This window comes from Cupressus sempervirens, chromosome 3, assembly GCF_028749045.1.
Source record: "Cupressus sempervirens isolate cs-2001-9-10 chromosome 3, ASM2874904v1, whole genome shotgun sequence".
Classification (NCBI taxonomy): Eukaryota; Viridiplantae; Streptophyta; class Pinopsida; order Cupressales; family Cupressaceae; genus Cupressus; species Cupressus sempervirens.
Genome location: NC_143120.1, coordinates 423,669,296 through 424,822,728, shown reverse-complemented (window position 1 = coordinate 424,822,728; position 1,153,433 = coordinate 423,669,296). Strand labels below are relative to the sequence as shown.

Here is a 1,153,433-nt window from a genome sequence, read left to right as displayed (position 1 = left end):
ATACAAATTAGCCAATGTTTTCTCTAAGTACATCAACAAGTGTTTTCTCTTTGGGTACTAGTAAGGTTTTTGTAAGAATTTGGCTTAGGCCAAAATTCACCCAAGACCAAGGAACTCAAACACAAGCACAATAGTAGACCAAAGAGAGAGTATGATTAGAATGATGATATATTCATTAAATATGCCATATCCCATATGCAAGTACACTAGGAGTGCCTATATATAAAGGCCTTTGGAGAGCTTCTAGAATGCATAGAAGTCAACATCATGATAAGTCATACAACCAGGCACATGTCCACCAGATATGGGTTATCCTCCATTAAGCATGAAAATAAGTGCGATGATGTGAGGATAAGCCTACAATGGTGTATCATGCAAATCAATGGTGTAGACAACATGTGCTAAATTAGCAGTGTGAATAACTGTGTTGTCCACATAACAACTCAGTGAATGATGCAAACTCTAGTGTTGTAGACACCATGTGCTGAAATAGAGTTGTGTACTTCTATATTGTCAACATGACAAGTCATGAGAGTACACAAACTCCTAAGTGTCTCACCTAAAAAAATAATAAAATAATGCATTAACCTAAGTAAACTTAAGTAAGTGTAAATAGTAAATATTTATTTACACCAACACTCCCACTTAAGTGCAACTTAGGGGAATGCCCTTAAGCGTACCAAATCTAGGATGCAATGCATGATGGGTCCTAGCTACTAGGCCATGTTAGGTACCCATGTACATAATGAAATACAATCTCTTATAAAGTGGAGAAATAGGGAAAACCTCATGGGAAAAACCCTCTACAAAAAAGAGAGATGAAACACATATGATGTATGGATGGATGGAGTAATCAAGACCCCCCCATTATGACATACATCCAATATATACATAAGAGAATGATAAGAAGAGGAAGAGAGACAGAATAGGCTCCCCCCCCCCACCCCCCAAAGAAGAATGCCTACCTATGATTGCTCTGATGAAGAAGCTGATCGAAGACTATAGAATGGTGTTCCTCCCCTTAGGAAGAAATAATACCACAATTACAAATGGGGCACTTTTTCCATGTGTGGAAAGAATCCCATTGGTAAGTGAAGTCTCTAAAACTTTTTCAACTGGCTAAAGAACCTATCTCAAAGAACTATCTATCTCCTTAGCTGATGAAGAACCCTTCTGCAACTGCTGATCATAAGTATCCACAATCACTTCAACCTGTAATGATTGATCATGTAGAGAATGAACAAGAGGGTCAGATGGATCCCTCATGACAAATGAAGAAGAAGCTCTAGCATCAAGAAGAAGAGGTAGATCATCAATACTATCCCCCAAATCTATCACTAAAGCTAGACTTGGAAGACTGGATGTACCCTACTATGCTAGATCTATCAGTCTGGCTATGTATGCATGTGAAATAAATTGATGTAGTGACCTCTTGCTACAATTATCGATAGAACCCCATGTGTTTAAATCTGTTGAAGCACTATCATTGGTCTCACTATCAATTTCAACATGATATGATGTGTGGAGAGGATTAAAGGACAAACATGGTGAACTTTCTCAAAGTGTACATCCTACTCCACAAAAATTTGATGTGTCTTAGGATCCAAGAGTCTGTATGCCTTCACATTGTCTTCATAACCAATGAAGGTACAAGGTTGAGTTGACTATGCCTTGCAACCCTTGGAAGATACCTTTGCTCATGCAGGACAACCAAAGACTCTGAAGTGTGTCACAATAGGTTTTTTGCCACACCATGCCTCAAAAGGAGTCTTTCCACCTAAGGATGGATGAGGAGACCTATTAAGAATGTGTGTGGCACTACTAATTGCTTCGACTTCATGTGATGGATCTAGAGTGTTGGCTTGTATCATGCAACTTGCCATAGACTTAAGAGTGCAGATCCTTAAAGTTACAACATCTGTCTTATGTGAGTTGAATGCTGGTGTATTATGAAGATCAATCCACTCAAGTCTACAAAATTATTTTAGTCTTCTATTCACATGCATGCTTCCATTTTCCATCCTTAGAACTTTGATGAATTTTTTGGATTTCTGTTCTACATGAGTCTTGAAGGCTAGAAACTTGTCCAACATTTCATTCTTACTATGAAGAAAGTAGACCCAAGTGTATCTTGAAAAGTCATCAATGAAGGTAAGTATGTAGCAACCATGGCTAATTGCAAAAGGACCTACTAATACCATGTGAACCATTTGTAGAACACCTGGTGCTCTTGAAGACTTCCCTTTTTGTAACTTCCCCTTTGGATGCATATCCACTAAATCTATTGAACATTCACCATGGAAAATGTTGATTTGAGGTAGACCTTTGACCATTCTATTTGTGCAAAGTAGCTAAAGATAGTGGAAGTCAAGATAACCAAACCATTGATGCCATAATTGCATTGTTGAATTTGGTTGTTATAACAAGGCCTTTGAAGGAGACTTGGGCACAAAATGGCAGAAAAAGCATAAGCTTTTGTTATGATTCACTTTCTCCACTACAACCAATGAGTCATCTTTTAGACTATGCACCTTTACTTAGTTTGGAAGGAGCTCAACTTTATGACCATCTCCATGGTGAGTGATTTGGTAGATTCAGAGGAGATTTGAACTTAGGTTTGGAACATAGAGAACATCTTGAAACTCTCCAATTTCCATCTCCACGTGTCCTTTTCCTTCAACTTCAATTTTGGTATCACCTCCCATGAAGATGTGTGGCATCTTGGACTTCTTCAATGAAGAAAAATCCTCCTTTGAAGAACCCATGTGATATGAGGCATTGGAATCAAGTATCCATTCCTTTGAAGAATGTGAATTTTCCATGAGTGCTTGCCCTTTTCCCTTTGAATTTGAAGAAGACTTTTTAGCCTTATAAGCATTAGGAAATGGAACATTATTCTTCTTCATGATTTTGGTCAACTCATCAATCTTATTAAGATAACACTCATGTTTTTCATGACCCATTTTCTTGCAATAAGCACACTTTTTCTTCTTGTTTTTTCCCCCTTCTTATTCAAATTCAAGGACTTGCCTTGTTGATTGGATTGTGGTGTTGTCTTTTTTGCATCCTCTAATTTGTCCTTTTTCCATTTCTTATTCTTACTCTTTCCTTTATTTGAAGACTATCCAACTGAATTTTGAGAACCCTCATTGTTAGCCACCAATGCTTTAGACTTAGGTGATTTGAGAATCCCCATTGATTAGCATATTCATCAAAAGTGACTTTCTTATAGGCAGACCCTAAGGTAGTATTTGAGGTGTTAAAAGAAGATACAAATGTGGAATACTCTCATGGCATCTTGTTATGGATGAGATAGATCAATCTGTCATCTTTGATAGAACTCCCACAATTGGTAAGTTTTTTCCTTAGTTCATTCACCTTGATGATGAAATCTTGTATTGAATCATATGACTTAGGATCTAAGGAGACAAGCTTATCTTCAATTTTGAAAACATCCTCTTCAGATAATTTACCATATAGGCTTTTGAGGGTATCCCAAGCTTCCCTTGCTGTAGAACACTTCTTAATTTGATACATGATCTTATCATCAAACCCCAAATATATATCACGTAGGGATTTTGTATCCATTGCCACCCAATCTGAAATATCACTTGTTGATACTTTATCACCTACTAGTTTAGGAAGAGTACCATCTACATATTGTGAAACTCCATTATGCATTAAGTGATACTACATTTTGATGGACCATGTAGCATAGTTATGAGGAGTTAATTTAGGAGACTTAAAATTTACCATAATATAGAAAAAGAAAGAAAAGTGCAGAAAAGAGAGAACACAACACCAAGAACACCCCCCCTCCTTTCACTAAATAAAAAATCCCCACCAAAATATATGCTTTTGGCACTTTATTAGTAGTGCAATTACAATGGACCACTTGCCAATTTTGGCCTTTGTGGACTTTTGATTTTTCTTGTTACAACTTCTTAATGAATTACAAATCTAGAACTTTAAATGTGCTACAATGCTAAAGCATTACAAAAAAAAGAAAGGCCCTATTGCTGAAAGTGACACTTTTGTCCACACAACCCTACAATGTGACTATAGATCTAGAAAGTAGACAAAAAATAATACACTTTAAAAAAAATGGAACTTATTTTTGAGTCCAGATGTGCTCATACAGAGCATTTGAAGTTGCAAAATGTAGGATTATGCAAGTATAGTCACCAAAAAATGCAAAATTCTAACAAATTCATGCACCAAAACTAGAAAAGAGCTACACCAATAAGAATTTTATGAAATTCTATCCAATTTCAAAAAATAGTGCACTTGATTTGGAGTCTAGATGAGTGAGATATGGCCTTCCAAAGTCAGACTACAAAATCAAAAATGAATCTGGAGAGGGGTTGCATTAGCAAAAGAAGGGGTTAAATTTGATGATCATATAGCCATTGTAGTAGTTCAAATTTGACCTAGAATGATGTTTAGTTGATAATCAAATTTAAGCCAGTAAACGGATGACATCAACAACTCCTACCCCTATGATGACATCAGTATGATGGATGGTACACATGGCAGTCTATACTATACAGACTGTACAAAATTTGAAGACATGTCTGACTGACAGTATAATGACTAGGCTTGTATGTTGGCTGACTATGCTGACATGTGAAATTAATATGATCACATGTGTTTGGGCTTTCTAGAGGACATGGACTATCTATGTTGTGTCACCATGTGGTGGGACTAGAGCGGCCCTGCATGTCATTATTAGAGAGGCTAACGTGGCTTGTGTAGATTGCATATGCACATTATTGGGAGAAAGATTTCCCATCTTAAGTCATGATGATGGCTTTCCTCATGCTTGAAATTAAGCTGCACCTTTTAATTATTACCTCTTGATGTGTTAATTGATGCCTTGGGAATTGGGAGTTTTTAGCCAACCATAATCACTTTCTATCAAAAAGCCTTAGTTATAGAACCACTTCAAATTGCTTCAAACTGTAATTCAAAGGGATTCAAAGTAGTTCAAAGGAACATTTTGTAGTCCTTGGCGTGCATTACCTATAGGAAAACGGTCAATATAAATCTGTTCAATTGAACTTCTTTGAACTACTTTGAACTAAAGTTCAAAGGGGTTCAAAGAGGTTTAGGATACACAAGATGTGATAGATAGCACAGGTAATTTTACACAATGTTTTTCAGTGACCATGGAAACATTAAATAAAGGCAAGAAACTTCAATAAATGAACTGAGCATGTTTCTAGAAAGCTTAGAAAAATCAAGAATAATGGTGACTCAAAATAGGGCTAACATGCTCTATATCAAAATGAGAAGGAGAGGGCTCCTTATAAAGGAAAATGTGGAGGTGAGAGGCTTCTCACAACCAATATGGCACAAAAGAGTTTGATCCATGTGAGACAAAATTCTACCAATTAGAAAAGAGGAGTGTTTGAGAAGAAAATGGAAAAAGGAAAAAGAGGAATCCCACTTAGAGATATGTGCATTTAAGTGTAGAGAAATTTTGTAAAGATTTATTTAATTTTTATTTATTTTATTTCTTTTTTTAAGTGGGGATTTATTTAATTAAAAGGGAGTAAGTTCTTCCAATTAAATAGAAATTATTTAATTAAATTAAAAGAGGGGTTTTTCCCTTAATTAATTAAATGTTGATGAGTTATTTAATTAAAAGAGAGGTTTTGTTTTAATTAAATGGGGACTTGTTCTATTTAATTAAAAGGAAGATTTTTTTTTAATTAAATAAGACTTAGGATAAAATGATGAATCTTAGAAAAATAAATAATCGAATTTGATCAAAGAAATTGATTTGAATTGATTTAATAAAATATTGCAAACTATTTGATTCAAGAAATTGATAAATTGAATAATGGGTACCAATAGTCTAGGTGATCATTTTAGGGTGCATAGATTTGCTCCTCTTTGACTAATGTGTGATTGATTTGGAAACACATGTAGTCAAAGAAATAAATTGAAGTTTGAGATTGATTTGGGATCACAAAACAACCCAAATGTGTGGTTGATTCAAGGACACATTAGGACAAAGAATACAAATAAATTTTAACATTAAAAAGTCAAGGATAAAATTGATAAAATGGAATCAAGGATTGAAGTTGATAGATAATGCGCCCTTGCAATTGAAATTGAAATGAGATAAAGGAGAAACAACAAATTGATAAATTTGATCAAATCAAACAAAAGATAAAGTTCTTGATGTAAGATGAAAGAGATAAGAATCATAGAACCAAGGTAGATCATCAAGTATGAAATATTATTCCCCAAAGGTGATTTAGAAAAAAAGAAGAGGGGTAAAAGCAAATGGAAGATAGAAGTTTGGAAGATATGGAAAGAAACAAAAAGAAGAAAAGAAAATTTTCCTAAAAGAAAGAGAATGCTCCAAAATCAATCAATTGTTTAAGATAGAAAATTTTGACTGAGATCACAAAAGAAGATAAGTAAATGAAGATCAAAACATGACCACAATTTATTAAAAGTCCACAATAAAGATGAAGGGAAAACCCTCTCAAACTCATAATGCAGCTTAAAAATGCAAAGTAACATGAAGTCTAATAATGCAAGCTAATGAAAATGAAATGGTGTACTTGCAATAGAAGAACTGTAAGATAGGATTTTGTGTTCATCATTCATTAGAGAATATAAAGGAACTTATTTTCATCATTGGGCCATTATTAATAGACATCAAAAAATCACACAATCATCACTAGTCACAAGTGCAACTATGAAGATATGAATGTGATTTATATTGGATTGGAATGTCGAAAGATTCTAACATAAGAACCAAAGACATAATGGTCAAGATGACTTTAATGTTAGCTTGCCTAATTCAATGTAACAAATAAAACATATGCCTCATGCCCCAAGTCCTTTAGCTATGCATCCTGAAGAGACTTAGGAATAATGACACTAAAAAAAAAAAATAACAGTCAGCACACAAAGAATAGATCATGACATAGGTCAAGCATTAAGTGTTTGTGTTTAAAAATTTAAGTGTGTTAATTGATGTCAAGTTCTGAAGATAAGGATCGAATGCTTGCAAATAGGTAAGATTACATGACAAAACTGGGTAAGACCAAACCAATAAGTGTTGAAAAACATTCAATGCCAAGGGTTGTATTGAAAAATATAGTTGAGGTGGTATTGAAAAATGCCATTTGCAAGGTGTCATAAAGACTAACAAATCCAAGAGACTGAAGCTAACACACTTATGCCCCCTAGACAAAGGCAAATTCCAAACCAAGGCAATAAGGACAAGGCATGGTGGAGAAAGGCTAAGAGTCAAGGATGTGCACTAAGAAACAGGGGTGCAAAGGGCTCAAGTAGCACCCATTTCTACAATTTGACCACTTGGATTTTTTCTTTTTTCTTTTTTTTTTTTCAAGACTTTTTATGATTTCTTTTGTATTTTTGCTACTAGGGGGCCTATTTCCAGGCTTTCACCAAGGCACTTTTTCATTTTTTTTTTTTGACTTTTTTTTTTTTGGAATATATATTTTTTTGAAGATACATCAAAGTGTCTATTGCTAGGTTTTCACTAAGATGATCATTTTTTCAGGATACTTTCCAAATTTTAGAATTTTCACAATATATCATTTTATTTTTATTTTTGAAATATATCAGTTTTTGTATTTTTTTAGGATCAATAAATATGTACAAAGATGCCCCTAGATAGAATGAGCATCACTTCCAAGCAAGAGAACATCATTTAGTCCTAATGCCTAACAAGGTAGAGGACATGATGGAGCAATAAGCTGGTGGATATGATGGATAAGCAAGGTGTGTATGAAGCAAGTAAAAGTGATCTTCAAGGACTGACTCCTCAAGAGTACCCAAGTGAGGGAAAGATAACCATATAAAGCATGTGTTGGACAAGAAAAGAAAGGCATGTGGGATAACTAGTGGAAACTAATAACTGAGATGGCATGAAAATGTGTAGTCTAACAAAAGTAGGCATGTCAAGAGGCCTAAGAACCATGTTTCTCATTGTGTGATCAAGACCAAGGGGTCAAATAAATAGAATAGTGGTAGGATAAAGTAATAAGAATAAAGGTAAATATGTAGGCTATGAGTGAATGAAAAAGCATAATAGGCAAGCTAACAAATAATATAGCCAATACACAAGGATAGCTCAACATTGTCAAGATCAAAGAGGGAATATGGATAGGTGGATTAGGGAATGCCTACACATGATGCATGTTTGCTAGGTTTTCATTGTGGTACTTATCCAAGGTGCCACAAGAAGTGGTTTTAACCATAGGATGAATTTATTTCTCTTTACTCTTGCTACCAAGCTGCCTGATTACCAAGTTTTCACCAAGGCACATTTTCAAATTTTTCATTTTTTTCCCTATTTTTTGTTTCAATTTTTAAAAAAATTTCTTTTTTAAATTTATAGAAAGAGCTCAAGTTGTTTCAATTTAAATAGTAAACCTATAGGAAAATTGAATCATGATAAGCCAAGACCATAGAAATGTATGCTCAAAGATGCTAATAGGGTGATAGAAAGTGTTGGTGTTTGAAAATGTTACTAGTTTGTAATTACCCCGATAAGAATATGGTACATCTAGGGGCAGCTAACTCCCATCTTCAACATACTATTTTAGACATCGAGCCAACTATAAGGCTAGACCCTTATTCACTTCAAGCTTTGCAAAACCTAGGCGAGTGAACTTTAGATCCAATTAATATGGTACCAATGCAAAAAAAACATATTCTTGAATCTAACAAAGCAGATAAAAGCCCTTATATATCCTAATAACTCATGTAATGACATAGATCTACAGTAGAAAATTACAACTCTAGGAGATTCATAAGCTAAGTAAGGGCATCACATTTAGGTTCTTCAACATGAAAGGGAAAGAACGTTTGATTAATAATATTGAATTCAACAAGCCCTTAGATATGCAGTAGTAAGGTTTAATGATCCTGTAGCTGATAAGTGTCTTATCGATTGGGAAAACCCATGAATCAATCACACACATATGGGTATCTGATACCTATTTATATATTCAGATATAAGATCTATCTATTCACTTTGTAAATATACATCTGTGTTCAATCTAAATCTCATTCTTACCTGATATCCCCCTCAATAAACTTCCAACCCTGTTGATTTCTCTAAAGCATTTACATAATTCTTTGAATTACAAGCAACAATGAAACAACATACAATCTTAAGGGACTGCAACTATGACCTATGCTCTTTTTTGAAAGACCATAAAACATTGAAGATTATTGAGACAGGAGACAAGAATTAGAATGAAACTAATGAAGTTCTTGCTCATTTGTATTAATTTCCTTGAAATAATACAACCAAATGCATGAAATTAACTCATAAAGAACCTAATAGATCTGAACTATCTGTATTTATCTTCCTACTGCTATTCATACAAGAAGAATTTGCTGAAGAATGAAGGTGGAATCATAGATCTAGATCCAACAAAGTGGTCTCACAGAAGGATTGAAGATTTCCAACCAACAATAGTCTCACAGTGAAAAACTAGAACCCTTACAATGAATGAAAGATAGAAAGATATAGAAGAAGATGAATTCTAAGATCTGATCTATGCTTGACATGTGTCCACTTAGAATTCAATCCCCTGCAACTGAATAACCTCTTTCTTGCTTTTCCCATTTTGATCTGACTTTGTTTCATTACAAATTTGTAACAAACTTGAAAATATCTTTTGTTCAATGATGAGAACCCTTTTGTTTCACAAAAATATCTAATCTACCTCATGAAATGCTAGCAAAATCTTAGTTTTTATTGAATATGGGTGACCAAATTTGATCTTAACTGCATTTCCACTACCTTTTAACCACATTCTGGTCATTACCATGTTAGAAATTAGTTTTGAACTTTGATACCTGAATACAGTTGCAAATTGGAAACTTGATAGAAAACCTCCTATATTTCAATAGACTTCTTTTTGTGCAAAAACTAACTACATAATCAGAAAATTCAGATTCTCCCTATTTTGGAAATATATAATATCACATATTTAGCCTACCAAAAATGCTCGGGAAGTCAGTTTGAAAATGTTCCCCTCTGCTAGAAATGTGTGATCTCCAACTCATTATTTTTAAATTTTTGAAAAATTAAAAATAACCTAAAGTTAAAACTTTAGATTATTACTCTTTTGAATTTAAAAGGTCTGAATGTCACACAATTTGAAAGACATTTCAAATTTGGCATTTAAAATATTTTATTCTCTTTTTCTCTGCCTTCAAATTTGAGGTCAACCCTCTGTTGACCAACTGCCACATGGTAGTGTTTGATTGGACAAGCCTTCCATCAAGTACCATGGCACCATCTGAGCAAGGCTCACTGACACATGTCAATAGCTCGCTTACCTACTTTCCTTAACTAGTGTGCATCTCTAGTTTAGTGCCACCTCACCATGCACGAGACCCACTGCCATGTGGGGGAATCTCACATTCCCACATTTTTATCCTTTGCGCAACTTATTATTATGGGGAAGCATCCACCACACATTCCCACATTTTTATCCTTTGCGCAACTTATGATTATGGGGAAGCATCCACCACACGATTAGGACACGTGGTATGATCCGAGCACTTCACGCCACATCAGCATAATTTTTTGTTTGTTTAAAATTTGCTTCTACCAACCTCCAACTAAAGTCATCGAGTCCCACTACTCCAAAAGCCTCTTTCTTTAGGTCACAATGTATAGTTTGCACTTGAGGATTTAAACATTTAAAATTCTTTCCATAGCACCCATGTGGGATAAACCCCATTTCATTGTTTTCCTAGTTTGTCACTATGTGTGAGCTTTCCCTAAACTAGCTGCATCCCCCAATGGATTTCAATGGTGAAGGATTCAAAACTACATCAATGTTCTGCATAATCTTGGTTATAAATTTCTACACTACTTGAGTCAAATTTACGTCAGTATCGAACTTCTCAATAGGCTCCATGAGATTGGCAACCACAATGGGCTAAATGGGCACTGTCAACAAACTAGTCTCTATTCTGCAGAAAACTATTACAAGAATTTTCATAAGCGAAGCCTTGGCCATGGTCTAATTGACCAAATTCTTGCTACCCAAATAAAGATTATAACAAATCCTCACAACTTGCAAAAGGCAGTCGCCATGAACCCTGCAATCGCAGTCCAATCTAGCCCAAATGATCTGACCCCCATCCCCTGTTGTTGCTGTGGACGTTTCCCTATTGGTAGCTATTCCTTCAAAAAAGTTGCGGCTTTAATTCCATCTGCTGCTACGAAATGATCTCTGTGCGGGTTGCTCTTCACGTGCCATGCATTATCTTCTCCAATATGGTGAGTCAAATCTCACCTTCCATGGACAGCTACTTCTAAAACATATTCATGTTTGAAATTGCTGAGTTTTAATGGTACCATTCGTGCTTCCTCCTATCACAACGTTGACTGCCTTCTATTGGCACCCCTACCTCCAAATGGCTCCTTGCAATGGCGCTACTCTATTACCTTTGGCGTGGGTTTGCTCTTGCTTCTTGTATGATTTACCCAGATTCTCTTCTAAAACTAGCTTCCTGCTGCTTTAACCACCCCTTTCATGTATTCCTCTGCTCCTTTGCTTTCAATGCATGGAATTCCTTTTATGCCTTTGGGCGGCTTCCCTGTGTACTATGGCAACACTTAGAAAATTTTCAATACCGCAAAAGCAAATCAACACATAGTGAAGTGGGAAGAATGTTGCGCCAATTAAAATATCTTCAGAGGGAAGACATGCACAATTTCATACTAAACTAACACCAAATAATGAAATGCTAGTTGAAATAAGATGTACACTATCTTTGCTCTTTTGAATGGTGTAGATCTCCTTCTTGGACTGGCTTGGAACTATCCACGCTTTTCTTTATTTTGGCATAGCTTCATTCAATCAGCTTTGACTGCGTTTCTTCATAGTGGACAGCTTCCTTATTTTTCATACTGCCCCATTCCTTAATGCATTGACTTTCTACTACACCTACTATAGCAACATAAAAAAAACTTTTACTCCCTTTGCAGATGCCATGGACTGCAGCTCCATAGTTACCATCTGCTTAGCTGCTTCTCTTCATTCAACATTCCATGGGGTCTTTTTCTTAATTTAGAATGCACGGACTCTCTTTGTTTTTTTCATGAATGGCCCTTTTCTTCATTTCTTATGGCTTGGGCATCTTCTTCATTGATTCTGCATTTAAAAACTCATAAATCTCAGTCTCTTTGACTGTGTGTGGGCCATTACCTGCAATTTTAGCAGCTTTGATTGAGCCAAACTCCCTCTTGTCAAGTCGCCTTGTGCCTCTGTGACTTCCATCTGCTCTATTTGCTTCAAGAACTGCAACCTTTTATTTCTAATTTGTATTTACTTTGTATGCTTCATACCTAAATAATTGGTTACACTTTAGTAAGCATACAGAGTAAATAAGCCTACACGATTTTGAGCACCAACAAGTAGTTAATCTAATTAGTTTGCACTTATGTTTCCAATAATCAAAATATCACTATTTGATGGTAACATGTAGTTATCTTGATTTCTTGCATTCCATATCTCCCATCACTTATTATGCTTGCTTCCAGTTATTAATTGAACCTCTAGCTTTGCCTATTTTATAGCTCAACATGTAGATCCTCCCAACATCCATTTGATTTTGCATGACAATATGCATACATCAAAAAATTTATAAAGTCAACGTCGGTATAATCAATCCTTTTAAAACAACACTAATCCTTTCAAGTGTCATGAATTTGGTGAAATTAGTCAGGCCCCAAAGTGGGTTCAACTAAAAAAAAAATTGTTTTCAAACAACTAAATTCTCAAGTTGATCCAATGGTCATCTCAAAATGATTATAATCAAGTTTGATCACTGAAACAACATTTAAAGCTCATTTTATCACTTATCTGCAAACTATCAAATTAATGCCGGAGGGTCCTTTGACTAGCCTTACAAACTAATCTGAACCTATGACTGGGCTCTAAAAAATGGAACACTGAATCCTTGTTCCACATTCTTGCACCTTGTCGAATCTCATCTCATGACTAATTCGGGGTCAAAAGATATTCCCTGTCAAAGTTGATCTCTCAAAACTGCCAGCAAGAAAACATGTTAGAAAACCATAAATTGCATTTGGAGTTGGCTTTGAAAACTAGGTAAACTGACACTTGGGAGAACAAAAATTGGGGCATTGGTTCTCTATCATGAGAAGACTATGGATCTGCGGTTTGGGCTCATGAAAAATAACTAGGGGCAAATGGCGAGCAGTCAAAGTGGGCTACTTGAATTTCGCAAACTAGAAACACTAGTAGAAAAGCAATTTTTGCAAATGGAATTGACCTAGAAAAGTGTGCAAATGGATTGGTCATGACTTGCAAACCAACACACTTAAAATATTTTTGAAGGACAACATAGTAGTACAATCCATTCAATCTCACCAATCCTAGATTTTAAATTATAACATCACGAACAAGGGTACTGACAAATTTGCAAGTGCTAACACCAATAAAAAGATAGAAATCCCATTTGGAATCACATTTGTAAACTAATCAAATAGATTTGTCAAGACTTAAAAATTTAAACATAAGAAGCCTCTAACATCTATAATGCAATGCAAAAGGAATTTCAACTTTTTGGTTAACTGGGTCAAAGTTACAACTCATCAAATATGGTCTTCTAGAATTATGTGCAATGTGAATCAACATGAAAATAGTAAATGACCAACTTTGAGAGATTCAAAACCTAGTTAAATGGACTCGAAATGACTCAAAATTAGAAATATAGATTCTCAGTTATGGACACTAACCACTCCCAAAGTGATGTGTCATGAAACATTTGTAGGCATGAGATATTCAATGAAAAACATGGCCTCCTGTCACTACTTGATACTTAGGTGAAAATGCAAAATTGACACTTGCTCAACATAAGACTTCATGAAATGACTCGGAATGTCAATTTAGCTTCATGGAACATGTGGACATGCTGAATAAAAGGTGCTAGAAGCATTGAACACCTTTTGGGCCTCAAAGTTATAGCTGGGTACATATGCATTTATGGGTGCCCACAGGGGTTGATTTACTCAAAATTCTTAAAATGAGGGCTACAAATTTGACTCAATTCTGATTTTTCATATTGTAGAAAATCAGAACAATAGAAAGGAGATGATAAAAAATATAGATGGAGGACAAGGTTTTATGCTTTGATAAGATAGACCGAATATGGACAGCAAGTGTAAGCTTGAAAATATTGCATTAGGGTAGGTGAGAAAGTAGGAAAGATCAACATCGACACACAACTTGAAGGGTTGTGAAATGATGGAGTAATCATAGAGGATATAGTTTTAGGTTTAGATGTATGTGGAAGTAAGAGAATTTTGGAAGGAGATGAAGTGGAAGCCTTTGGAAGCTTGTTAGGAAGATTTTTGCTAGAAGATGGAGTGGAAGCCTTTGGAAGCTTGAAAGAAAACTTTGAATATTTTCAAAATTCAAGTCTTTCAAAAGAGACTTGGGAATCCATATAGCTTTAGATTTTTCTTTTCCTTTGTATGCTTTAGAATGCATTTCTTCAATGATGTATTTAGGAACCCATATTTGCTTTGATTTAGCTCTTTGGGTAGTAGGCCTTTGTGGTCTCTTGAATAGTTTTTCTTTCTTTTTATTCACATGTCAATTAGATGGGATATAGTGATATTCATTTTTCAATAGATTCTTATGTTTGTTTTTAAATTGATCATCCAAATTGCTTCCAAAAGACTTGGAATTTTTGTATGAATAAGGATTATTTGACTGGTCATATGGATAGATGAATGAGAATTCATCAAGGATGAGTCTCTTTGTTGATCTTGAGGTATGATAGGAGAGCTAGGAGATGAGATAGGAGTGAAAGTAGGATATGGAGGAACATAATGTCCCAATATAGATGGAAGGTTTGAAGGCTTTATCTTTGACAGATAAGGACCAAGGAGAGATTTAGGATATGTGAAGGGATAGTGAATATGGATATTAGTATCTTTAGAGTGAGAAATGTGACCAAGGCCATTAATAGACTCTTGAGTATCTTTAATAGGAGAAATACCTTTAATAGGAGTATTTGAAGCTTGAGGATAGTTTTGAAGTGAATATGGAGAAGAAGAACAAGAAGATGGAAGACTTTGATCTTGACAAGTTTCTTTGGATAAAATAGGCATAGAACTTTGTTCACAATTTTCAATAAGCTCAAGGGAAATAGTGGAAGTAGTTTCTTCATTATACTTATGAGGTGGATAAGACATAGGATATGGAGGGATGACATCTTGAAGGAGATGAAGGGTTGCTTGATCTTGATCTTTCTTAACATTTTTATTTTTATCTTTTTGAGATTCCTTTTGACATGGATCCACTTCTAAGGACAAGGGAGTTTATGAAATTTGCATGATATGATCTTGAAGGGGTAATGAAGGACTAGCTAGAGTGGGCATAGTAGACATAGCATCACATGAAGGTTGAGGATGTTTACTCTTAGAAGAATGAAAAGGGTTTTCAACCAAGTGTAGATTAGCTTGAGTTTCTTTAAGAGGAAACCCTTGAGGATAACTATAGGAAACTACATGAAAAGTATTAGGACCTTTGTTTGATGGAATAATGTTGGATAGCTTTGAAGTTTTTGGAAATGCATAAGTATTGGAACAAATGGAGGTATCAAGGAAACCATCACTAGACACAGGTTCATCAACATGATCTTGCTCAAGATAAGAATCTTTATTACATAAGTCTTTAGGAATTTCAACATCAATAATTTTGTCATCAATAAGATCTTGAATTATATGATATTAAATACAGTACAATCTTTAGTTTTATGACCTTTGCATGTATGGTAGCCACAATAATCATCATCTCTTCACCAATAAGGTTTTATCTCAGGTTCATAAGGTGTAGAAAATTTGTATGGTAAAGTAATGATCTTTTTTGCAACTAAGGTCTCAAGCACCATGTCATATGAAAATCCCAAAGGAGCAAAAGTTCTCTCAAAAGTATGTTTAGGACCACTTTTTTCATTCTCATCTTGATCAAAGATAGGCCCATCATGAAATATTGTCATATTCCCAAAGGATTTATTACTCACTTTCTCTCTCAATTGGATATATAAAATGAAGACAATTGATGTCTTGGAGTAGAAGATGTAGACATTGAAAAAAAAAAACTAGTAGGTAAGTCTAGATATTTTTTAATGGTAGGGGAGAATTCATAATCATCCAGACTTGATTCAGGTTTGGTAGCATAGGGTTTGAAGTCCATAGTGGGTTTGAAGTCAATACTTGTGATTTATAATATGGATATAGTTTTCTATGCATGCATGTGAGTTGAAGAATGGATAAATTCTTACACATTTGCATACAACAGATTTAATTTGAAATATGCATCCAAGAATGGTACCTTGAGGAATATATAAAATCATTATCAGCTCCATAGATAATACAATTCAAGTCAACTTTACATGGCATATAGTCAATATGAGCTTACAAATTCAAACAATCAATATGAACATAACAATGCACACAATCAATGTCAGTTGAACAATGACAATCTAACAATGCATCTAGTTACTTGAATGAGGCAACCTAGTTGAATAGATGTATAGAAATGAGTATATTCAACATGTCCAAAAAATGAATGACAAAATAAGAAAGGCCCTAGGCAAGGTAATTATTCCAAATGAGGTTGGCAGGAAGCATGAGTGGGTGATGAAGTTTATAGTATAATAGTATGAGGAAGACAAGGATGAATGTAGAAAAATCCCCATACTTAATACAAAGAGTGGGAGAAATTATGGAGATACACATATATTACAATAGCAAGTGATCAATGGATTGATAATACACAATAAAACTTTACTATTTCTTCTAATTATTCCTTGTTGTCAAATGACATGTAATTAATTACATTGCATATGTCAGTGCATAAATAGTTACCTTGCATAAGTAGTTATATATGTTCAAGACTCCAATTTAATGGGAGACATGATAATATGAATTAGTTTACTTTTATTGGAATGCATTACCTACATGCATTATTATGTTTTCATTGATGATAATAATAAATTTGATTGTAAAGTGAACTATTGGTTGTATTCATTGACTCAAACTAGACATTGATAGTATTCTAATAACAATAAACCATGACTAGCAATCAAACCATTAACATAGTGGTAGTAAATTTAAATAGTAATGTCAAAATGGTGTTGTTCACATTAAAAAAAAGATCATCTTCCAATAAATGTATGAAAATAGTATATTTAGGGTTCACAACAAATGAATGACAAGATATGAAACCGTGGAGATATACAAATAGTACAACAACACATAATAATTTTATCAATAATTTACACTATTATTATCTACTACAAAACCATAGTTAATTATTTAAAACAATGAGAGAAATTATTTTAATAAACTTTCCATTTTAACAGCAATAAACAATAACATTTTAACCCTTAAAATTTTTGACATTTTAATAACGATAAATAATGATATCAATAAATCCTTTGAAGAACCCTTGAAAAGCTTGAAAATTCATAAATTACACAACATAAATCAGTGATTGAAAACCCTTTAAGAAATCAATGAATAAAAAACACTAAATATTTATATATGTTTTTGTATACCTATATGTACATGTGTGTGTGCGCACGTGCACACTCGTGTGTGTGCACATCCACACAAACACATATAAATCATTAGAAACCCTTTAATAATAAGAAACCATTAACCAAAAAACATATCATATATCAAAGATTCTCTTTTATATTTCATGTATATCATTCAAAACCAATTTGAAAACCCTATTTATCATTCCCATATACCTCTAAAAATTATAAAGACATAGAAAACCCCAATATTCTGTAGAAACCTACAATCAACATCAAATATTCCACAATAACATAACAAGAAGCAATTATTTTATCAAGAATCATGTTCTCTACTTAATTCTTGATTACAAACCCATCAATACAATAACATAATTTAAAATCTTTAATCAAAAATCATATCACATTTCAAAGATTCCCTTCTAAATATCATCAATATAATTTTAAACTATTTCAACTGCAATTTATCATTCTCCTTTTTCACTAAAATTTTACTGCATTACCATTAAAGGTGGAATGGAACCCTTAAATTAATTAACATTTTAAAAATGATAAATAATGATTTCAATAAATGCTTTGAAGAACCCTTGTATAGTTGGAAAAAATTGTAAATTACACAATAGAAAAATGGTTATAATCCTCCTAGAAATTAGTAAATATAAATACTTCAATCATTATAAACCCTTCAATCATTATAAACATGTATATAAGAACCCATCTTTGAACCAAAATCTTCAAGATACTTCTAATTATTAATTGACATTATTCACTTTTTATTTGCCATTTTCTTGAATTAATACTTCCTTTCATATTACCTCGAATGTACTTCAAACATTTGAAAGGAACATAATAGAAAAGAATGATTTTGTCAATAGTGTAAAATACTTGTTTCTTGGTAAAAAATCCTTCAATAGAATAAGGAATTCAAAAACCTAAAATAATTAGAAACCCTTAGCTGAAAATTATATCATGCATTTCCAAGATTTAATTTTCCATTTCATCTATATAATTTGAAACTATTTGAAACTATTAGTTATCATTCCCTTTTTCATCTTTAAAATATAAACATAGAGGAAACCATAATAGTATGTCGAAACATTCAATCTACTTCAAACCTTTGAAAGAAACACAACAACAAGAAATAATTTTGTTGACATTATATAGTACTTATTTCTTAACCATAGAAACCCTTCAATAGAATAATAAAATTTAAAACCCTTAAATAATTAGAAACCCTTAACTATAATCATATCAAATATCAAAGATTCATGTTTATATTTCATCTATATAATTTGAAACAATTTGAAACCCCCTATTTATCATTCCCAATTTCCTCTAAACATTTCATGCATTATAATTAAAGGTGGAAGAAAACCCTTTAAAAAATTGACATTTTAACAACAATAAATAACGTTATCAATAAACCCTTGAAAAGTTTGAAAAAATCACAAATTAGACAATAGAAATCAATAATTTCATGATGAAGCCTCAAAGACATAAAATGGAAAATAAGATAATCATGGAAACACTATGGAATGATAAATAACAACAAGAGGCAACTCATATAACACCTCATATTTCTCCTAAAATATACAAGATACTATAATTATTCATAACAAAGAGAATAAAAAAAGTATGATTGTATCAAAATTCTACACTATATCTTACCATATTCTCAAATAATTGCTCTCTCATAATACATATGCCATTCCATGATAAAACCCCAAAGGCATACAACAAAGATAGCAAGGTAATCATGGAAACACTAAGAGAATGGTAAATAATAGAGAGATATCATTACTGCATGAGTCCTCACCTAAAATACTAAACAAGAACAAGGTTTTATGAAATGGTAGAGACAAACACTGTAAGACGTGTTGGAGGGAGCTCTACAATAGGCTCTTAGATGATAAAAAAGAAACCACTGTAGGGTTATTTCCCCTCATTAAATGGGCTAACCATAGGAGGTAACATGTTTTTTGGTGAATGGTAATATATTTCATTGTACATGGTAATAGGGTTGGCCATTGTTAAGTTAGTGTCACAATGGGGTGTAATTACATGGGGTTCTGATTCTGCCTAGGGACAATATGTTTAAATTAAAACGACCCTATCACCACCTTTCCTATCAAGTGGGTGGGTTCATGTTATAAATTAAACATTAATTGATACAAAAGAAATTACTTATTGGACCAATTAGTGATTTTTTTTAGCATATAAGGCTATGGTTATTGGGGGGTTTTGTGGCAGGTTCTAAAAGAATTCCTTTTTTTACCACTTTAGACCACCTCTTACTCTACAAATTCTAGAGAGAGTTTCCTAAATGAAACATAGTTGAAAGGTTAGATTTAAGCTTTTCACTTACCTATAGATATTCACCAAAAAAATCAGCAAATTTTGACATACAATTTAGGAATTGTAGGTGCATGAAGCTAGCAAGGACAACTACTAGGTCATTTCCCCTATGCTTGTGCTCTATTTTCCCAAGTCTTGTGATGCTAAAACTTTTCAATTTTTCCTTTTGATTTTTTTTTTAAGCATATATAAAGCAAAGACCCCTCCTTTTATATTAATATGGTTTGCCTTTATTAACTGCGATAAATCATGAGTGTTAATAACCTTTTTTATATGTATAATATACTCATAGATTTAAGTTATAGAATTTGGCACCAAGTTGCAAATTTTTCTATATTTTTTTGTCTATGTAAATTTGGAAAAATTCAATTCCTTGATTATCATATTAGTATTTTCAACTAGACTAGTTAAGGTACAATGAATAATTATCTAGCTTTGAAAGTTTGAGTGCTTGAAAGGATTGAGCTGCATATAGGTTATGTAGCTTAGGCCAAAATGTGTGATTTGTTGAATCTTACAAAGAAAAAAGCACGTGAAAATGTTTTTAATTTTATTTTAGATAGTGCAAAATCTGATCTCACTATTTTGGTATTACACTTAAAAGAAACTTATGCTAAGAAAACTGTCACTATGTCCTTATTTCTCATGTTAGAATTTTATCATATTTCTAATATGAATGTTGAATTACATTTACTTTAGTTTTGTCCTTATAGTTAGCATTGTTTTTATATTGTTGATGTGTGTGTACAAGAGAAAAAGTATTTTTGCAAATCTTTTAAACAATTATTTATGCTAACTTAGTTGCTGGAAATAATAATGGATGTGCGTGGGCAATTCCCCTACAAGCTAAAAATAATGGTATTAAGGGGAAATCTTGGCATGATGCATCTAATGTTCAGCCTTCCTTAAATCCTTTTCCACGAAAGAAATACATGGCCTGTAATAAAGAAAATCATAAATTCTATTAGTCAAAGTGTAAATTTGAGAGTTAGAAACATATAGATCCATTTTGGGGGAAAATATATGAAAATTAATTTATTACTTTTCATTTACCTTAAATCATTGTTTGTGATTATTTTATTAATATTTCTGTCTTATTATACTAAATGATGTAAAATGATTTCGACATGGACTTTATCTTTCAGCCAATAAGGCAAAGACTTCAAATCATTTAATTGTAAATAGAATTCTAGAATGACCGTGTATTATCAAAACCTCTTCTAAGCTTTCTTTTAGGGCCAGTTTGGTTGATGGAATAGGAATAGAAAAATTGGAATACAATTTTTATTTTCTATTTGGTTTGTCACTTGGAATAGGGAATAGGAATACTTATTCCCATTTTACCTCTAAAATGAGCTTATGCCCATTCCAAAAAATAGTTGTTATTGGAATAGACATTCATATTCCTAATATTACATGCCTATTCTCCATTCCTATGCTCACAGCCAAATGGGCCCTTAAGTTCTTTCCACATAAAATTTATTAGCTATTTTATATGCTTTTGTACATCACTCTAAGCTATACATTTTGAACTGAGAATTGGTATAACTTAGACATTACTTTTATATTATTTCATGTTAGTTAAATGAATCATTTTAGATAGTAGCTATTTAATGTATTTATTATGTAATGATTACTTTGAATTTATTTCCAAGTAAGTTTTGGAAATTAGAAGATTTTTTAATGTTTTTATTTGTTTTTTAAATTTTAATAAGATGAATTCTTTAACCAAATAATATTTTAAAAATGGTTGTGTAATGTAGAAGATAGAAAAGGATAAATAGAATGTGTATTTATCCACCAATTATCTAGTTTTAAAAGTTTCTTTGGCAAAAGCTTGGATCACATATGTTGGTTACATGTGCTTGGTTTTTTGTTTTTGTTTACTCTCTTTTATCCCAAATATATGATTTATTCTTAAACTAAAGAATGTTTAGTAGATAGGTGTAAGACCCTTCCTCCTATGTACTCAATTAAATATGAATTTCTTGTTATGGTTATCTCTTGAAACCACGTAGAGGACATTATGATAATTCTGACTATCTTACATATAATTATTTGATGATTTATACCATAACACAATGTAACACATACCTTCTTATGAATCATTAGAAACTCGAAGACAGAGATTATCAACTCTATCAAAGTTCCCTTAAGTAGCTTAAATTTTTAATATTATAAGTAAAAAGCGATGTGTTAAGGTTTTTAGGGTATCATGTACAAGAGGTTATACTTTTGTATTCGGATGAGTTATTCAGTTATCAAAAATTATGGTTTAGATCATAAACATTGTGCTTGTTCTCTAGGATACATCTGCATAACTAGGTGATAGACAGTTGTGGACTTATATGATTATGATGATGAATTTGAATTAAGGTTTTATGGTTTAGGTGTCCTAATGAAAATTGAGATCAATTGAACATTTATGTTTTGATACCCCATGATTTGAGACTGACTACATTGTTTGATTGTTTAAACATTGATTTGTACTAATGATGTTATGAGGTGTTTCACCTTATGATAATTATGTTTATTTATGGTATCTTGATGATTAGGTTATATGCATTCAAATAGTTTTGTATGCTCTATTGATGATGTCTATGATGTTTAGGTATATGTATACATTACGATGATTATTTCAGAATTTTAATTCAAACTGATGAATACGTTATGATGATTCAATTATGAGATTAGTGATGTTAACCTATGTACATAAATGGAAAATTTATTTAAATGAAATGTTTAATGTTTTGATCAAACATGATTATATAAATTTGTTTTAAATATATGAATGTGATATTATCAAACTACTTAAATATTCAAATTGAGTGTGCTAGATAATTAATGATGGAAATAATCAAAGAATTGGTAATTGACCCTATGTGCAAACTATAATACTAAGGTTGTATCCAATAAAGTGATTCAAGCCTTGTTTCTTAGTGTTTAATTTACATCATAATCTAAATGTATGTGTACCATTCTATATTTTCTAAAGTGTCAAATTTTATGAGAAAGTAAATCTTATGGTGTCACTTGACACTTGTTATATGCATATGTGTCCTGACATGTCAATTTAGGGTTAGCAGAGTAACCTATTAATCTAAGATTGATTAGTTAGTAACATAAATTAGTTCCCTTTAATTAGGGTTTAGTGGAAAGGTATTGGTTAACAATTTGTCTTCCTTGATAATTTGGTTTATACCTCGACTCTTTGACTGCTCAATGGCTTATGGAAAACAAAGAAGTTAACTTGGGTCAAAGTAGTAATCTATCAAAACCCCCTAAATTGAAAGGTATAACCCCCTTATGAGTGCAAGATATGCAATGAATTTTTCTTTTAGGTTTTGGGGGTATGCTCTTAACTAGAGAGCAAAAGAGGAAAAAACCAAGTTGTTGAACAATTTAAACAACCTAGGAAAAGAAGCAAGAACAAATCTCAAAATGAAATCTACTAGAACCTAGATGCAAGAAATGGAAACATCAATTACTAGCTATGACAATATGAAGAAAGGAAAAGATGGTGAAATAGTTAAATCCTAGATTACAGAGTTAGCTAATGCTTTCACAATACTGATATTGCCTATCTCTCAATTGATCTACACATAATCTGTTAGCTCCCTATTGCAACAAACTATCCTAACACACAAATTAGAGCACAAAACACACAGAACAAATGAGATGCTTATGTTGAAGAAAGTAAGACATACATTCCATTGAACAAAGGAAACAAAACCAAGTTCATTCACATTCATTCAATTTTCAACGTTAGTGCATTTACTCCAAATACTATACTTTGAACTAAAATGAATAGTAAAACATAAAATGAACTTAGAGTCTCACACGGTAATCCCAAATATAAGAGTTTTCTCAAAGTAAATGTTGTCAATCTTATTAACTTCATCAAATATTACATTTATAGGGCTTCTCAAAATGGCCTATTACATTGGATGATTGCTTCATAGAGAATCTCTGAATGGAATAATCTAAAATTAGGACAAGCATGAATAATTGTTCATTACAAAGACTAGCAAAATGCCATGAATGGTGACAAAAGAAAGAGGAGGGGAAGAATAATAGGTGTCTATAAAAGCATTAGAATGTCATTTATTCTTAGAAGTAACTAATTTAGCTCTATAAGTTGTCATGGCTTCAGTTACTCTATCCAGCTCTTTGACATCTGGAATGATGATATTGTTAGCATGAACTATCTAGTAGTCATGCATTTATGTCAGTTCATCAATTATGACCACCCTTGACTGGAATTTCTCCACTTCCATCTTTATGATTGCATTTTCTATTGACATTTCCTAGATCTTGGACACTTGTAATTTGAGTGGGTCAATAGATTTATCAAAAAATGCCAAGAACTGTAAAAACTTTTCAATGATCTTTTGCACAAGGTTGTGCACATCCTTGAGTTCATTTGTAGATCTCATGGAGCATTCTATGACAAACTCCAAGGATTTCTTCTAGTGACATAGTGAGTCCTTGCTAGTTTTAAAAATCCTATGAGCAATGACCATATTTGTCTTCATGTCTATCACCTTTTGTAGAATGGACAATTGCTATGTCAGCTTCTTTTTTGCCTCTTATATGGTTTTTTGATTGTTTGAACTCACTTTCCTAAGCTTTTGAGTATCCAATACTAGGTTTCCCATGTTTTCAACTAGTGGGGGATCTTGAGCCTTCATTTAATATACCCATGCTCATCCTATGTACTCGAGTTGTCTTTCTTGTTGCAACTTTAGGAGTAAGTTATTGTTCTCCTCTGCATTTGACTCAAATTGACTTGAAGACATGCTTTTGAGTGATGAACTTATATATTTCACTAACTCCTTATTCAAGTATTTTAGTATTTCCTTCTCTACTCTAAGCTCTTCTATCTTTTCCTTAATTTTCTCATTCATTGACTTCCACATGTTTACCATGGATTCATGAACTAGGATACTAAGATCAACTATCTCAATCTAGAAATCATCATTTGAGAGCTCATGAAAACTTCCCTCTTTTTGTGGCTCAACAATTTCAATTAAAATGTGGCCAATTGTGGAATCTATTGCTAGTGCAACAATTTTGAATCAAAGGATGCCAATTGTGGAATCTTCTTATGTGATCAAGTCCTTTGATGGGGTTGCATCCTTGTATCTCCTCTTCTTCCTATCAATAGTATCTTCAAGCCAAGACTCTGTATAGAGCACATAATAGTGTATTGTAATGCATTGGGGTCAAAAAATTTCATCATGATTAATGAATTTGGCTTGCTTTGGGAAGCAACAAGGAAGGAAATTACCTTGGAAATGCCTGAAAAGTGACCTAGAATCTCTAGTTTTGCTTAGCCAAAATGGAAAACTACCACAAGTAAGTAAACTAAGCATGCAAACAAAAAGAAAATCTAAACTAGGAGAGTAGGAAAACAAAGCAAGGAAAGACACAAAGAAAACCTACCTAGACTAACATTAACTACAAGGGTTACCTAATTTCAATTTTGAATTTGATACAACTTTAGATCTTGACCATTATAGAAGAATGCAAACATCTCTCTAGAAGGATACACTAGAAGGAAATAATTGTTCTATTTTTCTTGCATATTCTCGAGAGGGACCTTCTAGAGGGAGTCAAACTTGTGATGCATACCTTTGGGCTCATGCCTCCTATCCCAAAGTAGGACCAAGTAACCCTCCATGAAATTCCTTAGTCATTCCTTCTTATCAAAAAATATCTTCATGCACTTTCAATTTTTTGTAATATGATCAACCATCCTTTCACATTCTTCTTCTAGCTTCCTTAGATACATAATTCTCATCTCTAATCGATCTTGGAATTTTGGTTCCTTGATCACTTGTTGTAGTCTACAAATGGATAGCTCTAGTGGAAGAGGAACACTAGCTTCAACTCTGTATAGCAGTTCAAATGGGGAGATTTTGATTGCCTTCTTAGGTGTAACTCTATCTTCCTAGAGCGCATCATACAATTTCTTGTGCCAGTTCTTCTGGTTTTCAAAGACCAATTTCTTCATGATATTGATCAAGTTCTTATTTCTTGATTCTTCTTGAACATTTCCCTAAGGAAAGTAATCTAATGAATGACTTAGGTGTATATTGTTGTTGTAGCATAATTTTGTAATTTACGTAGAAGAAAAATAAGAAGTGTTATCCATGACAAGCTTTTTTGGCACTCCAAAACTTATCATGATGTTCTCTTTGATGAATTCATAGACAACCTCAAAAGTAGTCTTCTTAGTTTGATTGGAATCCACTCATTTGGTGAAGTAATCTGTAGCAGTAATGACATATAAATGACTTGCAGAAGAGGGTAGATTGATTGGTCCAATGAAATCAATTCCCTATAGCTGAAAGGAGCCTTCAATTACAATTAGCTTTAAGGGCAGAGCATCTAATTAAGGCTTTCTAGAGAACATCCTACACTTTTTGTGCTTGGCCACCCACTTACAAGAATCTTTCACATGCTAGGTGAGTAATAACATTGCCTCAAAATCTTATATTTTGTAACTGTTGATGAAAAATGACCATGACATGCCTCATTATGGAAGCTATGAAGTAACCTTTCTTTTTGAGGTTTATCCGTATATCTCACGAAGGTTCCATCTATTGCCCTCTTGTACAATTGCTCATTTTATATGACATACTTATTTGATTTTATTTTGAGGTCTCTTTTATTCTTGTATGTCAGTCCACCAAGGCAGTCTCCATAAGTTAGGAAATAGGCAATGTTAGAGAAGTGGTGATCTTGAAGACTAAACATTAGTTCCCTTGAAGATTCATCCTCTTGGCTCAAGTTCTAATTTTATGCAATTATCTTGCACAAGCCATTCCCTCACACAAATCTAGTTAGCTTCAAATCGATGTCATAATCGTGAACTTTTTCTATCTATGCACCTCTAGTGTTGCAAACTATATCTTGTTGTGTCAATATGATTTTGATAGCCAAATTAGTTACAAACTCAATAGAATGAGATTACGGTACATAGAATCTAAAAAATTTGAGAGCTCTTAACACTACATAAGCATGCTTTTCCATTTGAGAATATCTTAGCTTATGCTCCTTTACGGGGGTACCCATGAAAGAAATTGGTGCTTGCATACCTTCCTTGTTCTCTTGCATGAGTATTGCAAACAGTGTATGGGTTGAGGCATAGCAGTATAGTATGAACTCCTTGGTGTAATCTATATGTACTAGCATGGGTACTTTGGCTATGGTATCCTTAATTTGATCAAAATCCACTCTTCTAGAGTTGTTCCATTTGAAACTCTAACTCCCTTTCATCATATGAACAATGCACTTGGTGATTTATAAAAAATTAGGGATTAAACATCTCAAAAAGTTCACCTATCCAAAGAATGACTTGACTCCATATTTTCTTCCTAGAAAATTCAACTATTGGATGGCTCTAATGCATTTTGGGTCAATCCTAATGCCTTCCTAGGAGACTATGTAACCCAATAGTTTACCTTCTGTACCAAAAAATACTAATTTCTTGGGATTTAGTGAAATCCCACACTCACTACATCTTTACAACACCTTCTCCAAGTCTCTAAGATTATTCCCTTTTTTTCTTAGAGAAGACTACTAGATCATCCAAGTAGATTATGATGATCTTATCTTTTACATCAACAAAGATGAGTTCATAGCCCTTTGAATGTGGCATCAATATTAATGAGCCCACATGGAATTTTTTTATATGAAAACATTCTCCAAGGAGTGATGAATGTAGTCTTCAACTAATCTCCTAGGTTTATCTCAATTTGATTGAAACCCAAGAATCCATCTAGCATGGACATCATTTTAGAGCCAACAATTGTTTGTAGTAGATGATCTATATTAGGCAAGGAATATTTTTCCTTTAGATATTCCTAATTCAAATTCCTAAAATCTATGCAAATTCTAATCTCCCCACTATTTTTCCAAACTAGGACAATATTAGCTATCTACATCAAATGATGTATGGGGTAGATAATTTTAGCTTCTAACATCTTCTCAACCTCCCTAAAGATGGAATCTAGGGAATTTTATGCTTGAATTCACAATTCCTAAAGGTCTTTAGGTCCTCATATCCCCAAGAAAATACACATTGGTATTCTATCAAAATTCCTTTTGCTTTTTCTCTTTCTTCCTTTGAGCAACAACTATTGATATTAATCATCTTGGGTTTATATTTGGTGCCAATATTCATCCCTTCATACTCTCCAAAAGTTCCATTTTTCCTTACTCTTTCCCTTCGAATAAATGCATCATGCCAATCAAAAAGTTTCTTAGGGAAATAAGGTGTAAAGGAATCTTATTACCTTTGAGTTTTTCAGCTCTAAGCTCCAACTCTTTCTTGGTGTCAGGGCAGAAATCCTTGCAGGAATTTTCAGTCTGTTCAAAGTACTGGTCATTGAAATGTTCATATCCTTCCAAGAAGGACTAGATTTTCTTATCATCATTAAACACTTTCCATGTCTCAACATTGTCAAGAATGTTTGGCCTAAACAAGACTTAGACCTTGTACTAATTATCTATAAAATTTTTGTGTGGGAATAGCAGCAAGGATGACATGGCTAACAACTATGCCCTTGCATTCTACTCCCTTAGAACAACTTGTATGGAGAAGGCATCCAAATGATTAATCTCATCCTAGGCTCTATTTATGTAGTTCTTGAGCCTTGCATTCTTTATAATTTATTGAACTCAAACTTTTTTCACTATAATATTTGTGTCTCCTTGAGATCTTAAGGCTTTCACTCCTCTCTACTTTGTAGTAATTATACCTAATAGCAAGGCTTCATACTCTATAGTGTTGTTGGTTTTTTTGAATTAAAACTTGTAAGAAAGTTGAGTCACATCTCTATTTGGGGATAAAAGCACTACACCAACTCTAAAATTGGTAGTAGCATAACTACCATCAAACCCTAAGGATCAAATCCCTAGATCACTAGGAAGATCTAGTTGTTCTTCTAAATAATCAGAGTCAAAGAACAACATGTAATTTCTAAACTCCATTTCTTGATATAGGATCTTTAAGTTAGGGTCATCCAACTTTAAAACTATGAATTTTTCCTTTCCTTAGGTTCCAGCTTGATTTTCTTATTCCCTATAGAAATAATGGCATGAGACCAATCCATCTTTATTTCCCCTCCCATGTCTCTACAAAAGCTTCTACTCAAAAGAATCCCATAGCTGGCCTAAATATTTGCTACCAAGATGGTTAGCTTCATTCTCTTTGTAAGGTGAGTAGTTAATGTTACTTGTGCATCTTTCACTTGACCTATTAGAGTGACTTGCTTTGTATACATGGAATAGAAACATCCAAAGGTTTTGGTAAGGGTCAAGTGAAGAGCACGAGTAGCTGAAGAAGGAATGGCATTATCAGAGGCTCCAAAATCAATAATGCAGTAACTAATCTTATGGACATTTACATATAAGGACACATAGAATGGGTTTGGCTTCTAACTAGGGGAGGTAGCTAAAACTAATGCTTCTTCTTCTTTAAAGAGCATAGGAAAAATAGGATATTCATTAGCTAGTGAGACATTATCCAATTGAGGTCAGTCATTGCTAATGGAAAAGTTGACATTAGGCTAGGTTCTAGTATTAGCATCACTTTTACAATAATCTACTAGCTTTTGTAATTTAGTAGGATGGGTCTTGAGATAATCAAAGGGAGACTCCTAGATAGGAGCATCCTTACAATATTTTATAATATAAAATGAGGAATGAAGCTTACCACTTGGTTCAAACATTGATTCCTCTTTCCTCTAGGATGAGGAAGTGGATGCTCCAGCAACGTTTGGCAAAGGGCTAGTGGCATTGTTCGAGGAAGGAACAGAGTTCAGTAGGTTCTTCTCTCTCTTACTTTTTGTAGCCAAAGTCATTTGAATTTTCTCTACGATGGAAAAGCAATCACCTCCAACATTTGAATCTAATTCATACTCCAAAAAGAATGTACCCAAGTTACCATGGGAAGCAAAATCATCTTCACTTTTAGGATACTCAATGGTTAGCTCATTAGTAGTAGTTAGCTTCTCATATCTGTTCATTTTCAAGAAAGAATCACTATCATGATCAGGTCATAGATGAAAAAGGCACATATTTTTCTCCTTGGGAGATGCCTCAATAGGAAGCTTTTGTTGAGTAGATGATAATTACAATGGTCTTCCTTTGTGTTTCCTTCAAGGGATATCTTGATATGGTTTTTGGAGCAAAGAGTCAAGTTTTCCCATTTTTCTATTCATGGAAATAATTTCATTTGATAGCTTTTGAAGCATAGCTTTGGTATCATTAGTTACACTAGGGGAAGAGCTTATAGAAGCTCCACTATAAATCTCTCTTTTCCACTTCCTCGATGCTATCAGATCATCCTCCAATTCAATTGCCAAGGTCTGAGCAACCAAAAAATTAGCCACATGCACTTGTCTAATTTGAAAACTTATGTTAGGGGGCATGAAGCTAATGAAAAACATCTTCTAGTTATCAATAGTAGGTCTTCTTGTAGCAGGGATTCTATTGATCGACTTATTGAATTTAGCAATGAAGTCTCTCATAGGAACATTGGGTTCCTTCTTTATCTAGGTAAGTTGAGTCAAAAGAGTATGGTCATCCTCTATAATCTTATAGCTCACTTGAAATCAGTTATTCATATCATCCCAAGTTGTGATACATCCTACTAGAAAGTGCTAAAACTAATCAGCTACATTGTCAACCAAGGTTTCCACAAACATCCTCACTGCTACATCTTCATGTTGAGGACAAAATAAACTACATGTGTCAAAGAAAGTCATGATGTGTACATCACCAGTGACCTTCCCATCACCATTGAATTATGGGAAATTCTTTCTAGAAGCTCTATAGAGGTCATTTTTGGCAGCATATGGCAAAGGGCCAATATCATTACCTCAAGGAACAATCATTGAGGCAAGGAGGATAATTGGTATCAGCTAAAAAGTGATAGCAGTAGGGATAATGACTCTATGAAGAGTGAGTGAGGATGTTTCATGATGATGGGATTTGAGTGCAGAAAATAGGAGGTGAAGATGAATGGCTATGTATTTGGGCAAGAGGGCAAGGAGTTAGATAAAGACCATCATGGATACCTTGATATACTAGATTATGTGAGCTTGTTATCCCTCTTCCTATAGGATCATCCAATATAGGAAACTTAGCTTTATGTAATTCCTCAAACACAGGGTCAACTTTCCCTTTACCATGAGCACTATAGGTATATGTAGAATCTAGGGTGAACTATCTTAGCTCACAATGGGTGCGCTTCTCTTAATCTTCTTTCTTGTAAAACTCCTTCCCAATACTCAACATTAACTTCCTGTCTTTTGAGGGAACATCTTACTCTATTATATTGGTCAAGGGACTTTTGGCTTTTCTAGGTGAGGGTATTCAACTAATTTATGATATCCTCTTGTTTGTTTTAGAAATTGTTGCACTGTTGGGATTTTTCTCATGAGGCAACACCATTTCTCCATAAGAGTTGTTATACATTACTCAAATATTTGAGTGCCATAAAAATAATCTCTAAGTTTATTAGTATAGCCATAGATAGACTTACTTAGGATAAATTAGAGTATATGAGTAATTCCCTAGTAGAGTTGCCAAAAATTGTTGGTTAACATTTTATCTTCCTTGATAATTTTGTCTATACCTTCATTCTTTGACTACCCAATGGCCTATTTAAAAAAAAAAAAACCTAACAATAGAATGGGTCAAAATAGTAATTTTTCAAAGACCTCCGAATTGAAAGGTACAACTCCCTTTTAAGTGCAAGATATGCAATGAATTTGTCTTCCAAGTTTTGGGGGTATGCTCTTAACCAAAGACCAAAAGAGGCATAAAAAAGGTTTCTCAACACTTTAAACAACCTAGGAAAAGAAGGGGGGACAAATCAAGAAATGAAATCTATTACAACTTAAATGCGATAAATGAAAACATGCATTACAAGCTATGATAGTAGGAATAAAGAAAAAGATGGTGAAATAGATAATTCTTGGATTATAGAGTTAGCTAATTCTTTGACAATACCTGGATTGTCTATCTCTTAGTTGCTCCACACACAATATTTAGAATTCCTATTGTAAAAAACTATCCTAAACACACAAACAAGAGTGTATAACACATAGAACAAACGAGATTCTTATGTTGAAGAAAGTAAGACATACATTCCATTCAACAAAGGATACAAAATAATGTTCATTCACATTCATTCAACTTTCAACATTAGCACATTTATTACAAATGCTATATTCTAAACTAAAATGAACAACAAAACTTAAAATGATCTCAGAGTCTCACAAAGTAGTCCTAGCTCTAGGGTTTTTCCCAAAGTAAATTTTTTTGATCTTATTAACTTCATCAAAGATTATATTTATTGGCCTTCTCAAAATTGCTAGTTACATTGGATGATTGTTTCGCAAAGCATTTTTTAACAGAATAATCTAAAAATAGGACAAGCATGAATCATTGTCCATTACAAAGAGTGACAAAATGTTCAAAACATGCAAGAGGACATAAAAATTCAATTATTTTTAAAAAGTGTTCAAAGACTTATCCAACTCTTGGCAATCTCATTATTTCAATATCTCTGGCTTGTTCCCAGCTCTGCCAGCACTTTGAATTTTCAAAATCTAGCTTTTGAGTCAAAAGTTGTCACAGGTTAATGAAGGAACCAAAAATGTGTATTTTCAATTGAATCATTAACCATTAACCTCTCTTTCAAAAAAAAAAGAGGTTAAGAAAAGCTTACAAGATTAACCTTCGAAAAAGAGGTTAAGATAAGTTTGCAAAATTAACCTTTTAAAAAGGTTAATGTTTGGGGGTCAAAACACATTTTCCAAACTAAATCATTAACCTTTAACCTTTTTAAAAGAGGTTAATGTTTGAGTGTAAAATACATATTTCTGAGGCAATTATTAACCTAGTGAAGGATTTTGTATGTGAATGGCTCATGATCAGTTATCATGAAAACACATGTATATGTGAGCAAAGAGATATTTATACAGAAATAAGCATCTCATTCCTCATGCATATCAAAGTATGGGAGCATGAAATAATGAAATTTGTAGGTTGAAGGGAAAGCATGCTATGATAGGTTGATAAATGTTTGCAACTTGAGAAAAATAGATTGTATCATTTTATGCAATTCGTAGAGAGGAGTACTTGATCGATAGACTACAAAATGAGTTATTGGCTCCTTATGAGAATCAATTTCTAAAAATAAAAGGATTTAAGAATGTGGGCCTTTCTTATGGATGAAAAGATAGATGACCTTTCAAGGATGATTAACTTATTCAACAAAGTAGAAAATGTTTTGATTCCAATTGCAAATTCTTTTAAATAGTATGTGATTAATGAAGGAGCAACTATTGTTCAAGGGGTAGAAGTGACATTGACTAGTGAAAGATGAGAAAGACAAGAATAATGTGGTATACCAATGCAATGACAAGAAAATTTTGATATCAGTAGAAAAATCCATAGCACATTTAGTGAATCAACAAGTTGCACATGAGATTATTGCCTTAGAAGTTCCCACCCTCTTACTAGAGAATCCCTAATAGCATAGAGGTTGTTGTTGGGTTCATAAAAGAATGTTGGTTTTTTTTGCAAGACCTTTTCCCCAAAAGGTCTCTATGGAATTTTTGAAAGACTTAGAGGCATTCTCGATGAGGGGGAAATTGACAAATGAGTGCAATTTTTAATTGAAGGTCTTTTTGCAATTCACAATGCTAAGTTCGAGGGCCTGCAACACATAATATGAAGGAGATTTTATGTTTGGTTTGTAATAGAATACCCTAGATTCTTGAGAAAAAGAGCAACATTTCTCACTCTCAGTTGTGACACCATGAGAAAGGATGATGGGCTTTGTTTGTAACTAGTTATCTAACATCCCTTTGTATTGACTACACATGACCTATTTGTCATAATGTCTCATTGAGAAGTGACTCTGAGATTGATATAGTGATATGACATGAAATATGATAGAGATAGCTTGGTCAATGAGGTAGAAAAGCTAATGTATTTTCTTAAATTTAAAACTTTTGTGTAGCATTCAAGTGCAATGGATGCCTATGAACCCTTCGATAGAATGTGTTGTCTCTATGACAAATACAAAAACTATCAAGCAATCATGGATGGTAGACATAACATCACAAGAAAAATGCTCTTCCTATATCCTCCATGTACACATTCTATGAGAGATGAACACTCATCAAAGGCCTTAATTAAATTTTTAACAGATATTGAACTCGGAAGCATAGCAACACATCATATATGGAATGTGTATCATTCAAAGTGTTGGCTGAACACAATGATGGATTTTTCAAAATTACCAAGGTAATATGTTGTATGTTTGTCAAAATTTCCTTTGTAGTCGACTGAAAGGCAACGCATTAGAAGCTAGATTTTCTACCTTGGCACATAATGGAATTGTCATGGACTAAACTCAAACTACCAATTACGTCTAGATGTTGAGTAAAATGCCTACAAGAAATATGTGAGAAAAAGAAGTGGGTCATGGATACTATCTAATAAATGCCCATAGGCACTCATGTCAAATGTTTCATTGATTGGTATCTCCAAAGCTATCATCCCCCATATGTGATACAATTGGCAATGTTTGGACCATGATCTGGCTCCTGCAAATAGTAATGGTCAACACACAGCTTTCAAAGGCCACACCACTCTACACTAGTAATAGGAAGGGGAATTAATCTACTATATCTGGCCTTCTTTGTAGTCAATAGATCATCAAGAGGTGGACATGCTAATGGATCATCAAAATTAGTTTCAAAGGATTGAAAAATCTATAATCTAATATCAATGGGAAGCCAAGATTATGGTATGATTTTCTAGACTATAGTTAGGTGATGACCAATTGAGGTTATGAATGATTGTTTGTATATCTCTACTCAATATATTTGACTATGCCAAAGATCATGAGAAGAGTTTGCATCAAATAATTCTACAAATTAATAATTCAACCTTCTAAAGACATGTTCCAATTCATACATTTCAATTAGTGACCTTTTCCATTTAAGGTTAATATTATAGAGGTTAATTAACCTCACCCAAATTATGTATATGGGAATTAGAAGACAATATTTGGAAAGTATGTAAAAATTTTGTCTTTGTAATCAAAAATTCCTCTTAGGTTCTTGGTGCAAGAAAATAAAGGAACATGCAATTTGAGTTCTCTTCTTTCAAATCTAAATTGTTAGAAATGTTGATTCTTTTTATAGTGAGCATTCTCACAGTATGGTGTAGATGTTTATGAATCTTAGGATCAACATTGTGCTAGTAATAGTTCTTAAGCGCAGATCTTGATTGTTGTTATTAGTAGTTTTATGTTAATTCAAGAAAATTGTGAAGTCATGTGGTGTATATGTCATCATGAGCTTTCTCATCTTTTAAAGTTTTATTTCATCTTTATTTGAAAAACTACAAAACTATATCATACAAGGGAGATGTCCCTCTAAACATAAAGGAAGGTCACATACCAAGGCCCTATTCAACTGTTTTGAATGATTTGCCACATACACTCTGTTGGGCCATTTTCAAGTGACAAATCTATTTACCAATAGATTTTTGGTGACTCTATTGGGGATCAAATGAGAAAGATTATTTAGTTTCCTATAATAAAGTAAGATGGTATTGTCACAAGAGAATGTGTTTCCAGTTCTACAACCAAATCTTGGCTTTCAGGACACACGAGAGGATATTATTTTAGATTTGAACACTCTAGCCTAGAGGTGTAGATGAACTACTCAATAGTACCATCAAGGGAACCAAGTTCTAGAAGAAGAAGAATAATTCAATGAAATCTTGTGAAGAGCTCCTATTGGTCAAATTATTGTAATTGTTGAAAGAATAGTTTCTATTACAAGAAGAAACATGCAAAATCTTGATCACATCCAAGACCAATTGAATAATAATCAGTAACATGGTTGAAAAGGTACCTTCCCTAGAATGAAGGTTGGTGACTCTATTTTAAAGATTGATTATTGACGACTATGTTTGAAGGTGGCAATTTAGAATCATGGTTTGGTACAAGGGAAAAGTTTAGAGTGATAGTGATAGTGATAGTGATAGTGATGATGAATACTTTTCATATCCCAAGAAACAAATTCTTGATGAGCCTCTACAAGTTGAATTCTTGAAGAATTCCTATGGTGGCAGGAGGCTAGATCTTAAAATAGTTCATCCCCACTTACTTTAGGTTTTGAAAAAGATCAAAGAAGAGGATGGAAAGGATTTTAATTTTCTTTTTCATGATCAAGAATCCTTCTTGGAAAATGATTCAGCATATAAAGATAAAGAAGGCCTTGCTGAAAAATGTGCTTCATCTAAATAAGCAATGAGGAATACTAAAAATGTCTCTCATGCACCTATATCTCAACAAAATCAGATTTTCATTGATCCTAAGGAGGCAATCTTCTTGAAGAGTTTCTATGGTGGACAAAAACTAGATCCAGAAAAGATCCTTCAATCTTTGCTCCAAAACTTGCAAAACATAGATGAAGAAGATGGTAAAGATAATTATTTTTTCTCTCACAAACTCAAATCATTTTTAGAAAGAAGTTCCACATGTGAGTATAAGAAATAATTTGATCAAAAAAATGATTCATGTGAATCAAGGAATGGTGGTCAAAAAGGCATCCTAATGCCTACACTTATTGCTCATCAAAATTATACTTCCATTGATCCTAATCAAGTTGAATTTTTAAAAAGATTTTATGGAAATGCACACTTGGATCCTAACAAAGTACATCCTTCTTTACTTCAAACATTGCAAAAACTTGAGAAAGAAGAGCCATGCAATAATTATTTTCTTGATAAGAAAACATCACCCAATCCAAATGTTAGAAAGGATTCGTATAAATTTTCATGCATGAAGGAAGATGAGGATTATGTGTCTAATCAAGGAGACGGTCAAGAAATGGTGCCTATAGAAAAAGAAGGGTCCAGTAATGTATCAAGTTATCACTATGAAAATTTCAAAATCGAGGACAAAGTATTCAATCATCTCGATCCTAACGAGAAAGAAAAAAAAATCTCAAAATCTGAAGAAACTACACAACATATGATTGAAGATGAGGGAAATGTGGATCAAGGTGAATTTCATAATACTTTTATTCCTACTTAGTGCCTTGATGCTTCAAATGATGACTTCCTATGTGGAGAAGATCTTCCCATTCATCCTTCCATGATAATTCAAGATGATGAATCTATTAACAACATCAATATTTCAAATGTTATGGCACAATCTAAAACCACTACCATTAATAGAGATAAAAGCACCAATGAACCTCTACAAATATATGTTTTCCCTAAGGAAATTGTTGGTCTAAATAAGTATTTACTTATTACACTTACTTAAGTATACTTAAGTTTATGCATTATTTAATTATTTTGCATTATTTTATTTGTGAGACACTTAGGATTTTTTGCACTCTTGTGAGAAGTCATGCTGACATCACAAGGGGTCTGCACCTCTTTTAAGTACATGTTGTCTACAACATAGGAATATTCTACACACATATGACACTTTTTCATTCTTATACATTCATCTAGAATGTTGGATATACAGGCACTCCTAGTGCACTCTTAATGATGACATATTGAATATATCAACATTTTGATCATACTCTCTCTCTCTCTTTGGTCTATTGTGTGCTTGTGTTTGAGTTCTTAGTTTGTGCATGAATTTTTCCCTTAGGAAAATTCTTACATGGTATCAGATGAACTTGGAGACTTTCTTATCACATTCTAAATAGAGCAATGTATTTGGACATACTCTGATCAACTGATCATATCTATTTTTGGTCTACAATTGTGCTTGTATTTGAGTTCTTAGTTCTTGGGAAAATTTTTCTTAGTGCCACATAGACACATAAGACATTTCCACATGTACATTTGACATGTTAGTTTCTTTCTACCATGAAGTATGGATAAACACATCATCTGCCATGTCACCCGAGGGCACAATTTTTTTGCTAACATCTGTAGTACAGTTTCTTAAACTTAACGATCATTTGACCATCAAACACAAGAATTTTACAACTACAATGATGGTCATTTGATCATCAAATTTAGACTCACAATTTTTTATCCAGACTGCTCTCCAGATTGCATTTTAGTTTTGCAGCCTGACTTTGTGAGCTCATAACACAAACATCTAAACTCCAATTCAAGTGTAATTTTCTTAAAATTGGGTAGAATTTCCTAAAGTTTCTAGTGGTGGTGTTTTTTTCTAGTTTTGCTGCATAGATTTTGCAGAAATTGCATTTTTTCTTGGCTATACCTTCATAATCTTACATTTTGCAACTTTAGAAGCTCCGTACTGGCACATCTGATCACTTTTTTAGGTTCAATTATTTTTTTAAGTGCATTGTTTTTGTCCACTTTCCCAATTTGAAGTTATATTCTAGGGCTGTATGGATCAATTTCTCACTTTCAAAATTAGGCCTCTTTTCGGCATTGTAAGCTTTGACTCTATTTCAAAATTGTTGTAAATATGAGCTATAGTGCCTAAGTGATAGATTTCAGCCTCATAAGGTAGTTGTAAAAGAAAAATTAGAAAGTCCACTTTGTTCATTTTGATAAGTGGCCCATTGTAAATGCACTACTTATAAAGTGCCAACAACATCTTTTTGGGAGGGGGTCTTTTGATTGAGTAAAAATTGGGGGGGGTGGGGCGGGGGTGTGTACTGTGTTTTGGTGTCTCTATTTTTTGCTCTTTTCATTTCTGCATCATGGGTTTTAAATGTCCTCCACTAACTTCATGCAACTATTCTACATGGAAAGATATTGCATGGAGTAAATTAATGGAAAAAGGATTTAGTATTTATGTTGATGGTACAATTAACAAACCTACTGATGCTAAAGAACTCATTGATTGGCAAAATCAAGATTAGTAGGCTTTAGGTGTTATCAGGAGTTTTGTACATGGGGATCTTCTCTTTCACATTAAATATTGTTTAGAATCCAAAGAAGCTTGGGATAAACTTGAACAATTGTACGATAAGGTGGATGAAGAAAAAGGATTTTAGATTGAGGATGATCTACTTCTCTTGGATCCTAAGAATTTTGACACAATTTAGGATTATATCATCAAAGTCAATGAGTATAGGGCACTTCTTAAAGATTGTGGAAATCCCATGATGACATGTTGATTCATCACATCCTAAAGAGGCTACCTTCTAAGTATGCTAACTTTGTTTCGAGTTTTAATACTCATAGGTTGACCATGGGATCTACTTACTAGAACCCTTCCTTTGATGGATTTACAGACATGTTGATTGTTGAACAATCTCACTTGGTGGATTTTGGACTTCTCAAGTCATCAAAGACCAAAGCCTTGGCAGTTAGAGATGAGCACAAATCAATTCAAGGAGGGAAAAGCAACAACAACAAGAAGCAGTGGAAGCAAAAAATACAATCTGAGACACAACAATCCTCATTTGAACAAGGCAATACTTCTTCCAACAAGAAGGGAGGTAATGACAAGAAGGACAAACTCTTTTGTGCATATTGCAGAAAGCCAAATCATGATGAGCATCATTGCAAGACAAAAAGAATCAATGAGCTAGAAAATCTACTCAAGAAGAACAAGATTCAAGTACCAGGTACTTCCAAGGATTCTACTCCAACCTCTTCAAAAGGTAAAGGTCAAGCACTTATGGAAAACAAAAATTCTTCTTTAGAATGGATACTTGACTCAGGTGCCTCTTACCACATGGGTTCTTCAAAGGAAGACTTTTCTTCATTGAAGTAGTCAAATGTGCCACACATCTTTGTGGGAGATGATACTAAGATGGAAGTTGAAGGGAAAGGACATGTGGAAATGGAAAATGGGGAATTCAAAGATGTTCTCTACATTCCAAATCTTATCTCCAATCTCCTATCAGTTTACCAAATCACTCACCTTGGAAATGGCTACAAAGTTGAGTTCCTTCTAGATTTAGTGATGGTGTGAAGTCTTAGAGATGATTCATTGGTTGCAGTTGGGAAAGTCAATGATGAAAAGAGGCTTTATTCCTTCTCCCACTTTGTGCCTAAGATTCCTTCCCAAGCCTTGTTAACCCACTCTACTTCAAACATCAACCTATGGCATAAGCGGCTTGGTCACCTTGACTTTTGCTCTCTTTAGCAACTTTTCTCTAAACATATGGTCAAAGGTCTACCTAATATCAACTTTTTTGAGGGAGAATGTTCATCTTGTTTAGTGGATATAAATCTCAAGGAGAAGTATGATAAAGGGAAGTCTTCTCGAGCTCTAGTTGTTCTTCAACTAGTTCACATGGTTTTAGTAGGACCCTTTGCAGTGACTTTAATTAGCCAAGGCCACTACATACTCACATTGGTTGATGAATTTTCAAGATTCACTTGGGTCTTCTTCCTTCATCATAAGAATAAATTGGTTCATAAGCTTCAAGATTTCAAGACTCATGTTGAATACAAGTCAAGAAAATCCATCAAAGTACTAAGGGTGGACAATGAGAACAAATATGTAGACTAAAGACTTAAGAACTTTTGTAGAATTGAGGAGACAGATCTTAAAAACCCACTAGTATTCATTCTGCACAAGATAGATGTTATAGCTATGAGGATTCCCAAGACCATGGCAAGTTGCATGATAAAGGCCAAGTCTCTCAATCCTACACTTGGAGTTGAAGCCATTAGCAGTGCTACTCACATACTTAATAGGTCTCCTCATCCAGCCTTAGATAGCAAGACTCCTTTTGAGGCATGGTGCGAAAAAAAATTGGTTGTGAGTTATTTCAGAGTCTTCAGTTGTCGAGCATGGGCAAACCTATCTTTGAGGAGTTGCAAGGCACCGACACCTAGGCCTTATACTTTCATCGATTATGAAGGCAATGTGAAGGCTTACAAAGTTATGGATCCAGAGACTCGTGAGATCTTTGTGGAGTAGGATGTTCATTTTGAGGAGAGTTCACCAAGCTTATCCTCTAATCCTCTCCACACATCATACACAGTGGAAACTGATAGTGACACTAGTTATAGTGCTTCAATAGGTTCAGACACGTGGGTTTCTATCGATAGTTGCAATGAGAGATCACCTTAGTTCAGTCTGCATGGTTATATTTCCATAGTGAAAGGTGTGATAGAGGATGGTACATCTCATCTTCGAGCTCCAACTTCAGTTGACTTGGGAGACAGACTTGAGGACTTACATCTTCTCATTTATGTTGGTGATCCTTCTACAGTTGTTGTGAGGGATCACTCTGACCCTCATGCCCATTCTCTACATGATAATTCTTCATAGGTTGGCATGATTATGGATCCTTATGAACAACAATTAGTGGAGGTCTCTTTGTTAGTTGAGGAGATAGATGGTTTAGTGGAACAGGTTCAAAAGACATCCTTTACTACTTTACATTCATTCTTTTCAGCATAGTTGGAAGGGGTGAACATTAGGATCTGCACAGGGATACTTGAGTAGGTTTCAGGGCCACCACACATCTTCAGGAGTGTACCTTTGCCATTGTTTCTTCTTAAGGGGAGAAACACATTTTTGCATTCTTAGACTAGCTTCTTCATCAGAGCGGCTTTCACTTGTCATGTTTCTTCTTTTGGGGGGGAAGCCTATTCTGTCTCTCTTCCTTCTCTCATTCTCTTATGTATATACTAGATGTATGTCGTAATGGGGGGTCCTTGATTAATCCATCCATTTTTTCATCCCTTTTATCTCTCTTTTTGTGGGAGTGTTTTTCCCATGAGGTTTTCCCTCTCTCCCTGCTTTATGAGAGAATGCATTTTCATTATGTACATGGGTACCTAAAATGGGTTAGTATCTGACACCCATTATGCATCTTCATCCTAGTTTGTAAGCTTAAGGGCATTCCCCTAAGTTTCACTTAAGGGGGGGTGTTGGTGTAAATAAGTATTTACTTATTACACTTACTTAAGTTTACTTAGGTTTATGCATTATTTAATTATTTTGTATTATTTTATTTGTGAGACACTTAGGAGTTTGTGCACTCTTATGAGATGTCATGATGACATCATAGGGGGTCCACACCTCTTTTAAGCACATGTTGTCTACAACATAGGAATATTCTACACACATATGACACTTTGTCATTCTTATCCATTCATCTAGAATGTTGGATAAGGTGCTTAGTTGTCTTATCTTCCGATTGTTTCTAGAGACATTCGAGGTGCTTCTTGAGAGGCCTTTATATATAGGCACTCCTAGTGTACTCTTAATGATGGCATATTAAATATATCATCATTCTGATCATACTCTCTCTCTCTCTCTCTCTCTCTCTCTCTCTCTCTCTCTCTTTGGTCTACTGTGTTCTTGTGTTTGAGTTCTTAGTTCTTGGGTGAATTTTTCCCTTAGGAAAATTCTTACAGAAATGGTGACCTTTACATTTGATGATATTAATGAACTTGTGATTAATATATCGATTGATGAAAAAGATAAAAATCAGATTCTAGGAGAAGAAGATGAACCATATAGCCCTAATTCTTTATCATGCATACCAACTTTCACATTTCATGAAAGATTTGTTGGAGTAGAAATGATTATTCAAAAGGGGATAGATATCATTGAATGTATTGAAGATGAAATCTATATGGATATGAAGAAAAGTTCCTCTATTCCAATGGAAGTGCAATTAAAATCCCATGGATCATTCAAAGTTCAAGGAAATCGTCTTTTTGAATCTTTTCATCAAATAGGAAATCCTATGCCAAAGAACTTTTATGAGAAGAATAACCATGATGAAGAAAGTAATGAGTTAGTAGGGGATCTCATGGAGGAATCTAGTGAATCAAACTCTTATGATGTATTTACTCCAAGATCATGCTCAAAATCCTTGGATGGTAAATTTCTCTATGAAGAAAATGTTTGCATTAATCCTTTATTCTTAAAGAAAGGCATTTCATTTGATGATTCTCAAGTTGGTATTCAAAAACAAGGTTTGATGGCTATAACTCTACAAGTTGCTTCATGTCACAAATTATATGAAGAAAATCCAATATGAGGCTTGATATCTTTGAGTCTTAATCACCAAAAGGATCTTTAGAAGGAGAATATTGATATTGCTGGAAGGGAAATTGAAGTTATGACCAACCATGTTTATGATGGTATCAATGTAACTCAATAGAAACTAAGAATTTAGGATGATATTTTTGAATATAAGGAAGAAGAAATGGATCATGCCAAGATTCAACCTAACAAAAATGTGCATCTAAGTTGGAATAATTTTACAAAAGATTCAACCATGATCATGATAATGGAAAAACAAGAGTGTCTAGTATGAGAAATGAATTCAGGACTTCATGATGACCAATTATTAGAAACTCAAGAAGAGGGTTTGCCAAGCACAAGAAAAGATAAAAAATGCATTGAGAAACTCGAGAGCCTTATACTTCAACTCTTTCAAAATAATGTCATCAATGACATCCAATAGGAAGTAGAGTTGATTTTGAAGTTTGAGATTTTTTATGAAGCCTGGTTATTTGGATGTGGCCCTTTATCTAGAGAGTTGGAACTTGCTATGAATCTCAACATTGGAATTCTAGGAGCTAGCTTATATTTGAGTGCACAAGAATCTGAAAGTTTCCACATGTTATCACCCCATGGTATTTATTTTTCCTAGACAGTGAATGGATTTGCATGATTATATCTTGAGTCGCTAAAGGTAGGGAAACATGCCTTGTACATAGTCTAGTTAGGAGTTTTTTTTGTGCTATTTTTTTGCTCCTTTTCTTCCTTTTTGTTGTCCCATTTTTGGTGTTTGTTCCCTCTTTTGCAAAGTGGTTCCTCATATGACTCTTGAACCCAATGGATAAAGCACTATTCTAGTTTTTCTTGATTCAAGCTTTGTCCTTGTTAGTCCTTGTCCCCAGTTAGAGCCAGTTGTTGCCCTAGTATTTATCATACCAAAATTTCAAAATTTTCAATCAAAATGTGCAAGAGGACATAAAAATTCAAAAAAAAAAATTAAAAGTCTTCGAACACTTATCCAACTTTTGGCAGTCTCATGATTTCAATATCTCCAACTTATTCCTAGCTCTACCCAGCACTTCAAATTTTCAAAATCTAGCTTCTAAGTCAAAATTTCTTGTAGGTTAATGAAGGAACTAAAAACGTGTATTTTCAATTGTAAGCTCTCTTTCAAAAAGAAAAAAGAGGTTCAAAAAAGCTTGCAAGATTAACCTTTTAAAAAGAAGATAAGATTGCAAAATTAACCTTTTAAAAAGGTTAATGTTTGGGGGTCAAAACACATTTTTTGAACTAAATCATTAACCATTAACCTTTTTAAAAGAGCTTAGTGTTTGAGTGCAAAATATGTATTTCTGAGACAATTATTAACTTGGTGAAGGATTGTGTATGTGAATGGCTCATGATTAGTGATAATCAAAACACATGTATATGCAAGCAAAGATATATTTATATAGAATTGAGCATCTCATTCCTCATGCATATGAAATTATGGGAGTATGAAACAATGAAATTTGAAGGTCTAAGAGAAAGCATGCTATGACAAGTTGATAAATGTTTGCAACTTAAGAAAATTAGAGCATATCATTTTATGCAATCCGTAGAGAGGAGTACTTGGTAGATAGAGTATGAAATTATTTATTGGCTCCTTATGAGAACTTGTTTCTAAAATAAAAAAAGATATAGGAATTTGGGCCTTGCTTAGGGACAATAAGACAGATGACCTTTCAAGGATGATTAACTTGTTTAGAAAAGTAGAAAATGTTTTGATTCTAATTGGAACTTCTTTTAAATAGTATGTGATTAATGAAGGAGTAGCTATTGTTCAAGGGGCAAAAGAAACATCGACTAGGGAAAGATGATAAAGACAAGAGTAGTGTGGCATACCAATCCAATAACAAGAAAATGTTGATATCAGCAGCAAAATTTGTACCACATTTAGTGAATCAACAAGTTGCACATGAGATTATTGCCTTAGAAGTTCTCACCCTCTTACTAGAGAGTCCCTAATAGCATAAATGTTGGTGTTAGGTTCGTAAAAGAATGTGGGTTTTTGTTGCAAGACCATTTTCCCAGAAGGTCTCCATGGAATTTTTGAAAGACTTAGAGGCATTCTCCATGAGGGGGAAATTGACAAACAAGTGTAGTTTTTAATCAAAGGTCTTTTTGCAATTCACAATGCTAAGTTTGAGGGCCTACAATGCATAATATGAAAGAGATTTTATTTATGGTTTGTGATAGAACACCCTAGATGCTTGAGAAAAAGAGAAAAAATTCTCACTCTCATCTACAACACCACGATAAAGGATGATGGGCTTTGTTTGTAACTAGCTATCTGATGTCCCTTTGTATTGATTGCACATGAACTGCTTGTCATAATGTCTCATTGAGAAGTGACTCTGAGATCGATACAGTGGTATGAAATGAAAGATGATAGAGATAGCTTGGTCAATGAGGTAGAAATGCTAATGTACTTTCTTAAATTTAAAACTTTTGTGTAGCATTCAAGTGTAGTGGATGCCTATGTAGCCTTCGACAGAATGTGTTGTCTCTATGATAGATATAAAAACTATCAAGCAATCATGGATGGTATACATAACATCTCAAGAAACATGCTCTTCCTATATCCTCCATGTACACATGCTATGAGAGATGAACACTTATCAAAAACCTTAATTAAATTTTTAATAGATATTGAACTCAAGAGCATAGCAGCAAAATATATATGGAATATGTATCATTAAAATTGTTGCTATGGTAAATACAATGATGGATTTTTCAAAATTACCAAGCTAATATGTTGTATGTTTGTCAAAATGTCATTTACAATCGAGTGAAAGGCAAGGAATTAAAGGCCATATATTCTCCCTTGGCACATAAAGGAATGGTCATGGACTAAACTCAAATTACCAATCACATCGAGATGTTGAGTAAAATGCCTATGGGAAATATTTGAGAAAAAGAAGTGGGTCATGGATACTATCTAATAAATTCCCATAGGCACTCATGTTAAATTTTTCATTGATTTGTATCCCCAAATCTATCATCTCCCAGATGTGGATACAATTGGCAATGTGTGAACCATGATCTGGCTCCTACAAATAGTAATGGTCAACATGCAGCTTTCAAAGGGCACACTACTCTACACCAATAATAGGAAGGGGAATTGATCTACTATATCTGACCTTCTTTATAGTCAATAGATCATCAAAAAATGGGCATGCTAATGGATCATCGAAATCAGTCTCAAAGGATTGAAAAATCTATAATCTAATATCAATCAAAAGCCAAGATTATGGTATGATATCTAGACTACAGTCAGGTGATGACTAGTTGAGGTTATGAATGATTGTTTTTATATCACTAATCAATATGTTTGACTATGGTGAAGATCATGAGAAGAGTTTTCATCAAATAATTCTACAAATTAATGATTGAACCTTTTGAAGACATGTTCCAAGTCATACATTTCAATTAGTGTTCTCTGTCATTTAAGGTTAATATTGTAGAGGTTAATTAACCTCACCCAAATCACATATTTGGGAAGTAGTTATTAACCATAGAGAGGTAGTTCTTAACCTCTATAAGGAGTCTTTTTGGATTTATAAGGGACATTTTGGTGACTTTAGGAAAAGGAAGCACTATGCTAAAATTTTGATTAGAAGATGATATTTGGAAAGATTGTACAAATTTTTTCTTTGTAATAAGAAATTCCTCTTAGGTTCTTGATGCAAGAAAATAAAGGAACGTGCAATTTGAGTTCTCTTCCTTCAAATCTAAATTGTTATAAATGTTGATTCTTTTTACAATGAGCATTATCACAATATGGTGTAGATGTTTATGAATCTTTGGATCAACATTATGCTAGTAATAGTTCTTAAGCATAGATCTTGATTGCTATTGTTAGCAATTTGATGTTAATTCAAGAAAATTGTGAAGTCGTGTGGTGCATTCATCATCATGAGCTTTCTTATCTTTTAAATTTTGATTTCATTTTTATTTGAAAAACTACAAAACTATATCATATGAGAGAGCTGCCCCTCTAAACATAGAGGAAGGCCACATACCAAGGGCCTATCGAACTATTGTGAATAGTTTTGTACATACACTATGTTGGGCCATTTTCAAATGACAAATCTATTTACTAATAATATTGCAGTATGTGTGTGTTTGTATCATGTGGCATATGGGTATTGTGGTATTTTACTTGCTTTATTTCATATTTCTTCTCTTTGTTTAGTTGGTGAAATTGTGAAGGGTGTGTTGACATTTCTCACCTTCAGATAGGGCATCAGTGGTCATGTATGGGGTAAGGTTTTAATTGGACTCTAGGTCAGTGTAGAATCTCTTTTCATGTTGAGAAGAGGGAGATAGCAAGGTGTTATGGGACCTTTCTTGCCAATGAAAAACTTTTGTTATTTTGGGGAAATAAGGAGAGAAATCATTAGAAGTTTATGTGGTTTGGTAGCCTTGGAAGAGGCATATGATTTGTATTCTTGATTGACATCTCCTACTTATAAAAATCTACCTTATCCCTAGTCATAGGTTCGTTATGAAACCTATTGTGTGTACCTTGGATGGGAATTGTATGTTGATTTATGTCATTGTGTTTGGATTTTGAGTGTCATCGGTTGGTTACTAGTTCTCCTAGCTCAGTGAGTGGCTTTTCAAGGCCTAGGATGGGAGGTGAGCTCTCCATGGTTGTTCTTGTATGATTGCAGATTGCTTGGATAGTTCCTTATGATGGAGCATCCTGGAAATTGGAGCCTTAGTAGTGTTCCTTGAGTCATTTGTTGGAGACTTCTACATGTGATGACCTTTTATTATATCTTGCAATCTTGTTATAGAAAGGGAACTTGTATCTCTATTGAGACCTTCTAGATTCTATTTTGTGATTGTCATTATCAAGTGTGATGTTGGAGAGTTTTCTCCATTTCTTATCTTTATTTTCTCCATGTATTTTAATGAGGAAGTGGTGAATTTTCCACTCCATTTGTATATCTTATTGGCTTGTACAAATCTAAATGTTGAAATAAAAATGCATCTTGATATCATTGATTGGAAATTATTGAGTCAATCCTCTCCTTTTGTAGTAGTAGAAATGAAACAAAAGTTAAATGATTTCATGAAGAAAGTTCAATGACAATGTAGCAAAGTTTATGATTCCATTCTAGATTGAAAGATTTAGTGCATAAAGTGAACAATTAAGCCTTGATGTGGTTGTAAACAAGATTTATTATGAGAAAAGTGAAATTGCATTATAGACTTCAATATTATAGTTGATAATGAGAGACCATATTAATAAACCTTATAAGATTTTATTTGTTGCATGTCAAAATGTGCTTGATTTAGCTATCAAATTTAATAGAATTCATAAATTGAAGAAAATGGATATCATGTATGTGGAGTTGCTTACTTATAGTTTTAACCATTAGAATAAATTTGGATTAAGTAAAGACAATAAAGAAGGTGTATGGTAATTTCTAATAAGACATTGAGCTAACAAAATAAAATCCCACTAAATTAATATATAACATTGATACTAAAGACAATATAAAATAAGGAGAAAGAAGAACTTAGAAAAGAAAATACATGTGCCCATACATTTTTTGGGAGAGCAAATTTTCTCTTTGGAAAATATATGGGACATAAATTCAATTTCAAAAAAAATCTTGCAAAAGAGAATATTCTTTGAAAATATTGCATTTTAAAATATTAAGTTAAGTTTACACCTATACCTACACACACACACACACATAAAAGAAAAGGACTCTTACAATTCATAATTCAAAGTATATATATTTAAAAAAGCCTAACAATACCATTAAAAGTTATATCAAGTGAGGAGGGAATTAGATCCCATGTGGGGACCCCATCCCTCATTCCCCCAATGCCATTAATACTACCTTATATTCCCCATGTTTCCTTGCCAACTACTTGTCCTTAAAATAGAAATCAAGTCCATATCTTGCATAGCTTTATCTCTTGGGACACTAATTGGTTGGGTGGACTTCCCAACCACCACCCTCCTTTATTATGCACCCCAATCCCCCAACCCCCCTATTGGTCTAAATTTTTGCATAATAAGATTCCATTGTCCAAGTAAAAAAATTCAGATTGGGATCCATTAATGGTGATTAGGTTTCTAACTAAGTCATCTTTTTTGTTAGTCCCTATGTTCAATTCCATTTAAATTTTTCCCTGTCGTGAAATTTGCTTTTTAAAAAAAGGGGGCTAAGCGAATATTCCTTTCCTACCCATGTTGAAATTGTTGATTCAATCCTTGTGAAAGAAGTTTTACCCCACCATTGGATTTTCTTTGAATCTACGATCATTGTTAACTCGCTATGGAAAAATGGTAGATTGTTATGCATAGCGAGTTAGTGAGCTATTAGCACGTGTCTGTGATATTGAAAAGAGAAATCCGGCGCCAAGAATTATGTTGACATAAGGTAAATTTTGGCACATGTTGTTTCCTAGGCTTGTTAAGTTTTATGAATGAAAGCACATGAAGAAAACTGTGAAGGTTATCATCGGCGTTCAAGTTTCTCTGTCAATTTGCTAAGTCGCTATCAAAAAATCCATGTGAGTTGTCGGTGACACAATAGTGAATGCCCAAATTCTTGAAAAAGGTAGCATTCTTTTTAAAGGTTGATATTTCCATGCAAGTTCCCATGCAGTATTATAAATGTGCACGGCTACCTTCTCTGACAACAGCAGTAACTGGCAGGTCTTTCAATCAGGGTGGGTTTTGTTTTCTATCATTGGAATTGAGAATCTATCGAAGGTCGCTATATCACTAGTCGAGATAACACTATTTTCCCAGTAGCAACATAGCAAGGTCCCAATCATTGCAAAATATAGCGTTCTTTTATGGCTAGAAGTGATTTGGAGAATCTCAAAAAATCCTATGCAAATTTAGCCTTTACTTCTGTGAAAGTTGTGCTAAATTTCTTGGCATCTATTTATCGGGAGGTCATTGTACCACTAGCTCGATATTTTGTGTTTTGCCAGTAGCGATGTAGCGATCAGCCTGAAAGTCAAGAACACGGTGAGGCCCAAGACATGGGATGATTAGAAAATATATATATGTGCCAGCGTGTTGTGCTAGCTCAGCAACAGTGATACCATGGACCCACTTCCCATGTATAAATTACAAAGGTTTCTGATCGTGAGATTGAGCCAAGATCAAAGGCCATCATTAACTCACTATGAAGAAGTGCTTGAAAGTTATGTATAGCAAGTTAGCGAGTGATGGCCCACCACTATTGCAGTAAATTGCTGTCCACAAGATCAAGTCTGGATCAAGGATGCTCGTTAACTTGCTATGAAGAGATGTGCGATGAATAAGTATAGTGAGTTAGAGAGTGAGGGACCCACCATTAATTCCTTGAAAAGTCATTTCAAATATCTATCATACAATTGAAGCAAGGTCAGTGGTTATCGCTAGCTCGCTATGGAAAGATACTCAAGAGATAAGTATAGTGAGTTACAAGTTGGTGACATGTGTCTGTGGTCATCCGTGGGCCCAATTTGAAGTGCCAACCTTGAAGGAAAGGTATAGATGGAGGTACTCTATTGGCTTGACTGCCAATGTGTTAAAAAGAAAACTGAGTCAACTTAGTTGTCATTCCCAAACTGTAGGATTTTCCAAGAATCGACGGCGCAAATTTAAAAGGAAGTGTGATGCTACTCTATTTTTCTATTTCATGCATTTATGATGAATGGAGGCTTCACGTGTGAGAAAAAATAGCGTATAATTTAGAAGATTTTCATTCACTACAGTCCCACACCAAAAAATATTTCATGTTCTCTGAGCATAAGAACTCGTTGATCACATTGTGTTAAGCTTGGTGAAGATGTGAAACAATCCCATATCTATTTGAAAGGAACTATAGAAGTTCAAAGAAGGATAATTCTGGTAAATCAAGTAAGTACTCACATATAACCTCTATGACTTTCCAATTCCCATTATTACAATCAAGATGCCTCCTAAGAAAGCATTCTCTAGGCAAGTTAACTATATTGACAAGAATGTCCACGATGATTTCTTAGAAGTACTCTGAGAATCCACTATAGAGTCTGCACAGGTTAAAAGGTTAATTTCATTAAACCCTAGCCTTAAAATTGCTAATGGCTTATATGACAAGGGGAACTGGGTTAGGGATGCAGTAACTAATCAAATTGGCCTTGCTTTTTTTAAGAAGTGGTTTTCAGAAAGGAATTTGTTTGCCTCTCATGCCAATATATGGAATTTTGATTTTGGAAAGTTAGTAGTTCCAAGTGTTTCATAGATCTGGTAAGTGATGATCTCAGATCTAACTTATGTGACATAGATAAGTGTGATTGGTACACCAATGTTATATATTACCTACAACACATCGAAGCTCCTCCCCATTTGCCTGAAAATAAAAAGAGGAGTATTAAATAGCAAGCCATCAAATATATAATTGTCCAAGGCAATCTATGGTGGAGAAATTTTGAGGGAGTATTGTTGAAATGTGTTGATCAAGAAAAGGAAAAGGAGGTCTTGAAGGAAATGCATGTTGAAGTGTGTGGGGGACACTATATGGCCAAAACTACTGCAGATAAAGTAATGAGGGCTGGATTTTGGTGGCCTTCCCTTTTCAAGGATGCTCAAATTATGATTAGGAAATGTGACCCTTGTCAGAGGTTTGCTGGAAAACTAAATTTCTTAGGTAATACTCCATTGAAGCTAGTGGAGGTTCAAGCACCCTTTCAAGAGTGGGGTATTGATTTCATAGAAGAGATTTCCCCCAAGTCTAGCATTGGCTATTCTTGGATCATAGGGGCTACTAACTACTTTACAAAGTAGGTAGATGCCATTCCCACTAGAAATACAACAAGTAAAGTTGTCAATAATTTTCTACTGAATAATATTATTTCCATATTTGGTTGTCCTCAATATATTGTAAAAGACAATGCAATGTACTTCAAGTTCGAGGAATTCATTAAATTTTGTGATAAATATTGAATTACAAGGTCATCATCTTCTCCTTATCATCCACAACAGAATGGATAAGCTGAATCCACAAATAAGATCATGTTGAAGGTTATTAAGAGAACCTTGGATGATAACAAAAAGGCATGGGATTCCAAGCTAGAATTAGTAGTATGGGCTGACAGGGTAACTATGAAGAAAGCCATTAGCGTAGCTCCATTTGATATAGTGTATGGAATTTAAGCACAAATGACTCAGAACAACTTGATAGGACTCTACAATTACATTCAGTTTTATGATCAAGATACTATAGATGAAATGCAAGAAAGGATGGATCAACTAATAGGACTGATGAAAACTAGAAGAGAAGCTTCTCTTAAGAACCAAAAGTTGCGACTGAAAGTTAAGAAACTCTATGATAGAAGAATGGTAAGCAAAAAGTTTTAAGATTGAGATCTAGTCTTAATGTGGAATGCCATAATTGAAGATAAAGGGAAGCATGAAAAATTTGATCCTATCTGGTTAGGCCCATATTTGATTGAAACTACTTGGGGTGAGGATTCTTATGTACTCAAAGATTTTTTGAACAATATTCTTGAGCTACCAGTTCATGGACAGTTCTTGAAGAGGTATTTTTCTTAAAAAATACTTATTTTTTCCATGAATAGTAGTTTAGGGTTTTCTTGTATATATTTGTAAATCCTTTTGTTTGTGTATAGTTCTTGTGCATAGTTTTCCTATGTGTTGTTCCCTTGGTAAGTGGTTGATCGGTTGGAAGCCTGTATGTGGTTTGCTTCTCCCAGAAATTTTGAGCCCTAACTTGAATTCAAGCATTCAATGTCCCCAGATAGAGCCACTGTCAGTCTAAATTTTTGCATAATAAGATTCCATTGTCTAGGTTAAAAAAATTTAGATTGGGATCTATTAATGATGAGTAGGTTTCTAACTAAGTCATCTTTTTTTTTAGTTCCTATGTTCCATTCCATTTAAATTTTTCCCTAGCACGAAAGTGTTTTTAAAAAAAAGGGGGCTAAGTGAATATTCCTTTCCTGTCCATGCTAAAATCATTGATTCAATCCTTGTGAAAGAAGTTTTAACCCACTGCTGGATTTTCTTTGAATCTATGGCCATTGTTAACTCGCTATGGAAAAATGCTCGATTGTTACGCATAGTGAGTTAGTGAGCTGTTGGCACATGTCTGTGATACTGAAAAGAGAAATCCAGCACTGAGAATTATGTTGACATAAGGTAAATTTTTGCACATGTTGTTTCCTAGGCTAGTCAAGTTTTACAAATGAAAGCGCGTGAAGAAAACTATGAAGGGTGTCACTGGCATCCAAGTTTCTCAGGCAATTCAGTAAGTCGCTATCAAAAAATCCATGGGAATTCAAGGTTATGACATAGTGAATGCCTAGATTCTTGAACAAGAAAGCATTCTTTTTAAAGGTTGATATGACCACAAAAAGTCCCATGTAGTATTAAAAACCTGCACGACTACCTTCTCTGACACCAACATTAATTGGCATGTCTTTCAATCAATGTGGGTTTTGTTTTCTATCACCAGAATTGAGAATCCATCGAAGGTCGCTATATCGCTAGCCGAGATATCACTATTTTCTTGGTAGCGACATAGCTAGGGCCTAATAATTGCAAAAGATGGTGTTCTTTTATGGCTAGAAGTGATTTGGAGAATTCCAAAAAATCCTATGCAGATTTAGCCTTTACTTCTATGAAAGTTGTGCTATATTTCTCGACTTTTGTTTACCGGGAGGTCATTCTATTGCTAGCTAGATATTTTGTGTTTTATCGGTAGCGATGTAGCAACCCGTCTGAAAGTTAAGAACATGGTGAGGCCCAAGACATGGAATGATTAGAAAATATATATATATATATGTGTGTGTGTGTGTGTGTGTGTGTGTGTGTGTGTGTGTGTGTGTGTGTGTGTGTGTGTGCGTGCCAATGTGTTGTGCTAGCTTAGCGATAGTAGTACCATGGAGCCACTTCCTATGTATAAAGGATAAAGATTTCTCGTTGTGAGATTGAGCCAAGATCAAAGGCCATTGTTACTCCCTATGAAGAAGTGCTCGAAAGTTATGTATAGCGAGTTAGTGAGTGATGGCCCACCACTAATGCAGTAAATTGTTGTCCACAAGATCAAGTCTGAATCGACAATGCTCGTTAACTTGCTATGAAGAGATGTGCGATGAATAAGTATAGTGAGTTAGCAAGTGAGGGACCCACCATTGATTCCTTGAAAATTCATTTCAAATATTTTCCATACTATTGAAGCAAGATCAGTGGTTATTGCTAGCTTGCTATGGAAAGATACTTGAGAGATAAGTATAGCCAATTAGCAAGTTCATGACACATGTCCATGGTCATTAGTGGGCCTAGTTTGAAGTGCCAGCCTTGAAAGAAAAGTAAAGATGGAGGTATTCTATTGGCTTGACTACCAATGTGTTAATAAGAAAATTGAGTTAGCTTAGTTGTCATTCCTAGATTGTAGGATTTTCTAAGAATCAATGACACAAATTTAAAAGGAAGTGTGATGCTTTTCTATTTTTCTATTATGTGCATTTATGATGAATGGAGGCTTTGCGTGTGAGAAAAAATAGAGTATAATTTAGAAGATTTTCATTCATTACAGTCCCACACCAAAAAAAATTTCATGTTCTTTGAGCATAAGAACCCATTGATCACATTGTGTTAAGCTTGGTGAAGACATGAAACAATCCCATATCTATTCAAAAGCAACTGCAGAAGTTCAAAGAAGGATAATTCTGATAAATCAAGTAAGTAATCACATATAACCTTTGTGACTTTTCAATTCCCATTATTACTATCAAGATGCCTCCTAAGAAAGCATTATCTAGGTAAGTTAACTATACTTACAGGAATGTCCGCGATGATTTGTTAGAATTACTCCCAGGATCCACTATAGAGTCTACATAGGTTAAAAGGTTAATTTCATTAAACCCAAGGCTTAAAATTGCTGATGGCTTATATGACAAGGGGAACTAGGTTAGGGATGTAGTAACTAATCAAACTAGCCTTGCTTTGTTTAAGAAGTGGTTTTCAGAAAGGAATTTGTTTTCCCCTCATGCCAATATATGGAATTTTGATTTATGAAAGTTAGTAGTTCCAAGTGTTTCATGGACTATGACTTGCTAGAAGACATCGCCAAGAACTATGACCAAGCCATTAGGGTTGTGAGAAGAAATGATGGTGTGCCTCTAGTGTTAATTAACCTTGAACAAATTAGAGAGGTTTTCCACTTAGAACCATTATCAGATTAGCATGTGCCAATCAATTTGCTAGAATTAGAAAAAGAATACAAAGCAAAGAGAGATGTAATCAGGGGAGGTGCACTGAGGGCACGCATTGGTAGTATAGGAACTCTATCAGTAATTACAACAACCTCTAAAGAACCTTTTAAGAAGATCCTTTTCACTTCCTAGGCTGTAGAGATATACAGGACCCTGTGCCGTGTTTTTGGTGAAGATGAGCAGGTTTTCATGCCCATTGATCTTATGTATATGATGATTCAAATTTCTTCTTTCGGTCTAGATGTCATTTTTGATTTTGCCTCCTTTTTAGCTAAAGAAATTCACATTGGTTTGGCTGGAATTGCGAGAGGCAAAGTGGAAAAAACTTTTGGCCACTACTCCCTATTAATGCATATGTTCTTGTTCAAGGGGGTGACATATTTGTGTAATGAGATGGAATTGAACAAAGAGGAAAATGGGGAAACACTGCCAGTCTAGCTGTGGAGCATAGATATGACCTAGGATGAAAATAAAGCTAGTTTTGTCATATTTGATAAATATTTTGCTTCTAAATTGAGATGTCTCATATTGAGTGACAATCCTAGAATCCGTAAGGTACTCATCAAGCCTATGGATAGCCTCCATAATTTGAAAGTTTCACAAAATTGGGGAGATGTTATTCCTTACCTTGTTTCTATAGTTTTCAAAATTTATGGTTTTAAAGAGAGTCCTCATGTCTTGCCTTACCAAGTGCCCCTAAAGGTAGGAATGGAAGAAATCTTATGGCAACTAGGAGGAGTAGAAGAACTGTTCCTGTCAAAAAGGCAACTAGGGTCAATTTTCCCTACCTACACAATGGCCCATCAGTTTGTGATTACCAAACGAGGATGGATCTTTTTATATGAAATTTTGGATCAGTATATGATGGCTATCTCCCACCCCCATTTTTTTGATTCTACTGAATTTTTTAATCAGGCTTTAAGGCATAGGATTAAGCTGGGACAAGTCAAACATGATTCATATTACCCAGAGGACATTATAGGAAATGAATTCTCATTGTAGGAACAAGAAGCTAAGAAAAAAAATGCAGAGTTTACTCTTGGGTCCTAGAATTCATTCATTGTTTCGATTTGAACTATAGTCCTTTAGATAATGCTAATACAGAGGCTGACAGAATAAACAAGCTCATGAGTAACTTCCCTACAATAATGGAAGCCATGAATGAGAAGAAACAATTTTTTATTGATTCTTATCTTGATAAGGCCAGAGAAATCATGAAGAGGTTAGTTTTCACTCCTACTATAGGAGCTGGTCAAATAATTGTACAGAAAAAGCCTAGTTACACTGTAATTAAAAATAAAATGTCTCCTGTAGATAAGGGCAAACAAATAATGGGATCCACTAGTACAGCTCTAGAGGAGAGACCTGATGAGCCTAGCCCAAAACAAAAGAAGGTAATAAGAGAAGGGAGATCTCAAGTTGAGGAATACTCACCCACCCAATCTCCTTTGATAATTGGAGAAGAGTAGCTCATAGGTGAGCAAGTTGAAGAGATGGGATCATAGGGAGGTGTTTTTGTTACTCGAGCAGAATTGGATGAAGGTAACCCTCCAGAACCTCCTCCTCCCAAGTTTGGATCTAAAAATAGCTGATTATAGAGGTAGGGAATTGAACCCTGTATTAGAACAAGCAAGTCATCAATTTTTGACTGATGACATTTTTGTGAAATGAAGAGCTTTTTAGCAGTTTGCATGGAGGACAAACATGAACATTTTTTAGGAGAAATGTAAAAAGATGAAAATATAGCATCCAAAAATGGATGAAACTTACATGCAAAACCAAATTAAAGAAGAAATGATGAAGGAATTCTAGAACATTACCCCTAAATAAGGAAGGCAAATGGTAAAGACTTCTAACATACTATTGTTGCCAAATTGGGATATTGCAGATGCCTTAATTTTAAATTCTGTTTCAAATAAATTGGAATTGCAAGACCCAAATAAAAAGGATTTCTAAGGAACTGCATTTATTGAAGATGAAGCTGCATTTGTTAGTTGGTCATTGAAAAGAGGATCTAGAGCCACATTATTGCAACCAGATGAGTCTAGATTGATGGGCAATATACTTGTAAGAAGGGTTGCTAACACCTCCCATGTATAGGTAGCATATTGGAATGTGGATTCTTCCCAGTTTCTTCTGGCCACTGCTAAGAAGGAGGAATAGGTCATGTTTGAATTACAAAGCAAGTATGAGATAGTGGTGGATGCATACAACACAGAGGTAAAAAAGAGAATTGAGCTTGAGAATAAGCTATCGGGACAATCCACCAGGCCTAGAATAACATACCCTTGTCCCCCAGTTAAACCTTTCAAATCTACCCCCCTCATTGAAATGCCAGATACACCCCACGGGCCACACTGCTACACTACTGAGGATTTTGAAGAAGAGAAGGCTAGACTATGGGCCTTACATATAGAGCTAGAATCTAAGTATGAAGATAAATTAAGAAAAGCTCTTACATATCTGGGAGAAAAAGTTGAATGGCCACTAATCCATGATCAATTAGTGAGGGTGATTAACATCTGGGAGGAGTTAAAAGAAAATGATGAGGCTCTAAAGCCTATTGTGAACAAATGGGTAAGAAGGGAGAAAGTAGTGACCTTTTTGTGTTTATCTATTATAAATAATTCTCATGATTAGATTGAAAAAACCTTTGATATTGTTTCTAATCTTGCCAATTTTTATAACAAAAGGATACATTTATAGAAGATAATAATAGGCTACTTAGACCAATATAAGAGCCAAAAATTCAAATTATTTTGTCATGCCCTAGATAAGAAAAATAGTTTGAAAAGCAAAGAGGAATGGGCAAAGGAACTTGATGATTTATTTTGTTTAAGAATGAATCAATTCATAGATGAAATAGGGCATGCACGGTGGGCCACCATAACAGAAAAAATGGTGAAAGCCCAAATATTCTTTGATTCTTTTAAACAGGAATTCATTGATATTGATAATGAGGCTAATTATATAATAAAAAATAGAAGGATATTTTGCAATTCAATTGGCCAGATGACACATTATTTGATAGTTGGATGGCAGAAATGGCTTCTTGTGAACAGTTTGATGCAGATAAAATTTAAAATGATGAGGTGTAGGGTGAGGAAGTCCAAATCATTGATACCATCACTACTCAAACCCAATCAGAAGAAGAATACAAGAAAAACCTGTCAGTTTCAGTTGTAGGCCCAGGACCGTAGGATGCTGATATAGTTAAAGAAAAGGAAAAAGTAGAAGTTGTTCCTACCATACAAGATAAAGACGGTGAAAGCCTATAGGTGGAAATTAATGTGCCATCATCAGAAAAAGCTTCATCTTTGGCTAATTTGGTAGTTTCTTATGAAGAGGAATCAGATTAATAGCCAACTCAACAACACTAGAACATGTAACAGAAGCTGACCCACCTAAAAGAATGTTTTGATTTAGATATCTTTTGTTACCCACATTTTTGTCATTTTGTGATAGGTGTATGTAAATATTCCTCGTAAAGGACACATGTCATTTTCTCTTAGCCTAAAGCTTGTTGCATCTCACAGTATATAAGTGAGATTCTAGTGCTAGAGAAAGGGTCCGAATTCGATCTTTCTAAGTGATATGCTTAGTCTATTTTTGGTCCATTGTATTGAGTAAAAGTTGGCAGTGTTATTTCTCTATTAGATCTTGAGAATACATGAATACAAAATGATATGTGTTTCTTGCTAAAGGTCATTCTAAGTCTAATGTAAATTTTATACAGTTTTCAAGGAAAATGAATACAAATTTTGAACTATCCCCATATCATTTCTTTCTGAACTTTGTCTCCTTTTGGTTATTTGGTTATCTTGATGTTGTATAGGTAAAGGCCTATGCAATTGAATGCAATCTAGTTAGGTTGTATATATGTTTATCACTACTGTTAATTCAATGGATTAAGTAAAAGCTTTGGTGAATGTGATAAGGTTGCTATAGTAGTGGAAAGGGTTTTGTATGATAAATTCTGATAAGAATTGCAGATAAAAAATTTTGTAAGGAAAAAAGTTAGATCTAAAAATTTGTAGTAGACTCTATACCCCAATGGATTAGGCACTGATCAAATTTGATCCAGCTTAGAGAGGAATATGTCACAAATGTTTGTCAAAAATGCAAAATTAAATCAATTTTACTTTTGTTTCCTGTAGATCTTAAAATTTGGCCAGTAGTTGTCTACATGGAATATTTTAGCTTCAGTTAGCCACTTTTGTTGAGAGCACTTGCAGATCTATAGAAGATTTTTTGGCCATATCTGTTATATGGGATGTGTATATCAAGTTTTCAAGAATTGTGTATGTATTTGAGGATTTGAGATGAGAATCAGAATGAAACTAAAAATAATCCTCATACAATTTTCTCAGTCTTGAATCATCCCTGGGCATACCCACTCTGGGTTTGCAAAGCCAGAAGAGTAGAAAACAACCCTTGGTTTTGTTGAAGTTAGGCCCAAATCCTTTGCACATGCAATTGTTAGCAAGAATTGGCTAGTCTTTAGATTGTATGAGTACTGTCATCTTGGTATTAAGCATTTTGTTTCTTAGTAGTTTTAGTTCATTTTAAAACACCAAAAAAATGACAACTCTACTACGGAGTTGTCCAGTACATCTGTGAGAAAGTACTATAGTTTCTTTGGTTCTATTGTGTACGTGTGTGTCAGGTTGTCTAAGTTTTTTCCCATGGTTATAAGTTAATATTTTAGTGACAAACCTTGAGAATTTAAAAAGCTAATAGCCCAAGTACCATAGTGACACACTGACGTATCTAGCCTATCCAAGTGTCTTATCTAACAAGAAAAGAGTTGCAGTCTTATGACTTCAACAATTGGTCTATCTACATCAAATATTTCTAGTTCTATTTGTGTGTTTTTCCTTGAACTCAGGAATAAATGTTATTTTCCAGAAATAGGGTGGTGACTCAGTCAAGGTTTTGAAGCTAGTGCTTATTTTAACAAAAGGTGAATATGGTTGACAAGAGAAAGAACACAAAAGCTTACATGAGAGCCAATCCCGATGTACCAATGTATACTAATTTACCTCAGGTGGTAGGAAGAACCAAAATAAGAAAAGGACAAATCCAAATCCCACCTAGAAACCTAGAGGCAATGCATCCATCAATTCCTAGTATCAACTAGTATTAGGAAGAGAGTCTTCTTCACTTAGTTCTAAATCTGAAACTACAAGACTCTTAGGAGGCATTTTTAGTACCCCATTACTAGATGAGAGAGTTTTTCAGGACAAAGATGTGTCCATGGTAGGAATTGCTTCATCAAGGCTAGATTTTGTAGCAGATATGAACTATAGGCTAGGGTTTAGGAGTTCATTTGATAATCCTTTTAATCCCAGAGAAGCCCCATATGCAGAGCCAAATCTTATAGACCTGGATGATCCTACTGATTCAAAATCTACTTCTGTAGATCCTAAAGAAGTGCACTCTGAGATAGGAGTTTTGAAGAAATGGATTGCTGAGGAAGAAGCTAAACACATTTATCCTAAAAAGAAAAGGAGCAAGCTACCTTGGATTCCATAATAGAAAGGGATGCTCTGCTAAGAAGGAAGGCTACCTTGAAGGAGCAGAATAAAAAGTTAGAAGAAAATACCACAACTCTCCATACTAATGTATTTGGAGATGTAGACAATCTGAGAGCTAAAGTTTAGGAACAAGAAAAATGCCTGAATCAAAGGAAAGAACCAGTTATTGCTCAAGTACAAGCCTATAAACCTATTCAAGTGGACCCTATAGAGTCCACTACAAAAGCTCCAGATAAAGGGAAAGGAAAAGCTATAGGAATTCAAATAAATGAGCCTCAAGCTATGCCAAGAAAACCCATACAATCCTCCATGTCAAAATTAGATCTAGATCTGGAGAAGGCTAGAAAAGAGAGGGAAGATCTTGCAAAAGAACTTGAGAAGGTTGAGAATAAAGCTCAAGCTATAGAAACTAGGAGAAAAATCAAATTCATAAAATCTAATTCTGCATTGGCTTCAAGGCCCAATTTGTCTATCCCATGTGCAACTCCTGCACCGGCTAATGGTCCAATAATCTCAACTCATGGAATATCCCAATCGGCTCCTGCCTCATCATCCACTATTGGCACTCAAGTCCCATTTGTCCCACCTCAACAATCCCAAGCTGCTCCTCTAAGCCAAGCTAACATAGCAAGTACCTCAAATGTTCTTGGTTTCCAAAAGAAGCCTTTATACCTAGAAAAGTATAAAAAAATATCATTTGCTGGTATTCTTGGTGCCCCACATCCCATATCGTTTGATTTAAGAGACAAAGTGGTTAAGTTCTCTGGGAATAATGTTGTTACTGGTGAAGAACATTTGAGAATTTTCATTGATATGTTGAATGATTATGAAGTTGAACATGAAGGTATGGTAATGAAATTTTTTGTGCATTCACTAACTGAGGATGCAAGGGATTGGTTTAGGAGGTTGCCTGATGATAGTATCACCTGGTGGAGTGACTTGGAGAAATTATTCAAGGAGAAATATGGAGACAAAACTAATGCAAGATTCATTTTGGATGAATTCAACAACATCAAGAAGAATCCAAATGAGTCCACATTCAAATTCAATGTAAGATTTTAGAAAGGTATGTACAGACTATTTCATGTTATGAGGTTGAATGAAGATGTCTTTCTCACAACATATTTCAAGACTTTAAGGGATGCCTATAAAATTGTAGTAAATATAGAGAATAATAGGAAGGCATCTAGCAAACTGGGTAGGAGGGATGATCCAAAGCTTTTCAATCCTAAGAACAATAATAAAAGGGAGGCTGATAAAAAATCTATAGGAAAGAAGCTAGAAGAACCTACTATAGGCCAGGTTTTGAAATTGCTCAACAAGATGAATCCCACTAATTTTAATAAGCCAAATATTGCTGAGAGAACCCTTGTGAATAACAATAGTTTCAATAGGTAGCCTAGAATGCAAAATTACCCTTACACCACTCAATGGAAAGATGGTAAGCCAGTTACCAACCAAACCCAAGGGTACCCAAGATCCCCTGCAAAGGAACACTGTAAATTGAATGATAATATACCATGGTGCATTGTATGTCAATCACCTCATGCTACTAATTATTGTGCTATTGCTCAGTCATTTTCCCAAGATCAAGATGTATAGCTTGAAGAAGGAAGTGAAAAGAAAAGCCATGATGATATAAGTTGCAATATGGTAAGCATGTGTGATGATTTGATAGATTCTGATTCAGAAGAGCCTAAAAATGACATTACCAGTCAGAGAATTGCTTACCATTTACATCATCAGCAAGTGCTTTCAGATGATGAAGGTTATGATGCAGATAAGATATGTGTTACATCTTTTGATGTAGGAGACATAAGCTTAAGGATGCCCTCCAAGGAGGAGATTGACAGAATTACAATAGAAATGATTTCACAAGTTCATAGTAACTATAATTTGAGAAATAGAATGGTAAATAATGATGCAGGAAATCCATCTAGTGTATTCATCCTAGATATCACCCATAAAATGAATGATCAAAACAAGAAAGTCAATCTAGATGTGCCTAAGATCAAGGACAATAAGGGTAAGAAATGGGAACCAAAAAAGAAGGTTCAGTTTCAGACAAATAAAACAACAAAACTAGTGGTGCAACCAAAGAAATCAGAAACTAATACTATCAAGAAAATAGTGATGCCTCCTATTCCAAAGGCTTCAAGTCTAGGTACTCTTGTTAAACCCACTATTACTAAACCTATTGATATGATATCTATGTTGTCCCAAGTAACTATGACAGTACCTTTGTCTGAACTTCTTAGAATTGAAGAGCATAAGAGCAAGGCTTTATCATGGTTGGGTGGGATAGGAAACAATAATATTGTTGTAGATCAAATTGTTGCCCAGAAAACCCCATTAGTAGTAGAGGATAATGGTATCATAGCCCAAATTCCCCAAATATTTTTAGATGATTCCTCAGTGGCATTTATAGAAGATATTGACCCTTTTTTCCTCAGTCTAATCATAAAAGGGAAGACCCTAAAAAATGGTATGATAGACTCAGGAGCTTCCAACACCATAATGCCTTTCAAAGTAATGGAAGCCTTAGGATTGAAAGTGGATACCAAGCAAGGCAGATGCAGAGGAATGGATGATAGGGAAGTCCCAGTCATAGGTACCATAAATGCTTTACCATTCAAACTAGCTACATATCCTAAAGTAGAGTTAACCATGTCTATCCTTGTGGTGGATATACCTCCACACTATGGAATGCTACTCTCCAGAAAATGGAGTGCTACCATGGGGGGAAGCCTACAGTGTGACTTAACCTATGCTACTTTCCACATTGGGGATAAAGTTGTCAGGGTAAATACAGAACCAAGAGTTAATCACATTTTAGGAGAAGAAATTGACAAAGATGCCACTTGTTTCTTAGATACTAGGGTCAATGCTTTCAGAGCTGAATTGATTATTCAAGAAGTTGAAAATTTACCTACTATCATTGAACATGAAGTCAAGTGTTGCACTAACTCACCAGTGTTATGGACAATGTTTTTTGATGGGGCAAGTTCAAAAGAGGGTGCAAGGGCAGGTGTAGTTTTTGTTTCCCCTGAGAAAAATACTTTCAGATATTCATTCACTTTCAAGTTTTCTTGTACAAATAAGATTGTAGAATATGAGGCATTATTGCTAGGATTGAAAGTTTCCACACATCATGGGATTAAGAAGTTACATGTCATAGGGGATTCTGAGTTAGTTATCTCCCAGATAAAAGAAACTTATGCATCCAAGAATAGGAGATTAAAGTAGTATAGAAATGCAGTTTGGGATCAGATAGAATCTTTTGATGCATTTGGTATCTCATGGAAAGATAGGACTCGAAATAAATGGTTGATTTGTTAGAAAATGTAACAATCAAGCCTAAGGATATATCATTTGTAGGGATCTCTCAAATGGAGGTGCAAAACAGACCTTCCATACCTGATAACATTGAAATTTGGCAAGTCTTTGAAGATGATAAGGACATAATAAATTTTTTGTTAAATGAAAATAGATACCATGGTCAGGAAATGGATTGCAATGAACTGATTGAAACCATAGATGGTAAGGAAACCATTTTTAGCTGGGAGATTATGAAATTGAAAACCAATAACGTGCCTATGGGGTTAGTGGTCTTGGAAAATATTTTTCATAACTAGGATAGAGTAAAACTAGGAGTTAAGGACCCTAAGCCTCAGGAATTAGAAGAGATAAACCTAGGTACTAATGAAGCTCCCAAAAAGGTTTATATTGGCCAAAATCTACATGCTAAAATTAGAAAGATATTGATTGACTTGCTTAGAAAGTATAGACATGTTTTCACATGGTCATATGATGACCTTAAGGATTATAGGGAAGATTTGTTCTAGCATGTCATACCCTTAAAAGATAATGTAAAACCTTCTAGATAGAAACAGAGACCAGTAAACCCTGCCCTAGCTCTCACAATGCAAGAAGAGTTGATGAAACTAAGGGATGGGGGGATAATGAAACCAATTAGGCATTCCACTTGGGTATCAAATTTTGTACCTGTCAGAAAGAAGAATGGGGATATAAGATTATGCATAGATTTTAGGAATCTGAACTTTGCATCTTTGAAGGACAATTATGGATTACCCAATATGGAAGCCATGTTGTAGCAAGTGACTAGTTCTAAACTAATGTCAATGATGGATGGTTTCTCTAGATATAATCAAGTTTTGGTCAAGGAAAGTAAAAAATTCAAGATAGCCTTCACAACCCCATGGGGAACATATGTATATGTAAGGATGCCATTTGGCCTGATTAATGTAGGAGCTACTTTCCAAAGAGCCATGGATTTGGCATTTCATGATTATATTGAAAAATTTATGGTTGTATACCAAGATGATCTTACAACATATTCTAAGAAGGATGAGGATCACTGTAGACATTTGGAAAAAATCTTTATCAAAGCTTTGGAATATGGATTATCCTTGAACCCAAAGAAATGCACATTTGGGGTCATAGAAGGCAAATTACTAGGACATATAGTGTCTAAGGATGGGGTGAATATAGACCTTGAGAGAGTAGTAGCTATTGATAAAGTCTCCAAGCCAAAAAAATGTAAAAAGAATTCAATCCTTCTTTGGCCAAGTCAATTTTCTTAGAAGGTTTGTTACCAATTTTGTTGAAATCAGTAGACCTATCTCAAAGATGCTCAAGAAGGGAGCCACTATAGATTGGAATGGTGAGCCTTCACAAGCATTCCAGGATATTAAAAATGCAATTAAAAAATGCTCCAGTACTGAGAACTCCAGATTACACAAAGCCTATGCATATTTTTTCTTTTGCATCCTTTCACACTGTAGCTACAATTTTATTGCAGAAAAATCAAGAAGAATATGAGTAGCCCATTGCCTATTTCAGTAAGTCACTACAGCCTGCTGAACTGAAGTATGAAATAAATGAAAAACAAGCATATGCTTTTGTAAAGGCTGTAAAAGCTTTTAGATCTTACCTAGTAGGTTCTATTGTTATTGCTTTTGTACCTAGTGCTGCAGTCAAGGATATATTTTCTCAACAGGAAGTATTTGGCAGAAGGTGTAGATTGATCAATAGGATCCAAGAGTTTAATATTGAAATGCAAATAACTAAGTTGGTAAGAGGTCAAGGTTTGGCTAAACTCATCGCTGAATCTAATCTATAGGCTAATCAGATAAATTTGGTAAGTGATGATCTCAGATTTGACTTATGTGACATAGATTAGTGTGATTGGTACACCAATGTTATATATTACCTATGATACATGGAAGCTCCTCCCCGTTTGCCTGAAAATGAAAAGAGGAGTACTAAATAGCAAGCCATTAGGTATATAATTGTCCAAGGAAATCTATGGTGGAGAAATTTTGAGAGAGTATTGTTGAAATGTGTTGATGAAGAAAAGGCAAAAGAGGTCTTGAAGGAAATGCATGTTGGAGTGTGTGGGGGACACTATATGGCCAAAACTACTGCACATAAAGTAATGAGGGTTGGATTTTGGTGGCCTACCCTTTTCAAGGATGCTCAAATTATGATTAGGAAATGTGACCCTTGTCAAAGGTTTGCTTGAAAACTAAAGTTCTTAGGTAATACTCCATTGAAGCCAATGGAGGTTCAAGCAGCCTTTCAACAATGGGGTATGGATTTCATAGGAGAGATTTCCCCTAAGTCTAGCACTAGCTATTCTTGGATCCTAGTGGCTACTGACTACTTTACAAAGTGGGTAGAGGCCATTCCCACAAGAAATGAAACAAGTAAAGTTGTCAATAATTTCCTACTAAATAATATTATTTCCATATTTGGTTGTCCTCAAAAAATTGTAATAGACAATGCAATGTGCTTCAGGTCTGAGGAATTTGTTAAATTTTGTTATAAATATGGAATAACAAGGTCATCATCTTCTCCTTATTATCCACAAGGAAATGGAAAAGTTGAATCCATAAATAAGAGCCTATTGAAGGTTATTAAGAGAACCTTGGATGATAACAAAAAAGGCATGGGTTTCCAAGTTACAATTAGCAGTATGGGCAGATAGGGTAACTGTGAAGAAAGCTATTGGTGTAGCTCCATTTGATATAGTGTATGGAATTCAAGCACAAATGCCTCAGAACAGCTTGAGAGGACTCTACAATTACATTCAGTTGTATGATCAAGATACTATAGATGACATGCAAGAAAGAACAGATGAACTGGTCGGACTGACGAAAACCAAAAGAGAAGCTTCTCGTAAGAACCAAAACTTGCAACTACAAGTTAAGACACTCTATGATAGAAGAACAGTAAGCAGAAAGTTTGAAGATGGAGAACTAGTCTTAATGTGGAATGCCAAAATTGAAGATAAAGGGAAACATGGAAAATTTGATCCTGTCTGGTTAGGCCCTTATTTGATTGAAACTAATTTGGGTGAGGATTCTTATGTACTCAAAGACTTTTCAGACAATATTCTTGAACTGCCAGTTCATGGATAGTTCTTGAAGAGGTATTTTTGTCAAAAAATACTTATCTTTCCCATGAATAGTAGTTTAGGGTTTTCTTGCATATATTTGTAAATCCTTTTGTCTGTGTATAGTTCTTGTGCATAGTTTTTCTATGTCTTGTTCCATTGGTATGTGGTCGATCGGTCAGGAGCCTGTATGTGGTTTACTTCTCCCGAAAATTCTGAGCCCTCACTTGAATCCGAGCATTCAATGTCCCCAAATAGAGCCACTATTGGTCTAAATATTTGCATAATAAGATTCCATTTTCCAGGTAAAAAAAATTCAGATTGGGATCCATTAATGGTGAGTAGGTTTCTAACTAAGTCATCTTTTTTGTTAGTTACTATGTTCCATTCCATTTAAATTTTTCCCTGGCACGAAAGTTTTTTTTCAAAAAAAAGGGGGCTAAGCGAATATTTCTTTCCTGACCATGCTGAAATCATTGATTCAATCCTTGTGAAAGAAGTTTTACTCGACCATTGGATTTTCTTTGAATCTACGGTCATTGTTAACTCACTATGGAAAAATGCTCAATTGTTACGCATAGTGAGTTAGCGAGCTATTGGCACATGTTTGTGATACTGAAAAGAGAAATTCAGCACTGAGAATTATGTTGACATAAGGTAAATTTTTGCACATGTTGTTTCCTAGGCTATTCAAGTTTTACAAATGAAAGCACATGAAGAAAACTATGAAAGGTATCACTGGCGTCCAAGTTTCTCTAGCAATTCGCTAAGTCGCTATCAAAAAATCCATGTGAGTTGCCAGTGAGGACATAGCGAATGCTTGAATTCTTGAAAAAGGAAGCATTCTTTTTAAAGGTTGATATGACCACAAAAGTTCCCATGCAGTATTATAAATGTGCACGGCTACCTTCTTTCACACTAGCATTAATTGGCAAGTCTTTCAATCAAGGTGGGTTTGGTTTTCTATCACTAGAATTGAGAATCCATCGAAGGTTGCTATATCGCTAGCCGAGATAACACTATTTTCCTAGTAGTGACATAGCGAAGGCCTAATAATTGCAAAAGACGGCATTCTTTTATGGCTAGAAGTGATTTGGAGAATCTTGAATAATCCTATGTAGATTTAGCCTTTACTTCTATGCAAGTTGTGCTACATTTCCCAACATCTATTTATCGGAGGTCATTGTATCACTAGCTTGATATTTTGTGTTTTGTCAATAGAAATGTAGCAACTAACCTTAAAGTCAAGAACATAGTGAGGCCAAAGACATGGGATGATTAGAAAATATATATATGTGCCACTGTGTTGCGCTAGCTTAGCGACAACGGTACCATGGGGACACTTCTCATGTATAAAGTACAAAGATTTCTCATCGTGAGATTGAGCCAAGATCAAAGTCCATTGTTAACTTGCTATGAAGAAGTGCTCGAAAGTTATGTATAGTGACTTAGCGAGTGATTGCCCACCACAATTATAGTAAATTGCTTTCCACAAGATCAACTCTGGATCGACAATGCTCGTTAACTAGCTATGAAGAGATGTGTGATGAATAAGTATAGTGAGTTAGCGAGTGAGGGACCCACTATTGATTCCTTGAAAATTCATTTCAAATATCTGCCATATGATTGAAGCATGATCAGTGGTTATCGCTAACTCGCTATGGAAAGACACTCGAGAGATAAGTATAGCGAGTTAGCGAGTTTATGACACATGTCTGTGATCATCCATGGGCGCAGTTTGAAGCACTAGCCTTGAAGGAAAGGCACAAATGGAGGTATTCTATTGGCTTGACTGCTAATGTGTTAATAAGAAAATTGAGTTAGCTTAGTTTTCATTCCTAGATCGTAGGATTTTCCAAGAATCAACGGCACAAATTTAAAAGGAAGTGTGATGCTACTCTATTTTTCTATTTTGCACATTTATGATGAATGGAGGCTTTGCATGTGAGAAAAAATAGAGTATAATTTAGAAGATTTTCATTCATTACAATACCACAATAGCAAAGATTTCATGTTCTTTGAGCATAAGAACCCATTGATCACATTGTTTTAAGCTTGGTGAAGACGTGAAACAATCCCATATCTATTTGAAAGCAACTACAGAAGTTCAAAGAAGGATAATTCTAGTAAATCAAGTAAGTACTCACATATAACCTCTGTGACTTTCCAATTCCCATTATTAAAATCAAGATGCCTCCTAAGAAAGGATTCTCTAGGCAAGTTAACTATATGGATAGGTTTGTCCACAATGATTCGTTAGAATTACTCCCAGGATCCACTACAGAGTTTGCACAGGTTAAAAGGTTAATTTCATTAAACCCTAGACTTAAAATTGTTGATGGGTTATATGATAAGGGGAAATAGGTTAGGGATGCAGTAACTAATCAAACTAGCCTTGCTTTGTTTAAGAAGTGGTTTTCAGAAAGGAATTTGTTTGCCCCTCACGCCAATATATGGAATTTTAATTTATGAAATTTAGTAGTTCCATGTGTTTCATGGACTATGACTTGCTAGAAGACATCGCCAAGAACTATGACCAAGCCATTAGGGTTGTGAGAAGAAATGATGGTGTGCCTCTAGTGTCAATTAGCTCTGAACAAATTAGAGAGGTTTGTCACTTAGAACCATTATCAGATTACCATGTGCCAATCAATTTACTAGAATTAGAAAAATAATACAAAGCAAAGAGAGATGTAATTAGCAGATGTGCATAGAGGGCACACATTGGTAGTATAGGAACTCTGCTAGTAATTACAGTAGCCTCTGAAGAACCTTTTAAGAAGAGCCTTTTCACTTCCTAGGCTGTAGAGATATATAGGACCCTGTGCCATGTTTTTGGTGAAGATGAGCAAGATTTCATGCCCATTGATCTTATGTATATGATGATTCAAATTACTTCTTTCAATGTAGATGTCATTTTTGATTTTGCCTCCTTTTTAGCTAAAGAAATTCACATTAGTTTGGTTGGAATTGCGAGAGGCAAAGTGGAAAAAAAATTTGGCCACTACTCCCTATTAATGCATATGTTCTTGTTCAAGGGGGTGACATATTTTGGTAATGAGATGGAATTGAAGAGAGATGAAAATGGGGGAACACTGCCAGTCCAGTTGTGGAGTGCAAATATGACCTAGGATGCAAATAAAGCTAGTTTTGTCAGATTTGATAGATATTTTGCTTCTAAATTGAGATGTCTCATATTGAGTGACAATCCCAGAATCCCTAAGGTACTGATGAATCTCATCAAGCCTATGGATAGACCCCATAATTTGAAAGTTTCACACAATTGGGGAGATGTTATTCCTTACCTTGTTTCTACAATTTTTAGAATTTATGGTTTTAAAGGGAGTCCTCATGCCTTGCCTTACCGAGTGCCCCTAAAGGTAGGAATGGCAAAAATCTTAAGGCAGCTAGGAGGAGTAGAAGAAATGTGCTTGTCAAAAAGGCAACTAGGGTCAATTTTCCCTACCTACACAATGGCCCATCGGTTTGTGATTACCAAACAAGGATGGATCTTTTTATATGAAATTTTGGATCAGTATATGATGGCTATCTCCCACCCCCATTTTTTTGATTCTAAGTAATTTTTTAATCAAGCTTTAAGGCATAGGATTAAGCTAGGACAGGTCAAACATGATTCATATTACCCAGAGGACATTATAAGAAATGAATTCTCATTGTAGGAACAAGAAGCTAAGAAAAAAAATGGAGAGTTTACTCCTGGGTCCTAGAATTCATTCATTGTTTCGATTTGAACTATAGTCCTTTAGATAATGCTAATACAGAGGCTGATAGAATAAAAAAGCTCATGAGTAACTTCCCTGCAATAATGGAAGCCATGAATGAGAACAAAATTTTTTTTATTGATTCTTATCCTGATAAGGCCAGAGAAATCATGAAGAGGTTAGTTTTCACTCCTAATATAGGAGCTGGTCAAATAATTGTACAGAAAAAGCCTAGTTACACTGTAATTAAAAATAAAACGTCTCCTGTAGATAAGGGCAAACAAATAATGGGATCCACCAGTATAGCTCTAGAGGAGAGACCTGATGAGCCTAGCCCAAAATGGAAGAAGGTAATAAGAGAAGGGAGACCTCAAGTTGAGGAATACTCACCCACCCAATCTCCTTTGATAATTGGAGAAGAGTAGCTCATAGGTGACCAAGTAGAAGAGATGGGATCATAGGGAGGTGTTTTTATTACTCAAGCAAAATTGGATGAAGGTAACCCTCAAGAACCTCCTCCTCCCAAGTTTGGATCTAACAATAGCTGATTATAGAGGTAGGGAATTGGACCCTGTATTAGAACAAGCAAGTCATCAATTTTTGACTGATGGCATTTTTGTGAAATGAAGAGCTTTTTAGTAGTTTGCATGGAGGACAAACATTAACATTTTTTAGGAGAAATGTAAAAAGACGAAAACAGAGCATCGAAAAATGAATGAAACTTCCATGCAAAACCAAATTAAAGAAGAAATGATGAAGGAATTCTAGAACATTACCCCTAAATAAGGAAGGAAAATGGTAAAGACTTCTAACATACTATTGTTGCCAAATTGGCATATTGCAGATGCCTTAATTTTTAATTCTGTTTCAAATAAATTGGAAATGCAAGACCCAAATAAAAAGGATTTCCAAGGAACTACATTTATTGAAGATCAAGCTGCATTGGTTAGTTGGTCATTGAAAAGAGGATCTAGAGCCACATCATCGCAACCAAATGAGTCTGGATTGATGGGAATATACTTGTAAGAAGCATTGCTGACACCTCCCATGTAGAAGTAGCATATTGGAATGTGGATTCTTCCCAATTTCTTTTGGCCACTGCTAATAAGGAGGAACAGGTCATGTTTGAATTATAGAGCAAGTATGAGACACTGGTGGATGCATACAACAAAGAGGTAAAAAAGAGAATTGAGCTTGAAAATAAGCTATTGGGACAATCCACCAGGCCTAGAATAACATACCCTTGTCCACCAGTTGAACCTTTCAAATCTACCCCCTTCATTGAAATGCTAGATACACCCCAAGGGCCACACTACTACACTGCTGAGGATTTTGAAGAAGAAAAGGCTAAACTATGGGCCTTACATATAGCACTAGAATCTAAGTATGAAGATAAATTAAGAAAAGCTCTTACATATCTGGGAGACAAAGTTGAATGGCCACTAATCCATGATTAATTGGTGATGGTGATTAACATCTGGGAGGAGTTAAGAGAAAATGATGAGGCTCTAAAGCCTATTGTGAACAAATGGGTAAGAAGGGAGAAAGTAGGGACCATTTTGCATTTATTTGTTATAAATAATTCTCATGATCAGATTGAAAAAACCTTTGACATTGTTTCTGATCTTGCTGATTTTGATAACAAAAGGATACATTTACAGAAGATAATAATAGGCTACTTAGACAAATATAAGAGCCAAAAATTGAAATCATTTCCTCATGACCTAGATAGGAAAAATAGTTTGAAAAGAAAAGAGGAATGGGCAAAGGAACTTGATGATTTATTTTGTTTAAGAAAAAATCAAGTCATAAATCAAATAGGGCATGCACGGTGGGCCACAACAATAGAAGAAATGGTTAAAGTCCAAATATTTTTTGATTCTTTAAAATAGGAATTTGTTGATATTGGTAATGAGGCTGATTATATAATAAAAAAATAGAAGGGTATTTTGCAATTCAATTGGCTAGATGACACATTATTTTATGGGTGGATGGCAGAAATGGCTTCTAGTGAATAGTTTGATGCAGATGAAACTGACAGTGATGAGGTGCAGGATGAGGAATTCTAAATCATTGATACCATCACTACTCAAACCCAATCAGAAGAAGAAGACAAGAAAAACCTATCACTTTCAGTTGTAGGGCCGGGACCACAAGATGCCAATATAGCTAAATAAAAGGAAAAGGTAGAAGTTGTTCCTACCATACAAGATAAAGATGGTGAAAGCCTACAGGTGGAAATTAATGTGCCATTGTCAGAACAAACTTCATTGTTGCCTAATTTGGTAGTTTCTTATGAAGAGGAATCAGATCAATAGCCAACTCAGCAACACTAGAATGTGTAACAGAAGCTGACCCACCTAAAAGAATGTTTTGATTTAGATATCTTCTGTTACCCACATTTTTGTCATTTTGTGATAGGTGTATATAAATATTCCTTGTAAAGGACACCTGTCATTTTCTCTTAGCCTTAACCTTGTTGCATCTCATAGTATATAAGTGAGATTCTAGGGCTACAGAAAGGGTTTGAATTTTATTTTTCTAAGTGATATGCTTAGTCTATTTTTGGTCCATTATATTGAGTAAAAGTTGGTGGTGTATTTTCTCTATCAGATCTTCAAAATACATGAATACAGAATGATATGTGTTTATTTCTAAAGGTCATTTTGAGTCTATTGTAAATTATATACAATTTTAAAGGAAAATGAATACAAATTTTTGTACTACCCCCACATCAGTTCTTTTTGAACTTTGTCTCCTTTTGCTTATTTGGTTTTTTTAATGTTGTATAGGTAAAGGCCTATGCAATTGAATGCAATCCAGTTAGGTTGTATATCTATTTATCACTGATTTTAATTCAATGGATTAAGTAAAAGCTTTGGTGAATGTGATAAGGTTGCTATAGTAGTGGAAAGGGTTTTGAATGATAAATTTTGATAAGAATTGCTGATAAAATTTGTTGTAAGGCAAAAAATTAGATCTAGAAATTTGTAGTAGACTCTATGCCCCAATGGATTAGGCACTGATCAAATTTTATCTAGCTAAGAGAGGAATATGTCACAAATGGTTGTCAAAAATGAAAATTAAATCAATTTTACTTTTGTTTCATGTAGATATTAAAAGTTGGCCAGTATTTGTCTGCATAGAATATTTTAGCTTCATTTAGCCACTTTTGCTGAGAGCACTTGGAGATCTATAGAATATTTTTTGGCCATATCTGTTATATGGGATGTGTTTATCAAGTTATCAAGAATTATGTATGTATTTTAGGATTTGAGATGAGAATCAGAATGAAACTAAAAATAATCCTTATACAATTTTCCCAGTCTTGAATCATCCTTGGGTATACCCACCCTAGCTTTGTAGAGCCAGAAGAGTAGAAAACCACCCTTGGTTTTGTTGAAGTTAGGCCTGAATGCTTTGCACATGTAATTGTTAACAAGAATTGGCTAGTCTTTAGATTGTATGAGTACTGTCATCTTGGTATTGAGCATTTTTTCTCTTAGTAGTTTTAATTTAGTTTAAAACATCAACACCCCCCACCCCCAACTTGGTTTGAGCACTACATCTACTCAGGAGGCATTCTCACCTTGTAAGCCACTCCTCCCTTTTAGTTGAATCTCTCTCATGGCACATGGGTTAGGGAGTATTAAAGGGGAATAAGGGTGTAAGAAAATGGAAGTTTTTGTGGGGTAGGTTAGATAGGGTTAGCTAGAGTTTTGGGTGCTTAGGATATGATTAGGATGGTTGATCAGTTTTTGTGGTTAGTAAGTATGTTTAGTGTTAATAGTTAGACTTGCATAAAGATGATTATTTTATAACATTAAATTAGTAAGGATGATGGATGCTTTGTATTAAAAGATATTTTTTAGTACAAAATTTTAGGTAAATAGGATTTAGGATAGTATTAGTTAGTTCTTAAGTATGATTGTAATAAGTTGTTAATTCTTTTGATATGTATTTTTCTTTTTTAATACTTTTTAGAATAAATTAGTGAATGATATAGATAAATGCAATTTCATAGATAACTATAATGAAGTACTCTTCAAGGGTGTTTAGCCATAGTGTCCTTAGGAGCAATGCTAAAAAAAAGTACTAATAGGGATTGTAAATGTCTGTGTGTCCTTCAAGTTGTATAATGTTGAAGTGCTAATTAATGACTTGTTATTTTAATAGTTTTCATCTGTAAGACATTTATCAATAATAATAATAATGAATTATATAAGGTTTGAGCATGTAATTTTATCTTTAGGGGTTGGTAAGGTTTGAAGTGTTATAGGGTATATTGTCAAAATGGCTTGATAGTTGCATAGGATTATGTTAGATGATCAATTGTATGTCATAATTAGATTTGTGTGTTAAAAATTTAATTTTTTTAATTAGTTCTAAATAGCTTATGATAATATCTAGAATTTAGTATTACTATGTTGTCATAGATTAACCTTTAAATGCAATTTAGATTCTCTTAGAGATTGACCTAGTATAGTGTAATAAGCGATAGTATCATAGTCAACTTAAGAATGTGGAAAACCTAAATGCATTTTGAACTTGATGTCATATCTTTGTAATTTGAACCTAATGTTTAATAGATTGACTTATTCAACCTAAACTAAGTGTTCTTGTAGCATTAGGACTTAGGGTTTCAAACCTGTACATTGTGTTAGAAAACCAACTTTACATCCTTATGAAATGATATCAGAATTCAATTGATTACTTAAAGCTTGTGACTTGAACTTAACTTTATATTATTGATATCTTTCACAATTCATTCAATGTTACTATGTGTCAACATAGTTGTTATTATTATTACCTTTCTAAAAAAAAATTTAAAAAAATTTGGTTTTTTTGCTCTGATTTTTGGGCATGGCAATAGGTGCATGGTTTCACCATAATTTCTTATCCATCAATGTTAGTTTCTCCATCTTAGGAAGAATCCTACAAGACCTAGCCACTTCAAGGTTGGGGAATAAAAGTTCCTAGGTCACACTCCCATCTTAGGATTTATGAATGGATTAAAGATAATCTAAAGACTTAGGAGACAAAAGCATGTGAGTGCAAAAAAGATAGTCATTTTGGCCTAAATTTTCACCTTATTTGATTCCTAAAAATTTTGATGTGAAAATCCAATTTACTTTTGTGCAATTAGGGTTTGAAATTTTCACTTGCAAAGTTACCCTAGTTTCATAATTGGTATTACTATTTCTATTAGAAATGCTTCTTATTTTAAAACCTAATTTTGTACTTTTGAAAGACCTTTGAAATTTTTTAAGTGCAACTATTGACCAAGTTGATTGCATGGCCATTACACGGTTAAGCTCTTAACATTTTTATGGTGTGACTTTGCAAAATAGTTAATAGGCTCAATGTTCCCTTGGTCATAATGGTTTGTTGTAAAAGGTCATTTTAGATAGCCAATGAGTGAAATAGATAAGAAAGAAGTAGCCACATGGTCACTTAGTTAAATCTGAGTTTAGAATTTCAAGAAGCGACCACGTGAAGAGGGACTATCGCTCAGTCATAACCCTCATTGCATTTCAAAGATCTGACATATGGAGGCATCTAAGAAGATTGGCTTGTCAGAACAATAAAAAATTATGATGTGATTGTGTGAAAAAAGTTAAAGAAATGCCAATCAATGTTTCACTACTTAAAGTTCTAAAGGTCAAAATCATGGAGTGATTCATCAACTAGCCATGATCGCATTATTAGAGGATTAAAGGCTCAGTATTTTGAGATAGAAATGATTGTGCAAAACTGTCAGTGCATATAACTAAAGTGATTAATCACATGGTCACAAGGCCTAAAAGATAACGGTGAGTATGAGATGTGACTAGGTGTCATAGTTAAAAGCTTGAAAACTTTTTCTTGATTGTGCAGTTGTGTGAGTAGAAGACTTGAAGTAAATAAAAGTCATGACCTAACAAAGGTGTTGAATAGGATATGAGAAATACTTCATTGTGCAGTCACACGGTTAAGTGTTAAAAGATAAAGTGAAGTCATCACCTGGTGAACTCTTTGATCATATAGCCACATACTTAAAAGTTGTAGTTATATTAGAGACTGTGAATTGGCGAAAAGGATTAGGCACCTTTGAATAGTTCTTTGATCATGTAGTCATGTACTTGAAACTTTAAGTTGGAAAAGAAGTTGTGAAGCAGTGAAGTAGTTAAGATCTTAAAGGGAAATGAAGTTAGTGATTTGCGATCAAAAAGATGTTAAGATTTATGTGGTCTCTTAGTCATGTAATTAAAAGCATGAAGTAGAAAGAAATTATAAAGTAGTGATAAGGAATTTTAAACAATATTTATTGAGTTGCAAGGATAAGAAGTGAAACATAATAATAGACCACAAAGAGGTGACCCAGGGATTCACACCGTCACAACCAAAAAACATAAAGTGGTAAATGAGCCTTGTGAAGCCACAAACAACTAGTAGTATGTAGTGTTCACATGGTCTAAACATAAGAGTTTAATATTAATTTGACTATTGAAACCTCATGATTACAAAAAGATAGGTACTATCTAAAAAAACAAAAAAATATTTTGAAGGCTAGTAGTACAAGCATCATAAATCCTGATTATGATACTTTTTTTACTTTTTGAAATTTCTCATGCATGCTCACTTAAAGACACCATTCATGCAATTCATTTTCTCAATTTCTATTAAAAAGGCGATGAAATAGATTTCTAATTACAACATTCACATAATTTAAAGAAAATAATATTGAGTGCAAAGTTACTTTCAGAGTTTTCAATTATAGAGAAAGTGTTTTTTTTGAAGTGAAATTAGAGAAGATGACATAGGAAGATGGAAAGATCATAGCTCAAGTCAATGTGGAAGAAGCTACTCGAGGTGTTGAACAACCAAAAACTAAGTTAGCCATCTTGTATGTTGAGGAATGGGTTTTCTTTTTCCCAAGATAATCCCATCCATAGACAATGAATTCCCATATTTTTAAAGATAGATATAGCTTCTGTAGGGATGCAACAATACTAGAGACAAATAGAATGACTTGCTCTAGTATTTCTACAGCAATAGTTTTTAGAAACTACCAATCTACAACCCTTATATCATAGAATTGGTAAAAAAAATCATGCCAGAGGTAATAGTGGATGTAGACCTAGTAAAGGCTTTAATAAAGTTCTATAATCCTACCACTTATGGATTCCATAGGAGAGATATGAGTCTACTATGTGAATTGGATAAAGAAACCTTCATTGAAGTCTTTGACCTAGGAGGACCAATGACAAGGTCCATTGATAATGTGAAGATGAATGAAACATTCAAGAACCAAAAGAATTTATTCACTGGAAGGGTTATGCAAAGAAATATCCCTAAAGACAAGAAAAAGAAGGGGAAGTTCCCTAAGAAGGTAGGAGACCTCATGTGATGTAGGAGCACCCACATCAAATGAAGAATCTCACAAGTCCTAAGATCTTATAGGATAGGTTAGTTTTAACATCTAAGCATTTGGACCTACTTGTAAGGCCTAGTTCCAGGATTGACATAATTATAAGCTCTTGGTCAACTATGGTCAACTATGGTCAAATGGCTTAAAATATTAGTATATTTCATGTCTTAATGTTTTTGGATTTTTTTGGTCCTATTTGGATCATTTAGATAAGGTTTGAACATTTTTTGTTCACAATTTGCAAAAGTTGCATAAAATGCAAAAATTGCTCAAAAGTTGTCAAGCAACTTTTCAGCAAAAAATTGTAAAAACTTGTAATTTGATTCCAAATGGCCGAAAATGGTTTGAAATTATCTTATGACCATCAGAGAATCATACATAAACTCTTTTAGGTGGGTGGTAGGTACAATCATGTACTCTTTCATTCAAATCAAGAGAAATAACTTAGATTTCATGCCAAATTGATGTTGTAATAATGTGTATAGAATTGTATGGATGCACCAAAGTGTCTAACCAGCATTGTTAGAAATGTGTATGAATAATTTTTCCAATTAACCTTGTTTTATATCTTCATAAATCTCCTAACTCAAGATATCTGTAGTTTTGTAGAAGTGGTTCAGGAAAAGTTGTCATACCTAGGGTTTCACAAATAATTCACCATATCTGAGGATTTCACCATGGGAATTTGATGGCATTTGGTGAAATCCAAGTGTGGATTATGTACTTTAAGTTTTACTTGGTCTTAGACATTTTTGTGTAGGTGTCCAAGAGAAATTTGATGCCCTAGGCATGCAAGACCCATGTCCATGCTCACAACACTTATCAACATCTCTCATAACTCACTCCAAAAGTGACATTACATCTTGAAATTAGGTTTGGTATCTTTTTTATGTTTTCTCCTTCATTTTTCAATCATTGGGTTTAAGTTTGAGTCTTTGCAAAGTGTATTTCCTTTGTATTTGGGGATCTAATAGAGCTAATTGCCTAAAGAAAAAATTGGGAAACACCTTTTTTTTTGTATCTTCCTATCTTGGTGTTTGGAAATGTTTAGTAAACCAAAAAAGGGGTCTTGAATATGTGATTTATCCATAGGGTTATGTTGATATTGTTGAAGTTACATCAATCTTTTATGAAAAAGTGCTACAAGCCTAATATGGTAGATTTGAGAAGAAACCATATGTTAAATGTTGTATAGTATAGTTTTAACCATCATTCCACCTTATGTTAGACCTAAATATACTAAAATTCCATCTATGAGTCTCCCTTAGTATTATTTTTCATTTTGGGGTCTTGTGTCAAAAAGTTGTCAATATGTGCATTTTGGGCAATTTGTGATAAGTTGTCTAGATTGAAGGATTTTTCTTGTGATTAGAATTTCCTTGTATAGAGGTTTTTTTGTGATAACCTAAAATCATCTTTTAGCACTTGTGATTGGTGCTTAAGCACATTTGGGCAAGATAAAGGACACTTTTTGTTTGGCATATCTTTAGTGAAGGGGATCTAAGGACTAGTTAATCACCAAAGGACTATTCCACTAGGCTCCATTGCATCAAGTGGTATCAAAGCCATGTCTCTTACTAAATAATAATAAATTCCCACAAAGGTAACCAATGCTAAACTTGAAAAGATCATGAGAGAACAAAGGGAAACTAGTGTTGCTCTAGCAAAGAGGTTGAAGGAACTTGAAAGCAAGTTGGTCAAGAACAAAGGGGCACAATCTGAAGAAGACTAGAATACTAAGGCTAAAGACCTTGAAGAAGATGGTGAAGTTCCTATAGGATAAAGACCTCTTTTGAATTCTCTCAAGTCCATGGAGATAAGAACCATGGAGGGGAAGTTGTAACTACCAACATTCAATAGCAAGGTGAATGTTGATGTGGCCTTAGATTGGATTGAGGCTTTAACCAATTTCTTTGAATGTAACATCATTTCAGAGAAAAAAAGAGTAAAAATGGAAAAGTCCAAGTTGAAGGGGGAATCCCAAACTTGCTAGAACTTCATCCAAACTAAAAGGATGCAAAAAGGAAGAAGCATAATTTCTTCTTGGGATAGAATGGTGGCACTAGTTAGAGAAACCTATGTGCTTGAAGACTATGGGGTATAACTCCATAGGAGGAAGAAAAGGTTGAACCAAAAGGATCTAGATGCTAGTTCCTATACAAAGGAGTTCTTGAATTTGTGTATGAAGAGTGGCACATTGGAGGCTAAGGAAAAAAAAACTTGTAAGGTACATGAATGGCCTCACGGTGCCCATCCAAGAGGAACTTAGCCTTTACACTCCCAATTCTATGAATAAGTGCTATCAGTTAGCCATCAGAGTGGAAGAAAAATGGAAGAGGAGGTAGAATCAAAAGAAAGGGAAGGAGAATAGAAATAACAAGATCTTCAAGGGAAAGAACAATTCTTGGAGCAAAGGGCAAAACAATGGCAGCAAAACTTTTGATTAGAAAAATGATCGGGGAGAATCTAGTTCCAAAGAGCACTACAAAATAGGAAAGACCTTTGGCAGAGGGAAAGGAAGAGGTAATGGCACCATCAAGTGCTACAACTACAATCGGTTAGGTCACCGTGCAAGAAAGTGTCCTAAGAAAAGGAATAACAATCAAGGAGAGAGGAGAACTCAACTTGTTGAAGAATATCAACTTGACTATAGGGATCTTAAACCTAAGAAAGGATCATTTTTGATGATGAGAAAAGCCTTGTTGCAAATACCTTAGAACCAAGATCCAACCCAAAGGAAGAACCTATTCAAAACAAATATTAAATGCCAAGGAAAGGTATGTAGTTTGTTAACTAATTTTGGATCTACTAAGAATTTGGTATCCTCTAAGATGGTTGAAAAACATAAGTTACTTAAGAAGCCACATCCCTTCCCCTATCATGTCTTTTAGCTCACAAAAGTTCAACAAACCTTAGTAACTGAAAAAACTAGGGTAAAGTTCTCAATTGCATATTTTAAGGATAAAGTTCTTTATGATGTGGTTGAGATGGATGCCTCCCATATTATCCTTGGTAGACCATGGAAATATGATGTGGATTTCGTGCATCATTTTAGGGAAAACACCTATTCAATCAAAAAGAATGGGGTAACTTTTACAATGAAACCAATTTGTAATCCTAAGGTAGAGCTTACTATAGTTAACATGGGAGTGCAGGAAATGATGAAGACATCAATAGAACCTGACTCCCAAGGATTTATACTAGTTTCTAAATCTAAAGAGAACATTAGTGCTAAGGATACAAAACCTATTTCAAATTGAATCAAAGATCTACTATTCAAATATAGTGATGTCACTACCAGTGACCTTTCCTCAAGAATCCCTCTCATAAGAGATATTAGACATCAAATTAACTAGATCCTTAGCTCCTCCTTGCCAAACAAGGCACCCTAAAAGATGACACTAGTACAACATGCAGAGATTACAAAGTAAGTCAATGATCTGCTAGAGAAAGGATTGATTCAAAGAAGTCTAAGTCCTTATGTAGTCCCATCTATCCTTGCTTCCAAAAAGAATGGAAAGTGGAGGTTATGTACTAAGACCAATGCCATAAATAAAATCATAATAAGATACAAATTTCTCATTCCAAGAATTGAGGATCTACTAGATCAACTAGGAGGTTCTTTTTAGTTTACCAAATTTGACTTAAAGTCAAGCTACCATCAAATTAGGATCAAACTAGGAGATGAATGGAAGACAACATTTAAAACTACTGAAGGTATCTTTGAATGGTTGGTAATGTTTTTTGGGTTAAGTAATACTCCTAGTACATTTATGAGGCTTATGAATGAGATATTTATTGATTTCATAGGTAAATTTTTTCTCATATATCTTGATGATATACTAATATGTAGTCATAGAAGAGAAGAGAATCTTAATCATGTGGAATAGATATTGAGGAGACTTCATTAGCAAAAATTGGTTATCAACTTGGAAAAGTGCATCTTCATGAAGAAGGAACTTATGTTCCTAGGCTTTGTTATTGTATGAAGCTTCCATGGCCTTGCCACTTTCTATAGGAAATTCATCAAGAATTTCAGTCATTTGTGTGCTCCTATGCTAGACACCAGAAAAGGAGGAAGGAAGAACATATTTGTATGGACAAAGGAGGCTATTAATTCATTTCATTATTTAAAGAAAAAAATTTCTTAGTACCCTATCTTGGTGCTCCCTAACTTCAACAAAATCTTCACTATTGAGACTAATGTGAGCAATTTGCCCATAAGTGCAATCCTAAGCCAAGAGGGAAAACTAATATCATTCTTTTCAAAAAAAAAATGAATGAAGCAAATAAGAAGTACTCTATACCTAAAATAGAGTTGTAGACTATGGTACAAACCCTAAAGAAATGGAGATACTACCTAATCCCTAAGGAATTTTTCATTTATGCTAATAACCATGCATTGAGTTTTCTAAATTCTTAGAAAAAGTTATTAGTTAAGCATCTCAAATGGATGGAGCAATTATAAGCATACACTTTCAATATTAAACACAAGAAGGGTGTAGCAAACAAAGTGGTTGATGCCCTTATTAGAAGAGTCGGATTAGTTGGAAAAGTTCAACTCCAAAGTGTGGGCATAGACTCACTAAAGCATTTGTATGGAGGTGATCCAAATTTTGGAGAATGCTTTGAAGTATGCACAAAAATGGTGGACAAATACTATACTAACTTTTATAAATATCTAATTCATAATAGACTCCTATTTGAAGGGGGTCAACTATGCATTCCCAAATGTTCCATGAGGACAAACATTATAAGGGAGAAGCATTGTGGTATCTTAGGTTGTCATTTTGGAATAGAGAAAATAGTAGACATGGTAAAGAGGAGTTACTTTTGGCCAAAGTTGGGAAATGATGCCAAGAAGTTCATTGAAACATGCATCATTTGCCAACAAGCCAAAGGAGTGTCCACAAATCATCGATTATACCAACCTTTACCAATTCCCACAAGACATTGGCAATCCATTTCAATAGATTTTGTAATGGGTCTACCTAGAACCAAGCAAGGATTTGACAATGTATTTTTCATAGTGGATAGATTTAGCAAGATGTTCAAACTTGTACCTTACAAAAGCACTAATGATGCATCCCACATTGTACATCTTTTCTTTAGATAAGTAGTTAGAATCCATGGCCTACCCCAAACCTTTGTATCAAACAAAGATGTAAATTTTTAAGGGCATTTTCAGAGAGCTCTTTTCAAGAAGTTGGGAACTAATCTGACCTATAGCTCTACCTATCATCCACAAATTGATGGGCAGACTGAGGTAGTGAATAGGTCTATAGGAAATCTCCTAAGATGCCTAAACAAGTAGCATGCTCAAAGTTGGGATTTTCTCTTATCCCAAGTAGAATTTTCCTTTAATGAATCCATGAATAGGTCTATTGGAAAAACTACTTTCCAAATAATATATGGCCTTCATCCAAAAGTTCCTTTGGATTTGGTTGAGTTACCATCTAATTTCAAGGTCAGTGCTTATGGAGAAGAACATATAGAGCTCATCACCAAGGTGCACCATGAAGTGAAAGAAACAATGCATAAATCTTCCATGAAGTACAAATAACAAGTAGACAATAGAAGAAGGGAAGTCCATTTCAAAATTGAAGACAAAGTATGGACATTCATTACGAAAGAGAGACTACCCAAGGGTAGGTATACAAAACATCACATGAAGAAGGTTAGGCCATGCTCCATACTCAACAAAATTGATGAGAAGGCCTATGAGATAGCTCTTCCACCTACCTTCTAGATCTCTCCAATTTTCAATGTTGCATACCTAACTCCTTATAAAGGTTTGATAGGTTCAATAAATGAACAAGGTTAGCAAACTGAAATGGATGAAGACTACATTACTAACCTCCCTCAAAGAAAACCAATTGAGTTGGAGGCAATATTAGATACCAAGTTTCTAAAACAAACAAGGCATAACAAGTACATGCAACATATAGTAAAATGGAAAGGACTCCCTAACATTGTTGAAACTTGGATGATAGTGAATCAAATCAAGCAACATGACACCTCTATGGAATAGTTAACCTTAATTAGGAACTTCAGTTCAAATAGTCAAGGGGAGTATGGTGCAAAAGCACCTGTTGACATAATGGGTGTTGCACACATTGCGTAATATTGTTATCTTGTATTATTTTATTTTATTATGTAATGTTCCACCTAATGGGCATGCAACATGTACTTGATGAGTTGTATTGGAACAATGTGATAATATTTCATGCAATTATTTAATATTGGTGAAAAGAATTAAATTTCCAATATTAATTGTGCGGTCAATGGGTTAGTTAGCACATGGTTTATGTAATACCACTTGGTGGTTTTGTGGGAATAGCTACTATATAAGTAGCCACAAGGGTAGTTCTTGTGTGAGAAGATAGAAGGGAAAAAGGGAAAGAGTCAAGTGGGACAAATCTTGATAGGTTGGAAGTATGGCATGGGATGTGTGGGTTCATGCTTATTGACATGGATTTTTTGGGTGTGGCTATGGCTTTGAAAGCTTTCATGTTTGTATTGCAATGGTATTTTTTTCTGAATAATACATGGTGATGGATGCTTTTGGAGGATAGGTTTTTTCCTCAATGAGGGTTTCCCAGGGTATATCTTGTGTCACAATTTTTTTGGGTATTTTGTTTATTCTCTTGCATGTGGATTTTAATTTTGTTTTTATTTTAGATCTATTATAGGTTATGTGGAAATAGTTATATTCTTTGTTGCAAGTTTCCTTACAAGTGGTATCAGAGCTATGGTTTTATTATTGTAGCCCTAGATTGAATCCATAAGAATGCATGAGAGGATAAAAGAAAGGGCAAGATATATGAGTTGTTTATTGAAAATCTGAGGGTTTGGGGCTTGCTATTATGATGGGATGTTGGGAGATTTTGGACATGTGAAATTTTTGGACAAATAGATTTTTTGAATGTTCCATTTAAATGAGAGTTTTAGAAGGAGCTTATAGAAATGACCACTTGGGCAAAAAATAACCTCACCATTGGATCTGGGTTGATGTTTCCATAAATTTTGATATATAATATGCCCTAGTTTGGCCATGTCTGAAGGAAATAAAAGAGTTTTTTAGTTTCATCCCTTGATGGTTGTCAAATTTAATCACATCTAAATTTTTGTCACAAAAAAAAAAAAATTGTAGTGAATATGGTAAAAAGATTGTCCTAGTAAAATGGCCATAACTTTCTCTCATGATATTATATTTCAAACTTCTTATAGGTGTTGGCAAGATAATTTAGAACACTACAACTTGATGTTGGTTTGGTTTTATGATTTTGAAATTTTTTTAGGTTTTAAGAGCCCTAAAGTTAGATGTTGTCTATTTTGAGCACAAATTAGGGCATAACTTGGGAATACAGAGTTCGATTTTGAACTTTGAGTAGTGAACAGAAAGCTCTTAGAGAGTTGTAAAAATTGGTTTAGATTTTATGTAAGTTTGGCATGGTTTATTTGGTGATATATTGATTTGAATAGTTTATGATATATATTGACTATGGTCACATTGTGAGTTTATGACATTGTATGTTTTGGAGATTTAAGATTTGATGTTATTATATAATTAGTTCATATTTTAAATTGGTCTCATGATGATATGGTTATAAGTATTTTTTTTTTATATGTATGATGACTTGTTGTGTCTACAAGTTGTGCAGTGTTGTAAGCAGTCTATACTTGTAGGTTGCATTTATAGCTCGGTTATGGGTTGTCTTTTCCCATTGATCTTTCATTATTGATGTGTATTTAGATTGGTGGCTTTGATTAGGGTTATTTATGCCCTAAGTCATATGATTTGCTAACTTATATTCATGTAGAAGGGATGAGATGTTACTACCAGGTACAATCATGGTGGAGGATTATGGTTGACTATTTTATGCTGACAGGTTGGACACATTGAGCATTAGATGTTCAGTTCATGGATGTGATCATGGTTCCATGGATTTTGGCATGAAAATATTGGATATATGGGTGCACCCTTGATGTTCATTGGTTTGAATTCCTTATTTGGTTATGATTGTATATCTTCTTAGTTGAGGATCATGGTTATTTGGTTTCCTTTTTGCGGAGCTTGTGATGTGCACTTTGAGTTCTTTGATGCTTTAATGCCATGGTTGATTCTCATGGTTAGAGGATGGTTTTTCATCATGTTTTCATGGATATCTTGAATACACAATTTAGTGGGAGCTTGTGGTAGTGATGAGGTGATAGTGCAGTATCAGTTCTTGGTTTGATTTGTATCTTCTTGGTTTGGAGATCTATTTTTCACTTGGTACTAGCACTTTGGTTGTTTATATAGAACTAGAGGATTTTCATATAGGAGATGGATTTTATGATTCCATGGGTGACTTGGTACCATGGTTGAGTGATATTTTTTGGCATTCATATATTTATTGAGTGTTTGCAGATGTTGGAGGTTTGTCTTAGATCTTGTTGTTGCAGAAGCATCTTTGACACTTTCATGGTGCACTTGTTACCTTCATGGTGTGTTAAGATGGTTAGTTCTTGAGGACTCATTGGGTTCCTCATTATCTTCATGGTGTGTGAAGATGGTTGTATCTTGAGGACTAATAGGGTTCTTTGTAAAGGTGTGGTTTATATTTTCATTTGACATGTTATCCTTGGTTTGAGGATGGTTTCATTTTTATGTCATGGTATACTCTTGATATACATTTAGAGTTTTGGCATGTTATAGTATGTCCATATGGAGCATGTTATCTATTTTATTTTGATGGTCTAGATCATGTTGTCATGTTTATGTTCCTAAGGCCATGGTTAGAACTTTGACAATGATCTTGGTATTGAGTACATTGATCACAAGTTGAATATTTCATGATTTTGCCATGTTAGTTTTGGAGTTGGCATGGATTGATTCATTACAAGTGCTCATGGATACTTAGATATGATGGTGATGCTGATTTGTCTTAGATTAGAGAAGTATTTTTTGGGACAGTTGTTTGGTTTCAATAGGAACTCTGAGGGGTAGTCACCTGATATGAACTTGAGAGGAAATTTTTCTTAGATGACTCTTAGTTGCAGACTTGGATATCTTGATGAGAATTATCATTCCCCACTCTTGGTCTACTTGGTGGTTTTCTACTTTGTTCTCTCAAGTGCATTATGTTTATGTTTTTCCTTCATGGATATGGATCTTGAGCTATGATACATGAGTTAGTTCTAGAGGTTTCATTTGAGATTTGATTTAGCATTGGTTATCTCCATTTTCACATGTTGTTATGCCTGTTGAGTTTGGGAGATGATTTTATATTGGGCATATTCCTTGGATTAAGAATGGTTTATGAGTTTGATCTTCTTGTGAGAGGCTTACATCCATGATTAGTTATATGGTATGGTTTTGTTATTTTTGTGGCTTCTTGTTGGGGTTTTATGGCGGAGATCATAATCTCACAGTTTACATCTAGAGGTGTGTGTAGAAGTTATTTTTTGCATGGTTTCTCTTTGATCTTGGTTATCTTCTTGGATGTTTAGTTTTGCTTACATTGGATCTAAGATTGGTTACAGATTGTGATCATTGGTTTGTGCTCATGTATGTCATATAAGAGATGACATGGTTATTCCTTTATCTCTTTCCTCTATCAATTATGGAGAGCTTGGGAGAGTTTTGGAGATTTGTTATGAGAATTATAATTATTCTTGTAGCTTACTGGTTTATGTGTTGTGGATGTCCTTGAGACTACATGGATTCACTTCTTTGAAATGTTGTGAGTGGATTGGTTATAAATTTGACATTATCTTTTACAGTGGGAGCTTCTTGGGATATATATATACATATATATATATATATATATATATATATATATACATATATATATATATATATACATATACATACATATATATATATATATATACATATATATATATATACATATATATATATGTATATATATATATATATATATGTATATATATATATATATATGGAAAGTATTTCTCTTGAGGCTTGTGATTGCAGGTTATAGATTGTATATGTTGATAATGTGAGATTCACTTGGTAAATCTTTGGAAGTATTGATAGTTAGATGGGTTTGGCACTTGTTGTAGGTGTTAGTTCAGCTATGGATATTTTGACAATTATGGATACGTGCGATTACCTTTGGATCAAGTTTTTTGTGCTTGGTATTTTAGTTGGTATAGAATTTTATGATCTTCTAATGTGATAGGTTGGATGGCTTTCTCTTTGGATGGTTTCTATGTATGTTTGGTAGTAGTGGCATAATAGGAGGTGAGATTATTCATGTTTGATATGTTGGATACTTTCATTTTGTTGTGAGTACCAGGATGGAGTAGATGGTGTACTTTGATCCATGATGGTGGATGTGTTGGGAGGGATTATTCCCTTGTTCATTTGTGTGTCTAGAGATTGATCCTATGCAATGTATACAATAAGTGGGAGATTGTTGAGATAATGGGTGTTGCACACATTGCATAATATTTTTATATTGTTTTATTTTATTTTATTATGTAATGTTTCATCTAGATGGGTGTGTAACATGTAAAGATTTTCATAGGATATACTTGATGAGTTGTATTATAATAATGTGATAATATTTCATGTACTTATTTAATATTGGTGAAAGGAATTAAATTTCTAATATTAAATGTGGGGTCAATGGGTTAGGTAGCACATGGTTTATGTAATACCACTTGGTGGTTTTGTGGGACCTGCTACTATATAAGTAGCTGCAAGGGTAGTTGTTGTGTGAGAAGACGGAAGGGAAAAAGGGAAAGATTCAAGTGAGACAAGGCTTGACAGGTTAGCCAAGTGAACATTTTTGAAGGTTGAAAGTATGGCATGGGATGTGTGGTTTCATTCTTGTTCACATGGATTGCTTGGTTGTGGCTATGTATTTGAAGGCTTCCATGGTTTTATTGCAATGGTAATTTTTACTGAATAATACATGGTGATGGATTCTTTTAGTGGTTGGGCTTTTCCCTCAATGAGGATTTCCTGGGTATATCTTGTGCTACGATTTTTGTTGGTATGTTTTATATTCTCTTGCATGTGGATTTTAATTCTGTATTTATTTTAGATCTATTATGGGTTATGTGGAAACAATTATATTCTTTTTTGTAAGTTTCCTTATAGCACCCACATCAAACGAAGGATCTCACAAGTCCTAAGAACCTATAGGATAGTTTAGTTTTAACATCAAAGCATTTGGACCTACTTGTAAGGCCTAGCTCCAAGATTGGCATAATTCTAATCCCTCGGTTAACTATGGTCAACTATGGTTGAATGGCTTAAAATATTAGAATATTTTATGTTTTCATGTTTTGGGCATGTTTTGATCCTAGTTGGATCATTTGGATAACATTTGAACATATTTTGTTCACAATTTGCAAAAGTTGCGTAAAATGCAAAAATTGCTCAAAAGTTGCCAAGCAACTTTTCAGCAAAAAATTGCAAAAACTTGTAATTTGATTCCTGTCAATCAAAAATTCTTTGAAACTATACTATGACCATTGGAGAAACCTAAATATTCCCTTTTAGGTGTGTGTTAGGTACAATCATGAACTTTTGCATTCAAATCAATAGAAATAACTTAGATTTCATGCCAAATTAATGTTGTAACAATGTGTACAAAATTGTATAGATGAACTAGGATTTATAACCTAAATTTTTAGAAAAGTGGATGAATCATCTTTCCAATGCACTTGGTTTGAGGTCTTGATCAATTTTGTAACTCAAGATATCTACATTTTTATAGAAGTGGTTCAAAAAAGTTGTCATACCTAGGATTTCACAAATAATTCACCACATCTCAGGATTTCACCATGATAATTTGATGGCCTATATTGAAATCCAAGTGTGGATTATGTACTTTAATATGTACTTTTTCTCAGACTTGTTTTTTTAGGTGGCAAGAGAATTCTGATGCCCTAGGCATGCAAGACCCATCTGCATGCTCACAACATTGATCAACATCTTCCATAACTCACTCTTGAAGTGACACCAGGTCTTGATATTAGGTTGTTTATCTTTTTATATTTTCCCCTTAATGTTCCAATAATTGGGTTGAGGTTTTGGTCTTTGCAAAGTGTATCTCCTTTATATTTGGAGACCTAATAAGGTTAATTGTCTAGAGAATAAATTTGGAAAACCTTAATTTTTTTGTATCTTCCTATCCTAGTGTTTAAGTATGTTTAGTAAATCCAAAAAAAATTCTTAAAGATGTGATTTATCCATAGGGTTATGTGGAGATTGTTGAAGTTAAGTAAAATTTTCTTGAAAAGGGGCTATAAGCCTAATATGGTGGATTTGTAAAGCAACCATATGATAAATATTTCATATTCTAGTTTTAACCATAATTCCACCTTAAGTTAGACCTAAATATACTAAAATTCCATCCTTGAGTTTCCCCTAGTCTTATATTGCATTTTGGGGTCCTATGTTAAAAAGTTTTCAATATGTGCATCTTGGGCAATTTGGGTTAAATTGTCTAGATTGAAGAATCTTCCTTGTAATTATGATTTCCTTGTATAGGGAATTGGTTGTGATAACCTAAAATTCTCTTTGAGAACTTTTAATTTCTTCTTAAGCACATTTGGGTAGGATAAATGACTCTTTATTTTGGCACATCTTTAGTCAAGGGGATCTAAGGACTAGTTACTCACCAAAGGACTCTTCCACTAGGCTCCTGTGCATCATCATGCCTCTAGAGTTTTTTTAGTAGATACCTAAAATATACTACTTTTGGGATTGATAAGATGATTAGATTATATTGTATAATGAATGCTCTTGGCTAAAGATATATGATGGCCCTAGATATCCTAGACCCACACAATAAGTGAATATAATGAGATTATTGATGCTCAGAAGGGAGAGATCAGGAATTTCAAATTCCACCACTACTCATTATTGATGCACATAATCCTTTACAAGAATATAGAGTACATCAATCCTGATTTCATTGAAGGGACTAAGGAGAATGGAGAAAACTAGCCCGTACAGCTATGGACCAAACTTTAGCAAAGGATTTTTCCTTATTCCAATTATGTTACTTTTTTTAATGATTTTTTTTTCCAATTTCCAATATTCTTGTTGATATAATAGAGAGGGTTCCTAGGGGAGTTAAAATGATAATCATACCTTTTGCATGCCCAAATGGTGATAGGAGACTAGGCCATGATTGGGCTATTTTGTTTCATTTTTAAAAGAAAATATTTAATAAGGGTTTATGGATGTCTCCAACCCCCTCATGTATTGTGCAAATATATCCCAAAAAATTGGGGACTAGAGAATTTTTTCGGCAGCTTATAATGATGAATAGAGAATACCTAGGTTGCATAGTTAAAAAGGGTTCTTTTGTCCCTATGAATGTTAAGATATGATATTTTTTCATAAGGATGCCAAAAAATAAATAGATGCATATATGAGTGAATTCCTATTTCCCTTAACCCCTTCTAGGTCCTATGATCCTAGTGATTTGGTTAGGCATGCCTTGAAGAAAATTAAGAAATGCACCCTGTTAAGAAACAAGCCCTATTGGTAGGAAGATGTGATCATGAATTGCTTTGAGATAAATGACTACTAAGATAGGACTTTGAGATGGAAAGAGATCATGAGAGTAGAAGAGAAGATGAAGAGAGTAGATCCCTCTTTCACAGTTTTTTACCTTAAGGAAAGATACTTGAATAAGTATAATAAATTCCTAGGCAATTTTGATGTCATAATATTTCAAGTTCCTATAAAAATAAGAGACAATGTAGAACATGATTCCCCACAATAGGATGATGTTATAGAAATTAATGTAGAGGATGATCAACTTGATAGTTTTTCATTGGCCCAAGGAGGTAGGGAAAAACAAAAAAATGATAGAAATCCTAGAAAAGGAAAGGCAGATGAAATTGTAGATAATACCAAGGGGCAACAAGTATTTTGATGATATTAGACACAATTTTCTAATCAGGCTAGCTAACCAACATGAAATAATCCCTAATAAGACTGAGCTTCAAGCAAGGATTTTGGATGGAAGGACAGTCCAAGATTGGGAATTTATGAATGATGATGACCTCATAAATTCAAGGAATTCAAATTATTATTATTTTAAATTAAACAGAATGAGGTTACTTTACAACTGTAGCCTGGAGCTTCATGAGAAACAAATAGCTGATTTGGTGCAGAAAATGCAAGAGTATGATCCTAACAGTAAAACTCTCACTATGGATAGTGATAGGGAGCAAGTGTAGAGAATTGTAATGTTACTTTTCCCAATATGGAAGCTCAACCCATCTTTCATTCTTGACTAGATCATAAGGCAAGAAAAAATTGTCTCATTTGAGGAGACAAACATTGTAGGAGAGTTGCACAGGTTAGGATTCAATGTTGACTCCAAGACCACAGCAATACAAAGCATGGACCCTAAATTAGACAAGCCAACTCTCATGGAGGTTAGAGACTCACCCAAGGGCAATGTGATATTTTGGAATGTCACTACTATTTCAAGTAACTAGATTCATAATTTAATAAATATTGCATCATTAATGGGGAAGAGAAAATTGGATATTCTTAAAGAGGAGTTGTGTTAAACATACAACATATCTATTGATGGAAGGAAAAAATAAATGGAAAAGTTAAAGAAAATTATGTGGTAGAATGGCTACCCTTGAGGATGAGGTGAGGAATCTGAGAAGTGTAACTAGGCCTATTATTGAGGTCAAGGATGAAGAGACCCAAACTAAAGCTGATATAGTAGATGTTGGTATGGATCAATAGATATAACTAGATGTGTTAGATACTACAAAGGAGATAGAGATCATAACAATGGAGAGCATGCTCTTGATAAGATCAATGCCCTTAAACAAGTTTCTCAGGGTGTTCACAATAGTTACATTGCACTACAAGGAGCAAAATACCAGTGTATAGAAGCATTGTCCATTCTTTCCCCCTTTTTCAGTAAATGGGGTCCTTATATACCATTCTTTGGTAAATTACCCAATTTTTCCTCAAAAGAAAGAGTTTATGAAAGAAATCATTATTTCAACAAGAAAATTGGTAAATAGAGTGAAATAATTGAATGCATTCTTTTCTAGAAAAATGAAATTAATAAGAAATAAAATGAAGACCATTGAAATGGTACACCTAGTTTTATCTAGAAGATAACTGATGATGAAAATTAGATAAGGGATTGACAAAAATGGTCAGATTATTTGATAGTATATTGAAACACGAGAGGTAACTTATTTCCTACAACAATGGAGAAATAGACATTGTAATAGTCTTTTATATTTTTGATCTTTTCTACGAGTTGGAGGCTAACATGAGAAAAATAGTTCTAGAGGTTAGAATTGTAACTGATGCAAAATAGAATAAATGCCTTAATGAATTGAATGAAATTAGGGGAGCCACCTGGCCAAACGAAGAATATATTATTACCATCTGTGAGATGGTTTCTAACATAAAGGCTATGCCATCTATTAATCTCGGATTGGTTTTGACAATGCAATGAGAAATCATAGTTTAGTCATAATCTAGTAGAATTATAGTGCAAGATCAAAAAATAGCGTATGTTGAGTGATCAAAAAAAATTGAGCAATCAGTGTGAGCTGAGTGATCAAAGCATGTTGAGCATAAGTTGTTAGCCAGTAAATGCCGAGCAATATAGATAGTTAGTGTTTAGTCACTCAAGTGCTAAACAAACTATACATGCTAAGTGATTCAAATCTCAAGTAAAAAGAGAGTGCCAAGCTATTTAGAAGCTTAGTATAGACATTAGAAGCATAGCGCAGGTTGAGTATCAGAGTCTTTGGATGCTAAATGAACAATTTTTGTCATAGTTATTTGTAATGGCACAAACTTCTATAAAAACCATTTTTGGGCTGATACAATAATATTTTGTAATTATGATAAATAAGTATGTAGGTATATTATGAATCCATATGCATTACATACAACCAATTAGAAAAATGGAAGTTTAAGGTGGCAATATGTATCAACCACAATCGTTGATTCTTACCTAATCAATCTCCACCAATGCTTATTTGAAAAGGAAAACCCTAAAGAGTATGTGTGAATGCAAAGAGTGTACAAGAAGTGAATTCTAAGTCTAGAGAAAGCATTCATGGTGGCTGAGGTGGCTATAAAAGAGCTATGCATTGAAGAATAAATTTGGGAAGAAAAAAGGATAGAGAAGAGATATCTAATCAAGAGGATAAAGGTGTAATCAATAAAGAGAATATCTAAAATCAAGTAGAGAGATGTTAACCCAAGGATCATGATGTTGAATCAATTTAATAGGTGATATAAAGAAAATCTCCTAATTGAGTAGTCCTAACAGGCTTTAAGTCTTGACAAACTTTCGTAAATCTCTTAAAAGAGTGCTTGCTTTATTGTAAGTTTAAATCCTCTAACAAGGTGAGACCTAATATTCTTCACAACCTTTTAACAAGGAAGACCTTTCACATGGTAGACACATTCCGATGATCAATGATGAGTTTTGCCCATTCTATAAAGAGTTCCCTTGGAATCACAAATTGGCTTATAACACAAACCAGTGAACACCAGTGCAAAAATTGACCTCAAATTTGGAAAATTTATCTCTTCCCAGTTCTAATGGTATATTGGAATGTATATTTTAGTGAAAAACTCCCCTAGTTATACCCCTTCAAAGTTTAGACTTCCATTTACAGGTTTGCATTAAGATGCAAAATTTGAAAATTTTTAAATTTCTATACTACAGACTATAGAAAAATCATTTCAATAACTTTTATTATTTTTATGGATGGACACACATTTTAATATACATAAAATATTCAAATTTAATATTTCATTTAAAAACTTTATTCCCCACTAGGCCCACTGGGTGCCACTGGGACTGCCACATGGCAACCCCTGATAGACTAAATTATATCATATCTTCACCTGCAATATGCCACATGTCAACCTATGAGCCCACACATCACTCTACCAAATTTTTGATTTTTTCGACAAGTCTCCAAGTCCCTTGCCAGAAAACCCTTCATTTTTTCGGTGGTGACATGGAAAAATCCTTCATTTTTTCGATGGTGACATGGCAAACACCAGATTTCAGCAAGTTTTTTCTAACGAATTCATCCTTTCCTGCCATGTCATCACCAGCTCTATACCTACTCATCACCATGTGTCATTGCCACCTCACTGCACCACCTAGATAGTCGCTATGTTCAACAAGTTTTTCTAATGAATTCATCCTTTGCTACCATGTCATCACCACCTCTATACCTACTCATCACCATGTGTCATTGCCACCTCACTGCACCACCTAGATAGTTGCTATGTTGTTATAGTTATTGCTGCCATGTCATCACCACCTCTATACATACTCATCACCATGTGTCATTGCCACCTCACTGCACCACCTAGATAGTCGCTATGTTGTAATAGTTATTGCATGAGAAACTTTGCTAAGCAACATAACGATAGCTGTGAGATCCTCCACATGGCACCATCCCATTCTGTAGATTCCACATCACCTCTATCTACATGCTTATTTAAGATTTATGTTTGAAAACCTTCAGCTATCAAGGTTAGACTGACCTGTGCATGCCATAACTTCCTCTAAAAAGGCATTTCTTTTCAGACACTTGGTTAAATGTGTGAAATAGTATTTAAACTTTAAAACATCTCCATACCCACTCAATGTGGGTTAAATGTTTTAGAAGAAAGCTTTACAATATGTCCCACTACCTTCAAGTTATGCGCATTTTCCTTGTGTCTTGCAGAGTGGGAGGAGGATTTTGTCTTCTACACAACCTGTTAAGATTGTGCTACTGGGAAGTTTGAGCATCATCTATATGATTTCTACATGATCACCTCGTGAATGTGCAGAAGCTGAAACAGTCCAAGTCCAAGGCTAGTGAATGCCATTAGCCATTCATGTGGCTTTATGAACCTTTACAACTTCAAATGGATTACTGCCATTTTCCCTCACAAATTTCGTGGCCTTCATTTCTTCACGAGAATTATAAGCATTTGATTTGCATCAAATCGAATTAGGAATTCCATTTATTCTCCCCTGCAACGTGGATCAACATGATAAGAAACACAAATTGATTCTATTTGCTGGTGAATAGTCGCAACATTATTAGCAACATATATGAAGAAATCATGTAGGTTAGATATTACTGATGGAAAATACTACAAGAGTGTCAGATCAAAACTTGAGCTCCCAGTTTCATCATTTGTCAAAAGAAGCAAGCGCTCTAACTCTTCAATCCACTGTTTGCACTCTACAAGTTGTCTCTCAAACCTAGCAACTGTTTGCTAGCATCAATTTGTATTAAAAAAAGCCTCCCCTTCTTTAGTCATGTGTGGGATGCTACTTATAATTTGTTTGAATGAATCTCCCTTTTACATTGTATGCTCTGTTTTAATTGTTGTTGGTTCCCTCTTTGTCGTTGTGGCTTCTCTTGCTTTTTTATTGTGGGCCTCATGTTTCTTGATGCTACCGTGGTGCTTCCCTTTCATTGCTAGAAGCTCTATTATTTATCAATGTGCCTACCTCTCAAATGGCATCTCTCTTATCTGACATGGATCCTCTGATTTACTTTGGCTACATGGGTTGACTATGACATGGTCTGCCTCTTTCTTTAGATAGCTTGCTTCTCCTTTTGGCACATGTCTCCTATGCTTTTGATGAATTGTGCAGGCTTTTTCTTGACATACATGTTGTCTCCTTCCCGCATTTTATAATGTTTCTATTCTCATCCTTTTCATTGTAAAAAAATGCCTTTGACACTTAAGAGCTTTATAACCATTGTAGAGGGCATCCAACCAATGTTGATGTAACTCCTTTCTTAACTGTCATCATATGACTATGGCTTTCAGCTTCTACAAGCACATTCCCTAGAGCATTTTTCTTCATCATGAGCACTTTCTTTTTATTAATGTGATAATCAATAAGCATGGGGAAAAAATAGTGAAGACTGTTAAGTGATGAATTGAGCTCTTCATTTTCCTCGTGCAATGTCAAAGAAAAGAAACTTCTACCATTAACTTGTTCTATTGATATTGTAGGTATAATTGCTTTTGTTAACTCTCCAAAATATGCTAACTTCTTGGAATCTTCAGTAGTTTCTTTTGTGGAATATTTCCAATGTTGAAAAAAATGTGTGCAATCCCTGATATCTTTTAACACAATATCTTCTTCTTAAATAGATCCTATTTTCTCTTTTGCACTTCTTTATTATTCACTATGTATGATTTGTATATTCTTTAGATCTCAACTGAAGGTATAAGCATATTAACATCCTCAATGAATTCAATCCATAAAACGTTCAATATAACCTTGCCATCCATGGACTCATATTAGTCTAGTGGAAATAGTCAGGCCCCAAAGCGGGTTCGGCTAAAAAAAAAAAATTCGAACTAAACTGCAGAACTGATCCATTAACCATCTAGCACTGATTTAAAAAAAATTTCAACCACTAAAGTAAATTTGAAGCTCATTTCACATCTTTTTGCAAACTGGCAATCTTATGTCAGGAGGTCCTTTGACTAGCTTTAAAAACTGATCCGAAGAACTGATCGAGCTCTAAAACTGAACATACTGATTATCTTTTCCACAAACTTACACCCTATCAAATATTGTCTCATGAAAAATTCAGGGTCAAAATTTATTGACCGACAAAGTTTCCCTTTAAGAACTACTTGCAAGAAAATGAGTTAGAAAACAATAAATTGTGTTTGGAATCGACTTCGAAAACTAGGAACACTGACACTTAGGAAAACAAAAAATGGGGTGTCAGTTCATTGTCATGAGGAGAATATGGATCTATGATTTAGGGTCATGACAAATAACTAGGCACATGTGGTGAGTAGGCAAAGTGGGCTACTCAGATTTGTAGGCTGGAAACAATTGGAAAAGACATTTTTTGCAAATGGAATTAACCTAGGAAAGTGTGCAAACGGATTTGTGAAAATTTGAAAATTGGTACACTTGAAGTATTTTCAGAGTACAATACAATGGTATAATCCATTTCATCCCACTTATTATAGATTTCATGTTATGACATCACGAACAAGGGTACTAACAAATTTTCATATGTTGATACCAGTAAAAAGTTACAAGTTGCATTTGGAATTGCGTTTGAAAACTGATCAAATGGATTTGTCACAAGCTCAAACTTGAAACATAGAAATTATCTAACCTCTAAAATGTAATGCAAAAGGAATTTTAGCATTTTACTCAATTGGTTCAAAGTTATAACACTTCAAACAGAGCTTCCCTTAATTTAGAACAAATTGCATCAGCATCACAACATTAAAAGACCAACTTTGAGAGATTCAAAACCTAGTCAAACGGACTCAAAATGACTCAAAATATAAAACATAGGTTCTCTAGTATGAACACTAAATACTTCAAAAGTGGTGAGTCATGAAACATCACTAAGTGTGATATATTCAATTGCAAACATAGGCTCCTATTGTTGTTTGACACAAGCAAAAATGCAGATTTGACAAATGCTCAAAACAAGACTTCACGTAATGACTCAGAATAGCAGTTTAACTTTATGAAACACATAGACATACTGAATGGAAGGTGCTAGAAGCATTAAACATTTCATAAGCTTCTCAAGTACAACCAAGTATTTAAGCATCAAAAAGCATTTATAGGGCTTGATTTTCCAATGGTACTCAAAATTGGGGCTACAATTTTGATCGCTGACAGTGGCTCTGTCTGGGGATGCATGTCACTTTTAGGCATGGAAATGATTTAGATCTCTGGAAGAAGAAGACCACACACCTAATAGAAACATATATCATCTTGTATAGCTTTATTGAAAGCAAAAACAACTACTACTATGTACAAACGATGACCCTAGGCCACCAAACTTCAACAAAAACCTTTACCTTTGTCATAAATCTGATTCTCATTCCTTTCATCATGAGGTAAGCTGAAATCATCACTCATATTAGTTTCACCAATTAGATTAGCATCTCGAAACTCACCACTTAGCAAAACTAAATCTACATCTTCACTTTCATAATGCATATAACAACTAGCTTCATTTTCTACAACTTGCTCATTAAAAAAGTTCTATTCAACACATTTATAAGTATCAGACTCAAACTGAAAATTTTCTTCATTTAATGAATCGTGCATGCTATCAACTTTCAATATGAAGGCTTCATACTCAACTTGGAGAATAGAATCACACATACCTTGAAATTGTGTTTCCTTATGTATAACCAGAGGGTCTTCATATGAGCAATTAGACTTGTACTCACATATATCATCAATGTAAAAATCTAAAACTAATTCAGGATCCTCAAATGGTTCTTCATAATCAGCAAATGGATTAGTTGTCACATTAAAGTATTCATCATAAAATTCATTACAAGGTGCATGCTAATTTTTAGTAACATCATCATCAAACAATTTTTTATCAATCTCACAAGATGCAACATCATAATCATTTTCACTGTCATACTCTAAAGAAGAATAATCTGACCTCTTACAGCAATAAGATAAGGTATCATCATTAAACTCATCCTTAGCTAAATGTAAACCTTCCATGCCTTCTTCAAACAATGGGTTGATAACTCCATGTAGTGATCCTCCTTGAACATTTTGATAAAAAATGGGTTGATCATCATCAAGATTTTCATCATATAAAGCATTAGTATACATTTTAAAACCATTACCCATTTCATCTTCATAGATACTTTCAACATGTGATGAAAAATCATAACCATATGAAGACTCAACATCCATTCCATCAACGAAGCATATAGAAGTTAGATCCATGTTTTTCTTATTGTCTTCATGAATGTGGTTCAAATGTCTTGCAAACCAATCATCATTAAGTGTTGATGCATTAACCTCAGAATCAATTATGTACTATTGATTACTACTCCATGCATCTTCAAGACATTCATCTACACAATTAATCAATTCATCTTTATAAACAATCCCCTTATCTTCATATTGTGTAGACAACTTTTCTTCACTACTTTCAACCTCAAGCTGATTTGCATAATTCTAAACTAGAAATACACTTTTAGATTTAGAAATAGTACACATACCTTTACTAGCAAAAGAGTACTTACTTCCGTCATTGCTTTCTTCTTCCCAATTTGCATCTGATTCACATGAAGTGGAACATATACTAGCACTTTTCTCTTCTTGACTTGAGAAACCTCTCTCGTCATTATCTTCACATGATGCCTCTTCATAATACATTGGATCAACAACTTCACCTTCATCACTTGATGCATTTCTAGCCTCTTCATCCTCACACTGAGATGAACATCTTTCCTCTTCCTGATTCATTATGTTTTCAACATAAAGAAAATCACCAATGGGAGGATGAATGACTGAATTTAAATCTTGCATATACAATTCAGCAAGAATGGAATCATCTTTTCTTTGTAACAAAGAAACCTCATCTAAACATGTTTTAATTCTGAAAATTCAACAAGATTTTTTACAATAGTAGGGGTACTTATTTTCTTATCTAAAATAAAATACTCTTTATGATATTGATCTATCTTTTGCACTTCATCTTGGTGGAAAATATTCCTAGAAAAATGACTCCTACATAATATGTACTTTATGTTATTTTCAATATCCATTGCCATCATGAATGCCTGATGCAAAGTCTCAGGCTCTTTATCTCTCAATAGGTAACTCATCTTCTTATAAAATGCACTAAGATAAACCACTAAACACACTTGATCATCTAGCTTATAAATTTCAAGTATATCATTTAAAACCTTTACAAATCTGATATTAAATTCAAGAACTAGTTCATCATTCCTGATTTGAATTTTTAAAAACTTATCAAAATAATCAGAGATGCTTACTCTTTCCCCAAACTACTTCATGAAGGCTGAAAGTAATTCATCCTAGGATGAAATAGAATATGCTAGTAAAAATTAAAACCAATCCCTAGTATTAACTTCTAAAGTCTAAACAAACAACTTCATAGGAACATCTTCATGAGCAATTTCAAAATCACCAACCAAGTAACTAAATAACTGAACATGCTGAGTAGCTTAATCATCATGGTTCCCACTAAATTTAGGAAAATAATTTTTGAGATTAGATAGCATAGTATTTGAGAAACCATGAATGCCATTAAAACATAATGGCATATATCTCTTGGTAAAAAAAAATTTATGATTCTCACTAACCGGCTGCATATTTGATGAAAAGAAATTTGATATTATTCAAACTTAAAACTCATTCACCATACATACTTAGATTCACAATTTTTAGTAGATCTCAAAATACCTTCTACTAATTTCAACTTCAAACATACTTCAAAATATAAAAAAACTTTTTTTGAATCTACCTCTCACAAAGTATGTTGGAATGTACCAAACCAATCTCCTATTTAGTGCTGGAAAATCCACTTGATGAAGAAACCTTGTAAAGCTTACTTTCATGGAAATAAAATCATATGAAAATTTAAATACCTTTCATACTAATGCTTACAACTACTTCAATGCTACAAATAATAGTAGATTCAGATCTTATCTGGATTTAGTAATACTTGCACTACATCTCACCTAATTCTTTCACCCATTGTCAAGAACTTTAGATGAATTCTTCAAATCTACTATCTGACTGTTATTTCCATCAAAATACCTTCAAATTCAAGAAGCACTAGTGTAGAGATAAGAATTTGAGTTTCCACTCACTTAGTGAGAAAATATTTAACAAACTTGCAAAACATAACAAGCTGGTGCAAAATTTAGAACAAGTATTTGAAAACTTTATTAAACAACGTGGGAATTTCACACTCTTGACAAAGTGAAAGAACATGACATTAAGTTTGAATTCTAACAGCAGCATATCAAAACCTTTAAATGACCTCAATAAAACAATCATTGTAACCCCTTGAAAACTACTATTTTCAGGAATAAGGCATAATTGGGAGACAAAAAACTTCAAAGAAGAAATGGAAAGCATCTCATAACCCTGTTGTTCTAGCAAATTCTTCCTACAAAGATTTTTATTTTTTTTCTTATCTGCCTAGCAGAGTCACTATTTTGTTGGTGTTTTAAAAAATTATAGGTTTTAAATTACCCTAACAAGAATATGGTACATCTAGGGGTAGCTAACTCCCATCTTCAACATACTATTTCAAATATCAAGCCAACTATAAGGCTGGACCCTTCTTCTACTTTAGGCTCTACAAAACCTAGGTAGGCAAACCTCATATTCAATTAAAATGGTACCACTGCAAAAACATACTCCTAAACCCATCAAAGTAGATTTAACTCTTATATCTCCTAATACCTCATGCAATGACACAAGTCTACAGTAGCTAAATCCAAATCTATGAAATTCATAAGCTGAGTGAGGGTTTGACTTTTTAGCTCTTCAAAATGAAAGGGGAAAAAGAATTTGATTAATAATGTTGAATTCAACAAAACCCCTAATATGAAATAGTAAGAACTAGTGATCCTATAGCTGATCAATGCCTTATCTATTGCAAAATTCTATGAATCAATCACATACATATGGGTACTTGAGACATATTCATATCTTTAGATATATGATCTATCCATTCACCTCGTAAATAAATATCTATGCTCAATCTAAACCTCATTCTTACCTGATATCCTCATCAGTAAACTTGAAACCCTATTGATTTTCCTAAAGAATTTACATAACCCCTTGAGTTTTAAGAAATAATGAAACAACATACAGCCTTAAGGGACTGCAACTATGACCTAGGGTCTTTGTTCAAAGATCATAAAACATTGAAGATTATTGATAAAAGAGACAAGATTTAAAATGAAACTTAATCATCTGATGTTCTTCATATTTATTTTCTTGAAACAATACATTCATATGCATGAAATCAAAATATAAAAACACCTTATAGATCTAAACTTATTCTATAATTTGCACTACTATTGTTCATACAAGATAATTATGCTAAAAGAATGGCGTCACAGTCAAGGAAACATGTCAAAAACTGGAACCAATGGGAAAATTTTGAACCCCTAATGGCATCACAACAATGAAACATTTTCTTCCCAAAAAATTGGAACTTGTAAAATGAGAAAGAATGAGAATGATATAGAGGAAGGAATTCCTAGATCTACTCTACATCAGACATCTATCCACTTGAAATTCCCTCTCCTAGAATTGAAAAGACTCTCTCTAATCTCTCTCTACCATGGGTGAATCAAATCCTTTTCCATTTTGGCTCTCAAAAGCATAAAGTATCTCAAAACTTGATGAAAAGTAACCACTTTTGATGCCAGATCTCAAGACAAGGCAAAGCCAAAAATTAGTTAAATGGCCTTTTAGAATGCAAAATAATCTTTTCCAAATTTTTTTTTACACATTTATGCTTCAATAAGTCTTCAAATCTTCCCTTTAACTAATTTTTATGATCAATGACAAATTTTGCCCATTCTGCTAAGAACGTCCTAGGAATCACAAATTGGCTTATAATGCAAACTAGTGAACACCTGTGCAAAAACCAACCTTAGATTCAAAAAATTCATCTCTTCCTAGTTCTGATAGTATATTGGAGTGTATATTTTAGTGAAAAACTCTCCCAATTATCTCCCTTCAAAGTTCAAGCTTCCATTTGTAGGTTTGCATTAAAATGCAAAATTTGGAAAATTTAAAATTTCCATAGTAAAAACTATAGAAAAATCATTTCAATAACTTTCATTATTTTAATGGATGGGGGCACATTTTAATATACATAAAATATTCAAATTTTAATATTTAATTTAAAAACTCTATTCCTCACCAAGCCCACTGGGCACCACCTAGGCTGCCATGTGGCAGCCCCTAATAGGCCGACTTATGCCATATCTTCACCTACAATACACCACATGTCAACCTCTGATAGGCTCTCTAGAAATTGTGGGTTCCACACCTCACTCTGTTGAATTTGTAATCTTTTAGGCAAGTCACCAAGTCACTTGTCAAAAAATCCTCTATTTTTTTGGTGGTGACATAGCGACCATCGGATTTTGGCAAGTTTTTTTTGATGACTTCATCCTTTGCTACCACATCATTGCCACCTCTACACTTTCTCATCACCACATGTCATTGCCACCTCACTATTCCACCTAGAAAGTCTCTATGTTGCTATAGTTATCACATCAGCAACTCCACTAAGTGACATAGTGACAGTCGCGAGATGCTCCACATGGCACCAACTCATTCTTTAGATTTCACGTCACATCTATTTGTGTGCTTGTTTAAAATTTATGTTTGATGACCTCCAACTATCTAGGTTAGACTCACCTACACATGCCATAGCTTCCTTTGAAAAGGTGTGCCTTTTCAGACACTTGGTTATATGTGTGAAATAGTATTTAAACTTTAAAACATCTCCATACCCACTTGATGTGGGATAAATGTTTTAAAAGAAAGCTTTACAATGTGCCCCACTACCTACGAGTTATGTGCATTTTCCTTGTGTTTTTTGAAGTGGGAGGAGGATTTTATCTTCTGTGCAACTTGTTAAGATTGTGCTACTAGGAGGTTTGAGCATCACCAGTATGATTCTTGCATGATCACCTCATGAATGTTCAGAAGTTGAAACTGTCCATGTTCCAGGCCAGTGAATGCCATTAGCCCTTCATGTGGCTTTTAGAACCTTTACAACTTCAAATGGATTAGTGTCATTTTCCCTCACAAATTTCATGGCCTTCATTTCTTCTCAAGCATTATAAGCATTTTATCTATGTCGGATCGAACCAAGAAATCTATTTATTCTCCCTTGCAATGCTGATCAACAAGATAAGCAACACACATTGATTTTATTTGCTGGTGGATAGTCTCAACCTTAGCAACAACATATATGAAGAAATCATGTAGGTTAGATATTACTAATGGCAAAGACTACAAGAGTTTCTGATCAAAACTTGAGTTCCCAGTTTCATCATTTGTAGGAAGAAGAAAGTGCTCTAACTCTTCAATCCATTGTTTGCACTCTAAGAGTTGCCTCTCATACCTAGCAACTGTCTGATGGCATCATTTTTTATTAAAAAAATTCTTCCCCTACTTTAGTCATGCATGGGATGCTACTTATAATTTTTTTGCATGAATCTCTTTTTTACTTTGTATGCTCTATTTTAATTGTTGCAGGTTCCCTCTTTGTTGTTGCAACTTTTCTTGTTTTTTTATTGTGGGCCTCATGTTTCTTGATGCTACCATGGTGCTTCCTTTCATCGTTGGAAGATCTATTATTTATCAATGTGTCTATCTCTCAAATGACATCTCTCTTTTTTGAGATGGATCCTCTGATTTACTTTGGTTGTGTGGGTTGACAATGATGTAGGCCGCCTCTTTCTTCACATAGCCTACCTCTCCTTTAGTCATCCCCTTAGCTGCTCTCCTTTTGGCACACTTCTCCTATGCTTTTGATGACTTGTGTGGGGTTTTTCTTAACATACATGCTATCTCCTTTCCACATTTTATTATGTTTCTATTCTCATCCTTGTGGTTGCACAAAAATTCCTTTGACACTCGAGATCTTTGTAACCACTATAGAGGGCATCTAGCCAATGTTGATGTAACTTCTCTCTCAACTATCATCATATGACTATGGCTTTCAGCTTGTACAGGCACAATCCTTGGAGCATTTTTCTTGATCGTGAGTACTTTCTTTGGATGAATGTGATCATCAGTAAACATTGGGGAAAAATAGTGAAGACTATTAAGTGATGAATCGAGCTCTTCATTTTCCTCATGCAATGTCAAAGAAAAGCAACTTCTACCATTAACTTGTTCTATTGATATTGTAGGTATAATTGTTTTTGTTAACTATCCAAAATATGCGAACTTCCTAGAATCTTCAGTAGTCTCTTTTGTGGAATATTTCCATTGTTTATAGCAATGCTTGTAGTCCCTAATATCTTTTAAGACAATATCTTCTTCTTCAATAGATCTTATTTTCTCTTTTGCACTTCTTTATTATTCATTGTGTATGATTTTTATATTCTTCAGATATCAAATGAAGGTATAAGCATATTGACATCCTCAATGAATTCAATCCCTAAAATGTTCAACATAACCTCACCATCCATGGACTCATATTGGTTTGGTGGAAACAGTTAGGCCCCAAAGTGGGTCCGACTAAAAGAATTTTTATTTCTAAATAACTGAACTGCGAAAAATGATCCATTAACCATCTATCACTATTTTAAAAACAAATTTGACCACTGAAATAAATTTGAAGCTCATTTTACATCTTTTTCCAAACTATCAATCTTGTGTCAGAAGGTCCTTTGACTAGCTTTAAAAACTGACCCAAATAATTGATCAAGCTCTGAAATCAAACATACTAATTCTTTGTTTTGCAAACTTACACCCTGTAAAATCTTGTCTCATGAAAAATTTGGGGTTAAGAGATATTGACCAACAAAGTTGCCCTTTTAAAACTTCCTACTAGAAAACAAGTTAGAAAATAATAAATTATGTTTGGAATTGGCTTCGAAAATTGAGCAAACTGGCACTTGGGAAAATGAAAACTAGGGCATTAGTTGACTATCACGAGGAGAATATGGATTTGTTACTTGGTCTCATGAAAAATAACTGGGCACATGTGGCGAGTAGTCAAAGTGGGCTACTCAAATTTGCAGACTGGAAATAATGGCAAAAAAAAAAAATTGCAAATGGAATTGACTTGGGAAAGTGTGCAAACAAATTTATCAAAACTTCAAAATCAGAACACTTGAAGTATTGTTAGAGTAAAACATAGTGGTACAATCCATTTGATCTCACCTATCATAGATTTCAAGTTATGACATCACGAATAGGGGTACTAACATATGTGCATATGCTAACACCAGCAAAAAGTTGCAAGTTGCATTTGGAATCACATTCAAAAACCAATCAAATAGATTCATCATAAGCCCAATCTTAAACCATAGTGGGTCTCTGAGCTCTAAAATGCAACACAAAAGGAATTTTAGCATTTTGGTCAACTGGGTCAAAGTTATAACACATCAAACAGGGCTTCCTAGAATTTAGAACAAAATGCATCAGCATGACAACATTAAAAGACAAACTTTGAGTGATTCAAAACCTAGTCAACAAACTCAAAATGACTCAAAATCTAAAAAATAGGTTCTTTGGTATGGAAAATGAATACTCCCAAAGCAGTGAGTCATGAAACATCACTGGGTGTGAGATATTCAATTGCAAACAATGGCTCTTATCACTGTTTCACACTTAAGCAAAAATGCAAATTTGACAAATGCTTAAAATGAGACTTCTCGAAATAACTCAAAATGGTAGTTTAACTTCATGAAAAACATAGGCATACTGAATAGAAGGTGCTAGAAGCATTAAAAACCTCATAAGCTTCTCAAGTACAGTTAGGTACAGATTCATCAAAATGCATTTATAGGGCTTGATTTTCCAATGGTACTCAAAATCAGGGCTACAATTTTGAGTGCCAATAGGAGGTAAGAGATGAACTAAAACATTCATTGTAAAGTAGAAAGGAACTCTCTATTTAGCTAAATGACACTCAATATCAAGAAGAAGACACTACTAGATTGTTTGAGAATGAAAACTCAAATGAATTAGATGCAGCAGTTGCCAATCTAATGGAAAAGAGTAATACCCTAACTGAAGAGGTTAGAACTCTTAAGATAGAACAAGAACTCCAATTAGTATTGCTATGTGAGGTGACTAAACAAAAAAAAAAAGATAAGGATGACAAAGTCATGACTAAAGATGATGAAAGGGTAATGACTAACAAACTTGAAGAGAAGATATCATATGTGCAAAAGCCTGCTAAACTGCAATTCGATACAATGAATTAATTATTACTTGTAAACCATGAATTGAATGGAAAAGCCATTAAGAGAGAAACTCTAGAGTTACAAAATGATCAACTAAGAAATGAATTGAGAGAAGAGAAGGAATTTATTGAAAGATTCAACAAACCAAGTGAAGCCGTCAAACACTCTAAGAAATTGATGAGATCTCCAAGACCTAACAATGATACTACTTGTTTGGGATACACTATTACTAAGAAAGGAATAAAAAAGGTAAGAAATAAAAGTCTATTTTTCATAATTATGGAAAATTTGGTCATGCAGCAAATGTTTGCAAGAGAAAAACTATAAATCAGAATCCCAAGTAGAATTACAAGGGATACTGCTACAACTATAACAAGCAAGGAAATTATGAAAATGAATGCAAGACCACAACCATGAGCAATCAGTGATTTGAAGGATACTGCTACAATTTTTAGAAATATGGACACAAATCATATGAATGAAGATCTAAGGACAAGTGGCCATCAAACAAGAAAACATAGGTACACAAAAATGGAAAACCCTATGATTTTGATTACAACACAAGTTAGAGTCATCACTATTTTCAAGAATATGGACATGTTCTTGAGAATTGCATTAGAACACATTTCAAAGTCAACTATAATAGATGATTGAGTAAGACAACATGATTCAATTGTCTCAAGTCTGGTCATGTTAGTAGAAATTGTCCATCTAGGTCACCAATGCCTAGTAATGAAACTAGTAAGGGAAAAGAAAAGGTCAATGTTGAGAAGGTAAAGGTGTAGATGAACAAGACATGGAAGAAGAAGGAAGAATATAGTGCATCAGGCTCAGGTGAGGTTACTTCATCCAATGGATCAAGTGATCACATCAACCTCAACTAAGGAATAAAAGATATGTGTGGGATAATATTTGAAAAGTTATATAATACATCAGTTCAAAGAATCTAAGATCTAAAAAGATTATATATGCATGAATAAGGATGCAATATAGTGATTAGAACCTAGAGAAAATCTATAGTTTTGTTGTTTTCTATGTTGGTGCCAAGCATAGAAGATTTAACTATTGTTGTCAAGCATAGAATAATGTTTATATCTAAGTTAAGGGGACATGATAGTAAGTGTCAAGATCTCTATGTTCACTAAGCATGTTGAAAGTTCTATGATAGTTGAGCTTACAGCTGTGTAAGCACTAGGCATTTAATGTTGAATATGAAGGGTTATTTAGTCAACTTTTGACTCATTTCACTTACCAAAGTTTATAGAGCACACAAAGAGTATGAAGGAAAATTACAAAAGAAGATTCTAGTATTTGTAAATTGAATCAACCACTACTTGACATTGTTCATTAGATTTGAAAGGTATTTAGCTATTGCCAAGTTTTGTTACTTTATTTCTTGCAAACCCTACGCAATCAAAATGGTAGCTAGCTCTTCTACAACTGGTAGAAAAGAAAGGAAAGAGGTTTTCATGTTCAACTGATAAGTAATGAGTTTAGAAAACCTCTTTTTTGTGCTATTCCTAAAATTTCATACAAGGGAGATCTATCTAGTGCATTATCTATTATACCACCGAAGATTCTCATGATTCAAGATGTCATATGTTGTTATACTAGAATGATTAGAGAAGTAGGAGATATGGGGAAAAGAGATTCCTACAAAAAACTATGCGATAATGGAGTTTTGAGGGAAGAGTATAAAATTGTTGAACAGAAAGGGTTAACACATGTCCTAGATTTTCCTCAAATGTTTAAGACTAAATAGATTTGAATTGTTCTGAGTTGCATACATGAGAACTATATTTGGTTGGAAGGTGGACCATTCAAGAGCACTAAGAGGATTACAAACTAAGTATCAAGGTGCCCTACCCTAGATAGATCTAAGAGTATAAGAAGTGATGAAAAGGAAACTATTGAAAAGAATATAGGTGTAATGTGGAATAAGAGAGGGATGTCTATTGATCCTATACAAAATCCCCTAATTTCCTTTATAGTGAGAGTGGTATCTTACAAGTTATTTCAATCTAGGTAACTGAACAGTGTTTCATGTATGGTTGTTGATTTCGGTTACAAGATAGTGAAGAGAGACCATTCTTATGACGTTGCTAAGTTACAAATACAACAACTATCAGAAAACTTGTCAAGCCATCATGAAATCTAAAAGTGCATCATGAAAATTTGGTTCTTTACTTGTTTGCATAGTCTTCTATGTGTAAAGCACCTTCTCCACCTTTGGTCAAGTTTTTTGGAAGACCAATAGGTCAATTGCACAAAAAAATTCAGAATTTATTGAGCATATTAGAGATAAGTTTGAGTCAACAATGACTAGTTACTTTGAGGATTTAAGAAATTCATGAAGCAAAGATTGAAAATTCATGTATCCTTAGTGGAAAAACATTATGATGATGTTTGTTTTCTAGTGGATGTAGACCACGCATATGTGCTAGAAGAAATACCCAAGGTCAGATGGTTGAAACCCTTTCCATATAAAATCAATATGGATAAAGCCTCTATGGCAATTATAGCTCTATTAGTAGTAGATATTGACAAGTGTGCAACCTTATGTGGAAACTATGAGGAAGCCAAATCCAAGATCACAATTGATTTAAAGATAGCTACAATGATTAGAAAGAAGAATAAAATGGTTAAGAAGCTAAAAGAGAGATTTGGTGAAGATGGTGAAGAGGAAGAGGAACAAGATAATGAACAGGAATAACAAGGACAAGCCCCACTTGAATTAACACAAGGGTTAGGTTAAGATCAAGGTGAAGATGTAGAAGGTGTCAAAGGAGAAGAAGTCCAAGAAGCACCTAAGGAAAACTCCAAGAAGAGGAAAGCTAAGGAGAAAATAGTGGAGAAAACATAGAAGCTTATGAAGAAGCCAAAATAGAAGCTAGCTATACCTATAATTAGGTCAAGCACAAGGGCAACCACTGTTAAAGCTACAAAAGTGACAAAGCCAAAAGGCAAGAGAGTAGCTAATACATCATAGTTGAGTGAGCTTACTAAGAAGACCTATAAAAGAACAAGGAAGAAGTGAACACCTAAGAAGGATTTAAATGAGGAGAAGATTGAGTTAGATGACTTAAGTCAATACAAGGTGGTAAGCCACAATCCCTCTTCTGATATTGATAATTTGTGTGAAGACATTACTACAAATGCATATTTATCTGGTTTCACACCTTTAGATTTTGATAAGTTAGGAAAAATTGATAATAATAAAGTTGAGGATGCCATATATGACATTATGGCCACATTCAAATCAACTCCTCTTGAAATTTCTAACTCTTTACCCAAAAGTCTATATAATAGAGTTTAGTAGAAATGGAAATATAGCTTGCAAACTAAGAGACAAATTAGGGAATCAACACTAACCCAAGTTATGAATAAATTTGATAAAAGGAATATTGATAAAGCTATGGATAAGAAAAAATTTAAAATTTCCCCAAAATATAGAGCTTTCCATATCTTGAAGAAGAATATTGAAGATGTGTTAACCAAAAGCACATTAATTTGGAAATCAATCTATGGGTTATCCACTCTAGAAATCACAAAAAAAGGTGACCAACAAATGAAAGAACCTAAGAAGAATGTGGAAGGAGAGAAAGAAAATAATGAAAAAATAGTCAAGGAAGCTGGTGTGGTAGGTACTAAGGAAGTAGGAGAGGAGGCTACAACTGAGGATAAGTAGCAAGATGTACAAGTATCGGGTACCATTCCTCCACACATAGATAAACATAGTCAATAGGACTCAGTTGTTATTATCAAAGATGTTCTTGATAATTTAGCACAAAATGTAAATCCTTTAACTATGGATTATTTGAAGAAAATTCTAAAGGACTCTACCAATGCATGAATGTTATGCTCAAATCCTATATTGGTGAAAGTCGATGAATTTCAGAAGGCAAAACTTGTATCTGGAGGGGAGAAACCAAAAGACACATCCAATGTTCCCCCACCATCTATAGAGGTTGAATATGAGGAATTACAGGATCTTTCACAAGATTAGGGTGTAAACTAGAAACAACAAGAGGCTACACAACTGACACAATTTGAAATGCCCATAGTTGTAATTTAGATGAAAGAGGTAGAAGCACAATATGTAGATACATAAGTGCCAAGCTTACAAAGTTTAGGTTTATTAGTAGTGGTGACTATTGAAAAGGATGGAACTAAAGTTCACATAGGTCAAGAAGAAAGTTCTATATGGAATCTACCACAATAGAATGAAGTAGAAGGAAGATGATGGAACTAAAGAGTTGAATTTGACTACTAAGCCAAAGGAACAGATTTCCATACATACACTAGTCACATTGTTAGCCCCTACATTTCCTCTTAGCAATAAAACTCTTCAATGATCAAGTACATAGGAAATACCATTGCAAATATCAAGGCCAAGTACCAACACACACAAGAGTGTTGAAGTTACATCATTTGATGATGTAAATCTAGATGAAGTGATTGAGCTCCCAAAGTTTTATTTAAACACAATTACCATTGAGGAAATGAGTATACTACAAGAAGCTCTCCAAATGAAAAAGAGACAAGAAATATTGAGGGAATACAAGAAAAAGAAAGTCTTTCATTATATTAAATACATAGTCTTTGATTTTTTTTGCCTCCTATAACTAAATGAAAATAATCCTATCATAGAGAAACTTGTCACTATTATGGACAAGATAAAGGATAAAGACCTAGATTCTAATGTTAGATTATTATAATAGTCAAAAAGAAAGTTTCATACCAAGGTACTAGAAAAGATATCTAGTGCTATTGCACTTAGACAGGTTGATCTAGCAACCAATATGGAGAGTGTGAAGATAGTGTTATAAAGTATCTTCTCTCTCTATATACTAAGTTATGCAATGTTGAATTATTCACACAAGAGACCCATAGAGTTGTTGACTAGCTGCAAGGAGATCTACAACACATAGGTAGTACTATCAAGCTATATCTTGGTCAAAGTTAGATACATTTCTAGAGGTTACTTTCTACTCAGAGTAGGCTTGTCGAGTTTCAAGCAAAAGATGCTAATATTAGATCTAGTCTGATTAGCATACAATCATTGCTAACTTCTCACATAGAAGTGTTGCATAAGGAAGTAGCCTATGAAGAAACTTTGATGAAGAAAGGTTCTCATCTTTCAACACATGATGGTTTAGCTGAGCTAACTACTCAACTAGATTTTCAATTTCAATCTCTAGAGGTAGCATGCAATAACTGGGATGTAGCTTTGAAGATAATCATGGAGCTTAACAAATCATTTTTTGACAAATACACAGTAAGTGTACAACCCAAATGGCATAAGTGTCAGAAAGGGGGATTACAAAATTTTGAAGGAAAGTGTTTATCAATGTAGATATCTACTTAGTATGAGTATTAGAGCAAAATAAAAAATGAAGCATTTACTCAGGGGGAGTAATAAAGTATGGGAGACACAACAATTTTGCAAAATTTTGAATTTTTTTAAAAAGTTTTTTATATGAGCCTAATAATAAAGAATATATTGTCTGACTTATGCATAAAGTAAGGATGTATATGCCATGACAAAGTGTTTTTTCCACTCATGTCAAAGAGTGAGATTGTTAATCTTAGATTGGTTTTGACAAGGCAGTAACAAAGCACTTAGTCTTAATCTAGTAGAATTGCAGTGCAAGCTGAGCACATAGTGTATGTTGAGTGATTAGAGCAAGCTAAGAAATTATTACAAGCTAAGTGATCAAAGAATGTCAAGCATAGGTTGTCAGCAAATACATGCTAAGCAATGTGGATAATTATTGCTAAGTCACTCAAGTGTCAAGTAGACTATACATGTCGAATGATTGAAGTGCCGAGTAAAGAGAGAGTGGCAAGCTATTCAAAAGACAAGTTATAGCATTAGAAGCATAGTGAAGGCTGAGCATTACTGTCTTTGGATGTCGAGTGAACAATTTTTGGCATAGTTATTTGTAATGGAACAAACTTCTGTGTAAACCATTTTTGGGCCAACATAATCAAATTTTATGATTATGAGAGATAAGTATGGAGGTATAGTGTGAATCCATATGCATTACATGCAACCAATTAGGAAAAGGGAAGCTTAAAGTAGTAATATGGATCAACCATAGTCATTGATTCTTACGTAATCAATCCCCACCGATGCTTATTTAACAAGGCAAATCCTAAAGATTTTGTGTGAATTTGAAGAGTGTGCGAGAAGAAAATGCTAAGTGTGGAGAATGCATGCATGGTGGTTGAGATGGCTATGACAAAGCTACATTGAAGAATCAATTTGACAAGAATAAAGGATAGAAGTGAAAGGGCATAGAAGACATATCTGATCAGGAGGATCAAGCTTTAATCAGAAGAAAGTAGATCTGAAATAAAGTAGAGAGGTGGTAATCAAAGAATCATGGTGTTGAATGATTCTAATAGGTGATATAGAGAAAATATCTTAACTAAGTAGCCCTAATAGGCTTTAAGTCTTGACAAAATTTTGTAAATCTCTTAACTAAGTGTTTTCTTTATTGTAAGTTTAAATCCTCTAACAAGGTGAGACCTAAAAGTCTTTGTAAGAATTTAACAGGGAAAACCTTTCATAGGATAGATCATAGATTATGATCAAACACATTGTAGGCATAATAGGGTACACTTTACAACTGCAATAGTGAAGATTTGTGGGTGTCATCCCAACCCTAGTTTTACCTTCTAATTAGAGGGTTTCTAGGTAACCAGTTTACTATGTTATGTGTTATTAGTTTTATGTTATAAATGTGATGAATGTTATGTTATTTCAATTTACATGTTAAGTTATGAGATAGATGTTGGTGTTATTTTTTAGAGGAAGAAGTTTTAAGTGTTGATTCACCCCCCCACCCCCCCCCCCCCCACACCACAAAAAAAAAAAAAAAAAAACTTACTTTCCCATTCTTATTTCAAACACCATCTAGTGATCATGACTAAACATGCAGAAATAAACAAGTAACATCAACAGGAAGGGAATCTATCTATTAGAGATACTTTATCTTTGAAGGTTACCCATTTTGGGTGAGCTTCTATTAAAAATTATAGAATTGGTCCTGAACATCAGAATTGATAGCTATACAAATATTGGTTATCTCCAATATTCTTTTTGTAACTATTTTGTGTCATGTGAAAAAAAAAAAACTGAATGTTAAACATGTGTCCTCCCATCTAAAGCTTTTTGCAATCCTTGTTTTTATAAAGGATTTGCAAGATGTGGAGTGGGTGTCCAAGTTTCTTTTGCTAAACTAAGTGTTGTTCATGTTTTAAGTTGGTCCATGCATATTGTAATTTTGTTCCAAAATTGAATAGAAAGTTAACAATTTTTGGTCTTTTTTTTCTAATAGGGACGGTCATTGAATTGTATACAATTTTGAAGAAATTAATACAAAAATTTGAAAGCTAGTTGTTCATCCTAGATCTTGTCTCTTCTCTTATCTCCATCCTATTCTCTAAGATTTAATTGAAAAGTTTATTAAATTTCATTTGTAGTTCATTTTCAATTATATTTTAATTTGCTTTTGTTGATAATCTAATAGGTTATGTAATTTCTTAATGTAAATTGGATGAACTTTACGTTTTTCATTGAAGATATTAGTAAGTATGAGATTTGAAAATGAACATTGATAATCTTTTGACAAAGTGTCAAGATAAGATCTAGAAGTAAATGTCTAATTTCTATGAGTCTGTAGCTCAATAGATAAGGCATTGGTCATCCTTTGAAGTTGATCTAGTAGGGATATTTTATGTGATACAAAAAATTCATATAAATAAATCTTAATTTTTTGTTGAAGCTTGAAATGTCAGCATGTGCTTCACTTGTAGAGTTCTAGGGTTTGATAAAGTAGTCATTTGTCATCTCTTTTACTATATTATGGTTAGAAGAAAGAAGGCTAAATCATCTATAATTTTTGATAGTCATGTTGAGAATTCAAATTTTAAAGTGAATAAAAATCAATTTCTAGGTAAACTTGCTTGAATCTTGTAGAATTCAAAGTGGACAAGACATAATGAGTCTTGTTATTTGGTCCTTTTAGTTTGCATATCAGGATACCCATAATGGTCTTTAGTTAATTCCTAGGTCTTCTAATCATCTAAGAGGTTGTTGAAATTCAGTCAAATTAGAAGCCAACAAAATGGTGACTCTACTAGGGAAGCTTGTAAAGAAATTCATTCTTTAAAATACTTGAGTCTCTGGTATAAACGTTACATCTATAGTCATATTTTTAGTTGTGTCTTTCTTGTTCTAGAATTGGTCAACTTTTTAAGAGAAAAATATTTAGAATCTAATAAATTCAAATACCATAGGAAGTACATGACATGGGCTATGTTTAAATATTGCCTTGCTTACAAGAAAGAGTTTAAATTTTTGATGTACATCATATTAAAGTCATTCTGTGTTGGGCCTTTGTGTCAGATCTATAGTAAGAAATTCTTTTCCCATGATATTTTTTCTATCTTCTAGCCATATAAAAAAAAATTCCCTTCATTAGGTGGCAAATCGGTCAAAGGCTTTGTAGCTAGTTCTATATATTTTAAGTGATTGGTTCAAATGGAAAATAGAAGGGAAAATATAAGATCATACACAAAGGTCAATCTAGAAATTCCTTTGTACACAAAATTTATCGAAGGTGGTAGAAAAAACCAACCTAAAAGGAAGGGAGATCCTAACCACACATGGAAACCCTAAGATAATACATCAACACATTCCCAATATCATCATTTGGTAGATAGAGAATCCTCTTCCTTAAATTCTAAATCTAAGATTACCAGGCTTCTAGGTAAGATATTCAAAACACCACTACTAGAAGAAAGGATCTATCAAGATAAAACGATCCCCTCTATAGGAGATACCACTTTCAGACCCAATGTGTCTAAAGAAGTAAACCATAGGTGGGGGTATAAGAAAAAATTGAATGTTGGGCCAAACATAGGCCAAGTTCCATATATTGAAAGGAATCTTATAGATCTAGATGATCCAGCAGATTCAAAAACTACTTCTACAGACCCTAATGAATTGTTGCTAGAAATTGAAACCCTTAGAAGAAAGAATGAAAATGAAGATGCAAAACACATTCATTTGGGAAAGGAAAAAGAAGTGATTACCATGAATTCTCTCATAGAAAGAAAAATATTTCTTAGAAGAATGGTTGCTCTGAAAGAAAAGAACACAAAGCTATAAGAAAAATCTTCTACATTACATTTAGAAATCTTTAGAGATGTGGGAGAGATAAGGTCAAGAATCCAAGATGAGGAATGCATTCTAAGAGAGGAGGAAGGACCTATCATCTCCCAAGTCCAACCCTATAAACCTATAGAAGAAAATGTTATATATATGACCATTAAGAATCCCAATAAAGGAAAACAAAAGGTGGTATGGAACCATATCAATGAGCCCCAAGTTGCCTCTAAGAACCTTATTGTGTCAAAACTTGATGTAGATTTGGAGAGAGTAAATAAAGAGAGGGAAGATTTGGCTAGAGAGCTAGAGAAAGTTGAAATGAGGCTAAGGTCATAAAGACAAGAAGAAGAATACATTTCCTCAAATCCACCTTTGGTTTAGGATCTTGATCAAACCAACCTTCACAAGCCATGCCTTATGTTCTAATTTATGGATCTATAGTGAATAGCCAAAGTTTTTCCCATTCAATATCTACTTCCTCTTTCACCAATATGGCGAAATAGCTGAAACTCAACAAGTTCAAATCAATGCATAGAACCAAAGGGTTGGACCAAGTACTTCAAATATCTTCAATTTCTAGAAAATACCTATTTATATGTAGAGGTACAAACAAATGTCCTTTGTAAGCATCCTTGGTTTTCCCCATCCAATCTCCAATGGCCTGAGAGATAAGGTTATAAAATACTTAGAAAATAATGCTATAACTGGTGAAGAGCCTCTTAGAAAACTCACTGATATGTTAAATGACTATGAAGTGGAGAATGAGGATGTTCTAATGAAATTGTTTGTACACTTACTCACTAAGGATGAAAGTGACTAGTTTAGAAGACTGCCTAATGATAGTATTGGTTATTGGGATGATCTAGATAAGTTGTTTAAGGAGCAATATGGTGACAACACTAATACAAGCTTCATGTTGAATGAGTTCAATAGTATAAAGAAAAATTAGAATGAGTCAACATTTGATTTTAATGTAAGATTCTAGAAGGGAATGTATAAGTTATTTCAAGTTTCGATACTAGATGAGAATGTGTGTCTCACTACTTATTTTAATGCTTTTGATAGAAAGATGGTATATATTCTAAGAGATAAAGATCTTAAGACATTAAGGGATGCTTTCAAGATTTTTGTCAACATTGAAAATAATAGAAGAGTATTTGGTAAGCTTGGAGGAAGAGATGATTCAAAAAAATTAATAAAATTACACTAGTTCCACTCAAGATAAATTTTGTAAATTGATGGAGGACATGCCTTGGTGCATTATTTTCCACTCTCCTCATTCTCTAGACTATTGTCTTTATGCCCAGTCAGTTTCTACAAACCAACAAACATAGCCTGAGGAAGATGAGGAAGAAAAGAGCCACAAAGATGTGGCATGCAATATGATTAATATATGTGGTAATGGTGAAGATTTTGACCTAGAAGAATCTAAGATTGATGTCAATAATTAGAGTAATATGTATCAACTGCATTATCAACAAGTATTTTTAGATGGTGAGGATAAAAATGATGATAGAATGATCAACATGATATCAGATGTTTAATATATGAATTTGAGGAAGTCATCCAAAAAATAAATTGATAGAATGACTACTAAAATGGTGGGCCAAGTTCACAGCACGTATAATCTAAGAAATAGGACAATGAATAATGTTGTCAGAAAAGCATTTGGTATTTTTATCGAGGACATAACTCATAAGATGGATGATGGAAATAAACTAAAAGACAATCTAGTGATAGTCAAGATAAAGGATAGTAAGGTTAAGAAATAGGAACCTAAGAAGAAAGTGTGGTTTGGTGTAGAAGCAGCCACGATGAATACACAACAAAATAAAATGAATCTTGATGTTTCTAGATAAGTAGAGGAGCTTTTGGTTCAAATATTAAAAAAAAAAGGTATCCCTTGTAAACCCCGTGTTTATGATCATGTTGACATGATTTTCATATTATCATGAATTACTATCAAGGTCCCTTTATCTAAAATGTTTAAGATAGAGGGACATAAAAGTAAATCCCTTTCTCAGTTAGAGGGGATTGGAAACAATAATTTATTGATAGAGAGGCATCAGTAGGGTAGAAAGTGTCACTTATAGTAAAAGAGAAGGAAGACAAAGGAGTCATGTCCCAAATACCTTAGATGTATTTGGATAATATTTCTATAGTCTATATAGAAAACATTGACCTTTTCTTCCTTAGCCCAATCATAAATGGTAGGACCTTAGAAAACTACATGATTGATTTAGGTGACTCAAATACTATCATGAAATTTAAGATCATGGAAGCTCTTAGTTTAAAGGTAGATATAGAATAGGGTAGTTGTAGAGCTATGGATGCTAGAGAAGTCCATGTCATTGGTACAATTAATGCATTACCATTTAGACTATCTACCTATCCTAATGTTGACCTGACTAAGACTATCCTAATAGTTGATATTCCTCCATAATATGGAATGTTGCTCTCAAGAAAATGGAGCACTGCAATAGGAGGTAGCCTAGAGTGTGACTTGTATTTTTCCATATTTCAAATAGAGGATAAAGTCATCTAGGTTGATATATAGCCAAGGGTTATCCACATGATTGAGGATATCATTGATACAGATGATACTTGCTTTATACATACAAAAGTGAATGCTTTTAGAGCTCAAATCACCATTTAGGAAGTTGAAAAGATACATAGTCCCATTAATTTTACAAGAAGCTACAAAATGGACAGATTCTTTAAATATTTAGATTATGTATTTTGATGGGGCTAGTTATAAAGAGGGGTCAGGGGCTAAGTAGTTTCCATATCTCTAGAGAAAAATACATTTAGATACTCATTAACCTTGAACTTTTACTAATAACATAGAAAACTATGAAGCAATTTTACTTGGATTAAAAGTGGCAAAAAACCATGGTATAGAGAAATTGCATTTTATTGGTGATTTAGAATTAGTTGTGTCTTAGATTAAGGAGACATATGCATCCAAGAAAAGAGGTTGAAATAGTATAGGAATGTTGTTTGGGATCAGATTGAAGCATTTGATGCTTTTTAGAATCTATTGGATGGATAGAAGTAACAAAGAAATGGCTGATCTGCTAGCTAATGTACCCATTAATCCTAATGATATATCATTTTCTAGTGTTTCCAAGATTGAGGTGCAGGTGAGACCATCAATTCTTGACAACATAGACAACTTGCAAGTATTTGAGGATGATAAAGACACTATGAAATTTCTTCTAAATGAAGATAAATACCATGGCTAGGAACTAGATTGTAGCACTTTGGTGGAAAATATAGATGGGAAGGACATCATCTTTGGCCAAGAAATTCTACAGTTGAAAAAAAAAAGTGTTTTAGAGAGTGTTTTTTACAATCGGGACACCTTTCATGTAGAAGTCAGGGACAAGAAACCACAAAAATTGGAAGAAATCAATCCAGGGACTAGTGATTCTCCAAAAAAGGTAAGTATTAACACGACGCTCTCTCCTAAAATAAGATAGTCCCTCGTTGGTTTGTTAAGGAAATTTAGACATGTTTTTGCATGGTCATATGATGACCTTAAGGCTTATAGGAAAGAATTGTTTCAACATGTTATACCCCTAAAAGAGAATATCAAGCCTTTTAGACAAAAATTTGTTAAAAAGATATTGTTTAAAGTGTAGAAGATATCATCGAACAATCATTATTTTGTCAATAATGTCAAAGCTACTACTTGTTGGTGAGACAATTATTTTTTGGTTTGAATGCTATAATTTGTTTGATTGATGGAGAGGATTTCAAAAGATGAGATAACAAGAGAACCTAGAGAAAGGTTCAATTATTTGGTATATAAAAGGAGCACTAAGACCAAGTAACACATGGATGATATGATGTATTTTTGATCTACTTAAGGTTAAAGTGAATGGTTACTTTAGCTAAGACAAGAAGAAGTGTTTTCATAAAAAGTGCATGCCAAGCTTAGTCGACAAAATAGTGTAAGCCAAACAAACTTAGTTAAGGCCAAGCATAATTCAATAAGTGTCAAGTGTCATAAAATTTAGTAAATGTCAAGCATCAAGAAAATAATAGTGGTGACCAAGATGAGAAGACATAGTAGATGTTGAACAACCTAGTGTTGGTCAAGCATCAAAAGACTGCTATTGTTGAGTGAACAATGTATATGTCGAGTGAAAACAAAAAGAGTTTAATCAAAGATTTGATGAATTTGAGCTAACTAATTTGACTTCTTGAAATTTTTGAAGCATGTGGAAGATAAGTATGATGAGCTAGTGGCATAGAATTCAAGATAAACTATTTTGAGGTGAATTCAAAGAGGATTGTAGAAGAAGCTTCTAGAAGAGACAAATGGAAAAGGGGGTACATACATTGAATCTTACCTAACCCTAAAATGGATTATTTTGGTTTAAAAAAAAAGACCTAAATTCTCTATTTATAGAGATAGTAGGCCAGAAGCAAAGGTTGTCATGTGTGAGAACCTAAGGAAAGCAAGAAGTCTAAGGTGTTGCTTCATATGGTTATTGAATAGAAGATTCTGTAATTGGCATGCAAAGCAAGACTGCTCAAGAGGGTGAATCTTTTAAGAGAAATAAGCTATTATAGGTGAAGAGTATGAATTCCAAGAAGAGTACAAGAATGAACTAGACATTTGTAGTTTGCAAGTGAGTTGTGTTTATTATCAAATCAAGTCCGAGTGTTACTTTCTAACAATTGTATCAATATGGATAAATCCTTTGGATTAAAGTTGATCTAATAGTCATTTGTAAATCCTTTAACTCGGTGACATTCTAATGGTATGTTCAAAAATCCTCTAATAAGGCTCACTCCTAATAGGGTGATTTAAATCCTTTAACCATGTCACATTTAACAATGTGTATTGTAACTTTTAATAGAGTTGGCCTTTAACAGGGCATCACTTCAGAAGAGTGAAATTGGGTAGCATGTTACTAATGGTTTTTGCCAAATTGGGTTTCCATGTAAAATCCTTGTGTCCAATTGTGTGAATGTGTTTGTACTATTTCATGCTTACATTTTTGCAAAGTTATTTTGAGCTAGGACAGTGGCCTACTAAGTTAAGGTATTGAATGTTATAATGGATGCATACATAATATGGTTTTATGTATATGAATATGTTAAGCACTAAAAAGTTTTATTTGTGCATTCAAACCTTGGATAACTGATTCACCCCCACCCCCCCTCCCTCTCAATTATTCTAAATAAATCCAACAATTGGTATTAGAGCCCTTGGTGCTTATGATGAAATAGTTTGAAGGTACTAAAAGTTAAAGATCAAGATGTACAAAAAGGAGGTGCCCAAACTAAAAAAGGAAAAATTTTCTACATGGAAGAGTTTTATGAAGCTAAATCTAGGAGATCTTGCAGATTATGCACAATCTACCATTAACATTGAGAACGTTGGTCCTACTAGAGCTCCTACTATTGATGATCTAAAAAAGAATAAAGAACACAATAATGTAATGTTAGATCTCATGTCTTCCCTAAGCTACTTAGGGTTTGATGACATCAAAGGATGTTATTATTCTTAGAAGATGTGGGATGCTATAGAAACAATCTATGGAGGAGACAAGAATGTTTGAGAGCCAAAGTTGAAAGTCTAAGAGGAAAGTTCAATGACATGAGAATGTAAGAAGGTGAGACTATAGTTTAGTATTGTACAAGAATCAAAGATTTTTTGAATGCTATTATAGGAGGAAATGGTGTTATTGAAGATAAGACTATGATTAGAAAATAATTGAAAACCCTACTACCTATCTATGTTATTAGAGTCTCTTCCAAATAATAACTAAGGTTTGTCCTTGGTAGTAATCTAACCCTTGAAGGACTGATGGGTGGACTCACTACTTTTGAACTTTATAACTTTGATAATTTCAAAACTAAAAATGTTGAATCTACTTTCAAATCTAAATTGACACTAAAAGAACCTAAAGAGAAGAAGAAAAAGGTCAAACATCTATCTAGTGATAGTGATACAGATGAAGAAGATGTAGAAGAGCTTGAAGCATTGCTAGCTAGGAGATTTAACAGAGGCAAAGGGAAATACAAAGGTAAGTTACCTATCATGTGTTTCAATTATAATGAGGTTGGCTACATTGTTGCAAGGTGTCCAAAGATGAAGAAAAATAGGAGTGGAGATAAATACAGAGGTAAAAGAGATGAGAAGAACAAAGATTATAAAGAAAAAAGAAAGAAGACTTGCTACATTCCTGAATAGAAAAAAAGAGATGGATTCGATGACCATGATGATGAAGTTGTCAATCTTAGATTGGTTTTGACAAGTGAGTTCCAACACACTTAACTTATTTACTTAGTTCATGCCAAACAAGTAGTGCATGCTGAGAATAACATGTATATATTATAAAGCATTCCAAGTCAACAATGCGTGTCGAGCCATTCATGTGCTAAGTCACTCAATGTGTCAAGCAGATAGTGTATGCCAAGTAACATAGGAGCTGAGTAAATAGTGGATGCTGAGTGATACAAATACCAAGTAATAGCATAGAAAATAGTATATATTGAGCATCAAAGACTTTAGATGCGAAGTGACATAGTTTTTATATATTTGTGACTTAAAGATGAATTATAATATCTTTGGAGATGAGGACAAACCTTAAGTTAGATTGCTAATGCAATTACAAGTCTTTTTAAGGAGGACAAACCCTAAAATATCTATGTTGCGAAGAGAGTAGTTTGCATGTGCAAATGGACAATTCATGGTGGCTAAGGAATTATGAAGTGAGATTGCATTGTTAAATTAGCTAGAGAAGAATAGAGGAAAGGAAAATAATATAGCAAAGAGACATTTGATCAAGGAGGATCAAGAAGACAACAGTTAGAGGTGATATGTTATCAAGCAACCTAGTGCTGACTACAAGATCAATGCTAAGACATTCTAATAGGTGATTTTAGTCAAAATCTCTTTAAAAAGTAGTCCTAATAAGCTATATTGAAATCCTTTAAGAAGGTGCTTGCTTAATTGTGAGTTAAAGTGCTTTAAGCAAGTACACTTCTAATAGAGTGTTGAATTCCTTTAACTGGGTAAGACTGAACAGCCTTTATAAGCCTTTAACAGGGAAGACCTTTCACAAGGTAGATTATGTTTTATGGTCAAAACATTGTAACCTTCATTTAATACACTTTATTACTGCAATAGTGAGTATTTGTAGGTGTCATCCCCACCCTAGTTTTACCTTCTCATTGGAGGGTTTTTAGGTAATCATATCTGGTGTTAAATGTGTGAATCTTTACTTGCTTGCATGCTTTAGATATACATGCTTTACATGGTATTTTAGTTTACTTTCTAGAAGTATGAGATGGATGTGTGGTGAATTTTTTATGGGTCCTAGTGTAAACTATTGATTCACCCCCCTACAAGTTTACCTTTCCTATTGTAATTCCACCAATTGGTATCGAAGCCTTCTCCTCTGAAAGAGAAGCTTTGCATCTTTGAGGAAAGATCTTGAAATGGAAGTCTATAAGTTGGGAAAGATTATTGAGAATCAGGGAATTGAAATACAATTAATTCTACATTAATTAGATGAAGCAAGAGAAGAACTAAAGAAATATTTGAAGAGAAGGAAAGAAATTGCTATTGTAGAGAATGACACACAATACAAAGATATAGATGCTACTAAGCTATTTGCAAATGGAGAATCTAAAAAATTTGATGTGGTGGTTGTAGATCTAATAGAAAAGAATAGAGTCCAAGCTGAGGAAATTAGAAATCTCAAGTTAGAGAAAGAGTCACAAGCCATACTATTGCGTGAGGTAATTGGACAGAAGAAGAAAGCTATGGAAGACAAAGCCATGATTTAAGAAAACAAAATTTTTAGCAACAGATTGGAAGAGAAGTCAACAAAGCTAACCAAGATTTCCAACATGCAATTAGATACTCTAAGTTAAATGATGAATCCCAATTATGAATTGAATGTCAAGGACATTGAGATAACAAGATTGAAACTACAAAATGAGCAATTGCAAAATGATCTAAAAAGGGAAAAGGAGTCTACTAAAACTTTCAACAAACCAAATGAATCCATCAAATACTTTGAGCAATTATTGAGATATCCTAGATCCAATAATGATACATTTGGACTCGAATATAGAAGTACTAAAGAAGAAGAGTCATCCAAAAATGCTAAAGAAAGGAACAACAAAGGTAATAACTCTAAACCTACTTGTCATAATTATGCTAAGAAAGGAGATACTACTAATGTGTGAAGGAGAAAAACTATAAATCAAAATGTCCAATATAAGAACATGGTTTAGTGCCAAAAGTGCAACAAACAAGGTCATCATGCACATGAATGTACAACCAGGACCATGCAAACACAAAAAATTGAAGGAATTTGCTATAACTATTAGAACTATGGAAATAGAGCTATTGAATGTAGATCCAAACTCATGTATTCATCAAATAGAAAAGCAAAGGTAAGGAAAAATGACAACTCTTATAACTGGGATTATAATACAAGATATAGCTGTCATTATTGTCAAGAATATGGACATGTTCCTGAGAATTGTATTAGGGCACAGTTCAGAGGTGACTACAAAAGGTGGTTAAGTCAAACCACATGTTTTACCTACTTGAAGATTGGTTACATCAGTCAATATTGTCCAACAAGGTCAAAGGCACCAAGTTGTGAGTTTGATAAAGGCAAAGGCAAGGAAAATGTTGAACTCATTAGAGATGAGATGAATAAGACATTGAAGAAAAAGGATGGTTGCCACACATCAAATGGAGAAAATATCACTTCACCCATTGGGTTAGGTGATCACATCTCATCAAACTAAACAATCAAGAGGTATGTGGGACTAATATTTAAAGGTTATATTATACATTGGTTCCAAAGGAATTTAGTACTAAAAAGATCATATAAAAATGGACAAAGATGCAAGATGTTCGAGAAAATTCTTTAAGTTTTTCATGTCTCTGCCTAGTATGAAACACTTCCTATGTATGTTGAGTAAAGTACTAGAAGATACCAAGCTAACAAACTGGCTAGATTGAGCTCATAGTGGTTTCTAAGAAAATAAAATGTTAATGGATGTTGAGTAAGCCTGAAACTAGTTTATGTTGAGCTTATAGTTGTGTAAGCACGCAACAGTTATTGCAAGCTTTTCAAAGGGTATTTGATCAAGGCAATTTAGAAATATATTCAAAGTACTTTCAAAAGGTTTGAGCAGTGATTCTACATCATTTTGATAGATCTTATGAGGTATTTATCAAGAGACAAGCTTCACAGTTTATACTTTTGTAAACCCTAGTTTCAAAAAATGGTATCTATTTCAAAGAATGTGGAGGGAAAGGAGGTTTTAAATGTTCAACTAGTTAGTAATGAATTTAAGAAAGTAATTTTCAAGGCTATTCCTGACATTGCTTACAAGAAAGACCCCTCTGGTACATTATCCATGATACCACTAAATGTTTTGATGGTACAAGATGTTAGAAAATGCTATAACTACAAAATTGGTAGCATTAGGGATATGGAGATCAGTGAAGCATACAATAGACTCTATGATAATGGTATCTTGAAATAAGAATTCAAAATTGATGAGAACAAAGGGTCAACATGTGCCCTAGATTTTCCAAATGTGTTAAAAATTGAATGGATTAGTATAGTCCTAAGCAGAATACATGATAGTTCATTATGGTTGGATAATAGACCTATCAAAATAACCAAGAGGATAATTCATAAGGTTACTAGTTATCCAACCCTAGAACTACCCAAGACACTAAGAAGTTATTTGAAGGAAGTCATTGAGAAAAATGTTGGAGCTGTATAGAACAAGAGAGTCATGAATATTGATACAATTATTGATCCATTGATAGAGTTTTCTATCAGGGTTATTTCATAGAAGTTTCACCAATCTAGTAGATTAAACAGTGTGCCCTATATAGTAGTAGATGTGGGATATAAAATTATCAAGAAAGATCATACATATGATCTAATAGAGCTATAACTATAGTAACTAGTTAGGAACCTTGGAGAAATCAGAAAGACAAAGAGCGCACACCGTAAATTTGGTTCTATATTGATATGCATATTCTTTTATGTGCAAAACACTTTTCTTACTTTTGGAATAGTTGCATGGAAAACAAATAGATTAGTGGTAGTACAAATTGGTGAATACATTGAGTAATTAGCAGAGAATTTTGAATCTATGATGACAACCTATTTTGAGGACTTCAAAGAATCAATGAAGAAGAGAATGAGAATACTAGTATCTCTAGTAGAAAAGCATTATGATATTTATTTTTCTAGTAGATACTGACTATACTTTTGTACAAGCTGCTACACCAAGGGTGAGATGGTTAAGACCCTTAGGATATGAATTCAATGTGGATGAAGCTTCTACAACTATAACAACTTTACTAGAAGAAGAGATTGATAAAAATGCAAAGGCATTTGGAAACTATGAGATGGAAAAGTCCAAAATCTCAATGTAACTAAAAAATACTTCTATAATTAAGAAGAAAGATAAATTGGTGAATAAGTTGAAAGAAAAATTTGGAGAGAGTGAAGAACGGGAAGAAGAAGAAGAAGATGATGATGATGAAGAGGAAGAAGATACTCAAACCCAAGCACCACTTGAACTTACACAAGGTATGATAGAAGACTAGGGAGAAGAGGAGACTAAAGGTACTGAAGGTGCCAAGGAAGAAGAAGTTGAGGAAGCACCTAAACCCACTAAAAAAAAGAAGAAGAAGGCCAAGGCCCAATCTATGGCAAGGGCTAAGAAAATTGTCAAACCAAGCCAAGCCAAGCCTACGACACCTACTACAAGAGCTACTACATGTGCAATTGCACAAGAGGCTAAGGAAAAGACAAAACTAGTAGAACAAGGAGCTCAAGTGCAAAAAAGGCTAAGAAGTAAATATGTGGCACAAGAAGATTCTGATGAGGATAAAATAGAGTTAGATGACAACAACCAATTCAAAGTGATGAGTCACAATCCTCTCTTAGATCTTGAAAACTTTTGTGAAAATGTTAAGAATAGTGAAGATCTATCAAGATTTTCTCATGTAGATTTTGACAATATTGGTAAAGTGGAGGAGGCTATATATGCCATGATGGAAAAATTCAAGACTATAACACTAGAGATTGCCAACTCAATGCCTAAGAGTTTGTATGATAGAGTAGAGAAAAAATGGCACTATTGTCTAAACTTGGAGAGACAAATTAGAGAGACATCTCTTGCACAAGTGATGATTGAACTAAGTAAGGGTCAAATTAATAAGGCTATGAAGAAATATGTAGTTAGTTTTGTAACTAAATATAGAGCCTTTAGGATTTTGAAAAAGAACATTGAGGATGTAGTTAAAAAGACCACTCAGATGTGGAAGCTTACATATGGGTTAACTACAATAAAGGAAGGTGATGAAGAGCTCATAGAGGTAAAGGATGATGATGAAGAAGATTATCATGATGACACTATTGAGGGAGAAACTAAAATGCATATAGATGAAAAGACAATAGCTAAGCCAAAGGAGCAAGAAGTATAACGTGTGCATGACACACAATTCCCTAATGTTAGCCCCCAACATGAAATAAATGAGAACACTAAAATAATAATAGTAAGGATTTTTTTGATTTCGTAGCTCAGAACATCAATACGATTTTAGAGGAAGATCTCAAAAATATACTAGATTGGTCCACACTATAGGCAAAACTATGTGATAATCCTGTATTGGTGAGTGTTGAAGAATTGCAGAAGACATTGGCTAATACAATAAGGGAAAAGGTGAATACACAAGAACCACCTATGATGCCCCCTCAAGTCACTCATGTACAACCTTTGGATGAAGTACTCAAAGCTACATTAGAGAAGGTTGATAGACTTGAAAAAGATATAGTGGAAACACAAGTCACTACTAAAGAATATCAAGTAACGAGTTAGATAGACTTATCTACACCTATAACACAAAATGAAGGTGCATCACAAGTCATTGTAGAAGTCAAGGGAAAGCTTGAAGAGAAAAAGCTAACACCTAGAATGAAGGAGCAATTAGCTATACAAGCCCTGGTAACCTTACCAGCATCTAGCACTCCTTCCACTCAAACTCTTCAAAAGCCAAGCATAGATGCAACTCCATTACAGATATTAGTGTCAAACCTAAGTACATCAAAGGAAAAAGAAGTAATCCAATATGGAGATGTGAGCCTTGATGAAAAAATTATTCTACCAAAGTATGATTATGATACAATGACTATAGAACAAATGGGCATACTCCAACAATCCTTAGCAAGGAAGAAGCATCAAGAAATGCTAAGAAGGGAGCATAGGAAAAAGTAGGAACTGCAGGATATTAAAGACATCTTTTTAGATGCTTTTAGTCTACCAACTCTAGATGAGACCAAGCTTCTCATTAAAAAACTAAAAAACATATTGGAAAAGGTGAGTGATGCTGACCTAGAAACAAATGCAAAATTATTAGAATGGTCAGGAAAGAAATTTTAGAATAAATTTAATGAAAAGATACTAGTGACATAGCACTAACAAAAGTTAAATTGGCAAAAAAAGTAGAAAATGTAAAGAAGGTACTTGAGAATATCTTCTTATTATACACAAAATTGTGTAATCCAACACTCTTCACACAAGAGACTAGAAGTCGCATTTTTAGCTTGGAAAGTTAGATAAGTTCATTAGGTGCACAATTTCCAATGGAACCTTCTTAGAGTGAAAACCACTTCAAAACACTACTACACACCCAAAGTCAATTAGCTACATTGAAAATGGATGAGGCCAACATAAGGGCCAAATTGGTTAGCATTCAGACAACTTTGATCCCCTATATGGAAATTTTGCACAAGGAACTAGGTTATGTTGAAGCTTTATTGAAGAAAGACCCCAATCTTTCAACATTATATGGCCTAGTCCACCTTACTACCAAGCTTGCTATCCAAATCAAGGCTTTGGATGTCGCATGTGAAAATTGGCATACAGCTCTTAAGATAATATTAAATGTTCATAAATCTTTTCTAGACAAACACATTATAAGTGTATAGCCCATTTACATAAGTGTCAAAAAAGTTGGAGAGTATCAAGTAAGATAAAGGAGAGATAGAATAATGGGGGAGAATAATCTGAATAAGCCAAAGGGGGAGAGAAGAATGAGAAAAAATTGGAGGAAATATAAGGAGAGTAAGAAATAAAGGAGCATAAATTGGAAGAGATAAGAGTAAGAAAAGGGCCAGAGAAAAGACAGAATAAGCTAAGCAAGCATCACAAGCATCAAACTACAAGTATTAGATGTAAGAGTATCATTAAAAACACATTTACATAGCAAGAGTACAAAATTTTGGACACATAATAGACCTATAAACTCAAGGGGAGTTATCAGATTTTTGAGGAATCTAAGTTGTTACAAAATTTTGAAATTTTTTAATTTTGTACATAAGCCGAGTTAGAAATATGTTATGCTCATAAGGTTAAGGATATTAATGTAAACTCAAGTGTTTTGACACTCATGTCAAAGGAGGAGATTGTTGATCTCAGATTGGTTTTGACAAGTGAATGTCAATACACTTAAATTATTTACTTAGTTGATCTCAAACAAGTAGTACATGCCTAGAACAACATGTATATAGTATAGAGCATGTCGAGTCAATAGTGAGTGTCGAGCCATTCACATGCTAAGTCACTCAAAAGTGTCGAGTAGATAGTGTATGCTGAGTAACATAGGAGCTAAGTAAATAGTGAATACTGAGCGATACAAATGCCAAGTCATGGCATAGAAAATTGTATATGTTGAGCATTAGAGACTTCAAATTCTAAGTGACATAGTTTTGACATATTTTTTTGTTAACCCACAAACAACTATGTAAACCATTTTTGAGCTGACTTAAAGATGAATTATAATACTTTTGGAGATAAGGATGAATATTATGTTAGATTTTCAATGCAATTACATGTAGCCAATCAGAAAAAGGGAAGGCGTATGTGCAAGATCATGGTGTGCCAAAAAGTGGTGATGTGAAAAAAATAGAGTTTGAAGACGTCCAAAAGCGCTTCAAAATTTGCTCTGACTTTTTCTCACCCATCTAGGTACCAAACTTGGAAGGTAAGGCCGAGCCTTATCAGATATCCGATTCGATATCAGATATCTGATAATCAACGTAGTATAACAATGCCATAATTATAATTATTATAATATAATATAATAATATTATTATATTATAATAATATAAAAATATTATATTATAATAGTATAATATATTATTTAATATTATATTATATTATATTATTATTATTATATTATATAATATTATTATATATTATAATCATATAATAATATATTATATTATAATAATATAATATAGTATTTTATATTATAATATATAGTAATGTAATGTAATATAATATAATATAATATAATCTAATATATTATATATAAAATATCATATAATAATTAAAATGTAAGATATTATATGTTATAATTAATATATAATATATTGGATATCTGATATTAAATCAAATATCTAATATAATATTGTGTATCCGATACCTGTGCACAACATAAAATAAAAAACACGGACTTGCAGGCCCTTATTACGTTATTTGGGGCTAGTTTTTTCCAGGGTGATTGAATATACGATTGAATATTAGATATCAGATATTAAGGCATTTTTTTTTCACCAACTCATTTTTAACCTAAATTCAATAGATTTTAGCATGATTTTGTTTCTTTTAGTTGAATCTAGGGTTTTGCTTGAAAAAAAAGGTTTAAAAAAAGGTTTTTTTTAAATATATATTACGTTTTGCAATTCAATAGGAATGGCTGATCAGAATGATGAAACTAAGGCAAGGAATAATATTCCTCATAACCACCCACCAAACAATCTCGTACCTCCACAAAACCATCCACCAAATGATCCTCTTACCCCTCAAAACCCTCCTCGAATCAAGGATTTGATAAATGAAAATCTCACCAAGTTGAGAGGTTTGCATAGAACATATAATAATGTACCAGCATTGGCTCCTATGTTATCTACATTAAACACCATAGTGGATAACATTGAAACCCTTACGAACCAACAAAATGCCACTCTTCATTGGCGTGATGAAATGCATGAGATGTTTGATGATGGTTTGGACTATGATGAGGTTGTGGCCCTCAACATAACCAAAGATGATTTGGCTAGCCTTTTTGCAAACCCGAAAATGGGTTTACCAGTCGATCCAAAAAAATCCAAACTATCCATTAATGGTGCACAAATGATGCCATACATGCAAAATTTTGGAATCATTGGTGGATGGTCTTTGATATCCCTCAACATGGCAATTTAGACATACCATTTTATTTCCTTAGAAAATTATATGCAGAATTTCTGTTGAAACTTAAAGTGAACTATTGGAGCATGAAGCCCAACATGGGCTTAGGACTAGGAGCTCCTCAAGATAGATCCTCTTCCTAGTAGAAGAAAGCTGGCACTTTTGTCCCCCCCACTGATATCTCCCCTCCTCCTTAAGTGCAGCATCTAGATATTATGATAGAGGCTAGCTCTTAGACCATCAGAGCCATTCATAGGCTGAGTAGCCTAATGATATCTTAGGCTAGGTTAGTCCTGCCTCCTCATGTTGATGATTCTGGTGCCAGTTCATCATCAAGTAGCTCATCACACGTTTGTGTACCTCACACTTGCATTACATGCAAGAAAATTTTCTTGGGTCCCATAGGTGATCTTCCTAAGTATCATTTTGTATTAGACAAGGATAAACCAAACACACACACACAGGCTACAGACCCTGATGTGAGAGAGGTGGGGAATGCAGAGGCATGGACTCCTTCAGTGTTGGTACATGTATACATTTTTTTTGTTATGACATATGCGATTTAAAGTTAATTTTTATAATAGATTAATTTTAATTTAAAAGCCATATTAAAATTTATATGTATGTTATCTTTATTCATGTTTAGTTGATGACTAAGGAGGAGCTCAGACAAATTGATGATGCCATGCTCTTGACCATTTCATTTGGCCTTGAGACATCTATGGTACATTTTTTTGTGTTCGTATTTTTTTTTCTATTTGATATAGTAGCATATATGGTTGCTAAAATTTATTTTATCTTGCAGGTATCACCTAGCCTTGGGGGACAAAGTGTGGAGGGTGAGCTAGCACACATTGACAAAGGAAAGGTAATTAGGTGCTTTCTATTTGATTAAATATCGATGCATTCTTGTAACATGTTTGTGATAATCCCATTTAATTGCATTCTTTATTGTATATAGGGTGTGTCTACTAGTGATGAGCATGTACAGATTCTATGTCATAGACCATCAACGATTTCCATTCACACTGAGAGCCCCATTGTATGTATAAGTATCATTTATTTTTTATTATCCTTATCTTCATAAATAAATTCAAAACTGATTTCCATGATATTAACAACTACTATTTTGTATCTCATAGGAGACTCCTAGTGCAAATGAGGTCCAATCGGAGAGTTATGTAGATTCGATGACATGGCCACTCTTTCCTAAGGAGGAGCCTATAATAGTAAGATGTAGTTTGAATTCATGATTAAATATGTTATAAATTTAGCATGCTATGAATTATAATGTTATAGTTTAAATTGTAGATTCATCCAACAAATGTATTTGAACATATATAGCCCACAAAATGAGAGATAGAAGCATTGTCGAGGGCATATGAGAGGACTCCTAACTAGCATAGGAGGTCAATGAGAGAGGTATTTATTATGAAATTTTGATAGTATAAATCTTCATTACAAAAAAGATCATTATGCATTTACGTAATTGAGGAATGAATGAAAAATACAGAAAAGCAGACATCCATTCAAGAGGTGCAACATGTATTCATTATCCATTCAATCCAACCCCACGTTTAGCTCATGATTCAGAGAGATTTCACCAGCAAAATATGATTTCCAATGGTTGAATTTATGGATATGTGCTTCCATTTTGAGCTGAGGCGAGTTTAGTAATGTTAAAATGAATTTTGTGTTCTCTCTACCTAGTAACTAAAATTTGGAAAAGAATAATCAGTGGCCATAAAGGATTGGGTTTTCAGTTTGTGTACGGAAATATGTTTCTTTTAATTACATGTTTTCTATTATATCTTGATTATAAAATCTATTATATAATGAGGCCCCATTAGTTTAATATCATTTTCAGATAGTGAAGTCCCCTCATTTTAATATCTCTTTTAGACAGTTCAATTATAAGATGTTTCCAAGTTGAGTACGAATATCTTTATGTGTTGTACAATTTGGTATGAAATGTTGTTCAGTTTCAACCATTCCTTTGATGTAGGAAATGCAAAATTTTCTCTTTCCTCTTGGTGGCTAGACATCTATTTGTGTCACATCTAAGATGGTGAGACCCAGTCCTCAACTGACCAACTAAAATTCTAGCCTTTGACTCAATTGCAGCCTTTAAATAAGCCTTTTCATTATGTTCCCATATGCGGTTGAACTTTTTGATATAGTGTGATTTTCTGACCTATTTATTTTTCTAACATGGAAGTCCTGAATTTTTCTTGCACATTTCTTTTTAATGTCTCTTCATTGATATTAAGACATTCCTACCCATTAATCTCCCATTTTCTTGTTCACTTATTTTGCTTCATCCAATTCTTCTTTCAATAGTCCTAATTCCTCTGAACAATAGTTTTGGGTCATTGATTTTTTTTTCTTCATGTTTCAGAGTTTTTTAAATAGCTTAGAAAATAGATTATAACTGATGATGCTTCCATTGGAAACATCTTTGCTTCATTCAACAGGATCTCATAAAGAATTGTGGATTTGACTTTAAGAGTATTGATTATTAAATGTTCTTTGATTTTTTCTACCGATCTCTAGTGAAGGTTTGACATACTACTCCCCCGAATCTCACAATCATAGAGGACAACCAGCATAGCCAACAAAGCAAAGAGGGTTTTCCAATCCCACAGCTTTGGTTTCCTGCACCTATTTTGACATAGCTAAGAAGTTGTCCATCCTTTTTGAATCCTTTTTGTTCTACATGTGTCTTAAGGGAGCTTATTGTGTAACCAACTCATAGGTACTTTTATTCTGACACTCTCTTCAACAAGCTTTCCCTAAGGATAAAGCTAACATTTTGCTTCCTCATTTTAAAGAAAAACATTGTTAATTTGATCTTGGTGGTTTTTAGTTACTTCCCAACTTTGTGGAGAAAGAGCTCTAAAGCCTTCAAATGTTCTTTCAAACCATGAAAAGGTTTCATAATAAGAATAAGGTTGGCTATATACAAAAGTTTCTTTACCATGACTAGTTGAATACCTTCAACTATAATTTTATTTAGCCATTCTTCTAGTCTGTCAATAAATAACTCAAATAATGTAGAATATAGAACACACCACTATTTGACTCTAATGTCACTACTAGAACATTTAGACATATCCTCTTTAATTTTGATTTTACCACAAACTTGCTTATAAAATTTGAGTAAGATAAAAGTGTGAAGGAAGGCTCTAGTATAGAACTAAGATTTCCAAGCTATTGTAGCAAACCACCTTAAACCTTCACCATTGAATGCATTATCATTTTTTCGTTACTTAAGCTATGGCATGGTCAAGCCTTGTGTTTCCATGACTCAAAGCTATGTTGACCTAGGATGTTGTTGAATGTGATAGCAGGAAAATGTCTTATAACAATTGGAGATTTCTCCATGAACTGGTGCCTTAATTAATGCTTTAGTGCCATTTAGTATGTCAATCATCAATTTTAAATTCTTCTTTTAACATGTTCATTATTAATAAATGGTATATTACAGTTAAAAGTTTTATTATTGATTCATATTATATGAGTAGTGGTTTGTATAGATTTATGACTTATAAGAACGTATGGTCTATTTAGCACTTATTGCATTCTGGCAATGCTGATATAGATGAAAAAACTTCTTAAAAATCTCCATCCTTGCACTACTCTAACTCAAAACTTATTTAACCATAAAATTTTCAAGATCAAAATCAGTTAGTTCACTAGCCCATTTAAAAATTAAAATCATATGAATTCAATATTTATTCTCAACATCCCTGGCACTAGAAAAGTCTTATTTAGAGTGGTTGAGCTAACCAAATGATTTTAACATATATTTTGTTTTTTAAATGTAAACTATAATAACATAAAAAAGATGTGTCACTTATGCAAATAATAATAGGAATAGAAGACATATAAGTAATTTTTGTAACATTAAATACTAACACATGATGCTAGATTCTCAAAGAAGCACCTCAGCCTTCTTACTTATTACTTGTTGCCTAACCCTTTTCTAAGCATACTTACATGCTGACTTTCTATCACACCCATCTTTGATAACTAAGCATTTGTTAAATGAGGAAAAAGCAGTTGTTATCACAAACTGTAAAAAAGGTATACAATTTCTGAGGGATATCAAATTTTGCTACTCAAGCAAGGTTTTAAATTCACCTCCTATTTCACACGCAATTTTCTTTTTATTACAAATATTATGGTGCTTGTAGACTTGGAGTAGAATGCTAATAAAGTTAATATGTGATGTTATTTATTTTTGTCGCAGTGGTAGTTTGGTCCAAGAATTTTTAAGAAGGTTTCAATGCAGAGATTATGTTTGATAGTTGACCAGGATCCAAAAAATTTTTGCAAAGAGGACATTGAGATTATCTTGTGTAGGACAATAGATTTCTCAACATTATGTAGCATTGGATAGTCAAATGCATTTTTTCTAAAACTTCCTAATGGTATCAAGCTTACTAAAATCATTGAAAGCTTGCCTCTACATAGAGCAATGGCAGAACAACTTATTCTAGAAAATGGAAATTCATTTTCTCCCTTTCCATGTATGGTTCCAACTATTAATGTTCCAGAGGGTGTTAATCTACCTTATGAGATACTATTTTAAATCAACTCTCTTATTCATCATGGGATACTCAGTGGCCCAACACTGAATTGTCACTTTTTTTATTTGCTAAATAATGAGAAGAAATCAGCTTTGCACATATGTCTAGCCTTAATAGAACTACATAAACTGAAGTCAACATGTTTTGACCTAGAAACATGGCTTCAAAATCAAGTAAAGAAGTTGCAAACTAGTCAAAATCAGTTGAAGTCTCTGACAATTTTTGGACATAATGGCACATTGAAATTCCATTGGGCCCTAGTTACTCCAACTAGGGTCTACTTTTTGGGCCCCAACTTGAATATTTCAAGTTGAGTGACAAGGCATTTTTCAAAGTATGTTGATGATTTCCTATACGTCTCTTTTGTGGAGGAGGACTTTAATAAGCTTCATTCAATTGCTTTGACTACAAAAACTGAATATGGTTTTCAGGCAAGAACACAAAGATCACAAGTATATGATAGAATATTGTCAATTTTGAAGGAAGGCATTATAGTAGGCAACAAAAGATTTAAATTCCTTGGCTTCTCAACTAGTCAGTTCAGGGAAAATTTAGCCTAGATGTCTGCTTCAAATGATGAAGTTACTGTCGAGTCCATCAGAAAATGGATGGGAGATTTCCACTGTACAAATGATTCATCCATACATGCCACAAAAATGGGACAACCATCTAACTCTTTGAGGTAAACATTAAATGTTTGAGATCATGAAGTTTCCCTTATTCTTGATAGTTACGTTCATATAGATGGTATCAACTACTATTATTCAAATGGAATTGGGAAGATCTCTTTACATTTGGCAAAGAAAATAGCCCATATTTGTCGATTGAGTATGCCTCCTCCTTCAATGTTCTAGATTGCTATGCCGAATCCAAATGGAATGTGATCTCTCAAAAATGAGATTAGTTATTTTAGGCCTTAGTATCAGCATCCTGTAGCATTTGATAGTTCATTGATAGCCCTCACAAGCTCCGAGTTATGACCCTCATAAGATTGACCTCGAAATGCACTTAGAGAACCTTGGAGACTCCTCAGTACGGGGTGGATGCTGATGATGAATGGTCTCTATGGCCAAAATAAGGGTGTCACTAGGGTTCACCCACCCACCCAGAGCTAATAGCACTAATGATTCAATTCCAAGATTAGTGATTTCAAAGTTGTGCTCTAGTGCACCTATGAACTAAGGCACACTATGAGTTTTGGCATTGAGCGAGATCATTGTGCCAAATCCAAATAGAATGTGATCTCTCAAAAATGAGATAGGTTATTTTAGATCTTAGCATCACCATCCTGTAGCATTAAATAGTTCATCAATAGTCCTCACAGCCTCCAAGTTATGACCCTTAGAAGATCGACCTCGAAATGCTCTTAGAGCACCTTGGAGACTCCATGGTATAAAGTGGCCGTGAATGATGGATGGTCTCCATAGTTGGAACAAGGGTGTGACTAGGGTTCACCCACCCACCTGGAGCTAATGGCATTGATGATTCAATGCCAAGATCAGTGGTTTCAAAGTTACGTTGTGGTCCACATATGAACTGAAGCACACTGTGAGTTTTAGCAACAAGTGAGATTGTTGTGCCGAATCCAAACAGAATGTGATCTCTTGAAAATGAGATAGATTATTTTAGGCCTCAACATCACCATCTTGCAGCATTCAACAATTCATCAATAGCCCTCATGAGCTCCACGTTATGACCCTTGGAAGATCAACCTGAAAACAAACTTAGAGAACCTTGGGGACTCCTCAGTATGGGGTGGCCACGGACGATGCATGGTCTCCGTGGCTAGAACAAGGGTGTCACTAGGGTTTTCCTGCCCACCTAGAGCTATGGAACTAATGATTCAAATAGTTCTAGCCATTAGGAGTTAGATTTTGAAAAGTTGTCAAGAAAATTGCAAAAGTTGCTAAGCAACTTTTTGCAATTTTTGCACTAAGACAAGTTTTATTGCAAATTTGATTGCAAATGGACTTTACAAACTCCTAGGAACCCTAATAATGTTCTAAACATCTATACTTACCTTAAAAACATGGAATTTACCAAAAACCAACTTTATTGGACCAATTGATGGGCAAGCTTATAGTTGCACCATGGGGTCTTGTGTCCATTACAAATGTGGATGTTCATAGGGATATCATTAGATCTATCCCTAGACCTTATTACATCAAGAAAAGAAAAATGATTAGGTGCTTTGTACTAGTGTTCCTTATATTTCATTAATGTTATTGGACTAAGAACCAGTTTTCCTCTTAGTTGGAAGGGTGGGCCTAAGGGTTCAACACTGATGAGTGATGTTGAACCACCTTGGTAATGACTAGTTCATTTGGGAAGGCTTGAGACTGCATGCAAAGAAATTCTTATCAATTTTACTCTTGTTTCAAGGGGTGGGCCTAAGAACTCAACATATTAGAATGATGTTAAATCACCATATTAATGAATAGCTCATTTGGAGAAGGTAGCTAACCAAAGCTTAGAAGATTATTTTTATAGTATTGTAAAAATTTTTTGTGAGAAATTTTCTACTAAAAATTCAGAGTATATGCAATTTTCCCAATGATTCTAACAGTGGTAACCAATGGAGGAAGAGTTGGCATGGTTGTAATAATGCATGGTAACCATGATGAACCAACAAAAAGGAGAAACACTATGAACCATGATGCACTTGAACATAAAGATGATTATGGACAGGATCAAATGCAACATGTTGCTTCAGTCCCAAATGTTGAAAATATACAAGTGATGCAGAGGATAGGGTGATGGACCCAAGTAACAACCTAAAATGAGAAAATTTGTAACAATGTGCCAAGTGACCCTTCTAGGTCCTAATGGTCAAATCCCACAAATTTGTAACAATGTGCCAAGTGACATATTCACCATGTTCCAACACTTACCCTTGAGTTTCAATACTTTTCAAGACAAAATGCACATCATGCCAAAATGTTATCTATGCAACTTTACAATTCTGTGACAGCAACAAGACAAGTAGGTGGACTTTTCCCTAAAGACTACTTGAATAAATAGATTTTTTAGATACACTTTATCCTTTCACAAAACATATATAACAATTAGATACCCTTCCTTTGGAAAATATCAATGAATTTTCACACTTCTCCTATTTTTTAACAATGTAGAAAAGATGCATTTACAAAGCAACCACTAGAAGGACTTAAGATATGGACTCCAAACTTTGAAATGGCTCCTAAAATGACTACAATTAGAAAAATCTACTCTCAATTTTAGTCTATGGATTCCCTAACCCCAAAAGCCCCAATTCACCTTCTCAAAACCCTTGTTCCTGGGGCATCACCAATCTCACATGTGCCAAGCCTTCTTGGACTAATTAAAAATTTAGACATCTATGTTTTATCACCATAAACATGAATCAACTCACAAACACTTCCCTCTTTAAGGAAAATCTCTTCCTATAGGATTGCCCCCTCACTTTCAACCCTTGTTTTCACCCTTTTATGTTTGGTGGCCACCAATTATTCTGGTTAGTTGATCATTTCATGGTTAGAAGACATTATACATGTTAGAAAAATGGAATTCCATGAAGAATCAAGTAAGAATTTCATGGAATGACCAAGATTAGATGAAAAAACTATCAAAATGCTTATGAAAAGGACTGTTATAGCCAACAATCAGCAAGTTAGATGAATAACCCTTCAAAAATGAAATCAAAACTTGGTCCTAAACTTCCTTATAGATCTTAGAAGATGCCTCAATGTATTAGAATATCATAAAGAACTCAAAAACTCCAAAGAACCTTCAAATTGCTATTAAAATCAAAGCTTTTTTATTCAAAATTTTGAATCAGTCTGTACATACTACCTTTACGGTCCATACAAACACTATTTATAAGTTTCAGGGGATGGTTAATAACCCCCTCAATCACCTCCAATTGGTTTCACTTCCTATTCCTTCATAAAATTTAAACTATGGAATTTCCCTCCAAAATGCTCATGTAGTCGTTACATTCAAGATTTGAATTTTCTAAAGCAATAAGCTAAATTTTAAGTGACTTATTGAATGTTTCAACTTACGAAATGACTTGAATTTATTATGAGACCTTATTAGGACCTATCTAATGACTCACTTACCCTATGCAAACCTAGCCATTACTAAAATTCAAATCTCATGGTCCTTTACAACTTTTCAATATGAAATTCTTTCAAAACATTATACAATATTATGACTCTTTCTGCTTTCAAATGCCATGATTGGTTGCAAAATGGAAGAAATCAAGTATTCTAATTGTTCATCTATACTTTCTAGATTTTTCTTATTTTATTAGTTTGATCAAAATAGTTTTAATAATCATAATATCAGCTTTATGTCAAATAAAGAAAAAGCCAAACTTGTAATAAGATATTTGCAAGCAATTATCTTTCATATAGTTATAAATGCTCTTAAAATTGTCCTTATAGCCTTGTATCACATGCAAATATGATTTGCAAGAACTTATTCAACATCTTACCCTTCTAATTCCTTACAAAGAACCTAGAAAAATACAAATTAGAATGTGCAACTAATTTAACCTATCTTTTTCATTATTACAAAAACCATATACAAAAAAAGTTCACATTTTACATCATAATACATCATAAATCTTAGGAATTCTCCCCAACACCCACCCCCCCCCCCCCCCCCCCCCCCCCCCCCCCCTCCCCACAACTCTTCATGATGTACCTACATTCCAATATCATAGAAAAATTAGTAACTTATTGTATTAAACAAGATAATCATCAGTTCATTGAATTATTATGAAGAAAATAACATAAGAAGTAAATATACCTAGTCGAGTGTTCCAATAGGGTCCTCTTTCTATTTTAGGGTCTCCAACAGAGCTTCATGGTCAGCATTAGCAATAGTAAAAAGTTCTTTTATTTTTGGTCTTCCTTGATGCTTCAAAAACTTTACATTTGTTGCTATAATAAGATGCGAGCATATGAGAATTATTTTATGCTTCTAATAGTCTTCGAATGCAGGAATTTCATTCCTTCTAAGCATGTATGTCCGCAGCCATGTTCCAACAACAACCACTGAACTAGTAGGATATGTGAATCCATCATCATTTGCGATTGGTTGTGCAAGTTTTTTTTTACCTCTTACACAATGTGCTAACCAATAATCATATTTCTCATCGTTCCCCTGTGGTGCAACTAATGCAAAGACATGTCCTAACTGAAGTAGATCTGATAGATGGTTATGCTCAAGTGCACTTTCCATGTCATCATTTTTGATAGAGGGTATGATAGAAAATAGAGTAAGATAATGTGGAGCCCATGTGTCCACCCACTCACTTGAGTCACAGTGATCCCAATCACATTGAAAACAACTAGGACAAAAGCAAGCTAGTTGTCGTGTCCAAATGGTTCATGTACTAGAATTAGAGCTTTGGAATGAATGCATTTTTGATAAGTCTCTCACTATAGCACAATCAAATCTATCAACTATGGACCCTTCCTCAACCAACTAAAAGAACCTTCGTACCATTGAATCAAGAGTCCCCCTCTATGATAATGCTAAACTACACCAATCAACAATGCTACAAGCATCAAGAAGCTCTACTGCTGAAATCTTTAGTTGCTCCTTAACTAGAGCTCTCTTCACACATGCCCCTACTCCATCATGTTCCCCATTTCCATGGCTAAAATCAAAAAAACTCCAAATATGAGGCACCCCTCTCTCTACGTGCATCCTACATAACCAATAAAACATGCGAGCATTCTTGAATTGATCTATATAGTTATCTAACCAAATGATATGTCTATCCATAGCAATTGCATGCTCATGTAAGAAATCAAAATAATTCTCAAAATAATGTTGCACAAACTCATGAGAGTGACATCTATCATCACTCATATAAAAATGATACTCTCTAATAATATTTCAATTATCTTCCACACTATCAGGGGCATGTCTATATGTTATGTGAACAAAAATAGAAATCTAAATAGAGTTGTAATACTTAGATTGTGTCTCATTTTGAGGTTGCAATGTGTAGTTCTTAGCAAAATCAACAACTGATATAATAGTGCCAATGGGAAAAGTCTCCTTGCACATTCTAAATTTTTGATCCAACCATTGAGACCTGTGACTATGTCTTGCATACTTGTAAAAATAATTTTCCTTGAAATCTAAAATAAAACTAGCCACACTGATATCTTTTCCAACCAATTCACATCTAGAGCTCTCACCTCCACTCTTCAATGTGTATTTCACCATTTCATATACCTTTTTTTCACTATTTCCTTTCCGAGATCTTGTTTGCACCCCTCATGGAAACATGTGTCAAACTTGGATAAGCCACCACATTCTGAACATTTCTCTTTTAAGCATTCTATAAAAAAAAAACCATTAACTCTATGACACAAAAGTTGATCTAGCAAGTCTCTTGATGATATTGGAAGCCCACTAGCACCACAATCTTCCAACATTTCTTTACTATACAAAGTAGAAAAAATGGAGCGTAATAGTTCATGGTGCATAGAAAAATCAACATGATATTTGCAACAACATGTATTTCAAATTTTGAGTGGCACACAATAAAATGGCTTCACAGATTCAAAAGCCCTTTCTGATATATGAAGACTTGGATGACTCTCTCTAAATTGTTTGAACAACATAGTTTGACTTACCTCCAAATAGTGTTTAGGATGTGGCATGTGGTCTCTAATGCCAATTTTCAACTTTAACATGTCTTTAGCATTGGGTGATACTCATGAGTTAGAGTGCATGAAAAGTTGACATTGCTCTACCACTATTTTGTTGCTGAAAAACATCTTATATAGTCTTGAAGCCCATAATCGAATGGTTATTTTTTATTTTTTCCCTTCCAAACTAGTAATAATCATTTCACCAATTTCAATTATCAATTTTAGTATTTTAGAACCTTCATGTCGATTATAATTAGGAGATATGTAAGGTTCTTGTGCATTAGGTTCATGTGCATTGTCATGTTCGACATGGTCAATTATGCAATTTGGATTATAACTTGGTAGCAATTTGTCTTCAAAATTTTCATTCTATAAATTTCCAATTTTAGCATTATCATTTTCAATAGGTACATTTTCATTCCCCAACTATACATATTCATTATCTAACTCTATGATTTCAACTTCGAATAATTCATCATCAACTTGAATGATATTTAGCATACCTTATCTTTTTGTTTGGTGTTCCATTTTGTCCCTTTCCCCATATGCCGCAATGTCTTCATTAGATATCATCCTTTTGAGTTTAGCCTTTCGATGACTGCTACTCCCCATTCAGATGACAATATTAGACACCTAGGGTTATATTTTCAAACTTTTTTTGATTGGTTGGCCCCAAAAAGCAACTTTTTGTAAAATTCGTGAAAAAAAAACTCAAAAAGTGATGTTGTCGGGTCTGAAGGGCTAGGGAATATGTTGGAAATTGATGCCAGTAATATCAGATATCTAATTTGAAATTGGATATTCGATATGCCTCTTAAAGACATTTTGGAGGGAAAATTGAGTTTGTGAGTTAATAGTTTATAACTTATTAATTATTTGAGTTATATTACTATGTAAAAATATATTATAATATATTATATATATAATAACGTAACTTAAACGTATAACATATAATCTATTAATATATTAAAATATATTATGTTATTCTTATTATAATCTAAAATAATAATATATATTATTATTATTTTTTCTATATTTTTGTTAAATATAATAACGTAATATATATATATTATATATATATAGGGGTCCTAGGACCCCTAGGGACATGAGAATCATTCTTATGGGTCGAAGGGGGTCATAGGGTGACCTGTGACACCCTTCGACCCATTACATGATGACATATGTCCTTAGGGGTCCTAGGACCCCTAGAGACATATCAAAATCATTCCTATGGGTCAAAGGGGGTCATAGGTTGACCTATGACCCCATTTGACCCATTACATGACTACAGATATCCCTAAGGGTCCTACCCCAAGGGATATATTAGAATCATTCTTATGGGTCAAAGAGGGTCATAGGTTCACCTATGACCCCCTTTGACCCATTACATGATGACATATGTCCCTACAGGTCCTAGGACCTCGGGACATATTAGAATCATTCTTATGGGTCAAAGGGAACCCTTTGACCCATCACATTATGACATATGTCCCTAGCGGTCCTAGAACCCATAGGGACATATTAGAATCATTCTTATGGGTCGAAGGGGGTCATAGGGTGACCTATGACGGCCTTAAACCCATTACATGATGACATATGTCCCTAGTGGTCATAGGACCACTAAGGACATATTAGAACCGTTCTTATGAGTTTAAGGGGGTCATAGGTCACCCTATGACCCCCTTTGACCCATTTTATGACAACATATGTCCTTAGGGGTCCTAGCACCCCTAGGAACATATTAGAATCGTTCTTATGGGTCGAAGGGGGTCATAGGTTGACCTATGACCCACTTCATATAGGTTGACCTATGACCCACTTCAACCCATTACATGATGACATATGTCCCTAGGGCTCCTAGGACCCCTACGAACATATTAGAATCATTCTTATATGTCAAAGGGGGTCATAGATTGACCTATGACCCCTTTCAACCCATTACATGATGACATATGTCCCCAAGGGGGGTCCTAGGACCCCTCGGGACATATTAAAATCGTTCTTATGGATCAAAGAGGGTCATAGGTTGACTCATTACATGATGACATATGTCCCTCGGCATCCTAGGGCCCTTAGCAAAATATTAGAATCATTCTTATGGGTCGAAGGGGTTCATAGGTCAACCTATGACCCCCTTCAACCCATTTCAGGATGATATTTGTTCGAATCATTCTTATGGGTTGAAGGGGGTCATAGATTTACCTATGACCATGTTTGACTCATTACATGATGACATATATCCCTAGGGGTCCTAGGACCCCTAAGGACATATTAGAATCGTTCTTATGAGTCGGAGGGGGACATAGGTTAACCTGTGACCTTGTTCGATCCATTACATGATGACAAGGGTCCTAGGACCCCTAGGGACATATTAGAATCATTCTTATGGGTTGAATGGGGTCATAGGGTGACCTATGACCTCCTTCAACCCATTACATGATGACATATGTCCCTAGGGGTCCTAAGACCCCTAGGGACATATTAGAATCATTCTTATGGGTCAAAGTCATTTTTATGGGTCGAAGGGGGTCATAGATTGATGTATGACCCCGTTTTACCCATTACATGATGACATATGTCCCTAGGGGTTCTAGGACCCCTAGGGACATACTATAATTATTCTTATAGGTCAATGGGGGTCATAGGTTGATATATGACCCCCTTCCACCCATTACATGACAACATATGTCCCTAGGGATCCTAGGACCCCTAGGGACATATTAGAATCATTCTTATAGGTCAAAGGGGATCATAGTTCAACCTATGACCTCCTTCGACCCATTACATGACAAAATTCATCCCTAGGGGTCTTAGGGCCCCTAGAGACATATTAGAATCATTCTTATGGGTCAAAGGGGGTCATAGATTGACTTATGACCCCGTTCGAGCCATTACATGATGACATATGTCCCTAGGGGTCCTAGGACCCCTATGGACATATTAGAATCATTCTTATGGGTCGAAGGGGGTCATAGGGTGACCGATGACACCCTTCAACCCATTACATGATGACATATGTCCTTAGGGGTCCTAGGACCCCTAGAGACATATTAGAATCATTCTTATCGGTTGCTTAACCCATTACATGATGACATATGTCCCTAGGAGTCATAGACCCCTAGGGACATATTAGAATCATTCTTATGTGTTGAAGGGGGTCATAGGGTGACCTATGCCACCGTTCGACCCATTACATGATGACATTTGTCCCTAGGGGTCGTAGGACCCCTAGGGACATATTAAAATCATTCTTATGAGTTGAAGGGGGTCATAGGTTGGCTTATGGCCCCCTTTAACCCATTACATGATGACATATGTCCCTATGGATCCTAGGACCCCTAGGGACATAGTAGAATCATTCTTATGCATCCCTTCAACCCATTACATGATGATATATGTCTCTAGGGATCTTAGGACCCCTAGGGACATATTAGAATCATTCTTATGGGTTGAAGGGTGTCATAGGTCGACCCATTATAGGATGACATATGTCCCTAGGGGACCTAGGGCCCCTAGGGACATATTAGAATTGTTCTTATGGGTTTGACCTATGACCCCCTTTGATCCATTACATGACAACATTTGTCCCTAGGGATCCTAAGACCCCTAGGGACATATAAGAATCATTCTTATGGGTCAAAAAGGGTCATAGGTTGACCTATGACCCTGTTTGACCCATTACATGATGACATATGTCCCTAGGGGTCGTAGGACCCCTAGGGACATATTATAATTGTTCTTATGGATCGAGCCCCTTCAACCCATTACATGATGACATTTGTCCCTAAGGGTCCTAAGACCCCTAGGGACATATTAGAATCGTTCTTATGGGTCAAAGGGGGTCATAGGGTGACCTATGACCCCCTTCAACCAATTACATGATGACATATGTCACTAACATATTAGAATTGTTCTTATGGGTCCATGCTATGACCCCCTTCAACTCATTACATGATGACATATGTCCCTAGGGGTCATATTCGAATCATTCTTATGGGTCGAAGGGGGTCATAGGGTGACCTATGACCCCCTTCGACCCATTACATGATGACATATGTCCCTAAGGGTCCTAAGACCCCTAGAACCCCTAAGGACATATAAGAATCATTCTTATGGGTCGAAGGGGTTCGTAGGGTGACATATGACCCTTTTCAACCCATTACATGATGACATATGTCCCTAGAGGTTCTAAGACCCTCAGGGACATATTAGAATCATTCTTATGAGTCGAAGGGGGTTGTACGGTGACTTATGACCCCCTTCGACCCATTACATGTCAATTTTATATTTAATAATTATATTATATTGTAAATTTTAATCTAATAATAATATATTATTAGATTATATAACAATAATAATCATATATGTTACTAGATTATAGATTTAATAATAATAAAATATATCATATATATCACTATATTACATTTAAAACTATATTATATTTAATAATAATAATCATATATATTAGTATAATGTAATATTAATTATAATATTAATGTTCACACATTCATGAAATATATAATTTCTTTTAAAATTGTCTAAAGTTATTGTTTTATGTTTTCCCCTTTAAATTTGTCTCCCTCCAAATTTAAAATTTAAAAAAGATTTCCTTTTGAAATTTCCCTCCAAAATTGGATGGGAGCTCACTGAGCCATATTGGATATCCAATTAGACTTGGTATTTACGAAGCTTGCTCGATCAACCCAAGAAACATGTTTGAGGAGGGTTTTAGTGACACTTAGAGTTCGGGTAGCCATCTAACAATGTTATTTTGATTAAAATTGAATGAAATGAAAGGTGTTTTTTAATATCACTCTCAAGATTCCATTGATATTATTGCTGTCAAATTCTGAGTTCGATAAGTATTTATTAATTAATTATCAATTAAGATTATTGTAAAGTGCTAATTGACATACTAATTGAAAAATAGCTATAACTTTCAAATGGTATAACATTTTTTAAATCTAAAAGTTGCGTCATATTCTATGCTTCAACTAGTATAAGAAAAATTAAAAATAGAAATAAAAATTGGTAAAATTTTCTATTAGTTAACATGGTCAGACATGGGAGTTTTTTTTTTTTGAAAAAGTTTTGGTAGAAAATTCATATTTAATTATTGATTTGGAATAAAAATACCAAAAAATATGTGTCACATCCAGGAATGATTCTACTTTTTATATCTATAATTATATTAAAAAAAATATTGTCATTTCATTTTGATTAAGATGGTCAGACATACACCTACTTTTTATTTTTTCCCTAAAATTTTCATAGTACTGCATTAAAATCCAAACGTTTGACCATTCAATTATTTTTCTCTCTTGATAAGGCCTAATAGTTTAGAAACTACATTCAATTTCCTAGAGATTATTTTCTTACAAATTTTTGATATAAATTCCATAACTACTTTAAAATTATGTGTCAAGTTGACATAACCCTGATTTGCTAATTTTTCACTGGCATTTAAGGCCATAGTTTGGTACGCCATGATCCTACACATACCTGAAGGTTTAAGTGGAAAAATGGATGAATCACAGTTGTCAATTCATACCTAACCCTAAGTCACTAAAGTCTTTTTAAGGAGGAAAAACCCTAAACTATCTATGTTGTGAAGGGAGTAGTTTGCATGCACAAACATAACATTCATGGTGGCTAAGGAATTATGAAGTGAGATTAAATTACTGAATCAATTAAAGGAGAATAGAAGAAGGGAAAAGAATATAGCAAAGATACATCTAATCAAGGAATATTGAGAAGACAATAGTTTAGAGGTGATATGTTATCAAGCAACCAAGTGCTAACCTCAAGATTAATGCTAAGACATTCTAAAAGGTGATTTCTGTCAAAATCTCTTAACAAAGTAGTCCTAACAGGCTATATTGAAATCCTTTAACAAGGTGATTACTTAATTTTGAATTAAATTCTTTTAACTATACACACTTCTAAAAGGGTGTTGAAATCCTCTAACAAGGTAAGACGTAATAGCCTTTGTAAGCCTTTAACAAGGTAGACCTTTCACAGGGTAAATCATGTTTCATGGACAAAACATTGTAACCTTAATTGGGTACACTTTATTACTACAATAGTGAAGATTTGTGGATGTCATCCCCAACCCAATTTTACCTTCTCAGTGAAGGGTTTCTAGGTAATCATATCTAGTGTTGAATGTGTGAATGTTTACTTGCTTACATGCTTTACATGGTATTTCAATTTACTTGCTAAATGTATGAGATGGGTGTGTGGTAAAAGTTTTATGGGTCCTAGTGTAAACAATTGATTCAACCACCACCACCCCCCCCGCCCCTTAGAAGTTTACCCTTCCTATTGTAATTCCAGCATAAGTTGTGTATCAGTACCTCCCCACTTATGCTTTAAGCCTCTTTGGAATCCCTGCCAAACATGCAGATAGAATGGAGAAGATTCAGAAGGATTTCCTCTGGTCAGGGGCTGATGACCATAACAGATATCACCATGTTTCCTGGGATATCATCTGTCTCCCAAAATGCTATGGAGGTCTAGGCATTAGAAATATTAAACACCTCAACAACGCTCTTTTATCCAAAAAATTATGGCATATCTTTCAAAGCACAAGTGTTTGGAGGGATATCCTAACCGAATAATATCTAAGAAGACAATCCTTTAACTTCCTGATAAAAGAGATTGAGATTCCCCAGGGGTCCTATATCTAGAATGGGATCTTAAAGGCTAGACCCTTGGCCATGTAAGAGGCCAAATGGAAAATTGTCAAAGAGGATAATATCTTATTCTAGCAGGACAACTAGACTAGTTAGGGACCTCTTATCAACCACCCCATTTACGATAGATGGGAAGAACAATGCATTGAAAGTTATGGTAGCCAAGTCAGTGATTACAAAACTGGTCAAGGTTGGAAAGACCTCTCTAAGCTATCCCCGAACCTTATCCCTCTGATGATTTTTTTGAATGCCACCCCCATCAATAACAACAAGGACTCTATCATTTGGGGTGATAACCTAGATGGGCTCTTCTTTATAGCCTCTGGCTACTTCTCCTTATGGGCCAAAATGGAGAAGCCATTGTGGGCCAGTGCTTGGATTTTTGGCCTCACTCTCAAAATTAATATCTATTTTTGGCTGCTACTACAAGAAAAAATTCTTACCCTGGAAAATTTAGTGAAGAAAGGCCAATTTATCCCTAATAGGTGTAGCTTATGCAAGCTTAACCTAGAATTGATAAATCACCTATTCATCCTCTGCCCCTATTCCTCTAAGGTGTGGAATCTTCTAACTAGGGATCTTGGTTTTAGCTAGTGACCCCCTAAAAACATCTAGGACTTCTTCTACTAGTGGAGAAGCCACCACTCTATTTTGGATACTCATTTTTTCAGCCCCTGGATTCTCCCACACTTCTACTGGGGAATCTAGAAAGAATGCAACAATTGAATCTTTAGAGACAGAGAGGCTCCTGAGTTCACAATTGCAGAGAAAATTAAAGTTCTAACTATGGAGAACTTTTCCATTACAAAGGGAGGAAACATCAAAGAAGGAGGGAACAGTAAAGCCAAGAAGAAGATAGAGATAATTGAAGACAAGAAGCAAGATGATCCTTCCCCCTTGAGGACTAGCACAAAGCCAACTTTGATGGGGTGGCTAAGGGGAATCCCAAACTAGCTAGTAGTGGTGGCATCATTAGAAATTGTTTGGGAGGAGGAATTGTGGTTGTTTCTTTCTTTCTTGGTCACTAGACCAATCACTTTGCTGAAGCCAGTGCGGCCAGATAGATTGTTAAGCTAGTCCTGGCATCAGGAATCGAGACCTATGGCTTGAGGGTGACTCACTAAACATTATCAATTGTATCAAAGGACATGCCATGCCCTCTTGGATGATTGCTAACATCATTGAGGACCTTAGATCTAATTTGGGAAAGTTCAAAAGGACTTTCATTAGCCAAACTTACTAAGAAGCCAACATGGTTGTTGACTAGTTCACCGATGATATCATTACTAGAAACTCGATGATGACATGGATGAATGGAGATAAAAATCTTGACAATGGTGACTGAGTTACTCTGGCAGGATCAAATCTAGGCTACTAATATAACCCCTTTTTAATTATGGAAAGATATGCCAAATTGCACGTCGAAAGGGGAGTAAGTAGAAGTCATGTGAAGCTCTTTTCAAGTCATAATCACATGTATGGATGACATGCTTTTAGGGCTAGTGTGAATAGAACCACCAAAATTTGTAATTACATTCTTGTTTTCAGTGTCTCAAGGAAAACTGAGCTCAAAATTTCTAATAGAGGAATATTTTTTATAGAGTTGAACTCTGCCATGGTTGGGGAAAGGATCATAAGAGAGCCTTGGGGGGAAATGGAGAAGTGGAAGGGGAAGGAGAAGGTTTGGCACAAGCTTGAAAAAGGGGGTATAACCAAACTCATGGAGAAGCTTCATGGCCTCAATGCTAGGGTTAACAAGGGGATGGTGGAAACATGGAACAATGAGAAAGTTAAAATAGATGGTTTCACCCACCAAATCACCGAGGGATTGATAGCAGAGGTGATGGAAATCCCTCAGGTGGGCATAAAATTCTTCAGGGATAAAAAGATATTGGCCAATGTTGTTAGCGAATTTGTCAAGGATAATGTCGAGAGGAACAAAATTATCAATGTAGACACTTACTATGAGATGGAATCTATAAAAAAATTATGGAGGTATGTTTCAAGGATTCTCATTGACTATATCACTCTTGGCTCCAGGTTCGATAGGATAAGAATGCACTATTTTGTGTTGCTTAACCACTTTAGGCATGTTGTTAAAATTTTCTTTCCTTTCTTTCTTTTCACCTCCATCTCTAAGAGGATTGAGGGTTTCAAGAGAAAACCCATCAGTAATCCTACCCTCCATGAAGGCCTTCTCCTCTTGGTTTATGAGTTTCTATAAGCTCAAACTAGGGGAAAGACCCTCGGTGACCCTCGTAATGCTTCGGAGGACACTACCAATTTGAACTCTGAGGATGTTCAAGTTGTTAAATTGGAGGATGGGGATTATTCCACCAAATCCATCTCTGCTACCCTCAACCCTCGCTTTCCCAGTAGAAAGAGCCCTAGAGATCTTCCCCCCATTCTCCCCAAACTTGAGCCCCAGGAGGTGAAGAAGAAGAGGAGACTAAGACTGAGTCTGAGGATGAGGAAAAGGTGAAGGGGAAGGACAATGTGAAGGATGAGGAAAAGGGGTGGGAGAGAGATAGGGAGGAAACCCTCAATACCCTTGAAGCTCCCCTAGATAACCTCAAAAAAAGAAAAGCAGACCAAGCCCTGCTTCAGGAAGACCCCACTATCATGACCTCTAAGACTCCTGGTCCTGTCTTGCCCTCTTCACTACTTGAGGAGAAGACTGTGGAAAAAAGTGAGGAGGTGATAAGAAAGGACAGGAGGAGGGCTTGGAAGAATTTTAACATGGATACTGCTAGGTTGGGAATTTTTAGAGAGCCAATGAACATCCAGGTGATGGAGGACCTCGATGGTATTACCCATTATGATGAGCTCATTGACCTTGCTCTTCTGATCTTTTTTGATAACACGTGGGGATTTGGCTTCAACCTTCTGGACAATGTGAAGAATGACTTGATAGACAACTTTTGATCTATCAATTGGTTGTTTTAGGAAATTGGGGCTCTAAAGGGAAAGATTATCTAGGATAGTAGCTAGAGCCCCCATAGAGTCTAGGAGAACAGCAAAAGGATGAATGACTAGGATGACATTCGAAAGCACTGTAGTGGCCAGGACTCCAGAAATGATCAGGAGGATAGATTTTCCTAGGTTGAACAGAAAGTCTAGAGGATAGACAACATCATCTATATTCTAACTAATAAAATTGTGGACACCTTGCACATTTTGAACAAGAACATTGTCAACCTGGGGGATACTCTCATCAGAGTTGGCATTGGGGGGAACACGGGGAAGCTAACTAGCTAAAAAATTGGTAAGGAAGAGGTCGAGTTGAAAGATGGTAGGGACCAGGTCAATCATTTGGACAAGGAGGAAGCCTAGAACACTAACCAAGAAGAAGCAGACAACTAGAAGGATAATGAAGCTGCAGAAACTCTGCAAGATTTGGATAAGGAGAACCATTAGGTTTGGTTTTCCTTGTCGGTCAAGCGGTTGGCTTTTTCCTACTAGCCTCTGGCCTTTTGTTTCTTTTTGGCTATTGGTTGTTATTTCATGTTTTGCTAAACTTTAATGTCTTATCTTTTATGCTATAAAAATTTTAGGTTTTAGGTCCCTATAAAACCTATTTTCTTTAATCAAAAATAGAAGTTGTCTATGTTTCTATGAAATATGATTCGAATGAAGATGGAGCAACCATATTAGTATGTTATGTGAACAAAAGTGATAGATGGATCATTGACAATGGATGTTCACATCACATGACTGGGGATAAAAGTAAGCTCATTACCCTTGAGTATTAGAATGGAAATAGTGTTAGATTTGGTAATGACATATCCTATCTAATAAAAGGTAAAGAATTAATAAAACTAACAAAAAAGATCATGTGTGATAATGCTTACTATGTAGAAGGACTTAACTATAACTTGTTGAGCGTGTTACAATTTAATAGGTTAGGGTATAAAGTTGAATTTGATAACAAGTAGGATAAGATCTATGATGATGATGGAAAACTAAGTGGGAGTGAAAATCAAACCAGAGGTAATCTATTTTATCTTAACATTATGATTCTACTTATCTTGTTGTAGCATTTGATGATGTTTGGCCATGGCACAAGAGGTTATGTCATGTTAACTTTGATAACTTAGTCAATATCAGTAACATGAAAAGGGTTAGGGGTTTGCCAAAATTGAAGAAACCTAATAATGTGATTTACAAACAATGTTAGTTAGGCAAGATGACAAAATCTAGTTTTAGAAGTAAGAATCACTCCTCAAAAGAAATTCTAGAGTTAGTTCATACTGATTTGTGTGGACCAATTGATGTGAAAAGCTATAAAAGTGACAAGTACATTATCGTATTTTTTGATGATTATTCTAGGATGATGGCAGTTATGTTTTTGAAAAAAAAAATCTGATGCTTTTCAAATGTTTAAGTAGTACCTAGCAAGAGTTGAAAAGGAGACTAGCAAAAGTTTGAAATGTCTGATATCTAACAGACGTGGAGAATTTACATCAAGTGAATTTGATATATTCTATAATGATAGAGGAATCAAATGAAAAACTTTTGCACCTAGGACCCCTCCACAAAATAAGATTTCTAAAATGAGGAACATATCTATAATGCATTGTGCTAGAACACTCATGATGGAGAAGAATGTTGCTTTGAAATATTGGAGATAAGTAGTAAGCACATCTATCTATATCTTGAACCAAGTACAAGTCAAGAAAGGTAAAAATTCCACACCTTTCAAACTGTGGTATGGATACTCACCCAATATGAAATATTTTAAGGTATTTGGAAGTAAGCATTACATTCTTAAGGATAATCAGAATCATAAACTTGATATTAAAAGTGAAGAAGGTCTATTCCTAGGCTATTCCACAAGAAGTAAATCTTATAAGTGTTTAAATACTAACACTAACAAAGTTGTGGAAAGTGAAAATGTGAAATTTGATGAATATATAGAGGTACATGAAGTTGAACCTAAGAAGGAACCTAAAGAGTAAAAATATTCATATATTACTATGAAGACATGAATATTGATGAAGTTTTGAACCAAGTTGTAAATCAATAGCAAAAAGTACCAGTGACTGTTGAGTCACATCCAATGAATGTCGAGTTGCATTTAGGAGCCAAGTTGTAGATAGAAGTTAAGGTACACTTTGCTACTAAAATTAGTGTACATGAAAGGAATGATGACATACTTGATAGAGAAGTGTATAGTGACTCTAAAGTTGATAGACCCATTAAGGAAATAAGAGTAGAACCAAGATTGTCAAAGTATGTCAAAAGACATCACCCTACTAAAAAATTTATTGGAGATAAGGAAGATAGACCAATGAAAAGGAATCAGTTGAGAATTTATACATGTTCTTTAAGCATGCATGAGCCTAAGTTAGTGAAGGATGCATTAGAGAATGAAGACCACAATAAATCCATAAAAGAAGAGATTGATTAGATTGAGAAGAATAAAACATGGACTCTACTACCTAGACCAATGAACAAGAGTGTGATTGGAACCAAGTGGGTGTATAGAAACCAACTAGATGAGAATGGTGAAGGCACAAGGAATAAGGAAAGATTGGTTTGCAAGGGATATGCACAAGAAGAGGGAATTGACTATGGAGAGACATTTGCCCCAGTTGCAAGATTGCAAGGAGTAAGAACTTTGCATACAAAGATTTCAAAGTTTATCAAATGGATGTGAAGTCATCATTTCTAAATGGTATACTAGAAGATGAGATTTACGTAGAACAACAAGAAGGATTTTTTGATCCAAACAACAAGAATATGATATTTAGATTACACAAAGATTTAAATGGTTTAAAGAAAGCTCCAAGAGCATGGTATTAGAGGTTTCACAACTATCTTGTGAAGATTGGTTTTGAGAAGATTGATGATAACAATAATCTACACTTGAAGATAGAAGGAGGTAAAGGGATCTTTCTAGCTTAAATATTTTTTGATGATAACATATTTGGAGGAAAAAATGCATTGTTCAAGACATTTGCAAATGAAATGAAGAAAGAATTCCAGATGTCTATGTTTGGAGAGATAAAGTTCTTTGTTGGTTTGTAGGTATATCAAATGAAATACGGTATTTACATCAATTAGTCAAAGTATGTAAAGGAAATATTGAAATATTTTTGTATGGAGGATTGAAAACCTATTAGGACTCCTATGATGATAGGAAACAAAGTATCTAAAACTAATGATTCTACTAAAGTAAATCAAACATTGTACAAGTCTATGATCAGAAAATTGTAATATGTAGTTCATAGCAGACCTAACATCACATTAGTTGTTGGGATTGTTGCAAGGTTTTATGCAAATTCCAAGGAGAATCATCTCATGGATGTTAAAAGGATCATGACATACTTGAAAGGAGCATAAGACTATGGTCTATACTACAAGAAGAATGATAAGTTTGAGTTAAGAGCCTATACAGATGTTGACTGGACTAGAAACATTGATGACACAAAGAATACAAGTGGTGGAGCATTTTTCTTAGGAAAGAGATTGATCACTTGGACTAGTAAGAAATATAATTATATATCACAATCTACTATTGAAGTTGAATATGTGTTCATTGTAGTGAATTATACAAATGTGGTATGGATCGAACAACTACTCAAAGGAATAAAGGAAGAAATTATTGAACCTATGGTACTTTATTGTTACAATAAAAGTGCTATAAAAATATCAAAGAACCATGTGATGAACATAAAGAAAAAATCATAGTGCATTCAAGTATCATTACTTGAGAGAGTTGTTTCAAGACAAAGAAGTGAGAATAGAATATGTGAATACAAAAGATCAAATAGTTGATATATTCACAAAAGATTTACCTAAGGATGCACATGAATATCTTAGAGGTAAACTAGAAGTTATACCCCTATCCAAAGATAGTTAATAAGAAAGAGTAGTAGCTTACATCAACTGAGTTGAATGTCATATTTTAAAATTTGATGTGGTGGATATTACTTTAGGAGTTTCCTAAAGTAAAGAAGGAGCTAAATCAAATGATTTATAGTCACATGCAAGGTGACAAAGGGAGAAAGTGAATTGATTATATTTGCATATTTAGATGAAAAGTCCTTGGCATTATTTTCAAACATGGAGATAGTAGAGAGAGTTCAAAGAAAAATATACACTGATAAGGAAGATATTGCTAATAGAATATTGTTGATAGAAGTCAGAGGGAGAAGTTACATTGAAGGAGATTGAAAAAGTTTATATTACCCTATAGAGAGAAAGGACACATATTGATAGAGGGGGAGATTTTAATACAAGGTATTAAGTTTCTTTTTGGTATTGTTGCTAGTATTGGTTTGCCATCAATGCCAAAGAGGGAGATTGTTGAAAAAAGATTGTTTAAAGTGTAGAGCCTATCATGGAACAATCATTATTTTATCAATGACGTCAAACTTGGTACGTACTCATGAGAAAATTTCTTTTTGGTTTGAATGCTATCATTTTTTTGATTGATGAAGAGGATTTGAAAAATAAGATAACAAGAGAAAATAGAAAAAGGTTGAGTTATTTAGTGTATAAAAGGAGCACTAAGACCAACTAGACCTTAATTACGATAGTCTTCCTTCATGTTTCCTTCAAGGGACATCTTGATATGGTTTCTAGAGCAAAGAGTCGAGTTGTCCCATTTGCCTCTTCATGAAAATAATTTCATTTGATAGCTTTCGAAGCATAGCTTTAGTATTGTTAGTTACACTAGGGGCAGAGCTTCTAGAAGCTCCACTCTAAATCTCTCTTTTCCACTTCCTAGTTGTTATCAGATCATTCTCCAATTCAATTGCTAAGGTTTGAGTGGCCAAAAAATTAGCCACATGCACTTGTTTGATTTGAAAACTTATGTTAGGGAGCATGGAGCTAATGAAAAACATCTTTTGGTTATCAACAATAGGTCTTCTTGTAGAAGGGATCCTATTGACTAACTTATTGAATTTACCAATGAAGTCTCTCATAGGAACATTGGGTTCCTTCTTTATCTAGGTAAGTTGAGTCAAAAGAGTATGTTCATCCTCTATACTCTTATAGCACACTTCAAATTGGTTATGCATATCATCCCAGGTTGTGATACATCCTACTGGAAGGTGCTAAAACTAGTCAGCTGCATTATCAACCAAGGTTTTGACAAACATCCTCACTACTACATCTTCATTATGAGGATAAACAAAACTACATGCAGCAAAGAAATTCAAGATGTGTTCATTAGTAGAGACCTTCCCATCATCATTGAAATATAGGAAATTCTTTCTAGAAGCTCTACGAAGGTCATTGTTGGCAGCAAGGTGCAAAGGACCAATATCATTACCTTAGGGAACAACCATTGAGGCTGGGAGGATAATTGGTATGGGCTGAAAAGTGATAGTAGTAGGGGTAATAACTCTATGAAGAGTGAGGACATTTCACAATGACAAGATTTGAGTATAGAAAATAGGAGGTCAAGATGAATGGATATGTATTCGGTTAAGAGGGCAAGGAGGTAGATAAAGAGCACCATAGATACCTTGATATACTAGATTATGTGGGTTTCTTATCCCTCTTCATATAGGATCTTCCAATATAGGAAACTTAGCTTTATGTAATTCTTCAAACACATGGTCAACTTTCCCTTTACCATGAGCATTGTAGGTATATGTAGAATCTAGTGTGAACTATATTAGCTTACAATGAGCATGCTTCTCTTAATATTCTTTCTAATAAAACTCCTTCCCAATATTCAACATTGGCTTCCTCTCTTTGGAGGGATAATCTTACTCTTCTATATTGGTCAAGGGACTTTCAACTTTTCTAGGTGAGGGTATTCATCTTAGAAATTGAGGTTAGGTTGCACTGCTAGAATTTTTCTCATGAGTCAATACCATTTATCCTTAAGAGTTGTAATACATGACTGAACTATTTGAGTACCATAAAAATAATCTCTAAGTTTTTTAGTATAGCCATAGACAAACTTACTTAGGAGAACTTAGGGTATATGAGTAATTCCCCAGCAGAGTCACCAAAATTTGTTGGTTAATAGTTTATCTTCCTTGATAATTTTGTTTATACCTTGAGTCTTTGACTACCCAATGGCCTATTGAAAAAGAAGAAGCTAACAATAGAATGGGTCAAAGTAGTAATCTATCAAAGACCCCTAAATTGAAAGGTACAACTCCCTTCTAAGTGCAAGATATGCAATGAATTTGTCTTTCAAGTTTTGAGGGTATGGTCTTAACCAAAGACCAAAAGAGGCAAAAATCAAGTTGCTCAACACTTTAAACAACCTAGGAAAAGAAGGGGGGACAAATCACAAAATGAAATCTATTACAACCTAAATGAAAGAAATGAAAACATGCATTACTAGCTACGATAAGAGGAAGAAAGGAAAAGATGGTGAAATAGGTAATTCTCAAATTACAGAGTTAGCTAATGCCTTCACACTACCTGGATTGTCTATCTCTTAGCTACTCCACACATAATCTTTTGACTTCCTATTGCAAAAAATGATCCTAAACACACAAACAAGAGTGTACAACACATAGAACAAATGAGATGCTTATGTTGAAGAAAGTAAGAGATACATTCCATTAAACAAAAGAATCAAAATCAATTTCATCCACATTCATTCAACTTTCAACATTAGCGCATTCATTCCAATTACTATACTCTAAACTAAAATGAATAAAAAAACTTAAAATGAACTCAAAGTCTCACATAGTAGTCCTAGCTCTAGGGGTTTGCCTGAAGTAAATTTTTTTGATCTTATTAACTTCATCAAAGATTATATTTATAGGCCTTCTCAAAATGGCCAGTTACATTGGATGATTTCTTTGCAGAGCATTTTTGAATAGAATAAACTAAAAATAGGACAAGCATGAATCATTTTCCATTACAAAGACTACAAAATGCCATGAATGGTGACAAAAGAAAGAGGAGGGGAATAATGAGAGGTGTCTGGAAAAGAATTAGAACATCGTGCCATCTTAGAAGTAACTGATTTAGCTCTTTAAACTTTTATGGCTTTAGTTACTTTATCCAACTGTTTGACATTTGGAATGATGATATTGTCAGCTTAGACCATTTAGTAGTCATGCATTTCTATTAGTTCATCAATTTTGGCCACCCTTGACTATAATTTCTCCACTTCCCTCTTTATGATTACATCCACTGCTAACAGTTCCTAGATCTTGGACACTTTGAAGTAGAGCAGGTGAACAACTTCATCAATAAATGCCAAGAACTTTTATTTCATTCGTTCAATGTCCACAAGCTTGCCATTAGTAGACATGAAGGGCTTTGTGTGCAAAATCTTCAAATATTGCAACAAATTTTAAATGATCATTTCCACTAGGTTGCTCACATCCTTTAGTTCATTTCTAAATCTCATGGAGCTTTCTATGACAAACTCCAAGGATTGCTTCTAGTGAAAAAGTGAGTCCTTACCAGTTTTCAAAATCCCATGATAAATGGACACATTTTTCTTCATGTTTATCACCTCTTGTAGAAGGGCCAATTTCTCTATCAGCTTGTCTATTGCCTTTTGTATGCTTGTCTAATGGTTTGAAGTTGGTTCCTTGAGCTTGTGAGTATTGAATACTAGGCTTCCCATGTTTTCAACTAGTGGGGGACCTTGAGCCTTCATCTGATCTACCCATGCTCAACCTACATGCCCAAATTGTCTTTCTTTTTGTAGCTTTGGGAGTAAGTTCTTGTTCTCCTCTACATTCAAGTCAATTTGACTCGAAGATTTACTTCCAATTTTCAACCTTATGTATTCCACCAACTCCTTATTCAAAGCTTTTAGTATTTCTTTCTCTACTCTAAGATCTTCTAGATTTTCCTCAATTTTCTCCTTAGTTGACTTCATATGTTTACCATGGATTCATGATCTAGGATGCTAAGATCAATTGTCCTAATTTGGAAATCATTCTTGAGAGCTCATGAAATCTTCCCTCTTTCTATGGCTTAGAAATCTCAATTAGCATGAGGCCACTTGTTGAATTTGTTTACCAGCACAATAATTCTCTTCTACTTCTTTGTCCTCTTGGATGGATGAGAGGAGGTGAGTTTTGTGATCAAGTCCTTTGATGGGTATACATCCTTGTATCTCCTATTCTTCCTATCAATAGCCTCTTTGAGACATTACTCTATAGAGAGAACATTGATAGTAGATTGTAATACACTAGGGTCAAACAACTTCCTCAAGATTATTGGAGTTGGCTTGCTCTCAAAAGCAAAAGGGAAGGTAGTTACCTTGGTCACTAAAAGGGATAAAGTATCACCTTGCTAAGATGCTTACTATTCCTAGTCATCCATAGGATTAGTACTTCCATCCAAATTGATGAATTGAACAAGGAAGACGGCTTGGCCACTAATTTTTCTTATTCCCTCCGCTTATCCTTACCACCATCCTTCTCCCTAGTCTTCCCAATGTTTGGAAGAGTTCTAGCTCCATAGGTAGGTGTGAGTGACACATTCTTTTCTAGAGGCTAGTCTCCACCTTGGCCAACAGACCTTAGTGGCCCTATAGATGTTTATTTAGTGGTTGTAGTGGTTATTAATGTGGCTAATTAGGCTTCTCCAGGTGATACTCTACTAGTGGAGCTAGTACTTTTAGTCCTCTTTTTCCTTTCTCGGGTCCACTCCACCCACTTTTCTATTCTCTTGATTATCCTCTGCATGAGAACCTCCATTATATCAATAACTCAATTTGTAGGTGGGGTAGACAAGATTGGTGTGCCTGTGATCTTCTCATAAGATGTGGGGTGCATGTAGGCTCCATCATCTACAAGGTCAAAAACATAAAAAAAATCATTATATAATTTAAGTTCATCAATGGTTTGTCATGACCAAAATCTCTCTTTAGTTTGGCACTCATTGAGACATCTAGACCAAAACTCTTCAATATCTAGGACATGCCTGTAGGCATATCCCAACTTTAGATAATCCCTTAAAAAATTAACTAGATCATATTGAGGCCTAAGCACCTCATAGTCTAACAACTTAATCTTTTTCTCAAAGCTCTTCACCAAATTTTAAGCATTTGATGTAGAGGCACATGAACATGGGCCTACCACTATAGGGAATAGAATCTTGAAAATCTTCTTCACATTGGAATATAGGGTGTTCACTTCAAGTATCTATCAACACAACTTGACTAGAACCACCTTGTCCTTTCAATATCTTGGTAACCTCTTAGGAAATCCATCATAAGCTCCTCTTTGCAAATAGGAGAAATTTAAAAACTAGATTAATGAGCATCTAAATTGGCTTATGGCTGAAATTTCCTTTGGTGAGAATCTCCTTTTAGGGAATACTTACAATTCTTGGCATAGCCTCATTGTAAAGGCATTATTGATAGCTAAATTCTCCTCATAGCTTCTTTATAGCTACAAATATGGGTAGAATTCATAAACTTTGGTGCACTCATCATAATTTGGGAGGCTAGGGATGTTGGACTATAAGTAGTGGGTTGCCAATGCATATATCAAAAAGAGGACATGTAGAATTGCTTGAATCCTCTAGCCAAATTCAACCACAAGGTGAGAAAATCATAGATGATTTGTGCCCAATCAATTTGTACATCCTAAGCATAGATTTCTTGTACTATGAAGAAGTGGTACTCAATGAACTCCAAAATCTCCTCTTTTCCTTTTAGTCTAAGGAGGAGTGTGAGAATGTCCATAATTTCTTATTTTAGATTTGTGCCAAATAGAGCCTTTATCATTTTGCCCTTCTTTGAGAAAGCATTCTACAAATAGGTCCTCTACATGTCTGAGGGTCTTCTTTTCATCGAATATAGATGTGAAAGACCTGAAATTGACATCACAATACTACTCCTTGACATGGATGCCAAATGCAGATTGCATCAATGCCTTGTTGATTGATATGAGAATAAACTAGGAAACAAAATCGATTTTGTTTCTAGGTTGTAAATTTATATGAATTCTCTTATGAGCTTAGGTGCATGCACTACCATAGGAAAAAAAGTTGCTTAAACCAACCTATTCTCTTTGAGTTTCTTAGTGATTGGGTGAATAGGTTGAGAATTAAGTCTCCTATGAAGATCACCCAAATTGTAAAATTTGAAGGATGTGTCTGTAAGATCTTTTAGCTCACTTGCCAAGCCAATTAGCTTATCATAACTAGTAGTTCTAATTTCCATTTTCTATGATTACATAGGATGCCATTCTTGATAAATAGCTATTTAAATATACTTGAAGAGACCAACTGCACACAATTATGATGAAATAGATTTAAGAACTAGAATGTTGGTGCCACATGAATGAAATTAAGTTTAGCCAACATTATAACTATAGGATTTGCATTTAATTCCATGATGAATGACTATTTAAACTTTATGTTCATTTGTATATAAAATAATAAGTTTTGAAAAGTACTCTTACTTTACTTAAAGTAAAGTGATATGACCAAGAATAATTATCAATACAAATACTTTAGCTTGACAGGAAGTGTATTACCTCACTTCAAAATCCAAAATGCAGATATACTTATTGATGTTAATGTATGTGAGAGAGAGAAAGAGAGAGATAAACACTTAGCTTTTTTGCAAACCCATTTTCCTTTCATTTAGAATTGTAGCACAAGGAGTAATCCTTTCGCTATCATCGACACTCTGCTCTTTCATTTACCACCTCAGGCTTTTAATACTGCATTTCCTTTATATTGGACTCCCATTTCCATCACTAACTTCTCTAGAAGTATTTTCTCAGCATCTCTAAAGGATATTCATATTTTAAAGTGACTCAAAATTTTATTTTTCAACCATCTAGAGAAATTACCTTGGAATGGAAATTGTAAGGAAACTCAGGTGTGGAAACAGCTTCCTACACTAATCTCATAAGGAAAGTATCGTGTAAATACTTTTAAAATCTTCTACACTTATAGATTCAATATCATGTAAACAAAATTAGTGCAGCCAACCATGCATACAAAAGTTAGATAGAGAAAGAACATATAACACAAAGATTTGCCGATGGGGAAAAACCTTTCGGTAAAACAACCCCACCCCTCCAAAACCTGCACAATGTATTATCTTCAACACAAGATTACAATACACTTGCAATGCAAGTTCAACATCAACAATAGATGACTCCAGTAGCACCTCAGTACCTGCACACTTTCATCTATCACACTATTGCATTTCAACATGCAATACCCATTTTTATGAACATCTTAAGACCCAAAAAAAAGCCCATAATGGAGTTGGGCATTTTTCATGGCTCAACCACCAAGAAACATGCACAATGCCACATGTACATCCAATACCAAGAAAAGGCCATCCATCCCTTGAATAGATAATGACATCTTGTCATAGAATCTGCCAAAAATAGCAGTCACAAGAGAAGTGTAAAGAAATCCATCATACCAACCTATTTTTGGCATATTCTCTTACACACACCAACCACTCATTCTTGGGCACCCAAATAGGCCTCATGTCATAAGATTCTCTTACACCTATCATAGCTCATTCCTTAAATAGCTCTTACGCATCATAGGAATCCATCATAACCATTTCAGCCATGATCTCCTTCACACACTTCAAGACGCTAACACATGTAAGTGACCAACATGCCAACTAGACATGTACACTCACATTTACATATTATTTGCAAAAATACATTTTATAGAACAAATAATAATAAGAATAGGAATTATAAAAGGTTGAGACACCTTATTCCTAACATTCTCCCACTTGTCAAACACCTGGTAAGAGCAATCAGGAACATAACAGTAACTAACCGCTATAGGCCGAAAGGCCCATAGACTCTGAACACCATCTGAACTTCTAAGTGCCCACTAGTTTCATTAATGCATCTGCAACATTCTTCATAGTATCTACCTTCTCCAAATTTACCTTTCCATCTTCCACAATATCTCTCACAAAGTAAAACTGCACATCAATGTGCTTCATTTTGGCATGGAAAGTTGGATTCTTCACAAGGCAAATAGCACTCTAACTGTCACACCAAATAGTAATCTATTTTGCATCAACACCAAAATCAAAACACAATCTCTTAAGCCAAATGGCTTCCTTACAAGCATGAGTAGCAGCCATGTACTTAGCTTCTGTAGTGGACAAAGCAACCACAAGTTGTCGCTTACTCATCCAACTGATGGTACCACCAAACATAGTGAACACATAACCACTGGTGGATCTCCTGCGATCAATATCACTTGCCCAATTTGAATCCACAAACCCATGAATACAAACTGAATGTGGAGATCTAGAAGAGTTACCATGATAACATATAGAGTAATCTGATGTACCCCTCAAATATCTGAATACTCACTTAACTGCATCCCAATGTATTCATCCAAGATTAGCCATAAATTGAATCAGGACTCCCACTACTTGGGAAATGTTTGGTCTAGTATAGACCATAGCATAACAAAGATTTCCAACTCCACTAGCACAAGGTACTCTACTCATGTCCTCCACCTCACTAGGAGATTTTGGACAATCATCTACAATTGGTTTTGTTCCCATAGAAATAGGAACACATAATGGTCTACAATCTACCATGTTGAACCTATCCAAAAAAAACTTCACAAACTTACTCTGACTCAACCAAAGTTTTATGTTAGACCTGTCTCTACTGTTTTCCATACCCAAGATGTACCTAGCTGCCCCAAGATCTTTCATCTCAAATTGTGCTGACAACTAAGATTTAAAATCAGAAATCATACCCTTACCCTTCCCAAATAGCAACACATCATCAACATATAATGCAACAATAAGAAGGCGATCATTTTCAACTTTCAAATAAACACAATGATCTGATTTCGATCTTACAAATCCAATTGACAACACAAAGGCATCAAACTTAAGGTACCACATCCTAGAAGATTGCTTCAAACCATATAGAGATTTCTTCAATCTGCAAACAAAGGATTCTTTACCTTTAACAATGTAGTGCTCAGGCTGTGACATATAAATCTCTTCCTCCAAATCACCATGAAGGAAAGTTCTCTTCACATCCATCTGTTCTATCTCTAAATCATATGATGCAGCAAGAGATAACAGAAATCTAATGGATGTCAAATTTGCAACAAGAGAGAATATTTCACCATAATCTATTCCCTCTACCTGTGAACACCCCTTTGCAACCAATCTAGCTTTGTACCTTTCAACACTGCCATCTGCAGAGAATTTCTTCTTAAACACCCATTTATAGCCAATAGATTTTCTCCCTTTAGGCAAAGGTACAAGGTCCCAATTTTTTTTTTCTCTAATGAAGCCATCTCGTCATCCATAGCCTCAATCCAGGAACCTGCATCTTCCATGCACAAAGCCTCTTTCATAGATCTAGGCTCATCAGTGTTAGTAATCAAAGCAAAAGCACAACTGGAATCTAACATAGACCAAACAAAAATTTTTGGTTTCTTTCTTTCTCTCATGGATCTCCTCAAGGGTTAAGGTTGAGGTTGTTCTTCCTCTTCTTCTGAACTCTCAGAGCTGCTAGAGCTCTCCTCATCATTAGACCCAACATGGTCTCTCTATTCAGTCTTCTCAGGGGTAGGAGGCAACTGAACAACATCTTTTTCCTTTTCTTTTTCATCTGGTTGTAGCACAATAGAAGAAGATGTTAGCTCTCTAAAAATAACATTTCTGCTATACAACACCTTACTAGTCACAGGATCCCAAAGCTTGTATCCATTCACACCAGCACTGTACCCAATGAAAATACATTTAACAACTTTGTTTTCCAACTTAGATCTTTTCTCCTTTGGAACATATGCATAAGCTTCACAACCAAAAACACAAAGATGTCTAATTGAAGGCTTCTTACCAGACCACACCTCCATGGGTGTCCTACTAACAAGGGCTGATGTAGGAGATCTATTAACTAGATAGCAAGTAGTGGCCATAGCTTCGGCCCAAAACCTTCATTCTAAACTAGCTCCACTAAGCATACTCCTAGCCTTCTCCATCAGTGTCCTGTTCATTCTCTTTGCAACTCCATTTTTCTCTGGGGTATACGGAGTTGTCTTATGCCTCTCGATACCTTGTTCTTTACAGAACTGTTCAAACTCTACTAAGCAAAACTCAACACCATTGTCAGTTCTCACACACTTAATCTTCTTACTAGTCTGATTCTCTACAAGGGCTTTAAATTCCTTGAATTGACTAAAGACTTGTGTCTTACTTTTAAGGAAATAAATCAATGTCCTCCTACTTTAATCATCTATGGAAGATACAAAAAATATAGACTTGGAGATCGAAGGAACTTTTACAGGACCAAATACATCAGAATGAATAAGATCCAAAACATTAGAAGATTTGTGAGAACTAGAGTAAAACTGAAAACGATTTTGTTTACCATATACATAATGTTCACAAAATTCAAACTCAAGATTGCAATCATTTAACTCCTCAACGAGATTTTTTTTTTTAGGGTTCTGAGACCCTTCTCACCAATGTGGCCAAATCTCATATACCACAACATTGTCTTTTCTGCAGGAAGCTTTCCTTCCAAAGTGTTTGCATTGCCATCAGAACCAATAACCACAGAATTCTTCAATGCTCATTTAGATGGTGAGGATGAAGAACTACTACATAGAGGAATACATGCATCTAGCTGAAACAAAGTACCTCTCCTAGTACACTTAGCAAGCACCATCGATCCTCTAATCATCTTACATCCTTCTTTCGAAAAAACAACTTGCACACTGAGATCATTCAACATACTTACAAATAATAGGTTTCATGCTAGACCTGGAATGTGCATAACTCCATTGATTCCCTTTACTTGTCCACCAGGAAATTTGATAGTGACCCTTCCACGTCCAACTATCTTTAGATTAGAATCATCACCCAAGTACACATTTCCACAATCGAACTCTTCATATCATGAGAACCAATTTCGATAAGAGGTCATGTGAAAAGATGCACCTGAGTCAACCAACCACACATCATCAGATGCATGGGCTGCCAAAGCTACGATGAATGCATCACCATCTTCTTGAGATTTTTTAGAACTAGAATCTGAGGCTTTCTTCTTCTTCTTAGGCTCTTTACAGTCTTTACAGAAGTGCCCAGTCTTTTCATAGTTCCAACATTTTTCCTTGGCCCTATTGGAAGTCTTTGACTTCCCACAAGATTTGGATCTACCCTTATTGTTAGACTTATTGTCATTTTTCTTTCCTCTTTCTGTAGATTTCCCACGAATATCAAGGACTTCTTTTTCCAAAATGAAAGCATTTCTTTGCATCTCCTCTGATAGCAGTGAAGACACCACATCATCCATTTTGAAGGTGACTAATGTACTTGCGAGAGCCATCACAAGATGGTCCTATGAATCCGGTAAAGAACACAAAAGTGTGTGGCAATGATCCTCCTCCTCTAACTTGACACCAACTGATGTCAATTGTGTAGCCAGCAGATTAAATGCATTTAAATGATCCATTAAGGATCCACCTTCCTCCATTCATAGAGAATAGAACTTCTTCCTCATGAACAACTTGTTCACTAGAGATTTGGCCTGATACATGGCCCCAAGTCTTTCCCACAAACTATATGCAATTTTCTAATCTAGAACATTTAGCAGGACTACATCGGTTAAACAGAGTCTTATGAGATCCTTAGTTTTACGATCTTTGATATCCCAATCTGCTTGAGTTATAGTTGTTGGTCTTGTAGCACTTGTAGTTCCTTCCCATAGGTCACGATCTTCCAACATGTCTTCCATCTTGAGTTTCCACAACTTGAAATTAGTGCCATTAAATTTCTCCACCTCCATTCTTCCATATGATGAACTTGCCATCTCAATCTACAAATAAGATTCAAGATTCTCTACATAAGACTCCCACTCAGCTTGAGATTAGCTCAAAAAACCCTACCCAAAAACTAGGATCAAAACTTGATCAAGCTCTGATACCACTTGTAAGGAAACTCAGGTGCGGAAACAGCTTCCTACACTAATCTCATAAGGAAAGTATGGTGAAAATCCTTTTGAAATCTTCTACACTTACAGATTCAATAAACCAATATAGTAGCCAGCCATGCATACAGAAAATAGACAGAGAAAGAAACACATAACACAAAGATTTTCCGGTGGGGGAAAACCTTTCAGTAAAACAACCCCACCCCTCCAAAACCTGCACAATGTATTATCTTCAACACAAGATTACAATACACTTACAATGCAAGTTCAACATCAACAATAGAATACTCCAGTAGCACCTCTGTACCTAAAAACTTTCATCTATCACACTATTGCATTACAACATGCAATACTCATTTTATGAACATCTTAAGACCCAACAAAATTTCCACAAAGGAGTTGGGCATTTTTCATGGCTCAAGTGCCAAGAAACATGCACAATGCCACATGTACATCCAATACCAAGAAAAGGGCATCCATCCCTTAAATAGGCAATGACAGCTTGTCATAGAATCTGCCAAAAATAGCGGTCACAAGAGAAGAGTAAGGGAATCCATCGTACCAACCTATTTTTGGCATATTCTCTTACACACACCAACCACTCATTCTTGTGTGCCCAAATAGGCCTCATGTCATAAGATGCTCTTACACCTGTCATAGCTTATTCGTTAAATAGCTCTTACACGTCATAGGAATCCATCATAACCATTTCAGCCATGATCTCCTTCACACACTTCAAGATGCCGACACATGTAAGTGATCAACATGCCAACTAGACATGTACACTTACATTTACATATTATTTGCAAAAATACATTTTACAAAATAATTAATAATAAGAATAGGAATAATACAAGGTTGAGACACCTTATTCCTAACATTCTCCCACTTGTCGAATACCTTGTAAGAGCAACAGGAACATAACAGGAACTAACCGCTATAGGCTAAAAGGCCCATAGACTCCGAACACCATCTGAACTTCTCAATGCCCACTGATTTCGTTAATGCATCTGCAACATTCTGCACAGTATCTACCTTCTCCAAATTTACCTTTCCATCTTCCACCATATCTCTCACGAAGTGAAACTACACATGAATGTGCTTCATTCTGGCATGGAAAGTTGGATTCTTCGCAAGGAAAATAGCACTCTGACTGTCACACCAAATAGTAATCTGTTCGGCATCAACACCAACATCAGAACACAATCTCTTAAGCCAAATGGATTCCTTAAAAGCATGAGTGGCAGCCATGTACTCAGCTTCTATAGTGGACAAAGCAACCATAGGTTGTCGCTTACTCATCCAACTGATGGCACCACCAAACATAGTGAACACATAACCACTGGTGGATCTTCTGCGATCAATATCACCTGCCCAATTTGAATCCACAAACCCATGAATACAAACTGAATGCAGAGATCTAGAAGAGTTACCATGATAACATATAGAGTAATCTGATGTACCCCTCAAATATCTAAATACTCGCTTAACTGCATCCCAATGTATTCATCCAAGATTGCCCATAAATTGACTCATGACTCCCACTACTTGGGCAATGTTTGGTCTAGTATAGACCATAGCATACATAGGACTGCCAATTGCACTAGCATAAGGTACTCTACTCATGTCCTCCACCTCACTAGGAGATTTTGGACAATCATCTACAGATAGCTTTGTTCCCATAGAAATAGGAACACATAATGGTCTACAATCTGCCATGCTAAACCTGTCCAACACAAACTTCACATACTTACTCTAACTCAACCAAAGTTTTCTGTTAGACTTGTCTCTACTGTTTTCCATACCCAAGATGTGCCTAGCTTTCCCAAGATCTTTCATCTCAAAATGTGTTGACAACTGAGATTTAAAATCAGAAATCATACCCTTACCCTTCCCAAATAGCAACACATCATCAACATATAATGCAACAATAAGAAGGTGATCATTTTCAACTTTGAAATAAACACAATGATCTATTTTTGATCTTACAAATCCAATTGACAACACAAAGGCATCAAACTTAAGGTACCACATCTTAGAAGATTGCTTCAAACCATATAGAGATTTCTTCAATCTGCAAACAAAGGATTCTTTACCTTTAACAATGTAGTGCTCAGGCTGTGACATATAAATCTCTTCCTCCAAATCACCATGAAGAAAAGTTGTCTTCACATCCATCTGTTCTATCTCTAAATCATATGATGCAGCAAGAGATAACATAAATCTAATGGATGTCAACTTTTTAATATGAGAGAATATTTCACCATAATCTATTCCCTCTATCTGTGAACACCCCTTTGCAACCAATCTAGCTTTGTACCTTTCAACACTGCCATTTGCACAAAATTTCTTCTTGAACACCCATTTATAGCCAATAGATTTTCTCCCTTTAGGAAAAGGTACAATGTCTGAAATTTTTTTTTCTATAATGAAGCCATCTCGTCATCCATAGCCTCAATTTAGGAACCTGCATCTTCCATGCCCAAAGCCTCTTTCACAGATCTAGGCTCATCAATGTTAGTAATCAAAGAAAAAGCACAACTGGAATCTAACATAGAACAACCAAACCTTTCTAGTTGCTTTCTTTCTCTTGTGGATCTCCTCAAGGGCTGAGGTTGAGGTTGTTCTTCCTCTTCTTCTGAACTATCAGAACTGCTAGAGCTCTCCTCATCATTAGACCCAACATGGTCTCTCTGTTTAGTCTTCTCAGGGGTAGGAGGCAACTGAACAACATCTTTTTCCTTTTCTTTTTCATCTGGTTGTAGCACAATAGGAGAAGATGTTAGCTCTCTAAAAATAACATTTGTGCTATACAACACCTTACTAGTGACAGGATCCCAAAGCTTGTATCCTTTCACACCAGCACTGTACCCGATGGAAATACATTTAATAGCTTTGTTTTCCAACTTAGATCTTTTCTCCTTTGGAACATATGCATAAGCTTCAAAAAAAAAAACATGATGATGTCTAATTGAAGGCTTCTTACTAGACCACACCTCCATGGGTGTCTTACTAACAAGGACTGATGTAGGAGATCTATTAACCAGATAGCAAGTAGTGGCCATAGCTTCGGCCCAAAACCTTCATTCTAAACCAGCTCCACTAAGCATACTCCTAGCCTTCTCCATTAGTGTCCTTTTCATTCTCTCTGCAACTCCATTTTGCTCTTGGGTATGCGGAGTTGTCTTATGCCTCTTAATACCTTGTTCTTTACAGAACTATTCAAACTCTACTGAGCAAAACTCACCACCATTGTCAGTTCTCACACACTTAATCTTCTTACTAGTATGATTCTCTAGAAGGGCTTTAAATTCCTTGAATTGACTAAAGACTTGTGTCTTACTTTTAAGGAAATAAATCCATGTCCTTCTACTATAATCATCTATGAAAAATACAAAAATTACAGACTTGGAGATCGAAGGAACTTTTACAGGACCAAATACATCAGAATGAATAAGATCCAAAACATTAGAAGATTTGTGAGTACTAGAGTAAAATTGAAAATGATTTTGTTTACCATATACACAGTGTTCACAGAAGTCGAACTCGAGATTGCAATTATTTAACCCCTCAATGACATTTTTGTTTTTCAGGGTTCTGAGACCCTTCTTACCAATGTGGCCAAATCTCATATGCCACAACATTGTCTTTTCTACAGGAAGCTTTCCTTCCAAAGTGTTTGCATTGCCATTAGAACCAATAACCACAGAATACTTCACTGCTCGTTCAGATGGTGAGGATGAAGAATTGTTACATAGAGGAATACATGCATCTAGCTGAAACAAATTACCTCTCCTAGTACCCTTAGCAAGCACCATCGATCCTCTAATCATATTACATCCTTCTTTTGAAAAAACAACTTGGAGACCGAGATCATTCAACATACTTACAAATAATAGGTTTCATGCTAGACCTAGAATGTGCATAACTCCATTGATTCCCTTTACTTGTCCATCAGGAAATTTGATAGTGACCCTTCCACGTCCAACTATCTTCAGATGAGAATCATCACCCAAGTACACCTTTCCACAATCGAACTCTTCATATCTTGAGAACCAGTTTCGATAAGAGGTCATGTGAAAAGATGCACCCGAGTCAACCAACCACATATCATCAGATGCATGGGCTGCCAAAGCTACGATGAATGCATCGCCATCTTCTTGAGATTTTTCAGAACTAGAATATGAGGCTTTCTTCTTCTTCTTAGGCTCTTTACAGTCTTTACGGAAGTGCCCAGTCTTTTCATAGTTCCAACATTTTTCCTTGGCCTTATTGGAAGTCTTTGACTTTCCACAAGATTTGGATCTACCCTTATTGTTAGACTTATTGTCATTTTTCTTTCCTCTTTCCATAGATTTCCCACGAATAGCAAGGACTTCTTTTTCCAAAACAAAAGCCTTTCTTTTCATCTCCTCTGATAGCAGTGAAGATACCACATCATCCATTTTGAAGGTGACTAATGTGCTTTTGAGAGCCATCACAAGATGGTCCTCTGAATCCGGTAAAGAAGAAAAAAGTGTGTAGCAATGATCCTCCTCCTCTAACTTGACACCAGCTGAAGTCAACTGTGCAGCCAGCAGATTAAATGCATTTTAATGATCCATTAAGGATCCACCTTCCTCCATTCATATAGAATACAACTTCTTCCTCAGGAACAACTTGTTCACTAGAGATTTGGCTTGATACATGGCCCCAAGTCTTTCCCACAAACTATATGCAGTTTTCTCATCTAGAATATTTAGAAATACTTGCACACCTACATCGTTCAACATACTTACAAATAATAGGTTTTGTGCTAGAACTTGAATGTGCATAACTCCATTGATTCCCTTTACTTGTCCATCAGGAAATTTGATAGTGACCCTTCCATGTCCAACTATCTTCAGGTGAGAATCATCACCCAAGTACACCTTTCCACCATTGATCTCTTCATATCTTGAGAACTAGTTTTGATGAGAGGTCATGTGAAAAGATGCACCCAATTCAACCAACCACACATCATTAGATGCATGGGTTGCCAAAGCTACGATGAATGCATCACCATCTTCTTGAGATTTTTCAGAACCAGAATCTGAGGCTTTCTTCTTCTTCTTAGGCTCTTTACAATCTTTATGGAAGTGCCCAGTCTTTTCACAATTCCAAAATTTTTCCTTGGACTTATTGGAAGTTTTTGACTTCCCACAGAATTTGGATCTACCCTTATTGTTAGACTTATTGTCATTTTTCTTTCCTCTGTCTGTAGATCTCCCACGAGTAGCAAGGGCTTCTTTTTTCGAAATGAAAGCATTTCTCTGCATCTCCTCTGATAGCAGTGAAGACACCACATCATCCATTTTGAAGGTGACTAATGTGCTTTCAAGAGCCATCACAAGATGGTCCTCTGAATCCGGTAAAGAAGAAAAAAGTGTGTAGCAACAATCCTCCTCCTCTAACTTGACACCAGCTGAAGTCAACTATGCAGCCAACAGATTAAATGCATTTTAATGATCCATTAAGGATCCACCTTCCTCCATTCATATAGAATACAACTTCTTCCTCAGGAACAACTTGTTCACTAGAGATTTGGCTTGATACACGGCCCCAAGTCTTTCCCACAAACTATATCCAGTTTTCTCATCTAGAACATTTAGAAGGACTGCATCAGTTAAATAGAGTCTTATGAGACCCTTAGCTTTACAATCTTTGATATCCCAATCTTCTTGAGTTATAGTTGTTGGTCTTGTAGCACTTGTAGTTGCTTCCCATTGGTCACAATCTTCCAACATGTCTTCCATCTTGAGTTTCCACAACTCGAAATTATTGCCATTAAATTTCTCCACCTCCATTCTTCCATATGATGAACTTGCCATCTCAGTCTGCAAATGAGATTCAGGATGCTCTACATAAGACTCCCACTCAACTTGAGATTAGCTCAAAAATCCCTACCCAAAAACTAGGATCAAAAGTTGATCGAGCTCTGATACCACTTGTAAGCAAACTCAGGTGTGGAAACAGCTTCCTACACTAATCTCATAAGGAAAGTATGGTGGAAATCCTTTTAAAATCTTCTACACTTATAGATTCAATACACCAATATAGCAGCCAACCATGCATATAGAAAATAGACAGAGAAAGAAACACATAACACAAAGATTTGCCAGTGGGGGAAAACCTTTCGGTAAAACAACCCCACCCCTCCAAAACCTGCACAATGTATTATCTTCAACACAAGATTACAGTACACTTGCAATGCAAGTTCAAAATCAACAATAGAAGACTCCAGCAGCACCTCAGTACCTGCAACCTTTCATCTATCACACTATTGTATTACAACATGCAATACTCATTTTATGAACATCTTAAGACCCAACAAAATTTCCACAAAGGAGTTGGGCATTTTTCATGGCTCAAGCACAAAGAAACATGCACAATGCCACATACATCTAATACCAAGAAAATGGCATCCATCCCTTAAATAGGCAATGACAGCTTGTCATAGAACCTGCCAAAAATAGCGATCATAAGAGAAGAGTAAGGGAATTCGTCGTACCAACCTATTTTTGGCATATTCTCTTACACACACCAACCACTCATTCTTGTGTGCCCAAATAGGCCTCATTTCATAAGATGCTCTTACACCTATCATAGCTTATTCGTTAAATAGCTCTTACACATCATAGGAATCCATCATAACTATTTCAGCCATGATCTCCTTCACACACTTCAAGATGCCGACACATGTAAGTGATTAACATACCAACTAGACATGTACACTTACATTTACATATTATTTGAAAAAATACATTTTACAAAATAAATAATAATAATAATAGGAATTATACAAGGTTGAGACACCTTATTCCTAACATTCTCCCACTTTTCAAATACCTTGTAAGAGAAATAGGAACATAACAGGAACTAACCGCTATAGGCCGAAAGGCCCATAGACTCCGAACACCATCTGAACTTCTCAATCCCCACTGATTTCGTTAATGCATCTGCAGCATTCTCCACAGTATCTACCTTCTCCAAATTTACCTTTCCATCTTCTACCATATCTCTCACGAAGTGAAACTACACATCAATGTGCTTCGTTCTGGCATGGAAAGTTGGATTCTTCACAAGGAAAATAGCACTCTGACTGTCACACCAAATAGTAATCTGTTCGGCATCAACACCAACATCAGAACACAATCTCTTAAGCCAGATGGATTCCTTAAAAGCATGAGTAGCAGCCATGTACTTAGCTTCTATAGTGGACAAAGCAACCACAGGTTGTTGCTTACTCATCCAACTGATGGCACCACCAAACATAGTGAACACGTAACCACTGGTGGATCTTCTGTGATCAATATCACCTGCCCAATTTGAATCCACAAACCCATGAATAAAAACTAAATGCAGAGATCTAGAAGAGTTACCATGATAACATATAGAGTAATCTGATGTACCCCTCAAATATCTAAATACTCGCTTAACTGCATCCCAATGTATTCATCCAAGATTGCCCTTAAATTGACTCAGGACTCCCACTGCTTGGGCAATGTTTGGTCTAGTGTAGACCATAACATACATAGGATTGCCAATTGCACTAGCATAAGGTACTCTACTCATGTCCTCCACCTCACTAGGAGATTTTGGACAATCATCTACAGATAGCTTTGTTCCCATAGAAATAGGAACACATAATGGTCTACAATCTGCCATGCTAAACCTGTCCAACATAAACTTCACATACTTACTCTGACTCAACCAAAGTTTTATGTTAGACCTGTCTCTACTGTTTTCCATACCCAAGATGTACCTAGCTTCCCCAAGATCTTTCATCTCAAATTGTGCTGACAACTGAGATTTAAAATCAGAAATCATACCCTTATCCTTCCCAAATAACAACACATCATCAACATATAATGCAACAATAAGAAGGCGATCATTTTCAACTTTGAAATAAACACAATGATTTGATTTCGATCTTACAAATCCAATTGACAACACAAAGGCATCAAACTTAAGGTACCACATCCTAGAAGATTACTTCAAACCATATAGAAATTTCTTCAATCTGCAAACAAAGGATTCTTTACCTTTAACAATGTAGTGCTCAGGCTGTGACATATAAATCTCTTCCTCCAAATCACCATGAACAAAAGTTGTCTTCGCATCCATCTGTTCAATCTCTAAATCATATGATGTAGCAAGAGATAACAAAAATCTAATGGATGTCAACTTTGCAACAAGAGAGAATATTTCACCATAATCTATTCCCTCTACCTGTGAATACCCCTTTGCAACCAATCTAGCTTTGTACCTTTCAACACTGCCATCTGCACAGAATTTCTTCTTGAACACCCATTTATAGCCAATAGATTTTCTCCCTTTAGGCAAAGGTACAAGGTCCCAAATTTTTTTTTTCTGTAATGAAGCCATCTCATCATCCATAGCCTCAATCCAAGAACCTGCATCTTCCATGCCCAAAGCCTCTTTCACAGATCTAGGCTCATTAGTGTTAGTAATCAAAGAAAAAGCACAACTCAAATCTAACATAGAACAACCAAACTTTTTTGGTTGCTTTCTTTCTCTTGTGGATCTCCTCAAGGGCTAAGGTTTAGGTTGTTCTTCCTCTTCTTCTAAACTATGAGAGCTGCTAGAGCTCTCCTCATCATTAGACACAACATGGTCTCTCTGTTCAGTCTTAGCAGGGGTAGGAGGCAACTAAACAACATATTTTTCCTTTTCTTTTTCATCTGGTTGTAGCACAATAGGAGAAGATGTTAGCTCTCTAAAAATAACATTTCTTCTATACAAAACCTTACTAGTCACAAGATCCCAAAGCTTGTATCCTTTCACACTAGCACTGTACCCAATGAAAATACATTTAACAGCTTTGTTTTCCAACTTAGATATTTTCTCCTTTTGAACATATGCATAAACTTCACAACCAAAAACACGAAGATGTCTAATTGAAGGGTTCTTACTAGAACACACCTTCATGGGTGTCTTACCAACAAGGGCTGATGTAGGAGATCCATTAACTAGATTGCAAGCAGTGGCCACAGCTTCAACCCAAAACCTTCATTCTAAACTAGCTCTACTAAGCATACTCCTAGCCTTCTCCATCAGTGTCCTGTTCATTCTCTCTGCAACTCCATTTTGCTTTGGGGTATAACAAGTTGTCTTATGCCTCTCGATACCTTGTTCTTTATAGAACTGTTCAAACTCTACTGAGCAAAACTCACCACCATTGTTAGTTCTCACACACTTAATCTTCTTACTAGTCTGATTCTCTACAATGGCTTTAAATTCCTTGAATCAGCTATAGACTTGTGTCTTACTTTTAAGGAAATAAATCCATGTTCTCCTACTGTAATCATCTATGAAAGATACAAAAAATACAAACTTGGAGATCGAAGGAACTTTTACAGGACCAAATACATCAGAATGAATAAGATCCAAAACATAAGAAGATTTGTGAGAACTAGAGTAAAACTGAAAAGGATTTTGTTTACCAGATACACAGTGTTCGCAGAAGTCAAACTCGAGATTGTAATCATTTAACCCCTCAATGAGATTTTTGTTTTTCAGGGTTCTGAGACCCTTCTCACCAATGTGGCCAAATCTCATATGCCACAACATTGTCATTTCTACAAGAGGCTTTCCTTCCAAAGTGTTTGCATTGCCATCAGAACCAATAACCACAGAATTCTTCACTGCTCATTCAGATGGTTAGGATGAAGAACTGTTACATAGAGGAATACATGCATCTAGCTGAAACAAATTACCTCTCCTAGTACGCTTAGCAAGCACCATCGATCCTCTAATCATCTTACATCCTTCTTTCAGAAAATCAACTTGCACATCTACATCATTCAGCATACTTAAAAATAATAGGTTTCATGCTAGACCTAGAATGTGCATAACTCCATTGATTCCCTTTACTTGTCCATCAGGAAATTTGATAGTGACCCTTCCACGTCCAACTATCTTCAGGTGAGAATCATCACCCAAGTACACCTTTCCACTATCAAACTCTTCATATCTTGAGAACCAATTTCGATGAGAGGTCATGTGAAAATATGCACCCAAGTCAACCAACCACACATCATCAGATGCATGCGCTCCCAAAGCTACGATGAATGCATCGCCATCTTCTTGAGATTTTTCAGAACCAGAATCTGAGGCTTTCTTCTTCTTCTTAGGCTCTTTACAGTCTTTATGGAAGTGCCCAGTCTTTTCACAGTTCCAACATTTTGCCTTGGACTTATTGGAAGTCTTTGACTTCCCACAAGATTTGGATCTACCCTTATTGTTAGACTTATTGTCATTTTTCTTTCATCTTTCCATAGATCTCCTACGAATAGCGAGGGCCTCTTTTTTCAAAACGAAATCCTTTCTCTGCATCTCCTCTAATAGCGGTGAAGATAGCACATCATCCATTTTGAAGGTGACTAATGTGCTTCCGAGAGCCATCACAAGATGGTCCTCTGAATCCAGTAAAGAACACAAAAGTGTGTAGCAATGATCCTCCTCCTCTAACTTGACACCAGCTTATGTCAACTGTGCAGCCAGCAGATTAAATGCATTTAAATGATCCATTAAGGATCCACATTCCTCCATTCGTAGAGAATACAACTTCTTCCTCAGGAACAACTTGTTCACTAGAGATTTGGCCTGATACACGGCCCCAAGTCTTTCCGACAAACTATATGCAGTTTTCTCATCTAGAACATTTAGAAGGACTGCATCGGTTAAACAGAGTCTTATGAGACCCTTAGCTTTACAATCTTTGATATCCCAATTTGCTTGAATTATAGTTGTTGGTCTTGTAGTTGCTTCCCATAGGTCACGATTTTCTAACATGTCTTCCATCTTGAGTTTCCACAACTTGAAATTAGTGCCATTAAATTTCTCCACCTCCATTCTTCCATATGATGAACTCATCCAACTGATGGCACCACCAAATATAGTGAACACATAACCACTGATGGATCTCCTGCAATCAATATCACCTACCCAATCTGAATCCACAAACCCATGAATACAAACTGAATGTGGAGATCCAAAAGAGTTACCATGATAACATATGGAGTAATCTGATGTACCCCTCAAATATCTGAATACTCGCTTAATTGCATCCCAATGTATCCATCCATGATTAGCCATAAATTGACTCAGGACTCCCACTGCTTGGGCAATGTCTAGTCTAGTATAGACCATAGCATACATAAGACTACCAACTGCACTAGCATAAGGTACTCTACTCATGTCCTCCACCTCGCTAGGAGATTTTGGACAATCATCTACAAATAACTTTGTCCCTATAGATATAGGAATACATAGTGGTCTACAATCTGCCATGTTGAACCTGCCCAACATAGACTTCACATACTTACTCTGACTTAACCAAAGTTTTCTATTAGACTTGTCTCTACTAATTTCCATACCCAAGATGTACCTAGCTACCCCAAGATCTTTCATCTCAAATTGTACTGACAACTGAGATTTAAAATCAAAAATCATACCCTTACCCTTCCCAAACAGCAACATATCATCAACATATAATGCAATAATAAGAAGGTGATCATTTTCAACTCTAAAATAAATACAATGATCTGATTTCGATCTTACAAATCGAATTGAAAAAAAAAAGGCATCAAACTTAAGGTACCACATCCTAGGAGATTGCTTCAAACCATATAGATATTTCTTCAATCTACAAACAAAGGATTCTTTACCTTTAACAATGTAGTGCTCAGGCTGTGACATATAAATCTTTTCCTCCAAATCACCATGAAGGAAAGTTGTCTTCACATCCATATGTTCTATCTCTAAATCATATGATGCAGCAAGAGATAACAAAAATCTAATGGATGTCAACTTTGCAACAGGAGAGAATATTTCACCATAATCTATTCCCTCTACCTATGAATACCCCTTTGTAACCAATCTAGCTTTGTACCTTTCAACACTGCCATCTGCACAGAATTTCTTCTTGAACACCCATTTACAGCCAATAGGTTTTCTCCCTTTAGGCAAAGGTACAAGGTCCCATGTTTTTTTTTTCTCTAATGAAGCCATCTCATCATCCATAGCCTCAATTCAGGAACCTGCATCTTCCATGCCTAAAGCCTCTTTCACAGATCTAGGCTCATCAATGTTAGTAATCAAAGAAAAAGCACAACTGGAATCTAACATAGAATAACCAAACCTTTCTAGTTTATTTCTTTCTCTTGTGGATCTCCTCAAGGACTAAGGTTGAGGTTTTTCTTCCTCTTCTTCTAAACTATCAGAGCTCCTAGAGCTCTCCTCATCATTAGACCCAACATGGTCTCTCTGTTCAGTCTTCTTAGGGGTAGGAGGCAACTGAACAACATCTTTTTCCTTTTCTTTTTCATCTGGTTGTAGCACAATAGGAGAAGATGTTAGCTCTCTAAAAATAACATTTTTGCTATACAACACCTTACTAGTCATAGGATCCCAAAGCTTGTATCCTTTCACACCAGCACTGTACCCGATGAAATTACATTTAACAGCTTTGTTTTCCAACTTAGACCTTTTCTTCTTTGGAACATATGCATAAGCTTCACAACCAAAAACACGAAGATGTCTAATTGAAGGCTTCTTACTAGACCACACCTCCATGGGTGTCTTACCAACAGGGGCTGATGTAGGAGATCTGTTAACTAGATAGCAAGCAGTGGCCATAGCTTCAGCCCAAAACCTTTGTTCTAAACTAGCTCCACTAAGCATACTCCTAGCCTTCTCCACCAGTGTCTTGTTCATTCTCTCTGAAACTCCATTTTTCTCTAGGGTATAAGGATTTGTCTTATGCCTCTTGATACCTTGTTCTTTATAGAACTATTCAAACTCTGCTAAGCAAAACTCACCACCATTGTCAGTTCTCACACACTTAATCTTCTTACTAGTTTGATTCTCTATAAGGGCTTTAAATTCCTTGAATCAACTAAAGACTTGTGTCTTACTTTTAAGGAAATAAATCCATGTCCTTCTACTATAATCATCTATGAAATATACAAAAAATATAGACTTGGAGATCGAAGGAACTTTTATAGGACCAAATACATCAGAATGAATAAGATCCAAAACATCAAAAGATTTGTGAGAACTAGAGTAAAAATGAACATGATTTTGTTTACCATATACATAGTGTTTATAGAAGTCAAACTTGAGATTGCAATCATTTAACCCCTCAATGAGATTTTTCTTTTTCAGGGTTCTAAGACCCTTCTCACCAATGTGGCCAAGTCTCATATGCCACAACATTGTCTTTTCTGCAAGAAGCTTTCCTTCCAAAGTGTTTGCATTGCCATTGAAACCAATAACCATAGAATTCTTCACTGCTCCTTCAAATGGTGAGGATGAAGAACTGTTACATAAAGGAATACATGCATCTAGCTAAAACAAAGTACCTCTCCTAGTACCCTTAGCAAGCACCATCAATCCTCTAATCATCTTACATCCTTCTTTCAAAAAAACAACTTGCACACCTACATCATTCAGCATACTTACAGATAATAGGTTTCGTGCCAAACCTAGAATGTGCATAACTCCATTGATTCCCTTTACTTTTCCATCAAGAAATTTGATAGTGACCCTTCCTTGTCCAACTATCTTTAGGTGAGAATCATCACCCAAGTACACATTTCCACTGTCGAACTCTTCATATCTTGAGAACCAGTTTTCATGAGAGGTCATGTGAAAAGATGCATCTAAGTCAACCAACCACACATCATCAAATGCATGGGCTATAAAAGCTATGATGAATGCATCGCCATCTTCTTGAGATTTTTCAGAACCAGAATCTGAGGCTTTCTTCTTCTTCTTAGGCTCTTTACAGTCTTTACGGAAGTGCCCAATCTTTTCATAGTTCCAACATTTTCAATTGGACTTATTGGAAGTCTTTGACTTCCCACGAGATTTGGATCTACCCTTATTGTCAGACTTATTGTCATTTTTCTTTCCTCTTTTTGTGGATCTCCCACGAATAGCAAGGGCTTCTTTTTCCGAAATGGAAGCCTTTCTTCGCATCTCCTCTGATAGCAACGAAGACACCACATCATCCATTTTGAAGGTGACTAATGTGCTTCCGAGAGCCATCACAAGATGGTCCCATGAATTCGATAAAGAACACAAAAGTGTGTAGCAACGATCCTCCTCCTCTAACTTGACACCAACAGATGTCAACTATGCAACTAGCAGATTAAATGCATTTAAATGATCCGTTAAGGATCCACCTTCCTCCATTCGCAGAGAACACAACTTCTTCCTCAGGAACAACTTGTTCACCAAAGATTTGGCCTGATAGATAGCCCCAAGTCTCTCCCACAATTTATATGTAGTTTTCTCATCTACAACATTTAGAAGGACTGCATTGGTTAAATAGAGTCTTATGAGACCCTTAGCTTTACAATCTTTGATATCCCAATCCGCTTGAGTTATAGTTTCTGGTCTTGTAGCACTTGTAGTAACTTCCCATAGGTCGTGATCTTCCAACATGTTTTCCATCTTGAGTTTCCACAACTCGAAATTAGTGCCATTAAATTTCTCCACCTCCATTCTTCCATATGATGAACTCACCATCTCAATCTATAATAAGATTCAGGATGCTCTGCACAAGACTCCCACTCAACTTGAGATTAGCTCAAAAAACCCTACCCAACAACTAGGATCAAAAGTTGATCAAGCTCTGATACCACTTGTAAGGAAACTTAGGTGCAGAAAAAGCTTCCTACACTAATCTCATAAGGAAAGTATGGTGCAAATCCTTTTAAAATCTTCTACACTTATAGATTCAATATCCTGTAAACAACATTATTGCAAAAATAAACTGATATATTTTTGGATTCAATTGTGTAAAGATTTTTTACCATCAATGTTTTGAATCACACCAAGTGATCCATCATTAGGATGAAGAGAGAAGGAGAGCATTTTGTTTGACATCTCTTACTCTCTTCATCCTGATGATGGATCACTTGATATGATTCAAAACGTTGATGGTAAAAAATCTTTACACAATCGAATCCAGAAATATATCAGTTTATTTTTGCTATGGATTGTGGAAATTTGATCTCTTTAACATTATTGCAGCCAACCATGCATACAGAAATTAGATAGAGAAAGAACACATAACACAAAGATTTGCCGGTGGGGAAAAACCTTTCGGTAAAACAACCCCACCCCTCCAGAACTTGCACAATGTATTATCTTCAACACAAGATTACAATACACTTGCAATGCAAGTTCAACATTAACAATAGAAGACTCTAACAACACATTAGTACCTGTAAACTTTCATCTATCACACTATTGCATTTCAACATGCAATACCCATTTTTATGAACATCTTAAGACCCAAAAAAATGCCCATAATGGAGTTGGGCATTTTTCATGGCTCAACCACCAAGAAACATGCACAATGTCACATGTACATCCAATACCAAGAAAAGGGTGTTCATCCCTTGAATAGACAATGACAGCTTGTCATAGAATCTGCCAAAAATAGTGGTCACAAGAGAAGTGTAAGGGAATCCGTCATACCAAACTTTTTTTGGCATATTCTCTTACACACACCAACCACTCATTCTTGGGCACCCAAATAGGCCTCATGTCATAAGCTACTCTTACACCTGTCATAGCTCAATCCTTAAATAGCTCTTACACGTCATAGGAATCCGTCATAACCATTTCAGCCATGATCTCCTTCACACACTTCAAGATGCTGACACATGTAAGTGATCAACATGCCAACTAGACATGTACACTCACATTTACATATTATTTGCAAAAATACATTTTACAGTACAAATAATAATAAGAATAGGAATTATACAAGGTTGAGACACCTTATTCCTAGCAGAAACCCCTCTCTCAACAATGTTTCTAGAATGAAGCATATCAAATAGAATTCAACCTTTCACTTCAATCTAATGGCCCTGATGCTAAAAATTGACATGCCTTACTAGTTATGAGCCTCTAAATGGTTCTTTCAACATCGTGTCCACACTATTTGATTGTCAGAACTAAGATTTGGCATAGGTTCACATAGCTTCAGAAATAGAACTAATCTTTCCATGAATATGTAGCAGAAAAACCATAGACCCATGTTCCCTCGTAGTACTTGATCTTATCTCCACAAATTTTAATGAGACACACTTTAGCTTCTATCTACAACTTCATAGGCCTTTGGTCATTGAAAAAATCATATTCATAACATTTTAGTCATTTTCATAGCTTGATCTCTTAGATTCACACTTGATGTAGCTTGCTCAAGGGGAAAATCAGCTTGAAAGCTTAGAATCCATGGGACATGAAATGTTAGAGAAAGGTAATAGATAATGAGGTGTGAAAAAACTTAGTTCTCATCAAAAGGATACCAGACCATACTCCGACCATGCCTAGATCACCTAAACCCTATGTGCACTGGAAAAATAGGAAACTCGCTTAGGTGATGGGTAAAGGTAATGCAAAGGGAAATTGGGAAAAAAGGAAAGTAGAGTACTTTAGGAAATATGAGAAGCAAGTGACCTAAAATAGCCTTAGACATCATACTTGGAAACACACTTACTTTTATACCAATGGCATGAAGCTTCAAAGGGTAAGACTAAAACTTGGCAACAAAAGGTGACATCCTTAGGGTTTTTTGAACACCAAATATTTCAAGCCACTTGTATAGGTCATAAATTTATTCTAGAAGCCAAAATTAATCTAATTCAAGTGCCCAAATGGTATGTGTATGGGTTGGGAACATTTTCCACCTTTATAGAACTTCCTAGTAACATTTATGACCCTAAAATATCCCAATTTCATTTTGTTAAGAAATTGGATCATCTCCATGAGGTTACCCAAGGTTACACTCCTTCTAAGAGGTTAGCTTTATGATAGGGGAAAGAGGGAAGAACATAGAAGGATTAAAGTCAAGATTAGAGTTATTGTCATTTTGGGTAGATAAGTTTAGAGCCTATTTAGAGTCTCTTGGAAGAGTTAAGGGTTGTTCACCCATTCTCTATATTTGGAGAAGTCAAGTTTGGAATTGCAAGAAGGATAGGATTTAGCTCATCTCAAAATTAATTTTCATAACCTTTGTGAAGGTAGGTTCTCCATTGCCATGGTTATGCCCTTTCATTCATTGATTGTATGTATAAAATTCTTGCATATTGTAGTATGTGTGTGTTTGTATAATGTGAGATATGGGTATTGTGGGATTTTACTTTCTTTGTTTCATGTTTCTTCTCTTTGTTTTGTTGGTGAAATTGTGAAGGGTTTGTTGGAATTACTCACCTTCGATTAGGGAATAAGTGGCCATGTATGGGGGAAGGTTTTAGTTGGACTCTAGGTTACTGTAGAGTCTCTTCTCATGTTGAGAAGAGGGAGAAATCAAGGTGTTATGGGCCCTTGCTTGTCAATGAAAACCTATGTTTCTTTTGGGGAAATAAGGATAGAAAGAAATGGAAGTTTAAGTGATTTGGTAGCCTTGGAAGAAGCATATGATTTATGTTCTTAATTGACATCTCCTACTTAAAAAAAAAACAAGTTATCCCTAGTCATAGGTTAATTATGAAACCTATTGTGCGTACTTGGATGGGAATTATATATTGATTTATTTCATTTTGTTTGGATTTTGAGTGCAACCTAGTTGGTTACTAGTTCTCCTAGCTCACTGGTGGGTGACCTTTTAGTGCATAGGATGGGAGGTGAGCTCTCCATTGTTGTTCTTGTATGATTGTAGATTGCTTGGATAGTTCCTTGTGATTGAGAATCCTGCAAATTGGAGCCTTAGTAGTGTTCCTTAAGTCATTTGTTGGAGACTTCTCCATGTGATCACCTTTTATTGTATATTTCAATCTTGTTATAAAAAGGGAACTTGTATCTCTATTGAGACCTTCTAGATTGTATTTTTTGATTGTCATTATCAAGTGTGATGTTGCAGAGTTTTCTCCATTTCTTATCTTTATTTTGTCCATGTATTGTAATGAGGAACTGGTGAAGTTTCCACTCCATTTGTATATCTTATTGCCTTGTATAAATCTAAAAGTTGAAATAAAAATGCATCTTGATATCATTGATTGGAAATTATTGAGTCAATCCCTCTCATTTTGTAGTAGTAGAAATGAAAGAAAAGTGAAACAATTTCATAAAGAAAGTTCAGTGACAATGTAGAAAAGTTTATGATTCCATTCTAGATTGAAAGTTTTACTACATAAAGTGAACAAGTAAGTCTTGATTTGGTCGTAAACAAGATGTATTATGAGTAAATTACTATTGCATTATAGATTTCAATATTATAGTGGAAGTTTGCACATGACAAAATATGTTAATGATAGAACATATCAATAAACCTTACAAGATTTTATTCATTGCATGTCAAAATGTGCTTGATTTAGATATCAAATTTAATAGAATTCATAAATTGAAGAAATGGATATCATGTATGTGGAGTTACTTACTTATAGTTTTAACCATTAGAATAAATTTGGATTAAGTAAACACAGTATAGGTGTATGGTAATGTCAAATAAGACATTGAGCTAACAAAAAAAAATCTCACTAAATTAATATATAACATTGATACTAAAGAAAATATAAAACAAGGAGAAAGAATAGCTTAAAAAAGAAAATACATGTGCCCATACATTTTCTAGAAGAGAAAATTTTCTCTCTAGAAAATATATGGGACATACATTAAATTTATAAAAAATAATCTTGGAATAGATAATATTCTTTGAGAATATTCTATTTTAAAATATTATGTTAAGATTACACCTATATCTACACACACGCACATAAAGAAATGGACTCTTACAATTCATAATTCAAAGTGTGTGTGTGTATATATATACCATTAAAAATTATATCAAGTGGGGAGGGGATGAGACCCCATCCCTCATTCCCCCAATGCCATTAATACTACCTTATATCCCCCATGTTTCCTTACCAATGACTTGTCCTTAAAATAGAAATCAATTCCATATCTCATGTAGCTGATTGGTTGGGTGGACTTCCCAACCACCACCCTCCTTTATTATGCACCCTTCGCTGCCCCCCCCTTGATCTGAGCACTACATATACTTAGGCAACCTTCTCACCTTGTAAGTTGCCCCTTCCTTTGAGTTGACTTTCTCTCATGGGACATGGGTTAGGGAGTATTAAAGGGGAATAAGGGTGTAAGAAAATGGAATTTGGTGTGGGGTAACTTAGGTAGGGTTAGGTGGAGATTAGGGTGCTTAGGATATGATTAGGATGGTTGATGGGTTTTAGTGCTTAGTAACTATGTTTAGTGTTAATACTTAGACTTTCATAAAGGTGATTATTTTATAATATTCAATTAGTAAGGAGGATGGATGCTTTGTATTAAATAATATTTTTTAGTAAAAAAAAGTAGGTAAATAGGAATTAGGATAGTATTAGTTAGTTCTTAAGTATGACTATAATAAGTTGTTAATTCTTTTGATATTTATTTTGTGTATTTTATACTTTTTCATATACATTATTAAATGATATAGGGAGATGAAATTTCATGGATAACCATAATGAAATACTCTTCAAGGGTGTTTAACGATAGTGTCCTTAGGAGCAATTCTAAAACAAAGTACTAATAGGGATTGTAAATATTTGTGTGTCCTTCAAGTTGTATAATATTGAAGTGCTCATTAATGACTTGTTATTTGAATAGTTTCAAACTATATGACATCTATCAAAATATATATATATATAAAGTTACATGCTCAAAAACTATATATATATATAAGGTTTGAGCATGTAACTTTAGCTTTAGGGATCGGTAAGGTTCGAAGTGTTATAGGGTAGATTGTCAAAATGGCTTGATAGTTGTGTAGGATTATGTTAGATGATCAATTGTATGTCATAATTAGATTTGGGTGTTAAAAATTTAATTTTTTTAATTAGTTATAAATAGCTTATGATAATATCTAGAATTTAGTATTACTATGTTATGATAGATTAACCTTTAAATGAAATTTAGATTCTCATAAAGATTGACCTAGTATTGTTTAATAAGGGATAGTATCATAGTCAAATTAAGAATGTGGAAAACCTAAATGAATTTTGAACTTGATGTCATACCTTTGTAATTTGAACCTAATGTTTAATAGATTGACTTAGTCAACCTAAACTAAGTGATTTGATAGCATTAGGACTTAGGGTTTCAAACCTATACAGTGTTTTAGAATACCAACTTTACATCCTTATGAAATGAAATCAAAATTCAATTTATTACCTAAACCTTGTGACTTGAACTAAACTTTATATTATTGATATATTTTCCAATGCATTCAATGTTAGTATCTGTCAACATAGTTGTTATTACCTTTGTAAAAATAAAAAATAAAAAATTGGTGGTTTTTTTCCCCTAATTTTTGGGCATGGCAATAGGTGCGTGATTTCACCATAATTATTCTTATCCATCAATGCGGGGTTGCTAGGCTTCTGAAGAAGGGTTGAGGAGTTCTCCATGTTAGGATGAACCCTAGGGGACAAAACTACTTCATGTTTGGGGAGTAAAAGTTCCTAGGTCACACTCCCATCTTAGGATTTATGAATGGATGAAAGATAATCTAAAGGCTTACAAGACAAAAGCATGTGAATGCACAAAAGATAGTCATGTTGGCCTAAATTTTCACCTTATTTGAATCCTAAAAATTTTGGTGTGAATATACAATTTACTTTTGTGCAATTAGGGTTTGAAATTTTCACATGCAAAGTTATCCTAGTTTCATAATTGGTATCCCTATTTCTATTAGAAACCCTCCTTATTTTAAAATTTGATTTTTTAGTTTTAAAAGACCTTTCAAGTTTTTTAAGTGCGACCATGTGACCAAGTTGATCGCATGGTCATTACATGGTTAAGCTCGTAACATTTTTATGGTGTGACTTTGTGAAATATTTCAAAGGCTCAATGTTCCCTTGGTCATAGTGGTTTGTTGTAAAAGGTAATTTTAGATAGTGAATGATTGAAATAGATAAGAAAGAAGCAGCCACATGATCACTTAGTTAAATCTAAGGTTAGAATTTCAAGAAGTGACCATGCGAAGAGGGACTATCACTTAGTCATAACTCTCATTGCATTTCAAAGATCTAACATATGGAGGCATCTAAGAAGATTGGCTTGTCATAATAGTCAAAAATTATGATGTGATTGTGCACATAATGTTAAAGATTTAATTCCAATCATTATTTCACTACTTAAAGTTCAAAAGGTCAAAACTATGTAGTGATTCAATGATTAGTTGTCATCACATAGTCAGAGGATTAAAGGCTCACTATTTTGAGATAGAAATTATTGTGAAAAATTATCAGTGCATATAACTAAATTGATTAATCATCCGATCACAAGGCCAAAAAGATAACAAGGAGTATGAGTTGTGACTAGGTGATAGTTAAAAGCTTGCAAAATTTTGCTTGATTGTATAGTCGAGCGAGTAGAAGACTTGAATTAAATAAAATTCACAAAATGACAAAGGTGTTAAATAGGATATGAGAAATGCTTAGTTGTACAATTGCATGGTTAAGTGGTAAAAGATAAAGTGGAGTCATGACTTGGTGAACTCTTTTATTGCATGGTCACATACTTAAAAGTTGTAGTTAAATTAGAGACTATGAACTGAGGAAAAGGATTAGGCACCTTTGAATAGTTCTTTGATCACACAGTAACACACTTAAAACTTTAAGTTGAAAAAGAAGTTGTGAAGCAGCTAAGTAGTTAAGATCTTAAAGGGAAATGAAGGTAGTGATTGTGTGACATGATCAAAAAGATGTTAAGATTTATGTGTTCTCTTAGTTGCATAGTTAAAAGCATGAAGTAGAAAGGAAGTTGTAAAGAAATGAAAAGGCATTTTAAACAATATTTGTCGAGTCGACATAATAATAGACCACAAAAAAGTGACCCAAAGATTCACATTGTCGCAAGAAAAACATAAAGTGGTAAATGAGCCTTGTGAAGCCACAAATAGCTAGTAGCATGTAGTGTTCACATGGTCTAAACATAAGAGTTTAATATTGATTTGACTATTGAAACCTTATGATTAAAAAAAGATAGGTATTGTCTAAAAAAAATATATATATTTTGAATGTTGGTACTACAAGCATCATAAATCCTGATTATGTTACTTTTTTTTGAGTTCTTGAAATTTGTCATGCATTCTCACTTAAAGACACCATTCATGCAATTCTTTTGCTCAACTACTATTAAAAATTTGATGAAATAGATTTCTAATTACAACATTCACATAATTTAGAGCAAGGAATATTGAGTGCAAAGTTACTTTCAGAGTTTTCAGTTATAAAGAAAGTGTTTTTTCAAAGTGAAATCCAAGAAGATGGCATAGGAAGAGGGAAAGATCATAGCTAAGGTCAATGTGGAAGAATCCACTCAAGGTGTTGAACAACCAAAAACTAAGAAAGCCATCTTGTATGTTGAGGAATGGGTTTGCTCATTCCCAAGATAATCCCATGCATAGACAATGAATTCCCATATTTTAAAGATAGATATAGCTTCTGAAAGGATGTAACAATACTAGAGACCAATGGAAATGAGTTTCTCTAGTATTTCTACAAAAATAGGTTTGAATGACCACCAATCTACAACCCCTGGATCATAGACTTGTTTAAATTAATCATGCCAGAGGTAATAGTGGATGTAGACCTAGTAAAGGCCTTGATAGAGTTTTGTAATCCTACCACTCATGGATTCCATAGGAAAGATATGAGTCTACTATGTGAATTGGATAAAGAAACCTTCATTGAATTTTTTGACCCAGAAGGACAAATGATAAGGTTTATTGATAATGTGAATATGAATGAGACATTCAAGAACCAAAAGAATTTATTTACTAGAAGGGTTATGCAAAGAAATATCCCTAACACCAAGAAAGAGAAGGTAAAGTTCCCTAAGAAGGTAGGAGGTCTCATTTGGTGTAGGAGCACCCACATCAAATGAAGAATCTCACAAGTTCTAGGATTGACATAATTATAAGCCCTTGGTCAACTATGGTCAACTATGGTCAAATGGCTTAAAATCTTAGGATATTTCATGTCTTCATTTTTTTGGCATGTTTTGATCCTAGTTGGATCATTTAGATAAGGTTTTATTATATTTTTTTCACAATTTGCAAAAGTTGCATAAAATGCAAAAAATGCTCAAAAGTTGTCAAACAAGTTTTAAGCAAAAAATTGCAAAATCTTGTAATTTGATAATCTATTCAAGATAAGAAAGAAGAAAAGAATAAGAAGTATTCCTAGCCTAAGGAAATCTGATATGGGTCTATGTAAAAATTTTCAAATTGGTAAGATGGGAAAGACAAGTTTCAGAAGGAAGGACTATCATTCAAAAGAAGTCTTGGAGCTAGTTCATACAGACTTATGTGGACCTATTGAAATAGAGAGTTATAGTGGAGATAAGTATTTTATTATATTTTTGATGATTATTCTAGAATGATGACTGTAATATATCTAAAAGAAAAATCTCAAGCATGTAAAAAATTTAAGTGGTTTCTAGTGAGAGTAGAGAAGGAAACTAGAAAGAAACTAAATTGTCTGAGATTAGATAGAGGTGATGAATTCATTTTCAATGTATTTTACATTGAAAAATGAATTAAGAGACAAGTATCTGCCCCTAGTACACTTTAGTAGAATGGTATAGCTCAAAGAAGGAACATATCCATGATGGATTGTGCAAGAACCTTGATGATAGAAAATAATGTTGCAATCAGATACTGGAAGGAAGCAATTAGTACTACAATGCATCCTTGAATAGAGTATAGTTCAAGAAAGACTCAAATTAAACTCCTTATGAAGTATGGTATGGCTACAAACCTAATGTAAGTTATTCAAAAGTATTTGGTAGCAAATGTTATATCTTGAAGGAATCTAGGAAAGGTAAATTTGATTTCAAAGGTGATGAAGGCATATTCCTAGGATACTTCTACAGAAGTAAAGCCTACAAATGTTTGAATTTGTCAACTCATAAAAGTATACAAAGTGCACACGTAAGAATTGATGAGTTTGTAGAAAAGAGTGAAGAAAAAAGAAGCAAAGAACCTTAGGATTACAAAAGATTTGTTTATTATGAACTTGATACATTACAAAACCTATTTGGAAGCTAAGAGGCCTCACATCTTGTCCCTAGAATCTCCAAAATCTATTGATTTGCAACCAATGTAACCTAAGTCACAATCTAAAGGACCTGAGTCGCAGTCAGAAGCTATTGAGCTATTACTCTAGAGAAAATTGATTCTAATTGACTTGAGTCATAGATAGTGGAAACTAAGCTTGATGTAGAAGATCATGAAGAAGTTACTGGAAAAATTCTAAATTTGAAGTACCTATGTTAGCAAGATATGTCAAAAGGAACCATGCACGTAATCAGATCATTGCAGACAAGTCAGATGGAACAATGACAAGAAACAAATTCTAATATTGCTATCAAGATTTAACTGTGTAATTTTGAGTCAAATTGGGGTTGCAAGCTTTGGGTTTAACCATGGAGGATACTCTGTAGTTAAGCGCACTCAAGCTAGAGTAGTACTAGGATGGGTGACCTCCTAGGAAGTCCCAATGCTTCACCCCTATGAGCATCACCTAGATTCAATGAGTGCTAAGGGTTCGATTTATTCTCATGAGAGATGGATTCATGTTGAATCACTACTCATGAAACATGGGTCAATGATTTTGACTCAAAATCACACGGTTAAGTCCTAATAGAAATATCACAATTTGACTTGTTGTGGAAATTATCTCCTACTTATCAAGAAACAAATTGATAGGTACATGTTTGTTTGCTAAATTTAAAGCTAGAAATTTAAAGATACTTTGGATTATGAAAGTTGTATTAAAGATGTGAATGAAGAAATGGAATAGATAGAGAAGAATAAGACTTGGAATCCTGTTCCTAGACCTAATGATAAAAATGTAATTGGCAGAAAATGAGTTTTCAGAAATAAGCTAAATGAAGATGGAAAAGTTTCTAGGAATAAAGCAAGGTTACTTTGTAAAGGTTATTCTCAAGAAGAAGGTATTGATTATGGTGAAGCTTTTTCTCCTATTGTAAGATTAGAAGGTGTTAAAATTTTACTAGCATATGCAACACACAAAGGATTTAAAGTTTATCAAATGGATGTAAAATTTGCATTCTTGAATGGTATTCTTGATGAGGAAATCTACATAGAACAACCGGAAGGTTTTGTAGATCCTAGAAAATGAAATATGTTCTACAAATTACACAAAGCATTGTATGGTATTGAGAAAGCTCCTAGAGCTTGGTATGAAAGACTTCATAAATACTTGATAAAGATTGGTTTGAAAAGAAAAAATGATAATAATAGTATGTATATCAAAGAAGGACTAAACAAGAAGATTATATTGGAAAAAATCTTTGTGGATGACATTTTATTTACAAGAAATGATGACTTATGCAAGGCATTTTTAGAAGAGATGAGTAAATAATTTGAGATGTCCATATTTGGAGAGATAAAATTGTTTGTTGTATTGCATATCCAAATGAAGAAAGATGGTATCTACATTACTCAATCCAAATATATCAAGGGGATACTAAAGAAGTTTGGAATGGAAGATTCAAGACCAGTTGGAACACTTATGTCTATTGGACATAAGTTATCCAAAAATGATGATTATAAGGAGGTAGATCAAACCACATATAGATCAATGATTGGAAAATTGCAATGTGTAGTGCACATAAGGCTTGATATTGCATTAGCAGTTGGTGTGGTGGCAAGATTCTTAGCAAATCCCAAAGAAAATTACATGATGGGAATTAAGAGAATCATGAGGCATCTGAAAGGTATTGAAGAATATTGTTTATGGTACAAAAAAGGAGGAAATTTAGATTTTAAAACATTCATAGATGTTGATTAGGTAGGAAGTGTTGATGACAGAAAGAGCACCAGTGGTGGAGCATTCTTTCTTGGTAAAAGACTAGTGTCTTGGACAAGCAAGCAGAAGAATTGTCTTTCTCAGTCCATAGTAGAGGTAGAATATGTGGAAATAACATATAATTGTTCAAATGTTGTTTGGTTCAAGCAATTGTTGGCACATATGAAGATAGAAATCAAGGATCAAATGGTTATCTTTTGCAATAACACCAATGCAATTAATATATCAAAGAATCTTGTAATGTATACCAAAACCAAGAACATTGCTATAAAATATCATTTTTTGAGAGAATTGGTACAAGATAAAGAGGTAATATTGGGATATGTGAATACTAAAGAGAAAATTGTAGATATATTCACTAAGTCATTACCTAAGGATATATTTTTGTATCTAAGAGGTAAGTTAGGGGACATTCTTCTATTTGAAGCTCACTAAATGAAGTATAATGATGAATCAACTAGAGCATGTTGAAGATTAGTTAGTTGATGCAATATTGACAAGGACACATTGCAAATGAATTAGTACATGAGGTACATTGATATTCACTAAATATTTTCTTTGGCATGAGATGTCAAAGAAGGAGAAGTTTACTGTCATACATCACATAAATTTTATACAGAGGGAGAGTATATATTTTCAGAGATGTCATTGAGAATGAACTTGGTTTGATATCAAAGAAGGAAAGCTTGCTATCAGAAGAAGATGTTGAAGATAGAATTTTTCTGCCAGAGGGAGAAACTGAAGGTAGAGGGAGTTCACACTAATAGAAGGAGTAAGAATATATTTCTTAATTTATTCTTGCTCTAAAGCTTTATTTTATTATGATGTGTTCCCAAAGAGGGAGATTGTTGGAAACAATTAGTTAATTATGTATTATCTTTCATGTTACACAAAATGTCATAACATTTCCAATTAGTGTATTTCAAGCTGACTCAAGCATTCAAGACAATTTCTTATGTCTACTAAGCATTCTAGAGTTTGCCCAGTTTAGAAGACAATGTCTATCGAGTTCACTCGGGAGTCAAAGGAAAGTTTGTAGAAGTTGAGTGTTAACTGAGCTCACTTAGGTAATAAAGGAAACATTGGATGAAATCAATGTTAACTGATCTCACTCGATTACCAAAGGAACTTTTTAATATGTAGTGTTTATTGAGTTCACTTGGTTAACATAGGAAAATCACTTTGACTTAGTATCTATCAAACAGAGTTAGCTAATAAAGGATTTTCATGTTTTGGCATATTGAGTTCAATTGATTTATTTGTCGATTCTATCCAACCGAGGAGGTGAATATTAAGTATTCAAATTTGTATTCAAGTTGACTTGATAATGTGTAAGGTATAAATATAAGGTTAAGTTGAGGACTGAATGTGTGGAACATAATAGGAGATTTGAAGATGCTTAGAGGGAGCGAATTAGAAGGATAAGAAGAATATCCTTTTTGAGCTAAAAAGATACATTCAATCAAGAAGGATCAATTATACAAGCTAGAATTTAGATCTATAATCAAAAAATTAGTTGCATCAGAAATCAGGTCATCTCATTGTTACTTTTTAACCATTGTAGCAATGATCTAAATCTTTTAATAGAGTTGGCTTAATAGCTATTTGTAAATCCTCTAGCCAAATGGAATTTTTAGATTGAATTGTCTAAAGACTTCTAAAAATGCCACTCCTAACAAGGTGATCAAATCCTCTAATAGGGTCACACCTGATAGTGTGTTTTGTAACCTTCAACAACATTGTTTCCTAATAGGGATCACTTTAGAAGAGTGAAAATCAATAACTAATTGCAATTGGTAATTTTTTCCAAATTGGGTTTCCACATTAAATCTTGGTGTCAATTTTTTTCATGCTATTTATTTTATGTGTATGTAACTAAGATAAAGTTAAGGTTAATCATATTAAGATCAGTATATTGAGTTATTAACAAGTCAAAATTTATTCTTAGTATTTTCCAAGTTACTACAATTGCTAGTGTAAATCGAGTGCATGTGTGTTTGCCAAGTTACAATAGAATATAGTTTAATCAGAGTTTCTAATTTGTATTGACATCTAAGGGATCTAGGATTTATTTTAGTGGTAATTGTTTCATATCTCCCCTCTTAGTTACTCCTCTTAAATTTCCAACAATCATTGCTAGAGGTTTGCTGGAAAGTTGAAATTCTCTGGAATTACCCCTTTGAAGTTAGTCAAAGTACGAGCACCTTTCCAACAATGGGGAATGGACATCATAAGCGAAATATCAAATAAGTCCAACACATGGTATTAATGGATTCTAGTAGCAAAAAAATATTTTACACAATGGGTAGAGGCTATTCCTACTAGAAAAGTTACTAGCAAAGTAGTGAACAATTTTCTATTGAATAGTATAATAACCAGATTTGGGTTCCTAAAAGAATCATAACAGATAATGCCATGTGCTTTAGATCAGAATAATTCATAAATTTTTTTGACAAGTATGGAATTACAAGGTTAACATTATCTCCCTACCATCCATAAAAGAATGGGCAAGTTGAATCAAATAATAAAAGCTTGTTGAGAATTATCAAGAGGACACTTGATGATAATAAGAAGGCATAGGATCCCAAGCTTCATCTAATAGTTTGGGATGATAGAGTGATAGTTAAGAAAGCTATAGGTGCTTCACCTTTTGATTTAGTGTACGAAATCCAAGCAAGAATGCCTCAAAATAACCTGATAGGCCTATACAATTACATCCATATGTATGATGATGATATAATAGATGACATATAGGAAAGAATGGATGAATTTGTAGGATTGACTGAAATTAGGAAGGAAGCTTCTGTTAGAAATGCCAAGTTCCAACCATAGACAAAATATTTATATGATAAGAAGGTATTGGAAGGAAAATTAGAGCCTCAAAATCTAATCCTAATGTGGAATGCAAGGGTTGATGACACAGGTAAGCATGGCAAGTTTGATCTAATATGGCTTGGTTTATACTTGATAGAATCCACACGGGGTGAAGATTCATATATCTTAAAGGAACTATTAGCAAATATCTTGAATTACCAATTCATGGACAATTCTTGAAGAAGTACTTATGTTGAAGGTACTTTTATTTCCCTAAATAGTAGTTTAGGTTTATGTATATTTGTAGATCTTGTATAAATGTGTTTCTCTGTATATATTTTTTGTGTTTTCACTGTATGTGCGTAACTCTCTAAGAAAGTTGTCATTTTCCAAGTATGTGGTCTGCTAAAACTCAAAATTCTTAATCCTTATATGGATGCTAGCTATCCATTATCCCTAGATAGAGCCACTATTGGCCTAAATTTTCACATTGTTTGAACCCTAAACATTTTTGTGTGAAAATCTTGTTTACTTCTATGCAATTAGGGTTTCAAATTTTCACATGCAAAGTTAGAAAAAACCCTAGTTTCATAATCAGTATCCATGTTTCCATTAGAAATCCTCCTTATTTTAAAAAATAATTTCGCACTTTTAAAAGACCTTTGAGATGTTTTAAGTGTGGCCATGTGCCCAAGTTGATCACATGATTGTTACTATTATAAATTTTTAGAATAACTTAGAGGGGGAGTGAATCAATCACTCAAGGTCTATATGTATCACTTTAACAATTACACATTTAACACATCACTATTCTACTTATCCTATTATTGTTCAGTCTCTATTGTAAAAATGTCATAAACTTAACTTGCATTGTGTAATGAAAACATCATCACATGTAAAATGTTCATAAGACATTCATCACAATTTGACACTAGGATTTTATGTGAAAACCCAATTTGGGAAAATCCACTAACAAAATGTTACTCTTTTCCACTTTTTTGAAATGAGCTCTATTAGGAGCCAACCCTATTAAAGGTTATGATATACACTGTTAAATGTGACCTGGTTAGAGGATATAATCACCCTATTAGGAGTGACCTTGTAAGAGGACTTTGATCATTGCATTTAAAATGTCACCTAGTTAAAGGATTTACATAGAGTGTTAAGTCTTCAAATGACTATTCGGTCAACCTCTGTTAAAAGAATTTCAATATAATATCTACAATGATAAGAAAGAAAAAATTAGGTTTTGATCTGTGTGATTAAAACTCACTTTTTCTAGTTCAAATATTTGTGTGGTCCTTATGTTGGTTTAGTGATAAGCCTTTCATTGTCATCTCTAATTTTGATCTGCTTAGACACCCTTCAAGAAATTAGTCCACTCTTCTCATCAACACTTAAGCCCTATTCTCAAATTCACTTATAAACAATAATATCACATTTGCAAGCTTTTCTCTTTTAGCTTTACATCCACTCACTTGTGTGTTTCTGATCAACATTTCTTTGTATGACTTCCTTCACATACAAACTCACACACACTAGTTGAGGTTGGACTGGGCACCAAATGTTTAGTTTTGTACTATCTTAAATAGGCAATTTGTGCTTTACCATTTTCTACATCCACCTTAGATCTTAGGGTTTATGACTAGATCTAACTTGATTCAATATACCCATACATCTTCTTAATCATCCTCTAGAATCATTCTGTTAGGTCTCTACCTAATCATCACCTTAAATTTAATGATCCAACTCATCAATATTATCTTCAACATGTTATACATCTCCCAAAAATAAACTAAATTAGTTTGAAGTTGATCTTTTATTGTCACTCGATAATCACTGAATTCTAACACTTGGTCAATACTAAAATACGACGTCAATGTTTAAGCTTTTTGGTTCACCACCAATTAACTTGCTTGGTTGATGTTAATTTTTGGTCAACACTAGATTTTCTTAGCCCTAACTTTAGCTTGATTGACACTAGCATTACTTGGCACTCCTTAGTATTCTACCTTTTTTCTTGGCTTGGCTTAGCTTCTTAACATAAACAATTACTTTTCTTTATCAAAGTCTGTCTAATCAAATGTCCATTGCAACTTCATTTTCATAACTTCAAAATTTCCTCTAGGTGCTATAGTTATGAGTAACTCTTAGATCCTCTTCATCAATTAAATAGATATGAAATTTAGATTAGGTAACAATGTGTCTCATCCATAGATTTTATATCAATGACAAAATAACAATTGTTCCAATTGTAAGTTTCCAACAATCTCCCTCTTTGAAATTGATGAAAATATCTCAAATATCTAAAATACAAACAATAACTTAGTTACCATACAATCCAAAACATTTCACTTCCATGAGTGGCCACTATCCTTAGTTTCATTCTTATTCTCATCCATTCAAACTTTCAAATTCCCTTTGTAATTTTTCTCTCTTTCATGGTTCTCTCCCTCTAAGGTTTATCTTTCTTTTCTAAGTAATCTTGTGACTTCTTAGTAATCTCTCTCTCTCTCTCTCTCTCTCTCTCTCTCTCTCTCTCTCTCTCTCTCTCTCTCTCTCTCTTTCATGGTTCTCTCCCTCTGAGGTTTATCTTTCTTTTCTAAGTAATCTTGCGACTTCTTAGTAATCTCTCTCTCTCTCTCTCTCTCTCTCTCTCTCTCTCTCTCTCTCTCTCTCTCTCTCTCTCTCTCTCTTATATTTTCAGCAATTTCTACCTCTTTGACAATAATTCCAAAGACGTGTAGTTGTTATAGCTTCAAATACTTCATACATCTGAATTACGTATATTTTTGCATATCTAATTGATCCTTGTTATCTATCTATGACTTATCTTTTATGTTGTACTAAAGAGCCATGTCCCAAAGTAGAGTTGTATTGTACCACTGTCTAGAACCATGTTACAACCAGGTTCTTGTAAATGAAAAGGAACAGCTTAAGACAACCTTTACTAATCCATGGGGCACATATGTCTATGTAAGAATGGCACTTGGGTTAATTAATGTAGGTGAAACTTTTTAGAGTGTATTTTTTCATGAATATATTGATAAGTTTATGGTAGTGTATCAAGATGATCTTACAACATATTCCGAAAAAGCTGAAGACCATTGTAAAAATTTAGAGAAAATTTGCATTAAAGCCTTAGAATATGGGTTATCCCTAAACCCAAATAAATGTACATTTGGAGTAACAAAAGGGAGAATGTTAAGTCACATAGTATCAAAGGATGGTGTGAATATTGACCCTAAAAGTGTAGCTACCATTGATAAAATTTCCAAGCCAAAGAATGTAAAAGGAATATAAGCATTTTCTTGGCAAGTAAACTTTTTAAGAAGATTTGTTACAAATTTTACTGAGATTAGTAGACCAATATCTAAAATGCTCAAAAAGGGAGTTATTATTAGTTGGGATTGTGAACCTTCAAAAGCTTTTCAAGATATCAAGACTGCTATAAAAAATACACCATTGTTTAGGACTCCTGATTATACAAAACCAATACATATATTTTCCTTTGCATCTTTGCTTACTATGTCAACAGTTTGATTGTAGAAAAATGAGGAAGGGTATGAGGATCTTATTGCATTTTTTAGTAAATCCCTTCAACCAACTAAATTGAAATATGAGATAAAGGGAAAATAGGCTTATGCCTTAGTAAAGGTTGTCAAAGCTTTCATATGTTATCTTCTAGGTGCCATTGTTACAACATTTGTTCCTAGCGTATTTGTTAAGGACATTTTTTCTCAGTAGGAAGTATCTGGTAGGAGGTGCAGATGGATCAATTGAATCCAAAAGTTTAACATTGATATTCAAATTACTAAGTTGGTAAGAGGTCAAGGGTTAGCAAAACTCGTGGCTCAATCAAATCAGGATGCCAATCAAATAAACATGGTAGTAGATGACTTAAGGTCGATTTTATGTTATATGGATAATTGTGAATGGTACATCAATGTAATATACTATTTGTAGCACATGGAAACTTTACCCCATCTAATAGATAATGAAAATAGAAGCACAAAATTGCATGCAGTAAGATACAATATTGTTAGAAATAATCTATGGTGGAGGAACTTTGAAGGAGTGTTACTAAAGTACATTAATCAAGAAAAATCGAAGGGGATATCAAATGAAATGAATTCAAGAATATGTGGAGGACACTACATGGCTAAAACTACTATCCACAAGGTGATGAGAGCTAGATTTTGGTGGCCTACTCTTTTCACAGATGCACAGTTGTCAGAAAATGTGATGTATGTCAGAGATTTGTAGGTAAGTTAATTTTTTTGGAAATACTCCTCTAAAACTAGTTGAAGTTCAAGCACCTTTCCAACAATGGGGCATGGATTTTATACGTGAAATTTCCCCTAAGTCAAGTACTGGTTACTCATGGATCCTAGTGGCTAAAGATTATTTTTCAAAGTGGGTGGAAGCTATTCCAAAAAGAAAAGCTACCAGCAAAGTGGTGAATAACTTTATTTAAAAAAATATCATTTCAATTTTTGGATGCCCTCAAAGGATTGTAAGTGACAATTCAATGTGTTTTAGGTTAGAAGAATTCATAAAATTTTGTGATAAGTATGGCATAACTAGGTCAACATCTTCACCATATCATCCACAAGGAAATGGACAAGCTGAATCTACCAATAAGAGCTTATAAAAGGTCAAAAAAAGGACTCTAGATAATCACAAAATAGCATGGGATTCCAAATTACAATTGGCAATATGGGCTTATTGGGTAACAATAAAGAGAGCAATAGATGTGGCACCTTTTAATTTGATATATGGAATCCAAGAAAGAATGCCCAAAACAATCTAGTAGGTCTATACAATTACATACAGATGTATGATGAAGATTTCATTGATGATATGTAGGAAAGAATGGATGAATTGGTAGGATTAACTGAGACTAGAAAAGAGGCCTCTCTTAGAAATGAAAAATTGTTTTTGCAAGTCAAAATGTTATATTATAGAAAGACAGTGAATAAGAAATTTGAAATTGAAGACCTAGTTCTCATGTGGAATGCTAGGATTGAAGATAAAGGGAAGCATGGCAAGTTTGATCCTATATGGCTAGATCCTTATCTAGTGGAAGCTACTGCATGGGGAGAAGATTCTTATATCTTGAAAGATTTATTAGGCAATATTCTTGAACTACAAGTCCATGGATAGTTCTTAAAAAGTTATTTTCATTGAAAATACTTATTTTTTCCATGAATAGTAGTCTTAGGGTTTTTTTGTATATTCTATAAATCCTTGTAAATTCTTGTATAACCTTGTATAGTTTTTCCTTTCTATGTCATTGATCTCTCAAAGTTTTCATAAAAAATTTGGTTCATTATGTATGGTATGCTTCTTACAGGGATTCTAAGACCTCATATGTATATTCATCATCCCCAGATAGAGCCATTGTTGGTCTAGTTTTCACTTCAAGTTTATCTTAATGCATCTCTAAGTGAATGTTCCAGTTCCCTTTGTGAAAATTAGAATTTTGTGTCTTCATTTTTTGCTAACCCCAAAAGAACTTTAATTTATGTTTCACTAAGTATTTCCCTAGAAAGAATTTGGATTATGTTTACATGGCATGCCTTTTTTAAAATTTAAAAATATGTGGGAAAAAGCCTTTTGAATGCTCTTTTTATTCCTTCCCAGGTACCTTTTAAAATTCATTTGCATAGTCTAATTTCACCCTAAGTCCTCAAAATAATTTTACCCAAGCTATCATTTTAATTTTCCATGGGTATTTTTTTATTTGAAAAAATTTCTTGAATAATGATAACCCTTGGTCTTCCTTAAGATCAAGGGTTGTCACTTTGTTGCCATAAGAAATCACATGTTATTCACTCCTAGCGACATAGCAACCAAGAAATACTTGCTCATATTGCTCGTGGGACCCAGTAAATGAAAAGGAATAAAGTTTCAAGGAAAAGGGCCCACACCATCAAATCATCTCATAATCAACGGTGGTCGCTTTGTCACCAAGAGAAGTTGTAAGATTGTTATCCTTGGAAACATAGCGACCATCTACCACATGGATATATGGCAAGACCAACCGTTATGGAAAGTGTTGCAAATTTCCATGTCATCAACATGTTGTTAGGTTGTCAGGATGCTAGAGTATCAGATGCCACAAGGGATTCAATCTAAAGTAAATAAAATGTTGGTCTACATAGTCAGATCTTCTCAAGATCAATGATGGTTTCTTTGTTGCTAACTGGAGTTGCGTGAACTTTATCCTTGGTAACGTTGCAACTTGAAAGAATTTTCACAAGCCCACATTGTGTGTAATGCTATTATCATATTCTTTACCATCTGATGCAAGGTTGATCGATGGTGGTCACTTTGTCACCAAAGGGAATTGCTTGACTTTTACCCTTAGTGACATAGCGAGAATTTGACACTTGTCTAGAGCATAAGTAGGTCCAATGTAAGTTGCCAACAACAAAAGAAAAGGCTCATGTGGAAGGATTCAATTGGATTGATTTCCAAGTAGGATGTTTGAAGTTGAGTCATAAAATGTTTTATTCCACAATCATTGAATTTTTCAAAAATCGATGGCCTATTTTCAAATTTAAAGGGTAATGCCACTCTATTTCTCTATGACCCATTAGTGAGAATTAAAGCTTTTTGTGCAAGATAAAATGAGGAATTGTTGGAAATCTAATTGAAAAGCACATTATTGAAGATCAAAGAGGGAGATTGTTGCAAAGAAAGAAGATTGTTGTTTTCAATCATTTTTTTGTCATTGATGTCAAACCTGCTATTTGTAGGAATTGTAAGGAAACTCAAGTGTGGAAATAGCTTCCTACACTAATCTCTTAAGAGAAGTATGGTGCAAATCCTATTAAAATATTTTACACTTACAAATTCAATATCATGTAAACAACAATATTTCAACTAAGCAAGCATCAAGAAAATAGACAGAGAAAGAAATGCATAACACAAAGATTTTCTGGTTGGGCAAAAACTTTTGGTAAAATAACCCCACCCCTCTAGAACCTACACAATGTATTATCTTCAACACAAGGTTACAATACACTTGCAATGCAAGTTCAACAGCAACAACAGAGGACTCCAGTAGCAACTCACAGTACCAACAATACACTTTCTTGCATACCACCTCTTTGCAACCCTAAAAATGCTTATAACATGCACTTCACTTTTAGGGCTACTCAAATTTATTAGTTTCCACATGTCTTTACTTCTCATTGAATCTTCCTAACATAGCTCTTACGTGTCATAGGAATCCATCATAACCGTTTTAGTGATGATCTCCTTATACACAATTCAAGATGCCGACAGATCAACATTATTTGCAAAAAATACATTTTACAAAAAAAAAAAAAAAAAAGAATAGGAATTATCCAAGGTTGAGACACCTTATTCCTAACATGAATGGAATTTTCTTATAAGATCCAACTACTATCACTTAGTTGATTGATGAAGAGGATTTGATCAACAAGATGTAACAAGAGCACCTTAGGGTAAAGGTTGAGTTATGATGTTGTAATGAAGTACAAGGATTAGTTAAGACAATGGTCAAATGATGTATTGAAAAAATACTCAAAGTTACAGAGGTTGGTCACACATAGAAACATTAGAATAAGAAGTTGTAACAAGGTTAAATGTAAAGCTTAAACTAAGATCATTACTAGGTGTCAAGCTAGTTAGTTGAAGCTAAGAAAATTCTTAGTTTGAGTCGAGTAACAGAAATTCTAGTGTGTGTCAAGTGATCTTCAAGTGTCAAGTGAAGTTAAAGTATCAACCATCAAAAATTCTTAGTTGGTGCTGAGTGATCTTCAGGTGCCAAGCATCAAGAAAAACATAGTTGATGCTATGTAATACAATATGTGCTGAGCATGAGTATTTCAATAGAGTTGAACTACTTCATTATTTCAAATGAAAAAGATTTGTCAAATCTGAGCTGACAAAGTGATTACCTTGAATTTTGTGAATGAGTTGGAAGATAAGGATGATGAGCTAGTGGCACATAATTCTATGTAAACTATTTTTAGGCAAATTCAAGAAGTTTCTAGAGGAAACAAAATATGGGTTAGGTGCAATGAATCCTACCTAATCCATACAAATTGAAATTAAAGAATGGAAGAATTGAGTAGGAAAAGGAAATCCAAGACCTCTATTTAAGGAGTCATAGACCAAGAAGCAAATGTTGCTGATGCTATTGCTGTTGAAGTGCCAAATTATGAAGTACTTAGAAAGGTGTCAAGGAGAAGAAAGAGCACAGAAGCTCTGCTTCTATGAGTGGTCATGAAGAGATGATTGCACTGGTACATTGAGCATGGAGACTCAATGAGATTGAGCTTGAAAGGAGGGCAAGCTATCAAGAGTTGCAGAGATTCAAGGCTAGGCAATGGTATGAGCTAAGAAGTGATATGAGATCTACAAGTTAAGTTGTATATTGTAGTCAAATCAAGATTTTATAATACTCTCTAGCAATTGTATTAGATATGAAAATCCTATGGACTTAGGTTAGTTTAATAGCCATTTGTAAATCCTTTAACAGGGTGGCATTCCAAGTGAATGTTCTAAAGTCCTCTAACTAGGCCCTCTTCTAACAGGGTGGTTAAATCCTCTAACAAGGTCACATTTAACAGTGTGTTGTAAGCCTTTAATAGGGTTGTCCTTTCACAGGGCATCACTTCAGAAGAGTGAGAATTGAGTAGCATGTTACTGGTAGTTTTTTCCAAATTGGGTTTCCATGTAAATCATTGTGTTATGTGTTGATTTCTTGTGTGTTATGCTTGCATGTTGATTTACAATAACTTGCTGATTAGAATAGTTAAATCCTGGATGAATGAATGGTTGAATGGGCTCACTATACTTGGTGAAAATTTTGAATACCTTAAATAACTAATTCATCTCCCCCCCATTCTTAGTTATTATAAAGTATTTCTAACATTTGGTATCAAAGCCATTTGTTGTTTTAGTATCAAGGTACTAGAACTAGGAAGATCAAGATATCCAAAAGAGACGTTCCAAAGCTTAACAAAGACAACTTTTCTGCATGGTAGAGTCTAATAAAATTGTACCTTCGATCAATAGGTGACTATGCACAAACCTCAATTGGAAAAAAAATATGTAAATCTAGTAAGACCTCTTACTACACATAATTTGAATAAAAAGAAGGACATAATCAAGAAATGTTGGAAATTGCCTTTGCACTTAATTATGCAGAATATGATGACATCAAAGATTGTGACAATGAATTCAAGATGTGGAAAGTCTTATCATATATCTATGGAGGAGATGAAAATTTCTAGAGAGAAAAGAGAGAAAGCCTAAGAAGAAAGTTTGATGACATGAAAATGGAGGAAGGTGAAATTGCTACTCAATATACTACAAGAATGAAAGAAGTGGCAAGTGTAATAAGAAGTCTAGGTGGTCAATTGGAAGAAGAAACTATCATCTAAAAATACTTAAGAACTCTTCTCCCTATCTATGCTATTGAGTTTCAGCCATCCAAGAGCTAAGGTGTGTACAAGGAAACACACTAACCTTTGATGGAATAGTGGGAAGACTTACTGCATTTGAATTATCAAATTTTAATATCTACAGACCTAAGAACCTTCAATCTACCTTCAAGGCCAAGATGAAAATAAAAGACACTGAGGAAGAGACATCAAACAAGAAGAGAGGAAAGGGTAAACATGCATCCAATGATAGCAACATAGATGAGGAAGATGTGGAATAGTTAGAAGCACTATTGGCTAGGAGATTCTATAGAGGCAAAGGTAAATTCAAAGTTAAGCTCCCTATCATATGTTTCAATTGCAATGAAGTAGGTCATATTGCTGCAAGATGTACACAGAAGAAAAATTACAAAGAAGGAAACAAGTACAGGAACAAGAGAGAAGATGACAGCGAAGACTACAAAGAAAAAGGCAAGAGATGCTACATTGTTGAAGAAGATTCTGATGAGAATGATGATGAAGTAGTCTATGTGGTCATGAAGGATGAATCAGATAAAGATGAAGATGAAGTAACAACATTGGTTACTTGTGTGAACAAGAATGACAACTAGATCATAGACAGTGGATGCTCACATCACATGATAGGAGATAAAAGTAAGTTCATTACCTATACTCAATATGATGGAAATAGTGTTAGATTTGGTAATGATGCTCCATGTCAAATCAAAGGAAAAGGCTCTATTAAATACATAGAGAAAATTTCAAGTGATAATGCATACTATATTGAAGGATTGAATTACAACTTGTTGAGTGTATCATAGTTAGGCAATGTAGGTTGTAAAGTTGAATTTGGAAACAAAACTACTAAGATCTATGACAGTAATAGAAATCTGATAGGAAAAGGTAAAAAAATTAGGAGTAATCTATTTTACCTAGATATGGAAGATGCAACACATATTGTTGTTAGATTTGATGATGTGTTATTGTGGCATAAAATATTGTATCATGTTAACTTTGGTAATCTAATCAGCATTAGCAAGAAGAAGAAGGTTAGAGGGTTCCCAAAACTAAATAAACCTGAGAACACAATGTGAAAACAATGTCAACTAGGGAAGATGACTAAGTATAGATTCAAAAGAAAAAAATACACTTCCAAATAAGTACTAGAGTTAGTCCATTCAAACTTATGTGGTCCAATAAAAGTGCAAAGCTACCTAGGAGACAGATACATAATACTACTTGTAGATGATTATTCTAGGATGATGACTGCTATGTTTTTAAAATAAAAAATTTGATGCATTCCAAATGTTTAAGTGGTACTTGGCTAGAGTTCAGAAGGAAATAGGAAAGAACCTAAAATGCTTAAGATCAGACAGAGGAGGTGAGTTCACATCAAAAGAGTTTGAGATATTCTACAATGACAAAGGCATTAAAAGAGAAACATCAGTACCAAGAACTCCACCATAAAATGGTATTTTTGAAAGGAGGAATAGGTCAGTGATTGACTATGCTATAACCTTGATGATGGAGAAAATTTTTGCACTAAAATACTAGAGAGAAGCTATAAGCACTATAGTCTACACACTAAACAGAGTCCAAGTAAAGAAGGGTACAAATGCAACACCTTTTGAATTATGGTATGGTCACTCACCTATTGTTAAATATTCAAAAATATTTGGTTGTAAATGCTGTATTCTTAAAGATACTAGAAATGGCAAGTTTGATGGAAAACGTGATGAAGGCATATTCCTTGAATACTCCACTAGAAGCAAAGCATATAAGTGTTTGAAAATTAAAACTAACAAAATTGTGGAGAGTGCAAATGTAAATTTTGATGAGCATGCAGAAGTTCAAGCTGATGAGTCCAAGCAATTAGAGGATTATAGATCCTTTATATACTTTGATGAAGGAATGACTTTTGAAGACAATGCTACAAATCAAGTTGGGAATCGACAACAAATTTTAGTATCTGCCAAGTAACAACTAGTGAATGTCGAGATGCATTCAGAAGCTATGCTATAGAATGTAGAGAATACACATTCTAACTCTAAAAGTAGTGCACATGAAAAAAATGATGAAGTGCCAAATGAAGAAGAACAAAATGACTTTGATGCTAAAGGATCAAACATGGAAAGAAGGATAGAACCAAGATTAGCCAAGTATGTGAGAAGAAATCACCCTAAGGAATAAATCATTGGTGACAAGGATGCCAGACCAATGACAATGAATAGACTCTAGAATGAATCATGTTTGCTGAGCAAGGTTGAACCTAAAATAGTGAAAGATTCCCTACAAGATGATGACTAGTATAAAGTCATGGAAGAGGAGATAGATCAGATTGAGAAGAACAAAACATGGACCCTAGTTCCTAGACTAGCTGATAAGAATGTGACTGGTACAAAATGGGTGTTTAGAAAAAAACTTGATGAGAATGGTGAGATAACAAGAAACAAAGCTAGACTAGTTTGCAAAGGCTATGCACAAGAAGAAGGATGGGATTATGGGGTGGCATTTGCCCCTATTGTAAGAATGGAAGGAGTAAGAACATTACTTACATATGCTACATAAAAAGGTTTCAAAGTGTACCAAATGGATGTGATGTCTAGTTTTTTGAATGGTATACTAGAAGAGGAAGTCTACATAGAACAACCAAAGAGATTTGTAGATGACAAGAACAAGGACATGGTCTGCAAACTACACAAAGTACTTTATAGATTGAAGCAAGCACCTAGAGCATGGTATGAGAGATTGCACAAATATATTGTGAAGGATTTTAGAGAATAGAAGACAACAACAACTTGTACATCAAAGTAGAAAAATTTAAATACATTTTGATATAAGAAATATTTGTTGATGATATAATATTTTGAAGAAAAGATGTTCTATGCAAAGATTTTGCTGATCAAATGAAACATGAAATTGAGATGTTAATATTTGGAGAAATCAAATTCTTTGTTGGATTACAAGTACATCAATTGAAGCATGGCATATTTATGACACAATCCAAACACATAAGGGAGACAATCAAAACATTCAGATTAGAAGACTCAAAACCAGTTAGAACACTTATGGCAACTGGACATAAGCTATCCAAGAATGATGAGTCTACTAAAGTGAATCAGACATTGTATAGATCAATGATTAGAAAGCTGCAATATGTTGTACATAGTAGGTCAAACATTAAATTAGTTGTTGGAATAGTGGCAAGATTTTCTATAGATCCAAGAGAAAACCATTTAATGGCAGTAAAGAGAATACAAAGATACCTAAAAGGAACTGATGACTTTGGTCTGTACTACAAGAGAAGTGAAAATTTTGAACTAAGAGCCTACACTAGTGTAGATTGGGGAGGTAATATTGATGATAGGAAAGCCACTAGTGGAGGAGCACTTTTCATAGGAAAGAGGTTGATTACATGGAACAACAAAAAGCAAAGTTGTACCTCACAGTCCACTACTGAAGCTTAATATGTTGTAGTTGCTATCAATTGCATCAATATTGTATGTATCAAACACTTTCTGCAAGGTATGAAGGAAGAGGTAACTAAGCCTATGATACTCTATTGTGATAATACAAGTGTTATCAACATATCAAAGAATCATGTAATGCATGATAAAACCAAGCATATTGCAATCAAGTATCACTATGTAAGAGAGTTGGTGGAAGACAAACAAGTGAAGATGGAATATGTTAGCTCAAAGGAATAGACTGCTAACATCTTCACAAAAGAACTACTTAAAGATGCTTTTGAGTATCTTAGAGATAAATTATGGGTGATACCCATAGCCAAGGCTACTTGAGGCAAAAGCAAGATTGCCCTGCATCAAATGAGTTGATTATTAAAAGATTTTACACATTGATGCAGATGATGTTTATATTAGGATTCATGCCTAAAGTAGTAGATGTGTTGAAGTCCCAAATCAGTCACAAGCAAGGTGACAGAGGAAGAAGTTCAATGAACCTACAAAAGCTACACTTGCATACGAAGATGTTAATTTGTCTTTTGTATTGTTGTCAAAGAGGGAGATTGTGAGACTAATCAATGAGAGAAGTTGTGATAAATTGATCACATGATGATGATTTGGTAATCAGAAGTATGAGGGAGATACTAATAAAAAGAATATGGAGAAGTTGATAGAAATAATCAAAAGTTTATTAGAGCAGTAGAAGATGAGTAATACAGAGGGAGAAAGACAAAGAACAAGGTTACAATAGCTAAGAGGGAGAAGTAGAACTGAAGCAATTAGAATAGTTACAACAGCTAAGAGGGAGATTGTTGGAAATCTGATTGAAAATCTCATTGTTGAAAATCAAAGAGGGAGATTGTTGCAAAGAAAGAAGATTGTTGTTTTCAATCTTTTTTTTTCATTGATGTCAAACCTGCTATTTGTAGGAATGACATTTTCTTATAAGATCCAAGTACTATCACTTAGTTCATTGATGAAGATGATTTGATCAACAAGATGTAACAATAGAACCTAAGGGGAAAGGTTGAGTTATGATGTTGTAATGAAGTACAAGGATTAGTTAAGACAATGGTCAAATGATGTATTGACAACATACTCAAAGTTACAGAGGTTGGTCACACTGAGAAACATTAGAGGAAGAAGTTGTAACAAGGTTGACTGTAAAGCTTAAACTAAGATCATTAGTGGCTGCCAAGCTTGTTAGTTGGAGATGAGTAACAAAAAATTTTGTCTTCACTGAGTGATCTTTAGGTGTCGATTGAAGTTTAGGTGTTGAGCATTAGAAATTCTCAGTTAATGTTGAGTGAACTTCAGGTGCTAAGCATCAAGAAAAACATAGTTGATGCCAAGTAACACAGTATGTGTCGAGCAATAGTATTTCAATAGTGCTAAGCTACTACATTATTTCAAATGACAAAGATTCACCAAATCTAAGATGGCAAACTAGTTACCTTGAATTTTGCGAATGAGTTCGAAGATAAAAATGATGAGCTGGTGGCATTGAATTCTATGTAAACCATTTTTAGCCAAATTCAAGAGGATTATTCAAGAAGTTTCTAAAGGAAACAAAATATGCATTAGATGCAATGAATCCTACCTAATCCATATGAATTGAAATTAAAGGATAGAAGAATCAAGCAGAAAAAGAAACTCCAAGACTTCTATTTAAAGACTCATAGACCAAGAAGAAAATGATGCTGATGCTATTACTATTGAAGTGCCAAATTGTGAAGTGATTAGAAAGGTGTCAAGGAGAAGACATCTAGGAGAAGAAAGAGCATAGAGGCTCTACTTCTATGAGTGGTCATGAAGAGATGATTGCACTGGTACATTAAGCATGGAGACTCAAGGAGAGTGAGCTTGAAATGAGGGCAATCTATGAAGAGTTGTAGAGATTGAAGGCCAGGCAATGGTATGAGGTGAGAAGTGATCTAAGATCTACAAGTTAAGTTGTATGTTGTAGTTAGGTCAAAATTTTCTAATACTCTCTAGCAATTGTGTTACATATAAAAATCCTATGAACTTAGGTTGGTTTAATATCCATTTGTAAATTCTTTAATAGGGTGGCATTCCAAGTGAATAATCTAAAGTCCTCTAACTAGGCCCGCCTCTAACAGGGTGGTTAAATCCTCTAACAATGCAATATTTAATAGTGTGTTGTAAGCCTTTAATAGAGTAGGCCTTTCATAGGGCATCACTTCAGAAGAGTGAGAATTGAGTAGCATGTTACTTGTAGTTTTTCCCAAATTGGGTTTCCACATAAATCACTGTGTAATGTGTTGATTTATTGTGTGTTGATTTATAGTAACTTGATGATTAGAAAAGTTAAAGCTTGAATGAATGAATGGTTGAATGGGATCACTATACTTAGTGAAAAAATTGAATAGGACAATTGGACCTTCAATAACAGATTCACACCCCCCCCCCTCTCTTAGTTATTCTAAAGCATTTCTAATAGGAATATAGTGCAGAAAGTCAAAGATTTACTTCATGCAAATGTATTTCTAATTTTCTAGAGATAGAATCTATTGAAGAGCTTATTTTCTTACCTAGTTGAATTGTGAAAAAATTTCTATATTAGTGAGTCATTTTAGCATTCAGAGATCAAACCATAAAGCCAAGTATCTTAGTTCATATATAATTTGAAGGATTTTGATTTCTATTCATTATTGTCCGAAATGCCTCCAAAAAGGGTTTCTCTAGGAAAGTAGAATATGCTAGTAGGAATATCCATCATGATTTTCTAGAATAATTAAGTGAATCTACAAATCAATCAGCCCAAATAAAGAAAATAGTTCCTCTAAACCCTACATAGGGATCTCATAACTTCCAAAATAAAGCTCCAATTTTTTAAGAAATGATTCTCAAAAAGGAAATTGTTTTCCTCCCATTAGAATATTTAGAATTTTGATTTAGGAAAGTTAGTAGTCCCTAAGGTTTTCATGGATTCAAACATTCTTATAGCCATGGCCCTAAATTATGACCTAGTAACTAGGATGGTGAGGAGAATCAATGGGGAATGTTTAATGAAAATTACTGCAAAAGAGATCTAAGAAGATTTTAGAATGGAGGAAACCACAAACTATCATGAGGTCATTGATTTTCAAGGATCAGAGAAAAAGTATTTGTCTTGTAAAGATCAAATCAGACCAAGTGCATTAAGAGGACACTTGGCTACAATTGGTAATTTGACCTTTGTTACAACATCAACTAAAGAGCCTTTCAAAAAATAATTTTTCAATACTAGGGCCATAGACATTTACATGACTTTGTGTAGGGCTTTTGGTGAAGATGAACAAGATTTTATGCCAATAAAGTTCATGTATATGATGACACAGATCTCTTCCTTTGGTGTGGATATTATTTTTAATTTTGGATCTATTTAGCAAAAGAAATTCATACAGATCTAATTAGAATTGCAAAGGGAAAAATTGAGCAAACATTTGGCTACAATTCTTTATTGATGCATATGTTTTTATATAAGGGAGTTACATTCTTTCAAAAGGAAATGGTGTTGAACATTGAATATGAGGAGGAAGCTCTACCACTTCAATTATGGAGTGCAGATATGACATGGGATGCAAAGGAGGCCAGCTTTATGAGATTTGATAGATATTTCACATCAAGGTTGAGGAGCCTGTTGTTAAAGAATAATCCTAGGATACCTAAGGCATTGCTAGATTTCATCAGTGCTATGGATAACCCTACTAGGTTTAAGGTTTCTCATAATTAGGTAGATATAATGCCATACTTTGTGTCAATAGTATTCAAAGTATATAAATTCCAAGGAACTTCACATGTACTTTCCTAATAGGTACCATTTAAGGTAGGAATAGCTGAAATGTTGTGGCAGATAGGTGGATTAGAGGAAGCAAAATTGAATGGTTGATCTAAGGGCTCTATTTTCCCATCTTGCACAATTACTCACCAGTTCATAATCACAAAAGGTGGTTGGTTTTTTTTGTACAAATTATTAAACCAATACAAAATGGTTGTCTCTCATGATTATTTCAATGATAGTGAAGGATTTCTTGATATATTCAGATAACGGGATAAGAATGGTGCAAAGAAACATCAGCCATACTTCCTTAAAGATATAATAAGAAATAAATTCTCTCTTTAGGAATAAGAGATCAAGAAGGAGAAGTGGAGATTTTTTTCAAGGGTTTTAGAATTTATTAATTGTTTTGATAGAGATTATAAGCCTTTGAAAGATGCAAAGACATAGGTAGATAAGATAAATAAATTAATGACCACTTTTCTAGAGATTATGGAGGAAATGAATGAAAAGAAGACATTCTTTATCAATTCTTATCCTAACAAGGCCTAAGAAATAATGAAAAAATTATCTTTTACCCCTGTAGTAGGATCAGGACAATTGGTTATTCAGAGGAGGACTAGCTATAATATCATTAAGAATAAAGAGCATGTAGTTGACAAGGCAAAACAAATAATTGGATCTATTAGTATTGCTTTGGAAGAGAGTCCTGATGAGCCAAAGGCCAAGAGGCAAAAGATAGAAGAAAAATATGTATCCCAAATAGAGGAATACTCACCCACTCAATCCCACTTGCATGTAGGAGATGAACAACTCACTAAGAAGAAAATGGAGTAATTGGGATCCTAAGGGGGAGTTTGTATTACCATTTCAGAATTAGAAGAAGGAAATCATTAAGAGCCTCCCATGCCTAGCCTTGAGTTAACTATTGCTAATTACAGAGGAAGGGAATTGGACTCTATTATAGAACAAGCTAGTCATGAATTTATTTCTGATGACAATGTTGATTAATCTAGAGCCTTTTATCAGTTTGCATGGAGAACAAATATTGAACTATTTGAAGAAAGGTGTAACAAGATGAAGGAAGAGTATCCTAAAATGGAAGAGACATACATACAAGATCAAATCGAGGATGAGATGATTCAAGAATTTTTAATTTTAACCCCTGATGAAGGAAGAAAAATGATAAGATGATTTGCAGTTTTGCTCTTGCCAAATTGGGATATTGCAAATGAAATGGTTTTTTAACTCTATGACTAAGAATTTGAATGTAGATGAAAAGGTGAAAAAGGAGTTGAAAGGTGCCAAATTTACTAAAGATCATGTTGCCTTATTAATTGGGTCTATAAGAAGAGGATCCAAAGCCAGTTCCTCTTAGCCTAATGATATTGGTATGATCGAAAACTTAATTGTAAAAATGGTGGAGGATACTCCAAATGAGGATGCCACATAGCTAAATGTTGGAACAACTAACCTTACCCTAGCCATAGCATTGAGGGAGAAAAAGGATAGATCAAAATTACAAGAAAAATATGAAAAAGTTCTAGCATCTTATAACAAAGAAGTGCATAAGATAATAGAGCTTGAGAATAAGGTGATGGGGCATCAAGGATAGTCTAGTAGGCCTAGAATTACTTATCCTCATCCACCAGTTAAGCCTTTTAAATCAGCTCCTCTAATAGAAATGCCATACACACCACAGAGACCTCATTATAATAATACAGAGGATTTTGAAGAAGAAAAGAGAAAACTCTCGGCATTGCATGTGGAACTAGATATCCAATATGAGGAAAAGTTGAGGAAAGAAAGTATGTATTTGGTTGATAAAATTGGTTGGCCTATATTCTATGAAAAATTGGAAAAAGTAATAAACATATGGAATAAGATGAAAGGAAATGAGCATGCTCTAAAGCCAATTGTCAATAAATGGAACAACAGGGATAAAGATGTCACTCTTCAATATTTTTTAGTCATTAGTTTATCTTATGAACAAATAGAAAGGACTTTTGACTTGACAAATGATCTCTTCAAGTTTGAAAATAAGAGAATTTCATTATAGAGGAGAATCATAAATTATCTTGCAAAATATAAGGGTAAAAAAATTGAACTCTTCCCCTATGTCCTGGATAAAAAGGATAAATTAAAAGAAAAAGAGGAATGGACCACATAATTGGATGATCTATTATACCTTAGGTTAAATAAGGTCATAAATGAAAAGGGACATGCATGGTGGGAAAATACAATAGAATAATTTGTTAAATTAAAATTAATTTATGATTCTTTAAGAGAAGAGTTTATTGAAATTGACAAATTAGGAGAATATGTGTTGAAGAAATAACATTAGATTCTGAGTTTCAATTGGATAGATGACACACTTTTTTGCAAGTGGATGGCAAAATAGTTAGAACTTAGTGAGATTGATGATGGAACAAGATGAGTTGAAAATAACTAATGCCTTAGTAAAAGAAGAAGAAGACAAGGGTAGACAACCAATTGTAGTCACAAGCACAGAGGCCCAAACTAATGACTTGGCAATAGGACAATCAAGTGTGAATGCTAGTTTGTAAGTACAAGATGACATGGATGGAGAACCCTAAATTAAATTTAGTTTTCAAGTATCAAAATAGGGTCCATATCAAGGAAGTTCAATGGCCACATGCTCCAAAGAATGATTATTATGACAAAGTCAATCACAAACTCCTCAACAAAGGATGCAATGGAAGTGTTCCCACAATAGAATATTCATGATGTAAACCATTTTGTTGCACCAATTTTTGTCTTTTATGAGAGTAACTTTTGTAAATATCTTTCTATCTTAAGGAAATTTTTTAGTACTATTTAGGCCTAAAGGTTGTTGCATCTCACACTTTATAAGTTAGATTCCAAGGCTAGAGAAAGGATCTAAACTACTGTATAACTTTTAGTTTTGCTAGTTTTATTTGGTTTAGTTTCCTTTATACAAATTTTGTGATGTATTTTCTTTGCAAGTCTAAGAATACATTAATTTTCTAAGATCATGGTGTCTTTTCTTGAGTTGTTTTGAGTTTTATCCCAATGTTATATAATTTTCAAAGAGAATTAATAGAAAGATGAATCACCACCATATCTATTTTCTTTGAATCTTGTTTCTATTTTTATTGACTAGTTATTTTGAGGTTGTATGTGCAAAGTTGGTTTTATTTAATGTAACTAGGATAGGTTGTATATTAGTTCATTATTGCTTTTAATTCAATGAATTAAATAAATGCTTCAGTGAATATGATAATATTTCCTAGTAGTAAGAAGTGTTAGTCTCAAAATGATTTTTGACACTTGAGTGGCAACACACTTAATCACTTTCTACATTGGAACCAAGTACACCATGTATGTCAAGCCACAACATGAGCCAAGTCATGGAAGCCTTCAGATGTTGAGTGATCTTCAAGTGCCAAGTTGTCTTCAAGTGCTGAGTGAAGATCAGGTGCTAAGCATGATACAAGTGCCAATTGACATTTGAGTGTTGAGTCATAGATGATGTCAAGCAATATAGAAATACAAAAAGTGCCGAGTAAGCCAATTTAATATAAGGACTGAGCATTAGAGATCAGTAAGTCCCGAGCAACACATAATGCACATATGAGTTTGTAACATTACAGATTCAGACGTAAATGATTTTTATGGCTAACATATGATGCATCTCGAAGGATTAAAATATAAGATCAAATCTTTTTTATTTTCCATGCAATCAACATGCAGCCAATAAGAAAAATGGAGAAGGCATGCAACCAATTGTAAATGTGCAAGGAATAAGCAAGAAATAGAGATTCAATATGGATTGTAGATCCATACCTAACCCTATGTCTTTGAATGTCTTTATAAGGAAGATGAAGTCACATTGAACCCTATGATGGATGGATGAGGGTGTGCAAGGAAAACTAATTCTTAGAGTGAAGAGTATCAGATCACAGAGGATCAAGATTAGAAAAAGCAGATCAAGTGCCTGTATTCAGCAATCGAAGGATTGTAAGTTATCAGGTTTATTATACCTAATACTCTCTAGAAATTATATTAGAAAGAAAATCCTATGGTAATAGGTTAGCTTAGAAACTATTTTGTAAATCCTATAAATAAGTGATGAAATCCTTTAGTAGGGTAACACTTCTTGTAAAGTGTTTGAAATCCTTTAACTAGGTCACTATTGATACAGTGTAAAGCTTTTAACAAGGCAGGCCTTTAATAGGACAGACCATCAAAAGTGGTTAAACCTTATTGCTGCAGTAACTTTTGTGGGTATCATCCCCACCCCAGTTTTACCTTCTTATTCCTGAAGGGTTTTGGGGTTACCAAAATCTCAAGTGTTATGTGGTGATGTTTATGTGTTTTTCATAACTATTTGATCTGTTTATATGCATGCAATTTACTTTCAGTTAAAAAAAAGGTTTTAATGGTCAAAGCATAGTACTTTTGATTCACCCCCCTTCTCAGAAGTATTATTCCTATTTGAATAATCCAACAATTGGTATCAGAGCAGATAGGTTCTCACAAGAAGAAGTCTAACAACTTGGAGAAAAATATCTAAAGATGGAAGTCTTCAAACTTGGGAAGATTATTGACAATCAAGTGATCAATGTGCAATTGTCTCTACACAAAGTAGAGGAAGCAAGGGAGGAATTAAAAAAATCATTGAAGAGAAGGAAGGATATAGCTATAGCTGAAAATGATATAAACTATAAGGAGATTGATACCACAAAACTGTGTACCAATGGAGTTAGTAAAGAGTTTGATGCAGCAATAGCAAAACTAATGGAGAAAAAAAAAGTTCAGATAGATGAGATAAGATCTCTCAAGATGGAACATGAATCTCAAGCCACAATGTTATGTGAAATCACTGAACAAAAGAAAAGAGTAGTCGAGGATAAAGTCATGATGGAAGATGATGAAAGAAATCTTGCAAACAGACTTGAAGAAAAATGTACTGAATTAATAAGGATCTCAAACATGCAGATGGATACACTCGCCCAAATGATGAATCTTCATCATGAACTCAATATGAAAGATATTGAGATCTCTACTTTGAAGATGCACAATGAAAAATTGCAGAATGAATTGAACAGAGAAAAAGAGACATCAGAGAATCTCAACAAATCAAGTGAAGCCATCAAGTACTTTGAACAATTGATGAAATTTGCAAGATCAGCCCATGATACATCAAGACTTGGATATAATAGCACTGAAATTGGAGGATCATCAAAGAGCATTGAACAAAGAAGCCATAAAGGTAAGAATTCTAAACCTACTTGTCATTACTGTGATAAAATGGGGCCTACTGCTAATGTTTACAGGAGTAGAAGAATCAATCAAAAAAACACACCCAAAAACAAAAGTTAATATCACAAATGCAACATGCAAGGACATATGACACAAGATTGTAGATCCAAAGTTACAAGGACACAAAGATTTGATGGAAATTTTCATAATTGTAAGAATTTTGGACACAAAGAATTTGAATGCAGATCAAAGCCTATGTGGACATCAAATCAAAAAAAAAAAACAAAAGGAAATGAAAGTCAGTATCATTGGGATTACAACACTAGGTATAGCTATCATTATTGTCAAGAATATGGACATATACCCCATAATTGCATAAGAACACATTTTAGAGGGAATAATAGTAGCTGGCTAAGCCAAACCACATGTTTTAGTTGCCTAAAAATTGGTCACATCAACAGAAACTATCCTACAAGGTCAAAAGCACCAAAAATTGAATCAAACAAGGGCAAAGAAAAGATTGATGAGGAATACATCAAAAAAAACATGAAGAAGACATGGCAGAAAAAGAATATATCAAGTACATCCAATGAAAGGGTCACTTCACCCACAAGGTCAAGTGATCATTTCTCATCCAATTAATCTCAAGATGAGTCTATGGGGTTGATACATACAAGGAAGTATCATACATCAGCCATAAATCATGAAGAAGCAATAAAAAGTACAAATTTGCATGAAACAAGATGCCAAGACAAAATTTTAAACGATGATGCCGAGCTGTCTCTGGATGCCGAGTAAAATCCTAGTGGAAGTTGAGTTCCTAATAGTGACCAAGTTGATGACTGATGCTAAGTTAAGAGACTCCTATGGAAGCTAAGTAAAATAGAAATGTAGTGCAAGCTGAGTTTGTAGTTGAGCATTTAATGCGACGGAAATAGGGTATATTATCGCAATTTCAATCATTTTTCTTCATTGTGATGAAGAAGCAAAGGAGATAAGGAGCACAAAGTGAATTCACAATAGAGAATCTTGTATTCCAAGTAGATTGTAACCTCCTACAATGCATTTTCATCAATCTTGAGGTATTTTCATTTGTGTTGAGCTATGCAGTTTCATATTTCTATATAAAAGAAACCCTAGTTTACATAAATGGCTTTGAGTTCCAAGCAAACCCTAGAAAAAGAATCATTTGAAGTACAACTAGTGTCTAATGAAGTTAGGTAGCCCAATTTTTTTCCCTATTCCTGAAGTGGCATACAAAAATGACCTAGCCAAAGCCCTTTCTTGCATAACCCCAAATGTTATTATGGTCTAGGACATAAGAAGATGCTACAATTGCAAGATAGGAGCCCTAGGAGACATGGAAATTAGAGAAGCCTTTGCAAAGCTGTGTGTCAATGGAGTATTGAAAGAAGAATACAAACTTGTTGAAAGGAAGGGTTTGACACAAGTTTTGATCTTTCCCTCCATGTTCAAGACAGAGTGGATCAGACTTGTATTGAGCAGAATTAATGATGATAGTCTGTGGTTAAAAGATGTCCCTATCAAATTAACAAAAAGAATAATTCATAGGGTAACTCGATATCCTACCCTAGATCACCACAAGACCTTGAGAAGTGAATCCAAGGAGGTCATTGAAAAGAATATAGGTGCTCAGTGGAACAAGAGAGGAATGCCTATTCATACCATTTAGGATCCTCTAGTTGAGTTTTCTATTAGAGTTATTGCCCACAAATTCTACCAATCCAGTAGACTCAACAGTGTGCCATGTATAGCAGTAGATGTAGGTTACAAACTGGTGAAGAAGGATCATACTTATGATCTTGCTGAACTACAACTACAACAAATAAATGAAAACCTAATAGCCATAAGAAGGACAAAGGGTGCTCAATGTAAATTTGGAGCAATTTTGGTTGGTATATTCTTTTATGTTTAGAATGAATTTCCTTCTTTTGGAAAAGTTACATGGAGGAGTGATAGGACTATCATATCCCAAATAAATGATTATATAGAACAAATGGGAGAAAATTTTTATACTCTGATGACAAGCTATTTTGAGGATTTCAAGGAATCGATGAAGGAAAGGGTGAGAATACCAGTTTCCTTAGTAGAAAAACATATTAATGATATATGTTTCTTAGTTGATATTGACTTCACCTACATTAAAGCTGCAATTCGAAGGGTAAGATGGCTAAGGCCATTTGGTTATGAAATCAATGTTGATGAAGCATCTGCAACAATAACTGCATTGTTGGCAAAACAAACAGATAAGAGTGCCCCACATTTTAGCACTTATGATGTTGTAAGATCAAAAATAAATATGGAATTAAAAAATGTCTCCACATTGAAAAAGAAAGATAAATTGATGAAGAAAATTAAGAAGCAATTTGGTGAAGGGGTAGAGACTAAAGCTAAAGATGATGATGATGAGAATGATGATGAAGAGGATGAACAAGAGCAAGGCCCAATGGAACTAACTCAAGGCCTAGGTGAGGAAAATGAGGAAGGTGTTGAGGAAGAAGAAACCAAGGAAGCATAGACTCAAGCCATGCCAAAGAAAAGAAAGGCAAAAGATCAGCCTCCAACTCAACCCAAACCAAAGAAAGTTTCCATGTCATCACCCCAAAAGCCAACAACTAGACCTACAACAAAGGCCTCTACTCAAAAAGCTAAAGAGAAAGCAACAAAGAAGAAACCAATCAAGAATACATAGGATGAGCCTAGGAAAAGAAGAAGATATGTAGCTCAACATGATACTGATGAAGAAGATCAATCTAAAAAGGTAAGTCATTCTTCAGTTGATATATTGTGTAAAAAGATTGGAAATGGAGATTTAAGCAATATAAATAAAGTTGATTTCAATAAGTTCACTAAAGAAGAATATAATAGAATAGAGGAATCAATTTATGGAATGATGACACAGTTCAAGTACACCCCTCTTGAACTAGATGGACAATTGCCAGATGAACTGTCAAAAGTTGTAGAAGACAGATGACATTTTTGTTTAAAAATGGAAAAGGAGATGAGAGAAACAACCCTAGTAAAAAATAGAAAAAGTAGTCAAAAGGAACAATGCCAGGTTTACAACTAAATACAAGGCATTCTTCATTCTCCAAAACAAAATGGAAGGGATTGTACAAAGAACAACCAAATCATGGAAGAACTTGTACAAAAGGATTGAACATTTTCTTGAAGAACAATACAAGGAAGAAGCTTTTGCTCCACCAGAAGAAAGAAGAAAAAGAAAAGAAGAGAAGACAGAAGTAAAGCAAGGTAGAGAAGAAAAGAAGGAAGAAGAAAATAAAGAAGAAGATGAGAAGAAGGAAGAAGAAAAGAAAGAAACAGAGGAGGAGACACAAAAGCAAGATGAAATAGGAATAGCTAAGGAAAAATAGCAACAAGATCAGAATGTGCAAGACACACAATTTCCACCACCTAGCCCTCTGCATGTACCCATCACACCTGAAGATATAATAACTGTAGAGGATCTTCTTGACACTTCTGCTCAGAACATCAATCCATTAACTGGAGAGGATCTCAAAAGAATACTTGACCAATCTACACAACAAGCAGGATTATGTACAGATCCAATATTGGTCAGTATGGATGAATTATAGAAACTAGTAGAAAATGCCATTAGAGATAAGGTGAATCCATAAAAAACACCTTCCAACATCTCTATAGCTACTAGTGGTCAACTTCAAATGCCAACAGTTGTTTCAACAGGCATAGTTGACACCACAGTTTAGAAGCTGAGTATAGCAGTAGACAAAGAAATATAAAAAATAGGACAGACTATTGCATCTAATCCTACAACACAAACTCAAGGTGCACTTCCTACAATTACAATAACTGATCAAGGTAGACAACAGGAGGAGAAAATAGGAGAAACCCCTAAAGAGTAGGAGGCAATACAAACATTAATGAATTTGCCTACCTTAGGGACTCCTTCACAAAAGCCTTTACAAATATCAGCACCAGGATCAAGTTCTACAAATATTGCAAGGGTACTTCACTATGGAGACCCTGAACTAGATGAAGAGATAGTCATATCAAGTTATGACTCAAAAACAATTAACATTGATCAAATCAATAAGGTGCAAGAAGCACTAAATAGAAGAAAGAGGCGAGAGATACTCAGAAAGGTGTATCAACAAAAGCAAACAATGCATGAAATTAAAGATATATTTATGGAAGCTTTCAGTATTCAGTCACTAGATGAGTCAAAGAAAATCATAGAATAATTATTAGATATTGTTGAACAGGTGACAAATGCAGACCTAGAGACAAATGCAAAACTCATGGAATGGTCTGAAAGAAAATTTCAAGGAAAGGTTAATGAGAAAATATCCAGTGAAATAGCACTTTCTCATATTGAATTGGCAAATTTCATAGACAAAGTCAAAAAGGTGCTTGAGAATATATTCTCTTTATACAAAAAGTTGTGTGACTTTTCATATTTCACACAAGAGACCGGCCAAAAGATAATGAGCCTAGAGAGAAATTTGAATATTTTTACCATGTAGCTACCTAAAGATCCAGCTCAAAGTGTGAAGCATTTTACTCAGACGCTTCACACTCAGAAAGAGATAGCTATATTAATAGAAGAAGAGGCCACCATCAAGGCCAAACTATTACAACTCCAATCTTCTATAACCTCACATTTGGAAATCCTCCATAAAGAACAAGTCTATGCTGAAACTGTTCTCAAGAAAGACCCTAATCTTTCTACTTCAAAAGGACTTATTCACCTTGCTGTAGAGATTTCCCTCGAGCATAAATCATTGGAAATTTATTTGCATAATTGGGATGTAGCTCTTAGGATGATTATGGAGGTAAACAACAAATTTTTGGCGAAATATGGTCTTAACCCTTAAAACCCTCTGACATAAGTATCAAAAAGGGGGAGATAAGATAAAAAGGAGGAGCATGATATACAACATCAAAAATTTTGGTTACCAAGATAGCACTGATAATGGCACAATCAACTCAGGGGGAGTTACAATACTTTTGAGGTCTATATATATATATATATATATATATATATATATTGTACATTACAAATTTTGATTAAGTTTTTAAAAATCTCTATATATACCAAGTAGATTAGTACATGTACTCATAAGTTTAGTTAAGTGTTTTTGTCACTCATGTCAAACGGGGAGATTGTTAGTCTCAAAATGGTTTTTGACACTTGAGTGCCAACACACTTAATCACTTTCTATATTGGAGCCAAGTACACCATGTATGCTGAGCCACAACATGAGCTGAGTTAGGGAAGCCTTCAAATGTCGAGTGATCTTCAGGTGTTGAGCAGTCTTCAGGTGCCGAGTGAAGATCAGGTGTTGAGCATGATACAAGTGCCGAGTGGTGTTTGAGTGCTGAGTCATAGATGATGTCGAGCAATATAGAAATACAACAAGTGTCGAACATCAAAGATCAGTAAGTGTCGAGCAACACAGAATGCACATATGCATTTGTAACATTACAAATTCAAATGTAAATCATTTTTATGGCCGACATATGATGAATCTTGAAGGATTAAAAGATAAGATCGAATCTTTCGTATTTTCCATGCAATAAACATGCAACCAATAAGAAAAATGGAGAAGGCATGTAGCCAATTGTAAATTTGTAAGGAATAAGTGGGAAATAGAGATTCAATATGGATCGTAGATCCATACCTAACCCTAAGTCTTTGAATGTTTTTATAAGGAAGATGAAATCACATTGAACCCTATGATGGATGGATGAGGGTGTGCACGAAAAACTAATTCTTAGAGTGAAGAGTATCAGATCACAAAGGATCAAGATTAGAAAAAGTAGATCAAGTTCCTATATTCAGCAATCAAAGGATTGTAAGTTATCAGGTTTATTATACCTAATACTCTCCAGCAATTATATTAGAAAGAAAATCCTATGGTAATAGGTAAGCTAAGCAACTATTTTGTAAATCCTATAAATAGGTGACGAAATGCTTTAGCAGGGTAACACTTCTAGTAAAGTGTTTGTAATCCTTTAACCAGGTCACTACTAATACAGTGTAAAGCTTTTAATAGGGCAGGCCTTTAACAGGGCAGACCATCAGAAGTGGTTCAACCTTATTGCTGCAAAAAATTTTGTGGGTATCATCCCCACCCCAGTTTTACCTTCTTATTCCTGGAGGGTTTCTAGGTTACCAAAATCTCAAGTGTTATGTGGTGATGTTTATGTGTTTTTCATAACTATTTGATATGTTTATATGCATGCAATTTACTTTCAGTTAAGAAAAAGTTTTAATGGTCAAAGCACAGTACTTTTGATTCAACCCCCCCCAGAAGTATTATTCCTATTTGAATATTCCAACAAGAAGGATATGCATAAAAATGAGTTTTAGGGAAAATTGTTGATGATATTGATTGTAATGCAATCAATAAGGTCAAAATAGTTGTGTAGACTCTCAATCCCAATGGATGAGGCACAAATAAATTGTTTTTGTTAGCATATGAAGATATCATGGATAAGCATCAAGCAAAATTTTAAAATCAAAATCAATTTCATTTAAAATGAATTAAGAGTATCATACCTGGTCAACGCTTGTTTGCATATAATCTTTGTGTTTTAGTTAGTTGTTGTTACCTAGAATCACTTGTAAATCTAAGAAGAGTTATGGCCAAACATTTTCTATAGGGGATAAGTACTGTAATAGAATGTTATTGAATGAATGAAGTGTGAAGATAATTTTAAGTTTGAATCATTTTATCCCTCAGGTGTACCTACCTTGGTTTTGCAAAGCCAAAAGAGTAGAAAATCATTATGATTTTGTTGAAGTTGGGTCTAGATCTAAAGACCATTTAGCTAAGCATAAGAAGTAGCTAATATTTAGGTTATTTTGATCTTCACCATCATGGTATCATGTATTTTTCTATTTGGTAGTTTGAAACACCAACACTCTCCCTCTGAGGTTTATCTTTCTTTTCTATAATCTTGTGACTTTTTAGAAATCTCTCCCTCTTTCATCTTGGATTCTTAGTAATCTCTCCCTATTTGACAATAATTTCAAAGACGTTTAGTTATCACAACTTCAAATTCTTCGTACATCTAAATTATGTATATTATCCATGTCTATTTGATAGTTGTCATCTATCTATACTTGATCTTTTATGTTGTTTTGAAGTATTCTACCTTAGCCATGTCCCAAAGTAGAGTTGTATTGTACCATTATGTAGAATGTTCTATTTAGCACATGTGATGCAATGTATCTTGGCTTCTTTATTAGTCTTAGTTGGGGGAATCACCCCTAGTTTACCTCTAAGATATTCGTGAGCATCTTTGGATAATGCTTTTGTGAATATGTTAGAAATTTGTTCCTTTGTATTCACATATTCTAGCTTCACTTCTTTGTCTTGAACTAATTCTCTCAAGTAGTGATACTTGATAGCAATGTGCTTTGTCTTAGTGTTCATCACTGGATTATTTGAAATGTTAATAACACTTGTGTTATTACAATAGATAACTACTAGATCTTTAGTTTCTTCTTGCATGCATTTCAACAATTGCTTAATCCACATTATATTTTAACAATTCACTACATCTTCCAAATACTTGGCTTGGGCTCTTGATTGAAAAATAAAATTATGTTTCTTTCTTTTCCATGACACTAATATTTTTCCTAGAAAGAATGCACCTCCACTAGTGCTTTTCCTTTCATCAATATTGTTGAGTTGTTGTTATGCACGATGCTAAATAGTGGGAATTCTTTCAAACTCCTCTCTTGAAAAGTCAATCTTTATGGATCAACTCCAAGGTTCTAGGTGATCTCATGACCTACTAGAATCTACTCAGTTGAAGATAAATGTGTTTGTTCATGAGGAGGCCTTTGCTGGTTTGAATGTGTTAGATATAATTGATTAATTGTGTGTTGTCTTTGATGTTACATAAATGTCATATTAGTTGATAGTCAGTGCATGCCAAGATTACTTGGTTAGTGAAGACAATTTTCCTAGGCTACCGATCATTCTTGAGTTTGCTCTATATAGAAGGTAGTATCTTCTGAGCTCACTTAGGCATCAAAGGAAGTTATGCAGAAAAGAGTTTTAACCCAGTTCACTTGATTAACAAAGGGAAATTTGAGCAGACTCGGTATTAACCAAGTTCACCTAGTTACCAAAGGGATCTTGTAAGTTCACAATGTTAACCAAGCTTTTGCTGGTTAACATAGAAAATAGCTTCAGAATTAGTTTCAACCGAGCTGGGTTGGCTACCAAAAGATTTTCTTATTTTGGTATGTATAGCTTAATTATTTTATCTATTGATTCTAGCTGACTGAGGTGATGAATATTGGTTATTCTAATTTTTATTTGAGCTGACTTGACAATTTGGAAGGTATAAGTAAAAGTTCAAGTTGTAATTTCAAAGTGTGATATGCAAGTTGAAAAACTTGAAAGAGAGAAGAAGAAAGGAAGAAAACTTGAAGGATAAGTTGGTATCTTCGTGGAGCGAAAAAGTATTATTCGATCACGAAGGATCAAGTATGAACCATAACAAAGATATGTAATCAGAAATTCAGTTGCATCACAATCAATTCATTTCATTGTTACTCTCTAACCATTGTAGAAGTGATCTAAAATCTCCTAACAGAGTTGGTTTAACAGCCATTTGTAAATCCTCTAAGAAGGTGGCAATTCCATTGAATTGTTTCAAGACCTTTTGCAAGGCCACTCCTAATAGGGTGATTAAATCCTTTAATAGGGTCACACCTAACAATGTGTTTTGTAACCTTTAATAGGGTTGGCTCATAACAAGGCTCACTTCAGAAGAGCAAAAAATAGTAACTAGTTACATTTGGTGGTTTTTTCCCAAATTGGGTTTCCACATTAAATCCTAGTGTCTTATGTGTTCATGTTCTTTCTTTCATGCTTTCAATTAAATTATTGGCAAAATCTTAAGATCTGCTAAACACATTCTATATTTATCGAGTTAAATTTTTTTTTTATATGCTTATCGAGTATTAGCAGTAATCAATTTCACTAGTCTAAATTTTAATTGACATCTAACGGATCTGGGATATATTCTAATAGTAACTGATTCATCCCTCCCTTCTCAGTTAATCCTCTTATATTTCCAACAAGTGGTATCAGAGCATTTGGTGCTTGTAGAGAAGGTTTCAAGGACCTAAGATAAAGATCAAGATGTCTTGCAAGAGAGAGATTCCAAAGTTGAATAGAGACAACTTTGTAGCATGGCAAGGACTTATCAGGCTTTACCTAGCTACCATTAGTGATTTGGGATGCAAATATCTTGATGAAGAATATAAAACTCCCACTGGAACATTATCAATTGAAGATATTGCTAAGAAGAAGAACCATAACATTATGATGATTGACATTTCATCTACTCTTAGTTATGCTGAATTTGATGAGTTCAAAGATTGTAAAACTGCTTTTGATATGTAGAACAAACTGAAAGAAATCTATGGAGGAGATGACAATGTAAGAAGAGCCAAAGCAGAAAGTTACTCCCTCTTTTAATGCAAAAATTGTTGGATTCATTTGAGATGAATTCGCCACCTCCATCTAATCTTAAAAATTTCAATCATTTTCCAGTTTCTTTTTCTACTCTAGCTAGATACCATTAGAATTTCCCAAAAGCTTTTGATTTTTCTTTTAGATACACAACAGTCATCATTCTAAAATAAACATCAACAAAAAGAATGAAATTTTTTTCTGGACTATAGGTATATTTACCACTTGGTCCACACAAATCAATATGCACAATTTCCAAGACATCTTCTAACTGATAGTTTTTGCTCTTAAAACTAGTCTTTCCCATTTTACCAATTTGGCAATTCTTGCATAATCCAACATCACGTTTCTTCAAACTAGGGAGATCTCCTACTCTTCTAAGCTTGCTAATTTTGACCATATTATCAAAGTTTACATGGCATAGTCTTCTGTGCCATAACAAACTTTCTTCTACTTGAGAGGTGAAGCATGAACAATCACCAAGATCAAGATAAAATAGGTTACCTTTTGTTTGCCTACCTAATCCAATCAGATTTCCTTGGTTATCTAGTAGTCTTGCCTTGCCATTCATGAATTCTACCTTGAATCTAATGTTGTTCAGCTATGTCACACTTAGTAAATTATGTTTTAGTCCTCCAACCCAATAGACAGTATCACATACAAGTTCATTGGTTAATGAGATACAACCTTTTCCTTTTATGCAACAAGGTTCATTGTTTCCAAACCTTACACTACCTTCATCATAGTGTTCAAAATGTTCAAACTTAGTTTTTTTTCCAGTCATATGGTGAGAACATTTACTATCTATGATCCATGTGTCATTTTTTCTTATGTGAGAGACAAGTACCATCTTATCTTATTCATCATCAGATTCATCTTTTACAACAATATACACTATTTCATCTTCACTATTATTAGAATCTTTAGCCATAAAAAAAGTTTTCTTACCTTTGTCTTTGTATGATTTGTAACCTTTGAATTCCTTCTTGCCTTTTTACTTGTGGATTTTCTTCTCTTCATTGCCTTCTTTGTTTGGACACCTAGTAGCAATATGACCAATTTCTTCACAATAAAAATAGATTAGAGGGATTTTACCTTTGTATTTTCCTTTGCTCCTGGAATATTTCTTTGCAAGTAGAGCTTCAACAATTTCAAGATCACTACAAAAAATTTCTTTAGTTTCTTCCTCACTTTCTGATTAATTTTCTCCCCCATACTATGTGTTTCTTTATGTACATGTAACTTTTCTCTTATATACATATGACATTTCTCCAATGTAACTTTTATCCCATATCTCCCATATAATAACATATCTTCCCCTTTTTTATAGTAATGCCAAAGATTCATTCAACATATTTACATAGAGACACCAAAATGGGATAAGAATTCAGAGTGTACCTTGAGGGTGATTTCCAAGGTTTAATCCCAATTTTCTTGCAAGACCTTGCATGTATGAACTGCAATTTGTACTTTTATTGATAGTTCAATCATGTAGCCTACAACAGAGAAGTTGCTATCATGGATCAGAGTCTTTGAATATACAATATGTTTTTGCATAGCATCCATGACTAGAAGGATCATATTTTGTATATCAATCAATGTTGAATGGATCCTTGCTTCTTCTCTTAACAATTTAGTTTGCATGTCTAACAAAAATTTGATCATCTCTACAGCAATGAAAGAATAAAAATTAAGTTGAGATCTGAAAGACAAATCAATGAAAGATTGAGAAATGACCTAAACACTAAGAAGTAAATAAATGAAAGAATGATGAAATCTAAAGTAGACATGGATCAACTAAATGCAATGAGAAACTAAGATTTGAAGGCAACTGTCATAAATGTAAGAAACATGGACATAAGGCATCAGAATGACAAACAAAGACATTGGATCCTGTGGAACAAATTGTGAAAGCAATATTTGGTTGCGACTACAATACCTAGTGTAGATGTCATTACTGTGGAGAATTTGGGCACATTGGTATGAATTGTGTTAAACATCATATAAGGAAAAGAGATACCACTAAAAGATGTTTTATTTGCACAAAACTTGGTCATCTTGCCAAAAATTGTATGCATACTAGTAAAATTGAAGATGAGAAGAAAGCAAAGGCTAATAACATTTAAAAGTAGATGAGACAACAATGGATTCCTAAGTCTACCGAGGATACTAGTTCAAGCAATGATGGTCAAGTCACTCAAGAATTGGGTGACTCTACCATTTCTAATTAAGTTCTCAAAGAAGAAATGGAACCATGCTATCAAAGAAAACATATGAATCATTTCTAGTTGAAAAGTGACAAAGATCCAAATCCTTATACAAGATACAAAGGGATCATGGAGCAAGATTGGTATCAGTTATTTCTGAGTTACCTTCTAAGGTCAGGTCATAGACTCTATCGAGCAAGGCTGGGAGTAACAAAGGCACTTTTGGTTACCAAATCATGGAGATGCCACCAAGTAATCAATGGCAAGTAGTGGATGGAAAATTGTCACCATAATGTCAACTTATCTACCTCCATATAGAGCATTAATGGAAAAGTTTTGACAAAAGGCATGGAATTGAATTCATTTCTTACCATGAATTTTTGAGTGCTATTGCAAAGAGCTATTTTTAGTGTGATCAAAGTGACTTGAGAAAATTTCTTCGAAAATTTCTTCAAAGTTCTCTTGAGCTACCAAGGGAAAATGATAATCAATAGTAACAAGGCCAAGAAAGGGTTTGACATGTTGGTTTGAGGAATTGAATGGAAAGTGTCAAATTTCAATCTCATGCTTGCAGTTGTTGAAACCCTAGACCCAAGCAGAGCATAATCCCAAATCCCTCATAAGGTACTTTTTTTTAATGATATTCATATTCATTTTAAATGTATAATTCAAGAAATTGGTACTCTAGAATTTGGATGATTCCCTGGGTTAGTTATGTGTTGATAGAACCCTGAAACCCAAGAATCAACATTTGGAAGCAAAAGGATTAACACATATTCCTCATATGCCCCAAGAATTTCAAATTAAATGTATTAGGTAAATCCTTAGTCAAGTGCATAATGTATAGTTGTGGTTAGAACAACCAATTCTAAGAACAAAGAAGATGATTCATTGAATCACTAGCCTTCCAATGCTTGCCAAAGCCAAAACAATGAAAACCCTAGGTCAAGTAGAGTTAGAGAAGAAAACCCTAGCCGAGTGGGATGGTAAAGGTATGAAAATAAGTAGTGTTACAGATGCAGAGTTAAAATTTAGAATTCATTTTATTGCTCATAAGATATATAGTTCAAGTTGCCTTAACAGTGTGTCATGTAAAGCCATGGATTTGGCATATAAAGTGGTTAAAAACAACCTATCTTATGATCTTGTAAGTTCACAATGTTAACTGAGCTTCTATTGGTTAACACTACAAATTGCTTTAGAATCAATTTCTACTGAGCTGGGTTGACTACCAAAGGATTTTCTTATTTTGGCATGTATAGCTTAATTATTTTACCTATTAATTATAGTTGATTGAGGTAATGAATATTACTTATTCTAATTTTTATTTGACATGACTTGACAATCTAGAAGGTATAAGTAAAATGTCAAGTTGTGATTTCAAAGTGTGATATGCAAGTTAAAAAAGTTGAAAGAGAGAAGAAGAAAGGAGGTGAACTTGAAGGATAAGCCGGCATACTTGTGGAGCAAAAAAGTATTATTTGATCAGGAAGGATCAAGTATGAACCAGAATAGAGATCTTTAATTAGCAATTCAGTTACATCACAATCAAGTCATTTCATTGTTACTCTCTAACCATTGTAGCAGTGATCTAAAATCTCCTAACAAAGTTGGTTTAACACCCATTTGTAAATCCTCTAACAAGGTGGCAATTCCATTGAATTATTTCAAGACATTTTGCAAAGCCGCTCCTAATAGGGTGATTAAATCCTTTAATAGGGTCACACCAAACAATGTATTTTGTAACCTTTAACAGGGTTGGCTCCTAATAGGGCTCACTTTAGAAGAGTAAAAAATAGTAACTAGTTACTTTTGGTGGTTTTTCCCAAATTGGGTTTCCACGTTAAATCCTGTTGTCTTATGTATTCATGTTATTTATTTCATGCTTGCAAGTAACTTATTGAAAAAATCTTAAGATCTGCTAAACACATTCAGTATTTACCAAGTTACAACAATTTCTTCATGCTTACCGAGTATCAACAGTAATTAGTTTTTCCAGTCTGAATTTTAATTGACATCTAAGGGATCTGGGATATATTTTAATAGTAACTAATTCACCCCTCCCCTCCTAGTTACTCCTCTTATATTCTTAACAGAATGATCTTGGATAATATGTAGAATCTACTCACTGCTTCAAAATAAACACACAAAAGAATTGTGTTTTTGTATTTTTTATTTTTAATATGAATGCAATCTAACAATGCAACTAATATGAATTCCTAATTAACAAAGGGTTAGTAAGGAAAATAACAAGAACTTTAAAGAAAATAATGTGAAAGTAACATCCTAATGGACATAAGCTATGAAAATAACATAGCTACAAATTAAGCTTTAAGAAATTGGTAGGTATGCAATGAAAGTAGGAGCAGCACTTCCTTGATTCCACTAATGCAATCATCAATGGGAAATGTAGTAACTAGATGATGTTTCACTCTTCATTAAATTGCAAGGCCATGGAAAGTGCACTCATGTAAGACAAAAAACTTATGTAGGCACAATTTGGTGATTTCTTCTTGAGCTAGATATGTCAGTAGAATTCATAAAATCATAGTAAACACTAAAATTAAGAAAGATCGCACAACCAAAAATAATGCAATTCAATAAACTTTTGGCTCAATCAAAATTACATGAACATACATTCACAAAAATATGACACATTTAGGCAAGAATTACTACACTCCAAATGCGAGCACCAAAAGCATAATATTATTACAAAATAGTGACAGTCCTAATTACATATTACAATCCTATATTTATAAGAAATCATCTCCTCAATTTGTGTTGAGAGTGAGAGAGATATCTTCATGCAATAATATTTTTTTGATTTAATAAAACAAACTAATTATGTACAAACTAACAATCTAACTAGTGCTTAGTAGGACTCCATCCATTTTATATTCATTAATTGGATGCATGAGCCTTTACATGTCATAAAACAAATAAATTGAGAGAAAATAAGAAGAAGAAAGTCATTAGTCAAAGTAGAAGTGTTTGGAAGTGTCAAAAATAGATGTTCCTCCTTCACTGGGCTTCTATTAGAGCTAAACTGCCATCAGAATGTGTTTCCAATGTATGGAAAACTCTAATATTGGAACTAGCGATTAACTATCAGTGCACCTTTGGAAAAGTGCACCTCGAAAGAAAGTGTATCAACGCACCTGTGCACCTCTGACTTTTTCAAAAAAATATTACAAAACTTTGTGAAAAGTTCACTAGCACACCTCGTCCAGTAGTGCACCAGTGCACGTTAGACGTCCAAAATTACAAGATTTCACCAAGTGTCAAAATTGAAATTCTGGCTTTTGGGTTCTGTCCCTCTTCATACTAGAGCTATGTCTAGATGCTTAACCTTGAATTTCTCAATAATATCCATGATATTTGCCATATTTGGTAAATATAAGGTTTTATTCTTATCCTTAACCTTCTACCAGTAATTATCTACCTATATACGAGTCTCAAACAATCCCAGAGTTTAGTATCTAACTCTAGCAAGGCTTCTTCTATCCTAAATACCTACTAGATATCTTCATCACTAGAAGCTTCATCAAAAATCTTCCTAAATCTCTGAACTACAACCTCAACTGGTATTAGCTTCTCATGTGCATCCTCCTAAAAAATGTTGAGACATGCATCACTATAATGCTTCTCTTCTTGCAAAATCTACTCTCGGGCTTCGTCCTTGAGCTGATGGATCTCCACATGTATTGTTTCCATTACTTTATTACTATCTGTTATCTTTTCAATCCAATCATCAATTAAATCTAACTCCTTTATGCTATATGCATCCATTACTATTCTATACCTCTACCCCTTTATGGCCTATAGCACCTATAAATCCTTTCCCCATGCATGCACCTCATCCATAATAATGAAATCTTGCTTCAAAATTACTACCATTTTATCTACATTTTCCTGCATAGCATGAAGTAGCTTTAGATTTCCTTGGATGATAAGCATGTCCTTTTCCTCAAAACATTCCCACCATTGCTAACTAGCATTCAAAAATGGATCCAATTGTACTCCTCCCCTATCTTTTCTTTGAATTTTTGCGTTCAAAGTCTCCTCGAGGTGTTTAGGATCCAAGGGACCAACAAATTTTTTTAAATATCCCCTTAGGATTTCATTATACCTACGAAGTGTCATTAGTTCTGCCCCTTCTTGTTCTAAACTTCCAAACACCTCCTTCATCCCCATTGTAACCATCAATTTGGTTGTATATAATGTGGGTCTCCCAAGCATAACCTCTCTAATCTGATAATCTTGTGGACCCAAATCTTCTATTTTTGAATCAGGAGGAGGAATAGCCAAACAAATCTTGATTCTGATCACTATTGATTAATGTTAATGCTCTTTCCTCTCTTGAGGAGGACTTGGGTTTCCTCAAAACCTTAATCAACTCAATCATGTCCTCTTCATTGGTATTGAATTGTGACTTTTTATTTCGTATCACTTCTTTGTGCAACCACTTTGGAACCCATTCCACCAAAGGCCTACCTCTCGAGGATGATGGAGTTTTCTCTACTACCCCTTTTCCCTTATCACTCATTTCTAGAGTCTTCTCCCTCTATAAAAGCTCTTCATCTATAGTTTTTGTTTCAGCAGAGCCCATATTTCTTACCTTACTGTCCTATGGAGCTTATTGAGGACATTGAACCATTTTCCCTTCCCCAAACACTTCATTTGTTGATACTTGCTATGGCTCTTCCTCTTGTTCCTTTTGAACTTGTTCTTCTTTAGTACTTGGAGGTAGGAGAGTAGCAAAGCCTTTATCCATAGCTAAAACTTACAATGGGGATGAAGGATTTATTTCAGGACATTATGACTCTAGTGGCATTTGAGTCTACTCTTCCTATTAGGGCTCATTTGTCAATGTATCCCTGATCTTGTCCCCAATCAATTCTATCCCTTTGGGCATACAATCAAAATCTGACATCTTAAATATTTCAGTACCCTCCACATCCAACTCATCAATCCATTGTTACATTTGATCCTCTAATGTAGTTGTTTGTAGAGGTTCTTCTAGGATTGATGGCAGTGTAATAGTAGAAATTATCCTTCTTTCTTGCTCTGTAGCTCTTGCTAGTTGGGTTCTCTTATTTAAAGGTAGATTGTCCTCATCATCTTCCTCTTCCTCTTCTTTAGGAATAGGTTCTAGAATAGATGGTAAAAGAACTAGCCTCATGACCAACCTTTGCCTTTTCATTATTGGAATCTTGATCTTTCTTCCTTTCTTGGGTGCAGAAGGGGATGCTTGTTCTACTTTCCAAGGTGGAGATACCTCTTGAATCTCAAATTCCATATCCATTTGGCTTGGTGCAATAGTTGGTGGAAATTGTGGGTCAATCTAAACTTGTGGCAATGCCTCAATATCCTCCAACCATTGTACATTTAATCCTCATTGTCATTGAGGTGTCGAGATTTTGTCCTCTTATGGTTTAGCTCTCTTAGGGGAAGTTTTTTTCCTCTTCCCTTAGCCTCCACTCTTCTGATCTGTATAATAACCTACTGGCCTATCAAGTTGATGGATGGTTTCAGGCCTTACTGGAGATTGAGCTACAAAGGTAGGAATGGTGACTTTCTTCCCTCTACCTTTGGCTAGGCGGGCTTGTGCATGGAAGATTACTATTTCAAGAATTGGATCAAGATCAAATGGCTTCTTAATCCAATCCTACAACATTTTGATGATATGCCTAGCCTAATGGTTGATATCTGAGTTTTCTTCTTTATCACAAATTCTATCCCTATTAAATAGGGGATCCAACAACTTCTTAGAATCTTGCTACCATATCTTCAAGGGAATTATGATTTTTAGGGCCTTTTTTGCCAAGTACAAAATCATCCTACAACATTCCCTTATTTGGACATCGTAGTCATTTGTAGCATTCATCTGATGGTCTTCAATGGCCTCCTCATGCTAGAATTCCTTGCCTTCAAGATATTGTACTCTCCTGATATTATCAAAACATGGCCTCAAAGAATTGTACTCTTCTCAAGGATATTGATCCCATTTGCATTCAAAAGATGAAATATATTGTTTTTGGAGCACCCAAAAATTTCCTATGGTCAAAGGCCACATCCAACAATGTTTGTGTTATTTTCTAACCCTGTCATATGTAGACTCAATTTGTTGAGCAATCTCCAAGAGGACGAGTCTATCACAAGGGTACCTTGGAAGCTTCTTTGGCTTGATAGTGGTACCAACTACCTTTAGATATGTAAATGGTTTGAATTGAATGTAATATGCTTCAAGTACTGTTATCTATGCCACTACATCTTTTGATAACCTCTTTGCATAATCTCCTTCTATGAATTGGATGATGGCAAATATGAATGCATCATTCACAATTTTGTACTCTTTACTTTTCTCTAAGAGCTTCTTCTTCACCAACTAAGGGTAGACGATGTATGGCCATGTGTTTGGATCCTGTATGCTACCTCTTTTATACAACCTTGGATAATTTTTTGCCTTGGTGGCTAGCAAGTATACTAAATATGAGGTTATATAAAACTTCCTTTTATTCTTGGCCGCCACCAATTGCTCACATAAGTTCTTGCTCAGAGTGGAAGCCCAATATAGTAACATTGTTTCCTTCTTGATTATTTCAATGAAATGCACCATAAAAATGTTTAAATGCCTACCTACAGGTAAATCCATATCTCTGCTCAATAGGATAATGGAATATTCAATGTCTTCAACCATATATCCCCTAGTCATGTCAACCTTACCAGTCTTCTTACCCAAAGGAGTCTTCTTGACAAGGTATGAGGGCTAAATGTTCTTTGATGCCACCTCAATATGTTATTAGTACCACCCTTCCACCTGTTCATATGTAAGCTTGATAAATTTATTTGCCCATGGGAGGTGGAATGCTTTCTTGATATTCTTTGGGCATAGATCCAGGATAATTTCTCCAATAACACTCTTCACCACCCTTTCCTCTAGGACCAAGTGTTCTACAAGTGTCATCATGAGCTCCAACAATTACACCAATACTGGGTGTGAAGCTATGTTGACCAGTCTAGATCAGATAAGTACAGAAATTGTTTGTGATCTCTCAGTGGGCTTGTTGCAAATCTTAAGAAATTCCCCCAAATCTATGTGTCCCGATTCTCCATCCTTTATTTCTGAGTAGTCATCCTAAAATCTCAATTTTGATGGAAATCCTTGGAACTTGAAGACCACTAGTTTTAGTATCATTTTCTTGCCCAAAGATAGTGATGAAGATGCCATTATATCTGCACACAAAAAAAAAGTCCATTAGTCTAGGATTGAAAAGAATATGGAAAATTCAAACCCTAGCAAATAAAATTTGCAAAGAGAAATTGTTCAAAAACATAAAAAAACTCATTCTAACCTAAAAAAATAAAAGTATAGTGCACCAGGCACAATAGGAAGTTGTGATTGATGTGCAACACTTCTCAATTGTTAAAATTTCCACTCAAAATTTAGGTGCGCACTAGCACACCAGGTTAGGTGCGCTAGTGCGCACCTAATACTTGGGCTTTTATTTTATTTTTTGTTTCATTTTAGTTTTCTATGTCTTTTTTCTTATTTTGATATCCAAGGTGCACACTAGTGCACCAAGTCAGGTGGGCTAGTGTGCATCAGCTTGTTTTTCCTTTTTTATTTTTCTTTTGAAGTTTTAAATATATTCAAGGTCCATGGTGCACACTAGCACACCAAGTTATTCTTTAGGTAAATCTTGTTTATTCATTATATTTTTAAATCTCAGGGCTAAGGAGTAGGACTTGCACCTAGTAGGTGCGACAGCTGCAATCAACCACGTTTGGCAAAGGGAACAAGGATGTTGGATGTGTAGGTGTGGATTTTAAAGTTGCTAAGGTGTGAGGATGTGAAAAAGGAGGAGACAAGGTAAGGAGTGAAAGGGAGGGGGGATTTTATAGCCCACAAAGTGAGCTTGGTGAGGGATTCACAATCTTGCAACTATGCTAAAAAGATTCTACCTTATTTTGGTGCATCAACACACCTAAATAGGTGTACTGGTGTGCCTATTTTATGCAAAAAAGGCCCTTGGCCTAAAAATGTTTGAATTTTGAACAAAAAAATTCTTGGGAAATACTCAAATGCAGACTAGGAGGACCAGGAAAGGCTTCAAAATGGCTTGGATCCTAGACTAGGAGTCTAAAAATCCAAAATAAAGTAGGGGGGGGGGGGGGGCATTTCTATTAGCAAATGGGGTGTGTGTTGTGGAATCCACAACAAATATTTCTTGCCCAATCCGAGTTAGTGAAAACCTTTAGTTCAAATTTATCACTTCTCTTGTAGTATAATCCATAGTCTTCTGTAACTTTCAAAAATCTCATTATACTTTTTAAAGCCATCATGTAATTCTCTTTAGGATTTTCTAAAAATCTGGCAACTATCCCAACTGCCAATGTAATATTTGGTTTCTTGTGAACAACATATTGCAATTTTCCTATCATGGATTTGTATAGGGTTTGGTTTACATAAGTACAATCATCATTCTTAGATAGCTTATGTCTTGTAGACATAGGTGTGCTCACTAGCCTTGAATCTTCCATACCAAAAGTCTTCACTATTTCCTTGATGTATTTGGTTTGTGAAATGAAAATACCACACTTTATCCTAATGACATTTTTGTCTTTAGGTCTTGGCACTAAGGTCCAAGTATTCTTCTTCTCGATCTGGTCAATTTCTTTCCTCATAGATTGTATCCAATCTTAATTGTTGAAAGCATCTTTTATTGGTTTACGTTCAAACTCACATAAAAAACATGTGTCACCTTTGAGTTTTCTCCTTATCATCACACTTGATTCAACATCTCCAATGATTTGATCAAGTTAATGGTATCTTCTCAAATATTTTGCTAATATAGGTAAATTTCTTCTTGGCTCTTCTCCAAGTTCATCTGAAAAAAATCTAAGGTTCATTTCCTCTTTCTTGTTCTAGTTTTGGTTTTGGTTCTAAATGCTTGACATTTACTATCTGATAGTTGACATTGCATGTCTGTGATTTGACATCTTTAGTCTATTGCTTGGCACACACTTTGTGTTGCTCGACAATTTGTATTTTCACTCCATCATTTCATGTCTACTAGGAACTTACTACTTGAATTGTTTGTTCATATTGAGTGTTGGGAGCACCGTTACCCACATAGATGAATGTACTATAGTCTTTAGGTTCTTCATTACATGAAGCATCACCTTTTTCTACAAACTGGTCGACTCTCACTTGTGTACTTTCCAAAACTTTGTTAGTGTTAGAATATAAACACTTATAAGATTTTCTTTTTATGGAATAACCTATGAATATTCCTTCATCACTTCTTGCATCAAGTTTTCCATCCCTATTATCTTCAATATATAACATCTACTTCCAAAGATTTTGAAATATTTAACATTAGGAGCATAACCATACCATAGTTCAAAACGTGTCGCATTTGTACCTTTCTTGACTTGAACTCTTTTTAGAGTATAGACAACAATACCATCACCACCATGCATCTTGGCCTTTCTGCTGTAAAATTCAACTCTATAGCTTGATTTGTTCAGTTGTGAAATACTCAACAAATTGTAGTTAAGTCCTTCAATGCAGTAAGAATTTTAGCATGTTATCTTGTCAATCAGTTGAATAATGTCATTACCTTTTATAACACATGGTATATCATTACCAAATTTAATACATCCATCATTCTATGGACTAATATCTTCAAATTTGTCTTTACCACCAGTCATGTCATTGGAACCTCTACTATCAATTATCCATCTATCACTTTTGTTCACATAAGAAATTAATGCAGTTTTCTCATCTTCATCATACTCTTCTTTTATAGAAACATAAACAACTTCATCATCATTACTCTCAAATTCATTATCAAACTTTTCTTTAGAAATATAATAAGATTTCTTACCTTTTTCATCCTTTCTTCTTCTATAGTTTTTTTCATATCTTCTTCCTTTGTACTTGCTTTCCTTCTTTTCATCCTTATCTTCTCTATTGGGACATCTAGCAGCAATATGGCCAACTTTGTTGCATGCAAAAGAAATGATAGGTAATTTAAATTTGTATTTAGCTCTTCCTCTTCCAAACCTTTTTGCAAAGAGGGCTTCAAGTTCATCAATCTCATCATCAAAACTATCACTTTCACTCTTCACATATTTTCCTTTCTTCTTACTAAGAATCAGTTGTCACTTGAAAGTAGACTCGATGGTATCAAGTGTGTAGTTATCAAAATTAGACATCTCAAAAGTAGTAAGTCTACCAAAAACACCTTCTAAGGTCAAATTTTTACCTAGTGTGCATCTCAGTTCTTGAATTGTAGAGACTCTAATGGCATAGATAGGGAGTAGAGTCCTCAATACCTTGCTTATCACTTTTCCATCTTCAATTGTTCAATTTTGTCCTCAAATACCATTACCAACATCTTTAACTCTTGTGCAATATTGTACTATGTTCTCACCTTCCATGATTCTCATATCATCAAATTTACCTCTCAAGCTTTCTGATTTGGCTCTTAGTACATTGTCATCACCTCCATAAATGGTCTTCAATTTGTCCCACATATTCTTTGTAATTATTCAACAGTCAGAGGAGTAGTGTTACCTCTACATATTCACTTCTCAAAAAATTGATAGAAACATCACTGATATTAGATATGTGTAGCTTCATCAGGGTTTGTAATGCAGGAAAGTTCTCATTATTTAGCTTGGGTATATCTAACTTGTTTGTCATGATCTTTACCTTTAAGTACCTTCAAAATTTTCTCTGTAAGAACTGAGCTCTGATACCAACTATTAGAAATGTTTAGAACAACTAAGAGTGGGGTGAATCAATTACTTGAACACATTAAACTTTTAACACATCATTATTTTTCTTATCCTATAGTTGCTCAGTCTCTATTGTTAAAAAATCATAAACTTACTTGTATTGCATAATGAAAACACTATCACATGTAAAATATCCATAAGACATTCATCACAGTTTGACATTAGGATTTTATGTGGAAACCCAATTTGGGAAAAACCACTAGCAACACATCACTCTTTTTCACTCTTTCGAAGTGACTCCTATTAGGAGCCAACCTTGTTAAAGGTTACAATAAATATTATTAAATTTGACCTAGTTAGATAATTTAATCACCTTTTTAGGAGTGGCCTTGTAAGAGGAATTTGATCATTCCATTTAGAATGTCACCTAGCTAAAGGATCTAAAAATCCTATTAAGTCTTCAAATGACTTTTAGGTCAACCTTTGTTGAAGGATTTCAATACAAACTATTTGCAATGATAAGAAAGAAAAGAGGTAGTTTTGAACTATGTGATTACAACTCACTTTTGTTGGTTTAAGTATCTATTTGGTCCTTATGTTCAAGTATCTGATCTTGATCTACTTGGACACCCTTCAACAATTAGTCCACTCTTCTAATCAACACTTAAGTCTTCTGCTCAAATTCACTTATTAACAACAACATCACATATTCAAGTTTTTCTCTTTTACTTCATATCCACACACTTGTGTGTTTCTAATCAACCTTTCTCTATATGACTTACTTGACATGCAAACATGCACACACTAGCTAGGGCTAGACTAGGCACCAAATGTTCGATTTTGTATTACCTTAATAGGCAATTTGTGCTTTACTATTTTCTACATCCACCATAGATCTTGGGGTTTATGATCAGATTCAACTCAATTCAATGTATCTACACATTTTCTTGATCATCCTCTAGAATCCTTCTATTAGGTCTTTACCTAATCATCACCTTGAATTTAATGATCGAACACATCAATCTTATCTTCAACACATTTTAGATCTCCCAAGAAATCAACTAAGTTGTCTTGACCTTATGATTTCTTGGAATTTGATCTTTTACTATCACTTGACAATCATTAAATTCTGACCCTCAGTCATTGCTTAAGCTTTCTAGTTCAACATCAACTACCTTTCTTAATTGATGCTAATGCTTGGTCAACACTAGATTTTCTTGGCACTAATAGTGGCTTGGTCAACACTAGAATTACTTAACACTCCTTAGTATTTTACTATTTTTATCATCTTGGTGTAGCTTCCTTGACATAAACAATTACTTTTCTTTCTCAAAGTCTATCTAATAAAATTTCTATTGTAACTTCCTTTTCATAACTTCAAGCTTTCATCTAGCTGCTATAGTTATAAGTAACTCTCAAATTTTCTTCATCAATCAAATAGATATGACATTTAGATTAGGTACTAATATGTCTCATCCATAGATTTGACATCAATAACAAAACAACAATTGTTCCAATTGTAAGTTTCCAATAGTTACTTGGTTAAGCTCTTGACATTTTTATTGTGTGACTCGGTGAAACAATTAAAAGGCTCAATATTTTCTGTGTCATAGTGGTTTGTTGAAAAGGTCATTTTAGATAGCAAATGAGTGAAACAATTAATAAATTAGTAGTCACATGGTCACTCAGTTAAATCTAAGGTTAGAGTTTCAAGTAGCAACCATGTGAAGAAGGACTATCTCTCAGTCATAACCCTCATTGTATTTCAAAGATCTGACACATGGAGATATCTGAGATGACTAGATTGTCATAATAGTCAAGAATTATGATGTTATTGTGCAGAAAAGGTTAAAGAAATTTCAATTGTTGTTTTGCTACTTAAAGTTCAAAAGGTCAAAATGATGGAGTAACTAGTTGTGATTGCACAGTTAGAGACTTAAAGGCTCAGTGTTTTGAGATAGCACCCACTGTGTGAAATTGTTAATGCATATAACTAAAGTGCTTAATAGTGCAGTCTCAAGGCCTAAAAGATAATAGGGAGTATGAGATGTGACTAGGCAATACAGTTAAAATCTTGCAATTTTTTATTTGATTGTGTACCATGACTTGGTGAAGCTATTAAATAGGATACAAGAAATGCATAGTTACATAGTCACATGGTTAATTGGTAAAAGATAAAATGAAGTTGAATGACCTAGAAAAATCTTTGATCATATGGTCGTATACCTAAAAGTTTTAGTTAAATTAGAGACTGTGAATTGACAAAAAGGGTTGGGCACTTTTGAATAATTCTTTGATTGCATGGTCGTGTAGTTGAAAATTTAAGGTAAAAAAGAAGTTGCAAAGTAGTTAAGATCTTACAGGGAAATGAAGATGGCAATTGTGTGACATGGTTAAAAATATGTTAAGATTTATGTGGTCACTCAGTCACACAGTTAAGAGCATGAAGTAGAAAGGAAGCTGCGAAGTAGTGACAAGATATTTTAAATACTATTTGTGTGTCACAAAGCTAAGAAGTGAAACATAAATATAGACCATGAAGAAGTAACCCAAAGATTCTCATAGTCACAAGCAAAAACATAAAGTGGTAAATGAGCATTGTGAAGCCACGAACAACTAGCAATATGTAGTGTTCACACGGTTGTAGCATAAGAGTTTAATATTAAAGTGGGTGTTGAAACCTCATCATTATTGATGAGCCTATAAATTGTCATATCTATATCCATTTATTATAATAATTTATCCCATGATTGTAATATTTTTCGAAGTCATTTCCATACATTAACTTGGTTTATGAAGCATTACCTATGATAAATGATTTATTGATTAACATTGTATGTGTAGCTAGTTAACGTTAAATTGTGATGATTTATTATGATAAATGATTATTATTATAGTAGCATTATCTTGAGGTAATCAACATGTTGATTGTGAGGTATTTGAGTTTTTCATGCAGCATAAAAGAAGGAGAAGCAAGTTGACACTTATCAATATTCAGTAGTTACAGGAATTGCAGAAAAAGTAAAAAAGACATTCTTGGTAAAATGGGCGTATCTTACTTAATTCATAATGAAATTAATATTAGCTTATGGATTGGGAAAGACTAAAGAAAGGTGCACAAACCCTTTTGAGTGTTTGAATTAGTCCAAAATAGTAAATGAGTAGTATAGATCAAAATTTGATTGAGTAAAAGGTGGCACATTTTTAGGCAATAGAAAACAACTTTCAGTTAAATGGTCATATCTTCCAGATTTCTTAATAAAATCTAGACTTTTCAAAATGATATGGAAAGATAAAAATGAGTAGCATAACCTAGCAAAAGGGTTTGATCTAATTTTTGATAATAAATGATAACCATGCGTTTAAGTGGATTGCTGAAAATGTGGAACAAAAAATCAACACACTTAGTCATTAGTTTTCAAAAAAATCCCTTTCTTGTTTAAATGAATGATAATACACTTGTTAGATGGTTGTTAGAGAATCAATAATCTTAAAATATCTGAAATTGAAATCAAGCATTTGAAATATATGGAGATATAGAGATGGATAGCTATATAGAAAGTTGTAGTTTGTAGTATATAGTTCCTGCAACCACTATTATGCAATTTTTTGTAGTTTCCTGTAGCCATTATTGTGTATTTAAATTTATTTCTAGCATTGTAATAGTATATATTTTGCAACTATAGAATAACTTAGAGATTTTTATAGTGCATACATTGTGTAGACTTGTTTCAAATATACGTCCTCGAGTTGACAATTTAAATGATTCTTCTCCATCAAAAAGATAACTACTCATTTTGGATGTCTAATCCATGAGTTGTATTTTTAGAACCAAGTTATTGATCTAATTGGGAAGCCAACATTTTTAGAACCAAGTTATTGATCTAATGAGTAAGCCAAAAAGGAGGGTTCGAAATTTGTTCTTTCATGAGGGTGTCCTATTAGACATCTTTTTCATATGGAGGAAAAGATGTAATCACAAGCCATTATTGTAGCAAACAAAGAAGTTAAAATTGAAGATGAATCTACATATGCAACTCCACCTAAAGGAGAAATATTTCATCTTATTTATGCACTTCAATATGATAATATATATTATCAGCATGAAGTAATAAGTAAGTTGGTTAACATCTTTCCAAAAGTATTATTTTTTATTAAGTATATGTTGATGGTGCAACTATTTTTAATTGCTCATAAGCATGTGAAAGATTTACCCTGTTCAATGGCTATGACCATTGGATCAAAATTTGGTGGAAGAGATCCTAGAATCTTCTCTACAAGTTTTTTCTCTATGATAGTTTCCCCTTGAGTTTTAAGATGATTGATAATAGTTTGAGCTCTCACAATAAACTCATGAGTGGACTTGGCTTCTCTCATCCTTAAATTTTTGAAATCTCTTCGAAGGATTTGAAGTCTCACCAATCTTATCTTGGTAGATCCTTGGTATGCAGTTTGAAGGGCCTCCCATGCATCCTTTGAATTTTTCATACTAGCTATATAGGGGAAAATAGACATATCCAATGTAGTTTGAATGAGGAAGAGAGCTTTATTATCCTTCTTCTTGTCATCTTTCAACTGGTTTCATTGAGCTTGTGTTATGACATTTAAAGCATTCAAGTTTGAAAGCTTGGTGTATCCTCCTTCTACTAATTCACAAATATCTTGAGATAATAGTAAGGTATTCATCTTGATACTCCAATATTCATAGTTGTCTCTAGAAAATAGCGGAAGCTAGAATGGAAAGCTGCTACTATTTTCCATTCTAAAAGATCTTGGAGAAAGCCACTTCTTTTCCTGCAAGAGAACAATATTCTACACCTTACTCTAATACAAATTGAAATTCTAAAATAAAAACTCTTATGCTATACCGATAATCAAAGAAATGAAAAATAGAGCATCAACCAACGGTTGAAATAAAACTCTATTTTACTGATTGTATCACAATTCTAAAATTAAAGAGTTCATTATAAAGAAAAACTAAAAAAGTTAACCTTGAATGTTGATCAAGGAAGATAGTGAAAACTACAATAAAAAATCCTAAACAATAACATGCAAAGAGATTGCATGATAATAATAGTTTTGCATACTATGCAAACTAATTTAAAAAATGATGCCTACAAAGCTAACTACAACATGTAGTTTTATTAAGCATGAAATAATTAAAATAATCTAAATTAAGACTGATGAACACACTTCACGTTGTGAATGCATGAGTGGTGGGTGGTGAGTGTATGCATTCCTGAGCAATGAGTGGTGCATGCCGCAATAACGCAAAACACGCACCTTAAGTTTTTACGCTAAGGCAGTAGGGAGCCTAAATCTTCCAGCATTGTGGGAAATAGTCTGCCACTTAAAAGGTTTTGAATGCTGATAGTTTTTGAAGTTGTAAGATTTGAGAATAAACCAAACAATGAATTTGAGGAATTAATGTTTATACTACCATTTACATATGTATTAGTAGTTGTCCTAACTCCTAACTAATAACTGTATCTTTGGTGCATGACAGCTAGAAACACTTATTTCCTAAGTCAAATACTTCTTGACTGCTAGAAAAGTTAAAATTGGTTATGGGGAAACATTGACAAAAATGGACAGACAATATGTTGTTCATTCCTCTTTCATGCATGTCATCGATTCCTCTTTCAATTCAATACATCACTATATTATCTATTACAATTGAGATCACATACTTACATTGTTCTTTGCAACTTATTGAATTAATTTATTTTTTAAATTGTCAAATGTTTACATTGAAAATTGATGTGTTTTATCTTCAAATTTATTCAACCATCCTAATTTTTTAATCTAATTATCCAACCATACTAATTTTTGTTCAAAATTTTGATATTTTTTGTTAGAGAAAATTAATTTTTATCTCCAAAAAATTAGGAAGGCTGAATAAAATTAAAGATAAAAGATATTTATATATTTTATAAAATTAAAAAAATAGATATAAATGTAAAGATTATAATTTAATTTGTAACTTGTGTAATATATTTGATTGATTTTAATTGAAAGTAATAATAAGACATTTCAACATAATAAATAAAAAAAGTAATTAAAATTTTTAACTAAGTTTTAGATTTAAAAAAATGTTTTAAACTGCACGGATTGTATATTTCACCCGTTTTCTCGTACATGGATACCACGTACATCTAACCATGTAGCCATTTTCGAAAAGCAGCTGTTAGGCACAGAAAACAACGCAAAACAAGAATGTAGAGTTGGGGAAAGAATGGGGTCCTAGAGAGCTCAAATCATGGTCCTTTTGGAGGTTTGGTACAACAGAGTTCGTCGGCACATTTCTGTTTCTCTACATCACAATCCTCATAGTAATGGGGTAAAGGGCATTACATGGGCTTTTGGAGGCATCATATTTGCCCTAGTTTTGGAGGGCGCAACCAGCATTTTTGGAGGGCACATAAACCCTGTAGCCATAATTGGGCTTTTCTTGGCTAGGAAAAAGTCCTTGACAATGGTACTTCGGTACATGTATGCCAGTGCCTTGGGGCCATCTCAGGTGCAGGTAAGAGGGGTTTATTGGTGGGTCACAGGTATACTAAGCGAGATAGGTTGGGGGCAGAGATTGTGATTCCTCATGCAATTAAACAACTCCCCTGCCTTCCCTTCTCTCACTCATCTTCTGCCCTTTCAATCTACTATAGAAAAAGCAAAGAGAAAGCTTCTTAATGACAATGAAGGGTATGGTTAATTTTTGTAGTGCCTGCCCTCGTTTACATCCTTTTTAGACATATTGTTGTTATCATTATCAGACTATGTTAGACTAGTGTTATGTTGATGGATTAGTGGTATTGTTTTGAGATTATCAGACATTATCTTATGGATTCAGTTGGTATATGATGAGATCATTTAAACTTTACATTTCATGTATGCATGATGATCATTAAATTGCTTTCAGTTACTGTTAATGATAATTTAGATGGTTTTCTAAGGAAGAGCGATTTAGCATCAGAATCCGAGTAGATTCTTGTGATTTTCATTTATGCTATTTTAGCATCTTGCACTTCCTATCTTCTTTGTGTCTTCCATATGTCTTCTAAGGATTTTTCCTTTTTAAAATTATATCCATTCTCAATATGGGTAGTTAAAATTGATTATATGCATAGATCTAAGAAGAACACGGGGCTAGGGTTTAAATTGTAGTCAAATCTATTAGCAACTTATTGAATAAATTTGGAGAAGAGAATATTTCATGGTTTCATTTAAATTGAAAGCCTTTAGAAAATTGCATTGTTATGACCATGTTAATTCAAATCTGCAAATATATATATATATATATAATTAAGCATAATATGCTTAATTTTAAGCATTATATATATATATATATATATATATATATATATATATATATATATATATGCTTAATTTTATATATATATATATATATATACACACACACACATATATTTTATTGGAGAATCGTATGTTATATCGCTTTGCGATTTGCATTTTTCGCAAAACGCTTTAATTAAAACCGAATGTTAATCGCATCACAATTTATGTTTTTAAAGAAAATGTTACAAATTTTTATAAAGAACGAATCGCATATTATATGTGGGCAGGGAGGGCCGAGCCCGTACCTCGACCTCTGTACCTAAGGCAGTGGCCAACGGCACTACTGTCATAGGCTCTGCGACCACTGTCGCAACGCAGGCCCACACGACACCCCATTTCCTTTGATGTGTATTGTCATATGTATATGACATTGATAGGATATCGTGGGTTAAAAAAAATGTGATGCGGTTTGTAATTCTATTTTTATATGATATCAAATTGAAATTGTTATAATTCGATTTTATAAAATGTTAGTAATTATTTATTTATATATATATATATATATATATATGTGTGTATATATATATATATATCTATATATATATATACATATATATATATGTATATATATATATTTATATATATACATATATATATATATATCTATATATATACATATATATATATATATATGTATCTATATACATATATATATATATATATATGTATCTATATATATATATGTATCTATATATATATACATATATATATAAATATATACATATATATATAAATATATACATATATATATATATATGTATATATATATATATATATATATATATATATATATGTATATATGTAATATGTAAATATTTTATTAATTAATTTGAATTAGTATAGATAAATGATTTATATCAAAGGTCCATTTTTATAATGGTGAACTCTTTAATAATTTTCAAAGATTTAATTGTTTTAAATTATTAAATAAAGTATATGAAATTTAATTGGTAGTTTGGTGGGGAACATTTTCAAAAAAATATTATAATTGGAAAATGGATTTTAGACCTATTAAGAAAAACTTGTATTCATCCAAAACAATACATGGAAAAAAGTACAAAATGTTCTTCCATTCATTCTCTAAACTTGGAAACATAAACGGAGACCTCTACATTTAAATTCAAGTTTGTAAATTTAGCAAAACCAAAACATGTGTTTACATTGTGTATTCTTTATGCTATTGTTTTGGGTTTTGGATTGACTAGTGTTGACCAGTTATAGGACGTCCACTAGAGGCTTGGGGGTTATGTGATTGTGATGTCATGATGATGTTTTTAATCTCGATCTTTATAAACCCAACCATAGTTATGTGATGGAATGCTCTATGTAATGTTTGTAAATTATTGATTGTTATAGTTGAGAGTCTTATGTATGAGACACTTGACTTAACCATTTTTGGTTCATCGATCAGTTATCCTTGGTTGTTTTCTAGTCGCCATGATGGGATTGAAATGTGGATTTATTCTTGATGATGTCATTTTGTGACATGTTTTGACTCAACCATTTTGGAGTCTTCGATCAGTATGATTGAGATATATTTTTGTTAATGAGAACCAATGGAGACTTTTGATTATCAGTGATACTCCAGTTGCCAATAGAGAGCTGTTGTGATCATGATTTTCTATGGATACTTGCTCAAGGAGATTTGATGCTTTTATGCATATTTGATGATTTTTATTTTGGATTATCTTTTGTGATTTTGAAATTTATGATTCCATGAGCTTAGGGTAGGATATTTGCATGTAGTGTTGAGAAGTGGCTTGCAATGGGGGTCAGGGCCCTAAGAGGCTACCAGGGCAACTCATTGTAAGTTGGATTAATAAGTGAAAATATTCACACCTAATACTAATTAAATGAACCTAAAAAGATAAGTTTTTGTATTCTTGCCCATGCTTCGAGTGTTTGTATAGACTAGGATGGGAGTAGAGAGAACGCATGGTTGCGACCTTGCATTCCATTGTATGCCTCGTCAGTATGAGAGGATACTAGTGACTGCATGAGATCAGTATGGACCCGTGGAGTTTAGCTAACTGCTAGGATAACTTGTACATGATATATGCGATGACACTTTCTCGTTTGCATAGTAGGTTCCTACATGTCATTGTATGCCTTTGGGATTAGATGTCGATTTTGTGATGGAACCTTTGAGTTAGTATACTTTAAGAATTCTTGGGCTTGTAAATATTTATGCTATGTGTTTTGGATAGCCTGTTTGGGACTTGAGATTATCTCCTCAGCACGGTGGGAGTGGACTACTTAGGTACTACGCAGTCAGGTGGTAGTTTTTTTCCACTCTTATCATTTGAGATTCATTGAGACATCGTGGCTGATGCGTCCTTCATGATGGTGGATATGTATCCTTTCATTGATGATTAACATATGTTAGATGGTGTTATCTTATGCTTATATTTGCATGTTAGATTACTTTTTACATATGATATAGTATATGTTAGGAGTGACATTCCTACTATGTTAATACCGATGATCTCTTCGATGCTTTGGAATGTTACGCATGGAGGGATGGCTAGGGCCCATGATGGTCTAATGATGCTATTAACGGTTGGGAGATGTTTGATCTTCTACGATGATGTATCATGTGTATCATGTGATTATCTCTACTTTGATGTATCATGGATTAGAATAAGATAATGTATCTTATTTCACATATGTATATTCTTTTAAGCTTTTCATACCTTGTGACATGTAGAGTGGATGATTGAGCATTTGAAATGTAATGTATAAACATTGGACTTATCATTATTATTTCATATGGTTGTTATATTAGATGGATTCAATAATGTTAGTTGACTTAGATGTAATTCAAAGTCAAGGGATCCTTAAAGAATGTAACTAGTTGTGTATGTTATGTTTATTTTTAGATGGGCATTGCTATTGCTTCCGTTATTGTGTATAAGTTATATGTGGTATTTACTTTCATTTTTTTTTTTTTTTTAAAATGCTACCAAACTTAGTGAAATTCTAGGTTAATTCTTTGGATCCCTTGGCAGGGCATTACATTTGGTATCAGAGCTTGAGTTTCGACATTGGGAGCTCTGGGTATTTTGGAACAACCAGAACTTTGAACTATTAAGTATATCTCTTCAACTTGAAACTAGGTGAATTAAAAAAGAACTAGAACTATTACTTGTATATTTTTTTATACTTCAACACTTAATTTTCAAAACTAAAAATTTTACTTAAACCTAAAACATAGAATTGAACTTAGTCTATTGCTAGCTCATGTCTTCTAACTCTAATAGTACTTTGTACTATTGTAGGATGGTATCTAGGACTAGGTCTTCTGTTAGAGGCCATGTAGAGGCCGTGGTAGAGGCTGTGGTCATGGCAGAGCTATTAGTGTCCATGAGTTTGCCCATGAGGTATCGGCTCATGAAGAGAGCAGAGGAGAGCACACTAGTAGGCAGCAAGAAGAGAGTCGTAAAGAGGACCAAGCTAATTTTGAAGAAGTTGATTTGAGACAGATGATGCAGACTATTCTAGAACGTCTACCTCCTATTCAAGAATAGCCCAAAGCACATCAGGCAGAACAAGAGTATAGACCCAGATCTAGGAGCCCTTGAAAGGATCGTCAAAGGTCCATTGTGTCCATTCAGATGAAAGATCTTTCAAGATCCAAGGTCATGCCTTTCAATGGGAAAGGTTCTGGTTATGTGGCCGAGCAGTGGCTTATTTCCCTCGACAGAATTTTTGCCATGCAGGTTTTCGATAGCAATGTTAAGGCAACATTTGCGATCACTAATTTAGAGAATTTTGGGGCCGCTTGGTGGACGATTGAGGAGAAGAAGTTGGGAATCAATATGAGCAGTGTCATGTGGGAACTATTCTTAGAGAGTTTTCGTGAACGATTCCTACCAGAAGAATGAAAACAACAAAGGGTAGATGAATTTCATAATCTTAGACAGTACACTATGTCAGTGACCGAGTATGAGCGTAAGTTTTATGAGTTCATGTCTTTTTCAGGGTTCAGTAAAAATTCAACTTAGTTGACACAACATTTTATTAGGTGTTTCAACAACCGTATAATTGGGGGTGTCAAGGTATTTGAGCCAAAAACCCTCAAGGATGCGGTATGTCAAGCTATCCTTCTTGAGCAAAATGTCAACCTTGGTCAAGGAGGTTTTTTAGGAGTGCCAGCAGCATTAGGATCTAAAGGTAACTACAATTCAGGTGGTAACAAGAAGTGTTCTTTCTCTAAGGGGAAATAGTATCAACAGCAGTCTCAGCAGATGCAGTAATAGAAGGGATCGAATTCTAAGGCCCAAGGTGGTGGTAAAGGTTCTAATTCCAAGAACAACTGCAATGTGCAATGCAATAAACAAAATCATCCCAATTAGCTAGCTCAAAGTAGCCAGTCTTTTGTTAGCAAGAACAGTCATCAACAATCAAATGTACTACCTATGGGTAGAGGATCTGGTAGGAATATAGAATGTTTTTCATGTGGACAGATTGGACATTATGTAGCTTAGTGTCCACAGTGAGCATATTAGTTTTTAGGGCTTAGGCCTATAGTTTCAGAGCCTACAGTTGGTGATGCAAGTAGAGCTCATAGAGTATTTGCAACAATTGATCACCGTCAGGCAGATCATCAGGGAACAGTGGTTGAGACCACAGGTGCTATTTGAGGTATATCTCTTTTACTATTGTTTGATTCAGGAGCTACAGATTCATTTATTTCACCATCTATAGTTTCTAAGTGTAAGTTGGATGCAGTGAAGAAAGATCATGGTTGGCAAGTGGAATTAGCCTCAGACATTAAGGTCTCCACAGATTCTATAGTTCTTAAGTGTGGGCTTAGCCTAGGAAGCTTGGATACTGTAGTAGATCTTCGAGTCATACCCCTTGGTTCCTATGATGTGGTTTTAGGCATAGACTGCCTTGGATCTCATAGAGCCAGTATAGATTGCAGGAAGAGGACTATTATGTGCCAAGATGACCATGGGAATGATGTGAAGATAGTAGGGATACCAAGGCCTATATCTCTACAGATGATTTCTGCTATGCAATTGAAGCGAAGTTTTCGTAAGGGATGTTAGATATTTGTTGTTATGGTAAATGATCTTGATGAGAAAGATCCTGTGAGGAAGACTTTATATCACCCGATTTTATAGGAGTACACAGATTTCTTTCCAAGTGAGGTTTCAGGCATGCCCTCGAAGAGGGACATTGATTTTAGTATTGATCTGATTCCTAGAGCGAAGCTCATTTCTAAAGCTCCTTATCGCATGACTACATAGGAATTGGGTGAGTTACGTCTTCAGCTAGAGGAACTTCTGGCCAAAGGGAGCATTTGACCTAGTGTATCACCATGGGGAGCTCTAGTGCTCTTTGTGAAGAAGAAAGATAGTTCTTTGCGCCTTTGTATTGATTACAGACAGTTGAATAAGGTGACTATTAAGAACAGGTATCCTCTGCCTAGGATTGATCACTTATTTGATCAGATCAAGGGAGCTACAGTATTCTCCAAGATTGACCTTAAGTCAGGATACCACCAGCTTCGAATTAAGGAAGCCGATATTCACAAGACCTCTTTTCGAACTTGCTATGGGCATTATGAGTTCACAGTGGTACCTTTTGGGTTGACTAATGCTCCATCAATTTTCATGATTTTGATGAATGGAGTGTTTCGATCTTATCTGGATAGGTTTGTACTTGTGTTTCTTGATGACATATTCATATATTCTAAGACTCAAAAGGAGCATGAGAACACTTGCAGTTGGTATTGCAATGTTTGAGAGACAATCAGCTTTATGCCAATGCAGCTAAGTGCGAATTCTTCAAATTGGAGATTCAGTATTTAGGGCATGTTATTTCAGGTGATGGTATTTTAGTGGATCCTATAAAGATTTAGGCGATAATAGATTGGCCTACACTGACTAATGTGTCAGAGATTCGTAGTTTCATGGGCCTAGCTGGTTATTATCACATATTTGTCCAAAACTTCTCTAGGATAGCACATCCTATCACTTCTCTTAAGAGGAAAGGAAAGAAGTTTGCATGGACAGAGAAATGTGAGGAAGCTTTTCAGAGGCTCAATGAGCTTTTAACCAATGCACCAATTTTAACCATACCTGATCTAGAATGTGATTTCATGGTGTGTACAGATGCTCCTCTTGAAGGGATTGGGGCAGTGTTGATGCAGAATGGACAAGTGATTGCATATGAATCACGCAAGCTCAAGGATCATGAGCTAAACTATCCTATGCATGATCTTGAGTTAGCCGTAGTAGTTCATGCTTTGACAAGGTGGAGACACTTCTTGTTGGGGCATAGATTTGAGCTACACAGTGATCATCATAGTCTTCATTACATTTTCACTCAGCCTAATTTGAATGCTCGCTAGAGACAATGGATGGAATTTCTATGCGAGTATGATTTTGAGTTTAAGTACATTCAGGGTAAGGAGAATGTGGTGGCGGATGCTTTGAGTCGCAGGAGACATGTGGTATCATCTATGACTCTTAGTGTGGATTTGAGGAGTCGGATTCTTTAGGCACTTCCTACAGACTTTTGGTATCAAGAAGTGTGCAGAGAGATGGATTCAGGAAAACCTTTGGAAGGTAGGTTTACAAGTTACATTCAAGAATCAAATAGTCTTTTGAGACATTTGGGAAGGATTTATGTGCCATTACTAGATGAGCTTCGCACCTTGATTCTAACAGAAGCCCATCGTACACCTTACTCAGCACATCTAGGTGTCAAGCAGATGCATGCTGATTTGAGATGTTTGTTCTTTTGGTCTGGGATGAAGCAAGATATTGCTAATTTTGTGGCTAGGTGTCTTGAGTGTTAGAGAGTTAAGGCCGAACATCAACACCTAGCTGGACTTTTGCAGCCAAATCTCATTCCTTGTTGGAAGTGGGATATCATCTCCATGGATTTCATAGTAGGATTACCTATGATTGTACGACGTCCTGATGCTATCATGGTCACTTATGACCAGTTGACTAAGGTGGCACATTTCTCACTGATCAGGTCTTCCTACACTGCAGCTTCTATAGCTAATGTCTTCATACATGACATTGTGAGATTACATGGTATTCCTAGAAAGATCATTTCTGACAGGGATCTTGTATTCACATCCACATTTTGGACATCATTGTAGCACGAGCTTGGAGCGCAGTTAAACTTTAGTTCGACATATCATCTAGAGATTGATGGTTAGACAAAGAGGGTGAATCAGGTTTTGGAGGATATTTTACAGATGTATGTGATGGATAGGCAGACACATTGGGAGGACTATCTCTACCTAGTGGAGTTTGCTTACAACAATAGGTATCATAGTTCTATTGGCATTGCACCATTTCAAGCATTATATGGATGTCCTTATCGTACACCCTTGAGTTGGAACATCCTTAAGGATCGCATCCTATTGGGTCCTAAGATGCTTCGTGATATGGAGCAACAGGTAGCGTGGATCCGTAAGCACTTGACTACAGCACAGGATAGGTAGAAGAAGTATGCTAATGCTCATAGGACTGATAAGCAGTTTACTATGGGTGATAAGGTTTTCTTGAGAGTGCATCCACGAAAGAGTCTGATCCGATACGGAAAGGGTTCTAAGCTAGCACCTCGCTTTGCGGGACCATTCAAAATTTTAGAGAGGATTGGCCCGGTTCCTTACCGCGTTGCTCTATCGCCTAGCCTAGCTTGCATTCATGATGTTTTTCACATTTCAGTGCTTCGACAATATATTCCTTATATTGTATATGTTCTTGATTGGAATGCATTGCAGGTAGAGGACGGGCAGCTGGCTTTGGAGCCAATTCGTATTCTGGAGTAGCGGGAGTTGACCCTCAGGGGTCAAACCATCGAGCAGGTAAGGGTCTAATGGAACCCTACTAATGATTTTTTAGCTACATGGGAGGATGCAGCTCGATTACAGGAGTTATATCCCTACTTGTTTGTAGGTTTCCAGGAGTAAACCTAATCCAAAGGGGGGTGGATGTAGTGCTTGCCCTTGTTGACATCTTTTCTGGACATATTGTTGTTATCATTATCAAACTATGTTAGACTAGTTTTATGTTAATGGATTAGTGGTATTGTTTTCAGATTATCAGACATTATGTTATGGATTCAATTGGTATATGGTGAGATCATTTAGACTTTACATTTCATGTATGCATGATGATCATTACATTGCTTTCAGTTACTGTTGATGATTAGTTAGATGGTTTATTATCTCATGTGTTTTATTATGGATACTTACCCCATACTTGCATGTGTATGGTGTGCGTGTTTTCTTATTGTATGGTGTTTCTGATGTGGTTAAGGAAGGGAGTCGTAGTCACCTACTTAGTCAGGATCTACACGATGCACCACTTCCTGCCATTGTCTATTTAGCTTAGCATTATATATATTGTATGTACATGCATGGTTTTTCTGCAGGTTGCAGGTATTGGGTATCGACTTTCCTAAATTGTCAGGATGAGCATACCCTATTATACTATCTCAATGATAAGAGAAGGGAGATAAATTCTCAAGTTCAAATCCCAAACCCTTAAACCATTTGTCCTAGTGAAGTAGGACAAGTATCTGGATATTTTACCCACCGAATGTGTCAGATGACATATTTCGTGATTTTTAACCCTTTAGACTGATTTAATGGAAATTTCTCTATGACGGGTTTTCATATTTTATTTTGGAGGTCTATGGTGAATTTTCTATTAATTAAGTCTTAATAAATAGATTTAATTAATAAATTAATTATTTGAGAAAAATTAATATAAAATATCATGATCTTTGATATTTTGATTATAATTAATTAAATGAGAATTAATTAAGGAAAAAGAATAAAATAAAAGAAAATTAGAAATTAAAATTAATAATAATTATTAAATAATAATAAATTAATAAATAAATAATAATAATAAAATTAATAAAAATTAAAATGAAAGTTATAAAAAATTAAATAGAAATTATATAAAAGTAAATTGGAGTTATAAGCTTGTCTGGGAGTTAACGCACCTTTTCTATTTCTCATATGTCAACAGCACGGGGGTTAATGCATCAATTAAGCACATGGTGTCTACAACCTTATGATTCATCTAGAAGGTTGGAAAAGACACATGCTTAGTTGGTGACACCTTCTAGCTATCTCTAGAAACATTCTAGGTGTTTCCCGAGAGATCTTTATATTCAGGCATTCCTAGAAGCTTAGACATAGCATTGGGAGAGCATTTGGAGTATTGGAGGACTCAAAAACTCTAAAGAAGGGAGGAGCTTGCTCTGCGAGTTTTCTGAGGAAGAGCGATTTAACATCAAAATCCAGGTAGATTCTTGTGATTTTTATTTATGCTATTTCCACATCTTGCACTTCCTGTCTTCTTCGTGTCTTCCATATGTCTTCTGAGGATTTTTCCTTTTTAAAATTATATTCATTCTCAATATGGGTAGTTAAAATTGATTATATGCATAGATCTGAGAAGAACACGGGGCTAGGGTTTAAATTGTAGTCAAATCTATTAGCAACTTATTGAGTAAATTTGGAGAAGAAAATATTTCATGATTTCATTTAAATTAAAAGCCTTTAGAAAATTTCATTGTTATGAACATGTTAATTAAAATTTGCAAATATATATATATATATATATATATATATATATATATATATATATATATATATATATATATATATATATATATATATATATATATATATATATATATATATATATATATATATATATATATATATATATATATATATTTTTTTTTTTTTTTATTGGAGAATTGTATGTCATATCGCTTTGCGATTTGCATTTTTCACAAAACGCTTTAATTAAAATCGAATGTTAATCACATCGTGATTTACGTTTTTAAAGAAAATGTTACAAAATTTTATAAAGAATGAATCACATACTATATGTAGGCCGGGAGGGCCGAGCTCGTACCCCCACCTTTGTAGCTATGGCAGTGGCTAGCAGCACTGTTGCCACAGGCTCTGCGACCATTGTCATAGGCCTGCATCAGCAGGCCCGCATGGCACCCCATTTTCTTTGATGTGTATTGTCTTATTTATATGACATTGATAGGATATCATGGGTTAAAAAAAATGTGACGCGGTTTGTAATTCTATTTTTATATGTTATCAAATCAAAATTGTTATAATTTGATTTTATAAAATGTTAATAATTATTTATATATATGTGTGTGTGTGTGTGTGTGTGTGTGTGTGTGTGTGTGTGTGTGTGTGTGTGTGTGTGTAAATATGTTATTAATTAATTTGAATTAGTATAGATAAATGATTTATATCAAAGGTCCATTTTTCTAATGGTGAACTCTTTAATAATTTTCAAAGATTTAATTGTTTTAAATTATTAAATAAAGTATATGAAATTTAATTGGTAGTTTGGTGGGGAACATTTTCAAACAAATATTATAATTGGAAAATGGATTTTAGACCTATTAAGGAAAACTTGTATTCATCCAAAACAATACATGGAAAAACATACAAAATGTTCCTCCATTCATTCTCCAAACTTGGAAACATAAACGGAGACCTCTACATTTAAATTCAAGTTTGTAAATTTAGCAAAACCAAAACATGTGTTTACATTGTGTATTCTTTATGCTATTGTTTTGGGTTTTGGGTTGACTAGTGTTGACCAGTTATAGGACGTCTACCAGAGGCTTGGGGGTTATGTGATTGTGATGTCATGATTATGTTTTTAATCTCGATCTTTATAAACCCAACCATAGTTATGTGATGGAATGCTCTATGTAATGTTTGTAAATTACTGATTGTTATAGTTGAGATTCTTATGTATGAGACACTTGATTTAACCATTTTTGGTTCATCGATCAGTTATCCTTGGTTGTTTTCTAGTTGCCGTGATGGGACTAAAATGTGGATTTATTCTTGATGATGTCATGTTGTGACTGAGATATATTTTTGTTAATGAGAACCAATAGATACTTTTGATTATCAATGATACTCTAGTTGCCAATAGAGAGCTGTTGTGATCATGATTTTCTATGGATGCTTGCTCATGGAGATTTGATGCTTTTATGCATATTTGATGATTTTTATTATGGATTATCTTTTGTGATTTTGAGATTTATGATTCCACGAGCTTAGGGTAGGATATCTGCATGTAGTATCGGGAAGTGGCTAGAAATGGGGGCTAGGGCCCTAAGAGGGTGCTAGGGTAACTCATTGTAAGTTGGATTAATAAGTGAAAACATTCACACCTAATACTAACTAAATGAACCTAAAAAGGGGTAAGTGCACCAAGTTGTGGTGCCAAAAGGGGGGTATAACTGGACACCTTTTCCCTAAAATCAGCAATTTCTAGACTTCAACAAGAATTTGAAGATGGTTACACTCAAAATTTTAAGTTATGGCAAAAATAAAAGTCATAATCCTCTGAATCTAGTTTCTAAAATACTAATTTTTTTTTCAAATGGTTTAGTTTTAGGTTCTCAAAAAAGGGGGCCACAAAAAGTAGTACTATGTATTCTAAAAAAACATAACATAGTACTAAGTGTGGCCCCCCTAAAATTTTAACATTTTTTATGAAAATCTTTAATTGCTCTAGTCAAAAGTTATCGAACACTATGTAGTTTATCCTAAATTTTTTGGGTAATTTTATAATGTTTATTTATTTTTTAATGAATTTTTTAATCAGACATATCCCAAAAACATGAAATATATGTGTGCCCCCCCTAGAAATGATTGAAAACTAATCTAAAATCAAAACTTCTTTTTTTCAAAGTGTGTAGAATGGAGTCTAGTTTCTAAAAAACTAAGTTGTTGCAAAATTCGATGAACGAGCTAAAATCTACAACCCAATTAGTACATGTTAGTTTTTGATTAAAAATGGACATACATTCAAAAGAAATTATAGATGAAAGGCTTGAAATAGTTCAAATAAAAAATAAGTTATATGGTTGTGTAGCTAACACAGAGACCTACAATGTCATGTAACCTGATTTTATCGACGCTCAACCACGAGGAAACTGGAAGGAGAGAACACAAGAAAAATCAATCATTTTTTGTATGTTTGCAGAAAAACACATCTCAGACTAGTTTATAGACTCCAAAGCTTTGGGTTGGATCCCCAAGGTGAAGCCAAACATTAGACTTGGTAGAATGTAAAGCTTTAAATAGTGCGTGCACCCTATAGTGCGTGCGCGCTATAGCGCGCACCCACTATTTAAAGCCTTTTAAATTTACTTTTAAATAGCGCGTACGAGCTTTGTAAATTTTTTTTTTTGAAAAGCGCACACATGCTTTAATGCGTACACACTATAGTGCGTACGCACTATAGTGTGTGCGCACTATAGCACGTGTGCGCTTTGCAAAACTAGAATAAGAAAAAGAGGTGTCATCTTTTTGGCACCACAACTTGGTGCACTTACCCAAAGATAAGTGTTTTGTTCTTGCCCATGCCTCGAGTGCTTGTATAGACTAGGATGGGAGTAGAGAGAATGCATGGTTGCAACTTTGTATTTCATAGTATACCTCATCAGTATGAGAGGATACTAGTGGCCGCATGAGATCAGTATGGACCAGTGGAGTTTAGCTAACTGCCAGGGTAACTTGTACATGATATATGAGATGAAACTTTTCCGCTTGCATAGTAGGTTCCTACATGTCATTGTGTGCCTCTAAGATTAGATGTCGTTTTTGTGATGGAACCTTTGAGTTAATATACTTTTAGGATTCCTGGACTTGTAAAGATTTATGCTATGTGTTTTGGATAGCCTGTTTGGGACTTGAGATTATCTCCTCAGCACAGTGGGAGTGGACCACTTAGGTACCACGTGGTCGGGTGGTAGTGTTTTTCCACTCTTATCATTTGAGATTCATTGAGACATCATGGCTGATGCATCCTTCATGATGGTGGATATGTATCCTTTCATTGATGATTAGCATATGTTAGATAATGTTATCTTATGCTTATATTTGCATGTTAGATTACTTTCTGCATATGATATAGTATATGTTAGGAGTGATATTCCTACTATGTTAATACTGATGATCGTTTTGGTGCTTTGGAATGTTATGCACGGAAGGATGGCTAGGGCCGACGATGGTCTAATGATGCTATTAACAGTTGGGAGGAACCGTGCACTTAGTTTATAATGGTTGATCTTCTATGATGATGTATCATGTGTATCATGTGATTATCTCTACTTTGATGTATCATAGATTAGAATAGGATGATGTATCTTATTTCACATATGTATATTCTTTTGAGCTTTTCATACCGTGTGACATGTACAATGGATGATTGAGCATTTGAACTGTAATGTATAAACATTGGACTTATCATTATTATTTCATATGGTTGTTATATTAGATGGATTCAATAATGTTAGTTGACTTAGATGTAATTCAACATTAAGGGATCCTTAAAGAATGTAACCAATTGTGTATGTTATGTTTACTTTTAGATGGACATTGCTATTGCTTCCGTTATTGTGTATAAGTTATATGTGGTATTTACTTTCATCATTTTTTTTTTTTTTAAAATGCTACCAAACTTAGTGAAATTCTAGGTTAATTCTTTGGATCCCTTGGTGGGGCATTACAATTTTTCCTTTGTCCTTTCAGATCTCTGTTGTCTTTTCTCTCTGTTTTAGTGCATTTACTGTTTCTAACAAGGATTCTCTTGTGTGTTGGTTTGGAACAGTTAGGAGATAATGTTGAATGCAAAAGCTCATTATTCACAAGCTAAGTGGAATGGGTCTTCTATAATATTCGCGACTCTGCTTTTGTTAAGGTCAGTGATTACTCTGTCTTACTTTTGTTTCTATAGCGTGAGCGTGGAATTTTGGGTACTCATTGTATGATAGTTGCAGCTTAGGTTTTGATAATGTCTTGATAATGTTTTGAGTTGGTGAGGTGGCTTATGAGTTGGAGCTTCCCACAGATAGTCGAATGCACAATGTGTTTCAAGTATCATGCCTAAAAAAGGCATTGGGTCAGAATGTGATGCCTTCTACAGTATTACCTCCCTTGGATGATGAAGGGAAATTGATCTTAGTGCCAGAATTCATTCTAGATAGTAGAGAGAAGCAGCTTTGTAAGAGAGTAATCAAAGAGTATCTAGTTAAGTGGAAAGATTTACCTATTGAAGATGCTACTTGGGAGGGAGAAGTGATTTTGCAGCATCCAGCATTAAGATTGCTTGAGGTCAAGCAATTTTAGGAGGGGCAGACTGTAATGTCCCATTTTTTTTTATTTTTTGGGAGGAATTGATTATAAAGTTATCAATTAAAAAATATATATTACAAGGTAACTTTATAAATTAAATTAAAAAAACCTTCTAGAGGTTGCTGGAAGAAGCGGAGAAAAAATTAAAAAGGGAGGCTGACCTATCAAGGAAAAAAGAATAAATAGGCATTGAGGGCTCATTATCTATCATCGAGACTTATTATTGATTTTTGCTTATGTGTGTTGTGGAGCCTAGGGTTTCTGCAAATAGTCACAATTGGCCATTGAGAACAAAAACTCTCAATTGGTACGCAATTTTGAGAGTGTGAGAGATCACCTGAATTATTGCAGCTGTGGGAAGGATATTTCAGTCTTTTCATTTGTGCTTAATTGTTGATTCAATTAGAGTTGCACTTTCACCATATCATCTTCAGCAGTTAGTTTCCAGTATTTGATCAATCCAAGTTCTTCTTTTCAATCTGTAGTTGCAACAAGTTCTCAATTGTATACAGCCAGTTAGGGTTTCTCTGTAATGTGCTATGTCATAATGTTTTGGTGCTGAAATTTTTCATATCATTTTGTAAAAACATTTGATTTTCATTGAATGAATACATTGGCACTATTATTTCTTTTATTTCAGCAATATATTTTAGCGGTGTGTTAAATCTAGAGTTTGTTTAGTGGCCTATTGGTACAAGTCAGTACAACTATAAGCTAGATAATTCCAAATTAATAGTGAGAAGTGAGATGGTCAGGGGAGAGATGAAGTAATGAAATGTAGGCAAAAACAATTTGAAACTCTGGTGGGGAGAAAAAAAGGGATTATGGGTATGAGCACCTAGGGTGTAGGTGTGGCGGAAATGAACCTGTAAAGTGATGATACAATGGTGGAAGCTTTCATGGAAACGAAAAACTCTATGTTCAATCACTAGACTATGCAATAGAGGCTATTGATTGAAGGTCAAGTAGTCATGTCATAATCTATGTAATAACTGTGTTTTAAAAATGTCTCAAATTTCAGTGTCAAAAATAATTTTTCTCCTTACTATTTTTCAAATTTCTGTGTCCTTACTATTTTTCAGCATGGCCAATGAAGTTTTATATAAATAGTCATTTTTAATATTAATAAATATATGTAAAATTTGAACTTTTAGAAAAGGTTTAAAACTTTAAAAGATTCTTGAATTTTATTGGTGAACAAAAGTTTTTAAATAATATTTTATTGCACTGAACTATTCCAATAATTTTCCTCCGACCGGGTAGGAACTAATAAGACTCATAGCTATCAGAGATAGTAGTGTCTTTCTTATTAGTTCTTGCCTAGGGAAGGATACTCGAATGTTGTGTAAATTTGTTAATTTGTTCAAGTTAGTGAACTAATAGAAGTTAAGAATTAAATTTGGTTCAGCTAAAATGCAATAATTGATTATTAGTATATATTTTTTATAATTAAAAAAAATGAGTTTTCTGATATCCCAATTTTCTTAAAAGAAAAATAAAGAATTTGTAATGTCATAATGTTCTAACATTTTCTGGAAGATTCTCCTCGAAGTTTCGTGCCCATGAAAATGTTGCAGCTTTCTTGATTTACTCCTTTCCCATGATGGCCTAGTTGTTGGTGTCTTTTTTACTGTCTTTTCATTCAGATTTGAAAGAAGAACAAATCTAAGAAGCCCACTATTATGCAGATAGGGTTAGGGAGTCCTTTGCCGCTGAGCGTTGATCCTTTGGCGTTGGGGAGTTAGAACTCAAAGTTTGTGACATGCAAGAATAACATGTCGCTGCTGGAAATAAATAGTGCAGGAAACTCCATAATAGATTCCCATGACTAAATTTATATATAATATAACTGAAATTTCATAAACACTAGTGTATCCTAAAATGAATGGCTTCTATCGGATGTTGTATGCTCGAATATGGTACAAGTAACAGTTGTATCAACTAACTATTTAACTCCAAAACTTTAAGCTTGAATTAATTTCACAATCATCTTTGTCCCTAATCTAGTGCCTCAATATCTTGGTTCAATAGCATTGTCGTAGATCCCATCTGAGATAGAAGGCAATTTCTTTAAAAAAATTTAGGAATAGAATATATAAACATAATTTGAACTCTAGAGAATGCAGGGGTTTCATTGTGTTCTCGTTAGCTTCTTTCTAGCGAATTTGTGTTTATAAATCATAAAATTTACTTTATAAAGAGAATGAAATGGATGGTGATGAATTTTTTGACAGAGTGCTAAATTTTCTGATAGTGTAGTGAGCAATCTTTGAGTACAAGGTATATAGGGCTCCTACAATGAAATATGCACTCTTAGAATTTGGGGGAATCGCTTACATTTAGGAACAACACTCTTAGAATTTGGGGGAATCGCTTACATTTAGGAGCAACACTGTGATTTAGAGAACTAATTGGTGGCCTACATCGGAATGGGTCTGTGATAAAGTTAAATGACAAAGATAGACATCATCCAACGGCCCATTAGAATAGTAGGGCAGGTGCATGCAGAGACCCCTATGGGGCATGCACCAGGATTGTGTTTAAGAAAGGAGGATCAATCTTTTGTTTCTATCCGCCCCTCTATTCTCTATCCTGAAGCCTTTCTTTCCTTCTTACAATTGTTCCTATCTTTCCTACTAACTCATAGAATTTGAGGGCACCCCCATCTTTCCTGCTAACCCATAGAATTTGAGGGCACCCTCGATTATATTCAATGTCAATGGTATTCCTCCATGGTTGGAAACCAAACACGGTAGACATCCCTCAAGGTTCAATACTACAAAGTCATCTTTTTTGGCTGATGTAATCAACATGCATGAGTAGTTAGAAGCCTACTAGTTTCTAGGATGCATTAATCTATTTGGTAATGTGTGAGTGAATTGGCTATCCAATCGACAAAATGGCTGTATAGTAGACTTTATTAATAGTTTAGAAATTATAAAAGTGTTATATTATAATTTTAATTTAATATTAAATAATAATAAAATGTTCATTTTGTCTATTGGATAGACGTTTCCATGTGTGAGAAAAAATGTTATACCACTTATTGCAAATTGGATAGCCATTTCCGAGCTTTTCCAAAATTAATCTTCTGAAAGAAATTATTAGGCAGTCTCACAGTAAAAATCTTATTCAACATCTCTTTTCACATTATCTACTATTAGGATTTCAATTTAATCTAGCTTGAAGTCACTTTTGAAGAAAATAAGTAGGGAATTCTGACTTTGATCTACACTAGTTTGTGCACACAAATGATAGATAATTTTGCTAACAATGAATAGATGCAACCAATCCCACAAATTCGTGTATATATCTACCCAAATGATATCTATTAATACTCGGTTATAAACAATAATAGATCTTAGATTTATCTTAGGCAAAGTAATCAAGGACTAAAACTTATAATAGAACAAGGGCTATGCATAGCTCAAGTCCCTGCCTTAACTAGGGGTGGAGGAGCAAGTGTAACAATTCGCATAAAAAATTAAACCTCTACATAAGAAAGGGGGACAAGACAAATGTAAAACTAAATTTTCTATATATGAAAAGTCAACAAATATAAATATATATCAAAATATAAATAGAGTTTATTCAATCTTCAGTAGAAGTGACAAAATCATTTGAGCTATGGATCACTTAAACATATAGTGTAAGACTGAGGATAATATCGAATGAGTTTCAGAATATGAAAAGCTAAAACAATGGAAATATTTAGCTATAACTTTTGTGTACCTCTTGAAAATGGATTCTTCTAGCATGAGGAAATCAGTTCAAATGTTTTTGATGGTTTTGATGAAGAGTAGGGAAAAAAGAAGTGGGAAAAGTAAGTGAGATTCTACATAAAGACACTAGGCCAAATAGCATTTTACATCTCAGAGAAGAAAATTCCAAAAGTTAACTACAAACAACTAAATAGATTCTAATATGGATGTGCAGCATGACGAAAGTATTATTGGTTCAAATGAAAAGAAAGATATGGAGGGAGATGCTATCATAAGAAAACTGGAACACCAAAAGGAAACACTTGATTCAATATATTGGAAAATTTCTATACAAGATGTTCAAGTATATAATGCCTATCGCTTGATGTGACATATATATCTTTAGGAAAGACTCTTCACATTATAACTGAAGGTCTCTTGAGATTCCCAAAACTCCTAAAAAAATTATAACTTCAAATATTCATGCCTCAATGCATGTCAATGACACATGTCATTTACATTTAATATTACAAACTAAACTTAAGTGACCTTTTCAGCTAAAGATGACAATAATAGTAATCATGTCCAGATTTTGAGAGATAAAGATCTTTATCGCAGCTACAATCTTTAACACTCCCTCTTAGCTAGACAGAGATATTTAGCTGAACAATCACACAAGATTGCAACTAGAATGCCAATAATTAAATCTCACTACATAGATCCTATAAAATTCATGGAATCACTCAACATAAAAAATTGTAATAATTATTCATATTCATGGAATTGCTCAACATGAAAACCTGCAACAATTACTCATATTCATGGAACCATTCAACATGAAAACTTGTAACAATTACACATATTCAAGAAAGCATGTAATAATTACTCATATTCATAGAATTGCTCAACATGAAAACCTATAATAATTACTCATTAATAATCATGGAATCACTCAACATGACAACTTGTAACAAATACTCATAGTTAATAATCCTGGAATCACTCAACATGAAAGATTTGAAAGACTCACAACTAAGCCATTAATCACGGAATCTCTTAACATGAACAGTCATGGAATCTCTCAACATGACATCAAACTCCCATCACGGACTCTCTCAAAATGATGTTCACTATCACATAGTGAAAGAGTTATCATAGTTGATCTTACAATCTCATTCACACAAGAACTTTAAAAAAAAGAAAAAAAGAAAAAAAGAAAAGGACTTAGTTCCATTTAAGTCTCAAATTTAACCATATCTAGCTTGTTTCCAAAATAAGAGAATTTCATATGCATAAACTCACAGTTCAAACTCTTTTACAACATGATTCTCAAAATTACAAGAATCAGTAGCATGTTTAATAAAGGTAGGGATTCCATAAATACTCCCTCTTAATCATGAAGCCCCGCTCTGAAGCTAAAATCTCCCTCTAAATCTCAATGTATCTTGTGACCAAGAAAGATAGATAAAATTAACTTATCATAAGTAATGCTAAATCAAACAACAACAAAAATACTTATATCGCCAATCCTTGGGATGTTCACATATTCCACCCTTAGTGCAATCCAACACAACTATAGCTCCTATCAGAGAAGCCAGAGAATGTCCTTGTGAGTGTTAGAGATAAAACATACTAACATTGTCATCAAATTCAACCTTCAGCTTGTGATCATATGACATAAATGAGTGCTTAATAGAATTACCCATAGAATATATTCCAAGAACATGATTGCTTGGTAAAACCAATAGACCATGTACTCTGATTGAACTAATGTATATGCACCTCAGATAGTCATAACTGAAAAAAAATACATCATGGCAACAACAATAATGTGTGATCTGTTGTAGAGTCTTCTGGTGGTTGGTAATTCATGAAATGATAAAACTATGTAGAAGAAGTGATTAAGAGACATTAATTGCAAGATATGCCCATGCAAACACAACCTTACAAGATTCTTTCATCTTTGAACACACAAGTGTAGAGTGTAGAGTATTAGCCATCTATATGATACAACTAGCGAGGGAAAACTATCAACGTCCCATTTTTTGGCATGGACGACACTTGTAGACACAAATATGAATAAGCATGTTCCCAATAATGCTCAGTTCTTTAATTTCAAAGACTTACTCCCTTATTATTGTTAAGTCGATCACACAGACATGTCACACAAAACTCGATCACCCTTGAATTTTATCCAACTCTCGCACTCCACAACATTACACACATAAGACATTACACACATATGCAATCGATACATCTATTAAGTAATGGGCCCAAGAACTTTAATTATGCAAAGAAAAAACTTGCATAATGCCTCAAACTTATGGGAGGAAATATATCGAAGAAACACCATACACAACACACGAATTTTTTTATACGAAAGATGCAAAGAAAAGAAAATCTCTGCAGTGATCAGGATATGCATGACTTGAAACAAAAACTCTTAGATAATCTAAAACTGAGACCCATGCAATCAAAAGATATTAAGGACAATAAGAAATGACAAAAGTTACCCCAATATAAGTAATGCTTGAAGCGGAGAGGAAAAGCAATGAATAAAACACAATCACAAAACAAATTTGAATACTAGTGATGACATCAACAAAATATAGTTATGAAAGCATTTACATATGGCTTCCTAACAATACAAATTTCAACTTATGCCAAAGAAAATGATATCCAATGCAGCAAAAGTAATAAAAAGTCTAAAGAAATACAAGATATTGTAGATTTTTGATATTGTGGATACACGAAATCGAAGAGGAAACTGCATAAGACAAAATACTTAAGAAGTCATAGTAAGGCATCACTTAGAAATGAAAGAAAACAAAAATAAAATTCCCTTAATCAAACTGGGCATCATTTACACACATCTACCAAGAGTCTTAGATGGAAGACACATAACCATCTGCCAAGCATGACACAATAGGAATAAATAAAATATAATAATATCTGTGCAAAATTTGATGGCACCAAGAACACGGATAGGCTTCCTTCATTAATAAAATCAAACTAGGCTCTAATACCATGTTAAATCTAAAGCCTAGAAATCAATGGTGATAAGCATCAGTAAGAAGGAGCCAAAATTGGACCAATAAACACCAAAATTATCTTGGAAAAACCTTTCGAGAATGAAGGGAAAAACCCAACCACACAACATGAATATATCTTTATCGATAATGAAATGTTTAAGTATACAATGCCTATCGCTTGATGCGACATATATATCTTTAGGGGAGAATCTTCACATTATAACTAAAGGTCTCTTGAGATTCCCATAACTCCTATAATTAATTATAACTTCAGATATTCATGCCTCAATGCATGTGAATGACACATGTAATTTACATTTAATATTAAAAATTAAACTTAAGTGACCTTTTCAATTGAAGATGACAAAACCAGTAATAACACCTAGATTTTGAGAGATAAAGATCTCTATTGCAGCTATAGCCTTTAACAGTATGAAAAAAAATATTGCCTTCATTTTTTTATTTTGGTGTTAGATATATTGCATTCAAGTATAAAGGTAAAGGACATGATGACACTTAGAATAGAAGAGGATGCCAGCTCATTTGTAAGCTCATTTCCCTACGAGATCTTCTTTTAAAACTAGGAAAGAACTTCAAGAATAACTATTCCTCCTATGTACAACAACAACAACAATAAATAATCCTTTAAAATGCAATCCAAGAGATAACTCCAATAGTAGGCGAGAAGGAAATGATGCAGACCTCATCCAATACCAAGTGAGAAAGAGATAATACATTAAGAACTCAAGTTTATTATTGCTTTTAGCTATCATTGAACATAAAAGTGTGAACTTAAAAACACAGCAATCATCTTTGAGATTATGGAATGAGGAATAACCCAAGAAACAGAAGACAACAGGGAATGACTTACACACCATATTACAGTGACATGCATGAATATTAATGAAGGATATATCTAAACTATTCCAAAAAGAAATAACATGGGACGAAAGAGTAAGAATGATCAATCATGTGTAAAACTTGTGAGAAAATTTTCCTTGAAATTTTGAATCTTGTTGTTTATCCAAAAAATTAAATGTAGAAAAACTATTTTAAGAAATATGGTAAAATAAATATAGAATTTTGCACACAAAAAATGAGAATATAATGGAAAGATCCTTCCAATCAAAGAACAACCCCAATGGATAAGCTAGAATAATACCAATTAAAACATAGAGTTGTTGCAAAAAAATCTATCAATTTGATAAAATAAGAAAAAGGCCTCAATTTTCCTTTAACTGTTATATTGAGTGGTTTTCTTCTTATATAATTATTTCTAATGTCAATATGACAAAGATAAATTTTACAAGTAAAAAATTTAAAACAAAAAAAAATCTCATGTTCCAACTCTTCGTACACCAACTCATAATAGTTGTACTCGACGATGACATATTTGATGATAAATGAGTGATTTTACTTGTAGCATAAAGTGACATATAAAAATGTTCTATTATATAAATAGAATGTATTATGAAAATGATATTAATTTTTTTATACAAGGATGGATAGAATTAGAACCTGAGATCAAGGGATAGTATGGGAATATATTCTAAAGGATGAAAGGAATGAAATGAAAAAGAGTCCTTGTCAAAACTCTTTATCTAATATTAACTCCTTCAACTATCTCACATGACATCAAAGATTAAATTTTATTGTTCAATATTTTTTAATTATTTATTATGAATTAAAATAGGAAGCTACATCTTGAGAATGACGATCAAGAAGCCATCATCAAAGTATGATGCCATTTCCATTACTAAAAATATTTGAACACCATAACTTAGTGTTGATATTATGACAGTGAGCGGTTCAATTGCACTAAGAATCTATTTAATAATGAAAATTGTGTCAATATGCCCTTTGCCAAGAATATTGTTTTCTCAAAAAATTATAGCTATTATGATATATAATTTATTTTTTAATAAATTTGCAAGTTTCTTGAACATAACTAGCACATGAATCAACTTGGCAATGACTTTAGGACTCAAGAAATATTAATATAGTTTAGAAATTTTGTTATTATTAACCACATATTAAACAGAGGTTTATTAAATAAACATGCATATCTATGGATTTACAATAATTTGCTAGGAAATTTGTGACTTATATTTTGATCAAATTGTGCTTTATTTTACACCAATTATATGTAACTACAATTTAACTGACTAATTCATATGAGAGAAAACATTATAGTCAACAATAAAACTAATATATGAGAATCATGTTTTTTAGGATATTTAATTACAATTCATCTTCACATTACTTTTCTTTAGGAGTTGCCAACATTAAGGATGACATAAATTTTTCAAATAACTTGTACTTAAATCTACTATTTTACTCAACTCTTACCCAAAAACTTAATCCACTAAAGGCAAGAACTTTGGTGCTTACACCCCTTGTTGCTTGTTGCCTTGTCCTTTGCATGGTCAATTTTTTTTTTTTTTTGGGCGTCAAATCTTTCAACCAAATTATATGGTTATGTTCTAATTTATAATAAATAATTACTATTATTTAGAAAATAGTTTTAGTTACTTTACTATTTCTCTTGATAAATGAGACTACTTTTGTGAAAAACCTTAAACTTAATTGTTAGAAATGGAAAATTTATGAACTTAAAAGATTATTATTGTTTAAAATATGAATAATTACAACTTAAAAGGATTAAAAGTGTTCAAATAGAAATATGTAAAAAACTGAGCCATCAAGTGTTCATAACTTGAAGGCTTGAATGCACCTAGAATGAACATTTCTAACAATCTCCTCTAAATGCTCAAGACAGTCAAAATCAAAACCTAACTAAAAATTGAGTATACTATAAACAAACATAACTAAAAAGAAGGTTTTGGGTGCTACGAAAATGAATAGAAATAACTAAAAGAAGTTGTGACTGTTTACGAAATAAACATGCATAACCAAAGATAGTTGTGAGTATGAGTGATTAAAAAAAGAGCATCAAGCATCTTAAACCCATAAGGTTGTGAATGTTGTAATAAGGAGCATTCCTAGCTAAAATAACCTTTATAAAAAAGCTAGGGAGAAAAGATTGAAATCATTGCATGAATACCATAGTAAAAACAAGATTTTTCTATGTAAGAACCATGTCCTACTTTAAATATTGCCACATTATACAAAAACAACCAATTAGAATAGAGTTGAAAAATCACAAGCCATTCATTACCATTAATCCAGGTTAACAATGAAATTTAGATATGTAGTTAAATAATCATAGGACTAAGATGGTGATCTAAAAACCCCACATCTATTGAATTCTCATAATAAGAATGATCACATTTACATCATGATTGTCAAAATTCCATTGTCCATTGACAATATTACATCAAAAGGTTCATCTCTAAGATGAATGTAAAAACCAATAGATAGGCTTCACAAATCTTTCCATGAGTCCTTCTATGTGTTCTGGTCTCCAAAACCATTGAATGTTGTCCATCTACTATCTAAGATGGGAGTGTGGCCCAGGCACTTTTACCTCACCAACCACTGAGTTTTTACTCCCCAGGGATTCTTCCTGACACGAAGAATGCCCTAACCTTGGGATGAAAGCCTAGCTTCCTTGAACAAGATGAATCAGAGGGATCCAGTATAGTCGTGAAACATACTACATACAACCATGTGCCTAGTAGCCTAATCACATAATATGGCAGGAAATAACAAAAGAAAAGAATGTAATGAGCACCCTGGAAATGCCCAAGAACTAAACCAAATTGCTGAAAGAGATCGTGATGTCTTTGCATAGATTTAAACCACATAACATGAAGATAAACAAAGGAATTCATGCAAATGGAAAATTGTACTACTTCTGAAATATTTTTAGTTCTCAAACTAATAAAATTAAATACATAGCAACTCGCTAATTACTCCAGCATCATCAAATACATAACAAACTGTTCAACTCACTAATTACATCCAATTGGCCTGTGGCTGGAAATGCATCTAAGTTGCTTGTTAATGAGTTGATAGCAACGAATTCCAATGGCCAAACCCCGAGGGAATGACATCTAGAATTTCACAAGAGAGGATGAACGTCCTCTAATGCCAAGAACAAAACTACACATCCAAGTTCCTATCAAATGGAATTCACCATCATCCGATGTTAAACAATGAGGCTCCCACCTCTATTTATACTTTCCCTACACCCTTCTAGAAAGAAATCAAATATTAATTACCCTTTCTAATAATTAATGCACTCTCTAGAAGCTCCTCCCTTGCAATACAATAATTAATTGTGCTTCTAGAAAATTAAATTACTAGAGGCTTCCCCCTTTCCAATAATTAATACATACTCTAGAAGCTTCTCCCTTGCAATACAATAATTAATTTAATTAATTAAGTATAAAGTCATCTTTTAATTTTTTATTTATTTAATGACTTTATAGGAAATTAATTTAATTTCCTCTTATACTCCACTTAGCCTTTGGAGAATGTGAAGGCTAAGAATTCCACTTAGTTGCTAAAAGATGGGGTCATTATAGTCCACCCTCCTTGAAATTGCTTGTCCTCAAGCAATCCAACAACACAATGAACTCCAACCTCCACCTGGATCCCAATTGAAGTAGTTTGTGATATCCCTGTGGACATTACACCAATTGCAAACCAACATCATCAGGACCAACCGCATGTCCTACAGCCTAGCACCCAAAACTTGTGTTGATGATGTAGAAGCCAGAATGTCACTAGAAGGCGGCTCCATAGAAGATATATGAAACTTCTTCTTCCTAATTGCTGCAACAAAAAGTTGAATCTTTGTAGATGGTGAAAATTGAGCCCAACTCCACTTAGGTGAATGATCAACATCAACCTCAAACATCAGATTGTCATAAGACAATGTTGCATCCATGTTGAACATAGTACTATCCCAGAAGTGAACATCAACACTTTGTTGATCAATAGTGTAATATGACTCTATCACTATATCACTCACCTCATTAGCAATAACAAGTGTACTATCATCAGAGCACACATCTTCAACTGCATGCATACTACTAAACTCCTCGTTGGATGCTTCAATTGACATAGAAGTGGTTGCTGATATGACAGTATCCTCGCATTCTCCTAATCCCACTATTGTTGCATCACCATCCCCTGATACAGCTTCATATGTGGACTCCTGACTTTGCACACATGACTCAACAATGGATTGTGAATCAATAATACTAGAGCGTAAACCCACATCCATTGACACCTTTGAAACACTCACCTCACCAACATCATAGCTAGGTGACTCTATACGTGTCTCGATCCCACCTAAGGAAGCAACTACCTCCTGCACTGGAGCAATGTACAAATCTTCAATATTGATGCCCATCTATCTAGCCATAAGCTACAACATCATATCCATTTGCCTATTCTACTCCTGTTGCATCATATCCATTCATCTATTATGCTCCTATTGCATCATATCTATTCACCTATTCTGCTCTTGTTGCATACGCTGCCCCTCCTCTAATGTACCCATTAACCTGAATATTACATTTTCCTGATCTGGATCAATATACATTTTGTCAAACACTTTTGCCTCTATCTGGCTATCTTGAATTCCCTATAAGACCTCCACAAGATGGTAGGACTTAAAGCTTTGATACCACTGTAATGGGCACCTTGAAAATGCCCAAAAACTAAAATAATTGCTGAAAGAGATTGTGATGTCTTTGCATAGATTTAAACCACATAACATGAAATTATATAAACAAAGGAATTCATGCAAATAGAAAATTGGACTACTGCTGAAATATTATTAGTTGTCAAACTAATAAAATTAAATACATAGAAACTCGCTAATTACTCCAACATCATCAAAGACATAACAAACTGTTCAGCTCACTAATTACATCCAATCAGCCAATGGTTGGAAATGCATCCAAGCTACCTATTAATGAGTTGATAGAAATGAATTCCAAAGGCCAAACCCCAAGGGAATGGTGTCTAGAATGTCACAAGAGAGGATGAACATCCTCTAATACCAAGAACAAAAATGCACATCCAAGTTCCTATCAAATGCAATTCACCATCATCCAATGCTAAACAATGAAGCTCCCACCTCTATTTATACTTTCCCTACACCCTTCTAGAAGAAAATCAAATATTAATTAATTGAAAGTACTAGAAGCTTCCCCTTTTCAATAACTAATGCACTCTCTAGAAATTCCTCCCTTGCAATACAATAATTAATTGTGCTTCTAGAAAATTAAATTACTAGAGGCTTCCCCCTTTCCAATAATTAATACACACTCTAGAAGCTTCTCCTTTGTAATACAATAATTAATTAAATTAATTAAGTATAAAATCACCTTTTAATTTTTAATTTATTTAATGACTATAGGAAATTAATTTAATTTCCTCTTATGCTCTACTTAGCCTTTGGAGAACGTGAAGGCTAAGAACTCCACTTAGTTGCTAAAAGATGGGGTCATTACAAATAACACTACACATCTACTCATATGCAGTGAAAGAAATATTGTAACATATCTACCCACATGTAACATTTCTTTTAAAACATATCTACTCATATGCAATACAAAGGTAAGCATAGTCACACACATATACATCATGTTTGAACAACATAATTAAATGCATAAGTATAATGGCTTGGCCAAGCACTAAATTTGTCAGCATGATTGGAAAGAGAGACAAAACATAATGAATCCTACTTTTCAGAACCTAATGGGTTGAGAGAAGCAAAACAAAATGCATCCATCCCCACCCTCCCATTTGCCACATTACACCCAACCATAAAGGAGTTCAACATCATCACTTGAGACATCACTAATAAGTGATAAAGGTTAATTTTAGCTTGTGCCTCCTTGAGATAAAATTAAAATTTCTCATGTGCATAATTTTGCCACAAATTTTGGAAAGAAATGTCAGTACAAAAATATTAAAGAGTGGGAAGGTGTGTTCTCATACTTAATACGCTACATACATTAATGAGTATACTATCTTTTTTAAGTTGAGAAATGATTATATACTATGACTGCTAAGTCATCATATACCAGTAAACAATAACTCTATCCTTTACTCTCATTGAATATAGGCAAGCCACTGAAGGGAAAATCATATCTAGTTAACAACCTCAATATTAAACACAGAGTTCATTACTCTACATTTCAATACTTCATCTTCTGCACCTCTATTCTAGTAACATTAGAAACAATCGATAAATTTTTTTTAACTACCTAATTTCTTTTGTCTTTGCTAATTACAAAACTCTATAGCATACAACAAATATACTATAATCAACATGTTACTAGATTTTAGATAAGTCACCTAGGTTAGTATAGGTTTAGTTTTGCACAACGATTTCTTATTGTTTTAGGTATGGACCATTGCGTGAAGTGTGCTACAACATTTCAAGATAGTATTCATAGATAATCCAATTAAGAAGAGAAGTTGTCTACTCGACACATATTATGACTGAAATAAAGTTACAGTGTATACTTGAGCTCAACATTTCTAGAGTACCTCAAACATAGCTTAAGAATGTCATCAGGTTCATATATTCAATGAAATCCCTTAGCCATTTTACAATCAACATTGACACAATTTATAGAATTTATATTTCTATCAACATTGTTTCTAATTAATTAACTCAATATCTAAAAATTCTAGCATGTTTTTATTGTACACATTTACCTTGTCATAATTCTTTTATGGTTCATCCTTACAACACAATAACTAAAAGAGCTGAAGTAACTATGAAAAAAACTTGCTCAGGCACATATTACTAAGGGGCTATACTAGTTTAAGGTATCTATTGCATTGTGAATTCCACAATATTTGAACTGAACAAGACTCCTATAAATACCTATTTAGATCTTGAAAGGTTAAACTACAACATACATGATGTTCAAGCAAAAGAGAGAGTTTGATACACATGTACTTGGGTTTATAGGAGATGATTTCAAAAAAGATATTAATTAAAACATTTTTGAATCATGATGACCACCCATGGTCCATTGACTCAAAACTAGAGAAAACAATCTTAAAACATGTGACAATAATATTGTTTCTATTTCAGTATGAACATAATTTCCTTATTTATTGGAAACTCACAAGAATCATAATTGAGTGAGTATGAGGAAAATCTATTAGGCAAGCCAAATATTGTACAGATTCCTTCAAAAGTGGTGAACACCCATGTTGTAATTGTTACAAACATAAATAACATAATACTTGACTTATGAATTAGAGATCAGATGATCTATATATACAAAGAGGAGAGTCGAATAGAATAGAAACATTCCATTTGAGACTAGACCTAAATATTATAAACATTCTAATATTTATAGAGATATAATAAGATACAATAGTGAGCATTAAAAAGAAACATAAAGATTATTCTAATACCCCCCCTTAATGCTCAATTTATTTACTACACCAATAGATCCCTTGAATTTAACAAACTTGTTAGGACCAAGGGGTTTTGTGAAAATATCTGTTGGTTTCTCTAAGGTAGGGACATAGAGTAACTGAATAGATCCATCTTCTACTAACTATCGGATGTAATGGCAATGAAGCTCTATGTGCTTGGTTCGTTCATGAAACACTGGGTTCTTGGCAAGTTTGAGTACTCCTTGATTGTTTGAAAAAAAAGAAGTCAGACCTACTTGAGGCATATGCATATCTGCAAGCATCTGACGGAGCCATACTGCTTCACAAGCTACCTTGACATCTCCTCTATATTCTACTTCTGTAGAGGAGAGTGCCCGTGCTTGTTGCTTCTTACTGGTCTAGGTAATTGCTGCAGATCCGACATTGAACACATAGCCAGAAATAGATTTCCTATCATCAACTGAGCCAACCCAATCGGAATCGGTGAATCCACTGAGCTGAGGAGTAGCACTCCTTGTGTAAAGAAGACTGTAATGTGAAGTACCATGTACATAACACAACATACATTTCACTACAATCCAATGATCAGTCTTGGGGTTCGTCATGAACTGTGAGATGTAGTTGATTGCAAAACTGAGATCAAGTCTAGTAGTAGTAAGGTAGATAAGACTACCTACTAGTTGCTTGAAGAGTGTTTCATCTACAGGGGGAGAATCAGTTTGTGTGAACAATTTCAAACCAATCTCCATAGGAGTGGAGGCAAGTTTGCAATCTTGCATTCGAAACCTGTCAAGAAAATTTTTGGCATACTTGGATTGAGACAAAAAATATTGTTGTTAGTCTGCCAAACCTCAATACCTAAATAATAATGAAGCAATCTGAGATCTATCATATCAAAAGTTCAGCATAGATCATGATTGATTTCTAAAATCAAATATTTTAAACTCTCAGTAATGATCAAATGATCCACATAGATAACAAGAAAAAGAATATTATTACCAGAGTGTTTAATATACAAATTACTGTTTGATGAGCTACACTGGAATCCCTGATCAACTAAGTATTGATCAATCTTTATGTACCAAGCCTGAGGGGCCTGTTTAAGACCATAGAGGGCCTTCTCGAGTCTACATACTTTTGGTTCTAAACTGGCAACCTTGAGACTTGGGGGTTGCACCCTGTAGACTTTTTCCTATAATTCACCATTGAGAAAAGCACTCTTCACATCTATTTGATGAACTTTCCAACCATACTAAGCTACAATTGCAAGAAGGTGAATAGTGCTCATCTTGACTGTTGGGACAAAGGTCTACTCATAGTTAATGCTTTCGCACTGGGTGAATCCTCGAGCAACAAGTCTAGCTTTGTATTTGTCCAAGGTACCATCTGCATGGTACTTGACCTTATAGACCCATTTATAGCTAATGGGTTTCTCCCTAGGAGGGAGATCTAAAAGAACCCAAGTGTGATTCTTTTGAAGACTCTGAAGCTCAACATCCATTTCTTGTTCCCATTCTGGAATTCCTTTGGCCTCTGCATATGTCTAGGGCTCAAGGATACTGTGGATGTTGGCCACAAGAGAAACATTAACTATGTTGTGTTGAATGCTCTTATTTCTGGAGGTTCTACCCTCAATGAGTTCATCAAGACAAAGATCATTAATCGTTTGAGCCCACCATTTTGGCTGAAGAGTAGAGGAGCCAATATTAGATGCTGTCGGAATAAATGGATGAGGAGTAGGAGTAGGAGTTGTATTATCTAGAGGTGGCTGAGGTGGTGTATTAGTAGCATCAGATGACTCATATAAAATAGGACCAAAGTTAGAGATTGTTGAAAGCTGAATCTTGGAATGTGGCAGGGAGGCAAAGAGTTGAAATGGTCTAAGTTCCTCATTAAACACAACATCACGATTGAAGATTAAATGATCAATTTTTACATCAATCAATGTATAGGCCTTATGTGTGTGACTGTATCCTATAAACATGAGTTTCTGGCTTTTGGAATCCAACTTAGTGTGTTTGGCATCAGGAATCCATACATATGCTAAAGAGGCAAAAACTTTCAAATGGTTGATCTTAGGTTTGCGACCAAACTAGGCTTCCTCATGAGTCTTATGGTTATCTGCAAGGGTGGGTGACTGGTTAAGAAGGTAGATAGTTGTGGATACAGCTTCTACCCAATATTTTATGGGAGCATTTCTATGTTTTAGCATAGCCCTAGCCATTTCTGTGATGGTATTGTTTTGACACTATACAACATCATTTTTTTGAGGGGTGCGAGGTGTGGTGAACTAACGTCTAATGCCATGAGTAGTACAAAAGGTAGAGAAAAAACATTTGGTAGTTGCTTAAGAATATATACCCATATTTTGTGACTAAAATCATCCACAAGGAGTAAGAAGTACTTGTTGCCAGTAATAGAAGGACTATTCATAGTACCACATACATTAGCATGGACCAACTAGAGTAGTTTAGATGCCTGCCATGATTCACCATCCTTAACTGGTGTCCTATGTTGCTTCCCTGCTTGGAAAGCCCCATAAATGTGATGGTTCTAGGTCTAGATATTAGGTAGGCCATAGACTAAATTATCCTGAGCAAGTTGTGCTAGATCTAGGTGATCGTATCATTGATGCTAGAGGTTGTCGAGAGTGGATGATTTGGTGATGAAAGCACATTCAAGGGAATCACCTGAATCTACAAGCCTATAAATACCATGATCCTCAAGACCAACAACAAGTGTAGTGTGAGAAACATGATCAATAATCGAACACTTATTTCTATAGAAGATTATGTTTCATGCCAGGAAACATAACATACATTGAGGAACATGAGTCTTCTTCCTCCGGACTGAATTTGAACATTGCCCTTGCTGATAATATTGTATTCTTCACTGCCTCTAAAGATTATTGAGTTAGAATAGGGAGTGAATTCAACAAACCAATCACGCCTGTGAGTGAAATGCTGGGAGGCACTGAAATCTATGTACTAGGTAGAAGATTTCACATGATCTGCAGGTATGCTAGCCATAAAGGCATGATAGATAGATTCTTTCTGCTCTTAGTGTTGGGCAGTGTTGGCTTGCTTTTTAATTGAGTCCGACTTCTGATGCTGCTGATATAGATGCTCATTATTTGTGAATATCTCAAGTGGCACAAACATTGAGGTGAGAAAATGAAAGACCTAGAAAAATCAGAGTACCCAGAAGAGAGCTCAAAAAACCCATAAATAATATGTTGTTAGAATTTAGATCCACTAGCTCGAAAATTGAGGCACAAAAATCGAGGCACCCATAAAAATCCGATGACAACCCATTTGAGATCTCAAAAAAACCTATCGAAAATATACAATCAAAATTTTTTCTGACCTCAAAATTAGGGTTTCAGGAAAAACACTAGCCGACAGTTTAGAGAGTCAATTTTTTTTTTTAAATTGTAGATTTGTTGAAAAAAATGTTGCAGAACCAATCGGATTTAGGGCTACAGTCTTCAGCTCCAAATGTTAGGTGAATACCTGACATGAGTTGGAGAAAAATGCAAGTTGCGAACCTAATTTTCTCTTCAAATCGTGTGGAAAACTTGGCTCAAATCCAATGGCTTAAAAATGTCATATGCAGTCCAGACGCCTAGTAGTCCAGATGCCTAGTAGTCGTGTGAACCGATGTGATATGCAACATGTTTTTTTTTTTAAGGAAAAAGTGGCTAGCCGCTATAATATTTATTAATCTGATTCAATGAGGTCAACTGGGAAAGAATTAGTGAAGAAAACCCAACATCATCCCTAATGTTTAGATATATTTAGATATTATGAGGAAGCAATTACAAAGGGTTATCACCCAGCAATATACCCTTGAAGATAATCAAATCTAAACTTCTATAAAATTTAGATACAATAGCTTTGGCATGAAGTACTTAGACATAAAGCTGCAACATACAAGAGATAACACCAGTTGACGATGACATAACTTGAGATAGACCTTTAGAAACATTGCCTTTCACTCCTGCCCAAACAAATACCAGACCACGACTAGAAAATCCAAGTCCATCAAAAAGAATTCCCAAGCCAAATCAAAATTTTGAACTATCTCCAAGCCAATTAGAGTTAATCACACCAATTGAATTTCAAAGACTCTGTTCAATTGGTTGTAAATTTTTTGACAGTGCATTCGACTGTATGGATTTTGAAACATTAAAATCCTTTTGCATTTCAATCATGGCCAGGCCCACTAACTTAGTTCTTTCCACCAATTGCACACCCATTAATCTTGGATCAGATGGCAGAGTATGCTTCAAATAAATAAAACTGCAAGTATCTACAGATTTCTTCATAGCCTCAAAAAAAACATAAAATTCATGTTTTTGCAAAAGTTGAAAATGTGAAAATAGACCACCAACTAAAGCCATACCACTCCACAAATCATACTTTTGCATAGCCATAGTCAATTTATTATCCACTAAGAAATGTGGCAGGATCACCTTTCGGGCCAAGGCTTGAAGCCTATCTGGAGATTGCAAAAAATCCATGGCATTGGATAGAAATATAGATATGACCTGAGAAGGATAGAAAAACACATGTGCCAATGGACAAAGAAGCTCTTCACCAATGATATGTCGGATGGCTGTTGTGATCATTTGTGAATGCATTATGAACATTTGGTTCATCTCCTCATCCGTAACATGATTGGGTGACACAGATTCCTCTAATGTTGGCGGCAACCAGATACAAATTTTTTTTGGCATGATGAGACGATGTTGTTTATGACACATTTTGCAAGCCAAAGCAATATCCCACCCACAATTCATCTTGAAGCACAATCTCAGCTCACAAAATAAATTTGCCTAATTAAGCATTTGCAGGATGTTTGTGAAAGTGTACAATTAAAGATACATATAGGCAACTTAAATAAATAATCATAGTGCAACTTGTCATTTTCCATGTAGACTATCACTAATTTTGTCCTTATCATGCCTGGAAATGGTACTAAAGACGATACTCCTTAATGACTCGGATTTATTCGCTAAAGCAATCAAAAAATAGGACTTCAAAATTTAATATCGTTAGGGAATAAAAGATTTGAAGCATAGAAAATGTACTTTAGAAGTCATGTCATCATAAATGCACTTAAGAAAAACATGCGGCATTAAATTCACTTTAAAACGATAGGGCAACTCGGCACCTGACAACCTTGTCTGCTTTACTCGGCACCAGAGAATAGCTGAATCAACTTGGCACTTGACCAACCTAACAAGCCTGAGCACACCTTTCTACTACACAACTAGGCACCTAATAGATTCGACACCTTAAATAATTCGGCTTCTGATTTAAGACTCAATTACTTGGCACTTAGTACTAAGCAGAGTAACTCATCACCAATTAACTTTATGCCTACTTGACACCTAAAAATCTCCTATTAACTTGCCAATTCTGAAACACTTGGCACCTGAAGAACTCGTTACCTGCTGCCTAAATAACTCGGCACCAAAGCAATTTTGTTCGGCATCTTAATAAACTGGCTCAACTTGGCACTTGGAAGTTACCTCAACAACAATAATAACTGATAAGTCTGGCATCTGATTAAAGGCTCAGTTCCTTGGCACCGATTACCTTAATGCCTACATGACACCTGAAATCTCCTATAAACTTGGCAATTCTGAAACACTCGGCTTTTGAAGAACTCGGTACTTGCTGCCTGAACACTCGGCACTTGAAGAACTTTGCTCAGCATCTTAATAAACTCTCCCATAAACTTGGAAATTCTGAAACACTCGGCACCTAAAGAACTCAGTACCTGCTGCCTGAACACTCGGCACTTGAAGAACTTTGCTCAACATCTTAATAAACTGGCTCAACTCGGCACTTGGAATTTATCTCAACATTCAAATTTTACCTGCTAAGCTTGGCACTTTAAACATTACTACTAGTAGAAGCTTCCATGTCATCATCAATAAGATTTTTTAAAGCCTTATGTTGCTCAATAAAAGGTAGAGAGTGAAAAGTAGAAACATTAACCCCATCACAACCCAAATTTGATAAAAAAACCTACAACTTTATTCCCTTCTCGGTAAATATATGAAATGCAAACATCTGAACATTCATCAAGGAGTCTCCAAATTTGATTCAATACATATTTGAGTTTCCAAGAAATAATGCGCTTTTGTATACAAGCTCAATAATAACTGATGAGTCCCCTTCTATATGTAGCCTATTGAAATAGCCTTGCTTAGCTAATAAAAGCCCAGCCAACAAGGCGTGAGCCTTAGCAATGTTATTTGTGTCAATAGGCAAAGGGGATACTATGATTGCGACAACATCTCCAGAATAATTTCTAATACATGTCTCTAAACCCGAAGGACCTGGATTTCCTCTAGAGGCTCCATCAAAATTCAGTTTCCAAAAACCAAATGATGGGGGTCTCCAAATGTTCTTCTGGGGTAAGATATGTGTTGCTGAAGGACTTATTTTCCACCCATTAGGAATAAATAATAATTTCCATTCTTGAACAATTTGAGAATCCCAATGTATCACAATCAGATTAAATTTAATCATTTTCAGGCTGGAATTAGTCACTTCCAAGATAGATCTTTCAATACCATTCAAAACAATTTCTAATGGAAGGAATTCCTTTCTAAAAATGCGCTTATTTCTTTCCCACCAAATAGCCCAAACTACCAAGGCTGGGATACATTTCCAAAGGTTTGCAAACAATAATTTTTGGTAGAGAACTGGCCAGGCTTGAAAGAGATCCCAGAGATTATTTGGAAAGGGAGTACAATACTTAAGCTTACTCAAAATAAAGCACCAGCATTGGTAAGAAAATGAACATGTAATGAACAAATGATCCACAGTTTCATCCTGTTCCCCACAAAGAACACATTTAAATGGTGTAGCAAGTTGTAGTCTATTCAATCTGTCACTAGTTAAAATCATGTGTTTTAGCACCAGCAATGAGAAACAACCTGCTTTAGGAAGAACTACCGGATTCCAACAAACTGAAAAAGCTCTGGAAGTAGATTTATTCAAACTTTTCTGCTGCAAAATTGTGTACCCCTCTTTCATTGAATAATTACCATCCTTAGCTGGAGCCCAAAAAAGCCGATCTTGGACTTCAGAGAAGTAGACTTGCCTTGAACTTAGAATATTTTGAAATTGATTAATTTCCTGGGATGAAAGAAGTAGAATATTTGGATCTTTCCAAACTATTTTCTTGAAAATTTAGAAACATATTCCACATATTGATTCAATTGGGTCCCCCAATGGGTTTCAACAACTTGAATAATGTTCAAAGATATCCTAGTCTTAGATAGGGGAATTTGACCATTCCAAGAATCATTCCAAAAATTAATACTTAGTCCATTATTGACTTCCCATGAAATATAATCAACTATGATTTTGCAAGAAGCTATCATGAAGTCCCAAATAACCAAGCCTTTTGGAGGATTAGAAATCATTAAGATTCTAGAAGGATCATTGTTATCTAGATATTTTTGCTACATAATTTTACACCACGTGGACTGAGACTTAGAGAACATGTGCCAAATCAATTTTCCACCAAATGCTTAATTTCTATAGAAAAGATCATGGATTCCTGCCCCTCCAACATTAGGAGAGCATGACATATCTTGCAAAGAGATTAGTGGAATCTTTCAAGACTCATCCATATTACCTGACTATAGGAAACCTTTAATCAATTTATGAATTATAGCTAGAACTTTGGGTGGGATCTTAAGGACAACAATAAAATAGTTAGGGATTGCAACTAAAACTGATTTGATTGACAAAATTTTTCCCGGCAATGACAACCATCTAACTTTCCAAGATGTAATTTGACTTTGAATACGCTGAATAATTGAAGACCAATACAAGGATTTATTTGAACCCATGAAGAAAGGAATGCCCAAATAGACTGAGGGTAAGAAGTCTTTTAAAAAACCCAGGATCTGTTTAATTTTATTAGAAACCAATTTGACAATGTTGAAAAAATAGATCTTGGATTTCTGAGCATTGATAATCTGACCAGAAACTGCTGAATAAAGATCAAGTGTATAAAGAATATGGTGGGCTTCCTGAACATTTGACAAACCAAATAAGAGAGTGTCATCCACACAAAGAGTGTGTGATAGATATTTTTGTACCTGAAATGAGAGCTCCTTCCCATTTATTTAACAAATGTTGATGTGAGATGGCCCTACTAAAAGCTTCAGCCATAATAATAAACAATACTTGAGAAAAAGGATCCCCTTGTTGGATCCCATGTGTGGAAGGAAAAAAACACTCAGGCTTCCCATTAATGACCAATGAAAACCAAGCCCCCAAAATACAAGCCTTAATCCAATTGCACCGACATTTTGAAAAACCCATTTTAGCAAGTACTTGCAACAAGAATTTCCAACAAAATCTATCATAAGCTTTCATCATATCCAGTTTGATAACAAAATTTGAAGTCTTATTTAAATTAATAGAGTGGAGAACTTCATGAACCACAAGAGCCCCTTCCATGGTTTCCCTTCCTGGGACAAATCGACCTTGCTCTAGGGAAATAATATGTGGAATAAGATGTGAATCCTAAGATATATAGCTTTAGTAATAATCTTGTAGGATAAATTGGATAAGGAGATTGGCCTAAAATTTGCAAAAGTTTGGGGATCCCTCACTTTTGGAATGATGGAAATATTGGTAGTGTTAAAATATTTCAGCATGGTTTTGGATCTTCTAGATTCTTCCACATTCGCCAATAAATCCCATCCAATTATATTCCAGCAACTTTGGTAAAACAATGTAGTAAAACCATTTGGCCCAAGAGCTTTGTCAGGCAAAAAATAAAAGACAACTTTACGTATTTCTTGAATGGTAAAGGGAGCCATCAGAATATCATTATCTTGTTCTGTTAACACTTGAGGAATGGAATCAAGGAGTTCTACAACTTGTGATGCAGTAGGAGAAGGCAAGACATTAGGTGCAAGCAGATTCTTAAAGAATTTGATGCCTTCATTTCTGATAAGATTTTCATTAGACAGAAGGTTACCAGAGGCATCTTTGATATGAAAAATTGTACTATTAGTCCTTTTTTGCTTGGCTGAATTGTGGAAAAACTTAGTATTTCTATCACCATCTTGAAGCCATAATTCTCAGGATTTTTGTCTCCAGTACATCTCTTCTCTAGAACACAGTTCCTCCCATTGTTCCTGCAGATTCTTTTGAGAAGAGTATGTTTCTTCATTCATGCCCTTTTGGATTATCTGATTATAAACTTCTTCTAGCTAATCTTTGACTAACACCTTTTGTTGGAACACATTTTTGAAAACTTTTTGATTCCAAATTCGAATATGAGACTTGATATATTTCAATTTCATTGCAAACTGATGCATTTTCCATCCTTCCATTGGAACTTCATTCCACCATTGATGAATATTGTGTAAAAATTGTGGATGCTTGAGCCACATGCTTTCAAATTTGAAAGAAGAATGAAAGTGTTGGTCAAAACAATTGTTATTACAATTGAGAAATAGCAAGATAGGAAAATGATCAGATCCTGGAAAGGTAAGGATTTCTGAAGAAATATCTGAGCAACTCAACTTCCAATCTTAAGATAAGAAAAATCTGTCAAGATGAGCAACAATATTGGCAAATCCAAACCTCTTGTTAGTCTAGGTAAATAATCCATTATTAGGGTGAACATCCATCAGATTGTTATTATCAAAAAACACATTAAAATCTTGAAGCGTTTTAGAGGGGGGCGGGGGGGATAATACCACCAATTTTTTTGAATGAGCTAATAAAGCATTAAAATCACCTCCAATAACTACTTGCTGTTGATCTTGCATTTGAAGAGAATGTGTGATAGAATCCCATAAACATGCTTTATCCAAAGTTGAAGCAGCTCCATATACATTGATCAGGATAAAAGAAATATCAAATGCAATTATATGTATCAACTGCGAATTACTTTCTTGTCGAAAGAGCTGAGAATTAACTGAAAAGGGATTCCAAAGAACTGCTAACCTCCAGAGGCACCCAAACCTTGCATATGATAGGCCTTCCATTTTTTCCATCTTGCAATGGTTTTCTCAAAAAAAATTTGGGCTAATTTGATTTTCTACAATAAAATAATATTTGTCTACAAAGAATCAATGACTTGTTTGATTCTTAGTCTCTTGTATGAGGCATTTAAACCTCTGACATTCCATGAGATGATTTTCATTGGGGACAAGGAGAACTCCTAATTCTCCTTGTCGATCTTCTGATAACAGTGAAACTATCATCCAATGTAGTTTGAATACCTGCTGCAATTTCTGATTTAATTTTGGAACCTTTTTGTCTACCTCTGGCCTTTGGTGTTTTAGCAAGAGGAACTATTGTAGATAGGGTTTGCACTATAGATAAAGGTTGAATTTTAAGGCTATATTGCATTTGAAAATCTTGAGGCTGAGTTTCTTGAGGAGACAAAACCGTAGACTTTTGCACTAGTTGATAAATATTGGTCTCTAACCCCAAGGAATCTCCTATCATTGAGCTTACAATTCCTACACCAGAATCCTAAGGAAAACTGTTAAGAACTGACTGATTGTCAAATTGGTTAAGAACTGTCTATTTTTCAAATGCCTGACTTGGGATCAATTTATTCCAAAACTAAAATTCTCGAAGCAAGTTGTCAATCACAAGTGACTTATAATCTTCAGCATGCACACCTTCCTCTTTGGCAATATAAAAAATGATAGACATAGTAATTTTAGATAAAATTTGATCACAAATAAAAGTCAATATGGCAGGAGAAGGATAAATAGAAAGGCACCAAATGGGTTGCCTTAATATTGAAAGTGAAAACTTATGTTCAGGAAAGTGATAAAACTTAATGACTTTGAAGATACACACTATGGAAGGTCTACTAGGGGAGACAAATTTGAGCTCACATCTATAGAGGAATCCATTTGAAATGGAGGGGCATACTCCAATATAAAAAGTTTACTATTTTAGCACACACTCTTGAATAAAGTGAAGAACCAAAAAAATTGTTGAAGACAAATCATGAATGAATCTGACATAAATTGAGCTGCATGTGAATTCTCTTCATATATATAGCTATCTTTTGAATAATCTTGGTCCTCTATCATGGAGACTATGTTGTTGACCTCAGAAGTATTGCAATTCATCATTTTTATTTTTCGAGAACAAACATTAGGGTCTAAAGAATGATTTGGAAAAACTTGTAAGACATCTTGTTGACCAGTTTGGCACATATAACTGAAATTACAAAGATTATCTTGGAATTTTAGAATCACAGAAGGATCCTGCACCTTAACTGACTGTATCCATTTTCCCCATTTGGATATAAGAGCTATAGATTGAGGAAATGATTTATGTATATTACTCAATAAACACACCCTAACTTCCAAATGAGGGCATTCATACGGAATAAAATCATGCTTCAAAAAAATTCCCAACTTGTTAGCTATAATTTCCAATATCTCAGGATTATGATATTCCAAAGGCAAAGAAGGAAAAGAAACTCAATATGGAAAGAATTGGATATTTATATCTTCGAGGTTAAAGTTTGGAATCCACAACATGGTAAATAACCCCACACCCTGACAAAACCAACCCTTCTACTTATTTACAACATCTCTTCCTTCTTTCGAACTGAAGATAGCAATAAAGAAATTGGATTCCGAATCATGATAAAAAAATCTATCAAGCCTGACCAGAAGTTGAAAGCCCAATTCTTGATATCTAAAAAGGATAATGAAGCACAGGAAAACTTACCTATGAGAGCTTTCTGCTAAAGAGTAGAGATCGAATTTTGTAACATTTGATTTGAAAAAGTAAAATGCAATTGTTTTTGTAAAGAGTTCAGAGGATCTTGCTCCAAATTCTGATCCACATGATTTTGATATGTCTCTTGACTATTATCCTGTAATTGTGGACCATGACCATGTGCAGAGTGTTGAGGTTGTGGATCTACCTTACCCTGATCTTTTTCTTCTTGATCTTTTTTGGTATGAAGGGGGCTCTATCAATTGTTGAGACTAGCTTTTGTCGAGCCAAACCTTTTTGGATTTGAACAGATTGCATTCGAACATAAGAGTCAAGAGGAGCACCTTCACATTTATCAAATACTGGTTGTTTTTTGAACACCTTTCTATTGTGACTCCTTTGTACAAAGGTAGATTTGTGTCACACATTCACAAAATTACTGATGATTTGCACAATAGTGGGTAAAAAAGACCAACAAGGAATGGGAAGCCCAAGAAACTCCACCCAAACGGGCACCTTAAGCTTCTGATCATCGAAAATAAGAAAATTGCGTGACTAACATTGAAAAATCAAGAGGGATGACGTGACAGTCTAGTGCCCTCACACAAAAACATGTTTAGCTTGGCTTGGATTACCAAAGCGAAAAAGAAAAGGGCCTTTGGTAAGGCTTTGAATGCCTTCAAGGCTAACACCTCTAGGTGCCCAAACCTTGGAAACCCATTCTCGTAGTGTGATTTCAGAAGGAGTATGACCCACAAAATACCCAATAAGGGTTTGTTGCTCTAACCATGCGCATGCACTATTAAATTCCTTGACATTCAAAATAATATTAGAAGAGGAATTACCTTGTGAAACACCTTGGGAAAAAACTTGTGTGGGTTCTTGGTTGGCAGAGCAATTATCTCAGTAGCAACAGCAACTCAAACACCAACATTAACTATTGGACCGGAGAAGGCCGAACTCATTATAAATGAAATCTTATTCCCACAGTAAATGCAGTATGACAAGTAGTGGAAACTGGCAAGGATTCAAATGGAGGTCGTACAAACCCTAGTAGACATTTGCAATATTTTGTAATAAAAGTCTTCTAATTTTTTTTCATTGCATTCAAAAAAATTATAAGAAAGCTTATAATGATTTAGGTTTTAGTACGTTGGTAATAACAATATTGACATATTACTAAACAAGATCAATCTATTAGAATGTTATGTTACCTGGAATAAAAAACAAAAAATGAAATGATGGAATGGGGATTTTTAAAATAGAAATAATTAAAAATATTGAAAAAAATTAGCAACAACATTATGTATTCTTCTTTTGTTCTCTTGCAGCTCCCCATTATCTGTAAGGTGGGTGACATGTGATTGCCTTAATATGATAGCACTATTGCTCCAAAATGATGCAGCCCTATAGATACTTGATTGGTTACCTACATATAGTTTGATGAAAATATTAGGATCCCAATCTCCTCATCAAAATATGCAATAGTGGAGGCCACAAGTAACAAATGCCTTACTGTACAAATTTTACATACAAAAAACTAATTAAATTCTAGAGAAACTTTTTCTTCACAATTAGATAAACCTATGTTGGTAAACAAATTTGTCACTTGAAAATGTGTGATCTAGCACAATGAACTGTGTGGCAAATCAATTTCTCCAACAGCTGGATAGGCGCTTGATATTTGACTTTCCTTTGCATTTAGAGGGCCAGCTCCCTCATAAGATAAAATTTTGATTTTTCAATAAAGATGATTACAACTTAGAATATATAAAGGAAACTATTAATGACAAATGCACCACATGACTTCAATGTTTCCATAAAATTGATGTAGACTGCTAATAAAAACAAACAAGAACTACGGTTGAGAGCTATCATCAACACAATGCTAATTTAATGATTCATGAATATTTGCACCATACTATGAAAATACTCTTATTGCTGAATCAACACTTCAACAATTTAGATTCAGTAGAAAAGAGAATGCAAAATGTATTTTTCTTTTATTTCTTAGCACCAAGAACATAAGAAATGACTGATTATAAGAACAATTGTACACACTTTCCAAAAATTTCCTTGTTATCAAAACATAAGTGTTCCCTATCTCCAAGTCCAAAAAAAGGTCCTTTATCACATTGAGTTTCATGAAGTTATAGCTATTCTAGAATAACTAACCTTTTAGGTTCATAACTACTCAAAAAGTTAGATTTTAGACTACTCCAAAGATAGTTCATAACCAACTCTAACTTTCACAACTTAACTATAGTTGTAAAAAGTTAAGACATTGACTAAAACCAAAATTGATTCTAAAGTTGACTTCTTTACAAAATATATAAACAAAAATCTGAGACAACTTTAGACATATCCACTTCTAACTTTCAATGATGATCATCGATATTTCGTGAGCTTGCTCTTTGATCTGTAGGTGTTTTGAGTAGCTAAGTTAGGTTTGCCTTGTATGATCTAAATGATTTGATGGCCTATGCCAAAGCCTTCTTTTTGATGATGATTAAACTCTGCATTTTCAGCTTGCATAGATCATGTCTCTTTCTACCTTCATCCAATTCCAGGATGTAACCTGGTAAGTTTTGAATACAAGAGTCCAGTGCCACTGAGAGACAACTCAATCTTGTCATAATGTTAGCATCTAAACTTTGTTTACTTCCAAGTTTGACACTGATCTTTACCTCTATGCATTCCAAAATGGAAGATATGTCTGGATCTTGATTGTGTTCGCTAATAGGGATACCTTCTACAATCATTGGAATATTCCCCAAGGCTTTCTTTTTTAGTAGTTTGCAAGAGTTTAAGAACTGTTCTCCTTCATCCAATTGTTGATTCAGGGTATCATTCTTTCATCTTTTGTTTTCCAGCCATATGTCAATTTTCTCTTCTTCTCCAGTAGTGACCAACTTCAATGATTTGACTATATCGCTGTCCATAACTTTAATCTCTACTAAATTAGCATCAATTTCTCTCCAAAATGGTTGTTATTCCTTGAGAGTTAACTCTTTTTTAATGTTTTGTTGTATGTGATCTGCCTTAGCATATGTAACCTTAACTTCCTAAAATAGGCTTGATGCTTTTTCTTTCATGCATTTTATCTATGCTTTCACCATCTTACCATAAGCTTGGCATTCTCCTATGTCTTGAATGGTTTCTTCATCAAATATCTTCTTGGGATCTCCTATTATTTCTGTAGATGAACTAGGGTTCGGAAAGGAATCACAGACCATTGATTAGATGCATGAAGAAAGGGCTTGAACTTGACACTTGAGTTGATTCTTAGCTTGTTTATCTCTCCTTGACTGCTCCATCAAGATAGCAACCAACACTTGAAAATTATGCTCTCTTCCCTCATAAGTGGTCCGGCCTAGATCCACTTTAGTTATGCTAAAATCAGCTTTGTTTTCCTTGTTTATGTTCTTCTCTATGATTGGTTGTGCAATTTCAACGAATAGGTTTTTGAGGTAGGATTCATTGTAAGTCTAGAATCTATTATAGTTTTCTTTACCTTCATATTTTTATGCATTAAATCAGCTACAACATCTAGATTCAGTGCTTCCAATTAGATAATCCTTTTCTTCTTTCTCTCCAAACTTTGTTGTAACCAAGATGTTGAGATATTAGTAGATGAGTCGATTACTGCAAGAACTTGTAGGATTGTAGATGATAAATCAATGTTATGCACATTCTCTACAACTAGCACCCCTTGAGTTGCTTCTGCACTTTCAAGAGACAATGAGCATGCAGGGGATGCTATGGATTGAATCATCTCATCCACGAATGATGATGGTAAAATGTTCATCTCAAGAGCTTAATCTATCATTTTTTTGAATTGGTTTTAAGGTCTTCTCCTTGGAATTTGATTTCCTCTTTTTGGTTATTGCATTGAGCTCACATGTTAAAACTAGATCAATTCCTTTATTTGGATCTTGACCATCATCTCCAACTTGTGTGCTATGTAAAGAACTAGAAGAAGTAGGGATAGAAGACGAAATGACTAAAATAGATGTACCTTCCTAGAAAATATTATTTTTCTTTGCACTGTCTTTTCCTATTGATCTAGTAGCCGTGATTTCTTTGACTTTATTCTTTAATCAGTTCTCAGCTCGTTGAATCATAAAGAAGGTTCTTTCCTTGAGGCCTTTCAAATTTAGTAGAGACCAATTAATATATGGCAATTCTAACAGTTGTATCCGCTCAAAGAACAAAGGATCAATTAAGTTTGATCCATCCTCTTTTATGCCTGTCACATCCCATTTTGTAATCAATGATTTTTTGTACCATGAATCTAATCTAGTCCCTTCTTCTCACTTCGAAGTCATTTTCACAATTGGCCCAATAGTCTTCCATTGTAGGGAAATGGAGATAGCCAGGCCTTAGTGCCAAGCAGTTTTTAACATACCTGCTGCCATCAAATGGGAAACGACTGTGGAAAGAGTATAAAGTCATGTTCACCATGGATCTCTTGATAGTTTGAGCATCTGAAGAAGAAAGACAATTGTAGTGCCCAATACCGATTGGGAAAGGAATTGATCTTTTGTTTCAACACATTTTTTTTACCTAACCAATTTTCCTACAAACTTCTGAAAGCACCAACCTGTCATCTACGAAGCAAGGCAACATAAGAGGACAATCTTAAAAACCTCCAATGTAGATGTAAGTGAATCGGGGGTACTGTATGAAAAAGCTACCATAAGTACTAATGAGACTGGTTGCTCTAAGAGAAATTTAGAGTCCTATATCTCCTTGTAGCTCTCTAGATATGAGCATAGAAAAAGCATCGTTCAGCCTGCGGAAGTGTGCATTGCATTCTTTTAATTGCAATTGGGGCTAATAATTATAAATTTACGTGGTTAAGTTACACTCCCCATAAGGATTAAGACCAGACCATGACTTCATACTAGCAATTGCGTACATTAGGTACGAGGACATGTAAAACCCCCGATTCACATTGAATTCGATTAACTGATGATGAAGCACATTACTAATCATTTCTCCACAATCTATAAATTATTTTCCAATGGTGATGGTATGAATGTACAAAAACATCCAATCTTGAGAGTCTTCAACACTCTGATTTCCCACTATCTTATTGAGGAGAATTATCATATCAGAAATGTCTTCATTAAAGATATTTCTATGTAACTGTAACTGTCCTCTTTTAGGTTGATCCAGCCAACTCTTAGCAATAATAGTCAAACATGTTTTCTCATTCTGATTAAAGTATCTTTGAGCACCTTCTTTAGAGATTTTTGTGAATTATTCTCTTAATGGAAACTGAATGTGATGGAAATAGACACTAGATCTAGCCTCACCACAATATTACCTCCTGAGGTCTTGATGTCCCTAGAATTCCAATCATACACCTTGACACATTCCAAAACTAGCTCTACACATTGAACTTCAAGTTGATGTCCTCCTACATGGGCTAGACCACTTTCCAATGTTCGTTGTGCTAAAGGTGATCTACCTTCTCTGCTCATCATCTTCCAAAAATTTGCAATCTCCATGTGTCCTGTATTTGTATTTGATATCTCAGGAAGTGTACTTGTTAATATCACATGAGGCTCCTTGCCTTGGAATTTGTACCTCACAGTATTGTGTATCAAATTCCTTGATCAATGTTCTTCTGACTTCATATTTTCAAACCGTTGACTTCAAAGCACACAAATTCACCTAGAGTATCATGTCAAAATTTTCCTTTATGCTTTTCAAAGTTTTTATCTTGATGCATGCTTTTAAGTCAACATAACTCGGATTGAGGATGTGAAAATGTGGAAGGCATTACGTCAAAGAACTCATGCACTTGTCTATGTTTGACAAAACTATTAGCACTTAGGCCTTGCACCTTCTATTTGCTTTTGTTGCTCACCATTCTTAAAAACCTGTTGCCTTTACTTGATGGTTTGGGTCTTACATCTGCCAATTGCCTTTGCCTTTGTTAAAATATCATGTCAAATAGTTTGAACAACTCTTGTACCTCATCTAGTTCGCAACTATCATTGCTCTCCATGTGCTTGGGCTAGAGATAAGACGAGAATTTGATTATATCCTTCTAAGACCTTGAACCCTTTCAATAAATGTCTTATCTTTATGAGTCTTTCAATGACTCGATGTACTATAAGTCTTGCCCCAATCACTTAAACATACGGTCTAGGAGCAATATTTGCTTATCAACATGGGTGGTAGGGGCATTGAATGCATGCAAACATGATTTATAACATGCATGCATGATCCATAAATGTTCGCGGGCTTTATTTTGATAATTGGCATTGTCAATGATTTTACATTGGTTGCAACACCTCCTTTTGATATGCTTCCCAACTCATGATGACAAATATGTAACTTAGAAGAAGATCACAAGCTGAAGCTATATTGGGTGTATATCCTTGAGTAAGCTCACACATCCTTATACCGTGCATATCATGTGCAGCTATAGGCGTCTTACTTAATAAAAACATTTTTTTTTTTAAATAGCACCTCATGCCCAATGTCTAATGATTTGAACGTGCGCAGGGTATGTCAATGGTGGTAGACTGGCATTTGGTTAAACAATTCAAGGTCTTCTTAGATACTTCCAAATTTGCTATGTTTATCAAATTAGGAATGATGACTTCGGGCGTAAATTGGAATATGAAGGTGCACATTACTCAACAACTTCCACAATCCTGGATGGAGATGCTTATTCAAACAATTCATGTTCCTAGTCTATGCCTTATGAAATTTGCAGATATCTGGGGAGGGCCTTTGATCAAATAGTTCACATGCGTTGCTTTGTACCTGTGGTTGCATTGGGTTGAGAGTGTAATAACAAACAATTCATGTGTTGGTCAAGGCGTTGGACTAAATAGTCTGCAAAGCCTTGTCATTCAAGATTCCTTCCACTGCATATCGACGAGCGAAGCAATCACTCTATTATGACTTTAGACTTTGCAAATACGAATTGTATCTTCATTGCCTAAAATCGGAAGAGGCTCTTGAAAAGTGGAATTAGGCCGCAGGCTGGGTTTTGGAATCCTCAGTCAAACACTTGTAAATCTCCCAACGCCACACTCTTCTACACCTCCAACATGATTATCATTGCATAGGCAATATGTCAAATAGTTCATGTGCTTGGTTTATGTTTTCATTAAATGTCGGGGTTGGAGAAATGAAGGACAGTTTTGCCAAACGGGTCACACACCTTGTCTAGCTGGAGTAGTTGAACATGATGCACGATGTTGTCTTCATCGTATTAGCATTAAAATACCGTTCTCACACAGATTGTCCAAGTCATTGAGAATTAATTGCTTAAGACTATCGAATGTGCTATAGGCTGAACCAAGACCTTGCAGTTTAGGTGGAATTGAATATTCAATCCATATGATTTATGGCAGACCACCATTATCTTTCTCACACCGATGTGTCTTGGCACACTTGTCTATGCATCCATGCCTGTGCAATCTCATAAGACATTTTGGCAAACATTGTAAATGCTTTTACTTTTTTATCAAACCGTTATGAAATTCCAAGCATCGGTAAAAATACACATGATATTGAATGGAAGTCATGCCACCTTTAAACTCACCATGACTGACCTGCAAGTGTCAAATAGTATCTATATACTTTGTAAGGATGGCCTCCTCTCTAGATAAAACCAATCTTTTAGATTATATCTGTGAACTTTATTTTCAGCCGGTGGTTGTTTTGAAGTTGGAGTTTGGGTTGGAAAGTTCGGATTAAGATTAGGTTGAAAAGTTTTAGTACATAGAGAGAGGATTTAAATTAGTACGTGGAGAGAGGTAGTACAGGGAGAGAAAATTTTTGGTACATGGAGAGAAGAATCCAAATCCGAACTTTGTTCTAGAAGTTTAAGTACATGGAGGAAGGTAGTACGGGGAGAGAGGGGATTTCTAGTATAAGTGGGAATTAACCTCTCTCTGGAATTAATTTAACTAACTCTCCCACTAAAATATCATGGTAACAACCTAAAAGTTTAAAATGTATCTACTAAATGTAGCACCAGTCTTTTGGTTAAGCAGTAGAGACAAATGCACCATAACATTGATAATTTGGACAATTTCCACAATGAGGTTATATGACAGTGCATTTATAATTAGTTTTGATAGTAAATAAGAATGGGGAAACAAAAAATAGAGCTATTTAGATAAAATACTTATAAAATAAATAAATGTGCATGGAGCATTTTAGGCCAAATCATGTAATCACGTAAAACTCTTTGAAATAATATATTTTGATTTTAATAGCTAATTAATAATTACAAAAAAAATCATCAGTGAAAAATATAGGTACTCTAACACAATGTAGAATTCTTTTTATTCAAATTTATTTCTAATAAATGTAGATGTAATGACTGAGGATTTACCTTGGGTAATAAACCAAAGTATTGGATGTTATTATTATATTTCAGCAAGTTAAAAATTAATCTATACAACAGTTAGAAGAAAATAAGTTTATTGGCACTTCATAAGGGAAAATATAGGTCAACAAAGGAAGACAAATTGGTTATATAAGCTCAACCTATGATCATTGTCTTTTGGTTTGTCTTTTATCTTGGGCATGACTTTGAAGGATTTTAGAAGAATGAGCTTTATTACTTCTATTCTAATATAAAGAATTTGATTCTTAAGCTAGAGATGGATTTTTTTTTTATTTTTTTTTTAAATATGTTAAAAAATAATTTAACAATTAAGCCTATCATCTAGAGGAAAACAAACATGCATCTTGATGAAAGAAAGTTGGGGAAGAATGCATCTCCGGAGGATAATGGGAAGGCATGGGAACTTTCTAGATCCTAACCTCTATTTCGATGTTTGCACTGCATAAAGAGAGGAAGACAAAATCCTGACATTGTAGATGGCAATAGAGGTATTCATCTAAAAAAAGCATTTCCAATAGCATTTTTAATTTTTTTAGAAATCAAATACGTTCTACTAATTTCTTCAATTGTTGGTTGTTTTCAAAGAAATGTCTGATTAAGGTTCTCGTAGTTGTTACCCTTTTGTAAAATAACCTATGTATATTTTGGACATTTTTAGAACAAATGGTTTTAAATTTTTTGGATAACCTCAAACTAAACACTTCAATTTTTTTTTTGAAAACCTAATAAATTGTTTCAAATGTTAAAAAAAAACTATAAGCAATTGTTTCAAACTTCCTGAACTACCTTAAACAAATTGTTTCAATTTTTTTGGATATGTCAAATAAACAACTAAATTTTTCTTTGGAAATGTAAACTAATTATCTTACAGATAACTTGATATTTTTAAAAAATTTCTAAAAATTGTAAAGATAGATCATTCAAGAGAATTCAATATAAAACCTAATAAGAAAAGGAATTCAACTTAAAACCTAATAGGAAAACATGATAGCGCAGAAAAAATCAGGCAAAACAACAATATGAACCCTATGAAACAAATCACAAAAAAAGTTCTTTAGAGAAACCCTGCCCACGGAGACATTTCAAAGGCACATAAAATTTGCAATGAAACTACTTTCGTTATTCTAAAACATGAAATTTGGTTAACCAAAAAGATACAAGCAAATGTTATAGTCGGGTACTTAATAGAAAATAGTGGTGGACACAAATGCATAACTATTTTGTCAAAATAGAAGATAATAATAAGAAGACACAATGGAAGATGCTCAGAACTAATTGTTGTTTGTGAGTGAGATGAAAACATTAGTCTCTTCGTTTAAAGGCAAAAAACATAAATTATAGAGATTATTCATGCTTTCCATAGGTTGAGAAATTAGACTTTTGAATCTTGAGCAAGAGGTCCCCAACATTCAAGGCATTTGAACTGTTTGATATTGGAATGGAATGAGTTAGATCTAACTCTAGGTGCTTCTAAAAATAGCTCTACCCATGGCTGGATAATTCCAACACCTAAATTCATGAACTACAATCATTATCCAACACCTAAATTCATGAACTACCAATCAGTTTTTTCACCTACACAAAGTATGTAAGAAGAAGAGAACAAGTATTGAAACACACAAGTTACAACTATTTTCAAAAGAGGGAAAAAATTGATTTTTCTTATGGAATCTAAGAGCCAATACCCTTCACTGTTATGGAAATGGAAGTGTGGTGCTATTTTCCCCCAAGGAGTTTTCCACTATGAAAGCACTTCATCCATCTATAACCTATTATACTATTGCTCAAACTACAAATCCCCACCAACAAAATTGAATTAGTGGAAATCTTTGTAAGATATATTTATTTTCATGCATATGATTATTTTACAATATATCAAATTTAGTGAAAATTCATATACATATAGAGAAATATATTAGCAATTGTTGATTCAAACTTACAACCTATATTCTGAGTCTATTTTTGAAGTGCGTAGACTTGGAAGCTTGTCTACACATGTTTTAGTTGGTTAAAACCAAAGCTCAATTGCCCTCTTCTAGTGACCGAGTTTATGGTAATGTTTAATTTGGTTATCTATCATTGTTGAGACTCTGCCAATCCTGAAAAAACAGATCCGTCAAGAACATTACATGACATGTATTATCATGAAATTTGTTAATGAGACCTTAAAACCCATTTCTAGTTTTTATAGAATCATAGCACAAATCAAAATGACCAGTCTTTCTCAATAGAATCTATGAACATGGTAAATGAATTATTGTGATCATGCTCCTCTTTTTAATAGAAGAGGAAACTCTATTAAATTATAAAGAAAAGAAAAGAATGAAAAATCACCATGAAACATATGAATGCAAAAAAAAAAGGATTTAAGGCATGTTTACTTTTCCTTGATTAGTTGTAAATGCTTTGTCAACAAAGAGTGATGTGCTAAAGTCGGAAGACTTTTATTTATGGGAAGACAAATTGAAGAGGAATAGAATGCATATTTTGATGAACCAAGGCAAGACATACTCATGCAAAATGCCACACCAGCATGCATGTTGAGGATAGATTGAAGGTAAGACTAACAACACGTCATCCATTGTCACCACATGTCATGATTTTGCAAGTTGTTTTTAGCTGATCTATTTTGCTAAATTTTGTGAGGGATAAAATAAAAAGATCGCCAGAAAAATCATCTCTGCCAGTGAGAAAAGAGGAATTTCTTGATGGAAATTTAATTTTAATTGACTTAAAAATGATGACCATAGTGTATAGGAAATATTTTGCATTTTTCACAATTTTCAAAGCACAAACAATTACCAAAAAGAAGTGTGAAAACTATAGTCTCCTGCCTTAAAAGGAAGAGACTAATAAATGTGGATACTATTCTTAATCAATGATTTATCTCTAATGTTAACATGTAAATGAACTCATAATCTTAAAAGTTATCTTAATCCCATACCCAACTCCAAAAACCAATAATAATACTCGCAGCAGAGCTTCTTGATGCTCGTAGCATTGGTGATTGGTGTAGTTCAGCATTATCACAAGGGGGACTCCTGATTCAACAATACGCAAGATCATTTGGTCAGTTGAGGAAGGGTACATAGGTGATAGGTCATATTGTGCTACTATTAGAGAACTCATAAAAAATGCATTCATTCCGGAGCTCTGATTCTTGTACATGGACCATTTCACACGACAGCTAGCTTGCTTTTGTCCTAGTTGTTTTCAGTGTAATTGGGATCACTATGAGTTGCATGAGTGGGTAGATACATGGGATCCATGTTATCTTACTCCATTGTCTATCGTACCCTCTATCAAGAATGATGACATGGAAAGTTCACTTGAGCATAACTATCTATCAAATGTTCTTCAGCCAAGACATGTATTTACATTGATTGCACTATAGGGGAATGACGAGAAATCAAATTATTGGTTAGCACATTGTGTAAGAGGTAAACAAAATCTTGCACAATCGATCATAGATGATGATGGATTCACATATCCTACTAGTTCAGTTAGTTGCTGGAACATGGATGATGACATATATGCTTAGAAGGAATGAAATTCTTGCATTCAAAGACTATTAGAAGCAAAAAACAATTCTCATATATTCACATCTTATTATAGCAACAAATGTGAAGTTGTTCAAGCATCAAGGAAGACCAAAAGTAAATGATTTTTTCACTATTACTAATGCTGATCATGTATCCCTATTGGAGACCCTAAAACAAAGAGATGACCCTACCAGAACATTCCACTAGGTATATTTACTTATGTTCTTTTATTCATATTGATTCGGTGAACTGATGATTAACTTTTTTAATATGATTATGTACTAATATTTTTTATGATTTTGGAATGTAGGTACATCATGAAGATAAAAACTAAATAAGGAGCAACGTGAAGAAAAATCTATTCTCTTTTTGACACTACGATTTTTGGCACTACTATTCTTGACACTACAATTTTTGACACTATGAGTTTTGATAGTTGTGTATTGATGTAATAATGACTAAAAGCTTGAGATATTGTAAATGTAAACTTGTTGATTTAATTTAAGAAATAAAGATGTTTTTACTTAATGTAATTTATGTGGAGGAACCTAAAAAATGATGATTTTAATTAATTCTAACACCAAAATTTGAAACCACTTATCTTGGCATCAAATCATCAGTGGCATTAGCTCTAGATGGGTGGTTGAACCCTACTGACACCCTTGTTCTAGCCCTAGAGTGCCTCTATCGTTCATGGCCACCCTATATTGAAGAGTCTCCAAGGTACTCTAAGTGCATTTGGAGGTTGATATTTTGAGGGTTGTAACATAGAGCTCATTGGGGACATTGGTGAAATGTTGAATGCTATAAGATGGTTATGCCGAGGCCTAAAATAATCTATCTAATTTTTGAGAGATCACATTCCATTTGGATTCAGTATAGGGATCTCCCTCGATGCCAAAATTTGCGATGTGTCTCAGTTCATAGGTGCATCACTGTATAACTTTGAAATGGATGATCTTGACATCAAATCGTCAGTGCCATTAGCTTTGGATGGGCGGGTGAACCCTAGTGACACCTTTGTTCTAGCTGTGGAGAGTGTCCATCGTTCATGGCCACCTCGTACTGAAGAGTCTCTAAGGTGCTCTAAGTGTGTTTAGAGGTCGATCTTTCGAGGGTCGTACCTCAAACATCAAGGAGGCTATTAGTGAAATACTGAATGCTACGTGATGGTCATGTTGAGGCCTACAATAACCTATCTAATTTCTTAGAGATTACATTCCTTTTGGATTCGATATAATGATCTTGCTCGATGCCAAAACTTGTAGTGTAACTCAGTTCATTGGTGCATCACTACATAACTTTGAAACTGCTAATATTGGCATATAATTATTAGTTCCATTAGCTTTAGATGCAACGATGAACTCTAGTGCCATCCTTTTTCTAGCCATAGAGAGCTTTCATCATTCAAGGCCATCCTATATTGAAGAGTCTCCAAGGTGCTCTAAGTGCATTTGGAGGTCGATCTTTGGAGGTTCGTAACTTAGAGCTCGTGGGGACTATCAATTAAATGTTGAATGCTATAGAATAATCATGTTGCAGCCTATAATAACCTATCTCATTTCCAAGAGGTCACATTCTATTTGGATTCATCACAATAATCTTGCTCGATGCAAAAATTTGCAATGTGCCTCAATTCATTAGTGCATCACTGCATAACTTTGAAACTGTTGATCCTGGCATTGAATTGTCAACATCATTGGCTCTGGATGGGTAGGTGATTCCTATTGACATCATTGTTCTAAAAGCAAATGCCACCATAATTCGTGGCCACCCTGTACGAAGAGTCTCCAAGGTGCTCTAAGTGCGTATAGAGGTTGATCTTCTGAGGGTCATAACTCGAAGTTTGTGGAGGATATTGGTGAAAATTTGAATGCTATAGAATGGTCATGTTGTGGCCTACAATAACCTATCTCATTTCCAAGAGATCACATTATATTTGGATTCGGCACAATGATCTCGATCAATGACAAAACTTGTAGTGTGTCTCAATTCATTGGTACAACACTGCGTAACTTTGAAACTACTGATCTTGGTATCGAATCATCAATGTCATTAGCTCTAGATGGGAGGGTTAACCCTAGTGACACCCTTGTTCTAGTTGTGGAGATCCTCTATCGTTCATGGCCACCCCATACCGAAGAGTCTCCGAGGTGCTCTAAGTGCATTTGGAGGTCGATCTTTTGAGGGTCATAACTCAAAGCTTGTTTAATAATACCAAATGATAATACTGAGGCCTACAATAACTTATCTCATTTCTAAGACATCACATTCTATTTGGATTTTGCATAATGATCTCGCTCAATGCCAAAACTTGTAGTGTGCCTCAGTTTATTGGTGCATCATTCTTATATCTTTGAAACCACTGATCTTGGCATTGAATCATCATCACCATTAGCTCCAGATGGGTGGGTGAAACCTAGTGACACCTGTGTTCTAGTCGTAGAGAGTCTCCATTTTTCATGACCACCCCATACCAAAGAGTCTTCAAGGTGCTCTAAGTGCATTTGGGTAGGTGAACCATAGTGACATCTTAAGGGATTGAAGAGATCATTTCAAATTAAACATATATGATATCATTTTGAACTAAACATTGCATCAAAATTTGATAATAAAGGTTGTTAAAATATTCTTCAAAAATTATTGCATTTGAATTGAATATAGCAAACATGATCAAAATGAATGATATTCCATAAACATGAATAATACACATGATCCATGATCCACAATAAATTGAACAATACTATACTAAATTAATATGTATATCATTGTGCACATAAATGAGAAAAAAAGATATCAAAATACATGTATCTATAGACAAGTTACATAAATATATCAAATTTCATGTATCCATAAAAAAATTATGCAAATATATATATCAAAATACATAAATCCATATACAAAATGTGACTGAGCATGCCGTCATAATGTGTATAATATCAATGTTTTTGTATACAATGTGGCATATTCCATCTCAAAATGTCTCATGACACATCCTATGATAGCTATACTATCCTATGATATTGGTGGATGATCAAAATGCAGCCTCTTCATTGCGGTAGGTGGATCAAATGCCTTCTACATAAGAGAAAAATGAAAACCCAAAGTTAGACTACTAAATTTATATGATTCAATGTATCTAACATTGAATTACTCAAATGAATAATGACCCTTTTTTAATGAAGATTTATAGTATTAAACTTCCATCAGAAATATTTCTCTCATCGACATCTTGCATCGGTCAGGAGTCCTCTCATATGTCCTCAACAATGCTTGAATCTCGTTGATTATTGCATGTATATTTTCAAGTATGTTTTTTTAGATGAATCTACAACTTAAAATATAACATTATAATTCACAACATACTAAATGTATACCATATAATCAAGAATTGAAACTGCAACTTACCTTTGTCGACTCCTCCTTTGGATATAATGGTTGTGTGAGCAAAGAAGCAAACCTTTGACATCCAACCTCCTGTGCACTAGGTGTTTTGTATGAGATACAAATGAATAGTAGTTAATATCATGGAAATCATTTTTTAATTTGTTTATGAAAATAAGAAAAATGAATAATAAATAATACTTATACATATGATGGGTCTCTCGTCATGAATGGAAATGCTAGGGGGTCTGCAACGTCAAATTTTCCTGAACTCATCACCAGTAGCCATGCCCTGTACAATAAAGAATGTAATTACATTTCATTACAACAAAAATTTTACAAGAATGCATTGATATTTAATCACTTTAAAAGTACCTAATTACCTTTCCCTTGTCAATGGGTAGTGCCTCACCCGCCACACTTTGCTCCCCACTAACAGATGATACTTGCAAGAGAGAAGAAATATTAGAAACCATATATGCTCCAACACCAAATAGAAAGACAATGAGAACAAAACATAATGTACCATAGATGTCTCAAAGCCAAATAAAATAGCCAAAAGCGTGACAACATCATCTTGTCGAGCTCCTCCTTAGTCATCAAGTACACATGAATGAAGATCACATACATGTATATGTTAGTATAGGTTAAAATTACTCTATTTTAAAGATTAAAATTAAATCACATATGCCATAACAAAAAATGTATACACATACTGACACAGTAGTTTGCCATGCCTCTACATGCCCCTCCTCTCTTACGTTAGGGTGTGTAGTCTTTGTACACATGTCTGGTGTATCATCCTCCTCAAATACAAACTGATACTCAGAAAGATCACCTATGGGACCTAGAAAAATATACTTGTACATTATGCAAGTATGGGGCATAGAAACATGTGATGAGCTCACTGATGATGAACTCACATCAACATCATTAACACAAGGAGGGAACACTAACCTGGCCTAGGATATCAATATGCTACTCAATCTATGGATGGATCTAATAGTCTGAGAGCTATCCTTTGCAATGATATTAGGATGTTACACCAAAGGAAGGGGGGAGATATTAGTAGGGGAGAAAAAAGTGCCAACTTTCCTTCGCTAGGCAAAAGGTCTATTTTGAGGAGCTCCTCCTCCTACACCCATGTTGGGCCTCATGCTCTAGTAGTTCACCTTGAGGTGCAACACAAATTTGACATACAATATTTTAATGAAATAGAATGACACCTCTAAATTGTTGTGTGGAGGTTTTTGAAAAATCATCCACCGATAATCCCAAAGGTTTGCACACATATCCTCATTTGTGCACCATATAATTGATAATTTAGGCTTTGTGCATTCTAATAGTTTACCAATTTTTGGATCCACAAAAAGGTTAACTATATCATCTTTAGTTGTATTTAGGGTTGTAACCTCATCGTAGTCCAACCCATCACTAAACATGGCATGCATTTGGTCATGCCAATGAAAAGAAACATTTTGATCATTGGTAAGTGTTTCAATATTATCCACTATGGTGTTTAACATGGATAACATGGGAGCCAATGTAGGTATATTATAATACGTGGTTTGCAAAACCCTCAGTTTGGTGAGATTTTCATATATCAAATCTTCAATATGAGGAGGGTTTTTAGGGGCCAGGGGATCAATTGGTGGATGCTTTTGAGGGGGTACAAGATCATTTGGTGGAGGGTTATGAGGAACATTGTTTCCTACCTCACCATCATCATTTAGGTCAGTCATACCTATTGAATTGCAAAACAACATTTCTATTAAAAAACCTTAATTTTCAACTATTTCTATTTTAAAAAACCTAATTTTCAACAATTTCAATTAAAAAAATCTAATTTATATTAAAATTTATTCAAAATCATAAATAAATACCAAAAAGATCCTTACCTATATCGACACCCATTGCTATATTGTATACCCAAAATGGAGTCATCTCAAAATAAATGCAAAAGCAAATACATTATTTCCTTTCAAGATATTTTTTAAAACAAAAGTCATAGGTTTCGAGTATCCAATCTTATATTAGATACCCGATATGATATCATATAGTCAATATTGTTAGAGTAGTAAGATATTTCCTTACTAATCATTTTGATTTAATTATTAAGTCACTTATTATCTCTAGTTTACTTAAGCTAAATTTTGGACATATAATAAATAATTATTATCATGCAACCTACCTTTTACCCTATTAGGGTTTTGATCTCCTTTTATAAGGATTGATCTCTTCGTAATTTATTAATTCACTTTTGATAATAGCAATCTCTCTTTTTGCTCATCAAGAATGTCTCATCTATGGATTTGGAAATTCTTGCCTCCATAGCTTTTTGCTTCTCTTTCTGTGATAGGTGTTTGAATGTAAGTGATTCTTAACGGCTGTGGGGTTGATCTTTCATCAACTTCTACATGGTATCAGAGCTCCAAATCTACATGCCTTTGTTCAGTTTATGAGAGTTTTTCCTTGGCTTTCAGATTTGTTCAATTTTTAATTTTAGAGGGTTTTGGTTTTTAGAGTTATTTTTTATTGGATCTGGGGGTCATTTTTTCGGTGCATTTTGAGCCCAAACGAAACTCATCATTGGATTCGTAGCACCCAAAACCCCTATTTCCATATAAAATGTGTCCAATTTGGACACATTTGAAATTTGAGGCAAAATATTACTCCCAGATTTGGGCACACTTCACAATGTGACAATTTATTCTTTTATTAAATAAATAAATAAATAAGGAAGAAAGCCTTTTTTACAAACAAAAAAAACACATTTTTTTCCCAAAAAAGAAAAAGTTTCGAAAAGCACTTGCATGCTTTCTTTAATTTTTATTTTTTTTAAAAATCATGTGATGCTTGCATCATTGAAGGACGCATATGTTAGAAAGTTACTCACACATGTCAGTCCAAGCACTAACGTAGCAAGTTTGACAATCACAAGTCTAATATTAGCAATTTTGGAGCTAAAATTTGACGGCCTTCAAACCCACTCTTCTTTGATTTGTTTTGTCCTAAAATGTTGTCTATGGTTTTTGGTCGTATCTTTGTCATACAAAGGTATTTTTCAATGAATCTTATATTGTCGAAAAGATCTTTTCGAGCCTGTCATGATGGCGTAGGTTATTTAGACTTTTAATATTGTTTGGTTTCTTTTTTAGACAACCAAAGCTAGAAGTTCTATTTTGCACTCTGGGAGACATGTCTTGAGTATCCAATCTCTAATTTGGAAATTCTTTATGTCGTTCGAAAGGCCTTTCCAATCTCTTTCCAGTGATTTTGGTTTTTCTTCCAAATTATTTTCTAGGAACATTCTATTTAGTCTTTGGCATTTTTCTATTCTAGTGGATCTGTTGGTTGTTTCAGGTCCGAGGATCAATTTCGTTGCTTTAAATGATCCGTCATGAGTTGTAATATTTTTTGTATCAGCTTTATGTCTCTTTTGATATTTGTTGACATCCTTTTTTAGTATGTTTGTAGATGCGCTAAGATAAAGTGCCACTCTATTGCATTTTGTGATCTTGCACATCTTTGTATTTTGTTGTACTTGCACTACATTATAAAGTTCCTTGGGGGGTTTCATGTTTGTCATATTCACCATCATCCTTTGTCAAGTGAGTGTTCCTTCCATTAAATTAGCCTCATGATGTGTTGATGACACATGCCATTATAGGTATTTGTAATTCTTTTGCACTCTCGATGTTCCTGGTTCTTCTTTCTACAGGAGTTGTTGCATTAAGTTTCAGTGTTTGTGTCTTACCTCTCAACATTATAGGGGGTTATGTTGGTTATATTTATTTCTTGGTGCAATGGAGTGAGCTATGTATTCAGTGAGATGGATCATTTACCATATAAACATTCTTTCATTCCTTTTTTTGGGCACCATGAAGATACCTTCCATCTTTGATTGATTAGCTCTTCAGACTTAGTCTTCTCTACTTGGTCATATTTTATATAGTGGAGGTTCTTGAGATCAACAATTTGACAATGTTCGCAGTTTTATGCTTCAGTGTTGTTCTTCATGATCATCTTTTGTTCCTATTTTCTGGAACATTCTTTCTATATCTTTTTGGATTAGGGTTTTTCCCATGTGGTTTTCTCTATTTTTTCTCTTTACAAAGATTTGGTTGTGCTTGGGTACCTCATCAGGCCTTTGTTGTTGGGACCCAAATTTGCTTTCAGTAGTAGTTTCGGGGATTTTAGTTACTCCTTAAGTTTATCTTAAGGGGGGGTGTTAGAGTAATAAGATATTGTCTAATTAATTAAATCATTTTTATTTAATTATGAAATCACTTATTATCTCTAGTTTACTTAAGCTAAACTTTAGGCATATAATAATTAATTCTTTTATTAATTATTATCATGCAACCTAGCTTTTACCCTATTAGGGTTTTGATCTCCTTTTATAAGGATTGATCTCTTTGTAATTTATTAATTCACTTTTGATAATAGCAATCTCTTTTTTTGCTCATTAAGAATGTCTCATTTATAGATTTGGAAATTCTTGCCTCCATAGCATTTTGCTTCTCTTTGTGTGATAGGTGTTTGCATGCAAGTGATTCTTGGGAGTTGTTGGGTTGATCTTTCATCAACTTCTATAGATATGATATCAGGTACTAGATAATGGATCGGATACCCCATAAGGTTTGGCCCAACTTCTTTTCCTTGGTATCAAGATGGGTGGAAAAAAGTTAGAGCGGATTTTGAAACACTTTCAGACTTTTTCAAACTCCACTTTTTTCACATCGCCACTTTTTGGCACACCATGATCCTACACATACCTCGATACTTTATTGCATACTTGTATTTAGACTCTTTACATATGTATGGACCACAAGTTGGAAGTCTGATTTGCAATAATATATGATATCAATGTGTGTTTTATAAGCAACTAAATCTTGTTTTGGTAACTATTACAAGGTTAGCACGATGACCCCTAGAGATGTTGGAATTCTTTAGAATAACTAAGAGCAGGATGAATTAGTTATCCAAGCTCCAGATGTACAAATAAAACTTTTCATAGCTTAGTGAACCCATATCCATAAAACATATTCATCATGCATGCATCCATTAGATCATACATTCACTTAAACTTGTAGGTTATTGTCAAATAAACTTTGTAGAAATGTAAACTCATGAAACATAACAAATTCAAAAACACATTTGACCAAATAATTTTATGTGGAAACAAAAAACCACCAGTAACATGCTACTCATTCTCACTCTTTTGAAGTGATGCCTTCTGAAAGGCCAACTCTGTTAAAGGTTACAATGCACACTGTTAGAAGACTTTAGATCATTCACTTGGAATATCACTTGGTTAAGGATTTACAAATTATTTTTGGACCAACTTTAATCTAGAGGATTTAGTGTAGATTGGTACAATGATTAGAAAGTAATAGTAAGGCTTGATCTAATAACAACTTGCAACTTTGTAGATTACACATCGCTGCTTCAGTCCTCCATTTTGCTTGGCTTTCAGACACTTTAGCTCTAATAGTTTGTTCACCCTTCAAGAATCCATATCCTTAAGCCTTCTTTCTTTGCTTGCCAATAGCAGTCTCTTCTCTTTGGCCACTAAATGAATCAATACCCTAGACTCCTTATCTACCTTAGGTTCTTGCACATGAAAACCTTTTCTTCTGACCAACCATCTCTACAAATAGAAAGTTAAGATCTTTTTTTATTCAACCTCTATCGTCCATTTCAAGGTAAGGTAAGATTAGGTAAGACTCAATGAATCTACCCATCTTTTCATTTTATTCCCTTCTAGAAACATTTCCTTCAATCCTCTTTCAATTCACCACAAAATGGCTTATCTTGAATTTTGTGCCATCAACTCATTAAGCTTATCTTCCACATGGTTCACATAATCTACGAAATAATTTTTTTTGGCTTAAATATTCATGATCTTTTTCATAATACTGATACATAACATTAACTTGCTTCTGATGCACGACACATACTGCATTGCTCAACATCCACTTTCAAATCACTCAGCACGAACTAAAGTTTATTGGTGCTTGACATCAACTAAACTTTAGTTGTCTTACATGGTATCACTTGGCATACACTGAAATTTGACATTTCTTAGCTCCAATTGATTTTTTGCTCGGCTTGCACTAATATTTTTTTGAACCTACTTTATAGATTGTTAAGCTTAGTAGACTTAATTTGTTTTACTTGTTCTTTTGAACTTAGTCAGTCTATCCATCCTTTGCAACCTTAAGTAGATAATCTATGCACTATAGCATCATTTTCTTAACTAATTTTTGTACTCCTTTCTCATACCATAACTCAAACTTTCCTCTAGGTTCTACTGTTACCTTATTTGATCAAAACCTCCTAATCAATCAAACAAATGATAGTACTCAAATCATTTAAGCAATTGACTTACTAGTAAGTAGCAGGTTTGACACCAGTGCCCAAACAATGATTGAAACACATTCTCATACTTGTATTAATTTGTTTTCAACAATCTCCCTTTTTGGCATTGATGGAAAACCAACAATAATACCCAAAATAAAATAATTCCTTGTATTGAAGTTTTTCCCTCTATCAGCAAATTTTTATCTTCTGTATAGGTTAGAAAAATTTGTTATGATCAACAACAATCAAATTATCATTGATCTTGACATCAAACTATCAGTTCCATTGGCTTTATATGAGCAAGTGAACAATAGTGACACCCCTATTCTGGCCACAAAGAGCCTCCAATGTTTGTGGCCACTCCATACTGAGGAGTCTCCAAGGTGCTCTAAGTGCATTTGGAGGTTATCTTCCAAGGGTTGTAACTTGGATCTTGTGAATGTCATTAGTGAAATGTCAAATGATATAAGACGGTCATGTTGAGACCTACAATAACCTATCTCATTTTGGAGAGATCACATTTCGTTTGGATTTGGCACAATTCTTTCTTTCAATGCCAAAACTTGTAGTGTGCCTTAGTTCATTGGTGCATCACTACACAACTTTGAAACTGATGACCTTGGCATCGAATCATCAAAACCAGTTGCTCTAGATGAGTGGTTGAATCCTAGTGACACCTTTTTTTAGGCTGCAAAGAGCCTCCAACATTTGCGACCATCCCTTGCTAAAGAGTCTCCAAAGTGCTCTAAGTGTGTTTGGAGGTGGATCTTCTAAGGGTCGTCACTCAAAGCTCCCTAAGGGCTATCAGTGAAACACTAAATTCTATAGAATGGTCACGCCAAGGCCTACAATATCCTATCTCATTTTGGAGATATCACATTCTATTTAGATTTGGCACAATGATCTCGCTTGATGCCAAAACTTGTAGTGTGCCTCAGTTCATTGGTGAATCACTACGTAACTTTGAAACCTCTGATCTTGGCATTGAATCGTCAGCACCAGTTGCTCTGGATGGGTGGCTGAACCCTAGTGAGACCTTTTTTCTAGCCGCAGAGAGCCTCCAAAGTTTGCAATCACCCCATACTAAAGAGTCTCCAAGGTGCTCTAAGTGCATTTAGAGGTCGATCTTGTAAGGGTCATGACTCGAAGCTTGTAAGGGCTACCAGTAAAACATCAAATTATACAAGACGATCATGCCAAGGCCTACAATATTCAATTTCATTTTGAAGTGTCACATTCCATTTGGATTCAACATAGTGATCTTGCTCAATGCCAAAACTTGTAGTGTGCCTTAGTCTATAGGTGCATCATTGTATAACTTTGAAACTGATGTTCTTAGCATCAAATCGTCAATGCCATTAGCTCTGGATGGGCAGGTGAACCCTAGTGACACCCTTTTTTTGGTTGCAGAGAGCCTCCAACATCATGACCACCCTATACCAAAGAGTCCCCAAGGTGCTTTAATTGCATTTGGAGGTTACTCTTCCAAAGGTCATAACTTGAAGCTCATGGGGTCTATCGGTGCAATGTCAAATGCTATAGGATTTTCATGCTAAGACCTACAATACACTATCTCATTTCAAATAGATCACATTCCCTTTAGATTCAACACAGTGATCTCGCTGAATGCTAGAACTTGCAATTTGTCTTAGTTCATTGGTGCATCACTATGGAACTTTGAAACTATTGATCTTGGCATCAAATGATCGACACCATTAGGTCTAGATGAGTAGGTCAACCCTAGTGACACCCTTTTTCTGGTTGCGGAGAGCCTCTAATTTTCACATCCACCTCATACTAAAGAGTCTTCAAGGTTCTCTAATTGTGTTTGGAGGTCGATCTTTCGAGGGTCGTAACTTGGAGCTCGTAAGGGCTATTGGTGATAACTTGAATGCTGCAAGATGGTCATGTCAAGGTCTACAATAACCTGTCTAATTTGAAAGAGATCACATTCCATTTGGATTCAATACAGTGATCTTTGTCAATGTCAAAATATGTAGTGTGCCTCATTTCATTTATGCATCACTATGCAACTTTGAAACCACTAATCTTGGCATCAAATAATCAATGCCATTAGCTCTGGATGGGCACATGAACCATTTCCACACCATTGTTACATTTGTGGAGAGCCTCCAACATTCATGGCTACTTGATATTGAAGTGCATTTGGATGTTGAACTTAGAGCTCATGGGGCTATCAATGAAACGTTGAATGCTATAGGACAATCATGTCAAGGTCTACAGTAACTAGTGACTCCCATATTTTGACCATAGAGCTCCAATAACATTTGTGACCAATACATACTGAAACATCTCATAACACCATAGATGGGCTCCTAAGACCAAAGAGGCATTGGATTTGGCTAATTGTAGATATATTAAGGGATTGCAAAGATAATTTCAAATTAAACATATATGACATAATTTCAAATAAAATAGTACTATACTAAACTAATATATATGACAAAAATATATATCAAAATACATGTATCTATAGAGAAATTACACAAATATATATATATCAAAGTTCACGTATCCATAGATAAATTACATGAATATATATCAAAATACATAGATCCATATTCAAAATGTGGCTGATCATGCCATCAAAATGTGTACAATATCAATATTTTTGTATATAATGTGGTATATTTCATCTTAAAATGTTTCATGACACATCCTATGAAAACTATACTATCCTATGTTGTTGGTGGATGATCAAATATAGCCTCTTCATCGAACTAGGTGTTACATCCCAAATTTTGACCTAGCTTGAAGTATAGCCATTGAGGTTTGCATGAAGTCAGTTGGCAATTTAATTTAATATAACTTGGTGAAATGTTAAGATAGTTGGTTGTTATGATTTCAAGTGAAGATGACATGTTAGTTGATTGTTAATCGCAAATTCATGGAATTAAGATGAAAGGTTAACTGTTATGATTATTTATGATTAAATAATTTATAATTTAATTATGGGGAAATTCCTTGCAGGGAGCATGTCGAAGGGGTGGAAGCATTGTCAAAAAAGAATTAGGTAGGGCATCACCATCATTGGGCAGATAGGTAGAGGACCTAGATATTTGAAATAGGATACATTTGTGGAAGTGCATGAGTTATTTAATAAATAATTTAATTAAAATAATTGGGTTAAAATATATAAACACATCTCAAAGGATATCTTTCATCATATTATTTTAATTAATATTTTTAAACATTCATATATGTATAAATGATTTAGCACCATTATAATTTAATAATTAATTAAGTGATGTTGCTTGTTCATATTAGATTTTAATAATTATAATAACTAATAAAACCTTTCATTTTCTTTCTTTCTTTCTTTTCCTCCTCCTTTCTTTTTATTCTTTAAGTCAATTGAGTGATATTTCCAATAGTTTCTTGTAACAGTTGGAAGCCGTAGAGTCAGACTTAGTTTATTTCATAGACCCCCCCGTAATTGTTTGAGGATACGATCATTCTCTTTTAGTCTTTCCAACCTTAGCTACTAATAATACCAGAACAAGAGCTCAGTAACTTGTGGTTGTATTTACCTGCAATATTCTTATCATTGGTTGTGGATCATAGTCTAAAGGCAATAATTCGTTCAAGACTCAAGCCTTCTAAACCACTTAAGGAGTCACATAAGACACATGTCATACTCTACTTCACATTCTTTATTTTACTTTCTTTGCCAAAGTCGATCCCAGATTATTTATATGCTCAAAGTCCGTTGGTTCTTAGTTAATCCTTTTCATGCTTATAACAATTGTGGCAAGAACATTGTGAAACCATTTTCATGTTACGAAATCTAACAGTTTATTTCCGATGTAAAGTATTATAGTTAGGGATAAATGTGTATACACCTTTTGTACTTTGTATATATTTGAAAACCATGCCATATACTCACATAAGGTGCATGAATCCAAACACTTTTGATTTCGATATGACATTGAAATTATAAAGTCTATTTACTTATTCTTTCTTATATATATGTTCGAATATGTAGAGATACTTTGAAATTATCTTTGGATCCATGATAAGAAAGTATATCAACCAAGTTTAGAATCAGATGCATCCTGAAATATATTTAACTGAGAATGAGATATTGAAACCAGAACACCAAGGAATTCATGAGGCGAAGATGCCAGTATATGGTGAAAAAGATGTAAAGTATCATTGTGATATTTAATCTAATAACACCTAGGAATCGCCGTCTTGAAGGCCTGAATAAGGTGAGGAGGTGAAGAGAACTGGAAAAATGAGTTTGACATTAGTATTCATAAAAATAATACATAAAACGTTTCTATAGCTTATGCATGTTTCACTTATGAAGAATGTTGACAATTTTGAGATCTTTAAAGAACATAATTATGTAATCACAAAGTGTGAGATGCTAGATTTTTGTAATCTTCTTGAATAATTGATAGAGCCGTATGCTTTGAGAATTCCAAATATATGAGACTCACCCGGTTGTGTAGCCAAGAAAAAAAGGGTGACGAGGTGAAAAAGAGGAAATCTATAATAATTGAATCTGTATCAGTTATGACATTTCAATATTTATCATTTAACATGAATTAAATTAATAGCTCATGCACATTCCTGTTATTGTGATCTCCTACTGCCAAGTTGTATGGTGAGTTAATTATCAGGAAGCCCAGTAGATGGAAAGATGACCCTTGCCTGTTCTAGTTAGGGAGGGCCTTTCTCATTAGAGATCATGTGGGGATAAGTTGTGGTTTGAGGTTGGGTGGCTAAGCCCCTGACAATGTTTTATCTCTCCCCAAGATGTCAATTGTGATTCTGACAGAGATAAGCCATGTAGTCAATTATTTAATGGGAAACAAGTAATATCACTTTTATTTATGAGGAGGTAAGATTAAATTGAGTTATTTTATTGTTGATGTTATTTTACACCTAGATATAAGAGATAGAACCATGGATTTTTAGATACTGTCACAGTTAAGTAATAAGAGGAAAAGGAATCTAAAGCCCTAATTGATTGGAAGATGCCTAGAACCCTAAATGATACAGTGGTATTGAAAACCCTAATTGAATTCATGGTATTGGAAGCTCTAATTGAGTTCGTGGTATCGGGAGCCCTAATTGAATCCATGGTATCAAAAGCCCTAATTGAATCCATGGTAGTGAAAGCCCTAAGTGAGATAGCGGTATCAGAAGCCCTAAATGAACCAAAGGTAAACAATGCCCTAATTGATACAGTGGTATGTGATGCCCTAATTTTATATAATGGTATTTAATGATAATCATCATTTAATTTTGGTTTAATAATAATATTGGATAGAAGTCATTTTGTGGTATTGTTATAGAACTATTTGTGGACTAACTCGGGTGGTTGTAGAAGCATCCCTAGTTGATTTCAATCTCTGTTTTCTGAGGTATGCAGTTTTCAATTTCTGTAATAATTTCATTTGATGATACTTCAAGTTTTTTTGAAGTTAAGAAATTTTGTCTAACTGATTTTAATATTAAATCTTATTCACATGAACATGAAATGATATAATTGTCTTTCTATGAAACGAAGTAATATCTGTATTCTTTGAGTATGTTAGATATTAATTTAGACCTGGGAAAATTGGATGTTGCACTAGGTGGATTAGATGCCTCCTACATAAAATAAAATAGAAAACCCAAAGTTAGACTACTAAATCTATATGATTCTATGTATCTAACATTGAATTACTCAAATGCATAATGATCATTTTTTTAATGAAGATTTATACTATTAAAATTTCATCATAATTACCTCTCTTATCAACCTCTTGCACCAGTCCAGAGTCCTCTCATATGTCAAGATGCCTAGAACCTGGTTGGTTGTGGAATGTATATGTTCAAGTATGTTTGTTAGATGGATCTACAACTTTAACTATAACATTATAATTCATAGCATACTAAGTTTATAAGATTTAATCAAGAATTCAAACTACAACTTACCTCCGTTGACTCCTCCTCTCGATATAATGGCTACGTAAGCAAAGATACAAAACTTTGACATCCATCCTCCTATGTACTAGGTGTTTCCTATGAGATACAAAATACTAGTTGTTAATATAATGGAAGTTAGTTTCAAATTTGTTTATGAAAATAAGAAAAATAAAAAAGAAATGATACTTATACATACAATGGGGCTCTCACTGCGAATGGAAATGTTAGAGGGTCTACGATGCCAAATCTTCCTAGGCTCATCACTAGCCACACCCTATACAATAAAGAATGCAATTAAATTTCATTAGAACAAATATTTTACAAGAATGCATCGATATTTAATCACTTTAAAATAACCTAATTGCCTTTCCCTTGTCAATGGGCTCTGCTTTGTCCACTGCACTCTGGCCCCCATTGATAGGTGATACATGCAAGAGAAAAGAAAGATTAGAAACCATATATGCTCTAATATTAAATAGAAAATCAAAGAGAACACAACATAATGTATCATAGATATCTCAAGGCCAAATGAAATAGTCAAGAGTGTGACATTATCAATCTGTCTGAGCTCCTCCTTAGTCATCAACTAAACATGAATGAAGATCACATACATGTATAAGTTAGTATAGGTTAAAATTACTCTATTATAAATATTAACTTTAAATCATATATGTCATAACAAAAAAATGTATACATATATTGACACAGAAGGATTTTATGTCTCTGCATGCCTCTCCTCTCTCATGTCAAGGTGTGTAGCCTCTGTACGTGCATCTTGTATATCATCCTCCTCAAATACAAACTAATAATCATAAATATCACATATGGGACTTGGAACAATATTATTGCATGTTATACAATTACGAGGCACACAAACATCTGATGAGCTCACTAATGATGATCTTTCACCAACATCATCAACATGGGGAGGCAACACTAACCTAGCCTAGAATATCAATAGGCTACTCAATCTATAGATGGCTCTAATAGTCTAAGAGCTAGCCTCTGCAATGATATCAGGATGTTGCACTGGAGGAGGGGGGAGACATTAGTAGGGAGGACAAAAGTGTTATCTTTCTTCCATTGGGAAAAGGGTCTATCTTGAAGAGCTCCTCTTCCTACACCCATATTGGGTCTCATGCTCCAGTAGTTGACCTTGAGGTGCAAAACAAATTTGGCATACTAATTTTAATGAAATAGAATGGAACTTGTGAATTATTGTGTGGAGGTTTGTCAAAAACCATCCACCAATGGTCCCAAAAATTTGCATGAATAGCCTCATTTATGCACCAATTAATTGATAATTTGCATTTTTTTCATTATACTATTTTACCAGTTTTTTGGTCCACCAAAAGGTTAACTATATCATCTTTAGTTATGTTTAGGGCCACAACCTCGTCATAGTCCAATCCATCATCAAATATTGAATGAATCTACTTATGCCAATGAAGAGCAAGATTTTGTTTATTGGTAAGTGTTTGAATATTATCCACTATGGTGTTTAATATGGATAACATGGGAGCCAATGCAGGTATATTGTTATATTTGGTTTACAAAATCCTTAGTTTACTAAGATTTTTTCTATCAAATCTTCAATTTGAGGAGGGTTTTAAGGGGGTAGGGGATCATTTGGTGGTCAATTTTGAGGGGGTATTGGATTGTTTGGTGGAGTGTTTCAAGGAACATTGAACATTTCTTGCCTCAGTATCATCATTTGGGTTATCTATACCTATTAAATTGCAAAGCAATATTTCTATTTTTAAAAAAACTTAATTTTGAACTATTTCTATTAAAAGAAGCCCATTTTTTTTAACAATTTCTATTTAAAATACCTAATTTATATTAAAATTAATTCAAAATAATACAAAAAAGCCCTTACCAATATTGTCACAGCACTGGGATCAACACGCCAAGATCATGCACATACCCTCTAATAGCATACTCAAAGGATCAAAACGACCACTTTATGCATCTAGCAAAGATATTGATCAAAGCTCTAAAGTATGGTATTTCTTTGAATCCTAGGAAATGTGATTTTGCTATTATTGAGGGTAAATTGTTAGGTCACTTGGTTGGAAAAGGAGTTAGGATAGACACAGAAAGGGTGGAAGCCATAGAAAAAATACAAAAGCCTAAGAACATGAAAGGCATTCAATCCTTCTTTGGGAAGATCAACTTCCTTAGGAGGTTTGTTACAAATTTTATAGAAATAAGTAGACCTATTTCTAAGATGTTAAAGAAGGCTTTAAAATTAGATGGGATGATAAACCAAGTTTGACTTTTCAAAAGATAAAGCAAGCAATAAATGATGCTCATGTCTTAACGGCTCCTAATTAATCCAAGCCAATGAACATTTTTTCCTCTACCTCATTACGTATTGTTGCAGCAGTCTTATTATAGAAGAATGGGGATAGATATGAACGACTAGTAGCATTTTTCAGTAAATCATTGCAAGCTATAGAATTGAAGTATGACATTAATGAAAAATAGGCATATGTATTGGTCAAAGATGTGAAGGCATTTAGATGCTATCTAATGGGAGCTACGGTGATTTCTTTTTTACATAGTGCTATAGTGAAGGATATCTTCTCACAAGAAGAGGTTTCAGGGGAAAGATGTAGATGAATCAATAGGATCTAGGAATTCAACATAGATATCCAGATTACCAAGTCGGTAAGAGGACAAGGACTTGCTAAGTTGGTGTCAGAGGCAAATCTTGAATCAAATCAAATAAACCAACTTGATGATGATTATAGATGTGGATTGTGTGACATAGATATGTATGACTAGTACAAAGATATAATATCTTATTTGCAATATATGAAGACTCCACCATGATTGAGTAATAATTAGAAAAGAGCCTTAAAGTTGCAATCTATCAAATATGTTATTGTGAGTGGGCGATTATGGTGGAGAAGTATGGAAGGTGTGCTACTTAATCATGGTGATTAGAGCATGATTTTGGTGGCCTACTCTTTTTAAGGATGCACATAAACTTGTAAAAAGATGTGATGCTTGTCAACGATTTAGTAGAAGGTTAAATTTTTTTGGAAATCTTCCATTGAAACCAGTAGAGATGCAAGCACCATTCTAGCAATGGGGAATTTATTTTATAGGTAAAATTTCAAATAAGTCTAGTGAAGGACATGCTTGCATTTTGGTAGCTACTAACTATTTTACAAACAGGGTAGAATCAATCCCTATTAAATTTTTTTTCTAGCAAAGTAGTGATGAGTTTTATTTTGAATAATATCATTGTTAGGTTTGGCTGCCCTAAGAAAATAGTCACAAAACTTTATATAAAAAGTATGGTACATTACCATATCTACTTCATCACCATACCATCCCCAATGAAATGAACAGGCATAATCAAGTAATAAGAGTTTACTAAGGATTATTAAAAATATCTTAGATTAAAATAAGAGGGTTTGGGATTCCAAACTACCATTAGCACTATGGGCTAACAGAGTAGAAGTGAAGAAATCCATAGGATGTGCACCTTTTTATTTGGTATATGGAGTACAAGCTAGATTACCCCAAAAAAAATTAAGGGGGATGTATGAGTTTGCCTAAAAATATGATGAGGACATCATTGATTAAATTCATATCAGAATGGATGATATTATGCAATTGGATGAGACAAGGAGAGATACTTCTGTCGAAAATGCAAAGTTGCAGGTCTAAGTTAAACACTTATATGATAAAAGGATAGTAGCAAGAAAGTTTTAGCCTAAGGATATGGTGCTACTATACAATGTTAGGATAGAAGAAAATGGAAAACATGAAAAATTTGATCCCATTTAGTTAGGTCCATAATTGATTCATGTAAATTGGGGAGAGGATTCTTAATTTATAAAAGAATTATTTGGAGGCATTTTGGAGTTGCCAGTTCATGGACAATTCCTAAAGAGTTATTTCCATTGAATTACATTTTTTTCCATGAGCATTAGGTTAGGGTTTTGTATATTATGTAAATTTATGTACAGTCTTGTAGCTCTGGTTTGTTTTGTGTGTTTCCCCTATTTTGCCAAGCGTTGCTCTCCAAATATTATCATTTTTATGTCATGTATGTGATCTACTTAACCCAAAAATTCTGAATTCTTGTCCATCATCCCCAAATAGAGCTACTTATAGCCCATATGTTTAATGTACCAAAATTCTAAAAATATGTTGTGAAAATGTCATGAAGAATCTTGTGAAGTTATGGTTTCTCATATATTGTTGTCAGGTTTCCCATAAAACCCTAACCTAACAGGTTTATTCCCTTGCCCATTTTGAAAACATTTTCATAACCTAGGATCATGCAAATATTCTAAGAATTATGCCCTTTACCTTATCATTGAAAATTTTATTATCCCAAGATCAGGTTGGTTTTTACCCTAGATTTTGTGTGTAGCGAGAGATCACATTCAATTTTCAAGCTTTATATGTCTCTTCACGATACTATGATTAAAGTCTTTAGTGTGGAGTCATAGGTCTAGGGTTTCCAATCTCCCAATCATATGAAACAAGGATTAATGCATGATCGTAAAGGTTAGGTGTTGGGTCTCTCAATGTTATGGTATCCAATGCAAGTATAAAGGCGTATAAGCATTTTAGATGGGTTATGATCTTATGCTCTTAATGGAAGTGTATCGTCGTAAGTATTATTATGATGGATAGGCAAGTTTTACAATCTTATAGTAGAAGGAAGAACATAGAAATGTAACAGCTTTTGAATGGACCCTTGACCATACACAAAGTAAGAGAAGTAGGAGATCATATGATATAAAGTTATAAGGATATATAGTGTTATGATCTTACAAAGTGGGGCCTATCGCATAAGCATAATAAAATTGAACACATGTTAATAATGCTCCCCAAAGATACAAAAGGTAGAAGACCGTAAGATCGTGAAAGAAAGGCATAAATGCTGCTATAGCTACGAGACAAAGTAGAGTGTAGGATTGGAGGATGAAATAAGAAGAGTCTTGATGCTATGATAAAGAGTTAAGCATATGGTCATAAGAACTAAAGCAAATAAAATGTTGGAATCTTCATGGCTATGGTAATGTGAAGATAATAGTCAATGTATGATTGAAGGGTTAAGACAATAGTTAGAAGAAATCTCTTGGGGTTATGATGAAGTTTAAGTAGTTGTTAGCATGAGACTATAAAGAAGCAGGAAAGAAGCCATGATGTTATGGGTGCTAATGAAGCTTAAGATTGTAAGTATTCAAATATACATTGCCAATGCTACAAAGACATTAGTAGACTTCCGGGTGTAAGTTTGTGGTCTAAAGATAATATTGCAGGTAATGCTTATGATCTTATGATAAATTGGTAGGTGTAAGGTTATAAGAAGTATAAAAGGGCTTTTTGTAGCTACTATAAAGGATTGAGTCTAAGATCCTAGAGGTCAAAACTCTTATCTACAGGGTTACAAAGGGTTTGAATTTAAAACGAAAGATGTAAGATCAAAAAACCTATGTATAACATGAAAAAGTGATTTTTGGTTTCTCTAAGTTGGAAAATGATAGAAAGATTTTGACCAATGAGATTAAAGAGGGAAAATCAAGTGCTAAGATGGAAAATCAAGTCGACACTCCATGAGGTGATGGAAAAAATGAGAAATAACACTCATACATGCAAGAAATCAATGCAACAAAGAGTAGATGAATTACGTAGGACATAAAAGACACTTATTAGGCTAGTACAGAGTATTGTTTGAAGAGCACAAAGGTTTTTGAGAAATTGCAAAGTTTTTAGTTGCTAGTTGTAGAACTTCCAGATTTTGATTACAGACAAGATTTTTGTCATCAACGTTTCAGATCATACTACATGATCCATCATCAGGATGCAAGAGAGAAATAATGGATTGTGGAAATCTGATAGCTCTTACAAACAAGATGTCAAAGAAATAAGTAGATGAGATTCAAGCTAAAGATATGGAGGCGATAGAAAAATCAACCTCTAAAGGAGGAAAAACTTAGTATAGAAAGTCAAACAAATAGTAGACAAATGGATGAAGATATTCCCTAATTCATCAAATGCCATCTCTACAAATGACCATGACTTCAGAGACCCGTATGCATTTTTTTGAAAAGTTACTATTCCCAGTTAAAGTGTATGTAGATGTTGATTTGGTAAAAGCCCTAATCAAGTCTTACAATCCAACAATCAAATCATTCCACAAGCATTATGGGAGTATTTTGTGTACATTAGATCCTTCTTTATTCATTGAAACTTTTGGTTTAGAAGGTCAAATGAGCATCCCACTGGACAAAGATGAACTTCAAGGGAAGTTTGAGAAAAATACAAGTGCTTACACTAGGAAGGCTATGCTACAACACATCCCTATGGACCTCAAGAAAGTGGAGGATTATCCTGAGAAAGTGGATAAAATGATGCATGTGGGAAAGTTAAAAACTTACATTCAGAAGACTATATATGATGTCCACAAGGTAGTGGAAAGTGATGGTTCTGATATGATGTCTGGTCAATTTATATCATAGCCTGGGATGTGCAAGATGGACACCATAGTGAGGAATATGACTATGTGGTTTATATCATTAAGAAGATGCAAGGACAAATCAAATCAGCATAGAAGGAAATTGTGGAATTTAAAATTTCACCATTATTCATTGCTTGCATCTGATCCTATATAGTAATGTGGGATATATCAACCTTGATTTTATTTATCAAACATATAATGAGGATGGAGAGTTTCCAGTACAACTATGGACACAAATATGGGATAGATACTATCATTACTCTAATTATATTTCATTTTTCAATCATTTTAGTTCAGTAATAATGAGAATGTTAGAACCTAGCTTCTTTAAAGCCCTTGAAATTTTGAAAAGTCTATTAAGAACAACCCTCTTTCTCGAATAGAAGAGATTGGATCATAATTGGGGTGACATATTCTTGTTCAAAACCTTCTCTCTTATAATATTTTTTGCATATCCCCAGCCACCTCATATATGGCCAAAATATATCCCTCCTAGACTTGCCATCATTGAATTCATTTGGCAGTTAATCATGGTTGATAGGGAATATTTAGGTCCAAAATTGCATAACGAAACCTTTTTGTGTAGATGTTTTAGGATAGGGGACTTTTCAATTAGAAAAGAAACCCCATACCAAATCCATGCTTTCCTTAGGCATTACAACTTATCTATTGCCCCTTCTAGGATGTATGATCTAGATAACTTCATGAGAAATACTCTGAAGGCAATTAGGGGTTATGTATTGCTTGCTACCAAGGAGTCCCTCATTGAAGATCTGACCACATTGTAGTTGAAGGGGAAGCTACAGATAAGTTAAGAAAAATTGATGATATCATGAGGGTTGAAAATGATCTAAAGAGGACAGACTCAAATTTTAAGGGTTTTTACTCAAATGACCCATACCCATTCAAGCTAAGAAAAATGGTAAACAATTATAGTGGCATCATGGAAAAAATACTTGAATACCAAGAAGGTGAAGAAGAAAGGGTAAACCTTGAGTCCCTCAAGTTTGATGTGGTCCTAAAAATTAAAAAGGATGAGCCAACAGAGGTGACATGGGTTGCCAAGGGCAACAAAAGGAAAAAAGTGATCCAAATACCTAAAAAGGTAAAGAAAAGGACACTACAATTTATGCATAAGACAAAACTATTTATAGAATAAAGTAATAGTAGCGTAGAATTCTCTAACTAATTTTCAGCTGGCAGCAGCTAGATTGGATGATAGGATCAATCAAGAACAACAATTCATGGAAGATGATGACTTCCTAAAATTGATGGAGTTTAAAAGCTTTTTGTATAAAGTAAATTAGATTGAATTAGTTTTGAAACTCAAATGAGGAGAATCAAAGGAAAAAATCCAAGACCTGGTATGAGAACTGCATGCTTATGACTTAGAGAGTGAGAAAATGAGTCCTATGGAGGCAAGGGACCTTGTTCAAAGAAGCGGAATGATTCTAGTGCCTAGATGGGATCTTAAGCAAGCTTTCATGCTTGATCAGATCAGGAGACATGAAAACTCAATTTCATATGAAGCATTTGGTGTTGATGGTTTTCAAAGGGGATTAGGCTTCAATATAGATTCCAAGTCCTTCACAATATGGAGCATGGCACTTGAGACAAATAAGCCAAAACTAATGGATGTTCACAATAGTGCTCAAGGCAACATGATAGTATGGACCATGCAAAGTAATTTTGGTTCATAAATTTCAAAGCCCATAAAACACTTCTCATTCATGAATGAGGCCAAAGTTGAAGAGATATAAACTAAACTAGATAGAACCTTCCATTATTATATTGATATCAAGAAGTTATATGAGGCAGAACTTGGGAAAATATATGTTTATAGGAAAACAATAAATGATTTAGAAGCAAGAGACAAAGAGCTAGAGGATGAGGTTGCATCCTTAAAGGAACAATTAATTGCAGGAAAACAAAGCAGAGAAGACATTAGGACTAAGCAACTAGAAAAGGCCACTCAAGAGATCAAAAACTAGATAATAGAGCAGGTGCATAGTAACACTAAGTGACAAAGAATGAGCATAGAAGTTGAAGCTGCACGATAGGGTGGTCAAATAAGGACTAGTGTCCTAAAAGGTATGATAGAACACATAGTAGATACACTAAAGAAGATCTCTCAATAGGCAGATTGCCTTTTTATTTCTCTATAGAGTGCTAACCATGTATACAATGAAGCACTCTTATGGATGTCACCTAATTATAATCAATGGTGGGTATATATTTAGTTTTTGGAAAGATTAATTTTGTTGGTGGAAAAAAAGCTAGATTTACTTGACAGAATATTCACAACAAAGGAAGGCCTGGAAATAGGAAGAGAACTAATTGACTTCTTTACTAGTAAGTTACAAATTATACAAATAAAATCAAGGTTTTTTCAGGAGGCATTAATTCATACATATCACCAATATTGGATGTTGATAGTAAGCTAAAGGATTCGCAAGAGTGGTCAAATTGTTTTTATTCAATACTAACTCAAGGAGGAGTAGCGGCTATTTTTGATGATGAAAGTAATGTTTCTTTCAATGATTTAATTAATTCTCCCTTTAATGTAGAAATTGATATAAATTGGCTTGTAACTGAATCAAAAGCCATAACAGCTGCTAGGTGGAATAAGGTAGTTGTTAAATTGGATGATGTTAGAGGCATTGAATGGCCAAAAAAGAGAGAAATATGTGTGGGAAGAAATTGGAGAGATCAAAGCTTTGCCCATGGGAGGTAGTTAGGAATCATAGTTGGATGGTAGAAGAAATAGAATAAAGAAAGATAATTATAGTGACAGGTTGTTAAAGTACACACATGCTCATCCTATAGATACTTGAAGAAAAGTTGCCACTTGTCAGTTTTGGAACAACTTTCACATTTTTGTCCAAATGCAAAGAATGTTTGTACAAATAAAATATCTAAAATTTCTTTGTATTTTTTTTTTTGATTAAAATTTTGATAAGTGTCCTTCCATCTGAAGCTTGTTACAATCCTTGTGTATTAAAGGATTACCAAGATGTGGAGTGAGGGTCTGAGTTTTCTTTTCTTTAGTGCGTATACTATTTATAGTCGGTCTACTTCTTACGTTAATTAGGTGTTGTTTCAATTTTATACTTTGAGAATATAGTGGATATTGAATGACAATTTTGTCACCTTCTGAGTTACATTCAGAGTCTTGTATCAGTTATATGTATTGTTATCAAGAAGATAAATACAAGAGGAATTAATGAATATCCATGTCTTTAAATTTTGTCTCCATTTTCATATGTTTATCATATTGAGATTGAGTGAGAAAAGTTCATTTTATGTTAATGCAACTAGATACATTGTATGTGAATTTGTTATTACTTTATTAAGTCTATTCTTCTATAAATTGATACGGTTTCATAATATAGGGGATGGATATCATAAGAATGGGATTTAGGATTAACAGCTGATAAATTTAATTGTAATTCAATTAAATAGATCAAGATTTATTGATATGACTCTGTGTAACAATGGGTAAGGCATTGGTCATTAATTAAGGTGCAAATTGAAATAGTCATTTAGTTTTATAATTTACACTAAATTCAAAATCAATTATCTAAAGTTTGTAACATAGAACTACATGTTGGTCATTCACTTATTGTAATAGCTATTGAGTTTATTGTTAGCTTCTATAAATCAATTGTTAATTTCAATTCCAAGAAGATAATAAACCACTTTTGGACATAAGGGATGAATTTTGAATTAATAATGTTAGTAAATAAGTAATTAAATCTCTAGGTGCACCTACCTTGGCCCTACAGGGCCTAAAGTGTAGAAAGCCCTTGTGCTTTGCTAAGTTGGTCCAGATCTAAATAGGTTCTTGTTGAATATGGGAAATAGCTAGCCCGTAGACATCTACTTTTATTTTACATCCTGGAGCTATTTTAGACTTATATTTTTAAAACACCAACAAAATGCAAGAAATGATCTAAGATAGAATGAAATGCACAATGCCACTATGCTAACAATATGATAATGTTAGCAAGCCATGCTAATTAGACTAGTTGGTTTAAGCTAATTGCCATGCTAATTAGACTAGTTGGTTTAAGCTATCGAAAAAGGAACTAAATCACTTGTGAATGAATTTAAGATAGTATGAGAATGGTGATGGGATAATTAAGCAAGAAGTAAGAAGTTCTCCACAAAGCTCTAAGAAACCTATCATGAAACTTGCAACATAACAATAATAAAACTTGAGATCCTTAGAGATGGAGAGAGCTCTCTTTTTTTAAGGTAGATGGACAGTTGAGATCAAGATCGAGGAATGGATAATCAAGGATGAGGGTTTACTTTTTGCATGATCCATGTGCAAGATCAAGTCAACCAATGAGAAAGAGTTGACTTTTCATGTGAGACAAAAGCCTTTTCTTTTAATCTGTAAATAGGAAAAAGACTTTATGTCTACACATTGAGTGGGTAAGAAGAATGGAGTCTTTTATTTAATTAAAAATGGACATTTTCTTTTAATCAAATATGGACTTAGGATAATAGAGTCAAACTATAGTTTAATATCAAATAAAATATTTTTTAGTAATTTGGTCTAGGCAAATGCTTAAATAATTTAGCCAAAATGCTGAGAATCGGGGCTAATAGTCTAGATGACCATTTTTAGGTGATTATATATACATATACATATACATATGTGTATCTACGTGTATATGTGTATGAATGTATGAATTTTTATGTACATGTATAGATTGGAGTAAGGGAAAGGGGGGGATACTATGAGTAAAAGATTGATAGAGGATAGAGATATCTATGAGGAAGTATAAGTAGAGAATGAGTGAGAGAAAAATACAAAGAAAAATAAGTGGTAGGATAAGAAAGAGTTGTGTGTGTGTGTGTGTGTGTGTGTGTGTGTGTGAATTGTTGTTGTTATGTGGAGCCTAATCAGATTTAGAGGTTAAATTTTCCCTACTTTATTTGACACAATTTTCTCTTGATTTTACTACATGGTTTTGTGGGATAGCGCCCATTGTAGGGTCTCAGAGAATAACATTAGGTGCACCTCCTATCACAATATAGGGTGGGGTCAAGGCGCAATGCCCCCATGGGATTATTATTTTAGGGCAACATCCCTCAAAGCTTAAACAAGTTTATTAGTGTAAAAGGAAACATGATCTACTTTTTCTACTACTTAGCTTATTCTTTTCCTAATTTTGTAAGTGGAAAGAAACTTGTATAAAATGGCTTGGGGTTAGGGATTTCATAATGTATGATGAGATTGTAGCTTCTTTTAGTGGTATTGAGTTATAACAGATTGCAAATTATAATTGGGTTGTAATCACTAGATAATAAGAATATTGGACTTGTTGATGGTGGATGTAGCCCACGGATTGGGTGAACCTTTAAATCTACAAGTCTTGTTTTTCCTTCTATGTAGTTTACTTAATTTTTATATTGATTATATTTGTATTTAATTATTATTGTTGTCCTTGTTAATCCTAACAAGCAGTATCAGAGTGAGGTTGTTCTAGTTATCCTCTATAAGAAGGTCTCATTGTTGATTAGGAATCCTATGGTTGAGTTGGAGCGATAGTGCATGAGGGTAAGGTGAAGGTTGAAAAGTTTAATGGACATAACTTTCAAGTATGGAAAATGAAAATGAAGGACAATCTTTATCAAAAGGATCTATGGTGGCCATTACAAGGAAAATCCAAGAAATCAACTACTATGATAGATGAGGACTAGGATATTTTGTGTAGAAAGGCACTTCAATGTATAAAATTATGCATGGAATAGCATTTAATAATACAAAAGAAAAGATGATTGAAGATTTGATGCAAACTCTAACAAAGTTGTATATAAAGCCCTCCACTTCAAATAAGGTATTTCTCATGAAGTGTGTATTTAATATGAAGATGACAGAAGGTGGATTAGTTATTGGTCATTTAAATGAGTTCAATATGGTTACTAATCAATTATCTTCTATGAATGTCAATTTTGGTAAAGAAATTAGGGCTCTCCTCAATTAGTGATTTTTTCTTGAAAGCTAGAATGGCTTGGTAATAGTTGTGAATAATTTTATTTTTGGGTCTAATACCCTAAAATTTGATGATATAATTGGTGTTATTCTAAGTGAGAAAACTCGTAGGGTCTACATTAGGAAGTATTTTGAATGCACAAAGACTTCTAGAAGAATGAATGAGAGAGGAAATAATTTTGAAAATCATGAGAAATCTAGAGGAAAATCAAATGGAAAGAGGTCTCAATCCTAAGGATCAAGAGATTCCTTGTACTGTGGGCAAACAGGGTATAAGAAGAAAGATTGTTGGACTTCAAAGAATGATTAATTGTTGGACTTCAAAGAATGATTAAGAAGACAAACAAGAAGGAAAAACTGAGGCAAATATGATGACTAATAAATCCAAAGAGGATGCTTTTCTTATTTCGTTATAAAATGTTGATGATTCATGGGTTTATACTTAAGGGCTTCATTTCATGCTACTCCCCATAGAGGTTATTTTTGTAATCATTTCTAAGGGGATTTTGGGCTAGTTTATCTAGGAGATAATGAACCTTGTCATATTCTTAGAAGGGGGAAAATTATGATTAAGTTGTACAATGAGAATCATTAGCTACTACAAAAGGCAAGACATGTTCGAAGACTTAGTAGGAATTTAATTTCTGTTAGGTAGTTGGTTGATGAGAGTTGTACAATTACTCTTAATGATAAAAATGTAAATGTTTCAAAAGGTTATATAGTAGTAGAAAGGTGTGGAAGTAGGAATCTTATATCTTTGTACATGTCATATTGTTCGTTTCACTTTAATTGTGTAAGAAAAAAATCAATGTTCAAGAACAATTAGTATAATTGAGAAGGGGGAACAAAAAATTGTTATAGATTCTGAAATAGCACTATGGCACAACATACTTGGGCATATAGGTGAAAAATGTATTAAATAACTGCATTCAAAGAAAGTTTTAATTGATCTAAAATTTGTCAATATGGACTTTGGTGAATGTTTTTTGTATGGAAAACAAAAGAGAGTGAGTTTTTTCAAGAGTGAGAATGAAAAGAAAAATGAAAAATTAGAGCTTGTGCATACACATGTATGGTGACTGGCTTAGGTATCTTCCCTTGGTGGTTCTCAATATTATGTTACATTATTGATGATGCACAACTAAAAAGTATGGGTTTATTTTCTTAGACAAAAATCTAATATATTTGTAACTATTAAGAAATAGAAAATGTTGGTTGAAAATGAGACTGGGAAAAGGATAAAATGTCTTAGATTGTATAATGGTGGTCCCTATTGCATAATTGTATTTGGAGATTATTGTTCCACTAATCTATTCGTGGATAGAAAATTGTTCCAAGTACTCCACAAGAAAATAGAGTGGTTAAAGACATGAGAAAGAGAATAATAGAGTGTACATGGAGCATGAGGTTGCATGTTAGATTGCCCTTAAACATGTGGACACAGATTGTTAATATTATTGTATAATTGATCAATAAAGGTCTTGTAGTCCTTTAGGTTGTGGTACTCTAGAGGAAGCATGAAATTGCAAGAAGATGAGTAAATTTTTTCTCAAAAACTTCAATTGTGAAGCATTTGTACATAAAGATTCTAGAAATAGAACCAATCTAGAAGCTAAATCAAAGAAATGTGTATTTGTTGGATATAAAATTGATGAATTTAGTTATGGGCTTTGAGATTTTAAAAATTATAAGGGATTTCATATTCAATGTGAAAGTTATTTACAAAGATCTATTTTAGCAGCATGAGAAGAAATAAAATGATTATGTAGTACTGTATGGTACTCCAAAAGATGATGTTTTCATAGTTCTTTGTGCTCAACAACAATAGAAACGAAAAAACTCCCAACAAAGTTTTAGTGGTTAAAAAAGGCTAAGTAGACCTCCAATAAAAAAAATTCTCTCTTTGTACTCTATTTATTAGTAGAGTGAACCTACATGTTATGACAAAATTGTGCACATGGATACAAAGTTTTAGTGGGAGTTTGTAATGATAGAATAAATGGACTCCTTGCTAAAAAATCAGACTTGAGAATTATGCAAGTTATTATTGAAAATTTAGCTAAGTATTAGAAGTTGTCATCTATGGAAACATATCGTTTGTGTGAAGAAGGTGGGTTTTGAAGATTGAGATATGACATTCATACTTAAAAAATTGCCTGAGTATCTTACATATTATCTAATCGGACAGATAGAGATTTGGTTGGAAAACTTCACAAAAGTCATATTGGAATTTGTGTACTTAAAGTGACATAGTACAAAATATTATGATGATGTGTACCAGAGCAAGAGTTAGTATGGATGGTACATACAAAGTTATGTGCACTTTAACAGTTACAGTAGTATACAGGTAGAAAAGAGCATAACAAAGAAATAGGTATTTTGAGTTAAGGAATTTTTTTTTTTATGAAATAATTACTTAACTAATTGGGTATGACATCCTAGATGTTAACCCTAAGTCAGTCAGTTATAACAATGTATTTTGTAAAGTGTGTAAAATCATAAAGGTCGACTAGCCAATAATATTATAATTGTAAAGGTATAAAGGCAAGATTGGAAATGTGAAGTTGAGTGTAAAGTGTATATTTTTTGTGATATATGGATTTTAATGTATGATTAGAGGAATGGGAACTAAGATAATATTTTATATAAAGTAACAAAGGTAAATATCAGACATTGAAGATATTAGCAGTAGTGTGAAAGAGATTTTTGTATCTATCTCTTTGTATTAAGAAACTTCATTTATATTGCATGTTTGGGCAGTAGACTTATCTGACACACATATTTTATTTGTATATATCAACTCCTAATAGGTTTGAAACAACTCCTAATAGGGTTGAAATACCTCCTAATAGAGTTGAGGCTTCTAACAAGGCCTAAGTCCTCTAACAAAGACTGAGACATTACATAGATGTAATAGACTCCTAACAAGATCAATATGTTTAATCATATACTTTTGATTAGTAGATCATTTTGTGGGTACCATCCCCACTAGGGTTTTCGCTTGGCTAGGGGTTTCCATAGTTAACAAAATATGACGTTATGAGTTCTCTTATTACAAGGTTATGTTTATCGTTCAACATAATTAGTTTACTTTCATGTGTAAGTTATAAGGTTATTAATAATATATTTTTTGGGCTAAATTTTGTGAAATACTAATTCAACCCTACCCCCATCCCCCCTCTCAGTATTTCCTTTTTCTAACCATTGGTATAAGGGTGTAGCTAGTTAGAAGAGGCTTACCAGCTTGAGTAAGATCCCTATGGATATTGAACAGATACAAAAGGACTTAAAAGAAACTATTGAGTAGATTGATATTCTTACTAAAGATAGAGATAATTTGAAAGAAAGATATGAATATGCAAAAGACAACATTGAGAAATTGAAAGACAAGATTGATCATCTCAAGTCCAAAAAGGAGTCTAAAGATAAAATCAAGGATAATGATAACATGTTGAGATTGAAGAAAAAAATGATATCTTGAAGCATAAACTGAAGTTTTTTGAACTAAAATAGAGCTTGAAGAAAGATTATAGCAAAATTGAATTAGATATGAAATCAGAGAATGGAAATTTGAGATCAAACTTTACAAAAGTTACATCTAAATTTGAATCCACAAAGTTGTAGTATGTAGAACTTGAGAATTACAATACTATTATGAAATGAGAGATAACCTAGACTAAGAAAAATAATAGAGAAGTTATATTCTAGTAGTGATAATTGTTGGTGTAAATACATATTCACTATTTACACTTAAGTTTACTTAGGTTAATGCATTATTTTATTATTTTATTTTGTGAGACACTTAGGAGTTTGCACACCTTTTTGAGTTGTCATATTGACAACATAGGAGTACGCAACTTTATTTTAGCACATGGTGTCTACAACACTAATTTGTTTGTCACACCCTTGTAGGCTTATCCTCTCATCATCACAGATACTTTCATGCTTAATGGAGGATAACCCATATCTGGTGGACATGTGTCTAGTTGTATGACATATCATGTAGCTGATTACGACGCTTTTTAGATGTATCTCAGAGGCCTTTATATATAGGCACTTCTAGTGTCCTTTTACATGACATATTGAAAGAATATATCGTCATTCTGATCACACTCTCTCTTTCTAGCCTACAGTTGTGCTTGTGTTTGAGTTCTTAGTTCTTGGGTGAATTTTTCTCTTAGGAAAATTCTTACATGGTATCAGAGCTTGGAGATTTTCTCATCACATAGCCATTCGAGACCATTGATTGCTTTAGCAGCTCAGCCTGAACCTACAATATTGCAAAAATTTGGAGCATCTAGAGCCAGATCTGACCTCACTATTGCGTTCGAAATATTGAATCGGTGAAGATTGACTATAAACTTGGCTACCTTGGCCCAAAGTCAACCATGAGGCAATTTTTTTTTACAAATCGGAACCTAGAGACCCTGATTTGCAGTTTGGATATGATCATTTTTCGTAGATTTGTAATTTAAGTTTAATTCATATTTGTCATTTCTCTCTGTAATTTTTCATTAGAATTTTCAAAAAATAAAAAAAAATTTCTACCCTTCAAGCAACTAGCAGAGAATTTTTTTTTGCAAAACTGGGCTGTCAGATCTTGACTTTGCATAGACTATATTTTGTGTTCGCAAGGAACATTATCCACTATTAAATCTACCACCTTTATACAAATTTTTGGCTGCAGACCGGCCACTGGCTCGAAAACTTCACATCCAGTGGATCTCACTTTAATACCTAATGGGCTTCCTTATCTCACCTTCCGGCGCTTATTCCTTTTAAGCCATGCATAGACCCTTCCCAAGGTTGATGTGGGATTATTCCAAAGTTCTTGGCGACATCAACTTAAACAACAACGATGTTTGTTGATTCTACGATAGACGTCATAGCATATTTCCGCATGGACGGAAGATTTTGCCCACTGCACATTGTACTCTCTGATGATCACAATTTTAAGTCCGGTGCTCATGATTTGAAACTATCTGGCAACCATTTTGTTCTACAGCTCCCGTGAACTCAAAACCCAACCATCGTTCATAGATTTCTAGCATAGAACAGAACTTCCTGCCTGCGTCCACCTCTTAACATCATGCCATGTGGACTGTTTTAGCCACGTCTGCTGAAGTCAGAGACAGACACGTCCGAGCCCAATCAGCGATGGTGACTCAGCACAACACCATGTGTTTGTAGACCTGCCCGCCCACATCAGTGTCTAATGTCAGCCTAATCGCGATGCAGATGAGTCATTTTTTTCCATGGTGGACTAATAACTCACCTCACCATACTATGCCATGTCATCACTGTCTGTACTATATGACATAACCAGTTAGCATCCGTATGGCCTACTTAGCCTAACACGTCAGTAGGGGGCTTTTTTCACTGACGTCAGCCAACCACTAGGTTAAATTTGACAGCTGTTTGACTTTCATACCTAGTCAATTTTAAATTGTAGTGATGACCATTTGAATGTCAAAGTTAAGACCGCAATTTTCCTGCCAGATCCCTCTCCAGATTGCTTTTCAATTTGGCAGCCTGTCTTTCTGAGCCCATAACTTGGACATCCAGACTCTAATTTAGGTGTATTTTTTTTTGAAATTGGGTAGAATTTTCTGAATTTTCCAGTGGTGGTGTTTTTTTCTAGTTTTGGTGCATAGATTTTGTAGAAATTGCATTTTTTGGCGAGTGTACCTGCACAATCTTGCATTTTGCAACTTCAAATGCTCTATACAGACACATTTGTCACTTTTTTAAGTTTCATTTTTTTTAAAGTGCGTTGTTTTTTGTCTACTTTCCAAATTTGAAGTCAGATTCTAGGGTTGTGTGGACAAAATTCTCACTTTCAGAACTAGGGCATTTTCTACATTGTAAAGCTTTGATTACTTTTCATAATTTTTGTACATCTGAGCTATAGTGCTTAATGACAGATTTGAGCCTCAAAAGGTAGTTGTAAAAGCAAAATTAGAAAGTCCACTTTGTTCATTTTGACAAGTGGCCCATTGTACACGCACTACTTATAAAGTGTCAAAAGCATCTTTTTTGGGGAGGTCTTTTGATTAAGTGAAAAAGGGGGGTGTGTACTATGTTCTTGTATCTCTCTTTTGTGCTCTTTTGATTTCTACATGATGGGTTTTAAATGTTCTTCTCTAACTTCACGCAACTATTCTACATGGAAAGATATTGCATGGAGTAGATTAATGGAAAAAGGATATTGTCTTTATGTTGATGGTACAATTACCAAACCTACTAATGCTAGAGAAATCATTGAGTGGCAAAGACAAGACCAACAAGCTTTAGGAGCTATCAGGAGTTGTGTTCATACAGATCTCTTCTTTCACATTGCCAGTTGTATAGAATCCAAAGCAACTTGGGATAAACTTAAATCATTATATGGTAAGGTGGATGGAGAAAAGGGATTTTAGATTGAGGATGATCTACTTCTCTTGGATCTGAAGAATTTTGACACAATTCAGGATTACATCAATAAAGCCAATGAGTATAGGGCACTTCTTAAAGATTGTGAAAATCCCATGAAGGATGAAAAGTTGATTCATCACATCCTAAAGAGGCTACCTTCAGAGTATGCTTCCTTTGTTTCGAGTTTCAATACTCACTGGTTGACCATGGGTTATGTTTACTAAAAGCCTACATTTGATGCATTCACAGAGATGTTGATTGTTGAACAATCTCACTTGATGGATTTAGGACTTCTCAAGTCATCAAAGACCAAATCCTTGGTGGCTAGTGATGAGCACCAATCAAGTCAAAGGGGGAAAAGCAACAACAACAACAAGCAATGGAAGCAAAAATCAAAATCTGAGACAAAACAATCCTCCTCTCAACAAGGTGGTTCTTCTTCCGACAAGAAGGGAAATAATGAAAAGAAGGACAAACTATTTTGTGCATATTGCAAAAAGCTAAATCATGACGAGCATCATTGCAAGACTAAAAGAATCGATGCGTTGGAAAATTTACTCAGGAAGAACAAGATTCAAGTGCCAGGTACTTCCAAGGATTCTACTCTGACCTCTTCAAAGGGTAAAGGGCAAGCACTTATGAAAAACACAAGTTCTTCTTCGAAATGATACTTGACTCAAGTGCCTCTTACCATATGGGTTCCTCAAAGGGACACTTTTCTTCATTGAAGCAGTCAAAGGTACCACACATCTTCATGTGAGATGATACTAAAATGGAAGTTGAAGGAAAAGGACTTGTGGAAATGGAAAATGGGGAATTCAAAGATGTTCTCTACATTCCAAACCTTAGCTCCAATCTCTTATTAGTTTACCAAATCACTCACCTTGGAGATGGTCATAAAGTTGAGTTCCTTCCATATTCAGTGATGGTGTAAAGTCTTAGAGATGATTCATTGGTTGTAGTGGGGAAAGTCAATGATGACAAGAGCCTTTACTCCTCCCACTTTGTGCCTAAGTCTCCTTCTCAAGCCTTTTTGACTCACTCTACTTCACACATCACCTTATGGCATGAGCGGTTTGATCACCTTGACTTCCGCTCTCTTCAACAACTTTTCTCAAAACATATGGTCAAAGGTCTACCTAATATAAACTTTTCCAAGGGTGAGTGTTCATTGTGTTCAGTGGATATGTATCTCGAGGAGAAGTATGATAAAAGGAAGTCTTCTAGAGCTCCAGTTGTTCTTCAATTAGTTCACATGGTTTTAGCAGGACCCTTTGTCGTGACTTCAGTCAGCCAAGGCCGCTACATCCTAACATTTGTTGATTACTTTTCGAGATTCACTTGGGTCTACTTCCTTCATCACAAGAGTGAAGTGGTTCATAAGCTTCAAGACTTTAAGACTCATGTTGAACACAAGTCAAGGAAAGCCATCAAGGTTCTAAGAGTGGATAATGAGAATAGATATGTAGACCGAAGACTTAAGGACTTTTACAAACTTGAGGGGATTGATTTTCAGAACCCAACAACATTCAGTTCACATAAGATAGGTGTTTCAACTATGAGGATTAGGACTCGCAAAACCATGGCAAGTTGAATGATAAAAGCCAAGTCTCTTGATCCTACACTTGCAGTTGAAGCCATTAGCAGTGCTACTTACATACTTAACAAATTTCCTCATAATGCCTTAGATGGGAACACTCCTTTTGAGGCATGATGCGGCAAAAAACTTGTTGTGAGTCACTTTAGAGTCTTTGGTTGTCCAACATGGGTAAACCTATCTTCCAAGAGTTGCAAGGTACCAGTACCTAGGCCTTGTATCTTCATTGGTTATGAAGACAATGTGAAGGCTTATAGACTTATGGATCTAGAGACACAAGATCTTTGTGGAGAAGGATGTTTACTTTGAGGAATGTTCACCAAGCTTATCCTCTACTCCTCTTTGCACACCATACATGGTGGAAACTGATAGTGACACCAATGATAGTGCTTCAATAGATTTAGACACATGGGGTTCTATCGACAGTTGCAGTGAGAGGTCACATCATCAAGTATAATCCACATGGTTACATTGCCATAGTGAAAGGTCCATCACAACATGTTACATCTGGTCTTCCAGCTCCAACTTTAGTTGACTTAGGAGATAGTCTTGAGGACTTACATCTTCTCTTTGATGAAGGTTATAATTCTATAGTTGTTGTGAGGGCTCACTTTGACCCTCATGTCATTCTCTAAATGATCAATCTTTACAGGTTGGTTTGATTGTGGATACTTATGTACAGCAATTGGTGGAGGTCTCTTTATTAGTTGAGGAGACATATGGTTCATTGGAATAGGTTCAATAGACATCCTTGCTAGATCTGCATTCCTTCTTTTCAGCGTATTTGGAAGGGGCGATCATCAGCATCAACATAGGGATACTTGAGTAGGTTTCAGGACCATCATACATCTTCTGGATTGTACCTTTTCCTTTGTTTCTTCCTAAGGGGAGGAACCTCATCCAACACTATTGGACCAGCTTCTTCATCGGAGCAGCTTTCATTGATAGGCATTCTTCATTTGGGTGGGGACTACCTTGTCTCTCTTCCTCTTCTTTCTTATGGGGGGTGCTTTTCTCTCTTATTAGGTTCTTGTTCTTCTCCATCTTGACTTTTGTATATACTGGATGTATGTCATAATGGGGGGGTCTTGATTACTCCATCCATCCATACATCCCTTTTCATCTCTCTTTTTGGGGGAGAGTTTTTCCCATGAGGTTTTCCCTTTTTCTCCACTTTATTAGAGATTTGCATATCATTATGTACATGGCTACCTAACATGGCCTAGTAGCCGGGACCCATCATGCATTTCATCCTAGTTTTCGTAAGCTTAAGGGCATTCCCCTAAGTTGCACTTAAGGGGGGGTGTTGGTGTAAATACGTATTCATTATTTACACACACTTAAGTTTATTTAAGTTAATGCATTATTTTATTATTTTATTTTGTGAGACACTTAGGAGTTTGCACACCTTTTTGAGTTGTCATATTGACAACATAGGAGTACACAACTTTATTTTAGCACATGGTATCTACAACACTAATTTGCATGTCACACCCTTGTAGGCTTATCCTCTCATCATCGCACATACTTTTGTGCTTAATAGAGGATAATCCATATTTGGTGGACATGTGCTTGGTTGTATGATATATCATGTAGCTAATTATGAGGCATTCTAGATGTATCTCAAAGGCATTTATATACAGGCACTCCTAGTGTACTTTTACATTGCATATTGAATGAATATATTGTCATTCAGATCCTACTCTCTCTTTCTAGTCTATATTTGTGCTTGTATTTGAGTTCTTAGTTCTTGGGTGAATTTTGCCCTTAGGCAAATTCTTACAATGATATTGATGAACAAATGTATTTTTAGAGACCTTCTCATGATAAAATTGGTCTTGGATACTTTATTGGGAAAAAATTAGCCAAGAAATTTGAAGCTAGAAAGGAACCTAGTCCCAAAATTCATCAACCTACATAGCAGAAAAAAGATCTAAACAAGGCTAAGTCAAACCAATCTGATAATGCACCCAAGGAGATTGAACAAGTTGATGAACTCAAACAAACTAATAAATTGAATAAATCTAAGCAAACTGAGTCACCAAAAGAAGTGAGATATGAATTCAAAGGTAGATGTTATGAATGTATTGAAATTAGTCATATGAAAGGGAATGAACATGTAATCTATTTAAAGATCCTACTTATTTTTATTGTTATAATTTTCATAATTTTGGTTATTGAGTGGTTAATTGTAAGAAACCTTTAAAGTTTTATAATAGTAATAGCAATAGTAGAATGGTTAGAGGTACTAACCTCGCTAGAAGAATATTTGAAGAAGGAAACAATGGAGCAAGGAACAATATAGTATGTTACAAGTGTAACAAATTTGAATACATAGCCAAAAATTGGAGAGCACCTGTAAAATGGTATGCACCTAGATTTGGAGACAATGTACCAATATGTGAGCTATGCACCAATTTTGGGCATATGGTGAGATTTGTAGAATACATATGAGGAATGTCAATAAGAATCCAAACTTCTCAAGAAATTTGAACACGAATGTCAGAAGAACAAATAGTAATAATGAGAATCAGAAAGAAAGCTTAAAGGAACATGTAGAATAATTCAAAGAACTATTTGTCAAAGATAAATATCTATCCAATTCACATGTACAGTATTGGAAGAATAGTCATTTGAAGCACCTGAAGGAAGACTAAAGTTAGTAATTGTATTTGATTCGTCTTACTTGAATAAACTCCTTTAGATAACAAATCGAGCATCAAGAAGGTAAAAAATGATGACAAGGAGCTAGTTGAGATTTGTACACTTAGTATGAGGTACAACATGATGTTGTGAAGTTGAATGTAGATCATTTGGAGGTCATATGTGAGTATGTGAAAGAAATCAAGTTGTTTGGTAGTCAAAAATAGTTTTTGGGTGATTATGTACTTATGCAATTAATGTAGAACTGAATTGAAATTTAAGGTTTCAAATCAATTGACTGGGTACCACTCAAGAGTGTAAGAATTAAATAAGATCTTTGGAGTGAGTTTAAGGAGAAATTGAAAGAGTTAATGCTTGCAAGAAAGAAGAACGCCTAGTTATGTAGAGATCAAGTATTTACCATTAGGGAAGTTATATTTCAAAGATTTAATCAATTCATAGGAAATCCCTAGAGTCTGTGATGTAAGTGAGAATCCTAGGTATAAGATTAAAAAGAATCCCTGTGTATCATTGGAGGATGATCCCTTAGGAGAATTCTTACAAGTTTCACAAAACATATTGCATGTAGAAGACATTAGAGCTTACATTCATTGTAAGTTTGAGGGTATAGAAGATAGTGACATCCACAAGGATTTAGATCTAGGATGTAATAGTGACCTATCTTTTATACGCAGTTTTGAGAATTTGAGTGGTTTAGACATTATTAAGAATATGTTCTACACAGACTTTGATAATCATGAATGGAATAGAATAATTCTAAGCACAATTCAGGAGGAAATATCTTGGGTAGGAGATATCTCAATAATGATAGACAATAACATGATTCACAAACTTACTAGAGTGAGCAATGAAGGATGTAATCCTCCTAATGAGAAGAATGTGCAGAAGCTAATAGAGACCAATCCGAAGACCAAATATGATGGTTGAAACATGAGGATTGATTTGATAACTGAAACTGGTATCAGAATAATTAGTAAGATTATTGAATTTAAAATGAACTACAATTTAAGGGTAAACTCTATGGCTGTTGGATTCATCCATGCAACCCATCTGATGACACTCAAGAAGGAAAAGGTAAATACATGTGAAATAGTGAAACAACAGTTATTTTACAATATTGAGAAGTTGAAAAAGACTAAGAATGTAGTATTTAGATAGTGAGACCTTATTGACACACCTATTCTTTCAAGTAGTTAGAATTTCCTAGTATGCCAAAGAAAGAATGGTATAGTGAAAAATGTGCAATGAGCATAATAACTCATTACTGTAGGAAATAGTTTGAAGAGAAAATGACAAATGACACAGCTAAAATCGATAAAAAGCTTTCATTTTGTAATGAAACAAAGATTTAGAATTCCACCTACCTTGGTTGAGAAATACAAGAATGACATTTGTTTTATGGTAGAAATTGATGCCACATGTGTGGAAGAAGTGAAACCAAGAGTGAAGTTCATTGATCCCATGAGTTATGAAATGAGTGAAGAATTAAGTGAAGGGCATGCAAAGATAATCTTGGAATCAGACAGAGAAATGAAATGTCCTAGATGGGGGACATATGAATAAAAATTCAAGTTCACAATGAACTTCATGGTAAAGATATAAAGAAGAAGATTCAAAAGAGAATTGATGTAATATTAAGAGAATTAGGTGTTGACATTAAGGTCAAAGTTTTTTTATTAGTGACTCACACTTAGTCAATTAGTTAAGTTGCTACTGAGCTTATCCTTCAATTTGCAATGTTATCTGAGTTCTCTAGTTACTACCAAGTAATATAGTTACTATTGATTTCTACAGTTGCTGCCGAGTTACAGACTCTTTATATAATTCATGATGAGCAATATCTACCGAGCTGTTCAGTGAAAGTGCTAACCAAGCTTCATAGTATTAACCAAGTTGCACAATGTCAACCATGCTCTCCACTATCTACTGAGCTTGTAGTATTAGTGATAAGAATCCAGTATTGACTGAGCCAAGGAGTGTCAACCAAGTGATTCACTTTATAGTAAACTCATAGTGTTAGTATTGACTGAGCCAAGGAGTGTCAATCAAGTGATTCAGTTTATATTGAGCTCGTAGTGTTAGTGTTGACCAAGACATAAAGTGTCAAACAAGTGATCTAGCTTCTACCAAGTTGGTTGTGGCAACCACTGTGTTAGTACATATATGTACCAAAGTTTTCAAACTTTAGCTTCAAGTTTGAGCTTATTTGAAGTACTTCAAACTTAGTTCAAAGCAGTTCAAAATGGTTCGATAGTTCGAAGTGGTTCGAAATGCAGATTGGTTTGTGCAGAAAGGTTCAAAATTCTGTCTTAGTTTATAATTCAGGCTTGGACTTTGTCAACTCAGCAACCTCAAGAAAGTGCAGAAGTCCGGGTTAAGATGAAGGTTAGGTCAAGTGGTCCGGAGTGATTCAGATTTTTTGAAACAGGTTCAACTGCCACAGTTTAAATGGACCATATTGCACGTTTGGTTCAGGCAAAGTTCTAAAAATTCAAAGGTTTAGTGATTCAAAAATCAAGTTTAGGGGTGAGCAAAGATACCCAACTCTGATGTCATTGGTTCCATCTTATTCGATTGATGCAGTTGATTCACATAAAACATGTCATTCATTTCTATTTCAAGTGCAGAACAATGGGCAAGTTGATAAAAGGTTAATACTCAAAAACAGGATATGAATTATTTACATATGATGGAGAATTGTGAGACAGAATAGATTACAATAATTGTATTGGTAGTCTGAGCCATTTCACACCTGTGCATACATAAAAACAAATATAGACAAAACTCCAAAGCCACACTCTCGAGATTCTATCCATTTCAAATAACCCATGTTTTATCACTATGCACATGATTCCAAAATTACTATAACAGTCATGATAAAGTTCGGATTGTAGAAATTATCCTAAAGTCATTTAATGGAATTCTAACAGGACAGAATTCGGTAGGGAATAGTACTGGTGTTTTGATGTATTTGGTGGTATCATCCGCATGATAACAACTGTCAACCTCTGAGCACACATTTTTCAAATGGGAAATCGGGTTCCTCGAGAGAAGTACGAGCTAGTGTTGAAGACTTTCCTTATGTTGAAACTCGACAATTATATAGAGATAGCTGGAATTCTCATGAACTCATAATAGTCAAAGCCGCGAGAGATGGAGTATCGGCTTAGGGAAACATAATGAGTGCACACGGTCAAAGCAAGTAAAGAACCAAGCCCGCGGGTCCTGTGGCAGTGTGAAGGAGTCACCAAAGTGAAAGACGACATATATGTCCAAACAAGCCTTCATGCTTTCATGATCGGTTGAACACCAGTCCATTGAGAAGAAGCCGTGGCATTCAATAGTGAACGACATTTTTTAGGCACAGGTCACAGTTGCCAAATATACGAACTCCTGTGCTGTGATGGGCAAAATTGAAACATGGCTTACCATTTAAATTACTTGGAACCTCCATTAGTGCGAGTTCTTCTTGGTGAATGATATTGCTCAACTCATGCATATAAAAAAAGGATCGCATGGCGTGCATTCAGTTTGTCGAGGAATTGAATCGATATGGGAAATGAAAGATCTTGATACAAAACGAGATGGATTTAGAAAGATAGCTGTAAGAGATGTCTCAGTCGGAGGAAAAGTGCATCACATTTCTGGGACGGATCATATTGGTTGCTTCGATCGTAGTTCAACGTCAATAAAAGATTAAAGGGAGAATCATAGAGATAAAGAAGAGCTATGCTTTGATTTAGTGACTGTTGGACGAAGTAAGCTTCCAATTGAGACTGCAAATAAGACAATTTCTAATAAACAAGCACTAATACATTTGGCATCGATTTGCGACGGACAAGTGTTGGAATTGCGACGCAAATGTGTCGCCACTGCGACGGCAGCAGACGTCGTTGTTTTTTAGTCGCAAATTACGACATCTATTCTTGGACGTTGCAATTTCGATGCCTATCCGTCGCAAGCTCAACATTCTATCCCATCATTGCTCCCGTCACAATGGATGTGGTTCCCGTCGCAATTCCAACGTCTTCACCACGCATTGCGACGGGGTGGTGTCGGCATCTGCCCACAGGTTTGCTGAGGCGGGAGCCTTTACAGTTCTTCCGTGGGCATCGCACTTGCGACGTCCATGGAAACTTGCGACGGTGCTGTCGACGCCGCTGGTCGTTGCAATGTTTGCGAATGTGTCGCAATTGCGATGCAAAATCATCAATTGTGACGGCATCGTTATGCACGCGACGCTTATTTCGTCGCAATGCGCGTGCGGATGTCGCAATTGCGACGTCCGTGGTTAGCAATATGGCGGGGCCGCGGTGGCGGCGATGCCAACTGTCGTCGCCACCACAGCGACCCCGCCACAAGCATCATCTTTAGCTGCTAGCTCTAGCAATGTGTTCACAGTTATGTCGAGCAGTTGTATTGCTCCTTCATCAAATGCGGTTGCCCATAGCTCCCCAGTGTGGTCTTGCAATTATAGGCAGACCATGTAGCTATAATTGCATTCCGTAAATTGCTTGTCGCATTTTTTACCATACCATTCTTCATTTGCATTTTCAAACAACTTTTTCTTGCATTGCTTTCCTACCACTTGGTTGGGGCAAGCCGGGTAGGATAGCTTGTCTGTGTTGACCTCTATAATGGTTGCTTTCACGATGCACTTTATAGCACAAATAGAACGCACAGTTTGATCATGTATGTCATGAATTGTCATTCTCAATACTGTAGGAGGTTGTGGGGCATAGCTAATCGATGGCTCACCGTTGTCCTTAACATTGTCATCGAACCATGACTTTAACTCCGCTGTCTCTGGAATTTGGAGATTGATCATCAGTTGTGTATTACCTGTGGTGTTGAGTACTCTTCCATTGAACTCAGTAACACGGCCTCCCTTAACCACTAGAACTGTAGTGTCTTGCAAGTAGTAGCTTTGTTGCAATTCACTGCCCACTTGCTCGGCTGCTAAGCCCCAAAGCGTCAGATCATGCCTATTCTCAATTCCTATGCCATTCCTATTCCCAATATTAAATGCCTATTCTCAATTCCTATGCCCGTGACCAAACGGGCCCTAAGTTCATTGGATTAGTATAGAATTAGTTTAAGGTTAAAATTATCTTCATAAACCCTACTCTTTTACACTTCATTTCAGAAATCTTTGTAAGCGTTAAACCCACGAAATTTCAAAAAAAGAAAAAAGAAAAGGGAAATTCAAAAGTTGAATGATCAGATCTTGAATAACCATGTAAGTATCCTTGGAGGTTTTCAACAAATCATCCTACCATGATAGTCTATCTTGGACATTAAAAACACACACATTTGGAACCTTGGAGTTGTCTTTGTGATCACAGAGTTCATCTGTTTAGAACATAAAGATTTTGATCAAGAGAGGATAAAGTACCCCTTGGTATTTTATTTTGTGTTGTCTGTCATAAAGCTCACACCAACAAGAAGCCTAGACACGTGTTAGAATGGTTATTTAATCAAATTTATTACATTTGTTTCTGAGGCCATAAAAATCTTATCAGCTTTTAATATCTAGCATTTGTATGATGAATATTCACAGTAATTATCTGGATAGATTGATCTGTGCCTACAATAAATAAATATTGACACATCTTCCCATAGTGGAGGTTTAAACACAACATGAAATAGCATAGGAAATTGATACCAACAACAGTTGGGAATACGGATGTGTGAACTGAAATATGTTGCCTAAAAAAATATTTTCTAGATGGAAAAAGGCTTCTTGGCTTTCATTACTGATTTCCTCAACTATCAAAAAAGATAATGAAAACAAGAAAAGGTTATTGTCCTGCAAAAACTGTCATGACAGCCATTTCCAACCATCCACTACAAAAAACTTCTAGCAACTACTGCTTGTTCAATTTTTTCTATAACCTCATTGACGGTCATCATTCCCAGTTCTCCACCATGCCTTGAATGAAGAGTTAAAGTTTCACTCTCCACCTCCTTTGGCCCCACAACAGCCATTAATGGTTTCTTCTGTGTTTCTGAATTTCGAATTAGTTTGCTAAGATGCTCACCATATGATATTTCTGCTCTAATATTTTTTTTCCTCATCATTTCCACCACTTTCTGACAGTACGGTACCTGTTGAATTCCAATATTAATCAGTCAACCTGAAACCCTTTGTAGGAAAAACAAAATATGAACATGCAATCAATCTACAGACCTAGGTGTCTGTTAGAGGTAAAAGACGGGCTTGTACTGGAGATAGCCACAAGGGAAAATCACCAGTGTAATTCTCTATTAATATGCCAAAGAAGCGTTCAAGAGATCCTAGGATAGCTCTGTGAATCATTATTGGCCTGTGTTTCTCTGAGTTTGAATCAACATAGAATAAATCAAATCACTTAGGCAAATTAAAATCCACCTGCATACAGATGTCCACAGTATTATTTTGATTAGAAAAATCAAAGTCAACTCCCCAAGATTATACTAATTAAAATTCATGAGTATAGGCCAAATATGTTTACCTGAATTGTTGAGCATTGCCACTTTCTTCCAAGGGTATCTTCAATCTTAAGATCAATCTTTGGACCATAAAATGCACCTCCTCCTTCTTCAACAGAATAATCCCAACCCTTGTCCTGAAGAGTGTCTTTCAAAGCAGAAGTTTCTTTCTCCCAAATATCATCACTACCCACTGCTTTCTCATCTTAAAACCAAATTGAGACAATATTACTTCTGTAAGATCTAGAACAGATCTTATTTCTTCCTTGATCTGACTAGGCAAACAGAAGATATGTGCATCATCCTGTGACAAACAATGAAACTCTTAAGCAATATAAAAGAGATAGATTGACTTGTAAATTTCAAACAAATCTTGAAACTGCAGCCCCTGACACCTACTAGATTGAAGATAGATTCATTTTATCGATTTTAAATTGGTGTTCATGTAGATGTATAACAGAACAAGTCTCGTCTCCTTGTAGAAATGATTAAAACTGATACTAAAAGAGAAAATGAACAAAGGCCAAAATAAAGTGGGGTCAAATTCAAAATAATGATTTAGTGTCTAATATTCTCTATTCTCACCTGTGAAAAATGCTCTGAATGCCTCTTAAGATATTTCTAAATGATTAGCTTAAAATCTATAGTAAACATGGTTTCTCTTGCTTGTTAAAGATTAATTTAGGGAGCAGTACCAACTCTTTTTCAACGTCTTTGAATGTTAAATACTTCATGGCTTGAAAATGGGGCAAAATAAGTTATCAAGCATGTGTTCCTCAATATAGTATTATAGACAATTATTTTTAAAACGGTCATAAAAATTGTAGATTTCTGCATATAAAGTATAACTGCCATGACAGATCTGTGTGACATAGGATTTTTTATTCTATTACTAATACTGTTCTTTGGATCTTTATTAAATATGGGTTATTTGATTAAAATTAAATCTATTGCATGAAAAATGAATTCATATACGAAGGTTTGCAGAAGAGACAATTCATCATGCCCATCAAACATAATAATTGTTGAATGAGTTGCCAGACATCACAAAAGCATTCAATTTACTGACAGTGAAATATTTGTTATTTTCTAAAACATGTGATTTGAATCTCAAACTCAATAGGAGATTCTTTATCAATTCTGTATAATCAGTGACAATGATATGTTGTTTCTGAAATAGTCAATTCTTCAAGAGCTTTACTTAATATCCATTTGCCAATTTAAGTATTATATACTTCTTGTGACCACAACACCTTTGCCCCATATTGATAGATTATTTGAAACAGATTAATCATGGGGTGGGTATGACATGAAATCCTTACATACAATCTTGTATTGATTTCTCATCTATCATGAAGTTTCTTGTATGTCAATGCCTTTTTACATATTTATGAATCTCTAGAAGTGCATCAAGAACAACAAAATTCTACCAATGGAACAATCTTCCCAACATATAACCATGACATCAAGTACCCCACAGAAGAAAGAGTTGTCATCCAAAAGACAGCCTTAATGCAGTGTTCCATGGGAATGCATATTGCATTACCTGGGGACTGGAAGATGTTCCTGATGTTCCAAACATCCTCAAGACTCAGAGATTCGGAAAGGATGCCATCTTTCTCAGAACTAGACAGCCTGCATCATTTTCTGCATAATGTTCTAAAAAAAGCTAATTTGTTAAAGAAAAACTTTTAAAAGTTAAAGCCTCTAGAAGGTAGTGGTGGGAAGATGGTCATTGCAAATTCAGTACATTGTATTTACTTTTCAAAATTTCAACTTCTCCTAGTTTCTTGAAGTTACTTTAGTAGCCATAACCTTTTGGAAAAAAATTGCCCTCCTCAAAACTATTTCCTTGCATCCCTCAGTCCTAGAAGCTCAGAGAAACACTGCCTAAGAGTTAAAAGAAGACATCAGGGAAATTGAAACTATCACCTACCATATTATCTGACATGATCGTTCTTTGCAGGAAGCAAAAATTGGGCTATGAAAACTTCGGTCTACAACTTTCACAAACTAAGCAAAACTGTCGAAAGTACACAAATCTTCTTAGACCTAGCTAAATACTTTAATATTTTAAAAATACTTTCTTTGACTTTATTCCTAAGATTATTTGTAAAAAATTGACCAACCACCTGAAGGTCTTATTTCAAGAGACCTTACAACATTAAGCCATTAAAAGAAATTTCAAAACATATAAGCTAAAAGTCTAGTTAAAATATACATTAGAATATAAAAATAATAATTTTCATACTCGAGAGTGCGGCTATAACTCGTGCAATGGCCTTCTTGCTTAGCTGTAGAAGCTCTCCAGCAATCAAATTATACAAACTACAAGGCCTAACAAAAATTTGAAAACATATAAGCTACAAGTCTAGTTAAAATATACATTAGATTAGATTCAACAATAGCAAGCAATGTTATTTAGAATTAGATTCAACAAACCTTAGCAGTGTAAATAGCCATCTCCTCTAAACTGGACTCCAGACACGAGGGGGCATTCACATACTCTTCCCCTAAAGGTATCCTGAAGAACAAAAGCCACTATTCTTGAGTTAGTGAATTGCACCTCGAGATGAATGAAGCTTAAAGGGAATGAAAATTGTTTTCATACATTTAAATCAGGATGTAATATTTATTCATAAGTATATACCTTGCAAGCACTTAAAATTGTTGTTATATGTGTTGCGGGAAAAGAAGAAGTTTATACTTATGTGTATAGACGTACTTCCTGTATGCGATCCAAAGCTCGAATGTTATCAAGTGTGTCCAATGATGGGGAGAGACCTCTATGCAAGCAGAAGATCTGCAATGAAACAAAAGAAAAGAAAATTTTCTTATAGTAAGAACAAGTTTGTTGTGGTGCACAGGGTACCAACAAAATAGTGTATAATATCTTTTTCTTTACCTGGCTTTCAATTCAGCATGAGAGCCTTTAATAGAAAAGTCAAGTTGATAACATATTTAACAAGAGCTGCAGGGAAACATAGTTCCTGCATAAGTCCAAGAAAATGTGTGAGGATTCACATAGATTTGCGTAAGTCCAAGAAGATGTGTGAGCATTGACATAGATTTTGTGAACATTTTCTATGTAATGAAGATTTTATTGCAAATGGAATGAACCTAGGGGTCGATTGGTAAACTGATTATTTGTATCAAATGGTGTGAAATTGAAACTAAAACCATTTCAACTGGCCACGCCACTCATGGACTGTTCCTCCATATGTTATCATGGACTGTTCCTCCATATGTTATAATACTTTCATCATATATCATAAATATGAAATAGAATATGTAGCACACTGAAATAAATCATTAAAAGATAGTGTCTAAATGTAATTAAATATATGGAACTGGTTATAAGAATTTGTACAAATCAATCAGAATGGGTTGAAATCAGTGCATCTTACTTCAACATTTCATGTAACACAGCCAAATCCAAAAGAAATCTCGCAGACAAACTACCTGGGATTTATAACCTTTATCTTCCAATATCGAATGGCTCCTTATAGGCATTAATACAAAGAAGCCAACTGTCAAAAACTGTGGCAGTGATAAACATTTTGAAAAATAAAATTGTATTAGGTATAAATAAAAAACAGTGAAGAATGGTGTAGACTTGTAGCCAGAAGATAACACAGTGAAAATTGATGAGCTCTTTGTTATCACCCACCTCAAAGAAACGTGCATATCAACTCCAAGTGTCAAATGTCAGCTGTAAGTGCAACAATGCAAGTTTTCATCTGTGTAACTTGTTTTTCTACTACAGTCAATGCTGATACATCCTGCTTTAACATAAATAGATTAGTCACCAAACAAATTATCAAGAGACCCTATGGTCATCGTCATGATTATTTGCTAAGCCAATTTCAACATCAAAGCCTCTAATATGAATATAGAGGATCATAACTAGATCCCATATGATTGTCATAGAGTGAGATCTGAAACATTGTGATTCAAAAAACATATACAATCTCTTCTAGAAACAACATCAAGTAAAATCTTGGATAGCAGAAAAATTGTTATGTATAACAGAAAGTTTTTTTTAATTCACCAAATAGAAGGATGTTTACCAACGAATAGTTAATATATTTTGTTGCACTGACAAGTGTGGGCGGGAAATTCTTGGGTTGCTACTCCTAAAGTCGAATATGATGATGTTGAATGCCCTGCCTCATGGAAAGTAAAATCCTATTGTGCATGTCTCCAAAGGCACCATTGGAATACATCTAATGATGTTATGAGATCTTATCTCTTTGTATTGGGTACCATCTTTGAAATACTTGATCTCTTCACATTCCTCAGCTGATCGAGACTACAGCCATAGTACAAATAAGTAACCAACTATTTCTGAGTTTGATTTTGCTCTAAAGGAAAATGCCAGAACCACTTCTTTTTCTATTACTGAGTTTTTTTGCATGTAATCACCAGTTTGCCAAGTTGTTTGAAGTTTGAACCATGCTCCATATATGCCAAAGTAAAATAATCAAGTAGGATGCATGTGAGCGAGAGATAATTATGTAGAACCTAGATGTAGAATATAATTATGTGCATTCTCTTGCATTGATGTTTTCCTCTATCGTACATATTATTATTTTGAATTGTAATACTGATAGCATGTTCACCATGTCTTTTCTCTGAATTTGAATATTTCTTTTCATGTTTCATTTTCTGCTTCTTTTCATAGTACCTCTGAGTTGTACTTGTTTACTTAGCAGGTTTTTAGGGTACTTGCTATTTTTAAAGTGATAAAACGTTAAGAGAGATTATGTTTAAGTTTTAGTTTGTTCGATAGCCATTACCATCTTAATTACCCTTTCTCACTACTCTTATTAATTGTTCTCTTCTTAGAGTGATAGAGCATGAATAATCATTTTGCAAGTGTCATACCCTCAACTATGGGACAACTTTCTACAAAATTTCCATGTACCACTACCACTTTCAAGTTATCCTATTTTTAGAAATTGTTTGCTAGAAAAAGGTGTTTAGTATACTTGAATTTAGACATACCTAGTAATGGAGACCAATGAATGACTGGAGACATACCTTAGCTTGCACACTATCTTCTTGCAATGGAGTGCCTAGTGTTTTCTTTGAAATCAACTCACTGCATTACAAATTGGAAGAGCCAGACAAGTTTGAGATTCTTCATGCAGGCTGCACAAATTCATATTCTCACTACTAAATGGGAGATCTTAGGTTCAATTCCTAACTAGTCCATAAAAATATAACATAATGACTATTGTCATGCCACACTTCTAGGTATATAAACAACTCAATGGTCCTTCTATTACACAATTTGAATGTTACTTGATGTTAATATAAGAACAGATTAGAGCACTATATGGTTTTCATAAATGCAACTTTTGGTATTAATTTTTTAGCTAAGCTATCTATTGTAAAATAAAAAATTCAAGAGGAAGCTATATCCACATCAAGAGAAAGCCATTAAAAAACTATACTAAATAGTAGAAGCATATCTTTATACAATACTTACACTAAATTTGAATAGGTTAATAGTTTTTTAGTACATATAAGAAATATAAAATGCTTAATACATGTGGCAAAATAAAAAATGCAGTTAATGCCTCTTAGCCATTTAGAATTGTGAAGTTTACAATTATTGAAAGGCATGTATTGAAGGAGGAATGCCAATTTTCTTACATAGAATAAATAATGGTAAGGTTCCAAAATGGAGAGGAAACTGAGGTTTGTGCTTCAACTCAAAGGAAGGGGGCCTAGATGATTAAGGTATAAGTCCATCATGAGTTAAATCTAGCTTTTATGGACAATATCGTACCTGGCCTAGAATATAAAAATCATACTAAAATCCATACAAAAATCTAAAAAATAGTTCTTTGTGATATATAAAATCTTGACATATTCTGCTTCAATATCACCAGTCTAATGGAGTTGTACCACTACCGATCTCCTTGTTACAATACCTGCATTCTATAAAATAAATTTGTATGGAAGAGTATGCTATTACGATGCTGTCTTTTCAATTGATTTACATTCAATTTGATGCCTATTGAAAGGATTTGTTGTGTATAATAAATATCTCTTTCTATGAATGTGAATCAGTTTTCTGTCACTTTCTTCAATTTTTGTCGAGAATGAGTCGTTCTCTTACTCTTTGTTTGGTCTATTCATTGTGTTAAATTCTTATTTTGTGGGTATCAATAAATGTTTAGAAATACTTAAGCATATATATGTAGGAGACAGTTATAGTTAGTAGTAATATTAAGGATTTCAGGAGAACTGAATAAGCCCTGATTCGAAGATAACTTAATAGAATGTCCATAGTTGTGTCGTTGAACCAGAAAAAATCTTGTTATTAGTGATTCCTGTAAGGTGTTAGCTAATATAAATATCTATTTCAAATACAAAAATCTTGTTATTAGTGTACCTTCACTTCCAATGTTATGTGAAAGGCTATCCTACAATGCGCGCGCCTTTCCTTTCAGAAGAACCCTGTGTCACGCGATTTCATTCAAATGAGGTTTTTTGGCTCTTTTTTTTTCTCTTATATCTCGCTGGCATCGCAATTGTGACGCCATCGGGCTAAAATTGAAAAAAAAAAGCCAAAACCACATTACCTTTTCTTGTCGTCGCAAATTGACCCCTAATGTATTAGTGAAGAGAAGATAAATTTTGTTAAATATAGAGGGCCTTCTCATCTTCATAATTGCGGGTGGATGAAGAAGTTACTTATTAATGAAACACCAAAGAAAGTAACCAATTGCGAAGAAACTCCAAGTCTGTGGCTTTAAAATGGTACATGGATCTCAGCGACAAAAGCTCAGATGCCTCTGGCGATTATGGTTAAAGTGGGCAATGAAGCTGAAGCATCCAAGGTAGAGTTGCATATCGTTACGCTCAAACATTCTCACATGGAGACCAAGCAAACAGCGGCATCATCACATAAGTGATTGCTACCATTATAAATATACATTCTTCATGGCCCTCGAGCTGTTTGCATGTGAATAAACGGAGTATGCTTTTGATTCGAGTGTAGGGAGGTGAATCAAAGATTCACATATCTCGGGATAAATTTCAAAAAGTTATAGATAAAGATGAACTTTCCATAACATTTATTTCATAAAGGTAAACCAATGGTGGAAAGGTAGGAATTTGCCAAGAATATAAAAAGACCATTATAGTCCAGTGATTAATGGGGGGAGACTTTAATAAAATTATAAACAATGGTATTTGATTATTATCAAGAGGATAGTCATTATGTGGCCAGGAACTGAAGATAATATGAGATGGAAAATCATAAAGTTTTCAAGATTTAGTTAGGAAACTGAAAAGCTATAGGAAAAGAACAGGTTAAATAAGCCAACGACAGAGTAAACAAGGGTTCCATTCATTAGCAACTCCCGGACTATAGATTGTGTGCTCTAGGGAGGAGTATTTCCAAAAATCATTCCATTTTCTTGAGAGATTGTGAGGGGCCAGAGCATGGGCAGATTTTTCTTTTTTTTGAACCGTGTGTCTAAGATAGAGATAAGATTTTGGTGATTGATGTAATATTGTGAAAGGAGTTTCTATTTTTCTTTAAATAATGGTTTGGTTGTAATATGTAAAAGAGTCTTTATGGTCTTTTACAGTCAGGGAGGGGAGGCTGGAGGTTAAACACATTAAACTTTGATTATAATGTATTTTTCTTTCCACTGATCATGATTTTTATGTCATTTTCAGTTTTCTCTGAAACTACATTTTGATATCATCATTTCCTTGTTACACTATCATTTCAAAACATCTTTCAAAGCTCTGATTTGAATTCTCTCAAGAGGACAGAAGACATGTTCTTTATTTTCATTATGTAATGCAACGTTTAACAAATGAACCTTGTGTCATCTGTTGTGCTTTACTTTTCTTTACCTTTTAGCTGTTAAGATTTACGCATCTAGGTTATACTTACAGATAGATGCTTGATATCCTTTTGTGCTTTCTGGTTAAAATCGTTTGCAATTAATTCATTGAATATCTCACATGGGGAGTTGTACCCAATAAAATTCAGAGGAAGGTTATCAATCTAATGATAACCTATCCAATTGTTGGTGTTGATTTGTCGTTTCACTTGGGCACTCAAGATCAGATTGACACACATTTTCTCGAAGGACAATCTGTTCACTAATAGATTTTTGGCGACTCCGCTGGGGACGAAGTGAAGATTCAATTGCCTAACATTTGTGTCCTCAGTTTTATGATTATCTCTATGTGCAAGAGATTGGCGACTCTATACGAAGACCATGCCAGATATAGGAATCATGAGACGATCAAGGCCATACCCTTCTCTCCTGGAACTTTTTCAGATTGATGATAAAGTGTTACATGACTTTGTAGATCATTTTAGAGAGAGTATGTCTAAAGGTATGTAAAAAAAATTAAGCTTTGAAGATGATGATACTTCTCTTTCGATTTGGAGAGGCCTCTACAGAAGATTTTATAAGCTAAAACACTTACAAAATCTTGAAGAAGAAGTGGCTTGGTTGAAGGAGCATTTGAGGGAAGATGATGATGGACCTCCTGTTATCTCGGTCTCACCCATGTATCTCAACCTCTTTGTCATGAGTGACCAAGAGGTACAACTAGGGTTACTCCAACCTCCTGTTGATCCAATTTCAATGGATGAGAATATATGTGCCAACAATGGAGAAAGGGTAAGAAATAATGGTGGAATCTTGTCTCAAGATCTTTCTTCATCTCTTGCAGAAATTTATACAGTAGAAGGTCATGGTGATTGTTCTTTGCCTGAAGATTTTATTGAAATGCTTTCTCGAGGTGTTTTGTCTGAAAATGAATCTTTAAATGTCACAAAAGATTGTGAGAGTATTGATTCTTCGGATGAGAATGCAGAAAAAGATCCTTTTCTTGAATCTTTTCATTCTGAAGATACTGCAGCAACAAACCTTGTAGATAATTCTGATTTTAATGGAGGTGCATTCAAATCTTTTTCCTCACGTCTTGAAAGTTTTAGTTTCAAGAATATTGATAGTCTTCTTGTTTCAGAAGTCTCTATTGGTGAGAAAGTAGGCAACTTGCCTCCGGATTTTCAATCTTTCATCTTTGATATTGATTATTTTTCTTTTAAAAATCTTCTTCATGAAAGGATTTAGAATAATGTGCAGCTTGAAAATGAACTTTCTAATTCTATGAAGAATGACAATGATTCCTTGTGCTTGAAAACTAGTGATCAGCCCATGCAAAAATTTGTTCAGTTTGATGATGAAATATGTAACTATGACAAGGTGAAAGTGCATGAAGAAAAGCTTCTTTCTCATTATGAAGATATTGAAATTAGTACTCAGTTTGTAAATTGTCCAGCTAAAGCATCACTTGATCAACAAGAAGAAATCATTGGCAAATTTTTGTTATATCTTCAGACATAAGATCTTTGTCAAACCAACCCTTTTGATAGTGATTCAATTCTTCATAGAGACAAGACAAAGATGTCTCTAGATAAAGACATCTCTGCTGAATTCCTAGTTGAAACAAAGAAATATGAAGCCGACTTTCAATGTAGTGGTGACTCAGCTAATGTGTTGGAGAATGTGATTCTCAATGAAGAAGATGAAATTATAGACACATTCTTGTTATTACACAAGCAAGATCAGTTCTTCAATAATGTCTTAGGTATTTGTTCAAATCTGATTCAGAATGAAGCATTTATTGATAGTTTTTCTCTTCATCCATCTATGCATAGTGTTGCTGATTTGGGTTGTGGGAGGAATACTAAAACATGTGATGACATCTTAGAAAGAGAAAGGGATGGAATTTATGGCATGTTTGATGACAACTGGTTCCTTGAAGGAAATGAAGAAAACATATATTCGAGGGTTGATCCTATGTTGAAGGAGGTGTCATTATGGCTGCAAGCTAATCATGATCTTACACAAGAATTGAATCCGCATGACAATATTTTTGGGTATTGCGTAACATCTTTTTTTGAGGCTTTTTCATTTCATGTTTTTCAGCTTGAAGTGGAATCCAATCCTGTCAATGAGAAGGATCAATCCTTAAGCGAAGATGAGTACTATGATGAGTTATGGCTTTTTGGAAAAGAGAGTTGGATCAACAGATGCATGTGTCTTTTCAATTTGAAGTTAGGTATTGGAAGGGTCGTCATCAAGCGATGGTTTGGAGTAGTTCCATTGAGGTACGCCTTGTTGATTCGGAAAGGCTCCTATTTCCCTCAACTGGTTAATGGATTCACTTAACTTCCTCTTTCTTCCTGTCTTTATGGTAGGTTCTCTTCCTACCTTTGTAAATATTGTAAATAAGTTTTTGTTGTGCATAGAAGTAGTTTGAAATAATGTGCAAGCCTCATGCTTGCTTATAGTTTAGGTGTTGGTTGTTGGTTTTGGTTTGCTGGTTTTGCCTTGCTCCCCTCTACCCCCTCTGCAAGCAGCTCCTGGTCTTCTTTTCTTGTTGACTCTATTTGCCCAATGGTCAAGGTATTGTTCTTTTCCCAGAGATTGCTAAAGCCCTCTGATTTTGTATCAAAATCAGTCCTGCAGTTAGAGCCCCTGTTAGTACATATATGTACCAAAGTTTTCAAACTTTAGCTTCAAGTTTGAACTTATTTAAAGTACTTCGTACTTAGTTCAAAGCAGTTCAAAATGGTCTGATAGTTTGAAGTGGTTCAAAATGGAGATTTATTTGTGTAGAAAGGTTTAGAATTATGTCTTAGTTTATAATTTAGGCTCTGACTCTGTTTGCTTAGCAATCTCAAGAAAGTACAGAAGTGTGGGTTAAGATGAAGGTTAGGTCAAGTGATCTGGAGTGTCTCAGTTTGTTTGAAACAGGTTCAACTACCACAATTTAAATGGACCATCTTGCACGTTTGGTTCAGGCAAAGTTCTGAAAATTCAAAGGTTTAGTGATTCAAAATTCAAGTTTAGGGGCGAGTGCAGATACCCCACTCCGATGTCATTAGTTCCATCTTATTCGATTGATGCAGTTGATTCATATAAAACACGTCACATTCATTTCTATTTCAAGTTCAGAACAGTGCGCAAGTTGATAAAAGGTTAATACTCAAAAAGAGGATATGAATCACTTACATATGATGGAGAATTGTGAGACAGAATAGATTACAAGAATTGTATTGGTAGTCTGAACCATTTCACACCTGTGCATACATAAAAACAAATATAGACAAAACTCCAAAGTCACACTCTCGAGATTCTATCCATTTCAAATAACCCATGTTTTATCACCATGCACATGATTCCAAAATTACTATGACAGTCATGATAAAGTTTGGGTTGTAGAAATTATCTTAAAGTCATTTAATGGAATTCTAGTAGGACAGAATTCGGCAGGGAATAATACAGGTGTTTTGATGTATTTGGTGGTATCATGCGCATGATAACAACTGTCAACCTCCGAGCACGCGTTTTTCAAATGGGAAATCGGGTTACTCAAGAGAAGTACAAGCTAGTGTTGAAGACTTTCCTTATGTTCAAAGTCGACAATTATATAGAGATAGCTAGAATTCTCATGAACTCATAATAGTCAAAGCCGCGAGAGATCGAGTATCGGCTTAGGGAAACATAATGAGTGCACACGGTCAAAGCAAGTAAAGAACCAAGCCCGCGGGTCCTGTGGCAATGTGAAGGAGTCACCAAAATGAAAGACGACATATTATGTCCAAACAAGCCTTCGTGCTTTCATGATCGGTTGAACACCAGTCCATTGAGAAGAAGTCGTGGCATTCAATAGTGAACGACAGTTTTTAGGCACAGGTCACAGTTGCCAAATATACGAACTCCTGTGCTGTGATGGGCAAAATTGTAACATGGCTTACCATTTTAATTGCCTGGAACCTCCATTAGTGCGAGTCCATCTTGGTGAATGATATTGCTCAACTCATGCATATAAAAAAAGTATTGTATGGCGTGCATTCAGTTTGTCGAGGAATTGAATCAATATGGGAAATGAAAGATCTTGATGCAAAATGAGATGGATTTAGAAAGATAGCTGTAAGAGATGTCTTAGCTGGAGGAAAAGTGCATCACATTTCTAGAAGGGATCATATTGGTTGCTTCGATCGTAGTTCAACGTCAGTAAAAGATTAAAGGGAGAATCATAGAGATAAAGAAGAGCTATGCTGTGATTTAGTGACTGCTGGATGAAGTGAGCTTCCAATTGAGACTGCAAATAAGACAATTTCTAATAAACAAGAGAAGATATATTTTGTTAAATATAAAGGCCTTTTCATCTTCATAACCGCGAGTGGATGAAAAAGTTACTTATTAATGAAACACCAAAGAAAATAATCAATTGCGAAGAAACTCTAGGTCTGCAGCTTTAAAATGGTACATGGATTTCAGTGATAAAAGCTCAGATGCCTCTGGCGAATATGGTTAAAGTGGGCAATGAAGCTGAAGCATCCAAGGTAGAGTTGCATATCGTTGTGCTCAAACATTCTCACATGGAGACTAAGCAAACAGTGGCATCATCACATAAGGGATTGCTACCATTATAAATATACATTCTTCATGGCCCTCGAGCTATTTGCATGCGAATAAACTGAGTATGCTTTTGATTCGAGTGTAGGGAGGTGAATCAAAGATTCACATATCTCGGGATAAATTTCAAAAAGTTATAGATAAAGATGAACTTTTCATAACCTTTATTTCATAAAGGTAAACCAATGGCGGAAAGGTAGGAATTTCTCAAGCATATAAAAAGACCATTATAGTCCGATGATTGATGGGGGAGACTTTAATAAAATTATAAACAATTGTATTTGATTATTATTAAGACGATAGTCATTATGTGGCCAGGAACTGAAGATAATATGAGATGGAAAATCATAAAGTTTTCAAAATTCAGTTAGGAAACTGAAAAGCCACGGGAAAAGAACAAGTTAAATAAGCCAGCGGCAAAGTAAACAAGGGTTCCATTCTTTAGCAACTTCTAGACTATAGACTATGTGCTCTAGGAAGGGAGGAGTATTTCCAAAAATCATTCCATTTTCTTCAGAGATTGTGAGTTTTTCTGAACTGTGTGTCTAAGATAGAGATAAGATTTTGGTGATTGATGTAATATTATGAAAGGAGTTTCTTTTTTTTCTTTAAATAATGGTTTAGTTGTAATATGTAAAAGAATCTTTATGGTCTTTTACAGTAAGGGAAGGGAGGCTGGAGGTTAAACCCATTAAACTTTGATTATAATGTATTCTTCCCTCCATTGATCATGATTTTTACACCATTTTCAGTTTTCTCTAAAATTACATTCTGATATCATTGTTTCCTTGTTACACTATCATTTCAAAACATCTTTCAAAGCTCTGATTTGAATTCTCTCAAGAGGAGGGAAGACATGTTCTTTAGTTTCATTATGCAATGCAGTGTTCAACAAATGAACCTTGTGTCATATGTTGTGCTTTACTTTTCTTTACCTTTTAGTTGTTAAGGTTTAGGCATCTAGGATGTATTTATGGATAGATGCTTGATATCCTTTTGTGCTTTCTAGTTAAAAGCATTTGCAATTAATTCATTGAATATCTCACACAGGGAGTTGTACCCGATAAGATTCAAAGGAAGGTTATCAATCTCATGATAACCTATTCAACTATTGGTGTTGATTTGTCCTTTCACTTGGGCACTCAAGGTTAGATTTATACGCATTTTCTCGAAGGACAATTTGTTCACTAACACACTACAACACCAAGCATCCAACCAATCTCTGTACCTGTTCAGTTGAGTACCATATTGGTTGAAGCGATCAACACTTGATCTACTGAGCAACAAATGCCACCATCATCAGATATGACAATGTAGCAACAAGGTATTTCTACTGTTAGTGCTATATCTACTTTTGTTTCTAGCCCCTCAATTTCTACAATTGTTATAGTTCCAAGTGTATATATTGAAAGTACAATGATAGTTGAGAACCAATCTCAACTGAGTACTAAAGTATTAGTCAAGGGTAAGAAAAATGTTTCTCCTACTCAGAAAGTAAAGGATGAAGAAGAGGAAATAGATTTAAATAAGGATATTGTTATTCCAAACTGGGATATCACTACCCTCACTACTGATAAGATGAACATCCTAGGTAAATTACTATAGAAAAGAGCTAAGCAAAAAATGCCTAAAGAGCACAAAAGGAAGGAAACCCAAGTGCTTGAAGATGTAAAGGATATATTTGTGAATTCACTAAGTTTAGAGGTTGATAGTACACAACTTTTTTAAATTAAATTAGTAGAAGTTGTCTAGAAATTCAATGAAGATATGAATGGATAAGTTGCTATAAAGAGTAGAAAGAAAATTTGAAAATAAAGCATTGGAACAAGTGGCAAAGAAAATTGCAATAAACCAAGTAGAATTCTCTACTATTCTCAATTTATTGGAAACATTTGCAAATAATGTAACTTCATTATTAAGTTGTGTGATGCATCTATCTTCACCGAAGGAATCAAAGAAAAATTATCTAAGATAGATGAAGACATGAAGGCAAGTGCACACCAGTTGTCACTTGACCCAAGCTATAGCTCTGCTCACTATTCAAAGATTAGATATCTAACAAACTTGCAAGAAGAATTATTAAGGAAAGAAGCCAGAATCAGGGCCACACTCATAGACATCTAAGGCATGATTCTTCCAAACATGAATGCATTGCAGAAACACATTGCACATGCCAAGATACTTATCCATGACAATAACTTTCCATAGTTGATCACATGATGGAGTTATCAGTAGAAGTGCAGATTGCATTGCATGCAAGAAAGGTGTTACAGGAAAATTAAAACACGACAATGGCATTGATTTTGAAGGTACATTCTAATTTCTTGTCACATTTTGTTATCACCATGTAGTATACACCTTTGGCATTTATGTCAAAAAGGGAGAGAAATATAATATAAGATGAGTGTATATATGAAGAATATTGGAGAGAAGTATAATATGAGGTATATATGTGATATATGTATGGGGTAGCAACATTGTATTAAACAAATACATGTACAGATAATCAGAAAACATCTTTTACAAAAGCAATTTTGAAAAATCTCAAAAATAGAGTATGTTAACAAGTTTTAGACATAGAAAGGAGATAAAAGAATGTTTTGGACTTGAAATTCTAAGCATTCAATTTTGGATTGCTAAGTGTTTTTGTCACTAATGCCAAAGGGAGAGATTATTGACATTAAGGTCAAAGTTTGTTTATTAGTGACTCACACTTAGTGAATTGGTTAAACTACTACTAAACTTATCTTTCAACTTGCAGTGTTAACTTAATTCTCTAGTTACTATCGAGTTACTACCTAGTTCTATAGTTGGTACCAAGTTTTAGAATCTTTATATAGTTCATGACGAACAATATCTACCAAGTTGTTCACTGATAGTGTTAACCAAGCTTCACAGTATTAACCGAGTTGCACAATATCAACCATCTTCTCTAGTATCTGCGGAGCTTACAGTACCAGTGATAAGAATCTAGTGTTGGTTGAGCCAAGGAGTGTCAATCAAGTGATTCAGTTTATACCGAGCTTGTAGTATTACTATTGATTGAGTCATGGAGTGTCAACCAAGTGATTTAGTTTATATGTCGAGTCTCATAGTGTTCACCAAGTCACACAGGTGTTGACCAAGTTCAACCTACTTAGAAGTGATTAGTGTGAATCAAGCTTCTATGTCTACCGAGTGCATGATGATGCTGAGTGTTTATAATGGTTGTCAATTATCGAAAAATCACCAAGTTTGTCTTCATAACCTAAGTGCTAGTAGTTGGGCCAACTTTGTGATCTTGACGAAAACCTATGTTGTAGCCAACTTTGATAAATTGTAACTTGGATTAGTATATATGTAATAAATTGTACCATATCTAAATAAGCATGTATGAAGTGAATATAAAGAGCAGAAGTGTGAACTAAGAAGGCTACAAGAAGTATAAGGGACAACAAATATTTATCTATCACAAGAAGGCGATCTTCACATTTCAAAGGAATCTCAACCAACAAATCAGAGTTGTAGATCAGAGATCAGCCACTAGTTCATCCTAACAGGTGTATCATTCTCGCCCCAATTTTACTTTCTATTTGGAAGGTTTCTAGGTCATCATATCTTTTGTCAAATTGCTATGAATGTTTATTCACTTTCATTCTTTCATGCATGTATTAGATCAAAATATTATTGAAGGACTGATTAGTGAAATAAGTAGTAGTTTTATTGATTCTTGATTCGCCCCTCCCCTCTCAGTAACCTTGCCTATCTAATATTTCCAACAATAGGAGTGACAAGAGAAGAGTACAAAGAAGTAATAAACATAGCCTTGGAAATGAAGGCTAGTGGTCAAACAGAAGTTCTAATGGATAAACCATTAGCAGTTGAAGGAGTCATAGTAGTAGATCCATTAGCTTATGCACCCTATATCACAGTATCACAAGTACAGCCTATTGTTGTACAATCAGTTCAAAAGGATAAAAGTGAAGAGGGGGTTATCATAACAAGAGTACAAACTATAACCCTTCTCAATACTAGGAGGTTAGCTAAACTAGCTAAAGTGAAGAAAGAACCAACTGATTCATCAACAAAGAAGATGAATAAGAAGATGTCCAAAGGACTTGGAAAGAGAAGAAAGACTCTATAGGTGATTGAATCATATGAATTTGACGAAGAAGAGTCAAAGGATATAAAGGATAAAACTATTGAGAAGGTTGATATAGAATAAAAGAAAACTTTGGGTAAGAAACCATGGAAACCTAAAGTTGAAAATTTGAATGTACAAATAATCGATAGCAGAAATTTTGTGCAGCTGAATAAATGCTACAATTTATAGAGTAACATGGATGGATTGTATCTATAAAATGTTGTAGTTAGGCACATGATCCTAACAAATAAGTAGTTTTCATCTAAGCTATATAGAAGGAAATGCCCCAAGATCTGTATAATAGGTTGATTAATAGAAGAAGGAGAAGAAGAGTAATAGATGAAGATATGAGAATCAGAGAAAATATTATCAAAAAATTATGTGAAGTTAATAGTGAAGATGATAGAGAAAATAATAAGGGTATTGAACCTTTCTTGAGAAGTAAAAGGAGAACAATTTTGTTGATTGGTAATTAAGAAGAGGTAAATAAAGAAACTAGATTAACAATTATAAAATTCATGACCTCTATATCTAGCATCTCACAACCAAGCAAAGTTGTAGGGGGGGCAATTCTTGTGGTAAAAGAAAAGGAAGCACTAGTAGAGTCTACAATAGAAACTACATTAGAGGTGGAGAAAGAAAAGATACCTTGATGACAAATTCAACTCCATAAGTAATCATTGGTACTAACAAAATGAAAGTGGATAATATAAGGAAGACTTTAGACACTACATAGGATCCATTTAAAGACTATGCCACTAATGCTGGCAATTTGGTGAGCTACACCATCTTTATGAGAGAAGAAGAAGAAGAAAAGAAAAGAAAAGAAAAAAAGGTGGAAGATAAGAAGAAGAAGAAGAAGAAAGAAGTAGAAGATAAGAAGAGAAAGGAAAAGGAAGAAAGTTTAGAAGTGAAAAAGAAGAAGAAAATTAAATAGGATGAGCTAAAGAAGAAGAAAGAAGAAGATGAAAGGAAGAAACTGGAAGAAGAAGACAGAAATAAAAAGGAGGAAGAACACAAGAAAATAGAGGAAGAGAAGAAGACAACAGAGGAGGAAAAAAAGAAAAAAGAATAGGAAGAGAAAAGGAAGTCCTAGAAGAAGAGAATAAGAAGAAAGAAGAAGAAGAAAAAGAGAGGAAAGGAAAGATGTCTTTGGTAACAACTCTACAAAACCTTAATAGATGATGATGATCGGGAAGGTTTGATACCATTCTTAAGTAAGTTATTTGAGAGGAATAAAAAGGTCAAGATTTTACAAAGAACCTTAGATGAGGTTTCTAACAAATTACAAGAAGTCGTATATGTTAGGATAACACATATTGATCCATGGGTGAGAGAAGTTAGGATCATAACAACATTTAACAATGTACTTAATCAATCAGTAGAAGTGGGAACTATTCAAGCACAAATCAAGCATGATGCACAATTATTTGACATTGTGTGCACTAAAGTAAGGAATAACTTGTAATCACTTGATATTTGTGTTGGTGTTTCAAAATTACCATGGTACACCATTTGACATATTGATAGAATTTCTTTGCAAAGGGCCAATGGTACCTTTATCCCTGGTATTTTGGGTCGGGTTGGGGATAGGCTTGCCATCTTTCCATTGAGTAGTGTATGGGTAATTTTGTACTCTTCATTGCCTATTGAAATGATTATTCTTCACTAGAATTTTCTTGCTAGCATTATACTTGCTTGAATTAAAGTCTGGTTGATTCATCTTTTTTAGAAGAATTAACACTTGACCCATATTGTCCTCCTCAGACTTCTTACTTGCAACTGGTTTATCACTTTCTTTTTTATTGTTGCTAGGGTTGAACAATTTGCGGTCCTCTCTTCTTCCTAGCTTACCAAATGCCTTTCTATTGTTTTCAATATTAACTTCCATCTTGTAAGAATCTCTTAAGGTTTTAGGGTCCTTGTCCCTTAAAGTGTAAGCCATCTTTCTATCAAAAGCATTAAAATAAGTAGTAAGACATACATCTTCATTGAGTCTCATCACTTCAAACAACTTATACATCCCCTTCTGAAATCTAACATTGAAATCAAAAGTGGATTCATTCTAATTCTTTTTAATATTATTGAATTTAGTTAACACAAAATTAGAATTAGTGTTATCTCCATATTATTCCTTAAAAGACTTCTCCAAGTCACTCCATGAACTAATATTGTCATCTAATAACCTCCTAAACCAGTGCCTTGCATCTTTAGTCAATGAATGCATAAACAACATCATAACCACATCTTCATGCTCTACTTCATAGTCATTGAGCATGTCTCCAAATATCCTTAAGTGTTCTTCACCAGTAACAACATTATTTCCTAAAAACTTGACAACCTTACCTCTAAGGTCAAAGGATATAGGATGTGGAAAACTAGGGATACCTAAGAATGAAATTCGTTTATATTTGTCCATGTATATAGGTTTCTTCTAAAAATTGACAGTATTTGATTTGCTTGTTATATTTGCTTAGTTTTGGAGAGTACTTTTAGGCTTTTGTATTTGTGGAATAATAGGGATCTGAGTACTGGTGGTGGAGGATGATGCAGGGGCTTACTCAGACATACTTTGGCTGGAACTATTGGTCCAAAAATAGGGATAGAGGTTATTTCTTGAGTGGATATATTAGGCCATGAAGCTAAGGTAGAATTGGACTTGATGAACTAGATATTTCTTTTGGTCTCAGCTGCTTGTGCTTCATTTTCAACTTTCTCATGCTCCTTGGCCAAATCCTCTCTCTCCTTCTTAGCCTTTTCTAATTCTAAATCAAGTTTGGACATAGGAGGAATTGAAAATTTGTTAGAGAAAACTTGAGTTTCATTTATTTGAATTCTTACAACCTTTGATTTTCCTTTATCAATGGGGTTTACAGTCAAGTCTATGAACTTTGGCTGAGCAGGCCTGTAGGGTCAGACTTGAGATATGAAAGGTCCTTCTATCTAATTTAGGAGTTTTTCTTGTTCCTAAACCTTGGACCTCAGATTGCCTATATCTCCAAAGATATCAGTATTTAGAAGAGAATTTCTTTCTTCTAGTTTCTTGTCCCGCTCTTTCAAAATAGTCATCCTTCTAAGAATGTTATCTCTCTCAATCAAAGAATTAATAGTGGATTTATTCCTTTCCTTATCTAAAAGAATATGCTTGGAATCTTCTTCTACAACCTACTTCTTAAGGACTACACAATCTCTAAATTCACTTATTTAGGGTCTGCAAAAGTTGCTTATGATTCAACTAGATCATCAAGATCTACGAGGTTTGTTTCTACATACAAAACTTTCCTAGGATTGAAAGTAGTGTCTATAGCATTCTTATATCTTAATCTATGATTCATTTCTTTTATCACATCTGATCTACTAAGCATATCCGTCACTGAGGATATATTCTTATCATGATAGACTCTTTCTTCCTATAGTGGGGTATTAAACATTTCTCCTAAAGTCTCGTGGTTTCTGATGCAGAATTTAATGAAGAAGATTCTCTTTCTACCACAGGTTGGTATTGAGAGTTCACTTATACACTACCTCTAGGTTTCCAAGTAGGATTTGAATCTATATTCCTTTTGTTTTTACTTCTCCTACCTACTTGTGGTAGGTCAGTATATAATGGTACTTCTAGATTGTCTCTTGTATAGGCTCGTGCACTTTTTCTCTTCTCTGCCATTTGTAAAATCACATGTAAATAAGCACTACCTTCAAAACCTTCACTAAGTCACCACCCTAAGTAGGGAAAATATATAATATGAAATATATTTTGACTTAAATAAAATTATCATGAGAAAAGATAAAATAAATCTGACACACAAAGGGGCCAATTAGAGATACTTTTGGAACTAAAACTCTTGCTTGATAGATAAGATACTTTGCAAGTACAATATATATTAGTACGCTCCTATGGTATTTGGAAATTTATAAATTCTCAAGGTTTGTCACTATAAAATTTCTATATAAACATGGGCCAGATGCAATAGATACTAAAAATGGACGTATAATAACAACACAAGAGATTGCAGTACACTTTACACAACAACATGTGTTGAACAAGTCCCCAATAGAGTCACCATTTTGTTGGTATTTCAAAACTACCAAGCAACAAAATACTTGATACTGGAGGTTTGAAAACAAAACATGGTCTAATGGTTAACAACCTCCTATATTCAACTACAAATACTTCAGATCTAGATCCAACATCAATAGAATCATAGGGATTCTCTACTCTTTAGATTTTATAAAACCAAGGCAGGTGCACTTGAGGGGTATATAGATTCAATGCTTATATTATCTTCACATCTTACTCACTCACTAATTTTCTTTCATCACACTTATCCCCTGTAGTGGATATTGGTCACAATTCTTCTCAGATTTACAAATAATTATGGGTTACAACAACTAACCACAATGTACAAAGATTAAATGCAAACAAGTGTTGACCAACTATTAAAGTCTTTATACATAAAAGTAAAATTGATTTGATTTTTAAAGTTTTACTTGATGTAACCCCATGATTTCTTCAACATGTAAATGCATAATGATCTATTCCTTATCCATTGGGATTTAGAGTCTACCCAACAATTGTGACCTAATTAATTACCTTACAATCAATTATCAACAATTATCCCTAAACCCCATTCTTATGAACATCCTTTTTGTGTGACTAGAAATCTTATCAATTTAATGAAGCATTTACTTAATTCCTCTAATTAAAAGCAATAGTAAATTGACATACAACCTATCCTAGTTGCATTGAATTGCATAAACCTTGCTCAAACAATCTCAATAAAACTAGCACATAACAATGGAGATAGAATTTAGAGAAAATAGATATGGTAGAACATTCCCTTTTGAATTAATTTTGCTTGAAAATTATACAGTATTGATGTAAACTCATAATAACTCAACACATGACAATTTAATCATTCAATGTCAATGTATTCTTAGATTTGTAGAGAAAAACACATCACAAAGTTAACACCAAAACTACTGGATTGAATGCAAGATTAGCATAATACCAAAAATTATATAAAAGTTCAGACCCTTTATCTAGCCTTGGGATCTCATTTATATAGTATGAGATGCAACAAGTTTCAGGCCTAGAGAAGGACAATTGTCCTTAAGACAAAAAGATTTTGCAAATAAAGTCATTGTCGTAATAAGACAAAATGTGCTCTCTTACTTTCTTGAAAAAAAATGTCTACATCATGAATCTTCTTGTTGTGGGACTAGTTGTTTTTGAGAGGCTTCATGCGATGATTGGCCTAGATGCAATTTTTGTTCTTCTGACTATGAGACCAGTTGATTTGCATTAGGTTCTACTACATGCAAACTGATTGTGACTCATGGCTCTCCCTCCAGATCATTAGGCTGGACAACCAAATTAACAATTACAAATGGTTTCCTTTTTGTTAAGTCTTCGATTTGAAATTCCATATTTATTACTATAGTTGGTTGTTCCTCTTTCTCTTCTTCTACTTTAGCTGGTGCATCAATTATTTGCAACTCATCTGGGTCCACCTCATCCTCATTAGTTTCTGTAGATGACAACTAATTTGTCTAAGCAAGATCTGCCATCCACTTGTTGAAAAGTTTATCATCTAGCTAGTTGAAGTCCAAAATTTCTTGCCACTTCTTCAAGATTTCTTCTCCCAGCTTCTCAATCTCATCAAAATCCTTTTGAAAAGAATCAAAGTATATTTGTACCTTTACAACTCCCATAGTTGTCTTGGCAAACCATATATGGTCATTTTCATTTATGATCTTATTTAGCCTAATGCATATCAAATCATCCAACTCCTTGGCCCATTCTTCTTTGTCTTTCAATTTATCCACAACCTAAAGTGCATGAGGAAAAAGCTCAAAATTTTCACCTAGATATTTTGAGAAATAATTTATGATCATCCTCTATAGCGCAATTCTCTTTTTATCAAAATCAAAGAGGTCATTAGTCATGTCAAATATTTTTTCTATTTGTTCACAAGATAGACTAATGACTTAGCAACATAAAATAGTGACATCATTTTCCCTATTGTTCCACTTTTTAACAATTTGCTTCAAAGTGGCCTTATTATTTTTCTATTCATTTCACATATCCATTAACTTTGATAGTTGTTCAAAAAATGTAGGCCCTCCTATCCTATTTATCTAATACATAATTGAGTTCCTTAATTTATTTTCATATTGCACCCCCAACTCAACATGTATTGACCATATTTTTTCCATTTCTTCTTCAAGCTCTTCAACTATGTATGCTGGGAATCCCTATGTGGTAGTTGGTATTTATATGAGGGGAGTTGTGTTTGTTAGAAACAATAGTCCACCAAGATAACTGAGAGGTTTTTTTTTTGTGGGGGGGGGGGAGGGGGGGTGAATTAGTTATCTAATAATTAAAACACTTATTTTCTTTAAACAAACTTAACCGTTCAACCAAAGTAAATGTTGTCACTTAGGTCTGCACCCTTGTCCAAGGCCTATGCGCGAGGACAACCTAGTGAAACATGGAAACAACCTCCAAGCTGTGGGACTTGAACTGCGAGGTTGAGTCTCCGGAGAAGGCCGACTTCCTCTTACTATCAGGGCGCACCTATCTATTCTCAGAAGGGAAAAGGAGAAAGAGAGCATTAAAGCAAATCTACCTAGTCTAATCTAAGGCGGTGATGCACCAAAACAGAGTGTTCAGACTCATTTCTGCCCATATATGCACTACAGAACTAGGGTAACATTCAAGGTCATACATTCATTCAGACTTATATCGACCAATAGCCACATACAGATCAGGAGACCAATTGAATAGCACCAGAAACAGAAGATTTCACTTGTATATTATTCAATAGGCCAAAGATAGATATAGTATGCAGACCACTAATCTCAACAATACATCAATGAGAGGCAAAATGCTACACATACACGTTGATGGCCGAAAGAGATGATACAGGATGTTTTATCTAGCTCAGAGACAAAGGGATTTTACACTGCAAGTCTGCAAGCAGCAGTCGAGAAAATCAGGAAGAGTCGACCCTTACAAAATGTACAAAATCTGCCTTTATAGTTCAGGCATAACTGAGATCCTTTACTGCTGAAATGACCCTGCAACTACCTGCCATTAAGTCCTGTGGAAGACAATCATGGAAAAAATCTCAAGAAAATTTGATCTCTTTCGCTAATAATGTCTTGAGAAGACTGAAAACAGTGCCATAACTGTGCTTCGAACTGGTAGATGGATCAACGGATGGATGGAGTGTCATTCTGTGTTCTACATTACTCTGGTAGGTTGAGATTGATCATGGAGATTAGATCGCACGACAAAATCGATTATTTTTGCTTCCTGGTTCATGAATCCGTCGAAGTCAAAAGGTCAACCGAGCTCCCTATGCGTCAACTAGGCCTCGCGGGCCAATTGCATTTCTTTATTTTGCCACCTGGAGGTCCTCTCGCGGTTGACCACCCTTCATTGGACTAACCGCGCCACCTTGAATACTATCATGACTGTGACGGTTACACTAACTGCCAACTGCCATCCTAGACTGCGCCGATAGGACACGTGTAGACAAGGCGTTGTGTCGCCAACATAACCCTTGCATATCTCGGCCATGGCATGATGGTGCCTACCGTCGATCAGCCTCGATCCAACGATTATGGAGACTCATCATTCTGCAACCTCTTTCCCTTGTAAATCACTGGGCCCGCGGCACATGTGGCACTTCCCTATTGGTCTGATGATCGCTTAATCCTTACTGCGCCAGCTGCATGAAACATGGTTCCACCAGGACATGTGGCGCATGGGCACTATGTCACCGACATTAACTCCCAGGTAAGTCTCGATAGCGAGACAGCACCAGTCGTAGATCCCTGCGGATCCGACGATCGTGAAGACTCGCCATTTGTGTTGAGACTACTGGGCCCGCTGTACGCCATGCGCTGACTTATACACATGGCACCTCCTTATTTGGTTCGACGAAAACTAGCTGGCAACCCAAGACCTGATCCGTAGAGCAACCATGTGTCAGCTAGGCGCCATGTCGCTATGCAAAAATTGAGGCCAAATTCCCATAGCGCCATAGCGCCCACTGACAGCGTGCCCTGAGATTTACATGTGTCCCTATCCGATTTGCCACACTGACTGCGCTTGCACAGTATCTTCTGGGACCCATCCGTTTGATCATTTCTTGCCACGGTGAACTTTCTGTTTGGGCGCTATGTCGCCATCAGAAAATGCATGGGTTTTTCGTTGGTGCCATGGCGCCTCGCCATATTTTTGAAACCTCCGGGCCGTGAAACTTGTTTGCCCGCCACCATGAAACCTCTAACCTGTCGTACTCTACAATCTGCGACTGAACCCATCCCACTCGGCGCCATATCTATAACTGCACCACACTCTGGATGACACCTGGCAATCTTTGGTGAGACCTGGTCCTGTCGATCCACGTAGCAGATGGTCGCCATGTCGCTATGATAAAATCCACACATCTCTGCCATAACGAGATGGCGCCATCCGTTGATGCGACCAAATTTGATGATTGTGAGGACTCATCGTACCTCGTGCTTCCACCCTCCATGTCGATACACCTGGCATTGCCTTGAGACACGGCCCCACCCGACACGCGTCACCAGGGCGCGATGTTGCTGTCATAACCCTCGCGCAACTCCTCCATAGCGCGATGGCACTTACCGTTGATCCGAGCTGATTCGACGGTGGTGAACGTAAGCCCTGACTGTGTTAGCCATGCCGACAGGAACTCTGACCTGGCACACGTGGTTCCTTCTGATTTGTTGCCGCAACACCTGATTCCGCTGGGCGCTATGTCGCTATGGAGATTTTTCGGTCGATATGCGTTAACGACATAGCGCCAAGGGCGTCGAGAACCTTTTTCGACCCGCGAAACGTCGGACCCACCCCTGCAATGTGTCGCCAAGGCGTCATCGCGCTATAATAAATATCGTGCATTTCCCTTATAGCGCGATGGCACCAACCGTTGGTACCGCTTAGATCTGACAGCCAGAAACTTGCAGGTTGTAACATTAAGATATTTATTCGAGACTAACCGTTGCACAAGCCACACTTTCAAAATTTAAATTCTTGGCGGTAAAACTAGAGGTAACAGTAAACAACAACCATACAAAGATGCACATAGACAATTACGCCAAATATGTTGGCTAGGAAAACCCTAGTGGGAATGATGCCCACAAGATGATGTATTAATATAAATATTCCTTGTTAGAGGATAGGTCCTGTTAGGAGTCTATTACAACATTTAGTACAATGAGTCCCTATTATGAGACATTGAATCCCTATTAGGAGATTCCAACCATGTTAGGAGTTGTGCCAACCCTAGTAAGAGTTGTGGTATAATGTATGCAAGAAGAGCTCACTACTCAAACAAGTAATTTACTGTTATCTTCTTCTTTCCTTTGTCCTTTCCTTTGTCCTCTCAATCAGACCAATCACTCTTAGACCTTTTAGACTAGGTCACGAATTGAGGATCCAAATACCAAACCTTGGATCACTCAACAAAACCTCAGCAATGAAGTTTCCTTCACTTCTACACTGCACTGGTCAACTTTGCATTCCATACTCTACTACTTTTTGAACATTCACAATTTGAATTCATCCATATCCACACCATCTCATGATAAAGGAAAATGTCCTTCCTTTATAACAAGTCCATAAAACAATTCCCTGAGTTAGTTGTTAGTCCTTCTCAATTAATCATTATAGGACCTCACTAAGAACACATTACACTTAGTGATAACCTTAATCTTCTGCTTTGAAACTTGAATAAATTTTCATACATGCAATATTATGATGAGAAAGCTTAGCCACATCATCCTCAACATGTCATTTCCATGTCCTCAACATCGATTCTCAAGATATCAACTCTGCTAAGAGATATAAAAAGTTTACTAGAACATGCCTCTGTAAACTCTATCTTAGAACAGATATCATCAAAAGTTACATAACTTCTTCTAGACTTATCGTTTATATTTCAAATGTTAACTGCATATACCAGATGCTCCAAAGTATCTCTCATAACCTCGGGTGATTATCATGCCCAACTAGTTGTCAGTACTAGCTTAATCTTTTCGTTGTTCTTATGTCAGATACCACAAAAGACATCAAACATGCTATGTTGACATCAATAAAAAACTCAGTCATGAATATAACATATCACCGAACCAATCTTCCAACATTCTTGCCAATCTTCCAACAATCTCCCCGTTTGACATTGATAGCAACATAGATGAAAAAATCTAGTTCCAAGAATACCAACAAAAGACAGGCAGTCTTCAAATCCTCTTCATCAATCATACTCCCCCATTGATATACCTCAATGTACTCAAACTGTTATTTCAAATTCATGCTAAAATCTCCCCCATACTCATGTCAAACATCTTCTCAGCATAATGCTTTTCATGCCAATCTCTTCCCCATTGACACCAATGTCAAAGGTTTCTGCAACCAACATCTTTACATCAAACTCTGCAACAACTCATACTTACTTGCTCGAGTGTCAAAAGACACCTTTTAGAACAATATCAACAAGATTCCTAGATGACTCTATCCATCTCAGATACTCCCCCATATAGGAAGCATCAGCATCTAGTATAGATAAATAATGGTTATTTGTTACCCTAGACTAATGCACTCTTGCATCTTCTACTCTGATGTAGGATGGGGCATAACCCCAAGCATACCTTGCAAATACTCAAAAGTCTCTTTGGGAATAGGTTTAGTCTATATCTGCAATCTGCTCTTTTGTGCTCACATACTCCAATCTGATTTTATTTTTCGAAACTTTTTCTCTCAATATATGATACTTAATAGAAATGTTCTTCATCCTTGAATGCAACATTGGATTCTTATACATATTTACTGTACTTGTGTTGTCACAATGAATACCAATAGGTTCACTAATTTCTATCCTTATATCCTTTAGCATCTATTTCATCCAAATAACTTGATTGCAATTATATGTTGTTGCAACAGATTCTACTTTTGTTGTACTTTGAGAAGTACAATCCTGCTTCGTGCTTAACCAAGAAATCAATCTTCCTCCAAGAAAGAAAGCTCCTTCACTGGTGCTCTTTCTGTCATCCATACTGCCTGCCCAATCTGCATCAGTATAAGCACATAGAGTAAAATTATTAGATCTGTCATACCATAATCCAAATTCAGATGTTCCCTTCAGATATCTAAATATTCTTTTCACTGCTACATAATGTTCTTTGGGATTAGAGTAGAATCTTGCAACAATTCCAACTACATTTGCTATATCTGGCCTTGTGTGAGGTAGAGATTGCAATCCTCCAATCATAGACCTATACTTTTTATGTTCAACAGTAGGTGTTTCATCCTTAGTAGACAACTTGTGACTAGTTACCATAGGTGTTCCAACATTTTTACATGTTTCCAAACTAAACCTTTTCGGTAAATCCTTTAAGTACTTAGTCTGAAAAATAAAGATTCCTTCTTTATTTTGTACTATCTAAAATCCTAGGAAATATTTCATCTCTCCTATCATACTCATTTCAAATTATTTCTTCATTTCTTCTACAAACTTCTTACTTTCTTCATCATTTCCTCCAAATATGATGTCATTAAAAAATATTACCAAAATCATCAAACCATCACCAGTTTCTTTCCAATATAGATTGCAATCTGCCATACCTTTTCTATATCCGAGCTTTGTCAAATGCTTGTCCAACCTTCCATACTAGGTTTTGGGTACTTGGTTTAATCCATACAGTGCTTTCCTTAGTTTGCATAGTATGTCTTTGTCGTCTATCAAATGACATCCTTTGGGCTACTCAATGTATACTTCTTCTTCAAGTTCTCCATTCAAGAATGTTTACTTGACATCCATTTGATATACTTTGAGTTTCTTATGTGCTACATAGGCTAAGAATAATCTTATAGCTTCTATTCTAGCCACTAGTGCATAAGTCTCCTCCTAGTCCATTCCTTCTTACTGTGAGTAACCTTTATATACCAGTTTTGCTTTGTTTCTCACAACTTCTCCTTTCTCATTCATCTTTTTCTTGAATACCCATTTAGTTCCTATCACATTCTTATCTACTGGTCTAGGAACCAATTCCCATGTCTCATTCTTTACAATCTATTCCAATTCCTCTTTCATAGATTACTTCCAATAATCATCTTTACTTCAACTTGAGATATCAAGCATAGTTCTTCATTCACTCTACTTCTTGTCATCACACCTTTGTCTTTGCTTCCGATGATCTATTCGAATGGGTGATTATTTATCATGCTCTTTCCTGAAGTAGGAGTTGCTACCTCAACTCTTGGCTCTACTGAAGGTTCTAAGCTTTGTTCCTTCCTTTTCTCTCCTTCATTCTACAAATCTTTGTTAGTCTCAAGAAATACCTCATCGTTCCTTTGTTTAGTAACAACATCATTATCTAAATTGTAATCAACTATTTTCTCTTGTACTCAAAATTTCTCATCAATTCTTATATTTGCACTTTCCATAATAGTCTTACTTCTCTGATTATAACATCTATAAGCCTTTCTTTTCAATGAATAATCAAGAAACATACCTTCATCACTTCTAGCATCAAACTTACCAATGTCATCATCTCTCTTTATGTAACACTTACTCCCAAATATTCTCAAATACTTAATTGTAGGTAAATGACCAAACCACAATTCATAACGTGTCTTGTTTGTATCCTTCTTGACTTGAACTCTATTCATGGTATAGATTGTTGTATTCACAACTTCTCTCCAAAATGTCTTGGATACATCATTCTCTACTAACATAGCTCTTGCATCTTCTATAATAGACTTGTTCCTTCTCTCTGCAATGCCATTTTGTTCAAGGGTTCTTAGAGCTAATAGTTGTCTCTTAATTCCATTTTCCTCACAAAACATGTTAAACTCATTTGTAGTAAATTCTCCTCCCCTATCTAATCTTAAACATTTATTCTTTACACCAAATTCATTCTCAACTCTATTCTTGAATATCTTAAACTTGTCAAATGCCTTAGATTTCTCTTTAAGAAATGCAACACACATCATTCTAGAAATTTCATCAACTAGAATCATAAAATACCTTTCACCAAGGAATCCTCTAGTCTTTGTAGGACCATTGAGATTTGTGTGTACAATCTCTAACTTCACTATAGTGGTGAACTTCTTGCTGGGAAAAGAAGTTTTGTTGTGCTTTTCCAAAACACACTCCTTGCAAATTGTGTTAGTAGGCTTTACAATCTTCGGCAAATCTCCAATAGAAAACATTTTACTAGTCCTCACAATACTATCAAATTTTATGTGATAGAATGTCTTATGCCATAACCAACTGTCATCTACCTTTGCAAACAAACATGTCATTTCAGTAAGATTCAATTGAAATACATTACCTCTAGATTTCATTCTTGTTCCAATTACCTTTCCATCTTTATCTCTGATAATGCATGTCTTTTCTATGAACTAAAACTGATAACCTTTGTCTACTAGCTTTCCAACACTCAAAAGATTGTGTTTTAAACCATCAACAAAGTATACATCCTTAGTATTATTTTTACCATCAAGAGTAATAGATCCAATACCTTTTACTTTCTATGTTGCATTGTTTCCAACTCTGACAATTCCTCCATCCTAACTTTTGAAGTCAACAAACTTATTCATATCACTAGTCATATGATGTGAACAACCACTGTCAATTATCCAATTATATTTCTTCTCAACCTGTGATACCAAAGCTACCTTCTCTAGAATTTCTTCTTTAATTGTCACAAATCCAATTTCATCATCACTTGCACTTAATGCTTGATCATCAAAATCATTATCCTCATTTGCATACAAACAATCTCTATCTTTTCTAGCCTTATGATTCCCTTATACTTTTTCTCCCTTTTAGGACACATAGATGCATAATGACCATATTCATCACAAGTCTAACACTTAAAGATTTTCTTACCTCCTTTTTCTCTTCTTACCAGAAGGGCTACTACTTCATCAATATTTTTGTCTTTGTCAAATTTGTTGTTGCTAGAAAAATCTCCTCTAGCACTTGTGCTCCTTGATAGATTAGGTCAAATATTCAAGGCACTAAAAGTTGTCTCTGTTTTGGTCAATTCTCTAGACTGTCTAAGTTCATTCTCAACTATTTCAAGTCTTCCGAGCAATGTCTCCTTAGTGAAATCTTTGGTACATGATATCAACAACAGTATCATTTGAACTGTTAGCTTGAATGGTGGTGTTAGAGTCTTCAATATCTTCTATATAACCTCATCATCTTCTTTGTTTCCTCCTTAAGTTTTAATACCTATAGTAATTTCTAATATCTTGCCTAAATATGTTCTTATAGATCCATCTTCCATCATCTTAGCATCTTGAAATGCACAAATCCAACTTTGTAGCCTCAACTTCTTAGAATGTGCATCACCTTCAAAACTATTTTCCAAAGTTTTCCAAATCTAATGTGAATTAGGAAGTGATTTTACCTGATTGAACTCAATTTCAGGAAGTGCAGTCAATAGTAGATCCCTAGCTCTCATGTCACACATGGAAAGATCTCTTTTAGCTTCATAACAACTTTCCAACTCATTTTCTTCAATGATTGCCTTTGCTGATTTTGTCAAGATCCAATATCTCGGACCCATATACAAAAAATGTGTCTTCATCTTTTCCTTACAGCTGTCATAGTTTGTTCCATCAAACTTCAGACTATCTTTTCTAAATATGTTCACCATGGATCTCCCAAAGCTGTTAAACTTTTTCTTCAAGGACTTGATGCTCTGATACCAATTGTAAGAAATAATAGTCCACCAAGATAACTGAGAGGGGGATGGGGAGGGAGGCATCCAAGCAGTCGAATCGGCTGCCTGGGTAGCCATTGTCATCGACATGCCCCCCATCATACCATCAACTATCCATGCTGTCGTACTTTTTTGATGACTTCTTTTCCAACGCTTGTCACAGTCTATGTGTATTTGATGTTCTTATGTTTTATTATTGTCAAAATCAAATCATTTTCAGTTATTTGCCTTTGGATTATTTTTAATATTTCATATCATGAAGGTGATCTATCCATAATGTTTTATATGAAAATTTAATAATTCTTTTTAAATGCATGAATTTTAAATTGAACTTATTTTATTCTTCCCTTCATGCGAGCAGATATTGGAGTTATGGTGCCAGAAAGACTTCTCTAGGACTTAGAGTAACACTTTGACAAGTTAGAGCATGATTTAAAATTTAAATTTTGCTATTAAAATTTCCAATCTAATCAACAATAATTATTCACTATTGTCATGCTTTGTAAGCATATTATCTCTTATTCATACACTATTCCAAATGGGAGAAGAAACATTTGCTTTAACATTATTTTGAGCACTTCAATTATAAGTATAATAATTACCTCTTTATTATAATAAATATAGAGACATATTTTTCAAATGATTAGAAAAGAAAATTGATAAAATCATATTCATGATCAATATTTGAATGGGTATATATGATTGATAAATATATAATTATTTAAATATATATCCATTATTTAGGAATATAAATATTATTATTTTATTTAATGAATGTTAAAAAATAGTCATACAAAATTATATTATTATGTGTTATGTTTTATGATATTAGATTAAAAATGACTCTAAATCAATTTTAAAAATTTAAAATTATTTTTATTATAGTAATTTGAATATAATTATATTTTAGTATCTAAAAGATTATTTGAAATAGATGGATAATAGATTAATAAATTGCTTATAAAATTTTATTTGTTTATGAATGAACAAATAGATAAAAAAATAGAAATATATAATGTTCTTAAAATAAAAAATAAAATAAAATATAAATCATGAAAATAAATACAATTATATCCTCGATATGAAATAATTTCACTATACCATCAATTAAATGAATTCTCAAAATTATATTAGAAGTCAATTAAATTATATAATTGCTTATAATATGCATTACCTTTAAATTTTTTGAACAAAATGTAAAGTCTAAATAAAATATAAACATCTAAAAATATGTAAAAAGTAGATAAATAAACTCACATATATATTAAATAAATTTATTTGATTTTAATATGTAAAAAATATAATTTTATATTTTAACTTCGATATATTATTTTATAAAAACATTTTTATGTTTTAAAATTATTTGATTTACAATTTGATAAAATAACCAAAGTTATATTACATTTGCAATTCATAGAATTTAACATAAAGAAAAAATATATAACTTAAAAAAAATATACATAGAAAAATTACAAATTTAAATAAACAAATAAAAGAAAATATTAAATTATGTGCACAAATAAATTTTTATTGCAACTCAGGCAAAAACATTATAAATTTGTCAGTTTACTGCTTTGCACTCTGCGCTGACGTACTTCCCTCTGTCGCGCTCAGGCATGAGTACGACCACAGGATGCAAAATGGCATGGGCATGAGGAGGCATGAAGATGGGGGCATACCCAGGCAGTCGAATCGGCTGCCTGGGTAGCCATTGCCCATTGCAAGTACTCTGGAAGGGTCCAATGTGTATGAAGTCTGCAAGCTCTTTGACACACAAGTACTGTTGACATTTATGTTAAGTAAAAATTTAGTATTATCTAATTCAAAATATCTTCTCCACAATCAATTCACCGAATAAGGGTATCCTTTGTACTAATGACTAGGACAGAAATATCAAGTCCACGTTAACTTCTAAAATAGAAATAATTAGACATTAGTTGTTTTCCACATTACAAGTATTGTTGACATTTATGCTAAGTAAAAATTTAGTATTATCTAATTCAAAATATCTTCTCCACAATCAATTCACCGAATAAGGGTATCTTTTGTACGAATGACTAGGACAGAAATATCAAGTCCACATTAACTTCTAACATAGAAATAATTAGACACTAGTTGTTTTCTACATTACAAGTACTGTTGACAATTATGCTAAGTAAAAATTTAGTATTATCTAATTCAAAATATCTTGTCCACAATCAATTCACCGAATAAAGGTATCCTTTGTACTAATGACTAGGACAGAAATATCAAGTCCACATTAACTTCTAACATAGAAATAATTAGACATTAGCTGTTCTCTATATTACAACTACTGTTGACAATTATGCTAAGTAAAAATTTAGTATTATCTAATTCAAAATATCTTCTCCACAATCAATTCACCGAAGAAGGGTATCCTTTGTACTAATGAGTAGGACAGAAATATTAAGTCCACATTAACTTCTAACATAGAATTAATTAGACATTAGCTGTTTTACCTACATTGCAGCAAGTACTTTGGAAGGGTCAATGGGCACGGAGTCTGCGAACTCTTTGACACGTAAAAGAAGAAGAAAATATCAACCGCAAGTCAATTTACCGTGTCTGCCAACCGATTGACAGGCAACACGTAGAAACTATCAACAGCGAAGGGGGCTTAAATACGGTCGGGGAGCCATTAGATTTCTCTTCGTCTTGAGGTTTCTCTTTCCTGTGAATTTCCATCCTAGAAATTCTTATGAGAAAATCCCAACGGGCGGAACGGTTTTGGCGATGGGAAATGTATGCTTCTGCTTGCTTTTTGGAGCTATCCTGTTTATTCAGCTCAAGGCCGTTAATTGTGGTACAGGAGATACTATTTCGTTGGGCGCCTCGCTTAGCGGAAATCAGACAATAATTTCAAAGAGCGGTACATTTGAGTTGGGATTCTTCAGCCCCAATGGAAGCAACTGGTATATTGACATCTGGTACGCCCAAATTCCAGATAAGACTTATGTTTGGGTCGCCAACAGGGAGACTCCCGCCAAAAACCGGCCTGGCATTTTCATGTTGTTAAAAAATGGTAGATTGGCACTGTTCGATGCGGAGGGCGCATCTATTTGGTCAGTCAACACTACAGGCAAGGCTGCATCCCGGGCTGTGTTGTTGGATTCTGGTAATTTCCAACTGCTCACGGGTGCAGGCAATGAGCTTAATATTGTTTGGCAGAGTTTCGACAATCCTGCAGATACCTTGTTGCCCGGAATGAGGTTCGGTGGACATCAAAAGGTAATCTCTTGGAGAAGCTCAACGGATCCTGCTCCCGGACTGTTTTCCCTACAGAGGGATCCGTCAGGGGCCAATCAATTTGTGCTCAAGAGGAAGAATTCTGAACAGTATTGGACGACCGGAACTTGGGACGGCAAAATTTTCAGTGGAATGCCAGAAATTGCAGACAAACATATGTTCAATGTCAGCGTTGAGAGCAATGGCTCTGATTTGTATTTCACTTACATGTTGGTTCCTAATTTCAATGTCCTGGCACGTTACGTCCTGACGAGGTTCGGACAAGGTCGACAGTATCCATTCGTAAGGGACAGTTGGAACATGTTCTGGTCTGTCCCTAGAGATGGATGCGACGTTTATGGTGCCTGCGGTGCCTACGCAACCTGCGACTCCAGAAATCTCCAGTCCTGCAGCTGCGCGGAAGGCTTCGAACCCAGAGACAATCGAGCCTGGGTCTTGCAAGATTGGGCGTCCACTGGCTGTGTCCGGAAGAGCCCGTTAAACTGTAGCGGTGACCGATTCATCCCGCATCCCGGCGTAACGTTGCTTGATGATTACGCTTTCTCATACCCTGCAATATCTACAAAGAAAGATTGCGAGAAAGCCTGCTTCCGCAACTGTTCGTGCACTGCTTTCTGTTTCACTCCTCCTTCAGGGCCCTGCCGAATCTGGGCCGGAGATTTGCTAGACATGCGCATGAACTCTGCTTCATGGAGAGGGAATACGAATGTCTTTATTAGAATGAGCCCCTCTCAACTTTCCGAGAAACGCAAAGCCACAAGTATTATTGGCCCAGTGCTCGGGATTGTTGGTGCACTCACCATTGCCCTCACTATTTCTTCCGTTTTCATTTTGCGGAGGAGTCAGCAGCGATCGATGGACAGCCATGAAGATTCTTTGGACTCTTTTCTGAGAATGTTTACTTATAAGGAGCTGAAAATTGCAACAAGGAATTTCAGATCTGAGCTGGGGAGAGGAGGATTTGGCTCCGTGTTCAAAGGATCTCTACCAGACGGTACGCTTGTGGCCGTGAAAAAGATGAAGTGTTCAAGACAAGATGAGAAGCAATTCCGAGCAGAAATAAGCTCTCTTGGAAGCATACAACATGTCAATTTGGTCAGGCTTCGAGGGTTCTGTGCGCAGGGATCAAAACGGTTGCTGATATATGATTACATGCCCAACGGCTCTCTGAATTCCCTGCTGTTCACAAGTAATTCAGAGAACAGAGAGGGGAAGGTACTCGACTGGAAGGCCCGATTTGAGATCGCGCTAGGCACTGCAAGAGGGTTGCTCTATCTCCACGAAGAATGCAGAGGGTGCATCATTCACAGTGATGTGAAGCCTGAAAACATTCTGCTGGACAGTAATATGTCACCCAAGTTGGCCGATTTCGGGTTGGCGAAGCTGATGGGTAGAGATCTGAGCCGTGTGCTGACGACTACAAGGGGAACGAGAGGATACTTGGCTCCCGAGTGGATCGCCGGTACTCCAATCACTTCCAAGGTCGACGTCTACAGTTTTGGTATGACTCTTTTGGAAATCATTTCGGGGCGAAGAAATCTGGACTTAACCGTGCAAGATTCGAGTAAGCTTTACTTTCCTACATGGGCTGCTAGCCAATTTCAGCAGGGAAACATAATAAATATTGTGGAGGAGGGTGTTGTACAAGAGGAAGTAGGCGTTGAAGAGGTAAGAAGAGCATGTATCGCAGCACTGTTATGCATTCAGGAGGACGAGGAAGTGAGGCCAGGTATGAGGCAAGTGGTGCAGATGCTGGAAGGGAAGATGGAGCTTCAAACGCCACGTGTTGTGAGTTCTGCCCTTATGGATAGGCCAGCAAACCGAAGCTACACAGACAGCTATAGTGATAGCAGTTGCTAGCTGCTAAGAGGTTAGGCTTGAATATTATGTAAAAGGTGAAATCAGTTCTAAGTAGTCAATAAAAATTTGCATCCGACTACTTCATATCTGTCTAGTATTCTTTCACGAGGACTTCATTTTGAGAAATTGAGTGCTCAGCAATCATGTCGTAGAAGTTGGTTTGAATTTTCGCGATAAGAATAGTAATATCACAATTTAGTTATAACATTATATTCATTTTAAAAATAATTTTATTTAATTATTATTATATATAACTTTCTTTATATTGTATATAATTAACATATTATTATCAAATCAATACAACTAATATATATGATTTCTTACGTATTAAAATTTAAACTAAAAGTAACTCTTAATTTTAAAAAAATGTGAAGGTCTATTCTTATCTCTTCCCCCTCTCTATACACTATCAAAATTAAAATATGTAAATAATACAAAAATATATTCTATATAAATATATAAGAAAATAAATTTAAATTAAACAAAATAAACCAAATCTCTCACTTGAAAATAATACTAAATAAAAATGTAAAAACTCAAATAAATAAAATAATAATATAGAAAATATGTCTATTTATGCATTGTGCTCTCTCCCTCACCATCTCTCCTTATCTATCAATAATATGGTTGTATAAGAAAGTAACATTAACATATTTATTTATCTTTTAGTAATACATGTCCAAAAATTCTCAATGATGTATGCTTGATGTATCATTTTAAATTGGATTTATGTATTAAGTAGATACCTTAAAAATGACAAAGCTCAATTACAAGATATATTTGAAGATTTGAAGAGAGATAAAAATGATACATTGCGTGGAACAAAAGATACTACCTACAAGGGATTTGTGACATTTTCTTCAATGCATAACTTTGCAATATATTTTGGCCAATGTTGTTGCTATTATGGCTTTCATACCTTTTTAGTGTCTATGTAAGTTGTAGAAGCAAATTTTGCTAATTTTTTCTTTATCTCAAGTCACAAAATAGGGATGTTGGGTGTGAGCATGATTTTTGTAATTTTTTCATAGTGATCGATCCAAAAATTATACCAAAAGATGTCTTGTATCTATAAAGGTATGCATTGACATCAAAATTTCTTTATTGTCTCCTATTTTTTTGAATCCTAAGCCAAAGGGAATAGGAAACCCAAAATCATATGTGAAAACATTTTTTATTGTGCAAATGGTTTCATGGGTTATTCATCAATAACAAAGTTGCAATTTAATTTTTAAAGTTGGGTCATGTTTTCATAGTATGAGGAAATTATAAATACCCAACCCTGACATGTAGGTTGTGATATCATGGATGAACTCCTATGTAATATCCTAGTTTTAGTTTTCCTCTTAAGATAAGAAACATGATATTTTGCAATACATAGAAAGTATTGTTGGAAAATATCTTGATCCTTATTGCCATACTTTGGCTAGAAAAAAATTAACCTTAGTTAGTCTTGCATGGAAATTAACTTGAACAATTGCTTTCTCATTTTTTTGGAAATTAAGGTGCTAAGATGAATTAGATCCAAAATTAATTTTTAGTTTGTTATCTTTTTTTCTTCAGTGCATTGTAAATATAGGAATCCACAAGGAAATTGTTCAAAGTTTGGACCTAAAACTACTCCACCATATCCTAAGATAGAGTTATCTAATTTGAAGGTGAAAAAGAAGATCATTTCCACATTAATGAGCTAGATAGAAATGAGAATTCATCCCAATGAAAAATCAATTAATTTTTATTTTTTTGAATTACTAATACAAAGATTTTCCTATAGGAATTTCTAGTTAAAATATTGACATTCCAAAAAAAAATGTGAGGATATAAATACTATGATCAACAGAACAAACTAGGCTATGCATGAACAAGATCAAATAAAACTTCAAAGAATTATGAGTTCATTCCATCTCTTCAAACAAAATCCCCATTGTTCAAAGGAAAACATTATATTTTGGTGACATTAAAAAGGATTTTGGCCATTAAGAAGATTTAGAAACACATGTAGCTAAAAATAATTCTATTTCATTGAATTTGATGCAAATGATGCAAAGTAATTCAATGTTATATTGGAGACATTGATTAGTATAGGGGAAAATATTATATGAAAAAGGAAAGCTTTCTCTTGTTAGAAAGGGGGTCTTGACAATGGTTTAAAAACTAAAAATGAAATTGATGATGAAAAAGTTATATTTTTTATTAAGAAAAGTAGCAAGAGGTTGATGACCTAAGGTACAAATAAAAAACACTAGATACTCTTAAACAACATATTAATAGCACCTAGTGCCACACATCTAGAAAGACAATCATCAATGAATTGCATCTTAGACCTGCCGCTGTCAAAGGCAAAAGTCCAAAAGTGACTAAAACCATAGTCAATATTGAAAAAGGTCAAACTAGGACAAGCCCCCTCAAAAGCTATGAACTTTAATAAAAAACAATAAGAAAGGACCCATGTGAGCCCTTTAAAGCTTCCAACATACACCTAATCACATGAACCGCAACTTGAATTTCTGTCATCTCCATCCTCTGAGCCACCCCTTCCAGGCTCCCCTCTATACTCGATGATTTTGGGGGGTGAGGGGGGCCACGATAGTATGGGAAGTTCCACTGCCATTATAACTTGCGGTAGCCACCTACCCTAGGCATTGTTGAGGATTTCAATCAAAACTATGTTTTGATTGCTGAGGGTTTCTTATGAGCCCTTGAGTATTTTTTATTGCTAGCAAAAAGAGCTTAGGTCTATGAAGTAGGAGACTCTTTCATCACCATAAGATTTGATAAAAATACTCAATCAATAAACTACCTATCCATTTTTCTATGTTAGAAACAAAGATATATAACCATCTACACCCCTATTCAAGATGTTCATTCTCAAAGATCTTCCAACCAACTAGAGTCTTCTTTCCCACCTTAATAGTGAAAGGGTCCATTTCAATAGAAATAGGGGGAAGGAAGATCATAATATTAAGGTTGATGAAGTGACACCATCATCCATTAATCCATCCACAAGTGTTAGCCTAGTAAATCTCCCCCTCAATAGGAGTCTCCCGAGCTTCTAAAGTTACGCACTTGATCTCCACTTTAATAGGAGATAGCTTCACCTCTATAGAAGCCATGCAAGAATAAAAAAACACATATATCCATGCTCAACACCTATATAACAACACTTTTCTCTCGTAACTAGACGATGTTGGAGAGCTCTCCCAACAAGCAACCAACCACCCAATCAAGGGGGAAACCAAGCTTGAGTAGCAAGCACAAAGGCACAATAATATCCAAGAAAAAATCTAATACCTAAACACAACAAAATATTCTAAAACTTAACATAATTAGAGCAAGGATATAATGAGATACACAAAAAGAAAGACTCTCGACCAAAGATCTCACCCACCAAGTGCACAAGGGTAGTGGATAATGTTGGAACCAAAAAGCAATAGAACACATGAAAATCGAGCAACATCTACCTCCACAAGTAGAGATTGTCCAAAGGGCAGTAGCCCAACACAACATCTACCATAGGGAGAGGGCGAGGAAGAACCCTAGCCAAAAAAATTCTCATAGTAAACCATGAAAAACCCAAAAAATAACTAACCTCCCAAAAAGAGTAGAGGAAAACATACGATCCATCAAATTGGATCAATATAATGCCATGGAAAGATAAGTTGAGCCACGTAGATAGAGATCCATGGATTAGAAATGTTCAATAGGAAAGAACCCCACCATTTCCCATATTACCAGCACAAACATCTCTAGATCTAGAAAAGAATCACTCTCACCACAGGAACACAAGGGAAGAGCCTACAACTAAGAAACCAAGATAGTAGCCCATAATAGATACACTCTCCCAACAAAGGGTGACATTTCTAGGAGAAACTCATCAACAATTTCATTATTTGATTCACTAATGAAAGAAATAGGACCCCATTGACTACAAATCCCTCCTCTAATATGTTGACCATAGCCAACATTACACCCACACAAATGAAGAAAAATCCATACAAAGCTACACCTCACTAGCATAGGATAATGTATCCATAAGATCCATGCCTCCAAATAAAAAAATAGAGAGAAATGGGACACCAAGACAACCTAATGGGAAAGCGATAAGGGCTACAAACTCCCCCATAAAGAGCTCAATCATCTTAGTCGGGGACAACATATCAATGACCAAGAATAACAAAGCTAAATCTAGGTAAGAAAGCACTCACACACCAAATAAATGACCTCCCCTAAAAATTTTTGCATCCTCATCCTCATCTTCTTCATTATCCTCCTCCTCACCAAGCTGAGACACCCTTGCAACATCCTTGTAGCTGCAAGAAACCCTCAATTTCAAATAAGCACCACCTCTCCCTTTCATCCTGTTTCTTTTCGATCAATATAATAAAAAATTAGTTGATTAGTTTTTCATTGAAGGAATTAGGTATCACTTAAATGAAAAACACTAACTTCTTTGATCCTATGAATTACAAATTTTATATTAGAGTGTAGGGGTTTGACTAGCTTGTTTTGACAAAGAGTTTCTCAAGGTCCTTTATAAGGATATAGATCATATGTAGGTTTCACCCTAGAAAACAATTTATCCATGGAAGATATGATTTTTATATCCTTTATAATTTATAAATGTGGTTATTGTATATGTATTGGACTCTCAGTAAGGATGCTACAAAATGACTTTATTTTAGATTCCTAATAATTTTACTACATCTTGGTTCTTATTTCACAATGTATATTCAAATTCATTGATCAAGTATCCTACTTTTATTCAAGTGAAGCTATCTTCATCACAAATATGTTTGTAATTTCAAATGTGCTAGGAAAGGTTTCACTTTGGGTGTATTCCAAATTTATTCAATCTCTAATATCTTCTCTCACTTGTATATTTGGGGGGGAGGGGGCTGGGAGAGCAGGGGTTGGGGGGTTAATGTAATATATAGTCTAAATGAGAAAAAATGAGGCATTAATCATCTGGTACCTTTAAATTTATTGAGAATGATCATATTATTTCTTAATTTAGTGGATGTGGTCTCAAGATATGGTACCTTTAGCTAGATCAATAGAATATGTAGAGCTAACTCGGTTACCAATATATTAAGAGCATTCCTACTCTTTGATCATTGAGTTAATGATAGATAGACATCCTTTTCACCATTATAAGTTTGAATATATTAAATGATTAACTAATAAAATTATCTTTTAAAATTTTCTTACTCCCAAAACATCATTTTTTCATGTCCCAATTTCCATGGCTTCTAGATTTAGATGTATTTGATCTCATGGAGAATTTGTGAGTTAATGGGAGTTCTAAATGTAAGATAATTATGCATTAATTTTATACAAGGCTTCAATTCCTTATATAGAACCTTAACAAGTAGAAAAAAGTGTTGTTTTCAATATTTCTTTTCATTCAAAATTTTACCTTTAGAAGTAACTAAAGAGAATTACTTCCAAAAAGGAAATGATATCATTCGTGACTCATGTAATGATTGAGAGAAACATTAGTTTAAATAAAATGATATTAAGCATGATGGAATTAATTATTTATCTACTATTAACCACCTCAAACATAGATTTGACTTAGCCTTAATAAAAAAAGTTTAGACATGACTAGATCACCTTATCATATAAATCTATTTTTGTTCTAATCCTAAAATCAACTATGCTAAATTATTGAAGATAAACACAATATTTTTATTAGAAGATGAATAGTTCAAACTTGTCTTTTTCTGTTGTGTGACGTATCTATATTTGTTTGATAATAAAAATACAAATAAATGTAAACTAGTGCACTAAATAAACTATACTTAAAGCTAAAGAAGCACAACAATTTACAAAAGAAGATCTAACAAGAAGCTACATACAAGCTTGAGGGAATAAGTTCCAATGCATAAATACATTAGAAAAATCTTTAATAGAAATATCAATCTATAGGATACTAGAAGTCACGCCAATTAAATAAAATTTTCAACAACATTGCAATTCAATAGGAGTCATAGCATTAGATATACTAAATTCCAACCAAAATAAATCTCTTGATATGAGGAGAATCTTAATGAAAGAAATATATGTGAAAAAGTTTATTATTGAAATTTAGCATGTGTGATATTATCAATAAAGAATATGGAAAATTCTCAAAGAAAGTGAGAATTAGAAATGGTGGTGGAAAGGCTCTCAAACTGAGAAGGAGGTCTAAAAATAGCAAAATTAGATCAAGGTGTTACATAAAAGCATAGTGTATCCTATTTAAAGAGAGATATTAATAGGATGATAATATCACTATCATTTAAATCAAGGTATCCTTGAAAATGTCAACTGCAAAATTCAAATGGGGCAAGAAGAGAGAGGGAAAGGCCTTATACAAACTAATCTCACAAAATAAATGAAATATGTTTTTTAAAGATAAAAAATTTTAAACATGGAGAACTAAAAATGAGGCAAAGGACCAAAACTTTGAACAAGTGAAACTAAAGATAAGGTGATAATCAATTCATAACTTGAGAAATTAGAGAACTAACCATTTACTAAAATTTCGAAAAGGCATGAACCAAAAGATATTTTCATTAATACTATGAGTTGATCTATACATCCTAATTTGTCTTAGTGATAGAAAATTTATAATACTCTTGAAAGAGAGGTCACAAATCCTACAGGGGGCTAGGGTACATTTGCATTATTTGTAGCATAATTAGGCGGCTCTCACAAGGATTGCAAGATAGTCTATTAGGGAATCTCAAACTGCATCCTTAATGTAATAGTGTTTTTCCTTATTTTGATAGCAATGTCTATTTGAAAATCTCAAATTTCATCCTTAATGTTAATATTAATACTTGACATAGTCAAAATTTAAATGATGAAATTCTCATAGGCATGTGACTTTTATATGAATAGGAATTGAGAAGAAGGCAGTTACCTTCTTTTATTGAAAAATATTTACTTGGGATAATAGATAATTTTGATTCAAAAGATTCATACATTCAATGGTTTCTTATAGGATTAATTAATTAGATGGATTTGCATATTGTGCATGTGTCATGTGTCACATGGACTTAACCACCATCACTTCACATAGTAAGACACACAAAAAATAACACCCAAAGACATTTCTCTTGATAATTAATTTTAGGCATGACATATGTCTAGCCCAAATATAATAACCTTCCTCATAAATGAGGAATCTACGATTTTCCACTCACCATGACCTTTTGGGTAGTTTGTCTTTAATACATGTAACATAGGACATTATATTGTCATCATGTGAGTAGATGTTCACATTCATATTGATAAATTTCCAAAACAATATTGGCTATATACTCACGAGTTAAATCCATCTACCTCTTGCCTCTATTCTAAACCATTCTTAACCTCATGGAATTTGTTGAGGAGACAACCAATTTTCTCATGATGAACAAGATGCACGCTCTCAAGATTCCTTGCCTATTTTCCACTTAATTTATTTTTTATAGGAACTTGACTAGGTTTGGTGGTTCTCCAAAGATTGACAACTTTCCTTACCTTGTTGATATATTATACATGCTCATGATATTTAGACCCTAATGAAGATTGTAAAAGATAATAATGACAATAATTATTGATACGTCCTCACAAATACTATAGACTTCATTCGCATAGAATAAACACCACCAATTCCTCCTAATACGTTAGCTCTTACTAAAAGGTAACTATTTAAAAAAAAAAAAAATTCAATTGATTTAATCTTTTTTCACTTTAGAAATGATTTTCTCTACCACCTCCTTTTATGAATATGAATGAATTATTCTACAAATATTGATCCTAAGACCTATTCATTAATTTCTTTTTCGAAAAAAAATATATTTTAATTTGTAACTTATTAATATCTTTTTTGAAAAAAATTATATTTTAATTTGTAAGTTAATAAAAATTATATAATAAACGATACGTAACCCCTAAATTGACGACTGAAACGAATTTGGCACCTCCCATATTATCTTCCACAACCACTCAACTTGGCATATACGTTAAAATTGATTGGACGTGTTGTTCCATAGACGCTTAAGTACAAATAGTTCAGTTTGCATCGAATAAATGTATCTTGGAAGTGACAGTTCTCTTTTGGAGACTTTCAACCTCGGAACATGTTTTGGAACATGCGATGGATCATCCCAGAGCAGTAGTAGCTGTCTTACCTGTACTACGTCTGTTCAAAGCCACAATGATGGTACCCGAAAAATATCTTGAAGGAGAAGACTGGGAGGAAGTAATAAAGAAAAAAATATGAGTTAATACCAAATATACAAAATTTTAACTAAGCTCCAAGGAATTATGAAGGCATGTAACTGGGAAGAGAAATTTTGTGAAGAATTGAAGAGTGGATCTGACAAAAAGGCAAATTATGTGGACAATTTTACTAAGTAGAGATCAAAAATAGGTTTTGATGTATTTTGGGAGGTAATATTAGGTCTTAGAGAAGAGGGCTCATTAATTAAGCATTATAATTTAACACTTTTAAAAAATTTATATGAAAATTTCAAATCCATTTCATTGTTTAGAGTGGTTTGTTTGACAAGTCTATTACTAATAACTTGGGTTTTAAAGTCATTTCATCTAAAATGTTGCTATATTAACATATCTTTTTATAAGGTGTACAAAAAAGTTCAAGACAAGTCAAACTAATAACTTTCCTCCAAGTCATATTTTGTTGGTGCATAGATGTGGCATCATACGATTTGATGCTCTTTACATATAAATGTATATTATATTCAATAAAGGGCAGTCATCATCAATACTAACAATTTTAATGATACAGTCCCCCCCTCCCTGCCTAACCACCTTCCATATCTTCACTTCCTTTCTTCTAAATATCAATATCACTAACATTATTACAATAGTGAAAAATCTATCATGTAAAATTTGTTCAAATTTTAGTCTCTTGAAACCTAGCACCATAAAATAGCTAAAATAGTAGATTCTCCCGCACCTTATTTTTCATAATAGAACATTTTCATTTGTCTAAATCTAGGATAATTGACATATTTTAATAGAATTCTATTTGATTGGATATGACTCTAAATGGTTTTTGATCTACTCTTCTATTAGCCAAGAATATTGTAGCCCAAATACTTCATGATTTGAAGAATATTAAATTTTGTGGATTCCTCATATATGATAGTTTTTGAGTGACTTGCATCATCTTTAAACTTGGTTTACACCTTCCCATCAATGTCATCATAACATTAATGGGGTCGAATTCCACTAAAATCTTAAAGTACATGTGCTAATTGCTAACTCCACCCCATGGTAAAAACCATACAACTCATACATGTAAGTAGTTAGGAACCCAATATTCACAACATAAGCATCAAATGTGGCACACAACATGTCTCTAGTGAGATCGCTCCCTTAAAATATGACTTAGGGGTCAAATATCAATCTAACTTTTCTTAATATTTGTGAAGAAATTTTACATGATAGATTTTTCACTATTGTAATAATGTTAGTGATATTGACATTTAGAAGAAAGGATGCAAAACTATGGATGATGGTTATATTCCTTTTCATAAGTAGAGTGAAATATAGGTTTCAAGAGAAGAAGTATTACACTAGAATTGTAGCATATTTTCATAATAAAAGGTGATTGACAATATAGAAAGTGACTCAATAGTAATAATTAGATTGAGGAAGTATAAAAGATGGAATGCATTTGAGAAAAAATCATAAAATGCCCTACTAACCAATAGAATGGACAAGTTTGTTTTTATGTGGAGCCTAATCAGTTGTCTCATCAAAACAACTTTTATGAACCTTGTTAAAACCAAAAAATGCAATCAACAAGTGCAATAGACACAAGAAGATAATCATACACAATAACACTAGATTTGTTAATTAGAGAGATCCTTGATTAGAGGGGAAATGCTAGTAGGGATGGTACCCATGAAATGATGTACTAACATATAAGTTCCTTGCAAGAGGATGAACCCTCTTAAGAGCCAATAAAATATATTTAATACATATCAATCCATCTTAGGAGACTTTAGATCCTTGTGAGGAGATTCCATCCCTATTAGGGGCTATGCCAACCCTATTAGGAGTTGTGGAAGGCAAAAGAACCCATTATCCAAACCACTTCTGGGGAAAAACCATCAAACTTACTGTCCAACTAACCTCTATATTATTCCTTTCAGAACAATACCAAAGGATCAATTGTCCACTAGTACTCTCAGCCAAATATAATCACTTTTCTCTTTCATTGTGCCCCTGCTACACTAATTACTTCTCAGATCTTGGTACTAGATCTTCCAACTCGTATCACATGAATCCTTTATATCACTTACTCACATGTAATTCACACTTAGAATTTTCTTACATTCACTTAATTCACACTCATTTTCATACTCATGCACAATTTAAAGGAAAACAACTTTCCTTTATACCAAGTCCTCGATATTGAGTCAACCTTGAGGCTTTTTTAGTTTAAAATTACAATAGGAAATTATTAATATAGACTAATATAGGCTACATTACATCTTTTCACAATTACATAATACTGCTAACTCACAGTGTTCACAATGTTTACACGTGCAACCTTAGACTTCGCGTGCTCAACCACATCATCATCATTATGTCATCTACCTCTATCTAACTATGGTCAACTAGATTCTATCCCTATTAGGAGATATAATCTAATTGGAAGAAACCATTTCTCAAGAACTCTTTCTAGTACCAAGTTCATATAATCTTTGGCATTGCATGTGTTGTGGGATAATTGTATCAATTTGTATATATGAAATCCATCATTATTAATTGAATCTTGTAATGATCCCATCTTTTGGCCTTCACGTTCTCCAAAGTCTAAGTGGAGGATAAGAAGAAATTAAATTAATTTCTTATAAAGTCATTCAATTCAAATTAAAAGGTGACTTTGTATTTAATTAATTTAATTATTAATTACAAGGGAGTAGCTTCTAGGGTATATATTAATTATTGGAAGGACGAAAGCCTCTTGTGATTTAATTAATTATTGCCATGGAGGAATTTTTGGGGTATGCATTAATTATTGGAAGGAGAAGCTTCTAGCTCTTGCAATTAATTAATGTTTTAGTTCCTTCCAGAAGGATGAAGAAAAGGATAAATAGGGCTGAAAGTTTCATTGCTGATCATCGGATTATTGTATCGGATGATGATGACTTGCATTTGATAAGAGCTTGATGTGTGAATCACACTCCTTTCTTTTGGCAATAGAGGACGTTCATTCTTTGTTGTAACATTCTAGACATCATTCCTTTAGGGTTTGGCCTTTGGAATACATCTCTTTGTAATTGATTACAACATTCTCAGCATTAATATAATTTTCGGCCCTTGTTCAGCTTTTGGGCATTCTTGGGTGTCCATTACAGTGGTATCAGAGCTTGTTTACAAAGTGTTTCACAAAGTTATAACTAGTAGGTACCCATTACAGTGGTATCAGAGCTATTTCTAGGGTATCCATTACAGTGGTTTTAGAGCTATAAGTCTTGCCATCCTGTGGAGATCATATTGATAGCCGGATAAAGATGTATATTAGTCCAGATCAAGATGTGATGTTTAGACAGTTATTGGGTACATTAGAGAAGGGGCAACGTATGCAATAGGAGCAGAATAGGATGCAACAGGAGCAAAATAGGCGAATGGATATGATGTTGCAGCTTATGGCTAGATAGATGGGCATCAACATTGATGATTTGTATGTTGCTCCAGAGCAGAAGGTAGTCGATTTTTCAGGTGGGATCGAGACACATATAGAGCCAGCCAACTATGATGTTGGTGGTGTGGGCATTTCGGCAGAGTCAATAGAGACATGCGTGCAAAGTTAGGAGACCACATATGAAGCCTTGTTAGGGGATGATGATGTAGCAATAGTGGAATTAGAAGAATGCAAGGGAACTGTCATATCAACAACCACTTCTATGTCAATTGAACCATCCAACGAGGAGTTTGGCAGTAAGCATGCAATTTTAGATGTGTGCTCTGATGATAGTACACTTGTTATTGCTAATGAGGTGAGCAATATAGTGACAGAGTCATATTATACTATCAATCAACAAAGTGTTAATGTTCACTCTTGGGATAGTACTATGTTCAACATGGATACAACATTGTCTTATGACAATTTGATGTTTGAGGCTGATCATTTGCCTGAGTGGAGTTGGGCTTAGTTTTCACCATCTACAAAGATTCAGTTTTGTGTTGTAGCAGTTGGGAGGAAGAGGTTTCGTAGATCTTCTATGCAGCCGCCTTTTGGTGACATTCATACTTATACTTCATCAACACAAGTTTTGGGAGCTAACTTGCAGGACATGTGGTTGGCCTTGATGATGTTCATTTGCAGTTTGTTTAATGTCCATATGGATATCACACATTACTTCAATTGGGATCCAGGTGGAGGTTGGAGTTCATTATGTTACTTAATTGCTTGAGGACAAGCAATTTCAAGGAGGGCAGATTTGTAATGATCCCATCTTTTGGCCTTCACATTCTCCAAAGTCTAAGTGGAGGATAAGAAGAAATTAAATTAATTTCTTATAAAGTCATTCAATTAAAATTAAAAGGTGACTTTGTATTTAATTAATTTAATTATTAATTACAAGGGAGTAGCTTCTAGGGTATATATTAATTATTGGAAGGACGGAAGCCTCTCATGATTTAATTAATTATTGCCAGGGAGGAATTTTTTTGGGTATGCATTAATTATTGGAAGGAGAAGCTTCTAGCTCTTGCAATTAATTAATTTTTTTGTTCCTTCCAGAAAGATGAAGAAAAGGATAAATAGGGCTGAAAGTTTCATTGCTGATCATCGGATTATTGTATTAGATGATGACTTTCTAGACAAAAGACAATAAGGTCTAGGATTAGTTAAGTTTCTTTTGGCAATAGAGGACATTCATTCTCTTTTGTAACATTCTAGACCTCATTCCTTTAGGGTTTGGCCTTTGGAATACATCTCTTTGTAATTGATTACAACATTCTCAGCATTAATATAATTTTCAACCTTGGTTCATCTTTTGGGCATTCTTGGGTGTCCATTACAAATCTCAATATTTATATGAGTTACCTTTGTGGTTGATACTTAATAATATATTGTAGTCTTATCCCTTACTCACTTATTGATTATTTTAAAGCAGTGCTCTATATTTTATTGATTATGTCCTTTGTTCAATGATGGATTATTTCCACTTGACTTTTTAATGATTTTGTAATGAATCTAACATTGGTTGAATTAAAAGGGAATTGAGTCTTGATAACAAGTGAAAAATTACTATTTCTAAAATCTAATATTATTGTCATGTAATTAGTAGTTGAATATTATTGTAACTAATAATAGTTCTTGTTAAGCCATGTCACATGATTTGAATAAACAACTTCTCATTCAAGTCCTTCAGGTTGATGTTGAACACCTATTTTCTTCTAAAGTATGTGTCTTTCTTAATATTGTTTTTCTTGACAAGGATATTATTTCCCACATCCAATGGTCTTGATTATAATAACATCTTTCTTATATATATATATATATATATATATATATATATATATATATATATATATATATATATATATCCCAAAAAAATTAGAAGAGGTCCTTAAATCATAGATTTGGGCTTGGGTCAAGCTATGCTATTGGTTCCCACTTTTTATCACAAAAAAAGCATATGAAAAGTGGAAATATTTTCCTTTACAAGGCTTCGCACAAAGCAAAGGCTTTTCCTGAAGTGTCCACATGGCTTTGTGTGAAGCCCAATAGGCCCAATAGCCCTTTGAGACTTCTCTCGAAGCCTAGTGCTTCATGTGAAGCCTAATAGGCTTCACTTGAATCCTCTTCAAACCCTAGTATGATACTAAAACCAACTTTATAATTATCATTTTACCATTTTTTGGTTCATTGTTACGATGAAAAATTTGTAGCATGGTTTAGAGTGAACTTCATGATGTCTTTAGTTGCATCATCATTCCAACCTACCATTTTTGACCTTCTTCAAGCATTCAATGTACCAAGTATGTTCAATTTTATATTTTAAATGTTTTTTAATGAATATTTAGTTGATTTTGATGAATCATAGTAGTTTTTTAATGAGTATTTAGTTTTTTTAATGAATATTTAGTTTTTTTTATGGATATTTTGTTATTTTTAGTATAGATTAATTAGTTTTATCTTTATATGTTCTATTTTACTTTAAATGGTAGAAAATATTGAAAAGAACATAATTCAAATTGTAGTCAATGGGAGAAACAATATGTTTAGAAATATAAAATTCTAGGTAGATAAATAATAAAAACCAAAAATAGGATTAGATGGAGAAAAAAAATGATTTAAAACTCTAGATGAATAAAAAAACTTACTTGATATCTAGAAAAATATTCTCTCTCTCTCTCTCTCTCTCTCTCTCTCTCTCTCTCTCTCTCTCTCTCTCTCTCTCTCTCTCTCTCTCTCTCTCTCTCTCTCCCTCCCTCCTCTCTTGATTATTTTCTCTCTTCACTCCCTCTCTCAACTCACTTTCTCTCCCTCTTCTATCTTCCTCTCTCATCACACTTTCTATCCCACTTAACTCCTCTCTCTCACACTTTCTCTCTCCCTCCTCACTTTTTCTCTCCTTACTTTCTCTCTCCTCACTCTCTCATCTCTCTTCTCACTTTATCTCTCCTCACTTTTCCTCTCCGCAGTCTCTCTTCACTTTCTCTCTATTCTCTCTCACTTTCTCTCTCTTCAATTTCTCTCTCCTAAATTTAATTTAATATGATTAACATCTAATATGACTTATGAACACCTTAGATTACTAATAAGACCTAATATGACCTTATACATGACCTCTTAAGACATTATAAATACTTATAAGACTTAATAGGACCCCTTATGACCTTAGATTAATGATATAAATTATCACGACCCCTTGTTTAATACATGTTCTTGTAATTATATGGCATCCTCGTATTGGCCCCTTATGTTCTTGTAAAATTTAGTTAACATTTAGTTTGCACATGTTTTACTCGTAGATGGCATCCCATGATCATGGACATCATTAGCCTTAGAATCAAGAATAGGAACATGATCAAGGGTAGGGGCATGGCTAAGGATAGGGAGAGGCACAAGGTCAGGGTTAGGGTCAGGGACTACATCTTGATGTACCACTTGTCCACCCTCACATCCTTGATATGATGACTATATTCTAGTTTGTGATCACAGAGATTGCTAGACTTAGATAAGCTATTGCTAGATCTCAATATCATTTATATAGAGGTATATGTCACCAGATTTTGACTAGTCTTGTGGAGCTTATTGACATGCTTAGATCATAGATAGCATTTGCACTGTGTTTTAGATAGGATTTTGGTAGAGCTTGGAGTAGAGATCTTAGTTGCTATATCCTTAGAGTAGGTTTAGAGCCTAGTTTCAAAGGAGAATATCAAACAAGAGGTCTTCCCATTTTATGAAGGGAAGACCAAGGTCAAGGCATATCGGATTACTAGATGTGTTGTACCATGGATTTCTTGTATGATATACCCTTGATTCCTAGTAACACATAGTTGTTATCCTAACAACAACCAAGTTCCATTATATTTTTCCCAATAGTTGTACATAGAGATCCATTTTGGGCACTATAACTATTGTCTCAATATTTGTTTAGCACATTGTATATGTTGAAATCTCTTTATTTTAAACCTTTGGCCCCAAATCTAGCTTCTCACACACAACATTTTAATATCATTTTCAAATTAATCAAATAATACAATTTAAGTAGAAATACAATAATGATGATATAATTGCTAAGAACATCAGATGGTGATGTCTATGTCGACATCAAAATGGTGCTGACAAGAGAATTTCTTGTTTTTATAAGTAAGTGTAAAATGAGTTTAGAATGCTATTATAAATTAAAATTAAGTTATTGAAAAATAAGAAACTGTGTTGTAGCACCATTTTGATGCCAAAATAATAATTATAGAATTCTACAATAACAAAATTGTTTTCCACTTAGAAATTAAATGAGTGGTTGTTCATTCTCAAAGCCTCTTTCCTCTAATTTGAGCAATAAATAATTTGATCTTTGATTTGACTGACAACATTTGAAATCAGACACAGTTAAAGATTTTAGTCTAAAGTACCAAAGGGATCAGAATTTATACTTTTTTATATTTTACACACATAGGCCTACCGTCATTGGCTATCCAGTCGCACCATTTGGGATGGATGGATGCACTTTTTATCCATGTCATGGCAACCACGAGCCTTGTTTGCACCATTTCCAAGCCAGTGGTGTTAGTGGCAATAGTCAAAGCAATGAAAGAGATGTGTGTGAAAATAATGATTAGTTATAAATTTTAAATCATGTTTTATATTTGTATGTGATTAGCTATAAATTTTAAATCTTTAGTGTTAATTTTATTTTTTAATACTTTTTATTTTATTATATTATTGTATTGATAATGTTTATTATGTATATTTTTATTATTGTATAATGTTTAATTTTAATATATATCATTTACCTAATAAATTTAAATTTTAATAAAATAAATCTACATTTTCAATATGATAAATCCATAATTTTATGTAATAAATGTATATTTTAAAAAATGTATATTTATTATGTTTAATAAATATAATTTATATATTTATTAAAAAAAAAATTAATACAACAATAAGATTACATCATTTATACTATATTCAAAATCAAGATTTATATTATATATTCAAAATCAAAATTTTTTTTAGTAAAATTAAAATTAAAATTTTAAATACTTAAAGAATAAATGTACATTCAATCAAATACTTATGTAATTTGAGAACTATAGGTTTAATTGAATGTACATTTATATATTTGAAATTTAATACATAAAATAGGTTAAATATAGATGATTCAATTTATATAATTGAAAATTTTGATTTGTAAACTATATATATATATATATATATATATATATATATATATATATATATATATATATATATATGTTTCTTTTGATTAGTAAAGAAACAAAGCCTTGTATATATTATAAAAATAAAAAGGATTATAGATTTCCACGTTCAAATGGCCACTGGCAGGAAAGAACAGAGTAAGAAAACCTCCAATCTAGCTTGGGACCTAAGTCCTATGTATTTTACAATATTAAAAGGGGCATACCCCAGTCTTAAAACCAAATATATCCACTTAACTGAGTAGAAACTTAGACAGGTGTCTAAACATCCATATTTCATGATAACAAGAAGAAGGATCTGAGCCCATCTCCTAAAAACATTATGCCTTAATCTATTATAGTGAGCAATCCATCTACACTTATTCATTACAAACTTGATTTTGGGTTAGTTAGATAACCAGATAGGAGAAGAAACTTCTAATTTGTATTTCAATGTAATAAAAGAAAATAGAAGCCTAAGACATTTCTAGAATACTAGTTAGATCTAGCTAGATGCCATAGTCTAATAATATTATAAATTATTGTTTCAACAATGCTTGTCTTTACATTTATTTAATTTCTATTTTCTTGATATATTTATTTGTATGGAGTCTATTTAATTTCAATATTGATTACTAATTACAGGGTGCTTTTTGACATCATTGATTGAATGATCTACATTAACTTTTTATCTAACCTAGGCCCTTATATGTGAAGAAGATAACATGCATGATTCTTGATCATCATCACATAAGAGCACTAGCAAAATTAATTTATAGAGCAGATTTATTATAAAGATAATAAACCATTAAATGCATACTAGACTAAAACCAAGTAATGGCTCACCATTTTCTATCCACTGCCATACTGCTAGTCATTTAAAAAGTGAAAAATTCTAAATTTCACATACATCTTAGATTAATTTGCTAAGTTAAAAGAGAGATGAATGCTTGGAACTAGCCCAACTATAAAGCCATAAACTCTAGAGATCAAACACTAACATTATAATATTATTAATATATATTTTAAAACTATACACTATAGCTATTGTGTTACATCTTGAGGCTACAACCTAATAAGGAAACAAAAAATAGCTACAAAAGGGCCACTACTAGGGCCAAAGCTATTACTATGCTACGATACAACCACCAAGCTGAAATACAATGATACTTAAACCCATGAAAAGATAGAAAAAAAAGAGCAAGCCAAAAAATCTAAACCACTAGTATTTAGAAATTAGTGCCAAGCATCCTCTTCCTTCTTCCAACAGACCACCAGTATGTCTTTAGCATTGTCCACATCATCTACTTATGAAGTAGGCGGGAACACATAGGCCAAGAGTACTCTATTGGACTTGATAAAATTGGGTAGAATGAGTTCCATCCTATCAAGATCCTCAAAATTGATATTTGGCTCAACATATGCTTCAATTGCTTGTAGAAAATTAACAAGCAACTCCTTTTTGGGGTTCTCTCGTATTCCTCGCAATTTGAGTAGGAAATTAATACATGCCTTCATTTTAGGCCATGTATTGAAGAACTATATATTATCCCTTTTCTATATATATATATATATTGACGACCTCCTCATGAAATTAACATGCAGAATCTCTTCTAGTTCATATCCCATATAAACCTCAAGAAGTGGGATGTGTAGCTTCTCATCCAAACTAAGAACTTCATTTTCTAGACTTGTTAGCCAAGTAAGATCAAAGATGTTGTAGCATAACTTGACAATTTCCCCCTTCTCAATATTTGCCTTAGCCATGCAACCTATAAAAGAGCCAATGAAAGAGCTATTAGTATGACAGGTATAGTCATAATTAAACACATTTCCCCAATAGCCCATGCAATAGAAAACCTCAACACATCATCTACTGGATTAAGGATATGATTCCACCTTTAAGATTAAGGACCCAATCTAGTAAAATTAAAATTATTTTTTAAATACTTAAGAATAAATGTACATTCAATCAAATACTTATGTAATTTTAGGACCATGGGTTTAATTGAATGTACATTTATATGATTGAAATTTAATACATAAAATAGGTTAACTATAGATAATTTGATTTATATAATTGAAATTTTATATTTGTAAAATATTATATTATTAGATTATACATACACATATACATATACATATTCATATTAAATAATGTATGTCTTATATTTAATAATCATTATTTAAAATATATGTTATTTAATTATTTTAACATGTATAAGCTAATAACATTTAAATTGATATAATGGAGAAGTTAACATAACCATATAACTAAATATGTTTTGAATTAACAATTATTTATATTGAAACTTAGATATCAATGAAAACTTTAATTATATATATATATATATATATATATATATATATATATATATATATATATATATATATATATATATATATATATATATGTATGTATGTATGTATGTATGTATGTATGTATGTATGTATGTATGTATGTATGTATGTATGTATGTATATATATATATATATATATATATATATATATATATATATATAAGAGTAAATATATTAATAAATTTGAAAGATTAATAAGATTCTTGTTAGCAAATTTTATATTGCATTTATAATAGTAATTACTTGAAAATGTTACTAAAAATTCTACTATAATTAATATATTCACATATTATATCAAATTCTTTTAAGATTTATAATATTAGAATTATTATATTATTTAACTTTTAAAATATATATTCAATATAATAATAATTTTTTTTGATAAAAAATGATTTTAAAATGATCTATATTTAATATATATTAGAAAATATTAATTAATGTCAATAGGCATTCTACAATGGTAGAATGGGTGGGTGGAGTGGGAGGGTGTGAGTGTGTTAATGTTAACATTTACTTTGTAGGTTAAATTTGACAACCATCTATATGTCAAAATCATAATATTTATTATAAATATGGTATATTTGTTTTTAAAAAAATTATAAATATTACATAAAATATTTGTTAAAATTGTAAAACTTAAGAGATATAATATTAAATAATCATTTAAGAGAAAAAAAACTGGAGTGCAAAAAGGAATCAAAATATAAAAAACTTAAGCAAGTGCCAAAAAAAGAATGAAAACAAGAGGCAAGAGCCTATAACACAATGGTAAATTGTGAGCCTCTTATCGAAGAGGTCTTGGGTTCAAATCTACTTGCGATTGTGCTTAATAATTTATAATAGATATCTATCAGCATTCCTAATTTAGTGAGAGGATGACATGGCCATCCATCCATCCATCCATGCCAAACTCTGGGGCTGGATAGCCAACACCGAAATAATGCACCTGATTTGACATAGATGAAACATAAAATAGTGAAAGCATGACATGGCCATCCATCCATCCCAAACTGTGGAGCTGGATAGCCAAACCAGAAATAATGCACCTGATTTGATTGTTTGGTTTTGGGAAATATTGATGATGGGCACATGAAGGATCTTGATGGAGACACAACCCAAGCACGGAATGGACACAACAGAAAAAGGGAAATTGTATTAACTGTGAAAATAAGCTATTACATTCAGTACAGAGAAAATAGACTTCAAAGCATGCCCTAAGGGCTTACGATAGCACAAAATTGGAGATAATTTCTCCTTTCAGTACCTCTCAAACTCCACTCCAAACTGCCTTTTACAATGCCAGAAATGTCCTTAAATAGACCTCGGAGGGTTAAGGACTAGGAATACATTCTAGAAAGTGCTAGTAGGCATCCACCGACCAAGTAGAAGGCTCCATAAGCCATGTTAGAAGTTGGTATAGACTTTGAAGCATTCTTAGGAGGTCTCCAAAAACCGAAAAATTGCGATAACTTTCAAACCGTGGGGCCTTTTGACCTGATTCTTTTTCTGGAATGCTCTAAATTACAATTACATTCATCTGGCCAATTTACACCTCCTAGTTCACCAAAATGATGGCTCAATTACATACTCCTATTTTTTTTAGCATTTACACGTATCCCAAGGTGTTCAATTACTCTATCCTAGCCCAAATGGGTATCCAAAAATGAAAACACATGAAATAGAAACTAAATCTAAGTACATTTTTTTTTAGGTGACACAAGATTGCCCTTATACCTCTGGATGCTCCTGCATCAGACACCCAAGGTAGATTGAAAAGTGACCCTGTCACTTTATGAATGGTAGAGGAAATCCCAAATGGGAAACCTTAGCTGCTAAAATCCAGGTTGAGTCCTCTATCGGCCGTCTTTTCCACTTGACCAAATACTCTTCATACTACCTATTTTTGGTGCTCCTACCCACACGATGATCTAGAATGTCTTCTATCTCCTCCTTCTTAGAAGTAGGAATTGGACATTGCTCTAACACCAGCTCCTCAGCTGCACCATCATCATGATACTCTGTTAAGTCTGCAATGTTGAAAATAGGAGAAATGTGAATACCATCTAGCAGCTCCACCTCATATGCATTTCTTGAGTCATGTTTCTTCAGAATTTTGCAGGGGCCAAATTTCTTCATTTTCAGCTTGTTGTAAGTACCGACTGGAAATCTTTCTTTTTGTAAGTGTACCATGACTAGATCCCCTACTTGGAATTCCTTATGTCTTCTCCTTTGATCAGCCCTAGCTTTATACTCTTGAATCATCTTGGTGATGTGTGCTTTAACCTCCTCATGTAGACGCTTGATATGTTCAGCAAATTCTTCAGCTTCAGCACTTGTCCTTTCCCCTTGCTCTATCTTCCTCAATTCTGGTGCAGTCCTTGGGCTACTTCTATATACAATGTGGAATGGTGATCTACCAATACTCCTATTTATAGAGTTATTGTAAGCAAACTCGGCTTGTGGTAGAATCAAATCCCACCCCTTGGGCTTATCCCCAACTCAACATCTCAGCAAATTGCCCAGACTTCTTTTTACCACTTCTATTTGGCCGTCAGTCTGTGGGTGATGTGTGGAACTGAATTTCAAGTCTGTTTTCAACTTTTTCCACAATGTTCTCCAGAAATACCCCACAAATTTAGTGTCTTTGTCAGAAACTATACTCCTTGGAAGACCATGTAGTCTTACCACTTCTCTGAAAAACAAGTCTGCAATATGGACGACATCATGAGTTTTGTGGCATGGAATGAAATGTGCCATTTTGGAGAACCTATCAACCACCACAAATACTGAGTCATTACCCCTTGGTGTCCTCGGCAATCCAAGAACAAAATCCATACTTATGTCCTCTCATGGCTTTGATGGAACGGGCAATGGTTGATATAGTCCAGTATTGTGGCTAAATCCCTTGGCAACTTGACAAACCTGGCAACTCTGTACAAACTTCTTCACATCTTGTGAAATCTAAGGCACAAAATAATGTTCTCTAAGAATGGCAATGGTCTTATCTCGACCAAAATGTCCTGCCATCCCTCCGCTGTGTTTCTCCTTAATCAGATTTTTCCTCATGGAACTCCTTGGAATGCACAATTGGCTGCCCTTGAATAACATACCATCCTGAATCAGATAGTCTAACAACCTAGTTCTATCTACAGCAACAGGCTCTTTACAAGCTTTCCTTACTTCAGAAAAATTAGGATCTTCAGGGTACAGATTCTTGAGTTCATCAAACCCAACTACTTCAACCTACATTACTATAAGCAACAACTGTCTCTTGCTTAGTGCATTTGCAACCCTGTTAGATTTTCCACTTCTATGTTTCAACACAAATGTATAACTCTGCAAGAACTCTACCCACTTCATATGCCTCTGATTCAATTTACCTTGGCTATTTAGGTATTGTAATGCCTGGTGATCAGTATACAAAACAAATTCCTTTGACAATAAATAATGCCTCCATTTCTTTAAGGCCTAAACTATTGCATAGAACTCTTGATCATAAACAAAATACTTGTTCTTTGCATCATTCAATTTTTCACTAAAATATGCAATAGGCTTACCTTCTTGGCTCAATATAGCCCCAATAGCACTGCCACTAGCATCACAATCCACTTGGAACACATTTCTAAAATCTGGAAGTGCCAACATAGGTTGTTCTGTCACCTTCTTCTTCAGTAATTCAAAACATCTTGTAGCTGCTGCAGTCCATTTGAACTCTTTTCTATCCCCTCTTATTGTGTCAGTTAGGGGTGCACATATGCCACTAAAATTCTTAATAAACTTCCTGTAAAAACTAACCAGACCATGAAATGATCTTACCTCAGTAGCAGACCTTGGAGTAGGCCATTCCAAGATGGCTTTTACCTTCTCTGGATCCATTTTGAGACCTTCAGGTGATATAAAAAACCCCAAATAGACTAACTTCCTTTTTGCAAAGATACACTTCTTCAAATTAATTACCAGTTTCTCTTCTCTTAACCTTTCAAGGACACTACGAATATGCAATAAATGTTCTTCCAAAGTCTTGCTAAAAATTAAAATATCATCCAAATAGATAATAACAAATTTTCCCAAGAACTTCTTAAGTACCTCATTCATAAGCCGCATGAAGGTGCTTGGGGTGTTCGTCAATCCAAAGGGCATGACTAACCACTCATAAAGACCCTCTTTGGTCTTGAAGGCCATTTTCCACTCATCTCCTTCTTGAATCCATATTTGGTGATAACTACTCTTGAGATCTATCTTTGTGAAGTACTGAGCTCCACTCAAGCAGTCCATAAGATCATCCATTCTTGGCAAAGGAAACCGATATTTGATAGTTTTCCTATTTATAGCTCGAGAGTTTTTACACATCCTCCACTCTCCATCCTTCTTTGGTGCCAATACTGCAGGTACTTGACATGGACTTAGGCTCTCCCGAATCAAGCCCTTCCTCAATAACTCCTGAACTTGTCTATTTAGCTCCTCTGTTTCAGTAGGAGTCATCCTGTGAGCAGCCTTGTTAGGCAAACTAGCTCCTGGAATTAGATCTATCTGATGACTGATTTGCCTTACTGGTGGCAATCCTTCTGGAACATTATCAGAGATAATATCTCCAAACTCACCTAGTAAATCTGAAACTTCAAGTGGTATTTCACTACTACCTTCTTTATCTTTCCTAGGAATCAAAGCATAGCACATAAGCTGATGTTTCATTCCATCTAAAAACTTTCTTCCATCAACAAGACAAATCCTAGCACTGCTACATACCTTTTCACCTTCCCTTTTCATGGGCTTCAGTTTGTGGCGAACTCCATCCTTTGTTAGAGAGTATGTGTTTGCATAACCATCATGTACTGCATGTCGATCAAACTTCCATGGTCTACCCAACAATAAATGGCAAACATCCATTGGAATAACATCACAGAGAACTTCATCATGGTAACTCCCAATTTTGAATTTCACGAGACATTGTTCACTTACTAGGACCTTATGATCATCTTTTACCCAAGCAATCCGATAGGGCTGGGGATGTCTCTCCCTCTTGAGCTTCAGCTTAGAGACCATCTCTTCTGATACCAAGTTATCAGTGCTACCACCATCAATGATCATGTCACAATATTTATCCTCACACTTGCATTTGGTACGAAACAAACTCCTCCTTTGTCCTGGTTCAATCTCACCACTTAGTAGGACCCTTTCATTCACCAAGGTCTCTCCTCTTTCTGCATCCTCTGAATGTGATGACTGTGCATCCTCATCCACATGAGCAACCCTAGCTTGACCCTCAGCTCTCCTATCTGTCCTTCCTTTTCATTGAGGGCATTCAAAGGCACGATGACCTTCTTTATTGCAATGGAAATAGGTACCACAGAAGCTTCCTCTTCCTTCTCCATGTCCTCTACCTCTTCCTCTCTGATTTCCAAAGTCTTGATCATGGGAGCGGTTGAAACCCTCATTCCTCTGGTTCTTGCTAGTACCCACATCTTCATTTTTCTTTTGGGTTTCATTTCGACCTCCAGATGACCTACTGCTTCCCCTTCCTCCTTGACCATGCCCTCTTTGTCTCCCTTCAAACCTCTTATTCAACTTCTAGGGAAAACTGGTATGCCTCTTCAATGTTGGTCATTCTTACCAAACTTAATTCCTCATAGATGCTAGGTCACAACCCACTGATATAACAAGCAACCTTCTCCTTATTTGCTTCTGCATGCCCTGCTCTAATCAAAAGTCGATAAAACTCCTCTGTATATTCTTGGACTGATCTTCCTGTTTGCTTTAGCCCATGCATTTTCTTAAACAAATCAAGCTCGTAGTCCACAAGAATGAACTGCTTGTTCAATTTGTCCACCATGTGATCCCACCTTGTGATCTGCTCCTTTGCTCTTCTATTTCTTTCCAATTGAACCTCTTGCCACCAGATTTTGGCATGGCCTTTCAGTTTGGCCTTTGCAAACTTAACCCTATCTGGGTCCCTGATATCCTCATACTCAAAGTATTCTTCCAGTTCATTGATCCAGTTGACCAACTCATCTGGTTTCAGATTTCCTAAAAATACTCCCACATCAATTGTAGGTCTTTTCCCAAATTTAGTAATGGCCCTAAAAAGCCTTTCCTCTGCCTGATTTAGAACTTCCCCATCAAATTCCCCTTCTAGTCCAATTTCTTCTTTTTCATTGTCATCCTCACTGTCGTCACCTATGGCAACATTTGTTCCTCTACAGAGCTCCTCCTGCAATGCTTGTACTTGCCTTTGGAGGGCTATAACCTCCTCAGGATTAACAACTCCAGCCCTTCCACCATGCTCTCTTCGTAGAGGCATCTTCTTAACTCAAACCCACAACCACACAGTCCTGGTGCAAACTGCCTCACAGTCAGCGCTCTGTCTACACACTCAGGAAAACCAGCTCTGATACCACTTGATGGGGACACAACCCAAGCATGGAATGGACACAACAGGAAAAGGAAAATTGTATTAACTGTGAAAATAAGCTAGAACATTCAGTACAGAGAAAATAGACTTCAAAACATGCCCTAAGGGCTTACAATAGCACAAAACTGGAGATAATTTCTCCTTTCAGTACCTCCTCTCAAATTCTACTCTGAACTGCCTTTTACAATGCCAGAAATGTCCTTAAATAGATCCTAGAGGGTTAAGGACTAGGAATACATTCTAGAAAGTGCTAGTAGGCATCCACCGACCAAGTAGAAAGCTCCAGAAGTCGCATTAGAAGTTGGTATAGACTTTGAAGCATTCTTAGGAGGTCTCCAAAAATCGAAAAACTGCGATAACTTTCAAACCGTGGGTCCTTTTGACCTGATTCTTTTTTTGGAATGTTCTAAATTACAATTACATTCATCTGGCCAATTTACACCTCCTAGTTCACCAAAATGATGGCTCAATTACATACTCTTATTTTTTCGGCATTTACATGTATCCCAAGGTGTTCAATTACTCTATCCTAGAACACTGATAGTGGAACTATGAGAGTTGAAACTTTTATTTGACCCAAATGGGTATCCAGAAATGAAAGCACATGAAACAAAAACTAAGTCTAAGTACATTTTTTTTTGGGTGACACAAGATTTTACTTATACCTCTGGATGCTCCTGCATCAGATCTGTAGAAGATCAGTTTCTATATATATTATTTTGGGAAAGATGGTAATGATACGTCAAGAATCTTGAGAAGATCAGTTTGAATTTGTGTAATGCTATGATGGTGTAAGTTTATACAAGGAAAAGAATGGTGATGGTACGTGAAGAATCTTTAGGAGATCAGTTTGAATTTGTGTAATGCTATGATGGTGTAAGTTGATCATGGTCGCTACAAATCACAACCTATATGGTATTAGCTTTAAAAAAAAAAATTGAACCTGTCACAACCCATGTTTCCACAACCCAAACAAAATAGAAAATTCAATTCCACGTGGAATTTCTTGGTGAATTTTTGTCAGACAAATTAATTAATGGAAACTTTATTAATATTAAATTATGATAACAAAGAAATGGGTTGCGGTTTGGAGAAGCTCAAAAAAATTGGGTGAGTTATGGGAAAGGGGTAGTTAAAAGAATGGGATTTCTTGAGAATTGGGGACGGGGGTGGAAAGACGGCAGCAAGAACTGAATGGGGAGCAAGGGAGCTGGCTGGGGGGTAATATGAGGGCAAATCACAAGAACATATAATCAGGTTTTCTTTCTTCAATTTATAACCGATGCTCCTTTCATCTGAATCAGTACATTGAATGACAAGAAAATTGATAAAGTCCATGTTAAATCTTAATTATTTCTTGGACTGCCTGTTGTCTTGTCTGCGTATTTGTTTTTGGCATGCATGTATGCATTTCTTTGTGTAAAAAAAGAACCTTATAGCTATCTGAGTATTGAATTATAATCTAGAAGATTGTGTCCAGTAGATTAGCGTGCAAGCTCAGAACTTTATTATTACCTTACATTGACTTGTGTAATCCGCATATAGAATCTCCATTCAATAACAGGATATAGAATATAATCTTTTAAACAATGGTATTGTCAGGAAGGTTTCTCCTATGGATATGTGTAGTAACTATTGCAAATCATGTAACCTTATAAAAGAATTTGTTAACTGTGTTTTGTTAAAAACAAATTAGGAAGCTACTAGATGAGCATTATGTGTCTATGGAAGTACTTAAGATTATTTCCTTCTCAAATACTCTAACTGAAATCGGATGAATACATAGGTATTCTGAGTAGGAAATAAAGGCCGAACAAACTGTCAAGTAGGATAAATTGAATCAGATGTTCAAAAAAAGATTTGGCACTTGTTTGAAAGATGGATCCAATGTTGAATCAAGAGATGTGTGTCAGATATTGGAATGAGAATCGTCCTTGACTGTTGGTTCTCACTAAAATGCAAGTCAAAGTTATGCAGCGAACAACATACTGGTTTTTGGTTCTTAAACGATCCCTCTTGCTTTAATTGAGACGTCAAACTCTTCTATGGGTTTCATATCAGTTTTGGCACTACTGTGATATGATGGAAAACAATACATTAAATCTCCATGCTGGATGATCTGGCTTACGTAACAGCTTCACCTTTGTTGCATTCCACATTGCTTCATCTGGTGGAAACCTGAATAAACTTCTACTCTCTTAAATACAGTAGAAGACATGTCTGTAAGCTAAGCGTTTGAAATGCTCCTTATCTATTATAAAGGAAAGGGTGACTTCCTAGGTTGAATGGTCTCGAAGTGATGGGCACAATATTTAACTAGTTTCTGAGAATGAATTTTTGGCTTGTATTGATCGGAATAAATAATAGGTTGTTGATTTCCAACATGGAAACTTGATAGGCAAAATGTGTAGAAACACCAAGTATATAACCTTGTTTGGTAAATAACAAGACATTCCAAACGATCCCTTACAATTGGCATTAAAAATCGAAGACTAAAATGAATCTTGAAAAGTTGGGATTTGATTCTTGTTGGCCCTCGAATGTGAAACTCTTTGTTAGTATTAATTGTGTTATTAAGATTGGTCAACCTCTACATTTCTTTTGGGAATAATATAGAGTCGCTCCATTCCATAGTTAATGTGCATTTATTACGCTGGGATTCAGCTGGCAACGGAGTTGGAAGCAGTTTCCAAAGAGCGTAAGAAATATGATTTAGACTGCCTCATACGCCCCTTGCTACCAATTCATTTGTCTCTTTTCCTTCAGTTGTAAAAGCAGATTGAACCCCTAATGTGGGCTTAGCCTTTGTCATCGGTTTTTTTGGTTCCATGGAATAAAACAATTTTCTTCGAATTCCATTCTGCGGTTATTTTATAGTAAATATGATTCATGTGGAAACGTACTCTGAACTGAGAATGAAAAACTCTGAAACAAACAAAACTCCATGTTTTAAATGTGAAAACATGACATCATACCCATGAAAACCTTTTAGATGGATACATTGAGTGATGGCATTTTACATTCCAAAGGTTATAGGTTAATTTCCTTCTAGTTATTTTGAAACTATGTTGTGTAATGTTATCAGGTTATCAAAATTGTCTCAATTCCTATCTTGTTAATGTTATGGTTATTTTTGAAATATATCTCATTTTAAGCATTGAAATGGTCATTTCTTCTCTTATTTTTTGAGAGATTTTGTCCTTCAATATCTCCAGCTCATTCTCATCTCTGTCCAGCACTTTGAATTTTCAAAATCCAGCTTCAGAGTCAAAAGTTGTCATAGGTTAATGGAGGAACCAAAAATACATATTTTCAATTCTATCATTAACCATTAACCTCTAAAATGGTTACAATATGCTTGCAAAATTAACCTTCTAACAAAATAATTAAGATATACTTGAAAAATTAATCTTTTAAAAGATCAAGGTTAATCTCCAAATTACATATTTTGAAGGAGGTTAATTAACCTTTTTGAAGAAGGTTAATTAACCTCTCCGACTAAGTTGATAAAAGGTGGATCAAAAGTTGCCAGGCATGCAAAAGGACTGGAAATACATGTTGTTGCACATGATCCATATGCTGCTGCTGACCGGGCGCATGCCATTGGTGTGGATCTAGTATCATTTGATAAGGCTATATCTGTTGCCAATTTCATTTCAATCCATATGCCGCTGACTCCAACTACGAACAAGATTTTCAATGACGAGAGTTTTGCTAGGATGAAGAAGGGAGTGCGGATTGTGAATGTTGCTAAAGGCGGTGTTATAGACAAGGATGCTCTAGTGCAGGCACTTTGACAATGGTGTTGTTGCTCAGACTACACTAGATGTATTTACAGAAGAACCTCTAGCTAAAGCAACAAGTTAGTGCAGCATTAGAAGGTCACTGTAATGCCTCATTTGGGTGCAAATACAGTCGAAGCACAAGAACAGTCGAAGCACAAGAAGGTGGAGAGCTTTTCCAAATCCACTTAACATAATATTCTCGCCTGTCACACCACAGTCTGAGCATAGACAAGGCACGTTACCAGGTTTCACCGTCTTCTCTCAATATTAATCCTGTGGGCAGATAGACAGTGCAACGAATTTGTCTGACAAAAAGTCTACACGATGACAATCCATGTAGCTGTACACTTGAAATCCCAAACCTGAGACATGGTTCCTCGGTGTGGTTAGAGAAGCAGAGCATTGAAAAATGATTAGTAAATGATTGAAGCAGCCACAACAATAGAGTTTTAACAATGGAGGAATTCAGAAAGGAGATATACAAACTAGTAGAGACCTTGCTTGAGATAATAAGCATGAATCTTGGCCTTGAAAAAGGGTATTTGAAAGAAGTGTTTGCAGGTGATGATAAGCCATTTTTCAGCACCAAGGTGAGCAATTATCCTCCATGCCCGAGGCCAGACCGTATGAAGGGCATTCGTGCTCACACAAATGCAGGTGGCATCATTCTTTTCTTCCAAGACGATGAAGTGCCTGGCTTACAGGTCCTCAGCAATGGGCAATGGATTGATGTACAACCCATTTCACATTCCATTGTGATTGACATTGGAGATCAATTACAATCTATAAGTGGAGGAAGATACAAGAGTGCATGGCATTGTATTCTTGCCACTGAGAATGGCAATCGTTTATCAGTGACATCGTTTTATAACCCATCATACTCTACAATTATTTATCCTGTAGTGAAGGCCAAGACTAATGTCAAGGAAGATGATAATGGCAATGACTATCCCAAATTTCAGTTTGGTGATTATATGCGTATTTATGTTAACGAGAAATATGAAGATAAGGAGCCATGAGGGAGATGACTGTTAAGTAGAATTTGTCTTCATTGGGTAAATGATTTAAAGATCACAAGGGGATTGATAAGGATTGATTATTCAATCTTCTTCTCAAAATATCTAAGGTCCAAGTTTTTACTCATATAGTTAATTTTGTAGAGGTTAATTAACCTAACCCAAATCACATATTTGGGAAGTAGTTATTAACCATGAAGAGGTAGTTCTTAACCTCTGTGTCTATATAAGGAGTCTTTTTGGGTTTGTAAGAGACTTTAGAATAAGGGAACAGTATGCTAAAATTTTGATCAAGAGACAAATTTTGGAAAGTATGTATATAGCTTTTGTCTTTGAAATTGAAAATCTCTATTATGTTCTTGGTGCAAGAAAATGAAATGAAACATGCATTTGTTTTCTTGTTCTAAAATTAGATTGTTGTAGCATGAGCTACTAATTCTTTTGTAGTGAGCATTTTCACGGTATTGTGCAAATGTTTATGAACCATGAATCAGCATGGTAATAATGATCATTCTCAAGCGTAGTTCTTGATTGCCTTTATTATCATCCAATGTTGACTCAAGAAAGTTGTGAAGTTATGTAGTGCCTTCGTCCTGAACGGCTTTTTATTGATCTTTAAAATTTTAGATTCTTTATTAGAAAATTTTTAAAATTATATCATACAAGGGAGTTGCCCCTCTAAACGTAGAGGAAGGCCACATATCAAGGGCCTATCCAATTGTTGTGAACAATTTGTCACATACACTCCATTGGGCCATTTTTCTAGTGACAAATTTGTTTACCAACATGTAAATAATGATAAAATCCAACTTTCCTAAAAGTTTGTTGTAAGATGTAAAGTAGTATTAATCTAATGATGGCATGGTGTATATGTGTTACAAAAGATTATAAATATGGCATAGAGGAATCATTCAGTTGTTGTAGTGGTGACTTTTTGTTGACTACATTTAGTTGCATCAAGTAGGTGTTCATTAATTCAACCAACATGTCTCAGGTTATGTCTATGAGTAGATAGTGCATTGAATTTTGCTGCCACTTTTGAGATTAATATATATTCACTGAATTCTTTTCCTTGAAATGAGTGAAATTAGATTTCCTTATGGTTGGGTGTAATGTGGAAATTTGGGAGGGACATGAATGGATACACTATGCTTTGTTTCTTTCTATTTGCCATTTCTATTAGAAATGGATACACTATGCTTTGTTTCTTTGTTTCTTTCTTGTTCCCAGTTGCTAGGTTTTTCATGCCAAAAAAATTGACATTCTAATTGCTTAATTAATAAGTAATACTATGTATTTTAATTTTGGTTAATAACATAGATAACTATTAAATGTGACTATGGTTTATTTACTCATATGGTTGAATAGTCAACTAGGGTTTTCTTATTTAAAATTTTGCATATCTCACACATTTGATGATACAACATTGCTTAGTGGGACTTGGGTTTTACAGAAATAGAAATATATGATACATAATTCTAAAATTACTTCTTTGGGTTATGTTAATTATAAAAAATATTATATTTGTCTTATCTTTATTTAAGTCAAACTTTAGTTTATCTATGTTGAAAAACATTTAATGGTTGTTTGTAATCACACAACACAAAAAAGTTTCTAAGAAGAGATTTATTATAGCTATGGTTATAGAAAATGCAAAATTAGTAATGTGAATTCCCCTAGCAAGAAGGGAAGAAATAATGTTAGAAAAGGAAATGGAAAGATAGTTTTAATATGAAAGAAAAATGATGATTTAAATAGCTTTGTACTTGGTTTATTTATTTATTTATTTATAACATAAAAATTTTGCATGTGTGTGTGTGTGTGTGTGTGGTTAATGTCTATGAATAATAATCTCATATGTAATTTAAATATTATTTAAAATTAAAATATTTATTTTATAAAATTTAAATTATAATTATTTCTATAATTAACATTTTAAAAATTAAAAAATCCCTAAAACCCTAGTTGGTAGAAAATGCAAAGGCTAGAGAATGATGGTTGGGCTAGGAGAAGTGAAAAGGAAGTCTACTTAAAGAAATAAGAAGAGTGTGTACTATAAGGAAATGGAGTCAGATTCTGAAGAAGAGATTGATGCAAATGCCAAAATTTTGGAAATGGACTAGGAAGATGAGATTGATTTCTCTATGGCTCGGTGGACAACCTTTTTAGGCCACCAAGTACCTTTCCCTCCCATGCTTCTATTCATGCCAAGGATGTGAAATTTGGTTTCTACAAGGAGGAGAGGGGAGGGAAAAATATGAAAATAGGCGAAGAAGAGGAGGAAGTTAAAAATATGGAGACTGGTGAAGAAGAGGATGAATATGTAGATTAGTGAGAGATATCCATAGAAGAAAGCATCTAAAGTCCTAGAAGAATTTAACAATCATTGTAAGACTTTAGTTGAAGTTGCTATAGTCAAGAAACAAGTTGGGCATGATGAAAATCTATTCAAAAAGGCATGTCAAAATGTTAAAGAAAAAGTGGAAATCTTGGATGTTTGCATTAAAGAGTTGTAGAGATGTGTTCATGAAGGAAAGGAACTATATGAGACATGTGCACTAGCACATGAATATATGCATAACTGCACATCACATATCAATGGAAAGGAAGATGAGTTGAAGAATATAATCAGTGGGATGAAAAGGGTAGATGCTTAAGTTATTGACCTGGAGAAGAAGATAAGCAAGATTCATGATGAGAGAAGAATGGTGGAGGTTGGCAAGGAGAAAATAATCCAAAGGTTCTCTTTGTTAAGAGAGAATATATCTTAGAAGATTGACCCAGTATAAAAACAACTAGATGATTTCTTGAAGGTGAAATATCATATGAGCAATTTGGCTATCTAGACTTTCAAGCCATAGAGTTAGCATCTTATAGATTATGCATAGCTTTTACAGTGTTTGATTTAGTCAAGGGAGCATGGAATGAAGGATTGATTAGCTTGAAGGATTGTTTTGTTGATTGTATTGCATTGCTAAAACAAGAAATGTGTTTAACAATATATGACTAACCCCTTAAGGTTATATTAGTAAAGACATAATTGAACATAAAGGAACTAGCAACCATAGATATAGGTCTACACATGATCCAAGAACCTAGATAAAAAGTCATGCAACATTGAAAGTGATCATGATCATTACATTAGAAAATTAAAATATAACTTCTTATTAGCCAATGAAGATTATGCCATCCAAGAAAATGAAATATATCTCCATGCATATAAATGTAAACACATTTAACCTTAGGAAGATGATCCATGAAAGATCATTCTTAAGAAATCATGTTTGCATAAACTAGAGCACACAATCCAATAATTTTCACCACAAACACTTAGACTAGAATTGGGAATTAGGAAATAAAGAAAACTATTTTTGGATGATACAAGATTGCTAATGACTTAATGATGCTCCTACATTAGTCTCACTCCTTGTGAGTCATTGACTCTTTGTCTATTGGACTTGGACTTGATATTATTTTTTATTTAAGGATTTAAACCATATCCCACTTTATCTATTAAAAAATAGTACAGATCAATATGAACCCAAAATTGATGTATTTTGTCAACAATTATTTTCTTCTGTTAGAAACTTACAATTGGAACAATTGTTGTGTTGTCATTGATGTCAAATCTATGGATGAGACATGTTGCTACTTAATCTAAATGTCATATCTATTTGATTAATGAAGAGGGTCGCTCATGACTATATAACCTAGAGGAAAGGTCAAAGTTATGAAAAGGAAGTTACAATGGACATTTGATTAGATAGACTTTGATAAAGAAAAGCAATTGTTTATGTCAAGAAAGCTAAGCCAAGCTAAGTAAAATTTTAATTATAAGGAATGTCGAGTAATGCTAGTGTCAACTGAGCTATAGTATGTGCCGAGAAAATCTAGCATTGACCAAGTATTAACATCGACCAAGAAAGTTAGTTGATGTTGAGCCAGAAAGAGTTATAATGACCCAGTTTTTAGTATTGACCAAGTTTCATATTTTTGAGGTTGCTGAGTGATGGTAAAAGATCAAATTCAAAGAAATTATAAGATCAAAGATAAGATTGATGAGTTGGATCACTAGATTTGAGAAGGAGATTAGGTAAAGACCTAATAGATGGATTCCAGAGTAGTTTCTAAAAGATGATCAAGATGATAGACAAATACATTGAATCAAATTGAATTTGATTGTAAACCCTAAGATCTATGGTGAATGTAGAAAATAATAAAGCACATATTTCCTATTTAAGGTGATAAAGAACTAAACAGTTGTACCTAAGCCAAGTCCAACACTAGCCAATGTTTGTGCAAGTTTTTATGTGAAGGAAGTCATACAAAGCAAGGTTGATCATAAACACATGAGTGAGTGTGAATAAGAAGCTAAAGGGCAAGCTTGGAGATTTCATGTTGTTGCTAATAAGTAAATTAGAGAAGAAGGCTAAGTGTTTATGAGAAAAGTGGACTTATTACTTGAAGGGCGTCCAAGCAGATCAAATTCAAAGTCGACAATGGAAGGCTCTTCAGTGAACCATCATAAGGACCGAACAAAGATTTGAACATGAAAGATGAGTTGTAACCACATAGATCAAACCTACTATTTTCTTTCTTATAATTGTAGACAATTTGTATTGAAATCCCTTTTATAGAGGTTGACCTAATAGTCACTTCAAGACTTAATAGTTAGTGTAAATCCATTAACTAGATGACATTCTAATGGAATGATCAAAGTCCTCTAGCTAGGCCACCTCGAATAGGGTGATAGAATCCTTTAACCAGATCACATTTAATAGTGTTTATAACTATAACCCTTAACAAAGTTGGCTCCTAATAGAGCTCACTTTGAAAGAGTGAAAAGGAGTGACATGTTGCTGGTGGTTTTTACCAAATTAGGTTTCCACGTAAAATCCTAGTGTCAAATTGTGATGAATGTCTTATGAATGCTTTTATGTGATGACATTTTATTTATGCTATATAAGTCAAATGTTATGATAGTTTTACAATAGAGACCAAGCAACAACATGACAAGCATAATAGTGAAGTGTTTAATGTTTAATTTTTCAAGTGGTACATACAGACCTTGAGTAAGGGTAAGGCTACAATAATGGTGCCCACTTTTCATTAGGAAAAAATTGGATAAAAAGTGGGAAAATCATTTTCTAGGGGCTTTGAATGAAGCCTATGCTTTGAATGAAGCCCCTTTAGGGCTTCATTTGAAGTCGTGGCCCTAGGCGCTTCATTCAAAGCCCCTTGTGCCAACTGCCACAAGGGGCTTCAAATGAAGCCTTAGGGCTTCAAGAGAAGCCCCTAGGACCAATAGGTGGCTGAAAAGTGAGCCAAGGGACTTTTCTCAAATCCCTTGGGGCCAATAGGTGGCCAAAATGTGGGCCAGGGGGCTTCATTTGAACCTCCCTAGGGCCACTAGGTGGCCAAAAAGTGGGCACCCAAATAACCCCTTAAGGGACTTCGAATAAAGTCCCTTCATTTGAAGCCTCTCCAAGGGCTTCATTCGAATGTCCCAAAATTGGATATTTTACAAACTTAAATTTCTATCATTTTTCCCCCTTCTGTGGGCTTAAACAAGGGCTAAATAGGTGCATATTCTAAAACTAAATATAGAAAATTGTTGTACTTTGAATAAGCTTTCCAATTACTATATTTTTAATATATATTGTGTTTATCATGATATTTAATTTTTAGTTTTATTAAATATAGGTTGTTTGGCCATTTCACAATTATGGATTTGAAGCTTTGAGAAAATAGATAATGATAAATTAAAAAATTTCAAAAATATGTCCATCAAATTTATGTGAGTTATCTTTCTAGAAAATCGAGAAACAATTCATTTCGATAAATACAACTCAAATTATATTGATAGAAAAAAGCTATATCTAAGTTATCATTAGTGTCACTTTGCCACTAAATAAAATCTATATTTTTTAATGAAATTGAATGAATCCAACTAAAATTGTTAGATATTGATGTTACTATTCACTCCTTGAAAGAATTTTGTCATTATCATTTGAAAAAACAAATGTTACCTTGATCAAAAGACTCATCACTCTTTGAAAATGTCAATTTTAATATAAATCGCTTCTTAAAGGAGGTGGAAAAAAGGACCTCAACTGAATTTTTTTTTTAAATTAAAAAAATATTTTTAGAAACTACATTGTATATTCTAAAAATCACTAGTTTACATCATCATCAAATTCTTTATGATTTTGTAGCAATATGCATTCTAAAATCAAGTTTCTATTAAAAATTTCTACTTTAGTGTCAAACTTGGCCAAAAAGTGTGAATCATTACCATAGCCTTACCCATAATTGATTCACTCTGCCCCCCTCCCATTCACAATCATTCTAATATTTTTCAATTGGACTTGGAATTGATATTATTTTTTATTTAAGGATTCAAACTACATCCCACCTTATCTATTCAAAACTAGCACAAATCCATATAAACCCAAACTTGATGTATTTTTATATCAACAAGTATTTTCTTCAAAGGGTCTTGTAGTTATTGGGATTAGGACAATTACATTTGTATTGTGAAATCATCTATTAGAAAATCAAACTTCTCATATAGAGAGGCTACTCCAAGTAGCAATAAATTAAATTACAAGTTAATTATTATTGTGCATATAGGTATAAATGGTATCTTATATTTAAATCAAATTGCATAAATGTCTCAAAAGGAACTATACAGTTTTAAAGAATGTGTGAGAAAATTGAATAAATTTGTTTGTTATTTATAAACACTCCTCTTGTACACGTAATGGTGTAAAATTACAAGATATTAGATTTTTTTTTTTGCACAAAGACACTATAACTAGAGTGAATAAAACTAATAATCTATCATTATATATTATGGTTTCTCAATGAGACAATGCAAGAGAATGTCTTAGTAAAAAGGTCAAAGCCTTTTTGAAACAACCCACAAAAGTAGATGACATTTTTCAATGTTTACTTATTTTATTTTATCTATTTATCTATTAAAATCTCTATCTTTTAAATGATACCCTTGTCCAAATATTTATAATATGATCCCAAGAAACTATGAACCAACAATATTTATTTCAATATATAATATTAAAATCCCACCTACAAAAGACTAGAGGTATGTAATGATAAATGAATTTTACACTATTATTAGAAAATGAATACTAATTCATTCAAAGTAGAATATTGAATATCCATCTCGAAAAAGATACAGGTATGAAGAAGAATAACCATTTCCTTTGGTATGCCATGAGTATTAAATATGCACATAACATAGTGAGTACAATAAAATCATGGTCATTGCCTTTTAATAAATATTGTTTAATATTTAGCTATATCATAGGGACTATATTACCTCTAAATTTTTTTAAAAGTTTAGTAAATATATACATCTTTAAAATGACTTCAAAATGTAGGCAGGCTCTAAATCAATTAATGAAGAGATTAATTTGAAAAAAGGAGGTTTATAAAGGTTGTCATTAGATTGCCAAGTAAGATTTGAAATTATTCTCACCCTACTCAGTTTCATACTTTTATTATATTATGGTTTCAAATAAATTTTACGTAGTGAGAGGCCACAAATGTAGAAATGACATTTAATAAAGTGGGTAAGACCTAAATATGAGAGTTGAATTGTTGTTAGGTATTAAAACTTTTATGTATGTTTAATTTAATTGAATGTATTTGTCCCTGTCTTAAGGTAGATATTTATGTAATCACATTGTTTTATCCAATTTCTTTTTGTTTCCAAAATCATGCAAGAGACTTTAACCTATAGTTTATACAAATTTGGTTATTAAAATCACATTTGTCATGTTTATTTCTATATTTAATTGCCTATTTGCAATATTTCTAATGGTGTTTTTTTTAAAATCTTTAAAAGTTGCTTATTTTATTAAATAATAGATTACTAATTTAGTATTGAATACCCTTTTTATGATATCATGGATATATAGTTGAAAGCATGCTATTTTATCAAGAAAACAAAATATCAATATAAAAAATAATTTTTATTTTAATCTTAATCAAAACAGAATTGGAGAGAAATGGAAGGAGAAGTAACTTTTAATAGGAAAATCTAAATCCATTTTTTCTGCACTAGACTAGGTAGTGGAAAGTATAGAGAAGTATTAGTAAATTATTAAAAACATTTTGGAGAAACTCTATTTTTTATTTTGAAGTTGTTTTTAGGAACCATTGGTTTCAATAGTTTCAATAGTTTCAATATTTTCAATCTACATTGTAGAAATCAATATTGTAGATGTGAGATACTAAATATTACTACATTTTTGAAAGCCAGAGTTCCTACCAATGTTTGGAAAATGCATCTATCCTATTTTATTTGTGAGTATGATGCTTATTGCTCTTTATTCAAATTATGCTTCCTGTTTAGTCCATTTTGTTTGCCCATTTACATTTTAAAAAAAAATCTTCTTTGCTGGTCCCCACACCTTTCCTCATCTTAATCATTTTTTAAATTTGATTTGGCTTGGTTTTAATATTAGTAGCATCCAAAGCAAGGGGGTTGGCCCTTAGTCCATCACCATGGATAAACCATTCATTCACAACACATTAATAGAAAGACATTACCACCACATTATCTTCCCATCCCTTAATATCAACAACATAATACACAACCAAGGAAAATCATACTTGATTCTAGCAAAAATATTATCCTATCTACTAGTAACAAACACAAAATTACTAGAAAATGGCATAAGATCCCATCTATAAGTAGTAGAGATAGAATTTCTACCCTATGACATCATTTTCTTCTAGTTTAAAAATATATTGTCTATATAATTAAAACTACTACCAATATATTCACTAAAATGCTTAAGCCAAAATAATAACAAGTCTTTGAGGCCCATCCATCATATCAATAAAGTAAAACTTGGATGATTCTAGAAATAGAGTTCCATAAGAAAACATAAAACAAAGACAAAGGCCTAAACATTGGCATTTTATTTTCCCTTCTTGGCCTGGAAGATTTTGGCCTAGTCGTCAATCATAAACCCATAAAGTTTCCCAAAAATCTCAACACCAAGACCATCCTCTTCACTCTCCTATTGAAGTAACTAGAGAGTGGTGGTAGAAGCATGAGTAATTTCAAAGAAAAGTTGGACTAGTGAGTCATAAATCTCTCATCTAGTGAATTGAACTAAGTATTAAGTGCCTCTAACTCTCGCTTCTCGCACCCAACACAATTCCCTTTTGTAGTCTACATTATCTTCACCTACATAATCATAGTGTTAGTAGAAACTCTTTTATTTTCTTTTTTCACCACCTGCACAAGGGAATTAGCCATCATTAGAAAACTATCTTTTTTAAAAAAATTGGTGAAGGGATAGCTTTAAGGGTAAAATCCATCGTATTCATTGTAAATCATGGCTTAATTTCTTCTTCCTTTTTGTATTTGTTTTAATCTCCTCTGACATCAAGATATTATCCTCATTTCCTATCCCCATGTCACCATCCTTCTTCCCCATTCTTTTCTTCTCCTTACTCCTTTTTTTCTCACTTTCTTCTGATTAGGTCTTTTTTTAAGGTCCTAATTCCTACATTATTTTTGCTTCATTCTAGCCCTACATTTGGTCTACCTCCTAGATGTACTTCTACCCCAATCATTATCATCCCCCAAAGTCAATAAGGTCAATTTTTATTCCCTTTTTACTATTTTAGATTTTTGTGTTATTTGGGTCCCATTCTTCTTAGGATTTCTCAAAGGTGTGGAAGAGGTGGAAGGCTAATGAGTGGAGGCTATAGGCTAACCCCCAACATTGCCAGCATGATTAGGTGGGACCTAGTTATTAACTAAGGAAACAAAACAAGGCAGAGCAAGGGTCAAGTGAAAATTATAAAGCTAAAGGATAACAACTTGGTGTAAAATAGTATAACTTTTCCCTTTTCGGTTTCTATCCTTAACACCCACAATAGTGGCTTCTAGATTATGTTGTAGATCACATAAAATAAAAATAGAATGGAAACTTCATCATGGTGCCTAAAATGGTTTTAAAGTGGGATTTTGTAGTAACAGAAGGCACAAAATCTATTCTCTGGGGTAAAATATTTTATGAGCACAAAACATACATCATTCCAAGGGGATGAGAAACTTTCATGGCTAAACCCACCTCTAAATATCACTAGCTTTCCATTCTTGTTAAAGAACTTATTCATGCTCATTTCATCAATGATCTTCATCACCTTTTTCCTTTTCTATCCATCCATTGACACTAATTTCCTTTATCATATGGAATGAAATGCCATTAATGGTTACTCTTCTATTAGTCTTAAAATCAATAAATTACATTGAAATATTATCATCACAGTCATCTATGGCTTCCATAAAAGGAACCATGCCTTCTTTATACAGTGTCATCTAAGTACATGACTTACTATCATACTCCTTGATCCTTGATGGCTCAATGTAGACCATATCATCCCTCATATCTGAGCCCTACTCATAATTCTTTGAAAAATCCAAATGGTTAAATTTGGAATTTTGCCCTTGCTCTTGCATTTTTCCTTAGAGATATTTTTTCTTAGTTTTCCTTGTAATGAATTTAGAAGGTATGTTACTATATTTATTATAAAGAATTTTATTTAAAAATATATCCCTTTGGCAATGAGCATACATGAGTGTATTGTCATAGATTCTTTCTCTTAAATAATCCCTAAGCCTCTAGGGGTCATAGTCTATAAACAAATTTGAATGGTTAAGAGGAACATAATAAATACTCTTATCATATCTTACACTAACATAATCCTTAAAAAAAAAAAATTTGACCCCATCTAATCATTAAAATATTATCCATTGCAACCTTTTTAGTTTAAAATAAAATTTTTACCCATATCTTTCCCAAACATAAATATTCCACATAAATCCAATAAAAACAAATAATTTTCAAAGTAATGATCATTCCCCTTGTCTAAAATTATGTTCCCTCTCAATAATGGTGTGTACCTCATTCAATATGGAATCCATCTACCTCTAGCACCTTAAACCTTAAACATATAGCCCATAGCTTGCCATAGCATCTGCTATTGCATTGCTCTCTTGATAAGTCAATTGCAAATCATAACTATCTAGTTTAGCTAGGAGGGTCGTAATATCCCCTATGACATTATTGACCATCCCAAGTCATAATTCCATTTAACCACTTCCACCACCAACATGGAATCACCTTCTACGCTAAAGTTCTTCCACCATAGGATGAAAACCAACTTTAATCCACAAAAAAGTACCATAGCCTCAACAACATTATTTAATGTGTTACCTAAGTTACTTGCGTATATCATCAATTGTCAACTAGTTGAGCCCCTAAAATTACCTCCACTAGTTGCACATCCATTTGTAGTAGCACCATCAAAGTTAAGTTTTACCTTGGGATGTATAGCTAGTTTCGACTTAGTATTTCTTCTCTATATATTTTCAGATTTATCAAATTTATAGAAAGAATTTAGAAGATTCTAGCCCATAAAAATCTTCTATTTGTTTATAGGATAGAGGACATGAGGCATCTTCCATTTACTCTTTTCAAAATTCTCCTTTAGAAATATAATAATTATGTTGCACATTGTCTCCTCTTTTTCTCCATTTTAATGAATAACCTATTATTCCTTTCTTTCTTGATTCCTTAGAAAACATGAAGAGGGATCATTTTCTACATGAGTCTAATCAAATGATGTGCAAAAGAGACAATCCCAATTTTAAAAAAGATTCATGCAAATCATTCTAAGAAATTCACTCCACATAGATTTTTTATAGAATGGATTGCTAGATAATCAAAGCAAAGGGACATTGAATGAAAAAATGAATAGTTCCTTAATTGAATTTGAAAAGATAGCATCTCAGAATTTGAAAGCCTATTTTTCTTAGTTTATCAATCGTAGGAATTTTTCCATGAAGATATGTTCACAAAAAAAAAAAAAATTAACTTAAGGGATAGGTCGATTGTTCCAAACCTTACTCCAGTGGGGAGGAGAAACATCCTTTTCAAACATCATTTGGTAAGAATACTTGAAAGAGAATGACCCATTAGAGGTTTTATCCTCAATGCACCTACCACCCTCCAAGAATAGAGTAACTCTATAAGAATCCAACATCTCCTTAAGTTCTCAAATTAATGGATTTAAGTTGTTAGGGACCACCTCAAGAATATTTCTCCATTTTCCTTGCCTTGTAAGATAGTCACTATTTTTTTTACCAAAGTTACGTTTTAACATCACTTCCATCCAAGAGATTTTACTTTGGTTAAGGGGCTTTCCTCCCAATTAGTTATCTTCCTAGAATATTATTTTATTCCCCCTCCTAACCACACTATGCATCAATTCTCTTAGAAGTTTAGAGTTTTTCATCACTTTATTCCAAATTTTGGAGCCCTGTGGCTAGTCAATTTCCATAAAATAGTAGACATAGGGGATATTGCCAATACAGTTTTCCTTTATGATGTTATGGTTAGAAAGTCTAGGGTTGTCATTGCAAAAAATCATTAACTTGTCAATGCCTAATAGAACAAAAAGTCTTATAGAACCACAAGGGGTAGTTAGGACATGTTGTGAATTCTATGATGGACATTATTCCACTGCCAACAATCTCCCTCCCACCACTACTTGTTATGACCTACAAGATTCAAACCTATGAACAAGCTTTAATACCAATTTTTAGAAAGGCCTGGATTGTCGTTGCACCAAAAGATCACCCCATCAATGTCTGATACAACCAATAGTATTATAGAACCATAGGAGGTAGTTCAACCATGTCACATATCTTGTGAGGGACATTGGCCCACTAGCAATAGTTATAATAGCTAGCATGAATTTTTAAAAGTCTCCACCTATCTTTTAGCAAGGAGATATTTATTTATTTCCATTATCCTTCTAATACCCAACCCCCCTTTTCTTTTGGTTTTCACACCATTTCCCATTTTAAAAAGTTATGTTTATTCTTTTCTTCACTTCTCATCCATAAGAAGTTTCATTGGATTTTTCTAGTTTCTCCATCATTGTTCTAGGTATCTCAAAAAGCAAAAGGAAATACATACGTACCCCTTGCAATGATGCAGTAAATAATTACAACTTCTTAGTGTTGCTCAATAGCTTTTCCTTCCATCCACAAAGTTTTTTTCTGCATTCTTTCGAAAATAGTATTACAAACTTGGTTAGAGAGTTTCTTCACCATTAGGGGAAGACCAAGATAAATATTAGGAAAACCAACAAATTGGAAACATAATATGTTATTTATTTGTTACTAGATATTTTGATCCATGTTAAAAAAAAATGTTCTTGTCTTTCTAAAATTTATATCTTGTCTTGAGCTATCAACATAATTATCTAGAAAATTATGCCATATCCTAAATCCCACCATTGAAGCACATCCATATAAAAAGGTGTCATCCACAAATTCCTATATAACCTTTGGAGATATGGAGGTGACAACGTTGACCCTAACCAAAGATCTAGAACAAGCTAGCTTTGAAAAGGAACTCACAATAACTTTATCATTCATAATAAATAGATAAGGTGATATTGGTTCTCCTTGCCTAACATCCCTCCCAACATTGAAGGATCCCCAGTGACTCCCATTGATAATAATAGAAAAATTAATAGTTTACACCATAGTTAAATTAATTAACCCCACAACTTTACTATTGAAGTCAATTCTCCAAAGAACTTCATACATAATTTCTAAGTCAACCTTATCATATACTTTTGAAATATCAAGTTTGTGTGTAATATTAGGGATTCTTCTTGTCCATTGAGTGGATCACCTTGTGTATAGTGAGAAATGCATCCAAAATTTATCTTCTTGGAACCAATCCCTTTTAGATGAACCAATAAAGTTCCCTAGACTAGGTTTTATTCTATTCACCCATAATTTAGAGAAAACTTTATAAACTATATTACACACAACTGATGGGTGTAGAGTTAGTAAGTATTTTTAGATTTTGAGTTTTGTGAACAAGGACGATAATGTGTTCTTAAGCATCCTTAATAGTTTAGCCATTCTAAAGAATTATCTACTAGCCCTAGTCATATATTTCTCAATAGTCTCCTAGAAATGTTGGAAAAAGCATGGGGGAAGTCATCTGAGCCAAGAGCCTTGTAGGCCTTCATTGTGAAAACTTCCATCCTCATTTCCTCCTACATAACCTATCTAGTAATAAGATCAATATCCTCCTCCTTGAACACACTAGGCAAGTTTTGGATAATCTTGTTACTTTTTACCACATCAACATGCATATTTTGACAAGCATAAGATTCAACAAAGTAAGTAGAAACCTTGTTAGTAATGGTTCCAATGCTCCCCTTTGGATTCATGAAAAGGGCTTAATCAAATCCTATGTACCATAAGATGAGTGGTTGTATCAGGCATTGATAGACTAGTCTTTTGGTGCAATAGAAACCCCACTTTAACAAGTGGTATCAGAGCTTGATCACAGGTTCAAATACTCTAACCCTTGGGTAATGCTGATGGGGAGATTGTTAGAAATTTTTTTAGCCCTTTTGTGACAAGCTGTTAACCACCTCATATGTATGATAAGTTGAGTTGTTGTATTAGGCATTAAAAAATTGGCTTTTATGTGCAATGAAAACCCCACTCTAACAAGCCCATCTGCCAATATCCTCTTCATCTACTAAAGTGTTATTATTTCCATCTTTCAAGGAAGCAATGGGTGACCGTAAGAAGTTGGGTCGCAATTCTGCGGAAGTCAGATCCGCGAAATTGTACTTCTCAAAAACGGGTACCCAATTTTTTAAAAATCAGGTACCCATTTCTAAAATTACACTTCAAGCACCCGACCCAAATTTTAAAAATTGGGTACCCAATATTTAAAAAGGATCGGGTGCCCGAGCCGCTTAACTATCGTGCACCTGCCTTCTTAAAAATCGAGTACCCGATTGCTTAAAAATCAGGTACTTGATTTGTAAAACTTTTATAAAGCACTTTTTTGGCATTTTAGAGGTCATTTTCATGACCTCAAAAATGGGAGCCCGATTAGAGATGCATACGGGAGCCCGTTTCTCAGCCCTACCAACTACCCCCTTGCTCCTAGTTTTTGATATATAGGTATTTTAATATGTTTTATACTATTTTACTTTATTTTTTTCAATTTTCAATTTAATATGTATGTTAATTTATTGTTTTTTCACTTTTCATATGTACGTAAAATTGTAAATTTACATTGTTAATGAACTTAAATGTTTAAATTTTTGTATTTGTTAATTAAAATATAGTTTCGTAAATGTTTATTTAAAAAATTATTATTTTAGATGTTTTGAAATGTATTTAATTTATGTATTTATTACAATGTTGAATGATTAGATTATATGTAAATTTATTGTTTAAACATGTAATTTTACAAATAAATATAACCTTGACCTAAAACCATATAACCTCGACCTTGTTTTAACTATAACCTCGACCTAAAACCATATAACCTCGACCTTGTTTTAACTATTTAACCTCAACCTAAAACCATATAACCTCGACCTTGTTTTAACTATAACCTCGACCTAAATTTATTGTTTAAACTATAATCTCGACCTAACCATATAAATAAAACCCTAAACATATTATAAAATACTTAATCACATAACAGCTGGCCAAGGGATCCAAACAAAAAACTTATAGTATTTAAAATGATTTTACTTAAATTGTATTGTACTTTGTTTCATGGATCGAAAATGGATGATGTAAACTATTTTATAAATGTATATTCTTTCAGCCTTTCATACCCTGTGGCATGTATAGTTGATGATTGTGCATTCTGAATTAATTTTCCAAGTGGCATTCGGAATAAATGTATATAAATTATTTAAATGGATTGAACAGAAGTAGTTAATATGAACTTTCATGTGGAAACGTTATTTATTTTACCTTTAGTAGTTTATAATTATTTAAAAATGAAATGTAAATGTTCTCATTAAGGAATGCAATCTCTTATGTTTTTTTATAAATGTAAATTATTGCGTGTATGTTATTGCTTGCTTGGTAAAACTTTTGATTAGTTCTTTGGATCCCTTGACTGGGCGTCATTTAGGATTAGTTCTATAATGTCAATCTATATTGAATTTAAATCTAATCATAACCCTTACTATCATCTTAACCTAAGTAATCTTAATTTGCTAAAACATACACCAGGTAATATATAAATAATTAAATAACTTTCCTATCTTACCTTGAGTACTAATTTTATAAATGTCAAACCCTAATATTGAAAGGTAACCCTGGCCATTAACTAATTAATATTATACTTATAAACCAAATTGAATTAAACCATGATCATAAACCTAATTATATATCCCAACTTAAGAGTAGAAACCTTGAATTTAACCTTAAAAATCCTTTCCCCAACCATTAACCAAATTGAACCATTACCCTAGAAGATTGAACCAAGTTAAACGTTGACCTTAAGACTAAACCAAATCACCCTAAACTAGAACCCAATAATATATTGAACACTTTAAAAAAAAATTCAAACCTAAATTTTTTGAATTAATGTTGGTTTTTAATCTAAAAGCTCTAACTATAATTATATATCTAAAACCAAATTTAGCACTTTAAAACTTAATTCAATTTATTAACTATTGTCCTAATTGAAACCTAAGCATGTAAACCTAATCAAACAGTACAAACCAAATTGAACACTAATCCTAAAACTAATTAAACATTGATATCAAGGTCTCAAAATGATACATCATAAAAAAATTAGAAGAGACTTGAATGAATCAGGCATCTAATTAAGTAACCCTCCCTGTCCATCATGAGGTGGAGGTGTCCACATCAGTGTGAGTATGAGCCTAGACTAGACCCTTAGATGGGTAGCCTAAATGTTTATTACCTTTGCAGAATGGAAGGCCACATAACAAAATATTGCCTTACTCTATAAAAAGAAATACCCACCCCCTAGTTATATATATAGTAAGATCTTTTTCCTAATTTTACTATCAATTTTTTTGGTTAGAAGACGATGATAGTTCAAAATGATTTAGAAGATAGGGATAAAATGAGAACCTTCATTCCTAGAATGAAGATGCATTATTCCAAGTGATAAACCCATTTCTATCATAAATCAACTCCTCCATCCAAAAAATTAGTAATGAGAAATCCCTACGTCAAGTAATCAATGGAGGGCTCATAAAATCGATCAAGTGATCAACAAAGGGCTCATAAAATTGATCAAGTGATCAACAGAGGGCTCATAAAATCCCTAGGTTAAGTAATCAATTGATCCCCAAGGGGAGATAAGAATCTCATTAAAAATTAGAGAAAAGACACTCCTAAATGCATATCATACAAAATAATTATTGCCAAGGTCTTAGCCTCTAGACTAGAAGATATCCTACCCAAGATCATTAACCCTACACAAAAGTGTTTTGTTAAGGATATTTATGGATATTGGAGAACTTGATAACCTATTGGAAGACTTTGGTTTGAGAAACATTTCTAGGATAGAGTGTAGGCATGCTCAAGTGATTTATTATGAAAATGTCTACAAAAAGGTGGAATGGAGTTTCATTATGATGATGTTGCAAGCCCTCCATCCAATATTAAATGTCAAATGGTGTCCTCTCTTATGATTGGTGTCAAAGTTTTAGTAAAGAAATTAATGGGGTTAGATCATAATTTTTAGGACTCTCTAGATCAATTATGAAAGGGTGTCCTCTTGCATCCTCTTTATTTTTTATTGTTGAACATTGACTCATTACACTATCTCCTTAGAGATAACCAGTTGTCTCTAAAAGTTAGAGGATCTACTCTCCAAATAATTAATAAGTATCTAATGTACATAGTTTGTTGATAATATATTTGTATTCTTTTTAAGCTAGAAGAGTGCAACACCAGTCATTTAATGATCAAATTGGACCTCTTTTCTTTGTATCTGGTAGTAAGATTTATGTCTCTACATCTATCTTATTGGGGCTAAATATTGAGTCCCCTACCTTGTGTAGTAAATATGGTATTGGATGGAGATTTCATAATTAAGTGGTTAGGTACCTAGGGATTCCATCTGTAGTAAACCCTAACATATAAATGAAATGTGTCTTTATATCAACAAAAAAATCTTTGGAAAACTCAACAACTGGAACTCTAATTATCTCACTTTGGTTGGTAAAATTAAAGTATGTTAAAAGATTCTCTCCTTGAATATTGGGTGTACGTTTGTCTTCTTCCTGCTCATTTTATTTAAATCAATTTGGTCTTCCATATAAATCTATTAGGACCATTTCGTGGATAGCCAAGGGATTACTTTGGCAATAAAATGGATAGCCAAAGCTTCATAAGGTAATGAATTATGGATTATGATTAGAATTAGGATTATTATACATGGTTAGGGATAGGGTTCTCATGTAAATTAGTTCATTATCTGACATGATCTACACTTATAGTTTACAAGAAGGTTTTCAACTTGGTGCCATACTCTATTTTTGAGATCTTCTTAAATTGCTTTTGTAAGAGATGTTTATCTCAATACCTGTATATGTACATAATATGATGGTGCTTCCCCACACATATATACTCAATATACTTTACACATTATATGAAACTTCTTATATTTTCACCTTTACATCTTTTCCCCCTTTCTAATGTAAATGCCAAAGGTGAATTTTACATGGTTATTCCAAAATGTGACAAGAAGTCAGAACATACCTTTAGAATTAGTGCCATTGTCTTGTCCCAGTTTTCTTGTAACATCTTGTTTGTGTGCAATGTAATCTAAACTTTTGCTGATAATTCTATCATCTGATCAACAATGGAGAAATTGTTAGCATGTGCTCTATGACATGAGTGTTTTTGACACCTTTATAGAGAATATTTTTTATTAGCCAACTACTTTTTGTAGAACTTCATATGACTAGGTTTACAACAATAATTCATGAGTTAAGTTTTAGATTTTGATTCTTTGAAGAATCATGAAGTTTTTCGTATCCTTTCTATATAGTAGAATTGTCCCCTCATTCCCAAAAGCCCCAAAATTCCCCTCATCCCTAGGTGACTTAGTTAATGGGGATGCCTATTTTAAGTGTTGAGATTTGTGCTTGAGCATTTTTGTCACCTTTCCAAGAACAATTTTTCATCAGCCAACTGCTTTTTGTAGAATTTCATATGACCTACTTTACAACAATAATGTCGTGTGATAGATTTTAGATTCTCTGAAGAATTGTGAAGTTTTTTCTATCCTTTCTATATATATAGCATAATTGTCTTTGCCTTTGTCCTTGGTATTTAATGTTTTTTCATGTTGGATGTGTCATAGAAAACTACTTATGTTAAAAAGCAGATAATAGTTAGGATTCAAACTACAATCATAAATATTTTTTAATCAATTCATAATTCTATCTCTAAGCTTTCATTAGATAATTGTAACCTTAACTCTCGTCTTAGGACCATAATAAATATCCAATACAGGTATATATAATTGTAACTAAAACCATAATCCTAGGTAAGTTCCCTAACATTAAAGGATCACAATCATTATAATAATCTTAAGCTTAGCCATCATGAAAACTATTAACATAACAAAATTGTAAACCATAACCTTGTCATAATCTTAACTTTGTTTCATCCTAAGACATGAACATGTATAATCCATAATGAGTTCATACTTGAAAATTTAGTATTTAATGTTTAATTTGACTTAAGTGTTTAACTTTATTTATAATTTAATTGATATAATTTTAATAAAGATATGCGGATTTATATAGATCTAGTTGATAAATTTTAGATTTAAATTTTATTAAATAGTAATTTTGTCATACATGTATTATGTTGTGATGTATTTTTGATGTGTTTTATGTTTTATGTTGTTTAAATATATATGCAGATTATATTTGATGGACCCACCACCACCCCCTCCCCCTCCCATACCCCCACCTCTGCCACCTCCATCTCCACCTCCACCTCCACCTCCACCTCCACCCCCACCCACACCTCCACCACCCACCGCAGATGAGCTCCGCGAGATCATGAGGCATAACCTCAATGACCTCATGAGTGATATAGAGGCTATCCGACGTGAGAGGCACCCACCCCCCCCCGCCTCACCTACTACATCTTGTAGATAGCATGCAAGGCGTGGTTGACTCCATTCATCATTTTGATGTAGACATCGATTCATTTAGATCATGGAGGGAAAGCATGCGTTCCTTCTACTCTGATGGCTTATCATATAGAGAGGTTTATAACCTACATATAGGTAAAGGAAATTTTCAACATTATTTTGTAAACCCTAAGACGGGTGAACCAATTAGTGAGAAGAAGTCTCACATTTCCATTAGGTGGTGTACACATTTGTGCATAGCAGCACATTTTTGGGAGCGGTGGTGGATGGTATTTGACCATCCACCACACGCTAATCATGAGGTGCCCATGTACTTCCTTAGGAATTTATGGGCTGAGTTTGAGTTGGGTTTGAAACCCAACTATTTTGATATGAAAGCATTTTAGGGGGTTGGTAGAGGGATGCCTCAGGATAGGCCTAGGGCAAAGCTGAGTGACAAAATGAGAAACCGCAGGCGAGCTGAGCCCCTTGTACCTCTTCTTGCGCCTGTTGTGCCTGCTCCTCACCATCATCATGCGATTTCATCTGCTTTTACCCATTTGAGTGCCCTTTCGGGCAATTTAGTACAGTAGTGGATGTAGGCGGTACATGCTCCTCCACTTGGACATGTTTGTACTAGCTGTGGAGGCATATGCACAGGCCCCCAGAGTGATCTTAGTGCAGCACACGATGGCCATTATGCTGAGGGTGCAGATTTTGATGATGATGTATACGCTGCCCATGGTGATGGTAGTGACGAGATAGACGTGTCATCATTTGTTGACCTCATGTAGCAGGGAGAGCCTGGAGAGAGTCAAGAATAGTAGGTAAAATTTTAATTTCAATATAAATATAAAGTGCACATAATTATTTACTTTCTACATATATGTGTAATTATATTAACTATATTAATTTGTACTTTTCAAATAACAGAGGATGGATGACATTGTTCCTCCTAGGAGGCAGTATAGTCTTCTTTCAAGACCTACAGATGTTGGCATCCCTTATACAGTATGCACTTTGAATTATACTGTAAAAATGTACATTCAAATTTGAATTTAATAACATGTGCTCATATGTTCTTTTTATTTGATTTTGTAGGGATTGTCTGCATCTACACATACTGATGTTAGTACAGGTCCTACTCCAGTTACCACTGAGGCACAACCTCAAATACATGTGGTATGAACTTTTGACTGAAGACAAATAATTTGTATTATTTTTATGTATGTACATTATTATTAACTTATAATTTGAACAATTTTGACTCACATGTATATATATTTTATGTGTTTTGATTTTACAAACAGGAGCATGGATATCATACTCATCCATACAGGCCTCGGTATAGTCTATTTTCAACTCCATCTTATGATTATCGTGCTAGCATACCTATAGTCACATCTGTGACATTGGCTACCACTCAGGTATGATATATACATTATATATACATGTTTAATTTATAGTGTATAAAAAATGTAGTGTACAAATTATGTACTTTGTAATTATATTCATGTATATTTAATTTTGACTAAACGTTTATGTATCCATAATTTTAGGAGTACGTCACCACGAGTGTTGCTGAGAGCATAGGACTTAGCCAGATAGAGGTACCTACATCGTCATTTGAGGTCAATATTGTGATTTATGTACATAATGTATAGTTCATTATGCTCTAAAATCAAATTAAAAAAATGTATGTATTGTAAATTATAGGACCTTACCACTGCTGCATTTGGTAGTTTTGACAGTGCACCTCCTCCCGTTACTGAGGGACACCCATCTCATGTGGTATAATTTATTTTATTATGTAGTGAATATTTAATTTATTTGCAAGCTAGATTTTGAGACCCATTTCAATTAAGCAAGTACATGATGAGACGTGCCTCCTATTACACAGGGTGATACATCTACCTCACAGGGTGTCCGACATGACGAGACAACTCATATTACACATGATGATCCATCTGAGTCCTCTTCGCATGGAGCAAAGAGGACATTTGATCAGATAGATTAGGTCTTGTTGGCACATATAGATTGTGTTTTTATGATGTATATATATATAAAATTTATGATGTATGTAAACTTTGTGTTAGGATAGTTAAAACTGTATGTTAGACCATGTACTATTTTTTTACGATTTCTTATCATGCTTGTGTATGTAGTACATATATTACTATGTTTCACCATGTTTTAAGTATATTCAAACCATTTTCTTTATTCTGACATATTTTATTCATGAACATATGACACATTTTGTAAGTATATATGCAAGATGAACAATAATTTTAACTATCTATAGAGCATTATTGGATAAATATCACATCAAATTTATGCATTGAGATAATTCATACAAATAAAATTGACCTACTCGATTAAAAAATGTATTGATAACGTACCTAACAATGTATCATAAGTGATCTTAATGTGTTGTTTGGTAATGTAAGACTCATTATCACCTAATAAGACCTATTATGTGGTAGTAAACATATGAATACCTATCATAACGTATAATAGACATAATGACTTATTAGGACTCCCATGTCCCCTTAACACACACATGTATGGATAACGTACCTAACAATGTACATCATGTAAGTGATCTTAATGTGTTGTTTGGTAATGAAAGATATAATCAATACAATGAATACAATGAGTAATGATCTTTAAATTATCATGTGCAAGTCACTTGTTTTTAATATTACAATCAATAGTAATTTGAAACTTCAAACAAACATTAATTTAAACATGCTTGAATGTAAAAGTAATAGAACAAAATAGGAGGTCATTACTTAAATTGACAATTAATTTATAATAATTTATCAAGTGCACATACCTTTAACTTTCAAATAGAAGTAAACTCTTATTTTTGAATTAGTTTGTACAACATATTTCACAATATATGTAAGACAATGTCAATGATATATTTATAGTTCACTGAACTCATTTGAAACATAAAATTGGTTGAATGCATCTCTTCAAATGAGGTCCTGTAAAATAAAAATGTAAAAAAAAACACACATGTTAATAAACACATAAATTAATATTCAAGGTATTTGAACTATGTAAATATATATGTGTAATATGTATGTACATAATATGTGAAATTGCACAAGATGTTGATGTTCGATCCACCTTAACACTTAAATTTGCATAAATTGTAATTGACACCTGAATAAGACATATATAAGTTCTCTAAATTGGTATTGACAACACAAACATACATGTAATTAAATTATATAAGTACATATATATAAAAATAATACAATAATGAAAAAACTTACATGTGTTTGATTTAAATGTAGTCATCCCACTGTACCATCTGCATCCTCTCTCTTTTGCAATGCATCTATGATTGTCTCGTGCTCATCCATTGAAATTGTCCATAATACCTTATTGGCGGGTCTCCCTTTGTACCTTTCTAATTTGATATTTGTTGCCACAACCAAATGAGAATAGTGTAAAATCTTCTTTTCGGTTTGGTAGTCTTCAAATGCTGGCAAACCATTTCTTCTTGTTAGGTATCTACATAGCCAGGTGCCAGCTACAACAACATACCCGATTGGATACTCAAAACCATCATCGTCTACTTAATGACATGTTATTTTTTTCTTAGGTTCCACACATCTAGCTAGCCAATACTCAGTCTGTTCATCATTATCACTAGGTGCAATAACAACATAAACATGTCCTACAAGATAAGATAAAGTATAGAAACACTTTAATCACTCATGTACATATGCAAATTATATAAATTGAAGCATGAGATCGCTAAAAAATTTAATTAAATTGTGCATACCAGGTTCTATGAGGTCTAAAATATGATCATAGTCTTCTGATGCAAAAGTAACATTCTGGCCTTCATTTACTATATCATCTTCAAAATGCGTGCCAGTAGGTGCTAATGATCTTTGTTGCCAATCTTCAACCCATTCTGTATTCTCACATTCTTCCCATTCACCTGCAAGACAAAATTGACAAAAACAAGCAAGCTCCCTAATCCATATAGTCCAAGTGTTAGAATCTGAACTCCTAAATGAATGCCATTTAGCTGAACCACTAATTGTATCACAATCATATCTTGAAGGGATATTATTTTCTTCAACTAGGTAGAAGAAAAATTTGATTGTAGAGTTTTCACTTGATCCCATGTATAAATATTTGTTACACCATTCGACAATCTCATGTACATTTTTGAATTTAGCTCTTTCCTCAAATTTTAATTGCTCTTTACTAAGGGCTCTCTTCACACATGCACCAACACCATCATGTTCTCCTTTACCATGTCCAGCCTCAAAAAAACTCCACACATGTTGGATGCTAGTTTGCTTATGTGTCCTACTCAACCAATAGAACATTCTAGCATTCTTGAATTGTACTGTACAATTATCTGACCATATCCAATGTTGTGTCATTTGAATTTGTCTCTCTTTTAAATTATCATAAAAGACCTTGAAACAATATTGGACAAACTCAGATGAATGGAGTTTATTATCACATAAATAAAAATGGCACTCTCTCAATATTTTTTGATCCTCCTCTGTACTATCAAGTGCATGCCTATAAACTATATGAACATAAATTGTTACTTGCACTGAATTGTAATATTGTGGTTGTACCTCTTCTTGCGGTGCAAGCGTGTAGTTCTCTACAAAGTCAACAACTGAAAGTATAGTACCAATTGGAAATGTATTCTTACATATGCGAAATTGTCCATCAAGCCATCTAGAATATTGAGAGTGTTTAACATATTTTGGTATGATCACACTCTTAAACTCATCCATAAATGCATGACAACTAACTTTATCTGCAACTCGATCACACCTTCTTCCAAACTTCCCATCCTTCAATGGATATTCAATAGTCTTGAATCTTTTTACCTCAACTAATTGTTGTCCAAAAGTAGTCAAAGCATTTTCATGCAAACATTCATCTAACAAAGAAAGATTGTCGCACATATCACATATACTAGAAAGACATGCATTGAAAAGAAAGTATTGATCATTAGGTGGCTTACAAAACAAACCTGATATGAAATCTTTTATAGTTTGAGGTGGTATTTTTATACCACATTCTTGCAACATTTCTTTACTATGCATGGTACCATGTATAGATTGAAATACATCATAATGGTAATGAAATTGAATGAGTTTTACAACAACATGTGATTCTTTCCTTGTTAATCCTTACATACCATGGTTTACACTTTTCAAAAGATCTTTGACTAATGGTAATAATTAATACCTTACCATGTACAATTTTTTAAACAATTCAGTTTGAGTCATGTCCAAAAGGTGTTTAGGATGCGGATCACGTATTTTTGACCCAATTCTCAATTTAAGAACATCTCTTGAATTAGGTGATACTCTTGTATTATCATGCCAAAAATTTTCAATCAAACTTTTGATTTCACTAGTAAGTTTCATATCACATCTCGGGAGTCTACCACTAGAAGTCTATAAAATATTTGCTAGATCACATTCAAAGTTAACCCTTCTCTTTACAGCTCTTTCTAAAGTCTTACAATTCACATTAAGATATCCACTTATGTTGGTAATCAATCTTTTGTCAAATGTTGATTTGTTAACTAAAGCTGTTGTTATTGCTCATCATGCTGCATTCTTATCTTTAGACCGACTTCTCTTTCTGATAACATCAAAGGCACTAGCAATAGTGGATACAAATTGTTTTAAAGACTCATTTTTATTCTTGGGTTTTGCATACATTCTCAACCTTCTCATTACTTTTCGCATTTTAGACATTTTAATTAGTTGCAACATTAGCTGACATTGAAACCCAAATTTCTTATTATAAAAAAAATGCCTATACAATCTATTAGCATGTGTCCTAATTTGTCTCCATGAAACCAATCCCTCAAGATTATCTAACACATCATTAGGAATATGAAAATTATGTTCAAACATTTTACTATCATCTTGACATGTTTTTTTAGTAGTTGGTGTTTCTATGTCTACATTCATGCAATTTTTATTTTCAGACACTATACTATTTTCACTGTTATTTGGAATTTGAATATCATTTTCAAATTTTCTTGGCATTTCTTTTGGGGCAGGCATTTCAATTGGAGTGTTTTGTGCATGATCGTTTGACAATTGCTTCTCATGAAGAAAATCTAAATCGTTTAAATCGTAACCTGCTTCTAAAAAATCACTAATTTCATCACGAGAGAAAATTTGAGGGTTTGGAGACACACCTGTATTGAACACATAATTAGAATGTGCACCTGAATTTTCTTGTATTGGGTTCTCTTCTTTGACTTCTTCATCCATCATGGTATCTCTAATGTCTTTCTCCTTTGAAACATTATTCAAGTCTCTAATTCTCTATCTTCTCTCTCATTGACGTTGTGCTTCATTCTCTTTATTTGCTGCAATCTCCTCAACTATCAGAACTCTTGCTTTCTTCTTTCTTCATTGTTTTGATCCCATGTTTGCACTAGTTTTGAATTTGAATCAGTAGCCTGCAAATTGTATAAGAGGACAAGAAAATAGAATAAGCATGATGAAATTTGATGTTGCAGGTCAAAACTGTTGTTCAATCATTTCAATCATTGAAATTGGGTCAGTGGGGCAGCTTTTGGGACCCAACGGGTACATTAGAAATGGGTACCCGATTTCTTAAAAATTGGGCACCTGATTTTTTTAAACTTGGGTACCTGTTTACAAATCGGGTGCCCGATTCGTGAGACATGAGCGAGAATTTGGCATGGCTCCCGACTTTTGCATGGGGTTTTGCCTTGGGGAAAGGCATGGCATAGGCTTGGTCCCACCAAGCTATGCCTTTGTACTCCTTTTTTTTTTCTAAGGCATTTAATTGACAATTTCTGATATTGTCATGATTTTTTTATAGTCATTCCTATTGAATTTTTTGACGAGACAAACACCCATTATAGGTCTTGCTGTTCTGATTTCAAAAATGTAAATTTTATATTGTTATTAGTTTATTTTCTATTTTTCCATTATTTATTAATCAAAACTATCTCCTAAACATTAAAAAGTGACATTCACTAAAACTTTAATAACTTTTTTATTTTATAATTTTTCTTAAATTAATTTATATGTCATCAATCTATATACAATTCTTTTGATTTTAAATTTTTTTTTTTTTTTGAAAAAAGTGAGATTTTGATCAAATTATGTGGTCCGTACACGAGAGGCTTTAAAATTTACCTTTATAGCCAATTAATAATTAATAATAAAAAAATTATTCAATAAAAAATTAAGAAAAAATATTTTCATCAATCTTAGGTGTATTAGGTAACTTCCTTTAAAAGGATTTGCAAAAATTCATTTATTTGTGTCAAATTATGGTGTCCGTACACGAGCATGGTATGGTCCTGAAACAGGCATTTTGAAAAAGTGATTTTTAAAGATCCATACCAAAAAAAATCTATCATATGGGTGCACAAATAAATTACATATTCAAAAACTAGATTTTGAACACTAAAAATTTTATTTCTGGAGTTTTTAAATATTCAATCTCTAAATACCTCAAATTTTGACATCAATTGACAAAAAATTTCAAAAATAGGAAAAACACTTCCACTTTTTGGCCAAAAGTGAGACCCAACTTCTTGCACTAACCCCAATAGTGTTTGTCTTCTTATTCTTTGAGGTCAACCTATGGAATAAAGTTGTATTCCCATCTCCTTCTATAAGCCACTGAATCCTATATCTTTATTTCCAATACATCTCCTTTGTAGCAATGACTTCTTTCTATCAAGTCCTTAAGTCTTCTTCCTCCATCAGGGTACTAGAAAAATTGTCTTCCATAGCCATTACATTTTGTAGCTCTTCTAATTTAGCCTCAATCTCCTTCTTCTTCTTAAAAATATCTCCAAAGGAGGTTTCACTCTATATTACAACATTTATTTGCATGTTATCCAATTTAGCAACCAGTCTAAACATGTCGCAATACCTTCTATCCCAATATCCCACCATTCATCTATTCCTTGAGTAAATTGAACGTGTGACTACCACATAGTCTCACATTTGAGTGGGTTTGGACCACCAAAAGGATTGCCTGACTAGTTAGAAAATATTGGTGAGTGGCTTGAAATAGTTCTAGGAAGAGCTTTTAGAGTAGAGAAAATTAGATGCTCCTAGTCTACTGAAACAAGGAGTCTATCGAGTTTGAACTAAATTAAATCTTTTCATTTCCCTTATTTGACCAAGTCAATAGGGGCCTTTGTATATCCACATCTATGAGATCATTAAGATTTATAAAATCTAGCAGATCCTGTATACTCTTTGTAAAGTCATTTGTCCTTCCCAACTTTTTAGAATGATAGAGAGGGGAGGTGAAGTCCCCCATACATCATAATTTATTGCCCCTGTTATTGTTCATGATGCTAGATATTTCTTCCCAAGTTTCAAGTCTTCATGTTCTCATGTTGGGAGCATAAATATTTAAGATGCACTAGTTCATATCATTTCAAAAAGGTTTAGTGGCAATAAATTTTTTATATTTCCATAATGTTGTCCCAGAAACTACTCTAGGACTTTAAAGAATGGCCACACCTCTTGAAGCCCCATGACCTTTATTATAGGTAGCCATGGCCCAAAGCCATATTTTTTCAACTAATTAAGAAAAGGATAATGAATGAATTTTCAATTCTTCAATAAAAAGATTATCAATTTTGAAAGAATAAATTGAATGCTTGAGAAAATTTGGTTTTTGACCACCACTTAGCACTCTCATATTACATGAAAAGAACTTCATTTTTGACCTTTTAAAGCACTATCCAAAGTAATTTTGTTATCATTAGAAATCTTCCTTAAAATTTCATTTTTTTGTGTACTTCTATCGAGTGGTCTCTGTAAGAATTTTCCTTAGGGAAAAATCACCCAAGACCAAGAAGCACAATAACTAGCACAAAATAGACCAACACAGTATTATCAGAATAAAAATATGATATTAAATTGATGTAATTAATTTATTAATTACACTAGGAGTGCCTATATATAAAGGCCTCTAAGATGCATCTAGAATATCTAGGAGTAGCAATATGATAAGCCTCGAAACTAAGCACATGTCCACCAAGAGTGGGTTATCCTCCGTTAAGCACGAGTTAGTGTGATGATGAGAGGATAATCCTAGAAAGGTGTGTCACATAAAATAATGTTGTAGACACAGTGTGCTTAATTAAGAGTGCAAAAAATTGTGTTCTCTACATGATGACTCAGTTGTTTATGCAAACTCTAGTGTTGTAGACACCATGTGCTAAAATAGAGTTTCTTACTCCTATTTTGTCAACATGACAACTCATACGAGTACCCAAACTCCTAGGTGTATAACCTAAGAAATAATAAAATAATACATTTATCCTACATAAACCTTAGTAAAGCATAAATAAATTATTTACAGTAACACTGCCCCTTAAGTGCAACTTAGGGGAATGCACTTAAGCTCACAAAATCTATGATGAAATGCATATTGGGCCTTGGCTACTAGGCCATGTTAGGTACCCAAGTACAAATTCAATGTTGTAGATACAATGTAATGCAATGAAATCTCTCTAAAAATGAAGAAAGAGGGAAAACCTAATGGGAAAAACCCTCCCTCAAAAAGAGAGATAAGTACAATAAAGAAAGATGCATGTATGGATGGAGCAATTAAGACCCCCTATTATGACATACATCATGCATATACAATAGAGAATCCCTCCATGAAATCCCCCCCTTAGTGAAGGATCTCCTAATGATAAGTGCTTGAAGGCAAATGAAAATCCAATGTCGACAAAGAACATTTCTCCCTTTAGGAAGAAAAAAAACCAAGTATAGGTGCAAGCATGCTTTCCACTATGGAGAGGAAGTTGGAAGAGGGATCCATATGTAGTATGTTGTGGATGTTGCCTCTGAAGTCTTCTAATATGTCAACAAGTCCTTGATGAATGTAGATGCCACAAACCAATCTGGTGGATGCCCAAAATAAGGTGGCAAATAAGGTAACATGTCCATGTATGATGTAGGAAGAGAAGCAATATAGCTTATTAGTTTGTGGTGATTGATTAGGGAAGTACTATACATACTTCATAAATTATAACCCTAAATTAGTTTAATACTTGTATAAAAGGGCTTAGGGTTAGGGATTGTTTCATAGTAGTGATGCAAAAATTGGTTCTTGCGATAGTATTGAGCTGTAAGGGATTACAGATTGTAATCAAGTTGTAATCATTGAATCGTAATAATATCAAACTTGCTATTTGGTGAACATAGCCCAAGGATTGGGTGAACCACATTAAATCTTGGTGTCTTGTGTTCTTTTTCTATGTGATCTATTATTCTTTGATATTGGTTATATTTGCATGTAACTGTTATTTCTATCTATGGTTTAATCCTAACAAGTGGTATTAGAGCCTAGTTGTTTTTCAGTTATTCTTTGTAGGAAAGTCTCACGATTGAGTGGGAGCAATTAAAAACAAGGTAAGCTAAGGGTTGAAAAGTTTAATGGGTAGAACTTTCAGTTATGGAAGATGCAAATGGAATACTATCTTTATCAGAAGGATTTATGGAAGCCATTGGAAGGCAAAACCAAGAATCAGGGATCTATGTAAAATGATGACTAGGATATTTTTGATAGAAAGGTACTTGAAAGAATTTGATTATGCTTGGCACCATCGGTGGAATTTAATATTACAAAAGTGAAGACAATAGAAGAGTTGATGCAAAACCCTAGCAAAACTATATGAAAAGCCACACACTTCAAATAAGTTATTTCCCATGAAGCATTTATTTAATATGAAAACGATGGAAGGTGGATCTATTTCAAATCATTTAAATGAGTTTAATACTATTACTAGTTAGTTATCTTCTATGGGTATCAATTTTGATGAAGAAATTAGGGCTCTCTTGAGTTTGTGTTCATTCCCTAAAAGATGGAATGGCTTGGTAATGGTTGTGAGCAATTTTGTTCCTATATCTAGTACCTCAAAATATGATGATATGATTAGTGTTATTTTGAGTGAGGAAACTCGTAGGAAATCTCAAGTGGATCTTCATCTAAAAGTGCTTTGAACACACAAAGTCAAGGAAAAATGACTAAGAGAGGATGTAATTTTGGAAATCATGGAAAATCAAAAAGAAAGTCAAAGGGAAGGAGGTCTCAATCAAGAGGACCAAACAACTACTAGTACTATGGGGAACCAGAGCATAAAAAGAAAGATTGTTGGACTTGAAAGAAAAATGAAAGAGATAAACCAAATGGAGATAAGGATGCAAATGTAGTAAGTAACAAATCCAAAGAGGATGCTTTTCTTCTATCTTTAGAAAGTGTTGATGATTCATGGGTTTTATATTCCGGTGCTTCATTTCATGCTACACCTCATAGAGGTTATTTTATTGATTATGTCCAAGGGGATTTTGGACTTGTTTATTTGGGGCATAATTAACCATATTAGATTTTTGGAAAGGGAAAAGTTAAGATTATTAAGTTGTAGAATGAGAATCATTGGCTACTACATGAGGTAAGACATGTTCCAAGGCTAAGTAGAAATTTAATTTCAATAGGGCAACTTGGTGATGAGGGCTGTGTAGTTAATTTTAATGTTAAAAATTGGAAGATTTCAAAAGGTTCCCTTGTAATAGGAAAAGGTGTGAAAGTAGACACCTTACATCTTTTTGCAGTTCATGTTGTTCCTTCTACTTTAATTGTTTCAAAGAAAAATGAATGTTTAGAAATAGTTGCTGCAGTTGAGTAGGGAGAACAAATAGTTGTAAATTGATACATTGTTATGGCACAATAGACTTGGGCACATGAGTGAGAAAAGTATGAAAGTACTTCATTCAAAGAATGTTTTACTGGGTTTGAAATGTGTTAATATGAATTTTGGTGAAAGTTCTGTGTATGGAAAACAAAAGAGGGTGAGTTTTGTGAAGACTGTGAAGGAAAAAAAAAGGAGAAATTAGAACTCGTGCATACCAATGTATGGGGACCGAATCAAGTATCTTCCCTTGGTGGCTCTCATTATTATGTTACATTCATTGATGATGCAACTAGAAGAGTATGGATTTATTTCCTTAGACAGAAATCTGATATATTCCAAACTTTTAAGAAATGGAAATGCTTGGTTGAAAATGAGACTGGTAAGAAATTAAAATGTCTTAGATCTGATAATGGTGTTAAGTATTGTAGTCATGAATCTAATGATTATTACTCCACTAATGGTATTCGTAGACATAAAACTATTCCAAGGACTCCAAAAGAAAATGGAGTGGTTGAACACATGAACAAGACTATAATGGAGCATGCAAGGAGCATAAGGTTGCATGTTGGGTTTCCCTTACACATGTGGGTGGAGGCGATCAATAATACTATTTATTTTATTAATAGAGGTCCCTCCACTCCTTTGGTGTGTGGTATTCTAGAGGAAGCATGGATTGGTAAGAAGGTGAGATTCTTTTCTCAAAACCTTTAGTTGTGAAGCTTTTGCTCATATAGATTTTAAAAATAGAGCCAAGCTAGAAGCTAAGTCAAAGAAATATGTATTTGTTGGATATGGCATTAATGAATTTGGTTATAGGTTTTGAGATTTTGAAAATTATACAATTGTAAAAAGTAGGGATGTCATATTCAATGAGAAAGTGTTGTACAAAGATCTATTGCAGCAACATGAGAAGAAAGAAGATGATTATGTAGAGTTGGATAATACTCCAAAAGATGATGTTCTAATCATTCCTCATGATTTGCAACAACCACATCAACAAACACCACACACACCAGTGAATGTTAGATGGTCAACAAGGATGAGTAGACCTCCAAAAAGATTTTCTCCCTCTTTATCTTCTATTTTACTTACTGACACTGGTGAACATGAATTTTATGATGGAGCTGTGCAGGTGGATACTAAGATTCGGTGGGAGTCTGCAATGAAAGAAGAAATAGACTCTTTGCTAAAAAATAAGACATTGGGTTTATGCAAGTTTCTTGTAGATAAAAGAGCTTTATAGAATAAGTGGGTTTACAAGTTAAAATAAGAGGATGGAGGTAAGAAAATATTTAAAACTAGGTTAGTTGTAAAAGGATTTGCACAGAAAAAAGGAATCAATTTTGATGAGATATTTTCTCTAGTTGTTAAAATGACTTCTATCCATACTATTTTAAGTATTATGGAGTTTGATTACTCCCCAAGTGGGAAATTGTTATCTTGTGGTGATTGATCAGAGAAGTACTGTACGAAAATTTTGGGCCCTATTTTATTAGGATTTTGGACCCACGCGTAATTATTTAATTATAACCCTAAAGCTGCTTAATACTTGTATAAAATGGCTTAGGGTTAGGGATTGTTTCATATTGTTGATTAAAAAATTGGTTCTTGTGGCAATATTGAGCTGTAAGGGATTATATATTCTAATCAGGTTGTAATCATTGGATCATAATAATATCGAACTTGTTGTTTGGTGGACGTAGCCTAGGGATTGAGTGTACCACATTAAATCTTGGTGTCTTGTTTTCTTTTTTTGTGTGATCTATTATTTTTTAATATTGGTTATATTTGCGTGTAATTGTTATTTATGTCCATGGTTTAATCCTAGCATAGCCTCCTCTCAATCATGTAGGCACACCCATGAGAGAAGCTCCTTGATGATTGAAGAAGCTACACCATGAAAGCCAAATGATGGTCCTCCTTAAAGGAAGAAATGGTGCCATAGGTGTTGTAGAGAATGCTCCCCAACTAGTAGGGAGAATCCTTAGAAAATAGGATGTCTGAGGAAACTGGAATACAATCTCAAAATATTGATATGACTCCTCATAAGTGAAAGAGTCCTTCTCTATCTACTGTAAATATCCACAATCATGTCAAAATAATCAAGTGGTTGAGGGTCAGAGTGTGCCCTCACAAAGAGTGAAGAAGTCTCTTCAACAAAGAGAAGATTGATGTCATCGATGATATCTCCCACATATTTAATGTGAGACTCCATGAACAACCCTACAATGTTTGGAAAGAAGTCATCCCATGAAGTTGAAGTAAGAAGTCATGGTAAATCCTATTGCACTAAATTAGGAGCATCTATGGCTGGAACTGGATCAATAGAAGTAATAAGAGTATCAAAATGTGTGATCTTATCTGAAGTTGAAGGTACCATAATTGAAGCAACTAAAGATAGAATGTCTTCTGGAAAGGAAGGAATATTTGGATCTCCATATGCTTCCCAAAGACCTATCCAAATGTCATAAGGATAATTGTACTTGTCAATGACTTTAAACCAAGAATGAGTGACACTAAAATAAATGATGTCCAAAAGTCTTGCAATAGGTGGCTAATCAATGAAAGATATTAGTTTGTTGAAACATAAATAAGTAAATACTTCTTTATGCTCTCTTCTTAGATGATCAATGATTAAAGCACTCCATTTTCGATAGTTCCTTTTTGTCAACTTCAGTTTGAAACTACCCCAACATGCGAAACAAAACTCCATGAGATCAATAAATGTATGCACCCCCCAAAATGCAAAAACAATCAATCAGCCCCCCCTAATGTATGATTGAGCACTTTATAGGTAATGTAATTACAATGGGCCACTTTGCCAATTTTGACCTTAGTGGACTTCTGATTTTTCTTTTTACAACCTCCTTTGATAGTTTAAATCTTGAACTTTATAATGTAGCTCATAAATACAATAATTTTGAAGCAATACAACGCAAAGAATGGACCTATTTATAAAAGTGATATTTTTATCCACACAAGCCTATAATCTGATTGTAGATCTAGAAAGGAGACAAAAAATAATTCACTTTTAAAAAAAATGGAACCTATTTATGTGTCTAGATGAGCCTGTACAGAGTGATTGGAGTTGCAAAATGTAGGATTGGATAGGTATAGTCACTTAAAACTAAAATTTCTAATAAATCAATGTACCAAAACCAAAAAATAATAGCACCACTAAAAAGTTCAAGAAATTTTAGCCAAAGTCAAAAAAAATTACACCTAATTTGGAGCTCGGATGACTGAGATATGGCCTCCCAAAGTTGGACTGTCAAATCAAAATTGAATCTAGAGAGGGGTCTAATTAGCAAACTGCAGGTTAAATTTGACATCCAAATAGTTGTCATAGCAGTTCTATTTGGCTCGTAGATGATACTCAAATGATTATCAACTTTAAGACAATAAAAAGCTGGTGTCAATAAAAGATTCCCTCCTGGATGATGTGGCAGTGATGTCACTGATGACATCAACAGTATAAAAAATGATGATGTGTTAGGGTTGAGGTGGATATTGTACATGTGTCCTTATAGACTATGCACCTACATGGCAAGCTAATGTGTAGCTGACATGGCTCTTGTGTTGATGTGGTAGACTACCATTGGGTCACATGGTAGCTAGGAAAAAGTGCTAGAAAAGCTATAGTGGGTTAGAGAAGGGGTTTTGATGGTCAAAAAATGAATAGCTAGTGCTAGAAATTGAGAATGACATTAGTAGGGGTTTTAAAAGTGGCACCAAGAGTTGTGAGAATCTAGTGGGAAGACTTCTCGGAGGAGGAACATAACAAAGCTGTAGGTGTTAGAATCTCTAGCACCATCACCAAGTTTTCAAAAAATGTTACTAAGATTGTTTGAAGAGTGTTGGTGGGGATTAAAAAATATCCAACATGGATAGTGGGGACACCCTGTGGGTGTTTAAAAAAAATTACCTGTAGACGTTAAAACAAATGTGGTTGTCTCTGATTTGTGTTGTGTGGAATGAACTGGTTGTTTCACTAAGAATAATTTTGGCTAGTTTCATTGAGAATATTGTGGTTGGCTAGAAATGATTTGAATTTCTAGTTTCGCTGACTAATACTACTAGATTGTTGAGGAAAATTTGTTTGAATATCTTGCAGGGGCCAGGATTTCAACACCTGGTTCTTGCAAACAAAATTTCTTTGCAGGCTTGATAGGCTGGAAATATTTTTCGTCAATTGCTCCAAAAATAACAGAATAATGTAGAGAAAATAAATTATAGATTTAAAACAAAAATAAATTGTAGATCTAATAGATCATACTCTACTTGCAAGTTAGGCCTTTGGGTGCCAGTTTGCAAAAAAAAATTGCCTCAATTTTGACTATGGCCCAATATAGGCAAATTTATAGTCAATTTTCATCAAATCAACACTCTGGATGCAATGGTGAGGTTTTCTTTGGCTCTAGATGCTCCTAATAGCTACAGATACTCTAGATTTGAGTCAAGGTGTCCTTACAAAGGTGAAGCAAGATCGGTCTAATGGCCATGAAATGACACTCCTATGGTTTTGATACCATGTAAAAATTTTCTCTAATACCATGTAAGAATTTTCTTTAGGGAAAAATCACCTAGAACCAAGAAGCACAATAACTAGCAAAAAATAGTAAAATAGAATATGATTAGAATAACAATACGATATTCAATTGATGTAATTGATTGATTAAGTATGCTAGGAGTGCCTATATATAAAGGCCTCTAAGATGCATCTAGAATGTCTAGGAGTTAGCAATATAATAAGCCTCACAACTAAGCACATGTCCACCAAGAGTGGGTTATCCTCTATTATGCACAAGAGTTAGTGTGATGATGAGAGTATAAACCTACAAAGGTGTATCATGCAAAATAATGTTGTAGACACCATGTGTTTAATTAAGAGTGTGAAAAACTATCTTGTCTACATGATGACTCAGTTGTTTATGCAAACTCTAGTGTTGTAGACACCATGTGCTAAAATAGAGTTTCTTACTCCTGTGTTGCCAACATGACAACTTACATGAGTACACAAACTCCTAGGTGTCTAAGCTAAGAAATAATAAAATAATGCATTTATCCTAAGTAAACTTAAGTAAAGTGTAAATAATAAGTATTTAAACTAACTGTCTCCCCTCCTTGACCTCCATGACCGAATTCACTTTCTTACATCCCCTAGTCTTTTTTTCTTCTATACGTTCCATTCACCAACTTCACTATCATATGGAGATGAAGGGGTGGAAAACATGTTGTCAAAAAGAAGATTTTTCATCTCCTTAAGTGGATGTGTTAGAACCTTTAACATAGACTCATTTCTTAGGGGAGTGTGGCAAACACTATCATCCCATTTCTATTATTTCACTCATGTGGAAGTCCCAACTTCCATTATGACCATATTTCTCATTCTATCATTTCCTTCTTCCATCCCATTTAGATCTAGGATTTAACCTTTTACTAAGAAGGTAACCCTCCCAACATATTGGTTTTTCTACTTATTTATTTGGTGTCTTGACATATCATCAATTACTTGTAAGAACGGGTAATCATCAATTTTGTCAAGACTAGTCTCCTCTTGGCTAGTCTTCTTAGTTTAGGTTCTTGGTTCCCTCCCTTTTCTACATTAGGAAGGAGGTAGGATGAAGATTCCTCTTTCAATGACTTTTCCAAGACTATTATGGGAGAGCCTAGTCTCTCTTTCTCTTCATTTTGGAGAGCCTTGTAGTCAACAACCATGCGAACAAACTTCAAACAATTTTTGGAATACGACCCAACAATCTCATAGACTACTAACTGCTTCTTCTTCCCCCATTTTTTGTTAACATAAAAGAGCTAGAATGTGCTTTGTTAATTGCCACATTAACACAAGACCAAGCATACACCAACCTTGAATTTTGAAGAGTCACAATATCAACCAAGACATAATGACCAAAGGAATTCCCTATACATGTAAGAAATTTCTCATCCCAAAATTCAAGAGGTAAACTAGTTAATTGAACTTAAAAAGGGGCTAACCTTTTTAGTACTAAGACTTGGTTGATACCTGGGTGCCATTTAGAAATTGCCAAGCGATGCTTCTCATAATACTAGGTTCCAAAAAGAACCATCGAAATGTCAACCACCATAGTAAACTTAAAGAAGAATAAGCCATAAGGCATAGCTAAGAACATGGATATGGCTTGTTTTAGATTACGGTAAAAGAAAGTTTTGAAGGGACCCCGAAACCCTATAAAAAAAAGCAGAAAGATAAAGTATTACAGCCCAACCAGGAAAAAGAAACCTACAACAAACTGTAGAATAGTTTCAAAATCAAGTTTTACAAGGACCTAAAACCACTAGAAAAGTCCAAAAACAAACTAACCCAGGTTTTATAGGGACCTGGAACCACAAACAATCAAAATGATAAAAACCAAAAAGCAGGACCAGAGACCCCAACCAGTAACCAGACTAGATAGAAACTAAACTAGGGAACCTGACCTAGAGCCACTATTGTAGCTCCAAGATCATTTTAGCAGCTTCCTTACCAATTGCTGCAGTCTCTTGAATGGTATCAACAGTCGAAGCAGCAACAAATTTCATTGCACTCTTCCTCGAGCTCTGCCTTGTTCTTTTGCTCGGACCCTTAGCCAAAGTGATATCTTCATTAGTCCTTTTTCCCAGGCTTGCAACGACCGCACATATACTCGAGGTGACCTGTTACTTCTTAGTGCCATTCTCCTTGATTAGCATTCTAAGGTTCTGCTCATAGTTTTTAAGTTTGTTAGGGATGTCTCCCATCTGCCCTTCCAGTTGGGTAAGTTTGACATTGATAGTATCTAGGTTATGTTGGAGAATTTCCACCTTTTTCTTCAAACCCATCATTTCATTGTAGATCCAGGAATCTACTTTGAGCATAGTGTCAGCTTTATCCTTTGCAGAATGCAGGAAGGTGAGCATGGTATCCCTCTGCATTGAATCACTATCATCTTCAACAGTCTCGTGTGGGGGGGAGCGAACATTGTCATTGTTGTCATTTTTACTATATGGCTTGTTAGTGTATAGTAAAAATTTCTTTATTTTATAGGGCTTCTAATCCAAAACTCTAGCCAAGCCTTTCTTGGGCATTCTAGTGGAGGGGCACCCAATCATCCAAAGTTATGCACTTTGATATAATAAAATCATGTACTAAACCCAATGTATATATAGTTAATCAAAGATCAAAATAATGATATTTTCAGTTCTGAATTTGGAATGTATAAACATTACAAAATAAAAAATTGCAATGTTGTATTAAAATGTCCTATATGTTGAATAGACATTTTTGTAAATGTCAAAAATATGTTTAAAAGGATATTGAGTTGGTTCAAATGAAAATCATAGTAGATAAGGGTTTTTGAAGGAACTTAAAAATGGAGGAAAATTTCTCCCTAGTTTTTGATGGCGAATGATCATCTGATGAATGCAAGGTATGATCAGAGGGATGGTGACATATCTAAAAGTTAAGTTTTATAATCATGCACTAAATGAGACAATCAATAAAGTTTCTTCTTTTCCATTGATGAAGGGTGATCTCATTAATACCATAAGTACATAACATAAACAAAGAAATAATAACAATTAGTGAAAAAAAATGAGCTTCTTATTATTGCCACAAATGTAGAATCACAAAATGTCAAAATGCAATATACAAAACCACATGGGTGCCTTTCTTACAATAGTTTACAAGGGCTATAGACTATGACCATGAGTTGTCCTAGATAATGTATGTACATTTCTTATATAGGAATTTTTACACCACTTGGGAAGTTTCTAGACATCAAACCCTAACCATTGTGACCAACTAACCTTTAAGTAACACATTGAGTTAGCCTAACACAACTTTGAAACTTATTTTAAAAATTTTGGTAAGCCCAACTTTGAAACTCCATAATTTTGAAATTGTTGCTCTACTTGGCTATTATAACCCCTTTTTGGAATCCTCATCTTCTTATCTACAAGGCCAAACTTAGGCAACCTCCAATTGACCCCATTTTGGAGCACATCTAAGGCCTCTAAGTCCTTCAAACCTAAGCTTGAAGTTTTTATACCAAAATTCCATAATAGCTTAACAAATACTCATAATATTGTACTAAGCCCCAACTGGCAGACCGCTATATCCAAGATGAATATCAACCTCTAACAATAGGACATTTTGAGGTCATATGACTAACTTACCAAGTAGAAAGCCTCCAAAAACAACAACTCTAGACCATTACAACTCTTATTTAAGAAACAAAAGGGAAATATTTTTGGGTGATACAATACTTTTCTTACACCCAAGATAATCCTACATCATACATCTGGGGTAATTTAAGAAGTGGTCTCATCACATCTAAAGTGTTCAGAGGAAAAAAAAGATGGTTAACCTCCTCCCTTGCTAGCCATGATGAATCTTCTACTTGTCTCCATTTCCATTTGACCAAGTACTCATCATAAGTTATGTTCTTTTTATTTTTTCCCACATGACTCTCAAGTATCTCCTTAATCTCCTTGGTAGCCAAACTAGCTACTGGAATACTCCACTGTTCTTTTACAATGTCATCTCCATCACCTCCTTCATGGTATTCTATCATATCTAAAATGTAAAATAACAATGAAATATTCAATTCATTAGACAATTGTACATCATAGACATTTCCTGAATCATGCCTTTCCACTATCTTGCATAGTCTAGACTTTTTTTATTTTCAGATTATTATATTTACCCACTCCTTTCTCAAATGAACCGCAAGTTCATCTCTAGTCTAAAATTCCTTATACCTTCTTTTCACATCTACCTTATTCTTGTATTGTGTATTCATATTAACAATGTGCTTCCTCATCTCCTCATGGACATTCTTCAAATGTTTAATGAAATCTTTCACTTTAGCACTACTTATTTCTCCTTAATCCAATAGCCTCAATATAGAAGCATTTCTAGGACTGCTCCCATGTATAATCTAGAATGGAAATTTATCAATACTCTTATTGATAGAATTTTTCTATGAAAATTCTTCTTATGGTAAAATTAGATCCCAACCCTTTGGTTTATCTCTAACTAAGCATCTCAATGAATTCCTCAAACTTTGGTTCACAAGTTCAATTTTTCCATCAATTTGTGGATGATGTCATAAAATGAACTTCAAATCTATCTTCATTTTTTTCCATAATGAATGCCACAAATATCCAACAAACTTGGTATCTTGATTAGAAAATATAGTCTTTGGCAAACCATGTAGTATCACTTCTTTGAAAACAACTTTGCCACATGAACAACACCACTAGTCTTCTTGCAAGGAATGATATGTGTCATTTTTGAAACTCTATCAACCATCAAAAATATGGAATCATGCCCACATTGTGTCCTTGGGTGGTAAACCAAGAAAAAAATCCATTTTGATATCCTCCCACAACTTCTCTGGTACATGTAATGGCTGATACAACCCAATATTATTCTTCACTATTTTTTCCATCTGACATACTTTTTAACCCTACACAAACTTCTTCACATCTTATTGTAACTTTGGCTAATAATAATTCTCAAAAAATACAGAAATGGTCTTATCTCTACCAAAGTGTCCAACTAACACTTCACTATGCTTCTCCTTGATGAGATTCTCTGTCAAAGAACTTATGGGAATATACAATTGAATTTCTTTGAACAACATAAAATCTTGAATTATAAAATCCAACCACTTCATCCTCTCAAGTGTAATAGGTTCTATACAAGTTTTTCAAGCTTTCCAAAAATTAATATCCTCTAGATGCAAATTCTTGAGCTCCTTGCACCCAACCAACTCAACCTACATCTCTATTAGAAAATGTTGTCTTCTAATAAGAACATGTGTAACTCTATTAGATTTCCCACATTTGTGTTTTAAGAAAAATTTATAACTCTACAAAAAATCAACCAACTTAAAATGCCCTTGGTTCAATTTTCCTTGACTATTCAAATATTGTAAATCTAGATGATCAATATACAAAAAAAACTATGTAGCAAGAAGATAGTGTCTATACTTCTTCAATGCCTAAACTATAGCACAAATTTTTTGATCATAAACAAAATATTATCTTTTGGCATTATTAAACTTCTCATTAAAATAAACAATAGCTCTATCTTCTTGACTCAAAATAGCTCCTATTGCAGTACCACTAGCATCACAATCTACTTGAAACACCTTATTAAAATCTAGAAGTACTAAACACACTACTATGTAACTTTCTATTTTAAGAGATCAAAATTCTTATCTACTCCTATAGTACACTTAAATTCTTTCCCATCCTCTCTCATTGTTTTAGTCAAAGGTTCACAAATACTGCTAAAACTTCTAATAAACTTTATGTAAAAAATAGTCAGTCATTGCAAGGATCTTACCTCAATCACACTCCTTAGAGTAGGTCATTCAAGGATAGCCTTCATTTTCTCAATGTTCATTTTAAGACCTTTTGATGAAACTACAAATCCCAAGTACAATAACTACTCCTTCACAAAACTATACTTCTTTAAATTTATCAACAAATTGCCTCCCTGAACTTATCAAACACCTTATGTGCATCAAATTCTCCTCCAATTTCTTACTAAAGATCAATTTATTATCTAGGTAAAAAATTACAAACTTACCCAAAAAATCCTTTAGTACCTCATTCATGAGCTTAATGGAAGTGCTTAGTGCACTAGTTAGCCCAAAAGACATGAGTAACAACTCGTACAACCTTTTCCTTGTCTTGAAGGAAGTCTTCCCCTCATCTCCTTTAATAAAATCCTAATGGTAACCACTCTTCAGATATTATATCTTTGTGAAGTATACAACTCCACTCAATTTGTCAACAATATCATCCATCTATGTAAATGGAAATTGGTACTTGATTGTGATTTTGTTGATAGCTCAAGAATTCATACAAATCCTCCATTCTCCATTCCTCTTTGGTGCTAATACTATCAGTAGAGTACATGGACTCATACTCTCTTGAATGAACCCCTTCCACAACAACTCATGCACTTGTCTATTCAACTCTAAACTTTTGTTGGTGTCATTTTGTGCACTACCTTGTTTAGAAAATTGGCTCCTACGATCAAGTCTATCTGGAACTTGACCATCCCTAGTACTGGGAGTAATCCATTAGTTATATTATCATATACAAGGTCAACAAACTCTCCTAAAAAATCTAAAACTTATGTAGGTACCTCCTCTATTTCTTCTTTACTATCTTTTGGGATTACAGAAAAATAAATATTCTCATGTTTCATACCTTTGAGAAACTCCTTTCCATCAATAAAACATATTCTAAAAACACTCTTCTTTCTCCTTCAATGACTTCAACTTATGTTTCACTCCATCCTTTGTCTGAGTATATGTATTTGCATGCCCATCATGTACAACATGTCTATCAAACTTCCACAACCTACCCAACAACATATGACATATATCCATGGGTATGATATCAGAAAGCACCTCATCCTAGTAGCTACCAATCTTGAACTTCACTAGGCACTAATCTTTTACCATGTCCTTATGTATATCCTGGACCCAAGAAATATAGTGTGGACGTGATTGTTACTATCTCTTGAGATTTAACTTTGTGACCATATTTCTTGACACTAGATTATCAGTTCTTCCACCAATAATGGTCACATCTTATCAGTTCTCTTCAAATTTTCACCTTGTGTGAAACAAACTCTTTCTTTGATTAGGTTCATTCTCACCACTCAACATGACTCTTCTATTAACTAGGACTTCTTCTCTCTCAACATCTTCAGAATGGGATTATTTGGCATCTTCATTAACATGCACAACTAGCCTGGCCTTATGTTCTCTAATTTGTCCTTCCTTGACATTAGGAACATTAAAATGTTCTATTCCCTTCTTTTCCATAGCGAAAATACTTTCTACATAAAGCCTCCTCTTTCAAAAACTTTCCTCTTCCTCTTCCTCTCTAATTTCTATTGTTCTAATCATGAGAATGAATGAAATTAATCCCCCTCTAGTTCTAATTACTACTATCTACCTCATCCTTGTTCTTCCAATCATCATTTTGGCCTCCATTAGATAGTCTACCAGATCTTCCACCACAACCTCTTCCACTATTTTTTTAATCAAACCTATTTATCCTTTGCTCAACTCTTAGGGAAAATTGATATGCCTCTTTAATGCTATTCATTTGGACTGGACTTAGCTCCTCCTAAATTCTTGGCATCAATCCATTAAGATAACAAGAAACTTTCTCTTTATTAGCTTTCACATGGCTTATTCTAACAAGAACTTCGTAGAACTCCTTAGTATAATCTTGTATATATATTCCTACTTTCTTTAACCCTTGCACTTCTTTAGAAAATGAAGCTCATAATCTAGAGGAATGAGTTGTCTCTTCAATTTATCTATCATCCAATCTCATCTAGTGATTTTGACCTTCCCTTTTCTATTTCACTCCAACCAAATCTCCTGCCACCGGATCTTCACAAGTCCCTTAAGTTTTTCCTTTCGAAACTTGACCCTATTAGAATCCTCAATATCTTCATACTCAAAGTATTCCTCGAATTCATTGATCCAATCAATCAACCCCTCTATGTTAAGATTTCCCAAAAATGTGGGAACCTCAGACTTGGGTGTTTTTTCAATCATGTAGATGGCCTTAAAAAATATTTCTTCTAGGTTTAGAATCACCTTTTCTTTAGCATTTTCTTCTTCGCTTTCATCCTCTCTTCATCTCTTATGGAAAGATTTATTCCTCTATGCATTTGTTCTGCCAAGATTGCCTTTGCCTCTGGAGGGCTCTAAAACCCTTAGGTGTAACACCTACTACTCTCCCATCATTCTCTCTTCACAAAGGAATTTTTGTGCTTTCACTAAAACCTTGGTGGAAACTAGCTCACAATTGGTGATTTCTCTACATGCTCAACCCAAACCACAATCTTGGTTCAACTACCTCATAGTCGATGATCTATTTGTACACTTAGGAACTCTTGCTCTAATACCACTTGATGAAGGGTGCTCCCTTTAATATGAAAAATATGTAATATAAATAAAGAAATAACAATAATTTATAAGAATAAAATACGAGTTTCTTATTATCACCACAAATGTGGAAGTATAGATTTTTAAAATACAATATGAAAATCCATATACACACCTTCCTTAGAATAATTTGTAGGAATGAATTATGAACTATCACCCCAAGTTGTCCTAGACCATGTATAAGAATTCCTTATATATACATTTTTACATTGCCTGAGAAGTTTCTAGACATCAAACCCTAACCCTTGAGACTGAGTAACCCTAAAATAACAGATAGAGTCAATTTGATACATCTTTGACACTTATTTTGGTCATTCCAACTTTGGAAGGTCATAACTTTTGAATAGTTACTTGAATTGGCTATTATAACTACTTTTTAGAATTCTCAACTTCATATCTACATGGGCCAACTTTCACAAGCTCTAGGTGACCCCATTTTGGAGCCCAATTAGGGCCTGTAAGGTTGTTCAACCTTAGCTTAAAGGTTTTTAAAAAAAAAATTTATAATAATTTCACAAATACTCATGATATTACATCAAGCCCCAATCGGTAGGCTAGTATATCCAAAATGAACATCCACCTTTGAAATTAGGACATTCCGAGTGTTGAGATAATGGATGTTGCACACATTGCATAATATTGTTATATTTTATTATTTTATTTTATTATGTAATGTTGTACCGAGATGGACGTGCAACATGTAAAGATTCTCATGGAATATTCTTGATGAGTTGTATTGTAACATTGTGAAAATATTTCATGTAATTATTTAATATTGGGGGAAAAGAATTAAATGCCCAATATTAAATGTGGGGTCAGTGGGTTAGGTAGCACATGGTTTTAGCACATGGTTTATGTAATACCACTTAGTGGTTTTGTGGGACTTGCTACTATATAAGCAGCCACAAGGGTAGTTGTTGTATAGAGAAGAGAGAGAGAGTGACAAGGAGAAGACAAAAGGCAAGAGTTGAGCGGGACAAGGCTTGACAGGTTAGCCAAGGGAGCATTTGTGAAGGTTGAAAGCATGGCATGGGATGTGTGGATTCATGCTTGTTCACATAGTTTGCTCGGTTGTGGCTATGGCCATGAAGGCTTCCATGGTTGTATGGCAATGGTATTTTTTGCTGAATAATACATGATGATGGATGCTTTTGGAGGCTGGGTTTTTTCCCTCAATGAGGGTTTCCCAGGGTATATCTTGTGTCACATTTTATGGGTATGTTGTCTATTCTCTTGCATGTGGATTTTAATTCCGTGTTTTAGATCTATTATGGGTTATGTGGAAACGGTTATATTCTTTATTGCCAAGTTTCCTTACAAGTGGTATCAGAGCTATGGTTTTATTATTGTAACCCTAGATTGAATCCATGGGAATGCATGAGAGGATAAAAGAAATGGCAAGATATATGAAAAATTATTGCAGATCTGAGGGCTTTGGATTTGCTGTTATGATGGGATGTTAAAAGATTTGGGCATGGGAAATTGTTGGACAAAAAGAGTTTTTCGGATGTTTCATTTAAATGAGGGTTTTGGGGGGTAGCTTGCAAAAATGACCTCTTGGGTAAAAAAAAACAGACCTCACCATTGGATCCGGGTCAACATTTCCATAAAATTTGATATATAATATGCCCTAGTTTGGCCATGTTCAGAGAAAATGAAAGAGTTTTTTGGTTTCAGCCCATGATGGCCGTCAAATTTAATCCCGTCGGAATTTTCGTCACTGAAAAAAAAAAAATGAAAAATCGTACTGAAAATGGTAAAAAGACTGTCTTAGTAAAATGGCCATAACTTTCTCTCAGAATATCGGATTTCAGACTTCTTACAAGCGTTGGAAAGCTAATTCAGAGCACTACAAGATGGTGTAGGTTTGGTTCTGTGATTTTAAAATTTTGTCAGGTTTTCAGAGCCCTAAAGTCAGATGTTATTTATTTTGAGCACGGATTAGGGCATAACTTGGGCATACGGAGTCAGATTTTGGACTTCAAGTAGTCAACGGAAAGCTCTTGGAGAGCTCTACAAATTGGTTCAGATTTGGTGCAGGTTTGGCATGATTAATTTGTTGATATATTGATCTGAATAGTTTATAGGTATATTTTGACTATGGTAACATTGTGAGTTTATGACATTGGAAGATTTAAGATTTGATGTCATTGTATACTCAGTTTAGATTTCAGATTGGTCTCATGATAATATAGTTATCAGTGTTTGGTTTGGATATGCATGATGACTTGTTGGGTCTACAAGTTGTGCAGTGTTGTAAGCGGTCTATACTTACAGGTTGCATTTATAGCTTGGTTATGGGTTGTCTTTGCCCATTGATCTTCATTATTGACGCATATTCAGATTGGTGGCTTGGATTTGGGTTGTCTATGCCCTAAGTCACATGATTTACTATTTTCTTCATGTAGAAGGGATGAGATGTTGTTACCAGGTACAGTCATGGCAAAGGATTGTGGTTGACTATGCTGGCAGGTTGGACACTTTGAGAGATAGATGCTCAATTCATGGATGTGATCATGGTGTCATGGATTTTTTGCATGACATGATTGGCTATACAGATACATCCTTGATGTTCATTAGCTTGGATTTCTGATTCAGTTATGGTGGTATATCTTCTTGATTGAGGATCATGGTTATTTGGTTTTCTTTTGAGGAGCTCATGATGTGCACTTTGAGTTCTTTGATGGTTTGATGCCTTGGTTGATTCTCATGGTTAGAGGATGGGTTTTTCATCATGATGTCATGGATAGCTTGGATACACAGTTTAGTGGGAGCTTGTGACAGTGATAGGGTGACAGTGCAGGATTAGTTCCTGGTTTGGTTTATATCTTCTTGGTTTGGAGAGGATGGATTTTATGATGCCATAGGTGACTTGGTACCATGGTTGAGTGGGAGTTTTGTTGGCATTGATATATTTATTGAGTGTTTGCAGATGTTGGAGGTTTGTCTTAGATCCTGTTGCTGCAGAAGCGTCTTTGACATTTGCATGGTGCACTTGTTATCTTCATGGTGTGTGAAGATGGTTAGATCTTGAGGACTCATGGAGTTCTTGGTTATCTTCATGGTGTGTGGAGATGGTTCTTCCTGGTATGTGGAGATGGTTTTCTTCATGGTGTGTGGAGATGGTTGACTCTTGAGGACTCACAGGGTTCTTGGCAAAGGTGTGGTTTATGCTTTTATTTGGCATGTTATCCTTGGTGTGAGGATGGTTTCATTATTATGTCATGGTATACTCTTGATACGCGTTTAGAGTTGTGACATGTTATGGTGTGTTCATATGAAGCATGTTATCTCTTTAGTTGAGATGGTAAGATCATGTTGTCATGTTTATGTTCCTGAGGCCATGGTTGGAACTTTGACATTGATCTTGGTTTAGTTTCTTGGTATTGAGTACACTAATCATAAGCTGGATACTTCATGATATTGCTATGTTGCATTTGGAGTTGGCATGGATTGATTGGTTACAGGTGCTCATGGATACTTAGAGACGGTGGTGACGCTGATTTCTCTTGGATTAGAGAAGTATTTGTTGGGACAGTTGATGGTTTCAGCAGGAAGTCCGAGGGGCAGTCACCTGATATGGACTTGAGAGGAGATTGTTCTTAGATGAGTCTTGGTTGGAGACTTGGGTATCTTGATGAGCATTCTCATTCCCCACTCTTGGTCTACTCGGCGGTTTGCTACTTGAGAGGTATAGCCCATTGTTTTTTCTCAAGTACATTATATTTATGCTTGTCTTTCATGGATATGGATCTTGAGCTATGGTACATGAGTTAGTTCTGGAGGGTTCATTTGAGATATGGTTTAGCATTGGTTATCTCCATGTGCATATGTTGTTATGCTGGTTGAGTTTGGGAGATGGTTTTATATTGGGCATTTTCCTTGGATTAGGAATGGTTATTCCTTGGTTTAGGAATGGTTTTATTGAGTTTGATCTTCTTGTGAGAGGCTTACATCCATGATTAGTTATATGATATGGTTTGGGTGTTGTTAAGGCTTCTTGTTTGGGGTTTTATGGAGGAGATCATACTTGCACAGTTTACATTTAGAGGTGTGTGTAGAAGGACATGATACAGGTTATGATTTGCATGGTTTCTCTGGTCTTGGTTATCTTCCTAGATGTTCAGTTTTGCTTACATTGGATTTGAGATTGGTTAGAGATTGTGATCACTAGTTTGTGCTCATGTATGTCATGTGAGAGATGACATGGTTATTTCTTTATCTCTTTCCTTTGTTGGTTGTGGAGAAATTGAGAGACTATTGGAGACTTGTTTGGAGAGTTGTTCTTGCAGGATATCAGTTTATGTATTGTGGATGTCCTTGATACTACATGGATTCACTTCTTTGAGATGTGTTGAGTGGATTGGTTATAGATTTGACATTATCCTTTGCAGTGGGAGCTTCTTGGAATATATGTGGTAGGTATTGCTCTTGAGGCTTGTGATTGTAGGTTGTAGATTGGATATGTCGGTGATATGAGATTCACTTGTTATACCTTTGAGGTATGGATAGTTGGATGGGTTTGGCACTTTGCTGTGGGTGCTATTTCAACTATGGATATTTTGACAACTACGGATACATGTGATTACCTTTGGATCAGGTTATTTGTGCTTGAAATTTTAGTTGGTACAGGATTTTATGATCTTCTAATGCGACAGGTTGGGTGGTTTTCTCTTTGGATGGCTTCTATGTATGTCCAGTGGTAGTGGCATAATAGGAGGTGAGATCATTCATGTTTGAGATGCTGGATACTTTGATTTTGTTGCGGGTACCAGGATGGAGCACTTGGTTTATTTGGATCCATGATGTGCTTGGAGGGATTGTTCCCTTGTTCATTTATGTGGCTACGGATTGACCCTATGCAATGTATACAAGTGGGAGATTGTTGAGATAATGGGTGTTGCACACATTGCATAATATTGTTATATTTTATTATTTTATTTTATTATGTAATGTTGTACCTAGATGGACGTGCAACATGTAAAGATTCTCATGGAATATTCTTGATGAGTTGTATTGTAACATTGTGAAAATATTTCATGTAATTATTTAATATTGGGGGAAAAGAATTAAATGCCCAATATTAAATGTGAGGTCAGTGGGTTAGGTAGCACATGGTTTTAGCACATGGTTTATGTAATACCACTTAGTGGTTTTGTGGGACTTGCTACTATATAAGCAGCCACAAGGGTAGTTGTTGTATAGAGAAGAGAGAGAGAGTGACAAGGAGAAGACAAAAGGCAAGAGTTGAGCGGGACAAGGCTTGATAGGTTAGCCAAGGGAGCATTTGTGAAGGTTGAAAGCATGGCATGGGATGTGTGGATTCATGCTTGTTCACATAGTTTTCTCGGTTGTGGCTATGGCCATGAAGGCTTCCATGGTTGTATGGCAATGGTATTTTTTGCTGAATAATACATGATGATGGATGCTTTTGGAGGCTGGGTTTTTTCCCTCAATGAGGGTTTCCCAGGGTATATCTTGTGTCACATTTTATGGGTATGTTGTCTATTCTCTTGCATGTGGATTTTAATTCCGTGTTTTAGATCTATTATGGGTTATGTGGAAACGATTATATTCTTTATTGCCAAGTTTCCTTACACCGAGCTCATATGATTGACTTACCAAGTAGAAAGCCTCCAAAATCAACAAGTCTACACTCAGTCAACCCTTATTCAAGAAAAAAAAAAGGAAATATTTTTGGGTGATGAATGATTTCTCTTATAGCTAGGATGCTTCTAAATTATCATTATTTTTTATTATATGTTGATTAATATTCTTTGTTAAAAATCTAGAATTTGAGATTATTCACTTGTTAATGTTGAGACCCTTGATGTTTTAATAAGTAATAGTCCATCTACTTAATCTTCCACCTAGTTAGACTCAATTTTGAACAAATGAGGATTTAGTTCCATTGATATCTAGTTCATTTTTTTTTTTTTGGGGCGGGGGGGGGGGGGGGGATACTAAGGTTCATGCATATGCATAAGTTGAATTTGAATTGAAATATCTTACATACAGTGTTGCTAGTTGGACTTAAACAATGGATGTTCTCCAAGATTGGTCAACTCATTGGGGTGAAATTATTTTAAAATTCTACTCTAAACAACATCAATTATGAAGATAGAACATGATGACAATTTTTTCAGTAATGTTTGGCATAGCTATCTGTTACATTTACTCCTTTCTTGTTAGTTTGGAAAACTAAATGGTAGATTCCTAGTTTTATGCTTTGCAAGTGTTGTGATTGTTGAAAGAACTAGTTCTATTTTTTGGTGCTTATAATATGGGTTGTTATTTGGAAGACACAATTCATGGTAGTATTCTTGGGTTGTTTGGTAATTGATTCAATGGCTTGTATCACCGAGTCTATCAGTTAAGTAAAGTAATGAATAGTAAAATGTAAATTTGTATTTTTTTATAGGTATGCATTGAATGTTGTTGGTCTTGGTATAAAAGGAGATCAAGATGACTCCAAAAAAAAAAATCAAATCGTTTTAAGTACTAATAAGGTTTGATAGATGTAGTGTTTGACAACCTTTGAAAGTGTAATTTAATTGCTATTATGAGAAGTTCCCAAAATGAATGTCCAAGGAATTGTATTGGAATAACAATGAAGATATATTTTTAAAAAAATGAAGATATATGTGTTTTGGTTGTAGGAATAAGCTTGACTAATTTTTTAATTGTTTAGAATGGAGGAGTTCAATATCAAACAAGGATATAATGGGTCTCTTATAAGTTATTTATATGAAAATGACTAATCATCTTGATGAAGATTTCTTCGAAACCAAAGGACCTTTGACTTTGTATAAGAATAACCATTCTACTTTATCATATACTTTAGATAAATCTAAATTAAGAAGAAAATTGTGTGAGTTACAGTTCTGAACTAAATAACCAAATTCCCTATTTTCTTGGGGATAAGAAAAATAAACATTAGATTAAGCTCCTTTAACACATTTTAAAAGTATGTATTTATAGTTAATGTTGATAGTTTAAGTAGTGTTAATTTTCATAACAATGAAAGTTTCTGATTATTTTCTTAGGAGGTAGAGCATGATGAAGGAATGGTTAGTGGAGTGTTAGCTATTTCTTTGTTTTTGATGGACCTTCTATGATCTTATATTTGTTGGTTCTTGGTTATCTGTCTTTGGATATGGGACCTATCCTTTATTTTGATAAAAAAACTATCATAATTCCATATAGAGCCAATCCTTATATTTATTACTAGTACATGATACCTAAAATCTTGCTATGAATATCAAAGAAAGTTTAGATAATAGATAACTTAAAAGATGAAAATATATTTTTTTACCTCCTACTAACTAGCATGGATCCATAGTCCCCTCTAACTTGGGATGAATATAACTCATTTTTTATAATTATTTTATTTGTACTTCTACTTTGGGTGGGGGGAGTGACCTTATAAGTGATTCTAGAGACAATTGTTGGACATTTATATTGTAAATATTGGACTAAAAATAGACGTACATAGTAGAGATATTAAAACTTTTTTATAGGGTCATGATAGTGCATGATAAAGGTAATAAGAAAATTATGGCCGATGAAGATTCTCTAAATGTTATCAATATTTTAAATGTGAAAGTTGCCATGGGTTATAGGGAGAGTAACATGAATAAAAATGATGAGTTTTCTTGACATGGTAGACAATGTGAATTTATAAAATATTTTTCATATAGGAAATAATGTTGTGCAGTGGTTGGTAGCTCATGGTAAGTACACAATTTTTAAAAAACATTAAAAAGTATTTTTTCCATCCCTACGGGGGCGTGTTGGGTGATCTTGTAAGATACCGCCACTACATTCACTAATGGAAATGTTATCTATATTTTATCTAGTGTTAGTTAATTTTATAAAAAGTTAGAAACTAGACAAGTCTACTTTTCTCATTTCCATTGAATAGGTGTCCTTTCTAGGTATCTCCTAGTGCATTCTCATCCACAAAAATGACTTGCATAAGCATTTCTCCATTTTTTACTCTTTGTTGGGTCTCTATTCTTTGGAAAAGACTTAGGTAGGGCAGGATTTGGTTATCTTTTAATATGGGTAGAGAAATGAACTAAATTTAACTAGATAAGTGTAAACAGTTCAAGAGTAATAGCAAGGTTTAGTAGACCATTGAGGATGCCTAGAACACACAAAAATATATGTAGGGAATGCATGATTTCCACCTATAATTATCTAAAAAAAATCTTTACTCTTAAGAGAATAGGAAAGTCACATTAATGGTATTTTCTTTTTGGTTATGGTGGAGATCATCAATTTTGATATTGAGATTACCATGGAGAGAACAAAAATATATAGGAAGACCAAAGTATTGTTCAGAGAAAACTTTTGGCTCTTGATAGCTCCTAGTGAAATTATCCCTAAGAGTTAAAGTGGTTTCAATTTTTAGAAGATCCAAGGTGATTAAAAGGTTTAGGAAGATATCATGTTTAGGTATGTTACCCTCAAGGAATGGTACTTGTGCTTTCATTCCCCTCTCTTCCCTAAGCTTAATCATTTAAGAAGGAATGTTAAACTTTTCTTTCCTCCCTATATTTTTTCCTCTTTTCCACACTTGGTTTAGACATCTAAGGTCAAAGGAGAAGCCCCTCTTCGCTAGAGCTTGATTTTTGGTCTCTATGTGTTCCTCCATATTTTGATCCCCCTGGCTTGCCCTTTCCTACCTTTTCCATTTTGATAAATAATTTTTTTTACACCCCTATTTCCTCCTTGAACAAATGCTTTCTATGTCCACAAAATATTCTTTCTATTTCCAGAACTAGGGTTTCCTACAAAGCTAATCTTAAAGATGCCTCTTAGCAAGACAAGACTGTAGATGTCTTGGATGATTTAGCCTATGATTCTTCTTGGCTAACTGAATCTTCTTGAACTTGAGAAAATTCCACCACAAACTCTATCACCAAGATTATTTCTACTTATTTTCTCCCACCCTCTTCAAAAACATAGTGCAATTACCCCAAAGAGCCACGTATTACAAAGTCTTTTCTCCTAACTTATTTCCAAATTCTATAGATGATGGAATAGACCTAGAGGATTTGTATTTTAATGTTGATGAACTTAGCATCTTCCATAATAAATTTAAATGCATTTCTAAGTGAGTCCCTTTCCATCCTCAAAGTGATAGAAGACATATTAATAAGTTAGAAGCCTAGGCCGAGGTTAAGCACATCGTGGATTAAACCAAGGTGAAGATAGACAAGGTTCTATGGGAGGTGGGGAGATATTTTGGGAAGAAGATGCATAAATGGGGGATAATAAAGGAATATATTCTGGAACATAAAGCTTAGATGTCTACAAAGGAAGAAAACAATGGGTTTCTAATTTCCCTAACATAGATGAACATGTCAAATATTCAACTACATGATCAAACTCAAGATTTAGTTAATAGATTGAAGAAAGATCAGGATAAAGTTGAGAAGACTAATGGAGGGATTTGGGATGACCTAGAGGAAAGCACGTAGAAAAGAAAATGGAATGAGGAAAATGAGGGCACAATGAGGGTCTCTTGTTGGTAAATAGCAAAGAGGTTGTTTCAGGAGATACAACTCTTTTTAGGCCTTTCATGTGGTTCTCCATAAATAAGCTCAAGGGCTTTAGAAAGAAACTATCCTAGATTATTCCGTTTTAGTACTCAATGGTGTCTGCTCACTATTCTTTGGGTGTTTGTGTTGATTGTTAGTTTATTTTTTGCCACTCCTTTCTGGCACCTACTTTATTTTGTTTTACTTTTTGTTCTATCTTGTTGGGTATCTAATATAGTACAAGGTTGGTCAGTCCCCAAAGAATATGACCAAACCTCTAACTAAGAGTCGCACAACAAAAACAACTAGAGATACAACTAAAAATGACTTCTTTTTTAATAGAAGAGACAAGTACATCAAATGAAAATTATACAAGTGATGTTCTAAGGCCCTCCAAGATATAATGAATAAAAAGATCTAGAATATTGTTTACATCTATTAATAAGTCTCTCCCTAATCATCTTTATCATCTTTTCTTGCTTAGGCCCCTCCCATATTTCTCAAGATACACCTAACATATCATAAATAGCATTCACATCACACAAGTTGACTTAAAAGAAAACATTATCCTAAATGAGGAAATTTGTTACAAAATATAGGACCAATTCCTTAAGATTATATGAGTGAACACAAAATTTAACATAAGGGAACCAACAACCTAAGATATCTATATCTACACATGATCCAAGAACCCACATGAAAAGCCATGAAATCTTACAAGTGAAGATGATCATCTTGGTAGAAAATTACAACATAGTAACTACTTAACCAATGAAGAATATGCCACCCAAGTAAATGAATCATGTCTCCATGCATATGAAACATAAAGATGTGAAACCTTAGGAAGATGATCCATGATAGATTCTTCTGGAGAAATCAAGTTTATATAAACTAGACCATGTGATCTAATGATTGTCACCATAAACACATAGACTAGAACTTGAAAATAGGAAATATTTAGCAAACTATTTTTGGATAATACAAGATTGCAAATGACACAAGGATGCTCCTGCATTAATCTCTCTCCTTGTGAGCCCTTGACTTTTTTTCTAGTGGACTTGCACTTGATACTATTTTTTATTTAAGGATTCAGACCCTATCCCTATTTATCTAATCAATATGAGAACATATTCATATGAACCCAAACTTGATGTTATTTTGTCAACAAGTATTGTCTTGAAAGGATCATGCAAATATTAGGCTTAGGGAATTTGCACTTGTATTGTGTAAATAACTATTGGAAAATCAAACTTCCCATATAGAGAGACTATTTAGTATTGTTCATATAGGTATAAAGGCTATATAAATTTTTTATCAATTCGTATAAATGTATTAGAAGGAACTATGAAGTTTTATAGAATGTGTGAGTGGCCTAATGAGAGATTTTTGTTATTTATTAAGACTCCATCTCCCATATGAATATTATACACATGTCATGGTGTAAAATAATCAGCAATGAGAATCATTTGCTTTTGCATAAAGACATTATAAGAGATTCTAGAGACAATTGTTGGACATTTATATTGTCAATGTTGGATTGAAAATAGATGTACATAGTAGAGATATTAAAACTTTTTTATGGGGTCATGATAGTGCATGTCAAAGGTAATAAGAAAATTATGGCTGATGAAGATTCTCTAAATGTTATCAATATTTTAAATGTGAAAATTGTCATGGGTTAATAGGGTAGAGTAATCATCAATAAAAATGATGAGTTTTCTTGATATAGTAAACAATGTGAATCTACAAAATGTTTTTAATGCAGGAAATAATGTTGTGGAGTGATTGGTAGCTCTTGGTAAGTACATAATTTTAAAAAAATATTAAAAGGTATTTTTTCCATCCCTATGGGGGTGTGTTGGGTGATCTTGTAAGATATCACCACTATGTTCACTAATGGAAATGTTATCTATATTCGATCTAGTGTTAGTTAATATTATAAAAAGTTAAAACCTAGACAAGCGTACCTTTCTCATTTCCATTCAATAGGTGTGCTTTCTAGGTATCTCCTAGTGCATTCTCATCCACAAGAATGACTTGCATAAGAATTTCTCCATTTTTTACTTTTTTTTGGGTCTCTATTATTTGGAAAAGATTTGGGTAGGGTAGGATTTGGTTATCTTTTAATATGGGTGGAGAAATGAACTAAATTTAATTGGATAAGTGTGAAAATTTCAAGAGTAATATCAAGGTTGTGTAGATCATTGAGGACTCCTAGAATGTTGGTCTTAGATGGTTTTGGCATTTGAGTGTCAACACACTTAACCACTTTCTACAATGAAGCTGAGTACACTATGTATGCCAAGCCATAGTGTGAGCCGAGTCAGATTTACAATAGGTGCCAAATGTTATATAGGTGTTGAGTCACAATTGATGCTAAGCAAGTCAGGGTGCTTCATAGGCTAAGTAAGTAAGAACTATATATGTGTCGAGCACCAATAGTCCAGTATGTACCGACTAACACAGAATCAACATATGAGTTTGTATCTTCACAAACTCAGATGTAAACCATTTTTGGAGTTCACATAGAAGGATTTTGAAGGAGAAAAAGGATAAGGATGAATCTTTTACATTTTCTATGCAATCAGCATGAATCCAATTAGAAAAATGGAGAAGGCCATGCAATCAATGAGGAAAATGCAAGGAATGAGCAAAAACTTAAGATTCAATATGGATCGTAGATCCATACATAACCCTAAGTCTTCATAATCTTTAAAAGGAGGTCAAAACCCCATTAAAAAAGAGGATAAGAACAATATATGGGGAGATTAGAGCAAAATTTAGTGATAAGTGAGTAAGACTTAGAGGAATAGAGCATCAATTACATATCTAGTTGATTAGAATAGTACAAGGGATAAGAGATATGACTAGATATCAGATCTTAGAGGATCAAGGTCAGAAGGAGCAGAACAAGTGCCTAAAATCAAAAATTGAAGATTGTATGCAATCAAAAATTGAAGATTGTATGCAATCAAGTCAAATATTCCTAATACTTTCTTACCATTGTATTAGAAGTTGGAAATCCTATATTGATATGTTAGCTTAATAGCTAGGTAGGAGAACCTTTTGAAAAGATGATTAAAAGTCCTATTGTATTAGGTGGGTTTAATATCCTATTGTAAATCCTTTAATAGAGTGACACTTCATGTAAAGTGTTTGTAAATCCTCTAATCAAGTCACTATTGATACAATGTAAAGCCTTTAACAGGGCATGCCTTTCACAGGGTAGACCATCAGAAGTGGTCAAACATTTATTGTTGCAGTAATTTTTGTGGGTATCATCCCCACCCTAGTTTTACCTTCTTATTCCTAGAGAGTTTCTAGGTTACCAAATCTGGTGTTATGTGTTATTGCATGTGTTTACTTTATGTTCATCTATATGTTTACATGCATGTAGTTTACTTTTTAGTTATTTTATTTAAAGCATTGAAAAAGGTTAAAAGTGTGGTACTTTTGATTCAACCACCCCCCCCCTCTCAGAAGTACTCTTCCCATTTTGAACATTTCAACAATTGGTATCAGAGCAAAGGTTCTCACAAGGAGAAGCATAACTGCTTAGAGAAAAGATCAGAAGATGGAAGTCTTCAAACTTGGGAAGATCATAGACAATCAGGTGATTGATGTGCATCTAGCTCTACACAAAGTGGAAGAAGCTAGAGAAGAATTGAGAAAGTCCTTGAAAAGAAGGAAAGAGATAGCCATAGCTAAAAATTACATACACTAAAAGGAGATTGTTACTACACAAGTGTTCTCAAATGGAGATTCCAAAGAATTTGATATAGCAATAGCAGAACTAATGGAGAAAAATAGAACACAAGAAAAAGAAATTAGATTATTCAATCTTGAACAAGAATCACAAGCCATAATGCTTTGTGAAGTGACTGAACAAAAAAAGAGAGCCATTGAAGACAAGGCCATGATTGAAGATGACAAGATAAATATTACCAATAGACTGGAAGAGAAAACGATTGAGTTTGAAAGAATTTCAAATATGTAGTTAGACACCTTAAGTCAGATGATGAATGCTTATAATGAGCTAAACATTAAGGATATTCAAATCTCCACCTTGAAGATGTAGAATGAAAAATTGCAAAATGAATTGAAGAGATAGAAGGAGATATAAAAAAGCTACAAAAAACCTATTGAGGCTATCAAGTACTTTGAGCAACTACTGAAATCACCAAGGGCTAGTAATGATACTTCAGGACTTGGTTACAGTAGCACTGAACAAGGAGAATCATCCAAGACTAAAAAAGAAAGGAGTAACAAAGGTAAGAAAACTAAACCTACTTGTCATTTCTATGTTTAAAAAGGACATACCTCTAATGTGTGTAGGAGCAAGAATAGTCATCAACATGATAAGCCTACAAATGCAAGCTTTTGTCACAAGTGAAAAAAAAAAGGACATCAAGCACACGAATGTAGAACCAAGACCATGAGAACACCAAGATTTGAAGGACACTACTACAACTACAAAAAGCATGGACATAGAGCATTTGAATGTAGATCAAAGCCTATGTGGACACCTAATCAGTCTACAAGAGGAACCAACCATGCCCATCACTACAACTAAGATTACAATACTAGGTATAGCTATCACTATTGTCAAGAGTATGGATACATCCCTGAGAATTGTATAAGAACACATTTTAAGGGGAGTTATAGCAGATGGCTAAGCCAAACTAAATGTTTTAGTTGCTTGAAGACTGGACATATTAGCAGGAATTGTCCAACAAAGTCAAAAGCACCCAAGACAGAAGTCAACAAAGGAAAAGAGAAGGTTGATGTTGAACAAATAAAAGGAAAAATGAACAAGATTTGGAAGAAGAAAGATGAGTGCAACACATCAAATGGAGAGATCACTTCACTATAGAGGTCAAGTGATGACACTTCATCCAACTAAGAAAAAGAAAGGTGTATGGGACTAATATACAAAGTTATATCTTACATTAGTTCCAAGAACAAAGGAATAGTATAGAGAAGAAATTTACATGAGAAAAAATGCCAAGTAAAACTTTGAAGAAGCTACTGAGTTACCCTTGCATGACGAGTTAAGCTCCAATGGATGCAAAATTTCTAATAGTGACCAAGCTGATAATTCAAGCCGAGTGAAGTAGAAGTCTAGTGGAGACTAAGTAAATGAAATACAATGGGAGCCGAGTGATGATGAAACTTTCAAGTACTGAGTGTACAGTTGTTCATACTAAGCATTTAATGCTAGGTTTAGAAAGGTATAAGATTGAATTTTGCTCATTTTCACGTCCTTTGAATATTAAGAAAGAACAAGAAGAGTGCAAGAGCGATTATATAACAATCTTGAAGCCATCTACATCAACCTCAATATTAATTTTACATACATTTTGATGATCTAAAGTATTTATCAAGTGTTGAGCTATGCAGTATTAAAGTTTTTAATATATTAAAACCCTAGTTTGGTATAATGGCTTCTAGTTCAAGAAACCCCAAAGAAAAGGAGAGTCATGAGGTCTAGATAGTTAGTAATGAGGTCAAACTACTTAAGTTTAGGCTAATCCCTAAAGTTGCCTATAAAAATGACCCTGATGGTGCATTGTCCATTATCCCACCAAAGGTTGTTATGGTACAAGATGTAAGAAAGTATTATAATTGCAAAATAGAAGAAGTAGGTGATCTTTAAATATTTCAAGCCTACAACAAACTATGTGAAAAAAAAATTCTGAAGAACAAATTTCAGATAATAAAAAAGGATTAAGAAATGCCCTAGTATACCCTATATGTTTCAAAACTGAACGGATATGGATTGTTTTAAGTAGAATTCACAACATATGTTTTTGGCTAGAGACAAGACTTGTAAAAATTACAAAAAGGATAGTACATAGAGTTATGAGTTTTCCAACCCTAGAATGACCCAAAACCTTGTGAAGTGACTCTAAAGAGGTAATTGAAAAGAACACAGGGGCTAAATGGAATAAAAGAGGCATGTCAATTAACACAATCACAGATCCTTTTCTAGACTTTTTTGTGAGAGTCATTTCTCACAAGTTGTACCAATCCAATAGTTTAAATAGTGTACCATGTATTGCTCTGGGTGTATCCTATAAGCATATGAAGAGAGATCACACATGATCTATCAGAACTAATGTTGCAACAAATAAATGAAAACCTGGGAGCAATAAGAAGATCAAAAGGTGCCCAATGCAAGTTTGGTTAAGTTCTTATGTGCATATTCTTTTATGTCATGGAACAGTTTCCATCTATTGAAAAAGTAAGTTGGAACCCTAACAAAACTATAATTACACAAATCAATGAGTTTATTGATTAGATGGGTGATACTTTTGAGGCACAAATGACAAGTTACTTTGAAGATTTTAAGAAATCCATGAAGCAAAGGGTTAGAATACCAGTTTCCCTAGTGGAAAAACACATCAATGAAATATGCTTTTTGGTTGACATTGACAATACCTATATTTGGGCAGCAAGACCAAGAGTAAGATGGCTAAGGCCATTTGATTATGAACTTGATGTAGATGAAGCCTAAGCAGCAATCACAACACTCCTTGAAAAAGAGATTAATAAGGAGGCTCCTCATTTTGGCACATATGATGTCGTCAAATCCAAAGTTGAAATGGAATTGAAGATAGCCTTTGTAATAAAAAAGAAAGACAAACTAGTGAAGAAGATAAAGAAGAGCTTTGGTGCAGATATTGAAGGAGAAGTAGGTGTTGAAGTAGAACAAGAAGAAAGTGAAGAAGAAGAAGAACAAGGGCAAGGATCGATAGAGTTGACCCAAGGTTGAGAAGAAGATAAGGAAGAAGGTATAGAAGAGGTAGAAGCCAAGTCAAAGAAGAGAAAGGCTAAAAATCAGTCTTTAGCTCAGCCTAGCCTTTGAAGGTCACTAAGGTAGCACAAGCCAAGCCTGCACCAGCAACAAAGGCCACTACAAGGGTATCCACACAAAAGGCCAAAAATAAATAAAAAGACAAGAAGAAGGCCAATGAATAACCTGCTAAAAAACCAAAGAAGAGAAGAAAGTTTATGGCACAGCCAGACATTGATGAAGAGGAGAGAACAAAATCAAAGGATATCAGCTAATTTAGAGTGGTAAGCAATCCTCCTAAGTTTGTAATTGACAAACTTTGTGAGAATATTAAGAATACAGATTTGAATGATTTGAAAAATCTTGATTTCAACAAGCTGAGTAGAGAAGAGCAAGATAAAATAAAGGAATCTATGTATGCCATGATAGTAGAATTCAAAAACACACCTCTAGAACTTGAAAATACCATGCCCAAGGAGCTATATGAGATAGTTGAAAATAAATGGCATTATTGTCTAAAAATGGAAAAGGAGATTAGAGAATCTACCTTGGCTCAAGTGAAGCTTGACATGACAAAGTGTCAAATAAAAAAGGCAAATAAGAAACATGGTGGCAAATTTGCAGAAAAGTATAGAGACTTTAGCATCTTGCAAAACAAGATAGAGCATGTAGTAAATAAATCCACACAAATGTGGAAAACAATTTATAAGATAACTGATGACAAAGATGAAGAGGGAAATAAGGTAGATACTAGTGTCAAGGAAAAGATAGAGGAAGAGAAGCGAGAAGAGGAGAAGGAAGCAACAACAAAAGCTGAAGAAGAAAAGAAGAAAGAAGGAGAAGTGGAGAAAGAGGAAGTAGACAAAGAAAAAGGTGATGAGGAAGAATCACATGAAGGAGGAGACATGGCAATAGTTGAATAGGAGCAAGAAGAATAACAGAGTGTGCAAGACACACAAATGCCACCTCCTACCCCTCCACAGGTAATTGTCACACCTACAAATACAATAACTATCAAGGATGTTCCTAACAATACAACCCAGAACATCAATCCACTAACTGTAGAGGATCTCTCCAAGATCCTTCACCAATCTACTTTATAAGCACAATTATGCACAAGCTCTGTATTAGTGAGTGTTGATGAGTTACAAAAAGTAGTAGCAGCACCACAAAGAGAAAAGGTGAAACAAAAGGATCCACGTTTCACTTACATAGCTACTCATACTAAAGTTCTAATGCTTCCACCACCACCTCCACCAAGTGCAACTAGTGATAATGTTCAAATGCCAAGTGTAGTAGAAGGGAAATCAGATGAGAAGGAGGATACAACAAAAGAAAAGGAGCAGGTTGACATTCAGACATTGGTAGAATTACCAAAGATTGGGACTCCTACAAAGACCATTCAAAAGCCAATCATTGAAGCCATCCCCTTGCAATTTTCAACTCTAGGCTCGAGTTCAACTAGAGTGGCCAGGGTACTTCACTATGGAGACCCTAAACTAGATGAAGACATTGTGATTCCTTCTTATGATTCCAAGACCATCACAATGGCACAAATGACTGAAATGCAAAATGCATTAGATAGAAGGATGAGGTAGGAAATACTCAGGAAAGAGTATAAACATAAGCAAACACTTAATGAGATTAAGGACATCTTTATGGATGCCTTCAGCTTGTAGTTACCAGATGAATCAAAGCCTATAATGGAACAATTATCTAATATAGTTGACCAGGTAACAAATGAAGACTACAACACCAACGTTAAACTTATGGAATGGTCTGAAAGGAAATTTCAAAGAAAAGTAAATGAGAAGATATCAAGTGGAATAGCACTTGAACAGGTAGAGTTGGCCAAGAAAATAGACAAGGTCAAAGTTGTACTTGAGAACATTTTCTCATTTTATAGGAAGCTGTGTGATTTTTCCAATTTCACATAAGAAACAAATCAGAGAATAATGAGCTTGAAAAGGAATTTGAAAATTTCTAGCATGCAACTACCAAAAGATCTAGCTAAAAGTGAGAAGCATTTTGTACAATTGCTTCAAATTCAAAGGGAGTTAGCTGTACTTACAATAGAGGAAGCCAATATTAAGGCTAAATTGATGCAAATCCAATCCTCCATAGCCCCACATTTAGAAGTCCTCCACAAGGAACAAGTGTATGCTGAAACAATTTTGAAGAAAGATCCAAATCTTTCTACACTTGATGGACTTGTACACCTTGCTGTAGAGACTACCATCCAACATAAGTCACTTGAAATTGCTTTGGAGAATCGGGATGCAACTTTGAAAACAATAGTGGAGGTAAATAGTAATTTTTTGGCTAAGTATGGTATTACTCCTTAGAGCTCTTTCACATAAGTGTCAAAAAAGAGAGAGATTAAATAATGTTTTGAGGAAGGTAGGGGGAGAAAAATAACAAGGAAGATATATCTAAGAGGGAGCATACCAAATTTTGATCACATTCTTTTATGGGGAGATATGAATAAAATAGCACACAAGTACAAATTATAGATACAGAGCAAAGGGAAAAGTATGTCAAGGCACACTCAGCTTAGGGGGAGTTAAGGTATTTTTGAACAAATTTTGAAATTTTGTGGATAAGATACTCATAAGGATAGATTAGTAATGATTAGTTAAGTGTTTTTGACACTCATGTCAAAGGGAGAGATTCTTGGTATTAGATGGTTTTGACATTTGAGTGTCAACACACTTAACCACTTTCTACATTGAAGCTGAGTACACTATGTATTTTATGTATTCTTTTGGGTGAGATTGTGTGTTATATTGATAGCATCAATGTTTCAGATCATACTCAATGATCCATCATTAGGATGAGAGAGCTAAGAGAACATAATGATAGGTTGTAGACTTAAGTAGAATAAAAAGAGAGAGAAGGGTGGGGAGGGCAAAGAGGCTAGCATGTAGGTTGAGGAGACAAATGATTAAGAGGGGAGGGGAAAAAAGATAGAGGGGAGAGCTCAGAAAAAGAAAAACATGAAAATGAATGAATAAATATAAGAAAAAGAGAGGTTATAATAATAAAATACAATATAACAAAAGTAGAGAAATAATAATTTAAGAAAAATAAGTTGAAGCCAAAAAATTGATATGTATGCTGAGCCATAGTGTGAGTTGAGTCAGATTTCCAACAGGTGCCAAGTCACAATTAATGTCAAGCAAGTCAGAGTGCTTCATATGCCGAGTAAGTTAGAACTATACATGTGTCGAGCACCAATAGTCCAGTATGTGTTGAGTAACACAGAATCATCATATGAGTTTGTATCTTCACAAACTTAGGTGTAAACCATTTTTGGAGCTGACATAGAAGGATTTTGAAGGAGAAAAAGGATAAGGACAAATCTTTTACATTTCCTATGCATTCAGCAGGCAACCGATTAGAAAAATGGAGAAGCCCATGCACCCAATGAGGAAAATGCAAGGAATGAGTAGAAACTTAAGATTCAATATGGATCATAGAGCCATACCTAACCCTAAGTCTTCATAATCTTTAAAAGGTCAAAAAACCATTACAAAAGGGGATGAGAATAGTTTATGGGAGATTATAAAAAAATTCAGTGATAAGTGAGTAAGACTTAGTAGAACATAGCATCAATTACATATCCAGTTGATCAAAATAGTACAAGGGACAAGAGACCTGACCAGATATTAGATCTCATAGGATCAAGGTTAGAAGGAGTAGAACAAGTGCCTAAAATCAGCAATTGAAGATTGTATGCAATTAGCTTAAAGATTCCTAATACTTTCTTACCATTGTATTAGAAGTTGGAAATCCTATATTGATAGGTTAGCTTAACAGCTAGGTAGGAGAACCTTTTGAAAAGGTGATTGAAAATCCTATTGTATTAGGTGGGTTTAATAGACTACTGTAAATCCTTTAATAGGGTGACACTTCATATAAACTGTTTGTAAATCTTCTAATTAGGACACTATTGATACAGTGTAAAGCCTTTAATTGGGTAGGCCTTTGATAGGGCAAACCATCAGAAGTGGTCAAACATTTATTGCTGCAGTAATTTTTGTGGGTATCATCCCCACCCCAGTTTTACCTTCTTATTCTTGGATGGTTTTTGGGTTACCAAATCTGGTGTTACTTGTTATTGCATGTGTTTACTTTATGTTCATCTATATGTTTACATGAATGTAGTTTACTTTTTAGTTATTTGATTTAAAGGGTTCAAAAAAGTTAAAAGTGTGGTACTTTTGATTCACCCCTCAACAACCCCCCCCCAAAGAAGTACTCTTCCCATTTTGAACATTCCAACACAGAACACATAAAAATATATGTAGGGAATGCATGACTTCTACCTATAATTATTTGAAAAGTTTCTTGACTCTTAAGAGAATAGGAAAGTCACCATTAATGATATTTTCTTTTTTGTTTATGGTGGAGACCATCAATGTTGATATTGAGATTAGCATGGGGAGAACAAAAATATATAGGAAGACCAAAGTTTTGTTCAAAGAAAACTTTTGGCTCTTCCTAGATCCTAGTGAAATCATCCCTAAGAGTGAAAGTGGTTTCAATTTTTAGAAGATGCTAGGTGATTAAAAGGTTTAGGAAGATATTCAATAGTATAAGATCCATTTTGATCTAATATAAAATATTTATACATTCACTGTAAAATATTATGATAGGTTTCAAGTAGATGGAGGCTAAGAAGGCTGTGCAGGGCTAGCCCGGTAAGATCCAAATCAAACGCAATTTACCATTTTAAAATTCTGTTCGTTTTATTGGTGAAAACCCTTTTCCGGGTAGTCTTTTTTCTCCTTCTATAGTTCTGCTGTTTGAAATGTATGCAATGAAGTGCACTCTTGTTGCAACACTGAATACTGTTTACATTTATAGTTTTATGAATTGCAATCTTGTTGCAGCACTGAATACTGTTTAAATTTATAGTTTTCTTCTGGGTAACTGTGATAAAACTTTGCATTTTTGCTGTTGCATTTTGTAACTATAATGTCTAGAAATGAGCCAGGTTCTATATCTGGAGCCGAACATGAAATTTTTTCTTAAACGATTTTGGGTATAGTTGCATTTATCTTGGGCTAGCAAGGAAGCCCACAACCTTTTTGGTGTAACGTCTGGAGAAATCTTGCACCGACATCTAAATTCAACTTTCTTGGAGGGCATGTCCACCACACGCAGGAACTGAGTTTTTTGGCTGGCAGTGACAATATCATGTTATAAAAATCCTATCCAATGTGGCAGGTTAGAGATTCAATGCTAGATTAAGGACAGATGATGTATGCTACGATACGCAGTATGTCTCTAGCCATTATTTCAGGTGAAATCTCAGCTCAGATGCGTGTAGATTCATAGTCTTATGTATTTCAAAGACTTTTGAGATTCAATCCCCTGATCTGCAATCACTTAGTTTATAATGACTGTCCTTACAAAACCAATGCTACATCAGCATTCTTCATGAAATGTGGAAAAATTCAACGAGAGTCAAGTCCTTTGAATATTGACTAGTCAACATTAGTTCATTAACTATCATTAATTTTAACAAAATTGATACATATACATATATGCTCAAATTTTGAAGGAAAAATAATTTCGTTATCAGATTACCAATACTAGATACCAGATAGTCTAACCATGACGACCAATGTTGAAATGAGCTCCAGAACCTATCTAAGAACAAAAGGTGAGAATATTATAGAAGTGCTTTACCACCCTACCACGAAGCTGTCAAGCTTCCCTACAATCTTTCCTGACATGAAAGATACCCAGCTTGGCAACAAGATAGTCGAAACAAGTAAAACTTTAGAGGAGTAATGGAATTATGCTATACAAATAATGTCAACAACATTAATTGGTCAACAAAATAACAAAACAACATTTTCTTAGTTATCACTTCAGTTTCACAGTCTCTTCTCCATCATTTATAGTAAGTAAAACATAACAAGGTTTATCCACCATTGAGTTCCATATACCCATCCACGTACAAGGGTAAAACCATAAAGTCCATGGATCATTTAATTATAGCATCTTAGCTCATCTCTAGCAAGAAATTTAACCGAACTTCCAAACGGGAATACAAGTACTACCATCAATTCTCTATTGACACATGTTATAAATACACATACATTAAGCCAATGACATAGCTAACATTGAAGCTCCTTCTCCATCAATTAATATTCCTAGTATGTTATCCTATCATGAATTCCTCTCATAAAATATAAATACACAAGATGTTTACTAAGTAACAAGAATGAGACCATTACTTTCCATTCATCATGAGATCGTATTCTTTTCCATAGCTTATAAATTCTATAAATAATGTAGGAAGCAATGAAAATGCAATAATGCCTTTTCTAAAAAATAAATGTCACTTATGCATCATGAAATGACCACATCTATGTAATATGATAATTTACAAGTCAACATCCTTCCATGAGTTACCAGTTCCTAATCATAGTTTATAAAGTCATGGTAATATAAATATTGAATAAAACTAACCCCCAGATCATACATAAAAGGATGGCAAGGTAAATATTACTTTCCAAGGGAACTCTTGAATGCCATACTTATTTAACAGCCAACTCAAGTAAACAAGTAGCTTACATACTTAGCCAAAACCACCAAAGAGTATAGTGAAATTCAATAAGGTTATCAATAATTCATAATAGTAAGAGAGAAAATAGTTATTGCATAGCTCAATGCACACATTTAAATCTATGCCTTAAGTCAGGTACTGGTTTTAGCATCTTGTAGATAATTTAATGTTAACCTAGCTTAAGCTTCTAATGAAAGGAGTTAAGCAACATCTTAATTAATGGTATGGTAAACAAGACCTATTTGGCATGGCCATACAACTGTACATAAGAATGACTTAATATGGAGGCTAAAATATTGAGCATATTCTCTTATTTTTAAACAACTATAAGTTTAAAAGAGTCATCTATTGTTGTTCAACAATAACGATATTCAGGTTCTAATTGTTCATTTCAGTAGAATTTGTTTTTAGTTAAAGAATAATCTGAAACACGTATTGTTAGATACAAGAAATATTCTCACTCAATGCATGGTCAGTAAATCAATAAACAATTTCCTCTTTTCCTATCAAGTTTCCATGTTGGAATTCAACATTAACCTATTATGTTCATCAAGGGTTTACATGAATGTTTGTGTCTTTTGAACAACATATGCATGTCTATGAAATTTCCAAATCTTTGTGAATGTTATGCTTACATAAAACAACTAGCTTATAAATCTCTCAAAGTTTCGAATATTTCAATTTTTTATTCAAATCAGCATGCAAATCTGTTAAAATTCCTTCTTAAATTTGAAGATTAATATACATCTCTCAACAAAACTCATCGAATTTTGTTACCTCAATGCTTAAACACTTAATCTTATGATTTTAAATCTTAAATAGAATGGACCTGCCAAGACCAAGCCCAAAAGATGGAACATAGAAACTCCTAATGTAGATAACTAATTATAAGGTAAAGTACATTTGATTGTAATTGTAAGGAGTTTCACAACTTAAATCATATTTTAGTCTAGAAGACTCCTTTTTTATCATAGGCAATCACTGTATTTAAAAAAACATCACAACTATTACAGATCATGAAGATCAAAAGACTTTTGAATGTCTTCACTCCTATCTTGAGTTTCTTGAATGGAAATTGTATTATTAACCATCATATATGATATTACCACACCCCAAATGTTACATTGTGGGGATTGACCCAAAAACCCAAGAGATTTGCCCATATTGTACACATTTTTAAACATGCTAAAATTCTCATTCCCAAGGAATCTATTAAAGTCTATTCAGCAAAGGGGTTTTGTGAACTATCTCCTGGTGTATAAAGAATTATGTAATGTAGTCTCACATGTAACTGTCAATGAAAGTCATTTTTCCTTCTCTATTTCAAATAGTTCTTTGTATTTTGGCAAACATGGTCTAGTTGCAGCTAACTTTTATTCTATCTTGTTTGTGTCTTGACCAAAGAGTATAGATAGATTTAATCCATCAAGACAAGCACAAAATTAAACTGGTATACTTGAAAATGGGCATATCATTTTAAAGCAAATATAAACATACAAACTATTTTGATTATAGCACCCAAAAACAAAAACCCTCTAAAAGCACTAATCATAAGGTTGTGGTTTAGGATTTAGAAATTAGGGTAAAAGAAAAATAAAATGGGAGTGACCTATAATCTTTTGGTGAGCTCAATACCATGAATGCATTTGATGAGGTTGTGGATTGATCTCCACAGTGATGACTTTTCAAGCCACCTAAAGAAGCTCAAGGGTTGGGTTTCCCGTGCCTAACCCAATTTCCAATTGATGTCTAACTTCTTCATGCCTATTTTTCTCACTATGGATTTCACAACACTGGGATTTGTAAGGATGTGTTTGTTTGTGTTGAGGAGTGGAGGAAGATCCAACTCATTATAAGACATTTTAGTTGTCTATTGCCATTCAATTTTGTTCCCTCGAGAAAAATAAGAAGGAATAAAACTACCTTCTATTTCTGTCCATAAATAGGTCTCAAGAAGATGTAAATTAGTTATTATGCATGGTTAGGCTTTATTTCCTATTTGTTAACGATTCTCCTCACTTTTTCAATATTTCATTTAGCTTTATATTCGAGAACAAAAATACACATGGCAGAAGGAAAAAAAATTGGTTATGACATTCTTCCCCACTTAGAGAATGCATCATCTTGATGCAAATAGGTATAATTATATATAAGGAAATGAATCTACAAGATCAAGATCTAACTTCCATTCACACAATAACACATGCATATGCATTCAATTCTATAGAAAAATATAGAATTTTAGTTACTGTACTAAAGTCGATTTGAATGCATTATGATAAAATCTACATATAGTCTCATGGAAATAATGTTTTAAAGATAATATAAGTGCATATTTAAAGTAACAAACACAAATGTTATATAAGCACAAGTAAAAATACTAATGTCCTGCCATCCCTCCACTGTGTTTCTCCTTAACTAGATTTTCCCTCATGGAACTCCTTGGAATGCACAATTCACTACCCTTGAACAATATACCATCCTGAATAAAATAGTCTAGCCACTTGGTTTTGTCTATAGCAACTGGCTCTTTACAAGCTTTCCACGCTTCAGCAAAATTAGGATCCTCAAGGTACAAATTCTTGAGTTCATCAAAACCAACTACTTCAACCTGCATTACTGTAAGCAACAAATGCCTCCTACTCAATGCATATGCAACCCTATTAGACCTTCCACTTCTATGCTTCAACACAAATGTATAGCTCTGCAAGAACTCTACCCACTTCATATGCCTCTGATTCAATTTACCTTGGCTATTTAGGTACTGTAATGCCTCATGGTTAGTATACAAAACAAATTCTTTTGGAAATAAATAATGCCCTCATTTCTTTAGGGCTTGAACTATTGCATAAAAATCTTGATCATAAAGAAAATACTTCTTCGTTTCATCATTCAAATTTTCACTAAAATATGCAATAGGCTTACCTTCTTGGCTCAATATAGCCCCAATAGCACTATTGCTAACATCATAGTCCACCTAGAACACCTTACTAAAATCAAGAAGTGCCAACACAGGTTGTTCTATCACCTTCTTCTTTAGCATTTCAAAACTTCTTGCTGCTGCTGTAGTCCAGTTGAACTCTTTTCTATCCCCTCTTATTGTGTCAGTCAGGGGTGCACATATGATACTGAAATTCTTAATAAACTTCCTATAAAAACAAACCAGACCATGAAATGATCTTACCTCAGTAGAAGACATTGGAGTAGGCCATTCCAAGATGGCTTTTACCTTCTCTGGATCCATTTTGAGACCTTTAGGTGATACAAAAAATCCCAAGTAGACTAACTCTTTTTTAGCAAAGCTACACTTCTTCAAATTAACTAACAATTTCTCTTTCCTCAACCTTTCAAGGACACTACGAATATGCAATAGATTTTCTTCCAAATTCTTGCTGAAAATTAAAATATCATCCAAATAAACAATAACAAATTTTCCCAAGAACTTCTTAAGTACCTCATTCATAAGCAGCATGAAGGTGCTTGGGGCGTTCATCAATTGAAAGGGCATGACTAGCCACTCATAAAGACCCTCTTTGGTCTTGAAGGCAGTTTTCCACTCATCTCCTTCTTGTATCCATATCTGGTGATAGCCACTCTTGAGATCTATCTTTATGAAGTACTAAGCCCCACTCAAGTAGTCCATAAGATCATCCATTCTTGGCAAAGGAAATCGATACTTGATGGTTATCCTGTTTATAGCTTGAGAGTCTGTACACATTCTCCACTCTCCATCCTTCTTTGCTGCTAGTACTGTAGGTACTGGACATGGACTTGGGCTCTCTCGAATCAAACCCTTCCTCAATAGCTCCTGAACCTATCTATTTAGCTCCTCAGTTTTAGTAGGAGTCATCTTGTGAGCAACCTTGTTAGGCAAACTAGCTCTAGGGATTAAATCTATCTGATGACTGATTTACCTTATTGGTGGCAATCCTTCTAAAACATTATCAGAGATGATATCTCCAAGCTCACTAAAGAAATCTGAAACCTCAAGTGGTATTTCACTACTACCTTATCTTTTCTAGGAATCAAAGCATAATACATATGCTGATGCTTCATGCCATCTAAAAAATTTCTTCCATCAACAAGACAGATCCTACCACTGCTGCATACCTTTTCATCTTCCTTTATCATACGCTTCAATTTGTGGTGAACTCCATCCTTTGTCAGAGAGTATGTGTTTGCACGACCATCATGTACTACATGCCTGTCAAACTACCATGGTCTTCCTAGCAATAGATGGTAGACATCCATTGGAATAACATCACAGAGAACTTCATCATGGTAACTCCCAATTTTGAACTTCACTAAACATTGTTCACCTACCAAGACCTTATGATCATCCTTCACCCAAGCGATCCGATAGGGCTGGGGGTGTTTCTCCCTCTTGAGCTTCAACTTAGAGACCATCTCTTCTGACACCAAGTTGTTAGTGCTACCACCATCAATGATCACATCACAACATTTATCCTCACACTTGTACTTGGTACGAAATATACTCCTCCTTTGTCATGGTTCTATCTCACCAGTTGGTAGGTCCCTTTCATTTACTAAAGTCTCTCCTCTTTTTGCATCCTTTGAATGTGATGATTGTGCATCCTCATCGACATGAGCAACCCTAGCTTGACCCTTATCTCTGCTATTTGTCCTTCCTTATCGTTGAGGGCATTCAAAGGCACGATGACCTTCTTCATTGCAATCGAAATAGCTACCACAGAAACCTCATCTTCCTAAACCTTGTCCAGATCCTCTACCTCTTCCTCTTTGATCTCCAAAGTCTTGATCATGGGAGTAGTTGAAACCTTCATTCCTCTGGTTTATACTACTACCCACATCTTCATTTTTCTTTTGGGTCTTGTTTCAGACTCCAGATGACCTACCATTGCCCCTTCCTCCTTGACCATGCCCTCTTTGTGCCCCTTCAAACATTTTATTTAGCTTCTCTTCAACTCACAGGGCAAACTGGTATACCTCCTCAATGCTGGTCATTATTACTAGAATTAATTCCTCCTGGATGCTAGGTCGTAATCCACTGATATAACGAGCAACCTTCTCCTTATTTGCTTCTGCATGCCCTGCTCTAGTCAAAAGTTGGTAAAACTCCTCTATATATTCTTGGATTGATTTTCTAGCTTGCTTTAACCCACACATCTTCTTAAACAAATCAAGCTTGTAGTCAACAAGAATGCACTGCTTCTTTAGTTTGTCCACCATGCGATCGAACCTTGTGAGCTTCTCCTTTCCTTTTCTATTTCTTTCCAATTGAACCTTTTGCCACTAGATTTTGGCATGGCCTTTCAATTGGGCCTTTGCAAACTTAACCCTATCTGGGTCCCTGATATCCTCATACTCAAAGTACTCCTCCAGTTCATTGATCCAGTTGATCAACTCATCCGATTTTAGATTTCCTAAAAATACACCCACATCAATTGTAGGTCTTTTTCCAAACTTAGTAATGGCCCTAAAAAGCCTCTCCTATGCCTAATTTGGAACTTCCTCTTCCCTTTCTTGTTCAATTTCTTCTTCTTCATTGTCGTCCACACTTTTGTCACCTATGGCAACGTTTGTTCTTCTACGGAGCTCCTCCTGCAACACTTGAACTTGCCTTTGGAGGGCTTTAACCTTCTCAAGATTAATAGCTCTGGCCCTTCCACCATGCTCTCTTCATGGAGGAATCTCCTTTACTCAAACCCACAACCACACAGTCTTGGTGGAAACTGCCTCACAATTGGCGCTTTGTATAGGCACTGAGGAAAACCTCGCTCTGATACCACTTGATGGGGTCAAGTCGAATAACAGAATAGACACAATAGGAAAGGAAAATCTTTATTAACAATGAAAAATTGCTAATACACTTTGTACAAAGAAAAAAAATTTTAGAACATGCCCTAAGGGCTTACAACAGTATAAAACTGGAGATAATTTCTCCTTCTAGTACCTCCTCTCAAAGTCCACTCCGAACTGCCTTTTACAATGCTAGAAATATTCTTAAATAGACCCCAAAGGGGTAAGGATTAGGAATACATTCTAGAAAGTTCTAGTTGATGTCTACCACCCAAATAGAAGGCTCAAGAAGTTGCTTTAGAAGTTAACGTAAAATTAGAAGAATTCAAAAATGATAGCCGAACTTCTAGGAGGCATAACTTTTGAACCATAGCTCCAATTGATGAACCGTTTATAGTTTCAAAAAGCTCTTAGAGTGCTCTATAGCTCTATGGACTAGCTTCACTCATCCCCTACTTTTTGGCCTTGTACAAGGTCATTTAATGCCCTGGACCTAACTTTGAAGCATTCTTAAGAGGCCTCCAGAAATTGAAAAACTACAATAACTTTCAAACCGTTGGGCCTTTTGACCTAATTCTTTTTTTGGAATGTTCTAAATTACAATTATAATCATCGCACTAATTTACACCTTTTAACTAACCATATTTATGGCTGAATTACATAGTCCTATTTTTCTAGCATTTAAACGTATCCCAATGTGCTTAAAAACTCTAACCCGGAACACTAATAGTGGAACTATGAGAGTTGGACCCTTTATTTGACCCAAATGGGTATCCAAAATTAAAAACACATGAAACATAAACTATGTCTAGGTATATTTTTTTGGGTGACACAAGATTGCCCTTATACCTCTAGACGCTCCTGCATCATATATTGATTCTAGTTTTGAATTTTTTGATTATGGATTTCCTTAACATTGTAGAAATGTTTCAATTTATTTCTTTGGGCAGTGTATTAGTGACTCTTATAGTTTATTCACTACGTCTATCTAGCTTATTAGACTTTGTCCTTTATTTGATCTTTTCTCGAGATGCAGAACATATGATTATGAAGTAGGAAGTGAACTATCATTTCCTGAGACACAGAAATTCACAAAGATTTTAAGGATCATTTCCACAATTACCTTTAGGGGCCAAATTTTTCTAAGAATTACCTTTAGGGTCTGAATTCATCAAAGAATAATAGGTAGGTATCGTTAGAATCTTCACATTATGGGAAAAAATGTGATTTCTATTTTTGAGTATAACAATAAAAATTTATGCAGGGATATTATGTGTTTCACCACACATAACTTAATTTTGATATCAATATGTTTTAATAGTTGGAGTAGCCTAATGTTAATTGGATATTGCATAATATTGGTACTAAATAGTACTAAGACTTTCTTGTATTGAAATGATAAGCTAATTATAATCCAGATTCTTAGTCAAGGTAGAGGATGGATATGATCTTGAGGACTTAATACTCAAGATTGTTGATATTGTGAAAGTAGAACTTCATTGATGATCATCAGATATCTTAAGGTTGAATTGAGGACTAGAAGTAGGTTTTCTTTTATTGATTATTGACTCCTATTACATCTATTAATTGAGGCTTCCAACTAAGGACATGAAACAACCACCATGCTTCCAATCAATGCTTCAAATCTACTAGACAAGAATTGCTGATTTGGGTTTCTCAATTTGCTGACTATATTGGTGATTGTTTTATGCTACTTAGAAGCTAGCAGATGAAGTTATGCTATTTTTGTCCTCAGATGGGCCATTCTTCTCTAGCAAGTGTAGATTTATCTCTTACTAGCCTTATTTAATAATGTTGTATGCTTTTATTATGTTTACTATTGATTATCATTTTGTGATGACTGTATATAAGTTTGATCTCAAATGATGATATGTACTGAATGTTGAGTGTTTTTGTTGAGTGCTCCAAAACCATCCACTTCATGCCTTCATCTATACACAACGTATTTCTAGTTTCTTTCTAATTGCATACCCATTTCATTTCATTTGATCATCTGAAAATAGTTTCACTCTAAACTCTCAACTGTTTCCTCTTGATTGATCAATCACCTAGTACAATTCTGAGAGTGATCTACTCATTACAAATGGCATACCTTAGTATTGATAATATTTAACTTTTAATTCTTGTAAAAGGTTTTTCGATAGACTATGTTTTACTCTAATTTAATACATTGTCTCAAGGAGATATTAATCAACATCAAATAATGCATGGTAATTATGAATTACACTTGTCTATATGGGATTGATGCTTAATTAGGAAGGCTATACCTTAGTGCTAATCACATTTTAGTTTTGTTGAGGTTTTACAATAGACTATTTGATTCACATTTAATGCAATGCCTTATGGAGATCTAAATCAAGGTGAAATTATGCATGGCTACAGTGAATTATACTAGTCCATAGGGGATTGATGCATAATTCATCTCATGTAGGCCCAATATGAGTTATAGATTTGCATGAGAATTAAAGGTGTTCCAACATTTTGAGGTGTTGGGCCTTAGTATAATACATCAATTTTAGCTTGAGAACAATTTTTTCCAAGTTTCAACAATGTTCTTAATAAGGTTTCTAGGATTCTAAGATAGGTTGAGGATGAGTCTAGTAGGGATATTAGGAAACTAGGTGAAAGACTTTAATAATGAGAAAAGGGCTTTAATGTTTAATAAGCTCATTTATGTTTTAAGTTCAAATTTTCAAACATATAATAGTCATTTAGATTTTGGAGGGAAGTATTAGTTTTAGACTTGAACCTTTCAAACCAATGAAAGCTGGTTGAATTGGTTATATTTTGAAGTCTTATATATGTAAGAGGGAGATATTGTTATAGATATAGAAGAGGGAGTTGGGTGTACAGACTAGTGTAATACTACAAGCAATAAAACTTCAATTTCTGCAAGATTTCTTTGATCATTTGTAGTCTCAAATCAATTTGTTTTTCTTTATTAATGCATTGATAGGAGTTATTAACCATACACATTTGTAATTGATGTTTTCCACATTGTGTTAAACTTTTTGCCACACTAGTTGTAGAACTAGTGACTTCTTTTAACTATTTACTTGTTGTAGTAGAATTTAAGAATAATGGAAATCATTCCATGAGTATGGGGGCTTGATATTCATGGAATGAACAAAATTGACATATATTATAATTTACTAACAAGGCACATGCATGATTAAACAAGATAGGAGTGATCTCAGTTAAACAACAAGATGATAGTGCATTAAAAATGCATGATCGGGTATAGCAGTAGACATTCTACCCGAATAAGGGGTCTATGTGATGAATGGAGACATTGAAAAATGTTAATGTGAAGGTGAATCCATTGTTAATTGGGATTGGAAGTGTGTGTAATTGGGGGACTAAGGAAGCACTAGTTTGGGGGTTTTGATGATGCAAGGTATTGGAGAGCAATTCCTTTTGGGATTAAGCAATTGAAGAGGTAATAAGTCATTTTCCAAGAGTTGAGGTTGATTGGATATCATTTGATGATACTTCCTTTGAAAAAGTAGTCATTTTTATGCATAAAAATAGAGTACTAGTCAAGGGTAGTTGTGCTAATCCAAAACAAACATAAGGAAATCCATGATATGTTGTAATACACAAAATAGAGCATCAGTGAGCATCATTACATTGTCACATATCTTGGGAAAAGCCAAGGTCATCCCCATTTCAATTATGCAGCAAGCCTAAAGGGTAGAGAATTGGATTGTTGGAACAATTAGAGAGAGTGTTGTATTGGGGCATTAAAATTGTTTTGGAGCCTTAGAATTGTTGAGTTCAAATGTTTTAAAGTTTATGAATCCAAATCCTTCATTTAGGGAGCCTTGAAGATAGTCTTAACAAACCAGATCCTTGAAGTATTTACATGGTATCTCTTGAATGATTTCCTTTGAGCATCAATAGTTTTCTTGGCAAATTGAGCAGCTTTCTTTCTTAGTTTCAAGGGTGTGAGCTCCTTCCTTGCCTCTTCATCTATGAACTGTAGAACTTTGAGCTCAAGTAGCTTATATTAATTTTACTTTGAGATATTTTATGCACTACTACCATGATGGAAACCTTCTCTCCAAATGAATAATTGCCCAGTTCATAGCTCACACAAAAGATGAAGACCATGAGTCTGAGGATATATTGCCCCTTATTCCTATTGTAAATAACTTGTGCAATTTATTTTCTTTTAAATGGGAGAATTTTTTGTCTTCAATTAGGATTGTTGTTTGGAGATTGCAATGTGGAAGAGTGTGCTTATTACTTGGAGACAATCAAAACATATGAGAACAAGCCAACTTACAGTATTCTCAAGCATACTGACAATGACTATCTATCATGAGTATTCTTCATACCTTTGTTGAATAAAAGTTGTGCACTATTCATGTAGATTCAAAACTTAGAAATATTCATTTCTTTTAGCTAGGAATAATAAAGATAAAATGACTGAAAGAAGAAATAGATTTGCAAGAACTTCTTTAAATGAATATAACACATTTGTGTTAAATTATTTTGTGCTTTGTCTAATTCGTATTGTATTTCTGTATGATGAATGGAAAAGCTTTCTTATAGCTGCATCCTTGAGTGAGGAGTTCCATTGTATGGGACATGTCTCATGTCCCTTCATTTCCTTTGCTAATTGCACCTTTCTGTTACAAGTCTTCCAACAATAAGATCAATTAGTATAACATTTTTTAATAATGAAGATTGTATCCCTTCATAATCATTTCTAGATGCACCTTTTCCTTGTTAGATTTGCATCCTTTCATTCAATAATTAATCAGCGTTTAGTTATTGATTATAATATTCTCCTTATTGGATGCCAATAGTAATAATCTCACTAGTTAGTGTGCATGAGCTAGTATAATAATATGGTTCATTGGTTCAATAGATCTCAAAGTTTGTCATTTTTTTACTTAATCATTATCATAACATAATTACTGTTCCTCCATATCAATATTGGTTATGAGTTTTGTATGCTTATTATTGCTTAGTCATATGTTGATTGATGTCCTCTTGATTATTTATATTTATTGATATAGCTTCTCCTGATTTGTGTATTATCCTGTTACATAGTAATCATGGACCATCATTGGATATACATATGATCATTGATCAATTATCACTTGGTTTTAGGTCTTCATAGTAGCTATCATACTTATCAACACTTTGGAACCAAAATACCCATTATGGATTCCTCATTTTCTATTTTGTATCACTCCATATTGATTTAGTAATTAGTTCATTAACCAAATCACTTCTTCTCATGATGTTGATGTGTATTGACTTCTCTTCAACTTCTTCCATGTATGATGCAAATGAGTTTCCTCCTTTTGAAGCAAATGAGCATTCAAATACTTACAAATAGTTTAAGAATCCATACTATGTTGCAACTCTTTGTGTGTGTGTGTACATATATATATATATATATATATATATATATATATATATTTGTTTTAGGCCTTATAGTTGAAGGGTTCTTATATTTGCTTATTTCAAGCATGGATTTGACCATAGCTAGTTTTTTTATGCATGATAGTGAAACTTATTTCTACTATAGCTAAAGATCTAATATCTCAAGTTAGTATATGTTGCCTTGATATTCTAAAGACAATTTTGTAAGATATGTTTGTCTCACTACTTATATAAATTTTTAGTTATCAGGGTAACACTTTATCATGATTATGTAGCTACTACAGAAAGATTCCTCAAAGAGGCTGCCTTTACACAAGCTTTTACAACATCCATGGATTGTTCAAAATGATGGTCCTGATGGTATCTATAGACCATTCAATTGAACTATGTATATTTTGTAGCCTTCCTCTAGGAGGAGGATTCAATTGAACTATTTTTCAAGGATTCCAAATTTTGCATGCATGTCTACCAAGGTAGTTGCAACTTAAATATATATATTCTCTCAATATATCTATTTTGTGCATATTTAGCAACCATGGCTTTTGATGACCACATTACGTTTAGGCATCCTGCCAAATAGTTCACATGACTTATCTATGCTTCCATTTTGCAAGCATGTCTCCCAAGGAAAATGTTGCTACTTCATCTACACCGTATGACAAAATCCTTTATGCTTTGATGGATACCTATAACTTATCCCGAAGTTCTCATTTACCAATTATGATATGATCAATCAAGAGGAAACAATTGAGAGCTTAGAGTGACACAATTTTTAGATGATCATATGAAATGAAATGGGCGTGTGAGTAGAAAGAAACTAGAAAGACATTGTGTACAGATGAAGGCATGAAATGGATGGTTTTCGAGTAGTCAACGTAGACACTTAGAATTCAATACATATCATCATTCAAGATCAAATAGGTGTGTGGTATTTTATGCATAGTGAATAATAAAGGAGGGAATTGAACCCTCTTTGAGGCTCACACTTGTTAAGGTCCACTTCAGCAATGGCCCTTCCAGTGAAATTGCTGTCTAAAGCCTTTCTAATGAGATAATGTGTTATGAGCTCTTCATCAATGGGATCGAACATGAATCTAGGAGGGTGTTGTGCATCACCCATATCATGACTGTAACTAAAGTTAAGAGCCTCTCTTATTGAGTTCTCATCCGCTAGAAAAGATAGTTGAATAACTAAGGGTTTGGAACCCTGATCTAGAGATATTTTTAAGGTTTGGGTTTATGCTAGAGGATAGGAAAGTAGACTAATTTTTGTTATTATTAATATCCTAACTTTAATTTTTGCAAGCTTTGTCAACTCTAATAGTAGGGACATTACACAAATTAACATTTAACTGTCACTAAAAACTGATACACCCAACAAAAGTGAAAATCAAGTGATTCCAATTGAAAAACTTTTCAATAAATAAATAATGGGCAACTTTGATAGAAGAGAAAGAGCGATTGATTTTTTTTGAAAAATTAAGGAAAGTTGACTTGGAAGAGAACCAAAAATCTTTCTCGAGACAAATATCATAGAGAAGGCATAAACCTTGTAAGAAATGTGAGAATCAAAATTTTATTTTTTGTTGCCTTTTTTATATAATAATATATTTGAATTTAAAAAATCTTTTCAAACTGATCATTTTACAAAAGAAAAGAAAATAATAATAATAATAGACATATATTTATATAGTAGCTCAATGGTAGAGCATAGAGGATGCGAACAAGTATATTAAGTTTAAGTTCTAGTTGGTTTATGAAAATTATTTGTTGGGATACATAGATTAGAAAGTGTCACTTTAGAGGATGTTGAGAGAGAAATCAACAAATTGGATTGCAAAGGGGCTTCAATGAATAATATAGAGTGCACCAACATTGTAGTGGGAGGTCGTAGGCTTGAATGAATAATAATAGAGTGCACCAACATTGTAGTGGGAGGTCATAGGATTTCTAGTTTTCTAATAGAAAATATCCTAACTTGTTCAAGAGGTTGATAATAAAAAATCTTCCCATCATTTCTTATGAAATTTATGTTTGATTACCCTAGTTGGGATTTAGATAGTCATTTTCTTGCAACACATGAGCTTCCATTCTCTTCATGTTACAAAGTTTGAACCTTATATACATTAAAAAAACAAGTCTCTATTTCTCTCAAGAAGCACCTCAAACATTTCCACCCTCCTGATATTAAATGAGTGTCTAATTGCTGCATATGAGGCTCAAAATGTACTATTCCTTGTAGAATTTTCTTTTTCTACCAATATAAACAAAAATTAATTGACCTACTCAAAATATAAGATATTTATATTGTATCAATTATATCTTTGATGATACACAATACATATCTATATAATTCTATAGTTCTATTTTTTTTCTAATATGATATCAATTTCTTTGAATACTCTATAGAAACAAGTAAGAATTTCAAGAACACATCAAGTCTACAGATTGTCCAACAATGTGCAATTGTTTATCCTTTGAGTTTCATTATTTTTTATGTCACTTAAACATCTCATGTTAGTTATTAATTCTAAAGCTAACAATGTTAAATAATCATTGATTTTTTTAATAATTTATTAGTATATAATGTTTAAGGGCAACCATTAATTTTTTTCATAGAATCATTTTTTCTCCTTTGTTCCATACTTTTGCAAAAAAAAGAAACCTTCTGCAAAAGTTACAGTTTCTTAAGTTATTTAAATTGGTAGATAGTTGAAGCCTTGTTAGAAGCCCTTATATCCCATATTTTTCTAGGGGTTAAAGTGATGAACTGATTGGAGCCATCTTCCTTTCTGTCTTTGAATTTATTTAAATTCATCTAGTAAAAGTAGATTGAGTTGAAGATGTCATTGTATGAAGTCTTTGGTTTGATAAGAATATATGTTGATGAACCATTACTTACTTTGATGAGGAAAATGTTAGACAATAGATTGAATCTAAACTTTTTAATATTTATTTAATGTATTCTAGAATATAGTTGTTTAAGATGCAATGAACAATTGTAATTGTTAAAAAAATTTAAAATTAATGAATCATTTTATTTTTTATGTTATTTCAATTGTTTTATATGAAATAGAACTAAAAGCTTGATTTTTTTTTAGAATTATGAGAAATTTTTTTAAAAAAATACATATGTCTATTTGAGCATCACTTTTACCATTTTATTTATTTATATTAATTTGCACCAACTCTAACATTTCTAACAAATTTTACTATGTTAGATTATCTTTAGTTGGTTTTGTTATTTATCATATAAGGAAAGACTAAGGAGAAATGTAGTTGCTCCATGGTAGTATAGAAACACATTACAATATTCTTACCCCAAATGCTAAAGTGATGTAGACATCTGAAGTTAATGCCATATATATATATATATATATATATATATATATATGTATATATATATATATATATATATACATATATATATATATATATATATATATATATATATATATGTATATATATATATATATATGTATGTATATATATATATATATATATATATATATATATGTATGTATATATATATATATATATACATATATATATATATATATATATATATATATATATATGTATATATATATATATATATATATGTATATATATATATATATATATATGTATATATATATATATATATATATGTATATATATATATATATATATATGTATATATATATATATATATATATATATATATATATATATATATGTATATATATATATATATAAATGTTGTTCTACCATATCTTATTTTTAATTAACACAAAGATCTATAGTATTGGTATCAACATTTTAATGTATCCAAGCCTTTGACTATTGAGATTTAACAAAAAGGTCAAAACATTCTTAAGTTCTTATTAATTTTATATTTTTATGGTTTAGTCAAAGTCTCTTTGGAATGCTAATTGAAATCTATTACTGAATACAATGTATTTTCTCATATTGACTTATTTACATCCATTTTAATGTGTCATTGTAACAACTGTAAGAATTTGACTTAGAGAAAAATTCACCCAAGACCAAGAAGCACAATAACTAGCACAAATAGACCAATAGATTATGATCATAATAACAATATGATATTTAATTCATTGTATAGTACACTAAAAGTTCTTGTATATAAAGGCCTCTATGATGCATCTAGAATGTCTAGGAGTTAGTAGTATGATAAGCTCTACAACTAAGCACATGTCCAATAGGAATGGGTCATCCTCCATTAAGCACAGGAGTTAGTGCAATGATGAGAGGATAAGCCTACAAAGGTATGCCATGTAAATTTATGTTGTAGACACAATGTGCTTAATTAAGATTGTAAAAAACTATGTTGTCTACATGACAACTCAGTTGTTTATGCAAACTCCAGTGTTGGAGACACCATGTGCTAAAATAGAGTTGCTTACTCCAGTGTTGTCAACAAGAAAACTCATATGAGTACACAGACTCCTAGGTGTCTAACCTAAGAGATAATAAAATAATGTATTTATCCTAAGTAAACTTAAGTAAAGTGTAAATAATAGTTATTTACACTAACACCCCCCCTTAAGTGCAACTTAGGGGAATGCACTTAAGCTCACAAAGGATATGATGAAATGCATAATGGATCCCAACTACTAGGCTATGTTATGTACCCAAGTACAAATGCAATGCTGAAATGCAATGAAATCTCTTTGCAAATGGAGAAAGAGGGAAAACCTCATGGGAAAAATGCTCCCGCAAAAAGAGAGATATGTACAATAGAGATTAGAAGGATCATGCAACCCCCCTAGTGAAAAAGATATTGCAAATGAATATACTTGACCTCTATGAAAGGCTTGGTGAAGATGTCAGCTACTTGCTGCTAGGACAATACTATAGTGCAATGATCTGCTCATGAATCAACTCTCTAACATAATGCATATGAACCTCAATATGTTTGGTGTGCTGATGTTGCACTAGATGTTTTAAGATTCTAATAGCACTCTAGTTATCACAATGGATGACTATGGGTCTGGATAGATCAAAATCAAACCCCTTCAAAATTTGCTATAGCTAAATAGCCTCTATTGCTACATTCACAACTCCTCAATACTCAGCCTTAGTTGATGAAAGAGCAATGGTGTTTTTCTTTTTACTTTGCCAACAAATGGGGCCAAAACCAAGATGAAACACATATCCTGAAGTAGACTTGTGAGAATCAAGGTCCCTTGCATAGTCTGAGTCTATATATCCCAGTAACTAAAGACCTATACTAGCTACATAGTGTATCCCATGTGTATGTGTACCCTAGATGCAATGCAAGATTCTTTTGGATGCCTTCCAATGAAGTTCATGTGGCTCTTGCATGAAGCAAGAAACCATGCCAACTGCAAATGAGATTTTAGGGCATGTATGTGTCAAGTAGATGAGGCTTCCAACCAACTATTTATACAAAGTCGCATCAACAAGTGGAGTGGAAAACTTTGTTTCTAACTTAACACTTGAAAGGAATGGGATAGATGTAGCCTTGTAGTCACTCATGTGAAATTGAGCTAGAAGATCAAGAGCATACTTGGGCTATGATAGTGTTATCCCTCAAGAAGACTGATTTATCTCAATACCAAAGAAATAGTGTAGTAGTCCCAAGTCTATAAAAAAAAACCTATCCTACAAATTATCCTTTGCATTGTTGATGATGGCTACAATACTTCCTATAATGATCAAGTCATCCTCATAAAGTAAAAGGAGAAAATGTGAATCATCCCTTTGAAGAATGTTGACATTCAGATCAGAATGACATCTGGTGAAGCCTTTGGAGAGAACGAAGGAATTCATCTTGGCATACCAAGCTTTGGGAGATTATTTAAGTCCATAGATAGACTTCTTCAATTTTCAAACCAAGGTAGCAACCTATATGAACCTCTATGGCTACTCCATATATATCTCCTCATATAGATCACCATTCAAAAATGCACTCTTCACATCCATCTGATGAACAACCCATCTCTGAGTTGATGCTATAACTATTGTCAAATGCATGGAATTCATCTTTGCTATTTGTGCAAAGGTCTTAGTATAATTAATGTTGGGTACCTAAGAAAAACCTTTTGCAACGAATCAAGCTTTATGTTTATCAACACTTCCATTTGCTGTGAATTTGGTCCGATAGATCCACTTACACTGAACCAATTTTCTTCCCATAGGAAGAGAGACTAAGTACCATGTATTATTTCTCATGAGAGATTTATATTCTTCCTCCATTGCTCTATCCCATTCTAGAATACATGATTCTTCTTTGAATGATTGTGGATCTGAAGCAACTGTAATATAAGCATGTGGTAGTGAATTGTGTTGTGATCTTGTCCTCCTTGTATCTGAAGATTTCCCTACCAATGGTCCTTCTACATCTAATGTCTCCTTAGCCCATCTAGATCTAGTGGAAGTATCCTCAATCTCAACTAGTTGATGCCTCTGTGTTGGTTGGGGATGAACATCTTCCAATTCACTATTTTTGCTATCACTCTCTTCATGAAGGAGGAAAGATGAGAAGTTGAATAAGAGAAGCTTGGAAAACTTTCTTTAAAATTTACACTCCTCTCATATAATATATCATGTGTCTCTAGATCCATTAACTTGTAGGCTTTGTGTGACTCTGCATATGCAACAAAGATACAATGTTTTCTTTGAGCTTCCAATGCCTTACATTTTTGTGGAGGTACTCTTTCCCATGTTGGACAAACAAAGATTTTGAAGTTCTTAACCATAGGTTTCCTACCTATCCATGCTTCAAAAGGTGTGACACCATCCAAAGCTTTATGAGGACTCCTATTTTTGATGTAGTTAGCATAATTCAATACGTTAGCCCAAAAGACTTGATCAAGAGACTTGTTTTATAGATTGCAAGTGGTCATCTCTTTGAGAGTTCCATTTTTCTTTTCAGTGACACCATTCTGTCTTGGCATATATGGTAGTGAATGCTGAAGGTAAATACCCTATTAAGTGTAAAAGTCTATTAATCTTATGTTTACATACTCGCCCTATTATCTCTTCAAAAAACTTTGATGAATTTCCATGACTACTTTTCCACTTGAGCCTTGAAGTTGAGAAATTTTTCAAACACTTCACGCTTATGAGCCATGAAGAAAACCCAAGTAAAGAGAGGTTAGTCATCTATGAAGGTGAGGATATAGCAAGATTTGCCAAATGATGACACTGGAAATGGTCTTGCCACATCACTATGAACGAATTCAAGGACACATTCTGCTCTCTAAGACTTCCCCTTTTCATACACTTTTTCTAGATGTTTCCCAAGTGAGCAACCTGAACAAACACATTCTAAAAACTGAATTTTAGGTAGACCATTGACCATTTTCTTGCTGCTAAGATGCTAAAGATATCTATAGTTGAGATGTCCAAATCTCTCATGCTATAGTTTTATTTTTACATTTGAATGTAAGAGAAAGGCTTGTGCATTTGATTTTGGCACAAAGGAGGAGAAAGTGTAAAGTCTTGAATCATAATTAGCTTCACCAATTGCAATCATTGAGTCATCCTTAATTCTATTCACTACTGCTAAATCTAGAAGAAATTCCACCTTATTTCCACCTCCATAGTAAGTCATTTGGTAGACAGAAAGAAGGTTGGAGGTAAGATTAGGAACATATAGAACATCCTTGACCACTCCATTGTTCATCTCAATTTCACCTTTACCCTCAACTTCCACCTTAGTATCATCAGCTACAAAGATGTGTGGTGCCTCTAAATGTGTCATGGAAGAAAAATCTCACTTTGACGCACCCATATGATGTGTGGCACTTGAATCAATGATCCATTCTCCCCGACTAACAATATTTGTGAGTAAAGCATGCCCTTTTCCCTTAAAATCTAAAGATGAGGATCCTTTCTCCTTATAAGCATTAGGTAGTGGAACATTGTGTTTCTTCATGATGTTCTTCAACTCATTGATCTGTTTCTACAAACACTGATGTTCATCATGACCCATCTTCTTAAAATAGGCTCATTTTCTCTTCTCTTGATTAGAGTCCCCCTTCTTGTTTGTATTTGAGGAAGAATTGGCTTGTTGATTGGATGCTGGTGTTGTCATTTCTGTATCCTCTTGTTTATTGTTCTTCCACTTCTTCTTCTTGCCCTTTTTTTTGTTTGAACTTTAACTAGCTGAATTTTAAGAATCCTCATTATTAGCCACCAATTCCTTGGACTTTGACGACTTGAGAATCCCCATTGTTTGAAACTTGGCTTTTTCTTCTTCTAATAGTTTAGTATAATCATCAAAAGTGATTTTCTCATAGGCAGCCCCTAATGTAGTCTTTGTGGTGTTGTAAGAAGAAACAAAGGCAGAGTACTCAGATGGAAACTTATTATGAATGAGATAGATCAACCTGTCATCTTTAATATGACTATCACAATCTTCAAGCTTTCTTCTTAATTCATTCATCTTAATGATAAAATCCTTTATAGAATCAAATGTCTTAGGATCTAGGGAGACAAAACCACCTTCAATTTTGTAAACATCCTCCTTAGTCACTTTACCATATAGGTTTTTGAGGGCATCCCAAACTTCCTTGGATGTATTATACTTCTAGATTTGATAGAGGATCCTGTCTTCTACCCCCATCCTAATATCACCTAGGGCTTTCCTATTTGCCTATTCCCATGCAAGAATCTCACTTTTTGATACTTGATCACCTATTGGTTTAAGAAGGGTACCATCTACATATTGAGAAGCTTCATTACACATTAATTAACACTACATTTTAATAGACCATGTGGTATAGTTATGTGGTGTTATTTTTGGAAACTTAAGATTTCCCATGATGCAAGAAATGAAAGATAACAATAGGAAAAGAGAAACACAACACCAAGAGACACCCCCCTATTCACTCAATCAAGAAACCCTCCCCCCAAAAAAAAAAACTTTTTGGGACTTTATACTTAGTGTGATTACAATAACTACTTGCAAATTTTGGCCTTAGTGGACATCTAATTTTGTTGTTTACAACTTCCTTTTGGAGTTCAAATCTAGAACTTTACAATGTACAATAATTTTGAAGCAATATAAAGCAAAGAAAGGACCTATTTCTGAAAGTGATATTTTTTTCCACAGAAGCCTATAATTTGATTGTAGATCTAAAAAGTAGATGAAAAATTATGCACTTTCAAAAAAAATTGAACCTGATTTGGAGTCTAGATGAGTCCATATGGAGTAATTGAAGTTAGAAAATGTAGGATTGGATAGGTACAATCACCAAAACCTAAAATTTCTAACAAATCTGTACACCAAGACCAAAAAATAATATCACCAATAAAAAGTTTAGAAAATTCTAGCCAAATTTTTTTAAAATTGCACCTAATTTGAAGCCTAGATGACTAAGATATGGCCTCCCAAAATCAGAATATCGAATCAAAAATGAATCTGGAGAGGGGTTTGATAAAAGAACTACAAGGTTAGATTTGACATCCAAACAACCATCACATTAGTTCAATTTTCCCTTTAGATGACAGTTACATGACTGCCAATTTTAACTCTCAAACCACTGATGTTAGGAAAAAATGCTTCCCTAGGTGATGTGGTAGGGTTGTACTATACGAATCGTACGAACATTGATGATGTGTCAGGATGATTGAGTGTACATATCTACTAGCTTGTTGATGTGGGGGTGTGTTTTATACCTATGTGGTGACCTAACTAGTCTATTGATTGTGCTCCTCATGGAGGTCAATGAATAGGAGCCATGCAGCTATTGTGGTGGCAGGTTTGGCACATGGACGCCACACTTTATGTGGATGAGTCAGCGCTAGGTTTTATTTGTGGGAGGTGCCAATGATTGGAGTTCTAGCGGGAATACTTTGCATTGTAGGAGATCATAGTAGTGATGTAGGAGTACTCAATCAACCAACATTGAAAAAATAGGCCAAAAGTTGGGGAATTCAATGCTGGATTTATAATGGCTAGTGGGAACTTGTTAGTCCCACATTCATTGTGGGTTTTACTACTCAAGTAATTAAAAAGAAGAGCCCACAATATTGAAATAAAGCAAGTGCTGCTAGATGTTGGTCGGACTGCCGAGTTTGGCTTGTGTAGTGACCATGAAATGATATGTGCTTGTAGGTAGTGTGATTATGGCCACTAGGAATATGGAAATTCTATTGATGGAATACTCCAAAATAACAAGCAATATTACCTACAGGGGCTAGGGTTTCACCACCAAGTTCTTATAAAAAAAAACTTTCTCTGTAGGCCTAGTAGGCCTAAAAAGAAATTAAATTCGAAAAATATTTTGAAAAATATAGAATTTTTTTGAAAAATATTCCAAAAAATATAGAATAACTGAAGAGAAGATTGAATATAGATTTGAGTCAAATTAAATGCATAGATGTAATAGATCATATCGAATTTGAAAATCAGGACAAAAAGTTTGCCTCAAATTTGACTATGGCCCAATATAGGCAAATTTATAGTAATTTTTCACCAAATTGATGCTCCAGATGCAATAGTGAGGTCCACTTTGGCTCTAGAAAATTCCATTATCTAAAAATACTCCAGATCTATGTCGAGGTGTCCTTAAAGAGGTGAAGCAAGATTAGTCTCCAATGGTTATGAAATGACACCTTTATGGCTTTGATACCATGTAAAAATTTTCATTAGGGAAAAATTCACCCAAGACCAAGAAGCACAATAACTAGCACAAATAGACCAATAGATTATGATCAGAATAACAATATGATATTCAATTCATTGTATAGTACACTAAGAGTGCTTATATATAAAGGCCTCTATGATGCATCTAGAATGTCTAAGAGTTAGTAGTATGATAAGCTTTGCAACTAAGCACATGTCTACTAGGAATGGGCTATCCTCCATTAAGCATAGGAGTTAGTGAAATGATGAGAGGATAAGCCTACAAAGGTGTCACATAAATTAATTTTGTAGACACAATGTGGTTAATTAAGAGTGCGAACGACTATTTTGTCTACATGACGACTCAGTTATTTATGCATACTCTAGTTTTGTAGACACCATGTGCTAAAATAGAATTGCTTACTCCAGTGTTGTCAAGAAGACAATTCATATGAGTACACAAACTCCTAGGTGTCTAACCTACGGAATAATAAAATAATGCATTTATTTTGAGTAAACTTAAGTAAAGTGTAAATAATAATTATTTACACTAACAACAATATCTTTTGGTAATATTGTCAATGCTATTGAAGAGAACATTTTTGATTCCCTACTTGTTCCCTTTTCCATAACAATCTACTTGATTCCTCTTGCAAAATAATCTTTAGAGATGGATCCTTGCTAGTAATTCATGTTGGTATTTATGCATTTTATTGTTTTTCTCCACATAATTTTCTTAGAAGGGCATGCTTTCCTAACAATTTCATTTTGGGATGAAATTAGTTAGATCTTAGTTATGCTTGGTATCTCAATCTTTTTCATTCTTGTAGGAATAAGACCAAATTACTATGCATGTTCCTTAGATATACTCATGTCTTTTATCTTCCATCATACATATCAAAAACTATCATTAGTTAACCTTGATGAAAGGTATTGGATTTTATTAACCAAGACAACCTTTACTAAAAACTATTATACATTCAAAACTAAGTCAGGGACAAAAGATGAGGAATCCTTAAAAGTACACTACTACATAACATTGTGTCTTGAGTCTACTGAATATTCAATGATCTTGAGTTGTTAGCCCATTGAGATAACCATATATATTTTCCCATAACACACCTCCTACATTGACATCACTATCTAACCTTTCTATCTCTATATAATGAACATAGATCTAAAGCTTAAGCATACAATCGATACAGTTATGCAAGTTATTAAATATGCAAATATTGTCTTGCTCCCCCATTATAATATTGTCAAGGGTCTAGTAGTAGATTGAATATAACAATCAATAGGATTCAACATAGAAGTTACATTATGTGGGTCAAGATGGATTTAGCAACAAAGGATTTTATAATTGGAGTTGCAAGCAACTCACCTTATATAGAAAGAGAAGTGGTCATTACATTTTGTCATGCTTTAGTAAATGAGAAGCTTTGCAATAGTAAATGAGAATACATTCTAAGAAACACTAGTAGTTTAGTTTAATTCTAAAAAATTATTGTTAAATATGTTTGAATTATTTATCCCTTTTAGTGCCATTGTTTTAATGTGGATTAAACATCATAGATTAATGATTCATTCTAAAATAAATAATATTAAAATTATAATTAATTATGTTCTCTAATTTTCTTAGTATATGATGTTTATAGATAGCCATTAGTATTATTTTTTCTTCTTGTTTGAGTTTAATATCCTTATTAAATTTTTAAAGAATTCCATACTTTTGCAAGCGAAAAAATCCCTTTAGAAAAGCTATTATTTCTTAACTTCTTTAAATTGCTAGAGAAACTTTATATCCTATATTTTACTCATGTTAAAGTCATGCGTTGCTTGGACCCATCTTCTTGACATTTATCTAAGCATGTTTGTATTATCATGTCAATGTTTATATTAGTTTTTTGACCTTATAATTTTGATTAATTTTTTATTCCTACATATTATATTTTTAATTGAATTGTAGCTATTAATTCATCATTATAAACTAGGGAGTGACCATATTTTTTTATATAAAAAATGTATATAATTATGTTCTTGTTGTCTTTAAGTTTTGAAAGTTACTTTTGATTATTTGTAGAAATCTAAAAGCTCTTTTTACCGTATATTATTGTTAAGTCAATTTTATTACAAAAATGTACTTTAAACAAGTGTGTGTTTTTCTATTGAATATGAGTTAACTAGATTTTGTGGAATTTTGTCAGATTTGAATTATGTATTATTGAGTTTGTTGGCTGAAATGATGGTGAAGCTACCCTCTCATTTTCCCTCCCCATTGATAGGATAACTCCTAATTTTAGTCATCCATGGCCAAAAAACTACCATAGAGCCTAGAGTTACCAATAACACTCGTGATCCCCATCAGATAAGGACATTGCAATTTCTTGGAGTAATTGTACATCATGATCCATGTAATACTTATTAGCAACAATGGTTAATATGCAAGGAAACTCCTGACCCTCTCAAGCACCTAGTATCCTTGGACCTACAATATTGCTCCCAAAATGTTATCCTCTGTAATTTTTCCTTAGCCACCTCAAGAACCTTGCAACCTACTAATTTTGCAAATTATGCCATAATCACCACACCTATCTTTGCTATACTAATAGAATCTTCCTTGATATTTAGTGGTATTGAAAGCTTAGGCTACAAAGCTAACCATATAGATTTAAGTGTCATTTCTATTACCTAGCTTAGTAAGTTCCATAATCTGAAAGAGTTAAATATAAAAGATGTACTAGTAAATAGAAGTGTCATTGATTTGGAAGAAATCATGAAAAATATGAGCAAACTTGAACAAATGACCATGTCAAATGTCAATTTTAGTGGTACCCTCCCCAAATCATGGCTGGAAATTATCTTAGGTATGGATGTTGTATTTGTGGATTTTTATAATGTATAATACATAAATATTATTGTTACTCTCATTGAGTTATTTTAATCATTCAAAAAAACACTTGTATAATTTTATTCTTTGTTCTTGTTTTAGGGAATGATAGAGGGGGTCATTCCTCCCACTCTCTCTTCTCTCACTGAGGTGTAGTCATTGGATTTAAGCTCAAATTGACTTACATGGTATATTCTCATTGGGTTTCAAAATTTGACATTGCTAACAGGCCTAGATCTCGATAATAATCAATTAAATGACGTTGTTCCTTATTTCATTACCAACTTTGAGGGACTTTGGTATTTGGACCTCCAAAATAACAAATTCCATGAGGTCCTTCCCTTCACTACAACTTTTTTAAAACCTTCACAATTTCAAAATTTGGGGGTAATGATGAGCTTTGTTTCAATGAAACCCTTCTTTTAAATACAATGTTAGGAGGTGATAATTTTTGTGATATGGAAGGAAGATCCTTTATGATATATGATGGGAATACTCCTAGTGCAACACCTATGAAGGTTTTACTAGTGTCCCTTCAAATCAAGAATAAGTCTAAAACAACCTTGTTCGTTGTTTCAATTGCCTTGGCCTCTTTAATTTATGTAATCATAGATATAATAGTCATCTCAAGATGGTGTTCTAATTAAAGATGAAAAAATGGAATCTCTTCTATGGCGTCATCATATTGTAATAATTTCTTTTCACTTCTACTCCCTATCTTTTTCCACTTGTAATTTTTAGTTTTTTTTTTCACATTTATATAAATTTTATATGTTTGGAGATATATGTTTTTTATCTTTCTAAATGAAAATATAAAATATAAAATATTCATACATATTTGCATGTTGTTAATTTTTTTAAATATCTTTTGAATTGGAAATAAAATATAACTTATGCATGTATATAGATTTGTTAATTTTTTTAAAGTTATACTTATTTTATGTTTGTCAATCTACTAAATTCTTAGTTTTTAGTAGATTGAGAAACAAAAAAAAGTATAACTTTACAAGATTTAACAAATCTATATGCATGCATAAGTTATATATATTTTCCAATTCAAAAGATAGAAAAAAATTTCCAACTTGCAAATATATACAAATATTTTCTATTTTTTATTTTCATTTAGAAAGATGAAAAAAAAAAATCTATATTGAAACATTAATAAGTCTTATTAATGTGTAAAAATAAAGTTATAATTACAAGCGGAAAAAGATAGGGAGTAAAAGAAAAATATTTTTATTACAATATGATGACTTCATAGGAGAGATTACATTTTCTCACTTTTAATTGAATACCATCTTGAGACAACTACTAGAACTATTATTACAAAAATTAAAGATGCCAAGGCAATTGAAACAACCAACATAGTTGTTTTAGATTTGTTTTTGTTCTGAAGGGATACTACTACACCCTCCATAGGTGTAGGACTTGGAGCATTCCCATGATATATCATAAAGGGACTTCCTTCCATATCATAGAAATCAACACCTCCTAACATTGTATTTGAAAGAATGATGTCATTGAAACACAACTCATGGTTACCCCCAACTTTGAAAGTATGAAGGTTTAAAATAAAAGATGTAGTGAAGGAAAGGATCCCATAGAAGTTTTTATTTTAGAAGTCCAAGTACTAGAGTCCCTCAAATTTGGCAATCAAAAAAGGAATAGTGCCACTCAATTGATTATTGCTGAGATCTAGGTATCTTAGTAATGTAAAATTCTTGAACTCAGCTAGAATATTCCCTGTAAGTTGGTTTGATATCAGATCCAATGACTATAACTTAGTGAGAGAGGAAAGTCTAGGAGGAATGGCCCCCTCTATCATTGTCTAAAACAAAAACAAAGAGTAAAATTATACTAGTGTTTCATCAAATGAGAAAATTAACTCAATGAGTGTACCAATAACATTTATGTATTATACATTATACTCATCCACAAATATAAACATCCATACCTAAGATATTTTCAACACTATAAGGTTTTTTGGCCATGATTTGGGGAGGGTGGTGCTAATATTGACATTTGAGATGGTCAACTATTCAGGGTTACTCATATATTTCATCATTTTTTCAAATTATTGACACTTGCATTTATTGATACATCTTTTATAGTTAAATCCTTCAGACCGTGAAGTTTAATAAGCCAAGTATGAGAAAGGGTAGGTAAGTTTGTAGGGTCAACTATGTGGCTTAATCTTTCAATGTAGTTAAATATGGAGAGAGATTATATTACTATAGTGGGGAGAGGTATAATAATCATGTAACAATTTGAAAAATAAATAGATTGCAAGGTGTTCAATCTAGCTGAGGGAAAACTAGAGAGGATAACATTCAGGAAGCAATATTATACCTTGAAGGATAATTTTTGCTTGAGAGGGGTAGGAGTGTCCTCACATATTAACTATTGTTGCCAATTAGTATTGCATGATCACCAGATATAGTTACTCCAACGAACTACAATTCCCTCATTTGATTGGGATCAAGAGTGCCATTGGTGACTCTAGTCTCTATGATAGGTTTTTTTCCATGGATGACTAAGATTAGGAGGTATCCTATCAATGGGAGGGGAGGTGATACTTGGTTCATATCCAGATGATGGCAATTTTTGAGATGCTTCTTTACATAAATAGAGACTTGATTTCACACACACACACACACACACACACACACACACACACACACAAGGTTCATTATTTGTAACTTAAATAGAATGGATTAATTTTTTAAGGAGATTGTTATAGTTTGATTAATTAAAATTAATTAAAATTATGATCTAATGATCCAATTATGCAAGCAAACTCGCATGGCTTATATTAAAAAATAATAAAGATAAGTTTGAGGTAAACTATTCTAATGATTTGAAATATCTTTTAAATATAATGTGGATTCATTGTAGTTCTATATTGTATTTGTTATTTTTTTTTCATTTCATGCACTTTGAAAATATTCATCTTTTATTTTTACATTCAATTTTTATTTTTCCTATCTTAATACATGCACTCTAATGATTTTTAATCACAATGCATCTATCTCAAAAAATATTGTTAGAGTAGGAGTTAGCTTAGTGTAGATTAAAGTTTTCATCATATTATAGTGGTTTTCTCATCTTTTATAATAGTTTTCACATAATCAAAAGTAGTTGGGTTTGAGTCTTGTATGTTGCTAAATTTTGGGTGAATAAATAGCATTTCAACAATTGGGTGAATAAATAGTCTTGTATTCTTATATCTTCTTCTCTAATTTTAATTTTTTAAATTTTTTTATGACAATAATGATAGATGAAGGTTTGAACTCAAGAAGCAATATATAAAGTTGTACCCATGTGTTCCATCTATACCAAAAATTATAATAAGAAAACATTGGGCTTGTCATGAGTTCAAATAGAGATATTTGAAGAAAGTAAATTGTTCAAGATAAAAATTCACCATCTTAGAAAATGGAAATTGTGCTATGTTCAAATTAAATATCTAAATGATATGGTTTCAAGTTTCAAGATTTAGGTAAGAAAGGGTACATTAATGAGAGAAGTCTAGAAATGTGCTACGATTTGTTTACTTTATTAGAATGAATTTAATTTTTAGGTTTTAAGGAGAGCATATTTTTACATTATAATAAACTAAGGTTTTAGAGTTTTAAGGAGTTTTAATCTAAATTTATGGTTAGATACAAATAAATTTTGAGTAATGATAGGATTAATGTACTTTTCTTTACAATAAGTCAATAGAGGATGGTTTCAATAAATAAAAAACTTAGGAATATGAAATAATAAAATATGTATGTAGTACGATAAATATATTTTCCCTCTCGATATATGTATAGATGACAATTTCAATAAAAAGAATAATTATAGATATCAAAAAATAATATATTTAAACATATTTTGATTATAGTATAACACTTTTTAAGTAATAGTCTCCATATACAAAGTTATTCTAGCAATTTGATATGAGATAAGTTTAAGTGATTTTAATACTGATTATATTCAAATTTAAGAATTGTATATAGTTTTGACCAAGAGGTCTATGTGGAAGGTTGGTTAAACTTATTTAAAGATTAATTTTTTTATATTACTAGATGACCAAATAATTTTTTTATCTTAGACCATTTTCAAAGCTTTTTTAATTGAGGGATGATTATGTCAAGAGAAGAAAAATTTGAATTTGAGTGTTTCCTTTAACATTTTGATGAGGTACTTTCTATAGTAGATGTATTTTGTGATAAAATTTTAATTTAAAGGACTAGGTGGGTTTAGGGGATGAAGTTTGCATGAAGATAATTTATAGGAATTTTTGAAGTCTCAACTAAACACCAACACACACACACACACACACACACACACACACACACACACACACACACACACACACACACACACACACGCACACACACACACACACACACACACACACACACACACACACACACACACACACACACACACACACACACACACACACACACACACACACACACACACACACACACACACACACACACACACACACACACACACACACACACACACACACACACACACACACACACACACACACACACACACACACACACACACACACACACACACACACACACACACACACACACACACACACACACACACATGCACACGTGCATGCACACAAACATGCACGCGCACGCGCGCACACACACACACACACACACACACACACACACACACACATACTCTCTTAAGTTGGAGACACTTTGATTTCAGACCTTTTAGCTCATATTTAGTGTGTCTGTATTTCATATTCTCACCTTAAGCATACACCTCACTTCTTTTATCCTCCTTCTACTTGGTGAAATTGAGGTATAATGTAACAAATCCTCCTTGATTTCCCTTCTTCACACATTCACTGCATTAGGACTTAAATTGTGAGTACCCTTTCTTGTTATGACTTGAAAATTGTATATTGGATCTTTTGACAATAGTCAAAGAGACTTATTTCACACCTAATCCTTACTAGCCTTGAATATGGAATAAAATGACCTTGAAGGTCAATTGAGGTTGATGTGGTCTAGTGTAGGTCAACATAGGTCAACCTATTCTATACTAGGTTGAACTACGTTAACCTAGTCCAGACAGGGTTGACCCAATTTGACCTAGTCCAAACTAGGTCGACCCAAGTCAATATATTCTTGTAGCTTCCACTGGTTGTAGACTTGGAAACATTTAATTCCTCCAAAAAAATCTTTGTTATTTAGTTGGAGGTTGTTGAGTAATTTCACAAAGAATATAAAATTCAAGTATAAAAATCCATTTGATCCCTCATTTATAGATGGAAGGAGAAAGGACCAAGCACATATGGACACATCAATTTGACTTTAAGAAATTTCTAGCTGAAATCAAGGGTTGGTTATTTATTCTTCATTACAAAGTGAGGTTATTATTCTTTAACAAGAATTTGATGTTGAATATATCAAAGATGAAATTTAGTGTACTTTAGCCTTGGTGGATTGGTATTTTTTCTACATCATGCTTCAGATCTAATTCTTTTTACCCTCATTCCATGCACACCTATATGCTAGGGTTCCACTTACAGGGTAGATTCTTAGAATTGGAGCATATTTTCCTTCTATATCTACACATTTATGACATGCTTATACAAAGATACACCACATTTTTCCTAATGACTACTCATGAAGGTGGGAGCCACCAAAATAGGGGGTTGAGTAAGGAAAAATCCTTTATAGTTACTCTCACACACAAACCTTGTTACAGACTATCAAGATATTAGCAAAAGTTTTATAGATCTAGAATCTACTTTTTAGGAGCTTTCTAGAGAACTCAGTTTTAGGTCATTAGACTACATCAACCTAGTTATAGGACATCCTTCGAAGGTGACCAAGTCCTCCAGTCTTCCTTTTTGGGGAGCTTTCTTGGTTTTATTCCTTTTGTCATTTTATTCTAAGATCTATGTTTGGAAGTTCAAAAATAGTTTAGATATGTGAGTTTGAAGCTGAATTACATCATTCTCTTTGTATTTCATGGTTATCACTTTACCTCTTAATTATCCTCGTAGAATAGCTTTTCTTTCAGATCTCTATTGAACTACTGGTATAAATCTGAGGTCTATATTTTTTATATCTCTTGTTTACATTGCATGAAAGAGAGCTTTCTAACATACTTCCTTGATGAGTTTCATTATTTTGTACTAGCACCTCTTTATCTTATTAGAGATTTTTGCTAATCAAGTTTAGGGCTTATAAAGAGTTGTACTTTGAAGACCCTTTTTCTCTTTTATTGAATGACTTAGGGAGAAAGCATTTAACTTTCTTAGTCTTGTTTGCATTATTATCATTGGTGTGATTTTCTACTTGAACATTTTGGTGAACCTGACATGAACCCTCCTTTTGTGTTATCTTGGTAGTTAGATCTTACCTTTATGAATTACATTTATACTTTCAAAAATTGAAAATTATATTTCATTATAAGGATTACATTCTATATTACATTTTATATGATCTTGAGTGATATTTCTTTGCCTCAAGATGCATGATTTCTTGTATGAGTATTTTTATAATGTGTCTATTAGTAAACTTTTATAAGGTGTTTAGTAGTTAAGGGCTGGATGAAAGGAATGTGATCTTCATTAAATATGTTCCTCCTATAACTTTCTTTATATCATTTACAACTAAATTTTACAATAGGGTTATATCATGGTTTCCTGTGTTGTACTATGTGCAACATTGAACCTATGTGATTATCTCAACTCCTTTTCACTATTAAAGGATGCTAACCTCAACAACTCATTACCACTCTTAAGGGAGTTCCTAAAAATGATAAGCCTCTTATAGAAATTAAAGGAAAACTAATTTCACTTCGGTTATGTATACTTACCTAACACAGAATAATCCTCAACTGAATATTCTAGTTGCTACTACACCTTTATCACCTCCTCAACTAGTGCTTCCTCAAGCACCTCCTTTACCAAGTTCCTTTGGAAGGGAGTATGATTTATTTTAATATTTATGATCTACTCCTCCTAATATCTCTTAATGGGAACTTCTTGAAACATCCCCTACTTATCATGAATATTTACAAAAGACTTTATCTACTCTTCTTGGCCTCTACCTAATTAGGATAATTTTAATTATTTCTTAGTGTACACATGCTACACCTAGTCCTCTTCAAATTTTGTTTACTAGAGATGATTTTCCCCTAAGGAAGTTCAAGATCAGTACTGCACTCTTATGGTTGTGGTCCTTAACAATGGAAATATCATTCAAACAAATTTAATCAATAAAGAAACAAGATTGAATTTTTGTAGCTTGGATATGTTAAAATATATTGATGTTAATATATCCACTATTAAATGGGGTAGTTCCTCTACCCATTGCTTGGATAACATTTCTAAGAATACTCTGGGAGTTATAACTCTTCCTATTAAGGTTGGTCCTATTTTAATAGACTCTCTTAGTCATGTGATGCCTGAACCTCCAACTATAATCTTATTTTGTGAAGAACCTTCCTCTTCTTGATCTTAAGGTTAATGGGGTACTTTAGACTTTAATCTAACATTTACTAGAGAATACATAATTTTAGATCACTCTTTTATGAAAACACCTAAACAATCTAAGGATGTAAAACATGTTTCAACACTTCTTTCTAAAGAATCAAGTAATAAATTCATCATTGCTTAATCTAAGGAAACCATTGAAACTATTAAACTTGACTATCAAGAGGTAGTTTCACATGAAGCTTCCTTGACTATCTATGACATAGTTGATTGTTATTTCCTTGGATATAATTTTCTCAGTAAGCATGGGTTTTATGGTCAAGGATGTAGAAAATTTGAACAAGCAATACATGTTTCTTTATCCAATGATGGTTGTGAGCATTACCCATGGTTTGTGATTTAATCCTTATAAGGAATCTTCTTTATTTTTGAATGTGAATAATATATTTAGTGGTCCATTAAAGATATCAAACCCACATCTTATCACATTTGATCAATCACCTTATTTAGATATTTTCTCCTCTTATGATGCTTTGGGTGACTTTATAAGTGCATATGAAGATTCACCTCCTTTCCATCATCATAAGAGAAAGCCTTATTGCTTGGATATTAATAGATATTTTGGAAAAAAAATTGAATTGAACCACATATTGATCCTCTTCCTTCTATGGAAGAATCACTAAAGATAAATCTTTTGATTGCAAAAATGATAGATGTGCCTATTGATCAAGAAGGTTCATAAAATGTTATTAAGGTCAAAAAATGTTTTGATGAAATGGACAACAACCTACCAAGATTCTTTTTGAATTTCATGATATCTTTGCTTGGAAATATTCTAATATACCTAGCTAATTGGTCCTTAAATTGTCAGTCACAACATAGTTTTGATGCTTGATGATAAACCTATTAAAAGGAAGATTCATAAAATGAGTTCTTGCATTGCTCTTCATGTTAAGGCTAAGATAGAGAAAATCTTAGATGCTAGATTTATACATCCTAAATATTATTTCCCTTGGATTTCTAACATTGTGATCATCTCTAAGGGAGAAGATATGATAAGGTTGTGTACTTATGTTTGTGGTTTAAATGAATATTTTTTGAAGGATGAATTTCCTTCACCAAACATGATATGATAGTAGATTCAACAACTAGACATGTGCTATTATTTTTTATGGATAGATTTTCAAGGTATAATCATATTTTTATTCCTCCTTATGATCAATATAAGACCACTTTCATTAGTCCTCGGGAAACATTTTGTTGGGCAATGATGCCTTTTGGATTAAGAAATATGATCACTACTTATCAATAGGCTATGACTTTTATTTTTCATGACTATATGCAAATAATTCTTCAAGACTACATGGATGATATTCTAGCAAAGTTTGTAAGTCCTAATGAACATATTCTTACTCTTAGATGTATCTTTTAGATAATAAGGAAGCATAATATGCAATTGGATCCATAGAAATGTGCCTTTGGAGTAATGAGGTAGATAGAGAGAAAATTTATGCTATTAAGAATATGCCTCCACCTAAAAATATCACACAACTTCATATCTTATAAGGAAAGATAAAATATATCCATAGGTTTGTTTTTAACCTAGGAGATTGTATTGTCCCTTTCACTTACTTCCTTAAGAAAGATTTTAATTCTCTTGGAATAAATATTGTAATCTCTCATTTGAAAAATTCAAGGCTTATCTCACTACATCCATTCTTTCTTTACACTTCTACCTCTTCTAAAGAATTGAATTCTATATTGGCTCAATAGGATCAAGATGCTAAGGACCATCCTATTTATTACATAAGTTTTACTTTCATTGATTATGAAACATATTACACTATAATCAAGAAATAATATCTTTCTCTATTTTTTTCTTGTCAAAAACTTGGACATTACCTCCTTAACATAGAAGTTAATGTTCATTTGAATTTTAATCCTTTAAATAATCTAATTTCAAAGATAGATTCTTTAGATAACTTGCTAAATGGGTCATGCCTTTGACAAAGTTTTATTTAAAGTTCATTTCTCATTAATCTATTAAAGGGAAAGCCTCTACTAATTACTTAGGTAAGGATTCTTCTCCAACTCCAACAATAGAATTGATTGTGTTTCTTGATGATTTCATTTTACCTATTGATATAGATGAAACATGGGAATTATACTTCATGGATCTAGATGTTAAGCTAGATCTAGAGTTGCAAATTATACCCTCGCCTCGAAAACCTATTCCTTTTTCTTGAAAGTTCACCTTTTCATGTACTAACAATGTTTGAGTATGAAGCCCTTATGATTGGTTGGAAAGTAGCTTTATCCTAACACATCAAGCATATTAAAATATTTGGTGATTCACAACTTGTCATTTAATAGATTAATTGAACATATAAAGCTAAGAATGATAAATTGGCCAAGTACTAGGATCTAGCTATAGATATTCTTAGATAATTTACTTCCTTTTTAATTCAAAACCTACCCTAGAAGGACAATCGACATGTTGATGCTATGAATTTTGTAACATCCCTTATTACTTTAGAGTAATGTATGTTATATTTTTAGTTTATGATTCTCACTCTAGCTAAGCCACCAATTTCACATGATAACCCATTAAACTTAACATGTCCTAATTTACATTTTGATAATTGCTATCCTCATATTTATTGTCATGCCCAAACTATGAGCGCAAAAACACACAATATTTTTTTTTTAAATTTAATAATAATAAAGTTTACTAAGGTTTAAGATTTGAATTGCAACAATAGATTTACTATGTTGATCACAATTTTATCATTATGAGAAGATAATCATTTCAATGGTTAAATACTTATTATTAGGTTTGCATCAACTTTTGGTTACGCTATTCCATTTAGGTTACAACGATGCTTGAAAAAGTTTTGGATAGTAAAATTTAACCCAATAACATAATCTTTTACTTTAATATTAAATCTCCTAAGATCCTAATATTTACTAATAATAAAATAATAATAAAATAGAACATAATTATACATACCCAATAACTCTTACTCATTCATAAAAAAAAAAATTCAACCATAAAATGATTTACTCATCATACATTAGCCTTAATTAAATTTTTAAAAAAACTTAAGGAAAAAAAAAAAAACTAAACAATCAATTTCTTTTAATTATCATGAGTTCTAAGCAATTCTTAAACCATCAATTTAACTAATCTAAATTAAATCTAACTAATGTTAAATTAAATTGAAATTAAAAAATTTAACTAATCTATTCTTATTAAGATTACTAACTAAAGTTTAAACTAAACTAAATTAACTACAAACATAAACTAATATAAACTATCTTTACAAAACAAAACAAATGAAAATCTAAAACAAACTTTAATTAACTACTTACTAACTAAAAAAACATAAACTAACTTTAACATAATACTAAACTAACCTAGCTTACCACTAACCCCCATAACCTAACTCCACTCATGAGGCACCACTTAAACATTAACTACCCTCATGTAATGAGCTCAGCGCTTCCAAGTGCTTTCCAAGGCACTCTACCCCATTAATCATGGGTAGACCCTCCTTGGAAAGTGGTGACCAAAGTAATGAGGAGGGAGGGAGATTTAAGCAGAGTCATACCAAGTGCCATCAGTCAAAGGACATAAAAATCTGCGCAATCCTATGGAGGGGAAAATAGGGTGATGTCACCCTTAGCTAAAGTACTGACTTTGTTGTTTTAAAAAAAAAATAGGTCTTTTCAAGCCCCATACAAAGAGTTGTGCCGAAAAAGGGGAAATGGGTAAGCATTAAAGACATAAAGTTATATGGGTAGACTTAGGATATTTAGGATATTAAGATAGATAGTTATTAGTTTATACAATTTCATGTTATCATATATATATATCTTTAGGAATATTCTCTGTTGCAATATAACATTAAATCTCAAGCCCATACAAAATCCAGAGGGCTTTTGCTCTAGGAATGTAAAAAAAAAATTTTGACAAATTTTTCTATGTGTTGAAAATTTAAAAGAACAAAAAAACATAAAGATACTTTTTTTTGTGTCTAAGTATGACTACCAATTATATATATATATATATATATATATATATATATAGAATTTTGCTAACACCTAGTTAAGCCAAGAATCCAATATTTACTTAAAATAACATTACAAGATTTATTTTTGGTTACAATAATCACAAAAATGAACCTTCATTAATAACACAATTTTCGTTTCCAACATATAAGAGAACTTGAAATTTTGCTTAATTGAACCATCATCATTTCATTTTATTTTTGATGTGCATCCATATAACCAAAAGATACCAAAAATCTCATGAGAAGCAATAATACTCAATCACCCTTTTATTGGCAAACCTGATTCAAAGGCTCAGTCGGGAAAGAACTACGAAGAAAACTTGACATCATTGCCATTACAACAAGGTTTTGAAATACAAATTACATAGGATTCCAATCCCAAAATTACAAGAATTTAATTGAATTTCCTTCATGACCCTTATCAAGGGATCCATATCATTTTCTGCAATACATTGCTAAGATCGTGGAGAGAACAAAATCTGATCAGGTGTCAACAAGCATGACCAAGAGACAAAATCAAACATGCATATTCATACTAGGTTTCCACAATAAGATTCAAAATGAATCAAAACTAGGGAAAGGTGGATTTTTCCAACAGGAGATGTCAGACACAACACCCAAATAGATGCCCAATCGGGGCTATAAATCAAGAACTTTTGTTCTTCCATTTTAACATGCCAAAACTCATACAAGGTTTGTGCTGATAGGTAGGGGCCCATAACACCCTACCCTCTCTCCCTCTTCTCATCCTGAGAAGAGACTCTACAGTATTGGATTCCAATTAAAAAGACCTTTCCTAAAATTGGCCACTACTACCCTATCCAAGGTTGAGTATTGCCAAAACACCGATACAAGAAAACTTCAAAATTCAAATAAGAACATGAAAGAAAAGCATTCAAGAACATGATTTCAATCCTTCCCAACATACCCAACATACATAAAAGCATCCAAATAACAACACAATAGCATAAGCATGAAACAACCATAAACAATCTGAACAAGGGAGATGAAGAACTCCTACCTCCACAAAGAGGTAATGGTAAATGAACAATTTTGAGAGGAGCTTTTCCTCCCTTGCCTTCAATCTTCCAAGACTCCTCTCTAAAAGTAGTGATTGGGTAACCCCCAAAACCAGTCCAAGAAAGGCCTCTAAACAATATCCAAACTCAACCACCAAAGAGGGCAATAACTTCCCCCACTCACCTACAAATCTAGAAGTTTCTAACTCAACCAATCCTAAAGTTAACCACTCAGTGGAGTTGAGGTGATGCAACTCATGGTAACCACTTTCAATTTTCGCACAAAGACAAAAATATACTTTTTGAATGACCTCAAAAGTCAATAAAAGGGGCTTAGGGGGTGGAAAATACCCCCAATCCATACCCATACCCCTTGGGTATAAAGATTTCATATTTTAAAGCATTAGGAATTGATTTGGAACCAAACAAAAGCTAGGAATAATTAAGACCATTTAACAACTCTAAAATGTAGATTAAGCACTAATCTAGATTAGGGGTGACTAAACTCGATTAAGAAACAAATTAGCGAAAAAGGGTACTAACTTAGTCCGAATTAGGTCAAAAGGTTACGCAGTTAACCCTAACTAGCATGCTAGAATGCATATGCAAATTCACAAGTGTCAAGCGACACTAAAGAACACAATTACAAAACATAACATTTACTGATCATGAAAAGATACATTTATACATCTCACAATAAAATTAAGTTACGAACAACAAGGTTTCCACAAATGGCACATAGGGATCAGTTCTATTCCTCCATTGGGTTTGACGGCTAAAATATCTTGCACACTCATTGCACACATCCGTAGTCCCATAAAATCACATGCACATATCTATATACGTATCAAGAAATCACATAAATTAAAACATACATCTATAAATCAGTCAGGGTTCCTCTCATCCTACTCAATTCTTAACCATTAAAATCTCTTAATCAAAGTGTTAATCCTATATTTACTTATTTCATCAACATACATATACATAAAACATTAAATGATGAACATGAAATATCAGAAAGTAATATCACACAACATAAAATAATATACTATGTTCAAAGCATCAGATAATGTCTTGAAGTCTCGAGTCATGAGTATCGAAATAATAGTAATGTATCACTATGCTACGATGGGTTGGGGTGAGGCCTCACATTTATTAGTACCTTAAAGATGGATCATTTCCTGAGTTAGCAACTAGAGATTGTAGGAATAGAATCCAGAAGCTAGCAACTCATTATATTATTCCTTCTAATTTTCTCTAGAATAGGTCTTACAATGGTATTCTCCTTAGATGCCTTAAAAAAGCTAAAATCCCTATAGCTTTACAAGTAGCTCATGTCAGATCATGTGGGGGGCATTTTGGCAAGAAATCCTTAGTTTACAAACCCCTTCGAATGGGATATTATTGGAAGGCTATGGAACAAGATTCATTGACCTTTGTCAAGAAGTGTTCATAATGTCAATACCACAATAATCTTATGCATGTTCCTGCCTATCCTTTAAGTTCTCAAATTTCACTATGGCCTTTAAGTGTGTGTGGTTTTGATCTTATTGGAAATATTTCCCCTCCCTCTTCTCAAGGGCATACTTATATTCTCACCACTACAGATTACTTCACTAAGTGGGTAGAAGTTGTGCCTCTTTACTCTACCATTATAGATGTTTATCCTTCAAAACATAATTGCTAGATGGGTATGTGCAAGATCATGGTCAAGCAAACTATGCTCTTAAGTGGCGGTAAAAAGCAACAAATTAGGGTCATGTCAACTTGACATGCAATTTTATACTTGTTATAAAAATTATATCAAAAAATTGAGTGAAAAGAATCTCTTGTAAAATGAATTTAGTTTCTAAACTACTAGGCTTTATCTAAAAAAATATTGATTGGTCAAAATTTTGAATTTTAATGCAATAGTACAAAATATATAGGACAAAAATAAGAAGTAGATGTATGTTTGAGCACCTTAATCGAAATAAAATTATAATATTTTTACATAATATTATAGAAAGAAGAAGTAAACTCATGCCTAGATACACATTTTTTTTTATATTTTTATTCTAAATAAATAAATAATTATTTATTTTCTACTTTAGTATTTTTGGAATAAAAAATTCTTTTTTTTTGACTACCTTAGCTAATTCAAAACTCTACAAAATTTTATTTTATTTTTTATTTTTCATTATAGTAAAAGAAGCATAGATTGCAATGGGTCTTTTGGATTTCAAAAATGTTGTACCATTTGAAAGTTATAGTTGCTTTTCAAGCAACCTGTCAATCAACACTTTATACATAACTCCATTAGAAAATAAGTAATAATTACTTACTAAACCCTTAATTTGGAAAACAATAAAATAGGAAAATATAAGAACATTCTTAAGAAACCCTTTTCATTTCATCAAATTTTGATTTAAAAAAATTATCAGCTACATGTTTGAAGTAAAAAATACACAAGAACATGCCAAAAACACATTTTTGGGATGTTTTTAAAGTTGACCATATAGGGTTGGTATCAAAAGATATAGTATGTCTTATAAAGGTTTTAATTGTTTTCCTTTAGTATCAGGATGGGTGGGAAAAAAGTTGTAATGGATTTTTAAATTCTTTGAGGTATTTCACAACTACATAATTTCTAGATCGTCACTTTTTGCCACACCATGATCTTGCACATACCCATATTTGGTATTCCTATAGCTAAAATTTGAGATTATGGAGCTCAATTTAAAAATAAGGAATTTATTTCATGTTTATAGAAATATCATATTCATCACTATTTTTTGTTCCCTTACTTCCATCAATCTAATGGACAAGCTAAAGCTTCTATTAAGGTTATCGAATATATCCTTTAGAAGATAGTTAATAAACATGCTAAGGATTGGAACACTCATTTAGTTTACACTTTATGGGATCATAGAGCTATTGTCTAGATGACGATTGGAACATCTCCCTATAACTTAGTATATGGGGAAGATGAGGTAATGCCTTTAGAATTATAAATTCCCTCTCTAAGAGTTTCTTTCAAAGGTATAACTAACAAGGACACTTTTTGAGAACAACATTGACAAGAGGTTGAGATGTTGGAGGAACAATGAATAAATGCTCTAGAATACATTATCACATATCATAAGATGGTGAAAAAAATATATGTTGGTAAACATATTGAGAACTTTTTCTTGGGTAGGTGATTTAGTAATGTATGAGAATCAAAGGAAAGTGAATTCCTTACTTGGTGAAAAGGGAAGTTTAGTCCTGACTGGTTAGGACCTCATATTATTAGAGAAGTATATGGATTAGGTGCATAAAAAATTGCTGATATGAATGGTGTGACTTTTAAAGAATGTATTAATATTATATCATTATTATGTGTAATTATTTAGTTTTCTATATTACGTACTTACATTTTTCCTTTTTCTAGCATAAAAGGTATTTTTCAAAATACTAAGTACATGAGATTTTGATTTCCATGTTTTCTTTCTTTCTTTATATAATTAGTTATGCAAATTAATCATTGGAAGAAATAGTAAAACATGTTCACATATATATTATCATCAAACTATTTTGGGTATACATAGTAGGCACTAGGATACAAAATGTACCCTATATATCAAAATAGTACAATATACTCTTGTCCATAAGATGGTGATATCCCGATCTCTCTACTCTTTGATGCAATGACAAGGTTGTTGTTTAGGTAGTTGACACATATTTTTGATTCGTAGATGTACTCCTCTATGGTCAACTATGAGATTTGCACTAGTGCACACATAGCTCTTGTAGCTCACGACCCTATTGATCTAGCTACTCTCACATCAACTATAGCTCCACTGGTATAGGTTTAAAGATAGTTGAGTGGCATGTGGGATCTTTCCTTCTTATATATCAAATGTATGAAGCAGAAGGAACCCTTTCCTCCATGGCCATGTCCATTAGGATGTCCCTTACAAAGGATCTCCAGTCCTTTGTACTAGGTACAAAAACTACATTTTCATTAGTCATTTATCATGCATTGTTATTTGTTCATATATTAGTTATGTATTATTTTTTATACATAGATCTCATTTTTGGAACCTGAGATCTATATCTCAGATATGGGTAGCTAGTGTTGGTTGACTTGACTCTTTGTGCTCTACATGTCTACTCCTAGAAGGAGGAGTCCTAGTCTAACTTGGTGGTGTGCATGATTGTAGTGGTTTGGATGCTATAGGAGATGTCATCCTCTCCTATGTTCTCCCACTAGCTATTGGTGTATCATCCTCACCGTCATCCTCCATCATCTCTCCCTCTTGTGGAACCTCATCATTGTCATCATATTTTTCATCATCATCATCATCACTCTCATCTATGTCATTTTTTCCTCTTGATACTTTATGCTCTTGTCATCAATATAGACTTGGATCATCTATAAGGTAGTCATCTAGGAATATGGGTCTTAATCCCTCAACACTAAAATACTATAGCCAGTCTCTAGATACTCTTGCATCCTCTAATGTAGGGTGCACCTTTGTGTTATTTGGACCCTCGATATCTAAGTGTTACATCATCTACTATCAATAGAATGTCTAGTCTTAGGTATACCCATGTTTCTAGCCCCATATAAATATTGTGGCATGGATGGAGGAGGATCCTACTAAGGAGAAAATTACTGTAACACTTTATCGTAATAGAAGTGCACTACTATGTACTCATGGCTACCCTCTAAAAACCTTTTCCTCCACATCTATCTCAACTAAACTATTGATTTTGACCATAATATCATGTGAATTTATGGTCTCCAAGTAACATTAGTAGACTATAACTAGTTGGATATGATCCTCAAGTATAACATATCTCCAAATTGCCAAGAATGACTAACTGCATAAGCATACACTTTTTGTGAATTTAATGGTGTCTTGGTTGGGAACCCAAATAGTCTAGTACATGAGAAGTGCTCAATGGCACCCACCTATAAGAGTGCACACAATCTAAGAGTCACTCATTAGTACCTCATAAATATCCCTAGCTCATAATGTAGATGTATTATCGTACACCATCCTTGTGCATACACTATCGACTCTTTGTTCATATGTATGACTATATGCATTAAAGGAGTTGGGAATACCATACCATTTGTATTGGGTATGATAGTAGTGGTAGTAACCCATAGCATAATTTTCCTAAGAAGAGGTTCCTACGCAAGGATGATTCCCTTTAGGTGAAATTGGTTTGGTGTCTATCTCTCTTTGTATGGCATACCCATGAAATACTCAAAATATATCTTGATCTCTATGGGTGATCTATGTCCTTGTGGTCTCACTATCAGTCCACAAAATAGTAGGCACAAGATTTAGGTTCAATCTTGCAAGGTGAATGTCATCTCTCCCACTCATAAGTAAAATGAGAATGTAGTCTCATCCCATCTCTCCATTAATGTTCATAGCATACCACTATGGAACCTCATCTTTGGTTGATGTGCTACCTAGTACAAGGTTGTATATATTTTCTACTACCAAATCATGGATATGCTCTTTGATTTATATTATCACATCTAACATGTAATACTCCCTCATGACTGGTGCATCCCATAGTAGTATAAAAAAAATAGATCTGTTAGTCCAACATATCAAACTCTACAATCTACCTAGTCTACATGTAGAATAGGTTGACCTCCTTGGGACTATGCTAATTTCTCTAGGACTAGGTTGACCTCTAGGGACTAGGTTGACTTTTCTCTAGGCTAGGTTGACATAACCATGGGACACCCTAGACACTCTAAGGATTAGGTTGACCTAACATAGCAAAAGGTTGGCCTCCTCCAAAGGACCCTTCAAATCACCTTTATGGTTAGATTCTACATCTATAGAAGAAGAAATAGGAGAATGATACAAAATGATGTAAATTATGGGTTTGCTACTTAGTTCCTTAGTGTAGAACTATATAACACATCCTATTAAAGCACCTCCATTTGTGTGGATTTTAGTGGATTCATTTTCAACATCTTTTCCAACTTCTTCTTTCCTTAAAGAACAAGGTAAGAAATGAGATCTCAAAAGGTAACATGAGCTTATAAAACTCCTTTGGTAAAATCTTTCTTTTGTAGTCAATCCTTGCTGATTAATTTCACAAATATTTTCAAAACCTATTGTAGAAAGGCATTGAATCTCTCATTTATACATGAGAGGAGAAACGAGAAAGCAAGTGTGGCCACACCAATCTAATTTAGAGAAAATTCAAGTAGAAATCAAGGGAAGGTTTCTTATTCTTCATTATCAAGTAGGGTTATTATTCTTCATTGAGCATTTAAAGGAAAATATATCAAACATGTAGATGCAAAGATATCTTAAAGATGGTAAGAGTACTTTAGCCTTGGGGCCTTGGTATGATTTTTACATCACACTTTAGAACTAGTTCTTTGCACCTCTACACATTTACATAAATACATACTTACATGCAAGGTTTTCACTCACATAGTAGATTCTTAGCATTTTATCATATTTGCATTCTAGACCTACACATCTAGGATATACACATAGACACATACATATCATTTTTCCTAACATCTATTCATGGAGGTGGAAATCACCAAAATGGGGGGGCGGGGGGAGGGGGGTGGGGGAGTTGACCAAGGAAAACCCCATTATGACCACCTTCACACACAAAACTTCTTACAAATTTTGTAGGATATCAACAAATAGTTTATAGATATAGAACCTAATTTTCAAGGGAATTCTAGAGAGGTCATTTTCAAGTCACTAGACTATGTCAACCTAATTGTAAAATTCCTTGCAAGTCGACCTAATCCTTTAGTCTCCATTTTTGGAGAGATTATATTGGGTTTTGTTCCTTTTGTCATTTTATTTCAAGATCCATGGTCAAAAGTTCAGAAATAGTTTGGATCTACGAGTTTTGGAGCTAAATTATATTTTCCTCTTTATATTTCAAGGTGAATACTTTACCACTTTTATTTCCTCTTGGCATATTTTAAGTTTCATATCATTATTGGGATATTGGTATATATTTTAGATCTACACTTGTCATATCTTTTATTTACAGTGTATGAAAGAAAACTTGCTAGCATACTTCCTTGATCTTTTTATAGATTCTATTTTGGTATCCCTTTATCCTCTTTGTGAATTTTTCTAATCAAATTTAGGGCTTATTAAGAGACATTTTTGGAATCCCCTCTTTCACTTATAGTAAATGGGTTAGGGAGGAAGTGTTGAGAATAGATTGAAGAAGCTAATCAAAGAAGGAGATTGATGAAAGAGGGAGATTGTTGAGAACATATAAGTATGACTAATATGTTTCAATCATTGTTTTGTCACTGATTTCAAACCTACTATTTGATGGTGAGAGACAATTTCTTATAAGATTCAAGTACTATCACTTATTTGATTGATGAAGAGGATTTGATCAAAAGATGTAACAGTAACACCTAGAGGAAATGTTGAGTTATGCTTATGTAATGAAGTAAAAGAATCAATTAAGACAATGATAACATGTTGTATTGATAATCTACTTAAGGTTACAAATTCTTTTTACACTAAGAAAGTTTAGAAGAATAAGTTACACAAAGTATGTTTGCCAAGCTTGACCAAGTGGATAGTAGGTTCTGAGAAAATATAGAGCAAGCGAAGTAGAAAATTAGTTGGAGCCAAGTAAAAGTTCATTCTAGTGTATGCCAAGTAGAACAATGGGTGCTGAGTAAAGTTTAATTGATGCCAAGCACCAATAAACTTTAGTTCGTGTCAAGTGATTTCATAATGGATGCCAAAAAACATAGTATGTACCAAGTATCAGAAGCTTGATAATGTTGAGTTGCTGCATTATTCAAAAAATTATGAATTTGATGGATCTAAGCTGACAAGTTTTTTCTTGGGTTATGTGAAACAGGTGGAAGATAAGGTTGATGAGTTGGTAGAAATGCTAGAGATTTCCTCCCCTAAGTTATGGTGAATTTGATGATATCAAAGGTCTTGATACTGCAAAGAAAATATGAGATGCCCTAACTACTATATATGGAGGAGACACAACTATTCTAAGAGCTAAAGATGAATGTCTTAGAGGTAAGTTTGATGATTTAAGAATGGAAGAACATGCGAATATTGCTCAATATTTTGAAAGGATAAAAGAATTTGTTAATGCAATAAGAGGAGCTACTAGTAATATAGATGATAATACTATACTAAGAAAATATTTTAGTACATTATTGCCTATATATGCTATTAGAGTTTCTACAATTCAAGAACTTAGATGCATCCTAGGGAACAAACTATCACTTGAAGGTTTGGTAGGTAGACTCATTGCTTTTGAGCTATCTAACTTTGATAATTAAAAACCTAAAAAGATTGAGTCTCCTTTCAAAGCTAAAGTGTCATTAAATGAACCTAATGAGAAGAGGAAGAAGAAAAGGTAGTATGTGTCTAGTGTTAGTAATATAGATGAGAAGGATGTTGAACAACTTGAAACACTACTGGCAAGAAGATTCCAAAAATGTAAAGGAAAGTTCAAAGGTAAGTTATCCATCATTTGTTTCAACTACAATGAGGTTTGCCATATTGCTACTAGATGTCCAGAGAAGAACAACTACAGAGGTGGTGACAAGTACAAGAGTAAAATAGATGAAGACAACAAGGATTACAAAGACAAAGGCAAGAAGTCTTGCTACATTATTGAAGAGGAAAGAAAAGAAGAATTTGATGAACATAATGATGAAGTGGTGTCTGTTGCAATGAAGGAAGAATCTGATGAAGATGAGGCAACTACACATGTGACTTGTGTGAACAAGAATGATAGATGGATCATTGATAGTGGGTGTTGACATCACATGATTGGAGACAAAAGTAAGTTTATTAAGCTGAATTGTTATGTTGAAAATAGTGTAAGATTTGGTAATGATGCACCATGTTTTATAAAAGGAAAAGGTTCTATCAAACTCATAGATAAGATTTTATGTGACAAATGCTTACTATGCTGAAGGACTTAACTATAATTTGTTGAGTGTATCACAACTAAATAATTTGGGATGTGTAAGATTGAGTTTAAAAACAAGATTGTTATGATATATGACACAAATGGGAAGCTGATTGGAAAGGGTGATCAAACTAGAAATAATCTATTCTATCTTGATATAGAGGATGCTACTTGTCTTGTTGTAAAATTTGATGATGTATGGCTATGGAACAAGAGGTTATGCCATGTTAACTTCGATAACTTGGTTAGTAACAGTAACATGAAGAAAGTTAGAGGTTTTCCTAAGTTGAAGAAGCTTGATAATGTAATGTGCAAACAATGTCAGTTAGGCAAAATGACCAAGTCAAGTTTTAAGAGTAAAAATTATACCTCCAAAGATATATTAGAGATTGCTCATACTAACTTGTGTGGACCAATTGATATGCAAAGCTACAAAGGAGATAATTACATTATCTCTCATCCTAATGATGGATCACAGAGTGTGATCCAAAATGTTGATGCAAAAGTTGTAACACAATCTACCCATAAAACATAGCTAAGAATTCTAAAGGAGATAACTACATTATCTCTCATCCTGATGATGGATCATAGAGTGTGATCCAAAATGTTGATGCAAAAATTGTAACACAATCTACCCAAAAAACATAGCTAAGAATTCTAAAGGATTGTGGAAAACTACTATCTATAATTACATTATCTTATTTGTTGATGACTATTCTAGGATGATGAAAGTTATGTTTCTCAAATAGAAATTTGATGCTTTCCAAATGTTTAAGTGATACTTAGAAAGAGTTGAGAAGGAAATAGGTAAAAGCTTGAAGTGTTTAAGATTTGAAAAAGGAGGAGAATTCACATCAAATGTGTTTGAAATGTTCTATATTGGCAGAGGAATCAAAAGATAGACATCTACCCCTAGAACACCTCCATAAAATGGAAAAGCTGAAAGGAGGAAAAAATATATAATGGACTATGCTAGACCACTCATGATGGAGAAGAATGTTGCTTTGAAATACTGGAGAGAAAATGTAAGTAAAACTATCTATACCTTGATTTTTGTGCAAATCAAGTAAGGTATTCAGTCAATACCTTTTGAACTATGGTATGGATACTCACCCAATGTAAAATATTTTAAGGTATTTGGAAGGAAATGTTACATTCTTAAAGATGTTAGGAATGGTAAACTTGATGCAAAAAATGAAGAAGGTATATTCCTAGGATACTCCACAAGAAGTAAAGATTATAAGTGTTTAAATACTAACACTAACAAAATTCTGAAAAGTGTAAATGTGAGCTTTGATGAATATACAAAGGTATATGAGGCTGAACCTATGAAAGAACTAGAGGAATACAAATAATTTTTATACTTTTATGAATGTATGCCTATTGAAGAAGATGCTACAACTCAAGCTACAAATTAACAATAAGTTTCAGTGACTACCAAGTCACACCCTATAAATGTTGAGTTGCATTTAGGAATTGAGCTACATATAGATGTTGAGTTATAGAATGAAGTGGATACACATTATAATTTTGAGATTAGTGTACATGAAAGATATGCTAAGCTACCTAATAGAGATGTACATAGTGACTCTGAAGTTGAAAGACATAATGAAGAAACTAGAGCTGAACCAATATTGTTTAAGTATGTCAAAAGACATCATCTTGCTGCTTAAATCATTGGAGATAAAGATGTTAGACCAATGATAAGAAATAGATTGAGAAGTAATACATGTTTGATGAGAATGAAAGAACCCAAATTAGTAAGAGATGCATTAGAAGATGTTGACTAGAGTAAAGCCATGGATGAAGAGATTAAACAAATAGAGAAAAAAAAATGGAGTCTAGTTCCTAGACTAGAAGACAAAAATGTGATTGGCACCAAGTGGGTATTCAGAAACAAGCTAGATGAAAATAGTGAAGTCATATAGAATAAAGAAAGACTAGTTTGCAAGGGATATGTACAAGAAGGAATTGACTATGGAGAGACATTTTCTCTTGTTGCTAGGTTAGAAGGAGTAAGAACTTCACTTGCTTATTCTGCATATAAAGGTTTCAAAGTTTATCAAATGGATGTTAAATCTACATTTTTGAATGCTATATTAGAGGAAGAAGTTTACATAGAACAACTAGAAGGTTTTTTTGGTGTTAATAATAAGAACATGGTATGTAGACTACACAAGGCTATATATGGTTTGAAACAAGCACCAAGAGCATGGTATGAGAGTCTTCATAATTATCTTATGATGATTGGATTTGAAAGGACTGATGATAACAACAATCTGTACATAAAGACAAAGAAAGAAAAAGGTATTTTGTTATCTAAATTTTTTTTTGATGATATCATATTTGGAGGTCAAGATGCTTTATGTAAGGATTTTTCAAATTAGATAAAGCAAGAATTTGGGATGTCTATGTTTGGAGAGATCAATTTTTTTGTGGGTTTGTAAGTATATCAGATGAAATATGGTATAGACATCACTCGGTCAAAGTAAATCAAGGAAATATTGAATTCTTTTGGATTAGAGGATTTGAAACTAGTAAGTACACCTATGGTAACAAGAGACAAGTTGTCAAAGAATGATGATTTAGCTAAGGTGAATCAAGCATTGTACAGGTTTATGATTGGCAAATTGTAATATGTAGTACATAGCAGACCTAATATTGCATTATCTATAAGGATAGTTGCATGAATCTTTGCTAATCCTAAGGAGAATCATTTGATTTCTATAAAGAGAATAATGAGATATCTAAAAGGAATGGAAGAGTTTGGTCTATACTATAAGAAGAATGAAAAATTTGAATTGAGAGACTACACTAATGCTGATTAGGTAGGAAACATTGATGATAGAAAGAGCACCAGTGGAGGAGCATTTTTCTTAGGCAAGAGGCTAGTTACATAGACTAGCAAGAAACAAAATTGCACTTCACAATCTACTATTGAAGCTAAATATGTTGTTGTTGTTGTAAATTGTACAAACATTGTATCGATCAAACAACTACTCAAAGGTATGAAGGAAGAGATCATAGAACTAGTGATACTTTATTTTGATAATACAAGTGCTATGAATATATAAAAGAATCCTACGATGCACACAAAGACAAAGCACATTGCAATAAAGTATCATTATTTGAGAGAGTTAGTTCAAGATAAAGAGGTGAAGATGGAATATTTCAACACAAAGGAAAAAATTGCTAATATCTTCACAAAAGCATTACCTAAGGATGTTCATGAGTGTCTAAGAAGTAAATTAGGGGTGATACCCCTATCTAAGGCTATCTAAGTAACAAGAGGAGTGCCCTATGTCAAACAAGTTGATGTTTATATGTTACACATTGATGCAGAGGATCTTACTTTAGGAGCTACCTAAAGTAATCAAAGAGTTGAAACTTCAAATTAGTCACAAGCAAGGTGATAGAGGGAGAAATTGAAGAAAGTGAAAAAGTTTATATCTATCATGTTAAAGATGACAAGTCTTTGGCATTTTTATCAAAGAGGGAGAGTTTTACTATTCAAGAGAGATTGACTGATCAAGAGGGATAGATTATAATAGCAGAGCATTGTTGTGAAAAAGGGAGAGTTTACTAAACCTAAGAAGGAGACAATTGCTAATGGAGAAAGTTGTTGATTAGAAGAGAAAATAAAGAGGAATCCTAACATATACCTAGTAAGAGGGAGATATAATAAGAGTGAGTTATAAGAAAGAATTTCTAAACCTATTCAGAAGATGGAAGTTGCTAATAAAGGGAGAGATTTCAATACAAGTTTTCTTTTTGGCATTCTCAAACTGTTTTAACCTAGTTAGTTTGGTTGAGCAAGGTGTTTGCCATTTGGTTGATCAGTTTGGTTCGCCATCAATGCCAAAGAGGGAGATTGCTAAGAATATATAAGTATGACTAATATGCTTCAATCATTTTTTTCTCACTGATGTCAAAACTACTATTTGATGGTGAGACACTTTCTTATAAGATTTAAGTACTATCTCTTATTTGATTGATGAAGAGGATCTAATCAAAAGATGTAACAATAACATATAGAGGAAAGGTTGAGTTATGCTTATGTAATGAAGGACAAGAATTAGTTAAGATAGTGATAACATGATGTATTGATAATCTACTTAATGTTACAAAGGTTGGTTAGTCTAAGAAAGTTTAGAATAACAAGTTGTATAAAGTTTGTCTACCAAGGTTGACCAAATGGATAGTAGGTGTTGAGCAATGACAAAGCAAGTCGAGCAAAAAATTAGTTGGAGCTGAGTAAAAGTTCATTCTAGTGTACACTGAGTAGAATAGTGGATACCGAGTAAAGTTTAGTTGATGCCAAGTACCTGTAAACTTTAGTTCATGCTGAGTGATTTCACAATGGATGTAGAGCAACAAAATATGTGCCAAGCATCAGAAGCTTGATAATTTTGAGTTGCTACATTATTCAAAAGATCATGAATTTGATGAATATAAGCCAAGAAGTTTATTTTCTTGGATTATGTGAACTAGGTGGAAGATAAGGTTGATCAATTAGTGGCATAGAATTCAAGGTAAACTATTTTTAGGTGAATTCAAAGAGAATTCTAAGAGAAGTTTCTAGAAGAGATATGAGATATGGGGTAGATACATTGTATCCTACCTAATCCATATAAACCCTAAATTGGTCAATGGAGAATGAGTGGCAAGAGATTTTAATTTCCTATTTATAGGAATGACTAGTCATGAAACAAGTTTTTCATGTGCAAGAACCTAAGGAAGACAAGGAATCAAGTGTTTTGCTTCATATAGTGACCTAAAAGAAGAGTCTTTAGTGACATGTTAAGCAAGAAGGCTTAAGGGTATGAATCCTTGAAGGGTGAACAAGCTATCAGAGCTATCAATTATGAAGGCCAAATAGAATTGAGGACTAAAAAATGATTTGTAATTTGTGAATGAAGTTGTAAGTTGTATAAGATCAAATCCTTATTGCTACTCTCTAACAATTGTATTAGTCTAGGGTAAATCCTTTAGATTAAGGTTGACCTAACATTCATTTGTAAATCCTTTAACCAAGTGAAATTCTAAGTGAATGGTCTAAATTCCTCTAACAAGGTTCACTTCTAATAGTGATGCAGGAGCATCTTGCATGGGAAAACTATTGGGAAAAAAAAAAAGTTGAAAAAAAAAAAAATTTGTGGAGGAGAGAGAAAGTGACGAAAATTAGAGGAGAAATTAAAAAAATAAAAAAAGGGAAAAAGGGAGAAAAGAAAGAAAAAGAGGATTTCTATTTTCAAGGTGCATAGGTGGCATAATAGAAAAAATAAAAAATAAATGGTTGTCATTCCATTTATCGAGGTGTGTGGGTAGAATTCTAGAAAGTTATGAATATTGTAGAAAGTTGTGGAAGTTGTAGTAGGTTTTGGAAGTTATAGAAGGTTGTGGAGGAATTCTAGAAGGTTTTGGATAAGTCATGCATGGGGTGGTAAGTGCCTATTTAAGCGAGGCATATGAGCATTTCTAAATCAAGCTCGAGGACTAGAAGCTTGGGAAGTAGAAGCTCAAGGAGTAGCTTGGAAAGGTGAAAGCTTTGGAAGGAAAGCTTGGAAAGGTGAAAGTTGCGGAAGGTGAAGCTTGGAAAGCTTGGAAGGCTTCAAGGTATGAAAGAGAGGAGGAAGTGAAGAGTGAGTTTTCCTGAGTTTGTGAACAGAGCACCGAATGTGAGGCAGTTTACAGCAGGATTGTGATGGACTTGCGAGTGTAGACAGAGTGTCGAATGTGAGGCAGTTTACGCTTGGATCTTGGATTAGGTTTGTGAGAAGAGCTAGTGACTATGGTTTAGAAATAAGGAGGTTGCTTGGTGGCTTGCGAGCACAAGTTGAGATCTTGGAGGTTTCTACCAGAGTGCAGATTTGGACTAGCTTGGGTTTGGGTTTGATCTTGAGAGATCTTGAAAAAAATGTTATTGTAATTACTATTGTATTTTCAAGTATAATAAAATTGTCTTCATATTGTTGCATTCTTGGTTATGAGTTGGTAGGGGTGGTGTGGCCCTTCATCAAGTGGTATCAGAGCTATACCGTCATTAGTGGTATCAGAGCAGGAGTTCCTGAGTGTACAAGCAGATCGCCGAAGTGTGAGGCAATTTGTACTAGGACCTTGGTTGGGTGAAGTTTATTAGAGTAGGAGTTCCTGAGTGTACAAGAAGATCGCTAAAGTGTGAGGCAGTTTGTACCAGGACCTTGGTTGGGTGAAGTTTATTAGAGTGGGAGTTCCTAAGCATGTAAACAGATCGTCGAAGCTGAGGCAGTTTGCACTAGGACCTTGGGAGGACATACAGATTGATCAATTGATGCAGAGATGGAAGACTGAACTTGTTGAGGCATGATTGTGGAGAGCTTTTGGATTTGAAAATTCATTTTCCTAGACTTGTGATGTGGTTCCTGATTGTTCGTGCGAGGTGGTAAGTTGCGATCTGAATTGCAAACAATTTGGTTGTCATATGGAGCATGGGAAGGATTTGTTGCAGAGGGTTTACAAAGATCTTGAAAGATGGCCCTAAGAGGATTGGACCCTAAGATGATTGTGAAAATCCATGATATAGTGGAGAGGAATTTTTCTAAGATGTTTTCTTGGTTGGATGCTAGATTGGTTGATCAAGCTAAGAAGGTCAAGGTGGAAGAGGATGGTTTTGCTGATCAGTTTGTGGAGTCTGATGCAAAACCTGTAGAGCAACTAGAGGTTGTTGCTGAAGATATTCCTAATGTTGTTGATTTTGGGATGGAGATTGGTTTTCATGATCAATTGGTTGAGTTTGACATGGAGACTACAGAGCATTTGGTCATGGATGATCTAGTTGATGTTGGTGGTGACTTGTATGTTGCAGAGCACTTGGTCATGGATGATCTGGTTGTTGTTGGAGATGAGTTATGTATTACAGAGCATCTTTTTGTGAGCAATGAGGTTTTTGGTGTTGAGAGTTTGGCATGTGTTGATGGATATCTACATGTTGGTGCTGATATGGAGTTTGTTGTTGTTGATGCGGGGTTTGTTGCTACTAGTGTGGATTCACTAGTTGCTGATGTGAATGAGGGTTTTTTGATTAAGAATTATGTTCAGTTTTTTCCTTGGAATGAGCATGTTGATTGGATGGTTGAGATTCTAGTGTTTGATAGAGTAATGCAGATGTGGAAGATTTGCACATTGGTTTTCTTGTCCCGGTTGAGGTGGAAACCTTTGGTGAAGATGAAGATGGTTGTAGAACTTTCTTTTTGGCGTCAAAGTGTGGGACACACTTTTCCATCTACCAAGGGAGTTTAATGCAGGAGCATCTTGCATGGGAAAACTATTGGGGAAAAAAAAAGTTGAAAAAAAAAAATTTGTGGAGGAGAGAGAAAGTGACAAAAATTAGAGGAGAAATAATAAAAAATAAAAAAAAGGGAAAAAAGGAGAAAATAAAGAAAAAGAGGATTTCTATTTTTGAGGTGCATAGGTGGCATAATAGAAAAAATAAAAACTAAATGGTTGTCATTCCATTTATTGAGGTGTGTGGGTAGAATTCTAGAAAGTTATGAATATTGTAGAAAGTTGTGGAAGTTGTAGAAGGTTGTGGAGGAATTCTAGAAGGTTTTGGATAAGTCATGCATGGGGTGGTAAGTGCCTATTTAAGCAAGGCATATGAGAATTTCTAAATCAAGCTCGAGGAGTAGAAGCTTGGGAAGTAGAAGCTCAAGGAGTAGCTTGGAAAGGTGAAAGCTTTGGAAGGAAAGCTTGGAAAGGTTAAAGTTGTGGAAGGTGAAGCTTGGAAAGATTGGAAGGCTTCAAGGTGTGAAAGAGAGGAGGAAGTGAAGAGTGAGTTTTCCCGAGTTTGTGAGAAGAGCTAGTGACTGTGGTTTAGAAACAAGGAGGTTTTGTTGGTGGCTTGCGAGCACAAGTTGAGATCTTGGAGGTTTCTACTAGAGTACAAATTTGGACTAGCTTGGGTTTGGGTTGGATCTTGAGAGATCTTGAAAAAAATGTTATTGTAATTACTATTGGATTTTCAAGTATAATAAAATTGTCTTCATATTGTTGCATTCTTGGTTATGAGTTAGTAAGGGTGGTGTGGCCCTTCATCAAGTGGTATCAGAGCTATACCATCATTAAATAGGGTGATTGAAATCCTTTAATAGGGTCACATTTAACAGTGTGTATTGTAACCTTTAATAGGGTTGGCCTTTCAATGACATCATTCTAGAAGAGTGAAAAGAGTAGCTTGTTACTGGTGGGTTTTCCCAAATTAGGTTTCCATGTAAATCATTGTTTCAAGTGCATTGATGAATCTATTATGCTTCATGCTTTACATTTTTGCAAAGTTGATTTGACAGTAACTTACAAGGTTTAAGTGATTGCATAATCTTATGGATGCATGCATGATGAATGATGTTTTATGGGTTCATTAATATATAAAAAGTTTTATTTATACATCTGGACCTTGGAAAACTGATTCACTCCACACCCTCCCACCCCCCCCGCCCCCAAATTTATTGTAAAGTAGTCTAATAGGAAGTGATGAACTTTCTTAGTCTTTTTTGCATCAGTGTCATTTCCCACTCAACACTATGTAATAGGACATTGAACTTGTTTTGTGTTAACTTTAGGGTAGTTTCATACTAGTAGAAAGTGTCATAGTTTTTAATAATGTAGAAGTGATAGTTTTAATACCCCAAAATTGGCACATTGCACCAATTCTAGTCTATTTAATCAATCATAAGTCCTATTGTACTAGGCAATTCTGATTTTGATAATTGCCACTTGACCTAAGTGTCAAATGTAGAAAATCCCTAATCTACATTAATTACACACTCTATTTAATTCTTAAGTTAAATCAAATTAGAAAAGGTAAACCTATTAATTAATTTAATTTAATTATGATTCCTAACACTTTTATTAAATTAAATTTACAACTTTTGCTAAAATACGCTTTAGGAAATAAAATATTTTTGATTTAATTATGTATATTCTCATTTTAATTATTGAATTTAAATATTCAATTAATTAATAATATTCATTTATGAGGTCATATTAATTTTTATTAAACTAAATATACTCTCCAAATTCTTTCTTTGGTTCAGAATTTGAAACTCAGAGTGAACTGGAATTAGAAAAAGGAATTGAATTAGCTAACTCTTTCTCACTCTCAAAAGTGAATCAATTAATTTCTTTTTTATAGGGAATTTTCCATTCTAACTTGATTTCATTTCTAATCTTGACCATTCATCCAAATTAATCTTGACCTTGATCAATTCTAGAATTCTATTTAACAAACCCTAAATTCCTCATTTTAGAGGTCACAAATGAATAGTATTAGACTTATGTTGAATTATTGACTCAAATACTTGCACTCATCATTTTATTTAATCTTTCATATTAATCTCATTTAGTCTTATAATGCATTCCTTTAGATTAAAATTCTCTCTTTATTTCTATCTTTAAATTTTCATCTCATATCGCTTAACTATTGCATCTCATTTACATTTAAAATCCTTCATTCTAGATGACTAGTTGCTAGCTTCTTGATCTGAGAGTGAATAGCAAAATCAATCTAGTTAGGAGGCAACAAATTGGATTGTTAGGTTATTTTGGATGAGTAATCTCATGTTCATTTTAGGATGATTCTTCATATAATGATCATGTTGAAGTGTGGTTAATCACATTAGGCCATAATTATCATACACAAATGCACAAATGAATTGAAAAATATCTTTTGGACCCTTATATAGGTTCTAATCTAATTATTCAATGTTCATTGATTGACAAAAAAATCCCTCCTGGCTAATTTGGCTTCTTTGAACTCATTTGCAAGATCAAATTCATAATCTAGCACACTTAAACAACTCAAAAATACAAATTAAATTTTGGGAGCAACATGATTGAATGATTGTGCAGTCCATTTTGCCAATACTTTGTGAACCTTGGAATATCTTGAATTCAAAATTTCTTCAAATTTTCCAACATTTAGAAAAATGTCAAATCTAGTCAAATTTGGTCAACTTTGGTCAACCAAAATCAAACTTAGTCTTTTGGATCTCGAAATAACACTGAATGGACTTCAAATTTTCTTCACAATCTTCTAATCTAAGCTACATGCCTCTAAATCTTTGATCATATCTTTATCTTTGAATATTCTTCTCTTCATCACTATTTTGGTGTGTCATCTTCCAAGTTTTCCCTTGAGGGGGCAGGATGATTACATCATTGAATCTTTGAAAACTTGCTTCAACTCAATCTAAATCTCACGTCCTCATCAATCAGTACATCTTATTCCCCTCTATCTAGCATCATATGTCATCTATCTTATCTTTTCATCAGCTTATCAATCTTATAATAGTTCTTGTCAAAGTTTGATGGACATGTATTGGGGCAGTCTAACCCTGACTCCTGAGGATTAAGCCTCATTCTAGGGATGATCCTATGACTTATGATAGGTCTTGTTATCTCTTTTATGGACCATTATTTAGGTATTCTATTTGGACTATGGGGGATTAAGCTCCATTCTAGAGATAATTTTAAATTCTTGCTAAGGGTTAAGCTTCGTTCTTGAGATAATCCTAACTCTTGCTGAGAATTAAACTCTGTTCTAGAGATAATTCTAAGCTATTGCTTTCAATCACTATTCAATGGATAAGTATCAAGGAAATCTAACCTTGACTCTTGAGGATTAAGCCTCATTACAGGGATAATTCTATGAATCATGATTAGTCTTTTCAACTTCTAATGTATGGGTATCAAGATAGTCTATAGCTAACTCTTGAGAATTGAGTCTCGTTCTAGGAACAATTCTATGAAGTTTGATAATATTTGCTCTTTCATTTCAGTAGCTAGGTGTTCTATCTAGATTCCCTAAGGTTAAGCTTCATTCTAGAGATGACCTTAAAAAGCTTATCAATTTTAGTATATAGGTGTTCTATCTGGATTCCCTAAAGTTAAGCTTCATTCTGGAGATAACCTTAAAGAGCTTATCAATTGGTCTTTGTATCATCAATTTCAGAGCCAATCTCATTTATTGATCTATGCTTCATACTTCTAATTTCTTTTAATCAATGTGCTACTTGCACATTTATTTAAAGAGGGGCAAATGTAATACCCCAAAATTGGCACATTGCCATGCTAATCCAAATCTAGTCTACTTAATCAATCTTAAGTCCTATTGTACTAGGCAATTTTGATTATGATTATCGCTACTTGACCTAAGTGTCAAATAAAACTAAATTGTAATCTACATTAATTACATACTCAATTTAATTTGTAAGTCTAATCAAATTAACAAAGATAAACATATTAATTAATTTAATTTAATTATGAGTCCTAGCACTTTTATTACATTAAATTACCCCTTTTGCTAAAATATAATACACATTAAGGAATTAAATGTATTTGATTTAGTTAAATATATCCTAATTTTAATTGTTGAATTTAAATATTCAATTAATTAAGATTATTTGTTTATGAGGTCATATTCAATTTTATTAAATAAAATATACTCTCCAAATTCTCTCTTCAATTCAAAATTGGAAACTTTGAGTGAACTAGAATTGGAAAATAAATTGAATCAGTTAACTCTCTCACACACTGAGAAGTGAATCAATTAACTTCATTTTCATAAGGAAGTTTCCATTCTAACTAAATCTCATTTCCAACATTGAGCAATCATCCAAATTGATCTTGATCATTGATCAAGCCTAGAATTCTATTTAAGAAACACTCAATTCCTCATTTCAAAGGTTGCAAATGAATAGTGTCAAACTTATGCTAAATTATTGACTCAATTACTTGCACTCATCATTTTATTAGTCTTGCATATTAATCTCATCTACTCTTATAATGCATTCATTTAGATTAAAATGGTCACTTTATTTCTATATTTAAAAATACATCTCATATAGCTGAACTGTTGCATCTCATTTAGATTTAAAATCCTTCATTTTAGATGTCTAGTTGCTAGCTTCTCACTCTAAGGGTGAATAGAAAAATCAATCTACTTAGAAGGCAACAGATCAAATTGTTGGGTTATTTCAGATGAACAATCCCATGTTCATTCTAGGATGATTCTTCATATAATGATTATGTTGAAGTGTGGTTAATTACATTAGAAAATAATTATCATACACAATAGTGAATAAATAAGGTGTTGGAACATTCAAATTTTTTTAACAATGAAACTAGTAGACCAAATTTTTTATAAGATTTCTTTGATTTTGTAAAAATTCATATGCACTATAAATTCAAACACTTATCAACGTATCTTTTGTGCCTCCTCTTGATAAAATTTTCAAGAATCTTAGGAAAATATTAGTTCTCATCCTCATGAATTATGGTTAGACAAAAACTCTAAGTATGACATCATATTTCAACCTTGAACATGAGCTCCTTCTCAATATCTATATTCATCATCCCTTTTTTGCAATGGTTACCTTGAACTTCTTAAGGTGAGCAAGAAATAATGAAGAAAATCCTTGTATTTCTTAAATTTTTAGGGTTAAAAGAGATGTAGGAGTGGAGAATGATATAAATATTTTACATGTGTTATATTTCTTTTGAACATCTTTAGTAGTCCCACTTTCATAAATAATCAAATCCATCTTTAGTATATAAAATAAATAATAACAATAAAATATTAAAAAACATTTAGTAACAATCTCTACAAAATAGATCTAAACTTAAACTAGAACCATGTTAATGGAAATCAATATTTAGGTTTAAGTCCTCCTAATAACAAAATTTAGGCTCTTTTGAACATTTACAATACTCTAACATATACAAATAATCAAACCTTTTTTTAATATATAAAATAAATACCACAAACCAAACATAAAAAACTATTAAACAATAATCTCTTCCATATGGAACTAAACTTAAACTAGAACCATATTAATGGAAACATATATTTGCATACAAGCTCCTCTTAATAAAACAATTTATTCTCTTTTGAACGTTTTACGTATGTTCACTTGCACAAATAATCAAACCTATTTTTAATATATAAAATAAATATCACAACCAAATGTTAAGTGACAATCTATACAAAATGGATCTAAGCTTACAGTAGAACCATGTTAATGTAAACCTATATTTATATGTAGTTTCTTCCTTATAAAAGAACTAATAGAAAAGTAATATTAATGAAAATAGATTTCATCAAATATATGTGAAGATAGTCAAGAGGTGTCAAAAGTAAAGAATAATCAATTACAATTTAACTTCAACTAAATGTCACCCCAATTTTAATTCATGACCTTTTTTAATGGTTACTACTACCTAACCATTAGGAATTTCATAAATATAGTTTGTAGAAATATTTTTATGATCTAATAGTTTACAGTTATAATTTAATAAGGCAGTGTTTACTATTGAGTATATTATTTGCATCATAGATATTATTATGGTTATGGTTAGGATTTTGATATTGTTAGGTTTTAGGGTATGTAATAAGATTAGAGTTGAGGATTTATAAATATGATTTTATTTATGATAATGGTTTACATCATGGTTGGTTTGATTTTTAGGTCTATGGCAAGAATAATAATTAATCATTTAGTATTACCATTAAAGTTAAATTGGGTGGTTTCTTTTAGTTAATGACTTGTCTTAAGATAAGTGTATAGATCAAAGTTATCCTATGGTCAAGGTTTAGAATATTCTATAAAGGCTAGGATTGAGACTAATACTAGATTTAGGTTTCAATCTTGGATACCCTCAATGCAATATATTTTAATCCTTATGTTTGGCCTATTGGTTCCCAAAATGGTCTTTATTCTCTACAAGCTATCAAAAAACTTCACAACATATTCAAAAGGGAAATAAAACTCCAATTATCAAATCCCTTGAAGGATTGGATGAACTAACAAGGATCTAAAATCATACTACAATTTAGGATCTACAAAACCTAAGTGGGTATACCTTAAATTCAAGAAGTAAACCATAAAAAATACGGATACAAATCTATTAAACTTGATACATTTCATAAAAGGGAATGAACGTGGAGATACCTACTAAGTATAGGCTTGTAATCACCCATTGAATATCAATCTTTACAAAGCATGAAATGAAGGAAGAACAATGTAAGAAACATAAAAATTAATGGTAGATGTAGAATTTATATTTAAAAGTTGGAGAAAGACCATGTAAATGAGAAAAGTAAAGATGCAAATTTGTAACTTTTGAGATCAATATCCTATCCCCACTAGGCACAAGGGTCATGACAAATAAAATTCACTTGTACAATAAAGTTCAAATAATAACATATGATTTAAGAAATGTCTCCTTATGACACTCATAAATGACATTTTGAATTCATCCCACTTATCATTATCCATGCTTAAATCAACCTCGATATGTGTTCTTCATCAAGAATTTAATTGACAACTTGAATCAAATAAAAAATAAAGGAAATCATATCTCACAATAAGACACTGGCTGGAAAAAAAAAAAATTTGTTTATTTCGAATTTGGCTAAATAATAAATTGGAGACACCTAAAGAAGAATATATTATTTGTTATAAATACTTAAGCTTACTTTGAGATACAAATAAATATTATTCGTTGACACAAAACCTTACTATAGACTAGAAAATAATTCATTTGAATATAATGAAACTTGTTGGGATGTAGAGTCAAAGATTATGGAAGCTTGTCCGAAATTTCAAACCCTAGAGAATAATAATCTAGAAGAGAATAAGTAATCAAAGAAGAAATATGAATTTTATTTGATCCTTCCATCTGTCTACTTTATTATCTTTCATCCATTGAAGAAAAACATCATCTTTCATCTCTCTTAAACTAAAAAAGAATCAACATTATTGGAGTTGTAATAACTCACATTTTAGCTAAAATGATAAAGAAAAACCCCCCAAAAAGCTATAAAATACTACCAAAAATTCCTCCAAGATAACCTCAATAGTACTAGAACAACACTTAGAGGAGCCTCTAAATTCATCATCATGGTGAGCTTAGAGGGGTCAGTAGAAGAGTAGAATGGTGAGGCTGGTTCAAATTTAAATACTCCAAGAAAGAAAAATGAAGGTAGTGTGCAAGAGGTCAGATGTAAAGAGGGAAATGTTGAAGCATATATCCCTGATGTAGGATCTATATGCCAAAAATGTGGGCACACTTCTATGAGTCATTATAGCCAAGATTTCTCAAGAATGAGGTCTCAAATAATGACTCATGGAGGCCCTCAGTTTGACCTAGTGTATGCCCATGAAAGTACACCATGAAAAAAGAGATTCAAGGATCCAATATGCATGCAAATGGAGATGAAAACTAATCTAAATTATAACAATGCAAAACAATGCAAGAAAGGAAATGTAATAATAATGCAATGCTAATATCTAAAAACAAATATGGATCTAAACTAATATGAAAATGCAAGGATGAAAACTCATGATGGAAGCCATGGATGCATGAGAGAAGAAGACAAGAAGATAGAAGCTCTCCACAAAAAGCTTTAGTATTCAAAGTCCTTCAAAAACTGCTCTCCAAACCTATAGCATAGCAATAGCATAATCATAGATCTCAAAAATGAGGAGAGGACTCTCCCTTACAAAGGAAAATATGGAGGTGGGAGGCTTCTCACAATTAATATGGGATAATATAGTTTGATCCATGTGAGAAAAAAATCCACCAATGAGAAAAGAGGAGAAGAATTAAATGACAGGAGGAAAAATGAATTTATTTAATTTTTATTTATTTCATTTCCTTTTTCATGTGAGATTTACTTAATTAAAAGGGAGCAAGATCTTTTAATTAAATAGGAAATATTTAATTAAATTAAAAGAGAGGTTTTCTTTTAATTAAATGGGGACTTATTTTATTTAATTAAAAGGGTATTTTCTTTTAATTAAATAAGACTTAGGATAAAATGATCAACCTTAGAAATGGAATAATCAAATTTGATCAAGGAAATTGATTTGAATTGATTTAATAAAATATTACAAACCATTGATTTAGGAAAGTGATACATTAATAAATTGAATGATGGGGGCTCATAGTCTAGGTGATCATTTTAGGGTGCATACATTTTCCCTTCTTTGACTAATGTGTGATCAATTTGGGAACACATGTAGTCAAAGAAAGGAATTGAAGTGTAAGATCAATTTGGGATAACAAAGCAACCCAGATGTGTGGTCCATTCGGGAAAACATTAGGGCAAAGAATACAAATAAATATTGGCTTGAAAATGTTGTGGATAAAATTGATAAAATTGAATCAAGGATTGAAGTTGATAAGTACTACCACCTCATGATCGAAATTGAAATGAGAGAGAGGAGAAACAAAAAATTGATAAATTTGATCAAATCAAACAAAAGATAAAGTTTTTGATGTAAGATGAATGATATAAGAATCATAGAACCAAGGTAGATCATCAAGCATGAAATATTATGCCCCAAAGGTGAACTAGAAGAAAAGAAATGGGGAAAAAGAAAATGGAAGATAGAAGTTTGGAAAAGATGAAAAGAAACAGAAAGAAGAAAAGAAATTTTTTCATAAGAAATAGAATGCTCCAAAATCAATCAACTGTTTAAGATAGAAATTTCAATTGAGATTATGAAAGAAGATAAGGAAATGAAGATCAAAACATGACTAAATTTGAGTAGAAGTCCACAATAAAGATGAAGGGAGAACTCCCTCAAATTCATAATACAGCTTAAAAGTGCAAACTAACATGAAGTCTAATAATGCAAGCTAGATGAAAATGCAATGGTGTACTTGCAATAGAGAAACTATAACATAGGATTTTGTGTTCATCATTCATTAGAAAATGTAAAAGAACTTGTTTTCATCATTTGTCCATTATTAATAGACATCAAAAAATCACATAAACATCACTAGTTACAAGCGCAACTATGAAAATATGAATGTGATTTATACCAGATTGGAATGTGGAAAGATTCTAACATACATCAAAGACATTAAGGTCAAGATGACTATGATTTTAGCTTACCCAATTTAATGTAGAAAAACCATGTTTGCATCAAGGCATAGATGCTAGGATGACCAAAAGAATGGTTGTGCAAAAACAGTCAAGGATGATGCCTCAAATTTTTTGAGTGTTTCAAGAGGACAACAAGAGACACTCTAGAGTTTCAAGACCACACCCACAAGTAGAAAATAAATAAAAAAATGCCCCAAACAAGGACACTCAACAAAAATCAATAACGGTCAACATACAAAGAAAAGGTCATGATATAGCTTAAAAATTAAGTGTTTATGTTAGAATAATTGAAGTGTGTAAACTAATACTGAGTTCCAAGGATAAGGATCAAATGCTTGCAAGTAGGTAAGATCGCATAAAAAAATTGGATAAGACCAAACTGATAAGTGTTGAAAAAAATACTCAATGTTAGGGGTCATATTGAAAATACAATTGGGATGGTGTTGAAAAACACTAGTTCAGAGGTGTTGTAAAGACTAATGTAGCCAATAGACCAAAGCTAACATAGTTATGCCCCCTAGACAAAGAGCAATTCCAAACCAAGGCAACAAGGACAAGGTATGATGGAGAAAGGCTAAGTATTGAGGAAAAACACTAAGAAATAGGGGTGCAAAAGCCTCAAGTAGTGTCTGTTCTAGGTTTTCACCACTTGGATTTTTAAATTTTTTTAGGTCTTTTAAAATTTTTAAATTTTTTTTTTGTTATTTTTAGAATATATATATATATATATATATATATATATATATATATATATTGGAGATGCATCAAAGTGCTTATTACTAAGATGATAACTTTTTTAGGACATTTTTCAATTTTTAAACTTTTCACAATATATCATTTTTTTGTATTTTTTCAAGATCAATAAATATGTACAGAGATATATAATGCCTCTAGATAAAATGGGCATCAAACTCTTATGTGAGATCATATTGTATAGTCCCAATGTCTAGCAAGGTGGAGGACAAGAGTGATTAGTAAGTTGGTGGAAGAAATGAAAGACGACAACGAAGGAGAATAAAGAGAAGAAATCCTCAAGGGAAAACTCCTCAATAGTATCCAAGCTAGGGAAAAATTATCAGGTAAAACACATTTGGACAAGAAATGAAAGGCCAAAATAAGATAATTCATGAAAGCAAATTTAAAAGTGGGAAAGATTCAATCCAAGGAAACATGTTAAGAGGCTTCATAGCATCGTAATTTACTCTTTTTCATTAGACCAAGACCAAAGTGGTAAATGGGAAAAGGATAGCAAAAGGCTAGAATGTATGAAAGAAAATAGATATGAAGGCTAAAAATGAAAGGAATGAAAACAAGATCATCATAAGATAGCCAAAGGTTTGTGTATAGGTCAACATTGTCAACATTAAAGAGAGAAGACAAAATGGATGATAGATGTAAAATAACTATGCATGATGCCTAATTGTTAGGTTTTCATCATGGTACTTATCCAAGGTTCCACAAGGGAGTGGTTTTCACCATAGGATGAATTTATTTCTCTTTACATTTGCTACTAAGGTGCCTAATTACCAGATTTTCACAAAGGCACATTTAAAAAAACTTCACTTTTTTTCTTTCTTTTTTTGAATTTTTTTGGAAGAATTTAAGATTTTTAGATAATGCTCCTTGAAATTTTAAACCATGACATGCAAAGGAGTTGAAATGATATGCTGAAAGATGCAATAGGGAAAGGAAGATGGAAGACAAAAAAGAGAGGGTATGGCTTTATGCAAAGCGAGTGAGATTGGAAGATGGAAATGAAGGCAAGATCAACATCAACACACACTTTGAAGGGTGGTGAGAGGATGAAGAAAATGTGAATAAAGGAATACTTGAAAGAATATGGTTAGTGGATAGAAGAGGTTGTTGTTTAGGTACATGGAATGGTAGAATTCTTTTGGAAGAAGATGAAGTGGAATTCTTTGGAAGCGTCAATGTCAACTTCAATTTTTGTTCAATATTAGACTCTCTCAAGAGAGACTTTGGAATCCATATAGCCCTAGGCCTCTTTTCATTTATTTTTGATGATTTAGAGATAATATCTTTAATTACGGATTTTGGAACCCATACTTGTCTTCTAATTTTTTTCTTGGATATCTCTTTTGACTTTATGCCCCCATGTTGATTAGAGGAGACGTGGTGGTCTTCTTTTTTATGTGGATTTTTGAATTTCTTCTTTTCTTGTATTGAACATTCAGGTTACTTCCAATAGACTTGGGACTTGTGGAAGAAGAAGAATGATATGATTAGTTTAGATGAGTGAGTGGATGAAAAAGATTCAAGGATATGCATCTACGTTGATCTTAAGGAAAGATAGGAGAGTGAGGGACATAAGAACACAAGATAGATGATGAAATAGGAGATTTGGGAGGGGAAAGTGAAGGAACATAAGGAACCAAGATGGAAGGAAGACATGAAGCATTTAGTATTGATGGGGGAGGTCCAAGGATGGATGTGGAAGATGCAGAAGGGTAATCAATAAGTTCATCAACATCTATATGACAATCAAGGACATCAACATCTTTAGAGTGAGCATTAGGATTTTCAATAGGATCATGAACATCTTGAGTAGGAGAAACTTCTTTGATAGGAGTGCTTGAAGCTTGAGAAGACTTAGGAAGAGTAGAAAGTGGAAGGGAACATGGAATGGTAGAAAAAGAAGATAGAAGACTTTGATCTTGACAAGGATCTTTGGATATCATAAGTGTAGAGTTTTACTATTTATTTTCAATACTCTCAACATTGGAAGTAACTACACTATTTTTAATAACCTGAAAGTATCATCTTTGGAAGGTGTAACTATATTAAGGTCATTTTGCTTGTCAAGAAGCTCAGTGATGTAAGTAGTAGCTTGGTCTTGCTTAGGAAAAGAATTAAGACATGATGAAATGAATGAGGAAGGGCATGGAGGATCAAAAAGACCATGAAATGAACTAGAGGCATTGTTAAAATAATTGGACAACATGCAGGGTTCTTGATCTTGATCTTTCTTTATATTCTTTTCTTTACCATTTTTAGAATCCTCTAGACATGAAGCCACTCCTAAGGAAAAGGAAGCATGTTGGAATTTTATGGAAGACTTTGGAATAGATGATGAAGGACTAGCTGAAGTAGGCATTATAGTGCATGAAGGCTTAGGCTATTTAGGTTTAGCATTATCAAAAGTATTTTCAGCCAAGTGAAGGTCAGCTTGAGTTTCTTTAAGAGGTGATCTTTGAGGATAACTATAGGGAACCACATGAAAAATATTAGGATATTTTTTGGATGATGGATTGGTAGAATATTTGAGAGACTCAAAACCTTTAGGGGATATATGGATGGTGGAGGATGTAGAAGATGAAAGGGGAAAATTAGAAGACAAAGGTTCAAGATTAACATGATCTTGCTCAAGAGAGTAATATTTATTTTCAGCATGAGGGTTCTTAGAAGAGGAACTCTTATCCCATTGATGTTTTATTTCAACACAAAAAAATGCTTTCTCTTCCTCAAAATATGTAGATTTTTCATTTAGGTATTGTTCACAAAATTTACCAATGTTGTTTTCAAAATTTGAGTCATATGGATAACCATCAATATCTATCCATAACTCATCCCCTTTAAGCACAAGCATAGGACTAGGAGATCTTTTAGGACATGTAGGAATATAATAGTCATTGTCATCATAATAATTTTCACTATAGGCATTATAGATAGGCATATCACAAGACTTTTCATGTTGTTCATTATGGTATTTCTCAATAAGAGGAATAAGATTATTGGTAGAAGTAGAAGAAGAATGATATCGTGAAGTAAAGTTAGGTGAAGACCTACATGAATGATAGTTAGAAGAATCATGGTAAGATTTGGAATGTGAAGAATGTGAATGATATTTAGAAGAATCATTATAAGACTTGGAAGATGAAGAATGTAAAAGATATTTAGAAGAATGAGGACAAGACTTAGAACATGAAGAATCTAAATGATATTTAGAAGAATCATGATAACACTTAGAACATGAAGAATCTAAATGATATTTAGAAGAATGAGGATAACACTTAGAACATGAAGAATCTAAATGATATTTAGAAGAATCATGATAACACTTAGAACATGAAGAATCTAATTGATATTTAGAAGAATCATGACAAGACTTGGAAGATGAAGAATGTGAATGATATCTAGAAGAATCATGATAAGACTTAGAAGATAAGGAATATTTGGAAGAAGGATATTGTGATCTAATCTTATGTATGATCCTAGCATGAAAATTTGATTTCTTCCCTTTTTCAATCATTTCTATCACAAGGTTAGTATTCATATATCTATTTTAGTAACAACACTTTTTAAATTCAAGAAGGAGGTCAAGTTCACCTTAGCTCAAATGAGGATCCCTAACAAGATATTCAAGATCCATGGTTCTAGAAGAGGAAGAATCAAAATGGAATAAGAGAAAGGATGAATAGAAGAAGGTAGACTATATGATAACATGAGGAAAAGAATCAAGAAGACATGAAGAAGAGGAAGAATGGAAATGGGAGATCAGAAAGACATGGACGATGAAGAATAAAGAAGACCAAGAGTCATTTTGTGAAATTTGATATCATTTCAGTTCATTTGAATGTTGAGTAACATATAATAGCACTTGTAACCAACATGAAAGAAAAGGTACTAGTTGATAGGATAATCCTTAGAAATGTTGGTACCAAACTAGGATAGTAAAATCACTCACTTGTCCAAAAGAGAAATGATAAGATAAAATATTGCAATAGGTGTAAACCAACACTATCATAGAGGTGCCCAAAACTTTGGGTGAATAACCTAGCACATATGGACTAGGAGGATGATTTACCCAAATTATAAATAATTAAAACTGAATTTTGGTAAAAGTGGATGGACAAAAGATTACTAAGACTCTCCAAGTGTAATATTAAAAAATTCAAAGGTATATCTTTCTCAACAAGGATGGTCTCTAACTCACCAACTCCAAATAAGGTCACTTGTGAAATTGATGATTGCTAATTCAAGAGGTCAAAGCACAATAACCCAAGGTGTAAACCAACTTCTAACAATTGGGTAAGTAGCCTAATCTGAACTAGATCAACCTAGGTATATTGGAAATGATGGGATAATAAAGTAGTTTGATCATAAATTCTTGACTTAGGAACTTAGATTTTGTTCATTTTAAATGTCAGTCTTGACTTTTTACAAAATTTTGTTTTGGATTAAAGGAAAAAAAGGTTTTGAAGGGACCCAAAACCCTTTACAAAAAAAGCATCTTATAGGAAGATACACATAAGAAAATCTGTTATAATGCAGTTACCAATGAAAAAAAGAAGAGAAAACTAACAACAAGAAACTACATAGCATCAACAATAGAAGCAACGAGAGTGAAACAATCCAACAAAGATATAGAAAACAAAAAATAGTACAAAAAACCAAGAAACTAGACTAAGTCTAGAAGAAGATGCTTTATTTGATTATCCAAATCTTCTAGCTTTTGTAGAGTCTAAAGGATGGAGTCCTCTTTAGGCTCTTCCACTTTGGTGTCCTCCATCTTATTTGTCATATTGTCCCTTGTTCTCTTGCTAGGACCTAGGATTTCATCAGTTTCTACCTCATCCTTGTCCAGATTAATGACCTATCTTTGTAGCATTTTGTAGAGCTTTTTTTGCTTCATCTTGGACACCTTTAGTTACTTGTGATTATGGATCAAAATGGTAACTAACATAGTTTCATTCTTTTCTATCCTTTAAGTGAAATTATTAATATTGTTCTCTATTTCCTTAATCAATGTAATAAATTCCATAATCTTTTCATCATTAGTATCCTTTATAGTATCCTTCATTTCAATTTTAATCAACTAAGTTTCATTGACAAGCTAGTTTTCAAACTTAAGAGAATTAGAATACCTAGCTTGAGAAATATCAAGAATGTTCAAGTTACCCATTTCCTTGTCCTTATTTCTAGTATTGGATTGGTCCAATGGCATAATATCCTAAGCTTTGATAATGTCTTGTTCAATTTCAGTATTACAATCCACCCTATTGTCACCAATGTCATTTAGGGATTTCACTGTCATAGCTTCAAAATTGGTGTACTGATTATAATTCTTATTCTCCTGTGACCTGGGAGAAAACCTCTTATCTTCCTTAGTGTAGTCCTCCTCAATCTCATCATTGGCATAATTTTCATCCTTCATAATCTCCTTGTCCTCTACACCATACCCTTTATCATGATCAACATTGCTTTTCACAATATCATCATCTTTTTTTTTCTAGCTTTTCTTTTGCTTTATACTTGTGGAGTGTGAGATTTTCATTACCTTAACTATATTTTCCTTCTATGTTAATCTTTTCCTCTTCCTTAGAGTCAATTTGATAATCATCATTAGAAGTGCTAACCTCCTCCCTTTTAGATCTACCATTTTTCTTCGTATCCAGTTCCTTTGTTTCAAATGAGATTGAAATTTCCTTTAAACTATTAGGAGTGCAAAAAGTAGTCCCTTCTAATTCATATACTTTTATTTTTTTCTTCTTCTTAAGGTTCCTATATGAATTAGAAGAACCATATGAGGATTCCTCTAGGTTTGAGATGACAACCCTATTTTTCTCATTCAATTTCACCTCTCTCTTCCTTTTCTTACAAGTCTATTCTTTGGATTTCTCCCAATTTTTAGTCTCCAATAACCTTGACTTTGTGCTTCTCACAATACTCAACAATCAAACACATGAAATCCTCATGAAGAATAGGGTTTGATGGATTCTTGCAATTCTTTTCAAGGCCCTTAACCAAAGAATTGTAAAGATAGAAAGGAAAAGAAATTTTAACCTCATGTTTGAAGTGATTAGGAAAAACAAAGTGGTAGTTACAAAGTAGATTATAAACCTACCATAAAGAGTGATATATGCCATAATCTATCTAACAACATTTTGCCATTTCTTCTTAAACTAGTGGATGTATAAGAAACTAGCATGTTTCTTAACTAGAAGACCATTTTCCTTTCTCTTAGTTTTGAATCTATTGAGGGATTCCTTTACATACTTAATATCTTTAAAAAAATTACCTGAATTAGATAACCCAGTAACTTTAGAAATCAGGTCAATGCTGATAATAACCCTTTGGTTATGCAAAATAACCTTACCATTCTCCCACGTCTTCACAAATTGTTTACTAATCTCATTTTCCATGCCATAAAACTTCTCCAAAAACTTCACACCACCACCTTTCTTTAAAATTCTCTGAGTGTTTTTATGCTCTTTCCACTAACAATACTTTGGCTCAAGAAAATTAAGATCAATCCCCATGGTCTGCTTCGTTCTATGGATATTAAGCCCTTGTAATGCTATACTTTACATACTACCCACTTTAATTATAAAATCCTTTTTATAGTCTGAATGAGTCTTGAACCCCACACAATCCCAAAAGCCAGTGTTGTTCCTCATAAGGAAAGTACTAGTGTTAAAAAAAATTAAATATATCCTTCATTTTGATTAATAAGGAACCTTGCTCAAGAGTTTAATCTATCATGATTAATCATATTAATGATATCATCTTCCATATTTTTTGTTCCTTTCTACTTTATAGTGTCATTACTGTTTGTGGTCAAATTAGCTAGCTCATTAGAAGCTTTATTTTCTTTTTTAAATTCATGAGAAATATAGATTTCTTCAAAAGTTTGTATTTTAGTTTTGATTTTGTCTATAATATGACTAATCATAATACTAGGATTTTTCTTCCCTTTTATAAAGTTAACTATATTTTTTGAATCTCCAATGAGCCAAATCCATTTACTACTAGTTTTCCTAGCCATACTAGTTATAATGAAAGTTTCCATTGCTTTTGCACAATGGCTAGTTTGAGTTCCCAAAGGCATAGAAATCGCACAAAGACAACTCATAAACTCATTTTTCAAAATACCACCACATCTAGCAATACCTAGGTTCCCTCAGGCAGCATTGTCAAAGTTAGCTTTGACCCAACAATGGGTGGTGGGGGGGGAGGATAAGTCCAAACCACATCTTCCCTATTTTTTTGAGTCTTTCTTATATTTAGAAATGTCCCAGCTCTCAAGACATTCCTTATTTCTCACCTTCATAATTAGAAATAAGAAATTTTTCATTAATGAAAAAGATAATTCTTTCCAATTTATCTTTATCCTTCCTATGCTCATCCCTAAAAATATGATTGTTTCTCTCTTTCTAGGTATGCCAAATAATATGGGGGCTATAAAATTCAAAATCTTTTCAAAAGTAGATTTGTTCACAAGGCCTCTCCATTGCTCAAAAAAGCCTTGAATGTAGTTAGGAAAGATCCAAGATAGGTCCATTTTAGCAAGGACTATGTTCCAAATTTCCTCTATGTATTGATAATCCAACAAAAGATTATTAGCACTTTCTAGCTCCTGTTGACATAGGTAGCATCTATTAGCAATAACCATTCCCTTTCTAACTAGATTTTTAGTAGTCCAGATTTTGTTTTGAAGAAAAAGGCAATAAAAAGTGTTGATCTTTGGAGTAAGATCTTTGACCCAAGCCTTAGTCCAAAATGGTTTTCTCTATATTTTAAAACTTTCCTTACAAGTAGAATTCTCACTATAGTTTCCATCTAGGTTAATTTTCTAGATTAATCTATCCTCCACATTCTTTCTTATAAAACATTGATTAAGATTATGATTGATGAAAGTTAGGTCCACCTAAGTATCATTCCTCCCCACTTTCCTCCCTAAACTAAAAATAAAAATATTTGAATCAATAGAAAGGTTAGGGTAATCCTTCATTGGTTTCTCCATTAGCCATTGATCATCCCAAATATTGATCTTTAGACCATTTCCCATAACCCAAACACTACCAATTTTTTCTTGATTTCAACTCTTCTAAATACTATTCCAAATGACTAAACCATTAATCTTATCTTCATAATATAAGAAAGAATACAAATTATTAAAATTTGAAAGATATTTATCTTTAAGAATACTACTCCATTATTTGTTAGAGTCAAACACTCTCCATAATTGTTTAGAAAGAAGAACTTTAATCGTCAACCTTATAGTTCTTCACCCAAGCCTGCCACAATTCTTCAGTTTATAGACATCTTCCCATTTGATCAAATGAAATCTATTCTTCTTCTCAGCCCCCATCCAAGGAAATTTTCACTAAATTTTTTCTATAGTGTCAACAATTTTTTTATGGAATAGAGAAAAGACTTAGGGCATAGATAGGAAGATTTTGCAGAGTACCTTTAAGGAATTGGAACTTACTAGCTTCACTTAGAAGACCCCCTTTCAATCCTATAAGTTTAGGATTGAATTTGTCAATTATTTTGTTCCAAAAGAAGTCATCCAGCTTCCAACCCAAGTGAAGACCAAGGTACATGTTTGGGAAAGTTCCTATTTTGCAATCAAGAATCATACCAATCATGACTTGCCTATAAATAAGAGTATTCGTGAAAAGAATAGAGCTCTTAGACTAGTTAATAAGTTGACCAAAGGCTCTAGTATAAATTGTGAGCACTTCCTTAAACATTTTTTCTTCTTTTATTATTGATCTATCTGTCAGGATAGGGTAATCAACAAATTGCTCATGAGGGAAAGCTTTAGGCCTAAAGGAGGGATTACAATCCTTTATCCTATTAGTTTCAAAAAAATAACTCATAAGTCTCCCTAGAGATTAGGCCATAATAGAAAAAAGGATAAGTGAGATTGGGTCACCTTGTCTAATACTTCTAGAAGGTTTTAATTTTTTTGAAGATGAACCATTCACCAAAATAGATGTTGAAGTAGTAGTAATAAGTTGTCTAATCAAATTGACCCCTCTATTATTGAATCCCATCAAGGTAAGAACTCAAAAAGTAAAATTCCAATTAACCCTATCAGAAGCCTTGGATAGATATAATTTCATAAGAACCCTTCTTTGTGGGACATCTAGAGGGAATAAATATTTCTATGTACTGCAATAACCGAATCTAGTATTTGCCTTCCTAGGAAAAATCTAGTTTGTTGCTTCTAGATAATAGAAGGAAGAATAGATAAAAATCTTGAAGTGAGAACCTTTAAGATTATTTTGTACAAAGAGTTTCATAGAATTATTGGTCTAAAATAATCAATTTTGGCAGCTCTAGGATTTTTAGGAATTGAAGCAATGAATGTCGCATTGAGTTTAGTAAGAAAAGTTTTGGATCCAAAAAAATCTGACAGCATTAGTCACATCACCTTCCATAGTATGCCACATTTTTTGAAAAAAGAACATTGGAAAGCCATCCATGCTTGCAAACTTTCCCCCTTCAAAAGAGAAAACCACAACTTTTATTTCCTTAGTTGAGGGAATTCTTGTAATATTCTTATGGTATTGATTCTTAAGGACACTTTGTGCTTGCAAGTATTCATGCGGAATTTTTTTTTTTTTTATCACTAGCTTTAAAATTTCAAATGCTTTACCTTTGTCTCCAATAGGTTTACTCCTTGGAAATAAGGCTATGGGGCTTTCTAAGATAATCACCTTCCTGTATCTTTAGTTGTTCCATAAATCTAGTTTTTTGGATAGCTTATTGAATTAATGATAGCTTTAAAATAATCTCCTCATTTTATTTAAAAATATCTCTAAAAACCTTTTATTCTAAATCTTGAATTTGGCTTTAACATTACTAAGTTTTTTAGCATCTTTGAATATAGTAGTTCCTTCAACCTATATATTCCACCATTCCCTTATTGTATCATCAAGATTTCTATGGAGGAGCCACATTCTTACAAACCTAAAAGGATGGTTGAATTTACCTAAAATGGCCTCAACATAGAAGTAGAAAGGTGAGTAATCCAATCCCACATAGGGAAGTGACAAAAATTACAAGTGTAGCTCAAAAACAAATTCAAAGAAATTAAACCTCTATAAAGTCTAACTTATATTTGATCCTTTTGTTGAATACAATTGGTTAATTGTATATTATGTTTGATGTTACAAAAAATATCATATCTTTACCAATCAGTGTATGTTGAGCTCACTCAGGTGATGAAGAAAGTTTCCTATGTTTTCCAAGCATTCCAAAGTTTGTCAACTTTAAAAGTTTGTGACTACTGTGTTCAATCAGACATCAAAGAGAATCTCACAGAAGGTGAGTGTTATTCAAGCTTACTTAGGTAATAAAGAAAAAGATAGATGGAACTAGTGTTAATCAAGCACACTCAGTTACCAAAGGAACATTTTGAAGATGTAGTTTTAGCTTCGAGTTCACTTGGTCAACAAAAGAAAATCATTTCTAAGTTAGCATCTATCAAGCAAGGTTAGCTAACAAAGGATTTTCTTATTTTGGCATATTGAGTTTAATGGATTTTCTTGTTGGTTATAGCTGACTGAGGAGATGAATATTAATTATTCTAAGTTGTATTCAAACTAACTTGACAATGCATAAGGTATAAATATAAGGTCAAGATGAGGATTGAATGTATGAAAATGCATGGAAGAATAGAAGATGCTTAGAGGAAGTGAATTAGAAGGATAAGAAAAATATCCTTGTGGAGCTGTAAAGATACATTCAATCAAAAAGGATCAAGTGTACAAGCTAGAATTGAGATCTGTAATCAAAAATTCAGTTGCATCAAAAATTAGGCCATCTCATAGTTATTGTCTAAGCATTGTAGTAGTGATCCAAATCTCTTAATAGAGTTGGCTTAGCAACTATTTTTAAATCCTCTAACAAGGTGTCATTTCTATATTGAAGTGTCTAGAGACCTTTAACAAGGCCACTCCTAATAGGGTGATTAAATCCTCTAATAGGCTCACACCTAATAGTGTATTTTGTAACCTTTAATAGGGTTCGGTCTTAATAGGGCTCACTTTAGAAGAGTAAACACCAGTAACTAGTTACAATTGGTGGTTTTTTCCAAATTGGGTTTCCATGTTAAATCTTGGTGTCAATTATGTTCATGTTATTTCTTTCATGTGTATGCAACTAAGTTAATTAAGGTTAATCACGGATAATATCTTACGAATTTCATGCTAAGAATTTACTAAGTTACAGTTGGTATTTTAGTGGTTACTAAGTTACAACATATTATTTGTATTAACTGAGTGCCTATGTATTTTCTTAGTAACAATATTTTTAGTGAAGTTTATGTTTTGTGTTGACATCTAAGGGATCTAGGATTTATTTTTTTGGTAACTAATTCACCCTTCGCCTCTTAGTTACTCCTCTTATATTTCCAACACCTTTCCAACCCTTCCATTGGACTAGGTAAACAAAGAACAAATAAGATCCACACCCAATAGAGCATTATTATTGATAGATTATATCAAGTCAAGTATGATATCCAAATCTAGAGTCATCCCTCCTGATCTTTTATTATCTTTGACAAGGGTGTTGAAATCACCAATAATCATCCATCTATCCATTAAATTCCGATCTCTAAAGTTTTCAATTTTATTCAAAAAATACTTTCTACTTGATCTAGAATTGAGGACATAAATATTAGTCCCTATCCTTTCAAATCTATCTCTAATGAAAATGAACATAATAGAAACCAAATTATTATTATAAAAGAGAAGGTTTCCTACCTCATGATTTTGATTCCAAAAGATATCAATACCACCATGGTGGGACTCAAAATTTCCTTCCTAATTTTGGTACCACTTTAAGCTTTTGAGTCATTTTGAGCCCCTTAGAATGCATTTAATGGATGTTTACCTAACTATCCTTTTGAGACTTAAGAGGTTTTTTGATGCAGGAGCATCTAGAGGTATAAGGGCAATCCTGTGTCACCCAAAAAAATATACCTATACATAGTTTTTTTTTCATGTGTTTTTATTTCTGGATACACATTTGGGTCAAATAAAGGTTCCAACTCTCATAGTTCCATTATTAGTGTTCTGGGTTAAAGTTTTTAAGCACCTTGGGATATGTGTAAATGCCAGAAAAATAGGACTATGTAATTGAGCCATAATTATGGTTAGTTAGAAGGTGTAAATTGGTGGAATGATTATAATTGTAATTTAGAACATTCTAGAAAAAGAATCAGGTCAAAAGGCCCCAAGGTTTGAAAGTTATTACAATTTTTTGATTTTTGGAGGCCTCCTAAGAATGCTTCAAAGTCAGGTCAGGGGCATTAAATGATGTCATATAGGGCTGAAAAATGGGGGATGAGTGAAGCTGATCCATAGGGCTATAGAGCACTCTAAGAGCTTTCTAGAAATGTAAATGGTTCATCAATTGGAGCTATGGTTAAAAAGTTATGCCTTCTAGAAGTTTGACTACCATTTTTGGATTCTTCTAATTTTGTGTCGACTTCTAATGCAACTTCTGGAGCCTCCTATTTGGGTGGTGGATGCAAACTAGAAATTTCTAGAATGTATTCCTAATCCTTAACCCTTTGGGGTCTATTTAAGAACATTTTTGGCATTGTAAAAGGCAGTTTGGAGTGGAGTTTGAGAGGAGGTATTGGAAGGAGAAATTATGTCCAGTTTTATACTATTGTAAGCCCAAAGGGCATGTTTTGAAGTCTGTTTTCTCTGTACTTAGTGCATTAGCATATTTTCATAGTTAATAAAGTTTTCCCTTTCTTTTTGTGTCCATTCTATTATTGGGCTTTACCCCATCATGTTTAGTGTCTCTAATACCTTGCATTCAGCATATGCATGCATCTTGTATTGATAAATTCTCATTCTAAGTCATTCTATGAAGTCTCATTTTGAGCAATGTTTAGATCTACATTTTTGCACAAGTGTCAAATAGTGATAAGAAGCCTAGTTTGCATTTGAATATCTTACACCCAGTAATGTTTCATCACTCAACACTTTTGGAGTATTTAGTACACATAGTAGAAAACCTATTTTTCAGATTTTAATTTGCTTCAATATGTTTGGACTAGGTTTCAAATCTCTCAAAGTTTGTTACTTATTGTTGACATGTTGATGTCAATTGTTCAGAATTCTGGGAGGTCCTATTTGACTAGTTGTAACTTTGTCCTGGTTGACTAGAATGAGAAATTTTATTTTGTATTGCATTTTAGAGGTTAGATACTTGTTATGTTTTAGATTTGAGCTTATGAAAAGTCTATTTGATTAGTTTTCAAATGTGATTCCAAATGCAATTTGTGAATTTTTACTAGTGTCATAAAGTGCAGATTGATTGGTACTCCTATTTGGGATGTCATAAATCTTAATCCATGATAGGTGACATCAAATGGTTTGTACCATTATGTTCAACTCTAAAAATTCTTTAAGTGTGTCAACTTTCAAGCCTTGATCAAACCATCTGCACACATTTCTAAGTCTATTCAATTTGATAAAACCACAATTTTGTGATTGTTTCTAGTCTTGCAAATCCAAATACCCCAATTTGACCACTTTCCAAATGCACCATGTCATTCTTAATGATCCCAAGTCATAGATTTATACTCTCCTCATGATGGTGAACTAATGCCCCTGTTTCCATGACCCCAAGTGTCAGTTTGACCTACTTTTAAAGCCAAGACTAAATGTGATTTATAGTTTTTGAGATGTTTCCTTGTAGGTAATTTCAGGAAGGCAACTTTGATGGTTAGTATCTTTTGACCTAGGTGTCGTCATGACACAAGATTTGACAAGGTAAGAGAATGCAGAATAAGAATTAACATGTCTAATTTCAAAGCTTGGTCAAGTGTTTTTGTTAGTTTTAAAGCTATTTAGAGGACCCCTTGACATGAAATTGGAAGTTTGCAAAAGATTGAAAATTGAGTTGAAAAATGATGCTTTAGAGGTTAATTTTTGTTTTAATTAGTATGGTAGGCTCATTGGATCAATTTTAGTGGTTCATGTGTTTCAGTTTGATTTTTTTTATAGCTATACCCACTTTAGGGCTTGACTATTTCCATCAGATCAACACACATGCCATGGATAACAAGGATATATTAGAGTTCCAAATGGTTGAAATCCAAAAAGAACATAGGAGAAAGTGGAAAAAACTTTGGCTTATCTACATTCATGAGTAGAGTGGTCCACAAGAAGACTAAATAAAGAAGCACACATATAATTGACTACAATTGATGCAAGATACACTACCTTATGCTTGAGCATACAACTCATCCCCTTGACCACTAAAGAAATAACATCCTAAACTTTGGAATATGAATATACAATGAGTAGAGAAATTGTTATTCGTGCTTAGAACTTATAGAAAGAATTGTAATCAAATTAACTTCCTTCCCTTTTAGTGAGATTATTTATTATAATCTTGGAAATCCATGCTCATTTGGTCAGTAGCCCATTACATTTTCTGAGAGGTGCTAGCATTATATGACCATCCAACACTTTTGGACAAAAATTAAACACATGAAATTTTAGTTCTCCTTGAATTTTGATTGGAATTTACCATTTCGCCCTCCCTAGCCTCTACAAAGAACAAACTAGTCTCCTCTCATTGGGAAGTATCACAAGCATTACAATGCACTTGTAGAAGCTCATGGAAAAACCTCATGTTCTTAGCACTCTTGAGGGCATTCAAAAAAATAAAAAATTGTAATTCCTAATTGCAAGTGTTCAGTGAAGTAGCCATAGGGATAAAGAAATTGATTTGTGGATGAGGGGAGCTACAGAAGGGCGGAAGAAAGTTCCCTATTATTACACAATTCCTTTTCAACTCACATTCCTATGCACTTTTGGGTGATGGGTTACGCAAATTGTTGTTTGGTTCAGATACATGAAACACCTGTGAGTAGCTTCTTGCATACGAGTGAGTGACTAGAATCTTCTGCTCCAAACTCTTTACCGTGCCACAAGCATTCTCCTCATCCACAATCCAAGAAGCTAGTAGTATTTGGAAAGAAGACCCTATAAAACACCTTTTATTTTGACCATGTGTTTGTATACATATGCATCATTTTTGAGCTCTTCAAAAGAATTGATTATAGGAGGTGGATGATGCATATGTAGCAAGAAAATAAGGCAACATCATGGTCTAAAGTTGAGGATCACAAATGCAAGATTTATAATCCCACATTGATCCCTTTACATGCCTTTTATCATTTTAAATATAGGACCACTAACATGCTAAGTGTTTAACAAGACACACAACTTTTGAAGCCACTACCTCATGTTAGGGTCCACTATGGATGACCAAGATAGTTGGTGAAGTCAAACTAGTTTTCACTAGAAGCATAGGTGGGAAAAGGAAAAAAGAGGTGACATCAGCATGGACATGTGGCACAAAATCAAGGCATCATAGTGGAAACCTCGTGTTTAGGTCTTAACTAAACAATGGTTCAAAACTATCAGTTTACCACAATTGCAACTTCTCTGGCACTAAATATTAAGATGAAAAAGTCATGCACTGGTGCAAAAATCCTCATTTTGCAACATCAAAGGAGTTAATTGTGATCAACAAAGGAGGGTTTTGAGGCTATGATTTTTTGTAAATCACATGGTCACCATGCTTAACCACAATTAAGGATAAGGAGCTCTAAAGGTGTGAAATACCTTGTTTCACCAATTTGCAAGGGTTAAGGATGAGTTAAGAGTTATGCTCATGATAGAGTGAGAAGCTGACATGTGGTAAGGAAGTTGATAGAATAGAGATTAGGTGGAAGGATTTGGCAAGTTAGGAGATGTCATGTGGTAGTCAACTAGGTGATTGATTGAGATTCTAGAAAAAATGATAAATATGAAATTAAAAATATTGATTTTTTATTATTTTTATGTCAATTTTTCAGCGTGCAGCCCTTTGGTGAAAAATGTAAATGTTTTAAGCATTTTTCTATAGTTTCAACTATAGTTTATTTTAAATTTTTCAATTTTATACTATGTTCATAAACTGGGGCCTGAATTTCAAATGCATGTCAAAGGGATGATTTTTATCAAAAATATGGAATGCAATATACCATTAGAATTGGGAGAAGATGAACTTTCCAAATATGGGAAAAAACATTACACAGGTATCCATTGGTACATGCTATAAGAAGATTTTTGAAATGGGAGGCATTCTTAGTAAAATGTGCAAAATCTATGATTAAGCATCAAAATTAGTTGGAGATCAGTCATTGAAGTTTGTTGTTACTAGATTTAGAGTAAAATGATTCTACGAGCTTTCTTTGGCCTCTAGAAGTCATTTCATGGGTATTTTTTCACTTATTGTAAAATCATATCTAGCATCAAAATTAGTTACACTTTTCATCATTTTGAAGATATTTTCAAGGCATTCTTCAATAGCAAAGAAAATATCTAATTTATAGTTACAAAGAGAGAGAGAGAGAGAGAGAGAGAGAGAGAGAGAGAGAGAGAGAGAGAGAGAGAGAGAGAGAGAGAGAGAGATGTTCTTCATGAATAAATGGAAGCTTTTCAAGTGGACAAATGGCAACATCTGATCTGATCTAGGATTTCTTCTTTTGTATTTAGTCTCTTCTTTTCTCTTTCTCTAGGGTTGGTTCTAGTTTGTCTATGATAACACAAGGTTAGATCAAGATTTTTAATTTTACCATTTTGTTCAACATTTCTCTTCTGTAATGAACAACAAGTAGTGATAATATAGATAGTTCTAGTCTATTCAACATTTTTATATTCTAATGTCATGCATCCTTTATGTGTTTGTTTCAAGGAAATAAATAAAATGTGTAGCAACATGTTAATCTTCATTCTAATTTCTTGTCTTCCATTCATGTTGTTTGTGATCTTCTATGATATATGTACAGGGTGCATATTGTCTAGTTGCAATCATTTTTAGGTTGTATATGGTGATGTGCTTAGCTTATGATTCAAGGAGTCATGTAAATGCTTGGTCTATCATCATAGGGTTGCAAATTTTATGAAGGGATCAGTTGAGTATGAGATTTAGAAAGATGTAGATTTTTGATTCACAAGGTGAATGTATAGATCTTGGAGTCTTGATACAAGAGATGCCTCAATGATTCTAAAGATGTATGTCAATAGTTTATAGAATTGCCCAATAGATAAGGCACCAATCAACTACAAGATCAAATTCTAATGTTGTTCATGTCGAGGTTATGTTGAAATTGAATTTATAGTCAAAATCCTTTTCTCATTTCTATTTAGGAGCTGAAATATGTTACCCTCACTTAGCTTATCTAATTCATATGTCATGATTCTAGCTATTGCATGTCTATGTTTCCTACATATGTATTATAAGTTTAGGGGTATTATCTTCTTTTATATATTTAAAGTGTATGCTTTAAGACAAGTACCTTATAAATAAATCTAAGGTACACCTGCCTAGGTTTTGTAGAGCTTGGAGTAGAAGAAGGGTCTAGCCTTATAGTTGGCCTTGGTGTCTCAAAGGGTATGTTGTATATGGGAAGTAGCTGCCCCTAGATGTATTTTGTTCTCATTGGAATATTTGAAATGTAATTTTTTTAAACACCAACACACTAGAATCTCGTTTAGAGTCACTACCTTCCACTCCACCATTCTTAAAAATCTTAATTATCTTGTCCTTTTCCTTTAAAATTTTTGTTTCTTGAATCATGAAAATATTAGGTTTGTGGTCTTAGACCATTTTTCTTAATACTTCTTGTTTATGAGGACTATTTAATCCTCTAACATTCCAAGAGATGATTTTCATAACTTCAAAGATTGGCAGACCTCTTGGATGGTTTTTTTGTCTTCCATCTGCTATTTCCTATTGGCATTCTTGATCTTGTTGTTTTTTTCTTTAGAATATTCCATGACCAAGTTTATCTAGACCAATGTTGGCTTTTCTAACATTTTATTTTACCTTTTATCTCATATTGACACCTCCTTTGGGTGTTCCAAATATTTCTTCACTGTTGGTCTCCTTCTTTCTCTCTCCATTCTTCTCAGAGAATGAGTGAGTCCATTCATTTAGTATTTTTTCATTAGGATTTAGAATCTCCTCTGACGAAACCATAATTTGTGATCCATTCATTTCTATCAAAGCTTAGGATTTCCTTCCGTTCTAACTAGGGAGTTATGGATTACATGGCATTAAGGTTTACTCTTTTGCTGATTAATATTACTCATAGGTCCATTAAAATCATCTATATCTTTTAAATCAATATTGACCTCACTTTCCTTAATTACTATTTTTATGGGGTTTTTTCCCTTGATTTCCCTTTCCTCATGATGTTCTTCATTCTCTTGATTCACCTATTCTAATGTTAAATTGCTCCCTTGGATCAATTCTTCTTCTATCATTTTTCCTATTGCTTTAGCATGTTCCTTACATTGTCTTTTCTACCATAGTTTGTCCCATTGCTTTTCCCTTTTTTTTAATTTTTACTTAGCCAATATTTGAGGACACTATATTTCCTAGTGGCCTCCTTTTTGGTAATATAAATAGGAAAATGGGATGGTTTCATAACAAACTTCTTGTGCCCATTTTCCAAGTTTCGAGTGAAAGAAAATTACTTGAGGCAGTTCTGAGTCTTCTTCAATGTTGACACATATTATTGTATAAAATCATCTAGATCTAGAGGTCATTATTAGGTCAATAGATAAAATTTCTCCAAACGAGCTAGTCACCTATTTAAAGATGTTCCCATTCTAGTATTCTAATGGGAGGTTTGAGATTTTAACCAATTTAGAGATAGAAGAAAAGATGGATTCAATCAAAGGTCCCCCACCAAGAATTTAATAAATCTTCCTCATTTATAAACTCAAAAGAGAAGAAAACCTTGGTCATAGATTCTATCTGAACTTGACCCTTTAAAGGTCACTTTCTCTTAGTAAAGTTTCTCACAACGTCAGTATTAGGTCTAGATCCAACAAACCTACCTACTAGGATTAGTTTCATAAATTTAACTAAAAGATCTATTAATTAATCAAGAATATTAATGGCATGTATTCCTTTAGAAGAGTCAAAGATATTGTTAACCTTCGAAAAGGTTGATTTACCTAAAGGTTTAACCCCAAAAAATGAGCTCTACCTAATACCGCTTGGGTTAATCTTTGGATTCTCAAACAACACTTTTTTTGCAATAATTTTCAACCTTAAGGAGATAGCCAAAATATTTCTTGTCAAAACCCTTGTGTTTCCCTACCAGTTTGAGTTGGTGCTAATCTTGTGTTCCATGGACCTCAAAAGGTTGCTAGAATCCCCAAGATAGAAGCTTCAATACTTATCATTTATTCCATCTACCACAAGGACCACATCTAGGTCAAGATCGAAGCCAACCTTGTGCCCACAAAAAATTTACACATCAAAAATTCGTCTTCATCACCTTGCTCCTCTCCCACTCATTCCTCCCTAAATGTTGAAAGATTGTTGAGTTCTTTATGAAATTTTATTCTTGGAATATGTGGGTTTTTTTTTTTTTAAATGCCATGAATGATAGGATATTGGGACATTGGTTGAAGTGCTTGAGGTAGTGGTCCAACTAACTTCTATTGTTGTGAATAGATCTAACAAAAGGAGTCACAAGGTGTCTTAAAAAGTGAGATCTAGGGGTTCTATGATTCGGACATTTAAGTGGAATAAAAAATATTGGGGGAAACTATTCAAGAAAATATTTATATAATAAGTCCTTGTTTCCTATTGAACTTGTCAAAGTGGGATGCTAGAATGGAGATGATGATTATTTTTAAGCTTCTTGGTTGTAATCCTAATATTGAAGATATTTGTTCCTTTGTCAAAAAGAAATGTTATTTAAAAGGCCATGTTTAGATAGTTTCCCAAATTTCTCATCCTTTGAATTCTGAAATAAAGAGGATTATAATAATGTCTTTTGTGGGGGCCTTGGATGATTGGTAAAATGGCTCTCTCATTCTAGAAATGGGATCCCAAATAGAACTTTGAGAAAAACATTTTTGCTTCTATCCCTATTTGGGTCAAATTGCTTGGGTTTCATTTTGAGTTTTAGAATGAAGCATTTTTCAAAGGTAATATTGCTTGCTTCGACCAACTACTAGTTATTGATCAGTGTATAATAGCTAGATCAAGATTGATATTTTCTTGTATCTATGTAATTATTTGTATACTGGAGAATGTTTCATCTATTATAATAATCAATTCCAAGTAAGGTTTATCGAAATAGGAGTTGAATTTGAATCCCTTCTCATTTCCCATTTTGTTTGTAATAAGACAAGTCATTGGGCTAAAAATTTCCCCAAAAAATATAAGAAGGTTATTCATCCTCATTGCCCTCATGACAAAAAAAGAAATGGATGATAAATAGATATTGATTCCTACGATGAATTCTAGGTACAAGCACTCAAGTCAATTGAATCAAGTTATTCCTCCCCCTTAGAGGACTTAGAAGTGGCGAATTCCCTTGAAGGTCCCAATATTATTGTTGAAGAAAAGCATGGGAGTCCCCTAGAGGATGACAATGTGTCCTCTTTAGTTTTGGTTGACTCTTTCGATTCTAAGAAGAACACTAATGTTTTGCAATCCTAATGGGCTAACTTTCCTATGGACTAGGTTCATCATGGAGAATAATGATGCAAGGAGGGAAAATAATAACTAGGGCCAAAGGCACACCAAACAATCCAAACCAATCTTGTAGAGTTAACACAACAGAAGCACACACACAAAGAGAACAACACCATAGAGAGAGAGTACAATATACTTTTATTGATTCATGAAATGACCAGCATACATGCCCAACTATAAGGCCTTCTAGGTTATGACCATATACAATAAAAATTCAAGATCCAAGATCCTACTTCAAATTTTTTCTTTCTAGACACATATGCAACAAAATTTCAAAACCTTCTAGTTCTACTCTAAACTCTCTAAAAATCTACTCTAACTCTAAGCCTAAACACCCTATTTATACTAGCCAAAATGGCTTACAAAACATTCTAGAACATTATATAATAGAAAGGCCAACCCAAAAATGGTTTGGACACATCCCAAGACAAGATCTTATCATAAATTTCATGATCAAAGTAAATCTTGCAAGTTGGATCACACCAAAAACATAGAAAATACATCCAAAATGTTGGCACTTAGTATCAATAGGAAAACTTGGGACATGAAGGATCACTTAGCACATGAAGGATAACTTGGCACATGAAGAATAGCTCAGCACACACTGTGGAACTTAACACACACTATAGAGTAAAATGGGATAACATGCTAACTCAAGTGTTAACATGACGTGGGATAACTTCAACTCAGCTTAACCTACAACATTTTTGGTACTCGGTAATGACTATAACTCAACAACAATTGGTAGAATGAACACAAATATTCATAGTAGTATTTTCCTCTTGTGCTTTTACTAACTCTCTAATCCAATATCTATTCAACCTCTTCAATCTACTTCTTAGGATAATCAACAAGTACAACAACTTCATCATCTGACTCATGATACTTATATAGATCAAAAACATTAAATATAGGATATATACCTATGTCATTAGGTAAGTCAACTTCATAAGCATTTCCATTGTCAAACTTCTTCAAGATGTTACAAGGTCCAAACTTCTTCATCTTCAACTTACTGTATGTTCCAACTAGAAATCTTCCTTTCTTCAAATAAACCATCACCTCATCACCAACTTCAAAAACATGATGCCTTCTAGAATTATCAGCTTTCTCTTTGTACTTTTGATTACTTTGTTCCAACTTTAGCTATACTTTCATATGCAAAGACTCCAAAAAATCAACAAATTCTTCTCATATATAATTTCTCTTCTCTTTACTAGCAACACCCCTTAAATCTGATACTCCTTTAAGCTTCATTCCATTAGTGATCTCAAAATATGTCTTCCCTATACTACTATTTACATAATTATTATATGCAAACTTAGCTTGTGCCAATACCATCTCCTGATTATGTATTTCATCTCCAACTAAGCATCTCAACAAATTACCCAAGCTTCTATTCACAAGCTTTGTCTACCTATCTATTTATGTATGGAATGTAGAGATAAGCTTCAACTCAGTGCCCATCTTCTTCCAAAATTCTTCCCAAATAACCCACAAACTTAATATCTCTATTAGAAATAATGCTTCTTGGTAATCTATGCAATCTCACAATCTCTTTGAAGAAAAGTTTAGCAACATGGCCAACATCTAATTTCTTCTTACATGGTATGAAATGAATCATCTTAGAAAATTTATCCACAACAAATATAGAATCATACCCCTTTACTGTCTTAGGTAATCCAAGGATAGAATCCATACTAATTTTACTCCAAGGTTTCTTAGGAATAGAAATATGTGTGTACAAACTAGTATTTTGACTTACTCATTTTAATTCTTGATAAACTCCACAACTCTTCACAAATTTCTAAAAATCCTTATACATCTGTGACCAATAATACTTATCCTTCAACAAAATCAATATTTTATAAATTCCAAAGAGTCCAGCCAATCCACCACTATGCTTCTCCTTAATCAAATTCAAATTCATAGAACTTCTAGGAATACACAACTGAATACCTTTGAACAACATACCTTCTTGAATTAAATACTTATCATACTTATGTGATTTGTTAAATTTGGTGCTCTACACTCTTTCCATGCATAAAAAAAATTAGGGTCAGTATCATACAACTCTTTCATTTCATTAAAACCAAGAACTTCAACCTTCATCTTAGTCAATAAAGAACGTCTTCTACTCAATGCATCACTAACTCTGTTAGTAACTCTACTCTTATGCTTGATTAAAAATGTAAAACTTTGCAAGTAGTCAACCCACTTCATATGTATGTGATTTAATTTATGTTGACTTTCCAAGTATTGTAAAGCTTTATGATTAGTATACAACACAAAATCTTTAGGAATCAAATAATGTCTCCACTTCTTCAAGGCTTAAACAATAGCAAAAAAACTCTTGATCATACACAAAATAATTCCTTTTAGAATATTTCAACTTCTGACTAAAGAAAGCAACAAGCTTACCTTCTTGACTCAATACAACTCCTATTGCACTACCACTTGCATCACATTCAACTTGAAATAACTTATTGAAATAAAGAAAAGCTAATACAGGTAATTCAACTACCTTTTGTTTCAAAGTCTCAAAACTCTTATTAGCTCCATGTGTCTACTTGAATTCTTTTTTATCTCCTCTCATTGTCTCAGTTATAGAATTACAAACAACACTAAAAATCTTTATAAACTTTCCATAAAACTAGCCAAACCATGGAATGATCTTATGTCACCCACATTTTCAAGTGTAGACCATTCTAAAATTACCTTAACATTCTCATGATCCATTCTCAAACCATTAGTTGAAATAAAAAATCCCAAATACACAATCTCTTCTTGTATAAAAGAAAACTTTTTTAGATTAATCATCAATTTTTCATCTTTCAACCTCTACAATACTTGTCTTACATGATCAAGATGTTCTTCTTTAGTCTTATTTCATATTAGAATACAATCCAAATAAATAATTGCAAACTTACTGAGGAATCTTTTTAGAACTTCATTCATCAACCTCATAAAAGTACTAGGTGCATTAGTCAAACCAAAAGGCATAACTAACCATTCATAAAAACTATCTTTTATCTTGAAAATAGTCTGCCATTAATCACCTTCTCTAATTTTGATTTGATGATAGCCACTCATCAAATAAGTCTTGGTAAAATACTTTTCTCCACTCAAACAATCCATTATGCCATCCATCCTTGACATAGAAAACCTACATTTCATTATGATCTTGTTAATAGCTCTAGAATTAGTACACATTCTTCATTCTCCATTTTTCTTAGGTGCTAATATAGTAGGTACAACACATGGACTCAAACTATCTCTAATTAATCTATTCTACAACAATTCATGCACTTGTCTATTAAGCTCTTTATTCTCTATAGGTGTCAATCTATATGGTGCTTTATTTGGAAAACTAGCTCCAGGAAGTAGATCCATGCAATGACTTATGCTTCTTATTGGTGGTAAACCATCAGGAATATCCTTAGCAACAATCTCTTTATACTCATTCAACAATTCTATAATTTCTTATGGTACTCATTCAATATCACTAGTTTTTACTATCACTCGATCATTACTACCCAAACTCAATCCTCTAGGAATTATGGTAAAAAAAGACTTGATTCCTCTTAACTTCTTTTTCAAATTTATTTCTACTAACCATGAAAAATTGAAGACTAGTACAATTAACCTCATCTAGACTTTCAATCAAAGGAAACACTATTTTCTTCTTCTCATTCACCCAAAGAGTATATTGATTCAATCTTCCATCATGTACAACATATCTATCATATTGCTAAGGCCTACCCAACAAAATATGATAGCAATCCATATGCATAATATTACAAAAAACTTCATCAAAGTAATGTCCAATCTTCAACTTCATAACACATTAATCACTTATCAATATCTTATGCTCATCTTTGATGCATGAAACATGATAGGGTTTAGGATGTTTCAGCCTTTGCTGTTGTAATTTTGTAATCAACTCTTTTGATGCCAAATTTGTAGAACTTCCACTATTAATGATCACCTTGCAACATTTTGTAGCCATCTTACATCTAGTCTTGAAAAGAATTCTTCTAAGGATAGGTTTCTCATCACTTCCCTTATTATATAACTTTCTTCTCACCATCAGATTTTCTCTAGCCTTAGGTCCACTTAGTGAACTCTCAATGTCTCCTTGAACCACAATATTTCTATTACCTTGCTGACTTTTAGAATATCTACATTCAAAAGATCCATGCCCTCCTTTACCACGTCTCAAACAATTACCATGGAAAATACCTCTAAAATATGAATTACCTTTCCTTCAGTAAGAACTAGTACCTCCTTGATATGAACTACCATCTTTCCACTTGGTCTTATCTTTATCATCATTCTTGCATTTAGATTTTCCTTTATCTTTCATAGAACTATTAGATTTTCCACTTTCATGATATGATCTACCTCTCCTTTTTTAAAATCTACCACCTCTACCTCTCTATCTTTGTTCATGCTTCTTTGTCAAGATATCCTTAGCTTTTAAGGCATATTGATATGCTTCTTCCACACTTTCCATTTTCACAAAACTTATCCCATCTTCAATTCTAGAACTCAATCCATTTAGATATCTTGTAATTTTCTTGACATCATCATCCACATGTCTAGATCTAATGTTCAATCTATAGAATTCCTCAATATAATCTTTCACAATCATGTCTCTTTGTCTCAAATTTTGCATCTTTTTCAACAAGCTAACTTGGTAATCAACAAGAAGGAATTTGTTCTTTACTTTGTTCACCATTTTTGCCCAAGTTTTGTTCTTTTCCTTTCCTCTCCTTTGTCTATTAGTTTACAAGTGCTCCCACCATAGTGAAGCATGACCTTCCAACCTAGTAACTGCAAGTTTCACCTTCCTGTTAGTAGGACTATTTTCATACTCAAAGAACTCCATATTAGAGATATAATCTAACACAATATTGGTGTCCAATTTTCCATCATAAGCAACAACTTCTACAACAGGCTTTGAATGTTCCCTAGACAATACTCTCAATAATATTTTCTGATCTTGATCTTCTTTATGTTCCATATTAGGGTTTGGTGCTACTACTTCATCATCACTCACATCCTTAAGATGCACTCCTCTACACTAGGTTGTCTCTACAACATCTAATCTAGTTGCAACTTGTCTACATCTATCCAATATGGCATTATTGACATTTCCTCTTTCATGAACCATCTTTACAATGTAGGTTCCTACAAGATCATAACCTTTGCAAGTTATAAATCAAATCTATAGATTTGTAATCCTAAAACCAAATCTAAAATAGGGTTCTTCATGATCCAATCTCCACAAGGACAAACCTCAAGTTTTGATACCACCTAATGCAAGGAGGGCAAAGACTAACTAGGGCCAAAGGCACACCCAACAATGCAAACCAACCTTATAGAGTTAACACAATGGAAGAAAACACATTGTAAAGAGACTAGCACTAGAGAGAGAGAGAGAGAGAGAGAGAGAGAGAGAGAGAGAGAGAGAGACAGAGAGAGAGTAATATACTTTTATTGATTCATGAAATGATTAGCATACATGCCTAGAAATAAGGCCTTCTATGTTACAACCATATTCAATAAAAATTCAAGATCAAAGATCTAACTTTAAATTCACACTTTTCAAACACATATGCAACAAACTTTCCAAACCTTCCACTTCTACTCTAAACTATCTAAAAATATGCCCTAACTCTAAGCCTAAACACCCTATTTATACAAGCCAAAATGGCTTATTGAATATTCTAGAACATTACTTAATAGAAAGGTTGACATAAAAATTGTTTGGAAACATCCCAAGAAAAGATCTTATGATAAATGTTGCAAATGAAATAAATCCTGCAAGCCAGCTCACACCAAAAATGCAAAAAACACATCCAAAATGCTGACACTTAGCATCAATAGGACAACTTGGTACATGAAGGATGACTTGGAATATGAAGGATAACTCGATAGATAAAGAATAGCTCAGCACACACTATAGAGTGAGATGGGATAACATACTAACTCATGTTTTAACATGACATGAGATAGCCTCAACTTGGGTCAAACTACAAAATTACCAGCACTCAGCATTTGAGATGACCCTTTGCTAATTAAATCAATATTGATATTACACTAGGGAATTTTGTTAAATACTTTGACTAAATAGAAAATCTGTGCTATTTGGATTAAAGTCTAACTCTGTTATAGATGGAAAGGGAATTTTATAATCATGGCAAATGCATACAATAAGCAGTCTATAATATCTTCTTCATTTATCAAAAAATATATAACACTGATGTTACATTAGCAAAAAATATAAGAAAATGTTTGGAACCTAGACAGATATAAATCACCAAACTTGTTGGAGTTGACAGTAGATATCAGATCAAGCAACTCCCAGTTTCTACTGCGGACATTAACAGACGCATTTCATAATGTGTAGCTCATCGTGGGAATGTCCAGAATCGCAAGAAACACCCTCAATTACCCATCGATAATGACCCAGACTGTGGTCGTGGTTTCTATCTTGAACATTATAATCGCTTGAGTCTTTACTCAAATTGCATGGCAGATTATTTCCTATTTGGCTCGAAACTTGCCAATAATCCTTTGCATGGAAACAATACAAATACCCGCCGATCTTTGACCCTGTAATATTTACTGGGCTTCCAGCAAAAATATCATGAGGAAGGATGCCTGGCTCAGGAGACGTAGATTTTTATTATTTGGAAATAAATTTTTGTTTGTAATCACCTCTAAATTAAACCCTTGGACCTGTGACCTGGATAATCATGTGACGTCAAAAATCAGATCGCTCGCACTTATTTGCTAGAAGAAGAACTCTGCTTGTAATCTTGTCTATTGACTGTAATTCCACCTCTCTGACTTGAGACGTATATTAGACTCTTGTTTGATTCCAATCGATATTCTAGCTTCTTCTATGAATTTCTCCAATCTTGCAATAACTTGAAGGATGGTGATTTATTCTTCTTAGTCAATCAATAATGCAAGAATCTCCCACTTGGCCTTAAGCCACATATTTTTTCCCTGTTGAAGTGACTGCAATATCACTTTCAGATTGCAATAATTCGGATGATATTCCACATCCTCAAAATATCTTACCCATGGAAGTTTTCAATTCGAAGGATAATTTGAGAATTCGTAGACCAAATGACTACAAATTGCTCCAACTGAAATAAAAGTCGAATCCACAAAACTGCCTATCCAAATGGGTGCCTCATGTCCTCTATTTATTCACTTTTTTTGAGAAGTCACTAGAAGCTTCTAGAAACTTCTTTTATAATATCTTATTATAATGCACTTTATTATCAAATAACTTTATTAAATTAAATAAATGATCTTATAAAATTAAAAGTGCAATCTCAATTCAACATTAGAACATGTAGGCCCCATTTACTAGATGTAGGATTAATTATACTCTCCGAGAGAAAAATGCAATCATCTGGCAACGAGATGACTCTCTCTCCAAAATCATTTGCTTATGAGAGTTGATGATAGGCAAATCTACTGTAGGAATTGTGTCGCTAGAAAGGGGACATGACAGTCCACCCTTCTTGAAATTTCTTGTCCTCAAGCAATCTCAAAGCTAGATGCTGCAAAATTGTTTCATTTTCCCAAGTGGCATCTTCAACTGGTAGATCTCTCCATTTAACCAAATATTCTCTAATTAACCTTTTGTGGAGCTACTTTTACCTACTTTCTAAAATGAATTCTGGCACTAAGATGAATTTCCCTTCATCATCCAAAGGAGGTAACACCATAGAAGGTACCACATTCTGTCCCAACGCTTTTTTGAGGCATGACACATGGAACACATTGTACACTTTGCTGTCTGCGAGAAGCTCAAGCTCATAAGCCAATTCCCCTATTCACCTGGTGATCCTGAAAGGCCCATAATACTTAGGCTTAAGCTTCTATGACCCACTCTTTTTGATAGTAGATTGTCGAAATGGATGAAGCATTAGGTAAACCATGTCACCCACCTCAAAGCTCCTCTCTGTCCTCTTTTGATCTGCATACTGCTTAGACTGATTCTATGCTCGATCTGTGTTATCCCAAAGAGTGCTAATAATGTCTTTACTCTCTTGAATCAAATCCTCGGCATGTGGAACCTGAACATCACCCATCAGCAAGTCAATAAAGCTCGGTGCATCATACCCATATAATGCTTGGAAAGGTGTCATCTGAATAGACATGTGAAAAGTGGTATTATAAGAATATTCACACAAATAAATCCATCTTACCCATGCCTTTTTCTGATCAGCCACATAATTCCTCAAGTAGCCTTCCACCCACTTGTTCACTATCTCCGTCTATCCATCATTCTACAAGTGATAACTAGTACTGGGTGTGAGCTCAATGCCACATAATCGAAACACCTCCTACCAAAAATGAATCAAGAATATACTATCCTTGTCATTGACAACACTTTGGGGTATCCCATGTAACCTGAAAACCTCTCTGAAGAATACCTCAGCTACCTGTACTACTGTATAAGTAGTGGTGATGGGAAAGAAGTGAGCATATTTCATTAGTCTATCCACCACCACATAAATGCAATCACGTCCCTGAGCCTTGGGCAACCTTGTAATGAAATCCATGGATATGCATTCCCACTTTTGATCTGGAATAAGAAGTGGTTGTAGGAGTCCTATTGGGAAGGTGTGTTCTTGCTTATTCTGCTAACAAATAGGACACTCATGGACATACTGCAATACATTTGTCTTGAGTCCTTTCCATGTGAACCGTTCTCACACCTGTCTATATGTTTTAAAGTACCCAGGATGACCAGCTATAGGTGAATCATGAAGAGCCTGCATAATAGACCGCTTCACCTTCGATCCTGGGACTAAAAATATCCTGCTCTTGTAAATAATCAATTTATCCACAAGTGTATACTTGGTATCAACAATTGTCCCATCAACTATCCCAGATGCCCAAGAGTCTCTAGCATACTCTGCAACAATCAAATGCTTCCAATCCTCAGAGATCTCAACCATCACAATAAGATGTGGCTTGCATGACATGATGTCTGCTACCACATTCTAAGTTCCCCTAACATATGATATATCAAAGTTGTATGCCTACAGCTTACTCACCCATTTCTGTTGTCTATCATTGAGATCTCTCTGTCTAAGGAAATGTCTCAAACTGTTGTGGTCAATTTTTATACAAAACTTACCATCTACTAGATACTGCCTAAATTTAGCTAATGCATGCATGATATCTAACATCTCCTTATCGTAAATGCTGAATGATCTTTCTGGCCCAAAGAGTTTCCTGCTCTCATATGCAATAGGGTTTTTGTCCTATGTCAAAAAAACCCCAATACCATCTCCTAAGGCATCACACTGGAGTTCAAATGGCTTCGAAAAATCGGGCAATGCTAGTACCGGACATGAAGTCACAATCTCCTTAAATCTGTCAAAACAAGCATGTGCCTTTGTTGTCCAAACAAAAGCTCACTTTTTTAGCAAATCTGTCATAGGAGCTACATGTCGTGAATATCCACAAAAAAATCTACGATAGAAGCCACATAAACCTAGGAATCCTCTCAGCTGGGTCAGGTTCTCAGGAATAGGCCACTCCGCAATAGCATGAATCTTATCAGGATCCATCCGTACTCCTTCTCTATTGATAATATGACCTAAGTATAATAACTCAGTCATGCCCAAATCACATTTGGACTCTTTGGCATACAAGGACTCTTCCTACAAGGTATTCAGTACTGTCTCTAAATGCTCCATATGGTCATGTCATGTCCGACTGTATACCAAGATGTCATCAAAGAAAACCAATACAAAATTCGTTAGCTGATGATGGAAGACCTTATTCATGGTGGATTGGAAAGTAGCTAGTGCATTGGTCAACTTGAATGGCATCACTACAAATTCAAAGTGCCCACAATGACATCTGAAGGCAGTCTTCTCTATGTCTTGTTCTTTGACTCTAATCTGGTGGTAACCAGATCTCAAGTCTATCTTACTAAAGTAGCATGCCCCATGTAGTACATCTATCAGCTCATCAATCCGTGGAATAGGATATCTATTCTTAATGGTTTTCTTATTCAGCACCCTGTAATCTATGCACATCCAAAGTGAACCATCTTTCTTCTCTACCAAAACTACTAAAGAAGGAAAAGGAGACTTACTAGGTCTAATGTGTCCCATTGCGAGAAGCTCCTTGATGGTTTTTTCTATTTCATCTTTGACCCTCTTTGGATGCTTGTATGGAGTAATCATAACTGGTTTAGTACCCTCTTCTAATTCGATGATGTGCTCAATCCCTCTATCAAGTGGTGTACTAGGTAGAATATTGCTGAATACCTTACTATACTTCTTTCTCAATATCTAGATGTATGGATGATATTCTATCTTTTGTTGTTCATCCTTTGTGGGCATGAGAGTACACATGGCTGCCCATTCAATATCCTTATGCCTCACCAATCTTTCCAATCATCTGAGAGAAATAGTTCAGATGTCACTATTCTGGATAGCTCTCAACACATGCTGCTTCCCATCTACCTCAAATTTGATCTTCATGTCCTTGCATTGAAAAGTGACCTCACCCAATAAACGTAACCATGTCATACCCAAAATGATATCCAAGTCGCCCATATTGACCACATGGTAATCTGCTTTGAACTCATAATTATTCAGGCATAAAGGCATGTCTCTAACCATTCTTTTACACTTAAGAGTGTATCCATTAGCAACCTGTACTTGGAGACCCTCAAACTCCTCTGTCTTAATACCACGGTGCTCAACCAAACGTGTATCAATGAAGTTTTGCATAGCACCTGTATCAACCAATGTGATCACCTTCTGTCCTACTAGAACACCACGTAACCTAAAGGATCCCTCTTGCTGAATACTAGACAAATGCCCCTACTGTAAATGTAACTTGGGTTTCTCTTTTTGCTCTAAATTTCCTGTTTCTCTCTCAGACTCTGAATCACTGTGATCATCCTCATTTTTTGTACTGTCAGAATCTGACCCTTCGTAATATGCCCACATAACTCTATTGGCCTTTCACTTAGGTCTCAAAGGACAATCATGGTCTCTGTAATATGGGACTTTACAATAGAAGCATAGTTTCTTCCTGTGCAAGTCGTTTAATGCTTTTGCATCTAGGGGTGTAGTAGATTTTCCTTTTGTATCAATGATCTTCCCTTTATTCTTATCAAAATTATTATTGTCTCTAAAAGAAGTAGTACTCCTAGAAGTGAACCTGTAGAAGGTGTTGTAAGCTCCATACTCCACATTTTCCTCATAGCCTCCTGAAGTGTTGGTGGATCAAATGCCTTAATCCACCCCTTGAAGGGTTTAGACAATCCTTCTGTGAATAAGATAACCAACCGTCTCTCAGACACATCTTGTACCATAACTGACAACCTCTAGAATTCACTAATATAAACCTCCAAATTGCCTGACTGTCTCAACTGTGCGAGGTCATGAAAATAAATCTCTGGATCCTTCTTATCAAAATGCTCAACCAATGTATCCACAAAGTTCTGGTAAGATGTTACCTGATTGTGCTGCAAAGTAACCATCCCGTGTGACCACCAATCATGAGCTGCGCCTTCTACATGTAAGGTGGTATAACTAATGGCATCTATCTCAGACATAGGCCTTAATGATAGGAAAGTGTCCAACTTATGAATCCATGCCTGTGTTGTCATCTGACCACTACCATCGAAAGATGGTAAAGTGAGTTTGCTAGCAGCTCGCTGCAACTGACTATCATGACCTCCTCTAGGCCTCCTATTTTGACGGCTACTCCTCATATGCTCTCTCCTCTAGTTTAGATAGCAATCAAAGTTCAATAGTTCATGCACATGTGGTGGTAATGCCTGCCATTCTGTAGTAGCAGCTCTGAGATCATCCTGAAAATCATCCAACAAGTCATCTTCTCCTACTTCCTGAGCCTACTCCCTTAGGAAGGTGGGATGAGTAGGCTTGTTTACTATCCATGATCTACGCCTAGGAGCACCCTGTGAGCCTGCCACAGTTCTATTATCATAATCAGGTGTACCTCTACCTTGTTCCTGAATCCTGGGCTAAACAACTCTCTCCATTATGGTAGTCAAAGCTTGTAGTGACTAGGCTATTTCTTGTTGTCTGGTAGTCATGATTCTGTAAAACTCTGTAGTTTCATCATCATCAACTCTGGGAAAACTAGGTGGACTCTATGACTGTCTCTCACCCATATTTCTAAATTTTGGTTTGTCCTTAAGTGTTGCTCTTATGCGAATATAATATCTGGAATAAGGTTGCATAAGATGTTCTACCCAACAGGATGGCAGGAACACTGCTCTGATACCACTAAGATGACCCTTTGCTAATTAAATCAATACTAATATTACACTAGGGAATTTTGTTAAATACTTTGACTAAATAGCAAATCTGTGCTATTTGGATTAAATTCTAACTCCGTTACAGATGGAAAGGTAATTTTATAATCATGGCAAATGCATACAATAAGCAGTTTGTAATATCTTCCTCATTTATCAAAAAATACATAACACTAACATTACATTAGCAAAACATATAAGAAAACGTTTGGAACTTGGATAGATATGAATTGCCAAACTTGTTGGAGTTGACAATAGATATCAGATCAAGCAACGCCTAGTTTTTGTCACGGACATTAACAGATGCATTTCATAATGCGTAGCTCGTCATGGGAATGTCCAAACTTGCAAGAAACACGCTCGATTACCAGTTGATAATGACCCAGACTATGGTCATGGTTGTCATCTTAAACATTATAATCACTTGAGTCTTTACTAAAATTTTGTGGTAGATTATTTCTTGTCTGGCCCAAAACTCGCCAATAATACTTCGCAAGGAAACAATACAGACACCCACCAATCTTTGACCTTGTAATATTTACTGGGTTTACAGCAAAAATATCATGAGGAAGGACGCCTAGCTTGAGAGATGCAAATTTTTCTTATTTGGAAATAAATCATTGTTTGTAAGCACCTCTAAATTAAACCCTCAGACCTATGACCTAGATAATCATGTGACGTCGAAAATTAGATGGCCCACACTTATTTTCTAGAACTCTGCTTGTAATCCTGTCTATTGACTATAATTCCACCTCTCTGACTTGAGACGTATATCAGACTCTTGTCTAATTCCAATTGATATTTTGGCTTCCGCTACGAATTTCTCCAATCTTGCAATAACTTGAAGGATGGCGATTTATTATTCTTAGTCAATCAATAATGCAAGAATCTCCCACTTGGCCTTAGGCCACAGATTTTCACCCTGTTGAAGTGACTGCAATGTCATTTTTAGATTGCAATAATTCGGATGATATTCCACATCCTCAAAATTGCTTACCAATGGAAGTTTTCATTTCCAAGGATAATTTGAGAATTTTCAGACCAAATGACTACAAATTGCTCCAACTGAAATAAAAGTCGAATCCACAAAACCGCCTGTCCAAATGGGTGCCTCCTATCCTCTATTTATTCACTTTTTTTGAGAAGTCACTGGAAGCTTCCAGAACTGTCTTTGATAATATCTTATTATAATGCACTTTATTATCATATAACTTTATTAAATTAAATAAATAACCTTATAAAATTAAAAGTGCAATATCAATTCAACATTAGAACATGTAGGCCCCATTTACTAGATGTAGGATTAATTATACTCTTTGAGAGAAAAATGCAATCATCTGGCAACGAGATGACTCTCTCTCCAAAATCATTTGCCTACGAGATTCGATGATAGGCAAATCTACTGTAGGAATTGTGTTGCTAGAAAGGGGACATGACAGCATTTGTTGTGACTTGGCAATGATTGTAACTCAACAACAATTAGTAGAGTGAACACAAATGAGTAGGATAACATGTCAATCCAGGATGCTCCTACATCAAAGGATTAATTAAAAGATATTTATAAGGAAGTAATAGATGAGGAAATGAATGTTTCTTTAGGGTCCTATGGGATGATTTTGAAATTCCACATGCTATTACTAGGACCATTAGTTGCTAGTCCAAAGGTAGTGGTGAAATTTGTGGAGCTAGATGTTTGACCTTATAATTCCTTTAATTAATTAATTTTCCTTTGTAAGTTCCCTAAAACTTTCTCATCATTGTTTGGTTAGGGATCAAAAGCTTTGGTAAAGATAAACCCTTTGATCTCTTCTTCTAATCAATTGTGGAAGTTTATGACTAACAAGAAGAAGTTTAAGCATCAAATGATAGTGTTTTTCAATAATGTAACCATGAATATCATCAAGTTGGATGTGGGAAAAAAAAAAGTTAGGCTCTTGTAAGAAGAATAAAAAGGAAGCTTAGGAGTTAGCCAACAAACAAGACATAGTAGATGGGAAATACAGGATCATCTAAGAGATATGGTTCCCCATTTCTAAATAAAGATCATTTCCTAGAAAATAATGTCCTAGAGTATAAGGGCATTCAATTCTCCCCATAAGTAAGATATTGTGAGGAATATGACTAGGGATAATAAAGAAGATATGTTGTTAATCCAAAAGAAATTAAAATGTCTAAAGATAAAAATTGAAGTTCTTTCACTTGTCAAGATGGACCCTCAAGAGGTTTGGTGGTCTTCTAGAATAATTTTTTGATTGAAGGAGAGGATCTTATGTCTTAAAATAATATTATTTAAATTAAGTTTTCTCATATTAGGAATAATTTTGATTGGAATCTCTCTAATGTATATGCCCCTAATTCAAAAATGGGAGGTTGGTTATCTAGGAAAGGTTAGGCTCCTTTAGGAATTAAATTATGAAGTTTTTGTGGTTGGATATTGGTGATTTCAACTCTCCTTTGAATGAGAATGATAAACTGGGGAAAATTTCTACTCAAGACCATGTAGATGGTAGGATGGATTTTATGGATTTCATTGATGAGAATTCTCTATTGGATGTGGATCTATAAGGTTTATCCCATATGCTAGCTAACCATAGGAAGGATAAGCATCTAATTTAGGCAATATTACATGAAGCTCTTATATTAGATCATTGGTTTAATGGTTTCAATTGTTGTCTATCTTCCATCACTAAGATATGGTCCAATCACTTTCTGATTTAGTAGCTAGCTAAGCCTCTAGCTGGTAAGGATAACTTCCATTTTAGTTTTGAAAGAATGTACATTAAATACCCCAATTTTGATAATATTTTCTAGGACTAGTAGAAGATGCAAGTTTAAGAGCTGAGTATCTTTAGGATTTCTAAGAAACTCAATTATTACAAAATAAAAGTCAAAGTTTGGACAAGGAAACTTTTGAAAATATCTTTCACCAAAATTGACATTAAAAATCGTTTGGATAAAGTTCAAAAGGCGATTCAAAGGGATGGAGGCTTCCAAGGATTTTTTGATGAGGGGTCATGATATTGTGACAAAAGAAGAGTTTTATTAAAAACAAATATATAAAGCCCTTAGGTTAAAGCTAGTAGATGGGAATACCATATTTTTCCATGTCATTGCATTAAAACATATAGCTTCTAGAGTGATTTCAAGTATCTCTAAATAAAATGGAGATATTCACACTAACAAGGATATTTATGAGGATTTTGTTCATTTCTTCTTGAATACTATGAAAAAAGAGTCAAATCTTTGTCCTCTAATCCATAACCATCTATTGCCTTCCATTTTTTTGATTATGTACTTGACAACATTAATATAATACTAGTTGTCATTATGTTTGTCGATGAAATTCAAAAATCAATATTTTCCTTTGAAGGTGAGAAGTCATCAAGTTTTGATGATTTCCCAATTTTATTCTTTCAACATTTTTGGAAGATAGTAGGGTTGGAGGTGTGTGTGGTAGTTAAATAATGTTTTGGTTCTAGAAAGCTACTTAAAGAATTCTTCACAAATTTCATAGTGTTGATCCCTAAGAAAGAGGGTGCTAGAAAGATTTGGAGCTTTTAGACAAATAAGCTTGTATAGTTCAATCTATAAAATATTTTCTAAAGTCCTTACCATGATAATATTATATATCTTATCTTCTATCATTCACCTCAAAAAAATTGTTTTGTACCAAGTAGAAAAGTTTTGGATTCAATTATTAGAGTCTATGAGGTTATTCATTATACTAGTTATTCAAAACTTCAAAATTTCTACTTAAAATTGATTTGTCTAAGGCTTATCATAGATTTGATTAGGATTATTATTAAAAAAAATTGATGAACTTTGTATTTGGGAATTGTTTTGTCTAGCTAGTTTCTTGATTGGTTGGGACTTCAAGAATCATTACATTTATAGTTCATCTTAAGCAAAAATTCAAACCCTCTAGTAGTCTAAGATAGGGAGATCCTCTTTCTTCCACACTATTTTTGATCATGGTGGAGAGCCTTAGTAGATTTATTAGTTCTTGTGTGTCTAAAGGTTTGATTACTAGTTCTAAACCTTCTTCTAATGTCCTAACTTTCTCTCAAGAGAATTTTTTTGATGACACTATCAACATGGGAGAATATTCCTTAAAGGAGGAAATAAATTTCAAAGAGTACCTCCAAGTGTACATTCAAGCCTCATGATAGTTGATTAACTAAGAAAAAGTTATATGTTTTTTATCAACACCCCTATCCCTTGATAGGGGAAGATTTCTAGGATTGCAAAGAGAAAAATTTAAAATATGCCTACTTCCTACTTTGGGCCACCCCTATGGCTTAAGCTCAATATATTTTCTAGGTAAATTTGGTTGATATATTTCATGTAATTTTTTCTTGATGGGAAAGGGTTCTCCTTATCTAGGTAGGGAAACAAGTTCTTGAAATCTACTTTTCGAAATCTGCCAATTTATGCTCTCAACCTTTCCAAAATATTAGGCATATTTTTGGAGTCCATTCAAAAAATCCAAAGGAATTATATTTGTCTTGGAGTTTAGGATAAAAAATGTTGGTTCTAGTATCTAGGGATATAATGTCTAATACTTAAGCAAATGGAGGCCTGGGGATTTGTTCATTAAAAATTCTAAACATATCCCTAATGACCAAGCAGATTTGGCACATTTTTCTAAGACAACAAAGATTGGATTAAAATCTTAAATAGAAACTACCTTATTAATAATATGAACATAATTGATTTTCTAGAATCCCACAATTTAGCTAAAGGTTCTAGGTTCTAAAATAGAATTCTATAGGAGAAAGATTTAATTAAGTAAAGGACAAAATAGAAATTGGGGAATGGTTTTAATGTTAAATTTTGGGAAGATAACTATAGTTTTTGGGAACTGATCTCTTCTTTCTTGATGCTAGAACCATTCAAGAAAAGATGTATTCAGTGAATTCATTTGCAGAATATTAATGGTAAAATGGAAAGTGGGTGGACCTAGCTATTCTTGATCCTATCTTCTCTCAGGTTATGAGAGAGCTCAAGTTCATTATGTTTATTCAAATTGAACCTGATCAAGTTATTTTGAAAGGAAGTAGTAGTTAGTCCTGTGTAGTAGCCTCATAAATTAGCTTTTTTTAAAACTATAACCATCCCCCCTCTAGTTTGGGCCAAAGTGTAAATGATATAGGTGCACCTACATGAGGAAGTTGTTTAATCTTTTTATTTCCATATGTACATAGACCATGAAGCATATTAGATAGATCATGTCATATCCATGCATAGTAGGATATGCTAGTGAGTCACTTTTTTTCATCATTATTGTAATAAAGACCTTTTTTTAAAGGCATTTACATGTTTGGCATCTTTATAAGCCATCATGACCAAATTTTTAAGTTGGTCTATGAGCATGAAATAAGTACATTTAGTTTAATATTAGGATCATCTAAGTATTTTATAGGGGTCACACAAATAGAAATGTAATTTAGTTTAATATTGCTAGCATATTACAAAGTTGCACTTTTACAAATAGGAAATTCTAGCAATTTTAGAAGTCCAAGAATATTTTAAATACATAAGACCTCAAAAATCCAAGATTCATGTGTGTATTCTATTTTGGTCAAATTATATCAGAATTCAAATGTATGAATAGTAAGAAAAGGATTTTGGACAAGTTTGGATATAGAAACAAAGAAAATGTTGTAATTTTTGATTGAAAGTTTCCCTTTGTTTGCTTCTCATGTGTCTGTTTATCTTGGCTAAGGTCTAAAGATTATATGGTTGGAAAGAGATTCCAATTATCTTTCCAATGAATCTATTTAGAGGTTCTCTCCTATAGGTGGAAGAAATTTGAAATTTACTAAACAATGGCTAAAATTCTAGGTATTATTCTTTACATTTCTTTATTCTTTCCAGCTTTTTCCTATGTGTTTAATAAAGGCTAAGGGTCTAAAATATTTATTTGTGTGTAGGGGGTTATGATAGCTTTTTAATGAATTGGGATCTGATTCTTGAGATGCTAATTAGTGTGAGAAATGATAAAATCTTTTACAAGAGGTTTGAAGTTGCTTGTAAGTCAAGAATTCTAAAAAGACATTTTCTCTTCTCCTCATTCCACCAACAAAAATCGACTGCCTTTTTTATTAAATTAGTTTAGAGGGTATATGGAAGGATTCTACAATTTATTTTGGTATATCACTTTATTCTAGTTTATGTTAGTACGCCCTAGGTGGGTTACTTCCCTAATTCTCAAGGAATAAAACCATAAAAACAATTTTAACTTACATGCAATAGTAAGCTAGAGGCTAAAACTTGGGATTTTGACTTTTTCTTTTTTGTATACCCTAACTAGTGCAATTGTTGTTTTTGTGAAACCAATCTGATTTTTGGTGAGTAGTTGGAGAAGTTGTCTATTTCATGTGAGAAAAAAGAATTTTTTTTCTTCTTCCTCCCTATGTTTTATGGAACCTATGGAAAGAGCTCAACAATATTGTGTTTAGGGAAGTCCTTTTAACTCCAACAAATTTGGTTGAATAATCAAAATTAATGTGCTTGAAAATTACCATATCATCCTTAGAGGTAAGGAAGGTTTTTACAAGGGAATTATTGTAAATATCTTTGAGCTCTCAAAAGATAGTATTAAATAAAAAATGAAGAATGTGAGAAGAGTCTGTCCACCAAAAGGCTAAGGAAATTGAACTCTGATAGGGTAGTGAAGGAAAAGTCTGCTGCAATTGGTTTTCTAGTAATTATTTGAAATAAGAATAGAAATATGACTAAGGCCATTGCACTCCCTCTAGGGTGTAAAACCAATTATTTAGTAGAAGAAATGGGTCTCCTCCAAGGGTTAGGGCTAGTGGTGAATAATAACTACAAATAGTTGTGGATTGAGGAGGATTCTATGAATATTCTAAATTATTTGGAGGAAACATTTAAGATGTCATGGGATATAAATAACATCATGATAGAGTGTAAATATTTTATAAATATTATAGACATGGTGGTGATTAGTCATAAGTATAGAGAAGCTAATAGTGTGGCAGACACTCTTGCCAACATTGTAGTTTCTAGCTTGAAGCTCATTCTTTTGAATGATAATTTAATACGGTACATAAATTTTAAATTTGATATTATTTTAAAGTGGAAGATTTTAAAAATCTTGTTATTAATGGAAGACATGGTGAGGGAAATGATGAGTAATGATGGTGGTACCTATAGAAAGGTTCTATAAAATTTTTAGAGAGTTTCTAACATTTTGTGGGTATTTTGGTTCTAGGTAAAGATAGCATTTTTGGGATTTTAATGGAATTGAGGAAAGTCTTAGAAGCATTACTATGGGTTGATCTCTGAAAGGAAAGAGTTGAGAAAATATAATTTCAAGAAGAAAGTATCCAAAGTTTGGGAAATGTTGAATATGGGTGGGTTGGTTGCTTATATGACTAGAAAGAAGGATACTAGACTAGAGTTTACCAAAAAAATCATTAATAGATGAAAATAAGGTACATTCACCTTGGCAAGGATATGTCTCAAGCTAAAGATCAGAATTATTGTGTTGATTATTGGTCTCAAATCAAATGGTATGACTTTTCACCATAATAAAGAAATAGTAGAGGAAGCAATCAATAAATTTCCTAAGATTGAGGATGGGGCCTTAGTTAAAGAAAAGAGAGCATCTTTATCACTTCTTCTATTTTTTCTGAAAATTATTTGTTAATGTTCTTATCTAGTATATCACTCAGTATGGGAGGTATGATAGGGATTCAAATTATAATTTTTCCTTGTTAAATCATTTTAGGCATAAAAATAGGGGTTTCTTATAATTTTAGTTTCTTGTTTCTATTATGCATATTATAAAAGAATTCAAGTAGAAAAAGAATGAACATATTTTCCATAAAGGGTTAATGAGGTTTATTTTAGAACTCATGATTGATCATGTAAAGGAAACCCTCTACCTTCTTGTTCTTGTTAAAAGTGAAATAATTCATAAAAATCATGGTTATAGTAAAGGTAAAGGCAAGTGATTGATGGCTAAATTAGGAGAAGAAAAATTGGAGTTGGTGAAAATAAATGAGAAGAGTGTGAATTATAAATAAATATTGAGTGATTTTCAAGGAACAAGTGAGGAGAGTGCTAATAGTTTTCAAATAGAGGAGGATGTTGAGAGTAATTTTTTTGGAGGATATCAAAGGAATGGATATGCATTTTCCTTTGGGTGTGCTAAAAATTACTAATATGGAGCAATGGAATTTTAACTCCATTAAAAATATCAACACTAATTATGGAGCCCTTAATGCTAAAGTGGAGGAAGTTGAAAAAAAAGATGAGTGAGGGGCCTACTAAAGTGGTGCTACTAGGAATGATTTTATAAAGAATAATGTTTTACAAGGGTGTTCAGTAGAAGTAAGAAAATTTAAAGGAATACTACTTCTACTACTATGGTGAGCAATTATCATAAGTTGTTTGAGGCCTCGATGGAGTGTATGAATAAAATTTCAAGTAATATTGATATGCATGAGAACCAATTAATGATTATGAACCTGGATGAGTCTAAGGGTGTAGAAGAGTCTGTTGGTAAGAAAAGAAACACATTTTCAACAAGGAAGCTAAAGGGAATGAATGAGGAGAAGATCAAAGAGGATGCCAAAGTTTTTGTTGAAAATAACAAGGAAAAGAAGGAGGAGTTGGCTATTGAGCCAAATTAATGCTATGCTAGTTAATAAGTTTTTTGCTCTATAAAATACTTGTGTCTTTAGCTTAAGTATATCATCGGGTTTCAATGTTGGTTTTGGTTTCTATTATTTTTTTTTTCTGTAGTTGGTTGCTAGTTGTCTAGGAGCATTCATTTTCTTTTCCATCCCAGTCTCAACAATTGAACTTTTAAAAAAAAAATTGTAATGACTGTTGGGGTTATGGGTCCCATGTAGAAACCTAATATAACCCTTAATTGAAAAACACTTAGAAGAACATCTTCCAAAATAGGAGAGAAAACATATCTTATATTTAGAAAATGTTCTCTAAAAGGACCTATAAAACCACTTTTATTCATATTCATGTAGTATTTTCACTCCCTACTACTGAAAACAATTTTTCTAGTAAGTAACATATAATAACATTATTTTACATATGTTGTGCTCTTTCAAATTTGCATTATTATAATGTCCTAAACTTTATTTTAAATTGGATCTTTTATTTCACTATATAGTCCCCTTTAATTTCTTTATTCAAACCTATCATTTTATTTTAACTCCAAGGATGCCCCTTTTATATTTTACAATAGTTTGATGTTTCAATTTCATATGCATACTATAGTCCTAGAGACTTAACTATTTAATTCAAAATATTCACTAATTCTTTATTTCCATCCACTAATTCTCTATGAAACACAATAAATGCATTATTTAATGTTAGACATCCTTTTAAATTTGATTTTCTCATCATTATTTTGCATAATAAACTTGGTCAACACCCTTGGACTACCATGTATCATGCCTTGATTAACCCAATGAACCATATAGACTCCTAGTTAGCTTCCTCATGTGTGCCTTTAAAATAATCAACCTATTGTCACCTCTTTCATGTATCACCATAATGTGATATCACACTTATAATGAAAACCTGCGACGTCAATAATCATATTATGACCTATTGATACTTATCATGTTAACCTCAATTGGTCACCTCATCACAATAATGAATAGTCCACATGGCACATTATTATTACTTGTTGGATCCTCATCATTTACACTTTAGAACTTACATCACCCAACTAACCTTCCATATGTAATGATCTCTTGATCATATCATGTTGGTTAAATTTTGAGCATCTTTGATCATGATATCGCAAGAAGCATTGGATTATATTGATCTTTAACATGAGCCCCACTATTTGTCTCATCTACCTCTTCCATGTGTTAACATCTTAATTCCCTACCTATCTAAGTCACCTCCTCTTCATTTCCTACATCATCACTCTATTATACCCCATACTACCACACATTTCTTAGTTGTCATATCATGATGATATCACCATTGTGACACCATAGATTAGTGTATCAAAATGTCCATAATATGTCATTCTAGGTCCATTGAAGTTCCTTGGTAAGTATACCATGTGACATCTCCTAGTTAGTCACTATGTTTTACACCATCAACTTAGTCACTCAAAAAATCATCACAATAATGAGTGTTGATATTCAAAATTTGTGTTAAATTGTCCACATTTAAAACCACATCATTCACCTAGTGGTCCATGTGTGCATGAGCTACCTCCTCTTATTCAAAGTGGGTGACATTGAAATAATAACTTCAAGTATTTGTATATAAAAAATATCAAAAATTGGTCATCACCTAAGCAATGTGGGATAAAGATCTTGCACATACTTCCTAAATATCTACACCATGACAAATTTTGTTTTTTTATTTTAGTGGTAATGGTTATTCACATAGCCCCTGCAATCACCCTTTTATTGAGAATAATCTTTCAATTAGCACCCCTATGATATGTCAACATGAATATGTAACTCTAAATTTAGTCACAATGACAATATACCAAATGCTAAGAAATACCAATAAAAGGTAAAAATAGAGGGCATTACACTATGATAAATTTTTTAACATGGATCAAAAAAAGAAGAAAAATGATACCCTCCTTCTCATCTAACATCACTCATTTTGTTCAATTTTTTAAAAAATAATAGCCACCCACATTGGCTCCATGTGGAATACGAATTTTATTTTATTCTTGTACAACTTATGATTCCCCTTGTTTAAATTTACACCATCAACTCCTATCATATGAATGTGGAACCTTTGTTAATATTAATCATAGAAAAGTTTTTTTGCATTGATATGAAAAACCAAAGACCCTATATACAACATTTTAGTTTCCAAAATAACATACTTATGCAATACAAGCTATGAACACAGTTTAGATAAAATTCTAAGGATAAACCCAACTCCAATTTCAAAATCCAATGAATTTTTAGACCAAATAATGAGGATATAATGTCTTTATACACTTTAGGTTTTGGAATAATTTGGAGAATACACCTTGGATTCATTAAATATAACCATTTCTGAAATATAAAACTAAATCTAAACAAAATAAATCATCACATAAAGAAGCATCAAACATTAAGGAAGCTACTTAGCAAAGGATAATCACCCATTGAACTTCAATCTTCGTGGATCATGATATATGAAACCACTAAAAAACTAATGATAAAAATAAATCCGCATTTTGTAATTGATTTTTGATTTGCAACAAGACCATTAAACTAGGATAACAACAACAATGCAAACATTTCACATTAATGAATAGAGTCTTATCACTATTGGTTTATGAAGTCACAAGGAGTAAAAGAAATTTCATAATAGATTTGAAACCATAGTAATTGACTTAAGAAAATCTTTCCTTACAACACTCTTTACCAACTTTCATATTTAAGCCTCCTTATCATGTAATATAAGAATAAATCAACTAATCAATGTCCTTCATCAATCAATTAATTGATCCTTTCAATCAAAGAATCAATAAAGAAGCACATATCTTACAACAAGATACCAAATAACAAAAATATTTTATTTATTCATTTGAAACTTAGTTGAATTTAGCACATTGGATAGATATGAAATGAAATGTTTTATTCATTTTAAATCTATTGTATTTCAAATACACAATGAAAGTAAAACTCATAAGTTTTAAAACCCTATAGTACAATCAACATAATTCATTACATTTTCTCAAAAGAAAACTCTAAAAGTGTTTCTCATTACAATAGATTTTTTTTGAATATGGAATCAAGGAGTTGGAAATTTGTCCAAGATCTCCGACCAACCCTAGAGAATGAAAAGAGAAAGATGAAATTAAAGAGGACAAATTTGAATTTGATCTCCTTGATTCATTTTTCTACTTAAATATTTGTGTACCTTTTAGATATATATCTCCTAATATCATCCCTGATCAACTAAAAATATGCCTTTTTCATTGTTATAGAAACAAACTCTAAACTAGCCAAAAATGGTGAAGTAAACATCTCTCTAATAAATGTCAAATTGCCACTAAAAATGCTAATAAAACCCACTAAGATGGCTCCAATAGTAGAAGAATTTCATTGGTAGAAGCCTTGTAATATATGGAGGAAGAAACAAATGATAGATTTTTTAAATAAAGCTTTTTGTCCTATCTTCTTCTAGCATGGTTTTTGTCCTATAAACATCTTCAAGTTAAAATAGTCATGCCATTTATATTTTAATATTTCAAATATGTAAGGCCCTTTTAATATTTGAATGTGTATAGTTTCACTTAATCCTCTATTTGTAAATGTTCCTTTTTGTTCAAATGGTAGGTCCTCTACATTACCTTATCCTTTACCTATCAACATATAGAATATCCACTTTATATTTAATGCAAGAGTCCCTCTTATTTAATCTAAAAATTCCAATCTATACTCATTTAATATTATGCACAATATCATCTAATTGGTCATTGGTCTTCTAAGTCTCATACAGGCCCTACCAACTTTACACATGTGCTTTCCCCTTTAATATTTCTCAAATAATTTGTATGGGGCCGCAACTATATTATATTTTAGTTAAATCATGACTTCAGTTAATGCAAAACCATATTCATTTAACCTTCAAATTTGAGCTTCCCCTCCATTTTCTCATTATTCAAATTATTCAACTACCTCTTCAGTGCTACATGGGAGGGCCTCATTAGCTCATCAACATAGCTGAATGCTATGTCATCAAACTACCTCAACATATTATACAATAGTCATCTGACCCTATCCTCTTTTCTATGTGTCACCTCCTAGTTTATTTTAATGTCTTTTCTACTACCAATCTATAATCTGGATCATCTAGATGCCCATAACACATGTTAGCATCTTGTTTTATCACAGTCATTAAACTTCATGTATATTCATTATGAAAATAGGAAAATCATCCGATAATAGTTGTATTTAATAGATGCCTCACCAAGTGTCTTAGCTATTAGTACAATGTATCAGTGCATTAAATTGATTCCTTGATGGTCTATATATACACTTGTCTACTAGCTTGTAAGTCAACCTCATTGCCTTGTTGGTCCTACAACACCACATGTTACCTAGTCACATTCTCACATCTAACATCAACATAGGCCAACCACCACTCACAAAAATACAATGTCCTTCTACTTATTGGTCTCATCCAACACATCATATTAAATTCCTTATATTTTGTGCTGGATGAATGGTTGATTTACAACATCCATGAGACTAAGAATAACCTATGGGATAAATTTCTAACTAAACCAACTTTTATTAATTCAGTTCCTTTTTTGTGCAAGTTGGATGATGTGCCCACCTAACTTCTCACTATTCTCCTCACTAAATAAATTGTTCCATAGTCTACCATATATAATATTCCAAATTTGAACCCAATGTCCTTGTGTGCATTACAATCTAATATAAATTGTTGTTCAATTTCCACCATTCCAGAGTTGTAAAATGTGCAAATTCTCTCTTCGCAAGACACTTTTTGGCTCTTCCATTGACTGGTCTCACATAAAAGTTGATGAGAGTTGGTTATGAGATGTGCAATAAGACTTTCATCTCTCCAAGAAATCGTGGCCCTTGTGTATGCCTTTTGGAGTTGATCACTTGTAGGGTTGAACTTGTTGATATAATAAGCTTTTTTTCCTTCCAAGTCCATTACCCAAAATTTTCTTATAGAATTTCTCCATAACAAAGAGCTTTATTTCTTTATTATTTGTGGGACACATATTGAAATGGATATTCCATTTGCTCATCCATTTTTTTTTCATCCATGCCTTTTTACATTTACACAATTTATCATTAAAGACCATTTTAGTCCATCTATATGTTAGAATTAACAATGGAAACATACATTCTAAGAGGGGGGAGTGGGGGGGGAAGTGGGAATGAATCAACACTCCAAAACTTTAACCATAATATATTCAGCACACATCCATCTCATAATCTAGTATGTAAAATGAAATAAAAATCCATTCATTTCATCCATAACATAAAGGAAATAACATTTGACACAAGATATTGGTTACCTAGAAACCCTCCAAAGAGAAGGTAAAACTAGGGTGGGGATGACACCCACAAATATTCACTACTATAGTTGTAAAGTGTTTTCAATTATGGTTACAAGTTTTTGATAATAAAATATTATCTATCCTAGAAGAGATCTTCCCTATCAAAGGAAAAAAAGACTATTAGGTCACAACTTATTAGAGGATTTCAACTCACAATGAAGTAAACACCTAGTTAAGAGATTTACAAGAGCCTATTAGGACTCAAAACTTATTAAGGCTACTCTATTAGAATATTTTCTCTATATCACCTATTACAATGATTCAAAACCATGATCCTATTGAAAATAGATTGATACAAGTATGAGAATGTGTTTCAATCATTGTTTTTGTCACTAAACTCAAATTTGCTACTTGTTGGTAAGATAACAATTTAGATTATTTGAGTACTATCATTTGTTTGATTGAGGAAGAGGATTTGATGAAATGAGGTAACAATAGCATCTATAGGAAAAAGTTGAGTTATGATATAGAAAAGGAGTACAAAAATTAGTTAAGATAGTGATATTATAGTGAATTGAGTATCTACTTAAGGTTGCAAAGGATTGATGCACTGATTAAGTTTAGAAGAAGAAGTAAAACTAATCAAATCTGCTAAGCTTAATAATTTATGTAGGAAGTGCCAATAAAAGTTAGTGTAAGCTGAGCAAAAAAATTAGTTGCAATTGAGCAAAGTCAAATCTCAGTGTATTTCAAGTAATATAGTGTTAACCAAGTAAAGTTTAGTTGATGCTAAGCACCAGTAAACTTTAATTCATGTCGAGTGATTTGATAGTGGGTGTCAAGTAATGTAGTATTCTTTGAGCATCCGAAGCAAGTTAATGTTGAGTGTCAACATTATGAGAAAGATAGTAAATTCAATGAATCTAAGTTAACAAGTTTGATTTCTTGTATTGTGTGAACCAAGTGGAAGATAAGCTTGATAAGTTGGTGGTATAAAATTCAAGATGAACTATTTTTTGGTGAATTTAAAGAGGATTGAAGGAGAAGTTTTTAGAAGGGAAATAAAATGAAAAGATAGGTAGATTCATTTAATCCTATCTAATCCTACCTCACCCAAAAAAGTACAATAGAGGTTGAATGACAAATGATCTTAATTTTCTATTTATAGAGATGGCTAGTTAGAAGTAAAGGTTAACATGTCTGAGAACCTAAGGCAGACAAGGAGTCTAGGGTATTTCTTCATTTAGTGACCAAAAGAGAAGAGAATTCTATTGGAAAGAAAAGAAACAAGACCTTAGGATATGGATTCTTGAAGGGTGAACAAGCTATTAGAGCTAGAGTGTCTGAAAGCCAAGCAGAAGTGGAGATCTGTAATTTGCAAGTGTGTTGTAAGTTGTTATTAGATTAAGCCTTACTATTACTTTCTAATCATTATACCAATCTAGGGTAAATCCTTTGGATTAAGTTTGACCTAATAGTCATTTCTAAATCCTTTAGCTGGGAAAAATTCTAAGTGAATGATCTAAAATCCTCTAACAAGGCTCACTCCTAATACGGTGATTGAAATTCTCTAACTAGGTCACATTTAACAGTGTGCATTGTAACCTTTAGTAGGGTTGGCTTTTTATAGGGCATCCGTTCAAAAGAGAGAACTAGTACGTCATGTTAGTAGTGGTTTTTTTTTTTAAAATTGGGTTTTTGCATAAAATCATTATGTCAAATGCATTACTGAATCTATTATGTTTTATGCTTACATTTCTGTAAAGTTGATTTGATAGTAACCTAAAGTTTAAGTAATAGTATGATCTAATGGATGCATGCATGATGAATATGTTTTATGGATATGGGTTCACTAAGATGTGAAAAGTTTTATTTTTACATTTAGACCTAGGATAATTCATTCACCCCCTCTCATTTATTCTAAATAATTCTAACAATTGGTATTAGAGCCATCTGCTTAAGAGGACTAGTTTGAACATACTAGAAATAAAAGATTAAGATGTCAAAAAGAGAGGTACCCAAGCTTAATAGATGTAACTTTCCTACATGGAAAAGTTAGATGAAGCTACACCTAGGAGGTCTTGGAGATCTACACAATCTACCATCATCATAGAGTATGTTGATCCTACTAGAGGTCTAACTGCTAAAGATCTAAAAAGGAAGAAAGAACACAAGCTAACAATTTTGTAGATTGCCTCTACCCTAAGTTATGTCTAGTTCAATGACATTAAAGACTATGACAGTGCAAGTAAAATGTGGGATGTACTTCATACCATTTATGGAGGAGACACAAATGTTCTATGAGCCAAATCTAAAAGTCTTAGAGGTAAGGTCAACGAAATGCAAATGAAAGAAGGTGAGAATGTTGCTCAATATTGCTCTAGGATAAAGGATGTTGTTAATGCAATAAGAGGAGCTATTGGTAAGATATATAATGAGACTATACTAAGAAAAGTTTTGAGAATACTACTACCCATTTATGCTATTAAAATTTATGCAATATAAGAACTAATATGTAAACTAGGTTCTAGTTTGACTCTTGAAGGTTTGGTAGGTAGGTTCACTACTTTTGAGCTATCTAATTTTGATAATTTCAAATATAAAAATGTTTAATCTACTTTCAAAGCTAAGTTTTCCTTGAAGGAACCTAATAATAAGAAGAAGAAGAAGAAGAAAAAGGTAAAATATGCTTCCACTGACAGTGACATAGATGAGGAGGATGTAGAAAAATTTGAAGCACTACTAGCAAGGAGATTTCATAGAGGTAAAGGAGAATTCAAAGGTAAGTTACCTATCCTATATTTAAATTGCAATGAGGTTGGCCATATTGCTACTAGATGTCTAGGGAAGAAGAATTATAGAGGTGGAGACAAGTACAAAAGAAAAAGAGATGAAGATAGAAAATATTAAAAAGAAAAAGGCAAGAAGTCTTGCTACATTGCTGAAGAGAAAACTAAAGATGGATCTAACGATCATGACGATGACATGGTGTATGTTATAATGAAGGATGCTTTTGATAAGGATGAGGCAAATATGCTAGTGTCTTATGTGAACAAGAATGATAGATGGATCATTGATAGTGGGTGTTCACATCACATGACTGGAGATAAAGGTAAGTTCATTACCTTGAATTATTATGCTAGTAATAGGGTAAGATTTGGTAATAATGCACTTTGTCTAATAAAAGAAAAAGGTTCTATCAAACTCACATAAAATATTTTATGTGACAATGCTTATTATGTTGAAGGACTTAACTATAATTTGTTGAGTGTGTCACAAATGAATAGTTCAGGTTGTAAGGTTAAGTTTGAGAACAAGATTGCTAAGATATATGATACTAATGGAAAACTAATTGGGAAATGTGATCAAAATAGAGGTAATCTATTCTATCTTGATATGGATGATGCTACTTGTATAATTGTATAATTTGATGATGTGTGGTTATGTCACAAGAGGTTATGTCATGTTAATTTTGATAACTTGGTTAGTATCAGTAACACTAGAAGAGTAAGAGGTTTGCCTAAGTTGAAGAAATCTGATACTACAATTTGCAAACAATGTTAGTTAGGCAAGATGACTAAGTCAAAATTTAAGAGTAAGACTCATATCTCTATAGGAATTTTGGAGATTGTTCATATTGACTTGTGTGGACCAATTGATGCGCAAAGCTACAAAGGACATAAGTAAATTATGACATTTGTTGATGCTTATTCTAGGATGATAACAATTATGTTTTTGAAATAGAAATTTGATGCTTTCCAAATGTTTAAGTGGTACTTAGCAAGAGTTGACAAAGAAATAGGTAAAAGTCTGAAATGTTTGAGATCTAATTTAGAGGAGGAGAATTTACATCAAATGAGGTTGAGATTTTTTTTAATGATGGAGGAATCAATAGAAAACACCTACCCTTAGGATCCCTCCACAAAATGGAAATTCTAAAAGGAGGAACATATCTATAATGGACTGTGCTAGGACACTCACAACTGAGACTTCAGACTATTAGAAATATAAAGTAGGCAAGGTTACTGAGAGGGGAGTGGTAAATCAGGAGCGAATACAACTTTAACTCACTTCACCAATTAATTCTTCATATAATGTATTGATCTAATTGCATGCATGAAATAATGAAAGAAATAAAACATTCATAACACTTTCACACAAGATATGGTGACCTAGAAATTTTCCAAATAGAAAGTAAAAATGGGGTGGGGATGATACCCACAAGCTTTAGTACTATAGTGTAAAGTTAACCTATTAAGGTTTACAATTGACCACTTTTGGTGATCTTCCCTATTAGGAGCAATAAAAACTTTGAGGTCTACCTTGTTAAAGGATTTAAAAACATACAATGAAGTATGGACTTGGTTAAGAGATTTCACAAAAGACTATTAAGTCTACATGGTTAAAGGATTTAACTAATACACCTATTAGGATGAACTAGTGGCCGATCTCTAATTTGCAACTCTAATTTGTTGAATGTGATTCCTTGTATTACAATGCTCACCTGACTATGATAGATAAATCATTGTTTTCCCTTATACTACTTGTAGCCTTCTATAATTCACACTCATCTACTTCATAATCTTCTTCAATGGCATGCTTGGATATGATGCAATGCATTACACATATACCAATCCAAATAACAACTTACTGGAGTCAGCTACAAAACCAATTTCATCATAATTCACAAAGTCAGCTGAACTACTATAACTCAGGTTCAAAAGGAAAACTCAGTGATGTTTTGATACACAACAAACATTTTCAATGCTCAAAAAACTTTGGCACTCAATTGAAATTGAATCTTGGTCCATACTAATGACTTCCAAATCACTTGAACTCAATTAGCACTATGTGACTCGATGAAAACTGAGAAAATCAATAGCTATTGAATCACTTGGTTGATGCTACATGACTTAGTAAACACTAGATTCACATTGTTAACACTGTGAGAGTGGTAGATATAGCAGAACTTGGTTAACATAACCTAGCTTAGTTAACACTATGATCTTCTTTAGGTCTGTCGAATAGCTCAGTAGCCTCTGCTATGCTTGGTTTGCATTGTACATAGTCTTTGAAGCTTAATAAACATCGTTTGGCTTGAAAAACATTGCAAATTGAATCAGGTGCTTGGTAGACACCACATTCTAACTACTTGGCTTAGAAGCAACTAAAACACATGGTCAACACTACAAAATGAATGATAAGCTTGGTAGAAACTGTAGACCTTGATAGAAATATAACCCTTTGACTATGTATTGAGTAACTAATAGATAAATCCACCTTAATGTAAAAAATCTCTCTCTTTGGAATTAGTGAAAAAAACACTTATCAAACAAAAAACATGAACATTTAAAACTATTAGTCAAAAAACTTTCTTTATCATCATTTTTAGTCTTCAACTTGATTTTGACTTCCAGCTAATGTTGCTCAGTAATATAGTTTATTTTCAAATGTTTCAAAATTCCTTTTTCAAAGATACTTTCTATTTATCTATACAAGTATCTATATAATACTATACTACTCACCCATACATATATCTCTCCTATATACATACATCTAGAGTTTAGTATACTTCTCTCCCTTTGACAATATCTTCTCCCCCTTTTTGACATAAATGCCAAAGGTGTATTATGTGTGTGTGAGTGTGTGTGTGTGTGTGTGTGTGTGTGTGTGTGTGTGTGTGTGTGTGTGTGTGTGTGTGTGTGTGTGTGTGTGTGTGTGTGTGTGTATTTAATACCAAAATGTGACAAGAAATTAGAATGTACCTTTAGGATTAGTACCATGGTCTTGTCTTGATTCTCTTGTAATACCTTAATTTCATGTAAGGCAATCTTAACTTACACTAATAATTCCATCTTGTGGTTAGCTATGGAGAAGTTGTTATCATGGATGAGTGTCTTTGCATGTGAAATGTGTTTCTACAATGCATTCATGTGGAAGAATCATGCCCTAAATTTTTGCAAGTGTACCCCTGATTCTAGCTTCGTCCTTTAATAATTCTACTTATAGATTTGTCAAATAATTGATATTTGTGAAATGTGTAGAACTATAACTTGGGCCAAGTGATAGTTGGTGTGCACTTTACTTAATATCCTCATCTATCTTGGATAATTTATCCTTGTTCTCTTTTGTGAAGATAGAAATGCCACTTAGTTTGACAAATGATAGATGTTTCTAGTGTAGAAAGAATGTTAGATAGCTCTACTTGATCTATTGTAATTTTTTGTGCAACTTTCTCCAACACTTTGTTCTCAAATTTTCTTTCAGCCCTTTATAGTAGTTTTTCCTATCCATTAAAATCTTCATTATATTTATGGACAATTTCAGCTAATTAATTCACAATAGGTTGTTTTCTATCAACCTTAATACTTAGAGCATCAAAAAAATGTTCTTTATGTCTTCAAGGATATTATTTTCTTTATTATTTTCTTCTATAAGCTTATGTTTTTTAGCCCTTTTCTTTAAGAGTTCACCTAGGGTATCCATTTGATCAAGAGTGAGGATAGAGATATTCCAATTTGGAATACCAATGTCCTCATCTAGATCAATTGCTTCCTCTTCTTTACCCCTTTCTTTTAGAATGGTAGAAACAATATCTTTACCCTTATTTAAAACATTAGTGATTTATTGAGACTAATTCTCAACTGTCATTGCACTAGCCATGGATATACACTTATAATAGAAATTTTTTTTGTAGAAATAGATGGAATAGAAATAAATATAGAAACAACACTAACAATTAGAATACCTTATTGTTGCTTGTTAAAGCCTAATAATGGAGAAACTTGCTGCTCAATAGATGAAGTGTTGGGCACTTCAATTAATGTAACACTTGGTAGAATAGATCCAAAGCTTGGTTGGGTGCTTAGTGTAACAGTGGTGTCTACAACCAACTTAGTAGAATATTTCTTTCAGTCCGATTGCACTAAGGTTGTGCTCAGAGAATGAGGAAATGAAATCATAATCTAAGCTACAATCTTTTCTACATTAGATTCTTCAATACTTTGTGTCTTTGGAAGGCTTCCTCTAGTAACTTCATGTTCTTGCTCCTCATCATAAAGATTGACATCATCTATCTCATCATCTTTTATTTCTACTTCTTCTTCCTCATCTTCACCATCTTTGTCATCAATGTGCACGACAAAGTTATTGGGTTGGTGCAACTAATAGATGTTTTTTCCATGAAGTAGTAGCTATCTTCACCATAGATTCAATGTCCTTAAGAAATATCATACATGTGCTTAATTTGAGAGTGAACTTCTCATTTTTCTTTAAGGATTTGTTAACTTCCTTCTCACTGAGACTTGATATGAGTTGTTTCAAAGTTTTTTCAAAGATGTCCTTAACAGTATTCTTTGTATTTTCCATCTAGGTTTTACTGCCTTCATAAGTTCATTAGGAATTTGGTGTGAAAGCTCATCTAGTGAGTACTTCCATTTTACCATTCTAGTCTCAAGAGTATCCTCAATCTATCTTTTCTCTTCTTCATTCCTTGTCTCATACTTGAGAAAATTAAAACATGCCATGCTAGTTCCTTGTTCCATCCTTTTCAATCTTTCTTGGAGTGTAGGTCTAGATCTTTTGAAGATCATTTGTTTGGCTCCATCTTCACCTATTTTTAATTTCCTTTTGGATTTGGCTGCCCTTCTCATAAATATATTAGGGGAGGACTTAGCAAGTTTGGTTATAATAACCTTCCCCTTCTTCTTGGGAGGCTCTTCCTTCTCAAATTTAGATTCCTATGCTTCATCCTCTTCTTCATCATCTTCTACATCATCTGCTTTGTCTTTTGTCAACATGAGAGGAAAAATTTCTTTCTTTGTGTTTTTCATTAACTTTTTTGTCATCTTCCTTCCTTTGTTCACTTCTTGAGGTAGCTTGATCTCAAGATAAATTATTTACTTTGCTTCACCATATGTTTTAAAATAGGTAGCATTGGGATCCATAGGCTCATTAAGAAGAGCTTCAATGATATCCTTAGTGTCATCAATGTTAACCTCATGCTATAGAGGTTTAACCCTTGCCACTCTAGGTTTGACTACCTAAATATAAACTTTGTCACAGTCAACCATGAAACACATATCTTGCTCATAGACTTCCAGAAGCTTCCTTTATACTCTAGAACTATTTTTCATCTTTGAATGTTTCAAAATAATTATCCATGATGATATCAAAAATATGACCCATTTATGCTATATATTCATTGATTTGATATAAAACTGGAACATCCTTCCTCCATACTACATGAACGTTTGGAAGGGAAATTTTTTTTCCCAAAGAAGAATAGACATGTCAAAAGGAAACCAAACTTACATGGGTTGTTCTTTGACACTCTAATGCTCTCAATATTCTTGTTGAATTCTTTCAATAGCAACTCAACAAGGTTGAAGGATAGATTATTCTTCATTAACTTGTATGCAAGATCAATAGCTTCACATGACACACTATTCAAACAACTAGAGCTATAAATTTTGTGAGAAATCAAATGTATGTTAAAATTTAGCTCCATTTCTTTTATGTCATTAAGCATCATGCCTCTTCCATCCTACATTGAAAGAGTTCTCTTAGCCAATTCAACATGACCTAGGATTTTGATTGTCTTTGCTTCATTTAACATTGGTAGTCTAGTGATTATGTGAATCATTTTCTTCATAATCTGAATGAGTTGGTCTTGGTATAATTCTTTAGAATAACTGAGAGGTGGGGGGGGGGTGAATTAGTTATTCAAGGTCCAAATGCCATAATAAAACTTTTTTAGTTTTCTCTACAAATCCTTAATTGTGCATAACTGAACTTATCATGCATGCAATTTAATTATTGAAACAACTAAGAAAAGTAAACATGCATCACGCCATAACACTAAGAATTTGATAACCTAAAAACCCTCCAGGAATAAGAAGGTAAAATTGGGGTAGGGATGATACCCACAAAATAATTGTGCAATTGATTTTAACCACTTCTAATGGTCTGCCCTGTGAAAAGCCTGCCCTGTTATAGGTTACAACACATTGTTAAATGTGACCTTGTTAGAGGATTTCACCAAACTGTTAGGAATGGGCCTAGTTAAAGGACTTTGGAACATTCAGTTGGAATGTCACCCTGTTAAAGGATTTAAAACATGGCTATTAAACCAACCTAAGTCCATAGGTTTTATCTTAACTATTAAAATTGCTAGAAAGTAACAACAATAGCTTTGATCTGATTCAATTTACAACATAACTTGCAGATTACAGATCACACTTTAGTTCAATCCTTTGCTTGGCTTTTTAATCACTTCAGTTCTGTTAGCTTGTCTTCCTCTCAAGCTTTGTTTCCTTGAGTCTTCTTTTCTCATCAAACCAATGCAATCATATCTATGGTCATCTAGCGAAATAGAGTATTCTTTGTTCTCTTACTGCTTAGCACTTTTCTTCAGCAGCTCATGATTTCATACTTTCTCACCACCACACTACTGCTTTGTGACCTTATGACTTCTTAAATAAAAATCTAAAATATCTTTCCGGCTCAATTCTCCCTCTCCAATTTTAGGGTTTCAATGGATTAGGTAGGATACAATGTATCTACCTCATTTTTCTTCTTCATCTAGAAACCTTGTCTAGCATCCAGTTGTATTTGCTAAAAACCTTTTTACATGGTGTTCTGTGCCACCAGATCGTCACTCTTATCTTCTATCCGGTTTACAAACTTATAAGAAACAACCTTGATAGCTCAGATCTAGCAAATCTTCAATTTCAAAATAATGCAGCAACTCAACATTATTGGTTTACTGATACTCGGCTTGTTCTGTAGTACTCAGAACTTGTATGCTGCTCGGCATCTATATCTTTACTCAGCACCTATTTTCATGCTTGGCACTTGTTTTCTGCTCGGTATCTATATCTTTACTCGGCACCAATTTCATGCTCGACACTTGATGTTTACTCAGCACTTATTTTCTGCTTGGCACTTGATATTTACTGGGCACTTATTTTCTATTCGGCACTTGATATTTAGTCGGCATACTCTAAAACTGAACTTGCTCGACTTCAACTAAGAATTTTTTTAGCACTGACTTGCTTGCTCAGCTCTCTCTCTCTAATGAACTTAGTTAGACTTTACAAATGACTTAGCTAAAACCTTACATCTTTGATACGTTTCAGTGTGCCCATTCTCTGTGTCTTAGAGTATGTCATCAATACACTTTTTCATCAATGGATTAGCTGATCCTTGTATTTCATTACAACATCATAACTTCAACCTTTCTCTAGGTACTCTAGTTACATCTTATTGATTGCCTCCTCCTTGTCAATCAACCAATTGATAGTATTTGGATCACTAAAGCAATTGTCATTCCTGCAAGTAGCAAGTTTGACATCAATGAAAAAAAAATGATTGAGAACATTCTTTACCATTTCCATTACTTTTTATTTATAATCTCTTCAGTCATTTCCAACAATCTCCCTCTTTGGCATTGATGGCAAACCAAACTGATCATTTGATCAACTTAGTTACCATCAAAATTACATACATTTTTCTGCCACTTTTTGTTTCTCTCTCTTTTGCTGTAGTTTTACTACTAATCATATATCTTTACTTTTTAGTTTCTCATAAGTCTCCCTCTTTCATATATATCTCCCTCATGAGTATCTTTCTCTTATTTTGTTTATTTTGATCAGTTTCTTTTATTTTGATCAATTGCTTCATATCTCCCTCTTTGAAATAAATGGCAAAGATGTAGCATCTTTAACATGTGAAATATAGGTTTTTCATCTCATATTTTCTCCCTTTGTCGCCATGCTTGTGACTGATTTGGAGTTTCTGCTCCTATTGTCATCCTCTGCATCATTCTTCTGATATTTCAATGATTTATTCCTGTTGATGTAGGGCAGCTTCCTTGTTATTTTTATACTACTTGAGTTAGGGGTATTACTCCCAACTTGCCTCTAAGATATTCATAGGCATCCTTGGGCAATGGTTTGGTGAAGATATCTGCAGTTTGTTCCTTTGTCTGAATATAATCCATCTTCACTTATTTGTCTTCTACCAATTCTCTGACATAGTGATACTTGATTGCAATATGCTTGGTTTTTGCATGCATTATTGGATTCTTAGATATGTTTATAGCACTTGTGTTATCACAATACAATATCACAGGTTTGGTTACCTCTTCTTTCATTCCTTTCAATAAATGTACGAGCCACACAATATTTGTGCAATTGACTGCTGTTGCCATCTATTCTGATTTTGTAGTGGACTAAGACATGCATGTTTGCTTCTTGCTGGTCCAAGTAACTAATCTTTTTCCTAAAAATAGTGCTCCTCCACTTGTGCTTTTTCTGTCATCAATGTTACCTCCCCAATTTGCATCTGCGTATGCATTGAGCTCAAACTTTTCATTCTTTTTATAATATAGACCAAAGTTATCAGTTCCTTTGAGATACGTCATTATTCTTTTTACTGCTATGAGATAATTTTCTTTGGGATTAGCAAAGAATCTAGCCACTATTCCAACTGTTAATGCTATGTCTGGTCTGCTATGTACAACATATTGTAGTTTTGCACTCATGGATCTGTACATTTTTTGATTAACTTCAGCTGATACATCATTTTTGGATAGCTTATTTCCTGTTACCATTGGTGTGCTGACAGGTTTGGAATCTTCTAATCCAAAATTTTTAAGTATCTCTTTGATGTACTTTGATTGTGTCATAAATATACCATGTTTTAGTTAATTTACTTGCAATCCAACAAATAATTTGATTTCTCCAAACATAGACATTTCAAATTCATGTTTCATTTTGTCAGCAAAACTTTTGCAAAGCACTTCCTTTCCGCCAAACACTATGTCATCTACAAAGATTTCATATACAATAATGTCCTTACCTTCTTCTAATTTGATATACATGTTGGTGTTGTCATCAGTTCTTTCAAATCCAATTTGCACTAGATACTTGTGAAGTCTCTCATACCATGCTCTAGGTGCTTGTTTCAGACCATAGAGTGCTTTATGTAGTTTACAAACCATATTTTTGTTGTTTTCATCAACAAAACCATCTGGTTGTTCAATGTAGACTTTCTCTTCCAATATACCATTCAAAAAAGTAGACTTTACATCCATCTAATAGACTTGAAAAGTTTTATATGCAGCAAATGCAAGTAAAGTTCTTACTCCTTACATTCTTGTAACAGGGGCAAATGTTTCCCCATAATCTAATCCTTCTTCTTGAGTATAACCTTTACATACTAGTCTAGCTTTTTTTCTGGTAATTTCTCCAGTCTCATCTAGCTTATTTTTGAATACCCATTTGGTACCAATCACATTTTTGTCAACTGGTCTAGGAACTAAATTCCAAGTTTTGTTCTTCTTAATTTGATCAATTTCTTCTTCCATAGCTTTATACCAGTCACCATCTTGTAATGCATTATACACTATCTTTAGTTCAATTTTGCTTAGTAGACATGATTCATTTCTTAGTCTATTCCTTGTCATTGGTCTTGCATCTTTGTCACCAATTATCTGTTCCGCAGGGTGATGCCTCTTCACATATTTGGACAATCTTGGTTCTGTCCTTGTTTCCATATTTGATCTTTCAGATTCAAGATCACTTTGCACTTCATTGTCAGGTAGCTCTACATCTCTATCATGTGTATTGACTTCAGAGTTAGAATGAGCATTTTCTTCATTCTGCAACTCAACTTCTAAATGCAACTAGGCATTCACTAGTTGTGAGTTGGTTGAAACTAAAACTTGTTGTTGAATCCCAGTTTGATTGATGGTATCTTTGTCAATGGGCATTCCTTCATAAGAATACACGAAGGTTCTGTAGTCATCCATTTTCTTTGGTTTTTCAACTTGGACATCTGCATGCTCATCAAAGTTTACATTTGCACTTTTGATAATTTTGTCAGTGTTAGTATTTAAACACTTGTATGATTTACTTCTAGTGGAGTAACCAAGGAATATGCCTTCATCACTTTTTGCATCAAACTTTTCATCTCTAGCATCTCTAAGGATAAAACATTTGTAGCCAAATACTTTGAAATGCTTTACATTGGGTAAGTGACCATACCATAATTCAAAAGGTGTTGCATTTGTACCTTTCTTGACTTGTACTCAGTTTAGTGTATGAACAACCACACTTATAGCTTCTCTCCAATATTGTAGAGCAATAGTCTTTTCCATCACTAATGTTCTAGCACAATCAATCACATATCTATTTCTTCTTTCAACAATTCCATTTTGTGGGGGAGTTCTTGGAGCTAATGTTTGTCTCTTGATTCCTTTGTCATTGCAAAATATCTCGAATTCATTTGATGTAAATTCACCACCTCTATTTGATCTCAGGCATTTCAAACTTTTTCCTATTTCCTTTTCAACTCTAGCCACATACCACTTAAACATTTAAAAAGCATTAGATTTTTGCTTTAAAAACATAACAGTCATCATCCTAGAATAATCATCAACAAAAAACATTATATATTTGTCTCCTTTGTAGCTTTGTACTTCCATTGGACCACATAAGTTAGTATGGACTAACTCAAGTACTTCTTTAGATGTATAGTTTTTACTTTTAAAACTTGACTTGGTCATCTTTCCTAGCTGACATTGTTTGCACATGATATTGTCAGGTTTCTTTAGTTTAGGTAAACCTCTGACTTTCTTCATTTTATTGATATTGACTAGATTATCAAAGTTGACATGACATAGCCTTCTATGCCATAACCACACATCATCAAATTTTGCAACGAGACAAGAGGTATTTTCTAGATCAAGATAAAATAGATTACTTCTTGTTTGATCTCCTTTTCCTATCAGTCTATCATCAATATCATAGATTTTTGTAGTTTTATTTCCAAATTCTACTTTGTAACCTACATTGCCTAACTATGAGACACTTAGAAAATTTTATTTTAGTCCTTCAACATAGTATGCATTATCACATGAAATTTGTTTTGTAAGCTTAATGGTACCTTTTCCTTTGACTTGACATGGAGCATCATTACCAAATCTAACACAATTTTCATCATACTGAGTAAAGTTAACAAACTTACTTTTGTCTCCTGTCATGTGATGTGAGCATACATTGTCTATGATCCATTTATCATTATTGTTCATGTAGGTTACCAGTTTTGTTGGCTCTTCTTCATCAAATTGGTCCTTCATGGCCACATAAACAACTTCATCATCATTATCATCAGAATCCTCTTCAGTAATATAGCACTTCTTGCCTTTGTCTTTGTAATCTCTCTTATCATCTTCTCTTCTATTTTTGTACTTGTTGCCTTCCTTGTATTCCTTTTTTGTGTACACCTTGTAGTAATATGTCCTACTTCATTGTAATTAAAAAAAATGATAGGCATCTTACCTTTGAATCTTCCTTTGGCTTTGTGAAATCTTCTAGCTAGTAGTGCTTCCAATTATTCCACATCTTCCTCATTAGTGCTACTATCACTGGATACATATTTCATATTTCTTTCTTTCTTTGATTTCACTTGATCAACATCTTTTAATGATAGCTTGGCTTTGAAAGCAGATTCAACATTCTCAGGTCTATAGTTATCAAAGTTAGATAACTCAAATGCAGTGAGTCTACCTACTATGCCTTCAAAACTTAGATTGTTTCCTGGAACACATCTTAGTTCTTGTATAGCTAATACTCTAATAGCATAGATAGAGAGCAAGGTTCTTAAAAACTTACTATTAATAGTATCATCATCTAATTGACCATTCAAGCATCTTACTGCACTTATCACTTCCTTTATTCTAGCAGCATACTGAATAGCATTCTCACCTTCTTCCATTTTCATATCATTATACTTTCCTCTAAGACTTTTTCTTTTTTCTCTTTGAACATTTTGATCTCCTCCATAAATGTCAGACAGGGCTTTTCACATTTTGAATGCAGCATTACATCCATTGATATCATCAAATTCAGCATGGTGTTCTATGCCACCAGCTCATCACTCTTATCTTCTATCTAGTTTACAAACTTCTAGGAAACAACCTTGACAGCTCAGATCTAGCAAATCTTTGATTTCAAAATAATGCAGCAACTCAACATTATTGGTTTACTAATACTTGACTTGTTTTGTGTTACTCAACACTTTTATCCTGCTCGGCATCTATATCTTTACTCATCACCTATTTTCATGCTCGACACTTGATCTTTACTCGGCACTTGTTTTCTGCTTGGCATCTATATCTTTACTCGGCACCTGTTTCATGCTCGATACTTGATGTTTACTCAGCACTTATTTTTTGCTCAGCACTTGATATTTACTCTACACACTCTAAAAGTGAACTTGCTCGACTTCAACTAGGAATCTGTTCAGCACTGACTTGCTTGCTTGGCTCTCTCTCTCTAATGAGCTTAGTTAGACTTTACAAATGACTTAGCTAAAATCTTACATCTTTGATATGTTTTAGTGTGCCCATTCTCTGTGTCTTAGAGTATGTCATCAATAGACTTTTTCATTAATGGCTTAGCTAATCCTTGTATTTCATTACAACATCATAACTTCAACCTTTCTCTAGGTACTCTAGTTACATCTTATTGACTACCTCCTCCTTGTCAATCAACCAATTGATAGTATTTGGATCACTAAAGCAATTGTCATTCCTGCAAGTAGCAAGTTTGACATCAATGACAAAACAATGATTGAGAACATTCTTTACCAGCTCCATTACTTTTTATGTATAATCTCTTTAGTCATTTCCAACAGGTCCAACCATAATTTCCCATTATGAACATGAATTAGGATAAGTCCAATCCATTTGACTTGAAAGTCCCTTGGCATATGTGAAATATGCATTAAACCCTTGGTTTCCAAATTTTGATGTTTAGGTTTTAATACACCAACCATAAATAATTCATTGAATGCCTCATTCATTGCTAGAGTATAGAGTTCCTAAATAGAATAGTTGTCTAATGAATGCATAACATGGATAAGTAATACCTTTGGAAAAATTTGAGATTGAGCACAAGCTAGTCAAGCACTTCTAAAATTGTTAATCTCAACTTGAAAGTAGGTTCCTTGCAGTCGACTCCATGTACCAACATTTGAGAACCTTTCTTGATTTTTCTGCTTGATGATGCCATGCACAATAGGGTTTCCAAAAACTTGAGAAATATTCAACAATAAATACTCAAATCATTTGAGGTCTTTGAATTCTCTCTTCAAAAATCACTCTAAAAAATCACAGTGAAATGATGCAATTGATTTCTTTCTTTTAACAAATTTCTTCTTTTTGGTCACCATTAAGGCTTCCTGCTTCATACTCACTCGGTGATAGACCATCCTCCACTTGGTTTGGCTTTTAATTCTTAGGAGACATTCACATCTTGGTAGTGTCAACATCACTCAGTATCTACATCCAATATTCTAGTGTATCACAGCCTCGCTCAGTGAGGTCTTGTGTCCGACCTAGCTTATTAACGTCTTGAATTTCCATCATTACTTGGTGATCCCTATGCATCTTGAATGCCAATATGGATCTTTCTTCTTGCTAGATGGAACTGATATTAGATAACTTCTTCTAAATCACTATTCTACTAATATCCATAGGGAACTAAGTTAAAATGATTGTTTCACCCAACTCATTGACTTAGGTGTCATTCACTTCATGATTTTGGCTTGCATTCTCTAGATATTTTGGTACCCATTACTACCACATTTGTTTTCTAATATGTTAGATTTGTCTTTCTTCTCATCTTCAATTCTTCATGCATTCATGCAATTCTTGGCAAGGTGTCCAAGTTCTATACAAAAAAAACATCTCTTTGTAGTATCTCTTTTCCTCATATAATGCTTCACATAGTCTTCTCCAATGTGTCCAAACTCACTATAGAAGTGACATCTACACCATGTGGTGTAATTGCATCCAAATATTTCTTTCACAATTTTTTCTGCTAGGTCCCACTTCTTGGTTTTTCTCTTAGAAGATTTGTGTTCTGGTTTCATGCAATTGTGACACTTTCCTTCAAATTTAGGTTTCTCTATGCATTCACTTGCTTTATGACCATACTTGTTGCAACTGTAACACTTTCCATTAAATTTTTCTTTACCATTGCTCCATCATTTGTTTTATGTGTGACCTATCTTATCACAATGATTGCAAGTAGGCCTTATGTTCTTTTGAGCCCCTTTTTGAGATGATTCACCTTCTTTTGTATATCCTAATCTAGCATTGCCTTAGTGTCCATATTGATTTTTATCATTTATTTGATTCATGGTTTCCTAATATTTCATCATTCTTTCATTGGTTTTCTTTTCAATACTTAGATCATTCTAAAGTCTTTTATTCTCTTCCCTTAAGTTCATAAGCTTTTCATTTACACTAGTAAGTTGATTAATAAAACTTGCTAGTTGAAGGTATAGTTCTTGAAATTCTTTTTCTTTTTCCTCTATCACTTCTTTGGCTTTGTCTTTTTCTTCCATGACTTCACATAATATGATTGATCAGATTTCTTTCTCTCTTTTCAACTTTCTGACTTCTTCTTGAAGATTGGAATTCATTTATAATAGGTCTTTGATTGCTATATCAACTTCATCTAAATTTATTTATGGACATAGGTCTTCAATTATTTCTTTAATGTAGAGATAGTCATCCTTTTGTACTGCAAGATCTTTCCTTCTTTTCAATGATTGAGAGAGTCATTCCTTTTCTTTATTTAGTTGTCCAATAGCCAATTCTAGATCCAACTTATCATTCTCAATATCCTTCTCTAGCTTGTATACCTCCATTATCTCTCATCTTATCTCAAGTTTCCAAACATCTTCTATGAGAGCTAAATAGTTTAATACCAATTGTTAGAAATATAAGGTAGCCAAGGTTACTGAGAGAGGAGTCATGAATCAAGAACCAATAAAACTTTAACTCACTTCACCAATTAATCCTTCATATAACATTCTAATCTAATTGAATGCATGAAAGAGTGAAAGCAATAAAACCTTAATAACACTTTGACATGAGATATGGTGACCCAAAAACCTTCCAAATAGAGAGTAAAACTAGGGTGGGGATGATACTCACAAGATTTACTACTACAACACAAAGTTAACCTATTAAGGCTTACAATTGACCACTTTTGGTGATCTACCCTATTAGGAGAAATAAGGACCATGAGGTCCACCTTGTTAAAGGATTTACAAACATATAATTAAGTATACACTTGGTTAAGAGATTTAGAAAAAGATTGTTAAGTCTACCCAGTTAAAGGATTTAACTAATACACTTGTTAGGATGGACTAGTGGTTGATCTCTAATCTGTAACTTTGATTTTCTAAATGGGATTCCTTGTATTACAATGATCACCTAATTGTGATAGATAAATTTACAATGTCCCTTATACTTCTTTTAGCCTTCTTTAATTCACACTCATATACTTCATAATCTTCTTCAATGATATGATTGGATATGATATAATGTATTACATATATACCAATCCAAATAACAACTTACTAGAGTTGGCTACAATACCAATTTCATCATAATTCACAAAGTCAAACTAACTATTGTAACTAAAATGTAGTGATGTTTTGATATATGGAAAACACTGTCAACACCCAAAAAACTTTGGCACTCAGTTGTACTTGAATCTCGGTCTATACTAATAACCTCCAAGTATCTCAAACTTGGTTAGCACTATGTGCCTTGATGACCACTAAGAAACTTGGTAGTTGTTGAATCACTCAATTGACACTACATGACTTAGTCAACACTAAGTTAACATTGTTTACACTATGAGCCTGCTATATATAGTAGAACTTGGTTAACATACCAGAGCTTGGTTAACACTACAATCTTCTTTACTTCTATCTAATAGCTTGGTAGCCTCTGCTACACATGGTTTAGATTCTACATAGTCTTTGAAGCTTAGTAAATACTATTCTCAACTTGGAAAATAATGTAAATTGACTTAGGTTCTTGATAGCAACTGTAGTGCTTGATAGAAATCTAACCATTTGACTAAGTGTTGAGTCACTGATAGACAAATTGACTGTAATATCAACATGGACTAGATTCCTCATAGAGAATTTAGAATCTAGGAGCTCCCCATTTTGTGACTCAAAATGTGGCTTGCATTGTGTGACCACAACACTACTATATTGGGCATTAATCCTCTAAAAAAAATTCCACCTTCTCAACATACTACTGACCAAGATTGGGACAAGGGATATTTTCTTGAGTGAGTGCTCAATCATAGTGTCTTTTATGTGTTTGCTTGTTTTGATTTCTTCCCCTATGATCTATTTTCTATCTATTTGTTTAATATTTATTTAGACAAACCTTGTTTCTTTGTTGGTTCAAGGTAATAAGGCAATCAAAATGTCATATCATTCTTCTATTTGTATGACTCTTCTATATTTTATATATGTTATCATGTAAATGCACTTTCTTCTTAAATATATCCTTGTGCTAGTCTACTTGGATTTACAAAATGGTAGCACTAATTATTTTTTATCTTCATTACAGTATTCCAAAAGGACCCTACTTCATAACACTAACATGTCTTCTTTTGATTGTGTTGTAATTCTACTTTCTTTAGGGAATGCTAATATTTCATTCTTGATTTAATACTTAGATATTATCATAGAATCATACTAGCCCATAAGTAAGTAGATCCCTTTGTGCTCTGAATATGTTTTTGATTTAAAAAAAGGGTTTTGAAGGGGCCATCAAATGTTGTACAAAATGTCTTGAGATTAGGCACTAAAGCCCAACTGATGATAACACACAAAAGACAAAACTAACACCATAAATCCAACAACCAGAAGACAACACAAAACAACCACAAAACCAAAAACACATAAATAAGGTAGGGGGTAAGGCATAAATCAAGCATTAATCCATTCTCTTTATCATCATAGCTTCTTATTGTTCTAGTTTGTCGATCTTCTTAGCAACATCTTTGATCTATTTAATTTCAAAAGAGGCCCCAAAAAAATTTTTCTTTGTAGTGTCCTAGATCCTTATTTCCATACCTTCTTTATGCTCTCAGTATGTTATGTACTTATTTCCCTTGACTTTTCTTCTCTTTTGGATATTTAATAGTTGAAACATCTTCTAGTGGATGTATGTATACATACTATATAAAAGCTAATTCTCTTGTTAATGTGTTAGCAATGACTTTCACATGGTGTCATATGCTCTTCTCATTCTTCTTTCTATCATGGAGTAGTAAATATGGATTCTAAGTATGGCTTTGGGTACTTTGTCTTTGGATACTTTATATGATTCCTAGGTTATCCTCAAATATATGAATTTTTTCTTCATCATCCCTCCTTATTGCACACATTTTTTTGAATCCCTTTATGGGTAATGAACAATCCCCTCTCTCTCTCTATCACTCTCTCTCTCTCTCATATCAATAACATGTACAAGGTTACATATACTAAATATTATATACAAGTTGGTGTTTTGAAATGCTACAGGTTTCAAATTACCATGATGAGAACAAGACACATCTAGGGGAAGCTAACTCTCATCCTTAACACATCCTTTCAAACATTAGACCAACTATAAGGCTAGACCCTTCTTCTACTTCAAGCTCTACAAAACCTAGGTGGGTGGACATCAGATTAAATTAATATGGTACTAGTGCTAAAACATATTCTAAATCTAAAAAAGTAGATAAAACCCTTAATCTCCTATTGACTCATGCAATAACATAGATCTACAATAGCTAAATGCAAATCTATGAAATTCACAAGCTGAGTGAGGGAATCCTTTTCAGCTCTTCAACATGAAAGGGAAAGGGATCTGATTAATGACATTGAATATCAATACAACCCCAAATATGCAGTAGTATGAAGAAGTGATCTTGTAATGGATTAGTGCCTTAACCATTGGGAAATTTCATGAATCAAATACACACATCTGTGATATCAAGGACATATTTCATACACCTAGACTTTAGATCTATCCTATCACTTTGTGAATCAGACATCAATGTTCATAAAGACCTCATTCTCATGAGATATCCTTCTCAAAATAACCAGCAACATTGTTAAAAAAATCAAGCATTTACTTAGCCCTTTGTTCCAACAACAAAACATGTTTGACATATAACCTTAAAGGGATGCAAATAAGTCTCAGTTCTTTTTTCCTAGTCTACATAAGATTGTAGATTACTGAGATAGGAGACAAGAATTAGAATGAAACTAATGAAATCCTTGCTCATTTATATTCATTTCTTTGAAACAATACATTCAAATTCATGAAATCAAAACATGAAAGCACCTAATAGATTTGAAATTTCTATATTATCTTCACTATTCCTCTCATACAAAAGAAAACATGTTGAAGAATAATGGTGGAATCCCAATTCTAGATCCAACAAAATAGTCTCACAAAAATACAAAAAAATTTCAACCAACAATGGTCTCATAGTGAAAAACTGGAACCTCTACAAAGAATAAGAAAGAGAATGATATAGAGGAATGAATTCCCAGATTTTCTCTATGTCTGACATCTATCCACTTGAAAAACCTCCTCAAGAAGTTAAAAGAATCTCTTTAATCTCTCTCTAGAACTGGTGAATCAAATCCTCCATCATAATTGAAAATTGGAGCCAAATTATACCAAAAAGATATAACATTCTTAAAATTAACCCAACAAACCTCATACCATGTGTTTTTATCATGCCTATAACATCATCTTAAATTTTCACCCATTTCATTGAGAAGGACCAAAATTTACATTTCTACCTACAACTCAAACTAGTTAGCACCTGTACAAAAAAAAAAACTCCATAATCATAAAGTTTGTCTTCTCCCAATTTTGGCAATATATAATATGTCCATGTTCAATTATCGGAAACCCCCTAAATCTTAGTTTGAAAAATATGCCCCTCTACTATAAAAATTTGGTCTGGCTTTTGAAATTTCAAAATTTAAAAAAAAATCTAAAGTTCATACTTTAGTATAAAACCCTTTTAGATTTAAAAATTGGGTACGAGAACTTTTTGTGGAAAAGTATTTCGAATCAATTTTTAAAAATCACTCTTGAATTTTCTCCTACCCATGAATTTTGGGTCAATGTTCCTTTGACGTTTTGCCATGTGTCAACCTCTTATTGGCTGACCTTTTCTTTGTCACATCATCGTACCACTTTAGCATGCCACATAAGTGCCATGTCACCTTGAGATGTCATCACCACCTAGCTAGTTGCCATGTCGCATGGGTAAATTTCGTGCAACTTCTGTTTGGCGATATGGTGACTACCATCAGATCTATCATGTGTCACCATCCTATGTATCAGTGAGATTTGATTGCCACATAGTGCCACTTGTCATCATGTGGTTGGTCAAAATTCTACATTAGTATCCAGTCACTGCACACATTGTTCTCACTGGGTTTCAAGGTTTTCTGGCAAGTCACTTGCTAGAATTTCAACTTTCTGGGAGGTCGACATGTTGCTTGCTGGAAGACCTTCCCATTTTTTGATGGTGACATGGTGACCACCAGAATCTAGTAACTCTTTCCAATGAATGTCTTCTTTGATCTCTCGGTCAAAATTTTGACTTTGTGCTTCAAGCTAGCCATCCATGGTGGGCCACTTCACATGCTTTGTTGCCTTTAAAAGGCCCTGTCTTGAAGAAACAAAAATTATTGTGTAGTTTAGCATTTAAAATAGAAAATGACTCCCATAGGATGCATATGGGAGAATTTTTAAAAATTTGTTTCCATTATTCATCCCTGCATCCACTCTTTTCTTCCATGGCATCTTCCCATGGTTTCTCCTTTAATTTATTACCAACTTGAAGCTTTGAAATGTACTCACCCATTGCCACAATACATGCTCCCAAAATTGTAGAATCAATGCCTTGAGAGAACACTTTTTCTTTCAAATGGGAGTTGGAGCAGAGAACAATGCACTTAGCATTGGCACCATATTTTAGGGTACCAATAGTCTTTTGTATGTCTCTTTGATTAGGACTAGCACAAAGAACCATTAGAATTTTGGTTCCATTATCCTCAAATGAATCTTGTAAAAGCATCATGAGCATATTGTCTTCGAATGGAATGTGAGTATCTCCATTTTCTATGGCTTCAACAACTCGCTTGAGTGCAATGTTCCCTTGACTGATCTTAGTGGTTTGAAGTTTTGCCTCAAACCCAACCAAGCCCCTTTCATCCCATTAACATTCGCAATCCCCTACCTATTTCACATTGCCACCATTGCTTCCCCACTACCAACTCAATGACATCTCCACAACAATCTCTCCTCTCACCATACCTTTCATGCCCTTTCAGCCCCAAGAGCCATAGAAGACAATAATGCAAGGGGTTTTCTCAAACCCCAATTTGGCATATCGCTTCTTTCTCACCCCTATTGTGGGCATCTCTCCTTTCAATCAATGATTCCCCTGTCTGTAGGTGGCATGCTTATCTTTGACTAGAGACAACATTTCAGTAATCACTTCCTTTTACTCATAAATTATATCCCCTCTACCCTCCTCTTTAGTGGCTTCAATCTTATGTTCCTCTACCTCTTGCATGGATTCCTCTATTATGGTAGCTTCCTAACCAATGCTAAGACATTAGTAGCCTATGCTTTATATGTAGCCAATATCTAGTTTAAACAGTGCCTTCAAACAACCCATGCGACGTTGAGTGATGCCATTTTTATCACTGAGATTTCTTAGTGATACAAGAATGATATGGAATGGAAAGACATTTGATCGATTGACTGAATCTAGTAGCTTTATCTATTCCTTCATTCTTTTATAAGAATTCTATGGAATGTTTCATCATCTTTTACAATTTGAGCATGTATATTAGGGCTATAAGACTTTGATTTGATGACATTTTACTTCACTTTGATCCTTGATGGTTGAAAATTTTGATTGTAAAATGGGGTGTGTCTTAAAGTCTCTACATTCACTTGATTCAATTGCAATAAAAATACTTCAATGCCACCCTCAGTGAAATGAACCATATTCATACATGTACCTCAAAAGGTTGGCTCAAGGAAAGGTTGGCCCATCACATTTTAGGAAAAATTGGCCCAAGAAACTAAAACAAAAAATATTTAATATCAAGCATTTAAATATAATATAATTTAATATTTTTTTTACTTCTTTGATTTGAATAACTAGCAGATAAAGGGGTGTTAACCAAGACCACTCAAAGATAGGTTTGTGGACCAAGCCTAATCTTGTAAGGCTCACAATTTTATTCATCATTTCACAGTCTTCCAAAATTATTTCTTTGAGGGTCATTGGGAGTGCTTCAATCTCCTCTAAATGACGACTCCCCTAGATTGTGAGTGTCTCCAAATGGGTAGAACGTGAAATATTGCACACTTGTGTTTCTTCTAGCTTTATATGCTTGAGGCTACTCAATCCAAAAGATAATGATGAGGTGCTGATTGGACACTTGACTACACTCAGACTCTGAGGATTGCTCAACTGCCTCATCGCTTTTGCTACAAATTTCTCTCCCACATGTTGATCTAATAGAATCAGTTGAAAAAAAAATTCATTTTTGAACAACTAAATGGTCCAATTGATCCAGTAATCATTTGATAGAATATATATCAAAATCCATCACTGAACTACAAACTAAAACTGATTTCCACCATTTATGCAAACTGTGCTTTGTTGATAGGAGGGCCTGAAAACTAGCTTCAAAAATTGATCAAAACACCTAATTCAGCTCAAAAATCTAGCATATTGATTCTTTATTCTACATACTCCTTTCTTATAAAATCTTGTCTCATGATGAATTATTAGTCAAAAGATATTGACTGTCAAAGTTCCCCTATTAGAATTGCTTGCAAGAAAAGAAGTTAAAAAACCATAAAATCCTATCAAATTTGACTTCAAAAGCTAGGTAAACTGATACCTGGTAGCACAAAAATTGGGGCATTTGTTCACTGTCATTAGAATAGTATAAATCTACAATTAGGGCTCATGATAAAAAATTGGTTGCAAATGGCAAGCAGTCAAAGTGGGCTACTCAGAATTTGCAAACTAGAAGTAATGGCATAAAAGCGGTTTTTGCAAATGGAATGGACCTAGAAAAGTGTGCAGACAGATTCATCAAGACTTAAAAATTGGCACACTTAAAATATTTTTAGAGGAGAATATAGTGGCATAATCTGTTTGATCTCACCTATCATGGATTTCAAGATATGACATCATGAATAAGGGTACTGACCAATTTGCTTTTCTTGACACCAGTAAAAAGTTAGAAATTACATTTGGAATCACATTTGAAAACTAATCAAATGGATTCAACATAAGCTCAAAATGAAAACATAGCAAGTCTCTAACCTCTAAAAAGCTACACAAAATGAATTTCATCATTTTGGTCAATTGTGTCAAAATTGTAATAGGTCAAATAGGGCCTTTTAAAATTTTGAACATTTTGCATCAGAATGACAACAATAAATGACCAACTTTGAGGGATTCAAAATCTAGTCAAATAGACTCAAAATGACTCAAAATATGAAACATTGGATCTTTGGTATGGACACTAAACACTCCCAAAGAAGAATTTTTTGAAACATTACTTAGGTGTGAGATATTCAATTGCAAACAAGGCCTCTTGTCATTGTTTTAACACTTGGTGAAAATGCAAATTCAACAATTGCTCAAAACGAGACTTCACGAAATGGTTCAAAATGACAATTTGACTTCATGAAACACATAGACACATTGAATACAAGGTGTTTGAAACATTAAGCACCTCATGTGCCTTAAATGGATACTTGGGTACATGTGCATTAAAAAGTTCTCAATGGCTTAATTTTTCTAATGGTACTCACAATTAGGGCTTCAATTTTGAGTCCCAACACGTCTAACGCATACAAGATCTCAAAATCACACACACACACACACACACACACACAAAGATATAGGTAACATATTCAAGAACAACATGTTGAGTCCCATAGATAGGTAACATAGTTTTTGTTCATATTTTCCTATAATTTACAATAGGATGTACATTTCTTAGTGAATTAATGACACACCCTTCTGTCTCTACTTTTCCTAGTCACTTATTTCTCTCTTATTATAACCTTGGAGTTAGCAAAGACTCAATACCTTGGATGTTTCTTGCATTCTTTATCTCCTTGATTATGATAAGATCATTTTATTTCTTTTGCTCTACTTTACCAAGAGTTTTGATTGATTCTACGCTCTATTTAAACTCATGTCAAAATATATTGTCTTAAATTGGAAGAAATTTAATTTAATGATGGTTTAATTCCTATTTGTTTGAAGATCGTCATTCCTTTGCATCTCTCCTCTATTCTTCCCCTTTCTTCTCATTTCTCTTAGGAAGAACTAAGATAGGACGTAATAGATGCCCTTTGAAGATCCTATTTAATGAAATAAATCTAGAGGAAGAATATAACCACATAGATTCTCTCTTTTCTTCATCCAATCACTCAAAATCTATATTCTTCATTATAATGGATACATCTCAAATTTTGTACCTAAATTCTATGATTTGAGTCTTGTTTTGTAATCCTAAGGGAACCCCATGAATTTTGGACCCTAGTTGGTAGGAATGTAGTGCATAACTTCTTGAGCCCTATCTTGGGCCTATTATTTGGGTCCCTTGTCCAAGTTGATTCGAGGTGTTGATTTTTATGTATTGCTAGCCTACAAGAGAAAGTTAGTTTGATTCTTTTATAAACACATCCATTTGCTCAATTTTACGACCATGCATTCACAACACATACTCACACTCAAGACTTCAAGCACTCAAATACTAAAATATTCAACAAATTACTCCATTAAGGATCAAGGATTAACTCATTCAAGAAATTGAAGGAGTTTTTTCTAGCATTTAAGATATCCCTTAATATATTCAAGCTCCTTTGTTGCATATTCTACATTAGTTCATCATTCCTCCTAATCAAATTTAATTAGTGGAGTGAGATTATTGCATTCAATTTGGAATATCCTACTAGTATAAGGTTATCTCATGCATTTACATTACATTTTAGCATTTCAATTATATCAATTCAAGGTTAATTTCTAATCTAGTGTTTGACCAAGGAAAACCCCTATCAAAAAACAAACCACTTTTCTTATAGGTTGCATGCCTTGGAAGGAAATAAAAATTGTAGATATGGATATCCTTTTGTGAAAATTTAAGGTGCAAAATCATTAGGTTTTGACATTGTTGATCAGGTCCATAGTTCTTCCTTGCATAGGGAATTTTTTTCCATATTAATGAAAGTTCACTATGTCAAACAACTAGATGATTTTTGGTTTTGAAGATCTCATAGTTTCAAGCCTAGGGGTTAGATTATTTGTTTATTGGATCTTTACTAACATGAGAGAATCATATTAAATAAAATTTCATTCCAAAGGAAAGTCTTCTAGTTCTCTTCATTACTTTAGCATATCTATTTCTTACATCCAACCTCTTAATTTAATAGCTCTTGCTACACCTAGGTTTTCAAGGACTTTTGTATCTTTATCTAATTCTATCATCACTATATCTTGTTTTGCATTAGTGATCCTTTATAACTTGGTTAGAACTAGTCTTCCTTGACCTAGTTACCTTAGAATTAAGATTGAGAGGATCAATTTCCTTAACTTCCATTTTGAGTATTTAGGGTCATGTGATGAACTTAGGCTTATGATTAACATTTCCCTCTAAAAAAGTTTATAGCAAGAATTTTATGTCACCCCAAAAGTTTCCAAGGTTCCAAAAATATAAAATGTAGTATTCCATTATACTAAAAAAATCAAAGAAAATGAATATTTAGTCAGTGGATTAAAAATAGCTCTTGAATCAAGAAGATAGTGTAATTATATGTTAATAAATAATCTTACTTATTCATCAATCAATTCAGTTATGTTTATCAAAGAAAAGATGAAAAAATATCACAATATAAATAAATGGCAAATAACTTCAAGAAATTCTTTATTGGGATGAATTTTGAGAAAATTCTTAGGATAAGAAATAATGTTGTAGGTGCCATAGTAACTCTTTCCTCTCTTAAATATAAATAGTAGAGAAGAAAACACATTTAGATTCTGTAGTATGCAAATTGTTAAAACAATCTATATATTAGTTTAACTTCTACCTTATTTGTCAACTAACGAGTTCTAAACTATCTTTCCATGAGAACATTCACATTTACTTAAGAGACAATTTCATATTTGCTAACATTTCTCAGAACCAAAATAAATATTTATTTTCAAAGATTCATTATATACCATATTATATAGAAAATAGATTAAAGAGATGAGGTAATGATGGAAACATTCTTAGGTTTCAAAAAAGTGAGGAATTTAAAAAATCCTTTAAATGCATTTTTTAGTTTCATTCAAGTGGTGTCACCTTAGAAAAGTAACTCATTGGAGTAGGGTATTATTGGCTAAAACATTTTTAGGGCACTTGTAAATTTTTTTAAAAATACAATAAATTTGAAGTTTATGGTAATCTCATTTATGTACCTACTCAAGATCTTAGTCCTTTTATAACATTGTGGAATTTTGATAAGTGGGAAATTGGTTTAGTGGGATAAATCTTTCCAACCTCTTTGAATGGGCATAAAGTCATAATCACTACCATATAATATTGTACTAAATATGATGAGATCATGGCATTGGTATTTTCTAAAAGAAGAACAAAATTCCCTCTTCATCTTGAACTATATCATTTATAGGTACGGAATTTCTTCATCCATTGTGATAAATAATGCAACATAGTTTGAGAAATGTCATCCCTAAAATTTATAGAGAAAAAAATACAAATATTTTTTAATTTTATTTAAAAAATAACAATTTAATAGATAATTTTAAGATAACCATACATCAATCTAACAGTCATTTCTAGGTCATTGGCATAGTGAAGAGAGTCAAAGTTTTACAATGTTCATATTGAAGATATTCAAATAGTAGGATAGGGTATATTTTTCAATAACTAGATGCTAATCTCTTAATTACCTACCATGAATACAATTACATCACCTAATCATCTTTTGCATATCCCAAGCACTTATCAAGCCAATTGTACATCTCTAATCCATACATCATTTAGCATCAACATATACACTTCACCTCATCTACAAATACATAATAGTACTTTAAATCTTGAAAATAATCCTTATTTAGACATAATGGGGCTTGAAAATAATACCCATTCATCATTCACATATGGAAGACACAACTTGACACACTATTTAAATTAACATGGTTACTGACCCTTTGTTACATATAAAATAATTTCCACTTAATTTGTATGCTTACATTTTATTATTTCATTTTGTTCTAATGATTACATACCAACTACTTAAATAATTAATATTAATTACTAGATTCACTAAGTCATATTTGTCGAATATGGCTTGATCACCAATAGTATCTAGCTACATGTTCTATTGGGTTTCCATGACCCATTTATGTAAGTAAACTTGCTCATAGATATTATCCTAGAAAAACTGACACTATTCATATAATTCCCTAGTGACCATGATATGATTCTCTTGACTCTATGGTCATACACGATATTAAGGTATGTGTAGGATCATGGTGTGCCAAAAAGTGGTGATCTAAAAAATCTATAGTTCTGAAATATCTCAAACCATTTCAAAATCTATTCCAACTTTTTTTCCACCCACCCTGATACTAAATGAAAACTATTAATATCTTTATAAGGTCTACTATATTTTTTGATAGCAAACCTATATGGTTAAATTTAAGAACATACTAAAAATGTGCTTTTGGCTTGTTTTTATGTGATTTTTACTTCAAAAATGTAGCTAATGACTTTTTTTTTTTATCAAAATTTGATAAAATAAAAAGGGTTTCTTAAGAATGTTCTTATCTTTCCATAAATGTAATATTTGTCAAATTATGAGTTTAGTAAGTAATTATTACTTATTTTCTGATGGAGTTATGTATAATGTGTTGACTGACACACTACTTGAAAAAAAACTATAACTTTCAAATGGTACAACATTTTTTAAATCGAAAAGATGCATCACATTCTATGTTTCTTCTACTATGGGGAAGAAAAATGAAAAATTGAATCTTACAGAGTTTTGAATTAGTTAAGGTGGTTAGAGACGAGAATTTTTTATTTCAAAAATACTAAAGTCAAAAATTAATTAATTATTATTTATTTAGAATAAAAATACCCAAAAATATGTGTCACATCTAGGCATGAGTCTACTACTTATATCTAGAATATTATTAAAAAATATTGTCAATTGATTTTGATTAAGGTGGTCAAACATATGTCTACTTCTTATGTTTGTTCTAAAATTTTTGTAATCTTGCATTAAAATTCAAAATTTTGACCAATCAATTTTTATTTTTTTGAGCTAAGTCCTAGTAGTTTGGAAACTAGATTCAATTTTCTAGAGATTCTTTTCTCTCAACTTTTTGATACAAAGTTAATAACAAGTACAAAATTGCACATCAAGTTGACATAACCTTGATTTTTTTTTTTTTAATTTGCCACTTAAGGGCATAGTTTGGTTGACCATGATCATGCACATACCCATTAACTAATTAATTAAGATATAGATATATATTCATGAGCTTCATTACAGTGTATCACATATATATGTATAATCTACAATAAAAGTACTACATATTCTGAATACCAATAGAGACTTTTATGAATTTATATAGTCCTACCAAAAAAATACTTTCATATCATCCTATGCCTTTATGTAATATCATTTATTTATTCATTACTTGCTCTATGCAATACCATTTATCCACTAATATATATATAATTAATAACATTATGTAAATGTAACATTAGTTTTAATAACTTCAAAAGATGCTCTACTTCCTACTCACACATGGTTTTAAATTTGAATTAACACAGTCCTTGAGGGCCCAGGCCTACACAAGATTCTACTATGCCTAGACCTACACATGGTGCTAGTGCGTTAGAGACAAGATTCCCCTACTTTGTCAAGTAATGCTTTAGGTTTGGTCAGCATAGATGTGCCCCTTTCCTTAGAACCAATAGTTGGCTCTACTGGAAAGGAGGATGAGAATATTGGTTCATCCCCAATGGTGGGTGGAGAAACACACTCATGGGGGGAAAGAATGGGAATCCCAAGTTGGTGGATCCCAAGATTACCCATGGGGCTACTAGACTAGAAATCACCTTCCTAGATAGTGTTGTGGAAAGCGGTACTACCTCCCTAAAACATTGTGTAGAAAAAATATTTGATTCCTTCCAATCCATAATTGAGATGACCAGGAAGTGGGTGTCATAGAAGTGGTCTGTGAAGGGTAGTGTAATGATCTTGATCATTCCCAATGGCCTTTTCTTCTTTTGATTTATTAGTGCTAAGGATCTAGGGGCCATCTTTTCTAGGATGTGGCACTATGGAAAAAATTGTTTGGACTTGGCTAAATGGATCCCTAGTTTCAATGCTAGCCAAGAACTCCAAAGCTTGACCCTGATGTGGGTTTGCTTGCTAGGCTTATTGCTAGAATTATGGGATGAAAAGATATTGAGATGGATAGGAAACACTTTCATACATTTTTTCACTATGGACTAGGTAACTCTGCAAAATTCTAGATTAGTTTTTGATAGATTCTATATGAATGTTACCATCATTAGGGAACTTGTGATAATGATAATGTTGGCTACTAAGTGGGGTAAAAAATTTGAGACTATAGAATATGAGAATGTTGGCCTCTACTACCAAAAATGTGATCAGTTTGGCCATGTGATGATGGATTGCAATGTCCTAACATAGAAGGATAGGAAAAAGGAGGGTTCGTTGTGTATAGTGAAATCTACCATAGTGCTAGGGGAATATTCAACTACTCCTATGGGGTTAGAGGTTGAGAGGAAGGAGGATAACTAAGAAGGCCTAACAACAAAGCCTAGATTCAAGAAAGATAGAAAATTGGTAGCCAAACCCCTAGTTATGTCGTCAAGTGTTGTGAAAAAAAAAGGGATCAACATGGAGGAATACCATTTTAGGAAGGAGATTGATGACCTCCTAAAACCCTAGTTATGAAAGGGGATACCACACACTAGACTTTGGAAGAAGGTGAAATTGGGACCCCCTAGGGAGACCAAATGGAAGAAGAAATTATATGTAATTTTGTTGTTGAGTGCCAAGTGAAGTCAACCATGACTTCTCTAATGACCCCTATCATTTTCACCCAAAAATAGACCATAGTGTTGGTGACTCCTATTAAGAACTCCTTACCTTTAAAGGAGGTAAGAGGAGTTTTCAACAAAGGAGAACTAAAAAATATTGTTAACAACCCCCATTTGGGGAATGTAACCACAAAAAAGCTCAAACTGGTGACTCCAAAGGAAGTTGCTGCCAAAGTTATGAGAAGTATTGAGGTGGTTGAGGATATGATGTCTCACTCAACCCCTTCTTCCCCCCAAATGAGTGTTATGGGAGATTTGTAATTCACTAAGAAGAAAACTATGGGTTGAAAGAAACTAGATGTGGGGGTGAAAAATATTAGGGGATATCCTAACATTAGAAAAACATGAATGAAGCAAGCAACAAGGAAGGTGGAAAGTGGAAGACAACTTACACTACAGACAATCAAGAAAGTTTAGAAATGGAATTACTTTCTTGGAATATTAGGGGGTTGAATAAATCCTAGAAATAACATGCTCTTAAAAAATGTATTATAGTTGAAAAGGTAGATTGTATTCTCATACATGAAACTAAGATGACTAACCAAAATTTCATTAAGATTGTTGATATTATGGCTTTTGGTTGCCTTCTTCTATTCAAAAGTGGAAGGGGCCTTAGGGGGTATAGAAACAATGTTGAATCCCAATGTCTTGACTAGTAGGGAGAACCATAAGGAAAAGAACTTTGTGATTATGTAGCTTAGGAAAAATGATGTGGAACTTGGTGAACATATATGCTCCAAATGCTAGGGCTAGTAGATGTGAATCTTGGGAGAGGGTAGGATGGAAATATGAAGGATAATAATATTACGTGTATGGTAGACTTTAACACCCCCTATATTTCTCAAAAAAGATGGGGGGAACAATGACTTCTTAGAAATCATGCAAGATCTCTTAGATTTTATTAATACCTATGATCTCATGGATGTTGAACTATAGGGTAACCCTTTTACTTGGACCAATAACAAGAAGGGAAATGACTTGATCTAAGTTAGATTAGATAGACTCCTAGTCTCCAGGGACTAGCCACACCTCGTCCCCTTATCCCTAGTTAACCTTTCAAGAACTATTTTTGACCATTTCCTGATTTTGTTCAATTGGGTGAATGGTTTGATGAGTGGGCCAAATTAGTTAGGTATGAAGTTATGTGGAAATATCATCTAGACTTTAGAAATAAGGTGGAAGAATGGTGGAACATTAGAGTGGATGGGACTACAATGTTTAGGCTTACCCTAAAACTGGATAATGTTAGGAGGAATGTAAAGGAATGGGCAAATAAATCTTTTGGGGATGTCTTAAAATCAAAAGGGAAGTTGAAGAGGAACTTAAAAAATTACAAGCAACCATGCTATCTCAGGATGACATGGAGGCTACTACCCAAGAGGTAGAGCATTGTAGGGTGAAGTAAAAGGAAACTATTAAAAATAAGGTCATCTAGAAGAAAAGATCCTGAATTTCATGGCTTTTTGAAGGTGATAGGAATATGTCCTTCCAAAGATCAACTTCTAAACACAAAAACATGAAACACCATTACCTCTCTTGAAGAGGAAAGAGGAAGGGCCTTGAAGGAACATGAGGATATGGGAAAACATGTGGTTGAGTACTTCATGAATGAATACAAAAGGAAGGAAAAGAGGAACAATAATATGAGTAGGCAAAGTATGCTCAATATCATCCCAACTATGTTGGAGAATGATTAAAGCAATGAATCAATGAAGAAAGTCTTTGAAGAGGAGCTAAAAAAAGCTATGTTTTCTATGAAGGCTTTCAAGGCATTGGGCCTTGATGGCTATCCTCTTGCCTTCTTTCAAGACTTTTGGGAAGTGAATAAAAATGAATTGGTTTGGGCCACTAGGGACATGATCAGAACTGGGAAAATGCTAAGAAGGATCAATAAAACCTTTATTATTCGCATGCTTAAGATCTAGACACCCATAACCATTAAGGTTTTTAAACCAATCATCCTTTGTAATACCATATATAAAGCCTTCTCCATAGTGATGGTCAATAGGATAAAACCTTTTTTGGAAAAGATTATTAGCTATGAAGGGGTTTGTCCTAGATAGAAAAATTCTAGACATTGTGACTACCACCCATCAAATAATTCACTCCATGGAAAAAAGTAGAAGACCATGTATGGCCCTTAAATTAGATATTTCAAATGCCTATGAAAATCAATTGGACCTTCCTATATGACATGTTGGAACAAGTGGGATTTAGAGAAGAAATTGTAAAATTCATAATAAATATGTTGGAAACTACTCAGTACAAGATGTTTCTCAATAGGACACCCTGGGGAAGTTTTGAAGCTAGTAGAGATCTGAGACAAGGGTACCTATTATTTCCTTACCTATTCATTATGGTGGAAAAAGTGTTGGGCATGCTAGTTTTCAAGTTGGTTATGTTGGGAGATGTAAAAGGCATCTAACCTACTAGCACATTATCTCCTAAGGTAATAAAATAATTTGTGGATGACACTTTCCTTTTTGGCGAGTCCTCTATCTAGGAGGCTAGAGCTTGGAGGAATCTTCTCATTGACTATGAGGATTGTTTAGGTTAGCAAATAAACCTTGTCTAAAGTAAGATCTATTTTTTTAACACTCTTAAGGTCTTGTAGGTTAAAATAAAAAATATGCTGGAATTTTAGTCAGTGAACCTCCCAATCACCTACCTTAGTCTCCCCTTGACAATAAAGGATGTCTCCACCACATTTTGGAACATTGTTCTAGAAAGGATGCAAAAGAAGCTTGTAGGGTGGAAAGGTAAAATCCTTAGCAATGCAAGAAAGCTCCAATTGCTAGTGGTGGCTCTATAGGGAATACCTATATAATTTCTTTCTATCTTTAAGATTAATTAGAGTATGGCTAAAAAACTTGAAAATTTGTAAAGGAACTTCCTATGGTTAGGCACAATGGATAGAAAAAAATTGAACCTTGTTAATTGGGAGACTATTGGTAAACCCAAAGATAGGGGGTTAGGAATAAGAAGAGTAACTAACCTAAATAAATCTCGACTCACTAAATTGGGCTAGAGATTGTTGCAAAACAAGATCAAGTGGGGAAGAATAATGAGGGCTAAATACCTTTCCAACACCCAATTCAGGTATAATCTCCTCAACAATGGCCTCCCAGGTGGTTCTAAGGTTTGGAATAAAATCCTTAATACTAGGTCCCTTCTAAGGAAAGGGGTTAGATGGTTGGTAGGAAATGGTTAAAAAATAAGATTCTGGGAGGACAACTAGCTAGGGGGAAACCACTAATCAAACAAAAAGTTCAATGGTCTTTAGCAACCTTTAAAAATAATGGTGGGGGAGAAGGTGACAGACTATGTTGATGCCCATAGGAAATGGAAGTGCTTATCCACTATTGGTATTCCCAATAGGGAAGATCCTCTAGTTAAAGAGTTGGAGGAAATGATTAGTTACCACAAACTTCCCTTGCATTCTCATCCTAATAAGGTGGATTGGGATAAGATGACTAATGGTTAGTTCTTGGTTAAATCTTCTTACCTCCTTATATTTGATAATCATCAGATCGCTATCAACTAAAGAAAGATCTAGAATACTCAATTTCTATTGAAAGATAAAATTTTTTGGTGGATGTTCATGCCCCATAAGATCTTAACTATTGACAACGTAAGGAGGAGATGCATACTAATTACTTACAGATGCTATCTTTGTAAGGAGGAAGAGGAAAGCATTGTGCACCTCTTTCTTAAATGCCCCTATATTTTAAAGGTATGGTCCTACATTTAGAAAAAAATCCCATTGGTTTGGGTCATGAATAGAAGAATAGACCAATTTGTGGAGAACTCTAATTTCCACTTCTACCACATGTGGCTCAAAGTTCTTTGGAATATCCTCCTGCCACGTGTTTTTTGGGGTGTCTGGAAGGAGATGAATAATAGGATCTTTAGGGAGGAAGAAAGGGGATTGGAGGTTGTGGGTGAGATATGAAGGAATCTTGTTATGAAAAATGTTATGGTGGCTAGGTTTAGAGCACCATAGGAACCCCAAGTATGAAGTATGGGAATATTGCTAGAAATTGTAACATTCTCCCCAACTTCTAGCACTTTGACAACTCAAAAATTTTAGCAACAAGAAGAAGTTGTTGGATCCCTCCTACCATGTCTACTATCAAGCTCAACTTTTATGGTTTAGTGATAGAAGGTTTGGTGACAACTAGTGATGTCCTATGAAACAATAAGGGAGAAGTATTGTTATCCATCTATAGAAATTTGGGATAGGGAACTAGTAATATGGTTGAGGCCATTACCTTACTTTGGGGTCTAAAATTTGCTATGGAGATGAGGTTTAAGAAGTTAAGCATAGAAGGTGATTCTAAACTCATCATTGCCTCTGTCCAAGGGTGAGCCTAACTAGGTTGGTCTATACATAGCATCTTAGGGTAGATTTGGAAATTTTTGATGACCCTTGATCACTATGAGTTATAGCACACTTACAAGGAAGGAAATGCAATGGTGGATGATATGGTAGGCTTGGGATTTGATTCACATAGCCTAAAAAGTCAAAAAAGTACTAAAATTCTTTTAAACTATATTAATTCCCTCATTTGTAGGGAAAAGACCCCTCCAAACTATGATTGTTGAATATCCAAATTTGGAGAACTGGCAATTTTGGTAGTCTTTCTAGTTTTATTACTATGATGGTTAAGAATATTCTAAATTTGACAGTACATTTTACAAGGTTCAATTATGTGGATTTCATCATGCAAGGGCATAGAAAAAGGAAAGGCATTCATAACCCTAATTTTGGAAAAAGAGGCATCATCTTTTTTGGTATTAGCTGATTATAGAAAAAGTTATCATTATTATTGTCAGATCATGAAGGGACTTCACTTAGACCCTTTTCACTCCTCATAATGATGTTTTAAGATGGCCTAAACATTTTGGATATTGCACCCCCATGAAGTGTAAGTAATAAGTTTTAGATTAAGGTAACAATAGGTTTTGAAGGGACTTGAAACCCTTAACAGAAAAACAAAAGATGTTCAAATAACCATAGCCAAGTTTTACAAAGACATGAAACCTATAGTATGAAATTTACAAAACCAAGTTTTATAGGGACCTGAAACCACAAAAAATGACCAAAAAATGAAATTAGGTTTTACAAGGACCCATAACCTAGAGTTTAAACAAAAGGAAGAAAAACCCGCTAAGAAACCCAAACCAAAGACTAGTTACCAGAACCACCACCATATGCTATTGCAACTCCTTGATCATTTTCCCCACCTCATTGCCCACCTCCATAGTTTTTTGGATAATCCCAATGGTAGAGAACCTAGATCCCCTAGTTTCCTTAGCTACCTTCTTCCTTGAATTCAATCTTGTTCTTTTGCTTGGCCCACTAGGAAACATGATTTCCTCATTATTTTTCTTACCCAAGATGGTAGCAGTCCCACAAAGGCTTGTAGTGACCTATTCCATCTTGTTACTACTCTCTCTAATCAAAATATGGTGCTCATGTTCATATTCCTTTAACTTCTCTAGAATATTGCCAACTTGAACTTCTAGCTAGATGATCTTACCCTGATCAGTGTCCTAGTCCTATTGCATCTTTCCCATTCTTTTTTTTAGAATATTAACTAATTGTACATCTAGGAATCACCTTAGAGAAAGGATGCTACCTTGATTTTAGTAGTGTAAAGGAAAGAAAACATAGCACCCTTACTAGTTGACTCATCATTCTCCTTCCCCAAATCTTCCTCCAAGAGTGTAGCACCCTTACTAGTTGGGTCATCCTTCTCCTTCCACGTATCATCCTCCAAATTTTCCTCCCTAGCTTTCTGGAGTTGCTCACTCTAGTTTTTATTGTCTTCTTGAATATTTTCTAACCCTATATTTTTTTCATAACTTTCCTCAGTGTCATCCTTTCCAAGCTCAGCTTTACTGCCAGGGTAACCCTCTATGTTCGAACTAAATTCCCTCATATCCATATTCTCCTCATTCTCCATATTCATTTCATTATTTTTATCTGAATTTTTAGACTCAATAATTTCCTTAGCATTTTTTAGAGTTGTCTCCTGCTTTAGAATCTTCTTTTTCACACTTACCCCTTCATCTCCCTTACTCTTCCTTGAATAGGTTTCACTAACATAACCTCTTTTTTTCTTAGAGGGTGGGGAAGATATAGTGTCCTTAACTTACATTAATTTTCAATTAAAAGGATTAGCCCTTCATGTAAAACTAGATGGAATTGTTTTTTCCTATGGGCTTGAAGGCTTTAAAGCAAGGAGCATCTTAGATAAAATGGAAAAGAGATCCTATCCTTGTACTAAAAATGATTCAAGAAAACAAAATGAAATTTATGAATTCTTTTTGCCCTACCATCTAGAATGAAGTACTCGCAGATGCAAGAGAGGATGTCCCACCTAATAACTTTTATTTGATTAAGCTCATAAAACTCTCCATTTTCTCCAAATTTTTCTCCTCCTCTTTTTTCCTCGAAAATTTCTTGAATTTAGCTTTAGAAATACTAATTTCCTTGCTAAACTTTATGCCCTCCTTAGGAAGCCTCGTGACTTTAGTCATGAAATCTTCAGTCAAGTCAACTATAACACCATGCATGAAAAACCTATCTTTGAACAAATTTTTAAAGAAGGCTTCCATGATATGTGGTTTGTAGCCATGAAGGAACTCTAGGTAAGTAACAGGTTACTTCAACTATCAAACACATTAGTTTTAGCCTTGGGTCTGCAAAAATCAGGGTGGTGTTCTTCTTGGAAATGAAAATTACCAAACTTTTTGAAAGCAATATCATTGAGAAGCATGATTACATGGGTGGAGGCCTTAAAATACTAGATACCACAAAGATGGAGGATTTATTTGAAAGGTAGGCAACTTGGATAATATGGAAGGAAGGAGGGTTTTTCCTTTACATGCAAGCCATAGTTGGTCACAATGAGAATTGTTCTCAGCAATTTATTAGTAGCTAGAAACATAGTAGGGTTACTATCAATGGTATCAATTTCTTGGTGAATGAGGAGTCCATAGCTATGGTGATGAGCCTTGAAATAACTGCAAGCAAGTGACAAAGAATCATGATTCATGGAGCTATCCTATCTAGTTCTTTCAGAGGAAACAAAGCCCCTGACCAGTATCTTGGTAGATTTTAGAGGGATAAGTTATCAAAGCCCTAGGATGATGTGTGCCTAGTCATAATCAAGTACCTCACCCTAAAAGTTTGATATTCTGTGTACTATTTCTACCATTTCTATTTGCTTAATCACTTTCATAATAAGGAGTTAGTCTGCATTCCCTTTTTTTAATGCATGAGCTAGAAGAGATAGTTATGGATGTTAGGATAAAAGAAAAGAAGGGGGGCTAATTTTACTATTTTATAGAAAGGGATCATGTTTCACTTATTCTAGTTCCACCTAGCCCTATACCCCCTAGAGTGATTTCCATTGGTAATTTTCTCTCCATTGTTAACCCCCTTTGTTTGGATTTTGAGGGTTGAAGTTGTGCCCCTACTCCACAATCCTCACCTAACCAAACCCCTATCAAGAGTAGGAAGAAAAAATCCTAGGTTTCAGCACTAGTTACCAATAAAAAGATTAAAACCAAAAAGAGGGTAGAGGTGGAGACTGGGGACTTGGATGAAGAGATTTGTGGGAACATAAAAAGATTAGGTAGGTTGGCCAAGACTAAGGGTAGATTCAAAGAAATGGCTAGACACTCATAAGAGGATGAGGAGAAAGATACTAATTTAGAGGAGAGTGATATGATTTCAAGGGATGGTAAGGAGGAATTGAAGGATGATATTGAGAATAAAGAAGAGGAGAAGTGGGATGACACTTTTGATGGCACCTAGGATTTTGAGGTGGAAGTCTTAAGATATCCAACTAACATTCTGGATGTACAAGATAAGAGGAAATCACTAGTGAATTGTAGCAAGACAATAAATTTAAGTAATGTGGAGGATGTGGTTGTTACTTGTAAAGACTTTCAAGAACTAAAGGATTAGTGTAATGCATTGGAGGAAGGCTTCACCTTACTCTCCAAGTTCACTCTGTAGAACCAGAATCAGTATGCAAAGAAACATTAACAAATAAAGTAAACATTCACAAACCAAAAACTAAATTCACATATATGCTTAGACAAAGGGAGAAAACAAGAAGTGCAAACCTCACACGAAAAAGCACTCCATGCTTTCTTGATTCTGTAGATGTGTCCTTTTGCTGTGGATGTATGCTTAAGATGCTCAAAAGCTTGCTTCAATGGAGATGGATAATGGAAAATTGGTAGCTTTGTGAGCTCTCAATTTGGCATTATAAGGGTAATATTGATGGCTTTGGTTCTCAAAATAGCATGGTAACTTTAGCTCAAAGATTGTTGATGAAATGGCTTGGGATGGGATTCAATTTATAGGCTAAGGGGTAGAGGGATGGAGGGCTTAGATGCAAGGATGGATGAAGGCTTAAGGAGGGCTAATATGCACTCAAAGGGGAGCACATGGATTGTGCTTGTTTAGCACCAATGGGAAGGTGACACTTGTCACAAGGAGGATGAGTGTGAGAGGGTAGGGTAAAGGGTTGGTTAAAATCATGATGAGTGGGGTTGAGTATGTAAGAGGGATGTAAGAGGAATGAGTGTGGAAGAGGGAAGAGTGTGGAAGATGGGTGTAAGAGTCATGAGTGGGCTTGTAAGAGTCTTTATGTTTTGTAAGAGCACTCATGACTTAGTGGTTGGGTTTTTTTGAGGGGAGACTTTGGTTTGGATTAGGAAAGTCTTAAACTTGTTTAAGGAATGTGACAACATTAGGGGGTGGATTAGGCTTGGGTTTAGGATTAGATTAGGGATGTTAGAGATGTGCAAGTGGATGGCATTAATGAGGGTGGGTGAGTTAGTGGCTAAGCTTGGTTAGTATGGGTGGATGGGGTGGATTAGGCTAAATGGAGGATTAGAGATAGGTTAGGGGTTTTTGAATTTGAGGATTTCATTTATCAAATAGATTTATTTAATAAATGGGGATTTTTGGAATTAGATAGAAGAATAGGATTTAATTGATAAATAATAGATTATTTGATTTATCAATTAGGACTATAGATGATTAATTAAATTAATCAACTAGGGGATGACAAAGGATTAATTAAATAGAAATTTAATTAATAATGCCCTTTTTAGATAACTAAATAGGATTACTAAAATAGTGTAATCAAATTTAGGTGTCTACATTTTACCCCTCTTTGACATAGTGTTGAGACAACACTATTTCAAAGAAGTTTGAATGAAGACGACACGAGGAAGATGTTTTAGCAACAAGGTTGCCCCAGTCTCAGATAAGAAGAGGAGAGACTAGACTTAGATGATGCCCCCTCAAGAAGGCGGCGGGGAGAAAAATGAGGGTCGACAACTTCTTGAAAAGTACAAGAAATTGAGACGAGCTGAGATGCAGGTTGGCAAAGGGGCTGAATTAGCTCAAACTCTCACTATGGGAGAATGATAAAGGGAAATCAGAGGCACAATAGTAAAGCAAGCTTAAGACTTTCCAGGATTGGGGGGGGGGAGATGGAGGAGCAGAGCGCTATAAAAGGAATCCATGATAGGGAGATGGATGATAGAATGATAAAGTTGATGCAACAAGATTTCAAAGAGTCAGATTGGCAGAAGATGGGTTTCGGAGATCCCTAGGACTAAGATTGTGGATCTTGAAAGATGAGGCTTGGTGGATTGATTTGATTGGTGGATCCCTAAAGCTAAGCGTGAGGAGTGATTCAAAGAGATACTGATGCATAAGCTGGGGTAGGAGCGATAGATGTAGGATATGGATGGGGGGATAATGGAGATGAAGGGAATCCATTGAAGCTTTTTGAGCAGGGGGATACTTCAAAGAGAAGTACCACCATGTAGTTGAGCACTGGATTTGCTATAGGACTGTTGGTTAATTGCCAAGGTTACCAAGAACATCAAGGCCTTTTCACCAACAGTCTAGAGGACTGACGAACTGACTCAAAACAAACACACAAGGATTGCCCTAGTATCACACATGAATCCCAGAGGAAGCAGCGCGAAAACGACACTAGGTAACCCACAAGCAGAAAAAGAAAACAAGCAAAAGACCTGATAAAGACCTTACGCTCTAATTGCCCCATTCGCAGCATACCATGATATGGAAGATCATGGCAACCTTGAGGAGGGAACAAGGAGATTGCTTGGAAAAGATATTTCAAGACCCAAAAGGGAAGATCCCAAATCAAAAGAAAGTGAAAATCCAAAAGAGAACTGTTTGCCAACGAGATGGGTAGGACGAGGTACTAACGGACCAAGATTAGACATGAGGAAAGCTATATCCTGCAAGGACCTATCAGAGAGCACCTAAGCTGATGGATCGGGATGAGTGATGCGTCTGGCAAGCTGAACTAAGAAGGATAACACTTTGGTGATAGGAGATCTAGCTAAAGGATGCATTGGAATATCTAACCAAGGTGTGCGATGTGTGCAAGATGTTGACCAAGGATGAACTAACACGAAAGCTAGATAGATACAATGATACTAAGCTAAAGAGGATGTACAAGCTGACAGACCAAGATATGTTACAAATGTACAAGTTTGTTCATGTTTTGGTTTTTTGTGAGATGGAAATGTTTGTGAAGGATGGGGTGTCTATAATAGTTGATAGGTGGATAGGTAGATGGTTTGTGAAAAGTTTAAGGAAAATGGGATTCTGTGTGTGCATGTGATAGGATACAAGCTAGGATACAAGATCATTTACAAGATGGAATATGGTACAAGCTTTGGACAAGATTCGAATATATACAAGGTATGGTACAAGATTTACAAGGTATAATACAAGCTTTGGTACAAGATTTACAAGTTGTACAGGAGGTATTGACAAGCTCCATCAGATTTTGGATATGTGATTGGAACACCAAGGGAACAAGTAGGTGTTTTATCGGATGGTGGGTGGATGGATGAGGGATAGGATAGTGATAGATAATGGATTAGTGTTTAGCACACAAGGTGCCTGAATTACCAGGTTTTCACCAAGGTACCTATCCAAGGCGCTTGAATTGCCAAGTTTTCACCATTGGACGCTTATTTCTCTTTACTATTTTTTTTTTTGTATTTTTTCAAAAGCTGGGTATACCAAGGATCTTCAAGCATAGAACTTCTTGAGATGAATGATGTTAGTGGGATCATTCAAGAGTTCTCCTTCTGGTGTAGATAATTGATAGGCTCCGGAGCCAAAGGAGGCAGTAACCACATAGGGACCAAACCATGTAGGTTCAAACTTGCCTTTCTTTTCTCGATCTGCTTGGACTTTCATATTTTCTTTGAGGACCATGTCAGCTGGCTGAAAGTGTCATGGGAGCACCTTCTTGTTGAAATTCCTTTTGAGACGAGTTTGATAGACTGTGAGATGGTCATAGGCTTGTTGTCTCTTCTCGTCTAAGAGATCTAGCTGGGTGAGTCGAGCTACTCTGTATTCTTCATCTGAGATTTGCCCTCGCAAAGATATGTGTAGTGAGGGAAGTTCAACTTCTATAGGTAATACCAATTCGGCACCATAGACTAGGGAGTATGGAGTTGTGCTCGTGGATGTACGGAAGGAAGTTCGATAGGCCCATAGAGCCAGATTTATTTGAAGGTGCCAATCACGGCCGAAATCATTGACAACTTTCTTTAAGATTTTGAGGAGGGTTTTATTAGTTGCCTCTGCCTGACCGTTACCTTGTGGGAAATATGGGCTAGAAAAGCGGTGATGGATGCGGAGGGAAGTGCATAATTCTTCCATGTTGAGATTTTCAAAGTTACCTTTGTGGTCAGTGAAGATGGTGGATGGGATGCCAAAGCGGCAAACAATCTGGTACAAGATGAACTTGGAGACTTGAACTCCTATAGCTGAGACTAGGGGGACTGCTTCCACCCACTTAGTGAAATAGTCTGTAGCTGTTATTATCCATTTATGTCCATCAGATGAGAGAGGGGTGATAGTTCCAACTAGATCAAGGCCCCAACAAGCGAAAGGCCAAGGTGGTGCAATAGGCTGTAGATCCTGTGCTGGAGCGTGCATAAGATTTGCATGCTGCTGACATGGGAGACACTTTCTGACAAAGTCACAAGAGTCTTCTTCAATGGTAAGCCAATAGTAGCCTGCTCTAAGGATTTGTCATGCTAGGACAATACCACTCGTGTGGGCACTGCAAAGTCTGGAATGTACTTCTTTTAATGCCATCGTGGCCTCATTTTCATCTAAACATCGAGAGAGAGTATTGTGATAACCCCGGCGATATAGGGTATTGGCTATGATAACATAGCGAGATGATTTTCGGATGAGGTTTTGGCATTGGGTACATGTGAGGTGAGGGGATATGATACCATCGTTAAGGTAAGCGTGAATTTCATGGTACCAAGGGGATTGGGGACCAACCAAGATACAAACACAGTTTGAATCCTCATTCGCATAGGCAGGTGTGAGGAGCTGCTCAAATAAAAACTCATACTGCGTAGCTTCTTGGGGAATTTCCAAGAGCAAGCCGATAGTGGCCATGGCATCTGCTGCCTTGTTCTACATTCGAGGCACTTGTGTAAACTGAAGCTTTGTAAAATGCTGGGTCAGCTGATCAACTAGCTCTTTGTAGGGTAATAGCTTTTCATCTTTGGTTTGATATTCATTTAAGAGTTGTTTGATAATGAGTTGGGAATAACCAAAGACTTGTAACTCAGTGATATTCCATTCTACAGCTATCTTTAATCCTGCTATAAGAGATTCATATTCTGCTATATTGTTGGTGCTAGGGAATTGTAGCTTGAGGGCTTTTGGAATGTAATCTCCTTGAGGTGTAACTAATAATATTCTTGCCCCTGATCCATGAGAGGTGTATGAGCCATCAAAATAAAGCTTCCATGGGGGCTGTTCTTCAATTAGGCAGATATGCTCATCTGAAAATTCTGTGAGCAAAGGATATGCATCTACTAGAGGTGCATCAGCTAGGTGATCTGCTATAGCTTTCCCTTTGATTGCCTTTCTGTCCACATACTGGATGTCAAACTCACTTAGTAGCATAACCCATTTGGCCAAACGGCCTGTAAGTGCTGTTCTGGAGAGCATATACTTGAGAGGGTCAATCTTGGAGACTAGTTAGATGGTATGACTTAGCATGTAGTGGCGAAGCTTTTGAGTTGAGAAAACAACTGCCAAACAAGCTTTTTCCATAGGAGTGTAATTGAGTTCATAACCAACTAGAGTTCTACTGATATAGTAGATGGCTCTCTCTCTGCTATAATCTTCATGTTGTGCTAGAAGTGCCCCTAGAGCAGTAGGTGTTGCTGATATATACAAGATCAAGGGACGACCAGGAACTGGTGGAACCAAGATAGGGGGATTGGCAAGATACTGCTTGAGCTGATCAAAGCTGCACTGACATAAAAGATCCCACTTGAAGTTCTCATTCTTCTATAGCAAGTGTGAAAATGGTGTACACTTATCTGCAAGTTGGGAGATGAAGCGCCGGACAGATTGAAGTTTTCCCTGAAGAGAGTGAAGCTGTCACAGTGTCTGGGGAGGAGGCATGTCTAAGATAGCCTTGACCTTTTTGGGGTCGATCTCTATACCCCGTTTAGAAACTATGAAGCCTAGAAGCTTGCCAGATGTGACCCCAAAGACACACTTCTTGGGATTTAGCATGAGATAATATTGGGCCAACCTATCAAAGACTTTTTCAAGGTCAGCAAGATGATCCATGAAGGTGTGAGATTTGACCAGGATATCGTCCACATAATCTTCCAAAATGCTATGGATAAGATCATGGAAAATGGTTGTCATAGCTCTTTGATAGGTAGCCCCAGCATTCTTTAGGCCAAAAGGCATCATGGTGTAGCAAAAGGTTCCCCAGGGGGTAGTGAATGTTTTCTTATGCTGATCCTCTTCTGCAATCTTGATCTGATTATACCCAGAAAATCCATCCATAAGGGATAGGATTTCATGTCCAGCTGTAAGATCTACAATCATATCTATGTTGGGCAAGGGAAAATCATCCTTTGAACAAGCTTTGTTAAGATCTCTAAAATTAGTACAGATTCTGATGTCACTGGAAGGCTTAGTGACAGGGACCATGTTGGAGATCCATTCTGAGTAGTCGATAGGTCGGATAACCTTAGTAGCTAACATTCTTTCTAGTTCAACTTTGACTAGTAATGCCACCTTGGGGTGCATTTTCCTAAGCTTTTGTCTGACGGGCTTGATCTTTGGATTGACTGCAAGATGATGAACTACAAGCTTTGGATCGAGTCCTGGCATGTCTTGATATGACCATGCAAATCGGCCAATGTTCTCTCGTAAAACCTCAAAGAGGAGGTCAGCTTGGTCTTGTGATAGGGATGCAGCAATGTGAACAATTCTAGGGATCTCTGAAGAACCAATGTTGACTTCTCTAGTATCCTCTATTAGAATAGAAGACACCTCTGGTCGATTATCTTGAGGAGGCAATACTAAATCCTCATGTTCTGCTTGTGGCTTTGGATTTTCTTGCTGAGGGGTTCTCTTCGCTGCCTTAGCTAGTTCCAGATTTACCTTAGTTCTAGTTTTGGGTGTATCCAAACTAGGTTGGGGATTTTCTCCAAAATACCCCTTGGGATCTAGTTTGTAGATGTAGGCAAAATCTGGCTTTGTCTTCTTATGAGGAGTTTCAGCTCCCATGAATCTTAGAAGTGCTTCCTCTGATGCAAACTCATCAATATGTATGACACTTGGTTGGTCCCAATCTATGAGTTGTGGATGAGCAAGTGGTAGGTCAATGAGATGGATGGATAGTTCTCGGAGAACAGAGTCTCCTAGGAAGATTTGGTCTGAGATATCGTCATAGGCTCTCTTTTAAACTTCCTCAGGAATGTCTTTGATTTCGAAAAGGTCACGGTGGATGTTCAAAAAAGTGTGACCATTCTCGTTGGTGCCCCCAGTTGTGGGTATGCCAAAGCCAAGACCTGACTTTATTTCCCAATCATGTGCTTTGATGGGACATTGCATGCCCCTTTCTTCTGGTCCTAGTCCACCTCCTTGATAGTTCCATTTTTCAGTGACGAGCTTATGTTGTTGGGGATACTTCTGGCTGAAGTGATCAAGGCGTGCTTGATTTCTTGGAGGTGCATCCTTATGTAGCCAATTGTTGATATTTGGAGTGAGCTCCTCATGAAGAGGGGTTTTTGAGGACACAAAGGTGGTTGGGCCAAACTGTTTGTATCGAGGAGGTGGAATCTCCTTAGCTTTGTGATATGTTGGCCATGCATGGGTATGTGGATCAAGTGGGATTGCTCCGACAACAAATGCATCTGATAGACTATATTCTCCACATCCTTTGTTGTTGATCTTTACAGTAGATAGGGTGGAGGCAAGGATGGTTTTTGCGTCATTACAAGTGTGGGATGAGCTGGCGATGGCTGTGCCGATGTCTATTCCAGGGCAATGGTTTGTATATGAAGCTTCAACCGCATTGCAGTAAGCAAAGGGTTCTGGATCGGCATGGATGGTTACCTCAGTGCCTTGATGCAAAAATTTGATGCACTGATGGTAGGTGGATGGAATGGCCTTCATAGCATGAATCCATGGGCGACCAAGGAGGATGTTAAATGGTAGGTTTAGATCAACAACATGGCAAACTGTCTCTTGAATGACTGTCCCAACCTTGATTGGTAGCAAAATAGTCCCTTCTGTGGTCCTTTCCAAGTTGTCATAAGCTTTGATGGTGATAACCTCACTGATCATATTTGGCTTAGTATACCCAGCTTGTTTTATGAATTTTAGGGTGCAAATATTCAAGGCTGATCCATTATCTATCATTACTCTTTTCACAGCAAAATTGGATACCATGATGGCTATGCAAAGCGGAAGGGTGTGATCTAGCTCAACCGCGAGTATGTCGGTGGGTTTAAAAGATAGGGCACATGAGGATGAAAGGTGTCCAACAAGATTACGAAAATTAGTAGCATTGATATCAGAAGGGACATGGGATTCTATGAGAGCACTGTCAAGGATGTCTTTGTACATAGGACTAGTGTGGAGAAGGTCTAAAATGGATATTTGGGCTGGCATGTTCCCAAGGTGTTCCAAGATATTGTACCGGCTTTTTGATGGAGCTGATGGTGTTGATGAAACTAGTGGGCTTGCAATGTTAAATCGCGCTCTTCGAGTGGTGACCGCACACTCATTGTCTGGTCCTCAGATATTGATAACATTGATAGAAGGCTCTTTCTTAGATATACAACCTATAAGGCTACCATAGTCTATATAGGATGAAGTGTGGTCATTGTTCTTCCCATGCTGTTGGTTTGGCTGGCGGATGTTGGTGTTATTTTGGATAGGTGCTTTTCCAGGATTTTGGTTGTTGTGTGGAGGAAAAGCATTTTGATAAATCTGTAAGCCTGCATTGGGAGAGGTTTGGGCACCAATAGTGATTTCCTTCCAATCAATGAGTTCTTGCACATAGTCTTTCAGTTTCATGCATCTAAGGGTGGTGTGACCGTTTACCCTATGGAACTTGCAATACTCATTGTCCTTGTACCATGCAGCTTTGGATTGGCTTGGATCAATTTTCTGGGTAGGAGGAAATTTGATGAGGTTTTCCTTAGCCAATTTCTCAAAAATAACATCCAATGGCTCACCAAGGGGTGTATAGTTTCTAGGTGCAGGTTAGAATCTAGGCTTTTGCCCTGCAGCTACATTGATGGCATTAGCTTGATTGTTAGACCCTTGAAAGTTGGGTCTTGTATTGTGGTTTTGATAGCTTTGGTTATTTTGTTGTTGGTAATTGGTAGATTGTTGGTTGTTTGTTTGATATGGTGGGTTAGACTGGTTTTGAGAAGGACCAATGATATTCACATGTCTGGTGTCAGTAACCCCATCTGTTGCAACATGCTTGTTTTCGTTCCAATACCTAGACTTGTCATTGGAATGTGATTGATTTTGGTTGGCCTCTTTGTAAATCTCTACCACACCATCTTTGATGAGTCCTTGCTCAAGGATCATTCCTTTCTCTTTGATATCCTTATAGGTCTGCAAACAGTTCATGGTCATGTGGTGAGCCAAGCTGGGATGTGCATTATCAATAAACATTTTCACCACATGGCATTCTAGCAAGGTGCAGGATATGTGGGTGGTAAGGGTTTGCCATCTTTGCAGGTATTCGGCAAGGCTTTCTCCACCTTTTTGCTTGGTGTGGACAAGATCAACTATTGATAGCTCTGTTTCAACAAGATGGGCATATTGGGCTACAAATGCCTCAGATAATTCAGCAACATTTTTAATTGTGCCATAGGGGATTCTATAAAACCATTCAAGAGCTGGTCCAGCCAAGCTTTTCAGAAAAAGGCGCAAGAGGAAGACATCATTGTATGCCACGTCCTGGCAATGCATGTAAAATTCTTTGATATGTGTGACAGGGTCTCCCTTTCCTCTAAATTTGTCAAATTTAGGTACCTCAAAGTGTTTGGGAAATGGTGTCATGGTAATGGCTCTGTCAAATGCGTAAGGACACACATTCTCAAACTTGAATGTCTTTGGATCATTCCCTTCTTGGATGGCTTTCAGAGCTGTCTTCATTTGCTCCCACTCTGAATTGATAGGTGATGGTTGGGGTGTCCCCAATGTAGGAGTGCCTTGAGGTAGGTATGTGCTGGATGGGGCCATTGAATATGGATGGTTATGAGGGATTTACTGATAGGGATTGTACATTGTTTGGGCAGCTGCATGGTGGATGACGGGTTGTTGAGGGGGAGGTGGCACATATTGCTGCATGTGCTGCGGGGCTTGCTATTGATATGGGATTTGAGGTTGGGATTGAGGAACATAAGCTGGCTGTGGGATAAATGGATTGCTTTGTGGAGGTAAGGTATAAGATGGTTGTGAGGCTTGGGGAAAGGATTGGGGGGCTTGTGGGGTTTGACCAATATATGTGGGTTGTGCCCCCATTTGGGATGGTATCTGCAAATAATTGGTGGTTGGCTGGGGTGGTGGATTACCTCCTAGAAGTGGCATTGAAAAGTAGTTGGTAATAGGAGGTAATGGATTAGTTGGTGGTGGAGGTGGTGGGAATTGAAAGCTTGGGAATGGAATTGATGGGGTTTGATAGCTTGGTGGCTGGATTTGGAAGCTTGGTATAGTGGTGGCAGGAGCTGGGGTCACTTGGGAGCTTGGTAGAAGATTGGCAGTAGCTTGTGGTATTTGATAGCTTTGTGGAGTGAAGGTAGTAGCTTGTGGATTTGTGGCTAGTGGTATTGAGGTCCCAAGACCTAATGGAAATGATGAGATTGTGCTTTGGGCTGTGGTGAACAAGCTGGGGGCGATGAAAGGTTGATTACTTGGCCCCATGGGTGGCATCCCTGTTGTATATTGCTGAGGTTGGCCAAAGATGCTAGCACTGATTTGGGAGATGGGTGGATTGGGAAGGCTAGGTTGGGGAGCAGCAGCAATAGTGAAGGGGGTGAACGGTGAGGTGTTTTGGGTAAAGGGGGTTTGGAGCAGAGAGGTATGAACCAAGGATGGAGTGGTGGTGGCTGGGTTGGCTTGCGGCATGGAGATTTCAACTTGGGTGGATGATGGTATGTTTGGGTCTGTTGGGTCATATGGATTGGCTGGAGGCTCTTCTTTTGGAATAAATTGAGGATAATTTTCATCATAAGAGCCTATGGGTGGTGGCAGCTGCCCAAACAATGGTTGAGATGGATTTGATAATGGAGGGGGTCTTCCAAAGTCAAAGATTCCTACATTGTCCCTTCAAAAATTAGCCATGATTGTCTCTTTATTTTTGTCTATAATGGCGTTTACCAATACTACATTTCATGGTTGGTTAATGAAAGCTTCAATGTTAGTAGGTGATGGCATAGCTGGGTTTGGGCTGAAGGATGGCTGAGTGCTCAAGGGGGGTGAGGCTGTTCGATCTAAATGATAGGGCTCCATTGTTTCTTTCTTCTTGGCTAAGTGAGTGATGGGTGGCATGAAAAATGCTTCTAGGGATGAGATGCAATAATGCTGATGGATGCAAAAAGGGGGAAGGCTTTTCTATGCAAATGATTTCCTAGGTTGAGGCAAAGCTATATGACAAAACCTAAGGAGGATTGGGTTGGGGATTCTAACTTCAAAGATATGTTGTCAAAGCACAAAAGGTCTGCTTTCCTATGTGCAAGCTTGGTGGTGATTGTGTCAACTTAAGGATAGACTGATGATCCTTTAGGAAGAACACGAGATTGACCACTTGTGAATCCCAACCTTTAGCTCAAGGTGATGAGGGATAACAAGTGACAAAGCTAGATTACCCTAGACAAAGCTCTGTCAAAGGGATAACCTTGGTGAGATTGGTGGATTTGGAAGATTTTAGGAATGGAAAAATTTTAGCAAGGTGACAACAATTTTGAAAGCTTAGATGTGCAAATTTTTGATTACTAGCTAGATGGTATGATTCTAAATGAGATGGATGAGCTAATAATGCTTAAGGGGATAAGATAAGATGGCTGGATTTTCTACAAAGATGACTCTAGAGTGAAGCTTATCCAAGAAGATGTGGAGAAACAAGGGTGTCTAATCATAGAAATCATGCCTAGTTGGTAAGGCATAAGCAAGATTAACTCCTGGATGTTGGCTAAATTTGATGGTGCGCTCTAACCAGGCCTCTTGAAGTGCTTCGTCGATAGCTTTGTCCTCTGCTTTGTGGAGTTTAGAAATTCGTGGGCTTGGTGTTATTTCTTTTCTCTTGGCTGAGAGTTCTTGGTATGCTAGAGATGGCTTGAGTTTGACCTTGTGAAACTTCTGTTTGGGTTTGGGTTGTTCCGACATAAATTCCTGAATCTGCTTGGCTTTGGGAAAAATCTCAGTTGTTTTGCTTCAACTTGTTCAACTTCCAAAATAGGCAGTGACTACGCTAAGTGTGCCCTAAGCTAGGATTGACCAAGTTTGGCAAACATTCATTCAACAAGTAAAATAAAAAACAAGCAATAGATAGGAACACCCAGATAGAAGTTTGTGGTTCTTAGAATGTGATACTTGCGCCAAGGAGTGTGTATGTTCTACAAATGTTTCGATCAGTCACTCCAAACACATTAACATCCTCGATGATTTTCTGCAAGGCTGACAATTGGTTTAGCTAGGGAGTCCTCGATATACGCAAGGTACGTGAGGCCCAAATCCATAGATGAGACCAAAAGGATGTCACACAACCGAGAGGAGCGGTAACCCACTTCTCCTCTTTCACTTCTCAAGGGTATAAAGTTCCTTGAGGCTTAGCCCTAATGACAAAATCTTGATCCCAAGAGAGGTGTCTTTCGATTCACCTCCCGATTCTTATACTTCGCCAGAGCGCTAGAGTTGAGGTCGTCCAAGGGGTGATGAAATCCCCAAGCAAGCCTCCTAAAAAGAAACAAGGTTTTGGATCCTATTCTTATGCACCCAAGATGGCCTCGAAAGACGACAAGGGGAGAGAAGACTCGAATGATCTTGGGCTAAAAAACACGCTTGTTCTTTTACCAACTGACTCTTATTGTGTGCTAATCTAGACTTTGCAAGCACTCATGTTTAAGAGACAATGTTCAATTTCAACTTGAAGTGCCAACAAAAGTAAATCGATCAAAGAATGCAAACAATAAGAAGAGTTAGGGTCAACAAAAGCAAACTCGCACGCCCGGAGGCCCTCCACGTCAAGTATCGATTAATTTTCTTTAAGGCATTCAAGATTGAGTGTGAGTTTGTTTTAAGCCCAAAACAAAAGTGTGTGAGATTCAATTTCAAGCGCGCACCCGGAGGCTCTCCACGTCAGTTTTTGTTCAATTTTAGTGCCCAAACTTGAAGTGTGATCGATTTAATCTAGAGTTTTGGCCATTTAAGAATTTTGATAAAGTTAAAGCAAACGTTCAAAGACCAAGTGAGTGAGTTAGATTGTGGAACATTTAACACCTTTTTCAAGTAGACCCATCCCCATAAATGGCACTGAGATTGCAACCAATGGTTAATATTTGATGGGTGATTAGAAAAGAGGTGAGTCCAAGGAACTACTCAAATTGATTTTTGTAAATTTGTATTTTAACTTAACAAAGTTTCTTAAATGTCCAAAAATCAAACTTTACCTAGATTGCATGTGAAAAAGAGATTTGTAATGGTTAATTGATCCTTGGCATTCAAGATTGGATTTTTTTGTTTTAAGCATGCATTCCAAAGAAAGTTGATTTTAATCCATGACATTCAAGAGTGTGTTTTTGAGAAACATTCATTCAATGAAAAATGTGTTTAACCATTCAAGTTCATTTTATTTTTTTAGCAACATGCATTCAAAGACAAATGGTTAAACATTCAAGTTCATTTTTTAGCAACATTAAAACCTGCAAGAAACATGGTTAGTGGTTCCATATGTGCTCTAACCTGCAATGAGACAAAAAAAAAAAAAAGCAATTTAGTTAGTTAGCCAAAATCTTCAAAAATGAGAGCTTAACTATGGGAAATTTTTTTTTAACTTTTTTTGTTGTTTTTTCTACGCGTAAAAATGCTTGAAATGGTCTAAATCCTACGGAACATAAGCAAGCAGAGAAGACAATCTGTCAAAATATGAAGACGTTGAAATACAGAGATGCTAAAATACGAAGAGGACAAAACAGATTTGCGCAGATGTGGATTTTTGTAGATGTCAATTTTTGCAGACGCGGATTTTTGTAGACGTTGATTTTTCGCAGATGCGAATTTTTGCAGACGTCAATTTTCGCAGATGTCGATTTGCGCAAACGTGGATTTTCGCAGACATCAATTTTTGCAGATAGAACAGGTTGCAGACGCCAAAACTGCGCCAAAAAAGCTAAAAAATGCAATTTTTTTTTTTTTAGATGGTATTTCTTCTTCCTAAGTGCGTTCTTTAACCTGCAAAAACAAGCAAAATACCCTCACAACACACTCAAACAAAAACAAACATTAGATGGTTAGAAAAATGACATATAGATCAAAATAGATGATTAAATGACCCATAGTGGGGTCCCACCGGGCGTGCTAAAATGTAGAACCAGAATCAGTATGCAAAGAAATATTAACAAATAAAGTAAACATTCACAAACCAAAAACTAAATTCACATATATGCTTAGACAAAGGGAGAAAACAAGAAGTGCAAACCTCACAAGAAAAAGCACTCCATGCTTTCTTGATTCTGTAGATGTGTCCTTTTGCTGTGGATGTATGCTCAAGATGCTCAAAAGCTTGCTTCAATGGAGATGGGTAATGGCAAATTGGTAGCTTTGTGAGCTCTCAATTTGGCATTATAAGGGTAATATTGATAGCTTTGGTTCTCAAAATAGTATGGTAACTTTAGCTCAAAGATTGTTGATGAAATGGCTTGGGATGGGATTCAATTTATAGGCTAAGAGGTAGAGGGATGGAGGGCTTAGATGCAAGGATGGATGAAGGCTTAAGGAGGGCTAAGATGCACTCAAAGGGGAGCACATCGATTGTGCTTGTTTAGCACCAATGGGAATGTGACACTTGTCACAAGGAGGATGAGTGTGAGAGGGTAGGGTAAAGGTTTGGTTAAAGTCATGATGAGTGGGGTTGAGTATGTAAGAGGGATGTAAGAGGTATGAGTGTGGAAGAGGGAAGAGTGCGGAAGATGGGTGTAAGAGTCATGAGTGGGCTTGTAAGAGTCTTTATGTTTTGTAAGAGCACTCATGACTTAGTGGTTGGGTTTTTTTGAGGGGAGACTTTGGTTTGGATTAGGAAAGTCTTAAACTTGTTTAAGGAATGTGACAACATTAGGGGGTGGATTAGGCTTGGGTTTAGGATTAGATTAGGGATGTTAGAGATGTGCAAGTGGATGGCATTAATGAGGGTGGGTGAGTTAGTGGCTAAGCTTGGTTAGTATGGGTGGATGGGGTGGATTAGGCTAAATGGAGGATTAGAGATAGGTTAGGGGTTTTTGAATTTGAGGATTTAATTTATCAAATAGATTTATTTAGTAAATGGGGATTTTTGGAATTAGATAGAAGAATAGGATTTAATTGATAAATAATAGATTATTTGATTTATCAATTAGGACTATAGATGATTAATTAAATTAATCAATTAGGGGATGACAAAGGATTAATTAAATAGAAATTTAATTAATAATGCCCTTTTTAGATAACTAAATAGGATTACTAAAATAGTGTAATCAAATTTAGGTGTCTACACTCTCTTAAGATGAACCATGTGGTTACAACTACCCTCTAGCTTTTGGCTTAGGAGAAGGAGGAAGAGGGCCTTAGGAATGAAGGTTTGAAGTTACTTTATAACTTCCTTGCAAAGGCTTGGGCCAATCTTCTTTTGGTTGTGAAAATAGAGAAGAAGGTTGCTATTTAGTGGTCATTTGTTCTTGTGTTTGGAGACTTTTGGTGGGTTCTCTATTGGTTTCTTATTTCTATCCATTTGTGATGATTTTTCTTTTCCTATTAAACTTGCGTAAGGGTTCTGGGTGGTATGATGCACTAATCACCCATATGCCTTTTCTAATTTGTTAGACTCTGTTAGTGCTAAGTGCATGAACCTTAGTACTTTTATTAACTATTACAATGCTAGTTTTATTTTTTATGTTAATCATTAAGGGGCCTATTTGGTTGTCTATTGGTTTTCTAATGGTAGTTTTTCCACTGTTGTAAAGGTCCAACCCCCTTATATTGGGTACTTTTATGTCAAAAACATTTGATAAATCACCTATAATAATTTTTCCTAAACTAACTCATAGCCTTGTGATTTGAACATAACATTAAAACTAACCACTATATAACTCAATAAATACGTCTATTACTATACTACTATCCTAGTCATCATAACCCCTACACCCCTTATCACTAACTTCCACTACCTACTCCTTTACCCACTATACTTCCAACTAACTAACATACATACCAACATTCCTTTTAAAATTACTTACCTTTTAGGTATTCATTTTAACAAAACCCAACCCTAACCTTTACATGGAACTACCCATGTGGACTATTCCCGAACTTGAGTGCTCATCTTCTTGTCCCATTTTCCAATGCATCTTCCCATGCCCTATTACTTACATTGAGTGCTACATTCAAGCCTCCTTCCCCTCCATTATTTTCCATATGACTAAAGGGGGACCAAATGTAAAATGGGGTAGGGAACTTTGATTGAGGTTAGAGTGTGTAGTGCTTGGTTTGTCCTACATAGCATGGTGTGGAGGGGATTGGGAGTGGTAGGGACCACTTCCCTCCTCCCATTGTGCAATCATTTGAAAATGTGTAAAGGTGCCTCTTTCCTACGGAAACCCCATTTGATATTTTAATTCCTTTTAAAGTTTCCTTCCCTTTATAGTTATGGCTTTTGATAATATGGGTTTAGTGTCTAGGTTTTAACATTATTATTTTTCTATGACCTTTTAGTCAAGTCTTACTCATAGCCACTAGGTCCATAGGAAGAAACCTCTTTCTTTTTTTGAACTTACAAAATGTTATTGCCTAGTGGGTCATAGGTATATTGTTAGATTGTGGACTTATCTACTGGATAAAGATGCTAAAGAATATTCCTTTATGATTATTATAGTGGTTTGTAATTGGGAGTGGGATATCTTCCCACTTCTAATACAAATTCCATAGAGCTAAATATGCATGTACATGCCTACCTTATTTAGAAATTTATGCTATATTATCTATTGGATCAATCTTCTCTTTTCAACTATGATGGTAAGAATCTTGATTTGGTAATAGTTTGATGCTATTTCTAATATTCCAATGTATATGTCTAGGATTATGAACCTATTTAGAATCACTTAAATATTAAATTAAATGCATGAAATATATTTGAAACAAGATCAATATGAAACTAATAGATCAATCCTTCCTAATGGTAGTTCAAATAAAATAGCTTGTTGAACCAACACATAATGAAATTTCTTTGTTTGAATAATCATATTTTTCACATACTTTCTTGTATTACTTCATGATTCAAATTAGCATGATTCAACATATGTATGTTCATTCCTTGAGTAAAAAAAGAAACAGGCTATCCTTTTGAGATGAATTTAACATGTCAACTATAACTACTATGATACATCAAATCCTTTCATTCGAATACATCTAATTTTTTATTGTAGAAGTCGATGAAAGCCAACTTCACAGCTTGCCAAGATCATTTGCATGCAAATAACCTATTTAAGGGAAACCAAAGAAGGAAGGGTGGAGCTTGGAGAAACTAAACAAACTGAGAGAGAAGATATTGCAACAATGAAAAATGTATTGCTATAGAATATTATTATGAAAAATATATTAAATTATAATAGGGGATCTCGAATATAAAGGCCTCTAGGAAGATTTTAGAACAAGCTAGAAAGTGCTAGGAGATAAGGTTGACAACTAAGCATACATCCACAAAAGTTTGGATATCAATAATCAAGGTGAGAAGATAAGTATGACTTAGATAGGAACAAACTCCCATATTGTCAACAACTCCTAGACTACAACTAATAAATAAATGCATTAACCTAAGTAAACTTAAGTAAAAGGGTAAATAATAATAATTTACTCTAACACCCCTCCTTAAGTGCAACTTAGGGGAATGTAGTTAAGCTTACAATAGCTAAGATAAAAATGTAGAATGGGTCCTGGTAATGAGGCCATGTTAGGTACCCATGTACAAATGCAATGAAATGCAACCTCTGAAAATTGGGAAAGATAGAAAGCCACATGGGGAAAATCCTTTCCCAAAAAGAGGTAAGAAAACCTAGTGAAGGACTAAAGAAGCCTTTGACTAGAGGAATGTCCCAGAAAATAGGAACAAAGAGAAGATCATGAAGAGCATGACTGAAGCATGAAGAAGTGGCAAACTCTATAAAAAAGGAACTGATGTGTCATGCCCTGTTTACAGGGCAAAAATAGAACTAAATTTTTTTTTTAATTTTTTGTATTTAAATTGTTGATCATTATTCACCACTCAAATACTGAACCGAAATACTATTTACCAAACTTTTAATAATATTTAGAGATCATGCCATCATGATTTAATGAAAGGCACACATAATTGTATGCAAGTCCATGTGAGAAAATTTCAGTTCTATCATCTATGCCATGACCGTTTGGGGTGAGGCCTCACATCCTCCCCCCCTTGCTTTTGACTTCCTCCTGGAAGTCACTCGAAATTAGGACATAGTCTTCATCTATAGGGCTTACCTAGCCTTAGCATAAATGGTCAAATTTTTAGAGGTAACAGGTTTTTTTTTTTTGAATTATAAACTGTGAACCACAACTCATGGTATGAATAAATCCTCAACTATCTCTCATAAGTATCCTTTAATTATCCTTTACTTGTGACAAGGATTTCTTAGAGTTATTAAGGCTTGCAAATGTTTGCACGATTTCTAGGGATTAAGAATACAATGATACTAATAATGTATTTGAAGCTCAATCTAACATAATGTAGTTGCAGTTTTGTCTATTCAAATCATTCATGTTTGTGAATTCTTGTTTCTGACATTCTAATTCTTGTTTATTTGAGGTCATTTCCATTTACCAATTGGTAGCACTGTCAACCTACTTATTTCTCATAGGGTACCATTTACTCAGAATTCTTTCTCTTGCTTAGTTACACTTATGCTTGAAGTCCATTTTCTTGGAGATTTTGTTTTATATATACACTGCCTTAAGTTTGGTAATTTTCCATTTCCAAGGTTAATATATATATTCTTTGTTAGTTATCATAGGCTAACTTTATTCTTTTACCAGCTTGAGTTATTTTCTTTACTTGGCACTATCTAAATTTTACGATTGTAGTTCAATATTTAGATTACAGATAATGGATATCTTTCCTAGATGGGGGGGGGGGGGGGGGGTTATTTATTTTTCATCTGAAGTATAAGAATTCAATTTTATTATCTTGTATCGAGATTTTCCTTATGTCCCATCAAATGCAGGCACTTAGTTGGTACTATATTTATTTCTCATTGAAGGTTTGTGACATGGAAATCAATTACAATGTTGAGTGATAATATCAGTATTCTGATTGATGCCTCCAATTGAATATTCTATTGAAACTATCAGAATCCATTTGAGGCTTTCTATTACCTTTTGCAAGGCAATAGTTGGATCTTTACATTATCCTTGTACATGATCAACTATGAAGCAATTAGATAAATCCTTTCTTAGGTAGAATGAATCGTTTAGATGAACCTTCCTATTGATTCCTACACATAATGAAATCCCCTTATATGATCATTCATACTTGGAATGCACTTTCTTGCATTATTTCAAGATAAAAAAATAACAAACATGAGTTTTACCTATGCTTGGTCAATATTTTGCATTACGTGGTTTTGACCCTAGTTCCTTAGTCTTATTTTTGATCATTTCGTCTTTCTATTATTGTAATGATTACACAATCTTGCTTGACCTAACTATTCCAATGCACAAATATATATTTTTATGATTTTATTTATGACATAAGAAGAAATGGTGTTCTAAGGGCCCTTTGTAAGAGCCTGATATCATATAACAAGGTGATCTTATGGTGTCCCAATGTTCAACATAGATTATCAGGAATACCTCTTGGTATGGCCACTTCACAGATCACTATTCAACACACTTATCAACAATATTGACAAGAAAATGCCTCATAAATAACTTAAATCCAAGATAAAATAACAAACACAAGTGTGGCCACAATGGTAAATCTTCAAAATGAAACAAGGATGTCCCCGAGGCAATTGAGACCATAGTAAAATAAAATAAAATAAAAATAATAATAACAATGAAATTATTTACACCAACTTAAATTTTAAGGGTGATCCAGCCATACCAAGGTTTCCTGATGGAAGAAGAGGCAAGCTGTCTTATAGCTATACTGGAATCCAATGGTGTGTGAAGAAGAACTCTCTTGTATATTCTTATTGGTTCGATTAAGAGTATTTGTCCATCTATCAGAACAAAGATAGTTTCATGGAGATTTCTCAATTTTATTTAGGGACATACTATCATTAATATATGCCATAAATTCATCTGGTCCTTTCTAATCTTGGTCTGTTCTAATAATTTCTTTATGTGTGACATGATCGTAGTTTTCATGTAGATCTTATAGCTATAGGGGTACCATGCATATTCCCTCATCATCATGTTATGTAAGGATTCTATTTGACACACCTGACACTAAGTCTTCTCTTGCTCTACTTTTATCATATCTTAACCCTTTGAAGTTTTCAAAATATAACAAGTATGATTAAACAACATAACCTATTAAGGTCTACAACTTACTCTTCTCTACAAGAAAATATCCTTATTATGACTAAATATTCTTAGGAGAACATACTAGCTCTTGCAATAAAATACTATCTTTCTTTACTATAGTATTACATCTTTGGGTCATTATTTAGGATCACTTAGCCCTATCTTGTTAGGGTTCCAAATCGACTTGCTCATATAGCCCAATGTCTTGAAAGATGAGTTCATAAAGGTTTCACTTTACTTGGGTAACATTCACATTTCACATTCGTTCATGGACCCATTTAATGCCCAATGTTTGCAAAACTTGGCTTTGATACCAAAATGTCATGCCCAGTTTACAGGGCAAAAATACAACTCATTTTTTTTTTTTTTTTTTTTTGTATTTAAATTGTTGATCATTATTCACCACTCAAATACTAAACCGAAATACTATTTACCAAACTTTTAATAATATTTAGAGATCATGCCATCATGATTTAATGAAAGGCACATAGAATTGTATGCAAGTCCATGTGAGAAAATTTCAGTTCTATTATCCACTATAGTATTTATACTTAATTAAAATGTTTAGTTATATGCTTATTTAATAATTTGATAATATTTCTAGGAGGGCTTCACCAAGCTACCAACCACTTTAATTATTACCATTGTATATGTATACATACTTATCCTTAAATAAAATAATTGTTCAAATAACCCTTACAACCCTTGACCACTATGAATTCTAACCATCTTATTAATAGGTTCGAGTAACCTAAGGGACAAATTGATTATCCGTATGGATCTCCCTCCTAAATTTTGGTATGACTCAGAAAATTAATTCTAATACCCAATCTAGAGATAACACTTAAAGAAGTATAACGAGAATTATTTCTTCTCATGCCTTAACAGACAAGGTAACGCTAGCACTGGCAAACTTAGGGTTACCTTCTTGAGCAGTCCCTATGTTCTCTAGTAAGGATTGAGATCGCCACTTGTTGGCCACATTAGGTCTAAGTTAAACTGATACATAGGTTCCCCATTAAACATTACCTATAATTTATCGAGATCATTGATTGTAGCATGTGGGGTAAATTGATTGAAACATGTGTTTCATCACAAATATACATGTGTACGATAATTTTCAATACCTTTATATTTGAATAACTTTAACTAAAATTTTATTTAGTTTAAATATATAAAGAATAATATATTTCCATATATCACGTGTTACTATAGTTAACCATACTTGCCATTAACCAAAACACAAGACCCAATCTACTATCTAGATCACTTGAATTACTAACAAATTAAAAAAATACTCCTTACTTATTTTATTTTTAAATTTTATTTCATTAATCATTAACAATCTTTTTATTTCCTTTAAAAAAGAAAACACACTATCTACTTAATCATTATCGAACACTATCCCCATAACCAACATAACTACTTTCTACCTCAATATGCAATATTCCCAAACTAATAATGACTAGCCTATGTGTGAGAACTAACTTATTACTAAATCTTATTTTTTTTTTCACTCAACAATATTCCTACACTAAACTCCTATCCCTAGTGCTGATTTCTAACTCATAGCCTAACCATGCTTCCCATCACTTGGCTTACCTTTTTCCTAGGCGCCATGGAGAGTAGCATATCTCTACTTTTATGGCATGTGCAAAATTGACTTGGCCCATACTACAAGAAGCCACTTGCCTTCCTAATGTGTGAGCCAGATTAAGAGGATGAGTGGGGAGATTTAAAAATATTTTAAGACTACCTTTTTACTCTCCCAAGGAATGGATGCCTACCCTAGGTAATTCAGACTTGAACAGACATATTCATACCGTTTTTGTACTTATTTCTTCCCCACTTTTCCATCCAACGCTTAGCTCTCTCTCTCCTTCCTAGGCGTGAGTGTGGAAATTCAGATTTTTTTTTTTGTTTAGCTTAAATTGATTTGACAATTGCTAGCACCTAAGGGATAATATAAGTCATGATCCCCAAGGCAGACAAGAGTACCTTTCCTCTTCCCCACACATAGCTGCCTAGTGGGGCCCTCTGCCACATTTTGTTTGTGCATGGAGACTTTATTATGTTTGATCATGAAGTTGATAAGTAAGTGTTAATATTTTATTAAAGTTTTATTGTTTTGGAGTGATAGTGACTTGAGTCATGTGACCTACATGAGCCCCTATTGCAATTAATAAGATCAAGTATTTTTTATAATAAAACATGTCATTTAGGTAGTTGGGTCCTCTAATATTGATGTACTTGATTTTAGGGAATATTTCTTGATTATTTTAATCTCTGTATTAGGGGGAAGATTTTATTTACCTTTCCCATATATTTTCCAGAGAGGAAAATTGACATCTACAGCAAGCCTTTTCAAGTCTTGGTCAGAATGTTTATTTTTCTCACACCACTGTTTGTTGTGATACTTGAATTCTATTCATGAATTTGCAAATGAACACATTAGTTCGATAGAGTAGAAATTTCTCCTAACAACTAGTTGGGATTTGAAACCCGAATGACTAAATGATGATACCTATGCAAGGAACTATCAAATATGGTGATTTCCTTTCTACTTGTGGATGCACAGTTTAAGATTCTTTCAATACAACATATAAATATTTATATGAAAATAACCATCTCTTCTCAATGTATCCTTTCTCATAATATTGATGAAATTTACATGTATCTACCAGTCATTTACGAGTATTCCAAGGAGAAACAATAACATGCATATTTTTCTTTCATAATACATCAAATTTGACATGAAAGTTTTCATTACTAAAAAGCAGATGTATACCACATATCAACCCTTCCTCTTACAATTCCTAATGGTAACAATAATACCAATATATTCTACAATTCATACCATTGCTTTCATAACACATAAAAAGAAACTTAAATGATTATTCCTCTATGAGTAACATATATTTTGAACTTCTCCAATTCTTCCCTCTAAATATTCACATGGTAACAGTGATACAATTTCTTTACATCACATTGAAAACTTGAACATCTTGAAACATGAACATTGAGCACATTGATAAATCTTGAACATTGAACCTTCTTTACACTGCTGGGATCTTCTCCTCTTGACAAGGGAGAAACCTAATACTTTGTGGCATGTATCTTCACAAGACCTGCACATAAAACCATGGAGGCTCACCTCCCAACCTAGGCCTCAAGGAGACCACCCACCGAGCAAGGGAAAAAAGGACCAAATAGGTTACACACATACATCACAAAATTTTGCATGAATACATAACACCAAACACAATCAACACCCTTCCATGGCTGGCGCAATGATTCACCATTGGAATCATAAAACTTTGGGTGAAGGTGGGCTCTTCAAGGAGGAGAAATTCTAACAACATAAATATCATATTGCCAACGCATTTTGCCCCTCAAGGCCACCACAACATAAACAACATATTGCCATTGCATTGCCTCTCAAGGCCTTCAAAACAACCATCTTCTCCTCATCCACCAAACCTCCTTATACCTCCCAACAACAAGATTCATGGCCATGATGGAGCCCATGCTCCATGATAATAAATAACCTCATCATGAGGTAAAAGCAAAAAGATTTCTTTCTCACCTGCAATGTCAAGCCCAACTTGTGCCCTTCACCCAAGGCTTCTCTGCCCTCCTAAGGGTGAGTGAAGCCTTCACACCCATAATCACAATCAACACTCACATTCAACTAGAAACAAAAACAAAAAAAATGAAGAACAACAAAACAAAACCAAGAAAGGATCTCCAAAAGCACAAAACACATTCACTTCTTCCCAACACAATGACAAGCTCATAACACAAGATTAACAATGCAATGCATACTCCATTGATAACTGTTCACACTTGCAGATTTTCTTATCCATACTAAAGAAAAGGAATAAAAGAACATGTTTGAGCCACCAACCTTGGTCCAATCTAGGGTAAGGATAGTTGTAGTAGAGTTCCCTTGATTCCCCCCGAAAACTTAGCTGTCTCTAAAATTAGAGAGTGGGTGAACACCCCACTAGTTTGGCCAAGACCCTCTAATAAAGCCTTCCCACTAACTTATTTTAGCAAAAACACTAAACCACTACTTCTTACAAACTTGTCTCCTCTAGCTTTTCTATTTTTGAGTTAGTGGGAACATGGAAGGAAACACATGTGACAAGTCCATTTTCGAAATGGTGGAAGAATGCATGGGTAAAGGGCCCCCCCTAGGTTGTCTAGGCACTCACATGATCAAAATTAGGTCCCTAACTTGATATACTATCACAGGGTTAGCTTATTTCAACATAAAAGGCACTTTGGGACCCTTTGAAGCCCTAGGCAAATCCAAATTCGAATTTCCTATGATCATGAACCATCCTAACACTCTCTCCCAAATGGGTGTACTTAAGCATTAATTTGAAAAGAAGGGAGAGGACCAAGATTGAGTAACCTTGAGATCAACACTATAGGTGACATGTCATCAACACATAGACTGTACAAGTGTCAAGTGACACACATAAAAATACATTACATTTTCCTTGCCATGCCCTTATTGGACTCAGGTTATGATTAAACATATTCACAAGCAAGAAAGCAACCATACAATTACGAAGAAAATTACTTTCACAATAAGGCTTTTGAACCTTCCAAAGGTTCGCCTTGGTTAACTGTGTTCACAGGGTTTGGAACTTGTTTCCCCCAAGAATTTCCATGGTTCCACTTCTTGCACAATAAACTCAAGCATCAGTAGTCCAAGGAGTCATATAACATGTATAACGTATATGCATATAGTGATAACCATAATTCAAGTAAATTTTCCCGTTTATTCCCATTTAAATCATCCAAGATGTTAGAATAAAAAATTTGCATAACATAAGCCATCAAATTAACATCTATCTACATATCACATTAAATCATCATGATCAGATCAACATTTATCTTCATATTACATTAAGTCATAATAAAAAAATTATTATTTATCTACATTTAAATCATAAATCAACATGTAAAAATATTACATCCTACGATATCCATTCCTATCATAGTAGTCAAATTCATTAGTCATCAATATGATTTATCAAAAATGGAGCCTGATATAAAAGTGTGTAAATTGCTATTATGGAATCAAAGTGGGGCCTTGCACCACATTTTATCCTCTTAGATCAATTATCCCTCACAAAATTACATAAAATATTCAATAATCATAGAGAGGTAAGCATAATAGAGTTAGGAGTATAACTCATAGAAACACTCAACTAGCTAGGATGTAACATAATGATGTCAACATATGCTCAAATTCCATCATCAAGTGAAAGAACTACATCCTATGTTTCCAATATACTTTGAATAATAAACATTAGCATTTTATTACCATCTAATATTCTTATCTTGCAAACACTTCTTCGTCTAATGAAATTTCCATATGCAATTTGTAGTGATTCTGTTTTTTTTTTTTTGCCCAAGTAACCATATGCATATTCATACAAGTAAACACTATCTAGGAAAATTTTAGCATTTGGTTACCATCTTTATATTATTAATTCATAGCTTCCATAATGGTATAAATCGACACCTTTCTAAGGAAACTCCCTCATGAACTCATATGTTTCCAGAAATAACTGTAGAGTACCTAAAATATAATTTAAATTATGACATCTCATCATCATAGTATGGGTTCAATTGTCATTTCCCAAACATTTATTCGGAGATAAATCAACTAGGATAACTGTTCATAAGACACACACACATAAACCTAAGTGGAGAATATAGTTTCAAAATATGTTTGATCATTACATACACGTAAAATTGGGTCCTTAGTATATTTTATAATTATAAACACTACTGAAATAAGACATGTTCCTTCTAAGTTTTTTTTTTAAAATATCCAAATCCCAAATATCTACAAAGCAAGTAGCCTTACCATTTCTTCAAAATTTAAATTTTCTAATTGAAATGATTTAGAACATGAAATGGAAATAATTAATCTCATAAATTAGGTCCTAATGTGTGGGCCATTGAAATGCATATATTAGCATGATAAACCTTATAGTCTCAAAAGTGTACCATAATGTTGAACTAGAAGTATCACAATACAGATGTATCATCTATGCAATGATAGTCTAGGGTGAGGCCTCACATGCTGATTTGGTGAACCTCCATGGAAAATAGAAGGCACAAATTGAGAGTGTCTATATGGTAGATGATCCATCTTAATGAAATGCATAGGTAGCCAGCCACTACAATCACCTAGGATATAGGAGCAAATATTGAATACATAGCTCACACTATCAAACCATTAAACCAAGGAAGCATTAGAAACAATAGAATAACCCCCCCTCCCCCATGATACAGATATGGTGAGGTGATAGGCAACTGAGAAAGTGGGCCAAAGTCCTCTATAGAAACAACCAAGAACAATGAGAGAGAGAGGAGGAGGTACAAACACTTATAAAAGGCATGTGTCACTAACACATCATGGGGCTAATGTCATAGAAGGGACACTCACTTGAAAAAGGAAGAGGGTACAAAATGGCAACAAATAACCCCCCAATGGTGCTTTATAAAATAGTGTGAGTACAACTATCTCAAAACAATGTTCGTGAACCCAAAATGTAAGAGTGACACTTTATCTCAGTGTGTTTGCATAAAGATGATTATAAATGATATCAACAATGATCAGAAAGGGATAAAATCTAATACAAAAAATAGTAGAACCCAAAATAAAAGATCCCATGCCATGAAAACAATCCTTAGACCTAGAACACCCAAGATATCTACCATAGAGCAAAAATGCCAAAAACATTATAGAATGAGCATGGGACATAATCTAAAGGAAATTATAGCATTTATGAAAAGTAGACAAAACCAGCTTTCCAAAAAAATAATGCTTTTAAAAAATGAAGATGGGATGCACAAGATATGCTTTCCAAATTGAAAAAATAGAACATTTGACTTTGACTACAAAAATAGGCACCTAAACTATCGAAACCACAAAATACCTATACCAATGTCTTTGTCTTAGAACTAGCTTTTTGACACTTCTTTTGGATTGAAAAAACACCTCCATATGCTCAAGTTATGGCCAAAAAATTGTGAGTAGGCCACAAAAAGACAAGGAGTTCTAGCAGGAAGGTGCTGATGTAGTGCTGACATCAGCATTTCATGCCATTAAATTTGATGTCTTGACAACCATCATGGTAAAAAAAGACTACTACGTGGTAGTGCCACATGGTAGCCACATGGTAGGTATGCTAACTAGGCACTGATGTGGCATGAGCCATGTGGCACCCACAAAACTTGCCAACTGTGAAAAAGATCCACATGGGTTGTAGATGTGGTAGAGGGCCACAAATGGGCTATAGAACCTAGTGGAGGTGGCACAACAAGGTAGCACTATGGACCATGGTAGGTGGCAAGAGGCCTGCTAGTGGTGTAGCAATGGTCATAGATAGGTAGCACCATGGAAACTTTACAGTGCTATTGCTAGCAATCGCGGTGTTGGGGTAGAGCACTAGCTAAGTGATTGTGGCATGGCAACGGTGCCCAAAATTTTTTTTTTTCAAAAATTCTAATAAATGCATCTATACAATCTTGCAAACAATTTTTTTTTCCCTTCTGGATCAACTTTTTCCAAAATGGACAAATTTTATATGGATCATGACTATAATGGACCTTTTGAACTCAATGGTAGCATCTGAGTAGGCCCAAAGTGTCCTAAAAAAATTCTCTTCCCCTTAATTGAATAAAAAAATCACAAACAAACTAGGGTTTGTATCTCTGAATTGTGGCTTCAAAAATCCTTTAGCCAGGAAGTAATGGGGAGGCTCTGATACCATGTAGAAGTTGATAAAAGCCAACTTCACAACTCACCAAGATCACCCACATGCAAATAACCTATTGAATAGAAACCAAAGAAGGAAGGGTGGATCTTGGAGAAACTAAATGGACTAAGAGAGAAGATATTGCAATAATGAAAAATGTATTGCTATACAATATTGATATGCAAAAGATATTAAATTACAATAGGAGAACCTAAATATAAAGGGCTTTAGGAAGCTTGTAGAACAAGCTAGAAAGTGCTAGGAGATAAGGTTGACAACTAAGTATACATTCACAAAAGGTGGGATATCCTCGATCAAGGTGAGATTATAAGTATGACTTAGATAGGAACAAACTCTCATGTTGTCAACAACTCCTAGACTACAACTAATAAATAAATGCATTAACCTAAGCAAACTTAAGTAAAAGGGTAAATAATAATTATTTACTCTAACACTTATTAATGAAAATAAAATGCAATTGCAAATGTTCACCTCCCAATTTCTTCATCTCTTTAATATGAAAATGTAATCCAATGCCAAAATGAACATTTGACATGAGCCATTCCCAACTATTTCACTTCTACTTGGTTCTATGCAATGCAAAAAGATGCATAAGATGGAGTTCTCTCCATTACTACACAAGGCACAATGAACAACTCAATATTACCTTAAGAATCTATTGAGCACCAAAAATTGAAAATGCATCAAAAAATAACAAGAACAATAAAGGCTCACCTCCCATCATAGGCTTTTATAAAGCTACCTATTGAGCTCGGGAAACAAGGTTCAAATGGGTTGCACTCAAGCACCAAAAATGCATACAACACATATAAACTCCCTTCAAGGCATATCACAAATGATTCTCCATTGGAATCATGAGACATGGGTGAAGGTGGAATCTACAAAGAGGAGAACACTATATCCATACAAGTATACATATTTGCAATTAAATCATGCCCTTTAAAGGCTATCAAATTCATCCTCCTAAATACACCAATACACTTATACCTCCAATATCATAAAACAAGGCATATGGCTTCAATGGAGCCCATACTCCATGGACATCTAAACCCTCTCCAAAAGGAGAAATTCACAACTTCATTGTTGATCCCAACTAACCCCATCACCCAAGGCCTCTCTTCCCTCCTAGTGATGAGTGAACCCTTCACACCAATTAACATTCATACACACACAATAAAAGAAAAAAATTGTAAGATAAATCCATCATAAACAATGGAACATACCAAGAATCTCAACAAAAATACATTATAGCAATTTCAACACAAAATGAACAAGAACAACATCATTGAGAAAGTGCAATGAGATCCATGGCAGGAGCACCAACCTTGGTCCAAGCTAAAGTCAAACAAAAGTTGTTGAAGAGCTCCCTTCTTCTTAGTCCTTCCTCTTCTAAAAACTCATTTCCTCTAAACTTAGATTGTGGGTGAGCACCCCACTAGTTTGTCCAAGTCCCCTTAGAGGCTCTTCTACTATCACTCTTTTGGCAAAAACATCAAGACACTAACTCTTACAATCTTTCCCCTACTACAATTACTACTTTGGATAAGTGGAAAAGTGGGGGTAGAATCATGGGATAACTCCAATTTCAAATTAGTTGGAGAATGCAATATTTAAGGGGTCACCTAAGTTAGTTAGGAACTAAAATGGTTAAATTTAAGCCCCTAACATGTACGCTATCATATGGGTGGCTTATTTTTATAAAAAATGGTACTTTGGGAACACATTTTGACCTAAAAAAATCCTTGTCAAGTTTGAATTCTAAATTCACATGATGGTGACCCAGCCTACCATTCTCCCAAGTGGATTTACTATTCTTTAAATGAGGTGACCTCATGACCAGAACCCTAGGTGACATTTCATCAACACATGAATGATTGCAAGTGTCAAGTGACACACTAAAACACATTATGCATCACAAGGACATGTCCCTTATTTACTCATGAATTTAAATTTATTACACACATGCCAACATACATTTACGAAATAAACACATTACAATGAGGTTTTGAATCTTCCAAAGATTTGACTTTTCTATATCGTGGCCATATAAGTATTTGCCTTGTTTCCCCAATAAAATTCCATGGTTCAATTTCCTACACACTAAACTTGAGCAGTAGTAGTGCAATAAAAATCATATTAAAAAATACATGTACCCATGTACATGACAATTGGATATTGCACAATTCACATTGGTATGCATAATCACTTATCACAATTAACTTTACTTTCTAATCATTTTCATATGAAGTATTCAAAACATTAAAATATCAAAATCTACATATCAACATAAGTAAATTTACATTCCAAATTTAATCATGATCTATTTTCTATCATAGAAATGAAATATTGAATTCATAACTATAAAATCATCAGGCATATTATAAGTGAAATCCACCAAAATGTAAATGTCACAACTAGTATCCTTTGATCCAATTAAACATAGTGTGATTACTAACATTATCTCATTATCATTATGAGATAATACATCATAAGGTGTATCAATTATGTCAGGTGATCATGATGTTTGCATAGTCATCTCACATAGTTGATGAGGCATATTAATGTCTCAATTTTGATATAATTTTTATAGTTTGGACATACCCTTTGTGCTTTGTCTAAAAACATTTCCAAAACATTTGTGTAAACTCTTCCAAACTTATGCTAGAGACAACTAGAACTTACTAAAACTATGGGTATTGTGTATGACATACTTTGCTTACTATTATACATAGAATATATTATTTCATATATAAATATATTTTAAGCTATGTTCTAATATTTGAATAAGAGTAGGAATGTTATCTTACATATGTGTTCAAGATGTTTTTGACTTTCAAGAAATGAAGAACAATAAAAAGGGTGGTGATTACTGCATTTATGGAAGAGGAATGATGGAGAGTAATCATGGCAAGGAAAGCATAGTTTAGTTCCTATGGATAAGCTACACATATAGAGGAGTTACTATAATATATAGAAAATCTAGGAAGACCTAACTTGCTATATTTCCTACAATTTGTTATTTTTTTGCTTAGTAATAAATGTACTATATCATGGTTGATCTTTTTCCTTCTTTTCTAGCAATGTTTGTTCAAAATTTTTATGTCATGTTTTTAGTAAGTATCCAATTCTCTGTATAACAAATTTGTATCATCTTAGTAAAAAAGGTAATGAGAAAATAGACAATGTTGGTTTAAGATTCATAAGTTACTCTTTTCGGGTTCTTCATGAATTATTCAGTCAATGTAATCAAAGAAGGATTTTAATGAAAGAGAGATTTTGGAATACTTGTTGTGTTCTTAGTTAGTTGAAACCAACCAAGGGGGCCCACTTGGGACATGGAATAGATTTAGGTAGAGTAGATTCATTCCTTGCAATTTCCCATTTTCAAGATAGATTTACTATATTTTTCCTACAACATTGTTACTATGAAAGTTCCTATAGCACTTGTGGAAAATGATCATGGTGAATGTTTTGAGTTTTTCACTAGTTTAGATTCATTTTCCAAAGCTTTCTATAGTTATCTATTGTTAGTCCAAGTTTTTTTACTATTTTTTCATAATAGTATAGATTCCTTTCATGAATTTTACTTTCCTGTAGCATAGGTGTTAAGACTCAAAGGAACTTAGTGCACATATCATGCTAACCCATTTTAAGTCCTACATCCCTAGGTTGGAAATTCAAATATATCTCATGATGGAATAGGTAGTCTTCACAATAGATATAGTATCCTTGAGAAAGACAATGGTGTGATTATCTTCATCTATTATGAAACCCTTACTTTTTTGGTCCTATTGCTGGGGATGGTGTCAAACTAGGAACCTTCATGAGTCCTTTATTTTTAGATTAGTTTATTAGCTAAAATCACAATTTTGTGGGCTTAATTAACAAATCACCAATTCAATTGCATGCATGAAAGTGGAAGACAACAAGATGAATATAGGATATTTCTTCCATGAGAGTCTGTTAATTTGAATGAAGAAATTGAAGAAGAAATTGAGCTGCCTTTTTTGTATGCAAGCCTTGATTGTCCTACAAGATCTTCCTCTAGAGAAGAACACTTAGATACAAGCGGTCTTCATTCTTTTGTTGAAATTTTGGCCAACTTTCTTGATAGTTCTAGTCCAAATCCACCTATTTTTAACAATCTTATAGCCAACATTTTGTGCTAGCAACAACCCCATAATCAAATACCTCTAGTAATGGTACAACCTAATTTTCCATTTCCTCTCCCAAGCTTCATAGCCAATGCTAATTTCAAAAATATACCTGTAGCTGCTCTTCCAAAGTTCTATGGCCTTGCAACTAAGGATCCTGATACTTTCTTGTTTGAGTTTGACATACTTTGTCATAGATTTGACTATAACACTAATAATCATAAGCTTAAGTTGTTTCCAGCAATACTGAGAGAATTAGCCTTACGATGGTTCATGGGCTTAGGAGCCAATACAACAAGTATTGCAAGGAGAATGATCCAAGAGAAGATGATATGTTTATAGTATCACAAAAGGAGGATGAAACATTGGAAGACTATGTTTCATGTTTCTTGTATACACTACAAAAGAACCCCTGGCATGTACTACTAGAGGATTCATAGAAACTATTCTTCTTGAGAGGTGTGCATGATAATTGTCTAGAAGCACTATACTTGATGGTTGTTGGTGATGTATATCAATCTTCTTGGGATGACCTCAAGAAAATTTGTCTTAACTACTCAAGGTCAACTATGAACAAAGGCAGAGGACACCGGTCCACAAAGGCTAAAGGGATCAATCAAGGTGATTCAAAGCTTGAGATATCTAATCTACTCTCAAATTTCAAGTAGGACATCATAAATGATGTTGCTACACATCTTGAGACAATGACTAGAAAGAAGAAGCATGGAGAGGCTAAGGCATAGGTAGCCGAGTACTGTCTACACTGCTAGAAGTAGAAAAAAGATTATCAATGCAAATTTGTCACTATTCTAGAGAACCATCATCTTCCAACTGAGTACAACAAGATAGAAGGAGAGGATGAGAAAATATTCTTTATTTCTCAATGCTATCCATGGGCCTCATGATAAGGTATGCCTCAAGACCCTTTACAAAATTCAAATCCATATGGTAATCAATATTAAAACCATAGTGTCCAAGGTCCTCCATAATATAGTCAATCTAATTGGAATAATGCTTGGTAAAATAATCCACAATAGCCTCAATGGCCTCAAAACTTCCAACCTTCCTTGCCAATCCAACAAATAAATAGTGGCCTAACTAGCAAAATCAACAAAACTAATGGCAACCACCCTAAGGGAATTGGCAACCTACAAACCAATGGAGAGGACCTTAGTAATAGCCTAACCAAGACCTTGGTAATCTACAACTGCCACCTCCAATCCAACAATCTGTACTAATGCCACCACCTACAAGTTTTGGACCTTAAAAGAAAACTAAATTTCTTGCACAACCTCAGCCAAATCCAGATAACCAATAGCTACAACAACCCATGTATTTTGTTGATGCTCAACAATATCTTACTTATGCTCTAAATGTTGCAAATATACATTTGAGATCTAACACAAGCCTACCAATGCCTAAACTATGTCTCATTATTGAAATACTCAATTCTCCTTTACCATTAGAACTTGTAACTTCTTTTCCACAAAAGCTCATATAAAGTAAACCTACACAAATAGAGGAAAAATCCTTAGATGACATCGTTGATTAGCTAAAAAATATGCATGTCCAAATTCCATTATTCCAAGCTATTAAAGATGTTCCTATTTATGGAAAAGCCATCAGAGAATCGTGTCTAAAAAATCTTGGAAGAAAGAAAAAGGACCCAACCACAGTCCATCTTGTAGGACAATCGGTTAATATTATGTTAGGAAAGTTTGATATTCCTAAATATTCTGATCTAGGAAGTCCAATTGTGAATGTGATTGTAAATGGCTAGTCTATTAAAAATGCTTTGATTGATCTTGGTACTACTATAAATATTATGACTAAGGATACTATGATAAAGTTGAATATAGAAGGATTAAGTGCTACCCCAACAATTCTGCAACTTGTAGATAGTTCTACTATGACTCCTAATGGGATGATAGAAGACATAGTCCAAAAGTCAACTTATCTAGTTACCCTGTCATTTTAGGATGACCATGGTTAGCTATACTTGATGTAAATATAAGTTGTAGGTTATGGAATATGACCATATCAGATGGATAGGCAACAAAGAAATTTAACTTGTATCCTCCAGCACAACCCCAACTAGATTTAAGCACATCTATATGGCCAAATTTAAGGGATGGAGAGAAAGAGTTAAAATCTATAGCACAACTTTTGATGTTACTTAGATAGTCTTTTCTAAAGCTACATGAGGAGGATTCAACAATTTAGAGTATTCTTAATAACACTTGTGTGGTAGAAAAGGATGTATTTGACAGTTCTATGATGGAACTAATTACATATGAGAAATTTAATGAGAATTATTTTCTACCCAAGAAGCTAGACATTATCCATCAAATTTTACCATGTGAATTAAATACAAGTCCAATCTCTAAAGATGCTATGGTTGATCTCACAACTACTATTGATTTGTCAAAAGGTCATAATCTCCATGTCAAACACAAACTCCCTTCCAAACAGATGAAATAGTTAATAGAGCTCCTTCAAAAAAATGAAAAGATTTTTACATGGGACTATGGGAATATGAAAGGGTTAAGTACTACATTATGCACTCATATAATATATATCAATGAAGGGTTCTTGCCACTCCATCAACCCCAAAGGAGGATTTATCCAACACTTAGAGAAATAGCTAAAACTAAACTACAAAAGTTATTTGATGCTAGTTTTATATACCCTATATCTGATAGTAGATGGGTCTCACCTTTGGTTATAGTATCTTAAAAAGGAGGAAATGGTAGATTTATGTATATTATAGAGAATTGAATAAGGAAACCAAGAAGGATCACTTTCCTTTACCCTTCATTGATCAAGTTCTAGAAACTTTGGCTAGTAAGAAATATTTTTCTTTCCTAGATGAGTACAGTGGTTATAATCAAATAAGTATATCTCTAGAAGATCAGGATAAAACCATATTTACATTCCCATGGGGTACTTTTGGATATTTTGTCTTGCCATTTGGCCTGTGTAATTCTTCTACGACATGTCAAAGAGCTATGATCAACACTTTTGTTGATATATCACATGACTACATGGAAATATACATGGATGATTTCATAGTGTTTAGAGTCATCTTTGAAGAAGCCTTAATGAATCTTGAAAAGGTTATTGTACCATGCAAAGAACATGATCTATCACTCAATAGTGAGAAATATTTCATGCTCATGCAGGAAGGAGTGGTGCTTGGTCATTTTATATTAGTTGTGTGGATACAAGTGGAACCAGTTAAGATAGAGATAATTCTAACATTGCCCATACCTACAAAACCAAAGGATTTAAGTTCTTTTTTAGGTCATGCTAGCTATTATAAGCATTTCATCAAATATTTCAATAAAATGGCTAGCCCTTTGTATACACTATTGAGTAAAGAAGATGAATTCAATTGGACACTTGCATGTTATGAAGCCTTCCTATAGCTTAAGAAACACCTCATCATAACACCAATTTTGAAGGGACTAGATTGGTCAATTCCATTTAATATCCATATTAATGCATTAGACTATGTTGTAGGTGTTGTATTAGGACAAAAGCTTGCTAATCTTGAAAATGTAATCTACTATATTTGTAAAAGTCTCCATGGTCTTGAATTAAACTACACAATAACTGAGAAAGAACTTCTAGCTGTAGTTTATGTATTGAACAAATTCAGACATTATGTAACTAGATATCCTATTTTTGTTAATATTGACCACTCAGTTATAAGATACTTAATGAAAAAATCTACTGTAACTAGTAGATTAGCAAGATGACTCTTGTTGTTGCAAGAGTTTGATATTACCATTGTTGATAAGCTAGACAAGTCCAACATAGTTGTTGATTATTTGTCTAGGCTACACATTGCAAATGAATATTTGACTCTAGTTGAAGATACCTTTCTAAATGAGCATTTTCTCCATATAGTAACTCATACATCATGGTATGCAAACATAGGAAACTATCTTGTTGTAAATCAAATGCCCCAACACTTCTCTCATAAAGACAAGAGGAAGCTCGAAGAGAAATTTTATTATTATTAATGGATAGATAGCAATCTCTTCTATACTAGAGTAGATCAGGTCATGAGGAGATGTGTTAGAGAGGATAAGAAATATGGCATACTACATGCCTGTTATGACAAACAATGTAGAGGCCATTTTGTAGGAAAAAGAATAGCATTAAATGTACTTACAATTGGATATTATTGGCCAACATTACCTAAAGATACATCAAATTATACCACAAAGTGTGACAAATACTAGAGGATGGGCCAACCAATCAAGTCAGATGAGATTCTACTTAATCCAGAGATTATTGTAACACCCTTTAACAAGTGGGGTATGAACTTTATAGGTCCAAAAACCCACCATTAGATGGAAAATCCTACATCTTATTATGCATAGATTATTTAACTAAATGGGTGGAAGTTAGGACAATGAAAAGTGCAAGAGATGAGAAAGTAACTAAATTCTTATATGAGGAAATATTCACATGCTATAGAGTTCCCAAAGAACTTGTCACAGATAAAGGCACCTAGTTCACATCAAACTTGATCACTGAGGTTATGAAAGAATACAACATAGGAAACTAGAAATCTAGTCCTTATCACCCTCAAGAAAAATGGGCAAGTAGGGGTCACCAATAGAGAAATTAAAGCCATTCTAACCAAGACAATGCTAATACATAGGAAAAATTGGAGTAGCAGGTTAACTAAAATTGTGTAGGAATACAAAACTACATGGAAGACAATAACTAGATACACTCCATTTGAACTTGTGTATGGAAAATTAGCAATATTGCCTATTGAATTTAAACATAAAACATTGCACACCCTTGGAATTGAGCATCAATATTCCTAGAACACAACAAGAGAGACTTCTCCACTTGAACTCACTAGATGAAATGAGAAAGATAGTGTTGGAAAGAATAGAGATCATTCAACAGTAGTGAAAGAAGTGGCATGAAACACATATTAGTAATAAAAAATTCCAAGTGGGAGTTTAGGCTCTCCTATATAATTCTTGTTTCAAAGAGAATCAAGGGAAGTTGTAGACTCAGTGGCTAGGACCTTATGAAATTCAATATGTATTCGACAATGGAGCAGTCTAGCTAACAACCATTGATCCTGTCTACCTGAAATTGCTTGTAAATGGCTATAGGTTGCACCTCTATCATAAACCACATACCAGAAATGAGTTCATGTAGTAGTTCTAACTAAACCATTTACCAGTTCCTTTAGAAAAACCTTCTTAATGTAGCCATACCATGACAAACCCTCAACAAGCACTCATAATAAAACCTCAACTAATCTAATGTACATTCTTTTAATCATTTTTCCTTTTCTTCATATCAACTCATCTCATTTCTTTATCTATCATCTACTCACACTCCACATCACCCACAAATTCTATTTTTACTACTTTCAATATACCATACCATTAGCACCTTTTCTATGGTCATCAGAATTTACCACCTCATCAGTTTGCATGCAAAAGTATTCTCTACAATTTTAGGTACAATATTTTTACTCTTTATTCATTTTTAGTGCATAGGTTTCAACATTTATATATAATTTGGTACTAAATGTATCATTTAAGCCTTAAGTTAGTTTCTCATTCCTATCCCAATATTTTTAAGTGTGGACACTTGTCAAAATTTAATGCGGGGCTAAGAAAGTGTATTAATTTTCAGATGTCATCTTCATGTCACCTTACTCATGTCCATTTTATAGGTTGTACATTGGTGGTGATGTGATTTTAATTTTAAAAATCCTTTTGTATATGTCTTACCCTTTTCATTATGATTTTGGGAAAGATCTCTTATGATTGACATGAATGAAAAAGGACTATGATTTATTACGAGAACACTTCTAGTTACATATTGATGTTCTTCATAATTAATTGCATCATTATTGTACGTGCCAAACATAATGGAGTCTTGTTAAGAGAATGTGGTATCAAATTTTTTAGAAAGATCAATTTGAAATTTTGAGAAGAAGGTATTTGCAAAACTTTTAAAGGGTGTAAAACTTATCAGGGTGGTGAGAATAGAGAAATTTGAGGCTAGGCATTTTTGATATGGGAGGATAGTTACAAAGACATGAGCTAGTTGTTCATAGTATTTTACTCATGGATGTAGAAGTAGTTCGACGATTTCATGCCTATGGATGGCTTGGCTACTTCTTGTAGTTAATTGAGCTCAATGAAGAAGTAGCAATGGATTTTATGAGAACATTTGATGAAGGGGAAGCCATAGTATGGGGATTAAAAGTAATTTCTATCGAGGAGTATATAGTAGAAGACACAGGACTACTAGCTAATGGGGAGCATTATCCAAATGAGCATGATGCCAGGTCATCATGGGTGTAGTTCTCTTAGCTGGGAGACCCTCTAGTAGACATTTCAAAGTAAGGGTGTAAAAGACTCTCTCTTCCAGCTCCATACCTAGAATTGGCAACCCATATCATCAGGTATTTAACCTAAAAAGGTAGGTTTTCAAACTTGCATGCTCACCATTTTAAGATGCTCAGTTGTATAAGACATAATATTCAGGTTAATGTCCCCAATTTCGTTTGTAATATGTTGTGTATTAGTGCTAAAAAAACTTAGAAAGGAAATGTAAATTCTATTTTTCATCATGCTTTCATCAAAATTTTAATTGAAAGGTCTCTTAGGGATTCCTCCCTTGTATCATGTGCATAATTTGTTGAATTTAAAACCTGATAGCCTCAAGCCAACCCTGTTCTACAAAATTTAGGGAATGAGGATGAAATTGTAGAGCCTTGTCAGAATCTAGATGACATACAAAAAGAACCAACATTACCCTCTCTTGATAAACTTGTTGAGCCTATTTTAGAGGGTGATATACCTAGCTCTTCTAGAGACAAAGGTAAGCATAAGGTTGGTAAAGAGAGCTCTAATATTTAAAAGGAAACCCAAAACCCTTCTATTAAAGTAACAAAGAGAAAAAGGTTTGTTCTTGCAGTAACCACTCTTACAATGTCTACCCTAGTCACACCTAAGCCAAAGAAGACCTACAAAATAGTAGAAGGTAAAGAGGTTATTATGTGTTGACACCATCACGTGTGAGGTTGAGTATCCCCAATTTCCACTAAAAACCTAAATGCTTTAATTTTGAAATCTCATATAGAATCAATAGTTGAGAATATTCTAGTTAACTCTCCTATACAGTTGGAACCCCAAAATGTGGAAACAAATAAAAATGAGCCTGTTAATGAAATGGCATAGGGAAATCAAGAAATGTGTGAGTTGAACCTTGCTATTATCTAAGAAAAATCCCCCAAAAATGATCAACCTACCACACCACTAGTCCCTATATATTCTAATGTTTCTATCATGCCTTATAGATCCTCCTAGTATACCCATTACTTTTAGCAAGTTGCTAAGGAGAAAAAGGAGAAATCTATGGCTCAATAATTCCCTTCATCAATATTTCAATCTATATTATTTGGTTTTCACAATAATTTCATTTTTTAAAAGGCCTTGTGGAGGCAAGAAAGAGACCAAATGTGAAAAGTGATGTTTGACAAAGATGAGGAAATTGAGTCCCTAAAAGAGAAACTTGAGAAATGGAAACAACAAATGAATAAAGCTTTAAAGTTAGCTAACCAAATGATGGTTTGCAAACCACCACCTAGGGTGTATTCCCTTTGTCTAAAGTAGTTTCTGCTATTTCAACTGATGATGACAATAAGGGTTATTGATTGTCAATTAAAAAATGCTAAAGATTTCTGCAATGTGTATTAGACTTTACCTTCATGGTAGAAGAATTTTTTGTGTGAATTTTATTTACATAATTTCATAATTCCACATGAGATACAGTGAAATCCTCTAAATATCATAGGGGATGTTCACCTTAGAGCTTAATGTCGTAGATGCACAATGAGACAAATTATGATAGGTAGTTAGATACCTATATAGATCTTGAGAAATCTAAACCATTACCACTATAGGATAAAGCACACAAGCTGAATGACCTTCTAAGGGATTGGTTTAGATTAAACTATGGAAGACTAAGACTAGAGATTAGGGAGAAGGTGTTTGTAGAAAGAGAAAAGATTTATTGAGTGTACTAGACACTTCCAAACTTTGCATAGCAAAGATCTATTTTAGGGCTTAGGAACTGATAGAACTAATCACTAGAAGCTTTCAAAAGGGTAGAGCCACATAACCCTATCAATTATGAGGCATCTATTAATAGGGTGGCTAATTATATACAATTGAGAAGACAAATAAAAGAGGAACTATGGATGTAATTGAATTTTTATCCTCCTACCCTTCTTTGGCCTCTTTATGATAATAATGCTACCAGACTAGATGCAGTGGTTGAGGAACACCTAGGTGAACATTGGAAGTGCACCAAAGGATTCTTCTACACTTTCAAAAGTGGGAAGCAAGGGAAAACTATAGTGGAAGATTTTAGAGCTATGCAAAAGAAGTATAATGCTTGAGGACAAGCATTTGAATAGTGGGGGACAGATAATGAGGCATATTAATGTCTCAATTTTGATATAGTTTTTATAGTTTGGACTTACTCTTTATGCTTTTTCTAAAAACATTTCCAAAACATTTGTCTAAAAACATTTCCAAAACATTTGTGTAAGCTCTTCAAAATTATGCTAGAGACAACTAGAACTTACTAAACCTATAGGTAGTGAATATGACATGCATTGCTTAATATTATACATAGAATGTAGCATTTCATATAAATATATTTTAAGGTATGTTCTTATATCTGAATAAGAGTAGGAATGTTATCTTGCATGTGTTTTCTCGATGTTTCTAACTTTTAAGAAATGAAGAGTAATACAAAGGGTGGTGATTACTATATTAAAGGAAGAGGAATGATGGAGACTAATCATGGCAAGGAAAGCATAGTTTAGTTCCTATGGATAAGTTGTGCCTATAGAGGAGTTACTGTTTCAAAATATCTAGGAAGACCTAACTTTCTATATTTCTTGTGAGTTGTTATTTTCTTGCTTAATAATAAATGTATTATGTCATGGTTGATATTCTGCCTTTTTTTCTGGTGATGTTTATTCAAAACTTTTTATGTCATGTTTTTAAGAAGTATCCAATCCTCTATATAGTGGATTTAGATCATCTTAGTAAAAAAGCTAATGAGAAAATAGACAAAGTTAGTTCAATATTTAGAAGTCACTCTTTTCTTGTTCTTCATGAATTATTCAGTCAATGTAATCAAAGAAGGATTTTAATGAAAGAGTGATTTTGGAATACTTGTTGTGTTCTTTGGAATACTTGTTGTGTTCTTAGTTAGTTGAAACCAACCAAGGGGGCCCACTTGGGAGGTGGAATAGATTTAGGTAGAGTAGATTCATTCTTTTCAATTTCCTATTTTCAAGATAGATTTATTCTATTTTTCCTGTAACATTGTTAGTGAAAGTTCCCGCAACACTTGTGAAAAATGATCATGGTGGATGTTTTGAGTTGTTAACTAGTTTAGATTCATTTTCCAAAGATTTCTATAGTTATCTATTGTTAGTGTACTATATTGTCATAGTAGTATAGATTCCTTTCATGCATTTTACTTTCCTACATTATAGGGGTTAAGACTTAAAGGAACTTAGTGCACATACCATAATGGCCTATTTCAAGTCCTACATCCTCGAGTTGCTAGTTCAAGTGTATTTCATGATGGAATAGGTAGTATGCTTGAGAAAGACAATGGTGTGATTATTTTCATCTATTATGAAACCCTTACAATAGTTTCAAAATAAAAAATCAAATATATAATTTACATTTTATTGGGCCATAAAATTGTCCTTATGAATATCAACATATCCACCTAATACTACTTGCACAATAATTGACTTATTACATTACATCATACCAAGTTCTATCGTGTAGATCCTTGTATGATTTTGATAGAAATTTTCATCTATGACTATTAGTAATATTCACAAGGTTGGTGTTGATTCATCTTTCCATAACAACCATCTAATTCAATTATACTAATAGACCATAAAATATTGTTAATCCATCAACATAGTTTCTAGGCTAGGACATCTTGAGCTTTTATTTCATAAGGTCTTGACTTATCAACCTAATGAAACCAAATATAGTATTTAACTTAACAATAAATAAAATATATAGTAGACTCAATAAGATCTTAGGTTTCATTATTGATAAGGAAAAATGTCAATCATTACATTAAAAAATCCTAAAACCTTCTTACCATCATTCTATCATAAGGTGTATGGATAAAAATATATAATTTGCATTTTATACACAAGAGGCCAAAAAAAGACATCTCATCTCATTACTCTTCCTAGCTCTAATCATTTTCAGGTTATTCAGATTTATCTTAGGACATTAGATAAGGGCCTTACATCTTCCCTCCCTTGCTTTTGATTTCCTCATGGAAGTCATCCAAGATTAAGGACATAGCCTCCTTACATAGGACTTACCATATCATAGCATAAGTGGTCAAATTTCAAAGGCTTTTACATAACATTCATAAACATTTAACATGGATGCATTATTTTTCTTAAGGAACTATTAAATTTTGCTAAAAATGATTACATTAAAATTCCATCAATTTAGCATCATCCAATTGTTGAGATAATGGGTGTTACAGACATTGCATAATATTGCTATATTGTATTATTTTATTTTATTATGTAATGTTGCCCTAGGTGTACCTAGATGGACATGCAATATGTAAATATTCTCATGAGATATACTTGATGAGTTGTATTATAACATTGTGGTAATATTTCATGTAATTATTTAATATAGGAGAAAAGAATTAAATTTTCAATATTAAATGTGAGGTCAATGGGTTCGGTAGCACATGGTTTATGTAATACCACTTGGTGGTTTTATGGGACTCACTACTATATAAGTAGCCACAAGGGTAGTTGTTGGTTTGAGAAGAAGAAGAAAAAAGAAAGAAAGAGTTGAACAGGACGAGGCTTGACGGGTTAGCCAAGGGAGCATTTGTGAAGGTTGGAAGCATGGCATGGGATGTGGATTCATTATTGTTCACATAGATTGCTTTGTTGTGGCTATGGCTTTGAAGGCTTCAATGGTTGTATTTCTATGGAGTTTTTACTTAATAATACATGGTGATGGATGCTTTTGGAGGCTAGGTTTTTCTCTCAATAAGGGTTTCTTAGGGTATATCTTGTGCAACAATTTTTGTGGGTATGTTGTCTATTCTCTTGCATGTGGATTTTAATTTCATATTTATTTCAAATATATTATGGGTTATGTGAAAACGGTTATATTCTTTGTTGGAAGTTTCCTGACAAGTGGTATTAGAGCTATGATTTTATCATTGTAACCCCTAGATTGAATCCATAGGAATGCATGAGAGAATATAAGAAAGAGCAAGATATATGAGTTGTTTATTGTAGATTTGATGGTTTTGGGTTTGCTTTTATGATGGGATATTGGTAGATATTGGGCATGTGGAATTTTTGGACAAAAGGGCTTTTCAGATATTTCATTTAAATGAGGGTTTTAGAGGGAGCTTGAAGAAATGACCTCCTAGGTAAAAACAAACCTCACCATTGGATTTGGGTCAATATTTTCATAAATTTTGATATATTATATGCCCTAGTTTGGTCATGTTTAGAGGAAATGAAAGAGTTTTTTAGTTTTAGCCCATGATGGCCATCAAATTTAATCTTGTCAAAATTTTTGTCACAAAAAAAAATAATAGCGAAAATAGTTTAAAAACTATTTTAATAAAATAAGCATAACTTTTTCTTAGGATATAAAATTTTAGACTTCTTACAAGTGTTGGAAAGATAATTCAGAGTGCTACAACTTGGTGTAGGTTTGGTTATGTGATTATTATATTTTTTAGGTTTTAAGAGCCTAAAAGTTAGATGTAATTTATTTTGAACATCGATTAGGGCATAACTTGGGCATAGGGAGTTAAATTTTAGACATTGAGTAGTCAATGAAAAGCTCTTGGAGAGCTCTACACGTTAGATAAGATTTAATGTTGGTTTGACATGGTTTATTTGGTAATATATTAATCTAAATAGTTTATTGTATATATTGACTATGGAAACATTATGAGTTTATGAAATTGTATATTTGGAGATTTAAGATTTAACGTCATTGTATACTTATTTCATATTTTAAATTGGTCTCATGATAATATGGTTATCAGTGTTTGGTTTGGATATGTATGTTGACTTGTTGGGTTTACAAGTTGTGCATTGTTGTAAGTGGTCTATACTTACAAGTTGTATTCATAGCTTGGTTATGGGTTGTCTTTGCCCATGGATCTTTCATTATTGATGCATATTCAGATTAGTGGCTTGGATTTGGGTTGTCTATGCCCTAAGTCACATGATTTGTTAAATTTTTCTTCATGTAGAAGGGATAAGATGTTGTTACCAGGTATAGTCATGGTGAAGAATTATGGTTGACTATTTTATGCTAATAGGTTGGGCATATTAAGATCTAGATGCTTAGTTTATGGACGTGATCATGGTGTCATGGATTTTTTGCATGACATGATTGGATATATAGGTACATCCTTGATGCTCATTCACTTGTATTCTTGATTTGGTTATGGTGGTATATCTTATAAGTTGAAGATCATGGTTATTTGGTTTCTTTTGAGGAGGTCATGATATGCACTTTGAGTTTTTTGATGATTTGATGCCTTGGTTGATTCTCATGGTTAGTGGATGTATTTTCATCATGATGTCATGGATAGTTTGGATACACAGTTTAGTGGGAGCTTGTGATAGTGATGGGGTGACAATACATGATTAGTTCCTAGTTTGGTTTGTATCTTCTTTCTTTGGATATCTTGATTTCACTTAGTACTAACACTTTGGTTGTGTGAGTGTAGACCTAGAGGATGTTCATGTAGGAGATGGATTTTATGATGCCATAGGTGACTTAGTACCATAGTTGAGTGGGAGTTCTTGGCATTGATATATTTATTGAGTGTTTGTAGATGTTGGAGGTTTGTCTTAGGTCCTATTACTGCAAAAGTGTCTTTGACATTTATATAGTGTTCTTATTATCTTTATGGTGTCTAAAGATGGTTAAATCTTGAGGACTAATGGGGTTTTTGGTTATCTTCATGGCGTGTGGAGATGGTTACATCTTGAAGACTCATAGGGTTCTTGGTAAAGGTGTGGTTTATGATTTCATTTGGTTTGTTATCCATAGTGTGAGGATGGTTTTATTTTTATTCCATTGTATACTCTTGACACATTTTTAGAGTGTTGACATGTTATAGTATGTTCATATGGAGAATGTTATCTCTTTGGTTAAGATTGTAAGATCATGTTGTTATGTTTATGTTCTTGAGGCCATGGTTGGAACTTTGACATTGATCTTTGTTTAATTTCTTGGTATTGAGTACATTCATCATAAGTTGGATACTTCATGATATTGTTATGTTGCATTTGGAGTTGGGATGGATTGATTGGTTAGAAGTGCTCATGGATACTAGAGAAGGTGGTGATGCTCACTTCTCTTGGATTAGAGATGTGTTTGTTAGGAAAATTGATGGTTTCAGTAGGAAGTCCAATGGGCATTCACCTAATATGAAATTGAGAGGAGATTGTTTTTAGATGAGTCTTGGTTGAAGACTTGGATATCTTGATGAGAATTATCATTCCCCACTCTTTGTCTACTTTGTAGTTTGGTACTTGAGAGGTATAGCCCATTGTTTCTCTTAGGTGCATTTTGTTTATACTTTTCTTTCATGGACATGGATCTTGAGCTATAGTAGATGAGTTAGTTCTAGAGGGTTCATTTGAGAGATGGTTTAGCGTTGTTTATCTCCATGTGCATATGTTGTTATGTTGGTTGAGTTTGGGAGATGGATTTATATTGGGCATATTCTTTGGATTAGGAATGGTTTATGATTTTGATCTTATTGTGAGAGGCTTACATCAATGATTAGTTATATGATATGGTTTGGGTGTTGTTGTGGCTTCTTGGTTGGGATTTTACAGAGGAGATCATACTTGTATAGTTTACATAAAGAGGTGTGTGTAGAAGGACATGGTAGATGTTATGATTTGCATAGTTTCACTTTGGTCTTGGTTATCTTCCTAGATGTTCTATTTTTTCTTACATCGTATTTGAGATTGGTTAGACATTATGATCATTGGTTTTTTCTCATGTATGTCATGTGAGAGATGACATGCTTATTTCTTTATCTCTTCCTTTTTTGTTTGCAGAGAACTTGGGAGAGTGTTGGAGACTTGTTATGAGAATTGTTCTTGTAGGTTATTGGTTTTTATGTTGTGGTTGTCTTTGAGACTACATGGATTCACTTCTTTGAGATGTTGTCAGTGGATTGGTTACAAATTTGACATTATCTCTGATAGTGGAGCTTCTTGGTATATATGTGGTAGATATTGTTCTTGAGGCTTGTGATTGTAGGTTATAATTAGATATGTTGATGATGTGAGTTTTAATTGGTATACCTTGGAGGTATGGATAGTTGGATAGGTCAGCACTTGGTATGGGTGTTATTTCAGCTATGGATTTTTGACAACTATGAATACATGTGATTACCTTTGGATCAGATTTTTTGTGCTTGGTGTTTCAATTAGTAGATGATTTTATGATCTTTTAATGGGATGAGTTGGGTGACTTTCTCTTTGGATTACTTCTATGTATGTCCAATGGTAGTGGCATAATAGGAGGTGGTTTCATTCATGATTGAGATGCTGGATACTTTGATTTTGTTGCAAGTACTAGAATGGAGCATGACGTGTACTTTGATCCATGATAGTGGATGTGCTAGGATAAATTATTCCCTTGATCATTTATGTGGCTATACATTGAACATATGCAATGTATGCAACAAGTAGGAGATTGTTGAGATAATGAGTGTTACACACATTGCATAATATTTTTATATTATTTTATTTTATTTTATTATGTAATATTGCACCTAGGTGCACCTAGATGGACATGCAATGTGTAAATATTCCGATGGGATATACTTGATGAGTTGTATTGTAACATTGTGATAATATTTCATGTAATTATTTAATATTAGGGAAAAAGAATTAAATTTCCAATATTAAATGTAGGGTCAATGAGCTAGGTAGCACATAGTTTTAGCACACAGTTTATGTAATACCACTTGGTGGTTTTGTGGAACTTACTACCATATAAGAAGCCAAAAGGGTAGTTTTTGGTGTGAGAAGAAGAAGGAAAAAAAGGGAAGAGTCAAGCAGGACAAGGCTTGACAAGTTAGCCAAGGGAGCATTTGTGAAGGTTAGAAGGATGGCATGAGATGGGTGGATTCATGCTTGTTCACATAGATTTCTTGGTTGTGGTTGTGGCTTTGAAGGCTTTGATGGTTGTATTGCAATGGTGTTTTTGCTTAATAATACATGGTGATGGATGCCTTTGGAGGTTGCATTTTTTCCTTAATGAGGGTTTCCCAGGGTATATCTTTTGTCACAATTTTTGTGGTTATGTTGTCTAGTCTCTTGCATGTGGATTTTAATTGCATATTTATTTTAGATCTATTATGGATTATGTGGAAATGTTTATATTCTTTGTGGTAAGTTTCCTTACACCAATATTGGTGTATTTACTGTTACCTGAAACTATATAATAGAAGTATGTCTTAACATTTCAAGGCCTGTTATGGCTTAGCCATTCTCTTGGGGTTTAAGAATACAATACTACTAACAATGTATTCAACAACCAATCTAGAGTAATGTATTTTTTTATCATTAGGCCAGTCCCTTTTATCTTGTGTAGTCTCATCACATTTCTCAAACTTGTTTAACCATTATCATTTTCATTTACCGATCATTAGTACTGTCTAACTACTTGCTTCACATATTGTACCTCAGTTGACATATTTACTCAGTATCCTCCTCTTCCTTGGTTATTCTTCTATTTGGAGTTCATTTTTCTTGGTAACTGTGTTTTGTGATTAAACTGTATTTTTACTTACCAATGTTATCATACTCTCTATTTAGTTCTTACTTACTAAGTTTATTCTTTACTAGTCTGAGTTATTCACTTTCCTTGGTGTTGACTCTATTATATGACTGTAGTCCCAAATTTAACTTATCAATAAAGGAGGTATTTCTTTGATGAGGTTGTTATATTCTTTAGGAACTCCAAGAATTCAATTGTGTCAACTTAATATCAATATTTACTCACAAGTTATTAATGTTGACACTCAGTTGTCCCTATTTTTTCTTTGTCAGGTTCTTAATGGGTAACTGGATCACTAAGAACTATTTTGCTTGGAATAATTTTTGGATATTTGACCAATACAAACATTATTCATCTTTTACATCCTATTCTTTACTCTTCTTATCTTTTTCTTAGTCTAGCCTATGCATTTAGTCTTCCTTTCATCCTTTCTTCTCCACTATTATAATGATAAATCAACTTCTTACCTTGCCTAGATCTAATTGATCGAGTGCTCAATGAATATTTTTATCACTATCAACATCCTTTCTTGAGGTTCTTAGAGCACCCCAAAACCCCTATTTTAATATAAAATTTATCCAATTTGGACACAATTGTAATTTGAGGCTAAAAATTTTGCTCCTAGATTGTGAATGTTTCCTGAGGTAGGAATTTTTAGAATTTTGACATGTAAATCAAGCCTTTTTGTTCAAAAATTGAGATTTCTTGGCATGTTTCCTGAGGTGGCAATTTTTAAAATTTTGTCGACAAATCAAGATTTTTTCAAAAATTGTGATTTTGCCACATTTCCCAAGGTAGTGATTTAATGATTTTTGCACAAAAAATGGGATTTTCTTGTCACAAAAATTGAGATTTTTGGCATGCAAATTGAGACAACTTTGTACGAAACTAGCATGCTTCTTGATGCAATTTTGGTATTGGTAGGCATAGTTTTCAATGCATTTTTGCATAGATCTTGAGGCATTTTTTTTGCACTTTCCTTACCTTAATGTGGTTTTTTGGCCATAACTTGCTCATACAGACTCTATTTTTTGATTCAAAATAAGCACCGGAAAGATGATTCTGAACTCATTATGATGTGTAGTTTATTTGGTTATTTGATAGTGTTTGGTGGCCTATTTTGGTTGTCAAAGTCAAAATTTCTATTTTACACTCTAAGAGACATATTTTGAGACATTTTATCTTTCAAATTCTACTCTAGGCACATCCCGTTCAATTTTTTGCTTTTTTGCATTCTAATGGATATCTTGGTTGTTTCAGGTTCGATGATCAATTTTATTTTGTTTTGAATGATTTTTCATGGGTTATACTATATATTATATTAGCCTTACATCTCTTTTGATATTTTTTGACATCAATTTGTAGTATTTTTGCAAATGCACTGAGATAAAGTGCCACTCTATTGCATTCTAGGATCTTACACATCTTTGTTCTTTACTGTACTCACACTACATTGTAAAGTGCCTTTGGCAGTTTTATGTTGGCCATATTTTCCATCTTCCTTTGTCAAGTGAGTGTTCTTTCCATGATATTAGCCTCATGATGTGTCGATGACACATGCCATTGTAGGTGTTTGTACTTCTTTTACACTCTCGATGTTCATGGTTCTTGTTTATGCATGAGATATTGCATTAAGTTTTAGTGTTTATGTCTTACCTCTCAACAATATAGGGGGTTATGTTGGTTATGTTATTTTTTTGGTTCGATGGAGTGAGCTATGTATTTAGTATTTGATCTTATGTATTAGGAGATTGCAGCGGCTAGATACCTATGAATTTTGATGAGATGGATCATTTACCATATAGACTTTCTTTCATTCCTATTTTTGGAGGGCATAAAGATACCTTCTACCTTCAATTTATTAGCTCTTCAAACATAGTCTTCTTTACCTAGTCATGTTCAATATAGTGGAGGCTCTTCAAATCAATAGTTTGATGGTGTCTACAACTTCATGCTTTAGTGGTGTTCTTCATGATCATCTTCTGTTCCTATCTTTTGGAATATTATTTCCATCTCTTTTTGAAGTAGGTTTTTTTCCATGTGGTTTTCTCTATTTCTCCTCTTTATAAAGATTTGGTTGTGCTTGGGTACCTCATCAAGCCTTGTTGTTGGGATCTAATTTCCTTTCAGTAGTAGCTTCTAGGTTTTTAGCTACTCCTTAAGTTCATTTGAAGTGGGGATGTTAGAGTAATAAAGTATTTTCTTATTAATCAAATTATATTGATTTAATTATTAAGTCACTTACTATATCTATTTTACTTAAGCTAAACTTTGGGAATATAATAATTAACTATTTTGTTAATTATTATTATGTAACCTAGGATATTTTCCTGTTAGGGTTTTGATCTCCTTTATAAGGACAATCTCTCTTTATAGATTTGACTCATTAACTTTTGATAGTAGCATTTTCTCTTTTTTCTCATCAAAAATGTCTCATCTATTGATCTAGCAATTCTAGCGTCCGTATCTTTTTCTTCTTTATTTCTTTGATAGGTATTTGCATGTAGGTGATTCTTGGGACCTGTGGGGTTGATCTTTCATCAACTTCAACAACATGCACCTGAGGCAGATGGGACCATAACAAGAAGTTAATGGAATAATAACTTCACATGATTATCAATACAAGAATTTTTAACATAAGAACAACAATAATTTACATCAAATTAGAATTTCATGAATGATATGACCAGACCAGGGTTTCTTGATGGAAGGAAGAGGATAAATTTTCTTACAACTACATCAGGAATTAATGGTATGCAAAGAAGATGCTCTTTTACTTTTAGTATTTCATGGTAATAGGGCTAGGACTATGATCCAAAATCTTTATTATTGACAGTGTGTCTAGGGGCTCATTCTTCAATTGACTATGGTTGCTTACCTTCTCCCTATTATTGTTAGAAACTACCATAAATTATCTAGAACTAGAGTTTCAACCCCAATTTTATATTGGAAACCATCTAGCTTTAAAAATAGGTTCAAGGTTGCTATCACACACCTTGGAATACAATATTAGAGGGTCACAACTAGATGGACCAATGAGCTAGCTTTATATTTAGCTAGTAAGCTTTCTTAACAAGCACCATCCATGGTGTATTCATAAATGCTTTGAGGAATGATTTTTCACTAAAGATCCCATAATTGGTATTACATAAGGGGGTGATTGTAGGGTTAAAATCTTTTAAAATATCACATTCTAAGAGGGGAATCTCCTACTCCTTATCTTAGGGTGTGGCTTCCATCATTAAAAATATAGAGTTACTACCACGATAGTCAAATCATAAAACATTACCATTAATCTATGATATTGATCATTGTTCCACTACAAGCTACATGGTGGGGTATATATTCACCACCCTATGATTCTCTTCTACTTGTCATCCTTACCAATTTGAATTAAGAGCATTGTGTCATTGTAAAGGGGAAACTAGGTTTCTAGAGATTTCATGGATTTTAATTATTAGTATGTTCTATCTTGGAATTTTTTTATAATAACTTAGAGGCAAGGGGTGAATAATTTATTCCAGGTCCAGATGTACAAATAAAACTTTTCACAATTCAGTGAACCTATAAAACATTCTTAACCATGCATGCGTTCATTGTGTGTTAACTAAAATTGATATGTTGTATGGTCAAATCAACCTGCAAAAATGTAAAGCATGAAACACAACATATCCATTAGCACATTTGACACAATGATTTAAAGTGAAAACCCAAATTGGGAAAAACCACCAGTAACATGCTACTCCTTTTTAACTCTTTTGAAGTGATGCCTTGTTAAAGGCCAACCCTATTAAAGGTTACAATACACACTATTAAATGTGACCTAGTTAGAGGATTTTACTCACCCTATCAAAAGTGAGACATGTTAGAGGAATTTAGGTGATTCACTTGGAATGCCACCCCCATTAAAGGATTCTCCAATGACTATTAAGAAAATCTTACTTCAAAGGATTTACCCTAGGCTGATATAATCATTAGAAAGTAATAGTAGAGCTTTGATATGATACAACTTACAACCTTACTTGCAAATTAGAGATCATTGTTCAATCCTCAACTCTTCTTATCTTCCAATCTTTGCAGCTCTAACAACTTGTTCAACCTTCAAGCATTCATCCTCTTTAAGCCTTCTTTCTTAGTATGCCATTGTAAACTTTTTCACTTCGGTTACTTTATGAAGAAAAACCCCTTTCCTTCTCCTTATCAGATTTTCACATCAAAACTCTCTAACACTATGCTTCATGACCAGACATTCCTAGATATAGGAAATTAGAACAATTTTCTTGCTCATTATCCATCACCAAAATTAGGGTTTTTGATGGATTAGGTAGGATACAATGTATCTACCTCATATCTATTCTTTTCTAGAAACTTCTCTTAGGATCCATTTAAATTTTCCTCCAAAATGATTTACATAAGAGTTCGTGCCACCATCTCATCAACTTTATCTTTATCTTGATTCACAAGTTCCAAGAATACAAACTTGTTGGCTTTTATTTGGCAAATCTATGATCTTTGTCATAATGTAGCAGCTTAGCATTATCATCCTTCTAATGCTTGACACATACTATGTTACACGACATCTACAATAAAATCACTCGGCATCAACTGGATTTTAGTAGTGCTCAAAATCAACTAAAAATTACTTGACATCTACTAACTTGCTTGACATCCACTAGAATTTTCTTTCACTTGGCTCCAACTAATTTTTTTCTTGGCTTGCACTAACTTTGCTCAACACCTACTATCTACTTGGTCAATCTTGGAAAATGAACTTTGTTTAACTTTATTCTTCTAAACTTTCTAAGTGTAGCGAGTCACTTTGTATCCTCAAGTAGATCATTAATACATTATGTTATCACTATCTTAACTAATTCTTACACTTCAATACATAATCATAACTCAACCTTTCCTCAAGGTAATTTTGTTACATCTTATTGATCAAATCCTCCTCATCAATCAACTAAGTCATAGTACTTGAAACATATAAGCAATTGTCTTACCACCATATAATAGGTTTGACATCTGTGACAAAATAATAATTGAAACACACAGTCTTCTTCAATAATCATTCTACTCAAATGATCTTTTTAATTAGATATCAACAATCTTCCTTTTTGGCATTGATGACAAACTGAACTAATCAACAAGTCAAACAAATGATGAACATATTGTTTCATCAAGATAACTTGGCTAAAATAGTAAGAAAATACCCAAAAGAGAACTTGTATTTGAAATTTCTCTCTCTATTAGCAGCTCCCTCTTTTGATTAGATTACAAAATATAACTCCCTCTTTTTTTCTTTTTTCTTTTTTTTTCTAATCCTTCCTATTCTGATTACTTTCTACTCTCTCCCTCTTTTTTTTTTAAATCTTTTGACCTTATAAAGGTGTACTCTCTCCATTGTTCCTCTTGCACTTGATCAATTTAATGACCTTTCTCCATCTTTGACAATGATGCCAAAGACATATACTCAACACTTGGCGTCTTTGATATATGCAGATATAGACTTTTTTAGGTTCTTCAATCTTCTCCCTCTATCACCTTGCTTGTGACTAATTCATAATTCCAATTCTGTGATTACTTTAGGCAATTCCTAAAGTAAGATCTGCTACATCAATTTGGATAAAATGAGTGTCAACTTGTTTGATGCTAGGTACTCCCTTTGTCTTTTACATAGCCTTTTATAGGGGTATCACCCTAGTTTACCTCTTAGATACTCATAAGTATCCTTAGGTAATGCCTTTGTGAAGATATCAGCAATTTGATCCTTTATGTTAATATATTCAATCTTTACCTCTTTATCTTGAGCCAATTCCCTTACACCATGATAATTGATTGCAATGTGCTTTGTATTTGTATGCATTATAGGATTCTTTCATATATTGATAGCACTTGTATTATCACAATAAAGTGTCATTGATTCTATGATTTCTTCCTTGATTCTTTTAAGTAGCTATTTGATCCATACAATGTTTGTACAATTGATTGCAGTAGTAATAGACTCAACTTTAGTAGTAGATTGGGATGTACAACTCTACTTCTTGCTAGTTCATGTAACAAGTCTTTTATCTAAGAAGAATGGTCCTCCACTAGTGCTCTTTCTGTTATCAATATTTCCATCCTAATCAGCAATAGAGTAGGCTTTAAGTTCAAACTTTTCATTCTTCTTATAGTATAAACCAAACTCTTATGTTCCTTTCAAGTATCTCATTATTCTTTTTACAACCATCAAGTGATTCTCTCTAGAATTAGCAGAGAATCTTGCAACTATCCCCATAGCTAATGCAATATTAGGTTTTTTGTGTACTACATATTTTAATTTTCCAATCATGGATCTATATAATGTTTGATTTACCTTATTTGAATCATCATTCTTTGAGAGCTTGAGTGTTGTCACCATAGGTGTACTTATTGGTTTTGAATCTTCTAGTCCAAATGTCTTCAATATCTCTTTAACATATTTTGACTGAGTGATATATACACCACATTTCATCTAATAAACTTGTAATCCCACAAAGAATTTGATCTCACCAAACATTGACATTTCAAATTCTTTCTTCATCTAATTTACAAAGTTCTTACACAAAGCATCTTGTCCTCCATACATGATATCATCAATAAATATTTTAGATAACAATATACCTTTTTCTTTATCTATCTTCATGTACAAATTGTTGTTATCATCTACCCCTTCAAATTCAATCTTAACAAGATAAGTATGAAGTCTCTCATACCATGATCTTGGTGCTTGTTTCAATCCATATAGGACTTTGTGTAGTATACACACCATATTCTTATTATTTTTATCAATAAAACCTTCTAGCTATTCTATGTAGACTTGTTCTTCTAACATGCCATTAAAAAATGTGAACTTAACATCCATCTAATAAACTTTGAAACCTTTGTATGTAGCATAAGCAAGAAAAATTCTCACTCCTTCCATTCTTGCAATAGGGGAAAATATTTCACCATAGTCAATTCCTTCTTCTTGTGCATACCCTTTGCAAACTAGTCTTTCTTTGTTTCCTATCACTTCACCATTCTTATATAACTTGTTTCTGAATACCGATTTTGTGCCAATCGCATTCTTGTGTTCTAGTCTATGAACTACACTCCAAGTCTTATTCTTTTCTATTTGCTGAATTTCTTCTTCCATAGCCTTGTACCTATCATCATTTTCTAATGCATCTCTCACCACCTTAGGTTCCTTTATGCTTAACAAACATGATTCACTTCTCAATCTATTTCTTGTCATTGGCCTTGCATCTTTGTCTCCAATTATTTGATCTACAAGGTGATGTCTTTTGACATATTTGGATAGTCTAGGCTTAGTTCCTATAGTTATATTCTATTTCTCAGCTTCAATATCATTGTGTACATCTCTTCCATGCATGTTAATCTTAGAGTCAGATTGTCCATTTTTCTTATTCTACAACTCAACATCTGAATGCAACTTGACATTCATAGGTTGTGACATGGTAGTTTTTGAGACTTCTTGTTGGTTTGTAGCATGATTTTTAGCATCTTTTTTAGTAGGCATTTCTTCATAACAGTATGCAAATGATTTGTACTCATCTGGTTCTTTTGTAGGTTCACCCTCATGTACTTTTGAAAATTTATCAAAGTTTACATTTACACTTTCCACAATTTTTTTAGTGTTAGTATTTAAACACTTGTAAGCTTTACTTCTTTTGGAGTAACTAAGGAATATATCTTCTTTGGTCTTTGTATCAAACTTTCTATTCCTAACATCTTTAAGAATATAGCATTTGCTTCCAAATACCTTAATGTATTTCACATTAGGTGGATATCCATATCATAGTTCAAAAGGGGTTGAATGAGTACATTTCTTGACTTGGACATGGTTCAAAGTGTATACACCAATACTTACAACTTACCTCCTATATTTGAGAGCAACATTCTCCTCCATCATGAGTGTTCCAACACTATCCATCATATACCTATTTCTTCTTTCAACAATTTAATTTTGTGGAGCGGTCCTAGGTGCAGATATTTGTCTTTTGATTCATCTATCATTACAAAACATCTCAAACTCATTTAAAGTGAATTCTCCTACTTTGTTTGATCTCAAGCATTTCATACTCTTACTTTTTTCTTTTTCAACTCTTGCCAAGTACCATTTAAAAATTTGAAAAGTATCTTATTTTTGTTTTAGAAACATGACCATCATCATCCCAGAGTAATCATTACCAAAATAAATTATATACTTATCTCCTTTGTAACTTTGCACTTTAATAGGTTAACACAAGTCAGTATGAAAAATTTCAAGTATTTATTTAGAGGTATAAGTTTTTCTTTTAAAGCTTGACTTTTTCATCTTTCCTAGCTAACATTATTTACACATCATATTTTCTAGTTTCTTCAACTTAGGAAAACCTCTAACTCTTTTCATGTTATTGCTACTAATCATATTATCAAAATTAAAATGACATAATCTCTTGTGCCAAAGCCATACATCATCAAATTTTGCAATAAGACAAGTAGCATCTTCTATATCCAGATAGAACATATTACTTCTAGTTTGATCACCTTTTCCAATCAAGTTTCCATTTGTATCCTATATCTTGGCTAATTTATTTTCAAACTCAACTTTGCATCCCAAATTATTCAATTGTGACACACTTAACAAGTTATAATTCAATCCTTCAACATAATAAGCATTGTCACATGAAATCTTGTCTGTGAGTTTGATAGACCCTTTTCCTTTTATCAAACATGGTGCATCATTTCCAAATCTTACACTATTTCCATCATAACAGGTTAAGGTAATGAACTTACTTTTGTCTATAGTCATGTGATATGAACATCCACTATCAATGATCCATTTATCATTCTTGTTCACACAAGTCATAAGTGTCACTGCCTCACCCTCATTAGATTTATCCTTCATTGCAACATATACCAATTCATCATCATTTTCATCAGAGTCATGTTCATCAGCAATGTAGCATGAGTTCTTTCCTTTGTCTCTATAGTTTCTTCCATCATCTTCTCTTCTATTTTTGTGCTTATTTCCTTCTCTATAGTCCTTCTTCTATGAACATCTTGCTGCAATATGACCAACTTCATTGAAATGAAACAAATTATAGGTAACTTAACTTTGAACTTTCCTTTTCCTCTATGAAATCTTCTAGCTAGCAATGCTTCCAATTGTTCAATGTCTTCCTCATTTGTGGTACTATCACTAGATGCATACTTTATCATTCTTTTCTTATTCTTCTACTTTACGTCCTTAGAATCTTCAGTAACATTTTTTCTTTGGAAGCTAATTCAACGCTCTTTGGTCTATAGTTGTCAAAATTAGATAGCTCAAAAGTAGTAAGTCTTCCTACTAGTCCTTCAAGGGTTAGATAATATCTTGGTACACATCTTAACTCTTGGATTGCATATACTCTAATGGCATACATAGGTAGCAATGTTCTCAAGACTTTACTTAGCATAGTATGATCATCTATTTTACCAGTAGCACCTTTTATTGCACTAACAACTTCTTTTATTCTAGCAACATATTGAGCAATATTCTCACCTTCTTCCATTCTCATGTCATCAAACTTACCTCAAAGGCTCTCCGACCTAGCTCTTTGAACAATTTTGTCTTCTTCATAATTGGTTTCTAGGGCATCCCACATCTTCTTTGATATCATCAAATTTGGCATAGCTTAGGGTAGATGCAAACATCAACATCGCCTGATTGAGTTCTTTTTTTTTCTTCAAATCTTCAGTAGTTAAGGCTCCTATTGGATCACCATATTCTATTGCAATGCAAGATTGTGCATAATCTCCAAGTCCTCCAAGGTGTAGTTTCATCAAACTTCTCCATGTAGGAAAGTTATTCTATTGAGTTTGGGTACCTCTATTTTTGACATCTTGATCTTTGTGCTTCTAGTACCTTAAAACTAATCCTCTTAAGAAAATGGCTCTAATACCAATTTTTGGAATTCTTTTAGAATAACTAAGAGAGGGGGGGGCGTTGGGGTGGTGAATCAGTTATTCAAGGTCTAGGTGTACAAAATAAAAATTTCACAAATTAGTGAATCCATAAAAAATTCTTAACCATGCATGCATTCATTGTGTGTTAACTAAAACTAATATGTTATACTCAAATCAACTTGAAAAAATGTAAAGCATGAAACACAATATACCAATCAACACATTTGACACAATGATTTAATGTGGAAACCTAATTTAGAAAAAATTTCTAGTAACATGCTACTCATTTTTCACTCTTTTGAAGTGATGCCTTGTTAAAGGCCAACACTATTAAAGGTTACAATACACACTATTAAATTTGACCCAATTAAGAGATTTTAGTCACCTTGTCAAAAGTGAGCTTTGTTAGAGGACTTTAGGTGATTCACTTGGAATGCCACCTTATTAAAGGATTTCCAATGACTATTAAGTCAACCTTACTCCAAATTATTTACCCTAGGTTGATACAATTGTTAGAAAGTAACAATAGAGCTTTGATCTGATAGAACTTACAACCTTACTTGTAGATTACAAATCACTATTCAATCCTCAACTCTACTTGGCTTCCAATCTTTGTAGCTCTAATAGCTTGTTCACCCTTCAAGCATTTATTGTCTTTAAGCCTTCTTGCTTAGTACATCATTGCAGACTTCTTCACTTGGGTAATTTTATGAAGCAAAACTCCTTTCCTTCTCCTTATAGATTTTCATATCAAAAATCTCTAACACTTTGCTTCATGACTAGACATTCCTAGATATAGGAAATTAGAACAATTTTTCCACTCATTATCCATCACCAAAATTAGGATATTTGATGTATTAGGTAGGATAAAATGTATCTACCTCATATCTTGTCTTTTCTAGAAACTTCTCTTAGAATCTATTTTAATTTGCCTCCAAAATGGTTTACATAAGATTTTGTGCCACCAGCTCATCAATCTTATCTTCATCCTAAATCACAAGTTCCAAGAAAATAAACTTATTGACTTTTATTTGGGAAATCTTCGATCTTTGTCATAATACAATAGCTCAGCATTATCATCCTTCTAATGCTTGACACATACTTTGTTACTAAGTATCTATTGTAAAATCACTTAGCATCAATTAGATTTTACTTGTGCCTGAAATCAACTAAAAATTACCTGGCATCTACTAACTTTCTCAACATCCACTAGAATTTACTTTCACTTGGCTTCAACTAAATTTTTTCTTAGCTTGCACTAACCTTTCTTAGCACCTACCATCTACATGGTCAATCTTGGAAAATGAACTTTGTTTAAATTTATTCTTTTGAACTTTCTAAGTTTAGCCAGTCACTTTGTATCCTCAAGTAGATCATCAATACATTATGTTATCATTCTCTTAATAGATTCTTTCACTTTGATACATAATCATAACTCAACATTTCCTTGAGGCACTTTTGTTACATCTTGTTGATCAAACCCTCCACATCAATCAACTAAGTGATAGTACTTGAAACATATAAGCAATTGTCTTACCATCATGTAGCAAGTTTGACATTAATGAGAGAATAATGATTGAAACACGTAGTGTTCTTCAACAATATTTCTACTCAAATGATCTCCTTAATTAGATATGAACATTCTAAAACTTACTTTATGCATTACATGATCATGGTCCACATAAATCTTCTAGATATTGAGGGGTGTTATATAGATTTCCTCATTATGATGCTATTTAAGGATTTTAGTTTCACACACTCAACACTAATTCTTCTCCTTCTCCACTTTTAATGTATTTTAATCCATTGAAGCTTCAAAATATTAGTATTATTACTAAATAATATTACCCATTTAGGGTGTACAACTTACTTCTCTTTTCAAGAAAACAATACTTATTATGGCTAAATTTTCTTTGGAGAACATACCCTCTTTTGCAATAAGATGTTATTTTTCTTTACTAAACTATTATCTCTTTGTGTCATTAATACAAGATTATTTGCTATCATTAATCTTTTAAGATCATTTAGACATGAATTCTTTACCTAAGGATGTTAGGTTTTACTTGAATCACTCACAGAGTTCACTAGCTTGAAAAATTGGTTCATCAAATTTCTTCTTTTTTATGGTAACTCACCAATTGTATACTTAGCATGGACCCATTAGTGCCTAGTGTTGCAAAACCTAGCTTTGATACCAGAATGTCATGCCCAAAATTTACATGGGAAAAAGTACAACTTTTTTTTTTTAATAGATAATTTTAAGGTAATCATACATCAATTGAACAATCATTTCTAGGATATTGGCATAAAGAAGAGAGCCAAAGTTTTACAATGTTTTGAATGAAGATATTCAAATAGTAGGCTAAGGTATTTTTTCTAATTACTAGATACTAATCTCTTAATTACCTACCATGAATAAAATTACATCATCTAATCATCTTCTACATATCCCAAGTACTTGTCGAGCCAATTGTACATCTCTAACCAATACATCATTTAGCATCAACATAGGCACTTTACCTCACTTACAAATACATGATGCTACTCAAAATCTTGACAATAATCCTAATTTATACATAATGATATTTGAGAATAATACCCATTCATCATTCGCATATGGAAGGCATAACTTGACACACTACACACATAAAAATGGTTTCTGATCCTTAGTTACTTACCAGATCATTTCCACTTAATTTGAATGCTTACATTTTATTATATCGTTTTATTCTAATCACTATATACCAACTACTTATTAACTAATACCAATTACTAGATTCACTAAGTCATATTTGTTGGACATGACCTGATCACCAATAGTATATAGCTACAAGTTCTATTAGGTTTCCATGACCCATATATGTAAGTAAACTTACTCATAGATATTATCCAAGAAAAGTCTGATACTATTCATATAATTCCCTAATAACCATGATATGATTCTTTCAACTTCATGGTCATACATGATATTAACTAATTAATTACGATACATACATACATACATACATACATACATACATACATACATACATACATACATACATACATACATACATACATACATATATATATATATATATATATATATATCTGTCTGTGTGTGTGTGTGTGTATATATGTATTATGCACACACACACACACACACACACATATTCCTAAGATAATATACAATATATCACATATACATGTATGATTTAGCCTAAACTATTTCAGTCTTATAATTTAAACATAACACTAAAAAAAACCACTAAATAACTCAATAAATACAACTAATACTATACTACTAACCTAATCACCATAAACCCTATTCTCCTTATGAGTAACTTCCACTACCTACTCCTTTATCCACTATACTTCCAACTAACTAACATACATAATAAAATCCCTTTTAAAATTACTTAGATTTATAGGTATTCATTTTAACAAAACCCAACCACAACCTTTACATGACACATGGCCTGACTAACTCGCATGCTCTCTTTCTTTCTCCCATTACTATTTGCTAAGTCCAACCACATGGACTATTCTCTACCCTGAGTGCTCATGCTCTTTCCCCATTTTCCTATGTGGCTTTCCATGCACTACTACCTAGGTTGAGTTCCACATTCAAGCATCCTTCCCATTCATTATTTTTCCTCCAACACCAAATGTGAAATGGGGTGGGGAACTTTGATCGACGTTAGAGTGTGCACAATGCACACCCCATTTCTCCTAGAAATGGGGACCACCTTGTAGATTTTTTCTTTCCTAGACCCATAGTCTAGGGTTTGAGTCAGTTTTGGGACTCTACTTGGAGTCTCAATCAAGACCTAGTCCTAATTGAGAAAGCCCAAACCATAGAAACTAAGAATTTTTGAGGAAAAAGGAGTTTTTAGTGCTAAAGGTTACACTTGTGCACTTGGCGCACATGTGCACTCATCCAGTGTGCATAGGTGTCTTAAATGCACAAGTGGATACTTACCTCCCTTTAGAGATGTGAACCTTCACACATGCAAAGGTACACACCTACAAAGGGTACACATCATCCCAGGCCTATAAAAGCTTGAGACCTACCTCCTTTCCCTCATTGTTCTTCTCCTAACTTCTGTGAGTGCCCCTTTGCACCCTTAGCGATACACAAACTCTATCCACTTACATACAAAGATAAACTAGTTAACAATACAAAGGTCCATGCCTTTTCTCACATTAAAACTTAAAAACACTTAACAAACCTTCAAACATAAAAAAATGGACATTTTAAACCTTAAATAGAACACTAAGTAAGGGTGCACAAATGCAGACCTACCTTGTAAGTCCACTCAGCCTACCTCTTTGCACATGTACACATGCAATGTGTGTAGTAGTGTACATGTAATGTGCATAGTAGCACACATGTGCATGTGCACACTCCACCATAGTTCATACCTATGTAGGTATGCCACTACACACTAAATAACCTTCTAAGGGTTATTGAGTGCACCTAGTGCACCTAGTGCACCTATCAAGGTGTGCAAGGTTCACTAAACTACATATCAAAGTGAAAAAGGGAGTTTTAAGTGGTTTTGTTAGGTTTTGGTGTTTTGGGTCTTACTTTTTGGTAATTAGGGTTTGTTTAGGGATTGACATTCAACCTTCTAGAATAATATTTTCATGTCTTTTGTAGATATAATGGTTTCCTCATCATCCTTACTTGTAGAGAAGCTAGCTCTAAAACTAGTTATTTTCAAGTTTCAAGGTGCATCAAAGAAATCATGATTTCAAGATGTACATTCAAAGATTAGAGATACTAAGTTGGGACACATAGACTAGAACATATTCTTCATACTCTACAACAAACCTAATGAGAGGTCCCTGATGGTGTCAACACTTATTAGATCAAGGTTCAATGTATCATCACATACAACATAAATACAATCTTCAGTTTTTTTAATGACATTAGAAAAAAATTATGTTGGAAGAAAGAGTTTTCAAGAGTATCATAGGGGATATTGTCTTAAACCTAAGATTGAGGAACATCAAGAATTTTTTTCATCTCCTAAGAGTGGATCAACATGCGAGGATAACTTATCATCAAGAAGAAAGATGTTATAGGGAGAATGAGGAGAAGGAAAATTAAATCCTACAATAATCATTCTTGATTGATAGAATGCTAGTGGGATGAAGAGTAGGCAAGGTTGATATGACTAGATGATATATGAAGGAAAACATCAGATACTTCATTGTACTTCTAAGTAGAGTCATGGGTTTGCCAGCCATGGGGCATATCAACATTTGGATGGTAAATTTCATAGAGACCATTAGAACAACTAAAATGCCAATTGATTGGGCCAAAATAATAAGTGAAAACTTAGATGAGTAGTAGTTAGGAGTGAAAGATGACACTATGTTTTACATGACATCATACTTGGTGGATTTACTAGTTGCAAGGACAACTAATTATCCAAGAATATTCAAGAGGGGTAGCATGCAAGATGCTAATGTATAACCTTATGTGTTATACCCCCGACTGGTAAAGAAGCTCCTAGATCAAAGCAAGGAATACTAGATAGTGAATGATGCCTTCAATTTTGCAACCATCTAAGTCATAGAGGATGATTATGCCAAAATAATGGTAGTAGAGGCAATAATGATGATTGTAGAAATTGGTGCCTAATACATCTAGTTCAATACATTCACTTACCTAAGGGTAGCTAGTACAATTTTGAATCTAAGGAAACTCTCTAGGTATCCATCAGATAGGCTTGTCTTATTGGAGATTACAAAACAACTCTCATTTGCATATGACATAGTGAGGAAACAACATAAGAAGACTTAGGTATGGTCCATTACTATACATCCATTTGAAGTAAAGAAAAACTAGGATATCATAACGTTTGATGTAGAATGGGATCAATATCCCTTGAGAGATTACAACTCCCCTTGTCTATATTTTAATAATATTGGTAGAGTTCAACATTTGGTAGGAAAGAAATTTATTCATAAGATGTAGTAGAAGATCATTGGATGAATGCAATAGATGACTATGATATCCGAATTAGGGATTATTATAGGACGAATCTATATCTATAAAGAAGAGCCTTGAGTATCAAGATCACACTAAAGGCTATCTAACAAGACACTCAAAAGGTCTTGGATCCCTTGTACAATCTTTACATGATATTTGATAGGCCAATCATGAATGTAGAGATTGATTGAGAAGAGAATGTAGATATGAATCATAGGGCAAGACATATAATCCAATTGACAAGGGACTAGATCAAGAAGTTGTTTAAGTTGGACCCAATTCCTAAGACTATAACCTTCCAAGCTGATGTGGTCACAACCCAAGCATAGAATGGTCACAACAAGAAAGGGAAAATTTTATTAACTATAAAAATATGCTAGTACACTTAGTGCAAAGAAATAGACTCCAAAACATACCCTATGGGCTTACAATAGCATAAATCTAGAGATAAATTCTTCTCCCAGTACCTTCTCTCAAACTCCACTCCTAATTGTCTTTTACAATGCCATAAATGTTCTTAAATAGACCTTGAAGGGTTAAGGATTAGGAATACATTCTATAAACAATCCACCGACCAAATAGAAGGCTCTATAAGTCACATTAGAAGTTGGCACAAAATTAGAAGAATCCAGAAATAGTAACCGAACTTCTGGGAGGCATAACTTTTGAACCATAGCTCTGATTGACAAACTGTTTACATTTCCAAAAAGCTCTCAAAGTGATCTATAGCCTTATGGATAGGCTCCACATATCCCCCATTTTTTCCCTATTCAAGGTCATTTAATGCCCCTAATATGACTTTGAAGCATTCTTAGGAGGTCTCCAAAAATAAAAAAAATGTGATAACTTTCAAACCGTGGGGCCTTTTGACTTGATTCTTTTTTTGGAATGCTCTAAATTAAAATTACAATCATTGGAACAATTTACACCTTCTATTTCATTAAAATGATGGCGCAATTACATAATCTTATTTTTTTGACATTTACATGTATCCCAAGGTGTTCAAATACTCTATCCTAGAACACTAATAGTGGAACTATGAGAGTTGGAACCTTTATTTGACCCAAATGGGTATACAAAAATGAAACCACATGTAACATAAACTAAGTCCAAGTACATTTTTTGGTTGACACAGGATTTCCCTTATACCTCTTGCATCAGACACCCAAGGTAGATTGAAAAGTGACCCTGTGACTTTATGAATGGTAGAGGAAATCCCAAATGGGAAACCTCGGCTGCTGAAATCCAAGTTGAGTCCTCTATCGACCATCCTTTCCATTTGACCAAATACTCTTTATACTACCTATTTCTAGTACTCCTACCCACATGACTATCCAGAATCTCCTCTATCTCCTTCTTCTTAGAAGTAGGAATTGGACATGGCTCTAACATCAACTCCTCATCTGCACCATCATCATGATACTTTGTTAAGTCTACGATGTTGAAAATAGGAGAAATGTCAATTCCATCTAGCAACTCCACCACATATGCATTTCCTGAGTCATGTTTTTTCAAAATTTTGTAGGGGCCAAATTTCTTCATTTTTAGCTTGATGTAAGTACCAGATGGAAATCTTTCTTTCCGTAAGTGTACCATGACTAGATCCCCTACCTGGAATTCCTTATGTCTTCTCATTTGATCAGCCCTAGCTTTACACTCTTGATTCATCTTGGTAATGTGTGCTTGAACCTCCTCATATAGATGCTTGATATGTTCATCAAATTCTTCAGCTTCAACACTTGTCCTCTCTCCTTACTTTATCTTCCTCAATTCTGGTGTAGTCCTTGGGCTACTTCCATATACAATTTGGAATGGTGATCTACTAGTACTCCTATTTATAGAGTTATTGTAAGCAAACTCTACCTATGGTAGAATCAAATCCCACCCCTTGGGCTTATCCCCAACTAAACATCTCAACAAATTGCCCAGACTTCTGTTTACCACTTTTGTTTGGCCGTCAGTCTACAAGTGATGTGTGGAACTGAATTTCAAGTCTATTCTCAACTTCTTCCACAATGTTCTCTAGAAATACCCTACAAATTTAGTATCTCTGTCAGAAACTATACTCCTTGGAAGACCATGTAGTCTTACCACCTCTCTAAAAAAATAAGTCTGCAATATGGATAACATCATGAGTTTTGTGACAGGGAATGAAATGTGCCATTTTGGAGAACCTATCAACCACCACAAATATTGAGTCATTACCCCTTTGTGTCATCAGCAATCCAAGAACAAAATTCATACTTATGTCCTTCCATGGCTTTGATGGAATAGAAAATGGCTAATATAGTCCAGTATTGTGACTAAATCCCTTGGCAACTTGACAAATTTGACAACTCTGTACAAACTTCTTCATATCTTGTGAAATTTGAGGCCAAAAATAATGTTCTCTAAGAATGGAAATGGTTTCTCCTTATTAGATTTTCCCTCCACTGTCTTTCTCTTTAATTAGATTTTCCCTCATGGAACTCCTTGGAATGCATAATTGACTGCGCTTGAATGACATACCATCCTGAATCATATAGTCTAACCACTTAGTTCTGTCTATAGCAATATGCTCTTTACAAGCTTTCCACGCTTTAGCAAAATTAGGATCCTAAGGGTACAGATTCTTGAGTTCATCAAACCCAACCACTTCAACCTGCATTACTGTAAACAAAAACTATCTCCTACTTAGTGCATCTGCAACCCTATTAGATTTTCCACTTCTATGTTTCAACACAAATGTATAGCTCTGCAAGAACTCTACTCACTTCATATGCTTCTGATTCAATTTACCTTGCCTCTTTAGGTATTGTAATGCTTGGTGATCAGTATATAAAACAAATTCCTTTGGAAATAAATAATGCCTCCATTTCGATAAGGCCCGAACTATTGCATAGAACTCTTGATCATAAACAGAAGACTTCATTTTTGCATCATTCAATTTTTCACTAAAATACACAATAGGCTTACCTTCTTGGCTTAATACAGCCCCAATAGCACTGCCACTAGCATCACAATCCACTTGGAACACCTTTCTAAAATTTGGAAGTGCCAGCATAGGTTGTTCTATCACCTTCTTCTTTAGCAATTCAAAACTTCTCGTAGCTACCGTAGTCCATTTGAACTCTTTTCTATCCCCTCTTATTGTGTCAGTCAGGGGTTCACATATGCCACTGAAATTCTTAATGAAATTCCTATAAAAACTAACCAAACCATGAAATGATCTTACCTCAGTAGAAGACCTTGGAGTAGGCCATTCCAAGATGGCTTTCACCTTCTCTAGATCAATTTTGAGACCTTCAGGTGATATAACAAACCCCAAGTAGACTAACTCCCTTTTTGCAAAGATACACTTCTTCAAATTTATTAACAGTTTCTCTTCCATCAACCTCTCAAGAACACTATGAATATGCAATAAATATTCTTCCAATGTCTTGCTAAAAATTAAAATATCATCCAAATAAACAATAACAAATTTTCCCAAGAACTTGTTAAGTACCTCATTCATAAGCCGCATGAAGGTGCTTGGGGCGTTTGTCAATCCAAAGGGCATGACTAACCACTTATAAAGACCCTCCTTGGTCTTGAAGGCTATTTTCCACTCATCTCCTTCTCATATCCATATCTGATGATAGCCACTCTTGAGATCTATCTTTGTGAAGTACTAAGCTCCACTCAAGCAGCCCATAAGATCATCCATTCTTTGCAAAGGAAATCGATACTTGATTGTTATCCTATTGATAGATCGAGAGTTTGTACACATCCTCCACTCTCCATCCTTCTTTGGTGCTAGTACTATAGGTACTACAAATGGACTTAGGCTTTCTTGAATCAAACCCGTCCTCAATAACTCCTAAGCTTGTCTATTTAGCTCCTTCATTTCAGTAGGAGTCATCCTATGAGCAGCCTTGTTAGGAAAACTAGCTCCTAGGATTAAATCTATCTAATAACTAATTTTCCTTACTAGTGGCAATCCTTCTAGAACATTATCAGAGATGATATCTCCAAACTCACCTAGTAAATCTAAAACTTCAAGTGGTATTTCACTACTACCTTCTTTATCTTTCCTCGGAATCAAAGCATAGCACATATGTTGATGTTTTATGCCATCTAAAAACTTCCTTCCATCAAAAAGAAAAATCCTAGCACTGCTACATACCTTTTTACCTTCCTTTCTCATGGGCTTCAGTTTGTGGCGAACTCCATCCTTTGTTAGAGAGTGTGTGTTTGCATGACCATCATGTATTGCATGCCTATCAAACTGCCATGGTCTACCCATCAATAGATGGAAAACATCCATTGGAATAACATCACAGAGAACTTCATTATCATAACTCCCAATTTTTAATTTCACTAAAAATTGTTCACTTACCACGACCTTATGATCATCTTTCACCAAAGCAATCTGATAGGGTTGGGGGTGTTTCTCCCTCTTTAGCTTCAACTTAGAGACCATCTCCTCTGATACCAAGTTATCAGTGCTACCACCATCAATGATCACATCACAACATTTATCCTCACACTTGCACTTCATACAGAATAAACTCCTCCTTTTTCCTTGTTCAATATTTCCACTTAGTAGGACCCTTTCATTCACTAAAGTCTCTCCTCTTTTTGCATCTTCTGAATGTGATGATTGTGCATCCTCATCCACATGAGCAACCCTAGCTTAACTCTTAGTTCTCCTATCTATTCTTCCTTGTCATTCAAGGCATTCAAAGGCACGATGACCTTCTTCATTGCAATGGAAATAGGTACCACGAAAGCCTCCTCTTCCTTGTCCACATCCTCTACCTCTTCCTCTCTGATTTCCAAAGTCTTGATCATGGGAGTGGTTTAAACCCTCGTTCCTCTGGTTCCTGTCCTAGTACCCACATCTTCATTTTTCTTTTGGGTTTCATTTTGGCCTCCGGATGACCTACCACTAACCCTTCCTCCTTGACCATGCCCTCTTTGTCTCCTTTCAAACCTCTTATTTAGCTTATCTTCAACTCGTAGGGAAAACTAGTATGCCTCTTGAACACTGGTCATTCTTACCAGACTTAATTCCTCCTAGATGCTAGGTCACAACCCACTGATATAACGAGCAACCTTCTCCTTATTTGCTTCTGCATGCCCCACTCTATTCAGAAGTTGATAAAACTCCTCCATATATTCTTAGATTGATTTTCTTGCTTGCTTTAACCCATGAATCTTCTTACACAAATCAAGCTCATAGTCAACAGGAATGAACTACTTCTTCAATTTGTCCACCATACGATCCCACCTTGTAATCTTATCCTTTCCTCTTCTATTTCATTCCAATTGAACCTCTTGCCACCAAATTTTGGCATGGCCTTTTATTTTGGCCTTTGAAAACTTAACCCTATCTAGATCCCTGATATCTTCATACTCAAAGTACTCTTCAAGTTCATTGATCCAATCGATCAACTCATCTGGTTTCAAATTTCCTGAAAATACACCCACATCAATTCTAGGTCTTTTCCCAAACTTAGTAATGGCCCTAAAAAGCCTTTCCTCTACTTGATTTAGAAATTCCCCATCAACTTCCCCTTTTGGTTCAATTTCTTCTTCTTCATTATCATCCTCACTTTCGTCACTTGCAACAACATTTGTTCCTCTTTAGAGCTCCTCTTGCAATGCTTGTACCTACCTTTGGAGGGCTCTAACCTCCTTAGGATTAATAGATCCATCCCTTTCACCATGCTCTATTCATGGAGGCATCTTCTTAACTCAAACCCACAACCACACAGTCCTGGTGCAAACTGCCTCACAGTCAGTGCTCTATCTACACACTCAGGAAAGCTAGCTCTGATACCACTTGATGGGGTCACAACCCAAGTACAGAATGGACACAATAGGACAAGGAAAATTTTATTAACTGTAAAAATATGCTAGTACACTTAGAGTAGAGAAACAGACTCCAAAACATGCCTTATAGGCTTACAATAGCATAAATCTGGAGATAAATTCTTCTCCTAGTACCTTCTCTCAAACTCCACTCCTAATTGCCTTTTACAATGCCAGAAATGTTCTTAAATAGACCCTGAAGGGTTAAGGATTAGGAATAAATTCTAGAAAGTGTGATTTGGCATCCACCAAAAAAATAGAAGGCTCTAGAAATTGCATTAGAAGTCGGCACAAAATTTGAAGAATCCAGAAATGGTAACCGAACTTTCGAGAGGCATAACTTTTGAATCATAGCTCCGATTGACGAACTGTTTACATTTTTAGAAAGCTCTCGAAGTGCTCTATAGCCCTATGGAAAAGATCCACTTGTCCCCCTTTCTTTACCTTGTTTAAGGTCATTTAATGCCCCTAATATGACTTTGAAGCATTCTTAGGAGGTCACCAAAAACCAAAAAATTGCGATAACTTTTAAACCATGGGGCCTTTTGACCTAATTCTTTTTCTAGAATGCTCTAAATGACAATTACAATAATTGGACAAATTTACACCTTCTTGTTCACCAAAATGATGGCTCAATTACATACTCCTATTTTTTTAGTATTTACACGTATCCCAAGGTGTTCAAATACTCTATCCTAGAACACTGATAGTGGAACTGTGAGAGTTGGAACCTTTATTTGACCCAAATGGGTATCCAGAAATGAAAACACATGAAACATAAACTAAGTTTAAGTACATTTTTTGGTTGGGACAGGATTGCCCTTATACCTCTTGATGCTTCTGCATCACAAGCCATGTTATGCCTTGTAAAGGGTGAAGGTGCAAAATTTTTAATGCTAACATTTCTTGCCCAATCTCTAGTTAGGCAAAAAATGGTATATAAACATGACAAGGATATTGGTTGCTTTAGAGTAGGCAAAGGGAAGAATAAAGGGAAAATAAATTCTCTTAAGTAAGTTGAACCTAAACCTAAAGAACCTCAACCTCAAGAGGCTGCTCAAGCACCTAAGAATCAAGAGGCTCAAAATGAAGAAGAAGCTCAAGCTATGGATATTCCTCAAGTCCCTTTTCTAGAATAGGAATAGGAAAAGGAACCTAAATAGGAAGCACAGGAGGTGTCACCACATGTACAAGAGGAAGAAGCCTCTCCCTCGACTACTAAAAAAGCTAGGGTTAGACTTATGGTCAAAAGGACTACAAGGTAGAAGATATAAAGAATGGTTATACCTATTCCTCTAGTCCCAGAAAGCATCCTTGAGGTGGATGAAGAAGATGAACAAGATGAAGAAGACAATCTCCCATTGAATCAGAGGACATGCTTGGCAAGGGCTGCCTTGGAAGAGAAGAGGAGAAGCTCCACCATTACACCACCATATATTCCTAGGAAACCTATTTAGGTTAAAATTTTAGAGGATGAGCAACAATAGTAGATGGATTAGAAGGAGGGGCAATGAATAGATATTTTCAACATATCTGATTTTGATATGCCAGTAGGAACTAAAATGGTGGGTGATAAAATATGAGATACACTCATGAACCAAACTTTAGGAGAGGACTAGAACCAAATGTTGCCTCTACCATAGGGATCTTTGGGTACCTCACCACCATCATTTAAGTATTTTTCATTTTTGGTCAAAGGCTCAGCCAGTCCTCTCCCTCATATTATCGAAGAAGAATGAGCAGGGTATGAAGAAGAGCTAAACAAAGGCCAACTAATGAAGTATTAGAGGAAGTAAAGATACTTGAAGAACGTAAACAAATTCTCAGGGTGCAAAGACAAGGATTGTAGATACTACTGATATAGGGACACTAAATCTAGATCTCAATCTAAAGGAGATGACTTTGGAAAGAAGGGATAAAGGAAAAGGGCCTATAGGGAAAACCTCCTCTTCAACCAACTACATGTCTACTACGGGCACTCCACTGGCTTGGTTGAAGAGTGAGGTTATGGTTTGACAAAAGAGGAAGTTGAACCTAAATGAAGAGGAGAGTACAGATGCACTAGTAGAAGCCATCAAGAGGCCTGAGCCACCCATGGGTGATGCACAACAATTGACTTTCATAATGAAGAATTTAGATTAGGACTTAGTCATGTAGCCATTCCTCCTCCACATGTTGAGACCAAAGATTTGACCCCAAAGGACTATCAGATTAAAGAAGTCCTATTATGAAAGCCCACACAAGATTCAACTAAAGTAATCACTAAAAGCATCAAGGAGGTGTTCAGGCATTTTGATAAAAATGAGATAGAATTGATAAAGCTATGCAAAGAGAACAAGCTACTAAGAGGCTATCTACATGAAATTATAGGTCCATTGGATAAAGATCACGTAGAGGTTACTCTTGCTATGGCATTAGAAAGGAGAGATAAGGGGACTATCCAAATTGATTCATTTTTAGAACATGTTAGCAATGGTGTGAAAACTTTGAGCATAAAGGTGTAGAGATAATATAGGCTAATTTGAACCTATTGCATAATGTTCATTCCAATATGGAGAAACTAGTATCTATAGTAGACCAAGATTTTGGATTATGGATGTGGTACATACCTTGGTAAAAGACCTTCATAAATGACAAACAATAGAGGTTCAAAGGTATCATACACTCACAAAAGTGTATGAAAAAGATGAGATTGATAAACTTGAGGATTGGATTGAAAAGATAGCTACTAGATGGAAGAACTTCATGAAGATATTCAAATGTTAAAAGGCTAGTCTTAAGAGCACATTTTGGATACAGATAGGTATTATGATTCTATTTCCCTTGAGATTTTTGAAGATGAGTCAAAGCTCAAGTCAGTATAAGAAGTGGTTGAAAAAGTTTGAAGAACTTTCAAGGATGGTTCACTTGATGAAGATATTAGGAAAGCATTCGAGACTAAAGAGGTATTGTTGAAACTTGATAGTGGACTTGATGATTTTGTAGAAACTTGAATGGATATTAGTAATTATCAGCAAATAGTTAGGCATTAATATGAAGATTTAGATTTTCTAGAAGCTTCCCATGTGATAAAGATTATAGAGAAATTCAAGAGTAAACATCCAGACATTGCTCTAGTATAAAAGGGAAGAAAACCTAGAAGCTAGATATTCAGTTTTGACACATGGGAAAATTTTGGATTTTTTGAACCTTCTCCAATGGTGTGCCACTCCAAAGGTGCTATACTCCAAAGGTGCACCGATAGTTAACTACTAGTTCAAAATTTAGAGCTTTCCATTCCCCAGAAATGCATTCTAATAGTAGTTTAATCCGTAGAAACATTCAAAGAAGCCCAAGCTTCCATTTTTAGAGCTTTTAATGACTCATAGATCCTCTTATAGCTTCCTTCTTCTTATCTACTGCTTCTTTCTTTGTTTTAAGACATGTAAAGGCTCATGCACCCATTAATTGATATAAACAAGGGTGGAGTCCTACTTAGCACCATTTCGAGAGTCACTTCGTACATAATTATATTTTTTTATATTAGTTTTAAGCATATATTTGCATGAAGAGATATCTCACTCTCAATATAAATTGAGGAGATGATTTCTTATAAATTCAAGAAATTAACATGTATTCTAGACCATTATTTTGATGCAACAATATATGTTATTGATGCTTTCATTTTGAGTGTAGTTATTCGTGCTAGAGTGTGTTATTTTTGTCAATTCTTGTTCATGATAATAATGGAGCCAATAGTTATTTTGTGTTGATTTGATTGTGTGGTATTTTAGTTCTAGTGTTTGTTTGGTGTTGATGAATTCCACTAATGTTCTGAGTTGGAGAAGAGATCGCCCTATTGTTCCTACATAAATTCTCATCTCACATGAGCACACTTTCCACTGCCTTGTGATTTGATAACAAGTGAAAAATCTTTCATTTTTACTAAATTCTCATTGATGATTACATTAGTGGATTTGAGGAAGTGATGCTCCTACTTTCATTGGTTTCCTACTCAATCTTTTCAATGATTTAACTATCAAATGTGTTGTTACTGTGGTTTATGTCTATTAGGAATTTTTATCTTTCATGTTATTTTCTTTCATATCTTGATACCTTATCCTCATTATTTTCTTTGCCAGCCCTTTGTTAAATTAGGAATTTATATAGTTGCATTGTTAGATTGCATTCATTTTAAAACATAAATTACCAAAAATATATCTCTCTTTATGGTTAAATTTGAAACAAGTAGATTGATATCTTATCCAAAATTGGTTTGAAGTAGAAAAGGCCTCTCCATGAACAAACACATTTATCTTCAACTGAGTGGATTCCAGTAAGTTGCAAAATCACTCAGAACCTTAGAGTTGATCTTAGATTATCTTTTCAAGAGAGGAGTTTGAAATGATTCATGTCATTAAGAATCATGAAAAAATGATAGCTCAACACTACATTGCATAGTATGGAGGGGACTAGGAGTGGTAGGGACCACTTCCTTCCTCCCGTCCTCCAATCATTTGAAAATGTGTAAAGGTGCCTCATTCCTAGGGAAACCCCATTTTCTATTTCAATTTTGAAAGTCTCATTCTCTTTATAGTTATGGTGTTTGATAGTATGTGTTTAGCACATAAGTTTTACCATTATTATTTTTTTGTGACATTTTATTGAAGTCTTAGTCATAGCTATGGGGTTCCTAGGAATTAACCTTATTTTTTATAACTTACAAAATGTTATTTCCTAGTGGGTCATACATCTATTATTATATTGTGGACTAATTTAGTGGTTGAAGATGCTAAAGAATATTCCTTTATGATTATTACATTGGTCTATAATTGTGAGTGGGATATTTTCCCACTTCCCATACAAATTCTAGAGAGCTAAATATGCATGTACAGGCCTATTTCCTTTAGAATTTTATGCTATATTATCTATTCAATCTATCTTCTCTATTTAACTATGATGCTAAGAATCTTGATTTGGTAATAGTTTGATGTTATTTTTAATATTTTATTGTATATGTATAGGATTATAAACCTATCTACAATCACTTAAATAATAAATTTAACAAATTAAATATATTTGAAACAAGATCAATATGAAACTAATAGATCAATTCTTCCTAATGGTACTTGAAATGAAATTTCTTGTTGAAACAATACATAATGAAATTTCTTTGTATGATCAATCATCTTTTAAACATACTTTCTTGTATTACTCTGTGATTAAAATTAGCATGACTCAACATATGCATGTTCATTTCTTGAGTAACAAAAGCAATAGGCTATCCTTTTGAGATGAATCTCTTTAAGATTTTAACTATAATTACTATGATACATGAAACCTTTCCATTCCAATACATCTAAGTGCTTATCAATGAAGCTAAAATGAAATTAAAAATTATCATCTCCCAAATTCTTCATCTCTTTAACAAGAAAATGCAATCCAATGCCAAAATGAACATTTCACATGAGTCATTCCCAAATATTTCACTTCTACTTGGCTCAATGAAAAAGAACAAGATGCATAAGATGGAGTGTTCTCCATTACTACAGCAAGCACAATGAACAACTCAAGATTCTCTTATGAATCGAATGAGCACCAAAACCTACAAATACATCAAAAAATAACAAGAACCATGGGGCCTCACCTACCATCCTAGGATTATATGAAGCCACCTACCAAGCTAGGGAAACAAGATTCAAACAAGTTACACTTAAGTATCAACAATGCATAAAACAAAACATTACAACACATATAAACTCCCTCCAAGACTTATCATAGATGATTCTCCATTGGAATCATGAGACATGGGTGAAGGTAGGATCTCCAAAGAGGAGTCATATCCATACAATTATACATATTTTCAATTGCATCATGCCCTTTGGAGGCTATCAAATTCATCCTCCTCAATATATCAATACACTTATACCTCCCATATCTCAAAATAAGGCATATAGCTTCAATAGAACCCATACTCCATGAACATCTTAAATCTCTACAAGAGGAGAATTTCTCAACTTCATTATTGATCCCAACTAACCCCATCACCCGAGGCTTCTCTTCCCTCCCAAGGGTGAGTTAAACCTTCACACCCATTAACATTCATACACACAAAACAAGGGAACATTTTTAAGAGAAATCCATCACAAACAATGGAACATACTAACAATCTCAACACAAACATATTACATGAATTTTAACACAATATAAACAAGAACATGATTGAGAAAGTGCAATGAGAGCCATGGCATGGGAACCAACCTTGGTCCAAGCTAAAGACAAATGAATGTTGTTGAAGAGATCCCTTTGCCTTAGTCCTTCCTCCTCCAAACCCTAATTGTCCCTAAACTTAGAGAGTGGGTGAACAACGCACTAGTTTGTCTAACTCCCCTAAAAAGTCTCTTTAACTATAACACTTTTGGAAAAAAAATCAAACTACTATCTCTTACACCATTGTCCCTACTAAAATTTCTACTTTGGCTAAGTGGAAAAGTGTGGGTAGAATAATGTGATAACTTTAATTTCAAATTAGTTGGAGAATTCATTGTTTAAGTGGTTCCCTAAGTTAGTTAGGTTCTAAAATGGCTAAACATAAGCCCATAACATGTTATGCTACATGATATGGGTGTCTTACTTTCACAAAAAATGACACTTTGGGATCACATTTTGATCCTCTAAAATCCTTTTCAAGTTTGAATTCAAAATTCACATGAAAATTAATTCAAGGTTAAGTGACCTCATGACCAAAACCCTAGGTGACCTGTCAGCAACATGTGAATACTTACAAGTACACATTAAAACACATTACACATCATAATGACATGTCCCTAATTTACTGATGAATTTAAATTTATTACACATATGCCAACTCACATTTACAAAATAAACACATCACAACAAGGCTTTGAATATTTAAAATATTCTCCTTGGCTATACTATGTCCACATAAGTTTGGACCTTGTATCCCTAATTGAATTCCATGGTTCAATTTCCTGCATACTAAACTCGAGCATTAGTAGTCCAATGAAAATTGTATAAAAATACATGTACACATGCACATGACAATTTGAGATGCATAATTCACATTGGTTAGCACAATTACTTATCACAATTAACTTCCCTTTCTAATCATTTTCATATGAAGTATTTAAAACATTGAAATATCAAAATCTGCATATCAATATAGCTAAATTTATATTCTAAATTTCATCATAATCCATTTTCTATCATAGAAATGAAATATTGAATCCAAAACTATTAAATCATTAGGCATATCATGAATAAAATCTGCCAAAATGTAAATATCACAACTAGTATCCTTTGATTCAATTAAACATTTTTTTATTACTAATAGTATCTCATTATCATTATGAGTTAATACATCATAAGGTGTATCAATTATGTCAGGTAATAAAGATGTTTACTCACATAGTTTCAAAATCAATCATTGAATAAATCTATTATGTTATATTGGGCCATAAAATATTTCCTCATGAATATCAACATATCCACCTAATACCACTTGCACAATAATTGACTTATTACATTACAATATACCGACTTCTACCATCAAGAACCTTATCTAATTTTGATAATAATTTTCATCTGTGACTATTAATAATATTCTCAAGGGTGGTGTTGATTCATCTTTCCATAATAATCATCTAATTCAATTATCCTAATAGACCATAAATACCATGAATCCATCAACATGGTTTCTAGGCTAGGACATCTTGAGTGTTTATTCCATAAGGTCTTAACTTGTTAGCTTAATACAACTTAATAGGGTATTTATGTTAACAATAACTACAATCAATATTAGTCTCAATAATAACTCATGTTTTGTTATTGATAAGGAAAAATATCATCATTACATACATAAATCCTAATACCTTTTTACCATCGTGCTATTATAAGATGTATGGATAATAAAATATAATTTGCATTTTATACACAATAGACCAAAAAAATGACATCTTCTCTCCTTACTCTTCCTAGTTCTAATCATATTGGTATTATTAAGATTTATTGTATGACATTACGGAAGGGCTTTACAAGAAAAAGGACATGGATGTAATGGGTTTTATTAGCTAAACAAGAAGTAGGGTGCTTGCAAAATTTCTAAACAAGATCATAAATGTGAAGTTCATGGTAATCTCATATGTGCAACTACTCAAGATCTTAACCATTTTATCACATTGTGTCCATTTGATAAGTGGTAACTTAATCAAGTGGGATAAAACTTTACTACCTTTTTAAATGGGCATAAATTTGTAATCATTACAATGGAATATTGCACTATATATGATGAGACCATAACATTAGTCTTTTGTATAAGAACAAAAAACTTCCCTCTTCATCTTGAACTAAATCATTTATAGGTATGGAATTCCTTCATCCATTGTGATACATATTGGAAAATAGTTCAAGAAAAAGGAAATAGATGTAATGTATGAATAATTTAAAATGAAACAATCACCCTTTGTCTATATATTATCCACAAAGGAATGAGAAATAAGAGGTCATCAATGAAACTATCCTAAAGATAATAGTGATTAAAAGTGACCATGATTGACATATTCAACTCAACCCAACATTATGGACTTATGGTGCACTAGTATTAAAAAACCCAACTAGAATTATGCCATATTTCTTGTTATATGGGTCTCAGGTATTTTTCCAAGAGGGAAAAATTCATTCACTAAGGATCTCATTAAATAGGCTCATCATAGATAAAGAGTACTGGGTATCAAGACTATAGGAACTAGAACTAGTAGATGAGTATCATCAAAAATATTTTCACCATCTCAAAGTGTACCATAAATGAATGACCAACAACTATAATTTTATGGTGTAAGATAGATTATTTATAAAATTCCACATTGACAGAATAAATAGAAGTTTGATGAAAATTATCTCAATACTTTTGTCATCACATTAGTATTTGATTTAATGGCATATCAATTAATGACAACATTAGGTGATTCAATCTTAAATTCCATCAATAAAATTTATTTAAAAAATTTCTATGCTTGAGGCAAGAAATATCCTTTTGTACATATTATTGATGCTAATTAGATACTAGAAAAAAGAAACATTGATCTTGAGAAAATACCAAAAGTAACTAAAAATTATCTTGAAGAAAGAATCAAAAAATTTAAAAAGTCCCCAATTACAAATTTTTTTAAAAAAATTAAGTACCTTGGTGAAAACTTGGAAAACATGGACCTTGGTAGAAAAAATTAAATATCTCAAAACTACAATAAAACTAATTAGTAGAAACCTTGAAAACATGTACCATTATGTAGATTAGTTTCTACATCTATCAACATCTCTCATCTTGCTTCAGAATACATTATCATAGTTAAATCCCACTTGCACATAACAACCTAGTCTTATCATGGTTTCGGAAAGTGCAATCATCCATTAACCATAACTGGGGGAAAATTGTGCAACTATTAGAATAAATTTTAAACTTCAAAATGACAAAGGGGCATGCAACACAAACACCACACCAAAACAATCAAACATCTTGATGGTCAACTTTAAGGATCTACATCTAGTGATAAAAACAAACACCAAATTAATATTGAGTACTAAGTAGATAACATATTATCCATCATGATCTTGTTTGCAATAACATAGTGATTTATCAATTGTCATTTGATTTATTTGGTTATTATGTCTCTCAAGTAACTTGATGATGCATTGAGCTACAAAAATGAAGATGCAACAATATGTTTTCTTTGTTTCCTACTTATAAGTGTATTCCTAGTATTATGCAAGATAGACATTTTAATAATTGCATTTCATGTCACCATTTAGTTTGCATATAAAATTGTATGATTGTAAGGTGCATTTAGTTTATGTTATTGTATTCAAGTTTTATCTCATTTAAAAGCATTAATATAATATCATTTGACCATAATTATGCTTAGATTTCATTAAGAATCATTTAAGTTCATTTAGGGTTCTTCCACTAAATTGGGTGATCTCACAATAGTGGGTGCCACTTTTTTACCAATTTTGATATTGAAATTGATATTTTTGATACAAACCTTGCATTTGAGTGACTATATCTCTAAAACTATGAATAATTTCAAGATGATGTAAACTAGTGATTTCTAGTACCATATTTTTCAAGTTTTTTTAAAAAAATAATTAAGACATATTTTTCTTCTCCCCAAAAAGTGGAACATATCAAATATCAATATTTTTAAAGAGTGACAGTCATTTTGACAAGAATAACATTTTTCTCTAGAAATGATAATGAGGCAATTATATTGATGTTGGATTTTTAACATCAATATCAAAATAATGCATTTGGTTTGATTCAATTTGGTTGAATAATGTATAGTTTATGAAGTTTTGAAGTGACATAAATCGTAATTCAGACATAGTTGAACTCAATTTATCATAAATCATTTTTTTTTTAATAAATAGCTATCTTAGTATCCTATTTTCTAGATATTTTTCAAAACCAAATTGACCTAATTTACAATTTTTCTTGAAGTGTTGAAGTTAGTTGATGTTCAATCATTAATCAACTATAAAGCGTTAAACTCATATTTGAAACTCTTAATGAATATAATATGTATTAAAACTATAGTTGTTGGAAAGACTATTCCAAGTAGCACAAATTGACATTTTCTTGATTTGCACTATGAGATCATTTGATCTAAAATTTTAGGGTCAAAACTTTTTTTTAATGTAAGAAAATAGCAAAGGAGATTTGTAAAATCTTGTTCATGAGAACACCATGTTCATGTGAACACTATATTCACGTGAACATATTAAACATATTCATGTGAAGATGTCATCATGTGAACACACAAGCCAGACTAATCTGGTGACTATAAATTTATTTTATTGTGTTTTCATGAACATATAAAAACATTAGATTTGAGCAAACATGCTTTAAAAACATGTGATGATGGCACCTGAGCATTGAGGGAAAATGTTTGAAATTGAAGCCAAATTTTATAAAGTAAATGTAAATTTTTTAAGGCAATGAGAGTTTTTCTATTGTTTTAATTTTTTTGATTTTTTTTATGGGAAACAAGAAAGGAAGACAAAACAAACATGCAAGGAAGAGATCTCATGAAGCAAACAAAAGAAGTTTTCAGAAAACTTTGACATGTTATCATCAAAATAAGCAAGGTATGTAATTACACACACACACACACAATTCATTTGTTTTCATGGTCTTGAATTTATTTATGTATCAATCTGATTTTTTGTCTAATTTGATTCATTTATAATCATGTTGTAGATAATCAATAGGGTGAAGGTGAAGAAAATGTTGGAGGCTCAACATAAGTAGAAGAAGTATAGATAGGAGAAGAGTCAAGGTTGATCCCTACGAAATCTCAAATTATGAATGTTGACAAAGGTTCAAGATCACTCCCTATAGAAGTTAAAGTAACAAAAGTTAGAGAAGGGTCAAAATCTTTCTCTATAGAATCTCAAATAATGAATGTTGGATAAGGCTCAAGATTGTTTCTTGTAGAAATTCAAGTAACTAAGTCAAAAAAGGGTTGGGATTAGGTGTAGGAACTGGTATGGATGAACTCATAAATATTGTTCAATCTATAAAAAATAGAATTTCTCATAAAATTTAGATCATTTACTTAAAAGGGATGTTGATATATTGAGAACACTTGCAACTACTGTACAACCCTTAAGTCTATCTAAGAAAAGGTCTATGAATAAGATGATCAGAGTAATAATTTTTGAATTTGATAACATTGAAATACTTGAACAAGCATAGTTGCTTTATTTTTTTCTTTCACAAAAGAATTTTCGAGAGGCATTAAAATTGTTAGATGTAGACACAACATCAAAGGAGAGAAGATTTTCTAACATGCAAACTAATGTGATTGAAAATATTAAACAAGGTTTGAGAAACATAAGAAAGAACTAAAGATAAGTCCATGGAAAGAAAAGTGATGTTTATGCTTGTTGTAAATAAGAATATAATCCAAAATAGACAAATATCATCAATTTCTTCTAAAATGTGTTTTAGTAGGAAAACAATGAGAGAATATTTTAAGATTAGATTAATTCTGCTTGATAGTACTATGAAAGGTAATTAGGCAACCATGTTTAGAGCACCTTGTTTTGATAGAATTGATGAGGGCTTAAAAAATTTAGTCATATCATTTTGGATTGATAACACTCATCCTCCATCAAATAGTAGAGATATTATCAGGCATAAGATTGCATCTAGTCAATATGAACATCACACAAAATATTGGTTGGATACAACACAACATGAACTATATGTGTCATTTTCTAGTGAATATAATAATTTAAAAGTTGGGTAAACATTGTTTGAAATATTGAAGTCATGCTTTCTAAGGTCAAAAAAAGTGTTTGAAACATGTTGTTGTTGTCATCATATTGAGTTTGATCTCCACTATCAGGTATTTCAAAAGTTTGTAGAAAACATATATGTTTTTTATGTTGCTCCTCCTAGTAGGCAAAGTGAGTTTGTATATTCCATTTTATGTGAGGAAATAGATGATCTAGTTGGTAAAATAAATTTCATCAAAGGAATATGTGAAACATGTGTTGAATTGACTCTATTTCATTTGAAATTTACAAATATAGATGCAACAAAAAAGGTGAATTGCAAAAGTTACAAGTATGTGAAGAATGAAAGAAAGTTAGGGAAATAGACTAAAAGGCTAGAATATGTTGAAGATGAGTTACCTATTGTAACATTTGGGGATAGGTTTAAGAGTTTGATTCAACCTTATATTCATCACACATTTTTTGCAAAGTAGCAAGCACAATAGTTTCAAACTTTGAGAGATAATTTCTTTCTTGGAACGATTGTATGAGTCATTGATTTTGCAGAGAAATATTCTTGTGCTCATTAGAAAGAAATTCAATTAGATTATTTCTTTACTAAGAAGGTCACAAATATGGTACAAGTTTCTTATAGACATGCATAGTTATAATTTGGGTGGTGTTAAGAGTACACTTGAAGCACAAGTCACTAAAAAAGAATTCCACTTTTATATAAGTAATGATAAAGAACATGACATTCACTATGTAGAACATTAGTTGAATATATTATTTTTATTATTTGAAAGAAAGAGACATCAATGTTGATAGACATTATGTTTTGTTTAATGATTGTGCTACATTTTATGGATTATGTAGATGTCATCGTAATGAGAATGTAAAACACATGAAGTTTCTTTAAGAGTGGGCATGGAAAAGGTGAACATGATGGTGCTGGAGCTTGCATCAAATGTGCTCTAGACAAAAGTATTAAATGAATTATAAGGAATTTTTTTTATAAATAATGCATATGATGTTGATGAATGGTGTAAGACACATTTTGCATCAGACAAGGTTGGGACATCATCAAGAACAAGTTGAAAGGTACCATATAGAGTCTTTTAGGAGATAACACGTATGGATGTGTACATTTGCTAAAATTTTAAAAATTATCTTGATTTGTTGAAGTTTAAATTTACTTTGTCTATATTTTTGAAATGAACTTTTAGGTGTTAAAACAAAAAATATGAATGGTTGCAAGAGAATAGAAAAGATACATTCCTTACATTCCATCATGAGCATAGATAATTACAATTGGACATTGAAGACAAGAGAATACTCAATTTTTTGTGATAGTTGCATTGATGAAGACTATCAAGAATACATCAATCAAACACATGGATATATAGGTCCATGGATTTTGGTACCACTTGATGTTACCGATACATTTGATAAAGATGATGAAAATTTTGATGATATTGCATTGATATCTGATGATTATAATCATATCTCTAAATTGGTAAAAGAAGGTAAGTATCATAAAAATTAATTTCAACTTGCCAATTAATCTACTTGTTATTTAATTATCAATGAACTGTCTTACTATACATGTATGTATACTAGTTCAGCAAGAGATGTCTTTACAATGATTGTTGAGCTTGGAAATAATGAAAGTGTTAGTTATTATTTATTGTCATGTACTGTAGAGAGGATAAATTTAAATGATCCTGAAGAAAGAGATGAAATGTTGTTCCCCATAGGTAATATACATACATGTGCATGTACATATATGAATTTATATATATCTAGGTATCTTTATATCTATCAAATTTTAAAATATTTTAATTTGTGATGCAAGTTCTATTGTGATACACAAAACATATTTGAAGCAAGACAAAATTATTTGGCTTGATATATCCAATTTTAGAACCTTTAAATGTATACATTTTAATAATATTAATTACCATGGATGAAGGTTTTTAAGAATATTATATTTTGTAAAAATAAATTAAAATATTGTATTGCCTTATCTACTAACATATTTTTATCCACATAAAACAAATATGTATTTTTAGTCCTACTAATTGATTTAACAATTACAAGGGACGAATGTTATATTAATTTAATAATATTATCTTATCTATTACTTCTTCTTAAGATTTATTTTATAATAAATTGAATTAATTCAAAGTTGTTTAGCTTGATATATCCAATTTTAGGACCTTCAAATGTATACATTTTAATAATATTAATTACCATAGATGAAGGTTTTCAAGAATATTATAATTTGTAAAAGTTTTTTAAAATAATGTATTGGCTTGCCTACTACCATATTTTTATCCACATAAAACAAATATGTATCTTTAGTCATACTAATTGATTTAGCAATTATAGCAGATGAATGTTATATTAATTTAGTAATATTATCATATCTATAACTTCTTCTTAATATTTATTTTATAATAATTTAAATTAATTTAAAGGTTTTTGGCTTGAAATGTCCAATGGGAACTTCTAAATATTCAACTATTGAATTAGGTGAAGAGAAATTAACTTGATTATTTTATAATGATTACAAATAAATATAATTTTTAAATCTATAATCTAATTCATTTGGGTAAATTTAGTATTTTTAAGCACTTATATTAATATACTTGGCATGAAAAATAATTCAACTGCTTAGATAAAATGGGAACATAGTTTGAACATAAACTAGTGATGATAACAATACAACATTAATTAGATATAATTAATAAAAACAAGTAATGAATTCAATTCAATCACCCTATATTATTATTACTTTTTTCTGAATTATAAATTAGGTTCATAGATCAATTTGGAAGTTCTTCATATTTAACTATTGAAGTAGGTTTTAGAGAAGTTAATTTGATTATTGTAGAATGGTCATAAGAAAATCTAAATTTTAAAATATAAAGTGTAAAATCTAATTCATGAAGAATGTTCTACTAAAATACAAAAATATATATGTACATCTCAAGAATGAACATCTAGATCTAATATCTATACTAAAATGTTTGTATGCAAACTATGTGAAAAACAAATGCATGTAAGTCTCAAATAAACATGTATACATAAAATATAAAAAGTGAAATGCATGTCATCTAGCTATTGATATACTAAACAGTAGAATAAATAGTGAAATGTACATGTCATCAAGGTGTCGAAATACATGTATGTAAGTCTCCAAAATAGGTAAACATGTCTAAGAAGTATCAAGTATATAAATGTATCAAAATATACATAAAACTAGTACTATTAGAGGGACCCCTCAAGATGCATATGAACTAAGTGACCCTTTGATCGAGTCTCCTATGCATCTTATGGCCGAGGCACAATAATCAAGCCTTGCAAATATATATACATTACAACTATCTAAACATATATATACATGTGTACTTGAATACAAGTGCATATAGTTTGAAACATAAATAGCTTCATAAACTATCTATAACTTGTATCTGAGCACTATTATGTGTCTCAGTAGAATCCTCTCTCTGATGTGCATGCCTTGACCCAACATTAGATGTAATAATGTGCTCGACAACCTATGCTTGCATAATTTATATATTTTATTATAATTTTTTAATATCTATTTGAACTATTTTTAAATTTCATATTTTTAAATTTAAAAATATTATATATGTACTTGGGTCTTAGGAGCTAGAGGATGATCATCGGACTCCATCGTATCATCTATTGATGCACCTCTAGTACTAGTGTCAACTTCTTGTCTTAATACACTAGCAACATCTCCTAAAGCACCCTCATTGACATAATCTCCAACCACTAGTAATGATAAGTGAAGTGGTGTGTGTAATTGGCTGGGTAATAGTGTAGAATCAGTGTAGGTTAGAATAACATATCCATGTACAATGAAAATCCCATGCTCTAACTAGTATCAATCTTAGATAGCCTTTGTAATTGCTGACCAAAACTATGAAGGCCCTCAATTGTGATTTTTACATCTCCAACTTGTATGTTTGAGCCATCTGTAGAGTGTCACAAGCTTGATGTAGAATGTTGTAAGCTATTTTGTGTGGTGACTATCACTAGTGCGATCTGTGCCTATAGAACTATGGGGCTCTGATGCAGTCTAATGGTGTCTATCACTGAGAGAATTGGTATCCCCTGTGTATTAGAAATATAATTGATACCCTGCAACAAGTCCTCCAAAAAATACATCACTAGATCCATATGTGTCTTTTGTCCATAAAGAGTGTGAAAATCACCTGGTACTAGTAGTCCAACAGCTCTATATGCCTCATTAGGGGAGGTGCCTGAACTACTACTCAATGCCTCTGAAGATGCTCAATCTAGATTATTCCTTTGAGTCTGAATATAGCGACCAAGAGAGTCAGATGTGATACTGGCAACTATAGATGCAATGTGTCCAATATTGTCAATTGCTCCCCTCTGGGAAGCAATCACAACTCTATTGGTAATAAGAGCTAGTGTTGGAGTCACTAAAGGAAGTCTCTTCTCAACAAACTATTTGACTTCTAGAGGTTGCAGACATTGTGCACTACAATACTAATCATGATCTATGATCCAACCATGCCCTTATCTACAATAATCTAGAATATCTCAGTAGTTGATGTTGAGCCCCACACAGAACTTAGCATACAACTATTGTGTAAAATAAAGAGACATCTAATCATTATTATGATAATGACCATGTGTGAGTAAGAAATGAGGATGGATCATACTAGTGACAACAAGATCTATGTAATGTGTCACTCAATAGCCCTTCACCCTACCCTTGGTACATCATATGATGGAAAAAAATCTTGTTTGATGACATCTTTCATGGCCACCCTCTTGATGTCATCAAAATATACATCTCTTGATATCTCAACTCTAAGCTCCCTAGATATGACAGCTAATACATAATGTTTGAAATGATTGAAAAGATATTTGAAAGAAGAATGATGGAATTGGTAAAGAATGCTTTCAATCACTGTTTTGTCATTGATGTCAAACTTGCTAACTACAGGAATGACAATTTCTTAAGTGATCCAAATACTATCACTTACTTGATTGACAAGGAGGAGTTAATCAACAAGATGTAACTAGAACACCTAGAGAGAGGTTGAAGTCATGATGTTGTAATGAAGTATAAGGGTTAGCTAAGACAAATGATGAAATAATGTATTGATGACATACTCTAAGACACAAGGAATGGACACACTCAGATACACTCAAAATGAAAGGTTTAACTAAGTCATTCGTAAAGCATAACTAAGTTCATTTGTGGGATTCGAGCAAGCTAGTTAGAGCCGAGAAAATTCTCAATTGAAGCCGAACAAGTTCAACTTCAGGGTGTGTCAAGAAACTCTTTAGGTGCCGAGCAATTCTTAAGGTGCTGAGTAACTTAGGAAATGCTTTAAGTGTCGAGCATCAGAAAAAGGGGTAATGGATGCCGAGTAAGTCTTCAAGTGCCAAGCAAAGCAAAAATGCTATAGGTGTCGAGTTCCAATAAAAAAACAATAGAAGCCGAGTAATCCTGTTAGTGTTGATCATTAGTAAACCAATGATGCCAAGTTGCTACATTATTAATAAAAGACAAAAAGATTTGCCAGATCAGTAACGATAAGTTTTTTACCTTGAATTTTGTGAATTAGTTGAATGATAAGGGATATGAGTAGATGTCACAGAATTTCATGTAAACCATGCAAACTAGTTTTGAGCAAATACTAATGGATTTATTATGAAGTTTTTGGAAGAAACAATTTGGAGGGAAAAAAATATCATTTTCTCAGATCAATTCAAATTGATGAGTAGGAAGATTTGAGTGGGAAATGAAAAATAGAACTTCTTTATAAGAAGTCATAGGTCAGAGATCAAAAGAGAGTGAGGGAGTTGGTCATAAGTGTGGTCGTGTGAAGAAGCCAAGAGAAGGCTAGTGTGAAGTGTCAAGAAGAGGACACAGTGAGGAGTAAGCATAGAGCATCAAGACTCTGAGTTGATCAAGTGACCATAGAGTACATTGGCATAACGAGTGGAAGAACTCAAGGAGACAGATCTTGAAGGGTGTACAAACTGTCAGCACTACAAGGGAGGAAAGCCAAGCAAAGAAAAGAACTAAAGAATGATATGAAATCTGCAAGGTTAGAGTTGCAATCTTTATCAGGTCAAAACCTTTCTAATACTTTCTTACCATTGTATTAGACTCTTAAATCCTACATTGCTAGGTTAGCTTAATAGCTAGGTGGATAAGCCTCAAGAAAAGGATAGAAGATCCCTAGGAGAAGGATAAGAGATCCTCAGGACTAGGATAGGAGATCCTTAGAGAGGGATAAAATATTCTTTTGAGAAGGTGACTGTAAATCCCATGGATTTGGGTGGGCCTAACAACTCTATGTAAATCTTTTAAAAGGGTGGCATTCTAAGTTGAATGTTCTTAAGTCCTCTAACAAGGCACACTCCTTTAACAAGGTCACATCTGACAGTGTGTAAAGCCTTTAACCGGGAAAACCATCAGAAGTGGTTGAAATCAATTGCACAATTTTTTTGTGGGTGTCATCTCCACTCCACTTTTACTTTCTTATTCTTGGAGGGTTTCTGGGTTACCAAAATCTCAAGTGTTATGGGGTGAAGCATGTTTACTTTTCATGTTTATTTAATGTTTAATTGCATGCATGATAATTTTAGTTATATGTCACTAAGGATTTGACATAAAAGTAAAAGGATTGTACTTTTGATTCACCTTTGCTTTATTGAAAATTTTGTATTGGACATTATTGGACCTTGAATAACTGATTCACCCCCCCTATTAGTTATTCTAAAAGAATTCTAACACATCAATGGTAAATGAATGATGTGATCGAAATCTAGTAGTCAGATATTGTAAACTCATAAATATGGCCACTAAGATGGTTCTATATAAACCATCATCGAAGGAGAGTATAGACTTCTCTAATCTAATAACCTCCCACTCTCTAAATGCAAATAGTGCATCAATATCAATGCATGGAGGTGTCATAACAGGACCTATAGTAGGAGCTACACCAAGAGTCACACCAAGACCTATAGTAGGAGCCACAACATGAGCCCCACCATGAGCCCCAACATGAGTAGCACCATGAGCTACAATAGGAGCCATAGTAGGTGATGTAACAAGAGCCACAACAAGAGCTACATCAGGTGTTGCACTAGTAGGTGTCACACCAAGAGCCTCATCACCCTCAAGCAAATGAGTAGGTTGATCATGTGAAGTCATATCTATAATGATCGGCCTAATATATATTGTCAATACACATATACATCCATTTAGTATAGTACACAAATTTATAATTAAAAGATACAAATCGTACATCATCTAATTTACACATCAATATATCATACATGAGAAAGAGAGCTTGTTAGGGTTATGGTTTGAGTTAGATTATAGATAGAGTTAAGGTTAGAGTTAGGGTAAGATTAGAGTTAGAGTTGGGGTTTGAATTAGAGGTAGAATTAGAGTTAGGGTTAGGGTTAGAGATAGAGTTAGGGTTAGGATTAGGGTTAGATTAAGGTTTGAGTTAGGGTAGAGTTAGAGTTTGGCTTACAATCAGGGTTAAGAATTAGAATTAGAGTTCTAGGGTTAGGGTTTGAGTTTGGCCTAGGGTTAGATTAGGGTCAAGGTTAAATTAGGGTTTGAGTTAGAGTTAGAATTAGTTAGAGTTAGGATTAGGGTTAGAGATAGAGTTACACTTAGGGTTAGGGTTAGGGTTAACAATTAGAATTATAATTTTAGGATGAACAATAGGGACCTGTAGTTAAAGTTTGGGTTAACTTTAGAGCAAGGGTTACAATTATAGTTATATAATTAGGGTTCAAGTTAGAGTTAGAGCTAGTTAGGGTTCAAGCTATTTAGTTAGAGTTAGAGTTATAAAATTAAGATTACAATTAGGGTTAAAGAACTAGGTTTATATATAGCCTATTAGGGTTAGGCTTATGGGTGGAATTAGAGTTGTGGTTAGGGATATAGATAGAGTTAGGGTTAGGGTTAGGGTTAGATTAGGGTTTGAGTTAGAGTTAGGATTAGATTAGGGTTTGAGTTAAGGTTAAATTAGGGTTAGATTTAGAGTTAGAGTTAGAGTTAGATATAGAGTTAGTTAGAGTTAGGGTTAGATATAGTGTGAACTAGGGGTAGGATTAGGGATGGAATTAAAAATAGGATTACAATTAGGGTTATGGTTAGAGATAGAGATAGGACTAGAGTTAGGGTTATGGTTACGGTTAGAATTAAAAGGTTATCTAGTTATGGTTTGAGTTAGAGTTAGAATTAGAGTTAGGATTAGGGTTAGAGTAGGTTTGAGTCTAAGTTAGGGTTAGATCAGGGTTTGAGTTAGAGTTAGGGTTAGATTAGTGTTTGAGTTTGGGTTAGGGTTAGATTAGGGTTAGGGTTATGGTTAAATTAAGGTTAGAATTAGGGTTTAGCTTAGGGATAGGGTTAAGATGTAAAATTAGTGTTCTAGGGTTAACAATAGGGGTATAGTTAAAGTTTGGGTTAGCAAATTATGGTTATTGTTATATAATTACAACTTTGTAATTAGGGTTATAGAACTACTTGGGTTATATATAGGGTGAACTAGGGTTAGGGTTACAAGTGGAATTAGAGATAGGATTACAATTAGGGTTATAATTAGAGGTAGGGGTTAGGACTAGGATAGGGTTAGGGTTAGAATTAAAAGGTTATCTAGATAGGGTTTGAGTTAGAATTAGAATTAGATGTAGGGTTAAGTTTAGATTAGGGTTTGAGTTTGAGCTAGGGTTAGGTTAGGGTTGGAGTTTGAGTTAGAGTTAGATTAGGGTTTGAGTTTGGGTTAGGGTTAGAATAGGATTAGGGTTAGGGTTAGGGTTAGACTTAGGGTTAGAGTTAGAGTTAGAGTTAGTTAGAGTTAGGGTTTGGCTAAGGGTTAGGGTTAAGAATTAGAATTAGAGCTCTAGGGTTAACAATAGGGGTATAATTAAAGCTTGGGTTAGCAAATTAGGGTTATTGTTATGCATTTACAAATTTTTAGTTAGGGTTATAGAAATAGCTAGGTTATATATAACATGAACTAGGGTTAGGGTTAGGGGTGGAATTAGAGATATGATTATGATTAGGGTTATGATTAGAGATAGAGTGAGGACTAGGGTTACGGTTAGGCTTATGGTTAGAGTTTGAGTTTGAGTTAGAATTAGAGTTAGGGTTAGGGGTAGATTAAGGTTTAAGTTTGAGTTAGGGTTAGATTACGGTTTGAGTTTGGGTTTGGGTTAGGGATAGATTAGGGTTAGGGTTAAGGGTGGATTAGAGTTAGAGTTAGGGTTTGAGTTTGAGTTAGAGCTAGAGTTAGAGTTAGGGTTTCGCTTAGGATTAGGGTTAAGATTTAGAATTAGAGTTATAGGGTAAACAACAGGGATATAGTTAAACTTTGGGTTAGCAAATTAGAGTTATTTTATATAATTACAACTTTATAATTATGGTCATAGAACTATCTAGGTTATATATAGAATGAACTAGGGTTAGGGTTAGCAATGGAATTAGAGATAGGATTACGATTAGGGTTATGATTAGAGATAGAGTTAGGATTAGGGTTAGGGTTAGGGTTAGAATGAAAGTGTTATCTAGTTAGGGTTTAAGTTTGAGTTAGAATTAGAGTTAGGATTAGGGTTAGATTAGGTTTTGAGTTTGAGTTAGGGTTAGATTAGGGTTTGAGTTTGAGTTAGGGTTAGATTAGGCTTTGAGTTTGGGTTAGGGTTAGATTAGGGTTAGGGTTAGACTAGGGTTAGGTTAGGATTAGATTAGGGTTAGGGTTAGACTAGGGTTAGGTTAGGGTTAGATTAGGGTTAGGGTTAGACTAGGGTTAGGGTTAGGGTTAGATTAGGGTTTGAGTTAGAGTTAGAGTTAGTTAGAGTTAGGGTATGACTTAGGGTTAGGGTTAAGAATTAGAATTAGAGTTCTAGGGTTAACAATAGGGGTATAGTTAAAGTTTGGGTTAGCAAATTAGGGTTATTGTTATGTAATTATAACTTTATAATTAGTGTTACAAAACTACCTAAGTAATGGTTAACTAGGGTTATGGTTAAGGTTAGAATTAGTGATACGATTATGATTAGGGTTATGATTAGGGATAGAGTTAGGACTAGGGTTACGGTTAGGGTTAGAATTAAAGAGTTATCTAGTTAGGGTTTAAGTTTGAGTTAGAATTAGAGTTAGGGCCAGGGTTAGATTAGGGTTTGAGTTTGAGTTGGGGTTAGATTAGGGTTTGAGTTTGAGTTAGGGTTAGATTAGGGTTTGACTTTGGGTTAGGGTTAGATTAGGATTATTGTTAGGGTTAGATTAGGGTTAGTGGTAGGGTTTGAGTTTGAGTTAGAGATAGAGTTGGAGTTAGGGTTTAGCTTAGGTATAGGGTTAAGATTAGAATAAAGGTTATATATAGGGTTAGGGTTAGACTTTTTAACTTATTATTTTTTGTGTTCCAATGTTAAATACTTTTTTTTCAAAATGTGTTTCCCAATCTTAAATTAATAATTTTTTAATATTCTTGAATAATGTTTTTAAAAATATTTTCTTGTGTTTTTCTAATATTTTCCAATATTCTAGAATAATCTATTTTTCATATTTTCTAACATTTTCTATTTTTTTCTAATATTTTTCTAATAACACTAATAGTTTCTAAATTTGTTTCATAATGTCATACTAATATTTTTCTAATATTAGTCATTAATGTTTCTATGATTTTTTGTAATGCTTTTCTAATATTTTCTAATATTCTACAACAATTTTTTTTAAAAAATTGTAATAGTTTTATAATATTTTCTAATATTCCATAATAATATTTTAAATTTTTTTTCTAATTTTCTAGATTAATTTTTTTTGATATTTTCTAATATTTTTCTAATAAGAGTTATATTTTTCTAAATTTTTTTGGCAATGTTATACTAATATTTTTCTAATATTCTAGATTAACAATTCTTTAATATTTTCTAATGTCGTTCTAATATTCTAGACTATTATTTTTTTAATATTTGTAATGTTCTTATAATATTTTGTAATATTTTTCTAATAGTTTCTAATATTTTATAATAATGTTTTTAAAATATTTTATAATTTTTTGGACTAATATTTTTTAAAAAAATTTTGTAATGTTTTTCTTATAATTTGTAGTGTTCTTTCTAATATTTTCTAATAATTTTCTAATTAGACTAATATATTTCCAAATTTATTTCATAATGTTATACTAATATTTTTCTAATATTGTAGATTGACATTTTTAATATATTCTAATGTATTTTTTAATAACACTAATATATAATTAACAAATACAAAATTATTACAAATGGAAACATAATAAAATTAACGAACATTAATAAGTAATACAATTATTAAATTAACATGAAAATATTTTATGAAAACGTAAAAAATATTCAAATAATCACATATAAACATACCCAAAATAGTGTAATGACCAAAATTTGGAGGAAAATGATGCAAAATGATGTAACTCACTTAGCACTTGAATATGTTCACTCCAATGTCCAAAACAAATCCACCACATTGTAAAAATGAATAGTAAAAATAGAAATTAAGAGTTTTAAACTATAAATCATTGTAAAATTATGTTTGCATGCACATATATTGTAGTTATATTCATGTGAACATAACCTATTTTATACAAATATGTTCACACAAATATATCATTCTCTTATGTTTGCACGAACATATGGAAAATGGAAATTGCATTTTTTCCAATGTTTGCCAAATTTCTTTGTGCCACAAAAGTGGTACCCAGTATTGTGGGATCACCCATTTACATATATTGTGGTGTGGAGCCAAATCATACTTGGAGGTTGATTTCTCTCACTTTATTCAACATGCTTTTGCTCCATATTATTATTAAAAACACATTAATACAAGTATGAATATGTGTTTCCATCATTATTTTTACACTGATGAAAAACTTGCTACTTGTTGGTAAGATAATTACTTAGATGATTTGAGTGGTATCATTTGTTTGATTGATGAAGAGGATTTGATCAAATGAGGTAACAATAGCACCTAGAGGAAAGGTTGAGCTATGATATGGAAAAGGAGTACAAGGATTAGTTAAGACAGTGATATTATAAAGCATCGATAATTTACTTAAGGTTGTAAAAGATGGATACAATGATTAAGTTAAGAAGAACAAGTTAAACAAAGTGTGTCTGCCAAACTTAGCAATCTACATAGTAGGTTTCGAGAAAAGTTACTGCAAGCCAAACATAAAACTAGTTGGAGCCAAAAAGAGTCAAATACTAGTGTATTCTGAGTGATACAATCGAAACTAAGTAAAGTTTAGTTGATATTGAGCATTGGTAAACTTTAGTTTGAAGAGCATTAGAAGAAAGTCAATGCCAAGTGTCAACATTATGAGAAAGATCATAAATTTGATGAATTTAAGCTAGCAAGCTCAATTTCTTGGATTATGTGAGCTGTGTGGAAGATAAGCTTGATGAGTTGATGGCACAAAATTCAAGACAAACTATTTTGAGGCAAACTCAAAGATGATTAAAGAGAAGTTTGTATAAGGGAATGAAATGAAAAGATGGGTAGATTCATTGAATCCTACCTAATCCAAACCTAACTCTAAAATGGATGATGTAGGATGAATGAAAAAAGATCCTACTTTTATATTTATAGAGAAGGTTGGTCAAAAGAAAAGGTTGTCATGTTCGAGAACCTAAGGAAGAAAAATAATCTAGCATATTACTTCATTTAGTGACCTAAGAGAAGATACTACTATTGGCAAACAAAGAAAGAAGGCTGAAGGGTATCAATTCTTGAAGGGTGAACAAGCTATCAGAGTTGAAGCGTGTGAAATTCAAGTTGAATGAAGGACTAAAATAAAGATCTATAATTTGTAAAGTGAGTTGTAAGATATTATAAGATCAAGCCTTACTATTACTTTCTAATCATTTTATCAATCTAGGGTAAATCCTTTGGATTAAGATTGACATAATATTCATCTATAAATCCTCTAACCAAGTTCAACATTCCAAGTGAATGATCTAAAGTCCTTTAAAAAGGCTCACTCCTAATATGGTGATTGAAATCCTCTAACCAAGTTACATTTAACAGTGTGCATTGAAACCTTTAATAGGGCATCACTTCAAAAGAGTGAAAATTAGTAGCATGTTACTAGCCATTTTTCCCAAATTGAGTTTTTACATAAAATCATTGTATCAAATTTGTTATTGAATATGTTATGTTTCATGCTTACATTTTTGCAAAGTTGATTTGACAGTAACCTACAAAGTTTGAATGATTGTATGATCTAATGGATGCATGCATGATGAAAAAGTTTTATGGTTATGGGTTCACTAAGTTCTGAAAATTTTTATTTGTACATTAGGACCTTGGATAACTGATTCACCCCGACTCTAAGTTATTCTAAAGAATTCCTATAATTTTTCTTAGAGCCATCTTCTTAAGAAGACTAGTTTGAAGGTACCAGAAGGAAAACGATCAAGATGTCGAAAAGATATGTACTCAAGCTTAATAGAGATAATTTTTGTACATATAAAATTCTGATGCAGCTATACCTAGGAGGTCTTGGAGATCATGCACAATCTACCATTGATAATGAGCAAGTTTATCCTATTGGAGCTCTACCTACAAAAGATCTAAAAAATAAGAAAGAACCCAACTAGACAATGTTGGAGATCGCCTCTCTCCTAAGTTATGCTAAGTTTAATGATATATCAAGGGTTTTGATAGTGAAAAGAGAATGTGAGACACTCTACACACCATTTATGGGGGTGATGAAAATGTTCTAAGAGCCAAATTTGAAAGTCTTAGAGGTAACTCTGATGATATGAGAATGCAAGAAGGTGGGAATGTTTCTTAATATTGCTCTAGGATAAAGGATGTTGTTAATACATTAAGGGGTTCTACTAGTAAGATAGATGATGAGATTGTACTAAGAAAAGATTTAAGAACACTGATGTCCATCTATGCTATTAGAGTTTCTGCAATACAAGAATAAAGATGCATACTAGGTTTTAATCTAACTCTTGAAGGTCTGTAGGTAGACTCACTATTTTTTACCTATCTAACTTTGATAACTTCAAATTTGACAATGTTAAATATTTTTTCGAAGCCAAGTTGTCATCAAAGGAACCTAATGAGAAGAAGAAGAAGAGAAAGGTAAAATATGTGCCTAATGACAGTGATATAGATGAGGAATATGTAGAACAACTTGAAGCACTACTAACAAGGAAATTTCATAGAGAAAAAGGAAAATTTGAAGGTAAGTTACCTATCTTATGTTTCAATTGCAATGAGGTTGTTCATATTGCTGCTAGATGTCCAGGGAAGAAGAATTACATAGGTGGAGAGAAGTACAAAAGTAGAAGATATGAAGAGAGAGAAAAGATTACAAAGACAAAGGTAAGGAGTCTTGCTACATTGCTAAAGAGGAAAGTAAAGATGGATCAGACAATCATGATGATTAAGTGGTGTATGTTGCAATGAAGGATGACTTTGATGAGGATGAGGCAATTGTATTGGTTTCTTATGTGAACAAGAATGATAGATGGATCATTGAAAGTGGGTGGTCACATCACATGACTAGAGATAAAAATAAGTTCATTACCTTGAATTATTATAATGGAAATAGTGTAAGGTTTGGTAATGATGCACCCTATTTGATAAAAGGAAAAGGTTCTATAAAACACGCAGAAAATATTTTATGTGATAATGCTTATTATGTTGAAGGACTTAACTATAATTTGTTGAGTATTCATGATTGAATAGTTTAGGCTATAATGTTGAGTTTGAGAACAAGATTGCTGAGATATATGAGACTAATGGAAAATAAATTGGAAAAGGTGATCAAACTAGAGGTAATATATTCTACCTTGATATGGAGGATGCTACTTGTTTAGTTGTAGAATTTGATGATGTGTGGTGATGGCACAAGAGGTTATATCATTTTATTTTTTATAACTTGGTTAGTAATAGTAATATGAATAGAGTAAAGCATTTGCCTAAGTGGAAAAAGCCGAACAATATAATTTGCAAACAATGTTAGTTAGGAAAAATGACAAAGTCAAGTTTTAAGAGTAAGATTCATACCTCTTAAGGAATACTAGAGATTGTTCATACTAACTTGTATGGACCAATTGATGTGCAAAGCTACAAAGGGGATATGCATATTATATATTTTTTTTATGATTATTCTAGAATGATGACAGTTATGTTTCTAAAATAGAATGATGATAGTTTCCAAATGTTTACTTGTGGTACTTAGCAAGAGTTGAGAAGGAAATAGGTAAAAGTCTGACATGTTTAAGAGCTGATAGAGGAAGAGAATTGACATCAAATAATTTTGAGATGTTTTGTAATGACAAAGGTATCAAAATATAGAAATCTTCTCGTAGGACTCCACCACAAAATAGAATTTTCTTAATGGAGGAACATATCTATAATGGATTGTGCTAGGGCAATCATGATGGAAAAAAATGTTACTTTGAAATACTAGAGAGGAGTTGTAAGTACACATATTTATACCTTGAACCATGTGCAAACCAAGAAAGGCAGTCATTCAACACCTTTTGAAATATGGTATGGATACTCACCAAATGCAAAATATTTTAAGGTATTTGGAAGCAAGTGTTATATTCTCAAGGATTCTAGAAATGATAAATTAGATGCAAAATGTGAAGAAGGTATATTCCTTGGCTAGTCCACAAGAAGTAAAACTTATAAGTGTTTAAATATTAACACTAACAAAGTTGTGGAATGTGTAAATGTGAAATTTGATGAATATAAAGAAGTATATGAGGCTGATCCTATGAAGGAACTCGACAAATACAAATCATTTGCATATTTTTATGAAGTTATGCTTGTTGGAGAAGATTATATAAATCAGGTTGCAAATCAACAAGAAGTTTCAATGACTGCCGAGTCACATACTATGAATGTCGAGTTGCATTTAGGAACTAAGCTACATTCATGTGTCAAGTTATAGAATAAAGTTGAGGCACATTCTAATTTTAATATTAGCTTACATGAAAGAGATGTTGAACTAACCAATAGAGATGTACATAGTGATTCAGAAGTTGAGAGATCATATGAGGAAAATAGAGTAGATCCAAGACTGTTAAAGTATGTTAAGAGACATCACCTTGCAATACAAATCATTGGAGATAAAGATTCTAGACCAATGACAAGGAACAAGTTGAGAAATTATACATGTTTTCTTAGCATACATGAACCTAAAATAGTGAAATATTCCTTAGAAGATGTGTACTAGAGTCAAGCCATAAAAGAAGAGATTGAATGAATTGAGAGAAAAAGACATGGATTCTAGTTCCTAGGCTAGAAGATAAAAATGCAATAGGCACCAAGTGGGTGTACAAAAATAAGTTAGATGAAAATAGTGAAGTCACAAGAAATAAGGGAAGATGAGTTTTTAAAGGATATACATAAGAAGAAGAGATAGACTATGGAGTAAAATTTGTTCCTATTGCAAGATTGGAAGGAGTAAGAACTTTGCTTGCTTACTCTGCATACAATGATTTCAAAGTTTATCAAATTGATGCTAAGTCTACATTTCTGAATGGTATATTGGAGGAAGATGTTTATATAGAACAACTAGAAGGATTTTTTGATGCTTACAACAAAAACATAGTATGTAGACTACACAAAGCTTTATATGGTTTGAAGAAAGCACCAAGAGAATGGTATGAAAGGTTTCATAATTATCTTGTGAAGATTGGATTTGAGAGGATTGACGATAACAACAATTTGTATTTGGAGATAGAGAAAGGAAAAGGTATTTTACTATCACAAATTTTTGTTGATGATATCATAATTGGAGTTCAAGATACTTTATGTAAGGCTTTTGAAAATGAAATGAAGAAAGAATTTGAGATGTCTATGTTTGGAGAGATTAAGTTCTTTGTGGGTTTGCAAGTACATCATATGAAATATGGCATAGACATCATTTAGTCAAAATATGTAAAGGAGATACTAAATTTTTTTGGATTGGAAGATTCAAAGCTAGTAAGCACACCTATGGTGATAGGACATAAATTTTCAAAGAAGGATGATTCAGCTTAGGTGAGTCAAACATTGTACAAGTCTACAATTGGAAAATTACAATATGTAGTACACAGTAGACCTGATATTACATTATATATTGGAATAGTTGCAAGATTCTCTGCTAATCCCTGGGAGAATCATTTTATGGCTATTAAGAGAATAATGAGATATCTGAAAGGAATATAAGACTATAGTCTATACTAAAAGAAAAATGAGAAATTTGAATTAAGAGCCTACATGAATGCTAATTGGGCTAGAAATATTGATGACAAAAAGATAACTAGTGGAGGAATACTTTTAAAAGGAAAAAGGCTAGTTAAATGGATTAGCAAGAAACAAAACTATACATTTCAATCTACTACTAAAGTTGAATATGTTGCTGCTATAGTAAATTGTACAAACATTTTATAGATCAAACAACTACTCAAAGGTCTAAATGAGGAAATCATTGAACCAGTGATACTTTATTGTGATAATACAAGTGCTATAAATATATCAAAGAATAGTGTCATGCATAAAAAGACTAATCACATTGCAATCAAGTATTATTACTTAATCTAAGAGATAGATGATGATAAAGAGGTGAAGATGGAACATGTTAACAAAAAAGACAAAATAGTTGATATTTTCACAAGATCATTACTAAGGATGCACATGAGTATCTAAGAGGTAAACTAGGAGTGATACACCTATCAAAGGCTATTTAGAAAGCATAAGAAGTACCCTCCATCAAACAAGATGATTGATATATGTCATGCATTCATGCAGTGGATCTTACTTTAGGAACTACCTAAAGTAATCAAAGAGATGGAGCTACAAATTAGTCACAAGATAGGTGATCGAGAGAGAAACTAAAACTATTCATATCTATATATTAAGATGATAAGTATTTGGCATTTTTTTCAAAGAGGGAGAAATGTAGAAATAAAGGGAGTAATCTAGCAATCCAGAAAGGGAGAAATAAGATAGTAAAGAAATATGAAATACCTAGTTAGATAGAGATAATGTCAAGGAAGATGTATGAAGTGATCTAAATAGAGTCATAAGGATGAATTAAGTGATTGTCTATTGATCAAAATAGAATTTTTTAACCTATATAGAAGATGAAAGTTACTGATGGAGGGTGAGATTTCAATACAAGGAATTATTTTATTTTTTGTAATCTATTGGTTTTACTAATTAAGTTTGGATTGCCATCAATTCCAAATAGGGAAATTGTTGAAAATAGATTGATACAATATGAATATTTGTTTCAATCATTTTTTTGTCACTAATGTCAATCTTGCTACTTTCTCATAAGATAATTGCTTAGATAATTTGATTACTATCATTTATTTGATTGATGAAGAGGATTTGTTCAAATGAGGTAATATTAGCACCTAGAGGACAGATTGAGTAATGATATGGAAAAGGAGTGCAAGGATCAATTAGGACAATGATATTATAGTGCATTGATAATCTACTTAGGGTTGCAAATGACATATACATTGATTAAGTTCAGAAGAACAAGTTAAATGAAGTGTGTCTACCAAGGTTAACAATCTACATAGTAGGTGTTGAGAAAAGTTAGTGTAAGCTAGGAAGAAAACTAGTTGGAATCGAGCAAAGTCAAATTCTAGTGTATGTTGAGTAACACAGTGTAAGTTGAGTAAAGTTTAGTTGATGCTAACACCTATAAACTTTGGTTCATGTCAAGTGTTTTGATAGTGGATACTGAGCAATGTAGTATGTGCCAAGCATCAAAAGAAACTCAATGTTGAGTATCAATATTATGAGAAAGATAGTGAATTAGATGAATTAGAGCCAACAAGTTTTATTTCTTGGATAGTGTGAACCATGTAGAAGATAAGCTTGATGAGCCAGTGGTACAAAGTTCAAGATAAACCATTTTGAGGCAAATTTAAATATGATTAAAAGAGAAGTTTCTATAAGGGAATACATTGAAAAGATGAGTAGATTCATTTAATCCTACCTAATCCAGCCTAACCCCAAAATGGAAGATGGAGGATGAATGAAAAAATCCTAATTTTCTATTTATAGAGATGGTTGGTCAAAATCAAAGTTTGTCATGTGTGAGAACCTAAGCAAGACAAAGAGTCTAGGGTATTGATTTATTTAGTGACCTAAGAGAAGAGAGTGTTATTGGTAAACAAAGTAAGAATTCTTAAGGCTATGGATGCTTGAAGGATGAACAAGCTATTAGAAATGAAGTGTCTGAAAGCCAAGCATAATGGAGGACTTAAATAAGAAACTAAAATTTGCAAAGTGAGTTGTAAGTTGTTATCAAATGAAGCCTTACTATTACATTCAAATCATTGTATTAGTCTAAGGTAAATTTTTTGGATTGAGGTTAACCTAAAAGTAATTGGTAAATCATCTAATTGGTTGAAATTCCAAGTGAATGATATAATGTCCTCTAGCAATGCTCACTCCTAACAAGGTGACTATATCCTCTAACTAGGTCACATTTAGCAGTGCACATTATAACTTTTAATAGGGTTAGCCTTTCACAAGGCATCACTTTAGAAGAGCGAGAATTAGTAGCATGTTATTGGTGGTTTTTCTAAATTTGGGTTTCCACATAGAATCATTATGTTAAAGGTGTTATTGAATTTTTTATGTTTCATGCTTACATTTCTACAAAGTTGATTTGATAGTAACCTACAAAGTTTAAATGATTGTATGATCTAATGGATGCATGCATGATGAAAATATTTTATGGATATGGGTTTAGTAAGTTTTGAAGAGTTTTATTTGTACATCTAGACCTTGGATAATTGATTCACCTTGACTCCTAGCTATCTAAAGAATTCCAATAATTATTGCTATAGGGGTTTGGGGGTAGCGCCCTCAAGATGAGTTCAATGGGTATCACATCTCTTGTGGTTCTAGGGGTAGAACCCCAAGTGTGTTTATGCTATTTTTCTATTTGATGACTTAGTCTAACCCTACATTTGGAAGTGGTAAAAATCTTGTATAAAATGACTTAAGGTTAGGGATTTCACAATGTATGATAAGATTGTCACTTCTTATAGTGATATTGAGTTGTAAGGGATTGTAGATTGTAATCAATGGATAATAATAATATTGGACTTGTTGTTGCTAGACATAGTCCTAGGATTGGGCAAAACACATTACTTATCTTTGTCTTGTGTTCTCTTATATGTGCATTGTTATTGTCTAATAATATTAGTTATATTCATAGGTTATTATTATTTTTTCCCTTGGTTAATTTTAACAAGTGGTATCAAAGTAGGTGTCATTTTGTTTTATTTTTTATTTTAAAATATTTTTTTAGCTATCCTATACAAGAAGATCTCACATTGAGTGGAAGTCTCATAGTTGAGTGACAGTCTCATAGATGAGTGGGAGTAATGGTAGATGAGGGTAAGTTGAACGTTAAAAAGTTTAATGGGAAGAACTTTTAGTCATGAAAGAAGAAAATGGAGGACTATCTTTAAATCAAAAGGATTTATGGTGACCATTGGAAGGAAAAACCAAGAACTAGCCACTATGATGGATGAGGATTGGAAAATTTTTGATAGAAAGGCATTTGGAACAATTTGTCTATGCTTGGCACAATTGGTGGAATTTAATATTACAAAAGGAAAGATGACATAAGAGTTGATGCAAACCCTAGAAATGTTGAATGAAAATTTCTCCCCTTCAAAAGAGGTATTTCTCATGAAGCTTTTATTTAATATGAAGATGGTAGAAGGTGGATCTAATGCAAATCATTTAAATAAGTTTAATATGGTTACTATTTAGTTATCTTCTATAAGTATTAATTTAGGTGAAGAAATTAGGGTTCTCTTGATTTTATATTCTTTACATGAAAGATGGATTGGCTTGGTAATGGATCTATATAATTCTATTTATGGATTTATTAGCCTAAACTTGATGATGTGATTGGTGTTATTCTGATTGAGAAAACTTGTAGTAAAAGCTCATGTTGATCTACATTAGGAAGTGTTTTGACCATACAATGTAGAGGCAGATCGACTGAGAGAGGAAATAATTTTGGAAATCATGGTAAATCAAGAGAAAAATAAAAGTGTTAGAGATCTTAATCAATAGAACCAAGATATTACTAGTACAATGGAAAGCTAGGGCACAAGAAGAAAAATTGTTGGACTTGAAAGAGCAATGGAGGAGCCAAACAAGAGGAAAATGTGGTAAGTAATAAATCCAAAGAGGATGCTTTTCTTCTTTCCTTAGAAAGTGTTGATGATTCATGTGCTTTAGATTCATGGGATTAATTTCATGCTACTCCCCATAGAGGTAATTTTCTTGATTATGTCCAAGGGGATTTTGGGCTTCTTTTTTTGGGAGATAATAAAACTTGTCAGATAGTTGGAAAGGGAAAAATTAAGATTAGGTTATAGAATAGGACTCATTAGTCACTACAATAGGTAAGAAATATTCCAAACCTATGTAGAAATTTGATTTCAGCAAGGCAACTAGGTGTGAGGGTTGCACAATTACTTTTAATGAAGGTTTCAAAAGGTTGCCTAGTAGTAGAAAAATGTGTGAAAGTAGGAACCTTATATCTTTCTATAGATCATATTATTCCTTCTATTAGAGTATTGGTTGAAAGCATGAGTGCTAATAATATTCCTATGGGAGAGAATTGTAGATATGTTACTATGATGATATGTTAAATTCACGACTAAGTTTTCTATTGATGTCAACATAGTAGTTTTCTATGGTATTTGATAAAAGAATAGCAAAAAGATCAAGTTGGTATAGATGACTAGTTGGGTATTTTAATTATCTAAAGTTATAGGAGATATTTCTAAGTATCTAGTATATGTAGTTAACATTAGAAGGAAAAAAGATAAGTCTAGAAGAAGTTATGTAAGTTTCGGTGATGTCTATTCTAAGATAGAGTTTACAGAGGCATGTTCTGGTAAATTTGTTATATCTCTTAGGAGATTTGTTATTCTAAGAATTGAGGTTGAGGACATGAAGAAGAAATGTTGGTGATGATGTGGCTAATCTTGCTCTTCATAATATTATGTGTACGAAAAGTTATTCAAGTTGCATGATGGAAAACTAATATTATTGCTAAGTGTAATGTGTTCTTAATGAGGTCCTATAATAATTAATTGAGAAGGTCTAACAATAGACTCAAGGAATTTTTTTGAGGACTTAGTATAAAGGAAGGACATTTTCCTTTATCATTTAATGAAATTATATCATTTTATGAATGATTATAAGCAATAGAGAGTGCAAAATGCAAAGTTGAATAGAGTAGTATGGAAGTGAAGGAAACTTCATTGCTAAGGTTTCATTGAGTGATCTAAGGTTTGATATTTGGATTTAAGTTTTGTGACCAAGTCTACAAGGTATCATAGTGATTGGTTTAGTTTTTTAAAAAAATGAAAAGAGGAAGATAAGAATAAATTACTTGTTTGGGCAATGAGCTCTTCTTCTTATTAAAATTGCATGTTTGGGTAGTGGGCTCGTTTTGCATACATTGTACCATAACTCCTAACAAGAACTCTATGTACTAAATGTTGTAATAGACTCCTAATAGGGTCCATCATCTAACAAGAAATATTTATATTAGTACATCATCTTATGGGCATCATTTTCACTGGGGTTTTCCCTCTAATCAAGGGTTTCCCTAGTCTACATATCTAGTATAATTGTTTACATGCATTTTACTATGGATGTTGTTTACTTTGGTTGATTTTTTAGGTTTGTTTAAAGAAGATAAATGTTTTAATTGATTCATAATTGATTCACCCACCCACCCCCCCCACCCCCCAAGTTATCTTGGTGGACCATTATTTCTAACAATTTGTATTAGAGCCTCAGGTCCTTGAAGATAAAGTTTAACAACTTTGGGAGATCCATGGTGAATATGTTCAAGATAGATAGTCCAAACATCGATTAAACAAATTATGACAGCTAGAAAGAAAAAATAAAGACACATCTATTGTTTATGGTTCTGGGATATTGAGTCTTGACAAGATCAAAGAAGAAAATCATTACTAAAGAGGACTTGGAAACTTGTACCAAGGCAAAAAGAGATCTTTTTATGTACAACATGAGAGCTAGAGAAGCAATATTGACTGGACTTCCTAAAATTGAGTACAATTAGGTAAAATCACTTGCTACTTCACATTTGATTTAGAAATTTTTGGGAAATAGTTTTGAAGGTGATGCACATTCCAAGAAATTGAGGCTAGAAAGTTGGATTTGTGTGTTCCAAGATTCCAAAATAGTGGAAGATAAATCTGTAAGAACATATATAGGCAGGATATTAGAAATTACTACAAGTATCAAAGCTCAAGGAGGAACCAAAGAAGATGATGAGGTTATATGGAAGATATTGAAGACTCTAACACCACCATTTAAGTTACTAGTTTAGATGATATAGTTGTTGATATCTTGTACCAAAGATTTCACAAAGGAGACATTGCTTGGAAGATGTGAAGTAGTTGAGAATGAACTTAGATAGTTTAGAGAATTAACTAGAATAGAGACATCTTTCCGTGCCTTGAATATTTGACCTAATTTGTCAAGGAATACAAGTGCTAGAGGAGATTTTTCTAGTAGTGGTAGATCTAAGGAGGATAGAGAGATTGAGGAAGGAGTATCCCTTCTAGTAAGAAGAGAAAAAGGAGGTACGCAATATTTTAAATATTGGACTTGTGATGAATATGGTCATTATGCATCTAAGTGTCCTAAAATAGAGAAAAAGTATCATGGAAATCACAAACCTAGAATGGATAGAGATTTTTTGTATAAAAATGAAGATAATGATCCTGATGAACAAGCATTAAATGTCAATAATGATGAAATTGGATTTGTGGCAATTAAAGAAGAAAGTCCAAAGAAGGTAGCTTTGGTGTCATAGGTTGAGAAGAAATATAATTAGATAATTGATAGCGGTTGTTCACATCTTATGATTGGTGACATGAACAAGTTTGTTTCCTTCAAAGCTTAGGATGGAGGAATTGTTAGATTTGGAAATAATACAACATGCCAAGTTAAAGGTATTGGATCTATAACTCTTGACAATAAGACAAACACTAAGGATGTACACTAAGTGTTGGAAAATTAGTAGAAAAATGTTTTCAGTTGTAGTTCATATAAAAGACATGCATGATTAAAGACAAAGATGGAAAGGTAATTGGAACAAGAACTAGATCTAGAGGTAATGTATTTTAGTTGAATCTTATTGAAATGACATGTTTGGTTGCAAAGGTAGATGACAATTGGTTATGGCATAAGAGATTTTTCATACAAAATTTGTTAGTATTGTGAAGACTAGTAGAATGTTTGCAATTAGAGATTTGCCAAAGGTTGTAAAGCCTACTAACACAATTTGCAAGGAGTGTGTCTTAGCTAAACATAATAGAACTTATTTTCCTAGCAAGAATTTTTCCACTACACTAAAGTTGGAGATTGTTCACACAAATCTTAGTGGTTCTACCAAAACTAAAGGATTCTATCGTGAAAGGTATTTTATGATTCTAGTTGATAATTTTATTAGAATGATGTGGGTTCCATTTTTTAAAGAGAAATCTGAGGCATTTCATAAGTTTAAGATATTCAAGAATAGAGTTTTAAATGAATCTAGTATGAAGTTTAAATGTTTAAGATTAGATAGAGGAGAAGAATTTACTTCAAATGAGTTCAACATGTTTTGTGAAGAAAATGGAATTAAGAGACAATTATTAGCTTCAAGAACCCCTAAATAGAATGGTGTTGCAGAGAGAAGGAACAAGTCAGCTACAGAAGCTACAAGAGCTATGTTAGTAGAGAATGATGTATCCAAGACATTTTTGGAGAGAAGCTATGAATACAAAAGTCTACACTATAAACATAGTGCAAGTCAGAAAGGACATAAACAAGACCACTTATGAACTATGGTTTTTTGGAAATGATTGAAATGATCATAAGTAAAGTTGTTGGCATAATATATGGAATTGGTAAAGAATGTCCTCAATCATTGTTTCTGTTGGTGTTTGAAAACGTTACCCATTTCCAATTACCCTGATGAGAACAAGATGCATCTAGGGGTAGCTAACTCCCATTATCAACACATCCATTCAGACATCAGGCCAACTATAAGGCCGTACTCCTTCTGCACTTCAGGCTTTGCAAAACCTAGGCGAGTGAACCTCTTTAGATCTGACTATGTGACCAGTGCAATAACCATATTCAGGATCTATAAAAGCAGATGAAACCCCTAATTCTTCTACACTCAACCAAGAATCACAAACATGAAATAGCTAAGAACATAACTCATGAAACTGGCAAGCTAAGTGCGGGTTAACATTGAATAGCTTTCAACATAAAAGGGAAAAGTGATTTAATATGTTGATATCAGCAAGACCCAAGTATGAGCAACAGAACTTAATGATCCTATCTCTGACCAGTGCCTTATCCATTGGGCAATTAAATGAATCATAACCATACATCTCCTGGGATCCTTAGACGTATCTCTACATCAAGATCCCTGATCTATCTTTCACCTTATGAATAGACATCTGCTACAGAATGAATCTCATACTCAGAAAATCCTATCATGAAATCTGCAAACCCTATGACAAATATCAAGCAATTACATGGTTCTTTGTTCCATAAGAAAGACATTTTAACCACATACATTTCAAAATGTAATGCAACCTAATTCATGCTCTTTGATCACAAATTAGAAGAAATAACAGAGCCATAATCAGGAGACAAGATTCAAACTGAACTTCAAACTTTTGCTGCACTTTATTTGTTTTCCTTGAAATCAAATACATGAAATCTACGGAAAATAACTCAAAGATCACCTAACAGAAAAGAACTATCTGCCTAAAACTTAAAATGCTGTTCAATACAAGAAGAAATGCTGAAGAATGGTTTCTCAGTGCAAAAACTGGAACCCTTACAAAGTAGAAAGAAAGAAAGATATAGCAAGAAATGAATTCCCAGATCTGATATGCAATTGCCAGGTGTCCACTTGAAATCCAATCCTCTGTAACTGAAAAACCTCTTTCTTCTTTCATCCCTTCTGACCTAATTTTGTTTCATCATTAATCTGTAACAAACTTGCAAAATATCCTTGCCTAATGATGAAAACCCTTTACTTGCCAAAATATCTGATTGCCCCTTGAAAAAGCCAGTGAAAATGAGTTTTTACTTAGTAAATCACAACAAATTCGACCCTAACTGCATTTCCATTGCCTTCTACTGATATCCAGGTCATTATCTTGACAAAAAACAAATCTGAACTTCCTGGTCTGAATATGGTTACACTTTAGGTACCAGATAGAAAACCTCATGTAGCTCAAACTGACTGATACCTGTGCAAAAACTGACTCTAGATTTGGAAAGTTCGTCTTCTCCCAATTCCAACAGTATATTGGAGTGCCCAATTTGGTTAAAATTTGCCCCAGATATGGCCGTTTGAAAATCAGGCCTCTACTCAGTGGTTTGAAAAATATATTTTTGCAAAATTTAAAAGTTTCATATAGTTTAAACTATATAAAGTTTCAAACTTTATTAAAATGAACCTCACGTGAGATTTGAGAAAAACAATAATAAAATATTAAAATTTGAAAAGTCTAAAATTTCTCCTCGTTTTCTCCCGGGTCAAACTTCTATTGACCAAGTGCCACATGTCACTCCGTGATTGGCCTACATGGTCTACATCATCCACCACATGTCGTCTCCTCGCTACTTCGCCATGCTTAACCGGTGAGCAACTTCGGTTAGCGAGGTAACACAAACCGTCGGATCTGCCACATGGTGCAATCTGGTGCAATCTTGAGACCTGCTCGCCGCATGACCTTCTGTTCTCTGCCACGTGTCAACATCTGATTCGTTGACAGCATTGCTATTGAACCCACATAACACTTTGGAACTCGCCAGATTTTTATGTTTTTCCAGCGACGTCGCTATCTCGCTAGCCAGAGCTGCCAAGGATTTTCGGCTGGCAAAGTAGCGAGGCGTCGGATTCTTGGATTTTTTGATTGTGCTGACGTCATTGATTTTAATTGTGTTTGCCTTCAAAATTATGCTTTGTTTGAATCTAGCTGATGTCAACACTTTTTGGGTTGGATCGGGGGTCAACAACATACGTTTGCCTTCACGAAAGGCCTTTTGTCTCAAGACAAGTTAAATAGGAGGCGTAAGAGTATTTGAACAACTGAATACTCCTCACCATAGTACATGTGGGACAAAAATTTTTAAAACCCTTTCTCTGATCAGCGTGGTCAATGACATTGTCATCTTCACCTTAGCGTGATTTCAACTGATGTGTGGGTGATCTCTTTTACTGGAGTGGATTTCTCTGGACTGTCGCAAGGTTCTTCTTGCTATTTGAGTACATGGGCAATTGATACGTTAACTGTGATTTTTATAGTTTGCAACAGTGTAAACTCTGGCTATTTTGCAAATGTCCTGCCAGCATGGTCTTCAGTCGGTGGACATCACCGGTCAACTATTTCGCTTCTCCCGCAGTTATCTCCCTCTAGCGGTAGACCCGACCTTGCAATCCCAAATGACCAATCCTGTATGGCGGAGCACGCACTATAATAATTGGAAGTAGTCCATGGCTTATTGGTCTGCTGGCTCTCCTCCTCCCGCCCACCTTCTCGATCTTTTGGTTGGCTTACGGATCAAGCTTTTCCGCTAAAACCACAGTGATCAAGTCTTTGCAATCTCTGCCTTCGTTGCATCCAACTGGTATGTGTACTGTCGCTTGTTTTAATTAGCTTTCTTGCCTCTTAAAACTGCGGCCTCTTCCTTTACCTTGTCTTCATGCATTGATTGCTCAATGCGTGAGCTACTCTCTTTATTGGCGTGGAGGCTCCTTTCATGTCATTTAACTGGCATTCTCATATTTGCAGCGGTTTGGGATGTTTATTGGCTTTGAAGGCATTTTTTGCACTTTCAACGTGGTGTGTACTCCTTCAAACTTTTGTTGGAGGCTTAAATTTTTTTTATGTGTCTACGTCTATTGTAATAAGTCTCTTTTTCATGTGGGTGTCTCTGCTTCTTGTACTGCAGACGTCAGCAAAAGACTAATGCCTTCCCCTGTCCTTTGATGCAAACTATCACTCTCTTTTATATGTTCTAGTGCAGCAGTGATATTTTGAAGGAGTCTCAGCATTGAGAATTCCAATCGTGCAAACAAACTTCATGGTAAACTTGTTGAAAAAGTACCTTGATGATGCTATGAAAAGACTAAACAGTCTCATTATATGACTTAGTGACATACTATACTTGACATAATCTTTATTGCAAAAATTAGCCCATACCCTCTACAAATGCAAAGATTTCGAATTGTGCCAACTAGGGTAGTGTGATAATTAATATCATTATAATCCATCTTTAAAACATCTTTGATTTGCACATAATCATCATTAATCTGATGGAATCAGTCGGGCCCCAAAATGGGTCCGGCTAAAAGAATTTCATTTCCAGATAATTGAACTACAAAACTGGTCCATTGACCCTCTGATGCTGATCAGAAACCAATTTGATCACAAAATCACCATTAAAAACTTATTTTGAATCACCTCTGTACCATTGTCAATTTGATGTCAGGAGGTCTGTTGACTGCCTTTGAAAACTGATTCGGACAACTGACCGAGCTCTGAAAACTAGCACACTGAATTTTTGTTCTGCACACTCTCAGTTTGTCGAATCTTGTCTCATGAAAAATTTGGGGTCAAAAGATATTGACCATCAAAGTCGCCTTCTCAGGTTTACCTGCAAACAAACACGTCAGAAAACAACAAATTGGGTTTGGATTTGGCTCAAAAATCTAGGCAAATGAGCACATGGAGAGATGAAAACTGGGACACTCATTCTCTGTCATGAGGTGAGTACGACTATGCAATTTTGTCTCATGACGAATAACAGGGTGCAAATGGCGATCAGTCAAAGTGGGCTACTCTGAATTTTGCAAACTAGTCATGCTGATAGAAAACATTTTTTGCAAATGGAATTGACCTGGAAAAGTGTGAAGACGAAATCATCAAGACTTGAAAACTGACACACTTAAAGTATTTTCGGAGGAAAACACAGTGGTAGAATCCATTTGATCTCACCAATCATGGATTAGGAGTTACAATGCCACGAACAGGGGTACTGATAAATCTGCAAATGCTGACACCAGTAAAAAGTCATAAATTGCGTTTGGAATTGCATTTGAAAACTGATCAAACGGATTCGTCAAGACTTAAAAATTTAAACATAGGAAGTCTCTGATGTCTACCATGCAACGCAACAAAAAATTTAGCATTTTATTCAACTGGGCCAAAGTTATAGCACGTCAAACAGGGCTTCCCAGAAATGTGTGTAAAGTGCATCAGAATGAAAACACTAACTGACCAACTTTGAGGGATTCAAAACCTAGTCAAACGGACTTGAAACGACTCAAAATCTGAAACATAGGTTTTCAGATATGGATATTAGGTACTCTCAAAGTGGAAAGTCACAAAACCTTTCTGGGTGCGAGATATTCAGATGCAAACATAGCCTCCTGTCGCTGTTTGACACAGGTAAAAAAACAAGATTGATACTAGCTCAAAACATAACTTTGCCAAATGACTCAGAAAGTCAATCTAACTTTACAAAATGCTTAGGCATGCTGAATGGAAGGTGCTAGAAGCATTAAACACCTTAGGGGTCTCGAAAGGACAACCGGGTACAACCTAGCACATATGCATTTTAAAAGCATTTAAGGGCTTGATTTTTTCAATGGTGCTCAAAATCGGGAAGGCAATTTTGAGCGCCAACAGTTTCATCATTGATGTCAAACTTGCTACTTGCAAGAATGACAATTTCTTTAATGGTCCAAATACTATCAATTAGTTGATTGACAAGGAGGATGTAATCAATAAGAAGTAACTAGAACACCTAGAGAAAGGTTGAAGTTATGATGTTGTAATGAAGTACAAGGATCAGCTAAGCCATTGATGAAAAAGTGTATTTGATGACATACTATAAGATACAAAGAATGGGCACACTGAAACATGTCAAGATTTAAGGTTTTAGCTAAGTCTTTTGTAAAGCTCAACTAAGTTCATTAGAGAGAAGGAGCCAAGCAAGCTAGTAAGAGCCGAGCAAATTCCTAGTTAATGTCGAGTAAAATTCAGATGCCGAGTAAACTTCAGATGCCAAGTAAAATTCAGATGTCGAGTACACTTCAGATGCCAAGTAAACTTCAGATGTCGAGTACACTTCAGATGCCGAGTAAACTTCAAATGTTGAGCAAGTTCAGATGTCGAGTACACTTTAGATGCCAAGTAAAATTTAGATGCTGAGCAAGTTTAGATGCCAAGTGACACAAAGTTTACCAAGTGCCGAGCAGGTATAGGTGTCGAGTAACATAGAGGTGTCGAGCACCAGTAACTCAATAATGTCGAGTTGCTACATTATTTTGGAAATTGAAGATTCACCAGATCTAAGCCGACAAGGTTGTTATCTAGAAATTTGTGAATTAAAAGGAAGATAAGAATGATGAGCTGGTGGCAAAGAACACCATGTATAACATTTTTAAGGATACAACTAGTGAAGTTTCTAGAAGAGAACAAGATATGTGGTAGATACATTGTATCCTACCTAATCCATTTTGAAACCCTAAAATTGGAGAGGGAGAATTGAGCAGCAAAGGAAAATCATATTTCTATTTCAAAAGGCATAAGTTAATGAAAAAAGAGAGAGAGAGGTGGTTAAGCATAAAAAACATGAAGTACTGAAGAAAGTGCTAAGGAGAAGAAAGCACAGGAACTCTATTTGGATAGATGACCACAAGGATGATTGCATTGGCAGAATGAGTAAGAAGACTCAAGCAGACAAACCTTGAGAGGAAGACAAGCAGTTAGAGCTGAAGTGATTGAAGCCAAGAATAAGGATTGAACTAAAAGTGTGATATGAAATTTGCAAAGTATGTTGTAAGTTATATCAGATCAAAAGACCATTATCGTTACTTTCTAGACCAATTGTAATAGTAAGTTTAAATCCTATGGACTTAGGTTGGTTTAATATCCATAAGATAAATCCTTTAACATGGTGACATTCCAAGTGAATGTTCTAAAGACCTTTAACCAGGCCAATTCCTAACAGTTTGGTGAAATCCTCTAACAGGGTCACATTTAACAGTGTCTTGTAAGCCTTTAATAGGGAATCACTTCAAAAGAGTGAGAATCAAGTCGCATGTTACTGGTGGTTTTTCCCAAATTGGATTTCCACATATATCATTGTGTCATGTGTTGATCTTGCATGTTTGCATGTTGATTTACTGTAACTTGCGTATATGATTGATTTAAGTCTGGATGGATGAAAAGTGTATGGATTCATTAAAAGTAGTAAAAAGGTATTAATAGGGCATTTGGACCTTGGATAAAAAATTCACCCCCCACCCACCTCCACTCTGAGTTATTCTAAAGAATTCTAACAATTGGTATCAGGGCCTGACTGCTAATTCAGTTTAAAAGGACTACAAGCAGAAAAGATCTAAATGCCAAAGAGAGAAGTTCCCAAGCTCAACAAAAAAAACTTTGTTGCATGGCAAAGTTTGATGAAGCTACATCTTGGATCCATAGGAGATTATGCCCAAAATTTAATTGTCACTGAACATGTAGATCCAACAGGTGCTCCTACTATAGAAGACATGAAAAAAAAGCAAGAACATAATTAGACAATGCTGGAAATTGCCTCTGTACTCAGCTATGTTGAATTTGATGATATCAAAAGATGTGACACTGCATTCAAAATGTGGAAAGCCCTATCAAACATCTATGGAGGAGATTAGAATGTACAAAGAGTAAAAAGAGAAAGTCTCAGAGGAAAGTTTGATGACATGAAAATAGAAAAAAATGAGAATGTTGCTCAGTATGGTGCAAGAATAAAGGAAGTGGTAAGTGCAATAAGATGCTTGAGTGGTCAACTAGATGAAGATACTATTAATAGTAAGTTCTTAAGAACCTTGCTCCCTATCTACGCTATTAGAGTATCAGCAATACAAGAGCTAAGACGTATACTAGGAAATAATCTAAGTTTTGAAGGTATAATAGGTAGACTCACTACATTTGAGTTATCTAAATTTGACAACTACAGACCTGAAAATGTTGAATCTTCTTTTAAGGCCAAGTTATCACTGAAAGATGTTGAATAGGTGAAATCAAATAAAGGAAGAAAAATGAAGTATGTATCCAGTGATAGTAGCACTGATGAGGAAGATGTGGAACAATAGGAAGCATTGCTCGCTAGAAGATTTCACAGGGGAAAAGGTAAGATGCCTATCATTTGTTTCAATTGCAATGAAGTAGGTCATATTGCTGCAAGGTGTCCATAGAAAAAGGATTCCAAGGAAGGCAACAAATACAAGTACAGAAGAGATGATGACAAGATAGATTACAAAGAAAAAGGTAAGAAGTGTTATATTGTTGAAGAAAATTCTAATGACAATGATGATGAAGTTGTTTATGTAGCCATGAAGGATGAATCTGATGAAGAAGACCCCACACCACTGGTAACATGCATAAATAAGAATGATAGATGGATCATAGACAATGGATGCTCACATCACATGACAAGAGACAAAAGTAAGTTTGTTAACTTTACTCAGTATGATGGAAATAGTGTTAGATTTGGTAATGATGCTCCATGTCAAATCAAAGGAAAAGGTTCCATTAAGCTCACAGAACAAATTTCATGTGACAATGCATACTATGTTGAAGGATTAAACTACAATTTAATGAGTGTCTCATAGTTAGGAAATATAGGTTGCAAAGTGGAATTTGGAAACAAAACTGCAAGAATCTATGATACTGATGGTAAACTGATAGGAAAAGGAGATCAAACAAAGAGTAATTTGTTTTACCTTGATATGGATGATGTTTCTTGTCTATTTGCAAAATTTGATGATGAATGGTTATGGCATAGAAGACTATGTCATGTCAACTTTGACAATCTAGTCAACATCAGTAAAATGAAGAAAGTCAGAGGTTTACCAAAATTGAAAAAGCCTGATAATAGCATGTGCAAACAATGTTAGCTAGGAAAGATGACAAAGTCAAGTTTCAAAAACAAAAACTATACATCTAAAGAGATACTTGAGTTAGTTCACACTGACTTATGTGGTCCAATAGAAATACAAAGCTATAGAGGAGATAAATACATAATTCTATTTGTTGATGACTATTTCAGGATGATGACTGTTATGTTCTTAAAACAAAAATCTAAAGCTTTTCAAATGTTTAAGTGGTATGTGGCTAGAATTGAAAAGGAAACTGGAAAAAGCTTGAAATGCCTAAGATCAAATAGAGGTGGTGAATTTACATCAAATGAATTTGAGATATTTTGTAATGATAAAGGAAACAAAAGACAAACATTAGCTCCTAGAACTCTTCCACAGAATGGAATTGCTGAGAGAAGAAATAGATCTGTGATTAACTGTGCCAAAACATTAATGATGGAAAAGACTATTTCTCTAAAATACTGGAGAGAAGCGGTAAGTGTAGTTGTTCATACACTGAACCGAGTACAAGTCAAGAAAGGTACAAATACAACATCTTTTGAATTATGGTATGGTTACTCACCCAATGTAAAACATTTCAAAGTGTTTGGTTGTAAATGCTTTATCCTCAAAGATGCTAGAAATGAAAATTTTGATGCAAAAAGTGATGAAGGTATATTTCTTGGTTACTCCACTAGAAGTAAGGCATATAAGTGTTTGAATATTAACACTAACAAATTTGTGGAAAGTGCAAATGTAAATTTTGATGAGCACACAGAAGTCCAAGATGAAGTACCAAAGAAAATGGAAAAGTACAGAACCTTTGTGTATTCTTATGAAGGAATGACTATTGATAAGGATGATGTCAATCAAATTGAAACTCAACAACAAACTTCAGTCTCAGCCGAGTCTCAACTAGTGAATGCTGAGTTGTGTTCAGAAGCTGAGTTATAGAATAAAGGAAATGGACAATCTGATTATGAAGACAGTACACATAATGAAGAACAACCTGACAATGAAGTGCATAGTGATCCTGAATCTGGAAGATCAAATATGGAAACAAGGATATAGCCAAGGTTATCCAAATATGTAAAAAGACATTACCCTGCTGAACAGATAATTGGTGACAAGGATGCAAGACCAAATACAAGGAACGAACTAAGACAAGAATCATGTCTGATCAGCAAATCTGAACCCAAGTCAGTATATGGTGCATTACAAGATGATGACTGATATAAAGCTATGGAAGAAGAAATTTATCAAATAAGAAAAAACAAAACCTGGAGTTTGGTTCCGAGACCAACTGACAAGAATGTGATTGGCACCAAATGGGTTTTCAGAAAAAAACTAGATGAGAATGGTAAGATTACCAGAAACAAAGCTAGACTAGTATGCAAGGGTTATGCTCAAGAAGGAATAGACTATGGGGAAACATTTGCTCATGTTGCTAGAATGGAAGGAGTAAGAACTTTACTTGCATATGCTGCCTACAAAGATTTTAAAGTCTATCAAATGGATGTTAAATCTGCCTTCTTAAATGGTATACTAGAAGAAGAAGTCAATATTGAACAATCAGAAGGATTTGTTGATGAAAACAATAGGGATATGGTGTGTAAGCTACATAAAGAACTGTATGGTTTGAAACAAGCACCTAGAGCATGGTATGAGAGACTTCACAAGTATCTAGTGCAAATTGGATTTGAAAGAACTGATGATAATAGCAACATGTATATCAAAGCAGAAGAAGGTAAAGACATTATTGTATCTAAAATCTTTGTGGATGACATAGTGTTTGGTGGTAAGGAAGTATTTTTCAAAGGCTTTGCTGACAAAATGAAACATGAATTTGAGATGTCTATGTTTGGAGAAATCAATTTTTTTGTTGGGTTGCAAGTACATCAACTCAAACATTGAATATTTGTTACACAATCAAAATACATCAAAGAAATTCTTAAAACATTTGGATTGGAGGAATCCAAACCAGTTAGCACACCAATGGCAACAGGAAATAAGCTGTCCAAAAATGATGAGTCAGCTAAAGTCAATCAAACAATGTATAGATCCATGATAAAAAACCTACAATATGTTGTACATAGTAGACCAAACATAGCATTAGCAGTTGGAATAGTGGCTAGGTTCTCTGCTAATCCTAAAGAAAATCATCTCATATTAGTAAAAAGAATAATGAGATATCTTAAAGGAACTGATAACTTTGGTCTATACTACAAAAAAAAAGGAAAATTTGAGCTAAATGCATATACAGATGCAGACTGGGGAGGAAACATTGATGATAGAAAAAGCACAAGTGGAGGTGCATTATTTCTAGGCAAAAGGCTGGTCACCTGGACTAGCAAGAAACAAACATGTACATCCCAGTCCACTCTAGATTCAGAATATGTGGCAGTTGCAGTCAATTGCACAAACATTGTATGGCTCACACATCTATTGAATGGAATGAAAGAAGAAGTAACAAAACTTGTGATATTGTATTGTGATAATACAAGTGCTATAAACACATCCAAAAATTCAGTGATGCGTGCAAAAACCAAGCATATTGCAATCAAGTATCATTATGTCAGAGAATTGGTAGAAGATAAACAAGTAAAGTTGGAATACATTCACAAAAAGAAACAAACTGCAGATATCTTCACCAAACCATTGCCCAAGGATGCCTATGAATATCTTAGAGGCAAGTTGGGGATAATACCCCTAACTCAAGCAGTTTAAGACAACAAGGAAGCTGCCCTGCATCAACAAGAATAAATCATTGAAATATTAACAGGTTGATGCAAATGATGACAGTAGGAGCATAAACTTCAAATCAGTCACAAGCATGGTGATAGAGGGAGAAAATCAACAAGAAGCCAAAGCTTATATTTTGCATGATAAAGATGTTACATCTTTGGCATTTATGTCAAAGAGGGAGAAATATGCAGAAATCTGATCAATACAAAGAAAGAGGGAGATATATATGAAAGAGGAAGATATATGAGATCAGTAGTAAAAATGAACCAAGACAACGTATACAATCTTTGTGGTAAATAAGTTGATTAATTGATCAGTTTGGTTTTCCATCAATGCCAAAGAGGGAGATTGTTGGAAATGATTGAAATGATCATAAGTAAAGTTGTTGGAATAATATATGGAACTAGTAAAGAATGTCCTCAATCATTATTTTGTCATTGATGTCAAACTTACTACTTGCAAGAATGACAATTGCTTTAGTGATCCAAATACTATCAATTAGTTGATTGACAAGGAAGAGGCAATCAATAAGAAGTAACTAGAACACCTAGAGAAAGGTTGAAGTTATGATGTTGTAATGAAGTACAAGGATCAGCTAAGCCATTGATGAAAAAGTGTATTTGATGAAATACTATAAGATACAAAGAATGGGCACACTGAAACATATCAAAGATTTAAGGTTTTAGCTAAGTCTTTTGTAAAGCTCAACTAAGTTCATTAGAGAGAAGGAGCCGAGCAAGCTAGTAAGAGCTGAGCAAATTCCTAATTAATGTTGAGTAAACTTCAGATGCTAAGTAAACTTCAAATGCCAAGTACACTTTAGATGCCGAGTAAACTTCAGATGCCGAGTACACTTCAGATGCCAAGTAAACTTTAGATGCCGAGCAAGTTTAGATGTCGAACACACTTCAGATGCTGAGTAAACTTTAGATGTCAAGCAAGTTTAGATGGCGAGTGACACAGAGTTTACCAAGTGCTGAGCAAGTATAGGTGTCGAGTAGCACAGAGGTGTCGAGCACCAATAACTCAATAATGCTGAGTTGTTGCATTATTTTGGAAATCAAAGATTCACCATATCTAAGCTGACAAGGTTATTATCTAGAAATTTGTGAATTAAAAAGAAGATAAGAATGATGAGCTGGTGGCACAGAACACCATGTAGAACATTTTTAAAGATACAATTGGCGAAGTTTTTAGAAGAGAACAAGATATGGGGTAGATACATTGTATCCTACCTAATCCATTTTGAAACCCTAAAATTGGAGAGGGAGAATTGAGCAGCAAAGGTAAATCAGATTTCTATTTAAGAAGACATAAGTTAATGAAAAAAGAGAGGGAGAGGTGGTCAAGCATAAAAGCATGAAGTACTGAAGAAAGTGCTAAGGAGAAGAAAGCACAGGAACTCTATTTGGATAGATGATCACAAGGATGATTGCATTGGCAGAATGAGTAAGAAGACTCAAGGAGACGAAGCTTGAGAGGAAGACAAGTAGTTAGAGCTGAAGTGATTAAAGCTAAGCATAAGGATTGAACTGAAAGTGTGATCTAAAATCTGCAAAGTATGTTGTAAGTTATATCAGATCAAAAGACCATTATCATTACTTTCTAGCAATTGTAACAATAAGATTAAATTCTATGGACTTAGGTTGGTTTAATAGCCATAAGATAAATCCTTTAACAGGGTGACATTCCAAATGCATGTTCTAAAGACCTTTAACCAGGCCCATTCCTAACAGTTTGGTGAAATCCTCTAATAGGGTCACATTTAACAGTGTGTTGTAAGCCTTTAAGAGGGCAAGCCTTTAACAAGGCATCACTTCAGAAGAGTGAGAATCAAGTAGCATGTTACTGGTGGTTTTTCCCAAATTGGGTTTCCATGTAAATCATTGTGTCATGTGTTGATCTTGCATGTTTGCATGTTGATTTACTGTAACTTGCTTATATGATTGATTTAAGTCTTGATGGATGAAAAGTGTATGGATTCATTAAAAGTAATAAAAAGGTATTAATAGGGAATTTGGACTTTGGATAACTGATTCACCCCCCCACCCCCCCCCCCCCCCCTCTTAGTTATTCTAAAGAATTTTCACATGGTTTGGTCACTCACCTACAATTAGGTATTTCAAAATTTTTGGGAGTAAGTGTTCTATCAAAAGAGATGATGATATTGGTAAGTTTGATGCAAGAAGTGATGAAAGTATGTTTCTTGGTTATTCATTAAAAAGTAAGGCTTATATATGTTATAATTAGAGAACTAAGACCATTATGGAAAGTGCAAATGTGAGAATTGATAAGAAATTCATAATACAAGAAACAATAATTGATTACAATTTAGATGATGATGTTGTTATTAAGCCAGGGAATGATGAAGTATTTCTTGAGACTAACAATGATGTGTAGAATGAAGGAAAGACAAGGTAGGAACAAAGCTCATAACCTTTAGTATAGCTAAAATAAATAATCACCTATCTAAATAGACCATCAGAAGAAAAGATAAAGGAGTAATAGAAAGAAATAGAGTCAATGAAGAACTATGCTTGATATCTCAAGTTGAGCCTAAGAATGCAGATGAAGTATGTAAAGATGATTATTGGAAATAAGTTATGAAAGAGGAATTAGATTAGATAGTAAAGAATGGGTCATGGGAATTATTCCTTGGATCAACAGACAAGAATGTGACAGGATGTAAATGGGTATTCATGAACAGGATGAATGAGCAAGGAGAAGTTGTAAGAAAAAAAGAAAGATTGGTATGTAAAGGTTACTTACACTAAGAAGGAATATATTATGAGGAGACCTATGCTTTAGTGGCTAGAATAGAAGCAATAAGATTATTCTTAGCCTATGCAACACAAAAGAAATTCAAAGTATATCTGATGGATGTCAATTTAGCATTTCTAAATGGAAAACTTGAAGAAGAGGTATACATTGAATAGCATGAAGGATGTCCTTTGATAGATGAAAAGGACATAGTATGCCGACTAAGGAAAATATTGTATGGATTGAAGCAAGCACGTAAACCCTGGTATGCATGGTTAGACAAACTTTGATAAAACTTGGATATTACAAAGGTGTGGAAGATAGTAATCTATATTGGAAACAAATTCATGATGGTTTAATGATTTTGGTAATATTTTTTGTTGATATGATATTTGGAGGAAGTGATGAGGAAACTAAAAATTTTGTTGAAGAGATGAAGAAAGAATTTTAGATGAGTATAATAGGAGAGATAAAATATTTCTTAGGATTGCAAATTGTACAGAATAAAGAAGGAACCTTTAGTTCTTAGACTAAGTACTTGAAGGATTTATTGAAAAGGTTTGGTTTGGAAGCATGTAAACCTATTGGAACACCTATGGTAACTGGACACAAGCTACCTACAAAGGATGAGACACCTATTGTTGGGCAAAAAAAGTATAGATCTATGATTGGAGGATTGTAATAATTGACTCACACAAGGCCAAATATAGAAAATGTAGTTTGAATTGCTAGAAGATTCTAGGTTGATCCTAGAGAAGTACATTATATAGCAGCAAAAAGGATATTTAGATATCTAAAAGGAACATCAGAGTTTGGATTGTGGCATGGTAGATCTAATGATCTCATTATAAGTGCTTATATTAATATAGATTGGGAAACTACTATGGATGACATAAAGAGCACCAATGGTGGAGCTTTCCTTCTTGGAGGGAGATTGGTTTCTTTGTTAAGAAAGAAATAGGATTGTACATCTAAAAGTACAATAGAAGTGAAGTATGTTGCAATAGAAAATAATTGCAAAACAAGTCATTTGGATGAAGTAGATGCTGAAGGATATAATGATAGAAATTAGTGAACCTCTTGGCATACATTATGACAACACAAGCATAGTAAATATGTCTATGAGTCCAATTTTGCATTTGAAGACTAAGCACAATTCTATTAAGTATCACATGTTGTGAGAAAAAGTTACAAATAAGGAAATTAGATTGGAGTATGTGAGTACTAAAGAGCAGATTGTAGATATACTCACTAAGTCTCTTCCCAAAGAGACTTTTGAGTATTTGTGAGGTATGCTAGGGGTTATTCCCTTTCTTTCATTAGAGTAGAAGATGCAAGAGTGCATTAGTCCAGTGCAATAGAGCACCATTGTTTGTCTGGACTAAATGCTGATGCTTCATGTATGGGGGAGTATCTATGATGGACAAAGTCACCTAGGACTCTTGTTGATATTGTTTTGAATAGTGTCTCATGACACTTAAGCTAGTAAGAATCAGTTGTTGTAGATGTAGAGATGTTGGTTGCTTAAAACATTGACATTGATGTGAATGGGGGAGAATATTGCATTAAAAACATTATGTTGAGGAAGATGTTCAACATGAGCATAGTATGTTTGACACGAGCATAGTATATTTGGCATGAGTACAATATTTTGGTATAGAGCACATTGAGATATATCAATGGAGAGAATAATTGATGAAGAAGATTTGGAAAAGAAGATTAATAGTCTTTTGTTGGTATTCTTGAAGCTAGATGTTTTTCATCTATGTTGCCATCAATGCCAAAAGGGAAGATTGTTAGAAGATTGGTTGAAAGCATGAATGCTGATCATATTCCTATGGGGGAGTATTGCAGATATGTTACTATGATGATATGTTACATTCATGACTAATTTTTTTATTAATGTCAACATAGTAGTTTTCTGTGGTATCTAATAGAAGAACAGTAGAAAGATCAAGTTGGTACAAATGGCTATTTGAGTATTCTAACTATCCAATGTTATGGGAGATAATTTTGAGTATTTTTTATATGTAGTTAACATTGGAAGGAGGAAGGATAAGTCCAAAAGAGCTTATGTAAGTTTTGGTGATGTTTGTTTTAAGATAGAGTTTACAGAGGCATGTTTTGGTAAGCTTGTTATAACACTTAACAGAGTTGTTATTATAAGAATTGAGGTTGAGGATTCAAAGTCTCCTAACAAGGATTGTAAATGCTAAATGTTGTAATAAAATCCTAATAGGTTCCATCCTCTAACAAGAAATATTTATATTAGTACATCATCTTGTAGGCATAATTCCTAGTAAAGTTTTCCCGCTAATCAAGGGTTTCCCTAGTCAACATATCTGGTGTAATTATCCATGAACATTTTATTATGATTTTTTTTTACCTTGGTTGAATAGTTAAGTTTGTTTACAAAATATAAATGTTTTAATTGTTGGATAATTAATTCACACCCCACCCCCGCACCCCTCTTAGTTATCTTGGTGGACTATTGTTTCTAACAACTTCTACCTTAATTATTTTAGTGAAAAAAGAATGTTTAGAAATAGTTGTTGTAGTTGAGGAGTGAGAACAAAGAGTTAATGTAGGTTATGAAAAAAAACACTATGGCACAACAGACTTGGGAATGTGAGTGAGAAAGGTATAAAATCAATTCATTCAAAGAAACCTTTACTAGGTTTAAAATGTGTTAATATTGATTTTTTTAAAAGTTGTGTATATAAAATAAAAGAGTGTTAGTTTTTTGAAGAGTGAGGAGGAAAAGAAAAATGATAAATTAGAGCTTGTACATACAAATGCATGGGGACCAACTCAGGTATCTTCCCTTGGTTGATATCATTATTATGTTACATTCATTCATAATGCAACTTGAAAAGTCATGTTTGTTTCCATAGACAATAATTTTATGTATTTATAAATTTTTTAAAATGAAAATGCTTAGTTGAAAATAAGACTGATAAAAGATTAAAATCTCTCAAATTTGAAACTGGAAGTGAGTATTGTAGCAAAGAATTTTAAGATTATTGTTTCACAAATGGTATTCATAGATACAAATTTTTTCTAAAAACTCCATAAGAAAATAAAGTGGCTAAATGCATGAACAAGACAATAATGGAGTGTGCAAGGAGTATGAGGTTGCATGATGGTCTACCCTTAAATATATGGATAGAGTGTTAGTACTGCTCTATATTTGATTAATAGAGGCCCCTCTACTCCTTTGCAATATGATATTCTAGAGGAAGCATGAAATTGTAAGAAGGTGAGTTATTCTTTTCTCAAAACTTTTGATTGTGAAGAATTTGCACTTATAGATTTTGATGTAAAACCAAGATGGAAGCACAATAAAAGAAATGTGTATTTTTTAGATTGGAATTGATGAATTTGGTTATAGGCTTTGGGATTTTGAAAATATTGAAATTGTAAGAAGGAATGTCATATTCAATGAGAATATGTTGTACAAAGATCTATTGTAGCAGCATGAGAAGAAAGAAAATGATTATGTTGTGTTGGATGATACTTCAAAAGTTGATATGCCAATAGTCCCTCATGCTCCACAACAACTGCAACATTAAATACCACACACCCCATTTAATGTTAGATAGTCAAAAAGGATAACTAGACCTCCAGAAAGATTTCCCCCATCATCGCATTCTATTCTGTTAATAGATTTTGGTGAATCTAAATGTTATGATGAAGTTATGCTAGTGGATACAAAGATTTAGTGAGAGTCTACAATGATAGAAGAAATGGACTCCTTGCTGAAAAATCAGACTTGAGATTTATTTTAGTTACCTTGAGGTAAATGAGCTTTACAACATAAATGGGTTTAAAGTTTGAAAGAAAAGGGTGGAGGTAAGAAAATATTTAAAGCTAGGTTAGTTGTAAAATGATTTTCACAAAGGCATTGATTTTGATCAGATATTTTCTTTTGTTGTTAAAATGACTTCTATTCACACTATTTTAAGTATTGTGGCTACTAAAGATTTACATTTGGAGAGCTTGATGTTAAAATAATTTTTCTTAATGGTGATTTTGATGAAGAAATATATTTAGTACAACCGCAGGGATTCGAGATCAAAGGTAAGGAGAATCTAGTGTGTAGATTGAAGAAATGTTTATATGGCTTGAAGCAAGCACCTCAACAATGGTATCTTAAATTTGATAGTTTTATGTATAAGCATGGATACACTCAGTGTCATTCTAACCATTCTATTTATTTTAAGAGTTTAGATGATGATAGCTGCATTATTTTATGTTTATATATTGATGATATGCTTATAGAAGGGTCTAACATGGATCACATTAAGGGGTTAAAATAACAATTAGAACATTCATTTCTATGAAGGATTTTGGGGTAGCAAAAAAAATCCTTGGTATGAAAATTTGTAGAGATAGGAAGCATACAAAATTGACATTATCTCTAGTTGATTATATTGAAAATGTGTTACAATGATTCTCTATGGAGAATGCAAGTTGTCAGCATACCTTTACCTTGTCATTTAAAATTGACTAAGGTGGTGTGCCCAAACACACTAGAAGTGGAGAATAAGATGTCTAAGGTACCTTATGCTTTAGCTATGGGAAGTTTGATGTATGCTATGATATTTACTAGATTTCACATTGCACATATAGTGGGAGTTATTAGCAGGTATATGAGTCCTCCAAAGATTGACCATTGGAATGCAGTCAAATGGATTATTAGATATTAGAGAGGAACATTCAATAAGTGTTTACATGCCTATGTTGACTCAAATTTGATAGGGTATATTGATATTAGGAAGAGTACTATACGTTATGTATTTATTATTGTTGGGACAATAAAGAGTTAGATTTCTCGATTCTAGAGGGTAAATGATTTATCCACTATAAAGGTAGAGTATGTTCTTGCTTTAGAGGTAGCCAAGAAGATTATATGACTTCAATTCTTCATGGAAGAGTTGGGACGCCAACAAATGAAAAATTATTTGTTTACTAATAGTCAAAGTGGCATTCATCTTACAAAGAACTTTTCTCTACACTCAAAGACAAAAAACATACAATTGTGATAGAATTTCATTTAGTGAATTTTGGATGATAGAAAGTTAAAGATAGAGAAGATACATACATATGATAATCTAGTAGATAAGTTTATTAAGGTAGTGACAAGAGAGAATTTGAACTCCTTTCCATATTTGATTGGTCTTCTAGAATGAGAATAGAGTAAAAGAGCAGTAGAGTCTAGGGTTGTTTGATATTCTAGTAGGAGGTACAAGTTTAGCGATGCTATGATCAGTCTCAAAGTAGGAGGTTATTGTTGTGGAGTTTGATTAGTCACCAAGTGGGAGATTACTTTGTGATGTGGGGCCTAACTAGACTCAGAAGTTATTTTCTCTCACTTTATTCAACATAGTTTCCCCCCAGATTATTACTACAAGGGTTTGGTGGTAGCACCCCCAAGACAGGGTCAAGGGGCAAGATGGCTTGTGATGTTTTGAAGTATAGTCCTAGGTGTGCTCCCTATTGTAATACAGGTTGGGATTGAAGGGCAAGGCCCCCAAAGGGGTTTTTGGGGGCATTGCCCCTAAAGGCTCAAATGACTTTATGATTGTAAAAGGCTCTAGCTACTATTTTTCTATTAGATGACTTATTCTAGCCCTAATTCTTTATGTGGTGAAAACTTGTATAAAGTGACTTATGGTTAGGGATTTCAGAGTGTATGCTAAGATTGTAGCTTCTTGTAGTAGTATTGAGTTGTAAGGGATTGTGGATTGTAATCATTAAAAATATATATATATTAGACTTGATGATGGTGGACATAGCCCAGGGATGTGGTGACCCATGTTAAATCTTTGTGTCTTATGTTCTCTTATTTGTGCACTATTATTTTATGATATTGGTTATATTTGCATGTAATTGTTATTTATGTTTACAGTTAATCCTAATAACATATACTATTTATTTATTTTCATCACATATATTACCTATCACATCATTAAGGTACATCTCATATCATAAACACCCCCCACCCCCTTATGCTATTCTTGTTGGAAAACCAACAGATGAGATTGATTCTCAGTCAACAGTTGAGATTAAAATAAGGTAACCCTAACCAAGTTGGTTTCTAGTTGCTTCTAAAAGAATTCAATTAATTAATAAATATTTTTCCCAATGCTAACTATATAGGAAGTAAAACAATTATTTGTTAAATAATAGCATGTGGGCAAAAAATAGTCCAAAGCTAACAAACAAACAACTACAACCCCACAAGTTAAAGATGATACAATAGAAGGTGTTAACTGATAGACTACTAAGGAATTGTATCATAGGTGAATATACTACTGATATGTGCCTCCAAAGAGATGAGCACCTTCATATGCTCATAGTTCTAATAATAGGGAGTTAGAGAGGACAATCAATTCAGTCATAAGGTAGGCCAGATCTAGTTTTGAGACCACCTTAGGATATGTAGGAGTCAATAGAGGTACAAGACCCTCCACATTTTTTTTGATGACTCGGTCCATAGAGTAGACAAGAGTCATCCATGGTTTTCTCATGACAAGACATTTGGACTAGCAATGAGATTTGATGATTGATGTCTTTCACTTATATATTTTTATGATGGACCTTTTTGACACTTTGATACTTTAGCTGCATAATTCTTATGTACACTTTTGATATATTGCTCATTTTTATGATGTCATTATACACAAATTTTTTTATGATCTATATTAGATGTAGCCAAAGAATTGGATGCATTCCTATTTTTTGTTATTTTATACTTTTTATTATATGATGTACAAATGCACTTGATGAATTTTAATTTTTCATGACATATGTGTTATGATATATGGATTTACTTATTAGATACCAAGTTAATCCCTAACTTTATAGAATGATACTATATATATGTAAAATATGACGAATAATGTAAATGTTGATAAAAAATAAATGTGCTTAAACCTAAATAAAATCTAATGAGACAATATCAGTATATCTAATGAGATGTGAAATAAAATGAGTAATAGAACTTTAATGAAAACTCCAAGCACAAATAATCTGATATGATATCAAAGACTCAAATACCCTACCCCAACTATTAGATTACCCTCATGGTCTCCTATTTGGACACATAGAGTGAATCAATCCTACCAACATTACATCTGCACCATATCTGCCCACACTACCTTTGAACTAGAAATTATAGTATCATAAAAAACCTATCTCTATATGTAAACATTAGAATTGCAATCAGTCTCATTGTGAAAGGTGTTGTGGTCTCTATGCCACTACATAGTTAGTGCAAGAATTAACCCTTGGTTAATTGTCTAGATTGGAAGTCCATCAATGTTGTCATCCCACAACTGCCAACAATATATATGTAATCCTTGGTATAATCATCATGCAAGTGGTAGGGCACTAGCCATTTGAGAGACATCTAACTCCTATCAAGAACATCAAATCATCTTAGTCAATCATCAAATACATAATTGAAACAAACATCTAAACATATAAAAAATGTAAAACATTAAAAGGAAACTCATAAAACATCATAATGTATTCTATCAAATCTATGGTTCTCGCATACCATGAGATCATGCATCAAAAATTAGATCAATTATCTAACATCAAGCATCAGTTGAATATTATCAATTGAATACATGATACCCAAACATCAAAACATCATACATCAGATATCAAAAATGAAAAATCAGAAATCATTTAGATGAATTATATTAACTGACATCATCACACTCATCATTTAGATGAATGATATTGTTGCCTCTTTCTTAAGCTTCCGGGAATCGAAATCTCTTTTTTAAATTTTAAATTTTTGCATTGAAATCGATTTGAAGACAGATTATTATTGCAAATATGCATGCATGCCCAATCAGGAAACAACAATCAATGTCTTATGCCTCACAGGTTGAAGCGGAGTATCTATCAAGATTGTGAAATTCTTATTTTTTATTGTTTTCTCTAAATTTTTGTTATAAAAATTTAAAAATAACCAACGATTAAAATGACCTAATCTATTCTATTTCTTTTTCTATATACAGATTACTTACAGCCATGAAAACAATAATAAAAACCTAAAAGATAAAATATCACTACACATAAACATTACACTTTTTGCAAACATCGATACATCCTTCACATTATTCATGAACAATTTCTCTGCTATTTAAGAATTTCAGAAGATTGCCTTAACATTCAGTACATTCACAACAGACGAAACCCCCATTCGGAGCAGGTTTACATGTATAATGCTTATACATTGCAGCGCACACATTACAATCAGACACAGGTCCACAATGGTCAACGCCAGTGATGCCAACAATCCCTGCAAACAATTAACATTCCACACATACAATTAACATTTCATACAATTAACATTTGATAATAAACAAAAAAAATCTATAGATTAACATCATCTAAGTACATACCAACTTGTTCATTGGTAAGTCGTGTGGCTGCTGATGGAGCTGTTATTGACATCAGGCTAAGTGCTAATAAAATAGCCACCGTAGAGACCAGACGTGCTCTCTGACATGCCATCCTTCTTTCAATTTCTAGCACAAATCAATGATTTGGTTAAACTAGTAATAATATGACACTGTTATTAGTTAGGAAATATTGTGTTTTCATTCTATTCTCACTGGTTGCCTTTTCTCAACATGCTAATTTTAGCTTTTCCTATTTTCTCGGTTAAATGGTCTGTTGAATTAACCATATATTTCTGTCTTTTTAATTTTTTAATTTTACAAGATTTTTAATTTAAATTAATTTAGCTCATAGACTATTTGTAGAAGGAATTCAAATTTTTAAATATTTAAGTGCTGTCATAATGCTCTTTTACATAACTAAAATTTTAATTTTAGTTTAGAGAAACTTTCTAGTTTATGTTATACTTCTAATTCGCTCTTGCTTTATATATTATATATTATAGATAATTTTATTTTAAATATTAGGGCATAATCAATTAGAAATGAGAAGAAAAATATTGTTGGTAATTAAATTTATTTTAAAGTTTTAATATATAATAATTATTATATTGTAATGTAATGTTTCTATTTAGCAATTATTTCTATTTATATTAAATTTTTAATTTAAAATTATTTTAAAAAATTAATCAAATAAATTTAATTGATTTGCATGTTGTTCAAAAATGTATTTATATGAATGATCATTAAAAAAAGAATTTTTCTTAAATATGAAAAAAATAGAAAGATTTTATTATAAATAAATCTTATTTTAAAACTATTAATAATTCAATAATGAAAATATTTTATAAAACAATAGTTTAAGGATAGACTTTCAATTATGTGCATGTAATTGAAATATTGTTTAAAATTTTTACTAAATAGAAATTGATTTACACATAATAAAAAAATATATTTTTAAATTTTATTTGTAATAAATATATAAATATGTTGTGTCTATTTCATATTTAGCAATTGTAAATTATATTAAAAATAAAATCAAAAGATTATATTAAAATTATATTTTCCTTTAAAAGTATTAATTATACAAGAAAAAGAAGAAAATACATTCCATAAAGACCAAAGCTTATTATTAATTGTTTGTGATTAATTATCTTGATTATTATTAAGCTCAAGTAGATTTGAACCTAAGACCTCCCAATTAAGAGACTCATTATTTACTTTTGTTTTGTAGGTCCTTGGCTCAATTCTTTTCAACTTAATATATCATTTAAACTTACTTGATTCACTTAGATTAAGAGCTAACATAAATATTACTATTTAATTATGTTTAGAGTTTAATAAAAATTTAATTAGATATAATTATTATTTAATTATGTTTAGAATTAGATGTTGATTAGAATTGTGATAATCATAAGGATTAACAAGGGTAGATTATTTAGATAATTAGGCTTAGAGCTAGAATTATAGGATGAGCTTAGTTGACATTCCAAAAATATTATGATTATAATTTAGGTTATAGTTCTTTGATAAAGCTAACTTAAATATAACTATTTTCTTTTACCCTTAATTTGCTAATCCAATTTCTACTTCAAAATGTAACCTCATTCTTATTTAAATCTCAATCATTAATTCTAGCCTTCTAATATCCATTCCAAGTTTAGATAAACAAAATAGTGTCACTTTATACATTAAACCTTAAATCTAATTGTTACCATTACATTTGACCAAATTTAATCATAACTCTAACATGAATCATAATTCTAATCCTTTCCCTAATAATATTGCTAACCCTAAACCTAATCCTAAAGATGATTTAAATTGTAACCCTAACCACAACCCCAATCCTATACTTAAACTATATTTTATCCCCAAACCTATTCATATCACTAAATATGACGTTCTATACTCTTTCATTAATCTTAAAGCTAACTCTAAACTCTATGCATAACTATAATCCTAATTGGTAAATCTTAATCTTAACCTTATTAATAAAGTGTATATCCTAATCATAAATATTTTAAATAAAATTTCCTTTGTATAAATATACATATCTACAAAAAAAAAAAAATGTAACATTGAATTAAAAGAACCTTCAGCTAAGATACTAGAGCTTACAACTTGGAGACTTTAGGAATTAGGGAGAATGGCATGTGAATTTCGGTCAAGCACTAGGGTCTGCATGCCCTAGCCCAACCTATGTCGACTCTATGTGTTCCTATGGTGAGCACTTTCTTTGCATTCAAGGGCTATTAGTTCTTGGTCTTCATTGTTGCATGCCAGTAATAAGGATCTAAATGCTAAATCCTAATCGAGGGAAGGCATATCCTCTCCAAAAGTGATGTTTTGACTAAAGAAAGCTAATGGATATTTGTAGAAAGTCAAGGACTAGCTAATTTTGGTTATTCAACCTAAAAGAATTTTGGAGGATGTCAAATATTGGAGTAATCATGCTCTTATTTGCAAATTTCTAGGCCTTCGCCTTTCCTTGCCTATGTTGAATTCTTGGGCTTGCCAGGTGTGGAACCTAGAAGGAGATATGGAGATTCTTTTAGTAGCTAATAACTATGTTATGGTTATCTATTCAAGCAAGATAGATAGGAATAAGGCATTTCAAGGAGGCCCTTATTTCTTTAATCAAGTGGGGCTCTTCATCAAGCCTTGGCACATGGGCTTTAACTCTGTTGAGGAAATCCCCTCATGAGTTTTGGTGTGCTTTCATTTGCCAATACTTCCTTTGGAATTCAAGTGGGAAGATATTCTTCACTCAATCTCATTACTTCTTGGAAAACCTATGGGTTCAGCTACACAGACTCAAGAGCATAAGGTAATTTCTTTTGCTTGTATTTGTGTAGAAGTTGATTTAAATAGTCCATTGCCAAATTCTATGGAGATTTGCATGGGTTCATTTTCCTAGATCCAATATCTAGATTATGAGACCCTACCATTTAGATGTAGAATATGCCATGAATATGGGCATTTACATTGTAGATGTCCCAAGAATAAGTCCCCCACCTTGATGGTTCCCAGACCCCCTAGGGAGGATGAGGGGAAGGCTACTTTATCGAATGGACCTGTCAATAGCATGGGATTTACTTAGGTTAAGTCTTGTAACAAAGGCAAAGGCAAGAAGAGAACCTAGATGAAAAGGAAAAATAATGGCACCTTTAATAGGTTTGATGCTCTTGGATACATGCTCTAAGAGAAGGTACCCCAGATGAGCTCTCTTCTAGGACCAAAGGGCAGCATAAGATTCAAGTTGGGGATATGCAAAGGGAGGATTAGATTCTATCTATAGGGGACCAATAGGCTGGATAGTTGGATATTGATATGCCTCCTCTTGTTCAGCATATTGGAGATCTTCATGGGTCATAGGGTTCAAAGGGCCCAGTCTTGGGGGCTCCTAACCCCCTTACACCCTAGGGGACCTCTAATTTTGCAAAGTGCAATAAGGCTCCTCTTATCTTAGGCATATAGTAGAAATCCTTCAAAAAGGGGCCTTTGGACAAATTGTCAAAGAGTGGGGTAAGTGTACCAAGTTGTGGTGCCAAAATGCGAGTATAAGTGGACACCCTTTTTTCTAAAATTAGCAATTTCTAAACTTCAACAAGAATTTAAATATTATTACACTCAAAATTCTAAGATATGACACGAAAAAAAAGTAGTAGTCCTTTGAATCTAGTTTCTTAACTACTAATTTATTTTCAAAATGGTTTAGTTTTAGGTCCTCAAAAAAGGGGGCTACAGAAAGTGGTACTATTTATTCCAAACAAACATAACACAGTACAAAGTGTGCCCCCCCTAAAATTTTAACTTTTTTTTTTTGAAATTCTTTAATCACTCCGGTCAAAAGTTACTTAACACTATGTATTTTAGGTCAGATTTTTGGGTAATTTGATAATGTGTATTTTATTTTTTATGAATTTTTTAACTAGACACATCCCAAAAACTTGGAATATCTATATGCTCTCCCTAGAAATGATTGAAAAATAATCTAAAATCAAAACTTCTTTTTCTCAAAGTGTGTAGAATGGATTCTAGTTTCTAAAAAACTAAGTTGTTACAAAATTTGATGAACGTGATAAAATCTACAGCCTAATTAGTACATGTTGGTTTTTGACAAAAACAGAGATACATTCAAAAGAAATTATAGATGAAAGGCTTGAAATAGTTCAAATAAAAAATAAATTATATGGTTATATAGCTAACATTGAGACCTACAATTTCATGTAACTTGATCTTATTGATGCTCAACAATGAGGAATCTTGAAGGAGAGCACACAAGAAAAATCAATCATTTTCTATATATTTGTAGCAAAAAACATCCTAGACTAGTTTATAGACTGCAAACCTTTGGGTTGGATCCCAAAAGCAAAACCAAGCCTTGGGCTTTGTAGAATTTAAAGGTTTAAATAGTGCATATGACCTATATCAAGCAGGCGCTATTTAAAGCTTTTTAAATTTGGGTCTCAATAGTGCATGCATGCTATAGTGGACATGCACTATAGTGCCCAAGCACTGTTGAGACCTAAATAGTGCATAAAGAGGGAAGAAGAGAGGCAAAACAAGAGCAAGAGAGAGCGGATGAATGTGTGTTTGTTTGTGTGTGTGTGTGTGAGGAGAGGAAGAGATAGAGAGAGAAAGGGATGGGAGAGGGGAGAGAGAGAGTAGGGCATGGGAGAAAGAGGAAGTGAGAGAGAGTAGGGGTGGTAGAGAGAGTATAGGATGGGAGAGAGAGGAAGTGTGAGAGAGAGTAGGGGTGACAAAGAGAGAGTATGGGATGGGAGAGAGAGATTGAGAGTAGGGGATGGAAGAGAGAGGAAGTGTGAGAGAGTGAGTAGGGGTGGTAGAGAGAGTATGGGATGGGAGAGAGAGATTGAGGGTAGGGGATAGTAGAGAGAGAGTAGGCAATGGGAGAGGGAGTGAGAGAGGGAGAGAGAGGAGGATGGGAGTGTGTGTGAGAGAGAGTAGGGCATGGGAGAGTGGTGCAAGGCACTATTTCTTAAACCAAGGCACTATACCTTTGACCACTGATTCAACACAATTGAAGGCATGAAGGAGCGAGTTTTGAGTTTAGAGGTTCTTATTGGATCCTAATGTAAAGGCCAAGGACTTTTAAGGTGTTTCTATAAACCTTGTGTTCTTAGGACCTAAAGGGAAACTTAGAAGGAATAGATAGGTTTTAGGTTCGAAATAGTGAAATAAACATTTGAAAAGGTTAGATAGGGTCTTAGAAAGATCTTAGGTAAGTAGTTTAGGTATCTAAGCAAGCTTTATTTGAAAACATTAAAAGGTTACCATGCAACTTTGCCAAAATTGCTTAATATTTCTAATCATAGAGATTCAAATTATTACAATTGAATCCAAGGTAGTTGATTAGTTAAACACACTTATATATATGTAATACAACCTTCCCAGCAAAACAAGTTGTTGGATGTATGTTTTATGCTTGAAATTAATAAAGTTTTCTGGTTTTTGCTTTAATTTCACTGATATTTCAATTTTGCAGGCATTGTATGGACTAGGAGTGAAGGGTTAATTATTTCAAAAGATACTTTGGTGTGTTAGCTTTCAAATGCACTTTTTCTAAAGTAATTTGGAGGTATCTAGCCAAAGTTAGAGCTTTTTCTATCTTAACTACTTGGAAACCCTAGTTATAATAGGGTTTTGGGCAAATGGAGGTATAGATCATGACCATACCATCAATTTTGCACAAAACCCAATGGATATGGAAGCTTTGGGAATGCACTTTGAGATTCTAAAGGTAGGAGTCCAAAAGTTGAAGGGAACTATTAATGCTTGCAAACCCTAGGCCAAATATTGTGTGATATTTGGTCCTAAAATATAGGAATTTGCTAATTCAGAAGTGAATAAGTATAATGTAAGGAAAATAAAGGTGGATTAGGCATTCTTAGAAACCATAGAAGAAATCCTAAAGCTTTACTTCAGTCTATGTAGCCATTTCATTGGTCTTCCTTTGCAAACCAAGCCTACTAGGGCCCTGTTAGGTCTATGTACTTAGGCAAATTACTGGAGTGTTGGAGTAGATTGGGAGTTGGTGTTGGGGGATATTGTTTGGGTTATTAAACACTTCTTAATTCCATCCTTTGATTAGGTATTTTTTGTGTCACTGTGGTAGATACAACAAGTTTTCCATTTTAGCCTTGTAGCCCTATTTTGGGAATAAGCTAGTGGATTTTGTAGTGAAGTTGCAAAAGTGTGTCATAGGGGTTTAATTGTTGCCCTTAGGATTGTCGAAGGTGAAAAAAATTAGAGAAAGGTTTTGAGGCACTTTTGAAGTCTTTGTTGACAATTTGGTGTTTTGAATCATTCATTGAAACTTGGTATTTTGAGCAATCAAAATTAAAGGTACAAAGGGATCAAACCTTCCACTATTGCACTCTGCATCATGTGGTATTAGAGTGGTTTGGATCTTTTGGAGTATAGATAAAGACATTATGTTTGAAGGAGAAGAAGGAGAAAGGGAGATTCCTTTGAGGATCAAAAATATTGAATTGGCCAAGCTTGTAAAAGAGCAAATCGCTGAGAGTAGAGCAGTAAGGGAAGAAAATAGAAACATGAAAATAGAATTGGAGAAACTCAAGTATGAAATGACAATGGGTGAGAATAATGAGTTTTAAGGAGAGGAGATTAAAAGGGATGCCTATGAAGAGGAGATCCCACTAGATTAGAGTCCACTCTTGCAAGCCTTAGAAAGAGTAGGGGTGAAAGGAGGAGACTTGTCTACTTTTCATGGAAAACTAAATCTAGATGAGTGTATGCATTGGTTGGAGGTGTTAGACAATCATTTTGAGTGTGATCAATTCCTTGCAAGCTAGAGGTTCAAGTTGGCAAAGACAAAACTCAACTACACTTATTTGGTGGAACTTTCTACAAAATGAAAGAGAGGATGAAGGAAACGACTAGATCAGCACATGAAAGAGGATAAAGGAAGAGATTAGAAAGCAATTCATTCTTGAGGATTATGAGTTCCTAACAAATCAGAAGTTACATAATCTCAAACAAAAATATGGATGTTAGCACATATACCCGAGAGTTTCACAATTTGACTTTTAGGGCAAAGGTATATAAAACCAAAAAACAAAAGTTGGCAAGGTATATAAGTGGTTTTAAATATAGTATTCAAGATGAACTAACTCTAGTAACCATTGATTTAGTCCATCTGTCCTTCAATCTAGCCCTTAAGATTGAAGAAAAGAAAAAGAAGAGAGGAGAATCTAGTTTCAATAGAGGAAGAGGAGGAAGGTTTTAAGGTAAGAATAACTATTCCAAAGAAGATGTGAAGAACCAAGGTACTAAAAATGAGTGCAGTAGTAGAGGTACTTTTAGAGGAATGAGGCCTAATAACCATAGAGGAGGTGGAAATGGTAGAGGAAGGGGAGGCAATGTGTTTAGTGGGAAATGTTTTGCCTACAATCATATGGGACATCAGTCCTTTAGATGCCCTCAAAAGATTGGAGACAATCCTAGACAGGGAGATAGGAGAGTCCAACTAATACAAGAAGAAGAAGATGGTCAAAGCATATCCCCTTACCATTCCACTTCTTCAAGACTTGCAGATCCTAAAATTGGTGAGTGCTTAATGCTAAAGAGGACACTCTTAAAGGTACCCAACCCCATGGAACCACCACAAAGGAAGGCCCCATCCTAAACAAATTGCAAAATCAAAGGAAAGGTGTGTAAGATAATTGTAGATTCTAGATCAACAAACAATATAGCATTTAGGGAGATGGTTGATAAACTAAAATTGTAAAAGATACCACATCCTATTCCTTACAAAGCATCATGGTTTACTAGAGAAATACAAACTCTTTTCAATGAGCAAGTGTGGGTAGAATTTACTTTAAGAGAGTATGTGGATAAAATTCTTTGTAATGTCATAGATATGGATGCTTGCCACCTCCTACTAGGGAGACCATGGCAATATGATGTTAAATCCAAACATGATGGGGAAACCAATGTATATACCATAACCAAAGGAGGCATAAATTATACCATGAACCCCTTACCTGATGATGGGAAATTTGACCATGTACTTAGTAGTGTTGCCTTGGTAGGGGAATAAGAGTTTATGAAGACCCTAAAGGAAAAGGACAGCCCATGCTTTGCTATAATAACTAGGCCTAAAAAGGAGATTTTAGTGAAACCCAAAGATAAACCTAAGAAGGGACAATGGTGGGAAGATGTTGGTCCTAAGGAGGTTAGGGATCTTCTAGAAAAGTATCATGGGATTGTTGTAGATAGTATTATAGCCTCTTTGCCACCTAAAAGAGAAGTTAGCCATTGTATTGACTTTATCCCTAGTGCAACATTGCCTAACAAAGCAGCATATAAGCTTACCCAAAAAATGGAATGCAAAGATTGCAAGGTAGATTTAAGACTTACTATCTAAGGAGATAATTAGAAAGAGTGTGAGTCCTTGTGCTATTCTTGCAATCCTAGCCCCCAAAAAGGAAGGCACTTAGAGACTTTATATAGACTCTAGAGAAATCAACAAGATTACCATCTAATATAGGTTCCTAATTCCAAGAATGGAAGACCTTTTGGATTGCCTAAGTGGAGAAAACTACTACTCAAAGGTGGACTTGAAAAGTGGATATCACCAAATCAAGATAAGAGAGGGGGATGAATGGAAAATAACCTTTAAAACTGCAGCGGGGCTCTATGAATGGCTTGTAATGCCATTTGGGCTATCAAATGCACCTAGTACCTTTATGAGGCTCATGAATGAGGACCTCAAGCCCTTTCTAAGAAAAAATCTAGTTGTCTATCTTGATTACATTCTAATATTTAGTATAGATAAAGAAGAACACCTAAGGCACATAGACCAAGTCTTCAAAAGGTTTCAAGAAGGACTCAGGATAAATCTTGAAAAATGCACTTTCATGAAGGAAGAACTCATATTTTTGGTTTTTCTTTTCTAGGGGATATCTCAAAATGGATGCATAAAAAATAGAAGCTATTCTTAGTTTTCCACCTCCAAGGAATCCATCAGAAGTCAAGAGTTTCCATGGACTTTGTAACTTCTATAGGAAATTTGTCAAAAATTTCAATGGAGTCTATGCACCTATAATAGACACTATAAAAGGAGGGAGAAAATATCAATTTTTGTGGACTAAGGAAGAAACAAAAGCATTTTAAATTCTTAAGCAAAAGATAGCACAAGCACACATCCTAAGGCTTCCTGATTTCAACAAGATATTCATAGTAGAATGTGATGCTAGCACTAAAGCCATAGGAGGAGTCTTGAGTTAGGAAGGCAAGCCCGTGGCCTTTTTTAGTGAAAAACTAAATGATGCAAAATAGAAGTATTTAGCCTATGATCTTGAACTATATGCAATGGTACAATCACTTAAAAGGTGGAGATAGTATTTATTACCAACAAAATTTATTGTGTTTAATGACAATTAGGCTTTGAGCTTCTTGAACAGGTAGGATAAACTCAGTCAAAAGCATATCAAGTGGATGGAGTTCATGTAGGCATATACCTTCTCAATCAATCACATAAAGAGGATAGTGAACAAAGTGGTAGATGCCCTTAGCAGGTGGAATCTTATGATCTAGAACATTGAACTAGAGAGTGTGGGTATCTTAGTCAGAAGGATATGTATGCAAAAGATTAAGATTTCAAGGAGATATACCATACATGCCAACAAATGGGGGACAAATACCATACTAAATTTGTAGAGTACCTAATTCAAGAAGGAATTTTGTTTAAAGGAGGAAAACTTTGTGTACCAAGGGGTTCTTGTAGAGAGAGCATCATCAAAGAAAAGCATTGTGGAAGCATGTCAGGGCACTTTGGAATAGATAAGACCCTTGTGTATATGAGCAATGTTAGTATGCTAATAGAAACCAAATTTAAATAAAGCCTCTACAAACTAAATAAAATTCATAAAATTCAAGATAGACTAAGATGAACTCTCAATTGAGAATATGAGCCATTAATGGACTCTCTCAATGAGAAGCTCTCTTGTTGAGTAGCTTTGTCTAAATAGATAGAATGTATGCTCAAGCTTTATGCTTCAAAAAGGGCTTCAAATGGAGTTGGAATTTGGGTGTGAGTGTATGGTTTTAATGTAAAATGGCTTCTCAAAATGGCATTATGACTTTACTTCATGGATTGTGTTGAAATGGCTTGGGAGAGGATTCCCTAAAAAGGAAAAGGGCTTGAGGGATCAAGGGCTAGGATGCAAGGATGGGAACAAGCTTATGGAAGGCTCAGATTGCATGAGAGGAGAGCACATGGATTGTGCTTCCTTACAGCCAATCAAGGAGTGACACATGTCATAGGGTTAGAGGATGGAGGAAAGGGGAAGGATGAGTCAACAAAGGAGGCTCAAGGGATAAAATCTTCATAAAGACCCTCATAATGACTTGTAAGAGCAATAAAAGGGCTTGGAAGAGTCATTTATGGCCTAGGGGGCTTCATAAAGTTTTATGGTTGAGATATTTTGAGGGAGATGAGAGCAATTTTGACTTGGGCTTGATTAGGAGGGTTTTAAGCTTGCTTAGGCTTGTGCAAATGATTAGAGGATGGATTAGGATGGTTTAGGATTAGCTTAGGGATAGGCAAGTGGATGGCATTTAATGAGGGCGGGTGAAGGAGGAGATATTTGTTAACTTTGGCTTGAGTTAGTAAGTCTTAACCCATGTTTAGAGAATGTGACAAGGTTAGGAGGGGATTAGGATTAGGTTTAAAGACATCTTCTAGAAGAGTCTAGACTTTGGATGAGGATGAAGACTTTCTAGAATAGTCTAGAATTTTCTAGGATAAGGATGAAGACTTTCTAGAAGAGTCTAGAACTTCTTAGGATGAGGATAAATTAGATTTTTAAGAAATAAATAAAGTTTTATTTATTTCAAGGGTTTGGGTTGAGGAGATATTTATTAAAACTTTTTTAATAAACATGAGGATTAATATTTAATCTTAATTAAATATTTTGAGTTGGGATTAGGGGTAGGAAATGATGGGATTAGCCTTTAATCAAAATTAAAGAAGGATTAGAAGATTTTGGAAGAGGTTAGTGGTCTTAAGGAAATTGGCAAGGTTTTGGGCAAAAAATAATTTTTTTATTTATTTTGGGTTTTTTGGTCAATTTATTAATTAAATAATTAATAAATAAGAAAATAATGTTTAAATAAGATTTAAACATTTTTGGGAGGGATTTCTTAATTAAATATTTTTAATTAAGATAAAAGGATTTAATGGCATTAAAATAAATAAATTAATTAAATAATTAATTAATTAATAAATGATGATGTCATCAGAAATTTTTTTAAAAATAAAAATACTTTATTTTCTAAAAGATTTTAGGTGTCTACATTTTGCCCCTCTTTGATGTGATGCCGCAAGTGGCATGGCATCAAAGATAAGAAAATAAGATGCCCAAGGCTAGAGTAGAAGAGGAGAGAATGGACTGCAAGATGCCCCCTCAAGAAGGCGGCAGGGAGAGAAAGCGAAGCTCAACGAATTCTTGAAAAGTACAAGAAGTCGAGATGAGCAAGAAGACTCAGATTGGCTTAAGAGAAGAGGTTTAGTTGGCGCGAACTCTCACTATGGGAGAATGCTAAAGCAAGAATCAGAGGCACAAGGGGACGCAAGCTTAAGATCTCAGAGATTGCAGAGGATGAAGGAGCAGAGCGCTATAAAAGGAATCCAGGATGGGGAGATGGATGAGGGGATTAAAAAGCTGATGCAACAGGATTTCAAAGAGTCGGATTGGCAGAAGATGGGTTTCAGAGATCCCTAGGACTAGGATTGTGGATCTCGAAAGATGAGGCTTGGTGGATTGATTTGAATTGGTGGATCCCTAAGACTAGGATTGTGGATCCCTAAAGCTAAAGGTGAGAAGTGATTCAAAGAGATACTGATGCATAAGCTCGGCTAGGAGAGACAGATGTTGGATATGGATGGGGGACAATGAAGGAAAACCATTGAAGCTTTTTGAGTGGGGGGATACTTCAAAGAGAAGTACCACCATGTAGTTGAGCACTAGATTTGCTATAGGACTATTGGTTAATTGCCAAGGTTACCAAAAACATCAAGGCCTTTTCACCAACTGTCTAGAGGACTGACAGATTGACTCGAAACAAACACAGAAAGATTGCCCCAGCATCACACATGAATCCCAGAGGAAGCAGTGTGGAAACGACACTGGGTAACCCACAAGAAAAAAAGAAAACAAGCAAAAGACATGATCAAGACCTTACGCTCTGATTGTCCCATTCGTAGTATACCATGATATGGAAGATCGTGGCAACCTTGAGGAGGGAACAAGGAGATTTCTTGGATAAGATACTTCAAGACCCAAAAGGGAAGATTCCAAATCGAAAGAAAGTAAAAATCCAAAAGAGAACTGTTTGCCAACGAGATGGGTAGGACAAGGTACTAACAGACCAAGATTAGACATGAGGAAAGCTATATCCTACAAGGATCTATCAGAGAGCACCTAAGCTGGTGGATCTGGATGAGTGATGCATCTGGCAAGCTGAATTAAGAAGGATAACACTTTTGTGACAGGAGATCTAGCTAAAGGATGCATTGGAATAGCTAACCAAGGGTTGTGCAATGTGTGCAAGATGTTGAACAAGGAGGAACTGACACAAAAGCTAGATAGATACAATGGTACTAAGCTAAAGAGGATGTACAAGCTGATGGACCAAGATATTTACAAGCGGGCTAATCAAGATATGGTACAAGCTAATAGACCAATGATAGGTATGATACAGATGGATAAAAAGCTCAGGATGAGAGGATAGCGGGATGGTTCGATGTTGTGCAAGATGCAAAAGCTAAGGGTGGGGTGATAGCGAAAGATATGGATTTGGCAGGATGCATCCAATGATGATGAGAGATTTTGTGACCAAGGATACCTAGAGGAGCAGGATGAGATGGCTAGATAGGATGGTAGATAGCTAGGATTATGATGGATATAAAGAGATGACATTGGGTTTGCATGAGGATAGCCTAGAGCTAGATACCAATGACAAGGGAGGATGGACAAGACAAGATCTCTAAGGAATATAGTGCCCCCAATTAGAAGATAACATGTAGAAGGAGGTTTTATGATGGATGTGATAGGATTGAAGCTTGGATGGAAAAAGTTGAAGGAGCTAGGGAGATGGATGATAGCTAGGATGGTTGGTTGAAGCTGTAGGAGATAAGTGGATGGTGTGAGATGGAAGATGGAGGGTGGAGGATAGGTGGATAGATTGGAAGATGGAGTTGGATGTCAAGAGATGACCAAAAGCGTGAGGGTGATAGGCTAAGCTGGGGATGGCGGAATTATGCATGATGCTTGTTTTTCAAGTTTTCATCATGGTACTTGTCCAAGGCGCTTGAATTGCCAAGTTTTCACCAGTGGACACTTTATTTTTCTTTACTTACTTTTTTTTTTTGACTTTTTGACTTTGGACTTAGCTGGAATGATTTTGGCTTTCTTCAGCTATTTTTGGCTCATAGATGTTGGTAGGATGGATGAAAAAGGATTGGGTTGAACAAGTGGAATGGTGGGTGGGAGTTTGACAGATAATGGATGCAAAGACATAAGGCTTGTGGGTAAATGGATGAGGAAAATGGAAAGCTCATCATTGGCACACACCTTGAGAGATGATAAAGTAGTGGGAAAGATGGTTTTGAGCAAGGTTGAGGAGAAAATGGAGGAAGATAAAGATAAGGACTAAAAGTAGAGTTGGAAGATGGAGGATGGGAAATTTAGGATAAGAAGCATATGGACTAAAAGTGGATTGGGGGGATGAAGGAAGCTTATATGGGGATTTGGATGAAGGATGGATGGATGAGGCTTTTTGAGTAGCATGAATGGATGTCAATTGAGATTTTTCTTTGAGATGCATTTCTTTTATGAGCATCTTGGGTATCCACATGATTTTTGACTTTTTTAGCTTGGGCTTTTGTGGCCTCTTGACTTTTTCTTTGATTGGGATTAAATGTTTCTTGTTTGAAACATGTATTTTAGAAGGCACATGTTGAGACTTGGATTTTTGTGGATTTTTGGATTTATGCTTTTGTATTTTGGCATCCAATATGCTTCTATTAGCCATGGAATGGGAAAGAGAGCATGGAGGAGATGGAGGGATAATTGATGGAGTGATAGGGTTTAAAGGTTTGAAGGGATTCAAGGGTGAGTGCCTTTGATGATCTAGCTGGTGGATTTGAGGGGATGGAAGGATAGATTGGAACATAGGATATGGATGGATATAATTTCCCAAAATGGATGGAGGGAAGGAAGGATATGGGCCCAAAATAGATGGAAACGAGGAAGGTGTAGGTCCCAAGATGGATGGAGGAGCTAAAGGATTCATACTAGGTATATAAGGACCCAAAATGGATGGAAAGGGTGTGGGATTTAGATAAGGGATATATGGACCCAAAATGGAGGGTTGGAGATAAGGAGTAGGATGAGGGCCCAAAATAGATGCGAAATAAGATGGATGGGAACTTTGGGGTGGAGATGGAAAGACTTGGGACCATGCAGGAATAGTGGGGATAACAACATCTAGAAATACATTTTCATTTCTTTTTTCAATATGATGTTCATTATTTGGAACACAAGATGTGAGTCCATTACTAGCTGAAGGAGTTGGAGCTTCGGATATGATAATTAGTCGTTCTTCTATTGATCTATCATCATGGATTATGGGAGATGTATGATCATGAAGCAGAGGAGATGGAAGGATAGGATCTTGATTTGGGTGGGCTGAAGGAAAGGGATCTTGAGATGGAGTAGGTAAGATGGTAAGATTTAGATATGGAGGGGATGGTAAAAGTGGGTCATGTAGGGGAATAAGTGGGATGGCGGGATCTTCTGTTTTGTCAGAGGATATTTCAACATGCTTTTGGACAAGATCTTGACAAGAATGGATGGGAGTGGATGCATGAGGTTCATTATATGGGATTTGGATAATGCTTGGAGGACGAGATGTGGATGGGATTTGGAGGGATTTGATGGGTGGTGGGATTTGGAGATTCCTTGGAGACTCGTGTGTCAGAGGCGGATGTGGTGGATTGATAGGAATAGCTGGTGTGATGGGGGTGGAAGATTGGAAGCTTGGTTGATTGGGTGATGGAGGAGAAGCTGCGATATCAGATGGCATGACTAGATAGTTTGGAATAACGCGTGGATTTTCGGGGATGGTTGGCGGAATGTTTCTAAGGCTTTCAATATACCCATCATAATCAACAAGATTTTCATCATCATTTGAATAGGAGGTGGTAGGAGCAAGGACAATGCGACCAAACACATCATGATAGGATTGGAACTTCATGCTTTGATGGTGAGTTTGATAGGGATGGGGTCTTGCATATGGATGAACACAGAAGCTCATGGTTGGATTTGGATTAAGCACAGATTTTGGATTGGCTGATGAAAGATTTCCTAGGGAGAGTCAAAGCTTCATGACAGACCTAAGGAGGATTGGCTAGAGATTTTTGGCTTTCTTGTGGATGGAAGACTTCAAGGGCATGTTGTCAAAAGGTGAGAGTTTTGCTTTCCTATGTGCAGGATTGGTGGTGATTGTGTCAACTTAAGGATAGACTAGTGATCCTATGGGCATGACATGAGATTGACCACTTGTGGATCCCAACCTTTAGCTCAAGGTGATGAGGGATACAAGTGACAAAGTTGGATTACCCTAGACAATGCTCTATCAGAGGGATAACCTTGGTGAGATTGGTTGATTGGTAGGATTGATTGGATAGCAAACTCTGGCAGAGTAACAACAACTCTTTAAAGGCTTGGGTGATTTTGGATTGGGTTGCTAGCTGGCTGGGGGGATGATTTGGATGGACTTTGGATTTGGGATTGTTCTAAAGAAAAGAACTAGATAGATTCGGTTGCAGTGGGGGAGCTTGGATGGTTTTCTGATGAGGTTGTGACTACACTAAGTATGCCTTGAGCTGGGAGATTTCTGCTTTTTTGGGATTTTGACCAAAGTTGGAAAACATTCATTCAAAAGCTATGAACAAACAAGCAGACAAAATTTTGGAGCAAGCACGTCAAATACACCAACATCCTAGGAAGCTTTTTACAAGGATGAAATTTGGTTTAGCTAGGGAGTCCTCGATATACGCAAGGTACATAAGGCCCAAATCCGTAGATGAAACTAAAAAGATGTCACACAGCCGAGAGGAGCGGTAACCCACTTCTCCTCTTTCACTTCTCAAGGGTATAAAGGTCCCTGAGGCTTAGCCCGAGTGACAAAATTTTGATCCCAAGAGAGGTGTCTTCGGATTCACCTCTCGATCTTTATACTCTGCCGAAACGCTAGAGTTGAGGTCGTCCCAAGGGGTGATGAAATCCCCAAGCAGGCCTCCTAAAAAGAAACAAGGTTTTGGATTCTAATCTTATGCACCCAAGATGGCCTCGAAAGACGACAAGGGGAGAGAAGACTTGGATGACCTTGGGCTAAAAAACATGCTTGTTCTTTTACCAACTAACTCTTATGTGTGCTGATCTAGACTTTGCAAGCACTCATGTTTAAGAAACAATGTTCAATTCCAACTTTGAAATGCGCCAACAAAGCAAAATTGAGCAAAGAATGAATACAAGAAGAAGAGTTAGGGTCAACAAAAAAGTAAACCCGCGTGCCCGGAGGCCCTCCACGTCAAGTATCGATTAGTTTTCTTTAAGGCATTCAAGAGTTGGATTTGTTGTTTTTAATCATGCATTCAAGTAAAATTTGATTTTAATCCATGGCATTCAAGAGTGTGTTTAGCAACATGCATTCAAAGAAAAGTGATTAAACATTCAAGTTTTTTCCTTTGAGCATTCAAGATTGAGATTTTGTGTGTTGTTTTAAGAACTTTGAAGTGCTTTGTTTTAACCTTAGATCATTCAAGATTGTTTTGGAGTCAAAAGTGAAAATGACTCTTTGGAATTTGGTTTTCATTCAAGATTTTGTGTTCTAGTTTGCATATTTCAAGCCCAAAAATGATATTCCTAGATTGTTTTGATGCATGAAAAACCTAAGAAACATTCAAGATTTTGCAACAAGACATTTGTTTGGAACAAATAACAAAGCTTTTAGGACAATTTTTGGCAACCATTTAGGACTCTTAGTTTTCATGAGATTTTTAAAAGAACTTTAAAATATTTGCAAATGAGGTTCATTTTATCCTTCATTGATGCTTTGAGTTTGATTTAGATTTTAGTGTGCACTTAGTGTTGGTTTTGAACCTTTTGAAATGGAAACTTGAAGTTCTTTTTAAATTCCCAAAAATGAAGTGTTCCTAACTTTGCATGAATGCATCTAAAACCTTGATGTTGCAAGGATGCAAATGATTAGATTGATTTAGTTTCACTTGTTAAAAGATTTTTTCTTTTTTGCAAATTTTTAATTTTTCAATGGATTTAAGTATGATTTGGGGGTTCATTTTAAGCACTAAAAAGAAGTGTGTATGATTTTGCTTCCTTAAAAAATAAAAAAATGGCCAAGATCTCCCACAAGAATAAGAAGAAGAAGTAAATGGAATAAGAAGAATATAGAGAAGAAGAGGAAGAAGAATTCCAAGTTCTTTGTCCACCTATAAGCTTGAAAAATCTGCAAACACTATGAGATAGATTATGAGTTCCTTTGTCTTCTTCATGCTCATGTGGAACTACAAAACAAATTTATACAATCCTACCAATCACAAAAACAAGAAAAATTAGCCAAAATCAGCAAATGACATACAAAACTTGACTAAAAAAGCTAATGAAGATGAACCATGCGGGGTCCCACCGGGCGTGCCAAAATGTATATGAGCAATGTTAGTATGCTAATAGAAACCAAATTTAAATAAAGCCTCTACAAACTAAAAAAAAATCATAAACTTCAAGATAGACTAAGATGAACTCTCAATTGAGAATATGAGCCATTAATGGACTCTCTAAATGAGAAGAGCTCTTGTTGAGTAGCTTTGTCTAAATAGATAGGATGTATGCTCAAGCTTTATGCTTCAAAAAGGGCTTCAAATGGAGTTGGAATTTGGGTGTGAGTGTATGGTTTTGATGTAAAATGGCTTCTCAAAATGGCATTATGACTTTACTTCATGGATTATGTTGAAATGGCTTGGGAGAGGATTCCTTAAATAGGAAAAGGGCTTGAGGGATCAAGGGCTAGGATGCAAGGATGGGAAAAAGCTTATGGAAGGCTCAGATTGCATGAGAGGAGAGCACATGGATTGTGCTTCCTTACAGCCAATCAGGGAGTGACACATGTCACAGGGTGAGAGGATGGAAGAAAGGGGAAGGATGAGTCAACAAAGGAGGCTCAAGGGATAAAATCTTCATAAAGACCCTCATAATGACTTGTAAGAGCAATAAAAGGGCTTGGAAGAGTCATTTATGGCCTAGTGGGCTTCATAAAGTTTTATGGTTGAGATATTTTGAGGGAGATGAGAGAAATTTTGACTTGGGCTTGATTGGGAGGGTTTTAAGCTTTCTTAGGCTTGTGCAAATGATTAGAGGATGGATTAGGATGGTTTAGGATTAGCTTAGGGATAGGCAAGTGGATGGCATTTAATGAGGGTGGGTGAAGGAGGAGATATTTACTAACTTTGGCTTGGGTTAGTAAGTCTTAACCCATGTTTAGAGAATGTGACAAGGTTAGGAGGGGATTAGGATTAGGTTTAAAGACATCTTCTAGAAGAGTCTAGACTTTGGATGAGGATAAAGACTTTCTAGAATAGTCTAGAATTTCCTAGGATAAGGATGAAGACTTTCTAGAAGAGTCTAGAACTTCTTAGGATGAGGATAAATTAGATTTTTAAGAAATAAATAAAGTTTTATTTATTTCAAGGGTTTGGGTTGAGGAGATATTTATTAAAACTTTTTTAATAAACATGAGGATTAATATTTAATCTTAATTAAATATTTTGAGTTGGGATTAGGGGTAGGAAATGATGGGATTAGCCTTTAATCAAAATTAAAGAAGGATTAGAAGATTTTGGAAGAGGTTAGTGGTGTTAAGGAAATTGGCAAGGTTTTGGGCAAAAAATAAATTTTTTATTTATTTTGGATTTTTTGGTCAATTTATTAATTAAATAATTAATAAATAAGAAAATAATGTTTAAATAAGATTTAAACATTTTTGGAAGGGATTTCTTAATTAAATATTTTGAATTAAGATAAAGGGATTTAATAGCATAAAAACAAATAAATAAATTAAATAAATAATTAATTAATAAATGATGATGTCATTAGAAATTTTTCAGAAAATAAAAATACTTTATTTCTAAAGGATTTTAGGTGTCTACATTTTGCCCCTCTTTGATGTGATGCTGCAAGTGGCATGGCATCAAAGATAAGAAAATAAGATGCCCAAGGCTAGAGCAAAAGAGGAGAGAATGGACTGCAAGATGCCCCCTCAGGAAGGCGGCAGGGAGAGAAAGAAAAGCTCAACGACTTCTTGAAAAGTACAAGAATTCGAGATGAGCAAGAAGACTCAGATTGGCTTAAGAGAAGAGGTTTAGTTGGCGCAAACTCTCACTATGGGAGAATGATAAAGGGAGAATCAGAGGCACAAGGGGAAGCAAGCTTAAGATCTCAGAGATTGCAGAGGATGAAGGAGCAGAGCGCTATAAAAGGAATCCAGGATGGGGAGATGGATGAGGGGATTAAAAAGCTGATGCAATAGGATTTCAAAGAGTCGGATTGGCGAAAGATTGGTTTCAGAGATCCCTAGGACTAGGATTGTGGATCTCGAAAGATGAGGCTTGGTGGATTGATTTGGATTGGTGGATCCCTAAGACTAGGATTGTGGATCCCTAAAGCTAAAGGTGAGGAGTGATTCAAAGAGATACTGATGCATAAGCTCGGCTAGGAGAGACAGATGCTGGATATGGATGGGGGACAATGAAGGAAAACCATTGAAGCTTTTTGAGCGGAGGGATACTTCAAAGAGAAGTACCACCATGTAGTTGAGAACTAGATTTGCTATAGGACTATTGGTTAATTGCCAAGGTTACCAAGAACATCAAGGCCTTTTCACCAACTGTCTAGAGGACTGACAGATTGACTCGAAACAAACACAGAAGGATTGTCCCAGCATCACACATGAATCCCAAAGGAAGCAGTGTGGAAACGACACTGGGTAACCCACAAGCAGAAAAGAAAACAAGCAAAAGACATGATCAAGACCTTACGCTCTGATTGCCTCATTCGTAGTATACCATGATATGGTAGATCATGGCAACCTTGAGGAGGGAACAAGGAGATTGCTTGGATAAGATACTTCAAGACCCAAAAGGGAAGATTCCAAATCGAAAGAAAGTAAAAATCCAAAAGAGAACTGTTTGCCAATGAGATGGGTAGGACAAGGTACTAACGGACCAAGATCAGACATGAGGAAAGCTATATCCTATAAGGATCTATTAGAGAGCACCTAAGCTGGTGGATCTGGATGAGTGATGCGTCTGCCAAGCTGAATTAAGAAGGATAACACTTTTGTGACAGGAGATCTAGCTAAAGGATGCATTGGAATAGCTAACCAAGGGTTGTGCAATGTGTGCAAGATGTTGATCAAGGAGGAACTGACACGAAAGCTAGATAGATACAATTGTACTAAGCTAAAGAGGATGTACAAGCTGATGGACCAAGATATTTACAAGTGGGCTAATCAAGATATGGTACAAGCTAATAGACCAATGATAGGTATGATACAGATGGATAAAAAGCTCAGGATGAGAGGATAGCGGGATGGTTCGATGTTGTGCAAGATGCAAAAGCTAAGGGTGGGGTGATAGCGAAAGATATGGATTTGGCAGGATGCATCCAATGATGATGAGAGATTTTGTGACCAAGGATACCTAGAGGAGCAGGATGAGATGGCTGGATAGGATGGTAGATAGCTAGGATTATGATGGATATAAAGAGATGACATTGGGTTTGCATGAGGATAGCCTAGAGCTAGATACCAATGACAAGGGAGGATGGACAAGACAAGATCTCTAAGGAATATAGTGCCCCCAATTAGAAGATAACATGCGGAAGGAGGTCTTATGATGGATGTGATAGGATTGAAGCTTGGATGGAAAAAGTTGAAGGAGCTAGGGAGATGGATGATAGCTAGGATGGTTGGCTGAAGCTGCAGGAGATAAGTGGATGGTGTGAGATGGAAGATGGAGGGTGGAGGATAGGTGGATAGATTGGAAGATGGAGTTGGATGTCAAGAGATGACCAAAATCATGAGGGTGATAGGCTAAGTTGGGGATGGCAGAATTACGCATGATGCTTGTTTGCCAAGTTTTCATCATGGTACTTGTCCAAGGCGCTTGAATTGCCAAGTTTTCACCAGTGGACGCTTTATTTTTCTTTACTTACTTTTTTTTTTGACTTTTTGACTTTGGACTTAGCTGGAATGATTTTGGCTTTCTTCAGCTATTTTTGGCTCATAGATGTTGGTAGGATGGATGAAAAAGGATTGGATTGAACAAGTGGAATGGTGGGTGGGAGTTTGACAGATAATGGATGCAAAGACATAAGGCTTGTGGGTAAATTGATGAGGAAAATGGAAAGCTCATCATTGGCACACACCTTGAGAGGTGATAAAGTAGTGGGAAAGATGGTTTTGAGCAAGGTTGAGGAGAAAATGGAGGAAGAGAAAGATAAGGACTAAAATTAGAGTTGGAAGATGGAGGATGGGAAATTTAGGATAAGAAGCATATGGACTAAAAGTGGATTGGGGGGATGAAGGAAGCAACATTTGGCTTTGTTCTCACACAAAGTAACAAGAATGAGATGTTGAGTCCCCAAGATTCCCGAACACCAAAGAAGGTTTAAAGTAACTTTAAAATGATCAAAACAAGGTCTAGTAATAATCAGAACCCCAGTATATAGCATATAATGAAATCTGATACCATAGACCTAGTAGACAATTAAGTCTTTCAATACTATTTTTCACCAATAATTTGAAATTGTTACAAGGGACTTGGCAATCTAAGACCAATTTTGGACACCCTTTTCAAGTACTACAAGACTCCAAAGTTTCAAAACTCCACTCCACTCTAGCATACCCTAACCCCTACCTCTCGCATAGGCCTAATTAGCAAGTTTAGGCATTATTTACAAAGCAAAGACAAGAAATGGGTATATGGACTTCATTCGTCAACTCCAAAGTGTTCTTCTAGGTTAGATGAAGGTGTTTTCCTATTTTACCAAGCCCTCAACTTCTCTTCTTTTCATTACTCAACCAAACACTCAATCTAGGTCTAATACATGGGTCTTATTAGACCTAGGGCTTGCTCCGATTAATTCCTACTTCAACCTCCTATTCCCAAACCTTCAAAATATGAAAATATATAGCCCTAGCCTACCCCATGCAAGTTTAGAATAATTTCCAACCATTGGAATTCAAACTAGGGCCATTTCTTTTGCCAAACCCTAGGTTCAAGGGTTTCACAGGTAGTGAGAAAGAAAAATGTGTATCTTTCAAATGAAAACTGATCTCTCCTTCAAACCACCTTCAAAATTCTGAAAAATGGATACTCTAACTAACCAATGCGAAACAACCACCTTTCAACTTGAAAATCCCATACTGTATGGCCAAAAATAGTCACAAAATGCTGGAATAGTGGGTTTTTTATTAGATCTTGGAAGCAAAAACATATCAATATCCTTATATGCCTCTCATTTGAGTGCACAAGGCCTATAAAGGCATTTAAAAACTATTTGAGCTGACCAAAAGTGGTTTTTTCAGTTATTGTAAAAAGTTGCTAAATTGTTACAAAAGTTGCTAATGCAACTTTGAAATTTTTTTTGCACTTTTTGATATTTCAACTAACTTCCCTCCTAAATGAATTCCATTCATTCCAAATGGTTTTTCTAAGACTCAAAACCACTAAACCAACCTATAAAACAAAAACAAAAAAATCAAGTTCCACCTTTGGACCAATTGATGCCCAGGTTCATATTGTCACCTTGGGGTCTTGTGTCCATTACAATGGTGGATGGCCTTGAGGAGATTTTTATCAATCCTAAGGCCTTATTACATTGCATAAATTTTTTTTTTGATTAGGTTCTCTGCACCATTCTCCCCTGCATAAAAGAAACTCTAGTCTCTAGACTATATTGAAATGAGGGATCAAAACCAAGTTGCTTGAGTTCCTTTTCTGACATCCATGCTACATCTGTTGTTGGTTGTCCCTTCCACTATACAAGGTATTCCTAGTAGGTCCTCCTTCTAGTTTTCTTGTCCATCCTTTTTTCTAGGATGACTTCCACAATGGGTTTAGGCTTTGGTGGAATGGTTTTTTCTAATTCTTCCTTGAGATCTACTATAGTACCTACATCAACATCATCTACAATAGCACCCTTAAAAGCATATAGGTCAAATACAATGAATATAGGTGACAAATTAATATCACAAGGAAAATAAATTTGATAGGAATTATTGCCATTTTTTCTCTATATTTTAAAGGACCAATTTTCTTCATTTGCAATTTGGTGTGTAATTTCTTTGGGAGTCTAGCCTTATTGAGGTGAATCATCACCATATCACCCACATTAAATTGGATTTCTCTTCTTTTTTTTTATTTGCTTGATATTAATACTTATTGGAAACATCTTGCAATCTATCTTGGACCTATTGGTGGACTTCTCTCATTACCTCTACAAAATCCTCAGCTTGTGCACTTCTTCTTTCCATGTCCTTGACTTCCCTAAGTTCCAAAGTGCTCCTTGGATGAGCGCCATAGACAATCTAAAAGGGTGTTAAACTAGTACTTCTATTGATGGAATCATTGCAAGTAAACTTTTCCTAGAGTAAGACACAATCCCAAGAAGCACCATGTTGTTTAGAAAGACACCTTAGCATATTTCCCAATGATCTATTGACTACCTTAGTCTACCTATCTAATTAAGGATGATCAGAAGATGAAAAAAAAAAATTAGTGCCTAGTTTTCTCCACAATGTCCTTAAAAAATGCCATAAAAACTTAGGGTCTCTATTTGATATGATGGATAAATGAAAACCATGCGGCCTAATAACTTCCTTAATGAACAAACTTTCTACATGGGAGGCATCATGAGTGGTTTTGAAAGCCATGAAATGAGCCATTTAGGAAAACCTATCCACAACCACAAAATTACTATCATAACTTGATTTGGTTCTTGGTAGACCAACAACAAAGTCCATACTCACTAAGTCCCAAGGTTTATGAGGTATTGGAAGTGGTGTATAAAGTCCTTCATTTGATGAGCCTCTTTTTTCTTGTGGGCAAATTAGACACTCCTCAATATATCTCCTAACATTAGTTTACAACCTTGGCTAATAATAAAACCTTCTAACCTGCTCCAAATTTTTATCTACCCCAAAATGTCCAGCTAAACTACCACAATTCTTTAATTTTATGATAGTCTCCCTAATGGATCGCTTGGGAACATAAAGTTGAATGACCTTAAACAAAAGACCTTGCAAGATATACTCACCAAAATTAGTGTGGTTTCTTTCACCCATGGATTTACAAACTTGATCGGCCTCCTTGAAGTCTTCATCTTGCTCATACATGTCCTTCATTGCATGGATTCCAATACTTTCCAACTAGATTTCCTGAATGGTTAGATTTCTCCTGCTAAGTGCATCAGCAATCTTATTAGTTTCTCCTTTTTTATGCTTAATAGTAAAGGTATAGGCTTGTAGAAATTCAATCCACTTCATATGCCTATGATTCAAGTTTTGCTACCTATTCAAGAAAATCAAAGCATGAGTCTCAGTATATACAACGAATTCTTTAGGCAACAAGTAATGTCTTCATTTTCAAAGGGACTGCACCATAGCATAGAGTTCAAGATCATAAGTTAAATATTTTTTTTTGGTTTCATTAAGCTTCTCACTGAAAAAGGTCATAGGCCTACCCTCTTGACTTAAAACTCCTCCAATAGCCTTATTGCTTGCATCACATTCTACTATAAAAAAATTATATAATTTAGGGAGTACCGAGACTAGTTGGTCTACAATTTTTCCTTTCAAAAATTCAAATGAATCATTTTCCTTCTTAGTCCAAGAAAATATACATTTCTTTCCTCCTTTAATTGTATCTATCATTGGGGCACACACACCACTAAAGTTTCTTATGAATTTCCTATAGAAACTACACATGCCATGAAAACTTTTTACCTCTAATGGAGTGGTGGGTGGTGGCCAATTAAGGATGACTTCTACCTTGGAAGAATCCATCTTTAGTTCTCCTCCTAATATCAAAAAGCCCAAAAAGATTAGTTCATGCTGCAAAAATGAACACTTTTCCAAATTTATCATTAATTCTTCATGAAGCCTATTCAAAACCAAATCAAGGTGCCTTAAGTACTCATCTCTATCCTTGTTGAATATCAAAATGTCATCTAAGTACACCACAAGAAACTTGTTCAAGAAAGGTTTGAAGACTTCATTCATGAGCCTCATAAAGGTACTAGGTGCATTTGAAAAGCCAAAAGGCATCACAAGCCATTCATACAATCCTTCTAAGGTTTTGAACACTATTTTTCATTTATCTCCACCCCTAATTTTGATTTGATGGTATCCACTTTTAAGGTCCACCTTTGAATAAACACTTTCCTTCCCTAAACAATCCAAAAGATCTGCTATTCTTGGCATTGGAAACCTATATCTAATGGTTATTGCATTGATTTCCCTTGAATCCATACATAACCTAGAAGTACCATTTTTTTTGGGAGATAGGATAACAGGGACTACACATGGGCTTATACTTCTTCTAACAAACCAATGTATAGTAGGGTGTATCCTTTGATGCTTGCAATGGTTTAATAGGATGCTTTTGAGGTCTAACAACTAATGCATAGCATAGTGTATCCTTTTCCTTGGTGATTCTCATAAACTCTTTTTCTCCAACTAACATTACCCCATCTTTAATCAGGCTTCCATCATCAAGCAATGGTGGCATGGCGTATTCAATCCCATCCTTGGTTATGGTGTAAATGTTCATTTTATCATCATTTTTTACTCATACACCATATTTCCATGGCCTCCCAAGAAGCAAATGACATGCATCCATCTCTGCCACATTACATAAGACCATGTCATGATATTCTCCTATCTCGAATTCTACCCACACCTGCTCATTGATGAGAGTTTTCTTATCTTTTTTTAGCCACGACACCTTGTAGGGGCAAGGGTGAGGGTTTGTTGTGAGTTTCAACTTATCAACCATTTCCGTAGAGGCCACATTATCTAAGGATCCAAAATCCACTATAACTCTGTAGACCTTGTTGTTCACTTTGCATAAAGTTCAGAACAAAGTTTTCCTTTGTGGGGATTCTATAGTTGCAAGGGCTTTAATTAGTGTTCTTTGCATCATCAAGGATTCCCCATGCTCTGGAAGTGTAGGCCTTAAAGTGGCTGATTTCTATGAAGAGATGCTTTGACTATCCTCCTCTTGTGTTAGCTGAATTCTCCTATCCCCTTGCTTTTTTTTTTCAGGGCATCTAAATAACTGATGTCCTACCTAATTACAAGTGAAACATTTTCTTGTAAACACACTACGCATCCTTCCACTAGATCTTCCTCTACCATTGGGTCTCCTACCACTAAAAGACCCTTTATTGGTGGACTCCTCATCAACATTTGATCCACTAGACTCTTCCTAATTTTTGTTGAAGGATCCCCTTCCATTGAACCTACCTCTACCCTACTACTTTTTTCACCTCTCCTCTTTTTTTTTTCATCAATTTCCAAAGCCATGTTAAAACATTGATGTACTAAACCCAAAGTAATAAAAGTTAGCTCATCTTGAATAATATATTTTAAACCATTCACATACCTTGCAAGTTTTTTCTTCTCTATCTCATTCACCTTGGCTCTGAGGGTAAGATTGCAAAATTCTTAAGTGTAGGAGCTAAGATCCAAGATCCTTTGTCTGAGATTTATCAACTTTATATGCACCAACACCTCATAATCCTCTAGTATGAACTACATTCTTATCTCTACCTGCATCTTCTTCCATGGAGAAATTTGCTCCTTGCCCTCATCCAATCTTTCATTTTGCAAAAAATTGCATCAACTCAAGGTATTTCCTTGGAAATCCTAACCCTCTAATTTTTAGGGGTCTTATCACACTCAATGTGATTGTCTAAGGCTTCAATCCAATCCATGCATACATTAGAATCCAACTTACCATAAAAAATGGGTAAGTGACCACCTCCTTTCTTTCCAATCCTCTCCAATGTAGCAAGGAAAGGCCTCTGATCTATAGGAATTTTTTCTTGCTCCTCATCCCCTCCTATTTTCTTAGGATTTGATTCATCATCACTCCATTTTCTCATCTTGTTCTTGAGTCTATCCAACTCCCTCTTCATAGTCCTATTCTCTTCCTAGACCACCCTACTCTCTGCCATTTGTTCCTTCACTATCCTGGCTAGTTCTACATTTTTGATACTCAAGGGGATCTCCTTCTTAGGCTCCTCACATTCAAACATTGTGTCTTTAACAAATAAAAGTGGCTCTAATACCACTTGATGCAGAGTAGCACTTTAGATGCACCAAAACAATTCCAAGCACCTTTGAGGCACCAAACAAATTAAACTACCATCCAAATCTTCTATACTCCACAAGATCACTAAAGGTTTGACTCACTTTAAAAAGGACTATACTAGGATTTACAACTATTCAATTGGTTACACAAACCCAACTCTTCATATAAGATTGAATTCCAACTTCTTCTACCTTGTACCAATTAAGACCTCATTCAATAAACCTTGGCACAATGTGACATTAGAAGTGTCAAGCTTCCCTACATCAATATGGACCTAAAAACATCCCAACACAATCCAAGAAAAATCAAAACACAAATTTACTATTATTAATCACAGACTAGAATGCAACATTTGGCTTTGTTCTCACACAAAGTAACAGGAATGACATGTTGAGACTCCAAGATTCCCCACTATGAAAGAAGGTTTAAAGTAACTTTAAAATGATCAAAACAAGGTTTATTAACTATTGGAACCCTAGTATATAGCATATAATGAAAATTGATAACATAGACCTAGTAGACAATTAGGCCTTTCAATACTATCTTTCACCAATAACTTGAAATTGTTACAAGGGACATGGAAATCTAAGACTAGTTTTGGACACCCTTTTCAAGTAATACAAGACTCCAAAGATTCAAAACTCCACTACACTCTAGCATACCCTAACCCCTACCTTGCACATAGGCCTAATTAGCAAGTTTAGGCATGGTTTACAAAGAAAAGACCAAGAAATGGGTACATGGACTTCATTCTTCAACTCCAAAGTGTTCTTCTAGGTTAGATGAAGGTGTTTTCCTATTTTACCAAGCCGTCAACTTCTCTTCTTTTCATTACTCACCCAAACACTCAATCTAGGTCTAATACATGGGTCTTATTAGACCTAGGGCTTGCTCCCATTAATTCCTACTTCAACCTCATGTTCCCAAACCTTCAAAATATGAAAATACATAGCCCTAGCCTACCCTATACAAGTTTGAAAGAATTTCCAACCGTGGGAATTCAAACTAGGACAATTTCTTTGGCCAAACCCTAGGTTCAAGGGTTTCATAGGCAGTGAGAAAGAAAAATGTGTATCTTTCAAATGAAAACTGATCTCTCCTTCAAACCACCTGAAAATTTCTCAAAAATAGATACTCTAACTAACCAATGCAAAACAACCACCTTTCAACTCGAAAAATCTATATTGTATGGACAAAAGCAGTCATAGAATGATGGAACAGTGGGTTTTTTATTAGATCTTAGAAGCAAACACATATCAATCTCCTTCTATGTCTACATTCAAGTTTATAGGGCCTATAAATTCATCTACAAACTATTTGAACTGACCAAAAGTGGTTTTTTTAGTTATTGCAAAAAGTTGCTAAATTGTTGCAAAAGTTGCTAATGCAACTTTGTAATTTTTTTGCACTTTTTGATATTTCAACTAACTTCCCTCCTAAATGAATTCCATTCATTCCAAATGGTTATTCTAAGACTCAAAACCACTAAACCAACCTAGAAAAAAATAAAATAAAAATCAAGTTCCACCTTTGGACCAATTGATGCCCAAGTTCATATTGTCACCTTGGGGTCTTGTGTCCATTACAATGGTGGATGGCCTTGAGGAGATTTTTATCAATCCTAAGGCCTTATTACATTGCATAAAACAAATTTTTGATCAGGTGCTCTACACCAATGGGATATAGAGTGTGAAAATGTGAGAGAGTGTAAGGGGTGGCATAGAGAGAGAGAGAGAGAGAGAGAGAGAGAGAGAGAGAGAGAGAGAGAGAGAGAGAGAGAGAGAGAGAGAGAGAGAGAGAGAGAGAGAGAGAGAGAGTAGGTGGTGGGAGAGGCAGTGGGAGAGGGAGAGCAAGTGAGAGATAGAGTAGGGGATGGGAGAGGAGAGAGAGGGGGGATGGGTGTGTATGTGTGAAAGAGAGAGAGTAGGGGATGTGAGAGAGAAAGAGTAGGTGGTGGGAGAGAGTGTGGGAGAGGGAGAGAGGGGGGGATGGGAGTGTGTGTAAGAGAGAGAGTAGGGGATGGGAGAGTGTGAGTTTTAGAGAGAGTAGGGGTGGTAGAGAGATGGTAGGGGATGAGAGAGATAGAGTGAGAGTAAGGGATGGGAGAGAGAGAGAGTAGAGAGGGAGGGAGGGAGGGAGGGGGAGAGAGAGAGAGAGAGAGAGAGAGAGAGAGAGAGAGAGAGAGAGAGAGAGAGAGAGAGAGAGAGAGAGTAGGTGGTGAGAGAGGGAGAGAGGGGGATGGGAGTGTGTGTGAGACATCTAGAGATTAGGAGATGGGAGAGGAGAGAGAGGGGGGATAGGAGTGTGTGGGTGTGTGATAGAGAGAGAGTAGGGGATGGTAGATGGGAGAGAGAGTAGGTAGTGGGAGAGGGAGAGAGAGATGGGGAATGGGAATGTGTGTAAGAGATTAGGAGAGAGTAGGAGATGGGAGAGAGTGTGAGAGTGTGAGAGAGAGTAGGGGGTGGGTAGAGAGAGTATGGGATAGGAGAGAGTGTGAGAGAGAGTAAGGGATGGGAGATAGAGAGTGAGAGTAGGAGATGGGAGATAGAGTAGAGTAGAGAGGGGGAGAGAGAGTGAGAGAGAGATAGTAGGTAGTTGGAGAGGGAGAGAGAGGGGGGATGGGAGTGCATGTGAGAGATCTAGAGAGTAGGGGATGGGAGAGGAGAGGGGGGGATGGAAATGTGTGTTTTTGAAAGAGAGACAGTGGTGGATGGGAGAAGCGAGAGAGAGTAGGTGATTGGAGACAGAGTGGTAGAGGGAGAGAGAGGGGGAATGGGAATGTTTGTAAGAGACAGAGAGTAGGGGATGGGAGAGAGTGTGAGAGTGTGAGAGAGAGTAGGGGGTGGCAAAGAGAGTACGGGATGGGAGAGAGCGAGAGTGAGAGTAGGAGATGGGAGAGAGTGTGAGAGAGAGAAGCAGATGGGAGAGAGAGTAAGAGTAGGGGATGAGAGAGAGAAAGTAGAGAAGCAGAGAGAGTGAGAGAGAGATAGTAGACAATGGGAGAGGGAGTGGGAGAGGGAGAGCAGGGGATATGGGAGTGTGTGAGAGAGATATAGAGAGTAGGGTATGGGAGAGGGGAGAGGGAGTGGGGGGATGGGAGTGTGTGTCTCTGAAAGAGAGAGTAGGGGATGGGAGAAGGGAGAGAGAGAGTAGCCTGAGAGAGAGAGAGAGAGAGAGAGAGAGAGAGTAGAAAATGGGAGGGAGAGAGTAGGTGGTGTAAGAGGGAGAGGGAGAGAGAGAGTAGGTGGTAGGAGAGGGAGTAGGAGAGGGAGAGAGAGAGGGGGGATGGGAATGTGTGTAAGAAAGTAGGGGATGAGAGAGAGTGTGAGAGAGTGAGAAAGTAGGGGGTGGCATAGAGATAGAATGGGATGTGAGAGAGAGAGTGAGACTAGGGGATGGGATAAAGAGAGAGTAGAGAGTGAGAGAGAGAGAGAGAGAGAGAGAGAGAGAGAGAGAGAGAGAGAGAGAGAGAGAGAGTAGGCAATGGGAAAGGGAGAGGGAGATGGGGGATGGCAGTGTGTGTGAGAGATATAGAGAGTAGGTGATGGGAGAGGAGAGAGAGAGTGAGAGATAGAGTAGGGGATGGGATACTTGAGAGAGAGTGAGAGAGACTAGGGGATGTGAGAGTGAGTAGTCAATGGAAGAGGGAGTAGGAGAGTGAGAGTGAGAGAGAGTAGGGGATGGGAGAGAGAGATTAGGTGATGGTAGAGAGAGAGAGAGTAGGTGGTGGGAGAGGGAGAGAGAGAAGGATGGGAGAGAGAGAGAGAGAGAGAGATATTAGGAGATGGGATAGAGAGTAGGTGGTGGGAGAGGGAGAGTGAGAGAGAGAGTAGGGGATGGGAGAGGGGAGAGAGTAGGGAGAGAGAAGAGGGAGAGGGAGAGAGAAAATGGGATGTGAGAGAGAAAGAGTAGGTGGTGGGAGAGAGTTGGAGAGGTAGAGGGAGAGAGAGGGGAATGAGAGAGTGTATGAGAGAGAGAGAGAGAGAGAGAGAGAGAGAGAGAGAGAGAGAGAGTATGGGATGGCAAAGTGTGAGAGTGTGAGAGAGAATAGGGGTGACAGAGAGAAAGAAGGGGATGCCAGAGAGAGTGAGAGTAGAGAATGGGAGAGAGAGAGAGAGAGAGTAGAGAGGGAGAGAGGGAGAGAGATGGTAGGTGGTGGGAGAGGGAGTGGGAGAGGGGGAGAGAAAGGGGGGATCAGAGTGTGTGTGAGAGATCTAGAGAGTGTGTAGGTGTGTGATAGAGAGAGTAGGCAATGGGAGAGGGGAGAGAGAGTAGGTAGTGGGAGAGGGAGTGGGAGAGGGAGAGAGAGATGGGGAATGGGAATTTATGTGAGAGAGAGAGAGAGAGTAGGGGATGGGAGAGAGTGTGTGTGTGTGAGGGAGAGTAGGGGTGGTAGAGAGAGAGTGAGAGTAGGGGATGGGAGGGAGACTAGAGTATAAAGGGGGAGAGAGTGGGAGATATAGAGATAGTAGGCAGTGGGAGAGGGAGTGAGAGAGGGAGAGAGAGGGGTGGGGATTGGAGTGTATGTGAGAGATCTATAGAGTAGGGGATGGGAGAGGATAGAGAGGGGGAATGGGAGTGTGTGTCTTTGAAATAGAGAGATTAGTGGATGGGAGAGGGGAGAGAGAGAAAGTAGGGGATGGGGGAGAGTGAGTAGGTGGTGGGAGAGGGAGTGGGAGAGGGAGAGAGAGGGGGAATGGGAATGTGTATAAGAGAGAGAGTAGGGGATGGGAGAGAGTATGAGAGTGAGAGAGAGAGTGGGGTGGCTGAGAGAGAGAGAGAGAGAGATTTGGGGATTGGAGAGAGTGCGAGAGAGAGTAGGTGATGAGGGAGAGAGAGAGAGTGAGAGTAGGGGATGGGAGAGAGATTAGAGAGGGAGAGCGAGAGAGTGAGAGAGAGAGATAGTAGGTGGTGGGAGAGGGAGTGGGAGAGGGAGAGAGAGGGGGGATGGGAGTGTGTGTGTCTTTGGAAGAGGGAGAGTAAGGGATGGGAGAAGGGAGATAGAGAATAGCCCGAGAGAGAGAGAGAGATTAGAAGATGGGAGAGAGAGTAGGTGGTGGGATAGAGAGTGGGAGAGGGAGCAGGAGAGTGAGAGAGAGAGAGAGGGATGATAGTGTGTACAAGAAAGAGAGTAGGGGATGGGAGAGTGTGAGAGAGTGATAAAATAGGGGGTGGCATAGAGAGAGAATGAGATGGGAGAGAGAGTGAGAGTAGGGGATGGGAGAGAGGGTGAGTAGAGAGGGAGAGAGAGAGAGAGTGAGAGAGAGATAGTAGGTGGTGGGAGAGGGAGAGGGAGAGAGAGGGGGATGGGAGTGTGTGTGAGAGATCCAAAGAGTAGGGGATGGGAGAGGAGAGAGAGAGTGATAGAGAGAGAGATTAGGGGATGGGAGACTTGAGAGAGAGAGAGAGAGAGAGAGAGAGAGAGAGTAGGGGATGCGAGAGAAAGAGAGTGAGAGGGAGAGTAGGTGGTGGGAGAGGGAGTAGGAGAGGGAGAGTGGGAGAGAGTAGGGGATGAGTGAGAGTGTAGGGGATGGAAAAGAGAAAGATTAAGTGGTGAGAGAGGGAGAGAGAGAGAGGGGGGATGGGAGTGTGAGAGAGAGTAGGGGATGGGAGAGGAGAGAGGGTGAGAAAGAGTAGGCAATGAGAGAGGGAAAGTGAGAGAGAGAGTATGAGATGGGAGAGGGGAGAGAGTAGGGAGAGACAAAGTAGGGGATGAGAGAGGGGAGAGAGATTAGGGAGAGGGAGAGAAAGAGAGTAGGGGATGGGAGAGGGGAGAGAGAGTAGCTTGAGAGATAGAGTGGGGGGATGGGAGTGTGTTAGAAAGAGAGAGTAGGGGATGGGAGAGGAGAGAGGGTGAGAGAGAGAGAGAGAGAGGAGAGAGAGTGAGAGAGGGTAGGAGATGGGAGAGGATAGGGAGTTAGAGAGGAGGGGATGAGAGAGAGAGTGAGAGAGTAGGCAATGCGAGAGGGAGAGTGAGAGTATAGGGGATGGGAGAGTAAGGAGAGAGAGAGAGAGTAGTGGATAGGGGATGGTGGGATAGGGAGAGATGTGTTTTGACATAGTATGTATGTGCTTTATAGTGCATACGTGCTATAGTGAGTATGCAATATGTGGAATCACCTAAAAATGGTCAAAAAGTAAGTTTTGGTCCCTTTTGATTCATATTCTACTTTTTGTCTATTATGCATTATGTTGTTTCGATAGAAAACACAAGTTTCAAGTTGTTGGAAGTTAGCAAATACTATTTGAGGACTTTTTGAAGCTAGGAAACACCAAATTCAATCATTGGATCAGCTTTTTGAATATTCTTTCTATAGAAATGGTTAGTGTAGTAATTTTTAAATATTTTTTGTTGATATACAAAGACAAATTTGATTATAATTTGACATGTTGTTTAATATATAGTGAATTCATTGAAATTTGTATGTTTGAATGAATTGTTATTTGGAAATTGTTAGAAATTTGGCAAGTTGTTTGATGTATATTTTGTATTCATTGAAATAATTGTAATTTTTATATGTATTTGAATGATTTGTAATTTACAAATTGTAAGTAATTCAGATGTTTGAATAGTTTGACATGTAGAAATTATCATCATGCCAAGGAAGAAACCAAAAACTTAAACAAATGAAGATAGGGAGAGAGATTTGGCAATTAAAAGAGATAATATGAAATTACTACTTGAACAAAGAAAATTACAAAGCAATAATGAAGAATTGACTTCCGAAGAGGATCAAGAACCACCGATACAAAGAAACAAAGAGGAAGAATTGGAAAGACAAAGAGAACGAATGAGACTATTATGCTCAAGAAGACTATTGAATTGTGAAGCTACACCATCTTCCAATGTTGGAGTCATATCATCCTCTCATGTTTAATAGACACTAATTTGTAGATCTAACAATGTACACACTTCATCATATCATGTTGAAGGCATAGCATCAACATATCAAGTAGGTGATATTCCATCTTTTGCATCTTATTACCAAGGCACATCATCTTCGGTTCAAGGTACACAAAACACTCAACCTTATGTTGATGTTCAAAATGTTGAGGGAATAGAAAAGATTATAACACTTTCTAGAATTCATTTTAGAAGATCAAAATATTTGATTGATATTGATAATAGCATTTTGAAATCAATGCTCGACAAGATTAGCAAGTGTACTTATCAAAGAAAAGTTAATCATTTGTGGATATTATTCTTTGAAAAATTAAATATTATAAGTCAATACCAATTATTTTTTGAAATGATTAGAAATTCAAAATTTAGGCCTATCATGGAGATTCTTGGGATAAGAACAATGGACAATTCAAATAAATAAAGCATTGTAAAGAATCTAATGAGTGCTTATGACAAAGTGGGTTCTAAATCATGCACCAAAGATTGTAATATCACAAGATGAGTACTTACATCAACAATAGTAAGTACACAAGTGAAGAAAGCTCAACTCATGAGAAAGAAAAGCAAAATATTGAAAATTGGTATAGGTACTCTAAGGAGAGCCATGCTAAGGCATGAGAGATTGGAAGATCCAACAAAAAATGAGTTATAGATATTTAGTGGTAGACTACAACGAAAAGATAAATAAATTAGTGAAACTTTGAAATCATTGATCGAAGATTTTTGGAAAAATAATATACATGTTTTCCCTAATCAAAGAGATGTTTTAAGAAGGGGGATTGGTAGCCAAAATTGTGATCCACATGCGAAACATTTTTTGAACTCAACTCAAACAATTTTTTTTACAAAATTTATTGGTACGAATCCTCAAATTTGAATAAGTCAAAGATTTTTTGAGATGGGTAAACCTTTTTATGTCAAGATAGATCACACATGCACAACTTCTTGTTGTAGGATACATATTGAAATTTCTAACCATTTTGATGTTTTTAAGCATATATGTGTATTTTTTCATTTTAAGTTTGCTTTGTAGGATTGTGACATGAATGAGCCACTAAGATCTTTAGGGGAATTCATATCCAACATTTTATGTGAAATAGGGGACAGTCAACAACTTTACAAGACATCATGCTTGGATGGTACATGCTTATTTTGTGGTTCTTTGCAACTTTTATCAATTTGCGAACATATGGATAATACACATGCAATTAAAAATGAAATAGTAGATTATTAAAAATAAGATATTGGCATACGCTCTAAAATATGGGAAACAAGGTAAAAGATGTGATTTAGTCATTGAAAAGATTTCAATGTATCACTAGTACATTTGGGTTCATTTTTTTACCTTTATTGGTTGAATTTTTGACCCAAATTTTGACCAAATTTGACCAACCCATTGGTCAATATTTTTCTAGTCAAAATTTTGACCAATCTAAATTGGTCAAAAACCAACCAAAGCCATTCTCTAAGTCCATACAGGAATTGGTCAAAATTTTGACCAATGAAGGTCAAAATTTCAACCAACAAAGGTAGAAAAAAATTTATGCGTTGGTGGAAATTTTGACCAACAAAGGTAGAAAAATAATTTAGGCATTGGTGGAAATTTTGACCAATGAAGGTGGAAATTTTGACCAACAAAGTTAGAAAAAAATTTAGGTGTTGGTGAAAATTTTGACCAAGAAAGGTACAAAAAAATTTAGGGAAATTTTGACCAATGAAGGTGGAAATTTCAACCAACAAAGGTAGAAAAAAATTAGGTGTTGGTGGAAATTTCCACCAACAAAGGTAGAAAAAACCCAGGCATTGGTGGAAATTTTGATCAATGAAGGTGGAAATTTCGACCAACAAGTAGGTGTAAATTTTTTTTAGGCATTCTATAAAATAGTTCACATGTCTTGCCTATGATATGACATTTTACATACATCCTACACTCTCTCATCTGGCTGATGATGGATTATAGAGAGTGATCTGAAACCATGATTCTAAAAAATACACACAATCAAATCCAAAATGAACTCGCACTACAAATGGATTGTGAAAATCTGATATTGTTAATTTTGCATGCATGTCTACTGGGAAAAATATATGTTTAAGTTATGATTGACCTGGTAGACATGCATGCAATTTTACCAATATCATATTTCCACAATCCATTTGTAGTGCAAGTTCATTTTGGATTTGATTGTGTGTTTTTTAGCATCATGGTTTTAGATCACTCTATGTAATCCATCATTAGCTAGATGAGAAAGAGTGTAGGATGCATGGAACATGTCATATCATACACAAGGCATGTGAACTATTTTATAGAATGCCTAAAAAAAACTAACAGTAACTAATATGAAGAATATATAATTAGTTATATGATTGAGAAAAATCATTTAGCAGTGAGTTGGTCAAAATTTCAAGTAGAAAAATTTTGACCAATGGGTTTTTCAAATTTGGTCAAAATTTGGGTCAAAAATTCGACCAATAAAGGTCAAAAAATGAACCTAAATGTACTAGTGCAAGTATGCTCACCAAGTTGACTCTTTGAGTTCGGTCATCAAGTCACCCCACCAAAGTGCCTCATCAAGGTCAGTCTTTAGGTCTACTCATCAAGCTTGCTCACCAAGTCAGCTCACCATGTTGCATCTCTAAGTGGCCTCGCTAAGTTAGCTTGCCAACTTGCCCCACCAAGTTGCCACTTTAAGCCCACTCACCATGTTAGATCGCTAGGCCAACTCCCAAAGTCAGCTCGCCAAGCTGACAATTGAAGTACGCTGACCAAGTCAACTATTCAAGTGTGCTTGCCAAGTTGACTTAGAGTTCATTCATCAATTCACTCCACCAAAGTGCCTCATCAAGGTTAGTCCTTAAATCTACTCACCAAGTTAGCTTGGCAAGTCACCTCACCAAGTCAGCTCACCCACATGTCTGACCAAGTCCCCAAGTCCGCTTGCCAAGCTGACAATTCAAGTGTGCTCACCAATTTGACTCTTTAAGTTTTCTCACCAAGCCCATCCCCTAGGTCAACTCTCCAGGTCAACTCACCAAATCACTCCCACCTAGTCACCTTAATGAGTTGACTCCTTCAGTTAGCTCACCAAGTCTACTATTCAATTACGCATGCCAGGTCAAATCGCCAAGCCAACCCACCAAGTCATGTCACCAAGTTGACTGTTTGAGTACACTCATAAAGTTGACTCTTTAAGTTTTCTCATCAAGTCACCCCACCAAAGTGCCTCATCAAGGTCAGTCTTTAAGTCCACTCACCAAGTTAGCTCACCAAGTCATCGCACCAAGTCAACTCACCATCTCACCTCACCAAGTGGACTTGCTAAGTCGGCTTTCCAACTTGCCCCACCAAGGTGACTATTCAAGTATGCTCGCCAAGTTCACTCTATAAGTTCAATCATCAAGTCATGTCACCAAAGTGCCTCATAGATCTTGCTTACCAAGTTAGCTTGCCATGTCACATCTCTAAGTGGCCTCGCTAAGTCAGCTTGCTAACTTGCCCCACTAAGTTGCCACTTTAAGCCCACTCACCATGTTAGATTTTCAGGTTGACTCCCCTTGTTAGCTCACCCAACTGACAATTGAAGTACGCTCAACAAGTTGACTATCTAAGTTCACTCACCAAGTCTACCCCCTAGGCCAACTCTCCAAGTCAGCTCACCAAGTCACCCTCACTTGTCCCACCAACTCACCACTTTAAGTCAACTCACCATGTCATCTCACTAGGCCAACTTCCCTAGTCAGCTCGCCAAGCCAACAATTCAAGTATGCTCACCAAGTCAACTCTTTATGTTCACTCACCAAGTCCACCCCCTAGGTTAGCTCACCAAGTCACCCCCACCCAGTGACCTCAATGAGTCGACTCTTTAAGTCAGCTCACCTAGTGGTTTTACCACCTTGCCTCGACAAGTTGGCTCGTTATGTGTACTTGCCAAGTTGCCCCATTGAGTTGCTTCTCTAAGCCCACTCACCATGTCAGCTCACTTGGTTGGCTCACCAAGTTGAACTGTTCAAGTACACTCACCAAGTGGGCTTGCCAAGTCACCCCACCAAGTCATGTCACCAAGTAGACTATTCAAGTATGCTCACCAAGTTGAAATTGAGTTCACTCATCAAGTCACCCCACCAAAGCACCTCATCAAGGTCAGTCTTTGAGTTTTCTCACCAAGTAGCCTCTCCAAGTGGCCTCACTAAGTCAGCTCACTAACTTTCCCCACCAAGTTGCCACTTTAAGCCCACTCACCATGTCAAATTGCTAGGTCGGCTCCCCAAGTGAACTTGCCAAGCTAACAATTCAAGTACACTCACCAAGTCAACTCTTTAAGTTTACACACTAAGTTTGACCCCTAGGTCAACTCTCCAGGTCATTTGTATCCCCTGCTATAGGTGGACTTGATCTCTGGCAAGCTTATTTTGACTGTATCTTTTATTTTCAACAATACTAATATTTTTAACTTCGCCTAGCCCCATCCTATTAGATGTTTGATCCTGCATGTCACTCTACTAGTAATGAATAAGAATATCACATGTATTAAAGATAAATCACTTGAGCTAGAAACTATATCCATCTTTATGAATCTAAAATATGACATAGCAAAAAGTGGAATGGTTCTGATGGAGAAATATTATGAATGAGCCAACTTCAACATCAAATGCCTAAATAAAAATCAAAGTATACCTCAAATTCATAATATTTCCAACAATATAGAGACCTTTCTCTTCGTTCACTATCTACATTAGCCATTTGATTAGATGCATTTTGAGAATTAATGGAATGGTTCTGAGACAGCAATGAACAAGAACCAATAAAGAAAAATCTAGCTAGAAAACAAACGACTGACAAAAATAATTTTGAAACTTGAAATAAAAAACAATCATTTTATCTTTGCCCCTAGATAAAGAAATAACTCTAATAGTAACAAAGATCAACATGCACTTTAGCTCAGAAAATAAAAATCCATAGAAATCAAATATTTAACAAGTTATAAAACCATAATAAGTTCAAGGCCATTCATCCACTAAATGATTATTTGATTGCTCAATACATTGAACTAATAAGCCTAATTAGTCATCAGAAAACACACCAAATGCCGAGTGTGAATGTACTTGGTTGTGCTTCCATTATCATTGACCAAAAGGAAACCAAGTATTTGTATTACAACTGAAATGGCAGTTAAAATCTTATAATTAAGATAGCTCAAAATTTCAAAGGAAACCCTCATATTATTCCTAGAATTGGTATAAATTATGGCTAAATCTAACTTGCATAGCATGTCGGTGAAGTTGAACTATGTGCAAAGGAAGTGTACCAATATTTTCCCCTTTTGCAACCATTTGAAATAAAAGTTGAAGTGAATCATCTTCAATCAAACTTTGTGCTACTCCGGGGTGACTAGCCAATGCCTTCATTATATGCACTATATTTCCTTCTACCTAAAAATGTTTAACCATTAACCACTATCATGCAGATCCACTTACAATTTTACATTAAAAAAGCATCTACATATAGTGGATGCATGCATTTTCATAAGCAAAGGACCTCCCATATACATTGTGGTGTCTATACATTTGTCCAAAAATAAATATGAATCTATTAAAAGATAATATAAAATTGTCCAAAAGTGCAAATTATTACCCAGAGAAGATCAAAACATGATAAAATTGGAAGTCGCGAGATAAAATGTCTAAATTACTTTTAAAGTTTAAACTTCAAAAACATGAGCTTAGTAGTTGAAGACATATGGAATAATCATTTAGTAGAAAATAAACCTTAACAACTAGAACTCCTCATTCAACAAACACCCTAACTGAAGTTCTAATATTATGTTCTGCATTACGCTCTCCAAGAACATTAGAGCTAGATCAATTTTGCTCAACAATGTGATTGTCAATCCCACGTGATGGACTCAACTATCCAAGATGAGTCTCTTGCTTCTCATCTAATGATGAGTGTCTAAATGCACCCTAGGAAACATCCAACTCGAGATGCTCTACATAATTAATGCTTCCATAGGCTCTACAAACACATAAGAGTTAGAAAATTTTCATTCAGCATCATTGTCATTCCTACATGATGAACTCAACAATAAAAAATGAGTCTCTTGAACTTCAGTTAATGACATCACCAACAGTAAACCCAAATATAATCTCACCTTGTTTGCATTACTTCTAAAGCAATATAGACAAATAATTGCTCCATACATATTTATAAGTTTACATTAAAAAATTTTCTATGCAAAAAAAATTGTAGAGTTGCATTAGAAGATAACCCAAAAAATGGGTCCCCAAAATAGAAAAAACATTTCATTTGTCATCCTCATTTGGTTCTGGTTTTGTTAAATAAGTTTAGGAAGGTTTATGTCAAATTTTGACACAGTTTCCTACACAATCTAAAAATTAAGTTTTTTTGGAGGGGCAGATGTCCATATGGGTAGGATACGTATGTCCAAGGAGGGGCAGATGTCTATCTAGCTACTATATGTTTAGGAGAGAAAAGAATGTGTACTTTGTAACTATAACCACCCCCAATTTGGTAGAAGAAATAGAAGTAATGGAAATGAATCTTTTAGGCTGCAGAGCTAAACAACCAAAGAATAGTACCCAACAAACCTTGTTTCCAAGCTTGAAATACTATTAGAGGAAAAGCACTCAAGCATATGGTCCCAACAGAACACTTGTACCTATCTATTGTATCCAACTTTCTTGAGGTGCCTTCAGGAACATCTGTAGATTGTGTAGAAGGGCGTCATATTTGGCATCAAAAAATGTATTTTTTATACCATGAGTTTAATTTGTGCAATAAATGTGACCATTCATGGGTGACCAGTGCTAGACAATGCACGCTCCCATCCTCTTCTCTCCTTCCTCTTCAGGTAATAGTTGTAACTAAAAAAATGATTGTGGTAGTTGAGTTGTCATGCAAATGGGTGGATGGATCATATATAAGGTTTAGTTTAGGATTTTATAAGGGGAAGAAGCTTGCGGGAAAACCAAAGTATCCAACTTCCCTGGGGTGCCCTTGGGACCACTTGTAGATCTCTATAGATCTGTCTAGTGAGCTAGCTGATAGGTGTCTCATTCACTCATTTCAAAAGGAATTTTACCAAATTCATCTCAGGACTAAAACAATGGATTCCAAATGAAAATCATAAATAGAAAATGTAACTTATGAGGTTGTATTGACAAGATGCATCACGTGCTGCTTGTAAGTATGACATTGTCCAACAAGATCTATAATCACTTCTTGCTTTAGACCCTACATATTGTAGCTATTCCAATTACAAATCTAATATGTCCTTGAAAATCATTATGTTGATATTTAATCCAAAAGTCTACCCTCATATTATAAAGTACAAAAAGTAAAATATATTCAGCAGCAGAATTATAAAAGCTAAGAAACCTAGACTTATTTGCAGCAGAATTATTTCCATGAACCTAAACAAATTTGGTGCCTCTAATCTTGAAAGAGGAATTTCTTTAGGAAGAAATTTGGTCTATTGTGCAATCCCTCGAGTATGGTAAATCCCCACATATTGATGGTCTTCTTGTAGAGTTTTGAAAAGACAAACTTAACTAGATATATGCTAAACTTCTAGGTTTCTATATGGAATCCATTCAAGTACATTCCCTCTATAAATAATTCAATAGAGAAGTTATCAAATTCTTCCAAATTTAAGCTACTTTTGTAAGGAACTCACTGTATGCTATGAGAAACATTTCAAATATTTCTTTTGCATTGTCAAAAGTTCCATTGAGTTGTTGTTTTAGTTGTTATGGTTGAAGTCATACAACTTGCACTTCCTTTCTTGCTTTGTTGTGTGTTTCAGGTGTTTAACCTAATGTTACAAGACTCATACAGCTTTGAGAATTTTCTTTTGGTGTCTATATGGGACATTATGTGAACATTTTCACTACATCAAAATTAGATTTTGTTGACTATTATACATTTAGTCTAAGGCATATATCAACAAATACTAATTTTTATTTGATGGTCACCCCACAACTTAAATGAGGGTTGTCCAGAACCTATGCAAATGAAATGAATTGTATCAAAACTATGACACAAATGAGTGCTATGAATGCTTGTTATATCCAATTGGAGACTATATAGAAGGAAAGAATGAAATAAACTATATTATTCTTTGCGAGCAACCAAAATGAAACCAAATCACAAGCAATCTATTTGATTGGGATAATGATGTCCAAGAATTATAACTCAAGCTATGAAAAAATATTCCCTAGATTTCAACTGACCTCAATAGGAAAGAGAGCTTTTTTTGTGTGGAGGGGGAGGCAAGATATTGACAGAATTAAGTTAGATGAACATGAACAAAAATTGTGGAGAAATCCCAGAATGATGATTAATAATTTTAAAACAATATACTGTTAATCAATTCAGATGACTCCATTCAAAGTGATTGTTGGTTACAATTCTCCTTAACTAGAAGATCTGACCATTGAGTTACAGAAATCTCCAACAGCTCAAAATATAATCTAGGAAATTGAAGATATCAATATGTTGAAAGATAACTGAGTTGTAGTCATAAATATAATGAAGGAACTAGTGTACCAGTGTTGAAGTAAAATGAGTTTTGAAGTTACAGTCATATGCCTTGAATGCTAAAAACTTATACGTAGATAACATTAAAAATAAAAGTTGAAACCTGAACAAAAATTCCATGGTCTAGTGTAATTGGAAAAATTATGTAACATTGTCAAATGTTGACAATAGGCCACCTATGGAACTATAATGGAGTCTAGAGGTTAAGTAGTGGTCTAGAAGTCCTTTCAGTATTAGAAGAGTCTTAGTTTCAAAAATTTTATCAATATTTGAGTCTTAAAAGACCGAGGGTAAAACAATTAATAGAGGAGCTGTTATTAAAAGATATTCAAAACTATTCAAAACTATCCCAAGACAGTTAAAGGAGTTTTTGGTCAATTTTTGAAGTTTGGATAGTTAGATGGTGGAAAAGGATTTTATAAATACAATGTATTCGGTGTCCAAGGCATGATGGTTAGAGATCTCAATGTAAAAATCTTGAAAAATAAATAAAATTTTGTATTTCACTGTCACATTATAACTGTCACAAATAGTGACTAATGCAATTTGGTTTGTTTTAAAGTTTGTAAGTCTTTTGACATCAAAAAGATTTGTATTTGAATCCTAAATATTTAGAATGCTTTGATCATGACTTATTAACATTTGGATAGTGAAAGTTTAAGAGAAAGAAGTCATTTTGTTTGCTGTAATCAGACAGTCACGTGACAAATTTAACTCTGTTGTGTTGTTTTAATGAGTAAAAGCCCCTCCCACTTTATGTAGATGGTTTTTTCTTGTGGAAGGAGGGTCAAACATGTATGATACTTATTTTAGGTAGATATTTCACTAGCCTTCTTGTAGGTATTGTTCTATTAACTATTACTTACGCACTGAACTACTACTTTGCAGGGTACAAAATTTTGAATCCATTCCCTATATTGATTTCCATTTCTATAAATTGACACAATCAGAACAAAAATGTCTAGCTAGCAATCTATGCATTGCAATGTCATAAAATATTTTGAATCTTTGAAAATAAATATCACTTGCCTGAGTCTAACAGTTGAGAATAAGTTAAGATTCAACAATTTGAATCACTTGCCTAAGTTTGACAGTTGAGAATAAGTTTGTCATCTTCCCTATAGTATGTTTTAATGGCCTGCACATCCACAAAATTTTCAGCGTCTTGAATTTGTAGAATATGAATTGTTTAGTAGCAAGTGGACATGATTGACAATAATCCCCTTTATTATTCACTATGTGTATAATCCTGCACACCCATTTGATCTCGAACGATGATATGTACTGAATATTGAGTGTCTTTGCTGAGTGCTCGAAAACCATCCATTTCATGCCTTCATCTACACACAATTGATGTCTTTCTAGTTTCTTTCTACTCACACACCCATTTTATTTCATATGATCATCTAAAAATTGTGTCACTCTAAGCTCTCAACTGTTTCCTCTTAATTGATCATCTGATAACTACTAAATGAGAGCTTTGGGATAAGCTATAGGCATCCATCAAAGCATAACAGATTTTTTTAGATGGCATAGATGAAGTAGTAGCATTTTCCTTTGGAGACATGCTTGCAAAATGGAAGCATAGATAAGTCATGTGAACTATTTGATAGGATGCCTGAACATAATCTGGTCATCAAAAGTCATTGTTGTTGGATATGCACAAAATAGATATATTGAGAGAATATATTTGTTTAACTTGCAACTGCCCTAGTAGAAATGCTTGCAAAATGTGGAATCCTAAATGAATAGTTCAACTAAATCCTCCTCTTGGAGGAAGGCTACAACAAATACATAGTTCAATTGAATGGTCTATAGATACCATCAGTTTTGGGGCATGACATTGGTTGACTTTATATAGGGATCAAATGGGAACATTAAAAAATTGCAATACTATTCTCCACAATATGCTTAATAGAAGCCCTTGGCTTCACTTGGATTCGATTGGATTGGCAGGCATGGCACACTGAGGTCTAATAGATCCATGTGAATTTAAGTGATTTGGGAAAAATTTATTAATTGAAATCATGATGAATTGGCAAGCATGGCACACCAAGGTCTACCAGATCCATGTGAATTTAAGCAATTTGGGAAAGAGCTTTTTAATTGAAAACTTGATGAAAACTGATTCATTTCTCTAGCCATTGAGAAGAGAATGATACGGATTGTCTTGACACAAACAGACTGGTAATTTCAAATAAACAAATAAATAAAAATTGCAAAAAATTGCCCAATCCACTAGACTAACAAATTTGAAAATGTTTTACACTCATAAGTAGACAAAAGTCACCATCCACACAAAAATAGAAAGAATTCACATGAGAGAAACTTACAAGAAAATAAACACTACAGTATATAAAAGAACAACATAGTAGGCTAAAGAAAAGATGAGGAGCAGGACATTCCATTAGGAAGAGAGGCACAAATAAAAATAGACAAGAAGAATTGACAAAATGAGGTTGGAATGCACCACACAGGTTCAAGGCGAAAATAAGAACTATAGAAATTTTGAAATATAGAAACTGATCATTAAGGGATACAATAAATACCATTTTGTAGTAAAAATATACAAACTTTGGTCACATGACAATGTAAATATGCATCAGGCTAAATATTTTAGGAATTAAATATAGTATGGTAAGTTTGCAAAGAGTTGTAGCCAAGGTATTAAGAATGGATCAAGTCAACCAAAAGATATATAAAATAAAACCTTTGCAAAACATAATAGTGTCCAATGAAAAAATATAACAGTATAATTCTACGCTTCAAACAACACAAGAAATTGCAAAATTGTGCAAAACCTATGTTGGTCAATGTGTGACAAATAGAATGAAAAGAATGATTTTCTATACAATGTACATAAGAGAAGATGATCTCAACCAACTAATGAAAAGGTCCTAGATGGAGAGGAACATTTGGGGAATACACTTCAAATTATGATTATGCTAGATAAATACATGAATAAGATTTCCTCTATGTTACATATAAGTTTAATCCTCAGGAACTGTGGGAATGGGGTACCTATTTTTATATTGGAGTTTCCTGATAACTAAGTGAAGGACCATAGATCAATGGATGTAATATACTAAGAGGCAAAATATATCAAGCAAAGGAGATGTTGAATCTAACTTGCTAGTCAGTTATAACTAACTGAATTTTGTGCTCCCAACACACATGCACAATAGAACATAAATGTTCCAAGAAAACTTGAAAAAGTTAATGAGAAATCAAAACAACTTGACAACTTACAAGTTAGGCCTACTCAATGCATAAGTGAATCACAATGAGAATCATTCAAGAAAATATCACTATGTCAAAAGATTTTTGAAAACTTATAAACTTCACTAATGCTAGCCACCACAAAAACAACCGAGTCAATTATGTATGGCACAATTGTAGATTAATAGATACCAAAACTTAAAAGAGATATATGATGAAGGGTATAAATAAAAAGTTGACTGACCAATTTGACATACAATACATCATAGGCTATTGTGCAAATTAAAAAGACAACTTAAATAAAGACTAGAAATAGTTCATGTGGAGCCACTAAAGCTCAGACATGAATCAAAAGATCAAAGTTCTCAAGCAATGTTTATAAGTTGATTGAAACTAAAATGATATAGCTTATAAGGGAATAGTTATCCAAAAAACTAACATTGTATGAGTTGAACAATGTGTAGAAATTACAAAGGTGTAGGTACCCCACACAATAGGTGCATTTAAATCAAAAAACTAAAAGAAATAAAAGTTAATGAAGAGACAATTAGCTCAGGAAAATGAAAAAAATTACCTTAAGATAATGTAAAGTTATGATTACAATTGAGATACTATATCATGCAATGTTTTTATGAGGTAAGAGCAGTACTCAACATATACAACCTTGATGAGATATCTTATAATTGACTTATATTTTATTTTATTCTGAAAATACTAACTAGTCTTTGTATATTTTTCTCTTTTGAATTTTTTATTACTATAACAAAATGGCCCCTTCCAATCATACCTTTTCTTTAGCAATCTCCATGGCTTCTATTTTTCCACTCGTTGAATTAACTATCTTTGTACTTGAGCTAGTCTCTACTTGTTGCTAAAGAGTAGAATATGTAGCCCTTACAGTATCAAGAAGGAACCTATCTCCACCATGCCTTGCTATGAATGACACAGCCACTAGAAAATTATCATGCTGTCGTAAGGGTATGCTTGCCTATCAATTTAGGTAAACACAAACACAATTCAGTAGCAAATCTTTTCCTCATAATATAATACAGAGTGTTCAATCATGGAAAGATAATGACCAACACCATCTATGCTCATTACTTAAAACAAGGAAAGGATCAGAGTTTATTAGTGAATCTATTAAATATTTTGATTCAAATCTTAAATAAAGCCTAGCTGTCTCCTAGAATAATCATTACTGAACTATTTAATACACTAAAGATTTGTATAAAAAAATGAATAGCCAGAATATGTTTAATATTTTTATGATACCTGATAGCATCAAGACATGCCAGCAATACATAACAAAGTGAAAGCTCTCATTTGGAAGTCCTCCAAGAAGTGGACTTTCATATTGAGCTTAGGAGGAGGATCTGTGATTGTAGGAATAACTAATATTCCATCATCCTATGAATGTGATACACAACAGAACAGAGAACTATTTTTCATAAAGTTGCAACTATAAGCCAATCAATTTAAAGTTGTTCCACAAATCAAATAAAGAACAATGTTATCATGATATGCCCAAAAATGCCTAGATTCATCTCTTGTAAAAATGGTCAGCCTATTGAACTGTATTGCCAAAGATGGTAATTCATCCATGCAGTAAACCGGTAAAGGATATCACCTGCTATCTGCTGCCAGATAACACATGGACAACAAGAAAAAATCACAAAAAAATACATGCATGGGATATCTGATTGGAAATTTATGTCATTAAAAATTGCATATAATATGCATAAATGTGATGTGTGAAGGTTGACTAAAATTAGAAGAGCTAAATATCTAGTCACTATCAGTGAGCAGACGCTCACATTTATGCTATAGACAATTAATCATGTTCCCCATACATTCAAACTTCAAACCAACAGAAGTAAAATTCACCTGCTTAATGAGATAATCAAATTTCCATAGCACAAAAGTGAACTCTTATAGATTCTAGCAAGCACAAGTAATCATATTTTGTAGCTATGAAAAATCACAAAAATACATGCATGGGATATCTGACTGGATATCTATGCTAGCAAAAAGTGCATATAGATAGGCATATATGTGATATGTTGACTGAAATCAGTAGAGTTGAAACTCAAGTCACTATCTCTGAGTAGAGAGTCACATTTATGTTGCACATAATTAATCATGCTCCTTATATATTAGAACCAACAGTAATAAAATGTGCATACCTAATGACCTAATTAAACTTCCATAAACACAAAAGTGCACTCTGATAAGATGGCAGCAAGCATGATTAATCAAATTTTTAGCTATGAAACATAAATACCTTTAAAAGAGAATTTAGAGCTAAACATGCTTCTTCCCTAACCCTCAAGGAAAGGTCAATATTTTCATCATTTGTGTGTATATCTAGAGCAACACATATATGACTAGATATACCAGGTCATATTTTTACAATATCTCCTAGTCCACAATCTGGGTTGTGGCTAAAATTTTAACAGGAGTTACATGACATAAAATCGAAAAAACCCAATAATTTTCAAGCGAATCACGGTAGTATTTTTTGAGATACAACATTTTTTGTACAAAATTTATTATTAAGTGTGTTTGAATCAATTTTTTTAAGAATCTCATAGCTAAATACAAAGAAAATTTTTAGAATTCATCTTACAATTTTAACAGCTCGCCTTCAAGCATCCAGAGCAGAATCTATATAGCTAGCAGCCTTTGTAAAGTATGGATACAATGCTCTCGATGTTTAATTCATTTTCTCAAAATAAGGATCACATGATAAGGAGACTAGCCCGAATTCAAAATGTTAATAACAATAGCAAGAATGAAAAGAAAAATGAATTCAAAATGTCAATAACAACAAGAAGAATGAAAAGAACATGGCATTAGACAAAGCCAGATATACCCAAGTTATAGTAGATTAAATGCTTCCATGAAGAATTTCAAGTAGTAAAAGAACAATGCATATGTTACCAGAGGTAACAACATGGACTTACCTCACCTCAAAGAGTTCCTGTGGCACACACATAGACAAAACCTCCTTCTACCGATGATAAAATAACAACATCCTATGGAATCCATTTGCAAATTAAAACTTAAACCCTTAACCATCATCCCACTCCTTTGCACACTCGATCAAATTATTTTTCATTTTAAAGTTAAAGCCCTTGTTGTTCAAAATTTCAACCAACACGGGTTAGATTTTTAGAAAAGAGAAAAATTTCCTTCTACAAACTGACCAAACTAAACCTTTTTAATTGATGGTCAAAAAATGGGGTCAAATGTAGTAGTGTATGAGTTCATGAAGATTTTTCATGAAATGATTATTTATGAGTATGCAAGGCATACACATAGAGCTTGATGGCTAGATTTGCAATTCAAGTTGTGCAAGGATACATTTCCATTGGATACCATTGTTTTGTTTGTATAATTCATAGAGAACTACACACTACAACCACAAAATAAGGTGCAAGAAAAGTATTATACTTCTTAACAGGTTTCAATATTTGTTTACATAACATTCATGCATTCACCTACAAGTACAAAGGGTGACATGAAGATTTTGAAGGAGTACCATTTTTACATTAGCAATGATCGATCACATTCTATGAAGTTTGTACACGGTTGTTTTCAACTATTTTATCAAGATTTGGCTAATAGGGGCATAACATATTGTCATCACATTATTTGGCCAAACCATTGCACATCTTGATTCAAGAATGCATAGATGTTCTATTGGTTGAGCAGAATGCATACATTGTGTAGAATTCAATATATGTGGAATTTCACAGAGGCTACTCATAGAAAGGGAGAGAACAATGGTGTAGATGCATGAATCAAAAGAGCCTTAGCTCATGAAGAACTAAAGTACAAAGATGGAGCAATATTGATAGATGAAAAATCCATCATCCAGTAGTGTAACACTCTAATGGTCTAGGTAAGGAAGTTGAGTCTATGGTTTGTAGATTTTTTTGGTTGATAGATAATACTAACATTGTATCATATGAGGATTGTTGCATACTAATAGGATCCAGTGAGTTGTACTCTTTTAGAAGCTCTGATGAAGGTTCATGGAGTATCCACACAAAAAAATGGTATGCTATTGTCCATCATGTGCCAAAGAAAATTGGGATGACTATGAGTCAACTAAATGGGTGGACAAATGGGATATATGAGTTTTGGACCCAATTAACACATATCATCCCCCACAAGCATTTGAATAAGTGAAAGTTTCAAATTTTTTGTTTAGATCAAAATGTAATGAAAGAACATGAAAATTGTTAGAATGTGAATGCTTTGTGATATAAAGTCATGATTGTGCGCATGTAACCAAAAACTTCAAATTGGTGAAAGCAAGGATACAATGGGAGAAGTTTCCAAGATTCATCAAGCCATTCGGTAAACCACTTAATCATTGCTAAAAGATCAAACAAATAATTCTTTGCATTTGGAACATTGTTACCAATAATGACATTATGACTAACATGCTTTTATCTTTTATTTGTTTTGTCATTTGTAATTATTTTAGATAAACTCAAAAACAAATTTATACCCAAATAATAAACTTGTAAAAACCATCTTACGAATTTTTAGATATTGTCTATTTGGAAGCGTTGAGACCAAAGTGTATGATCTTTGGTTCACTCCTAGTCACAAGATTCAAGTCTTTAGCATATGTATGGGTTTGGGGATCAAATCCTTTAAGGATGACCATAGGATGTTATGTTTGTTCACTCTTAGTCTCAAGATTGCAAGGTTGTGATCGTGTGGAAGAAGCCACACCCTTAAGGATAATAATAGGTAGTTGATCAATGTTTAGGCTTTAGGTATATGACTTAATGGTTGTGCAATTAATGTTCATGTAAAAGTCAATATTCACAATTCTGACCTCTTGAAAAAGCTCTTTTCTGTGGATGGAGCTATGTTATGTGTATTATTACCTAAAATGCTTATTTTTGATTATATCTTTGAGGATCTTTATCAACACCATCTCCCTATAAGCTTCCAAAGAAATTAAGTCACTTCCAATACAATACCTTCACTCTTCATAAGGTTCTAGAAACCTTAGAGACTTCAAAACATGGTTACAAACTACTCTATCTCATAGCCTACCTTGGAATGTAGGTTAAAATTCAAATCCCTTAAATCATCTACCAATACTAAATGTAGATTCTAATACCTTTTACTGCACCTTTTTTTCTTCAATTCCAAAATCTGAGATTCTGACTTGCTTATTCAAGTATATAATTTGAAGACTTAGGCCTATGCTATTAGGCATACAATCCTCACTCAAAATGTGACTCTTAACAACCACAATCAACTCTAGAAAATGAACTTATATACTTCATTACCTCATTAAAGTCTTTCAAATTGTTGATGTTTGGCTCCCAATTATTGAGGAGATCTTTAAATTGTCAAACCCTTGTATTGATGAGAATTTTATTGTTGATTACTATGGTTGTCTTCTAAACTCCAATATCCTACATTTCCTTCTCTTTCAAATGATTCTTTATTTTCTTATGAACAAAAGCAATCTCCCAACAAGCACGCAGACCACACACCAACTTCTACCACATTTTCTTTATTTTCAGATTGCTGATTCACTATTAATGTATGCAGCAATAAGCAACTTGCTGATTTATGAGCATCTCCCTTACAAGGAACAAGTTAAGGTGTTAACTTAGTAAGAGGAAAAACTAGAACAACCTTGGGAACTGTTAATACCTTCCACTATCTCCACAAATGAGAATATGCAATCATTATCACACCATATTTTGAAAAATTATAGAATTTACTGTCCAAACAATAATAAATGTATTCCTAGTAATAATATTTAATGATAACATACAAATGTTCTATCAACCATAGAAGTATTATGCTCTCCACCATAAATAGGAAACTTTAAAGATTATTATAACCAAAAATTCCAAAGAGAGGATAGGATTATAATCTAAATGCTAATATAGCAGCAATATTACACCAAAATATTGATTTCCATTTCACAACTATATACATAACAATTTGTTTCTCTTCTCCACAAATTCTCCCCTTCACTCTATATCTCTCTCGATATGAAATTAAATTTATTTATAGCATAACATGACTCTTTACCTTCCTAAGAACTCCTAACAATATGAATGATTGTTCATTTAATACACTTTCTCAATTTTACATAATTTGTTGATTATACTTTTTAGCAATTTTACACCTTTTCCATATTTTGCATTTAAGTTCTTATATACTTTCCTAGGTAGCTTAAAAGGTTTATCATGGGTAGATGTTCACTATCATTTGTCAAGATTCAGATTTTGATCTTTAATTGCTAATAAATTGGTGGAAAAATTCTTTGTACAACTAGGTAGTATGCTAGTTAATTTGAAGATGCTAGTTAAATAACAATTTTTCTCGCAAGTTGAAATCAACTTGAATGAAGAGGGAAACCAAGATTATGGATTCCAAGAGGAGTGTTTCCTTGGTCTTGTTAGTCAAGATTTAGGAGCATGCAAATGGTCTAGATTCCAAACAAAGGAGAGGCATTTCAACAAGCTTGGCTACAAGTAAGAGATTTGAAGAGAAATGAATTTGTTCAAGACGAAATCATGACCTTTGATTTCTAAAGGAGTTCATAAATACTAAATCATTACCAACCGGATAATAGTATTTGGATTTTTATGATTGATTTTTTTTATTATTCCTATAAAAGCTTTAAACCACTGCCAAAAGCCTTCAAACACTTAGCATCAACTTTCATATTAGAAAGGTCATCATCTGCCCCTTATTCTTCTATACTACACTTTCAAAATGTTAAGAAATTGCATTGAAATAGGTATATTTTATTAATTTGAAAGCAATTTTCCAATTGGATGTTCCCTCCTTGTCCATTCTGGAACAATGTCTAGAAATTTAATTGGTAAATCCTTGAGAAAATTGTCATGCTTTTTCCATATAGCCTTAGGTCACTTTCCTTGGCAAATCTTATATCTAGTCGTAACTAGAATGAAAGAAGATACAATAATTCAATAAGATAACTAGAATAGACTTGATTTTCAAAATAAGTTAGTAATATTTTCACTTTTCCAAAGTGATGATGTAAAAAGAAAAAAAATTCATAAAATGTTGTCCTCTTACATTTTTCTCTACATTTTTCTATAACATCAAGAAAATAAATTGAGGATTAGGATACCCATTTTGCTTCTCTATAACATATCAACAGATGAGATCTAATTTTTTTGGACCAAGTCTCTACTATTACACTATAGGCCACTTTTTAAGTATAAAACCTCTCCATTTACAAAGGAACTATATAGAATAATTATCCCCCAACCATAAAAGTTTTTAATGTATCTTAATATGAACCTAAAGTGAGGATTATTCAATTGGATTGAACCTAACAACTCTCTATATGTGCTTTTTATGAAACCCTCACCAAACAAGGACAAAAACTAGGACCTCTTCAAATCTAACCAAGAAATCACTTCCAGGACCTATTAGTTGATCCTACACCATTTTTATGATGATTAATTTGACTATTTTACATAAAACCATGGCCTCCTTTAAGTATATCTCTTGTTGCTATACCTATGGCATCAAATTTGATGGAGGGTCTATAGCCACAATCTACCACTACCTTCTGCAGTGCCTAGCAGCACCAAACCCATTGCAAGATACCAAAAAAAGGTACTAGCCTATTCCCAATGCTGACCTCTATCTTTCCAAGTGGAATCCACTTGTCCAATATCTTACTCTTTCCCTAGGGTTCATAGCAAACTTGGGTCTCAATTAAGCTTCAGGGACACTAGCCCTCAACTAGGCCAAATAGGGAAAATTAGAGAAAATGCTTTCAAGTGCTCAAAAAAATACTTTTTTTATCATACTCAAACCTATCCCGCTAGGATTCATCCACTTTCAAGGTTCAAACACCACAAATAGACCTAGTTCCCAAATCTAGGCCTAGGAATCCTAGTAAGTCTATTTCTAATTTTCAAAGGCTAACTCCCAAACTTTTCAAACAAAGTGGCAAAAAAAATACATTTTTGGATACCCTTTTATAGACTCTTGAATATCCCAAAGTCTTATGGAATGATCCTACTCTAGCATACCCAAACACCAAATAGGTTCACAGTCCTAATAGGCCTAATTAGGTTGGCTTTCCAAAGAAAGTGCCAAGAGATAGGGTCATAGAATCAATATAGCCACTTGGGACTCTTCCTCACCATGCCAAAAAATAATTCCACCTTTCCCTTTGGTTACAATGACAATTTTGGGAGTTCTAGACCACTTCTTTAAAACAAGGTTGAATACATGTTGATATTCAGGCTAGGGCCTACAAGAAAAAATAGATAACAACATTTTTTGCCCTTGAAACTTTTCCATATGTGAAAATTCTCCCTTAACTTTCTTTCCACCAAAAATCAGCCTGGTCCCACTGTTGGGTTACAAGCTAGAAGTCCATGAATGCAAACTAGTCACGTTACAAGACTAACTAGGCAACCCTTAGTAAAACAATAATAACTTGAACAAATGAATAGATAAAAACTTGAAACCAAATGCAAATGAAATATGATTCAAATACCTATCTAATAAGACTCAAGATGTAAGGTCGATTGGACTCCAGGTGCCATTACAAGGTAGAGTGCCAAATTGAACCATGTGGTTAAAAATGAGCAATATAGGTGATTTTTCAACACAAAAAGGATTTTTATGTTTATTAGAAGGTTTTAAAGGTCCTTAGGGTCATTAGGTTAAGTTTTAGGTGTTAAGATGTCAGAAATTGCAAAAGATTACAAAAGTTGTCAAAGCAAAATTACAAAAATGCTAACAACTGTGTAGAAGTTTGGGAATTGGTGAAGGGCTGAGCATTTGGAAATAAGTTATTTTAGTGTTGTTGAACATTTTCTAAGTTGTACAGGTGGAATAATGTGAAAAATGTAAAAATTTTAGTTTTTGTGCAAAGTTGCATTGTCGAAAGCTGTAAAAACTTGCTCAAATTTACAACTTAGTGGAGAAAGGGTCATGGGATTGAACTATTTATTATATTAGCTCTGGGTGGATAGGTAAACCCTAGCCCCAAGCTTGTTCTATCCCATTGAACACTCAAACATTCTTGGGCACTCTGAACCAAAATGCCCCTAAGGGTCATTAAATGCCATTGGGCAGCGATCTTTGATGAGGCATATCTTGAAGCTCATATGAGGTATGGATATGATTCTAGTTCCTATAGGACTATTTTGTTGAGACTTACAATAACCTCTATCACTTTTTAGAGATCTTTCTCTATTTTGATTTTGTGATGCCATCTCGGGTGATGCTAAAACTTGTAGTGTTGGCTAGTACAAAGTTGCCAACTACCAAATCTCTCCCACCTTTTGTCATAGGATTGAACTATCTATTATTTTAGCTCTAGGTGGTGGGGTACACCCTATCCTCAACCTTGTCTCATCCCATTGAGTGGTTGAACGTTCTCAAGCATGCTAAACAGAAATGTCCCTAAGGGTCAGTAAATGCCATAGGGTGGCAATCTTTGACGAGGCATATCTCAAAGCTCATGTGAGGTATGGATGCAATTCTAGTTCCTATAGGACTATGTTTTTGAGATATACAATAACCTCTCTCACTTTTTGGAGATCTTACTCTATTTTGATTTTATGATGCCATTTTAGGTGATGTTGAAACTTGTAGTGTTAGCTAGTACAAAGTTGCCAACTACCAAATCTCGCTCACCTTTCATCATGGGATCAAGTTGTCTATTCTTTTAGCTCCGCATGGCTAGGTAAACCTATCCACAACCTCATCCTATCTATTTGAGTCCTTCAACATTCTTGGGCATGCCAAACCAGAATATCCCTAAGGGTCACTAAATGCCATAGGGCAGTGATCTTTGACAGGGCATATCTTGAAGCTCGTGTGAGGTATGGATGTGATTCTAATTCCTATAAAATCATGTTGTGGAAACCTATGACAACCTCTCTCACTATTTAGAGATCTTACTCTATTTTGATTTTGTGATGCCATCTCAAGTGATGTTGAAACTTGTAGTGATTACCAATACAAAGTTGCCAACTGCCAAATCTCACTCACCTTTCATTGTGGGATCAAACTGTCTATTCCATTAGCTCTAGGTGGCCAAGTAAACCCTATCCTCAATGTCATCCCATCCTATTGAGCACTTGAATGTTCTTGGGCATGCCGAACTGAAACATCCCTAAGGGTCACTAAATGCTATAGGGTAGCAATCTTTGATAAGGCATATCTTAGAGCTTGTGTGAGGTATGGATGTGATTCTAGTTCCTATAGGATTGTGTTGCATAGACAAACAATAAACTCTCTCACTTTTTGGTGATTTTACTTTATTTCAATTTTGTGATGCCATCTCAAGTGATGCTAAAACTTGTAGTATTGGCTAGTACAAAGTTTCCAATAGCCAAATCTCTCTCACCTTTCATTGTGGGATTGAACTATCTATTGCATTATCTCTAGGTGATTGGGTAAACCCTATCCCCAACCTTATCATATCCCATTTAGCACTCAAAAATTCTTGGGTATGCCAAACTGAAACATCCCTATAGGTCACTAAATGTCATAGGGCAGTGATCTTTGATAGGGTATATCTTGGAGCTCGTGTGAGGTATGGATACTATTCCAATTCTTATAAAATTTTATTGTGGAGACCTATAATAACCTCTCTTTCTTTTTGGAGATCTTACTCCATTTTGATTTTGCAATGCCATCTCGAGTGATGTTGAAACTTGTAGTATTAGCTAGTACAAAGTTGCCAACCACCAAATCTCTCTCACCTTTTGTCATGGGATTGAACTATCTATTCCATTAGCTCCAAGTGGCTAGGTAAACAATATTCCCAACCTTCTCCTATCATGTTGAGTGCTCAAACCTTCTCAAGCATGCCAAACTGAAACATCCCTAAGAAAGACTATGGAAAGTGTTACATTCCAAGTAATGATTGGTTGGGATGTACATCATAGACTAAGGGAGATGATATTAATGAAGGGTTTTAGATAAATGTATAATCAATGCATAAATTTACATTGATTATCATAAAGGGCATTGATTATCATTAAAGTGTTATAAATTAGATAAATGTTAATGATTTTAGCTAATGTTAATGATAATCAATGCATAAGGTAATGACATTACAAAGGAATGAGATCAAGGGAAATTATTCAAGGCAACAATAGTGAGTGTGATGAACAACTTTTTAAACCTTTGTAGTAGTGTAACTATCAATATCTCTAAAAAAACTCTTAAATCTTTATCAAAATGCTAATTTCTATGAAAATAATGACATTGTATCAAACTTAATATCTGTGTTCATTTCTAGGGCTTTGTGGTAGGGTTAAAGAAAGTCGAATTGTTTCCTATGTAGATGGAATAAGTAAAATAATGTTAAGTGGAAAAGTATGATCATGACAATCTTTAAAATCATTCTAACTTTTCTTTCAACTAAGCGCAACAATAATGCTCAGTCCAAACAAGTGAAAAAGCATGTGAGAAGCCTATGTAGTAGTTATGTGCAAATGGAATAGAGGTTTGCAATTGAGATCAATGATTGATTAAAGTATAATGAAAAGCCTCTTAAAAGCTAGTTTACTACTATATTACATAGATTATAGTCATATGGTAAAAAACATGGAGAACCTTTATGGTAGAGGTATATAAGAACTAATTTAATGGATCATATGATAGTGAATTTAAAAAATACTAAGCCATAGCGAGACAAAAATCTTAATAAATATACTAATCATGTGTAATGGAATAGAATACATTTAGTACTATTTATGGTAGGATTAATAAATTAAAATGTTTCAAGGATCTTTTAACAAAATACCTAGTTTTGTACATGCAAGATGACTCACAATCAAATACTACAATGAGTTGTAAAGTTGTGAGTTAGTTCATAAAGGGATAACAATGAAGGAACAATCTCAATTCTAAAGCTATGAAAAGGAGCTCCAAATGCCACTTAGGTGGTGGTAGGTTGGTAGTTTGAGAAAACTTATTACCTACTCCTATTTTTTTAATTTTGAACTCTATTATAATAAATTTACAAGTTTCACCTAGTATGAACTGAGAATTCAACAAAGGCTTTCAAATATTTTTGCATACATGTTAGTGCACTAGTGATATATGGTGATTTTGAGGCTACAATATATCAATATATTATTATATTGCTATGAAAAATGGTGATCTAATGAATAAGAATCTAACAAATTTAGAGGTTCAAGGTTGTACAATTGTCATAGCATTAAGGATAAGACATTGAAATAGTGAGGCTTTCCCTTTGTAGAATGTGACAGTTATAGCATTATGGCAATAGTAGTGTTAAAGAAGATGAGAATAGGTGCTCCAAAAATCATGGCCTAAATGAGCAAAGGGATTCCAAAATATGTCAAAATGATAAAGTTCATGGTTGTCTTGTTGGTGATGTAAAAGATGATTTGTATAGTAGACAAAGTGTCAAATTCAAGAAGTTAAAGAACAAAAAGGTTTAGGAAAGTAGTTTTGGTGTAGAGCACCTAACTCTTTTTCATTTATATGTTGTTAATTACATCTAGGGGTAGATCTACTAATCTCCCTATGACCCATCCATCTTGTAAAGGACATAAGAACCCTTGGTATGACTATAAACCTTGGGCATCATTTGGTCATAATGTGTGATTTTTCTTTCATTTTATGTTTTTAGGTTGTGTCTAGAGGTTTGGGAACCTAGTAAGGTTATAAGAGTCAATAAAATCCAATTTGCAAAAAATTCTTGTAAGTTTTTCAATATTTCTTGCTATAGCGCAAAAATTACAAAAAGTTGTTAAGCAACTTTTACAATTCTACTAAGCAACTTTTTGTTTGAGGAACCCAACAGTCCAAACTATTAGGTGGTTGGGAAAAGAAGTTGAAAATGGCCTATATAGGCTAAGGACATTCAGAGATGGATCAGTCAAGAAGATCTAATTTTGATATTACTTTCAAATCACTAGAAACTATTGTGTTTCAATGCATTTTCCTTATTTAGCAAGTACAATACAGAACTTAAGGCCTACAAGATGAACTTTATGTACTAAAAAGTTGATACTATCTATCTAGGATATTTTGGCTTTGTTTTGAAGTCTTTACCTATTATCTTGCAAAAGTTATTGAATTTATTAGTCTATTGGTCTGAAAAACCCTTGATTTCAGGGTTTGGGCACTTATATGACCCTAACATGTTAATCCACGAGTGGAATTCCTTCTCCTTTGGCATGGAAAAAGTTAAGGGTATATACTATAGGATTTTTTCAACTTTTAAATTGGAGTTGAAGTTTGTGATTTTTAGGAGCAAGCCCTAGGTCAAAATCCTCATGTATTTGACCTAGTTTTGAAGAAATTAGACTAATTAGAGTGATAGAGAGAGTTTGAAGACTTGATGATCAAACAATGTGCCCTTTTTAAAGCTATTAGAACATCCTAGGAGTGAATATTTGATCCTATGCACCCATTTTTAACCACATGCCTTGAAAACCAAGCCTAAACTAGCTAATTAAGTCTATGTAGTTGGTTATGGTTATGATATGGTAGACTAGAATTGGTCTCTACAACTTTGGATTCTATGAGAACTTGGAAAAGGGTACTTGAAACTATAATTTTTTCCTCAACTCTTTTGGAGATTTTTAAAGTTATTGGAAAGAATTAGTGTTTGGAGACCTAATAAGATTCTAGGTCTATTCTTGCAAATTGGATTGTGGGTTGTTGGGAGTGCAACTAGTCATTGATTTGGCTTAATTGGTTTGAAACTAAGTGGATCCAAGACTTTGTTGGAAGTGGTAAGGTCTTGAACCATAAAATCCCCATTTTGCCTTATTTAAGGGAGTTTGTCCTTATTGCTCAATTTTGGATCAAGTTGCTTTGTGTCTTACTTGTGGATGGTAAGATTTGAAACCTTTCTTAGTGATTCCTAGGAGGGGTAGATAATTATAAAGAAGAACAAACCATAAGTTCAATCCTTGAAACATTTTTGATGTGTTGATTAGGGATTAGCCTTGTATTGTGCTTCCATTATTGTGCAGTCTACATTAAATTTGTCACAGATGAACATGGGACATGCGTCCCATTATCTTAAAGCACTGGCATAATACAATTTTGAGGATATTAATGCCATGAAAGAAGAGCCTTAAGCCTGGAGATATGGATTGAATGAGATCAAGCAATAGATATACGAATGTTCTCTATAATAGCTAAAAAACATTAGATACTTGCAGCCTCTATATTCACCATGCATTAGTTATAGTTTGTGACAAAGTTTTGAAAGGTTTTGTAAATTTCTTCAAAGATACCTATCTGCTACCAATTTTGGAGTTGTTTATCATGAAAGGGTTGTAAGTCTTGTCTACACTATGGAAATTCCATGGTATTCTATATTTCAAGGCTATAGACCCTAATGTATTATATTATGCAAGCAAGGGCCTTGAAAGTGAGAGCAAAGAATTCTTTGACCAAGCCCTAGGTGAGCTAGGCAATGCTTGGCTAGTGATTGTCAAAAAAGAAAAAGCTCTTGAGAGAAAAGCTCGAAGAATGAAGACTTTCCCTTATGAGGGATTGAAGAGGGGTATGAGGATGTTCTAACTTTTTAAGGAGGAGTCTTGATGAAGTGTGGAAGGTGTCTTAAAAGTGGGGACAATAGGTAGCCAAGAAAACCCTAACAAAACCTCAATTTTTCTATTTTTGTTGTATAGCCTATATGCACCCTAAGACCCTTAAAATCCTTGAGCATGGGTTCTATGTATCAATTTTTCTTAAGGCTGGAGGTGTTTAAACTCTAAGACAAGGGAGTTGTTGGCCCTAGAAATTAGGGGCTCTCCTTGTAGCCCTTTTTTGAAGAAATCTTGAAATCAAGTACAAACCCATTTTTGTTATCCATTCAAGCATATTACAAGTATTTTAATAATACCTTAGGACATCATGGAAACCTTGGTTGGACTAGGGAGTTCTATATTACCCTAGTAGACCTATAAAGCCTTTGGAGGGATATTGTTCCTAAAAGAGTAAAGGAGTGATACTGCAAGTTTGGATTAGTTAACCTAGTGAGGAGGTTGGGCAAGTTCAGGGGATGTTCTAAGTAGCAAGAGATCCTATAGACCACATAGGTGTACATAAAACACCAAGATCCACATATAATTTACAAGATTGCATGGGTATGAGGGTAGTTGGGGTACTTAGGTTACATGTATGGGTACAGGTACAACTATTTTTTATAATAGGGGACTGGGGTACTTGGGTATGTCAAAATTTATTTTTAATTATACTTTTATATTTATAGAAAACCTAAATTTATGAGTCATGGCAATGATTTTTCAAATCACGAACAGCAATAAAGTTTGGAAATGTAATGAATTGTTTTCCAGTTTTAGATTTGTTATATGTTTGTAATAATAATTTATGATAAATGTTTATATGCATAACATAGAAGGAAAGTTTAAACATGAACAAGAAGATCATAAATCATATGACAATGACATATTACAAATGATAAATTTCTAGCTTTAACACTAATAAAGTTTATTGTTTATCAATATTGTATCAAAGTTTCAAACTGATTAGGTATTGAATTAAGCTTGATAAACAGATAATAGAGAAGGAAAATTTTAAACATGAACAAGATCATAAATCATATGATAGTGAGATATTGGAAATGATAAACTTATGCTTAAATAGTGATAAAGTTTATTATTAATCAATATTCTATCAAAGTTTCAAATTGATTAGGTATTGAATTAAGCTTGATAAACAACGAGATGATACACAAACAAAAAACTAAAAAAAAATCTGAAATCTCAATCCAGGTCTTTAGTTATGATGCTCTCCATTGAGTACCTAGTACTTGGGTACATGGGTACGAGTATTAGGTGTGTCATACATGAAGGAACACATAATATATTATGATAACCAATAATTTCATACATGAACAAACATATAATATAAAATGATAACCAATAATGTCATACATTAACAAACACATAATATATTATGATAACCAATAATGCCATACATGAACAAACATATAATATATTAACCAATAATGTCATAAGTCTAAAAATGTCATGCATCAAATAAATGTCATATATACATCAAATGTATATCAAATATGTCCATTGACATAAAATCCAACATATTTGTTCGCTAATGCCTATACATGTATGTCTATCAACTATATCTTCTCCTTCCCATAATGGGGAGGAAAAAAATCTCTAGTGGTCTGTACTTGTCATGTGGAGGGAGATGATGGTGATGATGGGATATTCTTCACACACTCGCTCATCCTCTTGTTGAGGCTCTTCTCTAACTCAAGTTGATACAAACAAAGTAGATATGAATCAATAATTATTATACATTGAAATCAAATATATGTACACAAAAAAAAATTTATTTTCTTACTGCCATCATATAGTCACTCTACAAGTCCACCTTAAAGGCTCATGGATAATTGGGTGTGACAAGACCTTAAAATAATTCAATCAATATAATCACTATAAATAACATTAGAAATTTTGATACCAACTATTATAAACAACAACTAAAACCAAGAAAATTCTTTCATACCTTGGTCATGGTTGTGAACTAGCCATAGCTATAGCCACTCCATGATCGATGGATTGTTGAAGATGAGGAGGAGGTTTAGATGTCAAGAGCTACATGTCATCTAATACACATTACATGTAACATGAAACATGAAACAAATATAATCAAATGAATTAAATTAACATGAAACAAATGTACCTCTACGAAGCTCATATCACATCTAGGCTCAGAGTCCGTAGTAAATGTCAACAGTCCTATAGAGAATTGATGCACATGCATAATTTTTTTTTGGTCAATCCTTCATATGATTAATTAATAAATATATGTATTAATTTAAATGACTAAATCAATACATACCTATGGACTCATCAATGAGATGAAAAATGGGGCCAGGGAGTCACTACTAGGGCTGCCAACACTTTGACCCTGAATTTTGAACAATGTTAATACATGCTAATTAATTAGTCATTCATTATACATATGAAATGTGATAAAATTAGTTTATTATAATTATAATTTACTTGTGTGTCAATGCCAAATATCTCATTTAGGAATAGATCAATCACTAGCCCATCATCTACACCAACTCTAGCATGACTGCCAAATGTGCATAAGGATCTACATGATGTGCACATGTGACCATGATGTGTAGAAGGCTCCTCCTCAACTAATGGACTTGTACAATGAATGAGGGTCTACAAAAAAGCACTAATAGTCCCTATAGTGTTGGCCTCTACATGTTCCTTCACATCTGAATGAATAGTCACATGCTCACCCTGTGGCTTGACCATAGATGCCCTAACTACATTAGGGTCATGATGTGCCCCCAAACTCTCAAATGATGACTTCCCACCTCTAACCCGAGAGTCTAATATATCAAAATAATTGGGGATCTCCCTAAGGACAAACTCATAATACAATTTCCTTAAGAAATACATTGGGAACTCACGATTATTGCAAGGAGGGGCATAAAAAACCATCCACCATCTATCCCAAAAATTATTTCTAATACCATCATGTATGCACCAATGGACAGTGAACTATTTAATTCTCTCTCTAATAGTATCTTGTTAATAGGGCTTTCTAAATAATGCACAAATCCTCCCTTTTGGTATATCTTTTTTTAAATATCTTGATATGATAATTTATTTGCATAATATCTTTTTTGTTCATCCCTCTTAACCCACCAAATATCTAACTGACCACTAACAGAAGCTATGTGGGTCTTAATGGACTCGAGGGAGGATGCCAATTAAGCTCTTATTGGATTGGTTTGTCCACAAGCTTTCAACATACCAATGAGTTCTTATAATTTTTTTTTTCCTCTTTCTACTTTATTTATTATGTTTTCATTTGTACCAAGAGGAGGTCTTCCATTTGGTGCAAGTTACAAAAAAAAATTTCTTGTTGTGGAGGGTTTTAGTTAGGATCTTGTTGAGGGTTTTGGTTTTGATCTTCTTGGGGATTTGCTAGTTCATTATTCACATTTCTTGTTAAGAAATCAATTGAAATCTAAATAAATAAACAAATTTAATGAAAAACTAAAAAAAAAACCTACAAAGCAATACAAAAAACATATAAAACAATGCAAAAAGAAGGTTAGAGAACATACAACATGCTCATGATCTCAAACTTTGATAGCAAGGAGTCATATCAACAAGATGGGTGCTAAAAACCTTCAATTTGTTGAAATCATGTACATGCTATGAGGAGGGGAAGTTGGAAAATGAAGATAAAATTAATGGGCTATGGGTTTGAAGCCCATTTATAATAATTGGGGTTTTTTAAAAGCACGTACGTGTTATAACACTTACGCACTAAAGTGTGTACACATTATGGCTCAAAATACCCAAGCCATAGCACGTACATACTATTGAAAATTGGAAAAAAAAATGGTGTCACCTTAAATTCTATCACCTTTTTGGAACCACAACTTGGTACACTTACCCACTGGTAGAAAGATTGATCAGGAGAAGGTGAAGATAATGGGTGAAAATTTGGCTAAGTTTAGCTCTATGAAACCCATTGATTCTCATTTCTCCCACCCCCATAAATGATTTTTTTTTCATGGAATGTAAGGGGATGAACAACATCCCTAGAAAAACAAAATTGTGATTAATTGAGTCTCAATATCCAAATATGGTCTTTATTTAGGAAACCAAACTTACAATGGATGGATTGGCTAATTGTGCTTCACATATCTAGCCCTAGGGATCTTCACAAGGGGTGGGTGTTATGAATAGTTTTGGGTGGTGGGGGAGGGTGGGGTGGCTTGCTACTAGGATACTAGGAAAGTTTTCCCCTTATGGTGGATCTCTAGTCGGACCTCCATTACTTTGGTTGCTTCCAGCTTTGAGAATGGAGAAAGATGTCTTTTCTCCAATATTTATGTTCCTACTAATTTTTTAGGTAAATCCCAGTTATGAACTCATATCAAATTCATTCGGTCCCAAGACCCTTTTCTTCCATGGATTATGGCTTGAGACTTTAATTCTATTACTAGTCTAGAGGAAAAATGAGGAGGGATAGCTAGGCTAGACCTATCTTTAAATCTACTCAAGGATATGATTGGCTCCTTGAATCTCATTGATGTGAAGACAACATATGTTGTCTTTACTTGGAATAATTGAAGATGTGATGATGAGGCTATCTCAAAAAGGCTTGACAAATTTTTGGTTTCTTGCTATTGGATGAACAACAGGTGGATCACCAATTCTAAAATTCTTGACTGGAGGGGCTTTGACCACTAGCCCATTAAGGTTTCCATCACCTCTTATAGAGTCACCAAAAATCCCTCTTTCAAATTTTAGTTGATATGGCTCAAAGACTTATCTTTACCTAACCTTTTGGTGGATTGGTGGTATAAGGAGATGCATGCCCATGGAATGGCCAAGTATACTTTCAGTAAGAGGCTTGAACATGTGAATTACAAGATTAAGAGATCAAGTTAGATAATATTACCTATCAGATTAGAGACCAAGGGTTGACCTTTGAAGTGAGTAAAGTTGAGTTCTCAGCTCTTAAGGGACTAGAAGAATGAGAGCTTTACGAGGAAATTTTTGAGAAGCAAAAATCTTCTGTTCATTGGCTATAGGAAGGAGATAGGAATATTTCTTTCTTCCATAACTTAGTTAAGTCTTGGAGACAAGGAAATTCCATGTCCTCTTTTGTCTTAATTGAGAGAGATCTGATCTCTTCCTGCAAAGAAATTTCTAAGGAAGCTATCAATTATTTTTTTAATTATTTTACTAGGTAAGATCTTCTTGCTAGGATTGAGGAACATTCCATCTTGGACTATATTCCCCACCTAGTCCCTACTGAGATGAACAAGGCCCTATTAAGTCCTATCTTGTTACCTGAACTGAAGAAAATTGTGTTTAATATGAAAAAAGGTAAGGCCCCTAGCCTAGATGGTTTCTTGATTGAATTTTTCTAGGAATTCTAGGAAATAATAAAGTTTGATCTCCTACATGTTGTTAAGGAATATCAAAGAAATAAATAGATATTGAAGTCTTTGAATTCTACTTTCCTAGCTCTCAAACCTAAGAAGGAAGGGGCTAATTAGTTGGACCTATTTAGGCCTATAGCATTATGTAATGTGATTTATAAGATTATCACCAAATTGATCACTAAGAGACTCAGACCACTCCTTGTTTCTTTGATCTCTACTAAATAGGGTGTTTTTTGAAGGAAGATAGATTTTGGATGGGATTGTGATAGCAATGGAGGCTATTCACTTTATGGTTGTGTCCAAGGAGAAGGCTATGTTCATTAAACTTGACATGGCTAAAGCTTATGATTAGGTGAATTGGGATTTCTTAGAAAAAATTATTTTGGCCTTTGATTTTGATGAGGTGTGGGTGAATTAGGTTCTAAGCTGTGTGACCTCTTCCTCCTTCTCAGTTCTTATTAATAGGGAACCTTTAGAATTGTTTTAGGCTTCTTAGGGACTTCGGCATGGGGATCCTTTATCTCCTTATTTATTCATTATCATGCTGGAGGGTCTTGGAAAATTTATGAACTCTTAGGTGGGATAGGATCTTATCCAAGGCTAGAGTTTGAATAATAATCTTCTTTCCTACTCTCATCTTCAGTTAGTGGATGTCACTAGGTTATTGGGCATGGCTAAAATCAATGAGGAAGTGAATTTTAGGCATATTTTAGATATCTATTTGAAAGCCTCAAGTCAATCTATTAATGATGATGAGTCTTCCATTTATTTCTTTAACACTCCTTAGCTTATTCAGAGTAGGATTGCAAGGATTTTATATTTCAAATCAAAGCCCTTCCTTTGATGTACCTTGGGGTTCCATTGGTCTTGGGTTCCCAGTGTAGAGAATATTGACAGGGGATTTTGGATAAATTCTGGAGTAAGGTTAGTCATTAGACTTATAGATGGTTATCTTCTATTGGGAGGGTGGTTCTACTAAAAACTATGGTGTAGACTCTACCAATTTATAGGTGTTGTGTTTAGGTTCCCTCTTCTAACTTTCTGAGAGATTTTGATGCCTTATCTTGATAATTCCTTTGGTCTGGAAACTTTCTATCCTCGAAGTGGAGCCTTATCAAGTGGGAGTCTCTATGTAGGCCAAAGCATACTAGGGGCCTTTATCTTAGATTGATGGCTCTTGTTCTCATGGCTTTGGCTACCAAGTTGTACTAGTGGTGGTACAAAAGCTAGGATCAAGATTGGGGCAACTTCTTGCTCACAAGTATTTTTTAGGTGTTGATTGTCTTGATGTTCTCTGACTTACTCTAGCATGTAAAGCTTCATGTATTTGGGACACTCTTAAGAAGGGAGCTCAACTATTAAGGAGGGTCTCTTCTAGATTTGTAATGGTGGCTCTGATTCCCTACTTTGGCAGGACTCTTATGATGGCCACCCTCCCATTCTTTTTAGCCTCCCCTAGCTTAAGCCTCTTTGCTATATTTTTTTCTAATGTTGGATGGTTTACAGTGGAGCATTATAAGATGGTCAAGCTTAAGGGATAGGTGGATATGACTTGTTGGAAGGAATCTCATGAGTGGCTCATGGGTGGCTCTAATGAGGATCGCCCTATTCTTTATACAGCTTTGGAAAATAGGTTTTGTAGCTCCCTTAATGAGCAAGATGCTTTGGCTTGGAGTCCTAACACAAAAGGCAAGTTTACTGTAGCTTCAAGTTATGCTATGCTTGACAGAAACCTACATAGTCCAACTGATGTACACTAGTGGAAGAAGTTTTGGTTTAACTTTTCTTGGCCCAAATGTAATTTTTTCTTATGGTTTTTGGCTCAAAAAGAATGTCTCACTTGGCAAAATCTTCACAAATGAGGTTTTCAAGGACCTTCTATTTGTTTCCTCTATTTAAACAATGAGAATGTACCTCTCACTTGTTCTTTTTTTGCCCTTTTTTGGGAGAGATATGGCACAGATGGTGTGAGGCTTAGTGACATGGTTGTATTCATGCTACTTCTCTAATTGATTTTTGGGAGAGTTTGGGCTGACCTCCAACAAAGCCTTCTTTCCTGTGGGTTGCCTAGATGGTTAGGCCAACTATCATTCTCTTGAACCTTTGGCTGGAAAGGAACCACAAGATATTTTGTGATTCCAAATTAAGAAGTTTGCAATTATGGAGGATAATTCTTAGTAGGCTTTATGAGACTATTTTTGCTAAGTTTGATATGTCTGAGAGTATTAACCCTGGTGATCTTGCTATTGTGTGAAATTTGAGCCTAGGAGATAGTACACATGGTTGCTACCTTGGTAAAAGACCCTTTCATGTCAAGCAATAGGTTTGTCAAGATGGGAGGTGGATCCCTCCATTGGTTGGGACCTTGAAGATTAATATGGATGGTTCTTCTCATGGGAACCTTGGTCATGTTGGTATTGGTGGCTTAGGTAGAGGCAATGATGGTGACCTATGGTTTTTCTCTTCTCTATTTACAAATGTCAACACTCTAATAATCTGATGGAGGCCCTTGCTATCAAGATTGTGATTGAGAGAGGTTTCTCTTTAGGCTAGAACAGGATCATTTGTGAGTCTAATTCCTAGATTTTTGTGGACATGCTGAATAACCAGAGCTTGGAGGATGTTAGTTGGCAACTAGCCTCTTTGGTCAGATAGATTTTAAGTCTTTGTAGATCCTTAGAATTTGTCTCCTTTCACCATATCCCTAGGGAATGGAACAAAGTGGCTGATTGGTTGGTGAAGTGGTCTTTAGAGAACATCTATCATTGGGCTATCAGTGGAAGGGATGACTTGCCTTCAAAGTATAGTGGGATTATTGAGCAGTTGTTATTGGGAGATATGAATATGTAGTGTTATTGTGGGCCATGAGCCTTTTCTTGAATAAATTTTTAGCCCCTCTATTTTCAAAAAAAAGAGAACCTCTAGCTAACTTAAAAGGATTTTAATGTTCTTTTGCACATTACAGTATGCCACTTCAACTCTCCACTACAAGCTTTCTTATAACATCTCATGTGCTACACATACAATTTTGAACACTACAAACTATAGCACTTGAAAATCTACACTATTTACTTTTATGTTTTAGATCACATGCTAAAAATATGATTTCTAATTGTTCTTCTCAAATAAAATATTTCTATTTTGAAGAATACTTTGTTTTTTTCAAATGTATGTATTTTTTCAAAAATAGAATTAAAGTACATCAAAGTAAGAATTCATTGAAATGCATATTAATAAAACAATATTATGTTTCTTCTCTATTGTGTTCTAACTTGTTTAGTTACCTTATTACCTATGTTTTCTATAATATTGTTCTAAATTATTGCATCATATATATTAGTTTGGCACTTCATCAAAGAGTCTCTTTGTGTTGGAAACTTACAATTGGAACAATTATTGTTTTATCATTAATGTCAAATCTATAGATAAGACATATTTATAACTAATATAAGTGCCATATCTATTTCATTGATGAAGAGGATTTGAGAAATTGCTCATAACAATAGCATCTAGAGGAAACACTAAGCTACAAAAAGGAAGTTTCAAATAGACATTTGATTAGTTAGAATTTGATGAGACAAAGAGATTATCAAGAAAATTTAGCCCAGGGAAGAAATGGAGTAAAAGGCTAAGGAATTCTGAGTGATGCTAGTGTTAGTCGAGCCATAGTACACACTAAGAAAATCTAGTGTTGACTAAGTGTTAGTATTGACTGAGAAAGATAGTTGATGTTGAAATAGAAGTTTTTTAAAGATTGAGTGTTTAGTGATTGCAAAGTAATAATATTGAGAATGAATTTGAGGAAATTATGATTCCTAGGTCACTCAGTGGATTTCTTAGGAGATGTAAATTGCATTGAAGATAAGATTGATGTGTTGGATCATTAAATTCAAGGTAAGGATTAGGTAAAGACCTAATAGATATATTCTATAGAAGTTTCTAGAGAAAAATCAAGAAGGTGGACACCTACAATGAATCATGTTGAACCTAATCATAAACCCTAAGATCTATGGTGATCATAGAAAATGGGAAAGCAAGAATTGCCTTTTTAAAGAGGTATATAGCCAAAAAAAAGTGTGAAGTGTGAGTGGGAGTGTATTTAATAGACACATACAGAAGAAGTTTGATCACACACTAGTAGGATTGAATTTATTTTTTGACAAAAATTAGTTGAAGTCTCTACTCATGTTGGTAGAATGATCTACAAATTATTTTGTCACTCTTTTTTGGTCCAAACTTTGATTGATCCTTGTTAAGATTGGAATGTCACTATAAAATCTAATAAAAAAAGTATCCCTTGTTTGTGACAATGTCACTCAAAATTTTGACCAAACTTGGTTGAAATAGCTCCCTCAATCAACCAGGATGCCTAACCCATGATGATATCCTAGTGAATACTCTGGTCAAACTTTTCACCAACATGATTTAGTTTTTAAAAAATTGCCCGAAGATAAATATCCAAAGTAATCACCAAAAACAACTTGGTCATTGATTAGTATGGATATTTATCTTCAGGTGTTATTGTTTGTTTATTGGGTGATTTGGAGAGTTTTAGAATGAAAGTCCAAAAAATCCAACAATAGACCTAATTGGATAATTATAAAATGAACAAGAATACTCATCTAGTAGTGATATCACATGAGATACAATAGATTTATCATGAGTAACTAGGAACAATGAACTATGTAGGTGACATCCATAGATGGGATTAAGAAAATGTTATTGATTTGAAAATCATTTGAACACACCTTAAAAACTTGCACTAGGAATTTGTCAAGTATAATGCATAGTTACACAACCACCATTATGTTGTTTTCATACCACAAAAAAACTTATGGCCATGGTCCCCATTCCTAAAACCTATTACCTTGGCCTCTAATCAAGTAACTCCAAGGATCTATGATATAAATTTAAAACACTTCAATAAGAACCAATAGAAGTTTGATACCACTTGTTCCATTCTGAAATGAAGGTACAAGAAAATAAATAAATTCAAAAATGTGTCAAATAATAGAAAGAAAATGTGAAAAAATAAGAGCACCACATCACCTATGAAGGAATGCACCTACAAACTTAGCTCTAATGCTAGAGTACTCACACAATAGCATTTCCTTTCATTTTATTGACAAAACAAATTTGTTGAGATACATCAATAAGGATTTTCCTTCAATATGTATGCAATGGGCAATGAAAACTCTAAATAAACCTATGAAAAATTCTTAAAACATAACTTATGCAACACTAGTCTTTCTCATACCCTATCTTTCTCTACAGTCTCATTAGGCCATTCTTTAGACCTAATAGGGATTCTTACTAATCATACTCTCCTTAGGATTCTATATATGAGATACTACTTCCTTAAACTATTGAACACCAATTAGATAGAATAATAGCTCCATATACCACTTTTAAGGCTTGCAATAGCCCTTCTTGCTCCCTCTTCACCAATTCCATAATCTACCATAACATTTCCAATAATCACTACACAAAGAGATGTAGACTTCTAGGAGGTCATTAGGGAACTTTACAAATATAGAAACCACATTTTACATTGGTACCCTAATTGAGTTCAAAGAAATACAATATTTGCTTCCCAAATAGGGCTACAAGCAATTAGGCCTACTTTTGGTGAAAAAATATAATAACTTGAAAAGGTCGTTAAAAAGGAGGAAAACTAAAGCTTTATCTTGATACCCTTTTCAAAGAACTAAAATATTCTTAAGGTCTTTGGCTCCCAAATGGTCCATACAGTATGACCCACAAACATGCCTATAAATCAGGTTTTAAGTCATTCAAAGCATGTTTAACAAGAGCTTTGTTTTCCCTTCAAAAAATCCTTCACTAGCACTTCCCATGGAACTTGATATTTCATCCCTTACATGCCTACCACCCTACAATATTCTATTGGAGCTATTAGTGATTTTAATCCATCTTATCTCCTCTACAACTCACTATGATCTCTAGCCATGCAATGGTGGCTCACCTAGGACATCACCTTAAAATTACATTGCTTCCTTTCCAGAGAACATCATTCACTATGAAATATGTACATGGAGTCACCTCCCTAATCCAAAAATCTTGTGAAGATTCCATGGAGAGAAGAGGACTTGTGACCCCATCTTCACTAATTGCCTAGTACAGGCCAACAAAATAATAGAAAACACAAGAATTTACTGAAATAACTAAAAGATTACATAATCAAAATGCAACACCATAGAGATCCATAAAATGAACTAGTTTAACACTTCCAATGGTTACATTCCTTAATTCAATCCATTAAAACATTAAATGTTCAAAAGAACAAAAATTGGGACTTTTCTTATTGCTATCCAGTTTGCACACACTCATCCCAACATTAGCCAATCCCTTGAATAGGCCGAGTATAGCCTAGAATATTTTACCAAGTCTCCAAACTAATGGTTTTAGATATTTATGAAAACCAATGCTCAAAGGTGTAATTATTCAACAAATGTTGTCAATGACTACATTGACAACTTTTTGGTAACTTTTACATTTTTTTGGGTTTGCAATCCAAAATTGATTATAAGTCCACCAAACTAGACCAAATGCCTATCTAAGGTCTAATTTTTTTTTAAAAGGGACCTCAAGTCCCTTGCTTGGCCAATTTACCACCAAAATCACAAAAACATTTCATTTGACTTGATATGGGCATACTTGCAACTACGGTCACTAATGACCTATTAGGCCTTCCTACTCTAAAAAAACTCACATTAGGACCAAGGTAGTCCCCTTATTACACTAGTGGTGTAAAAAGGACCACTAGAAGACCAAAAAATTTAGGAACCCTAAGTTTACAATGAGCCCTACCTAGGTGCTCCTGCAGTAATAACCCAACTCTAAAGAGAAAAATTAGAGGAGGGAAGGGTAAATTAGTAATTTAGAACTTTTAAAATCTCTCTAAATCAGTAATTTAGAGTAATATGTTGAGAAATTTCTCTAAAACTCTCATCCTTTCCACCCTTGTGCCTATACATTAAGTATACACATTCATTCTTTTCTACATTGTGTCTATGCATTAAGTATACTAATGAATGAGATAAAATAATTCATATGAATTAAAATAATGATTAGTAAAATGGATATAGTGTTAGGATTAACCACAAATAGAAATAATACTTATATGAAAATATAAAAAATATCAGAAAATAATAGATCAGTCAGAATGAACACAAGACACCAAGATTTAACCTGGTTCACCCAATCCCTAGGCTACATCCACCAAACAATGGATCCAATATTATTGTGATCCAATGATTAAAACATAATTACAATCTATAATCCCTTACAACTCAATATCACCATAAGAAGAAATTTTTGCATTACAGCTTATGAAAAATTCCCTAACCACAAGCCCTTTTTATACAAGTATTTTTGCCACTTTAGGGTTATAGTTAATTATAATATGTTAGCCCAAAATTACCACTAGATTACTAGTAATAAAAAATGCACCGATAAAGTAAGGTCCAAATAATTATGAAGTATATATAGTACTTCCTTAATCAGTCACAACAAACTATAAATCTTCTACTTGGGGACTGATTAGGCTCCACACTAGACAACAATCTCCAACTTGGAAACTAATCCTGTAGTAATACTTCTACCACATGGGGCTCTCACTAGATCAAACCACCCAGGACTCAGTTGTTCTTTTATTTTGTTTAGTCTAGAAGATGAACCAAATTTGAAGAGGATTTCAACTTCTCCCTCATCAATACCTTTGTAAACATATCTAATGGATTTTCATCTATATGCATCTTGTCTAGCTTTAGATTTCCATCATCCAAAATTGACTGAATGAAATGGTACTACAACTAACTGAGTTTTTTCTTTGAATGTAGAGCATAATTCTTTGCAAGATCAATGTCACTGGCTATCTATAAACAAAGAATTATCCCTTTGTAGGTGTCCCAATATTTCCAAGAAGAATTGAAGCCATATCATCTCCTTTGTTGCCTCTATAGCAGCAACATATTGTGCCTCTGTAGTGGATAAAATGTTCACCTTTTGTAACCTAGAAACCTAGCTCTTGACTATCCCACCAAGAATAAATATGTAACCTATAGTACTCCTCTTAGTACCAATATCCCTTTCCAAATATATGTCAACATATCTTTGTAAATTAGTAGTAGAGACTCCAAAATATAGAAAATTACTAGATGTTCCTCTCAAATATTTAGGAATCCATTTAACTGCATTCTAATGCTCAAAACCTAGATGACTCATACACATGCTAATAACTCCAACTGCATGTGCAATATCTATCCTTTTTCATACCATAGAAAACATCAAGGTTCTTATAGTTGAAGAATAAGCTATCTTAGACATATTAAACTCCTCTTCATGTGTTTTGGGACACATCTCCTTAGTCAACTTCAAATGACTAGGTAAAGGTGTAATGACAACTTTAGCATTCTCTATAGAGAAACATTGCAACACCTTCACAATATAATCAACCTAAGATAATATCAATTTTCTATTATTCCTATTTTTGCAAATTTTTATACTAAGGATTTATTTTTTTCCCACAAATCCTTTATAGAAAATGTGTGTGCTAATTGGTGTTCCATCCCCTTAATGTGATCTGTGTTAGACTAGATACAAGAATATCATCAACATATAAACATAAAATAATGTAGCTATCATCATCCAACCTCTTAAAATAAATATAATGATTTGAATGACACCTACTATATCCATGCTCATGCATAACACTATCAAATTTTAGATACCATTGCTGAGGTTTTTACTTCAAGCCATATAAACTTTTTTTCAATTTGCACACTAAGTTCTCCTTACCCTTGACCTCAAATCTCTATGGTTGTGCCATATATATCTCATCATCCAAATCACCATAAAGGAAGGTCATTTTAACATCAAGTTGGTCTAAATGCAAAACGTTAGTAGCCACAATGCTTAAAATAGTACAAAAAGAAGTCATTTTAACAATAGGAGAGAATATCTCATGAAAATCAATACCTTTTTTCTATGCAAATTCTTTTACAACTAACCTATCTTTAAATCTTTTCTTACCTCCATCCTTGTCTTTCAACTTGTAAACCCATTTTTTTTGTAAAGCCTTTTTACCTAAAAGTACCTTACATTAATCCAAAGTCTTATTTTCTAGCAAAGAGACCATTTCTTCTTTCATTGTAGACTCTATGGAATCTTAGTATCCACCTACATAGCTTCATCATAACATTGAGGTTCACCAACATCTATTAGTAAAATAGAGTATAAAGAATGAGAAAATCTTTCTAGAGGTCTACTTTGCCTTGTCGACTATCTAACATTCATTGGTGTGTGTGGTATTTGTTGTTGTGGATGTTTCACATCATGAGGGATTTCTAGAACATCATCTTTTGGAGTATCATCTAGCACTACATAATCATATTCTTTCTTTTCATGTTGTTGCAATAGATCTTTGTACAACACTTTCTCATTGAATATGACATCCTTGCTTCTTAAAATTTTATTATTTTCAAAATCCCAAATCCTATAACCAAATTATCAATTCCATATCCAAAAAAATACATTTCTCTTACTTAGCTTCCAACTTGGTTCTATTTTCATAATAAAAATGTGAAAATGCTTCATAACCGAAGGTTCTAAGAAAACAATAACTCACCTTCTTACCAATCCATCCTTCCTCTATAATACTAGAACCCAAGGGAGTAGAGGGCCTCTATTAATCAAATGTACATTAGTATTGACAACTGTTTTTATAGAGGTTTGCACCCTTGTCCAAAGTCTTACCTAAGGACAACCTTGTGAAACATGGAACCAACCTCCAAGCTATGGGACTTGAAATGTGAGGTTGAATCTTTAGAGAAGGCCAGTTTCCTCTTACTATCAGGGCACACCTAACTATTCTTCAAGAGGAAAAGTGAGAAGGAGAGCATGGAAGAAAATCTACATATTCTAATCTAAGGAGGTGATGCACCAAAATAGAGTGTTCAAACCAATCTCTACCCATACATGCACTATTCTACTATCAAGACACCAAAGGATATACACATTCAGACTTGGTTTAACCTAGCAACCACATGCAGATTAGAAAACCTAGATGAATGACACAAGGAAGAGAAGACTCACTTATATATCATTCACAGGCCAAAATAGATACAATCATGTAGGTTACAGATCTCTACAAAGCACCAATGAGAGTCAAATGGTTCTTGCACTTTCACATTAATGGCTGAAGGAGATAAGGTAGAATGTCATATAGTTCAGAGGCAAAGAGAATTTAAACTAAAGATTTTCAAAGCAATATCAAAGAAATCAGAGAGGGTCCGACCTTAACAAAATTTGCAAACCTTGCCTTTATAGCTTAGGCATAACTTGAGATATTTCTCAACTAGAATTACTCTGCAACTACTACCATTAAGTTCTATAGAGAATAATCATGGAGATCTGAAGAAAATTTGATTTGAGCATGGATCCAGATGTAATGATATCCAATCTCTGTGGAAACAAGGTCTTGAGAAGACAGAAATGGTGCCATTAAACAGTTCTAACCAAGTAGATAGATAGGATCAAAGGTGGTGGAGTGTTTTCCTACATTTAGCATTCATTCAAGGGTGGTTGGAAATAACGACAGGGATCAGATTGTGTAAACAACCTCAATTTCCCCTATTTTTGGCTTGCGAATCAGCAAGGTCAAATAGTCAACTAGATTCTGGCATCGAGATGGGCCACATGGACCACTAATTTTGTTCTATTTTACCACTCGGTGGAGTCTTCATGCATTTGACTATATCTTCTTTACCAACTACACCACCTCCCAAACTAACCATGACTGCCTTAGGAAACTACGACTTTAACTGCCAACCTCTAACTATTATGGCCTCCACCAGGCCCACTAGGACATGTGTGACTAAATCACTATCTCGCTATACATAACTCTCTAGCTCCTTTTCAAAGTAAGATGGAAATGGTTGTTGATTTTGCTTTGATCCCTTCCTTCACTATTGGTATTTTGAACTAGACCACATAGAACATGTGTCATTTAGGTACTTTCTCACATTACATAGAATCCTCGTAACTTCATAATGTGGGAAAGCCCTGATCATTGATCTATGTGAGATCTATGATCAAAAAGATCTTTTGTATTTTGTGCTTGCCCATATACTGGGTCCATGACACTTGGCATCAACTCAGCAACCACCCTGGCAATGCCTTGGTGATCCACACAAGAAATAGATCCCACAGAGACATTCAACAGTGAGGCATTTTCCTGCATTTCTTAAAATCTTCACATCTTGATAATATAGGGAAGCCTCGGCCATGGATCTTTTCACATCGGATGGTCGAAACTCATCATGTATTTCCTTGTGAGAAGGGCGGTCCTATGACATCATCTAGGATAGGTGTCACCAAAATGCTTCCCCGCATTGTTTAATCTTCTTGCAACTTCATCTTATAGGGAAGTGCCAACCCTTGATTAGCTTACATCGGAGGGTGCACATAACTCATACTTTATGAACATCTACGAACACCCACTATGATGTCACATGGATGCGTGTTAGAAGGGGGCTTTCCCACACTGTATAAAGGTCATGCATTTTCAAAATGTGAGAAAGCATCCACTGTAGATCTGTGCAAGATCTGACAGCACAAAAAGTTGTAGGCCAACCGAAACAAATAAAAAAATACACTAGAATTTAATCATTTAATTTTGCATTTCCTAGGCAATTAAATAATATTAAACATGGAAGTGACCATTAGGCGGGGAGGGCATTGGAAGTTTGAATTTTGGTAGGAGGCAAAATGGATAACATTTCTCATGACTTAGGGGGGGATGCAAGCCTACTATGCATGTGACTAGTGGCCTTCTACATCTGTTCGGCTATAGAGTCATAAAAACTATAGATCAGTGCATCATAAAACCTTAACCCTACCTCTGTAGCAGCAAAAACACTAAAAATCTTGCCCTCTATCTTTGCAAATTGGAACTGGAGACCAAAACTTCTGCAACCTTCAAAAAATTAGCTATCTCACAGAGAGAAGCTTGTGCTCGTACACTTCTTGGAAAATAGGAACTACATCAAACAAAACTAAGCTACATGTGTACATGAAACTTCAAACCTTATCAGAGACATGGCTTGAGATGGATCCCGTTGCCTGGGATGGGCAAAACTTCACCATTAGGCCTGCTCAATTGAAAAGCATTGGCCTACTTGCAACTGACAATCAGATAAGGACCACTCCATAGTGCATTGAATTTTGAGTGCCTCCCTAGTTTTTCCCTATCTGCATCACATTTGAAAACTAAGTCACCCTCCTTGAAGGTTTTGACCCTAGCCTTTTTATCAAAGTTCCTTTTCACTTGCTGCTAATATGTCTCTAAAGTCTGCATGGCCTAATTTCTTTTCTCTTCCACCTCCACCAGTTTTTCCATTCTCATTGTCATGGCATTATTGTCAATTAGCTCCAATTGATGAGCTAGTTCCAGGGATGGGAACTCCAATGAAATTGCAATCCTTGCTTCTCTACCATATACTAACATGAATGGTGAATTCCCTAAGAACCTCTTAGGTGTTATCCTGTTAGCCCATAGAGCTATTCTCAACTTTTTATGCCAACACCTCTAGTTATCTTCTATTGTCCTCTTTACGATCCTAATTAAATTCTTCTTGGATGACTCAGTCAGGCCATTACCCTGAGGGTAGTAGTTTGAAGATGTGCTCAAATAGATATTATGGTCAACTGCCCATGCACAAATTTGAGCTCCAACAAAAGATTTTGAATTATCTGAAATAATGGTTGAAGGGGCACCAAACCTGGTCATAATTCCATCAAGGAACTCAACAACTAAAGATTATGTGGCATCCTTCAATGCAACTCCCTCTATCCATCTGGTAAAGTAATCTATAGCAGCTAAGATCCACTTGTGACTAGAACTAGAAGGAGGATTGATAGGGCCTATGAAATCCAATCCCCACTGAGCAAAAGGTTGGTCCACCTAGATGGGATAAAGAGGAAGGGCTGCAAGCTTTTGTTTACCAGAGAAGAAGGCACATTTCTAACACTTCCTCACATATTTATGACAATCATGAAATAGGGTTAGCCAATAATAACTAGCTCTCATGATCTTCATTGCAGTTATTCTGGCTGAGAAGTGACCACCATCAGGACCATCATGAAGCTCTTTGATCATTATCTTAGCTTGGTCTATGTCAATGCATCTTAATAGGGCTCCATTTAAATCTTTCCTAAAAAGAATACCCTCAACTAAGACATAAGGAATTGACTACAATCTATATTGTCTTCTTTTAACTCTATCTAATCCTTGAGGGTACCCATTGCCTAATAAAAAGTTCTTCATATCATCCATCCAATTCTTTGAGTCATCATTTCTTGCCTCTTGCTACTCTACTAGTATCATAGCAACTTCCTCATCTGATTTCTGAGATGATAACATCTATTTACATAATCCTTTCCCTCTTACCAGCTTGGTAATCTAGATGTCAACATCATATTCCATCACTTTTGTAATCCAACCAGCTCTTTTCTCACTAATATTTTTGCTCAAAAGGAAATCCTTCACACTGGCATGAGGTACTAACAAATGAATCTTATTGTGAGATAGGAGGTGTCTAAATTTCTTCAAGGCTCTGATGACTACAAGGGCTTGCTTCTCTACAAAATTGTACTTGTCTTCATACTCTTTAGGACCTTCACTAAAGAAGGCTATGGGCTGCTCGTCATTTTTATCATTTGTTTGAGTCAAGATGGAAGAAATAAATGACTCATCACCTAGGGTATAGAGAATGAAATCCTTCTCAAAGTTTGGATTAATGAGAGTAGGGGCTAAGGCTATGGCTTCCTTGATCTCTTCAAAACTTTCTCTCCCTTCCTTGGTCCATGTAAAGACCATACTTTTCTTGAGCATAGTTGTAAGGGGTTTCACCATGGTAGCAAGATTAGGAATGAATATTCTCACAAAATTTATCCTACGAAGTAAACTTTGCAGCCCTTTCTTGTGTTTAGGAAGAGGAAGAGCAAGTATCACTTTTGTTCTCTCTAGAGCAATAGTTAAGCCATCCTTAGATACAATGTGTCCTAATAATTTTCCTTGATTGGTAGCAAAGACACACTTACTTAGGTTAAGGGATACCCCAAACTCTCTACACCTTAAGAATACCTACCTGAGATGATCAAAATGATCTTTTACATTCTTTGAATATACTGTGATATCATCGAGGTAAACTAACACAAACATTTCAATCATATTCTTGAAAGCCATTTCCATTTCTTTCTAAAATGTAGCACTTGCGTTAGTTAGTTCAAATGGCATTTTATAATAAGCGTAGGTACCCCACTTGGTGGTGAATGTAGTCTTGTATCTATCAGACTCCTTGACTAGTATTTGATTATAACCAAAGAACCCATCAACAAACAAAAATCTCTTTGAACCACTGACCTTGGACAAAATCTGCTCCATGGAAGAAAGCAGATGGTGATCTTTAAGGAAGGCTTGGTTAAGGTCCCTAAAGTCCACACACAATCTAATTTCTCCATTCTTCTTCCTAGCAGGGACAAGGTTTTCTACCCATGATGAGTGCTTGATAGGGAAAATTATGTTGGCCTCAATCAATTTGGATAGCTCCTTTCTCATTAAGGGTTCAATTTTAGGATTCATTGGCCTCTATTTTGGTCTTACTGGTTTGACATCATCAATTAAATCTATGGTATGTTGAAACAACCTTGGGTCAAAACCCTTCAAATAATCATATGTGCAAGTAAATACATCATTAAATTCTTGACATAGATGAATAAAACTTTCTTGTTCAATTTTAGAACATACCTTCCCCAAGTTTAAGGTCTTTCCATCACTGACCGTGATTGGGGTGTAGTCATCTTCATCAATAGCTAGGTTCATGGCTTTGCCTCTTACTTAGTCATCAGGGTTAAAAACACTCTCTAAAGTAATGATACCTTTAGGCAGTTTGTTGGAGTTGAGATTAATGATTTGGTCCCCATACTGATCCTCTAGTTGTGATTGATTTCTCTCTGAAAACTTTGCTTCATTCTAAAAGAAGCTCACAATTTATTCATCAGATTCAAACACTTGCCAATGTATGTTATTGTTAGGGATGGTCGACCTTACTACCACCTTGATTTTTTGCTTCTTCTCCTTCTCAAGATTCCTTGGCACATCATAGGATGCACCTATCACTGCAAGTCTATCAACATATCTATTTTCCTTTCTAGGGATGCTTTGAATATTAAATGCATTGAAACCTTCAAGTAGATCCCACACCCTATCTTTATAAGACTTGAGCAAACCATTCTTGGTGATATTTTTATTTCTCACTTGATTAACCACCAACTCACTATCTCCATATACACTTAAGATTTGGATTCCTCTTCTTTGAGCAAGTAGGAGACCTTGAATCAAGGATTCGTACTCGGCTACATTATTAGTGCAGCTAAATTGGAGTTTGAATGAGAAGTAATACCTTACTTGTGTAGGAGAAACCAACATCACACCAGCCCCTGATCCATTTTATTTCTTCATCCATCAAAGTACATACTCCATATCTTATTGATATCTCCTTTAGTCTCCACAAGATTGGGGACTAGGGCAGTTTTCTCTAATATACAATATGTATTAAGGCTTGTTTCAAGGGTTTCTGACATAGGATCGAATTGATATGCATTAGCCCATTCATCTAAGAGAAAATTAGGTATCTCTACTAGGGAAGTAGTAGGCTCACTCACTATGTCATTCTCATCCACCTCTAGGATAGTGCAATTCATGTTGATGAGATTAGGGGTGTAGGGTTCGGTGTGATGAAGGGCTAGAGGCTCTACTCTAATTGAAGCTTTGGCCCCATATCTTGTCCTAAAAAACATATATGACCAATCAAAAGATATGTAACCACCTATTTGGGTAGTGACATCTCTTGACAGACAAATGACAAAATGTGGCTTAACTTCAGCAACTAATATATCTCGAGTTATAGTAAAACCAAGGCATGCATGTAGCACCATCTCTACATTGCTAAGGATCCCTACAGTCTTGATAGTACTACCAACTAACTGTAATACATCCTTAACAATGGGCTCATATTTCATTTCCAAAGCATCAACAACACACCTAGGCATTACTAAACTACTAGCCCCTGAATCAATCATGGAATTGTGGACTAGTTTATCCTCTATAATCAAAGAAACATAGAATGGAGGGGGTCTAACCTTTTTACTTGTTTCTACCTTATCTGATGGTTGCACTAGGCTTGTGTCACTTTCCATACTAGGTGTCTGATCTTTTGGTTCAATACTTTCTAATTCCTTCTGCAACAACCTCTTTTGCATGGGTATGGTAGCAACAACATCCCACATGGAAATATTCACATTTTTATTCTTCATCTATTCCACCATAGTGAATGGAGTAGAGGGAATTTTGGTAGAAGCCTTGGGAACTGTCCTTGTAGGAAGTTGAGATGGAACAACCGGAGGATCATTCACATCCTTTCTAACATTATTTTGCCTTTGCTGTTGGGAGACATTTGGTTGATCATCTACTACCGATTTCTCATAAGGTGTTGCATTTTAAGTTGAGGCCTGATTAGGAGGAGGAAGGGAAACATCTTCAATAGGTCTTCTTGTGCTCCTAGTATTGTGAGCAATGGAATCCTGGTTTACATTACAATGTTCCTCCACCTCATGATTCATAAAGGAGCAATCACCTTGCCCTTGCATAGAGGAGGCATCCTTAACTCAGTCCTCCTTGTATGATTGTCCTGCTATAGGCTCTTGGATGGTCAAAGCCAAATAAGATTCAGCCTTCTAACACATGCAACAAGCATAGGAGTAGTTACAGGAGGGACAAAAATCCTGATCTTGGGCCAGGTTGTTTTGAGGGACTATGGCCCTACTTTGATTTGCATTTGAGGTTGAAGCATGACTATTATGATAAAAAGAATTAATCCCATAATTATGATTTGGAGGCCTAACACTATTCAAAGTTTGATATTGCAATTGATGAGCTTTGCTGCCTTGAGCTTGCCACCTTTCTAAAGTCACCACCTTGTTGCTTATTTTTTGAATCAAAGAGAAACTATCTTCCAGTTTCTTTTCTTGGCCCTACAATCTCTTATCTATGTTCGGCATCATAGATTGCATCATCTCCTTAATCTCATCTATTCCATTTGAAGATGTGGAAGCTTGAGGGACTAGAGCAAGGGATTTTGATGTAGAATTTGTGGGAGGAGGAGCCATTGCTAGTTGATGGTTTGGGACATCAGGGAAAAGGGCATAGGAGGCCTTGGAGCTAACTTCCCTCCTTGTATCAATATGTTTTCTACCCTTATTGTTGTGTCATAACTGTTAGGTAAGGAAACCCCTCCCATGATTTGGATTGTAGTAGCAATATCACTATTAAAAGCTCTAAGGTAATGCAAGAAGGCATTATCAAGGGTAGGCTTCACTAAAATAGGTATTTTATCCCATGTTTTTTGGAATCTATAGTTGAAGTCATTCATATATTCATGGGGGGCTCTTTTTATAGTGGTCAACTATTCTAAAAGTGACAAATGGTCACTTTTGTCCTCAAAGTGTTTACATAGTCTTGCTCCTAATCCATCCCAATCTATTATAGAAGAATGAGCCAAACCTCTATACCATTGCAGTGCTTTTCCTTTCAGAGATGAGGCTAGAAGCCTAACTACAATGTCATCTTCTGTAATACCATGGATATTACAAACATTTGCAACCTCTTTAATGTGTTCTAAAGGAGATATAGAAGTTTCACTAGTAAACTCTGGTATACTTTTAAGTGCAGCTATTGGTATGTCATGTCTTTGGGAAAATGAAAGAGGACTGCCACCATTAAAGGTGGGAAAAGCATGAGCTCTAGGCTGTGCCATATAGACAAGTGATCTATTGATATATGCTAATAGCAACCTGGGCTGAGATCTAATAGTAGGAGGGGTGGAAATAGATCTTGTAGGTGTATTTGTTACTATTGTTCTCCTAACTAGTGATAAAGATACTCTAGTCCTCCTTCTAGGATTTGAAAATGAAAGTTCTTGGTACTAAAATTTACGTCTAGAAGAAGACCTTGTTTCAACTTTGGGCATGAATTACTGCAACTTTGGTTTGGAACTAGATGTGTTTGAAGCTCAGAGTTGCCAAGTACTTGAAGAATGAACCTCTTGAAGGCTTGAACATCGAAGCCAGTACTATCTCCTCGGTATTAATATTGAAATCTTTCTCCTTGACACTAGTAGACTTGAAATCTTTTGATATATGTCCCACCGGGCATGCTAAAAACTATTGTCATAGAGGTTTGCACCCTTGTCCAAAGTCTTACCGAAGGACAACCTTGTGAAATATGGAAACAACCTCCAAGCTATGGGACTTGAACTATGAGGTTGAATCTTTAGAGAAGGTTAGCTTCCTCTTACTATTAGGGTGCACCTAACTTCTCTTGGAGAGGAAAAGGGAGAAAGAGAGCATAGAAGAAAATCTATGTATTCTAATCTAAGGAGGTGATGCACCAAAATAGAGTGTTCAAACCAATCTCTACCCATACATGCAATATTGTACTATTAGGACACCAAAGGATATACACATTCAGACTTGTTTTAATGTAGCAAGCACATGCAGATCAAAAAACCCAGATGAATGACACAAGGAAGAGAAGATTCACTTATATATTATTCACAGGCCAAAAGAGATACATTCATGCAGGTTATAGATCTCTATAAAGCACCAATGAGAGGCAAATTCTTCTTGAACTTTCACATTAATGGCTGAAGGAGATAAGGCAGAATGTCATACAATTCAGAGGCAAAGGGAATTTACATTGAAGATTTGCAAAGCAATATCAAAGAAATCAGAGAGGGTCTGACCTTGACAAAATCTACAAAATTTTACTTTATAGCTCAGGCATAACTTGAGATATTTCTTAACTGACATTACTCTACAATTAGTGCCATTAAGTCCTACAAAGAATAATCATAGACATCTAAAGAAAATTTGATCTAAGCACAGATCTAGATGCAATGATATCTAATCTCTATGGGAACAGGTTCCTGAGAAGACAAAAATGACACCATTAAACAATTCTGACCAGGTAGATAGATAGGATCAAAGGTGGTGGAGTCTTTTCTTGTGTTCAACATTCATTTGAGGGTGGTTGTAAATCATCATAGGGATCAGATTGTGCAAAAAACCTTGATTTCCCCTATTTTTGGCTTGTGAATCAACAAGGTAAAATAGTCAACTGGATTCTGGCACTGGGATGGGCCACATGGACCAATGATTTCATTTTGTTTTACCACCCCATGGAGTCTTCATGCATTTGACTATATCTTCTTTACCAACTATGCCACCTCCCAACCTAGCCATGACTGTGTCAGGAAATTGTGACTTTATTAGCCAACCTCTAACTATTACTACCTCCACTGGGCCCACTAGGACATGTGTCATTGAATCGCTATCTCACTATACATAACTCTTGAGCTCCTTTTCAGAGCAAGATGCTAATGGCCATTGATTTTTCTTTGATCCCTTCCTTCACTATTGGCATTTTGAATTGGACCCCATAGAACACGTGTCATTTAGGCACTTTCCCACATTACATAGAATCCTCATAACTTCATAATGCAAGAAAACCCTAATCGTTGATCTCTGCGAGATCAATGATTGAAAAGATCTTCTATATTATGTGCTTGCCCATATACTGGGTCCATGAGACTTTGTGTCAACTCAGCAACCACCCTGGCAACCCACACAAGAAATAGGTTGCACAGAGAAATGTGACAACAAGGTGTTTTCTTGCATTTCTTAAAGTCTTCTCATCTTGATAATGCAGGGAAGCCTCGATCGTGGATCTATTCGCATCGAATGTTCGAAACTCATCACGTATTTTCCTGTGAGAAGGGTGGGCCTATGATATCATCTAGGACAGGTGTCACCAAAATGCTTCCCCTCATTATTTAATCTTCTTGCAACTTCATCTTGCGGGGAAGTGCCAACCCTCAATTAGCTTGCATCGAACAGTGCACATAACCCATACTTTTTGAACCTCTACAAACACCCACCATAATGTCACATGGACACGTGTCATAAGGGGGCATTCTTGCACTATTTAAAGGTTGTCCAATTTCAAAATACAAGAAAGCATCCATCGTAGATCTGTGTGAGATCTGACAGCATGAAAAGTTGTAGGCCAGCCAAAACAAACAAGAAAATACACTAGAATTTAATCATTTAATTTTACATTTCCCAGGCGGGGCAAGCATTTGAAGTTCAAATTTTGATGGGATGCAAAATGGATAACAACAACCTCTTCTGACATGTTTAAGGGCAATCCAACATGTAACCTCATGCTCCTTGCATGCTCCATTATTGTCCAGTCCATACATTCAGCCTCTCCATTTTCCTATGGAGTCCTTGGAATAATTTTTTATCTATTAGTACCATTAGTGGAGCAATAATCTTCAAATTTATGACTTCAATACTCACCACCATTATCAAATCTAAGATATTTTAAATTCTTAGTAGCCTCATTTTCATCCAAGGATTTCTATTTCTTAAAAGTTTGAAATACATCATATTTCTATCCAAGGAAATAAACCCACAGTTTTATAGTTTCATCATCAATAAATGTAACATAATAATGAGAACCATCAAGGGATGATACCTGAGTCGGTCCCCATAAATCTATATGGACAAGCTCTAATTTCTCATTTTTCTATTCCTTCCTAGTCTTCACAAAACTCACTTTCTTTTATTTTTCATACACACAACTTTCATAGAAATCCATATTGACACATTTCAAACCTAGAGAACTTTCTTTGAATGAAGTAATTTCATACCTTTCTCACTTATGTGCCCAAGTGTGTTGTGCCACAATGTTGTATTAGAATCTACAATGACTATTTGTTCTCCCTACTCAACTGCAACAACTATTTCTAAACATTCATTATTATCTAAAAAAATCAAAGTAGAAGAAAAAAAATGATTTATACAAAGATATAAGGTGCCTAATTTCACACCTTTTACTACTACAAGATAACCTTTTGAAACCTTTCACTTTTTATCATCAAAAGTAACTACACAACCATCATCATCAAGTTTCCCTGCTAAACTTAAATTCCTACTCAACCTTGGAACATGTCTTACCTCATGTAGTAGCCAATGATTTCCATTCTACAACTTAATCATAACTTTTCCCTTTCTAATAATCTAATAGGCTTCATTATCCCTCAAATAAACAAGCCCAAAATCCCCTTGGACATAATCAATAAAATAACCATTATGAGGGGGAGCATGAAATGAAGCATCAAAATCTAAAACACATGAATCATCAACACTTTCTAAATATACAAGAAAAGAATCCTCTTTAGATTTATTACTCACCATATTTTTCTCCTTGTTCCCTTCTATTTTATCTACTTCATTGTTCTTTTCATTCCAAAAATCTTTCTTTTTATGCCCTAGTTTGCCATAATACTAGTAATCTCTCGATCCTTTGGATTGAGACCACTTCCCCTTTGACTATCCTCTTGATTTTCCATGATTATTTAGAATTATTTCCTCTCTTAGTCATTTTTCCTCTTCTTTGTGTATTTAAAGCACTTCCTAATGTAGATCCACCTATGGTTTTCCACTGAGTTTCCTCACTCAAAATAACATTGATCACATTGATGAGACAAATTAATGTCTCAAATTTGATATAGTTTTATAGTCTAATCTTTACTCTTTTAAACCATGACAAAAAATTTCGAAAATACTTATTTTAAATGTCTTAAGAATGTATACTACATACAACTAGATCCTATTAAATGTATGGCTAGTGGTTATGACGTACCTTAAATATTATATATAAAGTGTAGTATTTCATATAAATGTTTTAAGCTATGTTTTAATATTTGAGTGAGAGTAGAAATATTTTTGTATATATTTAGATGTTAATAATTTGTATGAAATATGGGAGTGGCAAGGAGAGCAGTGGACAATGTGTTAAATAAGGAGTAGTGGAGACCGGTCAATACATGAAATGTAGGTTAGCACAGAGTAATAAGTCTTGTATGTAGAAGGAGTTATTTTAGAAAACTAACTTGTTACCCTATGCATGAACCATTATTTTGTTGTTTAATCAATGTTTCAAGAGTCATGGTTAACATCTTTCCCTTTTTCTATCGATGATGTTTGCTTATTAGTTTTATGTTATGTTTTGTAATGATTTCCAATCTTCTATATATATTGAATGTTAGAGTTAGTAAAGAGATTTTGAATTTATGAAGTTGTTCTCTATTCTCTAAAAATTGTTTAAATGTGTAATAGAAAGAGAAATTATAATGAGAGAGTGGTTTTGGATTTCTTGTGGTGTTCTTAACTTAGCTAAAGCCAACCAAGGGGGCCTACTTGGGAGGTGGAATAGATTTAGGTAGAGTAGATTCATTTTTTGTAATTTTTTTTTTAAGATAGATTTATTGTATTAGTCTTATAGCACTTGTGGAAAACTGTCATGGTGGATATTTAAACTATTAACTAGTTTAGAATTCTCTTTTCTATTGTTTCTATAGTTCCCTGTTGATAGTCTAAGTGTGTTTACTATTATATATCAGTAGTATAGATTCCTTTCATGTATTTTACTTTCCTATAGCACAGGTGTTAAGACTCAAAGGAACTTAGTGCACATACTATGTTGACCCATTTCAAGTCTTATGTCCCTGGGTTGACAATTCAAATGTATTTTCATAATGGAATAGACGGTCCTTAAAATTGGATATAGCACCCTTGTTAGTAGAATAGGAGTATTATTATCTTGATCTATTTTGGAAATATACATTTTTGGCACTATGGCTAGGGATGGTGTCAAACTAGGAACCTTTTTGAGTCCTTAGTTTCTAGATTAATCTGTTAGTTAGAAACTACAAGATTGAATGCTTGATTCACAAGTCACCAATTCATTTGCATGCATCAAAAAGGAAGACCACAAGATAAATATGGAAGATTTCTTCCATGGCAACTTGTTAATTTGACCGAAGGCATTGAAGAAGAAGCTAAGTTTCCTTTTTTAGATGTAAGCCCTATTTGTCCAATATTCTTGGTGGTACTACTCCAAATCTACTAGTTGTTAACAATCTTGTGCTCAATATATCCCTTTTCAATAGAAACCTCCTAATCAAATACCTTCAGTAATGGCACAACCTACTTTTCCATTTCCTCTCCCAAGCCTCGTAACCAATGCTAATCTAAAAAATATATCTCCAAATGCTCTCCCAAATTTCAATGGTCTTGCAACTGAAGATCCTAATGCTTTCTTGTTTGAATTTGACATACTTTGTCATATTTTTGACTACAACACTGATGCACATAAGATCTAATTATTTCCTATAACATTGAAAAGAGTCATCTTTATGATGGTTCATGGGTTTAGGAGTCAATGCAGTAGGTACTTGGGATGGAATACAAACTCTATTTCTAGATAAATACAAAAAGTATTGCAAAGCAAATGATTCAAGAGGAGATGATATGTTTAGAATATCACAAAAGGGGGAAGACACATTTGAAGACTATATTGCACATTTCTTGTATACATTGTGAAAGAACCCTCAAGATGTGATGTCTGAGGATTCACAAAAGATAGTCTTTTTAAGAGGTGTGAATGACAGTTGTCTAGAAGCATTAGACTCGATGGCTGGAGCAGATGTGTACCAATCTTCTTGAGATGCCTTCAAAAATATTTGTCTTAATTACTTAAGATCAAGGGTATGTGCAGGATCATGGTCAACCAAACTATGCCCTTAAGTGGCAATGAAAATTTAGCAAATCAACATTATGTCAACTTGACGTACAACTTTAAACTTGTTATGAACTTCAATCAAAAATTTGTCCAAAAAGAATCTATAGGAAATAAAATTTAGTTTCTTAACTACTAGGCATTATCTAAAGAAACAAAAAATTGATTGGTCAAAATTTTGAATTTTAATGCAATAGTACAAAAATTTTAGTATAAAAATACGAAGTAGGTGTATGTTAGACCACCCTAATCAAGATCAGTTCATAATATTTTTTAATAAGATTCTAGATATATCAAGTAGAATCATGTGTTGATGTGACACATATTTTTGCATATTTTTATTTCAAATAAATAACTGATTATGAATTTTATACTATAGTAGTTTCAGAATTAAAAAAATCCCATGTCTAACCACCTTAACTCATTAAAAATTTTACATAATATAATTTTCATTTTATTTTATTTATAATATAAGTATATAATGTGATACATCTTTTGGATTTCAAAAATGTTATACTATTTGAAAATTGTATTTGTCTTTCAATCAGTGTGTCAAAGAACACTTTATGCATAACTCCATTAGAAAGTGAATAAGAATTACTCACTAAAGTCATAATTTGATAGACATTATGTTTATGGAATGATAAGGGCATTCTTAAGAAACCCTTTTCATTTGGGTGAAAAAGAATTATTAGACACATGTTTGAAGTAAAAAGCACACAAGAATAGGCCAAAAACATGCTTTTGGGACATTTATAAAATTGACCATATAGGGTTGGTATCAAAAGAAGTACTAGGCTTTATAAAGGTATTAATATTTTTGGTTTGGTATCAATATGTGTGGGAAAAAAGTTAGAATAGATTTTGAAATATTTTGAGGCATTTTAGAACTACATATTCTTTAGATTGCTACTTTTTGGTACACTAGGCTACAACTATTAAAGGAATTAGTTAGGGTATTTCAAAGCTTGATATATCTAATCTACCCTTAGATTTCAAGTAGGACATTATGAATGATGTTTCCATACATCTCAACACAATGACTACAAATAAGAAGCATGCATAAGCTAAAGTACAACTAGCTAAATACTACCCTCACTATCACAAGCTAAAGAAGGATTGCCAATGCAAACTAGTCACTAGCATGGAAAAATAGCATCTTCCAACTAAGTACATCAGTATAGATGGAGATGATGAGAAAGTATTCTTTGTTGCTCAATGTTGACCATGGGTCCAATGTCAAGGTATGTCTCAGGACCCTTTGCAAAATTCAAATCTATATGGTAATCAATGCCAAAACCATAATACCCAAAGTCCTCCATAATATAGTCAACCTAATTGGAATAATGCTTGGTAAAATAATCCACAATATCCCTAGTGGCCTTAGAGATCCCAACCTTCCTAGCCCAACCAACAAAATAATCAATGGCAAAACTATTCGAACCAATGGAAACCACCCTAGGGGAATTGGTAGTCTACAAATGAATGGAGAGGATCTCAATAGTGGCCTAACCAAAATCTTGGTACTCCACAACTAGCACCCCTAGTCCAAAAACCTACACTAATTCCACCACCTATGAATCTTGGACCTTAAAAATAGACCCAGTTAGTTCTGCAACCTCAACCAAATCCAAATAAGTAGTAGTCACAACAACCCATGTACTCTATTGATGCTCAACAATATCGTGCTTATGCACTGAATGTTGCAAATATACATTTGAGATTTTTTACAACTATAACAATGCCTAAACCACCTCTTATAATAGAAATACTCGATACTCCTATAGCATCCAAACCCCCAGTTTCTAAAGAGGTTGACCCAACTAATGTCACTATTTCAACTCAAGCCCAACCAGTGGTTAACCCTAATTTTCTAGAGAAATTTGTATAAAGTGAACCTATCCAAAAAGAGGAACAATCTTTTGATATTATTGATCAATTAAAGAATATGCATGTCAAAATACTCCTATTCCAATCTATTAAAGATGATCCCATCTATGGAAAAGGCATTAGAGAATCTTGCCTAAAGAAGCATGGGAGGAAGAAAAAGGACCCAACTATAGTCCATGTTGTGGGATAATTGGCTAACATTATGTTAGGAAAATTGATCACTCCTAAATATTCTAATCTAGGTAGTCTAGTTGTGAATGTAAGTATAAATGTTCAGTCTATTAAGAATGCTTTAATTGATCTTGGTGCCACTATAAATGTCATGACCAAGAATACTATGAAGAAGTTTAAAATAGAACTTGGATTAAGGACTGCTCCAACAATTTTGCAACTTGTAGACAGTTCTACTGTCACTCCTAATGGGATGATAGAAAACATAGTTGTAATCCTAGACTTTCTATAGTATCCTACAAATTTCATGATTCTGTCTCCCAAAGTTAATTTATCTCATTACCTTGTCATCCTAGGATGACCATGGTTCGCTATAATTGATGCAAATATAAGTTCTAGATTAGGAAATATGACAATATATAATGGTCAAGCAACAAATAAATTTAATTTATATCCTCCATCCCAACCATAACCATATTTAAGCATGTCTATTTGGCCAAATCTAGGGGATGAAGAAGAAGATTTAAACTCTATAGCATAGCTTATGATGTTACATAGAAAATCTTTCCTAAAGCTACAAGAAGAGGGTTTAGTAATTCAGAGTATCCTTACTAACACTTGTGTGGTAGAAAAAAATGTACTTGACATTTCTGTGTTGGAGTTAATCACATATGAGGAATGTAATGAGAATTGTATTCTACTCAAAGAACCAAACATTATTCATCAACTCTTACCATGTGATTTAGATACAAGTTCAATCTCTGAAGTTTCTATGATAAAGTCTACCACTACTATTGAGCTATCAAAAGGTCATAATCTTCATGTCAATCCTAAATTATCTTCCATATAGATGAACCAATTAATAGAGCTACTTCAAAATAATGAAAAGGTTTTTGCATGGAACTATGGGGATATGAAAGGATTGAGTCCTACATTATGTACTCATATAATATCCATCAATGAGTGGTTCCTACCACTCCATCAACCCCAGAGAAGGATTAATCCAACCCTTAGAGAAATAGTTAAAACTAAATTGCAAAAATTGCTTGATGCTGGTTTTATTTATCCTATATTTGATAGTAGATGGGTGTCACCATAGTCATAGTGCCTAAAAAGGGAGGGAAATGGTAGATTTGTGTAGACTACAGAGAATTGAACAAGAAAACCAAAAAGGATCACTTTCCTTTACCATTCATAGATCAAGTTTTGGATACTCTAGTTGGAAAGAAGAATTTATCTTTTCTAGATGGGTACAGTGGTTATAATCAAATAAGTATTACTCTTGAAGACTAAGAAAAACTACATTTACATTCCCATGGGGTACTTTTGCATATTTTCCTTTGCCATTTGGCCTATGAAATGCTCCTACAACATTTTAACAAGCTATTATCATCATTTTTGCTAATATATCACATGATTGTATAGAAATATATATGGATGATTTCATAACATTTGGAGTCACCTTTAAAGAAGCCATGATGAATCTTGAAAAGGTTCTTATTTAATGTAAAGAACATAATCTGGCACTTAATAGTGAAAAAAAAATTATGCTCATGCAGGAAGGTGTGTACTTTGTCATTTCATATCAGTTGTAGGAATACAAGTGGATCCAGCTAAGATAGAGGTAATTCTAACATTGCCCATACCTACAAAACCAAAAGATGTAAGATCTTTTTAGGTCATGCTAGCTATTATAAGCATTTCATAAAAGATTTTAGCAAAATAGCTAGTCCTTTCTATAGATTGCTGACTAAGGAAGCTGAATTCATTTGGAAACCCAAATGCAATGAAGCCTTCCTATAGTTTAAGAAACTTCTCACCCTGGCACCAGTTTTATAAGGACTAGATTGGACAATTTCATTTTATATTCATACAGATGCATCAGACTATGCCGTAGGAACTGTATTAGGAAAAAAACCTGCCAATCTTGAGAATACCATTTACTATATTAGTAAAACTCTTCATGGACTCAAGCTAAACTAAATAGTAATAGAAAAAAGAAGTGTTAGTTGTAGTCTATGCATTGAACAAATTTAAGCATTATGTGACTAGATATCCAATTTTTGTTCATATTGATCACTCAACTATAAGGTATTTAATGAACAAACTAGCTGTCACTGATAGATTACCAAGATGGCTCTTGTTGTTACAAGAATTTGACATTACTATCATTGATAAGCTGGGAAAATCTAATATAGTTGCAAATTATTTGTCTCGATTGACCATTGCTGATGAAAATCCAACTATAATTGAAGATACATTTCTTGATGAGCACTTGTTCCATATAGTAACCCATACACTATGGTACGTAGACATTGCAAATTATCTTGCTATAAATAAACTACTTCCTTACTTCTCTTATAAAGAAAAGAGAAGACTACCAGAGAAAAAATTTCAATATTCCTAGATAGATAACAACCTCTTCTATGTAGGACTAGACTAGGTTATGAGTATGTGTGTCAAAGAAGATGAGATATATGATATATTGCATGCTTGTCATGATGAACCATGTGGAGGCCATTTTGCAAGAAAAAGAACATCACTAAAGATACTTACAATAGGATATTATTGACGAACTTTACATAAGGATGCAATGATATATACATCTAAGTGTGACAAATGACAAGGGATGGGCCAACCAACCAAAATTAATGAAATGCCACTCACTCCACAAGTTGTTGTCACCCTTTTTGATAAGTTGGGAATGGACTTCATAGGCCTAATTGATCCACCATCAAGTCAAAAATCTTACATCTTAGTATGTATAGATTATGTTACTAAATGGGTGAAAGTTAGAGAAATGAACAGTGCTAGAGATGAGAAAGTAGCTAAGTTCCTTTATGAAGAAATATGCACCTACTATGGAGTGCCTAGAGAACTTGTCATAGATCAAGGAGCTTAGTTTACATAAAAACTTGATCATTTAGGTTATGAAGGAGTATAACATAAGGCATCATAAATCTAGTCCTTATCACCCTCAAGAAAATGGACAATCAAAGGTTACCAATAGAGAACTTGAAGCCATTCTGACAAAAATAGTACACACATAAGAAGGATTGGACAAGAAGACTAATTGAAGCTATTTGGGCATACCGAACCACATGGAAGACAACAACTAGATTCACTCCATTTAAGCTTGTCTATGGTAAAGCAATAATGTTTCCCATTGAATTCCAATAGAAGGCACTATGCACTACTTTAGAGTTGAACAACAATCATTCCTATAGTGCAACAAGAGAAACTCCATTTAAATTCATTGGATGAAATATGAAAAAGAGTTCTAGAAATAATAGAAATTATTCAACAACAATGAAAACAATGGCATGATGCACATATCAGGAATAAAATATTTCAAGCAAGGGATTGGGCCCTTATGCATGATTCTCATTCCAAAGAGAATCCAGAAAAATTGCAGACTCGATGGTTAGGACCTTATGAAATTCAACATGTATTTTACAGTGGTGTAGTGCAACTCACAACCATTGATCCTATTCAGTTTGAGTTACTTATAAATGGCTACAAGCTATGTCTCTATCATAAGCCACAAACTAAAGTGCAGTTACTATAATAATTTCAACCAACTAGTTCTCTAGCTCTTCTAAATATAGTTCCTACAATAGAAGATGAAAATCTTCTTCTTGCAACCACACACTGATAGAATTTTAGGAATTTAATAATGAAACCTCATTTAAGTATGAGGCCCAATTCTTCCATTCAATTTCCTCTTTCTTCATATCAACCCATCCCATTTCTTTATCTACCATCATCTACAATCCATGTCACTCATAGTCTATTTCTCTTTCTTTCAATAAAGAAAACTGTCAATAATTTTTGTGATCATTAGCCTTTGCCACCTCGCCAACTTGCATGCAGATGTACACTTTCAAATTTTAAGGTACAAAAATTTATTTTTCTCTTTATTCATTTTTAAAATATAGTTTTGATATTTACATATAATATTGCATTATATATATCGTATAAGCCTTAAACTAGTTCCCCTTCCCATACCAAATTTTTTAAAGTGAGGACACTTGTCAAATTTTAATGGGAGGCCGAGAAAGTGTAGTAATTTTCAAATGTCACATCCATGATATCCTACTCATGTCTACATCAAAGAATCTACTTCGGCAGCAATCTAATAGTTTTCATCTCATTAATTCTTAAAATCTCTCTGTATTTGTCATACCCTTTATTATGAATTTTGGGAAAAGATCTCTTGTAATTGGCTTGATTGAAAGAACTAAGAGCTATTATGGAAAAATTCATATTTAAAGCCTCAATGTACTCCACCATTAATGCATCATTATTCTACATGTCAAAAATGAAGGGGTCTTGATTATGAGAAGTGGTAACAAAATAAAACATTTTAGTGGCATTTTTTACAAATTAATTTTGAAGCTCAGGGAAAAGAAAAATTTTAGAGGCAAGAGGGATAAAAAAATTTATAGTAGCAAGAGTGAAATTTAGACATTTCAAGAATGAAAGGATAGTTGAAGAGGAATGAGCCAGTTGTGCATAATATTTTACTCATAGATATTGAAGTAGTGCAATGATTCCATGATTGTGGATGGCTCAGTTATTTCTAACAATTAACAAAATTTAGTGAGGAAGTGCCAATGGAGTTCATGACAACATTTGATGAAGGAGAAGCTTTAGTTTAGGGATTAATAAGAATGTTCATCATCAACAATTCAATTAATATTGTTTGGTTTATATAATCATTTTATTTTTTAGAAAGCCTTGTGGAAACAAGAGCGAGTGAGACTAGATACAAGAAGTAATATTTGATAGAGATGAAGAAATTGAATCACTAAAGGAGCAACTAGAAAAATCGAAGCAACAAATGAATAAAGCCTTGAAGCTATCTGATCAAGTTATAGCATGTAGACCACCGCCAAGGGTGTATGCTATGTGTTTGAAAGAATAGTTTCTATTGTTCCAATTGATGATGATGATGAGAAATATTGATTGTGAATTTAAGAATGATTGAGATTTCTATGATGTGTATCAAACCTTGCCCTTATGGAAAAAGAACTTGTTGTGTGATCTCTATTTACATAATTTTATAATCCCACAAGAAAAATAGTGGAATCCCTTACTCTATATAGGGATATTTACTTAAGGGCTCTAATGTCATGGATACACAATGAAACCAATTATGATAGAAAATTGGATGCTTATAAAGACCTTGAGAAATATGAGTCACTACCACTCTAGGATAAATCCCATGAGCCTTATGATCTCCTAAGAGATTGGTTCAAATTTACTTGTGGAAGGCCAAAACTAGAAATCAGAGAGAAGGCATTTGAAGAAAGGGAGAAAGTTTATAGGGAGTATCAGATACTTCCTAATTCTACACAATAGAGAGCACTTGTAGGACTTAGAAATAGATGGAGCCAACTACTAGAGTCTTTTAAGAAGGATCAACTATACATCCCTATTAATTTTGAGGCAGCATTAAATAGAGTGCCTAAATATATGTTGTCAGGAAGGCAGATTATAAAAGAGTTGTGGATGCCATTAACCTTCCAGCCTCCTACCCTTCTCTAGCCCTTGTATGAAAGTAATGCCACCAGATTGGATGCATTAGTGAAGATAATTTGGGTGAGCATTGGAGACAATGTAGAGCATAATTCTATACCTTTAGAAGTGGGAAATAGGGAAAGACAATAGTGGGAGATTTCAAAGCAATGATGAAGAAGTACAATACTTGAGGACAAGCATTGGCATAGTAGGGGGCAGATGATGAGACAAATTAATGTCTCAAATTTGATATAGTTGTATAGTCTAATCTTTACTCTTTTAAGCCATGAGAAAACACTTCCAAAACACTTTTTTTTAAATGTCTTAAGAACTTATACTGCATATAACTAGAACCTATTAAATCTATGGATACTAGTTATGGCATACCTTTCTTAAATATTATATATAAAGTGCAATATTTAATATAAATGTTTTAAGCTATGTTTTAATATTTGAGTAAGAGTAGAAATATTTTTGTATATGTTCAGATGTTACTAATTTTTAGGAAATGTGGGAGTGGCATGAAGACTGGCAGACAATGTGTTAAATAAGGAGTAATGGAGACCGGTCAATGTTGGGTAATAAGCTGTGTATGTAGGACTTATTTTAAAAAATTGACTTGTTACCCTATCTATAAACTATTATTCTATTATTTAATTAATGTTTCAAGAGTCATGGTTTACATCTTGCCCTTTTTCTACTGATGATGTTTTCTTATGAGTTTTATGTTATGTTTTATTATAAGTTCCAATCTTTTATATATATGGAATGTTAGAGTTAGTAAAGAGATTTGGAAATTCTAAAGTTGTTCTCTATTCTCTAAAAATTATTTAGACATGTAATAGAAAGAGAAATTCTAATGAGAGAGTGATTTTGGATTACTTATGGTGTTCTTAAGTTAGCTAAAGAAAACCAAGGGGGCCCACTTGGGAGGTGGAATAGATTTAAGTAGAGTAGATTTGTTTCTTGTAATTTTCTATTTAATATAGATTTATTGTATTAGTCTTCCAACATAGTTACTATGAGAGATCCTCGACCACTTGTGGAAAAATGTTATAGAATATATTTGAACAATTAACTAGTTTAGATTTCTCTTTTCTATAGTTTGTATAGTTTCCTGATTATAGTCTAAGTGTGTCTACTTTTCTGTATCAGTAGTATAGATTCCTTTCATGCATTTTACTTTCCAACAACATAGGTGTTAAGACTCAAAAGAACTTAGTGAACATACTATGCTAACCCATTTCAAGTCTTATGTCCTTGGGTTGACAATTCAAATGTATTTTCATAATGGAATAAATGGTCCTTAAAATTGGATAAAGGACCCTTATTAGTAGAATAGGAGTATGAATATATTGATCTATTATGGAAACATGCACACATCATCATATTTTAGGGTATTAGATCTAGAAATGGAATTATTCACAACCATTACCAAGCCATTCCATCTTTTAGGAAAAGAACACAAAATCAAGAGAGAATTATTTATTCATCAAAATTAATACCCACAAAAGATAAGTAACTAATAACAATATTTAACTCATTTAAATGATCTAAAATAGATCCACCTTTTGTCATTTTCATATTAAATAAATGCTTCGTGAGAAATACCTTAATTGAACGAGATGGATTTTCATATAATTTCGCTACGGTGTCTAGGAGCTCTATTGTTGTCTTTTCTTTTGTAATGTTAAATGTCACTGATGGTGCTAGACATAATTGAATACTTCCAAGTGCCTTTCTATCTAAAATATCCAAGTCCTCATTTGTCATAGTTCCCTAATTCTTAGTTTTTCCTTCCAATGGCTTCCATAAATCCTTTTGATAAAGATAGACCTCCATTTGCATTTTCCATAACTAAAAGTTATGCCCATTAAACTTTACAACCTTCAACTTACCCTCATCTACCATCACTCCCACTCAATTGTGAGACTCTCACTCATCCATGAGACTTTTCTACAAATGAAAACTATAAAAAAAACCTCACTCTGATACCACTTGTTAGGATTAACCATAGATAGAAATTACAATTACATACTATTATAAACAATATCAGAAAATAATAGATCACACATAAGAGAACACAAGATACCAAGATTTAATATGGCTCATCCAATCCCTAGGCTATGTCCATCAAACATTTAATGTGAAAAACTATTATACTAGATATTTGAACTATTAACTAGTTTAGAATTCTCTCTTTTTTTAGTTTCTATAGTTCCATATTGATAGTCTAAGTGTGTTTATTTTTCTGTATTAGTAGTATAGATTCCTTTCATGCATTTTACTTTCTTGCAGCATAGGTGTTAAGACTCAAAGGAACTTAGTGCAAATACTATGCTGACCCATTTCAAGTCCTACATGCCTGGGTTGACAACTCAAATGTATTTTCATAATGGACTAGATGGTCCTTAAAATTGGATATAACACCCTTGTTAGCAGAATAGGAGTATGATTATATTGATCTATTATGGAAACATGCACAAAACATCATATTTTAGGGTATTAGATCTAGAAACGGAATTACTCACAAACATTACCAAGCTATTCCATCTTTTAGACAAAGAACACAAAATCAAGAGAACATTATTTATTCATCAAAATTAATACCCACAAAGGATAACTAACTAGTAATAGTATCAAACTCATTTAAATGATCTGAAATAGATCCACCATTTTCTATTTTCATATTAAATAAATGCTTCATGAGAAATATGTTATTTGAAGGAGATGGTTTTTCATATAATTTCACTAGGGTTTCTAGGAGCTCTATCATTGTCTTTTCTTTTTTAATGTTAAATGTCACTGATGGTGCTAGACATAATTGAATACTTCCAAGTGCCTTTGTATTTAAAATACCCCAGTCCTCATTTTTCATAGTTCCATAGTTCTTAGTTTTTCCTTCCAATGGCTTCCATAAATCCTTTTGATAAAGATAGTCCTCCATTGGCATTTTTCATAACTGAAAGTTCTACCCATTAAACTTTGCAACCTTCAAATTACCCTCACCTACCATCACTTCCACTCAATCATGAGACTCCCACTCACCCATGAGACTTTCTTGTAGAGGAAAACTAAAAACAAATCCTCACTCTGATACCACTTGTTAGGATTAACCATAGACAGAAATAACAATTACATACAATTATAAACAATATCAAAAAATAATAGATCGTGCATAAGAGAACACAAGATACCAAGATTTAATGTGGTTCACCCAATCCTTAGGCTACATCCATCAAACAACTAATCCAATATTATTACTATTCAATGATTACAACCTAATTACAATCTTTAATCCCTTACATCTTAATACCATTGCAAGAAGTAATTTTCACATCACACTTTATGAAAAAATCCCTAACCCTAACCCCTTTTATACATGTATTTTTTCCACTTTAGGGTTATAGTTAATTACAATATGTGAGCCCAAAATTAGTGATAAAATATTATTGATAAAATAGGCCCTGATAAAATAGGGAACAAAGAATTATTATGTATAGTACTTGCTTAATTAGTAACCACAAACTAACATTTAGTTTACAAAAGATAAACTTGAACTCCAATTAGATTTACTCCAACCTTAAAAATGCTTATACTTTATGCAAATCAACCAAAGAGTAAAATAAAGCATGCCCATGTCACTATTCTCTACATAGATTTTATAATTTCTACTCTAGTCATTCCTAATTCAGATCTAATATACTATAAAATAATCACCTCTTCAAAATTGTTGGCATGGTTATCATACTTCAGTTGATAGGTTCAAAATATACCATTAGAACAATAATAATAGCAGTAGCTGTAAAGATTATCTAGCCATGACCATCAAGTATTTCATGAAGTGACTACAATACAAGAGAAAATAATATATTAATATTTAATCAACTATCATAAATGAAAAGACAAATGTCATTAATATGTGAAATTAGTAGGGATTGGATAATCTACTAATGCAAGGAGCTCCCCTTGATACCATAAACTCAACACAAAAAAAGAAACAATAGAAAATGTGAGAGCAATATATGAACTTCTTATTATTGCCACAAATGCAGAATTACAAATTTCTTAATTACAATATGTTAACCCAAATGGGTGCCTTTATTACATTAATTTGCAAGATAGTGATATGAACTATCACCTAGAGCTATCTTGTATAATGTTTGGGCCTTTCTTAAATCGATAGTTGTATGCCACCCAAGAAGATTCTAGATGCTAAAACTTAATACCTAGGGCCAACAGGCCCTAATAATACACATAGAGTTGGCCAAATACATCTTTGACAAATTATTTTAGAAATTTTTGTAGCACAACTTTTGAAGGCCATAACTCATAAATTGTTGCTCTGATTGGCTATTATAACCACATTTTGAAAACACTGCCTCCTAATCTAAAGGCTCAAAATCATGCTAGTGCCCTTCTCTAGAGTTTTCAGACCTCATCCAAGTACTCTAAGGCCTCCAATGGTGAGCCTTAAGATTTTTCTACAAAATTTTCCACTGACTATAAGCAATAAATTCTTTGATATTAATGCTTGAACAATTAGATTTTTATGGTAGGCTTTCAACTCTAAAAGGAACCTTCCCATAAAAAAAGAGAACATTCCAAGCTCGTATGAAAAACTTACTAAAAGTAGTAAGTTACCATAAATAGTAACCACCCTATCTACTTGTCCTTATTAAAATGGAAAAGACTGAAAAATAAAATATTTTTGGGTGATGCAAGATTGCCCTTGCACCTAGGATGTTCCTACATCAGATACCTAGGGTAATTTGAGAAGTGATCCCATTACATCTCAATTGTTTAGAGGAAAACCAAGATGGTTAACATCCTTCTTTCCTAGCCATGATAAATCCTTGAATGATCTCCCATCTATTTGACTAGATATTCCTCATAATTTTTGTTTCTAGTACTTTTTCCAACATGACTATCTAGTATCTCCTCAATCTCCTTTATAGTTGAATTAGCTACTAAAATCCTCCATTGTGCTTCTCCAAATTCATCTCCATCACCTCCTTCATAATACTCTATCAAATTTGAAATTTAAATACAGGGGAAATGTTCAATTCAATAGGCAACTCTACTTCATACGCATTTCCAAAATCATGCCTCTTCACTATCTTGCATGGTCCAAACTTCTTTATCTTCAGCTTATGATATGTACCCACTAGAAAATGTTTCTTTCTCAAATAAACGATGACTTTATCTCCAATCTAAAATTCCTTATATCTCATTTTCACCTTGTCTTAGCCTTATACTATGTATTCATCTTTATAACGTGCTTCCTCACCTCCTCATCGATGTTATTCAAATGTTCAACAAAATCTTCTTCTTTAGTATTACTTATCTCTCCTTTATCTAATTGCCTCAGTTCAAAAGCATTTCTAGGACTACTCTCATATACAAGCTGGAATGGTGATTTACCAGTACTCCTATTGATAGAATTGTTATATATGAAAATTCTAACCATGCTAAAATCATATCCCATCCTTTTGGTTTATCTCTAACCAAGCAACTCAGTTAGTTTCCCAAACTGTGATTTATAGCTTCTATCAATCCATCAGTCTATGGATGATGTGATGAACTGAACTTCAAATCTATCTTTAACTTCTTCCATAATGTATGCCAGAAATACCCAACAAATTTGGTATCTTGATCTAAAACTATACTCTTTGGAAGACCATGTAATCTCACCTCTTCTCTAAAAATCAACTGTACTACATGAACTGCATCACTAGTCTACTTGCAAGGAATAAAATGGGCCATCTTTTAAAATCTATCAACCACCACAAAAATAGAATCATGCCCACAGTGTGTCCTTAGTAATCCAAGAAGAAAATCCATGCTAATATCCTCCCACAACTTCTCTGCTATAGGTAATGGCCGATACAATCCTGCATTTTTCTTCACTAATTTTTCCATCTGACATACTCAACAAATTTGTACAAATTTCATCACATCTTGCTCCAACTATGGCCAATAATAATTTTCAGCAACCAAAGCTATGGTTTTATCTCTGCCAAAATGTCCAACTAATCCCCCACTATACTTCTCCTTGATGAGATTCTCTCTTATTGAACTTCTTAGAATGTGCAATTTGCTTCCTTTGAACAACATATACTCCAGGATCATGAAATCCAACCACTTTGTCCTATCAAGTGTATTAGGTTATGTACAAGCCTTCCATGCTTCACAAAAATTGGGAACATTTGGATATAATGCATTGAGTTCCTTGAACTTAACCACCTCTATTTGCATTTTTATCAGAAAAAGTTGTTTTCTACTAAGAGCATCTACAACTTTTTTAGACTTCTCACTTATGTGGTTCAAAAAAAATGTATAACTCTACAAAAAATCAACCCACTTGTAATGCCTTTGGTTCAATTTTTCTTAACTATTTAAATATTGCAAATCTTGATGAGTAGTATACAAAAAAAACTCCTTAGGAAGAAGATAGTGTCTCCACTTCTTCAATGCTTGAACTATAGCATAAAATTCCTCATCATAAATATAATATTTTCTTTTTGAATTATTCAACTTCTCACTGAAATAGGCAATAGGTCTACCTTCCTAGCTCAAAACAACTGCTATTGTAGTACCACTAGCATCACAATCTACTTGAAACACCTTGTTAAAACCAAAAAGTGCTAAAATAGGTTGTTTAGTAACTTTCTATTACAATAGATTAAAACTCTTATCTCCTCCTTTAGTCCACTTGAAATTTTTCCTATCTATTATCATTATTTTAGTCAAGGGTCTAGAAATACTACTTAAACTTCTTATGAAACTTTTGTAAAATGTAGTTAGTCCATGAAAATATCTTACATCTATTGAACTCCTTGGATTAGGCCATTCAAGACAAGCCTTCACTTTCTCTAGGTCCATTTTAGACCTTCTCTTGAGACTACAAATCCTAGATACACTAACTCTTTCTTTACAAAATTTCTCTTCTTCAGGTTTATTAGAAAATTTTCTTCCCTCAACTTATCAAACACCTTGTGAATATGAATCAAATGCTCCTCTAATGTCTTACTAAAGATTAATATATCATCTAGGTAAACAATGACAAACTTACCTAGAAACTCTTTTAGTACCTCATTCATGAGCCTCATGAAAGTGTGTGGTGCATTAGTTAGCCAAAAAGGCATGACTAACTACTTATATAGTCCTTTTGTCTTGAAAGCAATCTTCCACTCATCACCTTCTCTAATACAAATCTAATGGTACCCACTTTTCATATTGATCTTTTTAAAATACTTAGCGCCACTCAAATAGTCCATAATATCATCCATCCTTGGCAATGAAAATCTATACTTTACTGTGATCTAGTTACTAGTGTGAGAATTTGTGCACATCCTCTATTCTCCATTCTTCTTTAGTGCTAATACTACTGGTACAACACATGGACTTAGACTCTCTTGAATCAACCCCTTCTATAATAACTCATGAACTTGCCTATTCAACTCTTCACTTTTTGCTAGTGTCATTCTATGCACTGCCTTGTTTGGAAAATTGGCTTCTGGAACCAAATCTATTTGGTGAATGATCTTCATCAATGGGGGCAATCCTTTAGGTACATTATTTGATACTATATCCAAAAAACTCTCTCAACATATCTGCAACTTCTATAGGTACCTCCTCTACTTCTTCTTTACTATCTTTAGGAATTATAGCAAAACACATATGTTCATGCTTCATACCTTTAAGAAACTCTTTTCCATCAAAAAAACATATCCTGGTGTAGACGCTCAAAAATGGTTCGCATCTACGACCTCATCACTTCTTCATACTAATTTGTCCCATTTTCTCATTCAACTAACTTTGATCTTTTGGCCAGATTGACCATATTTTGTCATTTGTATCCCCTTTCACATCAATTTCATATCAACTCAGAATCATATCAAATCCACTCGGAATCATATCAAATAAACTTGAAATCACCCCAAATCAACTCAGAATCACTCAAAATCAGTCCTAATCCACCCAAAACATATCAAACATCTCAAATCAATCATCATTTATCTGCTCCATGGCATTGTTGTGGCTTTCAGTGCCTTGGAAACCTATCAACTTATCAATATTATCAATCTGACATTAGTACTCTCATGGCTCTCAGTGCTAGGTCAAACTATCATTCATGTCATTCAATCTTTGACATTGTTGAGGCTTTCAATGTCGGATCATGGCATTATTAACCATTTTAATAATATTGACAGTGTCCATCAGTGTTATTATGATCGAACCTTATCAATCAATTTCAATCTTATAGCATTTATAATGTTAGTTAAATGTTACATATCAATTAATTCATGTCATGTGTCCTTGGCATGTTATCAATTTCAATCTATCAATTACTTTAACCATGGCTTTGGTCTACCTTTTCATCATCTTATTCGATATCCATCATCATCACATTTTCATCAAAAGATACGGTCGCATTCATTTAATCAATTTGGCCAATCATCTAGTAATTTTCTCTATAGGATTAAATAATCCATAATTTAATTCTATTATTCTCACTAATTTTTCTTCATGATTATCATCCTCAATTAATTAATTTTATTAATTAATTGTTTCATTATCTGCAAATCATGGAAATTTACAATTTCCTAAGTTCTATTTTCCATCATTAATTCTATTTTCTACTAATTCTTATTTTGTGGAATAAAAGGATTTTTAATTCAAATATTCCATAAAATATTTTCATCATCATGACACTTGGATGTGACACCTCGTGGATTCTCCTTTGACACTTGGCTGAGATTTTTCATAATCAAATATTCTTATCTCTTACGCATGTCCCTATTTGGCTTATTCATCATAGATTCTTGGCTTTAAGTGTGTTGAGGAATCTTATGACGCGTCATAGATTCTCTTCCAAATTTGACTCTTGTGTGTCATAGAATCTTACTTTTGGCATATTTTGTCATATGCATCATAGGATTTATTATTACCTCTTATGCATGTCCCTATTTGGCTTATTCATCATAGATTCTTGGCTTTAAGTGGGTTGAGGAATCTTATGACGTGTCATAGATTCTCTTCCAAATTTGACTTGCATGTGTCATAGAATCTCAAAATTGGCATATTCTATCATATGCATCATAGGAATCTCTTGCCACATCGCACATCTATGGGTGACAAATCCAATGCCCTCACTTTGAGTGTTGATTATAAAATGAACACTCTTCTCTCATTTTGGGGTCCTTAGAGCTAGAATGCTTAAGTCTTGAATCCTTGAATCTTTGAGTTTTTGAGTCTTTAGTAATTTGCATTTTGCATTCTCTCTCTCACATAAAATCACACTTCATGTATTCTCATGGCATTATCACTATCATAGGCTTTTGCTTCAATTTTGTGTGTAGTATAGGCAACTTTGAAGCTACAATCATCTGGAGAAGAAAGAAGGACATGGGAGCTACAAACAGAAAAGGGAGTTTTTGATTATGTTTGCTTTCTTTTGTTTGGTTTGGCTTTCATGGTAGACTAGTGGGTGCTAACGTATGATTATTGAGTTTGTGATTTGCTCATAGTATGTTATGCTTCTAACCCATTTTTCTAGTCCTACATTTGGTGAACTCGACGTGAACATGCATATCTAACTTGGGTTTTCTTGTTTTGTGCTTGTAGGTGCAAGGAAGGAGCTCACTTGGAAGGGTATAATGACTATCTGCTCTTCTTTTTCACATCTAGATCTGTACTATTAGAGCACACCTAGGTTCATAGTAAGCACATGCACCAATCAAAATCTACATTTCAAGCTCCTATCACTCTCTAGGAAATAGATTAGGTGATTTTGTGTTACTAATGGTCTATTTGCAGCATGTGGCGATTGTTGGATGAAGATATGATCATAACAAACTACTAATGTGTGCTTTGTAGGACATTGTCAAAGACTTTGTGTGTCTTTCAAAACTATGTGTGTGGATTTCCTAGCTTAGATAACATTTCATTTGGTGCTTAAAAAGAACCTTTTTCTTTTCTGCCCGGCATGTCTACGGTGTTAGATCCCTAGGAGTTGCATTGGACGTATCGTCTCCCCTCACCATTCATGGATCTTGGGTGGAAGAGAAATTCGTGTAACTTCTATAGGAGGCCTGCCTTGGACCAAGATACTCAATATTGAGTATGCCAAGGGACGACCTCAGAGTGGTAATGGGCCAAAGCCAGGTCACCATTCCAGCCGCTATATAAAATTTGATTACGGTGAAAGTTGTATCGATGGTATTGCTGCATGATAGCTCTCCTCCAGTACCCTTGTGGTGCGTCAAACCCTAGTTCTCGGGGCTGGGAGACCTTCTGCGAAAGTTTATCATTAACTTGCTGAACGGAATGCCCTTACTAAAAACCATGTTTTAGTGGCCAAAATCCTTTCTATCCACTGGCTCAAGGGGTCACCCATGCCCGTGAAGACGTCCTACATTCTTGTAGTCCTTAGTAGAGGAAACAGTCCCTTGGGAAGTCATGCCCCTTGGGAAGCGATCTTGGTACCCCCGAGAAGTGAGTGCGCTGTAAGGGAGAGCCTGTGGTGCCAAGATCCTAGGTTGTCTGCTCTGGATAAGCGCGGCTGAACTTTGGTTCAAGTAGGAATTTAGTGGATACAGTCCCAAAAGCCTAGGTTGTGGTGTGTTTGTTAACTTTTACAATAGCTATTCTTGTCTTAATGTGTCTTGCGTGTTTGTAAAACATAATCAAGACAAAAGCCAAACTTTTAAATTTACACCTTGGATATCATTTGAACTTGTCAAAACCTCACACATTGCCAAAACATTTCAACCTTTATCAAACTTTGCAAACATTGATTCAACACACTCAAACCTTGGAAAACATGGCGACTTGTGCTCTTAAATGTGCTTGGCAAAATGTATATCTCACACTTGCATAGATTTCACTTGCATTCACCCTAGTCCAGGCTTCATTCTTACATCATATAGACATCATATTGCACCTTTTAGTCCTCATTTAGTATCTATTACTTTTCATATTGCATCCATTTAGGTTTAGTTTTACTTTCCTTAGTTTTTGCATTCCCATCTTAGAATTAGCACTTTGCATTCACCACCTTGCATCTTTACATACCTATTCATCATCTTGACCACTTTATCCATCATTTTAGGTGTCCTAATCATCATTTTGAGCATCCAAACTGGCCCTAACACTATCCTCTATCATTTACCTCTTTGTGACATCCTACTTAGCATCACCATCATTTTGAGTCCTCAAAACGTCATTTTGCAACCCCAAAACCTTTGAATTTAGTCAAAAATCTAGACAAAGTATAATTCTTAGAGTATCTCCTAGTGTTGACGAATAATGGATCTTGACTAGTCTTTTTATCTTTTCTTATAATTTTCTTTGGTCAAAATCTATCTATGTCTTGATATCTTTGACCTTTTCATCTTTTATCAATTTGATCTTTTCATCTTTTATCAGTTTTTGGTCAAGATCCAAAGTCCTTTATCACAAGGTTAAACTCCTAGACAAAATACTTTCTAAAAGGTTTTACCTAAGTTCAAAAATTTCCATATACCCTTGTCATAGCATAATCATATCCCTAGCATCCCCAAATGTCATTTTGACTTACCCTAGTGGTATATCCCCTTCGTATTGCATTGATCAAAATCCTTAGCATCGTTTTCACTACCAAACCCTATCAAATTGTCCATCAACCAAATTGCCTTCTTGAGCATTTACCCTCATTTGGCATGTCCCAAACATCATTAGGAACCCTAGAACAAAATCCTTTGCATGATATACCTTGCATACATCAACCTTTAGCATCCTTAACAGGTCCAAAACATAACCCTAATTGTCATTTTGCATACCTTAGAGTCATTTTCATCCCCTCTAGTCAAACTTCAAAACATCACCTTGCATTTGCATTTGTATAACATCCCTAGGACATTTACACTTTGCACATCAAAACCATAATTCATCCAGCATTTCCTCACATTGCATAACATTCCTAAACAATTAAAAAATCCCCCAAAAAAAAAACACTCATATCTTGCATACCCACCACTCTTTGCACTCTTAGGTATCATGCTAGCACTTACTAGGAGACAAGCAGCTCAGAGACCCGAGGAACTCTATCAACCTTTATTTTCTGAGGCACAAGCACAACCAAAGCCTCATCGCAGAGAAAGAAAGAGCAAGAAAATCCAACAAACCTTTGACGAAGACCAAATCGAAGCATCACAACCATTACTAGCAGACCCCTTGAACATGTATCCACAAGATCCTCAAGCTATGGCACAACAAACCTTGAACAATACACCTAGCATGATATTTCCTCCAAACACTTCCCCCACACATGGGATGGTTCAATAGAGTCCTGAATTTGAACCTATATTCGTGCCAATGCCACCAAGAGAAGGAAGTGTACCAACCTCACCTGAAGATGAACAATCACATTTGTAATGCCCCACCAAGGGATCCAAAGAATTTCACTAAGTTTGCCAAACTATTTTTTTAAAAAAATATGAAAGATAAAACCATTCATAACATTTGTGGAAGCAATAGTAACATCCAACTAAAAGTAAACATAACATAACATAATAGATTAAATTCTTTAAAGATCCCTTAACGTTGAATTACTTCTAATCATAACTTATTCATCTAACATCACATCCTTATGAAATAGCAATGATACATCCAACATTCATAAATTACATTTTTAGATTACTCAATCATCCACCATACATATCACAAGGTATGAAAAGGCTTAAAAGAATATACATATGTGAAATAAGGTACATCATCCTATTCCAATCCATGATTTATCAAAGTAGAGATAATCACATGATACATCATCATAGAAGAAATATACATCCATCATAAAGATCAAACAAAATAAACTAAGTGCACGGTTCCTCCCAACCGTTAATAGCATCATTAGACCATCATGGATCCTAGCCATCCCTCCGTGCGTAACATTCCAAAGCACAAAAGAGATCATCGGCTATAAACATAGTAGGAATGTCACTCCTAATACATCCTACTAACACGCAAAGTAAAGCATAATATATCATCAACTAACATATGCAAATCATCAATGTGAGAAACATACAATTAAATACATCCATCATAAGGTATATCATCTATCATAATGATCCAAGAATAGAATGAAGATAAATACCAACCAAGAAAGCTCCATCCATGGTGTCTCGGACAGATCTCAAATGATAAAAGTGGAAAATACACTACCACCCGACCGCGTGGAACCTAAGTGGTCCACTCCCACCGTGCTGAGGAGATAATCTCAAGTCCCAAACAAGATATCATAACCTCATGGCATAGATCTCTAGAAGTCCAGGAATCCTAAAAGTATACTACTCAAAGGTTCCATCACACAAAACTGACATCTAATTCCTAGAGGCACAACAATGACATGTAGGAATACTACTCTGCAAGCGAGAAAGTGTCATCGCATTTATCTCATACAAGTTACTCTGGTAGTTAGCTAAACTCCATGGGTCCATAAAAATCTCATGCAGCCACTAGTATCCTCTCATACTGATGAGGCCTACTATGGAATGCAAGGTCGCAACCATGTGTCTCACTACTCCCATCATAGCCTGTACAAGCGCTCAAGGCATGGGCGAGAACCAAAACTCTTATCTTTTTAGGTTCATCTAATCCGCATTTAGTGTGTAAACGTTATCACTTATTAACCAAACTTACAATGAGTTACCCTAGTAGCCACTTAGGGCCCCGGCCCCCATTGCAAGCCACTTCCCGAAACTAAAAGTAGATTACCTACCCTAATGCTCATGAAATCATAAATCACTACAGTCCTATACAAGTGACTGTAAAGAAATCCAAAAGATAATCCATAAAAAGAATCATCAAATATCCACAATATAAGCATCAAATATCCATAATAAGAATCATCAAATATCCATGATAAAATCATCGAATATGCATAAAAGCATCAAATCTACATGAGCAATATCCATAGAAAATCATGATCACAACAGTTCTCTATTGGCAACTGAAGGCATCACTGATAATCACAAGTATCCATTGGTTCTCAATAACCAAAATATATCATCACATCCATTGGTTCTCAACAAGCAACCAAGAATATCTCAAAATCATACTGATCGAAGACTCCAAAATAGTTGAGTCAAAACATGTCACAACATGAAATCATCAGAAAATAAATTCACATTTCAGTCCCATCATGCCAACTAGAAAATAATCAAGGATAACTGATCGATGACTCAAAAATGATTAGCTCAAGTGTCTCATACACATACATCTCAACTTCGCACATGAAGACTGATGAACAAATAAAAACATTTCATAGAGCATACGATCACATAACCATGGTTGGGCTTATAAAGATCGAGACCAAATAAGATCAACATGCCAACACATCTCATAACCCTCGAGCCTCTAGTAACAACCTAAGACTGGTCAACACTAGTCAACCCAAAACCCAAAACAAGAAGCATAAAGAATACATGATGCAAACACATATTTTGGTTTCGCTATATTACATAGTTGAATCAAGTGTAGAGGGTTCAAATTTTCTGTTTGCAAGTATACTTTCAAGTGTCTAAGTTTCATCATTTGACCTACAAGTCAACCCAATTGTTCCCCGATAACATTATCCTAAAAATAACTTAAGGATAAATATTTACCCATTAAATCATTTGCTTTATTTACTAAGATCCATAGTACTAATTTGAATAACTCTTTCTTAATGTTATTTCTACATTCCAACATAATCAAAGGATCATTATTCATTTATAAAAGAACCAATTATCAATCTTCGAATAAGAAGATTATAACTTTATTAAAATGATCAATTAAATCAATCAATTCTCGTAAGTGCACAATCCATGACCTTTCAAAATTCTAATAGTTCTCAATTAGAAATTTAATTAAGTATTATTAAAATTTGAGTCTTTTAATTTAATCGTTATCATCATTGACAACCATACAATATCTAAGGTCATAATTCAAATCATAAAACTTATCAATTTTGATATCAATATTTCTACAATCTCATTAAAAGAATTATATCAATTAAATCTCCATTACATAACTTAATTATTAATTAAATCTAATTAGCTCTAGTTAATTGATTTAATTAATAATTTCACAACCAAACTATCAACCCAATGAGTATTAGTTGACTAACAATAGTTTGTACGTCAAAGTCAACTTCAATCCAATACACAAATATTAATATTTTAATAATAATAATATTAACAAGTTATTTTGGAAATCTTATCCATAATGACTACATTCATCTTTCTTAACGATTTTGTATTAATGATAATCATTTCCTCGTTAAATCTCTATCGCATTTAATTATATTGACAACTCATTAATTGATTAAAATTAATTATACTTCAAATCCAAAAACTAACTTCAATCGTTAAATAATCTCTTCTAGATTACTTCTAATTGAATTTATTGATAACTAATAAACTCATCAAACCATATTTCCATAAGCCTCATTAGTTAATATTTAACTAACCTTTAAGACATATCAATAATTCAAATTGTACCTATGTTATAACAATGTTATAATGTAACTATGACTCCTTGTCAATATAATAATTCATATGTAAATTTAAATCCAATATCATAAAAATTTCAGTCTCTTAATATTCATCTTTAACCACTTTTATAAGTTACCACCTCTTAACTATATATTAAATAGTATTTAATATTAAAAGTCATCCATTCTCTATTGAATTTAATATCTCTATCCATCAGCTCCATCCACAAACTTTCCATTAAAAAATCTCCATTAATTCATTTAGAACATTCTTATTAGTCTTTAGACTAATTAAATAATTGTTAAATTCTAATTATATTACTTTGATATATTATTTTTGTGAAGTTTAAGCATAAAGAACTCTTGGTTATAGGAAATGAAGAGATATCCATTCTTGAATAAAAAAGTCTCAGTACGACGCACATATCTCCCTAATGAACCGTTGGATTGGGCTGAAATTTAAATATGTTGGAGAGGGCCAAGTTGTGCCAATTCTTACTGGAGTGATCGAATAAATTCGATCATGATAAAAAGTTATGAATGACTGAGTTCGGGTCTATCCAAGGGGCAGCGACAGGACAATTTGTGATGAATTAAGAATTTCTCCAAAAAGGTAATTGTTCTCTAAATTTATCCATTCATCCATCTAATAGGTTTGTCCATACACATCTGAAAATATAATTTGATAGAAAGATTACATCTAATCATTCGAATTTTCAGTATAAAATTTTTATTTTAATTCCAAATCTTGTCTATCTAATTTTACAATATAAATTTGAACCCAAACCCGATTAAGATCTAATTTTCTTCCTATATTGGAGCTAGGGTTTTATAATATTTTCTACTCAACCAAAAAAATATTTAGATTCCAATTTAATTGTAGATTCAATCACAAAGAGTATTCAAACACTTAGACATGATGAAGATAGGAAGAGAAATAGTGCAAAGAGAATATGCGATTATCACGAGTGCACCTGGACACTGATGCTAATCCGCTATGCTTTAGAAGTCCATAAAAAATCTCTTCCTTCTCCATCATTTGCAATTCTTCCAAGATCCAAGCCAATCGAATCCTCCAAGTGACTAAAAATGCTAGAAGGAGCATAGAAGCAAATAGAAAACCAATGAGTATAAGAGCCTCTCCAATGCATGTAAGCTTGAAGCTTCCATTTTAGCTTGTAGCTTGTAGCTTCCATTCCACTTGAAGCTTGTGGCTTCTCCAAATACACTAGGAGAGCCTCTATTTAAAGGCCTCTAAGATGCATCTAGAGTGTCTCTAGAAACAACTAGAAGATAAGCATGACAACCAAGCATGAGTCTTCTCCAACCTTCTAGATGAGTCTTAAGGTTGTAGACACCATGTGCTCAAATAAAATGCTAACTCCTAAGTGTAGACAACTTGTGCATTCTTAGAGTGCAAACCCCTTTGTTGTCTACATGACAACTCTCGAGAATTTGCCAACTCCTATGTGAGCAAATATTAAAATAGTACAAATTAATTAATATAATAATTAATTTACTCTTTCCAATTTAATTTATTTATTTATTAAATCTCATGCACTAACTTTAATAATTCCACTTTGCAATCTTAATATATTTATATTTTAATCACATGAGATTTAGAATCTTTTATTAATTTAAATATATTTTCCACTTTTTAAATTTCATTTTCCAAAACTTAATTGCTAAAATATTTATTAGCTTTAATAATAATATTATTTAGTCATTTATTTAAAAATGAACTCCAAATATATTATTATTAAAATAAATATTGTCATATTCCAAATTATAACTTTTAACTTTTATCTTCAAATTTAATTATTTTATTTAATTAATTTCCAAATTAATTAAATAAAATAAATACTAAAATATCATATTAATTTTCTATTTAATTAAATATTTTAATTAGGCTTAATTAATAGAAAAATACTCCAAAGACTCACAAAGTAAAAATACGAAAATCCATCATAGCCAAGGTACATACAAAATCAAACCAAGGGTTTATATCACGAATTATGTTATCCAACATATTCGGAGAGTACTCAACTCAGATACTTGTCCTAATTTTTCAATTAGAACAAATGGCTTAAAGGGTTGAGATTTGGACTTGAGAATTTATCTCCCCTCTCTTATCATTGAGATAGTGTGATAGGGTACGCTCATCCTGGCAATTCAGGGAAGTCGATACCCAGTACCTGCAACCTGCATAAAAACCATGCATGTACAAGCACAATATATACTAAACTAAATAGGCAATGACAAGAAGTGGTGCATCGTGTACATCTCAGCTAGCAGGTGACTATGACTCCCTTCCTTAACCACATCAGACACACCATACAAAAGCAAATACGCAAAGCAAACACGCACACCATACACATGCAAGTATGGGGTAAGTATCCATAAGAAAACACATATGATGATAAACCATCTATCTAATCCACATCAATAATTGCGAACACTAAAAATAATTATCATACATACATGAAATGTAAAGTCTAAGTAATCTCATCACAATAAATTGAATCCATAACACAATATTTGTTAATCTCATAACAATGCTACTAACCATTAACATAAAACTAGCTCCAAAAGGGTTCGAAAATGATAACAAAATGTGAACTAGGGGCAGGCACTACATCCACCCCCCCTGGGATTAGGCTTACTCCTGGAAGCCTACAAGAATGAAAAATTAAGATACTCACTATGTGGGTCTCATTAATCCCTTTTTTCTCTGTAGGGAGGCATGATTTCACTGAGAATTTTACAACACACTTAGAGAAATATGATTCTGGTTTAATAGTAAATCGAAAACCATATCAATCAACCATTCATTCTTTTAACAATGACTGAAATATATCCCTTAATACATTCTAAACAAGAGCAACTTAATGCTTGCAAAGATAAACAAAGGTATACTACCTTGAAACTTAGATAAAAGATACATGTTTTGCAACTAGAATAAGTTTCAATTTTCAGTTTTGCCCATGTTTAGGTTTAAGTAGAATTTTCAATTTTGAAAGCTAAGTTGTGAAGTATGAAAAATATGCAAGTAACAGTTTCAGGTTCTATTTCAGTTCACCTAGTCTTCAAGTTTTCAGTTTGAAAAAGATACACATGATAGTTCAAAGTTTTCATTTTGTTCAACTAGTTAACAACTAGTGACATTCCAATATACCCAGAGCTCCCAATGTTGAAACTCGGGCTCTGATACCAAATGTAATGCCCCGCCAAGGGATCCAAAGAATTTCACTAAGTTTGCCAAACTATTTTTTTTTAAAAACATGAAAGATAAAACCATTCATAAAATTTGTGGAAGCAATAGTAACATCCAACTAAAAGTAAATATAACATAACATAATAGATTACATTCTTTTAAGATCCTTTAACATTGAATTACTTCTAATCATAACTTATTCATCTAACATCACATCCTTATGAAATAGTAATGATACATCCAACATTCATAAATTACATTTTCAGATTACTCAATCATCCACCATACATATCACAAGGTATGAAAAGGCTTAAAAGAATATACATATGTGAAATAAGGTACATCATCCTATTCCAATCCATGATTTATCAAAGTAGAGATAATCACATGATACATCATCATAGAAGACATATACATCCATTATAAAGATCAAACAAAATAAACTAAGTGCACGGTTCCTCCCAACCGTTAATAGCATCATTAGACTATCATGGATCCTAGCCATCCCTCTGTGCGTAACATTCCAAAGCACCGAAGAGATCATCGGCTATAAACATAGTAGGAATGTCACTCCTAAAACATCCTACTAACATGCAAAGTAAAGCATAATATATCATCAACTAACATATGCAAATCATCAATGTGAGAAACATACCAATAAATACATCCATCATAAGGTATATCATCTATTATAATGATCCAAAAATAGGATGAAGATAAATACCAACCAAGAAAGCTCCAGCCACGGTGTCTCAGACAGATCTCAAATAATAAGAGTGAAAAATACACTACCACCCGACCGTGTGGAACCTAAGTGGTCCACTCCCACTATGCTAAGGAGATAATCTCAAGTCCCAAATAGGATATCATAACCTCATGGCATAAATCTCTAGAAGTCCAGGAATCCTAAAAGTATACTACACAAAGGTTCCATCACACAAAACTAACATCTACTTCCCAGAGGCACAACAATGACATGTAGAAAACCTACTCTGCAAGCGGGAAAGTGTCATCACATTTCTCTCGTACAAGATACCCTGGCAGTTAGCTAAACTCCACGGGTCCATACAGATCTCATGCGGCCACTAGTATCCTCTCATACTGACGAGGCCTACTATGGAATGCAAGGTCGCAACCATGCATCTCACTACTCCCATCTTAGCCTGTACAAGCGCTCAAGGCATGGGCAAGAACCAAAACTCTTATCTTTTTAGGTTCATTTAATCCTCATTTAGTGTGTAAATGTTATCACTTATTAACCAAACTTACAATGAGTTACCCTGGCAGCCACTTAGGGCCCTGGTCCCCATTGCAAGCCACTTCTCGAAACTACAAGTAGATTACCTACCCTAATGCTCATGGAATCATAAATCACCACAGTCTTGTACAAGCGACTGTAAAGAAATCCAAAAGATAATCCATAAAAAGAATCATCAAATATCCATAATATAAGCATCAAATATCCATAATAAGAATCATCAAATATCCATGATAAAATCATCGAATATGCATAAAAGCATCAAATCTCCATGAGAAATATCCATAGAAAATCATGATCACAACAGTTCTCTATTGGCAACTGAAGGCATCACTGATAATCACAAGTATCCATTGGTTCTCAATAACCAAAATATATCATCACATTCATTGGTTCTCAACAAGCAACCAAGAATATCTCAAAATCATACTGATCGAAGACTCCAAAATGGTTGAGTCAAAACATGTCACAACATGACATCATCAAGAAATAAATTCACATTTCAGTCCCATCATGACAACTAGAAAATAATCAAGGATAATTGATCGATGACTCAAAAATGATTAGCTCAAGTGTCTCATACACATACATCTCATCTTCGCGCATGAAGACTGATGAACAAGTACAAACATTTCATAGAGCATACGATCACATAACCATGGTTGGGCTTATAAAGATCGAGACCAAATAAGATCAACATGCCAACACATCTCATAACCCCCGAGCCTCTAGTAACAACCTAAGACTGGTCAACACTAGTCAACCCAAAATCCAAAACAAGAAGCATAAAGAATACATGATGCAAACACATGTTTTGGTTTTGCTATATTACATAGTTGAATCAAGTGTAGAGGTTTCCAGTTTTCTGTTTGCAAGTATACTTTCAAGTGTCTAAGTTTCATCATTTGACCTACAAGTCAACCCAATTGTTCCCCGATAACATTATCCTAAAAATAACTTAAGGATAAATATTTACTCATTAAATCATTTGCTTTATTTGCTAAGACCCATAGTACTAATTTGAATAACTCTTTCTTAATGTTATTTCTACATTCCAACATAATGAAAGGATCATTATTCATTTATAAAAGAACCGATTATCAATCTTCGAATAAGAAGATTATAACTTTATTAAAATGATCAATTAAATCAATCAATTTTCGTAACTGCACAATCCATGACCTTTCAAAATTTTAATAGTTCTCAATTAGAAACTTAATTAAGTATTACTAAAGTTTGAGTCTTTTAATTTAATCGTTATCATCGTTGACAACCATACAATATCTAAGGTCATAATTCAAATCATAAAACTTATCAATTTTGATATCAATATTTCTACAATCTCATTAAAAGAATTATATCAATTAAATCTCCATTACATAACTTAATTATTAATTAAATCTAATTAGCTCTAGTTAATTGATTTAATTAATAATTTCACAACCAAACTATCAACCCAATGAGTATTAGTTGACTAACAATAGTTTGTACCTCAAAGTCAACTTCAATCCAATACACAAATATTAATATTTAAATAATAATATTATTAACAAGTTATTTTGGAAATCTTATCCATAATGACTACATTCATCTTTCTTAATGATTTCGTATTAATGATAATCATTTCCTCGTTAAATCTCTATCGCATTTAATTATATTGACAACTCATTAATTGATTAAAATTAATTATACTTCAAATCCAAAAACTAACTTCAATCGTTATATAATCTCTTCTAGATTACTTCTAATTGAATTTATTGATAACTAATAAACTCATCAAACCATATTTCCATAAGCCCCATTAGTTAATATTTAACTAACCTTTAAGGCATATCAATAATTCAAATCGTAGCTATGTTATAACAATGTTATAATGTAACTATGACTCCTTGTCAATATAATAATTCTTATGTAAATCTAAATCCAATATCATTAAAATTTGAGTCTCTTAATATTTATCATTAAACACTTTTATAAGTTACCACCTCTTAACTATATATTAAATAGTATTTAATATTAAAATTCATCAATTCTCTATTGAATTTAATATCTCTATCCATCAGCTCCATCCACAAACTTTCCATTAAAAAATCTCCATTAATTCATTTAAAACATTCTTATTAGTCTTTAGAATAATTAAATAATTGTTAAATTCTAATTATATTACTTTGATATATTATTTTTGTGAAGTTTAAGCATAAAGAACTCTTGGTTATGAGAAATGAAGAGATATTCGTTTTTGAATAAAACAGTCTCAGTACGACGGCCATATCTCCCTAATGAACCATTGGATCGGGCTGAAATTTAAATATGTTGGAGAGTGCCAAGTTGTGCCAATTTTGACTGAGCGATCGAATAAATTCGATCATGATAAAAAGTTATGAATGACTGAGTTTGGGTCTATCCAAGGGGCAGTGACAGGATAATTTGTGATGAATTAAGAATTTCTCCAAAAAGGTAATTGTTCTCTAAATTTATCCATTCATCCATCTAATAGGTTTGTCCATACACATCTGAAAATATAATTTGATAGAAAGATTACATCTAATCATTCAAATTTTCACCATAAAATTTCTATTTTAATTTCAAATCTTGTCTATCTAATTTTACAACATAAATTCGAACCCAAACACGATTAAGATCTAATTTTATTCCTATATTGGAGCTAGGGTTTTCTAATGTTTTCTACTCAACCAACAAAATATCTAGATTTCAATTTAATTGTAGATTCAATCACAAAGAGTATTTAGACACTTAGACATGATGAAGACAGGAAGAGAAATAGTGCAAAGAGAATATGCGATTATCACGAGTGCACCTGGACACTGATGCTAATCCGCTATGCTTCAGAAGTCCATAAAAAATCCCTTCCTTCTCCATCATTCGCAATTCTTCCAAGATCCAAGCCAATCAAATCCTTCAAGTGACTAAAAATGCTAGAAGAAGCATAGAAGCAAATAGAAAACCAATGAGTATAAGAGCCTCTCCAATGCATGTAAGCTTGAAGCTTCCATAAGCTTGAAACTTCCATTTTAGCTTGTAGCTTGTAGCTTCCATTCCACTTGAAGCTTGTGGCTTCTCCAAATACACTAGGAGAGCCTCTATTTAAAGGCCTCTAAGATGCATCTAGAGTGTCTCTAGAAACAACTAGAAGATAAGCATGACAACCAAGCATGAGTCTTCTCCAACCTTCTAGATGAGTCTTAAGGTTGTAGACACCATGTGCTCAAATAAAATGCTAACTCTTAAGTGTAGACAACTTGTGCATTCTTAGAGTGCGAACCCCTGTGTTGTCTACATGACAACTCTCGAGAATTTGCCAACTCCTATGTGAGCAAATGTTAAAATAATACACATTAATTAATATAATAATTAATTTACTCTTTCTAATTTAATTTATTTATTTATTAAATCTCATGCACTAACTTTAATAATTCCACTTTGCAATCTTAATATATTTATATTTTAATCACATGAGATTTAGAATCTTTTATTAATTTAAATATATTTTCCACTTTTTAAATTTCATTTTCCAAAACTTAATTGCTAAAATATTTATTAGCTTTAATAATAATATTATTTAGTCATTTATTTAAAAATGAACTCCAAATATATTATTATTAAAATAAATATTGTCATATTCCAAATTATAACTTTTAACTTTTATCTTCAAATTTAATTATTTTATTTAATTAATTTCTCAATTAATTAAATAAAATAAATTCTAAAATATCATATTAATTTTCCATTTAATTAAACCATTAATTAAATCTTTTAATTATGCTTAATTAATAGAAAAATACTCCAAAGACTCACAAGGTAAAAATACAAAAATCCATCATAGCCAAAGTACATACAAAATCAAACCAAGGGTTTATATCATGAATTACGTTATCCAATGTATTCGAAGGGTACTCAACTCGGATACTTGTCCTAATTTTCCAATTAGAACAAATGGCTTAAAGGGTTGGGATTTGGACTTGAGAATTTATCTCCCCTCTCTTATCATTGAGATAGTGTGATAGGGTACGCTCATCCTAGCAATTCAGGGAAGTTGATACCCGGTACCTGCAACTTGCATAAAACCATGCATGTACAAGAACAATATATACTAAACTAAATAGGCAATGACAGGAAGTGGTGCATCGTGTACATCCCGACTAGTAGGTGACTACGACTCCCTTCCTTAACCACATCAGACACGCCATACAAAAGTAAACACACAAAGCAAACACGCGCATCATACACATGCAAGTATGGGGTAAGTATCCATAAGAAAACACATATAATAATAAACCATCTATCTAATCCACATCAATAATTGCGAACACTAAAAATAATCATCATACATACATGAAATGTAGAGTCTAAGTAATCTCATCACATAATAAACTGAATCCATAGCACAATATCTGTTAATCTCATAACAATGCTACTAACCATCAACATAAAACTAGCTCCAAAAGGGTTCGACAATGATAACAAAATGCGAACTAGGGGCAGGCACTACAACATTCTTTTGAATTCAGCCAACCTAACACATCAAACATACAACAAGGTATTGTACACCTAAATGATGACTTTGACACTAATTATGGCATCACTAATGAGGAAATGGCTAGGGCATGTCAAGACAAAAGTTTTCGCAAAAACTTCAAACGTTTGGCAGCTCAAGAGATTGTCAAATTTAATCCAAACTTGGAAGGTCCTAGGTCCAAAAATCAAACCAACACAACAATTGAAAACATCCAACCCATGATAAATTTGGACTTAGACAAGGGAAAACAACCTTTGGAGTTTTCAAACACAATAATGGCATCTATAAGATACCATCAAGAACCACCAATTGAAATCCTCCAAAGTACATTTGAACACATCAATGTTGACCCCTTGTTTGATGAAATACCACCAATCCCTAAACACCCCAAAAGGACATTAAGACTTGATTTTAGTCACATGATGCAACAACAAGATGTACCTAGAGGGACAAGTGCTCTAGGGATGCCAGACATACCTTCTTTGGAGGCAAATCAACAAAGTACACCTTTGCTCCTAACTTTACCTAGTGCTACGACATCAAACACTATGGAGCCTCTCATAAATACAACATGTGAAACATCAAGCACAACCATCCCTATGGACACACAAAGGAAAAGTCTTATTGACATTACACCCATTCCCAATAGAAATGTATCTCATAGTCAAGTCAATATGATGTCGCAAGCAGGAACATCTAAAACACAAAGGTACTAAAAAAAAATACAAACATGACGTTCAATTCTCAAGGACTTGGTCAACCCCCATGACAACAACAACCTACAATGGTACAAGGACTCAACACTTCCAAGGCACAACCAAGTCTACATCCGCTTGACACACATCCCACATATCAACAGCAACAACAAAAACCACAAGTGGGGCAAACATCCAACATTCCTAACACACAATTCCATGTGGACCCACTTGACTTACACAGAATTTATCAAAAACAATTCCAACAACAACAAATGGTGTTTGCTAAACAACAAGAGCAAGTCAAGCAACAATTGGAATACCAAAGATGCCTTGAGAAACAAATTGCATACCAAAAACATTTGTTACAACAACAACATGTGCCACAACAACCTCAACAAATACCTCTAGAACAACAAGCACACACATGGTCTCACATACAACCAATAGAGGTATCCCAACAAAAACCACAACACATGACACAACAACAACACATGGTACAACAATCACAGTCAATACCACAACAAGTGCCACATCAAATACCATAACAAGTTCCCCAACAATAGGGACCTTTCTATCTTCGAGGTGCCAACATACCTCCACCACCTAGCGACACTTCATCAAACTCATTAGACACAGAAATGTCAGAATCAAGTAGACATAGTTCTCGCCACTGCAAACGGTCTACTCATAGATACAAAAGACTTGAAGAAAAGACCATCATGCAAAACCCCAATGAAAAAATATTACAACAATTCAAACAACTTTCCAAACAAGTCGAGGCATTGGGAGTCCAAAAGAAATAGGCTCTATATACCGAAAGGGACCTACATCCTAACCCATTTGATTAAAGTTTGTATATGCCTCCATTCCCAAAACACTTTGAAGCTCCAAGGTTTGAAAAATATCAAGGAAAAGGAAACCCTATTGATCACATCTAAGAATTTTGTGCTTCATGCACCAAACTTAGTGATGAGCCCATGTACCTTATGAGATTGTTCCCTCGTTCTCTAGGTGGGCCTGCACTTGAATGGTACTCCAAACTTCCTGGTAATATCAAATCTTGGTCAGAATTAGTAGACAAGTTTGTCTCCCACTTCGCCTTTAACATCACAAATGAGGTGACACTTTCTAATTTGTGCTCAACTAAACAGAAGGTAGGAGAATCATTCATCACATTCTTACTGCGTTGGAGAAACCTAGTTAGTCAATGCTCACCAGATATTCCTGAAGAACAACAAGTAAACCTGTGCATTGAAAATTTAGCCCCGTACTTAATGTATGAACTCAAAATCAAGAGTCCAAGCACCATTTCTAAACTAATGAAAAAAGGGGCTAGTGTTGAAGATGCTCTTATCCGTAAGGGAGTCCTCAAGATAAACAAAGAAAACACAAACACCAACTCGTCTAATGACAAGGCAAAAATTTTCTCCAAAAAAAAGAATGTGACTAATGATGGTATTGTGGATGCTCGCATAATTAGCACAACACAACCTAAATTGACTTTGAAAGGTGTAAACCCTACAAATTCACAAACCTCTAATCAAACATCACCTCCACAATAGAAAACTAAGACTCCCACGCAAGATAAACCTTGAAGACATCCTAGAACCAAAGACAGGAAATTCACACCATTGGTGATACCACTTGAGATTGCATTACAATAGTTACTGAGTAATAACTTCCTACAATTACCCCCAATCAAAGATGAACCATTGACTAAAGCTAATTGGTGGGATGACAAAAAGTATTGTGATTAGCATCGCACCAAAGGACACAAAACTTCATCATGCTTCCAACTAAAACATGCAATACAAGACCTTATTGATGATGGTGTCATCACAGTTGATCCATCACTGTTAGCATCCAATTCTGATCACACTATTTTCAAAGATCCTTTGGGTAATCATGACAAAGAGAAACCCTCAAGTTCAAACTCGAACTTGCAAGGTAATGTGAATTACACACGTACTAGCCATGACTACACTATCAATTGCTTTAATGAGTCTCACTTTTGCATATCCACATTCACATTGAAGGCTGAGAACCCTCGTTGTGTTGTCACTACATGCCATAGCAAGATTACCCTACCTAGAGCCCCATCTAGGCCTACTGCTTCTACTAGACCTGCACCTCCAAGTAGACCTACTGCTCCTACTTCATCTGATTATAGCCTTTTTGAACAACTCAAAAAAAACCTTGCACAAATATCCATTTTGGACCTACTACGTGCATCCCCCCAACACCAAAAGATCTTAGAGCAAGCCCTTAAAGAGTCAATAGTCCCAGATAACATTGATGTTGCCCAGTTCCAAGCCATGGTTGGGAACCTATCTACGTTACAACATATCACTTTTTCACCCCGAGATATTCCTAAGGACAAACCTAACCATAATGATCCCCTTTATCTTGAAGTCTTCATCCATAATGCCAAAGTCAGACATGTCTTAATAGATGGAGGAGCAGGACTAAACATCTATACTCTTAAGGTTCTCAACAGTTTGGGTTATTTTGAAGATGATGTGGATCCATCTCGAAGAATCACAATAAAAGCTTATGATGATGGTGAACGCTTCTCCAAGGGCATCATCGTATTACCTGTTAGAGTTGGTTGAGCCACTAAAGACACATTGTTCCATGTCCTAGACATTGAAATGAATTGCAACATGATACTAGGATGCCCTTGGCTTCATGCTATGAAAGCAATCCCTTCTACATATCATCAATTTCTAAAGTTTTCCTATGACAACGTGGAGATTACCATCCCCGATGATCCAAATCCTTTCCAATTTTGTGATAATCTAAGAGATGCTACTGCATTCCAAATCCCAACAAACAATGAAGCACAACCTACAAATTCCTCTAAGTATGTGGATGCTGATATACTACTCAGTAAAGCCAAGGAAAAGATGAAAATTGAAGACAATGGGTGTGGAGAGTACTTTATGTCTCAAGTCTCTCACATTAGGGAATCACTAGTTTCTCCCCAATATCATGGTAAATCACAACCACTTCAAGCACAACATTCAGAGCTTAGTACAAAGAATGATACTTCTATCAATGAGAATACATCCGTATGTATTGAGAAAGAAAAAGTAGAATGAGAAGCCACTTTGATATCTCCTAGCAAGTATGGACTTGGGTTTACCATCATGTAGAAACAAGGCTATGATTGCTATAGTGGTCTTGGATCTTAGAAATAAGGAATCATTGAACCTATCATGACAGAAGGACAACCTCCTAGTTTGGGGCTTGGATTTAAACCATTACGAATAGGTCCTCCTAGTACTATGGTACCTACGTGTGAGACTATGAATGTTTTGAACGATGAAAAGGCATCTGAGGATATCCCACCTAAAACCAACAATCCTCTAGCTTCTGAGCATATCCCCAATGATACAACAAAATCTAATACCCATATCTATAGCTTTAACCAAAGCCCATTCAACACTAATGATGACATCTCCTCAAGTTATCCTGAACCTTTGGATTGGGACCAATGTGGACCACCAATTTTTGATCAATTCGATGATGATGACACTCTCATAATAGAATTTGAAGGCATTATGACTGAAGATCATAAAGAAGCAGTTTCTCGTAAAGAGAACACATTGGCATACTTTGGGGAGCCTACTCCACCTTCTAGTTACAAAGCAAAAAGAGAAAGAAATAACAAGCATAGGTCTCTTGGTGAAAACCAAAAGGCACCATTAGACCATAAAAAATCAAAAGCTAAGCAGCTCCCACTGATGCAAAATGAAAAATATGATGCCATGAATTCCAGTGTTCAACATGCCACAAAATCTTTTGGAGCTCTCTCAACCAGCATTCATGTGGAAGGTCATTGGTCTCAAACCTCCCAACTCTCCATTATATCCCTTTGTTTATCCCCCAATCTAGCTACCTAATTTGTCCTATAGCCAAAATCAATCCTCTATCCAACAAGCCTTTGCCTATGTTATTAACAGTGACATCCCACATGACATTTCTATTGACCCATTTATCCTTATATGCATTGATTCGCAAGAGATAGACATTGTCTTACATATGGTACATGATGGTATATCTCGAGACCTTTCTAGTGGTTTGATTTTAGCTACAGACTCGGAACAAATCCTATGTAGTTATGGTCAGTCATGGATTCAGAGCTCATCAGCTAGCAGCATCAACAACAGATATCTTCTTAGCATTTGTCAGTGACATTCTTGATTCCATCTAAAAGTCATGAAAAAATATCAAAAAAATAGCAAAAAGTCCTAAAAATATATCAAAAAAATAGTAAAAAGTCATGGAAAAAAAAAGAAAAAAGAAAAAAGAAGAAGAGGATGCCTTGATGAAAACCTGGCAAACAGGCATCTTGGCACGAAAATTTGAGTGAAGAGAAGAATTTTGTCCAAAAGTGAAAACCTGGCAAACAGGTGCTTTGGGCAAGTACCATGGTGAAAACCTGGCAAATAGGCGCCATGTGTAATCAGTTATTGCTCCTCCATCTATCCGGATTCCATCTGGTCTTTTCCCCCTCTATCATTCCTTGAGCATATCCTTCATATTGCAAGACATCCTTGGTCCCTTATCATGGCTCATGAACTGGTTAATGTCCTTTGTTACCTTGCCTAAGTATCACCAGTCTGCACACACACTCTGTCATTGGCCTTTGTACATAGTTTGCGTCTTGTCTAGGGGCATATTACCTACATGGTGCATGAGTTTAAATTTGAACTGGGGGCATATCCCTAAGTGCTTTCTATCCATTGGACCTATCGCATAACGGATCGGAGCTAACACTTGTATATGCTTATACAATCCTAAAAAATCCCTAAAAATCATAAAATGTCCTGAAAAAATTACTAAAAATCATAACATGTCCTGAAAAAAATCCTAAAATTTCAAATATGATCCTGAAAAAATCACTATAAATCACATAATGTCATGAAAAAAATCCTAAAAATTCAAATATGATCCTGAAAAAATCACTAAAAATCCTAACATGTCTTGAAAAAAAATCCCTAAAAATCATAAAATGTCCTGGAAAAAAAAAAAAAAAAGCTAAAAATCGTAAAATGACCTGAAGAAATTAGTTACACAAAAAAAATCAAATATCTCCACAAAAACCCTAAAAATCACAAAACCCATCAAAAATTTGCAATAAACCTTGCACATTTTCACTGTAGATAACCATCCCTTTTGTGTTCACACTTGCACTTTGCAGATTGAAACTCAAAGCACTACACTTTCAAGACAATCACACTATCTGACCAACGTGAACCAACAATCAATCCAACAAGTCACTATGAACTTATCAACTGGATCCACAACCAAAGCTATCACACTATCAACATGTCAAACACCATCTCAACACCTAAAAACACTAAAAGGCAAGTAATAATGGACAAGGATAGCTATTGGCTCACGCTGTTTAGTGAGTGATTTATTTTTTGCTTTATTTTTCTTTGATCATGTTCCTATGCCACTCGATGATATAAAACTAATCTATGAGACTGGCCGGGATGGTTCATGGTCATCTTTTTCCATTTTTGTTTGTTACAATGTACCTTTGAGAGTCTAGGGCATGTACATATGCCTCAGGAAGGACAAGGTCATTCTCTATTTGCATCGTGCTTGTTTACGCAAAAGGCTTGCATTTGTGCTCTGGCCCTTTATGCCATGATGCATTGCATTCCATTTTCCATATCAAAATAAAGCTCCATTTGACATATAGTGTACTTTCTAGAAGCAAAAGTCTTTCCATCATACTAACATCTCCTCATCTCATCTTTCTTCTTCACCTCATTCTCCATCACCACGATCATGTCTTCTGATTCACCAAATCATCTTCATCTTGCATTCATGCATTCTTGCATCATCCTACACTGTCAATCAACTTTCTATGGCTTTCCACCTAGTTCAACCTTAGTCTAACATTTGTCTCATCATCTTCGACCAAATACGACCATTTTTGATGATTTCCCTCATGCTCTGACATCTTTCACATTTTAGCTCTGATTTTCATTCTGTCAGTTGCTATGGTTTTGTCTTCTTGTTGTCAATAAATTAACTTATCATATTCTTATCTTAGTCAATTTCTCAAGGGGGCACCCATATATATCATCCCTACTAGGGCATGTTGTGGCTTTCTCATCAGTTATTCTTTGATACAACGCTCTGAATTGCATTATATCAAAGAGGGGCAAAATGTAGACGCTAAAAAATGGTTCGCATCTACGACCTCATCACTTCTTCATACTAATTTGTCCTATTTTCTCATTCTACTAACTTTGATCTTTTGGCCAGATTGACCATATTTTGTCATTTGTATCCCCTTTCACATCAATTTCATATCAACTCAGAATCATATCAAATCAACTCGAAATCATATCAAATCAACTCGAAATCACCCCAAATCAACTCAAAATCACTTGAAATCAGTTCTAATCAACTTGAAACATATCAAACATCTCAAATCAATCATCACTTATCTACTCCTAGGCATTGTTGTGGCTTTCAGTGCCTTGGAAACCTATCAACTTATCAATATTATCAATCTAACGTTAGTACTATCATGGCTCTCAGTGCTAGGTCAAACTATCATTCATGTCACTCAATCTTTGACATTGTTGAGGCTTTCAATGTTGGATCATGGCATTATTAACCATTTTAATAATATTGACAATGTTCGTTAGTATTATTATGATCGAACCTTATCAATCAATTTCAATCTTGTAGCATTTACAATGTCGGTTAAATGTTACATATCAATTAATTCATGTCATGTGTCCTTGGCATGTTATCAATTTCAATCTATCAATTAATTTGACCATGGATTTGGTCTACCTTTTCATCATCTTATTCGATATCCATCATCGTCACATTTTCATCAAAAGATACAGTCGCATTCATTTAATCAATTTGGCCAATTATCTACTAATTTTCTCTATAGGATTAAATAACCCATAATTTAATTCTATTGTTCTCACTAATTTTTCTTCCTGATTATCATCCTCAATTAATTAATTTTATTAATTAATTATTTCATTATCTGCAAATCATGGAAATTTACAATTTCCTAAGTTCTATTTTCCATCATTAATTCCATTTTCTACTAATTCTTATTTTGTGGAATAAAAGGATTTTTAATTCAAATATTCCATAAAGTATTTTCATCATCATGACACTTGGATGTGACACCTTGTGGATTCTCCTTTGACACTTGGCTGAGATTTTTCATAATCAAATATTCTTATCTCTTACACATGTCCCTATTTGGCTTATTCATCATAGATTCTTGGCTTTAAGTGTGCTGAGGAATCTTATGACGCGTCATAGATTCTCTTCCAAATTTGACTCTCGTGTGTCATAGAATCTTACTTTTGGCATATTCTGTCATATGTGTCATAGGATTTATTATTACCTCTTACGCATGTCCCTATTTGGCTTATTCATCATAGATTCTTGGCTTTAAGTGGGTTGAGAAATCTTATGACATGTCATAGATTCTCTTCCAAATTTGACTTGCATGTATCATAGAATCTCAAAATTGGCATATTTTGTCATATGCATCATAGGAATCTCTTGCCACATCGCACATCTATGGGTGACAAATCCAATGCCCTCACTTTGAGTGTTGATTATAAAATGAACACTCTTCTCTCATTTTGGGGTCCTTAGAGCTAGAATGCTTAAGTCTTGAATCCTTGAATCTTTGAGTTTTTGAGTCTTTACTAATTTGCATTTTGCATTCTCTCTCTCACATAAAATCACACTTCAAGTATTCTCATGGAATTATCACTATCATAGGCTTTTGCTTCAATTTTGTGTGCACTATAGGCAACTTTGGAGCTACAATCATTTGGAGAAGAAAGAAGGACATGGGAGCTACAAACGAAAAAGGGAGTTTTTGATTATGTTTGCTTTCTTTTGTTTAGTTTGGCTTTCATGGTAGACTAGTGGGTGCTAACGTATGATTATTGAGTTTGTGATTTGCTCATAGTATGTTATGCTTCTAACCCATTTTTCTGATCCTACACTTGGAAGCACTACATACCTTTTCTTCTTTATCCTTCAATAGCTTCAACTTATGTTTCACGCCATCCTTAGTTAGAGTGTGGGTATTTACTCACCCATTATGTACAACATGCTTGTCAAATTTCCATAGCCTACCCAAAAACATATGACATATATCCATAGGTATGATATCACATAATACCTTATCCTAGTAGCTTCCAATCTTGAACTTTAGTGAGCATTTCTCATTGACCATGACCATGTGGTCATCTTGCACCCAAGCAACATAGTATGGACATAGGTGTTTCTACCTCTTTGGCTTCAACTTGGTGACCATCATTTCTGACACAAAATTTTCAATACTTTCACCATCAATGATCACATCACAACACTTATCTTTACATCTATACCTTGTGTGAAACAAGCTCCTTCTTTGCTTAGGGTCATTCTCACCACTCAAGAAGACTCTTTGGTTAACTAGGACTATTCCCCTTTTAATATGTTTAGAATGTGAGGATTTGACATCTTCATTAACATGTGTAGCTCTCGCCTAACCTTCTATTCTTTGAGCTATCCTTCCTTGGTGCTAGGTACATTCAAATGCTCTATGCCCCTCTTCTCCACAATAAAAACATTTTCCATAGAAGCCTTCCCTTCTAGATCCTTTTGCTATGCCTCCTTCTCTGATCTCTATTATTTTGATCATGGAAATGATTGAATTTTTTATTCTCTAGTTTTGACTGCTTCTTCTAGCCTCTTCCTTCTTCTTTTAATTATCATTATGACCACCATAAGATCATCCACTAGCTCTTCCATTGTGACCTCTTCCACTATTTCTTTTGTCAAAATTATTTCTTAGTTTCTCCTCAACTCTTAGGGAAAATTGGTATGCCTTCTCAATACTGTTCATTCAAACTAGACTTAGCTCATCTTGAATATTGGACTTCAACCCATTTAGATAATGGATGACTTTCTCCTTATCAGCTTCTGCATGGTCGATTGTAATGAGAACTCAGTCGAACTCTTTAGTATACTCTTGAAAATATTTTTGTACTTGCTTCAACCCTTGCATCTTCTTCAATATATCAAGCTCATATTCCCTGGGAATGAATTGTCACTTTAATTTATCTTTCATCTTATCCCATCTACTGATTTTCTCCTTTCCCTTTCTATTTTTCTCAATCTTGAACTTTAGTTTTGCCTTTGCAAAATTGACCCTATTAGGATCATCAATATCCTCATACTCAAAGTACTCCTCTAGTTCATTGATCCAATCAATCAGCTCCTTTGGGTTAAGATTTCTTGAAAATGTGGGAACCTTAAACTTGGGTCTTTTTCCAATCTTGGAGATGGCCCAAAAAAGCCTCTCATTCTTTGGATTCAGAACTGCCTCTACTTCAGCATTTTCTTCTACTTCATACTCATCCTTGCTTTCATCTCTTAATGGAAGATTCATTCTTCTACACATTTTTCTTTAGAGGACTTAGAAACCCTTAGGTGTAACGCCTACAACTCTTCCGTCATGCTCTCTTCATGGAGGCATTTTAACACTTCTTCTAAAACCCTAGTGCAAACTACCTCACAATTGGTGATCTATCTACACATTTAGTCCAAACCATGGTCCTGATACAAACTACCTCATAGTCAGTGATCTATCTACACACCCAAGAACTCTAGCTTTGATACCACTTAATGCAAGGAGCTCCCCTTGATACCATAAACTCATAGAAAAAAAAAAGAAACAATAGCAAATGCAAGAACAAAATATGGACTTCTTATTATCACCATCAATGCAGAATTATAGAATTCTCAATTACAATATGCTAACCCAAATTGGCACCTTTATTATAGTAATCTACAAGATAGTGGTGTGAAATATCACCTAGACCTATCCTAGAAAATGTTCAAAAGTTTTTTAAATAGATAGTTTCATGTTGCCCAAGAAGGTTCTAGATGCTCAAACTTAATACCTAGGGTTGATAGACCTTAACAATACAAATAGATTAGGCCAAATACATCTTAGATAAATTGTTTTAGAAATTTGTGTAGCCCAACTTTCGAAGGCCATAACTCATGAACTATTGCTCCAATTGGCTATTATATACACTTTTCAAAAACACCAACTCCTAATCTATAGGCTTAAAACCATGCTAGCACCCTTTTGTCAAGTTTGCAGACCTCATTTGGGCACTATAAGGCCTCCAACAATGAGCCTAAAGACTTTTCTATAAATGTTTACACCAAAAATCCACAGTAACTTCTCTGATACTAATGCTTGAGGAATGAGATTTTTATGGTAGGCTTACAACTCTAAAATGAAATTTCATATATAAAATGAGAACATTCCAAGATTGTATGAAAAACTTACTAGTAATAGTAATTTCCCACAAATAGTAACCACCTTGTCTACTACTCCTTATTAAAATGGAAAAGACTAAAAATAAAATATTTTTGGGTGATGCAAGATTGCCCTTGCACCTAGGGTGCTCCTACATCATCTACTTTTTAACCTTCAAAATAAGTTGTATTCAACTAGCATTCCACCTTATCAACATCACTATCTCTGCACCAATGCAATCAATTTTTTTTATCAAAAAAAAAAAATTTAAAATATTTGAACCAAAAATTATAATTTTACTTGTAGAGTTTCAAAGATTCTTGGATGGATCTTCTACTACTTGGAGTTGATGACATCTCCTCCAATATCTTCCATGACTTCTTAATCATGTTGAAGTATTTTTTTCTTTCACTTTATCACCTTATATATACATTTTCTACCATTCATAAAAGGTATGGTATCATCCGGTATCAATTAGGATAAAAAATGCAAAACATTTTCATGTTTAGCAAGAAATTGCAAAAGTTGTCTTAAAAGACCTTTTTAACCTCCCAACATTTGTAACCATCAAGAGTTAGTTTGAGCTAGTTGGGAGAAAGTATAAATAAGACTTATTATATCCCTCTCATATAAGATCATCATGTTGTATGGAAGAATTAGCATTTTAATGAAGGACAAACCCATTTTCTAAAGCAATCTTGTCCTATATGGCCATGTATGGATTCGAGAGGACAAACAATGCACATGTAAAGTTATATATCTATGCTATCTTTCATTTTCATTTAGTTTGGTTGAATTTGATTAAATTTGGAGATAATTAAAAAATTTTATTTGATTGTGGGTCTAAAACACTCAATTGAAGGGCTTGGAAGCAAGAAATATCCTTAACTTGCAATTTCACTATTGGAAATTGATGCGTTTTGGTGAAATAAAAGTAAGTACAGTGTATTTTAAGACTCCAATGGATCAAGATAGGAAAATCTCATTTTCCACTTCAAACTTGATGTCTTAGGTCAAATATAACTATGTATTTAGCCTTAGAATGCACTATGTGAGCAAGTGATTAGCAAAACAATATTGTGGGTTAGAGTTTCTTGATAAAACAGTTCAACCTTGGTTTGTAGGAGGTCATCAAATCAATATATTAGTTTCATGCACCCAACTGGAGCAATTCTAGCAAGCCCTATCCTTATTTGATCACCTAGGCTAAAGTGTTGTTTTTGGCTACTTTGTGTTGCTAGAGTGAAATTAATAGTTGGTTTTTAGGTAAAAGCTAGAGGTGTATTTGAACTTGTTAGGTCCATTTAAAGAATCCTTGAAGCCACAATCTTAACCTTGTTTGAGGAGAAATTGCTAGGAGAGTCCTAGTCTATAAGAAGGCCAAAAGGCCACAAGGGTAAAAGTAGAAAATGGTGTCACCCTTTTATAAAGCAAAAGGCTAACGAAAGTATAACTATTCACCTTCAATTATATAAAATTAGTACTATTATTTTGAATTTTAAAATGAAGTAAACTACTAAAATGTGTACAAATGGATGAAGTTTAGAATTAGAATTTTTAATAATAATTTAGAATAAGAATTGATATATTTTTCTAATTTTTATAGATAATTTTTTAGCTACTAAAAAATACTGAAAATTAGGGGTTTAGTTCCCACCATAAAACTGTATGTAAATAAACTTATTTCACTTTGATATTATACTATGTTATTGATAACATATATACCTTGAACTATGATAACTAAAAATTGGTTTTTGACCTATATTTTCTCTTTTATAGTGATTCAAATTTCACCTCACTTGAAATTGATAGCTTTCATCTTCCACCACATTTTTCAAAACAAATCTATTCTAACCAGAAGAAAAAATATGCATTCTAAAAGAAGACTCTCTCCTCTAGAACATCATTTAGTTTTTAAATTTTTTGGATATGATATAATATTTTTTTCTTATTCAAAATTGAAATATTTTTTAGTGTTAAAATATGTGCCTATAGAATTTTTTAATTACAATATACTATATCTAATGAAAAACTATAAAATCTATATGAGAATATTCTTAACTTTGAGCTCTATAAGATGGTCTTTATAAATTATTAAAAAATAATCATAAAAAAAGTAAGATTTATTGAAATGTCATTTTTCTGAAATAAATTTATTTCTTTAGTAATTGGATATAAACTAGTATAAAACATGCATTTACTTGAAGAGATTAGATAAAATTAGCGTCATGGTGGGATTGTTGCAACAAGAAGGTAGGCAATGGTATGCAAGGAAGTTTGCAAATAAATTTCAATATACTAAGCAATCAGGCAGGGTGGATTAGGTTCAAAATTTTGATGGACAATGACTCAAATCTTGGGATGAAATCTTCTTTAGAAGAGCTATCATACATCCAACAAAGCCCTTTTTCTTAAACCCTAGGTTTCATATCAATAATAGTGCAAAACCATAGGTACCATTCGACATTTCTTCAATGGTCCTCTATGAGAATTGATTGATAAGAAAAGAGTTGTGGATGGTGAGAATCCTAATTAGCAAGGTAATGGGAATTCATCTACTTCAGACACAATACATGGATCACTGAAAGAATGAGTTGCTACTATTAATCCTAACTAGTAACTACATAGGAATTCTTCTTTGGTAGGAAAGGGCATATGGGAGAAGGGTGAGAATTCAATGCAAGGAATGCAAAGGTGAATGATTTCTAGATACTTTAGGAGAGCCCCTTTCAAACCGAAACCTTCAAAGGCCAACACAAATGTTGGTAAACCAAAGAGGATTTGGAGGAAGAAGCAATCACAAAATATTGTCCATGCAGCCACAGTGTAAAGATCTAGCAGTAATGGAAATCACTATTCTAGAAAGGTTGATATCCTCACATGTTGAATTTTTGAGAAAGATAGCGCTTAGGGTGCAGATTCAATCTCAAAATATAAGCAAAATGGACATACAAGCATGGATTTTTAGTAGCTAGCCAAGTATGAAAGAGGTACAATTCCATGATCAAATTTTTAACTATTTTATTGGTCTCTTTACTTTAGCCAAGAGTAGGGATTGGGTGCATAAATTCAAAGGGTGGTTCTATAAAGGTTTTGGCATCTCTACCTACCCATTTCCCCCAAATCTTTCCCCTAAGTTAAGTGATGTTATGTTTTTCCTCCACTAGATAGAATTACCAAATTTCCCCCTGAATACAAAGACATAGAAATTGTTGAATTGATAGCAAACAATGTGGGAATCTTTATTAGGCATGATCTCATCCCTTTTGAACAAGTCTTTCACCCAATTAGGGTTTGCTTACTTCTGAGCAATCAAAAACCAATTCCATAATATATAACTTTCCATTCCAAATGGGGGGATTGGAAACAAATTGTTTTTATTCAAGATCTGGAGGTAATTGATAAATATTCTTTGACTTTGGGTCATTTTAATGTTGATTGCTAAGGTGTTGATTCTGACCAAATTATGTTATGTGAGGACCATTCATTGATGAATGATAAATGTAAATTTAGGTAGGTTGCTGATGTAAATGGTATAGATATCATCGAATTACTTATAATAATAATGCCACTTTATCTATTTCTCATTCAGACTTGGATCTACCAAATGATCCTTCACAAGTTTAGATCCCTCCATTAAATTTGGAAATTGAGGATAACAATTAGACACTTTATGAAAATCATTCATCCCTTCCCTTTTTAGGTCAATACTCTTGTGTAAATCCTATAATGGAGATGTGTAAGGATAATCAAACTAGTCTTGGATTGGAATTACAACTTTCTAATACTTTAGAGAATTGTCATAATATAATGGACAGAAGGGGCCTTGTCAAATGTCATTTTGCAAAGTAGTTTCTAATATATTTTCTAGGAGGAGGTTTTAAAAACTAATTTGTTTTGATGGTGCATGCTCAAAAATTCCATAACATTTCATATCATCAAACAATTTATAGGTAGTCGAATTATCAAGACTTTAGTTTGTCTCATTGGAACAAACACAATTGGTCTATAGTAGATCTAGTCACACATCATGTTATGTTTAATCAATGTCCTCTAGAGTTGTTTGTCCTAATGTGTAAACAAACTATGAAAGACCTCAGGTTGGGTAGTAATATGGAATCTAAATTACATCAATTAGCTAATGAGATTTCAGCATTTGTGGTATCAGAACAATTTCACTTCAGTTAATTGCAAAAGAAGTTATGTAAGAAGATATGTCCCATACATCAGTAGAAAATTTTGAGGAAGCTCAAAGGCAATTAGAAGATTTCCATCCTAAACAAATGACCAATAGAAATATTGGTTGTCGGTCCACTTTTTATTTCTCACAAACCCTTTCAATTATGAAGTCACTTGGAGATCCCACTATGGTATCCTTTATTCCAAAGACTCATGGCAAAAAGAGTAAAAGTACAAAAGCTAAAGAAGAAATTGCAGTAGGAATTCAATCCACTTTGGAAGAAAAATTGTAATCAGTAAAAAGAGTCACCAAAAGGACTAAGTGTCCTCTAGTGGAAGGATGAAGATCATAACATGGAATATTAGGGGCATCAATGCCCTTGACAAAAGGAATAGGATTAACAAATTGCTTGCTGAGCTAAAAGGAGATATTATATTACTTCAAGAGATAGAGTTATTAGATGAAAAGTATGAGAAGTCAATTGCGAAATGGAAACAATGGAAATCTTTCCACTATCCTAGTGTTGGGGCATTGGGAGGTTTAAACATTTTATGGAACCTGAAAGTTATTTTTGGAAGTTTAATAGGGCAAAATTTGGGTTGGAAATGTTTTAAGTTTCAACATTTTGAAATCTTGATGGTTATTTTTAATATTTATGGTCCTTCAAGTATCTTAGATAATGTTGAATTGTGGAATGTCATTTTAGAAAAAATAAAAAATTTACCACAACAAAATCATATCATAGGTGGTGACTTCAATGCAATTCGAAATAATAAGTAGAAATAGGGAGGAATTTTTCCATCTCTAAAAATTATGGAGGACTTTGACAACTTTATCACTACTAATGAATTGTTTGAAATTGAAATGTCTAATGGATGCTTCAATTGGCATAATAGAAGAGATGGTTTCCTACAAATTGATGAGAAACTTGATAGATTTTTAGTTTCACAAGCATGGAAAATATCACCTATTCTATTCTCAATAGAAATTCTTTCTTTCCCCCGATCGAATCACTTTCCTATTTCATTATCCTTAGATAATCAAGTGGACCAGTCAACTTCATGTTATAAATCTTCATTTAAATTTGAAAGAATGTGGTTTAGACATCCAATATTTCTTCCTTTAGTTAGATAGTGGTGGGTCAGTGCTCCATAGGCTAAAGGTAATAGTATGTATTGGTTCTATAAGAAACTCCAATATCTTAAAGAAAAAATTAGAATCTAGAATAAATAGGTTTTTAAAAATATTTTTGAGGAGAGAAAGAAGGTGCAAAAGGAACTTCAAGAAATCAACGAAGAAATCATCAATTTTGGCTTGAATCCAAATTCATATTGACATCAGAAAGAGAAGCAATTTCAATGGGTAGAGTTGTGTCATAGGGGGGAAGAATATTGGTGGAAAAAATTTAGAGAATTATGGTTAAGTGATGGTGATCATAACACAAAATTCTTTCATGCTTCAACTAGTCAAAAAAGGAAAGTACATCCATTTTTTCAATCATGAAATAGCTTACAGGTAAAAAATTATTGATGAGACTAGCATCAAAAGGGAAGGGATTAGGTTCTTTAAAGAACTCCTTGATCCATCAGTGAAAATAGAGGTAAAAAATTATCAACTTGACTCATTCTTAGAGGTAGTTCCAAGAATTATATCAGATCAAGATAATGATGCTCTTATGAAGCCCTTCACTTTTGAGGAAATTCAAAAAATAGTTCAATCCCTGCCCCTAGATAAAGCACCTGGTCTCGATGGATTTATAGTTATCTTCTTTCAAAATTTTTTGAATGTTCTAGGTTGGGATTTATTTATGGCCCTAGAATCCTCCTAACGCAAGGGTTACATGTATGGGAATTTTAATTCTACTAATATTGCCATCATTCCTAAATCTGGTGATCCCCAGACCTTTTCTGATTTTAGACCAATTTCATTATGTAATACTATGTATAAAATCTTCAAAAAGGTTTCTTATTCTAGACTTCAAGTTTTTTTGCTTAATATAATTTCTCCAGAATAGGGTGGTTTCATGCTAGGTAAATAGACATTAAAAGGGGCAATTATGGCTTGTGAAACTCTTCATCATATCAAAGAAAACCAAATTTCTTCCTTTCTTATTAAACTTGATATGATGAAGGCATATGATAGAGTTAATTTGTCCTTTCTTATCAAAGTATTGGAGAAATTTGGTTTCAATAAAGCTTGGTGCAAATGGATCAAAGCTTATATTTCAAGGGCTTCATTTTTTGTTCTTATTAATGGGTCTCCAGAGGGGTACTTCAAATCTTCTCAAAGAATTAGACAAGCTAATCCCCTTTCACCCACCTTATTTATTCTGATGGCAGAAGCTTTTAGTAGGGCCATAATTTAATCACAACAATTGGAGCTTTGGAAAAGCATTCAGTTGGGAGGAAATGATCTAGTGGTCACTCACTCTCTCTTTGCAGATGACACTTTGTTGTTTGGATCTGCAAATATTAATAAAGCAAAGCATATTACATATTTACTAGACCAATATTCATTGTACTTAGGTCAAAAGATCAGCATGGTTAAATCTAAAATCTTCTTCTTCAACACAACTCCACCTATTGCAGAAATGATTAAAAAGATTCTTGATTTTGAGGAGGAAAAATTACCATCTACATATTTGGGTGTTCCCTTTTTCATAGGTGGTAATAAAACTTCTTATTGGAAAAATATAGTAGATAGAATTAAAGCTAGAACAATGGCTTGGAAGGTAAGATGGCTTTCTTTATCTAGCAAAATTCTTTTAGTTAAGTCTATCTTATCAGTTGTCCCAAATTATTACTTCTCTATTTTATCAACACCTAGATTTATTATTAAGAAGATTGAAGGTATTATTCAAGTTTTTTTATGAATGGAAAATATATTAGGTAAGAGAAAAATCCCTCTCATTTCATCGAAGGAAATGTCTTTGGAGAAGCATCAAGGTGGGATTAATCTTCCTAATCTAGCTTTAACGAATATTGCTTTTAGAGCTAAATTAGTTTGGTCTTTGTATGAGAAAGTAGAGGCTAAATGGTGTAGGATATTATAGAGAAAATATTTAGATTCTACTAACCCCTCCTGAATTTTCACTATGGACCATTTTCCTAAAGGGTTAGTTGTTTGGAACTTTTTGGTGAGATCTCATGATTTAGTTGCTAGATATTTGACTTGGAAAATTAACAATGGTTCTAAGACACTCTTTTGGCAAGGCTCATGGAATGGCCTTCCTCCACTTTGTAATTCCAAATCCTTTGGCAATTGGATTATAATTTTTTGTGTTGAATGGGGCCCCTATGTAGCTGATTATTTTTAGTTCATTGATCAAATTTTAGGTAGAGTTACTTCAAAAAACCTAGATAAGTTGCCAATTCTTGATTAGATCAAAAAAGACTTTATTAATATATTTAATTCAAGGACTATTTTAGTGTCTAATTTCCTAGATACACTGATTTGGTCCCACATCATCAAGAGGGTAGATAGTTAGTAAAATTGGGTTACTTAGCTACCAAGAATCTTGGAGCTCATTACAAGTCATTTTGAGGATTCAAATTTTGTTGGAACCTAGTAGTCTTATCAAAGGTAGGAATTTTTTCTTGGTTAGCCTTAAAATAGAGAATTTTGACAAGAGAAAAGTTATCAAAATTGAATATTGTTCATAATATGATATGTGTATTATGCATGGAGGTAGAGAAGAATGTTGATCACCTCATTATTTAGTGTAAATTGGCATATCAATGTTGGATGTTCGTTCTTCAAAAACTAAATTTTAATATGCCCCTTCCAAACACCTTATGAGATATGTTCCAATATTGGCCAAGTTCATGTAGCTACTCTTATTATTTGTGCATTTGGAAGTGTATCCCAGAAATCATTATTTGGGAAATTTGGTGGGAGAGCAATAAAAGGGTTTTTCAAAATCAACCTTCGACATAAGAAAATGTGCTATTAGCATTTGAAGTTATAGTGGGGGAATTTTTTGTAGCTTATGTCAAAAGAAATTCTAAACATCTTATTATTATATGTTGGGATATTGGTCTAGCTAATAGATGGAGTTCTTTACCCTCTCCATCTCATCAATTCATTACATCTAGTGGTCCACGTGAGAAAGTTAATAGAAATATTGTGAAATGGATTCCACCTACTAGGGGAGATTGCAAGTTAAATTTTGATGGATTTACGAGTGGCAATCTTGGTGAATCAGGAGTTGGAGTGTGTATAAGAGATCATAATGGGTAGGTGTTAGGTATGTTGGCTCAAAAAAATTTGGTTGGTACAAACAACAAAGCTTAAACCATGGCACTCCCAGTTGGTTTAGAACTAGCACTTTAGCTAAACATAGTTAATATTCACATTGAGGAGGATTATTCAGTGGTTATCAATTCATGTGTAAAGAAAAAATTAGAGAACTGGAAGTTTGGTTATATACTAGAAAAATTTTGGGCAATGATTGATAAATTTAAAGTGGTGTCATTCTTTGATACCCTTAGGAAGGGAAACTAGGTTGTAGATACTTTATTCAATATTGGTTGTGACTTGAAGACTAATGAGATAAGTATTATAGAGTTTATACCTACCAATTTTTCCACTTTATTTACTTTAATTCAGCAAGAGAAAACCTTTTGATGATGGTCACACAAATGGAATAAATTTAAGTTTAGTATTGTCTAAGTTACTCTTGGAATAATGTTTACTGAGTTCAGTATTGACCATGTTACTCTTGGCTTAGTGTTTACTGAGTTCATTATTGACGTAGAGTTTGGTTTCATCTTTGATCTAGAGTTTAGTATTGACCGAGTAATTCTTGGCTTAATATTTATTAAGTTCAGTATTGACATAGAGTTTGGTTCATCATTGACCAAGTCCCCCTTGGCTTAATGCTTACCAAGGAAGCTCGGGTTTAGTATTGACCTAGTTACTTGAGGCTTATCGAGTTACTCAATTTATTAAGTAAGCTTGGGTTTAGTATTGACTGAGTTACTTGAGGCTTACTGAGTTATTTAGCTTATTTATTACCGAGTTCCCCCAGGTGGGTGTTGACTGACTTCTAGCTAGGTGTTTGCCAAGTTAACAAGGAAGAGATTCATGCCAAGCTATTTGATCATAGTTCTTATCGAGTGCTCAAGGGTACACTAACTAAGCTATCTAATCTTGCTAAGTGTTTTGGGTCCAAGCTTGTGTAGGTCATATTGAGGAATTATAATGGCATATAGTTGCTTTAATGATTTAGGAGGTCTACATGTGTGAGATTATGGCAAAGTCATACTAAATCTTTCTACATTGCTCAGTATCATTTTTTACTACAATCACTTTACTATGTCATGTGGTTTTACATTTGGCAAGATCAACTATACATTTAAGTCAAAAGCATGTCTCAAGTTGACCAAGGATAACTTTAATAGATGGTAATAAGTTTTTTATCATTCTAGTACATATGGATGCAAAATATTTGCGCCTTATTCAATTTTAGGTTGTTAGGCTTGTACTTTTCTCTACGTAGTTACAATTGGGCTTTGATGTAATGGTACATTATTTATTACTCACATGGGAATAGATGTGTCATATAATTTGAGTGTTTGGATTTCTTTTTATGTCTCCTTCTTCCCTATACTCTTTTCTTGCCTTCTCAATTTTTGAGATGTCATTCTCTTTGGATGCTTGTGTAAAATGTGAGTCTTGTCATTAGTATTGTAGAAACATCCTACCCAAAAATTACAGAATTTTTCTTCAATAAGCGGTAGATGAAGTTGTACTCTCTCATCCCTTGGATCATGAGGTGTTGGATAGTATATTCATTATATTTTCTTCCTCCAACTGTCATGTGATTCGTAATTTCATTTGGGAGGACTTCTTCTCTATGACAAATAAACATTTGCTATACCATTCAAATTTGGTCTCCATATTTCTACCTAATGCTATGGATATTCTTTAGTCAACTTCAAGATTGGAAATTATTTCTTACAAGGTGGTCAGACCAAAGTTCTGGGCTCAAAATAAACTAAAGTGGGCTATGTAGAGTTATGATTTGTGGTCTGGTAATGCCTTGGTGGGAGGACTATTTTCAAGGACCATGCTCATGCAAAAACATGAGGTTTTGGTGACTTTCAATTCATTACAAAATTCATGTGAAAAGCACAACTCATGGCTCTTGACCAAGACTTTGCAAGTTATGGTAAAAGCTCTAAGTTTTCAGATAACTGAGGGTGTGAAGCAAATTAGATTTGCGCTGCTTGACATCTTGGGTCTTCCAATTTCTAATGTGCTTGTAGTATCTCATAAGAAGACACCTCTGGCTTCTTTAATTCAATCTACTTGTGAACCTAGTGTCTTGTTAGTTCCTGCTTTAAGTGCTCTTGGCTTGGGGCATCTTGTCCCAAAACCCCACTCGAATCATCCCAAACCAATAGTCTAGGGTGGTATCTCTAATGTTTCTATTGAAGGCTTGAGATCAAGGTGGGAGGTACCTCCACTATCATGTTTAGATTTTGGATGGGGTCACTCGGTACAACTTGGTTTTATGCCCACTTTTGTAGAGGATTCTAAGGACATTGAAGAAAAATAGTTTTCTGGCATTGTTCTATTTTTTGGTCTTTTCTCCTAAAACTTCAAGCATGTTTTGTAAAATTTTTGAAAACTTTGGTTGTTTTGAGTCCCTTATGCTTGTTGTTTTGATATGCTTGAAAATCCAAAATTTGATAAAGTTTGAATTTTTTCAAATTTATGTTTTTTCCATCGATATATGTTTGTCAATATGTGTGTGTGTGTGTGTGTGTGTGTGTGTGTGTGTGTGTGTGTGTGTGTGTGTGTGTGTGTGTGTGTGTGTGTGTGTGTGTGTGTGTGTGTGTGTGTGTGTGTGTGTGTGTGTGTGTGTGTGTGTGTGTGTGTGTGTGCGTGCGCGTGCATGTGCGTGTGTGTGCGTGCGTGCGTGCGTGTGCATGCGTGCATGCGTGTGCGTGTGCGTGTTCATGTGCATGTGCATGTGCATGCACATGCGTGTATGTGTGTGTGTGTGTGTGTGTGAAGTAGCTTGTCCACTCTTGCCAAAAAAGAAAACATGCATTTAATTGACATTTCCAATTGGAAAAGTGTGAGACCATATATAACCTAGCTAGAATTAATTTATCTAAATCATATGTTTGAAAAAAAATTATTTTTAGGTAGAATACACAAATTTGGTCATTTTGATAAGTCATCTTGAAAGGTGATACAACTTTGTACTTTTACCCACAAATCTGCAATATAGGCCTTCAACCTTTTGATGAATAGTTTGGTGAATGAAACAAGTATCAAGTCCTTCTTTTGAACCAATATAAGTAGTCCTAAGCCTCAATTTATCATATTGAAACTTTTAATGCCTTGTGAGGAAGTAGGAACTAAATAGTGAAGTAGGAACCTAGGAGAAGGAAAGGTAGAAGTCTGTGCAGTTAGTGTATCAACACATTGATCTATATCAAATTTTTGGGTTGGAAAGAAGATCCTATTGTGTACTCTACATTAGGATGACCCTTATTTTACCATGATAAGAGAATTAACATTGAAAGACAATCACACTACTATCCAAGAGTTGGGATCCTTTGCTTGGAGGGGAAACATATCTCTTTCTTAAGGAAGTAGTATTTAATTCAATAGAAAACCAAAAATCTAATTCAAATGGGCTATATTCAAAGAGAAATTGTATGTAACTTGGCTATATTTATTGTTTGTAGGTAAGTCATGAAGATTAAAGATCAAACAATAATGAAGTTGCAACTCAAATTAAAGAGACATTTTAATATTTCAGTTCACCTTGGGGTCATATGAAAGTGATCTTAAAGTGCTCTGAAAGTAAAGTATATTGATTTGTAAATTTTCCAAACTAATACACAATAAGAAAATCCATTGAAATATTTAAGATTAAAACTCAATACAATTTTACTATTTAGACTATTTACCATTGTGAGCTTACCAACAAGAATAAAAATTAAAAATCTAGTACCTATCAAATGTTTGGTTTGAACTGCAATAAACTTATCTATAAACATGGGACAAGGAAATTTTTCTTTTGCAAGCTAAACTACATCTCAAACAAGTTTTGTACCATCTTTGATAAACACCTAAATTGCAAATGTGTAGGCAAGAATTAGCATTAGCCACTCTTATAAAGAAAATATAGATTGAGAAGCTTTTATGTAACTAAAATCCAATGATGATCAAGAAAATAGTTTTTCAAGTAATTCATATTAATTCATTTGATGAGCTTGAAAAAATTATTTAAAAAAAAAAAACGTCATTACATTTGGTTAAATGAGAATCATTTGTATAAATCATACCTCATTGTGACAAATAAAGTCAAATGTTTTCTACTTGACTTCAAGAAAGTATGTCATAAAAACTGCAAACTCAAACTCATTCTATCATGTTTACTTTAAATTCAAACCTTAAAACTATTAAGTATATTGTATTAGATGTACCTAGAAAATTTTTAGTGGAAGACAAGAATTCTAGCAAACAAAGCTATCTAGATAAGTGCAAGCTATGGAGAAGAGTCACAACCATCAAATATACAAAACCTCAAGAACAAAATAATCTTATCCCATAAATAGAAGTATCTTGTTCAAGTGTTTGGAATTCGTGAAATGTAATGTTGGTTTACTAGGGTCCCAAATGTAAAAAGTTGTTAAGTTGTCAAGAAATTTCTCAAAAGGGTCTAGGGGACAAAAGAGGCCTATTGATTGCCAATGGCCCAAATTATTCCTAAACACCTTTATTGAACCTATTTGGTTCCATTCAAAAAGGTTTAAAGGGTCTAGAAGACAAAAATACAAAAATTGCAATATGGTCAACAACTTTGAAAAGTTGTTCCACAATATTTTTGTGCAACTTTTTAGTTATGGTATTGAAGGAAGGAAATATGGTTGGTTGAACTAAATGTGTGCATTGGTAGGTCCTATAACACATAGAAGAAGACAAATCTACTGGTTGGATGTTGGAAGAGTTCATTCTCACATTTGAATACAATCATTTGCTTACATTTCCCTTTAACAATTTTTTGATTTTGCAATGCAAGTTTGAGATAATGGATTGAACATTGAAGTTTTTATTTGAATTAAGTTAGATCGTGTTTTTAGTGTGCTTTTTCCTTCAGTAAAATTTTCTTGAAAGTGTTCATCTATTAAGGTTTTGGAAATTGTTTTGAAATCACCCTATGTGTCAGTCTTACCTAGATTGTCCACACAAAGATAAATCTCCCATGAGTTTCAACAATGGAATCATCGTGAAACTAAGAGAAATGGGAGAGGATGAATTTTATATATTTTACCATAAACCTTGGGCCTTGCAAATGGCGCTAGCTAATTTTTCAAGGATGCCCTAGGAAATTTTTGGATAATTGGCTAGGGAATCATAGTGTTGATATGATGGCTTTGAGGGTTTGAATGTAGATGAGAGTTCAAATAGAATTAGAGAAGGTAGGGGATGAGAAATATTTCCTTTTGCAAAATTAGGCCTCCCCAAGATCAAATTTCATGCCCTTTTGAAGTGACCCTAAGTGATGCTACAACTTCTTGTTTGAAACCCTTGAAATTAGGCTAAAAACTTGCTTTCCATTGTATAGATGCCATGAGAAGATAAAGCCCTAAAAATCCTTGAGGTCATTAGAAAGGGTACTCAGATATCAAATTCTTTTACCACCTTGTTAAAAGAAATTACAAGATATAGATTGATTATCCTAAATAAGAGGCCTAACTGATTAGGTTTGTTTTAGCAATCTTCACCTTGGAGGGAAAATGGGTATTGCAAACTTGTTCCAAATGAAGGAACCTATGGGAGGTAAGATATTACTTTTGGAGATACTTAGCTCAAGTAGGAAAGAGTTAGGGTTAAATAAAGAATCCTATGTGGTCGATCATAAGGCTTAGCAAGTCCTGGGAGAGATAGAATTGAAGTAAGTGACCTACCTTGAGTTAAATCAATTTCCTAGTGCCTAAACTTTTTAATGATGAGATTTCATCTTTGGACCATAACTAGACATGGGAATTTTCCCCTTTTCTAAAGGCCTAAAAGACAACTTAAACATATAAAAATAATGTCTAAGCACTATAACATACCAAAAATATGTGACCTTAACAATATAACTTACCACAAAAATGAGTTAGCCCAGGGGCATCATGTATTGTCCAGACAAGTATTGCTTGGAATTAAAGTTGACTCTGTCCTATTGGTCTAGAGATGTCATACATAGTGACCCCATTCCATAGCATCAACAACTCATCAATAAGGGGCTCAATCTACATGTTCTTATATTTAACTCAATACTTACCTAGTAATTGAATGAAGAGAAATATTACATAATTATTATGAACATTTTGATGTACTTTTTATAAATTAATTTACATAACTATTAAATGAAAAAATACCTAGTAAAATCATTGACAACATTATGTGCTCCCTCTTTATAGAAATATAAAGAGGAATGCTATTGTTAATAACAAAAATGGGCCACACTAAGTAAATAGATCTCATATCTCCAAATGGATTGACACCATCCATTACCAATGAAAGCTTGTGATTATGAGTTTCTTCTTTAAAGTTTTCCCATGTTATTTCTATATCTTTAAATTATGTATAATCATCCACATGAATTCACATAATGTCATCTTGAATTCTATTGTGTATATGGTAATCTATAAATTGTAACAAAATTGTACACCTAAATAATTGTTCAAGGCATATAATAATGGGAATGTCTTGAAGAACCTTATAAGGTATTTTTTTTGTTATTTTATTTTCCTAATATCTATTAATATGACAATCAAGGAATTTTGTTAAAAATTCATGGTGTTTGTGATACAGAATGTGATAATTATTACATGCATGTATTGTTTGATACTTCATTCCAATTTGATTCATAATGGTAAATAATTCTTTGTATGAATGAGAAAAAATATTTAATTGTGGTAACCAAATATCACCTATCAACCTACAACAAAAAATATGAATTGATAAAATAATATATAGTAATGGTATGCTAACATTGAGATGACAAAAATGACATACCTTAGCATATGTTACATTGCTACATTGGATAAACCATTCATAACCTTCAAGTTCACCAACGATATTATAGAAGAGAGAAGAGTTGTTTGGGAGCCTCAGTATAGGGGCTCACATGCCTTCTCAAGTATAGGTATATCAAGACCATCTTCATTATCATTATTAGATGTGCTAGTACTATTATCGTGATCACCTTGATTAGTTGTGTCAATACCATCTTCTTCAATCATGTCCTCTTGTACATTATCAGCTATGCTAATACCATCATCATCAAATGTGTTCTTTACCAAAAGATCATTTTCTTCCATGGGAGCACTATCCTTAGCTTAGATAGTCACACCTCCATGTTCCTCTAGTTAGAAATCCACATTCACTAATCAACTAGAATCATGGCTCCCTTGAACGTGACCATGTTTCCTACAATTAATTTGGGATTTTGTGACTAGAATTCTTTTACTCTTTTCTCCCTTACACTTTTTGCAAGGGAAATTACATTTATCAACTTTTCTTTAGAACTGAGGCCACAATCTAGAAATTATTTCATTATTTTGTTAATTGTTCATATTAACAGGCATTGTCTTTCTTCATAGGAAAATATTATAGATACAAATTTGCAAAATGTAAACATAGAAGATTTAGTAGTATCTTGTATATAATAAAAAATAATAAAATATTATAAAATTATACAAGATTTATAATTAGACACACTAATCATGGTCATAAGATTAGACCAACCAATTTACACATTGCTTCCCAAAATCATCTTTCCTAATATCTTTCGTCCACCACAATTTGGGCTTAGTATTTTCATGTGATTAAGGATTTTGTCATTTTATAACACCACACAAACAAGTGTGTGATCACACACATACACAAATTACATTCATGTGAAAATTAATGGAACCAAATGTGATAGAACTTAGATTAAATGGTATATAAAGGGTCATTTTCTTTCTTGTTAAAAATAGATTAATACAAGTATAAAAATGAGTTTCAATCATTGTTTTTTCACTAATGTTTAACTTGATACTTATTAGTAAGACAATTGCTTAGATTATTTGAGTACTATCATTTTCTTGATTAATGAAGAGGATTTGATCAAATGAGGTAACAATAGCACCAAGAGAAAAGATTGAGTTATGATATGGAAAAGGAGTATAAGGATTAATGAAGACAATGATATTTTAGTGCATTGATAATCTAATTAAGGTTGCAAGGGATGGATATACTAATTAAGTTCAAAAAAATAAGTAAAACAAACTGTGTCTTCCAAGCTTAAAAATCTACATAGTAGGTTCCAAAAAAAGTTATAGTGTAAGCCAAGTAGAAACTTAGTTAGAGTCAAGAAAATTGAAATTGTAGTGTATACCAAGTGATACAATGTAAGCTAAGTAAAGTTTAGTTGATGCTAAGCACCAGTAAACTTTAGTTCATGCCAAGTGTTTTGATACTGGATGTCTAGTAATGCAATATGCATTGAGCATTAGAAGAAGGTTAATGTTGAGTGTTAGCATTATGAGAAAGATCATGAATTTGATGAATCTAAGATTACAAGTTTGATTTCTTGGATTGTCTGAACCATGTGGAAGATAAGCTTGATGAGTTGGTGGCATAGAACTGAAGATGAACAATTTTGTGGTGAATTCAAAGAGGATTAAAGGACAAATTTCTAGAAGGGAATAAAATAAAATGTTGGGTAGATTTGTTGAATCCTACCTAATCCAACCTAACCCTAAAATCGATGATGGAGGTTTAACGATAAAAAATTTTAATTTTCTATTTATAGAGATAGCTAGTTAGAAGCAAAGATTGTCATGTGTGAGAACTTAAGGTAGACAAGGATTCTAGGGTATATCTTTATTCAATTACCTAAGAGAAGAGAGTGCTATTGACAAGAAAAGAAAAAAGGCTTAAGGGTATGTATGCTTGAAGGGTGAAAAAGATATCAAGGCTAAAGTGAGCAAAAGACAAGTAGAATGTGTTAGGATAAACCACAAATAAAAATAAAAAACTACATGCAAATATAACCAATAACAGAAAAATAATAGATCACACAAAAATGAACCCAAGGCACCAAGATTTAACGTGGTTCACCCAATCCCTGGGTTACGTCCACCAAACAACAAGTCTGATCTTATTACAATCCAGTGATTACAACTTGATTACAGTCTGTAATCCCTTACAGCTCAATACCACCACAAGAAGGAATTTTACATCACAACATAATGAGAATACCTAACCCTAAACCCTTTTATACAAGTATTTTATCCATTTTAGGGTTACAACACGTCGGTCATATGTTGGCCATAATATGTTGGCTAAAATGTCAGCCACGACCCACTAATTATGAAGTATGTATAATACTTTCCTAATTAGTCACCATAATCTAACAATCTCCCACTTGGGGACTAATCAGGCTCCACACTAAACAACATTCTCCCACTTGGAGACTGATCGTGTAGCAATACCACTACCACATGGGGCTCCCACTAGATCCAACCACCCTGGACTCTGTTGTTCTTTGATTCGTGTTTAGTATAAAAGACCAACTGAAGCTGAAGAGGAGTTCAACTTCTCCCTTGTTACTACCTTTGTCAACATATCTGTTGGATTATCATTTGTATTGATCTTCTCTAGCTTTAGTTGTCCATCCTCCAAAACTAACTGAATGAAATGGTACCGCAACTGTATGTGTTTGGTCTTAGAATGCAGAGCTGAATTCTTTATAAGATGAATGACACTCTGACTATCTGTGAACAAATAATTATCCTACTGAGGATGTCCCAATTCTTGCAAGAAGAACTGAAGCCATATCATCTCCTTGGATGCCTCTATAGTAGCAACATACTCTGCCTCTATAGTGGATAGAGCATTAATCTTCAGTAACCTAGAAACCTAGCTCACAGTTGCCCCAACAAAAGTAAAGACATAACCTATAGTACTCTGCTTGGTATCAATATCCCCTGCCAAATCTAAATCAACATAGCCCTGTAAATCAATAGTAGATCTCCCAAAGTGTAAACACTTATTAGATGTTCCTCTCAAATATCTAAGAATCCACTCGACAACATTCCATGTGCAATATATAGCCTAGTACATACCATAGCATACATCAAGCTTCCTACACCTAAAGCATAGGGTACCTTAGACATCTTATCCTCCTCTTCTTGTGTCTTAGGACACATCTCCTCAGTCACTTTCAAATGACCAGGTAAAGGTGCGCTGATAGCTTTAGCATTCTCCATAGAGAAACATTGCAACACCTTCTCAACATAATTAGCCTGAGATAGCGTTAATGTTATTTTCTTCCTATCTCTACAAATCTTCATACCAAGGCTTTGTTTTGCTACCCCCAAATCCTTCATAGAAAATACATGTGCTAACTGGCATTTTAGCCCCTTAATATGATCCATGTTAGACCTAGCTACAAGCATATCATCAACATATAAACATAAAATAATGTAGCTATCATCATCCAACCTCTTAAAATAAACACAATAATCTGAATGACACCTATTATAGCCATGCTTATGCATAAAACTATCAAATTTTAGATACCATTGCCGAGGTGCTTGCTTCAAGCCATATAAACTTTTCTTCAATTTGCACACTAAGTTCTCCTTACCTTTGACCTCAAAACCCTGTGGCTGAGCCATATATATTTCTTTGTCCAAATCACCATGAAGAAAGGCTATTTTAACATACAACTGCTCTAAATGCAAATCTTCAGTAGCCACAAGACTTAAAACAATATGGATAGAAGTCATTAAATAACAACAGGAGAAAATATCTCATCAAAATCAATTCCTTTTTTCTGTGCAAATCCTTTTACAACTAACCTGGCCTTAAATCTTTTATTACATCCTTCCTCTTCTTTTAACTTGTAAACCCACTTATTCTGTAAAGCCTTTTTACCTACAGGCAACTTGCATAGATCCCATGTCTTATTCTGTAGCAAAGAGTCCATTTCATCTTTCATTGCAGACTCCCACTGAATCTTAGTATTCACTTGCATAGTTTCATAATAACTTTTAGGTTCACCAACATCAGAAAGTAAAATAGGATACAAAGAGGGAGAAAATCTTTGTGGAGGTCTAATTTACCTCATTTACCATCTAACATTCACCGGTGTGTGTGGTATTTGTTGTTGCAGTTGTTGCACATCATGAGAAATGGTTGAACATCAGCTTTTGAAGTATCATCCAACACTACATAATCATCTTCTTTCTTCTCATGTTGCTGCAACAGATCTTTGTACAACACTTTCTCATTTAATATGACATCTTGACTTCTAATAATTTTAATATTTTCAAAATCCCAAAGCCTATAACCAAGTTCATTAATGCCATATCCAACAAAGGCACATTTCTTTGATTTAGCTTCTAGCTTGGTTCTATTTTTAGAGTCTATATGAGAAAAAGCTTCACAACCAAAGGTCTTGAGAAAAGAATAACTCACCTTCTTACCAGTCCATGCCTCCTCTAGAATACCATAGCCCAAAGGAGTAGAGGGACCTCTATTAATAAAATATACTACAACATTGACAACCTCTGCCCACATGTGTAAGGGTAACCCAGCATGCAACCGCATGCTCCTTGCGCACTCCATTATAGTCATGTTCATGCGTTTAGCCACTCCATTTTCCTAGGGAGTCCTTGAAATAGTTTTCTATCTACGAATACCATTAGTGGAGCAATAATCTTCAAATTCATGACTGCAATACTCACCACCATTATCAGATTTGAGACATTTTAATTTCTTACCAGTCTCATTTTCAACCAAGCATTTCCATTTCTTAAAAGTTTGAAATACATCAAATTTATGTCTAAGGAAATAAACCCACATTTTTCTAGTTGCATCATCAATAAATGTAACACAATAATGAGAGCCACCAAGTGAAGATACCTGAGCTGGTCCCCATACATCAATATGCACAAGCTCTAATTTCTCTTTTTTATTTTCCTTCCCAGTCTTTACAAAACTCACTCTCTTCTATTATACATACACACAAATTTCACAAAAATCCATATTAACACATTTCAGACCTGGTAAATTTTTCTTTGAATGAAGTACTTTCATACCTTTCTCACTCATGTGCCCAAGTCTGTTTTGCCACAGTGATGTATCAGAATCTACAGCAGCTATTTGTTCTCCTTGCTCAACTGCAGCAATTGTTCCTAAACATTCATTTTTCTTTGAAACAATCAAAGTAGGAGGAACAATATGACTTGTACAAAGATATAAGGTGCCTACTTTCACACCTTTTGCTACTAAAAGGGAACCTTTTGAAACCTTCCATTTTTTATCATTAAAAGTAACTACACAACCCTAATCATCGAGCTGCCCCACTAAAATTAAATTCCTACTTAGCTTTGGAACATGTCTTAGCTCATGTAGTAGCCAATGATTCCCATTCTGCAACTTAATCTTAATTTTTCAATTTTCAACAATTTGACAGGGTTCATTATCCCCCAAATAAACAAGCCCAAAATCCCCTTGGACATAATCAATGAAATAACCTCTATGAGGTGTAGCATGAAATGAAGCATCAGAATCTAAAAACCATGAATCATCAACACTTTCTAAAAAGAGAAGCAAAGCATCCTCTTTAGATTTGTTACTTACCACATATCCCTCCTTGTCTCCATTTGATTAATCTCCTTCATTTTTCTTTCGATTCTAGCAATCTTTCTTTTTGTGCCCTGATTTTCCATAGTACTAGTAGTTGTTTGGTCCTCTTGATTGAGACCTCTTCCCTTTTGACTTTCCTCTTGATTTTCTATGATTTCCAGAGTTACTTCCTCTCTTAGTCATTCTACCCCTACTTTGTGCATTCAAAGCACTTCCTAATGTAGATCCACCTAAGGATTTCCTACGAGTTTCCTCACTCAAAACAACACCGATCACATCATCATATTTTAGGGTACTAGATCGAGGAACAAAATTACTCACCGCCATTACCAAGCCATTCTAGCTTTCAAGCAAATAACATAAAATCAAGAGAGCCCTAATTTCTTCATCAAAATTGATACCCACAGAAGATAACTGACTAGTAATAGTATTAAACTCATTTAAATGATCTACACCAGATCCACCTTCTGCCATTTTCATATTAAATAAATGCTTCATGAGAAATACCTTGTTTGAAGCGAAGGGCTTTTCATACAGTGTCGCTAGGGTTTTCATCAACCCTTCTGTCATCTTTTCTTTTGTAATATTAAATGCCATCGATGGTTCCAAGCATAACCGTATGCTTCCAAGTGCCTTTCTGTCCAAAAGATCCCATTCAACATCTGAGATGGTTCCTTCATTCTTGGCTTTGCCTTCCAACGGCTTCCATAAATCCTTCTGATACATATAGTCTTCCATTTGCATCTTCCATAACTAGAAGTTCTGCCTATTAAACCTATCAACCCTCAGCTTACCCTCATCTACCATTGCTCTCACTCAACCGTGAAACTTTCCTACAAAGGATAACTAAAAAACAACTAGGCTCTGATACCACTTGTTAGGATAAACCATGGACAGAAATAAAAAACTACATGCAAATATAGCCAATATTAGAAAAATAATAGATCACACAGAAATGAATACAAGGCACCAAGATTTAACATGGATCACCCAATCCCTGGGCTACGTCCACCAAACAACAAGTCTGATCTTATTACATTCCAGTGATTACAACTTGATTACAGTCTGTAATCCTTTACAGCTCAATACCATCGCAAGAAGCAATTTAGCATCATAACATAATGAAAATACCTAACCTAAACACTTTTATACAAGTATTTTATCCATTTTAGGGTTACAACATGTCGGGCATATGTCAGCTATAATATGTTGACTACAATGTCAGCCACGGACACCACTAATTATGAAGTATGTACAATACTTTCTTGATCAGTCACCATAATCTAACAAAATGGAGGACTGAAGATAGAGATCTATAATTTGCAAATGTATTGTAAGTTGTTATTAGATCAAACCTTACTATTACTTTCTAATCATTGTGTCAATCTAGGTAAATTCTTTGGATTAAGGTTGACCTAAAAATCATTTATAAATCCTTTAACTAGGTGATATTACAAGTGAATGATCTAAAGTCCTCTAACGAGACTCACTCCTAATACGGTGATTACAATCCTTTAACCAAGTTACATTTAATAGTGTGTATTGTAATGTTTAATAGGATTTCCCTTTCATAGGGCATCCTTTTATAAGAGTGAGAAGGAGTAGCATGTTACTAGTTACTTTTTCCAAACTGGGTTTCCATGTTAAATCATTGTGTCAAATGTGTTATTGAATATATTATGTCTTATGCTTACATTTTTGTAAAGTTGATTTGATAGTAACCTACAAGTGTAAGTGATTGTATGATCTAATGGATGCATGCATGATGAAAATATTTTATGGATATGGGTTTACTAAGTTGTGAAAAGTTTTATTTGTACATTTGGATCTTGGACAACTAATTCACCACACTCCCACCCTCATTTATTCTAAAAAATTCCAACAATTGGAATCAAAGGCATTTTCTTAAGAGGACTAGTTTGAAGGTACTAGAAGAAAAAGATCAAGATGTCAAAAAGAGAGGTACCCAAGCTTAATAGAGAGAACTTTCTTGCATGTAAAAGTCTAATGAAGCTACACCTAGGAGGTCTTGGAGACCATACACAATCTACCATCATCATAGATCTTGTCAATCCTACTAGAGCCTAAACTATAGAAGATTTCAAAAAAAAGAAAGAACATAACTAGGAAATGTTGGAGATTTCCTCTACCCTAAGCTATGCCAAGTTCAATGATGTCAAGGGTTGAGACAGTGAAAGAAAATGTTGGATGGTCTTCACACCATTTATGGAGGAGACACAAATGTTCTAAGAGACAAGTCTAAATGTCTTATAGGTAATTTTGTTGATATACAAATGCAAGAAGGTGAAAATGTTGCTCAATATTGGTCCAAGATAAAAGATACCATTAAAGCAATAAGAGGATCCATTGGTAAAATAGATGACAAGGATATACTAATAAATTTTTTGAGAATACTTCTACCTATCTATGTGATTAGAGTTTTTGCAATACATTACCTAAGACATATACCATGTTCTAATCTGACTCTTGAAGGTTTGGTAGGTAGGCTCACTACTTCTGAGCTATCAAAGTTTGATAACTTCAAATCTGACAACGTTGAATTTTTTTTAAAAGATAAGTTATCATTAAGGGAACCTAACGAGAAGAAGAAGAAGAAGGTAAAATATGTTTCTAGTGACAATGATATAGATGAGGAAGATGTAGAACAATTTTAAGCACTACTTGCAAGGAGATTTCACAGAGGTAAAGGAAAGTTCAAAGTTAAGTTACCTATTATGTTTTTTAATTGCAATAAGGTTGGTCATATTGCTACTAGACTTCTAGAGAAGATTTATTATAGAGGTGGAGACAAGTAAAAAAGTAGAAGAGATGAAGAAAACAAAGATTACAAAGACAAAGGTGAGAAGTGTTGCTAGATTGCTAAAGAGGAAACTAAAGATGGATCCAATGATCATGATGATGAAGTGGCATATGTTGCAATGAAGGATGAATCTAATGAGGATAAAGCAATTGCACTTGTATCTTGTATAAACAAGAATGACCAATGGATATTAACAGTCAGTGTTCACATCACATGACTAGAGATAACAATAATTTCATTACCTTGAATTATTATGATGGAAATAATGTAAGGTGTGGTAATGATGCACCTTGTTTGATAAAAGGAAAAGGTTCTATCAAACTCACAAAAAAGATTTTACGTGACAATGCTTATTATGTTGAAGGACTTAACTATAATTTGTTGAGTCACAACTAAATAGTTTAGGTTGTAAGGTTGAGTTTTAGAACAAGATTGATGAGATATATGATACTAATGGAAAACTAATTGGAAAAGGTGATCAAACTAAAGGTAATCTATTCTACCTTGATATGGAGGATGCTACTTGTTTAGTTGTAGAATTTGATGATGTATGGCTTATTGAATAATGTTGTCCTTGATGTCACACAAATGTCATATCAATCATTACTCTCAAGTTCACCGAGCTCAAACAGTCTGCAATACAATTTACAGTGCCAACCGAGCTCACTCGGTCATCGAAGAAAATGTGGAAGATAGTGTTAACTGAGCTAATTTAGTCATCGAAGGAAATGTGGAAGACAGTGTTAACTGAGCTAACTCGGTCATCGAGGGAAATGTGGAAGACAGTGTTAACCGAGCTAACTCAGTCAACAAAGGAAATGTGAAAACTCAGTGTTAACCAAACTTCACTTGGTCTCCAAAGGTTAGTTTCCACCGAGCTCACTCGGTCATCAAATGAATCATGGAAAATTTAGTGTTAACTGAGCTTCACTCGGTCTCCAAAGGTTAGTTTCCAACCGAGCTCACTCGGTTATCTCAGGAAACTCAGTACTTATTGAGTTCTATCGGCGATTGAAGGATTGTCACGAAGTTCGTTGTATCAACCGAGCTTAGTCAGTTAAAACACAGGAATTATTTTCTGAACAAAGTTCATCATGCAGGGTCGGCCAGTATAGGGATTTGCTAATTAATTACTTTTAGCCTACTGTTGTAATTGTTTGTTTTAGTCAGTGATTTGAGCCGACTAAGATAATCTGAAAGGTATATATGGTCATTCAAGTTATGAATTAAAGGGTGTGATTAAATAAAAAAAGGGAAGTTATGAATGTGAATTATAGTATGAAGAGGCGAATGTTGAGAAAAGCCTGATGAAGGATCAGATGTGTTGAAGGAGCTGCAAAGTTGTATTTGATCAGTAAGGATTCAGTCAAGCATAACAGAGATATGCAATCAGCAAAGATAAGTTGTACCTTATGTCAGGTCACTTGATTGTTGCTTTCTAACTATTGTAATAGTGTATTCAAAATCTCTTAACTGAGTTGGTTTAACAGCCATTCAATAAATCCTCTAACAAGGTGACAGTTTAGTTGAATTGTTCTAAAGACCTCTAGGAAGGCCACTCCTAACAGGGTGATTAAATCCTTTAACAGGGTCACACCTAACAGTGTGTTTTTGTAACCTTTAACAGGGTTGGCTCCTAATAGGGCTCACTTCAGAAGAGTGAAAAAAAGTACCTAGTTACATTGGTGGTTTTTCCCATATTGGGTTTCCACATTAAATCTGGTGTCTCTTGCATTCTTAATTGCTAAATTGCTTTGTGCATGATAACATATCAATTCTTAATATTTGTCATTTGCTGCATTATCAAGTTTCAGCATTTTATTAATCAGATCAAGGGTATATTTAGACATCTTAGGGATTGTGGAAAGTTTTTGGAATAACTGATTCACCCCCTCCCCCTCTTAGTTACTCTATTCTCATTTCCAACAATTGGTATCAGAGCTTTTGGTGCTTGCAAGAAAATATTTCAAGGATCTAAGTTAAAGATCAAGATGTCTTACAAAAGAGAAATTCCAAAACTCAACAGAGATAACTTCTCCGCATGGCAAGGATTGATGAGACTTCATCTAGCTACTGTTGGTGATACTGGACTAAAATACCTTGAAGAAAAATATGAAGAACCTCCTGGCACATTGTCTGTCAATGACATTGCTGAAAAGAAGACTCGCAACAATATGATGATAGACATAGCATCCGCTCTCAGTTATGAAGAATTTGATGACATTAAGGATTGCACAACTACCTTTGAGATGTGGAACAAGCTAAAAGAGATCTATGGAGGAGATGATAATGTAAAATAGAGCAAAAGAAAAAAGTTTAAGAGGACAATTTGATCAAATGAGGATGAAAGAGGATGAAAACATTGCAAAGTATGTTGAAAGAGTTAAAGCATGTGTGAGTACAATCAAAGCATCTGGAGGTGATATCAAAGGAGAAACAATTATAAGAAAAGTTCTCAGAACCTTGCTTGCTGTTTATGTAATCAGAGTTTTTGCAATTTAGGAAAGAAGGTGTGAAGCAAATCATCAGATAAATCTTGAGCCATAGTTGGAAGACTAACTGCATTTGAACTAGATAACTTTGATAACTATGTTCTAGCCTCCAAAAACATTGAATCAGTATTTCAAGCCAAGCTCTCACTCAAAGGGAAAAACAAAAAGGAGAAGGAATCTCAGTCAGAAAGTGAAGACAAATCAAGCCAAAGTTCAGACAGTGACCTCGAAGTGATTGAAGCTCTACTAGCAAGGAAATACTTTAGAGGCAGAGGAAAATACAAAGGTAAAGTTCCTTTGATCTGCTTTTCTTGTGAAGAAATTGGTCATATTGTAGCAAGGTGTCCAAATAAGCAAAACAATGATGAAAAGAAAGATTACAAATGGAATGGCAAGAAAGACTTCAAATCATCCAAGAACAAAGGTAAGAAATCATGCTTCATGGCTGAAAATTCTAAAGATTCTGATAATAGTGAGGATGAAATTGTTTATATTGCCATTAAAGATGATTCTGACAGTGATGAGGAAGATAAAATGGCACTTGTCTCTCATATAAGTAAGAATGATACATGGATTATAGACAGTTGTTGCTCACATCATATGACTAGTGATAAAACTAAGTTTGATCAGTTTAAAGACTATGATGGTGGCAGTGTAAGGTTTGGTAATAATGAACCTTGTTTCATAAAAGGAAGAGGAAGAATCTGTCTAACCAAAGAACTTGTATGTAATTATGCCTATTGGGTTGAAGGTCTTAAACATAATTTGCTAAGTGTGGCACAGTTACTCAATACTGGATTCAAGGTGGAATTCATGCATGGAAAGGCAAGACTATTGAATGAGTAAGGAAAGCTGATAGGATCTGGCACCCAAACTAAAGGTAACTTGTTTTATCTAGAACTTGGTGAATGCTCATGTTTTATTGCTCAAATTAAAGAAAGTTGGTTATGGCAAAAAGGTTGTGTCGTGTCAATTTTGATAACTTGCTAAAAATAAGCAAATTCAAGAAAGTAAGAGGCATTCCTAACATTAAGAAACCTGAGGTTGGTCTATGCAAGAATTGTCAGATTGGTAAAATGGGTAATACTAGTTTTAAAAGTAAAAACTATCAGTCTGAAGATATATTAGAAATTGTGCATACTGATTTATGTGGACCCATTGGAATAGAAAGCTATACTGGAGAAAATTTTTTTATTCTTTTGTTGATGACTACTCAAGAATGATGACTATCATGTATCTAAGGAACAAATCAGAAGCATTTGAGAAATTCAAATAATATTTTGCAAGAGTAGAAAAAGAAACAGGAAAAAGACTAAAATGCTTAAGGTCAGATAGAGGTGGTGAATTCATCTCACATGAATTTAACAACTTCTGCATTGAAAAAGGTATTAAAAGACAAGTCTCAGCACCAGGAATTCCTGAACAAAATGGAATAGCTGAAAGAAGAAATAGATCCATCATGGATTGTGCAAGAACCCTGATGATAGAAAAGAACATTGCTATCAAATACTGGAAGGAAGCCATTAGCACAGCAGTTCATACCTTAAACCTAGTACAGTTGAAAAAGGACTCATTCAAAACTCTCTATGAATTATGGTATGGCTACAAACCCAATGTAAGTTATCTGAAAGTATTTGGAAGCAAATGTTATATTTTGAAAGAATCTAGAAAAGGAAAATTTGACGTAAAAGGTGATGAAGGAATATTTTTAGGATATTCGTGCAAAAGCAAAGCATATAGATATTTAAATCTATCCACTCACAAAGTCATAGAAAGTGCACATGTGAAAGTTGATGAGTTTGTAGAAAAATCTGAGGAAGAAAGCAAAAAGGTACCTGAAGATTATAGAAGATTTGTTTACATTGAACCAGATACTATACCAAGCATACAGTTCACTCAAGACTCCTCAACTCCCGAGTCATCAATAACCAAGTTGGAAAAAGTTCAAACTAAGCCACAACAACATTCAAACACTACCGAACAATTGTCTACCGAGTCTAAGGTGCTCGAGCCAATTCTTACCGAGCCAGAACAGCCAGAACATGAAATTGAAACAGAAAGAGCTAGCAATAAAAATCATTCAAGAGGCAAAGAACCTGTATTAGCTAAATATGTTAGAAGACATCATGCACCAGATCAAATCATTGGAGACAAATCTGAAGGAACCTTGACAAGAAGCAAGAAAAATACTTGTTTACTTGCTGATTTTGAACCTAGAAGCATTAAAGATGCATTGGCAAATGATAGTTGGATTGAGGAAATGAATGAGGAAATAGAATAGATAGAGAAGAACAAGACATGGAATCTTGTACCCAGGCCTAAAAATAAGAATGTAATTGGAACCAAGTGGGTATTCAGAAACAAGTTGACTGAAGATGGTAAGGTATCTAGAAACAAAGCCAGATTAGTATGCAAAGGATACTCTCAAGAAGAAGGCATAGATTATGGAGAAACCTTTGCTCCTGTTGCAAGATTGGAAGGAGTCAGAACCTTACTTGCATATGCTGCTCACAAAGGATTCAAAGTTTATCAAATGGATGTCAAGTCAGCATTCCTCAATGGAATACTGGATGAAGAGGGTTACATTGAACAACCCGAAGGCTTTGTTGATCCAGATAAAAGGAACATGGTCTGCAAATTACACAAGGCACTGTATGGTCTGAAACAAGCCCCTAGAGAATGGTATGAAAGATTGCATAACTATCTTATTCAGATTGGTTTTCAAAGAACTAATGATAACAATAGCTTGTATATAAAGGAAGGACCAGATAATAAGATTGTCCTGGCAGAAATATTTGTAGATGATACTGTTTTCACAGGACATGATGATCTTTGCAAAGAATTTTCAGAACAAATGAACAAGGAATTTGAAATGTCTATGTCTGGTGAAATAAAATTCTTTTTTAGTCTTCAAATTCAACAAAATAAGAATGGAATCTACATCACTCAATCAAAATACATCAAGGAGATATTGAAAAAGTTTGGTATGGAGGACTGTAAACCTGTTGGAACTCCAATGTGTACTGGATTGAAACTTACCAAATATGATGAATCCAAAGAGGTAGATCAAACATTGTATAGATCTATGATTGGAAAATTGCAATACGTAGTTTATACCAGGTCAGATATTGCCCTTGCAGTTGGTATTGTTGCAATATTTTCAGCAAAGACAAGAGAAACTCACTTGATGGAAATCAAAAGAATAATGAGATATTTGAAAGAAACTGAAGATTATGGCTTATGGTACAAATTTGGAGGTAATTTGGATTTGAAAGTGTTTACTAATGCTGATTGGGCAGGAAACCTTGATGACAGAAAAAGCACAAGTGGAGGAGCATTCTTTCTTGGAAAAAGATTGGTTTCCTGGACAAGCAAAAAGCAGAATTGTACATCCCAATCTACAGCAGAGGCAGAGTATGTTGCTGCATCAGTAAACTATTCAAATATTGTTTGGTTTAAGAAGTTATTGCAAGGAATGAAGATGGAAATCAAAGAACCAATCGTCATGTTCTGTGACAATACTAGTGCAATCAACATATCTAAGAATCCAGTGATGCATTCCAAGACCAAGCATATTGCAATAAAATATCATTTTGTCAAAGAGTTGGTACAAGACAAGGAGATCAGATTGGAATATGTCCATACAAAAGAACAAATTTCTAACATATTCACAAAGCCTTTACCTAAGGATATATTTTTGTATCTCAGAGGTAAGTTAGGGGTCATTCCCCTATCTGAAGTCCACTAGAAATAAGTTCTAGTAACACATCAACCCATATAGGATTGAAGATCTATCTGTTGATGCAGTTTCATTAGAAATCATTGCATATGAATCAGTACTAAAGGTACATTATAAATCACTTAACTTCTATTGTCTTTGGCATGTGTTGTCAAAGAGGGAGAGATTTTACTGTCATATCCTTCTGAAATTTGTGAAGTTTTGAAAAGTTTGCCATGAAGTCCCTTAACAGAGGGAGACTATTGAAAGAGGGAGAAGTTTGTTATCTTGTTGAACTTGTTTTCAAAATTTCATTTCTGTTATGACATGTTGTGTTGCCATCAATGCCAAAGAGGGAGATTGTTGAATAATGTTGTCCTTGATGTCACACAAATGTCATATCAGTCATTAGTCTCAAGTTCATCGAGCTCAGATAGTCTACAATACAATTTACAGTGCCAACCGAGCTCACTCGGTCATTAAAGGAAATGTGGAAGACAGTGTTAACTGAGCTAACTCGATCATCGAAGGAAATGTGGAAGACAGTGTTAACCGAGCTAACTCGGTCATGGAAGGAAATATGGAAGATAGTGTTAATCGAGCTAACTCAGTCAACGAAGGAAATGTGAAAAGTCAGTGTTAACCGAATTTCACTCGGTCTCCAAAGGTTAGTTTCCACCAAGCTCACTCAGTCATCAAATGAATCATCGAAAAGTCAGTGTTAACCAAGCTTCACTCGATCTCCAAAGGTTAGTTTCGAACCGACCTCACTCAGTTATCTCAGGAAACTCAGTACTTACCAAGTTCTCCCGGTGATTGAAGGATTTTCACGAAGTTTGTTGTATCAACCGAGCTCAGTCAGTTAACACAGGAATTATTTTCTAAACAAAGTTCACTGTGCAGGGTCAGCTAGTATAGGGATTTGCTAATTAATTACTTTTAGCCGACTATTGTAATTGTTTGTTTTAGTCAGTGATTTGAGCCGACTAAGATAATCTGAAAGGTATATATGGTCATTCAAGTTATGAATTAAAGGGTGTGATTAAATTAAAAAAGGGAATTTATGAATGCGAATTATAGTATGAAGAGGTGAATGTTGAGAAAAGTCTGATGAAGGATTAGATGTGTTGAAGGAGCTGCAAAGTTGTATTTGATCAGTAAGGAGTCAGTCAATCATAACAGAGATCTGCAATTAGCAAAGATAAGTTGTACCTTATGTCAGGTCACTTCATTGTTGCTTTGTAACCATTGTAATAGTGTATTCAAAATCTCTTAACTGAGTTGGTTTAATAGCCATTCAATAAAAGGTGAGAGTTCAGTTGAATTGTTCTAAAGACCTCTAGCAAGGCCACTCCTAACAGGGTGATTAAATCCTTTAACAGGGTCACATCTAACAATGTGTTTTTGTAACCTTTAATAGGGTTGGCTCCTAACAGGGCTCACTTCAGAAGAGTGAAAAATAGTACCTAGTTACATTGGTGGTTTTTCCCATATTGGGTTTCCACGATAAATTTGGTGTCTCCTGCATTCTTAATTGCTAAATTGCTTTGTGCATGATAACATATCAGTTCTTAATATTTGTCATTTGCTGCATTATCAAGTTTCAGCATTTTATTAATCAGATCAAGGGTATATTCAGACATCTTAGGGACTGTGGAAAGTTTTTGGAATAACTGATTCACCCCCTCCCCCTCTTAGTTACTCTTGTCTCGTTTCCAACAATGGCTATGGCACAAGAGGTTATGTCATGTTTATTTTGATAACTTAGTTGGTATTAGTAACATAAGAAGAGTAAGAGGTTTTCCTAAGTTGAAGGAACCTAACAATATAATTTGCAAACAATGTCAATTAGGAAAAATGAAAAAGTCAAGTTTTAAGAGTAAGACTCATACCTCTAAAGGAATATTAGAGATTTTTCATACTAGGTTGTATGGACCAATTGATGTGCAAAGCTGCAAAGGAGACAAGTACATTATGGTATTTGTTGATGATTATTCTATAATGATTATAGTTATGCTTTTGAAATAGAAATATGATGCTTTCTAAATGTTTAAGTGGTACTTAGCAATAGTTGAGAAGAAAAAAACTAAAAGTATGAAATTTTTGAGATCTTACAAATGAGGATAATTTACATCAAATGGGTTTGAGATATTTTGTAATGATAGAGGAATCAAAAGATAGACATCTACCCATAAGACCCCTTCACAAAATGGAATTTCTGAAAGGAGGAACACATCTATAATGGATTGTGAGTTAGGACACTCATTATGGAGAAAAATGTTGCTATAAATACTATAGAGAAGCTATAAGTATAGTTGTCTAAACCTTGAACCATGTGCAAGTCAAGAAAGGTACTTATTCAACACTTATTGATCTATGGTATGGATACTCACCCAATGTAAAATATTTTAAGGTATTTGGAAGCAAGTGTTATATTCTTAAGGATTTCAAGAATCGTAAATTAGTTGAAAAAAAGTGAAGAAGTTATATTCCTTGGCTATTCCAAAAGAAATAAATCTTATAAGTGTTTAAATACTAACACTAAAAAAGTTGTGAAAAGTGAAAATGTGAAATTTGATGAATATACAAAAGTACATGAGGTTGAACCTATGAAGGAACTAGAGGAATGCAAATCATTTGTACACTTTTATGAAGGTATGCATGCTAGCGAAGATGCTATAGATCAATATGCAAATCAACACAAAGTTTTAGTGACTATCAAGTCACATATTATAAATATTGAGTTGCATTTAGGAACCAAGCTACATTCAGTTACAGAGTTACAGAATGAAGTTGAGGAACATTTTGATTCTAAGATTAGCATAAACAAAAGAGATGTTGAAATACCTAATAGAGATATACATAGTGATTTCGAAGTTGAGAGACCAAATGAGGAAAATAAAGTAGAATCAATATTGTCAAAGTATGTCAAGAGACATAACCCTATTGCACAAATCATTGGAGATAAAGATGTAAGACCAATTACAAAGATCAAGTTGCAAAATGATGCATGCTTTTTTAGCATGCATGAACCTAAAATAGTGAAATATGCCTTAGAAGATGTCGACTAGAGTAAAGCCATGAGAGAAGAGATTGAATAAATTGAAAAAAAAAAGAAATGGACTTTAGTTACTAGAATGGAAGATGAAAATGTAATTGGCACCAAGTGGGTTTATAGAATCAAGTTAGATGAAAATGGTGAAGTCACAAGGAACAAGGAATGATTAGTTTGTAAAGGATATGCACAATAAGAATGGATAGACTATAGAGAAAAAATTTCTCTAGTTGCAAGATTGGAAGGAGTAAGAACTTTACTTGCTAACTTTGCATACAAAAAGTTTCAAAGTTTATCAAATGGATATTAAGTTTGCATTTTTGAATGGTATATTGAAGGAAGAGGTTTATATAGAACAACCAGAAGGATTTGTTGGTGCTAATAAAAAAACATGGTATGTAGCCTACATAAATCTTTAAATGGTTTGAAGCAAGTACTAAGAGCATGGCATGAAAGGCTTCATAATTATCTTGTGAAGATTGGATTTGAGAGGATTGATATCAACAACAATCTATACTTAGAGGTAGAGAAAGGAAAAGGTATTTTTCTATCTAAATTTTTTGCTGATGATATCACATTTGGATGTCAAGATCATTTATGTACATCTTTTGAAAATGAAATGAAGAAAGAATTTGAGATGTCTATGTTTTGAGAGATCAAGTTCTTTGTGGGTTTGCAAGAACATAAGATGAAATATGGTATGTATATCTCTTATTCAAAATATGTAAAGGAGATTCTAAAAACTTTTGGATTGAAAAATTTGAGGCCAATAAGCATACCTACTGTGATAGGACATAAAGTTTCAAAGAATGATGATTCGATTGAGGTGAATCAAACATTGTACAACTCTATGATTGGCAAATTACAGTATGTAATACATAATAGACTTGATATTGCATTATCTATTGAGTTTGTTAGAAGATTCTCTACTAATCCCAATGAGAATAATTTGATGGTTATTAATAGAATAATGAGATATCTAAAATGAACAAAAGACTATGGTCTATGATACAAAAAAAAAAGAGAAATTTGAATTAAGAGCCCACACTAATGATAATTAAATTGGAAATATTGATGATAGAAAGAGCACTAGTGGAGGAGCATTTTTCTTAGGAAAAAGACTAGTTATATGGACTATCAAGAAACAAAACTACATATCTCAACCTACTATTGAAGCTAAATATGTTGCTATAGTAAATTGTACAAAAATTATATGTATCAAACACCTACTCAAATGTATGAAGGATGAAATCACTGAACCAATGATCCTTTATTGTGATAATAAAAGTGCTATAAATATATCAAAGAATCATGTGATGCATACAAAGACTAAGCATATTGCAATAAAGTATCATTACTTGAGAGAGTTAGTTAAAGATAAAGAGGTGAAGATGGAATATGTTAAAACAAAAGAGAAAATAGTTGATATCTTCACAAAAGCATTACCTAAGGATGCTCATGAATATCTCAGAGGTAAAGTAGGGATGATAGCCCAATCCAAGGCTATATAAAAATCATGAGAAGTGCCCTCTATTAAACAAAATGATAAAAATATGTCATACATTAATGCAGTGGATCTTACTCTAGGAGTTGCCTAAAGTAATCAAAGAGCTATAGCTACAAATCAGTTACAAGCTAGGTGATAGAGGGAGAAACCAAAAAATGTTCATATCTACATATTAAGATGACAAGTCATTGGCATTGTTGAAAAAGAGAGGAATCCTAAAGGGAGAAAATCATAAATAAAGGATGAAAGCATAAATAAATGGAGAAAGAAGATTCAAAAGAAACATGGAATACCTAGTCAGAGGTAGATAATGTCAAGGTAGATATAAGAAGTGGTCTTTAGGGATTCATAAGGATGAGTTGATTGATTGTCTATTAATGAGAATATAATTGTATAACATATTAGGAAGGTGAACATTGTTGATAGAGGGAGAGATTTCAATACAAGGAACTATTTTATTTTTGGTATTATTGTTTATTGTACCAACTAAGTTTGGTTTGCCATTAGTGTCAAAGAGGGAGATTTTTGAAAATAGATTGGTACAAGTATGAAAATGTGTTTCAATCATTCTTTTGACATTGATGTCAAACTTGCTACTAGTTGGTAAGAGAATTTCTTAGATAATTTGAGTAATATAATTTCTTTCATTAAAGAAGAGGAATTGATCGAATGAGGTAACAATAGAACTTAGAGGAAAGGTTGAGTTATGATATGGAAAAGGAGTACAAGTATCAATTAAGATAATAATATTATAGTCCATCGATAATCTACTTAAGGTTGTAAAGGATGTAAAAATTGATTAAGTTCAGAAGAACAAGTAAGATGAATTGTGTCTAAAAAAGCTTAAAAATCTACAGAGTAGGTGCCAAGAAAATTTAGTGTAATTTGAGTAGAAACTTAGTTGGAGCTGAGAAAAGTCAAATTTTAGCATATGCCAAGTGATAGGGTGTAAGCTAAGTAAAGTTTAGTTGTTGTAGAGCACCAGTAAACTTTAGTTCATGCCAAGTGTTTTGATAGTGGATGCCAATTAACATAGTATGTGCCAAGCATCATAAGAAAGTTAATGTCATGTGTTAGCATTATGAGAAAGATCATGAATTCAATGAATCTAAAATGACAGGTTTAATTTCTTGAATTTTTTGAATCATGTGGAAGAACTCAAGATAAACCATTTTGAGGTGAATTCAAAAAGGATTGAAGTAGAAATTTCTAGAAGGGAATAAAATGCAAAGTTGGGTAGATTCATTGAATTCTACCTAATCCAATGTAACCCTAAAATGGATTATGGAGGTTGAATGATAAAAGATCTTAATTTTATATTTATAGATATGGGTGATCAGAAGCAAAGGTTGTCATGTGTGAGAACCTAAGGAAACAAGGAGTCTAGGATTTTACTTGATTCAGTGGCCTAAGAGAAGAGACTATTGTATATGCAGAATGTGGCCTTAGAGTTCACACAGACACTTCAACATAGTCATGTATGTAGATTCTTCTCAAGATGAACATGAGGTTGTTCACTCAAAATGGATCTAGCAAGGTGACCTATTACCTTCTATCTAGAAGGATTTTGCCTATTTAGTATCCTCAGATTTGAGGTGTAGGCAACTAGAACCTCTAAGAATGAAAGATTTAAGAATGTAACTAGTCTATATGAGAATGCAATGTAATCTAAATGTGTTATACATTTAAGATAAGAACATGTAAATAGAATTAACTAAATGAATGCATATTAATTCTAAATGATATTAATCTAAGAAAATGATAATTTTATGACAATAGGAAAATGAGTGCACAATCTGGTAGAGATTCAATAGAAATTCAATTCAACCCCTATAATGAGGAATTGAGTCCCTGAAATAGAATTCTTGGAATCCATCAACGGTCAGGATCAACTCAAATTGATAGTTAGGTTTGAAGCACAGATTCAGTTAAAGTGGAAGATTCCAAATTTAGATGAAGTTAACTACCTCAGATCCTGAGTGTAAGAAATAGTTAACTCAGATAGACTCTAATGTGAGAGCAAGTGATTTGAATCACTTCTAATTTGATCAGTAGTTAACTAGGACCTTCTATTTTGAACTGAAGAGTTAAATTTGGGAAAGATATTTAATTTAATAAAATGAGATATGACTCATAAATACCTTTTCCATTTAATTAAATAATCATATTCAATTAATTAGAATAGGCATATTTATTAAATTAAATAAATTTAATTACTTAGTATATTAGCCTTAGGTGATAATTTAATTTAATAAAGTATAAATACTTTAGATTAATTTAAACTTAAATCAAGTTGGTTCAATGTGACTAATATGATTAAATACTATAGGAATTAAATAATAAGTATGATGAATGCAAATTAGGGTTTTCTGCATTTGACAATTAAGTCTAGTAGCGAGTAGCAAAATAAGAATTGTTTAGTGACATAGGACTTTAGCATTGATCAGAAATAGACCAGAATTGGTGATCATGAAAATGAGCCAATTTTGGGGTATTACATTTTGCCCCTCTTTGAATGAATGTGCAAGCAACACATGCAATTCAAAGAAAATCAATAAGTGTGATGTGAAGATGGGATTGGTCTTGAAGTTGATGATACAAAGACCAATTGATAAGCTTTGAAGGACTATCTCTAGAATGAAGATTAATCCCAAGGAATCCAAGTAGAGCACCTAGATACCCAAAATGATAAGCATTCTAAAGGTTTCCATGAGATTGAAGTTTAACCTTTAAGGATCCAAACAGAATGTCTAGATACCCAAGATCGATAGCATTTAAAAAATTATCTCCAGAATGGAGCTTAATCCTTAAGGATCCAAATAGAACGTCTAGATACCTGAGATTGATAGCATTTAAAAGATTATCTCTAAAATGGAGGTTAATCCTTAAGGATCTAGATAGAACATATAGATACTTGTGATTGATAGCATTTAAAAGATTGTCTCTTGAATGGAGCTTAATCTTTAAGGATCTAGACTGAACATCTAGATACCTAAGATTGATAGCATTTAAAAGATTATCTCCAAAATAGAGCTTAATCCTTAAGGATCTAGATAGAACGTCTAGATACCTAAGATTGATAGTATTTAAAAGATTGTCTCCAAAATGGAGCTTAATCCTTAAGGATCCAGACAGAATGTCTAGATACCTAAGATTGATAAAAGATAGCAAGATCAAATTATGAGTCATAGAATCATCCCTAGAATGAGGCTTGATCCTTAGGAGTTGAGGTTTAGATTATCCCAATACCTATCCATCAAATTCTTTACAAGATGTGATAGATGGAAAATTAGCTAGAAAGAGGAGAACAAGATGTCAATAGTGGTGAGATGTCCAGAGTGATGAGATGCCCCAAGTGATGAGAGCATGAGATTGATTTAAATTTTAAGTTCAATGATGTAATCATCCTACCCCCTCAGGAGCGAAATCAAAAGATGACACACCTAAAATATAATCTAAAGCAATATGTTGAGAGATACAAAAGAAATCCAATATTTAGCAGAATGTAGAAGAGGTCAAAATGATCAGAAGAAAATTCAGAGTCAATTCAACGTGATTCTGAGGTCCTGAAGACCAAGTTTTGATCAAAGTTTGACCAAATTTGAGCATAGTTGACTTGAGTTGACTATTTCCAATATGAATTTCAAAAATATGAAGAATTTTGAATTGAAAAGATTCCAAGAATCCCAAAATATAGAAAAAAATTTGGACTACATAAGCATTCAATTGCGTCAGGCCCAATAAAATTTAAATGCATTTTTGAGGTACCTAGGTGTGTTAGATTTTGAATTTGATCCCAAAAATGGATCCAAAGAAATCAAATTAGCTAGGGAGTGATTTTTGCACAAATCGGAGTACTTTGGAAAATTAGGTCAAGACCTATGAAAGGGTCCAAGGGGTCATTTTCAAATCATTTGTGCATTTTGTCTTTTGTGAATAGGAGCTCTGAGAGGAAGATGGTAGTGAACATGTGAGATCATCATTTTGAGCACTCTTGATGACATAGCCGACCGATGGACTATAGACCTTTGGTGAGTCATCAATATCCCAGTTTTGTACTTTCATTTTTACATAGTTCAAGGTCATTTATTACATTTTTGCATATTTTTAGAGGTAGTCAATCGGTCATAGCACAAGACTGTCTTTTCTTGCGTGAAGACAATCTCTTCTCACATGAAGAAACACTCATCAAGTGTTTTCTCACACATGTCAATGGAAGTGCTCATGCAAGAGCCACCCACTTCTCATGTGAAGAATGAGAAATTCCTCTCGATCTTCACTCATGAGATCTTCATTTCTCAAATGAGATTTTGATTTCTAATGTGAAGAAGTGAATTCTTGTGCAAAGACGTGACATCTCCTGCAAGATCTTGTGATTTTGTGTGAAATCTAGTGATAGCAAAGCTCAATTTTTTAATTTTTTTTGCATTTTAACTTAAAATTTGCAATTGTTTCTTCATCATTCTACTATATTGATTGAGTACTGATTTTTTTGCTTTTCATTGGTGATTGTGTATGTACGAGATCTTTGAAAATGTCTCATTTAGATCCCACTATCCACTATATGGAGCTTTTTTGCAGAGTCTCGACAATGCTGATAGGGTACATATCACCCAATTGGGTCTATCTTCACTATGCTAAATCCTAGTAGTGCTAGTGAATCATGGCTTGCTTACTGCCTTGGTCGAGCATTTCTATTTAGAGATGAACACCTTTCATCTACCAGTGGGAGAGATGATGATCACCCTAGAGGACATCTATTAGATTCTATGGATCCCATTCCATAGGGCAAGGGTATTATATGATGTGGTGCCCTAAGTAGGCACAGAGGCACTATTTACCATTTTTGGGAGGCAATTGGAGAGTGGATGAGCTATCACCTAGGATGAGCTAGCACACACTTATGGACTGACGCACAGATTGCCAGTAGTGTTAGTCATCTTCCATAACTATTTTCTAATGCTGAATAGGGGACAACATGGATTGGAGTGCAGTTGGGGGCTATGTTGTAGAGGATGTTGGATTCTCCAGAGATATCTTGGTGGGGTTAGTGCATACTTTCACAAATGTTTTACGAGATGCATAAGATAGTCTTCCATGGGAAGAAGACTATGATTTCTAGTGTGCATGTGCTACAGATCTAGGCATGGGAGCATCTACTAGTATGCAGGTCCATTCATGAGGATGCCTACAAGTTGGCAGAGCCATATATTTGCAGGTATCAATGACACATTACCCAGGTTTCCCTGGGTAAAATTGAGCACTAGAGGATTCATCTTGATGACCTAGTCTCCATCATATGGAAGCCTTGGCAAGAGACTAAGGATTGGGATGATGCTCCTAGAGAGCTAGACTAGATGTTCTGCTCATGAACACTATTGGGTAGGACATCATAGATCATTAAGAGGTTTGCCATTTCATAGGTGTGGCAGTAGTACAGATGACCATAGGATATCTTACAGGAGTACTATGCCTATGCCAGACTGGCAAAGGTCATAGAGTGGGGATGGCCACCATGACTAGATCCAGGATGATCCATGATAGATGTGCACAACTTGGTTGTGACACAATGGGACTATCTCCCAGAGATAGCAGATTCATGGATGATGCCTGCATATCAAGCTCATTTGATCATTCACCCATTCCCAAGATTTATAGATCCTTTGGGGATGGCTACACTAGCTCCCCCATGATAGGCAACACACTAGCAGGAGGCATCTTAGTAGTAGTGGTAGCCATAGCCATAGCCATAGGTATGACATAGGACTCAATAGGTGTAGATCTCCTCATGATAGATGGGATCTAACATGGGTGTGAGAGGTAGTGGGATAGAGCATGGTTAGCGAAAAAGGCTAAGGACTAAGGAGCAAGCATTGTAGTACCAGGCATCTTAGTAGTAGGGCCTTGAGTTATTAGATGAGGAGATGCTAGATCAACCTACTACTAGGAAACAAGACATAGTGCTATGCTACCGAGAGTAGATTCATCAAGCCTCCCAATAGTTGGGAGATTTGTAGATTCAAGTAGCTGTCAGAGATGCACAATTTACAGAGCAAGATTGAGAGATCATTCATTTGAGAGAGAGAGATTATAGACTACTAAGCAAAGGGTAGAGATTCTATAGGACAAGGTCTAATTAAAAGTGGCCCAAGAAGCCTACTATTATGCAACATACTCCACAGTGGTGCCTAATAAGGCTCTACAAGTTCAAAAATTCTCATAGTATGCTCATGAGTCTGAGGGCACATGACCTCCTACTAAACCTAACATGCTACCACCTCCTCCTCCACCTACTCCTCCTAGAGATGAGGGCATAGGATAGAATTAGATGTTGTGTTCTTGGTTCTCAATTTTGATATCTAGCTATGTATCGATTGGTGTGCCACCACCATTTTGTACCATTTTGATCAATAGCACTCAAGTAGCACCCATTTTTTGTACTAACACATATTTTGATATATATATATGAGATTTTGAGTCAAGTATCATTGTGTATGCATCATTGTTTGTGTCTTCTTTACCTTGATGTATATGAGATATTGATGATTATTATGAGATATATGTGTTAAGTGTTATGGATGCATATGTACTTTGATTTGATTTGATGTGATTATGTAGAGTAGATGATACAAGTATATGGATGCAATGCATATGGAAATGAATTGATATCTCATGTAGTGTTGTGTGTTTTTGCCTGATAGTGATAGGTATTCTATTGAGGAGTGTGAACCAGCAAACCAAATGCTTGTGTAGCCATGGAGAATCTAGATACATTTGAAGAAACCCCAATCCCCCATCATGAAGAATAGAGAAAAAATCATAACTAAATCACATGCTTATGCAAGCGAATTATGTAATGCAAGACTATATTAAATGCAAACCTAGGTCTAGTTATTGAGCCTTGACAATTTATCATCACTATACATAAATGAAGCTTATATATCCTAAAATTACCACTAACTTTGCAATCATGGAAATATGAATAGGATATACATCATAGATTTTTCAGGATTAAATGTAAGCATTTGAGGCACAAGAAGCTAGAATGACTAGAACATTTTTCCTTTTTAATATAGCAAGTTAACATAAGCATCAAAGCATAAATGCTAGGATGACTAGAATGTTGCTTGCATGTAGACATGCAAAACACATGGAAGATGCTTCTTATGCTAAGTAATTGGTAAGTAGTATGTCCGCAAATGCCTTTGCATCTGTAACCTAGGACAAAATTGTTTCATTTATACTCGTAGTGACCTATACGTTCACTTAGCAGGATGAGTATTAGATATTACTATAGCATAAAGAATTCACTCCAACAAACAAGGAGAAGAACCAGAGTTATTAATATATTTGTATAAGAGGAGTCAAGGTACACCCAGCCATCCAATACAAGATGGAGGCTCTTAAAGGAGACACCCCTCTTATAGGAATTTGTCAACTAATTAGAACTAAACCATAGATAGAAAGCAAAGAAAAGATCATGCCCCTAGTCATTACTTCTCTAATGAGAAATAACATCATTGAGTTGCTTGAAGGGACATGATAAAGAAAAAACAAAGCAAATAGAGAAGATGCTCAACATATCCAAACAAGTATGTCATTTTGAGTTCATTTTTCTGTCATAAGATTGATATCAAGTGTCAGTGTCCAGAACATGTTTGAAAGAAATATCTTTAATAGGGTGACAATAGTAGGTAGATGCAGTCAGAACAATTGGTGACTAAGGTCAAAGAGGAATCTTTGAGGTGAAGAACCTAGTAGGACTGAGTGATAGTAGATAGACACAACTAGGATGACTGGTGATTGACAGAAGAGAGATCTTTCATAAAGGAATTTGGAGACGTGATCCAAGCAATAGTAGGTAGACAGCTAAAACAACTAGTGACTATTGTGAAAGAGATTCTATGAGGAGAATCTTGAAATGAGTCAAACTTAGCAATAGTAGGCAGACATAGCTAGAACAAATGGTGACAATTGCTAAAGAGATTCTATAAGGAGAATCTCGAAAAGAGTAACAATAGCAATAGTAAGAAAATATAGTCAAAATCACTGGCGACTATCATGAAAGAGATTCTATGAGGAGAATATTGAAAAGAGCACCACTTGAGGGGAATGCCCTCAAGCTATGAGAAGACTCTTTCCATGGATACATGAGTAGAAAGTGGGAAAAGTAGTAAAGAAACTATACAGATAGCCAGAAGATGCACTGCAAGATGGAGCATTAGGAACAAGAGGTGTCTGTTTGCTAGGTTTTCACCTTCTTGGTAGGGATTTTATTTTGTTTGCTACCATGATGCTTGTTTCTAGGTTTTCACCAATGGCACTTTTCTTGTTTTTCAATTTGTTTTTGTATTTTTCTCTTTTTTCTCCTTTTTTATATTTTTGGACATTTTCCTTTTTTTTTGGTGTTATGAAGGTAACAAATTTTTCTTGACTTTTTGCAAATTTTTAGATTTTTTTCAGGATATTTAGATATGTACAAAGAGCTACTGACATTAGATAAACTATAAAACCGCTTTTGGTGGAGAGTGTTGATAGGTTGCTTGAGCACTTCTCCTTCAATTGTGGAAAGCTGATAGGTGCTAGATCCAAATACTATAGTAATGATGTAATGAACAAGCTAGTTTGGTTCAAACTTCCCTTTTTGGACTTGTTACTATTGATTATTAGGGTTCTCTCTTAGGACAAGATCACCTAGCTGAAAGTGATGAGGCTTGATCCTCTTATTGTAGCTTCTTGACATTCATTGTTGATATGCTCACAGATGATCACATGCCTCTTGTCGATGTTCATCTAATAACACTAGCTCTTGAATCCGAGCTATCCTATAATCATCATCAATAATAAGGCCCTCCATAGAGACTCTCAAGGTAGGAATATCAACCTCTATTGGAAGCACAACATCCACTCCATACACCAAAGCAAAGGGAGTCATGCCTGTTGGAGTTCAGATGCTTGTTCTATATGTCCACAAGGCTAGATTAATCTGGAGATGCTAGTCTCTCCCTTATTTTTTGACTATGCAATGAAGAATTTTGAGAATCACCTTATTGGATGCCTTAGTCTAGCCATTACCCTAGGGGTAATAAATGGAAGACCAATGTTGTGCGATCTTGAATTTCTTGCATAGTTCTTTGAGGTCTTTGTTCTTGAATTTTCCTCCATTGTCAATAATGATTGAGGATGGTACACCATATCTATAGATGATGTAGTTTGTGATAAAAAGAGCTATAGTTTTTCCATTGGTGACTATGAGAGGTACTACCTCTACCCACTTCATGAAGTAATCTATAGCCATGATAATGAACTTATGTCTATTAGAAGAGGTTGGGTGAATCTAACCAACCAAGTCAAAGGCCCATTGTTGAAATGGCCATGTTGTAGTAGAGGGAATTAACTCTCTAGCTGGAGCATGGATTAGCTTCCCATGAAGTTGACACTACTTGCAATATCTAGCATACTTGATAGCTTCTTGCTCCATTTTAGGCCAATAGTAACTAGCTCTAAGGAGTTTGTGAGCTAGTGTTAGGCCATTTGAGTGAGATTTGTAGATGCCCTCATGAACAAAAATTAGTTTGTGTTTGAACTCTTCAAGTTCTAAACACCTAAGGAGTTTTTTTTTGAGACCTCTCCTATATAGATTGTCAGCAATAATGGACTAATGCAAAGCATTATGGATTAGGCAACATTTCTCATTTCGGGTTAGACCTTTCAAAATGGTTTGATTGCAGAGATAGGAATAAATGTGATGGTAGTAGGATGATTCTTATCCTATGATAGAATAGATCATCCTACAATCAAGGGTGTCATAGGCTGGTTAGTGTAATGCTTCGACCAAGAACTCATGTCAAAGATCATTTTTAGGCATTTGTAGTAGGGAGGCCAAAGTAGCCATGGCATCAACCACTTTATTATCTACTCGTGGAACTTGCGAGAAGGTGATGTGTGCAAAATACTTCTTTAAGTCATCAACCATGTGCTTGTAAGGAATTAGTTTCTCATCTTTTGTCTGGTACACATCATTAACATAATTGATGACAAGCTAAGAGTAACCAAAGATGTCTAACTAATCCACTCTCCATTTGGTTGCAATTTTCACGCTATTGATCAAAGCCTCGTATTTAGCAAAATTGTTTGTACAAGGAAATATATTCTTGTATGCTTTGGGCAATGATTATCTCTATGGTGTGATGAAGAGTAATCCAACACTTGGTCCCTATTGTGTGAAGGACCTATCAAAGAACATGACCCATGTTTGGTGTGAGACTTTTCATAGGTGCATTGACTAGCTGATATACAATCGCATGTCCCTTGATAGCTTTGCGTTCAACATATTGGATGTCAAACTCATTGAGTATCATGACCCATTTAGCCAATCTACCTATGAGAGCTTCCTTATTGAGCAAGTACTTTAGTGGATCTATTTTAGCTATGAGTCACATAGTGTGGGCAAGCATGTAGTGTCTCAACTTATGGGAAGCAAAGACAATTGCCAAGCAAGCTTTCTCAATGATGTTGTAGTTCTTCTCATAAGAGATCATTGTTTGACTCAAGTAGTAAATAGCTCATTCTTTGTTGTCATTGTCTTCCTCTGCCAATAGAATTCCCAAAGATGTTTCAATTGCTGAAATATACAAAAGAAAAGGCTTCCCATGGATAGGAGGCATTAAGATTGGTAGATTAACAATATATTGCTTGATCTATGTTAAGCTTTTCTCACAATCCTAGTTCCAATTGAAATTCACACCCTTATATAAGGTCTTTATGAAGCATTGTGATCTATCTTCCAATTGTGAGATAAACCTACGAATATACTAGAACCTTCCTTGTAGACCTCTCATCTGACTAATGTTCCAAGGTGGTGGCATGTCCATTATTTCTTGTACTTTCTCTAGATCCACCTCAATTCCTTTTTTAGAGACAATGTATCCCAGCAACCTTCCTAATGTGACACCAAATGCCCATTTCTTAGGATTGATTTGCAAGCTAAATTTTTCCATGCAAAATAGGATGGGTCCTAAATCTTGCAAATGAGTGTTTCATTTGGCACTTTTGACTAGGGTATCATCCACATAGTCCTCCATGGTCTTATGCATCATGTCATGGAAAATTGTGGTTATTGCTCTCTGATAAGTTGTAACCATATTTTTCAAACCAAATGGCATTACATTCTAGCAAAACATTCCCCATGCACATGTGAAAGAAGTTTTATCTTGATCTTCGGGTGCAATTTTTATCTAATTGTAACTAGAAAACCCATAAATAAGTGAGTACATCACATAGCTGGCCATCATGTCCACTATCATATCAATATTTAGAAGTGGAAAATCATCCTTAGAACATGCCAAGTTGAGATCATGGAATTTAGTACAAACCCTGATAGATTTATCATGCTTGGAGACTGGAACAATATTGGATATCCATTCAGCATAATCAATTATGTGGATGAAACTAGCTTTTAGAAGCTTCTCCAGCTCTACTTTGACAACTAATGCAATGTGAGGATGCATTTTTCAAAGTTTTTGTTTAACTAGTTTGATGCCTAATGCTATGGATAAGTGATGCATGATAAGATTAGGATCTAGTCCTAGCATGTTAGAGTATGTCCAAGGAAAATTTATCTTCTTTTCTCTGAAAAAGGAAATGAACTCTTCCTTTTCTTCAGGTGGCAATGACTATGCTAGATGTATCATATGAGGATGTTCTTCTATATATAGGTTAATTGGCTATGTTGGATGTATTAATACTGATGATCTCTCCTAAAAGTAACTTGGAAGTGCATCAAATATCTCATCCATAGGCACCTTAGAGAGGTTTTCACCCTTGAAAACATTTTTTGTTTTTACTTATTTGGGTTTTGACATTATCACAATGTGGTTTTCACCATCAAACCTTTTGCATTTTTTCTTTTTAATTATATGAATGAGATATTTGATGTTAGCCTTAGTCATGTTGATGCTCTGCTCATTGGTGGAAGACATTATAGGTTGGATAGCATTTAGGTAGTAGTCAAGAGCATAGTCATTCTTGAATGTGGAGACTTCACTAGATGCATTAGGGTTCTAGTCTGTAAGCTCAGGATGTGTGGGTGAAAGAGTAGTGGCTGGTTCAATTGCATTCATAGTATAGTCATTAAGTGCTTGGACTAGCAATTTGAGACCTATCACAACTTCATCCATAGATGTGTTTGAACACCTATGAATACTAATGTTAGAAATTGATGACTCTAGGAGATTACTATGATCAAACCCATCTGACCTAACCCTAGACATTTCACCCTCTCCAATTTGGTTTTCACAGACATGCACTTGGTCAATGTCTTTATTAGTAGTTGCTTCTGAAATAGAGTCAAACTCATATTCCTTAGAATTAGTACTACATGGCAAGATACTATAAAACTCCCCAACAGTGATAGGGACATACTTGCCTTCATCATCTGAGTTCTTACATAGATACTCAATAAGTAATGACTGACTAGACTCTCTCTTTTTTGAATGATCTTTGGGTTGCTCAGTATTGTCCTTAGAAGAATCACTAGTATCATCCATCTTAGCAAAGAATTTAGTAAGATCATGAGGAATAGGATAAGGATAGGGATCCTCATCATTAGACTATTCCTCCTGAATGTCTAACTCAACTTGTGACTCATTTCTAGATGAACTCTCAAGTTCTAGTATAAATTTATTAGGTCCCAAATGGAAAGGAGCCTTCTTAAATCCTAGACTAGTTGTATCACTATTGCTTCGAGCTGTTGCTTGGATAGGATCAATTAGGCCATTGTTATTGGACCTAGTAGGGCTAGTTCCTTTGTAATTGAAATGCTTCATAAGCCTAAGACTAGGTCCATATTTCTTAGGAGTGATTTCTTGAGCTTGCTCTATTAATTCTACCAGAGTCTCTTCTTTGTAAAGACATGCAAAAATGGCTCTATTTTTACTTTCATCTTGTAAGGGAATTGTAGACTTGAAAAAAGTGCCATTATACTTAGTCTAAGGTGTCAGCATGAATGGATTATTTTCCTCTAAGGGTCTCCCATACTAACAAGGAGACTCTAGAAGAGATGTTAATGACAATACTAGTTCAATATGATATTCTCCCATGCTAGTTTCTTTTAGTTTGAATGACTGCTCAATTTGTTTCAACTTATTGTCATGATAATCAGTGGATTCAAAATTAGTAGGAACAAAAGTTTTAGTAGCTTTGAGAATATTATAGGTATAGCTAGTAGTTGTAGGAATAGTAACTTTAGAGCCATGAAATGGGAATTTGATGTATTGGTGATATGTGGATGGCATAGCACGCATCTCATTTATCCATGGCCATCCTAACAAAATGTTGTAAGCCAAGGGAATGTCGAGCATGTAACAAGTGACATCCCTTTTTATAGGACCAACATAAATGGGTAAGATCACAAGACCTGGAGACTTTTGTTCCACTTCATGATATGCTTCGATGGTGATCTTGTGTCAAGGATCAATATAGTCCTCATAATAATTCAATTGTCTAAGTAGTGTAGCAGAGACAATGTTTAGGCCAACATAATTATCAATGAGTACTTGACGAACACTAGAGGTTGATTATGTAGGTGACTTAGTGAGTTATCATCCTCCTTAGAGAAGGTCATAAGATAAGTTGAGGTTGGGTGACCTACCATGGATTGAAATTGCTTAAGATTGAGATCTTGAGGAACACTTGGCTCAATGAAGGCTTTGTCCAGAATCTACCTATGAGTAGGCAAGATTTTAAGTAACTCAAAGATAGATATCTAAGCATTAGTTCCTTTTAGTTGATTGAGAATACTATAACTGGTTGGCATTAAGTTCGTTGTGAGTTTTGCACCTTTGCCAAATGGACCAACATGGGCTTTGTCTTTATGTTGTTTAAGATTGGGAGTAGAAGGTGCAGGGCCTTTGAGCACCAACTTGGTGTGAGAGTGAGTAATGGTGTTAGCATAGTGTTGCCAAGGTGTGTTATCTATTATGTTGGAAGTGGGGCCCCTGAAGACAAATGGTGTCTTGAGTTTGTCATTATCTTGTTTTCTCTTAGTGATAATGACATCGCAGCATTTAAAATCTATAGATTCAACCATGTTAATCATGTTGTTATCATTAGAATATGCATGGTTGACATTGTTGTTGGGTTTTTGTTTTGAAGTCTCTCCTTTTTCATAGGTTGGGAAAGGCACTTTGAATGCCTTGTGATCTGAGTTTTTTTTATGTCCATCGACCACAAGTTCACTAGCATCAATCATGTCCTAGAATTTATGGTGCAACTTTATACAATTGCTAGTTTTGTGTCCCTTATTTTGGTGATACTCATAGAATGAGGTTTCATTCCACCATGGTGGGTGTGGTTGTAGATCGTAGGGATGAGGGTTGTCCATTAGTGAAATAAGATTGTGTTGTAGCAATGTTTTGTAAACCACATCCAAAGGTTCACCCAAGGGTATATACTCTCACTTAGGCCTTGTGGCTCATGATTTTCTTGATTTGTTCTCAAATGCCTTGTTGTCACGAGGAAGCTTTTCAACATTTTTGGCTACATTGAAGCCATCTATGAGATTAAATGTTGCCTGAGCAAGTTTTGGAGTGACATTGTCAACAACTCCATCATGTACAATTTCTCAGTTCTTGTTGACATATTTAGTTTTATCCCTATTGGAGGTGGAACCTTGTTTGGTGTCCTTCTGAAGAGTGAGTTCACCTTTCTTGACCCTAAATTCCTCGATGTAGATAGCCTATGTGATCATGTCTTCAAAGGTACATGGACCTTGAAGTTGGACTCTATATCCAAAATTAGGTAGAATATTATCAATGAAGAGGTTATTTTTTTCCATTTTTGGAATCTTGCATGAATATTTAGTATATAGTTGTCTCCACCATTGGAGGAATGTGAGAAAAGGTTCTGCAACTTTCTACTTAAGGTTGCATAGATCTCAAATGTTGATAGGGTGTTGAATGTTATGAGAATACTACTAGAAAAATAAGTTGGTAATTTCATCAAACATCTTGATACTAAGAGGTAAGTGTGAGAACCACTCCAAAGCCTGTCCACCTAGGCTTCTGGGGAATAAATGCATGAGGTATGTCTAATCATGTATAAACTCCATAGACAAGGTGCCAAATTCCCAAAAGTGATCTTGGGGATCAATGGTGCCAAAGTACTTTTCGTACTTAGGTAGCTCTACACCTCATGGGAGAGGAGGCATATTTATGCTCTTGTCAAATGGAAATGGACAAAGAGTGTCTAACATATATGTTTTTGCCAGTTTCTCTTTCTCATGCATCATCTGAGCCAATTGGTCTTACATAATTTTCAATTTTTTTTTGAGTTTGGAAGTCTCAGTTCCTTCTTCAAGTGTGATGATGGTTTCCACATTGAAATGAGAGGGTAACTTAGCTCCCTCTTGGGAAAGTTTGACAAAGTACTTTTCTTTCTCTTTGTTGAGTAGGATTCCTATAACTTTTTGAAAGTTTTTGTCTCTTTGACATTTTTCTATGTGTTCAAGGAGCATTTCAACTTCTTCCTATTCCTCAATGATGTCATGGTCTTTCTCTTTCTCTTTGTCATTCCTAGGTGGTTCTTGATGTCTACTGTGACTACCATGTTTAGGTTCATGACTAGTCATTGTAGGAACATGTTCAGTTTCAGTATGTTGAGTTTCAAAAGCTCTTCTAAGAAGGAAGTCAGACATTGTGTTTGAAGATATGAGACCCATACCAGTTTCAGGATTCTCTTGATACAAAGGATTCCTAGTTTATTGTAGGTTTATGGAAAAATTCCTCTGAACTCGAGGCGATATGATAGGTGAGCAAGATTTTGAAGTCTCCTCACTAGATAAACTAGACACTGATCATGTGTAAGCTAAAAAGTGACCTCTGTCATGAGTATGACCCCTAGCTCTACCACATCTAAGCTTATGGGAATAAAATACATTTTCACTTCTTGTCGCTATAGTCATAAAAAAGGGCAAAGAGAAAAACTTGGACAAGCATTGTACTAGGACTAAGTCTCAAAAAAGGACAAAGTAAGAATGTTGTATACTAAGGCACAAATAGTCTGATTTAAAGGCTATAACAGCTAAAGGTTAAGACTAATTTAGCTAATAGCATGTCGAGCACTAAAGAACAAGGATGAAGACAACTTAAGAGATGAGATTAGTCAAAGCACAAGACATAAGTCTTTAGCTAGGCAAAGTGCCACTATTCAAGACTATTCACAGATATAGGATAGTAAACTGATACAAAAAAGGGATAGCATATAGAATGCAGACAACTAAAATAGATCAATGCAATAATGCTGACTCCAAATGTCACATGAAGATCCTTTAGAGGCTGCACGAGGAAGTTTTCTAAACTGTGCAAAGATCTATGATAGCAGTAAAATCTTGCACAAGGATGTGCTCCAGGCCTTGCAAGAAAATGCTTAGGTCAATCAACAAAGCAAGACCCAGTTGTGAGATCTCACATGAAGAGTTGTAACTATTTGCACAGGAACTTGGAGTGAGCCACATGAAAAAGTGATAGGACCAAATGGTTTTGTACAAAAATTTGCATAACTGTGTAGAAAAATATAGACCAGACTGGCAACAACATTTAATTTTGAGGAGATTTTTGGACTGTTCAGACAAACTGGATAGATTTGTGGGACTGATTTGATTGGATAAATAGCAAGGTTAATTCTAAAAAATGTTTAGACAAATGTTTCTAGTTGCAATTAAGGCAAAGTGTTTCAACAAGATAGTGGGAAGCAAGCAATAGTCGAATAAAATCCAACTGAGGGCAAAGCAACTTAGAGGGACAAGCAAGTCTTGACTCTTAGTTTGTTTGAGTGGACATGTTGAAGACTCAATAATCCCTAGAAATAGAAAATGGTAGAGAAGGAAAAACCTTTGTCCCACATCTTGTGTGCATGCATATACCTCACATAGGCATGTCACCCCCTAGAGGGTGCTCATGTTTTTGGTATATTCAAAGGACTCAATAGTATACATTGAACGAGTGCCCTTGTGGCAAGGGACAAGAACACATACCACATTCAAAGTCTAGTAGCATGCCTATGGTGAGTTCTATAGGAGAGATTCTTCCCCCTCCTTGCACAAAGATTATGCCTCCTTTCAGAGGTGAACTAGGTGGCTTCTAACTACAAGGCTTTTTACTTGGCTTCCATTCATATTAATTCCCAGTGGCTCCACAAGTGGAGTTGAGACTAGTAGCCCACACCAACATTTGAAAGTGCACACTACTTGGTTAGCAAGCCAAGGGTCGATGCTGACTAGTGCACAAAAAGAGCTTTCCCTTGATATGTGATATCAAGAATCAAGGGAAAGAAATTAATCCAGATTTGGAGTCTTTTTCTCTACAAAGCATCTTGATTATAGTGATTTGGAATCTTTGGCAAAAGGAGCATGCTCACTTGGGTTGTTCCCAGAGGTTGGATCACTCTGGCAGGCCCTCTAAAGGATTGACATAGATTGGTGGTTTGGATTTAAGGGTATGATTTTCTGATTTCCCTCAAGGGGAAAGAGCATAGTCCTCTACCTTATTTCCTCACCCAAACACATGGAACAAATTAATTACCCACTTAGCTTAATCAATCCAAACTCATCCTTCCTAAAGATTTTGATTCCCTTAAAAAGGCAACCATCATCTCATCATAGAAAAGAACAAGCATTGGAGAACCACTAAGCTACTTACCTACCTCAGAATGTCATATTTTAGAAGCATCTAGGTTTCTAATTTACCCTTGGTCATGACCTCCAAGTGGTGAAGAGTATAATCCCCTATTCTTTTGTCTTGCACCCTAAGAAGTTCACAAGCCCTATTTAGACTAGTTTGAAAAATAGGAAAGAAAATATATTATTTTGTGGGTTTTAAATGTATTCTTTGACAATCATTCTACAAGAAAATAGTTAGTCCATGTTTGAGTAAGTTTTATAAGGAATCTTTGACAAATCATCTTGCAAACAATAGTTAAGCCGCAGGAAATCAGAGAAACAAAACAACATAGATTCCAAGAAAAACATGTTAATCAAATGAGATAAACAGCATATTAAAAATACTAAAATTAAAGCTGCTATATCAAGATTTGGCACAAGATCTCATGTAGAACCATGCAAAACTCTTTTTCGACCTGCACAAAGAAATGACGTACTACACAAAGACTTGTGCAATGGGGCACTTTCTCACGTGAAAAGAAAAGAATCTTCATATGAGAACCTAAATCCTCGTGCAAAAATGAATCATTTTGCATGAAAATACAAGGAACTATACAGAACAATACATAGAGAGAGCTAAAATATCATTAAAAAGTGTACAGAAGGCCAAAAAAATTGATTTTCTCAGCCCCATGGTGGGTACCAAAAATGTATATGTGGAATGTGGCCTCAGAGTTCACACGCACACTTCAACATAGTCATGTATGTATATTCATCCTAAGATGAACATGTGGTTCTTCACTCAAAATGGATCCAACAAGGTGACCTATTGCCTTCTATCTAGAAGGATTTTGCCTATTTAGTATCCTCAAATTTGAGGTGTAGGCAACCAAACCCTCTAAGAACAAAGGATTTAAGAATGTAACTAGTCTATATGAGAATGCAATGTAATCTAAATTTGTTATGCAATTAGGCTAAGAACATGTAAATAGAATTAACTAAATGAATGCATATTAATTCTAAATGCTATTAATCTAAGAAAATGAGAATTTTATAACAATAGGCAAATGAGTGCACAATCTAGCAGAGATTTGATAGCAATTCAATTCAACCCTTGTAATGAGGAATTATGAGTCCCATAAATAGAATTCCTAGAATCCATCAACAACCAGGATCAACTCAGATCAACAGTTAGGACTGAAGCACAAATTTAGTTAAAGTGGAAGATTCCAAATTTAGATGGAGTTAACTACCATAGATCCTGAGTACAAGAAATAGTTAACTTAGATAGACTCTAGTGTGAGACTAAGTGATTTGATTCACTTCTAATTTGATCAGTAGTTAACTAGGACCTTCCATTGTGAACTGAAGAGTAGAATTTAGGAAAGATATTTAATTTAATAAAATGAGATATGACCTCATAAATACCTTTTTAATTCAATTAAATAATTATATTAATTTAATTAGAATAGGCATATTTATTAAATTAAATAAATTTAATTCCTTAGTATATTAGCCTTAGGTGATAATTTAATTTAATAAAGTATAAATACTTTAGATTAAATTAAACTTAAATTAAGTTGGTTTAATGCAACAAATATGATTAAATATTATAGGAATTAAATAATAAGTATGATGAATGCAGATTAGGGTTTTCTACATTTGACAATTAAGTCAAGTAGCGAGTAGCAGAATAAGAATTGCCTAGTGACATAGGAATTTAGCATTGATCAGAAATAAATCAGAATTGGTGATCATGGCAATGAGCCAATTTTGGGGCATTACAACTACTATTGGAAAGAAAAGAATGAAGGCTTAAGGGTATGAATGCTTGTAGGGTGAATAATATATTATAGCTGAAGTGTGTGAAAGCCAAGTAGAATGGAGGATTGCAAATAGAGATCTATAATTTGTGAGTGTGTTGTAAATTTTTATTAGATCAATCCTTTTTGTTACTATCTAATCATTGTATTAGTCTAAGGTAAATCCTTTGGATTAAGGTTGACCTAACAGTCATTTTTAAATCTTTTAACTGGGTGATGTCCCAAGTGAATGATGTAAAATCCTCTAATAAGGCTCACTCCTAACAGGATAATTGAAATCATTTAACTAGGTCACATTTAATTGTTTGCATTATAAGCTTTAACAAGGTTGGCCTTTCACAAGGCATCACTTTAGAAGAGTGAGAATGAGTAGCATTTTACTGGTGGTTTTTCCAAATTGGGATTTCACATTCAATCATTGTGTCAAATGTGTTATTGAATCTATTATGTTTCATTCTTACATTTCTACAAAGTTGACTTGATAGTAACCTACAAGTTTAAGTGATTTTATGATCTAATGGATGCATGAATGATGAAAGTATTTTAGGGATATGGGTTCACTAAGTTGTGAAAAGTTTTGCTTGTACATTTGGACCTTGGATAATAGATTTACCCCCCTCTTAGTTATTCTAAAGAATTCCAAACTTTTTAACCAACTTTTGAAACATATGATGAGGTGGGATACAACAATTTTACATTGGAATTCTCAATATCAGTGGGTGGTGGTAAAAAGGTGTTATATCGTTAGCATCCTTAGCATTTTCATTTCATAATTCATGGTTATCTAGATATACATATCATATATAGATATGATCAAGACCACTTTTTTAATTCAAATTAGACACTCTATGGTACTTAATATAAATTGAAGAAGGAAATTTGAAAGTAGTTTATAAGGTTTACTCAAGATAAATAGATAACCAATGATATATATGTTAGATTGGGGTTACCATTGCACCAAAAGACTAATCTATCAATGTCTGATAAAACCACTCAACTTATAGTACACAAGAGGTGGTTAAGAACTTGTCCAAATCCTAAGTAGAGCACTAAAAAAATTTCCAACAATCTCCTTATCAGCATTATGCAAGGGTCTAAGGATTTGAACCTATAACCTAGTTATAATACCACTTGTTAGAGTGGGTTTGTCGTTGCACCAGAAGACTAATTTTTCAATGCCTAATAAAACCACTTAACGTATACTACATAGTAGGTGGTTTAGCCCTAGTAATGAATCTTGACATGAGCAATAAAAAAATTTCCCACAATATAAACAAATTAATAGAGTTCTTTGTTGTTTTTAGAGGTTTTCATGGTTGTTCTTTGCCTTTGCATGTTGTTTCATTTTGGCGTAATTTTTTTTGCAAAGCATCATAAGGTTTTTAGCTTCCCACTTTATTATGATCCTTGAGTTAGTTAAATAACATCAGACATTTAAGGACTTTGTTTAGGCAAGCAGGTGAGATGTGAATGTACAAGAGGACACAACTATTTGTTCTATATAACCATGTTTCCTGATAAGTTTCTTAAGTAGAGGTTTTATTACCTAGTACTTCCAATAGATTTTATAATTTAGTAAGATTTTATCAGATATAGTGAAGAATGTGTAAAAAAGGGCTTTCCTCATCTATAATTTTGTGTAAACATATTTTGTAATCTCTACTAAAAAAATAATGAAACAAACATCCATTTCTACCATGGTTATTAGTGAGTTATCCCTGTTTAGAACCTTATTCTAAGGAGGAAAAGAGAATATTTGATTGAAATTGCAAGATATTGAGCTAGTGAAATTGCTTATGAAGAAGTCTTCTCTAATGTAATAAGAATTGGTATTTATCTAGGAGAGAAACGGAAGATTCCACATAGTTTATTTGGTGGCCAAGGATGATAAACTCATTTGGGAAGAGTTAAAATGTTTTATCGTAACTAATTTAATACTAAACTACTTTATTCTTCCTTATATTTGACAAGCATCTCAATAATATATGACATAGTTAAAATGATTTATCATAATTAATTTAATTTAATCTTTAACAAAATGTTATATATATTGGAATAAAAACATTTATACCATTAGATCATGAAAAGGTATGTCAAAATATGTGGAAAGGAATACAAAAAGATTGAAAGAATATATGAACATGTTATTTGAAAATGGTATTCATAGCTATTAAATAGCTAATTTCATGTACTTTAAGTTCTTAATACTATAGAGATATTTTTTTGGCTTATAAAGAGTTTAAGGATTTTCAACATCAATGAAGATGAATTTGAAGCTACCATCAACATATTAATTTATAGCAAAATCTTTGACAAGGGGTTATGTTCATGGAAATCTCATATTAGAATAATTCATTATCAATTTGATTGTGATCTTCAAAAGAAAAATAATAATTCTAGTTAAAAAAATTTAGTGTCCTAGATGTTTATATAAAGAATCAATAAAATTGTTGGTATTGACTGCAATTCCTATGTTTAACAAAGATTAGTGAAATGTGAGATTGTGTTATATAGGTAAAATGATTTTGAAATCAAATTTTAATGCAATTAATCTTTGATTTGTTTGATTCACTTGAGCATGTCATATAGATATGTTTCATCATTCAAGTTTATTTTTTCCTTTAATTCATTGTGTTCATATTTTCTTATAATCAGCTATTGATGAAACATGTTGGTAGTAGATGGTTATTACAAACAACATTTAATTTTTTGGTTTTGAATATAATTTCTATGTTCAATATGAAGAAATGTCAAATGATGTAATGTATCGATAATAAGTCATGTTGGTAGTCCATATTTTTAATGAAAATGATCTTTGATTGCTTGATTTACTTGATCAAGTGATTTGGATATATCTCATCATTCAAGAATTTTTCATCAATTCATATGAAATGATGTAATATATCCATTTTATTTGTCCCCTTTCCCTTTAATGGTCTCTCTTTTCAAAAATGATTAGACATGTTGGTGGTCATTGTTTTTAATCAAGTTGTGATGCAAATAAGCTGGACTTTCTACTTTCTTTGACTTACATGTGAAATAGATGTGTTTCATCCTTTTCTTCTATTGAAATGACATGACATGATGTCATATATCTATTGTATTTTTTCTCCCTTTTCTTATAATTAAATATTGTGAAATATTCAATTAATTAAAGAAAATTAGTGATGGAGGCAAAGGCAGTGGTAGGGAAAAAGACACACTTTGTGTTGGTTCATGGAGGATTTCATGGAGCTTGGTGTTGATACAAACTTATCACTCTCCTAAGAAAGACATGCCATGATGCCACTATAATAGATCTTGTTTCCTTTAGAATTCACCCAATGGATGTCGATCAAATTCAAGCATGGTCTAACATAAATGAACCACTTATTGAGTTGTTCAACTCTCTTCCTCCCCACCAAAAAGTATGATCTCTACACCAGTTCTTCTTGTTTCCTCTCAATAAATGATCTATTTTATTTCCATCTAGTTTTGATTTGTTTGATATAGGTAATATGGGTGGGTCATAGCATTGGAGTCATGACTTTGAGCTTAATAATGGAGAAATTTCTAGAGTTGATTAAAGTTGTTGTATTTGTGATAACATTTATGCCTCTCATTAAATTATTCAATAAAATCAATGTTTTAAAAGAAAATGCACATCAAGAACTATTAGCTTAGAAGCAAGAAAATGGTGTTGAAACAATATAGGAAGTGCTTGATATGAGAGGTTTGCAAGTGAGGGTGTTGACCAATCTTAAAAACTTGAATGCTGAAATGAAAGCTATCAATGATTAAACACCTGTGTCAAAGTTAAAATGCAATGTGAAGTAGATTTTTGATATTTTCTAATGTAATAAGTTAGTATGGAAAACATGTTGGTTTCCTATTTTAAATATCTCTATCATATCTTGGTTAGTATTGACAATTTTTCACTATTAATAGTCTACCTTAGCTTTCATTATAGGGATTCTAGTTGAGTAGGATTATTGAGGTAGACTAATGAAATGCTCCAAGAAACAAATCTTGGTGGAACATTCCTCACGTTTTGGAAAAACAGCTTTCCCAAAATGTTAACTAAATATTAATAGAGTTGGAAAAGTAGATATATGGAAGTTTTTCTTCTCTCATCAATGAATTTCATCAATAAGAGTCTTACTTATATAGAGCTCGGGCCACAAGGATGTGTAATTCTTTGACAAGACATCTTTGGATCTTGCAAAAATTGTCATTCCTTAAGGAATCATCACCAATGATCTTTTGGAGCATTTGTATGTTGACACTTCAGTCATGCTTTTTATTAGTGACATACACTTATTTAGATTGTAAGCATCTATCGAACATATTGTACATGTACTAGTGTTAAACAAGTATTTTAGACTCTACTAAGCTCTACAATTTCCATTGAGTCCCTTGGATTGTTTTTTTTTACACCAGCATCTTAGTGCAAACTAAGTTCTATGGTTGTTACCAAATTTGTAGTTGATGTTATCAGAGTCTAGTGTTAACCGAGCTACTTAATGTTAACCAAGTGATTTAGTTTATATGATGAGTTTCAAAGTATTTATTGAGTTTCCAATGTATACTGAGTTCAAGACTACTTATAAGTGATCAATATGGATTGAGCTTCTATGTATACTGAGTGCATGATGATGCTAAGTAGTGATAGTGGATGTTGAGTATCAAAACCTCACCGAGTCAATCTTTAGAACTTATGTCAAGGTAGAATAGATTGCTCCTAGTATGATCATCCTTTCCAATCAATTTTCTATTTGTGTCATTTATTTTAGCAATCTTGTTCTCAAATTCAACCTTACATCCTGAATTATTCAGTTGTGACACACTCAATAGATTATAGTTAAGTGCTTCAACATAGTAAGAATTGTTGCATAAAATCTTTTCTATGAGTTTTATAGAACCATTTTCCTTTTATCAAACATGTCACACTATTACCAAATCTTACACTATTTCCATCATAACAATTCAAGGTAATGAACTTACTTTGGTCTCCACTCATATGATGTGAACACCTATTATCAATTATCCATTTGTCATTCTTGTTCACACAAGTGAAATTGCCTCATCTTCATTAGATTTATCCTTCATTACAACATACAACACTTCATCATTTTCATCAAATTCATCTTTTGTTTGTTCTTAGCAGTGTAGCATGACTTTTTTCCTTTGTCTTTGTAGTTCTTGTTGTCTTCATCTCTTCTACTTTTGTACTTTTCACCACCTCTATAGTTCTTCTTCTTTTTACATCTAGTACAATATGAGAATCTTCATGTTGTAATTGAAACAAATGATAGGTAATTTCCCTTTGAACTTGCCTTTACCTTTGTGGAATCTTCTTAACAATAGTGCTTCAAGTTTTTCTACATCCTCCTCTGTATCATTGTCACTAGACACATACTTTATCTTTATCTTTATCTTCTTCTCATTAGGTTCCTTGAATGATAGCTTAGATTTTAAAATAGATTCAATATTTTTAGGTTTGTAGTTATAAAAGTTAGATTGCTCAAAAGTAGTGAGCCTACATACTAGACCTTCAAGTGATAGATTATTCCCTCGTATAGATTTGAGTTCTTCAATTGAAGAAAATCTAATAGCATATGTGACTAGTAGTGTTCTTAAAACTTTTCTTAGTGTAGTATCATCATCTATTATGCTAGTAGCTCCCCTTATTGCATTAACAACTTCTTTTATCCTTGTGACATATTGAGCAATATTTTTACATTTTTCCATTCTCATATCATCAACTTACCTCTGAGACTTTCAGCTTTGGCTCTTAGAACATTAGTGTCTCATCCGTAGATGGTGCTTAAGGCATCCCACATTTTTTTAACACTATCAAGACCTTTGATATCATGAAATTTGGTATAACTTAGGGAAGAGGCAATCTCCAACATTGCCTGCTTATGTTCTTTCTTCTTTTTCATATCCCCAACTGTTGGGGCTCTAGTAGGATCAACATGCTCAATGGTAATGGTAGATTGTGCATAATCTCCAAGTCCTCCAAGTTTTAGCTTCATCAAACTTTTCCATACAGGAAAGTTATCTCTATTAAGCTTGGGTACTTCTCTTTTTGACATCTTGATCTTTGTGCTTCTAGTACCTTCAAACTCTCCTCTTTAGTAGATGGATCTGATACCAATTGTTGGAATACTTTAGAATAACTAAGGGGGTGAATTAGTTATCCAAGATCCAGATGTATAAATAAACTTTGTCACAACTTAGTGAACCCATAAAACATTTATTGTCATGTGTGCATCCATAAGATTATGCAATCACTTAAAACTTTGTAGGTTGCTATCAAATCAATTTGCAAAAATGTAATCATAAAACATAACAGATTCAACAACACATTTGACACAATGAGTTATGTGGAAATCCAATTTGGGAAAAGCCATAAGTAACATGCTACTCTTTTTCACTCTTTTGAAGTGATGCCCTTTGAAAGGCCTACCCTATTAAAGGTTTCAATACACACTATTAAATGTGATCCTATTAAAGTATTTCAATTATCATGTTAGTAGTGATTCTTATTAGAGGACTTTAGACCATTCACTTGGAATTTCACCTAGTTAAAGTATTTACTAATGACTGTTAGGTCAACCTTAATCCAAAGGATTTACCCTATACTAATACAGTTGCTGAGAGTAATAGTAAGGCTTGATCTAGTAACAACTTACAACTCCATTTGTAGATTACATATATCTATTTTGGTTCTCCTCTCTACTTATATTTCACACATTTCAGATTTGATAGCTTGTTCATCCTTCAAGCATTCATACTCTTTAGCCTTCTTGCTTAACATGCAAGTGCAAACTCTTCTCTTAAGTCACTTAACAAAGTAATGTCATCAACTTCTTGTCTTCCTTAGGTTATCCCACATGAAAATCCTTTCTTCTGACTAGCTATCCCTATAAATAGTAAATTAAGATCTTTTGTCATTCATTCTCCATTGTTCAATTTAGCATTAGAAAAGATTAGGTAGGATTCAGTGAATGTACCCCATATTTCATATCTCTTCTAGAGGCATCTCCTTCAATCCTCTACTAGTTTTTTTCTAAATGGTTTACCTTGAATTTTGAACAACTAGCTCATCAATCTTATCATCCACCTAGTTCACATAGTCCAAGAAAATAAACTTGTCAGCTCAAATTCATTGAATTTATGATCTTTCAAATAATGCAGCCACTCAGTATTAACTTCCTTCTAATACTTGACACATACTTTATTTCTCAACATCCTCTATAGAATCACTTGGCATGAACTAAAGTTTATTGGTGCTCAACATCACCTAAACTTTATTTGACATCCACTATTTTACTTGGCATACACTAGAATAGACTTTTACTCAGCTCAAACAGATTTTCTACTCAGCTTGCACTAACTTTGTTTAGTACCTATTGTCCACTCGATCAAGCTTGGTAGATAAGCTTTGTTTATCTTTTTTCTCAAAACTTGCTTAGTGTAACTAGACTATTTAACCTTAAGAAGATTATGAATATATCATGTTATTATTGTCCTAGCTACTTCTTGTACACCTTTACATAATATAATTCAACCTTTCCTCTACGTGTTATTGTTAAATCTTTTCATCAAATCCTCTTCATCAAGAAAATAAGTGATAATACTTAAATCTTGTAAGTAGTTGTCTTACTAGAAAATCGCAAGTTTGGTGTTAGTGACAAAACAATCATTAAAATATATTGATCATACTTGTATTAATTTGTTCTCAACAATCTCCTTCTTTAACACTAGTCAACAACTAGACCAATTTAACTAGGTTATGGCTCAGGCATGTGCTATTCCCATTTATCATTTGGTTGCAATGTTGGAGCCAACATTTTTTTCAAAGTGACAATAGGTTTTGTATCATTGGTTTTATTCAAGTCCTAATTTTAGTGAAATAACAAACTGGCTTTTAGGGTAGAAAGGATTGTATAATGAAGAGGAAACTTCAAAAGTTAAATGTTAAAATTCTAAACATCTATGCTAGAGTTACACTGTAATCTAAAGTTGATTTTAGATATAAACAAAAAAAAATACACAACATAAATCATTCTCCATTTTTTTTGATTGTGGAGAGCTCTAAATGTTGTCATTACCTTTTCATTGGTGCATTTCATTGCTATGATACCTACATCTCATTTCTGTGCTCTTGGTGGAGATCTGTTGAGATCTATAATTTTGATGTTGTGGTCTTGTCATTGCTCCATTTCATTGATGTGCCCTTGTGATCTCTACATTTCATTTTCATGCCCATGTGATCTTAAATCCCTTGCTCTAATATTTTGTTGTCATGTCATGCCCTTGTGATCTTTGTGTCGTTAACACTACAACATTTGGGGTCAAGTTGTGGAAAAAATGTAATTTGTGGTGTATTTGAGCCCAAATGTAGTAGTGCTCTATAATTTTCTTCAAGGGGAGAAGAGGTACCTATGTAAATGTTTTTTTTCTTTTCCTTCTAAACATCTATCTCTTTCTATTTCTCCCAGAAGGTGATTAGAAAAGATTCTTACATACATTTATGTGTATATAGAAATATATACACACACATGTGTGTGTCTCTTTATCTATGTAAATATGTATGTATATATAGAGAATCTTCTCTTTATATATGTGTATATTTATATACACACACATTTGTTTGTCTATGTATTTATGTATGTATATGTATTTATGTATGTATATAGAGATCTCTCTATTTATATACATACATACATATATAGACACACATATGTGCATATGTATGTCTATAGATACATATACACATACAAAGATCACAAGGGCATGACAATGAGCTTTAGAGATACATATATACATACATACATACATACATGCATATACACATACATATATACATACATATATACATACATATATACATACATACATCTAAATATGCAATTTTATTACCTTGGAAAAATGTATTTGATCTTTACTCAATCACTAAGAGATAATATAATTTGTAAGTATAGATTTCTACATACTAAGTTTGGTATGAATAGTTTTGATTGAATTCATCTGAGGAGAGTGAGTCTACTCATGATGATAATGGCTCCATGTACTGTGTCTTTAGAGGAGAGATACTTACAAAAGATAAGATGTTGTTTATGGATATGGGATGATTCATTTGAGATGCCAATATATCCTCCTCCATATTGAATTTCTATATCATCAAATTGCTAGATAAAAATCACTAGACTTGGTCTTCTAAAATGGTATGGGCTACTTAGAATTCTCAAACTTGAACCATTGAATTGTACATTTAGATTTACAAACCAACACTTTGAATCACTAGTTTCATGTTCAGAACCTTTGGTCTTTGAAATGTGAACTTTGGTTTTGAATTGTGGTCCATGAACTATTATGAACCAAAAGAAACCTAGATATTCTTGAAGACATTTGAAAGCATCTGCTCAAATTGATATGAACCATTTAATCTAAATTATAGAGGCTCTTTAATCTAAGTACTCTGATCCGAGCCAAGAGCTTTCATAACATTGAAACCACTAGATTTCCTAGGACACCAAAAATATCCAATGTATAAACCTCCTTGAACCAATGGAATCATTTTGAAATAGGTTCAATAAGGTTAACAACCCAAGAGGGACAAAGATATAAACCTCAAACAAGGGTTCCATGTTATGGTGGGGTAGGAGGAAGATGGTTATGTGAATAGATGATATGGCAAGCTGCAAAAAGTCACGTGGTCAGTTGTAAGTAGTTTCATTAATTTGATAATGGAATCAACATTGAAAGTAGGATGATCAAAATTGACATGTCCATCCTTATGATAGATGTCTTTATCTCTAAATAGAAAATTACCTCAAATGACATGTGAAAAATTATTAAATATATGTAAAATCGGAAGAACATTCACCTATAACAATTTTGAAGGACAAAAATATAATAAAATAGAATTTTGTTGAAAAAGCCATGAGCTATGTGGCTCCACATTATGGCTATTCCACTACCCAGTAGTGGAAACTCTTCACGTTAAATAAGAAGATCTTAAAGTTAAAAAAGATAACTATTATAGATCTTAATTTTTGTTTTAGTGATAACAAATATACAATCTAATTTTAAGAAAACTAATAGTCTTAAATGTATAATAAACAATATTAGTAGTTGTAGTTGTATAATTCTAGTATCATTGATTGTGTTAGACAAAATGTTCAATAAAACAAGTATGAAGTAACATAAATGGATCAGTTGCTCAATCCTATTATGACTTAATGTGAATGCATTTAATCATTACCTAGATGATATTATGTGCGAGACCTTTACTCAATCACCGAGAGATAATATAATCTGTAAGTACATATTTCTACATACTTAGTTTGGTATGAATAATTTTGATTGAATGCAAGGATAATTACTTGTGTGAATTCAATACATGAATGATTAATTTAATTTAGTACAAGTACTATGTAAGTGTGTATGTATGCATGTAAAGAAGTTCACATAGTGAATTGATATACATGCACATATGCATACAATCATCATAATCAATTATCCTTGAATCTAATCAAAATTATTATATATGAACAAGAGATACATGTTTACAAGGAAAAAAAAAGACCATTCACATAGTATCTCGTCTCCCTTTGAATAAAATCATAGAGAAAGGGCACATAGATCATAAGGGAAAAATATGGCAACAAAATGCTACAATCACAAGAGAACAACAACAAAATCCTATGTCTCCATTGATCTCCACCAACATTTAGGTCTCTCCACCCTTGTTTAGAGCTCTCCACTCTCTTTCACATGTAGCTCTCCACAACCAATCAAAACAAATGGGGAATAATTATTGTCATCTTTTCTTTTCTTTTCTTATTATAATCTGTATTCCATAAACCACAAGATCTCTATACATAAATACACACACACACACACACACACACACACACACACACACACACACACACACACAGATACATACATACATATGCATACATACATAATTATATACACTAACATACATATATACATACATACATGAAAATAACAATGCAATTTCTAAGAGTTTACAATTGTTCAAAAAAATTATTTTTTTACATGATAATGTACCTAAAGAACTGTTAGCTTAGAAGAAAGAACATAGTGTTGAAATAGTATAGAAAGTACTTGACTTAATGAGAGACAGATATTCTGAAGTTCGATAATGAAACTTTAAGGAAAGAGAGCGAAGGAGAAGGAGCGACTTTAGAAAGAGACTGCACAATAGAAACAACAACTAGACAACATAGTGAATATAATGGGAGCCACTAGATAGAATCTAGGAAAGTGTTGTGGTTGTTTCTATGACATTGGAAATACTAGTTAAATTGATCTAGTTTTTGATTAGCTAGGCTGATTACTTCATTAGTATATGATCCAATGGTAATGTTAGTTATTATTTTGACATACATAAAAACATTATTATTATTATTCATTATATATAAATACATATATGAAAATTAGAATGCACTTTCTAAGAGTTTACAATTGTTTAGAAAAAAATGTTTTACAAGAAAATGCACCTAAAGGATTGTTAGCTCAAAAGCAAGAACATGGTGGTCAATCAATATAGAAAGTGCTTGTCATGAGAGCTTTTCAAGTGAGGGTCTTGACCTACTCTAATGATAGTTTTATAGGAATTTGTAATCAACCTAGCTAATCAACAACTAGACCCATTTAACTAGGTTATGGCTAGGTTCTTTCTAAAAATATCTACTATGATATGTTTTTGTAAAATTTCTTGTGAACTCTACCCATTTTCCCCAGTCTGCATTATTTTTGTAGAGGATATTGAGGTAACTTACATAGTATAGGTTGAGTGAGTTTTATTATTTTATTATTTAGATTTTGGAATATGCATGCAGCTGGACGAAATTTTCTTTTGTGCTAAGATGTAATAAGCACCTTAAAAAAGACCTCTAAATATATAAGTTTAGAAGGAAATACAATAAGATACTTGTTTAGAAGGAAAATAAATCAAAATTCACATAGCTCCCTTGAAGAAAAATGCAAAGCTAGAGAATGACAATGAAATCATGGAGCAAGAGCATGGAGATCACATGGGAATAACATGGAAACAAAATCACAAAGCAATACCACAACAATGAAATCACAGAGAAAGGTCATGCCAACAAAATGTGGAGATCACAACGGTAGGACAACCAAATCAAAGAGAAATATCACATCAATAAAATGCAAAGATACATAGCAACAAAATCGTAGATCAAGGGCATGACAATGAAATGCATAGATCACAACAACAAAATGGACTAATGACAAGGGCATGACAACATTTAGAGCTCTCCACCCTCTTTCACGCACTACTCTCCACAATAAAAACAAATGGGGAATTATTTATGTTGGGTTTTATTTTTTCTATTTATACTCATGTAGGTGTCGCAATTATGATGCAGACATCAGTATTGCAATGACACCAGGGAAAATTAATAAACAAAACATGAAAATCACCACAAACTATAGCATTGTTGCAAATTGTTGTTGCAATTTTACCTCAAATGTTGTAGTGTATAATTAGCTTACTTAATAGAATTTGTTAATGTTAATATTAATCTATAAACACAAGTAAGAAAATTTACCATTCTTCTAGCCAAACTTTGTCAAAAGGACCAACATACTTTCTAATGATAGTTTCAATGGATTACAAAATATCTTGTCTCAAAAATTTCATTGAACTGATCACTCAAACTAGGTTCTTAGATGGTAATTCATTCAGAAGAACAAGTTGTAGATGTTAGGGTTTGATAAATAATCCAACTTCATTTTGAAGATAGGGCCCAACAGTTAAAATTGAATTGAGAATTTATTGTTGTGAAAAAATCCATGAGGAGTAACTACTTGCAATAATAAAAAATCATATGTTCCTTTGGATTACAAATCCTTATGGCCTAGGATTCCAATAAAATGGAGATAAAAAGGATTTTTCATATCAAAGCGTGACTATTCAAATACAAGACATCTTTTACCATAGTTTTTCAATTAAAAAATATTAAGATAATGTCATCTATAGTTTTTTCCTAAATACTTCTTGTTGCTCATGATTTCGTGACTCGTTGCACTACACTTTGAATGATTTCTTTATAAGTGCCCATACTTGTGATTCACCCACAAACAAAAAGTTGGCTTTATTTTTAGTTTACTCAATTGAATTTGTATTCCTTTCTTAATTTACAAAAAAATGAGAAGGGTATTGTTCATGTTAATCTATAAACATGAGGAAGAAAATATGCTATTTTATTAGGCAAACATTGTCAAAAGGACCAAGACACTTTTCAGTAATAGTTTCTATGGATTACAAAATATCTTCTCTCCAAAATTTCATTAAAGTGATCACTCAAAGTAAGTTCATTGATGGTAATTCATTGAGAAGAATAAGCCCTACATGTTAGGGTTTGATAAGTAATCACACTTCATTTTGAAAATAGGGCCCCAAACTAAAAACTGAATTGAAACTTTTATATTGTGGAAATATCCATGAGTAACTAATTACAATATTAAAAAAATACGTTCCTTCAGATTTGAAATCCTTATGGCCTACGATTCCAATGAAGCAGAGTTATAAATGAATTTTTAAATAAAAGCTTGATTTTCTAGATACAAGACATCTTTTGCCATTATTTTTCGATTAAAAATGTTAGGATAATGCCATCTATAATTCTTTTCTAAATACTTCTTGATGCTCATTTAAAGACTCCATGCTAGGTAGGAACTAATAAAGATTTATTGTTAAATACATAAATATTCAACTACATTGAAATGACCAAATGATAAATCCCCATTAAGATTATTTTTCATTGATATAATTTGGGGATCTCTTAGACCCCAACGAATACCATGGTAGTTTCTAGTATCATTCAACTCAAGATATTAACTACAAAAGCAAGGGTTGGGAATAATTTTCCCATTGGTGAAGTGCCTCTACCACTAATGGGTATAGTTAACCCACATCGAAATTATCCAGAAGGAAATTAAGGAGTTAGAGACACAGTTGGCGAAAGACAAGTTACTCTGAACCCAATTGCAAAGTTCTAGAGTCAAAGATTCCATATTAATTTCTCGTACAAAGATTCCAAATTTCTATAGTCAAAAGTCTAATTGTACGGCATACAAAGATTCCAAATTCCAAGTCGCTAGAAATAGACCAATGTGGTATTAATTCAATGTGAACTGAGCTATTTGTATTTATGGCCAAAGAATTGAAGGCAGAGGGTCAAACTCTTCGTCTCTTATGTTGTACGACAGAAAAAGCCCATGGTGAAAGACAAACACAATTTGCTTGAAACAAAATAAACTCTATGGTGGAAAAAAAGATAAAAACAAACATATGTTCAAAAGAAAATAAATCTTGTTTATTCGAATGATAAAATATTTATTTTAAAAAATAAAGTCTATGGTGGAAAAAAAGATAAAAAATAAATACAATTTTCTCAAAAGCAAATAAATCTTGTTTATTTTAATTATAAATTTTAATTCTTTTACTATAAAATGTAAATCAAATATGAGATACATTCAATTTCTTTTATATAGAGTTATTGAACAAATTGATGGGATATTTAAGAAATAACAAAGAGATGGCTATTACAATAAAACAAAATGTTTTGTTTAAAAGATCTAGTTCTAACTAATGCAAGAATTTTGAAATTTTGTAGATTTTGTTTAAATAATTATAATTCAAATTACAATGCATTTCATGTTCTCATAAATTATAGTTCTTATATTTTCAACTAGTTATTTAATAAGGCTATTATGTATTGAAGTGTGCATGACAAAACATGATGTCTCAGTTGTGAAGCATTTTTTGATAGGAATTTCCATCATGTCGACTAAGTACAAAAATAACAAAATATTTTTGGCTATAGACACATGTTAGAGGGAAGAAATATAGAAGAAATAGAAAATGTCATTCCTAAATAAGGCTATTATGTAATGAAGTGTGTATGGTAAGCAATAACTCCTGATAGAAAATAATTATGTGCACAACTCAAATGGACCAATTAGATCTCATAGACATGACTTTGTAGAAGAAAGAGAAAGTGTTTCCCACTGGCATTCATTTGTGTGTCAATGCAAACACAAAACCAAAAGCTACTTCAAATCCCATAATACAACATAAACCACAAGAAAAACAATTCCAATTAGCAATCATTAACGAATGTTTGAGAAATTGAACTAAGGTTGGAAAGTTTGGGAACACTAAATTACATGAACAAATGAATGGCATCAAAAGAAAAAGAAGAATTTGACAAGTCAATGCATCTATTTGCTAGTAATGATTTGGTCATGCTACATTATAGAGAGATGTTGAATTTTTAATATTTTCTAGTTGCATTAAGCGTTGCGACAATAATAAGAAGAATAATAGAAAATGTAGCGAATGATAAATAGTTTCAAAAGAAAACTATACTTTTTGAAGGCGACCAATATTACAAACTTGTAGATTATGTAATTAGGAAGATGAAGTTAAAATATGATATGATTAGGATGCCAAGTTTTCTATAATTTTTGGCACACATAGGATGTAATAAGGATGGAATAGATAATGGTATTAATTCAATGAAAACTTCCTAGATGGCATTAGTTTAATGGAAATTGAAGTATTTTTATTTATGCCAAAAGAATTGAACATGAAAGGTCAAAAATACTATCTCAACTTAAGCAAGACCAATTGTCCCAATTTGAGGGAAGTCTTTCCATCCTTGTAATTCTTACTATAAATAGGTACCACTTGTTTTCCAACAAGCACATGCTTATCTTAAGTGCACATACTCAAAAAAAATTATGTGTAGGTCAATTTTGAAGAAAAACTAAAATGCCCATGATAAAAAAGTAAAATAGGTACCCATTTGTAACAAATATTTATTTTTAAAGAAAATTCCTACAATATTTATTTTCATCTCCCCTTCCCCTCCATAGAAAGCGGCTTCAAGGTATGCTCATTTATCCATTGCTTTTTTTCCCATCCTTATTACTTTAACCAATGAAATTTATAAATCCTTATAATTAATTTACTGACCTTAAACCATCTTTTTTGAATTTTGAATCTAATACAATATTCTCTAATTCAAAATAATTATTCACAAACAATTCAATCTAAAATAGATCAATGGAGGAAAGCCTCACCTTACCCACTATTTGAGTTTATAGGTTGTGAATATGCTAGACATTATGTAATTTGTAAAATAATATGAGTTTATAGATTGTGAATCTAGACATTGTGTAATTTGTAAAATAATGTAATTATAGATTGAAAAAATTAGAGTTATATGAATTACCCAAATATTATTGGAAAATAGGCTTGATGTTTAGGTAGGAGTCCAAATGTATACGAGATAAATGAGTCTTAGAACACTGTTAAAGCCATTAAAAAATACTAAGGAATAACTTTAAAAAATCTTATTTAAATAATAATTTATCTCATTTGGATAATGTTATTTTTCCCCATAATAAAATTAGAAATATCACATCTATAAAGACAAAGTGCTCATAATAATTGATAATGTGTTAAATTCTTTACATTGTAAACTTACACTTCATCTTTAAAGCTAATTTATCTAAATCATCTATAAACTATTTTTATAATTCTTGTGCAAGTTTACTTTAATTCCACTTTTCCTTTGTGAATCAAATGTAAATGAAATAAAGCCAAAATAACATGCATGAGAAATTTGAAAAAAATAAAAAATAAATTTAGTGGATCTAATATTTCATTCGTATAAACTGTGAACATCATTCATACATTTATCAGTGCAAAGTAACAAAAGGCATGAACAATCTATACAATAGTGTCAATTTTTAGGAATTATACTATTTAATAACTATTGTAGTTAATAATTTTGATAGCACTCCATTATTCATAATGGAGATGATAAGAGTGAGTGAAAAGAGTAAATTTATTGTATACCCTTAAAAAAAAAGATGTATAGAATGGTGTGGTCTAGAAACAAAGATATTGATCTTTGAGTGTTGTTGAGAATGAACTCTTGACATATTTAAGATAGGTACATTTATTAGAAATTGCACTTAAGTGTATAATGGGTATGTCAGACAGGTCTGAAAGCTCAATTGTGGAAAATCTTGGTGAGGAGAGAGGGGTCAAGAAGATAGTAATAGAAGAAAATATTAATGAAGAAATAGGGATGTGTGTGTGATATATGTATGTATGTATGTATGTATGTATGTATATATGTATATATACATACATACATACATACATATATATATATATATGTATATGTGTATATATATATGTATGTATATGTATATATATGTATATATATATATATATATGTATATGTGTATATATATATGTATGTATATGTATATATATGTATATATATATATATGTATGTATATCTATTTATGTCTATATATACATATATATATATATGTGTGTGTGTGTGTATATACATACATACACACACACACAGATATATATATATATATATATACACACACACACACAAATACACACACACACACACACACACACACACACACACACACACACACACACACACACACACACACACTTCTTTCTCTAGTATTACCATAAACTCACTATCAAGAGTTTGAAATATAAACAAACTACAAAATTCCAAAAGAAACCTAAGTAAATCTAAAAATTAGAGATAAATTATTTAAATCATCCAAAGTATCCTTAAAATGGAGTATACATCAAATTTCATATAATATTAACAATGAAATTATTCTTCATGTATCTTTCACTAAATTTAATAATATAGTTATAAGATATTTATGCTTAACCTATAATGCATTTGATATTTTTAATTAATATTAGATGTAGAAAATTACATATTCTATTCAAGTATATTTAATCCATAATTTCTAATACATTTTATTTCTTAATTGCTATAATATGAAGAAATTATACTTTTCAATGAGTATATATAGGAATTATATTGTAGACTAACCATGTATAGAAATTATATTTTTCAATGAATATATATAGAAATTAGATTGTATACTAACCATGCATTATATTATTTATTTTAGGAATGTATAATTTGTATAAACATTAAATTTATAATACTAAATTAATAGTTATTTACACCTGACCTTATTTTTTATTGTATTTAATTTACAATTCTTTTAATATAACATAATAATGTAAGAAAGTTTAGTTTACTCAATTTTAATATTGAATTATACAATTAAAAAGTCAACTAATATTTTATTTGGGTGTACAATTAATCAAAAAAAAAAATTAAAAAAAATTAAAATGCATTTCAAACTTAAATCTAAATAAAAAATTAGAACTGATTAAATTCAAACAAGAATTAAACTAAATCTAAAAGTTTAATAATAAATATTAAAAAATTGATAAAGGTAAAAATAGGTTTTGCAAGGACTTGAAATCTAAAAGTCCATACAATTAAGATAAAAATTTAAGATTCCTAACAAAAGTCTATACAAGTAATAGAAAACACATTATCGAATCCATCACCTAAACCTAGTGATGGGGACACAACCCAACAACAGAATGGACACAATAGAAAAGGGGAATTATATTAACTGAGAAAATAAGCTAGTACAAACAGTGCAGAGAAAATAAACTTCAAAACATGCCCTACGGGCTTACAATAGCATAACTCTGGAGAATATTTCTCCTTTTAGCACCTCCTCTCAAGCTCCAATCTGAACTGCCTTTTACAATGCCAGAAATCTCCTTAAATAGACCCCGGAGGGTTAAGGACTAGGAGTACATTCTAGAAAGTGCTAGTAGGCATCCACCGAAAAAATAGAAGGTTCCAGAAGCCGCGTTAGAAGTCGGTGCAAATCTAGAAGAATCCAGAAACGGTAGCCAAACTTCCAGGAGGCATAACTTTTGAACCGTAGCTCCGATTGACGAACCGTTTACATTTTCGAAAAGCTCTCAAACTGATCTATAGCCCTATGGACCAGCTTCGCTCATCCCCCATTTTTTGACCCTTTTCGATGTCATTTAATGCCCCAAACCTAACTTTGAAGCATTCTTAGGAGGTCTCCAAAACTCGAAAAACTGCAATAACTTTCAAACCGTGGGGCCTTTTGACCTGATTCTTTTTTTGGAATGCTCTAAATCTCAATTACATTCATCTGGCCAAGTCACACCTTTTAGGTCACCAAAATGATGGCCAAATTGCATGCTCCTATTTTTTCGGGATTTTCAAATGCACTGATAGTTGAACTATGAGATTTGGAACCTTTATTTGAGCCAAATGGGTATCCAAAAATGTAAAGACATGAAACAAAAAATAAGTCTAAGTACATTTTTTTGGGTGACACAGGATTGCCCTTATACCTCTAGATGCTCCTGCATCAGACACCCAGGGTAGATTGAAAAGTGACCCTGTCACTTTATGGATGGTAGATGAAATCCCAAATGGGAAACCTCAGCTGCTGAAATCCAAGTTGAGTCTTCGATCGGTCGTCCTTTCCATTTGACCAAATACTCTTCATACTGCCTATTTCTGGTACTCCTACCCACACGATGATCTAGAACATCTTCTATCTCCTCCTTCTTAGAAGCAGGAATTGGAGATGGCTCTAAAACCAGCTCCTCATCAGCACCATCATCATGATACTCTGTCAAATCTGCAATGTTGAAAATGGGAGAAATGTGAATACCATCTGGCAGCTCCACCTCATATGCATTTCCTGAGTAATGTTTCTTCAAAATTTTGCAGGGGCCAAATTTCTTCATTTTCAGCTTGTTGTAAGTACCAACTGGAAATCTTTCTTTTCGTAAGTGTACAATGACAAGATCCCCTACTTGGAATTCCTTATGTCGTCTCCTTGCATCAGCCCTAGCTTTATACTCTTGATTCATCTTGATAATGTGTGCTTGAACCTCCTCATGTAGACGCTTGATGTGTTCAGCAAATTCCTTAGCATCAACACTTGTTCTCTCCCCTTGTTCTATCTTCCTCAATTCTGGTGCAGTCCTTGGGCTATTTCCATATACAATTTGAAATGATGATTTTCCAGTACTCCTATTTACAGAGTTATTATAAGCAAACTCTGCCTGTGGTAGAATCAAATCCCATCCCTTGGGCTTATCTCCAAGTAAACATCTTAGCAAATTGCCCAGACTTCTATTTACCACTTCTGTTTGGCCATCAGTCTGTGGGTGATGCGTGGAACTGAATTTCAAGTCTGTTCTCAACTTCTTCCACAATGTCCTCCAGAAATACCCCACAAATTTAGTATCTCGGTCAGAAACTATACTCCTTGGAAGACCATGTAGTCTTACCACCTCTTTGAAAAACAAGTCTGCAATATGGACAGCATCATGAGTTTTGTGGCATGGAATGAAATGTGCCATTTTGGAGAACCTATCAACCACCACGAATACTGAGTCATTTCCCCTTTGTGTCCTTGGAAATCCAAGAACAAAATCCATACTTATGTCCTCCCATGGCCTTGATGGAACATGCAATGGCTGATATAGGCCAGTATTGTGACTAAACCCCTTGGCAACTTGACAAACCTGGCAACTCTGTACAAACTTCTTCACATCCTGTGTAATTTGAGGCCAAAACTAATGTTCTCTAAGAATGGAAATGGTCTTATCCCGACCAAAATGTCCTGCCATCCCTCCACTATGTTTCTCCTTAATCAGATTTTCCCTCATGGAACTCCTTGGAATGCACAATTGACTACCTTTCAACAACATGCCATCCTGAATCAAATAGTCTAACCACTTGGTTCTATCTACAACAACAGGTTCTTTACAAGCTTTCCATGCTTTAGCAAAATCAGGATCCTCAGGGTACAAATTCTTGAGTTCATCAAACCCAACTACTTCAACCTGCATTGTTGTAAGCAACAGTTATCTCCTACTTAATGCATCTGCAACCCTGTTAGATTTTCCACTTCTATGCTTTAACACAAATGTATAACTCTGCAAGAATTCTACCCACTTCATATGCCTCTAGTTCAATTTACCTTGTCTATTTAGGTACTGTAATGCCTGATGATCAGTATACAAAACAAATTCCTTTGGCAATAAATAATGCCTCCATTTCTTTAAGGCCTGAACTATTGCATAGAACTCTTGATCATAAACAGAATACTTCTTCTTTGCATCATTCAATTTTTCACTAAAATATGCAATATGCTTACCTTCTTGGCTTAATACAGCCCCAATAGCGCTACCACTAGCATCACAATCCACCTAGAATACTTTTCAAAAATTTGGAAGTGCCAACACAGGCTATTCAGTCACCTTCTTCTTCAACAATTCAAAACTTCTTGTAGCTACTACAGTCCATTTGAACTCTTTTCTATCCCCTCTTATTGTATCAGTTAGGGGTGCACATATGCCACTGAAATTCTTAATAAACTTCCTGTAAAAACTAACCAGACCATGAAATGATCTTACCTCAGTAGCAGACCTTGGAGTAGGCCATTCCAAGATGGCTTTTACCTTCTCTGGATCCATTTGGAGACCTTCAGGTGATATAACAAATCCCAAATAGACTAACTCCCTTTTTGCAAAGACATACTTCTTTAGATTAATTAATAGTTTCTCTTCCCTTAGCCTTTCAAGGACACTACGAATATGCAGTAAATGTTCTTCCAAAGTCTTGCTGAAAATTAAAATATCATCCAAATAGACAATAACAAATTTTCCCAAGAACTTCTTAAGTACCTCATTCATGAGCTGCATGAAGGTGCTTGGGGCGTTCGTCAATCCAAAGGGCATGACTAACCACTCATAAAGACCCTCCTTGGTCTTGAAGGCTGTTTTCCACTCATCTCCTTCTTGAATCCATATCTGATGATAGCCACTCTTCAGATCTATCTTTGTGAAGTACTGAGCTCCACTCAAGCAGTCCATAAGATCATCCATCCTTGGTAAAGGAAATCGGTACTTGATGGTTATCCTATTTATAGCTCGAGAATCTGTACACATCCTCCACTCTCCATCCTTCTTTGGTGCAAGTACTGCAGGTACTGCACATGGACTCAAGCTCTCTCGAATCAAGCCCTTCCTCAATAGCTCCTGTACCTATCTATTTACCTCCTCTGTTTCAGTAGGAGTCATCCTGTGAGCAGCCTTGTTAGGCAAACTAGCTCCTGGAATCAGATCTATCTGATGAGTGATTTGCCTTACTGGTGGCAATCCATCTGGAACATTATTAGAGATAATATCTGCAAATTCTCCTAGTAAATTTGAAACTTCAAATGGTATTTCACTACTACCTTCTTTATTTTTCCTAGGAATCAAAGCATAGCACATACGCTGATGTTTCATGCCACCTAAAAACTTCCTTCCATCAACAAGACAAATCCTAGCACTACTACATACCTTTTCACCTTCCTTTTTCATGGGCTTCAATTTGTGGTGAACTCCATCCTTTGTCAGAGAGTATGTGTTTGCATGTCCATCATGTATTGCATGTCTATCAAACTGCCATGGTCTACCCAACAATAGATGGCAAACATCCATCGAAATAACATCACAGAGAACTTCATCATGGTAACTCCCAATTTTGAATTTTACTAAACATTGTTCACTTACCAGGACCTTATGATCATCTTTTACCCAAGAAATCCGATAGGGCTGGGGATGTTTTTCCCTCTTGAGCTTAAGCTTAGAGACAACCTCTTCGAATACCAAGTTATCAGTGCTACCACCATCAATGATCACATCACAACATTTATCCTCACACTTGCATCTGGTATGGAACAAACTCGTCCGTTGTCCTGGTTCATTTTCACCACTTAGTAGGACTCTTTCATTTACCAAGGTCTCTCCTCTTTCTGCATGCTTTTAATGTGATGATTGTGCATCCTCATCCACATGAGCAACCCTAGCTTGGCCCTCAGCTCTCCTATCTGTCCTTCCTTATCGTTGAGGGCATTCAAAGGCACGATGACCTTCTTCATTGCAATGGAAACAGGTACCATGAAAGCCTCCTCTTCCTTGTCCACGTCCTCTACCTCTTCCTCTTTGATTTCCAAAGTCTTGATCACGGGAGCGGTTGAAACCCTCATTCCTCTGGTTCCTGCTAGTACCCTCATCTTCATTTTTATTTTGAGTTTCATTGCAGCCTCCAGATGATCTACCGCTTCCCCTTCCTCCTTGACCGCGCCCTCTTTGTCTTCCTTCAAACCTTTTACTTAGCTTCTCTTCAACTCATAGGGCAAACTGGTATGCTTCTTAAACGCTGGTCATTCTTACCAGACTTAATTCCTCCTAGATGCTAGGTCGCAACCCACTGATATAACAAGCAACCTTCTCCTTATTTACTTTTGCGTGCCCTGCTCTAATCAGGTGTCGGTAAAACTCCTCTGTGTATTCTTGGATTGATCTTCCTGCTTGCTTTAACCCATGCATCTTCTTAAACAAATCAAGCTCGTAGTCCACAGGAATGAACTGCTTCTTCAATTTGTCCACCATGTGATGCCATCTTGTGATCTTCTCCTTTCCTCTTCTAAGTCTTTCCAGTTGAATCTCTTGCCACCAGATTTTGGCATGGCCTTTTAATTTGGCCTTTGCAAACTTAACCCTATCTGGGTCCCTTAAATCCTCATACTCAAAGTATTCTTCCAGTTCATTGATCCAATCGATCAACTCATCTGGTTTCAAATTTCTCGAAAATATACCCACTTCAATTGTAGGTCTTTTCCCAAACCTAGTAATGGCCCTAAAAAGCCTTTCCTCTACAGGATTCAGAACTTCCCCATTAACTTCCATTACTTCCTCTTCATTGTCATCCTCACTATTGTCATCTACTACAATATTTGCTCCTCTACAAAGCTCCTCTTGCAATGCTTGTACCTGTCGCTGGAGGGCTCTAACCTCCTCAGGATCAATAGCTCTGGCCCTTCTGCCATGCTCTCTTCATGGAGGCATCTTCTAACTTGAACCCACAACCACACAGTCCTGGTGCAAACTACCTCACAGTCGGCGCTCTGTCTACACACTCAGGAAAACCCGCTCTGATAGCACTTGATGGGGACACAACCCAACAACAAAATGGACACAATAGAAAAGGGGAATTATATTAACTAAGAAACTAAGCTAGTACAAATAGTGCAGAGAAAATAAACTTCAAAACATGCCCTACAGGCTTACAATAGCATAACTCTGGAGAATATTTCTCCTTTTAGCACCTCCTCTCAAGCTCCAATCCGAACTCCCTTTTACAATGCCAAAAATCTCCTTAAATAGACCCCGGAGGGTTAAGGACTAGGAGTACATTCTAGAAAGTGCTAGTAGGCATCCACAAACAAAATAGAAGGTTCTAGAAGCTGCGTTAGAAGTCGATGCAAATCTAGAAAAATCCAGAAACGGTAGCCGAACTTCCGAGAGGCATAACTTTTGAACCGTAGCTCCGATTGATGAACCATTTACATTTTTGAAAAGCTCTCGAAGCGCTCTATATACTACCTATTTATGGTACTCCTACCCACACGATGATCTAGAACATCTTCTATCTCCTCCTTCTTAGAAGCAGGAATTAGACATGGCTCTAAAACCAGCTCCTCATCAGCACCATCATCATGATACTCTGTCAAATCTGCAATGTTGAAAATGGGAGAAATGTGAATACCATCTGGCAGCTCCACCTCATATGCATTTCCTGAGTTATGTTTCTTCAAAATTTTGCAGGGGCCAAATTTCTTCATTTTCAGATTGTTGTAAGTACCAACTGGAAATCTTTCTTTTCGTAAGTGTACCCTGATAAGATCCCCTACTTGGAATTCCTTATGTCTTCTCCTTGCATCAGCCCTAGCTTTATACTCATGATTCATCTTGATAATGTGTGCTTGAACCTCCTCATGTAGACGCTTGATGTGTTCAGCAAATTCCTCAGCTTCAGCACTTGTTCTCTCCCCTTGTTCTATCTTCCTCAATTCTGGTGCAGTCCTTGCACTATTTCCATATACAATATGAAATGGTGATTTTCCAGTACTCTTATTTACAGAGTTATTATAAGCAAACTCTGCCTATGGTAGAATCAAATCCCATCCCTTGGGCTTATCTCCAACTAAACATCTCATCAAATTGCCCAGACTTCTATTTACCACTTCTTTTTGGCCATCAGTCTGTGGGTGATGCGTGGAACTGAATTTCAAGTCTATTCTCAACTTCTTCCACAATGTCCTCCAGAAATACCCCACAAATTTAGTATCTCGGTCAGAAACTATACTCCTTGGAAGACCATGTAGTCTTACCACCTCTTTGAAAAACAAGTTTGTAATATGGACAGCATCATGAGTTTTGTGGCATGGAATGAAATGTGCCATTTTGGAGAACCTATCAACCACCATGAATACTGAGTCATTACCCCTTTGTGTCCTTGGCAATCCAAGAACAAAATCCATACTTATGTCCTCCCATGGCCTTGATGGAATAGGCAATGGCTGATATAGGCCAGTATTGTGACTAAACCCCTTGGCAATTTGACAAACCTGGCAACTCTGTACAAACTTCTTCACATCCTGTGTAATTTGAGGCCAAAAATAATGTTCTCTAAGAATGGCAATGGTCTTATCCCGACCAAAATGTCCTGCCATCCCTCCACTGTGTTTCTCCTTAATTAGATTTTCCCTCATGGAACTCCTTGGAATGCACAATTGACTACCTTTCAACAACATGCCATCCTGAATCAAATAGTCTAACCACTTGGTTCTATCTACAACAACAGGTTCTTTACAAGCTTTCCATGCTTCAGCAAAATCAGGATCCTCAAGGTACAAATTCTTGAGTTCATCAAACCCAACTACTTCAACCTGCATTGTTGTAAGCAACAGCTGTCTCCTACTTAATGCATCTGCAACCCTGTTAGATTTTCAACTTCTATGCTTTAACACAAATGTATAACTCTGCAAGAATTCTACCCACTCCATATGCCTCTGATTCAATTTACCTTGGCTATTTAGGTACTATAATGCCTGATGATCAGTATACAAAACAAATTCCTTTGGCAATAAATAATGCCTCCATTTCTTTAAGGCCTGAACTATTGCATAGAACTCTTGATCATAAATAGAATACTTCTTCTTTGCATCATTCAATTTTTCACTAAAATATACAATAGGCTTACCTTCTTGGCTTAATACAGCCCCAATAGTGCTACCACTAGCATCACAATCCACCTGGAATACTTTTCTAAAATCTGGAAGTGCCAACACAGGCTGTTCAGTCACCTTCTTCTTCAGCAATTCAAAAATTCTTGCAGCTGCTGCAGTCCATTTGAACTCTTTTCTATCCCCTCTTATTGTATCAGTTAGGGGTGCACATATGCCACTGAAATTCTTAATAAACTTCCTGTAAAAACTAACCAGACCATGAAATGATCTTACCTCAGTAGCAGATCTTGGAGTAGGCCATTCCAAGATGGCTTTTACCTTCTCTGGATCCATTTTGAGACCTTCAGGTGATATAACAAATCCCAAATAGACTAACTCCCTTTTTGCAAGGAAACACTTCTTTAGATTAATTGACAGTTTCTCTTCCCTTAGCCTTTCAAGGACACTACAAATATGCAGTAAATGTTGTTCCAAAGTCTTGCTGAAAATTAAAATATCATCCAAATAGACAATAACAAATTTTCCCAAGAACTTCTTAAGTACCTCATTCATGAGCCGCATGAAGGTGTTTGGGGCGTTCGTCAATCCAAAGGGCATGACTAACCACTCATAAAGACCCTCCTTGGTCTTGAAGGCTATTTGGCACTCATCTCCTTCTCGAATCCATATCTGATGATAGCCACTCTTCAGATCTATCTTTGTGAAGTACTGAGCTCCACTCAAGAAGTCCATAAGATCATCCATCCTTGGTAAAGGAAATTGGTACTTGATGGTTATCCTATTTATAGCTCGAGAATCTGTACACATCCTCCACTCTCCATCCTTCTTTGGTGCAAGTACTGCAAGTACTGCACATGGACTCAGGCTCTCTCAAATCAAGCCCTTCCTTAATAGCTCCTGTACCTGTCTATTTACCTCCTCTGTTTTAGTAGGAGTCATCCTGTGAGCAGCCTTGTTAGGCAAACTAGCTCCTGAAATAAGATCTATCTGATGAGTGATTTGCCTTACTAGTGGCAATCCATCTGGAACATTATCAGAGATGATATCTCCAAATTCTCCTAGTAAATCTGAAACTTCAAATGGTATTTCACTACTACCTTCTTTATTTTTCCTAGGAATCAAAGCATAGCACATACGCTGATGTTTCATGCCATCTAAAAACTTCCTTCCATCAACAAGACAAATCCTAGCACTGCTACATACCTTTTCACCTTCCTTTTTCATGGGCTTCAATTTGTGGCGAACTCCATCCTTTGTTAGAGAGTATGTGTTTGCATGTCCATCATGTAATGCATGTCTATCAAACTACCATGGTCTACCCAACAATAGATGGCAAACATCCATCGAAATAACATCACAAAGAACTTCATCATGGTAACTCCCAATTTTGAATTTTACTAAACATTGTTCACTTACCAGGACCTTATGATCATCTTTTACCCAAGAAATTCGATAGGGCTGGGGATGTTTTTCCCTCTTGAGCTTCAGCTTAGAGACCATCTCTTCGGATACCAAGTTATCAGTGCTACCACCATCAATGATAACATCACAACATTTATCCTCACACTTGCATCTGGTATGGAACAAACTCCTCCATTGTCCTAGTTCGTTTTCACCACTTAGTAGGACTCTTTCATTTACCAAGGTCTCTCCTCTTTCTGCATCCTCTGAATGTGGTGATTGTGCATCCTCATCCACATGAGCAACCCTAGCTTGGCCCTCAGCTCTCCTATCTATCCTTCCTTATCGTTGAGGGAATTCAAAGGCACGATGACCTTCTTTATTGCAATGGAAACAGGTACCATGGAAGCCTCCTTTTCCTTGTCCACGTCCTCTACCTCTTTCTCTTTGATTTCCCAAGTCTTGATCACGGGAGCGGTTGAAACCCTCATTCCTCTGGTTCCTGCTAGTACCCTCATCTTTATTTTTCTTTTGAGTTTCATTGTGGCCTCCAGATGATCTACCGCTTCCCCTTCCTCCTTGACCGCGCCCTCTTTGTCTTCCTTCAAACCTTTTACTTAGCTTCTCTTCAACTCGTAGGGCAAACTGGTATGCTTCTTCAACACTGGTCATTCTTACTAGACTTAATTCCTCCTAGATGCTAGGTCACAACCCACTGATATAACGAGCAACCTTTTCCTTATTTGCTTCTGCATGCCCTTCTCTAATCAGGAGTCGGTAAAACTCCTCTGTGTATTCTTGGACTGATCTTCCTGCTTGCTTTAACCCATGCATCTTCTTAAACAGATCAAGCTCGTAGTCCACAGGAATGAACTGCTTCTTCAATTTGTCCACCATGCGATCCCATCTTGTGATCTTCTCCTTTCCTCTTCTAAGTCTTTTCAGTTGAATCTCTTGCCACCAGATTTTGGCTTGGCCTTTCAATTTGGTCTTTGCAAACTTAACCCTATCTGGGTCCCTTATATCCTCATACTCAAAGTATTCTTCCAGTTCATTGATCCAATCGATCAACTCATCTAGTTTCAAATTTCTCGAAAATATACCCACTTCAATTGTAGGTCTTTTCCAAAACCTAGTAATGGCCCTAAAAAGCTTTTCCTCTACAGGATTCAGAACTTCCCCGTCAACTTCCATTATTTCCTCTTCATTGTCATCCTCACTATTGTCATCTATGGCAATATTTGCTCCTCTATGAAGCTCCTCTTGCAATGCTTGTACCTGTCTCTGGAGGGCTCTAACCTCCTTAGGATCAATAGCTCTGGCCCTTCCACCATGCGCTCTTCATGGAGGCATCTTCTAACTTGAACCCACAACCACACAGTCCTGGTGCAAACTACCTCACAGTTGGCGCTCTGTCTAGACACTCAGGAAAACCCACTCTGATACCACTTGATGGGGACACAACCCAACAACAGAATGGACAAAATAGAAAATGGGAATTATATTAACTAAGAAAATAAGCTAGTACAAATAGTGCAGAGAATATAAACTTAAAAACATGCCCTACAATCTTACAATAGCATAACTCTGGAGGATATTTCTCCTTTTAGCACCTCCTCTCAAGCTCCAATCCGAACTCCCTTTTACAATGCCAAAAATCTACTTAAATAGACCCCGGAGGGTTAAGGACTAGGAGTACATTCTAGAAAGTGCTAGTAGGCATCCACAAACAAAATAGAAGGTTCCAGAAGCCGCGTTAGAAGTCGGTGCAAATCTAGAAGAATCCAGAAACGGTAGCCAAACTTTCGAGAGGCATAACTTTTGAACCGTAGCTCTGATTGACAAACCGTTTACATTTTCGGAAAGCTCTCGAACCGCTCTATATATTGCCTATTTCTGGTACTCCTACCGACATGATGATCTAGAGCATCTTCTATCTCCTCCTTCTTAGAAGCAGGAATTGGACATGGCTCTAAAACCAACTCCTCATCAGCACCATCTTCATGATACTCTGTCAAATCTGCAATGTTGAAAATGGGAGAAATGTGAATACCATCTGGCAGCTCCACCTCATATGCATTTCCTGAGTTATGTTTCTTCAAATTTTTGCAGGGGCCAAATGTCCTCATTTTCAGCTTGTTGTAAGTACCAACTAGAAATCTTTCTTTTCGTAAGTGTACCATGTCAAGATCCCCTACTTGGAATTCCTTATGTCTTCTCCTTGCATCAGCCCTAGCTTTATACTCTTGATCATCTTGATAATGTGTGCTTGAACCTCCTCATGTAGACACTTGATGTGTTCAGCAAATTCCTCAGCTTCAGCACTTGTTCTCTCCCCTTGTTCTATCTTCCTCAATTCTGGTGCAGTCCTTGGGCTATTTCCATATACAATTTGAAATGGTGATTTTATAGTACTCCTATTTACAGAGTTATTATAAGAAAACTCTGACTATGGTAGAATCAAATCCCATCCCTTGGGCTTATCTCCAACTAAACATCTCAACAAATTGCCCAGACTTCTATTTACCACTTCTGTTTGGCCATCAGTCTGTGGGTGATGCGTGGAACTGAATTTCAAGTCTGTTTTCCACTTCTTCCACAATGTCCTCCAGAAATACCCCACAAATTTAGTATCTCGGTCAGAAACTATACTCCTTGGAAGACCATGTAGTCTTACCACCTCTTCGAAAAACAAGTCTGCAATATGGACAGCATCATGAGTTTTGTGGCATGGAATGAAATGTGCCATTTTGGAGAACCTATCAACCACCACGAATACTAAGTCATTACCCCTTTGTGTCCTTGGCAATCTAAGAACAAAATCCATACTTATGTCCTCCCATGGCCTTGATGGAATAGGCAATGGCTGATATAGGCCAGTATTGTGACTAAACCCCTTGGCAACTTGACAAACCTGGCAACTCTGTACAAACTTCTTCACATCCTGTGTAATTTGAGGCCAAAACTAATGTTCTCTAAGAATGGAAATGGTCTTATCCCGACCAAAATGTCCTGCCATCCCTCCACTGTGTTTCTCCTTAATCAGATTTTCCCTCATGGAACTCCTTGGAATGCACAATTGACTACCTTTGAACAACATGCCATCCTGAATCAAATAATCTAACCACTTGGTTCCATCTACAACAACAGGTTATTTACAAGCTTTCCATGCTTCAGCAAAATCAGGATCCTCAGGGTACAAATTCTTGAGTTCATCAAACCCAACTACTTCAACCTGCATTGTTGTAAGCAACAGCTGTCTCCTACTTAATGCATCTGCAACCCTATTAGATTTTCCACTTCTATGCTTTAACACAAATGTATAACTCTGCAAGAATTCTACCCACTTCATATGCCTCTGATTCAATTTACCTTGGCTATTTAGGTACTGTAATGCCTGATGATAAGTATACAAAACAAATTCCTTTGGAAATAAATAATGCCTCCATTTCTTTAAGGCCTGAACTATTGCATAGAACTCTTGATCATAAACAGAATAATTCTTCTTTGCATCATTCAATTTTTCACTAAAATATGCAATAGGCTTACCTTCTTGGCTTAATACAGCCCCAATAGCGCTACCACTAGCATCACAATCCACCTGGAATACTTTTCTAAAATCTGGAAGTGCCAACACAGGCTGTTCAGTCACCTTCTTCTTCAGCAATTCAAAACTTCTTGTAGCTGCTGTAGTCCATTTGAACTCTTTTCTATCCCCTCTTATTGTATCAGTTAGGGGTGCACATATGCCACTGAAATTCTTAATAAACTTCCTGTAAAAACTAACCAGACCATGAAATGATCTTACCTCAGTAGCAGACCTTAGAGTAGGCCATTCCAAGATGGCTTTTACCTTCTCTGGATCCATTTTGAGACCTTCAAGTGATATAACAAATCCCAACTAGACTAACTCCCTTTTTGCAAAGACACACTTCTTTAGATTAATTAACAGTTTCTCTTCCGTTAGCCTTTCAAGGACACTACGAATATGTAGTAAATGTTCTTCCAAAGTCTTGCTAAAAATTAAAATATCATCCAAATAGACAATAACAAATTTTCCCAAGAACTTCTTAAATACCTCATTCATGAGCCGCATGAAGGTGCTTGGGGCGTTCGTCAATCCAAAGGGCATGACTAACCACTCATAAAGACCCTCCTTGGTCTTGAAGGCTATTTTCCACTCATCTCCTTCTCGAATCCGTATCTGATGATAGCCACTCTTCAGATCTATCTTTGTGAAGTACTGAGCTCCACTCAAGCAGTCCATAAGATCATCCATCCTTGGTAAAGGAAATCGGTACTTGATGGTTATCCTATTTATAGCTTGAGAATCTGTACACATCCTCCACTCTCCATCCTTCTTTGGTGCAAGTACTGTAGGTACTGCACATGGACTCAGGCTCTCTCGAATCAAGCCCTTCCTCAATAGCTCTTGTACCTGTCTATTTAGCTCCTCTGTTTCAGTAGGAGTCATCCTGTGAGCAGCCTTGTTAGGCAAACTAGCTCCTGGAATCAGATCTATCTAATGAGTAATTTGCCTTACTGGTGGCAATCCATCTGGAACATTATCAGAAATAATATCTCCAAATTCTCCTAGTAAATCTGAAACTTCAAATGGTATTTCACTACTACTTTCTTTATTTTTCCTAGGAATCAAAGCATAGCACATACGCTGATGTTTCATGCCATCTAAAAACTTCCTTCCATCTACAAGACAAATCCTAGCACTGCTACATACCTTTTCACCTTCCTTTTTCATGGGCTTCAATTTGTGGCGAACTCCATCCTTTGTCAGAGAGTATGTGTTTGCATGTCCATCATGTATTGCATGTCTATCAAACTGCCATGGTCTACCCAACAATAGATGGCAAACATCCATCGAAATAACATCATAGAGAACTTCATCATGGTAACTCCCAATTTTGAATTTTACTAAACATTGTTCACTTACCAGGACCTTATGATCATCTTTTACCCAAGAAATCCGATAGGGCTGGGGATGTTTTTCCCTCTTGAGCTTCAGCTTAGAGACCATCTCTTCGGATACCAAGTTATCAGTGCTACCACCATCAATGATCACATCACAACATTTATCCTCACACTTGCATCTGGTACGGAACAAACTCCTCCATTGTCCTGGTTCATTTTCACCACTTAGTAGGACTCTTTCATTTACCAAGGTCCCTCCTCTTTCTGCATCTTTTGAATGTGGTGATTATGCATCCTCATCCACATGAGCAACCCTAGCTTGGCCCTTAGCTCTCCTATCTGTCCTTCCTTGTCGTTGAGGGCATTCAAAGGCACGATGAACTTCTTCATTGCAATGGAAATAGGTACCACGGAAGCCTCCTCTTCCTTGTCCACGTCCTCTACCTCTTCCTCTTTGATTTCCAAAGTCTTGAATATGGGAGCGGTTGAAACCCTCATTCCTCTGGTTCCTGATAGTACCCTCATCTTTATTTTTCTTTTGAGTTTCATTGTGGCCTCCAGATGATCTACCACTTCCCATTCCTCCTCGACCGTGCCCTCTTTGTCTTCCTTCAAACCTTTTACTCAGTTTCTCTTCAACTCGTAGGGCAAACTGGTATGCTTCTTCAACGCTGGTCATTCTTACCAGATTTAATTCCTCCTGGATGCTAGGTTGCAACCCACTGATATAACGAGCAACCTTCTCCTTATTTGCTTCTACGTGCCCCATTCTAATCAGGAGTCAGTAAAACTCCTCTATGTATTCTTGGACTGATCTTTCTGCTTGCTTTAACCCATGCATCTTCTTAAACAGATCAAGCTCGTAGTCCACAGGAATGAACTGCTTCTTCAATTTGTCTACCATGCGATCCCATCTTGTGATCTTCTCCTTTCCTCTTCTAAGTCTTTCCAGTTGAATCTCTTGCCACTAGATTTTGGCATGGCCTTTCAATTTGGCCTTTGCAAACTTAACCCTATCTGGGTCCCTTATATCCTCATACTCAAAGTATTCTTCCAGTTCATTGATCCAATCGATCAACTCATCTGGTTTCAAATTTCCAAAAAACATACCCACTTCAATTGTAGGTCTTTTCCCAAACCTAGTAATGGCCCTAAAAAGCCTTTCCTCTATAGGATTCAGAACTTCCCCGTCAACTTCCATTACTTCCTCTTCATTGTCATCCTCACTATTGTCATCTATGGCAATATTTGCTCCTCTACGAAGCTCCTCTTGCAATGCTTGTACCTATCTCTGGAGGGCTCTAACCTCCTCAGGATCAATAGCTCTGGCCCTTCCGCCATGCTCTCTTCATGGAGGCATCTTCTAACTCGAACCCACAACCACACAGTCCTGGTGCAAACTGCCTCACAATCGGCGCTCTGTCTACACACTCAAAAAAACCCGCTCTGATACCACTTGATGGGGACACAACCCAACAATAGAATGTACACAATAGAAAAGGGGAATTATATTAACTAAGAAAATAAGCTAGTTCAAATAGTGCAGAGAAAATAAACTTCAAAACATGCCCTACAGGCTTACAATAGCATAACTCTGGAGAATATTTCTCCTTTTAGCACCTCCTCTCAAGCTCCAATCCGAACTGCCTTTTACAATGCCAGAAATCTCCTTAAATAGACCCCAGAGGGTTAAGGACTAGGACTACATTCTATAAAGTGCTAGTAGGCATCCACCAACAAAATAGAAGGTTCCAGAAGCAGCGTTAGAAGTCGGTGCAAATCTAGAAGAATCCAGAAACGGTAGCCGAACTTCCGGGAGGCATAACTTTTGAACCGTAGCTCCAATTGACGAACCGTTAACATTTTTGAAAAGCTCTCGAAGTGCTCTATATACTGCCTATTTACAAGCTTTGCTCGTCCCCCATTTTTTGACCCTTTTTGAGGTCATTTAATGCCCCAAACCTGACTTTGAAGCATTCTTAGGAGGTCTCCAAAACCCAAAAAATTGTAATAACTTTCAAACCATGGGGCCTTTTGACCTGATTCTTTTTTTGGAATGCTCTAAATCTCAATTACATTCATCTGGCCAAGTCACACCTTCTAGGTCACCAAAATGATTGCCAAATTACATGCTCCTATTTTTTTGGGATTTTCAAATGCACTGATAGTTGAACTATGAGATTTGGAACCTTTATTTGAGCCAAATGGGTATCCAAAAATGTAAAGACATGAAATAGAAACTAAGTCTAAGTACATTTTTTTGGGTGACATATAATTGCCCTTATACCTCTGGATGCTCCTGCATCACCTAGCCCCCAACAAAAACTAAGGAAAAAAACTAGTAAAAAAAAATAATAATTAGAAAGGCACCTAGGATAGCTCTCTAAGAACTTTGGGAGCTTGAATCTTAGTGACCTTGAGGACTCCCTCAATGGTCTTGGAACCACCCTCAATCTTCTTTTTGTTAAGTCTTCCATGGATCCTTATTTTTGGGCCCTGGATGTCATCACCCTTCTCTTCACTACTGAGATCAATTTTCATCTTGGTTTCTTCATTCTCTTGGTTTAATAGCTTTTAAACTAGGTATTGAATCTTCCTATCGCTATAATTTATAACTCTTTTTAATTCTCTCAAGAGATGAGGGACATCCTCCTCTTTATTGTTCTGCACTTCCCTTTTGAGGTCCCTTTACAACTCATTGACCACCATTTTTAGAGAAACAATTTCATTGTTAACCCAACAATCAAAGCCATTAATGGACTCTATTTTTTCTTTCATTTCCTCAACACCAACTAGGGTGTAAGGAAAATTATCCTCTTTTCTCCCTTATCTTTTTCAAGAAGGAGATCTTTAGAGTTAGAGACAGAGTATCCCATAATGCTTGCAATCACATTCTAACATCCTTACTTGAACTATTAGCACCTAAAGCTTGGGTATCTTGAATTAGTTTCTCCAAGCTCATACCAAGGTTCTCCTCCTAGGATTTATGTTTTTTCACTAATAGACAAAATTCAATTTCATCCCCAATCTCCATTTCCTCTTTAGTGCCTTTGTGAGAATTGATCAAAACCCTATCATCATTGAGGTTGTCAAACACCAAATCATTATCCTCCTCATTAGTTCTAGAATCTTCCTCAGTACCAATGACAAGCTTTTTCTTATTTGACATAAGGGTTTTGGCCTTAATAGTAGGGGGGTTATATTTTCCTTATGCTTTAACTTTTAGACTAGGGGATGGGATATGGACCTTACAATAATTTTCCAAAAAGAAGGATGAGGCCTTCATGTAACACAAGGAGGGAAATGTTGTTCTTGTGATCGGTTAAGCTATGTTACGGAGAATACAAAAAGTAGTATGGGAACTGATCTTGTCTCCATACCAAAAATGATTTAATAAAACAAAATTAAAGCAGTGAACCCTTTTCTTCCTACCATCCAGGGATATGTATCCTCTAACACAACTAAGCATCAAGCACCAAATAGCCTTTATTTTCTTATTTGAAATTAAATTTCCTACCTTGATTAGCACTTTCTTCTCATCTTCTTGCTTAGGAAACAATTTGAGAATTTCCTTGGTGATTTTTGTCTCCTTTAAAAATTGGATTCCCTCATTCAAAAGACCAAAAGTCTCAAAGATGAACAAAGTATTGAGTAGAAAGGATATAACATAATGCTAGAAATATATTTTTTCAACTATTAAAGAACACTAGGGTAGCCTTAGGCTCAAAACCATGGAGGCACTCAATGTGCTGAGTTAATCACCCATTTTCTAGTTTCTCCCACACATGTAGGATATTCTTCCATTCCAAGAAATTTTTCGGTTCTTTTCTTTTTGGATCTCTACCCATTTTTCTTCTCTACTTTTTATTGTTATCGAGCTCATATCCTCTTTCAAATGAAAAGAATAAACACAAAGAGTAATAAAAACCACAATGACCTAGAAAGTGTGCCAAGCTTGCACGTGATATTAGATTATTTAGTGATGCTAAATTGATTATTGTACTCCCTTGAAGTATTCATAATTACCATTTAAATTATCAATATCTTTGTGTTTCCTATCCATCATAATTCTTGTTTAGTCAAATGATTACTCTGGGAAATAAAGCTTCATGCTCATGGATTGGGCATCCAAAATAGCACCCCACATTTAATTATCAACCATGGACATATACTTGAAATAGGTCTAAAAAGTATATGCATTGTAAAACTCTCTAAGTTATTCATGCTAGGAATAAATATAAGTATATAGTAATAGTTGCAGGAACTATATATTCAAAACTATAAGAATTTTCTTTGGGGAAAAATGACACAAGGATCAAGATGCTCGAGTAGTTCGCACAATATGGACCAATAATGTATGATCATAATAACAATAATGAGAGTGAATATCATATCAATATACACTTGAAGTGCTTGTAAATAAAGGCATCTACAATGACTAGGAGTTAACAAAGTGATAAGCCTCACAACTAAGCACATGTCCACCAAGAGGGGATTATCTTCCATTGAACATAGGAGTTTGTGTGATGATCAGAGGATAAGATTACATAGGTGTATCTCATAAAGAGATGTTGTAGACATTATGTGCTCAATTGGAGTGCAAACAACTATGTTTTCTACATGACAACTCAAATGAATATGCAAACTCCTATGTTGTCAAAAAAACAACTCATATGACTCCACATACTCCTAGGTTTCTATATGAAAAGTAATATAATAATGTATTAACCTAAGTAAAATTAAGTAAAGTGTAATAATTAATTATTTACATTATCAGCCCACTTTAAGTGAAACTTTTGGGAATGCACTTAAGCTCACAAAAGCTATGATGAAAATGCATGATGGATCCCCGCTACTAGGCGATGTTAGGTACCCATGTATAAATGCAATCCTCTACATATAATGCGATGTAATGAAATTCAATCTCTCTGAAAATTTAGAAAGAGGGAAAACCTCATGGGAAAAACCATTCCCCAAAAAGAGAGATAAGTACAATAAAGAAGAGAAGAGTCATGTGGCCCCCCTGGTGAAATATCTAGCACCCCCAAGAGATCTCACAAATGAAGATACTTGACCTCAATGAAGGGTTTGGTGAAGATATTTGCAATCTACTTTTTTTAAGGAGAATACTATAATGCAATGACCTACTCATGAATCAACTCTCTAATTTAGTGCATATAAACCTCAATATGTTTGGTCCACTAATTTTGAATTGGATGTTTTAAGATTTCAATAGCAAGTTCTAATTATTAGAATGTATGATTGTGGATCTAGGTGTGTGAAAAAAAAACTCCTCTAGATTATGTTGTAAATAAATAGCTTTTGTAGCTACAGTGACAACTCCTCAATACGTAGCCTTAGTAGATGAAAGAGAAATAGTGTTTAGTTTCTTACTCTACCAAAAAATGGGGTCAAAACCAAGATGAAAAATGTATCCTAAAGTATATTTGTGAGAATCAAGATCCCCTACATAGTCAGAATCTGTATAACTCACTAACTATAGTCCCATACTAGTTGCATAACATGTCATATATATGTGTACCTTGGATATAGTGTAAGATGCATTTGGCTACCTTCTAGTGAAGTTCATGTGGTTCTTGCATGAAGCAAGAAACCATGCCATATGCAAAGGATATGTCAGGGTGTGTATGTTTCAAGTAGATGAGACTTCCAACCGACTATCTATACAAAGTAACATCAACAAGTGGAGTGGTACACTTTTCTTCTACCTTAACACCTGAAAGAAATGGAGTAGATGTAGCCTTGCAATCACTCATGTGAAATCAAGCAACTAGATCAAGAGCATACTTGGATTGTGATAATGTGATCCTGATGAAGACTGTTGTATCTTAGTACCAAGAAAGTAATGAAGTAGACCGAAGTCGGTCATGAAAAATCTATCCTGCAAAGTAGACTTAACACTATCAATCATGGGTGTTTTACTCCCTATAATGATTAAGTCATCAACACAAAGTGCAAGTAGCAAGTGAGAATCATCCTACTAAAGAATATAGACATTCAAATCTAAATGACATCTAGTGAACCTTGCTGAGAGAAGGAAAGAATCCATCTTGTCACACCAATTTCTTGGAGCTTGTTTGAGTCCATATATAGGCTTTTTCAACTTGCAAACCAAAAGAATCTTGAATGGACCCTTGTGGCTACTCCATATAAATCTCCTCATGAAGATCACCATTCAAGAATGCACTCTTCACATCCATCTAATGAACAACCCATCTTTGAGCTGCAACAATAGCTATTGTCAAAATGAATTGAGTTCATTTTTGCAACTGGGTAAAGGTCTTAGTGTAGTCAATACTAGGTACCTAAGAGAAACCTTTTGCAACAAGTCTTTCCTTATACTTATCCACACTTCCATCCACTAAAAACTTGGTCTGATAAATTCACTTGCACCAAACTAATTTCTTCCCTTACGAAGAGAGATTGAGTCCCATGTGTTGTTTCTCATAAGAGAATTATATTCTTCCTCCATTACTTTATCCTATTCTAGAATTCTTGAAGCTAGTTTGAATGATTGAGGATTAGAATAAATTGCAATATAAGCATGAGGGAGTGAATTGTGTTATCATCTTGTCCTCCTAGTATCTAAAGGATTCCCTACCAATGGTCCCACTGCATCCAATATATGTTGAGCCCATTCAAGTCTAGTGTAAGAATATGTAGAAGTAGAAGGAATTTCTTCAACCTCATCTATTTTTTGCCTATACTTAGGTCATGGAAAAACATCTTCCAAGTCACTTTCATCACTGTCACTCTCTTCAATGAAGGAGGAAGAATGAGGAGTTCAAGAAGTAAAGCTTGGACAACTATCTTCAAGTGTACACTCATCTCATAGAAAATTTCATGTGTCTCTAGATCCATCAATTTGTAGCCTTTATGGGAGTCCACATAACAAACACTTTGAGGTTCTAATGCCCTATGTTTCTATGAAGGTAATCATGCCCATGTCAGACAACTAAAGACTCTAAAGTACTTTATAGAAGGTTTCCTTCTAGTCCAACCTTCAAAAGGAGTTACACCATCCAAAGCTTTATGAGGAATACTATTTTGGATGTAATTTACACAATTCATTACTTCAACCCAAAAAACTTAATCAAGAGACTTAATATAGTAGCATGCAAGTGATCATCTCCTTGAGTGTTCTATTCTTCCTTTTGGTAACACCATTCTACTATGGAGCGTATGGTACTGAATGTTGAAGGTCATTTCCCTCTTGAGTATAAAATTTTGGAAGTCTTGAGTTCACATACTCCCTTCCATCATCTATTCAAAGAACCTTGATGGCTTTCTCTGACTGAATTTCTACTTGACCCTTCAAGGTGAGAAATCATTCAAACACTTCCCTCTTATGAGTCATGAAGAATACCCAAGTATAGTGACAATAGTCATCAATGAAGGTGAGTGCATAGCAAAACTTTCCAAATGATGGCACTAGAAATGGGCCCACCACATCATTATGAACTAGTTTAAGAACACTTTGTGCTCTCCAAGGCTTCCCCTTGTCAAACATTTTTCTAGATGCTTCCCAAGTGTGCAACCTAAACAAACACCTTCTAAAAACTAGACTTGAGGTATACCATGAATCATATTCTTGCTGCTAATCTGTTGAAGATAGCTATAGTTGAGATGTCCAAAACTCTCATGCCACAATTTTTTTATAGTATTTGAATGCATTAACAAAGCTTGTGCATTAGATTTAGGCATGAAGGAAGAGAAAATGTAAAGCCTTGAATCATGTTTAGCTTCACCTATTGCAATTGTAGAATCATCTTTAATGCTTTTTACAATAACTGAATCTAGAAGAAATTCAACTTTGTTTCCATCTCCATAGTGAGTGATTTGGTAAACTAAAAGAAGGTTGGAGGTAATATTAGAAACATAGATAACATCCTTAAATGCTCCACTTTCCATCTCAACTTCACCTTTTCCTTCAACTTCCACTTTAGTATCGTTTCCTACAAAGATGTGAGGTACATCTGAAAGTGTCAATAAAAAAAAATCTCTCTTTGAAGCACCCATGTGATGTGTGACACCTAAGTTAATAATGCATGCCAATATCTTCTGTATACATGGAGATTTAAAATATAGTAAAAACCCTTGTTCTATTGATTTGGAGTTATAATTTTATTCAAGAAGGGTTCAAAAAGATATGGAAATTTTATATTGAAAAGTTGAATGGTTTGCTAAATTTTCCCTATTAGAGTTTTGGCCAAAAATCTATTAAACAAAAGTATATTAAATAAAATTGTGTTATGGGAAATTTGTTTTAAAAGAAAATCTTTTATGAATTTTTTTTTTAAAAAATTTAAAATAAATAAATAAATAAATATATATATATGGGGGTAGGGCCAGCACAACCCCACCTCCCATTGCTTACAATTAAAGCGACTTACTGTCGCTAACGTAGGGACTGCAATAGTGGTAGTACTATGTACTGTCGCTACTGTAGGCCCCTACGGTAGCCACAGAGTGGTCGTAGGCCTTTACAAAATATGCTTTGTTTTAAATAAATAATGTTTTTTAATATAAATTTTATAATTTATTTTATTTTATGTTTTTTTAAAAATTATTATTAAAAATTAATAATATTTAAAATTTTAATTATTATTTATTTAATAGTTTTATTAATAAATTTTATTAATGCTTATTATTTTAATAAATATGAAATTAAAGACTAATATGATTATCTTATATGCTTATTGATTAATTTAATTAAATGTAATCTAATTAAGCTTAATTAATAATGGAAGTTGTTCTATAAAGTTCTAAAATTTATTTAATTATTATTAATAATTTTCATTTTTAATGGAATCAAAAAATATTTTATTTAAAAATTGATATTTATTATTTTGATAATTTAATAAGTAACTACCCTTAGATTATTTTTAGAAAATTGACTTAAAATCAAATAGGGTTAATTCTATATTTTATTCAAATATAAGAATGGGTTATATTGTAAGGGTAAATTATGAATCTTGTCTACTTGAAACATGCGTTAAAATAGAAATTGAAACCTTATTTTTAACTCAAAAATATGTTTTCAAAATCAAAACCAAACTATGAAACCTACAGTATGTTTTCTATATGTTGTTTATGCTTTTGGGTTTGGGTTGATTAGAGTGTTGATTAGTTTTAGGATGTCTACCAAAGGCTTGCCAGTTCCGTTATTGTGGTATTATGTTAAAACTACTTGACTTAACCATTTTAAGTCTTTGATCAATATTTTTGGGATACTTTCTAGTTGCTTTGATGCAGGGAGTTTGGAGAGTCATAACTTTTGACTCGAATCTAGCTTTTCTTAGAATTTTTTGGTTTCTTTTAAAAATCTATAGTTGAGGTGGATTCCAACTCAACTACCTCTATTGGGGCCATTTTGACTATTTTTTTGAGAGCTAGAAATTCCATCTTGACCTCTAAATTTCACTTTTAAAATATCTTAGGTGTTTTTTTAATTTTTCTGCTTTGTAATATCTTAGAAATTTCTTTCTAAATTTTGGAGATTAGTTGGCAATTCACGTTTTTGAATTAAAGGGGAGATTTAGGAAAATTAATATTTGTTTTCTGAGGATTTTTATAAGTTACCAAAATTGGCATATTTTTCCTATGTTTGAAATCTGTGAAATTTGGAAATTTCCTATTTTTGAAGTAGTTGTTATTTATTGGAGTTAGAGATCTATGTAGAGGGAGTTTTGGAGGAATGAAGAACTGAAAGTTTGAATCTGTATTGTGTTTGTTATGAATTTATTCATTTCTATCTATTAAGATTGGCCTCCTACATCATTCGATATCAAAGTGGTAAGATGGCTAGGAGAGGAAGAGGAGGAGGAGGCATCATGTCGATGCAAACATTGGTACTAGATATATAGAGGGAGATTGACCAACTCAATGAGTGGCTATATAATCAAGAAATAAAAAGAGGAAATGATACTGATGAAGAGGGAGAAAATGAAGATGAGAGACTGGGGGAAATGAGCTACAAAGATAGAGTTCTTAGGGCTTTAGAAGTAAGGAGTGAAGCAATAAAAATTGATGTTTTAGACTATGCTAGTAGTCTTAAGCTAGAAGAACTAATAGATTGGCTGAATGAGATGGGAATTTTTTTTAAATGGAAGCCCATGATAGAAGAAAAGAAGATGAAGTTTGCATGCACAAAGTTAAAAGGACATGCAATGATATGGTGGGATCACCTCCAAAAGGAATGAGTTAAAAATGGTAAGGAGAAGATTAAGACATGGACCAAGATGTTGAAAATGCTAAGAGAAAAATTCTTACCCCTAGATTATTCACAAACCCTCTTTTGCAGATTTCAGAATTTGAAGCAAAACTTGTCTTTAGTGCAAGACTATAAAAATGAGCTCTATAAGCTATCCATGCACATAGAACATCAAAAAAATAATGAGTAGATGGCTACTAGATATATTAGTGGCTTGAAATTCTCTATTGAAGATGAACTAAGCATGCATCATGTTAACAGTATGGAGGAAGCCTACCAACTAGCTCTGAAGGCTGAAGAAAAGCAAAATAGGCAATATAACTAGAGGAATAGATGTGGTCAAAGGGGTACATCAACTCCATTTCAGGGATGTTTTAATAGTGGCCAAAGAGAGACTTTTCAAGGCTTCAAGAAAAGATTATAGATGCTAGGTAGGATCCTCTAAATCAAGAAAGATGAAGAGAGTTTCAACAAGGTTGAGGATACAGAAGTGGAAGATGCTAGGAAAACTAGAGAATGCCTTTTACTTGTTTTAGGTGCAGAGAAGAAGGCCACAAGGCTTTTGAGTGTTCCAATTTTGACATGTAAGATAGAAATCAATCAGGGCCATCTAGAGTGAACCTAGCCCAGCCTGACAATTAATCTAAACAAGAAGTACTTGTAGATATGGGAGAAAATCTCATGATGAGAAGGACAATGATTATTCCAGCCAAGGAGGATGTAGAGGAGATGAGCACTGATAATTCATGGCTCAAGACTAACATATTTCGAACTAGGTATACCTCAAGGGGAAAGGTATGTCAAATAATTGTAGATGGAGGTAGTTGTGAGAATATGGTTTCTAAAAAAATGGTAGATAAACTAAATCTTCAGTGTGAAAAGCACCCCCATCCTTATTAGATTGGATGGTTTAAAAAGGGAAGTGAAGTCACAATAGATAAGAGATGTCTTGTTAACTGTTCCATAGAGAAGGTCTACAAAGATGAGCTATGGTGTGATGTGATTCCAATGGATGCATATGATGTCCTCTTGGATCATCCTTGGCAGCATGACCTAAAGGTTGTTCATAATGGGGAAAAGAATACTTACACCTTTTGGAAGTATGGATCTAAGGTAGTCTTATTACCTCTAAAGGGTGATGGAAAAACTAAAAGTATGCGATCTGAAAAGGAACTTGTCAAGGAGATGAAAGTGATAGGGTGTTGTTATGCATTGGTAGTACAAAAGGGAAAAGAAGAAGACTTGACTATACCACCAAAAGTAGCTAAGTATTGGAAGTATATTTAGATGTCATTCCAAAGGAGTTATCTAATGGACTTCCCCCAAAATGAGATATCCAATATCATATTGATCTTATTCCAGGAGCATGTCTCACCAATCAAGCAAAATATAGAATAAGTCCCTCCTAGCAAACAAAACTAGACAAACAAGTGACCCAGCTCATAAAAAAGGGTTTAGCACAAGAAAGCATGAGCTCTTGTGCTATCCCAACATTATTAACTCTAAAGAAAGGATGGGACGTGGTGGATGTGCATAAATAGTTGAGCCATCAATAGAATAACCATTAGGTATCAGTTTCCTATCCCACATTTGGATGACATGTTGGATGTTCTTGTTGGAGTGAAGTATTTCTCTAAGATTGATCTATGAAGTGGGTACCATCAGATTTGCATCTGAGAGGGGGATGAGTGGAAAACAACTTTCAAAACTAGGGATGGTTTGTATGAGTGGAAGGTTATGTATTTTTGTTTATCCAATGCACCTAGTACTTTTATGAGACTCATGAACACTATGTTGCATCCCTACATTGGTAAGTTTGTAGTATTTTTTGATGATATACTAATTTTTAGTAAGGGAAGGGAAGAACATCTACAACACTTAAGGATAATACTAGAGGTATTGAGGAGAGAAAATCTCTATGCTAATTTAAAGAAGTGTAGGTTCATGCAAGAAAGCTTGGTTTTTCTAGGATTTTTCATTTTTGCAGATGGTGTCAAGATGGATCTAGAGAAAGGTTGAGCCATTCTTGAATGGCCTAGTCCATGTAGTATCACTGAGGTGAGAAGTTTCCATAGCTTGGCTACTTTCTACAAAAAGTGCATTCATAATTTCAGTAGCATTGTAGCACCTATGACAAATTGCACTAAGGGTCAAGAGTTCTTATGGGCCAAAGAGGCTGAAGAGAGTCTCCAATACCTAAAGAAGAAGGTCACTGAAGCTCTAGTACTAGCACTACCAGATTTTGACAAAGGGTTTCAACTGGACTATGATGCCTCACATGTGGGCATTGGTGCTATACATAGCCAAGAAGGTAGACCCATTGCCTTTTTAAGTGAAAAATTGAATGATGTGCAAAAGAAATATTTTGCATATGATATAGAATTCTATGCAATTGTGCAAGCCTTAAGGAACTAGAAGCTTTATCTAGTACCCAAAAAAATTGTGTTGTTTACGGACCATATTGCCCTAAAATACTTGAACACACAAAAGAAATTGAACACTAAACATGCAAAGTGGGTCTCTTTCCTACAAGGGTATACCTTTGTTCTAAAGCATAAATCAAGGAAACATAATCAGGTTGCAGATGCCTTGAGTAAGTGAGCTATTCTTCTAAATATCATGGAAACAAAGGTGGCTGGCTTTGATGTGATCAAAGACTTGTATGAGTCTGATGGTGACTTTTAGGAAGTTGTTGATCAATTGAAGAATCCAGTACCTGGACATGCAAACACGATTCAAAGTGATTATCTAATGCAAGATGGTTGATTATTCAAGGGAAAGCACCTATGTGTTCCTATTGGCTCAATGCAAGAAAATATTATTTGGGAATTTCATAGTAGCAGTATGGCCGGGCATTTTGGAAAGGATAAAATAATAGCTTTGGTGGCAGATAAGTACTATTGGCCAAAGATGAAGTGAGATATCACTAGGTTTGTGGAGAAGTGTCAAGTTTGTCAAGTAGCCAAAAGGCAGTCCTAGAACACTAGATTATACATGCCATTACCAGTACTAGTTAGACCATCGATAGATTTGAGTATGGATTTTGTATTGAGGTTGTTGTATACACAACGAGGTAATGATTCTACTTTTTTAGTTGTGGATAGATTGTCAAAAATGGTTCATTTTATTGCTTGTAAGAAAACTAGTGATGCTACTAAGGTGGCTAAGTTATTCTTTTCTGAGATAGTCAAATTGCATGAGGTTCCAAAAAAAAATCACTTTTGTCTGAGATACCAAGTTCTTGAGTCATTTTTGGTGGATGTTATGGAAGAAAATGGGAACAAAATTACAGTTTAGTAGTGCTTACCATCCACATATAGATGGACAAATAGAAGTTGTCAATCATAGTTTGGGTAATTTGTTGTAGTGTATTGTTGGAGAGAAGCCTAAACAATGGGGTTTGGCACTAGCTCAAGAAGAATTTTCCTATAACAGCTTAGTGAATAGGTCAACTAGTAAGTCACCATTTCGAGTTTTTTATGGACATAACTCTTAGGGTGTTCTCGATTTGGTGCAACTCCCTTTGGGTGATAGAGTTAGTGATGATGGAGAAGCCTTTGCAGAGTAGCTCCACCAGTTGCAGGAAGATGTACGACAAAAGTTGCAAGACAACAATGAGTGCTACAAAGCTTCTACAAATGCTACTCGTAGGTATCAAGTATTTAATGCAAGGGATCTAGTGATGGTTTATCTTAGAAAGGAGAGTTTTCCTATTGGGACTTATCATAAATTAAAATATAAGAAAATTGGGCCCTGCAAGATTTTGAAAAAGATTAATGATAATGCGTATGAGGTAAAGCTCCCAAGTGGTCTTGATATATCTCCTATGTTTAATATTTCTGATTTGTATATTTTCCATGGTGATGATAACTCTGTTGAAAAATAGGATGAGGTAGAAAGGACACACACCATACCCATCAAAAAGAGAGAAAAGGTTGCACAAATTTTAGACAAGAAGACTATTTAGACTCGCCAGGGTGACTACAATAGATATCGTGTGTAGTGGGAAGGGTTGGCTCCAACAGATAGCACTTGGATTATGGAATGGGAGTTGTAGAAGCTGGATGACTCTAAATGGAAGTAGTTTGAGGACAAGAACTCATAGGAGCTTTGTTCTTTTCAAGGAGGGGAGAAAGATGCACGGAGTTCACAGTCATAACTTTTAACTCAAATTTGGGTTTTGTTAGAATTTTTTGGTTTTTTTTTTTAAATCTATAGTTGAGAATTTTCTTGGAATTTTTAAGAGCCAAAAATTCCATCTTGACCTCTGAATATCATTTTTAAAATATCTTAGGTATTTTAAAAATTTTTTTGCTTTGTAATAACTTCAAAATTTCTTTCTAAATTTTAGAGATTATTTGGTGATTTTCCTTTTTAGATTAAAGGTTTGATTTAGGAAACTTAAGATTTGTTTTTTGAGGTTTTCTAGAAGTTACCAAAAATGGCATATTTTTCCAACAGTTGAAATCTACCAAATTTGGAAATTTCCTATTTTTGTAGTAGTTGTTATTTATTAGAGTTAGAGATCCATGTAGAAGGAGTTTTGGAGGAATGAAGAACTAAAAGTTTGAATCTTTAGTGTTTTTGTTATGAATTTATTAATTTTTGTGTGTTGACATTGGCCTCTTACATCATGCTTGTAGAGAATTGATGGGTTATTGTGATTGATCTTGTGATGCTTTCCAATCACTTGTATAGGACTGAGGTAATATTATGTGATTCTTGATTTGTGATTTCATGAGCTTAGGGTAGGTTATCTATACATAATGTCAAGAAGTGGCTTGCAATGGAGGTTGGGCCCTTAAGTGGCTGTTAGGGTAACCATTGTAAGTTGTTTAATAAGTGAAAACACTACACTAAATGAGAGTAAAATGAACCTAATAAGAGTCTTTGTATGTTCTTGTCCATGCCTTGAGTGCTAGTATAGACTAGGATAGGAGTAGAGAGAATGCTTGGTTGTGACCATGCATCATTAGTATGCCTTGTTAGTATGAGATGATACTAGTGTTGCATATGATCACTAAGGGGCTAGGGCCCTAAGAGACTACCACAGTAAATCTAGCATTGATTCATGTAATTACACTTGCCTACTTACATAGTAGGTTTCCTATGTAACTATTTTGCCTCTAGGGCTAGATGTCATTTTATCTTGGAACCTTTGAGTTAGATTACTTGTAGGGTTTCTTGGACTTAGAGAGTAGTTTTGATATTTGGATCAGTATCCAATTTGGTACTTGAGACTATCTCCTTAGCATGGTGGGAGTGGGCCTTTTCGGTTCACCATGGAGTTAGGTGGTAATGCTTTTTAATCTTACCATTGATATCCATCCATTGATGTTGTAGCTAGAGTTCTTTGTCTACATTTCCTTTCATTCTATTCTAACATATTATGATGGATGGTTATATCTTTATGATGGATGGCTATATCTTTATGATGGATGGTTTAACTTATTGTATTGTACTTTATTTTATGGATCCAAAGAATGATGTAATCTATTTTTACAAATGTATATTCTTTTATCCTTTCATATCCAGTGACATGTACAGTGGATGATTGAGCATTTAGAATTTTATTACCAAGTGGCATTCGGAACAAATGTATATTATTTAAATGGAAATTAGATTGTTAATTATTCTTTGATATGGAATAGGTAATTGTTAGACTTAATATTAATTAAATTTAAATGTGATCCAAAGTCTTGGGATCCTTAAGGAATGTAATCTATTATGTTTTCTTAGTTATGATTGTATGCTATTACATCTACTACTTTATGTTTGATGTGTATGTTATTCTTTCTTTAAAAAAAGAAAAAATGTTTGGAAAACTTAGTAAAACTTTAGGATAATTCTTTTGGATCCCTTGGCTGAGAATTACATATGGTATTAGAGCTCGAGTTCTACATTGGGAGCTTTGGGCATATTGGAATGCCACTAGTTGTTAACTAGTTGGACTAAAACAAAGTTTAAACTATTATGTGCATCTACAACAAACTGAAACTTGAACTAGATGAACTAAAAAAAAACTTAAAATTTTACTTGAATATTTTTGAGCTTGAATAATTAGACTTCAAAACTGGATTATACTTAAACCTAAAATTAGGCTAAACTGAAAAATGAACTTATTATTTTCAAAACATGTGTCTTTTATATATGCCTTATAGTAGTAGGCTTTATGGTTATTATAACATCTTGTATCTTGGATATTATTGTAGGATGGTACCTAGGATGATATCTTCTATTAGAGTTCATAACCTTGGAAATGGTAGAGGCTGTGGACGAGGTATAGACATCACTATACATGAGTTTTTCCATGAAGGAATTAATTAGGAATAGGGTAGGGAAGAGTGTGTTAATTAGCATTAGGAAGAGAACCATAGAGATTAGCAGGCCGACTCAGAGGAAGTTGACTAGAGGCAAATGATGAAGACCATCATCAATTGCCTACCTCCTCTTCAAGGTCTTGGTCATGATGGGACACACCAAGTAGAATATGAGAAAAGACCTAGGTGTAGGAGCACTCAGAGGGGTCAATAGAGATTGATTGTATTTACTCATATGAAGGACCTTCAGAGGTCCAAATTCAAACTATTTAATGGGTTGGTTTCAGTTTATGTAGTCGAGCAATGGCTTATTTCTCTTGACAAGGTTTTTTCTATTTAGGACTTTGACTCTAATGTCAAAGCAAGCTTTGCTACTACTAACCTAGAACTATTTAGAGCCACTTGGTAGACTATGAAAGAGGATAAACTAGGTATAGACATGGACAATGTCACATGGGAGTTATCTCTATAAAAAATCCATGAGAGATTCCCACCAGAGGAATGGCACTACCATAGAGTAGATAAATTCCACAACCTGAGATAGTTCACTATGACTATAGTAGAGTCTGAGCACAAGTTTTATGAGCTCATGTCCTTTTTGGGAATTAGTGATAGCCCAACATAGTTGGCATAACATTTCATCAGAGGCTTGAATAACCATCTAGTTAGGGATGTTAAGGTATTTGAACCCAAAACCCTCAAAGATGTGGTACATTAGTCATTCTTGTAGAGCAGAGTGTTAACCTATGTCATGGGGTTTTCTTGGGAGCACCTATAGTATCAAGATCTAAGGGTAACCAAAAATTAGGTGGTGGTAGGAAACTACCTTTTGGGGGTAATCAGTAGTAGGGAAGATCTTATCCTCCAACTTAGAATGGTGACGGTGCTTCTATCTATAAGAACTATTGCAATGTGTAGTGCAATAAGCACAACCAATATGGCCAGCCATCTTAGAGTATTCATTCTTATCCTAGTGGGGGTAGTGTTCAATAGTCTAGTGCACCTAGAGTGTAGAGGAGTTTTCATGGAGAGTGTGGACAAGATGGACACAAGTTGTTCCACTATCCTCAAGGGAAATCACAATTCTTAGGTCAAAGACCTTGAGCTTTAGAACCTATGGTTGGAAATGTGGGTAGGTTCAAGGGAGTGTTCTCAATGGAGTTATATCCTCCTATAGTGGGAAGAATCCAATGGGACCTACATAATGAGTTCTTTAGTTTTACCATTCTTGTAGACTTCTAGGAGTAAACCTGTATCTAGGGGGGTAGGGGGGTGGATGTAGTGCCTACCCATAGTTTGCATTTTGTTATTATTTCCAAACTCTTTTAGGCCAATTTTATGCTTGATGAGTAGTAGCATTATTTTGAGATTATTAGATATTGTTTCATATTCAAGTGATTTTATGATGAGATTACTAGGTACTCTATACTTCATGTAGGCATAATGATTATTACAGTGATTGTAGCTATTGGTGATGATTAGTTAGATGGATTATCACATGTTCTTTTGTATGGATACTTACCCATACTACATTGTACAATGTGCTTGTATATCTTCCTTATGTGTGATGTTTTTGATGTGGTTAAGGGAGGGAGTCATAGTCACTTGCTAGTTAGGATCTACATGATGCACAACTTCCTACCATTCCCTATTTAGCTTAGCATATATGTGTTTATACTTGCATGTGTTTTATGCAAATTACAAGTAATGGGTATTGATTTCCTTGAATTTCCAAGATGAGCATACCCTATCATATTATCTCAATGGTAAGAGAAGGGAGATAAATTCTTAAGTCCAAAGTCTATCTTTTAATCCTATTTGTCCTAGAAAATTAGGACAAGTATCTAAGTTGATTACCTTGCAAATGTGTTGTATGACATAAATTTGTGACTATAACCCTTTAGTTTTATCTTGGATGTGTTTTTCTATAATGGGTTTTCGTATTTTGTCCAAAAAGTCTTTGGTGAATTTTCTATTAATTAATTCAAATTAAATGATTAAGTTATTAATTTAATTAAATCAAAAATTATTATTATATTTTAATATTTAATTATATTTAATTGATTTGAAGAATTAATTAAATAAAAAGAACTAAATTTAAAGATAAATGTTAGAAGTTTAATTTTAGAATGTGATAATATTAATTTAATTTAATAATAATGTATTTGAGAGTTTATTTGTAAATAAATGCTAAATACTATTATTAGTTAAGTTAATAAATATTTTTTCAATTAACTTTTGGAAAATAAATTAAAAAGCGAAAGGGATATTAATTTATTAAAAGTTTTATAATTGCATAGAGGTGCATGAAATTAAAATTTAATAAATTAATTAAAAGGAGAAGTCAAGTGAAATTAAATAAAGATATTTTATATTTCAATAAACATGCATGAAAAATATAAAGAAAAGATAATAAAGAGTTAAAGTTTGGTGAGCAAGGAGTCTGCTTGGGTGATCACATAATTAGTGCCCCAAATTTATGAGAGAACTCCTTATCACCAATTGAGGGTTCATTTTTGAGGGACCTTGTATTATTGAGAAGGAAATTTTGAAGAGAGAATGTTTAGAGAGGAGAAATTTCTCTCACAAATCTTTTTGGACGTAGCGATCTAGCATCAGAGTCTAGATTGATTCTTGTGATTAATTCGCACAATTAATTACACTATTTCTTTTCATGTCTTCTTCATGACTATGGATTGTAAATCTGAATTTCTCTGTAATGAATCCTTGAATATTTCAATATTGTAAATTATTGATATGCATGTCAATATCTTCTGTATACGTGGGAGATTTAAAATAAAGTAAAAACCCTCATTTTATAGATTTGGAGTCACAATTTAATTTGGGAAGGGTTTGAAATTATATGGAGATATTATATTGAAAAGTCAAATGGTTCACTGAATTTTCCTTATCAGAGTTTTGGTCAAAATTTCATTATGGAATTTTTTTTTTAAAAGAAAATCTTAAATGAAAATTTATAAAAATTAAAAAACTTAAAATATATATATTTAAATAGGGGTATGGCCACCACATCCCCACCTCCCATTCCTTGCCTCTAAAGTGACTTACTATCTATCGTGCCCAAAATATAGGGCAAAACACACACAATTTTTTTAATTTAAAAATTAGTAATTAAAATTAAATTCACTAAGTTCGATAAGTTTAAAGCAAAGGACTAAGGTACATTGCAAGATTGATACAAAAATCTCCTAACAAAACTTTCAAGACTACAACTCAGTTTGAGGCATCGTGAAGTGATAGATTGTTATCATAAACGTTTGTTGTTAAATTAATTAATTAAATTAACCAGCTAATTTTAATTAATTAAAAGACCTGACACTTTAACTTTGATAAATACTCTTACAATCTTACATCCTTAGAACAATGGTATAACATGATTTCAATAATTTTACATCCCATTAACTTGATCAATAATAATTCTATTAGACAAAATATCAATTAATACTACAACTAATTGGTTCAGATGTCCAAACTAAATAATATAATTAAAATTATTCGAGACTTTAAATAAAGCACCTACTAACTAAAATAATGTCTTACATATAATTAAATAAACTTTATTCCAATAATGATTGTTCAATCTACAAACCTTTCAACAATAGAATATTTCTAATAAAATAATGATACCACTAAAAATTGAGTAAAGACTAAATAAATAAATAAGATATTCACATTTTAACATATAAAATACTCTACCATAATTAACAACTCATACTTCCAAAACTTATGCTAATCTGAAAATTTAACATTACAACACACAAATTTTAAAAGAGATACTTAAAGTAAATAATGCTAATTTAATAAAATAATAAATTACTAACATAATGAAAACTAACTGTTATTAAAAACTAACACTAAACTAAGTAACTTACATAACATTTAAAACTAACTAATAAAAAAAAACTAATTATTATTAAAACTAATTTAATTACAACTAAATTTTTTAACAATAAATTTATTATCTTAAAACATTAATTATTAACACTAACTACATTCAACTAATAATTAAATAAAAATCAAATTTTTATTTTTTTTAAAGAGGGGTAAACGCTTTGACCTGGAGCTATGAACCAGTGAGGCCACAAACGGGGGACCTCATCCCCATGAGATTTGAACCTTGATGGCAAGGATAACAACACAACAACTTAACCATCACAACATGCCACTATTGGCAAAAGGGTTTGTGGTAACCTAGTGTGACTCGAAACGGAGTTGATGCGTAGCATCAAGATCATTAGCCTAACACTACGCCTCACGACTTGCCTTCACACCAACTCGGCTATTCACTCACCCTTAATAAAAATCAAATATTAACATAACTAACACACTTTATTAATTACTAAATCTAATTGAAACTTAAACTGACATTAAACTACTCTAATAAAAAAAAATACAAAACAACTAATTAAAAAAAACACAAACCAACTAATAAAATAAAATACAAACCTAAATTTAAAACTAAACTCACAACCTACTTAATTTTTCTTTTAACTAACTTAAAACCTCATTTAAACTACAAATATATTAACATCCCTCACGTCACCTTCCTTCCAAGACTCAACAGTAAAAAGAAAAGATGAGAACGCTGGGCAAGGACAAGGGCCAAATAAATAAATAAAGGTAACTTGTAATTAATTTCAAATTTTCCCCCCAAAATTCTCATTTACTCCACCTAAGGTACATGTCCATCAAGGATGGGAAAGGAGGTGGCCAGCAAAGAAAAAGGTGGAAAGAAGTTTATTTTAAAAAGAAAAAGGTCTCGCAAGCACATTTATTACGTGACACGACTCCTGCCATAATTTCAAATCAAATCATTTTTATACAAAACCAAAGTCAACAAGTCTACACCAAGGCAAAGGAATAAGGATGAGCATTAAAGTGTATAAAGTTTTGTAGTTGGATTCTTTTTTTCTTTTTTCTTTTTTCTTTTTTATTTCCTCCTCTTTTGGATATGATAGGATATTTTGAAAACATATAATTCTAATTTAAAATTTCATATAAAGAATCTTTACAGGATATTCTCTGTTACTCTAAGGGAATTAATTTTTCTTCCCATACAAAATCTAGTGAGCAATTTTTCTGCTAAGAGTGTATTTTTTTTTTAAGCCCCCCCTTTTTTTTTCTAAGTGTGGAAGTTTTCTAACTTGCATAATTTTTCCAAAATGCATATTTTTCTTTTTATGTCTTATAAATTTTTATAACAAGGAGGTTTATATAATCTTACTCCTTTCCAATTGAATTTGTTAAACACCTAGTTAAACCAAGGGATTGAATAATGTGTTTTAACAACAATGTAAGATTATTTAGTTTTCCAATCATCACAAAAATAAATTGTAATTCCATTCACAAAAAAATTTCTATCTTAACATATTCAAACTTAAAATTCATATAATTGAACATCACCATTTAATCTATTTTTTTCACACACATATGCATAAATTGAAACAACATAAGATACAATGCAAGGAGGTTTTCTTAATCTTTTCTCTCTATTAATTAACTTGGTTGAAGGCTCCATCAGGAAAGAACCAATAAGAAAACCCGACATCCTTTCCAATACATCAAAATTTAAATACATTTTGCAAAATGTTACAATTCAAATGAATTCTCTTCTAGGTCTTTCACAAGAGATCATTTCCAATATCTTCAATGCATCAAGGGAATCATGGGAAAGACAAGAACTAACCCAAAGGTAAAGCAACATAATATGATGAACAATTCAAGCATACATCCCAAACTTGATTTTACACAATAGGTTCAACATTGAACCAAACTAGGGGGGAGGTGGATTTTCTCAATAGGAGATGTCAATCGCCATACCATAACATAGCCCTTTCGGGGCTAAAACTCAAGAACTACATTCTTCTACAACTGCCCTTTCGAGGTCAATACAACAAAGATTTTCATTCCTTCCCTTCTTCAAGAATTCAAATTTCCAAACATGGTATTTGATGACAAGTAGGGGCCCATAACACCCTACTGTCTTTCCCTCTTCTCACCATGAGAGGAGACTCTACACTATTGAGGTCCAACTAAGGCCCTTCCCCCGTACATGGCCACTTCTTCCATATCCAAGGGTGAGTAATGCCAAAACAATCCCCATGAAATCCCCTCAAAATTTCAAAGCAAAGCATAAGAATGACATTGAAGAACAAGTTAAGATCCCTCCCAAACAACCTCAACACACATACAAGCAATACAAAGAACAACACAATGCCTTATGCATGAATCAAAGCATGAACAATATGAAGAACATGATCAAAAGAGTGACAAACTCTACCTTTACAAAAAGTTATGGTAAAATGACAAGTTGAGAAGAGCTTTTTCTTCATTTCCTTCAATCTTGAAACTTCTCTCTAAAACTAGAGATTGGGTAACAACCCAAAACTTCTCCAAAAATGTATCTTAATATGATCCTAGCTCAACTAGTCTTAGGTAACCCTCAAGGTGGAGTTTGAGTTACCAACTCATGAAGGAGACAATTAATTTTTGCAATCAACCAAAAGTAAGGTTTTTGAGGTACCCTAAAAGTCAACCAAAGAGGCTAGGGGGTGGAAAGTACTCCCAACCCATACCCTTACCTATAGGGTAGTTAAATTTAATATTTTTAAGCCTTAAAGACTTAATAGGAACCAAAAAAAAGCTAAAAGAATAGCAAGACCAATTAACAACCTTCAAAGAAAGACAATGCAAAATAGCACAAATTAGCAAGGGGTACAGTTCTGTCTTTCCATTAGGTTTCTCGACTAACTATCCTGCACACTCATTGCACACATTAGTAATTCAATAATCATATGCATATATGCAAAATACGTATCAAAACAATCATGTAAATTAAAAACATCCATCTTTCTAATAATCAATTGTTTATCTCATTCTACTCATATTTTTTATCATTAAAATTGCATAATCAAAGTGTTAGTTCTGCATTCATTTACTTCATCATTATACATGTTCATAAAGCATTAAATGACGAAATAGATATCTAAAAGTAAAGCATCACACATCAAATAAAAATAGCATAATAATATTCGATGCATCAAATAGTGTCCTGACATATCGAGTCATGAGCATCAAAATAATAATGTATCAACTATGCTATGATGGGTCAGGGTGAGGCCTCACACTGTCACTGATGCAGGCACTACAACAATGGTAGTACTATGTACTACCATGACTGTTGGCCCCTATGGCAGCAACAGAGTGGTTGTGAGCCTTTATAAAATAAGCCTCATTTTAAATAATGTTTCTTTTAATATAAATTTTATAATTTATTTTATTTCATATTTTTTAAAACTTGATAATTAGAAATTAATAATATTTAAAATTTTAATTATTATTTATTTAATAATTTTATTAATAAATTTCATTAACACTTATTATTTTAATAAATAATAAACAAAAAATTAATATGATTATCTTATATAGTTATTGATTAATTTAATTAAATATAATCTAATTAAGTTTAATTAATAATCAAAGTTGTTCTATGAAGTTTTAAAATTTATTTAATCATCATTAATAATTCTATTTTTTAATGCAATAAAAATTTATTTTATTTATAATTGTATAATTATTATTTTAATAATTTAACAAATAATTACCCTTAGAGTTTTTTTAGAAAATTGACTTAAAATCAAATAGGGGTAGTTATGTATTTTATTTGAATATAAGAATGGGTTAAATTGTAAGGGTAAATTATGAATCTCATCTACTTGAAACATATGTTAAACTAAAAACTGAAACTTTACTTTTAACTCAACAATATATTTTCAAAATCAAACCAAACTATGAAACCTACACTATGTTATCTATGTGTTGTCTATGTTTTGGGTTTGGGTTAACTAGAGTGTTGACCAATTTTAGGACATTCACCAAAGGCTTGGGTGATCTATGATTGTGGTCTTAGGTGGAACTAATCTTGATCTTTTAATCTCAACCATGATAATGTGTTGGTATGCTCTCTAATGAGTTTGTTTACATTCCTAGTTATTATTTTTAGTGTTATTATGGGATAACATGATGAAAGCTATGACCTACTTGACTTAACCATTTTGATTCTTTGATCAATACTTTTGGGATACATTCTAGTTGCTTGTAGACAATTGATGGGTTATTGTCATTTATCTTTTGATCCTTTCTAGTCACTTGTATTGGACTATGGTTATATTATATGATACTTGATTTGTGACTTCATGAGCTTAGGATAGGTTATCTACATGTAATGTTGTGAAATGGCTTGCAATGGAGACTGAGGCCCTAAGTGACTACCAAGGTAACCCATTGTAAGTTGTTCAATAAGTGAAAACACTACACTAGATGAGAGAAAAATGAACCTAATAATAGTTTTTGTGTGTTCTTACCCATGCCTCATGTGCTAGTACATACTAGGATGGGAATAGAGAGAATCCTTGGTTATGACCATACATTGCTAGTATTCCTTGTCAATATGAGAAGATACTAGTGCCGCATAGGGGTACTAGGGGGTTGGGTTTTTAAGAGACTGCTAGGGTATCTCTATTGTTGATTCATGTGATGACACTTACCTACTTACATAATAGGTTTCTTGTGTGTCTATGTTACCTCCAAGTCTAGATGTCAATTTGTCTTGGAACCTTAGAGTTATATTACTTTTAGGGTTTCTTGGACTTGCAAAGTATTTTTGACATTTGGATTGATATCCTATTTGGGACTTGAGACTTTATCCTTAGCACGGTGGGAGTGCGCCATTTTGTGTTACCACTCAGTTGGGTGGTAGTTCTTTTTATTCTTACCATTGAGATCTGTATGTTGTTGTTGTAGCTAGAGTTCCTTTTCTGCATTTTCTTTCATTCTATTCTTGTGTATTATGGTGGATGATTATATCATTATGATGGATGGTTATATCTTAATGATGGATGGTTTTACTTATTTTATTGTACTTTATTTCATGGATTTGAAAAGGACTATGTAATCTACTTTTATAAATGTATATTCTTTTAGCCTTTCATATCCTGTGACATATACAATGGATGATTGAGAATTTTGAATTTTATTGCCAAGTGGCATTCAGAGTAAATATATATTAGTTAAATGGACATTGGATTTCTAGTTATTATTTTATGTCGATACGATAATTGTTAGACTTAATATTAATTAAATTTAAATGTGATTCAACATCTTCAAATCCTTAAGGAATGTAATCTATTATGTTTGCTTAATTATGATTGTAAGTTATTGATTCCATGACTTTATGTTTGATGTGTATGTTATTCTTTCTTTATAAAAATAAAAGTTTGGCAAACTTACTAAAATTTTAGGTTAATTCTTTTGGATTCCTTGGTAGGGCATTATATCTGGTATCAAAGCTCAAGTTCTACATTGGGAGCTCTAGGCATATTGGAATGCCACTAGTTGTTAATGAGTTGAACTAAAACAAAATTTAAACTATTATGTATATCTATTTCAAATTGAAACTTGAACTAGTTGTGCTGATATATAACTCCAAATTTTAGTTGTATATTTTCAAATTTGAAAATTTAGAATTCAAAACTGAATTATACTTAAACCTAAAATCAGGCAAAAATAAAAATTGAACTCATTGTTTTCAAAAAATGTATCTGTTATATATGCCTTGCAATAGTGGGATTTATGGTTATTATAGCATCTTCTATTTTGGATGTTATTATAGGATGGTATATGGGACAATATTCTCTTTTAGAGGCTGTAGCCTTGGCCATGGTAGAGGCCATGGACAAGATAGAGACATCAGTATACATGAGTCTGTCCATGAAGGCCTTAATTAGAAAGAGGGTAGGGAAGAGCATGTTAGTGAGCATGAGGAATAGAACCATAGAGAGTAGTAGGCTAACTTAGAGGAAGTTGAGCTGAGGAAAATGATAAAGACCATCATTGATCACCTACCTCCTCTTGAGGGTGTTGGTCAAGATGGGACACACCAAGAAGGATATGAGCATAAACCTAGTTCTAGGAACACTCAAAGGGATCGACAGAGATCAAATGTATCTACTCAGATGAAGGAACTTCAAAGGTCCAAAGTAAAATCCTTTAATGGGTTGGGTTCAAGTTATGTAGCCAAGTAGTTACTTATTGCTCTTAACAAGGTTATTTCTATTCAGAACTTTGACACTAATTTCCAAGCAAGGTTTTCTATTATCGACGTGGAATTCTTTGGAGTCACTTGGTGCACTATCAAAGAGAAGAAAATATGTATATACATGAATAATATCACATGGGAGTTATTTCTAGAAAAAATCTATTAGAGATTCCTACTAGAGGAATGACACCAACATATGGTAGATGAATTCCACAACCTAAGACTATTCGCTTTAACCATAGTAGAGTATGAGTGCAAGTTTTATGAGCTCATGCCCTTTTTGGGAATTAGTGGTAACCAAACACAGTTGACACAAAATTTCATCAAAGGCTTGAACAACTGTCTAGTTGGGGGTGTTAAGGTATTTAAACCCAAAACCCTCAAAGATGTGGTACATCGAGCCATTCTTATGCAGTAGAGTGTTAACCTAGGTCATGGGAGTATTTTGGGAGCACCTACAATATCAAGATCTGAGGGAAACCACAAATTAGGTGGTTGTAGAAAACAACCTTTTGGGGGTAATGAGTTCTAAGGAGCATCTTATCCTCAAACCAAGAGTAATGATGGTGGTTCTATCTCTAAGAACTATCACAATGTATAGTGCAATAAGCACAACTAGTATGACTAGTCATCTCAGTGTGTTCATTCTTATCCTAGTTGAGTAGTGTTCAATAGTCTAGTGCACCTAGAGTATAGAGGAGTTTTGATGAAGAGTGTTTCTAATGTGGACAATGTGGACACAAGTCATCCCATTTCTGTCAAGGGAAATCACAATTCTCAGATCAGAGACCTTCAACTTCAAAACCTATAGTTGGAGACATGGGTAGGTCCAAGAGAGTATTCTCAATGGAGATATATCCTCCTCTAGGGGTAAAGGGTCCAATGGGACCTACAAAGTGAGTAATTTAGTTTTACCATTCTTGTAGGCTTTTAGGAGTAAGCCTAAATCTAGGGGGGTGGATGTAGTGCCTGCTCCTAATTTGCATTTTGTTATTATTGCCAAACTCTTTTACGGTAGTTTTAAGCTTGATGAGTGGTAGCATTGTTTTGAGATTATCAGATATTGTTTCACATTTAGTTGATTTCATGATGAGATTACTTGCATGTTTTTTTCTATAATGGGTTTTCATATTTTGTCCAATAAGCCTTTGGTGAATTTTCTATTAATTAAGTCAAATTAAATGATTAAGTTATTGATTTAATTTAATGGAAAATTATTATGATATCTTAATATTTAATTATATTTAATTAATTTGAAGAATTAATTAAATAAAATGAATTAAATTTAAAGATAAATGTTAGAAGTTTGATTTTAGAACGTGATAATATTTATTTAATTTAATAATAATGTATTTAAAAGTTTATTTTTAAATAAATGCTAAATACAATGATCATTCAACTTAATAAATCATTTATCAATTAATGATTCAAAAAAAATTACAAAGCGAAAAAGATATTTATTTATTAAAAGTTTTATAATTGCATAAAGTGTGCATGAGATTAAAATTTAATAAACTAATTAAAAGGAGAAGTCAAAATAAATTAAATAAATATATTTTATATTTCAATAAATGTGCATGAAAAAGATAAAGAAAAAATAATAAAGAGATAAAGTCTGGTGAGCAAGAAGTCCCCTCGTGTGATAGCACAATTAGTGCCTTGAATTTAGGAGAGAACTTCTTATCACCAATTGAGGGTTCATTTTTGAGGGACCATGAATTTTGGCAAAGGAAATTTTGAAGAGAGAAGGTTTTGAGAGGAGAAATTTCTCTCACAAATCTTTTTGGGTCTAGCAATTTAGCATCAAAGTCCAAGTACATTCTTGTGATTAATTCACATAGTTAATTACATGATTTCTTTTCATGTCTTTTTTGTGACTATGGATTGTAAATCTTCATTTCTCTATGATGAATCCTTGAATATTTCAATATTGTAAATTATTGATATGCATCTCAATATCCTTTGTATACATGGAGATTTAAAATAAAGTAAAAACCTTTGTTCTATAGATTTGGAGTCACAATTTTATTAGGGAAGGGTTTGAAATGATATGGAAATTTTATATTGAAAAGTCAACTAGTTTGCTTAATTTTCCCTATTAGAGTTTTGGTGAAAAATCTGGTTAAAAAAATTATATTAAAAAAAATTGTGTTATGGGAATTTTTTTTTAAAAGCAAATCTTATATGAAAATTTATTAAAAAAATATAAAAAATTTTTAAAAAACAATTTAAAAAAAAAAAAAAAAAAAAATATATATATATATATATATATATATATATATATATATATATATATATATATATATATATATATATATATATATATATATATATATATATATATATATATAAATGGGGGCAGGACCACAACACCCCCACCTCCCATTCCTTACCTTTAAAGCAACTTATTGCCGCTGATGTAGGGACCGTGCTAGTGATAGTACTATGTACTATCACGATCACAAGCCCCTACGGTAGTCATAGACTAGCCGTAGGCCTTTGTAAAATATGCCTCATTTTAAATAAATAATTTTTTTAATGTAAATTTTATAATTTATTTTATTTTATGTTTTTTAAAAATTGATTATTAAAAATAAATAATATTAAAAAAATTAATTATTATTTATTTAATAATTTTATTAATAAATTTCATTAATACTTATGATTTTAATGAATAATAAATGAAAGATTAATATGATTATTGGTTAATTTAATTAAATTTAATCTAATTAAGTTTAATTAATAATGGAAGTTATTCTATAAAGTTATAAAATTTATTTAATTATTATTAATAATTCTAATTTTTAATGGAATATAAAATTATTTTATTTAAAAATCAATAACTATTATTTAAATACTTTAATAAATAATTACCTTTAAAGTATTTTTAGAAAATTGACTTAAAGTCAAATAGGGGTAATTTTGTATTTTGTGTGAATATAAGAATGGGTTAAATTGTAAGGGTAAACTATGAATCTCATCAACTTGAAACATACATTAAACTAGAAACTGAAACCTTACTTTTAACTCAACAATATGTTTTCAAAATCAAATCAAACTATGAAACATACACTATGTTATCTATATGTTGTCAATGTTTTGAGTTTGGGTTGACTAGGGCATTCACCAATTTTAGGATGTCTACCAGAGGCTTGGGAGTTCTATGATTATGGTATTTTGTTGAACTGATCTTCATCTTTTAAACTCAACCATGGTAATGTGTTGGTATGCTCTCTGATTAATTTGTTTATATTGTTTGTTATTATTTTTAGTGTTATTATGTGGTAATGGGATAAAAGTTATGCCTACTTGACTTAGCCATTTTGAGTCTTTGATCCATACTATTGAGATACTTTCCATTTTCTTGTAGAGAACTGATGGGTTATTGTGATTTATCTTTTGATGCCTTCCAGTCACTTGTATAAGACTAAGGTTAAATTATATGATTCTTGATTTGTGATTTCATGAACTTAGGGTAGGTTATCTATATATAATGTCAAGAAGTGTCTTGCAATTGAGGTCAAGGCCCGAAGTGGCTTGTTGGGTAACCCATTGTAAGTTATTTAGTAAGTGAAAAAATTACACTAAATGAGAGTAAAATGAACCTAATAAGAGTCTTTGTATGTTCTCGCCCATGCCTCGAGTGCTAGTATAGACTAGGATGAGAGTATAGAGAATGCTTGGTTGTAACCATGCATTGTTAGTATGCCTCGTTAGTATGAGAAGATACTAGTGTTGCATAGGGTCACTAGTGGGGTAGGGTCTTGAGAAACTACAAAGGGGAATTCTAGCATTGATTCATGTTATGACACTTGCCCACTTACATAGTAGATTTCTTACATGTTTATGTTGCCTTTGGGTCTAGATGTCAATTTGTCTTGGAACATCTAAGTTAGATTACTTTTAGGGTTTCCTAGACCTAGAGAGTATTTTAGATATTTGGATTGATATCTTGTGTGGGACTTGAGACTATTTCCTTAGCACAATGGGAGTGGGCCTTTTTGAGTTACCATGTAGTTGGGTGGTAATGCTTTCTACTCTTACCATTGAGATAGTTCTATTGATGTCATAGTTGGAGTTTCTTGTTTGCATATCCTTTCATTATATTCTTGCCTATTATGATGGATAGTTATATCTTTATGATAGGTGGTTATATCTTAATGATGGATGGCTTCACTTATTGTATTGTACTTTATTTCATGGATCTAAAAAGAATGATGTAATCTATTTTTATAAATGTATATTCTTTTAGCATTTCATATCCTGTGACATGTATAGTGGATGATTGAGCATTCCAAATTTTATTGCCAAGTGGCATTCAAAATAAACTTATATTATTTAAATGGACATTAGATTTTAAATTATTTTTTCATGTGGCTATGTTAATTGTTAGACTTAATATTAATTATATTTAAATGTGATTCAACATGTTGAGATCCTTAAGGAATGTAATCTATCATGTTTTCTCAATTATGATTTTATGTTATTTCCTCTACTACTTTATATTTGATGTGTATGTTATTCTTTCTTTAAAATTTTTTTTTGGCAAATTTAGTAAAACTTTAGGTAATTATTTTGGATAACTTGGTATGGAATTACATTTACTCAACTCCAACTAATTTTATGCCCAAATTTTACTGACTTTGTTTAGCACCTACTATCCACTCTATCAAGCATGGTAGACAAACTTTGTTTAACTTGTTTTTCTAAGATTTCCTAGTGTAACCAAACTTTGCAAACTTAAGTAAATTATTAATACATCATGTTATAATTTTTTGAGTTGATTCATGTACTCCTTTACATAACTTAACTCAACCTTTCCTCTAGGTGCTATTGTTACATCTTTTGATCAAATTCTCTTCATCAATCAAATAAGTAATAGTACTTAAATCTTGTAAGTAGTTGTCTTATGAGTAAATAGTAGGTTTTACATCAAGGATAAAACAATGATTGAAATATATTGATCATACTTGTATCATTTTTTTCTTGACAGCCTCCTTCTTCAACAATCTCCCTCTTTGGCATTGATGGCAAGCCAAATTGATCAACCAAACTAACTAGTTTAAAATACTAAGACTAGAAAATTATCAAAAATAAAACAATTCCTTGTATTCAAATATATCCCTCTCTTAGTAACTTTTATCTTCTAAATAGGTTACAAAACTTTGTTATGTTATCCTTATGACTCTTAATTATCTTCCTCTTGCTAGGTAGATTTTTTTTCCTGTATTTTCTATCCCTCTCTTAGTTGTATATCTCTTATTTAAAGATCAGTTTAACTTTTGTGTTTCTGCTAATCAATAATTGTCTCCCTCTTTCTTATATTTCCCTTGATCAGTAGCTATCTCCCACTTTGACAACAATTCCAAAGACTTGACATCTTAATAAGAAAATAGAAACTTCTTCAGTTTCTTCCTTTGTGACCTTGTTTGCGACTGATTTGTAATTTCTGTTCTTAACATATTCCATCTTCACCTCTCTATCTTGAACTAATTCTCTCAAGTAATGATACTTAATTTTAATGTGCTTAGCCTTTGTGTGCATCACAGGATTCTTTGATATGTTTATAACACTTGTATTATCACAATAAAGTGTCACTACTTCTTTTATCTCTTCCTCCATACCTTTGTGTAGCTATTTGATCCATACAATGTTTTTATAATCTATAGTAGCAGCAACATATTCATCTTTAGGAGTAGATTGTGAAGTGTATTTTTGTTTCTTGCTAGTCCACGTAACTAGCCTCTTGCCTAAGAAAAATGCTCCTCCATTGGTTCTCTTTTTTTCACCAATTTTTCTAGCCTAATCAGCATTAGTATAGGCTCTTAATTTAAACTTTTGATTTTTCTTATAGTATAGATTATACTCCTCTATTCCTTTCATATATCTAATTATTCTCTTTAGAATTATCAGATGATTCTCCCTAATATTAGAAAAGAATCTTGCAACTATCATTATAGATAATGGAATGCTAGGTTTTCTATGTAGTACATATTGTAATTTTCTAGTCGTAGACATGTACAATGTTTGATTCACCTCAGCTGAATAATCATTCTTTGACAATTTGTTTCCTATCACCATAGGTGTACTTACTAGTTTGGAATCCTCCAATCCAAAAAAATTCAATATTTCCTTGACATACTTTGACTAGGTGATGTATATACCATATTTCACCTAATATACTTACAAACCCACAAGGAATCTGATTTCTCCAAACATAGAAATCTGAAATTCTTGCTTCATTTCATTTTCAAAAGCCTTACACAAACCATCTTGACCTCAAAATATGATATAATAAAAAAAAACTTAGATAACAAAATAACTTTTCCTTTTTCTGTATTTATGTATAGATTATTGTTATAATCAGTCCTTTCAAATTCAATATTTATAAGATACTTATGAAGTCTCTCATACCATGCTCTTGATGCTTGCTTCAAACCATATAGAGCTTTGTGTAATCTACATACCATGTTCTTATTGTTAACATCAAAAAATCCTTTAGTTGTTCTATGTAAAGTTCTTCCTCTAACATTCCATTCAAAAATGCATATTTAACATCCATTTTGTAAACTTTGAAACCTTTTTATGCAGAATAAGCAAATAGAGTTCTTACTCCTTCCATTCTAGCAATAGGAGAAAAAGTCTCTCCATATTCAATTCCTTCTTCTTATGCATATCCTTTACAAAATAATCTTGCCTTATTCCTTATGACTTCACCATTTTTATCTAGCTTGGTTCTAAATACCCACTTGGTGCTAATCAAAAAAATTTCCTCTAGTTTATGAACTAGAGTCCATGTCTTGTTTTTCTGAATTTGTTCAATTTCTTCTTCCATGGCTTTACTCTAGTCCACATCGTGTAAGGTGGCTCTCACTAATTTAGGTTCTTTCATTATCAGTAAACATGTATTATTTATCAATAGATGTTCCTTGTCATTGGTCTGCTATCTTTATGTCTGGTGATTTGATTAGCGTGATGATGTCTCTTGACATATTTGGACAATCTTGGTTTAGGTCTAGTTTCTTCATCTAGTCTTTCAACTTTAGAATCACTACGTATATCTATTTTAGGTAGCTTAGCATCTCCTTCATGTGCAACAATCTCAAAATTAGAATGTACTTCAAGTTCATTTTGTAGCTTGGCATTTGAGTGTAGCTCAAGTCCTAAATGCAACTCGACATTCATAGTATGTGACTTAGAAGTTGCTGAAACTTGTTATTGGTTTGTAGCTTGATTTGAAGCATTTTCTTCAGCAAGCATACCTTCATAGAAGTATATAAATATTGATTTGTATTCTTCTAGTTCTTTCATAGGTTCAACCTCATATGCTTTTTTATATTCATCAAAATTTACATTTGTACTTTCCACAACTTTGTTAGTGTTAGTATTTAAACACTTATAAGCTTTACTTCTTGTGGAATATCTTAGAAACATACCTTCTTCACTTTTTAAATCTAATTCACCATTCCTAAAGTCTTTGAGAATATAGCATTTTCTTCCAAATACCACAAAATATTTTACATTAGGTGAGTATCCATACCATAGTTCAAAAGGTGTTGAATGAGTACCTTTCTGGACTTGTACATAGTTCAAGGCATAGATACTTGTGCTTATAGATTCTTTCCAGTATTTCAAAGCAATAATTTTTTCCATCATGAGTGTTCTAGCATAGTCCATTATAGATCTATTCTTACTTTCAACAATTCTATTTTGTGGAGAAGTTCTAGGTGCAAATGTCTATCTTTTGATTCCTCTATCAATAAAAAACATCTTGAACTCATTTGATGTAAATTCTCCTTAGCTATCAGATCTCAAACATTTTAGACTTTTACCTTTTTCCTTCTCAATTCTTGCTAAGTACCACTTAAACATTTGTAAAGCATGAAATTTCTATTTAAAAAACATAACTATCATCATTCTAGAATAATCATCACCAAGCAACATAATGTACTTATCTTGTCTGTAGCTTTAGACTTCAATTGGTCCACACAAGTCACTATGAACAATTTTTAGTATTTCCTTAGAGGTACATGAATTTTATTCTTGAAACCTGACTTTGTCATTTTGAATAATTAACATTGTTTCCACATTTATTATTAGGTTTGTTCAACTTAGTCAAATCTCTAACATTTCTCATGTTATTGATACTAACCAAGTTATCAAAATTAACATGAAATATCCTTTTGTACCATAGCCACACATAATCAAATTTTAAAACTAGACAAGTAGTATCCTCTATGTTAAGGTAGAATAGTTTTCTCCTCGTATGATCACCCTTTCCAATCAATTTTCTATTTGTGTGATATATTTTAGCAATATTGTTTTCAAATTTAACCTTACATCCTAAATTATTTAGTTGTGACACACTTAATAGATTATAGTTAATTCCTTCAACATAGTAAGAATTGTTGCATAAAATCTTTTCTGTGAGTTTTATAGAACCTCTTTCCTTTTATCAAACATGTTGCACCATTACCAAAGCATACACTATTTCCATCATAACAATTCAAGGTAACGAACTTACTTTGGTCTCCACTCATGTGATGTGAACACCCATTGTCAATGATCCATATGTCATTCTTGTTCACATAAGTCACAAGTCCAATTACCTCATCATCATTAGATTTATGCTTCATTACAACATACACCATTTCATCATCATTTCAATCAAATTCATCTTTTGTTTCCTCTTTAGTAATGTAGCATGACTTTTTCCCTTTGTCTTTGTAGTTCTTGTTGTCTTCATCTCCTCTACTTTTGTACTTTTCCCCACCTCTATACTTCTTCTTGTCTGGACATATAGTAGCAATATGACCAACCTAATGATAAATGAAAAAAATGATAGGTAATTTACCTTTGAACTTGCCTTTACCTCTATGGATCTTCTTGCCAATACTGCTTCAAGTTTTTCTACAACATCCTCTGTATCACTGTCACTAGACAAATACTTTATCTTTATCTTCTTCAACTTCTCATTAGGTGCCTCGAATGATAGCTAAGCTTAGAAAGTAGATTCAATATTTTCAAGTTTGTAGTTATAAAATTTAGATAGCTCAAACGTAGTGTGCCTACCTACTAGACCTTCAAGTGATAGATTATTCCCTAGTATAGATCTGAGTTCTTGAATTGCAAAAAATCTAATAGTATATATGGCCAATAGTCTTTTTTAAAATTTTCTTAGTACACTATCATCATCTATTGTGGTAGGAGATCCTCTTATTGCATTAACAATTTTTTTTAATCCTTGTGACATATTGAGCAATATTTTTACATTCTTCCATTCTCATATCATCAACTTACCTCTGAGACTTTCAACTTTGGCTCTTAGAACATTAGTATCTTTTCCATAGATGGTGCTTAAGGCATCCCACATTTTTTTTGCACTATCAAGACCTTTGATATCATCAAATTTGGTATAACTTAGGGCAGAGGCAATATCCAACATTGCCTGGTTATGTTCTTTCCTCTTTTTAATATCCCTAACTATTGGGGCTCCAATAGGATCAACATGCTCAATAGTAATGGTATATTGTGCATGATCTCCAAGTCCTCCAAGGTGGAGCTTCATTAAACTTTTCCATATAAGAAAGTTATCTCTATTAAACTTGGGTACTTCTCTTTTTGAGATCTTGATCTTTGTGCTTCTAGTACCTTCAAACTAGTCCTCTTAAGTAGATGACTCTAATACCAATTGTTGGAATACTTTAGAATAACTGGGGGGGGGGGGGGTGGAGGTGAATCAATTATCCAAGGTTTAGATGTATAAATAAAACTTTTCACAGCTTAGCGAACCCATAAAACATTTATTGTCATGTGTGCATCCATAAGATTATGCAATCACTTAAAACTTTGTAGGTTACTATCAAATCAATTTGCAAAAATTTAATCATGAAACATAAAAAATTCAACAATACATTCGACACAATGTTTTATGTGGAAACCCAATTTGGGAAAAACCACGAGTAACATGCTACTCTTTTTCACTCTTCTAAAGTGATGCCCTATGAAAGGCCAAACTTGTTGAAGGTTATAATACACACTATTAAATGTGACCCTATTAAAGGATTTCAATCACCCTATTAGGAGTGAGCCTTGTTAGAGGACTTTAGACCATTCACTTGGAATGTCACCCAATTAAAAGATTTACAAATAACAGTTAGGTCAACCTTAATCCAAAGGATTTACCCTAGATTGATACAATTATAGAGAGTAATAGTAAGGGTTGATCTAATAAAAACTTAAAACTTCATTTGTAGATTATAGATCTTTGTTTCAGCCCTCCACTCTACTTGGATTTCACACATTTTCAGCTCTAATAGCTTGTTCACCCTTTAAGCATTCATACTCTTAAGCCCTCTTTCTTAACGCGCCAATGCCAACTCTTCTCCTAGGTCACTTGATGAAGAAATACCCTTGACTTATTGTCTTCCTTAGGCTCTTCCACATGAAAAATCTTTCTTCTAACCAACCATCCCTATCAATATGAAATTAAGATATTTTTTCGTTCATTCTCCATCATCCAATATAGGTTTAGGAAAGATTAGGTAGGATTCAATGAATCTACCACATATTTCATATCTCTTCTAGGGACTTCTCTTTCAATCCTCTTTGAATTTTTCTCAAAATGGTTTAACTTGAATTTTGAGCAACTAGCTCAACAATATTATCACCCACTTGGTTCACACAATCCAGGAAAACAAACATGTTAGCCTAGATTCATTGAATTTATTATCTTTCAAATAATGCAATCACTCAGCATTAACTTCCTTCTGATACACGACATATACTTTGTTGCTCAACATCCTCTATAGAATCACTTGGCATGAACTAAAGTTTATTGGTGCTCGACATCACATAAAATTTACTCAACATCCACTATTTTACTTGACATACACTAGAATAGACTTTTACCTAACTCAAACTAATTTTCTACTTAGCTTGAACTAACTTTGTTTAGTACCTACTATCTAGTCGATCAAGCTTGGTAGAAAAACTTTTTTTAACTTGTTCTTCTAAACTTGCTTAGTGTAACTGGCCTGTCTAACTTTAAGTAAATTATCAATACATCATGTTATTACTATCCTAGCTAGTTCTTGTACTCCATCACATAATATAACTCAACCTTTCCTCTAGGTGTTATTGTTACTCTTTTTTATCAAATCCTCTTCATCAGTCAAATAAGTGATAGTACTTAAATCTTGTAAGTAGTTATCTTATTAGAAAATAGCAGGTTTGATGATAGTGAAAAAATAATGATTGAAACATATTGATCATACTTGTATTAATTTGTTCTCAATAGTCTCCTTCTTCAACACTAGTCAACAACTAGAAAAATTTAATTGGGTTATGGATTGGGCATGTGCTATTCCCATTTATCATTCTGTTGCAATATTGGAGGCAACATTTTTTTGAAAGTGACAATAGGTTTTGTATCATTGGTTTTCTTCAAGTCCTAATTTTAATGAAATAACAAAGTGGTTTTCAAGGTGGAAAGGACTGTATAATGAAGAGGAAACTTGAAAACTTGAATGTTGAAATTCTAAAATGAAAGCTATTGAGGATCAAACATGTATGCTAGAATTACACTATAATTTGAAGTTCATTTTAGATATTAAAAAAAAAAATACACAACATAAATCATTCTGAATTTCTTTTGATTGTGGAGAGCTCTGAATGTTGTCATTCCCTTTTCATTGGTGCATTTCATTGCTATGATATTTGCATTTCATTTCAATGCTCTTAGTGGAGATCTGTGGAGATCTACAATTTTTTAATCATGCTCTTGTCATTGCTCCATTTCATTGGTGTGTCCTTGTGATCTCTACATTTCATAGTCATACCCTTGTGATCTTCATTCCCTTGCTCTAAGATTTTTTTCTCATGTCATGCCTTTGTGATCACTGTGCCCTTAACACTACAACATTTGGGGTCAAATTGTGACACCAATGTAATTTTTGGTGTATTCGAGCCCAAATGTAGTAGTGCTCTATGATTTTCTTCAAGGGGAGAAGAGGTGCCTATGCAAATGATTTTTTCTTTTCCTTCTAAACACTTATCTCTTTATATTTCTCCCAGAAGGTGATTAGAAAAGATTCTCTTTACATATATGTATGTGTATATAGACATATAAACACACATGTGTGTGTATGTGTATATATGTATGTATATAGAGATCTCTCTGTTTATATACATACATACATACATACATATACACATACATATATACATACATACATACATACATAAAAACATGCATACATACGTATATACATACATCTAAATATGCAATTTTATTACCTTGGAAAAATGAATTTGATCTTTACTCAATCACCAAGAGATAATATAATCTATAAGTATAGATTTCTACATACTTAGTTTAGTATGAATAGTTTCAATTGAATTCACTTGAGGAGTATGACTCTACTCATGATGATAATGGCTCCATGTATTGGTTCTTTAGAGGAGAGAGACTTACAAAAGATTAGATGTTGTTTATGGATATGGGATGATTCATTTGAGATGCCAATATATCCTCCTCCATATTGAATTTCTATATCATCAAATTTCTAGATACAAATCACTAGACTTGGTCTTCTAAAATGGTATGGGCTACTTGGAATTGTCAAACTTGAACAATTTAACTATACATTCAGATTGATGAACCAACACTTTGAATCACTAGTTTCATGTTTAGAACCTTTGGCCTTTGAAATGTGGACTTTGGTTTTGAATTATGGTCCATGGACTATTATGAACCAAAAGACACCTAAATGTTCTTGAAGACATCTAAAAGCATCTACTCAAATTGATATGAACCATTCAATCTAAATTATAGAGTCTCTTTAATCTAATTACTTTGATCCAAGCCAAGAGCCTTCATAACATTGAAACCACTAGAATTCCTAGGACACCAAAAATATCAAACATATAAACCTTCTTGAACCAATGGAATCATTTTGAAATAGGTTCAATGAGGTTAAAAACCCAAGAGGGACTAAGATATAAACCTCAAACAAGGGTTGTGTGATATGGTGGGGTAGGAGGAAGATGGTTATGTGAATGGATGATATGGAAAACTATAAAAAATTAGGTTTTCAATTGTAAGTAGTTTCATTAATTTGATAAGGGAATCAAAATTGAAAGAAGGATGATCAAAATTGGCATGTCCATCCTTATGATAGAAGTTTCTATCTCTGAATAGCAAATTACCTCAAATGACAAGCGACAAATTATTAATGAATGTAAAATCAGAAGAAGATTCACCTATAATATTTTTGAAGGACAAAAATATAATAAAAATAGAATTTGGTGGAAAAATCCATGAGCTATGAGGCTCCACATTGTGGCTATTCCACTACCCAGCAGTGGAAACTCTTCATGTTAAATAAGAAGATCTTAAAATTAAAAAAGATAACTATCATAGACCTATATTTTTGTTTTAGTGATAATAAATATACAATCTAATTTTAAGGAAAATAATACTCTTAAATGTATATGATTAAAAAAAAAACTATAGTTCTAGTTATAGTTGCATAATTCTAGTATTACTGATTATGTTAGAAAAAATGTTCAATAAAACAAGTATGGAGAAACATAAATGGATCATTTACTTGATCCTATTATGAATTAATGTGAATGCATCTAATTATTACCTAGATGATATTATGTGTGAGATCTTTACTCAATCACCAAGAGATAATATAATCTGTAAGTACAGATTTCTACATACTTAGTTTGGTATGAATAATTTTAATTGAATGCAAGGATAATTACTTGAGTGAATTCAACACATGAATGATTAATTTAATTTTGCACAAGTACTATGTAAGTGTTTATCTATGCATGTAAAGAATTTCACATGGTGAATTGATATACATGCACATATGCATACAATCATCATAATCAATTATCCTTGAATCTAATCAAAACTATTATATATTAACAAGAGATACATGTTTACAATGCAAACAAAAGACCATTCATATAGTATCTCTTCTCCCCTTGAATAAAATCATAGAGAAAGGGAACATAGATCACAAGGGAACAACAAGGCAAAAAAAATGCTATTATCATAAAGGAACAACAACAAAATCCTATATCTCCATTGATCTCCACCAACATTCAGGTCTCTCCACCCTTGTTGAGAGCTCTCCACTCTCTTTTGTTTGCAACTCTCCACAACCAATCAAAACAAATGCGGAATAATTATTGTCATGTTTTTTTTTTTTTTTTTTTGTAATAATCCATAATCCACAATCCACAAGATCTCTCTATACATACATACATACATACATACATACAGAGATACATACATACATATATACATACATACATGAAAACAACAATGCACTTTCTAAGAGTTTTCAATTGTTTAACAAAATGAAAACAACATGAAAGTACTTCATCTAACGAGAGGTAGATATTCAGATGTTTGATAATGAAAATCTAAGGCATGAGAGAAAAGGAGAAGGAGTAGCTTTAGAAAGAGACTACACAATAGAAACAACAACTAGACAACATAGAGAATAATATGGGAGCCACTAGATAGAATCTAGGAAAGTGTTGTGGTTGGTGCTATGACATTGGAAATACTAGTTAAATTGATCTAGTTGTTGATTAGCTAGGCTGATTACTTCATTAGTATATGATCCAATGGTAATGTTAGTTGTTATTTTGACATACTTTAGAATATTATTATTATTCATTATTATATATACATACATACATGAAAACAAGACTGTACTTTCTAAGAGTTTACAATTGTTCAAAAAAATAAATGTTTTACAAGAAAATGCAGTTGAAGAATTGTTATCTAAGAAACAAGAACATGGTGTTGAAATAGTATAGAAAGTACTTGAAATGAGAGGTCTGCAAGTGAGGTTGTTCACCTGGTCTAATGATAATTTTATAAGAATTTGTAATCAACCCAGCTAATCAACAACTAGACCAATTTAACTAGGTTATGGCTAGGTTCTTTCTAAAAATATCTACTATGATACATTTTTGTAAAATTTCTTGCAAACTCTACCTATTTTTTCTAGTCTACATTATTTTTGTAGAGGATCTTGAGGTAGGTTGCATAGTACGGCTTGAGAGAGTTTTATTTTTTATTCTTTGGATTATGGAATATGCATGTAGTTGGATGAAATTTTATTTGGTGCTAAGATGTAATAAGCACCTTTAAAAATATCTCTAAATATATAAGTTTGGAAGGAAAATAAACCAAAATTCACATAGCTTCCTTGAAGAAAAATGCAAAACTAGAGAACAACAATGAAATCATAGAGTAAGGGCATGGAGATCACGTGGGTATTACATGGCAAAAAAATCATAGAGCAAGGACACCCCAATCAAATCATAGAGCAAGGGCACAACAATAAAATGTGGAGATCACAAGGGCACAACAATCAAATCAGAGAGCAAGGGCACATCAATAAAATGCAAAGATACATAGCAACAAAATTTTAGAGCAAGGGCATGATAATGTAATGCATAGATCACAACAACAAAATGCAGCAATGACAAGGGCATGACAACATTCAGAGCTCTCCACCCTCTTTTGCGCACTACTATCCACAATAAAAAAAAATGGGGAAATGTTTATGTTGGGTTTTTCTTTTTTTTTCTATTCATACTCATATGGGTGTCACAATTATGATCCAAACATAAGTATTATGATGATGTTGGGAAAAATTACAAAAAAAACATGAAAATCACCACAAATTATACTACCATTGCAAATTATCATCACAATTTGACCCCAAGTGTTGTAGTGGATAATCAGCTTACTTAGTTGAATTTGTTAATGTTAATGTTAATCTATAATCATGATTAATAAAATTTACCATTCTTCCAATCAAACTTTGTCAAAAGGACCAAGATACTTTCTAATGATAGTTTCAATGGATTACAAAATATCTTGTCTCAAAAATTTCACTTGAAGTGATCACTCAAAGTAGGTTCTTAGATGGTATTTCATTAGAAGAATAAGTTGTACGTGTTAGGGATTGATAAATAATCCAACTTCATTTTGAAGATAGGTCCCAAAAGTTAAAATTGAATTGAGAATTTATTGTTGTAGAAAAATCCCTGAGGAGTAACTATTTGCACTAATAAAAAATCATATGTTCGATTAGATTACAAATCCTTATGGCCTAGGATTCTAATAAAACAAAGATAAAAAGGATTTTTCGTATCAAAGAATGACTATCCAAATACAAGACATATTTTTCCATAGTTTTTCAATTAAGAAATATTAAGATAATGCCATCTATAGTTCTTTTCTAAATACTTCTTGTTGCTCATGATTTGGCAACTCCTTGCACTACAATTTGAATGATTTCTTTTTGAGTGCCCATACTTGTGATTCACCCAAAAATAAAAAGTTGGCTTTATATTTAGCTTACTCAATTGAATTTGTATTGCTTTCTAAATTTACAAAAAAATGAGAAGGGGATTGTTCATGTTAATCAATGAACATGAGGAAGAAAATATGCTATTTCATTAGCCAAACATTTTCAAAAGGACCAAGACACCTTTTAGTAATAGTTTCTATGGATTACAAAATATCTTTCCTCCAAAATTTCATTAAAGTGATCACTCAACATAATTTGTTTGATGGTAGTTCATTAAGAAGATTAAGTCCTACATGTTAGGGTTTGATAAGTAATTCCACTTCATTTTGAAAATAGGGCCCAAAACTAAAAATTGAATTGAAACTTTTATATTGCACAAACATCTATGAGTAACTAATTGCAATATTAAAAACACATGTTCCTTTGGATTTGAAATCCTTATGGCCTACAATTCCAATGAAGCAAAGTTATAAATGATTTTTCAAATAAAAGCTTGAGTTTCTAGATACAAGACATCTTTTACCATGGTAGTTTCTAGTATAATGATAGTTGCTAGTATCATTCAACTCAAGATAGTTTGTGAATATGCTAGACATTATGTAATTTGTAAAATAATATGAGTTTAAAGGTTGTGAATCTAGACATTGTGTAATTTGTAAAATAATTTAATTATAGATTGAAAAAATTAGGGTTATATGAAATTACCCAAATATTATTGGAAAATGGGCTTGATGTTTAGGTAGAAGTCCAAATGTATATGAGATAAATGAGTCTTAGAACACTCTTAAAGCCATAAAAAAATACTTAGGAATAAATTTTAAAAATATTTTTAAAATAATAATTTATCTCATATGGATAATGTTATTATTCTATCCATAATAAGATTAGAAATATCACATCTATAAAGACAAAATGCTCATAATAGTTGATAATGTGTTAAATTCTTTACATTGTAAACTTACACTTCACTTTTAAAGTTAATTTATCTAAATCATCTTTAACTTATTTTCATAATTCTTGCACAAGTTTACTTTAATTCCACTTTTCCTTTGTGAATCAAATGTAAATGAAATAAATCCAAAATAAAATGCATGAGAAATTTGAAAAATAAAAATAAAAATTGTGTAGTGGACCTCATATTTCATTCGTACAAACTGTGAACATCATTCATACATTTATCAATGTAAAGTAATGAAAGGCATGAATAATTTATACAATGAGTGTCAACTTTTAGGATATATACTATTTAATAACTATAGTAGTTAATAATTTTGATAGCACTCCACTATTCATAATCAAGATGATAAGAGTGAGTGAAAAGAGTAAATTTATTATATACCTTCAAAAATAAATAGATGTATAGAATGGTGTGGTCTAAAAACAAAGATATTGATTTTTGAGGGTTCTTGAGAATGAACTCTTGGCATATTTAAGATAGGTACATTTATTAGCAATTGCACTTAAGTGTATAATGGGTATGTCGAAAAGGTATGAAAGTTCAATTGTGGAAAAATTTGGTGAGGAGAGAGGGGTCAAGAACATCATAATAGAAGAAAATATTAATGAATAAAAATGTATATATATGTATATATCTATGTATGTATGTATATGTGTATGTATGTACACACACACACACACACACACACAGATGTCTTTCTCTAGTATTGCCATAAACTCACTATCAAAAATTTGAAATATAAACAAACTATGAAATTCTAAAAGGAACCTAAGTAAATCCAACAATTAGAGATAAAATTATTTAAATCATCCAAAGTATCATTAAAATGGAGTATACATCAAATTTCATATAATATCAATAATGATGAAACTATTCTTTGTTTATCTTTTAGTAAATTTAATAATATAGTTATAAGATATTTATGCTTATCCTATAATGCATTTGATTTTTTAATTAATATTAGATGTAGAAAATTTTATATTCTATTCAAGTATATTTAATCCATGATTTCTAATACATTTTATTTCTTAATTGCTATGATATGAAGAGATTATATTGTATACTAACCATGAATTATATTATTTACTTTAAGAATTTTTAATTTGTATAAGCATTGAATTTATAATACTAAATTAACAATTATTTACACGAAACCTATTTTTTATTATATTTAATTAACAATTCTTTTAATATAACATAATCATGTAAGAAAGTTTACTTCACTCAATTTTAATATTAAATTATATAATTACAAAGTCAACTCATATTTTTTTAAGGTCTATAATTAATCCAAAATATTTTTAAAAAAAAATTAAATGCATTTCAAAATTAAATCTATGTCAAAAATTAAAATTGATTGAATTCAAATAATAATTAAACTAAATCTAAAAATTTAATAATAAATAAGTTTAAAAATTTGATAAAAGTTAAAAGTAGGTTTGCAAGGACTTGAAATCCATAAGTCTATACAATTAAGATAAAAATTTAAGAGTCCTAACAAAACTCTATGTAGGTAATGGAAAACACATTAACTAATCTATCACCTAAACCTAGCACCCAACCAAACCTAAGGAAACAAACCAAAAAAAATAAAAAAAAATTAGAAACTCACCTAAGATAGGCCTCTAAGAACTTTGGCAGCCTAAATCTTAGTGACCTTGAGGACTCCCTCCATGGTCTTGGAACCACCCTCGATCTTCTTTTTGTTGAGTCTTCTATGAATCCTTTTTCCTAGGCCTTGGATGTCCTCACCCTTCTCTTCACTACTAAGATCAATTTTCATCTTGATGCATTACTTCTCTTCATTTAATAGCTTTTGAACCAGGTATTGAATCTTCCTATCACTATAATTTATAACTCTTTTTACTTCTCTCAAGTGACAAGGAACATCCTCCTCTTTATTGTTCTGCACTTCCCTTCTAAGGTCCCTTTACAAGTCATTGACCACCATCTTTAGAGAAAAAAAATTCATTTTTAACCCAAGAATAAAAGTTGTTAATGGACCCTATTTTTTCTCTCATTTTCTCAATACCAATCAAGGTGTAAGGGAAATTCTCCTCTTTTTCTCCCTTATGTTTTTCTAGGAAGATCTTTAAAGTTAGAGGCAAAGTAGCCCATAATTCTTGCAATCACATTTCCAAAATTCGTACTTGAACTATCAACACCTAAACCCTGGATATGTTGAATCAATTTCTCCAAGCTCACACCAAGGTTCTCCTCCTAGAATTTAGGTTTTCTCACTAATAGAGAAAATTCAATTTCATCCCCAATGTCCATTTCCTCTTTAGTGCCTTTGTAAGAATTGACTAAAGCCTTATCATCTTTGAGGTTGTCAAACACCAAATCCTCCTCCTCCTCACTAGTTCTAGAATCTTCCTCAGTTGCAATGATAACCTTTTTGTTATTTGACATGGGGGTTTTGGCCTTAATATTACAGGGTTTATATTTTCCTTCTTCTTCGACCTTTAGACTAGGGGATGGGATATGGACCTTACAATAATTTGAAAAAATAAGGATGAGGCCTTCATGTCACACACAGAGGGAAATATTCTTCTTTTGTATAGAGAATTCAAAAAGTAGTATGGGAATTGATCTTGTGTCCATACCAAAAATGGTTTAAGGAGACAAAATTAAAGTAGTGAACCCTTTTCTTCCTACCATCCAGGGATATGTACACTCTAACACAACTAAAAATCACACACCAAATAGCCTTTATTTTCTTATTTGAAGATAAATTTCCTACCTTTATTAGTGGTTTCTTCTCATCTTCCTCAGGAAATTGTTTGAGAATCTCTTTGGTGACTTTGTCTCCTTGAAAAACTGGATTCCCTAATTCAAAAGACCAAAAGTCTCAAAGATGAACTAAGTATTGAGTAGAAAGGATATAGAACAATGCTAGAAATATATATTTTTCAACTATTAAAAAAAATCTAGGGTAGCCTTAGGCTCAAAACCCTAGAGGAACTCAATGTTCTCCGTTAATCACCCATTTTCTAGTTTCTCCCACACTTGTAGGATATTCTTTCATTCTAAGAAATTTGTGGGTTCTCTCCTTTATGGATCTCCACCCATTTTTCTTCTCAACTTTCTATTGTTATTAGAGCTTGTATTATCTTTAAAATGAAAAGAATAAACACAGAGAGTAATAAAAACCACAATGACTTAGAAGGTGTGCCAAGCTTGCACATGATATAAGATTATTTAATGACGCTAAATTGATTATTGTACTCCGTTGAAGTATTCATAATTACCATTAAGTTATTGATATCTCTATGTGTCCTATCCATCATAATTCTTGTTTAGTCAAATGATTGGTCTAGAAAATAAAGCTTCATGCTCATGGATTGGGCATCCAAAATAGCACCCCAAATATTCCATTGAACTCATTTAATTATCAACCATGGACATATACTTGAAATAGGTCTACAAAGTATATGCATTATAAAACTCTCTAAGTTGTTCATGCTAGGAATAAATCTAACTATATAGTAATAGTTGTGGGAACTATATATTCAAAACTATAAAAATTTGCCTCAGGGAAAAATGACACCAAGATCAAGAAGCTCAAGCACTTAGCACAATATGGACCAATAATGTATGATAATAATAACAATAATGAGTGTGAATATCATATAAATACACACTTGAAGTGCTTGTAAATAAAGGCATCTAGAATGACAAGGAGTTAACAAAGTGATAAGCCTCACAACTAAGCACATGTCCACTAAGAGTGGATTATCCTCCATTGAGTGGAGGAGCTTGTGTGATGATGAGAGGATAAGCTTACAAAGGTGTATCTCATAAAGAGATTTTGTAGACAACATGTTCTCAATTGGAGTGCAAAAAATTGTGTTGTCTACATGACAACTTAGATCAATATGCAAACTCTTGTGTTGTCAACAACACAACTCATTTGACTCCGCATACTCCTAGGTGTCTATATGAAAATTAATATTATAACGCGTTAACCTAAAGTGCATTTGCAAGAATCAAAATCCACTACATATTTTGAGTTTTTATAACCCACTAATTATAGTCTAGTACCAATTGCATAACATATCCCATATGTATGTGTACATTGGATATAGTGTAAGATGTGTTTGGCTACATTCTAGTGAAGTTCATGTGGTTCTTGCATGAAGCAAGAAACCATGTCAACTATAAAGCTTATGTTAGGGCATGTATGTGTGAAGTAGATGACACTTCCAACCAACTATCTATACAAAGTAACATCAAAAAGTGGAGTAGAACACTTTGCTTCTAACTTAACACCTCAAAGAAATGGAGTAGATGTAGCCTTGCAGTCACTCATGTGAAAACAAGCAACTAGATCAAGAGCATACTTGGGTTGTGATAATGTGATCCATGATGAAGATTATTGTATCCCAATGCCAAGGAATTAATGAAGTAGACCCAAGTTGGTCATGGAAAATCTATTCTGCGAAGTACACTTGACACTATCAATGATGGGTGTTGTACTCCCTATAATGATTAAGTCATCAACATAAAGCACAAGTAGCAAGTGAGAATCATCCTACTAATGAATGTAGACATTTGAATTTGAGTGGCATCTAGTGAACCTTGCTGAGAGAAGGAAAGAATCCATCTTGGCATACCAAGCTCTTGGAGCTTTTTTTAGTGCATATACTTTTTCAACCTGCACGCCAAAAGAATCTCAAATGAATCCCTATGGTTGCTCCATATAAATCTCCTTGGGAAGATCACTAGTCAAGAATGCACTCTTCACATCCATCTAATGAAAAACTCATCTCTGAGCTATAGCTATAGCTAGTATCAAATGAACGGAATTCATTTTTGCAACTAGGGTAAAGGCCTTAGTGTAGTCAATATCAAGCACCCAAGAGAAACCTTTTGCAATAATATCCACACTTCCATCAAGTGAAAACTTGGTCCAATAAATTCACTTACACCAAACCAATTTTCTTCCCTTAGGAAGAGAGACTAAGTCCCACGTGTTGTTTCTCATAAGAGATTTATATTCTTCCTCAATTGCTTTATCCCATTCTAGAATTCTTGAAGCTTCTTTGAATTATTGAGGATAGGAAGCAATTGCAATATAAGCATGAGGGAGTGAATTGTGTTGTCATCTTGTCCTCCTAGTATCCAAAGGATTCCTTGCCTATGGTCTAGTTGCATCTAATGTCTATTGAGCCCATTTAGGTCTAGTTTAAGAAGTTGTAGAAGTAGAAGGAATTTCATAAACCTCATCCATATATTGCCTCTACTTAGGTCATGGAAAAACATCTTCCAAGTCACTATATAAAAGTCTATAAGTCTTGAGTTCACTTACTCCCTTCCATTATCTATTTGAAGAACCTTGATGGCTTTCTCTAAATAATTTTCTACTTGACCCTTGAAGGTGAGAAATGATTCAAACACTTCACCTATGAGCCATGAAGAATACCCAAGTATAGCAATAATAGTCATCAATGATGGCACTGGAAATGGGTCTACCACATCACTATGAACTAGTTCTAGAATAGTTTGTGCTCTCCAAGACTTCTCCTTGTCAAACATTTTTTTTGGATGCTTCCCATGTGTGCAACCTAAACAAACACCATCTAAAAATTGGACTTGAGGTAGACCATGAACCATATTCTTGCTACAAAGTTGTTGAAGATACCTTTAGTTGAGATGTCTGAATCTCTCATGCCACAATTTTCTTTCTATATTTTAATGCATTAACAAGACTTGTGCATTAGATTTGGGCACAAAGGAAGAGAAAGTGTAAAGCCTTGAATCATGTTTAGCTTCACCTATTGCAATAATAGAATTATTTTTAGTGCTTTTTACAATAACTAAATCTAGAAGAAATTCAACCTTGTTTCCATCTCCATAGTGAGTGATTTGGTAAACTAAAAGAAGGTTGGAGGTAAGATTATAAACATAGAGAACATCCTTGAACACTCCACTTTCCATCTCAATTTCACCTTTTCCCTTCAACTTCCACTTTAGTATCATCTCCTACAAACATGCGAATTACCTTTGAAAGTGTCAATGAAGAAAAATCTCTCTTTGAAGCACCCATATGATGTGTGGCATTTGAGTCAATAATGCATGTCAATATCTTCTATATATGTGGAGATTTAAAATATAGTAAAAGCCCTCATCTTATAGATTGGGAGTCACAATTTTATTCAGGAAGGGTTTGAAATGATATGGAAATTTTATATTGAAAAGTCAAATGGTATGTTAAATTTTTCCTATTAGAGTTTTGGTCAAATTTCTATTAAAAAAAGTATATTAAACAAAATTGTGTTCTAGGAAATTTGTTTTGAAAGAAAATCTTATATGAAAATTTATAAAAATTATATATATATATATATATATATATATATATGGGGGTGGGGCCAGCACACCCCCACTTCCCATTCGTTACCTTTAAAGTGGCTTACTACCACTAATGTAGGGACTATGACAGCAACAATACTATGTACTGTCATGGCCGTAGGCCCCTACAATAATCATAGAGTGGTCAGAGGCCTATATAAAATAAGCCTTGCTTTAAATAATGTTTCTTTCAATATAAATTTTATAATTTATTTTATTTAATTTATTTAAAAAATTGATTATTAAAAATCAATAATATTAAAAAATTTAATTATTATTTATTTAATAATTTTATTAATAAATTTCATTAATACTTATTATTTTAATAAATAGTAAATTAAAAACTAATATCATTATCTTATATGATTATTGGTTAATTTAATTAAATGTAATCTAATTAAGTTTAATTAATAATGGAAGTTGTTCTCTAAAGTTTTTAAATTTATTTAATTATTATTAATATTTTTTTGATTGGTAAACAACCAAGGCTATCAATATTATTATTAAAAAATAATTACAATAGCATTCCACCATTCAAGTGGGCATTGGTAGGAAAGAATAGGGAAAGAAAACTTCCAGTCTAGCCCAAAACCATAGTCCTATATTATTACAACATAAAAGAGGCATACCGAAGTCAAAATATCTAAATTATACATTACAACGTAAATATCTATTTACATCAAGATTAAAGTACGACCCTTTTTGGACCACAACATTCTCTTGGCAAGAATTCTATCTTAATTATGCTTAGAGACCAAATGCAATCATCTCTATCTAGCTATCTTGCAATCAAATTGGTTAATAATGAATATAGAGTCTAAGATAATATTTTATCTAAAACTAAATAAATATAATATTCTATCCTTAATGAATAATGAAGATAACATCATACATTATCCCCTAAATATATCAACAAATTAGGAATAATTATGCGTACTTTAAAATGGGATAGTTAAGGAAGATGTTAACCTACATATAGACTAAAATAGATAGAATAATTAGTGCTAGAACTAAATAGATCTAAAATTCAACTACTAAATTTATCAAGTAAAAATATACATCACCCAATTCCTTCTTTCCAAAATCAGACCAACATCACAAATTGCAGATCAAACATTAATATACCACTCTAGAGAGAAGCTTATCTTAATATATACAAAGACTATAATGAAGAAATGAGAATACAAAATAATTAGCAAAGATATGGGAGCTTCAATTGAAGAGCATAATAATCGGATATATATCGAATGCTAGCCATATAAAGTACAATACATTGTAAATATCATTTAACTAAAACCATCTATCATCCACAGGAAATGACTAATAAAAAATGGAGAAGTAGAATTGTGACAATCCAACCTTGATTATCATCTAAAAGTTTGATTAACAAGAAATAAAATAGAGTACCTCCTCTTATTCAAAAGCAAGAAAAAACCTCAATTTTAACCAAGATATTGGATGAAAAAATAAAATTCTAATATATCATACTGAATACTATCTATCTCAAAAAATAGCTAACTACTATATGATATACACCCATAGCAGAATTAGTATAGTCTTAAATATAACTTACATACATCAACTCATTGAAATTACTAGCAAAATCAGAAAATAATCTACCTTACTTTCATCCATGCTCTAGAATCTAAAAATAGATTATTGAAATCACTAGTCACATAACATAAATTGAAAAAACAAAGCCACCCAGTAATACTAATACCTAGTTTTATTGATATGAAAATATTTATTTACATATCCATGATATAAGAGTTTTTAGCAACAACCTACTTCTAAAATCTAGGAAACTGGTTCAAAATGCTTTAATACAACTAAATACATTGATACTATATTGTTATAGTCTATTACAAAAATCCTTAGCAAGGATAGTTGGGAATCAACTGAATCACAAGACCTAGAAAACTACTGACATCTAGAAGCCCTACTTCAAAAAAACCATAATGACCTTTAGAGATGTCATTAAGGTTTTCCACATGACAGTTTGGGGGGGAATTCAAAGGCAAATTTTACCCTACTAGTCTTCTCTACGTTAGGAGTGCCAAAAATTAGGGGATCTAGATTATCAAATGTTACTCTAAGATGAATATAAGCATTAAAAACATTGAGGTATTTAGCAAGCCAAGCCCTATTCTCCTCTTCCACAATGCCCTTGCAATGCAGTAGATGTAGACACCTAAAAATATTTAGAAAATAAAGTATTTTTATTTTCTGAAAAATTCCTGATGACATCATCATTTATTAATTAATTAATTATTTAATTTATTTATTTATTTTTATGCCATTAAATCCTTATATCTTAATTAAAAATATTTAATTAAGGAATCCCTCCCAAAAATGTTTAAATCTTATTTAAACATTATTTCCTTATTTATTAATTATTTAATTAATAAATTGACCAAAAATTCCAAAATAAATAAAAAATTTATTTTTTACCCAAAACTTGCCCAATTTTCTTAAGACCACTAACCTCTTCCAAAATCTTCTAATCCTTCTTTAATTTTGATTAAAGGCTAATCCCATCATTTCCTACGCCTAATCCCAACTCAAAATATTTAATTATGATTAAATATTAATCCTCATGTTTAATAAAAAAAGTTTTAATAAATATCTCCTCAACCCAAACCCTTGAAATAAATAAAACTTCATTTATTTCCTAAAAATCTAATTTATCCTCATCCTAAGAAGTTCTAGACTCTTCTAGAAAGTCTTCATCCTTATCCTAGGAAATTCTAGACTATTCTAGAAAGTCTTTATCCTCATCCAAAGTCTAGACTCTTCTAGAAGATGTCTTTAAAACTAATCCTAATCCCCTCCTAACCTTGTCACATTCCCTAAACATGAGTTAAAACTTCCTAACCCAAGCCAAAGCTAACAAATATCTCCTCCTCCACCCACCTTCATTAAATGCCATCCACTTGCCTATCCCTAAGTTAATCCTAAACCATCCTAATCCATCCTCTAATCATTTGCACAATCCTAAGCAAGCTTAAAACCCTCCCAATCAAGCCCAAGTCAAAATTTCTCTCATCTCCCTCAAAATATCTCAACCATAAAACTTTATGAAGCCCACTAGGCCATAAATGACTCTTCCAAGCCCTTTTATTGCTCTTACAAGCCATTATGAGGGTCTTTATGAAGATTTTATCCCTTGAGCCTCCTTTGTTGACTCATCCTTCCCCTTTCCTCCATCCTCTCACCCTGTGACATGTGTCACTCCCTCATTGGTTGTAAGGAAGCACAATCCATGTGCTCACCTCTCATGCAATCTGAACCCTCCATGAGCTTTTTCCCATCCTTGCATCTTAGCCCTTGATCCCTCAAGCCCTTTGCCTATTTAAGGAATCCTCTCCCAAGCCATTTTAACACAATCCATGAAGTAAAGTCATAATGCCATTTTAAGAAGCCATTTTACATCAAAACCATACACTCACACCCAAATTCCAACTCCATTTGAAGCACTTTTTGAAGCATAAAGCTTGAGCATACATCCTATCTATTTAGACAAAGCTACTCAACAAGAGAGCTTCTCATTCAGAGAGCCCATTAATGGCTCATATTCTCAATTGAGAGCTCATCTTAGTCTATCTTGAATTTTATGAATTTTGTTTAGTTTGTAGAAGCTTTATTTAAATTTGGTTTTTATTAGCATACTAACATTGCTCATATACATTTTGGCACGCCCAGTGGGACCCCGCATGGGTCATCTTCATTAGCTTTTTTAGTCAAATTTTGTATGTCATTTTCTGATTTTGGCTAATTTTGCTTGTTTTTGTGATTGGTAGGATTGTATAAATTGGTTTTGTAGGTCCACATGAGCATGAAGAAGACAAAGGAGCTCATAGTATATCTCATAGTATTTGCAGATTTTTCAAGCTTATAGGGGGACAAAGCACTTGGAATTCTTCTTCCTCTTCTTGTCTATATTCTTCTTATTCCATCTACTTCTTCTTCTTCTTCTTGTGGGAGATCTTGGCCATCTTTTTTTTTAATGAAGCAAAATCATACACACTTCTTTTTAGTGCTTAAAATGAACCCCCAAATCATACTTAAATCCATTAAAAAATAAAAAATTTGCAAAAAATAAAAAATCTTTTAACAAGTGAAACTAAACCAATCCAATCATTTGCATCCTTGCAACATCAAGGTTTTAGATGCATTGATGCAAAGTTAGGAACACTTCATTTTTTGAAATTTAAAAAGAACTTCAAGTTTCCATTTCAAAAGGTTCAAAATCAACACTAAGTGCACACTAAACTCTAAATCAAACTCAAAGCATCAATCAAGGATAAAATGAACCTCATTTGCAAATATTTTAAAGTTTTTAAAAAAATTTCATGAAAACTAAGAGTCCTAAATGGTTGCCAAAAATTGTCCTAAAAGTTTTGTTATTTGTTCCAAACAAATGTCTTGTTGCAAAATCTTGAATGTTTCTTAGGTTTTTCATGCATCAAAAAAATCTAGGAATATCATTTTTGGGCTTAAAACATGCAAACTAGAACACAAAATCTTGAATGAAAAGAAAAGTCCAAAGAGTTATTTTTATTTTTGAGTCCAAAAACAATCTTGAATGATCTAAGGTTAAAACAAAGCACTTCAAAGTTCTTAAAACAACACACAAAATCTCAATCTTGAATGCTCAAAGGAAAAAAACTTGAATGTTTAATCACTTGTCTTTGAATGCATGTTGCTAAACACACTCTTGAATGCCATGGATTAAAATCAAATTTTCTTTGAATGCATGATTAAAATAACAAATCCAATCTTGAATTCTAAGGATCAATTAACCATTGCAATATCAAACACTTCATTTGGAGCTTTTAAAATTGAACAAAACAAATCTCTTTTCCACATGCAATTTAGGCAAAGTTTGATTTTTGGACATTTAAGAAACTTTGTTAAGTTAAACACAAATTTTCAAATCAATTTGAGTAGTTCCTTTGACTCACCTCTTTTCTAATCACCCATCAAATATTAACCATTGGTTGCAATCTCAGTGCCATTCATGGGGATGGGTCTACTTGAAAAAGGTGTTAAATGTTCCACAATCTAACTCACTCACTTGGTCTTTGAACGTTTGTTTTAACTTTATCAAAATTCTTAAATGACCAAAAATCTAGATTAAATCGATCACACTTCATTTGGGTACTAAAATTGAACAACTATTGACGTGGAGGGCCTCCGGGCGTGTGCTTGACAAATCGCGTCTCACACATCTTTGCTTTGGGCTTAAAACAAAATCACACCAACTCTTGAATGCTTTAAAGGAAATTAATCGATACTTGACGTGGAGGGCCTCCGGGTGTGCGAGTTTGCTTTTGTTGACCCTAACTCTTCTTCTTGTTTGCATTCTTCGATCGATTTACTTTTGTTGGCACTTCAAGTTAGAATTAAACATTGTCTCTTAAACATAAGTGCTTGCAAAGTCTAGATTAGCACACATAAGAGTCAGTTGGTAAAAGAACAAGCCTATTTTTTTTAGCCCAAGGTCATCCAAGTCTTCTCTCCCCTTGTCATCTTTTGAGGCCATCTTGGGTGCATAAGATTAGGATCCAAAACCTTGTTTCTTTTTAGGAGGCCTACTTGGGGATTTCATCACCCCTTGGATGACCTCAACTCCCGCGCTCTGGCGGAGTATAAGAACCGGGAGGTGAATCGAAAGACACCTCTCTTGGGATCAAGATTTTGTCACTAGAGCTAAGCCTCAAGGAACTTTATACCCTTGAGAAGTGAAAGAGGAGAAGTGGGTTACCACTCCTCTCAGCTGTGTGACATCTTTTTGGTTTCATCTACGGATTTGGGCCTCACGTACCTTGGGTATATTGAGGACTCCCTAACTAAACCAACTGTTAGCCTTGTAGATAACCATCTAGGATGTTAATGTGCTTGAAGTGACTGATCAAAACATTTGTAGAATACACACACTCCTTGGCGCAAGTATCACATTCAGGGAATCAAAACTTCTATCTGGTTGTTTCTATCTATTGCTTGGTCTTTTACTTATTGAATGAATGTTTGCCAAACTTGGTCAATCCTAGCTTAGGGTACACTTAGCGTAGTCACTACCTATTCCAGAAGTTGAACAAGTTGAAGGAAAATAATCAAGGTCTCTCAAAGCCAAGAAGATTCAAGAATTCATGTCAGAGCAACCCAAACCCAAACAAAAGCTTCACAAAGTTAAACTCAAGCCATCTCAGGCATACCAAGAACTTTCAGCCAAGAGAAAAGAAATAACACCAAGCCCGCGAATTGCCAAACTCCACAAAGTAGAGGAAAATGTTGCCGACGAAGCACTTCAAGAGGCTTGGTTAGAGTGCACCATCAAATTTAGCCAACATCTAGGAGTTAATCTTGCTTATGCCTTACCAACTAGGCATGATTTCTATGATTAGAAACCCTTGTTTCTCCACATCTTCTTGGATAAACTTCACTTTAGAGTCATCTTTGTAGAAAAGCCAGCCATCTTAGGTTATCCCCTTAAGCATTATTAGCTCATCCATCTCATTAAGAATCAAACCATCTAGCCAGCAATCCAAAAACTGCACATCTAAGCTTTCAAAATTGTTGTCACCTTGCTAAAAGTTTGCCATTCCTAAAAACTTTCAAAACCACCAATCTCACCAAGGTTATCCCTTTTGACAAAGCTTTGTGTAGGGTAATCTAGCTTTGCCACTTGTTATCCCTCATCACCTTGAGCTAAAGGTTGGGATCCACAAGTGGTCAATCTCGTGTTCTTCCTAAAGGATCATCAGTCTATCCTTAAGTAGACACAATCACCACCAAGCTTCCACATAGGAAAGCAGACCTTTTGTGCTTTGGCAACATATCTTTGAAGTTAGAATCCCAAACCCAATCCTCCTTAGGTTTTGTCATATAGCTTTGCCTCAACCTAGGAAATCATTTGCATAGAAAAGCCTTCCCCCTTTTGCATCCACCAACATTTGTTGCATCTCATCCCTAGGAGCATTTTTCATGCCACCTGTCACTCGCTTAGCCAAGAAGAAAGAAAAAATGGAGCCCTATCATTTGGATCGAATAGCCTCACACCCCTTGAGCACTTAGCCATCCTTCAGCCCAGAGAAAGCTATGACATCACCTACTGACATTGAAGCTTTCATGAACCAACCAGGAAATGCAGTATTGGTAAATGCCATTATAGACAAGAACAAAGAGACAATCATGGCTAATTTTCGAAGGGACAATGTAGGAACCTTTGACTTTGGAAGACCCCCTCCATTATCAGATCCATCTCACCCATTGTTTGGGCAGCTGCCACCACCCATAGGCTCTTATGATCCAAATTATCCTCAATATATGCCAAAAGAAGAGCCTCCAGCCAATCCATATGATCCAACAGACCCAAACATACCATCATCCACCCAAGTTGAAATCTCCATGCCGCAAGCCAACCCAACCACCACCACTCCATCCTTGGTTCATACCTCTCTGCTCCAAACCCCCTTTACCCAAAACACCTCACCGTTCATGCCCTTCACTATTGTTGTTGCTGCTCCCAAACCCAGCCTTCCAAATCCACCCATCTCCCAAATCAGTGCTAGAATCTTTGGCTAGCCTCATCAATATACAATAGGGATGCTGCCCATGGGGCCAAGTAATCAACCTTTCATCACCCCCAACTTGTTCACCACAACCCAAAGCACAATCCCATCATTTCCATTAGGTCTTGGAAGCTTAGTGCCATCAGCCACAAATCTACAAGCTACTATGCTCACTCCACAAAGCTATCAAACCCCACAAGCTACTACCAATGTTCTACCTAGCTCTCAAGTGACCCAAGCTCCCACCACCACTCTACCAAGCTTCCAAATCCAGCCGCCAAGCTATCAAACCCCATCAATTCCATTTCCTAGCTTTCAAATCCCACCACCAACTAATCCATTACCTCCTATTACCAACTACTTTTCAATGCCACTTCTAGGAGGTAACCCACCAATCCAGCCAACCACCAATTATTTGCAGGTACCATCCCAAATGGGGGCACAACGCACATACATGGGTCAAACCCCACAAGCCCCTTGATCCTTTCCCCAAGCTTCACAACCATCTTATACCTTAACTCCACAAAGCAATTCATTTATCCCATAGCTAGCTTATGTTCCTCAATCCCAACCTCAAATCCCATATCAATAGCAAGCCTCGCAGCACATGCATCAATATGCGCCACATCCCCCTCAACAACCCGTCATCCACCATGCAACTGCCCAAACAATGTACAATCCCTATCAGCAAATCGCTCACAGCCACCCATATTCAGTGGCCCCATCTAGCGCATACCTACCTCAAGGCACTCCTACATTGGGGGTACCCCAGCCATCACCTATCAATTCAAAATGGGAGCAAATGAAGAAAGCTCTGAAAGCCATCCAAGAAGGGAATGATCTGAAGACATTCAAGTTTGAGAATGTGTGTCCTTACTCATTTAACAGAGCCATTACCATGACACCATTTCCCAAACACTTTGAGGTACCCAAATTTGACAAATTCAGAGGAAAAGGAGACCCTATCACACATATCAAAGAATTTTACATGCACTACCAAGACGTGGCATACAATGATGTCTTCCTCTTGCGCCTTTTTCTTGAAAGCTTGGCTGGACCAGCTCTTGAATGGTTTTACAGAATCCCCTATGGCACAATTAAAAACTTTACTGAATTATCTGAGGCATTCATAGCCCAATATGCCCATCTTGTTGAAATAGAGCTATCAATAGTTGACCTTGTCCACAATAAGCAAAAAGGTGGAGAAAGCCTTGCTGAATACTTGCAAAGATGGCAAACCCTTACCACACGCATATCCTGCACCTTGCCAGAGCGCCATGTGGTGAAAATGTTTATTGATAATGCCCATCCCAGCTTGGCTCACCACATGACCATGAACTGTTTGCAGACCTATAAAGATATCAAAGAGAAAGGAATGATCCTTGAACAAGGACTCATTAAAGATGGTGTGGTCAAGATTTACAAAGAGTCCAACCAAAATCAATCACATTCCAATGAGAAGTCTAGATATTGGAACAAAAACAAGCACATTGCAACAGATGGCGTCACTGACACTAGACATGTGAATATTGTTGGTCCTTCTCACAACCAGTCCAACCCACCATATCAACCAAACAATCAAAAAGCTATCAACTACCAACAACAGAATAATCAAAGCTATCAAAACCATAATCCAAGACCCAACTTCCAAGGGTCTAGCAATCAGGCTAATGCCATCAATGTAGTTGCAGGACAAAAGCCCAGATTCCAACCTACACCTAGAAACTATACACCCCTTGGTGAGCCATTGGATGTCATTTTTGAGAAATTAGTCAAGGAAAACCTCATCAAATTTCCTCCTACCTAGCAAATTGACCCAAGCCAATCCAAAGCTGTATGGTACAAAGACAATGAGTACTGCAAATTTCATAGGGTAAAAGGTCACACTACCCTCAGATGCATGAAACTGAAAGACTATGTGCAGGACCTCATTGATCGAAAGAAAATCACTGTTGGTGCCCAAACCTCTCCCAATGCAAGCTTACAGATCTATCAAAATGCTTTTCCTCCTCACAATAATCAAAATCCTAGAAAAGCACCTATCCAAACCAACAACAACAACACCAACAACTGTCAGCCAAACCAACAGCATGGGAAGAACAATGACCACACTTCATCCTATATAGACTATGGTAGCCTTATAGGTTGTATATCCAAGAAAGAGCCTTCTATAAATGTTATCAATATCCAAGGACCAAACAATGAGTGTGCAGTCACCACTCGAAGAGCTCGATTTAACATCACAAGCCCACCTATTTCACCAGCACCATCAGCTCCATCAAAAAGCTAGTACAATATCTTGGAACACCTTGGGAACATGCCAGCCCAAATCTCCATTTTAGACCTTCTTCACACTAGTCCTGTGTACAAGAACATCCTTGACAGTGCTCTCATAGAATCCCGTGTCCCTTCTGATATCAATGCTACTAATATTCGTAATCTTGTTGGACACCTTTCATCCTCATGTACCCTATCATTCAAACCCACTGACATACCCGTGGTCGAGCCAGATCACACCCTTCCGCTTCGCATAGCCATCATGGTATCCAATTTTGCTGTGAAAAGAGTAATGATAGATAATGGATCAGCCTTGAATATTTGCACCCTAAAATTCATAAAACAAGCTGGGTATACTAAGGCAGATATCATCAGTGAGGTTATCACCATCAAATCTTATGACAACTTGGAAAGAACCACAGAAGGAACTATTTTTCTGCCAATCAAGGTTGGGCCAGTCATCCAAGAAACACTCTGCCATGTTATTGATCTAAACCTACCATTCAACATCCTCCTCGGTCACCCATGGGTTCATGCCATGAAAGTCATTCCATCCACTTACCATCAGTGCGTCAAATTTCTGCATCAAGGCACTGAGGTAACTATCCATGCCGATCTAGAACCCTTTGCTTACTACAATGTGGTTGAAGCTTCATATACAAACCATTGCCTTGGAATTGATATTGGCACATCCATCGCCAACTCATCCCACACTTGTAATGACCCAGAAACCATCCTCGCCTCTACCTTGTCTACCGTAAAGGTCAATAACAAGGGCTATGGAGAGTATAGTCTATCGGATGCTTTTTTTGTCGGGGCACTCCCACTTGATCCACATGCCCATGGACGATCGACATATCACAAAGCTAAGGAGATTCCACCTCCTCGATACAAACAGTTTGGCCCAAGAACCTTTGTATCCTCAAAAATCCATCTTCATGAGAAGCTCACTCCAGATATCAACAATTGGTTACATAAGGATGCACCTCAAAGGAATCAGACACGCCTTGATCACTTTAGCCAAAAGTATCCCCAAGAACATAACCTCATCACTAACAAATGGAAATATCAAGGTGGTGGTCTAGGACCAGAAGAAAGAGGCATGCAGTGCCCCATCGACACACACAAGTGGGAATCGAAGTCAGGTCTTGGCTTTGGCATACCCACAACTAAGGATACCAATACGAATGGTCACACTTTTTTGAACATTCATCGCGACCTTGTTGAAATTGAAGACATTCCTGAGGAAGTTGAAAAGAGAGCCTACGACGATATCCTAGACCAAATCTCCCTCGGAGACTCTGTTCTCCAAGAACTATCCATCCACCTCATTGACCTACCACTCGCCCATCCACAACTCATGGATTGGGACCAACCAAGTGTCATACAAATTGATGAGTTCACATCAGAGGAAGCACTTCTGAGATTCATGGGAGCTGAAACACCTCACAAGAAAACAAAGCCAGATTCTACCTATATCTACAAGCTAGATCCCAAGGGGTATTTTGGAGAAAATCCCCAACCTAGTTTCGATACACCCAAAATTGGAACTAGGGTGAATCTGAGACTAGCTAAGGTAGCGAAGAGAACCCCTCAGCAAGAACATCTAGAGGCACAGGCAGAACATGAGGATTTAGCATTACCTCCTCAAGATAATCGACCAGAGATGGGAAGTCAACATCGGTTTTTCAGAGATCCCTAGGCTTGTTCACATTGCTGCATCCCTATCACAAGACCAAGTTGATCTCCTCTTTGAGGTCTTAAGAGAGAACATTGGCCAATTTGCATGGTCATATCAAGACATGCCAGGGTTTGATCCAAAGCTTGTAGTTCATCATCTTGTAGTCAATCCACAGATCAAGCCCGTCAGACAAAAGCTTAGAAAAATGCACCCCAAGGTGGCATTACTGGTCAAAGCTGAGTTAGAAAGAATGTTAGCTACTAAGGTTGTTTGACCTATTGACTATTCAGAGTGGATCTTCAACATGGTCCCTATCACTAAGCCTTCTGGTGACATCAGAATCTGCACTGATTTCAGAGATCTTAACAAAGCTTGTCCAAAAGATGATTTTCCCTTGCCCAACATAGATATGATTGTAGATCTTACAGCTGGACATAAAATTTTGTCCCTCATGGATGGATTTTCTAGGTATAATCAAATCAAGATTGCAGAAGAGGATCAGCATAAGACATTATTCACTACCCCTTGGGGAACCTTTTGCTACAACATGATGCCTTTTGGCCTAAAGAATGTTGGGGCTACCTATCAAAGAGCTATGACATCCATCTTTCATGATCTCATCCATAGCATTTTGGAGGATTATGTGGATGATATCTTGGTCAAATCTCATACCTTCATGGATCATCTTGTTGACCTGGAGAAAGTCTTTGATAGGTTAGCCAAATATCATCTCATTCTGAATCCCAAGAAATGTGTCTTTGGGGACACATCTGGCAAGCTTCTAGGCTTTATAGTTTCTAAACGAGGTATAGAGATCGACCCCAACAAGGTCAAGGCTATCTTAGACATGCCTCCTCCCCAGACACTATGACAGCTCCGTTCTCTTCAGGGAAAGCTTCAATCTATTCGACGCTTCATCTCCCAGCTTGCAGATAAGTGTACACCATTTTCACATTTACTAAAGAAGGATGAGAACTTCAAGTGGGATCCTTTATGCCAGCGCAGCTTTGATCAGCTCAAGCAGTATCTCATCAATCCCCTTATCTTGGTTCCACCAGTTCCTAGTCGTCCCCTAATTTTGTACATATCAGCAACACCTATTACTCTAGGGGCATTTCTAGCATAGCTCAATGACTACAGCAAAGAAAGAGCGATCTACTACATTAGTAGAACCCTAGTTGGTTATGAACTCAATTACTCTCCAGAACAACACTTATAGGTCGTTTGGCCAAATGGGTTATGCTCCTTAGCAAATTTGACATCCAGTATGTGGATAGAAAGGCAATCAAAGGGCAAGCTATAGCAGATCACCTAGCTAATGCAGCTCTAATAGATGCTTATTCATTGATCACAGAATTTCCAGATGAGCATATCTATCTAATTGGAGAACAACCCCCATGGAAACTTTATTTTGATGGCTCATACACATCTCATGGATCAGGGGCAAGAATATTGTTGGTCACACCTCAAGGAGATTACATTCCAAAAGCCTTCAAGCTACAATTCCCTAGCACCAACAATATACCTGAATATGAGGCGCTCATAGCAGGATTAAAGATAGCTGAAGAATGGAACATTTCTGAGCTACAAATCTTTGGTGATTCTCAACTCATCATCAAGCAAGCCCTAAATGAATATCAAACCAAAGATGAAAAGCTATTACCTTACAAAGAGCTAGTTGATCAGCTAACCCAGCATTTTACAAGGCTTTAGTTTACACAAGTGCCTCGAATACAGAACAAAGTAGCAGATGCTATGGCTACTATAGGCTTGCTCTTGGAAATTCCCCAAGTAGCTACACAGTATGAGTTTTTAGTGGAGCAGCTCCTCACACCTGCCTATGCGAATGAGGATTCAAATCGTGTTTGTATCTTGGTTGGTCCCCAATCCCCTTGTTACCATGAGATTCACGCTTACCTTAACAATGGTATCATATCCCCTCACCTCACACGTACCCAATGCTAGAACCTCATTTGAAAATCATCCCGCTATGTTATCATAGCCAATACCCTATATTGTCGGGGTTATCATGATACTCTCTCTCGATGTTTAGACCAAAATGAGGCTGTGATGGTGTTAAAGGAAGTACACTCTAGACATTTTGGTGCCCACACAAGTGGTATTGTCCTAGCGCGACAAATCCTTAGAGTAGTCTATTATTGGCCTACCATTGAAGAAGACTCCTATGACTTTGTCAGAAAGTCTCTCCCATGTCAGCAGCATCCAAATCTTGTGCACGCTCCAGCACAGGATCTACAGCCTATTGCACCACCTTGGCCTTTTGCTTGTTGGGGCCTTGATCTAGTTGGAACTATCACACCCCTCTCATCTGATGGACATAAATGGATAATAATAGCTACAGACTATTTCACTAAATGGGTGGAAGCAGTCCCCCTAGTCTCAGCTATAGGAGTTTAGGTCTCCAAGTTCATCTTGTACCACATTGTTTGGCACTTCGACATCCCATCCACCATCTTCACTGACCACGGAGGTAACTTTTAAAATCTCAACATGGAAGAATTATGCACTTCCCTCCACATCCATCACCACTTTTCTAGCCCATATTTCCCACAAGGTAACGGCCAGGCAGAGGCAACTAACAAAACCCTCCTCAAAATCCTAAAGAAAGTTGTCAATGATTTTGGCCGTGATTGGCACCTACAAATAAATCCAGCCCTATGGGCCTATCGAACTTCCTTCCATACATCCACAAGCACAACTCCATACTCCCTAGTCTATGGTGCCAAAGCGGTACTACCTATAGAGGTTGAACTTCCCTCCTTGCGCATATCTTTGCAAGGGCAAATATTAGATGAAGAATACAGAGTAGCTCAACTCACCCAGCTAGATCTCTTAGACGAGAAGCGACAACAAGCCTATGATCATCTCATAGTCTATCAAACTCATCTCAAAAGGAATTTCAACAAGAAGGTGCTTCCATGACACTTTTAGCCAGGTGACATGGTCCTCAAAGAAAACATGAAAGTCCAAGTAGATCGAGAAAAGAAAGGCAAGTTTGAACCTACATGGCTTGGTCCTTATGTTGTCACTACTTCCTTTAGCTCCGGAGCCTATCAGCTATCTACACCGGAATGAGAACTCTTGAATGATCCTACTAACATCATTCATCTCAAGAAGTTCTATGCTTGAAGATCCTTGGTATACCCAGCTTTTTAAAAATACCAAAAAAATAAAATTAAAAAAAAAAATACAAAAAAAAATAGTAAAGAGAAATAAGCGTCCAATGGTGAAAACTTGGCAATTCAAGCACCTTGGATAGGTACCTTGGTGAAAACCTGGTAATTTAGGTGCCTTGTGTACTAAGACTAATCCATTATCTATCACTATCCTATCCCTCATCCATTCACCCACCATCCCATAAAATACCTGCTTGTTCCCTTGGTGTTCCAACCAAATATCCAAAATCTAATGGAGCTTGTAAATACCTCCTATACAGCTTGTAAAATCTTGTACCTCAGCTTGTAAAATCTTGTACCAAAGCTTGTATTATACCTTGTAAATCTTGTACCATACCTTGTATATCTGAATCTTGTCCAAAGTTTGTACCATATTCCAGCCTGTAAATAATCTTGTATCCTAGCTTGTATACTATCACATGCACACACAAAACCCCATTTTCACTTAAGCTTTTTGCAAACCATCTACCTATCCACCTATCACCTATTATAGACATCCCATCCTTCACAAACATTTCCATCTCACAAAAACCAAAACATGAACAAACTTGTACATTTGTAACATATCTTGGTCCATCAGCTTGTATATCCTCTTTAGCTTAGTACCATTGTATCTATCCAGCGTTCGTGTCAGTTCGTCCTTGATCAACATCTTGCACCCATCGCACATCTTGGTTAGCTATTCCAATGCATCCTTTAGCTAGATTTCCTATCACCAAAGTGTTATCTTTCTTAGTTCAACTTGCCAGACGCATCACTCATCCAAATCCACCAGCTTCGGTGCTCTCCGATAGGTCCTTGCAGGATATAGCTTTCCTCATGTCTGATCTTGGTCCGTTAGTACCTCGTCCTACCCATCTCGTTGGAAAATGATTCTCTTTTGGATTTTCGCTTTCTTTTGATTTGGACTCTTCCCTGTTGGGTCTTGAAATATCTTTTCCAAGCAATCTGCTTGTTCTCTCCTCAAGGTTGTCATGATCTTCCATATCATGGTATACTACGAATGGGGCAATCAGAGCATAAGGTCTTGATTATGTCTTTTGTTTATTTTTCTTTTCTACTTGTGGGTTACCTAGTGTCGGTTCCACGCTACTTCCTTTGGGAATCATGTTTGATGCTGGGGCAATCCTTGCGTGTTTTTTTTGAGTCAGTTCATCAGTCCTCTGGATAGTTGGTGAAAAGGCCTTGATGTTCTTGGTAACCTTGGCAATTAACCAATAGTCCTATAGAAAATCTAGTGCTCAACTACATGGTGGTACTTCTCTTTGAAGTATCCCCCCACTCAAAAAGCTTCAATGGTTTTCCTTCATCTCCATTATCCCCCATCCATATCCAACATCCATCTCTCCTACCGCAGCTTATGCATTAGTATCTCTTTGAATCACTCCTCACCTTTAGCTTTAGGGATCCACAATCCTAGTCTTAGGGATCCACTAATCCAAATCAATCCACCAAGCCTCATCTTTCGAGATCCACAATCCTAGTCCTAGGGATCTCTGAAATCCATCTTCTGCCAATCTGACTCTTTGAAATCCTGTTGCATCAGCTTTTTAATCCCCTCATCCATCTCCCCATCCTGGATTCCTTTTATAGCGCTCTGCTCCTTCATCCTCTGCAATCCCTGAGATCTTAAGCTTGCTTCGTCTTGTGCCTCCGATTCTCCTTTATCATTCTCCCATAGTGAGAGTTTGAGTTAACTAAACCTCTTCTCTTAAGCCAATCTGAGTCTTCTTGCTCATCTAGGATTCTTGTACTTTTCAAGAAGTCATTGAGCCTCGCTTTCTCTCCCTGCCGCCTTCTTGAGGGGGCATCTTGCAGTCCATTCTCTCCTCTTCTGCTCTAGCCTTGGGCATCTTATTTTCTTATCTTTGATGCCATGCCACTTGCGGCATCACATAAAAGAGGGGAAAAATGTAGACACCTAAAAACCTTTAGAAAATAAAGTATTTTTATTTTATGAAAAATTCCTGATGACATCATCATTAATTAATTAATTAATTATTTAATTAATTAATTTATTTTTATGCCATTAAATCCCTTTATCTTAATTAAAAATATTTAATTAAGGAATCCCTTCCAAAAATGTTTAAATCTTATTTAAACATTATTTCCTTATTTATTAATTATTTAATTAATAAATTGACCAAAAATCCCAAAATAAATAAAAAATTTATTTTTTGCCCAAAACATGGGCAATTTTCTTAAGACCACTAACCTCTTCCAAAATCTTCTAATCCTTCTTTAATTTTGATTAAAGGCTAATCCCATCATTTCCTACCCCTAATCCCAACTCAAAATATTTAATTAAGATTAAATATTAATCCTCATGTTTATTAAAAAAGTTTTAATCAATATCTCCTCAACCCAAACCCTTGAAATAAATAAAACTTTATTTATTTCCTAAAAATCTAATTTATCCTCATCCTAAGAAGTTCTAGACTCTTCTAGAAAGTCTTCATCCTCATCCTAGGAAATTCTAGACTATTCTAGAAAGTCTTTATCCTCATCCAAAGTCTAGACTCTTCAAGAAGATGTCTTTAAAACTAATCCTAATCCCCTCCTAACCTTGTCACATTCCCTAAACATGAGTTAAAACTTCCTAACCCAAGCCAAAGTTAACAAATATCTCCTCCTCCACCCACCTTCATTAATGCCATCCACTTGCCTATCCCTAAGCTAATCCTAAACCATCCTAATCCATCCTCTAATCATTTGCACAATCCTAAGCAAGCTTAAAACCCTCCTAATCAAGCCCAAGTCAAAATTTCTCTCATCTCCCTCAAAATATCTCAACCATAAAACTTTATGAAGCCCACTAGGCCATAAATGACTCTTCCAAGCCCTTTTATTGCTCTTACAAGCCATTATGAGGGTCTTTATGAAGATTTTATCCCTTGAGCCTCCTTTGTTGACTCATCCTTCCCCTTTTCTCCATCCTCTCACCCTATGACATGTGTCACTCCCTCATTGGCTGTAAGGAAGCACAATCCATGTGCTCTCCTCTCATGCAATCTAAGCCCTCCATGAGCTTTTTCCCATCCTTGCATCTTAGCCCTTGATCCCTCAAGCCCTTTGCCTATTTAAGGAATCCTCTCCCAAGCCATTTTAACACAATCCATTAAGTAAAGTCATAATGCCATTTTGAGAAGCCATTTTACATCAAAACCATACACCCACACCCAAATTCCAACTCCATTTGAAGCACTTTTTGAAGCATAAAGCTTGAGCATACATCCTATCTATTTAGACAAAGCTACTCAACAAGAGAGCTTCTCATTGAGAGAGCCCATTAATGGCTCATATTCTCAATTGAGAGCTCATCTTAGTCTATCTTGAATTTTATGAATTTTGTTTAGTTTGTAGAAGCTTTATTTAAATTTGGTTTCTATTAGCATACTAACATTGCTCATATACAGTAGAAACTAGATACTTTCTGCCATCTTGGGCCATTCCTTGTAAAATGCTAGGTCCTCCCAAATGATCAGAGATGGAAGATGATATGGAACCTCCAAATCTAGGGCCCCTGATGGAAGAGCCACATACTTCTCTACAAGTGGGATTTGAAACTTGTCATCAATGCTCCTAATTGCTTGTTTGAGCCCCTTCCTCTAGGTTGGATGAAAAATGTCATAGCAAAGATGGATTATGTCCCCATGCTCCACCCTAGCTCTTGCCAGGTAAACAATGAAGGATCCAATTATACCATTGTTTGTCCTCTATGTGAATTTGTAGTCAAAGACTCCTTCCCTAATTACCCTACTCATAGCCATCCTTGTCACATCATCCACTAGATTTAGTATTCTATTCTAGCACTCTAGTTTCACATTGCCATGGAAGGCCATCATGCAAGATTCCTTAGTATGGAAAACATGAATATTGGACTCCATTGTAGGTAAGAAAAAATCAAACAATGAGAAAGGAAAATGATAGCAATGGAGCACAACACCCTGCAAGCAAAGAAAATGTCATTGTAGAAAAACATAGGAATCGAATAATCTAGAAACTCTTTCTGACATGACCTAGACTCATGATTACGCAAATAGATCAGTACATAGAAAAGACATGAAATATGATGAGAGAGCCCAAACCAAATCATGATTGGAAGGCAATCAATGAAACTATCACATGCGAATCATAAAATCTCTGCATTAACAAACCCCAACATGAAAAGACAAATCAAAAGAAATAAACTATGAGGATAGAGGAACCATAAAAAACAAATAAAAATAAATTAAAAATTAAAAATAATTTTAAAAAATAAAAAATAAAATACCTAGGATTAATATGTAGACTATAAATGAATATCCTATATTACATTAATGACCTAGAAATTAACACCATCAACTCCTTTATTGGCTAAATGGTCTGCCTTCTGATTTCCTTCGGAATATATGATCTATATGACTGTCAAAAAACCAGTAAAGAAGATTTAGGACCTTGCCTAGCTTTGAATTGAGTATCTAGTTAGGGGTAATGTGCTTTCTTAATTCATTTAGGATGATCTGAGAATCACCTTCTATGATAACTCTTTCCAAACCTAACTCATTACAAAGAAGAAGACCTTTTTCTAGAGTCTCTAATTCAGCCAAATTGTTGAATCTAGGTTGACTGGATGAGACTTTCTTTGCTATCCATTTCCTAGAATCATCATTGATGATGCATCCAATTCCTACCTTACTTGGATTGCCTCTAGGTGCACCATCACAATTGAATTAATACCATCCATGCAGAGGGGGAGTCCATTTACAACTTTCACTAGGTCCATTGCTTTTCTTAAAGTAAACTAGAGGAGGATTGATCATATTAGTCCAATTCTTCTACATGAGACCATCACAAAGAGAATAAGATCCTTCTTCTTTCATTGAATTTCTAAGATGGGAGTTAGTTACTTCTACAATACTAGCCTCAATTTTTAATACTAACTCTTCCAATTTCACTTCAGAATCTTGAAAGATGTGTCTGTTTCTCTCTTTCCAAATCTCCCATGATACAATAGATGGAAAAATGTTCCAAAATTTATTATAAATGCCTTTCACCATGTTTGTAGGCCATTGTTTGAGAAGATCATGAAAGGATTTTGGCAAAGGAGTAGACCACCCTAATCTAGATCGAAGTCATTCCCAACAACTTAGTGAAAAGGAGCAATTATATAATAAATGATCTAGATCATCACTATTATGTTTAGATAACACAAACCTAGAAGGACCTTGAAAACCAAATTTATGAAGCCTGTCTACCATCAAATTTCTTTTTTGAAAAGCCAGCCACAAAAAGAAACCTGCTTTGGGTAGACAAGCAACATCCCAACAAAGCTTAAGAGGTATATCTACTTTGTCCCAACTTTGTGAATGTAAAAAAGCATTGTATCCATTCCTCACACTATATTTTCCATCATTCAAGGCAGCTCAAATAATTTCATCTTTCCTATCAGTTTGGTTAATGTTCTTGTCTACCAAATTTTTTTGATAGGCCTCTCTAGCCAAAGAATCTACATCCTCCCCATCCAAAGATTTCCAAACCCATCTAGAAGATCCTTCTATAGGAATTTTGATCTTCTAGTTACTAACTTTGGCACCCTAGATAGAGACTAATTTGTCTTTAAGATCTTTAGGGAAGGGCTTAGAAATAATTAGGGAATGTCCATCCCAAGAATCCTCCCAAAATAAGGCCTTATAATCCAAACTGATGTCCCAAGTTAGAAACTTCTAGATTAAATGTCAACACTTTATCATAAAATTATAGCTTTTAGATCCTTCGGGAAGGTTCTTCATTCTAAAGATGGACAGAGGACCATCCGCATTAAGATATTTATTATAAAATATCTTGGCCCATTTGTGGTTCCTTTCTTTATACAAATGGAAAATTAGTTTTGCACCTAAGGTTTCATTTTGCCATTTCAAATTCTTAATTCCAAGACCTCTCATGTCTTTAGGTTTACAAATATTCTCCCATTTGACGAGCACTAGTTTTTTATCTTCCTCACAATCCTTCCAAAGAAAATTCTCAAGCTTAGTTTCAAATTTTAAGAGAGTACTCTTGGAGAGAGGGAGACACAAAAGAGAAAAGATAAGAATGCCAGATAACATAGATCTAATTTTTGTACTCTTATGCCTTGGAGAGCCATTTATCTTTCTAACTCACAATCTTCACATCCAATTTATCCAAGGTATTACACCAAACCTTTCTAGACTTTGATCCCTTTTCAAGGGCAATGCCCAAGTATTTACATGGAAACTAACCTTTTTTATAACCCATGATTTTACAAATCTTATTTTCCACTTCTTTTTGGGTATTAAAGAAATAAATCTCAAATTTGATCTCATTTACTTTTTGACTAGATGTGCCCATATATGAATTAATGATGGCATTTAGCCCATATGTTTTTGTCATTGTACTTTTGCAAGACAGAATAGTATCATCTGCATATTGCTGATGCGTAATGTTAGGCATGTTCCTAGCAATCATAATACCTAAGATTTGTTGAATATTATAAGCATGTGACACAACTCTCCCCAAGGCCTCTACCATAATAATATATAAGGAAGGATATAATGGATCTCCTTGTCTAATACCCCTAGAAATTTCAAAAAAAACTTCCAATGTCCCATTGATCAGAACTAAAATTTTTGGAGTGGAAATGAATTTAAAAATGAGATTGATCCACTACCGTGAGAATCCAAAGGACTTGAGGACCTTAAAAAGGAACCACCAATCAACCATGTCATAGACTTTTTTAATGTCTAGTTTCATGAACATGCAAGGTTCTTTGCTCTTACATGCATAATGAATAGTTTCTTGAATAGTGAGGATACCATCAAGGATCGACTTGCCTGGGACAAAGCTTGATTGTTCCTCAGAGATCAACCTCTGGAGGAACTCCTTTACTCTATTTGCCAATATCTTGAAGAATATCTTATACATTGTATTACAAAGGCTTATAGGTCAAAAGTCCCTAGGTGTCTCAGGTTCAAACTTTTAGGGTATTAGTATGAGAAAGGAGTAATTGATTTTTTCTAACAAAGCACCCTCATTCCTCTAAAGCTTCAATAGCTTTCCAAAGGTCTTCTCCAATAATATCCCAACTTTTTTGAAAGAGAAAATCCTAAAAACCATCAGGATTCAAGGATTTATTAAGGTTCATCTTAAAAACAACCCTTCTAACTTCTTCTAAAGTAATAGGTTTTTTCAAAACCTTATTATCCTCTAGTGTAATTAATTTTTGGATAAATTTGCATAATTTAACTTGCTCTTCTCTGTTCGACCCTTCATAATTATTTAAAAATTCCTAAAAGTGCAAAACAAAGGTATCTACAATTTCACAAGGATTTTTAGTCAAGAGACCTAATTGAATTTTAATACTAATTATTTTTCTCTTTTACCTCATGTATAAAGTGGAATTATGGAGGAATTTGGTATTTGAAGCCCTTTCATCTAACCACTTCTCTCTCGATTTTTGTCTCAAAAAAATTTCCTCTTTGGATAATATTTTCTCCTATTAAGCAAGTAATTATTTTTCTAACAAATAACATTCATTATTCATACCTATTTTAATAACTTCTAGATTTAAGTTTCTTGGTTTCTCTTCTATGTCACTTTTTTCTTTGAAGATATTATTGATATGTTCTCTATTCCATCTAAGTATTTTTTCTTTAAGCATCTTCATCTTAGAAACTAAAGTAAAAAATTTAGAACCTTTGACTTTATCTTGCTCTCACCATTCTTTTATATTTTTTATGAAGTTAGGATCTTGGAACCACATTTTCTTGCATTTAAATGGGTTCCTAGTAGGTTTAATAGATTCAACAAATTCTAATCAGACTAGGTAATGATCTGACCCAGCAATAGGAAAAATAGAAGAATGAAAAAATTATTTGTAATTAGATCACCTTAAAATAAAAACCTATCTAATCTTTCAACAATGTACCCAAAATTTTTCCTCCTATTATTCAACGTACATTTCCCATTATTGATAGGAATATCAATCAGGTATTGATATTTATACCATGCTTCGAAATGCAAAGATGATTGTGAGTGATTTCTAATGCCTTCTATTATTTCAAAAAGATCTAAAATAGTATTAAAATTGCTACCTATTTTAGAGAACTATCCTCCAAATTATTCATGAACATACTCATTTCTTCTAAAACAATTTTCTTCCCTAAATGACTGATCGAACCTTAAAAGTTAATTAATATGAACTAAAGATTGGATTTCAGACTCTAGACCCTAACACTATTCCAATTATTATTTCAATTTAGACAATCTATGCAAACTTTCCTAGGGTTCTAGAATATACTTAAACCCCCTAAAGCACTTGTTGATTCCTAAAATATGGAACCCCATAAACTGAGCATCTTGTCTAATTTCAATCCTTCTGCCCTATCCAACTTTGTTTCCTGTACTAAAATAATATCTGACTCAAACAATTTAAGGTTATGTTTTAATAACCTATTTTTCTAGGGGAATTTAAGCCCAAAGTGTTTCGTGTAGTAATCTTCATGTCTCCTCAGGAAGGTACTTCCCCTTCCCAATGTTAAATAATTGATCTATCTTTTTTTGTTTTCTGCTAAGACCATCAACTTCCTTGAGTTTCTTCAAAGAACTTCTACCTCTTTTTCCTTTGACTTTTTCGTATTTGGGAGAGGTTAGACCTTCCTGATTCATCCTAATCCCTAGATGCTCTATGTCAATTTAAGCATCGATAATCTTATTGCAGTCCTTTCCTTCCATATCATCATTTTAAAGTTCCTTTAAGATCTGATTCATTATATTTGACTAATCTCCTATTTCTACAACTACGCCATGTATATTATCTTTATTTCTCCTTTATCTTTTTGTTCTGAAGGCATTACATATTCACTAGACTTAATTTGACCCATGTTATTGTCCTCAGCCTCAATGTTCTATAGATCTCATCTCAAATTCTCACATGTATAGTTATTACCACCTAGTTTAAGAATCCTATGAATCAAATCCTTCTTCTAAGTTTATGTACCATTGTCAATGTTCTTGAATCAAAAGACCTAAATTAAATCATCCATTAACTAATCAAAACACTCATCTTCTGATTCTTGCATTGCTAGTTCTGGATCCATAAGACTAGCCTTATTTGGAAAATTTTGTGACTCTTTTACCAAGGAGATTTCTACACCCTTTTTGTACTAGTCCACATCTTTCTGATTACCAACTAGAGTAAATGGTGAACTAATAGTAGTTGTTGGATTCTACCAAAACTTGGATGATTTATAAAAACCCTCTTTGTTAGGTTATGTATTCTGACCCTTGAAACCTATAACTGACTTCACTCCATCTTAATTACTTCCTCTAAGGTAGTGTGATTTCTATTGTTAACTAGACTTGATTCAAATAACAAGGAATTCTCTTGATCCTCTATATTCTCTTTTCCAATAATTTGTGATACCTTTTGCTGAGAAGTTGATAGCCTTCCATCTAAGATTTCCTTAGTTGTGCATTTTGAATTTTTGACTAGAGTAATGTTGTAGAGAGGCATGTGTGGTTCTTGCTAAATATTGTTGATAGTGTTTAAAAAATTCATTCCCCTTTTTTTGGAAGCTAAGTTATCTTGAGTACATCTTGGTTCAATCACACTCTTATCCCTACCACTATCTTCTTTTGAAAAACTACTCTGCCTTGTAACAATCTTTGAAACTTCTTGTCTTTTCTTGGGTCTCTATTTCCCTATTGACTTATTCCCATGAGTCCTTTCTAGACTCTTCTTCTAATCAACCACTATAATTGATTTGAATCTTACCTTATCTTTTGTCATATTCTTATTCTTGTCCATGGATTTCCTATCAGTTTGTGAAGGATCAATTGATCTCTCAATGTTATGATCAATCAGTGTGGAAGTTTCTCGATATGAGTAACTTTGTCTCAATTTCTTCTTCTGAATTCTTATCTAAGGAAACTTGTTGTTAAAGTCTGAAGTAAGTGGCAAGGTTTTGAATCAAATTTTCTTATTATCATCTAGCTTGATGATTTTTGATATTTTCCCCTCAAATGTTGAAAATTTACATCATAAGATGCTTTATTTGTTTTCACCTTCCTATGCATTTGAAATGGTTGATTAAATTTGGTTTTGATGAGAAATTTCAGATTATTACAACATTTAAAGGAGGAATCAACACTTATGAGATCTTCCAATGCCAACCCTAATGACCTAAGGATCTCTATTTGGTTCTATTCATGTAGTAAGGATTGGATACTAAACAAGGTTGAACACATAAAATCTAACCCTTCTACATTGAAATTTGGGCTCCATTCCACAAAATTAACAACATAACCACTGAAAAAGCATTTAGACATATCAATAAACTCTTTTTAATGGATTCATCCATACAATGTAGATAAAGAATTCTGTGTGAAAAGAGAGATATACTTACCTATTCTTCATATTTATCTTCTAACCAATCTAAGAGAAGAAATAGATCTTCCTTCAGACCATTCCATATTGCAAAGATTCCCAATTCTTGAATATCACACCATAAATATTCAATTTCCTCATTGGCAATGAAGATGGAGTTAACTTCATCTTTTTAGGGTGCTTGAGAGCCTACTTTACCCCTAGGGTTTGGTGAAACTACTAAAACCTCAACCACAGGTCAATGATGCGAAGGAATATATAAACTCAGATGTGGAAAAATAGAGGCTACATTAGACCTTAAACTAGTGGAGTGTAATGGATTGGCAGTTGCTAACAAATTGGATCCTACTGGATAAGGTAGCAACTTTCTCAGACAAGGGTGAGCATACTTGCTTAGGTTAAAAAGCCTAATCTGTTCATCCAAACTATTAATGGTAAGAAAAGGCTAATGTTGCAAGTTACCTAGCATTCCTAAAATATTATGATTGGGATTGCCTTGGGAGATCTTTGAGCTAGATAACTATTCATTTGACTCCTTTTGCTAAGAAATCATCTTATGGTGGATGTGCTAATTTAGTCAATCTATGTCTTCCATTCTATGAAAAATTGAGAATCTATTCGCTATCTTAATCGAAAAGTTAGAGTTCTTCTAATGAATGATCAAGGGTTGAGATCTAAATTAATCTTGAAAAACACACTTTGGTTGTCTACCTATATCTTGAAATTTTTAGGGTTTTTGTTTCTATGCCCACAAGTTTTCCTGTGAGTTTGCTCTGCCACTTTCACATTGAGACTGAATTTTGCTATTTTTTTCCAATTATTATTAGTAATTTTGATTTTTAATGGAATCAAAAACTATTTTATTTAAAAATTAATAATTATTATTTTAATAATTTAGTAAATAACTACATTTAGAGTATTTTTAGAAAATTGACTTAAAATCAAATAGGGGTAATTTTGTATTTTATTCGAATATAAGAATGGGTAATATTGTAAGGGTAAACTATGAATCTCGTCTACTTGAAACATACATTAAACTAGAAATTGAAATCTTATTTTTAACTCAATAATATGTTTTCAAAATTAAAACCAAACTATGAAACCTACACTATGTTTTCTACATGTTGTTTATGTTATGGGTTTGTGTTGACTAGAGTGTTGATCAATTTTAGGACATCTAGCAAAGGCTTGCGAGTTCTATGATTGTGGTATTATGTTGAACGTACTTGACTTAACCATTTTGAGTCTTTGATCAGTATTTTTATGATACTTTCTAGTTACTTGTAGAGAACTGATGGGTTATTGTGATTTATCTTTTGATGCTTTCTAGTCACTTGTATAGGATCGAGGTTATATTATACGATTCTTGATTTTTGATTTCTTTAGCTTAGGGTAGGTTATCTATATGTAATGTCAGGAAGTGGCTTGCAATGGAGGCCAAGGCCCTAAGTGGCTACTAGGGTAACCCATTATAAGTTGTTTAATAAGTGAAAATGTTACATTGAATGAGACTAAAATGAACCTAGTAAGAGTCTTTGTATGTTCTCATCCATTCCTCGAGTGCTAGTATAGACTAGGATGGAAGTAGAGAGAAAACTTGGTTGTGACCATGCATCATTAGTATGCCTTGTCACTACAAGAGGATACTAGTGCTATATAGGGTCACTTGGGCGCCAAGGTCCTGAGAGACTACCATGGTAACTCTAGCATTGATTCATGCGATGACACTTTCCTACTTACATAGTAGGTTTCCTACATGTCTATGTTGCCTCTATGTCTAGATGTCAATTTATCTTGGAACCTTTCAGTTAGATTACTTTTAGGTTTTCCTAGACTTTGGGAGTAGTTTTGATATTTGGATCGATATCCTATTTGGGACTTGAGACTATCTCCTTAGCATGGTGGGAGTGGGCCTATTTGGGTTACCACACGGTCAAGTGGTAGTGCTTTTTACTCTTACCATTGAGATCCATCTATTGATGTCACAGCTAGAGTTCGTTATCTACATTTCCTTTCATTATATTCTTGAGTATTATGATGGATGGTTATATCTTTATGATGAATGGTTATATCTTAATGATGGATGGTTTCACTTATTGTATTGTACTTTTTTTCATGGATCCAAAAATGATGATGTAATCTATTTTTATAAATGTATATTTTTTTAGCCTTTCATATCCAGTGACATGTATAGTGGATGATTGACCATTCCAAATTTTATTGCCAAGTGGCATTCAAAACAAATGTATACTATTTAAATGGACATTAGATTTTTAATTATTCTTTCATGTGGATTAGGTAATTTTTAGACTTAATATTAATTAAATTGAAATGTGATTTAAAGTGTAGGGATCCTTAAGGAATGTAATCTATTATGATTGCTTAATTATAATTGTATGTTATTGCTTCCACTACTTTATGTTTGATGTGTATATTATTCTTTCTTTAAAAATAAAAATAAAATGTTTGGAAAACTTAGTAAAACTTTAGGTTAATTCTTTTGGATCCCTTGGTAGGGCATGACATCTTGTATCAGAGCCCGAGTATTACATTGGGAGCTTTGGGCATATTGGAATGCCACTAGTTATTAACTAGTTGAACTAAAACAAAGTTCAAACTATTATGTACATCTATTACAAACTGAAATTTTAACTACATGAACTAAAAAAAAACTTAGACTTTTACTTATATATTTTCAAACTTGAACATTTAGACTTCAAAACTGAATTATACTTAACCCTAAAACTAAGAAAAACTTAAAATTGAACTTACTATTTTCTAAACATGTGTCTTTTATATATGCCTTATAGTAGTAGGATTTATGGTTATTATAGCATCTTGTATCTTAGATATTATTGTATGATGGTATCTGGGATGAGTTCTTCTATTAGATGCCATAGCCTTGGCTATGGTAAAGGCCATGGATGAGGTAAAGATATCAGTATACATGAGTTTATACATGAAGGCCTTTATCAAGAAGAGGGTAGGGAAGAGCATATTATTGAGCATTAGGAAGAGAACCATAGATAGTAGCAAGCTAACTTAGAGGAAGTTGACCTAAGGAAAATTATGAAGACCATCATTGATCATCTACCTCCTCTTTATTGTGTTAGTCATGGTGGGACACACCGGGAAAGATATGCGAAAACACCTAGGTCTAGGAGCCCTCAGAGGGGTGAACACAGATTGATTGTATTTGCTCAAATGAAGGAACTTCAGAAGTTCAAAGTCAAACCCTTTAATGGGTTGGGTTTAGGTTATGTAGCTGAATAGTGGCTTATTTCTCTTGATAGGGATTTTTCTATTTAGTACTTTGACACTAACGTCAAAGCAAGGTTATCTATTACCAACCTAGAATTCCTTAGAAACACTTGGTGAACTATCGAAGAGAAGAAACTAGGTATAGACATGAACAATGTCACATGGGAGTTATTTCTATAAAAATTCCATGAGAGATTCCTACTTGAGGAATGACACTAGCATAGGGTAGATGAATTCCACCACCTTAAAGAGTTCACTATGACCGTAGTAGAGTATAAGTACAAGTTTGATGAGTTCATACCCTTTTTGAAAATTAGTAATAACCCAACATAGTTGGTGCAACATTTTATTAGAGGCTTGAATAACCATCTAGTTAGGGATGTTAAGCTATTTGAACCCAAAATCCTCAAAAATGGGGTACATTGAGCCATTCTTGTAGAGCAAAGTGTTAACCTATGTCATGGGGGTTTTTTGGGAGCACCTACAGTATTAGGATCTAAGGGTAACCACAAATTAGGTGGTGGTAGGAAACCACCTTTTGGGGGTAATTAGTAGTAGGGAGTATCTTATCCTCCAACTCAAAATGGTGATAGTGGTTCTATCTCTAAGAATTATTGCAACATGTAGTGCAATAAGCGCAAGCAATATGGCCAGCTAATGAGACTAAAATTTGTCTTTATTTTGTGGTGTTTAAGATACTTTGTTGATATTCTATTTAACTTTGTTAAAACACTTATGGACCTATGTTTACTATACCTTTGATGAACCTATGGGGTAGAAATTATGTCATCTTTTGCTAATATTATATCTAGTATGTATTATTTCATATAGTTATCAAAATGTGTGTTCTTATGTTTGAATTTATTTTGAAAAATGTTTATTTGCAAACATGATTTGTGTCATAACTAACCTATTAATGAATATTGAAAGTAGATTGGAGGGATTCAAAAGTTAGGTGTCAACATCATTCAAGGAGAAGCAAGCACTAAGGAGCAACCACAGTGGAGAAAGTTGTAACGGTCCTAGAAAACATAGCAGTAAGGAGGAGCTATGAAGATTCATTCCCTTCTCTACATTTACTCTATGGTGAGTGGATGTTAAGAATTTATTATTCTTGCGTTAATCCATTATTTCTTCCTCTCGCCTTTGGTTGTTCTTCCTATTTTCTCTCTTGCAAATTTAAAGCTAGGACATTTACTTTTCCATTATGGAATAAAGTGTTGATCTCCTATATATATATATATAGGAATTGACCCTAGTGTGTTAAGTTTTTTTTAGCAAGTAAGAAGAAAATTTCTGAGAGCAAATTGTTAACTTTTATAGTTAAGTTTACAGTTCTATGTTATGTAATGAATATCTAAATGGAATGAAATAGTTTTCTTTGGCTTCTATCATGTGTTAATAGTTTAGAGAAGCCAACCAAGGGGGCCCACTTGTGAAGTGGATTAGATTAGGATAGAATAGATTTATTTTCAAGCATTAGAAGTATCTTTAGTAGAAGTAGTAAGTTCCTTCCTATAGCATCGCACTCTATGAATGTTCCTGCAGCACATGTGAGAACAATTTTAGTGGATGAGCCAAGTTGGAATATCTATTATATTTTCCATTGTATTTCCAGTATTCATAGAGTCAAGTGTTTTACTTTCCTTCAGCAGTAGTGTAAGTTTTTTTCCTTGCATTTTTACTTTCCTATAGCATAAGCTTAGTGACTCATTAAGAGACCTAGTGCACATACTATGTTGACCATTTCAAGTATACATCCTTGGGTTGATAAGATTAAATGCACCTCATGGTGGGGAAAATAGTCCTTAGTTTGAATATATTATTCCAAAGCAAGGCTTAGTACATGACTATGATACACCTATTATGAGGTAGTTCATTTTTGGCACCATTTCAAGGGATGGTGTCAAGCTAGGAGAATTTTCAAGTCATAGTTTTTAGTTTGAGTTCTTTTTACTAGTGTGGAAAGCTTAATTGCATGCATCGAAGAGGAAGAGGATGAGATGAACATGGCAGATTTCTTCCATGAGGATCTATTAATTTGAATGAAGAATTTGAAGAAGAAGAAGTTGAGTTACCTTTTGAAGACGCAAGTCTTGTTTTTCCCACAGCATCATCATCAAGAGCCGAACCCATAGATATATCTGGTCTCCAACCTTTCACTAAAGTATTGGCTAGTTTCCTTGATAACACTACCATGAATCCATAGTGCCCAATGTTCCTTTTTAGCAACAACCTCAAAATCCATTACCACTAGTCATGGCACAACCTACTTTTCCATTTCCACTTCCAAGTCTTGTAACCAATGCCAATCTCAAGAACATACCTCCCACTACTCTTCCAAAGTTCTATGGCCTTACAACCGAAGACCCTGATACTTTCTTGTTTGAGTTAGACATACTTTGTTGTAGTTTTGACTACAATATTAATGCCCATAAGCTTAAATTATTTCTAGGAACATTGAAAGAATCAACTCTACAATGGTTCATGGGCTTAGGAGCCAATGTAGACACAACTTGGGATGAAATGTAAGCTATGTTCCTGGAGAAGTATAAAAAATATTGCAAAGCATCTAGTACAAGAGGGGATGATATCTTTAGGATATCACAACAGGAGGAAGAGACATTAGAAGACTCTGTTTCATGTTTTCTATATACATTGCAAAAGAATTCTTAGCACACATTGTTTGAAGACTCACAAAAGCTAGTCTTTTAAAGAGGTGTGAATGATGACTATTTGGAAGCATTAGACCTGATGGCTAGAGGTGATGTATATCAAGCTTCTTGAGATGACCTCAAAAAGATTTGTCAGAACTATTCAAGATCAACTATGAAGAAAGGTCAAGGACTGCATTCTATAGTCACTAAAGGGATCAGTCAAGGCATTTCAAAACTTGAGATATCCAATCTATTGTCAGATTTCAAACAAGACATTATTAATGATGTCGCCACACGACTGGACATAATGACTACAAAGAAGAAGCAAGCAAAAGCTAAATTACAACTAGATGAGTATTGTCCTCATTACCAAAAACAAAAGAAGGATTGCCAATGTAAATTGGTTGCAAGCATGGAGAACTAGTATCTTCCAACTAAATATGTCAAGATAGATGGAGATGACGAGCAAGTATTCTTTGTTGCTCAACACCAACCATGGGCCCAATGGCAAGGTATGCCTTAGGACCCCTTGCAAAGTTCAAATTCATATGGTAGTCAATAGTAAAATCGTAATATCCAAGGTCCTAAAAAAATTTAATCCAATTGGAACAATGCTGGGAAAAATAATCGAGAACAATCGCAATGGGCTCCAAATTCCCAACAACCCTAGCCTAATTAATAGAATATCTAATGGCCATAGAACCAACAAAACTACTGGAAAAGCCAGCAAAACCAATGAAAACCACCCCAAAGGAATTGGCAATCTATGAACCAACGGAAGGGATCTCAACAATGGCCTAACCAAAATACTAGTGCTCCACATTTACCCCCTCTAGTTCAATAGCCTACTTTAATGCAACCACCTGCAAATCCTGAACCTCAAAAGCAAACACAGTTACCCGCACAACCTTAGCCAAATCCAAATAGCCAACAACCACAGCAACCCATGTATAATGTTGATACCCAGTAGTATCTTGCTTATACTTTACGTGTTGTGGATATACATCTAAGATCTGGAATGACTTTGCCAACACCTAAACCACTACTTATAACTGAAATACTAGACTCTCTCGCAACATCAGAACCTTCGGTTGCTGAACTTGTTGACTAAACTAATGTTACCTTGACAATGCCAGTTCAACCAGAGTTAGAACCTCCTTTCTAGAACAACTGACAAAAGAAACCTAAACAAACCAAGGAATAGCCTTTTGACATTGTTGATCAGTTGAAAAATATACATGTCTAAATACCATTGTTTCAAGCTATTAAGGACATTTTAGTCTATGGAAAAGCTATTAGGGAAGCCCACTTGAAGAAACTTGGAAGGAAGAAAAAGGACCCCACCACAGTCCATGTTGTGGGAAAATTTGTTGATATTGTTCTAGGGAAAGTGATTACACAAAAATATTCTAATCTTGGAAGTCTAGTAGTGAATGTCAATATAAACGGTCAGTTTGTTAGAAATTCTTTAATATATCTTAGAGATGATATAAATGTGATGATCAAGAATACTATAAAGAAGTTCCAAAAAGAAGGATTAAGGCCTACACCAACCATTCTGCAGCTTGTAGATAGTTCCATTGTCACTCTTGATGGGATGATAGAGAATATTCTTGTGACCTTAGATTCTTTAGAGTATCCTATAGACTTTATGATTTTTTCCCCTAAAGTCAATCTATTTGGTTATCCTATCATCTTAGGTAGACCATGGTTAGCCATAGTTGATGCAAATATAAGTTGCAGATCAGGGAACATGACCATATCAAATGACCAAGCAACAAAGCAAGTTGATTTATATCCTCTTGCCCAACCATTACCAAATTTGGATACATCTATTGGGCTAAATTTAGAAGATGAAGAAGAAGAGTTAAATTCTATAGTACAACTCATGATGTTGCATAGATAGTCTTTTCTAAGATTGCAAGAAGAAGATTTAGTACTCTAGAGTATCCTCACTAACACTTGTGTGGTAGAGAAATATGTATCTGAAAGCTCTATGTTAGAATTAATCACATATGAGGAATTTCATAAGAATTGTACTTCGCTCAAAGAACTTGAAATTATTTGTTCACTCCTCCCTTTTGAATTAGAAGCAAGTCCAATCTCTGAAGTTGCTATGATAGAATCCACTACTTTTGTTGAATTGAGTAAAGGCCATAAACTACATGTTAATCCCAAATTAACATTCACATAGAGGGAATAGTTAAAAGGATTTCTTTAGAGGCATGAGAAGGCTTTTGCATGGGACTATGGTGATATGAAAGGATTGAGCTCTACATTGTGTACTCATAGAATATACATTACTGAAGGTTTTCTACCACTTTGTCAACCCTAGAGAAGGATAAATCCAAACCTTAGAGAAATAGTCAAAACTAAATTGCAGAAATTGCTCGACGCTAGTTTCATTTATCCTATATCTGATAGTAAATGGGTATCACCTTTGGTTATAATGCCTAAGAAAGGAGGGCAATGGAGAATTTTTGTAGATTATAGAGAATTGAATAAGGCTACTAAAAAGGATCATTTTCCTTTACCCTTCATAGACCAAGTTCTGGATACACTAGCTAAAATGAAGTATTTCTCCTTTCTAAATGGGTATAGTGCTTATAATCAAATCAATATTGCTCCTAAAGATCAAGATAAAACCACATTTACATGTCCATGGGGTACTTTTGCATATTTTTTTTTACCATTTGGTCTATGTAATGCTCCTACAACATTTCAACAAGTAGTTATTAGTATCTTTGCTAATATATCACATGATTGTATGGAAATCTACATGGATGGCTTCAAAACATTTGGAGTTACTTTTGAAGAAGCAATGATGAATCTTGAAATGGTTTTGGTGAGATGTCAAGAACATAATTTGGCACCGAACAGTGAAAAGTGTTTCATGCTCATGCAAGAGGGCATGGTACTTGGTCATTTCATATCAGCTATAGGAATACAAGTGGACCCAGCTAAGATAGAGGTAATTCAAACATTGCCCATACCTACAAAATCAAAAGATGTAAGATCCTTTCTAGGACATGTTAGATATTACAAGTGTTTTATAAAAGATTTTAGTGAAATAGCTAGTCCTTTATATAAGTTGCTTACAAAAGAAGTTGAATTTAGTTAGACATCTGAATGTGATGAAGCCTTCCTACAACTTAAACTTTTGACCATAGCCCCAATTTTACAAGGCCCTAATTACAATTTACCTTTTCACATATATACAAATGCCTTTGATTAGGCCATAGGTGTAGTCCTAGCATAGAAATCCCAAAACCTTGAAAATGCCATCTATTATATCAGTAAGAGTCTTCATGGCCCAGAGCTAAACTACATTGTGACTGAAAAAGAATTACTAGTAGTAGTTTATGCCCTAAACAAATTTTAGCATTAAATAATTGGTTATTCCATCTATGTTCATACTGATCATGCAGTAATCAAATATCTCATGAACAAACCTACTATAATAGGTAGGTTAGCAAGATGGTTACTATTGTTACAAGAATTTGACATAACCATAGTTGATAAGCCTGGAAAAGCCAATGTTGTAGTTGATTATTTATCAAGAATCCATCATGATGATACTAATAGTACTCTGGTAGATGGTGCATTTCTGGATGAGCATTTGTTTCATATTGCTATTAAAATTCCATGGTATGCAGATATTGCTAACTATATTGTAGCCAATAAGATACCAACACATTTTTCTTATAAGGAAAGAAAGATGTTTGTAGAGAAAATTTTCCATTTCTCTTGGATAGATAATATTTTGTTCTATATTGGACCTGATCAAGCTATGAGAAGATGTGTGAGAGAAGATGAGACATATGACATTCTACATGCATGTCATAATGAACCATGTGTAGGACATTTTGTAACCAAAAGGATAGCTTTCAAAATCTTAACAACTAATTATTATTTTCCTACACTTCATAAGGATGTAGTCAACTATACAAGGAAGTGTGACCAATTTCAAAGTATGGGTCAACCAATAAGAATAGATGAAATGCCTCTTCATCCTTAAATGGTGTTCACACCATTTGACAAATGGGGAATGGACTTCATTGGTCCAATTGATCCTCCATCCAATGGGAAGTCCTATATTCTAGTATGCACTAACTACCTAACAAAATGGATTGAAGTTAAGGCTATGAAGCATGCCCATGATGAAAAAGTTGATGAATTCCTGTATGAAGAGATTTTTACTCACTATGGTCTTCCCAAAGAGCTAGTTACTAACCAAGGTGCACAATTTACTTCCAATCTGATCTCAGAATTGATGAAACAGTATAACATTAGGCACCAAAAATCTAGTCCTTATCATCCACAAGCTAATGGACAAGCAGAGGTTACAAACCATGGGTTGGAAAATATTCTAACAAAAACCTAGAAGACTACTATAGGATTCACAACATTTGAGCTCCTATTTGGAAAGGTGGCAATGTTTCCAATTGAATTTGAACATAAAACTCTAAGGACAACCTTGGCATTGGATATTGACTATCTTGTTGCACAAAGAGAATGCCTTTTACATCTTAACTCTTTGGATGAGATGCATAAAGCCACTTTGGAACATACTAAACTAGTACAAAAATAAAGGAAACAATGGCATGATTCTCATATTATTAGAAAACAATTTCAAGTTGGTGATTGGGAATTATTATATGACTCCCACTTCAAGGATATGCTAGGGAAGCTACAAACACGATGGTTAGGACCATAAGAAATCAGTCATGTCTTTGAGAATGGAGCTATACAAATAACCACAATTGAACAAGTGCCTTCCAAATTGTTAGTCAATAGTCACCGACTCAAATTATACAAAAGGCCACAAAAAAAATCCAATTTCTTATAGAAATTCCAATAGTTGGATTCAAATACAACTCAAGCAACTCTTCCTACAGTCGAAGATGTCAACCTTTCAACTGTTGCTCTTCAACATTAGTCTTTAGTTTGCATTCTCATAATAATAACTTTATGTTCACATAAAGTTCACTTTCTATTCATTTTTCCTTTCCATCTCATATCTTTATCTTCCACCCATCCACCTCATCTCATTTCTTAATCTTCCATCCACCCACTTTCCACATCATCAATTTTTCCATGTTTTCAATAAAATCTACAAATGCTGATGAATGTTGCCGCTAACATTATTTCCACCACATTTTTGGTATGTGTGACAATCAACTCAATAGGTATAACATTTTCAAATTATCTTTCATTTATAAGTCCATAGATTTTGTCAATTATATTTAGTACTGCATGAAATATATAATGGTGGCATATACTAGTCCCTCACTCATACTAATCTGACAAGTGAGGACACTTGTCTAAAATTGGTAGGGGGTAGGGGAAGGTCATGTTAGAATTTGATAAGATTCATAACCCATAAAATTAGTGCAAAGAATAAATATCTAAACTATGAATGCAAAACTTCACTAACAGGTCATACTATCTAATGGCATGTGTAATTATCCATGATGATTTTCTAAATCTTTGCATTACCCCTTATTAATGAAAATTTGTTGCCATAAGTACGCAAAGTAAGGCATTGTACTCCCTATTTTTGAATGATTTTTTGTGTCAAGATATGATGTGACCTATTTTAAAAAATTTCATCATTTGAAACCTATTTCCAGACAATTTGCACACAAACTTATGATTTACCTTCATTCAAAGCTTAATTATTGTACATAATAATTTGTTATGGCAATTAATTGCTTCCTAAAGTAAAGCAGTGTGATGAGTCTAAGGAATAACATAGAGTTTGAAGGTTGAATTTAGAAAAAGGGGAGAAAATAGAGTAGCAAAGGAAGTGTTGAGAAATGGGTGGGAATTTGCAAAGGAGAGAGCTAGTAGAGCATACTATGTTGCTCTCTGATTCAATCCTTGTGAGAAGATTTAATGCTTGTGGATAGCTAGGTTATTGTTTAAGTTTAATAGCACATGATGAAGAGATGATTGTAGAATTTACTAGGACATTCAATGAGGGTGAAGCTTCTATTTGGGGCTTGATAGTAGTTGCAACAAAGGAGCACATCACAGAAGTAACAGGGTTACCTGCGGTTGGAGAGCACTACCCGAGCATGCATGATGCTAGGTTAGCAAGGGCCCAATTTATTGGACCACATGACCCTCAATTGGATGTCACGAAACAAGGATGTAAGAGGTTGTCATTTCTACCATCATACCCTGAATTAGTGATGCACATTATCAGGTATTTTACTTGTGAAGGCAGATTTTCTCACTTGCATGCACATCATTTCAAGCTACTTAGTTGTGTAAGGCATAATATTGCTGTGAATATTTTGAATTTCTTGTATAATATGCTTTGCATTAGTGTGGAGGAGACTACGAAAGGAAAAAGGAATTTTGTTACTCATCGTGCTTTAATTAAGTTATTAATAGAGAGGTCTCTTAAGGATGTATCCCCTTTAACATGGGATGAGTTTGTGCAATTTAAAACCCTGCAACCCCAAGATAGCCCTAGTGAACAACATAGTGAGGAAATCATAGCTCCTAGTAGTGAGCTTGTAGAACAAAACATTCAAGGAGCTGAAACTAAAAAGACTCAAGGAAATGGAAAAGAAACTACCCCTATTCAAAAAATTGTGCCTCCACCTGTACAAGAAATCCCTAAACCTACTACCAGCAAAGATAAGTGCAAACAAAAATTACCAGAAGAAACTTCTATTTAGCAAGAACCAAGTCCTACAATTGTAAAACAAAAGAGAAAAAAGAAGGTTCCTATAGCAATTGATCCTACAGTAGTGACACTGAAGCAGAAAAGTAGGCAAAAGGTTGTAACACAGGAAGAGATCCCCATATAGAAAAGCACTAGAATGAGAGGGCAGGTTTCTAAGGATCCTATGTTGTCTAAAACATCCACCAAGGAATCTCCCACGCTCATTGTTTTCGACTATTCTCCCCCTCATCCTAAGATAATAAATACTCTTGATAATCTTACTGCAAAGTGTGGAAAAGAAATTAAAGAAAGTATAGATGATACCCCAATAGATTTACTAGACACTTCTAGCCGTGGGGATGAAATAGTTCCTAAGTATGTTGATTCAAATACTACCTTAGCTATACATAGATCAACATGGATCAATAGTTTGGCAAAGCATCTATGCCAGGAACAAAGAAGGAGAAGACAATAGTGCTTTCACCCTACAAAACCTCCTTTTTCAACTTTATGGATAGTATTTGTTTCCTAAAGCATTGTGGAAAGAAGAAAAGAAGAAGATGGATAAGATTATAGTATCACAAAATGAGGAAATTTTAGAATTGAAAGAATAGCTACAAAGTCAAAAACAGTGCATGGACCATGCCCTTAAGCTAGCTGACCAAGCCCTTGCTTGTAGGCCACCACCTAGAGTCTATGCTCTCTACTTGAAAGAGAAATTTCTTTTGTTTCAGTTAATGTTAACTCTCAAGAATTTGAATGCAAAGTTTAAGTCAGCATAGGAATTTTATGGGCTATATCAAACTTTACCCCCATGGCAACAGAACTTATTGTGTGAATTATATGTTCATAACTTTGTTGTTCCTCGAGAGACTAAATGGAATCCTTTGCTTTACATAGGAGATGTACATTTAAAAGCTTTCATGTCATGGATGTCCAATGAAGTAAATTATGATAGGTAATTGAATGACTATAGAGATGAGAAGAGAGAAAAAACTTTACCTTCAAGAGAAAAAAGTAGTAAGCTAGAGGAGATGTTGTGGGATTGGTTTACATTGACCTATGGAAACAAGAATCCAACAATAAGGGAGAAGATACTTGCTGCTAGAACTAAGTTTTATGCTGAATATGAAAATTTACCCTACTTTGCATTTTGGAGAGCCATGAACCATGTAAGGAGTAGGTGGGTGAGACCACCTGAATCTCTTAGGAAATTAGAACCACACAGCCCTATTAACTTGCAAGCCATGCTATACAGAGTTCCAAAATATCTAGAATTGGGAAAGTAGCCAAGACCAAAGTTGTGGTGTCCTTTAACAATGCAACCTCCAATGTTTCTATGGCCCTTGTATGATATCAATGTTGATAGACTTGATAAGTTGTAGGAAGATCACCAGAGAGAAGTGTGGGAGAGAACCAAAGGATTTTCCTACACTTTTAAGAGCAACAAAAAGGGGAGGGCAGAAATTGGAGAGTTTAGGTCTCTAACAAGGAAGTGCAATGCTTGAGGACAAGCATTAGTTTGGTAGGGGGCAGATGATGAGACTAAAATTTTCCTTTATTTTGTGGTGTTTAAGATACTTTTTTGATACTCTATTTTTCTTTGTTAAAACACTTATGGACCTATGTTTACCAAACCTTTGATGAACCTATGGGGTAGAAACTATGTCATCTTTTGCTCATATTATATCTAGTATGCAGTATTTCATATAGTTATCAAAATGTGTGTTCTTATGTTTGAATTTAATTTGATAAATGTTTATTTGCAAACATGATTTGTGTCATAACTAACCTATTAATGAAGACTAAAAGATCATTGGAGGGATTCAAAAGTTAGGCATCAATAGCATTCAAGGAGAAACGAGCGCTAAGGAGCAACCATGATGGAGAAAGTTGTAACGGTCCCAAAAAGCATGGTAGTGAGTAAAGAGGAGCTATGAAGATTCATTGCCTTCTCTACATTTACTCTATGGCAAGTGGATGTTAAGAGTTTATTATTCCCATCTTAAGCTATTATTTCTTCTTCCTACCTTCAGTTGCTCTTCCTATTTTCTCTCCTGCAAATTTAAAGTTAGCACATTTACTTTTCTATTATGGAATAAAGTGTTGATCTCCTATATATGCAGGAATTGACCCCAATGTGTTGAGTTTTTTTTAATGAGTAAGAAGAAAAGTTTTGAGAGCAAATTGTTAACTTTTACAATTGTATTTTATAGTTCTATGTTATGTAATGAATATCTAAATGGAATGAAATAGTTTTCATTAGCTTCTATCATGTATTAATAGTTTAGAGAAGCCAACCAAGGGGGCTCCCTTGGGAAGTGGATTAGATTAGGATAGAATAGATTTATTTTCAAGCATTAGTAGTATCTTAAGTAGAAGTAGTAAGTTCCTTCCTGTAGCATCACACTCTATGAATGTTCCTATAGCACATGTTAGAACAATTTTAGTGGATGAGCAAAGTTGGAATATCTATTATCTTTCCATTGTATTTCCAATATTCATAGAGTTAAGTGTTTTACCTTCCTATAATAGTAGTGTAAGCTCTTTTCCTTGCATTTTTACTTTCTTGCAGCATAAGCTTAGTGACTCATTAAGAGACCTAGTGCATATACTGTGCTGACCATTTCAAGTATACATCCTTGGGTTGATAAGATTAAATGCACCTCATGGTGGAGAAAATAGTCCTTAGTTTGAATATATTATTCCAAAGCAAGGCCCAGTGCATGACTATGATACACCTATTATGAGGTGGTTCACTAGCCATCTAAGTGTATTCATTCTTATCCTAGTGGGGGTAGTGTTCAACAGTCATGTGTAACTAGAGTGTAGAGGAGTTTTGATGGAGAGGTTCTCTCATCTAGAAAATATGGACACAAGTCATCCCATTGCCCTCAAGTGAAATCACAATTCTTAAGTTAGAGACCTTCAGCTTTAGAACCTACAATTGGAGACATGGGTAGGTTCAAGAGAGTGTTCTTAGTGAAGTCATATCCTCCTACAAGTGGAAAGAGTCCAATGGGAGCCACACAGTGAGTTTTTTTAGTTTTACCATTCTTGTAGACTTCTAGGAGTAAGCCTATGTCTTGGGGGGTGGATGTAGTGCCTACCCCTAGTTTGCATTTTTTTTTTAAAATTTGAACTCTTTTATGGTAGTTTTATGCTTTATGAGTAGTAGCATTATTTTTAGATTATCATATATTGTTTCATATTCAAGTGATTTTATGATGAGATTACTAGGTACTCTATACATCATGTAGGCATAATAATTATTACAATGATTCTAGTTATTGATGATGATTAGTTAGAGGGATTATCACATGTGCTTTCATATGGATACTTACCCCATACTATATGTGTATGGTGTGGATGTATATTTTCTGTATGTATGATTTTTCTAATGTGGTTAAGGAAGGCAGTCATAGTCACCTACTAGTCAGGATCTACATGATGCACCACTTCCTCCCATTGTCTATTTAGCTTAGTATATATGTGTTTATAAATGCATGAATTTTATGCAAATTATAAGTAACAGGTATTGACTTCCATGAATTGCCAAGATGAGTGTACCCTATCACATTATATCAATGGTAAGAGAGGGGAGATAGATACTTAAGTCTAAAGTCTAACCTTTAAACCCATTCATTGTAGAAAATTAGGACAAGTATCTGAGTTGATTACCTTTCAAATGTGTTGTATGACATAAATTTGTGATTATAACCCTTTAGTTTTATCTTGGATGTGTTTTTCTATAGTGGGTTTTTCGTATTTTCTCCAATAAGTTTTGGTGAATTTTCTATTAATTAAGTCAAATTAAATGATTAAGTTAATTATTTAATTTAATGGAAAATTATTATGGTATTTTAATATTTAATTATATTTAATTAATTTGAAGAATTAATTAAATAAAAAGAATTAAATTTAAAGATAAATGTTAGAAGTTTAATTTTAGAATGTTATGATATTTATTTAATTTAATAATAATGTATTTGAGAGTTCATTTGTAAATAAATGCTAAATAATATTATTAGTTAAGTTAATAAATATTTTATCAATTAATTTTTCAAAAATAAATTAAAAGTGAAAAATATATTAATTTATTAAATGTTTGATAATTGCATAAAGTGTGCATGAGTTTAAAATTTAATAAATTAATTAAAATGAAAATTCAAGTGGAATTATATAAAGATATTTTATATTTAAATAAATGTGTATAAAAAAGATAAAGGAAAGATAATAAAGAGTTAATGTCTGGTGAAGAAGAAGTCTGCTCGGGTGATTGCACAAGTAGTGCCCTAAATTTAGGAGAGAATTCCTTATCACCAATTGAGGGTTCATTTTTGAGTGACTATGAATTATTGAGAAGGAAATTTTCAAGAGAAGGTTTTGAGAGGAGAAATTTCTCTTACAAATCATTTTAGGTGTAGCGATTTAGCATCAGAGTCCAAGTTGATTCTTGTGATTAATTCGCACAGTTAAATTTGCTATTTCTTTTCCTATCTTCTTCATGACTATGGATTGTAAATCTAAATTTCTCTGTAATGAATCCTTGAATATTTAAATATTGCAACTTACTAATATGCATGTCAATATCTTCTGTATATGTGAAGATTTAAAATAAAGTAAAAACCCTCGTTCTATAGATCTAGAGTCACAATTTTATTTGGGAAGGGTTTGAAATTATATGAAATTTTTATATTGAAAAGTCAAATTGTTTGCTGAATTTTCCCTACTAGAGTTTTGGTCAAAATTATGTTATGAGAAATTTGTTTTAAAAGAAAATCTTAAATGAAAATTTATAAAAATTAAAAAATTAAAAAAAAAAAAAATATACATACATATATATATATATATATATATATATATATATATATATATATATATATATATTCAAATGGGGGTGGGGCCACGACACCCCCACCTCCCATTCCTTACCTTTAAAGAAACTTATTACCATTGATGCAAGGACTGCAACAACAACAATACTATCTATTATCATGACTGCAAGCCCCTATGGTAGCCACAGAGTGGTTGTGGGCCTTTATAAAATAAGCCTTGATTTAAATAATGTTTCTTTTAATATAAATTTTATAATTTATTTTATTTTATGTTTTTTTAAAAGTGATTATTAAAAATTGATTATATTTAAAATTTTAATTATTATTTAGTTAATAAATTTCATTAATACTTATCATTTTAATAAATAATAAATGAAAGATTAATATGATTATCTTATATGATTATTAATTAATTAAATTAAATGTAATCTAATTAAGTTTCATTAATAATGGAAGTTATTCAATAAAGTTTTAAAATTTATTTAATTATTATTAATAATTTTAAATTTTAATGGAATCAAAATTTATTTTATTTAAAAATCTATAATTATTTCTTTAATAATTTAATAAATAATTACCCTTGGAGTATTTTTAGAAAATTGACTTAAAAATTAAATAGGGGTATTATGTATTTTATTCGAATATAAGAATGGGTTATATTGTAGGGGTAAACTGTGAATCTCAACTACTTGAAACATACATTAAACTGGAAACTGAAACCTTACTTTTGACTGAACAATATATTTTCAAAATGAAACCAAACTATGAAACCTATACTATGTTATCTATACATTGTCTATGTTTTGTGTTTGTTTTGACTAGAGTGTTGACTAGATTTAGGACATCTACTAGAGGCTTGGGAGTTCTATGATTGTGGTATTAGGCCGAACTGATCTTGATCTTTTAAAGTCATCCATGGTAATGAGTTTTTATATATTTTTGGTTATTGTTTTAAGTGTTATTATGAGATAATGTGATGAAAGCTATGACCTTCTTGACTTAACCATTTTGAGTCTTTGATAAGTATTCTTGGGATACTTTCTAGTTGCTTGTAGAGAACTGATAGATTATTATGATTTATCTTTTGATGCTTTCTAGTCACTTGTATAAGACTGAGGTTATGTTATATGATTCTTTATTTGTGATTTCGTGAGCTTAGGGTAGGTTATCTATATGTAATGTTAGGAAGTGGCTTACAATGGAGGTCAAGGCCCTAAGTGGCTGCCAGGGTAACCCTTTGTAAGTTGTTTCATAAGTGAAAAAACTAAACTAAATGAGAGTAAAATTAACCAAATAAGATTCTTTGTATGTTCTTGCCCATGCCTTGAGTGCTAGTATAGACTAGGATGGGAGTAGAGAGAATGCTTGGTTGTGAGCATGCATTGCTAGTATGTCTTGTCAGTATGAGAGGGTACTAGTGCTGCATAGGGTCACTAGGGGGTCAGGTTGCTAAGATACTACTAGGGTAACTCTATTTTTGATTCATGTGATGACACTTTCCTTTTTACAAAATATGTTTCCTACATGTTTATGTTGCCTTTGGGTCTAGATGTCAATTTATCTTGGAACCTTTGAGTTAGATTACTTTTAGGGTTTCCTAGACTTAAAGAGTATTTTTGATATTTGGATTGATATCCTGTTTGGGGCTTTTGATTATCTCCTTAGCATGGAGTGAGTGGATGTTTTTCGGTTACCATGAGGTCTAGTGGTAGTCCTTTTTACTCTTACCATTGAGATCTGTCCATTGATGCCATAACTAGAGTTCCTTTTCTACATTTCCTTTCATTCTATTCTTGAATATTATGATGGATGGTTATATCTTAATGATGGATGCTTTCACTTATTGTATTATACTTTTTTTCATGGATCTAAAAAGGACTATGTAATCTATTTTTATAAATTTATATTCTTTTAAGCTTTCATATCCTATGACATGTATAGTGGATGATTGAGAATTCTAAAATTTATTACCAAGTGGCATTTGGAACAAATGTATATTATTTAAATAGAGATTGGATCTCTAATTATTATTTCATTGCATGCAATAATTTTTAGACTTAATATTAATTAAATTTAAATGTGATTCAACATATTTGGATCCTTAAAGAATGTAATTTGTTATGTTTGCTTAATTATGATTGTATGCTATTGCTTCCACTACTTTCTATTTGATGTGTATGTTATTCTTTCTTTTAAAAAAATTGTTTGGAAAACTTAGTAAAACTTAAGGTTAATTCTTTTGGATCCCTTTGGGAGGCATTACATCTGGTATTAGAGCTCGATTTCTACATTGGGAGCTTTGGGGATATTGAAACACCACTATTTGTTAACTACTTGAATGAAAACAAAATTTAAACTATTATTTACATCTATTTCAAACTAAAGTTTGAACTAGTTGTACTAAAACAAAACTTAAAATTTTTGTTGTATATTTTTGAATTTGTTCATTTAGACTTCAAAAAAGAATTATACTTAAACCTAAACGTAGGCAAAATTGAAAATTGAACTTACTATTTTCAAAAAATGTGTCTTTTAGATATGCCTTATAGTAGTAGGATTTATGGTTATTATAGCATCTTGTATCTTGGATGTTATTGTAGGATGGTGTACGAGATGAGATATTTTGTTAAAGGTAGTAGCCTTGGTCATGGTAAAGGCCATGGATGAGATAGTGACATTAGTATACATGAGTCTGTCCATGAAGGTTTTAATTAGGAAGAGGGTAGGGAAGAGCATGTTAGTGAGCATCAAGAAGAGAACCATAGAGAGTAGTAGGCCAACTTAGAGGAAGTTGAGATGAGGAGAATGATGAAGATTGTCTTTGGTCACCTAGCTCCTCTTTAGGGTGCTGGTTAGGATGGGACACACTAGGCAAGATATGAGCATAGACATAGGTCTAGGAGCCCTTGGAGGGATCAACAGAGATCAAATGCATTTGCTGAGATGAAAGACCTTCAAAGGTCCAAAGTCAAACCTTTTAATGGGTTGGGTTCAAGTTATGTAGCTAAGAAGTGACTTATTTCTCTTGACAAGGTTTTCTCTATTCAAGACTTTGACACTAATTTCAAAGCAAAGTTTGCTATTACCAACTTCGAACTCTTTGGAGAAACTTGGTGGACTATCAAAGAGAAGAAACTAGGTATAGACATGAACAATGTCACATGGGAGTTATTTCTAGAAAAAAAATTGTGCAAGATTCCTACTAGAGGAATGGCACCAGCATAGGTTTGATGAATTTCACAACCTTAGACTATTCACTATGACCATAGTAGAGTATGAGCACAAGTTTTATGACCTCATGCCCATTTTGGGAATTAGTGATAACCCAACACAATCAGCACAACATTTCATTAAAGGCCTAAACAATCATCTAGTTGCAAGTGTTAAGGTATTTGAACTCAAAACCCTCAAAGATGTAGTGCATCGAGCCATTCTTGTAAAGCAGAGTGTTAACCTAGGTCATGGGGGTTTTTTGGGAACACCTATAGTATCATGATCTAAGGGGAATCACAAATTAGGTGGTGGTAGGAAACCACCTTTTGGGGGTAATTAGTAGTAGGGAGGATCTCATCCTCCAACTGAGAGTGGTTGTGGTGGTTCTATCTCTAAGAACTATCGCAACATGCAGTGCAATAAGCACAACTAGTATGACCAAGAATCTCATTGTATTCATTCTTATCCTATTGGGGGTAGTGTTCAATAGTCTAGTGCACCTAGAGTGTAGAGGAGCTTTGATAGAGAGTGTTTTTCATATGGACAATGTGGACACAAGTCATTCCAATGCCCTCAAGAGAAATCACAATTCTCAAATTAGAGACCTTTAGCTTCTAAACCTACAATTGGAGACATGGGTAGGTCCAAGGGAGTGTTCTCAATAGAGTCATCTCATCCTATAAGGGTAAAGGGTCAAATGGGACTCGCATAGTGAGTACTTTAGTTTTACCATTCTTGTACGCTTCTAAGAGTAAACCTAAGTCTAGGGGGGTGGACGTAGTGTCTACCCCTAGTTTGCATTTTGTTATTATTACCAAACTCTTTAAGGGTAGTTTTATGCTTGATGAGTAGTAGCATTATTTTGAGATTATTAGATTTTGTTTCATATTCAGTTGATTTTATAATGAGATTACTTGTTACTCTATACTTCATGTATGCATAATGATTATTACAATGGTTTCAATTATTGATGATGATTAGTCAGATGGATTATCGTATGTGTTTTCTTATAGATACTTGCCCCATATTGCATGTGTATGGTGTGTGCATATATTTTCTTTATGTATGATGTTTCTGATATGGTTAAGGATGGGAGTCATAGTCACCTAGTAGTTGGGTTCTACACAATGTACCACTTCTTGCCATTGCCTATTTAGCTTAGCATATATGTGTTTGTCCATGTATGGATTTTATGTAGATTGTAGGTATGGGTATTGACTTCCCTACATTGTCAGGATGAGCTTACCCTATTGCATAATCTCAATTGCAAGAGAGGGGAGATAAATTCTTAAGTCCAAATCCTAATCCTTAAACCCTTTTGTCCCACAAAATTAGGACAAGTATCTGAGTTGATTACCCTCCAAATGTGTTGCATGACATAAATTTGTGATTATAACCCTTTAGTTTGATCTTCTATGTGTTTTTTGATAATGAGTTTTCATATTTTGTCCAATAAGTCTTTGGTGAATTTTTTATTAATTAAGTCAAATTAAATGATTTAATTTAATGGAAAATTATTATGATATTTTAATATTTAATTATATTTAACTAATTTGGATAATTAATTAAATAAAAAGAATTAAATTTAAAGATAAAAGTTTTGAGTTTAATATTAGAATGTGATAATATTTATTTAATTTAATAATAATGTATTTAAGAGTTCATTTTTAAATAAATGCTAAATACAATTATTATTCAAGTTAATAAGTATTTTATCAATTAATGGTTCAAAAATAAATTTAAAAGTGAAAAACATATTTATTTATTAAAAGTTTTATAATTGCATAAGTGTGTATGAGATTAAAATTTAATAAATTAATTAAAAGAAGTCAAGTGAAATTAAATATAAATATGTTATATTTCAATAAACGTGCATGAAAAAGATAAAGAAAAGATATTAAAGAGTTAGAGTCTAGTGAGCAAGAAGTCCTCTCATGTGATTGCCCGATTAGTGCTCTGAATTTAGGAGAAGAAAATTTTGGCGGAGAAGGTTTTGAGAGGAGAAATTTCTTTCACAAATCCTTTTGAGTGTGGCAATTTAGCATCAAAGTCCAAGTACATTCTTGTGATAAATTCACATAGTTAATTGTGCTATTTCTTGTCATGTCTTCTTCGTGACTCACATTTCTCTGTGATGAACCCTTGAATATTTCAATATTGTAAATTATTGATATGCATGTGATATCTTTTGTATACACGGAGATTTAAAATATAGTAAAAATCGTCGTTCTGCAGATTTGAAGTCATAATTTTACTTGAGAAGGGTTTGAAATGATATGAAAATTTTATATTGAAAAGTCGAATGGTTTGCTAAATTTTCCCTATCAGAGTTTTGGTAAAATTCTGGTAAAAAAAATATATTTAAAAAAATTGTGTTATGGGAAATTTGTTTTAAAAGAAATCTTATATGAAAAATACACACACACACACACACACACACACACATATACATACATATATATATATATATATATATATATATATATATATATATATATATATATATATATATATATATGTATGTATATATATATGTATATATATATATATGTATGTATATATATGTATGTATATATATATATGTATATATATGTATATGTATATATATATGTACATATATATGTATATATATATGTATATACATATATATGTATGTATATATATACATATATACATATATATATATGTACATATATATGTATATACATATATATAAATATATATGTACATATATATATATATATATATACATATACATATACATATACATATACATATACATATACATATATATATACATATACATATATATGTGTACATATACATATATATGTGTACCTATACATATATATGTATACATATACATATACATATATATATATATATTTATACATATACATATACATATACATATATATGTATACATATAGATGTATACATATACATATATCAACACCCACAACTCCCATTTCTTATCTTTAAAGTGGCTTACTACCGCTGATGCAAGGACAACAATAGCAGTCATACTATGTACTACTGTGGCCGTAGGCCCCTATGTACTGTCGTGGGCCTTTATAAAATATCCCTTGTTTTAAATAAATAATGTATTTAAAGATAAATTTTATAATTTATTTTATTTTATGTTTTTTTAAAATTGATTATTAAAATTTAATAATATTTAAAATTTTAATTATTATTTACTTAATACTTTTATTAATAAATAATAAATGAAAGATTAGTATGATTATCTTATATGATCATTGGTTAATTTAATTAAATGTAATCTAATTAAGTTTAATTAATAATGGAAGTTGTTCTGTAAAGTTATAAATTTTATTTAATTATTATTAATAATTCTAATTTTTAATGGAATCAAAAATTATTTTATTTAAAGATCGATAATTATTATTTAAATGATTTAATAAATAATTACCGTTAGAGTATTTTTAGAAAACTGACTGAAAATCAAATAGGGGTAATTCTGTATCTCATTCGAATATAAGAATGGATTAAATCGTAACAGTAAATTCTGAATCTAATCTACTTGAAACATATGTTATCCTGGAAATTGAAACCTTACTTTTAACTCAACAATATGTTCTCAAAATCAAACCAAACTATGAAACCTACACTATCTTATTTATATGTTGTCTATGTTTTGGGTTTGGGTTGACTAGTGTGTTGACCAATTTTAGGACATCTACTAGAGGCTTGGGAGTTCTATGATTGTGGTATTATGTTGAACTGATCTTGATCTTTTATACTCAACCATAGTAATGTGTTGGTTTTCTATTTGATTAGTTTGTTTATATTTTTGGTTATTATTTTTAGTGTTATTATGGGATAATGGGATGAAAGTTATGACCTACTTGACTTAACCATTTTGAGTCTACAATCAATATTTTTGAGATACTTTTCATTTTCTTGTAGAGAACTGATGGGTTATTGTGATCTATTTTTTGATGCTTTCCAGTCACTTGTATAAGACTAAGGTTCTATCATATGATTCTTGATTTGTGATTTCATGAGCGTAGGGTAAGTCATCTATATGTAATGTCAAGAAGTAGCTTGCAATGGAGGCCAGGGCCTTAAGTGGCTTCCAAGGTAACCCATTGTAAGTTGTTTAATAAGTGAAAATCTACACTAAATAAGAGTAAAATGAACCTAATGAGAGACTTTGTATGTTCTTGCCCATGCCTTGAGTGCTAGTATAGACTAGTATGGGAGTAGAGAGAATGCTTGGTTGCAACCATACATCATTAGTATGCCCTATCAGTATGAGAAGATACTAGTGCTACATAGGGTCACTAGTGGGCCAGGATCCTAAGAGACCACAAAGGGGAATTCTAACATCGATTCATGTAGGGGTGGCAAAGAGAGTACATGACAGGAGAGGGAGATTGAGAGTAGGGGATGGTAGAGAGAGTAGATAATGGGAGAGGGAGTGAGAGAGAGAGAGAGAGAGAGGAGGATGGGAGTGTGAGAGAGAGAGAGAGAGAGAGTAGGGCATGGGAGAGAGTGTGAGAGTGTAAGAGAGAGTAGGGGTGGTAGAGAGAGAAAGTATCGGATGGGAGAGGGGAGAGAGAGTAGGTGATGGGGGAGAGAGAGATAGTAGGAAGTGGGAGAGGGGGATGGGGGTGTGTGTGTGAGATCTAGAGAGTACGGGATGAGAGTGTGTGGGTGTGTGAAAGAGAGAGAGTAGGGGATGGGAGAGAGAGAGACTAGGTGGTGAGAGAGGGAATGAAAGATATAGAGAGGGGGGAATGGAAATGCGTGTAAGAGTGAGAGGAAATGTGAGAGAGAGCAAGGGTGGTAGAGAGAGAGTATAAGATGGGAGAGAGATTAAGAGTAGGGGATAGGGGGAGAGAGAGAGAGTAGGTGGTGGGAGATAGAGTGGGAGAGGGGGAGCAAGAGAGAGGAGGATGGGAGTGCATGCGTGTGAAAGAGAGAGAGTAGGGAATGAGAGAGGGGGGAGAGAGAGAGTAGGCAGTGGGAGAGGGAGTGGGAGAGGGAAAGAGAGAGGGGGGATGGAAATGTGCATAAGAGAGAGAGAGAGAGAGAGTAGGGGATGGGAGAGAGTTTGAAAATGTGTGAGAGAGTAGGGGGTGGTAGAGAGAGAGTAGAGAGGGATAGAGTGAGAGTGAGAGTGAGTGAGAGAGAGAGAGAGAGAGAGAGAGAGAGAGTAGGTAGTGGGAGAGGGAGTGGGAGAGGGAGAGTGAGTGAGAGATAGAGTAGGGGATGGGAGAGGAGAGAGAGAGGGGGGATGGATGTGTGTGTGTGTGTGTGTGTGTGTGTGTGAAAGAGAGAGTAGGGGATCAAAGAGGGGAGAGAGAGTAGGGGATGGGGAGAGAGAGAGAGAGAGAGAGAGAGAGAGAGAGAGAGAGAGAGAGAGAGAGAGAGAGTAGGTGGTGAGAGAGGGAGTATGAGAGGGGGAGAGAGAGGGGGATGGGAGTGTGTGTAAGAGAGAGAGTAGGGGATGGGAGAGAGTTTGAGAGTGTGAGAGAGAGTAGGGGTGGCAGAGAGAGAGAGAGAGTATGGGATGGGGGAGAGAGAGAGAGAGAGAGAGAGAGAGAGAGAGAGAGAGAGAGTATAGGATGGGAGAGAGAGATAGTAGGTAGTGGGAGAGGGAGTGATAGAGGGAGAGAGAATGGGGATGGGAGTGTGTGTGAGAGATCTAGAGAGTAGGGGATGGGAGAGGAGAGAGAGGGGAGGAGATAGGAGAGTGTGTGTCTATGTGAAAGAGAGAGAGTAAGGGATGAGAGAGGGGAGAGAGAGAGAGAGTAGGCAGTGGGAGAGAGAGTGGGAGCGAGAGAGAGAGGGGGGGAATGGGAATGTGTATGAGAGAGAGAGAGAGAGAGAGAGTAAGTGGTGGGAGAGGGAGTGGGAGAGGGAGAGAGAGGGGGGGATGGGAGTGTGTGTGAGAGATCTAGAGAGTAGGGGATGGGAGAGGAGAGATAGAGGGGGGATAGGAGTGTGTGTTTGTGAAAGAGAGAGTAGGGGATGGGAGGGGGGGGGAGAGAGAGAGAGAGAGAGAGTAGGGGATGGAGGATAGAGAGTAGGTAGTGGGAGAGATAGTAGGAGAGGGAGAGAGAGGGGGAATTGGGAATGTGTGTAAGAGAGAGAGTAGGGGATGGGAGAGAGTGTGAGAGTATGAGATAGAGTAGGGGGTGGTAGAGAGAGAATACAAGATGGGAGAGAGATAGAGAGAGAGAGAGAGATTAGGGGATGGTAGAGAGTGTGAGAGAGTAGGGGATGGGAGAGAGAGAGAGAGTGAGAGTAGGGTATGGGAGAGAGGGAGTAGAGAGGGAGAGAGAGTGAGAGAGAGAGAGATAGTAAGTGGTGGGAGAGGGAGAGGGAGAGGGGGGGAGAGAGAGAGAGGGGGTACGGGAGTGTGTGTGAGAGATCTAGAGAGTAGGGGATAGGAGAGGAGAGAGAGGGGGGGATGGGAGTGTGTGTCTGTGAAAGAGACAGAGTAGGGGATGGAAGAGGGGAGAGAGACAATAGCCTCAGAGAGAGTGTGTAGCAGATGGGAGAGAGAGAGTAGGTGGTGGGAGAGGGAGAGAGGGGGGATGGGAGTATGTGTAAGAGAGAGAGAGAGAGTAGGGGATGGGAGAGAGACTATGAGAGAGTGTGAGAGTAGGGAGTGGCATAGAGAGAGAATGAGATTGGAGAGAGAATGAGAGTAGGGGATGGGAGAGAGAGAGTAGAGAGGGAGAGAAAGAGAGTGAGAGAGAGAGAGAGTGACAGAGAGAGAGAGAGAGAGAGAGAGAGAGAGAGAGATAATAAGTGGTGGGAGAGGGAGTGGGAGAAGGAGAGAAAGAGGGGGGATGGGAGTGTGTGTGGGAGATCTAGAGAGCAGGAGATGGGAGAGGAGAGAGAGTGAGAAAGAGTAGGGGAATGTGTGTGTGTGTGTGTGAGAGAGAGAGAGAGAGTAGGAAATGGGAGAGAGAGCAGGAGAGGGAGAGCAAGAGAGAGTAGGGGATGGGAGAGAGAGAGTAGGCAGTGGGAGAGGGAGAGAGAGAGTATGGGATGGGAGAGGAGAGAGGGTGAGAGAGAGTGGGGGATGGGAGAGAGAGAGTAAGCGGTGGGAAAGGGAGAGTGAGACAGAGTATGGGATGGGAGAGGGGAGAGAGAGAGTAGCCTGAGAGAGAGGGGGGGATGGGAGTGTGTGAGATAGATAGACTAGGGGATGGGAGAGGAGAGAGGGTAAGAGAGTAGGTGGTTGGAGAGGGAGAGAAAGAGAGAGTAGGGGATGGAAGACAAGAGAGAGTGAGAGAGAGAGTAGGGGATGGGAGAGGAGAGAGAGCAAGAGAGAGTAGGGGATGGGAGAGGATAGAGAGTGAGAGAGTAGGGGATGGGAGAGAGAGTGAGAGAGAGTAGGTTATGGGAGAGGGAGAGTGAGAGAGAGAGAGAGAGTAGGGGATGGGGAATGGTGGGATAAGGAGAGATGTGTTTTGACATAGTGCGTACATGCACTATGTGAAATCACCAAAAAATGGTCACAAAGCAATTTTGGGTCCCTTTTGATCCATATTCTAATTTTTGTCTATTGTGCATTCTGTTGTTCTAACAGAAACACATATTTCAGGCTGTTGGAAGTTAGCAAACACTATTTGAAGACTTTGAAGCTAGCAAACACCAAATTAATCATTGGATCGGCTTTTTGAATATTCTTTTTATAGAAAAAGTTAGTGTAATCCATTTTAAATATTAATTGTTGATATATAGAGAAAATTTTGATTATAATTTGACATGTTTGATATATAGTGAATTCATTGAAATTTGTATGTTTGAATGAATTGTTATTTGGAAATGGTTAGAAATTTGGCAAGTTGTTTGATATATATTGTGTATTCATTGAAATAATTGTAATTTTTATATGTATTTGAATGATTTGTAATTTACAAATTGTAAGTAATTCAGATGTTTGAATAATTTAAGATGTAGAAATCATCATCATGCCAAGGAAGAAATCAAAAACTTAAACAAATGAAGATAGGGAGAGAGATTTGGCAATTAAAAGTTATAAAATGAAACTACTATGTGAACAAAGAAAATTGCAAAGCAATAATGAGGAATTGACTTTCGAAGAGAATCAAGAACCACTAATACAAAGAAACAAAGAGGAAGAGTTGGAAAGACAAAAAGAATGAATGAGACTGTTACGCTCAAGAAGACAATTGAATTGTGAAGATACATCATCTTCCAATGTTGGAGTCATATCATCCTCTCATGTTGAAGAGACACTAATTTGTAGATCTGATGATGTACACACTAAATCATGTCACATTGAAGGCACAACATCAACATATCAAATAGGTGATAGTCCATCTTTTGCATCTTATTGCCAAGGCACATCATCTTCGATTTAAGGTACGCAAAACACTCAATATTATGTTGATGTTCAAAATGTTGAGGGAATGGAAGAGATTATAACACCTTCTAAATTTTTTTTTAAAAGATCAAAATATTTGATTGATATTGATATTAACATTTTGAAATCAATGCTTGACAAGATTAGCAAGCATACTTGTCAAAGAAAAGTTAATCATATGTGAAGATTATTCTTTGATAAATTAAATATTATAGGCCCATACTAATTATTTGTTAAAATGATGAAAATTTTGAAATTTAGGCCTATCATGAAGATTCTTGGGCTAAGAGAGATGGATGATTCAAGTGAAAAAAATATTTTAAATAATCTAATGAGTGCTTATGACAAAGTGGGTTCTAAATCATGCACCACAGATAGTAATATCACAAGACGAGTACTTACATCAACAATAGCAAGTACCCAAACGAAAAAAGCTCAAACTATGAGAAAGATAAGCAAAACATTGAAAATTGGTAGAGGCACTCTGAGGAGAGCCATGCTAATGTGTGAGAGATTGGAATATCCAACAAAAAATGAGTTATGAACATTTAGCTATAAACTACTGTGAAATGATAAAGAAATTAGCAAAGCTTTCAAATCATTGATCAAAGATTTTTGAAAAAATAACACACATATTTCCCCTAATCAAAGAGATGTTGTAAGAAGGAGGATTGGTAAACAAAATCATGACCCACATGCGAAACATTTTTGGACTCAATTCAGACACAATTTTTTGCAAAATTTATTGGTATGTATCCTCAAATTTGAATAAGTCTGAATTTTCTAACTATTTTGATGTTTTTAGGCATATATGTGTGTTTTTGCATTCTAAGTTTATTTTACAAGATTGTGACATGAATGAGCCACCAAGATCTTCAAGTGAATTCATATCCAACATTTTATGTGAAATAGGAGATGGACAAAAAATTTACAAGACATCGTGCTTGGATGGTACATGCTTATTTTGTGGTTCTTTGCAACTTTTATCAACTTGTGAACATATGAATAGTACATATGCAATTGGAAATGAAATAGTAGATTACAAAAAATTTAAGATAGTGACATATGCTCTAAAAGATGGGAAATGAAGTAAAAAATGTGATTTAGTCATCTAAAAGATTCTAATATATGAGTTCATGAAGATTTTTCGTGAAAAGATTATTTACAAGTATGCACGGCATACACATAGAGTTCGATGGATAGATTTGCAATTCAAGTTGTGCAAGTATACATTTCCATTGGATACCATTGTTTCAGTTTTAGACTTCACAAAGAACTACACACTACAACCACAAAATGAGGTGCAAGAAAAGTACTATACTTCTCAATAGGTTTCCATTTTTATTCACATAACATTCATGCATTCACCTACAAGTACAAAGGATGATAGGAAGATTTTGAGGGAGTACCATTTTTACACCAGTGATGATCGATCACATTCTATGAAGTTTGTACATGGTTGTTTTCAATTATTTTATAGAGATTTGGCTAATAGGGGTATAACATATCATCAGCACATTATTTGGTTAGACAATTGCACATCTCAATTCAAGAATACATGGATGTTCTATTGGTTGACTAGGATGCACAGGTTGTATAGAATTCAATAAATGTGAAACTTCACAAAGGTTGGTCATGGAAAGGGAGAGAACGATGGTGCAAGAACATGAATCAAAAGAGCCTTAGCTCTTGAAGAACTAAAGTACAAAGATGGAGTAATACTAATAGATGCAAAATCCATCATCTAGTGGTGTAACACTACAATGGGTCTAGGTAAGGAAGGTGAGTCTATGGTTCATAGATTTTTTTGGTTGATAGATAATACTAACATTGCACCATATGAGGATTGTTGTGCACTAATAGGATCTAGTGAGTTGCAATCTTTTGGGAGCTCTAATGAAAGTTCATGGAGTATCCACACACAAAAAAAGACATGCTATTTTCCATCATGTGGAAAGGAAAATTGGGATGACTGTGACTTAACTGAATGGGTGGACAAATGGGATATATGCGTTTTGGACCCAATTGACACCTATCATCCCCCAAAAGCATTGAAAATAGTAGAGATGGATTCATCTATTGACTTTAACCACTTGTCTAATCTAGTGCAACCTAGTAATATATATATTTATATATATTTGTGATTTCCATATGTAGCTTTATAACTTTTACTTAAGTATTTTATGAATTAATGACTGTTTTACATTTGTCATTGCAGGCCATCTTTTTGTTGTTATTGCACCTAAAGACAATGAAGAAGGGACATATTATTATTTGTGTTGTTGTGTCCAAGTGAAACAAAAATTGGATCACTCGATTATATATGGTGAAGCTTTAGAGTACTGTATCGGTACAATGGTTATAACCAACACATGGGTATGTGTAAGATCATGGTCAACCAAACTATGCTCTTAAGTGGCAATAAAAAATTAGAAAATTAGGGTTATGTCAACTTGATGTGAAAATTTCTACTTGTTATTAACTTTATATCAAAAAGTTGAGAGAAAATAATCTCTAGCAAATTGAATCTAGTTTCTAAACTACTAGGACTTATCTCAGCAAAATAAAAATTGATTGGTCAAAATTTTAAATTTTAATGCAATATTACAAAAAATTTGGAACAAAAATAAGAAGTAGATGTATGTCTAACCACCTTAATCAAAATAAAATGATAATAGTTTTTTAATAATATTCTAGATATAAGTAGTAGACTCATGCTTGGATGCGAGACATATTTTTGGGTATTTTTATTCTAACTAAATAATTAATAAATAATTTTTGACTTTAGTATTTTTTGAATCAAAAAACTCTCATGTCTAACCACCTTAACTAATTCAAAACTCTACAAGAATTCAATGTTTCATTTTTTACCTTAGAGTAGAAGAAACATAGAATGTGATGCATCTTTTAGATTAAAAAATGTTGTACCATTTAAAAGTTATAATTTTTTTTCAAGTAGTGTGTTAGTCAGCACTTCATACATAACTCCATTAGGAAATAAGTAATAATTACTTACTAAACTCATAATTTGGCAAACCTTACATTTATGGAAAGATAACAGAATTCTTAAGAAACCCTTTTAATTTCATGAAATTTTGGTTTTAAAAAGTCATTAGCTACATATTTGAAGTAAAAATCACATAAAAACAAGCCAAAAGAACATTTTTAGGATGCTTTTAATGTTGACCATATAGGTTTGGTATCAAAAGATATAGTAGACCTTATAAAGATATTAATTGTTTTCATTTAGTATTAAGGTGGGTGGGAAAATGTTGGAATAGATTTTGAAATGTTTTGAGATATTTTACAACTATAGATTTTTTAGACCGCCACTTTTTGGCACACCATGATCCTGTACATACCCAAATGGCTTAGACAATATTCTATGAAGAACCCTAACTTGTGGTTATTTGAGGATTGGAAAACAAAGAGGAGGATTCTTCATTATTCAAACCTTGTTGTCACATCAAATGTCCACTTGATAAAATATGGTGGAAAACCACATAAAGATTCTTTGGAAAGTTCATGAGTTAAACCATGAGGTAATACTTGAGACATTAAAATATAGAGCAGATCTAGTTGGTTCATTAGATTGAAGAGAGAGAGAGAGAGAGAGAGAGAGAGAGAGAGAGAGAGAGAGAGAGAGAGAGAGAGAAAGATTAATTGGATCCAAATACAATGTTGCAACCTCTCCCCCAAGACTGTCCACATGACAATGTGGGCATTGTTATTATGTGTAAGTGATGAGATAAGTTTATATCACAGATTTTATGTTTTGAATTATTTAAAATCTAGATACATTATTTGAATTTATATTAGATTCTTTAATAGGACCCATTTTTAGATTAGTCATTTGAATAAGTGAAAGCTTAGATCAAAATGTAATGAAAGAACATGAAAATTGTTAGAATGTGAATGCTTTGTAATGTAAAGTCATGATTGTGTGCATGTAACCAAAAATTTGAAACTGGCAAAAGCAAAGATATAATGGGAGAAGTTTCCAAGACTCATCAATCAATTCAGTAAGCCACTTGATCATTGCTAGAAGTTCAAACAAATAATTCTTTGCATTTGGAACATTGTTACCAATAATGATATTATGACTAACATGCTTTTATCTTTTATTTGTTTTGTCATCTGTAATTATTTTAGATAAACTCCAAAAAAAAAAAAATTTCAATCATAAACTTATAAAACCCATCTTATAAATTTTTCAGATGTTGTCTATTTGGAAGTGTTAAGACCAAAGTGTATGATCTTTAGTTCACTCCTAGTCACAAGATTCAAGGTTTTAGATTACGTATGGGTTTGGGGTCAAATCCTTTAAGGATGACCATAGGTTGTTATGTTTGTTTTCTCTTAGTCTCAAGATTGTAAGGTTGTGATTATGTGAAAAAAACCACACCCTTAAGGATAATTATAGGTGGTTCATTAATGTTTGATATGTATCCTTCCTTTTTCCCTTTAGACCTAATCATGTTTATGTTCTCACAAGTTGTCTCAATCATATGTAGTTGATCTTTGCAACATATTTTTCTTCCTAGAGCTTTCTTCTTGTTCATGCTTGAGTACCTAGGTTCATTAAAAACCTTATAATCACTATTAGTCATGAGTCCATCCACCCCAACTTTATTATCATCAATGACATCTTGAATGAGTTATTTAAGTTTCATATAACTTGATGCAGACTACAACAATGGAAGCACAACCTTAAGACCCAACCCCAAAACCAACACTCAAGATGTTCAAAGGATTGAACAATTGGTTTGTTTCACTTCAAAAAGTGTACACCTCTGCAAGGAGCTACTATGAGGTTTTTAAGACTCACCATACACAAGTATGACACAAATCAATTTGACCCAAACCAAACCTTTAAGGACAAATTCCCTTAATTTGGGTAAAATAGGGATTTTATGGTTCTAGGCATCACAATTTCCAACAAAGTCTAAAAACTACTTAGTCAAAACCCAACTAAGAAAAATCCACCACTAGTTGCAATCCCAACAACCCACAACACAAATTGCAAGGAAGGACCTAAAATCCTATTAAGTCTCTAATCTCTAATTTTTTCCGTGCTAACTTCAAAATGTCACAAAAGACTTAAGGAAAAAATAGCAACTTTTAGATACCCTCTTTCAAGTTCTCTCAAATACCAAAGTTGAAGAGATTGACTCCACTCTAGCATATCATAACCCTAACTAAGTCCACAGGCCTAATTAACTAGGTTAGGCTTGGGTTTCAATGCAAGAGGTTAGGAATGGGTGCATAGAGTAAAAACTCCAGTTCTAGGGTGTTTTACTAATTCAAAAAATGACAATTTTTTTGATCACCAAGTCCTCAAAGTCTCTTCATCTCTTTATCTAATCTAGTCTCCTTAAAATTGATCAAATACATGGTGATATTTGACCTAGGGCTTGCTCCCAAAATTCAATGCCTTCAATTCCTATTCCAAAATTGAAAAAATATTATAGTACACATCCCTACCTTGCTTCATACAAGTGGAGAAGAAATTCCACTAGTGAATCAGCAAGTTAGGGCCATTTGAATGCCAAAACCTTGAAATTGAGGGTTTCTTAGACCAACAAGCTTATAAATTCAATTACTTTTGAAAGAAAAAGGATAAAAACTTCAAACCACTACCAAAAGCCTTTAGACACTTAGCATCAAATTTTATATCAAAAAGGTTATCATCCACCCCTTATTCTTTTATATTATACTTACAAAATGTCAAGAAATTGCACTGAAATTGGTATATTTTATTGATTTGAAAGTAATTTTACAATTGGATTTTCTCTCTTTATCCATTTTCAAATGTATCAAGCCTAAATAGGTTTTTTCCAACCATTCTAGTAAACCATTAAATGGTTTGAGCCATTGGGACTCCTAAACTAAAAAAATTCTTAGCAAATTGTAAAAGTTGTTCACAACTTTTAAGCAATTTTTGATACTATACCAAGAAATGTTGGATTTAAACTTAATTAACACTTAGAAACCTTGTTAGGCTTCCAAACTCCTAAGATGCACTTAGAAAAATATAAAATGACTAACATATCATCCATTGGGACCAAATGATGCCCAAGGTTTATAAACACACCAAGGGGTCTTGTGTCCTTAAAAAAATGGATGGGTCATAGGGAGATCATGAGATATATCCCTTGACCTTATTACAAACATATTAATCAATGAAAGTTAGGTGCTTTGCATCATAGTTTTTAGTCTTATGACACTTATTCCTATCATAAATGCAATACTGATTGTCATTCTAAAATTTAGGCTTAACCTTGGGTTCATAAGGTTTATAGTTATATGGTAGTGTAATAATCTTATTCGATATCAAAGTATTCAACACCAATTTAAGTAAGTCTCCTAGAGGTGTACAAGTGTGCTTAGATTTTGAAACCCATGATGGTTTACCTCTACTAGAGTGACTAGATTTGTTTGAATTAATATTCTTGGAGAAGAATATTATATTGTAATTTGAATGTCATTGGTCAAGTTGATCACATTAGGCTCCTTAGGAATAGGAACATAGTTGTAAGGAATTGAAAAATAGTTGTTTCGTAAGTTCATGCTACAATTAAGGCATAAAATTGTTGATAATAATATCAATCTTTTTAGCTTTAGGGATTTGCCTTGGATATCATGAATAATGCTTCCTCCATCACTGAAGAAAGGAAATAGAATATTTTTCTTAGTGTTGTTTGATGTTTCATAAGTTTGGCATAGTGATTGCATGTTACATACTGTAGGAATAATGTTGGAAATACCTTTTTCTATTTTATCAAATGACATAAGTGGAGGACATAATTTTGTGAACCATTCCATACCTTGCCCACTAAGACTTCTAGAAAAAAAAAGCTTATGAGATAAGTGAGTTCATGTAAGAATTTCATACTTAGTACACTAAAATCCCTAATGTGATCATGACGATCTCCGCTACCATCATATTTTTCATACTAGAAAAAATTTGACCTTATAAGTAAAAGGATACATTTATAAGTATTTGTCAAAAGGAAATAGACATATAGACTCAAGTGAAAAAGATGGCTCAGGTTTCTCTTGCTCATTTTTCATGTGTAACATATCCTTCTTCATTTCTTTCATTTGTTTCATAACAACTTCTAAAGGTGAAGGTTCCTTCTTTTGAATTAAGTTGTCAACATTGAGGTTGTGTGAAAATTTTACTCATTGGGAGAATAATTGCATGAAGCATTTATCTTTTTCTTGGTCCAGGTTCAATTTCATGTGCTTTTGTTAATATTTATCTTGTTGAAATTGTAAAATCTCTTCCTTAGTGATTTCTAGATCTGGACCATTATCTTGTGAACCATGTCTAGTATGTTTTGACCTTTGGAGTGAAAGTGAATAATGTCTAGAAATTTAATTGGTAATTCCTTGAGAAAATTGTCATCCTTCTTTCATATAAGCTCATTTTCCTTATTCTTTATGCTATAACCATTTGTCTACTATCCTAGATAGGAGTTTGTTGATCCTCCTTTCATGCTCATCCCTAGATAATGTCAATGAGACACTATTTTCAAATCTAGGTAAAGAAACTTACTATTATAGACCAAAAATTAGAAACACTAAGTATAGGTTGTCCTAACCAACCAAGATCAAGTTTGAAGTTTTAGAGGCTTGGAACAACTATCATTCGATGACGTTTACACTATGTGCCACTTTTTAGGCATAAAATGTTGTCCTCTTGCATTTTTTTTCTCTATTTTTTCATAACATCAAGAAAATAAATTGAAGATTAGGATACCCATTTGGCTTCTCTATAACATTTCAAAAGATGAGGTATGGTTGTTTTGGACTAAGTCTCTACTGTTACATTATGGGCCACTTTTTAAGAATAAAAACCCCTCCATTTACAAATGAGCTATATGAAATAACTATCTCCCAACCATAAAACTTGTTAAAGTATCTTAATAGCACCCTGAAGTGAATATTCTTCAATTGGATTGAACACATCAACTCTATATATTTGTTTTTTATGAAACCCTCAACAAATAAGGCTAAAAACTAGGGCCTCTTCAAATCTGACCATGAAATCTCTTCTAGGAATTATTAGTTAATCCTATACCATGTTTATGATGATTACTTTTACTTTTTTACATAAAACCATGGCCTCCTTTAGGAAAATCTCCTGTTGCTATACCTATGGCATCAAATTTAATACATTTTCATGCACCCAAGCACTCCAAACTTGTCCAGTAGGATAATCATTAATGAAGGGCACCAAGTAAAATATATAGGTTTCATCTTAGTATTGAATTAGGAAGAAGGTTGCAAAATGATGTAATATGACCCAAGATGTAAGGTCAATTGGACTCTAGGTGCTATAATAAGCTAGAGTGCCAAATTGAACCAAGGGGTCAAAAATGAGCAATATAGGTGTTTTTTCAAAGAAAAAAGGATTTTTATGTTTTTTAGAAGGTTATAAAGGTCTTTAGGGTCATTGGGTTAAGTTTTAGGCATCCAGGAGTTAAGATGTCAAAAATTGCAAAAGATTGCAAAAGTTGTCAAAGCAAAATTGCAAAAATGCTGACAACTTTGCAATTTTGTTGAAAAACCAAGTGTACATTAAAAATACCATTTGAAATATGGTTATAAGAATTATAATATAAGTATATAGGTATGAGATGAATGTACAGGCCTCGATGAGTGATAGTTGTACAGACTTGACGTCTTTTAAAACAATAGAAAACTTAGATTTTTGCCATTTTTCTTGTGTTTTTCTATTCTACAGACATGTACAAACTAGAACAAGGGAAAATTGATATATTTGGATAGGTTTTTTAATTATCTTTCATTTGAATTTGGTTTGAGCTTTTGATCTATTCATTTGTGTAATATATTGCCATTTTACTGAGGGCTACCTGGGTAAGCTTGTAAATTGATTAGATTGCACTTATAGCCCTCTAACTTGTAATCCAGCAATGGTATCTTGATTCCATTTGATGGAAAGAAAGTTAGGGGTAAATTCTTACATATGACAGAGTATTATGGGTAGAAAAGTTAGTTTACTATTTTTGCTTGCAGGCCCTCGGCTGAACATCATCATGTGTTCAGCCTAGTTTTGAAAAGAAATTGGTGTAAAACTGTCAAACTTGTTGTAATGAACCAAGTTAAGGGTGGAATAGATTCTTTTAATGGTTATAAAGAGTCCCAAGTGGTTGTCCTAATTCTAGAGGGTATTAATATACAGATTGAAGGAAGTTAAAAAGAAAGAAATTTAATTTTTGAGTTATTTGGATTTTTTTTGCATGTTGCACAAAATGTATGAACTTTTAGACTAGATGTGATAGATTTCTAAAATAGAGCTTTGAATCATCTTTAGTTTTCTTCTAGTCTCATTGTTCTAAATATTTTCTAACTCAAGTTATTGCATTTTTAGTGAAACTAGGTTTTTAGAATAACATTTTGGTGCACACACCAAGAATGGGCCTCTAACTACTATTTTCTATGTTGAAATTTCATGCCCACTTGGGAGATGGTAGTTAGTAGGGTCTTTTTTAAGATTTCATGGTTTCAATAATGGACAATTTGTCTTGTGATTTTTCCAATTAAGCCCTAGGTTAAGTACCATGAAGGATTTGACATCTTGTAGCATGTTGATTTGTGAATGGAAGGAGTTTGGGAATTGGTGACGGGATGAACATTTGGAATTAAGTTATTTTAGTGTTTCCAACACTTTTTCAAGTTGTAGGACTGGAATCAAGTAAAAAATGTAAAAATTACACTTTTTGTGCAAAGTTGCATTGTTGAAAGTTGTAAAAGTTGCTCACATTTGCAACTTAGTGGAAAAAGGGTCATGGGATCAAACTATGTATTCTATTAGCTTTGGGTGGCCAAGTAAACCCTAGCCCCAATATCATCTTATCCCATTTAGCACTTGAATGTTCTTGGGCACACTAAACAAAAATGTCCCTAAGGGTCACTAAATAGCATAAGGTAGCAATCCTTGACGAGGCATATCTCGGAGCTCGTGTGAGATATGGATGCGATCTTAGTTCCTATAGGTCCTATAACATCTCTCACTTTTTGAAGATCTTAGTTCATTTTGATTTTGTGATGCCATCTTGGATGATGCCAAAACTTGTAGTGTTGGCTAGTACAAAGTTTCTAACTACCAAATCTCCCTCACCATTTCTTATGGGATCAAACTACCTATTTTGTTAGCTCTGAGTGGCCAGGTAAACCCTAGCCCCAAGCTCATCCCATCCCAGTGAGTGCTTAAACATTCTCAGGCATGCCGAACCTAAATTTCCCTAAAGGTCACTAAATTCCATAGGGTAGCAATCTTTGATGGGGCATATCTCAGAGCTCATGTGAGATATGGATGCAATTCTAGGTTCTATAGGACTGTGTTGCAGAGACCTACAATAACCTCTCTCACTTTTTAGAGATCTTACTCCATTTTGATTTTGCGATGCCATCTCGAGTGATGCTCAAACTTGTAGTGTTAGCTAGTGCAAAATTGCCAACTACCAAATCTCCCTCATCATTCATTGTGGGATCGAAATATCTATTATGTTAGCTTTGAATTGTTAAGTAAACCCTATTTTCAAGCTCATCCCATTAACTGCTTGAACATTCTTGGGCACACTAAATTGAAACGTCCCTAAGGGTCACTAAATGCCATAGGGCAACAATCTTTGACAGGGCATATCTCAAAACTTGTGTGAGGTATGGATGTGATTCTAAGTCCTATAAGACCATTTTACAAAGACCTACAATAATGTCCCTCACTTTTTGAAGATCTTACTATGTTTTGATTTTGCAATGCCATCTCAAGTGATGCTAAAGCTTATAGTGTTGGCCAATACAAAGTTACCAACTGCCAAATCTCCTTAACTATTTATTGTGGGATTGAACTATCTATTCCATTAGCTCCAAATGGCCAAGTAAACCCTATCCCCAAGCTTGTCCCATCCCATTGAGTGCTTGAATGTTCTTAGGCATGCTAAACCAAAACGTCCCTAAGGGTCACTAAATGTCATAGGGTAGTGATCTTTCATGAGGCATATCTCAGAGCTTGTGTGAGGTATGGATGTGATTCTAGGTCCTATAGGACTATGTTGTAGAGACCTAGAATAACCTCTCTCTCTTTCTTTTAAGATCTTACTCCATTTTGATTTTGTGATGCAATCGTGGGTGATGCTAAAACTTGTAGTGTTGGCCAATACAAAGTTGCCAATTGCCAAATTTGCTTCACCATTCATCATGGAATCAAACTATCTATTCTATTAGCTCCAATTGGCTGGGTAAACCCTATCCCCAAGCTCATCTCATCCCATTGAGTGATTGAACGTTCTCGGGCACACCGAATCAAAATATCCCTAAGGGTCACTAAATGCCATAGGGTAGTGATCTTTGATAGGGCATATCTTGGAGCTTGTGTGAGGTATAGATATAATTCTAGGTCCTATAGGACCACATTATTGTGACCTACAATAACCTCTCTCACTTTTTGGAGATCTTACTCTATTTTGATTTTGTGATGCCATCTTGGGTGATACAGAAACTTTTAGTGTTAGCCAATACAATGGTGCCAACAGCCAAATCTCCCTCACCATTCATTGTGGGATCGAACTATCTATTTTGTTAGCTCTAAGTGGCCAAGTAAACCTTATCCCAAGCTTATCCCATCCTATTGACCGCTCAAACATTCTCAGGCATGCCAAACTAAAACATCCCTAAGGGTCACTAAATGCCATAGGGCAGTGATCTTTGACAGGGCATATATTAGAGCTTGTGCGAGGTATAGATGTGATTCTAGGTCCTATAGGACTATTTTGTAGAGACTTATAACAACCTCTCTTACTTTTTATAGATCTTACTCTGTTTTGATTTTGTGATGTCATCTCAGGTGATGCTAAAACTTGTAGTGTTGGCCAATACAAAGTTGCCAACTGCCAAATCTCTCTCACCTTTTATTATGGGATTGAATTGTCTAGTCTATTAGCTCTGGATGGCTAGGTAAACCCTATCCCTAAGCTCATCCCATCCTATTGAGCAATCTAACATTCTTGGGCATGTCAAACCAAAACATCCCTAAGGGTCACTAAATGTCATAGGGAAGCAATATTTAATGGGGCATATCTCGAAGCTCATGTGAGTTATGGATGCAATTCTAGGTCCTATAGGACCATCTTGCAAAGACCTACAATAACCTCTCTCACTTTTTAGAGATCTTACTCCATTTTGATTTTGCAATGCCATCTCGAGTGATGCTAAAACTTGTAGTGTTGGGTAGTACAAAGTTGCCAACTGCCAAATCTCCCTAACCATTCATCGTCGGATCAAACTATCTATTATATTAGCTCTAGGTGGTTGGGTAAACCCTATCCCCAAGCTCATCCTATCTTGTTAAGCACTTGAACATTCTCAAGTATGCCAAATTGAAACATCCCTAAGGGTCACTAAATGCCATAGGGCAGCGATCTTTGACAGGGCATATCTTAGAGCTCGTGTGAGGTATGGATGTGATTCTAGGTCCTATAGGACTATGTTTTAGATGCCTACAATAAATTCTCTCACTTTTTGGAGATCTTAGTCCATTTTGATTTTGTGATGCCATCTCGAGTGATGCTAAAACTTGTAGTGTTGGCTAGTACAATGTTGCCAACTACCAAATCTCTCTCACCTTTCATTGTGAGATTGAACTATTTCTTTGATTAGATCTAGGTGATCAAGTAAATGCTATCCCCGCACTTTTCTTATCCTATTGAGCATTCAAACATTCTTGGGCACGTCAAACTGAAACATCCCTAAGGGTCACTAAATGTCATAGGGCAATGATCTTTGACTAGGTATATCTTAGAGCTCGTGCTAGCTATGAATGCAATTCTAGGTCCTATAAGACCATGTTGTAGAGATCTACAATAACCTCTCTCACTTTTTGGAGATCTTACTCTATTTTGATTTTGTGATGCCATCTTTGGTGATACTAAAATTTGTAGTTTTGGCCAATACAAAGTTGTCGATTACCAAGTCTCTCTCACCTTTTTCCATGGGATCAAAGTATCTATTTGGTTAGCTCTGGGTGGCTAGGTAAACATTAACCCCAAGCTCATCCCATCTTGTTGAGTGATCTTTGATTGTGGCAACTAGATATGTCATCTCATCTAATGATGGAGACTCACAATATGCTATAGGGAATCCCTATTATTAAGTTTAGATTCAAAAACCTCTTCCCCTCCTAAAATAATGTAGTTAGAAATTTAACATTGAGTGCATAGAATTTGGGCTTAGGGATCTTCTGAATCAAGGAATGTACATAGACTTTCCATTTGGTTGGAGTGTCACAATTTCCTTACCCACTAGTATAGTATCTTGGGACCAATCCAATTTAACTTTTCCTCCCAAGTCACTACAAAAACTCTTTATCGACATGTCATTACTAAATAGGATATTAGCAGTAATAGTGCATGTGATGAACAACTTTTTAAACCTTTGTAGTACTATAACTATCAACGTCTCTAGAAAAACTCTTAAATCTTTATCAAAATACTAATTTCCATGAAAATAATGACATGGTATTAAACTTAATATTTGTGTTCATTTCTAGGGCTTTCTGGTAGGGTTAAATAAAGTGGAATCGTTTCTTATGTAGATGGAATAAGTAAAAGAATGTCAAGCAGCAAAGTCTGATCATGACAATAATTAAAATCCTTTCAACTTTTCTTTCAACTAAGCTGATATAGGAGCATCTAGAGGTATAAAAGTAATCCTGTGTCACCCAAAAAAATATACCTAGACGTAGTTCCTGTTTCATGTGTTTTCATTTCTAGATACCCATTTGGGTCAAATCAAGGTTCCAACTCTCACAGTTTCACTATTACTGTTCTGGGTTAGAGTTTTTAAGCACCTAGGGATACGTGTAAATGTTGAAAAAATAGGACTATATAATTGAGCCATAATTTTGGTGAGTTAGAAGGTGTAAATTTGAGGGATTATTATAATTTTAATTTAGAACATTCCAAAAAAAGAATCATGTCAAAAGGTCCCACGGTTTGAAAGTTATTATAGTTTTTCAATTTTTGGAGACCTCCTAAGAATGCTTCAAAGTCAAGTTAGGGGCAGTAAATGACCTCAAAAAAGGATAAAAAAATGGGGATGAGTGAAGCTAGTCCATAGGGCTATAGAGCACTTCGAGAGCTTTTCAAAAATGTAAACAATTCATCAATTGGAGCTACGATTCAAAAGTTATGCCTTCTGAAAGTTTAGCTACCATTTTTGGATTCTTCTAATTTTATACTGACTTCTAATGTGACTTCTAGAGCCATCTATTTGGGCAGTGGATGCCAACTGACACTTTCTAGAATATATTCCTAATCCTTAACCCTTTAGGGTCTATTTAAGAACATTTCTGGCATTGTAAAAGGAAGTTCAGAGTGGAGTTTGAGAGGAGGTACTGGAAGGAGAAATTATATCCACTATTATACTATTGTAAGCACAAAGAGCATTTTTTGAGGTCTATTTTCTTTGTATTGAGTGTATTAGCATATTTTCATAGTGAATAAAATTTTCCCTTTCCTGTTGTGTTCATTCTATTATTGGGCTTGACCCCATCAAGTGGTATCAGAGCAAGGATTTCTTGAGTGTGTAGATAGAGTGTCGACTATGAGGCAATTTGCACCAAGAATGTGTGTTTGTGGGTTTGAGTTAAGAAGATGCCTCCATGAAGGAAGGGCCAAATTTATTAATCCTAAGGAGGTTAGAGCCCTCCATGGGTAGGTTCAAGAATTGTAGGAGGAGCTCCATAGAGGAATAAATATTATCGCAACCGATAAAAGTGAGGAAGACAATGAAGAAGACAAAATCAAGGATAGGAAGGGGAAGTTTTGAATCAGGTAAAGGAGAGGCTTTTTAGGGCCATTACTAAGTTTGTAAAAAGACCTACAATTGATGTGGGCATATTTTCAAGAAATTTGAAACCGGATGAGTTGATCGACTGGATCAATGAACTAGAGGAGTACTTTGAGTATGAAGATATTAGGGACCCAGATAGGGTTAAGTTTGCAAATGCCAAATTGAAAGGCCATGCCAAAATCTAGTGGCAAGAGGTTCAATTGGAAAGAAATAAAAGAGGAAAGGAGAATATCATAAGGTGGGATCACATGGTGGATAAACTAAAGAAGTAGTTCATTTCTATTGACAACGAGCTTGATTTTCTTAAGAAGATGCATGGGTTAAAGAAAGTTGGAAAATCAGTCTAGGAATATATGTAGGAGTTTTACCGACTTTTGATTAGAGCAAGGTATGTAGAAGCAAATAAGGAGAATGTTGCTTGTTATATCAGTGGGTTGCGACCTAGCATCTAGGAGGAATTAAGTATGGTAAGAATGACCAGCGATGAGAAGGCATACCAGTTTGCCCTATGAGTTGAAGAGAACCTAAATAAAATGTTTGAAGGGAGACAAAGAGGGTGCAACCAAAGAGGAAGGGGTAGTGGTAGGTCATCTAGAGGCGAAAATGAGACCCAAAAGAAAAATGAAGATGTGGGTACTAGTAGGAACCAGAGGAATAAGGATTTCAACCACTCCTATGATCAAAACTTTGGAGGAAGAGGTAGAGGATGTGGACCAGGAAGAGGAGGCTTCTGTGGTACCCATTTCCATTGTAATGAAGAAGGTCATCGTGCCTTTGAATTGCCTCAAAGACAAGGAATGATAGATAGGAGAGTTGAGGGTCAAGATAGGGTTGCTTATGTGGATGAGGATGCATAGTCATCACATTCAGAGGATGCAAGAAGAGGAGAGACTTTAGTAAATGAAAGGGTCCTACTAAGTGCTGAGATTGAACCAAGACAAAGAAGGAGTCTATTTTGTACCAGGTTCAAGTGTGAGGATAAATGTTGTGATGTGATCATTGATGGTGGTAGTACTGACAACTTGGTGTCTGAGGAGATGGTCTCTAAGCTGAAGCTCAAGAGGGAGAAACACCCCCAACCCTATCAGATCTCTTGGGTGAAGGATGATCATAAGGTCCTAGTAAGTGAACAATGGTTAGTGAAGTTCAAAATTGGGAGTTACCATGATGAAGTTCTTTGTGATGTTAATCCAATGGATGTTTGCCATCTATTTTTGGGAAGATCATGGTAGTTTGATAGGCATGCAATACATGATGGTCGTGCAAACACATACTACTTGACAAAGGATGGAGTTTTCCACAAACTAAAGCCTATGAAAAAGAAGGTGAATAGGTATGCAACAGTGCTAGGATTTGTCTTATTGGTGGAAAAAAGTTTTTAGATGGCATGAAACATCAACGTATGTGTTATGCTTTGATTCCTAGAAAAGATAAGGAAGGTAGTAGTGAAATACCACTTGAAGTTTTATATTTATTAAGCGAGTTTGGAGATATCATCTCTGATAATGTTCCATAAGGATTGCCACTAGTAAGAAAAATCAGTCATCAGGTAGATTTAATCCCTGGAGTGAGTTTGCCTAAAAAGGTTGCTCATAGGATGACCCCTACTGAAATCGAGGAGCTAAATAGATAGGTTCAAGAGCTATTGAGGAAGGGTTTGATTCAAGAGAGCCTGAGTCCATGTGTAGTACCTATAATACTAGCACCAAATAAGGGAGAGTGGAGAATGTGTATAGACTCTGAAGCTATAAATAGGATAACCATCAAGTGTCAGTTTCTTTTGCAAAGAATGGATATCTTATGGACAGCTTGAGTAGGGCTCAATACTTCACAAAGATAGATCTCAAGAGTGGCTATCACCAAACATGGATATGAGAAGGAGATGAGTGGAAAACTACCTTCAAGACCATGGAGGGTCTTTACGAGTGGCTAGTCATGCCCTTTGGATTGACAAACGCCCCAAGCACCTTCATGTGGCTTATGAAAGAGGTACTTAAGAGGTTCTTGGGAAAATTTGTTATTGTTTATATGGATGATATTTTAATTTTCAGCAAGACTTTGGAAGAACATTTATTGCATATTCATAGTGTCCTTGAAAGGTTGAGGGAAGAGAAACTGTTAATTAATCTGAAGAAGTGTAACTTTGCTAAAAAAGAGTTAGTCTTTTTGAGATTTTTTGTATCACCTGAAGGTCTCAGAATAGATACAGAGAAGGTAAAGGCCATCTTGGAATGGCCTACTCCAAGGTCTACTACTGAGATAAGATCATTCCATGGTTTGGCTAGTTTTTATAGGAAGTTCATTAAGAATTTCAGTGGCATATGTGCACCCCTAACTGACACAATAAGAGGGGATAGAAAAGAGTTCAAATGGATTGCAGTAGGTGTAAGAAGTTTTGAAATGCTAAAGAAGAAGGTGACAGAACAACCTATTTTGGCACTTCTTGATTTTAGTAAGGTGTTCTAAGTGGATTGTGATGCTAGCAATAGTGTTATTGGGGCTATATTGAGCCACGAAGGTAAGCCTATTGCATATTTTAGTGAAAAATTGAATGATGTGAAGAAGAAGTATTTTGTTTATGATCAAGAGTTCTATGCAATAGTTCAGGCCCTGAAGAAATGGAGGCATTATTTATTGCCAAAGGAATTTATTTTGTATATCGATCACTAGGCATTACAGTACCTAAATAGCCAAGGTAAATTGAACTACAGGCATATGAAGTGGGTAGAGTTCTTACAGAGCTATACATTTGTGTTGAAGCATAGAAGTGGAAAGTCTAATAGGGTTGTAGATCCATTGAGTAGGAGGTAGTTGTTGCTTACAATAATGCAGGTTGAAGTAGTTGGGTTTGATGAACTCAAGAATTTGTACCCTAAGGATCCTGATTTTGCAAAAGCATGGAAAGCTTGTAAAGAGCCTATTGCTATAGATAGAACCAAGTGGTTAGACTATTTGATTCAGGCTAGTATGTTGTTCAAGGGCAATCAATTGTGCATTCCAAGGAGTTCCATGAGGGAAAATCTAATTAAGGAGAAACGTAGTGGAGGGATGGCAAGACATTTTGGTTGAGATAAGACCATTGCCATTCTTAGAGAACATTTTTTTTGGCCTCAAATGTCACAGGATGTGAAGAAGTTTGTACAGAGTTGCCAGGTTTGTCAAGTGGCCAAGGGATTTAGTCACAATACTGAGCTATATCAACCATTACCTTTTCCATGAAAGCCATGGGAGAACATAAGTATGGATTTTTTTCTTGGATTGCCGAGGACACAAAGGGGTAATGACTCAGTATTTATGGTGGTTGATAGGTTCTCTAAAATGGCACATTTCATCCCATGACACAAAACTCATGATGCTATCCATATTGCGGACTTTTTTTTAGAGAGGTGGTAAGACTACATGGTCTCCCAAGGAGTATAATTTCTGACAAAGATACTAAATTTGTGGGGTGTTTCTAGAGAACATTGTGGAAGATTTTGAGAATGGACTTGAAGTTTAGTTCTACACATCACCCATAGACTGAGGGATAAACTAAAGTGGTAAATAGAAGTCTAGGTAATTTGCTGAGATGTTTAGTTGGGGATAAGCCCAAGGGAGGGGATTTGATTCTACCACAAGCAGAATTTGCTTACAATAACTCTATAAATGAAGTACTAGTAGATCACCATTCCAAATTGTATATAGAAATAGCCCAAGGATTTCACCAGAATTGAGGAAGATGGAGCAAGGGGAGAGGACAAGTGCTAAAGCAGAAGAATTTGCTAAACATATCAAGCATCAACATGAGGAGGTCCAGGCACACATTACCAAGATGAACCAATAGTATAAAGCTAGGGCTGATCAAAAGAGAAGACATAAGGAGTTCCAAGTAGGGGATCTCATCATGGTACACTTAAGAAAAGAAAGGTTTCCATTAGGTACTTACAACAAGCTGAAAATGAAGAAATTTGGCCCTGCAAAATTTTGAAGAAAAATGACTCAAGAAATGCATATGAGGTGGAGTTACTAGATGGAATTCACATTTCTCCTATCTTCAACATTGCAGACTTAACAAAGTATCATGATGATGCTGCAGATAAGGGTTTGATGCTGGAGTGATGTCAAATTCCTACTTCTAAAAAGGAGGAGATAGAAGACATTCTAGATAGTCATGTGGGTAGGAGTACCAGAAATAGGAAGTATGAAGAGTACTTGGTTAAGTGGAAAGGACAATCGATAGAGGACTCAACTTGGATATCAGTAGCTGAGGTTTCCCATTTGGGATTTCCTCTACCATCCATCAAGTGACAAGGTCACTTTTCAATCTACCCTAGGTGTGTGATGTAGGAGCATCTAGAGGTCACCCAAAAAAATATACCTAGACATAGTTTCTGTTTCATGTGTTTTCATTTTTGGATACCCATTTGGGTCAAATAAAGGTTCCAACTCCCATAGTTCCACTATTAGTGCTCTAGGTTAGAGATTTTAAGCACCTTGAGATACGTGTAAATGCCAAAAAATAAGACTATGTAATTGAACCATAATTTTGGTGAGTTAGAAGGTGCAAATTAGAGGGATGGTTATAATTGTAATTTAGAACATTTCAAGAAAAAGAATCAAGTCAAAAGGCCCCACGGTTTGAAAGTTATTGCAATTTTTTAGTTTCTGGAGACCTCCTAAGAATGCTTCAAAGTTAGGTCAGGGGCATTAAATGACCTTGAATAAGGCTGAAAAATGGGGAACAAGTGAAGCTGGTCCATATGGCTATAGAACACTCTGAGAGCTTTCCAAAAATGTAAATAGTTCGTCAATCAGAGCTACGGTTCAAAAGTTATGCCTTCCAGAAGTTTGGCTCCCATTTTTGGATTCTTCTAATTTTGTACTAACTTCTAATGCAACTTCTGGAGCCCTCTATTTGGGCGGTAGATGCCAACTGGCACTTTATAGAATGTATTCCTAATCCTTAACCCTTTGGGGTCTATTTAAGAACATTTCTGGCATTGTAAAAGGTAGTTCAGAGTGGAGTTTGAGAGGAGGTACTGGAAGGAGAAATTATCTCCAGTTTTATACTATTGTAAATGCAAAGGGCATGTTTTGAAGTCTGTTTTCTCTGTACTAAGTGTATTAACATATTTTCATAGTTAATAAAATTTTCCCTTTCCTGTTGTGTCCATTCTATTATTGGGCTTGACCCCATCATAAGCACAACAATAGTGCTTAGTCCAAATAAGTAAAAAAGTACATGTGAGAAGCCTATGTAATAGTTATGTGCAAATGGAATAGAGGTGTCCAATTGAGATCAATGATTGATTAAAGTATAATGAAAAACCTCTTAAAAGCTAGTTTACTACTATATCACATAGATTATAGTCATATCGTAAAAACATGGAGAACCTTTATGGTAGAGGTATATAAGAACTAATTTAATGGATCATATGATAGAGAATTTAACAAAAAATAAGACATAGTGAGACAACAATCTTAATAAATCTAGTAATTATGTGTAATAGAATAGAAGACATTTAGTACTATGTATAGTAGGAGTAATAAATTAAAATGTTTCAAGGATCTTTTAACAGAACACCTAGTTTTGTATGTACAAGATGACTCACAATCAAATACTACAATAAGTTGTAAAGTTGTGAGTTAGTTCATAAAGGGATAACCATGAAGGAATGATCATAGTTCTAAAGCTATGAAGAGGAGCTCCAAATGCCATTTAGGTGGTGGTACGTTGGTAGTTTGAGGAAACTTATTATCTAGTCCTATTTTTTCAATGTTGAACTCTATTAGAATAAATTGACATGTTTCACCTAGCATGAATTGAGAATTCAACAAAGGCTTTAAAATATTTTAGCATACATGTCAATGCACTAGTGATATATGATGATTTTGAGGCTACACTATATCAATTTATTATTATATTATTATGAAAAATGGTGATCTAATGAATAAGAACCTAACAAATCTAGAGGTCCAAAGATGTGCAATTCTCATAGCATTAAGGATAAGACATTTAAATAGTGAGGTTTTCCCTTTGGAGAATGTGATAGTTATAGCATTATGGCAATAGTAGTGTTAAAGAAGATGACAATAGGCACTCCAAAATTCACCACCTAAATGAGAAAGGGATTCCAAAAGATGTCAGAACAATAATGTTCATGGTTGTTTTTTTGGTGATGTGAAAGATGATTTGTAGAGTAGACAAAGCATCAAATTCAAGAAGTTAAAGAACAAAAAGGTTTAGGAAAGTAGTTTGTCATAGATGAACATGGGACATGCATCCCATTATCTTAAAGCATTGACATAATACACTTTTAAGGATATTGATCAACCAATAGATTTATGAAAGTTCTCTATAATAGCTAAAAAACATTAGATACTTGCAGCCTCTATATTCACCATGCATTAGTTATAGTTTGTGACCAAGTTTTGGAAGGTTTTGTAAATTTCTTCGAAGATACCTATCTACTAAAAGTTTTGGAGTTGTTTATCATGAAAGGGTTATAAATATTGTCTCCACTATGGAAATTCCATGGTCTTCTAGATTTCAAGGCTACAGACCCTAATGTATTATATTATGCAAGCAAGGGCCTTGAAAGTGAGTGCAAAGAACTCTTTGACCAAGCCCTAGGCAAGTGAGGCAATGCCTAGCTAGGGACTATCAATAAAGAAAGAGCTCTTGAGAGCAAAGCTTGAAGAATGAAGATTTTCCCTTCTAAGGGATTGAAGAGGGGTATGAGGAGGCTCTAACTTGTGGAGGAGGAGTCTTGATGATGTGTGGAAGGTGTCTTAAAAGTGGGGACAACAGGCAGCCAAGAAAACCCTACCAAACCCTCAATTTTGCTATTTTTGTTGTACAGCCTATACGCACCCTAAGACCCTAACAATCCTTGAGCATGGGTCCTATGTATCAATTTTTCTAAAGGCTAGAGGTGTTGAAACTCTAAGACAAAGGAGCTATTGTCCCTAGAAATCCAGGTGGAGACCTAATTAGGAGCTCTCCTTATAGACCTTTTGTGAAGAAATCTTGAAATTGGGTACAAACCCATTGTTGTTATCCATTCAAGCATAGTAAAAGTGTTCCAATAACACCCTAGGACATCATGGAAACCTTGGTTGGACTGGGGAGTGCTATGGAACCCTAGTAGACATATAAAACCTTTTAAGGGATACTATTCCTAGAAGACTAAGGGAGTGATGCTGCAAGTTTGGATGAGTTAACTTGGTGAGGAGGTTGGGAAAGGTCAAGGGATGCTCTAAGTAGAAAGAGATCCTATAGACCACATAGGTGTATAGAAAACACCAAGATCCACATATAATATACAAGGTTGCCTGGGGACGAGGGTACTTGGGGTACTTAGGGTACAGGTATCGGTACAGGTATGAATACAACTATTTTTTATAATAAGGGATGGGGTTACTTGGGTATGTCAAACTTTATTTTTAGTTACACTTTTATATTTATAGAAAAGCTGAATTTATGAGTCATGACAATGATTTTTCAAATCAAGAACAGTGATTAAAGTTTGTGAAAGTAACATATTGTTTTTTAGTTTCAAATTTGTTATATATTTGTAATAATAATATATGATAAATATTTAGATGCATAACATAGAAGGAAGGTTTAAACATGAACAAGAAGATCATAAGTTATATGACAATGACATATTGCAAATGATAAATTTCTAGCTTTAACACTAGTAAAGTTTGTTGCTAATCAATATTGTATCAAAGTTTCAAACTAATTAGGTATTGAATTCTGCTTGATAAACAAATAATAAAGAAGGAAAACTTTAAACATGAACAAGATCATAAATCATATGATGGTGACATATAAGAAATGATAAACTTATCCTTAAATAGTGATAAAGTTTATTACTAATCAATATTCTGTCAAAATTTTGAATTGATAACGTATTGAATTAAGGTTGATAAATAATGAGCTAATACACAAAAAAAAATTGAAAAAAATTATCTAAAATCTCAATCAAGGTCCTTAGCTATGATGCTCTCCACTGAGTACTTGGTACATGGGATACATGTACCCGATACTTGGGTACATGGGTATGAGTACTAGGGGTGCAGGTACAAGTACCCATGCAACCTTATAATATATTATGATAACCAATAATGTCATACATGAACAAACATATAATATAATATGATAACCAATAATATCATACATTAACAAACACATAATATATTATGATAACCAATAATTTCATACATGAACAAACATATCATATATTAACCAATAATGTCATAAGTCTAATAATGTCATACATCAAATAAATGTGATACATCAAATATAAAATGTCATATATACATCAAATGTATATTGAATTTGTCTACTGACATAAAATCCAACATATACATCCACTGATGCCTATACATGTATGTCTATGAACTATATCTTCACCTTCCCATGAGGGGAAGGAAACAAATCTCTAGAGGTCTTTAGTCATCGTGTGGAGGGAGATGATGGGGATGATGGGGTCTTCCTCACATGCTTGCTCATCCTCTTGTTGAGGCTCTTCTCTAACTCGAGCTGATACAAACAAAGTAGATATGAATCAATAATTATTATATATTAAAATCAAATATGTGTACACATAAAATTAATTATTTTCTTACCACCATCATATAGTCACTTTACAAGTCCACCTCGAGGGCTTGTAGATGATCAGGTGTAACAAGACCATACAACAATTCAATCAATATAATCACTTATAAATAACATTATAAATTTCAATACTAACTATTATAAAAAATAACTAAAAGCAAGAAAATTATTTCATACCTCAGTCAATGGCTGTGAACTAGCCATAGCTGCAACCACTCCATGATCAATGAAGTACTGAAGATGAGGAGAGTCTCAAATGTCAAGAGTTTCATGTCATAGAATAAATGTTACATGTAATATTAAACATAAAACAAATATAATCAAATGAATTAATTAACATGAAGCAAATGTACCTCTACGAAGCTCATATCATGTCTAGGCTTAGAGTCTGTAGTGAATGTTGACAATCCTATAGAGAACTGATGCACATGCATAAAAAAAAATTTCAATCCTTCATATGATTAATATATGTATTAACTTAAATGATTAAATTGATACATACCTTTGGACTTGTCGACGGGATGAAAAATGGGGATAGGGGATCACTACTAGGGCTGCCAACACTTTGACCCTAAATTTTGAACAATGTCAATACATGCTAATTAGTTAGTCATTCAGTATAAATATGAAATGTGGTTGAATTAGTTTATTATAATTTTAATTTACCTATGTGTCAATGCCAAATGTCTCATTTAGGAATTGATCAATGACTAGCCCATCATCTACCCCATCTCTAGCATGACTATCAAATGTGCATAAGGATCCACATGATATGCACATGTGACCATGACAAGAAAAAGGATCCTCTTCAACTAATGGTCTTGTGCAATGAATGAGGGTCTATGTCAAAGCAATAATAGTCCCTAGAATGCTGGCCTCTACATGTTCTTTCACAACTGAAGGAATAGTCACATGATCACCCTGTGGCTTGACCACAGGTGCCATAACTACATTAGGGTCATGACATGCCCCCAACCTCTCAAATGATGACCTCCCACCTCTACCCTAAGATTCTAATATATTAAAATAATTGGGGATCTCCCAAGGACAAACTCATAATACAATTTCTTTAAGAAATACATTGGGACCCTTTGATTATTGTAGGGACGGGCATCAAAAACCATCCACCATCTATCCCAAAAATTATTTCTAATACCATTGTGTATGCACCAATGGATGGATAACTATTTAGTTGTCTCTCTAACAGTATTTTGTTCACCAGGCTTTCTAAATAATGTACAAATTCTACCTTTTGGTATATGTTTTTTCTAACATCTTGATATGATAATTTTTTTGCATAATATCTTTTTTATTCATCCCTCTTAACCTACCAAATATCTAAATAACCACTAATAAAACCTATGTGGGTCATAATGGACTCGAGGGAGGATGCCAATTGAGCTCTCATTGGATTGGTTTATCCAAAAGCTTTCAACCTACCAATGAGTGCTTCTAATTTTCTTTTTCCTCTTTCTATTTCATCTATTATGTTTTCTTATGTGCTAGGAGGAGGTCTTCCAATTAGTGCAGGTGGCAAAATTTCTTGTTATGGAGGGTTTTGATTCTCATCTTGTTGAGGGTTTTGGTTTGGATCTTGTTGAGGTTTTTGGTTATAATCTTGTTGGGAATTTTTTGGTTCATTATTCACAATTCCTAATAAGAAATCAATTGCAATCTAAATAAATAAACAAATTTAAAGAAAAATTGAAAAAATCTACAAAACAATATAAAAAAACATATTAAAAATGCAACAAGAAGGTTAGACAACTTATGCCATGATCATGATCTCAAACTTCAATGATAAGGAGGCATATTCATGAGGCAGGTGTAAAAAATGTTCAATTTGTTGAATTTGTGAATGCATTATGAGGAGAGGAAGTTGGAAAATGAGGAAAAAATGAATGGGTTGTAGGTTTGTAGTCTATTTATAATAATTTGGGGTTTTAAAAAGTTTGTACGGACTATAGCACGTATGTGCTATGGCTTGGAATTTCCAAGCCACAGCGCGTGTGCACTATAGCATGTATGTGCTATTGAAAGAAAAAATTGGTGTCATCTTTTTGGCACCACAACTTGCTGCACTTACCAAAATATGATATCATCAAAAAAAAATTAGATAACAAAATACCTTTGCCTTTTTCTATCTTTATGTATAGATAGTTGTTATCATTAGTCCTTTCAAATTCAATCTTCACAAGATACTTATGAAGTCTCTCATACCATGCTCTTATTGCTTGCTTCAAACCATATAGAGCTTTTTGTAATCTACATACCATGTTCTTATTATTAACATCAAAAAATCCTTCTGGTTGTTCTATGTAAACTTCTTCCTCTAACATGCCATTCAAAAATGCATATTTAACATCCATTTGATAAACTTTGAAACCTTTGTATGCAGAATAAGCAAGTAGAGTTCTTACTCCTTCCAATCTAGCAATAGGAGAAAAAGTCTCTCCATAGTCAATTTCTTCTTATGCATATGCTTTATGAACTAATCTTTCCTTGTTCCTTATCACTTCACCATTTTTATCTAGCTTGCTTCTAAATACCCACTTGGTGTCAATCACATTTTTATCTTCTAGTCTTGGAACTAAAGTCCACGTCTTCCTTTTCTCAATTTGTTCAATCTCTTCTTCCATGGCTTTACTTTCGTCCACATCTTCTAAGCTGGCTCTCACTAATTTAGGTTCTTTCATTCTTAGGAAACATGTATTATTTATCAATCTATTCCTTTTCATTGGTCTAGTATCTTTATCTCTAGTGACTTTTGTAGTAGGATGATGTCTCTTGACATATTTGGACAATCTTGGTTTAGCTCTAGTTTCTTCATTTGGCCTTTCAACTTTAGAATCACTATGTACATCTATGTCAAGTAGCTTACCATCTTTTTCACATGCACCAATCTTAGAATCAGAATGTACTTCAACTTCATTCTATAGCTTGGCATCTGAGTGTAGCTCAGTTCCTAAATGCAACTTGATATTTATAGTATGTGACTCAGAAGTCACTAAAACTTGCTATTGGTTTGTAGCTTGATTTGTAGCATCTTCTTCAACAAGCATAGCTTCATAAAAGTATATAAATGATTTGTATTCTTCTAGTTCTTTCATAGGTTTAGCCTCATATACTTCTATATATTCATCAAAATTTACATTTGCACTTTCCACAACTTTGTTAGTGTTAGTATTTAAACACTTATAAGCTTTACTTCTTGTTGAATATCCTAGGAACATACCGTCTTCACTTTTTGCATCTAGTTCACCATTCCTAAATTCTTTGAGAATATAGTATTTTCTTCCAAATACCTTAAAATATTTTAAATTGGGTGAGTATCCATAGCATAGCTCAAAAGGTGTTGAATGAGTACATTTCTTGACTTGTACATGGTTCAAGGTATAGAAAATTGTACTTATAGATTCTTTCTAGTATTTCAAAGCACCATTTTTCTCCATCATGAGTGTTCTAGGATAGTCCATTATAGATTTGTTCCTCCTTTTGGCAATTCCATTTTGTGGAGGAGTTCTAGGTGGAGATGTTCATCTTTTGATTCTTCTATCAATACAAAACATCTTGAACTCATTTGATGTAAATTCTCCTCCTCTATTAGATCGCAAACATTTTAGACTTTTACTTATTTCCTTCTCAACTCTTGCTAAGTACCACTTAAACATTTGGAAAGCATCAGATTTTTATTTTAGAAACATAACTATTATAATGTACTTATCTCTTCTATAGCTTTACACTTCAATTGGTCCACACAAGTCAGTATGAAAAATCTCTAGTATTTCTTTAGAGGTATGAATTTTACTCTTGGAACTTGACTTTGTCATTTTACCTAATTGATATTGTTTGCACATTATATTATCAGGTTTCTTCAACTTAGGAAAACCTCTAACTTTTCTCATGTTACTGATACTAACCAAGTTATCAAAATTAACATGAAATAACCTTTTGTGCCATAGCCACACATAATCAAATTTTATAGCTAGACAAGTAGTTTCCTCTATGTCAAGGTAGAATAGAATGCTCCCAGTATGATCACCCTTTTTGATCAGTTTTCTATTTGTGTCATATATTTTAGCAATTTTGTTTTCAAATTCAACCTTACATCCTGAATTATTCAGTTGTGACACACTCAATTGATTATAGTTAAGTCCTTCAACATAGTAAGAATTGTTCTAATAAATCATTTTTGTGACTTTTATAGAACCTTTTTCCTTTTATCAAACATGTCGCACCATTACCAAATCTTACACTATTTCCATCATAACAATTCAAGGTAATGAACTTACTTTGGTCTCCACTCATGTGATGTGAACACCCATTGTCAATGATCCATATGTCCTTCTTGTTCACACAAGTCACAAGTGTAGTTGCCTCATCTTCATTAGATTTATCCTTCATTACAACATACACCACTTCATCATCATTTTCATCAAATTCATCTTTTGTTTCCTCTTCAACAATGTAGCATGACTTTTCCCCTTTATCTTTGTAGCCCTTGTTGCCTTAATCTCTTCTACTTTTGTACTTTTCAACACCTCTATAGTTTTTATCTGGACATCTAGTAGCAATATGACCAGCATCATTTTAATTGAAACATATGATAGGTAATTTACCTTTGAACTTGCCTTTACCTCTGTAGAATCTTCTCACCAATAGTGCTTCAAGTTTTTCTACAGCATCCTTTGTATCACTATCTCTGGACACATACTTTATCTTTTTCTTATTCTTCTTCTCATTAGGTTCCTTGAATGATATCTTATTTTGGAAAGAATATTCAATATTTTTTTAGGTTTGTAGTTATAAAATTTAGATAGCTCAAAAGCAATGAGCCTACCTACCAGACCTTCAAGTGATAGACTATTCCCTAGTCTAGATCTAAGGTCTTGAATTGTAGAAAATCTAATAGCATATGTGACCAGTAGTGTTCTTAAAGCTTTTCTTAGTACAATATCATCATCTATTGTGCTAGTAGCTCTTGTTATTACATTAACAATTTCTTTTATCCTTGTGACATAGTGAGCAATATTTTTACATTCTTCCATTCTCATATCATCAACTTACCTCTGAGACTTTTAGCTTTGGCTCTTAGAACATTAGTGTCTCCTCCATAGATGGTGGTTAAGGCATCCCACATTTTTTTTGCACTATCAAGACCTTTGATATCATCAAATTTGGTATAGCTTAGAGCAGAGGCAATCTCCAACATTGCCTAGTTATGTTCTTTCTTCTTTTTTATATTCTTAGTTGTTGGGGCTCTAGTAGAATCAACATGCTCAATAGTAATTGTAGATTGTGCATCTCCTCTAAGGTGTAACTTCATCAAAATTTTCCATACAAGAAAGTTATCTCTATCAAGCTTCGTTACTTCTCTTTTTGACATCTTAATGAACCCATAAAACTTTTCACATCTTAATGAACCCATAAAACATTTATTACATGCATGCATCTATAAGATTATGCAATCACTTAAAACTTTGTAGGTTACTATAAAATCAATTTGTAGAAATGTAATCATGAAACATAACAAATTGAACAACACTTTTGATACAATGATTTATGTGGAAACCTAATTTGGGGAAAACCACAAGTAACATGCTACTCTTTTTCACTCTTCTAAAGCGATGCCCTCTAAAAGGCCAACCTTGTTAAATGTTATAGTACACACTATTAATGCGATCCTTTTAAATGATTTCAATCACCCTATTAGGAGTGAGTCTTGTTAGAGGATTTTAGACCATTCACTTGGGATGTCACACAGTTAAAGGATCTACAAATGATGGTTAGGTCAACCTTAATCCAAAGGATTTATCCTAGACTGATGCAATTATTGAGAGTAATAGTAAGGCTTGATCTACTAACAACTTACAACTTCATTTGTAAATTATTGATCTTTGTTTTGGTCCTCTTCTCTACTTGGATTTCACACATTTTAGCTCTGATAGCTTGTTCACCCTTCAAGCATTCATACTCTTAAGCCTTCTTGCTTAACATTACAATGCAAGCTCTTCTCTTAGGTCACTTGATGAAGTAATGCCCTTGACTTCTTGTCTTCCTTAGGTTCTCCCAAATGAAAACCCTTTCTTCTTACCAGCCATTCCTATAAATAGGAAATTAAGATCTTTTTTTGTTCACTCTCCATTGTCCAATTTAGGGTTAGGGAAGATTAGATAGGATTTGACAAATCTACCCCATATTTCATATCTCTTCTAGGGACTTCTCCTTCAATCCTCTTTGAATTTTCCTCAAAATGGTTTGCCTTAAATTTTGAGCAACTAGCTCATCAATCTTATCATCTATCTAGTTCACACAATCCAAGAAAATAAACATGTTAGCTTAGATTCATCGAATTTATGATCTTTCAAATAATGCAGCCACTTGGTATTAACTTCCTTCTGATACTCAACACATACTTTGTTGCTCAGCATTCTCTATAGAATCACTCAGCATGAACTAAAGTTTATTGGTTCTTGACATCACCTAAACTTTACTTGGCATCCACTATTTTACTCAGTATATACTAGAATAGACTTTTACTCAGCTCGAAATAATTTTCAACTCGGCTTGCACTGACTTTGTTCGGTACCTACTATCCACTCAATCAACCTTTGAAAACAAACTTTATTTAACTTGTTCTTCTGAACTTGCTTAGTGTAACTAGCCTATGTAAACTTAAGTAGATTATCAATACATCATGTTATTACTATCTTAGCTACTTCTTGTACTCCTTTACATAATATAACTCAACCTTTCCTCTAGGTGTTATTGTTACATCCTATGATCAAATCCTCTTCATCAATCAAATAAGTGATAATACTTAAATCTTGTAAGTAGTTGTCTTATCAGAAATTAGCAAGTTTGATGTTAGTGACAAAATAATGATTAAAACATATTGATCATAATTTTATTAATTTTTTCTCAACAATCTCCTTCTTCAACACTAGTTAGCAACTAGACCAATTTAACTAGGTTATAGCTCGAGCATGTGCTATTCCCATTTATTATTTGGTTGCAATCTTGGAGCAACGTTTTTTTCAAAGTGACAATAAGTTTTGTATCAATGTCTTTCTTTAAGTCCTAATTTTAATGAAATAACAAAGTGATTTTTAGGGTGGAAAGGATTGTATAATGAAGAGGAAACTTGAAAACTTGAATGTTGAAATTCGAAAATGAAAGCTATCGAGGATCAAATACGTATGCTAGAGTTACATTGTAATCTAAAGTTGATTTTAGATATAAACAAAAAAATACACAACATAAATCATTCCCCATTCGTTTTGATTGTGGAGAGCTCTAAATGTTCTCATTCCCTTTCCATTGGTGCATTTCATTGCTATGATATATGCATTTCATTTTTGTGCTATTGGTGGAGATCTATGGAGATCTACAACTTTGTTGTCATTCTCTTGCAATTGCTCCATTTCATTGGTGTGCCCTTGTGATCTCTACATTTCATTGTCGTGCCCTTGTGATCCTCATTCCCTTGCTCTAAGATTTTGTTCTCATGTTGTGCCCTTCTGATCTCTATGCCCTTAACACTACAACATTTGGGGTCAAATTGTGACAGCAATGTAATTTGTGGTGAATTTGAGCCCAAATGTAGTAGTGCTCTATGATTTACCTTAAGGGGAGAAGAGGTACCTATGTAAATATTTTTTTCTTTTCCTTCTAAACATCTATCTCTTTATATTTCTCCCAAAAGGTGATTAGAAAATATTCTCTCTACATATATGTATGGTATATAGACATATATACACACATATGTGTGTCTATGTATATATGTATGTATGTATATATAGAGAATCTTCTCTTTATATATGTATATATGTATATATAAATACACACACACATATGTTTGTGTCTATGTATTTATGTATGTATATAGATATCTCTCTATTGATATACATACATACATACATAGACACACATATGTGTGTGTGTGTGTGTGTATATATATATATATATATATATATATATATATATATATAGAGAGAGAGAGAGAGAGAGAGACATACACATATAAAAATATCACAAGGGCACAACAACAAGCTATAGAGATACATACATACATACATACATACATACATACATGCATAAAAACATACATACATACATACATCTAAATATGCAATTTTATTACCTTGGAAAAATGTATTTGATCTTTACTCAATCACTAAGAGATAATATAATCTATAAATATGGATTTCTACATACTTAGTTTGGTATGAATAGTTTTGATTGAATTCACTTGTGGAGAGTGAGTCTACTCATGATGATGATGGCTCCATGTATTGGGTCTTTAGAGGAGAGAGACTTACAAAAGATTAAATGTTGTTTATGGATATGGGATGTTTCATTTGATATGCCAATATATCCTCCTCTATATTGAATTTCTATATCATCAAATTGCTAAATAAAAATCATTGGACTTGGTCTTCTAAAATGGTACGGGCTACTTGGAATTGTCAAGCTTGAACTATTGAACTATACATTTAGATTGATGAACCAACACTTTGAATCACTAGTTTCATGTTCAGAATCTTTGGCCTTTGAAATGTGAACTTTGGTTTTTAATTGTGGTCCATGGACTATTATGAAGCAAAAGACACCTAAATGTTCTTGAAGACATCTAAAAGCATCTACTCAAATTGATATGAACCATTCAATCTAAATTATAGAGTCTGTTTAATCTGAGTACTTTGATCAAAGCCAAGAGCCTTCATAACATTGAAAGCACTAGACTTCCTAGGACACCAAAAATATTGAAGATATAAACTTCCTTGAACCAATGGAATCATTTTGAAATAGGTTCAATGAGGTTAAAAACTCGAGTGGGACTAAGATATAAACCTCAAACAAGGGTTGTGTGCTATGGTGGGGTAGGAGGAAGATGGTTATGTGAATGGATGATATGGCACGCTACAAAAAATTAGGGTGTTACCTATAAGTAGTTTCATTAATTTGATAAGGGAATCAACATTGAAAGCAAGATGATCAAAATTGGCATGTCCATCCTTATGATAGATGTCTCTATCTCTGAATAGAAAATTACCTCAAATGACAAGTGACAAATTATTAAATTTATGGAAAATCAAAAGGACATTCACCTATAGTATTTTTGAAGGACAAAAACATAATAAAAATAGAATTTGGTGGAAAAGGCCATGAGCTATGTGGCTCCACATTGTAGTTATTCTACTACCCAGCAATGGAAATTCTTCACGTTAAATAAGATCTTAAAATAAAAAAGATAACTATCATAGATCTATATTTTTGTTTTAGTGATAAAAAATATACAATCTAAGTTTAAGGAAAATAATAGTCTTAAATGTATATGATAAAAAAATAAACAATAGTACTAGTTGTAGTTGCATAATTCTAGTATTACTAGTTATGCTAGACAAAATATTCGATAAAACAAGTATGAAGGAACATAAATGGATCATTTGCTCGATCCTATTATGACTTAATGTGAATGCATCTAATCATTAACTAGATGATATTATGTGTGAGATCTTTACTCAATCACCAAGAGATAATATAATCTCTAAGTATAGATTTCTACATACTTAGTTTGGTATGAATAATTTTAATTGAATGCAAGGATAATTACTTGTGTGAATTCAAGACATGAATGAATAATTTAATTTAGCACAAGTACTATGTAAGTGTGTATGTATACATGTAAAGAAGTTCACATAGTGAACTGATATACATGCACATATGCATACAATCATCATAATCAATTTTCCTTGAATTTGATCAAAACTATTATATATGAACAAGAGATACATGTTTACAAGGAAAACAAAAGACCATTCACATAGTACCTCTTCTCCCCTTGAATAAAATAATAGAGAAAGGGCATAGAGATCACAAGGGAACAACATGGCAACAAAATGCTATGATCACAAGGGAACAACTCCAGAATCCTATATCCCCATTTATCTCCACCAACATTTAGGTCTCTCCACCCTCATTTAGAGCTCTCCACTCTCTTTCGCGTGTAGCTCTCCATAACCAATCAAAAAAAATGGGGAATAATTATTGTCATGTTTTCTTTTCTTTTTTGTTTATAATCCATAATCCACAAGATCTCTTCGTACACCCACACACACACACACACACACATAGAGATACATACATACATATACATACACATACACACACACACATATATATATACATAAAAAGATACATACATACATATACACACATACATACATATATACTTACATACATGAAAATAGCAATGCACTTTCTAAGAGTTTACAATTGTTCAACAAAATGTAAACAACATTAAAGTACTTGACTTAATGAGAAGCAGATATGCAAAAAATTGATAATGAAAATTTAATGGAGGAGAGCGAAGGAGAAGGAGCAACTTTAGAAAGAGACTGCACAACAGAAACAACAACTAGACAACATAGAGAATATTATGGAAGCCACTGGATATAATCTAGGAAAGTGTTGTGGTTGGTACTATGATGTTGGAAATACTAGTTGAATTGATTTAGTTGTTGATTAGCTAGGCTGATTATTTCATCAGTATATGATCCAAAGGTAATGTTAGTTGTTATTTTGACATACATGAAAATATTATTATTATTCATTATTATATATACATACATATGTGAAAACAAGAATGCACTTTCTAAGAGTTTACAATTGTTCAACAAAATAATTTTTTTACAAGAAAATGCACCTAAAGAATTGTTAGCTCAAAAGCAAGAACCTGGTGTTGAAAAAATACAAAAAGTTCTTGACATGCGAGTTCTGCAAGTGAGGGTGTTGACCTAGTCTGATGACAGATTTATAGGAATTTTTAATTAACCCAACTAATAAAAAACTAGACCCATTTAACTAGGTTATGGCTAGGTTCTTTCTAAAAATATCTACTATGATACATTTTTGTAAAATTTCGTACAAACTCTACCCATTTTCCCTTGTCTACATTATTTTTGTAGAGGAACTTGAGGTAAGTTTCATAATACAGGTTGAGTGAGTTTTATTATTTTACTATTTGGATTGTGGAATATGCATGTAGTTGGATGAATTTTCTTTTTTGCTGAGATGTAGTAAGCACCTTAAAAGAGATCTCTAAATATATAAGTTTGGAAGGAAATAAAAAGAGATACCTATTTAGAAGGAAAATAAACCAAAATTCACATATCTCCCTTGGAGAAAAATGTAGAGCTAGAGAATGACAATGAAATTGTAGAGCAAGGGCATGGAGATCACATGGGCATGACATGGCAACAAAATCATGAGCAAGGACACAACAATGAAAAAACAAAGCAAGGGCACAACAACAAAATGTGGAGATCACAAGGGCACGAAAACCAAATCAAAGAGCAAGGACATGCCAATAAAATGTAGAGATACATAGCAAGAAAATTGTACAGCACGGGCATGACAATGAAATGCATAGATCACAATAACAAAATGCACCAATGATAAGGGCATGACAAAATTCAGAGCTTTCCACCCTCTTTCGTGCACTGCTCTCCATAATAAAAACAAATGTGGAATTATTTATGTTGGGTTTTATTTTTTTGTATTTATACACATGCGAATGTTGCAATTATGATGTAAACATTGGTATTGTAATGATGTTAGGGAAAACTGCAAAGTAAAACATGCAAATCACCACAAACTATACCACCGTTGGAAATTGTCATCACAATTTGACCCCAAATGTTGTAGTGTATAATTAGCTTACTTAATTGAATTTTTTATTGTTAATATTAATCTATAAACATGAGTAAGAAAATTTACCATTCTTCAAGCAAAACTTTTTCAAAAGGACCAAGCTACATTCTAATGATAGTTTCAATGGATTACAGAATATCTTGTCTCAAAAATTTCATTCAAGTGATCACTCAAACTAGGTTCTTAGATGGTAGTTTATTTAGAAGAACAAGTTGTACACATTAGGGTTTGATAAATAATCTAACTTTCTTTTGAGGACAGGGCCCAAAATTTAAAATTGAATTGAGAATTTATTGTTGTGGAAAAATCCATGAGGAGTATGTACTTGCAATAATAAAAAATCATATGTTCCTTTGGATTACAAATCCTATGGCCTAGGATTCCAATAAAATAGAGATAAAAAGGATTTTTCATATCAAAGTGTGACTATCCAAATACAAGACATCTTTTGCCATAGTTTTTCAATTAAAAAATATTAAGATAATGCCATCTATAGTTCTTTTATAAATACTTCTTGTTGCTCATGATTTGGCGACTCCTTGCGCTACACTTTAAATGATTTATTTGTGAGTGCCCATACTTGTGATTCATCCATAAATAAAATGTTGGCTTTATATTTAGCTTACTCAATTGAATTTTTATTCCTTTCTTAATTTGCAAAAAGATGGGAAGGGGATTGTTCATGTTAATCTATAAACATGAGGAAGAAAATATACGTTTTTATTAGCCAAACATTGTCAAAACAATCAAGACACTTTTGAATAACAATTTCTACAGATTACAAAATATCTTGTCTCCAAATTTTCATTAAAGTGATCACTCAAAGTAAGTCCTTTGATGGTAGTTCATTAAGAAGAATAAGTCCTACATGTTACGGTTTGATAAGTAATCACACTTCATTTTGAAAATAGGGCCCCAAACTAAAAATTGAATTGAAACTTTTATATTGTGGAAACATCCATGAGTAACTAATTAGAATATTAAAAAAATACGTTCCTTCGGATTTGAAATCCTTATGGCCTACGATTCCAATGAAGTAGAGTTATAAAGGACTTTTCAAATAAAAGCTTGATTTTCTAGATACAAGACATCTTTTTCCATTATTTTTCAATTAAAAATGTTAGGATAATGCCACCTATAATTCTTTTCTAAATACTTCTTGATGCTCATTTAAAGACTCCATGCTACACTAATAATAAAGATTTATTATTAAATACATAAATATTCAACTACATTGAAATGACCAAATGATAAATCCCCATTAAGATTAATTTTTCAATGATATAATTTGGGGTCTCTTAGACCCCAACGAATACCATGGTAGTTGCTAGTATCATTGAACTCAAGATAGTAACTACAAAAGCAAGGGTTGGGAATAATTTTCCCATTGGTGAAGTTCCTCTATCGCTAATGGGTATAGTTAACCCACATGAAAATTATCTAGAAGGAGATTGAGGAGTTAGAGACACGGTTTGCAAAAGACAAGTTATGATGAACCCAGTTGCAAAGTCAGTTATTGTTGCACACATACTAATTTATTTAATCCCTTCCACTTTATTAAATTCTTTAATCCTATGATTAAGTTAAATCCTATTTAATTTAATCCTAATCCCATCCTAAAACCTATTCTACACCCATCACTCTCATCCTTCTAAGCCTACCCACTACTTAATCCCACATTATTATCCTAAACCTCTTTAAATCACCTTTTTAGCTCTTAAATTTTTTCTCACACATGTGTGAGAAGCTCATGATCCAATAAAGCTTCCACTTCATTGACACCTCTTACACCTTTGTCCCCCCACTCCTTTCCCCAAGGTTGCTCACACGTGTGTGAATACACCTTGAGCCTCTCAACCATAAAGGCTCCTTTTGACTTTTGCATGGCTTGTCCTTTAGCCCATGTGTCTCCCTTGTGGCACCTATGTGGATGTCACATAGATGCCACCTCCCCAAGGCCTCTCTCATACCTATAAATACAACCCTTGTCTCAAGCATTTCTACATCTCCCTCATTTGCATTGTTATCATGCTAGTTTAGCTTTTGAGTTCTTAGAGGTTTTATGCTTAGAGCTAATCTTTGGTAGTTGTTTGCATTACTTAGATTTCTAGATTTTTCATTAGATTCATGGTAGTATGATATTGTTAGATTTTTTTCTCCATTGCATTTCATCCACATTCACATGCATGGAATCCTTTGAGATTGGCTCACTCATAGCTATCTCTTGAAGGCATTCTCCATTTATTTAGTCTAGATTCACTCATTTCATTTTGCATATCATTTATCAATCAAGGGATTCAATAGTTGTATTTTCGGAGAGCACATCCACATCCCTCCAATCTAAAGCACACTGACAAGGCCTCTCATGGGTGCCCCTTGTTAAGCTACTTTGAGATTACATGAGGACTCTAACATTTTGGTTTCATAGTTTTAAAACTCAAGTAGAAGTAGTAGTTTTCCAATCTTATTTGAATCTTTGATATACACATGCTACTAATGTTTGCTTCTTTATGTGTGCTCCTGACAGGTTAGGTTTTTGTGTATACAGAGTTATAGGATTAGATATACTAAATTCCAACCAAAATAAATCTCCTAATATGAGGAGAATCTTAATGAAAGAAATATATGTGAAAAAAGTATTATTGAAATTTAGCATGTATGATATTATCAATAAAGAATATGGAAAATGCTCAAAGAAAGTGAGAATTAGAAATGGCGTTGGAAAGGCTCTCAAAATGAGGAGATCTAAAAATAGCTAAATAGATCAAGGTGTCACATAAAAGCATATTGTATCCTCTTTAAAGAGAGATATAAATAGGATGATAATATCACTATCATTTAAACCAATGTATCCTTGAAAATGTCAACTAAAAAATTCAAATGGGGCAAGACGAGAGAGGGAAAGGCCTTATACAAACTAATCTCACAAGATAAATGAAATATATCTTTTAAAGATCAAAAATTTTAAATATGGATAACTTCAAATGAGGTAAAGAACCAAAACTTTGAACACGTGAAACTGAAGATGAGGTGATAATCAATTCATAACTTGAGAAATAAAAAAACTAACCATTTACTAAAATTTCCAAAAGGCATGAACCAAAAGATATTTTCATTAATAAGTATGAGTTGATCTATACATCTTAATTTGTCTTAGTGATAGAAAATTTATAATACTCTTGAAAGAGAGGTTGCCAATCCTATAGGGGGCTAGGGTACATGTGCATTTTTTTTAGCATAATTAGGTGATCTCAAAAGGATTGCAAGGTAGTCTATTAGGGAATCTCAAATTGCATCCTTAATGTAATAGTGTTTTTCCTTATTTTGGTAGCGATGTCTATTTGAAAATCTCAAATTTCATCCTTAATGTTAATATAAATCCTTGACACGGTCAATATTTAAAGGATGAAATTCTCATAGGCATGTGCCTTTTATATGAATAGGAATTGAGAAGAAGGCAATTACCTCTTCTCACTAAAACATATTTACTTGGGATAATAAATAATTTTGATTCAAAAGATTCATAAATTCAGTGGTTTCTTATAGGATTAATTAATTGGATGGATTTCATGTATATTGTGCATAAGTCATATGTCACATGGACTTAACCACCATCACTTCACATAGTAAGACACACAACAAATAACACCCAAAGACACTTCTCTTGATAATTAATTTTAGGCATGACATATGTCTAGCCCAAATATAATAACCTTCCTCATAAATGAGGAATCTATGATTTTCCACACTCACCATGACCTTTTGGGTAGTTTGTCTTTAATGCATGGAACATAGGACATCATATTGTCATCATGAGAGTAGATGTTCACACTCATATTGATAAATTTTCAAAACAATATTGGCTATATGTTCACAAGTTAAATATTTGGGCATAATATATTTTCTACAAGGCCTTTGAAAGTTTTCTCAGTTAGCATGAAACTATGAATAAAGGATAAGCTTTATTGTATCAGGATCTAGTGAATAATTTAGAATGGTATATTGACACACCATTTCATAATTATAAGCTTTCCAAAAGCTATTAGATCTCTCTTTATTTGTCTATTGTTCCTATTTAAACTAGATATGATTATTGCAACCCTCATTGAGTATTTGGTAGCACACATTTCAAACTATTTGGTAAGCTTTTCTAAAGAAAAAAAATTATTTCTTGGTGTATTTTTTTGTGGCCTTCTAGATGGTGCTAGATTGACTCTATTAAGAAAAAGGATCCTTAATGACTATTTTGTCATTATTAGAAAACTCTTAAGTGCATTTTATGTTTTTTTCCCTTAGAGATTAGACTGCATAGGATTAGTTCTAGTACTCTTTTTATCACTTTTGAGATAAGCCATTTTCATGCCTTATGATTTTGTTAAGCAATTAATGTATATAATCTCCTCTACATGGTATTTGAAGTGTCTATAAGGTAAAAATTCATGTCAGATCTCATATGGATGGATATAAATTATAGTTTAATTTATAGGCATGAAGTTGATATAATTTCTTACTTATACTAAGACAATGATTTGTTCTACTATTTTCATGCAAATCTGCATGCAAACAAACAAGGTTGAACTTGAGGCAATGGGGTATATTTTAGGTACTTCTTGAACCACTGGTGAAATGATCCATGAATTATTAGCAAAATCCATCTACCTCTTGCCTCTATTCTAGACCATTCTTAACTTCATGGAATGTGTTGAGGAGAACCAATTTTCTCATGATGAACAAGATGCATGCTCTCAAGATTCCTTGCCTATTTTCCTCTTAATTTATTTTTTATAGGAATTTGAGTGAGTTTGGTAGTTCTCCAAAGATTAACAACTCTCGTCACCTTCTTGTTGATATATTATACATGCTCGTGATATTTAGCCCTCTAATGAAGATTGTAAAAGATAATAATTACAATAATTATTGATACGTCCTCACAAATACTATAGACTTCATTCGTATAGGATAAACACTGCCAATTCCTCCTAATATGTTAGCCCTTACTAAAAAGTAACTATTTTTTTTTTCAATTGATTTAATCTTTTTTCACTTTAGAAATGATTTTCTCTACCACCTCCTTTTATGAATATGAATGAATTATTCTACAAATACTGATCCTAAGACCTATTTATTAATTTCTTTTTCAAAAAATTATTTTTTAATTTGTAACTTATTAATTTCTTTTTTGAAAAAAAATATATTTTAATTTGTTAGTTAATAAAAATAATATAATAAACGATGCATAACTCCTAAATTGACGACTGAAACAAATTTGGCACCTCCCATATTATCCTCCACAACCACCAAACTTAGCGTATACGCTAAAATTGATTGGACATGTCGTTCCATCGACGCTTAAGTATAAATAGTTCAGTTTGCATTGAATAAATGTCATCTTGGAAGTGACAGTTCTCTATCTGGAGACTTTCAACCTCGGAACCTGTTTTGGATCATGCGATGGAGAAACTCTTTCATTGACTGACAAATGACTTTGAGTTGTGTTGATTGATGTTGGGTGATTCAGACCTCTACGGTTGTTGACAGACTCTCCACAATCTTGTATGAATCAGACCTCTAGGGACAGTGGAATTCTAGAAATTGAAAACAAAGGCGTCTTCTATATTAGCGTTCAAAGTAAAAGCAAGCTTGTGTCATATGCCAGAGCAGTAATAGCTGTCTTACCTGTGACTTACATGCAGTCCGCAAAGAATACGTCTGTTCAAAGCCACAATGTTGATACCCGAAAAATATCTTGAAGGAGAAGAATGGGAGGAAGTAATAAAGAAAAAAAGTATGAGTTAATACCAAATATACAAAAATTTAACTAAGCTCCAAGGAATTATGAAGGCATGCAAATTAATTAAAGTTTGGGAAGAGAAATTTTGCGAAGAATTGAAAAGTGGATCTAACAGAAAGGCAAATTAGGCGGACAGTTTTATTAAGTAGAAGTCAAAAATAGGTTTTGATGTCTTTGGGAGGTAAAATTAGGTCTTAGAGAAGAGGGCTCATTAATTAAGCATTATAATTTAACACTTTAAAAAATTTATATGAAAATTTCAAATTGATTTCATTGTTTAGATTGGTTTGTTTGGCAAGTCTATTACTTATAACTTAGGTTTTAAGGTCACTTCATTTAAAATGTTGCCACATTAACATATCTTTTTATAAGGTGTACAAAAAAGTTCAAGACAAGTCCAACTAATACCTATCCCCCAAGTCATATTTCGTTGGTACATAGATGTGGCATGATACGATTTGATGCTCTTTACATATAAAAGTATATTATACTCAATAAAGGGCAGTCATCATCAATACTAACAATTTTAATGTTACATTCCCCGCCTAATCGTCATCCATATCTTCACTTCCTTTCTTCTAAATATCAATATCAGTAACATTATTACAATAGTGAAAAATCTATCATGTAAAATTTGTTCAAATTTTAGTCTCTTGAAATCTAGTACAATAAAATAGATAAAATAGTAGATTCTCCCACACCTTAGCTTTCATAATAGAACATTTTCATTTGTCTAAATCTAGGATAATTGACATATTTTAATAGAATTTTGTAGTCAAGAATATTCTTGGCTAATAAATCTACTCTTCTATTAGCCAAGAATATTGTAGCCCAAATACTTCATGATTTGAAGAATATTAAATTTTGTGGATTCCTCATATATGATTTTTTTGAGTGACTTGCATCATCTTACCTAGTTTACACCTTCCCATCAAAGTCATCATAACATTCATGGGGTCAAATTCCACTAAAATCTTAAAGTACACGTGCTAATAGCTAACTCCACCCCATGGTAAACACCATACAACTCATACATGTAAGTAGTTAGGGACCCAATATTCACAACAACTTTTATTAACCTTATTAAAACCAAAACATGTAATCAACAAGTGCAATACCCACAAGAAGATAATCATACACAATAACACTAGATTTGTTAACTAAGGAGACCCTTTATTAGAGGAGAAATGTCAGTAGGGATGGTACCCATGAAATGATCTACAAACATATAAGTTCCTTGCAAAAGGATGAACCCTCTTAAGAGCCAATAAAATACATTTAATACATATCAATCCATCTTAGGAGACTTTAAATCCTTGTGAGGAGATTCCATCCCTATTAGGGGTTGTGTCAACCCTATTAGGAGTTGTGGAAGGCAAAAGAATCCATTGTCCAAACAACTTTAGGGGCAAGACAACCAAACTTACTGTCCAACTAACCTCTTTGTTATTCCTTTCAGAAGAATACCAAAGGATCAGTTGTCCACCAGTACTCTTGGCCAAATATAATCACTCTTCCCTTTCATTGTGTCTCTATTGCACCAATTACTTCTTAGATCTTGGTACTAGATCTCCCAACTCATATCACATGAATCCCTTACATCGCTTACTCACATATAATTCACACTTACAATTTTATTACATTCACTTACTTCATGCTCATTTTCATACTCATGCACAATCTAAAGGAAAACAACTTTCCTTTATACCAAGTCCTTGACAAATTAATTCATTGAGTCAACCTTGAAGTTTTTTCTATTTAAAATTACAATAAAAAATTATTAAGATAGAATAATACACGCTACATTACATCTTTTCACAATTACATAATACTACCAACTCCTAGTCTTTACAATGTTTACACATGCATCCTTAGACTTCACACACTCAAACACGTCATCATCATTATGTCAGCTACCTCTATCTAATTGTGCTAAACTAGATTCTATCCCTATTAGGAGATATAATCTAATTGAAAGAAACCACTTCTCAAGAACTCTTTCTGGTACCATGTTCATATAATCTCTGGCATTGCATGTGTTGTGGGATAATTTTATCAATTTGTATGTATGAAATCCATCATTATTAATTGAATCTCGATATCTATATGAGTTACCTTCATGGTTGATACTTAATAATGTATTGTAGTCTTATCCCTTACTCATTGATTATTTTTAAGTAGTGTTATATATTTTATTGATTATGTCCTTTGTTCAATGATTGATTATTTCCACTTGACTTTTAATGATTTTGTAATGAATCTAACATTGATTGAACTAAAAGGGAATTCAGTCAATAAAAAGTGCAAAATTACTATTTCTGAAACCTAATATTATTGTCATGTAATTGATAGTTGAATATTGTTGTCACTAATAATAGTTTTTGTTTAAGCCATGTCACATGATTTGATTAAACAATTTCTCATTCTAGATCTTTAGGTTGATGTTGACCACCTATTTTCTTCTGAAGTATGTGTCTTTCTTAATATTTTTTTTTTCAACAAAGATATTATTTCTCATACCCAATGGTCTTGATTATAACAACATCTTTCTATTATCTTTTTTTTTTAATCTCCCTGAAAAATTAGAAGAGGTCCTCAAATCATACATTTGGGCCTAGGTCAAGCCATGCTATTGGTTCCCACTTTTCATTACAAATAAAGTAGATGAAAAGTTGGATTTTTTTCTTTTCAGGGATTGACATGAAGCAACGGCTTTTCTTGAAGTGTCCACATGGCTTTGTGCAAAGCCCAATAGGCTTGATAGCACATTGGGGTTTCGCTTGAATCCTAGTGCTTCATGCAAAGCCTAATAGGCTTCACTTGAATCCTCTTGAAACGCTAGAATGATACTAAAACCAGCTTTATAATTATCATTTTACCATTTTTTAGTTCATTGTTATGGTGATAGATTTGTAGCATGGTTTAGAGCGAACTTCATGATGTCTTTAGTTGCATCATCATTCTAACCTACCATTTTTGACCTTCTTCGAGCATTCAATGTACTAGGTATATTTAATTTTATATTTTCAATGAATATTTAGTTAATTTTGATGAATCATAGTAGTTTTTAATGAATATTTAGTTTATTTTTAATGAATATTTAGTTTTTTTTTATGGGTATTTTGTTGTTTTTAGTATAGATTAATTAGTTTTATCTTTATATCTTGTATTTTAGTTTAAATGGTAGAAAATATTGAAAAAAACATAATTCAAATTGTAGTCAATAGAAGAAACAATATGCTTAAGATATAAAATGCTACGTAGACAAATAATAAAAACCAAAAATAGGATTAGATGTAGAAAAAAATGATTTAAAACTCTAAATGAATAAAAAAACCTTACTTGATATCTACAAAATCTCTCTCTCTCTCTCTCTCTCTCTCTCTCTCTCTCGTTTTGAGTATTCTCTCTCTTCACTCCCTCTCTCTCATCACTTTATCTCCCTCTTCTATCTTTGTCTCTCCTCACATGTTCTCTCTCCCTCCTCACTTTGTCTCTCCTTACTTTCTCTCTCTCTTCTCACTTTCTCTCTCCTTACTCTCTCATCTCTCTTCTTACTCTATCTCTCCTCACTTTCCCTCTCCTTACTTTCTCTCTCCTCACTTTCTCTCTATTCTCTCTCACTTTCACTCTCTTCAATTTCTCTTTCCTAAATTTAATTTATTATTATTAACATCTAATATTACTTATGAACATCTTCGATTACTAATAAGACCTAATAGAACCTTATACATGACCTCTTAAGACCTTAGAAATACTTATAAGACTTAATAGGACCCCTTAAGACCTTAGATTAATTATAGAACCTATCATGACCCCTTGTTTAATACATGTTCTTGTAATTATATGGCATCTCCTTATTGGCCCCTTATGTACTTTTAATATTAAGTTAACATTTAGTTTGCAAATGTTGTACCCATAGATGGCATCCCACAATCATGGACATCCTCAACCTCTAAATCAAGGATAGGGATATGATAAAGGGTAGGGGCATGGCTAGGGACAGGGAGAGGCATAGGGTCAAGGTCAGGGACCACATCTTGATGTACCACATGTCCACCCTAGCATCTCTGATATGATGGCTATATTCTAGTTTGCGATCACAAAGATTGCTAGACTTAGATAAGCTATTGATAGATCTCAACATCACTTATATAGAGGTAAATGTTAGCAAATTTTGACTAGTCTTGTGGAGCTTACTGACATGCCTAGATCATAGACGATATTTGCACTACAATGTTTATATAAGATTTTGGTAGAGCTTGGAGTACGGATCTCAATTGGTATATCCTTAGAGCAAGTTCGAATCCTAGTTTCTAAGGTGATTATCAAATGAGAGGTCTTCCCATTTTATGAGAAGAAGACCAAGGCTAGGTCATATCAGGTTACGAGATGTGTTGTACTACATATTTCTTGTATGATATACCCTTGATTCCTAATAGCATATGGTTGTTATCCTAATAACGACCAAGTTCCATTATATTTTTCCCAACAGACTATTGTATGCAGAAATCCATTTAGGGAACTATAACTATTGTCTCAATATTTGTTTAGCATGTTAAATATGTTGAAATATCTTTATTTTAAACCTTTGGTCCAAAATATAGCATCTCGCACATGATGTTTTAATATCATTTTTAAATCAATCAAACAATACAATTTAAGTAGAAATACAATGATGATGATACAATTGCTAACAAAGTTAGATGGTCATGTCTATGTCAACATCAAAATGGTGTTGACAAGAGAATGTCTTGTTTTTATAATTAAATGTAAAATGAGTTTAGAATGCTATTATAAATTACAATTAAGTTATTGAAAAATAAGAAACTGTGTTGTAGCACCATTTTGATGCCAAAATAATAATTATAGAATTCTACAATAACAAAATTGTTTTCCATTTAGAACTTAAACGGGTGGATGTTCATTCTCAAAGCCTCTTTCCTCTAATTTAAGCAATAAATAATTCGATATTTGATTTAATTGACAACATTTGAAATCAGACACAGTTAAATATTTTAGTCTAAAGAAGCAAAGGGATTATAATTTATACTTTTTTTATATTTTACACACACAGACCTACCGGCATTGGCTATCTAGCCCCATCGTTCTAAATGGATGGATGCACTTTTTATCTATGTCATGGCAACCGTGGGCCCTGTTTGCACCATTTCCAAGCTAGAGATGTCTGTGTCAACAGTAAAAGGAATGAAGGAGATGTGTGTCAAAATAGTGATTAGTTATAAATTTTAAATCTTTAGTGTTAATTCTATTTTTAAGTACTTTTTATTTTATTATTATATTGATCTAATAATGTTTATTATGTATATTTTTATTATTGTATAATGTTTAATTTTAATATATATCATTTATATATTCAATACATATTTAGATTTATTGTGTTTAATATATATATTTTACCTAATAAATCTATATTTTAATATAATAAATCTACATTTTAAATGTGGTAAATCCATACTTTTATTAAAGCAGGCTATTCCTCTTGGCTAGTACTTAGAAAGTGCCCATTAACAAGTGACAGACTTGAGAAATTTAATATTACCCAGAGGTTCACTTGTCTCCTCTACCATCAAGCTTTAGAAGATGCTGATCATATTTTCTTACAATGTGAGTTTGCTCATAATTGCTGGAAATTTGTACTTGGGAAGTTGAAATATATGATGCCACTTCCTAATTCATTATGGGATCTATTTGAGTCTTGGCCAGTGCCTTATCATAACTCTCTCCTCGCATCCATTTGGAAATGTCCACCTTCTCTAGTTATTTGGGACTTATGGTGAGAGAGGAACAAAAGAGTTCTTAGACAATCCACTTCTTTGGATAACATTGTACTGATTATAGAGAAGTCAATCTCAGAACTAGTCTCAGCTAACATTAGAAACAATTAATCGAATATTCTTTTTTTCCACTTGGGATGATGCTACTTTGAAAGAATGGAAACATATATCTCTCTCTCGGTCTTTCTAAATTATAATGGAGCTGTGAAAGTGGATAGATCTAATATTCATTGGCTACCTCTTGAGCATGGGGTTATCAAGATCAACTTTGATGGTGCCTCTCCGGGCAACCCAAGTAAGTCTAGCATTGGAATTTGTTTGAGAAATCATTATAGAATACCTTTAGCACTAAAATATTTATCAATCCCTAAAGGTACTAACAATCAAGTAGAAGTCTATGCTTTACTGCAAGCTTTAGTTCTTGTTGCTTCTCTCAATCTCACCCGGGTTCATGTTGAAGGTGACTCCCCAATTACAATCCATGCTTGCTTTAGCAAAGTAGTGCATAGTAAAAAAATAGCTTATACTTTTAAACAAGTTTGGAGATTGGTTGATTCTTTCCAAGAATGTGTTTTTTCGCATATATTTCAAGAAGGAAACCAAGCTGCAGATTACCTATCAAACTTAGGCTGTGATAACATTTCAACACATGAGCATGAAGTGGCTACTATTCTCAATGCATCACATGAGGATGAAGTGGCTACTATTCTCAATGCTCATCCAAGATTGGCAGAAATTATTAATGGTGAGTTAGTTAAGACATGACAACATTGGTACAAAGGATATTTTCTCCATCTCTGTATTATGGACAACAAGCATGTGGGAATTAGGGTGCATCATATTATGGGATCATTGGATGTCAATTGGTTGATAGAAATGAGCAATTCCCCAATTCCAGTTTGTGAGAGAAAAATCATTTTGCATTGAGTCACTTTAGATGTATATAATCTACATCTAAGTAATTTGATGTACGATTGGGTTTCCAAAGGTTATTAAGTTTATACTATGTACTGGACAAGGATACTAGATTTTCTTCTTTGGTTCTTACCCGGTTGAGTCCTCAAACCATATATATATATATATATATGTATATGCTAGTCCACTTTGCCCAAAAATAAATAAATAAAAAGTATATTTTAAAAATCTATATTTATTATGTTTAATACATATAATTTATACCGATTACTGATACGGATGGGGAGAGGGAAATGGAGCCACTACTGACCGGATTACCGAACTTTTTGTTGAAGGACAACTGATGAAACTAATACTAGGATTAACGGCTGATCAAGAAGGCGATTACTTGATTCCAGCGAATATATTTCTACATTAACTACTATCCGATAAAGATAGATATGGGGCTTCACTTCACAACAGGAAGGGATCAAGCTCGAAAAGAAGGTAGGAGAGAAGGCATTGAGGTTGGGGCTCATGATTCCAGGCTTGGAATTTGAAGAATAATTGCAACTAATCTAACCGGAGGGGCCCACCACCTAGCTGGGACTAACAAGGAATCGAATAAAATCATCTTGAAACATGGAATCCAATAAAAACATCTTGAAACATGATCAATAGTCTCGAATATAAATTACACCTTATATCATCTTAATGCACTTAGTTACATCAATTCCATCATCATGCATATACGATCAAAACTTTAACTAGAAACATATTTTAACCATCTATCACTACTGAGATATTGATAAAAATTAGTTATTTGTTGGCATTGAATGCATATTATGATGCAAACAATCATAAAATAAAAAACAAGGTATCTCTGATCAAAATAATCGGATAGAATATAGCCATGTGAGGCACTATATGTTTCTAGAAATTCTTATAGAAACATCATTATAAGTGTTTCAAAGAATATATATTTTTAAGTGACATTTGATTGGAATGAACTCTTGTTTTCATTTAGCTCATCATATTGGATAGGGGACTTCCCTTTCACCTTCGAATTGGCTACCTCTATAGATTAGGAAACAATCAAGTGCATTTAGGTCTACACTTGGGATGATTTCTTTGTGAGTGCCCATACTTGTGATACACCCCACAAACAAAAAGTTGGCTTTATAATTAGCTTACTCAAATGAATTTGTATTCCTTACCTTAATTTACAAAAAAATGAGAAGGGGATTGTTCATGTTAATCTATAAACATGATTACAAAAAATTACCGTTTTTCTAGCCAAACTTTGTCAAAAGGACCAACATACTTTCCAATGATAGTTTCTATGGATTACAAAATATCTTGTCTCCAAAATTTCATTAAAGTGATCACTTAAACTAGATTCTTAAATGGTAGCTCATTGAGAAGAACAAGTTGTACACATTATGATTTGATAAATAATCCAACTTCATTTTGAAGACAAGGCCCAAAAGAAAAAATTGAATTGAGAATTTTTTGTTGTGGAAAAATCCATGAGGAGTAACTACCTGCATTAAAAAAAAATCATATGTTCCTTTGGATTGCAAATCCTTATGGCCTAGGATTCCAATAAAATGGAGATATAAATGATTTTTCATATCAAAGTGTGACTTTCTAGATACAAGACATCTTTTACCATAGTTTCTCAATTAAAAAATATTAAGATAATGTTGTCTATAGTTCTTTTCTAAACACTTCTTGTTGCTCATGATTTGGTAGCTCCTTGCTACACTTTGAATGATTTCTTTGTGAGTTCCCATACTTGTGATTCACCCCACAAACAAAAAGTTGGCATTATAATTAGCTTACTCAATTGAATTTGTATTCCTTACCTCAATTTTCAAAAAAATGAGAAGGGGATTGTTCATGTTAATCTATAAACATGAGGAAGAAAATATACTAGTTTACTAGCCAAACTTTGTCAAAAGAACCTGGACACTTTTCAGTAATAGTTTCTATGGATTACAAAATATCTTGTCTTCAAAATTTCATTAAAGTGATCACTCAAAGTAAGTTCTTTGATTGTAGTTCAATAAGAAGAATAAGTCCTACACGTTACAGTTTGATAAGTAATCCCACTTCATTTTGTAAATAGGGCCGAGAACTAAAAATTGAATTGAAACTTTTATATTGTGGAAACATTCATGAGTAACTAGTTGCAATATTAAAAACATATGTTCCTTCAGATTTGGAATCCTTATGGCCTACAATTCCAATGAAGCAGAGTTATAAAGGAAATTTCAAATAAAAGCTTGATTTTCCAAATACAAGACATGTTTTGCCATTGTTTTTTGATTAAAAATGTCAAGATAATGCCATCTATAATTCTTTTCTAAATACTTCTTGTTGCTCATTTAGGAATTCCTTGCTACACTAGTAAAAATTTATTATTAAATGCATAAATATTCAACTAAATTGAAATGATCAAATGATAAATCACCATTAAGATTATTTTTCAATGATATAATTTGGGGGTCTCTTAGACCCCAACGAATACCATGGTAGTTGCTAGCATCATTCAAGTCAAGATAGTAACTACAAAAGCAAGGGTCGGGGAAATTTTTCCCATTGGTGAAGTGCCTCTACCACTAATGGGTAGGGGTTAACCCAGATGGAAATTACCCACAAGGGAATTGAGGAGTCAAAGACACGGTCTGCAAAAGACAAGTTACTCTGAACCCAATTGGAAAGTCAGTCGTCGTTGCAGACAGCCAATGAAAGGGACTTTACAACAAAGATTACAAATTCCAAGTCGCTAGAAACTGAAATGTCACAACCAATGTGGAATTAATTCAATGTGAACTGAGCTATTTGTATTTATGAACAAAGAATTGAAGGTAGAGGGTCAAACTCTTCGTCTCTTCTGTTGTACGTCAAAAGCACAAAACCAATGGTGAAAAACAAACATAATTTGGTCAAAAGAAAATCTTGTTTATTCGAATAATAAAATATTTATTTTATAAAATAAAGTCTATGGTGGAAAAAAGATAAAAACAAACATAATTTGTTCAAAAGCAAATAAATCATGTTTATTTGAATGATAAAATATTTATTTTATAAAATAAAGTCTATGGTGGAAAAAAAAGACTAGCTTATATATACCTCTATATATATTATGCCGAGAGTAATCGTTCTCGAGGTGCCTATTTTTATTTAATCCCAAAGTTATTTTAATCAAAGTTGGGATTAATGAAAATAAAAATAGGCACCTCGAGAACAATTACTCTCGGCGTAATATATACAGAGATATATATAAGCTAGTGGTAGTCGCGGCGCAATAAGAAAAATATTTACTTTTTATTTTTTATTTTGATAAGGTTTCCATAAAATTGTTAATTAATTTTTAATTAGAGTTGTATGAAGTTACTATAAAATTGTGCTTCAAAATATTTTTTAAAATTTAACATAAGGAGTTTAATATAGATTAAAAATATATATTTTATTTTTGGGATATTCTAATGTAAAAGGTTATAGTCATACATAGATATATGGTTAGGGACAAAGTTACCATTATAGTTAATGTTAACCTTAGGGATAGAATTAGGGTTAGGGTTAGGGTTTGAGCTATGGTTAAGGTTAGGGATAGAGTTATGGTTATGGTTATTGTTAGAGTTATGGTTAAGGTTCAGATTAGAGTTATGTTTATGGTTAAGGTTAGGGTTAGAGTTATGTTCATGGTTAAGGTTAGGGTTAGAGTTATCGTTATGGTTATGATTAGGGTTAGTGTTAAGGTTATAGTAAGGCTAAGGCTAGGGTTAGGATTAAGGTTTGAGTCAAGGTTAAGGTTAGAGTTAGGATTAGGGTTTGAGTTAGGATCAAAACTAAGGTTAGGGTTAGGGTTAGAGTCCAATTATGGTAGAGTCAGATCCAAAGTTAGAGTTATGCTCATGGTTAAGGCTAGGGTTAGAGTTATGCTTATAGTTAGGGTTAGGGATAGGGTTAGAGTCCAATTATGATAGAGTTAGAATTAGGGTTAGGGTTAGAGTTAGGGGTGGAGTTATGTTTATGGTTAAGGTTAGGGTTAGAGTAATGCTCATGGTTAAGGTTAGGATTAGAGTTATCATTATGGTTATGTTTAGGGTTATAGTGGGGATATGGTTAGGGTTAGGGTTTGAGTGGAATATTTTTTTAAATTTAATATAAGGAATTTAATAGTCATACATAGATATAATATGGTGAGGGTCAAAGTTACCATTATAGTTAATGTTAACCTTAGGGATAGAATTAGGGTTAGGATTAGCATTAGGGTTAGGGTTGGAGTTAGGGTTAGGGTTTGAGCTATGGTCAAGGTCAAAGATAGAATTATGGTTATGGTGATCGTTAGAGTTATGGTTTGGATTAGAGTTATGTTTATGGTTAAGGTTAGGGTTAGAGTTATGGTCATGGTTAAGGTTAGGGTTAGAGTTATGGTTATGGTTATGATTAGGGTTAGGGTTATAGTAAGGCTAGGGTTAGGGTTAAGGTTTGAATCAAGGTTAAGGTTAGAGTTAGGGTTAGGGTTTGAGTTAGGATCAAAATTAAGGTTAGGGTTAGCCTGGTTAGTGTCCAATTATGGTAGAGTCAGATCTAGAGTTAGAGTTATGCTCATGGTTAAGGCTAATGTTAGAGTTATGCTTATAGTAAGGGTTAGGCATAGGATTAGAGTCCAATTACGGTAGAGTTAGAATTAGGGTTAGAGTTAAGGGTAGAGTTATGTTTATGGTTAAGGTTAGGGTTAGAGTAATGGTCATGGTTAAGGTTAGGGTTAGAGTTATCATTATGGTTATAATTAGGGTTATAGTGGGGATATGGTTAGGGTTAGGGTTAGTGTTTGAGTCAAATATTTTTTTAAATTTAATATAAGGAGTTTAATTTAGATATAAAAAACTATTTTATTTTTGGGATATTGTAATGTAAAATGTTATAGTCATAGGTAGATATACGGTTAGGGACAAAGTTATCATTACATTTAATGTTAACCTTAGGGATAGAATTAGGGTTAGGGTTAGCATTACGGTTAGGTTTGAAGTTAGGGTTAGGGTTTGAGCTATGGTTAAGGTTAGGGATAGAGTTATGGTTATGGTTATTGTTAGAGTTATGGTTAAGGTTCATATTAGAGTTATATTTATGGTTAAGCTTAGGGTTAGAATTATGGTCATGGTTAACGTTAGGGTTAGAGTTATGATTATGGTTATGATTAGGGTTAGGATTATAGTAAGGCTAGGATTAGGGTTAGGGTTAGTGTTTGAATCAAGTTTAAGGTCAAAGTTAGGGTTAGGGTTTGAGTCAGGATTAAAATTAAAGTTAGGGTTAGGGTTAGAGTCTAATTATGGTAGAGTCAGATCTATAGTTAGACTTATGCTCATGGTTAAGGTTAGGGTTAGAGTTATGCTTATAGTTAGGGTTAGAGTCCAATTATGGTAGAGTTAGAATTAGGGTAAGAGTTAAGAGTAGTGTTATGTTTATGGTCAAGGTTAGGGTTAGAGTAATACTCATGGTTAAGGTTAGGGTTAGAGTTATCGATATGGTTATGGTTACGGTTATAATGGGGATAGGGTTAGGGTTAGGGTTAGGGTTTGAGTCAAGGTTAAGGTTAGAGTTATGGTTAGGGTTAAGGTTTGAGATAGGATTAAAGTTAGAGTTAGGGTTATGGTTAGAGTCCAATTATGGTAGAGTTAGATTTATGTTAGAGTAAGGGGTAGAGTTATGTTTATGGTTAAGGTTAGTGTTAGTGTTAGGGTTAGGGTTAGAGTTAGAGTTAAGGTTAAGGTTAAGGTTAGAATTACGGTTAGGGATAGTGTAAAGGTTAGGGTTAGGGTTAGGGTTAGAGTTAGGATTAAAATTAGGGTGAGGGATAGGGTTTGAATTAGAGTTAGGATTAGATTTAGGGTTAATTTTAGGGTTAAGGTTACAATTGGAGTTAGAGTCAGGGTGAGGGCTATACTTAGGGTTAGGGTTAGAGTTAGGGTTAGGTTTAGAATTAGAGTTAGAATTATGATTAGGGTTAGGGTTAGAATTAGGGTTACAGATATAGTTAGGATTAGAGTTAGAGTTAGGGTTAGGGTAAGGGTAAGAATTAGGGTGAGGGTTAGAATTAGGGTTAGGGTTAGGGTTAAAGTTATGGTTAGCATTAGGGTTAGGGTTACAATAAGAGTTAGAGTTAAAATTAGAGGTAGTAATAGTGTTAGTGTTAGTGTTAGAATTGGGGACAAGATTAGAGTTAGGGTTAGAATTAGAGTTAGAGTCCCAGTTAAGGTTAGAGTTAAAGTTAGAGATAGAGTTGGAGTTAGGGTTAGGGTTAGAGTTACCTAGTTAGATTTAGGGTTAGGGTTATAGTTAGGCTTCGGATTAGGATTTAATTAGGGTTAGGGTTGTAGTTAGAGTTATATATATTGTTAAGGTTAGGATTAGGGGTAGGTTTAGAGTTAGAGTCAGGATTAGGGTTAATTTTAGGGTTAGGGGTACAATTAGAGTTAGAGTTAGAGGTATAGTTAGGGTTAGAATTAGGGATAGTGTTAGAATTAGAGATAAAGTTAGAGTTAGGGTAAGAGATAGAGATAGATTTAGGGTTAGAATTAGGGTTAGGATTAGAATGAGCATTAGAGTTAGAGTTAGAGTTAGGGGTAGAATTAGTGTTAGGGTTAGGGTTAGGGTGAGATTAGAGTTATTGTTAGAGTTAGAGTTAGGGCTAAAATTAGGTTAGGGTTAGGTCTAGAATTGGGATAAGAGTTAGAATTAGGATTAGAGTTAGGGATATATAGGTTAGGGTTAGGGGTAGAATTAGAGCTATAGTTAGAGTTAGAGTTAGGATTAGGGTTAGGGCTAGAATTAGGGTTAGAGATTGAGTTAGAATTAGGGTTAGGGTAAGGGTAAGAATTAGTGTTAGGGCTAGAATTAAAGTTACAAATAAAGTTAGGGTTAGAATTAGGGTTAGGGTTAGGGTTAGATTTAGAGTTAGGTTTTGAGCTAGGGTTAGAGTTAGAATTAGAGTTAGAAGAAGGGTTAGAGATAGAGTTAGGGTTAGAATTAGGGTTAGGGTTAGCACAAGGGTTATAGTTAGAATTAGGGTTGGCATTAGGGTTAGGGTTATAATTAATGTTAGTGTTAGTATTAGTGTTAGTGTTAGAATTAGGGCTAGAATTGAGGCTAGGGTTAGGGTTAGGGTTAGGGTTAGAATTAGAGTTAGACTTAGGGATCAAGTTAGAGTTACAATTAAAATTGGAGATAGAGTTGGAGATAGGGTTAGATCTAGGGTTAGAGTTAGGGTTAGATTTAGGGTTAAAATTAGGGTTGGGGTTAGGATTAGAATTAGTGTTAGGGTTAGAGTTACATATAGTGTTAGGGTTAGGATTAGCATTATATATAGTGTTAGGGTTAGGATGAGGGATAGGGTTAGGGTTAGGGTTAGGGTTGGGGTTAGGGTTAGCATTAGGGTTAGGGTTAGGGTTACAATTAGAGTTAGAGTTATAGTTATAATTAGGGTTAGAGTTAGAGTTAGTTTTAGGGTTAGAATTAGGGGTAGGGTTGGGGTTAGAGATAGAGTTGGAGTTAGAGCTAGGTTTAGAGTTCGAATATGGGTTAAAATTAGGGTTAGGTTTATGGTTAGAATTAGGGTTATAGTAAGGCTTAGGGTTAGGGTTAGAATTAGGTATAGAGTTAGGGTTATAAAGAGTTAAGGTTAGGGTCAAGGATAGAATTAGAGTTAGTGTTAGAGTCAGGGTTAGGGTTAGGGTTAGGGTTAGGGTTAGGGTTAGAGTTAGAGTCAGAGTTAGAGTTAGAGTTAGAGCTAGAATTAGAGTTAGAGTTAGGATTTGTGTTATTATTGCAGTTAAGGTTATTAATCATATTATAGTTAATGTTAGTGCTATTATTACAGTTTATCTTAGTGTTAGGGTAATAATCAAGTTAAATTTTTATGTGGGTTAGTTCAATTATAGTGTCCATGATTAGTGCTATTGTGATACAAGTTATTAATCTTTTTAATAATGTAATCCCTACCTCTTCCATCCTCTCTCTCTCTCTCTCTCTCTCTCTCTCTCTCTCTCTCTCTCTCTCTCTCTCTCTCTCTCTCTCTCTCCCCCTCTCTTTCTCCCTACTCTTTAACTACACCTAGTAATATCTCCCCCTATCTAAATACACCGTCTAATCTCTCTTTGTCTCTAGTCTCTAGATATGCCCCCTAATCCCTCTCTGTAATCTCTAGATACACCCTCTTATCTCCATCATCTTTCTCTCTAGATATACCTTCTAATCTCTCTCTCCCTCTATGTTCTCCAGATACACCTCCTAGTCTCTCTCTCACTCTCACTCTCTCTCCCTACTCTCCAGATACATCTCCTAATCTCTCTCCCCCCTCTCTCTCCCTGTTGTCTAGATACAAATCCTAATCTCTCTCTCTCTCTCTCTCTCTCTCTCTCTATATATATATATATATATATCAGAGCTTGCGTCCTCTTTGAAATGAAAAGAATGAACAAAGAGAGTAATAAAACCACAATGACCTAGAAAGTGTGCCAAGCTTGCACATGATATAAAACTATTTAATGATGCTAAATTTATTATTGTAGTCCCTTGAAGTATTCATAATTACCATTTAAATTATTGATATCTCTATGCATCCTATCCATCATAATTCTTGTTTGGTCAAATGATTGGTCTAGAAAATAAAGCTTCATGCTCATGGATTGGGCATCCAAAATAGCACCCCAAATATTTCATTGAACTCATTTGATTATCAACCATGGACATATACTTGAAATAGGTCTACAAAGTATATCCATTATAAATCTCTCTATGTTATTCATGCTAGAAATAAATCTAAGTATATAGTAATAGCTACAAGAACTATATATTGAAAACTGTAAGAATTTACCTTAGGGCAAAATGACACCAAGATCAAGAAGCTCAAGCACTTAGCACAATATGGACCAATAATGTATGATCATAATAACAATAATGAGAGTGAATATCATATCAATAAAGACTTGAAGTTCTTGTAAATAAGGGCATCTAGAATGAATAGGAATTAGCAAAGTGATAAGCGTCACAACTAAGTACATGTCCACCAAGACTGGATTATCCTCCATTGAGCACAGGAGTTTGTGCAATGATGAGAGGATAAGCTTATATAGGTGTATCTCATAACGAGATGTTGTAGACACAATGTGCTCAATTGGAGTGCAAAAAATTGGGTTGTCTACATGACAACTCAGATGAATATGCAAACTCCTATGTTGTCAACAAGACAACTCATATGATTTTGCATACTCCTAGGTGTCTATATGAAAACTAATATAATAATGCATTAACCTAAGTAAATTTAAGTAAAGTGTAATAATAATAAATTAATTACACTAACACCCCCCCTTAAATGCAACTTTTGGGAATGCACTTAAGCTCACAAAAGCTATGATGAAAATGCATGATGGGTCCCCACTACTAGGCCATGTTAGTTACCCATGTACAAATGCAATGCTCTACATATAATGTGATGTAATGCAATGCAATCTATTTGAAAAATTCTTCCCCAAAAAGAGAGGTAAGTAAAATAAAGAAGAGCAAAGTCATGTAACCCCCCCCCCCCCTCCCTGCCCCCCCCCCCCCCCCCCCCCCAGTGAAATATCCCACACACCCAAGAGATCTCACAAATGAAGATACTTGACCTCAATGAAGGGCTTGGTGACGATATTTTCAATCTACTTTTCTATAGGACAATACTATAATGCAATGACCTACTCATGAATCAACTCTCTAATATAGTGCATATAAACCCCAATATGCTTGGTTTGCTAATGTTGAACTAGATGATATGACTATGGATCTAGGTATGTGAAAAACAAACTCTTCAAGAATATGTTGTAACCAAAAAGCTTTTGTAGCTGTAGTGAGAACTCCTTGATACTCAGCCTTAGTAGATGAAAGAGCAATAGTGTTCTACTTTTTACTGTACCAACAAATGGGGCCAGAACCAAGATGAAACATATATCCTAAAGTACATTTGCAAGAATCATATCCCCTACATAGTCTAAGTCTGTATAACCCACTAATTGTAGTCCAGTACTAATTGCATAACATATCCCATATGTATGTGTACCTTGGATATAGTGTAAGATGTGTTTGGCTGCTTTCTAGTGAAGTTCATGTCATTCTTGCATGAAGTGAGAAACCATGCCAACTGCAAAGGATATGTTAGGGCATGTATGTGTCAAGTGTAGACACCTAAAAATCCTTTAGAAAATAAAGTATTTTTATTTTCTAAAAAAGTCCCTGATGACATCATCATTTATTAATTAATTAATTAATTAATTAATTAATTAATTTTTATGCCATTAAATTTCTTTATCTTAAATAAAAATATTTAATTAAGCAATCCCTCCCAAAAATGTTTAAATCTTATTTAAACATTATTTCCTTATTTATTAATTATTTAATTAATAAATTGACCAAAAATCCCAAAATAAATAATTTATTTATTTTTTGCCCAAAACTTGGCCAATTTCCTTACGACCACTAACCTCTTCCAAAATCTTCTAATCCTTCTTTAATTTTCATTAAAGGCTAATCTCATCATTTCCTACCCCTAATCCCAACTCAAAATATTTAATGAAGATTAAATATTAATCCTCATGTTTATTAAAAATATTTTAATAAATATCTCCTCAACCCAAACCCTTGAAATAAATAAAACTTTATTTATTTCCTAAAAACCTTATTTATCCTCATCCTAGGAAGTTCTAGACTCCTCTAGAAAGTCTTCATCCTCATCCAAAGCCTAGACTCTTCTAGAAGATGTCAATCCTTATCTTTGATCCTAATCCTAATCCCCCCCAACCTTGTCACATTCCCTAAACATCTTTGTTTTGGCCTTAAAACGAACAAACACCAACTCTTGAATGCCTTAAAGGAAATCAATTAATACTTGATGTAAAGGGCCTCCGAGTGCGCGGGTTTACTTTCTTGTTGACCCTAACTCTCCTTTGTGTATTCATTCTTCGATCACTTCTCTTTTGTTGGCACATTTCAAATTAGAATTGAACCTTTGCATCTTAATCACATGTGTTTTCAAAAAGTCTAGATCAGAAAACTTAAGCGTCAGTTGGAAAAGAACTCTGTCTTTTAGCCCAAGATCATCCAAGTCTTCTCTCCCCTTGTCATCTTTCGAGGCCATCTTGGGTACATAAGATTAGGATCCAAAATCTTGTTTAATTTTTAGGAGGCCTGCTTAGGGATTTCATTACCCCTTGGGACGACCTCAACTCCAGCATTCCGGTGGCGTATAAAGATCAGGAGGTGAATCCAAAGATACCTCTCTTGGGATCAAAATTCTGTCACTTAGGCTAAGCCTCAAGGAACTTTATACCCTTGAGAAGTGAAAGAGGAGAAGTAGGTTACCACTCCTCTCGACTGTGTGACATCTTTTTGGTTTCATCTACAAATTTGGGCCTCATGTACCTTGCGTATATCGAGGACTCCCTAGCTAATCCAAATTTCATCCTTGTAGAAAGCTTCCTAGGATGTTGGTGTGTTTGACGTGCTTGCTCCAAACTTTTGTCTACTTGTTTGTTCATAGCTTTTGAATGAATGTTTGCCAACTTTGGTCAAAATCCCAGAAAAGCAAAAATCTCCTAGCTCAAGGCATACTTAGCGTAGTCACTACCTTATCTGAAAATCATCCAAGCTCCCCCACTGCAACTGAATTTATCTAGTTCTTTGCTTTAGAAAAATCCCAAATCCAAATTCCATCCAAATCATCCCCCCAGCCAGCTAGCAACCCAATCCAAAATCAGCCAATCCTATCAGAAATTGTTGTTACTCTGCTAGAGTTTTCTATCCAATCAATCTATCCAAATCCCTCAATCTCCCCAAGGTTATCCCTTTGACAGAGCTTTGTCTAGGGTAATCTAGCCTTGTCACTTATCATCCCTCATCACCTTAAGCTAAAGGTTGAGATCCACAAGTGGTCAATCTCATGTCATGCCCACAGGATCATTTGTCTATCCTCAAGTTGACACCAAAAGCCACCAATCCTGCACATAGGAAAGTAAAACTCTCACTTTTTGATAGCATACCCTTGAAGTCTTCCATCTACAGGAAAGCCAAAAATCTCTAGCCAATCCTCCTTAGGTCTGTCATGCAGCTTTGACTCTCCCTAGGAAATCTTTCATCAGCCAATCCAAAATCTGTGCTTAATCCAAATCCAACCATGAGCTTCCATGTTCATCCATATCCAAGACCCCATCCCCATCCAACTCATCATCAAAACATGAAATCCCAACCCTATCATGATGAGTTTGATCGCATTGTCCTTTCTCCCGCTACATCTTATTTCAATGATGATGAAAATCTTGTTGACTATGACGGGTATCTTGAGAGCCTTAGATGCCTTCCGCCAACCATCCCCCAAAATCCAAGCATTCCTCCAAACTATCTAGTCATGCCATCTCATATCCCAGCTTCTCCTCCATCACCCAATCAACCAAGCTTCCAATCTTCCACCCCCATCACACCAGCTATTCCTGTCAATCCACCACTTACACCTCCGACACACGAGTCTCCCAAGAATCTCCTAGAGGAAATACAAGAAAAGCTACCTCCAATAGTCGATAAGCCATGTCATCTAATCCAACCATGTGAAGTAGTTAGTGATGAAGCTTCCCCATCTATAATATCACCTCCATCTCCCATAGCTCTCATCCCCATACCATCCATCAAATTTCTTAAAATCCTTCCACTTCTCGCAAGCATCAAAATCCCACCACCTGTCAAATCCCTCCAAATCCTATCCACATCACCTCCAAGCATTTCCCTAATATCCTGTAATGACCCTTATGCATCCATCTTCTACTCACTCATCTCCACTACCGAATCTCCCATCTATCCATCCGCTGCCTTTGAAGAATCCATCCCTTCACCTCCTATCGCACCATCCACTCCAATCCAATCCTATCAAGATCCTGCCCAAAAGCATGTTGACATCCCCCAAAGAATAAATGAAGATATCATCGTACCATGTCTTCCATCCATAGTGCAGTCACCATCCCCTCCATCTCCAAAACCTCAAGCTATACCTCCTCTACTATAGGATATCTTTTCATCCCATCAGCTAAATCAAGATCCTATCCTACCATCTCCTCCACTCCATGCTTCCATCTTACCACCTATCCAAGCTATTCCACCATCTATAATCTACCCTCTTGGTTCACTTACATTCATCCATGGTGGCCCCCTCTTAGCAAAATAATTAAGAACAATATCTCCCTATTGCAGTACATCTAATAAAGCACTTCTACCATTTTCTACAAGCAAAAGTTTCCTTAGCTCATTCAAATGCTCAATCGATGGCATTATCAAGGTCAAGGTTTAGGACCACAAGAGAAAGGAATCAGAAAGCTTATTATTGCACAAAATAATCCATAATTTTATGGTCTTGGATATGTATCCAAAGGCTCACCATTTAAAAATGTTGGTACACGACATCCCCAAACCAAGCCTACCTCCAGGCCCACCATGTCAGCCTCCCATCACTCCTTCAAGAAATCTTATGTCATCCCCCCTCCACCATCTTTGCAACCCAAAAGAACCTACCATATCCCCCCTTCATCCGCTAAATCCATTTTGGGTCCCCATGTCCCAAAATCTACCATCCTCCATCCTCCTATCAGCCATCATAAAAATCCTATTCCCTCCATTCCTACGCAAGATCAACAAAGGTACATATCAAGGCACATCATCCATCATCATCTCCCTACATGATCTTCCATATCCTCTCCATCTCACAAAGCTTCTCCTAACTATCTTCCCAAAACTTACCATAGCAATGTGAATGCCAACTTCAAAATGCATAAAGCTAAAAATTCACATCCTAGGCAATCATATGTCTATTCTAAAATACATAGTCCAAAAAGGAAAAATCCAATCAAAGAATGCAAAACAATGCAAAAGCCTATGAAAAGAAAATCCAAAACCATGTGGATCCCAAAGAAAAAACTTGAAACCCAATGCATAATGGCATCCACCATCGCTAATCCACCATCTAGTGACTCGTGTCCACCATCTCCTAACTCCATCTTGGGTGCCTATATCCCCAAGCGTGCTTCAACAAATCCTCCGTCAAGCCCGCATCTACCATCTATCCCCCATATGCTCTTTTCACACCCATCCTAACATGTGCCAATGTTGATCCTGCAAGCACCCCCATCTCATGCTCCTTTCCAGCCTTTTCATCCCTCCATCTCCTACCATCAATCCCATCTAATCTCATCTATTGCATAAATCACACATTCAGTGTACCAATAGCTAGCAACAAAATTGAACATTCCAACAGCCAGTGAAAAATCACAAAAAAGACAAAAATAGCTGAAGAAAGCCAAAATCATTCCAGCTAAGTCCAAAGTCAAAAAGTAAAAAAAATAAAGAAAAATAAAGCGTCCACTGGTGAAAACTTGGCAATTCAAGCGCCTTGGACAAGTACCATGATGAAAACTTGGCAAACAAGCATCATGTGTAATCCAGCCATCCCCAACTTAGCTTATCATCCTCATGCTTTTGGTCACATCTTGCCATCCAGCTCCATCTTCCAATTTATCCACCTATCTTTCTTCCTCTAGCTTTTATCTATCACTATCCACTTATCTTTTGCAACCTCACCCCATCATCCCATATATCATCCATCTCCCTAGCGCCATCATCTTTTCCATCCTATCTTCAATCCTATCACATCCATCATAAGACCTCCTTCCACATGTCATCTTCTGACTAGGGGCACTATATTCCTTGGAGATCTTTTCTTGTCCATCCTCCCTTGTCATTTTTATCTCACTCTAGGCTATCCTCATGCAAATCCAATGTCATCCTCTCATTAGCCATTCACTCTATCGCCATCTATCAGCTCAGCTACCACCAACCTTAGCATTGTCACCATCCTTGGTAGCACATCTATCATCATCATTGGATGCATCCTGCCAAATCCATATCTTCCACTATCACCTCATCCTTAGCTTTTGCATCTTGCACAAACTTGAGCTATCCTTCTATCTTATCATCTGAAGCTCCTGTATAGCTTGTAAATAATCTTGTATCCAATACTTGTATCATAGCTTGTATATCCAATCTTGTCCAAAACAACCTTGTACATTTGTACCATATCTTGGTCCGTTAGCTTGTACATCCTCTTTAGCTTAGTACCATTGTATCTATCCAGCTTTCATGTCAGTTCATCCTTGATCAACATCTTGAACACATTGCACAACCCTTGGTTAGCTATTCCAATGCATCCTTTAGCTAGATCTCCTGTCACCAAAGTGTTATCCTTCTTAGTTCAGCTTTCCAAGTGCATCACTAATCCAAATCCACCAGCTTAGGTGCTCTCTGATAGATCTTTGTAGGATATAGCTTTCCTCATGTCTGATCTTGGTCCGTTAGTACCTCATCCTACCCATCTCATTGGCAAACAGTTCTCTTTTGGATTTTTTCTTTCTTTTGATTTGGAATCTTCCCTTTTGGGTCTTGAAGTATCTTTTCCAAGCAATCTCCTTGTTCCCTCCTCATGGTTTCCATGATCTTCCATATCATGGTATGCTATGAATGGGGCAATCTAAGCATAAGGTATTGATCAGGTCTTTCATTTGTTTTTTATTTTCTTCTTGTGGGTTACCCAATGTCAGTTCCATGTTGTTTCCTTGGAGTTTCATGTGTGCTATTGGGGCAATCCTTGCATGTTTGTTTTGAGTCAGTCCATCAGTCCTCTGGATAGTTGGTGAAAAAGCCTTGATGTTCTTGGTACCCTTGGCAATTAACCAACAGTCCTATAGCAAATCTAGTGCACAACTACATGGTGGTACTTCTCTTTGAAGTATCCCCCTGCTCAAAAAGCTTCAATGGATTCCCTTCATCTCCATTATCCCCCATCCATATCTAGCATCCGTCTCTCCTACCCCAGCTTGTGCAACCGTATCTCTCAAAATCAATCATCACTCTTAGCTTTAGGGATCCACAATCCTAGTCTTAGGGATCCACCCATCAAATCAATCCACCAACCCTCATCTTTCGAGATCCACAATCCTAGTCCTAGGGATCTCTGACACCCATCTTCCATCAATATGACTCTTTGAAATCCTGTTGCCTTAGCTTTATCTCATCCCATCATCTCTTCCCTTATCCTTGATTCCTTTTTTATGGCACTTCGCTCCTTCATCCTCCATCTCCCCTAAATTCTTAAGCTTATTTACTCTTGTGCATCTGATTCTCCCTTTATCATTCTCTCGTAGTGAGAGTTTGAGCTAATTCAACCCCTTCTCTTTGCCAATCTGAGTCTCCTTTCTCATCTCAGATTCTTGTATTTTTCAAGAAATCATCGAGCCTTGCTTTCTCTCCCCACCACCTTCTTAAAGGGGCATCATGCAGTCCATTCTCTCTCTTCTACCCAAGACTGGGGTAGCTATGTTGCTCCATAAAGTCATCTCCATGTCGTTTATATCTGAACTTCTTTGAAATAGTGTTGTTTCAACACTATGTCAAAGAGGGACAAAATGTAGACACCTAAAAATCCTTTAGAAAATAAAGTATTTTTATTTTCTGAAAAAGTCCCTAATGACATCATTATTAATTAATTAATTAATTTATTTTTATGCCATTAAATCCCTTTATCTTAATTAAAAATATTTAATTAAGGAATCCCTCCCAAAAATGTTTAAATCTTATTTAAACATTATTTCCTTATTTATTAATTATTTAATTAATAAATTGACCAAAAATTTTGAAATAAATTATTTATTTATTTTTTGCCTAAAATTTGGCCAATTTTCTTAAGACCACTAACCTCTTCCAAAATCTTCTAATCCTTCTTTAATTTTGATTAAAGGCTAATCCCATCATTTGCTACCCCTAATCCCAACTCAAAATATTTAATTAAGATTAAATATTAATCCTCATGTTTATTAAAAATATTTTAATAAATATCTCCACAACCCAAACCCTTGAAATAAATAAAACTTTATTTATTTCCTAAAAACCTTATTTATCCTCATCCTAGGAAGTTCTAGACTCTTCTAGAAAGTCTTCATCCTCGTCCAAAGCCTAGACTCTTCTAGAAGATGTCAATCCTTATCTTTGACCCTAATCCTAATCCCCGCCCCTAACCTTGTCACATTCCCTAAACATGGGTTAAGACTTGCTAACCCAAGCCAAAACCAACAAATATCTCCTCCTTCACCCACCCTCATTAAATGCCTTAATCATTTGCACATTCCTAAGTCAAGCTTAAGACTTTCTTAATCCAACCCAAGTCAAAATATCTCAACTCTCTCACAAATATCCCAACCATAAAACTTTATGAAGCCCACAAAGCCATAAATGACTCTTACAAGCCCATTCATTGCTCTTACAAGCCATTATGAGGGTCTTTATGAGCTTTGAGCCTCCTTTGTTGACCCCTCAACCCCTCTTGCTCTAACCAATGACTCTGTGACATGTGTCACTCCCTGATTGACTGTAAGGAAGCACAATCCATGTGCTCTCCTCTCATTCAATCTAAACCTTCCATAAAATTTCTCCCATCCTTGCATCCTAGCCCTTGATCCCTCAAGCCCTTTTCCTATTTAAGGAATCCTCTCCCAAGCCATTTTAACACAATCTGGAAAGTAAAGCCATAATGCGATTTTCAGAAGCCATTTTCACATCAAATCCATTCACCAAAATCTATCAAAAATCCTCCATTGAAGCCCAAATGAGCATTTGGGCATACATACATAATCAAGACATCTTAGCCATTAGACACACCTCTACATCACGTGATCATCTTCATTGAGAGAGCCTATCCATGGATCATATTCTCATTTGAGGACTTCACTTTGTCTCTCATGAAGTTATGTTAAATTAGTATGCACATGCTTTTTTGATTGTTTTAATTTAGTGTTTCTAACATACTAAAGTAGCATATACATCAAGTAGATGAGACTTCCAACCAATTATGTATAAAAAGTAACATCAACAAGTGGAGTGGAACACTTTGCTTCTAACTTAACACCTGAAAAAAATGGAGTAGATATAGCCTTGCAGTCACTCATGTGAAATTAAGCAAGTAGATCAAAAGCATACTTGGGTTGTGATAATGTGATCCTTGATGAAGATTGTTGTATCTCAATACCAAGGAAGTAATGAAGTAGACCCAAGTCGATCATGGAAAATCTATCTTGCAAAGTAGACTTGACACTATCAATAATGGTTGTTGTACTCCCTATAATTTTTAAGTCATCAACATAAAGCACAAGTAGCAAGTGAGAATCATCTTTCTAAAGAATGCAGAAATTCGAATATGAATGACATCTAGTGAACCTTGCTAAGAGAAGGAAAGAATTGACCTTGGCATACCAAGCTTTTGGAGCTTGTTTTAGTCCATAGATAGACTTTTTTAACTTACAAACCAAAAGAATCCTGAACGAATCCCTGTAGTTGCTCCATATAAATCTCCTCATGAAGATCACCATTCAAGAATGCACTCTTCACGTTGATCTAATGAACAACCTATCTTTGAGCTACAACTATAGCTAGTGTCAAACGAATGAAGTTCATGTTTACAATTGTGGTAGAGGTCTTAGTGTAGTCAATACTAGGCACATGAGAGAAATCTTTTGCAACAAATCTTGCCTTATACTTATCCACACTTTCATCCACTACAAACTTGGTCCAATAAATCCACTTACACCAAACCAATTTTCTTACCTTAGGAAGAGAGACTAAGTCCCATGTGTTGTTTCTCATAAGAGAATTATATTCTTCCTCCATTGCTTTATCCCATTTTAGAATTCCTAAAGCTTCTTTGAATGATTGAGGATTGAAAGAAACTACAATATAAGCATGAGGAAGTAAATTGTGTTGTCATCTTGTCCTCCTAGTATCTAAAGGATTCCCTGTCAATGGTCCTACTACATCTAATGTCTATTGTGCCCATTTAGGTCTAGTGCAAGAAGATGTAGAAGTAGAAGGAATTTCATCAACCTTATACATATGTTGCCTCTACTTAGGTCATGTACAAACATCTTCCAAGTCACTTTCATCACTGTCGCTCTCTTTAATGACAGTGGAAGGAGGAGTTGAAGAAGTAAAGCTTGGACAATTTTCTTCAAAGTGTATACTCCTCTCATAGAAAATTTAATGTGTCTCTGG

The 1,153,433-nt window shown here is 34.1% G+C and overlaps 2 pseudogenes; both read left to right on the top strand.

Moving 5' to 3' along the window:
* Positions 1-382,163: 382,163 nt before the first annotated feature.
* LOC149566835 (G-type lectin S-receptor-like serine/threonine-protein kinase At2g19130 pseudogene) lies at positions 382,164-384,536 on the top strand (annotated as a pseudogene).
* A 29,906-nt stretch (positions 384,537-414,442) lies between these two features.
* LOC149566834 (1-aminocyclopropane-1-carboxylate oxidase pseudogene) lies at positions 414,443-415,006 on the top strand (annotated as a pseudogene).
* Positions 415,007-1,153,433: the final 738,427 nt, after the last annotated feature.